The sequence below is a fragment of the Aphelocoma coerulescens genome, chromosome 10 (genome assembly GCF_041296385.1).
Source record: "Aphelocoma coerulescens isolate FSJ_1873_10779 chromosome 10, UR_Acoe_1.0, whole genome shotgun sequence".
Classification (NCBI taxonomy): domain Eukaryota; kingdom Metazoa; phylum Chordata; class Aves; order Passeriformes; family Corvidae; genus Aphelocoma; species Aphelocoma coerulescens.
In genome coordinates, this window is record NC_091024.1 from 15,967,126 (window position 1) to 17,070,476 (window position 1,103,351).

At 40.1% G+C, this 1,103,351-nt stretch overlaps 8 protein-coding genes and 2 long non-coding RNA genes across 102 annotated transcripts; 4 read left to right on the plus strand and 6 right to left on the minus strand.

Annotated features, from left to right (window-relative positions):
* The first annotated feature begins 44,283 nt into the window (after positions 1-44,283).
* On the plus strand, positions 44,284-46,112 carry LOC138116555 (uncharacterized). Of its 2 annotated transcripts, none has more exons than XR_011154201.1 (3): positions 44,284-44,425; positions 44,714-44,872; positions 44,952-46,112. It is a non-coding gene; the product is annotated as an uncharacterized lncRNA (long non-coding RNA). The 2 variants fall into 2 exon arrangements; XR_011154202.1 differs by having other exon boundaries at positions 44,978-46,112.
* An 81,330-nt stretch (positions 46,113-127,442) lies between these two features.
* Positions 127,443-151,103, minus strand: ANXA2 (annexin A2). 2 transcript variants are annotated; one of them, XM_069026323.1, is made up of 13 exons: positions 151,026-151,103; positions 146,314-146,373; positions 143,378-143,477; positions 137,718-137,812; positions 134,847-134,960; positions 132,914-133,004; positions 132,363-132,442; positions 131,977-132,036; positions 131,288-131,381; positions 130,488-130,583; positions 129,464-129,522; positions 128,688-128,810; positions 127,443-127,819 (listed from the first exon to the last, which is right to left on the minus strand). In XM_069026323.1, the coding sequence occupies exons 2-13, from the start codon at positions 146,359-146,361 to the stop codon at positions 127,760-127,762; spliced, it is 1,020 nt and encodes a 339-aa protein (XP_068882424.1). In that variant the 5' UTR covers positions 146,362-146,373; positions 151,026-151,103; the 3' UTR covers positions 127,443-127,759. The 2 variants fall into 2 exon arrangements, with proteins under 2 accessions (XP_068882424.1, XP_068882425.1); XM_069026324.1 differs by lacking the exon at positions 151,026-151,103 and adding an exon at positions 150,651-150,777.
* A 13,188-nt stretch (positions 151,104-164,291) lies between these two features.
* On the minus strand, positions 164,292-186,620 carry ICE2 (interactor of little elongation complex ELL subunit 2). 6 transcript variants are annotated; one of them, XM_069026273.1, is made up of 16 exons: positions 186,524-186,620; positions 185,541-185,645; positions 184,508-184,564; positions 182,747-183,011; positions 181,536-181,655; positions 180,118-180,252; positions 179,665-179,781; positions 178,444-178,603; positions 176,794-176,978; positions 175,374-176,328; positions 173,630-173,808; positions 172,068-172,197; positions 167,661-167,745; positions 167,519-167,569; positions 166,233-166,488; positions 164,292-165,555 (listed from the first exon to the last, which is right to left on the minus strand). In XM_069026273.1, the coding sequence occupies exons 1-16, from the start codon at positions 186,550-186,552 to the stop codon at positions 165,364-165,366; spliced, it is 3,021 nt and encodes a 1,006-aa protein (XP_068882374.1). In that variant the 5' UTR covers positions 186,553-186,620; the 3' UTR covers positions 164,292-165,363. The 6 variants fall into 6 exon arrangements, with proteins under 6 accessions (XP_068882374.1, XP_068882375.1, XP_068882377.1 ...); XM_069026274.1 differs by lacking the exon at positions 184,508-184,564; XM_069026276.1 differs by lacking the exons at positions 184,508-184,564; positions 186,524-186,620 and adding an exon at positions 186,177-186,343.
* A 68-nt stretch (positions 186,621-186,688) lies between these two features.
* On the plus strand, positions 186,689-205,741 carry LOC138116707 (uncharacterized). Its single transcript, XR_011154310.1, has 3 exons — positions 186,689-186,859; positions 203,130-203,176; positions 205,655-205,741. It is a non-coding gene; the product is annotated as an uncharacterized lncRNA (long non-coding RNA).
* On the minus strand, positions 194,703-675,294 carry RORA (RAR related orphan receptor A). 42 transcript variants are annotated; one of them, XM_069026286.1, is made up of 19 exons: positions 674,587-675,294; positions 618,800-618,967; positions 614,772-614,850; positions 613,052-613,235; positions 610,315-610,879; positions 577,725-577,867; positions 547,256-547,387; positions 545,919-546,160; positions 303,126-303,155; positions 218,807-218,892; positions 218,475-218,654; positions 210,680-210,821; positions 208,602-208,997; positions 205,622-205,743; positions 204,264-204,396; positions 203,481-203,588; positions 201,960-202,070; positions 200,534-200,646; positions 194,703-199,265 (listed from the first exon to the last, which is right to left on the minus strand). In XM_069026286.1, exons 8-19 carry the CDS (start codon positions 546,085-546,087, stop codon positions 199,101-199,103), a joined length of 1,755 nt encoding a protein of 584 aa, XP_068882387.1. In that variant the 5' UTR covers positions 546,088-546,160; positions 547,256-547,387; positions 577,725-577,867; positions 610,315-610,879; positions 613,052-613,235; positions 614,772-614,850; positions 618,800-618,967; positions 674,587-675,294; the 3' UTR covers positions 194,703-199,100. The 42 variants fall into 42 exon arrangements, with proteins under 42 accessions (XP_068882387.1, XP_068882384.1, XP_068882386.1 ...); XM_069026283.1 differs by having other exon boundaries at positions 614,772-614,855; XM_069026285.1 differs by having other exon boundaries at positions 618,795-618,967.
* Positions 675,295-706,569: 31,275 nt separating this feature from the next.
* Positions 706,570-780,935, minus strand: VPS13C (vacuolar protein sorting 13 homolog C). 6 transcript variants are annotated; one of them, XM_069025865.1, is made up of 85 exons: positions 780,658-780,935; positions 779,285-779,328; positions 778,247-778,289; positions 777,400-777,495; positions 776,628-776,729; positions 774,199-774,261; positions 772,501-772,566; positions 770,611-770,720; positions 769,714-769,773; positions 769,074-769,133; positions 768,243-768,323; positions 767,547-767,604; positions 767,113-767,240; positions 766,127-766,233; positions 765,305-765,476; positions 764,788-764,850; positions 764,011-764,146; positions 763,345-763,439; positions 762,598-762,740; positions 761,229-761,421; positions 760,970-761,084; positions 760,456-760,592; positions 759,629-759,755; positions 758,878-758,995; positions 758,402-758,531; positions 758,045-758,123; positions 757,190-757,329; positions 756,478-756,631; positions 755,996-756,072; positions 755,766-755,825; positions 754,287-754,440; positions 754,009-754,125; positions 752,944-753,047; positions 752,477-752,644; positions 751,421-751,725; positions 751,024-751,171; positions 750,223-750,331; positions 749,641-749,774; positions 749,178-749,334; positions 748,423-748,502; positions 747,551-747,610; positions 746,308-746,473; positions 745,215-745,331; positions 744,581-744,684; positions 743,994-744,161; positions 743,252-743,556; positions 742,729-742,873; positions 741,449-741,608; positions 740,461-740,591; positions 739,329-739,498; positions 738,535-738,773; positions 738,097-738,326; positions 737,257-737,349; positions 736,405-736,770; positions 735,163-735,252; positions 734,589-734,744; positions 733,282-733,546; positions 732,311-732,465; positions 731,769-731,890; positions 731,230-731,524; positions 729,495-729,884; positions 728,711-728,815; positions 727,999-728,163; positions 727,527-727,655; positions 726,820-726,953; positions 726,430-726,556; positions 725,290-725,525; positions 724,818-724,968; positions 723,867-724,007; positions 722,754-722,835; positions 722,595-722,664; positions 722,051-722,162; positions 721,621-721,734; positions 721,026-721,162; positions 720,669-720,750; positions 720,341-720,454; positions 720,004-720,079; positions 719,260-719,423; positions 718,672-718,717; positions 717,523-717,646; positions 716,765-716,879; positions 711,044-711,135; positions 709,976-710,099; positions 709,632-709,718; positions 706,570-708,248 (listed from the first exon to the last, which is right to left on the minus strand). In XM_069025865.1, the coding sequence occupies exons 1-85, from the start codon at positions 780,755-780,757 to the stop codon at positions 708,159-708,161; spliced, it is 11,277 nt and encodes a 3,758-aa protein (XP_068881966.1). In that variant the 5' UTR covers positions 780,758-780,935; the 3' UTR covers positions 706,570-708,158. The 6 variants fall into 6 exon arrangements, with proteins under 6 accessions (XP_068881966.1, XP_068881961.1, XP_068881960.1 ...); XM_069025860.1 differs by lacking the exons at positions 772,501-772,566; positions 774,199-774,261 and having other exon boundaries at positions 780,658-780,934; XM_069025859.1 differs by lacking the exons at positions 772,501-772,566; positions 774,199-774,261 and having other exon boundaries at positions 740,434-740,591; positions 780,658-780,934.
* A 29,264-nt stretch (positions 780,936-810,199) lies between these two features.
* LOC138116323 (C2 calcium-dependent domain-containing protein 4C-like) lies at positions 810,200-841,064 on the minus strand. Of its 7 annotated transcripts, none has more exons than XM_069025522.1 (4): positions 837,067-837,150; positions 834,060-834,164; positions 833,237-833,342; positions 810,200-811,622 (listed from the first exon to the last, which is right to left on the minus strand). In XM_069025522.1, exon 4 carries the CDS (start codon positions 811,565-811,567, stop codon positions 810,269-810,271), a length of 1,299 nt encoding a protein of 432 aa, XP_068881623.1. In that variant the 5' UTR covers positions 811,568-811,622; positions 833,237-833,342; positions 834,060-834,164; positions 837,067-837,150; the 3' UTR covers positions 810,200-810,268. The 7 variants fall into 7 exon arrangements, 6 of the variants coding, with proteins under 6 accessions (XP_068881623.1, XP_068881624.1, XP_068881625.1 ...); XM_069025523.1 differs by lacking the exon at positions 837,067-837,150 and adding an exon at positions 834,493-834,621; XR_011154110.1 differs by lacking the exon at positions 810,200-811,622 and adding an exon at positions 831,161-831,252 and having other exon boundaries at positions 837,067-837,262.
* Positions 841,065-841,367: 303 nt separating this feature from the next.
* On the plus strand, positions 841,368-1,000,797 carry TLN2 (talin 2). Of its 8 annotated transcripts, none has more exons than XR_011154108.1 (58): positions 841,368-841,534; positions 903,461-903,631; positions 906,273-906,370; positions 907,017-907,146; positions 908,568-908,720; positions 909,583-909,725; positions 911,182-911,309; positions 915,703-915,766; positions 917,913-918,017; positions 918,369-918,524; positions 919,405-919,506; positions 921,864-921,940; positions 923,569-923,749; positions 925,630-925,743; positions 926,389-926,497; positions 927,172-927,380; positions 927,519-927,617; positions 928,705-928,872; positions 929,005-929,299; positions 930,216-930,382; positions 931,460-931,588; positions 933,099-933,212; positions 935,002-935,115; positions 936,423-936,557; positions 937,500-937,628; positions 938,240-938,342; positions 939,922-940,130; positions 940,937-941,056; positions 941,922-942,119; positions 944,232-944,371; positions 947,084-947,177; positions 949,428-949,517; positions 950,642-950,764; positions 952,039-952,182; positions 952,368-952,529; positions 953,611-953,751; positions 954,862-955,043; positions 955,474-955,606; positions 957,064-957,165; positions 957,917-958,087; positions 958,698-958,844; positions 959,686-959,787; positions 961,141-961,260; positions 962,758-962,904; positions 963,653-963,819; positions 964,534-964,717; positions 965,354-965,479; positions 965,790-965,906; positions 967,958-968,143; positions 971,822-971,929; positions 975,218-975,323; positions 976,927-977,051; positions 983,712-983,837; positions 985,600-985,662; positions 985,756-985,938; positions 988,070-988,195; positions 989,174-998,510; positions 998,699-1,000,797. XR_011154108.1 is itself a non-coding variant. In XM_069025514.1 (58 exons), exons 3-58 carry the CDS (start codon positions 903,496-903,498, stop codon positions 989,300-989,302), a joined length of 7,629 nt encoding a protein of 2,542 aa, XP_068881615.1. In that variant the 5' UTR covers positions 841,368-841,534; positions 845,514-845,624; positions 903,461-903,495; the 3' UTR covers positions 989,303-1,000,797. The 8 variants fall into 8 exon arrangements, 6 of the variants coding, with proteins under 6 accessions (XP_068881615.1, XP_068881614.1, XP_068881619.1 ...); XR_011154109.1 differs by having other exon boundaries at positions 989,174-993,460; XM_069025514.1 differs by adding an exon at positions 845,514-845,624 and having other exon boundaries at positions 989,174-1,000,797.
* Positions 1,000,798-1,017,676: 16,879 nt separating this feature from the next.
* LOC138116378 (protein NYNRIN-like) lies at positions 1,017,677-1,024,726 on the minus strand. The gene is made up of 2 exons (XM_069025649.1): positions 1,024,648-1,024,726; positions 1,017,677-1,021,232 (listed from the first exon to the last, which is right to left on the minus strand). The coding sequence occupies exon 2, from the start codon at positions 1,020,802-1,020,804 to the stop codon at positions 1,018,534-1,018,536; it is 2,271 nt and encodes a 756-aa protein (XP_068881750.1). The 5' UTR covers positions 1,020,805-1,021,232; positions 1,024,648-1,024,726; the 3' UTR covers positions 1,017,677-1,018,533.
* Positions 1,024,727-1,071,679: 46,953 nt separating this feature from the next.
* On the plus strand, positions 1,071,680-1,091,811 carry TPM1 (tropomyosin 1). 27 transcript variants are annotated; one of them, XM_069025940.1, is made up of 11 exons: positions 1,071,682-1,072,020; positions 1,072,690-1,072,815; positions 1,072,993-1,073,118; positions 1,079,281-1,079,414; positions 1,080,636-1,080,753; positions 1,081,192-1,081,262; positions 1,082,087-1,082,162; positions 1,082,702-1,082,764; positions 1,083,025-1,083,094; positions 1,084,373-1,084,617; positions 1,085,896-1,085,981. In XM_069025940.1, the coding sequence occupies exons 1-10, from the start codon at positions 1,071,907-1,071,909 to the stop codon at positions 1,084,453-1,084,455; spliced, it is 981 nt and encodes a 326-aa protein (XP_068882041.1). In that variant the 5' UTR covers positions 1,071,682-1,071,906; the 3' UTR covers positions 1,084,456-1,084,617; positions 1,085,896-1,085,981. The 27 variants fall into 27 exon arrangements, with proteins under 27 accessions (XP_068882018.1, XP_068882041.1, XP_068882016.1 ...); XM_069025927.1 differs by lacking the exon at positions 1,072,993-1,073,118 and having other exon boundaries at positions 1,071,686-1,072,020; XM_069025926.1 differs by lacking the exon at positions 1,072,690-1,072,815 and having other exon boundaries at positions 1,071,688-1,072,020.
* Positions 1,091,812-1,103,351: the final 11,540 nt, after the last annotated feature.

A 1,103,351-nucleotide genomic window follows, 5' to 3' on the forward strand; every position in this document is an offset into this window, starting at 1 on the left:
AGGAATGAGCCCAAAGCATCCTTTACTTTGGCCTGTTCTGGGATGGAACAAGGTCCTGCTGTGAGCTGAAGGGTCCCCTTGCATATGTTTTCATGAGTCTTTTGCAAGGCAGGACAGAAGATGCTCCCTGAAAATGCCCCTAATTCTAACCTAACTGGCTCAGAAAGAGCCTGCAGTTTGCACACAGTGTTCTGCTGTGCATAAGGAATTGCAATGCCAGGTATTGGCTGTATATTTTGTGTGTGAGGATGTGTGCAAGTGAATGTCTCTTTGTGCATGTGTAGGGATATTCCTAGAATTTGTTTTCTTTTTAAAGTGTCCTAGAAATTTAACTGAACTCTCACATGGAATCAATTTAAAATAGAAGACCTGGCACGGCTTTACTTGTATATCTTTCTTATGCATTTGTCCAATCAAAATGATAATGTAGACAAACTGTGGACTGCAAAGCGTATTATCCAGCAATATCTCATTATTATGCAAAAAATCAGATATTCACAGCAACTGTCTCATCTATTTATTGTTTGGTTACTCATCTGGAAATTTTAATACTTTTTTCAGGGGCAGGGGCTGGCAATAAAAAAATAGATCTATATATCAAATCTTTAACTTCCAGCCATCATTGTGTGCCATAATACAGATGGAGTAGCTATCAGCTCTCTTTACTGTGTTGGTTTATTTACTTCAACTAAGAATAAAGATTTAAAGAGAATACAATAACAAAGTCCACTGCAAGCTAAATTTTTGTGCTCCAATGCGGAAAAAACCTTGACTAACAACAACAATAATAGAATAATTGATATGCATCTCTATGACTAATTAATTTATGAAAACTATAGACCCAACCTTAATAACCTTCAAACTTCCCTGTTTTTTCCAAGTACATCAGTGGGTCCACTGAAACACATCACCAGGCCTGCAGCTCTGTATGTGCAGGTCACTTTTGGCTGCAGCAGCATTATTAATTAAATTAAATTTTGCTCCTTAGTTTAGTGAAACACGAAATGAAGTGCATGTCTTACTCCAAGCACCTGACTGGTCCTGTTGAAATCTCCAGCAGGGTTACACATTATCTTTAAAAGGGTCACAGCCCCAAAAGAGGGAATTCAATACACAAGAATATACAACTGTTGGGAAGCACCTCATTCTTGTCACCAAATTCAGCATCTGCAATTGCAGCAGGAAGAAAGTGGCTTTTGCAACCTGAGCTTGTAAAAGCATTTGAACTGCCATCATGTCACTAGAGCTTCATATACCAAGTACTAATGATATCAGAGCAGGATTCTATCTTCTGAAAATTAATAAAGCTTGGTTTTAAGGGTACAGCAGGTTTTTCTCCAGTCATATACAAGAAATGTATAATTCAGGAAGATCAGCCAGACTAAATCAGAGAGTTAGGTGGGAAACTGCTGCCACATACACTGGGTTTTAGCCCCCTTGCCATAAAAAATCCTTCACCTGTAGTGGGGCAGGCCTGAAAGAAAGCAATAAAACTCCATGAGTAGTTCCCCTAGCTACATGCATAGAGTTGATTGTTATTTCACATCCACAAAGCAGACTTTATTGTGACAGCTGACTTGGGATTGTCATATACCTACAGAAGAATAGAAATTTGAGGAGGAGATGTGGAAGAGTTTCAAGGAAGAGTGTGAATACTAACCTATTCCAAGGTAATTCAGATTCTTCCTGGTTATGTATTTGGAGCAGAAGAAAATCTAGTTTATATTTACTGCTTTGTTTTGAAAATTAATTGATGCAGATCTTAGAACCCGAACAAAATAATAGTGAATATTATGTATTTACTCCCTGCACCTTCAAGTATTACAAAATGAAATGACCCCTATGCTTTTGCAGATTCCCATTGAAATCAAACTGTGGTGCTACAGGCTTTTAAACACAGCAAATAATTCATTGGATCTTCACTTTACTTTTTAAAATGAGACTTGCTCTATATGTTGCTGTCTGCTGGAAAACCTGCTGACAGAGTTGGCATGCTGGTACAACCTAAACAAAGCACACAATGTCAGAGTATTCCGGCCTCTGTTCACACCACCCATTGCACACACACTTCGGTCTGCCAAGCATGTATTTTTCTTAAATCTTCATTTTCTTTAGATTGCAATAAAATACCAAAGGGTTTTTCATTTCCATAAACTATTTCTGGTTGCAGTGAGCAAACAATAATCACTGAAATGTAACATTTAAAAGCCCGTCCTTCCAAGCTAATTCACAGCTCTCCTATTTGTTCCTGATGCTCTTCAATAGAAATGATCAGTCAAGAAAGGATGCACTTGCCTTGGGGGGTTACTTAGTTTGGCAGCCAGGAGCTCTGGAAAACTTGTTCTATGTCTTAAAAAAGCATCTAATGGCATTGCTTGAAACTGGTTGCGAAACAGCAAGTGATTGATGGCGTTATTACCACCTACTGCTTCTGTTTACCCCAAATTAATCTCAAGTAGAGTTCCTAGTAAATAATCTAGCTGTAGATATTCACTATCCTTAGTGAAACCAGGAGTGAAATTCCCCTCTCTGGAAAGAAGGGAGGGGTGTTTTTAAGATTTAGTTTTATTTCTCACTACTGGCAAAGCAGAAACTGTTTGTTTGATATGACAACTGGTCTCATTTTTACATGAATCTTCTTACTATAGCAGTGCAAGTCAAAGAATAGGTCAACTAACTTATGGTCAGAAGAGGGTTAGAAATCTAAAAGTTCAAAGAAGAATGCAAATGCATCTCTTTCATCCAAATGATATGCCCAAGTGTATATTCAGCGTGTGGGATGATCCCAACCACAGCACTGTTTTGGGATATGTTACAACAGGCAGGCGTGAGTTGTATTTTTATGCTTTCAACTCACATAAACATCAGTAATTAATGTAATTTCACCATGTTGCAATAGAGAAAGCAGAGGAAGATTCCCCCAGTACTATTTCCCCATACAAACTGCTGAAGATATGCAATAATAGCTGAAACCAATCTTTTATTATGTCTAAATAACTTCATATGTAATGATGCCTTTTTACTTCTGCTTATAGATTCTAATCTTTGATTTGCTCAGTACCCATTTTGTCACCTAGCAGTACAACCTTTCAGCTGATTCCCTGTGACAATTTGAGGGAAGGGAAACTGTTGGGTTGCTATTTTCTTGATTTTGCTAATTCTGTTCTTTTGTGGGGGTTAAAAAAGCTGCAGGAATGGTGAGCAAGTTCTCTGATGATTAGATGTGCAAGTATAAGATACAGAGCTGTTGAATTCACCCCTTGGAGCAATGCTGTCTTCAAATACCTTTGATACATATGCTGTGCATGGGTTCTTGGTTGCTGGTGCTGAGAACCTTCTGTTAGAGTGGCACTGTGCCCAGCCAGAAGGCAGCTAAACCCATTTCGTTCACCCCTGTGTGTCAGACAGGGGCATTCACGGGAGCTGTGCTGTGTCCTCTGGTTTCAATCCCTTTCCCTACACCAATAAAGTCCCATTGGTTCTATAAGCTGCTGGTTTCTTTATCCCACGTGTTAACACGTCCATGCTAAAATAGGAATCTCTGACCCATGGAGAAAGACAGAGGGTTTGAAGGCACTGGTGGCTGCCAAAGAGAAAGGCTGTGAGAAGGCAGGCACTTGGGAGACCTACTGAAACCAGATGGCTTGTCAAAACATATGCTATATAAAAGCACAGCCTGCAGGCACTGAGAGGAAGACAAGCCCATGGCAAACAATGGCATCAAGGAATGACTGAAATCACACAGGAATCACTGCAATGAAGAGCAAAGCCTAAACTGCAGATTCACCCAAGGAAGTGCAGATGAGATTAAATCTGTTCCAAAGTCATATTAAAATTCATTCCCCAAACAGGAGATAGAGAGAGATGCAACATTTGCATGCCAGCAAATTTTCAACTTTCTAAAATCTGGCTCTTTCTACATGGAATAAACTGGTCATATATTATGAGCACAAGCCTTTTAATTAATTTTCACAGTAACTGAAGACTTTGCTTTCTATTATAAAATGTGAAAATCAGGCGTTGCCACAGAAGACCTCAGAAAAAACTAAGAACAGAGTCAAGCACCAAATATTTAAACAAATCTTAAAAGTTAGATTGATGCCACATATACAATACATTGTTCATTTCTCTTCATATCCTACCTTAAATTAAATAGTGTGCAAACGTAAAATAGTTTGGATGCACTGAATACACAGCAGCATAATTATTCCCATAGCCATGGAATTATAGAATGGTTTGGGTTGGAAGGGCTTTTCACCAAGTCTCTTCCTGTGTGTATCACTGGAATTGGTTTCTGTGGTAGGAGATAACCACACTAATGGCTGCATTGGGCAAATACTCCTTTCAAAAAAAGCAACAACAATGAAACAACACCAAAGAAACGATGAGGGTGGGGCCAAAGGACCAGCATCAGAGGGATGGAACTATCTGCAAACAGTGACTTTGAAACAGAAAATTCCCATTTACTTGTGTGGATGAGCACCTTGGCCAGTGCACAAGCAGCAAACAACCAAACAGGGAACTGTGGAGGAATGGGCAGGATACCACATTATATCCATGGGGAAAGAGGAGGACACAAATGTGCCAGCATGACCAGCCAGGAGCACATCTTGATGTTATACAGACTGTGAAGGAAAGTGACCTGGAGAGATGGGAGAGAAGGGGTGCCAAGACAGGCAACCTTTGCTTTTTTCCTTCTTAAATGCACTCTTGTCAGCCACCACGCTTCTTTTTAACCCAGCAGTTGGTTTGTCTGGCAGTTGAAGCACATGCAATGAACAGTTCCTTTCTTTGGATTTTGGGAAACCACAGTGGCCTCAAAACTGCCAAGAACAGGTACATAACAAGAACAAAATAATAAACTCCAGCAAAAGGTAAAAGAGAAAGGGCACATACATGTTTTGCTTTTAAGAATCAGAATCAAATGAATCATTTAGTCTGCTGCTATTCCTGCTAGTAAGCTACTGGTGCTGCCACTGTGGATGAATCCTTTGTAGGTGTAACTGAATTGTTGTGCCCTGATCATTTTTGAGAAGCCAAAGCCACTTAGAAAGAACATATCAGGGACTTGGATAATTCTTCTGGTTTACCACTAATGTAAAATGCCAAGTAAATGAGAAGTCCTGGGAAATTATTTACTTGTGTTTGCTTTGGAAATTACCAACACTACACCACTCTTTAGCTTCATTCCTTCAAGAACGACTATCCTCTTCCCATGTGTTGGCCCTTGACATCCTGACAGAATCACAGCTTTTCATTGAAGAATCTCATTTCTTAGCACTGCAACAGAACATGAACATTTTTCAAATTTCCCAGTGATAGCGAGGGTAGGTTGCTCTTTGTATTTACTACTTAAGTGAATTAAACCAACTCAAATGTGTGATCTCTCCAGACAAAGATGAAGGTTACATAGTTTAAGGATGAAATATAGACCATCCTCTACAAAACCACTGTGTTGCAGTTTAATTAAAAGAATTCATTAAAGTCGTGCCCCATCCAAGGTAATTAGTATGCATAATTTATGCTTTGCCTAATACACAAGGGCAGTAGTCTGAATAATAAACTCAAGTTAACCTTAAGTGGAAGAGATTGAATGGTCAGATGTTTATTTAGCTCAGGTTTGCTCAAGAGCTAAGGTTAAAGAGGTGAAATTTTGTTATAGTTAATTAATTCCTTGAATTTTCTTCATAAAATGCTGCCTACCCAGTAGGATTAAAGGGTTTTTTCTTTTCTTAAGGAAGGAATTAAGTAAATGTCTCTTGTCCCCATCAGTTACCAGAACACTGAGTATGTGATCACATATGTGCAGTTTGCAGCAAGGATATGACTTGAAGGAAGGTTCCCCTGAAAATTTTCACCAAGGAGCACATGTAGCAAAAGTTTCCAAAACAGAACTCTCAAAGCCTGAATTCACAATCCAAAGTCAGTGGCTTCCATGGCACCCTGATCTACTGCCTTTCTGCTATGTACTTATTGAAGCTCCTGACTCCCTCTCAGTTGCATAGCCTCACTGCAAACCCAATCACGAATACGATGTGACCAAAAACCCCAGACCAACACCATACACCCTATTCTGACCTCTTCTCAGTAGGATTCAGTTCACAGTGAGCCCTCCTGTGCCATCATCACTGAGGTGCCCACAAGAGGATCCATAGTGCCTTGAGGTGCTATTGCTACTGAAGACTTCACAAACCTTGCTACAATCCATTGATCATAAGGCAGCTGGAAGTCTCTCTCCCACAGAGCAAAGTGCATCTGCCCCTCTCCATACAAACTGCTGTGTTGGAGCTATACTGCCATTCATGAGTGACATCCCTGCTAAGCCCCAGGGCCCTGCAGTTCAAGTCCCGAGCTCCAGTGAGCTCCTGTCACAGAGTTCTTCTCCATATGAGCAAAGCCAGAGGTGTCAGGCAGATTTGTGATAACAGGTTCTCAGTGTTTGGGGGAAGAGACATGAGGCTGGCAAGAAAGTCAGATGCCAGATTTGTCACTCCAGCAGAGGAATTAGAAAGTTTAGTGCTGGAAAAGAAGGCCCCAAAGTCTGGTAAGAGCAAGGAAACAAGTTTGACCAAAGACCTCTTCTGCTCCAGATCTTCTTTCAGACAACAGCCAGTTAAGCTTACTCAGGACACAGGCAGATAGATACTGATCTATAGCTTAAGGTGGGATGGGGCACCACAGGAACCACCTTCACATCTGCATTGACTTGCAGCACAAGTTCAGCTTTAGGTCACAAGGGTGAGGCCATGTGGGTTGGTGGAGTGGAAAGACCTTGTGGGGTGACAGGAGGCAGAAGCATAACTGTAGGGCTCTACAAGATTTGAAATCAAAAAGTCAGAAAAATGCTCTGTGTGCTACTTTTTCTTCCCTGATCTTTTTTTTCCAGGTGCAGAAAGGTTGGCTGTGATCTATTCATCACTGGAAAGCATCAGAAATGTTCATTCTTGTCAAAGGCCAGTTGAATCAATGTGCCTGAAATACAAATTTCACTTTGATGCAGAGAGTTCCGTTAATCAGAAACTCATCACCTGTTACATACGTAGATTATTTTCCCCAACTGTGTTTGTCTTGTCAACATGTTTGTTTGTTCTCACATTTCTCCTTAGTCTCTACCCACACTAAGAAGTCTTCATATTTCCAGCATCTGAAAAACATCTGCGCTTGATTTGGTCATGTCTTCTGTTGCCTGAGTGGGGAAAGTCCTTGAAGTATGTGGGGTTTGGATTAGGCCTAATGCTGAATGGTGTTTTCTTTTCTTTGAACTTACCTTTGATTTTTGCTGCCTGTTGCAGCAACAGCACAAAAACTAAAGGCATCAGTCTGAGGTAACACAGGAACTCTGCAGCTGGAAGTGAATCCAGGTCTTTGTGCACCATTCTGTCCTCATGCCAGCTTCTTTCCTGGACAGACAAGTAGGAGACTTGGTAGCTCTCAAGTATAGTAGATAATGCAATAACCTCCAGATCCTTTTTTTTTGGAGTTGCATTCTTGAGTAATTCTGAAGTATTATCTGCAGTAGGATTTTCACTCCAAAATGCAGGTACGATACTAAATCGAATGTTTATTTTGGAGTTTGTATCACCAAATGATCCTTATTTGCTCCCTCTCTTATTTATTTGTATCAATAGCCGTATGCAAACTTCCCGTACAGGGTTAGCTAGTATTTAAGGATCCTATTCCACGGCTTTAAATAACAACCCAAGCGTTGGCTTAACGTCTCTCACTCCCACACTCCCAGCAGGAAGAGGAATTAATAAGAATTGTCCTGTACAACAGTATGGGAGGCCAGGTCTCAATCTTACTGAAAGTGCTGGCAAAAGACAGCCTCTATTTTGCTCTTAAGAAAATTGAATCTATGTTGATTGAAATGAACTCTTGGAGCCAACAAAAACTTGCTTTCCTTTGGATCAGAATACTCCATTCACATGAGAATCCTTTAGCTTCTGCCAGTATCTCTCAGTTAAGGCTTGGTCCCATAATTACTAAAAAAAACAGTTTGCCAAAATCTGTATATATATAAAGATTTTTTTTTGAGTCTTCTGGAATATGTAGTATAGAGAAATGCAAATTAATGTGTTATTTGTGTTACCCATTTCTGACCTTTTACCCTCTTTTCTGTCAACATTCAGATAACTCAGACTAACTAAATTTTAATGAGGACAAAATGGTGGAAGAAAATAGTTCTCAGTCACACATGCACATGCTTGCATAAATTCAATTGCATGAATTTTTGCCACACAAAAAGAAACCAAAATGTAGAAGAGTCCAACTTCTAAAACTAAAAACTGTCACCTAACAAGAGTCCAACTTCTAAAACTAAAAACTGTCACCTAACAAAACTCACATTTCTAAGACCACTAAGTGAGCAAGAGCTACAAATGTATTTTAGAATGATTATCCCACTTCTTTTCCCCAAATGTAAAAATTCTCAAGTGTGCTTCCAAGGAAGTACGTTTGCAAAAATTGGTCTTGGGGGAAATAAAAAGGTCACTGAGCAAGCAAATTTTATAAAGAAGAGTCTAGTTTGCTGCTGTTAAACTGGAGTCCTGCTCAATCCATCAAATTATGCGAAGAGATCATGGCATTACAGAGAGAAATTCATTTCACTAGAGCTGGGGTTCAAACTGCAGATGTTCCAATTTCATAAAATACGATTAAAACTAAAGACAAATTTAAATAAACGTTCTTGTATTTCCATATAATAAAATAAGACCGTTTGAATTGGCTATTACTCAGCAATCCCTAAACTCAGAGTATGATCCAAAGCCAACTGTTCAGACATTCAGATTCTGGGGAAGCAACTACCTAGTTTCAGTCAGGAAAATTATCAACTAAAGAACAAAAGCAGAGGAATAGGTTTTCTGTAATTCACCAGCATGGATATAATTATAATATTGAACCTTATTATGAATTGCAAGACATAAAATCATGGCAGATTTTGTTAATTTTATTATTAAGGGTTTTTTTATTGTTTTTAGCTTTGCAGCCAGATTTACTCCTGAAAAATTACAATAATTCCATTAACTTAGTTGTTTTCAACCTATTTTTGATGGAATACTTGTTTTTCTGAGGTGCCTTATGCCCTTAAAAGAGCATAAGGCTCTTTTAAAGAACTGGCCACCCCCTCCTCCTCCCCACAGTTCTGCCACCCAGCTCAGTGCCATTCGTTTTAATAATGTGGCACATGTCCAAAGCTTTATCAGCGTCAATTCGCTGGGCACCTCAGCGAGTCAAAAGGTGCTCAGTGCATGAAGCCATTTACTTCTCTTCCTTGGAGTCTGTTCTTAAGTTTAATTAGAAAAGGATGCACAAATAGAAGCAGCTATGAATATAGTACTTATCCAACAGATTCCTTCAAGGCAGAGATTTAACAGCAGACACAGCTTCATTAAACTTACAAAATTACACTTCATCCTCTGAATTCTTAGAATTCAAGTACACTTACTGGAGTGCCTATCAGCAAGTCAGTAAACAGAGTACATGAATATCATACCAAGAGTAAAACTCCTGTAATGCTCTTTCAGTATCTGGAGCAATGCTATTTACAAATCCTGGTTGGAGTGAGTGTGCAAGACACTTACATCAATCTTTATCCATTTCAATTACCAACAAAGGTAATATCACAGCCAGCACACATTTAGCATTAGATGCCACATATCTGGGCAGACCTAAGAAGCTGCAGAATAAATATTGATATATTAAAACAGAGCCTATTACTCACCTTCTGAATAAACTACTGATTTTAATTTACCTACAATTCTGCAATAGCATCTTTCCAAGGAGGAAATTACATTTTTACATATCATAGCAAATCACAAAGCCAAAATGTCAACTTCATATATCAAGCAATTACTTGTACTGTTTATTTTTGGGGAAAATTTTAACATATATTTACTTAGAAAGCCACATGGGTCCCTCCAAAATAAATAGGGGCCATAATTCTTGCCAAAAAAATCCACAGTTCCAGAGATCTACTCATCAATTTCCTGCAGCATTAATGAGGAAAGGCGCTGAGACAGTCATTCATACTGTCTTTATGATAAGACTAACCTACAGGGCAAATCAAGATTAAGGACAAAGGGAAGACAAATGGATAGAATACAGAACGAGAGGTTTTTTAATGCCTTGCTTGAAATTTTTGTTTACCATCTTAAAGGTAAGTACTACACTCGAAGTACACATGAAAATTAAAGATATTCTCCCGACAGGAAACTACATAAAAGGAGAGATGGAGTTATTTTTGCCTCAAGATTTATTTGGCTAGAGTTGGGAGGAGAGGGCAGAGGCCACATTACTCATTAGTTAGTAAGCACTTGTGAAATTTCCACGAGTTATCTTTGTAAGAAGAATTAAGTTCCAGCTAAGAAACACAAAGTCAGAAGCAACAGTGACCTGGCTATCCAAGGACATACTTTGACGCTAACAAAGGCATGTGAACCTGCTCAAATCTCAGGAAACTCCTTCCAGAAATATTTGCACTCATACTCTTAACTACACCAGAACTACATTTCCAGATGAATATTTGAGGGGTTTTGGCTTCATGCTACTTGGAAAGGAACCAACAAATCAGCCTGTTTTAATGCACAAGAAAGTCTTGAGGAGTCTTACACACTTAAGAAAAGAGGATTAGAAAGATATCTGAGAATACAAATCCTTGCATAAACCACCCTCAAGGTGGGCATGGTTAATGAAATATGCAAGCCTGCTGGCATAAAGGAGAGTGCCAAACATAACCCTCTGTCACACACTCACTTTTCCTCTACCATAATCTCCCCGCTATTCATGCTGAGATCCAGACACTCTTTTTAAAAACCTTGTGACATTTTAATTTTCGTAATAGTTCCTCTGTACATCCTTGCCAGGCTGAGAGAGTCTCTATTTCTAAAAGAGATGTATCAACATTAGGAAATGACCAGCTTGCTGGACTTAGGCTATAGACACTGGAGATGGTTCTGCCAGTGCTAACCTTGGCACCCAAAGTTTTGAGGGATCAGTCCAGATGCACTCGAGCTGGCTCTCCGTGACTCAGCTAAAGCCCAAACACAGAGCTGCAGTGGGGATGTTGGTTGAGTCAACGAGCCTGCCAAGGGCATTTATCACTTCCCATCACTGTAAACCTGCCCTTAGCAGCTCATAACTTAGCAAACATGACCTGCAAAAAAGGCCTGGCTTCTGCTCCTGACAGGAGAGGCACAGTTACATGGAGCTTTCTGTAGCAATAGCAAGGATTTTTCATTTCAGTCATGGCACAAACCTTCTCACACAACAAAACAGTCCACCCAGCATTCCATGAAGGGAGGTGATTATATTCTTACTCAAATTCTAAAGAAACTGAGGCAAATAGATGATATTCAAATTGCTTCTAGTGACATAAACTTTCATGAATGAGATGGGCAAATGGTACCACCATGTGTTTTTATTCTCAGACATGTTGTTATTATTTTCTCTACCTTCTTTTTCACTGCTTTCTGCCGCTTTTTCCTTCTCTCACAGACACCACCTTAGTTACTCTTCCATTAGCTACTGCCACTTCAGTGGAAATAACAAGACAGAATTTATCACTAAGCCCCTCTAAATGTGCTACTAAGCCCTTCAAGTCCTAATTGATTTAGGAGGCTGGCCCAGCTGATAATGTTCTCTAATCCAAACACTATATATTTGACCTGATGGAATAAGAAACCTTTGGAGAGATTTGAAATGCTTCAATCAACTCTCAGGCTTCGTTTGCTCTAAACCTACTCTTGGTGTCTGTGCCTGCATCCCTCTGGCCCTGGGCTTCCTCATGAGGGACACGATGACACCCAGAGCCATCCCTAGACCCCCGCAGGCTCCTCCACAGCATGTGTTCCTGCTGAGCTCTCTGCTTGTGCCTGCACAGCAATATCACTACACAGCCCATTATTTAACCCTCCTTTCCCTCTGTTTACCTTACCTAAGCAGGCAGAAAAGCTGCAAGTTACAGTTTGGTTTTCTCAAGGAATTTTAAAGTTCAATGTAAAACTCACACTTCATTATTTTGGTTGCAATTTGGTAAGAAACCAGCCAGCATCAGGAGCTACACAGCCAGATGCCAGCTGATCAGGCTTCTTCTCTGTGAGATGCTCATACAGGTCCACTGCCAGGTTCTCATTATATGAAAATATCCAAACCAAAAAATTCTCCCTTCCAGCTCTCTCCTTCTGGACTAACCAGATGGCTGAAAACAAACAAACAAATAAATAAAGCACTGAGAAAGAAAAACAAAACCAAATCAAAATAAATCCTGACTATTTTTTTCTTAGTAGCCAGTTGATTAAATCCCCTGCAAGGCCAAGGTCAAATGGGCAGGTCCAGGCGTAGACCACATTTGACACCTGTGAGCCTTGAATGGGCAGGAAGAGAGCAGCTTGTCAATAATGAGTCTCAGCTCCAGTCCTGCTGGCATGTAGAGCAGGTAGGGAAGAGGACTGGGCTTCTTCCATATCCTGTTTCTTTATTTGGGAAAAGGAAGAGCTGAGGGCAAGCCAGAGGGCTCTTTCAGAGCATAGGGGAGACCACAGGGAGTCCAAAAAATCTCATTAGCACCTCCTGGGAGAAATACAAATGCTGACACATTGTCTTGCAGAATATCAACAATATTAACCTGTGGGGTTTTTTCTAACATTAAATGCATACGAATGCAGGGACACTGGGAAATTGTAGGTTGTCATAAAAACATCCAGCATGCCCAGAGTCTGAAATACAATGACAAAAAGTTGATAAAGAATATAATAATTTATCAGCCAGACCCATTGCACCATCCACATCCAGTTTGTTTCGTTTTCCTATCAAATGATTATTTTCCTCTAACTGCTAATAGTAAATCTTGCCAGATTCCTGAAACTTGTTGTAGCAGGATGCTCTGACTACAGTGGGGGTAAGAGAACTTGAACAATACCTGATTAGCAAAGCTCGAAGTGGTGAAAGGAACAGGGGGTGTTGTGCTGCTTTTGGTGTTGAAGAATGCAGGAACCAGCCTGACTCATCAATCCCAAAGTTAAATATTCTGAGGAAAAACAAAGTACCCAATAAAAGGAACCAACAAATGATACTACTGGTAACTTATCTAAAGATGCTGAGCTGACACAGCCAGCCTGCAGACTGGCAGTCGATCACTTCATACTACCAGAGCCCAGTCCCACTTTTTAATGGCAGGGTCTTCTAACACACCCCTTCTTGGAGTGTGTGTGGAGATTCATCCCTTGAGTGGGGATGCCCCTCAAGGTTATTCTTTGAGGATGAGTGAAGATTTGCCCAGGGTTTTTGCTGTGGGTGAGTAACACCAGTCTCTACTTGATAATTGGTATGCTAGCTTTAATGTAATTGTTTCAGTATTGCCGCAGGAGGCTCCCAGTCTGAAATGTTCACACGTCCCTGAAACAGCACATCTGATACTGGCAGGGTTTTCTCAGCTCTCCCTCTCCATCCTTCTGAGGGAAGTAAATTTGCTTCTGCACAGTTTACTGAGTGTCATTCTTCTGGACAAAAAAAAACCCCAAATTCCTTTTTATGCTGAATGAACTTTAAAGACCTGGCACATCTCAGACACAAGGACTTGTCTAAGTGTCTTAGCTGAAATCTGTTCCCTTTCCACTGCTGCAGTACTGCCCATGCCAGCTAGGTCCTGTCTTCCAGCTCAGTGTAGACAGCCCATCAATGGGCTGGGCATGCACAGTCTGGAATCCTTCCAGAGGACAAGAGATCTGTATATGTTACTGTCCTCACACAGTTCAGTCATGGCACTCCTGACAGATCCAGGGATGCCAACACTGAAGCACTGGATCCCAGCCACAGGCAGTTCTGGACCACAATGAATTGAAACAGAGAGATGTCACATGGCTCATGACATGACTACCTATTATTCTCATCAGTACTTGATAACAATCCAGATCTTTCAGAGCTCCCAAACACACACAACACTGGGAAAGCAGAAAGCAGGTATTTTTATGTCTGACAATTCGCTCTGCTCAACAATCAGGTGCCACCAAGCCCCACAGCAACTCCTTGGCATCCTTCTCAGTGATTCCACCATGGAGCTCTGGGAATGTTTCTGCCATGTGCCATTGGAGAGTGCCTCTAGATCTGTGAATAACTATTCAAAGCCATTCTTCTGGCTTTGCCATGACTTTTGGGTGCCTTTCAAGAAAAACAAAAGACTTTCTTCAAAGCAAATTAAATCTGCTCTTTCACTACAATTAACTGTACTTTGCATGGAATAGAAACAAAACTACAAAATGGAGACAGAAAAACCCATCGTTTTGATACTTGCAAGCTTTTACTGTATTTGTAGTGAAAAGCTAGATTTCTGAGGCTGACTTTACCATGATTAACCCAAGATGCCGCAGGATTGCACTTACTGCACTTGACTCTAACCGAAGTGAGAAGCAGCTCTCTTCAGAGAGAGAAACTGGCAAAGTTGGCCATTCCATGGCACAGCAGACAGCCATGCAAGAGCCACAAGCAGCTAGGCTTTTTGCTGGGGCAGAGCAAAGAGGCCACGGGAGGCAGCAGCCCCTGCCAGGAACAGCCCTTCCCTGGCCATCTCCACAGCTCACCTCGCACTCTGTGCCAGGGACACATATCTCCCTTGTTGTGGTGAAGGCAACTGAACCCAGCCATGCCACATCCTCTCTCCCTCTTCATGACTATAGCCTTGCACTACTCCCAGGACAGTTATGAGACTAAAAGGGGAAGAGTATTAAGGCTTATGGCCTCTGACCGGTGTCTGGCAGGTGGGTGCCTAAATTTGGCTGTAGTTTTCTCTCTGGCCAGTGTGCTCACAGATTAGGTGCATATAGAAACTGAATTTCGTTTTAGCTCCAGTAGTGGCTACTTGGAGTGAGAACTTGGTGAAATATCTTTGCAACAATCATTAATGAGCATCAGTCTCCACAAGCAAAATTGTAACATCTGTTAAATATAAGCCAGTTAGCTAGAAACAGTTAAACAGTTTTGAGAATAAACCCATTTATTCCATACAGGAATTATGAGAAAAATCTGTTAAACACACTGAATTTTAAAAATGTATTTTAAAAATTTAAAATGTCCAGCTCCTAGTACAGTGAGAGCACTGTGAGCTCCTGGGCAGAGGGCAGGGTTGTGCAGCTTTATCCATCCCCAGACTTTGCTGGAAGGTAGGAACTTCCCTTTGGGTGGCTGTGAAAAGGCCTTGTCTCCCTGATTTACACAGGTATGGCGTGAATGGCTCAGAGGCTGAGGCCTGCTCAGCCAAACACCCATGTGTGCATGAAATTAGAATGTCAACATTTGATTCATGCTGCCAGGCTGTGACTGTGAAACAAATTATGTCAGTGGGTGGCAATTGCAATATTAGTCTAAGCAGATAACATTTAGCTAAAAGGAGGGGCTCAGTTCACATTCTTCTCTCCACCATTTTAATATCTCAACATCATTAGACTTAGAAGGCCTGGAATTTTGTCAGAATGGAAAAAGATACAGAGACAAAGATATTACAGGTTGAGAGAGGGTTTATGATAAAGCACAAGCAGCACAATTCAAATAAAGGTTCAGCAATTTCATTACTGCCCTTTTACCACATACCTTCATTACGCCCAACCCAGTCTTTAAATTTTGCCACCCGACACCCCCCCCCCCCCCAAACCCACCCTCATTTAACGATTTTAAGAACAGTGACTGAACAGAGTGGAATGGAATGGCAAACAGCATCACCCACAGTATGTTAAAAACTGCCTCTTTAAGGAAGAAATGCCATTTACTAATTCATTTTTTATTAAAAAAAACTTGGAAATGTTTGGCTTGAGCAACTAAACTTTTGAACACATGAAAATGAGGATCTAAGTCTGGCATCTTTTCAATACAAAGAAATACAAGGTAGTTTTTTAGAAGACAGAAAAAACCTCCAGGTTTTTCTAAGTTGCTCCTAGCATTTTCAAGTGCATTCCCATGAAATAACAGTTTTTGAGATGTGAAGTCAACATTTCGTAGTAAAATTGATTTTAGAAAAAACCTAATACATATTTGAAAGCAATACAAGATACTTATAAGTAACTGGGTTTATTACAAAATTAATGAAGAAACAAACAAAACTCACCATGCTGTAAAGATGGAAGATATCCTAAGGAAAAATAATAGTTATTTTCTTCTGGCTCTCATTTAATTATTGAAAAGTCCCTGTATCAGAAGACAGTATTATCACAGAAGCTATCATAATCTTAGCTCCATTTTTTTTCTCCCTTGTTTTAACTGGTAAAATAGCAGAACATCGATTTAAAGCTTTATTCCATAGCAAACACCCACGTTGTTAAAGTTAATACTGTGAAAAATCTTACTTGTAACAGTGAAATGTTTATAGGAGCAGCCACTCATTCAGTTGCAGAACTAAGGATCAGCAATCACCTTCCTAGTTAATGTACAGAAATACAGAGTTTTTAGGTGATTCTACCAAAAATTAATTTATAAACTTGATCTTCCAGCTTATAAAAAGTAGCTTTATCTGAAAGGCATTAAGAGTGAAATGGATTGTAACCACCTCCGCTGCCCATCGCCCTGTGCTGTGAATTCCAGAGCAGTCACACACCTGTCCTTGTGCCCCATCCCAGAGCAGGGCTGAGCCACACACAGCTCAGCCTGGCTCTCACTGCAGGCAAGGAAAATCTCATCACTGGGCCAAATTGTCACTGCCTTCCTCACATGAGAAATTCCACTGAAACGGATGTGCCGAATTAATCACTGCCATAACTCCATGGGCTTCACCAAAGATCCGTGTGATTCAATAGGACTTTTCAGTACACCAGGACAGGATGCATGGACTTCAATGGGAGCAAGATGGGCAACATAATGAAAACCCAGATCATTTATTCATCAGACTTTGCAAAGATTGATTTAAACTGACTTCAGAAAACACACATTGCAGTAACACATATACATGTGTGTAGCCCAGCTCTCATTTTACAAGCTCAAAACTCAAACTGCACTGCCAGTGCAGTTACCATGTCATGTAACAGGGATTTCCAGAGCCCTCTTAAAGTCCTTATCGTGTTTCTCCAGTAGAGCCTTTAAAAATAGTTATATGTGAAGGGACTATAAAGATTCAGACTATAATATTTAATTACTTCGGAAAAAAACCAACAGAAAATGCAGATGTAACTGACTCCCTTAAATCAATTACAGTTATCGTACTTTTAACAGATGCTACAGTGTGACCTTTATAAATACCAACAATAACAATACAAAAATTCACAGTAGGAGAATGCAATTTTCCTATTGCTTCGCCTACTTCAGGGTATGTGTTTTTGGAATCTTTTCAGAAAGGAGAATTTCTCATTCAAATCTTTCAGAATTGTCCAAATTGGCAAAAAAGGTTCAAAAGTGCTGATTCTTTCTCTCTGTGATATAAACTATTGAGTTTCCAAAACCTTCATTAAAAAGAAAAAAATCTGCTTGCATTAGAAGTTACATCTTTGTCAACAAACAAAACAATGGAAATGTCTTTCTCCAGTTCAGCACACTCCCCTCTCCATCCCCTCTCCCAGTAAATAATAAGGATATAATAAGCCAAATAAAAGTGAAGAAAAAAATTTTAAAACTGGGGAATTGAAAACTATTTTTGTCTCTTTGGACACTTTATGTCAAGGGGAAATGTCTGGGGAGAACACTGTAGCTCATTTAAAAGCTCAGTTATTCCCCGTCTAGAAAAGTAAGTGTAAACAACCAAACTTCTCCAAAGGTAATTTGGTAACAGTGCTTACAAAGAGGAAAGCAGAAAAGACTGCAGTAAGACTGCAGGAAAGAGTCTTTCTTTATGGTGTAGTGACAGCCTTGTAACTTCTCCATTATGATGGGAACCACAGCATAAAGTTTGCATTATCATCAGTGGTTAACTGTCAAATGCATTTTAATGCTTTATTTGGGAGAGCTAAGTTAAAGACAAAACAATCCTTCTCAATCTATCCCTCTCTGAGAATGTAAATACAGCTCATACTTGTGCGTCAGAGTGTGGGGAGTTAACTGTATTCTTTCAGCTTCGTGTAGATTCCTGAAGATCAGAGAGCTGAGTAAACAATATTTTGATGTAAACAGATTATCAACATGAGAGGAATGACCGTCTGGTCACCTGTGGGGGTTTATTCACTTAACACTTCCACCCCATAAAGACAATTGTGTGCAATCAATGCATATAGGGCCTTTCACTGGGTTGCTAAGTGATATGTAGTGTCAACGGAAAAATGCGTGATGTACAGAAGGGCTGCTCAACAGCCAGGAGAAAACAACACACATGGATGATATTTTAAACTTAATTCAGTGTGTTATGAAGATTGTGACAGGCACAGTGGCTGACCAGAAAGCACTTCAGAAATTTGACTTTATAAAGTTGAATCTCGCACGTGTGTAAAGAGTTTAATTTGGTAACAAGTGAATCACAGTGCAGAGCTGTAGCTGGTTCAAATAGGAAAAGCCAACCCAGCAGGGAAGCACTGAATATTCATTCACTGGAAGGCACAGCAGTCATTTTACAATCCAGGCTTCAACATATGAGCAGATCATTTGTCTAAGATTGTATATGCATTCTCTCATTTTCCTCATCTCTGGAAACTATTTTAGTAACAGCCCAGAAGCTGTTTTCAACAGTTTCTTCAGAATTTCTAAAGAAAGGAAAGAAAGTTGAATGGCATCACATTGCCCCATACAACCATGAAAACCTGTTTTGTGGGACATTCTTGAAACTAACCCAAAAAGAAATCCTTAAGAGGTTTTGTATTTATTTACCCATTCTCTCCCCACCACCCACTTGATAGGTTTTATATTCAAATGCAAAATATGTCTGCCTTGTTCTAAGGATTCAATCTGATTTTGGTCTGATTTACAGGACAAATCCTGAGAAATCCAATCTTTTGCCAAATTTTATTTTTCTAATAGCTGCACGCAGCAAACAGAAAGCCTTCAATCCCCCAAGATTCTCTAAATCACTTGCAGTGATAGCTCAGCCTACTGTTATATTCAAAGGTTCCTCAGAGACCACAAAGCTTTGACCAAATACATTGCTTGTTAGATCATTAGTGCTATTTTCTATGGAATGCAGTTCCCAAACTCGCAAAATGTTTGAATTTTTTTTTTTTTTACAAGATGTCAGAGAGCTCTATGTTCACCAGGCTGCTCCTGACAGTACATGGGCAAAATGAGGATCTGTGGTAACAAAAGTGGTAACTCATATGTATCAGACAGGTCTAGCTAGGTTTGTAAATCCCTGAGCTTTCCACAGGATAATTTTTATTAATATACAGAGGTTTTTTTCTTTGAAGGAACTTGTATTTAACATATTTTGGAAGAATTTTTGTAAACAGGAAAACATTTTATTGAGGGAATCTCTTCTGAAATGCTACCTAGGTTCAGGCCAGTGGAGGTTGTTACTAGAGCTTCTGAGCTACACGTAACCAGAGTGACCACCTCAGGAGACTCAGCTTCCCAAAAGCACTTGCAGACTTCAGCCCAGAACACACAAAGCAAAGAAAATACAGAGAAGTCCCTCCACTGGAAGACAGAAAAGTACTGACTAGAAAGGAATCAACCTGTCCAAGAAAGGAAGGATAATTAGGTTTTGAATTGTTTCACTAAATTGTTTCCTAAACCAGTCAGGTTGCTGGATTTCTAAATTGAAAATATAACAAGTCAGTAAAGAGAAGTTTGGAACTCTAATTTTGGAAATGTTCTTGGGTACATGACAATTTTGAGGACAGTAAAAATTAAGTTCCTTATACAATCAGCTTGCAAATGAAATTGGATTAATAAGTTGGATCTGAGTCCTAATAAAAATAACTGAGAAGATTATTTCTTTTAATAATAATGTGCAATTACTAGAATCAAAATAATCCAACAGTTTGTCAATACTAATAAAATTAAATTGCCAAGTCAGGAACAGAATTTTATGTTTGTCTTCAATGAACTATCAGATTGCCTGGAAAATAACTACAAAAACATTTGTCAACCATGTAGAGAACTCTCACTCTAGTCAGAAAAGCTTTCTATAAAAACTAAAATTAGAATATCTGCCTTATATACTGGTAAAAATATTACTCAGTCAACCCCTCCTCTGCAACAATTTTTAAGAAGGAAAGAAGAGAAAAGGCACAACCCACAAGTATAGCAAAGCTTTGATGCCATTCACGGCAGTCAGTGCGGCGTAGCAAACACAGCACCGCTCCAGTGAAAGAATGAAGGAAACACGACTAAGCACAGATTTGACTCATGAGCCACACACAGTCTGTGGAAGCATCTCACATGCTGGCAGCAAAATAAATTCTTTTAAGGCCAAATTCTTCCACTACCTGGAGCTGTGTAAGGATTGTAAAACTCCAGTCTGGATTTTGCTGGTTCCAGGACCCTTGGGCTGTGTGACACAAAGATAACAGAGGATCCTACTTCTTTATGCCAATTCTTCTCTAATAACAGGCCATAAATCAGAGCTTCTGGAAGAGGTGGCTCTGGGTTACATCAGGGCCAGAATAATTTGGGAATAAACTCTGTATATCTTTAGCTCAGTCAGTGTTGGGATGAAACAGTTTTACTTGGCTAAAAACAGTACTCTATGCAAAATTAGAAAAACAGTCTTCCTGTTTAGTTATCAACGTCAAATGACACATTCCAAGCCTTGTTTTAGAAGTCCGTGTCTAAGACTTACTTCACTACACAACTCTTAGTCTTGGACCTCAGTATTTAAAGATACATGTGTGCCCTTGGTGGAAGCATGCCAAGAGGGGCAATGGCACCTGGCCTGTACCAGCAATGCTGTGACAACAGGACCAGAGCAGTGATTGTCCTTCAGTACTGGGCACTGGTGAGGCCACACCTTGAGTGCTGTGTCCAGTTCTGGGCCTTACATGAGAAGAAGGACATTGAGGTGCTGGAGCATCTCCAGAGAGAGGCAATGGAGCTGGGAAAGGGTCTGGAGCACAAGTCTGATGAGGAGCAGCTGAGGGAGCTGGGGGTGTTTAGTTTGGGGAAAAGGAAGCTCAAGGGGGATCTTATCACTCTCCAACTCCTGAAAGGAGTGTGGAGCCAGGTGGGGGTTGGTTTCTTCTCCCAAGTAGCAGGGTGAGAGGAAACGGACTCAAGTTGTGCCAGGACAGGTTAAGGTTGAATTTTAGGAAAAATTTCTTCATGGAAAGCTGTCAAGCACTGTAAAGGGCTGCCCAGGGAATAGAGTGGATTGGAGTCCCCAGATGGAGTCCCCATCCCTGGAGACACTGAAAGACGTGTAGGGTGATACTGACGAACATGATTTTATGGTGCACTTGTCAGTCCTCTGTTAAAGCTAGGACTTGATGATCTCAGAGGTCTTTTCCCACCTAAATGATTCTGTAATTCCTAGGACTTGGTTATGCCTTTATCAGTTGATGTTTTGCTTTCGCTTAAAGCAAAACTAAAATGTGTCTAAAGTTAAACATTTATTTGGTCTTTTATTTCCTGGGTCAGCATGTTGCTACTTCGAACACCTAAGTATAAGCAATTGCACAGCCAAGTATCAATCCACACAGTGCTGTTTAACTGTGAGACTGCCCCGTGTTATTCAAGGTAGCCTGTCCGGGGGTGATGTTATGAAGCCGCTTTATTCCTTAACCGTCCGCTCAATGCCCAAGGACTGTGCCTGTAAGATGGATCCGGGGGCGGGGCGGAGCCACGGACCCGAGGGGGAGTTGAACGGTTCAGCCCAAGGGGCTCTGGGGGGCTCGGCAGGGCTCGGGAGGGAGTGCGCCTGGAATACTGCTGCTTTTTGGCTTCCTTTGTGTTCCAGCCAGGTGGGAAAAGGTTCTGTTGGATTTTTTCCTTGTTCTTTTTTCCCCTTTCCTTCCCCTTGCCTCACTGCCTCCCTTCCCTCCTCGCCGGTCCGGGGGGCCTGCGGGGGAGGCCCCGGCTGGTCCGAGCCCGCGTGTCTGTTCCCTCTCCGGGAATTTGTTGTATTTTGAAAGGGTTTTTTAAAATCCTGTTCTACCCTGTTTTGTTCGTGTGTTAATAAACAGTTTGGTTTCTTCTTCTTGTGACCCATTTGTCTCATTGACAGAGGGAAAGGGGAGGAACACTCATTCCGGAGTGTTTCCTCCTGAAGTTCTGTCTCAAAAACCGAGACATAGCCTCAGCAACACCACTTCCAAACTGCCTTCCTCCCCGCAGTGTGAATAGCAGAAAAGAATGAGAAATATTCCTGTATGAGTCTCTAGAGGCTTGTTCCAAGCAGCTTCTTCTTTCTAACACAGAACATGTCTGATACAGCCCCAGGATCCCCAAGACTGAAAGAGCAAAAGCTGAGTCTCACAGAGCTTGTTCACCTGGAAAGATCTGTCAAGAAAGGCTGGGTGCTGCTGTAACAGCAGCAATAACTCTGCTCCTGCTCTGTCACGTACACCGGGTCTACCAGTACCTGGGCCACTGCTCTTTTCAATTTGGTATTTAGGCAAATTTGGACAAGACTGCTCGCAGAGTGGAGGATGGTTCTGAGCACCACTTCAGTCAGGCAGTTCTGCTTTAGAAGGCAACATTAAACCTTGTAACTCGTCCACCTGGTTCCCCCCATCCTCTTAACACACAAAGCAAAAGAGTTACTGCAGCTCTAAGGAACAGCCCCCAGCCCACATGGAGGGATGGGAACTTTAGCACCCTGCTTGGAGGAAATTTCCTAGAAAGAGAATGAGCGTTTTAATCTGTTTCCATTTAACAGGAATACAGCAATAAGATGCTCCTTTTATCTTAAAGCACTGATGCAATTCAGTTCAGGCTAGCTGAAATACCAGGCCAAACTCAGCAACATTGCTGGACAGCACTGCTAGGCAATAGAGGACACTCAGCTTGACCTAAATGAACAGGTAGCCTGAAAAGCTAGAGTAGAAATCTTGGACACTGACTGCAGTGCAGGACTGACTGCAGCTGGTTAACACTGGAAAGTAAGCAGCAAGGGCTTAAGTGGAGGTACCTCGAGGGAACACTTGACCAGTGCTAGATTACAGCAGCCAGTCTTGGGGAAATCGATCCTCAAAACATTCTCAAACCCCTGTCATTGGAAACAAAGGAAATGTTTGCTTCTAATTTCTGAATCTATGGATAGATAAAAGGACTGTACAAGTGTGTTTCAACAATACTGAAAAGCTTTTCCATATAAAGTAGCCAATTTACTGTTACAGTTACACTTAAGTCAATTAAAATGTTTTATTTGCAAGGATTTGAATCTCTTACCTTCATTAACATTTAGCAGTAAATGGGAGAAAAAAGGTAAATAAAATATTATCTGGCTTTTTAAAGGTCATTCCAACTTGATAATTATGAAAAGCCAGGTAGGAATACAGAATGTGCCCCTTTGTGTGGATTTAATACAAGCAGCCAGTGCAGAACAGTATCAGTGGAAGACAGCAAACACCAAGTCAGCGGCTGAGAGTCTGTAGTGCTCGTGTTTAATACATGCTTAATTACAGCCACCCTTTGTTCATCTGACTTGAGATAATTTTCCTTTTTGCTCAAGCCTCCCATCATAAATCACCCTCACCACAGAGCGTTTAACTGATGCACCTATTCTTAGCACCTGCTTTTAAACAACCCTAGGCTAGCAATCCAAACTGATGAAGTGACATACCTAATACTTTGCATGCCTTTACCAAAGGAATAGTCAGTCAGGTTCTGGAATCTGGGTCCTACCTAGGCTGGAGGGTGCATAGGAGGCAACCCCTCCACTGTAATTATGCAGTTATTGCAGTGTCTTACTTCAAGAGCTTTCATATTCCTGTTTATTAAAAAGAATAACATGGTATTCAAAATTCATTACCACAAACCTCTTTCAAATGAAGATTTTTATTATTTGTAAGTAGATACAAAACTAATGATGCAGGAAGACCCTGAGTTTTTAATATATAAAAAAAAATTAGACCAGAAAAGTAAGAAATATTTGTACTCCTGTGGGCAAACATTTATTCAAACACACAGTTTACATTAAGCTTGTTTCTTTCCTTTTTACTACATCCCTCACTGTTGATACTAACAGGAAAATAGAAATTCCCCACAAACCACAGAATTTCCACAGCAAAATGCCACCTAGTACAATACACAGTTATTTTCCATCATATCATTGTCCTTGGTAAACAGATTATCCTCAATGCAAAACTACAAATAAAAGCTCTCAACCAATCAGTCCTTGTCTAACATGAGGGTTCAAATGCTGCAAATCTCCACTCAATGCACACTGAAAATTGTGCATTGTCCCAAAGCCAGAAGAAAAGAGACCCTTAAGAACCTTAAAACTACAGCATCTGAGAGATTTTCCCAAAGAGTTGACATCATCAGTCAGGAGTCCTGAAAGCAACTGAATGGCTCAAATCTCATCACCCTCATCAAGGAACACAAGCTACAATGAAATCCCCAGAGCTCCAAGGCAAGTGCAGAGTAACTGAATTTACACATGGGTGCATACTAAAGTTTTAATGAATATTTAGCTGGTGACAAATTGCTCTGTCTAAATTAAATTTTCATAACCACGAAATTTTCAAGAGGATTTCTTCCATTTTCAAGAAAATGAAAACTCCCAGAAAATGTTGAATGCCTTCGGATTTTGCAGTGGATACTTTAAATGGTTTTATTGGGTAGCGATTCAGTGATCAAAATCAAAAGATGATTTGTTTCTTTGTTTATTTCTTCTCCTTGGCTATCTTTTCTTCGCACGGGTGCTTCAACCACTTTGTATTTCCTGTGGGGGAACGAAGTGGTTCCTCTTGTCCAAGGAAAAGAATTATATGTTTGTTCTTATTTCCATGGGAGTTGCACATGCGAAAAGCCAATAATTCAAGAAGCGGGATTAAAAATATAACCTAAACCTCGTAATCAAATCTGAAGCCTTTCAGTTACAACTTTCCTCTATCTAAACTAGTGAACAGAACAGATTGCACTATTAAAATAAATAAATCTACATAGCATCCTATATAGCAAAATATACAACATAATGTAATTAAATGTTACCATCTCATCCAAAGTGAGCCCATCAGTGACAAAAGCTGCAGCAGTGTCAGACCAACCTGGTGGATACAGAGCAATGCCCAAGCTCCCACATGCCACTGGGTCAGGACAAGCACTCCCGTGGGTGAGAGAGGGGCACCTGCCCCAAGAGCTGCTCATCCTGCACCAGAGCTGCCACCATGCACCAGACTCGGTGCGTAGACTTGGGCTCAACATAAACTGCTTTAATAAAGAGCAAGACCTGGGTGTTTCAGTCAAGTTGAAGGTTACTTGCTAGAACCAAGTGACAAGAGGGTCAGAAGTACCACAAAATTGTTGCTGACATGAAACATAAGATACAAATTACTGTGACTGAGACACAGACTTCATCTGATTCTACAGTGATTGTCACCACCACAGCACACACTGAAATGTGACTTTGAGAACAAATGAGGCAGGAAGGCTCTTGGCTACTTCCACAGAAAGCCACTCTAAAACTGTGTTTCACAAGCAGCTGCTAGAAAATATTTATCCAAGAGTACCATAATAACTTCTTCAGGCAAGGGTGACCATTACATTGAGCCCACTTTCTTGGCAGGGTGGGGTGCAGAAATAAAATATTTTCTTCCTTTCTGCTGCTACTTACAGAATGTAAAACATATAGAAATCTGGAGGTGAGATTTTAATTGCTGATTTAGGAATAGCTGATAATTAACTTACATTCTCTTCAAAATGTAGTCTTCTCTATGACCCGGTAACCAAGCAACAGGAAAAGTAACAATACAAGAGTGTGATAATAAAGCCTTTCTTTTTTTTTTTTTTTTTTTTTAATACAGAAATTATATTTTCAAGATAATCATTATTTCTTATTCTAGGCATAAATTTATTTCTGTCTCATACTGAAAGAATCTGGACCAAAAAAGGAAATACAGTTAACGTTAAATAAATGGAGTAGTTGGGAACAGCATTAGGCTACATCTTAATGTGGCCTGCTGTTCAGTACTCACCAGCAAAATCTTGTCTGTGTTTTGCCAGGATGGAATACACTCACAAAGGAGAAGCACTAGGAGCAACATTACTCCTTTCCTAACAGAGAAAATCATGACCAAGTGACAGAAAGTTTGGAACTCAAGTCATACACACTAATAGAGACTTAAGTCTCTTAAATAGATACTTTAAGTATGTACAACAATGTTTTTCAGTGTAGCTATTAAAACTCTGGTCTAGTTTATTTTGCCAGCCCGTGTCCAAGCCCTGCATCAGCACTCAGAGCACACACAATCACCTTGTCCTTCAGGACACAGACAGGTGTGTTAAGGTTGGCTCAGGAAACAACTCCTCGACAGCCAAATCCAGAATTCTGAGCTCCACTGAAAGACTGGGGAAGAAACACTATTCTGGCACAGAAACATCTGCAAATACGTTTCATACTGAGTGTGGGAAGGTTTACACAGCCCTTAGGAGGTGTTTTCTACTCTTTAATTTGAGGAGTTCTTTCTCAAGAGCTTTGCTATTAAAGGAACCAATTCCCAGCTTTCATGTGCTATGTCTTTAACAAGATGGGCCTAATCAAGTCTTCAAACATAAGAAAGATCAAAGCCTCTATCTGTAATAAAACAAACGATATGTGTCTGGCATGTATTGACAAGGCTACATGGCTTCAGCAGTTCAGTCTCATTATTACTGACATTCATCATACAAAAATCTGGATGACATATTAGAAGTTCCCTAACTTTCTAACAAAAATAATGTCAAACAGCAATAACACTTGACTTGACCTCAGTTTTACCTTCTTAATACCTGCAGTGGTTTGCAAGCTCAAACAACACAGCAACACTTAGAAAAAATTAAGCCTGTCATTAGCACACAGTAAATTAGAAGAACAGTAATTTTATGGTAAAAACTTTTAACTATTCATTGGCACAAACACAACACAGAAATGCTGTACAGCTCCCCTGATGGACCCTTTAAAATGCCTGCTGAACATCAGTTAAGCCTGACTCCCCGCCTTGAGGTACGTCACAGTTACTGGGGCATTTTCTAGATAGGCCTGTCTAGGGTTTGAACTTAATTGAGCAGAATATTAGCTCAGAGATCTGATTCTCCTCTGCTCTGACTAATCAACAATGCTGTGCCCCAATTAAAGGAGTGAGCATTGCCTGGCACATTCAGTCTACATAATTTTATTCTTTCCCTTTCTTCTTGTAACTGCTCAGTCTCTGTGCAACAGTTCTTTGGACTTGCAGCACAGAGTAGAAGAACCAACCATCAACTTTTCTTAACTTTTAAATAATGGCTCTAATACATCAGATTTTAAAAAATCCTCTATCAAATTGAAAAATTAATAAAATCCTTTTTTTTCCTGCTTTGAAATATCTGCCTTTTAAGTCACAAAATAAATATAAAATCTAGATAAAATTTTTAAGAATCACACTTTCATATCACAATCATTTGAAAAAATTGAGTCTCAATTTGGCACAATTGCATTTTACTTTTAAGGTCATCCTAGAGGACCTAAGTTATTTCCAGAAGTCTTTCACTGAAAATATGTCACCACTTTTCCCCCAGACATGACACAAACTAAGATCTATTACATTTGTGTGACTAATGACACTAACAGGACAACCTGCTTTGTGAATGTAGGTCTTCCTTTGAAAACAGGAGAACCATGAAAAATAAAACCACTCCCACCCAGAACACTCTCTCTGATATTACAAGAAAGCCCTGCAGAGCTGAAGTGACTCTGCTGATTGCTCGAGGTGACCACAGCAGCTGGGTTCCAGTTAGCGGTATTCAGCAAAGGTCCCACACTTCAGTGTCTCTCAGGACAGACTCTGAAGACAGAAATTTGTTGACTCTGGATTGTGAATCACAGTATTTGTGCTCTGTATTTTGTCTACCACAGATCATAGTATTAGTGTCAGGCAAAAAAGAAAATAAATTAAGAAAATGCATTCAAGATAAAAGCTAGCAGCATATGATTCCACAGATCCAGCATTTAAAAATCTTTTAAGCTTTGCTGAAGAAAACAAACACTTCAATACAGGGTTTACTGGTGCTTTGCATTTCAGTTGTGTCCCCCTTTCCTAACTGTTCAAATGTCAACACTGTCCTATGATGTTTCTGAATAGGCAGTCTTTTCTTAGATAAAATAACAAAGTTACTACTTCATCCCACACACTGTACAACTGCATAGCCATTTGTTAGGTCCTGCCTTAAAGCCAATTCAACCTTTTTCTATGATCTCTTTTCAGAAGTGTCAAAGTTCTAGCAATCTAACTTTTTTCAGTTTCTTTTAACAGCATAATCTGGCTTTTATGGCAAACTAGCTGTCCACAGGTTATAAGAGCCTTTGCTCCTCAAATGTACTGTATCTGCCCTGCTAATTATCTGTCAAAATCTATATGGAGTGGACAGAAACCAGACTGTCAAAGGGAATTGATGCAATCTATTATTTTCAAATTTCTTACTGTGTGTCGTACATCAAGACATACCTTATTCTGGGACATCAAAAAGTGCTGGCACAGGAGCAATTCAATGCAATGCCTCAGAAAGACTTTGAAAGCTTTTTATGCTGGACAGCCACCTATTTAGCCAGTGAGTGAGAATAATTCAATAGGAATTTTTGGGAACATCTATACACAGTGTTTTCACACGTCCTGGTACGTATGCATCTGTGATTACTCCATTATTTGTCTATTTGCTTTTCCTTTCACACCACAGTTCCTTTTCAACCCTCAGTAAGAAGAGCTGTCCAGACAAGGCTCAGGCATTTCTTACTTAATAACAGCTCATCGAGATGCCAGCCAGAAACGAGGGGTGGCAGCCCTCATTTTAGCGCAGTCACCATTTCCAGGGAGCAAGCCAACTGGGAAGGAAAAATGGAACAGTAAAATTAAACATGTATTTTATCACAGATGAACTAAGTGTAATTTCCAACCAAGTTTTTTTTTGTCACTCTTTAGTAGCAGATGACAAGAGAATCCTGTCAGCACTGCAGACTCAAAGAAGAGAGGGAAGAGAGCAATCTTGGGTTACAAGGCAATTGTGAATTTTCATACAAATTCTTTCACACTACCTAAACAGAGGATTCCAGCGTGCCCATTCTCTGGCTCTTTGCAGAGTGAGCATTGTGCACTTCAGAAAACAAAGAAAGCCCCAAACCCCACCTGAATTGCAAGATGGTCCTAAATTCTGTTTTGGCTTAAGACAAGAACACAATTGAATCAATTCATATTAATAGCTAACTATAAATATTTACAAATAATTATAGATATAGAGGAATGTGAGCTAAATAAATCTAACATAAAATAAAAATACTATGATTAGGAGATGATGCAGTTTAATTTTCTCTTTAAGGAATCACTTTGTGCTATGCTACAGACAAGTGCATCTAAGTATATTTAACAAACAACTCAGTGTAGAACCACAACAGCCCTGGGAAGTTCAGATCATAAGGGACAAGAAGTATGAAATTCAAGCTCAAAAGGGCGGGGAGTTCTGTGTCTGTTTTTGAGCTCTGGAATTCTTCAGTGAAGCAGACAGGAGTCAAATTATTTTTTAAGGAAGTAAAATAATTATTACATATCTAAAGGGGACTTAAAAAAATGACTATGTAACTGGGATCTTTTGAAAGTGGTAAATCATAGGGAATGAGGTCTTCCTGAGAAAGCTGGCTCCCAGACCAGAGAAGGAAGAAGGCAGCCATGGTACAAATCCCATGGGCATCATGTTGATGACAGTTTTCTGTCTCTCTCCACCACAGAAGTCATTATTTTCTAAGGAAAGCAATTGTGAGGGTTTTGTTGGGATTTTTTGGGGTGCTTTTATTTTGTTTTATTTGAGAAACTTCCCTGTAACATCTAAATATCCAGTGTATATTTTAAGCATTTCTCCTTAATACAAAAACCCCATCTGCTTTACACTCTGAAAGCAAACTGCCTTCTTGCTTGAGTTCAGTAAAGCAGAAGAATATCAAGAACAGCCATCAGTTTCAAGTAGACCTCTTGACTGTGGAATGCCTTGCTACCTGACTTGGAGCTTCACTGAGGAGCAGATCGGGGTCTCTGCTCTCCCTAAAGCAGGCAAATTTCAGGATCTGGCCCACTTATGCATAGCTGAAATATGTATTCACTACGTCTCCTGCCTCATTTTGCTGCTTACTCTCACATCCTAAAAAGGTCTGAGAAAGGGATCTGGCATTTCAAAATGCTTTTATTTTTAAGCAGAAACAGCAGCAAATTAAACAGATGTTACTTGAAGCAAATAAAGATCCTCATTTTCTCTGGCTTCAGAATATTGAGGTCACCTGGCCCCAAGACTCATTTTAAGAGTAATGATGAGAATTTGCTATAGGTATGTAATTTGCTATTCTTGCTAGAAGAGTTTACACAAACAACTTTCAAAACTTGACTGGAAAACTGGTCAGCATATCATTCTGGTCAATTATTTGCCATGCTAGAAATGCATCAGGATAATGACACAGGGAGGGATTGCAAGGCAATATTGTTCCCCAGAAGCCTTTGTCTAACAAGGTAATTTATGACCTGTTCTGGAATCCAGTCTTTACAAAACCATAAATTCACACTTGTATTCAACTTCAAAGGGACCATTATCAGTAAAGGTGGCAGAAGGCATCAGACTGCTGCAAGCTAGATAAACAGATAAGTGAGACTTTCATGGTTTTCTCCTCTAGGTCTGCTCGAAGGACAAAGGTACCTAAAGGTGCAGCTGCCCCTCGGCATTTGGCCCTGTTATTTGCAAAGTTCACCACTGAATATGCTACTTCCCTTTTACAAGGTGAGGAAAACCTTACTCACTCAAGTGCCAAATCTCACAGCACTAGCAGAGCTTTGAAAGCTCTTTCAAGAGCCTGTCAATGCTTACCTGGGAGCTGGTGCTTTCATATGAACACAATGACATGTAAAGCAAAAACAAAGAAGAAACAACAAAAACCCCAAGAATCAGTGCTTTGCATCCAGAATAAAAATAAAATGAAGGCACTTCAGAGCAGCAAGGTTTAACCGATGTGTGTGTCCACAGCTGGAAAGCTTCCCAGGGCTCTTGCAGTGGGCCCTCTCTGTTGCACTGCGTGAGCAGTACAGGTATTTGCATTGGTGCTTCCAAGTTGGGCTAAGCCCCTTCCCTGAAGGTGGGAGATCAGGGCTTCTAAAGGCAGTGCTGCATGCAAAAAAAGGGTCAGATCTATACTCACTGCCTTTCAAACACAAGCCTACCAATTTTGGACAGTCATTCTTGTCACACTGGAAATTCACAGCCCCATACGTTTGAAAACAATACTTGAATAATCCCATTTTACTGGAGCAACAAAAGGGTGATAGGGAAAGCAGGCAGCTGTCCCAGGTGATTAACTGTGCTGGGTGCAACCAATATGCCTGATTAGCCACCCAGACAGCACAGGCTAAGTCAGGAGCCATTGACAGAGAGCAGCACCTTAGAAACACTCCCTTGCTGACAGTGAAAACTCCCACCTACCCTTCCATCTATTCTGGAAAGATTAATTAGTTAATGTTTGCACAGTGCTACGAAGATCTAAAGAGCTGAGTGTGAACATGGGTTACTTCTAATTGATGTGCTGGAAGTGAACATGGCATTGCTATGGAAAGGTGTGAGGGGACAGAACAAATGGCCTTTTTCTGGCCCAGCTCTGGGCAGCTCTCCAGCAGTGACAGTGCTCTCCAGTAGGGGACCTGGGACAGGGAAGAGAAGCTGGGTAGTGCAGCCAGCAGAGGTGGTAAAGCACAGCACGAAGGGAGGGATTCAACTGAACACTGCCAACCCAGAGAATACAAACTAATCCAGGCAGAGGATTGCAGCTACTCTCCTATGGCTGAGGCCATTAATCTGTGTTTTTTTGGTGTTTTTGTTTTGTTTGAGAAACTTCCCTGTAACATCCAGTATAAACTATTTTAAGCATCCCTCCTTAATACAAAAACTCCACCTGCTTTACACTCTGAACACAAACTCCCTTTTTGCTTGAGTTCAGTAAAGCGGAAGAGTATCAAGGACAGCCATCAATGAACATCCAGGTTCATGCAGATCTGTATTCTGATTGAAATTCAGCCCTCCCTGGGGTGAAACTGAAGGAGTTGTGCCCATTTAAGCTTTCTGTACTGGAAAAAATTCAGGCTACTAATTTTGTATCCCTGGCAGATAAAAATGCTTGGCAAACTTATTATACGTAGTAATAGTATTGACAGATCCTACCTAAAGTTCTAGATGACAGTTCAGTAGAAGCAGCATTAGCTAAGCTCTGTGGTCTAGAAACAAGCCCTTAACCCTATTACTGTCCATGCTCTAACCTGGTCTTTTTAGTTGAAGTTATTAAGACATCAGTGGCAAAATTAGCTGATGTCCTTCAGATACTTCATTGGCCAATGTCAAGGTTTAACCCCAGCCAGCAGCCCAGCCCCACACAGCCACTTGCTCACTCCCCCACCAGCTGGATGGGGGAGAGAACCAGAAGGGGGAAGGCTTGGAAAACTCATGGGGGGAGATAGAATTTAATAGGAAAAGGAAAAGCCATGCACAAAAGCCAAGCAAAAGTCAAGCAAAGCAAGACAAAGAATCAATTCACTGCTTCCCATGGCTGGGCAGGTGTTCAGCCATTCCCAGGACAGCAGGGCCCTGTCACAGGTAACCATGACTCGGGAAGACAAACACCATCACTCCAAACATGTTCCCCCTCCTCCTTCATTGTCACTCAAGATAAAATGCTGTCTTTAGGGGTTCAAAGTTTTCTGCAAAAACATGGTAGCACTAATGTTTGATATGAGCAAAGAGAGAATTTGAAAAATGTGCACATGCAGGACCTGGTACTGTCCGCAGTTCATCACCAGCCTGTGTGTCTGCAGTTACTCTCTTTCCTAACTCAATCACACATTTCCCACTTGATAATTTATTAAATAAAGAGAAACCAGTTGTACTTTAGGTTAGCCAAAAAATCTCTAGCATTAGAGAAAACATGAAGTGTTGGGTAGCTGAGAATGATGTTGAGTACAAGTATTCAGCAAAAAGTAGTAATTCCCTGCATCACAAATAATGGTTAACTTTGGTTTCTCTCCATGACTTCTATCTGTTTCTAAACATACACTGTTCAGGAGGAAATCACTGCTGTTCTCAGCAGTATCCAAGAAGTTTTAATAGTTCCACAATAGCCAGTCTAAGCAAGACATAGTGACCTGACTCCTTAATTTACAGCAAAAAAATCCCTGATTCATGACTCTAGGAATTGACTGCTAATTAACTGGAAGAAAAAACTACAATCCAAAAACAAGAGAAGAAAACCAAAAATCCCCAGCCCAACAAAGCCAAGATCATGAACACAGTCACATCCTCAGGATAAGGAATGTTTTCTGTCCCATCTCAATGTGTGCCTCACACTGCTCTTTCTTGAAAGGCAAACTTTCCACCTGAGCCAACACTGATGAGGTGGGACACCCCTAAACTCAGAGCAAAGAATGGGCAGAGACAACTGCAACAGCAGCACTCCCTCTGCCTTGGCAACCCCACTGCAACCCTGCTCTTCCTTTTCTTTCCCTCTGCTTTCTCTGTCCCAGAACCCCAAGGAGCAGAATAAACTTTATCACTCAGCCTTAACAGTAGCAAACCTTGTTACATACTCTCAGTTCCCACTCCAGCAATGCCGAACGGAGGGTCACAAAAAATAGGCTATTAGATAATAATCATCAAACCCCAGAAAACTTCAGTGACAATTGAATTTGCATGTCCTACCACAAGCCATGTGGTCTTTGCTTTTCTGACAGTAATTAGTTAGCCTGATGTTTTCTTTTGCAGTTCAATACCTAGAGGTGTTTTTTAAAATTGATACAGGTTAGCACCTTTAACTACACAACCCAAAACTACGCAGCAGTTTGATCTTCTTTGCATCAAAAAGGTTACCATTAAAAATGATTCCATGGCAGACACTACCAGGGAAGTGAAAGGGGAAAGACTGTCAAATGCTTTCAGGTTGTGGACTTCTGAGCATGAAAAGCAGGGGAAAAATAAACCAACAGAAGCCACTCTGAAAAACTCCCAAAGTGCAAGTTATAAATGCAAACAAACAGCATTCAAATGGCATTAGTGAAGAAAACCCCAACCCTGAGCTGTTCTCCTGAAAGGAGTAAGGAACCACAGAACTGAAGTATGTTTCTCATGGTTAAAGAGCAAGAGCTTCATCCTCTCCCTGGGAGCAGCTGGGAGCTGATCCCCACCAGCAGATATAACGCCACCATCCACAGAACTCCATTAACAGGCCAACACATCCCTGCTCCCAGGAGCAGGATCCCCCTGCTCCAAGTCTATCAGCTTATCCAGCACAGAGGCTGCACCCTCAGTGCCACAAATCACCAGCTAAAATAGTCCTGCCTCTTCAAAGGGGAAGGTAGGAGATTTGGGGGGTGGTGTGTGTGTGTGTTGGGTGTTTAAACAAGACGGAGAGATGCTCAAAGTGATTTACAACCCCACTGTGAGGACAACCTGGCAAAGTAAATTTTTTGCACCTGGACCATTATGAGGCAAAAAGGATGATCTCTCAAGGAGCAAAAGACATTCAAATGTACAAGTCAAAGACTAGGATGATTCAATCTTTTCTAGGATCAGCCTGGCTTAAAGAAAAAAATTCTCGGAAAAATATACGCCTCTCTCTTCCACAGAGTAAAAGGGAAAGGAGATTAGGAAACAAGAGGTCTTGAGTATTCAAAGTGCTAATTCAGAACTTCTCTCTCTAAAGCACTCATGAAACATTTTAATTGTCTGACTTTGCATTCAAAAACCTTGTTTGCAACTCTTAATTGCAGACAACTTTGAACAAATAATTGAAATGCATGACTTGTGGGGCCTGCTTAAACAATTATAATGTGCTTTGCCAATAGGTACTTTATCCCATTCTCCTCCCCCCACCTTTTTCCTAATGAAAATGAGCTAGCATGATATTTGGAGCAAAGTTAAAACCTTGCTAATTTGCCGCACTAAGATCTGGGACTGTGACAGTGGTCGTACCTGTACAACTGCTTATATCAGCAAAAAATACACTAATAGTTCAACTGAATGCAAAAAAGACCTTTTCATTTTCTGCTGAGAACAACCCACTGGGAGATTCTTTTCTAAATACAAATCCTTCATATGTCTGTTAGTTTTGCATTTCCTAAGATTTATGTAGCTATTTTCCTAAAAATTCCCTTTGTATGATTTAAGCAGAGCCTCTCGTAACTATAAACAATCTTTCCAAGTAGAGTTCAGAAAATAAGTTGAATAAAACGATATTCTTCTCAGAAGACAGACATTATTTTGGCATGGTGTAGTCAAGACCATTCTGGGCAACTTATTGTGCCCCTCAAGCTGTAATAAACTCCAAAACCAAAAGCGTTTTATCCTGATTCAGAAAATACTCAGTGGCTCATGCCTATCCCTGAAGGTGAAAGTGCCCTTGCAAGAAAAGTGAACTTGGTTCAGGTCAGCTTATTCAAAGTCCTAACTTCAAATGGTCTCCTTTTACCCTGCTCTGCTTTTACTCTGTTGGAAAGGATCTTCCCTGCTAATATCCAGACAAGGAATACGATTCCTATTTTGATGTCTGACATTTAATCCAAGTCTGGGGACGATTCAAGCATACAACACCATCTTACCTCAGACACTTGGTGCTGGGTACAGACAGGACACAGGCTGTAAAGCAGTTCTCAGAATGCTGTTTGCACTTCAGTCTGTTGAATTGTTGGTGTGCTGATAAGCAGTGCTGAGTAACACACTCAGCAATCAGTGTTACTGCATTTGACCAAACCAGGACCGCCTGTGTTTCAAGGAGGGAAGAGAGAAACTAATGAGGCACTCACTCCTGTTAACCCAACTTCCCCACTACACTTAGACTCTCAGCTGGGCACAGGCAGCTTGGACACCTGATAATAACAGTCACACAGCCTCCTCCACCCTCCAGCACAGGTCCTGGCCTTGAGCAAACAGATCTGCAAACTCAAGGATTTAAGTTAAGAACATAAAATCTAATTTAATGAAGAAATAAAACTGTAACTGTAAATCAAATTTAATCAAGATCTAAAATATAATCAAATTAGGCTACTAAGAGCTGTTCTAGATGAACTCTAGAAGCTGGAAAAACTGCAAGAATTTTAAACATTGCAGAGATATAGCATCCAACCGTCTGCCACTGCAAGGTAAAGACCTTCTGTTGCTATTGCTCCTGGCTAACATGCTGAGAAAACACGAAAGCAGTTTTCAGTAGGTCCAGTTTGTATTTCTTGCTTTAAAATCCACTGTGCAAGATGACGACTATCTTGTTTTTCCAGTGGTACTAAAAAGCATGAAAAGGATTCAGAGCCCCGCAGTGTTAGACCAATATACTACTTTTGCAAGTAAACTTCACTGAGACTTTAGAAATGTAAGCAAGCTAGTTTGGGTTTTATTTCCAGAGTCACATTCTAGTTTAGATAAATACCTTCTGCATATAGGAACCAACCTTATCTATAGGAAGCATAGATATAACTTCCTTTCTAGGAGTAAAAAATATCGCATATATGCATTAGCAAAATTTAAGCCTAAGTTTATAAATCACCATGCAAGTTTATGGGGCCACATAACAGTTTTGTGATAATTATAATAAATGCAAGCTCTGGCAGGAGTTTAATAACTCATTCTGAAAATGCTTCCCATGTTCACTACCCATTTCATTGGCTACTCCCATCAATAACCCCACTAACATAAAAACAAGGTCAGGCAAGCAACTGAAAGACTGAAAAAATGTTGAGAAGATCAGATTCTTACAAGCACACCAGGCCTGATAATTCGGTTTCAGAGAACAAACCCAGGAAATGGCACAAGTGAAATGCATTGTGGGCCTCCCCATGTAGCATTTCATTTGTGCTTCAGTCAGCCAGGGTGGGGCACACTATCCACAAAGTAGCAATCATCCCCCTTCCTAGTAAGTTCTGTAATGGCATAATTCCCACAACAAACCCATCCTCCACCAGCATGGGATCTGGATGTTTGAGTTGTCTCTCCACACACAGCCAGTTCTCAGAGCCAGCTCCATGCACATGCACCTCTGCAGCAAGTCATGAGACACTTGCATAGACTTTTGCCATTAGTCGAGAGGCAAAAGACTGTGACTATTCCATTCAGAGTTCTCTGTGATGCAGGTTGCATCACTCAGTGAAAGCTGTCACTCAGAAGAAGAAACCAAGATTTAACAGACATGTTATGAGAGAGTCTGGGTGGTGTAAGTCTATTGAGATAAATAGAGTGTATGCTAACAGAGCCCGTATTTCCATGTACTCAGTAAGGGAGTCTTGCTGGTTTTACTCTGTATTTTAGTACACTGCACGTAGATTTTATTTTAGCACACACAAACTAAAATGGGAATTCCTCTGTCCCAAGACAGCAGGACAGCCACACATACTAAGATATTAGGTAGAAAATGTATTTCCAAGGTAGGAGAAAAGCTCATCCAACTGAACTGGGCAAGTAAAGGATTATACTACAGAGCTGTGACAGAAAACTACTTAGTACTACTTTATATTTTGTGAGAAGAACTGTGGCAATAATTGGAACTTTCAGATGCTCTTCCAAGGTCACTCCCTGATCCCATGAATAAAGCCCACTTGAGGGAATTCCTGCAGACACCTAGAGTTCTGCATTCAGAAAGTACAGGCTGTACAATCCCATGAACAGAACAAGAATTTTTTCATTTAATAAAAGAATTGTTTAAACATTAAGCTGGCTAAATATATTAAGGTGAAAGCCCAAAGAGATTTACCATTTGAATTGCTTGGTACAGACCCAAATTTTGAAAATTGTTTAGCAGAACTTCATTTCCCATGAAATTACCCCAATTCCACATGGGTAATTTAGTCTCACAGTTATGCCTGTGCATGCAGCTTCGAGCATTTGGGCTTCCTATTTCCTTTTCACTTCCCCCAAGTATTGATAAAGCACCTCTGCCAAAGTTCAGGAGCATAATAAGAGAAAGAGGGAACCACACCTGGGCAGACTTTACTGGCTGCTTTTATGGAGGAAAAAATAAACAAAAAAGCCCTGAGAGCTGAGAAAGAAGAAAGAAAGGGACGGAATTCTATCCTGCAGCTGCTCAGTGATGCAAAGTCCCCGGCTGAGCTCAGAAGATGGGAACACCAGAGTCAATAAGCACTGGAAAAACTCTCTTCACTCAGGATGCATCCTCCCTCCTCATTCTGCAGTCTTATTTATGCAACTCAGTGTTATCATCTCAGTGGAAATCTTTTGCCTGTCACAGGTGCAACAACCCACCCATTGCAATCAGCAAGGCTTTTCTACCAGGTGACAGGTTGGGCCACCACTGCATTCAAAACTTTTTTCAGTAGGATTAGCTTGATTTAGGTTCAATGAATGTAGAACAAAATTAGTTATTCCAAGAGAATCTGCATTGCTATTAAAATAACCACTTCACTGATCTCTAATTACAGTAAGACTCAAGAGCCTTCCTTTTGATTTGTAAGGTGCACATCAACAATACTTTTCTGTGCAAATATTTCACTTAAATTTTGTGTTTTATCTAGTATTCCAGCTACCTAGTAGCCAAAGTAGTTCCTCTGAGAAATGTCTGAAACCCTCAAAAGCTGGTAATTATAAATGAAAAAAAGGAAGTATTTTTATGGTGCTGATGAAACATTGATCTAAAATAAATGGAAAATATTGAAAGATTTTTAAGGTCACCCAAGATCTTAGAAGAAGAAGAAATAATATAAAAATGTTCTATTTCAGAATTTAAACTAAGCTCTCTTTCAAGTGAAATTTTCCATGACCCACCAAAGTAATTTTAGATGGTGAAAAAAATACAGACATCTTTAGAGAAAGATGTTTCAGCTAGAAATTTTCAGCAAGAAAAGTAGCGTGAGTTCACCTTAAGATTCATATTGCTGGACAGTGAATTTCAATAGGATCAGTTATATTACTGATTTATTTTATCTCCAAACAAAAAGAAAAATTCATATATTGATTTGGATTTGGGCATGTAGTAGGACACAAGACACTCATGCCAAAGCAGTTTTCTAGCAGAATTTTATGTATGCAGCTGAGAAGAAAACCTCACTGTACCCTGCAAAATTACAGTAAGAGAGCAGAGAAGAGAAGCAGGATAGCAAGTGCAAGAAAAAAGCAAACACTGGGCAGCTGACGGGCCTAATTGCCAGCTTTCTCTCCCATTCATGCATGCTGTGGTTGTTTCAAAACGGCATGAATTGACAGTGCTCTTTTAAATGTCTCCAAAAAAAAAAAGGTTTGGAATGAAAATGCCAACATTTATTACAGCTCAGGTGCCTGAAGCAAGAGAATTATTGCTGAGGTGTTTAAGTGGCGTGTGATTTTCTGTTTTATTTTCATAGAGAAGTATGATTTTTGAAGTAACTGCTGCAATTGATGTGCAAATTTTGACACATTTTGTATGACAAGTGACTAGCCCAGTGGTACCTCTGCAGATCAATAATAGCACATCTCAGTACCTGACTAGTGGGTGTTTGGAAGGAAAAGGGAAAGGTTTGCAATCATGCCCAGCAGCAAAATGATTCCCAGGGGCTTTTGCTCTCTATGTTACTGAACACCTGAGCTGTTTTTATGGAACAAACTCAGACAGCATTGCCAATTCCCTGGTGTGAAAGGTTTGGATTCATAGAAGCAGAAGTCAGAAATATGCGGCTTCACTGATGTTAAAACATTCACAGATGACCTAATACTTGACATACTTCAATGGGACATGAATTTCAATTTAATTTAATATGCAACCCAAAGTATATCAGGAAAGTTCCACCAGAATTCTCTGGAGATGTAACGGCACTCACCTCAAATCAATTTTTCAAAGAACTGGCTACTTCAAAACAAAGGAATAGGTACCTCAAGGCCCCTTGGGCTTGTCAGGAAACAAAATGCTGAAAAAATACACCGCAAGCAAGTGCAGTAAGATACACCAGTCTTTTGACATGAATGCAAATAGCTCCTACTTCTAGAGATGCTTTCTGGAATATTGGAAGCTCAAAGAATGCTTGATATTTTGCATTGCACAGTTTCTAATTTCTTACTCAGATGCATCTTCCCCTAAAAGGCCAAAGAGAATGTAGAAACTTTAAAAAAATCTTAATGTTAAATATTTTGTTTAATTTTTAAAAAATTTTTCCTCTCCGAAAGGAAGGAGATAAAAGTCTATGGAGATTACAATGCGCTTCCTATGTAAAATGCTATGCAATTGTCTCTGCTAACATTTTTAATCACAGAAATTTACTGATAAATCTTGCTATGCCTCTGTGAAAAACAGATATACATGACAAATGCAAAGCAGTTATAAAAAACACCACATCTAGTGTGATTGTTTTTCACAGAAATGTTCCCTTTCAAAATATAAGTTTAATAAAATTGAAGCATTTAAAATAAATATATTAATCTCAACAATACATTTTGTGAAACCCAATCTAATTATGTTGTTAAAATGAGAAATGCTACACATGCCAAAATATCAGCAGAATAAAATATTTCTTTCTTACTTAATTGTTTACTGCAATTTTGTATCACTCACAAGAAGAAAAAAAACAGGTGAATCAGGTCAGCCGGTGGAAAAGGTTTGAATGTGAGTGAGACGTGACCTCTGCAAAGCTCATCAAATTCAACAATGCCAAGTGCAAGGGCCTGTGTGTGGTCAGGGCAGTCCCAAGCACAATCAGAGGCTGGACAGGAAATGGAGTGGGAGCAGCCCCAAGGAGGACTTGGGGGATCTGGTGGATGAGAACCTTGACTTGACCCAGCAGCATCAAGAAATCAGCCGTGTCCTGGGCTGCATCCAAAGGAGCGTGGCCAGCAGGTCAGGGGAGGGCACTGTCCCTGTCTGCTCCATCCCCTTGTCATTGGCCCTTGTCAGACTGACCTGCAGTGCTGTACCCAGCTCTGGAACACTCAGCACACCAAGGACATGGATTGGAGCCACTCTAGAGGAGGCCATGAAGATGATCTGAAAGCTGGAGCAGCTCTGCTATGAAGAAAGGGTGAGAGAGCTGGGGCTGTTAAGCCTGGAGAAGAAAAGGCTCTGAGGAGATCTTAGAGCCCCTTTCAGTGTCTAAAAGGGCTTCAAAAGAGGGGCCCAGAGAAGCTGTGGTTGTCCCATCCCTGGAAGTGTCCAAAGCCAGGTTGGACAGAATTTGGAGCAATTTGGTCCCGTGGAAGGTGTCCCTGCCCATTGCAGGGGTTGGAAAGAGATGATCTTTAAGGTTTCCTCCAACCCAAACCATTCTACGATTTTTGGGGAACTGCAGGCAAATTACTGCTAAGTCATGAGAGGAAAAATAATAGGGTGCTGTAGTCAAGGTTATGGTACAGGAAGGACAAAAGGAGTCCACCGACTTCTGACTCCAGTGAGAGAGTGTTTATTAACATCCTAGAGATGATGAACACAAACACAGCTGAATGACATATTTTTAATTTACCACAATACCTCTGACACAACGGAAGCAGAGACAGAGCTGAGCTGAAGGACAACTGGAGGAATTTAAATGTTAGAAATCAAAATTTATTTGTCCCTAACTATAGTTCTATCCTATCTGGAAGAAGAACAGTAAATTCTCTTACCTTCCACTCAATAAAATGCTTTACAGAAGGGTTTTATAACATCATCTTCTAAGCCTGTTCATTTTTGTTGCTTCTGTCTTTTGTCTTTTCAGCCTTTCTAGCACAGCCTTTCTAGCACAGCCTTTCTATATAAATTTATTAGAAAACAATTTATAGTATTACCATCAATGATTCTTCCTGCAGCATTGTAAATATGCACAAAGGTTTAAGAAACTGGTAAGGCATGTTCCTGCCCCAAGGGACTGTGTTAGTTATTAAAGTCCTCATACTTTTTACATTAATATACTTCAATGCAAATTTTAAAAGGAATTATTAAGAAAGATCAAAGTGAAACAATGAAAAATAAATTAACAAGAATCACCTACTTACAGATCCTAAATAAGAATAAAAGAACAGTTTGTTTAGAAAATACTGTCCAAAAATTCTTAATGTTCAAGGAATATCTAAAGCATTATTGCTTCCAGTTCAGTTACAACTTACTGATATCAAACTTCACAGCACCTGAAGCAAAATGTACAGTGCAATACAACGAAGACAAAGAGTTTCAAAGTATTCACACAGAGAACTGGCCTTCAGTTGTTTCAGCACTGAAAAGAAAGAAGAAGGGTTTCTCAAATTTACTCCTATGAATAAGCCTGTTTTACCCCCCTGCAATTCTTTAGCTCCTTGTATGCAGGCAGGACTCTGGGCCAGCACATGAAAAACAGCAGGCTGGCACATCCTTCATGCTCCTTCTTTTCAATTTACTATTTCACTTAAAAACAAAGTCATGACAGTTGATGTGACAGCCTCAAAAACATGAGCCAAGAGCAAAAGTCGGTAAGATCTGCCAGCCTCTGGCAAAGTCTGACACATGGCTCTGAGAGGAGACGCCTGCACAGACTTTCTCTAAGGGTGGAAAACACTGAACGTGGAAGACAAAGAGGAAGATCCACATCACAGAAAATTCCACAGGAGAGCCTGAGAAAATGCAATAATGCTGTGAATCTGCAATCGCTCCACCTGACTGGAATGTACATGAGTGGAGTCCTTCTTGTGGGAGATAGATGAGGAGGAAGTCTTGGGATGGAACAGACAGAGAATGAAACTGGGGCAAAAGGAGTTAAGGAGGCAGTGAGATGGGACAGGGACAGACCAGAGAGGCCAGAAAGGAGGCAGCAACCCACAAGTTGTAGGAGAAGGAAACTACCAGAATTCTCACCATCTCACAGCTCTGTCATGGACTCCAAGGTTCCTCAAACATTATCACTGCTCTGCTTTGCTTTGGCAGCAGTGCCTCCCACCCACCTGCCAGCGGGAGACAATTTGCTCCCACAGCAGCTGCTGTGGTATCACAGTCAGCAGAGTCCTGGGTCATGGGCACAAACATGACAAGCAGGTGACAGTAGGACCAGGAAGGAATAGGCTGAAAGTATTTGTTATCAGAATGCCACTAGAGAAAAAGTAGTAAAATTGGAGAGGACATACAAAAATGGTGCTGGGGAAATCTTCCAGGCTTACAAATCCAAACTTTCAGAGGTTGTTTAGCATTGGGAAAAAGACTGCTTCTTTGGAAAATTGGAATCTATCCCAAACCACCACTGAGTTCCTCATCAAAGTAAGACTGAACCGAAACTAAGAATCAACCATTTGAAACTTTTTCATAACACACCCTTCATTTCTAGATTCATAATTTGTTATTGCAAAATCTTATTTGATGAAACCTTCATTTGTGCCCCAAATCAGTAGGAGTTGTGTCTGAATACAAGCACAGTATTTGATGCTAAGAGGATAAAAAATGCTGCATCTTGAAAAAATATAGCACACAGAGATTACTTTTTAACACTGTACCTCAACTAGTAATCTCTATAATGGGAATAATCCTATTCCTTCACTTCATAAAGGTGAAAACAATTTCATTAATGTCTGAAAACCTGAATAGACCCCTGGATAAATTAGTCATTTGCTCTTCAAAGCAAAGTTTGAAAAGCACGTATTAAATAAATATGTCATGCTTGAACAAGGGAAAAAAACCTACTAAAAGATAAACATCATGTTCTGGGCCCTGAAAATGATCAGGATCTTGTAGAAAAATAAATACTACTGTAATACTCATGCCCATATAAAGCTAGCATTACCTGTCATACAGGTAAGCAAACTCAGCATTCAGGGTTTGACTTGGTAAGCTTGGTCACGGGCTTTTAATGTGGCTTCCTGAGTGTAAGTAGACATAGAGCAAAAACCTACATTTTGCTAATCATGGTTCTACCAATTTTCCTTCTGTATTCTCAGAAAAAGCTTAGAAAAGAGAGTAATGACTTGTGAGCCAGGAAAAATCATCTGGTGTAACAAACCTCTTTCTTCCATGTCTATTTAATACAACTTCCTGTTTGGTCAGCATCCTTTAAACCCTTTCTCTGTGTGTGTACATGTCCTGGGTTGAGGTGTATTCTATTACCATCCTCATGAGCTGTTGAAATCAGGTGGGGCAGTGTTTTCCTTGCCTCCTCCCCCCAGACTATCTTGCTGTTAATGGCCCATCATTGTCCTGCTGCATGACTCAGAGATAACTCCCTCCGGACTATCTTCTGTTAACGAGCCTAATCAACACCTGGCCTCATGACTCATTACCTCATTGTGAGATGCTCCACCCAGAGGGAGGAACCAAGCATCCCATCATGGATATAACTGGGACTCTGAGCATCAAAGCGACGGGCTCCACTGGATTTCCAGAGGACAGGAGCTACACAGCCATCGCTGGACTTTCTGAGGAAGAGCAGACCCCTTCTACTACAGGATCACCACTTCAGAGGATTGCAGCCACCATTCCACCAGACTGCTACCACTACCCTGCCTAATAGGGATTCAGGTTGTATCTTGGCTCTGTCAGTGTTTTCTTTTACTTTCTTTTCCTTTTCTTTAATTTCCATTAAATTGTTATTCTGACTTGGTGCCTCTCACTGGTTTATTTTCAAACTAGTACAGTACATAAAATGCTGTGGTATCTTAATCTAATTTAAACCAGCTACTTACTTGTCTTTGCTTCTGAACTCCTCCCTGGAATTTACCACTCTGCTTTAAGCAGTTCTTCCTGAATCCTGCACATATTTTATGTCATCCTTTCAGACATCCTTAACCTTAAACTTCTATTCAACAGGAACACTCAGTACCTCACAGTTTCTCATGCTCTGTGGCTGTCAGCTCTAGCCAAAGCCCTGCCACCTAACCAAAGCTCACTGAACATTCTAATGCTCCGCCAAAAAGAAAGGAAAGTACGTGACATGACAGGGTTAGCCAAACCCTTAATGTGTACAAGGTAAGTTTTGCTCAAGTTTCTTTCTGAGATACAAGAGACACATAAAACAAATCAGGGAAAAATTAAAATTAGTAAGAAGCTATTTCTGTTTATTATCTCATCAAGGTTGGGATGTGGATGGCAGAATCCTCAGCTTCCATCTGCCACACCAAGAGGCTCCACAGCAGCAGTCAGAGCACACAGGGCTCATCCCTTGGCACACAGGGACAGCCTGTACTGCACCTTTGAGTTTTCCTTCTTGGGGGGAAGGAAATCAACACTAAATGGAATAGGAACTTACTAATTTGTTAGCTCTGAAGGCAACAATGATTTCCAAGCTATGTATCTGTATGACTGCCACCCATGGACTTGCAAGCACACTGACCCAGAGATTGCCTCACTTCACATCTTTCTGAAGGAGAGAGGGCAGCCCCAGTGGTAGTGGTGTACGTGAGGCCATGCTGGTTTGTACACACCAGCACCCACAAGGGAACTGTACAGCTCCGGTGGGGCTCACTGGTGTCAAACATCTCCCCATTTACACTTTCCTAGCCAGGAATGGCCTTGATCTACAGACTGTGGCAATGACAACCTAAATGGATACCAGGGAAATATTAATTCAACAACTAATGTTGAGATAAACATGAAAAGTCTCATTAAAAGTGACTACGAATCCATCTGCAAATTCCAGCAAGCTTTGAATCAGACCATATTAGAGCAACTCCCAAGTTCTGACTGTGGTGATCAGTTTCAAGGCTCCTGCCCTTCATTTTATCAGTTACATTTTTCTCTGGCTCATAACCTCACTGACAAAAACCAAGGTCCCCATGTGAGACCCTCCCCTTCCTCAGAAACACACAACATGACTAATTTAGAATGATAAGCAAAACACAAGATCCAAGTTGTAATAGTCACACTTACTACCATGCAAGACACTTCATTTAAAAATGAGCCTAAAACTAAGTGCAGACAAGAATAATTTTCATATCAGAAGACAAATATCACTGGTATAATAATAATGTAAAATTAAAATATTAGAATCAGCTAAACTTAGAAGATAGATAGCAAAATGAATAATATATGCAAGTACAATCCAGAGTTCTGTTTTATGCATACAAGGGGAATAATTAACTGATCTGGAAACATGTAAATGAGGGCTTAAAAGCATTTTCAAAACAGCATATCCAATTTCAGTTACACACGCAGAAGTTGCTACATTATAATAATTAGATTTTTTTTCACAAAAGATTTATTTATTTTGAATAGGAGTATTAAATATTATACTAATTACTAGTTATTTTACTTTGTACCCAGGGAAAAGGAATGAATATTCATTAATTCCTCAAGCTACCAAACCCCAACAGACCAGATAATTCCAGCATAGTTACTGATAAGTAAGGAAAAATTTTGGTACAAAATCAGTCTCATTCCACAAATTGCACCTCTTTTTTACATGTTAAATGCACTACAAGAAGCAACAGACAACAAATAAAATCACAATATATCAGTGTTTTTCCTTTAATTTGTAAGTCTTTTTGTATAACGCCCTCAAGTAATCTTTTTATTAGTATTATTTTGGGGGTATCGTATCGATCTTGCTGCGGCAGCAAAGGTAAGACTCAGCATATTCTGGAGTAAATAATAATCAAAACATCATACACATATTCATCTGTCCATTATTTTTTATAATGGGAAAAGCTCTGCTGGTTTTCTACCATTGTTATAGCAAGTTCGGGAAAGCCCCTTGTCCCTCAGATCCAAAGTGGCCCAGAACAATCCCACTCTGTGGGGAGCTTGTCACTGTCCCCCTCAGACACCAGACTCAGGCACCAGAGTCACAGCATCCCTCATGCTCAGTCACTGCACAGCCAGGGGCTGGGCACACTCCAGATGTGCATGGAGAACCCTTCCCAGGCTCCTCGAAAGACCAGCCATGCCTGTCTAATGATCTTAAATGGTCAGAGAGGAACTATCTGTAAGTTAATTTGATATTTATGTTATAATTCCCATTTGTGTCATTTCATTCAAATCCAGAATATTTGAAGACCAACTAAATTTATTTCTCAAACTAGACCTAAAAATTACTGGAATTAGGTAGACCCTCTCGACAGTGTCTCAGTGGAAGATATGAATTCTGGATGAGTCTGGATGTTTTCTGTTACATTAACACTATTTCACTCTTCATTTTAAGTTGTCTATATTTTACAGTTATAGACAGTGCGAGATGAATTTTAACAAGCAAGTTCAGAATCTAATCACTGACATCGTGGTCAACTCATTACTTTATAATTTTTTTTTTTTTAATTAAAACATTACTGTTTATTAAAACATCATTGCAAAAAAATCCCTCAAAATTCATGAATTGCTTCCACATACTTCTAAGAGGCCAAAATTTAAAAAATAAATAAAATAAACCTTCAGAGAATTTTTACTTTAGCTGAAATTTAAGTATTTACACTTTGCACTTTGAAATCAGTCTACAGTTTCACATTTAGATGTTCTCAAGGAAGGTTAAAATCTCTTATTTGGACACTCAAAATGATCCAAACAGACATATGAAAAAATCCCTCTACTCCCTATATGCAGGATCTACATCTGATCTAGTGATTTAGATGGAAGATTCCCATGGCTTTGAAGAGTGTTTAATAACATACCTAAAATATTTCTTTTGAACAGCACAAATCTCCTATTGATTCTCTCATTTTACAATAACCCAAATTTTGTTCTCTCTTAAAGACCCCTCACAGTGCCTTGTAGTGACAATGTAAAACAGCTTTTCTTGGACTGACTGTTTGCACTTGGCTTTCCTTGCACAGGCGCAACATATCACCTCTCCCGAGTTTAAAGGATGAACTCCGTATCATCTGCTGAGGAACTCATCCATGTCATTCCATGCATCCCACTGAAAAAGGGCATACTGGAAGAACATATGCACTAAAGCTAAAATGACATCAAGTCCTTTCCAAACCCCAGCATTCGGAGAACTGCATATGCCTCTTTTGTGTGCAGAACTTGACTAACTCTCAGCACAATGGGAAGAATGAAGAGGGTTCTCTTATTTGTTTGTCTTGCCTCAACTAAAATCCAGAAATACAAACACCTGACACCCCAGGCACTCCTCTCACATCTCACATGCAGTTGCCAATATATTGGAATGAAGTCTAGTTCCTAAAGCGTGGAAATGCACAATGTAGTTGTGGTGGCCGGTGAACATACATTACAAGGGACAGAGAGTTCTCAGTAAGACAAGCCCCCAGTACCACAAGAACCATTTCACGTTACGGGGACCCAAAAGGCTTCTCCCAAGATGCATTGTTCTGTTTTGTTAATATGTCTCACTTTGAATTCCTCGGCTGGCTGTCAGCCTCCACCCCCTCATCCCTCCCCCAGAGCTTCCCCATTGGCCCCTGTTCCCTAGTCCCGCCTTTTCCCCGCCCCCGGGTAAAACTGACTTTCGGGATCATGTTGGTATTTGCCTGTGCAATCTTCGAGAGTGTGGAATAATAAATGCTCCTGGCAGAACGCACGCAAATGCCCTTCTGGACTCTTTGCTACCGACTATAACACTGAACCCACCCGTGCTTCTGTGGGTGCACGCGGGACCCCACGGAGCCGGGCAGGGCCCATATTAGTAGTGTCAAAAAGTGTCCCGGGATCTGATGACAGATGTGCAGGAAAGTACGTAAACTGAAACCAAATTCTTTTCAACTTGGCATTAAGTCCTCAAAGACTAACACTCTAATTTAGGGAACATGCTCTAGTCCTAAACATTTGAACAAACACTGAAGTTCTTTCCTGGACAAGAGGATATGTGAAGAATTGTATCCAGAACTTAACCAAATATATGAATTTTTCTACTACTTTTTTTTTTTTTTTAAACTTCCCTTTCTCTTTTATACTCATGAGGACAATTTATGGCATGCCATGATCAGTAGAAAACAATACTGTGACATGAAGCATGTCACTGCTTTTTTAAAAACCTGTATAGATAAATAACATAAAAGAAACCAACTAAAACAAAAACATTGAAGTATAAATAATGTAAAACCCATCATTTAACAGTCTACTGAAATAAACTAGTAATTAAGGTATTTACTATCAGTCTAACCCAATGCAGTCAGAATTAGGTTAAGTAAGTTGTGTGCATGCAGGGGTGATACATTGGTCAGAATTATCCTTTGCTAATTTGAGATGCTACTATAAAACACGCAGTGAAATATTTCAAAGAAAATGTTATTATATTAAATGTTACCTTTTTTTGCTATTCAAGTAATTAATTATTCAAACTGTTACAAGAAAGAGAGTCTAGATTCACACGCTTGTAATGACTAGGAGGATATTTAAAATTCATTACAGTACATTAAACTTCCACTGATTAGTTAGCATCACTGCAAAATAAATAAATAGCCAATTTGCTTTGATCAGCAGAAATTCTGATAAAATCAGCAAAACACCAATTAAAATGTGAAAAATGTCACCTACTGCCATTATTCTAATGGAACTAAGACATATAGAAGAAACTGATTCAATGTTTATTTTCATATCAGCTGCATCTTCAAACTGTAAATCATTATAGCTTTTACTTGCATCTCTTCCTCACAAGCCCAGAATTAATTCTGTAGATGGATTTACTATGGATTGCATCGTACTGGAATAGACCATCCTATCATAAACAGAATAATAAGGTCTTGCTGCACTTCTGTGAACTCCTGTTGGGAGGGGCAGTGGGGAGCAGCAATTCACTCAGAAATATGGCAACAGATATGAAACTTGACATGAGGGATTTTTGCCTGAAACTTTGTTCTTTGGAAGCAGGTGGAAGGGAATGAAATGATTAAGTAGAGGCGCTATATTTAGTTATACACATTTCTTATTTATTGGGTTCCTCAGCTTTGAGGCCCTGAGCCTGCAAATAACCACGCAGTTGCCTGTAAATTGGCTGGAACCTTCTGAAGATGTTGAAGGCAAAATCTTAGTAGCTGGCCTGCAGTTTTTAGCAACTCTAACTTCTATCAAATAAGGGGATTTCCTACAAATGAACAATTCTTATACCTACACAAGCTTTTGACAATGCCAGTGCCTCTAATTTCACATATATAATCTCCAGCTGGAGTGATTGCTGGGTATCCAGTTAAGACAATCTGGGTGAATCCCTGGAGCTCCTGGCTGTTTTAACTGAACACAGGCTGAACCTTTTGAGCACAGCTACACATTTTGGGGTGGCCTGATTGCAGCCTTCCAGTACCTGCAGGGAACCTACAGGAAGGATGGAGAGAGACTATTTACAAGAGCATGGAGTGACAGGATAAGTGGGAATGGCTTCAAATTGACACAGGTTTAGATTAGATATTGGGAAGAAATTGTTCCCTGTGAGGGTGGTTAGGCCCTGGCACAGGTTGCCCAGAGAAGCTGTGGCTGCCCCATCCCCGGAAGTGTTCCAGGCCAGGTTGGATGGGGCTTGGAGCAACCTGGGATAGTGGAAGGTGTCCCTGCCCATGGCAGAGAGTAGACCTAGATGATCTTTTATGTCCCTTCCAACCCAGGCCAGTCTGTGATTCTATGATGACTATATGAACTACTGCATTCTTCTTTTCATCCTAGAAGCCTTGCCAGCTCTCAGAAAAGAGAACCACACCGTGTATCCTACATACCAGCTACATGTAGTGCAGCCTGGGGATCACAAAAGGAAAAGCTGTGGCCCACCAGAGGTTAATAATTAGTGTTTACTCTTTCCCTGTCGGAAGTCATTTTGGTCAGACATCCTCTGCATGAACCAGTCCCCACCATGAAGTGTTTCTTTATGTACACAAGCCAGATTCTTCATGGTTTATTTGCCTGCTTAAACTCCAAACTGGGAAATTTTCACAGTATCTGGAATGGAAACTGAGCAAAGACTTTAGTACTTGATCCACTGGTGGTCACTCAGTCCGCTACTGACAGCAGCAGCTGGCACTTGTTTAGAGATAAATCACAGACTTGCAACTACAGGAAGACATAGTTCTGGAATAAAATACCAACTAATAGGGAATTTAAAAGCTCAATCACAAACACATTCTTCTCCTGGAGTAGCGTTCCTGTGAGAGTTTAACTTTGAGTGCCCTTGCAAAACAGGATTTGATATCAGAAAGACTTCAATAGAGGGAAACTAATGATCTGGCACACACAGGAGGAAAAGAACCCCAAACTACCACAGGTATGGAGAAGTCAGCACAAAGATAAGAAGAGCTGGTGTGTTAGCTCAAGACATGAAGAGAGAAGAGCCAGAGTGTGCGTGCCAGTGCAAAAGAAGACAGAGCGTACAGCACCTTGAAAAAAAAATGGAAAAACTAACCTTGAAGTCAATGAAGGAATTCAGCAGTTAAGATCTGTCAATTATAGGGTAAAGCTCTTGAAACAAACCCACCAGGTAACTTCTCTTTTCCCAGCTCTCATTACCCTTCCCTTGCTGACAAAATATGTCCAGATGGCAGAGTAGCAAAAAACCCTACAACACAGTTCCCTAAGCAAGAAGCTTTGGCCCAAGGCTTGTTTTCTCTCACCACCTGCAGCTGTGGCAGCAAAAATGTGAGCAAGCTGACTAAATGGATGGCTGAACAGATACAAAGTGCCTGCTCCAGTCAGTGTCAGGCTGCCCTGAGAGTTCTTAGAAAGTTCATTAATTTTGGTCTCATGAAAAACCAATAGACGCCATAGGAGTTTACTATAAATTGGTATTTTGATTTCTACTGAGGAATCATAGCCTATGAATGGACAGCCTGTATTCATGCTGCAAACCCAGCTGCTGACCAGAATCAATAGCAATCAACTAGATAATTTTGTTCCATTTTTTTCTGTTTAAGTAGCAAGAAAAGTAGGGTTTATTTGCTCAAATGCTTATTAACCCACACGTTGTAATGTCTGAACTGGTTCTTCATGAGGGCCCAGGTCTATTTGAACACCAAAAAGTGCACAAGAATACATTAAAAAAAAAAAAAAAAAAGAGAGAGAGAAATATTAATATATGCATCTGTTTTCTTGCAGTCAGTCCTCATGTTCAGTTTTAAGCCTTAAGGCAGGTAAAGTGCAGACACTGCTCCAAAATACACACCACATCAGAGTCCTGCCACCAGCACACAATGCAGCTTTGAGTCACACGCAGCTCCTTATTAAGAGGTTTTGGGTACAGTCAGGAAAACATGGAAAAGATTACACCATTTTTGCTACCCACTTTTTCAGTGTCCAGCAACTATAAGCCTCATGATAAAAACAGGCTTATGCTTTCTGTCTCCAGTCCATGCTAGTATGAAATTTTGTAAATGATTATGTTAACAACAAGGAAGAAACTCAGTGTGTAGTCTCAGCCATCAGAAGAAAACACCATTCTATGAGGAGAAGACAGTTTCATGCCAGATCCACAAAGCAGGTAACAAAAACGTACAGAATGTGAGACCTAGCCTTACAGCTCTTCCTGTGCCTGCAGATAGGGTGTGCAAAAAAGACATTAAAGTTGATGGTTCTGGGCAATCAAGGAACCCCCACAGCCTGTGGATCTCTGTTTCTTCAAGAAAGTGCTGTTTTAAGACAGAAGGAGAATGCAAAATGCAGCACAGACTCTCAATTTTCTTAGTTACTGTCCTTTAACAAAATTTCCCTGTAGAACCTGCAGTTTATTAATTTGCATCCTCTGATGTTCATTGTTTATGAAACCTGCATCTTTCACAACTACTTTTTCTATGAAACCTGCATCTTTCACAACTACTTTTTCAACTATTGTAGCACTTTCTAATACTAAGGAAAAATAGGTACTCAAAACAAAATGAAATGTTACTCTGAAGTTCAGTAATTTGGAAGGAAAGTTACAGATACACCCGCAATCGTAAATGGTCTGAGGTTTGAATGATTTTTCCACTTCAGTTAAATATATTGAGAACTGTATTCAAATAATTAAAAAGTGCTGGAAATAAGCAGTATTTGGAATTAATGGAAGCCATATATTCACCCTGTTGCATTCATTATTTTTAAATTATAGTTCCCACAGATTAAGAAACGCAGTGAAGTTAAATGAAACAGTTTTGTTGCTAAATATTGTCATTTAGATTAAAATATATGTGTCTGTTGAATCCAAAAGCTAAACATTACTACTGCAGCTGCTTTTATATTTACAAAATCTAAAATAAACTGCCAACAAGCAATGAACAACAATGGGAAAACATTTAGAGACAATGAAAGCCCCAATATCCCCATCTCCCTAGGTAACTATTTTCTTACATGGTATAAGTTGTCAATCATATTATGTAGACATCAATAAAGTAATGTTATATTAGTTGCACATTTCTAAGTAGTCTAATAAGGGATATATACATGATAGATGCTGTAATATGTGGTTGAGAGTCCAAAAGGTTGCTCATAACCCCCTCTTATCAAATTACTGGCTAAACTCTGCATTTAAAATGTACCACCTTCACCATATTGGTAACACAGAAAATAATTAAAAACCTTTGATAAGCCATTTTTAAGTGAATATGACTGATTGGGAGCAACAGTGAAAGGAACAATGGAAATTCTTGTCCTGCCAAGAGTCTCACAGGAATAGACTCACTCAAATGCACAGGTCTACAGATTCAAATATCATTCTTCCAAATCCTCAAATCCCTATGGAATTCTGAAATTTTCAAGTTGGATCCTTCATCTGGGGGAACAATCATTTGAAGCAAAATATCAGAAAATTTTACACACATGCTTTCAGGATATTGGTAAAACACTGAATGCTAGCAGCCTGTGTTCACTGACCATGGGAGAAAGGCTCTTCCACACTACAGCGGAAAAAATAAATTTTTAAATACATCATCACCACACAAATCAACACAAAAATGCACATTCATGGCTGAAGTTATATTAAAGACCCTACTGGTTTCCTTTGAGGCACAATTTCATCCCAACAACTCAAGAGAGAGGGTAAGGTTTTGTTGTGACCCATTTTCTATTTCAAAAACTTCAGTGTATTTTAAAGGGAAACATATAAAACGTATTTTACATTTATTTCCTTCACACTTGTATAGAACTTACAGAAATGTCACCAACCAGGCCTTACACATTTCTATGTTCCATAGAGACTTTATCAACTTATTTTTTTTCCCATTCCATTCAAAAAGCCATGACACTATAACAGATTTAAACAAAGCAGCCAAGGCAAATACTTTTATGGTGTGGGGACATATCTCCTAAATGATTTCGCTAAATAGGTCACCATTATTAGCATTTTCCTATATTCTTTCGATGCAGTCCTACATAGGCATAATCATCAGCAGAAGTAACACAAAAATACTTTAGAATAAACTCTCTTCTCTGTTGCTTTGATGCAAAAAAGTGAACATGAAATTCTAGAAGCTGCTTGAGAATACGTGTTTCAAGAACCTCACCAGTGGCACAATGTGAAATGACATCAGAAGAAATCAACTATCAGGCAATTGAGGTACTTACCTGGTGCTTACCTGACTTCTGGGCTGAATTGTAGTTGCAGTATTTTCCATTAGTTGCCACTCCTCATTCTCCTCACAGCAGCTCCAAAACCAATATGCCATTCATTAGCTAAAAGAGAAAAGAGAAAACATAACTAAACAAAAATTAGAATGAAAGATAGAAAGAAGATGAGAAAAATCACCCATGTGTTTTAACAAGTGAGAAGAATTTGTTATGGCATTTAAAAAGAAATAATTTCCAGTAAGTACATACTCGGAATACTATGAAATCTTCAGGGGTATATTACTAACCAGTCAAGGAAACAAGTTTTGTCTTTACGCTACTTGGTTATCCTGTTTATTTCCTAATAGTTCTACATCCATAAAAGGCCAAAGGACTCTGACCTTGCCAAGCTAACTAAGCAAGAAAAGGCAATCATGTGTGCAAGGTTGTCACCTACACTACAAATTATGATAAAATATATCTCAGTATTGGAAAAAATAGCTGTATGTCTTCAGTGACATCCACTGTAGTACACTTAAGGATTTGAATAGGACAGCAATTTATTTTGCACTAAAATGTTTTATGGTTATCATAAAGCATTATGTCTTCAGAGACTGAAAGGAGATGTTTTTATGGACTGTTGCTTCTTGTTGCATTATCTCCGTAGATCAAAAATTATCCCTCTATTTTTTCTCTTTTTTTTCAAGTGCCCCCCATTGCCCCAGTAATAAGAGATGTCGTACAGTGGTTCAGTCTGATAAAAAGGAAACTGTTAAACAAAGTGTACAAGGAACATATTTCTAACACAGAGGAGTTTTACAGTGAATAATTATCCAGCTAATTAGTGAAATAAATAATAATAATTGCCTGTCCCTCCTCATTAGACTCTTAGAAAGAAAATGTAGCCCCAAAGCACAGTTCTAGCTTTTGATTTGAAAAATTGGACTTTGTTACAATTTTATTATCACCTTGCCAAAAAGTCAGTCCTCTTGCACAATGAGAGATGGAAAAAATGACAGGCAGATTGACTGATGGGCAAGATGTCCATATCTAGCTTAAGAATAGTTTTGAGGTGGTAGTTGAGTAACCTGATGTGGTTACTTTGCTCCTGATTTATCCCTTCTGAAGAGTCTGGACTACCAGTGAGGATTAGGTGGAACAAATACCCAGTGTGTTCTTTTGACAGGGTAATCTGATGGATTTCAGGCTTATCTAAGTCTATGTAAATTGTAGATAGTGTATAAATTGATTATGCTTGAATGCTATTAATATATCAAAGTCCCTTCCCCTTCATCACATGTTCTTCAGCCTTTTACCAATATTCTGCTTGCACATGGCTGACATTGGTCTATGTTTCTGCCACCTTTGGACTGTTCCCTTGTAGTCCACTGTTTTCCAGACTTTTCTGAAAATTCTACACTTTACACAGAAATAGAGTGTCTGCAAAACAAAACACATCTAAACATGTTAGTTGATACTGAAGGAATTTCACTGGCTTCTAATGAGGAAGGGAATTAGCCTGGAGGGGTCTGGTTCCAATGTGATGCTAACATTAAATGGAGTTATGCACATCACACAACCAATCAACCTCAACCTTTAATATAGCTCTCAACAGCGTTTCTCCAAAACAGAGGCCTTCAGAGGATTAGCACAAGAACCTTTTGTTCACTAATATGATATTATACATTACTTCCCAAGTACCAGTAAGATCTTTGAATATTATTGTCAGATACCAATAAAGAGAAAAATCAAGATCCCCTACATAGCCCAAAAGAGATAAGGCTAAAATATGGATAGGCTTTTAAGAAAAAACATGGAATTATTGTTTACTTATTTTAACATCACTCCTTGCCATAATTCCAGTGTGATGTATATAAGATGTCCCATACATCCTTATGCAAAGCTGTGCTCCCAGTCCTGGATGCCAGGTTAGGTGCAGAATGTATTCAAGATAGTTAAGAGGACACCAGAGTTTTAAAGAGCCTCCTTCAGGCTGCAGCATTATAACTCTGAAGCCCTTCCAAACATTTCTTTGTATTGTTTTATCATTTTAGTCTTTCAGACATTAACCTTCAATTTCCAATCTAAAAAAAAACCTGCCCTACCACCAAAACAGAAAAACCCTCAAGATAATCTTCTAACTTTTCCATCCTTTACTCATTTTTAACTTAAAATGCCATGTAAAGCTGCAGACTTTCACATGTGCTAGATAAGGAAGCTTACTTGCTGATGGTGTTCCAAAGTCTTTCCCCACATTGGGTTAAAAATGGCATTTTTGACTAACATAGGGAAGCATCATTTCAGGTTATATTACCAGAAGAACATTTACACTTCTCTAACTCCTGTGTTTCTTTGGCTGTGCTTCCCAGAATAGTAAGAATTCATAATTTTTCCCATCTTTGTACTGCACATAGCACAGAATTTCTTTTGACATTATAAAACAGTTCTGGAGCAAGTTCCATTGACAAATACACAGAACCTCTAAATAATTTTCATTTCCCAAACAGAAAAGTGTGATTCATAGCACATAAACAACTGCTCCTCTCTAAATCCTACCTTATATCTTCACATTAATAAATGCTTTTTCAAGTTATAAACAGCAGCATATTTTTCCAGGGTTTTTGTTTAATTCCTGAATAACACATCCCACAGATTACAAGTAATGTACTGTATGGAACTAGGAACAGCTACAGTGCAGGGAAACAACCCTTCAACAAAAACTCAACTCTCTGGAAACACATAAGAAAATGGAACTCCTAACATAGAGTTGCTAAGGTGCCGCATGAAGAGCATGTCTCCGCCATTTATGTCATGTTCTTCAAACTGTGTCTGGATAAAACATCAGTATTTCTCATTCTCATGCCAGAAGAAGTGGATTTGAATTAAGCAAATAACACTTTTATATACCTAAAAGCTGTTCAGAAAGGCATCAGTGTTCTTATTCCCCAGATGTTCAACTTGGCTCATTTCCGATCCAAGCTTGTGAGATCAAACTAAACTATACATTTCTGTTTGTTAAATAATTATATTACTTTAATCTCCCTGTTCCAAGATAATTTAGTGCCAGCAGGATCAGCTGTATCATCACACCATCCCAGAAAGCCAATCATTTAAACAGTTCAAAACCAGAGCTTGCTGCAATCAGTTTGAGGTCCTTCCCAACAGCAAGAATTTAGTTATGAAGGCAAGTCAGCTCAGTCACTGGGGCCTTCAGATCACACTCTGAATTACAAATGCAAAGAGCTGCCCATGTTCCTCACCTGTCAGGCAGTGATGGGTCTCTACTCTTCACTCCATGAGACCACACCAACTCTTCCTCTGTCACATCCACGTAATGTTAGCATGCAACATAACGGGAGATTGTGCCCACACATCTCTACACAAAAATAAAAACTGTCAAAACAAAAACTTCTTGCAATGCTGCGGTATCAGAGGGTGAGCCAAAGCTCATTAAAACCAATGGAAGTCTTTCTTCTTCACTGCAAAAGGGAAGAGGCTTTTCCTCTCTAAATAATGCATGAAAAATGTACCACACAAAGATGTGTATCCCAAGAAGAAAACGCTGCATTGAGGCAATCGCAACCGACCCAAAACAGGACAAGCCAGGTTAATTTTTAAGCATAGTTTTGAATGAAAGTCACGTTGCACACAAGCACCTGTTTATCAGTTGTAATCACACATCTAAAATGAAAACTGGAAAAACTCACAGCATACATCAACCTGTTTAGTCTGGGAGAATGGCAGGTATTTTACCTGAATCATGAATAAAAGGGAAACAGACCCCTCTCTCTGAACAGCAACCATTTCAAAAGGTCTCATTAGAAGGTTCCTCTGTTTTCATTGATTGTTTTGTTGTGACAAGATTTGTTGTGACAATTCAATCAAATCTGATTGAAATAGGTTTTTGGACCTTTATTCCAGCTAATTTCTTCCACTTGTGTGGACTTTCTCAAGAAATTAGATTTAATGAGTCATAGTCCTTACTGATAATCACAGGAGAGCTCATTAGCTTTTTGCCAGATTTGTACCCACTATTTGCCCTCAATATGCTTATGACTTACTAGAGCTAAATAGGACACATCAGAGAAAGCAGATGAAGCAATACAGTGGATCTGAAGTACTATAGAGATAAATATTTCTCCTTAATTTATTTTGAGAACGTAAAGAAAAAAAACATGCCTTCTCTCCTTTTTTTTGCCTGCTTTCTCTATTGTGTTGGCATAGCTGACAGCAAGACACACAGAGAAAATTAAGAAAGACATTTGAAGACTCCTTGGAGATACAGGAGCAGAGAACCAGCCTAAACAGTCCAAAATACAAGGCACTGGGGACTAGAACACATTTCTGTCCCAGACAACAAAATTGTGGTTTACCACAATCCTACAAAATCTTCAAGCTATCAATGACAGATTGATGCACAAGGTAGGGCAGCTGCTTTTTGACCTGCCCCTACCACATTTACAGCTCTTTATCTCCATTTCAGACACTGCTGGTTGGGTTCTTGCCTCTCAGCCCCTCACCTGCACAGACTCTGCTGCTGCCTGCAGGGCCTGGCTCTGGGCTGGGCTGTGCAAGGAACCCCTGAGCCCCGTGGCTGCAGCACTGGGAAAGCTGTTTCTGCTCTCCACACAATGCTCAGTGGAACAGCAGGCTTCCTCTGGGAGACTGGGAGATGGGAACTGTAGGTGGAGAAACAGGCCATACACATCTCCTGAAAGGACAGGCCAAGGGAAGCTGTGATCTTTGTTTCCCAGGTTGTTCCCAGCATTACTGACAGAATGCTGTTGGCTCCTGCCAGGTGCTCATCCCAGCCAACTTCACAACTGGTCACTTGCTTAGAAGTGTTTGCTTTTATCTCTCTCTACAGCTTTCACAGAACATTATTTCTTAGCTGAAAGGGAAAACCTATTCTGCTTCCTAGAAAACTGAGGATCACCCCGCACTGTCATGATACGCTTTCACAAAATACCCCCTTTTCCAAACGTATCTGAAGGAGAGCCCAATAAGCAGGTGCCAAACCCAGGAAGGTATTTTGCCAGATTGTACTATTGTAAGTGCTCAACTTTTCCCAGAAATTATCCATACCAGAAGAAAAAAAACAACTAGAAAATAACAGCTTTCTCAAGCAATTCACTGCAGTTCCAATCCCCAAAACAACAAGTACTCTGATCTCAGCTTAATAGACAATAATATTGTTCTAACCCTCTCCTCTCAGCCATCCTTTATACAGCTTCTACTGTTCTTCACTCCATCTTCTCTCCCCATAGTGTTCTCACCTTTTACACAGAGATCAGCAGTGGTTGCAAAGGGACAGATCAGGCTGGAAGGGGTGACATAAGAGAGTTGTCAAAGCAAAGGGAATTTTAAATTTCCTATTGCCAGGGCTCATCAGAGCTGACACAAGTCCCTTCTCCATAAAATTTGGCCAATCTCTGCCTATTATAATACTAACAAAGTTTATATAAATCATGGGAAAATTATGAAGATGTGTGTTTTTAAGTGTATTGGTAAGTCTGGTGAAGTAAAGGAATTATCACCAGCAACGAATGTGACTACAACTTTCTAGCATGTTTATTTTAGCACCATTAACACCACCCCAGATGCACCCAAGTTGAATTCCATCAGACAGGAACACATAACATATCTTGCTACTTATTTCCCAACTATTTTAATGACCTGCTTATTCCCTATAAAGAGGGTTGTTAGAAAGCAGAAACTTTCAGTGAATAGTGGCTTAAAAATATCAGAAGTCAGTGAAGAAAAAACAATTAAATGGGATCGAAGCCTTGATCTCACTCCTGTTTCAATTAGAATTGTCTGTTCAGGTCTATTCTTTAGTTTCACACTTGCACACTTCAGTGCATATTCCCTTTGTACCCACAGCACCCATAGAAACACATAATCTTCATTATACATATGGGAAATAGGTGCACAAATGATTATTTTTGCTGCATCAGAAAGGTCAAATATGCACAGCACCAACTACTGCTTCAGAAATGAGACCTTGTTCGACTTTCACAAGTCTTCCATTCCAGTAGTGTCTGAGCACTTCCATTACTGTAATATTTGGTAGTTATCTTCACAACCTTCCCTTACGGTAGGAAATATTTTTATTTTCTTTCTTCAGATGAAGAAGCAAGGCAGAGCAATCTCCCAACATTCCCAAAGGAAGTTCGGACAGGAAAAGGGGCACAAGTGTTTTAGGTCCCATGCTAGCTTCCTTTATCATCAACCAGCCCTTCAAGGTCACCAGGTCACTTGACTGTACATGCAACCACTCAATTCTCCAACAAGGAACATGACAGAAAACAAAGAGCTCAAGTAATCCAAATCCCTTTTATGCCTTAGGGTTTATGGTGTTCTGCACCAAATCTCACTTCTCTCCAGCTTGAATAAACTTTTGATAAAAGTTGAAGTGATAATGAGATATACACCCATCTTTGGCTTTTTAAAGAAAATTACTTTGGCCATGATGTAGATTGATGTGCAGAGTAACTGACTGAGACCAGGAATTACTATTTTGTCACTGCCTCAGGTCAGAGCTCTGAGCGAAACAATCCACCTGTTTCATGCTTTCCCCTTACTATAAATGCAGGAGGGGAACCAACCTGTAAGAGTTTGAGATCACCCAGTGCAGACTTGTATTTATACAAGATAAAACACCTCTGCATTTTCAAGGAGTAATGTAGCCTTTTATCACCAGTTCAATACGTTTAATGAATTTTAATAAGCAGTTTTACACATCTGCTCTTTCCTGTACTTGGCATCTCTTACCTCCTCATAAACTCCATGTTGAGATGGTCTTTTCTTCCCGTTAAGAGTCTTTCCTGTGGGGCCGGTGGTGGCCACTGAAGGTGGAAGTTCCCTAGCCCAGCACTGGGAGGGGTGCAGGGAGCAGAGGGTCAGCTGTGCACAGGAACAGGTTGTACTGACATCAAGTCTTCAGGAAGATCCCAGACTATTTGTCTAATCAGACCAGTTGCACATTTATGTATTTTTCATCTGTCATTTTCACAGCAACAGAAACTGACAGCTTTTTATGCCATTATATAAGCTTTTTTTTTTTCTCCGGGAAGCTAATGGTTTTAAAGTCTGAGACATTGCAAACAAGGATTTCAGGTGTAATTCCAGCTCAGGATGACTTCAGGGTTCCAGTGCCAGTCATTAATCACCTGACCTGCACTTTCTGGGTTTATGATTTTGACAAAATCCCTTCATCTGAATTATGGCCTTGTATGTAGGATGTGTATTCTTCTACATATAATTTTTAAATACAAAGTGAAAGAGCATGGAAAAATTAGGATCTATGACTTAAAAAAATCTAGTCCTTTTATGGCATAGGCAAACAGAATACTCTTGACTTTAACCTATGGGTTCCACTTCATATGTGGTGTATTTTTCATACATCATGGGGTTTTATAAATTTGCTGTATAAAGCACCAGAGCTACGTTACCAGCAAAATAGAAGGAAAACAAATATGTCAAGGTAATGATGCCAGGACAATTCCTTATTGAAAAAAACCCAGTTTATTAATACCTTATTGCTACAAGCTAGATCTTATTATCATCTTGGGTCATTTAGAATCTTATTAGGTATTCTGATGGCGGATGAATAATCCTGTGATAAATTCTTTGCCATGTCCTTCACAGTTGTCATAGCAGGATCATAAACAGCATTTATAACAATCTAGCCTGGAGGAAAAGGCTTACAATGGTCTGTTTAACATGCAGGAAATATTCAGATCGGCCGTGTCTGGTTAAATTTGAGACCCACAGGAGAGATACCAAAGTTAAATGTAGCATGGGTTTCTCTGAAGATTAGCTTTAAGAAAGGCTTTGGGTCAGGGACAAGGGGACTTAATGCCAATGATATGGCCACAAGCAGCCTTCTTTCAAGAAAGTCAACTTGAATAAAACTGCTGGCTACAAGTTACTTTCTTACTGAAAAATCACTACGTCAGGTTACTTGAGCTGCTACTTAAGGAGCATGGTTGAAATTATTTGCAATTGTATGTCTTGGAGCTCAGTCATCTACTTCAGTGATTTTCACACAAAAAAATAGTCTATGCACCCACATCGTGAAAAATACGCCGATTTCTGCAGAGCTATAGGATATCTTGCCTACACTGTGTAACTTCTTGAACTCTTGCAAGCTCAGAACTGAAAGCTTCAGAACAACTACAAAAGTAACAGGGGTAAGGTAAACTCTAAGAAAAAAGTAAATTTACACTGCTTTGAGTGGGTACTTAAAAAAAATAAACCCCAAATAGTCTACACATATAAACACACTGAACACAGTGAATCACTTATATCTGTTATCACTCACTGTCACATTCAAAGGTACAATACCAGCTCTCCAAGACTAAGTGCAGCAAGTGCCTCTCAAACCACTAGAGTTTTTCAGAACTGACAATAATTTTAAACACTTACAGTGGTGCAAATTAAAGCTGAGCCAAAACGAATCCTGTGGGACCTGTCAGGCACATTTTCAGGAGAGTGATAATAGAAAAGGGTGGCTCACTGGAAGAAATTGTGGTGGCACATTTGAGTCCAGCCACATACGTACACAAACTCTTTCTCTGCAATAGCTGATGTAGCTCTCTGGGCACAAGGAACTGGAAGTTGCCACTACCACCTACAAAAATGGATTTTGCAGCCATCTGCGTGCACACACAATCTTCATACCAACACAGAGACACAACACCTCTCAGGACAGCACATACGGCAGGAGACTTGAATGGATGCAGATCAGAGTCTCCACATGATGAGCTAAGTACTGTCATTTGCTCAGAATTTGTTCCCAATAAAAAATTGTCAGTAATTCTGGAGTTTTTGGCACTTTAGGTATGTACCAGCAGAAATGAAACTACAGTAATCACAGAGACAAAAGAAAAAGAGCTTTGAATGGAGAAGTTAGATCAGATGGGAGCCTTCAGGATGACATACTCTCCAAAGGCTCTACGGCTTGGGGAACTACGTAAGTTTAGCTGAAGCTGAGACACACTTATTTTTCCTGATTAAAATCAGTTGTTCTGGTTTGGTCTTTACACAAGTCTAGTCAGGATGAAGGAGAGCTCACTTGTAGCACTCCAGCTGCCAAAGTAGCAGAACATACCTGTGTCAGTCACACTGCAATCAGGATGGCATCTCCGATTCTCACCTCTAAAGCAATGGCAGGTAGGATATGGAATTATAGCACTTTTTAAACAGAATTGCAACGGTGGGTTTTTTTTACTAGTAAAATTCAGTCTTTGGTTCTCCTTGAAAAGCCATGCTTCCTCGTGAGGAGTTCTTTGGGGTTTTTTTGTTTGGTTTTTTTTTTTTTTTTTTTTTTTTACTGTGAGATTTACACCGATAATCTTCCTTATTAATTAAAAAAAAAAAAAAATTTACCTTCTTTGCAAAAAAACCCCCTCCAAGACATCCACAAACCTTTCCATCTCTGTTTTCATAACTGAACAGCAGTACAAAGAAGTACCATGTGTGAGGATTACTATTTTGGATGAACAGATCAACACTTAACCAGACTGAAAAAGCAGGAATGTAAATTTAATACCCTTAAGATTGCAAGTTAACTGAAAGTCTTTGGAGATTTAGAATTGTTAGTATCTTTCTATAAATACACAAAATCCCTCCAAGGCAACTCTCTTGGCATAGTCACCTAAGCATATGAATTTACAGAAGTCTCTCCGATGTCAACACATTTCAAATTCTGGGTTCTAGTTAGTCTTGTACTAAAAAAACTTAACTGTGATGAAAGAATCTCTTTTACAAGCTAAAAAGCCTTTTCCTTTTGTTTCTAAACTTAAAATAAGTAAAACATGCTTATCTTAAAATAAGATAATGTGTCTCTGCCTTCAGAACACATTCCTGCAGCTGTTTCAGGCTGAGGTGAGTTCTCAACATTATCCAGTTTTCTTCCCCCTCCCCTGCTCGTGTACAATCCCTTTTCCTGCTGAAATCAATGGGACTTCTGCCTCTGATCTGGCCTCATCTGAATCATATAAACCAATTTCCTGTTAGTTTTATTGCTAGTAGGAAAGCACATGTGGGCCAGTAAGACCATCTCTGATTTCACAGCATTTTTACAGTGCTAGGTAATGAAATAATCTAGTTTCTACAGATATGACCCAAACTAACATTATTTGACAAACTTTGCAGATAGCTCTTAAATTGACATAATCCAGCTATTGACATAATCTAGCTCCACTGGGCTTTTAGCACTAAACTCCTATGAACTTATTTTTATTTTTTTAAATGCACATTACTGTATTCAAAACTTTTAGCCCTTGCTCAGTGTTTTCATTCAGCTTGCAAAGCCCACCAAGGTAAGTGTCCAGACAGCTTTCACAAACAATCCTCTACAAATCTGTCTGGGGAGGCTGATTTCTGTCCAGGTGCTTGCCCACAGCTTCTTGAAATGCTCCTGGTAAAAGGTGCAGATACAACCCAGGGCCAAAGGCAAGATACAACCCAATATGAGCCCATCCAGATAGAACAGTGCTTGCTTTATTTTCCTGGCACAGATTCTCAACTCTCTAAGCTGAGTTAGGCAGCCTGCTCTAGGGTAGGGGGATGATTATGACACAAGCACCTTCCATCTAACCTACTAAATCCCCTCAAACCCAGCTCTCTGGAGTATCTAGAAAAGTGCTATGAGGCTCAGCAGGAACCACAAGAAGAAAGGTCTTTAAATATCAGGAACTGTCAACTCCCAACTCAGAGGCTAAATACCCTCAGAAATTTTGTGACTTTGAGAAGTTAATTTTCAATTGGTACCTGTGATGGAGCCTTGAACAGCAACACTGCAGAAAGAAATTAACATTCAACATTTATCTCATCGCCAAGGACCCTCTCCTTCTGTATACAGAAGTAGCACACAATCCTGATTACAAGAAAGGAATTGAAATATGCTTGCCAAGTCTGCTGGTTAAAATATGAGTCCCAGCAACTAAAGGTTGCATTTCTTTCCCAGGTGCTAGGGAGAAGGAGAGTGCGTCAGTGGCTCAGGCTGAGTAGGGCTGTCCCACTTTCTGGTGCAGAGGGTCCCAGCCAGAGGTCCCTGCTGTACCTGCAGGCCAGGTGTAACCTATGGTTTGGGGAGTGAAGCTCAGCCAGCTGAGCCTGCCTTGCTGCAGTCACAGCTTCAGGAGCCTTGAGTGGAATGAGCGTTTTTAGGGATATGAATCCAACCCTGGTTCCTGAGCAGTTCCTGAAGTCAGTTCTAGTTTCAGTGGGCAAAATATCTTAGAAATCTCTCTCGGATGTGAAAACCCTGTAACACACTAACAGGGAAGTTGATGCCTAGGTCAAATCAGCTCAGAGGTTCAGCAACACAAGCACCAAGAGTACAGGTCAGATTTGCACCTCATTGCCAAGATGCCATTGCCACTGCTCCAGAATGGATATGTGACAGCAGTGTGTAATGCTGCAGAATATTCTACATAGACACTTCACTAGCTCCCAGGGAATTGAAGTGACAGATAAACAGCGTGCAAGACTGGCTTCCAAATCACTTGGAGCAAAACAAAGAAAGATGGTAAATACTACTGAAGGAAAAACAGTATCCCAGTAATTCCAAAGGGAAGAGATTTTCAAAATTTCCCTTTTTCCAAATTAAGTTGCATTTCATTTTATATCCTCAAGTTTGAATGAAACTCCCCCTCCTCACTTACTCCCCAGAAAACAGAAGTATTCATTAAGAGGTTTCCTAGGACCTGGCTTGGCACTCTCGGTGAAACACCTCTTCCATTTTCCTCATGCACTGAGATTCATTTACAGAACAATTTTCATTGAATATGTAGTTGTACAGTATAACTCAAAGTGTGCCCACATACATATTTCCCTCCATAAAGCAGCCAGATGTTCAAATAGTAGCCATGCTCTTCTGCACCTTAGTGGATAGCTGCAAATACCTAAACCAGTTGTCCTTTGGTCTCAGAGACACTCAGCTCATCAGTGAATAAGTAAATGCTTCTGGAGTACAAACCATTGACTAGATCAATTGCCGACACAATTCCCAGTGACTGAATGCTCTGTACACTCCCTAAGTGTTGCCAATTAGAGCTTAAATGTCTAATTAACAAGAAATAGACAGAGTTCTCCACTGTTGACTTTGAAGGACTATGACCACTAAATACCTGCGTAGCACAATGAGATGAAGAGAATGAGAAAGTGAAAATTAAATGAGTTTAGTGATGTCTGGACAGCCTTAATATGTGTGTGTGTATACATATATACACACACACACACATATACAAGTGTGTATGTGTATATCCCTGGAGACATTCCAAACCCACCTGAATGCATTCCTGTGTCACCTGCTCCAGGTGACCCTGCCTGGGTAGGGGGGTTGGACTGGATAATCTCCAGAGGTCCCTTCCAGCCATGACTATTTTTGAGTCTATGAAATAATGTGGGTTTAAATTTTCTTGGCTTGTTTCTCAATATATAGTTTCTTTTAGAATATACCATCACTTGTTTCTACTGATTTCTGCTTGATTTCTCCTAGAAAATACATTTTTTTTTTTAATATAAAGTAACTGTAAAATAAGAACCTAAAGCACAGTTAATTTTGTTTTAATAATAGTCATGATCTTGGAATTTAAGTGTTTGAAAGCATCCTTGTAAGCAAATAATGTACGGACCAGACTGTATCTTTCCCTTAAAAAATATGTTATGCATTATTGTCATTCCTCTTACAACAAATGAGACAGAGAAAAGGCAGAATAACAAACTCTACAATGAAAACTTAGTGCATTCATTGCAAGTCTGAGCAGTTAATCAATACAGATTACGAACTACTCTGGTTGGTTTAGAGCCAGTTTCTCAATATGTTGATAAATACCTTGCTCACAAATAGCACCAGCATTATTCCTCATGGTTCAAAGCAATTTTTCCCTCTTGACCAGGATTAGATTATACAACTGCTCAGAGCTATACAAATAAATGCAGTTTGGTGCTACCTAGAACAGAAATCTGCTGAGAAAGACATTTGAAACTGGCAATAGATGCAGGCACTGCAAATAATTTTTCTGCATAGATGGATGATGCACCAGAGACCAACTCTTATCATAAAAAACTACAATAGCAGATGTCAGTAAAATAATATTTAGCAATGACACGGACAGCCTACAAAAGTCAATGAGGAAAAAAATCTTCTCAGATACATGTGTATGTTGTTAATCATAATTAAGGCAAGTGTGACAGTTTCTTGGCAACAGACACTGAGTTCCCTTTCCTGACAAATCCTGCAGGAATACTCTCTCTTTCATTGCATCAAGCCTGCAGTTCTTTACACTAATATCCTCCACTTGGAACACCCACCCCAAGTCATAGGGAAACTTTTCTTTCATCAATTGTTTTTTGCTGGATAATCCTATGATGACTGCTACCAAAGAAAGGAGCAAGTTTCTCATTAGTAAAGTAAAAAGAGTTTTAAAAGCCAGTACTATAAACAAGTACATATTACACTGTTGTAGACAGAGGTGGGAGAGCAGGGACAAAAGAGAGATTCACAGCATCCAAGTTAGGGAAATAATGCCAACCATATCCTACAAGGAGATTCAGAGCAGCACATGAAAGAGCAAAACATGACCACCCTAGAAGCAGCAAGTGGATGGCAGTCACTCTGAAATGTATTTTTACTTGCATAATACAGTATCTGTAACACCTAATTATCAACACCTATGTGTAAACATTGCCAAGAAAGCAGTTTATAGTATGTAAGTGTATATTTTATATACATGTATATGTAAAGTATGCATATACTTACTACTGACTTCTCAGTAATGAGGGCATTACTGATTCTTCAACCACAAAAAATGGATGATCTGGAGGGAAGCAAGCATTTTCAAAGAACTTCCATTACTCTCTCTCCTTTAAGAAAATCTTTTTGATAGAAAGATTATGGTCAGCTGAAAGTTCTTCATTCAAAACAAGTCACATTTTACCATGATTCATTAAATTTTTTTATAAAAGGAAAAAGGATTGAAGAAAGAATGCTGAACCATTTAAAGAATAAGCTATAAATGCATGTATTAGCTAAAAGGCTTGCAAAGAAACATGGTTATGATTCTAAAAGACGGTGTAAATACCACAGAGAGAAAAGAAATCCCTTACACTATATATAATTACATTACTGATAATTATATCTCAGTAATGAGGAAATTACAGTAGAAGAACAGCAAAGCATCTCACAATAAATTGCACAAGTTTATGGAACAATCTCTTCAGGGAAGTGTGGTGACTCCCTATATCATCTGAAAGACATAAAACACAGGAGACAAAACATATTCACAATGTGCTGTGGGGACAATACTGAGCAGAAAAAGAGATGGACTGGCCTTTTCCATTCCTGAGCACTGTACCCTAAGCGTGGCAGTGGGGTTTAAAATCACCACCTCTGCTATCTTCCGATTTTCTTGTCTGTTCCTGGCTGTATCTCACGTTAGTGAGATCCCGCCGGGTTTAGCAATTAGCATGAGGAAAGCAGTATGATAATCAGAAGAAATTAATGGTTTAAAAACATAATCTTACACTTCCCCTGAGACTTGTTCCATACAACTGGATTCTCAAAAAAAAAAAAAAAAAAAAAAAAAGAAAAGAAAAAAAAAAAGAACAGGTAATTGATTCTTATTAAGAGAATGATCTGCCACAAAATGCTATCCATGTGAAAAAGATGTTAATTTTAAGCGCTCTCATAGTTAGTGTGAACCTCTTCTCTGACTGGCTTTCTAAGGAAGAAAAGGATCCTCAATGCCACCTTTGCTTTTGCACCTACTCAGAACAGCTGAGCACAATGGGTTTTCAGGTGCTAACAACCAGCAGCTGGAAAAAGGAGCATGATGTGACAGTGAAATAGAAGTCTCTAAACAATTTCAGTGAGAAAAGATACTTTCTCCACCTTTCTCAGTCAATTGTGTGGAGAAGATAGGAGAGCTCAAGAGTCACAGATATGCTATATATTGTATTTGACCATGTCCATTGCTGAATTTTTATACACCTTTTGGAAAAACTGAATTACAGACATTGTTAGCTATAAAAAGGTGTGTTATTTATTCTGGCTTAGTTTCCTGTCTCACTGCATTGTTTAATAATGTAAAAAAGCAGTTAAGTAAAGCAGAAAACTCTCAGTAAATGTCTTGTCCTACTTCCATAAGTGTAGGACATAAGTGGACCTCTTAGGGAATATAAAAAAAAAAATAGAAATGCTCAACCACTTCACTCCAAAAAAATGCTTCCTATACTCAATAAGTCAACCAGCTCTTGATTAAAATAATTTTTCAAGATTGCTATTCTGGGGGAAAAAAAAGCTTTCATATAAAGTTTTTGACAAGACAGTAGAGGTGCTTCAACTCCATGTTTTCCTTATAACGTGTGAGCAGCATTTTTTCTGCGAACCTTTACATTAGCAGTACCAGCGCTGAATCACACAGAGCAGCCGTGCCTCAAACATTTGCTGAAGTCAAAGGGAAAGGCTGCGTGCAAACTTTTGGTGCTGCAGCAAACCCAGCCCCGCGGTGCATCTGCCCACAACTGTCCAGCAGCTCACATGGCACAAAGCAGGCTGGAAGTCTGTGTGATCCAACGCCACCTGGTGATCCCTGTCCCCTCTCACAGTGGGACTTAAAGTTACATTTTTCTCTTCCAACACGGTAAGCTAAAAAGATTAAAAAAAAAAAAACCAAAACATATTCCCGATCCCAAAAAGTTGTAATTAAAAATTTTAAGTGGCTATAAAATGTAAAAAAGTTACTGTTAATTCTAAATCTCAATACCCCAAAAGTTTGTTTTGGTTTTGGGTTTTTTTTAAATATTTTCTTCTGTTTGTTTGTTTTTAAAAAACCTCTTTGTATTGTAGCATGGCAATAACAAGTTGCGTGAGGAAGGCAGATTGGGAGACTGACCCCAGCAAGGGGCGATGCAAACAAAACTGAAATCAGCCACCATCAAGACACCAATTTATCCTTAGCCACAACCCCACCCGTTTCATAGCAGGGAGACAACAGTACCCTCCCTGCAGCAGAAGTGGCTGCTGGTGCCTCCTTACACTGCCCTTCCTTCTGCCTGGGACACGAGGCCACAAACGCCACACTCACACCCCAGCGCATCCCCGCTTTACCTGGGAAAGCTGCAGCACATTAACCTGAGGAGGCCTGATTTAAAGGTGTCTGCTCCAGACACCAGGAATCTCTACATTTCTGAATAACAACTGATTTTTAAAACACATTGCTTATGTTCTTCACAGACCTGGAGCCCCCTTCAGACCCAGACACCAGCTTGCAGCATCATGCCCTCAGTGGCTCCAAACACAGCATCTATAATATCACTCCAGGAAAAAACCAGGAGAAATACTGTATTCAGACAGATGTCAAAAGAGTTCTTTTCCCGCAGGGACAGTCTGCCTGACTGCCCTGCTGGTTTTGTCATTCTGAGAGCTCAACACAACTCTATTAGGATAAATTTTGTCATAAGATAAATTGCATGCTGAAAATGCCTCCTGAAGTTTCAAAATCCACAATTAACAATTTCATATTCATAATGGTAAACATCAATACATCTTCCTTGGAAAGAAACTACCATCTGCATAAATTTAATGAGTACTTTATTACAGTGCTATTGTGGTAGCAGACTCATGCCACTATCTCTCTTGTGAAATCTGAAAATACGTGCTAGAAAAATATTGATGACATTGTGGTTTCTTAGGTTGTTTTCACAGGCTTCACAAAACAAGCAGATATGTTCACAAGATATATTCATGATTACAGGGGAGAAACAGACCTGACCCTCAGAGAGTGGTAACAGACACTGCTTTTTTGTGTTTTATAAGGCTGGCGATCCAAGGCCAATGGAAGCTCATCATGAATTGGGTTGATTTTTTTGTCTAATTTATATTCTGCAACAGAATATCAACTTGTCGAAAAGCTACTAAAGGAGCCAATGTTTTTCCTATTAAAAAGGCAATACCATCTAAAATTCAATGTATTAAAAAGGATGAATATTTGTCAAGTATCTTTCCCTGCTGTTCAGTGCCATCTTTTGCACTTTTGCAAAAATATGACATGGAAATATATTCTCCTTGGTTTTGTTTAATTTCTCAGTCCTGGAACCTTGTTCTATCTGCTTGAACTGGGTTAATTTACTAGAAAGCTCTCGAGGAGCCAGACATCTTTTCCAAGCATTGGATGCTGTGTATCACAGTCAGTCCTTTGGCATTAGGAGTAGATTCCATAACAGATATATAATAGCACATGATTATGTTCTTGGATGGAAATAAAGGAGAAGGTTGTAGAGAACTTGGAGCCTGCGGAGGATGTTACTTATGCTTTCTTCTTTCAGAAAATACAGTAAATCTGCATGAAAGATTGCAAAAAGGATTTGATAGAGGATGCCCAAACAGGAAGAAAAATTTCCCATGAGCTTTTTGGGAACTGGAGGTAGCCAGTTAGACCAGATGATAAAGGTGCACATGGAGTAGCAGAGCTGGCAATTCAATCCATTTTGCTCCAGATCTTTATGGTTATACAATTACACTCATGGCATGCAGTAAATAAGTCTGATCTGTAGCACAGATACATTGCCCCCTTATTTGTAAGAACAACTTATAGCAGAGACGTTCCAACAAGTCCAACTAATACTATTACAAATATTAATATTTGCTATTTCCTTTTATAAAGGAAGGATTAACACCACTATCAAAGAAGGAATGGCAAAGAGCAGTTAAAATAAAAGTCTTTGATCCTCTGCCATATGATTCACCAGGCCTAACTCCATAACACTCTTCTCTGGATCTATTAAACAATTCCATAATTTACAGACTCAAAGTCTCCCCAAAGTGTACACAGGTGACCACAAATAAGAATTAGTCAGAGCTGCAAGCCACAACAGAAAATATTAGGGAAGGCTTACTGTTTTTCTGAATTCCTAAGAAAAATGCTATGGTGAGAAGAGGCACACAGAATTTCAAAGCTCTTTCATTGGAAGAGGTAGGATTTATACACACAGTATAAAAAAGGAAATTTTCCATAACTGTATAAATGAACAGCATCCTCCCTCTGAAGGGCAATATGCTGTTGATTTCTGATGCGTTGATGCTTTATTGTTATCAACAACTTACAGAAGTTGTGGTAACAGTAAGCAGCAATTTTCTGACTTCAAAATTAGAGAAGGCTGTTAAACACCCACTGTTCTCCAGAATTCTTTTCTCACCATCTAGTTTGTATTTTTATTATGAATACTACATTCAACTTGTAATTTTCTAATCAACTGAAACTGCAAAATACTGATTAATCTAAATTATACCATAATTATAATGAAATCAGATGTGCCACTGATTGAAGGCAGATGCAATCTGAAGAGAGTGATTGGTGCCTTAAAAATGGCATCTCAGAATAACAACAGGGAATCTAAAAGGATTTTTAATGCTAAACATTATTAATGCTTTACAGTTGATAAGTAAACCCTATGACATACAGCTCTTTAGAAAGATAGAAGGAAACAAGATTAGGGTAGAGATTTTTTGTCACAGGATCTCCTATTTCTTTGTCTAAGAAGTGTCATTGGGGAAGGAAAAATAATTCATTAAAGGATATTAATTATTAAAATGTTTCATCTACCTCTCTTCCAAATCACTCCAGCTACATGTTCTGTCAAGATCGTTTGAAATTTCTGGTTTATTTGCTGAGCTGGTAAAGTAACTCTAGTTTCTCCCAAATTAGCTTCTGGTCCTCTAGAAAAAGAAACATTCTATTTCATTTTCCTTTTCTATTCCATATATGTCAGGTAGCTTCTAACTGACCTGGAAATCATAACACTAAGTTAAAAATGGTGGGGATGGCTTTTTAATTTTTAAGTGATCCTTAAATTGGATTTAAGTGATTTAAGTCGGACTTTCACAATTCCAGCAATTCTCCTCATTCCAGGTATTTAACCAACTTTCCCCGCCAAATAATTTTTAAATAAGCAGTGATGTAATTGGATGACTATTTAAGAAGTCATAGCATTCTATTAAAAAACTAAAGAAACCAAGAATTATGTAGCAATAAGATCACTAAACCTATCACCATTGTAGTGTAAAGTTCCACCTCATGGCCTGTTATTTAATTCCCACTGCCTAAATTCCTTTTTTGGTAGCTGAATATCATGTTAGTGTCCACTACCTTACTCCAAAATGCAGAGTAAGTCTGTGCATTTCTGTGCAGTCACAGAAATAAGAAAGGGAGCCCAGTTACAACTGTGTGAGCACCTGAATGTTGCAAGAGGCTTTTGATCCACCCCTTTATGTTGCTTATTACTCGAATTCCCTTAGAGCTTCCTCTATTTTTTTTTGTTTGTTTTTCACTTGGGCTTCCATGCAGGTTTGAGATTGAGATTCCTAAGTTTCTATAATATCAGTTCAGCTCTGATTCAACAGTTTCTTATCTGATCATACAAAAGACGAAGCAATTTTAAATTTAACTTTTTCTTTATGCCTTATTACAGATGGGTCTATAAGAAGTACAGGTAAGGTCATTTTTCTAATATGAATTTTTCAAGTCAGAAAACTGAGTACAGTGATGATACATTTGGAATTTGCTGCTCAAGCACACTTTATAGATGCTTTCTGATGCTGGAAGGACCTGCAGAATTTTGACCGGTGAAGCAGAGCAAACCAAATAACGTCCATCTGCCTACGTCATTTGCCTCTACAGCAAATAATCTTCAAGGTACAGATAACTTGAAAGCCATAGAATACACTCAAACATGTTTTATTACAAGAAAGGAAATCCCATGGTATTTCTTTCTTGAGAACAACCAGTGTCTGTAGCATTTGTTATCACTAGCCAAAGTTCCACACAAAACTTCCAGCCCACTCCCATTTTCTTTTTAGTGTCTCTTAGCACTCCTAGAACAATCTGTGATCAAATACAGGTTAACCATTCTGATACAAATCCCTCATATTGCTTGAGTGAAACCTGAGTTTTCTGAACTTATCTTGTGTCTCCTGTAGCATGAAACAATCAAAGATGTGCTGTATCAATTTTACTAATCTTTAATAGATGATAATTAGAATTAGATTCTCCGAAGGGAAGGTTTGAGTGTGTGTTTACCAGAAGAAAAGTGACAATGATTGATCAGGAATAAACCCAGAATGTTTAGCCTAATTGATTTCCTGGTTATTTGAATATAAAACTCACATTTTATTTAAGGTTGTTTGTCTAGAAAAACAAGATTGCCACTGGAAACAAGAAATCCCTTAGCTTTCTTCTTTCCACTGGCAATCTGCTAACAGCAGCAAATTACATTCAAATTGCACATCAACTAGTATTAGTATTAATTGTAAACTAACCTCAGTTCACTTAATTGTGGGCATAATGAAGTATTACAATTAGCTATAATTTATTATTTAAATAAGAAATATCAATATTATTTAGAGCAGGTGCCAATTACAGCTGGCAGTGAAATACGCTGCTAAAAAGGATTTCAATTAGAAATTCAATTTCGGCAAAGACAAAGGTCCCCATCACCCTGTAAAAGATGAGTGACCTCCACAGGGAAGGCAAGAACCTGGATCTCACCTACTCGGTGCACCATAGATATCACGGAGTTCTGGAGAGGTGGTTACATACACACCTGCAGACCCGTGCAAGACAGGTTAATATAGCACTGTACAGGAGAGACAAATCACTACACAAATCCTACACTACATTCGACATTAATGTACCAGTGTTTGACCTCAAAATTCCTTGGGTCAAAGCCACATTTCATATCTATATAGTCACTACTGCTTGAAATTCTCTTTGCTTAATACAGTGATAAATACAAAATCTAGTTTTCAAAGGATCTGGATGCAAAAAGTCTAGAGGTGAATATGTGCCCCCTTTTTAGTATTTTAAAACTTTGAAGATTCCTTTCTGGCTTCTTATTCCAGTTCTCTGCAGTTTTGAGCAAAGTAGTAAATGCCGAAGTTTGAATCCCCTCTGACATAAATTTGAAGATCCTTAACTCTCCTATTAAAAAAGAATGTATCTAGTTTAGTGTTTCTACACACAGTTCTTTATCAGGATGAGAACATTCACTCAAAAAACTCATGTCAAACTTACTATGAGATAGAGTAACCAATGCTTTTGTTAGAATATGCTTGTCTTCGCAGTAAAGAAACTGCATCCACCAGAACAGTATCTGCCAAAGTGGAAACAAGAAGCATCTATAAAACAACCTAGACTAATTTATACTAATTAAACTTTATATTAAAGATGACACGCTAGTGCTGCTAAAATCTAAATTTCTCAGTTTTCATACATTCTCACTGCTTCCTACCTCAGTTTGCATAATTATAAATTAAATGTAGCAACTCCAGGTGAGCAAAGCATGAAACAAGTCAGGGGAAAAAGCCAAAACAACAAACAGGTTTTGTGTATTCTGTGCTTCCCTAGAAGTGTTGGACTCTAAACTGGGGCTGTCAAATGAATGTTGCCAACAACAAAACATAGAATCAGGGATTCTTTTAATTTTGCTGGCATCTGAAAGCATTAGTCAGTTCCTGACTTCATGTTGCAATAACACAAAGCAAGGAAAAGATTTTGATTAGCTAGGAAAAGTTGAAGAGAAAAATTGCAAGCTGAAATATGCTGCAAGTATGCTCAAGTTTCAGCCACAGGCCCATGGTGATAGAACTTTTCTTGCTGTACATTAAGATAATTTCAGTATACTACAATTATGTGCCTAATTAAAATTAAGAAATTAGAACACAGTTAAAAGGAATGATATTTTGCTCACAGCTAATTTCATTAAAGTATTAATGAACAGGACTCATTTTATGGCTAGAGGGCAACTACTTTCTGCAAAGTACTTCCATGCTAGCTAATTTATTCATGCATGAAAAACAATCCAATGAGAAATGAGTGAGCTGGGAACTGCTGGTCCTAATTAAAATATTTAAAACACCATGTCTATTCTGTTCCATCCAGCCAAAGACCTAAGCTAGGAGCCAGCACGATACCAATTAACATGGAACAAGCAAACACACAACACCCACAGATTCTGATTAAAGTGCATATTACTGCACCATACAATATATTGTTCTACACATGTATGTAAATGTTTAATTAACCCACATCTAAATCTCTGTAATGTTCAGAAATTGATACTTTAAATCCTAAACAAGTGACAATCAGACTGCATGATGTTCACTTTTATTTATAACAATGCTTTCTTAGCACACTCATTGGAGTCATCCTGCAATTATACAGTGAATTTCTTAAGGGAGGGAGGCGAGGCAGAAGCAGAGGAGGAAAAAGGAGCAGGCAAAAGATTTTCTTCTCTGCATTTTAGACAGCAATGAGATTGCTGGTTGCCAAAGGCTTAGAAATGGAAGGAAATGTTGGGTTAGCCTCAGGTAATACAATATTTTTCATTAATAATTGAAAGAAGAGCCTGGGACTAAACCCATTTGTCAGTCTTGGACGCCAGCAACAAAAACAAAATAAAAGCGCTTCCTTTATAAACCAAAGAACTGTTTGTGGGGGAAGAACCCAAGGGATGGTTCCCACTAGAGAAGAACTCTGCAAAAGCTCAGAGAGAACTTGGAGACTTGCAAACTTACTAGAAAGCAGGATCAGAAAAACAGAAAATTCTCTAAACTTTGCTTCATACACAGATGAGAAAAATCTGAGTTCAAGGAGACTTGAAAAAGCAGAAATTTGCCTCAGTTTGCACCATCGTAGGTCTTCCTTTTTGAAAAGTTTCTAGGGCTGTCCCTCTCCCCTCAGTTAAAGCATTTCAGGAGAAATCTGGCTCCCCATAGAGGTTTTCTTCCCCTTTTCTATGCCATTCCCCTACAAAACTCATACCCCAGTTTCTTTATTAAATGCAGCAAGTGAAAGAAATTAAATAGCATTCCCTTGCTTTTTCTGGCCTATAGGGCAGACTATTTTCTACCCTTCCCTAAATGATAAGCTTTGCAACATATTGATGGAAGTGTCCACAAGAACCCAGAGTCGCCAGAAACTTCACCAGAGCAGCTCTTATGAAAATTTTTCTATTATCAAACCATGGAAATCTGCTACCACAGTCAGTACCCATGCAAATTAATGTGTGCCTAGTTTTCATGCACTGGCTGTGGAGGGGTGAGAGAGGAGTGAGCCCACACCCACTCTGATTCTTCCCAGGCTCTGGTATTTTGTGCCCTGGACTTGCTCCTCATTGTTCTCTGGCTCAGTGGCAGACATGGAGTGCTGTAATCCTTCAGTGACCAGGGATGCAGAGATACATGGCCAAAAGGGAAAGAGGCAGGAAGAGCCAGGGAGTTCAGAAAGACTAAGGATTTGGAAGGCAGGTGAAGTCTGAATACAGAGAACAGTGAAAGGCTGCAAGGAGCTTTTAAGGAAGATATACAGGCCAAGAACAATTAAAGTTCCTGGTAGAGGGAAAAAAGAGAAGTGTTTGTAGGGGAAAAGAGCAAATAGAAGATCTGAGAAACAGAAGAACTAAAAGAGGGCAAAGAAAACACAGGTGCAAACCCAGTGGAAGGAGACATCCTTATGGCCAAGAGACATGAGCACATCTCAGGTCAGGTGAACCCAAAGAACAGAAAAACTAACAAGAGAGCAAAGTAATTACCCAGAAGTACTGAAATGAACAGTTTGTGTTACAGTGGAGGGATAAAACTGGCAGCTGAAATTTGCTCGTTCCTTTGCCATACAGCATTAAGCACATCTAAACTACTCCAGAAAAAGGCCACCTTGCTTTGATAGCATTAGTTTGCAGTCAGGAAGTTCTAACTTCCCATGAAACTGATTTGCACCAACATCAGTTTCAACACCACTGCTTCTGCCATGTACTGAAAGTAAATGTAGACTGTAGTGTCTTCTCTGACAAAATAATCCCATAGCCTCCTATAATGTCTTCAGTCTCCACATGTATATTCTGGTCTTTTCTACCAGTTTAAGCAGTGAGCTACACTGTATGTCCCACTCGAGTTCCCTTCTCAGTCTCTCTGCTGCCACAATAGCACAACCAAGCCAGATTCAGGATCCAGCTTGGGGTACAAGACAGAAAGATGACTTACGGCTACTTTAGTTCATCCTCACCCTCTGCTGTTCTTGCACTCAGGACAATTACCTGACCAAGTCTGTGTCTCAGGACCAATGTATTACTGTCTCTGTCCAGCTCTGTGGGGTCACATGCATGCACGCACACACAAACGCACAACCAGCTTCAGTATAAAGTCGGTCGCAAAGAGATGGGAAGGGCCTTTGCATGAGTTCCAGCAGGAGCATTTATTTCTTCGACACCGCCGAAGATTCAGGGGCAAAGACTCAAACAACGACGAGCTCAGAGGTTTTACCTGGGGGCGGGGAAAAGACGGGACTAGGGAACAGGGGCCAATGGGGAAGCTCTGGGGGAGTGACGATGGGGGTAGAGGCCAACAGCCAACCGTGGAATTCACACTGAGGTAGATTACCATAACAGAACAATGCATCCTGGGAGAAGCCTTTTTGGTCACTCTAACCTAGAGTGGTTCTTGCGGTGCTAGGGACTTGTTTTACTGAGTACTCTCCGTCACTTGTAATGTATGTTCCCCGGCCACCACACCTATGCATGATCATTTTCAGGCATCATGGTTGTTTATTGCCAGGTAATGTTGTTTCTCTTTGTTAGTATTTTTAGTGCTGAGCTGGAAAAACATACAAAAGGGTTCCCTAGTTCCATATTCTAAAGCCTGGAAAACACTTTTAAAGCCTGGAAAACACTTTTAAAGCCTGGAAAACACTTTTAGAGCCCATAGAAGACTAAAAGTTGTTGTGGTTTGCCCCTCACTCCCCAGACTCTTAAAACATTAGCTGCACATCACTGAGTGGTAATACATTTGTGACCCTTGTAACTCTATACATTTAAGATAAAATCATGTCTCATGCTAAATAATACTACTGTCTGTCCTTCACAACAGATGCACTTAAATATCTTGTGCCCAATGGTAACCACTGAGAGAATTTTTCTACAAACTACTCCACATGGAAACAAGATTCTGCTCACTCAGCATGACTGGCAAGATCAGGACCAAAGAGAGCTCTGGGCTGTTGGTTTGATATATATTTTTTTTTTTTTCCCTGGTTCATCCCATACAAGCAAGAGTGGGTACAAATACAATATGTAATTGGCTTCATCAGTGTTGAAGGTCCTCCTTGTTTACCAAACAGCCAATATTCAAAGAGTTTTCACCTTGCATCAAACGCTGGTTGAAGTGAAGGAAGGTCTTCCAAAAAATCTACAGATATTTTCTCACAAGCTATTGTCTCTTTGCAAAGACCTAATGTTTTCCTTGAGATCTGCAATGAAATTTGAATAGCCTCTGTATGCTGCATACAAAGATAGAAGTTACCTTTCAAAATTACTGGTGACAGACAAACCTCTAAACAGTATACCTCTATGGATTTGGGGATTTTTAAAGACATTATAAAAAGCCAGTGTTTTTCTGAGATATCTGATTTCCTGCGTTCTCTAAAAGGTGGCTCTGCTTTCACTTGGTGTTCTAAATCATGCAGCACAGGTTAATTTCAACATTCTCAAGTAGCAGGAGCAAAGAGCAAACTTCAAAGAAGACACTAGATTTTTATGCATGTTTAGCCAGACAAACATTAGTCCTTTCCCCTAACTGAAGCAGCTACTCTAAAGAACGTTAACTGTTTTCTAAATATTCAGATGTTCTGTTGTCATAGTTTCATAAAGTAATGAACAGCTTCTTAATATTTAATAAGCCTTGCCTGCTGTCCCCAGGCAGGGAGCACAGACAGTTGATAGCCAGCTACTAAATGTCCGTTAAAATACAGTATCTCTCCTTAAAATGTACTTAACAAACAGGTTTTATTACCTGCAATGAAATGTTAATTGCTTCAGCCACAAGACTGAAATAGTCTTATCCTACAAGAAGCAGATGGGGAGCAGGGAAATCTGGTACTTCCTGCACTCTGTTCTGGCTCTGATGGAACCCTTACCCTGTGACTAGTGCTTGTTACTGGTGCAACTGAACTCTGCTGTCTGGCAAAGTGACAGACCGAAGGAACTGGGACAGTCAAGGAATGCTGCAGAGAAGCTATTTATAAACCTGCTTCTCAGGAATCTTGTTTATTGTCTCTTGTGTGCAATGCAAATCAGAACAGATTGCAATAATGATCTTCACTAATTGGATACAGAAGTCATTAATACAGAACAATAATATTTGCACACTTTAGTTCTGGCTTTCTATGTTCTCAAAGCAAAAACTAATACTAATGGGATGTGAAAGAAACAAGGAAAAACATAAATGCAGCTAGGACTAGATATTGCCCTTTATGGTGCTGCCAAATTCGAGGTCCATCTTTGCACTGGACCCTGGCTGGACTGATGGCCAGGTGGGCTAAAGATATGTCAAAGGGCTGGGAAAGAAAATGCCACAAAAAATTGAAGGAAATTCCTAACTCTTCCTGCCTGATCCACACAGGTGCACAAAGGCCACATCCAAAGAACTGTTCTGTATCTGCAGTTACCCAGTGATATCTTTATCACCTAACTCTCCTCACAAATATCCTACATTGCCCACACAGATGTCATCAGTTTGAAATAAAAGAAGTATGTTAGTATCAAAAGACAAAAAGTGACACAATCAGAAATAAATATGAGAACTAACTATTCCACCAAAGCCTCATTTAGCTGACAGGGAGTTTGGCTCTGGCTTTGCAGGAAACACAGAAATAGGAAAAGTATAAATATGCTGCTTTAAATTAAAAAATTTAGAGAGTCTTTAAAACTGTTTTCAACTAACTCTGTGAGAATTTTGTGCAATGAACTTTGTCTTCTTAGACTATATTTCTTGGTGTCTAATCGGTTCAATGGCTGAAGAGAAAGAACAAACATGATTAGAGAAACACAATCTGCCTTTTGAAATCAACAACCTCTTAGAATCTTGAATATCCCTTAAAAACTATTTGGCTTCAGCTGGCTACTCCAGTGCTTTTGAGCTACTAGAGCCTAACTGGGCTACAGTTCATAACTTTAAAGGTTGTAAAAATTATAGGGTCAATCTTCTCTAGATAAATGCATGTGAAATACAAAAACCTCTCATGTGCTCCCTGCACGAATGCAAATACAAAAAAAGGAAAAAGTTAGTACAAGACATCACTGATTTATTCTTCCATCAGTCAACATATGTTGGTCCTTGGCTGCAGCAGCCTGGGGTCATATGAACCTGGGTTCATATCTATCCCTAACTGACCAAAGCAAATTGGAAATAAAAATGTTCTAAAAGGCTTTTACTTCTACATACCCATGAAACAGGCAAGCATCATGCTTTGCAAAGAAAAAGCACCTGCTAAAAGAATCTAAAATAACAAAATACTGTATTTTATATTACCAAAGTACAACCATCCCTTATTTCTCACTAAGATTTTGACACATCTGTTTGTATAACCAAAAAAGTAACTACAACTGTGTATTCTAAAACTACTCCCACTCTAACCAGCTGCATTGAACCTGTGGAGCTTTCAAAGTCTTTAAAATGTGCACAACAGTAGCTTCCCTGGGATATTCTCAGAGACAGTTTTGAAATCAGAATGCCATCTTTGCTACTGGTCTTTTCCTGATCAGGTAAATTAGAAATACAGCAATTTGATTTATTCATAGCTGTTACATGACATGAGAATGGACATGGAGAGAGTTTGTATGTTCCTGGGGAAGAAGGAAAAAGAGAACAAATGAGCATCTTTTTTCCCCATAAGCATGGACAGTTGTTCCACATCTTTCAAGTGAGAGGTCTAGTTTGGGATCTTACAGAGTAGCTTGAGCTGGATGAGCCAAAAGCAATTGAACTTCAGACACTGTGAGGAGATAATGGAATAAGGCATGCTAAACTGAAAGCACAAAATTATGATATAATTTTGGTATTTTTTTCTCAAAACCTCTCAAAAGCATTAGAAAGATAAAGAACCTTTTTAGGAACTCCGTTTTTATCACTCAGATACACTGTGTCTGCTGTGGTGGCACTGAATGTCAGCAACAAACTACAAAACATGGACACATCCAGAAAACAATGTAAAGGCAAAAATGTTTATGTATAGAGACTGGCTTTTCCTTAACTTAAAGAAAACATAGAATTAGACATCTCAGAGTAAATCAAACCTTGGACCTTTCCTCCTAAGAGACACAGAGACAGTAAATAACTCTCACACTTGTCTTGAGTTCAGGCCTCAGTTTTCCACATCTGTGACCTGGTAGCAACTCCTGGATGCTAATGCCCAATAAACCAGGTTCGGTAAGCTGAGGTGTGGCTCTCCATGTGATCAGCTGCTGGAATCAGTAGCTCTATCCTCTTATAATCCTTGGGTAAGTCTCCTTATAAATAAGTAGGCATGGATAGTATGGCCCCATGCTTAAAGCTGAGGTCTAAAACCAGAAGATGTATGCACAATCAGAAACAAGAGTTAGAACACAAGCCCAGGGTCTGGGAAGGTGTGCCATATCCCTGGGCTCTGGGCACTGCCCAGCCAAGCAGGAAGGACAGAGGATGCTGCTCTTGGCAGCCTGCAAAAAGTGACACCTTCAGTGTTTACTACAGATTGACCAGGGGAAATGTAAATAAGCAGTTCTCATTCCCTATAAATGAACTGAAGGCAGACCACAGCACTGCTATAGAGTAAAAAAGGTTTTGTTTCTCAGACAATTCACCAAATCACAATTCAAAATCTCATTTGGAGTTCCTCAGAAGTTGAACTGAGGTCCTGATGAGAGATTGCCTCCTGTGAGGCTGCTGTTGAGCCTGACTGCCAGCAGCCTGCAGTTTCCAAAGGGAATTCCTACCACGCGGATAACTAAATATACTGCCTTTATACACTACAGTTGACTGCTGCATGTTATGGAGGAAAGTAGTTTCAGCCTTTGAACTTTAGAAAACAAATACCACATAACAAAATATTTCCTTTGTAATTCAGAGACCTTGATACCTTGAGATTGAAAGACTCCCACTCTGAGTAGATACTGTAATTAAAATAAATAATCAAGAAATGGGTATTGTGCAAAAGTTACAGCTTACAGTAGTAGGCAGAAAAAAATCCTGAAGCATCGAATTTCTGAATTTCTTCAACTTAATAATGATCTGCAAGTTCTTCAAGACAAACTCATTTGAAAGTTCCTGGCACTAGGTACCTCTCCACCCTACATTTAGAATTTTTTTAATCATAACATGGCTCAAAAAACATCCACTTATACAAAAAGGTTTGTACAACAGCTATGGAAGTGTGTGTCCTAATGGTGGATTTCCATGACACTGCACTTTCAGCTATCTCAATATTCATGGAGGCTGTTAGGCAACATCTGTGAAGAGGAGTCTTCAAGGCAAAGAAAATAAAGCCTAAACAGTCTGAATTGAATAATGAATGAGAAGATTTGAAGCTTCCAAACAAATAGAATGGCTGACTGCCTGTGGAATACAGAATCTTGAATAAAGATGCCATTGGTGCAGCAGTCAGAACCTATCATTTAAAGACCTTCCACAGCACTCATTACACACAAGGACGTTAATTGAAATCATATTGCTCAAAGTCTGCAGGAGTTCTGCATAAGGAATGCTGGATAGGGCTCGATCTTGCCCTTGTGTTGTGATTGAGTTTGATTTTAAGTCTATGAATAGTTTTGCTGATACTGATACATTTATTCTAGCTAACAGTCAAAACCACTGGCCCATCAGATTTTGGGAATTTTCACACTGACATCTTTGGCATATTTCTTAAAGATGTCTGTGTTAACACACTGCTACCTGTGCTGTGGCTGCAACCAAATTTTGAGAGGTCAGTATTTGTATCCCATGTGACTGGATGCACCAAAAATTGAAGTAAGAGCCATCTCTAAAAGAAAAAGAATCCAAATTTCTAAAAGCATTTTATCACCTGTCTGGTTGTGATTTGGCAGCTTTGAGAATTTTTGAAAATACAAAACCGACTTTGTTTTAACCTTGAGCTTAAAGTTCTGTAATGATTGGTATTTAACTCTACCAACACTCTTAAATCAAGAACATATTTCCTTTTCCTAAGAGCCCATAAAACCTAGTTTTATTTTCCTACCACAATGCTATAACTAATAAGCTCTTTCTGTTGAGGAACATTCTGGAGATTATCATCCTCCAAAGCAGAAGATGCCTCAATTATAATAGTGCAAGTGCTGATTGCTGTTGATAATATTAGTTCTCAATAGTTAATTTGTTTAAGAAGATATCTGATACTTTACTGAGAAAATAATTATTAGTTTAAACAATCATTAAAAATATACACATGCTGCATAAACTGGAGATGCCCTGAGCAATGATCCAAAGAGCAAACCTATCAGAGGAACACGTCAACAAGGCTGTCATCAAAATAGCCCTTTCCACTAGCCACAGATGCTGCACTCTTATTATAACTTGGATTAGCTTTCAAATATATGTAACTGCTGCTAGAATTTTAAGTAGAAAACAACCCTTTTTTATTATTTTGATATCACAAAAACCATTACAGACAACCTTCTCCCTCTGAACAAAAGGACTTTACGTATGTATTGTAACTCTTTTCTCTGTGGGTTTGAAATTACACACAGTAGTGCCAAAGGTAAGTCATTTCTAGAGGTTTAATACATTTCTGATTTTTTTTCCTCCCTCTTGCGAAATATATTTGTGGCCCACAGCAATCACTTTAGACTTTTTAGACACGTCCGGATAGAGATAGATGACACAAGTAATCTACTTATCTTCCTTTCCCATCACCAATAAAAGTGACAGCCTGCCTAATTAGGCCTAATAAAGCAGCAGCCGAGAGAGGGGCTCCGCAGCGATCTAAGGAGGAATGGCATTGACCCACAGATACAGGTGCCGCCTTGAGGCAGTACTGGTATTGCTTTATCTTCAACACATTACAGCCAGCTCATACCATATTCAAATGCAAGTAGCATGTTTTTCTCCTCAATTCTTAGATCAAGAACAAAAAAAAAATCTCATCTAATCAAAAAAGGCACTGACAATTTTTCAGCCTCACATTAAAAGCAAAGAGTCATTCAGAACAGTGCACTCCATATTCTATTTTATAATATCACTTTAAGCTATTTCTTTGAATCACAGACATTTCTTTGTTAGGAAGGAAAATCAAAAATTCATCAGAAGAAGTTCTCAGGTTTTTTTTCTTTTTTTCCCCACCCCTTTTTTCCTTTCCCACCCCCCCTTCCCCTTTCCTTCAAACAGGGCTATTGCATGGGGTTTTTAGCTGGAACCAACATTTATAGAAGTTAGGGATCCTTAAGCAATTATTAGTGGTGAGGCTTTGACACGCCTGAGAGTTGTCAACAACTGACTTTAAATAAAGTAGAAGTAAAGGGAAATAAACAGTACTCAGCAAAATTAATACACAGCCTTGCAAATTAAAGATGCAGTGTTTTTTTAAACAGGGAAAAAAGTGAACTTTGCATGAAGCAGCATTTTAAGTATATCTTTGTAAAAATTATCAGATTGTCAAATGGCATGAAAGTAAATCAAATCTGCAGCTATGTGTGATATTTCTACATTTGCTCAAAACAAAACTAAACAAAACAAAAAAATCTTGGGGTTTTTTCTATCTGGAAGTATTCTTCATTCTTATTAGTCCAGAGAGCCAAAGGCTGTTTTTGTTCAACTGGTACTGGAATACCACCACTTTCAGTACATTCCTTGCTAGTGGAGGGTTTGTACCAGGAGAGTTGAATACACAAAGGATTTTATTTGAAATTATTATTCAAGTTTCTATCTTCTCTGAATGATGTGGAAAGGCTACAGTTCTGTGGTCCAGAAAGGTTGTCAATGTTTTGCATAAGAACATCCCCAGTACTCCACATCAAATGCCAGCTTGTACATTAGTCAGTAACCCCTGTCAGTGATATCTGTGCTGGCAGAATTTGGATTTGCTGTTCAAAATGGATGCAGAGTATTGCAGATGAAGCAGTCTCCTTCCATTAGAGAACTATTGCTTTGAGAATATGCAGTCCCAGTCTGTGCACAAGGTATCATCAAGACTAAGGCCACTGGAGGGGAAAAATAAAAGAATGTAGCACTAACTGACAATATTTGGAAGGAACCAGTCCTCCCAGTTCAGGTCATTAACTCATCTATGAGCACCAGGAATTACTGAAAAACGCCCTGACTTTTGTTGTTGTTCCTTAATAATGTACAAACTGAAACACACATTTGCTGACTGAGAATCCAAAATATTTTAATCAAAAGATTTCAGTTTATGTCAATGCCCTTGATTCAGATTAAATTTTTGTGACTGCAGGAGAAGACTGTTGTAGAAAATTAGAACACAGCAAAAGCTTTTTGTGGATGAGAATAGAAATTATCACAGTGACATTTTCTATCCTTTCTCCACCATATAAAAATGACTCTTCACACACAAGGCACTGGATAATGACACACTAGTGGGTGACAAAGAACAGTTTTACTTTTAACTAAGCTTATCTTGTTAAGAGTCCTTCAGAAAAAAGGTTTAACTAGTTCCAGAGTCATTCTTGAAATTAAATTCCTACTTACCGAAAAATTAAACAAAATAATATTTTTCATGCAATCACAACACAAAGGAAACATGGAAGATATAAATGAGAAATCTGTGAAAAGCTTCTTCAGGTATGTGAAAGAAACCTAAACCTACAGTTCAGGGGATGATGTGTCAACAGGCAAAAATTGCAGAAGGAGATAAAAAATGGAAATCCATTTTTCTGATCTGACTGATTCTAATGAAACCACATGTTCAGTCTAAAAGAGTTAATATTCTACTTCTCATTCATCAGTATGATACCTTCACAACAGCTGATATCTTGTCATTGTTTGAGGAAGTTTCTTTTAAAGGAAAAGGTTTTCCCAGTTCATTATGACAAAAAAATTCAGAACTCAGACATCACTAAAATGTTAGCTACCTTAGGAGCCACAGAAAATGTAGAACCACTGCTAGTTTAACAGGTTTTCTTCTCCCAATTCTACTGAAAACAGAATTCAGTTTAAAAAAAATTTAGCTGTCTTAATAAGCCAAATGACGTGCAAATTATGCCAAGCTGTAACATCAACAGATTTGTAATTGGAAACTAGAGCTAAGTAAGGGACAATAGACTGCTGACACGTTTTTAGTGAGAATATGGGCGTACTACTAGAATCCTTTACATGGACTGAGAAAACACAGCTGCCACCAAATAAAGAATGCAACACAAAGAACACAGAAAAAACATAAAACCATGTGAATGACAAAACACATTTCCCCAACTGGTTAACACCAAGAAACTCAAGAAGCAAGGTACTCAATGTGTTCAGCTTTGAAATCATTCAGGGAGGGATGGAACTGACATTAGGCTCAACTACCAGAAGCAGTCAAGATATTGCTATTATCAGCTCTAGTGCACTTAGTACTTGGAGGCCTCTGACTCCAGGCTCAAAATGTTCAGTGTATTACCAAAAAATGAGTATCTGGGCTGAGCAAAAGCCAGATTATTTGCTTAAAGAAAGCTCTCTGCAAAAATAAGAGCATCTTTGGTCTTCTTGCATATTCACCTTTTGTTTTTAGTAGCCACTGTTATTTGTTTCCTGTCTTAAAACAGCCATTTTGCACAGAAGCTTTGAAAGGTTATCTAAAGGGGAGGAGTGGAGCAGGTTTGGTGGCTCAGCAGCATAAATTCAGATGGGTTTAACAGACAGGGAAAATAATCCCTCACCATTAAATTCAAACTACCTCAAGAGTCAACCTATCATCCCATAATTAATCTCACTGGTTTAGTATTCTTGGCAAAAGATGAAGGTTGAGGAAAAAGAGGTGTTGCTCACAGGTACTGTCTCCACATAATCACAGGGACTAGTAATTAGTTTACTATGTTTGTTGCTTCTGTTTTCTCCACATTATGGAGGAAAAGAGTTGTTCCTGCTCCTCTTACATGCCACTGATTTTCTTACGAAGGGGAGCCAGGACTTCTTTTGTAAGGATGTGGAAATAACCCATAGCAGGCAAGCACAAAGTCAACATTAGCAGCTCCACAGGACAGGAAGAGCTGACAAAGGTAAATGAACCAACAGCAATCAGAAGGCTGAGGGGTTTGGATTAGGAGGGGACAATTTTGGGTCACTTACTCTGAGAATCAGAAGTCTGTGGAATGGAATCATTTATATATTTCTTACTACCTGCATGGCAACTGTACTTACTGAAGTCATTGGTTTATAACACAAACCCCAAGCCCTTTCCCAGACAGTCCCCCCCCAGCACTGAGGGTGGTTGTGCTGGGAGCAGAGGACATCCACTTCTGTGCCAGCCCTCAATACTGTGGCATGTGCTGGCTCAGCACTGCTATCTCAGCCTGAATTGGTAATAGACTGACATAAAACCCTTAACCCTTAATGAAGTGAAATAATGTGATTTGCTGAAAATGCTGGGCCTTCTTTTTATTGGTATTATTTGAAATGAAGTAACAGATGTAGGTCAGCTTTATGAACATAACAGATGAACAGCATTTCACTGCCTCACACTGGTCAAAGCTAAAATACTCTTCTGGGACTCTGCTACCTGCAAGTTTACAATGTGCAACATCTTACTTCAGACTATGGTTTCCACTTCAGTACATTCATGATAGAAGGCTTGTCATTATATAAATTTATGGGTCAACTGGGCATTAAAAACCCACGTACATTGTCTTAGGTGTTTCAAGATTTGAAAGTTTCAGTTTTCACTAACAAGCCCAATTTAAATGGATCAGATCTTATTAGCAATTTCATGCTGTGGTGATATCCCCTCATGAATGAGGCCGTAGCTCCAGAAGTGCAGGGAAGTTCACTGCCAGATCCTGCATTAAGAAATGCAATTTTCCTGCATCAGCTTTCAAAGACACTACAAAGCTTCCTGACTTGATTGAAACCTGATGATCTGCTGTTTTGAAGACTTGACCCAAAAGACATCTCTTAGCAAATTCCAAGACAAAGTTACCGTATCGAGCCTAAAGTTAAAAGTATTTTGTTTGCTGATACCTATCAAAGACCCAACACTAATTTTAGCTGAAAATATTCCTCAACCTCTTCTGGAAGGTGTTGTTGCTTTCTCATTTTTCAGTCCAATGATTTACTCAGATAAGTCTTGACATTTATGTTATGGACTTCTGTAAATAGGAAGAGAAAAAAACATTTTCTCTAGTTAATCCATTGAATGATTTTTTTATCTGGGTCTCAGAATCACACTCCTTGGTACCTAGGCAGCAAATTGATGTGGCTTTACCCTCAGTAAATCCTGGTTAAGAATCAAAAGTCCTCCTACAAAGTCCTGAAAGTACATGTTTATGGTTGAACAAGTTACTAGTTGCACCCATGGCAAAGACTTGTCCACCTGAAGTGAAGCCAATGTGCTTTGTTAGACTGGATTTCTGGTGCACATACTGTGATCAGGAACAAATGATGAAGACAGAGGACTGATGAGCAATGTCAAGTGGTTTTCTAGACATCTGTCTCACCTACATATTTTCTTAGTCTTTTTCTACATCACCTCACCTCAAGCTGAGAACGTACATAAGAGATGGACAAAATTTAAGATAAGCTACTGCAGAAAGCGTTCTAAAAAACTGTCCTGTGTTTTGTATCAAACATATCAAAATCCCACTCCACATCCACAGAAATATACAGTCTTCAAAAGCCCGGTACACTTACCCATGTTTTATGACCCTGTACCTCCGAGATCAAGGGCATAAAAGGATACAAAGCTATATATTTATGAATCCATCATGTGTCAGCTTTTTTTTCCCTCTTTTTGTGAAGGGTTGGGCAGGTTTTCTAGAGAGACAGATATTTGTAACAATGCCCTGAGGGTTAAATAATGATGTTGAGGGGGAAAAGTTGGGTCAACCTGCATAGTTTCATATGGCCTTAGTGACCGGTATGGAGCTGATCACCACAGCTAATGATTACACAGAGAAAAAAATTCCCTCAGTGCTCCATAAGTAAATAGAAAATGCTAACCTTAGCATATTCAAAGGAGCATTTTAGCATGCAGTCGTTAAGTTATCTCTTGGTTATTTATTTCTTCTGCTTGTTATTAGCTGTGTGAAGAATATTATTCTAATTATGTCAGCCCAATCAGCAGTATTGCATGTCCAGGCTCATTTCCATTAGTTTGAGCTTTGTCTTTCACACTGTGATACTAATTCAATGAGACATCAAACATTTAAATCGACCCAGGATGCCGAGGTCAGGCAGTTTTGCCCTTCCACTCTATTAGCACTCGAGTGTAATTGTGTTTGTCACTCCCCGCATGACTAATAGTATCAGGGTGACTATCAGAGCACAAATGAGCAATGCACTAATATATTATTTTGTTCTATAATATCAATATGTGTTTATTCAGTGGTTGTGTTAGCCAAGTTGAAATGTTCGCTTTAATACAGTAACCATAAACTGTTCATTTAAACAGGGGCACTCACTCATACAATTACTTTACAGCAATAGAATTTTTACTTTGCAGCAATAGAATTTTGCTTAAGTGGGAAAAATGAAAAAAACACCTCACTTCAAAAATAAGCTTTCAGAAATGCAGCAAACCTCAATTTGGCCTGAAAGCATCAGGAAAACTAGGCATAGTTCATACACAGAGCATATAAAACAATTTGCAGTGTATAAATAGAAACGTATTATGAGCAATATATAATCAGAGAGTGCATATACCACTGAAGCAATTTAAAAGCAGTTTGCATCTTTAAGAACAATTGCTAAAAACTTTAAAGCACCAGACCTTGAACCAGACTATTTAGATACCCAAAGAAAAGGAAACTAAGGGATTTCCTTTACATCACTGCAGTGACGCAATCCACTATGGAATTTCAGCATGTGGCTGACTTGAAAGACTCAGGTAATCACCAGCTGTTGCTGTTCATGTACTTAAAGCCAAAAATTTGCCTTAATGAATTCCTGAAAGGGAGACAAGATTAATTCCCTCAAAACTTACATAAACAGGGGAAAAACAAGGGGAAAAAACCTAATTATGAATTCAAAACGTCTGATAATTATCAAATCTGATAATTTCAGGGAAAAAAGAAATCTCTCTTCTCAGTGCAATAAAGCCTCTGAGTATTTTAAATGCTGCATCATTAACAGATGGTTTCAGAATAACTAAAACTATCTATGTCCTTATGCATCTTCCTTTCTTGTTTATGTTTCAAAACAAGGTAAAACTTATTCTTTATACTTTCTAGGGCAGAACTTGGTCCAGCTCCAGGGAAGGTTAGTTTTCACCTACAGCATTTGTGCTTTTGCACTTTCCTTCTCTAGTGCTGAGGAAAGAACACATGACACCTTTTGTGTCAGCTTTAAAAATGCCTAAAGTAAAAAGTATTACTTCACACCAGCATGACATAATTAGCTCATTCAAGGTTAGAGATGGAGAGGGAAGCTTTATTTTTTCATTGAACAAATACAATTTGCTTCTCAATAGTATACAGGACCTTTCAACATTTGTAATGCACAAATAAACTTCATAAAAATAATCCAAACTTTTCTCATTTTAAATCACATCCATTAAAATAAAAACAGAACCACAAAACACACACAACCAGTCAAGTCTGCGAGCCATCTGCCAAACTTCTGGGATGCTTTTCTGCCTGTCACCATGTGTGTGCAACCCTTCCTCTAGGCAAGGTTTCAACATTTGTTGAACTTAAAAATATGTTGTTTGGATTCATTAGAGGTAACATGCTAAAATCTCCCAGATTTGAATACAGACTCTGAATATTAAGACGAATAATATCACCATCATTGTCTGCTTCCCCCAGGATTGCACACTGTGTGTACTCACAGTTGCTTGCTTCGCTCACACAACTTGAGGTACAGGTAAGGCTCTTCCATGAAAAAGTATTCCATCTCATGTCACAAATTGTTTTAGAAGGAAATCCTTGCCCTGTGACATTAACTAGACCTAAGTAACTTCTGAAATTTCAGACCAAATAAAACCCACTCAGTAAAGTTCACTTCAGCATGACAAGTTAGAACCAACAAAGCAAACCTACGCACCCCACCCAATCCTTTTTCTAACCAGGTGGTTTTATACCTGACTTTTCTTCAGCAGGAGATACAAGACCCCCAGCAAACCCCACTACAATTTCTTCTGACTTCAGGTCAGAGTACAGAGACCTAGAAACAGCATCAAGCTCCAGGAATGGTGCCTGAGCTGAACTTTTAAACATTTCTACATCACTGAGCATTAGCGATCTGCACCCTCTTTACATTGTCAGCTTGTGATGAATCTGCAGCAAACCAAATTTGGCATCATGCCCAGTCTAACTTATATATCTTCTCCAAATCATAAACTTCCTAAACTAATGCTTCCCTGTGCAAAGATATTGGGAAGAGGATAAATCTTCAGCCATAGCAGGCTCTTAAAATTCATTGGATTTGCATGGCTTAACTGAAAAAAACCTGGTCCTTATAAATATAGACCAAAGAAAAAAGTACATTTTAACAGTTTTTTATTGACCTTTCCCTATTTGAACAATCTCTCAAGAGAGAAAACATCTAACTTCACACCATATCACATATTTATTAACTTCTCTTAATTTATGCAGCAACATTCCATCTCATTTGCACCTCAGACAAAAATTACATTTTTGTTTAATCTTCACAAGTTTCTCAAATGAAAAAACAAACAAACAAAAAACCGCCCCCCCCCCTCCTTTTATGGAATACGTAACAGATGAGGCAACTGCTTTCTGGCCTTCCTGAGAGTAGAAACCCCAAAGTATTATTCCCCTCGACAATGATTTACAGCACAGCCTTGGACAAATTACTGAAAAGTGTCTTTGTATGTCCCTGATCCCTGTGTGTTGAAGTATCTTCAACTATACCAAGCCACCAAGTGAAACTCAAGAGATGTATTTGTCTATAGTACGCTTATTCCTCTACCATGCAGCAAATGTTTGTGTTCCTTTCTGTGCCCTTCCCAATTAGAGTTTTATGTATTTCTAATGAGTAAAATTAGCTTTCTTTGCTTTGAGTTTAACTTCAAAGTTTTCTCTTTTTTTTATCTTTGTCTGTGACAAGTAATTACTATATATGGTAGAGTTGGTGCATGTTTTTCTATCAAAATATTTATTTTGATAAAAAAACAAGGAAAGTGTGGGTGGAAGGAAAAAATGCATTTTCTGCCCAACTCTAATTATATATGAACATACACACATATGTGAAGAGTAAATGTACTGTTTTGCATACTTTGTTTTTGCCTACCCATCCATGGTAATTAAACCCATGTGTATTATATTTATTCCCCTGAGTTCAACCCTCCCTTTTGACAAATCAAGTGATTAAACATATAGTTTACTTCTAACAAGACTCTATGCAATGCTAAACTGCTGCCACTTAGTTGCAACAGCTTTGCTTTTTATAATAAACACATTGCTTTCTTTAAAACAACAATTGTCTGTATTCCCTACCCCCTTTCACTTGTGCTTTGATAAGCAGCAGCCCTAAACTGACAATATTTTGCTTCCTCTGGGGAGGACATTACCCTTGATTCTGCAATGTAACTTCTGTGTGGCAGACCATGGACAACTGGCTGCTTCTAAGGAAGTCACACCAGCGTTTTTAGGGTGATGCAGACACCCCTAACTACATCCAGAGAAGTAGTGATCTCATATGTAGTAAAATCAGAGCACGAAAGAAATGGTTGCCATTGGAAAGGCCTTACCTTACCAGAGGAGGCAGCTCTGCAGTTTCCCCGCCACAGACAGCACAGGCAGCCTTGGCAGTTCCTGCGAAAGCAGAGGGGAAGATTAATAACAGAACTTCCTGCTCAGGCCTCAGTATATTTTTGTTGATTTCAGTTTCCATAATATTGGTTACTAATTCCTTAACTTTTTGGAAAAGAAGATGCTTAGCTCAAGCATCCATTTGACTGCTAGATCAGCTAAAGTACTTGGATTCCAGATCTGTGGTGCTTCTGTAAGTTCCACAAATGGATTATTTGAGTAATTCATGTTTGGAAACAGGCTTTTTAAGAAAACTCACCATGATTCTAGAGAGAAACAAGAGTATCAATGGCAAATGAAATGCCACTTCAGACTAAACCAACATAGCCCATGGGATCAAGCTTATGGCCCTGATACTTGAGCTAACAATGAGGACTCTGTGAGCAACCAATCCAAGTGCCAGCAGGAGTGTGATGGTGCAACTCTTGTCCACCAAAAAAACAAGGAAACGTTTGCTCCCATCACAGATAACCAAAGCTATTGTTAAAATAAAGCCTTGAGTTTCTTTGAAAATTCTTCATAAAGACAACAGAGGTTATAACAAAGTATCCAAAAATCTGTATATTCTTCCTGTTGATTGGTAAGACAGGCTGTGTGTGGACGGAGCTCACATACTTTAAACATTGCAAACTGGCAGGCTATTTTGCTAGCCAAAGAATGAAAACATAGCTTCAGGCACTCATCCTGTAAGACCTTTCCTTCCAATAACAGAGTAAATGAGGGGGACAGGGGAGCTGGATAGAAGACAAGTTAAACATTCAAATTCCCTGCACTCCCTATTTTATTGGGAAGTGGCCCTCCTCCTTTCTATACTTTCTCTCATTTTCACATAGGATCAAGGCCTGCAGATTCTTTATAACTTACTCATGACATGTAAAATATTGGCAGTCCAGTTGACCAAGAAATTCGTAGAAGTAAAGCAGCAGTACTACACCCAAGCCCAAGCAGAACTCAAGTTCTGTCAATTCTTCAATCCATCAATATCCCACAGTGGGCTTGGGAGAGGTTTATATGTGATCCATTCCCAAATTCCACACCTTCTAGAAGAGGACATCTTTTAGATTTGGAGAAGATTACAGTTCATTTGAATGTTATAAAAATAGGTACATGTTAGAGGAAAGGCAATGCGATACAGAATAAAAAGGGCAGATGCTTTTGAAGTAGTAACACAGGAATTTAAAAGTCAGAAGTCTCAGATAATTTCCCTATTACAGTCTGCTGAAAATATCCATGTTTTAAATCCTTTACTAATAGTTTTCTAGTTAGTTTCTAATACAGATTAGAATGCATTACTATAAAATGCCACTAACTACAGCTTTGAAACTCAATATCCATAAATATATATATATATATATATATATCTGTAAGGCAGGATTACCTCCTTAAAGTGAAACACACAGGTGTGACACTTCAAAAGGATTTGCCTTTATTTAACAGACAAAAATTACAGACCCATCACATTTGCAGTAGTGGCCCTGATTCCACTTTATGTGAGATATGTTGTCCCTTTGTTTGCTGCTGACAAGCGTAAAGAGCCACTTTCACTGCAGATAATAATGGTTAATTTATCACACAGAGCAGTGGCTGACCTCTGTGCGTCCCTGGCCCTCCATCACCTTCACACCTGCTCAAGCTAATTGTTAGAGCCAAGTGTAAATGAAAATCAACTGGGCTAATAATGAATGGAGGCCATTACTCGCAACAGCACATTGCTTTACAAAGGTTTATCAAGCTCTGATATAACCAGTCCCTTAGTCACAGCTCCCTGTTTTATAAATGACAATAAGACAAATTCTTCAAGCCAGGAAAGAAAAGCGGGCATTAGGCAAAACACCTATGTTTGCCACTGGTTTTAGAGACACTTAGCACAGCAAATAATATACTGACATTGGAAAACACAAGCCAGAAATCCTGGTTCATAAAGTAACAGAAGTATTTTTTAAATTCTGGAACAGGATAAAGTGTTTACCCATTTAACATGATACCGATCCCTTAAGATTCATGGGTGTGAGTATACAAACTAAGGAACAGGCAAAAATCCATAGGTGAATAGGAAGGAAGAAATGAAAATCCAACCCATAAGTCACACCAGAGACTTTCCTTTTAAACAGCACAAGACAATCCACCACTTGATAAACTGAAGTCTCAAGGAACTTTACCTTGCTCAAAACAAAACATAGAACTTGCTATTTTTTTAGCGAATCCTACATTTTCATCCATTTATCTTCAGACAATAAGGACAGAAATAATGAAAATATCACAAATAGTCATTCTTGCACAATTAAAAAATTGTTGAATTTGGGGGGTGAAAGGTTGTCTGTAACTTCAAAACTGAAAGTACAGAAGATATATATAAAGATGTAAGAGCTATTAAATTCTCTTTAAGATCCCACCTCTGTAATTGTTTTCTGATACAAAAAGAATGGCGATGCCATCAGTGCGTTTTATGTATCTCCTCCAAACCCCCCCCCAGAGACAAAAAGTCAGCAGTTACATTCAGAATCATGCAACAGATAAATAAACAGCTTGATAAAGATTAAAACAAAAACCCAAACCAAATAAAATTCCACTTCCAGCTTCTTATCCACATTCAGATTATTTTTCAAGCAAAAACTCAGGACCCACAGACAGTGAACACTGTGTAAACAAGCTTTAAATGCATCTGAGCTGGGTCCTGCTGCCTTCAGTAATTTACTAGAAGACAAGCAAATACCTGTTTTTCTGTAGGACTCTCATTACTTCTCTGTACACATCACCACAATTTTGACTTTTGCTCATTTGAAAGGAACAAAGAGTATGTATTAAAATTGTCCATAATCTGATAAAATACTTTTATTTACCTAATGGAATAATTTTTATTAAAAGCAAATCCATACTCATCCTTCCCAAAGAATATCATAAAAGCAGAACTTCTGATCAATTCAAAAGTATTTTTTCATAAAAAGTTGATAAAAAGAATGAAAACATGCATAGTATTTTCTACCATGTATTCTATACTAATAATCTTCTAGATGCCTTCAAATTAGTAAAATAAAGTGCTTTCTTGCATGGATCTACAGGACAGAATCTAATATCTATACAAATAAATATAGAAGCTGCAAGGAGTTACTGGACATCAAATTGCTTGTGGCAGGGCAAAGGCTAAAAAAAATGGAAATGAAAACTTGAAGTTGTGACACAGACTTTGGACAACAAGGTCAGTAAGAGTGCTGAAATTTCATGCACACAATCTGGAAGAAAACTGTATATGTACATATGTCACAGGTTCACACTGCTATCCTGGTTCTCCAGAATTATTTCGTAAATTTGCTTGACTTACACTTTTGGTCCCTATTATATTTTCTCTTGTTTTTACATCCTAGTCAATATGGAGCCAGCATAGAATTGTGCGGTATGAATGTGGCTCTCTATTGCATTGCAATGCAAGGATAAGAGAGAAAATTCCTCCAGTCTAACCAGGACACAGCCAGAGCATGTCCAGTCTGAACAGAGTTCCTGGGATCTCATCACACTTAACACCTCAATGACATGCAAAGCAAAAGCCCAAACTGATGTTCCATTTTCCTTAATGGGAAAATATTTTTCCATATGTGCCAGTCTTATGAAAAAACTGTAATTCATTTTGCCCTTCTCATGGTCAGACTTGTTTTATGGCACAACATTGTACACTACACTAGCTAGTGCTGGTTATTCCACTCTTCAGGGTCCAAAATCTTATTTGAAAGGAAAGTGTGTGGTGTCACACATTCACAGAGCTGTACCTTTTACCTCAGAATGTGTGTGTGTATTTTGGAATAAGTAATGAGCTATCTTCAGTCCTTTCCAAGAGTACACTAAAAGACTAAAGAAATGTAAGCACATGGAACTGGTGCTGTTTTCCACAGAAGGTTCTTTGCCATTTCATATTAGTTACATATGAGAGAAACTTTCAGAGCCACCTTCTCTGTTCCCCAAGTCATCACCACAAAGAAATAATTATCTTTTTTAAAAAGTGACAACAGATTGCTACCCAGGCTACTCTAAGTATTCTCCATCAAATATCCTTAAATATCCCATTCCTTTCCCACACATTGTCACAGTTACTCTGACTGTAATATCTAACATATTTTCTATAATTCAGTTTAAACTTGGTAATTCTTTGTTCAGTTTTAGCTAACAATTGAAAAACTCACTATAAAAATGTTGAAGTAAAAAAAATTCTGCAGCAAGTTGTCAATGCACTTTATCCCAAGCAGGTAGTGCATAGTGCCCCATCATCCTGGCGACCAGACCTAAGGATTTTCCCTGTATGTTAGAAGCGCTGAGTCAGAATGCAAAGCAGTCACTTGCGTACAAGCAGAAGACATGTTTCTTTCCAATCGTAGATCTCAAAACATTTTTCAGAGTAAGAACAGGTCTTTGTAAAGAGCAGTTAGGCAGCTGTCTCATGATAGATTTATTCTCTTGGTTGAGCCTATTTAGAGGTAAATCCATAGACTCTAACCAGTCTATAAATCACATACCACAAAATATGAACTTCAGCACCCTTTTCCTTGTAATTGTCATACTGACTGACTGATGACATATTTGGCTCAGAAGTGGTGTACTCCCTTCCCATCCTCTCCCACCCCTCAAGGTACAGATACTGCTATCTGAAAGGGCATCCTGAAGTAAAAAGTGCTCAGGATCATCTCAGCATCTCTATCTCCCCTCGCCTCCTCCCAAGCTCTGTTCAGAAAGAGAATCTCTCCTCAGTATTCTCTACCTCCTCTGCTCATGCTCTGGCAGCAGTGCTGAGACTGGAGGAAAATTCCAAGTTCATCCATGGAAGTAATTTTCCAGACATTTTTCTGGGAAGACACCCAGGCCAGAGGAGGATCTGTGATTGGAGCAGAAAAATTCTTCTGCCCAAGTGCCCAGGGCACTTCAAATGCTACAGCAAGCATTCCATCTGTCCGTGACTTAGGAAAGGAAAATAAATGTGCCAGAGTAAAGGAATCTGATAAAGCAAGTACAATGCTTGTACTAGCAAACATTTTGTATTATACTCCAAGAGCAAGATCATTCTGAATATATAATCTCATTGTATTTTTAACTTTTATACCCATTAAAACTTCAAAGTATTTTATGAATAGAAAATTTATGCTATGTGTCCCATGAAGCTGTGCTAACCCTTTAGAGAACTAAGATCATCCCACTAAACAGAATTTTCCCTCTCAGTAATATTTAATACAGTAGAGAGGCTGATTGTGATAGCAAAAATATGTTTTAGTTTCCTAAAAGGAAAAACCCTCAAAAAGTCTAGGCTTGAGCAATTGTTTTCCTACACAATCAAATTAAAAAGATAGAGAATAAAGCTTAGAGCAAGGTCCTATTTAAATAGCAATGCATACTCTGATATTAATGGAAAAATATATACTTGGAAGAGGGGAGCAAACCAATCATTTAGATTATATAGTTCATGGAGAGCATGTGATTCATTAATGATAGGGGTATTCAGTAAAACCAGTTAAGGAAGGCAGCCAAAACCAATTGATGCAATCAGAATGCTCTCCCCATTTATTAGGCATACAACATTTAAGAAAATTTACAAGCAGCAACATTAACTACTGTTCCCAGCCTTTACAATCTGTACAATGAACTCAGTCTTCAACAGACAGAATAATTATGCTAATAGAAGAAAAACTTTCCAAAAAAAAAGACAGCCAAATCTAAGAGACCTGTCAATGCCAGTGTCATCAGTGGAGTGATAACTAGTAAAGAGCAGATATCAAAGGCTGTCTTTTTCTTCCCTTCCATGCTCTGTTCTGTTTGAGCCCATGGTGGTCACAGCTCCTTTAACAATATTTATAATGAAGGAACAACGTTGGAGATGTCAACCCTGATTATTCATAAAGGCTCCTCCTGCCCAGCTCTCCCCTTAGGCTAACTGTAAAAGTACCTGATTCCCAATTCTCAAACACAAAAGCGCACAGAGCTTGAAAGCTGAGCTGACTAATAAAGTTTGCATATCCCTAAGAACAAGAGCACACAATGAAGAAGAAAAGGAATGGCAAGATTAAACAAAAACAGTAAGCTTGGATGGGAAATAATAAAAATTTAAAGAGGCAAGAACTTAGATATCCCTCTACCCCCCTATACTCCTGTTCATTTACATTTCAGCATGTCCTAAGAAGCATCTGTTTTATCTCCTGACTGCTGCATCAAGGTATAACATACACTACAAAACTTAAATCACAGTTTGGAGTTGGAATGATGAGAGGTTGTGAGCAATGTAACTTCTAGGTCATGGAACTTCAACTCAGGAGGAATCTAGAACAAGGTATAAGACTGACCCAGCAAACAACTCTGACTTACTGTTTCACTTTGGACCCTTATTGGTATGTAAAACACACATAAATATGGGAAATGCCTTCAAACAAACAGCAAACAACAGCCTCACCATAGTACCATGAGCTGGATTTGTCTGCTGTAGAGCTTCAATGCATCTCTGAGCACTTGTCAAACAATAATAGCTCGGGGCTAGTCTGTCAGAGATATTTTCTTATTCACACACAGACTAAAAGAAAACAAGGCCATCATTGTCCCTCTATTCTGCCTTGCTTACATTATGACTGATGGCTGGCAAGGACAAGGGCCTCCTGCCCAGGACAGGCAAGGGGGCAAGAAGGAAAATCGAGGCAAGGAGTCCATGCTACTCCAAGCAGGCACTGAGCTGCAGGAAGAGAAGCCTCTTGACTGCTCCTTTCTGGAGGCTGACTAACACCACAGCATTGCCTCACATTCTGAGAGGCCTGCCCAGTCAAAAGAGATGTGGGAATCTCAGGGGCTACCACCTCCTCCTGAGAAGGAGCGTGAAGCTGTTGGACTCCACTCTAAGTTGCCTAAGAAAGAAAGCCATAATAAAACCACCATATTATATCTCAAGAAAGCTACAGGGGCATTTTGAGGTGGAAATAACAAAAATACAGAATCATCCAATACAGAGTTTGAAGAGGACGTTGGGAAGAACTTTCTAAACTGGAGGAACTGACATGGCATTATCTCTGCACAGCTTCCTTTCTGCTGGTAACTTCCATGGCAGAGTGGTTTCAGGGCTGAGCAGCCACAGGCTACTAACATTCATCCATAGAATTGCTGACACACTCCCCTGGCTGGCAGAGCCACATGGAACAGTATCTGAGACAATGTGTCCCTTCTAAGTGAGTCCAGTGGATAACACACATCCTATCCATCTGCAACTGCTAATGAAAGTGTACCTGTAAATAACAAATGGGAATAAAATTTATTTTATTTACTCCTTAATAAAAATTTACTTTCTTTCACCTCACTTTCACAGACTGGAACAGTAATGGATGATGGGTGCAAACTATATTAGCAGGATAACACTTTCAAATAACCTTCAAAACTATTTAAAAGTGTGAACAAAATTAAAACAATGAAGCAGAAGGAAAGATATGTTCAGCAGTAACATTTTAAAACAACTGTTACTGTACAAGTCTGCTAGTGGTGATTTTTTAAATCACACATACACTACACAACCCTTTATAAAGCAGTGACATAGGACTAGCATAGCTAGGTAATCATACAGGATACCCAAAATACCCCACAGAAGGCAGCAGGGAAACAGCTGATCCGTGTATTTCCTTCAGAGCATTTGAAAGCAGCTACCCCCTCAGTAGACAGGATGTACTTACAGACCATCCCTAGCAACTGATCTTTATACAGAGGTGCCATCCCAGTGGGAGTGGCAGAATGTGTATTACCACCAGCCAGGTTGCACCTTTCTGAGAAGAGCATCTGAACTTTAAAAATACAAGACAGTGTAGTGACAAATTGAGCTCAGTTAAAACTTGTAGCAACAACTGTGTAGGCTCTAGACAGACTAAAAAAACACATTTTCATTAAGAAATTCACATTATCCATAACAACTTTTGTAGACTGTATTAGTTCTTCTTAACAGCAGCAACCTGCTGTTAGTGTAACTGCAGACATTTTCCTTTTTGTAAAAGAATCTTCTATGCTGTGACAGGAAATGGGCCAGGTCTGTCTGAACTGATTTTGCTACACTCACGTGTCCTTGTGCACCTTTTCTCGGAAGGATTTAAAACGGGTAAAATGTCAAACTACCACAGCCTAGACTAGGTTTTCTCTTACCCTTACAGCACAAGTTATGCCACCTCAGATGACAGGAAAGTCAGAGTTCTGTCTCTAGGACTCAGCAGTTTTGCCTTTACACCAGCATTGTTCTACTTTGGTTTACTCTAAGTCCCACAAGGAGAAGGATGATACTGTGGGTGGCTTACCCACAGAGGGCATATTCTCTACTGGGATATGCAAGGCAGCATTGCAAAGGGTCGAACAGAACGTTCCTCAGAAATGCGGTTCACTTAAATCACTGTTGGCAAATGTGTAAAGAAAAGCTGCCTTTCACTCTAATATATTGGAAATTTTTGTGCCTTTGAAATGTTATAGCTACTTAACCTCAGCCTTTCAAATTCTGTCTGTTGATTCCCCTACATATAATGGGAAAAAAAGCATTTCATTTCTTATGAGATACATTTTCTATCACAACCATGCTAACCTGATCTAAATGAGAGGTGGCTCCAAGAACAACTTAAACATTGAGAAGTCCATAGAGTTTAGAAACTGGTGAAGCATCTCAATTATATATGATCCAAATGAAAATATTTCTGCTCAAGGATCAAAATAGTCCATTTAAAAAAAATCCCAGCTCTATCACTCCAGAAGTTTTTCTTGAATTACAAGGGTCTTCCATACTTAATTGCCACAGGAGTTATGGACCTTTGCCTAGCTAGAGAAACAGCTGTCATTACTCAGTGACGTGTAGTGTTTATAACGTCACTGTCTGTTGCGGTGACCCAGCCCACTGCGGGGCTGGGACAGCAAGATGCCAATCAATCCCAGCCCATTCCCTGGATCGAGTTTCCCGAAGAGGCACACTCAGAGGGCGGGTCGATGGGCGGCTCAGAAGCCTAAGCTGCATCCCCTTGGGCTGTGCCCAGGTACAAGCCGCCTCCCCTGGTTCGGGAAAATTCTTGGTTACTCGGTTGTTCACTGGTTCTCTGTTACAACTCCCACCTCTCGGTTTCCCCCAGTGGTTCTTGTTAAATTGTATCCTCCCCTTGGCTCGTAACTCATTGGTTGTTTTCCCCTTTCCCCGCGGTTTTCAAACTCTCCATAAAACTGAGGACAAGGCTCAGGGGAGGCTCCCATCACATTCCATCCCTTCCGAGCTTGTTCGGGTTGTGAGACTTCTAACAATAAACCTGTTAGAAGCCAGACCAGAACAGCCTCTCTCTTCCTTTGTCTCCGAGCTAACGTGAGCCAATACCATCGGCTCCTGCCGTGTTTCCTCTGCAAAGAAGCCAGCAAGCTAGCCCACCCAGCCAGCAGCACTTTTCATGATGCCGAAGTTGCTTCTGCGACGCACAGAAGAACACAGTTGGACTCTCTCTGACCTGGGGCACGCCAGAGCTCGTGCCTCAAGCACAAGAACTGCATTAACTGTCCTCCAGAAGAGTTACCTCTGCTGAATTTTATTCATGTACCTTTGTCAGTCATCTGGAAACAGAACACATTCATCTCAACTGCCACCCCCATGACCTCAGTGTGATTCTAGGAGGAATGTGTTTAGCCGGTATTTATGATACTCATCTCACTTCTCTAGCAAGAGGGCAGTGCATGGAGTGCTGAGGGAGATGAGGAACAATACCTGACTTAGCTCAGTAGCCATAAGGCCATGGCCTTTTTACTAATTAGTGTGATTTCAAAAATAATTGGCCTTCTTGACTATGCCACAGTGCATCAGATGAAGTTGTGCACTAAGAAAGTGGCACAGTAAACTCATTACTATTTACTCATTCGCTGCCAAATTGTTAAAAGAGGTCATTTAAAAGGTCAAGAGTGATACTACACTACATGAGAGCTTTAATCTGAACATATAAAAACAGGCAGCACCTAATTATGAAACCAGAATTAATAGGGAGATGGTTCAGAACAAGAAGATAAGCACAATACAGTCAGAGAGGAGTAATTAACCAAAACAGTCCTATATCTTGGAACAAGCCAGCCTTACCTTTCTAGCTACTGTAGAGTACTGCACATCAATTTTATAGTGTGCATCACTAGCCATTCACTGCACTGCTACCTAGAGCTATTCACTATTTTAAGCCTCTGCAACCTAAGTAGAGAAAAGGATGCTCAACCCCCCTATTTTGACATTCTGAGGTACCCTACTTTAGGGCAGTATGAATTCACAACCCAGCTCTCCTGACTCGAGTCTTTAGGCTCCCTCCATAGCTCACAACAGTCCTTGACAAAATCTGTCAGCAGCTTTTGGTTTGCAAATGAACTTTTTAGGAGAATTGTAGCAGAAGTAAACACCTCATGCTTGCTGCAATTTTTAAACATAAGAAATAAACCTTCCATTTATAAAACAAACTTAAAAATCTCTTGCCCTTTTACAGCTCTCCACTGCTCTTCATCAGGAGTGTCCTTAATAAGGCACTATCCAGTGAAAGCAGGAGCTGCCTTTGCTGAATAGGAGCCAGCTGCTTTTCCAGGTGGTTTGTGTTTGAATAGATAGTCGTTCCTATTGAAAGCTTTTTCAGTATTAGAGTCACACCCATCCCAGCTGCCTGGTCTCCACTCTGACTTGAAGAGAGAAAGGATAATGTCTATATCTCAGAAAAGAGTTTGCAGCTCACTAAAGGCACACACATCTAGTAGAAAACAAATTTAAAGCAACGCTATCACAAACAGGACGAATCTTGCTCAATCTCTCTTCTTGGTACATTGGCCTTCTCTGTAAAAACACCATGCCTTAGGGAAATAGGGAGTGGGGAGGGAAGGAAGAATCACGTAAGCAAACTCCCACACACCACCACCACCACCTGAAAAAAAACTTAACTTTACCCCTCCCTTGCCTGCCTTCAACATTCCAGCAAAACAGTCGCATGTTTGCAAGACTGCTCATTAACCATCACATTGGAATTTCCCATTCCACCTGCAAAGTTGCACTTTGCATCTGACTACCTAGAACATTTAATCAAACTCCCACTAGGAGCCAAGTACAGATCCAGGAACTCATGGCAAACTTCATGGGGAAATGAAGTAAATTTTTTAAAAACATTAATTTCCCAGCCAGTCACTATTGGTAAACTTAGCTTTAAAGCATCTACAGCCAAACATGCAGACATATGTGACCAGAGAAGCCAGCTTTCCATTTCCTAAACCACGCATTCAATTTAGATTTAATAAGACAGTAATTGCCCATTAAGTACTCATTGATTACCTCAAATACATTTATTAAGAAATAGCAGCTACATAATGCATCTCTTAGATACTCACATATCTATTACAAAGCTGTTAAACAGCAATAAATGTTTACCTAAAAAATTAGCATCCAGCTAACATAAAATACACATGCTATTAAATCCAAGAGAAATACACATTGAAGACAATTAAAGTCCCTGTCTAGTTGCCTCAATTCTTCCAAGAAACACTGTTCTCCCAATGTCTAAAGTTGCAGCAAGAACTCTTGAATAACAGTCTTCTTTTTGAAAAGTTTCAAGAAGAAATCTCCAGCTTTTTGATAAATCCTTCTTAGAGCTTCATTTACTTGGTGAGACAACATCACCCTTCACAGCTCTGACTCGGGGATACAGAGGAAGGCTCTTTCTACCACACTCCACCCTTCAGTGCAAACAGGTTCCCAGGAAACTCCTTTCCATGGGTCTCAGAATGGTAGCTTCAGATGGAAAAGAAATTTGTGTATTGCATCCTTTTTTCTGCATCAGTAAGGAAGGTACATGTCTCTGCTGAACAGGTACACACACCAATGAGATAAGCAAGGGAGGTGACATTCAATGAAGTCAAGAACATTGCAGTCCCATGGGATACATTTCACAGAACTAAAAATAACACTCCGGCCATATCTGACCTGGATCAGAGACTTCTGACAAAGAGTTGACAGGAGTCTTGTGAAAGATGCCAAAACAAGCACCAGAAGGAAGAGGCTGTGAAAACAGAGAGTGTGGGCCTTGGGGACAAGGGTTCTACACAAATATGAAGCACTGAACAAACACATACAAAATGGAAGCTGCACAATGAACAGTTCCTTTAAGCCCAGAGAATTGGCTTTTAGAGAGAAAAAAGCTGCTGGAACAAAATGAGGTACTTTCTGTCCAGCGGGCACTCCCTGGAATCAGATCTGAAGCACCTATGTAGGGCAGCATAATGAAACTTTATTTCTGGTGCTCACAATTCATCAATTTTCTGGGTAAGTCCAAAACTCCTACAGACTCACTGGCCTCCTGCTGCAGCAATTAACTCACTTTTCCTACTAACTTATTAATTAATTTTAAAAAGCCCTTGTTGCTGAGCAATGCATATACATCATTAACATCAGAGAACTCCTTTATTGCATTATTGTTTATTAAAACACAAACTCAGAAAAAGGAAATTGGAAAGAATGAAGGTTATGAAGCAAAAAACCCAGAGATGGGTCTGAAACATAGACATACTCAGTCATGGAAATTCTGTTTGAAGCTTCACTGTCTGTTTTATTATGGATTCCATAGGCAGCTTCTAATTTAGTGCAGCTGTTAACACTCCTGCTACATCAAAAATTCCCTCTGCTGAACTTTTGCAGAGGTTTTTGTGTTAGACAAGAACCAGTCCTTTCCAATTTCACAGTTTCCTAATTATGGTATTGCAGTTCTCATTTGTACTGTAAACCTGATCAGATAAAAAAAAAAAAAAAAAAAAAAAAAAAAAAAAAAGTAGTAATTTACAACTGTTGGTAGCACTGTTTTTCCCAGCTGCTGCACTTACCCAGTGATACATAAAAGGTGAGCAATAGCTGGTCAGTAACCAGCTTAGCAAATCGTGTCTAAGAATATTGTTGTGAAATGTGTATTACAGCACCTTCTGTGACAAACCACTGTGTAAAAGCTTTGATCTTCAGTTGCTATTCAAAGCCTTAATACTCGTTTCTTTTAACTACATACTTTAAGAAAATTAATATAAACAATACTTCGATTATCAACAAATTGAGGTAAAAACCTTCAAGAAGGATTAACCCACTAATTGATCATTTAAAGCTTTAAATAGCAAACTATCTCCAAATGACTAACAAAAAAGCTGTCACTGTTAAAACATGTCTGATAACTAGACAGATTTGTTTTTCTTCTTCTACATTTACAATAGTCACCTTTCTTTCCAATCACATCCACAGAGGTATTTCCCTTTTCTTTAACATACTAAGTTTCTTGTAGACAACACAATTCATACCTTTTTCCAGCAATAGTGGTTCAGGGCCCCTCTGAAACATTTGTTCTGCAAAGTGACATATTGTGACAAATACAATGATAATGGGGAAATATGGAAATCTGACAGAAATATTTTACTCCTCATTTCCACTAATGAGAAAAAAACAATGAGAGACACCTATCAAAAAAATTGCAGTAAGCAATTTATTTGGTTGAAGCACAAGCAGTGCTTTTTCTTTCCTTACTCCCCTTTCTCTTACTTTGCTTAGAGCAGGCTTTTCATTTTTTCTTCATTTTGCTTTATATTGTCAACCAAGAACAGAGTTCCTGAGGAGACAAACAGGGGGTAAAGAAGACAAATCTGTCTCCTTTGTGTGAGAGCTGTAGGCCAGAGTTATCAACTCCTCTGCTATTCAAGACAGATTTGCATATCCAAGGCCACCCGAGGCAGAGAAGGCATTTGGAGTCTGATTTTTTTTTTCCACAAGAACACATCAGGGAGCTAAGAAAAATAAGGAAACTCCAAAAAAATACAAGTAACTACTGAAAAAAACCCCAACCAAACCACCACAAAACTTTGTGGAAGGAAAAAACCTTCTGTTCAAGAATTCGTTTCTTGAAAAAAAGACATTTTATACATAATTTGCAAATATCATTTTTAAAGAAACTTCACAGACAGAATTTGGCACAAGAACTGCAGACTGGCATCCATGCTGCTTCTGTCTGTATCTTAATATGACACAACTTCTCTGTATTTGGGAATCAAGGATGATGGAGCAGCCAGTTTGCAAACAGGTCAGTCAGTTTCCCAGCAGTCTTGTCCGAAGCACACAGACATCAAGCCCCTGTGATGGGTACACTGTCCATCAAGTCCATCATTAATACCTACTCTTTGGTAGTATTGCAGAAATGCCACTGCTAAGGGTTAAGGCTCCAATACAATCCATCCCTAATCACAATGCTTGTCATCGTACAGCCGTAGCACCGGAATCACCAGATCTCGTGATAGCAACGCAGTGGTCGTGGAAATTGCTTTTAGAGGTGTTCTCAGGAAAATCACAATTCATACAAATGTATTTAAGTTTAAGTTAACTTTATGTATATCACATATATATCAGGAATGTGCATGTGATCTACAGGAGGCCCTGGAGACTGTGTATACATTCAGTACTTCTATTAACCACAACTGCCAGCTAATTGGCTGCCAAGCTCTGCTGCTGCCACGTTACCCATTGTCACACATGCACTTGCTTTAGTCTGAGACAGAGCTACTTTTGCACTTCATTTTCCTGCACTTCCTCACCAAATCCATTTTTAGTGCAAAAAGCTGCCACCTATAATGGCATAGGAGGACTCTGTCAAATCAAGGTGCTATTAAACCTGAGTAAAGACAGCAGAACTTCACTCCTTGATACACAGCCCAAAGACAATAAAATCCCCATTCTTGTCTACTGTCCACACTGAACTACTGTTAAAAAAATCATCTTGACTTCCACAGAAGATGATGTGTAATTAGTTCTTGATATATTATAAACAACTCTCTTAGCTAGACCTGAAACAGTACTCAACCGCCCAAAGACAAACAATATATATATGTATGTATCTATACCATGCTACAGAACAGTACTTAGCAAAAGTAGTACACAAATACAAAATTTGTTTCAGCAATTTAAAATCAGTGTTCTGAGTCTAAAGCTTTCAACCTGTGATTTGTTTGGTTTAAAAAGAATGGTTGTGGATGCAACATTTTCATAAACTTTTTTCAGTAGCATGAGAAATTAAACACTTCCTAGAAACCATTAGACCTAGTCATAGCCATATTGCACATTAGAGAATTCTTATTACATTAATTATTTATTAATTTATTTATGCATATTTTCCAAAGAAAGTGAGGAATGTAAGTTTGCTGAAGTAGAATCTGAATTTAATTTGTATTAATTTACCAAATACAAAAACAGGGGTTATTGTAGTGAAAAACCGTACGTGGTTGAGGGATGTGAGGAATGAGACAACTCTTAGTAAAAATTAAAATAATTTATTAAAACGGAAAAATTGAAAAATTACAGAAATTAGAAAAATATAAAAATTTGGGATCCTAGTGGCTCAGGAGGTATGCCCCAGGAGCGCAGGGATTAGACATCTTCAGGCTTAGACAGCACTGGACCTCTGGTGGAAGAACTTGCAGTGCTGGGCTGACTTTTAGCTAATCTGAAAGTCAAAGGTAAAAATTATTAAAGGCTCCTTAACAGGAGTAAGGCTTAAGTACCCAGCACTGATGTCCACTGCAGCTGATCTGTACCGGTCTCTGCGTGCTGCTCTGCCGTGCATCGTTGTTTTATAGTGCCTTTGCTCGGACCCAGTCCACCCACAGCCCGCCCATAGCACACCCCTTTGGTCTAAAGTGATTGGTGCTTTCCTTTTGACAGATCATCTCTGTCTACCAATAGCTCGTCGTTGTCAGGGGGGTGGTAACAGCTGAAGTAAGGGTGGTAACATGCCCTCATTAAGATTCAGGTTGCTATGGAGCTTATTTGCGGAATAATGGCTATGGGCTAAAAATAGCTGCTGGCTGTTAGAACTGGGGTTTTGGAGTTAGTCCCGAGACTAAAGTGCAAAGCAAAACCCCCCAAAAAATATTAAAATACATCTAATACCTCCCAAAACATCCACAAAAGCAGACAATGAACATAGGAGAAACAACTCTTACAGTGTACAAGTGGTTTAAAGTTTGAAAAAATGGGATTTTTAACTAGGAAACTTTTAACTGGGAATTTTAACTGGGACTAGTGCAAACACACTGTTTTGAACAAGTGAAAACACTAATAATGAAGCTTGATAGTGAAAACCCTAATAATAATAAGGCTTGATTTTTGTACCTGGGTTGATGGGTTAACTTTATTATTCAATTAAAAGATCTGTTTAACTCAAAATTAACTAATTAAGGCACTTAACATGCAAAGACCAAGCTAATTAGGGATTTCATGTATGACAAGGGACAAAGCAAAACAGACAAAAGTCAGAACACTGCAGTCATGTGAGTCAATCCCCAAACCCAGTTTGGTTTTTTTTTTTTAGGAGCTTTTGTGTGTGTGGTTTTTTTAAACCAAATATTTTTGTTTCTAGAGTATATTTTGTTTATAGTGTAGTAGGACACATTTTTCAAGTGTTTCTCTATTACAGGATTTCTGAAGGAGTGTGTTAAAACTATCTCCCACACAAAATCAAACAAATCCCCCCAAAGCCTCTCAAAATCACTGATCTGCATGGTGCAGAAATTGAAGGAAAGGAAGAAAGCCACCAACAAATACTCAGAGATCCATTGAAATAAAAGTCATAGGTATTCGTAGCCTGGCATATGATTTCCATGCTTTCTTATATGCTGAGAAATATTAGTACAAATATCAATGTCAGCCTAAGAGGAGAGTTTTGCTATGTGAGACACTGGCTGGTACCTTTCCAATTGCCTGTTGGCACAAAGAGTTAAAAGGCTGGCAGATGCAAAAGTATGAGAAACTGCAGTAGAAGCTTGGATCAGCTCAAGCTTTTCCTCACCTATTTATACACTACTGCATTTCTTCTCATAATGGCCTTTCTCACATGGCACATTAACTATTAATGTAGTACTAAAATGAACCCGTTCTCTCTTAGAAGCTTCCCAGAATTGGTGTGACTGAAGTGAGATTCCTCCCTCAGTGCCCAGACTGGATTCCTCTAATCAATTTCCTGTCTTCAGGATAGCAATTGCTAGAAGAGAAGAATATGGCCTGTAGCTCCTATAACTAATTGGAGGGCAAGGCAGAAATGAAAATATGATGGCACTACTTTGCAATCCTACAATCCATCAAGAGAAGCAAAACTAAAATTCATGTAATTATCATAACTGGTTTTTAAACCTATGAAATTACTTCAAAGTGAGTAAAGGTCTAAGTTCTATTCTTACTCCATCTGTTCCATAAGCATTATGACTTTCCAGGTATTAAAAGACTCATTTTAAATGGCAGAGAAAAATTATTCAGCATGGAATTTTCAAAAAGAATATGCTAGTCACACATCAGATTATTCTGCAGGAAGAGGATAAGCAAAAAGCACATATATATAAAACACTCCACAAATACTTAGCATTCTTTCAGGATAAAGAATACATCATAGTGCCAGATGGTAAAATTGTGCAAGTGCCATGAGCCACACCCTTGGAAATACGATGTCACAAACCAGACAATATTAAAGGACAATTTGGATCAGTTTTAAGTAACTCAGTACTTACTCTAAAACAAACCAATTTATAGGTATAACAATTAGATCTCACTGGTTTGGTTTCCATTTGCAAGGGTCAACTTTCAGAACAGTTGATTCTTTAGCCCAGATCATATCAATGTACTGCCTTCTTTCCAGAAAATCTGAGCTAGAAAGAAGCTGCAGGAAAATGCAGGTCCTGAAAACTGTATGGAAGCACCTGCCTTGGTTTGCCGGGGTGTCATTGTTGGGGCTTTTCCAGCCAGTGCTTCAAGGAATAGAGCAATTACTTTACCCTTCCTGGCCAGAGGCAACATGCAATGATTAATTTATTAAATTATTAATTTACTGCAATGATTGTTTAGCACCTACAAGAAAATATACAACATCATCAACTATAAAGTTTAACTCCTCTTTGAAAATGGGGCTGCTGAATCCATTGCGATCAGTTTTATAAGGTATACATTCAGAAATATTAATTTAGAGCCTTTATGAAACTAGAACCAGTTTCTTAATCATGTAAGGTCCTGTTGAAAAAGTGGCTAGAAAGGTACCACTACCTTTGGTGCGCTAGCACCAAAAGATCATAGACAACTGACAGGGTTAAGTCTCATGATAACTCCCTTTAAGGCTGATCTCAGTCCGTTCTTTACCCTATGTTTTCAATACTGCAGAGATTTCTTTTGCCAGGGTTGGTCAATTCTCTCACACCTTTTAAATTTCAGTTCCTAAACTAAATACACTAAATGACACCCTTGACAATGAAAGCAAGTCAGTTAATTGGTGGTTGCACAGTAATGGACATTTTTTCAGCTAATGTAAATCAGTATGCTCAGTAGTCACACAGATTTACATCCATCTTGGATTTGGTATAATAATTTGTTTGCTATAATATTCCCTTTTTTTGGACAGGTGTTCTTAGAAGCATTATCTCACCTAGACCTGTGAGCAAGAAGTTGTATAGAAACCTGATGATTGCTGAAAGTTCTAAAATTGAGTCCAAATTACTTTGCTTGAGAATTCATGAAGTGATAGTATTTTCATTTCCATATGCCCCTTTAGCTTATAAAAATGCAGGGACTTCATTGCTGTTTAATTCAGCTTGAAAATATAATGAAAAATATCATTTTGGAGCCAATGCAAATACAAAGTCTCCTTATTTCTTCCCGTCTCAAATAATTTTTATAAGCATTTGCTCAACAGCAGCTAAATGCAGAATTGGGAGAGCTTGAGGAGAATTTGAAGATATACGTAAAATCAAAGTCCTTGAGTTCTAATGTTACTTCAAATATTCAAATGTTCAAAGACAGTAACATAGCACCAGAAAATTAACTTTCTTTAAATTCATGTCTTTTCTAAGCTCAAATGGATTAGCAGCAGATTTGAGGTAATTAATTATAATTACTCGTTTCCTAGGGAAACATGATATAATAGACTCATTAACTGAAATGTTACATTTGTTCTGTGTTTGATTCTCAGATTATTTTAACACAGTGCAACATTAGTTAAAAGTTTTTTGGGCCAGACACCTTTACTTATGCTGAACAGTTGCTCCCCCAATGAATAGCCCCAACTGACTTCAAAGAAAACCCACTTAGGCCCTTAATTAGACATTTTCAGCCTATGAAGGTAAAATTCATTCCTTCTCGGTCAAATTCTGTGGTGTCTATTGAACGTGAGTCAGTGGGAGCTTTTCTCTGGGAAGGACCATTGAATCTGTCTCACAGTTACTTCCTGATACTCTCTTCACTCCTGACAAAAGATTTACCACCTAACCAAATATCTAACTAAATAGCACCTGCACAGTTTTGAAGTAGTCTTAAAAAAGGGCTCAATTATATTTTTTAATTTTTCAACTATCTTCCGTTTGATGCTATAGATAAGCAGAGGAGCATTTTACGTTCGCCTTTCATCATGAAGACATAAATCCCATTGAACTCCTTATGAACTGAATACACAGAAAACTCACTGCAGTCATTAGTACATCCAATACATTGAGAATTCCACACAGCTATTAATAAAACTCCTCATACAAGCCACAGCTCTCAGTCTAGACAATGCCAGGAACACGAAAGCTGCCTCTTGGTGCATGCAAAAGATCCCCTCTTTGATGCCCTTGTACCATTGTCCTCAGTTTCAAAGTCAAGGGAAACCGATGATGCACTTGTCAAAGAAAGTAGCTGCAAAAATGAAGAACTGGCTAATTAAAACAGGAAGGACTATTTATTTTATGGTCTTCTGAGCTCTCAGGAAGTTCTGACGCACGGAAGAGAAATTAAACAACGATTCATTTTGTCCCTGTGCTTTGAGAACCAAGCCCAGTAAGATTACAGATAGGACAGTGATAGGTCCAGCAGGGATTTCTACCAATTAAGCTTCTACACTCTGGGTGGGTAGAGGTGTTTTGTGAGCCATGAGTTATTTTTGCACATTTCATGGGCTGCAGTGGATAGCCACAAAAGGGCTACATTAAGAGCAGTGTTACAGGCTTTGCTCAGAGCTATCATGTGTTCCTGCAAGTCCAGACCTCTAAGAAGATTTCAGTGAGAGAACTGAGAATGCTTAGTTCTCTAATCAAAACCTTGATAGGTGTGCTTTTACTTACCAACCTTTACATTTCTGCAATCAAGAGGGAAAAAGAAAAGATAAAAAGGTTTAATTAACAACAGATACAGCTAGATGATGCCAGGTTTTGTTCCACTGCATATTTACTGGTTTTGCCTATATGTCACCTAGCATCCCAAGAAACTACAACTCACAGTCTGTTTATTGCTAAACCAGAGCTTTCACATTGCCACCTTATTTTTTTTTAATGAAAGGCACAATTTTTTTTAAAATGAAAGGCACAGTTTATATCTGTTCTACATGGAAATAAGTGTAGTATTTTAGGTATTTCTATCATATGTTTTAGGAAACATCAATTAAAGAAACAATGAAATAAACAAATTTCGGGTGTGTCTCACAGTATTATGAATACCCTACTTTGTAGAGTGAGTTCGAAGTTACACACAGAGGATTCAGTAAAGGCAGTTTTCCTTTCATGGTTCTACAATCCATCAGACCACATCAAAATATCAATATATGTATCCACAGACAGTGTGATATACATCATAGAAGTGTGGCATCTATCTTGAATATTCCATCTTATATTTAGAGGGTTAGGATCATAAGGCAATCCCTGTCTATACCTTTCTTTTCCTTTGCACAGAGCAAAGACCTATGTTTGGCATAGGAACGTTTTGGCTTAAGTTTTATGCATATTTTGAAGATCAGATTCTTTAGAAAAAAGGTAAACTTCACGCTATTGTAAAAGCACAGTATTCTGAGTATGTACTTATGTGATTTTTTGGAATCTAGTGTTGCAGGCAAGACTGGCATACAGTGCCAAAACGGGAAAGGCTAATGAAAGAAAAAGCAAAGCCACTTTGATGCAAAACCTATACAAGATGGAATATACTCTATTGAGAGACCAATGGAAGCAAAAATTTACTGAAGATCATGGGACAGATTTAGACAATCTCCACGATTTCAAACGTCTGTCAGGAAAGCATGTGTGGAAATGGAGATTTGAAAGTAAAAAGAAAGAATGGATAAAGCCACTCTGCCTGAAACCATCGCATTTTTAAAATCACAAAATACCATTTGAAAACAAATGAAAGAATTTATTATTAAAACCTTGATTTTGACCACTCATGCAAATTGTCCAGTCATAATTTCCTCTTCTCAGGAAGGCATTCATATAAGAAACAGGAAAAAAAAAGATAACTAAACAAGATACATCTAAAATGTCCATTTTCCGCAAAATTTTCTACCTTTATTTTACCCTACTTTTAATGCTAACAGAAATCTTAAAAAGTAATTTAGGCTTTTTGCTCAGCCTCAAGGATGGTTTTCTGGTAAAAATAAGCCAGAACTATTAATTTCCTAATTTCACTTTTTTCACTCAGGCTATAGAAACATAGGCACAACTCGTTTTGCTGTCCTAAGGCCAGAAGGGGAACCTGCACATCTGCTGGGATTCATGTTTGGCCTACTGCCTGGAGAAAAACCTCCTTTAGTCAGTCTCAACACAGAGCTGTTTTACTAAGTTGATACATAAAACTAGGCTTTCTTCCAGTTAAACAACAATAATTTGTTTTAGTTTGATAGGTCTTTCTAAATAATGGTGTCATCAGTAAACATCTGGCTTCTTCCTAGCAGATTAAGCCTCCAATGAGGAAAGTGTGTTTATAATTCTAATTTGAAACACAGCACATTAATATGCTGATTCTCATAATGTTTGCCTTAACCTGTTTGGAGAAATTATGACTACAAATATCTTGTACACAACACCTCTAAACTACCAGCTTGTACAAACAACACGAGAGCGGCTGCAGTCTCATACAGATGATTAGAACCACTTCAGAGGCAATCATGATTAGCGCTTTGGCTTGAAGCCATATTTTACACATAAACAAAGCATCTGTTTCTGAGTTCCTGTCCCAGGCTAATAGACCCACCTCCACTATTACTAATAAGCTCATTCAAGAGAGCCAGATGGCCTATCTGAAACAGCCCCACTTCTTCCTGAGCAAGACAAACCAGAGCCATGGAACCAGAGCTGGCTCCAAACTGTATTTCCTTGGGCTCTAGGAGTCAGTAAAACAGCACATAAACTGGCTCCACTAGAGAAGAATACAAATGATGATACCATCCATTATTTAGAATTGGTGGGAGGCCAATATCTGCCCCTCCAGAAGATCCTTTCATGTAGGTACAATGAAGGAAGATGAAAAGTACAGCACACTTCTGCAGGAGTCGGTGTAGTGCAACGCTCACTGTCCCCATCCCTCGCGGGGTTTTTTTGCAGACTTTGGAAATCCTTGCCTGCAGCCAGGCACTCCTGCTCAGCTGTCTTTGCTGTACATTGTGTGTACTTGACAATTGGGTGGTTTTACATATTTAATACAAGTGTCATATTTAATTAGTAGAACTGGGCTCTAAAAAGGATCTTGTGCTCCTTAGCCTCAACTGAAAGTGTTGAGAGCCAAACAGAGCAGCAGTTGGCTGGTCCAGTTCTAAGATCTCTTTTTTTAACCAGTTCAGTTTCTAAGTAGATTAGAGTTAAGATACTCCACAAGCCAAGGAGTTGATGCTGCAGGGAAACCCATAATTGACCTGGCCTAGGAAGATTCCTTAGATTTTATTTCAAACCAAACAGGTGACAGTTAGTGACAGGGAGAGGTGGCCATTTAGATCACCTGCCCCAGCAAAGCACATGTATAAAGAGAACTTCATTTCCCCCCTTCCACTATGATGCACAGGATGCTTTATTCCACTGTGCTGACAACTGAATTTCAGCAGTGTGTGTATCTGCATGAACTATCAAAGACAATTCACTACACCAGGAGCAAATGAACTCCACTCTAAGAGCAGTAGCAGGTCACATCACCCCTGCAAAAGTAAGGAAGTTTTGCAGAGGAAAAGTCCTTTCAGAACAGCACGGCCACAGTGAGCATCCTTCTTGTGTGCTATCCTGAAGCTACAGACAAAAAAATCCTTTACTTCCATCTCACGGGGATACCAGCAGAGTTGCAAAGATATAAACCTCCCCAAACGCAGCTCTCCTCCCCCTCCCGTCACCATCAGAGACAGAAAAATGAACCACTCTGTGAGGGGAGAAAACCCTCATGGAAATGTGCTGAAACAATTGAGGCCTGTCACTCCTCTTCATTAAAGGCAGGTTCCATGGCAGTTACTGAAGCTCTGTGGGATCTCTTGGGATAAAAGCCAGAATAAAAATGTGTAAAGTATTGTTCTTCATGTCTTTTCGCCATACTGCCAGTCTTGTGAGCTATGCACACAGGGCATTCCTTGATTTAAAGGAAAGACCTGAAGATCCCATTTCAGTGCCCAGGTCAGGTGTGATCCCTACTCTGTGCCACTGTCCACACCAGCAGCTGAGAACTCAGCCTGATTTTCATCCAGAGCACAAAGGATTTAGTCAAAGGTGCATAACCGCAATTGTCCTTCTACTGCAAGGATTTCAGCTGTTTTTCCTTGAAGCGATTATTACAGTGCAGGTAAGCAGGAGTATGAGACTTGAATATAAAAAAATCTCTTTCTGCATATCTAGAAATGTAAGAACGTACTGCCTTATGCATATGGAAAGAATGTCATGTATGTTCTGGTTTTCTCTCTTCATATTTTGAATTGCACAGAACCAGTCATTTTGTAGGGGTAAAAAGAGAGGGGTTTTTGCTTTTCCCACTGAGGGATAGAAAGAAGGGTCTAAGTAGAAAAAAGGAAGAGAGGAAGTGATCAGAAGCAAAACCAAACCCCTTGCTCCAAGAGGAAAAGCAGGTACACGGTTCTTACAAGCTTCATATAATATAATAATATATAATAATAATATAATTAATATAATCAACAAAATGCATAGCAGAGTGATACCAAGCACTGCCTGCACTAGACATTACTGAGATGAGCATTCTCTTACAGGCTGTGCCAAATTAAGTTATTTAGAATAAATCTTTGGGATTAATTCTACCCTCTGAGAAAGCTGGTTTAACAATTGGGGATGGGGCAATTGGGAATGAAGTCTTAATCCAACAAAACCTCATTTGTCCAGAGCAGCCCGTTCCAAAGGACACTAATGGAATTACCAAAGTTTTTACAGGAACTCACATCTGCAAGCCCACCTCAGTCTGCTGCCTATGGGGAAAAAGGAGAAAAAAAGCCCTTTGTAATTTTGACAGACTATGACTTTCTCTCTATCCCTGCTGGACAATTTCAGTGTGACAAAGAGGCTTTCCTCCTCTGCCACAGCACCCTGCTCTAGCAAAGATAATTCCCTCATGGTGCCACTCAGACTTTGCTTCCTCTAACACTGATCATGAGATCTTACCAATTTTATCTCAGCATAGGGATTTTCAATCTAATGAAAAAATCTCAATGTGTTGCCATTTTTCAGAGAAGCCTTCAGATGCTATTTCCACTATTAATCTATTTGAGTAAGAGCACACCAGACATATAGTGAAGCAGTGTGAAACATATACTATTACTCCTTTTAAGCTGAAGACTTTGAGATCTCTTTGCTTATTACTCCCCACCAAACGGTAATGCACAATTTATTTAACATCTACTCTGTGTGTGCTGAATTAGCTCACAACGCTGCTGAGTGTCCCTTGTGAGCATGTGCTCCATTTGCACATGTCTAGCATCCTGGTCTATTTAGTCCTATCCCAACTGCTTAATGTCTGAAACAGAAGCATCCACTACATTCTGCTTGATCTAAACAGATCATTTAATACCCTTGGACCAAAGGGACCTGGTGTTTTGGTAAGCTCCCATGGGCCTAACTATCACAAAGAAGAGATTGTTGAAAACACACACACACACAAAAAAAAAGAGATAGGAGGCAGGCAGTCTGATCTTTATGACCCACTGATTATTCCATCAGTGAGTAGCAGCATAAATCTAACTCCTGACCTAACAAAATACTATTTTACTTCCCTTTACTCTATATTTTATCTTTTATAGCCAATAAAACGTTATACATTACAAAAGGTTATGTTCTCACCAATATTTTCACTAAATGACAATAAATTCCTAGTTGAGCTGAGCAGAGGTTTCAGCAGCAACTATCCTGACTTTGCTGGACACTATTCCTGCAATTCCCTCTGAATATGCTGGCACCACTAATACTGAGAAAGCCCATCTGGAAAATCTGACACTGAATTTGAATCAGTGTAATGACCCTCTTAATGATTTAATGGCAAATCTATACACTAATACAAAGCTGAGTTCTTTTCCAATAACCTGGTGTAGTATTTACCACAGAAAGTAAAATTCCCTCCTTAACCTTGCCTTTTTGAACATCCCCAAGTACCATTATCAGTATCAGCCTTCTTAACTGATCTCCCTGAGCCTTAGATCAAGGCTCTAAGACTTGTTCTCATTTTTAGTCCATGAGTTAAGAGGAGAAAATTAAAAGAATTCTTGACTGCAAAAAATAGGAAAAAAGAAGAGAGATTAAGGTAGTTCAGAAGGATCAGGAAGGGAGCAGACTACACCTTTAATCTGCCCTCAAATCTAAGCAGTCCAGTTACCTGGACTATATGTATACCAAAACCAGGTAGACTAGAAAACAGATATGAAAAATTATACACATTTTATGGTCCATTGATTTGGGAGAGAACAGCAGAGCATGCAGTCATTTCAAAACAGATACAGAAAAAACCCCAGCCAGAACCACCGATGACAGCTGACCCCCAAAAGACTGAAGATTGGCCAAAGACCATTGGAATGACAGACAGGGCAGTTCTACCACAACACAAGACTTCCCCAAATATTTCAGTCTAACAGGTTGTCTTGGGGTTCACTCATACACCAGCTGCTCCTTTTATTCCATGAAACATTGTACATTGAACTCTGCATTCTCATCTTGGCTGCCTGGTCCCAAGTTTTCAGATTCACTCTTGCCCTAGTGCAAGGTAGGACCAAGACCTGCAGCTTGGACCACTGTGAAAGTACTTGTCCACCTGGGGAAATAACTCAGATACACAGGCTATGAAAATTGGATCAAAGCTTCAAAACACATTTCCCAGGCAGCATTTGAGCTGAAACATAATCATTAATGTTAATCAGTCCTGAAGAACTGAACTTGGGAACTGAAAACACTTAATGAAAACAGCTCATCAGCTGCTGTAATAGGTTTGCTGTATCAGGAATTAAAAATATCCTTTTTTTTTTTTTTTTTTTTTTTTAGTTTAAAAAGAAATTAATCTCTAATTTAAAAGGAAAATTGAGAATCTGAGATAAACTAAATTACTTGGACAATGTCATACAACAGATGACAAGAAAAAAGGGAACTGCAATCAGATAACTCTGTCCCACAGAGTGTTTCTTTTTCTTCTATCAGTGACTCCAAATTGCTGCCAGAGTAATTAAACAGAGAACAGTATTCATTGGTAATACTGTTTCAAAACATACACTCATGCTGACACCTGAAAAATGTAGCAAATGTTAGCTAGAACCTGGCGGGGGAGAGAAGAGGACAGCTATGCTTATAAAACACAAACTACTGTATTAATCCTGAATCAAGAGCATTTTCACAACCCAAATCATGTCTATTTATAATTGGTGGCAACTTCTTTCAGTTACGATTTTTTCTAAAACGATGAGATTTTCTGATGACATAAGAATATGTGATGACAAAGATTAAGCTAAGGGACAAAGAAAATCCGGGATCAAAAAGCCAGGATGTCTGCAAGCCCAGTATCTGCCCTGTTTAAGAGAAACTCTGGACAAGGTCACTGGAGCACTGTCCTGGCTGAAGGGCCTGCAGCACTACAGAACCTGATAAATGCCTAGTTTTAGGAGGCACACAACAGGAGACTCAGACACTGAAAGGTGTTTAGACACCTAATTCCCATTGCTAAAAATGACAGGTCTGGACCTTCCAAGACATTGGAGTGCCTAATGCTTTATACTGGAGACACAGACCTGAATTTACAGCCGACTCAAGTGTCCAACTGAGCACCCCACTCACTCAGACGGCTCAGAGAGGCCCTTAGCGGACACATCACACTGAGATCACAGCACTCCTTTCCCATCTCAGAGGTTACCTTTGATAAATTGTACACCACACTCCCATCTTTTCTTTCTAATACTTAATCAGAGGAGATCAATCTATGTGAATTATCTGCTACTTACAAAACTTCCTGTCCTAAAATACACTTCTTACACACAGAGTCTAGAGAGGCAGCTCTGCATCTTATTCATCCAACATCAAAGTGTTTTCTGAGCTGTGACCTCCACTAATCCAAATTACCTGCCACAAAATTGCTTAAAACAAAAGAGAGAGAAAGGCAGATTGCAAATTTATTTCCTCTGTTCTGTTCTACTAAGTCTGAACTCCACTCATAACACAGAGTCTGAATTTTTTTGCCTGTTCATCAGTTACCTTACTGGAGTTCATTATTTTCAGCCTTGTGGCTCCTACTCTGTTCCAACTCCTTGTTTTGAAACACTGCATTAGCATTATCACCAATTACAGATATAGCCGTTTATTTCTGAAATAACTGCACTTCTGATTTCTCTTCACAGTCCTGTCTCCTTGTCTATGGCAAGAAATGGTGGAGGGAGGAAATAACTGAAAAAGTCCCATCCCATCTTATTAGTTTTTTTTATTTTCTTCTCCATGGCACCCTCAGACTAATACAGCTCATGTCCAGGCAGGTTTTGAACCAACAGGATATCTACACCTGTTTTCTCAAAGTAAAATAGAATAGACCAAGACGGAAGAGGAACAGAAAAAAGAAGAAAATTGTCCCACCTGCCCACATCAAACATGTAGCATGTGAGAGCTGAAAGCAACCAGAAAATAAAAAGCAGTTGCTTTAGTAAGACTTCATCTAGTAAAACAAAATCTAAAGCTCACACAAAACCAAAACCAGGGTAAACAAACTCTGCCAGTATTTCAGGTGTAATTATAGCTCACATCAGCCTCTTCTCACTTTGATTTACCAAATAAAATCTTTCAATATAAAGTGTTTAAAACCAAGCTGTAAAAACCTTGATATGTTGAGGGCATTTGCAATACACAAAGTTCCAAGAGACCAGGAAATAATCCTCCTGTAATTCATCATTTGCAATAAGAGCACTACAATGTAATCACAGTCCAGAACCACTACAGAGTACAGTCTGTTTCCTGATTGCGGGGAAAACCTTCCTACAATGAGGAAGAAAATTCAGAACTAAGAGTTCACAGTAAAGCCTAAAACACACGTAAAGACCTCCTAACACCTTTTTTTTTTTTACTGTGGACCAAAAAATTGGACTGGGAAAGAATTTAAATCCCCTGTTATTAATGTATTTGTTGTACAATGCCAACTGTTGCTTTACTGATGTATTTAAACACATCATTGTTCATATATTTGTAATAAGTTAATTGCCATACCCTCTCACAAACAAAATACAATATACTATATCTTCACAGAAAGCCTATAAATTATTAGTAATTTAATTTTTTTTCACAAAATATCAACAAAAATACTTTCCCAGAATACTTACCCATCTTTAGTGCTTCACAGATCTAAAGTATTTTAATATTTATTTTAAAATTAAATGGTATTAGAGCTACTTTAAATAAACCTCTTTTGTGAAATGCGATTGCAAAATACTTAAATATTTAATACTTAAGTTCAACATTTACTAAGATGACTATTTTGAACCAGGTGATTCATTCTGATTTTTGCACAGACATGATAAAATAGATTCAGTGAGTGTTCAATAATAATAATATTAAAAGCAGATTTTCAGGTAAGTTCTTTGTATGCTTAGAAATAGCCTTCACAAGCCTTATATTTTATTTTCACCTTACAAGTAAACCATTACCTCAAAATAAGTACAAACCAGCCAGCTAAGGACACTTAGCAGAGGAGAGTATTGGCCACATTCCTTAGCAGTTATTCAATAAGGAATCACAGCAATAGTCTGTGTTCCAATCAACCTTCTTAAATAGATACATACTGTGTTGGTTGGTTTTGTGGTTTTTTTTTGTGTTCAGCATTAAACAGGGCCTTAAATAAGCCATACTCAAAAGACATTTAATGAATATCCTCTTTTCTGGACCCTAAAAATGCATAAGCTGAACATAAACCATCACCTCACATAATCAAATAACTTCTTTCTGTATTAAAATTTTAAAAACATTGCCCGTTTTGAACATATCAGTCAAAGTGAGCAGAAAGGAAGGTTAATATACCTGAAAAATTGAAATATCTCCTTTAAAAAGCTACTTTAATAACACGTATTTTGTTATTAGCAAAGACAGTGCAAATGCAAAGAGAGTGAAATTCTAGCAGTTATTATATTATGACTATAGCGAAAGAATGGGGTTGCATTTAATTTTCTACAGAAAATAACAATGTACCTGATTTAAATCAGGAGCAGCCGACAATATCAAGATCAAACCCACTTCCTGTTAAAGAAAAGGAAGAAAATTCCTTTGCATTTATTGTCATTATTAATCCACTCTTTGAAAGGTTCTTTGTAGAAAACCTCTCTGCTTGGGAAATTCACAACATGACTAGAACTTAAGAAATCGTTTCGTTTGCCTACACCTAAAGAAAGCAATTATAAAAATTGGTGAAGTATTTCAGAAAAGAGAGCAGGTTTCTAGATACAGGACAAATACTGGAAGATGAAACTGAATTTTTGACAGGAAGGCTTAGAGTCAGGGAATGTAAATGTTTGGAGAGAGCAGAGTTCATATGTAGGGAGACAGATTCCAGCTCTCGGTGTTGTTTTGTTTGGCTGCGGGAACACCTTGGCGCTTTCTCAGAGCTCCCTCTCGTGAGCGGCCGCCGCCAGTGCACCCAGAGCGGCCCCTCAGAGCTCGGAGGTGCCGCAGCTTCACAGCGACTCGGTTCTTAGCCCCAGAGAACCTCCCAAATAGAAATGTCTGCTGCCAAACGATACCCAAATACGTCTGTCTTTCCCTAGAAGGGACAGGATAGTAACAGAAGGACACGCCAGACACCCCGAACCAAAACCCCAACTCTGCTGCTCTAGGTGGTGCTTCTGAAAGAGCTCGTCACTCCTCACTGCAGTGGGAAAAAACTACACTTGAGGAACAAGCCCTGTAAACAGTCACAGCACTGTTCAGAAAGCAAACATTACCCATTTGAGAAGTGAAATAATAGATAACTTTTTAATATTAATTTAAAAGGTGTTTAACAGCAAGGACTTAAAGCTTCCATCTTCCAAGGAACCTTTTCTTTACCAGGATGTAAATGTTGGCTTCAGTTTTGGATGAACTACATTTTAATTTAATTAAACCATTCTACATCTGATTCTCACTTGTTAAACATCTTGCAATGACTCCTTATCAATGCACAGCACTAATAAACTGCTTGTTTTCATAAGATGTTTAGATGCTGTGCAAATGAAGGCAGGAATTGCAGAAATAAGGAGCACAGCTTAGTACAAGCATGACAAACACTCTTTAATGATATTATCTTACTCTGAATTCGACTGTTTACACCCTAACTTAGATTAATTCCTCTGAAATATGAGCAAGGGAATTCTGAAAGGAACAGTAAAGTCTCCCTTATGCATAGGACAGGAAAGCACCTTGGCATGCCAGAAACATCACTACCTTTCAATAAGTTATACTGGCCCAAAGGTACAGCTCTATATTCCAGCATCTGTGTTGAACAGTAGGTCAGGTAAGAAACACATCTAATTAAATCCTTTTACTGCTATTTGCTCTGCAATTTGGCATAATTAAAGAAATGGTGCCAATGAAGTGTAAAACTTTTAGTTGTTGGCTGTGCTATTGGAAAGGGAACACCAAAGAGCAAACAGAAGAAACTGAATCAAGATCTGACCTGAAAAAAATTTCTTCACAAGTTCTTGGGACAACAAAGATTGGGAATAGCAAATTTTAAGGGGTTTTTTTTGTTGGTTTTTTTTTTTTTGTTTTTAATTCTGAAGGTAAATAGGTCTTAGAGTAATGGTCTAAATTACATGATCAGCAACTGAAAGTTTGTTTTTTAATCGTATATTCAATTTTCCATGCAGGGATTTACTAGTAAAATGCTGCACCACGGTTGAACAATTTTTCAAGGTACTCCTATCTTTCAAAGTCTCGGAGACCTGATTTTTACAATATACCATGGACAGGTACCCACCTTGCTTATTAGCAAGGCTACAACCAAACGACAGGATCAACACCAGAACTTAGAAATTTATTCCTATCTGAAACAACAGTAAGCCAGTAATTAAAAAAAAAAAAAAAACAACAATGCCAACAAACAACTTGAATTTCTAGAAGTCTTCTAGATCTCACAGGAGACTAATTTACTTTCTAGTCTAAAACCAGTAAAAATAGTCTGGGCCTTTGAAATCCTGCTGGTTTATTTAACCTGGCTTTGCTCCTGAAGAAAGACAGCCTGCAATTTTGAACATCCTGTGGCAGTGAGGCAGAGCGTGCCAGCCATCAAATTCTAGTTGTTCATTCCACTGACTGGAAAAATGCTTGCCATTTTATTTCTTTTATAGGGCCACATTTGAGCAAGCAACATTTATAGAGATGACTTACCTAATTAGGTTCAAAGAGTGCTTTGCTATCTCAGCAATAGTTTTTAAATGTACAAATCTAGACAGAGAGGCATTTTGTAAACAGGTGTGAATGACACTGCTCCATCAAGCATTAAATTGGAGCTGCTCCTGGAAAATTGTATCACTTGTGCATTTAAGTTCCCAATGTTTTGCCAACTGCAGTGTTTTCACACCCAATATTTTTTGTGGTATACAGACAATGATATTTAAGCAAAATTTTTCACCCTTCTAATAGTGGCATGAAACAGCCTCCTGTGTGCTTCTCATATTTCTGAAGAGATCATAATTATCTCTGAGGAATACCCCAGCCTTTGAAACAGGGCTAGAAAGCAGTTAATGACTGAGGGAAAACACCTGATACTTGCGGGCGGTTTTGCATTTCCAAAGGAGCAACAGCTGTGAAAAGAGGAAACCATTTTGCCTCCTGACAACTCTGTGGTATTTGCACTAATTTGTGCTGGGGATGTGATCGCCAGCCCCCGGAGAGCACCTGGATGGCCGCTCCCCTCAGCCTTCACCTGTGAGGGTAACGCGCCCCACGCCTAGCTGGGGGGAAAGTTTTGCTCTTCACACCTTTTCCCTCAGACTCGGGGTGTGACTTTCATGCTGTAGTAGGAGAAAGTGTCTCAGTAAGACAAGAGCAGCGCATCCTACCGGCTCCCGACCGTGCTGGCTAGGGATGGTCCGCGGTGCCCTCAGCCCGGCCCGGCCCCTCCATCGGGCGCGCCCGCGGTGCCCTCAGCCCGCCCCGGCCCGAGCCCGCCGCAGAAGGAAGGCGGGAACTCGCCCCTCACGGAAACAGCAGCGCCCACCTCGCTCCCCTCCCAACTGGCCAGGGCCGGCGCACCTGGGCAGTGATCTACAGCCCCGGCTCTGCTGCAGAAAACACTCCTGTTACAGGCTGCTCTCAGTGTTCTCAAACTATTCTCACACACAGGCACATAAAGTGTTTAAACGTTGAAGAGGGATTCAGGTGTTGGCCCCTCACAGGCAGGCAGAGATAGGTGTGGCTCAGGTTTCAGTGGCACTTAATTGGGGGAAAAATATTCACAGAACAGTCAGGGTTGGAAGGCACCGCTGGAGATCATCCAGTCCAGCCCCCCTGCCCAGGCAGGGTCACCTGGAGCAGTTAACACAGAGAACACATCCAGGTGGGTTTGGAATGTCTCCAGAGAGGGAGACCACGACCTCCCTGAGCAGCTGTTCCAGTGCTCTGCCACCCTCAGTGTGAAGTTCTTCCTCATGCTGAGGTGAAACTTCTTGTGTTTTAGTTTATGGCCATTGCTCCTTGGCCTGTTGCTGGACACCACTGAAAAGAGTCTGGCACCATCCTTTTGGCACCCACCTTGGAGATATTTACAAGCATTAATCACATCCTCTCTCAGTCCTCTCTTCTCCAGACTAAATAGGCCCAGCTTCCCCAGGGTCTCCTCATCAGCCTCCATTCCCTTTATCATCTTTGTGCCCTCTGCTGGACCCACTCCAGGAGCTCCATGTCTCTCTGTACTGCAGAATCCAGAACTGGACACAGCACATCAGCTGTGGCCTCAGTAGGGCCAAGCAGAGGGGCAGGATCATCTCCCTCGACCAGTGAAGAGAATGGTTTTGGATCGGCTGAGAAATCAAATCATTAAACAGATGAAGGGCTTGAGGAAAGAAGATAAGGCTTCAGCCACAGGCAGTAAACCCCAGGAGGATAAAAATAACACAGAAAACGGACATCAAGAGCTAAATACGCATCAATTGTTCACACAGTTTTCAAACTAATGTCTGAAAGACCTGTATTCTTAAAGTAAAACGTAATTTTTATTTCTGTTTTATTAGAAACATCGCACAGAGGTAGAGCCTTTCACAAGCACATGTGAGCGCATTTCTCCCTGGAGAGTTAGTTTCTCTGGCTATACACTGTTAGGACCTTTGGCAGAGCCAAGCAGAGCTGCTGAGAGGGGCACACACAGCACAGGGGAGCAAACGGCAGCAGGGCTCTGGCAGGGAAAGGGCAAGTCAAGGTTAGCTAGGAAATTGAGGTTTTCTAGGATTACAGTAAAATGAAGAGCAAAAAACGCATGTCTCCAGACTTGGGTTTCTTCCATGACAGTTTTCAGTCCTCTCCACCACACAGGTTCAGCAGTGCCCTCTGGTAATCACCTTTTGTGTCTTGCTGTAAAGCACGGGAAGAAAAATACAAAATACACATGAGGAAACAATCACAAAATGTGAAAGCATATGAATTATATTCTAAACCTGTGGGATGGTGTATGATTTACATTGAAGACTTCTCAGCCTGGAGGAGACTATCTTGACCGAGTTTTACTTACATGCGAACTGAAATTATTTAATCATTCTTGCAATACAAATGCAAGGCCAAGAAGAGAGAGAAATTTGGGTATGAAAAAGAATAACACAACAAAGGAAACCTGAAGGACTTGATTCTGCTCCTTTTCACTGATTGCTGCAAAAATCATACATCAAGTTCACAATTTAAAAAATTTGCTTATAATCTGCAATTGGCACCTTCAGGAAAATATTCTGGCCCAATATTTTGACTCAGCTTCATCTACACAAGGAACAATGTAGCATATGCTCTTGTGAGGGGGTGTAGAAGACTAGTTTTTAAACAGACACACAAGCTCTTTATCTATGCCCCAAGTTAGACAAAGCCTAGCACCTATAGCTCCTTGTCCAATCACAGAAATGGGCAAAAATCACTCTAGCTAAAGATCCTTCTCCTTGAGCACTGAAATGAAAGGGAGCAGCAATTTAGACGCTCTATTTTCATTCAGCAATTTCTTCTCTTTTTGATCTGAGGATAGGGACAGTTGAACAAAATTTTCCTTCAGAACACATCAATTGATTGCACAAAGCTTGCATATATTGTCAAGTGGCTGGATAGTGCATGGATAATATAATATTCTCATTGTATTCTCACTCAGCCTCTAACACACCTCCCATGAATTCTAGTGGTACAATGAATCCAATGAAGTCTGCTGCAAAGGTCCATGATATAAAACAAAAGATGAAAAACTTGCCTGGATGAAATAATAGAGAGATTTTCCATATTTCCTCTTGAATTCACTCTTAATTTTCAGCATGTCAACCTCACAGCGGGATACCATGATCCTGATCAGGACCTTGTCCCGGGTTCCCTTGCCCTACAAGCAGACACAAATTCAGAACTGCAATAGCTGAAATGTGTAACAAACCACTGTTAGGTTAATGATAAGACAGCAAACTACAGGCAACTGAGATGAGCAATAAAAGATATAATGAATTAAATCTTCTAAGGTCATTATTATGATCCAGGAATTTGAGCATGAATGTACCTTTCTTATCAGCAGTGTTTAACCAAATTGCAGTCACAAATTTAGCTTAGAGTGTAAGCAGCAGTTTTGGTTCATCAGGTCTTCCTGTTATTGCCTAATGCCTGTCACCAGGTGTTTCTCTTTCATCCTTTTTCTTCACAAAATGTTTTGAGGCAAATTTAATGTCTTATTTTGGCATTCAATAAACAGCTTTTTCTGCTATCTGCTCTTGGTTACATGCAAAAGATTTGCTAATGATAATCAACTGATCTAATAAAGATCTTTATTATGAGACCCTTTCCTACATTTCCCTATACCAGATGAATCTGAATAGATAATCCAGGCTCATAACTGCTAAAGAATGCTTTTGAACAATATTAGGTAATTGTTAATTTATTTACATGCCAGTCACATTTCATATGAACAGAAGTGCCTAAGGAATCCAATTTGATGAAACAATGACAACAAAAAAAATAGTAGCAGGAAAAAACAGTCTTTCCTACCTTCATGGAATCATACAGTCTATCTGCAAAATACAGCTGCTTGTTCTGAATGCATTGGACTGAAGAGAGAAACGAGGATAGTTAAATATCCTGCCCATACACAATAGCAGGACACAGAATATTGCAGCCATTTTTAAAGATATAATAAAGTTTTCAGAATAAGGCTTATTTTCAAAATAAGGTTTTCAGAAAAGTTCCTCCAAAAAGAGGCCACAGAGAAAATATTTTCACCTGACTTGCTACTTAGAAGTTGTTTGGTTTAGCTTGTGATTGAACCACGAACGCTCACATTCTGAGAAAGCGTTTCCTTCCATGGAAATTGCATAATTTCAGAATTGCATAATTTCTGAATGTTAGGCCTCCTCCATACCCCCCAATTCATTGTTCCACTTCTACAAGCAATCTCTCTTCTGGAAACACTCCTTGTATGCTAATCTACCAGAAGCCTCCTTTTCAAGGCTGAGCTCTGTTTATACTCCATTTGCATTACACAGCTCTCAGTTCACCCTTAGTCTGAAACAGATTTTCCCCTTAAAGAACTCCCTCTTAAGCACAGTGACATCCTTGTCATCTTCATCTCATGGCACAGTACCAGCCTTACACCCTGCTTCCCTATTTCAGAGAACTCAGTGTCAAATGAACTCTTCAATTAGCTCCTATCACCGCTCACTGCCTGCCTGTTTTCTCTCACACACACAGCTGTTTTCTCTCCAGCCTATGTAGATACCGAACAGTTTCAACCTTTTCATTTGCTTGGGGAAACAAACATTAAGCTTCTCTATCAAATAAAAGTGTAACTAACAGCAGATCACAACACACATGCATTTTCATTTTAACTGGAAAGCAAAGTTTATGTTTTGCAGAGAGCAGAAATAAGCTGCTTCTCAGTATCTGCAATATCCTAAAATACACCATTGGATCCAACAACACCAGCACATCCAGCTAATTTCTCATCCAGCAAGGTGAATCTGGGCCCTGAGTGCTGAAAATATCCTATATAAAGACAGTCTTCAGGGTAACTTACCAAGATTAAGAAAGGCATTTTCCAAATCTCCCTTAACCTCCTTCTTGATGCTCTCCAACATATCATATGGGCTGTAGCTCTTGTACCTGTCAAACACTAGCACAGAAAAGAAAGCAGGTGAAACCAAAACCAGACCAAGAACTGGCAGAACTAACCACCCAAAGCATGAACACTGACACAGGAATATAGATTAATAAATACCTATGCAAGTCCTGAGAATTTCATCTTAAATACAAGCATAAGTTTGTCAACTAAAGGTCCCATGTCATGGCCTTTTTGTTTTCCTTGAACACCTCCATAATCTGGTAAAATCCCATCTTAATTCTGTACTGGTATTTTTTGAAACAACAAAACCCTGAAGTCTTCAAATGGCTTTTCTCATGTGCTGCTTACAGCAGTATCAGAGCTGTTTTTGAGCCTTCACTCACAGATTTAAACACATGATATAGCTAAGCTACCCTGGGACAGAGGTAAAAGCTAAAGGACTTCTCAAGGTCTTCTGCAACCATGTTTTCCAGGCTTGCAACATCTTTGTTTTCAGTGCATGTGGCATAGAATTGAGCATTATTACACCTGTGTAAAAAAGAGCTGTACACACAAAATGTGAGATCAACACATCTGCAGAAATAACTAGATTAAAAAAAAAATTAACACCTTGGACATGGATTAAGACTTATGAGATATCCTATGTTTTTTGACTGCCTTTCACAATAACTTCAATTATATCTGGGACAAAATAGTTACTATTTTATTATAACTTTTTCTTATAGGAAAAAAAAAATCTGTTTCTTGAGTAGTACCTTTCTGCAGGTGGGGAACACTTCTTTCAGTCATAATGTTGATCCACTTGGGGACATCAGTTCCCTTTCTCTTCACACCAGCATCATAGAGGTCCTGGGATTAGAGAAAAAAGGAAAATCACAAAAATCAGGAGTTGCACAAGAAGCCATTGCAGATGTATACACTTTCCTTACTGGAAAAATAAGCACTACTGGAACTGTGTCTGTGGGAGAAACACAAGGACAAGTGGTTGGGCAGGTCACCAGGACAACATTTAAGGACCTAATCTGAAACTATGACTAATTACTTTGTATTCATCTCTGTCTCCAGCTTTACTCTGTGTTTAGCTCTGTTTACCTCAGCAGAACTGCTCTTGACAAACTCAATGTAATAAACAAGCATTAGCAGCCACTAAGTTCATTGCAATGGACGTGTTTCCTTTTGTTAAAGGCTCTTTCTCTTCATGGGTCTAAAAGAAATACGAGAGAGCTTCTGTATAGAGGGTAAGCAGCCTGTGAAAATGGATAACTGAAGGTATCAGGATTGCAAGTGGCAGATTCATTGACACCATGAAAACATTACTGGCAGGGCAGTCTGGAATACACACACCTACTTCACAAATGCTCTCCACTCCCACAGTATTTTTATGTTCAATATCCCCAAAGGCCTGACCAGCTGGAGATATTTCATGGTCATTACCAGCACTTACCCTGGCATCTTGGTCAATCAGCTCGTAATCAATCACAGAGGTATCTTCACACCTTTTGCCCTTCAAACAAGATATGAGTACTTTAGAAAGGTTTCATAGAAAGTTAGCAGTTTGCTACATGCATATTCCATTATTTTTCTTTTTTTAACCTGAATTTGCTAAATGAGTAACTGCATGCTCCACTCCCATTATGAAGCTGATGCTATGAATGCTGCATTTCTGTTAAAATACTTTGCCCTTCATTTCATTTCATTTGAATATTTTTCCCCCCCCAAAGGTCAGTGAAAACACAGGGGAACTCAAGAGTGTATTAGAAACCCAATTGTTTCACTGGCAGCCACCACTCAGGCACATTAGGGAAAGTGGAAAACTATGAACAGCCCTACCTTGGCCAGGGCAACCATTAGCTTGCGGAAGTCACCAGAGGTGTCTGATATGATGTCCTTTTCCAGTTCTGTCTTGTACACTAGAAAACAAAGAGTTCTTTTCAGGCAAAGGGTGTCTTACAAATACTGCTTTACAAGAAAAAGGGCTGCTAATTACTGTGTTTTATGCACATAAACGAACAGCTACAGTCTACTATCTAAGTCATGTGTGGAGGACAATGAAAACCAGCCCACGCTTGCCTACATCAAACCCAGCATTGCTACCAGCTAGTCATGAGTTCCTTGAAATCAGTCTGTCATGGAAAGCCTATAAAAAAACTTCATTTAGACACAACTTGTATTAGTAGCAAATATCCTTCAATCTGTTTGCTACCAAGCAACAAGATGAAATGATACAAACCACACCAATATCCAGAACACCACTACAAAATGGCAGAGAACCAAAGCAGATTTGGGTAAGCTTTCTAATAGTAAAATTCACACTGAGGGGAATTATCCAAGTAACATAGTGTAAAAGACATAGTACATGAAAACTTGCAAAGTAAACTTACTTTCCCTGTAGACTCTGTTGATTTCACTGAGCTCCTGATTTGTTCGGGAGCAGATTATTTCAATGAGTGTATCTTCATCAGTTCCCAGCCCCTGCAACACACACATGACTCAAGGAGCTAGCAATGAACAGGAATGCTTCAATGGTTTAAAAACATCTTACAGACATCTCCTCTCCCCCACTCTAACACAGTTCAGGGATATTTTTTGCCAATTGCACCTGAGAAACAACAGATGGAACACTTCTGGTGGCTTAGAGATCCTGTAGATGTTATGCGCATCTGCTCTGAGTGTCTAACAGCGGCCTTCTCACCAGCATAACTGGATAAGGTCAACTTATCATGGCCTGTGTGATTTTTTTCTATCCACTGGGAGCACAGGAAGAAAATCCAATCTTATCCTCCTGTTAGGGTGCCGTTTGTTAAGTCCATCTGTAACAGATTGTCATTTTGCATGTGGCAAAAATGGGCATAGCTTCCACAGGATTTCAAGAGGAGTAACATCCTGGGAAAACGTCTCACGCTGAAGTCTTGAACGTGTGGAAAATGGAGGCCATTATGTGGCAAAGTACCCTTTGGGTAAAAAAAGGAGTGAACCCAAGTAATTTTATTAAAATGGCTTAAAGCTAAGAGAACTAGGAGAGCTTTCTACACAATGGCTCTAATAAGCATCTGGGGAAGAAATGAAGGCTAGAAACATATATGATTTTCTAAACATTTTTGAAATATTTCCAAGAATGTATAAGAGAAAAATAATTAACACGTCAATGATAACTTTGCTTTACTCAACTCTGATGCCAAAGTCATAGTTTGTAATGCTCTATCAAGCCAAAGTTATGCTCAGGCAAATTCAGAGCATTGAGAGGTGCTTTGTTAATTCAGACCAGGTGCTTGGGAGCTGGAAAGAGCAACCTATGGAGAGCATAGAATATTCTACACTTGTGGCTACTCTGACACAAATTGCTTGGTCTTTAATCCCAAACCCCGAACTAGTCTGAGTCACAATAAATTATGGTTTGGCTGTACTCAGACCAGGAGAGGGCAGCATCTGATTACTCAAACAAGGCATTTGGCCCACAGTTGAGGAGTTACCATCTCCATAGTGGGTTGGTTTTTTGGGTTTGGGAACTTAAGGGGGCTTCGGGGTGGGGGAGGGATTAGCATGTGTGTTTATGCAGTGGAGGTGGTGGTTTTGTTTTCTTCTTTGTTTATTAACTCCTCCTTAATCATCTGAAGAAATTAATTAATTGGTTTTATTGACATGTTCTAAATTTCAGACATATCATTGTACCTGTCTTTAACTCTTAAAAAAAAAATTTACCTGAACAAGAATATCCAGAATGTAACTGATGATTATAACTACAATTTCCCACACCCTAGTTTGCTTAAAAAGGTGAATGTACTGGCACGAGCATCTCTCAAGTCTTGTTTCAGTGGCCTGCAGAGCAAATATTTCTTTCTCCAAAGACTGCTTTTGATGCCCCATTTTTCTCATGTTCTACACAGGGGCAGGTCTAGTACAGGATGTTCTTTCAAGATCAGTGATGTGACCCAGTAACTGGTAACTACTGTATTAGCCTATAAATGCCAGCAGAGGATCTGACGGCTCCTGCTAACAGCTGCTCTTTTAATGGTTTCTCATTCTACGAACTTGTGCATTGTTTTTAAGAGCAGTCAGCAAAGCAGCCAGGCAGAGCAGCCTGCCTGTTACTCCTGAGCTGACAAGAATGACTTTTTCCTTAAGGAGAGGATTTAAGAGTTTAAAAACCACAGAGTTCCAGAATTTCTCTCATTTTGGATGCAGCTGGATATTGAAACTGTAGCACTAAAAAAATTAATAATCAGTTTGAAAACTGTGGCCTTGGATATGAAGTCCATATTCTTTCCTGAGACAGTGACATCAGATCAACGATGTTAAATTTCAAAGCTTATTTACCTTCATGGCAGCTTTCAATTCAGAGGCATCATACTGGGCTGGTGTCTTCAGCAAGCCCAAGATCACTGCCTCCAAATGACCTGAGAGAGCAGATTTGAGCGCTGCAGAAAGTTCCTGTAAAATAGATGGGACAACGGAAGAAAAGAAATTAAAGCTCACTTCTGATCTCCAGAGCATTTAACCTACAGGGTTTTAAGTCCCCAAGCCTGTAGCAGTGTTTCTTATACAACTGACAAGAAAACAGAAACATAAAGAACTTTCCTGCTGTGAAAGCCTAAGAAAGAAATTAGGGCAAAGGTATTTTTTTCTAATCCTCTGAAAAGAAGAAATGCACCAGTGTCTGACAAAGTGCTGGGAAGCATGGTGCAGACAACCTGAACAGCTTCACTCCAGTCCTAAAGCCCTGATGCTTTGCTGGAGCTAATAAGCACAGATGGATGCGAGTTTGACTCCCTGTGGTCAGTGCTTCTCCATCATACTCCCACAGTTTTCCCAGCAGCACTGTATTATTTGTGGTTTTCCTCTTATCCCAGCCATTTACTAGCTAAGACATTAGAAAATTGACTGCACACTTACTCCACTGTAAGGCCCAGTTCCCAACCAGCTATCTGAGGAGATAAAAAATCATCCCTGAGCACTGAAAAATTATGTCTGTCTTCAAGGCAACTATCACAAGATTGTAGCTGAAATCTCTCTTGTTAATTGCCAGTCAACCCTAGAGAAAGAAACAGTCAGGGATGTTCACTGCAGAGGATGCAAACCTGCACCAGAGTCAGAGCCCATGTCCTCTTATGGGTTTCAGATGCAACTTGAATTATGCTAATTATCAGCTTCCTGTAGTGTACATTACAAAGTTGAAATCCCTGGGATCAAGTCTGGGGTTCACATAGATCCATGTATTCCCTAAGGTGGAGGAGTTAAATCTGTAGCATTCAGAAGGGAATTGCTGCATTTTAGTTGCTGGTTTCTCACTAACAATTAGTGAGCTGGAGAGGCAGGGGAAAAGGGGGTAGAGAAAGTGACCTTTGCTGAATCGCAGAGAAGTTTGTGACAGAGAGATAATGAGCCAAGGTGTTTAGTTGATTTCCAGAGTCACCCACTTAATCCAGGGCACTAATTTATGCTAATACTGTATGCACTTACTGCATGGATTGACCAAGGGAGGGAAAGGAGTTTGGGGCATCTGGCTGCTTTAGTCTGAGAAACATTTTAGTACAACCACTCCATTTGGGATACAATGCTCCAGCCGTTATTTGTGTGAAAACGGGTTCTTCAGAATTGCCACAGGAATCTCTGTAATAAATTTTAGGGAACAAGTTGCCCAGAGAAGTTGTGGCTGCCTTATCCCTGGAAGTGTTTAAAAGGCCAGGCTGGATGGGGCTTTGAGCAACCTGATCTAGAGGAAGGTGTACATCTTGGGCATCTAAGTTCCCTTCCAACCTAAACTGAGAGTTTTCATCAGACACCACTCATCCCAAAGGAATGAAAAGAGAGCCAGACTATGTGACATTCAAAATTTATGATCTATTGATAGATCTTGCAACACACAAAGCAAGCAGCCTAGTACAGCACAACACATTGCCAACAAAATCTGCACAACTGCTGGCAAAGAAAATCATGAGACACTGTCCCTAGAAGATATACCTACGTGTCTTTTCATATCCCACTTCCTCCTCTCTTGCCTCCTCACACGTTTATCTCTCTGAGTGGTTTCTACTGCACATTTCCAGTGTTTACACAACTGTTTTATTCTTTGGCACTTGTTAAACTTCTGATCAATTCAGTTTGTTCTTGGGTTGCAGCAAAGAAAAAACGTGAGAGAGAAACAGAAGAAAAAAGTTGCAGATTTTCTTGACTGTGCATTTCTGTGGTCATGCAGAACATTAACAAAGCTTTAAGTGACACATTTCATGACTGGGGTCCCTTTATGTGCAGACTCTCCCAGTGTCCCCGGGGCAGGATGGTGGGGTGCAGACGTAGTCACACATGCACGCATCCAACCTGGCCGTGCCTCTGCTTATGCCTCTATCAGTCATGCACAAAAGCTGGTGAACTTCTAAAATTTAACTCTACATTTACATTTGGTTTCAGATGAGTATTCTGGGATGCTACTGGAGGACTACCATTTGGGGTCTGGCAAACCTGGAAGAGATACATTCATCATAATCTGAACTCTATAAGTTTCCTCTTTTTCATGGGCATGAAACTTCAAATACAATAAGATTCTCAAAACTTTAAAAGAGAAGAGCTCTTGCCTCCCAGACAGCAAGACTTATTTTGCAGAATTCTGCACACATTTTACAGATTTCTCTCCATCAGTAGATCAGTACCTAAGGTAATTCTGACAGGATAGTATTTAATTACAGTTCAACTCACTACATCACTATTCCATAGCTGCAGTGCTCGTAGCACAACTGACTGCAGTCCTTTCTCAACTAAGCTAGCTCTGTGCACAGAAACAGAACACTTCCCTTATGCTGAGTTGTCTTAACAAACAGAAATCCAACCCCCCCACAAATAAACCAACCAAAAGGAAAAAAAAAAATCAATCCCATAAAGCATCTCTCTTTCATTTTGTCTTTCAAATGGAGGTACTTCATGCCAGTGACTTCTCAATATTTTTAGCACATTTCACCAGGGAATCCTGTGGATCCCACTGTGATTTCTGAAGGTGCTAGGAAAGCACCATCTCAAACAGATTTCAGTCCCAGTTGTGCATATTCAACACATTTCAAAGTTCTGCCAGTCCTAAACTGTGACAGCATGGACAAAGCAATGCATCTTTAGTTTCAGTGAAAAGAAAAACCCTGAAAAATCTAATTGTCCACAGGAAAAATATTCAATAATTACTATTTCTTCATATTTTACTACCTTTTTGGTTCTTCTCTGATAGGCAAAGGCAATGTCCTGCCTCTGTTCATTGCTGCGGTTTGTCAGGATGTTGATGATGGTGACCTCATCCACACCTACAAAGACACAAGACAGACAGTCAGAGAAGCTTTCTTGTTACTGTTCTTGTATCAGGATGTTCCCCAGCACTCCAAACACAGCACATGTGCTGTCCAGAGCAGAGCTCAGCAACTCTCACTAGCTAGTGTTTATCTTATCCTGGCCCTGGAGAAAGTGCCACCAATTAGAGCCCAGAGTTCTCCCGGGATGCAGATCTTTGTACACACTTCAAAGTCTAGTTTGTGACCAGCTTTGCTACTGTGTCTTTTGCTTCACTTGGGTCTCTGTGCACTTGTGTTCAGGCACCCAGAATTCTGCAAAAAGTTTCTCAAGAACACAGACTTTAAAACTTGTACTTACTAAAGCCTCTCCTGTCATTTTAGTGTTTTCAATTAAGGTTTCTTAATAAAGCAGTTATATTTTCCATTTAACACATTTTATCTATCACTTCAAACATAGAAATGGGAAAAAAAACCCAGTATATTTAATTCAGTATGTTTCAGAGGCTCAAAAGACAGAAGGGATTTTTGACACTGGAAGAATTAAGTATGCTACTTCTTTTTGGAATCACTGGAAGATCCATGCTGAGCTGTAACTGGCATGCCTAGAGGATGTGGGTGCTCAGACTCCCAACTTATCTTTTAAGTAAGTGAACTGCATATCAGTAAAGGCTTCGTTTTAAGGGAATCATTCCAAATCCATGCACTTCAATGCAACTGTCAGCTTTTGAAGCAAACAGGTGGCTCTAATCCTAGAGGTCAGAACAAGCCCAGAGCTTCACCTCAGTTCTCTCTGTTTAATAAAAGTATTATGAATATCTTCTTTCACACTTGCACACACATCAGCATAAAAGATGATTTCTTGATAAAAAAACCCAGAAAGTAAGGACTGGATCACCAGGTACTAGCAGGACTCAGACCCCTGCCAGAATTCAGCTACATTTATTTTCCCTATTACCCAAAGTAACCTGAAACAAAGAACTGCAACAGATATTATAAAAATGAATCATATAAAGTAGGAATCTTGCAAAAGACCTTTTAGCCCCTAGCTACAGAATCTAAAATTATAAGTCAAATCCAAAAATCCTTCCCCTTTCTTCACCACATTTTTCATTATGAAATACTACACTTGGTAGCCTCGTGTCCTTAGCTTGTGCTGAGGCAGACCTACATCAGTGCCCTTATTCACACAAGCTTGGCCTGCAAATGACGCCAAAAGGCCCTGGAAAGCATCATGTGTCTAAGTTACATACTCTGGGTTGAAAACTGACTGCACATTTCAGCCATAATCTACTCCTGCACATTTTAAAGTGTTCCCACATTATAAAAGAAAACAAATTCTCCCTGTCCAGAAACGGCCACACACAGACATTGAGCCTGTTGCAGGCCCACAGCACAAGCCAATGTCTTAAGCTTTTTAATAAATTCTGAATTGAAACCACTCTTGGCATTCAAAAAAGCAAATGACATTTTCAAGCTGCATCACAATCGCTATAGATTAGAAGCCCACAAATGACTGACTGCATCCAAGTTTCTTAAGCATATGCTATGGCAATATGAAGTTAACTCATTGCTCTGGCATGCAGTGGAAAGTAAGTGCTTGTACTTCATTCACACTTGGGAATCATGCTGCATGCACAGGATGCTGACTCACAGCTGCTGAGGTGGGGCAGAGCAGGACAGCAGCTCAAACACTTTGCTGTTTGCTAAAGTCTCTGAAAGTTTTAAGGCAATGAAAGAGAGTTTATTTCCAAATTTATTCTGGCCAGGCAGATTTTATCCCTGCATTTCTATCAATGGGGAGTGGAAAGAAAATTCTGCTTAATAACAGCTTTTCTTGTGAAAGAGGCAATGTGTGGCATTAGTAGGATCAGTGTTGGAGCTCAATCAGCAAAAATGAGGACATGAACACAAATGGGGTTAAAGGGAAAAATTTAGATAAAACAAGACCATAATTTCAGCTCTGCTCTTTTGCTTAGCAAGGGTTCACCAAACTCAAACTGTGTTGCAATGAGATATTTCTTCAGTGATAGTTTTAATATTTGGAATATGAGCGATGTAATTTGGTGGATTTCAGGCATTGCCCTCTCTCAGCAGCAAGCCAGCAGACATCCTCTAAAAACTTTTATTTCATAATCTTAAAAACCCTGTCAAAAGGTAGGGGCATGTTGGATACTACATAAACAGGAGACCCTTTTGTAAGATTGAATTGACTGGTTTACATATCATCATTGTTTTACCAGTTTCTGGATATAATAAATTTATTACAGGTCTACGTTCTAAGCCCTTTCCTACAACAAACCTGTGCCTGAATTCTGCCAGCCATGGAATAAAAAAGTATTCCATGAGACCTCAATAAAAGGTTGCAAGTAACAACTACTCACAACCTAGTCTGAAAAAATTATTTAACAAGTACTTCAGACACACAAAGTCTCAACACTAGGAAATAACTCTAAAACAGAAAAGGGACACTTCAGCAGTCCTCTTTGCTACAAAAAAAATGAAAAGGAAATCTAACATAAGCTCTGTTAGTGCCCCTCTAGATAGTTTCTTCTGTTTAGGTTCGTGTACGTCAGCTCATCTATACACAGGGCACAATAGAGCATTATAAAGAAATTAAACAGCTTCTTGTCCTATGCAGAAAAAAGCCAACATTTACAAAGGACATGCCAAGGCACTGGGTGAATTTGCTGCAGAAACGCTAAACAGCATAAAAATGAAACATAGCCATGGCATTTATACCAAAAGGAACAAGCCAGAACTGTAACAAGTTATTTGCATTATGCAACCTCTAGGTTGACAATTGCTAACTACAAACTGCTTTTATATGATCTGGAGTAATTTTTGCACATTTCCCTTCCTAGGCTGGTGGATACATATAAATCCCCTGCATTTAATTCAGCTCCACTCAAAGCCCTGAAAAGGACTGGACAAGGTATTTGTGCAGTGTAGTTTTTGCAGGTAGATGGATGCCCAAATAAACACATCACAGTATTTTCCAGAGGTCCCCACAGATGAACAAATGGCTTAGCAACCTCTCAGGAATTAGTCTGAAGAGTGTGCATGAATGCTGAAATATTTAGATATTACATAGAGCAGAACAGTCAGACACTCTGCCCTAGATCTTTTCCCTAAACCAGATATCCTGCTGTTGTTTTGGCAGTAAAATAAGTTCTAGCCATTTTATAACCAGTCACTAAAATGGAGATTCGTAAGTCTGATTCCAGGAGTTTCCATTACTGAGATACAGCTGGATAATAATTTATATGGTAACTCTCCCAAACTGGCCCGCCCTGATGGCAAACACCAGGCTTCAGGCACTGTTTATATAAGGTATAGCCAGAAATAAGATTCCATGAGAAATCATTTCCATAGCACTGCTATAGTTTCCAATATATTGGAAATACTGTTTTGGTGAGTGTGAAATGCAGGCCCATTACAGCGTGTACAGACCTTGATTTTCAGTACAAAGAAAGCCCAGGGGTTCAGATACCAGGAGTTCTTTATCCTGTAGAGAGTAAAGCCCCCCCAAATTATTCCTACATGCCTGAGGTTTTTTTAAATTTTCAACCACAAAACAGTTTGCATGTATATTTATAGCTTATCTCTCTCACTGTCTTAAAATGAACAAGTCATATTCCTCTTCACCATTCTGTGATAACTTACATTGTTTATTTCTACTTTTCACATACAATGCAAACTAATTGCTAGAGAAATGGTAATACTTCCTAGGAAAATGGTAGCTGCTGTGGATATAGACAGTTTGTTCATTACGAGTGTTATATTTTTAGTTCAAAAACTACTTAGATATTTCCCAAAATTATTTTAAAACTTGCAGGTAGCTGTTTACATCACTGTTCATAAAAAAAAAAAAAAATACCATTCTTGTCTGAATGAGTCAGAATTTTCATTTGAGGAAAAACCCCACACATATTTGAGAGAGCTCAGATTTTAGCAAATTTTCTGAATTAGCAGATGAAAATATCCTGTTACAAAGCATTCTAAGTGCAAGGAAACAGTATCTGGAAGAAGGCTCGTAACACTCTACTTCTTAATTTTCCACAATACTTCTTTTGTGGGGTTCTTTAGGGTGGAAGGTCCAGTATCAAAACAATAAAGAGATTTCCCCTTTAAAGCCACCTTCCCAAAATAAGTCCTGGATAACAAACTAGTAAGCAGAGAGAAGCTCAATCCTATGAACAGGTCCATGAGTAAGTTCCCTATTATTCACTCAGAGTTGAAAATCATTTCTCTAATGAAATGTTCCCATGTATCTTAACTACACTGCTTATCTTCACTGGGAGAAAGTGGAAAGACAACAAGAGCTTGACTTTCCTGACTGGAAAAGTTTTTGTAATGCCTAGGATATTGCAATTTTCATTTGCAATAATTAGCAGCTTGAGAGTTCAAATGTGTAAATTTGTACCCATCCTGAGAATCTGATGGTGTATTTGACATGCTTAGATTTGCCCTATAATCAGAGCTGCAAAAAATTCTGAAGTCTAGATAAAACTCTACACATACACAAAGCATCTGCTGCCAAACCTGATGGTATATATACATCCCTCTGACCAGAATTTTTTTTTTTTAAATCCAAACCATAAATGATTCAAAATTAGAACTGAACCCACTTTAATAAGGAATTTCTCCAGTTAAATTAAGAAATCTTGCGAAAGGAAGCTGCATACTTGTTAGGGAGGGGAAATATTTTACATTTTATAGCAAGTCAAACATGTGCTTTGCTGGCACTGATGGAAGACTTAGCATTTCTTTCTGATGAGAAATTGTTTGGCTTTTAAATTTCTCTCTCTCCTGACATGAAGGCAAAAGACTTGCCAGTTCCAGCTACACTCAGCTGTTGCTCCTCTGGCCTAAGCAAGTGTGGAAAGTGTGGCACTCCCTGTCCCAGGACTAGGACAGGATCACAGCCCCGGGAGTACCACTAAGGCATTACTTCAGAGCTGTAGTTCACACTCCCTGCTCTCCTGATGGTTTCAATATACCAGAGGGAACCCTATCCAAGAGCCTGGCTCAGAGAAGCTCTCATATTGCCCTGCCCCTGAAATACTGCAAATTCATTTCTAGTTTCTAGGACCTTCTTTGACCCCAAATTAATACAAGATACATGAGCATTTAGCTCAAAACCCAGGAGAAAAATGTTCAAACCACCCCTACGCAGCTCTCTGGAGAGCTGAAAGGAAGAAGAAATGTCCAATCCAACTATCCAGTAGAAATCCATGATTCAAAGCCCAGTCCTAAATCATTGCCAAAGGAGCCGACACTTTATTCTTAAGTGGCAGAAAAGAAGTAGAATTTGAAGTATTGATGAGTCAAGAGAGAAAAAGTGGACACTTTAGTGATAATCTCAACAACTCGTGGCTACAAACTTAAAAGCATATTCAAAGCATGCACTTAAATCTAATGGTCAAGATCTCATCAGTGCAGTCTGAGAAATCCAACACCACCTAAAGTAAGTATCCTTGAGTAAGGATATCAAAATGTCGGTCTTGAGACACAGTTTTGTTTTGTTTTTTGCAAGCCAGCCTTCTATCTTACAATAGAATGGAAGCCCCTGTTGCTCACCTTTGGTCTTGATGGCTGTTTCAAGGGCCGCAGCATCCCGGTCAGCATCAAAGTTTGAGTAGGCCTTCACTGTGGCATATGCACTTGGAGGGAGAGAATGCTGGAAGGAAAAGAACAAAAAGAACTTCAGAGTTAAATTGTGTAATTGCTGCAGTTAATGAAACACATGACTCTCGGTTGCCTGGTATTTAGCCCAATGTTTAAATGCAAGAACTACCATCAGGTATCTGTGAAAATGGAATTCTACAAAGAGCCACTGAACTCTGTTCTCCTTGTTTATTGTCCAGAAATCCATTCATAGCCATGCTTATTATAACACAGAGAGTATAGACAAATAGATACATTTATATTTATTTCAGCAAGAACCTAACACCTTCCAAGTTTACTCACTAAACTTCAGTATTCTAAAATCTGGAATTTTCTGGCGAGATCTGAAGGAAAATTACTACAGGAAGCTAATTCCAAGAAAGTTAAAAGTCTACAGTGCTTTCGATGTGAAGCCAATATTTTACTTTTGATTATAGGCTACAGATAAAAAAAAAAAAAAGAAGGAAATTGAAGATTAACAATGATAAAGTTAGAAAAAGTTTTGTGCACAAATCTCATGGGTTTTAAAGATAACACAAAAAATCCATTTAAGCCTATAGTTCTAGAAAGCAGAAGTTACTCATAATCTTTTGAAACTCTTGGCCTGCAGATCCTTGCTTTAAGCAGCATGAGGCTTGCAAAACCAAATGACATTTCAAATTACCTCTGCTGAGAGTAAGAGGACTTGCAGGTAAATTCACTTAGTAAACAGATGCACCATTTTCCAATTTACCAGATTTTATCAGCTGTTTATTATGACCCTCTCTTGAGGATTATAGCTGCAAACAGTGAGTGACCAGAACAGAGAATCAACCCAGCTGCTTCAGTTAAAGCTAACAGCTTGTTATCACCTCCCAGGGGAAGGTCAAACTAAACCACAGATTTTTGTACAAGTAGGTGGGCAATATTTACAAATCCCACTCTGCTGAGTTCAATTTAGAAACCTGAACCTCTGGCAGAGAGGTAGAGCTACTAGCACCTGAAATTGCCACAGCCATTTCCTAAGTGAATGAACAACTAAGCTTTCTTGGAAAAGATCTCCAGAAACTTTTGTTTCCATCTCTAACTCCAAAAGAAAGCTGGGTTCATGAACAGGACTAAACTATCCTAATATCCCTGGAAAATATTTTTACATGCAAATTTTTAAGAGGACAACTTTTAACTAAAAAGTTCCATGCTTTCTGACTAATTTTGACTCTATCCCTGTAGAGGTCACGCTGTTCTGTACAGATTCCTCTGGCAGCTACCCGTGCCTTCTGGAAACAGTCTGTTTTACGCTGTGGAGATGGGAAGTCAGAAAAGCACCAATAAACTGAATAATTTTCTTTTGTCTCTTATCATCAGCTCAGTCCAGCAAAGTGGCCCCAGTTTGGCCCAGAGCCACACAACAAAACACAGCCTGTCCTTTTAGCCGATCGAGCTGGCAATCCAAACAGTAAATGGAGACATGCACAGCAGCCTTACAGAAATCTGTGTGCCTGAAAGATTCCTAAACCAGGCATCCATCATCCTGGGGCACTACTCATTAACCAGCACTCTGGATAATCTGAAGCAAGTCACCTGGTGACCTTAGCAGAGTTGGATACCTCTCCTTCCACCTACCTCTAAGTATTTTCTGAGTAATCTGGATGGAGTATTTTACTGTAAAGATGATACCATACACTAAAAAAATACAGAGCATATTTGCAATTTGGTGTTCATTTTTCCTCTGTCCCAGCTGCCTGATCCTTCTTACACTCTGCAGCAGGATTCCTGATGGAAATGCTGCCATGGAACAGTATTCAAATCTGACTTTTGCAACTCCTTGCAAGCATCAGGGAAGAAACATTTCTGCCCTTGAGAACAGATTGCTTAAATACTATTCCAAAAGTAATTCTCCATTGAAACACACAACCATGAAAGACGAAGACTTGACTGCTTTTGTACTACAAAGCCAGTTTTCCCACTTACCTACAGTGCACTGGCCAGTTCTTTGCAACAGCTCTTTCACAAACACTGTCTGGTATAAGTAATTTCACCACACGTTACAAAAATTGCCCAAACATTTGCTTGTAGCGAGCTCAGATCTGGAGCTACCAGCTCTAAGATTTATATGTGTAGCAATTTCATTAGCAACGTGGTGAAATAATGCAAGGATAGGATTCACTTCCTCTTCAGTGACAATCACAGAACCATAAATTCATGGCATGATATGCTGATACCACACTGGTAATATACCATCTAACTGCAACTTAAGAAATCAAACTGTGGCTTTCTGGTATTTCAATAAAACTATAAACCAGTTGCAGATGTGGTAAAAAATACACAATCAAAACCAAAACAGAAAATGAGAAAATAAGGTTTTTCAAGAGCTAGTTTGGGTTTGGTGATAACCATTACAGGAATTAGATCCCAGATATTTTTGTTCTCATAATGTTCTCCATTTTTAACTAAAAAAAAAAGAAAAAAAAAAAAGAAATTCAGAAGGTATAATCAAAACTGAACATATTTCCATCTTCTGTTCTCATCCTTAACTCACTTGTTCCTTTGGTAGAAAGGGACATAGATGCAAACCAGCCATTGTTTGCCCTGTGATCTCTTTGATAAGGCCCAGCAGGAGGATACTGCTAGTGCTGCTGGCCAGTTAGAAGAACTCTCATTAAATCATGTAACTGTTCTATGGTTTACAGCTTGTTTGTGGATGAAAACTGATCACTGCTGATTAGTTTTTTAGCCAATAAAAGTTCAAGACCTGTGGAATCTTGTAAACTGTACAGCTCAGTACAATTGTTGGTGCAGAGTCCTGTAAAAGGAATGAAAGGAGACATTTAAGTAAAACAAACTTTTCTTGTTTAGATAACAATACTTACATCTCCTTCAAGGGTGAGCTTGCTTAAGATTTCATGAACAGTGGACATCTTGAAAGAATGCTGGAAGGAAAGAAAAAAAAGCCAAAGTTGATTTAAATATATTTACAGTTACATCAGTGTGTTACACCAGTCTTGAAACACTGCAGCACTTCAAGTGACACAGTCAAATGGATCTGCTAATACCAAGCAGGAAAGATATAAGAGTTTCCAAATCACACCACCATTAATAATGCAACAGCAAGAGGTCTTCATTCCATTGTACAATAAAAATTCCTTAAACAAGCATTTCTTATGCACTTTAAATACTTAAACAGGAATTGGAGAATCTCTGCCTCAGAAACAGAGCCTAAGCTGACAACTCAGTACCAGGAAAATTATTCAAACATTATAGCTTGGTCCAGCTCAAAGTCAAAGAACAGCAACAAGTAGTAGCATTTAAACCAGATGCCAAATTCCTCAAGTACTCAGGAAATGCAGTGGAACTATTTCTTTTCATGCAGACATTTTACAAAGCCATAGTAACCCTGTTCAATTTATAACCCTGGAATGCTGGGTCCTGTGGTTTTGTTCTAGCTCCCCAGAACAAACACCACTTAGTAACACAGTTATCACAGATGAGGTAATAAGGACTATCTTAAAATGGTAGCTCCAAAAATAAGAGCCATTGTGGCAAGTTAATCAGTATCAATGCTCCATTGCCAGGACCTGGAAAACATGTTGCTTGTATATGTAAAAAAATAGGGAAAACCCCAACCCTCAGATAGATTATACATGTTGCAGAAATGAACATTGATGTGATAAGCTTGAGTTACAATACTTCACCTTTTTTAAACGCTTGTTTCTGGGCAGGGAGTTTGCCAGAGCTGTATGACTGTTAATAGTGAGAGTCTCTAATCAAGGAAAGCTTTTCCAAAGGTTGTAAGCCAGGGACAATGTTTAAAAGGCTTGATGCATTCCCAAAACCCTGCTCTCAAATCTCTCTATGGAAAGGACAGACACTGCCACTCACATCCTGTCACCCAGGATGGCATCTGCAGCAAATATCATTTGCTGTTAAAATGAAAGCTTTTTTTCCCAGGACCTCTACAATTCAGCTGCAGAGAGCATTACCAAACCAGGAAAAGAGCTGGCTTCAGGAGAGGGGAAAGGGCAGCAGCACCTCAAAACCAGTGACATTCCACAAATTGATAAGTGAGACTGAGACCAAAATTGCCCTGTTTCCAGTTGGGTGCCACACCCTTCATTTCCACACTGTCACCAGTTCCCCAGTCCAGTTCCTTGGCTCCATGCCCTCCTAGACAACTCCCAGCTATTGTGTGGCCAGTCGTGGCTATGTCCTTTCAACTGGTTTTCAGATGGTTTTTAATCCTCCATCAGCCACTCTGCTGACAGGATGGGGGCTTCCTCAGTACCAGCCACCCCGGCCAATTTCCCAGACAAACCAAACTCCTCTCCACTCAACGACCAATTAAGGGCTTGGAGAACCAGAAAGAAGTTTGAAATAGTTTATTAATGATGGTGATCTGGTTAAAACTCTAGAAAAAGTGTTTTAAATTTTAGCTCCTGAAAGAGAAAAGCAAAGAAATCTTTACTTTTGGAAAAAATAGCTAGTGTTATAACAATAAAACACAGCAGCACAATTACAGTATTTTTGTAGAGTAACTGCTGTTATCTCACCTTTCCTCAGAATACAGGAAGAGAACCTTCCATCTTCTGAAACAATCTAGGTGTAAGTAACAAAAGCAACTTTACTTCAAGCAAAAATTAAGATTCCAGGGGAAGAAAAGTAAGGCAGAAAACAAAAATGACAGTCATGCACTGATATATTTGAGAAAATTTTTTTTTCAGAGGAAAAACCCAACCCAGGCCTTTAAAGACAGGTTGCAGAAGTTGTAATAAGCTGCTACCTGCTGTTGGCACTATTAATCATGCTGGTTAGAGGGAATTGATATATTCCTGAGTTATAAAATTCTTAATGTTTACACTTAATAAAATGAAGAGCCTATCTGTGAGACCTTTGTACTCTAACAGTATTTCAACCACTACCAAAGATGAGTTCCTGAATTCCTTTAGCCTTGCCTGTCACAAAGAAAACAACCAGCAAGAGCTGAAGCAAAGCAGCTTCAAAGCAAAGAAAGCAGCAGAACCTTTCACATTAAAAAAAAAAAAAAATCACTGAACAGCTTTTTGCAAGACTACTGTTTCTAAATCAATTCAAATCCACACTGAATCAGGTTTGTTGGAACAAAACATTTGATCAGAGCCCAGGAACAGAACTAACACACATAGAGCCGGAACTCCAGGTTCATATCACCAGCACACAACAATGCTATAGCAATTGACTGCCCATCAAAGCAAGCTGGCAAAAGAAAAAAATGGGAGTTCTTGCAAGAATCTTTGCAGAGAAAGATTTTTTAATCCAGAGAACAAACACAGCTCTTGTCACACCCTGCTGCTCTGTAAAGCACTCTTATTTGAGAACAGACTCTCACTGTTCTCCGATGGACTAATTTTATCTGATGTAGTTTTGACAAGTTCTGGATGGGTTTAAACATGTAAATAGAAAATACTTGCACTAGCCTGTTCTTCCTTACACTGGGAAGGAATCAAGTTTTACCTTCCAGCTGTAAACTAATACTTCAATACCTTAAGGCAAGTCTCTACAACCAATTTCCAAATGCACATTACACAATCCTGAATCACATTATTCTGCTATGGTGTGTTTTGACCTCAACCTTCCCAGAAAGCACTGGTTTGCAGGTCTGTAATTATACTGGCCCAGTCTCGATTCACCAACTTATCCCCATAACTGTTTGGTAACAGAAGAATGCGTGCTTAAAAGCAGCCCCGTATCGTGATTCCCAGGGCCAGCTCACACACATTATGGAAAAAACCCCTGTGTTCCATGGAAAAGTTTCAGGTATGCACAAACAACTACATTACTCAATAAGCAGAGTTAGCATTTTAAGAAGCACTTATTATACTAAGCAGAGATCTGAACAAAGGGTGTTCCCAGACATCTGAGCCAAGGAAACGGCATCCCCAGAATGAGAGAATGGAAACTCTTCCACTTGAAGCACATTTGTGTCCAAAACCTAGGGCAAGCCTGTTAACAGAGGAGATGAGGGAGAGGGAGGAAGACATGCAGCATCTGCTGTAAATGAAACAAGGCCTCAAAATCGTTCATTTATATACAGTGCTAAGCAGGAGTACAAATAGGCCAGCTTGTATCTCCTCAAACCACCCAACAAGGTTTAGCACATAAATTAAAGCCACTATTTGGAGCAAAAAGAAAACCAATCATCTTTAAAGAATTTCAAAACCCATTAAACCACACTACCACAAACATACTTGAACCATTATCTTCCACAGACTGCTAATAACCCAGGAAGTTCCATTCCAGGAAGATACTATGCACATACAAAATTAAGGACTTTTGTTTCTTCATATTCAAATTATCCTCACTTTTGAGACTTTACAGGAAAACCTGTTGGGTTTGGGGGGTTTTTTGTTCATCAAGGCACTCTACACCAAATGTTAGCCAATGGAAACTGTACTCACTAAGGCTGCTTATCACAACCAGCTCTACCAACAGAAGGCACACACAGGAATGAATCACTCAAGAGCACAGAGGTTCCAAAAGTCTTTCATTCTTGACCTTGATACATGGGGGTCTGCACCTCTGTGCAGATACAGCATTTGAATATGAACATAAGAATTAATGTTGAATAGAAGTAAAGCTGCCATGTATAAGCACATAACTCACTTCTGCATGACTATCCTGAAACCATTTCGCTTCTCTTTCAGTTAAAATACCTGGCAACATTCCTCTATCCTCCCTCCCTCCCCTCCTCACTCGAGGAGGAAGTGGTGTCCGAGCTGACTCACAACCCAAAAGGCAGCAGCAGGATCTCCGCAATTCTGCTCATGGTCGGGCAGGGTGAGGGGCAGAGCCACGCCCAAGCCTGGCTGTGCGAGCAAGGAGGCGCACAGGGCTCCGTGGCGGATCGCGGGGCAGCGCAAAGGCAACCCCCGGGAAGGGCTGCCCACCCGGCACTGCCCTGCAGGGCTTTCCTGCTGTCCGTGCCAGCTGCTGCAGCTGTAGCGGCTCCGGCAGCCGCGGCCGCACCCTGGGCGAGAAGGGAAGGGAAACGAAGGAGCCGCTGCCTCCGGCGGGCTCTGGGCTCCGCCGTGTCTGCAGGAGCAATTCCAGCTTCGCTCCACCTCAATGAACACCGCCTCCAGCGAGCCTGCTGGCGGCACAGCTTCTCTGCAAGCCTCCGCGCCGAGAAGCGAACTTACAATACCGTGGTCAACCCAGCTGAGCCTTTGTATACCTTAACGACGAGAAGAAGCGACTATCTGGGGAAGTTTGACGAAGTTTGGGACCGGTTCCTCTTTCCTGAGCGCCGCCACCACACCCACTGTTGCTGCGGGGCGCACAAAGCTTCCTCGCCCACAGCCCCACCGTCCCAGCGTGGAACCGAGCACAGAAAAGTAACGGGCGGGCAGGGCCGGAGAGAGAGAAGCCGGGCGCGGGTGCGGGAGGGCGGCGGCCACCGCAGCCACCGCCCCGCTCTTCATCCTGCCCGCGCAGCGCCCGCTCCGCTCCCGCCGCAGCAGCGGCTCCCGCAGCGCGACCCCCGCCCGCAGCCCGGCCCGGCGGCGCTGCCGCTTGTCCCGCTCCTGCTGCGCTGCCGCCGAGGGCTCACCTGGCTGGGGCGGGCAGGGCGGCTCTGGCGGCGGCTCTGGCGGCGTCTCGGGCGGCTCTGGCAGCGGCTGGGGCCCGCGGCAGCCCGGGCGGGGTTTTGTAGGGCCGGGCGGGCCCTTCCCGCCCTGGCGCCCCCCCGGCACGGCGCTGACTCACCCGGCCGCGCCCGACTCCGGCGCGGGACGGGGACGGGGTGGGGAAGGGTAGGGCAGGGCAGGAGCAGCCTCTCCCTCTGCACGCGTGGCCCCGTCGGACGCCTAGGGCTCTTCCAAGGTTGCGGAGACGCCGGGAGCTCAGCCCTCACCCCCAGCCCCGCTTCTCCACCTGCCCGGTGGCCGCCCAACTTTCGGATGCGACCCCGTGGTACCCCCGGGAAAGGCGGCCCCGTACGACTCCCCCCAACCCTCGCCCCAGCGTTCCCGGGGCAGCAAGTGGTTGTTGCAGCCCATGCTTTAGGCTCCCCCGAGCAGCGGGGCTGCGGCAGTGCTGGGGCCTCTCGAAGCAGAGCACAACACCCGAGTCCCAGGTGCCCAGCACCCGGCTCCGGGCTCGGACCCGAACGGCCCCGCCCCAGCAAGCCGGGCACTCCCTGCCCCGGCGTGAGAACTGGGCTCATACACAGCAAACCAAGATCCCTACAGTGGGGCCCAGCCTGCTTCCCGCAAGCAGTGCTCAGAGTTCAGGGGGTATCTGAGCTGGAAGAAGCCTGAGCGACGTCTGCCACAAGCAATACATGCTAGAAGAATGAGACACAAGCTCTGCTTTGAGGCTCCCTGAATCATGCTGATAACCCGAACAGGCCTACCACACCCAACACAGGGACAGGAAATCGAAGCTTCTCCCAGTGCGAGTAATGAAAACTCAATTATAGAATTCCAGGTGTTACCCTTGTAACAAAAGCAAAATATAGTTAAAAAGTAGTTGCAGATCTTCAGTTGGATCACTTGCGATTACTGTTTCACCTCAACAGCATGGACAATTTACTGGTCATCGACCTTAAATAGTGCAGAAAGCAGCAAGCACTTCCCACCCCAAATACAAGCAGTTTTTCTTGTAACTTCAGCGTGGTTTTCTTAATTCCCTGCAGGTGAATAGATTTACACAGTTCTTTCAGGAATATGTTGTCACACAGTGATTTGATTCTGTGAAGAGATATTTGTCTCTGCTATAAGTATTTTTTTGTAGGCATAGACAAAGATGGTAGGCATAGACAAAGATGGTAGGCATGGGGTAAAAAAGTTTTAGGCTTAGCCAGGTCCACAAAAACAGTGGTGGCAAAAGCTCGGAAACACAAAAGAGACAAGAACATGGGCTGAGAGACACTGTAATTGCTGGGATGAAACAAGATCAGCAGTACAAAAAGGGAGAAATATTAGGAAATACTACACTCAACTTCAAACGTGGAGGCAACAGAGTGGACACATGAACTGGTCATTGCAGAAGGTGAAAATAATGTTAATACACCTTTTCTGGTTAAACAAAAGTGACATGAAAGGGAGAGCCATAGGAAAAGGCATATCACGGAGCAGCGTTTTGTCAGAAAATGTCTGTGCCAATATTGCATTAGTTTGACACATTAGCTTTCTTTTTGGCAAGGCCACTGTAGTTATTTCTCTGTGTATTAAGGAACCTTTCAAAATTAATTCTTGACTATCCCACTTCAACCAGTGTCTGTCACAAACAGTTAAACAGATAATTTCCCCTTACTTTTCAGGTTTCTTAGGAAAAAAAGATTATCACTGGCAACTTGGAAATCATAGATCAAAAATACTTACAGTCCTAGAAGTAACAACCATTCTGTACTGCAGTATTCATTAGGGGCTTGAAATAGGGATATGCAGCCAGAGAGCCAATTTGCCTCCTAATGGCTGCACAATCCCTCAGGGACAGTTTTTTTTTAACCCCTATCTCTTGTCACACATTCTTAATACAAAAGCAGAAAAGCATAACCACAACATCCTCAGCTGAAGAAAGTGTTTTCAACATATATGTTGGATTTTTGTATACAATCTGCTGAGTCACATATTAATTAACTGAGGAGGAACATAATCATTCTCTTACCTGAAGGTCCATTTATCTTTCAGTCTTCTACTGCAGCCTGTTTCAATGACACTACTACTTCCATTTCCTTAGAAATTTGTTATCTTTTTAACAATTCAATACTTCTTAAAATAGAAAGTAGCTCATATACCACCATTAATTTTGGCTAACTACATCTTTATATGAACAGTTTGCAAAAAGTTTGGTATCAAGCGAGCTATTATAACCAACAGCTTCAGAAATATTGTCTCTAACATCCAACTCAATCATCAGTTAGTCAATCCCAGAATCACACACTGACCTCAGTTCAAAATAGACAGGAGCCTCTCTGAACTTCTACAAACTTCAGGGACTGCTGAAGTTATTTCAAAAGAAAAAAGATTGACAATAGGAAAAAAGCCAGTATATTCAGAGTCATGAAGATACAAACATATTCAAACATGTTACAAATTCCCTCAATTGCTCTCTGTATATGTAGGTCAACTGACATCAAAGGCACTTGTCCCAGCTGGGGAATTTAAGTAGTATGAACAGCAGAAAACACAGTCATGCTTTTGGCAGAAGAGCCAACCCCTAATACCAAAGCCATTCATCCTGCCCATGGAAATATGATATATTCTTCATACCTTTAAGAAAAATGTCTGCAAAACCAGTGATTTAAGGAAGGCAGCAGTCAGACTGAGCAAATATGAAAACCTTCTGTTATCTGCCAAACAGGGAAAGGGAATTAATTCATGGGGAAACAGCAGCCAAGTGCCTGTGTCACTTTTTAAAATGAGACCGTAAGACTGTATGTCATATAGGTTATTTCTGAAGATTTACCCAGAACTTGGAGGGTTTGTTTAGCACGTATCCCAAGGGGTTCTGGTCTGTGATCACTGCTCCTGAGCACTGCTGTCAGCTTTAGGCTGGATAAAAGGCTGGGACAAGGACTGCACTTACCTCAAGTCCAGTGTCTCTTGTGTTTATCTCACAGCTATTTACTGGAAGAAACATGCTTTAACTAGTAAGGCAGTGCCAAGAAAGGTTTTCAATTTGTTTTCACATTTTTTGATCCCAGCACTCCCTTAAAATACCTGCATAGAAGGTGATATTTTAAATCACCAACAACTCCTTCATGTGCAATTCCCCTATTTGTGACCTGGAGCTTCCTGCATGCTGACCACAGCAATCAAGAGCACACTTTGCTTGGCTGGGGGTGCACAGAGTCCTGTGGATGGAAAAACAAATATAATAGTGCCAACTTCCCATTCTTCCCTTCTGATTGTTCTCTGTGATTGAGCTTCAGTAGTCTATGGACATGCTGTAGGTCCGTTTGTTCCATCCTCTCAGTGACATTACCATTGCCAACTCTACCATTCTTCTGTTACTACTTAGTATTGTTTGATAGTAATTTTATCTTTTTTTCCTCCCTCTTTCAATTCAATATACCATTTTTTTTCCACCTCACCAACATGATTTTTCCTGTCATTATCTTCTTATCATATTACTGGAGGCTTGATGTGCTTAACTTGAACATTCTGTTTAAGTTTCCCTCTGACCCAACTTTATCTTTGCAGTAACATCTTTGCATATGGAGTCACCCCAGCTAATTTTTCTCGCACTTCTGTTTTGCTCCTTCATCTACACAGATCTTGCTCACCTCTTTCAGGATGCTGTCTACAAACAATCAACACTGCATTAACACTGCATTAAGGTATGAAGGCCACAATTCTGTCAATATATATTGCCTAGCTAAACCTGTTGCTTCAATTAAAAAAAAAAAAGAGGGGAGGGATCAGAAGAAAGAACTTTCTGGTCTAGGTGTGACTGAGCCTCTATCTAGTGTTGCTCCCTGAATGTGTTGCAAGAGGATAATATAAATTCCATTCTGATAAGCACATGGATAGGGCAGACCTCTGGGTGTTGTTTATGCATCTTGATTATTTGTGTCTAATTTGGGAACTGCCATGATACAAATACACAGAGATTTGTTATTAGCTCTCAAAGTAATTACAGGTTACAAAGACAGTGAAGTATAACTTAAAAGTTGTGCCAGTTGGGTTCCCAGGGTAACAACTTGGCAAGTTATTATGTCTATGGATACAGAGGAAAGAAGGAAGGACTCCTGCTTAGCACACCCAGACTGTATTAGTAAAATTCTAAACACTTGTTGTTCTGCTTGGGGGAAGGGCAGGTTGTGTTTTGGGTTGTTTGGCTTTTTTTGGGGGGGGTGGGGGTGGTTGAGGGAGTTTACTCTATATTACAGAATTGTAATCCCACATTTTTGAAAAATAGACTAAATACCAGAATACCAATGCCACCTTTTATCTAGTACAATACCAGAGAACCAGACATCTTGTTAGGTGCTCCACCTAACAACCTAAGCCCTAAGATCAATTCTATTCTGTGCACTCTCGTTCCTACACTACCATGCACATTCCCGCACAAATGTTATTCTCCACTCAGAATTTCATTTACTTGAAATAATCCCTTTTAAAGAGCTAGACTTAATCTCTGGAATGATCTTCTGTGTTGGCCAGATCTCCAGTATTTTGTTATGTGCGTGTTTGTTTTACAAATGAAGCATTATAATAGGTAAGATAGCTGGCATTGGCTAGTTCAGTGTGGGAACAGAGAGTGTATGCAGGCATAAAGCAGTGTGCTTATGAACAGATCATCCAGGTTAGACACTGGCCCCCTGGGCTGCCTGCCCTGCACTGCTGTGGTTTGCTGTGTCATCTTAGACTGTTGCCTTCTGACTGATCAGGCTCCATCTTTTGACTGCTAACTCTTCAGAACAAAGTTTAAGCATTGCATCTGCTAAAGAAAATGGTAAACAACATTAATTACTTCATCAAGATACAAAAATAAATTAGATTCATCAAATTGTTTCCAGTTTATCTTCATCTGTTTCATACAAAGTCTACGTTACAAGACAGGTGATGTAACCTTGTTTAGAGGGTGTATTTTAGCAATCACTGTGACTGACAAAGACATGACAAGCATTCTGCCCTGAAGTTACTTCCCATGCAGAATCTCCAAGTGCCTCATACATAAGAGCCTAACAGCAAATGCTCTTTATAGCTAGCAAAACATCTACCTCTCCACCAGCTGGCTGCATCTTGAAGGCGATTTGTAAAAGTTTCCTTTTATATCCTGATACTGTTTCATCACTGGATTTGCCTTCAGCTACTTCTCAACTCTATATGTGAAATAATTGTCAGCTGTTCAGTATCCCTCTTCTGCTACCTCCAAGCATATCTGACTATAACCTTAGCTTAAACTATAACATATTTTCAACTGTTTTTCTTAGTTTGAACTCTTATTTTCAAATATTTTTTTTCCTCACCAGTGTAAATAACACCATCATCCTCAGCATTTTATCTTTCAATCTCAGTGGATCCTTCCACTCCAAGGCACAAGGAGCTTGCCTCCAAAAAGAACCAGATGCTTGAGTGACTTTGGATCCCAAATCAAGACAAGAGTAACAAAGCAAAATATTAGCTAAGATTATAGTTACAGTCAGAAAGGAACTCCTTTAGATATTCACAAAAGCTAATAATAAAAACATGTCTTGGGGCACACATACAGCCTAAATAAAGTCTCTATCACATGGCAAAGCCCATGAAGTTTAGGTCACTGTGGTGCAACCCACTGCACTGGCTGTTCACTGTTCAAGGCAAACATGGAATCATCTGTGCTCTGTCAAGATGCTCAGAAGCAAGCAAACCTCTTTATTACTCTCACCTAGCTGACACAGGTAACATGAGCCACCAACTTCAAAGATGCTGTAGGCTTTTCCTCCTGACTCAATCCAGGCTACTGCACCCTCTTTCCTCCTGTTTGGCATGAGAACTAGAGCAAGCCAGAGAGGTTTGCACATTTAAATGACACAGAGATCCAGCCAGCAATATGCATCATGAACAAATGTAAACCAGCAACTCAGATAACAGGTGCAGCAAAACCTAGAAAAGTAACTCCTCTAGCATATGTTTCTCATGAGTATTACTTGTATCTGGAGCTCAAATCCATTTCTACCCTCAACTGTGAATCACCAGCAGTTTGGTTTTTCAGTGTGCCCCATGGGAGTAATCATCTAGTGACTAGGAGAGGTCTCCTAGATACACACAAACAAAGAAATGAAACACTTGCCAAACCCCTTGTACTGGTATTGGAGGCTTGAATAAATTCCAGAGTCTTTACACTGAATGAAACAGTGGCAGGATATAGAAATAAACAGTCACTATATGTGTGTAACCATGTTTCAGTGCATTTCCTCAGTCCCTAGGGACTTCCTGATGCCCTGCTTGAGAGCCAGTTGCCTTCTCATGCAAAGATCATGCAGTCTGAGACAAAACCAGGTCTGTAAAGCCTGGTCAGATATTAAAGCATACTTTCTGTTCTCAGATTATCACAAATACCCTCAATCACAGTTAATGTACTTTGGGTTGGAGAACTGCAATTCCATCTGAATCCAGGTATCATGCTGTCCTTGGTCCTAGAACTAATTCTTCAACTGTTCCTTTAACAGGTTAAAAAGATCAAATCTCAAAACCAAACCCCACTGTGCTGAGTTCAGCTTTCTCAGTAATATCAGCACAATGCTACTGGTATAAACAGGCTACCAGTATATATTACAACATTAAGGAGAGATTTTGAACCCATTTAGATCTCACAGTGCTTAAAACAATCATGGCTTCCAGCTCTAAAATAATGTTCCCCAGACAGCCACCACAGTGGAAAACATTGTAGAAAATATTACCAGTGCACATAGGAGCCCCTGACATCATCCAGAACAGACCAGCATGAATAATCACTGCACAGTTTTTGGCCTGTCTTGCCAAAGGACAGAAACAACTACAAAAGATGGAAGCTGCCAAAAGTCCTCAGGGAATTTTTTCCTAGGAATAGTGTTAAAAGCTTTAATGCAAAACCAAGTCTGTTCTGCTTCATTGTTTCCCATCATTATGTGCTCTTTCCACTTTAGTGACTCATAACACAAACAGTCCCATGGTTTGGATTAGTCTCCTGGCCTCTGCCAAAGTACTGGGGAGGCTGTCACACCTTAAATATGCCCCTAAGAATCCTGGAGAATAATTCTGAAAGTTTCAAGGAACCTAATTAAGCACTACCTAAACTTACTCTAAAAATGCTTAAACAACATGTTCCTAAGGCAACTACATACTGCAAAAATTATCTCCTTGTTGTTTAACATCATGCCACCTCCGAAATGACCCAGGAAAATGTACTTTAAAATCACTTACAGTGAGAAGTTCACTGAGAGAAGTCAACACACAATTTCTACAGCAATCTGGAATGCAGCCAGAAATTTTCAAATAAAATCAACGATTCTGTGAAATAGCAGGAAAGGGGGTTTTTTTGGTGGCTTGTTTGTTTTAAAGCATATCAACCTTGTTTTAGTACAAAACACAAAATGCAGGATTTTGAGAAAGTTCTTACATGATCTAAACTTCATTACCTATTAGGATCATCCGAGGTACTAGCTAGGCATGAATGATGCCTTGCAAGACAAAGGAATATCAGATTCTTAATTGCATAGGACTGATGTTTTTGTTGCTCTTACAAGTGGCATCTTACAGCTTTAGAGAAAATTTAAGGCAAAGAAAGTTGACTTCAAATAGCTGTTGACTGGCTGGCTGCGACTAAGAGATTTGTTTCTGCCAGGCATGCTATGACTTTTTCAGGTCAGAAGCACAGGTCTGAATTCTAAAACCAGAGTTCTCTTCCTCTAATGAGTAAGAAAAAAATATATTAAAAGCCTACTGTTTTAGCATGAAGGAGTACACATAATACTTAACATTTTCACATTTGATTTCTGATAAGCCTTCAGTAAACACTTCTACTGGAGTTGGATAACTTTCAGTGCTGTGTCCTGCACACCAGTACCCAGTGCTCACACCAGGCAGACAGAGGAGACAGAACAAAGGGCTCCAGTGCCAACACAACTACAGATCATTTTCAAACAACTTCTCAACACTAAGGTTTATTTTTCCAATGCTTCTACCCTCCAGGAAGTCATTAATACAAGAATGAGCAGCCATCAGTGTGTATAGAATAAATGAGTTCAAAACAGCAGAGGAAAGAGCCCAGCTGGCTGAGCAACAAGGACAGACATGGAGAGCCAGCCAGCCATCATCCTTCCTGTGGAGAGAGAGGCTGGACCAAAGAAAGCCTTTGGGAAGGTTTTGCCAGTAGAGTTAGAAGCCCAAATTTAAGACACAGCCAGAAACATGCACACACACACAGAGGAGCATGGAGCCACAGACATTCTCTAGGCCAAAGAAAGGTGTACAATACTTTTATCTTCTCAGTCAGTCTGTCTGGGCTGGGAGAAAACCTTTAAATGGAAGGCAACGTATTTTTTTGGTAACTAGGATGTCATGTGAATTATCTTCCCTGAAGAGGACAGGAAACAAACCTATTTATTCATGTCCCGCCCCCCCCCCCCCCCCCAAAATTTTCTGCTTGTTATTGAAACAACCAGCCAAAGAGGTTGGTGACAGGTCTACTGATGCACAAGATGCTTTTTCTCCAGAGACAGCAACAGTGTCAGTACAAAATTCTCTAAGGTTTCTTAACCTCCCTGTGCTGCTTTTGCACTAAACAAGTCACTAATCAATCTCACTGTGCCTTCTGCTTAGGTTACTTGCAAACAAGCCAAAGAATTTCAACTGTGATGCAAGTACTTGTTAATTTACAAATGGCTACAAAAGCTGGAAGTAGCATGTGCAGCTTTGCAGTAACTATACCTCCTTTTTATTTCATTACTTCTGCTATAAAGAATATCCAGAGAGCCGCACAAGGTTACTGTCCTCCTGACAGTCAAGGGAACAGAACTGCAGTTAACTGCATGGTTCTGAAATAAACAGGTTTTGACTGCTGAGGTAGCTTTTAACTACAAGACCTGCTCAGCCATGGGCTTCTGACAGCTTTTTCCTTCCCTCTTTTTTAAGCTCAAATTTAATCCAATCATAAAAATATTTGTTGAAGTGCTCTGTCTGCCTGGCAGCATAGCCCACACTAGACAGACTGATGGGTGACTTACTTCAGCAGGATTTTTTTTTTCCATTCCTCCTGTTTCTTTATTTTGAATTGTATGTGCAAAGATTTGGTATGTGGAGCTTTTGAATCAATTGCAGCAGACTTGGTACGGGGTGGCACTCATGCTGTTCACTCAACTATGGGATAAACAAGTGTTAAACTTGAGTTTTCAACTTTTTCAAGGTCGCATCATTATTCCAAATTTTGTTTTCAGAGATGAAATTCAATTCTAAACAAATATTCACATTTTATTTATAGATGCTTTAAAACATTTTCTGAAAAACACACCAGGAGCATTGATTTCAGTGTGAATTTGACCACACTGATTCTTAACATGGGCACTTCTAAATTTATTTTCAGAAAATCCTTCTGTTTTCCTTTCTATGCTAAAGTGTATCAGAAGAACTGGAATGGGAGGAGCAAGAGAACTCCAGTAAGAAAGGCTATGCTGCATCATTCCTTTCAAATCACAGCAGAATGCACTCCAGCAGCAGCTGTGGTAGCAGCAAACCTTAGGGGAAAAAAGAGTAACAGTCACAGCAAGACTTTCTGTTGGATCTGTTTGGGAAAACAATCGAACTCTCAGGTACACAGATGCACCCTCATGTCAGGGGATTAATCTAGAAACATAAAGGTAAATTCCAGCTGAGAATATCTGCTGCCAGCAACTGATTCTGTGTCCAGAGGTACAGAATTTGACACGTTCCTTTTCAGTTTCAGGTCTGAAAAAGCACTAGAATGGTCAATACCTTTCTTTTTTTCCACAGTTGATCACCTAGAGGTACTTGTATATGAACCTATGTATAAACTCTGGAAGTCCATTTTGAGATCAAAAAAGCCTTTATAAGGAAATGCCCAAACTTTCTGTGTTTGTGCAGAGGATGTGCATTTTAACCCTGTGACCTCCCCAGGAACACCTTTAGTACTTATTGAATAGACAGGAAAGAGTCTTCATTTGGCATCACTGTATCATCTTTGATATTGTTTTGCTGAGGAATTCACGAGCTCCCTTTCTACTTAAACATACAAATCTAACTATTCTCACAGTGCTCACACAGTGCAGTGCTAGCAAAGGACTGACTGCATTTAGATAATGTTCTCAGCATCATTAGAGTATCACAGAGTCTCATGTTTCCTGTTTCTCTGAAGGCATTAGTTCCTAAAAGCCTGAAATTATTCAAGAATTCAGGATTGTCTGGACAAGGCAGTGGTGGGGAATGGACAGGGAGTCCATAGCTCTCATTTCAAGGTAAAATTTCAAAAATACAATTTCAGTTACATGTCCTTGAATGCAAAAGGCTTGAAACACTCAAAAGTATGTCAAGGCTTATTAAAACCTACAACTATTTTAAAACTCTAGATTACCTTTGTTCAAAGAATTCTGATGATATCTGCCATAGTAGAGCTTGCTCTTTTTTCTTTCTTCCCAAACTGTATTCACTTGGCAGTACCTGAGAAACGAGAGGCTTGTGGTATGTGCTTGTTCTCAAGGCACAGGCAGGTAAGGTGACATTCCTGGCCACTCATGGTGCCATACAATGGAGGAATCTCATGCACAGGTGAAAAACTGTTGAGCGAAGTACCTCTGAGTAAGCTTCAGTGAAACCAAAAAGTATTCATGCATCTTTTGGAACAGCTGGCTCTGTGCACAGCAATGAGACCTAGGCTGTCAAGCTGAAGGAAGCAAAGTGGCTGACTGGATTATACAGCTTTGGTTAACAGTATCAGTATCCTTTTCCTTGTGGCTCCTCTCAACAAGGATACTGACCATTTGGAAAAATAAAGAAAATACTTTTCCTCTATTAGGGCTATCAAAAATAGGAAATGCACGCTTGTAAAAACATGCTGCAAATACTCAGAAGGATGTGGCTGCTCTATTTCATTTCAAGAATCAGAGAAGATGTCACTGGGGTCTAATAGCCCCTCCCTTCCCCACATAGTTATTGCTACCTTATTCTTTTTACTATTGAGTTTAAAGTGAAACTGTTCTTCTAATATTTATTGAAATATTCTAATCACAAACAACAACAAGACTGTTTTCTCTATCACCTCTATTGTTACACGTCAGACAAAGCTGCCATGCTGTCTTGAGGAATAATGGGCCTTCCAGGCTTTTCTTTTCTTCTCTCACTGTTAAGCAGAAGAGAGAAGTATCAACACCAAAAAACGCCCTTGAAGGCTGCACTAGGACTGATACTATTTAATAATTACTACATGAAATTATTCTACAAAAATTTTAAATATTGGCAGTATATTGTAGCTACATAAAAATAACAAAAAAATCCCTCAGCAAGATATATCACAATGTCTTCTCAGTCTTAGAGCAAGACAGGAACTAGCTCACCTTATAGACACGGCCACAATTAAGAGCAGCCTTGAGATTATCTACAGAAGACCTTCATAAGGCTCAGAATGGCTTGAACCAGCTTTTTGCCAGTGACAAACTTCCATCTACACTAAGCAGGGCATAATTCAAATGCTTTATGCTTAAATAGACTGTCACCTGCCCACCAAAGGTATTTTCTGGCATTGAGAAGGAAATTTAATTTGGGATAGATAATACAGCAATGTATCTTTGAAAACATTTTAGTGCAATGATTTGGACACACAGGAACAGAATTTGAGCTTGCAAACAAAGTTTAAGAATCTCTGTAGAAAAATATATTTTAAGAGCAACTAAAAAAGAAGGTGAATATACTTTTAGTACAGAGGAGTTTAACCAAGCCATGGCAGTGCTTCTGGGAAGAACTGTACCCACACTTATAGGAAAGGACATTTTATTAAGAAGTAGCTTAGTTATATAACTTCTCAGAGAACCATCTGAGAACATTACACATCCAGTCAGACTTTGACAGGTGAAGAGACTGAAAATGGTGCAATTTCTACCAATAGAATTAAAAGCAAGCTTAAATGCAGGTCAGCACTGAGCATTCTGAAAACTACACCTGAACTGACTTTTATATTCTTTTGGAAACAGGCTGCTATTTAAAACACAGGGCAAACAAATCAGAATCAAAAGAAATACCTCTTCAAATGGCTCAGTAACTGCTACTGAACTTCACAGCATGGAGGTGGGGAGAGTCCCTTGCTGTTGACATCTCCCACCTTCCAGCACCAGAATGGATGACTGGTCACTTGGTCCCAGTTTTCTGTGCTTCCAGCTGCTAGGCTACATTAGAAGAGAAAAAATGCAGCAAATCTTTTCCTAATATATTTTACATAGACAGCTTCTATTGTATTCCGAAGAGTTTTGCAGTCAGACAGAAAAGGTGAAGGGATTTAGCCAGTCACATATGAGAATAGAAGCAGTTCATCAGTGCATAGTGGAAATGAAGTTTAAAACTCTCATTACTACAGAAATAAAGAAAAGTCAGATTTCGCAGCCAATAACCAATTCACTGACATAAAGAACTGATAAAGTTCCATGGATTTACACATATGCCAACCAGTCACCTCAAATGCCAGGTCAGAACGTCACCTCCAGTCCTCCAAAACCAGCTTCAAACTGTCTGAACACAATACAAAGCCATCAATTTCATCTCCTAACAAACACCAGTGAATGGGGAGAACCAGACATCCAACAGTGGTCTCACACAGCCATGTAACACCTTCTCAGAGGCTTTCTTCCATTTCTGGTGAAGCTGTTTGTAGCTCAAAGCTGAATCAGTTGAGCTGGACATGGACAGAGCTTCTCGGGTCCAGCACTACTCAGTATTTTTACATCAGCTGGATAATGTAATGGAATCGGTTTTCCCTGAGTTTGCAGTTGACACCAAATGTGGAGAAGAGGGAGGCAGAGGGGACAGATGAGCCACTATTCAGAGAGAACTGGACAGCCTGCATGACCAGGCCAAAAAGAATTGCAGGAGCCTTAGCAGAGGTAAGTCCTGCAATAATGCCAAGCAGCAGCAGCCCAGGCTGCTCCATTACAGTTCTATAATTAGTACACTCTCATTAGTAATATAGTGGTGTAAAGTAGCAGGCATAGAGAGAGACGAACAAATAGACAATACATTTCTGCCACATGACACTGCATTAGGAAACCAAATCCCATACAAGTCTGGCAAAAAGTTTTATACATACAAACTGAAAACTGCCTTGAATCCCCCAGACAGAGTCAGTTATCTGGCAAAAATGACTCACAGCTAAAATATTCCTATTATATGAGAAGTCACTAAGGGCATTTAGGATTTCAAATCAGAACTATTTGTAAATTGCAAACACAAGTTGAGCTCGTCAACAGCTTATTACTGCAGATACAACAAGCAGTGGTCAAAACCAGAAAAAAGCGAGTAACTGAATAAATATATCTTAACACTTGGTAAAAACCCACATCAGAAAATGCTTTGTATTTCACAGAGAACAATTTTTAATATACATTCATTATTGAAGCCTGCTTTCAAAAAAATCCATACCTTCAGGATTTTTTAACGGGTATACTCCAGTAAACAATTTTAAGATTTATTTTTACCCTCATGACATTACAACACATCCTATCAAGTCCCAGTGAGAACAAGAATGCTTGATCAGATGTGTGTACTTGGTAACTTCCTTTGTCCAAACAAAAGACTTGAAGAACACCTTTAAGACCTCTACTTTTTTTTGACAGCAGTTTAAACATGCAAAAAAGCAGCTCTTCTGTTATTACTTTACTTGTTTAGCTGTACTTGTAAGTATCCTAATGCAAATCTATGGCCCTTACTATTCAAATAAACACAGCTTTTGTCCTTCATTTGTTACACCATTCTAAAAAGAAAAATATATTTTTGTAAGTAATTTAAAAGCTGGTAGACACCACATGTCAAAAAAAGATAAATAATTAAATCCAAGTTTTTACCCTTATAGACAATGCAGAAAATAAAATGTATATTTAAAATATGTGAGAACAAAAATGTGTAGTGAACCTGAAAAACTGGGAAAACTGGAAAGTTATTTTTCTCGTTACGTGGTATCAGAGGTTGCTGTCAGCCACTTCTTCACTCTTCAAGATGCAGTTTTTCTATAAATATCACCAGACCAACAGAAGATACTCTTTTCCCCATAACCAGCCAAGTGGCTGCAGCCACATCCTTTTTTTGTCTGACTTAATTTGAGATTTTCACTTGAAACATGTACCCTGAGAAACAAAAGGGTTAAAGGTTTAGAGAATGCTTCAGCTATTGGAGCCATTTCCTCTGCCAGCTTGTTCTGGCTCCTCTGAAGCTGCAAGAAACCTCAGATTTTTTGTTTCCTCTTGTTCTTCTCCAGGCTTATTCCTACTTCAGTTGCGTTTTGTTGAATTTAGCTTTCCACTTTTTCTTCACTTTTCTTTGCTTGCAGAAATTCTTCCTCAGCTTCTTTGGAGCCACACCTTCATTTCTAACAGGCTTAGCTGGCTTGCATTTTGTTTCCATAGTTACTGGCTTTCCCTCATGGGGTGTGTCCGATTGTCCTTTCACCCCAGCCATCTACACACATATGGTGAAAGAATTAAAAAAAAACCAAAAAAAACAACCAGTCAGAAAATCGAACTAGAATTACCAGAATTAATAATCTTCGATCTGCATTGAGCACAAACATATACAACTACACTCAGACAAATGCCTTCTAATTCACATCATTTCAAACAGACCCACGGGCCACATCTGGACTGGCACAGCTGGTCTTCCAGTCACCAGTGAGAAGTGACCAATCCTGCTTCTTTCCTGTCTACGTGCCTGCACTTCCTTCTGGCAGCAACCAAACTGCACAAGGTAATTAGGAACAGATGCACAACAATTTTGCCCTCATATGAAGTCAGGCTGTGGCTAAAACATACAACTCAACCTAAAAACTATCTCACAGTGCTGGGTTTTCACACAAATGAGTAAGTCTCTGCTAAAGAAAAATAATGCTTGAAAATTTTCTTACTTCTAAAGGGCCATACTACCTCAAAAATAACAGACTTGAGAGCAGGATCTTTGGGAAATTTCCCAAGCATGATAGGCATCACTTACTCACCAACATAAATTACAAAGCAGGATGGATTCCCCAAAAAATTCTGACCCCCAAAGATGACAGATAAACTACACAGCTATACCCCAAGGGACTGAAATAGGTTACTCCTAAACTGCTAGTCTGCTTTTCCATCAAGTGAGATACTGACCTTCTCTTTCCACCCTTCCTGGGGTGCAGGTGGAAAGGTGCATGGAACTCTTCCATGGCTTATGTGGTAGGGCAAAGGGAGGCTGGGATCTAGGGGCACCCATGGGACTGAGAGAGTGGCAGGCACAGCAGGCAGATCACAGTGAGCTTTGTGCAAGTTATAGGATGATCTTGTGGTCTTGTCAAGAGAACTCTTGTAAATTGCAACTGATGAATCTCCTCCAGCATGAGTCAATAAATAAGAGCCCTCCTCCAAACTAAAATGAGAAAAGTTCAAAACAAAAAATATTATTTTCATGTTTTTTGGTTTTTTTTAAATTTGATCAGAATAGTCAATATGTTCTTAATGCAAAAGCAGAATATCTTTAGATGTTTAGTCCCTGTTTCATAAAAAGACTGTGCACAAAAAAGCGTTAAACTGTATTGAGAAATACACACTCATTAATGTGTTTATAATGTACTAATTTATCAACAATGTACACACTGTCATTATATTCAACTAAACATGTAAGTATACACTGAAAATCATCCATGTTGGGCAAACTGTATTTCCTTAACCAGCATCTTACAAACAACAATGCCCATGTGGACACAGACACAAAGAACAGACGAGCTTTCAACACACACAGGATTAAACAGGTTTTCAGGAAGATAAGGTCAACCAACTGCCCAGATCAAAAATTTTAGTCACAAATCATGAAGCTACAGAAATTATGAAGAGCAGGAAACTCCTCTGTAATTTGAATGAAGAGGCTTCCCACTCAGTGCAAGAAACCCACTTCACAAAAAAATTAAGACACTTGCAGTCTGAAAGCCTTGAAGTAGCTACATAAAGAAGCCGAAGAAAGGCTGCAATGCTGTACAAAGACAGGCTGCTATAAGTCAAGGCGAGTAGAAGTGAACACAAACAGGGTTATTTCTACAAATTAAGCAAAAAAGACTAACAAAACCCAAATGCCCAAACTCTACATGTCAGCCTATACACATAACATTACACCTCACTCCTGTGAACTGTTTACCCAGCTCGTAAGAGTCCAGTTTCCTTTCTTGAAGAACCGGTTCAAAAACCCCAAGTTCTTATTCTTTTGTATCATTTATGCAAGCCTTGCAATGCCAAGCACATTTTACACAGTACTGTATTATACTATGATAGACCTAAGAGAACCTGTAAAGTATTCCATGTATATGACGAAATAAAAATCAGAGTAGACAAGCATTCTACAGAAGAAACAGGATGAACTGGGCAATGTGGCAAACAAATACAACGAACAAGAACTGAGCACTTACTCAGACACCTTCTTCAAAATATGATGAAGTATATTCAATGAATTTGCAGGCCTGTGAAAGAAAAAAATAGCAGAAGTAGTAACTTGCAATGCTTTTTAGGGTTTGAAATTCATTGCTGAAAAAACTTACTAAAAATACTCACTTAATCAATCCAAGCTTTTCTCTTAAAGTTTCTGGAGAAATCTTTTCTAGCATAATAAGCTTTGATGTAAAAGCATCAATATGTCCTGAGAAAAGAAATACAATTAATACACTAAAAATAAAAACAAACAAATGCAAGACCTTAATTTGCAGATCTAATGCCTTTTTAAAAGGATACAAAACTTTGCTCTTTAGGCATAGAACAGTGAAAAGTATTTATCAATGATGCACCATAACACAGAGTAAAATGTGCAGCTGCTTTAAGTACAGACATCTGTACCTGGACTGTCTTTCTAAACCAGGAGATGCCTGACCCCAGCAAACCTTACATCTTGGGTGATGTGTGGGATACAGAACCTTATTTTGCCATGGCCTTAATCTCATTAGTTAGTTTGTATCTTCACAAGTTCATTCGACCCTTATCACTTTGCTTCCTTACTGGACAGATCCTGAAAGCTGATCTTTTACAACAAATCTACTTTTGAGTTTAATATACTTGCTTTTCTATTCTGACGTATTGCATGACTTTCTGGGGATTCTGACCTTTGTCTCTTGATTTTTTCCACCCTTCCTCACCTGAGAAACTACAATTTACAGCTCAGGCCTCGATCATGGCAAGGTGTTAAAGACTATTTGTCTTGGACTCGGTCAGAAGCAACAATTCAAAGCTCTCCTCATCACATTTTTAAAATAAAGGCTGCCAAGGATAGTTTAGCCCACATTTCACTTGATGAGCAGTACAGATCACCAGCACAGCTTGGACATGGATTTGACGACTGTACCTTGCCTTCTGGCTCTTTCTCATGCTGATGTTTTCCCCAAAATCTATTCTATTTCAGCTCCCACAAGCAGGATGAGGAAAAGGCAGCATAATAAAACACAGCCTACTCAGCGGAACTCACTGTCTTACTACATATCTGCTCTCTTAAGAAGCGTAAATGCTTCAATTGCACAGTTAAAACTGTTAAACCAGAGCATTTCACATTCCAAGCTATCCATTACCAACAGTTTACGTGTTGTGTAAGAAGACTAAGTAATAACTCTCACTTTAACAAATTAAAGAAGATGCAGCAGGACAACTTCTTTTAAACACTGTACATTTGTCACTTTTCTTGCTATCAGTACTTTGTGCAAGACTAAGCAGCTAAATTTCATATCCTGCATTGCTGACTACAAAAAGAGGCTTGAAGTCATTATTAAAAATATAATTTAAATAAAATCTGTTTGAGTTCTGTATTCCTCATCAGCCCCTCCTCAAATCAGAGACTTCTCTACTTTTAAACTCACTGACAACATAACTGGGAAGAAAAATAATCACAAAATATCTATGACTACTTCCACCTAATTTATATAACTATATCTTAGAGTTGAGAGGTGACTGATTGAAAATACTTGACATGTAGTAAGTTACCCATACATTAAGTACTTTTTTCCAACCCATTTTTCAAATAATCTTAATTTAAAGGCCAATATTATTCCATTCATATGAAGGTAAGATATTCTTGCAGAAAGTTTCGCTTAGGCACTTAATGCAAATAAGTGAATAATGGTCAGGGCAAAATGCTCCCATTAATCAGCAAAGCTTATCACTACTTTATTTACAGCTTATATCAAGTACAAGTGCCTTATTTGGGAAGCTTGTCACAGAAATTACTGCCTTTGCAGATGCAGGATTTCCTATCTGAGTAGCAAGGTGACTTAAATCAACAACCAGGCCAGGTGCTTTGCTAGCAAGAGGAAGATGTTTGTTTGATGATAGTGTCTCTGCTTTTGTGCAAATCATCAGTACCTACTTTGAGAACATCCTAAATAAAAAATTCAGCTTCATCTCCCCCCTGCAGTTGCTGCAGGAGGCCATGGTTACACATCTGTTTTCTGTCTCAACCCCTGAGCTGGCAGTGCTGCTGAGTCACGGCTGAGCTGAGATCCTCCCTCTGTCACACACACCACCACCAGACAATTACAGGGGAAAGATCAAGGTCCAAAGAACTTCTAATCCATACTCATTTGGCAATATGAAGATGGTTGAGACAGTGAATGAAGCTTTTTCAATAGCCAAAAACACCTATGCAATTTAACACTGAAGTCTGCTACATGCTCAAAACTTTAAAATTAGAGGCTTAACTGAGCAAGAATGCAAGTTGTAGTACTGTGCTAGTAAGATCATAGTTTTCAAATCATGTTGTTCCATACTTCCACACTCATACTGTGGGGTAAATTTATAAAGAGCAGTAAGTCTACGGCTTCACAAAGTGTTTGATTTAAAAAATTATTTTATTATAGAGCACAGCATTTCACTTAAAATAATTCAAATTACAGCATGATCTCAGAAGCTCTCTGCCTGTCTCCTTACACTGAACACATCATTGCAATAGTCTCACTATCAGGTATCAGATTAGTGACAGGGAATGAGAGATTCACCCCATTTTAAGTTGCTTGTAACACAAGGATATCATCACCCTCAGAGAACTGTCCCTGGAGTTTCAGGACAAAGCTCTCTACTGCAGAGCCCTCTGAGTAAATCTGGACATGCAATATTGCATTTTTCACAGCTCCCTTTGAAATACAAACTGAAAGGCAGAATTTCACAGCTACCTTGCAATATATCAAGAGCAGAAAGCCTCCCCAAGTAGAATATGGTAACAGTTTCCTATTAAAGGCTATGGTAGATGCTCTTTCTTAGAGTGGGTATTTACTTCCACGTATTTTTTTTACCTACCTCTCTAAGAAACTGCACAGCAGTATCAACAATCTGCCCCACAGGCTAGGAGTACCCATTTACTGTGCAGGACAGTGACAGCCCACAGAAACCTGTGCCTCCTCAGAGCCCACAAAAGAACTCCTGTGCACCCCAGGGCTTGCTTCTGGAAAGAGTGTATCCAGGAGCTGACAAACAAACATGACTGGAATAACCAGTGTTTCCCAATCCCAAGGACACTTTCTCCCAAGCACAGGAACAGAGATGTGCTGGAGGCCAGGTCAGTGCAGCCTGCCAGCCCAGGGCACTGCCCGTTCCACAGCCAGCAGGTTAGCTACAGGGGACACACTGAGGAAAGCTGTGCTGGAAGGGGAGAGCTCTCTGGCTCTTTTATTGGAACAATACCTGCACACCCAGCCTGCTTTCTCCTACATTCCCAAGAGCCTCCATAAAAAGGGGTGTTGGCTGGATGAGCTGTCTGCGAACTCCTGTGTAAGCCATACCTTCAGTATATCCTGTAACTGATGTGAGATTAGATAGATACTCACTTCTTCACTTTGTGCACCCAGCAAACATCAGCCCTCTCTCCACAGTTCACTACTTCCTCCCTCTGCTAGCCACTCTGGAAGCGTTAATAAAAACTTTGCTAACATTGCCTACAGGAAGCTTAACTGCAGTACAATTCAGTATGCTGGATATATCCTCATTATAAATACTCAGAATACACTCAATAGAGTGGTCTGCTTGCTAAAAATAAAAAGAAGAAATGCTTCTGTACTGCACATTAAGATACAGTTACATGTAGAGAACTCTGTACATAATATGCTCTTCCCTGAGGATTTTTTTTATGGAATGGAAAAACCACATCAAATATTGCTTTTCAAGTTTAAAATTAGAAATATAATTTCCACTGAATAATGGGAGCAGACTATGATGCAATTGGCAAATACATTAGATTTCACATAATCCTTGTAATTCTATGGTAGCTTGCATAGTTTGTATGTAAAAATTCAAAAACCGAGAAGTTAGCATTTCTAAAATAGCATTCTGATGTGAGCCAACAACAGCAAATGTGTAATTCAGTGCACAAGTGGAAAGGTTAGGCAACCACAGGCCACAACTGCTGCCATAACAACCCTAACACCCAGATTTGTTTCTACATGAAAGTGAGGCAGTCCCCACTGCAGAATACTCACTCACTGTACAAACAGCATTACCCTCACTCAGCAGCATGCGCCAAGCATATTCTAAATATCAACTAACCACTTTGTTGCAAATTTTCCCTTTTAAAATGTTATTAATTACAAGATAATTGGTATCAGCAAGCTCTCCATATATTAAAATGGTTGTTAAAATAATCTGGTGACATTCTTTATATGCATAATTTCAATTTCTCTACACAACATATAATCCAATAGACATAAAAACTTTCCTGACTTTCAAAATGTCATTGTACAAACATGAATACAGCATTTTCTAAAGGACATGGATACTACTTATCTAAAACCAAAGTTGGAACATCCTCATTCACCACCCAACAGAAATTTTAGACAAAGAACTTATGAAAGATGGAAGTGAAAAACAAAAACAGAAAGATAAATAAGAAAGGACATATGGAATATACCTTTAACAAATATGTATCTCTTCTGCTATTCTACAAATACTCACACATACATGTGTCTTAAGCAAAAACTCAACACATGAACTTACCAATATAAAATAAGCATTCAGAATGCAGCATACTCTGTGTCCACAGCTGGCACACCTCACTTTCTGTAAGAACTTCAACACCGTAGTAGGCTTGGTATTCAAGTTTTGGCAACAGGAATATGGGAGTCAGCTGAAAAAGAGAAGATAAAAGAAAAAATTAGCACTCACTGTCCAAAGCCATCCACAATTTAACTATATTTTGTAGTTTATAATAACCACAGTCCTCTACCATAGCTGAAGCAACAACGATATTTCTGAGATTTTGTTTGAAGGTTCCCATTCTGTGAAATCCACAGTACAAACTTTGGAGTACAGAGACTCTATATAGAGAAAGGTGAAATGGACAGGGCAAAGAAAAAAGAACAACAGGCCTGGGCAAGCTTTTACAAATAATAAAATTCTGCTACTTAGTAATTTTTCCATGTGACTAAATTAATTTGAAGTTTACACTTCTGTGCTCTACTGCCCTCTGCAGCAACTTAAGAAAAAACACACGACATTTCTAATTTGCTTATTGTTAGCAGAATTCTGCCATTCATCACTCCTGTCAGAATCTCACTTGAAACTAGAACATGCTTGGACTCTCACTTGAAATCAGAGGCTACCCTAACTAGAGAGGTAACCCTAACAAGCACTGTCAGTTCTCACTGACAACCCACAGTTTAAATTTCAGCAGAAATTAAGAAAAAAGAATAAACAAGTGCTTGGTTCCTAAATAATGAAGCAGTTATCCCCAGGCATTTATGAGCAGAGGATCAATAACAAAGAGATTGGGATCTCTTCAAAATAAGATTGCAAGCACAGACTCTTGGTAAGTAATCAGAGTTACAATGATTATTTCCATTTCAACAAAGCATAAACACCCACCTGATGTAATTCTGGGACTCTCAGAAGGGACATACCACAACAAATTTGCTGAATGATTCAGAGGGCTCTTTTAAAAAAATTACATATTACTGAGAATTACAGAATAAAATTTCCTTCTCCTGATGCTGCAAGGAGTATTTCGATTACAGTTGCATTCAAACCACTTAATTCCATGAGATAAACCATTTGCTAAGAAATGCCACAGTATTTTCAAGCAGAACAAATAGAATCTCTTTTTGTGTTCTCTGTTGTTCATTTTATCTCCTACTTCCCTGCTTAACTAGGCATGATAGCAAGGCTGAATCCTGCTTGAAAGTATTTATGATCATGAACATTCTCAAAGCCTTGGGCCAAACCCCTAATTACTCCATTAACTTTTAAGAATAGTTCAAAATTACAATGTTTTTACATGAGTATCATTACCCAGGCATACTACTGTAGTAAAAAAAGGAGAATCACTCTTCCTTATCTCCTAATCAAGCTTTAAAGAAATCACAAGTTATTCTTCCCTGTCTTGGTCTAGCAAATATTTACTTCCAGAAGACACACTGCAGACTCACAATTAAAGGTACCAATTATCTCAGTGAGAGCACAAATGCTATCAAGGACTGGGAATACCAGAAATAACAGCTGAGCACAACTGTTTAAAAAAAAAAAAAAATCAAACCAAAAAAAGTTGAAAACTGAATCTTTACCTTTTGGGCTCTCTTCTTTTTCTGGTATCGTGGCAGTGACCTGACTTTCTGCACACTGCAACGCACGAGTAACAACAGATCATCCAAACTGAAGAGCTTGTACACAACATTGCCTTCCTCAGGTGCTTGATACTCTGAAGGGTCTTCTTCAAGCAGCTGAAGTTCACTTGGCAGCTTTCCTACAGTAAATGAAGAACCCAGAAAATGGCAAGCTTGGACATTCTTTACTATGAAGCTGATTAGCTTTTTTCCCTTGCAGTAGGTTTTTATGTTTGGGTGTTTTGTTTAGGGTTGGTTTTTTTTACTGTAGGATGTCTTTCATTTCCTATGATTCTGGGGTGAAAACTACTTCATTAGGCACAAAGAAGTCACTTACATATTAAAAAAAAAAATTAAAAACAATTACATTTGGAAAACATTCACTCTAGTAAATAATCCCACATCATTAGATTTCTCACACAAATAGAGAGAACTCCAAATGTGAGACTCCATTCTTGTATAAATGTCGTTCAAAAGCTGCTTTTTAAGCTTCAGTCACTCAGCACAAAGTAGAGAAAACTTTTATTTACAATGAATGCAGACATGCAAAGAGGTTTCTCGCTTGCTATAGAACTTTCAAATTGCAGAATTATGCTTTCTATCCTTACGCAGTCACTTTTCAGCACACTGGCAACATTGGTTTCACAACCTCTATTAAAAAAAAGCTATTATAAAACATCTGAATTCTATACTCTTAACAGAGAGAGAAATAAAGTACCATGCCTCTCAGCCTTTCAGACTGAGGGAGGAGACATGGTCTTAGTAATTACCAAAATTCATAAATATTAATAAATTAATTAAATAAATCAAAATGTAGGAAGTGATAACACAATGTCAACTAAAACTGAATTAGTTGTGGTAACCTCCAGATTAAGTAGATGCTACATGATCAAATGCACTCCTACTCAGAAAATACCAAACATGTTTTCCCACCAAAAAGCATGGATTTGTTGGAATTAAATATTTGAGAACAGTATGTGCCCTGACACCACCTGTCTGGTTTCCTGCATATTTACCTAACACAATAAAGTGTTTCTAACTTCAGTTGGACAGAGCTGAGAAGCAACTTGGGCATGTGAGGAAAACCTCCAAGTCCATGGTCCCCAGGATGCTGAAGACTTGCAGTTCTGGGTTAAGGTCCAGGCGTAGCACAGATTTAATACTCAGCTAACTGAAAACTTGGAGAGGTGGCTTGTAGTGAATCCTCATTTGCCTTCAGGGACAGAGTGCTGGGAGTTAAGCAACAGCAACTGAACCAGAGGGCTCAAAACTTAAGACACACAAATTTCAATTTTTTTTCAGTTTTTAATAGCATCATTTGATTAATTTTAATTCTAAAAAAAAGTAAAATAATTATATTTTTGATTGACAAGAAACTACTTTTGCAGAATAGACTACACAAATACTTGAATTTCCATTCAAATAACCCATTCCACTACCGAATGGTTTATTTTCCTTGTTTAAAAACCTCGTGTATAAGAATTTTTTGTTTCTCTATAGTAAAACAGTATTTCACATTCACCTCTGTGGACAAACAGCTCCCAAAATGCTCCCTTCTCTGTGCAAGACAGTAATCCTCACACAGAGGAGGTACTGGTAACCTGAGTCACATCTCTAAATAAATGTAACAGATGCACTACTGCCACATTCTTCAGATAAAGTGTTTTCTGTTAAATTTCCCTCCTTACCCAATGACCACACTTACTCTTTTGCACTCCCTCAAAAAGCCAAGTCCAGGTATTTCTAGAAGAGCTAGCAGGATTGGAGGCTGGGGCTGGCACAGTTTCTGTGCTGGAGGTCACCGATGTTTTTGGAGACTGAGGCACCTGGGCTGGCAGAGCATTGGAATTATCATAGCTTACCACTGGCTCCTGAGCTTTTTGGGAATGGGACTTGAGAAGCTCAGTTTGCATTTTCAAAATTTGCCCAACAGGATCTAATTCTTTGGATAACTTTCTTGGAGGTTTCTTGGAGGCTTTTTTCCCCTGATCCATGGTATCTGAGCAGTCAGTGATGCTTGCTAAAGGACTCTGGGTAGGGCAAGGACATCTGGCAGTCTCTGCTGATGTACAAGAAGCAGTGGTTGGTACAGCTGGTTTGCAACAAGCAGTGGTTCCACATTCTGTATCAATTATCAAACGCTCTTCATCTGTGTCACTACTGCATAAAGAAGTGCAAATCTCTTTCTTCTGTGCAGCATCAGGCTCTTTCTCAGAACTCAGAGCAATAGACAGAGGATTTGATTTTGTTTCATTGTCCAACACTTCCTTGCTGATGACACGTTGTGCTTTGTTCAGTCCTACCTCCACTGACTGAAAGCTTTTACAAGGTGAATTTTCTTGAGGGCTGAAGCATGGAATGCCATCTAATGATGGAAGCTGCACACTGGCACATGCAGAACCTTCTTGCTCAGAAAGGGTGTTTTTCTCTTCTTCATCTCCACTGTTTATGGCGGATGAATCTTTCACCCCCATTTTCAGGCCATGAGATAAAATTTTAGAAGTGTTATTAACTGCAGGAAAAGTACTTTCCATTTTAGAAGTTGTTGAGAGCTTGGTAGCTGCTCCAAAAGTTTCAAGTTCTGTAACATCATCATCGAAGTCCATCCCGGTGTCATCTGGAAGAGGAACTGTCCTGCACTGGTAGGTATCAGAACACACCTTAACACAGGGATGAGAAAGTAATAACATTAAAAAACCCCAAAACAAACCAAGAAAAAAGACACTGTTAAATTAAAAACACAAAAAATGTTCTACCATCGATATCTGACTGTTAAGAAAGAGGAGCAGTAATTGAAAAACAATTTTTCTTGTTTAACTTGGAATATCTTGGGGTCCTATGAGTTGAAAGGCCTTTCCACAGAGAAAAAGTTCACAGAACTTTCTCCACTGAAGCAAACTCATCAAAATACATTTTACTGAAGTAAACATTAAAGCAGAGATGCCCATGTAGAAGCATTTAAAGGATCTAGACAGACATTTTCTAACAGGGTCTGTAACTCAGCAACAGAAAAACCACCAACAGAAAACCTAAATTTTCCTTTATTATCACACAAAAAGCAACTTGGGAATTTTAACACAAGTTTTTGGTTTTGTTTGTTTTTAAGAACAGATGAACCTACATACATCCCACTGAAACAGGTTGTCCTCAGCTGGTTTGTCCATTGATACATCAGAAATTGAAACATAAGATGTTTTAGTTGCTAGGAAATCCATTGGAATTTCATGGAAGATTTGATTCCTCTCTCTTACTGTCATTTCTTTTCTCAGCAGAGGTGAATCAACATAAACCACTTTAGCTGGTTTGCTACCTTTTCAAGAATGAAAAGAGATTGAGTGCACATTAAATGCAAGAAAGAAAGACTATTGTGTAATTTAAATAATAAATCTTTCAACTTCCAATTACAGTCAAATCCATTGCACATTCACACCAGAAGAAATGAAAAATGATCCTCTCATTCATCAGCAACAGAAAATAAAAAGTATGTCCAGATACAGTGTGAATTATTATGATCCTGCAGCAGCAATACACACCACATTAATAGCTGAACATATTTCAAATGCAGTTCTAAGTAGAGAATTTGTAAAATAAGAACTGAGGATTCATCACTTCCTATACAGCATCATATCATCAAATGTATCCTGTTTTCCAAAAAGATCTTTTTTCATCCTTGTTTCAAAGTAAATTCTTTTTTTTTAAGTCTCATTGCCCAAGTGATGGCTGCAGCTTATTTCTCTTCTAATCAATAACTCTGTCTGGGCTCTACTGCCCCACTCTTCCTTTGTTTACCCCTTAACACACTTACATATGAATCACCCAAAAATAAAAGGAATACCATGCCCATCACAATAGAGAAAGCCAAGGCACATGTTTTAGGAAAAAAAGTAAATTAAAGCAAGGGGTTGGTTACAGGGAAAAGTGGAAAAGGAAAGCACAGAGAAACCCTTCAAGAACCACTGTGTATTTCTAACACAACCTGAATGTCCTTTAGGTGCTAATTTTGGAACCAAAAATTAAGTTTAAAATCTGTAATGTCGGTACAAAAGGAATCAGGCATTCTCTTTACTGATAAAGTAATTTAATTTCATGTAGGAAAGTGAAAATTCGTAAATTTTGCAGGTATTTGATAGCTTATTTACTATCTGTAAGTCTGCTACAGAAATCTGTCTGCTACAGAAAGCACTCATGGACATTCCAACACAACAAACATTATAAATACTTGAATAAACTGTACTGTGGTTAAAAAAAAAAAAAAAGGTAAGGGAGGAAATCTATATTCAGATTACTGAAGGAGTGCTTGACAACTAAAGTAAAGCACTCAGATGAATTCTTCAGTTTATTAAAACATTTTCTGTTGCAACTGAAAAAATTATCTTCATGGACATTCATTCCTTATTTACTATTCTATGATGTAAATAGATTTTTTAATTCCAGAAAATGTTTGCTCTTTGCTTTTTCATAAAATTTTAGAACTTCTCTGCTTTTTAGTTTACTGAAATCAGTTCACTTGATAATTTTAACAGCTTCATGCAACCTTTTTCTTTCCAAGGAGCACAACTTTGGAGTTTTGAAAAACAAAACCAGATTTAACTGGTTTTTTGTTTTAGTTTTTTTCCCCAGGTGGAAAACAGCTGAATGTCCAAATTCAGTGTTTATGGTGATAGCTGCAGAGGTTGTTCCTATTCTCAATAACAAGGTAGAAACAGTGACTCTGGATCAGCTTTCCAACTTTTTTGGACAACCCCCCATAGTTTTATAACAAAACCCCACCATACCTGCAACAGTGATCATTTTAACACGAACTGGAATTTCCCACTGTTCCTTGTAGTTTAGTCCATGATTATTCAGTAAAGTAAATAATGATTGATTACTTAAAACAACTTGAGGACAGTATTTCAAAGCAAGTTTTTCTGCATTTGAATCTGAACTAATATCCTAAAGAGAAAAAAAAAAATTGTTTCTTTCAAAGTTCTTTTTTTAAGAAATACACTCAAATTTAAATTTACAAGAAGAACTCCAAACCAAATCAAAAATGGATATATATAACCCTTATTCCCCCAAAAGTCCAAATACTACCACAGTGCCAGGACTCGAAATGAAAAAGCAAAGTCCTCTGAAGGTTTTCAGCTACATCTTATACATTCACATTGCAGCATGAGAAAATATGTCTTTTTAACTTGTATTTTCAGTTAATTTGTATACCTTTGAATTACTAGGTTGAATAGGAATTTAGATAATCATGAAATATGGGAGTGCACTGAAGCAAAGAAAAACCTCCAAACCAGATTAACTCACAATTATATATTACAGACCTTCTTATGAGTTCAGTAACAGCACAAAAGAGACATCTAATATTGAAGTATGGTTAAAATTGCACAGTTGTTTCAATGCCAGTTACATATGAATAACCTTAAAACAAATATAAAACCATCAAGAATACAAATTCAAAATTGAAATGATAGAATTGTTAAATATTACAAGTACACATTTCCATGAAGGAAGGAGGCTGGCAATGCTCATGAGGTTGAAGAATATCATCAGGGACTAAGAAGATAATGGGAGCCCAGCAGCACTGAGGACCATGAGAGAAGTAAGGAAAAAACCAGCAATGTTCTTTCTTCTGTCACCTGAGACACCATCAGAAGTGCTCTGTTTATAGCTCTAACATCTCTTGAGGCTTATAACATTCTCCTGCATCACCTCTGCTCCTTTCTTCAGCAAATGTCTTTGAAATTACAGTGCTTCTGTTGAAAGTTTGGGTTTTGATATGTGAAAAAACTCCTTAAATTAGCTGATAAAAAATTATCTGGAATAAACAGTCAAAAAACTAGTTCTACAGAATGAACACTCCCTGATTTTCACAGTGGAAGAACACAAACAGAAATACCAGCTATTTAATGGTGCAGAGCAATCTAAAAACTGTTCAACGTGTAAAAAGGATCAGATTGCACTCTCTACAAAATATGCCTTCAAGATGACAATAAAAGGTTACTTACATTATGCATAACATGAGCCTTTTTTTCTGGGGTTATAATAGACGTAACAGTGCTATAATCTGTGGGTAGCTGAACAGGCATGGAAGGGAAATCTGTTTTACCATGTCTTGCTGTACCCTTGGAGAAATCAAGCAGTGTCAGAAAACAGTTTTCACAGCACTTCTTACAAGGAAAAATATTAGGAACGTACAAAAGTGCATTATAAAGTTATGTGATATAAGAAAACATATATTAATGTAATCTTTTTATTGGCAAACATCTGGTGAAAAGGGTTAACAGCCTTACTACCAAAATAATTTTATTTACGTTTTAATTAATAATTTAAATTATAACCCCTAACTCAAGAACTGCATACTAGTTGCAAAAATCCTAATCCTTGCATAACACAATCCCAATGTAATTCTACTTATTTAAAAAAAACCACAAACCCATTATGTGTACATAAGGTGTTACCATTGCAAGAAGATTTTTTTCCAGCCTAAAGGTCAGCTGTGTATGAAACTTTCCTCCCATGATACTCATGATCTCCTGGAGGGTGTAAAACTCTGGGTACTTCTGCACATGTCCAATACACGCACGCAGAAATTCCTACCACAAAAAGAAAAATAATTTATGCATTTGTATCTTTCATAAGAATTTAATTTTGAAAAGTTTTTTCTGCAATTGGAAGTTGCATTTAAAAACTTGCAGATACCAGTAGAGATCTTTAATACTCTTACAGTCGCTGGTCTGAGAACTGCAATATATTCCAGATTCTCCTCAGCCCTTCATATCCAAGGCTGACAATGTATGCACCCAGCTCAGGCCAATCACTAAAAACATGCAGTTGAGTACAGCTTGAACTGTGTTAAACCAGGTAATTATTTTCTTTTTAGCTTATTTATTGTGGCTTTTAGAAGAACCAGTATTTTTTTGTGTTACTACCCAGTTTACACTAGGCCTAGGCAGAAGTCACAAAGGTAAAGGCATAGGATGATCCCATTTGCCTTGAAACTCGCTATCATGTCAACTTGACATAATTTTTTTGATACCTGAATTAGGCATTTAGGATATTTAGTTTTTATTTAGTAACTAGAATGAGTTATTTCTGCAAGTATTGGTTAAAAGAAAATATGGGCCTCTATTTCATTTTTTAAGTCAGGGTATTAACAATAAATAGGACTTGACATCTGGAGACACATTTTGTGACCAGACGACAAGATATGAAATTGCAAAGCCAATCTCAATATTTAGGGGGAAAAAACCCAAAAGCTGTTTGTCTTCACATGTGCCCAAACTCTGTGTTAACCCCCTAATGGGAAAGTTCGGAAAAAATTCCAGATTTCAGGTTCATTAAAATGTGCTCTAAACCCAAGAAGGATACACGAAGTTGCATTCATGTTTGATCTCAGAATCATCAAAGTGGATATTTAACACAGCATGAACTTGCAGAGGGTTATGATTAAAGTGTGAGTAATCTCTAATTACAATGACTTTAGAACATGCTACTAAGCCTTCCTGTGGAGGAAAGCTTAACATTCTGTCCAGTACTGTGTATCTAGGAGCAACTTCTTAATGGAAATGCACACTTGAAACGCAGCTTCTCCCTTCCCAAACATAAAGAAATTATTTATTTATTTGATGAATAAATATTTTTGCAGTATTGTAAGCAGTGATTTCCCTTCTATTACATCTTTTTGGCTCCAACGAACCACGGGCCAAGCCACAACACACAGCGTAAGAGAAATGGCCACTTCCCCATCTCATCCCAATATAAAATCAGGAGAAGGTCAGGAAACATCACATCCCATGAACAGTTCTATGTATCTTAATCGTGATTCCAAGTCAGTTTTTTAAGAAAGGCTGGAATTAAGCATGCCATTGATAATTACCTCAGTATAATGTAGTGCATCTTCAGAGATGGCATCATAATCTTGGGCACAGTTTTTTGCAGCATTTTGGGCAAATTTCATAAATTCTGCAATTTCACTGTTTACTACTTCTTTCATTTGCTGGGGGAAGGAAAAATCTATTTTTAAGACAAAACAGAATCCTCTATACTAGGTATCTAACCAGCAAAATTTCCAGAGAGACAGTACAGGTAATGATATGAGGGATGGAGCAGATTCCACTTGCTGCTCAATTTGGCAAATGTTCAGTTTCACTTAGGTAAAAAAAAAATTTGCAAGGCCCATTTCCTTAAAAAAAATCCCAAACCAACAAAACACTATCCCCAGAAAACAGCAAGTTTCTTTTGATGCGGTGATTTATAAATACACAGGTTACAAGACACAGCTGATGAAGTTTACACGGCAAAGTCACAAAGTTATCTAAGTTCAGATTTTGTGAGAAATTATAACCTAAGTAACAACAACATAGTAGTTACTGATGTGCCTGGAAATTATATTTCCATTGTTACAGCATAAAACAAAGAAATTAGCATTAATAAGGAAGCATGGGAAACCAAACAATTTGCTGATTAATTACATTTTACAGGACGCAACTAAAACGATTCTCCCACCTACCATGAAGCTGGCCTATATAAACGCATTGCTGAGACTCACAGCAGGGATGAACTCAGCCTTTCTCCTGTGTGAGCACAGCAGGGCAGCACACAGAGCCCTCCCATGCTGATGAACAAAGCTCCCACAGCTGGCAAAGGTCACATCAAAATGTATCCACGGCCTAACACTACCTAAGACTGCTACATGCCAGTACAAAATGCTAAAATCACAGTAAGGACAACTTTTAACTTCCTCCTCAGAAAAAAAGGGTTTTTTTGGGGGGTAGGGGGCTGTTTAATCAGTTGTCAAAGATCTACACTTACCCTCAGTTGTTTAGATCACTTAAAAAAACCCCAACAAAACAAAAAAGCCACAAAACCCCAATTTCAATGAAATAACCAAATACACCTTTTATTTCTATTAAAAAGTTTAAAATATTATCATCCTGAATACTTCCAACCTTTACTACCTTTCATAATACCATGAATTCTATGACTAATTATGACAAATTGAACTGAAAATGAATTTTCCCCTTTTCCTTTACTCTTTGTAAGAAAAGGTGTGACTCCCTTTGTGATGTTCATATGTACGTATCTTACCATATATGTGAAAAATTCCCTTTGACTTGCTGCATTAACCTGGAAATGGTTTCTTTTTTTTGAGAACTTAGTCATCAGATACAAGTATGTTTTCTGCTCCTTCTCAGACAAACAAGAGGTAAATGGATAGGGGAATCTGGGTTCTGGAAGAGGATGATCATTAGCTGGGCTTTTTTCCACCTCAAATGAATCTGGAGCCTGCATGCTATAAGTCTGTCTGTTTTCTGAAGAGTTTGTCAATGCCTCCACATTTTTCTTTGCCTCTCTGAAAGAAAAGTAACAAATTAACAAATTTGCAGTTTTCACATAAATACTAGTATTAGTCAGAAACAATAAAGGCAGCTGTGTAAGCCTAAACTGCACTGAGAGACACTGCTATTCCAATTCTTATCTGTGCCACTGGACTGTTCTCATTCTGAAACTTCACCTACAAACTAACCCTTAGTGCCACCAGCAGGTCTGCAACTGGTTTAAAAACAAACAAACAAAAAAAGGTAGGGTTTTCTTTTTTTAAAAAAACAAAATGGTGTTAACATGAATATGAAACAGATTCTTTGTTCTGGAAACACACATTCTTAATGAAAAGATAAAGAATCTCCACATTTCATCAGTCACTGATGGCCACTGATCAGAAACTGTTTGCACTCAGAAAGGTCAGACTTGTAAGTCAGTTCTGAGAGTGAAGGAGAAAGACCTAACTAGGAAGAAGGAAATTAAAACTACTTCATTGTAACAATAGAAATTCCAGATTTCAATGAAGAAATTCTTACAGAGTACACAAATCAAGCATTTTATTTTCTACTCTAAACAATGCTGGAAGCAGTCACCACAAATAGAAGTAGGCTAGGGCAAGGGGCATGGCTGTTGTGACAACAAAGAAGGAACATTAAGGCTGGTTCTTAAAACAACTCCAGTATACAAAGGCAAACCAGCTTAGCCTTGGTCTATTTAAAATAATTGTACTTAAGAGAGAAAATATTTAAGGCTAACAAAATGAACATTAACTGCTGATCTTGAAAAAAGCATATTTTTAAGATACTATTTCAGCAGCAGAAAACATCTCAAGTGTCAGTCAAACCCAGCAGTATCACATCCACAGTTCTTAATAACACTTCACAGCTGTCTCTCTAAATATGAGAATGTGTCCATCCTTGTGGCACAAACTGGCAAATTTAATTAAGCTGTAGCAGCAACAAGATGCTGACTCAGATATGCCAATGTAAGAACATCAAGAAATTCTAGCAGCTTAAATTGGCTATATTCAGCACTGAATGAAATGGCAGCACATCAAGATCATTTCAGTATGCAGTGCTGTCACAGTCTTCATCGGGGTGCAAACCAAAATAATCTGACAGAGCCTTTCTCTCCATATTTACAGCATTATACTTTATTTGAGCTGACGGCTTAAATTTTACCCCTTCATTTTATCAGCAACCTGCCTTCACAGCTTCTACACCAAGAGAACATACACTTTAGTAAATATCTGAGAAATCCCCCCAAACTGGCTAATTTCCTCCAGCTTTTACTTTCACACTTGCTCCAACAGGTTTAATTTCTCTTCCTCTTGACTCTGTCCACACAACCCAGTTCCATCAATTTCTGATTTTTTCCCGTTGCAACCTCTCTGGCTTCTTCTGGCTGTAAAACCACTCGAACCACACACAGCTGACCACAATCCCACTCTTTTGAGTGTCCACTCCAGAAACTCTTCTAAGGAAGAATCCTACAGTAGTATCAGGTACACCAGTAACAAGCTCATACCTTGCCAATTCAAGGGAAGTTGCTCCAATAGAGATGAACCAGAACAGCTTTCTCCAGCTAAAGATGTAGGATGAAGTCATGTGATGTAACACCCCTGTGATGTATCCCCCTCAAATGCACATTCTCATTGTCAGTTCATAAAAACACAGTAATTCCCCTTTTGAACAAACTATTTCCCCACGTGCTAAATTCCCCACTTACATGGTTTCCCGTTCACATTCCTTAGAGTGTGAAGGTTCGTGCACTAGGAGTCATGTTCACCTTCCTATCAGCTTAATAACTTCTTAAGCCAGGAGTCTAAATACAGCCCTCCAAATGCTGAAATGCAGCATGAGACACACTTCTCCCTATGTGAAATAAATGTTATTCTACTTCCTCAACTTAAGAAAATATAAAAAGGACATCAAAACTACACAAACAACACAACCTGTACCACCTGTGTTCACAGATTCATTTCCCAGTCTTCAGCTGGCATTCTATACAGTTTCTTCATTACTCAAGGAATTAATTACATTTCCACTGCACTCAAGACACTGGTGTTTATGCAAACAGTGTTGGCTACTTCCAAAAGGTAAAAGTAAAAAGGATTTCAAAGCACAGTACTGTTGCCCTTCTAAAGTGTGAAAAGATCTGGATAAACAGATAGCCATGAATTTCTGAACAAAACAAGGGCTGGTTCATGGGTTACAGGACTCTTAGGCTGACCAGTTAAGAGTGTGGGTCAAACTTCATCCCTCTTTGGGATGTAAGAGAAAGCAAAAAACAAGTACTACTCACAAAAAACCAATAACCCAACCTCTATCCCCAAACACCCTCCCACTCCCATAAGACACAAAATAAGGAAGGACTCAACCTCGACTCCTCCTGCTTTGTGAGGTTTCACAACAGATAAATCACAGGATAACACCTGGCCCAAGGAGTCAGTAACAAATCCTTGTGTGCCAGACACCATGCAGCTTTCCCCAAAACAGTATGGGTATGCATCCACAGGATTATAATAAAGAGCACAAAATGATAACATAACATAATATACCTGTTTGATAAATGCCAGAGTTCAGAGAGGCTCGGAGACAAGGAATATTTTTCATAAAGTTCATGGGAGAAAAATACTTCTTGGCCATTTTTTGGTGTAATATCCCTAATAAAAAAAATTTAAAATAAATATATTGCAAAACAAATAAAAAAATTAAAGGCCACATCTGCCCCTGAGAAAAAAAAACAGAATTCATTTATATTAAAAAAAAAGCCTACCTAAACAGTGGTTCCAGATTTCCTCGTTATGGAAATTACATATGTAATAAATTCTTATGTTTTTCAATAGCAAAATATATATTCTTCACAGTACAAAAGAAGAATTTCATTAATACAAGATATCAATTCTAAGTATGGTGAGAGAAATTCTGATGAGTTTCACATGGTCATGAATCAAAAACAAACTCTGGGTTGAAATCGCTGGAACTTTTGAGAAAAATACAGCGGTTTTAATTTTTCAGAAAAGAATTGTTCTTGTCTTCTACGCTGATCTGACCTTCTACACTGTCTTCTCTTTTTTTTTAATATAGCCCTTCAGTGTACAGGGCTTATAAAATCCCAACCTCCGTAAGCTACTGTGAAAGGTACGAACAAAGGTTTTATTTACGTCTTACCTCACAGACTAATTCTAACCCACCTCGCCTCTCTAGGGTTAAAGAGCCGAATTACGTATTTGCAGGGCTTTTCGTATTAGAAACACGATCAACGCCCCGGCCCTAAGTCCACGCCGGGGATATAGAGGACCTCACAGTCCCTCAGCTGGGAGCACACCCACTCACAGCCCAGCGCTCCCGCAGAGAACGCTCGGGCGCTCCCACGGCGGGAGGGAATAGCGCACGCGCCCTCGGGGCGGGAACCCAGCCCGCCCCCCTCCCCCCGGGCCGCGGCGCGTTTTGCTCCCGGCGGGGCAGCGCGGAGCCATGTCCACCGCCCGCGCCTCAGGCGCGCCCGGTTGAGCCGCTCAGGAGAGGAAAACCCGCTCACCATGTCAGCTGCGGCCCTGCGGCCGCCATCTTAACAGAGCCCTCAGGGCAGCGGCTTCGCGGTTCCCCGTCTCACCGCCGTGCAAGCCCGCCTCAGGGCACTGGCCAATCAGCGCCTGGCGCGTGGATCACGTGTGCTAAACCAGTTAATGGAGACGCGGACTCGAGCAGCGCCTCAGGGTGTGGCCGCCATTTTGTGGTGGGCGGGGCGGATGATGGCGCGGAGCCGAACTGCGCGGGGAGATGTGCTCCGCGTTCACGGAGGGGCCGAGGCGGAGCCTGGGCAGGAGGTGGATATCCCGGGCAGCACATCCCGCCCCTTCCCGGCTGTTCAGAGGTGGGACCCAGGGTAGGGAGTGGGTGTCGCGGGTGGCTCCTCCCGGCTCTGGCTGTGTAGAGGTGGGCCTTGTGCAGGGTGGGCGCCTCGGGTCACTCGTCTCGCCTCGGGTGTGCAAAGGTGGGGTCTGTCACTGACAGTGAGGGGTTGGAGCTGCGTGTGAGGGCTGAGATGCCCGAGGAGGCTGCTGCGTTCATCAGCTTCCTTCCTTTCCTGGGCGTTCAGTTTCCCTGGCTCACTTCTCATGAGCAGAGCCGCAAAGCCTTTTTTACTGATGGGCAGGCTTCCCCGTGTGGTAAGATGTGGAATTTGGGTATTCTCAGAACCCATAGGTCTGGGTGATGGAAGCTCATTTTCTTGTGGTGTTACAAGAAAAGGTGATGCCCGTCACTGCTCTAAAGATGGGGCAAATGATTGAGGGCAGAGTGTGTGCTTGGTGTCCTATGATTAAAACTGGGGACTATTACACAAATACATGAAAACACAGAGATGATTCAGAATGATTTCCAAACCCACCAAGGGAGTCTTCAGCTTGCTTGCAGATCAATTTTAAGGACACTGATTTTAATTCTGCCCTCTTGATTTATCTTAGAGAAGCAGAAAGGTTTTTTATCCCATTGGATAGGCCCACCCAGAGCCCAGACGTGGAATTACCCCTTTGTAAGGAGTGATCTTACTTCCCAACCCAGGTATGGTAACAGTTATATAGCTGAATGATGAGAGGGCTTACCTTGGTGAGTGTAGCAGCCTAAGTCCTACATCAGGCTGCATCTCTCTAAACCTGCAGTATCTGGGTATTTTTATAAAATAGTGCTACTTCCTACCAGTGATCTTTGTACTTTCATGACATAAACATGAACATCAGGACACACGTTTCCACTGTGAGTCTGATGAAACACTGGCACAGGTTGCCTAGGGAGGCTGTGGAGTCACCATCCTTTGAAATATTCAAAAGCCAGGCACGGTCCTGGGCAACCAGCTCAAGGAGGCCCTGCTTGTGGCCTCTGGAAGTCCCTGCCACCCTCAGCAATTCTGTGGTTCTGTGAAATAACCAGAGGTCAAAACCACCAACTCCTAACGTACAGTTGAGCTTTCCTTATGGGCAGGCACAGGAAGGAGTCTTTAGTGTCTCACTTCAGAAAAATTCCTGTGTTTTATAGTGAACTATATGGTTCTTTATAAAGCTGTTCCCTAACCTGTATCTTGGTTAGGAACTCTCCAGTGACTGGGAAGACTGGGCAGGAATCATGTCCCGAGTATGAGAAAATTAAATCTGTGTTTTCAGTGTCTTCACTGCTGCAGACATGGAGCTGCTGTAGAACACATGGCACTGCTTAGTGCTACAGTCCTAAGAGTTATCACTTCCACTACTTTTTTTGTAGAGATGATCTGGAGGTGATGGCTCCTTCCAGATACAGTGCTTCAAAGATGAATGCTAGAATCTATTTCTGGATCATGGTCAGGCGTATAGATACTGAGCTGTTAAAAGCTCTAGTCAAGACCGAGGCATTTCTGAGTAGGTGCAGAAGGAGAATTTCACATGCCTGAAGCCTTAAGACCAAGCATGCTGCTGACACATTCAGGTGTTCTCAAAGTTAGCACAGCAGAGGGGAGTTGCACTTTTGACTGTTGATGCCTAAATTGTATTGAAACTTCAATTTTGATACCCAACTCCTCATTTAGAGCTTTCCTGAAGTAGTACTTCTACTGCAAGAGTTCACTGGGAGGGCCTTGTGCCAGATTTCTTTTCTTTTGCACTTGATGTAGGGAACTGTGATTTCAAACAAGACACCTTCAAGTAGAGGGAAGCTACATTAATCCATTCATTCTGAGAAGGTTTAAAGCTCTTGTTGGCCAAAAGGGGAGCTTAAAAGGTGTTTGGGGGTCATCTTGTTTCCCTGCTGCCTAATGAAACATGGTGTATGTGCTAATACAGCTCTAATATATGTGTAGCCTATTTTTGTATCAGTGTATTCCTTAAGGAATAAACCTAATAAACCACAATTCAGAAGAACAAGCAAGATGCTACTGACAAAAAATTAAGACAGATTTTTTCCATTAGAAGCTGAAGTTTTATTACAGGATAACAGTACATAAAGCACATCTAAAATCGATGTGTTCAATGCACTTAATAAAGGTAATGTAATATTAAAGGTACAGTTTCTAAGTACAATATAACAACATTCATATTAGAATGAAAATTGGAGTATTTAAAAGACAACATTAAATCTCTTATTTTTACAGTCATATTTACAAAATGAATCAAAATACTTTTTTTGGGACCGAGTAAAATAACAAACTTGAATATAAGTAGGCTATTGTAAGAGTGAGTTGGAAAGGTCCATGGAAGGGAAAAGTGAAGTGACTGGGTAAAGATCATTAGCAAAGGTTTAGTACAATACCACTTTAGTCTTCCTCTTGATGGCTTACATTTTATTGTGGCTAGAAAAGGAATTTATACATACTGTACACATAACAGACAGCACATATTTACATGTACAGTATAATTGCATTAAACTTGTGTGTATTTACAGAAATTTGAGCATATCACTCAACGAGGTTTTTAAGTCTGTGTGCTTAATCTTCAATCCGATGTATATTTGTAATCAGCATTTATTATGGTGTTGGTACGTTGAACATTTAGTAAAGAGGGAGGATAAATGTTAACCAAATGGTTTTGCATAAATATATCAAACTATTAAAACAATAGGGAGAATGCGTTCCTGGCATTACTTATAGGTTGGTAAGTACAAATTTAAGAGTGAGTCCTTTTCTCTTTGAAAATATCAAAAGGTGACTTAAATCAAGAAGGGAAAACAAAATTGTCATGGCTTATATTTAAGTAAGATGGTAGCTTCAAGAGGTTTTTATAATTGTCCTGATAGTGTTTGCAGTTAAACATTCCACTTATGAAAATATACCCATGGTGCAGTAAAGTTTGTTTTTGTTTTTAGGTCAACAGTATGTTTGCTGTTTAAAAAAAATTATTTATATATATATATTCCTTGGATTGAGGGTATAAAAGCAGTGCATGGAAGCCAAGAACCATGGCTTTAAAATTCACTACCTTCTATTATCAAAAAGTGCAGTAAACAGAAACATTGTTATTAATAAATTGCTCAAAAATCTTTGCTAAAGATCTTATAAATTCAGTAATATTACAGAAAAGTTCTAATAAATATTTAAAAGGTTAATTACCTCTTTAGTTAGATATTTGATATCCATCAGTTTTTAAGAATGAACATGAAAACAATATCTAGAATGAAAGGAACAGGGGATAGGAATACTTTGAAGGGTATATGACTACGTAAATTAAGGTATACATGAAAAAATAAAAACAAAACCCCCATACCTGACAAAACATTGCAAATTCCACTTCTTAATGAACTTCAGTTGCTACTGGCTGTCCTTGGATATGTATTCATGGTGTATAAAGCATATCCAGGGACTGAATGTAGCCATCCATCATGGCAGATTTACAGAACATTCCTATTTACAGTAACTGGAGTTAAGTGTGTAGGCATGGCCCAGTAACATCCGCAGTCTGAGTGTGTACAGATCCTATTTAAAGTGAGGAGGGAGGAAGGCACCCAGCAGAATAACATCTATAAATTTCTGATGCAACAACAGGATAGAATTCTCCCAACAAGCCAAATAACTACCTCCCTTTCAGACAGACAGCATATTGTAATTATTTTATACTGACAGAATAGATGTTTTTCTTATTTTTGATACAATACAGGCAAACTGTTTTAGTAACCAAAAGGATAACAAGCTGGACAGAACATTTTTAATAACGTTAATAATTAATAATGTTAATAATGTAGAAAAAAATTCTACATTTGATATCAAGTATCTGTACCGGTGAAGTAATTTTCTCCTTATTAAATATACTATAGAATAATTTATATAATGACACTATGCATTTAAAGAGAAAACCATGTCCCAAATCTTGTACTCTGATACAGGTACTTGTTGGGCATACGTTGGTGTATATATATATATATACACAAATATATATATTTATATATAGTTATACTCAGTGAAATTAACAAGACCCAAAGGTGGTATTGTCTAGGAATAAAAGGGGTTTGTTTGTTTTTGTTCACAAAAGTAACTTATCTAGCACCACACATCAGAAAAACACAAAAATAGCACACTCTAGTTCTAAACAGCTATGTCTAAAATAGATTATATAGTAAAACAGATATTATACAGCATAATGTGGTATTTGATAAACAGATAAATATTTGCACTGTGTAGGCTGTTTATAGTATAATTTTATCTATACAGAATGAAAGCAAAAAGTTAACTGTATAGAGGTGAGCAGAACAACATTAAATATTATGACTCCAAAGCAGAGACAAAGTTAGAGTTGAAAGAATAGAGCAAGATAAAATGTTTACAGGCCATTACAAGTCCTTAAATTAGTAGTAAAATAAGGAATCGGTTGCTCAAGTTTAAGAAAGCAGTAAACAAGAGATTGCATTTACATGCAGATGTCTAAAACTTGTATTTCTTTTAAATCTATGCACAAAAAGTCATTTGTTTTTATTGCTTGACATTCAGTTATGGCTAGAATATTTTTAACCTTTTTTTTGTACTTTGGAAACAATATTGTTAAAGGTGCCATAAAAATGGACAACATTGAAAACAGTTTGCAAATAAACCACCTAACACTGCAGTTCTTAATACATTTTAAAAAGCCTTGTCTGGGGTTTGTCATATGTTAAATATATTTAATCTGGGAAAATACACTGTAGCTTGAAGCCTCCCATTGGCCCAAACATCCAATACAAAAACACATCTCCAGAAAAGGAGCAGGCAGACAATACAGTTACATATAAAGAAGCAGCCAGTTAATGTCCTAATACTTCAAATATTGACCACTGTTCTGTAACTTGTTTCTAAATCAATGTAGAAATGAGGAACATTTTGGATTTAGAAAGGTGTACAGTACGTATGCCTTTTTGTGAAATAAAATTCACTGTATTGCTTATGAATTCTCTGCATTAGATATAGATAGCATTACAGTTTGCAAGTTCCTGTAAAGTTTGTGCATCTACATTAAGACTTTGTAGGGTAATTCAGGGTAGTGTTTCTCAAACCGAAAGTCACAACTGGTTGTTTGAACGCTGCCCAAGTGTTTAGATTATTATCGAAACACCCTGCCAGGCACACCCAGCTCGGTTCTTTGTGAAGTGCAGCTCCTGCAGCGCGGAGCACGTGCTTGTGCTGGCTACAGGAGCGCGCTGGGCAGGGAACTCGGGAGCTGCAGCTCAGCCCCACGGCCTGGAGGAGTTGCAAGAGCCGGCTGGGGGCTGCACTTGGATTTGCAGTGGCCGGAGAGTTCCCAAGTACCTGCAGCAGCTTGGTTCCTTCAGTTAGGAAATGCTGCCAATAATTCCAGCTGATTCACACTCCCTGCCCCAGGAAACGTAAGTTAATTCCAACACAGAGAGCCCTGTGCAGAATTATAGCCCACAGATATTGTGCTTTCAGAAACCTTGAGAAACACTAACATAAGAACATGAGTATACGTAGGACATGTGAACACTGAAAACATGCAGATGTTAACAAATAGTGTGATGTCACACATCAAGTTGAACAACTTGATTGTGAAGTTCAGCTTGAAGAAGTAATAAGATTATGAGGGAAGACATACAAGTGAATATTGTGGCAGAAGAAGTGAGCCTATGAGTATTGATCTGAAGCCTTTATCATGTTTTGTTTCTTATTTGGATAGCCTACTTATTGCTATAAAGTTATTGCTATATTCTACCAATGATAAAGGCAAAAAAAAAAAAAAGACAAACAGCAACATTACATATGGAAAAGGTAGAATACAGCTTCTGTTTTGATGTTAAAATTCTATTTAGTACCTGAATAAAGTTCCAAAGATAGACTGTATATTATGTTACGTATTTTTCCCCTCAAGTCCAGTGACTTAGCATTATGTAGCAAGCCATTATCACAGTACTAGAATTAAAGCACACACTGCAAGAATTTTTAAATAAAAACTAATTTATATTTTAAAACTTTACTTTTTGTTGTTGTATTTGGTATTTGTATGCATTTGCCCTCATTTCCACCAAATGATTTACTGAAAGGAATATTTAAACAAAAAGAAAGTAAGAGGCTAATGTTCAAATATATTAATGGATGAAACTTTAAAAGTAATAAATATTAGTATTATTAATTAAAAAGTAATTCTAATAGTTATATTTCTCCAGCTAAGGAAAATAAAGATGTTCTGTGCAATCTGAATCAGCTAGCACAGGTAGAATTTCATACAATGAATAATCAAGAGAAAATTGCTTATTATTTTTGGATATTGTATAGTAAGTGCTGTTTCTGACATTTATATTAATAGGTTTATCTACATTGGGAATGTCTAGGGAAAAAATACATGTTGTTTGCACAGCTTACACTGTGTGACCTGTTTTGTTCATCAAGTACAGACTGGGGACTATGTCTATGCCGATCCAAAAAAAGATATTGTAATGCTTGGATCATCCCACTACATAGTTAAAACATCTTATAGATTGTCCATTCCAAGAGTATGTTTAATTGATGTGCAAGTGTGTAAAGAATAGGGCCCACTGTGAATCAGCAGTAGGAATTTTCTTCTGCTGAAGATGCCAGAACACCAAGAGATCATACTTGCTAAGCACTCGTCTGCCTTGGAAAGCCATTCCTAGCTAAACTCGACTGTCAGCCTGTGAAACCCTAAGTACTAGTAAATAGTTTCCCTATTTATTAAACAATCTAAAGTAACCAACTGGAAGCTGTATACCCCGTGAAAAAATCGTCAAAGATACTGGAAAACTGGGGCTTTCTACAAGCAGACAGATTTGACGGAGAAATTAAATTCACTCTCTTCCCAACGTAACCAAAGTCTTGACGCCTTGCTCATTTTGCTTGTAGTTGTTTATTTGCTTTTCTACTTGCATTTTCAAAAGAATGTGAAACCATAAAACAAAGCTAATTGGGATATGCTTCCAGCATCCTATAGTTTGGCACTGGGAGACTTCCTAAACATTGGTGGATTTTGGTGCCATTGTAAGATCACTTGGAATTGCTGTATTTGATGTACTAGATAGGAAAATGTCTTCAGCCTCAGTGCTTCTTTTCAGTCTGGTTTTGGCTTTACCATGAAACATCTGCAACAACAGACAACATTTGAAGTGTTGTTCTTGTATTCCTGCAGATCTGTGTTCCTTTCTGTGTGACTTCACTGCTGAAACCCAATCATGACCTTTTCATTCTTACTGTATTCTCATAAGCTGATTCATTTTCTTTGACAATAATTTAAATACTAAAAGCTGTTTTCTATTGCAGAACACTGAATTTCATCTGGAAAAGTAGTCCTATCATTATAAAAATGTCCAGAGGGTACTGAAATTAATTTCAATCATTTATTTAGTGGGTCAGCATTTATTTTCTAAAATATAATTGTAAAATCTTTGCACTGTTTGGAGTACTTCTGTTTCGAGCAAAATACCGACCAAAAAGCAGCTCTACTACAAAAGTGAGCAAGAGAATGAGGCACACATAGAGCATTGAGTTAAAAAAAAATCCAGTTCTCTTGTGCCTGGGGGCAGGGGGAAGGGAAGAAATACTAGCATATTTTTTAAAAAGTAATTTGTTCCACCAGCAGTGCTGGCCACCCTGTTGAAGAGTTTTAGAAGATCCCTGAGCACATTAGTTTCTGACTCATAACCCCAGCTCCAAAATGATAGGGCTTCTCTTGTTGATAACGAGATGGATTGTCATTCACAGTTAAGTCAATCATAAGGTGCTTATCTATTTACCCTTTTTTTCACCAATCAGCACAAAGAACTGTCAGAAAATAACTTTTATTTTTGTTTTTTAAATAATAAAAGGGCACAAAATTTAAACAATCAATGTTTTGTGACAGTGGTTTAGGATTATTATCTGGCTGCCCCTCGACAACAGACAAGTGATTCAATCGACATTCCTTAGCAAAAAAAAAAAAAAAAAGAAAAAAAAAAAGAAAAAAAGGAAAGAAAAGAAAAAAGGCAAAAAAAAGAAAAATCCTGTACAAATATGTATTTTTCCCTGAGGGATCAAGGTTACACCCGCAAGTGCTCTATGTACATATTGCACTGTAGAGGAATGAAGAACATGTGCAAAAAAAGCAACAATGATTGAAGCTTACTAATCAAACCTTTTAATCATGACTGCTATGTCATCTTGCATTTTGGAATGTCGGAACACAGCTATTCCTTTAATCTAAAATGTTAAAAAAAAAAAAACCAAAACAAAACAAAAAAGAAAGAAAAAGAAAAACACACCTCTACTATGGCACATTCAATGAAATAAAAAGTTTTCCAAAGACAAATAGACAAATTCCATCAAGAAAATAATACAAAGTTCGTTCATTTGTGGTTTTTTTTTTTGTTTTTTAGAAAAATTACATTACTTTCTTTCATTGTTTCACATTACAAAATCTTTTTTTTTAATGTTTACACAAATCACATTTTATTGCAGGAATATTTCAAGTGCCATCAAACATTTATAGAAGGGTTAAAAAAATAGAAGTCTCTCTAAAGTGGTCCAGACAAGGCTTTGTATAGAATAAATCTTTTTTTCCACCTTCTATTTTTGACTTAAGTATTTTGAATACATTTTCTTTATTCCATTGACACTTAACAGCCTAGAAGCAGCCGCTCACACGTCCCACGCATACACTCATGTGCGCACACAATGGACTCTCTCACACACACACAGGTGCACATACACAGATATCTTGGTATCCATACTAAGATAGATAAGCTAATAAAGAACAACCAAACTTAAAAACAGCCTCCCTTTTTACCTAATTCCATACGTCAAACAATGCGGGAGGTGATGACATACATTAGGGTGGTTCAGATGACAGTATAAGTCTAGTAGCTCTTCCTAGAAATCCAGAAAACATCTCCAGGGATAGATAGAACTCCCAAGGAAAATATCTTTGCAGACTCTAAGGACCAGGTCATCAAAACTTAAAATATTATGTTCAGCTATCCTAGTGTTTTTATTTGTAGTGAACTGGGCACATTATGAAAATATTCATGTGAATATCCATTGACCTCCAGTGTTTTTTAACTGGTTGATCATCTGATACCAGGCCACAGTCCCACGTGTTTTGCAGAGGGAATTTCCTCTGCTGCGCTGGGTTCTCACATGGCCACCTCTGACCGGCCACTCCAGTGTTATTCTGAGTCCCCTTGCATAAAAACCTTCTTGGCAACAGATGTCTTATCAGTACATCTGCTGTGTTGTATCCCTTTTTTCCCCCTCTCCATGAAGAGCAACCCAGAAATTATACTCTATTGCCAAGTGGCTGTTAACTGTGATCAGGAAAGCTAAGTTACTTGGGATATGTATGCTCAGCTTGATTTAACAAGGTCCCAGTACACATGAGCTCCCACAAACAAAAATGATAGTATTTTCTGGCCTGGAAGATCATTTTCAGCTAAGGCCCTACTTGAAACCTTTTTATCGTTATGTATTTTATTAGTAAATGCTCCAAGACTTGTATTGTCAATGATTTATGAATGTAAATATGCTAAACAGATTCCATACAAAATCACTGGCACCTAGATGCCTGGTAAAGTACTAATATTCATCATAAAAAGGTAAGAACAGGATGTGACTGAAAACTAATCCCCAAATATTTTGCCTGGTAGTCTACATTGTCAGAAGTAGGAGTTGTATCTCGCTCTCTAAAAAAAGTACAGGTCTTACTTCGTTATTCATTAGTTGACACTGAGATTAAGTTTAGTTGATCTTTACAGGACTAGCACCTAAGGCTGGTCACATTCAGAAAACATTTGTTAGTTAAAAGGGGTGCTTCAAAAATAGGAACACACATTAGAATGCAAGTACCATATCATGCCAGTTACTCCAATAAAGTAAACAATGATCCTAGGAAAAGCGTTTCAGTGGGAGTGGAGAGAGCATGTGCTGGGCTGTGAGCCACCTCTTCAGGAGCAGGCAGGATGGAGCAGGAAAAAGACAGCTCTATGGACTTCATCCAAAAGCCCTCTCTTGCCTCCATCCCAGTGCTCACAGAGCTGCAGGTGTTCCCCTCCCACACTCCAGAGCACACTGCTCTGAGGAAGAACCGTGATGCTCTCCTCTCGGCCTCCTTTCAAACCCTAGAGATGAATGATAGCTGTAACCTTCCCTGATGCGCTAGACTGGAACGGTTTTAGTAAGTGTCACAGATAAATGTCTCAATTTGACCCCAAAGGAAACATGTTCAAATCATAGAATAAACCTGTATTTTGCTAATAAGAACCCACTGATTCTCCTTTTAAAATACTTAGGTTTCAGTGTGCTTCTATTCGCTTGTTACTTCTCAACAACTATAACCTATATGAGATTGTTTACCCTTGGAAATTAAAGCAGTAGGGCACATTCTGTCTCATTCCTTTTCCTTTTCTGAAGTTCCCAGCTTTTTCTTAGGTACTTCATCAGAAACTGCATTTGCGTTGGCCTACAGGGCATCCAGTTATGCATCTTCATCTCATCCAAACCCAATTACACACCTCTGGCTCAAACAGCTACAGTTTTAATTTGCAATGTCGTTTATGTGAATCTGCTTCCTTCAGAACTACATTTACTGCCAGCTTTGCTCAGAGACAGAATCCTTCCTGATGGGAATGGTAATTATTAACACTGCAAGATTCAGCTTATTGGTTGGTTATGCAATCAATACAGGAATCAGAATCACAGAATGCAGATTTCTGATATTAATGATTTCCAGGCTTGTACCGAGTACAAACCAATGCTTTCTAGCAAAAGTGTGCCTTTCCTTCCTTAGTCTGTCCCCATCTGATCAACTTTAAAGTGCGTCTTTTTAAATAAGGAGAGAACAGACTTCTCTGTTCAGCTCCCTGAAACTGAACTGCTGGATGCTGAAGAACAGGGGTCAGTGTGTCTCAAACTCACTGAAATCAAAGACAAACCTATAGATTTTGACAGGCTACAGCTTGGCATTTGAAGACATTGTTTACGATATGGAGTACAAAAGTATGTAATATCATGTATAAAAACTACTTTTCTGCAGACATGTCATACACACATACTTTTACTGTAGATACAGACTTGAATATTGGATTTATGGTGGGCAGAAATACACTATTTAATAGCCTGATTTTCAAAGATGTTGTGTTACTCATTTGTAAATGATCTCTAATTAATTAGTTTAACTCTGACAGTGGAAACTCAGAACCTTTGAAAATAAGGCTTTTGACTTTGAAGCATCCAGGTTTGAAAGATTTGAAAATAAAAGTACCTTTGAATTTAACTTCTGAAAGGATTATTTTAATGTAGAAAATTGTCATTATTTTCAACTCTTTAAAAAAATCTGTAACCATTTCAGGATATGACCAGCCTCTCTTTAAAAGTAACATGGAAAACAGCAGCATAAATACCTCCCAATGTACCAGTACCTGCCAAACCTTTTTCAGTTAAACTTGAATTTCTGGTGCACATGCAACACAACAATGAACACGCTAGCATTTAATTTAAAGAAAAAGGTGCAAAATGAAAGTGCCTTATCAATTCAACAAGAAAAGCTATACCAGTAACTACATTTTATATTAATTAAAACAATATATAAACAATATCTCTTTTGCTATATATAGTCTTCATGCCCATTTACCCTGTAATATATTATAATGCTATTGTTGCTATTGCTATGGACCCTTTTCATGCCATTCTGTCTACTGGCAAACAGTGGTAGGTGAAAAAAAATCGTCCTTCATGAAACAATGAGCAAGTTGTGCAAACTGATGCTGAAATCTCTGCAACGCACACCAGTCGCTGATTACTAGGTGGACTCTGTTCTGACCAACAAATTGATTGTTCTGTCAAAAGTCTGGGCAGTGAACTACAGGAGAAAACAACCTTCTGACATTAGTACCCTCAGTCTGTGTAAACAGAGGTCAAGGATTGAGAAGTTGAGACAGAAAAAGGGTCCATATTTGTAGGCATAATGGAAATCATATGCATGAGAAAAACAAGTTCAACTTTGTTTCATTGTTTCCCATCCTTCGCCTGACCCCGACCGCCAAGAGATGTGCAGTGTGTTGGCTCCCTAGGTCTGTGCAGGGCCATATAAAGTGTCTTGGTTTTCTTTCTTTTTTTTTTTTTTCCTTTTTTTTCCTTTCTTTTGTTTTAATGTTTGTACTTCAGACATTCTAGAAGTGCTTAGGTGATACGTTTACCCATCAATTTGCATTGCTGGCTCAAACTCTGAAGTGAACAACTCCTTGTAAAGTGGAGGAAAATGAAGTCGCACAATGTCTGGGTATATTGCTTTAAATGCCATAAGCTTTTCTGTATGTCGTCCACACAGTGCTCTTAAAGTAGACACTTTGCATATTAACTGTAAAAAAATGAACACAAGTCATATGGTCGTACATGGAACCAGGCCTCCCACTCTTGCTGTAAGGATTAAAGCTCTCCCAAACCAAATTATTTACCTTAACAAGGACATTTCAGATGCACAGTCACGGATATTTGCTAAAGCTATTATAGTAATGGACTCACAGCTATTTGTGAAATAATCTTTTTTAAGTTATTAGGAAAACGTGGCATTAGGTTTCCTTGCTGGATTGATAAACAAGTATTTCAGGGCTGGATCTTCATTCATTAAATTATCCTCTTGGAAGAAGGCAATCCCAATTGCTTTTAAACCCACTGTGACTATTATGGAAGGAACTGGCAATGCAGTAGATTAGACTTATTTACCTCAAGCCAAATAAGGTGAAAAATATGTACTTCAAAAACATCATGAGGGTACTCCCTGAAGTTACTGAGCAAAGTATTTGTGTCAAAGCCTATGGAAGACTCTTTCTTCCAACAAAGGTATCCAAAGTATGCACTAAGAGAAGAATGACATGAGCTAGGGTTTGAAATTAAGAAAATCTGCAGACCCCAGGCTGGACCATCCTGCTTCTATTGTAACTAACTCTGGTGTGAAATGAAGCATAAGCTTTCTGCCTGTGCAGCGGTGTAAAAGGAACTATCTCTGCAAGGTAAAAGTGAAGTGCCTCTCTTTCCCCAGTTCTTCAGATTTACTTCTTGTAACATCACACCACTTTCCCATTTCTGAGAAATTACAAGAAGATACTTCAGATTAGTATAACAGTAGGTAGTGCCTCTTTTTCCTAGGCATCAGTATTTGGAAGAACTGAGAAAAAGGCTGTGTGGGGAAGTCCTCATGGAAGACTGAAAAAAAGTTTTGTTTGTGTCTCGCATGTCTTAAAAACTTAATTGGCAGACAGGCAGAGATTCCACGAGGATTAAGGCATGCATGTTGTAGCACTGAAGTAGTATTATTCTGTGTGAATAGGAGTGTTGTGTAGGAGAACTACAATAAAAACCTTCATCACTTTTCATGAAGTTCCACATAAAAATAATCCCTTTCAGACCATTATCAACCTAGAATCAGACCATTATCCCTAGAACATCATCATTTCACCTCTTCTAGGTTTAAGTAAATAGTCTCAGCTGAGCAGCTCAATTTTGAACAAAGAATTTTGGGTTTATAAATAAATTAACTGTGTATGAGCTTTTACCCCAGAATCTGGGCAATGTTCAGATGAAGCCACTCTTTCACAGTCCTGTGACATGGCATAGGATGATTCTTACCTTTGTTAGAATTCCATCTTCTCGGTGGTTCTTCTGTAGGACGTGCTGAAGTGCTAGCTGGATCTTCTGTTGGAGTTTTTCAATTTTTACTTTCTCCTGAAGCCATGAGCGATCTGAATATAAATGGAGTTAAAACATCTAGTAATGCACATATGGATCACAGCGCACCAGGAAGTACTGTTACAGATGCATTTTTCCTGTTTGCAATCTTCCTTCCACTTGTTATATACTTTCATATAGAAAATGGGTTTCAAAATTAATAGGTTTTGAAATACATTTATCACATGCATTTAAAGTTATTTTTATAAAGCCCTTATTTAGGAGACTACAACGTATGTGACTAAGATCTATTATTTATTTCCTAAAAAAAATTCTGTAAAATGCAGGGTGTTTACAAAATGAGGCTGGCAACTTTTTACTGGGAAATGAATAGATCATATAATGAACAAGTAGTTGGAGAGGATCTTCTTGCTGAGATCTTACAGAATTTAGAGAAAACCAGCAGAACTTACAGAACTTAGAGTGACTTACAGAAAAATCAGATGCAAAGATTCAGCTGTTAAAAAAAAGCAGCTAAACTTCCTGGCAGAAAAGTAGTATTAGCTGCTACGTTCTCTGTGTGACAGAACTGTAGGGTTCTGTGGCTTGCTAAGACAAAGGGCTAACACACTTCCTGTCTGGCCAACAGCATGAGAACATATTTGTGATAGACTCAATAAATCCACCATTGCTAATAGACTTTTCCATCACTACTCCTGAGTCTACTGTGCTGCAGTCTGAACTCACAGTGTGCTTCCTCGGGTGTCAGGCCAGGCACAAACTCACCTTCTGCCCCAGTATCTTGTTCTTCCTCACCTAAGAAGCCTTCCCAGGACCTGGAGCACCCTGTGCACATCAACCTGTCATTATTAATTTAGCTGCAGGCATGGCAGACCCAGCCTGACTCTTGGGATGACTTGGATGTTTGGCATCATAATTCTCAGTGTGCCCAGTCACACAGTGGGAACAGATACCTAAATTACTTGCGTGTCTTTGTACCACACTAAAATGGCAATGCTGGAGGTTTTCTCTTGTGCTGCAGCTGCAAGCTCCCACACATGGAAAGCTGACTATGGGAGTTCAGTAACTGCCTGTCTCACCAGGATTTGGCCCACAGGTCTCACTCAAATGTATTTAAGTCTTTGCACAGAAGCTGAGTTCTCAACAAGGTGAAAATGTGGAGAACAAGGGCTCAGATTAGGATTTCCAATTTAACAAATTGGTTCCTAAATTCAAATGTGTTTATTAAAATAAAAATTTTGGTGAGGAGACACTAAAAAAGATGGTGACATTGCCACAATGTCCAATAATCTTAACGTTATCGTTAAAAAGACCTCAAAATAGAAACAACCTCTACCAAATAAACCTAGAGGAAACCATCTCTTACCTGCAGACATTAAAACAAACGCAGAAAACAAAGCGATCTCATCTTCTGTCAGGTGCATAGAACATAAACTTTTTCCAAATTCAAACACAAAGCTAATGAAGTCTTCACAACCTGCCAAAAAAAAAAGTACAGCTTTTGTTAACATTGTTTAAAACTACTTCAGAGCGACAGAGTTGTTGATTTATTCTGATGGAGATGAGAAATAGCTATAAAACGATTCATAGGTGAATGGTCTCCTTAAGGACTGTGAAGTGATGGCAGTGAGATCTCACTCATCCTTGAGGGTATTACTCCACTCCCACAAGTCCCCAGCTCCCACATCTTGGCAGCCAAGATTCTGAAGGTTTTGCACACTGTATCTTTTCTACATTGGGTTCTTGTGGGGTAAATATGGATAAATCTCAAGCCATTTATTTTCAAGCTCAAAATTGGTTTATCTTTGTTTCTGTTCTAAATAGAATTTTGTCACATCAGTGTGGACTGAAGGCTCAAAGAGTAGACTTAAGTTCTGATTTTAAGATTATTGAGCACACAGAATGGGGGAGAGAGGCACACAAGGCACATGCAGGAGGCAAAAGGAGAAGCCAAGGTCTGACTGAACACGGTTCATGCAGAAGAGGAACTGTCTCCTTCCGTCCATTCTCTTGCTCACACAGGTGTTATTCAGGTTACTGCTGCTGTCACACATGCAGGTACACAGTCTTTAAAGTGAGCCCTGCTCTGAAGAGGATCACAACCTGAGAGAAGAGGGTTTTCCTCAGCCTCCCCAGCCTGACCTTGTGGATACAGCTGGTAACAGATCCAAGTTATATTTCCCTAGAACCCAGACTTGTTTGCACTCTGACCTTGTACCTTGAGGTGTTTTAGAAAGGCAGAGAATACTTCAGTAATTGTCCAGCTTTTTCCACTGATGTATTTTCACTGCCCTCCAAAATGGTTTACAGCCCAAACCCAGTGAATACCTCCTTTTAAAATCAGCAAAAATACATGGGAAAAAATTTCAAAATTGTATGTAGTTCAATTAAAAAAATTATTTACAGTATTTTACCTGCAAATAACTGGACTTAGCACATTTAAAAACACCATTAACATCTTCAGAGCAATAACGCATATGTCACTATACATAAGTATATCCAAAGTAAGCTTAAAATCTGCTGCCTTTTCCAACAGGATATATGAAGTGTTACATCAGATATGAAATCTTGGCTTCTCAACAGGTGAGTCCAAACTGCTCTACCCTAATCAAAATGCTGAACTTCAGCACCAACAGTCCTTTACTACAGAGAGTTAAGCACTTTTACCTCCTGAAATCAACTTGGCCTCAAACAGAGCCAGCATGACAGCTTATGAAACAGTAGTTTGAGCTCCAGAACTCTTTTATTTGAATACTATAGACTAATTTTTCAAAGCAGCTGTATTCCCTTGCTTTTCCACCTTATTATTTTTATTCTGGTTTGGGTTTTTTTGTTTTCTTTGGTTTTGTTTTGTTTTTCTAAGACACAACACTTGACATTTCCTTACCTAAGGACTTGAAAACCTCTGGGCTAGCATACTTGCCATCAAAGTAGACTGTGTTGTTCTGGGAGTCAAAGGCACGGCACATTCTGATGAACACAACCTCTAAAGACCCTAAAACAGAAACAACGTATGTTTGACTATGGAAGGAGAGACTTCAGTTGCAAAGAGCAAGTGAGGATTTAAAAATAATGCTCTGCATTCATTATCAATTGAGTAGAGTAGTAAGTTGCTGTGGTGTAACACAGCATAGTTTGGTTTGCTGGTAGAATTAAAAGAATTCCCATAAACCCTTTTACAAGTTTTTGCTAAAGCAACTTAGTTAATGCTAATAAACTCTAGTAATGTTTTTAGAGTAACGAAGTCTCCGAAGCCAAAGCAGCTCATTTAAATTTATGTTCACAAAGCCTTAACAACTTGGTTCAGTATTTGCAACCTGCATTACTTCTACAATATCTTGCAAAAATATTGTAGAAAAAAAAATCTGGATTTTTACCTTGAAATATTCACTATTAGCAATTAAAAAAAAAAAAAATCCAACTTTTACATCTTAACACACTCATTACTCCCTTTGTCAATAATGAAAATTTAATAGGTAGACCTGAACTCCTTCTCCCCAGAATAACTAAGATGGTATTACTTCAAAGACAGACAATTTGCAAGGTTTTCCCTTATTTAATTTTAAATGAGCATTGTACTACATATGAATATATGCGTATGCAACCACTGTATGTAACACCTTCCTTAGGCAAAACTAATAGAAGCAGACCTTAAAACTGACCCACATACCTGCTTTTAAAAGCACAATTTGATCATTTTGACACAGTTCCATAAAGCCATCAATGCGTTTGGCAAATTCCACTACATACTGTATAGCTTCTGTTATTTTGACTGCGCATAACTGCCACATTACCTCCCTTTGCTGTTTGAGAGAGAAGAGAAATTCAAAGATTACTAACCAAGCTTTGGAAACCTCATTGTCAGAAAGTAAAACTGAGCTAAAAAAACACCAAACAAGAAAGTGGAGTAAATTTTCTCCAACACTCCTGGCTACAGTCTGCTTAAAAGACAAGGGGAATTGACCTCAAAGCCAGAGCCTCATGTGGATAAGTGACAATGCAACCATGGAAGACTTCTTCAGCCATATCAGAAGAGATCCAGGTTGGAGTATTTCTATTTCATAGGCCAAAAATGTCAAAATGTAATGATTCTGGTCATTTCAGTGGGCATTTTATTCACTGCATGAAAATAAAATGCCAATTTACACCAGCAAGGCATGATCATATTTTTCTTATCAGCTTCTCTATTTTGTACTGAATGTAAATTATCAACCTAGCTCATCTTCAGAAGGATACATGTAAAGATGTTCATATGTGAAAATCACCTTATAACAACATAAAGAAGGCATGCAAGTAGTGCGTTTTTCCAATGTTGATAATAATGCAGAATGAAATCACCTAAAGTAGAAAAAATTATATTCCTAAAGGTTAAATATTCTTCTGTGGAAATGAAAAATATGTTGAAAAAACAGTGTGCTTCAGCAGTGCTTCTCAAGGCCATTTTCCAAAAGTAGCCAATTTGTAGTAGCTTGTGGATGGAAGGCATGTTGGAAATAACATTGATTAGATCTTACAATACCCTGGTGGCATGGCAGCACTGTGCTGCTACTCCACAGGTAAAACCCAAACGCTGAGGGACAGCTGGAGCATGAATCAGCGTTAGTGAACCCCAAAGGCTGGAAATCTGATGGAGCTCTGTTTATAAACTCAAAACAAAACACAGCATGTAACATCACAAAACTTGGTGGCTTTGGCTTTTGTTGTTGTTGATCCAGGAGATTACAAATTAAGAGAAGAAAATAACATGCCAATTAGGATTGAAAAAAATCCCTATTGTTTCCTATCCTTCTTTATCAGAGACAAATTTTAGGAGAATGGCTTTGCCTTTTCCTATACCTGTAAAAATGACAAATGCAAAGGATATCCTGACCATCTTGCTGTTTTTGATTCTGGAGCATTTTTTTTTTTAAACACACAGATATACATTCTTGATAGTAAAGAGAAAGCGGTGAAAAAGTGAATTTTGCAGTGTGTTATGGAAATACCATGCTTTAAAGAAACCATGCCATAGCTTGGCATGCTTTATACCTTGTTCTGATAGTTCTCAATTTCTTCCTGCAGAAAAGTTTGCCATGTTATCTGCTGTAACTCCTCTCTCAAGTACTGGCAAGTTTCCATGTGTGACTTGGAAATATTCTGTGCAAGATGTTCTAAAAGAAAGAGCAGAAAGCGACACACATTAAAAATGCAAAGCTATACCTTCAGACACGAGAAAAGCTCATATATTTCAGATGCAACAGGGGGAGGGGAGAGGGTGAGCTGAGAGAGAAAACTGCTTTAATTTGAGTCCCCTTGGAACTGGCTTTGGGAATGCACAGCCATTTAACGCCCGGCCGGAGGACGCGGCCGTGCCCGGAGCCGCCAGCAGAGGGCGCGCTGCGCTCGCGCAGCGCTGCGCGCCGGCGACCCAAAGTTCGGGAATAGAGGCAAAGCGGGACAAGGGGGGCACGGAAACCTCAGCGGCACATCCGTCACTGGACACCCGGGCTCGGACATACACCATGGAGTACGGGCGCAGGAAACTGTGGGAAGAAGCGGGGTGATGGACCCCTGAGTGAGGGCACTCAAGTGTCCATGGACACGGCCGCGCTGAACGCAGGACGCTGTCAGGGACTGGGGACAAAATGGCACTGCCAGCCAGGCAGAGCTGCCAGTGCCAAGGCTTTCCAAAAGAGAATACAGTTACCACCTATCTAGCTCTCTCTCAAGCAGGACTCTTGTCCTATGAGGCTTTCTTGGGAGGGAAAAGTGTCTTTTTTTTTTTTTTTTTTTTCTACTCTCATACGATTAAAAAAAATCAGGAAAATGCATCTATTAGAGAATCAGATGATTACGATAATACACTAAAAAAATCACTAACACTAAGGGTTTTTTCCTTCAGCTTTAGAGCTGTCACCTAGTTTACTGCACATGATTTCAAATTTCCATACAATGTTTTAATTCCAAATAAAATTAATTTCTGCTGCTATACTTGATTAAAAGACCCATAAAGCAGATTTACATTTAGTAGTAAAACTTGGTTCCATAAACCTTTAAGACCACTTTCAAAAGCCTGAATAGAATTTAGATACCCACGTTCCACTTTATCTTTCCTGCCCTGACCATTCAGGTGGGCCAGTTCTCCTATTTTAGCACAGGGCAAGTAGAGGCCTGGGGACTTATCTCACACAACTCTGCTTGTTAGGCCACTGAAAATGAAGGCTCAGACCAAACAGGAATGGTGGTCACTACAACATGGTATTCTGAGGGACTGCATTACTGGGTCTTCTGCAAAATTGGCTTTGTTTGGTAATGATAAAACCCAGCTCTTCACAAACTGAACTGCTGGACCAATCAGTCTGTTTAGATTCACGCTTAATGCATTGGTAATCTGATGTAAGGTATCACCTGAAAAGTCTTTAACATACAGCTGATGTAAAATCAGATTGTATGTGCTACCTGAGCAATCAGTAAGGTAAAACACAAGGTAATTTATACTTTGTCACCATAGCTTTTAATGCATTTCAGAGCAATTGGGTTTTTTCACAAGTGTGTACTTAGAACACTTGTTCTTGGTAGCAGCAGCATGATCCCTGTGCCCTTGCAGGATACAGGAGGCGAAATATTCCCATGTTATTCACAAACCTCCGCCTCACTTCAGGACTGTATTTCAGCACACACCTAAATACTTTCATTGAACAGCCACACCTTTCTAAATTGAAACCTTCGTCTGGCAGACAAACATTCTTCAAACATTGCTCAGTAATGTCAATGCTGGGCACCCAAATCATGCTGTGCAGGGTTTAAACGAAGCACTATGTAAATAAAGGTAAGCAGCAAGACAAAGTTAGTTTTGGCCAGTGTTTCGAACTCAACACCCAGCCTACAAAGGAAAACCCCTTTTTTTTCCTGTGGGTTTAATGTCAATCTTTTTAATACCTTCCATGAGAAAATTAGCAATCATTCCACTGAGACAAAGCTGGTAGCACTGCCTTTGCCCTGACTTTTTCTTCTGATTTTTACCTATCTGAAATTATTTGAACTGAAGCCAGACACAATATTTTGGCTATCAGGACAAATTATATTGCAAAGAACAGCATTCTGCAACATAAGGACATTAAAAAGTAAGCTTCTTGTGACTTCCTTTCTGCAAAATTTCTCAAAAGAACATAAAATAAACCACACAAAATTTTTATTTGGAATACCTAATTTTTCAAACTATTTTTAGGTTTACTTAATAAAATAATTAGAAAAAATGTTGCTTTAGGAAGCAAAATCAGTTCTAAATTCCTGGCTGCTTACATAAGTAATGGAATCATGAAACCACTTCTTTAATGTCCTGTTCCACTTTGTTTATAACCAGTTCACACAGCACACTAACACCAGTCTCAGCTGTTGACAAGTCATACTTGTGGAATTCAGCCCTAGTGTAATCATTAAGGGAAGAGTTTAAAGTAAAATGTGCTAATTAATGTGGTTGTTATAAGGCTCTTAGAGAAATGATAAAAACTTGCTACATTCAAAAATGTCCTTCAGTATCTGCGGCCAGATCCTCTTCAACCAGCAACAAGAACTGTCCTCAGATTAACCCAGTGCTTTTCCCAGGTAAAGAGCAGAAGAAAATCAGTCTTACCACTTTTTGTTGGGAATGACAGTACTGAGATAATGAAAAAGGAGATAAATTGTTAAAAATAATCTGCAAATAAAGAAATGCCCTGTCTGTTTACTCAGCACTAAAAATTAGCTTCTTAATCAGTGTTCCAAGGGTTCTATTACAAGGACTGAAAGCAAAAGCAACACTGGCAGAGCTGATCAACTACAGGCTCATGGGAGCTTTAGTCCAGAGCAGTAAGGAGTTCCCCGTGTGCCCCAAGATCAGGGTATTTACTGTGCACTTCACACAAGAATGCCCATACATGCCCACAGCTCTACTGAAGCAGCATTCTTGCTATCACCTGGCTACATGTGTCACTTTAATCCAAAGGGTACTGTTAAGACAATTACAATGGAAGCTTTTCTCTCTCATTACCTAATTCTGCCATGGACACAGTTGGAGAGGTCTCCCCATTTGTAAAAGAACAATAAGGGAAGAAGCCCGATGCTGGTGTGTAGTCACATATTGGTTCTGGTTTGATTCCATTAATATCAAGACCCGACTGATCTGGAGAAGGCTGTATGTCTAAGTAGAAGCTGCTAACTGCAGAGTCTGCTTTGCTACCTTCAGGGGTATGCCCATCAATGTAATTACTGAGGTCATCGTGTAGCTCTGTTAACCCATTGGTGGTGATATTGTATGTTGGTGTGAGTGGTTCTGCCTCTCCTGGCTGCTGCTGGTGATCCCGCTGCTGCTGCTGCATTCGGTGTTTCTGCACCTCGGCGTACAGGCTGTCCCTCTGCTTTTTTGACATTCGACCAAACTTTACAGCTGAAATACAGACACACGACAGATTACATTTCTGCACATCCACCACCGCCTTTTAATTGTTTTGAGTCTTTAAACTCTACATGGAAGGACACAGCCCAAACCCCAAATGTGCAGGATGGGCAGACCTAAGAACCACTTCTCAGTTATAGGTACACAGCTGCAGCACCTGCTCTTTAAAAGACTGTCTTGACATGCCACTGAAATGGACCATTAGAAGTCACTGGTTTAGCTCAATTCATTAACTTTCCACTTCTGTACTGAAAAGATTTTCTCTTGTATGTCTGTTAAGGTTGCTGACAGATGCATCTCTTCAGCATTCAGACCCTACTTAGAAAAGTAGAAGCTGAACTAGAACACACTGGCCTGAGACAACTGTCCAGTTCCAACCAGCTGAACATGCACACTGCAGAGTGAACCTAGAGTGTGGTGCCAACATGTTGGGTCCATCTCAATGTATCAATAGCAGGCTTTACTGATATTGAGACTAAAGCACGTGGGAAGAACCATCAAACCTGCTTTCAGTGCCACTGTGACAAGCAAAAATGTTTAGTAGATTAATAACTGTTAAGCCTACATGTGTGTGCACACAAGTGCATGTGTGTATCTCCACAACATTACTATGACTTTGAGGAGTATTAGCTGTAAGCCAGCAGCAACTGGTTTGCAGCATCCAGGGAATTCCCAAGGACGCAGCATGTGATTTCAAGGACCTGTATCAGCTGTAAAAGCCTCATCCTTTAGGAAAGGCAACTACTGCCTTCTGCTTTTCTCTACAGGAAAGCAAACACTTTGGAGGAATTAAGTCATAAAATGATTAACTGTTTCAGGTTTTTAGTCTGATGACCAACAAAAAAAATAGAGACAATGTAATTCAAGAAGTAAATGTAATCTGGAAACAATCTCCTTGATCGGGCCTCATGTACCTAGAGTAATGTGTATGTATTTGTAAAACACACAGCGCTGCTGTCACTGTGGCAGGGGAAAAGACTGAGTCAGATCTTCAAATGGGTAAGTGGTGGCAGCTCCATTCCATCTGTGGGGGAGGCGTGCAAGTCTCAGCTGCAAAGCCAGTTCTGACTGAATTACATAAGCAGCCGTTTGGCAGAGGCGGGCTTTCGTCACTACTCGAGCTGCAATTTTGAGCTTAATATTAACAGCACTGGAACATCTTTTCTTCAGAATTCTATCTTTGAAAAAACACTGCGTTATTTTTCTCTTTCCATTTTTTCCATTATTCATTATACACATATTTAACTGCTGTCGATACTGTGATGCAGTTCTGATCTGTACCCATGCACCAGGCAGTGCTACTTGCAACTACAGGTCACTTAAATGGAAATGAACACATAGAGGAAGTATTAACATGAGACCAAAAAACTGCATCTTCAAGAAATGACCAGAGACAAAGCTCTTAATTGGGAACTATAATAGATAAGTAGGAAAAAAGATAAATCCAAGAACTTTGTACATGCCCTGATTTATATATATTTATGTGAATATATAGCAACATCTAAAAACATATAACATAGAAAAATATATAGCAACATCTAAAACTCACTTGATGATCTCAACTATCAGCCCAATGCACAATTAGAATATAATTTTTTGGTTTACTATACCTATACATCCTACTACACCTTATGTTAGTTTTTGCAGCAAGGCCCCGAATTAGCAGAGCTTACCATCCCGAGACATCCCCACAGCAAGGCATTTCTGTAAGCGACAGTGTTGGCAGCGGTTCCGACTGGTCCGGTCGATCAGACAGTTCTTCTGTCGAGGACATGAGTATGTGGCATTGCTCTGCTGACTCCTTCTGAAAAAGCCCTGGGATGCAATTACAAAATACAAGTCAAGAAGCTGTTAACTGATGGAGCAAATAAAGACTCTGAAAGGTAGCATACCTAACAGAAAATGAAGTTCAAGTGCTCTATAGTCAACTAAAGGAAGTTAAGAGGGGTTTGTTGTTGTTTTTTTTCCTCTCCTAGAAACAAACAAAAAACAGTAACTAGCAAGAAACAGTTAATTTAAAAAGTGTTGTAATACATAAAGGAATTACACTTTTTATTCACTGATTTTACAGATCCCATATTACATATAGTACACCAGCTGTTTCTAAATGAAATAAAACTAATTATAGACCTAGATTTCCTTGATTTCCTATCTTTCCTGGGTCAGCATAGTTCTCCAAAATATGGAGGATTCAACAGCTACCGCCCTATTCTGCTCTCTGGAGTGACAGTGGCAGGCTCTGATGTTCAGCCTTGGCAGTGTGTGTATATGCTTAAAAACACACAGCACGATGCTGAGCAGTTTCTCCTACAAAGAACAATTTCTTAACATGTTTTTTATAGACTCATAGAATCACGAAGATTGGAAAAGACCTCTAAGATCCTGAAGTCCAACCATTATCCCAGCACCACTGTGTTCACCACTAAACCCCAAGTGCCACGTCCACACACCTTTCTGAACACTTCCAGGGATAATGATTCCACCATTTCCATGGACAGCCTATTCCAATGCCTGCCCACCCTTTCAGTGAAGAATTCTTTCCTAATATCCAATCTAAGCTTCCCCTGCCACAGCTTGAGGCCATTTCCTTTTGTCCTGTTGCTGGTTCCATGGCAGAAGAGCCTGACCCCCACCTGGCTCCATCTTCCTGTCAGGGAGCTGTAGAGAGCAAGAAGGTCACACCTGAGCCTCCTCTTCTCCAGATAAACAACCTCAGCACCTTCAGCTGTTCCTTACCAGACTTAAAACCAGTAACAGACTTGTATTCCAGACCCTTCCCCAGCTCTGCTGCCCTTTTCTGGACACACTCCAGCCCCTTAATGTCTTGCTTGTCGTGAGGGGCCCAAAACTGGACACAGCACTTGAGGTGCCTCACTAGTGCCCAGGACAGAGGGATGGTCACTGCACTGGTGCTATTGTCACCTATTGCTGCTATTGTGTGAGTTAGTTTGATGCTGACAGCCCAGGTTTTGTTCAACTGCAGGATTTAGATTCTTAAGGAGGGGGAAAGCCAAAACGCGTTTTATGTACGATCTCTTTCCTGAGTAACCCCATCTCCAAAGAAAGCCGGAGCTGGAAGGTTCTGCACACCTACAGCTTTATTGTCTCCTCCTGAAGGGTGCATGTCATTAACCACTACGCAGATGTTTGCTTTGAAGTCCATTTCATCCTTTTGCCACAGACTGCCCAAACATATGCTGCTGTGTGTGTAATACCTACTTCACAAGGATTCTGCAAAGATGTAGTCATTCTAAAGAAGCCTCTGAGAGCAGTGAGCACACTATTTTAGTTTTACGTTGCCACATAATGGATTAATTAACAGTGCTGCAAAGAAAATAGTTCCTTGGAAAGGCTGGGCACCTTTTAATTAAAGCTGGACTTTTACCAATTTGTTATTTACTCAAAGGTTTCATGCTGGAGCCCCTCAGTACACGCACAGATACTTGGTGAAGCAAATAAAGGAAGGACTTCTGCATGACAAGTCTCAAGTAGTCAAGTACTTCATATCAAACTGGCTGCAGACAGAAACATGGCAAAATACTGAGGCAAAGCCCCTGCTCCATCCTAGCAGAAGGGCACCAGTCTTTGTTGATTACATCCCTTTTATTAAAGCTTTACTAGGGAAACATGGAATAGAAAAAAAAAAAAGTAAGGAAACTGAAGATGCTGTCTTTAATCCTGTTTCCCTGTACATAATTTCTTCCCCTTTTTTTCTGGTCTTTGTTTCTATACGACTGAACTTTCAACCATTTTTTTCACATTTGTCAACAGTGAGATGATTGTCACTAAGACTGAAAGTATTGCACATATTGAGCTCCAATTGAATGCACTTCACCCTAAAGAAAACATGAAATACCATGGCAATGCCTACCATTCCAACATCACAACTGATCCCTCTGGAGGAACCAGCTCTTGGGCAGACAGATAGATTAATTTCCAGTTCTGGGAGCACCTTCAGTGGAGCCTGTCACTCCAGTGCAAGTACAAGTGGGTTCACCACTAAACTCCAAGTGCAGTGCCATTCACCAGAAAAACAAGATTAGGGACTGAGCTGACCAGTGACTGGTAGGCGTTCTGCAACAGCCCCCGAAAATTTCAGTTCTCCAAACACTTCCCTAGTTACACTGAATGACATGCTCACACATGAACTGCATGAAATCCTCTACCACCTCTGCAATTCTGAAAGTCAGCCTAATCAATATGTGAAACTAATGTGTCCCAATAACCTCAAGGATCCGTATGTTTTCCCCTTTAGCTGAGGTATATACTGATTCTGAATTGCCAGTTTGGTGTATTTTATTAAGAGTAGCCTTTTATTAAGAATTTTATTAAGAATAGCCTTGTCAAGCTGAGGATTATTTTTAGTATTATAATGGAGAAAATACGGGCCTTTTTCCTTTTCCAGATTTTCCCTAGAGACACAGCTGCTCAATACATTTTAGTGTACAATTTATCAGCTAAGTTACAGCTTGAAGCTAGATTTTCAGTAGAGCAGAACTGCCTGAACCCAGGCCTTTAAAAGCACTTGCACTTTACAAACCAGAGATACAGTAGAGTGCTTTTAAAAACAAGCCAAAGAAAACATCAGTAGTAGCTAAAGAAACAAAAAACCCTTTCCACAAACTTCAAAAACTAATCCTAAACTTGTCCAGAGCTCAGAAACACAGGTATCTGAGATTTGGGAGTGAATTGACAATGAAGGTCATGTGAGAATTTTTTGTTCTAGGTACTGTCATTTACTTGTGAATTTTGTAAGCTTTTGGTGGTCCTTGGGCTTTCACATATAAGACACGTGGAGAAGTTCCTATTACAGGAGCCTTCTCTAAACCTACAGTTTCTTTCTAGGTTTTTTCCCTCCTTTATTAAAAGGAGAAATGCTCTATCCTGTTGTTCCATTCCCTCACTTTTGCCAGATGCATGGAGCTGGCTATAATTTTTCCATCAGGAAGGAGGAGGTGGATGCATGCTTGGTACACGTGTATACGTTCAAGCCTTATGCAAGCTAGCCCAGGCCACATGCTTTTAATTGCATACATGTTTACAGCCATTATTTCATGTGACCCAGTGGGCCAAGGCAGAGCCACCCCTCCTGATCAAGCACGGAGACAAAGCTGGTGCTGCACTAAGGGAGCCCCAGTGTTGGACCAACCACCCTGGCCCATGGCACATCAGGGCCAAGTCTCGGCCCCTCCTGAAGTCAACGCAAAGATCCAGCCCCAGCCACTGAGCTCTGCACGTTCTCTTTTCCTGCAGATGGATCCACTTGGTGCCAGAAGAAGAGCAGAGCACATTACAAGCCACAGATTGGTCCCTGTGTTTCAGACTCCTATTTATACACAACACAGTCTATGGGTTTTCATTTGCTGCCAAGAAATCAGGTTTGGGGAAAAAAGGGTGCAAGAACTTTTCATCTGCAAGTCAGTTTGAATAACAACTTGTTAAAAAAGACTTTGAAATGTAAATAGCAGTTTTTGCAAAGTCTATTAATAGTTTCAGTGATTTCTCTGCTCAGCAGCTCAGCATTGGAGATGGTGGTGTCTGAGCTGGCTCCTGAGCCAGTTGTGCTTCCCTCGTGCCCCAAATGGCACCGCACAGGCTCCCTCTCCACTGCGCACAGGCTGAAACGCTGAGCTCATGTTTGGTCTTTTGACAAATTTTCATTTAATGAATTGATTCCTACAGTTCATTAACATACCCACTTCCACTTCTGTATACACATATGTCTTAATTAGCTGCTCATTGGCTGTTTAATTACAAGAAAACAGCTGACAGCTGCCTTGGTGCATCCTAATGGCAGACGTTTTGGAATGACTGTATGCAAGCCTGTGACAACAAAGGCTTATTCATAATCCCATGATTTATAGCTAATACTTAAAGACTTCCACGTATCATTAAGTTTTGCAATATTCTGAGCAATTAACAATTAGTTGGGGGGGAGTAATTCTTTTACTGTTTTCTAAAACCAACCAACACAAATTTTCTTTAAAGTAACATCAGAAAAATACACTGTAATACAAAAGACAGGCAAATATTCAAATCAGATTTTTAACCCTTTTATAACCAGCAGCACATATCTTAGTTGTAAAGGGAGAAGAGTGCTTTGACAATATTATTTAATAAACAGTGCTAATAAAATATTTGATAACAAAGTTATAGTGTCACTGAAAACAGAGCAAAACCATTCAGTTTTACATGGTAATAAAGACAGGAGTGAGCTTGTGTTTGTTGACGAATGAAAGCAAGATGGGCAGGGACAGAACACCAGGTATTGTTTCCTGAAGTAAAGAACCCAGACGTTCTTTGCAGTTACAATGAACAAGATCATCCGAGGTCTTAAAAGACACGAGGCAAAAGCCAGTACTGACAAACCTTTGAAATGAAAGGTCTGAAACACCCAGAAATGCCCTGCATGGATGGTTTTGTAAGACCAGCTGCATGCAGTCAGGTAAAGAGAGGGATCACTACTGCATTGGTGTGTCAGCTGGGCATGAGCTATTGACAGCAACACCAATAACAGCATCTGCAAATTAAATTACATAATTCATTGACAACGTGGAACCGAATTCAACTTTCAGCTAGGAGAAAAGAACATGGATGGGTACAAACCACTCTCCTTTCCCAGCATGGTCCCTCCTACAGCATAAAAGGTTGTTAATGGGTTCCCACAGCTAAGGGTTGAGTGAAGTGCCCCATACAAATAGAGCAGTTTTGTCAGTAGGGCTCCTACAACCACCCTCTATTTAAAAATTTATTTTATTTATAATAAGCCACAGAAGCCCTCCTAGATAAAGTGTAAAATACAACCTGGCTAAAATCCTCAAATTTTCACTTTAGGGGGAGAAGATAAGGGGATGTTAAATTTACTTTTTTAAAGGCAGATTCAGATTGAGCTAAATAAGCTGATGGGTTGGGAGTACTCAATGCCTGTGCAGAACACTGCCACTAACTTCATAAAAACAGCAACATCATAGCAAGGTAGGAAATGAAAACTTCCCAAGAAACACTAATGGGTTTCATTACAAATCTTCAAGTCTAGTTATGTGAAATGCAATATAACAACTAAACCTGGCCAGAACACTTTCAACTCTGTGAAATGCAAGGGTTGCAAAGCTGCAGAAGAGCAACGGGCTCAGCAAAAAGTCAATTTGTCAAGAGCTGGTCTGTGATTTCATCCATGATACAGACTAGAACTGCACAGTAGGTCTTTGCAACTAAAACTTCGCTTTAGGTTTTGAATAAATTATATTTCTGCTGGTTATCAGTATTTAGAGAGTAACATTTAAGTTAACATTACGATTAAGCAACATTAAAGTTCACGCCAAAGTGGAGTGAAACCAGTCCAAGCTGAAAACACCCCACTTTGCTGCTGCTGCTTGTAGATCATTCCTGACAGCTTGGCTTGAGGGCAGCAGCACAGCTGTTCCTTTCTGACAGCCACGGCCTTGGTCCTGCCATCTGATGCACACGGATGGGTTTGTGGCACCTGTGTAGAACCTCACTGACTTCTCTGCGACTGTGCAGGACATTGGCTGCAGGAGCCAAGGCACAGGACTGGGAACGAGGTCTTTGTAGCCAAGGAGATTTTACAAAGGAAGTTTTAGCATAACATGAAGTGCAATGTAAGCATGCTCAAACCTGCAGCAGTCGTAGCCACAGAAAAGCTGGGAAAAGAAACCCACACCAATCCACACCTGGCTGCTTTGGCAGAAGCCAAGCTATGCCAACCTTTTCGCCAGCCAAAATAGTTCTGTTGGGTGAGACTCTGTTGACATTACTGTGGAAGAGTCTAGCACAAACAGAATCCATCAGCCACAGGAGGGCATTTTAAATGCTGCCTAGGTCACAATCATGCACGTTCTTCATGTGACTTGTGCCCACAAGCACTGCTCCAGTCTGTCACTTGCAGGTCATCTGGGCTCTAGCATTAAAGAAGACTGAGTTTCTTTAGGAGTGAGCTTCTCAAAGGAAAATAACTTGGTTAACTAAGTTGATATTAATCGGCTTTAAAATTCTGCCTGAAATTGTATGGCTATAAAACTTTACTGTGCTCCTTCAAGAGGAAGAGAAAATGCCTAAATCATTCACTGGGCCACACTGTCTTACTTTTCACACTCTGCCTTCAAGATTCAAATGGGTTTCACTGTGCTAAGCATCCCTTCTGCCCTTCCCACCAGCTGACCATTCTGGTGGAATTCTCAGAAGCAGAGAATTGCACAGAGCTCCTCCAAGAGAACTCAACTTATATAGCATTTGAAGGAAAATCATTTGTTCTAAAACATAGTATACTGCACATGCATTTCTCACTAAGTGCATTAAGATGAAGGAAGGAAAACACAGCTGACAGCTTCTCTGTCCTTGGGCTCTTGCTCTTGGAGAAGACCCATGTGGGGAGGCCCAGCTGAGCATCAGCACCACATTAACCCCGCTGTGTCTGCACTCAGGGTTGGATGTCACGGATCTCTCTCCCAGGTACTCTGGTCCCAAACCATTTAAAGAGGTCTCAGACCTTGAACACAACTCGATCCTTGACAAGACAGTCAAACAGCAAAATTCTCACTGCAAATGTCTGCACTTCCCATGCTGAAATTTGATAAAGGCTGCTTAACCACATAAAGCTGGAAAAGGCCACCACTTTGTTATCAATGCATTTTTAGTGCATTTCTTGCATTTTCCATAGCAGCAGCAGTCACAAAGGGCAGAAGGTGCTGTTCCCATATAATTCCAAGATTCCTACTTTTTTTTTTCCCTCCTTGTCATCAATACTTCCACAAGTCTGAGAGGATGTGTTAATGAAAACAAAAATCTTCCTTGGAAAAATACAAAAGAAAACTTTGTAATGTGAATGCAAGGAAGTTACTTTTTGAAGGTGGGTTGTAGTATCAAGCAGGTCAGGAGAGGAGACTAAAAACTATCATAAACATCAATTCTTCACACCTCAAGTATAGATTAACAGGAGAAAACCTATCAGCATGGGAGTGTAACATACATACATGAAGAGAGCAACATGCCAGAGTATGGCTGTGCACACTGTGTCACCTCAAGCCAGCGCCGTAATTCTGCACTAGGGATCAAAAGGAGTGATCTGCTTCACTTCTGCCTGGTGCTGGCACTGTCCAGTTTAATTCCTGGTTGTGACAGACACCCTGGACAAAATATGAATGCTTCTAGTGCAATTCTTTTTCATTAGATTTACCAAAGGTACAACTCCAGGAAAAAATTCAAAGCCTAAACCTTACACAGCAGTGATTGCACTACAAGGAACAGGTAATGGTCCCAGCAAGACCAGAGCATGCTGAACACCAGGAGCATGTGCTACTGTGAAACACCATCTCCCCTGCCAAACAGAACAGATTTGTAACTGTAGCAGAGTGAAAAAGAAAACAGGAGATCTCCCACCTATTTTGACAGAGCTTCATAGCAATTTACAGAGTAAAACGAGACAGGGAGATTCAAGAAAGCCAGACTCACCCTCCCTCGGCTGAATGCACTGAGCAGGTTCTTGGTGGTGTGCTTGAAGCAGATCATCTCTCTGTACCTCTTCTGCTTACGCAGAGAGAGACAATTTACAGCATACCCAGCACAACTGTGTGATTTTGAGGATTGTCCTAAAATCTGCAGCACTGTAACTGTGTGTGTCACAGAAATGTCCTATTTAAAGCCCAAATAAAACCAGTACTTCAGAATCCCCAACGATTTTATATTCAACTTAGGCACAATGCTTGCTCTTTAAAAAAGAGGGAAAATAATCACTATCAAAAGGCTAAATGCTTTTTTTCAGACCTAATATTTTAGAAGCTTACCTTGCAGCCTTCACATGTAATGACACCATAATGGATTCCTGATGATTTGTCTCCACAGATCTTGCATGGAATAATTTCAATTTGAGCTGCAACAGAAGCACGCAACCAGTTAATTACATTTTCTTTTAAACACCTTATAAAAGCATTCCCTGATCAGCATTTGTACAGTGAAAACTAATAACCTGCTAAACATTATACTGCATTAACTATTCATTGCTGAACTGCAAGGATCCCCTAGAGCTTTGGACTAAATTATGGCTGCTCGTTATATAATAGCTTTTGGGTTATTAAAATGGGTCATTTGAGAAGGTGTTTAAGAACCCACAAGAAGGCTACAATCAGCATTTCAAAGCCAAAAAGAATAAGAGAGTTCACATTTTGGCCAAAGAGCTAAGATGACACAAGAAAGGTTTCTTCCAACTGTATTCATGTGAGACCATAGCAGGTAATTGTAAAGCTTGCCTTGCCTGGAAGCAAACGCACCATTCTTACCAGAGCCACCAGCATCCGCCCAGCACACACGACTGGCCAGCCCTAACGAGAAGTTACAAGACAAAGAGCAACTCCATTCTGCATGGGAAACCCAAAACTTATGTATCTGAATCAAAAGGGAATTATCAGTACATATTTATGTATTACCTACCACAGAACAAACAAGGCAGGAAAATACAGAAGCACTCAGTTTACTGAAACCAAAGGAGCTGGCACAGTCTGGAAAATGCCGTACAGTTATAAGGCATGAAAGCCCTGATAAATGTAAATTCATACATATAAACCTACCTACTGAATTCAGTTCAGTGTGTGACTACCTCTAAGTCAAGCACCTTCCCATCTGAATACATGGGTTCAAGAAGGGACTCCTGCATGCTCAGGGACACCTCTCAACTCCTTTTGGAGTGCAAGGCTGCAGTCATTTTGCTGGCAAATTTGGACAGACCATGCTCAGGCACTGCTTTAGTGATCAAACACCAGCAGGGCGCATTTCACATATGCTTGGCTGTGCTCAGAAACACAAATCACACACAGGTAGCTGACTGAAATCCCAGCAAAGCTCTTGCTCTGCTGCCGTATGTTAGAGTGAAACTGCACCAGTTTTCCGGCAGTGGCTTAGTTGGAACAGTACAAGTGCAACTCTTTCTGTGTCTGTAACTGTGACACATTAACAAGTGCTGTTCACCTCCTTGAGGAGCTCAAATCCATTCACAAGCTGCCCGACTGAGAGTTCCTCTTTCATCCAATTTACAGCTATCCAGTCTGTGACAACACACAAAATCACATCTAATACTACTGTCTTACAATGCATTAGCTTAACTTCAGTTGTACTCTGTTCTCAAAAAGTCATGTCCACTCTAAAAACATTGCATTTTGCATGCCATTAAATCCCTAACTGGCTGCTTATTATCACTCAAGAATCATCTTGCAGTGCTGCTGTGTGCTCCATTTCATTGCAGCCCAACACAGCTCAGGATGTGGCCCAAAGCATAAGATAACTATCAAGCAGAAGCCCAGAAGACTTGTAGCACAGCACCCCCTGTGCTAAAATATCACTTCAAAATATTCTCCAGGTACATCAAATGGGGCAGCTGAGCAGCACCCAAATGGGACCTGTTTGCTCCCAGGAACCTAAGAGCAGCTAAAATGCTCTGCTGGGGAAGGCAGTGCCCAACAGCTATGGACTACAGGGTTTTTGCCAGGCAGTTCGTATCAGCAGCTTTCGACGTATTCCCATACAGCAGGACACCCCTTGCATCTGCTTCCATCATAACAACCTTGGTATCATTGACCTTTAATCCCCACCATCCTTGCAGCGATAAAATAAAAGCCTGAAATTAAAAGGTCTGTTTAGGACACTTAAGGAAGGAAATGCTTCTTCCCCAAAAATGGTTTTTAATTTCACTTTGCTTTCAGCTAACACATTAAACACAATGGAACAGGAAGTGAACTAATAAAAGGGAAAAATAATGTGTGTGCTGTTTCATTAATGTGCTACATGAATTATTACTAAAGCCTCATGTTTGTGAGCTTGCAGCAGAAGGGTGGCATAACCCCCCCTTCACATCAACAAATTGGAGAACAGACTGAAATTCACATCCTGAAACTCAGGATTTGTATCATGTGCAGTTCAAATTCACAGAGCAATCCTGTGGGCAAATTCCAGAACAGCTCTCCCAAATCCCAGTTGCGCCTTTTCAACATATGATTATTTTTCTCCTCTGCTGCAGTGAATCAGCAGCCTTCTGCAGCTCCTTGGACAGGGTAGTGACAAGGCTTATCTCCACAGCTACATGGCAATGTATTTTTTACATTTCACTTTTATATACATAATTACTGCCTTATTTTGAATAGGTATAATTGGATCTAGTTTATCTACGATCTCCAGCACGTTAGTTAAATCACCCATGAAGCCTGTCTATGCAATCCCTATTTCTTAAGCAACAGGACATTTGCAGAGTGTTTCTGAAGGAATGTAACATGCCTTCAAAGTGATGGCCTAAAGCTAGGTTAGTAATAGTCTAAAAGGTGCCATAATTAGTCCCAAATGCATTTTCCAGGGTGCTTTACTGGTGTAGGAGAATCTCCACAGATTCACAGGCTCCAGCTGTGCCAGCATTTGCCCAACATCATTTTTATGAGTGCTGGCACCAAATCAGGTAGTTTTAGAATTCCTGATTTCCTCAAATTTACATCTTCAAGGTACTTACTTTCAATTAGGCACACAGCATTTAAAACTCCAACTTACTGCTGCACTCTGAGATGCAGGACAATGGGATGAATCTCAGACGCACAAATCGCTGGGGACTGCCACAACCAATTGTAGTACAAATTAATGCACAGAGAGATCAGATCAATTACTGCTCCACGTGGTGCCTTTGCAAATCAACTCATTGAAATGGAACCCCTGTCGCACGTTCACACACTTCCCATATAGCATGAAAGGACTTAAGATACTTTAAACTTACTAAATGCAAATTGCCTGTGCCAAGATTATGCATTTTTTCTTACAAGGGTGAAAATATTTTCCCCACTTTTAACTTTGACATGCAAATATGTACTTGCTAAAACCTTGTTCTTATGCAAACAAGGCAGGTGGGAAATATTTTTACATGTCAAGAATATGTTCTGACTTGGTTTCTCACATTCCCAGAGTTACTTAAAGCTTCCTACTGTGCTCAAATTAATTGTACCTGTTCTCTGCTTACATTTATTTATATGGTATATTTTTCAAGATTACATAAAATACTCTAATTCATGCTTTAGACTAGAATTAGCCTAAATTACAGTTTACAATTTCTGTCTCCTGGGGTGGTGCTCAGGCTGATTCAGGCTGGTTCATGCATGAGCAAATTATTTCTTAAATATGAATTGCAGAAAAAAATAAACTCTTGTGGTTGCTTAGGAACCGCCACAGATACCCAGGTGACAGATGTAGTTTGTACTCCCAGATTAAAGGCCTAAGACTCTTTCACACCCTGAAATAACAGTGCTCCAAAATCCTACCAAGGCTGTTCTGTGCCAAAGGCAGCAAAGAGGAGGAATAAAAGCCCAAACAAACCACCAAGTGCAACACATGCAAGCTCCAGCACCAAGACCCACCACCAAACAAGCTGCTACAGAAAGGACTCCTGAGAGAAAGAAGGGACCTTCCCAGGGCTGGAGGCAGCAATCCCTACAAACTGATGTCAAACACGCTCATCTCCACAGCAAAGGGCCTCTGCCATCCACTAACACCCCTCAGTTAATGTGCCTTCACTTGCAGCTGCTCCTATCACCAGACTGTCTGGTAACCGTCCTCCTGCTGTAATGTCAGATGAGCTTCCAGAAAAAGGTGTGTGGACTCTGATCTGCTCAAAATCAGACAGAACAGGAACTTGAGCCCAAGTATTACAGGGAAAAAAAACCAGTGTTTTTCCCCCCGAACATTTTTTCTTCCTTCATCCACCGTGTCTTCACATGGCAACTGTCTGAAGTAGCTCTGGTATGCTTAAATAACACCATCGCCTCCACCTAATTCCTAGGGAACATGCCTACCAGCCAGCCAGTGAGAACACTCAATGACATCTTCTGCTGGCACCTGGAACAGAAGAATATGCCTTATTCCCTCCTGCTCTAGGGGAGTTTGTTCCCCAAACCTGGAACAGTTTCACTGGGTTTGCCTGCCTTTTTCAAGCTCCCTCCCCCAACCAAACCCTCTAGACAGCCTCTCCCTTGTTATTAATTCCCACATAATGAAATGTTGCTTTATTCCTTGTCCAGTTTGTGCAGTAGAGAAGGGAGAAAATCTAATTCTCTATCTGTAAGGGAATGCACTGTACAAGCTCATAGCAATCTTTAATTTCTCTCTTTCTAACTCATGAGGCAGACTCAGATCAGGGCAAGAGCCTGTACAGCCAAGCAAAGCACAGGTCACCTTTCTCCCCAGGTCTGTCACTTAAACAGAAACACACTGAACCTCAGCCCACGAAAGTGTGTTACCAGTCCACCTCGAAGAACACACTTTTTAAAATAAAAAATTATTTTCCAAAGACAGAAAACTTTCTCCTCCCCATTAATGTTTCTGAATAAAATGTTTGTTTCTACTGAATTAATTGCCTTGGGGTAGAAAAAGGATCTTTCCCCTTTCCTTTCTCCTTTCCTTTCTCCTTTCCTTTCCTTTCTCCTTTCCTTTCTCCTTTCCTTTCTCCTTTCCTTTCCTTTCCTTTCCTTTCCTTTCCTTTCCTTTCCTTTCCTTTCCTTTCCTTTCCTTTCCTTTCCTTTCCTTTCCTTTCCTTTCCTTTCCTTTCCTTTCCTTTCCTTCTACTTTCACACTGTTATTTTAGAATTGTACATCCATACAAATAACATTTTTTCTCCAATTCACAACAGGTAGGAGACCTCAGATTTGGTATCCTGGGGAAGGGCTCTTCAGTGGATGCAAAAATTGGTCCCGTTCCTGTCTTTTGGGGGATCCACCCAGCTGACCTGAGTGATCTAGAAAGTTGGGTAATGAATGAAGTAAATTGTCTTGTCTGCTCTAGAGTGAAGGGAGGAAGAGAGGAAAGGAAGGAAGAAAGGGAAAGCAAGGAGGAAAAAGGGCATGATTCATCTTATTCAAGACAAGCAGCATGAACCCCTGAGTGGAGATGCCTCCTCTTCAGTCAACAGTGAAGGAATTTAATGATACTTAATTACAAGCCTAACTTTTAGAAGGTGAAAGTCAGGTAAATCCTACTGTCTCTTACTATTTCTGAACTAAAAAAATCAGCATTTTCTGGAAAGGAAAAGCTGTGTAGGAGGTGCTCCCTTCTCCCAGGGTATGCGGGGTCCCAACTGCCTGTGTTTGCTGGCACCACTGAGACACAAGCACATCTAAGGAGCTCCCAGTCACAGCTCCTGAGGCAGAATACCCAGAAATTCCAGGTCTACACTTTTCCACTCAGTATGGATGGACTTCAGCACATACTGATGAGTCTGCCAGACCAGTCTCTACTCCTTAAAACCTCTGTGGGCACTATGCATCCTTCTTGGCTGCATGGCTTTCTGGGGAAAGCATCCCTCACTGACCCACAGCTGCCAAGGAGCTGAGGACGTGCACTAAGGGCTCCACAGGGGTACGGACAGCAGGCAGGGCTGCAGGTGGGACCTCCTGGGGCTCAGGGCACTGCTTAAGGAGGGATCCCTTCCCTGGCTGCAGCAACCCTTCCCACCCCTTTCCCTGGATGTGGCTCACCTGTGCCCACATCACTGGGTGTGTACGACTGTGCAGCTAATTCAGAAGGGCTCTGAAATGAACATGATCCACTCACAAATTGGGCCAACCTGCTTCTAGAGGGATGTAGTTTGTGCCAGACATCCCTGCCAGTGCTGTTTGTAAGTATATTGATTAAATTAGGAGGCATACATATTCAGTGACATATTCATACATATTCATTGACACAAACAAGGGTACTGCATGTAATGTGGTATTTAAAGCAACATGGTATCTGATCACAAACTGAATTAACATGGAATCATTTTACTATATAATATTCTAATCTTCCTGCATTTTCAGCTTCATTACCTAAATAATTTGCTCTGTCATGTACCCTAAGTAATTTGAGCTGGCTGCAAATTACTCGCCTCCGAACACCTGCAGCTTCCAAACGCTGCAGTTGTCTGAACTGAGCACTGGTGGCAGCACAGCTCTGCCCACCCCATTCATGTACTCTGTGAAGTGACCATCTGTCCACTCACCCTGAAATACTGAACCCCTGTGTGCTTCTGGGGATGATGGGTGATTGGGAGACATCTGAGGCGATTTTGGAACACACAGTAAGTGCTCGATCAAGAGCCTGCCCACTCCTTGTGTGAAGGTGTGTTTATTCCATACACAGTCCCCACCATAAAGGCATTCTGAGCAGGCCCCACTGGAGACTGCAGTGACAGACCTGGCAACAGACAGCTCCAGTGAAAAACTAACAAAAGAGATTTGTGTCTCATGGTTGGATTTTTCTGGGGTCCAGTAAGGTTGAAATTCCAGCAGAAGCCTTCCCAGCACATGGGATATTCTTTGCATCTTCCTCTCCATTACAGATTCTCCTGCCTACAGCTGAGCTCAGCTGCAAGTTGTCCCTCAGGGGGGTATCAGATGGGGAACTTTCTGGCATTTTCAATTTTCACGTCTTTGGAACCACTGACGCTCTCAAGCTTGGCTGAAATGTTTTGGAAATGAGGAGGATTGGGGTGATGAGCTGAAAACCAGACAAACACAAACAACCTCTCCAAGCCTTGTTTCCTTAGGAAATCACACTGGTAATAAAATAAATACTGAGGTTATACTGGTACAAATCTTTTGAAGTCTGTGGGTGTGATGGGTGGAGTAGAAACGAACATGGCCACCAAAGTATTAATTAAAAGTAAAGTATGAGCAACACCTCAAACACACAAGGCAGAAATGCTGCAATGCCAAGACAAGCTCTGTGGGCTTGGACACAGCTGGATCCCTCAGCAGGTCACTGACATTTCTCAGCATTCCCAAATGCTGGAAATGTTCATATTAAAGGAGATACAGGATAAATAACATGGCACCACCTGAGCACTTCTGGGCCTTGCAAGACTGACTTTGAATTCCTTCAACCTCTGTTTGATTTGGGCACACAGGAGGGAACAGTGCAGTAAGAGCTCATATTCCCATGCCAGGACCACTGATGTGGTTCTTTAAGCCACAAGAAATTTTACTGACACTAATTTATTTTAAAGAACTAGAGCTTTGCTATTACATGAAGCACTGGCTTCAACAAAACACCTGAATGGCTAACGGAAGAAGGCAAGATGGAAAATAGTTTGGGTTCTCTAACAGGCAAAACTGTTTCAGTGAAGTTGTTGTGGTGAGGTATCTATTTTTAATGTAATATTCAAATAGAAAATTGCTGAAAAGCCCTAATATCATAATATTTTTAATTCCTATAAAGAAAAATCAAAACAAAGTCCCAACACAAAGAATCTAGGACTTCTGCAAGTGTTTAGGAACACAAACTAAAAACTTATTTGAGGGTTTTTAGAGGAACTCAGAGAGATGATATTTGCTCCCTCTTGTTCATGTGTACAACACTACATGATTCTAATTCCCTCCGGTGTAACACTCATGTCTCTCCACTATCTTGTTTTTATCCATCCAGAAATATTCTCACTCTTTCCTGACTGAGCAATGAATGCAGCTAATGCCAGATTATCTGATTTCCTTTGTTGAAGGAATGACAGGTAGAGACAACTGCAGCTTTGGACTCTGGTCACATTATTAAACCATTCCACAGACCAAACTGTAACATCAAACCACTGAAGTCCAAGTCTGGGCTCAACCAAAATAGCCAGGCCTGCCACATCCAGAGGTGTTCTGTTGTCCAGGAGCACAGATGAGCAGCTCCTGGGACAATTAATCCCTTGTTACATCTGGGGCATATAATTAACATCTTCCCACTCTGTGGAATCTACGGAGCTCCTCAAGCTCCAGCTTTGTTACTACGTTCATGAACTTACACACAAATAATAAAGATGTCAGAAATATCCACCAAGAGCTGTCCAACTGCAACAACTTCTGGAGGATCCCTTTTTGTCCCTCACCAGGCACAACACACAGACACAGTAACAAGGCACAGCAAACAAACTTAATGGCAAAGAACAAAGGGAAAGTGTTGCTATGCAATGCTGTCCTTTGCATTTCAAAACAAAAGAGTTTGAAGACTGGATTGATGATTTCCACATGGTCAGAACAGACTTCCAAATCTCATAAAACACCATTTTTTTCTGCCACATTTTGGTTTCTCACTTTCTTGGTGGCTCAGGTGCTTACAAATAAACATTTAATTATTTCATTTGTCTCTTCTTCTCTGGTTGAAAATTAACAGGAGTTACACTGGCTACAATGTACACAGCTTGGGGCATGATTAATTTGACCAGGCTAAATGGAATTCTTGTTAAATAAAGCAATTCAAAAGATTCTTTTCATAAGAAAAGAAAACACAGTGACACTGAAATCATGTGTTTCTCTAATGAAATATAATAAAGTTTTAATCAAAGCTCTGAACTGCATGTCACGAAATAGGTACTACAGAGACTATAATCTCACTAGTCCTGCTATGCTGCGAGCATGGGGATGCTAGCTGGTGTCTCATTTCCTCTATCTAGGTAAGCAGGATAATCATCCTTTATCTCTACCTACAGCTACCTCAGATGACTGGTACTTACTGCCACATCTTGGCTTTTGGTCTTATGACCCCAGAGACCAATGAGCAGAGCTCCAGCCCCACAAATCTGCAGCGCTCAGCACTGCTGAGAGAGAAGCTCCTACAGAGCTGTGCAAGAGAAGTGCTGGTGGTCTGACTTCTTACTACTTTCCCTTTTCACTTCCAAAAACAAAGCTTACAGGTCTAATGACACACCTACAAAGCATTTCTCTTGATAAAATGACACAAAATACAAGTTTTGGGAGCCACATAGGTGTGAGCTATTACCCCAAGAACTGCCAGCATTGACTTTGGCTGCTCTAATGTGCTGCTGCATTTATCCAGTAAGCAGCAAGCTGGGGTTTGTGTGAATCCATCATGTTTGTTTTTACAGGATTCTAGAGTTCACTCAGGTTTTGACATCCTTAATTTCTTCCTACAGATGATTACTAGCCTGGAGCATTTGTGAAGACAAACACCTGCAGCAGGGCACAAGCAAGAGCTCTACCGTGATCCAGCCTGTATCCCTGTGCTGCTCAAACCACCCAGTGCATGTGGTCTGTCAAATGAAAAATGACACAGAGAATGGAGCTGGGGGCCAACACGCATGTGCACCTCGAAGCAAAGTGGCCTTGAATGCTCAATCACACTGAGGTTTCTTGTAGTCTTTGCAACTTATTGTTCTCTTGCATTGGGAAAAGCAAATCTACACCAATTTGTCCTTCCTGGTGTCTGTATGCTGGTCTTTCATTCTCTACTACTAATGGGGAGGAAAACAAAAAGTGAAATCTTCAGGAGAATAGAATTAATTTATTTGCTGGAGTTAGCTGGACAATACTAAATGAACTCTCGCCCTTTCCTTCAAAAAGAAACCCGTACTGAAAAGCTTAAATGTATTTGTACTTCTGCCCCATTTCCTAAATCTCTAGAAGAAACTAATAAAGACTTGACTTTAATAAAGAAAGTCTTGAAGAAATGTAGCATTTTAAAGAGTGAAAAGTCCAAATTACCCCATTTTTTTCACAGATTAATGCACAGAGCCCCATTTGATGTAATTTCCTACTCTGCAGTGTTGGACCTGGTCTTCTGAAGACTGGAATTTGTTAACTCCAACACTGTCCTCCCACCTTCTTTTCCCTAACTGACTGCACTGGCTTAGGGGAAAATCTGACATTTCTGTTTATTTGCCTGTAGTAGGAAAACGAAGAACTTATCAACCACTCACCAATTTTAAGCAGCACTTCAGCAAGTCAGCTACAACATAGCACAACAACCTTTACCTGAGTTAGTTTTCCTAGGCTGCAAACAGCCTCAAATGACCAGTTCTCAGAAGGCAATCATTCTGGCCCCTATTTCCAAGCAGAGAGTTACCGCACGCAGGAGTATGAGAGGCACTCAGTTGGTACCTGAATTACAGCAGCCTTCATTAAGGAAAGGTCTTTTAGAACAGCGGTAAACAGTCTCTGACTTCCTTTTATACAACATGAAAGCTCCATCACTGGATTTGTTAAGAAGCTGCACACACCTGTGCTATCCATTTGCAAAATTCCATCTTAGTTCAGTGATCTTATTAGGCTGCCTACCAGCACAGACCAGATGACAGCCACTTGATTAAAAAAAATCAACAAGGAAACAACAAAACCCAACCAACCACACAGACCTGAGAAAAAATAATAATTTGCAACATAGTGTCAAACTTATTTACAATTTCAACTACACTCATTAGCAAGGTGATAGGCCCAGAACCTGAGGGAACATGCACGGAGCCTACAGCACCAGCTGACTGTGGGTAGGTACCGCTGCAGCCTCATCACTTGTACAAATGTGCACCGAGCTTTCAGACCAAGCATTAACAATTCCTCACACGACTCCTTAGAAGGCTGACTCTGATTAGCAACCCATCCCCACCACACGTTCTCCATCACAATGCACACAATGCTTCCTTTGGTACTTTCCATTTGGCCAAGTCGAGTTCCACTTTAGCAGCTGGTTCCTCAGAGAGAGCACGGCAGTTTGGAAAGAGGAATATGGAATGAACTCAGAAGAGGTGACAAAGCAGAGGGAACCCAAAAAGTATCCCTACACAGTGTTTGCCATGATTCAGCCTTGTCCTGCTGTTTTGCCAGGCTGCACAGATTTCATAAAGGTTTTGGCCTCTACAGAATTTACAGGATCTCTCACTGTGCATTGAGAAATGGGACTCTGCACTAATAAGTCAAAGCCAGACAAATGTGACTGGTGCAGAAACCACATCCCTACAAGAGAGCTGCACTTTGATGAAAAACCACTCAAAACCTGAATTTACTTTTAAAAGAAAAAGTTTCAGGGGAAAAAAAGAAGTATTTCACCCAGACTAGAAACTCCATCATTCTGAAGTGACTACATCTGCATTTTTAAGATATTTTCTTTTTCTTTTTGGCTGTACATGAAATGATGTCATTAAAAAGGCTTCCTTTGATGCTGTATGCCAAGTAGAATCATTAGTTTCTCACAAAGGTGCACTCTAAATGTCTAGTTTAAATTTTCATTTTCAGATGATTCATCTAAGAGATGAACAATAACAACCAAAACCAACTCCAGAAGTCTAAACAGTAAAAAGCCTTTTAGCTGCACTCCTCATTTATTAACTCCCTCCAACACCTCCTTCCTGGATTCATCACACAGCAGCCAATACTGAGCGTGAATTCTGCAACTCCATCTGTGATTTCTGGCTATTGCAAGCAAATCACAACCAGGTTCCCTCAAACCTCACACAAAAAATTCTCCTGAAGTCCATATTCTGCATCTTTCTAGCCCTAGCCTGACACAGGGTCACATGTTTTTCATACAAAGATGTTTTCCACTAGCATTATTTCCAGTGTATAGTGTGGTTTTGTCACAGCTCCTCTTTGTGAGTCCTCTGCAGAGGTCATCAGAGGATGAATAAAACCGAGGGACACCAGAAGAAGCTACTTCTCAAGGTTTTGAAGTGGGAGCACAAAACAGATTAACTACACCCGTGTTTCCTCCATTTCAAAGAAATTATTACTGAAGTTCAAAACCAAGCAGTGGTTTACAGCTGATAAATATTTCCTGATACATATTAAGACACTGGCAAATACAAATATTAGAGAAAGCTTATAGCCTTTTTTATGACAAAAGGTCAAATCTCTGCTGAACAAATATACTTTTTTTTTTCTCTCCAAGAAAGACACCTTATTCAGCCCCTGCCCCACCTCAGAGGGAGCAATATTAGTGTATATGTGGGGTCAGAAGGATTCCTCAGATGTTCTCCTGGAAAAGAGCACAGGAAGAAAACACTATGACCCGTCCCCAAAAACTGCACCACGGAGAACATACAAGATACTGTCACTAGAGATGGAAATCTTATGGGCTCTGGCTTACATTACAAAATAAATGTACCATTATTCTGTCAAACAACCTCAAAAACACTCCTGCCACATAGAAAGCTTTATTCCCAAACATTTTCTTCAAACCATACATTACAGTGATATCCCCCACCAACCATGCTCACACTATCTCCCTGGACTTAGCTCTGTTTCTGTGCCTCTTTATACTCTCATGATGTCTATATATGATATACCCAGTATTTGAAAACCATCTTCATTTCATGACAAAGATCATGAAAGAAAAAAATGTAGCTGCCCACAAAAACGTTCAAGAAAATTACAAGCTTATGGAAAGAAAAGGTCTAGCAAAGCTCTTCCTTTGCCACAATCAGATTAGGTGCTATGACCTCCATTAACACCCTTTCTGCCTACTCATTTCATAGCATTTAATTTCCTGCCTCTCAATGATTAAACCAACTGAAAGGTAGTAGATAAAGCAAGTTTGCTCGCTGATAGCAAACAGATATATTAATGCTTTACCTTTAAAAAGCTTTCAAAGTGTCTTCAGAGGCTGATTAACAAACACTACATAAACCCATGTCTGAGGTCAGACTGTGGCAGCAGATATGTGACTGAAACTTACTCCAACAGCTCTATTCAAGGCACAGGATACCTCCACTGCATACATTAAGGAAGCTTAAAGTTAAGCTTCACATATTTAAACACTAACAAAGTCTACTTAATGGCAGTCTTCAAAATGACAGTGGCCTCCTAATCTGCTGCAGATAAAGAAGTGCCAAGATTAATGATTACGTAAATGCATCACAGAGCCCAGAAACAATAATCAGCTCTTCTGTTGTTATTTGTGTACAAAGGCTATTAGAGTCATCTGACATTCCAAAATCCAATTTAAAGTTGTTAAGCCCCTTTCACGTACTTATATGAGGTTGGAAAACTGAGAGGTTCAAAAAGGGAAAGGAAGGGTTTGATTTCCTAATTCTTTTCCCCTTACCGATTTTGCTCTAAGCCAAATCTCTCTTTAAGAACTGCAAAAAAAAAAAAAAAATATAAGCTTTTAAACAATGCCTGGAGTAACCAATATTGCTGTTGAAGGAATAATACCAATAAAACCTTAACATGCTTAGATAGCAAAATTTAAAATAATGACTACAAGCAAACTAAGTAACTATTCCACAGAAAAAGACCTCATTAAATTGAGGGTGTTGCTGATGTTTTCTGCGCAACTCTGACAAACCTTCAGCAAATCAGGATGGGAAAACTAAGGTGTTCAGGCACCAAACACCCTTCTTCGTCTATTAAAGGAATCGGTGAGAATGCACTGGCTGGGTTAACACAGGCACGGTATCATCTGCAGCCTGCTCTCTGCAAAGCACGGCAGAGACAGGTCTGACTGCAGCCTCTCCAAACACCACACAATCAACTCTTTCCCCACAAAATTCTTTTAAGATTCAAAACAAACTTCTTTGTTCCTGACAGCTTAGAAACAAAATGAACAAGCTGTCTTCTCCGGGTTGCCACAATTGCCCCTCCCGTCCGCACGGAACGGGGCTGGGGAGAAGGTGGCTGTGCTGCCCTGGCAGCCGCGTGTGCCGCAGGAGAACAGCTCGCTCCCGTCGCGCTGCCCCTCCGGGGAGCCATCCATCACGGCCCCGTGTGTGGCACAGATCGCTGCAGCCCCGAATGCAGAACTCTCCACTGGCTTCAAAATCCACAGGAAGGGACTCTGAGGCAGGTCCCAGCTCTCACACAGGGTGGGAATGGCAGACAGACCCCAGGACCAGCTGCAGTGACTTCACCCCGAGGGCAGTAACTGGGCCTGGTGCTACAAGGCGGCGACAGCGGCCCCAGGCCCTGTAGAGACAGGACTGGCCTGGGAGCAATCAGCCTTGGAGAACAAGGGCTCCCTTCCGCAGCCGTGGGTCAGCCACTGTGAGCAATCCCGAAAAGGAAGGGCCAGTGCTGGACACCACAACCGAGCTTGTGAGGGGCAGATCCCAAACAGGCTCTCTCCTTCCCCGTAGCTGACACCGGGAGTAAAGCAGCCCAAGTGTCTGGTACAGCAGAAAGGAACCACTGTGGACTACGTGCAGAAGTTTTTCTTTACAGCTGCGAAGTGCCTTTCTAGTGTAAAGTCAATTAAGTGATAACTGCATCTGTGCAGAGGGTATTCAAAACGCTAATACCCCCACCCAGATAAGTCTTCAACTTTGCCTGCTTATTTATCTCCAGCTCTTAGAAATTATTGCCATGAATGCTCCACTGCTTTCTCCCATTATCTTTGCAATCCCGCTTGCTCCTCACAAAAAGACAAAAAAGCGCAGAAAGTAAGAGCTGCACCACTGCAACGACACCGGGGAGTAAAATGATACAAACAAAGAAGTATCAGCTGATCTACTGCAGCAAAGCTACTGCCATATTCTGCAGTTCTTAAAGTTCGTTCAGCTTTTCATCTAACCTAGAGAGGTAAGAAAATCTGCTCTGCCATCAGAGGCTCACATACTCTAGAAATAACAGCAGTTTGCATCATGAATTATCTAACACGATTTACCACTCGGGGAAAAGAAAATCTATCCTGTTTGGTGCTGTGCCATTTGGCCACTAGACTCTAGAATTTTAATGTCTGTTATCTTTGCAATGGAGATAACACAACACTGGTCTCAGATATCTGACTTGAAGATGGTTTCCTTACCTCAACATGAGATGTCTCGTGTTACATAAGTCTCTGGTCACATGTGTTACATGTTTTCCAAGTGAAAAAAGCCCACAAAAAACCTGGAAAACCCAGTACTGAAAACAATGGAGCTTGATGGAACTGATCATCAACACCTATACGAACGCCTAAGTACTTCTGTTTATAAAATTCACAAAATTGCAAAATGGCCACCAAAAAAAGATTCCCCCAAAGAGAAAACACTGACACCTTTTTCAAACAAGTCGGACAGTTCAATAAGGAGAACACAATCCTGTGACCCACAGAACGGGCAAAATACAAAGTATGAACAGGAGACTACAGAATAAGATTGCTGATTCAAGTGTTGCGAAGTGCATTTAATAGATTAAAATGAAAAATCCAACTTGCTTTACATGGCTAACACTACGTTCTAAAGGCCAAATCACTCAAAAAGATAGAAGCTGGCAATTAGTGAATGTCAATTTGTGTTTCCCCAAAAAAAGGAGGCTTGATAAAAGTTAAAAGAAAATAACAGAAACAGCTCCTGTATGATTGCAATCATTTCATCCAAAAATAATCCAAACCAGTTCATGAGCTAAGCCTCACCACTTTGTCAGGACAAGAAAACCACCTTGTAACCAGAGCTGAATGAAGCCATACAAAAACTTACTGAGTGATGAACATAATCTCTCGACCCTTTCTAGATAGTCTTTACCCATCATTCCTGCTGATGTTTCTTCCTATGCTTGTGTTCTGCACACATCAGAAAACAGACAGCAACAAACACCAGGAAACTCCAAATTTGTTGGAGTTTTAACACTGTACTATTTCAAAAGGCTCACACAGTCAGTTACTATACTGTCCTCAATAAAGACCCAAAACACTTAACCAGAACTCGCCCCCCTCCTTCCTACTCTCTGAAGAATACTTGCAGCATAACTTTGATTATCCAAAGCTCCCAGGGGACAAATGGAAGCAGAGATAAGTGGGGGAGCAGCCAGAGGTCTTCTGAGAATAATGGAAGTGAAAGAAGAGGAAACAAATTCCACAAAGAACCGTTGGCTCAGCTCAGGCCTAAAGTTTCCCTATTCCTGAATGGAGCATTCATGAAGTAAAATAAGCTTCTTTAAGCAAGCATTCCAAATGATTGTAAAAACCATTTGACAAAGTGAAAAATTATTGTTCGTTTTGGTACTTGACTCTCCAGAGAGAGACAGCTGTTGTTCTTACTGTAGCAATTTATTAACCAGGGGTACAGCTGTAGTAACGCTCCTGGTAGTGCCTCAACGGTTAACGAGCAGCCAAAGCCTTTCCAAATTTGTGCTTCCCTAAGTATTATTTGGAAAACATTCCTAGAAAAATTTCCAAACTGAGTAAAAAATACAGATTTATCACAAGCTTTAACATGGGGGAGAACATCCACATAGAAGAAATCTGTCTGGGGAGTTGTGAGTGCTTCACACAGAAAGTACAAGTTCTTATTTATGTTACTGCAGCACAAGTTAATGCCAATTAAGTAGGAGAGTCACTTTGGATTTAGCACAGAACCTGGCCCAGGGCACTGGCACACAGAATAGAAATAAATACTAATCGTACTTGCTCACACTGAGAGGATTAGATAACTACAGATGTAGGAAATTAAAACCACAACAAGATGACCCCACACTCATGATTTCCCTGTTGTAGCAGATCAGTCAATATGAATAATTGACAGTGAAAATTGAAATCCTCAGATAAAAATAATGGTTTTACTGCTTTATTTCTCTTCACTTGCACATAAATTGAGTTGACTATCTCTGACAATGCCATGGTTTAATATTCTAAACACACTATCTCCTTTAACAATGCCTGGAATAGAAACAAGCTGCTGAGCCAGATCCTCAAGGGTGAAAATCAACATTGCTACACTGACTTCAGTGGATGCACATTGATCTCCACCAGCTAAAGCTGTGGGCCCTAGTGGGCAATTAGGTTTCTATTATATGCTAATTTAAATAATGTACCACAGAACATTAGCTGTACAATAAGGCAAGTCTACATTCTTCTGTGGAGAAGGGCAAGCATTTGCTGTGCCACGATCAGAGTTATGGATTCTGGTTTCAAAGAGCAGGAGGAAGTTTCAGTATAAACTACTCCTCATAATAACATTTTTAAACCTGCAATTACTCATACTATACTCCTTTAGGAAGCCTATAATTATTTGGTAAGTTTTTACCAACGTCTAGTCTAGATCATAATTGCTAACACTGCCTCCTTCAAAGGAACTAGTGACTATGTTAAAATCTGGTTCTTGTTAGGTTCCTACTACACAAAGTGGTTGTGCTCTAAATGTTATGATCTGTGTTCAGTTGAGGAGGAAAATCAAACAGATCTATGCCCCAATCTTGAACCTTTGAACAAGGCCTGAACAAAAAACCCCTAAATACAACAATCCCACACATGCTTCTTTTGAGGCTTCTGAGGTGGCCGGGTTGGAACAGGGGCTGTGGCTGACAGAGACCAGAGTTTTTCTGCAACAGAAGTTTATGGCACTAAGGACCACCTGTAACATCCTCTCACTCTCTCAGCCACGACTCACACTCCAGCCACAAAATAAAAAAGCAGGAAAGCTGGGGAACAGTGTTCAGCAACAAAGATGGCAAGAAAGATTCTCAGGGGGTCATGGGGCAGTTCAAGTGACAAGGTTATCATCCTCATGTTAAAGATACTAACAGCACTCATAAAAGATGTTTCGCTCTCTTCAGCAGCAATTTTTTAAGTGCGAGAACTCCTTTCAGTCTCCTTTTAGACGTCATTGGCACCCTTCTTCCTGCCTTAGTCATCAACAACCAAGTTATTAGCATGCCAAGGTCCCTGCATAAATTCTTGTGGACTTCTGATGTAGTCAGGATGAGGGTGTCATTCCACAGTTACAGGTTCTCCTACACTGCAGTCCTTCAAATGAAGCAGCAGGATTTGGTATTTTGTTTTCAAAGCTGGACATTCACCTCAGCACAGCAATTGGGAAGCCCTCTGAACACCTCTTTTGAGAGAGGGATCAGCAAAATAGGAGGATTCTCCCCATGTGTCTGACTCACATGTTAGAAGTCACGGCAGACAGGCTCCACCTAAAGACTAAAAAACATGCACGCCAATTCCAATTCGTCTTTTCTATGGAACCACTCAGGGCAGAAAAGCAAAGGAATGTGGGCTCACATAGGTCAGTGTGGTGCAGGATGAGATGAGGCATTAAGCTCCACACTTACAGCACTTTATTCCCTTTACAAATGTCCTTATCCTCATAACCATGCTCCTCTCTGGTTCCATTTGCAACTACTCAGAAATAGTTTCAAACAGAAAAAGGTTATACACAATTAAACATTTTTAATGATAGCAGCCACACAGAAAAAACTTGCCATGCAGGAAAGATCTAAAATGTCCCCAGAGCAAGGACTGATCCAAAAACCTCCTCTGTGTTCTGGACACAGTTTGTCCCTGTGTTTTGGGTGGGCTCTATAAACATGGGGAAAACCTCAAGGCATGTGATGTGCACTCCAGAAAAAGAAGAAACTAGAACTTATTTTGATTAAGGTTTTCATGAACTTGACCCCACTAACTCCACAAGCATTTTAGCTAACAGAAACCTCCAGTCACTGAGCAGAGCTGGCCTCGCCTCCCCTCCCTCTTCCCCCTTCAGTGGTGCCTCTACAGCTGCACCTCGAGAGCCAAATGAGGAACGACTCAGGTTGAAACTGTTCTAGGGGGATTAACTTTAACCTGAATCAGTTTCCTGACTTAATTCTCCACGTGACTACGGAGATGCTGCTTGTGCTCACACAAGGGAGGGGTGCATTTGTTTGGCAATGCCAGATTATGGGAGGCTAAAATACACACAGGCCTAAACCCTTAGCCTGCTAAATTGGTCCGAGGAAATCTGGGGTAGCAGGCAGAAGGACAAGGAACACAGGGTTGGTTTTCCAAGAAACAGAATAGTCTATGAATAAGTCATTGGTTTCTATGGCCAGTATTGCTGTGAAACTTAAAGCAAGTCACTTATTTGATGTGTCAATTCCTCAGCTGTGAAACGAGGACAACGCTTTCTTACATCATCGAAGTGTCGTAAGTTGAAAATTAATGACTGAGGCACTTGGACACTGTCGTGCTGAAGGCCAAGTCAGTCTGTAGCTACAAGAGCTGAGTGATTAGTGACAGGGAGGGGCCAAGGAATCAACATATTATTTTTGGTGGACTATTTCCTTAGAGGATAAATGAGAGTAGCTGCTACTTACTTGTTGATTGAAAGGAATTGAAAGAGCTCTCTGTAGCTCCCTCGTGGGTGGACACCTAAACAATTAAATAGCCATGACCTAATTTTAGTCAGAAACCTTATGTCACAGGGAATTTACAGGGAGGCGTCTTCTGTATGTGCAAAAAATAATTGCACTGTGCCGATGTGTTATTTTAGCTGTGCAACATTTAAGGATAGACTGTATCCCATTCTCCTTCCTCATATTCCCAATTCCAAAATTTCTGACAAGGAGAGATAAAACTGAATGATACAAAATATCGTAGGACTAGGACTGAAAAAAATTCCGTGAACACATTGCTTCCAGCACCAGCACGATGGAATCAGTTCAAGGAAAATTTACATAAACAGAAACATGAGAGTGGTAGATAACATTATAATCAAATTCACCTTTTGTGTGATAGAGATGATGGAGTATCACCCAGCAGGTTTTGTATGATGTCCATACAGGCCAGTGATACTAGAAGGCACTTCTTTTTTAAGTGCCATAATTATGCACACAGAGCCATCAAGTGATAGAAAATACAGCTCAATTCTAAAAGAAGTTGTTCCAACAGCTTGTTTTCCTCACAGTTACAACCTGTCCTTTCCTTCTAGCCTGAATTTTCCTGCCTTCCTTCAGGAGCATATGGGAAACATTTCTTCCTCTCAGGCTAGCTCAGGATTGCTACTACAGGATTGAAAAGATGTGACTCCAAGTCCCTGTGCTGTCACAAGGATTGTGTGTGTGAGCCACAGAACCATGGCAGAGTTCGGCACACATCAAACTCCTGTAAGTTGTGCAGGACTCGCTGAACACACCAGGAGTGAAATGATTAAACAGCTTCATGAAGCTGGGCACATCCCTTCTGTAATTCAGTTCGTACCTGCAGAACATTAGGATTACAGGCTTCCTATCTTGTGAGGCTCTATTAAATACCATATTGTGCTTGGATACACGAATAGGAATAGAAGCCACGTAAATACTTCAAGCTGTAAATAGCATTTCAAGTCTTACTGAGCTTATTATGTCTCAAGAGCTCATTATGTCCTTGCTAGATTAGAAGCACATATTCAAAAACAAACACAAACCTAAGGAAAATAAGAATTCCCAAAGACAGCAGTAAATTGAAATACCAACCTCAGGATTTTTGCTCCTGCCTTAGGATTTTGAGACATTGGGCTGATATTCTGAAAATCCCTGGAAAGGGTTAACACTGAAATTGTATTCCCTTAGTCCTTTGGGTGAGGGCATCAGCCATAAATAATAATTATTATGAAGTTGTAGCAGTGAGTTAAAGTGAAAATCCTGCCCTACCAAAATACAAGGCAGGCTACAAAGTCTGCAGCCAGCCTAGCACTTTGCACTCAGACCAGCAGGAATTTTTGTTGGACATGTACAGGCTGGGACTGAGTGCACCCTCACAGCAAGTCTGCCAATGAAACCAAGCCATGCAGAGCAGTCCAGCTCTGGGACCACTGGCATAAGGACCTGGACCTGCTGGAGCAAGGCCAGGAGGCCACAGAGGTGCTCCAAAGGCTGGAGCAGCTCTGCTATGGAGACAGACTGGGAGAGCTGGGGCTGTTCAGGCTGGAGAGGAGAAAGTTCCAGGGAGACCTTAGAGCACCTCTCGGTGCCTAAAGGGGCTACAGGAGAACTGGAGAGGGACTTGGGACAAGACCATGAGGTGATAGCACAAGGGGGAATGGCTTCAAACTGGAAGAGGAAGGTTTAGATGGGATATATGGAAGAAGTTGTTCCCTGTGAGGGTGGTGAGGCCCTGGCACAGATTGCCCAGCAAAGCTGTGGATGCTCCTGGATCCCTGAAGTGTCCAAAGCCAGACTGGATGGGGCTCTGAGCAAACTAAGATAGTGGAAGGTCTCCCTGCCCATGACAGGGGGTTGGAGCGAGCTGGTTTTTAAGGTGCTTTCCAACCCAGGCCTACGATTCTATGAATGCAAAAGCATTACTGGCCTCCCAAAGCAGATCCTTCTGCTTGTATGGGCAGAGACTTAAGCACCCTGTAAAACGTACCCAAGACTCAAATCCTCAGTGTTGCATCTGCTTTGCTTCAACTACTTATTTTCTGAATTTGTGTGGTTAGGCAAGGAAATGGGAATCTCTTGATTCCTGGCTATGACACAGGCTTCTTGTGTGGCCCAAGCCACGTCCCTTAAGCTATGCTTCAGTCCCCTACTTGTGAAACAGGTAAAACACATCCCTCAGTGATGTTTTGTGCATAAATTAACTCATGGAAGCCGGTTTTTCAAAGAGTTCACTAACTAACATTATAGACAAACCTACAGATAAAGAGATTGTCAGAGAGCTCTGTCTGGCAGCCCTGGCCCAGGGAAAAAGCGCATTCCAGAAGTGATGATACTATCTGCATACAATTCCAGAAAACCAAGTTTACTAAGTTGCACCAGTGTTTTTTTTAAGACTGTGTACTTCTTAGTAACGCAGCATAAGGATTTCATACAAGGCAGGCCATCTCCTACATTTAGTTTTACTTGGAATGAAATGCCACCATCACTTTTCAGCACAATTTGTATGTACTATCTTGACAAATTTCACTGGAGAAATTCTAAAACATTTAGAAAACATTTAGATTTGGAACAAAGAATTCAATGGTGGAAGCCCTGGTTTTCACAAATATACATTTACAAGTTGCTGGGGGATGTAAAGACCATTCTATAAAAGCCATGTTGATTGTCCTACATTTTCAGATGTAAGCTCGACAGGGCAGATAATGTATTTTTCTGATCATACAGAGTCAAATGTCTTGCTTGTGCTTAGAGCATAGAATAAAATCCACAAATAACTTAGTTTTCTAGTATTCATAAACCAGTACAATATCTAAGTGCAAAACTTGGGTACAAAACAAATTAAGTAAATCAGTTTTCATCCTAGGATGACCAGAAACAGACTAGAAAGAGGACCAAACATTACTAATCCTTATTCTGCCTACACTGACTAAAGAGGGTAAAATGAAAAGGGACTAAACCACAAATTTTAGCTGTTTCTTTCCTTTTCTTTAAATAGTATAGGATGTAACTTGACAGATCCACAGTCTTCAGTATCATGCGATTTACTTAACCTAGACGTCTAAAACCTTTTAAAATCATGTCATTTTAACACAAACATCTTAATTCAAACAGTCAATATTGAAAGACAAACAAGAGAAAGCTTTTACTAAGTCTGCAATTACAGCTTTCAGGAGCCAAAGCAGGAGCTGAAATATGCTTTCGAACAACAGCTGAACTTCTGTCATGAGTTATCACCTAGCCCACACACCAAATACTTCTGGTTTTCTTTGAAACATATGAGCTTACTGATTACAGGAACTAAATAACAATTACTGCCTTGCTTTCAAGACCATAACCCAGGACTGGAAAACAGATTTGTCACTGTTGCTGTGCACCAGTGAATTCACCTGCTTCATTTCCAGTGTAACAACATGACCATCTCTCTGTAAGGCAAATATCTGAGCACTAAGACCAGTTGATGACAATCCTCAGAACACAGAAAACAAACAGTAATTTTTTTAGTTTCTCAGTCAAAACTCAGGTGAACTTCATCTTTGTTTGTCTGGTCTTTGCTTACAAATGACGTAATTAATCCATCAAAAGCTCTGTTGCAACATGAATGACATTCAAAATCAGCATGCACAAATATTGTTATTACATTTATTTAAAAAAATAAATTGCCTAGGATTTCATGACCAACAAACTAATCAACACCACCACTTTTCTAAAACACAGACTCAACTCCACATTGTGCAGTGTTACGTAAGGGGGGAGGGCCTGTCTGCTCCTTCACACTTCTGTCCCAGAATGGACAACCCCGAGCTGAAACACGACCAGGGCTTCCCCTTGTGCCTTCACACAGTCCTACAGCTGGAACGTGGCCATCTCCAGGCTCCGGGGGAGTTCCAGCCTGCTTACACCTCAGTCCCATCGAGGGCAGTTTATCATGTTTACACAGAAAAGAACAGAAGGGATTCCAGAGGAAACAGAGCCACTACAGTACTGCAACTTTCAACTTTTTGGAACCCCTTTTTTATGTCAGGGAAGGGAGAAGTGCTCCTTGCCCAAACAAACTAGACTTGCCACTGCTAAATTTAAACATCCATTTTGGGAATATACACTAGTAGGGCACTAAAGTAGCACTAAGAACCTCTGAATTCCCCCCAGTGAGGCAACAATACTAACTTTTTAACCCATTCAGCTATTTTGAACTTGTCTCACTGACCTTAATGATAGGGAATTTTTGACCAATATACTTCTACATTGTGAGTGGAGACAGCAGGAAAGAGCCAGGCAGAATCCAGAATAACAGGGCAGACACTCCTCTTACACGTGTGGCTGCCGGAGTGAGAGGGGTTGAAAAACATGCATTATCAACTGGGCTGCAATTTGCATCTCTGCCCTTAAAATTTAAAGTCTTTCCCAAACAGAAGAGAGCAGTTTGAGCCCCGGCAAACAAAGGATTACCAGCCCCTTATCTATGCAGTGATCCTTTGAAATTAGGTGTTACTCAGGAAGAGCAGTGGGAAGGTACAGGCCTGGCCACTCCTAGGTGGTACCTGTCTAAAATACATTCCCACGGCTTTTCACCTTGCCAGGGAAAGGAAAAAAAAAAACAACACGAGCCAAGCCAGGCCAGCAGTGGTTCTCTGAGAAAGCTGGGAAAAAGCAGTTGTGGCTCCCACCCTCTGATGCCAGGCAGTGACCACCCCCTTGCAGAGCCTCCCCTCATGCCAACACACAAAACCTGTGGTGGCCCTGCAGTGCAGGGAGCCAACCTGGGAGGGGAGGGCTGGCAGCAGCTCTCCAGAGAGGTAGGAACGATCAAGGAATAGGCAGTGACTCACTGTGTGATTTATTGCCAGGCACTGTTCCCAAATGTGTTAATAAAGTTGCAGCCAAACAAATGCACATGCCTTAGGTCTTGTCTTTGTTCCAGCACGGCCAAGACAATTGAGTATTATTTCCAAGTAAAACAAGAATGAGATTCTAGACAATATTTCTACCACAATTAATATTTATGTTTCACTGTTCTACTTCACAGCACTGCCAACCCTCGAGTATTTAATAAAAAAAAAGCAAGCACAAAATAAGAAAGAAGCGAGAATACACACAGACACAGAAAGCTGTAAAATTTTTGATGAATATTTTTAGTTGTTCTATTTGGGTTTTAGTTTATTTGGGGTACTTTCAAGTTTCAAAGACAGCAGAGAGAAGCACGCCATAATCACCACGTTCAACTGAAGCAAGACGCCAATACAAAATCAGTTAGCTCAAACAGTCCATGGCAAAGCTCTGTGTGAAGGTCTTCTAGAAACTGAAAAACCAAGGAATGATGAGTTTGAATGATGGGCTTTCCCTGGTATTACCCACAGGTAGTTTCTGAATTCAGTCTGGCGATTCCTCTGTTTAAGAAACCAGATAAGCTGCACATTAGATGCATGCAATCACAATATATACACAAGCTATATCCATGATTAAAACCACCAGGAATATTTTCAAATTATAGCTGAGATGTAAGCCAGAGCTGGACAAAGTCACAGGAGCGGGGCAGAAGATGGAAACACACTTTGAAGTGAGCAATTTAAAAAGGAAAGCATTTTCCAATATGAATTTTGTTTCTTATGGATGAGTGGAAAATGTATGTTATCATAAGTCAGTAGTTTATCAAGAAACTGCAATGAATTGATGAAAAATCAATTGATCTATGAGACTTTCTGAGATCTAGTGATTTTATTTTTTAATGATGGGGTGCACGAGTTTTGAGACCACTGTTGTAAGCCACCTGATATACCATAAATAATGTCTCCTGGCAATCAATATCACCAAACATGCCAGCACTGGGTTCTCCTCTTGAAGATGAAGTTAGCAGGAAGGACACTGGGAGAAGCTCGTTCACCACTGCTGCTTCAGTAGAGCTGAGGAACCATAGTTTTGGATGAGGACCTCATAAACAAAACATTATATGTACTATGTGCAGACAAAAAGATTGACCCTGTTCCAACAATCTTTAATGGAAGTAAAAAACTTCATCATCTTTTGCATTTTCCTTGCTTCCTACTATTTAGTTCCAAAACTTGTTGATCAGCTCACTCCACTATAATTCCGGTTTTGTGTACCTCATATGTGATTTAGGTGATGTTTGCTGTGTTTTGTAAAATGACTTGTTTAACTCCAGACAGCTTTCTTGCTTCATGCTAGTTCATCTTAAACTCAAATTACTGGGCAGTCTACAAGCATGGCAGAGCTTTCATTGACACGTTCCTAAAATCAAGCTTGTGGTCAGCTTCTGGTTAATCACACTGGTAATCAGAAAAGTTTATGTACGTTTAGGGAGCTCATGATGAACAATTACATGCTTCAGATACTGCAGCAGCTCAGCAGGGTAATTCCACATCTCTTTCCTCCAACACAGCAAATCTGAGAGCATCAGTTTCTCAAGTAAAACAACAAACAAGAACAACTGAAGTTTCCTGAGGGTGCCAATGACATCTGGGGGTACCCCTGGCACAGAGTGCCACAAGATGCTAATGAAGTCAGAAATGTTTTGGGGGTAGCAGGCAGGAAGCATAGTTTTAAGAGACCAGATGTGAATTTTGGTAGATGGAAAGGCAATTAAAAGTGCAGATGGAGAGACAGTTTTGCCCCGTTGTCACTACCCTCTGGTGTTCTTGGAAATATTCCGGAAGGCTTCTAAAGGACCCAAGGTCTCTTGAAGAACCGAGCATGCAGTGTTAAAAAGGTAAAGCACAGAGGTGTCCCAGAGGGCTCTTTCACTCTCACCCTGATCTGAAACAGCTGGTTACAAAGGGCCTAAAATGCACAGTCGTGTTGTTACCTCTCACTACACTGATAAAGAGATTAAATAAGGCACTGGCAGTTTACTTTCAAAAGAGAGTGAAAGAAGAACACAAGAAAGTGAATTGGAGATGAAGAACGTTAACATGAAGGAGAAGAAATGAAAGTAATGAAATGAAAGAAAAGAGAAACTAGACAGCAAAGGAAAGAGGATCAGGCAATTACACAGCACTTCAGCAGGATGACAGTTCTGCATGCAGCCTATGTGATCCCAGGGCAATGTGAATTCCAAGCAGGAAAATTCTTGCATCCACCTAATGGAATAGCCAAAATGGAAGGATAAAGATCGAAATGGCAGAAGTACCATGCTCCAGCCTAAAAACATATACACTATTTATTTCCCAATCTGTCTTTGGGAAACCGCAATCAGCAATGCTCAGGTTTATTATGTCTTCTAACTCCTGGAAACACAAAATCTTATTATTAAAGTGTAATGAGCAGGCTCACACAAATGGCACTAAAATTTTGGTTTGCTTTTTGTTTTGGTTGCAGCTAGATTTCACTTTTGATGATTGGTTAGCACTCTATCGTAAGCTTCACACTATGTATTTATTTATATATATATATATATATATACACACACACACATTCTATAAGAAGTCAAAGCTGTAAGTTCTTTCTTACATTAAGTTGACTGCAACAAACCACTTTTTCAATTGAACATACATCAGAAGAAATTTACCTTGAAAATTTACCAATCTGACAAGAGCTAATGGATTTATGATGAAAAACCAAGGTTGTTTTTTCCTGCACAAACAACTAGAGTCACTGCATAACCAGATTTTATTGCAAAGACCTTAACATGATAAAAGCAAAAAGCATTAGGTGTATAAATGTCTGTTCAAAATGAATTGTCTTTGCAGTATAGCAATGCATTATCTAGCTTCTGTTCACACTTCTTTGATTAAAACAACACCAACCAACCCAAGAAACCACTCACTCTTCGTAGCTTAAGAGGTCCAAAGCCTCTTCACAAAACAATTCTGTTGTCACTTTTATATAGGGTTGGTTGATGCCTTCCCCCTCCTTTTTTTCAGTGAGCTAAATATAATTAATGTCTTCAAAATGGAATTAGTTCAACAGCATTTGGCTGAAAGCATTTATTTATATGAATACAGTTACAAACCATAACTCAAAGGCATATTGAAAGAAATTTACTTCACTGAAAATTCAAATAGCAGCCTTCTTTATAAAAGTGGTATTAAAGCTTACGCATTAATACAGTCAACATAAATTCTGATTTTAACAGGCTTGCATAAACATATAAATTCTGGCTCAGTGAGTCTGCTTCGGCTGTCAATACTCTGAAATAGATACAAGCTTTAACAAACCTTTAATTCAAAAGCCCATTACTGTACCAACTGAAATAGAAAGACTTGAGTATCAAAGAGGAGTTCTTCCACACTTTCACGGTATTACTTCTGTAAGACATCAATTGATCTACAGCCCTTGAAAGAAAACAACTCGCTTCCCTCTCCTGGATAAAAGTCAGTGCAGTTTTTTCATCCATCACAGTGTAACAGCATCAAAATACACCTTCTGCATCTGCTTAAAACAAGGAAAAAAACACCCTGCAAATCACAAAGCCATTCCATGACATATCAATTTACTTTTTCTGACAGATTCACTTCACAAAAAAAAAAAGTTTTCATTAAAAAAAACGAAATGAAGTTTAAAGCAGTAAGTAAGAGAGAAATGAGGAAAAAGAGAAGGAAGAATTTATACATATCTACACATTGCTAATGTTAGTCTGAGGTGCTCTTCATAAAGAAAACATGGAGAGATTCCTGCATCTAATGTCCTGAGATTTAATAAACTGCCAGACTAACTGTTGGTTACTTAATGACTAATAACATCCACAACATTTAGCAGCGTCTGATAAATTGTGTAACCAACTTAATTTACCCTCTCTTGACATTAAAACCAGTTACTGTTAATAAATAATGTCTTTAAACGTTTAGGTGGGTTCTTTAATTCAAATGAACAATGTATTTGGAACTACTGTGACGGCAATAGTGAGCAGGTAAACAAATACATGCTTATTTTCATTCCCCCAGCACTGCTGGTATTGTCTCTTTCAGAATGCAGTCCTTTTCTTGTGTCATGCTCTTTTCCCTGAAAAACACCATATTTAAACTCAAAATTTTTTTGTATGGGAATATTTTTTTGTTCATTCAGGCCATGCTAAATCCGCTTTGATTAGGTTGTTCAATTATCTGGTATCATAACGAAAAAGATACGATTTCGAGTAACACAAGCACAGCTTCACCAAGACATCTCATGTCATTACTGGCCCAGGTGAAAGGAGGGAAGAGTTCTTCCAGTGTCACCAGCCAGGTATTGCACAGAAGCAGCTCAGCCTGCATTTGGTGACAGGGACCAGCTGCATGTTTGGTGCACACAGGCAGCTCCACTCATGTGAGGAGAAATACAAACAGGACCTGCTACACCAAGCTTGGGGCTGCTTGCTGTGAATCCAGCCAAAGGACAACTTCTTCCTTTAGACAGTCTTTGGGACAACAAAACACCCTTGAGAGGATAAGTTTGGAATAATTTCTCCCCTTCAACTAATGTGATTTATGAGCATTCAAATTGCTTGGGACATGGTATTATTTTCAAAAGGAAAAAATGAGTAGGTACTTAAAACTAAATGAATCTCAGGACTACTTTCTACAGACATTGCTTACAATGGGCTTAATTATTTATGGGAAGAAACCATCCCATTGTATATCTGCCTGAATTCTTGAAAAAGAAGTGAAGGGAATAAAAATTAAAATCTTGTTTGCAAAGCACCGGATTAGCAGCAAGCAATCTGGGTTTTGTCTCCTTGGATAAATCTCTTAGATAGCTGGATCAAAGTAGTCCTTTGTGAAATAGACACTTTACTGAGATGTTTGGAGACTTGGAACATTTTCCAAAGTGATAACCATTTTGGTATCCAGCTTAAGACAACTTTGAAATAATTTTCTGAAAACTGGAATTAATTATAATTAAATTAATTCTTCTCCCACATTCTATTTGGCGATTATATTTGAAGTTGTGCTATGTAATTTCAATTACTAAGGTGCTTTTACACTAGAAGTAGATAAGAGTCTTCAGAAACTGTAAAACTTCTACGAAAAAATGCTTGGCCAACAAAAACTGACTCCAATTCAGAACTAATGCCTTTGCCAGCTCACAGCAGTGCTTTTCATGTGAGATACACAGCTTCATGCCAGCTTTGGACATGCTCCTAGAACTTTAACTTTAGGCTCCAAAGAAACAAGTTGGACATCTGTGCGTGTTGCCCATTCAGGATATTCATTCACATGTAAAGAGATCCCACCCTCTGCTAATACAAGATTTGAACTTAGCAGAGTTACCCCATCGCTAATGCTGTGGCAACAGCTCAAGAAAAGAAGTTAAGCTACACAACCCCACACTATTTTTGCTGGCACCTCCCTAAGAAATTTTTCAATTCAATGAGGGGAAAGAGAAACGTATTGAAGGATTTCATTTTGGGATTTTGATTTTACGAGCTGCTGGCAACTGTGCCTGAGCAAGCACATACACACGCTCTGTGAAATAAACTGTTAACCGGACACTCCGGGTATTCTGAAGGTGGGAAGAAGTCTCAAAAAGTTCATTGTTGATGTGCTTTGTTTTTTTGTTGGATTTTTTTTTTTGGTAATTCAAAAGTAAACTTTTTCAAAAGTTCCTTCAATTTAACATATAAATTTAATTCATTTGATTTGTCTTTCTAAAATGTAAAGCTCTTGTCTTGCCCAAACACAGTCTGTCCCAGCCAGCAGGTCAGGACTTGACACATTCGAGTGAGGAAAGCTCCACCTTCTTTTAACAGCATGGCACAAACACTTCTGCAGTTCACTCCCCAGAGCAAGGTACTTGAACAGCCACTGTATTTACTTGAGAACAGTGGTCACTATTTACAACCAATTATTATCATTTCCTGAGAAAAGGCTTGACTTCAGCATGCAGAACATGCTCAACTCTCCCCAGCACCCTTGTGTGCAGAATGAGCAGCCATTGCTATCAGAAGGTCTCCAGCACGTCGCAAGATCCAGGGAAGCCACTTACTTAGTTGGTAAAGATCTTCAAGCACAGCCCATTTCTCCCTATCAGCAACACAACAGACACAGAAATGGGCCTCCTTAAAAACAGCTGAGTTACACTTTTCTCCAAACAGAGAAACAGGAATCAATCTTTCCTGTAATGTCTTCCTCAAATTGCCAAAAACGTCCATTTCTGAAGGGCCAAAAGCTCATGGCAACAGCTTAATCTTCCTCCTTGGCCACAGGGCCTTGTCATGGTACATGTACTGTCCCAAAATGGAATTCCTTCTCCAGGTGATGCCATTGCAGTGGGGTAGGGATTGGTTTTAAACATATTTCTGGAAGAATAATTCATGCATGTTGTCATCACAGCCACCCTGATCTCTAAGTACACAACTGCTGCACAGCCTCTTTACAGTAACTTTACAGAAGATCCTGACTTTTCCAAAGAGATAATTACAGACTGCTTGCTGACAATTACTTCCAGTCTCAAAGCAAACAAAACAAACAATGGCCCAAATCAGTGATCCATGTGATATCTTAGGCAACAACTTAATTATCAGAATGAATGTTATTAAAGCACAGCATTAACAAAAGGAACATTCTAACAACACTTTGCCTGACACTGTTTCACAAATGTAAGAATATAGTCTAGGGAACTATCAGAACATCAACTTGAAGGTAGTACAAAATACTGTGACCAGTAATGGCAAAGGAAGTGCTAAGCACAAGCCTGAGCCTTCCTTCACAGATCCCCCTGCCCTGGCCTTTTGGAGAGTTTTCTGTCCTTCCACCAAATGCAAATGCTCGTCTCTCCTGAGGTGCTCAAATTGTTATTTTCAAGCCTTGATGTCTTAACACAATTCCCAGCAGTTCTTCTTAGCCTTTTACATTCTGACTTCTGTTTACTGATGCACTCCTTCTCCAAGTGTAGTAGCACATCAATTAATTATACAGTAGCCTGCCTAATCAGGTTTCCCCAGGGTTTTTAACAGAAACCCTTTGTATTTCTTAATGATTCCACGAGATTGTAACTATTTTTAGTTCTGCAGTAAAAGAAACGAGTCTGCTGACAATACTATCTCCTAAAAGGTGGAACTGCTATTAAAACCGTTGAACCAAGCACACTTGAATTTTGGAGAATTCAGATTTAGTCTGGATTTTATGATTAACGTTTCTGTGTATCACATAAACAGTCACCACATACAGAGATACAAATTAAGTAGAAAGACTAGAACTGAAGAACAGATGTGACCTACTTAACATTTTAATATTAAAACAGAGACATTCAAATTAATAGCAAAGTCTCCACTGCCTTCAGTAAGATTCACCAATTGGGGGACTGACAGTCCAACGATCTCCTTGACCAACTTCCCATGACCTGTGTGAAGGGACATGCTCTACATACACAAGAACACTTTAATTCTATGGCAGACATCTGCAACCTTTCTAACTTAAGGGGAAATTCAAGATTAAGAAAAAACAACAAAACCCCACCAAACTACTAAAGGCACAAATCAGTAGAAATACATCCAGCTTTCACATTACAAAAGCTCAGAAAAGCAGTAAAAAACAGGTGGAGGACTTCTCCTGCACCAGAGCTGGTCACATTTTTGGCTGAATTGCGTCTTGTGCTAAGAGAGGCCATAACTAAAAACATTCAGTAGACAGCTGCCTTACTACAAAAGAGTTGTTCTCATGGATCATAGAAGAGTTGATGTTGGAAGGCATCTCTGGAGATTGCTTGATGGAGCCCCTGCTCAAAGCAGGGTCAAATAAGGCTCAGGGTTGTGTCCAGTTGAGGTTTGAGTATATCCAAGAAAGGAGTCTCCACAACGTCTTTGGGCAACATGATACAGTACCTGACCACTGGCATAACAACAAATAAATGAAAATGCAGACCTTTCCCTTTCATCTAAGCATCTGAGACCCCCTTTGCCCACCCTCCCCCCAGTGACACGGCACTGCTGCAGACACAGCTCCCATCTGGCACCCAGGCTGACACACCTGAGTCACACTGAGACACAAACAGCAGCGTTGACATCAGGTAAGCTCTGACGCTCTTAGCGAGCGCATTGGCACGAGCGGATTCTGAGACACTGCTGCTATTCCCCAAATCAGAAATGAAGATGTGCCAGAGATCATTTCCACGTTATGAAAGCAGCTCTTTACAGCATTCTGCGGGGACCTGTCTGCAAGGATGAACTGTATCTCTGTACAGTTCCTTTTGTCCTGTATTTGTTCTTTGATGTACAAATACGCCACAGACTAAGCGGTGATCTCTTTGATGTTGAACTTTTATACTTTATTGCAACTAGCACACTTACAAGAGGAGCTGCCAGTCATTTTTCTTTCTAAACATTCAAATTTCATGAGGCATTTGCTTTATGAGTCAGATTTCTTAGTAACTTGTTTTCGGAATTTCCACAGGAACTGTGCTACTCTTCTGGACTGATAACTTGTTTAAAAATCAAGACCTGATCAGGTTTTTCAGGTATTACAAATTAATACAAGCATTGACTAATAAATCTGAGTATATTTAACATAAAGTATAATTAGCTAGTCAAGTATGTATTTCCTCACTCTCTTTTAGGTAATTCTGGATAGTGCTTGGACTCCAGCAGTGACCAGATGTAGCTGCACGGGGAACAAGACAAACCAAGGCATGCACGTCGTGGTACCTTTCTGGCTACTCTGCCAGGCTCCAATGCTTTACAGTTCAGGCACTTCCGGAGACAGAGGCAGCCTCTGCAGTGCAGTTTTTCATAATGCAGTGTGTATACATCGAATTTTAGGCTGACAATACCATGGCAGATTAAATTACAAAGTTAGTTACTTCTGCGACAAAACAGTAATCAGCACTGGCAGAAATAACATGTTACGAAGTGCAAATTTACCACCACTAAATGCTACAGCTTTCAGCGAGACATAAAAAAGCATTTCCATTCTGAAGCATTTTTGTGAGGGCTTTTAAATAAATCCTACGAGCTGAAATTCTCTGGACTGAGGTTTTGGTATTCACAAGGTCTCTGCTTTAGAGTGACCTTTACATTTGGCTATTTTTCCCTTCTGTAAGTATAAACACTGTGGTTGAGAGGGAAAACATCAGAAGAAAATTAAGAGTATTTTGGAACAGTGACAGCAAGGAGGGAACATTTCCCCATACTGAGCTCTAGGTTTCCACAACAAAAATCAGTACTGCTACTGATGCTCCTCTCCAAGCCAAGTAGTTTAAAGGTGTATTGTCAGTGTGCTGGCCAGAGAAATGCACCATGCTGAACATTTGCATCTCAAGTTATAATTTTAAAGTGAGTAAACCATACAATAATTTTTAGATGGTTTTATAAGTGAGAAAAATTATTTAAAATGAAACAAATCTGTTCAAGATTCTGATTCCTCTTTTTCCAAAACATTTCGCCACTCAGAAAGGAAAAGTGTTGTTAAGAGCTAGTGAGGTTTATGTAAAGGAGGGAGCACTCCAGCACCTGCGATGCCAAGCAGCCAGGAGCTGCACTCCACCTTTCTGGCTGAGAAATGCAAAGTTAATCCCAGAAATACCAGCAGATTTTTAAGAAATCTGGACAGAGCTAGCCATAGCAACACTGGAAACACCACATTTTCAGGTCCAGGCAGAAGCTAGTTCTCAGTGCTCACCCAGATTCTATCATGTGCAGTAAAACAACCCACCAAGAAAAATACAAGGGTGAAACATCGCTCCTGTTACAAGAGGCTTCACACAGACTGTCCATGGAAGCATCCCATGCAGGAGGCAGGAGAGAGAATTTTGATCCTCCTTGAAGAGAACAATAGGAAAATCAATTCCTTAATTTAGCTCCCCGAGCTGGCCCCACTCCAGCCCCCAGTGCCAGCCCTGAGCCAGAGCCATGCCACGGGCACTGCCAGCCGCGGCTGCTCCCCTGCTATCGCCGCCGAGCATCTGGGAGTCAGCGATGCCCTGGGCCTGTTTTCCTCAGCCATTTAGAAGGCGCCTATGCATATGAGGTTTCTCAAATGAAACATCTCTGGCTCTTTAATTAACCTGTCTGGCTTTTTTATTATCTGTTGATACAAGAATCTATCCAGCAGTTACAAACATCTTTATGCACTCATATTTTAAGGAAATACTTCTTTTAATTCAATAAGGTACCCACCGTACAAGAAAAACTCTCCCCAAAACTTAACACAGTGCATCTCTGTCAATCTAACAACTGCAGGGTGTGTCCCTTTGACAGAAAACAAAGCTGAGTGTGAGCTCAGCCCCTCCAGACAGTCACAATCCATCTGCCCCTCTCCTCGTGGCAGAGAGTGCCCCTGCAGCAATAGTGGCAAACACAGCTCCCTAACCCTGGAGTGCTCCAGCCTGATGTCTCCAACCAGTACTGGATGGTGGCTTCACTTACATTTACGTGCTCCAAAACCGGTAACACAACATCCATCGTACGACCAATTCTACAGGACCCTAAAAAGAGGTAGTCCAAGGAGAGGAAAAAGCAGGGGCACTCTACAACAAGCAGTTTTCTGCAGTGCACAAGATGGGTTAATTAATTCCCAAATTGAGCAAGGAATAACTACAAATTCACTAGAAAGTGTGTGTTTTCTCACAATAGCTGCTCTGACAAATCAAACACAGATAAAGATGGGCTAATTAATTTAGCCAAATGGAAAAATGCACCCATTATGAGAAGCATTACAGTTGATACAGGAGGAGAGCAGCTACTGCTGCTCCTGTTAAGTAGTACAGCAATTTATACTGTTCAAATTTTCGCCAGAAGTGAAGTATGCAAATATCTATGTACAAAAAGGAAACTCCAAATGTTCTGATGACCAGGGATCATTTTTTACTGGCTTTCTACACTACCTAGACTAGAGGCTCCAGGCAGAGAGCACCTGGGGCTTAGAGAGAATTTAACCTCCTTTTGGGGTGAGAAGAAGATAAATGACACTTTGAATCATGTCCCATTAGGCACAGGGCCAAGCAGAGGAGGCTGGACAAGAGAGTGCTTCTCTCTTCAGAACTAGGAGTGAGGTAAACAGCAGCTTATGTAAGTTTTAGGCACACTTAACCCATGGCACAGTATCAGCTCATAAGATCCCTGGCAGTCTCACAAGAGGTGTGAAATATGAAATAGGAACTTGATTTCTAATTGGATCATGTAAATTGTTCAAGGCATTAAACAGCAAACGATACTTGGATGAAGGGAGAAAATTGCTGAGCCAATCAAATACATCAGCTCTCAGTATCTGCAAGAGCTGGAAGAAGAAGCCATTGTCATAATGCATCACTCCCCATTTCATGCTGTTAACAAAATTACAGCAAGAATAGCAAAGACTTTAAGACTTCTAGAACACCAAACAAAGAGTAACACTGCAGAAGACAGCATGTGCAAATGGTGACAGGACCTCTTCTCTTTTTTGGCTGAGAGTGCAGAAAGTATTGTGGACATACCAGGTGTGAGCAGAGGTGGCACGAGGCCCAAGCACACGGCTCAGGGCAGGGTGCCTGCAGTGCCTCTGACCAGCACCACCTAGAGCCCGTGAAAAGCAAGGCTAGTGTGCAGGAACACGACCCCTGCTTCTCTGTCCGACCAGTCAGAACTCCAGCTTGTGGTCCCTTCAGTTTGAAGGAACACTTTGACAAACCCTTCGTCACAGTGTATCCGTCTACGTACAGATTTAATGCCACTTTTCCACCCCTTTGTTTGAGAAGGATCAACTTCTTCTAAAGTACATAAATAAAGAGTCATGCAGCTGGTTTTATGAAGCACCATGTCCCACGATTCAGAGGCAAGAAACAGCACAGTATTTCAAAGAACACAAACAGTACACGATAATTACATGGCTGATACCCTGTAAGTATGCTGACTATTCTATTTGCATTGTTCAGAAGTGAAGAGGTTAGACTTATTTACATCCAAGCAGCTTTAATTAAGCTTTGAGATAAATGCTCTTAAAATGAAAGCTGGGATGATTATACCTCTCTCCACATTGATTTTAGCCTAGATGGCTATGTATGCAGCATGACAAAAGGCCCAAAGGCTGGAATCACACAAACAGGAGAGCTACAAGCGATGAGTCCTGCACCTCTCTCCATCATATAGGAATGAAAACAAAAAATGCAGTGAAATTGTGACCTTACTGAAGTTGACTGCTTAAGTGTGGTGGAGCTGGGCCACAGGTGCAAGGGCAGCAGCAGTGGGAGCTGCTGACCCCTGCCAGTCCCCACTGAGATGAAGTGCTCCAGCTGCACTCACTAACAGCAGCAAGGACATGGGCTACACTTGACCCCAACAGTGCTGGGCAACCCCAGACTTCTCTGGAGAGAATCGTGCACTTCAAGAGCTTTATATGTCAGAGGTTCACATTAGGCTGCAGCCAGAGAGTGCAAGGAGCACTACCCATTGCGGAGACTGCAACTCCATGGGCAGACCAGCTCCCTGGTCCTGAGTGACAGCACACAGGCACCAAGTGAGGGGTGGGAGAACCTAAGAGAGATGTCCCAACTGGCACGACACAGGACTCAGACATCAATTCGCTCCTGTCAACATGCGTGCTTCATCTTCCCCTGGCACCAAAAAGGAAAAGGGAAGCAAACGCTGATTTAAATACATTTTTCACAAAAGTGGGAATCCGTGGTAACCTGTGCAGGCAGACAGGCTCAGTGGTGGTACCTCAGGGGGCTTCCTCCAGTGCACGGAGCTCTCCAAGGCTGTCAGCAAGCTCCCTGCTGCAGCTAACCCCCACTGTGGAGAGGGGAACAGCACCCCGTGAGTCACTGCCGCCCTGAGTCACTCCCTCGTGTTCTCAACAGAAGGTGCAGGCAACTGGGAAGCAGCCTGAAACTGCACCGAGCTTGCCAACCTGTATTTTGCAGAACTTCTCAGCCTAAATGCCTCCAGCAAGAAAAGTGAAGGAAAAAAAAAAAAAAACAAAAAAAAAACAAACCACCAAAAAAACTGGGCAAGCTAAAGACTTTGTTCAGCAGAGGGAGGTTACAGGATGAAGCATAAGGAGAACTTCCATCTCCCAGACCCCCTAAAACAGCTTTCTGCTTCAACTTTCCAGTCAGTGCCTTTTTGTTTTTATCCAAGGAGCAGAGGTCTGCACTGTGCAGTCACCCTTTTTCACATAACTTAGTTATTCTTGGAGGACAGAATGCTCCCCTCCCCTGCTAATGTTTATTGCAAAAAGGAGAAAAAACCCTGATCTTCAAAAAGGAAGAAGACAGTTTCTGTACCATTAGTTATGTGCATATCCCTTAGATATCAGTCCTCAAGGAAAAGACAAACCACAAAAGGATAGAACTACTGCTTGCTCGATCTCAGGAGTTATCAGCTGTAATTGCAAATTACAGCTCACAGATAAATACAAGAAAGGTGAATACTTTTTTCTTTCATTGTGAATAAAATACCCCAGAAAAACATTCTAAAATGTATCAAGTCTGACTGTAATAACATTCTTGTAATATGCAGTTATTTTGCACACTACAAAAACTTATCTCCTGGGAATGGAAAGCAAAACAAAAGAACATGCTGCGTCTCAACTTCCTCCAACACTAGATAGAGAATTGCAAAGTATCTACTCAGGAGAGACACAAAGATTTGCCAATTTTGATTTAGTACATATAGTTTAGAATATACCAACTTAGAACTCTGTTGTGTAGTCAAGATGAAATACCAACAACCCTGGTAGTAATTACTACATGATAGTGATCATTTTTACACTGTACTGTAGGCAAGAGAAGCAAGAAGAAAGATTTAAAACCCCTTAAGGTTAAAACTGAGTGCTCCATCATCCTAGAAAAAACCTCCAAACATGCTAGGTTCTCTATAATGGGGAATGAGTAAAGAAATCAGTCTCTTTCACACAGTGGGGAAGTACTTGATACCAAGAGGACTCAGTTCTTCACTGATGTTTCTAGACACTACTCTCCAAACTAAAAAATGCCAATACAAGCATTCAGCTCCCCCCTGCAGAGCTAAGCTGCAGAGCTGCAGGCCCTTCCCCTGAACCAAGTGAACCAGCTGCCATCTCCCCCTGACCCCCTGCATCAGCTCACTGAATAAAGCATGAGGACATTTCGTATCAGTGCACAGCCCACACCCCAAACACCAGCAGTGCTCAAATACCCTCCTCTGCAACCTCATCCCGGGATTAATTTTGTTTTGTTTCATTAAAAAAAAGGGTAGAGAAGTCCCTGAGTTGTGTCTGTAGACCGCTTGAGTTTTGCCCCAATTATTCAGAATGATCCTAGAAAAATTACTTTTAAGACCACATTACCAGCCGGTGGGAACAGGCCCACCATTTTAGCTAGGCAAGAGCTGCACATAAGTTTAAAGAGTCTGATCTAGTGAGATGTTCAGCACCCACAGTTTTTGCTGACTTAAACAGGACAGAATCTCCTTACTTGAAAGGAGTGTCCCCAACTGAGACTTGTACAGAGCATGCAACTGCCTTTGATTTTCACAGAGTGAGACATAAAGACAGATTTCCTCTTTTATTTTAAATCTCGAGAGTCTTTCAAAGAGCCTAAAAAGTACATTTCAGCAATAAACCTCAAAAACCAATCTTATCCTGCGAATGTAATGCAACAAATGTTTTAGGTACAAACAAGTCATTCAGCTCAATCATATGAAATTAAAGCAGCAAGAAAACAGCCTGTCAGCTAGCAATTCCAAAGGCCAGATTCTGTTAATATTTAGTCAACAGGAGTTCTGTACTGGGGTATTTGCTAATTTGGATTTAACTTTCAGTAGTGCCACAGTGAAGGTAAATTTAAACACGCTTCAATTTGCAAAGCAACCTTTTTTTTTTTAAACCTATGGCAAGATATTTTTCCATAGGCATTTGTATACTGGCGAAAAACACTGAGTAATTACCAACGTGGCAGGCTGGTGCCAGGATACATGACAAAAAACACGTCAAAAGGTCAGGCTTGACAGACTGGGAAAAGCTCACCCGCATGAAGCAGCAGCGCGTGAATCCCTGTCCGGCCCCGGAGCAGCCCGGCTCTGCCGGCTCCGGAGCATGGGGGTCGCTACAAGGAAAGCACCTGGGGCGGTGGGACAGCGGCAGCAAGGGAAATCCTGTCTTCTGCCCAGCTGCAGCTCGGCTTCCCTGGAAAAATGCAGCAGTTTCCAAAAATCCTGTGCACTAATCAGGAAACCAGTGGAGTCTTTTTCCTTAAACAGGTATTTTTTAATGACTGAATTTTCACTTGGAGACACTGTCAGTAGAAAAACTAGTTGTATTTCCAGTGATCCCAGCACAGACCCCCAAAGCAAAACAATTTTCCTTACAACCTAGGAACAACAGATTGTACTCATCTGGTCCATTTTCCAAAAAACAACAACAGACTGAACTTTATGTTCACACAGCAGTAGTCAGGACTAGTACCTCAAATGCCACCTTAACAATAAATACACCAGGGTTGAAATAGCTTAGAAAATTTACATCAGTCTTCCCACCAATCTCTATTTAGGACATATGAAAGATAATGCAACTATTGCCGGGTTCCTGTCCATACTTTATAACTCATCAGTGGACTGAACCCTTCTGTCCAGGCCTGACGATAGTACGAAACAAGTGCTTGAGCTCTCTGCAGCACTGGGCCTGACTGACCTACCTCTCTACAAAGCAGGGACCAGAACATGGTACAATCCCACACTGAGGAAACGATCTCCCTGTGTCGGGCTCACCTCTGGTTCTGTACTGGCCTGACAAATGAATCCCTAGTTCTACTTCAGCGCAGTGTATTTGCTCATCAATTCAGCACTTTAGCACTATTCTCCTTGAAGTCACCCCGGACGCTCCTGACAGGGAAGACATTCTCTGGAATAAGATCTGTACCAGTGACTATGCCGGCAGAATGATCGGATTTCTTTGCAAACTTCACCAGTGAGCACGTAAAGTTGCCGTCTCCCTTAGAAGTGTCAGCTGGCTAGCTGACTTGCCCGTGTTACAAACTGAGAATGCAAGGCTTCCTGGATCCTCTACAGATTCACAGCAGTTGATACATAATTTTTAAAAGCCCATCAACATAGAAAATACTTCTTCAGTCATTAAGAACTTTGATGCTTCACCTCTGCCTGTTTTCTTAGAAATAAGTTGGAAAAAAATCCTCTTCACGCTCTGTCTGAAATGAGAAAGTTTCATTTCCAAACACGCAGCCTGTCTCAAAGACGTGCCCAGGCTCTTCCCATGACTGGTCTGTACCCAGCACTTTAAGTGCACGAATGCAGCTCTCTCCATGTGTGACAGCTGGCCCAAACCTGGACACAGGCTGAGTGCTTTTCAAAATTAAAGAGAATGTGTTTGCCAGAACATTATGTTGCAAGAAAAATAAAACAACTCACAAATTAACTTCACATATTATCAGTCTGGGCCACCTAAATAGCAATAGGAAAGGGATAAATACTCCCTTTTTCCACTTAAAAACGAAAATTAAGCCCAACGTAAAAATCCCATATTCTCTTGAAGACCACAATTTTTTGCACTTTACCTTCAGAACTATAAAAGATTAGAACTGCCAAAAGACGCCACCACAGAAGACAGAATAAACAAGACACCCAATTCACCTACAGATTTTGCATTTTTCCCCTTGTACTTTCGAGCTTAAATAAACTGCATTCCCTGTTCTACTGGTTTACTTCTTTCAAATCACAATATTGGACTGTGGATCTATTATTTCATAGCAGTCAGAGGCCCTTTTAAGACAAATGACAACACATTTCCTCCAGCTGAACCCTGTCCAGCAAATTAGAGAAAGGATAAGAAACCAAGGAAGTTTCTCAATGCACTAGAAAACGAAATACTATGAAACATGAATTAAATGTACTATAGAAGTAGTCTGTAAAAAGTACAAAGACCTAAGCATTTCCATAATAAAGCCACTAGGAATTACACTTTAAAATCCAAAAGCTAGGTCTGCCAAGATTTTACATCAGTGTGGAAAGTGGTTTAAATAAAATTCCCAAGAGAATAACAAATATATTTTGAAGTTGAATTGCTATAAATCATCTGCCTGCTCTTTCACAACACACCTTAAATCTCTGTCCAGAAACATATAACATACTCACACCCTCCAATTTTTTTGTGTGTGTGTACTTTCCTCCTTTTTAAAAAATTTGTTTATTTAATTTCACGGTTCTAACAGGCTTATGAGGGATATGCTGAAAAACTGTTATCAGAATATGTAGAATTCTAAAGGACTGCTAAAATATCCATGTAGTTTGCACTTAAAAAAAATGCACTTCCTTTTGTTAGAGACACAAGTATTTGAATCAAACCAATTACATTTTCTTGCCAAATATATTCAGCACGGCTAATGATTAATGAATATAGTGCTTTTCTTTTTATTCACATAGGCTTCTCTCCAAGAAGAAAAGGAAACCTAGTAACTGAAAATTACCGTCCTTAAACACTATGCTGCTACTGGTGTGCATTACCTAGTGCCTTGCAACGTGGAAAAAAAGGAGACAGTCTCTAGCCCCAGCAGAACTCAATATTCTTTTTCCAAGTAATTAGATTTTTTTTTAAAAGAAATTTCGCCTAAAACTCAATTTAAACAGCACACATTTAGTATTTTAGTGGGGGCATTAAATTCAAATGCCAACACTTAGAGACTTTAGATTGCTGTAAAAAATATTGCATGTAAGCCGGATAGTTATTTGGTTTAGATTTTTTTTTTCTGTATTTTAAAAACCCCCAAACCTTTAACTTTAAAAATACTGCAATGCAAAGCTCTACTGTGACCTAATTTTATTAGGAAACAGGGCAGACTACAAACGTACCTCTAAACTTTTGGTATCTCATCAAAAACTTCGTTTGACTGTCCTCAGTCTGACACTGCCCCTCATTAAGGATTCGAATCCGCAAGCAGAGAATACTCCGGGTTTAGAAAAAAAAAAATCACTAAGTAACTCTGGTCTTTCCTTTTATTCCAAAGCCTTTGAAAGATGAGCAGCTGTCTGAAGACGGCATTTTAGCCCCATCAGCTACCCAGAGGATGCTGCACGTCCTTTCCCCTTTCCTAGAGACAGATTTTACAGACTGCGTTTTCTTCACGGGTTTGTAGAAAGCTCAAGAACATCTCGTCTCCGCTCTGAGCGACTCCAGCCACGGCACCGCAGCCTCTGCCTGCCCAGCGCCGTGCTGGCACATCGGCTCTCCCCCTCTAACTTGCAGGCGCCGCTGTAAAGTGCGGCGGCTCCGCGGCGCTGCCGCTGCGCTCCCGCCGGCACCGACCCGGGGCTGAGCCGCCCGTCCCCCCGAGCGCTCCCGAGAGCCTCCCGCCGCTCGGGGGCCGCCACCCAGCCAGCGCCGCCCCGGCCCGGGGAATGAAATGAGCGGGGCCGGACCCCGAGCGGCGGCCCCGGCGCGGCGAGCGCGGAGGCTACGGAGCACCGCGACTCCAGCCGGCCCGGCTCATTTCATTCCCCGGGCCGGGTTCGCCCGCGGACGCGCCTACCTTTCATCGCGGCGAGCACAACGCACATCATTTGTCAGCGGCGAACGGCGGGGAGCGAAGCGGAGCGGAGCGCGGCGGGCAGGAGGCGGGGAGGGGAGGCGGGACGGGCCCTCGGCGTAAAGCACCGCCGCCGCCTCAGCAGCAGCCGCCGCCTGCCAGCGGAGAGCCGCGCCGCGCCGCCATCCCCCGGCCCATATGAGGCTCCATGTGACCCGCTGACACGGAGCCAGCCCCGGCCCCCCGCCTTGTTTACACCGCTCGCCCCGTCCCCTCCCCTGCCGGCGCCGAGGGGCGGTCACGGGGTGCGCCCGGCCCGCAGCGCCGCCTCCGCCGCCCCGGGGCTGCTCCGCCCGGCCCCGCCGCGGCCCGGCCCAGCAGGTGCTGCACGGCCCGGGGCTCTGCGGGGCGGCCCCGCTGCCGGGGCGGCGAGAGCGGGGCTGGGCCGGGTGCCGGACCGGAGGCAGAACGGGGCGGTGGCAGCTGGAGCGCTCCCGCGGTGCCCCAGAGCAGCTCCCCGTCCCTCGGGCCCCGGCCCGCTGCTCGAGTGCGCGTTTGTTCCCACACAGGCCCCCCCGAAGTGTTGTTTTAAGTAAAAAATAACCGTATTGCCGCTACATTTTGGCACAACGCTCTGCACTTAATAGTCGTTGACTTGATCAAGCAGAGCAGCATTTACATTTTAAATCTGTCTGGTGATGGGTTCATGCTTTCTTAGGATTTACTTGGAACGTCTGAAGCATGATACCACTGCTAGAGATATTTTCATCTATTCTATGGCATCGGATGTCACTGGACTGTCAGTCTGTGAGATGAAGTTTTGCATTCATGGATACACACACATCCACACTGCAAGAGGGATAGCGCATGACTGAACACACACAGAGAGACGAAAATAATCCAACCTATTAAAAAACCCCATACTTAGCTGAAAATTGCATTAACAAACCCAGTATTTTTTTCCAATTCCTGTCTTAGCCACTGGAATAGACTGTTACAAAATATAAAAACACACACAAAAATTGATGCACTACAAGCTGTTTAAGAGGGGACAGAATATACCATTTAATTTTATTTAATCAGAAGTATAAGCATTTAAAGAAAATAAGACAAGGGAAAATACACACAAACAGAAGCCAGAGGAACCATCTTAATATTTGAAACAAAGTCCTATAATTAGAAAGCCTTTATGAGATGAGGACACTGGAACAATCTACTATTAAATGGCCCTTTATGGCTAATTCTTACCTATTTCTTTAATGAGTTCTTAATACAATATGATATTATTTAAATGTGATTTGATCCAGGTGTACTTACCATTTATCAGTCTAGTCATTCAAGCCCCATTAATGCAAAATACTGTTTTAAATTCTCCTTATTTTAAAAAAATTTGAAAATTAAAAATTCCAAGAGCTCATCTGCTGCAATAGTGTAAACATAGGAGATATCTTTGTCATAATTTTTTTCATCTGTATTTGCTATCCTTACATTATGCCATTCCTACCAATAGCCCATGTCTAGTGAGATATGGCTCAGAAAATTTACAGTGGTAGTGACCTGGTCCCAGATGGGTTTGTGCTCATGGAGTTTTATCTGCAGCACAAGCTGTAAAGTTGCCATGTACTGAACAGAAACCTTACAGGACATTCTGGACTGAATCAAATCCCACTAACAGTGGTGCTCAGAGCTCTTCAGAGCCTGGAAGATGCTGCTTTTGCACATGGGCCAACTGTGGAATTTAGATGCAGCCAGAAAGCTTGGAGCATGCACAAGAGAAAAGAATGATGTCTTAATGTATTGTAATGTGGAGTTAGATCTTTGTAAACATTTTACTCTGACACAGCAAGTAATGTCAGACCCATGGCCTGAAAAATGTCACAGTCCATTAACACTAGTTGTCTTGTCAGATGTTTAACCTTAAGGTACACAGCATTACATTATTACTGATCTGGATTTGTTTCCAGTCCAGCTGAAATGCAACTGGTAATCTGGAATGACATCTGATGTGCTAAACGGCTTCAATAATAAGCAGATGACACAGATTTTGCATTCTTACAAATGCCTTACAATGGCTGCTTCAAAAAATTATAGAAGATTTGTCATCAGACAATTTTAAGTGAGAAAAGCATACCTAAAATAGTTTATTATTTGTTATCAATAACCCATCTAAAGCCGTCTGCTGACTTTTGGATATGTAAGCACATCCATTCGCACTTGGGTATTCTGTCTCAGATTGACCTCATTATAAAAACTCCATCCAAAATCCATTTCCTTCCCCATTTACCAAACTACTGCAATAGTGAAAGTCTCACTGGAGTTCAGACATTGTGTCAGTGACAACACAATGTGCCAGTCAAGTAATACTGAGCTCAGTATTACAGTACACCTGACAGGCAATTGCTCTCGCTGTTTGTGCAGCAGGGTTTCATTTGACTGATAGGAATGCTTCCCAGTTTCCAGAAGCTTGTCGTCTATCCTGCTTGTTCCTTAAGCTTTTGATAGATACCCATGAAACACTGCAAGACTGCAAACTCTTCACAGGAGTGAGAAACTACACCTCAGGTTACACTCAATTCTTGCCTTGATTTCTGCATCCAAAGACCTCCTTAACATGTCAAATGTATTTATTAATGGTTCAGACTGAGCAGTGGCCTGCAAGTAGACCCTGATCACAGCATGTGCTCATCCTTTGAGCCGCTGTGGCACAGCCGAAGCACACCCAAACAGCCAGGAACTGCAAACGTTAGATTGCTGCTTTAGAGATGGGAACAGATCGGGGAACCTTGTCAAGTATTGTTCTGTGTTGTACTGATATAAAAGGTGTTCAGCTTGTCAGCCTAACCACAAGCCTCCACAACAATCTGAGGGAAACAACTGCCTCTAAAAACCTTTTCAACCCTGCTAGGCAAAACAGAGAAGTGTTAAATTGCTAACAGAGAAAGGGGAAACACCTATGATAGCTATTAGCACTGGTAATGCAAGAGACAGTATTAATTGAGTATTCTAAGCACAGGACAGAAAACATTGAGAAGCTTGCCTCCTCCCCCTCTTTTTAAACCTACTGAGCAAAGTAAAGAATTCAGCTTCCAAGATGAACCAACAACTACTCCTAACTACTTGTTCAAGGACAGCCCCAAAGAGAAATAGTTTAAATGCAACTAATTAAACAAAGACGTTTATGTTGTTCTGACTTAGAACATGAATGGGGAGCATTTCTGCAGACTGTTGGGTTATGTTTTGCATTCTTGTCTAAGTGAAGCTGCATGGTTAGGCTTAATTCCAGAAGAATTTTGAGACCTACTTATCACTAAAATTTATGTAAATACAGGACACAACCACCACCCTTCTTCCCTACCTAGCATAGAGGAAAAAAGCATTCTTAAAAGAAAATGTGTCATGTAATCCACCCCCTGTCTGAAGGAGGTTTAGCCACACAGAGTTGTTATGAAGCTGAAGCTGTCAAACCACTCTGAGGTACAGCATTTACCCACTGCTCTATCACTGCTACAAACACAACTGCATGCAAACCTCTTGCAGGGCAAGGGCTGCATGCTGCATTCTCCCATGGAGATGAAAACCTACTTACTGGGAAGGAAATGTGATAGAAAAACACTACAATACATCATCCAGGGCCTCCACATTTTCAGCTTTAGCAGAGACAGCTTCTTCACTTTTTAAAAATTACCTAGAGCTAGTTTTACACATAGGCTTTCACTTAAAAAAGGGCTTAGACTGGCAGTATAAATTCACATAATCATGCATATTTTTAATTGTTTTTCTGAAGTCTTCATTGGCTTGCAATGAAATCAGTTCTTTAAAATGTTTAGGAAATCTTGTATCAATTCAAATAGGTAACAGTAACGCTTAGAAATACTCAAGTACTTTTCAGCACTTCAAACACCTATAGAAAATGTTGAAAATTTCTTTTCAGCACTTAAAGAGCTCCTCTGAGGAGTTAAACTCTGCCCAGAGATTGTGATAACAGCTGCTGGTAAATGGGAAAAAGCAGGTGATACTGAAAGCAAAGCCCTTCTCCATTTGCAACGCAATCACATGTCCTACTATCAGGTGAAGCATTCAGCTACCAGCTCACATTAGGGTTGCAGGTCTAGATATGACTAGAGTTTAAAACATAAAAACAAGTTCCAAGCATCAGAACACTCTGCTTTTGCCTTTTTGGCTTCTTACTCAACAACAGCCATATGTGAAACCACACAGGTGCAGCGATCACAACAACCTTGTTTACCAAAGACACCCAAAACCAAGTGTAGGAAAACTGCAGCTCTAGATAATCTTTAAAATCATAATTCACAATTCTGTTCACCCTGTTGACAATCAATTTTTAAGTGGCTTCCAACTGATATATGCAACACCCCAAAAAGAAAATGATCGCACCTTAACACATTTCACCCTCTAGATTTAGTGGTATTTTAGTCTTCATTTATTTCTAGACCTCCAAGTAGCACACTGTCGAAGATGAATCTAACTGAGGTTGTCCTCATTAAGTTGCCTCTTTTTCATCTATTTAAAACTGCTACTATGCTGACCCTGCAATCATTCCATTTTGCTTCAAAGTCCCTTCCTCAGTTCCTGCTGAGGAGGTGTGCTTTTGTGCTGCGTGGGCCTACAGCTATACGTCTTAATCAAGTCATTTTAGAGACTACTCCACAACTCCCAATTAAGTACATTGCTATCCCCAACTGTTGAACTGCTTGATGTGCTTTGCCAAACAGCTGCTGCAGTTCTGCACCTGGTGAAATGAAGTATGAGTTGGCAAAATGTTTTGGGGTTCATCTGGATGAAAGGTAAATCTAAAGTCATTATTATCAGCTAGGCATGCTGTTGGTAGCAGAAGATTTTAAACATCTAGTCAACTGAATTTTCAGCCGGCTGCCTCTCACTTTGAAATCCCTTAAAAGGATATAATATTTTCTGCTTTTCAGAATCTAAGGTAACAGCAGTACACTTTGGAAATAAAGTGATTAGAAAGATGAGATTATCACCAATTAATCATCTGCCACCTGCAGTGGGAAAGATTACAACATTATGAAGAAATAGATCAAACTGGACTTGGTAGCATCCCCCTTTTGTCTACACCTAAAAGAGGGTATGAAATGATGGGTATTGGATTACTGACCACACTGCCACTGCCGAGTCCCTGTTTGACAGAGATTCTCATTTATACAGTTTTGAAGGATCAAATCTTCCTACAACATCCTGACAAACAGCAAGAATTGTTTGAAAGCTGTTAAAGCTCTCTTTTTCATGCATAATCTTGCCAGGGTATTTTGGCCAGTGTTGCTTGCCAAAAACCGCAGCTATGTATTGTTCTGTATATCCCTTTTGGTGGGGAAAAGTCAATGGACGGTGCATAAAGCAACTGCTGATTGTCAGCAGCACAAAGACCAAGCAAGATCCTAATTATCCTCAAAGAAGTAATCATTAGACCCTTCTTTAAGGATCATTGCCATATAATAATTTTTCGGAATAAACAGGCTCTCCAAAGAACCACCTTTTCCTGTAAATCGACCAAAAAAGAATCATGCTGGTTGTAGTGAAACATCTTCAGTGTATTTTAGAATCTTCAGAAGTCCTTTTGTTCCTTATCAGCTTAGTGTAAACTGCTGTAGCACAGAGTGGACGAAGATGCTCAGTTACCAACTGAGCATCCTGCTGGTGACAGGTGACAGCAGATGCCTGGATGCAGAGGTCCTGTCACCTGGACAGGTGCTGGGGCCTTCTGTAGGCCGGCTGACAGTTGACAGAATCCTCTATGTGCTTTGGTCTCTTTCTGAAAAATACCTTATTAAAAAAGTTCTTACTTCCCAGAAAAGCCTTTGGCCTATAGCATTTTTATTGAATTTTATGGGCAACAACTGGGTTTCACAAAGTGTTAGGTCCATTTCCCAAACCTTTGTGCATACAGCCATTTGCAGAAGAATTGCAATGCTCACAGGGATGCCCAAGACCAGCCTGGAGCATTTGCTTCCCCCAGCAAATGTATGACTGAGCTGACTACTTGCTTTAGATCATTAGCCAGTTATATACCAGGGATAAATAACAGGTTTTTTTCCGTTTTTTTAATCCCTGGACTTCCCTTTCTGCCCTCTTTTGCACCACCAGAGATAGCCAAGGCAGGAGAAATGGTGGTAGTGAACAGAGCATGAGATGAAACAAGACAGGTTTCCTGCTCAGAATCTTCCTCACAAATGTGTCTGGCCAGATGCAGCACCAGGAAGCAACCTTGGAGTTTTCTGGCCTTTTTCTAATAAATAGTTCAACAATCAAGATGATATGGGCATATCCCAGTGGGTCCTCTGCCACTCCATGTGCCTAGGGCATTAACAGCGCTTCAGTCTCTTTGTCTCCTCGCTGCTTATGGCAATGCTCTCATCTGTTGAACAGACTGAATGCTTCAACTATGCTTAAGAAAAACCAGAGAAATGTAAGTCTACAGCCAGCCAAAGTTGTGCCTTCTGCCTATGAACTCTGGAAATTATGTCTGAGTTGCCAGAGAACAATTGAAGCAGTCTCACATATGGGATGAGGATGCTCAACACAAGGAATTTGTGTTGCACCCACTTTCAGATTGAGCAAAAGTAACCCGAGAGCAGCTGTAAATATGCCAACTTTTAAATTGCTTCAAGTCATGCCCAGCAACAGTCAAACCTCCCTCTTATGCTATATGAGACCAGCAAGCAAATTTTCCCCATTTTTAACAATGTGATTAAGAATGTGAGCATGAGTGGGACAGATAAGCTGCACTGGGCACTCAGAGAACTAATACGGAAAATATTTTTCTTTCATGGAAAGTAGAAGCATCTGTCCAATCAAGCAAACCAAGCAATGATTCTGCGTTATGAAATACTCTTTTTATAACTATTGACATTTCAGTTGGTAGTGCCACATGTCAATAGTGGTTTTAGTGCTCACATTTAAAGAACAGCTTTCAGGACAGGATTCATCTAAGTTGACATTGTCTGATCAGCAGCATATTTCCTGCTCCTGTGAGCATATACATTATTTATATAGCTTTGCGCTAGAGAGTATTTGTGCTATTATAAGAAAAAAAAATTAAGATCTGGTATGTTTTCTATGTCTCAATGCAAAATACAAGCTTAGAATCACACATGCTTTCCAGGACAGTTAAAACTCTGTGTTAGGACTCTCTTCAGAATTAAGTCTTCAAGCCACAGTTATCTGGGCTTCTAAGCCTATCTGACCCCCTCTTTTCCAGCACAGTGCTTAACAGAGGAAGGGGGGAAATACTGTGCTATAGCATTTTCTCCAGTTCCTCCTCAGATTAATACTGAGCCCCAGAACAGAACCATTGGCAAGCCAAACATATTCTCTGATCATGTACTAGCAGATCACTGTTAATTTCTCCCATTTCTCACTTCTTCAAACTTTTGAGCCACTTCAGCAGCCTTCACTCCTGATGTATTCCTCCACAGCACCATTACATTCTTGAAATTATCAAAGAAAATTCATTACTTCTTATGCCATTAGTAAAAAATAAGTGGCAGCTGATTATGGCTTTTAAGGCTTCAACTTTAAAGAAAACATAAACTTTAATGATCTATTTTCAAAAGTCAATACCACCTCAACTACTGTACTTCAAACAAACAAAACACTGCATACCTACTTAGAGTGATAAATAAACGATGATACAGTTCCTGGGCATGAAATCCATACAGATAATTCCTTCGCATAATTCTGATTATTAGACATGATAATGTGACACTGTTGAAGGATACTAGACTTTAATAGAAGCAAAATAATAAGATGATTCACTTACAAAGGAAGATAATTATTTGAGAGTGCTGTTTTGCTAATAATCACCAAGTTCAGAGAACACCTGCAAAGAACCATCTTCACTTTGAAAAGGGGAGTGCAGTATTCTAAGCTGATGAATTAGATTACAAAGCAGAGCATATAGAGCAGAACACCTATAGAGGATCATCTATTGCTTCATCTAAAATCGGGTTTTATAATCCGCATTTGTATTAATTTAACTCATGACAGTATTTTTTTATCCTATTTAGAAAACAAAATGGGAAGGATTTAGAAACCTTCTCATTTTCTGTTTTAGTAATTTGATATGAGCTACTAGCACTTGCTTGATAAGAATAATTTTTAACTCATAATATAAACCTTACTAGCATACACCCATTTTACAGAAAAGAAAGTGCCAAGCATTTTACACAAAGGCACATCATTCCTGATTATTTCAATCCCATTTTAAAGATTTTTGACAGGGCTACCGAAAGGCTTGTCAAAGAAGAGGGAAACATTATGACATTCTTTCCCCATATCCCTTTCCAGAGCGTGAAATATGAGGGCCATTTCTAATAGAATCAAGGCTAATTTAAGAGCTGTTAATCTTTACTTTAAGGCTGCTGGAGCTGGTGGGGGGGTTACCTCTTGCACAGGGCAGCTGTTCATCAGCACACTTCTCTAGTCAGGTCCTAACACATACCCCTGTTCTTAAAACACAGACTTCCTCACTCCGAAGCCCACGTATTGCAAGCATGTACTCTACAACCTACAGTTAGCAGACACTTGAATTTCAGGACTGGGATGTTTGGGTTTTCAAGTGTCCAATAATTCAAAATGCTTTTAATGATTCTATTCCTTTTTAGCTAAAGGACAAAACATTTGATGTTTTTTAAACTGACTTCTGAAGGTGATTAAAAAAGTCTTTACTGACTTTTTTGGGGTCTGTTTCTACAAAGCAGTACTTATTTAAAAGAGTCACTTATCTGGTCTCCAGCAAGAACTACTGAAATTGATCTGCCTTTTCAGTTAAAGTCCAGAGCTTTTACACTTTACATTTGTTCAACAAACTATTACAAGTACACAATCCACAAGAAGTTGCATGATAACTGCAGGTAAGGTACAGCCTGCTGCACCCATCTGAGCCGTCCTGCTGAAACCCACGGGGCCACTCCCACACTTTTGGGATGAACAGCCTAGATCCAGTATGTTGGGGCACTGCTCTCCTAGAGACTCCGTACGAAAAAACCAGGTGTTCTGCAGTATCTGCAACAGGTCAGGAGTTGTCAAGAGAAAATGAGAAGTGTATGAGCTGGGGAATGAAACAGTGAAAAATGAAATATCTGCCAAAGAATAAACAACTCATGAAAATAATTACTCAAAGAAGGAAGTATATCAATAAAACGTGAAAGTTAAAAAAAGGTGTACAAAATCAAGATGTGTTCAGTTTGTTTTATTCACCATAATTACAGCAGCCAGAAGCACCTCTCCAGTTCACTGATCAAAGTGCCAGCCTGCCCACTGCTGAGGAACAGCCAGACGAGGCATGGAAAGGAGCCCCTGTGCATGTGACTAAATGAATGGATGGCACCGTTTTTTAACAAATTAGAGATTAATGGAAGCTGGATTGCTTCTAACAGAAGAACACTTCAAAAGGAGGTGAAGAAGAACCGAAGTTCAGAGATATTGATGAGATCTGCATCAAAATGCAGAGGGAGAAAGCTTCTGAAGCACTGATGAAGATAGTTAATATGATAGAAAATGAACAGAAATGGATATCTGATAGGAGAACTACCAATGTGAAATAGATAAGGTATGGCAAAATTGAGAGGACTTACGCTATTGTAACCCATAAATCATCTTTAGTTTTCTTCACAACCCTCTCCTTAATAATTTTGAAAAATCATAGAGAAGAGGCATATGGTAAAAATCAAAGGATATTCTGATAGAAGGAATTACTTAGGGATTACATTTTTCTGTAGCATGTTTCTGAACAACATGAAACACTAGACAACTCTTTCTGAGCCTCAGTTTTGAGGAAATGAGAAAATACAGTATTCCCTATGACAGCTTCTTGTCTCTCCTCAGTATCTGTGATGCATCTGCTGCATTTCCATTCAGTACTGAAGGGAAATAGGGAAAAGTAGCAAATGGGAACTGGTGCTAACAGAACCTGAAAGCTCTGACTCCAAGTCAAGTGCACTACAGGAGTGATCAGGAATGCTCAGCAATGCCCAGGACAGAAGAGACACAAGCAACAAGCGCAGGCAGCTGCCTTCACAGCTGGGAACATATCGGCGCCTGTGTGTCTGCTGACATCCCACAATATGCTGTAGATCCAATAGCAAGGGTCACCAAACCTTGCTGGCAGGGCCACTCCATTCAGTGAAAGTATTTGATTCCCAAATTTGATTTGGGAATTTTTCTGCAGTACAAGGAGGGAAAAACTGAGGTAATTCCGGATCCTCAATATCTTTGCTCACACAGTCAAGGTCTCGGAGTCCCCTCTGAAAAGGAGAGAAATTACACAATGAACTAGCCCCTAGAAACTCCTAAAGATCTCTGAGGAGAATGTTAAGAGAAGGGAGAAGTAACCACTCCTGGAGACTCCGTGCCTCATTTTCCTCAGGGGTCCTAGCCACTTTGTTCAGGAGGCAGGATCAGCTGGGACGAGCCTCTGAAGTTTGGGGGCCCATGGACCCTCCCAACCCACAGGAAGCTTTCAGATGTGCATTGACCCATGACAGGGCAAACACACCATTCAAAAGCCCTGGACATTTTCATTCTTTCTCCCCAGTCTTGTCTTCTTTGCTTCATCTGTATAACTGTTGGTCTTGCCATACATTCAAAGCTACACAGAAGCATTTGTTCCATGTTAGACTTTTCCATGCAGGGCTGGTATGCTGCAAAGAGCAATATGTGCAGTTTCATAAGGGGAAATAAGTGCATTATTTTCGCCTTCACAGACTTTAGCCCTTCCTCTTTAGCTGTCTAGTGATCCCAAACTGAAAACCTGCCAAGGCATTGCAATACAAATGCTTCATTGGTTTTGTCAACCAAATAAGAAAACAAATGTATTCAGGCAATCATTATGTTTAAATTAAGCCTGCAAAACATTTAACAGTATTAGGAAGGAAAAAATACATTGAATTTTTATATGATGAAATTGAAAGGAAAAAATATATGAAGCCTATTAAAGAAAGAAAGAAACAAACAAACAAACCAAAAAAACCCATCAGTTTCCCTGACACAAGAACTAGCTCTCATATCTGCCCCCAAAAATCCATGCAGGACCAGAGGTCTGTACAAAAGAGGAGGCAGTTGAAGTTCACATGGGAATTGCAGCCAGCATGGTAACCACAGGCAAGCCTGCCCTTTTGCTAAGTGAAAAAGGTGCTGTCTTTGTCAGGAGAAAATCAGAATATGTTTCATACTGCTATACCAAAACCTCAGACCTGATATAACTTTAGAGGTGCATCACCAATACTTTGGGAGCACTGACAATCACACAACCATATCATTACATTTGCTCACAGATACTTCTCCTTCTTCAAAGGCTCAAATACTTGTTTTCAGTACTTGCAGTGCTGATTCAAATTATTTTCCACCCAGCCCCTTAGGAGCTTTGCATTTTTATTTTCTCATTAAAACAAAAGGACAACTTAAGGAAGCACCAGCTTGGCATTAGTTGGTCCTACCAATACTATGGTAGTTTCTTAGTTGGTAATTATTTCATGTGCCATGATACTGAGTAGGACACAATCATCCAAAATTGTGAAATAATGTTCTGCCACATTTTGTATGCTTGTTGCTGGAGATGTGACAGATTACTGATGTAATCCAAAATCCAGCAAAGACATAAGAACAAACTTAAAAGACACTGGTAGCATGAGTAGCAGAATGCCTGTATGGTTCTTGCTCTGCTAAGTGAGGTGAAAAATCTCACTAGAAACAGGCCTAATTATTCTCCCTACTGATGAAGATAAAGTAATCAATAGGCAAGGACTGGAAAAGGCAGCACAACAAGAACGGCTGGTGTACAGAGGGTTTACAAGAGCCAGGAGTAGGATACGGAACACTGCAGTATCTTGGTGCTCACAGTGCTCTTACAAAAACCCAAGCCAAACACAACTAGGTCACATTTGAAAGCAGTATCTTGCCTTTTTAAAGGATATTAGTTTACTTCCAGGTTATTTTTTTTTTCCCTTATCACTAGGACCATTCAATATTAGCATGAATATTGTTATTCCTTTATGGCGATCCTGAGTTTTGCCAAAGGGGATTAGTGGGAGTGCTGCGCTGTGGTTTCCCCACTGGCATTAGGCAGTGCTGCACGTGTGTGCTGCAGGATATGATTCCATACTGTGTGCACAGCATTCCTACATGTGCAGGTCAGCTGCATCCCTCTGAGAGCTGCATTTGCAGCTGGGGTTTCCAGGCAAGTGATGTTCAAGATCACTGCCTGCAAGGCACGGGCAGAAAGGAGGGGCCGGACTGTCACCAACTGCCGGATTTCTTCAGGTCTCTCTCTGAGTTACTGTTTCCAAACTGGAATTGCTGGGTTAGGGCAGTCTTCCTCCATATCTGTGAAACCAATCCTGTGCTGTCAGTGTAATGCTTTGTGTTCAGGTTTTGAATAACTGCGGTGCACCATCTCCCCCTCTCTAATTCTCATAACAAACATGGTGGTGTCTTGACAACACAAAATTAAAAGAGGCAACACAGCAAATACAAAAGCTTCCCATCACATCACTCTAGGAAGTTTGGAAAGCACTAATTTTTTGAACAGTAAATACTAACCAATCCTTTCTCCTGGTTTCTGCATGGCTAAATATGGATCCTCATTTGCTGTCTCAGCATATTTTGTTCAAATGTAAGTATGATAAAATAGTTTGAGGATTAAGACTCGAGATCAGAAACTTAGCAGTGGAGCTTATAATGTGTTTCATGAGGTGTCAGATGGCCTGTAATGGAACATTTGGAGTAGAATTCAAACAGATCTGAGGTTGTAAGAGTTATTCAACAGTGAGTTAATGAGAGCACTCCTTTATAAAATGAAGAACTACAGAGTACTTTTATTGAACCATATATTTTTTGAAAAGCATTTACTATGGAAACCAAGTTCTATGAAAAGATCCAGAATATGAGGGAAACCACAGGTATGGCATCTGAACCAGCTTTCTGACCAGAGAAAAAAGTATTTTAAAGCCTGGTGGTAGGGGGTGATTGGATAGGAAGATAAAAAATCCCTGTTCAACAAAAGCAATGTTGAAGCTTGCAGTTTTTAGTGATAAAGAGCAAGCTGTTGCACTCCTCCTCTATATGCATTTCCCTTGCTTGAGAATATTTCATTATAGAGGGTTTTTAAAAAGACTGAGCCGTTTAGAGTGGTTTTTTCACTCATCATAGGCAATTGTAAGCTCTCCTGGTCATTTGCCTAGCTGACCTCCCTATAGAGAAGTGCTGGAAACAACGTTACAGAGACTAAAAAAAATCAGCTCCACCAGGAATAGCTGGATGAGCCAGTGGAGGCACAAAGTAGAAACTCTGCTGTGAAGTGGTACAGACCTGGTGCCGGCTCAAGAAATGGTCACAAAGCAAGAGCCTTTCACCTCTGGGAACCCAAAACTTACAGATTAAACTTAATAATTAATAAAACCCATCAGAATATGGATAAATGGGCTCTCACTGAGTAAGCACTCTACTCCTCAGCTAACAACACTGTTTATACACCTGAAACGTGCTTTCATGTGCACACCTGGAAGGTGATAATTTCCTTTATTCTCTGCATCTGCAAAAACAGCTTCACGCAAAAGGCTTAGTAGTTACAAGGTCACCAAGGTGTACTACCCATAAGTACAGTGTCAAAATATGCATTTTATGAAGAAGGAGGAGGGGAAACAAAGCCCACTTAAGAAAAACAATCTACTGGGTTTGTACATCAGATCTAGACGGAAAGCAAAAGAAAATCTATGCTGCTTTGCAGCTTCTTTTAAACCAGGTGAACTGAAAATGTGCTGAGCTACACATTTCAATATAATATGCCCACACCCAAAGGGTGCACAAGGAGTGGAGAGGAACAGGACTACATGTTCCTTTTTCAAATTGCACCTATTATCTAATATACCAGTAGAAACATTTCCCACAACAATGATATGCATACGCCTCAAATCCTGTTTATTTGGCAACCTTGATGTATACTTCATTAAAGCATTGCCTGGCATATCACCCTGCTAGCTTATTGCAATGATTTAGGCAAAAAACCCAGAGCCATTTTCTGTCCTCATTGTAAGCATAGCAAAAACCAAGTGTGGACTGTCATTTTCCAGATGAATTTACATAGCTTTAGAACCACAGACTGTTTACATGGATGACACAGACTAAAAGTGTTTGTCCTGCATCACAATACTCTTAAGTGAAGACAGCTGGATTCTATTCTATCAAGCACATCAATCAATGGAGCTGCCAACTAAATTCAAATGAAGAAAGCAGTTATCATTGAAAAAAGTCAAAGAAAAGGCAGAACTGGATGAAACTAGATCACAGACTGTGTTTAAAAAGTTTAAAAAAATATCCAGAACTGCTTGCAAATTGAGTGAATTAGATGTGAAAGAAAAACAAAACTGTTGCGCTTGGAGTTGGCAAAGAGAATAATGGCTCCATCAGTAACATCAGTCATTCTTTTCTACCTTCTCTAGGCTGGGAGGAAGCAAAGGGTACCTTCTGGGTGCTGTGTTGTTCCTGGTGTTTCTGAAGACCAGGCCTGCAAGCCTTCCATGGAATTCAGAAAACACTTCCTCTTGCAAATGATTTGCAGAAGACTTCATTGTGCGCTTGGAAACATTTATTTCAGATTACATCCAAAATGAGCTGCAGCACAGCCCTACAACTTTGGGTGTTCTGTTCTTCACCTCAATATCCTGTACGAGGGCTCTCAAACACCTTTGGCAAGTGGCACTGACAACGATGTGCTGGTTTCACTCCTCTAACAGAGAACTGTCCCAAACACCTAAGACAAACTATTTTGAGAAGAGCCATGCTGTGGGAGCAGTTAAAGAATTATGTAAAAAAATCACTCCATTCAGCTTGCAGCTTAAGCAGGGAGTGAAACAGAAAATATATTTCAACACACAAAAAAAGCTGGTAGGGACCTTCATATATTTATCTCCTGTGGCTTCTCTTTGGGTCAGAAATGACCACAGTGCCAAATGCATAGCACATCAGTGATTACCCAGTCCTATTTATAATTCCCATATGCCAAACAACTATGACAGAAGGCTCACCATAAACTCCCTCATTTTCCATTTATAAATAATACACAGTTTGCTGAAAGGATTCCACAAATAGTAGCACTGCACATCTGCAGTAACATAGGAAACTTAGCAAATGTGCATTATTGGCAAGTTTTTAAAATACTTATAGGCAAGTTTGTGGTTTGTCTATGGCTGCATTTAGTGCAGCTCGCATGATCCAATCTGTGCATATTTACTGGGTGTAATGTTACTATATTTACATTACTAGCGTATCCAAATATATTTTTGGGAGGGTAAAAAACTGAGGGAGTGGTGACTGAGTCAGGATCCCACATATTAGATTTCCATTTGGAATAGGTTTCCCAAGGCATCTAATTTCACTTGCAGCATTGTATGTCTGGGACTTCTCAACATCTAATTGATGGAAAACATTATGTCTGTGTTTTTATCCAATTCCTAAAAGGCATTCCCTTTATATGGTTATAAGTACTTCAGTTGGGTATGCCAGCAGACTTTTGGTATTGCCATACCAAAGCAAGCATGCTGGATTTTCCATAATGGGCATAAATTCCTGCAGCTGCTGGGTCTTGGCTTTTTTAACTATCGACAGTATGTCCAGCAATATACCCTTAAGAGTCAAAAAGTATTTGGGACATCAGGTATTTTAAATTAATTTCCTAAAGATCTGTATGGATCAAAAGAAATTCTTGAGTTAAGACTGAGTCCTGCAGGAATGAGGGAGAAAAACCCCAAAATATAAGGAAATCTCTTATTGTGTCAAAGTTGGCAGTAAGGAATGAGAAATATCTACAGAGAAGCCTCATTTGGTAACACTGAGTCCCTGTGTTGGAGAGGTATGTCAGAAAGAAGCATTTTGCTAGGGGAAGTAGAGGTATTTTTAATTGAAATTTACAAGGATCACATTCGCTCCTGATTTATCTCCTTCCAAATCACAGTTTACAGTAGGAATTACTTTGTCTCTGAACCATCAGACTGGAATCTGATTCTGCAGGAATACGATCTTCTAGAAGCCCAGGGATGGACAACTGCTTCATTATCATCTTCTTTCCAACTTAGACCAGCAGATTGGACCTAAGGGGGATAAATTACTGTGCAGAACTAGACTACAGCTGACATTACTCTGCTCTACGAAATGAATCACTTTGTTTGGACCTGGACCACAAAAAGGATCACTGAGAAAAACTGTTAATGAATTTAAAGGAAGTAGAAAACCAATGTCAATAGAAGATGTGACCAGAAAAAGAAATTAACAGGTCCACAGCAGCAGTTTCAATTGCAATTACCAAACCATCTCTTTGGGGTTTACTTTGCTCCAGCCCACTGGCAGGGCCAGCACAGGGCTCAGAAGGAGATATGACTTTTAGCTCCTCAGCAGGCTATTCAGCAGCTCAGTGATCCATCCAGACCTGCTGCTCTGATCAAGGCCCACCCATGCTACAGCAGATGAAAGAACACTCCAACCAAGGTGTTCCAATTGCTGTTCAACTTCTGAGTGGTAACAAACAGCTTACTCATAAATTACAGATCCAAAACCCAACAAACTTTTTACATAAGTGGGAAATAAATTACATATGTGATTACTGGAAACAAAATTAGCAATTCTGGCTTTGTATTCACTTTGCTTCAGGAATGTCCAATTCAAAAGCTGAGACTGTCAGAAGCTTGTGCCTAACATTAAAATAAATATGGTTTATAGACACTATTTGTAAGCTAACAATTCAGACATGCTTATTTTTAAGCTAAGGACAGTACTGATCACATTAAGACAAAGGTATAAGATCCTGCCATTGCTACAAATAACTCCTATTGACTGAATGTATAATGGCAGGACAGTTTTTCCCTATTTTCAGTATTTATGGCATTGAAAGCTCTGAAGAGTTACTGCTCAGGGAATGCCAGGATTTATTAACAAACCAAGAGTCCAAAAATCAGTATTCCAGGAAAAAAAGAACTATATGAAACTGCCATCTCCCACTTGCTGTACAATATAGACAAAATTCAATTAAACCCATGTAAACAAAGTTTCAGACACAAGAACAAAACCAATGATGCTTTTGCGCAAAAAGAACAGCTCCTTCGGGAAAAGATGAAATCAATATACTTAACCTTTACATTCCAGAGGACTGCCAAATCATCTCACTTTGGCAAGGATTCTCATGTCAACAGTCACCAATTAAATTAAAAATCCGTGAGAAAAATCTATTTACATTCCTTCTGGGAATGACTTTTGTGGATATAAATCAAACATCAGTGAAGGATAAGAACACAGTAACAATTCCTATAAATCCAAAGGCTTATAGCCTCCAACCAGCTAAGTCCATGCAGACCCTAAAAGCCAGTATCATGTAGGAACATTCAAGCAAGCTCCAAACGTGCTTATCCATGGAATACAAATAGCACCTCTAGCTCACTTATCAGCAAGGTTTCAGCTGGAACATGAAGAAAACAGTCAAAGATGCTGTGACACACTAAGTTGGAGAACCCTGGATAATACACTCCACAGGAGATCAGGCTTACTGTAAGGAAGCCTTTAATAGCTGATCAAGTGCTGACTGCACTTGGATTTTCACCAAGTGGTTCTGTGCCCTGCAACATGCAATCTGGCAATGCTGACTGCTGATGGAGATGAAACAAAGGTTCATCTTAAACAAAGTTTATCTTAAAATATATCAGCTGAGAGCATGGGAAGGAAGGGGGGTTCAAAACAGGAGAGAAGGTTTTCCCCATTCAGGGATTTCTTGAGGCACAGCTCTTGATTTGGCTCCCTATCTCCATGGGACAAGGTCTGAGAGACCATAAGTCAGAAGAGCACCAGGAGAGCACCAGGACAGATGCATGCTTCTCCAAGATCCTTAGAGAGATAAAGTTAACTCCTATTCCAAAGGATGCTATGCAAAAAAAAAAAGGCTTCTAGTTTGGGGTGAACAGGGCCATGAGCACTCTGGAGTGCAGCCTTTGACGGGTTCACTGTTTTGAGGGTGTGGGTGTGACACCATTTCTCCACATTTCTCTGGACTATTACAAAAGAGATAACACTTGCATTCAGTTTTTCCCCTTCAAAAATGCTCTGAATGGAACATACCAGTGTTTCCTCATCAGCCCATCACATGTGGTGAGCTCTTGGCACACACAACCAGCCTGTTTTCTCAAGAAAAACATACACACACCTATGCAAATACAGCCCATGGCAGGTTTCTTCAATTATCATGTCTCAGTCTCTCACTGCAAACCCTCAAGAAATCCCAATTTATACTGGCACTGTTGCTTTGCTACCTCCATTTTGTAGCTAGTGGACATGAGACAACTGGAATTAGATATGCCCTTGCCCAAGTCAGAGGAAAGTTTATGGCCAACTATGTTCTCATTAGCTTTCTGGCAGAGATTCTGGAACTATTGCTGGCCTGTACGTGCCTGTATTAGCAAATGGTGTGCATAATGTTCCTACTACATATCTAGCTGGAAGCTGTTCTGGCTATGGTTTCTGCCATTTTGAGTATTAAACATGCCTTTGACAGGTTTAGGTGAAATTTTAAAAACAGTCACAGGAAGACACACTCTGATTAATTCTACTTCAACTAATTTTGCTTCCAGTTCAAACAGGACATTATAAAAAGTCAAGTCGTGTTTGGAATATCAGAAACCACATTACTAAACTGAATGGTGCAATTTCAAAGCAATTAATACTTTGGTTAACAAGTCAGAGACCTTCAGACCCCATTTCCTTTCTGTGCATGTCAGTCAGGTTAACAAAACACAGAGCAGAAAGAACGAATTGCCTGGCTCGGTGTTCATCTTCAATATTCCTGTCACCGAGTCATTTACCTCTGCTGCTGACTTCACAGAACACCAGTGTCATCATGAGCTAGTGCTGGCTTAAAAACACAGATGCACTGCAACTCAAACCTCAGCTCTGGAGAGGCTGTCAGACACAGGAAACACTTATCTGTATTATACATTGATCCTCTTCAGCTGGACAGCAGCGTTACCTTCCTCTGTGTGTGTATGGGCCATTAAACTCCATTGCAGAGATTCATATTCCTGAGATACACAGTAAACCTTGGCTAAAGTGCAGCTGTGCAGTACAGATGGCAAGACCTGCAGTGGTAGGGCCAGGATGGTTGCTTTTTCTCTCAGCACTAACATCATAAACTGATGTATCAAGAATCAATCCTGTCTTCTCCTCCAAAAGTTGGATTTGGCACAGCTTTGTTAAGGAAGAAAGGGACAAGTCTTGCAGAGAGATAATAAAACCAGGCACTGCAAAGCAGTGGTTATTCTGCCTGCAGAATTAGCCTCTTTTGGGAAGGTGCAGGGTAGCACATAAGAAAGTAAATATATTTAGCATAGGTCTGAGAGTGAGAGAAACAGGGTCCTCTTCTGCCTGAATCTCTGCTGAGGAAACCTTTCTCTCCTTTGTAAGCACCTTCCTCTTGTCACTTAACAAGTAGAAAGACTGACTGAGGAAGAGCAGTAACAATGCAGGAGCTATCTGAAGAGGAGGCAAGGGTGGTATTTAGACAAACCACAAGTTCTCATGTTCATTATCTTCTCACCAAATGAAGTCTTTTTACCCACCTGTGCATTGTTCTCATCCAGTTGCCCTACTTCTGTTTATTATGTAGCATTCATTAACTGGTCCTAGGGATAGCAATTGAGAGTGAGTAATTATCTCCCTAGCACAAAGAATAAGGGTCAGATTCTTAAAGGTGACTGCTGGAGGTTTAAAAAAAAAATAGAAATGAAAAAACAATCAGGCCTATTTTGTCACTTGGTGGTGCATAAAGACAGCCTGGATTTAAAGACAGAGATATATTTTATTCTTAGTCTAAAAATTTTGCACTACCAAAGCAGATTTTGATGAGACACTCGCAGATTTCAGAGGCTCTGTACTGTCACTTCTCCTTTCCACCTAGATATGTATGACCACTCTGTGTGCTCTTTATTCAGGGTCAATTCAGGTAGCAGTGGTAAATCAGTTTTCACATCTGTCTCACTAAAACTTTAGCACACGTTCTCACACCTGCAGGTATTGTGATTTAAAGCAGCAGCACACCTGTGGGAGCACAGAGTTTACCGGAGACTGAAGGGCAGAGCTAAGGTCACTCAAGGATTATTCATAGGGCTGCTGGAACATACCAAGCTTGTGCTGTTGTGAGGTGGCTGCTGTTGTTACCTATGTTAGTTGTTCCTTATTGTAATACAAACTTTCCTAGCTGGAAATACTGCCATTGTTATACTCAATTTAGTGTTCCTCAAGTAGCCTCTTCATTAGTAATCACAGAATGCCACCAGTTGCAGTGGTGAATTACAATGGCCCACTGTAGCCTACCAGGAGTAATCTTAATCCAGAAAGTCTTGGACAATGTCACAAAGCTCTCCTTTGCAGCAGTGAATGTTTCAGATACTTGATTTTTTCCTTCATCACAAACCATAGTCTTCTCTCAAGACTCCTTCCTAAATACCAGAGTGCCTCTTTTGGCAGGGCCTGGCCTTCTGCATAGAAAATATTTTTCTTAATAATAAATATGACTGTGTTCTTCTATATAAACAATAATGTAAAAGGCTTTCTATTAAGTAAGGAAGGGAAGAGAGGCTTTCCAAAGTAATTTTTTGTGTTTCATGAAGCAGCAGTAAGGACAAGCCTGGATTTCGTGACAGGAGGATGGACAGAGGGAAAAGGATCACATTTGTGAAACATCTGATTAAGTTCTGTAGTAAGGGGGAGAGAAATTTGCAAAGTGTGCGCAATACAGTAGAAAACATTTTCTGACTGGAAATTGTAAGCATTAAGACAAAAAGAATGTTAAGCAGCATCAATCAACATTACTTGTTCCCTCCAAAAGCAGTCTGAATTGAAAGTCTATCTAAAAGCAGTACATTTCTTACAGCCTGGGTATCTACACAACAAAAAGTTGCTAATAGAAAGCAAAGCAGTTAAACTGAAGTGTCAGCAGGGGCTACTTTGTCCCACAGAAATTTCAATTAGCTGACAGTGCCAAAAGTTTCTCTATTTGCAGATGTTGCCAGCAGCTAAAAAGAAAAATAAGGAGCATACTTGGGAAACAAGTAGGACCCAGCGGGTCTGTGAAACAATTGGAAAGTTGCCTCTGAGGGAAGGGATACCCGGCATAAAGGACCCTCACAGGACAGGGGAACACACAGCTGAAACTGGGATTACTGGGACCAATAAGCAGCACCATTCCAGGAGTTTGAAGAAAGAGGAAAAGTGCTCCCAGCAGCAGCTGAGAGGGTTCTCTTGGGCTGTCACTTGCCCGTGTAGGAGGAAAAGCTCCTGTGCCCCTTGGACAGACGGCACTTGAGCAGCAGCTGCAGGTTTGCTCCGAGGCCAGGGATCAGTGCTTGCCCTCAGACCAGCAGCACAGCAGGAACACAGCCCTCTGCTTCTGCTGGGAGGACAGCTCCCGAGGCAGCTCAAAAACCTGCCCCAAAACTACAACAGAAAAACCCCAAGCAGTCGGAATTGCTGACCAAGGCTCATCGGACCGATTTTGCCGAAAGGGTGCAGGGCACATTCCCACACCACCATAGCTGGGAGCTGGGAAAGGATTTGCATCCCTTCAATTTCTGTGTCTTGGTTCTCCTTCTAGGGATGAGAGTGTTTCTCTGCCTTGCTCAAATTCTGAGCTACCAAAAACTGTGCAGTGCTTGCTGCTGACAGTAATGAGGGCAACCCTCGATATGATGACACAGATGGACAGACTCTGCTCAAAATTTGACATTTGTCATTTTTCACACAACTTGTGCAACCAACACACTCCCAAAGGACAGGCTGATCCTTACTGGCAGATATGACCCCCTTGAGACACTGATTCCTAAACTTTGTTTTTTCCTTCATACTTGGAAAAGCTCACCATCAGTTAGCTTAGCTACAAATAAGAGCAGCCAAGCTTATGCCAAGACTCATCAAGTTACTGCAAAATACCTTTTCATTTATACTTAATTTGACTACTTTTCTTTTTTTTCCCCTGGCAGTCACTATTGAGTCCTATAAATTAATCCTTGGAACTGTTAATGTGGAGTATGAGTAAGAAAGTAAATTTAAACACTAATTGGATCCTACATGAACCTCGTCACAGTAAGTACTCAACTAAGCTATGCCTCCTGTATTGGAAGCCCACCAAATCAGTCCTGAAATGGGCCAAACACCATGTGCTAATCAGGAATGAAATAAAATATTAATGAAAATTTCAGAGCACTGTGTAACATCTTGGCAACAACTTTTAATTATTAGTGCCCCAGAGATTCACTCTCTGTCTTGAGTATTTTTCCATTTGCTTATAATGGCTTTTTTTTTTTTTAAGATTGTATTTTGAAAGTACAACCTTGGAATCAGCAATCATCCAGTAAAGAGCTGAAAAGTACACAAGACGGTCCCAGGCTCTAGCTCTTCTGTAATGCCTCTGCTTTTCACCCCTATACTTTTATAGAAATCCTTTTGCTAATGGATGAAAAACAATTCCATAGTATGTATGCCAGTACAGATAAGTAATTATGAGAAGCAGACACACTAATCCGCCTTCTCAGAGCAAAACCAGGTTTTATGTAGCATGGATTTCATCAAAGTGTTTTTCAGGGGAAAAAAGTTTCTGTCTAGGCTCACTGTGGAAATGCCACTAGTTTCCAAGTAGAACTACAGATTTGCACTGTCATCCAGAAAGACTTCCAGAGATCTGAGCTGACAACTCCAAGCTCAGAGGAGTGGTTCATAATGCTTATTAGTAAGCAAATGAGACTGTGTTTAGGAAGCAAAGCCGAGATTCCTTTCCCCAGAAATAAATACATTTGCAGCAGGTAATTGTTAATGTCATTCAAGTGCTTCTGGAATCACTAATACTCTACAGCCAAAACTACCCCATTGCCCAAGCATTATTCAGCCTGCCAGCTGGGGACCAGGGGAAGGTACAGGACTGGGGCCTAGGAAAACATTGCAAAAAAGAGTACTAACAGTAAGAGTAATGTAAATATACCCTTCACGGGAACTTGGCTATGTGTCAATACCAAAGCACAGATGGAAACTGATCTGTAATCACTGGCAGAGGCCTACAAAGGAATTTTTTTTGTGGCTGACATTTTTAATTAAAACCTTTGTAATTATAACAATAGGATTTTGCAATGTGGCTGTTTACCTAAATGCTTTAAACTTCATTTACCACCTCCCCCTTCAACTGCCAAATTATAGCAAAATACAAAGGAATTAGGATTTGTCTTTTCCCTGAGGATTACATGGTAGCTGGCCAAGAGAGATTCACAAACACTTGTCCTAAGGAGTTAAAAAGCTCAAGAATGTAATGGTTAAAATTCTCCAAGATGAAAAATATTACTACTTCTGGTTCACTTGAGTCTGGAAGGATGGCCTTCTGTTCAGGGGACAATAGGAGTATTCCCTGGCTTACAGCCAGCTCATAATTCACAGAGAGGCATTATCAGCCAAAGTTAATTTTTTTTTTTGATTAATCATCTGCCAGAGCTTGAGAGTTTGTGGCTAATTGTTCCATTCTTGACTGCAGAATGAATTAGAGAACAATGTGCAGTCCGAACCCAGGAAGGGAAAACATAAAGCAAACCCCTGAGCACATAATGAATAGTTCAGATGAGTTGGGTACTTTGCTCCTCTGTTCATAAAGATGTGGTGAAAATCCACTGCTCCAAGGAACAGCACGTACAAGTGATAGATGTTAAATCCTACACCGTGTGCTCACAGGTGACTGGACTCATGTTGGACTGCCTGGTTTATGGAATAATAGGTTTAAGCAAGGAAGAAAGGCGAGCAGGATTACATTAGAAGGTTAACTCAGATTTAAGAAGTAACTGACTGAGGCAGCAGGTGTCCAAGGAATGATGAATGGGCAGCAACATAAAACAGACACCTTTCATTATAGGTGGATGAAAAATACTGTTTGAAAGGATATTACAGAGCAGTTCGTGTGGCTATCTCTCTATGCTGGCAATGTAAATTAAAGGTCTCTCAGTACCAGCTTGTGTAAGTGAAAGACTGAAAAACAAAATTCTCAGTTGCACCAACCACCATTGTTAGTGCCTTCCCAGCCAAATCATCACATTTCCAGTGTAAGGGCTTTTTAAATTTTTAAATTCTTTTAAATGTATTCTTCTGAAAAAAAAAAGAAATGTAACATCAAAAATGAAAATGTAAAACAAGAAAAATACATTAACACATGAGCCATAATACAGTCATTGTCCACGACTTCTCTCATTCATATCAATAACAGTATGTCTGCAAAAAAGGATGGAAAAAGATGAAAGACATATAAATATAATATACTGGAATTCTGAGGAAAAAAAAATAAGATGCATTCTCTGCTTGGGCTTCCTGTTTCTACTCAAAATGAAGACCTAAAATAAAAGGACACCCTTTTCACTGCCAACAAATAGAACTAATAAAGTAATGACCAGAAAGGACAGCAATGTTTAGATTAAACTTTCAAAAGAAACAACAAAGGTATGATGACCTAAACATAAATAAATACTCCCTAATACTATTAGATGCTTTTGGGGTGAAGTAACAAAGTTGACTGACATTAGAGAATGAACGCAGAACAGAAACAGTGACTCAGAGGAAAACACATCCTCCCAGAATCTGAGGAGATTCTGGAGCTCCATTCCTATGTAACACTATAAAAAAGGATGGGTAGGAACACATGTTTTTTAGCTCGCCATAGGCATGCAAATGGATGGAGGCACCAGAGATTGCTGAGCAGTTCAAAGGACCAAAAAGTCTATGTGAGGAACTACTAACACACTTATGCAGAACCTGGCAGCAAATGACAATCCATATATTCAAATATGAAAGAAAATGTGAACTTGTAGTAGCTAATTATTGCAGTCTTTTTTTACAAGTTACTCAGCCAAGCAACACATTGTCAGCACTGTACAAATCACACCAAGTTAGTATTTACTAGGGCTAATTTCAAGTGAGTAAGCCAAAGCAGCAAAAGCTTTACCGCAGTACATCACATTGCCAAAAACATTCCTGAATCAGAGGCTGTGTGTGCATAGATAATGACAAGAAAAAGGTCACACGTGTACACCTGCAAAAGAATTGGGTTCTGTGTGGAAAGCCATTTTCTATGGAGCACCTCCTTGTTTTCTTCTTTTCTCTGTATATCTCCATTGCTTTTAGCACTGGAAGCAATAAATTCCAAAATGAGCAATGTAGCTTTTGGGCCCGAATCCATAGAAGAACAATAGAAAGGAACATTAAAAGTTGCATTTCACTGATCATTTTTATGATGTGCAGGGGACACAAAACAGCCTTTCTCCCTTTTACCCTACTAAATGTTTTCTCTGTATGGGGTAATTTATATAATAATAATAATGACTACAACTACTGACACTGAATTCCAGCACTTCCTTAAACAGTGGAATGAACTACAGGTTCTTATACTGGATATGCTACACCATGGAAATAGAAATAAAAAACCAGAAGATCAATCTGACTTTCCTTTACAAACTGAAGAACAATATAAAGAGCCTTCTCCAACCACCAGCCAATTCTGAACAGAGGCATTGCTAAAAGTATATGATTAACCTTCAGCAGCCATTTTACAATGTAAGGAGTGAACACCTCATCCTTTCCCAAAGCTCTTCACTTGACAATGCATCTGTGCACACGGGTGGCCTCTGGAGCAGCAGAAGAGTCCTCTGTTCCCACAATGTCACTGAGACAGGCAACAGCCATGGGGACCATTCCAAGAGAACATAAAGGAGACTTGCCAAAGGCAGTTTAGCAGAGCTGATACAACAAACACCACTTTGGCTAGGAAATTTTCAGTCCCATACAGAAATTGCCCTTGCATCTTTTGAGTGTGTCTCCCAGAGCATTCCCGTTCAGATCAGGAGGGTGCTTTGCAGCAGTTGTCCCCATCACTTCCCTGTGCTTTGGTTTGCATCAGAGTGGCCCGAGAGCATGTGAACACAGTCCCTTTCTGAGGAAATTGGACTGGAAGATGCCCTCCCAGATAATATGGAACTCACTGCAAGAAGCTGCCTGCTACCACACCTGGTCGACTCCAAAGTCAACAAACAGACCAACCACAGTATGGATGTCAGATCCTCTGGGGCAAGTGCTATGCAGTGTTAGATCCATTCTCTTTCACTTGCATGACTCGGCAAAGCAGACATGGCTTTAGTGTTCTGGAGTCTTTACACTCAGTCTACACCAAGTTCAGATACAAATAAGTTGTAAGTATGTACAGAGAAGTTTGCACACAGTGTAGCAACATTAATAAAAACAGATACTGACACATCTCCAGTAAATCTCCCTCTGGCTCGTGGATAAGGCTAAGAACTTATAATTTCCTTTAGTAACACTGCTAATGTAAGAGATAAAACAGAGAGAAAAGCTATTCTGGGGAAAAATCAGAAAATTATTCTGCTACTATATGGAGAAAAAAATCACAGTACAAATACAGAGTCTAGGCAGTACAAAGTTTATGACATCATGGCTCAGCACCATTCAAATACTTTCATCCTTCCTTTAAAATTAAATGACAGCTTCATACCAACAGACCTGATATATTCTGATACACGGTACAAGATCTATGATGCTTACACACATAGGTCAACATTGCAAAAAAAAAAATACTGGCAATTGCAGCAGAATATAGCCAGGCTCACATATCCACTGTGTCCATCAGCAAGGTGAAATGAAAAATGGCTGTTATGCAAATCTCCATAAACATTCACTGCCTCTTTCAGATAATCAAACACTTTTTTCTGTCACTGAAATTGCAAAGTGACAAATTCCCTGTCTGCTTTGTGTTTGTGTGTAACAATAAATAACCAGCACGTGCCCCGGGGCCGGGATTTCACGAGTCATTGAGCTTGTCACCAGGTGAGTGTCTGTCATTAGCCACAGGCAGAGCTGCTGGGAGACACATGCAAGGACAGCTCTGAGGGAGTCACAGGTGAGCGATGCTCATGGCACAGTCAGGTTCTGCAGTCTGAGCTGTGAAGGGAAGAAGCAGCATCTCACAAATCTCACCCTGATCTCAGCCACGAAGGGCTGACCAAGAACGGGGCCTTCTCACAGCTCCAGGTGAGACTCCACCCAGGTGCAAGTGTGGACAGATAACCCCTGAGAGAGTTTGAAAGATGAGCAGCTATTAGACAAACCGAGTAAGGAACTTCGAGCATCTTTACTACTTTAGTCAATTTCCAGCAATGAGGAATTGTCTTTGGTTTTGGTGCACAGAACAGACAACCATGGAACAGAGTCAAAAGAACACTGGAAGATGTTTCCTGTGTGATGTGAAAAACTGGATTTAAATCCCATCCATTAGAGTGCAAAACAAACCATTTAGCTAATTCCATTGTGAAATTTAAAATTCATGGTAAAGAAATATATTAAAGACTTTTTCACAATCACAAGAAGATGAAATATAGTTAAAACATGCATGTGAAATGTGTACATTTTCCCTACAGAGATAATAAATAAGCTAAATAGCTATTTTCTTCCTAATTATTTGCATAATGTGATAGGATAATATATGCAACTAAACTCATAAATTAATCCTGAAGATTTTTTCATGTGAGCTATTTCTGAGTAGAGTCATATTGAATTCAACCATAAAATAAACATCAGTTTATTCTATAAAATATAGCACAGCATGATAAATGCAAAATTATTTTTACTGCCTGTTAATCCACATACATTGGAATTGTCAAGCTTAGCGGGGCAATAGTGCTGTGGGTATTGTTTGAAGTGTAAGGATGACGGGGCCTGGAGAGCTAAAAGGGATTTTCTTGTACAAGTATTTCCTATCTTAGTGAAGGTAAAATTCTCTTTACTATGACCTGTACGTTTTCTTTCAGATGCATCAAATACTTCCTCCATCTTTTATTTAACAGCCTGATACCCACGTCGCCTGCCAGTAGAGCAGTGACAGACTGGGATGTGAGTGCACACAAGGATCACTTCCTGATCAACCATGGCTCATCCAATATGCCCTTCCACACTGACACAGGACTGGGCCATAAACTTGCCCAGGAGGCTCCTCTCTCTTCCAGAAGCCACTCTGCTTCCAAAGGCATTTTTCAGCCTGTTACAATGGGACCCTCAGTTATAATTCCAAAATGGGTAGGCAGTGTCCAAGCCCTTGCTACACAGCCCTTAGGATCCACCAGCTCCTGAGGCGCAGGGTATGTACAGCCGTGAGTGCAGTTCCTCCCAGCTTCCCTGTTTTTTAAAGCAATTTCTGCAATGCATGAGCTGAGTGATAAAGTTAAATGTGCAAAGACACTTCAAGCTCCACCAGCAACCCTGATATTTATAGTCAGCCCTTAGTAAGCACAAATGACTCTGACTTCAACATTGACGCCACCTCTTTATCAGCTTAAATATTTGAGGATACTCAGACTAGAGAGTTTTTATTAACTTAATACAAACCTCAAACAAACGTGCCTAAATCATCACCACCTGCTCATTGACAAGAGCCTAATTCCTCCTCCCCCATGTGTGAGACTTCAGACCTTTTAACATCTGAGCATTGACAATGTGACAGTTTTAAACTTACATCATAGAACGCTGACACAGTGAATGTGCCAATTTCAAGATGACTGCCAGGAAAACATAAACTGTTTGACATTTAATAAGCTTGTGTTTTCATAGAAATACAATGTGTTCTAGATGGTTTGTTTCCATGAAAACACATGGTTCGAAATGAAAAATAGTTTTCTCAGCACTAAGCACCAAAAATAAAATTTAAAAAATCATCTGACAAAAACGCACTACAAATCAAGTAGCTTAGGATTCGCATTTATATTAAGTAACCAATGAAGTGTTAAATAGAACAGCTCATGGAATTATTCTCACTTCTTTTAAAATGAGGAATAAAGATATTTTTTGAAAATCATTTTAAAGCACCAAGAGTGCTGCATTTGATAACACAAAGTAAAGAGAACTTACACACAGAGAGGGCAGTTTGGGAGAACTCTATTACCCCAACTTTATTGGCAAATAGTCTGATAAGATCCTAGTTTCTTTCCTTATCAAAGTTAATACTTGTATAATAGAGTGAAAAACAACTAAATATAGTATGCTGTACCACTGTGGGAATAAAGGAGAAGCTACAGCACTTGACAATGAACAAAGTGGCTCTGAAGTGGCTCTTCTGGCTCGAAAACCAAGGGCAGCTTTTCTACTGATTCCAAAAGATACACAACTTCCCCATTTTTTTAATGTCACTGCACCTGTCTTTGATCCTGTCTTTGAGAGAAGTTTTGTGAGGAAAATGAAGAGTGCAACAATTAAAGAAGTGAAGGCTTCTTGTTAAAAGAAGGTTGTTTTTATGAATATGATATGTTCAGAGCATAGACAGTGTCTGATTTCAGTTGGTAGTTGCTGTTGCATGCAGATTCCTAGAATATCCTAGAAATGGTCTTTTGAAAGAGGCTAAGAACTTATGCTCTGATTTTATAATCTGTGTATGCTTACCTTGATGCATGGACGTAGAGATGTGATGTGTTACGATCTCACTGGAAGCAAACAGAAGTTTCAAAGATTTAATGGACCAAATATGAAATCTGCCATCATTCAGCTCCTGCAGTCTTTCCTTTACAGGTGGTTTGATCCCCTACGTCAGCTGAAGCTTCTGTTTCTCTTCCTGTCTAAGAGGTGCAAACGTATTGGATCGGCACACACCTTTTAGGCAAATGGTCACTACCTCCTTTCCTCTTTGTGTTTGCTCCCCCTTTCCTTTTTCTTCTCTTTAAAGCTCTAATAATAACAGTCATAATAGAAATATGACCTCAGAACTATTTGGGAGAAAATGTGCATGAAACACAAAACCCAAAGAACCTCTCCATTTAACTGTGTGCAGTGATCACAAAAATATGAAAAAAATGGGAAAAAAAAGAAGTTAAAAGCAGACAACACTAACTTCAGCCAAAACTACTTAAAGAGTCAATTAAAAGCTCTTTTCCGGATTTATTACCCAGCAATGAACTAACCTAATAAAGAGAATTTTTTGGAGGTATGTCACTTAGTACTTGCTTCCCAAATTACTTTTTTTCTTTGGGCAAATGATATTTACACTTTGGTAATTTATCTGTTTAGAAATAGAAGCATTTTTAATGACAAGTGTCTAGGACAAAGATTTTGTGTGGGGATTAGCAAAGGGACAGGAAAGGGAAGGGAATATTACAAACTTTTGTAGGGGATACTACAGTCCTCAACAGTGGCCCAAATCCCACCAGCAGGAGGGATCCATGTCAAACTTACACTTTCTCATTCAATTTATAACTCCTGAATAGACCTTTTGGTTGACAAAATGAGCACTATCAAGTCTGATTTGGAGAGAAGCATCATGGAGACTCCTATGCCAGTGCCGTGAAGTCATTTGGACTATGCAAGCCGAATCTGACACAACAGAACAAATAGGATTTACGGGATGGCCTTTGCCCACAACAGATATGCAGAGAGTCTTTCCTGCTTATTCAGAACATACAGTAAAAGATCCATCACACTGAAATGCTCAGCTTTGTGATTTCAGGATCTGCAGACAAGAAAATAAGCAGTTACATGTAAACCTTCCCAGTGTACACTTACCAGAACACACCACCACCTACTAGGCTGGACCCCAAGTCCAATGCTGATTTGATCCGGAGTGAGGAAAGCAGTTTATTTATAAAGCAGGTGCTGGGTTCCTACCTTCAGTGCTGTTGTACAACCTCCCCTCCAACACCAGTGAAAAGCAGCAAATGAACCCACAGTAAAGTGAATTTCTTTGTAAATTGGGATTGCCAGGTATTAGTTTCACAAAGACTAACAGTAACTTCCCAAATTATTTGTTCTCAAGTTAAGGCTCTCTGTCTCTCTCTTTTAAGGTTCCCTGCTAGAACGGGGATTTTTTCGTGTCAACACAGCTAGCTTCTCAAAGACAAAATGTTCCAGAGAAATTTACATTACTGCTTCTAAAGACAGGATTTCGTGCTAAAATGTACTCTCAAAACAGCTGACAGTGAGGTGGTGAAGTCCTGTTGACAGGACGTGGAAATTTAAGGTTGAAGTACCTGAACTGCCTCGTTTCTAGGCCAGCTCTTAAAGTCATGCCACCACCATCCCACGTGGAGGACGACTCACCCTGCTCTGAGTTAACAAGGGGTTTTCTTACCTCCCTTCTGAAAACTGCAGGAAAAAACTGAGACTATTTCAGTGGAATATTTTTTGAAATATATAAAGCTCTGTTTAACAGAAAAATTATTTTCAGCCAGCCTTTAGTACCCTTATGTCCTCAAACAGCATGTAAAATTGTCTTTTTGGATGTCCCCTTTACTTCCACTTTTACTTCAAGGACCATAACTCTGGACTAAGCCACCAATATAGGCAGGAAAAAGGAAAAAAGGGTCAGAGCAAAAGAAACGTGAAGACTTTAAACAGGAAACTTGCCTTATCTGTAGAAGTTGCCTTTACAGCCAGCAAGAATCACACCCCGTATCAGTTAGGTAACAGTAACAAAGATAACGAAACAGCTCTTCAGACAAACATTGGTGGGAAGGATGGTTATCAACTGATGGCTTTATCTAAGAGGAAATCACTAAATGCCTTTGGTCATGTAGCGGCTTTCTGAAACCAGAGGTTTCCCTACCTCTGTTGCACAGAGATTAAATAAAGGCTTATTTGAATTTCCAGAAAACTGCAAGAACACCACCACTCTTGTGAACTGGCTTTTGAAGCTGGTGGTAAACACCTCAAAAAAAGAAAAAAAAAATTAAAAAAAAGAGAGAGGAAATTGCTTTGCTTTGAGGGTGTGCCTACTCTGTTGTATAGCAAGTGACAGTGCTGCACCTCACAACTGATAGTTTGTGTTCACTTTAAACAAAAACCTCTCCTACACACAGGGGAAGCTAAGCCAGGTAACAAAAATGTCTCATAAGTCTTAGTTTTTCCAGCTAAGTCATCATCCTCTTGGTCAAGGCTTCCCATTTAATTCACTGCTTATGTTTTTACAGTAACCCGTTGAAGGTTCAGTTCAAGTTCAATTCAAGGATTTTACCATTAATGGCAGTAAGGTTAAGACAGGAAGCTTCCCAAAGTCCCAGCTGCAATCCCTTAAAACAGTAACTTCTATTTAGGTGAGATCTATTCCTTTGATCAAGTGAACTGTGAATTCAAGAACAAAGTAATTTAAGGCAAGGTGACTGCAGTAGGGTTAAAGACCAAATCAAGGTTCTACTATAGTGTCTTATAAAAGTAAGAGATAAAATAGCAATGGATATTTACACTGAATTCAAAGGTGTAATTACACTGGAGGATGTAATTCTGTTACTGACACTCTCTCTCCTCCCCTGCATAAAACATATTTAGAAAAAAGGTTCTTTCAATACTGTGATGCTCTTTTCAATGTGCACCAATCAGCACATCAGTATATGCCAAATCACACATATTTTATGTGTGAATATAGCTTTATTTTATAAAACTATTCTTTTATAGGGCACATACAGTTAATTCAAAATAATTTTAGCATTACAGAAAAATTGTGCCATTTTGTCTTATTGTGAACGCGCTGTATTTTTTTCTCATGTTTTCAACTGGAACACAACTACTAAGACACAACAGAAAATTTAACTATCCCTCTATACTAAACCAGAACCAGGCACCATTTTTCCTGAGTCTTTCAGTTTAATGAAGAATTTTGCATAAGGAATTTGTGTGTGGGCATAGTTTGGGTAAGCAGATGACCATCATCCCACTGCTTGTGCAAATTACAAAAGCAGGTGACATTTAAGAACGCAAACTTGAACCACAGTATCTTTCACTACATTTTGATCCACGTAAACCTCAAAAATCACCTGTATTTATAACTGTAACTCATATCTGGCAAGATTTCTGAAGTGCTGTCTGTACAGTTCTCCCTCCTTGCTCTCCCACTCCCCCCAATTAAGCAATATACACAAAGACATAGCATTTTGTCAGTACAGCTCAAAACTATTCAAGTGTTCTGTAAACAAAAGAAAAAAAGTTGAATTTTAAGGAGTCTGTGTTCCAAATTCCCTCAGGATTCTATTTCATTTTGGGTTAATCTGTTTCTATTCCTTCTTTTCAGCTGCAAGTTTTAGTTCTTTAGACTGACCCACACTGCCCTTTGAAACTTTTTGTCCTTTATATTTCATCATGTTAGGAGACTCAGAGGGAGAAAAACCTGACAAGAAAAACTGTATTTAAATTAGGAGCTTTACAAATACTATCATTTGGTCATAACATTAAGAACAAGCTCCTCATTATGAGCTGGAGTGATTACCTGATCTGCCATAAGGAGCTGTCTTGGTTGCTGTCTGCATCAGACTGTGCTCCCAGCTGGGGTCAACATTTAAATAACTCTAGGTTGATGTGCTTAGAGAAAAGCTGCAAAACTTCCAATATTTTCACAGTCCTAATAAGCTTAGCCATCAACATACATTAAAGAGCCCTTTTCAGGTTCAATAGTTGTGTCAGGATGGCAAGTGCACAAGTCTAGCAATGCACTGTCAAATAAATGAGTCTATTAGGAATGATGGAATCAGTCCCTGGTTTCAAAATTCAGATAATAAAATGTGCTTTTTTTGGTTCAGATACCAACCTTGGAGAAGTCCCTATGACTGAGCTTGCTCTAGAATCATTAGAATTCAGCTTTACTACAAAAAAATGTAGCATTGTATTATAAACAATGTCATGAAGTGAAATGAATCTAAGCAGAAAGCTCCACAGATTCTTCTCAAAGTGGGAAAAAAGGTAGCAGTGATACATCCATAGAAAAAACCCATCCACTTGGACTTCCGATCTTTGAACAAATGGTATGAAGATCATGTTTTAATCCCAATTTTAACCCTAATTTAATCCCATCACTTTGCTGCATTTGGTGGCAATCTATTACAAAGACTCACCTTTCTATAAAGATTGAGGTGACTTCAAGAAACTGCTCAAATCAAACCAAATGAGTCTTGCACAAGTCTTGTTTAGAAAGTACAATTATTTTTTCGGAATCTATTACAAAGGATGTAGTCAGAAGTACTTCCCTGTAAGCATAGCTAGAGCTGGCTAGACTCAGACTATTCAGAGCCAAAATATGCAACCCATATATTAAAGAAGAAAGTCATGAGCAGTAACACTTCCTATTTACTTTCACATTGTTTGCATTGAAAAATATGCAGAATACGAAAGTAGATTTGGAGAAGTCTCTTCTGTCAGTTTTCTGGTGCCCAAGGCACTCAAAAACTGAAAAAAAAAATTTACTTAATGATTTTGCAAAGAAAACTCCTACTGCTCTCAGAGATGAATTAAAGTCTCAGAATGTGGAGAATATCAGATATTTTTAAGCTTAGATTCAGCCCATAACAGAGTTCTCATCTATAACCAATGAACACACCAAAATTGTGGACAGCTGTTCTTATCAAGCTGGAAACAGGAACTTCAGGTAGCAGCTGCAAGAGTTCTAAAGACAGGAGATTTTAAAAACAACAAAAAAATAGGCAGTACTAAGCAGGCTGATGAAAGCACATTTCAGCCAACAGGATTTGCTGAAGCAGCTGCAATAGGATTCAGAGCAGTCCTACACTTTCCCTGTTGAAGTGCATCACACCACAGGAGGTGTTCACGACTTCATTCACTATTTCCTACATCAGATGAGCAGGCTTAGGAATTAATAGATAGAAAAAAGAAGGGTACAAACCATGTAAGAGCAACTTCTATGAAATTATAAAGAAAGACTTAGGTATAAGGGAGCACTACAGACATTCCCAATGTACTTACTGCCTGCGTCCACAAACAGTTTAAATTTATTTTTGAGTCAGTCCACAATTTCTTAATATCCATCAACCACGCTAACAGAATTTAGATGTCTAATGTCAGAAACCTCTTAATGCTCTCCTAACACTTCATCGTTCCTTAAAACATGGGCCTCCAAATAATTTTTTAAACATCAAAGAGAATGTCTCTTGCCCATCTGGTCTGCTTACATAGGAGCAACCAGAAAAAGAAATGAAGCGTGAGCAAAACTGGAATATATTGATTTGCAATTTAGAAGTATCTGAACTATAATCCAATGTACACAGATGCATAAATTTTCATACTGGATGATTAACATTTTGCAAATTCTTATCAGTCTTCATTTGTCAAAATTACTTTTCAACTCATTTGCAGTTTTTCCCTTGCTCTGGTTTGCATGCTACTTCATTATAAAGGCACAGAAACCCCTGTCTGAGGGTATTTACCAGAAAACTCACAGTAAAGTAAGCCCATAATTGATGGTTACAGCCAAAACCCCCATATAGATAGAAGCTGCTCCATATACTCAGAACAGAACCAGAGAAGAGACCTGATACTATCTTCAAGTGCAGCTATTAGACAGAGCTCCCCATGGGACTTCCAGGGCAGTGCATTTAATTGCCTGTTCTATCAGCTTTAGAGAAAATGAAATGTTCCTTCCAACTGTGCCAAAGGGTTGGGTGGGGGCCAGGCACATGCCAAGCTTTTGGGCAGCTAAGAGAAGGTTAGAGGCACCAGGTTTGTCTCAGCTCTGATCAGTTATTCTATGAGGACACAAAACATACATTAATAAAAGTTCTTTTGATACTTTACCCATGGGCTGTTTCTACATGGGCAAAGGGCTGGTCTCTCTCAAATGTTGAAACTTTTACAGAGGAAATGTTTCACTGGTGAAAAACTGCCAGGAAGAACCAGAGCATCCATAGATTTCACCCAGAGCCATGTAATGGAAGTCCCACATCCGCACACATTGCCATTCTGGGTACTCTTTCTCCCAGGCAAGCCAAAAACACTTTGTGACTTTAAAAATATTCCCACCTCTCCTCATTATTTGACAATGCCTTCATCTTTGCCCCTGTACTCAATAATTTGGCCACACAAAAAGAAGGCAACATTCATTCTCTCTCAGGCAACAAACAAGTCACTGACACAGTGTTCTGAGTGGCAACCAAACCAAACTTTCCACAGGGATGGCCTCAAAGGGGAATTAAAGGTACAATGCTGAGCTGCTGATGAAGAGGCTTCCTTTGGCTCACAGCAGGGAAGTTAAAAAAAAAAAAAAGAAAAAAAGAGAAAAAGAAAAAAGTGTAGCAGTAGTTCAGTAAAAGTTTTCAACAAGAGAACAGCCCTAGATAGCTGTCTTAAGATTCTTCACCAGGGCAAACAGTGCTTCAAGGACAAGCAGGAAAGTAGCAGCTATTTGAGGCAACTTCATTATAAAATCATTTTTAATAAGCAATCTGAACAAAGAGAGGGAATGCTCTTGCAGAGAAGCCCCCAAGGGATCTTAAGGCTGCCCAGTAAAGTTATTAGGAGGTTACACACAGGGGACAAAACAGCTATTTTATTGGCCTCAGGGGACAGGGTTTAGTTTTCACCTGTTCTCTTTAGGCCTTGGTGCTAGCAGCAGATCCTGTTAACCATCAGTTTTCTGAAGGCTTCTGTTTTGTGAGGGAGAAGTACTGTTTACTTACTTTAGTCTGCACATGAAACACATGAGGTGAAGCTGACAGTACAATGCATAGTAGACAAGTAATTATAAATCAGATCAGTAAAAAAAAAAAATCACAGTGGTTTTCCCTTTAATGCAATTATACAAAATAACTAGCAAATGTTGAGAAATCTTTAGCAGTGGCAGTAAATACAGTATGGAAACTAAAATCAAGGCAGAAGAGAAATCTGGATCTTGGGCTCCATTAAGCTGCAAAAATTAATGTATGCTTGGAGAACTTTGGTGAACAACAGCTCTAGGATATTTGGACACCTGAGAAGCTCAAGAGCTGTCTTCTGCCCCAAATCTGCCTCTTCATTTTCAACAAGCAATGTGCTCTTCTTAGCAACTGCTTGGAGTCAAAGATAGGAAGGCCATGATGCAGGAATGGATCTCTGGCCAGGATGGTGTTAAGAGCACACCTCTGACTCCCGAACAAGACGTTCCTTGGTTTTGGCTCGTTGTGCCGCAGCAGCAACGCAGGCACAGCACTGGGCTCAGGGGCTTGGCAGGACTATGGGCAGCTGTGGAGACACCTGAACTGTCACTCCCAACTTCCCAGCTCTTGTCCCACACTGTGGGCAGTCAAGTCGACCTCCCTGTGGCACAGTCAAGGCCTCCCATCTGCAGTGTAAACTCGAAACATGAATTGCCCCCTTAGTCCAGAGTTCCTGTGTACTTATCAAAGAACACTGAGTCAAGATACACCTCGAGACCAACACCTACAGCCAGATGAGTGTAAGAAGAGTCCCAGAGCTCAATGCAGGAGTGAGGAAAGGGGTTGGGATCTCAGATAGCAGAAGGGATGGGTTTACTTCTCTTTGCCAACAAAGTTGCCAGTTCTTCATACAAAGGGTTTTATTTAGTGTTTAAAATTAAAAGCACACAATTTCCACTTAATTTTCCAGCAGGAGCTCATGTCATTAAAATCAGCACCTAGCTTTGGAAACATTAACTGAAAGGATAATTTCAGTTTAAGTAAGGAACAGTTCACCCAAAATTAAGGAATTCATACAGAGATGCCTACTAACATAATTGTTTAAGAAAAATTAATTTAAATATCTTGATAAATCACAAAATGAAAGATGTTCTTTCTCTCCAAATGGTAATAATTTAGTCTGAATGTATGAAGCAGCTGTCACTTCTGGCCTCAGCTCAGAAAGGCCATGATCCACACTGTGGGGACAGTGCCACGAGACAGTTGAAGCCAGTAAGCAGCACCTAGTTCAAAGCAGTACCTGGTTAATCGAGGCCAGGTAAGAGCACCTCTGCAGGTCTCCACCTCTGCTCTGACGAGTGTGTGTCATTCAGAGCCAGGGCCCCTGGTTCTTTTCTGCTGCAGAACAATATTCCAAAGGATGGTAGCAGCTCTGGACAGAAAATTGTGAGGAAGGCTTGTAAAATCTATGTCGTTTTTACTATCTTACAAACGCCAGGTAAGCAAATGACTGAATGTATCTGGACATCAGTGCAGATATGAAGTCCAGCTATGCAATCAAACTCCTTCAAAGCTTCTGACTGTGGCTCTTCACAACTCAGACAGTGAGAGAAAGAAGGTTCCATTACATCCTGGATTCAGTACAATATTAGCCTTCCGGGTGCATCTGCAGGAAACCACCCCTTACTTGGAAAGGCAGTCAAGTTCAAATTCATTTAAGAAAGTCAGCACCCAAGATAAAAAAGGGATCTGAAGAAAAATAAGGTGATTGATTTGCGTGATAGGTCTGAGTCACAAGTGGTCTGGTAGAGGTCACGAAACTAATTACATGAATTGTGGCAAGATTTAGATTTAAGATGTCGGAAACTAAATATTACACACTTCAGAACAGCCTAAAGCCAAGTCAGTCAGTATTAAATGCCAGGTCCTTTGCAGCCTTCTGCTTCCCAGAATTTCAGATTTTTATCATCACTGATACAATGATACCCCTCTGAATTTGCAAAAAGGGTGAAGTTGTGCAAAGTTACAATTCACTTGGAATACTTTTCTATTCAGAGCATGAGAGATGGCAGGAAGAGGGTTGTTTTACAAATATTAGTGCCAACCAAATGATCAGAAAAGAATCTCAGTCATGTCTTCCTCGAGTCAAAAAAGAACTGAAGACCAGAAGTCCCACTTGGTGTGGAAGATGAGACAGGACTTCTCTACCATCTGACAGACTACTACCATCTGACTACTACTACTTACCTAAAGTTATGGTTAACCTGACAAATAGCCATGTGAGCTTAAGAGAATAATTCTACAAACAGACAGAAGGCATGAATTTTTTCTTCAAAAGCCTGTTTAATCTTGAACTGAACAAAGAAGGGCATTTTTGGTGTGGGTAACACTTATTCCCTTAGTGCTGCTTGGAAGACTATTGCACTCCCTGTTTAAAAGTGTCAGGTTTTGCAACATTTAAACTGTGATAAAGAGAAAATGTGGAGAAGCACCAATGAAGTGGAATACTTGGATAAAATGGTTGCCTCAAAAAGGATAAAAACCTCTCAGGTTTTATTTAGATAGTTACATTATGAAAGACCTGCATTTTTTCAGCATTACAATATTGCATGTGTACAAATATTAAGCTACTGTTAGATTCAGAACTACTTGAGCACCTGCCATCAGCACAGGAGTTCAGTTTCAGCTGACAGGACACTTTTGTCACAGACTAATGCCAAGAAGAGGATAAAACGTACCCAAACCCTCAAACAATAAACCCCGGAACAATTAAGTACTGGAGACAGACCACCACCAACTTCAGAACCTGCAGAAGTAAAACAGCTGTTAGGGTGAAGTCTGAAAAGGATTAACCTGATATTTGAAATGCATTATGTATCAAACTTTCTGGCATTATGTTAAAAAATATTCTTTTTCTCCACTAATTTCTTTCCTCTTCTCCACTCATTTTCTCCACTCCATTTCTTTCTCCCTAATTAAAGCAAAAGGTCACTAGAAATAAGTGGTAGTTCACAGTCAGTCAACACCCTTATATGCCACACATCGTAAATTTCATACACATTTCTAAAAATCAGTGCAGGCAATGCATATACACTTCACAAAGTGTTTGCAAGAATGTTTTTTTGGAATTTCTTTGCAGAAATCTTACTCTATGTAACTTCATTAGGATAAATTATTTATACTGACACAAAGTGATAGGCAAATTCTAGATCATATCTTGGTGCACAAACTCTGTCATTTGTAGTTGCTAATAACTCAGACTTTAAAATTGTTGTATTTAGGTGTTTATATTAATTTTTTTTTTCTAACTCATTCCAAAACTGTGAATTTTATTGGCTACTTTTTCTATTCAATAAAAAAACCTAATTCTAGGCAACAAGGGGAAAAAAAGCTTATTGTGCATGATGCTGAAATGCCAAAGACGCACAATTTACTTCTGTTCCTGCTCTATGAGCATTTGTCATAACAGAAATGAATTCTAAAAGAAATTCAACCAAAACTGAACGAAACCTCATACATATTTGCTAGAAAATGTAGCTTACATTTTCATCATGCCAATTACAGCATATTGCTCCTTCTATTTTAATCCCTTCTTAATGGGCAAGCTTATCTTCCCATTATTCAGGGAACTTTTCTGTTCATGCTTCAGCAATTGCATGACAACTGATTAACAAATCGGGGAACTACTCTTTGACAGTTCTCTTAGAAAAGCACAGAGTTCTCAACATGAAAGACACTGGGACCCTAATTTCTGTTTGAACTAGATGAAAGGCCTTGTATGGTGAGCAGTACTAATCATCTCTCACAGTCAAGGAACACATCTTTTTTTCATCACAGGCCTGAAATGGCTTCAGCTGAGACACAGGGTGACAACACTGCACCGGTCTGGCATGGGTGAGGAGCCTGTTTCCTGTGCTCTTTAGGTCTGTGATTATTACTTGATCTTCCCTACAAAATTCCCAATACTGGAGCTAGAACCACGGCTCTGTAGGTCAGTTCAGGCACTGCTGTACAAAAACTAGGGTGTTTTTGACTGATACCCAGGCGGGTGTTACAAACCACCATTCATCTCTACACAAGGCCCGAGCTGGCACAAACACCCAACTACTGAGCACCTCTAGAGAGGGGGGGGTGGCCCCACACCAGGGCTGAGCCCATGGGCAAGGCTGTGTGAGGAAGCTGGACACTGCCTGGCCTGCGGATATACAGAGCACTTCAGTCTCCTGTGCTGTCAATCCCAGACAGCACAAGCGCAAATATTCACCAAAAATACCAGGGTCAAATCCTGCCCTCAGCTGCCTGCCTGTAGCTCTCATTAAGTTCAATAAAACCATCACTCAGCCAAAGAGGGTCTAGCCCTCACAATGAATTAAGCAGCAAGCCCACCTAAGCAGAAGAGGACCATCATGCTCTAAAAGTTTGAAACATTTAAAATTTGTTTCAAAACTCACACAAATCAGCTTCTCATTTGAAATTCTTAAATCTGCTTTTTAACTCTACACAGTGAGAATTCATCATCTCAAGTCAGATTTTTTTACTCCACGAGTATTATAAAACCAGGAATGAAATAAGAATGAAAGCCAGACAAGACACTTTACAATGACCTAGAAGCTGCAGTGAACATAGTTCAAATGCATAAAATGCATATGTATTTATAAATTTTGAGCAGCCTACCACCTGTTTAGAGGGCTTTCATGAGAGTAAATAGCCTCGGCTTTAGCCTACTCCTGTTTCACATCCTGCACAAGTACAATTCTCGCACTGCCAGATTTCCAAACCTCCACAGTATCTGAAGTATCTCAACATATCTCCGTCAGCTAAAAATTGCAGTATTTTCTTGGAATTATGCCTCTAGCTCCCTACAGGGTAGATAAGAGTCGACCCCCAGAAACGACGTCTTTGAAGAGGCTTTGGAATAAAGGTATATGTAAGTAAATGCACACATCCACAGCCACATCCAAGGCTGCCATTTATAGGGGCTGTTTGCTTACATGGTTGAGAGCACAACAATAACCTCCTCTTTTCCATCAGGTTCCTTCAGCACAAGCAGAGAATGATTAATCTTATAGATTAATGCACAGGAAGGGACAGAAGATGTACAGTTAGATTATTTTGATTTGAACCCTACTGCATATATAACAGACATAAAACCAACCATTCCCCTCACCTGTATTTTCTAGATATGTTAATTATCAGCCAGCTGTAAGATAGAGTAAGGAATTCTGCCCTTCCTCACAACTTTCTTTTTCTGCCCTCTGACTTAACAGATATGCGAGTACCACATACACACACACACACATTGTACATCTAATGACACTTTGGGCAAGGACTGAAACCCCTAAGGCAGAAAAAACACCAGAATTTTTAAAATGGAGCTTTCTCAGGCCAGACCAACACCAATTAATCTGAGAGCCACAGCACAGCCTAACAGAAATTCCATTTGTGAGAGAAAGCCAAATCAAAAGTTATTACTTACATGTATGAGTCTTCTTTGTTACAGAAATACCTGTAGGGAAGAAACGACACCAGTGTTAGCAAAGCAACCACTGAGTAAATTCTTCTGACATATATTTCATCATTAATCTATTTTATCAGACACACAGCAGCCACTCTAAAAAAGGAATGAAAATTGCCATGTTAAAGGTGGAAGGATCTCCCCTCTGTGTGAAGACTTTAATGGTATATTCTCTCCCTATACCTCCCCAGTAAATGTTTAAACATGCATTGCTTCAGCTTTTCTGCTGGAATGCATATCTCCACACTGCTGGTTTAGAACTGCAGCTGATACAAAAAGAAGATACCAGCACAGTTATGGAAGCCCCCTTTATTTTCCATGGCTAAAAATTTTCCCACACTCCTATTAACCAGTGTCCATCAAACCACCCAGACAGAACAGATTTGAGCAGCACAAGTCGTTTGCTGTGTTATTAAGTTGAAGCAGTTCCTTGATGGCAAGCTGTAGCTTATGCTCATTAAAACCAAATGAACAGCTCTCTCAGTATGACTATTGCCTGCCATAATTCCAAGCCAGATGCAAACATCTCCAAGCTGCTGAAGATACACTTTCTGAAGTAATAAAGATGTTTTCATGCTAGACAGGCATGTGGCAGCAATCACCAATGATGGTCCAGTGCCAGTAAAATTTGAGAGGCATTTTAAAGAAAGCAACAGAGTGAACAGAATGCGGCAAAATTCATAATACCAAATAAAGATAAAATTAACTCTGTTAAATGTCATTGGAATTCATGCTTGAATACAAACAATATTGTCTCCACTTTTGTAGATAACTGGTGATGTACTCAGACCCATCAGTATTTAAGCTTCACTCTCCTTGGGGGTAATTTTATGAGATGACAAGAAAGAGATTACTGGAAGCAGTACAAGTACCTGAAACATTTCATTTGTGATTGAGGCCTGTAATGAAATTTTGGAATTGGGATTGTCTGGCTTAATATTCATGAAAGACAGAAAGACCTGAAATTCCTTTGCTACCCTCCAACTCCTTCAACCACCTCTTCCAAAACAAATTACTATGGAAAAAAATAGACTTTTATTTCAGGCTTCTTGGTTGTGGAACATCTCAGGGAGGCAGTAAATTGCAAGAACTCAGAAAACTGTAGACACCGTATTTGCAAATATAGAGCTAACTTCCAAAGCCAACAGTTTCAAATCATTCATGTTTTTGATAGATACATAAAACCGTAGCGCCAATCCTAAATATTTAGCTATCAAGTTTGACATAACTGTCATGAGGACTTTTTTTTTTAATTGCATTTATGTTGCTATTGGTGTTTTGGTTTTGAACTACCAAGCTCTACAAGTGTGAGTACTGGGACCTTTGTTTTCCCTGGAAAGAAAAGCTAAGAGACTTTAGGCTTTGGGAAGTGAAGTTCTGAGTAGTTCCTTTGGGCAGTTTTGTAAATGTGAGACACTGGTAAGCAATTTACAGAAATCAGGATACTAGAACTTGATTATATACGTGTATTAACTTAAATTGAAAGGCCCTGGCCAAATGTGCACATTCCTCATGCAAGGAATTAGTGTTATAGCCACAAACTGTAGAGCCAAGGTAATCAATAAAAACAAAAAAAACCCCTTTGGATATAAGTAGTTACTACAAGGGGCAAATTCATGCTTTAAATTCATAATTTGTAAGAGCAAAACTTCTCAGATTTTCATTCCAGTCCAACCATTAGTGACTGGCTCAGAGCAGGTGACACAGGACAGGAGGGCATGATGAGGAGGTGAGCACCGTTATAGGAACAATGGCTTAGGGCAAGAAGAGGGCCAGAGGGAGAAGGAGCAGAGAGATCTGAGGCACCTACATCAAAATGCATTAATGATATTAATGCAGTTTTTGATATGAGTACAAACCCCCTTCTCTAGGTTTTTCCAAGGGTCTGCCTCACCCTTTGAATTGGAAATTACAGCTGCTCTTGGCCCATTGGCTCTTCTACCAAGGAAAAGCATTTTTGCTGCTGTTTGACTTCTTGAGTGACCCCTGAACAGCAGATACAGCTCCTGACAGCATCCTCATCTTCACAAACTGTCCTAACATCCCCTTGGCAGACACTCTTGCCCTGCCCTTGCCTATCTGGCCAATTCCTACCATTTTAAGGATGTTTTATGGAATGGAAATGAAGAGGAAAAGGTCTTAAACATGAACACCATTTGCAAAACTTCCTCTCCCAACACTGGTGCTAATAAATGGATACAGCAGTGCTCTTTCAGCATTATGGGAGCCATATGCATACTTTTCTCAGAAAATAATGCTTTCTGTAAAATCACTTTGAACAGAAAGTGCTTATGCTGTCACTTCTGATTACTCACAGCCTCTTCACAATGGGATTTGCCACAGCACAAAACCGACTTAGCTGTATTCGCTGACTGAGGGCCCACTTCCCCCGATACATGAAACACTGATGGAAATATTAGTGCTTATACTTTTCTAACTAATTTACTGATATTTTTTTTTTTTAATGTGACATGTGTCGTGGGTTTTTCCAAATCAGATGTTTCCATAATAATTTACTGATTATCATCTGGTAAGACCTTTTAGCTGGTTTATGCAGATATTTTTAGATAACCTTTTAAAGCAACAGCTTAGAGGTAGGTATTTTTGCATCTTCTTCATCATTCCACTGGTGGTTGCACTGAAAGCAAAGTATTTTGCTTTGAGCTGTGGTTTTAAAGTAGCTGCAATCTGGTGGAACAAGGATAAATGTTGCCAGTGAGTTCAACAGGATTAGCTTTAAATTAATCAGTAATCTTCAGTGATGTAAAATAAGTTATGAATTTTTAAGTAGCCTTCCTTTTCACACAGGTAACTCTAAGTGACTAGAAAAACTGAGCAAAAAATGTACCAGCATATCCAAAAAGTCATTTAAATTAGATATATTATAACTTGTGCTTTAAATATAAACACTGAAGATGCAACACTGTGATCAGGTTTAGTCGCAGGAGGCCAATGACTGCTATTCAGAACATGCAAGGTAGACAATAATAACAACCTAGAAATGAGTGTATTGAGGAAAAAAAAATCAGTCAGAAAACCATGTAATGTAAAAAGGGGGAGTTACAAGATCTCCAGCTCTCTCTGGGCCAGTGCTATATCCCACTTACATCTCCATGGGAATGCCTCTCCTGTGCAGGCAACAGCATCAGTTCTCTTAAAATCAACAGGAGCTCTTGAGAAACTAATTCTGCAAGTCCAACACACATCAGTAATTTTCTTCACAAGATTAGGCACGATGACCAAATATAGCTCTTGTTTGTAAATACTTCTGGGACAGGACCGTCAGTTTATGTAGATTTGAGTAGACATCATGTAATAAAACCTAAAGCCAACACAGCACTGAAAGACGAAGATTTATTTTTAATAAGTAGAGCACAAAGAACCTACTGATGCCTTTAAAAATGTTACCTAATATAAAATCCCATTTTTAAATGGGTTTCATTTCAAAATGTTATAGACTGGAGAAATAAGTGACTGCTTGACACTGCCAGAGTTCCATTCTCACTGAACAACAAACAGAAAAAACATAAAGAGAGGAAGAAACAACACTGTAACTTCAGTGTTGCTAATATAGAAAGACTTCCTGACTTAACCAACTAGACTTCAAAGTAAAGCAAAGGAAATGTCATGAAAATACCACAGTATATCACTGCCATGGTTATCAGTGAGTGAAAGTTTCAGTATTACAGTTATCACAGAATGTATCACTTCCGCAGTGCAATTTGACATTCCTGATCAACACCAAATCTTAAACAAATTAACTTCTTAGACTTTTCATCATGGCTATGCAGTGATCTTTGCAACAATAATCGATTTTTTTTTTTTTTTAAATGAAAAGAACTTCTACACCATTCCCTTTCCCCCTCCCACTAACAGTATGTAATTTGCCATGATGGGTGGTATTTACAAAAATAGCTTGCTGAATGCAATGAACTTTGAAAAGAGTATCTACCAACAGAGACAGGATATTCTTTTGCAAGCAGTTAGCCTGACTGACCTTCACTAGCCAACTTCAAATAGAGATAACAATGTCTTCAAGTACAAAAAAAGACTCAGATATTTTATACATCACAGGCTATTTCTCACAGTTGCCCATCCAAATAAAGCAGCATAATGAAACACTGCTTACTCTGTGAACCCAGATCCCTGCTGCTGTTGTACAGTTGTCAACTTCCCATATTTCAAGGGGAAAACACACTTTGATGTATAGAAAGATAAGTAAAAAGGCCCCTGTCTGGCAGAATACATTACTCTACAAAACACCAAAGAAGAATATTCTTGAGTGCAGTTTTCTTAAACCTCCAAGAAAACTCCCCCTCAGAAGTTTGTATGGATAAACACAGGCATCACCAGCAGAGCTCACAGCTAATCTCCAGGACTTCTGTTAAGCACCACAGTGTTTCCCTTTGCCCTGCTTTTTGTGCCCAAATCAGGTGATTAACACTGCTCTGATGACAGCACATCTCTGTAGATGCTCTGTGTATAAGATGCTTTGCTCATGTGGGTGTGTGTATCAATACATGGGTTTTTTTGCCTTTCTCCTACCCTCCCCTCAAGCCAGCATTATGTCCCTACCATGTTCTGGAAGTTAGGTGTTTTATGATGGATTGGAAATCTTGGAGAAAAAAACCCCAAACCTTAAAATTTTAAACTCCAAGCCTCCTGCCTGACATATGGTGTAAAATCAGGAAGAAAAAATATTACAAGCTTGGATCCCACTGTGTTTCATCCTGTCACTCCACTTCTCCTTTACTGTCACCACACAAAGCTGGAAATTACAGCAGAAGATTATATGTAACACCTGGGCACTTGCAGAGAACCGACCAAGGCAGAATAATAGATTTGGGTGTATTCAGAAAAGAGTTCATTCTCTCAGGAACTTTCTTAGTGGTTTCTATTAAAGTCTGTATGGATCTCTGGCTTGAAGGAGTTTTGTGATCCTTGGGGGCTATTGTTTACACTGACCAAGGTGAAATAACACACATAGAAGTACTGCAAGCACAACTTAAGAGATTTTTTTTTAACCCAAGAAAATCATGTAGCAAAACAGTGTCCTTGTCTAGGACAGAAGAGCTGACAGTGATGATCAGCACACACTACTGAAAGTACTCCAAGTAATTTGACTATTTTGTTTCGAAACTAGACACTAATGCTTATAGTTCACTCAAGAAAAAAATTAAAATTACCTTCTAGGGTAGCACGGATCAAGGACAACAGCCACAAGACATGTACAAACAAGGAAGTTTTCCACAATTATGACACCACCCCTCCAAAAAAACCCAAAACCCAAATGTCTCTTTTTATAAAAAGCAACAACTTAAAATATGATCACACCATTTTTAATGTAACATTCCAGATTTTCCCAGACTTTTTCACATCTTTTATTGAAAAGGAAAGATCTTATGATGTTAAACAAGGTTTTAGGTTTTTTCAGCAAGTCTAGATTAATCACATTCTCAAGTCCACAGGTACATAATAAAGTCATAGGAATCAAGGTTGACCTGAGTGCCTCAGTACTGAAAAAACCCCCAGCCTTTCTATCCTAAGATTCACAGCTGTTCCTTGTACCTAAAGTCTATCAACAAATTATTCACAGTTATATTTTTAAGGGGTTGCTTTACTATTACTGCTTAAATCATATGGTTATATCAGCATTAGCTACAGGAAATTTTCCAGAACATACAGGAAATTTTCCAGAACACAATTTTTTTTGCTTTTTACTCAAATATGGATACAGAATATTTGCAATAGACCCAAGATTAAAACACCCAAGGATTTTTAAAAAATGTTTTGACATTATTTTACTGAGGTAGATGACTTTTTTAGCCCTTCTAACTCAGACTGGCTTCCTACTTCTGAGAGTGACTTTCTGCATCATCTAAGCATTTTATGACTTCATTTTTCAGCAGCTGACAGCCTGCCCTACCTTTAAAGTGAGAGTAGTATCTGTGAAAATGTGAATACAAACGACTTCTTTCAAAGTTACAGAGTATTCATAAGAGAGAAATCGCCACTGTCCTGAGATACCTGTCACCTGTACAACTGACAGTGAAAAGAATTCCATGCTCTTTCTAGACTTTTCCCAAATAAAAAATTCCTAACAGACTCCAGACCGATTTTCTGATGCCAAAACTTCTCCGAATTGTAAAGATGATGAACTTTAATAATGTCTTCCTTCTTGCACAACCTCACTGCCAGTCCCTCTGAGCCTTAACATATTTTTGTCTACACTGGGAAAAAATAACAAAGAACCTGCATTAAATAACCATAATGTTCTTACATGACAAATGTCGCCAGACAGTAGATGAAATATCCATCCCACATTTATACTGTATTCCACACATTAAAGTCAAAGATAGTTCAGAACCGTATGTAAGACTGTTTCCAGCAGGAGTCTTTATAGGAAGACCACAACTCAGCTTTGTTTTAAGGACTATTCGTTACACAACTCACCAAGCAGATCACAAGGATTTCAAAACAGCCTGGCAGAGCAGCGCAGTTACATGGACAGAATCCAGGCCAATGTACGTAAAGTTGCAGGAATCCAAGCAAGCACCTCCAGTCCTTGGGACGGACAAACAGGGTGTAAAGAACCTCATAATTTCCTAAAATCTGTCACAGACTTCATACTGTACCTTTGCTTGAGCCTTGCTGCAAGTCCCTGTTTCAGTTTATCAGTGACGGGAGAGCCTTGGCAGGAGCACGGCAGACACCACTGCAGGCACCACACGTTTTCCTCCCCATGACATTCAAAGAACAGAGTCCCCTTCAGCTGAAGGCTCTGTCCTATCCGCACATCAATTAGGAAGAGTTTGTTTAACTTGCACTAGATATATGGGCAAGAAGCTCTGCAATATGTCCAGTCTCCTGAGGGGAGAATCATTGAAACATTTAGGTTGGAAAAGAGCTCCAGGACCACTGAGCCCACCCATGGCCTACCACTGCCAGTTTTATCCCTGAGCCATGTCCCTCCAAGCCAATCCTCACAGTTGGCCACTTGATTCACTGACTGCAGTTCTATCTTAGCGTGAGCTTGGACAACGAAAACATCCCAGCAGGTGCAAACGTGACACAAGCAGCACCATTTCTGCAAACTCCCTGCTTGCAGGTATTAGAAGGAGTCAAGCAGCAGCAGGTTTGGCCCATGCACATGACACGTGTGTGCTGGAGTCCCCACAGCACATGCCACTGTACAGGCAGGGATGGTGCTTTTCTCCTCCATTTTGAAGCATAAACTTACTCTTTACTTGTCTGCTGTCCCAGATCTCCCATATCGGACACCTCATCCAAGGACATTTTTCAAGTAATTTCAAAGCAACATTTCACTTAAACATTGCTCTTATCAAAGCCTTTCAGGCTGCTTTGTTCAAGACTACTGAAACCTCACAGTTAAAAGCATGAGCCTGGCCTCCAAGAGTTCAGGGTATTTCCATAAAATCCAGAAAAGTGTCAAACTACAAATAAAATGGAGGGTGGGGGCTGTCTTCCTGTACGTTACCTCAGACCAACCGTGCATGGAAATCAAACTGTCCTTCAAGCAGAACTGAAATTCTCAGAGAGAGGCCCAGGACCTGAGATACCAGCTGAGATAACAACCACAAGGCTGCAGCAGTCCTGATTACACCAAGCCTCACCTCGAGGCAGTCCTTCTAGATGGGAGATAAAGGAAGCCTCAGTGCCCCAATTCTGTGCCTTCAGGTACCTAGAACTGCGATGTGAACATCTTCACACAGGCTGCCAAAGCTCTTTAACTATGCAAACAAAACCAAAATGTAACAAAATCAAACGGCTGCAGTCCTTTACTTACAATTTGTGCAATAGGAATTCATTATTTAAGAACATTGCCAAGTCCAACACATTGCATTATGATTTAAAATTATCTGATGGATATTCTTATATCAGGCAAGGGAAAATAACGGGTTTCTATTTAGAACACACTTCAAGATAAAATAGTAGATTATTTTTCTTATTATTCGACCCTATCATATCTTCCAATAAAATCAATTGTTTTTATTATATCTATTTATCTTCTATGCTCTCACTGAACCTTCAGAGACAACCAATGAAATGGTTGACCAGAAAAAACCTGTTCTTGAGCTGTCCATAAGTAGGATATGATCATAAAACTCTGCCAATGCTGGCATAAAAAACAGTCAGACAGTAGACAGGGTGCAAGGTGACCTGCCAGTGAGTTACACATCCAACTGTTCTCCTTCCTCTTGATCTTGGTCAAATAGTTTGTCTTCTCTTTAAATAATGAGATCATCAAGACTGCTGTCAGTTCAAAAATTCAAAAACTCATTACCAGTTCACACATCAGTCTTAAATGCTTGGTTCTCAGGAATAACCATGAAAAAAAAAGAGCATTCAACTTGAGTTCTTAAGCAAAATATGCCTAATTAAAAACTATAGATAACAATTATTCTAACACCCTTCTGTGAGACATTAAATTTGTACATTCGTAAGTAAAAAGAGAGAATCACCTACAATTTATTCATGTATTTGAAGCAGAGCAATTCTTGAGTGTAGCCAAACAAAAATGCTACTTGTTCCTGCCCCTTGAAGCCAGTGGTGATTGTATACGGCAGGCAATTTCTAGCAAATGGAAGTCTTCATGGAAACACAGTATTATACATTAAGGATGTTCTTAACCCATGTCAAACCAAATTTTCAGCTTCACAGAGTTTTAACTGCCACATAAAGTGAAGGCAATAGACAAATATCATTATTTGTATCACAAAATTGCCAATACCAATGAGAACAGCACATTGCTACTAAGTTTTTTTCTGTACCCCATGCCATAACTTTAGCAGTTCCTACTGTTCTACTACAAATGCTGCTTGGTCAGCTCTGTGACATGATCATTCTAATGACAAACAGATCCATGGGCATTTCAAATGTACAATGCTGATGTCAGTGGAGAGAAGCTGGCCAGCTTATAAATTGGGATGAAAAAGGTTGCAGGAAAGTTACAAAGTAATTGGAACTCACTGTGAATTTTACCTGAGAGATGGCATTTTGACCAGCACAATCCCCCCGATACAACACTGAGAGGGCTCCTCTGCTGAGCTGGAGGAAACGGCACGGGGGAAGGACACCATCGAGTGATTTATCAACCCCATTTGCTCTGACATCCAAGTCGCTCTGGGACATCTCTGATCCAAATATAGCCACAATAAAGTTCAGGTTAACTTTTGAGAGCAAGCAGGAATATCATACAAGGTGAGATGCTTGCAAGCTACCAGCACTTTTTTTTCCTGGTCAATTCCTTCTCTTACTTACAATCTACCCAGACTATTGCACTTTACTTAGTCACTCTTGTGACTAACTGTAGGTAGAGATATAATGTTTGCAAAAACGTGAGGAATTCAGTCAAGAAGACTACAAACACACAAAAACCACCAACAACGACACTCAGTATCTTGGGATTTGCCTAAGATTCATCCCACACTGAAAAGTAGGCAATTCTACCATGTGCTTTCCTTGGTGTTCCTGGGTTGGCTTTTTTGCAGTACTTCCCATCATCAAGTTAGGGCTTATTATGCTCAAAACCCAAACCCTATCTGCAGTTTACAGACAAAGAAACAGAAGCTAAGTACTTACGTAACTCCAAGTCACGTATTTATAAACTGAGCTGCCTGGCTTATAGCAGCAATCTTAATTCAAAAACTCCCCAAGCAAGAATTTTCTCACTGCATCTTTCACAATCAGTTCATGACTTCATCTAGATGACTGAGATACCACAAAAGAAGCAATATAACGTGTCTGAGGACCAGAATTTTAATGTGCATCTCATACTGCAATCCACATATATTTTAGAAATTAAATTTGGGCCTCTGTTCTAGAAGTAGCTCCTGTAATAGTGTGCTGAGGTCACAGTATTACTTATGCGCTGAAATCTCACAACGAATACACAGAAAATAAATGTTTACTGAATGTTCTTCAAATCATCCCATAGTGTAAAATAAATAATTCCACACTGACTACAGAGGATTCAGTGCTGTTTTGTAGATTTCTACAGGATTTAAAATGGCAGCTGTCTCATATGGTGGTTATTCCTCCCAGCAACCCCTTGCAAAATCACAAAGTGCATTAGGCTGGCTAAATTCCTTGGTTCACCACAATGGCTTTCATCTATTTAACATCTTGGATAAAATTGGCCCACTGTGCATCAAATGAAGCCAGCTTTGGGTATCAGGTTCCTACTATAACTGGATTATTTTAAGTTTAATTAAAGGTCATCAATATTTTTAATAAGGTGCATATTTTCTTTGCTCTGCTTTTCTGCAAAGTATTTATAAGGTAATATTTTTGATATAGAAAAATGGATCCCTCACACATTATTTATCAATCCCAACTGAATATTTCAGCTGCAAAGAGCTTGTACATTTGCCTTTCAATATTCTTCTGAGGCTGTCTCCTATCACAGTAACTTTTTCTTTTTTTTAATATCAAAATATACCGAGGTCGAGTCTCAACTTCTCACTGCTTTGCTCTCCTGAGGAAAAGAAGCAAGATTCTATTATGTCGTCTTCAACAGCTGCAATGAATGAGGGGAAACCAGGGAGAGAGAAGGATTTGTGCTAGAAGCTCATGCAAAATTTGAGACTTGAATATAGCACAAGTAGCACTTCAACATTTCAGACTCCTTCAGAGCCAAAATCCCTGGAGAGTTGAGTTTAAATCACTAAACTTATTTCAGGAAAGGGGAGAACACTCTGGAGAAAAGTCTGTCGACTCCAGCAAAATTAATAAACTGGTTGCTCCTGATGTGAACTACATTTCTTGACAGGAGTTTGACAAATTTCTAATTCCCTCATAGCTACTTGTGAATGCTGCACTTGTTGCTCCTTTTTAACAGTTATTTAATACTATGGCACAATAGAAGTGATAAGAATTGCTAAGTTTCACTCACCTTGCACTTTCAGTGCCAGTTATAAAAAGGAAAACTATGACCTTCTTCAATTTCTGTCAAAAAGGGCAGCCTATTCTTTCCTGATTTTAAATGTTCCTGTACAGAAAAAGTATGTAATCCCCATTGGGTGACTCAGTTTAAAAAAATCAGAATTAATAAATAGAAACAAATCTCAAATGAAAAGTCCACAACATCATGCGTTTTTTCTAAAGATGGGGCCAGTTGCCTCATATTTCCTGCAAATCTAAATAGAATTAGTGGCATTTATTTGTCACCTAACTACATTTATTTAGCATAGCTACTCTGAGTTTGGATGGACACTCACTTTTCAAGAGTCCTCTTTTCTCATTCTTATTAAAGAGTATAGCTGGTTTTGCTTTCATGTATTTAGGGTGCTGACAGTTTTGTAGTGCTCACTGCACTGCTGTCATGGCTGGTGAGACACAGGAGAGTCAAAACCTGGCCCTGTACTCAGGGACTACTTGAAAACCTTAATTCCTTTAGAGAGATGATTATGCTCCAGAGTTCAAATGCAGCTCATAACATACGTAAATGTTTTAAAAACAGAATAAAGTGTTAATATGCCCTTGACCTAAAGCGTATTTTAGAATTCTTGTAATAAAAGTGCCTATGAGATACGTGAATTACACTGAATCAAGCCATAAAACAAGTTAGAATGGAGTGGATTTTCTTTTTACAACACATATGCAAAAGGGGTAATTATCATCTCAGGAAGATCCTAAGATAAGCCAAATCAGTGCCCCCAAAATGACAGTTACTTCACACCACAAAGGCCCTTTTAATTATTGTAAAGTTTTGTTTACCATAACTACTGGATTGGAGAGCACCAGTACCACCCTGATGTACTTGTCACTTACATTAGCGCTCTGGTACGTCTGTAACTGTATGGCAAGGTTAATGCTTACACTTCCCAGGATCCTGGACCTAGGAGCACCTTTCCATTAAGTAAGAAAGACCTTCCATGAGGAAATGAAGCTTTTCTATAAAGCTCTACTCAAAAGCAGGAAAATGCCTGCTGTGGATAAAGAAAGGAAGAAAAGGTCATGTTATGTTAAGAAGTGTCCTAGAAGACTGAGCAGAGACGTGCTGTACACAAACCCAGTGATCACACCACAGCTACCATCACCTGGAACTTGGGACTCTGCATTTGTTACTCCTGCATGCTAATAGGGAAATGTGTTCCTGTTGACTGTGTAGGAGAGCAAAACCGTGTGTTCCACCACTACAAAACTGCAATTTCTGACTGCAGTGCACCCAGGCTTCACCCACAGATCTGTGGGATGGGATTTGCAAGGCAGCTCCACTGCCTACCAACTTTCAGATTATCTGGCCAAGTTAGACTTGCCTGTTTGTTCTTTCAGATCTGAAAGGCTTCTTGTCTCTTATACATTACACTCAAAAAGACAGCAGAGTACCTCAAATAAGTATTTACCACTTTCAATATGCACATCAACTTGGCACCAAAAAATAAAGCTCATTTTAGATAAAAGCCCCAAGAAAAAATTCTGCTTCCAGCACACGTTTCAGACTGACTTTAGCCTTTTTCTCCCTCTGTGCAGTGAACTCAGGGAAGCCGTCGGTGTCCTGTACCTCTCTCCTTACACACAAGCCTGTGGGAAGGAAGCCGCTGGTGCGACTGCAGCGATTGACAGAGCAGGGCTGGACCTGCCAGGCTGCGCCTCCGTGGGTAAGGCTGCAGCAGGATGCACTGAGGCTTGAGGGACTGCACTCACACTCCAGCCTTGCCATCAATTGACTGTGCAACCACTGCACAAATTTGCATTATTCCTACATATTTCAATCTCCTACCAACAAATAGGTTAATTGAGCCTCTTTCTACCTCTCTTTGCCTTGTAAGTCCTTATGGTAATGCTTTTAACATGGATCCTGATTCTTGGTATGTTTGGATCAATTTTATTTGTTCATGCTTCTTAACACCTTCAAGATATTCTGTAGAGCTCAAAATCACTGGAGAAAGTCACAATGAAAAGATTTTATTTTGAGAAAACAGAGAAATTTTGTTAAAATAGATTATTTTTCAGTCTATTCTGTACTTCATATCACCATTCACAACACCTACCAGAAACTGTAACTATCTCTAACCACATTTAGCCAGCAAATTCTCTCCTTAAACCTTCGGTTCCCTGAAGACAAGGATTCCCTCAGGAATACAGCAAGAGCTTTTACAAATGTTTGGAAGCAATATGAAGCTGTGTACCAGGAAAAAAAAAAGCATGAAAATATCCAAATAATCCCACATTATTTATTCTCAGGGCTCCAGGGAAATTAAACAAGGGTGGGAAAAAGGCATAACCTGACTCCTTTACATACACAGCTCAAATTTACAGCATTAGCAACTGAAGCTCAAGACAAGAAAATTGAGCACTGGTCTGTAAATTCGTTCTAATGACATCACTGCCAGGATTATCCTTTTGGGGATGGCTTGTGTAGGGGGTTGGGAGGAGAAGGCAAAGGATTGAGCAAGGGAGATTTGATTATGTTTGAGCTATTTCGATTTGAAGATGCTCTTAACTGACAAAATAGAAAGCGTCTTATCTGAGAAGGGATTTTGCTCAGCTGCTTTAAAAATCCTCCATACATACTGAAAGTCAGCACATTCCCTGGAGGATCAATTGGCTTGACAAACTCTAGACATCCTCTATACCATCTTAAAAAAAAAAAAAAAAGTGTATTTCCATGCAAAAACTTTCTCCAGGCAAAAGCACGACATGCAAGGGGTTGTCCTGGGGCAATTAAAAAAGAACTTCTCATAAGTAAATTTAGTGCTTGCAAAAGTTGCTGCACTGACAACATTTGCTACCAAAGGGTTCTCTTTAATCCAACAAGCTGCAGCAGCACAAATGTCTCCCCTGCCACTGCTCTCACAGCAGCATAAATGAGATCAAAAGGCGGGGCAAGAGCTCTTCAGGCTCATTCATCAAGAAAACTGACTTCTAACTCACAAGCTGTCTCACTGATTTAAAGAAAACTCTCATCCAAACATTTCAAGTGCTTAAATGACTTCCTACATTTTAAGCAGTGACGTGCTGGTCTCTCTCAAAGGGCCAAGGTGACTGCCAGCTGTAGTCAACAAAAGCCCTACATGCGGCTGGTACACGGTCAGTAAGAAAATGATACCTGCTTCAGATTTCTTGCATTTCCTGCACTAAAACAGAGTTTATCTAAGATATTACCAAACAGTAGGCAACAAAGCTGTTCCTCTTATTCTTAAAAAGACAAAATATAGGAAGAATGTAATTTAATAAAAAAAGCCTTCAGTTTTAAAAATCTGAAATTACAGATGATTATTCTTACAGGTGGGTTTATGATTGTTTGGTGAATACTGAAAATTGCACAGCTAACTATTTCAGAACACTAGAATTTAGCAACACAAGAGTCGTACTGGCTGAAATGTGATCCCTAGCTGGAGAACAAGGCAAGGACTGCCAATTCACAGCCAGGAGGATCCCCTGGCAGCTCTCATGGCCCAATTGGGCCATCAGCTGGGTAGCTGAGCACTGGCAATTCCCAGACTGGATCTGAACATCACAGCATGGAAATCAGTCATGCTCATGTGCCTCAACTAACCCAGAGCTGCTGCAGCTGGGTCTTGGCACATAAAGAAAGGAAGAGCAACTTAGTTTAAGGTTAGGTACTTATTTAAGTACCTAATAAGTACCTAATATTTAAGTGCCTGGAGTTCCAATAACCTGCAGATAGGAAGTCTGAATGCTTCCTCTGTACGTCAACTACTTGATAATAGTTGAAGATTCACTTTCCATTATCTATCTGTTCCTGAGAAAACTGAAGTCACCACTACTGTGCATCCTTCCTGCAACAAATCCAGCATTCCCCCTTCTTTTACACCTGGCTGCTGTCAGATTTGGCACCGACTAATGAAACAGGTTTGGGGATTTTTAACTGTTTTCAAAGAGGACTTCACAGTTGAGGGATTCCAGGTTCTGTGAGGCCACCACACACTCCACATACTAAAACGCCACCCATTAACTTCAACACAGCCAGTATGGGATGAAGCACAGCACACCCTGGCCTGCTAGGTCAGAACTGTGTCATCTGGCATGTGCCTTAAGGCACACAGCATGGTTTATCATGCTCACTTTTGAGATAATACAGCCTGCCTACAACAAACATTTCTGGGTAAACATCTCTACTAGTTAATACATGAAATAAACTGATCAAGTAAAAAAAAGTAGGATGAGCTACACCAAAAAGAAATTACTCATGCTCACTATAGTTATATCAAGGTAAGCATTAAAAAGTGATGGGATGTTTCCAAGCGGCTCTTGTGTTCCACAGTCTTAAATACAAGGCCTTGCTACCTTAGAAATTACTTTTTAAGAAATATTACTATGGGTCTGCCTCACCACAGTGCAGTAAACTGGACAGAGTTAGTTTAGCATTCTCTTGTGTCCAAATATTTATGCTAACCCAAGTATCCCCAGGAAAATGTGCACTGAGTGTTCTATCAATCATTGAAGAGTTAAGGTATTTTTGTTTTCTTATATCTCCAAACTACATTAAAGAATGAGAAACTTAGAGAAACTCCTGCCTAAGACACTTCACATAAAAATAACACATTACCTGGTATCATCAGTAGCACTGCACAGATGCAACCAGGCATTGAAACACTTGAAACAAAAGGTAAGAAAAGGACACAGGAGAGACAACTGAAAAAAAAAACCCCAAAAAAGTAATTTGGGAGAATTTTGAAAGTACAAATCCACTATCAACTGATTAAGAACACTGGACCAATTCTCCAAGCAGCTCCAATGCTATCTCCAAAAAGGTATTTGATGTTTCAGTGCTCACTTTCATTTGTACATTTCCACATGCAGCTCGATCCATATGTGTGAATAGCTGGACAGGTATTTTCCCACACAATTTGGTCAGTGCATCCAAGGCAAGGATTCAGACATTTCCATGATTCAGGCATGCAATTTCTGTTCTCCAGCTGTGTTACAGGGGTTACGTTGCCTCACAGGGACTCTATCAGTGAGGACAAACACAATCAAGTGTGAAAGGTGCTAATACATCCCAGAAAGCTCATATAAACATATCCTGATAGGTTTCTAACTAGCAGCATCATGGCACAACATTCAGCTGACAGATACACAACAACAGTAGTGGCCAGTTGGTTTAAATTAGTAATTGCTATCCATTGTTGGTTTCTTTGTGGGGTTTTTTCCATTTTCCCCTTAAACTTCTGGCAAATGTAATGAAAGAGGATGACATGGCAAAGTGGAATTCAAAAAAAACCCTTCAAAACCAGACCAGATTTATATTTAACTTTTTGTAACCTGAATGGCCATGTTCAGCACAGGTCACATAAGGAATTTGTTAATATTTGGAAAGAGCCTCCTTTGGACGCACTGAAAATGAGCTGTATTCATTACTAAAAATCATACATGAGTTGTATAAATATTTACTGAGCTGAAAGAACATGTTGGCCAATGTTTTCCATAAATCAGTGGAAGGGAGTCTCTAATTAATGAAAGCAAAGCTGTAGGGTTTTACTAGGCACTTAGGGCCAGTTCTGGAAGCTGAACACAAATGCCATAGTTCAAACACTGCAGTCTATTAAGCCCTAGTGCTCTCTTGCTCTCGGCTGACTGCTCGCAAAGTGTGAAGAGGATTAAGGTGGATGGGATCACTGCCAGCTTGAAGTTGTTAAATGACTGCATTAGAAAAAAGCTCCATAACTCACTGGTGTTGAGTATTTTTCCTACAAAATTCTCAGCCTCTGGAAAGATAAACAGGGAGGAGGAAAGGGTTTGGGTAGGGGTTTTCCTGGGAAAGTTAAAGTGCATTTACTGCACTGACAACAGCAGGATCATATCCACCTGACCCACTGAATACAAATAATAACTGGGGGAAAAAAGCAATAATTAATGACCAAGTGTATGTACACTCCATCATGTACAACCAGCTGTCATAAACATCTTAATTTACAGAGCTGCTGGATAGGGAATTATAGCACTGTAAAAAGCTTCTTCCTTCTGCTGCTCCACAGAACCGGAACATATCAAGGCTTTAAATTTTTAAACACAACTTTCATGTTCTTTGGTCCACAGAAAAATCTCTTAAAAACCAGCTTGTTAAGAAGATTCATCCAGCACAGCCTCCTACCTTCCCTTCTGTCTGGAATGCTTCCATGCACTGAACAGACATCACTCTGCTTATGACACTTTTTAGTAATATGTTCTAATTGTTTAAACACTACATAACTTAACCTCATTCAAGGGGATACTATTTCTCATCATATCCAGAGCATAAGCAAATCTTCTTGCTAAATTGTCACATCTTCAGAAAAATTGGGCAGACCTCAAGGTTTGCCCATCTTTTTCTTATGGGTAAAAGAGTCGCCATAATAAAGGGCTGACATTTTTGAAAGTCACAAAGACAGATCATTTCTTATACCCAGAGTGTAGCCAGAGAAAATGTAGAGGAGACCAACTCTACAGTTATAGTAACAAGTTATTATCGAAGGAATAGGAGAATTCTGCGCATGCCAAAACCTTCTCAAAAGAGCAGTCCACTGGTGTCTGCTCATCACACACAACATTTTCGAGATGAACAGATCCTACCAGTGCTGCCTCCTCTGTTAAGAAAACTCACTTTATTTGCCACACCATATTAGAACATTTGGGGGTTTTTATTGCCTCCTCTTGCCAGTAAAGAATGACTAATAACTGTAATTTGTAATTTCCCAGCTTTTGTGGTTTCTGTGTCAAGCAGTGTTCCTTATCTTTTGTGAGTTTCAATTTGGGGAAAACTGTCTTGTATACCATTTTTCCCCCCATTTTATGTCAAATTAAAACCTTCTGAGTCCTGACTATAGCATAGGTGACCAACATACCAACACAGTGATTGAGCTTTTCTGTTTTGATAAGTCTGCAAATAGTGCAGGTATCAGAAGCATTATCTGCCTGTGTTGGTCAAGCAAAGCATGCTAGAATCAAACTGGCTTTCAAATTTGAGACTGAACCACAAGGACAGGGACCAAAACCAGGAAACACCACTTTCTCCCAACCCTGAGAAAGGCTTTTCTCTTCAAAAGCACACACTGCAGTGTCCCTGCCAAAAGGGACACTTGGCATTCATTTTCACTCTTGGCAGACATTAATTCCTTCCTTTAAACACACAACAAGCAGCTGACTCAGGCCTTTGAAGACCTTGGTCCTCACCTCCCTCCCAAGCTGTAACTCAGCTCCTCTGCTGCACAACCCCTGGAAAACAGGCAGGGACAGCACAGGTCATAAGGAAACTCTGGGCCTATCCTCTCCTCGCTTCATGTCTCCTTCACAAATTACTGAAGACAAGACAATCTGTTTTGTACAAAATAGTGATCATTCTTTTGATCTACATCTTAGAAGATGAACAATTATGCATGTGCTCCCTCACAACGCTCCTCAAGCCTTATGGAGCTCCACTACAAATTGCTTATTTAACAACAAACTAGAAAGCAAAAAAAACCATTTGAGTTATACCAGCTTATTAGGAAAGAAATTAAAAGCACAGATTTTAAGGACTATAGGCCAATCACCACTGCATTTTCACAACTCTTTCCTGTATAAAACGTGGGAGCTTAAATACTTCAACTGGAAAAAAATCACCAATGAACACAGAAAACGCCACAAACCAAATGAAAACCAAAATCACAGAACCAGAAGACTAAACCAAACCCCAAAACTCTAGGGGAAAAAAAAATTGTTTAATCAATTTTCTTCACAAGCAACTTTTCAGAGAACAGCAAAGGCCAATTTCTTACTGAACTGGAGGCTGGCAAGACATTGGCTGGCAGAGAGGATATCAGGCCTTGAACACAGTGCAGACAGGCAGGCCCAGGCTGCAGAAATGCCTTGGCAGACTCTTCGGTTGGGTTTCTTAAAGCTGTGCTTTCAAGTTAGCCCCTCAATCACCCACACCCCCAAACACTCCAGTTCAAGTTACCTCACTTGCCAAACCAAAAACTGAGCCACAAAAGGTGACTGGCTGGAATGTAGACTCCCACCCTCACGCCTTTTCTAGGCATTGTGGATGTAATGCACATGGCAAACTCAAACCCATGGTCAGCCTTGGCTGGCAGAGGCAGTGTATGCAGAGTCTAGACCTAGCCTTTAATGCTGGCAGATTTGCACAACCACCTGCAGTATCTGAGACCAAGAGAGCCTCTATAGTTTCACAACCTTGGGGGAAAGCAAAACGTTATTTATTCTGGTTAACACAGAATAATAAGAAGAAAGTCTTAAAATGATGGGAATATCTACCACTTCCCTAAAAAGGCAGAATTTAAGTAGTCTTTTGTTTCCTTACTTCCTTCTTCTTAATCTTTAGCTGAAGGTGTTTTTTATAAGCAGGAAAAATAGAAATGGCAATTACTCATTTTGGAATCAAGTAGAGAACCCAGTAAAGCAAGGCAAGGGCACTCTGGTCGCAAGAACCCAAGCTGTGAGCTCTGCACACACAGCTGTTTCATCTCGAGAGCACGCTGCCAGCGTATTCCAGGAACAACGCGCCGTCTGCTCCTTTTCCTTCTTTCGGTTTCACAAGCATAACACAAACCAACCAAAAGTACCACTCCATTCTGAGACAGAACCAGAGAGAGGAGAGGAGGAGTGATGAAACTAAAGTCAGGCTGTAAGAAAAGAGTGCTCCAGAACTTCCTAGCTCAGCTCTCTCTAACTGGGACGTGCCAATAGAAAGGTTTAGAGTCTACTGGTGCCATGGCCAAGCTACTCATTTTCAGCACTGCCCAGATCTCAGCAGAGACGGAGCACTGGAAAACTTCCCAGCAGCCTTCCTACCTAAGCTTCCAGGTTTGGCAGCCTGAAAAGCCAGTCTTTTCATTCTAAAATACTTCAAAGTGAGTACAGACACCCAAGAACGCTTTAAGCATGGCAGCCAACAACTTACAGCAAATGTTTATTGCCCATGGGACACAAATAGTCTATTGGCATGAAAGGTCTACACTAAAAAAAAGGAAGAAATTTCTTCCTCAAAAGAAGAAGTCTCAAATATCACAAAGCACAGTAAGGTGCACTTAATCTCGTTCAAAAACATTAATTTTACCTTGTAACATTTTTTAAAAAATACCATCAGTATCTTTCTCCACATGAAAGAGTGACTATGCAGCTGCTTCCACCTTTGGCTAGGATTGCTTTCTTTAATACTATTCAACACCAACACCTCAACTAACGCTACTTTTGTACAGAAATTTTTTTAGGAGTTTGTTGCTGGCTTTCCTTCTTCAGATGACCTAATATGAACTCCTTCACACTAGCATTAAATAGGCAATGATGACATTCTTGCATCCAGCTCTCTGAACAAACAAAATAACTGGTGCTGCCTAACTGGATTGTCATTTCTCCTCTCCAGGCCCCACCTTTATGTCTCATAACATATGGCTTTCCTAGTATCTGCTTGATAATTACCTTCAATGAAAAGCAGACCACAGACACCGAAAAACATGAAACATAACAGTAATCCTACCTCAGAAAACAAAAACATCACTTCTCCCATTCATCATAAAGCTCATCTCCAGGTGTCCATGAGGTACTGCAGACTCAATTCCCTACTAACATTCACACCTGCTTATTCAAAGCCAGCACTGCAGAAGGTGATGAAGCAATCAGACTTTATTTACTGCTACTCGACTGTGTTTTCACATGTAAAGCTGTTTGAGTCTCACTTTTTAAAATTAAAGTGGTTAAGGAAATTTCACACCAATATTTGTACACGCTAACACAGAAGACTTTCTCTTCTTGAAAGTTTTCTGATTCCCTTCATCCTCTACCAGCATTAATGAATCTGGTTTAATGCCACCAGATTAGCATCACTGTGCTGAAATGCCAGCTGTGTGACCCTTAAACGAATCTGTCTGGCAAAACACCTGCACAGAAACACCAACAGAGAAACTGCCTTTATATAAAGAGCTTATTAAAATGTTTCTGCGAAAGTCTTAATAGAGTCTTTGCTATAAAGAGTCTAAATATTTCATCTGTTTACAAATCTGCCATCAGCTGTAACATCCCATTTGGGATACACTGAGAACTGGTGTACTTCAGTTGACTTGCATTACTGGCAGAGTAAAAAACAATGACCTTTCTATTTAAGTATGAAAATGCTGAGCATCCTAAAGAGAAAACTTAATGATCTCTTAAGTTCTATCTTTTTAGCCATGCAAAGAGACTGAAGATATGCACATGATGCTTTTGTTCAAGAGACTGCCTAGAGGAAGGGATGTAGTCTGAGAAGGTAGGAACCTGTATTTCCCCATTTCAACAAGTCTCATGCAAACCCCAAATACAGACAAGAAATCATCAATATTGGTTCTAAACGGGATAAATTTAAAGAGATCTCATTGTGCTTTCCTTGTTTATGAAATCAGATTTGCACAGAAAAGTTATGACCAGTTGTTGGCCACGTGAAATCAAGACCTCACTCACACATCTGAAGTACAAGCTTATTCAAGCTTGGAAAAACAGCAATGAGTAGAGGATAACAATATCTGAAACTACCAGAGCTCTAGCCCTTGCCTGAAATAGGCAAGAATTTATAAACAGAGATGGATGTCTCTTTGCAAAACTTAAGTAAAGGATATTAAATGAAAACAAGCACAAATATGTCCTTAGTTTCATCAGTAACCAGCACTCTGTATTTTGAGTTGCCCCTCCCATCGGCTTTATAGTATACACTGAACAACATTAACTGAGAGGCACCTCAGAAAAATAACAACATCTGATCATCCAGGTACAATGTTCCTTCCCAACAGAGTGAACCCCCACAAAAAATTTAGCCCCAAGAGAAACATACAAAATAGGAACGTTTATTGAGCAGCAAAATATTAAGTATTAGTCCACCTGCAGGAAACATAAAAAGGAAATAACTCTTGTTTTACATGGGATCCAAAATGGACTGAAGTGTTAAGTCCTGCTGTCCTTTTAAGGATACCAAAGAAGGGAGAAACATACACTCTGGAAAAAAACCTCAGCCTACTGCTCTTAAAGGTAATAATAATAAGAAAAAATATTCCAAAATTCATATTAAAGGGTAATTGACAATAGTCTTTTATATTAAGCCCTAATGCTCACAGCCAGACCACTGAAGCAGCCTTGGAAATATTAAAGATCCACTAGATCTTATCTTGCCAAGATATAAAATACACCCCAAGGAAGTTCTCCTCTCTCTCTGCTCATTCTCATGCAGATCAGTTCCTGACATATCCTTGGAGACTGCTTTGGGACAGGCAAGAAGCTGCACTACATAAAAACTCCAGGGATTCCAGTGAGTCCCTCTGTGGTTCCTGGAGCTCTCACAGAAAAGAATTTCTCAGTGCTTGGTAAGCAAGAGGTTAATAGCCTATATAAAAAAACACCTCTAACAAAAATGTTATTTCAATTGTATTACATTTAGGAGCCCTGAGGGTCATGGGGTAGATAATCAAAAAGGACAAGGAGGAAATTAAAAAAGGGAAGAAGGCAATCAAAAAGGGCATTTAGAAGGACCCATAATCCTCCATAGGAAGAATACTAATTATACTACTGCATCATCTTATAATTAACCCTGATCTAAATTTTTTTTTTATTTTAGCTGTAATAACTTTCACATGTACAATGATTTGATTGCTAATTCTTGCCAGTTGTTCTTGAACAGCTATTTTAGGGTTTGTAGCTACTTTTTACATAGCAGTTTAACTCTCGTTTATAAAGAAATAAGACAAAATATTTAGATAGTTGAATTTTTTGTCATCAGTCATTCCAATTAGCACATTGATTTCCTTTTATTCTGACAGTGCTGAGTGGTACACTCCTTTTCTTTCCCCAAAAGTCTCTTCTATTTAGAAGTGAAATTAATCTCCAATATAAATCAGTGTGTTGTACCCACTTCAGCAGTCAAACTTGGCCGTACATCTTTGTGATTACTTCCATCTGTATCTCATATTTCATTTAATAAACATGGGATATTACTGAAGCCAGCAAACTAAATTCTCAGCATACCTTCATTCCATAGCAGACCCCTGCTTGGGCTCACCTACATTCTTGGGCAACTGGGCACACATTGCAACGATATTTCCAATGACTTAGAAACAAGTCTGAGTTCTTGCCAAGCTGCGGAAAAGAAGCAAGGCCTAGGAGAAGGTGCTCCCCCCCGGATGAAGGCTTCTTGTTTATGTATGAAGCCAACATTAAATCCCAAACTAACCTGAGATGTTGACACATGAAGTGATTTCACATGAAAATCTGGCAGCAAAAATGTTTAAAAAGTGGACGCTACAACCAATCTCCAGGACTGAAAAGATCCAGAAAACAGCCTGTCTAAAGTCTGCCCTCAAAGGAAGGACTCTACAGACATCACTTATTTTTTTCCTTGATCCTTTGGATTCACTCTAGCCATACATCCTCTCTGCAGATAAAAAAGCAGATGTGCTCCCCTTTAAATTCAGATGTATGAACAAGGATACGTAACAGCAGAAACTACTTCTAACTGAATTTTTGTAGCATGATATGAAGTTACCCTCTAATGTTTCATATGTTCTTCATGTATCTGTAAGGCACCTTGGTAATTAGTTCTCAATGGTCACCAGATACTCAGATAATTAACATTTGGAGGGCATTATTCCCAAGCCAGGGCCAATCTAAGGATGGCAGTCTCTAAGGCTTCCTCCACAGGCTGCATCATGGGAGCAGGCATGTTTTCTTATCAAATTTTAACAACCACCTTCCTACAGAAAGACAGGGCCTGAGGGTTTTTTGCTTACACGGTTTATGAAACATCAGCTTCACAGAAATCAGCTTCTGGAGACTGTACTATGTGGTCAGCAGAATGTACTCTCTGGAAAAATATATTACTCCTCTGGAGGAAACAGAACAACAGTAAAAACCAAAAGGCATTCCCTGTGATTAACACTGATTTCCTGCTGGTGAACCAAAGAAGGTATTATTTTCAAAGCAAGAATTAAACCCCAATTAAACTTTAGTTCTGCATCAAAAAACGTTGTCTAGGCACGGTAATAGTTTGCAGAGAGCAAATAATGCCAGAATTTCTTCCCATATCAGTTAAAACTTCTGCATAAGAATTCAGGAAAAAGGAATGCTACCTCCCCAGAAAATGAATTAGAACATCCTAAAATATGAGTAGGCCTGTCTGAAAATCTCAAGCCTTTTTTGTTCCTTTGAAACCCTTCTTCACCTAAAAGCACGTTCTCAATCAATATTTAATAGTACCAAAGTCACATCACCCTGAGGCATTCAATATTCTCCTATTCCTATTATTTTCCATGTGATAATATTTAATATAGTCACTGAATAATTTGAATTGATGGTTGCACTCCTCAGATAATCCTAAAAACTGAATTTGAAGGAGAATGTAAGCTTCTATTGCAGCCTGCACCACCAGGCAGCTGAAACTGAAGTTATGGAATTAGGAAGCAATTATTATTTAATGTACCATCTCCTCTGGTTCAGAAATACTGGCTGCAGCTGTAGTGATTTTGTCACAGGAAATTGTCACGCTAGTCAGTGTGTTTTCTTTTTGCTGGCTTATCTCACAAGGTAGTAACACAGCCAGCAGTGAAATGAAGCACAGAATTACCTCATTAATGACCTATCATTCCTAATGCCTTCCTTTCATATCCAAACAAATAACTGAGAACAAACACAGTAAACAGGTAACACTTGGAAACATCAGGAAATGGCCATGTTATGAATGAAGTGTAGGTCAGCTCTGAATGTTGAACAAGCACACCCTGTTATGCCCACTCGGGCTGTGCATTCACAGCCTGCAACTAATGATATTCAAAGTTTTCTTTGTTAAAAGTTGTGCAGTTATTACCACTTTTGCCCTGGGCACCTGAAGGTGGTGCCTGCTTAAGCACCTGCATACTCAGCAGTCATAGTAAGTAGCAAGGAATTTTCTGCCTCTATGGTTAAATAGAGCCCTCTTGTCTTGCCAGAAGCCTGACATGGAAACATTTTTCTGTGACTGACAGAAGCAAATAAAGGATTAATTCACCTGCTTTCAATTATTGCTTTTATGAATATAACAAGAATACCAAGAAAGGGTAATTGCCACTGAGAGAGACTACCTGCTACTGATTTTTTTAACTGCAAGCAAAAAGTATCTCCATTATAAAGAACAGGTATTGATTGCAGTTAGAGAATCAAAAAAATATAAATACATTTGGCAATAACTAGAAAATAACAATGTCAGAAGACCAATTTGCATAAGAAACAAAACTTAAAGGGATTATCAGACTTTTTTTGGTGTGTAAGTAAAATAATTGCTGGCTCAATTAAATGGCTCCCCTTTAAGAAAAGAATCATGTTGAATCCACTGTGCAAGTAAGTTCCACCATATGGACTGGGGCTGACTGATATGGAAAAAAGTAATCCTTGTTGGAAATGTTCTTAAACATTAAAGAGGTTTTTGGTGTGTGGGGACCTTCTTGAAACTACTGGCTGCTGGGCTGCCCTGTGGTGCTACAAAAACCCAGCAACAGGGCTGTCTGCTGCCCAGGATACATTTGTTTTCAAAGGTGTTCAAGATGTATTTTCTGGTTTGAGGCAAAAGGGTTTCATGATGTGGCTCAGAGAGCCAGGAACCATCTCAGAAATAAGCTTAAAATACCAGTCAGCTAAATATAGGCTAAATTTATGTGAAGGAATAAAATATGAAGGAAACTCTACAGCGACAAATGTTAGCCTAGAAATCAGGGGTGGGAGATTTGTATGTCAAATTTTTTTTTCCTCTGCCAGAGAACACATGGAACCCTATTTTGCTTCTTCCCCAAGAACCAGGCATGGTGGGAGCCCCACCTCCAGGAACTATTGAGATAGGACACTGATCTTTGCAGACACTACAGCATCTCCCTGCTGGGTTTTCTGCAGCTTTCAGCATGTATTGAATGCTGATGGCAGCTAGAACCCAATTCTTCTCTCACTCACTTGTTAAATGAGCAGGCTCCCAACTCCCTCCTGTACAGCATAAAAAAAAAAAAAAGGAGGCAATAATTTTAACACTAACTCAAATAAAACTGAACAGAATACAGATGAAACATTTCTTTACATAAATTTCTCCTTGCTGAATTGCAAAAGCATTCTGCAAACAATAGATGTGTTATTCTAAGGGGGAAAAAAAAAGAAATCTCATTTAAAATGTTAGGCAACCTAAGTATAGGCCCGCTGCTTCTCCCCTAGCTCTGTTATTGGTTATCCAAAGCCAAGCAAGCCTGTTACCCAGATTACTGACAATGAAATTACTCCTGGTATAAAGCTGCTTTGCAATCAAATTTAACTTCTGAGGTTTGTGGGGATTTTTAACCACTGAACTACAGTTCACCTACCTTTTGCACAGCAAACAAACCTACTGTTCTCAGAATTTCAGTTTATCAAAGTTGTCCTGCAGTTGTCAAAGGGACAAAAAAACCAAAGAAACCACATAAGATATTCCCCCCAGCTCAGTGCAAGAGTATCAAAGCTCAGAGGATTTGTGTATTTTCCTGAGACTGCTCTGTTCCTCCCTTCTCTGAGCACACTCACACCAAGAGAGATAAGAGCCCAGAAAAGACTCTCCTTTGCTCTGAAGACCCTCATCCTGCGTATGAACTGAGAAGTGCCATCTTGGGTAGTGTGCACTCAAAATATGGGCCTGGGAAAATGCAGGCTTGGTTACTAGAGCTGAAACATTTTCCCTGTTTAGAAAAAGCTCTGAGCTCACACAAATGACACTGAAAGGCAGAGCAGGCTATGCAGATTTACATTTCATTGGCAATCCTGTGACATAACTTGAAAATTAGCAAGGGAGAAAGGCAGGCAGGAAGAGAGACAGATACTAATTGGTGAATATTCCAAAGAAAGTTAAGTGAGATTAGCAGTAATTGACACCATGCTCTCTAACTAGGTTGCTCTGTCTAAAAGACACTCAAGGCAGATAAGGACATTTGGATAACTAGTGAAATACTCACACATGACGGATCTGCAGAGCCTATAAACAGGCAAGTTACAGGCACTCCAAGCCTTTGATGCAGTTGCCTTGAGAGCAACTGCTCTCCCATAAACATCCTTTTTTCCTAGCATGCTACCTGCAGGTGACTAAACTGTTTTCATGCATTTCCAATTGCAGCTGATTTTCTTCTGATTCTGCTGTAATTGGCTCGTTTGGTTTCAGAAATGCTTTTAGACCTGACTTCAGCTTCAGTGACTTTTAAATAGCATTGCCAGACTGGAGGAAGACAGCCATTAATGTCACCAGGTATGCTCTGCAACTACTCCATTTACAAAAGTGAATCACTGTGACCTATAAACAACTGACACTCATTGAAATCTCTCTGGATAGGAGAAACAGAATTTTAGTTACAGACTCCATAATATGCAAAGTAGACCTGAGTGAACTGTTCATAGAGAATAATCTTTGTGGCAAATTCTCCCTTTTTCCTAGTTATGAATAGGCTTTGGCTTTCATGAATTCACTTGTGATTTAAAGGAGTTTGACCTTTTGAGATGAAAAGGTAAATCAGCAAACCACTGCCATTCCAGTCAGGATCCAGTCTCACAAATCACAGCCATGTACTTGGTTATTTAACCAAGGGGGATGGTCCTGCTCCTTGACTGGTTACATGTATGTTTGTAATTAAAAAAGAACACTGAACTAATGAAATTCAACTACTGGAAAAGACTGAGCTCATTCTAATACACACCAGAGCCAGTTTCTAAGTGAATGTAGAGAGTGCACGATCTCCTGTACTTAGGGGACTGCCAATCTCCTCAGGTGTGAGCACTTGCCTTACCAAATTCTGGCTTTGGGTGGTGTGCTACTTGTCTCACCTGGAGGATATTTAGCAACTTGGGAGTGAGGCTCAAGCCTGCTTGGGCTGCTTGTAAAACACGCTTCATATCCTCTTACCCTTCATTTCAGTGCAAACAGGAAACCCACTAGAGCTAAGTTTGGGACCAAGTCTTCTTAATTGTGTCTTGTATGTCCTTTTCACCAACTTCTCAATCTCTTATCAAATATGGATGAGAATATTAAAAAGTAAACATGTTTCAGGGATTTGTTGGAAAAAGAATTGAAAAAAAAAAGACTTCCTGACAAAAATAATTGTAAAAGCCTTGTGCTTTTCAAAATAATATAAGAAGTCATTTCATTTGAACAGTATGTTTCAGTGTTCCTCACTTGCACTACCTTTGGTTCTCAGACAAGGCCAGTGATTCCTGTTTCTCAAAGCTTTTACTGTGAGTGAAAAATGAAAACAAGCTACCAGGAGAAGAGCCCCCTCCAAGAGGCAGAGTGACAGCAGCTGAACCTCTGTCCCTTGAGCTTCAACACATACACAGGAAGTCAAGGTTTGGCCCTTCTCTCCCACACAGCCTCATGTGACAGAGACTGCACATGAAATCATCCTGCAGGACTTGTGCTGATCTACCTGGCACTGCAGGTGCTCAGCTATTCAAGAGAAATCCCACTGTGATGTAATTCTTCACTTGCACAGTCTGTGCTCTCTTTGGTTGCCTAATCTCGTCATCCTCTGCTCACCATTGTTTTGTTAAAAATTAGCCATGAGAACGTATCTGCAACAGCTGTAATGGGCAAGATTATTTCCCCATGCCCTTTGTTGCTTTAGAGCACTCATTTCATAATGATTTCCACAAATGGGTATACATGAAAGATCAATAGCATTTTCTATTGATTGGTTTATGAGATTTTGACATATTTGGGTACAGAGAAATTAGTTGTCATATATTCAAGCTCATGATCTCTAAATGACTGTCTTTTAGAGTTTTTGCCTCCAGTTACACTGCATTGACAGTAGGTATATTTTCCACAGGTAGGTGTAATTTATTCCTGAGTATTCACTGATCGTCAGTCAAAACATAGATCTGAAAGTGAAACTTTGTCTGAGAAGAAAGGTTAAGATGGAAAAAGAAAAAGAGAATCAATTACTGTCCCCACAGACCCTCTTAGCTAGGGGAACACTTGAGGTTGTACACTCCATTCTGTAGGGTAATTTTATAAATTACCATCAAATTTAAAGTTAAGGGTCATCAAACCCTCTGAACAGTGCTAAACACTTAACCGCCCAGCGGAGGTGGAAACCAACAACACACAAGCTATACATTCAAAAGCAAAATAATCCTACACAAAAAGTAGACTAATAAAATAAAATAGCTTCAGGGGCATGTAAAGTAAAAACTGATCTTGTGCAAGAACTTTGACTGTCCATTTAGAATACAAAGCTCTCACCCTGTCAAAGGCTTACGGTTTTGTTTGGAAAGGCCATTCCTATTCCTTGATGTGAACCAGAGCCTGGGAAATCATAAAAGGCAGGAGTAACAATACTGTTAGGTTTTGTCAAATGCAGCACAGCCTCTATGAAATGGTTTTCTCTGAGTGAACAGAGGTAAATAACAGTAATTGCTTTGTTAGACTGCATGCCAGAAATAAAGCCTTTTATACTTATGCAGAGTAAAAGTCCAAACTATGGCAGGAAGACTTAATTTCAGCAAAGAGCCTGTAATGAAATAATGCTGCTGGTTCTGCTAGCCAGAAGCTTATTGGGGCCTTTGAAATGGTAATGTCCTTTACTGTATAGCGGAAACCTGCTAAATGAAGAATCTTGTTGCAGAGAAATTGATATTCTTTGAACAGATCTGTCTATTTTCCATAACAACTCTATTTTTAAGTTAGTTCCACTGCGCCCCTTCAGCCTCCCCGGCTCCTGTTCTGAAGTCTTCCCACAAGGTAACCAATGTTTGCTAATCCTATTTGGGCTTGACAAGACACTGAGTCACAAGGAAACTCTTCCTTTGCCCGTCAAGCACGTGTTTTCAACATCTCACTCAAACATCAGGTTCTTGCACATGCAAAGAAAGTCTGAGTCATTTGTGTACTGACAGCAATACCTGTCGTCATGTTCTCCTTGCCACGCTCTCCCTCTCCAAGAAGCTCTTTTCTTCCAAATTTAATAGCAGGTGTTTGCAAGGTCAGTTCACAGTTAAATCTTCTAACAGATACTGGTTTTCCATCACCAATTAATTTCTGAAAAAAACTAGGCCACCATTAGGCAGTAACGATTTTTTGGGCATTAAATTGGGCAGCATCCTAGACAATAAAATTTATAACTCCTTACCTATGCAGCCTATGACACATTACACTGCTTAATGTAACAGACAATCTTTCTACTCTAATAAACAGCTTGGCTCTTAAAATACCAATAAAATCTCATGTAATTTTAAGCACCTGTGCTTTCTATTTTTCTGTGCATTCTGCCACATTCACACTCCTAATTAAAATAAATAAAAATTAAAATATCACATGAAGCAAAAAGTGGTATATAAGGTTAAGTGACTCCAAAGCATTGTTTAGGTTCTGCCACAATGACCTGGCAGGGTAAATGGTGTTCAGTTGGCTTTAGAAAAGGGGCCAGAAGTAGAAAGCTTTGGAATACAGTCCCAGAGTCAGATTGCGCTTTTCAACATCTGAAAAACTCCGTGAGTTTCCAGGGTCTTTATTTTAAATGGGCTAAGGGTGATGGGGATGTTTGCATGTGAGGATCTAAAAACCAAATAAGTCAGCGGGGTTGTTTATGTGGTGCTACAGTACTAACCAGTATCAGGAATAAAAGCAAAGGCCTCACAGCTCAGGCTTGGTTCCATCAGGCCTTCAAACATATTGTTCTGTTTCATAATCCCCTCTCTTCCATTTACTTTTCCAGAGGAAATTATGCTAAGGAGGTCAAAGCATGCTGCAGAGAACATCTGCGTTCACTCATTCTGAGGCCAAGCTGGAATGCAGATTGCATTGCATTTACACAACATGAACTTTTGTTACATCTAAACCAAAAAGAGACAACAACCAATGTGGGGTCCCAAGTCTGCACACTTTGTACACACAGAGCTCCTTGTACAATTTGCCCAAATGCTGCCTGAAGTTCAGCACTGCTGGGTTCTGCCATAGGCTGCAAGAGGAAAACTTTGTACCCAGAGTGTTATTGGCAGAAGAAAAACCTATAAATACCAAACTCTTCTGCAAGAAAAAACACTGTCTCTTCTCTGACCTCTGCTTGAATGAAAGATGCAGAGGTTTCATTTCAAGAAGCTAACTGCACTCAGAAAAGATTTAATGAAACATCTGCCAGTAAGCTCCTGATAGTGACATTAATCAAAGAGACATTTTAGAGAGAGGACTATAGGCCCATATGCCTATTTGCTCTCAGTTATGAATCTGTTTACTCTGAGAAGGACAACCAGTGGGTATACAGAGTGGTAGCACAAGATCTCACATTCAACGCAAAAAATGCAGATAAACATATGAAGAACAAGATCAAAGAATGTTGGCACTTTTTTCTACCATCTTCCATTAGAAAATCAAGCACTTTGCAGCTCTCTGCCTGAGACAAAAACAAAAATCTCATTAATACTATTAGTAGGCTGTAGTGAGCAAAAGGCTCTAACTCTCAGACAGCTACAATGCCTTCATCAGTGAGAGAGACAACTGCTACAAGTGAGTACTGGTAACACTGAATCTCAGAAGTGTTCCAGCTCAAGCCCTGACCAACAGCCTATTCCACTGACTCCCTTTCACTATCCAGAATGTTCCCTTCTGTTATTTCTGTCTGTTCTCAATCTTGTGATGTGATTAGAGTAGATGATTACACTTACATAATAGTATCAAATTAATTTGCAGCTGAGCACAACAGCAGAGGAAATTGTTTCGAGTTCTGAAATCTCCCCCTCCTCAGTTTATTTCAGTGACATCAGGGGATTAAAGCAAAATGGGTCAGTAGAACACTGCTGGAAAACAACCAAAACATCAGTCCTGACCTTGTAAACGAGAGTGAGAAGGATAGCAAGCAAAGCAAGAGGCTTATAGCATGTGCTGTAGAAAGAGTCATCAAGGTGAATCAGCTTCCTAATCACCTATCGCCATCTGAAAGCTGACAGAGGATGGCAGGTAAAACCACACTGCATACAGTCTTTTAGAAGAAACAGGCATTTTGGGAATACTTACCCAAAATTCTGCAACACAGACTCAACTGGAGTTTAACTTTATGTTAGAAGATAGCTTAACAAGGACAGTAACAAAATTGTATTTTATTATGTTCCTGCTGCTTTAAACCGAGGTGGGGGCATTCAGTAGCCCCAGCTCTGTGCAGTCCAAGAGGCCTGACGCGACACATCTCAGTTCTCAGGATCCACTAACTCTGCATAGCTCCTCTCTCACTTTCTGTACAAACAATTTACTGCTGCTGGGATGCTGAGATGGGAATTATCTTAGAGGGCTATATCCTCGTAATTTTTTAGCACTCCAGAAAGTCTTCTGAGAGTGTACAAAGACGGCGTCTAACCAGCAGATTTATACTGACTGTTAACAGTTGACTTGGTGCAGGAAAACAACCATTAACCAGGTTCACCAACCCACGCAGCTGGAACAGCTGGTTTGTGATCACTGCTAACGCTTTATGTACAAGGCGCCCACAAATTATTTACCTTTCCTTCGGAAGATGTTCCTTCAGCAGCTACTCCTTAAAGCTGGCTGGATAAATAAAATTTGGACCTGGGTCCAACTTCTCAGAAATAGCCAAATTACTTCTTTTGCTAGCTGTTTGTCTTTTCATCCTTCCAATGCAGACACCTACTTTCCATCCTAAATCTTTTAATGGGGTTAAATTACCATAACTTCTGGTTTAACAACAGCTTCACTTTTTACACTCGACATGCCATAGCAGCATATTTTGTGTTTTGCCATCTCCACAAGCTGAGCTAAGCACAATAACTGGGAGTGGTGTGCATTTGCATGCCACTGTTGCAGGCTGTACCAAAACAATGGCACTCCTGCACCTGGAGAAAAGCAGCATTTTAAAAAGATATCTAGGCTCTCAAACATTCAAATTTTATCATGACACCATTAGTTAAATATTTAATTTCTTTCTTGTATTCTATTAACAACTCAGTTGCACATTTACACTTCATATTAAATTTACAATGTTAGAATTGTAGATTTCCATTGTTCCTGAACTCAGCATCCTCCAATAAGGGCACTGTCACACATCCATTCAGCTCTCAAAATAATTCTGCATGACTGGAAGTTTTCTGCTATGGCACCTACTTACTATATTTGATCAAGTGTTCAGTGTCACAATATGTTGATGCATTTAATGTCTTTCTTCACCAAGGTAAAAAGATTGGCTTTTTCTTGTTTCTAGAGCATATGAAATGACAGCAACTCTCCATATAAAAATTTCATCAGTGATCGTGGTGAAAAATGATGAAGATCACACAAAGGCAAGTACTCTGCAGTTCTTTCCTGAAGTGTCACAAACATAGCATAAGGTAGTCATGCTGGAAGCATAACCTAAACCCACTTTTCCTGTTCCTTCCTGTTTGTTGTTCTCTATCAACATTATAATGCTTTGATGAAATGCAAGTATGAATACACAGACATACTGTAATTTGTTGTGCTTTTCCTTTCCCCATGTCTGTAATTTCTACATAACCAAGAAAACTTAAATTAATCTAATTTACACATAATAAGAAACACATAACTTTGTTCCTTTGACCATATAATCACGAAACTTGCTCATCATGTTACTGGATTACAGCAGTATAACCTGTGGTCACCTTTATTAGATGTTCAGTCTGCTCATGGATATTTATATTGTACATGTTAAGAAGAAAGCATTAAGTATTGAAAACTTTACATATCCTCTCGACACCACACATACTATTCTATACTGCTCGCTCTATGTAAGATACAACAGCACAAAGCATAACATGGAAAAGAAAAAAAAAAAAACAAAACAGGAACCATACTTCATGTTTCCTCCATTCTGGCTTTGTGGTATTTTTCTGTCTTTAACATTGCCCTAAGGACATTTGTCCATATAAAATGAAATGGACTTTAATGGAGGCAGAGTAAAGAAAGAATTGTAGTGTTTGCAAATTGTCTAAATCAATGAAGCATCCAATGTTGTTAATGAAGGATTTACATTGGAAACACAGCCAAGACGCTTCCTAGACTGACCTGTCACCAAGGTTTTCTTAACAGAATGTGTTATTTCTTTCATGCTTGTACTGTTGGATAGTGCCAAATGATTAATAATTCAGAAAGAGAGACACTTAAAATTCCATAAATTTACTCTCTGCCTCTGCTTGGCCACCTTGTAATTGAAGTACCAAAACCAACTAAACAGGCAGAAGAATACCTTAGAAAATTATTACATTTACTGATACCTAACAATTTCATCTGCAGAACTTACGAATTCTTCCAGCCTCACCTTCAGTAATGCACCAGATTCTTCCCACATGCTGATGAAACCTTTACCTTTTCAGCACCAAGGAAACATTACCCTGCAGCCTTTTGACCCTCACACCACTACCACCAATGCTGCCTGCAAGAGCCCTTGCTCCAGCTCTGCTCTAATGTCAAGCCTGATGCCAACAATGAACTCAATACTACCAAAGGCAGTTGCTCTTCCCCCGCAAATCTGGAGCAGCTGCTACTCCCATGGATGTGCCATGAACACTCTCAGCAACATTAAATATCACTGAAGTTCACAGACTACACTTAATAACCTTCAAATACTAAATCAAATAAATGGAAATCTAGGCTCCAACTTCTGTGGCAGGCTGGGCTGAAAAGACCAGCACTGGATCAGACAACATCAATTCTGGCTTGTGAATTTTGTGTGGAGAGAAGATTGTGGGCAGTGGCAGGATCTTAAACAATTCTGGTTAAACTGCTGCAGCTAGTCTGCCAGAGCTCTCAGTTCAAAAACTTTCCTGGACCAAATATTCATGCTTTTAAAACTGAAGGTTCACAGTGTTGGCTACTAATGAAGTCAAGCCGTAAGAAGCCTTCATATCTCATCTGCCTGCATGTAAAGCCAGAATATACAGTCTAATCTATGACAATAGCCATGAAATCTACGACAAACAGCTGCTGAAGATAAAAGCAGGAAATCAGGCAGAAAGGACGTTTTGGATGACTATCTCTATTGCTTTATCATGGACAGAAGAATTAACTGTAGTAGCTGTTAGGGCAATTTTAAAATAGACAAAGATCTACCACTCCAGAGCACTTCTGTCACACCTTTTAAACCTTCCCATTGTTTCAAACCACAAAGGGAAGCAGACATCAGTGCCTCTCTTTTTTAATTTTTTTTTTTTTGTCAGGCAGAGGGGAGGCAGAGGAAGAGGCAGGAATAGATTCTACTGCAAAAATGTCTGAAGAGCCATACGGATGGTTGAGGTTAAGCAAAACACCAGAGATTTCATCAAGGTGCTTTGAGCAATGTTTTCCTTAGGTTTGCACTAAGACACCAACTTTTCACAGGCACTCCAGCTGGCATCTACTGATCAAGTCCTTAGTAGGAACCTCTGCAACAGTGTGTGTTTACCCTTTCTGATGTATAAGTAGAAGACAATGCTGAGTTGTAGCTCTACTCATTTTGAATTTTTGCCTAGGAGAAACTCCAGCCTCAGACTCCTGTGTACTTAAGATGGATGATAGTACTTTGAGGTGACAGCTGAGGGCACTGTGCTGTAACATGCAATTTATGTCTCTAATGTGTTCTTAAGCCACTAGGATCTAATAATAAAGAAGCAGAAATCATAATATACATAGAAGTACTTGCACCATTTGAATATTTTCCCAAGTATCACAGAGAGCACCAAAAGTAAAATGAGATTGGCATAATCTGGACACGACTGAAATGGGCAGAGCTTTCATAAACCAGCTATTTACATGCCTGAGTCTTCATACCACTCAAACTTCTTGACCACAGTAGGGCCAAGGATTTTGCACAATAAAAAACATCCAAAAAGAGGATTTTATAAGACTTGTGATTTTAGGAATATTTTTAATAGAAACAAAGCAGAATTACATTATAAACCAGCTGATCAGCACCTTGTCCATTCGTGGGATGTGCTCTCATACACTGAGACACCCAAGACAAATCCCTATTGACTTTCATGGGGGTTTGCCTGAGCAGACAAACAACAGGGCTCCTTTAAAGTGTACGTGTACTTGCCAGTGCAAGGAACCATGTACTTACTTCCTCAGACAGCAGGAGCCAAATGGATCTAATGAATGTCATTTTATCTGATGCTGCTGCTGTTTACAATAATAAACCTACTTCATTCCTTAGTGTTTGCAATTTCTGTGGAAGCTGACCCAAGATTAAGTCTCCAAGAAAGAAAACATAAAAGTGTTAGAAATCACAGCTATTTCTTCCCTCTCTGCTAGACATTGTCTAATGAGTTCAGCAAATTATATTCAAGATGCTGCTTTGCTGATTAGAAGTGCCACTACCTGATCTTTGAAGGCCACAGCCATGCCCCTATGTTCGTAGGTACAGACATTTTATTAAGTTGTGGTCTCTGCTCCTTGTGTTTTAAGCGTTCAAACATTCAAAGAGTCCAAGAATGCTTAAAAAAAGTACCTCCCTGTAATAAATAATCCATGTTCACAGAGCAGATAGCAGCCATTTTGACGCCTGTCATTTTGAGCAAAATCAGTTTTATATGAGTTTCCGGACTACAGAATCTGAAAAACAGTTCTTTCCTGGATTTACCCATTTTTTTTTCAACCTATGCATGTAACTCTGGACAACTAACCTAGAAATCCAAAAATCCTAGTACCAACCACAGACTTTGAAGATTGATGACATAGATTCAGAAATATCTGTGGAAGCATGGAGAAACAAAAGTGAAAGGTAATCTTCTATGGCACAGTCTGATACAGTCTTTCCTTCAAAGATCTAATGCAGTACTTCTTCCTACAGAAACAGATAAATCCAGAAACTAGAAAAATCAGACAGAAAACTAGTGCTAGCTTCCCATGCAAAGGAGTGAGACCTTTTTTAAAGTAGCCATAAGACTTCCTGTCAACTAATGCCATAGATATTTCAAGAGGGCCAACAGAATACAAAGTTTATTCCTGCTCATGAACCCACAGAAGCACATTTTTCTCCTCTCCGTTTTTTTGCTGCAGTTCAACAAAACTTCAGGGTTACCTCACTCATGTCCATAGCTCCTCAGAGTTTAACATACCAGCCTGAATATTCAAATTGAAGTTGTGGCTATGAGATTTTCACTCAGCTGCTTGTCTGATTTGGAGAGATGGAAAGAAGAAAACCATCTGCAGGAACCAACCATCTGTGTTCTTACCTGACTGCCATGTAAAACTTAATCTTTACGAGTTCAGTGCAAGATGGAAATCCAAATAGGAAGGAAAGAGAAGTACTATGAGAATCTAATGAAAACAGAGGTCATGCTCAGGTTCTTCCAGCACCTCGTGTTTGACAAATACAGCAGCATCACACATGAACTGCTGGAACTGGGCTGCAGAACTCAGAACCATCCCAGTTTTATTAAGGAAATAAAACAATTAACTGTAAACAGGTAATGAAAACAAACGGACATTCAGAAAAACTACTCCATGTCCCACATTGTTGCCAATGCCTCCTGAGCAGCAGCAGTGCTGTTGTTGTAATGTTACAGCAGCAGCAATTTTGAAGTTAGCAGCAACCTGGCCCATCCAGCCAGGCTGAGTCACTCCCTCTCATCAGACAGAAATGACTTTACACCCTGCAACATCAGAGCCCTGATCTCCACCTGTGTTTCCTTTCTCTTAAGCCTATTTTTTGCTTCCTACCTGCTTGTGCTGGTGGTTCTGCTCTCCCAGCAGGCTCCGAGCACTGCTCCCAGTGTGACTGGCATGTTATTAACGGAGAGGTGGCTGGTGTCTCTCATTACGCTTCCACTGAGTGAAAGCACCTCAGAACTAATTTAGCTTTCACTCACAGGGGAAGACACAGTACTCCACCAAGAAGTTCGCTATTCTGCTGCCTTTAGCAATAAATTCCCCTTCTTTTTTTGTTTTAACATTAATAAGGTGAGAGAATAGAGTATTTCCAAAAGAAATTAAGAAATGCAGAAGATAGATCCAAGTGCAGAGGCTCCCTGTGAGTAACCACCAAGCCCAAGTCAGAGAGATAACACGAATACTGAAGCAGATGTACAGGGTGGAGAAGAGCTCCACAGGCAAACAAGCAGTAATAAAGCCTGTGCCTAGCGCACAGAGTTAAGAAGGTCTCTCAACCATTTAAACTTTCTTCCCTGTTTGTGAGAGTTCTCTGTGGCAACAAATGCAAAACTCCTGTGAAATTAAGGACTATGGAAATAATTTTGCTCCCCAGGCTGAGAAGGTCAAACAGATTCAGAAAGCACTTCATATCCATCATTGTAAGAATAGAAACCTAATTAGAGACCAGACTTTGTCATCTAAAAGAGATCAAATTCACTTAAAGCTATCATTTGAAACATATTTTTAAAACACTTTCCCTTGATTATTAATTCATTTACTTGCACTGCTCACAGGTTCACTCAAATGAATCACCTCTTGACTGCCAATCACACTGGATTTGTGAGGATCACTGTTTGTTGCAATTTCTCCTTTTCATATTTCTACTATGTCTCCTATTTCTCTATTTTGGTGCTCTTTAAGACACGATATTTTACATGCTGTATTCTTATACATAACTTTAACAATGTACATTATATGCTGACAATTTTGTGTTTTACTGACAGAGTAGTAGTACTACAGAGAACGAGCAGAAGCCCAAGATAAGAGATTGTATTGTACCCATGGGATCAGGAGGTTACATGCAAAGATACCACAGAGTCTCCTCTGCCACGGAATCAAAGCCATCAAGAAAGTGGATAAAGATTTCTCTTGCCATGTGCATTTAAAGATTTTCCACCTATACGTCAATTAAACAGAGTAGTGGAATTATCAGTTAATCATTGCATAGATGGATTTGGGTCAATATCAAGGACCAACACACGTGTGTCTTACACATAAGAAAAACTTTACTGATTTTAATGGGTATGTTCTTATTCCTTCATACTTGAATAAATTTATTGCCCAGGAAGGAGTAAAAAAGAATAATAATTACATTGGGCTGGAATGCTTTAAACTTACTGTGCCACTGCTGTAGCAAAAGGGGTGCATGGTTCTTTAACAGGCAAGTATAGAATGAGGATAAAATTGAATGTACTTTATCTTTCACTTTACCCTCATTTGAACAACTGCTAGACTATGTTTGTAAGCCCAATATTTTGCAGTGATATTTTGGTTAGTGTTTATCTTAGGTTCATACACTCACTACTTACTCTGTACAAAACACTGAAGATAAAAATCAAACAGAATTAGATCACTATTCCTCAGGCTAGTGATAGATGCTGGGTAGGAAATCTGAGTTTAAATTTTTTTCTACCCCAAAATTATCTGCATCCAGAAAATTAAGCAAACTTCCTAAAAAAAAAAAAAAAAAAAAAAAAAAAAAAAGAGAGAGAGAGATAAAAAGTTGGAGAGCAGTTACACAATCCAATTTTTTTTGCATATAAAACATATTGTTGTAGCTTTTTGCTTGTTACTACCTATGAAAGTATCAATTCCTCTTTCTATTATGCAGTTTTTGCTGGAGAGCATTACTACCAGACAAATGACTTCGGAGACTTTGACCACACTATTTATCTATGACATTAAAGTTCAAAATTTGATCTTAAATTACCCAGCTTTGGCTTGCTCACCTCTGTGTCTGTGGAGGTTTGTACAGACACATAAACAAACACCAAACCACAGCTATTGGAACTTGGAATGCAAGCTACACCGAGATGTCTCACTATCATTTCAAAAGGCTTCCCACTGTCAGGCTGAAATGCCCAGGTGGGAAGACTGCCGTGAAATATGTAGGCGATGCTGCTGACTGGTTTTCAGAAGATGAGGAGCGTTTGAAGGCATCAAAGATTCCTGTGTGGATGTGTGTACATTAATCCCTGCCTTTGTGATATCTAGACTTGAATATCGTAACACGTTGTTTAATAGATTGCAAGACTCATCTCCTCACAGACTGAACCCTATTCAGGAATGTCAGTGCTCCTGCCGGGCTTCTGACTGATTTTAGGCATTCTAAACTGAACATAATGGCTGCTGAGAGATTACGTTGTTTGAAGGCTGAGTTTGCATCATGCTTTCAGATTGTTGTCTCCGCTCTTCCACTACTGGCAGAACTAGAAGTTCTAAATGTCCCTGAGATAGAAAACCTGTAATGAAGAAAGGGTAGGGCTTTGATACAGTACCTCACCTTTAAAGCTTCCTGAAAATGAAGTTAACTTATGTTTGCTTTAATAAGAAGCAATAATCTATTGTTAAAAATTCATATCCCCACCCTGCTGTAAACAGAAGAAAGATGCTGGAATAGTTGTTTTGTTTGTGGTGAAACGTAGAGTAGGAAAGCTCAGATGTGACAGTGAAGAAAGACACAAAGCACCCAGACTTCAGTAACAGCTTTTCAAAGCAATAGTTAGAGTTTTCATTACTCTGTTCCACTTCATGGTTTCAGCTTCATTCTTCATTACAGCATTTCAACAAGTAGTATAAAAGTAAATATGTGTTTATCCACCTCACAGAGCCAGCTGATTTCAGTTCCTGGGAGAAGACATGGGTACACTGAGGAGAGGAGTGCATGGAGAACAGCCACAGAAACCCTGAACTTCGCTTCACTGTGAATGATGAGCAGTTCCCTGTTCCTATGGTGGGCTGCATACTTTTACCTTTATGAAATAAAAGGATGTCTGAAACAATGGGTTCAAATCTCACCTAATGTGTAGAAATGAAGTCTGGAAACCCAGTGCTTACACAGTGTATTCAGTGCTGTGCCAGTTCACCACACAGCTTCCCACAGCACTGAGGAGGGTCACACTGAAGAAGTATATTTAATAGCTCAAATAAACTAAAACCCTAAGCACAGTGTAATTTAAATACGCATCCCAAGTTAATTTTAGTTATTTTTTTAGCATTACTAAGTGTTTTTATGGGTAATGATAAGACTGAGCACCATCCTTTGCTGAAAAGGAACATCTCACTTCATGAGGGCCGGCAGGCCTCACTGCTCTCCACCCACACAAAAAAAGGCGGGACAACGTGTAAACAGTTTGTAGACTGGCCTGCACCAGTCTGGGCTCATCTGGAAGTTGCTAACAAACATACCTAGATTCTATGTATATTTTTATATCTTCTTCAGGACTTGTAGAACAGCACTCACAAAGACCAGTCACTGCTTTCTTTATTTGAGAATGACTTCTGGCTCTTCCTCAAATTCCCTCTGGCCCTTACATACAGTCAGCATAAGAATTTTCCACTGATAGGACTTGCCAAACTTCCCCTACATCTATTTCCATTTCTCTTCATTTTTCTTGCTCCTTTCATTTTTTTCCTCTGCATGCTGACTCCCTAGTTCCTCTTCTACTAAATTATGCTCTATTATTTCCACAGCCTGAAGAACTCACAGCTGAAGCATTATTTCTAACCTTATTTTGTATTCCTAGCACGTCCTATAATCTGTTTTGAGTGTTATTTGCAGCCAAGATGCTGACACAGCATCAATTTTGTTTTCATGGTTTGACTGGGTAAAAGTGTGTCTTACTACAGGCACTGGGTTAAAAACAGTCAGCTCCCTAACACCAACACAAACACATCTAGAATGAGCCTCATTTTTTCAGGTGTTATTGTTTCTAAGTAGCAGCTGGAAAGCCTCAGCCCATCTTGGAAAACAAAAAAAGAGGAAAACTGATAAACCAAAATGGTACTTTTGTTGCATAATCTTTTTATTCCTTTCCTTTTCTCAGAAATTACTGGTACCTAAATGGAGTCATTTATATTATAGTTCCTTGTTGTATGTGCTTGAATACCCAAGGTATTCCCACTTTTTCCACTTTTCACGTGAAACTATGCTTTATGAATACACATAAATCTAAAATCCCATATCCAAGCCTTTCTGAAGTTTTAGAGGAAGTCTGATATGTGAACCACAGTCCCATTTTATAAAAAGACCCTTTAACAGCCAAACCAACCTCTTTAGCACTTTGAAGAAAGCCAGTAAGAACAGTGAAATACTAACTTCTGATAACCTATACTATCCATTTGTTATGAAAGTCTAAGGAAGTTATTAAGAAAGCCTTAGTGAGTCACTAATAAAAATATTGCAAAATCATCATGCTTATTTATTTGATGTATAGATTGCAAATATAAAGTCACTGCCAATCATGCAAATTCAATGCATTAGAAAGAGTCATGAAGAAAGCTCTTCTACTACAGCTTGTAAATAAGCACCATGTAAATGGGCAGTAACAATTTAATTAAGAGAAAAGAAGCACAATTACAGAGGAGCCAAATGCCTGAATAACTACAGGGTTTAACACCCAGCAATACAGGCTGTGTCCAAAGATGTATCACTTTCAAAACAATTAACTAATAATGGTACTGGAAAGCCAAGCTTGCCTCTGAAGAATGGGATAACTGTGGGATGCACAACATCATCACCTAAAAAAGAAAGTCTTTTTATCTCTCTCTTTTCTCTTTTTTCTCCCTTCTTTTTAAACCAGAGAGGAGATTACATGAATACTAAAAAGACTCCAGTTAACATATCTGGCTCTTCGACTTTCAACCTGGCCTTGTGGAAGAGGGGTCACTAAATGACAAAGTGCCATGGGTCTCCTCAGAGTGATTCAGCTGTTCTGCGCCAGGGACAAACATGCTGCAGAACTCAGGACAAGTCACTCAGCAGGGCTGGCTGGAGAAAAGGCTGGTCAGTGAATTTCAAATCTAAGACATGTCACCTGCTCTTGTTCTGGCCATTACCTTGCTGGTTTAGGCACAAACTTTGCATATTGCAAGTGCTCCCTTTTATCAACTCCTGGATTCATGGAGTTATATAATTTTCCCAAGAGGCAAAAAGGTAAGTGCCCCTATCAGTTCATAAGAACCATCCCTATCATGGTTCTCACAAGAGCCATATGCAAGGCTTTTGCTGCCTTTACTATTTAAGCTTAAGAACCGACTACAAAGAATTTCCTTAGCTGGAAATTCTTTGTAGTAGGTCTCAGCATGCATATGAATTCCATGTCAACCAACAGCCTGGATGGACTCTGTGCTGTTCCCTTGCTCAGTGCAGAGCCTGCTGACCCCACCAGCCTTTAGTCCAACAGTCAATGGCAAAACAGACTGCACATGGACACAGAACTACCAGAACATGGTGGCTTTCAGTCCTGTCAGAGAACAGACATCACCCAGAGTTACAGACTCAAGTCTTCCCCAAACAGCAGCCCCTGGCCAAGGGACTTGCATGCAAACAGTGCCTTAGCTCCGTGCTTATCTCCCAGGAGAGACACAGGCATCCCATCCTACAGGTGTGGGCCATTTCAAACCTGCAGCAGCCAACTTCAGCCTCCCCCACAACCATAAGCAGGTGCAGGGACCTCCAGTGAGTCAGTCTGACCTTGTGATACCTGAGGGTCAATCCTGGCATTTAGTGAGTACCGTTCGTGACTCCTCTTTACATAATTGGAGGTGGAGGAGGAATAATCCAGAAAATCTGGGAAAACCAGTATAAAACAGTCTTACCAAACTACATCTCTCACAGATTTCAGGCTCCCAACTTCACACTGGGGAAGGGCTATGTTTTGGCAGCATAAATAACAGTTATAATCTTGGCATCTTAGTTTGATACAATTTTTTATTTATTTTCCTTTTTTCCATAGCAGAGTGATTTTTTTTTTTTCAAACTTCTTCAGTACTACCTTCTATTTAATGCCAAAAGCAAGAAAGGATGGGTAGGCATAACTGGACCAACTAATATTCAGTTTGGAAATATTCCATTCAGTTCACCTAAACTGAATTCTCAATGATATGCCTAATTATCTTGGTCTTAATTTTTTTTTTTTATGACCTATTTTAGATACGCTAGTTTCAGTGCTAGCAAAAATACCTACTGATGTTGATGGGCTTCTGCTATTTTTTCCCAATTTACATTAAACTACACAAGAGGTCCTCTAATTTTTACCACAGCCAGGAAGCCCCAGTAGCTTGACCAAACCAGGCTTTCTATAGCTTGACGCACCCTTCTTTTCATGTGGCTTTTGTTTTCTGTTGGCTCTGCCTTTTTCTCTGACTCACTGCTGGCTACACCGTCACACAATCCCACACACTCATTCTCTGCAGCTTCAGCTTCAATAATCAGCCCATTTCCATTTTATACACATGCTGTATCCATTTTTTACCTCAGCAAAATACTGATTTCTATCTGACCCTCCCACGCAGAATACCACACCTGCTCTTCAGCATGAGCCAGCTCCAGGTGCTAATTCCAACGCCCTAAAAAAACACCCCTTGTGCATGATTGCTCCGTCACTTCATGCCTCCCTCTTCTTTGGATCCATTGTTTCATTCTCACTATAAAATTTGTATTTCAAAAGCAGTCTTTGCTCTCTCTCCTACTTCTGCTACACAGACAATTTTTTCACCCTGAAGAACTAGAGCAATCATTTCTGTATCCCTCAAATTATACCCTCATCTTTTATGTATATTGTATTCTCTGTTGAACTAAAGTATCCAGTCTTTGGGACCCCTGTACCTATTATCTCTGTTCTGCTCAACTGTAGCTTCTTGCAAAAACATCTGAAGGCTTTCTCCTTTCCACCCTTTCTCAGGAACTTCATCAACTGGTCAGGGAGACTGTAACCCCTTTCCTGTAATCCTCTGCCTTCTTCTACAGAGACAGATCCTGACTTGGTAACACAGATACTTCCCAATTGCTTGAAATATGCATTACTGTAAAAGGGGGAGAAGGGAACTGGGGAGTTTCTAAAAAACTGCAGCTGAGATTTACACTCTCTCTCTCTCGTGTGCAACTTCAGAGTACACCCTTTGAGGTAACCACTGTCATTTCCCTGCCTCTGCTCAGGGTGCTGCACAATAAAAATACAGCTTCTGCCTGTGAGTCTTTGGGTGCTATTGAAATGTATGTGTTAAACAGCACATTGCATAACACTGCCTAGTTAGTGTTTACTTCTTTTTGCCTTCCACCCAACGCCTGTATATCAAGCAAAGTATAGCACAATTTGGCAGAGTTAGCTGACAGAAAAATTAGGATTATCTTTTTCACTTTGGGTAGTGCATTGTGCACTGTTTATTTTATTATCTTTTATAGCTAGTTTAGCTACTTACAGTATATGATACATATGAACATGATCAGAATTTTTTTTTTGCTGTTTATCATCTCATCTTTCACAGGAAGAAGACAAAACCGATACAAACAAAACCCTAATATTTATGTCAGTGCAAGAATAGATCAATGGATCAAAGCCAAAACAGTCCCAAGAGGAAAGCAATAGTCTCTTTTTCTGTTAATGAACAGTCTGTTGTTACAAATTCATGTAGGCTTTAATTTAATAAACACAAATGGATGAATGTGCTTACACGATGTCATCCCCTTCAGGCTTGAAATCACTGACATGGAAGAACTGTCACACTTCAGTGAATTGAGTGCTACTCCCTACCCTTTCAAACCTCATTCACTGTGGCAACACAGACATGAAAAATTAAATTTAATTTTATAACTAATTCTTACACCTTTTGCTGAGTTTGACTCTTTTACATTGGAATGTGGATTTTAAAAGTTACGTTCTATTTTACCTGACTTGTAGATAAATTGCTTCATTCTGACCAAAAAAAACCCCAAACCAATTAAAAAACCCTTAGCTTGAACACAGAGTTTTAAGAAATTTTATAAATCAAAACCATTTGGAGTTCATTTGACCTCACATGGGTAGACTCAGAAAATGAGTCCATTAATGTCAATAAGCTTCAGTCCTTACATAAAGTTTAGTGCAAGTTCACATGTATTTATTTACCAAAAGCTCTGACTTTCACTTAGAGGCTAAAACTTGCAATCTACAACAAGCATTACATAGGGTGGTGTTTTTAATCCACTCTACAAAACAAGCAGCAAGCACTAAAATCTGCCTCCCATGCAGTAAAATCTGTATAAAACAGATTTGACTGCTACTCAAGGTAGCAAGGATTAACAAAGCTTTTGTAAACACTACTTTCCTTTGCTGAGCTGACTGACACTGCTACAGCCCCAAACAACTAGCAAGGAGTACATTTTGGGGGAACAAATGTAATACAGAAATCAACTTAAATAAAACCATTAAGAAATCTTCCTAATCTGTTTTACAGTTTGACAAATACCAGCTTGTTATTCAGGCATGTCTCAAAGTTTCTGAGACAGGCAGGATTTTTGGGTTTGTTTTGGGGAGGGTGGGTTTGTTTGTTTTTTTCTTCCACTAAAGTCTTTTCAAAATGCAATCAACTTTGTCCTTTGTTGGTTGCAAGGGTTATACCCGGCTATAAAAAACTTCATTCAAGCATTGCTTCCTTTAATCTGCATGGAGAAGTTTATCCAAGTACTAATTCAAAAACAGATCTGTGACTTACCAAAAATAGATCTAAGGCATTTGCGTCTTGCTGTTCTCTAGAACTGATATGAGAATTAGTTATCAGAGATAGAAACAAACAAACAAAAAAAACCCCAACAAACAAAAACAAAACAAAAGCTCCTAGAAGTGTACTCTGGTGCTTCTAGCATGGAACTCTGCGCTACAGAATTCATAAAAAATGTACAATGTACATAATATCAAATTTTTCTACTCCTAGAGTTACAGGGAGACAAAAGAAGCTGGAAGAGTGGAAGATACCAAACATTCCACAGAATATGCAGGCTACAACCTTCATACCACATCAGCTTCATTAGATAAAAGCCATCTTCAACATTTTAATGGAGTGATTACCTGGCATGCCAACCACATCAGTCATGTCACCCAGTAGAAAAGTATATTTTAACTTAATTCATTATAAATGTCTTGCTTCAAAGTGAGAAATGGGGATCAAAAGCTCAGCTGATGGGATATATAAAATTCAAAAATGTCAAGACCCATTTCTTGTGAAGAAAACAGCCCAAGAGCCACAGCTTCACGCTCATCTTTAGCCCTTATGAGACACAAATGGCAAACTTTGCTATGTACCACGGTGGAAATAAAAAGTACCACAGAACAGACATTTAAAAAGCAAGCTAAAAAACCCAAGGTGGCTAATGATGAAACTTATTGATTGATAAAGTTCATCCCCAAGACATTCAGAAGACTGAAGTGGGTAATTCATGTGAGGAAAAGTGATAGAAATTTCCAAAACGGACAGAACAGATCCTCAGCTACCCTTGGAATGTTCATGCCCATTTCTTAAAGAAGGTGGAGTCACACTAAATACATCATTAACTCATTAACAAGCTTATTCTACCTAATAAACTAATTAAATCCTCAATACCTCAAATCAGAGATCAGCATATCTATAGCTTTGTATGAGAGGTAAGAATAGGCTTAATTCACAACCTTCACAGCATCCCCTGGCCTGAACACTTCAATAGCACAGAAGCCTGTACTTGTACCAGCTGAGCAACAAAAGAAATAGTTGCAGCCAGACTGATACCCTGTTTCTGATAAGCAGGTTTGCAGGGTCATGCTGAAGAAAATACATAACTTCTGGTTGTTCAGTTAGGCCAGGCAGGGCTGGTTGATGGATCGCTGCACCAAACTCCACCACACAGTTTAAACGTGCCAGGTCTCAAGTAAATAATTTATTTCACTTGAGCTAACCAAGCAATGAGTGTTTTTCCTGCTTCTTGTCATCCTGAAAACATATCTCCTCACTCCTCTGTTACCACTGCAGACCACCACGGGTTTGGGGTACAGACAGACCCAGGACAGTTACAGACACAAATAGCCATTGCTTTGGGATGGCTAAAGGTGATGTGTTCTCACAGCTGGCAATCCTCTAACATACACAGAAATGACCCCATGTTTGCATTAGTGAAAAAAAGGTTGGATTCTTTCCACGTGAACACTAAGCTGTATCTTCATATGAAGGTGGCAATTAAAGAAAAAAAAAGCCACAGCTATATTATGGAACTCCATGCTGCCTGTCTTTGCATCCTTGGAATTTGACCAGATTTGGAGCTAGAGAACAAAAGAAGCCATCTCTGTGTGAATCACAGAAGGTGCTACGGGAAATCTGATGATAAAGCTCGTGCTTTTAAGTTTTATAGTTTTGGCTGTAGATCCAATTGCACATTAGCATCCAAATAATTAGGGGCTTATCCTAATCGAAGCAATATTTTCAGAATGTCTATCTTATCCTGAAATTTCTGGTGCCTCCTTGGTGTTCTAAGCAGCCTCATCCCCAGGTGAAATGAAAAGGACAAAAGGTTACTTTGCAGCTTGCAACATCAGGGCCCCATCAGATCACCTGCTGCTTGCTAAGGCAGAATTACAGCTTATGTTTTCCCAATGTTTTGAATCATTAATTGTTTCTGCTAAGTGAACCAGCTCCAAGTAAAGAGACACCAGGACACAAGTAACCTGTATCTACTCACTGGGGATGTGAAAGAATGAAGTTTCAGTTCTAGACTGAATCTTGCTTAATGGTGGTAGCTGGTGAGTCAGGGGTCTGGCCTGACAATCTTGACTGAAAATTGCCTCTCTCTGTATCTGAATGATTACATGAAAGGCACTGGCTCTAGCAAATTGGGATTTCCTGCTAGGATGTAATTTTGTGGAAAGACCTCATAAGTGACTCAAGTTAGAACTCTCACACAAATTCCCTAAGCCATCTTTCACTACAAAACTGAACCGACCTGGTCTGGTTTTGCACCGTTCCGTACCTAACACAGTTTTGTGCACGTGAACTAAATAACTCTTAAAAAGTGTTAGGTAATGAATGTGTGAGGAATATTGGTGACAGACAGATGTCAGCAACAATATTTCTGGATTTCATTTAGCACATTTTTAGAGAAAATGTTAAATCAGGATACACTATAAGAATGTTAACATAGTATCAGAATTTTCACATTCAGTTGTTAGATACACAAATAATTCTAACACTTACTGATGTAAACTCACACCCAAATTTGGTTCTGCAACTGCTATCAAGTGCTGTCGCTTACCCCATCTCTAATTTCAATAAGTACATGACTGAGGGAAGGGGAGCTGCATAACAATGAGTAAAGTCTTTGGTTTTGCTCTCCTTGCTTCATGTATTTCTTGCTGTATGACTGCTGGAGATACTTAAATCCAGACAAAATGCAGGAAGTGCCCGGTCCATGTTAATGGGTTTGGAGAACTCTAAGGCACAGACTTACATGTCACTTTGAGGATTTTTTGCACACATGGCCCTTCTTAGGTCCATTGGTCTGTGCCCACCTGGAGTGATTTGCTGTGAGCATTCCCATGAGACCACAGAGCTACTTCCGGCAGCTCACGTTGCACAAGCAAGGAGTGGGAGCAAACCATGCAGGGCATGTTTATCAGGTGCCCCTGTGAACAGTGCTGGAAATGAAATGTAGCTGGCTGAGCCCTGGCTAGCACAAACTTCATGGTCTCTCATGAACTTCCTGTGACTCTCTAAGGAACACTGAGCTATTGAAACACAGACCTACTTACCTTTCCTGTAGCTGCTGCTGTTTTCTTTAAAGCCGTTTTTTCTGTAAACTGAAGTGAATTTTTATTTAGGCCAACTCAATAATGTTGATGGTGCCTAATACTTAGGTTAACTACACCTCTTAAAAAGGCAGTTTTAACATTTTACAACAAACCATTGCTGTGAAACATAAAAGTCATAATGCTCTAGATAGGCAAAGAAAGTTACTGTGAAATTAAGAGTTTTTTCTAGGGATACCTATGGAGATTGACATAATCCTTTCTTATACCAGCCACAGACCTTATTTTCAAAGTAAGCTTTTTGAATATTGGCAAATATTAACTACTCACTGAAGGCCTATAAAAACCCGCCATTATTCACATTTGCTTCAGATTTATCCATGCACATCCATGTGTGTCACAATCCTGCCTGTACAAATCACTTCTGTTTAGAGCAATTAAGCTGAACGAGGCTGAACTAAACAACTTTGGAATTTAAGGTTTAAGGCTTTGGAAGAACAAGTAAAACAAAACGAAACCTCAGTCTGCAATCCAGTCACTGTGCAGCCACATGCTGTTGGTTATTTCACTGTTGGAACAGACTGTTGCTTCCATGAGGGGAATACTTGAGTGTGGTAACTCCAAGTTAATGTGGCAGGGCTGAAATGCAGATCGGCACAACAGTGCCACTAATTTCACTGCTCAGGCTCTGTTCTCTGCTCAGCACGTTTTCCAATATTCCACCGGCACGGAGGCAGCAGGCGGCAGCTCGTGCACTAAGTCCAGCTGCACTGGAGCGCCGAGCCATCCTTCACCCCGGATGTGCCTCCCCCGCTGTCAGCACCCTGCCAAGTGCACCAGGTAGAATTCCCACCCTGCCACGGCTCGCTAAGCTGAGCTCCAGAGCCACCGGGAGCTTGGCTCGGGGTCAGGGCGCAGTTATGCAACCGCGGGGCCGGAGCCTCCGGAGCAGGGAGGAGAGAGCACAAGGGCAAAAACCAGGCAGGAACCCACATCTCAAAGGTGTCCCAATGTTACAAAAACAGACTTTCTCATCTTCTAACGGACCACAGACTTTATAGAAGTTGGTTTTTTTAATTTTTAAAAAATTATTTTTCCCAGGGTAGAACATTGCATAGTTTGAATCTCCACAATCAGGGAGAGCAGTGAAGTGAATGATCTCAGCCACTTGTATACACACTTTAGGCTGTAGTCCAGAGATAAATGATACTGAGCACTACTGCCTGCACTCCTCAAGTAAACTTAATGAGCAGGCACGTAGGAATTAAAGGATTGTGCAGGACCAAGACACAGACATTTATACCACAGCTGGAAACCCTGAGTGATACAAAGGCAAATCTCTCATCTAGAGTCTCCAACATGGCTGAATAAATGAAAGTAAAAGACTTCTATCAGGATGTTAGTTTGGGACTTTTTTTTTGCTACAGTATACAAATCACTTCAAGAAGGATAGGAGCACACAACAGATGATCAAACATTACTCAGCTGACCCTTCCAAGCACAGTCTTGTTCAGACAGACCCTCAGATTCTGCTATAGGACAAAGTCTATTCCTGAGCAAATATTGAGCAAGCAAGATCCTATTAATTTATTTCCAGTTTGAGATGTGGCCCTGTGAATCCTTGGCAACAAAACAGCTTGAAAACAACAAAAATTACAATTAAATAAGTCCTCACTCTTCTGAAAACTATCCTGGGCACTAGGGATTTAGGTACCACTACCTAAATGTTGGATTTAAGCAATTTATTTTGTACCACTGATAGTTTGCAGTGTAACAAAACTATGTCTCCAATAATCTGTGTTGCCATTCAAGTAACTGTAAGTAAACGGTGAGCAAGGGGAAGGAAGATGAGCAGTTCAGAAATGTGGCATCTCATTCTGTCTCTCTGTTTGGCCTGATTTAGACTTCACAAAGTCAAGATCAAGATTTTAGATTCTTCTGTTGAATCAAAAGGAGGGAGAGATCTAAGAGTATTTCTCTAGAGACAGGAGCTTTATAAACAGCTTTGCCAAACACTGACAACAGCTTGGTCCTCTATACCCATTTTTATAGTATTGGAAGCTACAAAAATAAATACAAATTCATATCAGAGGAAAATTATTCCATCTTGTTAATTCACCAAAGGTTTGGATAGTGTTAGGTGATTAAATAAAAAACCAACAACAACAACAAAAAAATCCACAAAAAACGACTAATTTATTTAGAGGAGAGATATATTTTTTTTCCCCTTGCCAATTAGGTGATGGTCAAAATCTTGAATATCATGATTTTATTTTAAAATGATCTTAGCTCCAACAGAGATTTACGGGAGTTGCAGCTACCAAAATAATTTTAAGTGGTGGTGTTCGTTGTTGGTTGTGGCCTTTGTTTGCTTTGGTTTTTTGTTATGTCTGATTCTAAATAGAGAGAAGTCTGGAAAATCCAAGAGAGACTATTCTCAACAGAGAATTCTAGCCCAAAAAAGTATGAGCTTGCATAATTTTAGATATCTTTTCAAAGTTCCAAACTGAGGCCCTAGTAACTCATAACCTGTGCCAGTGAAAAGTCTGGACAGTTGTACAAAAAAGGAGTATGTAAAAACCAACATACCTGGAAATTTGGCCTAGGACATTACAGTAGTAAAAGGCAGCAAATACAGGTTACTACAGAGGAAAAGATCTAATTTTTATTTCCCGGTAAAGGAAAACTAGAAAGGAAACTGAAAACAAAATGAGCCACACAACAGCTTAAAGGATATATATTTGATCTCTTAAGCTAAAGGACAAAACCAGTTCTGAACAACTGATGTCTTCCTACATGCACTGAAGCCCCTGTACAGGACATTTTTAAAAAAAAAATAAAATAGAAGAATATAAAGAAAATAGTATCAAGTAAAATGCAACTCCTCAAAGAATGGAGTAGCTCTCAATAAGGTAAAAAATGGAATGGAGGAATTCGATAGGATCCAGTATATAGATCACTTCAGGTGAGCAAGGAGTTTTTTCTGATGTGGCAAATTACTTCATTCCTGGTTAGGACAGGAATTAATACTGCTCTTGCTACATTTCTGTATATCTGTAAGCACAGAGGAATTTCACGGAGCATACCAGAAATTCTGAACCAGGAGTAACCTGGTTGACTCTGGCTGCATCATGGAAGAAGCTACCAGTAATGTGCAGCTCTCAAAGGATTTAATAGATGTATAACACTAAATTGTGACATTTCAAGGGGAGAGTACAATGGCATGGGTTTTGAAACTACACAATCCATCTTCTTGAGTATTTCAACTCTGTTGAAAACCAGAAAGGAATTTACAGTGTTACTTTCAAATAATAAATACTTTAAATAAGTGAATGGAGTGGAGATTTGGATTTTATCTTAAAATCACTAAGGGATAAGGAAGGCAAAGCAGTGCATACAAATACCAAGACAGCCTTATATCATCCCATTTCTCACAAACACACCTAAAAGTAACAGGCACTTAGAGAAAGTCTCCCAAGTCCTCCTATTGTGAGGTTTCTGTATAACATTCAGAGGATTCCTTGGTCACCTTCACAGATTCTCTGAGACTAAGCCAAAAAGCTTAAATTCTTCAATTACGCCTGGAAGTTCCAGTCAGTGGCAAGCAAATTATGTAGTTAATAAGGGATATCAATTTGTGCATCCAGGTAAGTACTGACCACCCTCTGTTCGATTTTAATAGTTTTGAGAACAGCCACTGAGGTCCTGCTGTCCACCCCTAATATTTAGTCTCTGCTGCATGCACTGCTCAGAAATATTCAGAAGCAGTAAAGTAGGACTCTCACTGACTATTACGTAATGCAAAAGCACAAGGGGCTCTTCATAAAAACTCTCAGAGCCCACCCACCACCTCACCTACTGAAGATGACCTGAGGGAGAACAGGGCATTACATTTTGCAAGCCCCAGGACAATTTGCAATGTGAAGGTGCTGAGAGGTGAACAGTACCACCAATTTGGAGGAACATTTGGACATTGGACCAGCGCAAGACAAAAGAACTAACAACTGAAAAACAAAAGGCCTGCTCATTTAAGGCTAAATACTGGAGCATAAACACATATAGTACTGTCAAAGCAAAGGAAGCAAAAGATATAAACAGATGAAATGCACAAAATGGATCACCTGCATTACAGAGAAACATCAGATTTGTGAAAATACTGTTATCAGAGTACCACAAGGATGAAGCCCTAGGTAAAAATATGTCAGACTCCCAGGCTTACCAAGAGAGGTTATTTAAGAGGGAGGTTGCCAGGAAGTAAAACTGAGGTTGCTCAGCAGCATTTTAGGGCTCACAAGGAGGCGGAAAAGCATTCTTGGAGCTCTTACTGCCCAGCAACATTCACTGCATAATCCAGCCTCCAGTGCCAGCTGGTCCTTTTAGAAAACTGTTTGACAGAGTTTCCTCTCAGGTGATCTGTTCTGCCTCCAGAGTCCTTTAGACTTGAGTGCCACAGAGACACCTGACATTCTGGGTGTTGGCTTGCAGGTTTTTTTAAACATGACTTAGAGGTTCCTATCTCTGCAAATGAACACCACAGCCCAAAGTCTCCAATTATATGTTAAGAAACATTGTGCTCCAAAAACCAGAAATTGTTGTGGGTTTCACTGGCTAAAACCACTAGATTCACACCCCGCCTAGGCAATAATACTGAAGAAATTGTTCCAAACTCACTTATCACAGCATCAAAAATAGAGGCCTGTTTGGTTGTATCCAACACAGCTTTTCATGGCAATACTACAATGCATCTGACTCTCTTCATGAATGTACCCAGCATAAACAGAGTATTGGGGATATCAAAATAGGCTCCATATTCAGACAACTGATGAAGTGAGCCAATACTTACAGAATATATTTAGTATATAGGAAAAAAGATAGCTTTGTTAGTGCTTTTTTGTTTTAATTAGAGAAAATTGCAATGTATACACCAGTGCTGCAAGGCAATCTTCCTAGAGAACTAACTAAATGTATGGAAATACTTTTACTGAAATAACTTATGCTGAATTAAATGTTTTCCTGCTTTATTTGATTTGGCTTACTGATCATTTAACTGTCACCGAATTCTGAACTTAAGAAGTGGCAATGTTTAATGACAATAAGACATTGTAGATCATGTGTTAATGCTGATTAATGCACTTCCCAAGCGTGCTGCAAGCATTTGGCTGGCCTTGTACCTTACACTGTGCACCCAAGGCATGCATTCATCAGCACTACTGCTCTGTCTGTCATGTCTTATTGCTAAAGTAGTGCACCATTCCCAGTATGTTTGCTTTGAGCCTGCCTCAGTCAATTTACATTACACTGCCCACCCAAACCCACATTTTTGAGGTTCACCCAGCTCTTGATGATCAGGGGCCTGTATGTTTAATAACGTTTTGCTCTGCCAGTCTAATTAACTCCGGCACTGTATCTGCAGTCAGATAAAATGCTCATTTCACACCACATTAATTTTTATCAGCTGAACATTAAGCAACACAAAGCTATCTATGCTTGGTTTAATTTACATACTGACAGAGCTACAAAGAATTACTGCAGTGACTGCAAAGCAAATAAGTAGAACTGGCATCAAACATGGCTCCTTCAAAATGAAATATTGATTTGCAAGGCTGGCATCCCAAAGCAGAAAAGAGGAAAAGAAAGAGAATGAGAAATTACTTTCCCCTGTCAGCACTAGAAAGAAAAATACACAGTTTGTAACCTGTATTTCCCTAAATGTTATAGCTTGAGAGGAGTATTAAAATTAAAACTTATTCTTCAATTGGCCAAGAAGAGTTAAAGGTTGTGGTAACGTTTCTCATGCCTTAAAAAGAAAAGAAAAAAGGGGTCAGGAAGGTGGGGAGGGACACAACGATTGTGTTAGAGAATACAACTTAAAAGATTTTCCTGCTCTTTTCACTGGCTAAATTTAGCTGAGCAGTCCTCTTTTTGTGGACTACGGCCATAAGTCAAATCTGAAGGTAGAATGTAAGAAAGACCCTGGAATTCTACTATATGAATAAGAACACAGAAGAAAAATTCTGGGAGCCTGGGATTTTATTCAGAGTCTAGCAGTGACCCTTCAGTGCTGTTTAAAAGCATCAGTGACCCCACAGTACCCAGAATAATAAGTGTTCATATGAGTTAATCTGAACACATAAAAGCTGGCCACATACATCAATCATTGCCAGCTTTTCCAGAATCTTGCACCACAGTAGTGAGGTGAAGACCTCAGCTCCAAAAATAAAGTATCCTGTCCCTGCTCAACCGGCCAAAGTTAAATCTTGACTAAAACTAATTATGAACTGCACACCATTTAAGTATTACAGAATACATCCTCCCTTAGGCTTTATCTAGTCTTTTGTTTGAGGGTAAAAAAAAAAACAGGCAAGTTCAACTGGGCTGCATTGCAAAAATCGCACAGACATTTAACAAATGAGCAAAATTAATAGAGTAGCACTCTGCCACTTCTGCCTGTAGGTTAACACCATCTTTTAAATCTTGCAGTTAGTATGTGCCACTGAGTGATCCTCTAATGCTTTTTTTCCTGTTCCTCAACCACTCTAAACATTAAGGAATGACGGTTCAGTACCAGGAATGTTTCCACTCCCAAAAGTGCACGAGGTCATCAGGACAAGCAGCTCCCTTGTAAGCAGGCAAGGAAGACCACTCATTGATCCTAGAGGAGGACTGAATAGCGTTCACTGTTCCTTTCCTGAGGAAAAATTTCCTGGAAAGGATTTTGTAAAACTTCAAGAGCTTTCTTGAGCTTTGTTTGGTTTGCTGGAGAGCTACAATTTGAGCCCTTTTCAGCTCCATGGTTTTCTGGAAGAAACTGCCCTTGGCATAGATACAGTTAAAAGTCTGTGTGACCTTTGAAATTTTCCCTTTCCCCATCTCTATGGCTTCCTTCTTTTCTGCCCCCGCCTCTAAGTGAGCAGAAGAGTAGATCTACCTTGGACTGGGAAATATGGAATTGTTCCCTGAGGAAATTGGCTACTGCTGTGAAATTTTCCCTTGCTGTCGAAGTCACCTTTATGAGGAGTTCTTTTCTCTTTAAAGAGCAAATACAGTTAATAACCACCTACCTAGAAGCACTAATATTCAACTTGACCGGTAAGTGAAAAATAATTTCAAAACAGGACATGGTATTACAGCTATTTCTACTGACTGCAGTGCAGTTTATTATTGTATGCCAGCTATTTTGGGAAACAAGTCAACTTAAAATGTCATATTAATTATTTACAAAATACTGACAAAAATGAAATGAAGATTTGACTGAAATAACAATTCAGTGCCTCACTCTGCCTTCTTAATGAACATAACAGGGAACTGCTGAATAATTTTCTGCTTACTCTACCACAATCTTTCCTTCTCCTTCCCCTGCAAAATAGACCATCAAAAAAAACCTCAGGCTCAGACATCTCTGAATCTTGGACAGGTCGAACAGCATAATCAAATCTAGATTCCATCTACAGCCAATGCTGGGGAACTGTTTGGTTTATCTTTATAGAACATTCCTTCGACATATGTTAGTCAGTGTCTCAGGGCACACTCACTTTATTTACAGCTGTGCTTTGAAATATGAGAAGCAAAATAGCCCCAAAATACCATTCTAACTAAAATCAGTCATTGTTTTGGAGTAACTACAATACAAAGAGTATTGACCCTTTCTGACTTCCTTGTCACATTAAGTCAGTCGGAGCCCAAAGGATAACATGACTTCTAATTCAAGGTAACTGGAATAGAGAAAAGAGAAGAGAGGCTGATTAATTAGAACTATATAGTGAACTAATTTGCATCCCTATTCTCACTGGTTTTCTAAAAAGAGAATCAACGTGTGTTTGTGCCTCACATCATCTGGCTCTTTCCCATATTAAAAATGACAGGTTTTGCAAGTGAAAAAAAAAGAATTTCCTATAAAAAGTGTATTTCCTATTGGGACACAGATGATTTTTACTGAAGTAAAATTTCCTTCATCACTAGTGAGTTTGGGATAAGAAGCATGGAAATTTGTTCTTGGATTTCTTCCAAGAACTAGCAGGACTTCCAGCACTACTGCTACAAAAAATTTGAGAGGTTAATCTAAATTATTTCATGCATCCTGCCACCACATCATCTGTCATGTCACTACTTCTGCCCAGCAGACAGAGCAGTGTAACCCTTCCTCGCAACTAAAGCCTCACCTTGTGCCTGAGATGGGCACCTGGCAGCACAGAAATGATGCAATCCTGCGCTTCCCACCATCCCTCCTCTCTTTTCCAGCCACAAAAAGGATATCCATAATAACTCTCCCTAGAGAGCAGCAGAGCAAACAAGGGGATAGACCAAGGCATCTTTGCCTTGTTTCTCTTTCTAGCACAAGAAGATGTAGAAAACAGTGAGTCATCACAATGAATTTTCCATTCAGGACTGCTGACTGAAATCATAGGGCTCCCAGCTGCACAGTAACACCATGGACTGTGTTGGAGGAGATCCCTCTCAATCCATCCACGTTTCTGTTTCAAATCACGTTTTTACAGGAGTGACATTTTACTAGTAATCCCAGCTGCTTTACTGAAGTATTTTGGAGGTCCAAAGATCCTCATAAATTTCCTGTAGCGTTTAAGGCTACTTTAACTCATTTGAACTGAAGTGGCTCTGATACTTGGAAATAAATCTCGCTTTATGACTTGGAAAGACCTGGGCAAATATTAGCCAGTTAAGTCCTCTGTGACTTCCTGCCTCAAAAAGTGATATGAGACCTTGCCAGGGCTATCAAACTGAACTTTAACTCTGCTTAACATCTGCCTGAAATGCAGAGGTGGGAAGAGTAGTCTTATGGTCCACTGTCTCTGCAACAACTAACTACTCAAAACTTTTTTTTCCTTTTTTTAATTTCACTATCCAAAAGGCTCTTTTTCAAACGAAGACAAGATGTGCCATGAACTGTTGGCTTACACTCTAGGCACACTGTCTAAAGCATTCCCCCATTCTGTATAATGCTAAGTTTTCTTGTCTAACACTACTTTCTGCCTTTCTTAGAAGGGGGGGAACCTATTTTATCTCTCTGTACATATCTAATGTTAAAATGAAAAGATTCCTTTTCACCATCCCATTCCATCCAACTTTCTTTCCCTGGACTCTGCTTTTGCCAGCACTTTGTGTAGGCTCTGTCTTTGGTAACTGAAGTCAGTAGTTTATTGCTATGCAGGCTTCAGGAGTGAAACGTCACTGGCTGAGAGGGAGCAAGTATTGGTCTTGACAGTTTGGATGCTGCTTCCTTTCTCAAAGATGACTTTTTTGACAGCACCAGAAAGCTTTGTCTGTTTTCAAACTCTAAGATATGACAGGGATTCAGAAGGCAGGATAAGACAGACCATGCCAGGTCAGTGCTTTTTGTCTACACAAGCTTACGGTCTCTTTGAATTTATAAACTAGTAAAGGAAAAGATGCTGGGGGAAAGGAGGGGGAAGAGTATCTCAAATGCTTGCAAAAGGTCTGCTTTGCTCAGCCAAACCTTGATGTATTCAAGCGGAACCACACAGCCTTTGTTAAGCTATACATCCCATGCTTAATTGAGAAATGATTCTTAATAAGTCCTGGAGAGCTACAGGTCTTTCTATCTCTCAAATGGGAAACAATCATATCTCACGGCAACTCATTACGTATTCTTTTTGTACCATGAGTTGTTTTAAAACCGTGAAATTAGTTCTGGCAGAGTGTACAGAGAAACACCCATGAGATGAGACTGAACGAGTTATGTAAGGTTTCCACACATTCCCCATGAACGTTAACTCTTCATGGCTAGAAGTCAGCTTTTTTGATGAAGAAATATTCATGTAGTATATAAAGGAAACAGGTTTTTCCTTCTCTCCCTGACATTCTGTCTATCCAAAATCTCCATAATTATGTTTGGCACAGAAGCCTCCTTTCTCCATTGTTTCTTTGATACTTAGTTACCATGAATTATAATTTATAAACTGATTTACAATATCTATAAATGAGTTGAGCTGGAGCTGCCTGTGGTGCCAAGTAAATTGACCCTTCTGTGTGCTATGCTGCAAACTTTCAAAATGCATCAGAATCATTAATTTATATAATGCCTTATAGGAGCCCAAGTGCCAGAACACAAGATCAATGAGCTGATTAGCCCAGTGCGTTGGACTCTCTAACCTGGATACCTTGGACCCTCCAGCAAAGATCACAAGTCTTTTCAAAGACTAATGCCACTCTATTAGTAAGCTTTTAGCCTCCCTAGGAAGAATACTAGCCTTGGAATGCTAGCAGGACATTTTTTGGTAGATGCCACTTAGTGAACTGAAAGCCCTTAAAGATGGAATTCTTCCCTTATCCTGCTTAGCCTAGAGAGCTACAACAACAGCTGGGGTCAGGTTAATGACATAGCTCAAGAAATGCACACTTAGAGCTGGGAAAAGATTTCTTGGGCTCTTCTGCAAGTGGAATAGAGGGTCAGGAAACTAAGACAAAACTCAAGTTCAGCTGTGAGAGCTACGAACAAGGGCAGGACAGAGCCGCAACTCAAGGAACAGTTAAGATGGGATCATTTGTCACTCTCCTCTTACAGTCCACTGCTGACTAAACCAACAAGGCTGCCTGTGATACACAGTCTGCAGAGAGAAAGAGGGAAGAATTAATGAAACTGAGTGTCAGGACACAGCAGGGCCTGTAAAAAAAGCACATATTGCAAACTCAACCTTGAATTGCAGGTACACTCATAATTGCTCAGTACGAGAAACAAAATCAGAGAAAACTTGCACTGAAAGCTTTAATTTGTTAAATTAATGTTGAAAAGATTCTGTGATGTCCTCGCTGCTTGCTAAGCCTTTATGAGTGCAATCTAATGAATGAACTGCCTTTGCAGACCTGCTGAAGAACAGGCTATTTAAAAATGCACATCCTTTTACTTTTAGCATTTTAACAAGAAATACCAATTCTTTGATAAAAACATAGAGGAATTAAAAAAAACCCAACAAATAAACCAAACAGAAACCCCCACCACAAGAGAAGCACTCCAGTAGCTAGATTCAGTAGCTTAGATAAATAGAAGTAATAAATTTTCATTGTATAGGAGAAGGTGACCATCCCTTTTGAAAATAAAAAACATTAAAAAAATCTACATGTTACATATATCTTAACTTTTGAAATTTCTTAAGTTTCCAGGATATAAATGGCCTCATTTAAGGCCATGTGATGCTAATGAAAGAAAAACAGTAAATTTGCATTTTGATTCTAACAACCTTCTGTTGACACACGCTGTTACATACATAATGAACAACAGAAGTCAGACACTTCCTGTTAACTGATAGGGACTGGAGTTCTGAATGTTATACAAGTAGCAAGAAGAAAAAAGTTTCATTGGCTTTTTCTAAAACTCAATTAGGCCATTAAAAGAGGAAACAAGTGAAGTTGCTTACACATTTCTCAAAGTAAATGGTACCCTGGAGTTCAGCAAAACTGTAGGGCTGCTTCCAAACATCTTATTTTCCTCTCTTTAAATGTTCTGGAAAATTGCTCTGAATATGATGCCAAAATGTAAAACTGAAAAACACAAAGGATATTAGGACTGTCTGAATTACAGATGTCTCTAAAGACTAATAGCATAAAGATGTGAGGCAGGTTGACCTCAAATGTCCTTATTCTCAACCTGTTGGAAGGTCTTTTTTTACTTCTATACTTAGGCTGACTAGAAATGATGATAACCATTCACAGAAATCTTATTAAAAGAATCTAAAGTTGCTCCTTCATGCAACTGAGCCGACTTCGTTTGAAATAGGTGAGATTGCTAAAATCCTCACCAACTTTTCTCTACAAGGTACAGCATTTGAGAGGAACAGTTGAGCAACAGACACATCCAAATCAATATCCCCAGTGGAACAGGAGAGCTTGTGGCAACAGTCAGCATCCTCCCCCAGCCATTAAAATTTAAAGAACCATTCAATGGCAGCTGATTTAAAAAAAAAAAAAAAGAGAGAAACAAAAAACCCTCTAACGACAAACACTTCTGCTGATAAAAAAGGGAAGAGACAGAAAATCTTTCAGGATGTCCTTCCTTGTTTACTACTGCAGACATTGCCATATGAGAGGGCACAAGGAGCGAAGACAGATAAAGACTTCCAGTGGTGTAATTCAGCTTTAAAGTTACAAAAGAAACGAACAGCCCACAGCTCTTGGATTATTGCATGCTACCTTTGTAAAATTCCTGTTATTCCATTGCCTGTTGCCCTTAACAATGTTTGGCTATTTTTTTTTTTTTTTCTTAATGGAAGGATTATTACTGAGGTTTGGAGAAAACCATGGCAGCTGGTTGCCACTGTTTTAATTGCAGCAAAATAAAAAACGACATAATTTAATTATTTTCTATTTCTTTGTCCATTCCAGAGGAGGCCAACACAACTGACTTCTGGATGGGCATGGCTGGAAATCACTTTTTTGCTCCAACCCATACCTGATGTTTTAAAGGTAGCTCCGACTTGATGCTTCAAAATACCTTTCTGTGTGCCAGCTAAACTGCACAAGGACAGAAACTCAACCTCTGTCCCCAAACCTCCAGGAGGGGAAAGGAATCTCCATACCACTATAACTTGCTGCACTTCAGTATGATATTTTTGATAATTTGGTACTTCTTTCCAACAGACAGTGAACTGGGACTGCAGCTCTGAAGGCACAGTAGGCACAGCAATGCAGGGCACACACAGCCGTGTCTCACACTGAACAAGGACAACATTGGATAGAGCCCTCTTCAAATCTGCTCTGAGTCACTGGGAATGTGCTTTGGAACACCCCTGGGTCTGTTTGTTCTCAGTAAAGCTTAGCCACAGGATGCCTTGCACTCTCCTTTTCACAGCACCAAACCTGCCTGAGTTCAAGAAGCATTTGGACAATGCTCTCAGGCACATGGTGTCATCTTGGAGTCTGGATATGGACTCATTGATCCTTGTGGGCTGCTTACAATTCAGGATATTCTATGATTCCTCATAGCTGCTTTCACTTGGGTAGAACTGAGATGAGATAAAGAGTCAAATCTTCCAAGGGTTTAAACTAATCTCTCATTGCAAAAAGTACTATAAATTACCAGCAATCCCCTTCTCCCACCATCTGAGCTTCTCTGAGTTCTCATCTGTAGGCGCATTTGGGGGATAGGTGGGACAGGAAGAGACCACTTGCAGTCATGTGAGTATTTCTGGCAGAAAACACTTTTTGACTGATTGTGAAAACCAAGACACAGCTTTAATTGTGATATCATCCAAATTATGATTACTTCAGCATAATCTACAGCCTAACATGCAGGTCCAGCTCATGAGATTCAGACATGATTTATCTTAACATAGCTAACCTCCAAAAGCCAAGGGAAGACCCTCAATCACATGAATTACTTCATTGTTCAGAGTTAAGTTGACAATAACTCAAGGATACCTCACTCCCAGCATAGGCAACAGGATCTTCAGTTGTAACTGACCAGCTATTTACTAGCCCAATCCAAGATCCAGTATTACACCTTATAAAAGTAAAAGCAGATCCTCCCTGTTAAAACAATCATACCAAAACAAACCTCAAAACCGTGTAAACAACAGAGCAGAAGAATAAGTGACTCAGGAAGTAGGAGACAAAAACGTTCTATATTCCATATGATTTCCACCTTTTTATGGTAGAAGACCTAAATAAACCATAGCACCTTTTAATGAGAGTGGAAAACAGCAGAATTCGTTTACCTTCATTTGCACAAGTATTTCAACTATGATTTTATGGCTCATCTCTAAAGAGCCTGGGGTACAGCCAAAGCATCTTTAATATGCATTTTGGTTGATGAAATACTGCTTGGAATACTTTCCTTTTTCTTAGAAAAGTCAATACCGTCAGAAGTCTAAATTTTCCACCGTTTCTTTCTCTATTTATAAGGCACTTAAGGAAATACCCATCAAGCTGAAAATAGTGCCTAGTTCATTATGTTTTCATAAATTCACCTTCCCTAACCAAAATAATGCAAGTGACCAGGAGCAAACACTCTTTGCAAACAAGACTTTCCATGTTAATGGTATTTTCAAGAGGCAATTACAAGTAATGAAAAATTAAGAAAATACAGTTTGTCTTTTTCTTCTGTAGGTTTAAAGTATTTTCATGCCCACATTCTCCTAATTCTTATTCAAGACAATCACACACCTATTAAGGGCAGTGAACACAGCAGTCCTCACACTGGCTTAACTCTGCTGTGTAGGTCATTACCTTGTATCTAAAAATATCAGTAGTTTCAAACTTAATTGTTCTACCTAGAATTTCCCCTCACTTGAAGGAAGGGAAGGGGCATAAGATTCATTCTTTCTTCCCTCCCCACTTTTTAAAGACACTCCCACAATGTACAGTCGTACAGTTGTCATACAGTTTTGTATCTCTCTGAAATATGCCCCCAAGTTATGCTTTCATTTACAGTCCTTTGAAGAAACAGCTTCTCAGCTGTGACAATACCAGAGGCTGAGTTAACTAATAAATACTTCAGGAATTTACTTGGGAGACTGATGATCCCTTCACTAAAGTGGAAGATAGAATATAGATGGAGAGCACTCTTCTTTAGGATAAAACATGTTTCCCCTAGAGATTTAGACACAGTACACAAAAATGTTTTGCTTCAGTTATAAAGTTATTTATAAGAAATATATTGCAACCTAAAGAAGTCCTGAGACTTGTTCAGAAAACTACTTTTCTTTATAGGAAGTCAGAAGAAGCCTGACAGCAATCTAATCAAAACATGCAAATGAGGTCAACTTTCTTGAAGGGTTGTAGGATTTCTCCAGAGAAATTTACAGAATGTCCTGGCACAGAGGTATTTTCTTCAGTTGCTGACTTTGTCTTCTGTGGTTCTATACCATTCTATAAGGCCTCCTTGTCAGTTTGTACTCTCTGCTGGCTACAGATGCCCCAGCTGGGGAGACACTTCATTTTTAATTTAATGCTGAACACCTCAAAGGATGGTGAGCTTCAGAAAGCAATGGAATGACAGAATCTTACATGTAGCCTTCCAAAGTAATAATAATAATAATAGTAATAATAATAATAATAGTAATAATAATAATAATAATAATAATAATAATACAGTATTCAACACTCTAACTTCAATGATTTTACTTCATTTAACACCAAGTTCAAAGCCAAAGCAATTGTTTTCTCCCCCTTCTGATTACCCTCTACTGCAGTTCATATAGAAACTGACTTTGCATGCAGACCAGGATGAGAGTAAAATAAAATCTGTTTTCTTGACTCTATTCCTTCTCTTCAGTGTCTGAACCATCCTTTTCCATGGCACTTGGTGAGAGGCTGATGAGCTGAAGAAGCTGTTAAGATCCAAGTGCTTGCAGTGAGCATTAAGCCATTTTTATAGAAGCCAGAGATTACCTCGGCTGAGAATTAGAATGAGCATTTGGGAAACCTCCCCTAACCAAAGGAGGGGGTTCTGCTAATAAAAGCAAACACAACCAGCACCCTGCCAAGCAATGGTTTATACCGGTGATATGTTAACATGAAAGATGAAAAATATCTCTGCTTTTCCAGCACAGTAAAAGCACACATTTTCCTGGATTATACAGAAAAGCTTACATGGAATATCCAACCACCTTATTTTGGTTTCCCACAAGTTGACAAAATGGATTAACACATTAGTCTTCCTGCAGCTTGCTTTTACAGCAAACTACCTGATCAAGTTCTAATGTTCTTGGGTTATATACAGCTTCCTGCTCATCAAGTCGATACTGAAAGAGCGGTGAGGAACTCTGGCATCCAGCAATTTGCACAAAACCACACCCAAGCACCTCTCTGCTGACAGACCACAGTGCACTGAGCAGTACCACAGAGGCTGGCCCATCTGATTAAGAAAAGCATTGAAGAGACTTGAGCATAAGCAGTGACAACAGTGTCTGAGCCCATCAATGAACAGGGGATGGGATTTTTAGAAAGGCATATACGACAAATACTGCAACTTCTATGCAATGGGGACTGATCAAACACACAAATATCCCCATGTTGTAAATATGATCTAATGACGACACCATTACAATTATGTTTATTATTATGTCAGCTATTATCATAGCTGGATTATTAAAATACACAGCAGTAAGGAAATGTAATGGCATCAATGCCATTTGGTTATTCTGTAGGAAAAGACTCTGATATCGATGCATTTTTAGGACTTCTGTTCATTACACATAATTGAGCAAGTGAGTAGTTTTTCTGTAGAACTGTCTAAATACTATATTTAACCCTTTATTTTTTTATTACTTTTTATTGCTTACTCTAAAAGTTATCCCTATAATTCTTCCAGAAAGTATAAACTTCTGTCTGCCCCTCAATTCACATGCACATCTGAAGAGGCAGAATTTATCTCCATAAACGAATCTGTAATGATCCTGATATCTATACACTTACAAAGCAGATGCTTAACATTCCAAATTGTGCAACTGAAACAGCGCCTGACAAGTGGAAATAACAGCAGAATACTGAGCATGACATCAGGACTACCTGGAGATTTGTTGAATTACTCCCCCTCCCACCCCCAAGCTCTCAAAAGGAAAGCCAGGAAAGGAATTCTCTTTAGACTTGTACTAGGAGACAAAGCAGAGCAAACTCCCAGCTATAGTGGTGCAAATTACAACCCAGATTAGTGAGGGGCTCTGGTTTGTTAACCCTTAACAGTTCTGACCTGGATACGATCAGCACACAGGTTTTCTAAATCCTGAACCAGCTACATGTTCCAAAACAGCAAGTTCTTTGGTTGCATTATACTGAAAGTTTAAGGTTTTTATTTTTGACAACTCTTGACACTAAACCTCATTTCACATAAATGCTAAAGGAAGAATTAATGTGAAGTAGAAATTTTCTCTTTGCTTTACTTCTGCTACCCATTGAGAAGGATGTAATTTATTGAAAACTGGCTGATACTTTCCTGGCACAGCGATGACAACTTTTTTAAGAACAGTACCATCTTTTCTTCAGTTATACCACAAGTGCAAGCATTACTCTAGACTTGAATGTTAAGTCAGTTAACGCTTACAATGCTTTCGAGCCACAGATCAAACAGCATTCATTAAACCCCACATTTCTCTCAGGTTTTACTATGTGCTCATCCTTGCTTTATAGTGGAGAAGCAATGAGTAGACTCCCCAATACCAGACCAGTGGCTCAGCCAGGACCAACACCCAGGAATCTGGAAGTACAGGCTCGCTCTCTCCCACCAGCACTCCATTCTCTCAGACAATGGGCCACAGTCTCTGGCCTCATAAAACCAGAGTAAGTTAATGCATCTCCATGGAGTCAGATCCACATCATATAAGTACAGTCAGAATCAGACACAAAATATTTAATTAGATTTTGCATGTGGATTTTTCAGCCCACAGTGATTTAATACAACTGAGTCACTCATCCATTACAAAAAGAATAATACTGACTTCTTATTAAGAGCACAGATTAGGGGTAGTTGAGATGAAAGCTGGGGGCAAGGGGAAAGGTTTGTTTGATTCCTATACAATTCTGATTTTTTCACTGGAACCATGCCAGTGTGAATGCAAACAGAACCAAGCCCAGACTAGAAACCCCTAATCCTAGGAGTTGGTTTCTGCAAGATCTGGGCTACTTGGCCTCAATTAACTAAAGCAGCAAAAGGGCAAAAGTAGCAAAAGAGCTACAAACAGCCCCCCTGAATTCAAGGAACTAGTCACACACTCAGTTTTAAGAGCTGAAAATGGAATGACACCTACTGCTTCACTAACCCTAAAAGCCACCTCAAAATCGTCAATTTATATTATAAAAACACAAATAAGCTAAAAAACCCAAAGAAGATGTACAGAAGCTACAATTGCAATGGCCTTTCTGTATCTCCAGATGCCAGCGAATCAATCTCAGCTAGCTAAAGTAAACAGCCACAAAAGCAAAGCACATTTGATCCTGAATATATTGACTTAGGGATTTCAGCTGTGGTAACAGGTCAATTGTTCCACTAAGAGTAACTGTTCTAGATGTCAAACTGCATTAAGAATATAGAATACTTCTACGGAGCCTAGTTAAAGAAAGACTTACTAAATAATCACATGGAGATCAAATTCAGGAGTTTTACCTCCCAGACTTTTCAGACTATGAATCTTTCAGTTTATGGAAGAGCTTTCAATTTACATTAACACCTTGAGAATGAAGCCCAGGCTTTCAAATGCACAAAGCTGAATCCTGCAGTTACGATTTAATTAATAAGTTACTTGTGGATTTAGAGCCAAAATGCTTAAGAACAAGGGGGACAGAAGGCAAGTGTAAGTAGCTTCCTTCCTTCTCAATGTGGGCTGGATCCTACGCAGAAATAGTGTGTCTGGAAGCACATTGCCTAGGGCTGGATCTCAGTCAATTGGATTGCTTTAGAATTTTAGGGACTTCTCAATAGCTTAATGAACAGGTCAAAGAAATCTTTGTTCCTTTCCACAATCTACTTACCCCAGTCACAAATGTTCAACAGAAATTCTGAATAAGCAACAGGACTTCTCCACAGATTTCAAAAAGCTGTCCAAGGCACAGGCATAAAGCCAACCGTGGGGACGGAAACTGAGCATATTTCATTCTTGCTGGATGGCAGAGTTGCCACTGCAACATGTTCTCCTTGTCAGCAGCCCACAGTTCTGGCAGGGTTATCCATGACAGACTCCCTCTTCAGAGTGGGCTACTGTACAGCATCCAGAGATTTCAGAAGGTTCTTTACTGTACTAAATCAAAAGCAGGTTGTCTTTTCTCCTTTTATGACACTTTCATAAATGTGTGACATTGTTCCGTTTTAAAATTGTTTTCATCTGATTACTGTTTGTATCCATAGTGCCAGGCAGCAAACAAACAAAAGAAAACATGCAGTCCATCATATAAGCAGAAACAGTAGAATGCAAGATTGCCCACTTCAGGAAGCTGTCCAATACAACTAGTAAATATAACTGAAACCCAGCCTTTAAAGGGGAAAGGAGAGGTGCTATTCTTAAGTTGCTTTTTATGTTGCATTTTCTAAGCCCAAAGAAAAACACTTTTATGGGATCATCCAATTCAAACTCCTCCCTTCCCAAAAAACCTAAATCTACCCAACCAGAACTTTCAACAGTTCCAAAAATTCAAAGAAAAACGAAGAAGGATTAATACCCAAAAATAATAGGGAAGCAAGAAGCTTACCAAATGCCAACTGATTTGTTACTGATCTTAGGCTTTGCAGATAACAAAGGTAAAAAAAAGCTTATTTGTGTCTCTATGGCACTGCAAAGCCCATTTCAAGCTTTGACAGAGTTCACACATTTCTCCACCCTGTAAAGGTATTTGAGTTTGGTTCCTAGGCTGTACTACCTATCAACCTATTGCTGGTGTTTTTGTGTTTGAAAAGCTGTCTGAGATCACAAGCCAAAACTATGGAGAGAAAGAAAATTTATCCATTCACATCTATCTGATATGCATAATGAAAAACACCCAGCAGCTTTTATGGCTTGGCTTCTGCCTTAAAGAAACTTTAAGATCTGTTGGCAGTTTAAGGAACACCAGGAAACAGGTGAAAAGCATTTTTTTTTCTTCTCTGGCAGGGAGACAGAGAAAAAAAACTCCTCAATTCTGATACTACCTTTAGATACTTGCTGCCAAGAAACGAAGGAGGTTGGCACTGTTACTTACAGCGGGAAAACCAGATATGGTTTAGGACTGCTAATGAAATTTTTATGCTACCTTAGCAGATACTAAGTTTCATATTCTTAACTCATTACATAAAAATATCAGAAAATGTAAATCTAAAGTTTCAAACCTTAAACATATTAGAAATCCTAGTATTTTAAATACATGGATATTTCAGTTCTGGTCTTTCAAATTGCCCTTAAAAAGTTTTTGAACATTGTACAAGACAGTCATCAAAAATTCTCCATGGAATCAAAGGCTAATAAAAATGGATATTTGAGCATCTGAGTTTTACCTGAACTCAGTTCCTTTGTTTGTCATCCTCACAATCAAAAATACTTCTAGCCAGACTGGTATGAGCACTGAATTTATGGGTTAGCTCCTTTACTTCATCTTAGTCAACAGACCCCAGTCACAGCCTATGTAAGAGTGCCATCTTTGAAAAGAAACGTTAACTTTCAGTTTTCACTGTGACAAGCAGAGTGAAAAACATGTTCCGGTAAAATGAGAACTGACAAAAAGACTTCAATCAGCTCTACAAGTAAATTTAAAATAGAAATAAAGTCTTTCAAAACTTAAATGCGGTGGTATACTCTGACTCACTTTCAGGTATATGCCCGCTTCCCAATTTTCCTACCATCATGAAATAGTGGGAAATCGTAAGATGAATTAGTTCCAGTGTAATTGTGCAGTTTTTTGCTGATCAGAACATTTGAGAATTGCTGCATCTTTTGGTTTTTACACAGCAGTAGAAGAAAAAACCAGGAGTGTACAACTCTAACTGTTTTGACTGAAAACAGACAACAACCAAGCTGCCAAAATTCTGTTATCCCAAATTTGACTCTAAAAGTGGAATTGAATAACACTAATGGCATGGGAATTTCAGTTCATTAACATTTTTTCTTGTGTTGTGAGCATACTGTGATTTGCTAGGATACTCATGTGTTCAAAAAGAGGCTAAATGTCACAGCTTCTTTAATGTTTTTATCTTCATCAACAAAAGAAATGAGCCAAGTACCACACATCTCAAACACAATGGGAAACTCTCACTATCAATTAAATGACCGTTATTACAAGAAGTCTGGTTTCAACTGCTTTTAATGTGAAAAAGGTTAAATCCAAATCAAAAAACCTAAACCCAAAAGCCAAACCCACCACCCATAAAACTGGTTTTCCCCCATGTGCGTAAATCAGCTGCCATTCAATGCACATTTTATCAACTCTAAAACAGGCTTTAATTTATAGAGTATCAATCAGATAGTTGTTTTTCATGTATGATTCAATGGGTAAAATATAGGAACATCAATGCAATCATCACAGAGATATCACCACGCACTAAGCACCAGTCAGCATATGACAGAGGTATCACCATGCACTAAGCACTAGTCAGCATATGAATACAAGCACTTTTTCCTGCTCCTTCCCTCAAGTTGGGACAAAATTACTGTCTTTTCCAAGATGCCCAGCATATTTAATACCGATTTCTATAAAAAATGAGCTTCCTTTTTTGTATGTCTCTAGTGCTTGCCACACTACAAGCTTGGTCTTGATATATAAAAAAAGCAGAATACATTAGATGGAAGAAAAATTACCACTCAGAAACAAACAGCTTTTGTGAAACACTTCATGTTCTGAGGAAATTTTTAAGGCTTGGTAAGCAATTCAACCCTGCTAACTTCATTATGTGAGGAAGAATGCAGGTGAAATTCTTTCTGTAAGACAATAGTTGGGGGGAGGGGGGGGGAAGCAGCAAAGCAAAGGTGGAGTGTGTTTATAAACTGGAGAGATTTAAATCTTGCTTTTCTATTGACTTCACTCGTAGGGGGAGGCAAACTGCTAAATGAGACTGTTTTATTTGCTTCAAGTGTTAAATCATTACCTCACTAAACCTCCTGGTGGTATCGTAAGGATCACCAGGAGCCCCAGGAGAGCTCTGGAAATGCACAAACCGATTTTTTCGAGCCCAGCGGTAACGCAGCTCCCGCGGCCCCGGGCAGCGCGAGTCTGAGGGGAACGGCACAAAGCTCCCTCCAACTGTTACCCCAACAACTGCAGCCTTGGGATTGCAGGGATTACCTGAATCCAGGAAAAAACAGCAGCATTCCTGTTTGCTACACAAGCCTTCGGAATTCTCTGAGCTTTTGCATGTTGCCACCATTTAATCTCCTTTATATCCTAAGCAAGCAGTGATTAGAGCATCAGCATCATTCCCCCTATGTAAACTGCTCTTAAAGGAAGGGTTTAGGTTTACCCTTCTCTGTGCTTCCATCGAAATGCCATAATGCACATAAAAAGGCACAAGCACAAGGTACTTCCCAGCTCTACCTAGCAGATTACTAGGAGAGGCACTCCTTCCGAAAAAAACCCAAAGAAAGCAATATTTCAAAATTGCGTTTAAGATGTTTGTTGCATTAGCTCATTGTGAGGAACATTAACTTCTAATTTTTTACTCTTTTAAAAAAATTTTTTTTTTGCCTTTGAAGAAATTTCTAAGTGAGACAACAGATTTAGCAGGTATTGAATACAGAAAAAATATGCAAAGCTCCTATATTTGCTGTTTAATATGAGACCCTAAAACCACAAATCAAATGTCATAATGAAACTGATAACAACATGGTCAGACAGTTTTTTGAGGCACATCTTTGTGAAAGCTTAGCTGTTTCTACCAGATTTCTAGCACAATGATATTGGCATCTACGTAATGGGGGAAAATGAAGGGTTCTTTGCCCTGCACCCCTGAACAAACAAACACAAGTAAACACAAATAAAACACAAATAAAATAATATTTAAGAGTTTAGTGCTGTTCTGCAGGGCTGCACAACTGATTGCAAGACTCTGCAACGCTGGTAAGACTAATGAGCTGCATCTGCATCTTGGCATAATGTGGAAAAAAAGAAAGCAACCTGAAAAACTGATTTTAAATTTCACTGCACACATTTTATTGATTTGAAATGCTAAAATAAGGTTGCTTAAACTTTGTTTCTGCTGTAGTTAAAACCCCCATGTAGCTACAGATTGACAACTTTAGAGAGAGCATGACTGTCACTCATCAAGGATACATTAGTATACCGCGTACACCATGAAGGTAAAAATTTATTGAACTGTTTGTGGCTGAAAAGCTGACCGGATAGGGTGGGGGGGTTTTGTTTCTTTTGGGTTGTATTTGGTTTTTCTTTCCCTACAATTACTAAGTATTGCAGGAACCAGGCAGGCTCAAAAAACAGCAGAAGACCCTTTTTACTATAATCATGTATGGGCAGTGAGAATCAGCTGAATCAAAACAGCAGAAATATTTCATTAAGTATTTAAGTAAAAATTTGTCAATGTCAGAAGTATCATTTTAGATCAGTATTTGCCTTCAGTCTGTAATGGCTTTAAATGTCCTAATTCTCGGCTTCAAGTAAAAGACCACATTTTGGAAGCAAGAACTTTAATGTGATGTACTCACGTACTGTTGAAAATATAACCAGGATTGTGCCTGTGCCACCTCCTGACTGCAAAGCACTTCAGAAAATCCAGATGGGATCTGTTCTTTGTCAGTATCTGTCTGAGCTCTTGTCTTTTATGAATCAGTTTGCAATGGCAACAGAACAGATAAAGGAGTGAAAATATTAATCAATTACGACAGTTTTGAAACATTCATCCCTTCCAATATTTTTTTCCCCACAACCACAAAACAAAATTCCCACAGATTTATTATTATGGGCCTCTGCGATAAAAACTGTCACTCACACCTACCCTGTGCTGGGCAGCAACAAAGCAATACTGGAAGGGCCATTAGCACCCTGTGGAAAGCACGTCCCAGGACAAGCAAATAGTCAGGGGTTATACAGTTCATGTGCAGCCCTCTGATGTCCTTACAGACAAACAGTTCTAAACTGAAAGAGGTTTGCAAGAGAGCTGAAGAAATCATAGCTATCCCATGGCATAGATTAGTTTGGAAATGAGGAAAAAGATTTATGTTTTGATTTGACCAAAGTGCTCTGTATATATGATGTAAAATTCTCATAAGCTGTTCCATCGAGATTTACACCATGAGTAAGGGGAAATACTCTGCTACTTTCATGTTATTCAATTTAGGTTGAAAGAGCTGAAGAATGACTAATACTGCAGGGTTTCTACTACACCTATTCCCGAATGAGTCCAGCCTGACTTTTGCCCATAGAGCATTGCTGGTTAGAGGTGTGATTTTTTTTTTTTTTCCATTTTTCTTTATCCACAGTACTATACCATCAGAAACTGTAGCACAGAGGCAGTTATACCACCATGACTGTTTTTACTTCTGTTCCTTACTGTATTCAGGGAACTGACAGAAGCTGCATAATCAGCAGCCTCTTACTCACTTTTTTTCACTACAAATATTTATCCATAAGCCTGAAACTAATCACCAGAACAAAAATGGTATTTTCCCCCTCCCCCCCCACTTGGGACAGGGGGAGGGCAGAGCAGAGAGCTGCACCAAAGCAACAAGGGTTGATAAACACCGGATAATCTGTGGGTTTAAAAATTCTAAGTACAACGAAATCCAAAAAACAGTAGAAAAGACTAAAAACCTCAAAAGGGCAAAAGCAAATGATAATCTGAATAGACAACATATCTAATAAGAAAATCATTAGAGCTTACATCTCAGACACGTGTAAGATCTGCACGACAAGAGGGCTCATTCGTTAAAGTAACCGCTGATGGTTAAACCAAGTATTTTTTTCCATACGTCTGCAACAAGGACAGACAGAAATCTCTACAACCATCCTGGCAACAAGCTCACTTATCAATGCTAGCTGACATTATCACATTACTAACACAGTGACTGACTGGGGGAGTGAAAGTGGTCCCCAAAATTGCTCTCGCCATTTAAAAAATCTCAACCCCAAACCAGCAAACATCGCAAAGAATAAAACCCCCAGATTAAACCACCCAGAACCAACATCTCTGTCCAACTTTAGACCAAAAGGTCATTATACCATGACCCTGGCCACCAGTTTCAGCTCTAAAGGTTAGGGGCTCTCAGCCTTGCTCAGAACACACTGCAGGTCTGGCACCAAAAGTAGTCTCAGCCTATTCAACATAAACCAAATAATCTTAAGTATGGCACAACTTCAGCCTTTTCACTTGGGTTTCTTTAGTTTCCATAAAGCAAAGTCACAAAACATGAGACATCTCCACACTCTACAAAAGCCTACAGTTCTAATTGGATGAGTTACAACCAGCTACAACTATTTCCCTGTAAAATTTATACCAGCTGCTTAGTAATAATGAATAAAAATAAAATTATAATCATGTTTGAAGTAACTAGCGGGACAAAAGGGAATTAGGTAAAATATTTAAGGCCATTAACCATTCATTTCTTTGACTGTGAGTGCTGAGCTGGCATTCTGGTGGCAATCTGGTGGTGCCTCTGCAGTATTTCACTTTCGGAGATGAAATTTATGTTTTAATATGAACCAATCTGTTGGACTCTGATTCTTTAACTATGGCAAAATTCAAAGCTTCCCCTTGAATGAAGTCTAATGAGAATCAAGTACACTACGTACAGGACAAGGCTGTGTTACAAGCAGAGAATAGCAATCAATTTAAATGAACTCAAACCCGGAATTTAGTGAAACTCTCTGACATCTGTAACCATGCTACTTTTCCTTGGTTGTAGGCATCGTGATAAAGCTGAAGTCCCAGATATTCACCACAACCCAAACTGTGTCAAACTTCTAGTTTTGGGTCACCTTTGAGCTGATTTGGGTCACCTTTGAGCTGATTTATAGAATCAAACCTTTGGGTACTGCACGAAGAAAACTGCGGCTGTCTTGGGGTACGTTCAAATTTTGGAGCCAAACTAAGTCCCAAATAAAGAAATAAACCCATGGAAAAACTAAGTTCAGATGCAATTTCCACACTGCCCAGAGGACCAGAAACCAGTGGTTTTTGCTGAATGCAGCTATCAGCCTCTGAAAGCAGACAGATTTTTAACTGTCACACACCCCCACATTTTAGCTTTGCATGCACGACATCCATATGCAATTGATGTAAGTAATCTCAGTAGCAATCTTGACCTCACACACAGAAGCACCCACATACTTCTCACACCCACAAACACTTTCTCCCAAAAGTAATTCATGGAACATGTAACAATATTATTAAGTAAATGTTTAATCATTAAATGCATAGCCCAAAATCAGTGATGTGGGCAGCACTTCCTTTTGAAGTGAAACATCAGACTAACCAGAAGTGCAGCCCAATAAACTCTTTTGACTACAACTAAAAATATGTTATAATTTTGGACAAAATCAAATCCTGAAGATATATGGGATTTTCACAGCACTGATTTGTTGTTTTTTCCATTGCATGTGACAGCACATGATTCAACAGCCTGTTGCTGAACAATGGTGTTTTACACAGCAATTTAAAATGGTAGAATTTTTGGGAAGTGTGGCAGTTCCTTACAGGCTTTAAATTTGTGCTTATACCCCCTCAGTAACGGGCATGCCCAAGGATGTGGGGAACAAGTGTTGCATCCGGACAGACTGGAAGTGTAAAACAGATCCCTCCTCCTCCTGCAGAGGCTGGCAAAAAGCAGCTCACAGTGCTCCAAACTGCAGCCCTCGAGGGGCCGCAGTTTTATTGGAAGAGAACTGCTGGAAGGAGGCTCCATGCCCTGGGACTTAGGATATCCACAGGGGCTGTGTACATGGTTCATTTTTACCTAGTGCTTGGCCCGAACTGCACCTGTGCTGCAGCAACATTCTTGGGAGATCCCTGTGCATTCCATACTTGCAGTAAAAACACAATAAACACAGGAACAACTGTACTCTACATTGCTCAGTTTGGACTGGAGGTACAATGGTCTCCTATCTGAGGAATGAAACCAATTTTTTCAATCCAAACCAGAACTCACACCACACATTTTACTGATAGGCTGTCAATGAACTGACATTTCTGCTACTGATTTACTTCCAGTCCTCTCTTTCTCCCTATGGTTTACATGGATTAAATGCTTCATATACAGTCATATATTATACCCCATATACTCTGGGGTATAATAAAAAGATGGAAGGAACTCTAAGGCCCATCGAGAAGGCAATTCTCAGAGAAATCCTCTAATTTCTTTCAAAGGAGTCCATCTCCTCCTCCACTACTCCCATTCCCACTATAGCAACATGAAAAACCTGCAGGAAACTTTAAATAAAGAACTACCCAGTACTGGAATTTAACCCTTCCAATGCAAAAAAAAACCCCGGGTATTTCTAAACATCTTCTCACACTTATGTTCCGATTCAATCTGCACAGAAAATTCAGTGCAATGGCCTTTCTGAGCTAGATCACAGATTTAAGCTTTATGGATATCTGGAACTCATCTGTTGAGCCAAGAGAATATAACGAGAATGTCTGCTGAAATCTGTGAGACACCTGTTTTCCACATTCCTCTCTACTCCCTGGAGCAAGTTGTATCAAAAGAAAACAACAATGCTTTATGAACTCCTCTTTCTCCTTTCATGTTTTCTGAGAAGATAAACAGCAGTTCCCTAAAGCCAATGGTTATTGCACAAGCACAATAACTGTATTTAAGACACACACATGTATATATTTGTATCACAGAACAGCTACAAATGAAAATTCAGAACACTTACCCTACCTGCAGACTATTACCAGAAAATTTCATAACTATGCTATAGGAAAATAAAACCAAATGGGTTATTTTATATGTTCACCCTTTTCCCCACCCAATAGAAAATATGAATTAAACCCCTGTATTTTTACAAAATTTTTCAGCTATTCAAAATATTCAGCTCCAATAATCTGAGCACTTAAATATATGCACAGCAATACGTTTTAGATGAATCTGTGCCATCCATGAATATCTTACCAAGAGAAGCATATAAAGCAAAATGTGCCAATTCTCAAAGGTCACTCAGCATTATTTTAACAAGACTTTGTCTGACTCTCCATTAAGTTATTGTACTGATAAACAGGAACAGATTGCCAAATACATTATGTGCACAGGCAGTATGTTCTTCTCATTTCCCAAGATGTGATAGAAAGAGTGGCTGGGAAAAACATCAACTATCAAGCAAAAAGCATTTTCATACTCAAGGTGACTGTATCAATCTACTTATATAAAGCTATTTACTAGGATATTTATGATTTAATAAAGGGAAAAGTGTGTGTCTTCATTATCCAACTACTTAACTATTTGGTTTAACTTTGTAAACAATCAGAGGGAGTTAAAAAAAAAAATAAGAAAAGTCACAGTGATTTCTGATATCCTTAGAGTGTCTGAACTATGCTCATGCGAGCAGCCCACTTGAACTAATACACTGGAAGTCAGGCTGTCTTGTTTCCCAGCTTGCACAAACTGATAGTGCTTCTCACTGGAGTTGAATGACTTGTGCTCAGGGTACAGCCACAAGGACAGGCACCAGTCCTTGGTGGTATTTCTTTTGCCTTCCCTCGCTCTCTATTTCAAATACAGTAACAACCAAACCCTTCATGGAGAAGGTCCTTTGTTAAAACAGTGTCAAGCTTTTTCATGGTCAAAAAAGGAAAGAAAAAAAAAACAACGGGGCGCTACAACTGAAATCAAGTATTCCAGTTCAGTTGCCATTCTCTGCTCTTCCGAAGACTGGCTGCAGCATAACTTGAAACCATTACAAAGCGCCTTGAACCACATGTCCCAATACACTTCCACTCACATACTCAACAGGAACAATCTTCATGGAGGAATTTCCAGAGCTTCCACAGTAATCTAGTCTATTCAATAATAACCTGGGTTCCGTCACAGTTTATCCATTTCATACACTTGCCTTATAAACTCAGCGTGCCTCTTATTCTTTAATGAGAGTCCTCCAAAGTATTTTCATCACACACAAAATAACACTGCCTGAAACAAGTGGTGATAACATCACATTCAGATTGTTTATAGCATTACAAGAAATGCACAGCATGCTTTGGCTTTCATTCCAACATCTTTAACTGCAGGATCCTCAGGAACTGACTTTCATTTTCTGTCGCGCTTTTCACTCATCAAGAGGAATGAAGATTTCTCCACCGATCAACCTGTTGATGGTATTTATTAAGTTTGCACTTTGAGTGGGAACTGAGGGCCATCCCTGCACATCAGATTACCTATGGAAAGTGCCTCTGAGTGTGCTTCACAACCTCTTGCAAATGTATTTAAGACATTTTTAATACAGAAGATGAAAGCAAATCTTTGTGTTCCTACTGAGGCATTATACCTATAAAGAATTAGCTGAAGGCCACATAACTTCTGATCAGTTTATGTCTGTAGCTGATTTCTCGACTAAACTGCTGAGAGGACAGTTTGCCCATACTGCAACCTTAATTCACCACAGGTATGAACAAAAGACCACCATTCCTTCTGAATGCTGCACATGTAGTAGCAATGTTAAAGTGAAATCATGTCTATCCAGCAAAATGGACCTTTACTAGAACTGTGTGTCAGCTTGCATCTGAAGTACATGTTGGTCAACAAGCTGCAACAGTTTATGTTGCCTTCAAAATTGTCCAAAAGTTGTTAAAATGTGAACTCCTGTGCTCACCTATGTAAGTTATGTTGTGTGAAGAAACAATAATTCACACAAACTACCAAGTGAGAAATTCAAAGGGCCTTGACACAAGGAACCTGCAAAAAGTCACCATCTTTTGCATCAATTTGCTTTCACAGACATACTTTGTAAGCATTTACAAAGAACTAAATAAAACCTGCACTACATTAACACCTGGCTCTGGCAGCACAGATTCTTAAAATACCTTTAATCCAAAGATGTTGCAAATCACAGTTATCTCCTGGACTTCTCTGGTACATGCATAAGTGTACACACGTGTTGCTGTCTCTTCACAGCATTGAGCCAAACTCATGAGAAACAGAACATGAGTGTCCTTAACAGCTTCAAGTATATCCTATTTCAGAGCTCCAAACTCAGTGGATTTTGATTTAATGGCTCAGCTTTTCAGAGACAAGAGGAAGCTGAAGCCAACACAGAACTGTGTTAGTTTCTACCTTAAACCAGAACTGAAGTCCATCATCATAAGACCCTCTTAGATTATTCACCTTTATAAATGGGTATTCTTGCAGTACCACACACAGATAAAGCCCAATTTGTTGTTAACTGACATATCACATTTTCTAATAACAGCAGCGTAACACATTTATAAGGCTAAAATAATGAAAATGGCTCTAAAATAAAAACCCCAACCATTGCATTTTCTGCTCTGAGTACAAAAAAATCTCAGAAAAAAGAACTGCGGATGAAAGATGGGAGTGGGGGAAAGAGAAAGTATTTCTAGGCTCCTTAAATCAACTGAGGAAAGCTGTTTATATGTAAATATGCTTCTAAAATGCTGTAACTGCTTTTGTCTGTACAGGAGCTCGAACTGCTTAGTTTGGAGACATTAACCATTCCAAAGTACGTTCCCATTTTGCTGAACACTACAATCCGTTCCAGTGCTCTGCTCAATATCACACCTCATCCTTTCAGGCTTTGCTCTCCTACTCTTGTTGTGGTTGTCTCTCCAGTGAAGGAGAGCGAGCTGTAAAGGGTCACCTGCAGCATGTATTCAGTAGTTAAGTCATATCTGAAATACAGCAATTTATTTATGAACTTAGTAACAAACCAGTGGCACCAGCGTGTTACCACTTAACTCCGACCTCCTATACTGGATATAGAACAAATTACTCTGTTACATGAAGACCTTAAGCTACACAGTAACAATTCAGAATTTTTTTCTCTGTGTTGATTTCTATTTCTGATATTAAGAATTAGGCATCTGGGTAGCAGAAAGCCTGGCACAGTAATGTATTCAGAGCTACAGTCACAGGCTCTGCTAATAACAGTAAACAATGGTAGAATATCATTCACATGAAGGGCTGTACCACTCTCACAGGAGTCATCAGTGTCTTTTCAAAAACCTTTTCAGGAAAGCCTTTAGCACCTGATTTATGCACAAAAATGCAACTATGTCTAAAATACAAAGATATGAATGACCAACAACAGATGCCTGCTGGAGTCTATTAAGAAAAATATAATTCATAGTCGGACAGAAAATTCTCACCCGGTTGCTGTCGAAATATTTATAGAGCAGATCCTCACAGAATTGTCTTTTCACCTCTCCATGTGGGAATACAAATCCCTTACATTTAATGATGTTCTTGGTACCAATAGTCAGGGGATACATATGCATAAATAGTGTATAAATACCAGTCATGTTCAAATTCTAGGAACTGCAGATATACATTTTGCTTGTATTTTTTTTTAACCAGTTTTAAGCAATATCACAGAAAACTCCTACTAAAACTATGTTAATATTTTCAAGATCTAGAAAATTGGGATACGGACAAATGTACCTCTTAATTATTAGGCTGGTACTCAAAATCACAATAAGCTTTTTAACTGCTGTGGTCCTCTAAGAAACATTCAAAACAATGGGAAATTTACACACACCGACCTTTACTAAAGCATAACAGGCTGAATTATGACATCTATTTCTGTTTTAACACAAGACTTCTTGGCTTTGGACAGCTTTGGCTCAACCTTAAACTTTTTTCTTTCTTATTATAAGAAATATCTTTAAAATTATAACAAAGAATAGAAAATTACTGTCTGAACTCCTGAAAGTGACTGTTGAAGCAAAACATTTACTCTATTAGAAATTAATAATACAAGTCATCTATAATCTATTATTGAGCACTTGAAGAGTAGTTTGTACTCAAGTGGACAGCAATTCTCTCTACAACCCATTTATTGCAGAAGAAAAATTTAAGAGTAGTGTCACATTTTGAAAAATGGTATTTTATTGGCTGTAATTTTTCATGGTACCTGTGGGGACTGGATGACAGCTCAACACTACAATTGTCCTTCATGTTGATATCCTTTTTCAAGTTGAGACTATCCTGGAATACACCAGAAGTGATTTATTTGTCCCTGGACCTGTGAAAGGTTTCAGGAAGGTGGAAATGGATGCATGGCTAGTTGGGAAGAAATAAGCCCAGCACACTTACTTAGGCAGGCAACTAACAACCAGCAGGGAATATTTAATCACTTCACATTACAACTGAGCAAGACTTCTGATGGCTCATCTCCTCCCCAGCATCAGCAGCCCTCTGCTCCACGGTAATGAGAGATCCTTTGGCACCTACTTTACTTCGTCATCCTCAGGAGCCAAACCTGTAACCCTGTGCTGCACGTGCTGCTGGGACCAATCTTCCAAATGAAGCAACCCTCCCAAGCTAGATTTCACTTAATGAGTAGCATTCAATGCCCTCTACCAATGGCTCCTGTTTTAACAAAATCAGCTGGTTTTAAGATGGATACTTAAAATTTTTACCATCCACAGAGAAAACTTTTGTTCTGCAACTCTATTGGACCTGCTGACTATTGAGTCAACCAGAACAACAGCTGGTATTCTCTCAGTCACAGCAGGTAAAATGACAAAAAATAAAAGAGAGGCTAACATATTCGAGCTTTGTAACAGTTTTATATTCCTCAGACATCCTCTTGAAAGCAGGTGTTTGCTTAAAGAAAAAAGAAGATATGCCTTTAATTTAAGTAGGCCACATTTTATTACTATTTAATGAAATTCAGCCTTTTGGAATAGCACATTTCAAAAGCACCCAGACAGCACTCTGCAGTTTAGCTCAGGCTGGAGACTGCGGGTTGAGAAGGATTGAGGCAGTCTGTCTAGACACAACCAAAGGCAGCATCAGAACTTTGCTCTACAAATTATGATGGTAGAGAACTCTCACTTGGTTTGATTCTCAGCAGGTAACTTGCTAACAACAGTAATTATAATCAACTGTTAGTGACAAGACAAAGAAATAGAACAAGTTCCACAGAATTTCCTGCTTTTGGGTTGTTCAATTTATTGCACCATACCTCCACAAGGAAATTGTCTACTATATGAGCCTCATACATAATCCTTCTCCCTCTCAAGCCCAGTTATTCCTACCTAGACTATTCAAGCAAAGCATCCCCAATGGCATTGCTGCTATTTAAACACTCCAAAAGTGAGTTATGCAGCCCCACTGTAGAGACACACAGGTTTGGAAAAAATGCACTGAGATAAGCAGTGCTCACAGCATGCCTTAAACTGGAAAAAAAAACCCCAAAAAATCTTAAAACAGAAATAGCCTTTGTCTGAAAAGTCTAAATGCACACACACAGATTTCAGCTCCCAGGCTCCACCTCATAGTGCTGCAATGTGTAGCATCTCTCTAACATATACAAATAAATTAAAATGTATTGTGACGTGTAACTGATCATTATATTTTTAATACCTTCAGCTGAAATCTGGCCATACTATATTCCTTGGATGAAACAATCACAGACATGCAAACACAGCCTTCTTTACCCCAAGCAGAGAGCATTCCACCTGGAGCACCACACATCACCACACCCTATAAAACATGTGGCCCTGCCCCCATCATGGCTCATACATCCCTGTTATCAACAGAGATTTGTACATCATTTGCAGAAAAATCCATGCTGCAAATTACGTTCCTGTGCAATAATAATCAAGTTATACCATACTTGCAATACGTTGTCGCTTGTTTGTCCAAACTTGTTACTTTGGATGATTACTCAAGAACACTTTTCAGACTTATTTTCAAAATGCATTTCAAATGCTCAGCAAACATCAAATTATTCCTTTTTTGATTCATAACTTTTTCAAGTAATTGAATTAATTTTATCTTTCAGAAAATTAGTTTTTATTTATGCAGAGAGAAACAAGTCTTTATTCTGAACTACAATGAAATCACCTTTTCTCATAAAATCTATTCAGATGGAGCCTTCAGCCCTCAGAAATGATAAAGTCTACTAAAACACTAAGAAAATAACAAATTAATTATCAAGGTAATGGATTTGTTATCCCTATTTAAAGTATATAAACCATAGGAAACTAATAGAACAAGCCTGAATATTACTAGGTTTTGTTTGGGTTTTGCTTCGAATATTCAAGGCTACTGTCACAAAAACGAAAGCACAGCATTGTGACCAGGACATTGTATAAGAACACAGGATTTCTGTTAGCTTCTCTCTTAATTCAGTAGCTTTACTAGGCAAACTGCATTGCTGCCAAATAATTTTACATTATAAAAACAAAGTGCAGTCACAAAGATCCAGGAACAAATGCTCGGTATTTTAGTCTTTAAAATCAAAACATTAGCGCTGTCCTCAGATATGCACTCTGAAATTTTCTTTTCTCCCATACACCTGGACGGCTTCAAAATTAGACCAAGGTAATTACGTGATTGGACAAGGGAAATAAGCATGTAGTTGCTGATTTTAATCTTCAAACTATGGTAAAAAAAATACAAGTCTAGACAGTTTCTGTCAAATTAACTCTGTAGAAGCAGTTGTTTCCTGCAATTCAAGTTATATTAGGCAAACCAAAGCCAGAATGACTTGGACACTGCCACAAACTGATATTTCAAAGATAAAACAAATGGATAAAGAACCACAGGCAGCTCCAGACCTCAAACACTCCATGGGTAGAATTTATATCAATTTATCTGTAAGAGTAACTATTCCTGTGTAGTTGTGGGTTTTGAAGGACTGCTCCAGAAAACATCAGATACAATGTTTAGCTGTCAGGAGTCCGACTATCCTTCTAATGATACTCCCACGAGCCATAGCTTGCAGGGATGGAACAATTTGGGATGCCTGACAACTCAATAAATATCTTGATGATTTTGGCTCCATTCTATTTTTAAAAGCATAGAGCCCTTGTAGGGTAAAAAAGGTTTTTTTGAAACTAAGGGCTGTGAATTTTGATTCAATATTGTTCAAGGCCACTCAAGCAGATTTCTGGAAGTCTGGTGCTACGCTTTTGAGCTCAGCTCTCAAGTGCAAGGTGCTCTAAATACATGACCTGCATTGCACTGCTCTCCCAGCAAGCTGCAGCTATTATTCACTGCACAATACAAAGTCCACAGTACTTGAAGGCTTGATCTACATGATATATTAAATGCTTCTTGAACATTACTGTCTGTAAGAGAGCACAGCTATCCAGACTATGCACAACACCATTTATCAACTACACCCCAAAAAAGCATTTTTTCAAGTCCTCCATCTCTTTTTCACCTAGGTACAATTCTTAGGCAGAACATGGTAAAAAAATTAAAATTTGTGTGAGATACAAACCTACAGTATTTTCTGTCATTGAAGACTTTCCCTTTAACACCCATTACAAGTTCTGTCCAATGTAATCAGCCTTTCTATGCCCTGTGTTATCAGTAATTTATGGACTGACTCAATGAATTAGAAACTGATTCCTCATAAAGTGAGGGACAAACTCTAAACAAATGTAACATTACAGTTTGTTTCCAGTACTTTTGCCTTGATGCCATGTAACCTTACATTTACAAAATGAATTCTGTTCGAGATTAAGGATAGATTTTGTCATTTCCAACCAAAGCTATGCATAACATAAAGTAGTTAGATAAATCACATTTCTCCTTTAATTGTTTAATTTGATGTTGACAAACATCAACATTTTACATCTGATGACAGGACATTTGAGGCCCTCTCAAAATACAGAGACAATCAAATATTTATTCTTAAATGAATGAAAAAAGATGCATTCTCAGCATACTGGCATCCTACAGTGGTTCTGTCGAAAAAAATATTCATGAGGTAACTGAGCAAAAATCTCTTTAAATCAATTATGGCACTAGAAATATCATCAGAATGCTCAAGACTTGCATTATTTTTCACCATCATGCTGTGAGCACCTGTGACTTGGTGATAACCCATTTATTTGCAGTGCAGGAGACCTGCAGGTTCAAACCAACTCCACATCCCAACTCTCTCTCAGGACACACCTTCATGAATAACAAGCATAAGAAGGAGCAAGCCCCTCATCAATTGCACTGGGTAATAGACCGATGAACACCTGAAACACGAAAAATAAAGGCACTAAGAAAGAACACAGAAAAAAAGCTTTGTACGTTGAAGGAAAATTAACATTGTTAATCAAAAAAACATGGGTCAAAAGTTCTTTTTCTCTTCCAATTTTTTTTTTTTTATGCAGTTCAGGATAAAAAGTCTGACCATAACGAGGCACTAGAGAAGCCCAGGCCTGGGAGAGGACAGAGGGAGCAGACAGCTGGAAACCCTGGGAACTGACTCTCATGGCTAGCAGAAGGTAAGGAAAGGCTGCACGTGACTCCCTCAACTCCTGAGGGCCAGCTGACTCTCAGAAGGACAAAGAGGGAATAGAGACTGACCTGTGGATTACTGTAAAATTAATAAAGCTCCCATGACAAACTCAAACTAGCACAGATCTATGCTGTACATCTTCACAGCCTGTGTGAGTGCAGCAAAAGGAATTTGAAGGGTACAATTCCTCAGCCAGACCAAGTCAGATGGCAAGACTGCTGAGAGTCACAGAATTTGGAGCAAGATGGAGCATAAACATACTCCATTGTTTGTGTTGAAGGATTCTGTAAGTAGCGGAGCCAATGCTCATGGTCATCATGCGTTTACAGCATTTCCTGGTCTATCTGGACCACACATGGAAATGACCTATTTTTCTTACTGGTTTTTCTACACAGCTTTGCTTGCAGAGCCCATAATACATGGCAGATAGCACTTCCTCATAAACTTGCACAATTTTCCCCTTATTTAAAAGTATGCTGTCACATTTTACCAATGTAACTACAAACATAGGCCTCATCCTCTTGATCTCTTCCTTCTTTAAGATATTAGAAAGCCGTGTGACTTTTGGGTCAAACTAAAACAAATGGGTCAAGATTAATTAGTCATAGTTGCTTCCAGTGATACTAAGTTGGTTTCTACTACTTTATTCACACCTCAGTGTGGGCTATACCTGGTGGAACTGGGGCCCTGCTTTATTCTTAAAATGACAAATTTCATCTAGTAGGGACAGGGTAAGCATTTCCTCACATCTCCATTTAGCAGTTGCTTTTTTTAAAATGGTAGCTGTGGAAAGCACTGCTAACAGAGTCAGTGTCTGTATGAAGCGCAATATGCACACACAATGTTCCCTCTCCTCCACTAAACCTGCTGTGGGCACTTGAACAGACCTTTGTGTGAGGGCAGCTTTCTTCATTTTAAAAGCAAATACCTCTGGAAATAAACAGAGGCTACTTCTCCCCCTTCCCTTGACATTACTAACTTCCTCATAAGAATTAGAGAACCCTCCCTGAAGATTCTAAAATGCCAGTTTTTCTTCATAGTTACTTTTTCACTCAAACGTAGGTATTTGCATATCTGTGTTCCAGCTCCACCATGGTAATTTCCATAACAGTTCAGGAACAGCTTTTTTCAGAACATTTCCAGAACTGCCAGAAGTGAGAAATACCTGGTATTTTACCAGAAGCTCATTCCCTCAAGAGATTTCTAGACAACTTTATCAGAATAAGCTCTGCAATCTGTGTCTTGTAAGGTTTTTTAGTCTAACAAAAACTACAATTTCTCGAAAAGCAGAAAGTCAGGGAAGAATAAAAATAATGGTAACAAAGGCTCAATAGTTTCTTACTTGCCTCTTTGGTGTTAGATAGCTGTGACACGAAATTTTTATCACAGAAATTATCCTTTATTATAAATAAATAATTATTATTTTTTCTTATTTAATCCAAGTTCTTTGTCAAAAGAAACACCTATTTATTCACCAGACCTGAAATTTAAACATGGTATTTGTCACAGTGTTCATCTGTTGGGTCACTGACAAAAGCAAGTTGTGAATGAGATTTGGGATATTTAATGGCAGTCACTTGAATTGTCCCTGAACTGAGAATTGTTTTCTTAAATTTTTGAGGACTTTAACTATAGAGAGATGAACACTTCTTCAGCACGTCTCTACCATTAGAGCAAAAATTATACTGCTCCCAAGATACAAACAGTACATTATTATGTTTGATAGAAGTTAATGTGATTTGCCACCAAAATGGTCTGAACAGTCTGTGCAGCAAGCACAAACTTTGTTGATTTTACACCAAGTACATTCATTAGAATTAAGGAAAACGTTTAAAAGCTAATAGTTGAAATAAATTGAAGAGATTTAGAGGCCAGAAACATAACTTGCCTTTGAAACATAATTTTCATATCACTCCAGCGTGCTCTATAATTTTTGGGTTTATTCAGATTAGAAGAGAAAAAGAACCTGTATTAATATTAGCAGTGGTTAACAGTCAGTTGTTTTCTGAAGCAAAGCCAGCAGACGAATCAAGTACAGCGTCAACTACATAGACAGTGCCTCTAGAACAGGGACGAGACAGTTTGGCAGGAGAATGTTGGGAAATCATGGGAATGTGATCCAAGATCTTTTTAGCTAAAACAGCATGACACTTTTTATTAGACTCAGACAATATTGGTAATACAGCTCTGTTATCCTGCATTATTTAGCAAGATGAGCACGTGTGCAGAGCCACAGATAAAATCTGGGAAAACTGACACGGCCAAGCTGTTCTCTGTGGATTCTCAGCATCATCTTTGATTCTGAAAAGGGACACGGGAGTTGGATATTTGAGTTGTTCATAAAAAAGGAACAAACAACACAGAGGCATTTACAGAAAGGCATTACAAAAGAGCTGGTTTATTCCCCTTAACTAACACAACTACCATAAAAAAACCAGGACTTTCTGGTTACGTATGCAAAATACAAGAATATGGATTGAAATCTAACAGTGGGCATTACTCTGAACACAAGGAAAAGCCTTCATGCTTAGAAAGGGTAACAAAAAGCTCATAGTCTGAAAGTCAAGAAAGCAAGACACCCTTCCACAAACTGCTGAGCAGGCCACATAACACATGAAATGAAATCCAGACTCTAAGTACCCTGTGGGCTAGACAGTGGAGATCCAGGAAAATCCAAATCTTCCTGCTTTTTCACAGTAAACAATTCCAACTGGCTTTTCCTCCTCATTCCTGTATGTACATGAACTTCATTAACAAACACACATCAAAAAGGTGCTTGAGGACAAATCAGTAATTGCTCTTTTGTAACAAATCAGAAGATACTGAGAAAATCTTCTATAAAGAGTCTGTCAAAACAAGTCCCTTAAGGATTAGCAGAAGCTAAATCCTCTGTCAGATATTTTTCTCTCAACAGTACTAAAAGGGCCTTAGTATCAAAAGATCTTAGAAAATACCCTTTCCTGCTCTCAGAAGGGGTAACCGAATAGTGCTGCCTTCTTCAGAAGCACAGATTCTATTTCTTCCCTTTTGTTTTTACACTAGCTCTTCTTTTCACAGCAAGTACGGCATTTAGCAACTACTAGAGCAATAACATTGATTCATTCCTCATTTCACTGGTATTATTATTGGCTAGGACAGTACCTTAAGGAACATTTGCCTAGCATCAATGAAAGGCAATTAACAACATTTGAGCTAGCTACATATTTTCAAATAATAGCCCACATTATGTCTAGGGAATACACTGTGTTATATTATTTATTTTCTTTAATGCAGAAAGAGTATAAAGTCATCTTTTCTAGTCATACAAGTCAACATTTACTCTTTCAATCTGTATGAAATTTTTGTGGAAGATTGGTTTTAAATAGTCAGCATCTTGACACATGTCAAAGCCTTTCAAACTCACAGTTTGAGAAATTAATATTTAACATGCTGTCAATGAGGAGCCATCATGTTTATTGTCTTAAAGTAATTTGGACAAGTCTTTTATTTTGACTTGTCATTTGAGCTTCCATCGCTAAGAGAACGCAGCATCTGTCTCACTCTGAGCTACTGGGAAGTAAACAACTGCCATCGACAGGCACTAGAAACAACACAGGAGTTCCCCTCCACAGTGAATGGACCAGCATGTGCCAGCACCAGTATGGCCACATTCACCTCCTGGACTGGAACAATATGTGTGCTTTTCCCAAATGCCTTTCTGATTGGAGTTTACCAAGCTTCCCTGGATTGTATGCCATGAGCGCTAATTGACAGCAAGACAGAAAATCACTTCCATGTTTCGCTTATGAACAGACCTCCTTCTTTGCCAATGTTTATGTTTTTCAAATACTGTCCAAACAGTTTCCAGCACTCAATTTTCTTTTCACCACAGCAATTCCTTTCCAGAAAAAAATATATAAAAGCCTTAAGTTGGCAAATTATGTACCACCACAACTATTAATCAATAATTGGTGCAACCTAAAAGCAAACAAGGGCTTTGTTTCTATGCCACAAGTGGGCCATTAAGGGAAAAAAAAAAGAGGTGGCTGTTCACTGAATTGAAGCCTTTTTCTTTATCACAGAATTGGCAGTATTTCCTATGTAGAAAGGGAAATCTCATCTTGCAACCAGCTACTGCACAAGGAGAGGCTCCATGCACTGCAGCCCGCCAGCCTCCAGAGCACAGCTGCACTGTCACTTGGAAAGCAGAGTGTCACATGAAATACCCACACAAATACTTGCATTGTCCATTTGGTTTTGAACCTATCTTCAGCTGCTTGTAAAAACCATAAACTTGTAGATGTTATCACACCCCGGTTCATCAAATCAAGTAAACAGATGAGTACAATACATTAACTGCCTGAATTCATGATCCTCGTGTTAAGTTTCTGCTGGTTTTTTTTTTCTAAACATCTCATGCAAAGTACTTTTATCATTAATATCTCAGAATGCTTCAGAGAGTCCAAACTGCAATGCAGAACCTTTCCAACATAGAAATATAGAAATTTCCAATATAGAAATACAGTTCAACATAGAAATAAAAATAACTTATAACCAATTTAACAACAGTAACTTATCTGTTTCTTTTTGTTATTAAAAAGAATGTCTATGGCCTGATCATGAACAGGTCACCAGGTTCAGCACTGGTGATTAGCTGGCTCACTTAGCAATTCTGGAATAGATGAACCATGTAAAAGACACTCCTTAATCATGTACAAATTCTTCTGGTGCAAATACTGATGGCATACAACAACAAAACCTTATTAATAGGAAAAGTCAAACTCAAAACTTTAAACCTTGTGGCTTCTCGCTTTCAACATCTTAAATAAACGTGAAATATAAATGTTTTCCCTTGAAAAAAACTTGCTTCTAAATCTCTTGGGAAGACAAGCTCAACTGGCTACTGACTGATAAGAGGCTGCCAGCAGAACAAGTCTCCCAGTGGTCAGTGCTACTCTTAAAAAGGTGTGACAGATACACGCTGTAAACATAAACCCTTCCCTCCTGTCTGACAGAGAAGACAAACATCCGGCCTAATGCAGCTACTAACGCTTGCAACATTTTTATAGAATCTCTAAAATGGGAACAGACATCTCTTCAGGATCTTGGCTGCTCCACCAATCCATACGTTTGAACACCTACTGGAAAAATCAGAGATCTGAAGAATTTGCACAAGGTACTGCCTTAATCCACATATATTAAAGAACACTTGGCAGCACTGCCTGAGCATTTATTCTAATACAAATTGCAAAGAAATTGCACGAGCTGTTCCACTTATATATCATCTTTTATAATTTTTATGACGTATTTCCCAATAATAAACCAAATAAACTTTAAAAAAAATTAAACAATAAATACTGTTACAGAGTAATTTTTCTGCAGCCTAGATTCTACAGCTGTAATCCTTAAACTTCCTGAGAATTTTCCAGTAGATGCAACTAAATGAGCTAGTGAATTCAAACTGATGAGTTACAGGCCTCCTTTCCTAGTCAAAGTAATCAACAGGAATGCAAAGCTGTCAACTAAAACATTACAGATTTGTTCTAATTGTAAAGCTGAAAGCCAAGCCTCTAGGGACCCTACTAAAAGCAAAGCACATTCCCTATCTACTTCTCTACTTCCATTCACACCACACATGTTACTCCTTATTAAGATGTGCTTTTCTTCAGGCATCCCTAAAGGGAATCAAGTTAAAATGCTTACAACATCACTGGTTAAAGATGTTGACAATGTAAATTTTGGTCAGTTAGAAGTTACAAGTTCAAACTGTTCAGATATTTTATCTTTACAATAAAAAGCTTCATTGAGAAACCATATCATGGTTTTCTTCATTAAGAAACGGTGTCCTAACTTTAGATTGAGAAGTGAAGAGTTCTCCTGAAGGACCTGATTCCTTGACATGATACTTCATAACATCATACACTTAAAAACCTCACCTTGCACCTTTACCAAGGCAACACACAGCCCTAAGAGCCACTGCTTGGTTCACTTATCTGAACTGCAAAAAAAATCATTAACATTCCTCAAAACAGTGACAATTCCTTGATAATCCTACCTAAAAAACAAGAAATCAACAGAGAATTCTCCTTGTGTAAATCCATAAGCTGATTCTATGCCTGCAGAATAAATCACAAACTTCAGATATTTTTCTGATTCATCACTAAGTTAACATACATCTCAGAACATTTGATAAATAATTTTCTGAAGCATTAATAATTATGGCTTCCCTAATACAGACTTCAAGAGAAAAACCCCACTGTCCTAGATTTTAAGTGAAACATCTTGCGATAGGCAGTGAGTTAGTGAAGCACGGTGAGGCTTTGAATGTGAACCATCCTGTTTGCATCAGCAGGCAGCTCTTCAGTTCCCAGCCTCTCTAAATCACACTTTTGTTATAGTCTCTGCCTGGATGATGAGCAACTCTCTCCCTAAAACACAGAGTTGCCTTGGATCAGGTACAGTAGCCACCTCAGGAAACTCACTCAGGCCCCTGTACCTCTCATCCTACAGGAACTGCAGAGCCTTTTGCCATGCACTGACTTGCAGGAGCACATCTCAGTGTTCCAGTAAGCTGAGACCACTCTGACGCCTTCTCACAGCTCAGGCGTAGGCTGTGCCCTCCTTGAGCAGCATTCTAGTTACTGTCAGAGTGCAAGAGCAACTCCTTCCCCAGCTCAGCTTGATCTGACTGCAAGCAGGGATCAGCACAGAGAATCAGGAGCACACATGAACAGGGCATAGAAAAGAATGTGAATAAGACACAGACAAATTCAAAGCGAAGCCATAATATAAGAAACTGAGAATTTCAAATAATTTCAAGGAATTAAACAGATGAGTCTTACATGAATCCTCCTGTCTTTTACTGAGAAAAATCTCAATAAAATCCTTGAATAAATCCTGATGATTAGTGAGTTCTGAAGCAACAAGGTTATGTACTGAACAAGAAACTCTGGAGTGCATTTATAAAGCTTCTCAGGTGGGAAAAGCATGACTTAGTATCTAACAAAGCTACAAACCAAGGCATGACAGCCTTCACATGATGGATACACTGAGCTAGAGCAGTAGCACATAACTGGCCTTTACAGACACACTGAACTCTTGCACCTGCCTTAGAAAATACAGTGGAATATCAAAATTAAAAAGCCACAACCTGAATAATTGAACTATTAGAAGAAGAAATTCAGAATATCTTTGTTGGTCTAAAAGAGCAACAAATGATGAAAAGTATCAGTACTGTAGAAGCAATGCTGGGACTGGCAGGTACTGGTTCTCTTCCTGTAACAGTTACATGCATTTGGATAATTTTCAAGCTGTTTACAAGAGTTTTGTCAAACAGTAACTTTCAGACTCCAGACCAATTTTCAAACAATGTCACTTGCCTGCTGCTTTATAGTTCTGTAATTTGGCACAATTGATTCATGGGTTTGGAAAAGTATAGAGAGCAATAAATACTTCTATCAAACAAACCATCCCATTCCACAAAAGGCTGGACAGATTCCATCCTCTGATACACACCAACTGCAAGTGTTGGGAATTATCATGTTTCTATTTCTGTTCTCATTTACTAGGCTCCCTGTTCACATTTCATCCACCATTTTTTAATCTCAGTTTACTAAATTTCAAATGGGCCAGGTAACTGTTTAATTTTGGTGGTATTTAGTCGCAAAATAAGAAGGAGGGAAGTTAAATAAGAATAAAATTATTTGCATTAATAGGACTGCTGATGCACTGAAGCTATGGAAAGAACTACTACACCACACTAAATATATCTGGAATGGGAAAGTGCTGTACCAGTGAGAAATACATTTTATGGCCTTGGCTTACTTTGGGATTACTAAACCATGGATGCTTTGTACAGTTATTTACACAGTCCCATGATGTAAGAAGCTTTCTATTAAATCTGAATGGGGAAAGTTTTGGATAGCAAAGTTAAGTAACAGCCCCCCAGATACCAGAACATTCCTTTTGTGGAGGGGAAGCTCTGTGCTACTGGTTTGAAAGCTGCACAGGGAGTTCAGAAATCTCCTTCAGGTAACGATTGTACCAAATCTTGTCCTCTTAAACGAGTAACTCCTTTCAGAGGACTCTTCTTGATTTCAGGAGCACTAATAGCAAAGTCTTCATGTTTGAGCAAAAGTGATCAAGAGCACGTGCCCTACAAACACATTCAGTGAACAGAGATATACTGCACAAAAATCTTCCACTGGTAAAGAGAACACAATGGGTTTTGTGGAAGAAAAATTCTTGTTCTTTTTACAGAAATGTCCCATCAGCAGATATCTGAATTAACACTCACTTTTGTACTAAAAAATGAAAATAAAAGTGATGAAAACATCCCTTCTCTTCCAGATCAAAAAACCCCATCAATCAATTACCTTTTTACCACCCCTCTTAACTGCTTTAAGATAATCAAACAAATCAAACAGCTCAGGTAATCAAACAAGTTCTGGACAATGAAACTGATTGTCTGAAAACATTTTTCCAATACTTGAAATAATCTAAATAATTATGCTTTTTTTTCCCCCCAATACTTTGAATAATCTCAATAATTATGCTTTTGTTTTAAGCTGAAACTACCCAAATTAAATCTTTGACCTTATTGAGAGTTTGAGCACTGAGCCAGCTAAAAAACTGGCTGATTGCTGAATTATCTCGTTCAGTGTGACCAAAATTACCACAAACTCTCACAGAAGCTTTCTGAGATGTTCCAATTACCAAACAACAGTCATGAGAAACTGCTCTGCTGCTAAGTTCCCAGTCAGCACCTTCTGAAAGACGGATTGCTCAGAGATGACACAAAGAAAAGAAAAAGAACAATCTGAGAACAGAAAACATTTAATTATAATTATTCACGTTCATAAACACTGCATGCTAGCCAGTCCCTGTGTAATTGGAAATATACCTTATGTTTATTCACACCTTAGAGGATATTTGTTTGAAATAAGCTCCCAGCATGAATCTCTAAACACTTCCTACAGTATTTAAATACTGCACAGTATTTAATTGAATGACAGACAAAAGAGACATGGTGGACCCAGCTATAAGAAAAGCAGAGGACAGACAACAAACAAGCTAAAAAACCACAATCCTGAAAAATTTCTAGGCTAAGAATTCCTGTGTTACTTTTCTTTTCCAAACACTGATATATATGTGCATATGGAACCATTCACATCTGCTTGAAACAAAAAGAACAGTGCATGAGTAATTAATACACCAACTGAAAGGAATGTCTACAAATCCTGGATTTGGACAGGAAGGATGACCATTTCCAGAGATTACTCTAGAGCTCACTATTAATCTCTAGGCTGCTGCCACTGCTTAAACCTGTTACTATTAGTTTTCATCTCCCACTGCTACTAAGCAATGAGGCTATCAGAAATAAACCATTGTGAACTGAAGCCATGCATTTGGAGTTGCAACTGCATGCAAAAAAGGCAAGCTTCAGCGGGAACTACTTGTTCCTATGAAAGTGTATCCCTCAGAAGAGGCAATCCCAGATAAGGAAAAGATTCAGCAAGAAATACAGAAAAACCGAAATTTATATAACAACAAAGAACAGAGGTTGTAAACCTCTGACAATTTCCCCCCTCATGTAGGTGGCTACTTAATTTATTTAAGAATAGACCAAAGAAACCAAAAATCAAGGCATGAAAATTAATTTAAAATCAGCTGGAGAAAGCTCAGCTCTTGCAATAGTATGTCTTAGGGCAAAAAGTGACAAACATTTTGTTCTCAGTTACACATTTCTCTGTAGCAACTTCTGCAGATTAAAGGCACAGTTGCCCAGACCTTTGCATGAAGCTTCAGTTGCCACTGGAAGAGGAAGAAAGTTGAAGTTTCTAAAAACGATCTTCAGGTCCTGAGAGATGCAGTCTTTTCCTTTGCCAGATTACTTTAAGATTAAAAATAATTAAATAAAAACGACGCAAGAGTATTAGAGAGATGGACGAAGTCCTCTCGCGGACTGGCTCCAGAAACAGGCCCGGTCAGACAGTGAACTCCACACCCAGCACGTCCCGCCTGCAGCGATCCGCGCTCCCCAAAGCGCCCCAGACGCAGCCCCGGGACAGCGGCGCTGCCCGGCGCCTTCGCCGTGCTGCCACCTGGCGGCCACCGCCGGCAGCGCGGCCGGGCGGGAGCGGGTCGGACAGGTCCCCGCCGCAGAGAGCCACACGGCCCTGCGGGCTGCGTGTCCCGCCTCCCTCCTCCAGACTGTGCCCACCGGGATGCAGAAGCGTTTTTTAATTGTACCTTTGCTTCTGTGTGGTTACAAAAGCACTCCGGCCCTCCTGGAGCACAGAACTGCACGGCCCCGGTTTGGCGCTTGGCGAGGTGACACCTCCGCTCGCAGGGACAGCAGCAGCCGCCTTCCCCCACACGCGCAGCACGAGTCCCCTCGCAGGGGCAGCTGCCTTTGGAGATGCCACAGCTCGAGACCGGCAAGGCTTTCAAATGACCCAGCACTGCCATCTCCGGCCTCTAGTCGTGCCTTTCTTCCCCGGCATGTCATGTCAGAGGTTAAGAGCAACTAAGACAGACAGACGTTATTTCTATTTTGCCTGTAAGAAAGAACTACGGTAAAGATGTTTTGAAAGGGGATTCTGACACAATGAAGAGCCTGGTTTGTCATGTATATGAGTTTCAGACACGATTTTCCCCTTCAGTGTAAATGAAAACTAATGAAAGGAAAAGGTTGCACCTGTATATAATCTCTACAGCTCTTTTATCCGTCAATGGGTTTTTTTGCTGCAAATGAAAAAAAATGCTCTGATAAAAAAAGAAAAGACAAAGAAATCTTTTTTGAACATATTAAATTGGAAATCCCTAAAATACCCCAAAATCAAACAGGCAATGCCCCACAAGCAGCAGCTGGCACCCAGGAGAACAAACACAGCAGCTGGCAGTGACCAAGCAAACAATTTAATACAATGTAAGTGTCCAGTAAAAACAGACCCCAAAGCTGTTTTGGTTTTTCTAATAAAGAAATATCAGGAAATAAATAATTACTACTTTGAAATCTAACCAAGCATCAGAAAGAAAATCCAACACTTTCTCCTCACATAACTAGCCCGTTTGGTTGACCACTTCAAAAATCTCATATTACTGTTAGTTAACCAACCATGTAATTCTAATTTGTTATCACAGAGCAGGTACTGTACATGCTTATTTAGTCCATCCACATGACAGGGTAATTTGTAGTTATAGAATTTCATGGTAATTATAGCTGGAATGACTATGTACAAACTGGGCATTTCCAATGTAATTATCAAAAACTAGAGGCTCAATATTGACATGATTAGTAGAACCCTTGAAAAACAAAGTATTATGTAAGAGTGACTTGGAGGTTGTTTTTCTCTCCTCCTTTAGCTTTGTAATCAACAAAGAACAACAGTGCAGAAAGCCAGAGACCCAAGCCAGCATTTTGTGATGTGGGTGGCACTTACCTCCCATGAGCTGATTACAGTTGCTGATTCTGCTCGTATTTGTTATCAAGGATGACAGAGTTGTCCAAATGTTACCCCTCCACTGAAGAATTTTAGTGGATAAAAAGAAAAATTATTTTCATTTTAGACTTTAAATGCTGAATTTCAAGACAGACACCACTGCAACCACCCTTCTTTCTGCTATATTCATTACCACACACTGCTTGGTTTCTACTTGTGTCACAGACACAAGAACACAGAGGTAGCTGTGGAAAACAGCAGCTTCAATATCCGAGACACAGACATGCCACTGCTGTATCTGCCTCATTTCTGCACAAATGGTCCAGGAATTCAAGGGCCTATCAGGCTACATAAATTCTGTAAACTGTTTCTCCCCAGTTATCTTCAGTTTGCAGTTCATGGTCACACTTGAGAGAGTTAATTCAGGGGAGCCTCTCCCAGGGTCAGAGTACTTGAAGCCCAAGAGATGGTGCTGTCTTCGCATGCTGAGATGGTTAGGCCTTTGTATGAACATCTGGAAATGAAGCACTGGGCACACGCAAATATGCAGAAAATCAATTCAAGTGTGCCAATAATATGATCAATAAAAATAAAAGCTAAAAATTGGAAAATTCAGAACCATCTCAGGGCAGTGAAAGACTAAACACAAAAATTCATAAACAACAAAAAAGTATTTTCAAAGTCTGCCTATTATGGACAAAGACAATATAATGTGTGAACTTTGAGTCTCATCAGCAAGGATGGAAAAAGAGCTGGCATAAATTGAATGCAGTATTAAACTAGAATTATTCCACTGCAGCTCTTCATCTCATACAGATATTCTACCACACTCACCATGACATGCTGCAAATGTATACCAGTAGTTGCGGCAGCAAGACAAAATGAGTGTACTCAGTCAAAATCCTGGAAAACAGACAGCCAGGGAAGACTGAAGGAGTGGTAAGGAAGCAGCAGCTCCCCAAGGCTATTTAAGTCAAAGTCCCTCATTCATTAACCTGTTTATTGTGCTAGTAACATGGCCTATGTTATTACAAGTAGTTTTTAATCAAAAATTAAGAAGTGGGAAAGATGCTCTGTCAGTGAATACTTTGAAGAAATATTGTAATACTTAATTTTTTTGACACTGTAAAAAAAAAAATCTCACACTGTTGTAACTGAAAACAAAAGCCAGCTGGCTGGGGAGAAAATGCTATAGGAAGGGCACAACTACAAAATGGAAAACAAGATCATTCTAAGCACCTAGCTCCCAACCAAAAGATGGAGAAGGGAGAGCAGGATGCTGTGCTGGAGGTTGTTCTGCCCTACTTCAGTAGAATCGGATGTTAGTTACAGGTGTTTTTCAGAAGTGATGGTTGAAAGTAGCCTGCAGCAAACATTTTTTCCTACTTGTTTTATTTCTCTCAGACTTTTCCTATCCATGTGGTTTCCTTCTCCTTGCTCCCACTCAACCTGCAAGGTTCCATTTTCTGACTCCAGTAGTAGCTGCTAATATTTTGGCAATACAGCCTCTGGTGCGAAGCACAAAAAAAGGCCTGTAGGCAACACTCACATTTAAGTTACTACTCAAAGGAAGAGAAGAGGCAGGGTGAGCAAGAAGGCAGCAGGATGCTTTCCAGCACTGGACAGATCCCTAAGAAACCAGTTTATCAGGCCTCCAGATTACATTTTAGCTTGGAACAGAATGCAAAAACATTTTTCAATATTTAAACATGAAACCTATCCAGTGTGGAACTCCTGCTCTAGAAGGAGGCAAACCCAAGCAAATTGGTGTGTGCAGGTTTTCCGTCACTGTGGAGTGCTCTGGGGAGTGCGCAGGGCAAGGACCTTGGTAACACATCAAGCGGGAAACTGACACCCTTTCAAACCAGGAGCTATGCTGATATCACATCCTTATTGGCAGCAGTGACTTTCCTACCTGAGAAATTAGGCAAGAGAGACTGCTGCCACTTACCACAGGACTGGGCTGCCATTTGAAACAGCAAACAACCTTGTATTTTGGGTCCGATGCTCCCTTGCTCTTAATAACCCCATTCTCCAGATCCAAACAACAGCAACAAACCCCCTTACAATTCCGTCTTTGTTATGATTACAAGCCAAATCATACTGCTTTTATATCAACTCGAAGAGAAGGCATTAAAGACCTCCAGGGAAACGAAAGAGCAGCATCTGTTCCTGGGCAGACCTGCAGACAGGCACGAGCCCCTCACAGCAGCTGCCCCACAGGCACCTCCGTCCCCAGCCAGGCTGCTGCCCAGGAAGCTCCATAACCCACAGGACACCAGGACACACCCCAGGGTGGGTGGCAGCCTGGCTGCTGTACCCACCCGCACCTGGAGAATGCTCTGAGGCCGCTGCTGCAGCACACAGGCAACAATTCCCTGGAGCTAATGGAGAGGAGCACTATAAATAGAGTATTCCCAGTGCCTCCCCACGCACAGTACCACTACACTGCTTTAACTCTTTATCAACACCGTGCACAAACAGCAAACCCGACAGGGGCAGTGCTGATGCTGCTCTCATCCACAGCCCCGGAGAGCAGAGTGGGCTCTGCCGGGAACAGAAGGGCCAGCAGCCTGGGAGGCCCTGCACCACCACAAGCTGCCATCGTGGTTCCATACTCACTGCAAAGCTCTAGCACCCTCCAGTGAGCCACAGCCCAGCTCCTGCGCAGCTCCAGCAGCATCCCTGTCACAGCAGAGCCTTGCACCCAATGGCACGGCCAGTGCTCAGCAAATGGCACTGCACACAGGCTGCACACACAACATGGAGGCTCACATGGAAACCATGGACATCCCAGGCCCAGCCACAGAGGCCACTGTTCCAGTCAGGGACACAACCAGTTTTCCAAGGGGCAGCAGTGGGGAGCTCCATACACAGGAACTCGGCATCACTTACCAAAAGCTTGGCAAAACACAGTGTCATCCCCACAGACAGACTGGCACACAGGAGTGGCTTCCCCTACACCAGGAAATCCTTAAAGGGGAACGTAAAGACACTGCACCTATATTTCACTTGGGAGGCTGGAAAGCTATCAGAAGAGCAATTCATTTTCATTACCTGGCTAAACTCAATCCCTGCCAAACCACTTGCTCAGTCTCTAGCTAAGGCAAAAGTAAAGCTTTGTTGCATACCTGAAAAAAAAGACACACACCAAAGCCATGAGGTTCAAGGAGTTTGACTGTACCTACAAAGCTGGTTAAGGAACTATGCCAGAGTGAATCTCAGATCTCTTGACACTCAGCCCAACTACTCCCTCTTCTAGACCCCACTAACAAGGGAGCTGTCACTTGCTACTTTAACTCTCAACCTTGCCACTACAGAAGGACCTGAACAGCAAATCCATAGATGATGCTGCTCATACTGCCATGGAAATGGTAGAATTTCAGATGGTATTCTCCAGCAAGGGGCTGAATGATTATCTCAGGACCCTTTGATAGGAAAGCTTGCTCCTTTCTTGGAGCATTGTGTTTTTTTTCTCAAAATACTCATACATGAAAAATACTCTGAAGCATCAGTTTACTTAATTTTCTTTCAGGACAGAGCTTGTTAGAACCATTTCAGATTGATCATCAAATCTATAATTCTTCACAGAAACAAGCCTGTCTGCCTCAGTATTTATCCGCTGAAGAGCTTGTTCTCTCTTTTATCATCCCCCACAATGACTTACAGCTATATTTCCTGCAGACAACTCTTGCACAACAAATGTAGAGAGTCACCTGCTCAGATCCTGTACCTCTCCCTTTCCTGTTTACACTACTCCTTCTCATAGAAAATGCCTGCCTATGCTGCCACAATAGGATGTTTGGTAAAAAAACAGTGCCCTTAGCACTGGCAGAGAGGTGGAAGGTTCCCCAAATGAGTGTGTTTCTGATTTAGGGATATATTGTCCCAAAAGAACAGAATTTTGTGTTGCTGTACAAATGTGATACTTTTGTGGTGTCACACCAGCATCCCTCTTTTTCACCCACTGTGTTACCAGAATGCCACTGCAGGCAAGAGAGTTCTAGGAAAAAGCAGGGAAAGCTGCTGTTGGGGAAGCGAGGGATAGTCAAGTTCAGAAACCTGGGTGCGGTGCTTGCCTTCACACAGGATTGATAACCCCTGCTTCAGCAGTGCACAGAGCAACACAGATACAAGGATTAAAGCTGGAAACACAAGACAAACATGCAGACTCCTAACTGGGACATCCAGGAGAACTGAAAGGGAATGTTTCTGAGAGGCCTGAGAGCAGTTGCTACAGTTCTGGACTGGTCTCTCACAGCAGCCAGTTCTTTTCAGTGAAGAGTACACACATGCATATATTAGTTTATCTTTTTCCTCCCCTTTTTTATTCTTTGGTTCAGGTTCCAGCCTAGTGGAAAAGTATTGCACGATCCCCCTGCTGTGCTACAAGTCTCCTTTTCGGTTCAATTAACGAACCATAAATAACATGATGAAGGTGTCAACAAAGAGTGTAATTTATCATAACTTGTCAGAGGAGCAATTCTTAGGAGGAGAACGCTCATTCACAGTCTGGTGTAACACACAAAGATTTATTCCTTGCCTGGTACCTCCCTCTACTCCCTTGGCCTGCCAAAATTTATCTTGTGCTGGAACCCTCACAGGTGTACCACTTTGACAAATATGCTGTGAAGTCTGGTATTCATCACAGGCAAGTCTTTGTTGGGAAGGAAGCAGGCAAGAAATAAATTTGTTTTAGAAAGAAGGTGCTTCTGATTCAATGTGCTCAGGGGTATGGGGAGAGGCAGACAGGCTCATTATTTTTAACCTCCCTGTGTCTGCAAGAGAAGAAAATGAGGTAATGTAGTTGATGTGACATTACAGTTCCAGACTTCATTACTTGCTGCCTGGTTAAACAAGCACCTAGGTAATTACTACTACTGCAGTCTTACTTAGCTCTGCTTTCACCTCACACTTGCCTCCAATAGGAAGGGCAATTGATGGCTACCAGTGCATTTTATGGAGGGGAATTTTTCTCAGGGCCAAGTGCTTTACATAAATTAAAATTCATCAGCTCAAAGGCCAAAGGTTCTTACAAGGCCCAACTGGATACGAAGCTACTGAAGCCATTTTGGACACCCAAGGGTAGCACTGTAAGACAGCAGGCTGAGGCAGAGGAGAGTCTCTCAAACAAGACTGAGAGCTGGCTTTACCCTTATGCAAGGCTAAAAAGCTAAACCAATCTCACTACTCCAGATTTACACCACTGTGGTACTTACACTTCAAAACCAAACTGCAGATTTGTGTCTTTCTTGTGAACGCAAAGTGCAACATTTACAGGCCTGAAATGGAGACTCATAGATCTGAACTGGAATTTTCAGCAGGCAAGAATGAAGGCAAATTCAGCTGCACCTGAATTTGAAGTCTGCAAGAAGGCATGCTGCCTGTAACAGTCTGAACCAGGCATGAAGATTTATCATTGCCAGCAACTGGAGTTTGACATTCTGAACACAAACTGGCACAATTCTACCAGCGCTGAGACTGAAGGTAACTTGAAAGTAATTCCTTTTTAGAGTGCTAATACAAAAAAACCTCCAAACTGTCATACTGGAGTGATACGTACTTAGCAGTCTTTTAAGTGTGATACAGAAGGAGAAGCAGAAAGCTCAACAGCAGAACATAAAAAAATCCCCCCCAAACTACCTGATGTGTTGAAATATCTGCTGGAAAAAAAAATATCAAGACCAAAGCATTTTACTCCTTGATCTTTGGGCTGACCAAAAAATGTTTTGACAGTAAACATCAACCCCCTAACCTGTTATCCTACAGGTTTGAAAAGTCAGTGGGCTCCCCCACCTCTCTGAAGAGCATGCAGCTTGCAAGCAGATGCCCTTCCTCAGCAAAGCTGTCCATTTCTTTTAAGCATTGAAACCCTTATAATTTAATACAGTTCTGTTAATTTTGTGATTTTGAGATTGACCTAGTGCTACCACAGTGTTTTTATTAAAAAAAGAAAATGAGCTCTGTAGTGGCTGCAAAAGCCAAGCATAGAGAAAGGCACAGGCAGCCTAGAATTGTACACTTGCAAGAAACTTTCATCTGCCTTTTCCTTTATTTGTTCTTTCTCAAGAGAAAGAAAGAAGTTTTGAAACTTGGAACTGACAGTTACTTGGTTCAAGAAATACCTAATTAGCATAACAGCAGCAACATGCTAAACATATTAACTGCTGTGGGGTCACTGTGGCCTCCCACTGACACAGATCCAGGCAAGCATTTATTTTGGTTTGTTCTAAAGGTTGCCCTGGTTTGTTTGAGTCCCTACTCCCTCACATAATTTACTACCAGTTTCCTATAAGACAGAGTTGTTCCACATTAGAAATACTTCTAAAAGCAATTAAATCTAAGATGTTGGATGTAGCTCCTGGTTGTTACCTAACAAAATCTAAAAATCACTTGGCAAACAATTTCTAGAGAAAAACTGCTTTCCAGTAACACAGCAAGGACATCAACTCCTTATACACCTCTGATAATTCAGTGCTGGGCCATTTTCACTGCAGTACAAGCAACTCAGTCCAATTTTGCACATGGCAAATATGCTCCATGTTAGCATATGAGAACATGTAGGATCCTGAGCAAGGATTTCTAGACAGAGGCAAAAGACACAACCTGCAAAAATATTTGGATCTGCAGGATACACATTTGGTATATGTAAATATGCACAGGGATAAACATGGGAAGGATATGTACTAATGCCTTTAGCTGGAAAAAAAAGCCTCACCGTGTTCTAAGAAAATGTTTTCATCAGAGCATGTTATCTCTCAGCCCCTGTCAGACTTAATTAAGGCGAGCACACGCACAACACATGCAGGGCTTAGGTCCCAGCATGCCTGACACAGCTCCAGAGGGGGGTGGTAGATCAAGCTTTAGGCCACTTCTCTCTTCTCCCTGATCCTGGTGCTGACTGAAGTCCAAACTGACTCTTGCCAGAAGTTACAGTTGTGGCTAGAACAAAAACAAGAACTGTATTTCATTTGAGAGTTGGAAAATACTTTCCATTCTGTATTGGAAGAAAGATGAAAGCCTTGAGAACGTTGCAGAAGTGCTTTCGTAGAACAGTTGATGGTCTGGTAGCCTAAGCAGATACCTGAGACAAAGGTGCCAAAGCAAGCAGAACTGGGCCTTGAACTTCACCAGGCCACATCCTAAATTGGCTATAGCTAGAGAGTCAATTACCAGATATATTTAACCCAGTGAAGGATTAATCATTATTTCAAGTGGTTTATTGCCCAAATCAGACTGAGTGGTACCAGAGCTCGTGCAGATTAAAGCATGCCTGTCTCCCCCACACCACAGAAATCTCACTGGCTATGCTTCTCAGGTGACAGCATTCTTCCTTCCTTTCTGGTTGCACAGTGATGAATAGTCCTTGTGGAAATACTCAAATCCCCATTTTAAGGAACTGATGCTGCATTTCAGTTAAAACAAGATCTGCACATCTTGGGCTCCAAACTGAAAATTTTTTCAGGTAGGTTTTCCTGCACTTCTCTTTTTTTCCAAGTATATAAGAAAGCTAAAATGTATTAAGAATCGTATTTATCAATAGAGACCTTTTCACTAGACGACAGGTTATAATGGGAAGCCAGTGCCTACCAATCAAATACAGTCTGTTACCTTAGATCAATATTCTAAGTACATTGACCCATGAAAAATAAAATCACATTTGCAAGAAAAAATAATATACATTTACACACAGTTATTTGTTTATATAAATGCACGTGACAGGCCATTTTGTAAAAGCTGAAACATGCTCCTGTACACATCACTATTGCTTTGAGCTCTGTGTAACTGAACTCATCTTCTGACTTCAGCACAGCAAGAACAAATACATTTACTTGTAAAACAAAGGCAGACCTGTTTGGAGATGGACACAATAATCAATCTACTTGCCACAGAGGCAGTTAAGTGTTCATTTACCATTATATGACCTGTAGCAATACATATTATATCTTCTGCCAGCAGGAGCCTGGCCAGCTGCAGCAACCACAACTTTGTCAGCGATCAGTCACAACCATCCTTGGCAACCTTTTGTTTGCTGCTCATTAAGGTGAAGTTATAACAGCAGGATGGAACATTTTCTGGAGACCATCCTTCAGTTCTAAGTGATAATGTTGATGCTGCTTCAAGTCAGCATTTACCATTAAACTGCCCTACAGATTTCCTCTTGCATTCCCACTCCTAGCTCAAGTTTGTGCAGTGTGAAGAAGGCAGCCCTTCCTCTGAGCGGAAGGAAACCCTCTCTGTTGTCAGAGCCTGCATTTTGTACGGCTGTCATATCCAGAAAGGCCTCCAGAGAACACTAAACTCGTTTGTAGTGCTGTAAGGGAGCTTACTAAATTGAGTAAGGCAAGTTGCTAAATTGAGACTGAGATGATATGTATGCAGGAGATCACAAATTTTTCCTTACAGTACTGGAGGCCTGATTCCCCATCCATGATGCTAGCAGAGCTGGCAGATATTCCTACAAATTTTTAATAACTGTTTAACAACGTAATTCCTTTCTAATTACTAATAAAACTACTATATTAAAAAGTGTAATTTTTTCTTTTTTTGATTATTAGCCCATCTGAGGTTTGATGGCAGACAGGATCCATTAACCATGCCATCAAGAGCCAAGCAGCTGTGATCAGTAACCTATATACAAGCTGGGGCAAGGCCTATCAGCTGCTGCACTAATTACTTCTTGAATGTAGGCACTGTCAGCTGCTTCCAATGTAGCCTTTTTTTCCCAAATACATCACCCACCTACAGGGGAAAAAAAAAAAAAAAGGAATGTATGCTTCTGTACAATTATTAACTACCAGTAAGCAAGTAAGAGACTCTGTGCCCTACCATCAATGTAGGTTTTATCTGGGCCTCTTCCAATCACCAGGAAGACAAAAGAGAGCAAGACAGGCAAAACACAGTGATTTGGGCTATGCTGCATCACAACACACGCTTCTGCAGGCTAATTACAGCAGTACAGTTGAGACCCAGTCCATTCCCAAATTCACAAGTCTCATTTACAAATTACAGCTTCTCTAGAAAGCTGTGCAGTAATTCCAACAAGCCACTTGCTAATCATAACTCCTTGTTTACTACAACTTGAAAAAATAAATCCAGCACAAGAAGGTCTGCAATCTACAGAATTTTGCTATAACTAAAGTGCTCAGGCAAATTAATACTGCTCTAGAGGCTCTAAAAAATACTACATATTGCATAACTAATTCATCTGAAGCCTCAGATAAAGCCTTGGCATTTTTACTTCAACTGCATTTACATTTTTAATGACAGATTTCAATAGATTTTCTTACACTTCTTATATAAACAATTTATGTAATTTTAAATTTAAAAATTAAGTTTATGAGGAGTGGTTTCAATTGTTTTATTGTCTCATTAGAGCTGTTAAACATGCTTTTCCCAAATACTAACTTAGTCTTATCTCACAATCAAACTTAGTCTTATCTCACAATCATGTCAAGGAGTGATTTTAATTTTGTTTTGCTTTTAAGAGTGCCTAAATGAATGCTTCAGCTCAAGGTTGGAGTTTGGGTTTTTTTTCCCCTTCTCTCTCTTGACTGATAATAATCAAAGATCAACCTCAGGTATTTTATTTACAAATCCATCTCCATCATGAAGCACAGAATCAGGTCACAGTCTCTTCTTCCTTCCAGCTACCTCATCAGTCCATCGTTAATTGGAGCCACCCAAGTCATCTCTTTTCCCATCCCCAGTGGTGCCTTGTCGAGAGCTGGGGGAGTACCTGGTCCCTGGCACTATTTGCTTGTCTGAGCTCATTGGAATCTGATGCAGGGAGAGCTCTGCTGGCAGGGAACAACGCTTATGACCACAGAGGAGTGCTCCCTGCATTTTCATTATTTTTTCTAGATAATTAGTCATTATCTAGAGAAGACAATTACTTAGAAATTGAAACTATGGAGGCTCGTATTCATTTACTATTGTGGCATTTACAAATGTTACACACTAAAAGCTTACAAGTGATATACAAGCACATGTAAAAGTGCGGTATTAAAGCCCTTATGATCTTTCTCTTCTCTGTGTTTTACAGTTACAATGCCCATCCCAATTCTCATCAAGGTCAAGATGCTTCAAGCTAACATACGTCATGTATTTTTCAGTTTTTCTGACTTATGAATGTTGATGCCAATATTAAGACTAAAAGCTAAATTATTTTAATGAGTAGTCATCTGTGAAAGGTTTCTCTGGTAAAACAATGTATTGAAAGTCATTTCCTAAGGATAATTTTTTCCCCTGCACTGTCAATGCAGGAAAAAGAGGTATTTTTTCTAAATGACACCTAAGGTACCAAGCAGGAGCAAAAAAAGGGAGGAGAGAAACATATTTAAAAGATGAGTCTTGAGAAGTAACAGACAGGTATGTTACCCTAAGGACTTCTGGCTTGGCACTGGACAGATCCATACAACTGATCAATCCTAGCATTATCAGTAGGAAGCAGCAAATATACACCAAACCCAGACATACAGTCCCTTGCACATGAATTATGCACCAGTCCTACACTGGTTCCAATTAGACCACTGAAACTATGGAAAGGTTGGAAGGGCCAAATTCAAACCCATCTAAGCATGAACTTTTTAGGAGGATAACAATTGTCTGGGGAAGAAAGAAATGCTGCTACGCTAGGAGGACATGTTTTCACCAGATGGACTAAGTCTTCCATTGATATTGTTTAAGAAACTGACAAAGGCAAAATGCTCAGTTTAGGTGGTGTAAGCAGCTGCAGAGGGACTCTTTGGGGAGGATCTGCTTCTAAAAGCATCTGAAAGAAAGGTGCTGCTGGGCTGGAAAGATCTCAGAGGAGAAGGAAATATGGACATAAGGAAACATCGAAAAAACTATTTGATTCATGGTCTAGATACCACAAGACTGGATAAACATTACATAAGCCTCTAAATAACTGAGAGCTTGCCAAAGAGTTGTAACCTTTTCCTCCCTGACACCTGAGGACAGCACTGCAAATACTGAGCTTGAACTTCAACAGAGCAAATTTGGATCAGATGTCAGAAACACCTGGCATGGATTACCTGAACAACTACAAAGTGTCCATCTCTGGAGTTCAGGTGGGCACACATCTGCTAGTCAGGAATGATTTCCAGATGAAGTTGCTCTGTTCAGGCTCAGGAATGGCTAAGATGACCTCTCAAGATACCTCCTGAGTGTACTCACTATTACCTTTGTGTTTGCCATAGAAAACAACACTGGAGAGACCAATAACCTACAAATGATCCTCAAGTCACTGCATCCAGATACATGGCTTATTAGAATAGAAATGGCTTTGGTAAGTATCTCAGGGATCTAAACAAACAACCCAGAAGGTGTTCTGTCAACCACTGACTATTAAAACTAAACAAAGCAAGCAGATGCTCTGTATCTTGCAAAGAAGTTCGTAATTAACAGCATGGCCTTCCAGCCATGTGCAGGACCAATTCAATTACCCATGACCAACTGTTAGCTAACTAACAGTATATGGATTTCCTGCCTTATTACACACAGTACCACAAGCTCCGTTTGCTGTAACACTCCTGCCTTCATTCCTCCTCATGTCATCATGCAATTTCAGCTCTGTAAATCTCTACTCCAGCGTAATCCATCACAAAACTTTTATAAACACTAAAATCATTGTTAATAGTAACAAGACAGTGAATAAAGTTTGCATATACTGACAAAACATGCAAATAGAAAGCAGACAGGACACAGACGTATCTATGTAGTAGACGTGTAGTTCATTTTTTCAGTTGAAAAGGATCTCCATCAGTGGCATAAATAAACCAGAACCCAGCTGATTTTTACAAGAACAAGGGATTAAAATGTTGTACCAAGGCTCTCCTACACTCTTTCTTCCAGCAGCTTAATCGTGCACATGAGGATAACTGTGGTGGCCGGTGAACATACATTACAAGGGACAGAGAGTTCTCAGTAAGACAAGCCCCCAGTACCACAAGAACCATTTCACGTTACGGGGACCCAAAAGGCTTCTCCCAAGATGCATTGTTCTGTTTTGTTAATATGTCTCACTTTGAATTCCTCGGCTGGCTGTCAGCCTCCACCCCCTCATCCCTCCCCCAGAGCTTCCCCATTGGCCCCCGTTCCCTAGTCCCGCCTTTTCCCCGCCCCCGGGTAAAACTGACTTTCGGGATCATGTTGGTATTTGCCTGTGCAATCTTCGAGAGTGTGGAATAATAAATGCTCCTGGCAGAACGCACGCAAATGCCCTTCTGGACTCTTTGCTACCGACTATAACACTGAACCCTCCCGTGCTTCTGTGGGTGCACGCGGGACCCCACGGAGCCGGGCAGGGCCAGTATTAGATAACTTCCTTTGATATGTGGGGGCTGCAGCTTTTGGATCTGAATTCCAAGCCGGTGGCATCATCAGCTTCTGAGTGGCCACGATGGATCCCATAATGACAAGAAAGAAAATCTTAAAATAGAAGCGGATAACTGTCGAAGGTACAATGAAAGCTAAACACAGTATTTCTGAAGTGCTTCTTAAGCCAAGGACAAGAGCAGTCAACATTTTCAAATGTACCCTTATCATTTTTGCAAATACTTTAAGAGCTTGAGTCCCACAGAAAATCAATGGGACTTGGTACTCGTTTGCATAGCCTCATTCAATTCAAGTTAAATCAAATTAACTAAAGTGAAAATTACTACGTATTAAAGATCATTGAATTCTTTGAAAGACTTCTCATTCAGAAGCAAAGTGGCTTTCGTTAGTTCTCATTTTAATTCGTTTTGCAAGTGTTCTAGTGTTCATTTTGGCAAAACATCAACCTTCAGACTATTTGTCCCAAAAGCACAAAGACTCAGATTAGAACCAAAAGAATGAGAACAGAGGTTTACAAAGCTCTTAGCAAAAGCAAACAAATATTGAAAACAGTGGTTTAATCAAAGACAACAGGGCAATTACTAGCTAGATTGTTTTCCTGGGCTGATATCACACCCCCCAAAACCCCAAAAAAAACCAAAAACACCACTGAAAACCAAAGAAACAAACAAACAAAAAAAAACCAAAATCAATCAAACAAACAAATAAATCCATCACACCTGCTGTAGGTTTGGAATAAAAGCAAAACCCACACACACATTTCTCCCTCTATTCATGTCCTGAATACAAATTCTTTCAAATGCAATTACACTTTTTACTTCCAAGTTGGACCTTGAAGTCCTGAATGCACGACAATATTTTTCTTCTGAGTATCATCCAAAGGAGGGGAAGGAAGTGATGGTAGGCTGGGCGATGGCATAAGTGATGTCTGAAATACAACTGAGGTGACAGTAAGATGCCTCTGAATGACCAAGTGAAATTCTACCATAGGTATTTGCATTGTGGGGGTGTCTTAGTCTTGTCAGGATAGCAACCTCAGTTCTCTGGGCAATAAAAATGAGCCGATAACAATCAACACCTCAGTTCCAAGGAGCTAAAAGCCTCCCAGGGCAAGGGAAGAAGAAGAAGAAAAAAAAGCAGAAGTCTTTACCTTCTGGTGTAGAATCAGGCTCCCTTTCTCCACTTAAGTGATGTGAATGATCCTACTCTTAGTAGTAAACGACAGCAACCTTAAAACTTGATTTTGAGACAATTTTCTTGGCATTCCTCTTCATAGAGGAGCAGCAAAAAATACAAAATTACACCTTCAAACATTCAAAGGAAAACATTTGATTTCTAACTTCCTTAGAAAACAACAGTCAGCTGGGACCAGCTGATTGACTAAGCAGTGAATTGAGGGGCAGCACTGGGTAATTCTATATCCTGTGTTAGATATGATCTTTACTTCACCAAGAAAAATGAAAATACACAGCAGAAAATGTGGCCCACCAACTGTGGGTCACAATGCTAACAGCACTTTAAATATTGACACTTTTAAAGCCAAGGTAAATTAAACAGCAGGTATTACTACTTGAAAGCGAGAAGATAAATATTTCCCTATGTGTCTCCAATTGCACAGAAAGAGCCAAAGAACTTCCTTTTGTGCCCTGAAACTGTGTATCTTAGTAGTGGTGCAATGCAAATTCTCAAACCAGTAGTCAGTGTAGCAAAATCAACCAGGTCCCAGGACTCTATTTTGCCAACAGGCACTGCAGCAGAGAAGTACCCCTTTTTTAATGGGGTTGTCATCACATAAAAAAAGTCTCACACTCCTGGGAATTCAGACTGAGCTAAGATCAGCCCACTTTGTTAGTACATAACCTATTTGAAATTATTTTGGTTGTACCAAAGCTACCCAAGTTAAAACATATATTAATGATGTTGATGAAAATTGCAGCTTAACTGAATAACACGAAATAAGATATTTTTTCAAAAATAACCTTGCAGTCTACATGTGCAATCTGCAGTAGCTTAAGATGCCAAAACCCTCAAGTTCAAATATTTACTGCACATGGGAAAATCCAGGAGTCTTGTTTCACGACTGCTTGACAATCACTTTGAAACACAAACCATCACAAAACTCATCAGGACTAATTGCACATGCATAATTTCAAGTTTCAAGTATCTGAAACACAGCTATTACACACTGCCTTGCTGCTTTATTGCCTCTGTCTAAATGTGTAACACTGATGTATCCATTATGCTATTTTTTTCCATTAAACCTGAGCCATTATTATACTTCTTCATTAGTGGGGATGAAAAAAACCTACTTAATGAAAGAAAAAAAACCCCAAACAACAAAACCCCAAACAACCCCCACAGAAACAACACAACTGCCCAGGGGCCTCAAAGCTGAATTTCAAGGTAAGTCTTCTTGTGTTCCTTGCCAGAAGGAAAGTGGAACCAGAAATATCCAGTGAAATACACACAGCCAAACAGAATGCAGAAAAATCCCCCCCAGCTAACATTAAGAAAAGAGCGGAGATGTGGAAAGATGAGAACATCCAAACTAAAACAACATTTAAAATATATTATATGGAGTGGTGACTTATTTTGCCAAAGATTAATTCAAACGGATGTTTCTGTTCCTGTTATCCTACCTCTGGTTCTTTGCCTGTGCCTTCCTTTAAGTAGAAAAACATGGAAATACTTTTAGCTGGCCCACCCTGAGGGAGGGGAGAGACTGACTGCAGAAAAGTTGGCCATTCTCAATTTTTTTCTTTCCCAGCAATTTTGTTATGAATTCATTGCCTATCACAGCAACAAAACCTTTCTTAGCTATCAGTTGATTTTCTTAGAATTCTGCAAAGATTTGCCCACACCACTATAAAATGGCTTCAAGGACAGCTGTGCAGTTGGGTAGGAAAGACTTTTACTGAGTAAGCAAGATGAGACTCAGATCCAATCCAATGCTTAAAAAAGGAGTAAAATACTCCAAGTTTTCCTAGTTGAAAAACTCCTTGAGAATGTGATATCTAACAAGGTAAAAGCAAAGACAGCATAAGTTGCAAGATCTAAATCCTTCTGTCTTTGTTGTCTGATCAGCAGGGCACAGATCTGTGCCGTTCACAATAACATGGGTGATCACAGATTTGATGGCATAAGAAGACCTAAATTATGTAGCTACAGAGACAACCAGGAGACTTCTACAGTTTTTCAACAATGCTTTTTCCAGTTGTACACTGTGTATTCCAGTCTGTTTTTAAAAAAACAATCAGTTCTGCTCAGCTGTGGCTTTTTCCTTCTTCCCTTCACATTTAGAGACCATTATTTAGTTATTTATTTTTGGTAATAAAGTCTGCAGGCATCACTGTTCAAATAAAATCCCAATATCCCCACCACAAATGCAGAAGTCTGGCACTTTCTTCATTGACTAGAGAAGGAGCTGGCAAAGCTAAAAGCTTAAGCCAAGCTTTTAAGATTTTTCTGATTCCCCTCTCTCTCATTCTCCCCCACCCCCCACCCCATTAAATCTTGGAGTAAAAGAAGATTAGCGCAGATGGATGAAAATATTTTTTCCACTTCAGCATTTGCTGTCACTATTCAGTGCTAAGCGGGTTCTCATATGGTGTCAGTGGAAAGATGGAAATTCCTACACTTCTCTTAAATATAATCACCTTGCCACAAAGCAGGAAAAGAAGAAAAATTGGCTGCTTATTTGCCTAGATTGTGTGTGATTTATCCAGCAGAACCTGTAAACATCATAACATCTCAAAATGATGCGTTGCCTTTCATCAAAGTTCAGCTGGCTGCTTCTGCACCACACCAATCTGTTCCTGGCTCACTGTGCCCAGCCAGTAAATTGACCTGGACCCAGGAAAGATGAAAATATGCAGACTTAAAGTAATCCCCCTTGCTGAGCATGCAGGCACATGGTGGGATTAACTGGGGAGGCAGCACGGGGGGGTGGGGGGTGGCTGGGGGCTGACGGCCACCCCTGCTGCTGCAGCTGCAGGATGGATGGAGGGACAGATAGAGGGATGGCTACAGGCACAGGACCCCTCCTGCTGCAGCTGCAGGATGGATGGAAGGAAGGATGGAGGGAGGGCTACAGGCACAGCACCGGGCAGGGCTGGCAGGAGGAGGGAGGGAGCCAGGCTCCGTCAGCTCCCAGCCATTCAGAGCTGCACACTCAATCACACCTCTCCTTAACAAGTGCACATGAGCCAACAGTCACAGGAATCGGAGTGCTGCCATCCCATAGCTAAACCTTTACTGTGAGTAACTGAATGGGGGACAATGGAAAAATAAAATCAGCATGGTATTTTTACATGTTGCAAATGTTGCAACATCAAATAAATGTAAACCAAGAAGTAAACAAAGTCTTTCATCCCTAACTAGTAATTAGGAAAGAATCAGCTTGCTAATGACTTCATATTCCTAATAAACATTCAGATTACAACTGGATTCAGTCATGGGTGATCACCCTGCTTTCCCAAATAAGAGAAATGGTCACTCTACAGATTCACTGTAGCAGCATTAATTGTCTCCAAACCACCCTTATCTCCAATAGGGGAAAAACAAGTAGCTACTTAGGCTGTCACATAAGGATAAATTACTATTGCCATAAACAGCCACTGTTAAGCTGTACTTCAGTTATTTAACACTATTAAGTAAAATAATGAATAAAATAAATATTTTACTTAATAAATATGGTATAATAATTAAGCCTCATTAGTAACCACATTTCCTCTCAGTTGGAAAACACACATTTTAATTACCAACACTTCTGCATAAAGAGAGAGAAATCCACTTCAGAAATCTCTACATCTGATCTAAACCAGCTTTGTCATTCACAATGAGAATATCTTCAGTTCTGAAGCCCATGGATTACCTGGACAAACAAACCAAAAAAGTCCATGATATTCAGGAGCTCTACAGGAAACCAGCACACACGGACACTATGATGTTCTGCATCTTCCCTTTTCCTGCTCCTCCTTTTGTACTCCTGATTCCTCTGATTCCTTACAGCCCATCTCTTCTATCTATGAAGCTCTGATTTTACAAGGAATGAGAACCATGGGACTTATTTTTAATGGATGCAAATTATCATCAAGGTAGAGGTTATATGCACCATTTTTCCCCTCTGTATAAAATCTATGACACTTTAATTCTTTTTGTATTATAGAAACTTCATGGGGATTTCCCCAATGTCCACCACCAACATAAATCAGCCTTGGATTTGCTAAAACATTCTGACTTTTAGGAACAGAGTACAAGATTCTTCCCATTTCCTTCACCCTTCCTTACCAAGGCCAAAGCTGATTTTTAAAGGCGTCCTGAGCAATCATCTAAATCAAGGTTCAATCCATACATTTTGAAGCAGGTACATCAAAAAAATAGTCTTGAACTGCAGAGAAGGTCAAGAGTTTGCCTGTCCCTCCACAGTATCATCTGCAACAGCAGATCAGGGTTGAAGTGCACAGTGAACACAAATTGCTCCTAAAATATCTTGATGTCAGCTTAGGAAGAGCTGTGTATTTTCATAGCACTGGGTTCTGGATCTGAACAAGCTGAAGGTCTTTTAACTGCCCAGCGGATTCCAAATAGCCAAATATTTCAGCATTAACTGAAATTCAGTGTTTCTCACATGGAAGAATTCCCCAATCCTGGCAATCAGAATTCAGCTATGGTAAACTAGTTCCTCCATAACTTAAACACACCAAGATGATCAAAGATAAAGCCCATAAGGAAGGAAGTATTGGGAGCAAATTTTGCACGTATTTTGCTGGATATTCTATGTTCTTCTCAAAGCATCTTTCACATACTTACAGATCACAGACTGTATGGAAAAATCTTCTAAATTATGAGAGATTCAGAAAACCACATACTTTTGCATATGGAATTCAGTAATTACTTTGCTTTGTTACTATAGTAGGTGTATTGTTTTAAGAGAAGTCACACAGAATTCTCTTTTTTTGGTCTCTTTTTTACTGCTAACACTGGTCATTTGGAAACATCTCATTGAATATACTGGACTGTAAAGTATCACTGCTTTCCAGGATCTGAAAAGATAATGGAATGGTTTCTGGAAGCTCAGTTATAATCTTTATCTGAATGTCAAGATGTTTAAACTATATTATACTTATCTAAAGATTTTGTGCATTTAAATGATTATTTCACTAGTGGTTTTAAAAGCAAAAAAAAATTGGTTATACTATGTATATTTAAGAAATAAAGATTCAAAATGTGCAAATAACATTCAGATTTCAGCGGAGAATACATATGACACTGGTCCAACTGTGGAACAGTGGAAGTCTGATGGGTTGAGATAAGGACAGGGAGAAATCACTCACCAATTACCCCACGGACCAAACAGACTCACCGTCAGATCTTTGTGTGTGCAGAGCTGTTTCTCTCAGATATTCTCACTCCCCTCCCCATCTGCCATTGCTGTTGTGCAGGGTTTTTCCTCTTCATAGATCTGTTATCCCAGAGGCACAGCCATCGTGGCTGATGGGCTCAGCCCTGGCCAGCAGCAGCTCCATCCTGAAGCCAGCTGGCATTGGCTCTATCAGGCACAGGGGAAGCTTCTGGCACCTTCTCCCACTACCAAAACCTTGCCACTCAAACCCAATGCATGAGCAAAATAACATCTAAATCTTCCAAAAAGACTTTCCAGCAAATACAGTGAAGAATACGCAAAGTTCCCCTTCTGCCACTGTTCCAGGTGACAACCTGACTCAGAACAGCAGGATTATAGAGAGCTGTATGTATGTTCTCTGGCAGAATCTACTTACTGAAAGAGAAGGAAGAGGAAAAAAGATTCGCTACGCTCACTTTCTTCTGTAAATGCTCATTTCCCATGTGTTTGGTGAAAGCATGTGCTTAAACAATCTCCACACTGGAATATCAACACAATATTCTACAGCATAGCTCCATCACACAAATTATTTTTAATATCAGAAGAAAAAGAAAAAGCTTTTCTCAGAGAACACTGTATCCTCAAAGGCAGTTCAAGGTCACATTCCTTATATTTATTTATTAATAAATTATTTACTGTATTATTACTTAATAATAAAGTATTTACAGTCACAGTTTCATATTACTTAATATAACAATTGAGTATCTAATTAAGATATGACATGCTCAAAGGCTCTGAAAAGAACTCTATCCCCTGAGGTAGGAAAGGGTAAATAATCCTATTTACAGCCAGACTTCCAAAAGTCTTTAGCCTGTGCCTGTGTTAGACGACTCAACTAAAGTGCTTCAAGTTTTTCCTCCAGATTTTACATCTTTAAGAAAATAGGAAACACTGTTCCATCTAGCACACTCTTCTAGCCTGTGATCAAACACTCATTACATCCAGGCAAGTTTAAATGACACCATAAATAGAAGCAAGTTTTATGCTTTCTTAATACATGAAACACTAGCTGTCATTTAAAGCATAGACATCAGAAATAATTCCTTTTATTTGATTGGTCTAAGTTTGTACAAGAGTTATTATTAAAGGTCTTTGCAGCATAATAAGCGTTACTCTATTGTAGCTTCTACTACACCCATTTCCTACAAAAAAAAGTCATTTCTCAATGATGGGAATCCTGTGCCTTGGGACACAGAAGAAGTAAGTGGAAAAAGAAAGTGGATTCCATCCCAAGAATCCTAAGATGCTGTCGGATGTCACCACACCTGAAGTGATCAAAGTAATGTGAAAAAGTCAATTTTATTTACCCCCTTAGAGTCAGAGTCCTCACGGTGAGCAGGAATGTCTCCACCCCAGCATACACCCCTGCAGTATGAGCCCTGTGTTTTGGTTGTGTCCTGCAACACTCCACTGACCCCATCTGCTGCCAGGGGCACATGCACAGCTAGAAATGGTCTCTGAGAAAGGTGCCATGTCCTGCTGAAGAGCAGTTAAGACAAGGGTCACCCCTCCGTCGCCCATATGCAGAAGCCTACAACATGCAGAACCATTACGGATTTGTGGTAATTATGTTTTTCTTTATCAATCCCTCAAGAAGTCAGCTTGAACAGAACCTATTAAAATCTTATTAAGAGTCTGGAAATGAGTCAATGGGTAAGGAGTTCCCAAGTTCCCCTTCCACAGAGTTCTGCTCCTTACCATGTGTGTATTGCTCATATGCAAGGTTTGCCTGCACTGTTCACTGCACAGACTTGTTCCACATTTCCACATCACTGTTTTACATCTTTTTCATCTCTGTCATTCCTTTGCACTGAATCTTAAATCACACTGATTTCCTTCGCCACAAATCGTAACAGGGACAACAACAAAATCAGATTTCATTGTGAACAGATTTAAATTGATTTCTCAAGGGATTTAGACAAGCAATTCTGGTAGCACCTACCACAAATCCTTGCCAATAATTAGGGCTGTTAAATAAGAGCACCCTGTTCTCTTCAAGGTGCTATCAAAAAGAGGAAAAACACCTGTCTTCAGGAGGCCTGGGCCAAACCTGGTTATGCACATCCCTTTGCTCTCTCCCAGAACCTGACAAATGTATTTTTGTTTGCCTGGTCCCACTCCCTTGCCCATAAGGAACTGAAGGGTGCCCACCAGATACCACCACAGATCACTGCAACTCCACTGTTGAGATCTTGCCTTGGACATAAACACTTCAGAAGCACATGTTCTCCCACACACATCCCGAACCATTGTTTAGGTACATTTCGAGTCAAATTTCATTTTCTTATGTGAGACAACAGGTTCCTTTATTACCTTGGTATTAACAATATAGAACCATTGAAAGGTTTGAGTTGGAAGGTTTGAGCTAACAACCATCTAGTTTCAACTCCCCTGCCATGAGCAGGGAAAGGGAAACCTGTCCCTGGGTGTGCTTGAACCACCAGTCTTTCAGTTAACAGCCCATGTTTCAATGTTTCTGTTAACAATTGCTCTCAGGCCATATTATATTCATTGTGTGTTCTGGCTGGCTAATAATTTAATCAGTAGTAGCCAGTAAATGAGTAATTTTCCACCACTGCAACACTCTAGCAATAAGTTATAAAAATACCTAAGAAGCTGAAATGCAAAGTAGACTGCCAAGCATATATTTAGGAGTGGGAGTAACTCCATAATGAGATCCTTACTGACTAATACATGCCCATTCAGTAATTGAACAGCTTTCAGAATCAACTTAATTAGAAAGGAAGATGGATTAAAATACAATCTCTCAAATAACAATTTCACTTTACTCAGGAAATCAAAATTTTTTTTTCTCTTTAAATGTAAGCATTCCTTACCAACTTTGAGTAGAATAGTTCATTTTTAGCTGTAAATATGAAAAGTCCTAGAAGGATCATCTCATTAACTCCTTCCCACACAAAATCAAAATCATAAAAAATCCTGCTACTTAACAGAGATCTTTACAACAAAACTATTGGCTATTGAGTGCACCCAACAATACTGAGCTGAATTTCACAACTCATAAGTCATTGGGATTGAAATATTATGATTGTAGGACTTTTGTCACTAGAAACATCACCTGGGAGCCATTCCTTTACCTATCTGCTGAATTAGAATAAAATGTGACAATAAATTTTTTTTGCCTAACAGACACAGTGAGTGCATGTACATCCTAAAGTTACCTAATTGGTATTTTTTATTTTTAACAATGACACATTCCCTTTGTGCTTGGTCTAAGTTTATCTGTACAAATTATAAAAGGCATGTGTGAGAGCACAAAACCAAAATAGGCACTAGGAAACGTAAAGAAAAAGCACTAGGTGCTTTCAAGGACAGCAGAGTGGCACATCAATGCTGCTGAGGGACAACAGTAGTGGAAATAATTTGAGAAGAAACACAATACCATCTCTTATTACAGTTCCTCTATAGTTAAGACTCACTTTACCAATAAATCTCAAGCTTCAGGTACCTACATTTACAGTGCTTTCCACATGGAGGAACTTCTGTTCTCCACTATCATTATAACACAGCTTCCTAAAGACCTTTCAACATGATGTCAAAACTGGGGCTTGACGCGTGACTGAGTGACACCTGAGTCACAGCACCTGCAACTGAGTCCTATAGCACAAATCTTCCATGGTAAATGCTCCCCAGCACATGACTGGATTTGCTTCTCCCAATGATTTTGTTTAGTTGTTGTTTTAGTGACTCTGCCAGCTGTACAGCTGCTGTCTCCAGACACCACCAGTATCATCACCCAGTCAGTTCTACCACTACCTCACTCACCAGCTATTACAGCACAGAATATGTTACTGCCTTAACACAGGATAACATTACTTTCCAAGAGCTCTGTCAGAAATTTCTGACTGCTGTCACAGAGGGGCGTAGGAACTTTCTCCTTTACCATCAAACCCAAACAGTTAGTTTCCCATTTCTGAGCAACTGATGCAAACTTGGGGAGAGGGGAGGGAAGGGGCATCCCTGCTGATCCCTGGAAAATGAGCTGTAAAGGAGAGTTGGCATATTCTCATCTTTACATCATGCCCAGAAGCATTTGGTCTGGGGCCCAGTAAGGTTTCTACAGTATTCCTTCCTTTGTCTCTAACCTGCTGGCTGACCTGAGACAAGTCACCTAACTTGATGAGACCTTTGAAAACACCTGTACCCATCATGAAGTGATGTGCAAACACCAGTAACTGTCCCCCCAGGAGCATCATGTGCTGGATATGTGATACATGGCCTTTCAGTGACAGACTTACTCTTTGGGTACAACCAGAAGTCAGTTGCTATCAATCCCAGACCTAGGAGACAACAGGGTGCTTGGCAGGTGAAGGTGTCAAAGCACAGCTGCAGTGTTGGTCCTTATTGATAACATCCCACATGGCTCAAGCAGAAGTTCGTTGACATTCTTGGTAGAATTTTTCCTTGTGTACACCCTGACAGAAACACCTTTGTAGGAAGAAGGAAGACTAGGAGCTTGTGAGACTTGTAACTCAACCATCACCACCCCAACAGGGAGTGTTTCATCAGCCACTTTTAACTCACCTTCCCCTCCCAACTCCAGCAGAAAACCCTCTTTGGTGCCATAAAGATATTAGACTTTAGCAAGTGCTCCACTGGGATTTAGAGAATGTAAGAGTTAGGTAATTTCACGTCTTTACCAGTGGATATTCTAACATGATACTGTCAGGACAGAGCATCTCCCTACAGGAGAAGAGACTGGAAAAAGTCCAAGTTTTCAAAGTAACAAAGGAAAAGAGAGTTATAAACATAGTTAAAGGAAAGAAAACAAAAAAAAAAAAAGAAAAAGAAAAAAGGACGAGAGGAAAAGAAACAGGTAAGAATAATGACTCCAAAATTTTTCTGTGTCTGTACTTCCCTGTTCAGAGGCACACAGCTGAGACAATGTGGCTGGCTCTGTGACAATTGTGAAAAAATAAGCCAATTTGAGCTGGTTGTTAGCAGTCGGAGCACTGTATCTCAGATAAATTACTGCCTGCCTCAGGTACGGGAGCAGATCTTCCTGAACCATTCCTGAGAGATTTGCCAGGATTGCAGCAGCCTTTAGCCATCAAAAGTAGCAAGAAAGTCCTCTTCAATCTCCCATCCCTGTGGTAAAAGGTGACCTTGGAGAAGATTTTCTTCTTCTTCATGCCCTCTGCTCCCCATGCCAATTCCATCCTTCCTCCTGTCTCCAGAGCTAGACATGTTGTCTTATTTAACAGTAGACAAACCCAACACTTTTCCCCAGCACAGTTGCTCAAACTGATCTGTGTGGGTTGTCACACCTCCAACTGTATCACTGTGTCTCACTCGAAGCGGTATTTTCAGCCTGCTCCAATGTTTGCCAAGAGCCCCAGTTTGGCTCCAGAGCTCTCGTCTGTCTCTCCTCAGTTGAAATAAGGGCCTCTTGTGAGGGAATGGTGTGTGGAGAACAGTCCACGCCTGTCCCTGTACTTACTTCCCTTCCAGGCAGCATATTCACTGAGGCAGTTTTCTTCCTCAAATATTTCACCTGCTTCACCCAGTACTTTTTATCCCCCGAGGAAGAAAAACAAACATGTGACACCCACAAAGAAGGTGCAAATAAAAACCACCGCCATATTAGCACTGTTCACCCACCACTGCCTTCTAAGTCTAGCGAAAAAGAACATCATCTTTTGCTAATTTCCTAATTCCACAGTAAAAGGAGACACACAGAGCAATCCTTGTCAAGCACCAAGGAAGAAAGCTTGAAAGAAAAACATATAGAAGGAATTGAGAAGGACCAAGGATCAAAAAAAGCATAAAACTCCTTAAGTCCTGAGAGAAAGGACCTGACATTTCAGCTCAAAGAGGAAACAGAGCCTGGGGCCTGCTGACCACTTCTGAACAACCACACAGGGCCAAGGAAGTTTCTTTCAAGGGCCAAACTTCACTGAGAGAAAAGTAGCTGCATGTACAGAACGACAGGCCTAGGTAGGTCAGTGGGCGGCATCCATGCTCTGAGGCTTCTTGTAAAACATTCCCTGCTCAAAACTTCCTTGTTTTCAGACTGCACTGTGGTTTCCTTTGTAAACACTCATCACACATAATGGAGTATACTATTTTCAAGCAGTAGAACAGTATGATTTCCATGGCAATAGCAAGGAATTTGGCAAGACTGTTTGATAGACTTGGTCTGGTGAGAAAGTTTTTGAGAAAAATAAGACGTAATTGAATCTCTCACCACTAGGATACTATAAAATTCTCCGTATTACCTTTTTGGTTGACCTACATGCTCAGGACCCTCTTATTTGGAGATCAGCCCCTAAAAAACTTATTTACTGATGGTAACACACCAAGGCTGCACTGGAGCTAATCACTGTACCAGTGTAAGTGAATGTCTGCTTCAAAGAATTTACACTACTTTTCAGACAAAACATTTAGTATTCCAAATGGAGTCCAAACTCCTTTGGAGATGGCTCATAAATTTCTGTGAGTTACTGCAATTTGTCATGCACTTGTGATTTTAACCTTACACTCCAAATCACCATTCCAAATCACCAGTGCAAGCCAGCTTCTACTCCCAACAAGTGATCTCCACATATTACAGAATACCAGCCCAGCTACACGTGGGGACTGAGATAAACACAGGTCAGATGATTCACCCATGGCCACCCAGCAGATCAGTGACCAAGAGAGCAAGAGAAGCCCCAGGCTCCTGACTCTGCACACTCTTCTCTCAGCAGTCCTGAACCTGTCGAGAAGAGAACCCTACAGGCAAGATTTAAATCACCTGGAGATGACCTGCAAATTATCCAGTCTTAAACAAAAGTAATCCATTCAGAGATCTACTTTTATAAATATACAGGCTTGTTCCCCTCTTTCATTTTCTTCGAGCTTCTGAGAAGACTTCAGCAGTCTCAGCCGTATGGGATGGGGATTGGCTTGTGGCCATAGATTTCACACTTGGTTTCATGAGCAAAATCTAAACAGGCCTTGATTGCAAAGACCGTTATGAGCAGCTGAGCTACAGATGGATTTCTGGGGAGGGCAAGAGAGGTAAGGATTTTTAAAAAATAAAAATCTATCAAAAGATTTGGAAACATTTAAGAGACTGGAACTTCCTGTATCGCAGTTAATATTTCAAAACACTTTTCAGCTGGAATAGCAACCCTCTAGTGTTAAGAGTTAATATATTCGTGCCACTCAACTGGTGGAAAATTGTAAAACACATGAAACCTGCAGAGGTCTTTTACAGGAAAGAAAAATAACTTTCCATAAGTAGTGCTTGAGTGGGGTGGCTTTTTAGTGTTTTATAAAAATAAAGCCTGAAAGAATAGTAATGACATTAGCTACACATTAGCCCCCAAACATTAAATAAACTCCCATGGTGAGCAAGCATCAGCAGTAACTCAGCAGTTTCATTTCAGAGGGGTTTATGCAATCACCTCAGGTTCTGGTGCCAAAGCCCCATGTCTCAGAGTTAAGTTACCAACCAAACAACAGTTTAAATTCATCAAAAGCAGGCATTACATTTAATGGGATTTCAATTAGTGATGGACCAAAATCCAAGCCCTACAATCCTCTCAAAATGTAAACAAGCCTACAAACCCACAACTAGGCCTGTCTCATTTTGAGATCAGAACCAAGTACAACAAACAGCAAAACTAAATCTTGCATTTTTTCCAGGTCTGAACAAGTCCTAAGGCCAATAATCTTTGCACTTCTTGCAGACATATCATGGGAAACAGCAAGGGGGGGAGGGGGGGAAGAACACAAGTGTGTAAAATTAAATTAAGGAACAACTAATTATAATGTTGAGCAGTGACAGTCTCTTGGTGCAAATCCAGCAGTCACTGATGGATATCAGTGTCTTACAACCTCAGGGTTCTGGATACTTGAATCAACATGAGAAGACACTAACATTTTGTTTGTAGCTGGCTTTTGCATTTGGCCACAAAAGGAGACATGCACACGCAAAATAAAAACCGTAAGTGAACTTATGGATAATGAACATTGTGGGCAGAGAAGTAACAGATGGTACAACAAAACAATCTAATTTTAAAAAGACAAAACTTCCTTATGATACAATAGAACTGGAGAGGTGTAGAAAAGAATTCAAAAATAGAGATGCTGAACAAGTAGGGATGGCAGTGGATGGTGCTGCCAGAAGGTGTGGCCCAACCCCTTCCAGAACCCTTTTGTGTTACCATAAACATCACGGGGAATGTTCCACTGAGCCAGCAGTCTGAGCCATAGCTCTTCAAAAGTTTTTGGGTCCAGCAAGCAGTAAGACAATGCATGTTATCTGAGTCATGAAAACACCTTGTGAATTTTTAAGCATACACAGACAAGGTAAGAAAGCCCCATGGAAATTAATTTACCATACTTGAGATAAAATAATTGACTTTTATATCACAAGCATGTTGTTTTTCTGACCGATTACATGTCCAAAGTTCTTATGAAAAATACTTAACATCTGACAGACACATACTGTCCACAATTTAAGTTATAACCCTATAGTACAGACACTGGTTATGAGGTGGAAATTATGGGATCTCAGTGGTATTTCTGTGACATGGCAGGCTTTATTTTGTTTAATTTAAAAATCAACGCATTATATTAACTGAATTCAATAGGAACAGCAGGGGGAATCCTGTTAATTTCATCTTGAATATCAGAGAGCTTCTGAGTGTGTTAAAAGAATACACAGAGAAGGAAATAGAGGAATAGTTTCATAAAAAGGAAGGAAGCTTCCATTTCCTCTGAAGGCTCATACTGAATTTAAAACTACCATGTCTGATTTGATATTAAGTGGCTTAGACATATGGTTACTGTTTGAGACAGGATACTGGGCTTGATTTGACCTAGTACAGCCCTTGCTACATTTTTATTAGTATAGAGAAATCCTACATAGTGGTTGCCATAAAAATACACTACTTCTACCCCTGGTTAGCACCTGGGTAATATCAGCAATGCCATTCTTCCTCCTCCTCTAAATGTGCAAAGCAAAAACTGTCTCCTGCTCAGACAGGAGCTATTAGATCATCACTCTGGTCTCCTCCACTACCAGTGAAAGTCTTTGGCTTGAAACTCAAAACATTACTCTCAAATTACTTCACAAGGATTACAGCAATCTCCACTGGTTTCTCCACTATATTAATTTGTGTCTTTCTTGACTTCTGTATTGGTAGAGTATTACAGCTGGTGGTGGGGTCTGAGGCTCTGACCCAGGAAGAGATGGTCCCGAAAGGGATCGCCTTCCTGAGGCCCGGTGTCTTCCCTCAGCTGCTGGCAGGAGGGCCCTTGCAGAGGCTGTCAGCTCTTTAGTGATTGTCAGCTCGTGATTCCAGCTCAGCTCTGCAGGGCAGCCTCCAGGCCACGCCAGACCAGAGAGAGACGAGAAGGCCCGTGTGGCTGGTTCCGCACAGAACCCTCTCCGACCCACAGGGGCCTATAGGGCTTGCTTTTATAGGGATACAGGGGATCAGTAAAGGACCAATGGATTACAGAGGATCTGGGATGGTTACAGGCCAATGGGTTACGAAGAAATCTGCATAGTGTCTCCCAAAGGATTGTGGGTCTGTCTTTCCTCGCCATGACCAGAGAAGTGGTTGCCTTTCCAGGGGGTCCTGCTAGGCGATTGCAAGATCTCTTATCTCCGAAGAGATCCCTCCAGGGTGGGGGCTGGGCATACCCCACAGTAGAGCACCCTGGAGCATCTGACAATCCCTCCTCCACCTCTTTGTATTTTAGTCATCTAGTCAGGAAACCTGCCACTCCCTGAAAGCAGCTGTAGCAGGAGCAAGGGCAACAGCCATATGTTGATGCATTAGCAAAGCTCTCCATGAGCAGATCCAAGAAGAGACACTTGGAAACAGAGAGTAAACTCCCATAATTATTACTTACATAGGTACTTCCTCTGCTTCACATAGGTGGTAACTGCTGAGTCCTGAATACCTCAAAGACTTGGACTTGCGCTCCCAAAGTAGCAACAGAGGGTGGTGTGAAAGGGAGGGTGTGCCAAGGTGGAATGATGCTTTTTGATGGAAAGTTCCATTCAACAACAGCAGAGGGAAGGGTTAGAAAAAAGCATATTTCTTGCCCTTACACAGGAGCACAAGTCAGTGCCACCAATGACACTTGTTTCAGCCATGGCCACCTTCCTGCTCTCCCACTGCCAGGATACAATCTAGGCCTCTGGAGCTTTTGGCTAGGGGTGTAATGTAGATGACCCAAAGACACATTTATAGACCAGTGAGGATCACAGTTCTGGCAGGTTTCTGAAAACTGACAGATCCACCCCAAATGATACTCTCAAAATGGAAATTTAATGACTAACTGCATAAGAAATTGCAGTTATGTTACCTGCAACAAACTAACAACGGTATAAGGGGTTCCATGTAAGTTGGTGATCTGACCAGTTGTCCTTTTGGAATGAAATTCAAGCTAACTTTGATAATGGATAATACCAGATGGAAGAAAAGAGACTACCTTTGCTAGATTCTGGGTTAACCATTAGCCTCCTGAGATATACAGACATGATAAGTAGTTTGTTTAAATCTTCTGCAATCTTCAACATAAGGAATTCAGCTGTGAGTTTTCATAAATTTGCGACCTGAAGAAAACACTTGGCAGCAGTCAGTACAGACAGTTCTCAGAAGGGTGAGCTTATGGGCTTCTGGCACATCACTGCAATTAACTCTGAAAAACACAGCAATTTTTTTTCTCCTGCATTGTGGGCATCTACTAATTAAGATGGTGAGAAAAGTATTATTTACACATTTTCCAGTAGCAGAAAAGGAGATAGAGACAGGTTATAAGCCTTTCACAAAGTCATGTAACAATCTGGTTGCAGAGCTATTAACAGATGCCTGGATTTCAGAGTCCTTTTATCCCCTGCTCCCTTGGCATAGAACACCACTCCTCGTAGCTTCTAATTTTGTGTGGAAGACATTTTTGAGAAAGTGCTATTGAGTACAAAAAAAAAAAAAAAGAGACAGCAGGAAGCAGGACTTTCCTCTGAACTAAAGAGATGGGCCTCACCTGCTGTGGCCTCCAGGTACAGCCAGCCTTGTTCTTTAAGTCCAGATGCACAGAAAACTTAAGAAAGGCTGACCAGAATGAAGTGACTCTGGCACATTGTGTACGGAGTGGGGGGGGTTGAGGGAGGGAAGGGAGAAGAGGGAGGAAGAGGAGAGCAGGGAGGAAGAATACTGACAGTAGGACAGAAGTGAAACCAGAGGCACACCCCCAGTTTCTAGTGGAACAAACTTTATACTGACTGTTCTCTTTCAACGTTTTGGTTTTAACTCTAAAAACCTCAAAGTATCATGACACCACTTTATAAGGAACATATTCCCTCAATCTAAGCCTTTTCACACAGAAAAAACAGTTTACCAAAGGTTGTTTCTACCTGCAGCAGGAGCAAACCCCAAAATTCATGACAGTTGCATTATGAAATTTTACTGTAGGAAATCACATATGCTTCAGAAACTTGGGCATCTTGAATGTGAAAAGAAATCATGATAGGATAGAAATATGTATGAAACACTGGCAGTTTATGGAAGGTACAGAATATATAACTGCTTATGGTTTTACACAGGAAACACCAGGAGGAGACCCAGCCAAACCCACAGAACAACTGGCAGAACTCAGTGCCACAGGTCATCACAAAGACCAGGAGAGCAGGAGAAACTCTGGGACACTGCACAGACAATTAATGTAGCCCCTGACAGCAGGGTGAGATGAACTGATGTGCTGTGCAGGGTGTTTTTCTGAAGTGGTGTTGTCACAGACAAACACATGAACCAGAGAGCTGATCTGATGCATGTTCATCACACCCCACTGACCCAGGGCAGGGAACACCACATGATCAGTAAGGGAAGCCAGACAACTGTATTTTCCTCCTTTTGACCAGAATTTCCCTCCGCTGTTTCCCCCATCACACAATGGTTACTTGCTGGTGCTGTTTGATCCTGCTGTGCCTTCGGGCACTCGCAGTGTCCCTCCTACACTGCCAGGGAATTCTGAGTGCTGCCTTCTCGCAGTGCATACGATCACAGACCCTCTGTGCACAGCCGTGCTCCAAGGCCCGCACAGCCCTGGACCTGCAGGTTCCTGCTCTGCAGACGTCACAGAACAAAATGTGGTAATTTTTCAACACTTCTGAATATCTCACAAGCACTCACCTCATAACACACAAATAAAACCACATTTTTTTCTTCCCTATTTCCACTATTCTCTTCCATTATGTAAATGGCCTATTATATCCATACTTGTATTGACAGTGTTTCTTGACAGAGGAAAGATTAATTTACTGTTAAATACAGAAGATATAGCATCCATTAACAAAGAAAATACGAAAGTAAAGAAGAATTTCCACTATTTTAACACACAAAAATACATTTTTTTTTCTTCTTGTGTTGTAGAGTGAGCTTTTCTCCTCCTCAAGGCTACTTATGCTTCTGAATAATCCTGGATACCTGCAAATGCCTCAACAAGCATCAGTCAGGACACTTGCTTGGAAAAGGCTCCAGGCCAATGAAAGGTGTAAGGATCAAGCAAAGTTCTTTCAAACCAGCTCCAGAGTGGTCTTTATAAAACTAATTCACACAAAAAAAACATGGGTAAAAAGCACAAATAAATTAACTGCAAAAAGCCTCATTCTGTTAAATTCTGAACAACATTATATACTATACACTCCCTTCACCACAGTTTCTCTGTCTTTTTTTAGGTAATAGGATAAAATTTATGTCAAAATTAATACAAGGCCTTTTTCAAAGCTCAAAGTCTGTGAGAGAACCAGAAAACTACATGCAAAATACCAAGACATGATGAACAGAAGTACATTTAAAAGATCCAAAGCATCCATCTGTCCTGAGTACAGTAGTGTTCTGCAAGGGCAGAATCTGGTCACAAGGCCTCTTTTGCCAGTGTTGCTTTGCATGTTGACGTATTTGCTGAAGTGTTTTTAAAGATACAGCTACAGCAGGTCAGACCATGATGGAAGCTTACCAGTTTATTAATTTGCACAACTGAATGGAAAATAAATAAAAGCAGGCAGATTAATCAACATATGAACTGCAAACACTGCTAGTTTGCCTCCCTTAGAACTTTTTAGGAGCTATGCATCCATATGCAACCCAAAAAATGTTCAGAAGCTTTACGTGAGTGACCAACAGATGCAATAAACTGACAGTGCTCTCATTTCCTGAGCACAATTTCCTAATTTCCTCTCCATGTTAAATTTTCAAATTATTTGGGTTTGAACCCAAATCTGCCTAATTAAACATGGAACAATTTAGAGTATTAAACAGCTAAAAGTAGAAAACAGTTATGCAAAACCTCCCTGTTTCAACTGACTTCTAAAATACTTCCCGACTGGTAATGCACAGGCTGTCAAGCATTTTACAAATTCCCAGCTTAGCCTGTGCTTCCATCGTTTCAGAGCATAAATTTAAGCACAAATTGCTGTAGAGATTTCTCTTGCCTTCCATTCCAGCTCTACTAGATGCAGCCTTGCAGTCCCCCTCCTCAGACACATTTATCCACAGCTCTTGGAGATCCGCGTGCTGCATAGATTGACTGAATACACTACAAACCTAATTTTTCCCCATGTTAAGAGCACATCAGACTGCATCAGAGGCAGTATACTAAGGAATGCTGAACACCTCTTTGATGAGCCATATGTTAATTGCCCAAAGGTCAGAGTAACTATTTTGGAAAAATGTGGCTCTCTGTTTAAATGAGTAACAGCCAAGCGATGCAATTATGAAATAATGGCAGCATTCCCAAAGGATCTCTATACTGTGCATGAAATGAGTACAAAAGATTCACGAGATTCTGTGCTTAATTTCTCACAATTTCAAAATATTGCCTTTTAAAAGTTAATAGCAATTCTTAAACCATGCACTAAAAGAACATATGCCACCATATTTCCAACATTTGGGAGTGCATGTGCTGCAGCAACAACAACATTCCTTTGCTATTAAATGCCAAAGGCTGTTTAGTGTTAAATCCAAATAAAACCCAGTAATTTGCAGTGGTTTTCATTCAAAAAGAGCCATGTGACATTGAAAAATGTTACATGTCATTTTTAAACACTGTAAGAAGAAAATTTTATTTCACTATAGGCCGGTAATGACTGGGCTAAGTTCAAAGCTAGCTCAGCTTGCTCAGGCCCACAGCCAGTTGGATTTGATAGTCTTTAGGTTGGAAACACAACACCCTCCCTGGAAAACCCACTGAGGTCCCTGAACACTTCCATCTTGAGCAAGGATTGCCCTTGCTGCAGGTGTGCACCTGCTGCCTCTTGTCCTCTTGCTGTGCACATGCCTGGGAAAAGTCACTTCCTTTCTCTACAGCCTTCCATAAGAAAGCTGAAGAATGCACTGAGGTCCCACCCTGTACTATAATCTCCCTTTTCCCTGAGCAGGCTGAGCATATCCAGCTCACTGGGCCTCTCCTCATGCACCAGTGATGCAGCCCCCAACCACCTTAATGGGCATAGAAGCCCTTGGTAACTGAGGCTGGGAGGGATCTCTACTTCTCTCCCATATAGTATTTCCATAAAAAAACTTTCAGATGTCTTCATTTTGACAATTATACAATGGCAAGAATTTTGAAGCCTTCAGGCAGTGTCTGGGAATCACCCCTTCCTCTCTTTGGGGAAATTTACTATTAGTTCTTAAATACTGCCCCAAAGTTTGAATTTATACACCCAATCCTCCCAGGCACATGGCAGCACTAAGAAATGTGCAGGACAGAAAAATGTGCATGAAGTATCAACACATACATGGTACCTGCCTGAGTCTGCTGACAGTCTGAAACAGCATTTGCATACCATGAAGGGCCTAACTGATTTCAGGGCTTTGCTAAAATCGATCTGTAAGGATGGCACTTTAAATACCAGTGTAACTAATTATTTATAGCTGGTATCAACAGCTATAGCAAACTCATGTTAACTAATCCTCAAAAAAAACTCTCCAGGTGACAAAAACCACAAAGACTTGGTACTCATATGTACTGAAAAACAGAAACCTAAAAGCCACTCATTTCCTTCCTGACAAATTTTACAGTGCAGTTAAGCTTTGGTACTACAAAGGAAAAAGAGCAGCACAATCAAAATAAATTCTAATCATCAATTATACATAGAGAATTCTGCATTGGATTCAAACCTCTCACTTGTTTACTGTGGGAGTTTCTTTTCCTTTTCCCTCTCCTTTTTGTGCTTAATCTGGAAGATTTTCATTAGTAAAACATGAATTTTTTATATTCCATTTTCTGCATTCTTCTCTCATGTTTTAGTTTCTCATCATTTAAGACAAGAGCAGTATCTACAATCACCTTCCAGCTTTTTCAACCCTCACAGAATAGGTTATAAGCAACACATTCATTATCATCATCCAGATAATTAGAATGTCTGTCTGTAAATATAAAAGCAGAAATGTTACCTCAGAAGAGCACTCTCTAAGGAGGGGAAACTTCAGAGTTCATGGGATTTGACACTAAGCTCATATTTTACTAAGCATATATGAAAATCACTTTCAGAACTTATTTTTATAGAATTCATATGGTGTAGAGTACACTTATAGAAAAGCTATTCTGAAAGCCTTTTGACTGAAAATGTCCCCTTTGGAAAAAGCTCTTTGATTCCTTTGGATGAGGTGATGTTATCAAAAAAAAAAAAAACCAAAACAACCAACCTGAGAATGTCAGGAAGCAAAAAGTTAACATATAATTAAATTACTTAAACACAATGTAGATTTTTTTTTTTTTTTGGGGGGGGGGGTGGTAAACCAAGCTATTTTCAGGTAAGTTTTCTCACAGCCACAAGAGATTAGAGATCCAGGAGATGAATCAAGACTCACAACTTGGTGCTGCACTAAACTTGCAAAGGCAAAGCAGGTATCACACACCTCATGCAGGTGCTGTATCCTCTGCAGGGAAACTGAAGCCCAGCGCAGAGAAGGGAGCAGGAAACCTCACTAAGATCTAAACAGGCCAAAGTCCTTGACTTAAGGTCAGTATTTCTGAAATATTGACCTTGCTGCAAGTCTTCACTCCCACATAGTTTTTAAGATGTAAACATTCACATCACTGACAATCCAAAGTACTTACTGTCAGCATTATCATGACTATTAACATGAAATGTATTTGATTTTATGAAGACACTGTACAGACAGAATCTTAACTGATTAAACTGCAACTGCAGTTGTCATCCCCAGTTAGTTACAGGAGCATCACAGTGGTTAACCCAATGTTAACAACCCAGCTTGATAAGGGCAGATACAGTGCTGAAGTGGCTCAGCCAGTTTCACACTGCTATAAGAACAGTAGGTCAGCTCAGAGCTTCTCAGAGGAGTTCAATTGTGCTCAATTTGTAGAGGAAACAGACTGGAGAAACTTCTGACACCAAGTTTAAGAGGGTGAATTATTTAGAAACCCTTTCCATTTATCTGGGAATACTGCAAAAGGAAGAATTCATTCTGTTCCCCACCTAACAGAGGAACAGAGGTTTCTACAGCATCTGACCAAGACAATGGATAAAGACCAGTTAACTTCAATATTGCAAAATCAAATCCTTAATTCATCAGCTTGCCAACTTACCAAACCTCAGCTGCCTGTGATGTCTACATAGATGAAAGAAGACAGTTAAGTAAATGCAAAGAAGTGAAACTATTTGCCTGTAGATGAGAGATTGTAGAAGATTTTATTCATCCTTCTTGATTTTTCCTATTACTTAACCACTGAGACATAAATTAACATTTGACTCTGCTGCTTCGTGTAACTTATCTGTAGCATGAAAGTCCAACTCCCAGTTTCCACCCCAAGGATCAGCTCTGAAGTCTGTCAGAAAATAATATGCCTCTGTCTGATCTTTACTTGCCCTAAGCACCAGCTGACTTCAAGCTCTTTTCTTCTTTTTTTAAAAAAGTCTGAAAAGGTTTTGACATCATCACAATCATGAAATGAGAAATGTTGATCCCCCCCAAACAAAAAACCAAGCTGAGTCTTGCCAAGTAAAACAGAGACACTTCTGTTGGCATGTTTTTTAAACTGACTACTCAGCATGTAAATCTGCATCTCATGGACTAAATGTTTGGCCTAAGCATCAACATACACAGATTCTTTGCCCTGCAAGGTATCCCACTTCATTTTTCCTTTTGGCTGACTTCCTGCCACTAGTAGATTCCTTTTCTAATTTAAGTGAAAAATTTAACAACCCAGTGTGCTTCCACAGGAAAACACCAAAAAGCGCTCAGGACTTTCCACCACTGACCATTGGCAATACTTCTGAAAACAAACTAGTAAACAAACTATCTTTTACATGCCCGAACAAAAATACAATAACCTCAAACCTTCCCAAGCATCTGATTTTCAGCTACCATTTAAATTCAGATTGGGCACAGCTGAAGTGCCAGAAATGAATGTCACATCTGGGCATCCTGACTGGCAACGGCATTCATACCACGTTGTATGGGCTCAGACTTTGGGGTATGTTTTGGAGTACTGGAATAGTTTCACAGTCTTGCACACATAGGGTGTACTTAAAGCACGAGCTCTAATCTTTAAGCTCCTCTTGGTTTTTTGTAGGAAATACCCCAGTGAACTTATGATGTTAAAAAAGAACCCCTGACTTCTCCAAACTGCTTGACAATGACAGCAGTGTGCACCCATATGTTTTTGTATGCTTATTCCCATAACTCCCACATCTTTTGCATGGATATGTATATTGACTGTCAATGGTACTTTGTTGAAATGATTATTGCACACAGCATGGCCAACTTTTAAATGTAAATTGTATGCAAATATATGCAACGCCATCTTTAATGCAGATGTAGCAAAAAGTATTAAGATGTGTAGGGCCTAATTAGGTCCTACATCAAAAACTACATATAAAAACTTGACTCCAAAGTCTCAGCAAAATAAATGTGAGCTAGAAATCCCAGTGTACACTCCTAGGGAAGCAAGGGGAGTAACTCTTTCCCTGCGACTTCTGAAAGCTGAAGAAGGCAATAAACTCAAATGAACAATTTGTCTGTTTTTTCTTTAGACAAAGCATTTTCTTTTTAAGCAAGATGCAGATATAAGGGCATGGCTTTTTCATTCTCTTCTATCTCCTACTATTTAAACTTATTAAAGAAAGCCTTCATTTCTTATCTAGACTGTATATGAAAATCAGGAGTGGGGACACAAAAATTCCCGGGCAATATGTCTCAGCCTAAATAAAAGAAAAAAAACCAAAAACAACCAAAAACCAAAAAACCACAGCTTATTTTTTCTAAGCCAGGGGCTGCTCAGCACTGGCCCTGCCAGTGGGACTTTGATTACTGAATTCATTGGAATAGAAAAGCATTTGCACGCAGCAAACTCCAGAGACAATAATCAGCCTCAGGGACTTGCATTATTAATATACTGAAATAAATGAGGCAGTTGACAGGCACTGATCAGGTGTATAGTATTGATTGGGATTTCCCCCACACACGCACCCTTCTTGGCTTTTCGACACTTCTGTTCCTTAAAAGAGAGGCTACTTTTTGGGGTGTGACTGGTGAATTCCACAGAGGGCAAGGACTGCACAGGGCCTGCAGTATATGTGGATTTCAAAGAGAAAGGAAACCCATCCTGCATCACATAAAAATGAAAGCCAGTAGAAGACAGACGTATTTCAAGAAGGGTACAGGTGAGTGCTCTCTCCAACTGAAGACAGGTCTAGCATCAGAGACCAGAGAAAAATCTGACTGCAACCCCTTTCCTGAATGGAAGCAAGTTCCAACTCCAGTTACTCATGAGCAGCAATGGAAAAGTAATAATATCCACTCCACCCTCCAGAGGTACTTGGAAAAAAGGTCATATGACTCCAGTAAATATACATCCCCTTTTAAGGAAGGAGCTCATACCTTCCCTTCCTGCACCAACATGTACAAACCTGGAGATATTCCTTGGCCAAGGAAGTTCAAGCCAGAAGTTCTCATCCGTTTTCTCCACTCTACTGTCTCCTCTTTTCTAACATACAGTTGGAATTCTCCTTTAGATGAGCGGCTTGGAGGCATCTCCCAACCCCACCCCACAGCTACCCACAACTGTGCCTTTTCCCATGTCACAGAATGGGGCTGCCATAATTTGGATATTCAAGTGGATTATAAATCTGCAGAAAATTCTATACTGCTTGCTTCATATCTCTAGTGGCAGCCCAATTTCTTTGAGGAAAGATGCTGCAAATTATTCACTGTGAAATATAAAGCTTGCTTTTCATTTTAATTTTGTTCCATTTCTATCTCTGAATTTCCTTTATAGCTATTTTTCCAGCATTATAAGAAAAAAATCCAATGCACCACGTCAGTCCAGTCCAAGCCAGACATAACATCCTGCGTATGCTGCCCAGGGTATTATAAAAAATGCCTTTCATTTCTCTCCCCCCAGCCATCATTGCAAGGCCCGTTCCCCTCTGCTGCCCATGAGCCAGCAGTGCTTTCCAGCAGGCTGCACACTGGAATTCCTGGGCTCTCACATTCCTACAGAACAGACACAGCTTACTGATCTCAGAGTAGGACGGACTCAGCAAGTGTATTCCTTCCATCTACCAAAAAAATATAGGGTGGAGGCCTGAACTGGCCGCAGTTCCATTTTTTCCCAGCTTTAAAAGATACCAGCAAACCCTCTCCAAATCCTGTCTAGGCATTGCATCAGCAGCAGGGGAGGCAGACAGCTCCCTGCTACACACTGTGCCACGGGATGAGAGTGGATCTGGGGAGGCTGCAACTATGAGATGCCGAGGAACGACACTAAGGGTATAAAGGAAAGCAAAGCTGGCCAAACCCTCATTTCCTAGCACTGACAGAGGAAAGGAGGAAGCAGAGCAGCTTCAGAGAGCAGATCTTGAGGACAGTGGCACCTTCCAGCGCAGACACCGCAGCGACCCGGGCTCTCTGCTGCCTTTGTGCAGATGATTTGCCATTCCCGCATTCTTGCCAGCACTGCAGCACTCTTCTGAGCCTCCTATTTGAATTAACCAGGCCCAGAGGATAAAACTTTCAAATTAAACACATTCCTACAGGATTTCAGGCTCATTGTGTATGCACCAAGGAAACATAACATCCTAAAAATAATACGTATACAGAAAGAAAGCACATTTTGCAGGCATATTAAAGTGGAATATGAATTATAAGCAAGCTCATGGGAGAAGACATCAGATTCCATGCAAAAAGGAGCTTTTGTAAATAACATAGCATCATTCTTTGTAAGCTATCACAATTATCATCAGCCATTTAATTTAGCTCACCAATGCCTCTTATCATTGATGAAATTGTCCACTTCCCCCCGAATTGTAAAGCCCCAGATTTTAGAGTTCAAGCTAACAGCTGAATAGATTACTAATCAAGAGCTAGAACTCAATTCATATTCGTTTCAGTAGATACATATCTAAACAGCAAACATGAAATAGCATCTCACCAAGCTGCCATCATTAGAGTACAATATTCAGAAAACATTAAAGCTTTTGCGTAAGAGTTAATTGGTGTCAATGCTCTAAGGTTGTGTGCACTGAATTGCATTGAAATCTTAACACCGAAGAACTTGTCATATTAAAAATATTCAAATAATATACTATTGCTCAGTAAAGATTCTGAAAATGTCAGTAAAGGCAACATCTGTTTAGTTTAGAATATTAAAGTAAAAACTTTAGCATTATTTTTGTGGAGTTTAGCCTTTTAGACACAGATTCACAGGGTCCTGGTATTTCAGATTATTAAATATGACAGAATATTTAAGGGCTTTGCACATTAAACCCAATGAAAAATTCAAAATCCCTCACTGGAATTAGTAATTTAGCCCCAAGATAATCAGAGATGTTATTCCAGTAGAACCAAAGTCTTCCAGTTGGCCCTCAGCTTAACTTCACTGACTATAAAAAATATTAATTCAAGTCAGTTTTCTTTGCTATAGTCCCCTTAACAAGCCAGCTGAAGCTGGTACAGAGAAACTACAATCTGAAAAAAAAAAAAATTAACATCTGAGAAGCACTTATTCCTGTTATCTCTTATATTAACTTATGACTAGCTTTAAACTCAAGTTTGGAACTAATCAGAAGACAACGAATGGGAGGCTCTTAGTGGTTGAAGACTTAAGGCTTCTTCTCCCAGCTGTGACAAGACAAACTTGCCCTTACAAGTCACCCCTCCAGCAAGTTAGTCACGAGTTCAAGCTTAGGCAATTACACCAGTGGTCTAATTTTCAGAAGCATCAGTCAACTTGGGCTACACAAGCAAATCCTCAGAAAATGGAAAATTCAGATCGCTTTTGGTGAGCACTTCAGCTGTTCCTCTCTACATTCTGAAGGTATCAAAATGCATCACAGTATGTACAAGAAACATTCTTATGCTAAGACAAAGTCATATAGTAAAATAAATAAATGCAAAATTATAATGCCAATAGGTGAGAAATGGTGTTAATTCCACTGCCATCAAACATACCCAACCTTTTCCAAAGGTCATTGTTTCATCCAACCTGTGTTTGAAGGGTTTCATGAGGAATGCCCTGCTTTGTGCCACAGCTCTTTCATCTGAGTCAGTGTCCCTTGAGACTCAGAGCTACCTGTGCCAGGGAATTTGGGGGTGTAGCCTAAAATAAACCCTAGTTATGCATTTCAGGCAGCAGAAGAATGAGATACATTAAAAGTACATTAATACATTAACAGTACACTGGGGAGAGGAAAAAACCAACCTGCAAGAGACATCTGGGCAGAAGTTGGTTTCTGAATGGTACTTCCAGCCCCAGTGTTGGGGGTTAGGATTTTTCCTTTTGTTTCTTTCACTCATGGAATTCTGTCCCATCTGTTGCTAAGAGAGAAAAATGACCAGTACTTAAGACAGACAAAAGAAATGCCAAGGTATGGAAAGGGGGCAGCTGGCTACTCTCTTACCTGGAGGCATTTTCTCTTTGGAAGGGCAAAGATACCACAAAGTTTTGGTCAGGGAGGAGTGAGGAGCTGGGCTCAGCTCCTCTCACACTCTCCTCCTCAGCATTGGAAGAGAGACAGGCTCCGGTTGCTGTAGAGAGAATTCGCCACGACCGTGGGGTTCTGTCTCCTGCTGCCTTCTCCTACTATGAGTGAAGTTCTGCTTGCGGCACCAGCCATTGCACTGGAGCCTTATTAACACCCTACCTCACTGGAAAGGACCCTCGCCATCCACTTGGGTGCCTCAGGGGAAAACCCAGGACCCTGAGCCCATTTCCCATCCAAGGAAGCTGCTCCCGGCAGAGTTAGGGAGCTGGGCTGCTGCTGCCCAGTCCTGCTGTTTCTCTGCCACTGCTCCGAGTTTTTTGCTACACTGTGGCCATGCAGCCCCTGCCTGCCAGGACACCCCACGGATCCTGCTACAGCTGCGGACCTTTCTGATACATTTCGTTTGCTACTCGAGAGTCTGCTCGTCCCTGCTGTTCCAGCTGCTGCTCCGAGGTTTCTGCTGCAGCCCATTTCGCCATCCAGCCCGCCCGCCATTACCGCGTGAGGGACACGCGGCTGAGCTCGCGCCACAGCGCCCCCTGCAGGTGTGGGAACCATCGCAGCCGCCCTGCCCGGCCGGGAGCCACCGGCGCCCCTGCCGGCCGTGGGCGGAACTGCACCGACAGGGAGGGTGCCAGGAGAGGCTGGCACTGGGTTCCTGGTGCTGGTTGTTGTTACTGCCATAGCTATTGTTTGTTTGCCTTGTTACACATACACATCCCTGTTATTCCTTTTTCCCCTATCTTTGCCTGAAAGCCCCTTAATTTCAAAGTTATAATTCAGAGGGAAGGGGGTCATATTCTCCATTCCAAGGGAGGTTCCTGCCTTCCTTGGTGGACACCTGTCTTTCAAACCAAGACACTCAGCTAATCAGCAGGAACAGACACAGAGTGAAAGATGCAAGCCCTTTACAGAGATCCAAAATTTACACTTGGCTGTATCCACTGAAGTATCATCTATGCACACTGGAGCTGTATATGTGTGAATAAAGTCTCTCTAACCACAGTTAATGATCAACATTTTTGTCTCTTTCTCAAGAATTATAATATTTTTTCCAGATGTTTAAACCTGGGTATTGGGTTGATTTGACTGGTTTTAAGCCTTGGCCAGAAGAACCACTTCTGCACTGACACATAACTACAGGAAGAGAATTATTACATGACTAGCTGCTTCCAAATTTTTCTTTTTACCAGTATCTCCATCCCCCCCCCCCCCCCGCCAAAGATAGATAAAATAGACTCTTTCGGGTACCTCACAGGTTCTCAGACTCCAAATATCTCATACCCAAGACAAAACATTAATTAAAGTGATTAGGGAAATATATACCTCTAATTCTAGAATTCACACAGTGACACCTACGATGCTTCCTATCTTAAAAATCATGCATAACCCTTTATAAACTAGCAAAAATAAGAAACTAAAAAGAATCTAAAGCAAACACTATAGCAACACCCAAGAGTAAAATACAACAGCAGACACTTTTTAGCTATTCTTTATCTAGAGCATGGCAACACTGAATTTGTGAATAGGCACCAGAAGCATGTAAAACACTCTGCCTCTCATAAACATCGGACTAACAATATCCCATTCTCTCACAGAGCTCGATGCCCTTGATATCAAAGCAAAATCACTGCTTCCTATGGCACTATCTGCATGGAGGACCCAGCCATGCAGTGCCTCACTCTGCCCCCAAAGTCTGGGAAAACAGTTCCAGCAGTGCCTGGCATTGCCTAACATGATAGCTTTTCTACCAGCAGCTGTAATTAACTGTGGGACAAGACAGGGATACAGCAGAATACACAAGACACATGGAAGGACATTTCTAAAGCCTTACAGATGAGTTCTAGTAACCAGCCACTGTACACAAACAAATCCTAGCCACAGTCAGTGTGATGTGAGCATGCAAGCAAAGCCTTGATTTAGTCCTTTTAGATCAAAGCCCCGAAAACAATTTGCATGCACTAAAAATACATATAAAACCCTGATACCAGAGATGCTCAGTCTTCGCAGACAGACCTCGTAGCCATCTGATTTGAGTTACTACCCACTGATGGACTGGTGTAGAAAGGGACACAAAATTGATACAAAAGAGGTTTGTGCAAACCAAGTCGATCGCAGCTGCTGTGAAGGCAGCACACCCCAGTCCTTCCTCCAGAAATAAGGAACCTGTGTAACACAAGATGCTGTGCTACTCTAGCTCTGGCTCAGAGGCAGTCCATTGCATTGATTTGTTAGCAATACATTGTTTAAACATCCCCACCCTTACTGTGCACCATCTGCACAAAATCCAGCATTTTCTTTATGTTCTCACTGGAAGGGATTTGTCCATGTGTACATGTACACGCGTGTGCATGCTTGTGTTTATGCACAATCTCAGAGGAGATGCATGGATTTGGAGGGTGGGGCAGCAGGGAGAGTTTCAACTGCATAGTGTTACACAACCATATTGCCAACGTTTAGTTTTATTTTTAACTCAAGGATCAAGAATTATCACATGCCAGTTAAAACCTGTAACTTATGGATAGCTTTAAGGACATACTAGAATACATGAACACTAACGGCAATCACATAGATGAGCTTAAACATATATAGATCACAGAATGGAGATCCTGAATAATAATTCAATTCCCTTTCTTAAAGGCAAATCTTTAATTCTTATGGTTTGAGTAAATAGCTGAAGCAATAATAAAGCTGAAAAGCTTTAATTCTGTCTATAATTTAAGGCAGGTTTTGGACCAATGTCATGAGTTCACATTGCAGCTCTGCCACCACAAAACAGACTTAATAGCTACCTGCTCAAGAAATACACTCTACATCTTGACAGAGAATTTATCAGCTCCCAAGAACACAACTCAGGGTTGTTTGTGTCTTCCCAGCCATTCAGACAGTTTCTATCTTCCCAATCATACAAAACTGTGAACATAACATAACCACACTCTTCCTCGACAATGTCCTTTATTCCTAAAATAAAAGTGCTGCAGTGAAAAGGGAAAACCAGAAAAGGGAAATAAAAACTACAAAAAACCCAACAACAACAAATACCAAGCAAGAAAGATAAAAAACACACCCAAAAAACCCAACAAAGAAACCTCAAAACAAACAAACAAACACACACAAAAAACCAGGCTAAAGCATTTCTTTGGCATTTTTGCTTCCTGGCATGAAAGATACTCAAGTAAGCCAAAAGGAGCATCTGGATTTGAAGTCAATATTGCACCAGAACATATGAAAACACCAATGCAGAAAAGTACAATGCCTAGATTACTAGAGGAAAATGATTATTTATGGGGTACAATAGCAAGAAAAGTTTTTGTTTTTCTTTATTCTCCAGTGCTTAGTGAGTTCTGTTGGCAGCTTCCCCTCAGTCTCTCCCCGTAAGCTTGCCTGCATACTTATTGCATCTGCTTCTCATTTAATGACCATTGTTTTGGTCTGTCAGAAGAACTACGACAAGTATCCAAATCTGCGAGATTAGGCAAATATTTTGACAATGCTGTGCGTCTCATTTTCTTGGAGAGAAAGAATAAAGAGGATTTTCACTTTTCACATAACTTCACTGGAGCTCTTAATCAAAATGCTACAGAGAATCAAATAGCAGATTGAACATACTTCTAGTGACAAAATAAAGCATGCCATTTTGTTTCCAAGAGCTTGCCAATTCCCTGCACATTGCTATCACAAGAACTCAAACACAGGACTTTAAAATATCATTCACATAACATGGCAGCTGTTTCTAAGCTGAGAAACCAACAGAGCCAGGGAGCAGCAAATGACAACTAAATGGTAATGTGGGCTATCAGGAGGCTCTGGGGGGGAAGGAAAAAAAAAATGAAAGAAAGAGAGGAGAAAAGAAAAAAAAAACAAAAAAACAACCAACCAAAAAAAAAACCTGGTACCAACCCTAGGCTTTTATCCTGGGAGTGCTGGCTGTTCTCTCTGTTGAGGTTTTTGTTTGACTCACTGCAATAGCAAATATTCATAAAATGTAAATTCACATCCAGATGCTAGACTTCAAGTCTCATGTCCACGCTAGTATTCAAACTAGGGCCCTGCATGCATCCTAAAGGTAAATACAATCAGCCCCCACTCAAATCATTATGGACTGTAAATCAGGCCTGGCTCAAGCAGAGCTACACCAGTTTATATATATTACTAGAGGATCTGGACTCTAGGAAGTACATTGAGAAGCCAGCAGTAGCAGTTGCTTGGCAGAAAGGAGAGCTCACTTAACACACTCATTGGGAAGCAGGAAAGCGAATCCTCTGAAGAGAGATGAAAACCAGAGCTACAAGTTTTATGAGGAGTTGGTGTCTCACAAATCTTACATTTTGTTCAGCTTTTCAAGGGCTGCTTTACTCAAGTGTCACTCCAAGGCCTGGTTCTTCTGGAGCTCTGAGTTTAGGTCAGCTGTAAGGCAGTCAATAAGTTAAACATCCAAAATGGCAAATAAAGATACTTCCTCTGTGCTGCTGCCTCTGACAGGCCACTTACTATGCTGTCAAGGAAAAGAAACCACTTAGGACAAGGCGACCTAGTGGCCTCTGTAAGAAACATCCCATTAAGGACCCAAACGTGCAAGGAAATTTGTTAAGCTATGAACTTGCTTCTACTTGCAGTTCAAAGAGCTCATCTGGGGAATCAAAAGACAAGCAGAAGAGGCCTTTTTCTCATAGAATTTCAGAAACACCTCTGTTCAGCTTGGAAATCCTTCTACTCTGCTTCTGGCAGAGAAAGAATTATTTACCGTAAGGAGATGGCTTAGTTCGGTACTTCCCACGTTTTCTGAATCAACTGGCAACTATTTTAGACATATATGAAAAAACTTTTCCTCTGAACACTTCATAGCCAGCCAAGAATATATACAAGAATACACACAACTTCCTTTTGCACCTCTTTTACACCTTTCCATCTTCATTACAAGAAAGCTTTTATTTAAAAGAGCCAAGCTTGGCCAAACTTGCCTACCCATGGAAAGCAAAAAAAACTACTTTAGAAAACAATTCCTTTATTTTTCCCACTGGATGGTTGGTATTACCTCAACAGCAGCCTGGGAAGCACATGCTGACCACCACAGCTGACAGCCACAACTCCTGGCTCCAGGAAGTATCTGGTGCAAGGGCCCAAGTGAAGACAAAACTAATCCTCTCAGTCAATCCCTGTCATCACACATGACAAGCCAGTTGGCCACTGGTTCCATCAGCCACACTTTGACCACATCTCTGTGGAATAGTCAGGTCAAGAGAGACTGTTTTGATATTTAGAAACAATTTCTGCACCAAGTGTGTGATATGCCAGGCTCTGAGATGTTGGAATTCACAGAACTTGGGATAAATCTGTACCAACCTTTAACACCTATGGACAGAAACCATAGTCTTCTGGCCAACTACCAGAACCTTAAAACTTTAGAAATTGTTTATGTGTTCAGGTAGTCTGTGGAGCCAGGACTGCTGGAGCAGCTGGAAAGGGTCCAACCCTTATTTCCCCCTTCCTTTGTGTCCAGCACAGCTACGGCAACCTCTCAACCACAGGGAACCCAGAATTTCAGCTTACAGGCTGGGGTGTTTTGCTGCTGGGTGTTTTCTTGTTTAGGGGGGTGTGTGTGGTTGTTTGAGGCTTTTGTCAGTTTGTTTTTAAAGGGAGAAGAGATGTTCTTTGGGTTTGTTTGCACCTTCCTCTTATTCAGTGATGCTTTTGTCATGGCAACAGGTCAAATGAGTAGATGTAGTAGTGGAGCTCCCTTTCCTATTTTTCCTTAACTTTTACTGATATCACTAAGTCACTGAAATGCAAGACCAGAAAAGTCAGAGATGATTCAGTCTCAGATCTGGCTCCTGTTCTCTTTCACACTGTGCCCTTCTACTACCGTAACACAAACTGAATGATTAAAACAAAAAGGCTGATCTCTTCCAGTATAAACACTCCTTCTGTTTGGCCAGCTTCCTGCAAAACAATTTTTTCTCTGATTTCACTGAATCTTGCATCACCATCGTGCCTGTCTTTTAACTGCATTTGTCTCTTATCTATCCATCTCCATTGTTGTTCTGCACAGGATTCTAATGATTTCTTCAAAGAACACTGGCAAGCATAACAATCTTTCCCTTCCTTTCAATTGGACACATGCCTAGTGTCACCCCCTTTTTCTACCAAAGATGAAGGATACATTCAACTTTTTTCCTTCCTCCAATACATCTGTTTTCCCCATGGCAATGCTTGAGCACTTTATCTTTCTAGTGCCCACTATCTTTCCTTCCTGTCTACTCTATTCCTTCATTTTCTCTTCTGACTCTGATCCAAGACAAGCCAAGCCTTAATCTTTTCCGTCTTAGAAATACTGACCTAACTCACTATTATCACCTTAATGCTCACAGATTTTTACTGCCAAGAACTCTTTCCCTCGTGCACTACAGGAACTGCAAAATGAATTCTCTGTCACATGGACCAAGCCTGGAAACAGTGCAGACTCCGATCCACAATTCAGAATCAATACTTTGCAGTTCCTCTCCTCAACCTGTCAGGCATTTTCAGTGTACCAAGTGTGCTACTTATCTTTCAATAACATCCTTCCTTCAGCTCCAAAGTTTGGTTTTTACTCATGCATCTTATTTCTTAGACACTCATTTGCATTCTCTTGGAAATCTCCCATCTTTCCATGGGCTTACACAGCACTGCTCATTTCATTCACAATATATATTTAGCCACCAGCTCTACCAATTTCTTAACACCATCTCCATCCATCCTACTCTCTCTGCTTATGGCTGCATTGCCACAAATTCATCTCTCACCATCTCCCTTTCCAAGCTGTTCCCATTGCCTCTTACATAGTTCACTACAGACAAACACTGGGCTCGAGTCTCACACTGCCAATGGTAACATGGCATCTTATTTCACTTACCCTGGATTTAGAGTATTAGTAAGGCCCTGGGTCTAAATCCTGTGAGTATCAACTTATGGCTTCATCAAGAAGCTGTCTCTTAATCGTGAACAAGGGTTTTTCACAAGTCAGAAAGCAGAGCCCCTGGCAGCTCAGCTGCCTGCAGCTGTACAGAACATGCTCAGAATTGGTTACATGAGCAGGAAAAAGCTACAAAATTCAGAACAAGTAGGGCTAAAGAAATTCTTAAAAATCCAGTAAAGTCAGTAGCACTGAGGAGACCTCTAAACCATAGCACCTTATAAGTGAAATTTCAGCCACATCCAATCAACAATCATTTTGTCAATAGGCCTCAAGTTCCATTTTTTATTCTACATCTCATGTAGCACTTTGACCTGTACCTGACAGCCTGTCTCATCTAGGATAAACAATCTCACCTTCCTAGAAAGAAGCTGCTGATTTTTGCTTCCTCCATAATTGCTTTCATGATTGTGGGTACTCTTCCTGGAGGCCTTCAACCACAGAGGTCTTCCTCCCAGTTTAAATACCAGTAGTAACAGGGTGAGGGGCAGAAAAGAGGAAGGATTGTCAGATGGCTTTTCAGCAAACTTCAACACTGAGGCATCTCACAAGTAATTTTACTTTTTTCTCAGGTAACTGTTACACCTCCTTAAACACTCAACATTCCCTTCTCTAGGTTTCATCTCAAATTTCCCATTAATTTTTCTCATTTCACTCATGTTCAGGATTTGTGTTTATTAGATTGGGGTTTTTTTAAACATCATATATTTATGAGTGCACTTTTTCAGAGCACATCTTTAAACACATTACAGAGATGGATGTTATCTTCATGCTAAAAGCAATAAAACTCTAACACGGATTTAAAACCATCACCCAAGATGGAGCAAAACCACCAGCTGACAAACAACGTAGTTGTCCCTGAATTTCTGATTAACCACTTGGATGCAGAAACCCCTACTGGCTTACTATGCATACACTAGTAAATAAATGGTTGTTCATGTTGAATATGGCAAACAGGTTGTAAAATCATGATGCAACTTTTACACTGTGTCACTTCTGTCAAGAGCCCTCCTGGCATTTTGAACTAATTTTACAGTATGACACCAAACTACAGTATAACAAAAACTGTGTTTCTGAGTGTTCCTTTATTCTCAGGCTTCTGGGTAGAGCTGACTATTTTCAGATTGTTTCTAACAAAAATGAAGCATGCTATGGACAACAGAATCTTCAAAGCTTTCATTTGTAAAAGGGGAAAAAATGGTGTTGGAAGCAGTTTCAAAGCATCCATTTCCCAGTACTTGTTTTTATGACAGGAGAGTGCACAGACTTGATCAGCCACAGGAAATTATTTGTGTATCTTGGGGGCTGGGAAGGCATCAAGACAGCTCTGTAAAGAATGCTAGAAATATATAATACAGCTCTTGTTGCAGCTTCTCTTCCCATGACTGTCCTGCAGCATGTTACTCTTCTATGGCCAACTTAGACAATTTCTCCTGATAAAGCTTCTCTTTTCAGTGCCCTACATCTTGTTTCCTATTAAAGGGGATTTTGCCTGAGTGGTTTTGAAGAAACCCTACAGAAGAGTTTCACTTTGGAAAGACCACATAGGTGCCCCCATGTTCTCCTGAGCAGCTTTGGAAGGACCAGCATTAAGGAAGTCTGTCCTTATTTAAGTTGACTTTTCCACCAAGTATTGATCAGCTTTGCTATCTATGACACTAAATGTGCCTGGGAAGAGAAGTAGCAAATTAGGGGACATTCAAGGTCCTTTCCTTGAGTATAAGAGGCAATGTGTAGAGTGTTTACCTCACATGTGCTTTCACAGAGTTAGTTTAGAATAGTTTAGCTTCAGATTCTATTTGTCATGTGCTACAATGTTAACCTGTAGTATCACCTGATCAAACTGTAACAGTTCAAATTCTACCGGTTTGCTCAAAACTTATTTGTATAGGACTGCAAGCACCATCGAGGGATTCTGGCAGACCAAGACACAGCAGTTCTATCCACAGAAAAGCAAACAAAAAAGTAAAGGTAAAATCTAAAATCTTCTTTACAGCTCTGAGCTATAGGACTTGAGAAGTCCCCGTGCACTCAGCCATTGAAAACTTTTGACAAAAGTAGAATCTGGAAGGATATGTGGAGAGGTGATTGCTATGACAGTTAGTTGGTGTCCTTCCCATCTGAATCTCATTTTAGCTGAACATGAACCTCAGTAAGAACAAAGCAAGTACAACCAAATTCCACACAGGTATCAACACTGAATTTATCAAGCTGCTTGTGTGAGCAACTTCGCATCCCAAGTGAGAACAATTCCTGGCACCACCCATGCAAATGTTTCACTCTAAGAACTCCTCATAGATAATTTTTACCATGTGCTACACAGAAATTTTTAATGCAAAAAGTAGGAGCAGATGGTGTACCTAAACCTGACCTCTCCACTGCAGGAAGGAAAAGAAGAAAGCTTGCCCTTGGTGTTGTCCTCACCTCCTCCATGCTGCTCCAGAAAAGGAGAGGATGTCTGGCTGGGCTTGGTGTTGCCTGTCGTCTTTACATCACATTCACTGTCAAGATGAAACCAGCATTTCTAAAGCAAACACTTCTCTTTCCAGCAGGATTAATGCTAAGAGGGTTTGACTTTAGGCTGTCTAGTAAGATCCAGAAAATATATTCTCCATTTTTAACTTCCCTGCTTCTACATCTGTTTCTTAACTTCTCATTTCAAGCACACTTTAGAGTCAGGGGATGGAACCCTTGCAGTTTTTTAACAGGCATGGAAGGAAAAAATGACCTGGAGATTTCATCTATGTTTCCCCACTGACCTCTGGTATTTTTTTGACCAAGTTACCAAAGCCAAGTTGCTTTGTGTATCAAAGCAAAAGGGGAAACAAAGTAAAGAAATTTAAGGCATAGAGCAGTACAGATCACCACAGTTTGGGGCACATACTTACCAGCACACACAGAAATACATATTTAGGAGTACCATCAGGCCAGAAGCAATAAGGGAGAGAAAAATGGACTGATCACACTTCCAAGACACATTAAAAAAAACCCCATCACCTAAGAAACTAAACAAAACACCAAACCAAAGACCAACACGGACAAAGGACATGCACAGGGAAGAGCTATGTTCTCCACTAGGAATGCTTTTATTTTCACACAATGATGTTAAAAGAGCTACTTTTCTGCCTGCAAAAACCTCCAGCGCATCAAATCCAGGGAGCCAAACTTGCTTGTGGTTACTCTGCTTGAGAGGAAGGAACTGCTCATCTGCACAGCTTCAGAATTTCTCTAGTCCCAGGCTGTGGGCGAGCCTGACGTCAGTCCCAGTGTGAGCCATAAAAATCCCCTTCAACAACCAACACTCTCCTGTGTGGGAAGCCTACAGCATTATTTTAAGCAAGGACCCAAGATTACCCTGATGCTTTCTTGCAATATTTATCATAGAGCCAGGGATGGGACTGAACCCAGAGGAAATGCATGTGTGTCCATCCCAAACACTTCCACATGATCTCCACATGGAGAATGGTACATTCCAAGGGCATGTATACATCAGGCTCCCTAAATCTACTCTAGTGTCACCACTGCTGTCCACTGTCTCAATATAAATGTTTCTGCTATAACAAAGAAATCTTATCTTCACAGTGAAAAGAAATGTGGTATTTTTGAAATATTCTGACAGTGGGAGGCCCTTGGGAAAAAATCTTCATTTCTTGTTATAGGCAAGTAAACTCTAGTCCTCTGTTACTTCAATTCACAGCCCTGGCATCTATTTTACCCAGACTACTCTGATATTCTAGAAGTATTTAGATGAGAGATCCTGGAAGAGACTTTTATTTTGCTTTTGCTAAGTGGCCAATATGGGTTTCAAAGTACATTAACAGTAGTGACAATAATGCCACCACAATCTCTCCCAGCATTTTCCCTTACAAATTAAGTGGAAGCCATGCTTTATTTTCAAACAGCAGAAGTCTTTTAAGTAACCATCACTGCACTTGAAAACACCTCCTGGAGGCAGTTAAGCATGAATACAACCCATACACAACACACCTATGATTTAAAAGGAAACTTCTAAATCATAACTCCTTCTTGTAAATTGAAACCCACATTTTATTCTTAGAAACATCCCTAGCATTCCGCTTAAAATCAGTGCTGAGAAATCAGTGTGTCTGTAAACTCATGTTGGTTTAGAGAACTGAATTGACATACCACAGAGCAATGAGTTTACTTTAAAAATAGACACTCATCAATTGCTGAGGATTTTATGAGTCCTCCAGACTCAGAAAAGACATTCTAATTTAAAAACAAACAAACAAAAAACCTCAGAGTAAACTTAACTGAGATCCATCTACCTCTCTCATACAGTCCAACCTATACTTTGATTTCAACCAAAGGAGAAATAAACACAAAAACAATCATATACCTTTTAAATGGAGTTCCCCAGCTAGTTTCATAAATAAATACCAAGAGAAGCCCCAGCTCAACAATAGGCTTAACTGGTACTCAATTTTAAACACAAACTTTATAGCACTATCCTTCATTTCACTATTGAAAACACTTAAATTCGTGCTTAAAACATAAGCACCTACTATAAAGTGCTTTATTTAAACTTGGATTACATACTGGATTTCCTGGCATAAATTCCAAAAGGCTGAAACAGACTTTCACAGGAGCTTGGTAACTCAACAGGCAAATTAAGGTAAGTGCCTGGTAAAACAAGATTTCAAGAAGCTTTGGAAACATCATTTCAAATTATTTTCCCCCAAGTAAGCAAAATCTTCAGGTTTGTGCTGGCAGTGCCCTGGCAGGAGCAGCCCAGATTGGCCGGGACAGCTCGGACCGGGATGAGCCGAGCACAGCCTGCGGCCACTGCCCCAGGAGCGAGCCCGGTGATGAAGTGTCAGGAATGCGCTGCAGGAGCCCAGCGCGGCCTGGCTGGGACACGGGGCTGGATGCAAACGCTGCTGCGGCTCAGGCGCTGCCGGAGCGCCGTAACCTGGGCAGTGCACCAGGGTGGCTGTGCCACCTAGTGATGCTTGTCATGTACTGTCGGAGCCGAGCGGCAGCGGGGGGAGCCCGGGCACGCACGGCCCGGCCCGAGCCCTCCGCTCCAAGCGTCCCTCGCTCGCCCCGAGGCCGCTCGGGGCACTCCCTGACCGGCAGAAAGGGAAAAGGAGCAGGCGGCAGCACCTCTCCTCCAGCGCCCGCAGCCACAGAAACAGCCTCTGGGCTTCCCAGCCATCGGCAGTGTCCCGGGGAGCGCACAGGACAGCCCCGATCAACGAGCAAGGCACGACCGCACCAACATCACCAGGGCAGGATCGTCAGCTACTTCAGAACGCGGGTATTACCCCAGCAACTATTTATGACTAGGTTTATTCTCCTTACACACTGAAGAGTTTGTCTTCTACACAAGAGGTAACTACTTCGTTTGAATAAAAAGATTATAAAATCCTCCAAGTTGCAGGATAGCGCCCATCAAACCCAGCATCTTGTTAAGAAAACCTTAGCATGTTCAGTAGTGCCTTTTGTCCAAAGAGATCCTAAATGAGCTTGTTACAAGTAAATGTAGAGCAATAACCCTATCAGGAATGCACAAAACTAACACACAAATTATGACAAAATCTCTAACTGCACATTTAAATTACAAATCACTCTGTGGTAAGAATACAGTAGCTCTTTTAACATGACACACCATGCCACGGCAATAGAAACTCAGGTACTGCCCAAGCCCTGATGTTCCATAGTTCAAGCAAGAGGTGAAAGTTTCTAGGAAAGCAGACTAAGGTCACAGAAGTATGAAGAAATTCAGCTAGCAATCACTTAAAATCTAGTTAATTGAAAGAAAAGTATTCCAGTGGTATCACACTCGGTAGCTAGGCCATCCTCTGCACAGGCTGCCCACCTGCTTCCCAAACAGCAACTTTTAAATCTTTAGTTCCCAGCTTCTCCCAGCAGCATGAGAGCTCCCCTATGCAAACACTGACACACCAACTTAATAAACATCAGGCAAAATGACAGATACGGTGATCTTCCTCTGACACAAAGGCAATGGGCAAAGAAAAATCAACAAAGCAAGAACAAAATCTCGTTCAGGCACTTCTTGCTTTCTAGATGCTCAGGAGTGCTCCCAGTGCACTCTGCCCACTCCTGTGCCTGACTGCAGCCCCAGCAGGTCGCGGTGTCTCAGGTAATGGCTGCACTGAGCTCCTTGCAGGGGCTTATCGCACGTACCACCCTTCTGTTTGCACAGCTATAATCTAAGTTTATGTTGGTACAATTAGTGTTAAGACACTGATAAAAGTCAGCCATTACCCCATGCTACAATAAAAATGACAGGCTGGACCATAACCTTTTAGCATTAGAACTTGCCAGAGTTTATGACCCGTCAGCCAAACAGTCAAAAGGAAACAAGCTGCTGTGATACACATTTTAACAGATTCTTAGAAAACCTACATCCTGTTATTAGAAATGGCAAGAAGAGGATTTTTAAATGGCCTCATTATCACCTAGTGTACACAGAAACTGTTACAGTTTGAACAGCAAAATGAACTCCTTTGTTGAATTACTTCAAACTCTTGACTAGGTGGATTTAAAATAGCACTCGAGTGTATGCCTAGCACCTCTACCTCTTTATTTGCTGCTAAATGAAGACAAAACCAGGCAGCTGAATAGAGCAGTTAGCCCTTATTCCAGGGCTATCAATAGACTGCAATTGATTAAGAAGGGGAATGACCAAAATCAGAGACATCCTGTAACACACTATATTTAGCCACAGTAACCCACAGTCAGTTCTTTGAAATGCCAAGGGGCTTGGGAAGCTAAGCTCCCCATCAGGTATCCCAGAGGCACTTCGGGGTCTGAAACCACTGCACCAAGTGGAACTTTGGAGCCTAAGCTGCTCTGCTGTTTACAGCTTTGTTCCATACATCCTTCCCACTTCAGCTCGGTAGAAATCCAATTTTTAATTTCAGTTCTGCCTCAATTATGGCCCTTCTTGAGGTTGACCATGACTTCCTAATTGTTTTTTCTGCCCTCAGCTTTCACACACCAATTAGATATGAAATGCTCTCCAGCTGCACCTTCAGTTCGCACACAATTAGGGGATGCACAGAAAAGCAGGGCTGCCTGGTGACAGAGACATTTCCTGTGTTAAAACGGTAGGAAATGTGACACATCCTTAAGAGCACAGCTTGACAAAGCACGTAATCCCAGCCTTTCCTACACGACAAATGTGAGGACACTGGAGCGAGTTACCGGACTTCTCACTGCTCACTTGCAAGAATTATTTCTGGGGGGAAGAGGGCGTGGAGAACATTGAGCTCAGTAACCAATTAAATGACATATCTGAGTTTTGCTAAAGAGAAGGAGAGGTGGAGAAAGGTCACCTCCTTTTCTAAGTGCCCTCACTAAGTCTAAAGGTTTCAGTGTACTAAGAGAAAATGGAAAATATAATTACTTACTTGGCAATTGTTTAAAAAAAAAACCCAAGCAATTTAAAACATAACTTCTATCCCTCCTTCAGCAGGTGTCCATTCAGAAATCTTTCAAATGCACTATTTGTGGTATGATTGATAAACAAGCATTTTTCTCCAAACTGTAGGAAAACAGATTTCTTACTCAAAATAGTGCTTGAAATCCACTACATTTAGCTTTCTCAAAGCTAAAATTAAAGTCCCCATACAAAGGTACAGCATTGCCTCAAAACACAAGTCGTGAAGAGGAGGGAAGGAACCAAGAGTAAAACTGTTTCAAAAACATTTCACTCAAGCATTTGTAATTATTCTACAGTTAATTCCGGAAATCAGACCGGATATTCAGGATTATTCAAGATCTCTCTCAAAAGATTTGTATGTAAGTGTTTCTCTCCCTTCACATTTGTCTTTCACAAGACTGAACACAAATCAAATTAGGGCCTCATGCACAAGTAGGTAAAGGTACTGCTGGTAGGTGCAGTGCTATTTAAAGTATCCATAGCAATCCTTGTTCTCCTTTCTCCCCAGGGAGTGGAGGGCAAAGCCTTCCTGCAGGAGGGGGTATGCTCCCACAAGCACACAAAGCACACGGTTATTGAGTGCTCATAGCTGCAGCAGGAGCTTTAAACCAGTCCCTTCTCTCACCCTTCTGAAACCATTCTAGGTACATCCTTGAAAAGGCATTGACTTTAATGGTATAAAATTCAACAAGACTTGAAATTAACCTTTTAGTGAATCTTTCACATTCAATGTGAAATAACAGAGCAAGTTGTGATGTGACATTTTTGTAGGTGAAAACATCAAAGGCAGCCCTGCCACAGACTGATCTACCTTTGAACACCCAAGGGTATCTGAGACTGCCAAGTCTCTGTAGACTAGACAGAGAGAAAGAAAAAAGGAAGAGAAAGAGATCTAAGATATTCCACTATTTAAGGTGAAGTCATTTTAACTAGGATTTAATTCAATCTTTTACACTTTGTTACTGCTGGTGGTTTTTTAATACACAGTCAAAAGAGAAGATCAGGATAAAAGGAAAAGAATATTATTTCTGACTGTCAGGCCATAATAAGGCATAAATACATGAAAATTTAACTGGCACCACTTATTCTTTCCTTCCTCTTTAGCATTCATGCCTTAGGAATTTTTTTCTATTGGAGTTATGCAATAAACAAACCAAAAAAAAAAAAAAAAAAGAAAAGAGCACTATCGGCCTTTCAAAGGGCTGCAGAAAAGGTAAGTACCTGTCTAATAACTCAAACAACTGAATTAATGGACTCTGACTACTCTTGCCCTTTCTCCCAAGCACACACATTAAATGCTCTCCTGGTGTTGAGACTGAGGGCTTGCTGGAGTCAAGTCCCTCTTGAAAGAGCTCCTAGCAAGATCCCTCCTGACCCTCCTGTGCTCTGGGCATAACAAGAAATGCCTGCCCAATTTCTGGCTTGCAGCTCCCTCTGTGCTAAGAGGACATCCTTGGTACACCTGGCTGTGCCAAGCCCCTGACCCAGAGAGCTGTGACCAGTGAATTCATGAAAAATCAAACTGTTGTTCTCAAAATGGTGCACTGCTGGATCCTACAAGGTTACAAAGCGCAATGAGTGACAGAAGAACAGCCTTTATTCATCAGGTTCTCCTTCAGAGTGAAGATACCAAACGTGAGAGGTTACTGAATCAAACCACTCAGCCTGGTCCATCCTGTAGGAGCCATTATGTTTTGGGTGCTAGAGCTGGGCTTTGGCTCTTTGCTTTACAGCAAGGCTTTTCTGCTCCAACTGCAGCAGAAACCAGGTCAGTCAGCTCAGAGGGACCCTGGGCTGGTCCTCCTGGCTCTCCTTGAGAGCTACAGCAGAGGAATGTCAGGCCACCTGCATCACCTTTCAGCAATAAAGCCACAAAGAAAACTGTACTTTGAGACAGAAGGGGGTTAAATTTGCCAGGTATGGCAGCTGGCTGGGAAGTCAGCACCTCTTTCTGCTAACAACTCAAGTGCTCTACTTAAGGAAATGGGCTACGGCAAAAGGCTAGACTAGACCAAGGAAAGAAAGAAAACCAAAATCACAGCCAGAACAGGTTGAAGATGAACTCAGAACATCCACAGGAGACTGTGCAGGCAAATAGGAAAGAAGGAAATGTGACACCCTGCTTCTAAAGCTGAAATTGTTGTATCAAGTTTATTAAACTATACACTCTCTGAGAAGCAGCACGCTCCCTAAGGAACAAATGGCAGAGTAGTAAACAGCAAAACCAGGAGCAATCCCAAATTTTGCTTGGGTTTGGGTCACAGACTCTGACTTTCTGAACAGTGGAGGTCTGCACAAGGAAACAACAGTCCACATTTCTCACACCTGACCCAGGACACAGATTGACTGATAACAGAGAGATCTTCAGAGAGAACAAGGTGAGGATGTAATACACAAATTACCACCATGCCAATATACAAACGCAGCCTCCCAGAGGCAGTGGAACTTGTGTCTGACATATACTGATAACATTTTGATAGCTAAGGTTATTGGAGAACATGCCAGAAAGTAGAGGGAGAAGAGAGCAAAGAAAGGAAAACTTGCTGCTGCCTTCAAATTAATAGCAACTTCTTCATAAAGAATAATCCCAGCTCAGCTGTGCCTGAATTGCCTTCACAAACCAGTGTCTTACACAGCCTGTGAGGAGCCTTGACCAGGAGGAAATCTCTCACCTCCTTCCAGAGCAATGTGAAATGAAGTGAACCACTTGAAAAAGTCAAGAATTCTTAAATGGCCTCTTTTCTGAATCAGCTTGAATCTGTTTGAACTTATCTTCAAAAAGATCCTGAGATCTCACATAATGGGGAAAATTTTATATATGTATATATATATATATATATATGATACAATTTCTCATGGCTCTTTCACAGTCACTAAGAGACAGTGGAAGAAAGACAACTTAGAAGCGAGCTGAGATATAAAGCCTTAGATGAAGTTGCTAATTCTCACCCAGTTTCCTCCCACACATTGTGGTATCTTGACCTTGATTTCATCTCTATCAATGATAACTTCAATGCAGCAAAGATTTTTCTGATGATCACTTTTTTCCTCGGAGTCTGTGATGCCACAGTAGAAGTACGATATGGTTTCATGCATTAAAAAGACGAACAGCTTAAGATCAAAACTGTCAGTTTTTATCCTACTTGAACACAGAATCGTGACATTTTGAAAAAAATTTTCATTTGAAATGTTCATTGATGCACCACTGAAGCTCTCAAAATCATCTTAATAGCATGAGCTAGGTGTTGACTAGATGGATCGAAGCAAAACCAACAAACTTCCAGCATCAGAGCACAGACTTCTGTTTTCACCAGACCTCTTGAATCACACACTGAAACACCAGCCTATGGTTGGTTCCTACCATCTGCATTAGTTCTTTTTATTGCACAACAATTGGAATTGCAACTTACTCTTATCTGCTCCTCTAAACTGCTTTTTCAGCTTTTCTCTTTGGAGGAAGAGCTACTACTACAAAAAAAAAAAAAACAATGCAAACTTGCCAAAGCATAGCAAATATAGGACTTTATGACTCAAGCTGCATTTCCAATGAGTCAAAAATTTAGTATCATAGCACACGACAATGTCAACAACTTACCAGCACAGGACGATAAGATCAAAGATGGAATTTTTCTTTATGCCCCCTTACCTCTTCTTATCACTTTCTGAAGAGGGCTGTTAAGTTTTTATGTAGCTGCATTGCTAAAATCTAAGAGAAAGGAGAAGGAGAGGCCTGGCTGTGGCCCAGAGCTGAGTTTCTGAGGGCTCCCCCCACCCTTGGGCAGAGCCTCAGGTGAGGCCCCAGGTGAGGCTGGTCAGGGCAATCAGTGCAACCAGGGCCCTAACAAGCATCAGCTGGCATCAAACCATTGCAGACACAAACACCAGGGATCTGGTCCTGGAGCGGTGCTTAAACAGAAACTTCTGCAACATGACGCTGAATGTATGCAAGTTGCTACTGTACTTGTTCCAGAAAGCAGAAAAAGAGACTGAAATAAGGCTTGTGAAAGCCTTAAACCAGCTTCCTTGATACATATCAAGTCCCTTTCTAACTTATTTTGAAATAAAGAAAAAAAATTTTAAAATATGAAAATAGCAAAGATATGAGCATTATATCAGCCACTGTTTTGGAAAAAAAAAAAAAAAAGCATTGTGGGTTGCAAGGGGGAAGACAGAAATGAAGGCTTCTCTGATGCATTTGGGTATCAGGAATGTGAATGTGTGATTAGACAGTGCTGTATAGTCAAGCATCACTCCTGCACTCCTAAAAGCCTGATGTCTGAAGATACACAAATGAGTGCACACTAACAAAATATTTTATTGATGCCTTCTACCCCATTACTTCTGTGACAGTCCCCAGGGTCGCCGCTCAGAGCCAGACTGACACAATGACACACAGGAAAACGCAGGCCCAGCCAAACCTTTTACAAGCTAGGCCCCAATCCTAGGAATACAAATTGTGGGCAGGCATTGGTGGAGGGTGTTGCTGCTCTTCTCAGAGCCACACCTCTTTCAGCAATTTAACAGGAGGCACAGCAGCCAGGGAAATGACTCTTCCTGCCTGCAGATTAAAACTGTGCCCCTAGTGCTGTGGGGATGTTATGGCTCTGCCTAAATTTCTGAAGTAACTGGTGATTTGGAATTACCAAAGACTAACTTGGAAATGGAATGGTTAATACAAACTTTTTCAGAAATCTTTCCCATTTCTCAAAATTGGGCTATTGGAGGAGCTTCTCAAGAGCATGTGGGCTTCAATGACCAAATAATTTAGTGGGAAGAGAGGGACAAAGCAATAAAAACAGATAGTGCAGGGATATTCCACTGTAGAAAGAGAAGGAATTTTCACATGCCCATAGCAGGTACACTCAGAGTAGGTTCTACTGATGAACCTACTTTTTCTATTGCAGGCCAGAGACTGCAACACAAAATACTGGAATCGTTATTTTAACTTTCTGGTTTTCACAGCTGGAAACACTAACCTGACAAAACACAACAGTTCAGAACATAGTGTGGCCCAAGATACATTTCCTTTTGCAACTGTTTCTGAAGATACAATGAATTGACTAATAACTAGTAGATTGTTTAAACTGTGATAAGAATAAACTATTCCAAAAAAGGAAAGTTACCAAATGTTCAAATTTCTGAGCAGGACAGTCCTGCACTCTGTTCTTTCCTGTTCATGCACTGCACTGAATGCACTGCACTCCCACACTACAACCATGGGATGGACTTGAGCAGAGGCAGCATCAGGCAGTGCTGCTGTTCCAGCATATGCAGATCTGCAAATCCTAGACCACAGCCAAATTCCTTCCTTTCTACTTGTGCAAAATTTCCAGTGGGAAACAAGAGACACACTGAGAAAACCTGGGCTTGTGGCAGCTCTCAGTTTGTACGAATTCAGCCACATAACATCACAGACAGGCTTTCCACACCATACTGGTTGTGTGCATTCCCTCTGTCTTTCCAAGAACCTGGTCCCTTTGGTGGTTCAACAGAACAAAAGAGATATAGGGATACAAAGAAAGATTTGTCAAAGATTGTACAACAGAAAACCTCTACGGGTTGTTTGAAGAATGATGAAAAGAACATTAGAGTGAATAGCATACATGTCCTCAATGCGTTTAATGTCTGCTCCGTTTAAAGAAATGGTGTCATTTTGTTTCTGAATTGATATAAGCATTAGCCTTCACTTTCCTCAGTTCTGTGTAGACATTCCTTAACTAAGAACTAGCTGTGGGCTGGTACAGCAGAGAAAGACAAAATCCCAGTTTACCTGAAATATCATTTTGATTAAATGCAAGACCAATTTACCACTGGGATATACCTCAAGTCACACGCAGAAGTAGCAAGTGCATTTAAATGTTTGCTTTAAGTCCAACAGCTGTCTGCCTTTAGCTTTGGAAAAAAATGGTCTTCAATAATACAGCAGAAGAAAGAATGTTACAGTCCTTTGAGAGAGTCCAGGGTTCCTCACAGATTCTAAAAATTACAGAATGAAAAATCATGACAGATTTGAACTAGCTCTCAGTCAACAAGAGGATTTTAATGCTGGTTTGAACTGCTAGTCAGAATCCTAAATCTCTGGGACAAAATGGAAAAAGCTAGAAAAATCTAAAAAGCTTTATGCTGCTATATAAATGGGGTCTCTGAGGCTTGCTTAGATCTAGGTACTGAATTTATGCCTTCAAAGTCTCCCTCCCCACAAAAAATGCAAAAAAACTCCCAGTGTCCACTGCCAGCATGAAGTCTGTAGAATGGGATATTCTTATCCAATACCCTGGTAGTAAAAAATACAAACAGGAATAAATGACATCAGGACTTTCTCTGAAAACGGCATTGCGCAAATTTGCAATTTTCTCAGTGTAACAAAATTCTAAGAGAGATACTCCCAGAGGTGTCATTTTCCTACCATGTTTTCAATATACATTTTCCCTTTTCTCAATAGGCCATATGTAGTAGGCAAAGAGACTCCTCTGTAGGGAAAGCGTTAGCAATAGTATTTGGAAGGTACAGGATCAGCCATTCCATTCCAGGCTACTTTAATACAAGAGAGATTATTTCAAGGCTCAACACACGTGGGTGCTTTCTGATGTTTCAAAAAGTTAGCAAAGCTGACTGCTGTCTGAAAACAGCAGATTTGTTACAGAATTTTTCACACATCAGTTTTAATTTAGCATAGTCTGCCATCGGAGGAGCCACACAGACAAGAGGGAGCATATATCCTTCAAAACCCATCTGACTGCTTAATGGGAAAATAATACTAAACAGCAAATTGCCCCCATTGGAGTTACTACTAAACACCCAGCCACGAGCCTCTCACCAGAGGGATAGTGGCCGAAGGCTTTCAGAACAAAGCCAGACCACCCCACCAGGGGCTTGGGCCATCTTTGTGCAGCGTCTGTAGGTGTCCGAGCACACAGATTTCCAAGGATCAACTGCCTGGTCCATTCTGTTCTCCCCACTTTAAAGTGTTCTGAAGGTCAGTTAGCACAAAAAAATACCATGGAAAATGAATGTGCCTTGTCTTGTACTGCATCTCTTTCTTCTGTACTGCCACAAATCGAGAACAGGCACTGATACCACATAAAAAACTCCAGATGCAGGTGGCATGACGTATTCAGTGCTTACCTATACTTACCATACGGTAGGGCAAAAAAAGAGGGGAAGAGAAAAATAAGTAATTCTAGAAGTATAAATGGCATGGGTAGTTTATGAGCCACTCCCTTCTGGGGAGTTGTTTCTCTTGTCATTAAGGTCTGGATGCACAGCACAGAAGTGTCATCAGCCTGACCAAAGCCAGGCTGTCAGGTAGGGCAGAGCAGCAGTGGAGCAGGGTCTACAGCACATCTCCATGCAGAGTCCTCCCACTTTGCCTTTGGTTACCTGCATTCTTTGTTACCTTTTTAAAAAGAAGAGGTGGGTTTGGCACAACAAATGTGAAAGTGTTTTCAAACTTCTCAAATTATCTGTAAAAATTATGTGACAAAAAGGTACCTTCAAGCAACATCTAAATTTGCTTCGTAAGAGTTAATGTATGCATAACAAATTAGGCTCAAAATTATAAAAATGGACATCAACAAACATACCTAAAATAATGCATTTTGAAAGTATTCTGGGAAGAAACAAAACCAAAGCGGAGACAAATGACAGAAACTGCAATCCCAAATTTGTTTCACAAAGTCACAATAAGAAAGGGAGACATGAGAGAGGGAAAAGGCTGGTGCATCCAGGGAGAGAAGAAGGGGTGAGTGGAAACAGCTGGAATTGTTCAGCTGTGTCAACATTCGGTTGTTTCGCAGATTGACTAGCAAAGTGTCATCTGAAACCAATTACATTCCCAAAACCCCATGGACCCAGTTCATAACATTGATTAATCCACATTGCGAAAACATCCCCAAGCAAAACTAGAACAGCTGTCAGCCCTTGGAGCTCAGAAATAGCATTTGATTTAAAAAAAAAAAAAAAAAAAAAAGAAAACAAAAACCAAACTACCATGCACACACACTCTTTAATGCCATCTTTGTGATTTACAGAAAATCATATACCTGCTTCTACCACTTAACAGCAAAAACATCTCCCCCATTGCTTTTCCTGCACTACCATGGCTGGTGAGAGAACAGGTTGTCAGCAAGAGGCCCAGGCCACTAGTGATCCCCACAGACAAAGCACCTGCCTGGGAACCAACACACTCCTGAAGATGCCTCTTCCTCTGCTTTGCAGACCCTGGGGAATCACAGTTTACCTCCTGAAGGATGGAAACTTTCTGTCCCCACTCCAAGTGCCCTGAAATTATCCTTTTCAGGCAGATTAATTACGCAGAAAGCATCAACTGAACTTCCGAGGCTGCCAGTGCTACCTGAGTGTGGATGAGGAGCAGCCGCTCCACTCACGCGATGCTTGTGTCAGCTCCCACCCCTCCCACCTTTCCAGAGCTGTTCCTGCTCACTCCCAGCACTGAGGAGGTGCCTGCTTTAGGAAGATCTGTATGTGATGAGGTGCTGCACTGCTGCCATCTCCAAGGGCCCAAGGACCGTCCTTGCTTGCTGCAAGGTGCTGCACAGCACCATCAGCTCCTGGCCAAATTCCCACTCTGTCCCTCTGAGCAGCACCCACCTGAGCCCATCCACAGCAGGACATGCCCGTGCTCCCCCTCACAGCTCCTGACTGGCCACACAGACATCATTGCTCTGACCCATTCCCCAAGAGAGGATCAGACAGATGTATTCTGAGTCTAGAGAATATTTCCAAGCTAACCAAAATCAATGCAAGATATCATTACAAACAGGAATAGAAGCATGCATAAATAAAATCAAAAGAAACAAAGAAGGCATGGAAAGATTTTCAATTTCCACAACTGCCAGTTGAAGGCTGCAGGTAAAAAGAAGCTTTTTCTTGCTTGCATTGAATTAATTGTATGATTTTCTTAAATAAGTTATTTTTATGTGGGTTTTTTTTCAGTCATATGTATTTATTTTATCAGCTAATCTAAAATAAAGTTTAGAGAAGCAGGAATGCTCCACCAGCTAGTATCAAAGATCACAGAGACCTTGCATTTGGACCTGCAATATTCTTCCTGCAGTTCTATCAGCAAAAAATTGCTGTCACTGTGTAACATCAAGAGAAATTCCATCCTGCATTTATATTTTTATTTCCCAACTTCAGAGCAAGGACTAGTCAGACCAATGAGGTAAGTACCAGAGCAAAGGTCCACAGAAACAAAAGCACACAAATCATACTGCTCTTGTATGATTCCTAGCCATTGGTGAAGTGCCAATTCCCCTTCCAATGAGTGTTAGGTACATGTAACTCATTCGTCATGCAGCTTTTGAAAGAGATCATGGATTCTAATACAGATACACAAGAAATCTTTAACATTACTGCACAGCCTGTACCAGAATTTAAATTAATTAAGTCAACATCACTACACTCCTTATCTGGTACTGTAGAGAAATACTTGCCCGCTTTAGAGAAGCTGTTTGGGAGGATGAAGTATAACATTATCAGAATATCTTTTGGCTTATGCCTTCCTTCACTCAGTCCTTTTTATTTCTAAGGACTTGTCACAGATTAAAAAACCCTATATTGTTTAAACTCCAGTTTTTCATTACAGTTTCACAATCAACCACAGAAGACAAACACACAATCAATTTTATCAATTCATTACTCAGAAAATAAGTTATGCTGGAATGGTTGTGTGGAGACAATGGTATACTGTTGAAAGAATTTATATTCAGAAGGGCAAATAGATTTCAAAATTCAAGAGAGCAAATTCCCTTTTGACTCTTTGCAAAAATACTTTCCAAAATAGTATTAAGCATGCCAGTAATAAGTTACACTGCATTAAAAAAAAAAAAAAAAACAAAAACAAAACACCAACAAACAAACAAACAAACCAACCACACCAACCCAAAAGGAAAATACTACTTCACACATTCGAAATTCTGTGAAGACATTCACAAGCTGTCCTTACTTCCCATAAATGTTAGATATAAAAAAAATAGCCACTGGATCTAATATTTCATATTCTGCAACACAAATAGACAGTGGCATTAAATACAAACCAGAAAATTGTGAGACCACAGCAGCCCCAAATTCAGACAGATGGTCCCCCTGCAGTAGCCAGGCTTTTTAGAGGGACCAATACCCAATCTTCAAAGAACAGCAAATTTAAGAGCTACCAGGTATTGCACTCTGTGCTGCTGAACGTGCAAGCATTGAGTTATATTTTCTGAACACTGAGACTTACTATAATTTTTCTCATGAAAAAAGTTGAATGTCTCGACACTTATCTTCAATAATGTAGAGTTAAAAGTCAGTCAAGATTACCTCTACCTTATCAAAATCCAGCATGAGAAAGTGAAATTATTTCTCAAGTAATTCTTACAACACCAGTGGCTGGATTCACATGGGCTGCTAATAGTAGCTAACAGACAGAGAATAATGTGTAAGGTATTCTTAAGATTATAATGAGAAAAATTTGTACAAAGACTTGTAGAATTAGGGCAAAGTACAAAGAGTTATTCAAGCTATATCACTAGCAGACATCCATCAATTGATAGAATCTAAAGTTAAAAAAAGACAAGTGGGATGATCTATTCTTGCATATCCTAAGACGCGCATATCATAGGTCATTGCATTTCACATCATTAACCCCAGCACTGGGGCCCACAGTGTTTGATTAAAACTTTCTTTACAGAAAAGCATCCAAGCTGAAGCTGCAGATGTCTGGAAATGGTGCGGCAGCTCTCCGTCCCAGTAATCCATCCCCATATTTAAACAGATCCAGAGTTGAATATTTTTACCTACTCTTGATTTGAATTCATCTATTACAGCCACTGGTTCCCATTTCCTTTAGTACCCAGTATTTGCTTTCTCTGAAGACCCTTGAACACGGCTACCTACAGACACCCAGTTTTCTCACTGACACTTGTAAGAGATGATGCTCCAAGTGGTTGAAGACCAACCATTTTTGCTCCTACTCCAAGTCTCCTGTGGTAACTTTCTGAACTTTACCCTCAACGTCCCTCCTTAGACATGGATCTCAGAATGACAGCAATTATTTTAGAATTGTCTTGCCACGGGTACACAGGCATAGAAGCAGACAAAACTTCTCTCCCCGCTCCCATTCCCATTTACACAAACAAGTATTGCATCACAGTTCTCCACTGGCAGCTTGTGGCCAGCTGTTAGTCAAGAGGACCATCTCTGCTTTGCTTGACAGAGTCTTCTCCCACTGGAACATTTCTTTTTCTTAGGCAAGTTCATTTATTTATTTTAGGTCCTCTGCTTAGACAGGCAAAACAATTCAGAGCATTTTTTTGTAAAGTGTCTACTACCTTCTTATCTCACATTCTGCCACTCTTTGTGCTACCTGGAAATGAAGCAGCAGTAATTCAGAAAGATTTTTCCAAGTAATTGACAAAAATATTGAACAGTGTTGAAACTAGTCCTGATCCTTGTCAAATTCCTGTAGCACCTCACAGTGATTCTCCATGAACGTGTGTCTGAGATAAGGCAGTTCAGCCAGAGCGGCATTTAGTGCACAGACTGCTGCAACAAAAAAAGAACTTGCAGGAAGAAGCAAGAAGGGCTTCAGATCAAACCCCAGAGAGCACCGTGCACTGAGCACACCCTGTCACTGTGTGGGACTTCTCTGTCATAAACAAATGCTACAAATGAGTTTACAGAAGTTCTTAAACCCAGGAATCACATCTGTTACATAAAGATGAAGATGCACTGATGTAAAGCAGTAATTAAAACAATCAGGAATTCCTAGCACAGCCACTAAGAGTCTTCTTGGTTCCTAATTTTCTGAAGAAAATATGGATCATCACCACAGATTGGTTATCTTAAAGGGTCAAGTGTTGAAGAGGAGGTATGAAATGGGTGACTAAAATAAGCAAAGGAGAACAACAGAAGGAATGTCTTCCTAAAGAGAGGAATGACCATATATAGGATGGCTTTTTTTAGCTATAGTTGATGTGTTTGATGTCTGAGGACCTTTCATCAACTCTGTCATCAAGTGGTATTTCCCAAATGGAGGACTGGTGTTCTGCGAGTGCCAGCAGTTATTTATTTGAGCTTTTGAAAGCATGACTGTTCCATTTATCCTTGCAGGGGCCATTACACCAAAGGGCATTTTGCAGTATTTGCCTCCGATGCTGACATGACTGTGCTGTTCCCTCTCTGCAGGTGCTCAGAACAAAGGGAGCTTCCCATGCAGATCACCCATACCCAGCTGCGGAACTGGTGACAAGTCTCTGACCTCAGAGACCCCAGGAGGTTTCCCAGGCACAACAGTCACTGGGCTGACTTGTGTTTGCACATCTTTGTAAAAATAACTATGGATTAACACCTCTAGGTCCACAATACGTACCTTTAAAAATATGCCTGCATGCTTGATCTCTATTATCTTTCAGGATAGTGCCCAGAAACACCTAAAACTATACCCATGTAACCACAACCAGTGTAACCAGTGTAATATAGAAGTAATAATACTAAAAACCAAAACAATTGGCTGACACGTCAGTTCTTCAGATGGCCTAATCCACCAGCAGGTTATAACACTGAAATATATCAAAAAGATACATCATTTTTGATGCAGTGAAAGTATGAGATACAATGAGAGAGTGAATCTGAATAAACATTCTTCTTTTCTCATTCTAGAAAAGCATCTTCTGCTTCCTTTTACTACATATTGAGAAAAAAACCCCACAAAAACACACAGAGACGTATTGTATAAGAAATTAGGGAGTATAGGTTTTTTTTTTAATCATCGCCTAAGAATAAAAATAGAGATCCATGGATAATTACTATCACAAAGGCTTAAGCTAGGAAACCTACTGCAGTAACATGTTGTTACCAGCCCACAGCTGCCTGACTGCTTCTTCCACACCTCAGAGCAGGCCGAGGCCCAGGGATTTTGGAAAGGGACAGCAAAGGAACAGCTCTCTGAAGCTCCACTCCCATTGGGGTTAAACTGACCTGATTTTATGCATCTTTAGCCTCCACCCTGGGACACCATGGACTGGATCCGAGCAAGGGACACGCATGTCAATAAAGCTTCCCTCTCTTCAAATTTATGTTTAATCGCTGCTAAATTTGGCACTGAAATCATCAAAACCCAAAATGCTGTGCAAATAGCAAACTGTTTTTTTTTAGTACTCTACATAAGGGTCTACAGACTAGAAATTTGCTAACAGAGAAAGGTGCCAAGAAAAAGTCATCAACACCTTTAACTGCCCTTTTTTTCCCCCCCTAAACCTTTAGGAAGTACATAACAATTTAATACAAGATTCAGATGCAGAAGGTATGTAGGATTTAATCAGTTTGGATTTAACACTACAAAAACCTTGTTTTCTTTTCTCTTCACAAACTTATGGCTGCCCTATCTGCATCTTATCCAGCCTCCAAAATCACCCACAGATATGCTGATACAAACCTTGGTGCAGTAAGAGCAGAATGTGCTCTCAGTTCCATGACCCAGCTTAAGGGTGAGGGGGCTAATGCAAGAGGGAGACCAAAGCTCCCTCAGCCTCTGCAGCACAAGGCAGAATGGCAGAAACAGGAAAGTTTGGGAGGAAGGACCTTTGGACCCACGATGCCTCCCCATGTGCCACTTTCCAGCCCTGGTGGCTCATTTTCAAGTGACCTTTTGCTATTTTTTGCCGACATGCTCTTTCTAGGTGCCTTTGCTCCTATTTCTTTTTCATCTCTTCAAGTCACTAATTTTATGAACATTCAACCAACCCTGAAGTGCAAAATATCAAACCATCTCTTTGAGTGGAGAAGGATCTGATTGATTGCTGAGCTTTCTAACCAGGTCAACTTCCCAGGTTACACTTCAGTATGAACTAGGCCTTGGTATAGACACAGCTTTTCTAGTGTAAGTGCTAAGAAAAGAGGAAAAACCCAGAATCCACTTGAGGACTTGCTCCATATTATACAATAGGTGAAAAAACACCTCTAACATCTGAACTTACATTTTAACTGTACAAGAAAACACCACTGATTTATCTGCTTTCCCCCAGATATCATTTTACAAGTTGCCATTTAGTAACACTTTCATACCAAGACCTTTAGCTAACCTAAATTAAAAACACATTTTATTTGCTAAAAACCCAAACAAAACCAAACTAAAGGAGTCTGTATTTTTCTGTTACTGAAACACACCATCACTTACACCGAAGATTGTCCCACAACATGCCTCTGCAAGGGAGAAAATGTTTTCTGGAAATTGGGAATATCCTGAAGGTTTCCAGAAGCTATATAAAAGTTATATAGATGAATAAAATTGAACTGTAATGCTTAACCCTAAAAATGTTAAAAGAAAAGTTTTAATCAAAAGAAAATGCTTTGGTAATAGCATGATCTGAAAGGTCAGCATAGAACTGAAGTTATATTCTGCACTTTTACAAAAAAATTATCCTGTGCTCCTACTGTTGCAAAAAAGTGTGTGCCACAGAGCTCATTGATTTTATTTTAAATCCTTGAAGCCTGTTAAGCTCCTGAAGAAGACATGATTGTCTTGTTTTTGTCAACACACCCACCTACCCAATCAACCTTCAAAACATCAAAATTCACTTTACTCCCACTATCTCCTTGATGTAAATTATTCTCCTATTAATAATTCTCTTTTGTTATAATCAACCTTTCCTACCTCGCATGAATTGCTTCCATGCTAATATGACCGACTTTGAGCTAACTTGTTGAAAAAAGTCCTAATTGGAAAAAAAAAAAATAGATGTTTGGAGCAAAATTCTTGTCCCCCTCCAAACATTGGAAAATATCTTGCTGTTTGCAGTGAGTTTCAGCATTTCATCTGCAGGATTCAAAAGCATCCCTGTAATTAATTCAGCTGGGCTCATGACGCTGGAGAAACTGGCCATGACTAACAGGTATCTGCCAAGTCACTTTGTATTCCTGCATTCCATCTGGAAGAGACTGAAGACTTGCTTTGCTCCAGAACACGCCTCCCTCTCCAGGTCTTGACAATTCCGAGCATCCCCAAGGGGGCAGTTCCTCATAATGGCCGGATAAGCCATGTTCCAAACCAGTAAACATACACTGAATGCCTTCCTGGAGAACAGCACTGAGACAGTCCCCAGTATTTGTTCACTAATCCCCACATTATGTCACCAATGCAAAGCAAAATTTGTTCCGTTCCTGAACTATTCTTTTCACCCTCACTCAGATGGGGAGCTCTATGCCATGAGGCTGTTGTGTCATGCAAGGAACCCAAAAGGTATTCCAAGAGTTAGCCTGTCTCTGTTACCTGCTGCAAGCATTATGTTCCACATGTGGAGAATGGGACTTGTTTGCAGGGAAGTTGAGGATGCTCCTGAAGCCAGATGCCTACGAGTTCTGCAGCAGGATACAGGCTTCCCAGTTTCGCAGTGAACTTCCTTTATTATACTCAATTCTTTCTGTGGTTTTCCAATTTCATGGAAATACTGCTGAAGCAACCCATCTTTCTAAAACTTCCACTATCTGTTCAGCACCTGCAGCACAGTGGCCAGAGGTGTTGCTTACAGCAAGAGTTTCAACACCACCAAATCATATGGAAGTCCCCAAAGGCGGAGACAAAAATCTATGGATCTACAGAACAAAAGTTTCTGGCTAGTGGTAAACCAAAGACAGATTAGATGATTATAAAAGTTCCCTTCTGAAATCTAGTAGAGATGCAGGAGTGTCAAATACAGACTTTTGTGTTTGCAGGGTTTTTCTCTGCCACCGGTTTTAACAATCTGTTTATGGGACTGGGGTTTGGTTTTTTCCTGTTTTTTTTCCCCCTCCTCCGTCCTGGCTACCTGAATTCTCCACAGGCATCTCTGAGTTTGCAGAAGCAATTCCCAGGGGACTGCTCTGACACGGTAATAACATCCAGACTGCAGCTACCCTGCTGCAAAGTCCAGCCAGTGATTCTCTGGGGCTCCTGTGTGGTTTGCGGTACTTGGGTTTGTTTGGGTTTTCCTTAATCTTTTCCTTTTATTATTAAAGACTTTTTTTTTTAAATTTCTCTTTGTCATTGTTAAAGATACTTTGTTACCCAGGGAGTTAATTCAGGTTGTCAAGCAGAAAAGGATTTTAAAATGCAAAGGCAGCCAATGAATTGTCCTGTTTCCTGCATCTACATCTTCCTAGACTTTTAGCACAGATTTTTTTTTCACCAGGCATATATACTAATGTGCAATAGGAGCCAGAATCAAATCTCTGATGTGCCCAATAGGCACTGAATTACAGAAAGTGTCCCTGCAGCAGCTGGTGAGTTGGGCTGAGTGGGTTTTTGTATCATCACTGCAATATACTGACTTCTCTAAAAGCAACAACAACAACAACAGGAATTTTCAACTTTAGTCTGTGATTAGCTTTTAGCTCTTCTACTGCACCTCATTTCTCTGGGGTAACAGCAAGAGCTAACAAACACACTTTCAAACTTGTGTTCCATCTGAAAATCCAAAAGGCAGGCAAATTTATGAGTGCTGCTGGGAGATATATGACCGTCTTTTGGCAATGAGCACTGAGCGATCAATTATTTTAGCAGCACAGGTCAAACAATAGAACTGTGTGACAGCTGCATGCACATACAATAGCAAGGAGCACCGTTTAGCTGAAACTGAAAAATGTTTCCTAAAAACTCTGTCCAGCATGACAGAATTATTTTTTGGGGTAGATTGAGAGTGAAATTTATGTTGTTTAGAAACCTTTTTTTATTATACAGTTAAGACTTTGAAAATACGGTATTTTCCTCCTCCACGCTAAGCCTTCAATTTAAAAAATACTTTAAATAGTATGGAACAATACTTGTAGGATGCAGAGGGATGTTACCACAACTGAAGTAGCATTGTACCTCAGACAGTCCTTCACACCTAAAGGCACTCGTTGAGGTGTAATCACGTGTGTAAACTTCAAGAAACCCCCTACATACATATATCCTTATGTTGCTAAACTGAGGAATATTAGCAAGGCTTTGATCCACATGCTTAGAGCATGTTGACCATTAATGCTCTTCGACTTACGATTTACATTCTGTGACCTTGTAATATGCTTTAGAAAAAGTCAGGAAAATACCCCTGCCTTAGAAGAGTGCAGCCCAGATTTCCCAGGAGAAAAAAACAAAACTAGGCAGAGTGTTCCCCCAGAGAAGGGCTGTGGGCCCTGCTCTCATAAAACAAGCTTAAATAACTTGAAAGCAGTTACAGAAAGAATACAATTTACATGCTACACAGGTCTGTAGGTATGTATTCTCCTTCTGGTGGAGTTAACTCAGGGGTGTATTAATTGAAGAACAAAGCTATGCATTAGCTATTTATACACTTATGCAATCAATACTGAAATACATGAACATATAATTACATAATTATCACATTAGGAAGTCCATAATGAATGATTTAATCAAGTAAAAAAAGAATATCATAAATATGGCCAAATGATAATGAAACTGTACCACATGAATAAATCTGACTGGGGAAAGGCAAGTACCCAGCAGAAACTGGTAGGGGACAAGTAGTCTACACATCGAGATGTATCACAACTGTATTATTTAAGAATCCCGAGGACATTTCTGTACTTCAAAGAATGAAAACAAATAAAACCCCAACCCACTGACACAAGGACTGGAAATAAGCAATGATTACACGCGGATTAATGTTGTTAGAGGTTAGAGCCATAAAAATCACTATCTGCTCATAAAGACAGCTGCATGATAAGACGACAGATTTTTGAGAGAGCTTTTCTGCTCCAAAGATTCATTTCATGATTCTATATTCAGAAACGGCTCCATTCGTTTTGTTTGCTTGGACCTGGTTACCATCATCCTCAAGATTTTCAAACTATGTCTCCACAGCTCAGAAATGAATAATTTATCAAGTCCCCTGTATTTGCATCTGGAGCCTTTACTCAGGGCTATATGGAATTGGCATTCCAAAGGCTGAACGAAGCCGGCTCGGCTGGCTGCAGAGCAGGCCCCGAACAGCCGCAGTGTGCTGGGTGCAGGCGGCCACAGAGCCCGCTGCTGTCCCTTCTCCAGAACTGACACACCACAGGGCTGGCAAATGCCACCATGGGCACAGAAGTCATTGCGGCCCTCGCTCTGCAAACACCTTACTACAATGAAACCAGCAGATTTAGCCAAACTCACTAAGTTCCACTGAGCTACATCAGCAGAGCGGGTCACGGACACCAGAGGCACCACAACTCCAACAGCTCTGGCATGCTTGTAGGAATAATGGCACGGAACTGGCAGCTGGGGGTGACTATGGAAACAACCACTGCAGGGTCAAGAGCAGGAAGGGATGGTCACAGAGGAATGAAAGCAACAGGGAGAGTTAAAGATCAATAGACAGAGCCTAGCCAGGCCAAAAGCCCTCCCCCCTCTTCCTGCAGTGTCTTGTGCTCTTATTAGCACTCAAGAAGCCCTCTCCCTGGTGCTGCCTTTACTCCCAATTGCTATGCCAGTCATTGGAATTGTGTCCCAGTCCATGTTGGTAACCAGTAGTAGTGTATTTATCAATAAAGCCATAAACTGTACCAAGCTTTCTCTGCCTGACAAAAAGGTTGCTACAAACACATTTCCATTATTCTGTAATTTCAGCAAGGAGAAGCAAAGAATTGGATGGGAAAAAAGGACACATTAGGGAGTGGCAAGGAACAGTCTCTGGAGAGCTCAAACCAACAAAAATGCATAGTCTCCACTGTGGAAAAAAAATATGGCTTAATAAATCATCATCTGAAGTTGCCATGGTAATAGTAAATGTCTAGTTCCCTATACTGTTTAACTCCATACATCCACTCCCGCAGGAGAGTTTCTCCTCTGTACCAAACACTGGAGATTCTTATTTAAAGATGAGGACAGAGTGTGCAGCTCAGCACAGGCAGGCTCACGACCTGCAGGGTACTTGAGGTGAAGGAACACTTTCTTTATGCAAGTCAGCTCCACACCACACACCCGCTGTACTTTTTGCAGAACTCACTTCCTGGTGCAGTTGCCTCCAAACTGCAGCTTGCCAGATCACCAGCAAAGCAGCCCTTGCTTTCTAAAACTGGAAAACGCTCCGCGATTGACTGAGCAGTGCAGTCCCACATGGAATGCCGTGTAATAAATTACCATAGCTGTAGGTAAATATAGACACATAGAATCCAAAAGGGCTTTTTATGTACCAACGACTTCTTGGAGGGAGGGGCTTGAGTAAAAAGAAAGAATCTGACAAGAAAAAGGATGGTGCGTGGGTCTCTCACAGAATAAGGTCAGCTCCCACAGACTTCCTCAAGCAAGTTTCTTAATGTTCCCGTATCTCGGTTCCCCCATCTGTACAACAGTGTTAACACGTACTCTGCTTATCTAAGCTTATTAGTATGTAGAAAGTGATTTGTAATCTGAAAGTTCAGAGCCTATGAAAAAAGAAAACTTTTGTTTCAAAACTTCGCTGCCTCTAAGAGTCTGAAAAAATAGCCTGGCTGGCAATCCCTGTGCCAAAAAGCACTGTCAGTGTTTGTAAAGCAGAGATGAAACATTTCCACATCACATAAAGAAGCAAATTGACTAGTCATACTTAAAGCACTATAATAAGATAAATGAGCAAAGAGACAGTCAAGAAAAACTAAGGCAACAGTGGCACTAGGAACAATCACTGACTGGAGAAGCGCAGCTCCACAGAAAGAGGAGAGAAAGTCAGGTTCAGCTTTCCAGCAAAGGAGCATGCCAGTGCTGAAATCCAGGAGATTTCAGTGTCTGGAAATCAAGATGGGTTTTTCTAAATATTCATTTAAAATGCTCGCTGTCCCAGCTCAGAACATGGTCACGCCTATGGCACGTGACAGGAGTTTACATAAGGTTAGGTTAAATATCTTTCCTGGTTTCTCAAAAGTGAGGTCCCTCAGACCACATACAGACCATGAAATCGCATTGCCAAAACCCAAGCCACAGTCCATGAAATATAATCTGTGAATAAAGAATACTTGTTTTCATTAGAACAGGTCCTAGAACGCAGTGCCAGCACAGTAACTGTAAGAGCAGGCAATTCAAGGGCACTCTCCTTGTGGGCTCTTCAGCCTTTGCTACTGCAATTTCACAGTAAATAAGGTACGATGTTAGCCTAGAACACAGCTCTTGTAAAACTGGGATTTTTCAAGAGGAGAGACTAGGTCTGTTTCTACTGACTGTTCTAGGACAGTGTCAGCCACTAGTATTTTTCTCTCAGTTTTTACAGAAAGCTCTGTATCAAGCTACATATATGTGATGTATATAAAAGCAGTTCCTAGCTTAGAGCAATTTATCACAATTCCACATTCTCTTCTTTAAAGAAATATACTATCTAAAAAACAGGATAGGATTTTTAACCAAACTAAAACTTACTGTAAGTCTGAATCCTTTCTAAAATGAGTCTTTTCTTAACCTGTAAAAGGTGAACTAAAGGTAAAAACTTCTCAAAACAAGATAAAATTTTGCACATTGTAATCAGACAAAATCATGGCCTCATTACAGACTGTATCTCACATGTGGAGGAGGAACACGTGCATCTGTTTGCAAGAAGTGCAGCAGCTGAACATTTGACTTTCTCGACAGAACATTTCAAACACCCATTTCCTCCTCTTTCTGCATGTATTTTTTGTTCCTGAGACACAGAAGTCATGCCAAACCCTGAAAAAACCAGCAATGCACAGCTGTGAAAGGCTCCTTGGTAACACCAGGTATACCTCACATAGCTCGAGCTCAGAGCTCAGGCTTACAGGGTGCCTCCACTCCTCCCTGACTGAACTGCTGCATCCGGCCTCCACTGTCTCGTAATGCAGAGATGGAAATATATATTCATAATAGGTTCAGGGCAAATATCCAACATACCAAGGTTACATCACAGTGGATGCAATTTGCAACTTCAATGGAAAGACAGTGAAAGGAATCAAAGTGATCCTTTGAGGAAAGTGTGATTTACAAGCTAATGCAAGACCAGCATTTTGTGTCCTCTGCACAAAGACATCCATGGCTTGACATTAAATATGTAAAAGATCTGAGCTTGGGCAATTTCCTTGGAAGCTACCAATGCTACCTTTCTGCAAACACTTTGCTTTCACTCTCAAGGAGGCCAACATATCAAAATATTGCCAAACTGTAGCATTTACAGGTTAAATGATAACTCACTGAATTAAGAAAGAAAAAGAGGACACCATTTCTTACCTGAGAAAACCTTATGCAACAAGGGACACAAAACATGGCCTCTGAGTATGTAACAGAAGAGGTAAAAAATAGTGCAAAACCCTAATGAATGCCCAAGTTAAAATCCAAGAAAATTTCAATCCCTAGTACTATCTCTCTTTTCTTCCCTTTCAAGAGACACAGGATTCCTGAGGTCTGCTAGGAACTTTCTGCACAATGTCAAACAAAGCAGACGGTATCAGAACACTTGGATAACAAGCAGGTTTGAGAAAAATATACTGAAAAGTATTTTGTCTCTTCTGAACAAGGACACTGCCAGTGTCTTCAAACACAACCACAAGCTTATTTTTACGTAGTCACATTTACCTCAAATTTTAGAAATTCCTAAAACATACGGTATTTTTAAGATAAGTGTTTCTCAATAATATGGCTCTTCTGCATGTTTCTTAGTTTTTCTGGAATGAAGGTTAAAATAGGCACCACAGCACAAAGCAGTTACAGTTCTATTTCTCTTAGCCATTCTCTGGACAAAAGAAAAAAAAGTGCAAACATTCTAGCTCCTGGCAGGCAATACTAAAGCACCAGTCATTCTGCATTCTCCAGGCCAGGGAGGGGGAGCTCCCCAGAAGGGGCAGCAGGAGCGTCTCCACCCCAGCCAGGAACATCCAACTCTGACACCCCCGCATTTCCACGCTGGGCACGGCATCATGTGTGTGACCCGACAGACACACGTGGCACTGCCAGCACTCCTCTTGACTGTGCACAACAGCCAGGACGTGCCAAGGCTGGCCACAGATCAGGGACAAAAAGTCACAGAGGAACTCTGGACAGAAAGTGCTGAAGAGGTTAACAGAAAAAAAACCTGTATTAATAAAACATGAAGTTATTTAAAATAGTTCAAGTATAGCAGAACTCACTTTCAGTTATGCCAGACTGGATGATGAAGTTTGTGTGATTAATTCCATTCTCTTCCTTTTCATCTCAGAAAACTGTCAGCTCTGTTGTACCAACAACATACTGTTACAGTGGCATCGTGAATAGCTCTTGGATAGCAAACAAAAAATATTAAGTGAGCTTTGCCAATTACCTACCACAGGTTTTGCTCACAAGCTGCCTTATTCCCTTAAAATTCTATTGTTGGTATATCTAACCTTTTAAAAATAAAAGGTACCACTTAAAAGCAATTGCTATTTTAATTGTGAATTGGGGTCGTAAATCCATTCTTTAAGAAGCATTTTTACAATCTGCTGAATTCTTTTGAATGTGCCTCCTTTAATTCCCTTGCAGGCAACTCCTGCTATAATGAAATTTTTCATTTGCAAATTAGATTTGCTTGTAGCTAGAAACAAAAGCCATCATCAGAGAGCCAGTAAAAGGGATGCATCCTTACCTAGTAGGAACAATTAGTTGCACTGACTGCAGTTGTAAAAGCTGTCTCTTTTCTTCTTTCTCCTCCAGCTCTGTGATCTGAAAGCGGGACTCAAAAACATTGGCACAACAGGAAATGGTGTGTTTTGATACATAGTAAAATAAATGCAGAACTGTGCCTCTTCACAGTGTCTTAAAAACTGGACTGTAGCAGGCAAGATCCATTTGCTAGATGTCATTTCTACATATGTGTACATATACCATGTATACATATTCATGTTACAGTAGAGAAAGGAAAGTTTAATTATTAATGCAGAACTACCACTCAGCAAGGGACTGAAGCAGAGGTTCACATGATAGATACTGTTTAAAGGCAACAGTAATCGGCCTAACAAATGTCACAAACTTCCCAGTGTACTCAACTTGGTTTGATATGTCTTATTGACAACAGAGAACTCCAAAAAACACAGCAGCCAACCCCACCCGTAGCCCACTTTCTCAAGCAGAAATTCAGGGTCACTTCCATCTCACATCCAAAAAACCTGCCAAGAGCAAATAGGCATAAAAAAATTAATCAATCAATCCAAAGCTACTGAAGAAGTTCGTTTGAAGAGTTAAGTGTTGAAAAAGGATCTCTAAAGTTCCAGCCTCATACCTTGACACATGTAAACCCGGGCTAACCCCAGAACAGTGGGTGTGGTTTAGACTTGAACCCATGTTTTCCCTGATACGCGTTTTGTTTAAACTTGCAAGACTCAATACTTTCTTGAGACCAAAATAATCCCAGGTCTGTACAATCCAGTTGTTATTTCAGTAACTAAACCCTGTGCGAGAGCCGAGTATTGTATTTTTAGGTTCCCTGCAAGAAGCGTTGTTCATTTTTATCCTTTCAGTGGGTGATCTTTATCTCTGGCAGCCTTTGGGATCTTTTCTTCCTGTTCGAACACCAAGGACATTCTTATTATTCTTCACTCTAATGAATCCTGTAGCCTTCGGAGTGGGCCACAACTCATTTGGGGAAATTAGTGAAAGGGAATAGCTACCAGATGACAATGAGGAGACCTGAGAATGATCCCATTTTCAGGCATGAAAAGAGAGTAGCTGGAAACATACCTGCCATTAGGCACAGCAGGAGCTGGAAGCTTTGAAACTAACATTGCATAAAGAGAAAGTTCTGCTTTTGGAAAAGTGGAAGATTTTATCTGGATACGTAAATCTGTCAATCGCCACATGCCATATTTCTCTTTGCAGCAGAGAGGTTTGCAAGGGCTTTATTTTTTTTCTGTCAACCATTTCAAACACAAAATTCTGCTCTTTTTTCCAGTCAGCCCCACACATCAAGCTCAGGAACACTTGCTGAAAAAGCTCTTCCGGCCTTTTATCCTGAGCCCTGTAGAAACCAATTTGAGAGCCATAAACCAGGTTATGTGCAAAACGCTGATGAATCCATCACTTGCGGCTTTGCGTCGCAACGCTTTGAAAAATTAAAGATCTAGAACTCTCCAAGTCTCCTCCCTTTCCTGCAAGGAGGCTTTGCCAGTGCTCACAGACCACTGGAACAGAACAGCCAGCAGAAGGTACAAGCAGAATTTTCCAGACTGTATCAAACCACTGTGCCACAAACTCTGTAACCTGCCCAGAGCCACGCGCAGCGCCTGTTGAGTGGGGAAATACACACAGTGTTTCTATGGCTCCATGCCAGGCACACCAAGCTTTATCCTGGAGCACCAGGGAAATAGGCTGGGAGTCCCTGAACTTCATTCCATCTCCACCATTTGGTGACCAGTGTATACATGAAGCCTGAATGAGCTCACGCTCCCCCAGCTACAGCAGGTTCCAGCTCCTGGAGCTCCCACACCGCCCGTGCCTGTGACACTGATGTGTCTGAGCAACATTATAAAGCAGCACTTTCTGATGAGGATCCAAGGCAGCCTACTGCATCTACATTCACTCCTGGAATGAAGGAAGGACATGTTGACAGCCATGAATTTGCAAATTAAAGGCTGCTCCTAGGCAAACATGCTGACTGAGCTGGCTGATGCATACCAGTCAGCTGAGAAGGAATCGGAAATGCTTAAGTCCAAATACCACACTTTTACTTTTTATGATATGATATCTGATAGACTAAATTTCGAGATAAAATAGATTGGCTGTGCACTGGGTATTCCACTTTTCTATAGCACCAAGGCCATTACAAAGCCCTGGCTCCCCAGACCACTTCTTCTATTTGCCTTGGTGTCATTTACCCTTTAACTTGACAACCCATCCTTCCTGCTCAATAAACACCAAGATCCCCTGTAGAAGTACTCTGGTTTTCTTTTTCTTTCTGCCTTATCACAGTTATACTTCTCTCCATATGCTTGTGACACACATGGATGCAGCTCTTCTGGGAAGTAGATAGCATTAAAAGGGAAAAAAAGAAAAGAACAAAAAGAAACAGGTGGAGGCAAAGAAAAGGGACTGGCAATACAAGCTATAGGAACAGAAGATGGCCTGACATGCTGCCAAAGGTAAAATGAATGGAATCAGGTGTGAGTTACAGACCAGGCAGGCAGCTACATTTACAGCTCAAACTGTAATTCCATTTCAGCTGCTCAGACCTCTGCTGATGGATAAAAAAAGGTGTGATAAGGACAACCCTCAGGTAAAAAGTATAGAAAACCTGCTCCCAGAGAGTGAGGAAACTTCACATAAATTAACCAAAATTTAAGCAACCCAAAACCAGAAGAGAAGCTCACATTTTATGGGCCTTTACAGTTCTAGCCTCACCCTTAGCACTGACTAGGTCCAGTCTCCAGAACCTGACACAGCACCATCCGAAAACTACAGAAAAACTGACACCTCCTCCTGTCTGCCCTTAAAAGTACTGCAGCACACTGGCACAGCAGAAGTGAGAACAAGGAGGTGACACTTCTTGCCCTCTCACAGCATGTACCCTTGTACCCTGGAGGAGCAGAAGGAAGCCCCACAGCTATCTGAGTGTAGGAGGCAAAGAAGAGAGGTTCGAGAAACAGGCCAAGGCTGGAGAGATGTCCTGACTGCAGAAATGGTCCAAGGTGGCAGCACACAGACTAGAAAGTAACACTCCTCTTGCACCTAACAAGGTAACATCTCCAATTTTCAGCAAACCTGGTAAATCAATGTTTCTGGTAGCCAAAGGTAACTAGCTGTGTTTCCCCCTCCTGCCACTGCTGGGCCCAGGCAGCCAAGGTCATCTTCTCATCTTCCTTCTTACTTCAAGCTGATGACTTCCCTATATTTTATTTTATTTTTTAAAAGCCTCTCCTAAGCAATTATTTTGCCTAACAATTTTTTTATTGCTGGCATGAAACATCTTTAGATTTCCCCCTGGAGGGCCATCCCTCCTGTCTCTAAAACTGGTTTCTTGGAATCCAGAGGTTCCATAATTAATCTGAGAGATACTTTCTGTAAGGGATGTATGACATTTAGAGTTACAGTAACACTGCCTTTGGTTATGTTTTGGCTTTGTTTTAATCTTTAATACTGAACTCCAGTCTAAGAAGAACTATGTGAAGTGACTGTTAAATGTCCTTTATTTTCCTCCATCTTGAGGAGATTTGTTGCTGTAAACAACTTGCACACTTCCTGAAGACTCCTGTGAGTGGTTCTGCAGAAGCACAAACTAATAGGTACGGGATATTAAGTAGGACATTCCAATTCCTATCACATTCATTGACTCTTGGCTCCAGCCACATTGGAAACCTGTGTCCCAGAAAGCTGGAACACAAAGAAAAGGATCTATGAACAGTGCAACGTTGGGTCATTTGCATGCGGGAAGGGATGAAATCCCTTTCCCTTAAACATGCTGAATTTGCCTTGCAACCACCCTAAAATGCCACGTTGCAAATGTGGTATTTTTCATTAATCTAGAAAAGATGCAACATCAAGCTCCTTTACATCCTAAATTCAATAGAAATTGTTATTTTTCTGGGTTCCCCCTCAATTAAACAATATGCTGATCCTTTTCCTTTTATTGAAGTTAATTTCTTCTTAGGAATAGTAAGGAATCATGTGCTTATTAAATCATATCTTTGAATGAATGAATCTCAGGCTTTGTATCTGCCCTATCTCTTATTTCAAAACCCACACTTGCTTCCCATGACCCACAAAGAAAAGAAAAAAAGAAGCCTCCTGTTCACCGGTCAGATTTAAGATTGTCATTCTCTACAGATCTCTTATTCAGACAACTAGGAAAATTAGCAAAATCACACAGGTTTGGCTTTTTAGTGGGCTTGGGTATTTAGTCTCAAAGTCTCAAAGTCAGTAAGTTCTATCAGTTTCTATTGAACAAAAATTCTGACAAGTGTTGAACTTCAGCTCTAACATCTTTAATTTTCCTAAATACCTTACAACGAAGGTGTCCCCCTCCACCACAAAGAGCTCTCCCTAAACCAAAGTGCTTAATTAGAGAGATGATGACCCTGATCCAAGGGGAAGCTGAAGATCAACAGCTTTTTTTTCTTTTCTTACTAATTTTCTCCAAAAAAACAAACAAACAAAAAAAACCAAACCAAACCAAACCAAAAAAAAAAACCAAAAAAAAAACCAAACAAAAAAACCCCTCGTCATTTCTGTAACTTGAAAAGGTGGCAAGACTTCAGACATTAAGCCAGGAAATGTATTTATCACCTGCCTAATCAGCATGTTCTTGCAGCCTGGGTACATGGCAGAGCACAGCGCTGTCACAACCCTCAGCTATCGCTGCATCCCAATGTCAGACACCAGTTCAAACACCAAGGTGCACAAAAACTGAGAGGCTTTGAGCTCTGACAGAGGCTCCTCTGCCTGGTCCCCATGTGGAAAAAGGCTTTATTCTGCTCCTGTGGGCCAAAATCCAATAATAAAAGGGCATGAGTACTCTAAGTATAACTACAATATGTCTTTCTCTCCACTGAATGAAATGGAATTTTGCCTCATTAATCAACACAAAATGTTTTACCTAATGAAAACAAGACCAATGCTCACACTAATCACTGTATCCTTGTATTTTCCCTCCTCAGAGATCTTCACCTAAAAACTGAAGACAGTGAAATAAGCCAAAAAATTCAGTGAGCTTTACAATTAAATCACAGACAGGTGATGGATTATTTCTCCATAAAGAATTAGATTTTGAGAAGCCATTGTATATAGTTCAGTTCAAGAAGAAAGGATGTAGTTTTTATGGCACGCACAAAGATCCTGGCAAAGCCAGGTATGTGCTGGGCATTTTGCTCAGTTCAGTAGGGCTGAGGGGCACAATGTGCTGGGGAATTTCACCTCTATGGTGTCCTTTATACAGCCTTCACTTGGTAACAATTTCAACTCTTTGCTTTCAGTATTTCACCACCATGAGAAAAAAACCAAACCAAGAGTATGATTTTCAGTACACACCTGCTGTAAAGCAGCAAAGAAATATATGTACCCTCACTTGCCAAAGGAGGATAACTCATTGTTGATAAAATTATTAGCAAAGGAAAACAGACACGTCCACAACCCACTTATTCTAATTTTTTTAAATTCTTTCTCATATTCCCTCTCAAAATTTAAACTTTAGATGTTTGATAAAGTATATCATGATTTTTTTCCCCTAGCTTATGATTTGTAATTTATGCAGGCTATCATAACGTGAATAATGAAATGATGCTTTGCATGGTTTTATTCCTATGGGTTATGAAAGGAAGAGCATTGGCACTGTCCTGTCATTGCAAATGGTCCTGGATTTCTGATGTCTCATTTCAATTGATGTTAATGAGAAAAAGAACACTCAGGCAAAATCTGCTGTTGGCACAGCATACAAGAAAAAAGCCTCACAGAATCCCAAAAGGGGAAGGGTGGAAGCAGGCAAATCTCTAATGCATAAAGTAATAGAGTTTCAAAAGATCTTTACAAGCTGTTAAGTAGCAGTTGGAGAAGAGGAAAAAAAATTTAAAATTACCTAAATGGCCACACATGATTTGGGCAGGACCCAGACCTTAGCTAATATTTCCCCCTTCCCACAATTTGTATACACCTGCACTATGGATTTCAGTTGAACAAAATTAAATTTAAAAAAAAACATTTAAAAAGTGGTGTCACTCCATCTGAAATCATTAGAGAAGTCTGACAGTTTCTTTGGGTAATAAAAGTTAAGATATTCTTTCAACAATTTTGGCTTAGACTACACTGAACTTTACTGACAGAAAATGCCAAACCTTCAGAGGCTGAGCCATCATGGCTAATAAGTGCTGCAATGAATCAAATTGATTAACTCGATTCCCTATAGACTTCCTAAACATTTCCTTGCAATTCACAAGCAAATATACATATGTGCCATGAGCTTGTTAGATAGATGACAAATGAACAGAAAAGCCTCAGTGTACATACAGCTGTTCTGAGTTTGAAATCCCTGAATTCAAAGTCTTGGGAACTCCTCTGGCACTGTTTCCTCCCTTGAACACTTTGGTGAGAAGGCTGAATTTCTAGATGAACACAGCTCATTTGCAAGTGGTTTCCCTCCATCCTGCTGGATGATTACATATCAGTAAACTCATTAAGGATCAAGTCATTACTTCTAAAATTACAGGTTACATTTTATGAAAAGTCAGATGTTAAAAGTTGTGACATTTAAGTAAAACCTTATAAAATGAAGGCCTTATTGCCTCTGTAAAATTATGGCTCAGGCCTGTTACTTCGGCTAGAGAAGGACTGTGAGAAAAGTCCACAAGAAGAAAAGCAATTAGTTTTTACCCATGAGAATGTAGTATCAACAGAAGCATGAAAGTTAAACAGTAGAAGGAGAAAAACAGCAACATATCCGCACCTGTTATTTTTCTGAATGCTTGAATGCTTATGCTATAGGTAGCCACGGTTGTGTATTGTGGTTAATAATGGCCAATGAGCCTATTGTAGTAGTTTAGCAGCCAGTGAATCTGTAACACCAATGATAACATACCAAAGGTGTAAAAAGAGGCTGCTTTGTTTAATAAATGGCTTTTTGCCCTTTGTCCGAGGCACTGTCTGTGCGTCGTGACCGCCCCAACAGTGACAAAAAGTCAGACTGAAAAACAGAGGTGAAAGAAGGAGGATCAAGACCCTTCAAAAAAATCAAGTAACTCAGGAAAAATTAGAGGACCATGGGACCTCCCACTGTTTCTGTGAACCCACCAAGTCCTGATAACCTCTCAGCTTCTAGAAAAGAACCAGATATGTAGGAGAATTCCCAGGCCCAGGGTTGACCGGGCACCAAGGTGGGACCCATTTCTGATGCCTGCAAAGGACTGAGTGAGTAGCTGTGTTGTTTTACCTGGGAGAAGAGGGAAAGGTTTGTGTGGCACAGGGAGAAATGAAGCATAGCTCCAAATGTTAGCAGGTGTTCCAAAGCATCCTGGGCTATACTGAGAAAGGAACTGAAATACTGAAGGACAATGTAACAGGAACAGAGGCTGTACAGGAGAGGGTTTGCTCATTGCAAATCAGTAAGGCACTTGTTAAGACTTAAGGAAATCATTCTTCCTTTCAGAGATGCATTTCAATATCCACAGTGAAGCTACAATATATTTTCTAGAACTAGATGCATTAAATATAACTCAGAGGAATTCACATTCCTATAATGCACTGAGAAATAATGTGAAATAATGTATTGTTTTAAACATCCAGCCATTATCTATTTCCTACTTGCAAGCTGAAGGACTCAAGGGGAAACTGATTAGGGTTCTATTTTTAGTTAAAGATGCTTAAGTGATAAGTAAAGCAAGGTTCTAATAAATCTATTTTTTGCTTACTAAAAATTATTTTATGCTTTAAAAAAGTCCTGCTGTATTGTTTCTTCTTCAGAGAAAGCATATATACACAAATACTTCAAGGCTGTGATCGGTACCTGATAAAACATGCCACCTTTTGCAGGTTAAAAAAAGCATTTCAGGAAATAAAATGTGGCTTGCATTGAGTCTATTCCACATGAAAATGAGAAACCTCTCCCTCTCACTCTGATTTCCACCTGCTTTGGAAATTCCCCCTGCGAACATGGGGAGCTCACATGAGGCCCAAGCTTTCCATCTTTCCACCAAAGTTCTGAAAACTGCCACATCCACATCATTCGACCCAAGTTGGATGGAAGAGCTATTAACCAACAGAAATCCAGTTGCACATTTTCCTTCAATTTCTCCTTATGCCCCGTGATGAGGGCACTGATGTGGAAGGCGACTTCCTATGTTCTGGTCATGAAATATATAGGAGCCCGGGACTGTGTGTGCACATCTCAGGGATGTGGTCTTTTTCTAGCACTAACACTGCCCTTGAAACCATAGCAACTCATCAGCCAGTCTGATGTCAAAGTATTTAAGCTTCAAAGACTAATGCATTCCTTGGGACACCATTAAAATGAAAAGCACAGTTTATTGTACCATTTGTTAAAGGACTAAGTAAACCTGCTCCTTATAATGAAATATTGAGTAAGTATCACTTCTTAAAGGCCTTGTAATTAATTTAAACAAAAACCAACCCCCCCAAAATCTTCATGTGAACATGTCAAACCAAGGGAAAATCCTGCAGGAAAGTTCTTGCTGGAATAATGAGGCTCATCTGCATGTATTTGGTTTGGATGACACTGTATCAGCTAATCTGAGAAAGGCCTCAAAAGAGAAGCGTCTTTTAAGGCACCAGAGTAAGTTGGTACCTGGGCAAGTTCCAGACAGAGTGAGCCAAGGGGTTAGAACAAAGCACAGATTTTCCCTTCCTTCAGCCATCCCTGGCTGCCTCTCCCACTCAGCCGACAAGCAGTTTGCAAAGAAAGGAAACAAGAGCAGTGCAACATTTTGTTCTCAGGCTTCTGCTTACCTCGGAGATTCCAGATCACAGTAACTGCTGACTGAGCCTTCATTTAATAGAGAAATGCCTTATCTTACTGATGAGCTCATAAAACCAGTCTCTAGCTGGTGATAACTCCAAACAGCCTCCTCTCAGGCCTTCTTGCCTTACAGAAGTTCCCTTTCAAGCATTTGCTGCAGCTGGAGACTCTCCCTTCTCTGGGTTTCCTATTTCTGGCAGTGTAGAGGTTAGATAATAATGCCAATGCAGCTCCACCTGTCAGACAATTAGGTGCTTCTTATTTTAGTCACCTGGGAGAGATGGTGTACTTCACCCACCACTCTTCCTCTACATCCCTCAAGCTGTGTGTCCTTCTGTTCCAAAATCTGTAAAAATAGTTCTGTTTAACTCTTCGGCCAGGTACAAGTGCATACTCATCCATCCCTCCATTTCCTCTGCTCTTAGATACTCCCTTGCAGACAATCAGTTGGGTCTTTTCTGAAGTCAGGGACAGGAATAGTGATGAATATCACTTGGTGAAAGAAATTATTACAAGAAATAAAGCACTTGCATAATAGTCAGTTAGAAGGCAAGAAGCTCTTAAACCAATTAGCCAGCAGCTTGCAGCTGGAAAACTGGAACCCAGCTTCATACAAAACACTGCTGTATTTCAAGAGAGATGATGTTCTTGTCCATCTCCAAGGTGTGGGTACCTACCATCCTGTCCTCCTCAGCAGCTTCATTCCACCGAGAGCTCGGCAGCACAGGAAGAGCCCCAAACCTGTGTTCAGATATCTGTGCCCAGAGCTGCCCCGAGGCACACAGCCAGCTGCCAGCACAGCTGCCACCAAGGACTGCAGCCACCACAGCTCCTCTCCTGCTTGTATCTAAGTGAACAGGCTGGAGTTTGAGAGCCCCTGGACAATCACAAATGATGGCTTTTCTCAGGGAACCACCTCCTTGCTGCCCATCCAGGCTCCATTCAGTGTCTCCCTCTGGTATAAGGTGGTGCCTTTTCTCTCCCATTTTGCAGCTGCCCAACAGGTAGCAGGAAGTGAAAGCAGGTGGCTCAGAGGAAGCTGCTGCCCACGGGCTGCAGATATGGGTTCTAGGACAGGACCAGGGAAGGAAGAAAGTACACCAGAAAAAAAGAGAGGAGATGAAAAGAGTGATTGCCACCCACTTCAACACCCTCTTTAAGCACTTTGCATCCTCCAGGTTCCTCCCAGAACAACCCTACACTCCGACGTCTTCCCCTTTCATGTCATGCATCTTACCTGCATTTCAAAATGAGATTTTGCCCGTGTGACTCAGAGCCTCAGGCTGCACCTCTCTCAGATGAACTTCCTCACCTGAACACACACCTTCCATGCAGCAAAAATATTCCTCCCACTCGAGACTACAGAGCAAAGGTAGTGTGACATGGCACCTGTTTGTCACCTCTCTTGAAACTGTTGTCTCTGACTGCAGTTTTAACTCTTCCTTTATAAAACTCAGCAGAAAATATTTCAACATATTTAGCATTTCAGCTAATGAAGGGGCCCTAGTTTTTATTTTTCCCCCTCATTAAACACATAAAATTAGTTAGAGCATGACCAGATCATCTCTGTGCCAAAGGTCAATTGGAAAATTCAGCTGTTCCTTCTCTTATGGCAGCTCCTTTGCTTTTGTACATACTCTGATGGAAATGATTCATGAATTTCTCCAGCATGTGGGAAAACCTTTCCTTTTCATTTTTGTAATGAAACATTTTTCTTCTTAAAAAAGATATTCTTCCTACTCAAAACAAGATGGGATATAAAAGTACAGAATATGTCTTATTCCTGGTGGGTGTGAAAAGATGTCTTTTATTAGGATACACATCATCACTCAAATATGAAACAATTTTTCCCTCTTGACGGTAGAGCTGTTTGCTCAATTTCCATTAATGATTTTCACCAAACTTTTAACCTCTTTTTACTTTCCTACTGATATTTTGAGGCACACTGAGGGCTTCTTATATTTAGAGAACAATTCCATACTTCGTCAGTTCTATTTTATTTAGCAAGCCAGACAGCTGGAAACCTGGATAAAAGCTCAGCCCATTTATTTTTATTCTTAAGTATTTCAGAGAAAACCCCTCTACCATCTGCAAATCAGAGAAAGTCAGTGACGATATATCACTTCTCCTATTTTCCTTCTGAACTCCTACTCTGCGGAGAACTATATGCTCCTCCCTTGTTTTAATTCTCAGGCAAATGTTAGAGGTATATGTGAACTTCAGTTTCAGCTCAGTGTGACAGAGAAAAAGGGTACCTAAAACACTTTGCCAGGAAAAACAACTTTCCTTAACAGAAAAATGTGACATTCTAAAGCTGCCTGTAGCTCAATGGCAGCTATCAGACAAACTGCAGTGGTGTCAGGGGGCCAAGTACTGATGTATCAACTCTGTGGGCATTACAGCAAGGAACAACTGGAGGACAAAACTAAAAAAAGAATACAACTAGTATGGAATATCAGCATCAAGCAGGGAGATATTCCTTGGTAACAAAGGGAGTTCATTTCCTTTGAATATATCAACTGGAAATATCCAAGTGATAGTGCAGGAGTACAAATTTTAATGCTTAAAATCACTGACAAAAATATTGAGATTTTTCAAGTACCAAGAATAAACCAAAGCATCTTCTAGATATTTGTGTGACTGAGAAATCCCATACAAGAGCCAGGACTCCACTGGGCACTCCCACGGAGAGCTGCCTCAGCCCAGGTGAATGCATGAGCACTGGCTTCTACCTCCCTCCCTCCGGTCATCAGAGCCTGTTTTCCAAGAGCCAAATGGAAAGATTTCCACGTGCAAGCCCACAACTTTCCAGCAGAGCTGGAGGCCGCCACATCCTGTGTGTCTCTGTTGGTTAGAAAGATGCTGCGAGGACTCGAATGTATTTGGGAGATAATTCCACTTACCCAAGATGCTACAAAAGCACCTGGTCTAAAATGGGATCCTTAAAGGAAGGGTTGGTGTGTTATTTCTCTGAACTGAAAATGCTGGAATTAACAGAAGTGTCATATTTTAACAGGAACAAACTTTCACAATGATTTAGTCTAACCTGCCAGAAATCTGCAGGATAATGTGCTCTAGAACCTTTGTACATTAAAGAAGTTCTTTGCTCTTTTTCTTTTTAATCTAACCATTATCTGTAATTCTTATATTTTCTCACATTTAGTGCAGTGTGTCAGGGACCAACTCAAGACAATTATCACAACATGAATGAATATTAGAAGACAGACAGATAATAGAGATCCAGATGCACAAGATAATTGGTGTTGCAGCATTTTAAAAGATTTTGAGATTCACAGAGCTAACGAGAATATCCTGTATTATGTTGCACAGAATTCAGCCGATGTGGAAGGGATAGAAATCCAAATGCTTTGCGGCAGAAACCAGTCTTTAGCTGAGATGGAAAAAATACCATGTACAGCCACATGACTCCCTAATTGGGTGTTGTAGGTTTTCTTACACTTTCCTTCACAGCAGCCAACACAGGGCATTGTCAGATAAAAGACACTAAATAGGGCAGAGATCTGATTCAATTACATAATTTTCATCTGGATGGAGACAGTCTAAATTTTGGGGATATCCACCTTTAATGCAGCAACTGTTTTAAACATAAAACAAATCCAGTTCAAAGCAGTGCGCATTACTGCCTGTATTTCATGCTGAATCATCATAATGTCTTTCTACAGAGAAAAAGGAGGATTTTATGTTCCCATGTACCTTTAGTTCATCTTGTTCCCTTTTTCAAGCCCTTGTACTGCAGTAGGAGCACAGAATGATGAAGTCACACTGCTGACCTGCCCTTTAACAGGACCTTAACTTTTACACTCCTCTGCATTCAGCCAAGCTAGAGAGATGAATAGCTACTGTAATTTCTGTCATCTTTAACTCTAAAAGTCAGTTTATCTTGGTTCCACTTCATATTTTTCTCAACCTTCCCTTGTTCTCTATTCCCATCACTTATCTCCTCTCCATTTCTATTTTCACCAATCACTTCTCTCATACATTACCTGTAATTTTGTAAAGCCATCTCCTGCTCACACACTAACAAGCTACAGCCCCCTGGACAGAGTCAAGTGACTTGTTTTTACTGCTACCTGAACAGGCCTTTTTCCATCTTGTTTATGTAAAAGGACAATGTGAAAATCACTCTTCCTGCACTGTTATCCCTAATCTGTGCCATGTTAACCATGGCTGTTGCTAGGACAGGCCAGCAGGAGCCATTCACTACAACAGTTGTTGACCAATTTGTGAGAGGTACTCGGGGAGGCTGACTACCTTCTCCATTTATGCCTCTGTCCCTCAGTGCTCAAACAGCTCTTCTGCTCACCAGAATTGATTTCTCTGCCCTACATATATGCAGATGATATTTAGCCCCTACTTAATTATTTCCATCTATTTCCTATATTCTTGGAAGAGCCATGTAGCAAGGAGGAGACATTTGTGTATGGCACTGCTGTGCTGACACCCTCCACTTACAGAAGTGAGAAATCAGTATTGAGATAAAACACATAAAACACCCGTTCAGGAAAAAAGAAAGGGAAGCTAGTCTTTGAACAGCAATAAATTCTAATCTCTGAGCTAGTTCACAGCTGCTGTGATTCTCCAGCCTCCAATCTGTGTTCAGCAATGCCTGCAATACAGCTTTGTGCAGAAGGAGCCAGCTCTGAATCTCACGACTGAGTAGATTTAGTATCACTATTACTTGACAGTTTACTTTGGAAGACAACAAAGAAGGATTAAGTCTTCACCACTCAAGTTATTCAACAAGTGAAACCAAGTGCACACCACAGAAATGCTGCAGGTTACAAGGCATGGGATTGTCTGATGTGAAGATAAATGATATAAAGACACTCCATCATTCATTGTATTGGCCCACTGTAGTACTCCATAATACCAAGAATGTTATCAATGTTATCTTCAAGATTCAAAAAACAGTAATAGAAAAATGCTTGCAGCTGAGTTGGGACAAAACCACTTAAACTATTAAAAAAAAAAGTGGTTTTTTTTTCATAATACACATGGAAACATGTCCACACATAAACAACAACAAAAAAATAGACTGAATATATGGGTGAGGGGGTGTTTTATAAAGATGAAGCAACTTGATTTCGCAAGTACACAACTTGTGTGTCACACAGAGCATAAGCTCTCAAGGAAAGGTGGCTTCATACAGATTTTAAATCAACTTTCATAAGTGTTTTTTTTAAAAATCACCAAGCTTCATAAAATGAAATTAATTAAAACTATAAACATGAATAATAGGGGAATTCAAATTATTAAAGCTACATGATTTTTCAGCTGGGCAGAAAATCAAAGCATACATTTGGCATTTTCACAAGCCATTGAGGAAATAACATGGGTCTGTTCTTTATTTTGTCTCCTGCTCCTGGGATATTTCTCTTCAAGCAATGAAGTTCCTTCAGAAAAATACAGTAAAATAAACACTGCTTTGGGGCAGGGCTGCAGATAAAGTGACAACTTGTAAGAAACAAAACCTAAATCAGTTCAATTACAGTGACTGAAGTTCATGTGTCATGGAGGATCACATGTGAACACGGTAACAAGAAAGACCCCCACAGCACCCAACAGCTACTGAGTAGGATAAAGCTTATCTCAGCCTGGAGAAAGCTACAGGAAGACTGAACTGCTCCTTTCTGGGCTAAAAAAAGATGGGGACAAACTTTTTAGCAGGGCAATAGGACAAGGAGTAACAGTTTTAAACTAAAACAAAACAGATTCAGATGAGACACAAGAAAAAATTTTTACAGTGAGGGTGATGAAACACTGGAACGGGTTGCCCAGAGAGGTGGTGGACGCCCCATCCCTGGAAACACTCAGGGCCAGGTTGGACAGGGGTCTGAGCAACCTGATTGAGTTGAAGAAGTCCCTGCTCTTTTAAGAGCAGTTGTGGACTAGATGACCTTTAAATGCCTCTTCCAACCCAAACAAGTCTTTATTATCCTTCCAACAGCTTTAGCTAAAATTACACCAGAAATGCAAAAAGTATTTTCCCTGCTTCTAAATCAGAACTAGAAACCAGGCCATTTCCACTTGTTTTATGTGTTTGATTTTTCACACTGCAAATCAGTTCCATAAAAACAGTGGCAGAGTAGGATCCAGCAGCTCGGTGCTCTCAGATTGTTAGAGGGGACTGGGGCAAAGGATTTCATGGAAGCCTGACTAACAGCCAGATGATTTCTAATGACAATGCTGACATAAGAGGAATAGTATCAAAAAGGAGAAAAAACATCATTCTTAAGGAGAAAGAAAACACAAACTTATGCTGCTGCTGCAGTGTCTGAGGAAATGAAGCCCAGAAAAGAATTCCACAGCCTACTGAGTGTTTCCCCAGACCTGCGCAGTTCCTTACCCAGAATGGCTGGCACAGCAGCTCACACCACTGACTTGTCAGACCCTGCTTCCCAGCAGAGGGCAAAATGCTACTTCTGTATCTACTGTTTAAGCTGCTTTAAGAGACACCAAAAAGAGGATGAACAGCTGATGGTCCTGAAAGTAACAGCTCCCAAAGAGGAGAGGGCACTGGAACAGCGCCCGGCTGCCCTGGCTGGGCAGGGAGGGAGAAAGGAGGGAGAAGCCAAGGCAGAGAAACGAGCTGGCTCATGGAGAGGGAGCACAGCATCCAGCCCCTATCCTGCTTTACCTCAGTTTGTGAAAATAAATACTACATCCTTATGCTTCTCCATCATCCACACAGTACCAACAGCTTCTCCTAAGAGGATATTCTGTTGCAAAATACTGATTTTACTTTGCAGAAGAAGAAAAGCTTTTACAGCTCCTGAGAGTAAACAGCATCGGTAATTAAATTATATTGCAAAAAGGATATCTGAAAGTAAAAGAAAAGAAAATGTTTGCATATAACAAACAACACATTCAATATTAACAATTCTAAAACAGTTGAGCACATGGAATACATGGTAAATAATTTAGAAACCAGTGCCCTCATTAATGATTTGATACTGTCAGAATGTTGCTTATTCCATTCCCTCCCCCCACCTCCATTTTTCACTCCCCAAAGTGGTTTTATATTTAGATAAGGCAAAACACATATTTTGTACTTGCCTGAAGGGCTTAAATACTGCTGTGAAAATAGCCCTTACAGTCCCTGGATTTGCTAATTTCGGGACAACAAGATACACTTACAGCACCTTATCATGGATGCAATCCACTAGACAACATGAATAGAGATTGCTATATCCAATTAGAGAATATCAAAGATAATAGAGTTAGATTTGCAGAAAATTTTCAAAGATGTCATATCTTTGAACAAAACTTATTAGGGTTCCATCAGCCGTTTGAACAGTTTTAATGAAGTTGAAGCTCAGCTAAGTATGGAGTTATTTTACTTCATGATTAACTTTGAAGAATTTTATTTTTGAAGCCTTAACATCCTGTAATTAAAAAGAATCCTTAACACATTGCAGTAATTCAGTATTCAGTAATTTATGTTACAAGATCTACTTCCAGAAATGAGTTTGATATATAGCCAAATGTTGTTAACCAATGGGTGCACTTCCATTTATTGCTACTGGCTTCTTTAATATTTTACATCTCTCAGAGAAAGCATATTCTCAGCTTCCCATTCAACACTACAGCGATACATTTGAAAAATGCCTTTCTTCTGGCAGCCAGAGCTTCCGCCTGCAGTGTTTGCTGCATGTTAACATTTACCTACAGCAGCGCAAGGCAACGCAAATGCCAAGGTGCAGGCCCAGGCCAAGGCATTCCCAGGAAAAGACAAAGTATTTGTAATTATTGATACTTACAGCCATTTGAAGTTACATTTTAACGTTGTCTCAATCTCCACTTTCACTCCCTTAATCTGGGTCTCTTTGACCTGACTCAAAATGGACACCACTAAAACCAGCATTTAGCAACCTACTGCTACTTTAACTGGAAGATTATTTTCCACATCTCCAGACACTAAAGGAATCTATTAATGCCATTGCTGTTTTACCAACACTCTCCAAGAACAAGACTAAAACAATCACACCAAAATAATGGATTTTAAATACAGAACACGAATAGCTCGGCTAAATTTCACAAACCTTGTTTAAAAATCACACTGAAAGGATTTAGCAGCTCAGGACTCAAACTACCTCTTAGCAGCAGATGCTGTTAGCCCACAACCTTTCATCATAGCACAAAAAGACTTAATGCTACAAAGCATATCATATTTTAAAAAACAGAGTATCTTGCATTCAACTTCTAAGACAACCCTCATCTTCTTGGCTTTCTCCAGTTTTAATATAATGTGTATAGTACACATTATATTAAAAAGAAGACGGAATAGATGTAATAAGAGAAAAAATAAGCACTATATAAGTAATTACCTACCAGAAAGAAAATAAGAATTCTCATCCTTAACACTACAAACTATTTGCAATGCACATTTTTGAAGGTTTTACAGGCGCTGTAGACATTCCTCTCATGATTTATATCTTTTAGAGAAAAACTTCGTCATTTCAATTGGGACAAGGATATATTGTATTCAAACCATAAAGATACAGCAAAGGAAGCAGAGTCGTGTCTCAAACTGTTAAGAGAGAGCAAGAATTTCTCACTGAAGGCACCACGGGAAGGTTTTGAGCTGTCCCAGTACATGTACACAGACACCAACCAGCCTGGAACTGCAGCCTGAAACAGTTCTTGATAAAAATGACTCTTTTCTGGTTTTGGAATGGAAATTATGCATCAAACCACTGCCATCAACTGAAGAGTTAATTTTGAAAAACATCTGTATTTTATTTTGCTTCGCAAAAAGCCTCTTTTCAGTAACATTCCCTGGCTTTAATCCATATTCAAAAGTCAGCCTACTCTAATATCACAGTAGTAGCTAAATGAAAGACTAGTGGACCCCTTCTTTTGTGACTCTGGAGTACCTGTGTGCCTTCTCTTCCCCAAAGGGAAGCAATCAACAATCAAGGAGAAACATCAGGCTCAGGCCAGGCTAGTTTTGTGATGGCCTCCACACTGGGAGCTGAGGGGCACAATAATATGCATCCCAGACCTCCCCTAACCCTGACCTGGAGCTTTGGGGGGGTCCAGCCTACTTAGAGAACACTGGAAGCTGTCCTGCATCCCTTGTTCCTTGCCAGCAGGACACCTGCAGGGGCCTGACCGAAGGGAAAGCAACACAGCTCTGCCTCCCCTGGCCGGTCCTTGAAAGAACAGGAAATAAAGCTACTGGAAAGAAACAAATCATAACTAGGGAGGAACAAAATCATTTCAGAGATGTTTGTTATTTCCCTCTTCACTCTATCCTTTCTCACACACACATTCCCTCCCCCTACATTTCCAATTATTATTATTATTATTATTATTGCTTTCAGCTCTCCTAACCTGTGGGGAGATATTTTGGGTAAAATGAGACAAGTCTACATGAAATGCAAGCTTCTGATGTAGACAAGAAATCTTCTTTTTTCCCCCCAGAATATTTGGCTTGACACTTCAAAGGCTTATTTCTCACATTCACAGTGATTCTTCTATAAATATATCCATCTATATGCACATAGCGACTGCAACAAATCCACGGTCACACAGGACTTCACAGTCATTACATGCACACCAAACTGCAGCCCTACAGACCTCACAGCAAACCATGGGGAACAAACTGCAGACCTTCTGCAAACACCCCAGTTTGTGCTAATGGGCTGGAGAAAAATATTAGATGCAGCCTTCCCAGATACTGCTTCACATTCCAATCCTTACAGGACTCCGAGGGCAGAGCTACTTTCACTGGAGAACGGGGGTCTTGCTTTACACCATACCTTACACAGGCACAAGGTGTGCAGACACTCATCTTTTTTGTCTGCTCAATCAGGATTTAAATAGGGGACTAGTAGAGACAGTTTGCAGCGTATAGCAGTGTGACTCTTTTTTGGATGGGGAAATGTTCTGCAAAAAGCAAAGATGCATTTGTCTGTTTGCCTCCCTAACCCCAATAGCTCTGTGGATCTCTTATTTTTGCAGGGGTTATACTCTACTGGTGTCTGGTATCAGCCCACACCCAAACCATACTATTAAGTCTTCCAAAATGAATAATAGATGAAAGGAGGTGCTGCTGAAAACAGTGACAAGCAACTTATCAAGAAAAGCTGTTTTTCCCCAATAAGAAACCTCCTGCTCAAAAACACTAAGCCATACCTACCATCATACAGAGCATATTCTATTTACAGTACACCTACCTGGTTTTAATCACATCAGAGGAGTGTAAATTCTAGGAGTGAATCCTTTTATCTTTCAAGCCAAGAGATGTATCAAAAGTTAAAAACACAGTATCAAAATATTTTCATCCCATTTTGAGCTTCATCACAAAGATGTATTTATAGCATCAACGAGGGGGTGTTGTGCAGACTTTCTGAACCAACTTTTATAGACATGCCATACCTATGCATATTATTGTCTGAAGTACATCCTTCATCATTTGAAAAAGCTCCATGAGCTCTATTTTTACAAAGACACCTCTGGAATTTAGCTCTCATTCTAGGTTTTGAAAAACAAGTTATTTGTAAAAGGATGGGATATTTCACTAAATGCAGTAGGATATATTTTCGTTTTTCTTTTTAGTATAGCCCAATGAGCTTTTAAGCTACTGGAAATAACAACGAAGGGTATAGTGCCATCTCTACTTAAAAACCTAAGTGCAACAGCTACCTGCACATTCCAGGTACACGGAATATTGTTTATATTTGAATATATTCAAAAGGCTATATTTCACATACTGATTTGTTTTCCTATTAATACATGCTTTATCAATTCTACATCTAACAGCTCCCTGGCCATGTTATCAGAACCCCTTGAGCACTTCACAAACCCCAATGCTCCTTCTCACATTACTGTAGAGTTCTCTGCCTGCTTCACAGAGAAGAACAAAACCAATCCCACAGATCACATCAATGTATCTGCCTTCCCAAAGTCTCTGGGAAAGCAAAAAGCTGGACTTGGATCCCTCACCTTTCAACACTGAGTTTATTCCTATTCTCTGCCCAGGTACAGGAATCTGTTGCCGAGTGAGTCATTGCAGGATAAAGTTCTTTAACGCTGCAGGCTAAAGACTCACAAGCCCCTGCAGGTGCCAAAGTGTGGACACTGCAAAGGTCAGAAAGGATCAGCACCAGCACAATAACATTTTACAGTCTGCTTTTTAATCTAAACACGAATAAAATTCCAAATCCAAGCTATCAGCATTCATTCCCCTATGGCAACGTCTCAAGAAGACGAAGACGCAGACACTGCAAGTGAGTCAGAGACAATGGCACAGAACAAACTCCTCCATTCCTGCTCACTTGAGACATTCTTTCAAGGTCTACGAGGTTTACTATTTCTGCCCTGAGGCAATGACTGGGACAGCATCTTTCCAATCCCCCTCCAGCTCATCCAGCCACATCTGTCATCTCTCCTGGCATCTCTCAGCTCCTTGGTGATATCTGCTAGCTCTTCCATCTTCATCTTTCAGCTCAACCAGACATATCTGTTAGCTCTGTTTCGATTGATCCAATTCCGACAATTAATAAACATGACACACTTAATGTCCTGTTATTTTAACACTGAGAATTTCTGGGAAAGGCGTTGTCTTAAAACAAGATTTTCACAACTGAAAATTTCATCAGAAACTAAACAAATCCTGCTTTCAGGTACAGTAATATAATTTACTGTCTCCAGCTGAATTGCCACATCTCCACAGTGATACCCACTCCAGAAAGTCTTCCAATGACAGCAAATAGCCAGTCCTGACATGTGTGACTCCACAGGTGAACTGCACTGCACCCAGAGCTGCCTACAACTCACCTGGTCAGAACACAGGAAAGCAGTGTGCATTCTTTATATCCAGCTCTGTAGCCTAGCTGCTGATTTTATGGTAAGTTAACTCCTGTAATACCTGGTACAATGACTGTCACTGTACTGCACGGTCTGTCCCAAGGGATGTAAGGATGCAAAGCCTTTCTTCACCACCCTCCTGTCAGGACTAGGGGCAAGAGTGAGTACCAGAGAAAAGGAAGAAAGAAAAGTTCCTTGCCTCAGTTCCTGGGAGGCAATCTTGAATTCTGGTAACAGGATGTGACCCATCAAGCCATCAGCAGAAGTTTGTCCCTTCAATAAACCAAACTCAAGCCGGGCAAGAAGTAACAACAAAGGAAATAGAGAGTTGAATTATTTGTGCTGGCATTCCAGTAGGGATGAAACTGCAGCGTGTCCTCAGGACAACCGTACTGTAAGACAGTTTGAGCATTTACGATGATCTGCAAAATCAGCATTATAGGGAAATTCCGCTTCCTCTGTGCTGGGCATCTGGAAGTGGCCCAACCTCTGCACACCTCTGTGGAAGATACATAGAAGATGACATGGTAGGAAAATAAGAGTTTGGCAAAAAAAAATTTTAAAAATTAGTGTGACAGGTGTTCTCCTTCTCTGATGAATAGTGATAACCTCTGGGAAGGCCCCAGCTACCCCTGGAAGCTTAAGACCATACATGTACTTAATAATGAAGAATAATAATGTTTTCATGAGCTTCACTTGCTTTTAAAATGCATCCATAACCTTTTCTCTGACTCCTGCACATTTACCCACCATTTCCATAAGATGCAAGACTTCCCCTTTTTTGTGCAATAAGCTTCAGAGAAGCGGATAAATCACAGTTGCCTGAACCACAGAAGACTGTTCTCTTTCCAGCTGAGCATGACTGAAAATGCAGTGGGTGAAAATGCAGCAGTGCAGTTTGTGCTGTTATCACCACATGGTCCCCTACACACACCATTTATACAGCTGTAAGTGAAATAGGTGAATTTTCCATGCATGCCATGAGTGATGAGCTCTATTCTCGCCTCCTCTTGAAGTTAAGGATTGGTAAAACTGTAGAGGCATGGTCTCATTTGATCATAAGTCACCAGAAAGAAAACATACTGTTAAAAATGCTAGAGATTAACAGATTTTCCTGGAGATTTTTTTCCAGTGTCTAGATGAGAGAATAAATTGCTAGGGCTTCGCTGTCAGTTTATCTTGTCATCCAGACCCTCCAATTGAGATTACTTCTGTTCTCCACTCCAGACCATCTGTTTCCCTGTATAGAAAGGATGTATGCACACTGGTGTTCATTAGTGTACATCAGGAGTGCCCTCTTCTTGCACAACAGTACCAATTAATTGATGTTACTTAAAGCTCCAAAAGAGCAAAGTGGAGCCTAACACTGCGCATACACACTGACAAAAACCCCACTTTCATGTATAATTTAGGAAAGTGGATGCAGTTCAGCAACAGTTAAAGACTAATCTCTCATGCTTTTTGTGCATTTACATAATTGATTTGCTAGATAATGCACTCTGCTCCCTTATTTAATAAACATGTTAATGATTTCAGACAATTACCCCAAACTGCCTACAAGTGTCTGTCTAAGAAACATACCAAAAAAATTAAAATGAAAATACTCACCAAAAGGCACATCCTTCATATCACATAACACAAGATATTAAGTCAATATGTCACCCTGTCAACAGTCACTTGCTACCTGCTGTTATACATTTATTCCAACTCTCGTGTATTAGCCAGGGCTGAGGCACTGACTAGACACCCATGTGGGCTAAAAAGGGAGCTCAAGAATCAAACTGGTGTGCTGTCAAAAGTCTGCATGTGTGCGAGTGGGGAGGGGAGCTGTGAGACAGAAGGAAAGGAGGAGGGAAGGAAAATAATGCGGGATGGAAGAGAAGATTAGAGAAGACATCTCTGTCATGTAGTCTCCTTTGGGCTACAGGGGGGAAATTATGGAAAAACTAAGCTTGTTCTATTTTTCCCTCTACAGCTTGAAGAAGGGCCAGCAGACAAATGTATCACTTCGAATCTTGTAAGCTAGCACATATTTTAGCCACTCTTTTGTTCAGTTTCAAGGCACTGGAGAAACTGCTGATCATAGGGCTGAGATTGGGACCCACATCCCACCTGTCTGTGCTGTTCCAGCCTGCAGCCAAAGGCCCAGCACCGAGAGCTGCCACTGGATGAAGTGGAAGAGATGTTGCTGCTGGCTACACCTGCTCAGGGCAAGGTTCACAGGCAGGGTATTTTTAGGCCAAGATGTTCAGGGCTTCCCTTTCTTACCCAAGTGGCAGTAAGGATTTCTACAGACATATTTAAAGGGAGCCCAAGCTGAATTGAAAAAAGTGGGAGAGGGAACAGAGGAAACACCAAGTAACATAATAACTGGTATCACCATTACACCAAAACACCTAATCCTGCATTTAAAGGAAATTACAGCACAAGCACAGCAGGTCTAATCTCCTACTTGACATAAAACATCACATAGCAAAGGTCAATTTGCTTTTAGAAAACTGGCTAACGTGACGCACTGCGTAACACCAGCCACAAAGCTGTTTTCATGGCCTGCGCTGTACAGACATCTAAGAGGGCACTACTTGTCCACCCTCTCAGCTGGTGGTTAAATTGCTCCACAGCTGACAACCAAGAGAGCAGAATAAGAGAAAAATTGTCACTGTCTTATCTACAGTTTTTAATCACAACATGTATTTTAAAAATAGCTATTCACTCCTCTCTGTGTTGGCTTAGTAATCAAGGCAGGGAAAAGAGGGAATCAATAAAAAAATATTATGCTACACCACTGTTATCTTCATCCAAGCAAGGTTAATGGAAAAGTATCAGTAAGATGTTTCACTAACCTGAAGTTAAAAACAAGAATGTAGGTATGGCTGTGCAATAAAAGAAAACCAGCACATTACAGTGAGAAAATAAGAAGTAAAATGGTTTTCTTGTGGCACAGTCAATAACTTGGCCCCTGTACAGTAGCAATAGCAATACTTCATATTTCCACATTCATTACTTTTTAATATTTTACCTATATGAACCATATCCACAGCCTGGACACAATACCAATCTTCTAGAATGGCCTGCTTATAAGCTGGGAATTTAATCTTAGTCATCTGTGGTAATAATGAGCAGTTCCCTATTAAGCATTTTAATAATCACTTTCATATTGACATTCCTCACGTTCAGGAAGACACAGAGTCTTTTTACACTTCTGACAACGGCATACAAAGGTCACACTTCACAAGACACATTTTTAAGCTTTAGAACTGGTTTTAAGCGTAAGCAGAGAATGTTTCCTTAATCTTCTGTTGATTTGGAATCTCTTCAGTCTTACAAGGATTCTGTAGTTGATATTTGGTAACTTCTCTTGGACGGGCAAACTTTTCTGTGCACTGGAAATGTTTTACAACCACCACTGATGGCATAGGGACTGAAAGGGAAAGTTTTCCATAACTCCAGTATCTTTAAAGTTTCCGTAACCAGACTGTTGGCCATTAATGAATTCTGACATTTTATGAGACCAAATGAATGGCAAGGACATTACTGCTCTAAAAATAATTGCCACGAACAAAAAAGCTCCAATTCTCTATGTTTCCATTTGCTTTCCATTACCAGTGAGTATGGAACAAGTCAGCACCACCATACTTTCAGACCCTAAACTCACATCCACTCTGAACAGCAACAGGACAATGTCTTGTCATCCTCCATGGCTGACCATCTGAAAAGCTAAAATCTTCCCCCATATTCCATCATGCCCCCCTCATCAGTCTCCAGTGCTCAGGTTCACTGCCAAGATTTCAGTTCCCAACAACATGGTTCTCATTCTCCCCAGCCTAAAGAGACACAGGTGTCACTGGCAGAGGACACATGAAATGTTCTGAACAGATTGAGAGCACTCTGCCTACTAAACACCAAGGAAACAAACGCCTCTTAGGGGAAGGCCTCTTAACTGAGCTGCGCAGCTTCAGAGCACGACCAATTTTATTCAGAACAAAACAGTAGTGTAATAAACATAAGTACTATTGCAAACCCTTTGGATCTTCACTCTCAATGGTAAGTAATGTAAAAAATCCTATTGTATTTGTTTAGCTGAAGTGGGCATATAAATTGGCCAGAAGTACCACTTGAAATTTTACAAGAGGCCTTACTTGTCCTATCCAAACATATTACATTTTTTAGTATTTGGTCACCTAAACCCTTTCTGATCCATCCATTCTGCTCAGCTTTCAGTTTCTAAATGTTCTTTCTTCCTCAAGGTACCATATTTGTTTTCCTGCACCACTGCTGGTATTCCACCTGAAGAAGATTTGGGGTGATGACAAGTAAAAATACTATCAGCTCTAGAAGTCAAATACCAAGGCCAAGACTGCCTTGTAGTCAAAAAAAAAAACAAAAAAACAGACAGCAAGTGGATGCTGACAGATTATGGCTAATAAGTATAACAGCAAGTCAGAGATTAATACCTAGTGACTCTCAGATTTATTTATTTTTTATTTCGAAGACTCTAATAAGCAAGCAACATAAAAATCAAACTTTTTGCATAATAGAAAAAAAAAAAAAAGAAACCCACCAAACACAAAACACACAGGTACAGCACATCCATTTAATCGCAAATGCACCAAACTAAATCAATTTTGTTGGTTTGGGTTATTTTTCCTGTGTTAGGAAACCTTAAATAAGTGTAGCATTCCATTTTTGCAGTCTCTGTCAAACCCCTGTATGTGAGAAGGCAGGGATGACACAATATGAATAACCCCATCTCTGTCTCTCCAAGAGGGCCAGCCCAGTAAGCTACTTCTGTTGTGCACGATACACCAAAGCACTTGCTGAGGAGCAAAGGTGCAATTCAGATCACAAGGCAAAAGGCTTAACACAGGCAAGAAAACCTCCTTTTCCCCTCTAGGTCTATTACTTTCTCCTAACTGCTCCCACTGGGTTATATCCTCAGCTGGAATGAATGAAAATCAATGAAGCAAAGCTTATTGACACTACTTGTTCACCTATTGTAAAATCCCCTTGCAAGCAGCATATTAATGCTACTCCTGATGCCTGAGACAGCTCTTCTAATACACAAAATAACACCCTTCTCTTCCTCCACAAAACCCAACACCAGTGAATCCGTTCAGTGAGCTCTGCTCCAAAACATTATCTAATTTCAATTATAATGGCAGTGAACAATACTCCTTCTAAAAACAAGCAGCTGATAGACCCGCTCTCCTGAGATCTGTGCCCACCTCCCTTTCCCCCTACCCACCACTCCTCTCCTTTGTGTTTCTCCTCTATTCTTTGATCCTTTCTACCTGGTTATCTACTTCATTTAGACTATAAGCTCTTTGAGGCAAGAGCCAGTATTCTCAGGGGCTTGAAAAACATCTTTGCAAACTTAGGGCATTCTATTAAAGAGCTATTTATAAATAAGGCTCTGTTGCAGGATGAAAGTGATTTATCAGTCACGACACTGACGTCAATGCAACATATACCTTGTACGGTGGTTAAGCTCACTATCCTAGGAAGAGGCAAGGTGTCATCAGGCAATCTTTAGGATTCAATGTTTTAGGCCCCTACACATGTTCATTTCATTGCAGAAACTGTATTTTTAAATTAAAAACAGATGGAAAAAATTCCGCTTCTGTAAGTAGAAGAGTTCCAGTTGTGAAATTCAAATGTTATGTTTATTTCACACATTAAATTATATATAAGGTGCCATGTTAAATTATACATATAGAAAGAGCGCATATAAGTGAGGTAAAGTCTCTCCAGATTTCTCTACTTTTCTCTTTCAAAAAAAAAAAAACAACCAACCAAAACCGCCGCCTCCTCCTCCTTTTTATTTTGTCAGCAGAAGGCAAGAACTGTGTTAAATTCTGATCACAGGCACATGCCACAAGCCTTTAAGGGACATTTAAGCTTCATCATGCCCATCTGAACCTAAGGTATTTTCTGCCATTTGAAACACCTCAGTGGTGTCTACACCTCCAAGACAAGAAGGCACCCATTTTCTCCCGTGTGTAACAGCACCCTTTAAGAGGCTGCTGGATCCTGTATTCTTGCAATCAATACACTGGGTTTTTCAGGCAGTACCATCTGAAAAGACTCACCTATCAGCACTACAGCAGAATCAGGAAAAGGTGGCCTCACAGGAAAATGGATTTTAAAAATCACTTGCAGTCAGTTGCACAGTTATTTCCATTTCATCATCACCACTGTTCCCAGTATTGGACAAATATATTCTATTCAGATAACATCATCCATCCCTTGATGAGATCACTCAAAATAGGATGAAAGTCAAGTACAGTAACAGACACAACATGTGGACACCACTCAAAAATTCATTACCAGGTCTACTGAAAGCCAGAACTGCGGCAATTACGAGGCTGGGAAGCAATTTATTGAGGGTACATAAAGTACTTCTTTCAACTGCTCATTATTGCTGCTACCCAGAAGAATCATTAACAAGTACCACAGTGATGAACAGTTTCAGTGCTCACTTTGTTTCCTCTCCTGTTGCTGGGTCACCATCCTCCTTCACGTTCTGAGCAGCTGCACAGGTGACCTGAAGTCCTATTCCCAAAGTTACAAGGTCTATGACAAATCTGTACAGAGTTTAGCAAATTTTCATTGCATTTTGGAGGGAGACAATAACTTGTGTCCTTACTTTTTTCTGAAATGTTTTCTTCTTAAGCTCTTGTCTGATATTTCAAATACAAGTGGCTAAGAGTCCTTGACATTCCCCCATTCCTTCTCCTCCAAAGTGTAGTTACTAGAGGTAGGCCTGGGAGTCTTTGCAGACAAAACAGCTATCATCTGATGACTGTGGCAGGATACCTATGCCCAGGTGAGTTACTTGAGGTGTAGGCACTCCTAACAAGACAGAAATTACAAATCAGCCCAGGACAGAGACAAAACACATCCAAGGGAGTAAGAAGTTATCTTTTCAAGGTGGAACCCTTCTCCCACATGATCTCACCCCATCTTTGCTTAAAATGTACCTAACAGGGCTTTGTCTTGCTGAGGTACTGGGGGAAGGAGATGGGAAGATGACAGCATCTGCATTGTTCCCTACAAATGTCTGGAAACGTCTGGAAAAGTGTTCCAGCTGGAAGAAATGAAATTCACAAACTTTATTTCCACACCAGCAACTATCACATAAGAATCAACATGTTGTGAACGCTGGGGATGTAATTTGAAGTTAGCTTTGAGCTGATCAATCTGGGACACCAAACAAACCAGCACAAAGAAACAGCATGAGAGAGAAGAGCCATCATCCAGATGGCAGGAAACAGATCAACCCCAGGAACGTTTCTGCTCTCCTCACAGGCTCTCAGCCTAAGTCAGCTGAAGAACTGACTCCCTGAAATCTCACCAGAATAATAACCCTTTTATTCTGTTTTCCCCCAGACATTGTTAATGTCTTCTATCTCAATGCATACACTCCTTGCACCACCCCTGACCTGCCTGCTTCTACCAGGTGGAGAGATGGAATCTGTTTCTTCCCTCCTTTTGCCTTTGGAAGGACAGACTGTCCAAATAATTCTGGGGCCCTAACTGCAGACTATCTCCAAGCACACTACTACTGTATTTTTTATTTACCCTTTCCCCTTATTCCCTATAGCAACCAAGTCCATGGGAATAAGAGTGTTTTTAATTTCTAAATGTTAGTCTGAATTCTGCTTTTTTTTTTTTTGTTCCTGGAGAAAAACACCTTGAGAAATACTCTTTCTGCATGTTAATTCCATTGCAAATACCTGATCTGAATTCTGAGTCATTAGCAAATGAGGTGACCTGTGACAGAAGGGCTGCCTTAATATATGTATGGGAAGCTTATTGGAGGAAGTATTTTCAGATCAAGAACCTCTATTGCCTACAAAGCTTATGGGATGTGCAGGAATACTGAAGAATACTATTTATTTACATTGATGAAACATTACTTCAGTACCAACTTGGAGAAACAGCAAGAGACTATGTATTGTACCTAATTTGAGTGAACCAGCTCACCTCATTAAATTAATTACAAGCACATTAATTTGCACTTTCACATTTTAAAAAATAAATAATAAACTCATAGCAAGGTTTGGGTTAGGAGGGACCTTTAAAGGTCACTCAGTTCCAGCCCTCTGCCATGGGCAGGGTACCTTCCAATACACCAGGGTGTTCCAGGCCCCATCCAATCTGACCTTGGACACTCCCAGGGATAGGGCAGTCACAGCTTCTCTGGGCAACCTGTGCCAGAGCCTCACCACCCTCACAGGGAAGAATCAAACTCCTCTGCTAGACCAGAATTACACATTCTTATACCAAGATACTACGAGGAAGGTATTTCTCATTCAATGTCTTTAGTGTTCCTACTTCAGTTATAAGCACTGAAAATGAATGTCTGTAGTATAGGAGAAAACAACTATTTGTTGGAGAAATGGATGTTTCATCCAAGAAGTAATTCTCCTTCAGAAAAATAAATTTATTGCCAGGTTCAATTTTTGACTGCACTTTTTTGCAACAAACCAACACAGAAAAATATTTAAATTTGGAAGTATTAAATAAGCATTCCAGGCATAGTAACTGAGCAGTCTGTTCACTTATGGCCCACAAACCATTTTGAAGGCAAAAAACATGTGCCAGTATATATTTATATAGGCATATATGTTCACACTTACACCACAGGAAAAGACAAATGTGTTCTTAGATGTTATATAAAGTTTAGAGTTCATGGGGGTTGTTTTTATTTTAAAAAACAAATCATCATCTATGCAGAGGGAAACCTAACATGTACAAGCCCCATGTTTAAAACTTTCCCCGAAACTCTGAAATATCACGTTTTCATATTCATAACCCTATATTAAATATGAAACATTTCAAAGCAAATGTTTAAAGCTGGTGAATATATGACAGAATCTCTGTATCTTCTCAAAATGCGTATGATCTCCTTCAGTGAATGTTAAGAAACTTTGAAGAACTCAGGCCAAGAAATGACCACTGGAGCATCTCTTAAATTCACAATTAAGTTGCTTCATAGCAAGGTAATCAGCATCTCACTTAAGTTATATCATCTTGAAATGTTTATCCTGTTGTCTTTTGCAGAAGGAAGGAACTGTTTCTAAAGAGACCCAGCATGAGGCCCCAGTAGGCCGAAATAAGCCTTTCAGGACGAAGCTGCTCAGAGCTCCCCAGCGGGCAGGAGCCTGTTGCTGCTGGCACCGGTGCCCAGGCACGGGGCTGCTCGCCCCGGGCTGCTCCCCCCGGGCTGCTCCCCCCGGGCTGCTCGCCCCGGGCTGCTCCCCCCGGGCTGCTCCCCCCGGGCTGCTCCCCCCGGGCTGCTCCCCCCGGGCTGCTCCCGGGGCAGCACAGACGCTGCACTTCCAGCCAGGGCCGCACACGGCTGCTCCGGGAGCCCTGAGGCTGCCCGCGGTGTCACACAGAGTCAGACTGACTCCCCACACAGTGCATTTCAGAAATCACGGCACCACGGCGTGTACACAGACACTGACCCAAAGTGCTGAGCCACCGGTGTCAAATGACAGAACCTCTGCCCATTTCTTTCAGTCACTTTAACAAGAGATGCCATTATCGAGCCACCCATTCAACGCAGTAATGCAGCATCATCTATTCACTGTATTGTTTTACATATATACACCTCCGTTTACCGCAGGAAAAGAAGGCTTTCCAAGATGGTATTTTATAAAGATCGGTTATCTTTTGAGCTTCAGCTCACACAGGTGAGGAGGCAGTATTTTCTGTAAAACAGGCACTCCAGAAGACAGATGGCTTTGGAAGGATTGATAAGAGGTGTAAAAGATACTGGAGAAACCAAGTAGGCAGGTGGAAGAGCTCTGTTCCAGCCAAGTTTTATCACTCACATAAACAATGCAAACCCGGTTCTAGGATTGCACTCAAAGAGCCTCTATCTAAAGGAGAAAAAAATTACTGCCAAGCTAAACACAGCAACCTGCAACGTGTTAGTAATAGCCCCGGGGGGGTTCTTTTCTCATCCTCTACCTCACATGAAACCCCAGATATCCACACAGGCCTTAGTGCCCAGGCACCTCTGCAATCATTTGCATTCTCTCAACAATATCTCTGTTGTCAGGGAGTGTTTGGGGCAGGGGAAATTCACAGAAGAATGGTGAACTGAACTATCTTTTCTACTGGGATTAGAGCTTGAATAGTGAGCAAAGAGCCCGTCTCTCCTTCCCCAGTCTCTATCTCCCCTCCACATTTCAGCAATGCCTCCCTCCTTTGCTTTTTCTCAGTTAAAATATTGAGCCTGCAAAACAGTCTGTTTAGCAAACGGCAGCTGAAGCATCTTTTACTTCATTTAAGCTGCTGTTTCAGTCATCCCCTCCACACCGTGGGAAACTGGCAAGTTGAAAAGAGGTCATCACAGTCTGCATTCCATAAAGACAAAAAGTTTTCATGGAAAATAGGTGTGATGTCCAAACGTCCCTGTCAGACAGGACCAGCACACCCCAACAGGAGAATGAGTTTTTCTGATGCAATTCTATATTGCAGAATGGCAACCATGTAGGTATGTCCTGATGTATAAGGCAGACACGAGAACTCAACTACATTATTTATTCTTTTTACATAATAGATGAAGGGAAAGAGGAGTTATAGAATGGACTTCAGCCTTAACATAAACATATCTGCCTACAGAGATAGCTTCAAGGTAGGAAAACAGACTTACGTGCTGTTTTCATAAGAAAAGATTTCTAAAAATCTAGACAACAAATCAGCCAAAAGCAAACACATGCAAAAGCATTTTTAAAAATTGCCTGCAAAATGGAAAATGAAACAGTCCTTCAAGTGCTAAATACCAGATGCTTAAAAAAACTAAGCATAAAAACACCATTGCAAAGTACTTGGAAGTTTGAATTAAGGAAGAAAAAAAGTTCTACACAAGGAAATAACTTTTAAAAGTCTACACAAAGCTGAACTGATTCCATACTCCATGAAAAAAAAGCTCCATACTGATTAAAAAGCAAGGAAACTTCTTACGAATTTAAGTCCTTACTCCTAGACTGAATGTGTCAGAACTCAAAACTGGTGAATAAATTCCAATTCTACTTGAAATGATTGCACAAATGAGGAAGTAAAATGTGTATCTATATAAAGAGAGAGAGATCAGCCAGTGACATAACACAGACACCAGCCAAAATCATTTCTGGGTATGTGGCATTTTTAAAGACACCATTGGTTTTCTAAAACTTTTCTAGTGTCATGGATTTCTACCTGGAATTCCGTGATGTAGCTTTACCTGCATATAAGGCCTTTTGAAGAGGAAGACAGGGGCTGAATTCAACAACCTCTGATGTAGACCTTCCGCAGTCAGAAGTTCCCTAACACATCCTGAATCTCAACAATATGATTATAGCACTGCTGTGAGGTTTTAAGATCTAAACCTGTCTGAAAGGAGCATGAACACATTAGCATATTGTGGCAAACTGGAAATTAGGATTTTAAGCTTTACACAAGAGACCATTTAGCCTCTGTAGGATTTTTTAAGAACAATACATACTACAGACATTTGAACATTTTCTTTCCCCAGGAAAAAAAAAAATGGGCACGATAGGAGCAAAAAGCCTATTAAAGGAATCACACAAAGTTAGTCCAAATTTCTGACAGAGAAATAGAGTATTAACCATTTGGGTTTTAAGACCAACATCCTTTTCCTGGGTATGTGCATGATGTAAACAATAGGCATATCACAGGATGGCAAAAACTATGGCAACCAATACACCAGAAAGGTATTTTGTTACTCTCTAGTTGCTGCAGCAGCAGATTCTTGTGCTCTTCCATACAGTATTTAGAAAACCAGAGCATTTGAGGCAAGAGCATTTCTAAAAACAATTCTATGTAAGAGAATGGTAAGAAGCCATTTTGTAAGATTTCCAGCGCATTTATACAGATTTATACAAAGCATAAGAAAAGGGGTGTAAATGTAGTTCTGCTTTTCCCAGCACCCTCTCAGCATCTGGTTGTCAGTGGGTGTGAGACTTCCCTAGATAGGCAATACACTTGGACTACCAGTTTTCAGTCAAGGAAGTAACAGATCTGCCAATAGTTCTAGATTCAATTTTTATTTATTATGAACACTTGAAAAGCACTTTAAGATAAAAATCGCAACACAGATTTTACACGGAGACTTTTTGTATCACACATTAGCCAGGATATTTCTGCACTACTTTTAGTGTTGCAGGAAGTCATGTACCCACAAAAAATTCTGTGCATTTGTTGTCATTAATGAAAACCTGGTACATACCACACTGTAGTAGCTGCAAATGGCCTGACTGTGCTTTCCAAAGTCACCAGAGTTCTGCTTTTCAAAGCTGCTCTTCTGAAACTGCTGTTTCCAAATTGAGTTATACCTGCCAGTCTTACCCCCTGTCTTGTTCAGCATAAAGATGAACTTGCTGGAACTTGTTCTGTTTGCAAATATACATTACTTAAATCCTTCATCACCAGCAAGAGAGGCTATCAACAGATTATTCCCGTACTACATTTATACGAAGCACTTCTGGGAATAAATCAGAGGTCATAAATCCTTATTTAATTAACTTGTGCAAGAAAACACAAAGACTGCACTAGCACTTACACACCAAGGCTCCGACAAATGCAAAGGCAGAGCAGTGCTGCAACAATCAAGCCCCATCCAGTAAATCACACTTCTTGTGTCTGTTTAGCCATGTAGAACATTACCTAGAAATCACAGAGAGACTGAGAGATTGATAAAATTATAAAATACAGGGGAAATCTCCAGTGCTTAAGGCTGTCAATGGAAAACTCAAAGGAAACTCAAGAACTTTCAGGCAAGTACAAAATCCCAAAACTTTCAACTAGTTATATCCAATATTCATTCAGAGTTACCAATAAATTACATATTTTTTCTATAAAGTGTATGGCATGAACCCAACACAAAAGAGAAAATTCCTGAGGTAATGGCTTTGTAAAAACCTCACATCTTGATTTATAACTTTTTTTTCTTCATGCACAACTTGCTTAAACAATACAGAGAACACTGTGTATTTATATTATCATCAAAAGTAAAAGAACCAAGAACTATTTTAGTTCTATATTTATTTAAGAATGAATCTCACAATGAAGCAAAAGCTGAGAATTCTTATAGATAATAAATGCACAGGAATCAAAGCCTGCATTGCTATTTCCTTAGAGAGTAAGCAGCCAAAGACAGGAGTTAGACGCAAAATGGTATTCACCCTCCAAACACCATAATTCAATATAAGTTTAAATGGTAAATAAGCTCAGCACTGAACAATGCTCTAGAGCCACCCAAACCCAGTCAAATAAATCATCTCTTTGAACAAGTAAGCTTTTAAACAGGCATACTTAGAGGAGACTAGGCTCTAAATTATTATTTTTCCTAACTTCCAAAATAAAGCTACAACAATAACAGAACCAACAAGATATTTTAGAATATCCCCTGCATGCCAAATTGGAGCACTAAGTAGTATTTCATTTTTCTTTTCCATTTCAGCTTCTGACTCACTGAAACATCCTCCTCGATTTTTACATTCTTTTTCAACAACTCTGTGTATAAAAGGATTCACTCCGCTGCTACAGACAAACCAACTCTCTTTTTCCCTGTTCCCCTAAGCACATTTACCAGCAGCAGGGCTGGAACCTGTGGAAGGTACTCCCCAAATGAAGCTCCCCAAGCAGCCCAGGCCACTTTGCCCAGAGCAGGAGGGAAAGGTGAGCTGCCAGAATATGCCTTGCAGTGCAGCACTCAGGGCTTGAGCTGGCGTTTGGGTCTGACACACACCAGGTGTTTTTGGGCAGAGACCACGTTTTCAGAGAACCTTCCCCTAGCAAGGGCTGCTGTTTCTGACTACTAACCAGCATTGCACTTTCATCTCTCAGCAGTCCCATGTAAGAAATCAGCTGTACAAATGCTTCCAGACTCCTCACTGCCTTACCTTAGTCTCCAAAAATTAGTGCAGCACATAGCACTGTGTTCCCTACAGATCCAGGAATTTAACTGTGATGAAACTTGGAGTTCATTTTTTATGGGAGCACTTTTGAAACTGCACTCATGTCATATTTTCCTTGAAAAGAACTTGTGCAAATATTTGGAAGGAGACAAGAACCCCAAGCAAGCAGCCATTCACACACTAAATTGTGACTGAAAGTACCCTGCTTCTAAATGAAAACAATTGTATCAAAATGTGGTTCTAGAGGGAATAAATAACCTTGGAGCCAAGCATCTCAACAACAGTAAAAAGGACACGATAGTTCAATACCCTGAAACAAAGGCCTCTCATTTACAAGAATAATGCTGCAAAACTCATATCCAACAATAGCTTTGCTTTCATCAGCACCTGTGCTAAACCCAAATCTGATTTCTCATTCCTATAATCTACACAGCCAAGCTTCCTTGGGTGCTGCTTAAAAGCCCAGTAATTTTGCCACTGGGACTACCCATAGTTCCTTTGATGCTCTCTCCTAATCCTCAAGCACAATCACCCTAAGACAGCTCTCCTACACTGCCGATCTCTGGCAACATCCTCCTGCCTTCCTCAGCTACACCATGATTTGCAGCATAGTGGTAACTTAATAAACCAGCATCTGCCTTCCTCCAACAACAGCCTTTTGGGGATTATACCTTAAAAAAACAAACAAAACACCACTTAAAGAAAAATGGCTTTAGGTTAAGGAACAAACTATTTGCTTTTTTTGCCTAGAAAGCCTGGATTTGATTACAAGGAATCAGGGTAAAGATTAGCTTAACTATTTCTATGATGGCAATTGTTGTTAAAAAAAAAAAAAATGCAGTCCTTTTATTACCAAAAATCATCCACAAAGAGAGGCACTAACACGAGGCGGGGTGGATGGGCAGCCACAGCAGATATACAGGGAACAGCAAATCCCAGGAAAAGCAGAGGGTCTTGCAGATCCTACATTTGCACATCACCTCTGACTTCACAAATAAGTAACTTAAAACAGTGCAACAAAACTGGAGAAAAACACTTCTGCTCAGCCGTGTTCTTATTCTTGACATACCGACAAAAATTGAAGGAGATGGCAGTAGTTGAAAGCTTTTTCAGTAATGAAGGAACTGAAGTTACCAGTTATAACTCCGGCCAACCTTCCTCCTTTTTCATGCTGGGGGGGAAGAGACAACTACTATATTTTCTGAGACCACGAGGCTGCCAACTGGCTGTTCTGCTGGAAAGGATTAAAATGCAATGTCAAGGAGAACTGTTGGAAGAATGAGACTAGGAAAAGCATACAGCTGGGAGCTGGGGACTCTTCCTTGTGTCTGACAGTACAACATGGATTTTAATACTTCTCCAGGACCTGCAGAGCAAGGGGCTGCTCTCCAGTAATTTAATACTGACACTTTTAAGTTTACTTGGCAACAAGACCAGGAGGCAAATTCTTCTCTATAGTTTCACTGGTGTAGTTCCAAGGCAGTGACAGTGGAGTCAGTGGCACTACGTCACCATAAAAGAATTGGACTCACTTCCCATCTTTTACCATCTCTACAATGAACAGGACAGGGAAACTGAAAAAATGGAAATATATATTTGACAATCTATTCCTTCTGCCAACAGAAGATTATAGTTAATGAGAAGCACCCCTTCCTTTTCTAGTACCTGGTGTATATTAATTGTTGCAGCTCCATGGCCATGACTGCCAAGGCACTGTAAGCACTGGGAACTGAGAAGAATTGTGTCCCAGGTGTTATTGAGGACAAGCCCACCATGCACACACACAGGAAGTTATGGAAGCCTTAGTCTCAGTGAGGCACCCAGGCTTGTGGGTGCTCTCACCACTGCCATCCTTCTCCACCTCCAATCCAGCATTTGCCACCTCCTCCAGCTTCATTCAACTCACATAATGAGTTTTGCCAGAGAATCCACCTTTGTCAGTAAAGTAACATCCACAGCAATAAACAAATTAATAGTAATAAATGATTAGTGTCTTATATTGACAGTAAACTGGTGGGTGTGATGAAGAAAAGATACTCATTTGCTTGATACATTGTGGGATATTAAAATCAATGCTTGGTATTTCCAGCTATGAACCTACTCAATTGTTTTAATAAACTGAAGCCTTTTCCTTTCTTAAAGCACTGAAAAACAGCTTAGTCTAAAAAACAAGCTCCGATTATAAGGAGGCCATTGAGAAAACTGAGGAGAATGGTGGAAAGGGGTCAGATACTTTTTTGTCAGGCCAAAAACAATACGGAAGCTTGCTGGTTTTTATATTCACGTTAATGGTTTTCAATAATTCTTTTTAAAATAAAAATTCTCTGGCCAACTTCATATTCAACCGTATTCCTTGTAGCAATTTCCCTTCTGAATTAAATGTGTATGAAAGGTGGTGTCAGGAAAGAACTGCAGCTGCCTGGCAGGAGCAAATGCACGTAGAAAGTGCTGCACAGGTGTCAGACAGAACATTCCTGTTTATAATGATCTGGTCATGAATAAACACATACCACGGCACCTCAGAACACCAGGGCCACCAAGACCTGCCTCCTCTACTTGAAGAAAACTACAGTAGTGGACAGGATCTCAATGCTAGAGTGTGCAAGCAAATAGTATTTCTAAAGAGAGAGAGAAGAGCGAGAGTAGAAGGCAGAACAATATTTTTATGTAACACAGAGTGGCTCATACTATAAAATTTCACTGGCACAGTTATGTCAGTAGCAAGAAGAAGAAACCAAAATACGCCCACAAGTGGCATCACAACGCCAACAAAGCCTCCCAGAGAGAAGAAAGTTTTCAGCAAGGCTGTCATTTGGTCAGTCCAGTTTCCATCATTTAATCACATGGTTTTAAAACAGCCAAAGGGATCCATCTGGCAGCACTTCATTGTCCTCTTGAGCAAGGAACTACCCTACCTACACCTCCTAGTTTGTACAGATGTTGGATGCATCTCCCCTAAGTGCCCTCTGTGTGCAGGACAAGTCTCACATGCAGACCACCTCTCCCAGGCAGTGCTCAGACTTCTCTGGCTCCTGACACAGCACCCTGTCTTGGAGGCTTCCGAAAGGAGATCCTACCTAGAGATCTACAGCCTGCCAATCTGCTGCCTCTGAAATGCAGAGCCACTTGGTCCAATTAGAACTGCGGGGAATATTCATCCTGTCCCTGACTAAGATGAAGCACTTCTTTCAAAAGCTACTGTGGCACGGTGCCAGCACTAGGGAGTCCAAGTGTTCTGTGTGGAGCCAAGAGTTATTAATTAGTTTTATTAGTGGCAGGTCCTTAATGCGAAGTGACAGGGAAAGAGAGAATATCCCATCACTACTGAAATATAAATTGTCCAGATTTCAGTTTTGTTGTTCCACAACACATACAGGCGACCAGCCAGGGAAGAGTGAGGAAGAGTGAACACAGCCAAATGCCTGTATTCAGTGTTCCTGTATATTAATGGCGCACTGAAAAGACTCTGTTACCTCAGGTGGCTCTCCGGGGAACTGTTCATGAATTTTAATTATGAGGGAGGGAGCATTTTGAAAAATAACGCCGCCTGCATGTTAGCATTAAGCATGGCCTAAGCTACGGCAGTCACTTCCCATGAAAATAAAATAGGCAAGATGAGGGGGAGAAAGCCTTCTCCCTTTCACTTCAGTAGGACTGCTAGTCTTTGAAGGGGGGGGGGGGTCTTGGCCTCAAGGATGGATTCAGCACTCAGAGATCAGCCCAAGAAATGCTTGAGCACAAGCAATATTAATTCTTGTACAGACTAATGCAGACATGTAGGTAATAAGGTTGCAGACAGACACTTGGAAAAAACAGCCCCATGTCAAATGCCTCAAAAAAAAATCATTCCTGAACAGGTCAGCAATGAATCTTGAGCACAGTTGTGCAGTTCAGGCCTGCAGCTTGTTCACAGTGTCCACTGTGAGCCCAGACTGTGAGGCTGCCCAGGAAGGGCACACGTGGGAAGGGAATACTCAGAAGGAACATCAGATGCAGGATGGAAAATGCAGTATGAAAACAGAGATGAAATCACCTACATGAAGCCACATCACAACTGTTTCACAACACAGAATTTACACACTGCTCTACTCCTCTACCCTATATCTGGAGATTATGTGACGTATGACATTAAGGCTGCTTCGAACATCCACTACAGTATGGCTGCTCCACAATACAAGGAATAGGAAGTGTAAGTACAAGCCTGCAGACCAGACCTCCAGCTAAATGAGCTGTCATTGTTACTGCTTAAAACTGCTAGTGAGAAAGAGAGGAGAGTCTCTCTAGCAGTCCCCCCTTCTTTCCCTGGCAAGTAAAGCCAAAAAATCCTTGGAGCAGAAAGTACGCACTTCCAACAGTCCATACAGCACAACATGAATTTTTCACTTGGAAGGAAAAAAATATGGGTGGGGGGTGCAGGGAAGAGGGAAAGAACAGAAGAGAGAAGGGGTGAATAACCAACCATCCAAAACAAATCCTTGTGTCTGCTTTGCCACAGAGCCCTCCAATCCCAGCACTGCTCTGCGGCAACTGCCGTAGATCTGAGCAATCACAGTTATCTCTGAGTAACAGTGTACCTGCAAGAAAAGACCTGGAAAAACATTAATCTGATGGAAAGCTTTAAAGCAGCTGCATTAAACAAAGCCAGCCAAGGCTACTCTCGCAACTTCTGAAGTAAGTAATTTCCCAGTGGAAAAGGAGCCCCATGGACTAAACTAATAAAGAGAACTGTATGATCTAATGGTAATATTTTTAATTAAGTTAGCTTTATCAGATTGGCAGGAAAGAAGCGATACCCTAAAGAAAACTAACCTTCAAACAGGAAAAAAAAAGAGGGGGGGAAGAATAAATTTGCATTCAGACACCCATGAAATTCCAGGAAAATTTCAGAATACCAGTGATAGAGCTTGTTGTATTAAAATCTCTTCTGAATGTTGTTGCAGCTGGGAGACAAGCAGTTTCACGTTGTGTTTTTTCATAAGGAGGAGGTGAAAATAGTTACCTTATTTAAAGGAAAAAACAAAAGTCACCACAAGCAGCAAAAAAACCCAAAACATTTCACTGCTTTCTTTGCCTGGGCCATTGAGGGAAGCACACACAAAAAAACCCCACAGCACCTTCATGACACTGCTCTCAAACAAGGGCTCCAGGCACATGGAAGATTATTCCTACTGACGAACAAAAACACACAAGGGAAGGAAAAGGTTTCAAAAAGCCGAAGATGAGCTAGGCTATCAAAGGCACAGACCATTTCCACTTTGCAGATCTCCATAAAGTATTTAAACTACATGGCAGTGCTGCCCAAGAGAATAAATCATAGATTTGAGGAGCTTATATATGAAGATGGACGCTAAATGTGTCTGAAAAGGGTGCTGTCTTTATTAAAAGTTCCATTTAACACTCAGAGGTCAAGACCAGACCCTTTCCATTGCCTTTTTTCCAAAGCAAAACCTTATCACGCATCAACTCTACAGTAACTATAGCTTTAAATCTCAAGTTCAGACTCCAAAACCACAACCCTATCATCTCCGGTTTCATTTTTAAAAGAAGTGATTCAAATTAGCACCTTCATTTTTAATTTTTAAGAATTTGGATTTAACTATATAGAAATGAAGCTAGGAAACACAGCTATATAACACAAACAAAAAGATTTTTCCAGTATGTTCAAGAGACAGCAATTGTTTTTTCTTGTCATTATTTTTCTCTGCAACACTCTCTTGAGTCTTCTCATCCTGAAAGCAGCAACCAAAATGGCTCTTCATATAACAGTGTCCAAGAAATGGAACACAAATTATGAAACACAAGAGAGCTGAATAGGAAGGAAAAAAAAAAAAAAATCAAGTGTTTTATATCTCCTCATTCTAATTGGGATGAGCAGTACATGTGTTCACTGAAAAGAAAAAATAAGCCCATTAGCTCTCAAATAAAAGACAAATGTGAGGGAACACTCACAAATGGAGCTCTGTCTGTCCAGAATGAAAAATACAAACCAAAAATTTTAATCCATTATGCTGGGGTTTTCAGATCATTCTGTCGCAGAAGAGTGAGCCCCTGAACAAATACCTTGTAACTGTGGCTCCTTATTAGCTCCTGTAAGATTTGCTTGAGGCAGAAAGAAATAAAACATTTTGCTCTTGGACACCTATTAAACCACCGATTTTTTTTATACTGCATTCTGCAGCACTGCTTTGGCTTAAGAAAATAATTTTTATATTTTTCTGAATTTTTGAGCAAGTAGTAAAAGCTCTAAATTTAAAGATGGATGTCTGAGAGATCAAAGGTAATGTATCCATGCAAATAATTTCAGTGTACTCTTTCCAAAACCAGCATACAGCTATTTAACTAATCTTAACAGTTTGGTGCATAGAAATTAGTAGAAAGTCTACAGTTAAGAAAACCCAAACAAATTGCATGGCTAAGAAAAACATATGTAAACTGTATTTACCAACAGTGAGATACTGTTCTGAACATGCATTTGAGTCCTGGGTAGCAACCTATTTTTTTTTTTCAAATTGGTGTCTCTGTCCATCGCTAACATTCAACAATGGTTCTGAAAGCTCTACAAACAAGTTTGAAAAGCCTGAACACTAAAATGTCAACTTTCTCCACTGGCAACACCCTGTGAGGGCTTATGGGAACCTCTGTTCTTTCAGCAACTTGGTTTTATCATCTTCCTTTAATAGAACTTGAGGCTTCTCCCGCAGGCCCAAAAGCCATCCCTGGGGATTGCAGCACAGTTCTGTGGCACTTCTCCTGCGGTGCCGCTGCTGCCCTGGGCCCTCACAGCGTGCCCAGGTCTCCTGAGCACGCTCCCGCCGCCTTCCCTCCCAGGTTCACCCACCAGTGCACTGTGCAGCAGAGCAGGAGAGATTTCTGCGGCTCCTTGCCAGGCTCCACTGCAGACCACAAGCATTTTGCCAGCAAAAAGACACAAACCCCTGCAGGGATCATCCGGGGTACAAGCACCCAGCCTCTGGGCTTTCTGTGGCATGGGGGGTTTTCACTGGTATTCACTGAGAGGCAAACATAGTGCTAGCATAAAATACACAAAGGCCATTGCTGCTTCAGAACTCTCTAAGGAAAAAAAACCCCAACAATTAAGAAAGCAAAGATATGTGAGGGAGAAGCCCAGAGGTTCAGCAACGATGTGGAGGAAGTTTCAAGGAAATACTTGTCTCCCAACTCCAAGCCCTTGAAGGAATACAAATGTTCAGCATCCTCTGCCTTCCTCCCTACTACCTCTCCTCACTTCCTAGGAGAGGTCCTATTTTGATTAAACACACGAGAAGCTGGAGAAATGTCTTTATTATTTAACAAGGCCCTGCAAACACTCCCATGGGGACCTGAATGCCTGCACTCGGAAAGGGAATTCACCAGTGCATTTGGGCCTGCTCTCAGCAGGGCTCCCAAGTTGAGCCATAACACACTAATGATACAATTCGTGATAGATGATCTGTCCACTGTGCACTAGTGAGCATGCAGAGGTAATTGCTTTACCCCAGCACACAGATTCTCCTCTGAGTACAGCTGGAAAGAGCTGGGGTGAAAGCAGTTTCAGAACAGTCCATGAAAGCTGAGCAGTGTTTAGCCTCTGCAGCACCTTACACCATGCCAGCTGTAATGCTGTTATCTAAAAGCACACAGTGGCATATGCACGTTACATACAACCATCTTCTCACCCACCTTCATAACACAGACTTGTGCAACAAACAACATCCTCTGCTCTCACATCACTTAAAGCACAGAATAAGCCACTGAATGGTCAAACATCCAAGTCGTAGAATACTTTCAGCAACGAAGAAAAGGAAATTTTAAAGCTCTGTGCTCCTGCCTATGTAACACACCAAAACCAGCCAGCTTTTCCATGGCCTGCTTTATCGCTGTGTTTAGATTAGTGCAATGTGAAACGCAGCAACTGCTGTTATGTAACTAAACCCTGAGTATACAGTTGTCATTCTGGGTAAATTTAACTCTGCAGGTTTAGGACAGAGGTCTACCGCCAGGCAGGCCATGTGAACGAAGAGAAATTTAAAGACGCAGGGCCATTTTTGTTTCCTTCTTGCACAGAAATAAAAGGGTGGGTCAGTCCTGCATCAAAACCCCAGTCTGCCCATCACAGAAAGCTGGTGGTGACAGCCACTGCAATAGTGAGCTCAGGAGTACCAAATCCTGGGGAAGGCAAGGCTGCTTGCTGAGGAAGCTGGCTCCCTTCTTCACATGCAGGCACCAACAACACAGACAATTCCAGGGTTTAATGCAGTGAGGAGCCAAAGTGCACGTGCTTGTACTGTGATGAAATCGTAACAGGGAGCCTTGTAATGAGAATAGAGTGTATTATTAGCACTGTTACGAAACTGTTTTAGCACTTGCAATTAGTGCTTCCCTGTGACTATCAGTTAATATTAATCTATTAATCTGTTTTCCTTCTTTTATCATTTATCAAGAGGCAAGTAGTCACTGAATTACCTTTAGCTGAAACTGGTGAATAAGCACTGACATTGGAACAGTGTCAGGGAATAATAACATCACTAAACCAACATCTGAAAATAAACACCAAAAGTAGTAGCAGTAAATATGTGAATAACTCAAAACCAAAATATTTCTAGAAAAGCCTCCCTGAAACTGAATATAGACTTATTTTAGGGTCTTTCCATGCAACATTCTAATAAATTTGAAATTGGTTTGGGGTCTGTTTGTGGGGGTTTTTTTGTTGGTTTTTTTTGCATTTTACACAGCTCAAGAGCTTCCTTTAGATGAAGAAATCCTTCAACCAGCAGAGATTCCTCCCCTGTTCTAGCAGCATAGCTGTACCACCTCCTGATCAGGCCAAGCCTTCAAGTTTTGCTGAGAAATGCTTGCATGTATTTGAGAGTAAAAACCAGCTTCTTCATTGATAGAATAGTATTCACTTCTCTGAACAGAAACTTGTTTTCAGACTTAAATGAATGAGGACATTGCAAAAGGAAAGAAGATTGTAGTGACTTCCACTGGATCACCTGCTGTTGACAACTTATCCTCCGGTTCACAGTTTTGGAATAGAAAGTGACAAAGCTTTTCTTGGATTATTGCATTCCAAAGAAATATACTGAAACCCTGAAAGCTAAGAATCTGTGACATGACAAAAGCATGAACTGAAGCAACATATGTTTTAACATATTTATAAGACAAGCACAATAGACTGTCTCTTGAAACTCATCAAAATAATTCTACTCATAAGCAAAGTACAAAATACTGCAATAGGATGAGAACAGAAAAAGAAAGCGGGAATGGTGAAGAAAAACCAATAGATTCACAAAATTTAAGAAAGAATATCCTACCAGTTAAATTTATAAACAGTCATCTACCATTTGTGTTATGAAAAACATGTGTTCATTTTCTTTCAATTGCAAATCTTGTTGGGGCAGAAAAGCAGGATTTACAGAACTTAACAGGGATTTCTAGACATTCTGCAAGACAGTCAAGGAAGTAGCTCTGAGTGCACTGATAGACAGTCCAAAATCCAAAGGGATCCACTTGAACATGGACAGATCACCTGAGCATAGCTGGCCAAGTCCAGCCCCCTCCACACCAGTAGTTTCACTGCCTATCCATCGCACAACAGATTTTTTTTTTTTTTTCTCCATCTTACCTTTAAGGAAATCCCAGAAAGAAATTTGAGAGCCCTGTCAACTGCCCAAATGCATAGGTTTTATAAATAAAATGTAATAAACTCACATAATCACCAGACTGATGTGTGGCTAGAGATCTAGGTGCTACAGCGTTCTGGATCCATAGATCTCTTCCCCAGAGATAAAAGCTGCTGGCCAATATGCTTTTCAGCAGACAGCGGATGGCACAGCTTGGGCCAAACCAATCCTACAGGTTCAGAACCTGTCTGACACAGACCTGCCTATGGTCACAGATTGCTGAGGAAATTCGAAGGTTAAGACTGACAGTGAATGCCATAATGCTCTATTTTCACTTTCACTGCTTCCCCCTTCAAAAATATTTATCTACAAAGAAAAAGTGAATCTTCAGTGATGACAATAGAGAAAAGAGCTCAGAATTGTTTGACCGAAAACTCTTCAGTTTGTTCAATCCCCAAGTTCTGTTCACATCAAGATAGCTGTGAATCTCTTCTACCAATGTCTGCCAGAAGAATTATACACTTTTAGTATCATAACTATTCCTTTGTAGCACTGCTTTAATGTAACTGTGCCAGACAAATGCACTGCTTTTAAATACTTATTCCAATTTGCAGTATTAATCAACAATTTTCCCATTAACAAGTGAACTAAAAAATGATCTCTCAACCTGAAACAGAAGATGACAGGAGCTGGCTGCCAGCCTTTGTGTACAAGCTCAGCATCAGAAGCCCTGCCCACCGACCAGATTATATCAACCAGACACTCCTCGTACATTCAATGCCTGTTGATTACACCCACAAGCCACACCCATCTTTCCAATTACTCCTGGCTTCATCGTTCCTTTTCCCTCTAGGCTTGTAGACAGTTCTGTATCTTGTTTCCTAACAGACATAACAAGGCCTTTGATGTTCTCATCACTTCTCTTTAACTTCCATTATAGTCAGCATTTTCATTGAGACTGAAATTAGAGCTTAATGCTCCTAGTTTAAAAAGACTTTCAAATAAGTCAATTAAACGTATCAAGTGACATATATATGTTTTTTCAATGCAAAAACCCTATGCAACTCATTGGACTGGACTTTTTTTTCACTTGAGCTGACAATGTTCCTTTCAGAATCAAACTGAAATGCCAAGAAAATAACACAAGTTCTAAAAATGCCCATCCTAATGAGGGAGGAAGAAATTTTAAATATATACCTCCTTACTGCTGAACTGGGTACATTTATTTTATGTGAGTTTGGTACTGTACACTCCTCTATGACTTACACTCTGACGACAGTAGAAGAAACAGGGTAATATATAATTATAAGGAGAGAAAACTGGAAGCAGTTGCTCAGGAAGCTGACAACAAGCTGGCAAGGAGGATGGGTCCAAAGTAGAACATTAACCTTTTGATTCCCATGTTCACACCTAAGTAACAACACAGAAGATTCATAGGTAAGACTTGAAAAATTTCACATTTCCAATACATTCAAGGAATGGAAATTAAAGCACTCAAACAGCCATCTGATGAAAGCTGCAAGTCAAGGGCTACCAACGTATAACAAAATGTGTCTTGGGACACAATTATTGTAACACACTGACAGAGGCTCCTGTCTTTGTATTCAATCCAAACCTCATCTTCCCAAGGGACTTTTTGCTCACATCTTAAAAATTTTAAATTGCAACAGTTTGTTAACATTTCTAATAATTTAGACTATGGAAATTATGAGTCTTCCATGAGTCCATATTTGAGGGCATGCAAAAGGCACTATAAAGAGCTGGTGGTTTGGTAAGAGCAGTTCATATGCTTTGTCAGTAGATGAACACTGCTGTTCCCATGCCCTGTCCTACTCCTCTTCTTGAAAAGGAAATTTCTAGTGTAAGGGCAAGGTAAATTTTTTCCCCCTTGTCTCAATTAAGAAAATATTAATGTCTTAACAAGTTTTCATTCAAACACTCTGCACACCCATATATCACAGCCTTCTCCACAAGCACTCCAGGTTTTGGCTTTTTTCCCTTCAGTGTCCGCTATTCTTATTTCACAGTTACATTTAGGTTTTTTTAATGCCCACAACTCATTTTTATATTAGCAGCAGACAACTGGCTTCTGTTTCACCCATGAGCGTATGTTGTCTACTTAAACCAGTTTCAATTTCAATTTACCCTGGACAAAAGCCTGGTGCAGAGAAGACACCATTCAAATGGCTGTGTGTCATCAGCAGAACCTCCTCATTATTCCACAAAGTTCAGGAAACCCAGTAATTCATGATGAAATGGAAGCTGTAGGATTGAGTAGAGGGAACAGAAAGGCAAGGTCTTGCCAGCTCAGTGAGACCAGCACCAGGAAGAGCTACTTTAGTTCTTCTTGGTGGGCAAGAGAGGGCAAAGTGCACACTCTAGATTTTAACTACAAACATCACATATAGATATCTAAATTGTCAGAAAAACACCAAAACCATAATAATTTATTTGCAAACAGTTGAAATCTCAGAGCAAAGGACAGTTAGTGTGGGGACTGCCTGACAGCTCCATCATAATAGCTCATTATTTTCATGCTTTCATAGCCTAAGGACTTTGGGCACACTAACAACAAATAAACTTCTGAGGATAATTAAAACATAACGAGAATTCCTTCCTTAAACAAGTAGAAGAGTGAAAGCAAAGAATAGTTCCCAACACGCCATACCACTATGTGACAAAAAGTAAAATCAATGAAGATAACAAAATCCTGGGAGTTGTTTTATTTTTAGGCACCTCCCAACCTTTTCTTCTACTTGCCAGTGTGCCTTTCTGGCTGGCTGAACTAGTTACTCAAAGCACCTGACAGTTTCAGCTGACTCAAGGAACACATTTAAGCTTTATCTGTGCAGCAGAGTTATTTGCATCAACTCAAGAGTCTGTGCTTTTGACAGTTGTCTCATTTAATTGAGTAAAAAAAGCTGTCAGTCTAAAGAAACTGAGCCCAAGGTAAACTCACTTTGAACTAACCATCTGCCAGAGCATCTCTCAGGACAGTCAATACTTAAGGATATGGTGAATCCAGTTCTCTGGATCCCTAATTAAATCATTCCTGAATTAAACTGTCAATGGCCCTAAAAATCCTATGTGCACTTTGCAACTACTGAGCTAAGAGTCTTTCCCCTAAAGACAAGGGTGAGGGAAAGCCCACAAAGTGTCTTTGATAACTACACAGTAGAACAAAAACATTTTCACAACAAATGAAATCCATACAGCAAGCCCCAAAAATCAATTTCTATGCATATGCTGCTCCAAATACAGGTTTCCATGTTATACCATAGCATTAAAATAAAAAAGCAGCGATATTGCAGAAGAGAGGAGAAAAGCAGATAATATTGCCCTGGGGAAGATTTTCCTTCATTTCCCAGCAGTACTGTGGACCAAGCCTGGTCAGGGAATTTCCTAATTGGAGTGCACAGACAGGACTCTCAGTTGTTGCAAGGCCACAGCCTTTCCAGCTGCAGGAGTAAACAAATTAACTTCTTCACATTAGTAAGCCAGTGGATGAAGAACCAGATTTACCACTAATGCAACTCCTGTTACTGAGCCTCCCTGATAAAGGCAGCCTGCTGCACACACAGCACACAGCCTGGCACTGCTAAAATAAGATTTCACAGGGGTCTGATGCTCATTATCAATTACAAACTCCACTGCCATTTTTTTCTGCAGAGGAATCATTTTTAAACTCACTCCTCTATATGGATTCTCTAGTGTCTAATAATAAGTACTTTCATTTAATTGCTTGCAATTAAGCCACTTCTGTATGCCTGTTCTCAGAAAACTTGCGGATATGTCATTATCTTTGAAACATCTGTCCTTCTGTCAAACATGGCCAAAACTGATGGACTGAAGAATAGCAGTGGGAGGGGAAACATATCTAAAATTGAAATCCCCATGAAAGAATGAGAATGAAAGGAAATATGAAGATGACAACCTTGAGGGTAAGAAGAGTAAGAAAGGAAAATGAATGAAAATAGCATACGATTAGTTTATTGACAAGAAACAAACATATCTTGGAAATCTATCTGTGTTCATTCTGTTAACTAATCTGCCACTTCAAACCTTCCACCCTTTTAAAACCCCACTATTTTCATGCAGAAGCAGATGAAGCAACATTGCACTGGAATACAATTATTAGAGAGCTTCAAAAGCTACTTGGATCTGGTTAAGCTTCTCTAGAAAGTCTAGACAGACCATTGCAGGAGCAGTAGCTGAGTGCTGGAGAGCTACAGATTAATTTAGCACTCTTAGCAGATGCAAATCAACCCTATTTATCTTTATTTGAGGTTAGAGACGTTAGTGTCCAGTCTTGCACAGAAAACAAAGCCCTGAAATCAGGAAGATGTGACTAAAAGGGCAAAGTAATAAAGGCAGCTACATCTGTGCAACTCCATTTACAATAAAAAGTGGGAAGACAGAAAAAACAAAAACTTAACTCCATGTACAGCACTCCTTTTTCACTGTCTTACTTTCATCCACAGTATCCTGGCTTATCTGAGAAAACTATCTGTCAGCTAACTGAATTCTCAAGTCACTGAAAATTAATTCCACATTTGTAGTTTCTCCGATATATTCTCAACTCTTTGAAATACACGAGGAATTAATCCATTCAAAGAGGTCTGTTGTTCAAAGTTACCCCTTCTCTCATTTTTTTGAGGAAGGATTCAAGCAAATATAAGAGCCTGGGGTTTACAACATGCATTTTGTACCTGGCCATGACCCACTAATCTTCAAAGTCTATTGATCCATGAATGTTTCTGGAGTAAAATCATTGATTCTTTAGAGAGCCAGAAAGAAGCAGCTAAAATGAGAGTGTCTGGAGAACCTTTGTAAATAAATGGTGAAATTTCAAATTACTGTAATGGAAGATTTTCAGCCATTCAAATGTAGTATGTAGTATGACAATTTCATGAGGATTCCTGGGTATGGGTTTGATTTGGGGTTTTTTGGTTTGCTTTTTGTTCGTTAGCTTTGGTGGGGTTTTTTAAAAACATAGTGGTATATAAAGGGCCAAATTCTACCCTCAGTTATGCAATGTGTAGACTCTGACAGCAGCTTCCTAAGTGCATGTGACAGTACATTTAGGCCCTAGAGTCAGCCAAAAAATTTAAATGATATTGCATATATAGACTGGAAATGTCATTCTATCTGAAGTATTTCCCAATCGGTAGCAGACTTAAATTACTTGAAAATGAAGAATATTACCTAGGGCTTGAATAAAAGGTATTCGAAAAGGTTTCAGTTTTTAACAATAATTGCATTAGATCTGACACAGACTAACTGCAGTGGGCCACCTATTCTCAACATGTAGTTTTGACTATTTCTGTTTTTGTTCACAATGAATTATGAGTTTTTCTAATTGCTGCATTAAGTCTGTAAAGAATGCAACAGTCACATGAAAGGAAGGATTCTTCCTGCATTAACAAGTACACAGGATTGCACCTCTAAGTGAAATCATGTTCAGCTTTACTGGGTTGACAATGATGCTCAGCAATTTGAAAATTATGCCCTTTAAAAACACAAAGATCCAGTACTCAACCTCCCAACAATTATTTTTTTAATTTTGGCTAGAAGGAAATGCAGAAAGAGACCACTTGGTCTCAATTTATTTTTGCCCTAGAAGTGCAGGTGGGGGAAGTGCACCCTAAATGAACTTGCCCACCTCTAATTCTTTCCTGTAATTCATGCTGGTGAGACAAACTCCTCTCTTGCTCCTGGCCTGGAGTACCCACAGTGTCAATATATGAATTTGCTGTACTCACAGCGGGCTTGCTTAAATTTTTATGGTTTAAAGGAGAGAAACAGGTATGCTCAAGGTGATTCCCTGACTTAATTTGGACATCAGTCTTCAGAAGAATTATCCTCCTGTTATCCCCTAAAGGTACCAGCTTCCGTATGTTAGACAATACAGGGCATTCTGAAGAACTTAGACCTCCATATCTACTGTGCAAACATGTAGATTGTTAGAGGAATCCTATGTGGGATGACTATTCCATGTGCTGCACTTTGGGTGAGTAAGAGGTATCAATATTGCACACCTGGAGAGAAGTAGGATTTGAACACCCTATCATAGCTATTCACTGTGGAAAGTGAAACACAATAATGCTTCTTATCAGCCTTGGAGACTTGCCCCTCTCCTTCCAATGCTTTTCAAACAACTAAGAAAGGGAAACGATCAAAACAGATAATGCAGACTTTACTCGCCTGTTTGCAAGGAAAATGGCTGGAGCTTCAAGGCCACTAGAGCAGAATAACCAAGGAGCAGCTGTAAAGTTTCAGTTTGTGAGGAAACTGGGTAAACATCTTCCAGCAGGGTGCTTTGCATTGCTGGGACTTGCGACACACAATAATGCAGCTGAGAGTCAGCACGCAGGGCATTCCACCATGGCTTAGAGTAACTATTATCAACACTAAGTACTTGAAGCAATTTCAAAACATTACTCACTCATTTGGTTTCCAGCCACCAGAAGCCTCCCAGAACAGGTTTCGCTCATCTTCTGCTCTTTCCCATTCCATATTATGCAGGTTTTTTAATTTGCCCATTAATCAGCTATGACACAAACAGTATTTTCATACTTCTTTCCTCAGCCCAAACAGCAGCTTCCACATGCTCTTCAGTATTTATGCATCCAGAGACAAACCCGCTCAGGATACCACACCAGGAATTCTCCTCATCTCTGCCAGAACTCTTTAGGGTCATTGGCATACACTGAACCTCCACGTAAGGATAATGAGGAAATCTGATATAGGCAGAAAAATATACCCTCTCTTATTTGTCAAATCTAAACTGAAGAGTACCAATCACTCTTGAAGAAAATACCTCTTTATTCTTCAGGCTAGACACTGGTAGTCTTACCTGCCACAGAAGGTGCAAGTTCCACACATCAGCCTAAGAGGGGAAGAAACAGAGCCTACATTGGTTTTTTAGTTATAGCTATTACCGTATCATTTAAAGCAAGAGAAGAAGTGATGACCAAAGTATTCCCCCTTAAAAAGTCCTTATGTACATTGCAATGCCACAGGTTTGACTGTGTAGTATATCAATGACAATAGCAGCAATGCCACTCTTTCAGCAACTACTGTCTTTTTGCCTTTAGGAGCCCACGAATTTTATTCTGCTTGTTTGATAAGACAAGCATTTTGTGTTATTCATATTGCATGGCTATTTCATACCACACAATACTGATCATGCATCCAGCATCACCAAGGCAAAAGCAAACAAAAACCCAGCACTACTTTTACTTTTTGCAAACTCTGCATAAATTGATTTAAAAGTAAAGGGTTGTGCAGGAAACATTCCAAGAGCCACTGAAACCCCTGCATATGTTTATTGCCACTTCCAGTGAGCAGAGGCCATAGACATAGACTGCACCTGCGGGGCTCTGCGGTCTGCTCTCACCTAACCTAAGCAATTACATTTCAGAGGATTTCACAAAAAACATTCCTTTCCCTGAGGCTGAGTCTTACAAAGAGAATACAAGCAAAACAAAAGCATTGGTAACCAGCCTCGTGACAAAAAAAACCCTCCTGTGATGGTACCTCTTAAAGCATGGCTGGGCTAGCAGCTCCCTTCACTAGAGCACTTGTTTTAACAGGGACTTTTCTGAGGAAACACTGGATAGTGCCTCTTTAATATTCAGAATTGGTAGAGACTACTGCCAGCCCATAATCTTAGATGTTTTCAGCAATCAGTTAAAGTTACTTGAAAAAAATCTGTACACAAAAATGTCTTCAAAGAGACTGGAGCTTAATTTTGTCTAGCCAGAAGGAAGGTTGTTAGGACAGAGATGAGGAAAGCTAAATTTCATTAGGCTATCACAAAATTTACTCACCATGAAAAACACTTGGCTATAAATGAGGAGTAAGACATATAAGAAATAAGTAAGGGAGAAATACCTACAGGCAAGAGACTGAGAAGGCTGGAGCATAAGCAGTACAGAGAAGAAAAGGCAAAATAGTAAAACAAAGTTACTCCAACACAAGGCAAGTGTAACACAGCTTGTTAACTCTCAGTGGAGGGAGACCTCAATTCCCTTACACTTTCAACACAAAGAGCATACAAGTCAGTAAAATAATAACCTACTGGAACATTAATTTTATTAGTTTGATTGTCACTACTTATCTTACTAAGACAAAAATCAACACTTCCTCTAACTCTTTCCTGGCTGTTTATCTTTCAGAAGTAGTACTCCAGTACATCCATTTAGCAATTTATGAGCAAACCTGCATCTGCTCCAGTTGTTCACCACATCAATTTTCTGAAACAAAAACATCTCCTTGTCTCCATTAATTGGTCACTTAATTTTGATACCAACAGTTCATCATCTGTTATAATTTTGTCTATTTAAAAAAATCAGCCTGGAAGATGATCTTTACTAATGGAACACCACATCCCTGCATTCGCTGTTACCTGAAACCTTCTTTCACTCATTTAGAACTACCTGACAAAGCTTCTTGTTAGATGCTTTGAATGGAACCTTCATAGCTTAATGCAGCTGGTTAATTCTACTGAGATAATAAAAAGCTGAAAGGATGACTAACAATATTTTGGATATCTCCAGTTTCTGAATTCTACTGTGGCCCACCCTTAAGGGAAGGAAGTACCTACCCTGGCACTTCCATCTTCCAAACTGGCACTCAATCTAAAATACAGAAAATCTTACAGATCCCATTTATGAAAAGGGCTCAGAGTTTCAGAACGACACAGACCTATAAGGGGAGATGAATTTTCACAACTGTTCAATGAAAGCAAACACAGCATACGTGTCACTATCAATCAAGCAATGTTCATTTTCTTTTCTTGATGATCAACCTTTCCTCCAGGACTAAAAATATTTTACTTAAATTTTAATATCCATCAGCTCCCACCATCTTCATGCTGGAAAAAGAGCTCTTCAGAAACCTGCTCAGCTGAGAAACTAAAGCTGAAACAAATTGTTTGAATAAATATAAGCACATTTTTAGAAATAATTCTTGTGTTAGAAAAATTACTCCCACGCCCACTTGGGTGTGATAAATGCTAAGAGTAAAGCCTCTTCTGCTTCCTTCCACCATACAGAAAAGATTGAAGGAAATTAATGTTGTTTTGCTGCATATTTAACACATAATATCTTGGTAACACTTGCATTAGCAAGATTCAAACAGGAAGGAGACCAGAAGCTTCCCTAATCTCTTGGGATGCAGTACAACCTACTTCAAAAGGACAACATCTATATATTGAGGAAGTGAGGAAAAAGAATTTCAACAGATATTTCTACTCCTATAATGGGAACTTCAATTCAGACATCACTAATCTCAGGAAAGATGCAAATATTAGAGAATCAACAGAAACATAAACCATTTTTTAATAGCTGTATATAAAAAGAGTCTTCAGTACAACTGACAAAACGATGATGGATCAAGCAGCTGAAAATCAACTGACATAACAGCAATGGGAATTAATGGAGAGTCATTACATTATTAACAGGATTTGCATGATGCCTCAATTCAAGCTCCTCATACTAAGACTGGAGGGTTTTTGTTGACATTTGGGCTGGTTTCTGGAAGCTCAGCTCCATTTCAAACCTACTGCTGAATTTGATGTGTGTTTGAAATATGAGGTGCACCATGCACAGTGCAACATTCAATTAGGGTAACTGTTGCTTTGGGGGTTGATACGAGAAGAGGCCATGCCTAGGGACAGCCAGGATTCCATCTCTTCTCCAGCTTCTGGCAGGTACACAAACCTCCTTTTTACTCCAAAGTCTATCAGACACGGCTTTCTCCAGTGCTGAACACATGAACCAAAAAGCAGATCTCATGTTTGTTTCTCTGGCTAAAGCCCACAGCAGTGACCTATCTCCCCTTTGCTGGGAAGGGTTCACTTGAATACAGCTTCGGACTGGAACTACCAACCAGACCTCCTTCCCCATTTTAACAATTACCTGTGTCAGCAAGACACTGCTAATGAAAGCTGAAAGGATGACTAACAATATTTTGGATATCTCTAGTTCCTGAAAGCGCCTTTGGATAAAATTTGCCCTTAATCCTTCTCTGTAACACAACCGCATATTAGCAACTTAAAGTCACATAACACACTGTATTTCGATTCTTTTCACATCTCAGATCTGAAACTCCAGTTCACATTAAACAGTCTTTGATGGTTAATGATACCAACTTATGTGGAGCCAACACTTGCATTTTAAGCTCAGAACCTGCAGTAGTGTCTAGTGTCACCACCAAACCAGAGCCCTCCCAGCATTCTTTGGTCCCCAAGCACTGCCATGGTCACCTCGTGCACACTGCAGGTGAACTTGGTGAGGGGGGTGTGGAAGAGACACAGTTGTGTCCAAAGGGGGAGGGAGTTCCAGAGAGAAGAAGGCTTTAAAGCCCAATCATCCCTTTCAATATCTAGGTATGGACTTGACCAGGTAGACTAAACCACAGGAGACACTGCTGGCAAGAAATTCAGAGTTCCTGGTTCTTGTTTTCATGCCCTCCTGCAAGACCTTTCCCACTTGGTAACTCAATGTCCACAGTAAGGACTCTTACCAGAGACAATAAACTGAACTAACCTCTTGCAGCACAAAAGAACATAAAGTATCGACACTTCAGCCCCCTGTCCCACCATGCTGAGCACAGCAACTCTGGGCACCTGTAACCAGATGAACAAACGGCATAGTCAGAAGATCACATCCACACTATGTCCTTCCACCATGGAGGTTTGAAACAAATGTGAGGGAATGGCTACCTTCCCATTTGAAATATTGATGAGAAAAATCCAACAGCAATAGGAAACAAATTAATAACCACATCTGCGCCATTGGAAGGAATATTTCCTCCAAATTCTCTGTAAGGAAAATGTGAAGAGGCTAATTATTATGGCAATGCCTTGAATAAAGTGTTTTTACGTGTATTAGAAACCTCTCTACAGATTAGAAGCCTACCTGATTTTGCAAAATGGAAAGATTGCCATATTGCTTTTAACTGCACAGTAGAAGACAAATTACAAATAAAAGTGTAATCTCTAAAAGTTGGCAAGTAGAGTGCTTAGTCCTTAATAAAGGCTGGTGGAAGTCATGCAGAACAGCTTCATATGATTTAAATCTAAAGAATGTTTTGAATTTAAATTACCTTAAAGGTATTAGAAATCTCTAATGCTTTAATTTTAATATAGCTTAATTATTCGCTATACATTCTGGGTTTATATCTATAAAACTTTTCCCTCAGTAATGTCCAGCAGTTACAAGTCTCTCTGCTTAAAACACGCTGGAAAAATACGAAAAAAAAAAAAGGCAAATCAAAAGCAATGTGTTTACATCTAAAACATTACATTAGAAAACAGTAATGTAGAATTATTTATTTTTATTCCGAGATATCACATAGAGATGTCAGCATTACACAAAAACATCAATTGCTTACATTTACATTTAAATGTGGTTGCAAAAATCAAACACTACCTGAGACAGACTAAAACCAAGGTTCTCTGTGCTGATCTGGTCAAAGTATGCTGAAAAATGCTTACAACATTTAAGAACTTTCACCAAAAGAAGGAATACTGCTTACCCCCTACCACTGCCATTCATCTATTTCTTATCAAGTTTTAATACATAACATAGTGCAAAATCTTCTTGTGGCACACCCCAGGTCTGTAGTGTCGAGTTTGCTGGGGGATCTGAAGTCTTTCATATAAATTAAACCACGTACCTCCACTGACCAGCAGTGGTATAATTGCACCTTGATGAGGGCTAAGCAGATCCCTACAATCTCCAGAGGATTGTTAAGCACTGCCTGTAGAGCAGAGCCTCTGTTAACACAGCGATGACAAATAAAGTTGCCCTCCTCCCCAGCCCCCACTACCTCCAGCAGGCCAAGTTATAACTTAATAGAGGGCAATTTTAAAGCAAAAAACCCAAAACAATTATGCTGGTTTTGCTACACGCAGACACAGGACAAACTGATAAATGCTCCCTTCTGCTGGCATAGCCACACCCACACTGGTAGTTCAGACTGCAGTGCCAGTGAGAGCGTGGATCTTTCAATTCCTGTGCCAACAAAACCCACAGGTATCCCAGGACACATGCATGGATGGAGCTGGTCTGATGAAAGGACACCTAGACCAGATGCTGGGCAAGAAGAAAAACCATAAAGGCACAGCTGCTGCCTCCTCATCCAATATGGACAGGGAAAAATGCCAAACTTCTTCATACCTGTCCTTCTGAGGGAAATGAACACGTAAAAAGTCAAACTTTCAAGTACCTTCTATGGCACTTCAAAGGTCTGGTGCTGCTAATTTAGTCCACAGACAGGGAAATAATGGGTCACCTCCCTTACACCTGCCTTTTTGTGTCCCCACAACCTGAAACTCAACACATCTCAGCATAAATCTCCATAGAGTGTGGCCCATAAGCACTTCCAAGACTTCTCAACCCCGATCATGACCTGAATAGGCCTGAAGGAGCAACGTTTCTGATGTAGCAACCTGCAATCCTATTTCTTATTTCCATGCAGGGAAATAAGAGGAATGAATGAAATGGGAACAGAGTCCAGAAAACATAAAATGCTCACTCTGACATCACACCATTACTCTGTCCCCTCTCACATATTACACTGCCCCCTCACATATATTACAGTAACATGTAATGCCTTAATTAAGCTATTGCCCAAACACAGGAAGATACTCTTTTTGTCTTAAGCACATCATGTCCACAATAATTTCATTATAGCTTTAGACTTTGTGTGACAAATACCACACAGGTAGGAGAGAGAGCAGTTATAAAGTATCTTGGAATGTTTTGACACTAAGATTAAAGTAAGTCAGTATAAATAAAATACTGCTGTAACTAAACTATATTCTGCCCTTAAGGAAGAAGGGACACAAGACACAAATTCAAGACATAGAGTAACATGAATCCCAAATTTCATGTGTATGACTACTTTAAATTTCTCTTACAAACAAAAACCAGTTGGCAGTAGCCTCTAATATTATGTTAGTGCTTTTCCAAAGAGCCCAAATTCTGCCCCAGGACTGCCTACCACAAAGTAAATGCAGTCCTCAAGTCACTGATAAGGGTTTGAAGAAGGAACTTCTTCATATATGCCTCACAAGTTAATGTCAAATGCCAGCAACAACAACAGGTATCTTAGTAGAAACTACCAATCCCAAACTCTTCCCCCTGACTTAAGGCACCAGGGAAAACAGTATAAACCTTTTCAAGGGAAGCTTGGAACTCAGCATCTCACCATTTAGGTGACAGAATGTGTTTGCTTCATAAAGAGTCCTCACAGCACCCCACTGTTAGTTCACAACTCTTTTTCTTTCCTTTTTCTTTTTTTCCCCCAAATATTTGCACTGTTGCTGGACCATAAAAACAGGCTTTCATTTTAATCTGCTTAACACACTGTGGGAAAGGGCTTCTAATTTCACAGGACTGAGATAAGACAAATAATTCATATAACACATTAGCACAACATCTATGGCAAAAGCATTTAGTCAGAGCTCATTGGAAACAATAGGGTGCTGAAGCAAATCTGAGGCAACTGTTTGAGGCCACACCATGCCCATTTTCTTACATTCCGTAGCAAAGACAAGATCACAGAATAAGAATATATTAATTGTCCAGAGGCAATAAGGCAGCAAATTCCCCTCCCCTCAGCAGACAGTGTAGCTTCCCCCACTGCTCCAGTCCTTTTCTAAATGTTTTGGGGTTTTTTTCCATGCCATTCTCCAAATCAGTCATCTTTCTTTTGTGTCCTTTCATTACACTTCTTCCTTAAGTTCCACATCTTTCTTTTACTGTTCATTACCCAAAACTACCCTGCTCCCCCTTTGGCTTCATTTACTTCCTTTCTGGGTTTGTTTTTACATTTTCTATTGCTGCCTTTCCAGAGCCAAGTTTGCTTCCAGTGTGCATTCTGCTGTGTGTGGAGAAAAGCAATGCAACAAAATATTTTCAGTATATTGGCATGAGTCCCCACCTCACCACTTGTGATCATTTGCTCTCAAATCCCTAACGACATTCTGCTTTGAACTTCTGCTGTGGCAAAGAAAACAAAGGATACGTGGAAGAAATTCTGAGGAGACTTGCCAACTGCAGAGGTCTGTGACAAGCTATTTCTACAGTCTCTAAACTGGGCTGAAAACAACAGGAAGGTGGACTTGGGAATCCTGGAAACCCAACACTGAGGCCAAATACAGCTTGCTAAATGGAAGCCTGTGGTTATCTGTAAACCTAGCTGCCCTGCTGATCCTGGCTTCACCAGAATCTTTTGTCCTTATCCTCTCTAAGGTGAATGTTGTATGGGGGAGCATTCTTTGGAGAAGTGAAACCAAAGATTTTAGTGACGGACTGCCTTGAGCACTGCTGTGGAAAGTTAATGACTAGCTAGAACTTTGGAAGGATTTTGCTCCCCTTTCAAAAAGAAAAAAAAAAATCTTCCTTTGTTCTTTTGCACAGCCTTAGATACTGCACTACCTGTCACACTAAAGCATCTCTGGGACACTGCTGACCTGGCCTAGTAATTTCAGTAGGGGATTATGATCCAAAAAATTAACAGCTGCAACGTCTCATGAACTAAAATTGTGAACCTCTAAAAGGAGGCCAAGTGGTATAGTGTGATTTACCTGGAAAACAAAACAAAACAAAAAAATGGAAACAATTCAGTTATGATCAAACCGTGTTAGAGGCAGCCAGTATCAAGAGAGAGAAATGCCGGTAAGGCAGACCACCTCAACAGTCAGCTTACTAGATTACCTGAAGCTAAATCCCTACAATCTGTTCACCTTACCCTTCATTTTTTCCATCACAAAACAAAAAAGACTTTTTAATTGTTGTAAGAATAGAGATGTCAGCAGCTACATATTAAAACCTTCAGTAAACTTAGCAAACACACTCCATAAGTGCAACTCAGGTTCTGTACCTGAGGAAATTCTTGCTCGTCTCCTAACAGCTGTTCTGAAGTAGGGATACAAATTCTTCTCCAGCAGTGGAGCCACAGTATGATTCTGAAAGCAAAATTATGGCAGGGTAACAATATATCTGCCAAAATAATTACAACTGCTCACGCAGCCCTACCTACCATGAAAACTACAATTAATTCATCTTTTATCCAGAGTCATTTTCACTGGTGCTAAAATATCTTCTTTTTCTTAAACCATTTCCCAGTGAAGTTCTTGATCACTAGCAGCTCTCTCTTGATCTTTACTACACATGCACCCCTGGTTTTACCCTACACTGAAGTACTGTCAGTGACAGCAACAGAATCATCCATGATGCTTAATATTAACCACACACAAACTGTCACAGGATCCAGCCTTCTGCCAGCAGAGCAAAACACTTCTAATAGCCAAGGGTGGTTTTCACACTGCCAACATATGACTGACCTAATCTGATCTCTGGCAGATTTACACTCACAAAAATCAGATCACTTCACTTCTTAAAAATACACCTGATTCCAGCAGAAAATAACATACCATTACAAACATTAAGAGTGCTGAGTGGGAATGAAATCTCTAGAAACAACTTAGTGGTTTGGTTTTTTAAAGACTCTCAAAGTGTAAAGCCTGCCTGGCTATTGATGGGTTGGCAAGATTGCTTAGGGATTGAAAGTACAACACCACTACACATTGCTTTGTCCATTATTCCTCCATGCATCAGTCCTGGAAAGAGTTGCCTTTGTACTCTTTCTAACTGACTTCCATGTATTATCTCAGAAGCACTCTGACTCAACACAAGATGACAACAGTTCAGAATATACTTCATTAGAATTTTTAAAAGGCCTCTCTAACAACCCAAGCAGTAAAGAACCCTTTCCTAACTTCTATAATGACAGCACAAATGACTAACAAAACTCCTCTTGAAGATTACACAAATGAAGCAGGACACAGAGAGAGGCTTTTGATATGCCCTAGTTTCCTTTGAAATTGGTTTAATTTTATTTTATTTTTTAACATACACAGGATTTTGGCGATGCTTTATGCTGACAGTTTTTTTTACTTTAAGTAAAGTATTAGCAAAAGCTGTATTTTAGCCTGTCTTATCAAATTTCAAGACTTCTTACAAAGAAATAATTTAAACCTTACCTTTCTACCCTTAGTTAAAAGATGTAATGCAGCAGAGGCCTCTGATTTACATTTGGTACAGACTTTGGCAAAGTCATCTATTAGTTTATAAAAAGGCATTTTTTCCTACCTCTGCATTTGAAGAGAAACTATGAGGGGAAATCCTACTTTAAAGTATTCTCATAATTCCACTACAGGAATAAAATAAACCCTATAATCAGTATTTCACAAGTCTTGGCCTTGGTTTTATCCTTGACTGTATCTAACAGACCTTGCTTCAGTGCCAAAACAGTCAGGCCAAGCTCTACTAATACATAATTTAAGTCTTCCCCATGGTGTCTACAGTTTTTCATATATACTTATTTCAGAAGTGCATGGCATACACTGCTACATAACTATGACAAAAACTCCTCTCTCACAAGTCAGGAGCTGACAATGCTATTGGATGCACACTCAACAGCACTTTGCTATTTGGTCTATCTCTGGAGTTTGATTTTTGTTTTTCCTTCTGTCTTCTTTCAGCCATATTGTCAAAACTAGCTGCAGAGTTCCTGGCCATATATTCCCCATTCTTCACACAAACTACCTCTTTGGACAAGCATGCCATTTTAAAAGATATTTATAAGAGTAATTTAAAAATTAAAAAAAGGCAGAGAGGGTTCTCTGTCCAACCTCCTTCTAGGAGTTATAATTTCCATAGTCTCTGCATATTAAACACTTTCAATCCATTTCAACAGTTGCAGAACTAAAGCACATAGACATTGTTAATTAATGCTGTAAATATCCCACAGTCTGTATGAAATGAAACATTTAAAAAGAACAGCAGCACCACAGTTTTCACCCCATGATCACTACACCTGCCTCATTAATCTCCTGCACCCATGTGAAGTAAATACATAGTACAACTACAAACTAAAAATCAACAAAGCCTTTAAAAACGGTTTAATTTGATTCTACAAGGGAGGTTATCATAATCCAACTCTGCTTTCTCACATTCTCTCTCAGCTCAGTTTCCACACTAACTTTGTCCTCCATCTCACTATCTATCATGCTGTTATAATGCCAGCTCAAATGCTGTTTGTAACAGCGCAGCAATTTCTCAGAAGTTGCCAGCTTCATAGTGTGTTCCTTTAGAAGTGCATGGAAATTATTAGATTAAATTACAAATGAAAGACTCTGCAGTTGGTCATTATTACTAGGACATTTATGTATATTCAGTTGATCATGAATTTTGACTTCTGTTCCTTTGCAGATTTTCTGTTTATACTCTGTTTTGCTGGATTATATGGAAGTGAAATTGAAGACAACTGGAAAAGAGCTGTATTTTCCCCATCGTCACCAATATCCTGACAAGGCTGTGACACTCACCTCCCCCATTCCCTACTGGCTTAGTGTCAAGTGATCCCCTAGAACCATTTTTAAAACCTCTGTGAATATGAGCCCATTTCACAGACAGCAACTCACTATTTAAGGAACTCAACAGTAAAGAAATTTGCTTTACAAAGCAAGACCTGCAACACCCCAGGCGTCCCCCCGGTTTCTAAGATTTCACATACCAGCATGGGACTGAACAATTAATACATCCAGAAATACCAGAAGAAAAAATTGATCATTCTGCAAGTGGTGATCACAATAGGGTAAGCAGCAGGATCTTCGATTATCTCACTGCTGGGGGTATCATTTTCAGGAAGGTATTTCAAACCAATTTCTTGACCATACCCTGCCACTGAAAACATCTAGTAATTTTCTACAGTAATAGAGCTGTTTGACCTAATTCCAATGCAGATAATTATATTATCTGTATCCAAAATCCCTCTGAGTGTTTCAATCAGGTATGGTATTCTTCACTTTCCGTTCTGATCTGCTTAGCATGGCTGAGCACCATTAAACAGCTGTCAGATTCCACACAAGAAGTGGCTGGATTTCAGTAATAAACAAAATGGTTCCCGATAGTGTTTAAAACACCTGGGGATCCTTCCAAATGAACAGTGCAATGAGGCTAAACTATAAGATTAAACTGCTGTAAAATAAGCCCCACAATTTCTTCATGAAAATACACACCCCAATACACTTAGTCTCTGAAGGGCTCAGTTGTTGCCAAGAATGAAACATACCTAGATGAGACTTCAGATAACGGTATGAAGAATAATTCACAACCTTTACATTCAAGAAATTAGACAATTAACTCCTCATGACACACAGCCCAAGCTGTTCTCATGTTTCTATCAGCACAGACCATCTACAACAGATTTGCTGAAGTGCTAAACTATGAGTCATAGAACAGAGCTCACTGTTAGTTCAGCTACCACAAAATACCAGGCTCTTCTTCATTTTCAGTCCAAGGAGGTTTTAGAGAAAACATTTAAAGAAGCATGTGAGCTAACTGATCACGAACACAGTTAGTTAGAAGGGAAAAGGTTTCTAATCATCAGAACAAAAAAGCTGTAGAAGAGCCTCCTATCAGAACACTGGGGCCAAAAAAAACAATCCTAAAAATGAAGTGTGATCTGTTTCTGACACCAAATGTGCAGTAGGGGATTCAGGCTTTGCTCTGCAGGGTCCTCCTCTACATATCTCTAAGAAACTGTGCAGGTAAGGATGCGTGAACTGTCTGCCAGCTGTGAGTATATATAAAACCAACAGCTCTGTAAAGTACCTTTCCAGAAGTGGTTATCAGGGCACAAAGACAGCCTCAGCAATAGGTGAAACACAAGATACTTGGAAAAAAAAGTCAAAGAAAACAAGATAGCAGAAATCTGCATATGAAGTGTGGATTCTTCCACACATTCAGGAAGCTGCTCAACACTTTACCCACCAGAACTTCCTTTTCTGCCAAAGCCACAGAAAACTACAGAACCTCCACAGCAAGCTTGGGTCCAGGTAAAAGTGTGACAGAGGAATATAATTCAGCTCCTCTTGAGAAGCAGACACTGCTCCCCACTCCAGCATCCCACCCCAAAGGCCCTGGGATGACAGGCAGCCTCTTACCAAAACGTCTGGGGTGGACAGACAGCTGAGGTGGTGACAAGTGCCTTACAGCACGGGAATGGAAGGCCCTGAGTCAAGTGCATTGTTGCATTTTGACAGCTCCTGTAAACTACCAGGGCCCAGCGTTCCCCTTTCCCTTCCCTGCCTTCTACAACTGTGTGACAGCAGCTGCTGCTGCTACTGCAGCCCCTTTGCTCCCCATGCAGCAGCCAGCACAGAGCCTGTAAACAATCCCTGAGTTATACAGCACTCAGACTTGCCACTGCATTTAGATATAATTCCAATTTAAATTTTTTTTCATTTTTTTAGTATCTGTTCCTACAAATGTGTGTCACTGAAAACATGCTCTTAAAAATACTTCAGTAAAGAATGGATCACCTATTCCCAAATTAATTTAGAGTGCTACAGATATCACAGTAATTTAAAATGAGGTTGGGTTTTTCCCCTTTCCCTTTTTCACTGGGATAGCTCTCAGATTAAATCCAACAAAATCGACTGAGTCATTTCAGATTTTCCCCAACACACATTTCTGTAGCTTAAAAAACAAATATCAGAAGAAGAAAAAAAGAAGACAACCTCCCAAAGCTGAAATTGCCCTTTCCATTCAGATGCAGTGCTATACCCAAAACTGAAATTGTCACACAGCCCGTTAATCTCCATTACAAAACATGTTCTTTATTTAGTAAAATTACAGCATTTGGTTGAATGATAACAGTATTTACATACTGGTTTATGAGCTCCTGAGATGTTTCTCAAGCAAATAAAATAAGAGAATAGGTTACGGTTTATTGAAATAAGAGAACTGCATTGTTCCTAGGAGAACGACATACTGCTGCTATTATTGCTCCTATGCTACAAACATTTAAAACAAAGCTGTACTTTAAAGGATTCAAAGCACATATCATCTACCAAAATAGGACTAAATCAGTGGTGAATGCAGAATAGTCCTCAATGATGACAAAAAAGAATCTGCAGAAAACATCCCAATTTACAAAATTCAAAGAGTCCTCCTGAAAATAATGCTCAAAATTTTGTATTGTGACTGTGCTCTGCAGAAGTGTCTAAATTCAGAAATGGATAAAATCTAGCAAAAAAAAAAAAAAAGTACTTTTTAAGAAAATAACACAACAAACCTATTGTTGTTACTATTAATGATGTCACATCCCTACTTGTGGAGCATAACCCAAATTAAAATAAAGCACAAAAAGCAACACACCACAATCTACCAGTAGAGACAGGATCAGGATAAACAGACAACATGATAAAAAATTCCAAAGGGTTCTGGAAAACAGCAAATATGCTCAGAACCTCAACAGCAGGAAAAGAACAAATACCTACATAGCTACAGATTTCTACTATTAAATATTAAGCACCATAAAAATATTTGCACATAGCATCACCCAATGATGTAAGAGCCGTCTTAAATATTTTTCAGCAAGACATCCTCTCTTGACTTACCTCTGAGACCAAGAGCTCAGTTCCAAACAAACTGAGCATTTTTTATCAGATTTAAAAGCTTTTTATTTACTTCTGCTTTTTAACGAGACAGTAGATCTCTGCTAAAATACAGTTTATTCAACTACAACTATTTCTAGGGGGTCTAATAGAATATTAAGCCTTAGACTGCCGCATGGGTAGAACTCCATGGATGCCAAAGCCTGCAAAGTGAAATAAATGGCAACAAAACCCACAGTCCAGGGCCAGAGCTGGTGAGGGAAGCATTCCTTCTACCAAGCATGGCAAACCACAAACCCTTGTTGCAGAACACACACACATTCTCAGACTGAAATTCAACCTGCTGGTCAGCGACTGGTCTTCAGAAAATCTTAACCATTACTGTCAGCAGTAAAAACATTCCTCTGGGGGAAAACCAGGCTTTTTATCCATTTCCTGCTTTTTCCGGTATGGTGACAATTTTCCAACAATCAGTTTTAATATCAGACTGCAGGGAATTTCTCAAAGCATGCAAGTATGCATGCATGCCCCCACATACTAAATATATCAGGCAACAACTCCCCATTTGAAAGGTGCTTTTGGTAACTCAGAATTTATGTCTTCTTAAGGGTTCTACACAGCAAGAAAACCAGCATAACGTCTGCAAAATAAAAACCAAGTTATGTAAGGATCTGGCAGTACAAACAGGTTTGCATATCAAGCAATAAAATATTTTGAAATGATAGCATTATAATAACTAAAGCATCACTTAAGAATTTGTCCCACAGTAGACTTTTCCCACTTCTTCATGAACAGTCCTCTCTTTAATTTTGTTTTCTTCATTTCTTATGTACACTGGTTATTATAAATGCTGAAGTATCAAAGCAGCTTTGCAGCATGTGCAGCTATGAAAATAAAGAATATGAAACAAGTATTTGTAGTATCTGCCTAGTCAAAAAATAAGGATTTTTACAGTTAGAGAGGTGTATGAATGTGTACATATACCTAAGTATCCATGTATTTGTATCTCTCGTCCACATAGGTCGCATGAGAGTCCAGAGCTGCCTGCTTACAACACATGGCAGAATTGTGACCCGAACAGGTAAATTTTTGAACTCAGTACACAGCTGAACATATGAGCTTATAAGCTAGCAGTTCTAAAAATAATTTCACCTATACTAGTCACACATTAAGGTCACATTGTTGCCATAAGATATAAAGGACCACTAAAAACAAAAAAGGCAAGAAATCAAGTGCTATTTCAATAGCTTAAAAAAAAAAAAAAACCAAACCCCAAACCTACAAGTCTACAGGGACCCCTAACACCTAATGCATCCATCAAGTCCTGACTTCAAGGAGGCCAAAATGTTGTCATTGTCATGTTTTCCTGTGTGGTTCTGTATCTCTAGGTTTTAACTATTAGAAAGGCACAATCAGCTGGTGTGTATTGTATAGGTCAATTTACTTCCAATACACTAATTTATGCAACATTAGCACAGAATGCCAGCTCCAATTCTCTTACTGTTTGCACTCTAGGAGTAGACTTGTATTTTCTGCCAACTCCATTACATCATCCGAAAAAACCCAAACACTTTTTTTTTTTTTTTTTTTCCCATATCCCTGCCACTCTCCTTTTCCTTCTCCCCTCTCCCTTCCCAAGCCCTTCCAAACCACACGCCAATTACTGCCGCGAGCTTTATTTCGCTTTACAGCCTGCAAAGCCCCAGCGCGCAGGGCTTTGGCCATTGTGTTGCCGGGGATGCCTCCATCACTGACCTTCGCTTTCCCACTCAGACTGTTACATAACGCAGTGCCTGCCTGCGTGCGGCGACTGGGCGAGTGGCAGCGTGTGCCTGGAGTGCCTGGCCCCCTCCCCCTTCCCCAGCGAGTCCCGGGGGAGGAGGGACATGTGGGTCAGCAGGTTAGCAGTACCAGAGCCCAAACAATTCGGGACCGCCAAGAAAACACCCTCACCGCCGGAGCCGCCCGGGCTTCCCAGCACCCTCCTCTCCTTTTCGCATCCATACAGAAGCGACAGCCGAGTGTTACATAATTTATGGGATCCCAAAGTTGCCCCCCTCCCCAAGCGCGGCGGAGCCGGCTGCCGGCTCCCTCCCGCCGGCCCCGCTCGCCGGCAGCACCATCTGCCCGCGCCGCCGGAGCACTGGGCCGGAGAGCCGGGAGGGGGGGGCGTTGTGTAACACCCGCGAACTACGGCCGGCTCCGCAAACATCCAGAAAACTCCCCGACAAATTAAGGAAATTTTCTCCAGTGTTTCTGATTAACCTCGTTACATAAGGCGCTTGCATTCCAAATCCACTCTCGCAAGCTCTAAATATACCCCGCGCAGCCAAACGCTCCCTGCGCACACGCCCGTGGCCACCCGGCCTCCTCCGGCCGAGCCCGCTCCTCCTCGCCTCGGCATCCGCCGAACGGCGCGCTCCCTGCTCGCAAATCGCCTCTAATTAAATGTTTCGGCGTGTGTCATCTCGATGGCTTTTACTGTACGCGGATTCCCTGAGTGGGAAGCTGCCTGGGAAGGGGGGGTGTGGCCAAAAGGGGAAAAATACTGTAAAACACAAGCCAACACATGATCAGCCATATTCCAGCCTACAACCCAAACCCCCTCCGTCCGAGGAGAGACGGTCTCCCCACCGCCAGCGGCCGGGCATCGCTGCCCCAGCCCCGCCGGCGGCCGCCGAGGGGGCTGCGCTCCCGGCGGGCACGTACTTTTCTCCGCCCGTAATTTCTTTCAACAGCCGTGTGTATTATTACATAGCGTTATTTAATTCATTTTTACCCATCACCGAGGGATTTTACAGAGCGAAGCCTCTCTAGCGCGCTCCCCCCTCTTGTAGGAGCAACGCTTCATAAATTATTTACAAGTAATTAAAGCCGCAGCCTCCTCCCTCTCGCACGTCTCGGCAAACTCCGGCGGTGTTTGAAGCCGGGCCCCTGTCCGTGCCCGCGGCGGGAGCAGCCCGCCCCGCACGGCTCCGCACGGCTCCGCACCGCTCCGCCCGGCAGCGCGCAGCCCTCCCGCCGCCGGCGCGACTCGGGCGGTAGCGCGCTGACGCCAAACTTCCAACCGCCCTGAGCACCTTCAGAGCTGAACCGCACGACTCAGAAACGCAACCTGAGGCAGGAGGGGGCTTTGACAGCTGGCGGCAGAAAAGGGGGGCTCGTTTGTTTGCAGCGTTTTATTCGGGGGCCGGCGGAGAGCGGTAAGAGAATCCCCCGGCGCACAGAGACCCTCTGCGAAGTTGTGCACCTTCAACAACAGCAGCTACGAGATCATCCGCTCCGCGATGAAATCATTTTTAAGATACACTTAAATGAATTAAGGGAAAACAGCGCGCAAGAGAGTGAATAAGTCACCCGCAAACCGCAAATCTCCTGTTTAATCACAGATCCCCCATTCACAACAAGCCACAGCACACCAGTTGAGAAACTGTCAAAAGGAGACAGACGAGGGGGAGAAAAAAGGGAGGGAGGAAGGACACTGCAGCTTTAAAAGTTTGTTCCCTTGAATCCCAATACTCCCGCTGTTGCTTTATATATTTATAAAATTATGTAATTTCAGGGGCACAGTACCCATCCGGATACCACAGGCAATAAACGAGAGAGATAGGAAAACACCAAACACTGCTCAATATTTTCATTGCATTTGTCCCTCCTCCTGCAGCAATTAAAAGAAGCTATAAAAGTTTGCAAGGTTTTGCAGGGGGTAGAAGCCCGGCTTGTTTGCGTGCGCGGCTTCAACAAGCACGAGCAATAAACCAGGGGATTAAATTGCTGCATTTCCCCCTTGTCTCTTACCCCCCTCTTCCTATTCCCACCCACCCACCGATCCCACTCCCCCGGCCCCCTCCCCCTTCCCCAAGTCTCCCTACCTCTGCTGCTGCTGCTGGAGTAGCTTTGCCTGCGGACGGGAGCCGGCGCATCGCTTTTCCGGGCAGGCTCCAGGTTCACCGGGGTGTCCCTGGCGCCGGCGGCCGCCTCGGAGACGCTGCTGCCCGGCTCACTGGCTGCTGGATCGGGGGCTGCCGGAGCCGACTCCATGTTTTTCCCAATGTAGATCGCTTGGAGATGGCGAGCTCCTACACTCCCTCTATCTTCTGTTTCCAGCGCAACTCTATGGTAGGAAAGCAGAAGGGAGAGAGCGAGCGTGATCCAGATGGGATGTGAGCTTGCCTGGCTGTGACCACAAGCAGCGCTAGCGAGAGCTGCACACCCCCCCGCCCCCGCACCCCCCGCGCTCCGCCGCCAGCCCCGCGCCCCACGCCCGGCACCGCCGCCCTCCGGCGCGGCCCCGGCCCGGCTGCGGGACCCGCGCCCGCCCGAGGCAGCGTCCGGCTCCGGGAGGGGCGGCGGCCGCGGGGCCCCTGCGGCCCCTGAGCGGGGCCGGGGCCGCAGAAGGTGGGTGCCATTGCCCAGGGCGGGCGGGGAGCCAGCCCGACCTCCGCCCGGGCAGGCACCGACGGCTCGGCGCGATGGTGCGGCCCGGCCAACAGGGCCAGCGGGCCCACGAGGAGCTCCCCTCTGCAGCCCCGGTACCAGCGGGAAGAGCTTCCACGCAGGGCTGTCTTCCCTCCCCCATGACTGTTTCAGCTGAAGCCGCATCAGAAGATGCCAGCTGTATTAAGCGTCTCAAGACCCACATGTTTAGCAGCCACGCAGCCAGAGAAACATTTCAGACAATACCTCTCTTTGAATGAAGTGCGCTTTGACATAGAACAAAAAAGGTGACTAGCAAGGTGCCAGAAAACCTCCAGATCTGGTCTGACTTCTGCAAGCACCCTTGTGCAGCTCACAGTCTCAGTAATGGTCAATTCCTTGTCCACTACCTGATGTTAAAATCCAGTAGCAGCTGCCACAAACACACCACTCCTGTACAACAGAGGCCATGTTTCATGCAGCCCTACTTGCCTCCTGCACAGAAGGTGCTAAAGCTGCCTGCCTTTGACTGCTGTCTAGAAGCATATCCTGAGTAGACCAAATCATGGTATTTTTACTGAAAGCAATTCAAGCTTTTTCCAAATGGCACTGGATCATGTGCAAGCAGCTGATATGCCACCTTCTGCCAACCAGGACTGCTGCTACAGCTTTCACCACTGCTGGTACTGGTACCTGATGATACTTGTAGGTAAACCCTGGACAATTCCACATTCTGCAGTCTAATCACTGTTCTCCCACAAATGGTGGCTGCTCCAACAGCTGTGAAACGTACCATGAGTCCTACTTGCCCCTGGAGCCTGTCCACAAATTGGATTACATCTTGCACTGTTGGCAGTTCTTTTGGTGGAAGGGTAGAGTCTTGGGTTAGTTGATTTGGAAGTCCTGAAGTTCCAATTACCAGTGTCTGGAAAACAAACACCACAACAGTTCTGATTATCTGTTGTCTGCTTCCATCTGAGAGGCATGGGCAGATATTGAAGAAGACATTAAAAAATTATTCTGCATTCACTTTCAGAGCATGAAAAAATGTGAGGTGGTCAGAGCTGGGCTTACAGACCCTGCCCACAGAATAAACCAGGTCTTGTTCTTTGTGATTAAGTACTGGGTATGGGCAGGCCTGGGAGCCCCCAGGGTATGGACACAAAAGGCTTTTTACAAGATTTTTCACCAGCATCAAGTAAAAGGGTCTCAAACTGGATGGAAGCTGTTCCTAGAAAGCAGCCTAAGAAGGAGAGCGAGCAAAAGTGGACAAGGGAAGCAGGAGCACAGGTTGCTCCCCAGGCCTAATGTGGAGACTGTGAGCATCCCTGGAACACACACTGGCACAGGCATGGGGCACAGGCTTTGGGCATGGTCTCTTCAGAATCTGCAGAGGGTAGCAAGGTGGATCTTCTCTGATGCAAGTTTGGTGGATTAGAGCTGCAATTTCGTACAAAGTCTCTCCCTTTACTTTTCGCTAATTGGCAGCCTCCAAATACAAGCAAGAATTAGGTGATCTGTGGAAACCAAACTGCCTGTTAGCCCGAGAAAAAGCTTATCCCTCCCTCTTCAGATTGGGGTTTAAGCACGCTGACCAGGCAATGTGTGTTGGGAAACTTGCCCGGCTAATAAAAAAAAAGAACTTCATTCCTCAAAGTTGCCAGACCACTGCCTTTCACCAGTGCTGTAAACAGCTGGACTACTTGCCACAGTAAGGATTATTCATGTGAGTGTTTTGCAGGACTGGTTTTAGTATTGCAGCTACTTCAAGTTAACAGAGAGTGTAGAGTGAGGTTTTTCTCTTCTCCTTTCATCTGTTAAAGGCCACTGATATTTAATACACCTACCTTCGTTATACGATTGTCATTTAGTGCATCTTTTTCCCTATTTTCTAAATCTAGACAATTTTTCAATTTACTTAGAAGAGAAAGAAGAAGGAAACACTAAAGGCTACAATAGGACAACACAGTAGAGCTTTGGTTTGCAAAGTAAATTGTGAGGTAGGGGAAATCACAGGAGTAAACCCAAATGCTTATAACATCTGAATTAACGGAGAAGAAAAATTAATTTTATGTTGTTTCACAACATCTCTCATAAATCACTAGCAATTAGAACTAGCTAAAGCAAGACGAATTTGTAGCATGTTTGTAGAGGCCACAATCTAGGAGCACCTACACAAGCAAAAATACAAAGCAGCTTTGCTTTTGCAAAAAGAGAGGGTACCTGAAAAGTGAAAGCACCACAAGCAAAGGAAATAGGGTGACACTTCACTTGAGCATTATGTAATGGATGAAAACCACCACGACTTTTGTCAAAAACTCCCCTTCTGTGAACCTGTTCTGCTAAGACATTTCTGGGCATAGAAAAGGTCTTCCTCGTTCTTCAGTCTCCTGTTTCTAGCTTCCAACCCCTACCAAGACGGTTCATTAACTTTGATCACTAAGCTTGTTTCAACAAGTGAGATGGCATTACCAGCAAAGACAGGTATGCTGAGAAACTTGAGGATAAATGTTCAGTTAGATGAAAGAGGGCTTTAGAAATTGCTGCAGATATTACCTACATCAGATCCTACCAGCAGCATGAGTAATGGAACAAAAAGGGACAAGAAGCACCAAACATCTCCTATTGACTTTGTTGGTTTCATGTAGATACAATTATTAATAATTATTTTTAAAATTCTAAATAAAAAAAAACCCACACAAATCTTATGTGACTCTGGAGTAGAGGAGGTATAAAGACCATCTGGACGCTTTTTCAGAGCACAGACACAGTGGCAGACTCTTGAACCCCAAGTTGCAGAAGAGCTATAATGCTCACAGCCACCAGACACACAGAAAGCAGCCCTTGGGTGGGACAGGCACGAGGTACAGAGCACACAAATACGTGCAACAAAACCATCTTTCACACGAGAACAGCACCACACCGTCCTGCCAGTGTTCACTGCCCATTCATGTGCAAGCCTGCTTTGAACCTGAGGTAGTCACTAAGGGTCTTCTACACATGTAACTAATCCAGCTGTTGAAATACCTCCCTCCAAAAAGAATGCTGAAGTACATGTAACCTGACCCAGGAGTTACATGGAATCACAGAATATCTCAAGTTGGAAGGGAGCCGTAAGGATCATAGAGTCCAACTCCCTGCTCCTCACAGGACAGGACTAAAACTAAATCCTATGACTAAGGACATCGTCTAGACTCTTAAATAATAGCCCACATTGTGGGGTCTAGGCTACCTCTGGCCACACCACAAACATGTCAAAGGGGACAGTCAAGCCTTCCTAGGAAGCTTTGTTAGCTCCAGTCTAGCAGTTTTACAGAATATATTGATGCAGACATGAATAACCATGAGGGCAAAGCTTGAATAACATGGCAGCGTTACAGCTGTTCCTCCCGTACAACAAGTTGCCAAGGCTAAGGCACCTTTACTTCCATTGGACACATCCCTGTGGTTTTGATATCTTTGCAGGAAAAAAGAAATAAAAAACATTCATAGATTGAAGACATTCAGAAGAGTAAGTTTCAGAGTCAAGCAAGGCATAGGACACCGACCAGGTCCTCAGTACAGTTCTGATGCCATCATGCTTATATACCAATATTCAAAGAAGAGTTTAAAATATATGCATCTATTCTTTGTAACCACATTCTGTGGTATATCTTTTAATGGTTTACAAAACTTTAGTTAACTAAATTTTACAGTAGGACAAGAAACTGCTTCCACTGGAAACACATACAGCCTATAATATCTGAAAGCAACTTTCTCAAAATTATGCAACCTATTTAAGCTTCAGCAAAAACAGGCAGACTAGTAAACTACAGGTATGGAACCTGAATATTTGGCAGTAATTAAATTAAACACTACCTGAACAGCATCCTGTCATACCCTAGATGAAAACAAAATAAAAAATAATAGGAAAGAAATAAGACAACTGTGCTGGAGGCACTTTGACTAGATGCAGCTTCAGTGGACCCTTTCCCACAACCTTTATCTCTAAGCAAAGTGAAAGGCTCATCAAACAGCTCATCTGGAATTTACACTCACAGACATAATTTTGTTTGTTTTAAAGACTGAGGAACATTTGTTAACCAGCTAGCACAGCACAGATTCAGTGGAATCTCCTTCTTCCTGCTGTAAACTCATCGTGTAAACTATGAGCTGCTTTTCATTGTTTGTTAAGCCTCTATTTCCACTCTTCTCTCCTGCCATTTGGATTCATTCTTACTGGATTTTCTGTTTCTGAAAGAAAGTGGAGAAGCCCAGAACATATAAAGTAAAGAAGCCTTTGTGCTTATCTGTACGGCACAATGTCTGCAATCAGCATCTCCTGATATAAAGAGTAGCAGAGGTCAGTTCTTAAGAATTCAATACTTTTTGTGAGTGAATTAAGGTAAAAGACCCACAGATATCCACCTTTCTCAGCAAGCTGGTTTTGCTGCTGTTTCCTTGCAGATGGTTTAAAAAATTATTGAATATTTTCGTTTAGTCAGATGAAGACTTTTCTCGCTTTCCATACACTTGCAGACAACCTCTTCCTCCCACAAAGGTAAGATAATTGAGTTTGAGGAGCATCTTAGCCTGCCCATATTCTCTGGAGAGTTGAAGGGAAACAGGGAAGAGCAAAATCTGATCCAAAGATACATTTTTGTTCTCAAGAAAATGGAAGCTTTTTTTAGTGAAGATCAGTAAATGAGATGCCATTTCTGAAACCCACATTTCTGAGAGGTTTCAACGGGAACCCATTTCTGATCACTTCAGCCCAAAGTGGGGGTGGTTGCTTTCTAGTTAACTCTTGCTTCAGTACCACCTTCTTCACTGTGTTTTTACTCAAGAGCCGTTTTCTTAAACACCACATTTATTATAGAATTCATCCATAATACCAGACTGATAACTCACACTTGTGCCTCTCTAAAAGTAATAGTAGGTTAAAAGCAGGTTAAAGTAAGCAGAAAAAAATAGCTTGGCCTCGATAAAAAAAAGTATGCCTAATGTCTAGATTATCATTTTGTGCATGCCTTCATACATCTCTGTCATTGTCCCAGTGTATTTCCACCAGTAACCTCACCATTTCCAACAGCACACCCTCCAAAAGGTGGGGAAGTTATTGTACAAACTATCTGCCCCTTCCCACTCCATCCCAACCCAGCCACGTCAGAAAGGTTCTGGATAGGTGGTGGAAAGCTCTCCCAGGTTTCCCATTGCAACAGCAAGGAGCTGCACCTGTACACCTTCTGATTTGCCTTCTTTTTCTCCAGGTCACAGAACTTGATCTTCTAGCTTAGAAACACAAAAATTACCTTCATTGTACATGTAACAAAAAAATTACACTACCCATCAGTATAATCAAGCAGCCCAAATACACAGCAGAGACATTACAGCTTAGATGAGCATTAAAACTGAATTATCCCAGAAATGCAGAAGAGAAAGTAGTAATTTTATTTAAAACAGTCAGATTTTACATAATTTGAAGCCTCATTTGATTTATTTAAACACTGTATCTAGTAAAATATTTTTATTTCAAGGAAAATGGAAAGCTGTCTACTGCATGCAAAGGTTAACTTGCATTAAAGAAAACACATATTCTGCTGCCTGCTTTAACTCTTTAAGAGCTTAACACTCCACAGCAGAGCAGCCTGTGTGTTTTCTAATAGTAAGTAATCCAAAATTTTATATATTTTATACAGACTAGAAAGATTAATGTGAAGCTTCAAGTATTATGCTGAAAAAAGAATCCTTAGAAGAGGAATTTCTTAGTGAATATATTCCAGCATGCTAATGGAACAAAAGCATAGTAAGACAGAAGAGATCTGTTTTTCTCTGTGTTTGGAGATGAGAGGGAGGAGGGCAGAACTATTTAGCTTTCACAACTGGCAGTTCTAATAGTGTAAAAACAAATTTGGTTGTTGTTAGGGTTGTCTTCATGTTCTATAAAGCACTGAAATCCAAAATAAGCCTTGAGATTTTTTTCAGCTTTTTTTCGTGTGATGAAAAATAAGTACCTTATAATCAAACAAAATATTTAATTAGACCTGAAATTAAAAGATGCGTTCTCTGCCTTGATTTTTTAACTTGCTAAAAATGATGTTGAGGTATGTTTCAAAGTAAAACAATATTTTCTGTTAAAAAACCAAACAAAACCAAAAACAAATTTCTGAAACACATTTAAGAAGGAACATCAAGGTCTTGCATATTTTCCAATTTCTGCTTCTTCAGTTGAATAAATCAATCAGAAATTAGAGTTCATTAAATTGATCCAGCCAGGGATTTTTCTAGCCAAAAAAGTCACTCCATTTTGGGTACAGCTCTGGAGAGCTCTGTGGTTGCCTCTGTATAATAAACATGGGGATTCTTACACATTTTCAAGTACACAAGTGCACACATGCTGCTCAGGAATAGCCACGAGAGAGACTCTCAGTATCTCAAACTAAGAGCCTCAACTATCCTCAAACCAAATTTCAGCTTAAGTAAGCTTAAGAAAGATCTCAGCTCCCTCTGAATCTTTCCAAGCCTATGAATGCAGCCCTGAGACTGCTAATGCATCTCTCCTCTTTTCGTTTTTGAAAGAGTCATAATTTTTTTTTAAAAGAAAGCCATTCTTTAAAGGCAAAAACAGACTATGTAAAATATCTTCGCAAATGTATTTGCACACACTATATGCTCTCATTTAGAAAAAAATTGCCTTACAGGTTTCATATAAAAATAGAAAGCTCTTTCCTACACAAAGTTTGTTTTAGTAGTTGAGGTTTGAATCTTGTGACTGGGAGACTTCATGATAACCCACACAGTTATTTTGAAGTTTAAAGCCAAAGTAAAACCTGCTGTACTCCATATATTCTTAGAGTACTCTTCCATTTCAGCTTGTCACTTACAGTAAATTTTGTTTTATGTTTCATAATGTGTAGGATTCTTTCATAATTCCTCGTGGCAATCCTTGTTGCTATTGTAGAGATTTGACCACCATTTGAAAATCACATAAAGCAGAAACTCAGGCAAAACTACCAAAGATTAATTAAAAAAAAAAAAAAAGTAGGTAAAATCATAGGTGGTGAATAACTGACATGAAAATCAGCTTGCTTACAGAAAAGAGAATGTATTTTTTTTCCACATCCTTCATGGAAGTGTTACCCTATGGACATATTAACAAAGTCCACAGGTCTTTTCCCAGAGTCTTTTTGCAGTTTCCACCATGTTTCATCCCTGCAGGCCCGCCACTACTCACTCAAAGTAATCAAAACACAGATTTCACAGTGTGCTTTTTCTCACCGTTGCATGATGGCAATTGTTTGCCTCCGACTCAAAGAGCGAAGGGAAATAATTAAATATTTACAGCACTGGCTTTACACTAATACAGTTTTTCTTTAAGTTATCTATAACCTTTATAATGCACTGATATTTTCCTGGTACATGTACCAGTGAACACTACTGCTCTGCCTCCCCTCCACTGAGACTCACCGTTTTACAAGATCTTTATTGTGATTTTTAATTACCATAAGGAACCAAGAGATCAGAGAACAATTTTCAAAGGAACAACAAGTGGTTCACTTTTTAGTTCATTACTAATGTTTGTGACTTTTCATATATCAATATAAACATGCAAGAACAACCTAGCAGCTCTACTTGAGAATTTTTGATTGTCTGAATGTAAAACTGCACTGCTAAGAAATATTATCTTTCAACTTTTTTTTTTCCCTAATGTTGTAAAATTTGTCTGAGGGGAAAATGTTTGAAATCAATCAGTTTAGACTTTGAGAGCCAAAGTATTTATATTTCTCACAAAAGCCAAAAGCCAACCTGAGATATTTTATATCTAGGGATCACCAGTTTTTCACTGGGAATTTTAAGCTTTCCCTACTTTCTAGCCACACCTCAAAAAATGCCAAAATCCAACAAAACTGGAAGAAGAGGTTTAACGAATAAGAAACAATTGATATGGCTTTTAACACACGTGCTTTATGCCCCTCTGCACCAAGCAGACATGAGGCAAGCAGCACCATGTGATGATTTTCCAAAATGAATGGTATTAGCTATTCTATCATTTCAGGTTCACAAATCCAGGAGAGCAAATTCTTACTTCAGATTAAAAAGCCCTTAATATTTTTCCACCTCAAAATCTTCCAGCTCCATTCTGGAATCTCGTGTCCTTTCATCTGGCATGCTGGGTCCCCGTCTGGTCAGCTCTGAGCTTATGTTCCAGCACCAAGGAGAAAAAAAAAAATTAGGAATACCCTTTGCATCAGTGCTCAGAGTAGGAGCTTCATGTGATATAAAGTTTACATTCCTTCTAATCTCATCTCATAACTCTATTCCACAGGGACATCTTTATCAAGGAATAGATTCTTGGCCTACGATGCTGAAATTAAAAATTCCTTACTAATTAATTTTTAGTTGGCACAAATCAGAGTCTTTTTAAGTTCAGTAGGAACTGTAAGTCTATTCTCCTTGTTTAACCACTTATAATTAAAGATAAATAAATAGCTCAGCTCTGTTTTCTCCCCAGATGAACGTACTGATTACCACAGTAGGTTTTTCTGCAGAACTTCAGTCTGGGGATGTGAGATTCTTAAGAGTCCAACTCTCCAAATGCTTTCCCCTGAGAGAGGAGAGGATGGAGGAGGTGAATAGTTCTGAAACTATCATAAAAACTTTCCAGCGATATTTTTTAAAAGGCCATAATAGTTTTCAATACTTAAAGATGGAATAATTGTTTCAATGACCATGCTTGCAACAACCCCTTTTATAAGCAAATTTGTGTACTCTGGGCTGCACACACAGACATAGGACAACCACACATTTAGTCAAGATTTTCTCTCTCAGGTAATTAGAGTTATGTGCCCCTTCTGGCTACACACAATTAATAGAATCTATACCTCAGGCTTCATGGGCAAGCAGAACATCCAGAAAGCAAAAAACTCAGTAAGAATGGACCTACACATATTTATATTATGAAAAGATTGGGGGTTTGGAGAAGTAAGACTTGGGAAAGCAAATAACCAATGAAGAGTAAAACTAATGAAATGCTTTACATGATACACGCCTAAGTGCTTTGCTGAACTCAGACCTTGTAAATACCAGGAATATGGTCTTTAATATTCTGGATATGAAAATTGACTATTAAACCACAATATTTTAAAATTAGTAAGGCTTTCTCCTGAGAAATAAAAAAGAAAAAACCCTCTAAAATATAAGGTCTGTCAGGTTTTTTTCTTTTCAAATGTCCCCTCTCTTTGAAGTTTTGATTCAAGCTCAAGAAACTGAGTGGTACCAGTGGTCACAGAGTTACAATAAGCTATTTTACTGTTGGAAAACTGTCTTTTTTGAGTGGTCACATGATGTCAAAGGAACAGATTTGGTAGCATCTATAGAATTATCAGGAGGAGAGTTAGAAGAAGTCATGACAACAACAAGCCTGTCTATGATCACTGTGTTCACCCTGAAATAAATTTCCATACACTGTGTAATCAAACTGCTCACTGCATGTACTTGGTGCTTTGGTTTCTGGACCATCAGCAACGCCAAAGAAATAACGAAGAGGTTCAAAGCAAGCCCCTTGCTGAAAACATATGTGGAATGATTTCATGCTTTCCGAGTTAGCTCCAAGGAAGCCTAAGCCAAGTTACAATACTTGTTTTGCCAGTACCAGGAAGCAAGACATCAAAAGGACCACAAATAGTTAAACAATATCCTCTGTTCTTGTCAGGCAGAGTGACACGGATGCAGCAACCTGCTTGAGCCTCTGAAGAGGTCAGACCAGGGAGCTGGCAAACCCAGGGATGTTCATCACAGCCCTGCCACCGCACTCACTGCCCTCCCCCTCTCCCCTGTCCCTTTTGCTTTGCTCTGTTCCTGCTGTTAAAAACCAACACCCTGTTTTAGAAGAGCTGCCCAGTCACCAGAGCCATAAACTTAAAACAGGAATAGCTCCAGCTCTTCAAATCTCCATGCTCAGGGTTTCAAAAAGCAGGATTGGACCTACAGCTGGAGAATTTTGGGAGCCACCTCAGAACTGCCAAAGCCCAGCAGCTGTAGCAGTCTCCTGATAGAAGCCATTCATATCAGAAACCATTTAACCATGATACCCATCAGCTTTATCAGAACCCTCATTCTTGCCCATATGTATGATGGTACTACAAAGTAGAAGTAGCATATATTTCAGCTTATATCCAGATCTCCTTGGTTTGTGACTGTCTTGAATTCACACTGTGCCCACCTTCTAAAGTGCTTAAATGGTGGCAGAAAGCCATTAAGGCAAACATAAGAATGAACGAGGACTAGCATGGTTGAAGTAAATTAATTTTTATATTTAAATGAATACATACAGAAACTTGTCCATAGTATTCAGTGATCTGCACTTTGTGAAGCACTGTTGTCCACAAACACAGAATTCAATAGCTTTCAAGGTATTCATTAAATTTCTGGTGTAGATAATGAATAAGAGCCAGCTATTCATTAGTATGCAATACCTGAAAATATCCCTTTTGATGAATCTGACCCAAGGTTTCCCTGCTACTGGGGGGAAGTAAAATTGTAGCTGACAGAATAGTGTGCTTTACTTATAAGAAAGCAGAAAGAACAAAATGAGTTAGCTACTCAAATAAGCAAGCAATTTACCCCAAATTTGTAAAAAGCTGTGGAAAAAATTCCTTTTAGGAAAAGAGCTCAAAGCATGCCACTGTTGGTCTAACACATCCAAAGAGCATGCAAGCCTTCCAAGATGCAGAAGAGGTGTCAGCTGTTCGTGACTTAGTCAGCAACAAGTTGTCTGCCTAACCCATTAAGTCTGTTGCCTATGAACCCTCCCTGGCAACAGGGAAAGGGAGAGAGGCTCCTGCATAAAATCCACTTCATAATTTCAGAACTTCAGTCCTGACTCATCCCTGCCACAGACTTGCTTTTGGTTACAGAGAATTTGTTTTGTTTGATTTTAATTTCATTCTGAATTAGAGCAGCATTATTATTCTTGCCAGGAAGTAGAAAGGGTTAGTATGCAGCTATTTCATATTTAAGCAAGATTGTGTTTAATGCTTTCAATTTTAGTGCCACTGCCTCTGCAGAATCCCAGATATTTCAGTGTTTGGTCACTGCTACTCTTTCTTTATCCCAGCAGGTTCCCAATGCAAGCAGTTCATACACTGCTATGCCAGCTCAGCCAAGCAAGACTGGAGTTTTGTGTTTGTACTGCCTGTGTCTAACTAGAGTAGCAGCGATTGATGAACATTCTGAAAAGCAAAACCTCTAAATGCTCGAGAAAATAGCTAAAGCAATTGGCTCTCCAAAAAGAAGAAAAGATCAGACTGGTGTGCAGTTCACAAAGTGCTATGGAACCCACTAATGGCAGAATGTTCTCCACGCACTGGAAGGACAAGAGAATTAATAAATTTCTGCAGTTGCCCCCAGGAAGCCCTGTAGGTTCCTAAATGTGTCCACACTACCACTGGCTTCATTCACAGATGAGCATTTACATTTGGTCATTTACTGGAATGTTTCTCACAGTTCTTCTAATTTATGGACTGAGGGCCACACTTCTAGACTCTTAAAAAGAATTAAAAGAAAAATTGGCAAGCTCTGCATTACCTCCCTTCCTGTTTTAACTCCAGAAAGGGCAACTTCTGGATGAACTAACTTGTGCACATCTCTATAGTTTCATTAGGAAGAAGGATGCTCAAGCTACAGACTTTGAAGGGCAATTGGGAATCAAGCTCAGAACACAAGGGGGTCTAACAAAGTAGAGGGGTATGGGTGTACAGAATGATGGACACTTCAATACTGACTTCTATGTTGTTTCTATATTAATTTTTTAACTCATTAGTGGGTTTAATTGTGCTGTACAAGCTAAAAATGCAGCTTTCTCAAGTTATTTCTCCATATAAGTGATTTGGAAGCTTTTAATCTTTTCTGGTCAGGGTCTTTTATATGATGTGATAAAATAAACAAACACAAGCTAGAATAACAGCCATATACTCATCTGTAAAGCCATTCCCAAAAAGGAAAAATCTTCTCCTGTCTCAAGTTTCTATGCACCATTAAAGAAGCAGAAGAGGCAGACAGAACTGCATTCTCTACCTGAACCTTGGGGGGGAGGGGGGGGGTGTCTCTAAGGAGAAAATGGCAGGGGTTAGTCTTCATCAAGGGAGAGAGGGATCTACTAAACAACAGATAAATAAAAAACTAAATGCCTAAATGTCACTTTCTGGATTCTAGTAATCTTCATAAAACACTCATTTTACTACTTTTTTCAGTTTTCACTTTTATCCCTTCTCACAGATAAAAGTACCTGTAAACTCTTAGTTTGCGTCCATCTCAGCTCTACTAAATGACATGGGGAAAATAGACTGTAGTCAATGACATTATATCAACTGGGCGGCATTATGCATTTAGAGATAAAAATGAGGTTTGATACTTAGTCAGGTTTTCAATCAGGGAGAGTTACACATCTTCATAAATATCACCCAGGTTTATGCAAGTCTACTAAAAACAGGATTGTCCTGAAACTTGTTTTTCAAGGGAATGTTCTGAGTATTTAGCTTTCTGAGAAATTAAAATTGTTTCCTTTAGTCAGATTTTTCTACTGATTTATCTGAATTTTTCTCAAAGGCCCTGGTACAATGAATGAAATGGGAATAGGAGAATAAAGACTACTTGCAGAGGTCATATCAAGACAGAATATAACATCATAATACTGAGAATGGTTACACTGTAGCACAACCTGAGAATTATTTTTGGCTAGTGCTGATTGTCTGCAGATCATGAAGCTCTAGTCCCTCTTGAGTAGAGGCTCCTGTATCACCTTTGAAAATTAGGCTTAGAAAAAAGAATTAAGTATTTTCAAAAGCACTTGGAAGAGAATTCACAGAAAGGTTTCTGCACAGTGACACTGTGCTTTGCAACGTCTAACTCACAGTCAAACAAGGTTTAGAACAATCCCCAGGGCGCAGTTTGGTGCCCAGGGCTCCTCCTCAATGCAGAAGGAGGGTTAGGCAGAGATGAGGTTCACACAGAGCAGCAGAGGTGTCTTAAGGCTGCAGACACCAAGTGAGCAAATCCTCACTGCGGGGAGACAGCTGCCCCGACTCTCTCAACTTCCAATACAAAGGCTTTTTCTACCATAAACCAGAGGGTACACCTGTCTTTTATAAAAAGCTGCAGGAAAAACTATTTCTTCATCTAATAGCTCAGCAGTTAGAGCTCTTAAAAAAGTTTTAGGACAGCTCTAATTCCTCCTCCACCTAAGGTCCACATCTTTTACACAGGGGAGCATAAGGTAGATGCATTTCTGAAACCAGCAGAGGACAAGTGGGGAAGAGAATGGTGTGAGTCTATAAGGTAATTCCATGCTGCTCCTTAAGATACATCCCTACACAGTTTGCTATTCTAAAGGCTGTGAACAGATTGATTAGGTAGGGGATTTGCTAAAGTGACACGAACTAAGGTGCAAATATCATTGTCAATGATACCTGCCCTTCTGGGGGGAAGACATCCAGAACATGAACAGATTTTCCATCTCTGCCCCCAAAACCAAAAATGTCCATCCTGTAGCATCATCAGGCTGTGGTTCCCACACCTAAAATGCTCAGGGACAGCCATTGCTTCCACAGACATGAGTTTGCTGATTTGCACCATCACACATGATCTCCAGGGTACAAAGATACAAATCTCAGTCTTTATTTCTGTGTTTAATAACGACTGTAAAATGATCACTGTGACAGGATCTCTCAGGTCTTGCTGAACTCTTAATAAGCAGAAACTGAGTTGGAAGTCAGTGCCTTTTCAGAAGCAAATTAACAACTTGCTTCTCTACGACAGACAGTGGCGTCCACATCCTCCTGTATTCCCAGCTTCTGCTGAAGTTAAAATTCAAGAGAAGCTGGGATCCAGGAGACACCTTCTCCCAGCATTTCACAAAAGCAGCTGCAGTGTACACAGGAGAAGCACAGATGCTGAGGAGCACAATGACAGCCCCACAGTGCACTGATTCTAGCTGGGAATCTACAGGGCCAAGCTCCAGGGCAGAGAAGCTTCCCAGTTTAGATGCAAATTAACCTCCCAGCATTACCAACATAACCAGTATTGGTTTGACCACAATTCAGTCCATCCCAGGAGGCTCATGGTGAGCAGAGGAAATTCTGCTTAAATCTAATGAACGTGCCCTTGATCGGTTTAACTGCTTAGCTCTGCTTTTCAATTAAATGGGCCAGCTTCAACTCATTACTCTCCAGTATTTGAGGAACTGTCATGAGACTGCTAAACACACTAAAAACTTCCAGTCTAGCTCCTTGTAAGTTCTATACAATCTCAATCCAGTAAACACTTTCTCTGTCCTTGTGACTGCAGCTCCTAAAAAACATCTTCACTGCCAAAAGGTCTGGCTGCTCCTGCTAAAATGGTTCAGATGTCACCATGGCCTAGAAGCATCCTGCAACTTTTCAGCAGCCACTGGTATAAGAGTGCACTGCCAAGCTCAGACAAGAATTACACATACACCAGTATCTGAGAAAGTCTTTGTGGTTTTTTACTGGTTCATTTTGCAGTGGAAAATAATTATTTTGAGAATGCACAACAAAGGGGTATATGATTCATAAAAGAAATCCATTTCTCATTTATAATGAAAACTATTGTGCTTAAAAGTATAATGTTCAGCATTATTTCTTTCTGACTCAGACTATATATTGATGCTACTTTTTGACATACAAAAGAAGTTTCTAAAAGCTATGTTAGAAACAACTTTCACACCTCCAAGTTTATAGTATAAAACAAGATATAATTTATACTCTTAGTGCTTTAAACCTCTTTCAGCTGAGAAAATTACAGTGAATAAAGTATTTGAAATGTCAGACAAATAGTATTAATTACAGTCACTCTCAAAAAATCAGATAGCTTTTTAATTAAAACTTGATTTAAGTTTCTTGTCAAAACCAGACAATTGCCTGGGTCTTAGCTGTATTTAGGCAAATGTCAACAGAGTTTTCAGGCCTGAGGGAAATATTAAGAATTTGGTGCATCTGGTTTGACCATTCATATTTCTCATCTGATTGAGTTCTGTCCCCAACAGATGCCTGATGAAAAAGCTCAGCTGCTACACATTTTTACAACGACTGTAAGTTTTGGGGGAAAAAACCAAACTAACACAAAACAAAATTAGGAAAGGTACCAGAGAAACAGTGGGAGACAGAGAGACTGCATATTTTCCCTTTCTCTGAACTAATACAGAATTAAAAGGCTTAACTTCTTAGAAACCAGATGTATCTGTCTACCTGAAAATCATGCACAGAAGTGCAGTTTATCATGTCTGTAAAAGCAGCTGCCGAGGCAAAGGTAAAGTGCTGGAAGGAAACACTGACCTGTGGGTGTTTCTCCCAGGGCACAGAGACAATTCATACGAAACACATCAGCCTTGGCAGCGTTTCACAATTGTTTCGACCTAAAGCTTGAGGTGGAAAGACTGAGAAACACAAAGGCCTTGTCTCAGCTCCCATCTTACTAATTTCAAACTTCCACTGACTTGAAAATTGTCAGAAGGGGTTGGTCTGTGAGCAAGGCAAATGAGATCACCTGCTCTTCCCATACAACCGGGAGGAATTACAAAGCTGTTAGCCACGACCTGAGCTTGCAACATTTTATTTCTCTGCACACACACCCCTGACATTTTGCTGTCCCCTTCACCCACAATCCCCAGGCTTCTTGAACAGGTATTTTCACCAGGATGTCACCTTTATTAAACTTTCCCCGAGAGTTTTACCTTTGCATTATGGCCACTTTTGTGTGATGCTATTCTAGGAATAGCTGTGTTACAAACCAGAACAATAACTAACACCACCAGATGGTATAAATATGTGTGACTGATTCTTCCAAAAGCATAAAATGCAACTTTGTTCATAGTTCTGTTCATTACGATTTGCAAAGGCTTGTATTTTTGTTTAAATCCTGACTGAACGCAGAAGATCTTCTGCCCAGACCTCTTGCTACATTCATTCGCAATTCTTTTACTACAATGAGAGTGTAAGGAAGGCAGAAATTGCACAGGTGTTTTACCCTGAACTGATACATCGCAAGCACTCAGTCCAGTTGCAGAAAAAGAGACTGGAACCAGGCCTTCAAGGAAGGAATCACTCTCAGCTACTACTAAATAAATGAACACGAAGACACTATGTGCTTATAGAACTGGAGAATTCCTTAAAAGCAAAAAAGGGATTTTCACGTACCAGACTCAAACTTCAAGAGTGTTTTAAAGAAACTAATGCAATATACAGTAACAGAGGTCATGACAGTTCTTCTCTAATTTACCCTTAACCACAAGCTAAATTCCTCACTCTTCCTAAAACCAGAGACAAATAATCTGAACAGATAAACTTCCACACATTGCATCATTTGTACAGCTCATCCTGTTCTTTAGCAGAAAAACTTGGATGCAAATGCTTTTGACTCTAAAAAGAGGTAACGCTGTGATCCCAAAGAGAATTATTTGAGTGCATCCAGTTAAAAGACACATGGCAAGAACTAAGGCTTTCTATATTTCCAGAACTAGAGTACAAACATCACAACTCATCGAAGACATTCTTCAAAGAGCCCCAGAAAAAGACAAAACTTCCCACATTCTTATCCTAAGACATGAATGTTTCTTTTTCCTTGTGCAAAAACATTTCCAAATCATAACTTTCACAGACTGGAAAGCTTACCAGACTCTTCACATAAGAGCAGACTTTAGATCATGCCCAAATATATTCATTTTTGGATTTTAAGGAGCATGTGTAACAAGAATTTTATTTGTCCTACTCCCATGTTATCATAGTCTCATTCCCTGTTGTAAAATTAAATTCCATGTGATTTTCCTACAATATAGGCAAGAAAATCCCTGAAAGAATTTTTTACTGATTAGACTTCTAAGAAACTCTTCTCAGTCACTATAACAATGAATAATGACTTCCAAATTCAGGCCTACAGAAAGCAGACCCAGAAAATCTTGAATCATAGAAATAATTTTATGAATATGTTTCATCATACTTTTGGTTTTAGAACTATCTTCAGATTTTCTTAAACAAACTCCTGAAGTGTATCTTAAATATTTAGATAAGATCTTGATACACATTTTATATCAACATAAACTTAGTTAAGAGTGGGGGTTTTTTTAGATTTACTTGCTTATTACACCACAATGACATGACGCCACACATATCCATTTAATTGAATTCACACTGCTTGGTGTTACTTAACCTACTCTGAGCAAACTGAGGCAGATGAACTGGTTTTTAGAAAAGTAATAAATTTCAGTGGCAGTTTATAATCAGCTTTCTTTTTGGAGTACTTAATAGTTCAGTATTTGGTTTGTTAATGCTACAAAGAAGCACTTATTTACAGCACCTCCTTCAGAATGAATTTTTAAAGGAGTCTCCAAATTCCATTTTAACAAATGCTTACCTAGAGGTCAAATAGGAATTTTCATCTGTACTAAAATGCCATACCCAATTTTCATAACAAAAATAGGGCAGTGACACCAAAAAAATAACCAAAAAATCCTCCAAGAGAACAAACCAACCAACAAAAAAACCCCAAACAAAACAGAACAAAACTACAAAAAAAAAATCAAAGAAACATCAGAATAAAAAGCCATCAGTTTACCCTTACTCTCTCATGAGAAAATATCATAGCCTTTCATTATACAATAACATACTATTTTTTCATGAGATTCCTACCTCATACAAAAACATGTGTAGGTTTTCATTCCATGAGTGTAACTCCTGCCTTACATGCCATATAGTCTTCAAACTTTAAAGAAATTACCATTTTTGCCTTGTTTTAAAAATTATTTTTTACCAATTGTCTCTACAACATTACCAGTGTTTTTTTCAATGTCTGTTTCAATTAAGATGGTAGTTTTATAAGCACATCCCTATGCATATATATATAACTATAGAAGCAACCAGGCACCACAAGAGTGCAGTAAGAACAAGTGCCAGCAAAACTGTAGAGAATTTCTGGATTTAAAAAATATTTTCTAGATAGTCTTTATGTTAAAAATTTACACTTTTCCCAAATTCCAATACAGTTTAATTATTCCAGTTATTTTCAAGCAAATGAACTTCACTCTAGATCCTTTTTGGTCTTTCTGGTTTAGCCTTTATTTTTTATAATTTCTTTTGTCACTCACCATTTATCACTGGCCCTCCTCCTTCCCCAGTTATCTTTAATGTGTTTCATTCTCCTGAAGTATTTTTTCCATCTCAGCTTTATTCCCTGTCTCCTATTTCTGGTTCAGCCTTGAAGTTCCCAGTTGTCTCATTTTCACAACAGAGTTTGTGTCATAGATCAAGCATAATCTCAGCTGCACCCTTTTCCCACCCTTTTGATCCCTGCAACTTTCATTGTTTCTCTGAGCAGAAGGCTTTCAAAAGGAGCTCTGTATTCTGATTCCAAGGCAGAGATGCCGCTCCCCTCTTACTTCCTCTCAAAAGAAGTCAAGAAGGAAGATACAGAAAGGTGTCTTTCCCTGATTCATTAAAATGTAACACAATTAAAAATTACAAAACTTAACTTGTAGGAGTATCTTTGTACATCTGCTTCAAATTTTTTGGATATAAGGCAAAGCTGAGGAAAAAGCAGACCCCTGGAATACATACATCTTGTATAAAATGAAATACTGGACTTCAACATCCACTGCTTGTGTTACAGGCAGTCCACAGCTGCCTTGTGCCCTTTGAAACAGGCCCACCCTTGTCTCCTTAGCAAGATCTCCCCACAATTCATTTGAATACTTGAATTTGCTGCTTAGTGGAAGCAGCACCTTCAGATGTCCATCTGAAACTCAAGTGTATGCACAACTGCATTTTGATCTGTTCTCTGATATCCATAGGAGTATGGAAGAAGCTTTGGCATGTTCACAGATTCCAAGTTTTCCCTGGCAAGGCTCCATTGGTGTTCAGGTAGCTAGCCCTGGGGGTACATAAAATAACATAGGAAGATCTGGATCAAAAAGAAGACTCTTTTGCTCTATTTGATAATGGGAAAGGTAACAACTTTCTGTCAGACTCCAGTGCAAGTCTTACATTCTAAGGACATGCTTATTCCATGAAAAAGGCAAGCTCTTTGCAGGCAAATGAAAAACCCTCCTTATAAGGGACAGCATTAAGCTTATTTCCAGTATTTCTGTCCAGAATTCACACAATTCCTACAGATGCAGACTGAATAACATCAGCAGTGGCATTTTTGGTGGATGTTAAATTCTGTGTCAAACTTTCCTTGAACAAGGCAATCATGCTGCTTCTTGGCTGTGAAGCTCAAAGGAGATTATCCCTCCACCACATACTTTTGAGGTTTGCAATCAAATGCTTTCTTTGGGAGATGGAAGCATTTGAGAATCATGTTAGACTACAGAGAAGCATTTCATCTCACTACATCATCTCTGCACCATTTGCAAAGGCTATTGCCAAGTAGTTGTCACTTCCATCTCAGGAAACCCTCAGAAAGGCCATTTACACTTTTGTCTTTCCTCAGGATTAGATTACTGTAATTCTTTATTGACTGCCTTGCACAACAGGGCTCTGCACAGCCTCCAGGCAGGTGCAGCCTCCTGGTCAGGTTTTTGTGAGAAAGGGATGATTTGAACATATTGTGCTGATTGTAAAGCCTTTCCATCAGTGGCAACAAAGTCAATGAATTGATTATAAAATTGTTCTGTTTACTTAGGGCACAAATTATGGTCACTGCCTTTTAGCTGGCAAGTTTAATTGGAACTAACTAGTTGAATCCTTACAGAAATCCTGTACTTTATGGGACATCTCACATCCTCTCTTTTCCCAGCAGTGCTCGAAAGCTGCTTGAAGCAAAATATGGCCACTACAAACTCTTAAGACCTACTGTTATACACCTCCCAGGATGAATGGGGTTTATCTTTTTAAAATTGAAGCTGAAAAAACCCCACCCTTTCTGGCAGCTCATGGTGTTAAAATTGATTTTATGGTGGGCTATTTCACTCGAAGTACTGATTTCTGTGTTTTATTAGCCATGATTTTGATTGTTTGCTATATTCACTTCCAACTACAGGATTTGGATTATTTTCTACTCTCTCTATTGTCTACCAAGATAAATAGCCAATTGCACTTCATATAGCAGGAGACTGATTGCACCCCTTACAGATCAAACTGGTTTTCACATTTACTCTGATAATTGAACTAATGCTTCATTTACTCCTGTAAATTAAGTATTGCTCAACTCAAGCTCAAACTGTTTCCATCTAAAGAATCTAGAGCTAATACTCATTCTCCTAGACAAGTTTTTAGCCACTTCTGGCTCTCACACTATTTGGCATTACCAGTATTCATTCTGTTAAACACAGCAAGGCATCATTTCTCCAGAATTATACGGTTAATTAAGAAATACACACACAAATACATACACCCCCCTATATATTGGCTGTATTGAGAATATTCATCAAACCTGAACCCCTGATTGCCAGTTAGCTTTTCCAAGTTCAACACAGGCTTTTTCCAGCACCGGTTCCTGGTTGCAGCTTCCTGTCCCTGGAATGCCAGACCATTTCCCAGAAGGTGCTCCAAACCTTATTTCTTCTGGGTCTGGTTCCTTGTTTTATGAACAGAATTCTCCTGCCCACATGCCTCCTAATTAATTATAACATGCTCTAAAGGTTTTTCAGTATTTGATAAAGCAACAGAGAGATGACTCTAGCAAGATATCTACCTCAAAATTTGTTTTCATGATCCCTTGCCTGTATTTTCTCTTGTTTACATCTTCGGTTCTGTACAATGGGGTCCTGTTAGTAAAGCATAGCACGCTGGTGTGCACAGCAAGGAACACTGAGCAAGCCAGGAGGACTCAAAGGGCCTCTTAACACATTTACAGTGAAAATTTCCTGCAGCATAATAGGCTTGGTGCCCACTGACACCCACTAGAAAGTTGACTAGTGACAATTTGTTATTCTAGTCAGACTTGTTCCCAGCCACTCCTGACATTCAGAATTGTAGTAAGAAAGTATATTTTTATTATACTGAAAACACTCTTTGAAACGGATTTAGAATTGCGGGAGATCTACTGATGTAATTCATCTCAGCTGAAACTACAGAGCAGTGTGAGACTTTCCTTCCCTTCTGTGTTTGCATATTTGACAGTAGCTGTTTCTGTATGCTTAAAAAAGTGATGTGTCTGTCAGTTATTATTTAATTCTCCTCTCAATCACATTAGGCTGAACAAAGACAGGTCAATTACATACTCTTTTTTAAAAGACACTTTCATTAAAATCAAGTTTGATCAAGAATCAACATTATTTGAAGTCTTTTCTCCTGTCATCCCTAAGGCACCCAGAGATTAGAACTGAAGTTCCTTAGCCAGAAGCAGTGGAGAGACTCCCTTACCTAATCTTTCTCTGGAGAGGAGGACATGGCAAATGCAAAATCACCATGTTATAGACTATATTTTTGGTAGGATGGTACTATCTTTTCTGGATAGATTTTGATCCCACTGAAAATATATTAAATAACACAAAAAAAATCAAAATATTCATAGGGAGATGAGCCCACTTTTGAGCCCAAAAAGTACCTTGCAGATTTTCATCTTCTTTCTGAATGAGGATGGTTTTCCCAAAGCTTATGTAAATATTAACATTTGTTATGTGCAAATGGCTTCCCAAACGTTGAAGACAGTGCAAAAGATGAAGGTCTGTAAGAATTAATTGGAAAAAAAAAGAAATAATATCTATTTAATAAAGAATCCAATCAGATTGAATTAACACAAGTTTCATGTATCTGCTTGCTCCAAGAGTAAATCTCCAGACAGAAACTGTGCTATGAGTGGAGCTGTGAGATTTTGGATCCAGAGTAACAGAGGGGATGACAGAAGATCCAGGCCCTTTCATTTAGCTGGTAGTTCATGACCAGACTGCATTACCTTCTACTTACCTACTTTCAGTGAGGATACCAGAATACATTTTCTTTAAGCCTGATTTACGTTTGCAGTCTGCTCTCATGCATTTTGGAGAAGTTTTGAAAGACAGAAGATCAATGGAGGACTTTAAACAGAAGATCACCCCCTCTGAAGGTGAAGCAGAAACTGGGACAGTTTCCAAATGTTTAACAGAATCATCTAATACTTCTGGCAGCTCCAGAGATCATTACAGTCTTAAATGAGAAAGTAAATCAGGGAAACATAGCCAGGACATTTAAGGAAAAGAATGCCTATTTAGAGAATTAAACACAAAAAGTGTATCAAAAGAATATTACACGCTAAAAAAAGAATTATGCTGTTGTAATCTCTGGCACCTAAAATTATTATAACAAAAAAAAAAGAACAGGCAAGACCCTCCCTCTGTGCCAGAGCACCACTCAACATGGGAATGGGAAAATGGAGTGGTGTCACATCCCTGGCTTCAGCTCCTTACTTCCGAGACAGGTTGCCCTAATTTATCCTGGCTCCTTTAGGTTATTCTAATTTATGCCATCCATGAATGACTTAAAGAATCACAGGCCAGACGAGGATCAGCAAGGAGAAATGAATTTCTGTCCGCTTAAAATTCTTTCTTTCAGGCATTTGCAGATGAAGATCTCTTTGTTGGTGCTGCTTTGCCAGTTCAGAAGGGCTGACAATGTGATAACCAGTCCAACCTTACCATCTAGAAGCCTTAGTTGTTTACCATAAGAGAGATTTTTCTATTTAAAATACAACATTTGGAGAGGTTCACATACACAGATCTTTCCGTGTAATACGTTACTTGCTCGAAAGACTGTCAGAGCAATTTAAGGTATTAGTGCAGGTGATGCTTGGAAACAGAAGAGATATCTTGCAGAAGGTCAAAGTAAGATAAGAGAGATTGCTTGACGATTGACACAGTGGTGAGTTTCACAGAGCACGACAAAAAAACAGAGCCTGGAATGGAGCTGCAGAGGAAGAAATTTAAATAGTGGAAGGAAACAATAACAGAAATTTAGCTGAAAATACATTATAAAAATCAACATTCTAGTACCAATGAACTACTGATCTCAAAGAGAAGTAGGTTTGATCACGGTATATTGTTTTCTTTCCAACTTCCTCCAAGCTTATGTAGATTTTCAGAATTAAGCCTTCCAGCTCTTCCATTGTAGGTCAGTGCCACACAGATGCTAAATCTCCTGAAAATCCCACTGAGAACACACCAAACTTGGTCACAATAAATTTTTGATATGTGCTACAAAAGAGCCAAACCAAAAAACTAGAATTTCTGTGGAAATATACAGTCTTTCTAGCTTTTTGATACATATTTAGATTAAGTACCTTCAAATGAAAAAACACACTGGTTTTGACCTGTGTCACAAGGCACTTTGGGGCACAGAAACTCATCTCATGCATAGCAAATGGCCCTCCTTGTACACGCAGAAGACGTTCCCAGCCTGTTTTCATAGACGGCCATGAACAAAAAGGAACATGTGCACAGGCTGACAGAGGTTCACAATACAAACAGATGCTGTGAATACTGCCTGGGCACTAATCAACAAGCATCAGGGTTTCAAGAACAACGCATTTGCAGAGTGGTTTTTCTTATTTTAACATGCCTAGCAGTAAACAAAGCAACTTTCATTGAGGGATAAATCACATCTATTTGTAGTATGAAGTCCACAGGACTCCTGTCAATCACAAGCAGTAAAGAAACATTCATAGGCTAATCATGGCTAAGCTAATTTTGGCTCTTTCAGAGCCGAATTATGGTGTTTTGTGCCAAACCTTATTATAAATTAATTGCAGTCCTAGTGCACAGTCAGGAATTCGAAATGCAGTACAGAAAGGTGTTGCTGCACCTGGACACCATTCAGAGTTCTGCTATTCAGTTTTTCATCTTAGATAGAGAAAACAAAGCACAGCAAGCATAATGCCATTAAAATTTATACCCAAGCCATCCAAGAGATTATTGCAGAATGTTTTGGCAAATTAAGCATTAAAAGTGTCCTTTTGCAACTCAGATGCTTTAGAATTAGAGACTGAAGGATAGTTTGCGGTTGAATTCCCAACTGGCCTTTCGAGTCCTCGTCCCCAAAAACCAAAAATTATATTGAATGCAAACCCACAACCATGGAGCAAATACGCAGCCCCTTGCTCTGGATGCAGGGTGTCTACTGGGATGTACCTCCCTGTCCCAAAGTATGGCTCACACTGCAGTCATCTCTAACTGCTTGGTGCTTCTTTTGAAGAAGGAAGCAAAGTTGACCTATTTTTGACAGTTTTTTAATGAGATGGGGCTAAAAACATTATGAGAAATTTTTGCTGAGAAGAATTTGTCCATGAAGACAAAGGTTCCAGCAATTGTTCCTCAAGTGGCCAAGGGGTTTGGCCACTGCAGCTTGAAGCCTGTTTAAAAGATCAGGAAAAAAAGTAGAGATCAAATTCACCTGAGTTCAACTCTGCCCAGCAGCACACTGCTTGTTATTGCTACAGATAGGAACAGGGAGCAAGTCAGAATTGTGCCCAGAATAGAACAGCAGAGGAGGATTTTGACCAGGAAGAATACTGTGTCCTGGTGTCAACACAAGCTCTTCCTAGTTGATTTTGGCCCAGCTGCAGTACTCAGTCTTTCCAGTTGTCTGAAGAGAGCTGGCCAGTTTATCCCAAAAATCCTCCCCACCCAATCAATCAAAAAAACCATGTAGAAAAAAAAAGGAGATTTTGAACCAAGAGTACAAACCAAAATAAAACACACTAAAAGAAACCACCCATCTGTCCTGTAATGGATCCAATGTATTGAGAGAGAGAGACATCACCTGTTAGCTGGCCAGTCTCCTGTGCACCCTGGGAAATGACATTATTTGTTAGCAGAATCCCCACTGCTTCAAGAGCTGCTGTAATTTTGGATGATGTAGTTTCAAATTTCTATAATTATCTGCTAAATTAAAAGAAAAACTTTAACTTCACCAAAGTTTTTGGCCTTTTTCTAATAGAAACTCTGGACTACATGCTTAGGTCTGAATCAAATACTGCTAAGCTTGTCTTACCAAGATCTAAACCTAAATCTAAGCAGGCTCTTAAGCATGCTAATGCCTCTATAGAAAGATTTTTTTGCTCCTTAAATTTAATGACTAATGCTATCATTATGTCAACAGCCTAAGAAATGTGTTATTAACCTCCTGAAACATCGAACTTGTTATTAGAGCTAAAATTGAAGTCACTTGTTTTTTTTGACTGCATGACTTTTGACAAACTGGTCCTAATAATTTTCTTGACTTTACTGGCATAACACACTAAAAAATAGCTTTTTTTTATTTTGCCACAAATATATAAATCTCCAGATCAACTCCTCTGATAGAAACAGCATTGGGAAAGTCATAAAAAAAATACAGACAAAAAGAAAAGCAAGTTTAAGGATGTTAATGGTAAATAAAGATAAAAACAGAAAAGAGAATTTCTTCACTGCCTCCAAGGTCTCATTGGCTTTTTCTGACTTAAAGGATATAAAAGGAAAATTCAGGGAAAACCAGGACCAAACTGAAGTATTTGGCAGATTTATTTAGGAAAAGAGACTATTAAGGCACTTAAAAGTTAACTGATATGCATGGGTTATCATATACTCCTTGTCTTCAAGGTTATAGACTGTTTAGCAGAACTCTGCCAAACGCCAGTTATCTGAAGGGAGCTAGAAATCATCTCTGTTGATGACAGACCTCTGAGCAGATGGTAAGTAAATCAAGGTCCTGATGTGAAATGCTAAAGCTTTTATGCTGGAAGACACTGTTAAAGCATTATCCAGGTTAAATCAGATTTTGAAAAATACCAGTTTACCAGTAGGCAGGCGTGAAGTTTTCCATGGAGGAATTCTACAAGTTTGGAGGCTTGGTTTGTTTGGGGAAATTTTTTTGGTTTTGTTGTTTTTTTTTAAAAAAACACTCTAACAGATAACTCAGTTGTTTTGTTTTTTTTTTCTTTTGAGTTGTCATTCTAGCAGTTCTAGCAAAAGGGGAGGGTGAGCAAGGGAAGGAAGAGCCATTTTTTTAATTTATCTTAAAATAATTTCTCATCTTGTTTCATTAGGCCAGTAGGATATAAGAAAGGCAGGCATCACTGAGAATACAGCTGGGCAACATAATGGATTTCCTTCTAAAATTCCTACTTAGATATGCCCAGGCATTTCAAACAATATTTTAGCACCTAAACCTTTGGAAAAGATCTAATACCACAGAAACAAAATAAACACTGTACTCCCCTTTAAAAAGTACACTAATCAAAGAGCCTCTGCTAGACTCACATGGGAAGACTGGGAAAAGCTCTGTAAGTAATTCTGTGTAACTACAGATGGGGTGAACTGATTTCCTTGAAGCAGAAGAAGCAATAATGCTCCTTTAATTTGCAGTGCACAAATCAGCTTGACTACCGAAGTTAAAGCACCAAAATTGAGTGTCTTCACCAGAAGAGAGCAACAGTGATCGATTTGATAATTTGGACTGCTAAAAGTCATGGTTAACCTACATCAAACAGAGATTATGACTTAGTGACTTGTCTCATTGCCCCATCATGGTCAATGGCTGGTCCAAGCCCCTCATGTTGCAGAAAATTGTCTTGAAAATCATGTTGAATTGACTGACAACGCTGAACACCTGATTCAAATTTATAGCTACACACCCAGCTAAATGCCACCAAAACCCTTTCCATCACAGCCATACCATTCAATTTCTCCAAACCTCGAAGTCTCCATGGGAATATTATGGGAGAGTGATCATTTAAAAAAATCCCAAACCAAACAAACTAAAACCAGTCACAAATCATTTATAGAACCTACCCAAAAGACTTGGATTTAATCAATTACAGAAAGTCACAGGCTACCAGAAGACTATTCTTTCACTGGAAAACACACTAATACACAATATTTTTATTTTAAATTTTCTTTGGACACTTAAACTTGCAACCCAAGTATTTATGTACCAGCTTCAGAAACAGCTTTTGAATACTCTTTTCAGGTACCTGAAAAGCCTCATGTGAATAGAGATTGCACTATTGCTTTTTCTTATGCAGTGGTACTCACTGGTCTAGCCACAAATTTTAAATTTCTATCCTGCCAGTAGTATGCCTCTACCTTCTCCCCCCACCCCCCATCTTTCACAAGGAGATCCATAATCCCTGTGCTAATGCTTCCATTGTCCTTTAACTTCTGGAGTCAATTCCATCTTATGCTCCAAGGAATGGGGGGGAGGGAGAAAGAAAAGTACATTTTTGACAAAGACCCTAAGTGATGAATACAGCTACAGGGGGGAAAGATTCCCCCCCCCCCCCCCCTCAAACCTTTAGTCTTTTCACTCACTCTCCAAATGCACTGAGATTAATAATGCCTCTGGGCCACTGTATGCAAACCTCCACTGTGCACGCAGAAAAAAGATTATAATTGAATACCCTATTATGATGGGCAAGGAAAAAGAAAAGCAGACAGACAGACAGGGCTCAAAGGCTGAATTGGCCTGGTTTGGCTTTCAGCCCACAGCACCTACAATTATCCTGCAATGATTTTTATTTATCTATTTAGTGTTCCCACTAGGCAGAGAGAGAATCTAGTATTAATTTAGTGCTCGTGGTTAGAGAGCTTTAAATTGAAAAATGTTATTCAAATGGATAATGAAATGTGGCTGGAGCCCTAATGTCCTGCTTTGAATGAAAATAGTACAAACCATAGCTCTCTGCAAATGTTTTACAGTCTGAGAGTTTATGCAGAAATTCTGCTAAATTACATTTTTACAGAACAGCCTTACTAATGTAGCACTACCAGACCTTTACATAGACAAGCAGCTAAGATGTTGCCAAGCATCCCAGAGCCTCACAGCAAAATAAGAAGTGAAGGGCAGGAGCAGAAGAGAAAAAGCAGCTCTGACATAAATGAAGGAAAGGATAAAACCTGAAAACCAGGATGGCATCTCCACAGCTATTCACTTGTGGCATCTACATGAAGTCATCTAGTTTGCTCCTAAGCACCAATGGCAAAACATTCTCTTCCAAATTAGTGCAGGATATTGCTGGGACATTCTGTTTGATGAGGACCTTGCCAGTACCAGCATCTGCCTATGACCCTAAGCAACACAGGTGACAAGAATAAGACAATGAAACATGAAAAAAAAATCTTCTTTAGACCACTGTAAATTTAAATGAGCTCCACAAAAGCACCTGCTCAAGTTAAGCTACTGCTCTCTTCAAATGTTGGAAACTGTACTTCATGATAGGAAATCATAGCATAAAGAAAGTAGTTGCTATCTTAGCTGTAATTAATTTCATAAAAGCATTCAAGAAAATATGAATATAAGACTTCTTTAAAAAGTATGTGAACAAATTCAGGAAGGCAGCAGAATGCTGAGTGTGCAATCAAGAACATGCAAGTTCAGGACAATTGAGAACGACTGCTTGCAAACATAGGTACATTTCTTGACTCATCTACAATTTGAAGTTTAAAATATATTCCATAATTCTAAGGATCCAGCTTTACTTCCATGGACCACTAATGCCACATTCCAGAAAATAATCTAAATTGATTATTTTAACTGTATTGTCACTGCTTTTTTGAAAAGACACTAACCACCACAATTGCTCCATTACTTACCACAGTGCATAAAATGTCTCAGGCTTTGGAAAACAAATAACAGAAAAATATGGATTAAACTGATAAAAATGATAATTCCAGACATGATTAGATTCACTGTGTTGTGTAGCCTGCACAGCAGGTGGGGGATCCTTCAGAAGAATTAGAGAAAGGTTTAGGGAAAGCAGATTAATGGGGAAAAGATTAAATGTGCTCTAAAAGCAGGACAAAACATATTTTTAAAATGACAATTCTAACAGCAGTGCTTAGGGATGCTCTGGAATGCAAAGTACACATACTCCATTTAAATACCAGATGCACAAATGTCTCCTACTTACAATTATGCAGTGCATTGTATGACTTTAAATCATAAGCTGAATAAGCATTTGACATTAAGTGGTGCTAGTGACAAATATTAATCAAAATATAGCCAATAGTTTCTAGCACGCAGTAGTCAAGCTCTATTTTGCCCTTCTCTGCATGCAACTTTTTACAAAACTCACCCTACAGATGAAGGTCTACCAATCTGTTTCATTTTCAACAGCAATATATTTCTGGATATAAAATGAAACACAGTAATAGCAATTTCTAGAATCCTGAATAATACATGTTGATGCCACAGCCCTCTCTTCAGTGTTGAAGGCTTCCTATCTTCTAATAAGATGCTATGCATAAAAATAGGCAAGAACAAAAACCACAGTGGAAAGGCATCTTCCTAACATCATCTCATAGAAAGAACATTCCCTTTTCCTCAAAATCATCTCGGATACATCTGTCACCCAAGGCTGATTACTCAGGAAATGCATAAAAGATAGTTTGAGGTAGAGGTATTGGAGCTCGTTGCTTCTGCTCCCCTGTGACCTGTTGGTGCTCCTTGAGGGAAGGTAGCGCTGGGCTGGCAAAGACTTCTGGCTTTTCCACAGCTGCACCCAAGTCTCGTGCCAGCCTTTTTTTGTCTTGTTTTGTTGTCTGTGGTAGAGGAATGACTTTTAAATTGCCTTTCTTCCTACCAGTTTGAATTACGTGCTGCTTAGCATCTCTTGACCTGAGTCCGTGATACTTCTCAGACCTGTCCCTGGCTTTTAATTCTACAAATGTGACATAGAGAAATCTCAAGCCTTACAAAATGAAATCCACAGCCACAGTATGAAGATTTGCATATCACTCCCAAAGTGACCACATGTTCTTGCAGCCTTTCTCCCCTGTCCATTCGCCCCAATCTCTTTTGTTCTCCCCCATCCATTTGTTCTGTTGTGGCTGTCTTTATGCTCTAATCTCCTCCAGGCAAGCACATCCTTCCATATGTACTGCAAAGTGCTTTTTCAAGCAATAAAGCAGAAATAATGTCTCTCGGTTCCCCCATTTGAAGGAGCAGCATACGAACACAGTGCTCACCTACCGAGGCAGCTGGCAGGTTAAATTTGTTAATGGTTGTGAGCATGTGGAGATCCTCTTATGGAAGGCTCAACAGGAGTGTGAAGCATTGTCAGAGGTCAAAAATGAGGCTTACAGCTTGAGTTAGTTTCCCATTCTGGGTATTTGTTTCTTTCCATAATTAAGGGTGGGTTAACTACAGAGTAAAAGCTTGAGCACGTTAGTGAGAAAGGATGTAAGGGGACTGCGTAACGAGTACCCTGGTATCATATGGTGATGAAGGAAAATAAAATGTTTCCTCTTTTCCTTCATTTAGCATTAGGACATGGGAAAAAGTGCCTCATAGGATGTCATTAAACTCAAACCAGGCTTCTTATCTAACAGTGTTTTCAGAAAAGAAATCTAGACTTTTCTAGCTTCTGTCTAAAATAAAACCCATGTAACTGCATACTACATTAGACATGCAGAAAGGTATGTCATTGTTAGAGTCCAAGAGATTTCAGCCAGACAGTGTGATTTTATAGTTTATTTTTTCATAATTAAAGTTGAAAGTGCTCAACATGCTATTTCCTTAAATTTTTCATAAGAGTGTAAAAAGTGTTTGGAATAAGTCCAGCCTCACTCTAAGCTTCTTATATTCAGCCCTCCCTTATGGTAACTATTATATGACCAAACACCAATTTATAAGGGTCCTCTCCCTCTACTTGTATTTTTATTTTATTACTGGTCAATATTATAAAATTTGAAATAAGAAATCCACTTCAGTCTCAGATACCAAATATTCTCTGTATCTGTAATTGCAAAGGGCATTAGAAACAGTGCAGTCAGAACACTCAATTCAGTTGGGCCCCTCAAGCCTCTGCTAATCCCACAAAGCTGTAGCACACTCTCAACTCTGCTCCACTCCCCCCCAAACCCAAACATACCTAACAAGGACTCTCCACTGCTGCACTGAGATGCAGGAGGGGGAATCCATCCTTCTCCTTTCCTTCACTCCCCATTCAAGTAGGCAGCCAAGCAAAGCTATTGTACAAGGCACTATGGCATGACAATACATTAAACAAATAAGGGTAACTCCAGGGCAGAAAGAATGAGGAGAAAAACATGCTGCATATGACAGTGAATTTTCTGGGCTTTGTACCATTAAACCATACTAAGAACAAGTTGTCCTTCTCCCCCACCCAGTGGGTAATGGAGTAAATGTTAAAATTTGCAATACTTATAATTATACATTGCTGAAAAGCAAAATCAGAAAATATACATGATATAAAACAATATTTATTTATTTATTATAGAGAGCCTTACCTCTCTTGATTTCCAGCCTGTGGCTTTATTCTCATATCCTTCTATTTCATATCTTGCTTATAACAACTGTACTCACCATAAACAAACCCTCAGCATTCCAGGAGAAATCTGCTCACAGAAGGAGGATGTGTTGGTCTACAAGGAGAACTTCCAACTTTAACAAGACTCTTGCCATAGAGAAATCTCCTCTTGCACAGATGATTTCAGATCCGATGTACCCTGCAACAGGGAAAAAACAACAGTGTGTTTATAGGAAAGCAAGTAGCTAAAGAGAGCTGTAAGCAAGACAACTCATTTGAAGGCTGTCACTGATGCTGACATCCAGATAATAGTTAGTGTCACTCTCCCATGTGCATAGATCTCTCTCTTTGTCACACTTTGCCATTTTCCTGGGACAACCGTTGTCATGAGGCTGTTAAACAGGACCTTACTGAAACCACAGGAGAGCCATGATCAAGTATGAAAAGCCAGGTAACTGAGTACTGCACGTCAAGAACACACACACCACAGTTACAAAAATTAAAATAATCATACAGAACTACTTTGGAAGGCCATGATGCACAGGGAGGACCCAGCACTGCTCCTCACAGGGGGAACTGGGTTGGGCCAGGCCATGGAAGATACTGAGTTGTCACTTTGCCCTGGCAGTCTCACACAATGGGTCAGTGACCAAACTGGGACCAGTTTCAGGGGTGGTCTGATAACTTTCTGTTAGAGCTTGTAAAATAGACTGTTGAGCTAACACCTCATTTTTGTGTTTGTTTTGCAAAGTACTCAGTAATTAATTCCCAATTAGTTCTTGGGAAAAATGAGTCAAATTCAGCACTTCGTAGATCTCCACCTAAGCAGGCTGTGTGCAGGTGTGACCTGGCAGGGACAGATTCCTGCAAGCTCTGCTTTGTGCACTAGGATGGGCACATGGCCTGCCAAGGCCACATCTGTCTGTCTGTCTGACTGCTGCACCCCCTGAAGGCAGCAGAGCTCTGCAGTGGCAGCAGTGGGTCTGCAAAGCCACCTCGGAACTGCACTGAGGGAATAGTCACAGCCTTCACTATAGCTTGAGAAAAGACAGCAGAACCAGTCTGAAAGGCGTTCCCTGCATGTCCTAGATGGAGGAAGGATAAAGCTCTCTTCATACAGCTTTATTTAATAAAACCTACACACCTGAGCTCCCAATGACAAAAGCAGTAGTAAAGAATCATCTTGAACATTGATGTACACAGAATCACAGAACGGGTAAGACTGGAAGGGACCACAGTGGGTCATCTGGGAACCTCCCAGTTCCAGCAGGGTCATCCCAGAGCACATGGCACAGAATTGCATCCAGACAGTTCTGGAATATCTCCAGGGAGGGAGACTCCACACCCTCTCTGGGCAATCTGTGCCAGTGCTCAGTCACTTGCACAACGACACACGCTTCTTATGGGGTTCAGTTTATGGCACTGAAACATAGGGCAATAAAAGCAAATAATTACTTTTAAAAAGCATTTCTCTACCTGAAGATTCCTCACAGTTTCTAAAGAACAAGAAATGGAGAATATGCACACCTTGCAACAATACAGCAACACATTTCCAAGTATTTCTGTGTATTTCGTTCAGCACCTGGCAATTTCCACTAAGACCCAGTTCTTGGAGTAAGAAATTTAACTGCATTTGAACTTGCTGGCAAAATAGGCATGTAACCAAGTGAGGAAATCTTAATGCTCAAGAAAGAGTCTGAATACTCGGACTCCTCCATGCAGAGCCAAAGAGCACCCAAGTCAGCTGTCAGCACCCAGCCTGGAACACAGGCACACAGTCCACTAGGGTATCCATACAAAATGTGCAGAAGGCAACCTCTCCCTTCTTTGGTTTCAAGAATTTTCTTTGACTCTGTCCTCTGACATACTTTACTCTTGGTGAAGACTCTGTTCCCCATTGTATTTCCCCAGAAGACTGTGCAATGTTAAGAGTTCAGACATGATTCTTTACTTCATTGTATAATTGAGTTGCTTCATATTCCAAGAAGCTTTTATGTTATTTTAGAGCTGTCTTGAAGACAACCATGCAACTAGTATCAACTGCAACAGTATGAAACATCTGGGAGCAGGATTATTTCTGTCATGTGCTGCCAAAATAATATTTTGCTTATGGAATTAAAATTTTAAGGATTTTCCCAAATCCACGTAATGTTCTTGAGTGCTTAAATTTGCATTATGACATTTACATTAGCATATACACGTGTAAAAGACCATCTTGCCAGCCAATTCCTATTGGTTATTCAAAAGCTTAACTCCACCTAAAGCTAGGATTAAAGCATGTTCCCGAAACACTTCAGTTACAGCAACAGATTTTCTTCAGCTAAGTGCCTTTTCCCATCTGCCCTTACAATCACATCTGCAAGTGTCTTCAGTGATCACCTTGCCATAATTATGGATGCCTACCCAACTCCCTAGGCAGGGGCAGATTCCCTGTTTTCTACATGGACTGTTTCTGTATACATTGATGTTTCAGATCCTTCATAGAAATGACCACAGCAAAATGCTGAACATGATGCAGTAAAGGATTCTACTACTTGTCATAAACTCTTCTCAAATACACATGCTTGCTGAAAAATAAACCAGCTTCGAAATGCTTTGCCCCTATATCCAAGCTAGTGCAGTACACAGCTAAAGGACCTATGTAATTGCAATGTTTATTTGCTCTTTCTGTAGGAATAAGTTCTTCTGCTGGAAGGAACACTTTGCTGTATTGTTTCAAGGTGTTGTAACAGGCAGATCAAGGCAGTGCTCCCACTCAGCTACAACCCCAGATGAGAGAAAAGAAAAATTTTACCCTTAATTCTTGTAGTTAGAGATAACCAAGAAAATACTAACTGTATGAGAATCCATTTCACACAACTTTATTGGATGTGTTGAAAGTCAAAACAACAGTAGTGCAAAGTGTCAACTACTCATACATTTGAGTTGAATTGCAAGATGAAACTATATTGTTTGCTGCTTCAGTGTTGAAGGCAGAAACAACATGCTCATACCCAGCTTCCAAATTATTTCCCAAACCACTCCCAACACTAATAGTTCCCAAACACCCTTTAGTCAGCTGCCAGAACTTCTCACTTCCCTGTGACAACCTCTATGGTGTAACTATATACATTAACACAAATCTGTCACATCAGAAACAAGAAAGGGAAGACAGTGTAAAATAAACTCTGTTTACTATCCAAATACCTGACAGAGGATGCATCAGAACTGCAGCACCTCACTCCCCAAGCCCAAGGTGTACCCACTGCCACAGACCCCATGTCCTTACTGTTTCCAGGAATGGGTTCACATGCTTTTGGCTTTTGCCACCGAGGCAGATGCTCTTGAATGATTGTGCTGGAAAATAACTGTCCTGCAATGATCTCAAAGAAATGGGCCTTCAAAGGCCTGTTCCTCCCAAGAGCCTTGTGCTGCAAAGCTAGAAGCAGTGCTGCCACTCTCAGACCTGCACAGATGTGCATTGCAGCCCAGAGTTTACTTGCTTATCCTTTATCCCCTGTAACCTAAGATTTCTCTTTCTACTTTCTTGGTACGAACAAAATCAACAGCTTCACTGGCCCAGTGAAAACTGGCAGACTGATAATGGCATAGACAAAACAATAGCCAAAACCTCTCTAATTTCTCACTTATGTATTGCAGTATTTGATTTGGTCTGTTGGAGTAAATGAGAAGGGACTGCCCTGAAACATCCACCAGACCCTTGTACATGTCAGATACACCTTTTCGTAGCCCCAGAAAGGAGGACAGGCCTGGCTGATCACTGATAAGGCTGATGGTCAAATTCACTGACTTTGGAAAACTAGCAGATTTCAGGGTTTGTTATTAAATCCTGCTGGTAAACCTAAAAATTCAATCATATTTTTCTTTCAGGTCAAATGGTCTCTCTACAGAACTATGTTTTCCCCAGAAATATCCTTGTTCACATCTGTAGCAGAATCCTCATTCAGCACAAGACATTTTTACCACTCCATCCCCCATAGCCTTACCTCCTTGTTTTCAGCTTATCTGTTTAAAGAGCATGGTCATAATTTTCTGAAGCAATATTACATGAGATCAAAACATTCACACAAGCAGAATTTATCTTCTCAGACTCACCTCCTCTTATAGCCCAAACTAAAAGTGCTGCTCATTATATATCACCGACTGCTCCCGCAGCCTTCATGCTCCACGCCTAGTTTTAATACCCACTGTACATATTGTTCACAAAATGGAATAGTCTGGAGGGTTTTTATATGCCAAAAACATGCAGCTAACAAGTCTTCAAATTATCAAAGCTTTTACAAAGGTCATATTTGCTTTTGTTTCCTTAAAAATTACATACATCTTTTGGCAATTTTTGTTCCTGATCATTCACACTTGACATAGGAAGAATATGACCTTTTAACTCTTATTAATAGTTTATGCTACATCACATGTGAATTCCCCATTCTCCTCTCTTACATACCTGAATTGAGTGAACTTTGTCATCTAATTCATAGGCCTTTAAAAGGCTCCAGACCTCACATGCAATATACTGTGCTTTTCCATGAATTATTCAGGCACTAGTGTTCTTCCATCATCCATCTCTGGCTGGCTCTATTTCTTCCGCTCTATTGAGGTCTTGACTTATGAGCAGACTTATGTTATTCTCTCTTGATTGTCACACTTTATTACAATTAATATTAATTATGTGGGTCTTGTCCAATATGTAGGTTTCTGGGCATAAAAGGTTGTCATGTTGTAAGGTTTTTTCTTTGCAAACTTTATGTAATAATGCATTCTCCTGTCAGGAGCTGTCAGCACCACATATATCTACTTGATAATAACTGTAGAGTAATAGAGTTAGCTAAAGAAGTTGTGTGCAAGCCGACATGAATTCCCTTAGAGAAGCCAATCTTGTAGCTTATCCGTGATTTCCTATGGCTGACACGCAGTTAAACCCAAAGTGTTGCAAACAGCCTGCTTGACGAAATGAATAACCTGTTACAGCTTTGAAAGAAATGCTGGCCTAGGATGTTAAACTTCCATTGGAGGCTTAGGTATAATAAGTGGATTCTGACAAATACTGTTCACACAAATGTTTGCAGAATGAGAGTGTTCCATGAATATTAATGAAAACACATTCTCCTAAGTATTTGCAATCCACACAGTAAACTAGGAGTCTTTGACCCTTCAAGTGCCTGGTCCCCATTAGAGTGACAAATCTGATGTGATTTTAAACTAAGATATTTTATCCCATGGTTGAGAAGTAGGAACACTATTTAGTTATATGAATCAAAATCCATAGCGGGTCTAAAAATAGTTACAGGAAGAAGCAGAGAGAAAACTACAGTTGTTAAAAGACAACAATTACATATTCTGCACGTTCATCATCATCAACTGCACGTAACATCATCAACTTTAGCAGCAGCCATCAGTTATGGATTACAAGCAGATTAACAATAAAAGAGCAGACTATCTATTAAGCCTGATTAAAGGGTTATACTTGGACTGAAAACAATGAAGACAAAACCCAGTCTAGAATCTGCTGGTCAACGCACAGGAATGGCAGATACAAAAACTCACCACACTCTGTACTGCAAGGAGAAGGTTTCCAGGACAGAAAGTAACACAGAATGATGCAACATGATGATATGAAATAGCATTTGAACTCAAAACCAGATCATGTTGCATGGGAGACATCAGGAGAAGTAAGGGCACCAGCAAAAAGAGACTGAAAGACGAAGATTCAACACACCACACAGCTGTGAATTAGAAACAAAGTGTGATTAATGTAATTCAAACTGGACCCATGATAAGTATTACAAGGGAAGAACAAGCACTGCTGCCCTGTCTGGTAAGTACAAAGTAATCATTTCCCCTCAGGTAGGACCCAAAATTAAGTGTAAGAAATCAGAGAGCATCACAGCCCAATGATGTCTATTGGCAGGGTACTGGCAAGCACCCAAGAAGAAAAAAGAAGTAAAATCTGTGTTCTCTAAAGCTATTTTTAACTACCAGAATGAAACATTCATTCCTTGCTGCAGCAGTTATTTGTAGTAAAAGGAGTAATACAGCTGGAGAGCACTAGTCCAAAAGCAGCCTACTGAGCACATGCAGTTTATGGGGACAAACAGAGATCAAGTAGAGATGTGCTGGGCTTTACCAGCTGAGCTAAACATGCAATACCCTAAGGGGAAAAAGTAAAGCCGAGCACATGATATTGACAGTCTGTTGCAGTTGTCATCCTGCCAGCCAAAGGAGCCACAGCGCACACAGCAACGATTCCATCTCCCAACATAACTAACATGGAAGGCCAGAGAGTATCAGTGGTCTGTGTCAATGCTCAGTTATCCCATGTGGTGTTTGCACTGACAGCACCTTCCCTGCTCAAAGGTCAGCACAGCTTGGTTTGGCTGCTCTGGAACTGCCTGTACTTCTGATGATCCTTCTCCTCCTGCTAATTATACCTTTAGATTGTGTTCTGATGGTTATGTTGCCTGTTTACTTCAGAGGCACATATATTTTGAGAACTGGGGGTGAAAAGATTTCTAAAATAGAACAGGAAAAGAAAATAAATCAAGTCCTAGACCATAATACTGGTTCCAGCTTGACTGCCAATGGCTACATTGTAAGATTAAGACCAGCATTTTTCCTTAATGATATCAGAAAATTTCTTTGTGTTTGAATGTGCTGTGCATAAAGTCCTTCCTGGACAATCAAATTCATCTTTGTTACATCCATCCTTAACTTAAAAACTGCTCAGAAACAAAATTCATTGAGTGGCTGGCAGCTTCCTCAACTGAAAGAAACCCTCTAACCACTTTTGTTCACATCACGATTGAGAAATTGCCTGTAATAAAAAGAAAGCAGGAACAAACTCAATGGGTTTTTCTACATCAAATAACCCTTTTATAGACAAGACACATGCCCTAGAAGTCCTACAGGTTCTAATGCGCTTCATGATAGCAAAGAGCAAAACAAAACGTGTTCCTTGAAATCCTTGCTGACTAGGCAGCATATTTCCATCAGAAAACTAAAACAAATGGCCTTGAAATAAGTTTAAAAACAATTTTTAATATGCAAAATATTTTTACTGACTTTGGCATACAATTGCACCTGCACCTTGATGATGTATTGCCTCAATGTCCAGGTTTCTCAGCTGAAGTTACTAAGCGACCACAACTGTGGGTCTGAAAGCTTGTTTGCAACTGTAGACATTTCGCTTCCAGTAGCCTCCAGTAACCTCTCAGGGCACAAGCAGAAGGGCCAGCATATAGGGAGGTTACCTTGCACAGGAGGAAAATATTTTCCTCTCTCCAAGAATGACTTATATCGTTTGCTAGCACAGCAAAGCTCCTATTCAAGGCGAAGGGAGGAAAGGGGCCAACAGAGGCAAGAAAAATGAGAATACATTAAAACTAAAGACACTGAAATACATTAGCATGCATATGCCAAGATATTATGGATACTTTTCAGCACATCTGTCAGTCTCATCAGTCCCCAAAGTTATATAGTGCTTAATTATTTTTAAAGAATTTTTTAAGCATTGTCCCAGTGTAACTGGGTATCTACAAAATTTATTTCCTCTGAAATTCAGAAGGCATTTCTGTTACAAATACCAGAAACCAACACTCAGCATGCAAATGAACTATTGCAAAGTCAGCTGGGGTGTGAACTTACGGCACTTGGGGCTCTCTGGTGTGGCTGGAGAATGAGCTGGTGCAGGCTCTCCCCCAGCAGGAAACCTGGTCCATCAGGGGCTTTGCACGGTAAGAATACACACAGCAAGTGCTTCAGAGTAACCAATGCACTGTAACACACACCCTGTCTTCTCTCTCAATGTTTTATGTGCCCATGTCCATTATAGAACCCTGTCACCCAGTGCAAGGAGATACCGTAACAACAAGGCTGAGCTTCCTTTCCAGGGAAAAATTCATCACCAAAACCATATGCCCTGCAACAATGTAGAAAGAAAGACATGCAGCTTTTAAAATTTCTGTGCTTTTGATCAGTCAAAGCAGTTATCTGCTTTAAATTAATTTTCAGCAGTTACATGAATTTTCCAGGTAAGAGACATTATGCAAATAATTTAATGTTACTTAGTTACACCTCAAAAATATTATCGTTAAGCAAACATGAACACAGGTGTAGACTGTATCCTGGTCCAGACCTCCCTGAACACAGTTGAAAACAGAACTGGTTTCCATGAGCACTGGATGGATACTGTGATTATGTCGCTATCAGGACAGTAATTAAATACTGCATATCTTTGAAATCCAGTCTGTGGTGTCTTGTCTCTTGAGTCAATTGTGATACTCCTCTTTCCCAATGTGCTATGCAGAAGTTTTCCACAAACATGTTAACTTATCCATTAAAGGATAAGTTACCTTACCCTACCTATTTCTAAATGCAGGAGAGTACTCATACAAGGCATTTCCAAAATGTTGGGTTTTCCCTCTGGATTGAGCTATTCCCAGAGTTAGCACTTCCTTCAGGACCACTTTATCAACAGCTGCTAGAAAAGGTATTAATTTGCACCTTGCCAAAAATCTGGGTGTACCAGTCAGAAAGTCCCATCTGGCACTGCCTTTGCCCTTCTCAGGTCAAACCCAAGCAGTGCAGTCAAATCCAACAGCCACACTGGCAAGAAGACACCCTTGGTTATCTCCAGAGCACCAGGAGCATGGCATTGAGGACTGTCAGGAACATGATGTTGTCAGGAATATGCATATGCTGATCAAACCCTGAGCAGTGGCAGAGTGAGCGCCCAGCAGCTGCTCACAGCTTAGAGGCTGCCCTCAGCTGGAGCCAAGCCCTGGACCCAATCCCCAGTGCCCACAGTGCCTGAGGGAGGGGGCACAAACTGCAGGTCTTCAAACCAAGCCATTGCCATTCTGAAAATGTCGCAGGCTCCTTAAGATCACAGTTTTTCCTTTAAGTTAATACAGGTGGATACAGCTATGCCTTTAGAGCCTGCCAAAATTTCACTGATTACAAGCAGGACAATACTCCCTTCTGCTATTTCCGTCATGCTGATACACTTCAGGTTGTGCATCCATAGAGAATTCCCATCATGAAACTCTATATATTTATGTCTCAAGAAACACAGAAAGCAGATGAGAGACAGAAATTGTGTGTTTCAATGCATCTAATTTAAAAACAAGCATACATACATCAAAGCAAAGTGTTTACAAGGGAAATATGTGCAAAACGTGATCTGACATTTATCACCTTCCTATACTGATGAGTGGGCATCCTCTGACCTTCCCTTGACAGCATTTGCCAGGCAATAAACAATAAAACAAACAGCAGATTTTTTTTTTATCACTTCTTCCCAGACAGTTACGATAGTGAAAATGGTCATGTCTGTGCAGGGGCTGTAGCCTGGCTTGAAACAACCAACTTCCAGGCAATATAGGGGCTAACACATAACCAGTAACAAGAGAAATGGACTTCACCATCTGTGTGAATCTCACCTGCTGAAAAAGACCCACCTCTCCTTGTACTAGAATCCATGAAAACAGAGTGCTTAAAGCAGGGACCCTCGTTACACATGTCCAAGTAGTTTTATATGAAGCATAACACAACTATATTTCCATCAGATCCAAGCAGGAGATTTTGGTTTTTTAGTTAATATTCCAAATTTGGTACAGCTTGATACTTTTTGTTGATAAAATATAGAATCTTTTTTTAAATTGATGTCTGCTTAATCTGCAAATTCTGTAGATGCACGTGACACTCGCAGTGTAATGAATCATGCATTTTTATAATGAATCCAACAGTGAAGGTGAAAAACACTCTTTGATCTTTCTTCTAACATCCCAGTTATTCCTGGATTTATACATAGTAGGTGTCTATGGATTACTTTCAATTAAACAACCCGTGTTACCTTCTATTATGTTATGAAAGTAAACCCTTTCAAGTCTACAATGAGCTAACCCATGGCTCAGTAGTCCTACTTGAGTAGGTGGAAATTTAAGCTCCTGAATCCCAATTTGCTTTACTGCTGCTGAAAGACTGCCCCAAACCCAGCAAACCACCCTCATTAGGGGTGGACAACGAGGACCAGGGCACCAGCACAAATCTACAAGTATTTCATCATTTCTCTGCTCATTCTGCTCCACAGCAGTATCAGAACAAAAAGCAACATTTCCACAATAAAAGAAAACTTATTTCATGCTGCTGCTATTGATCACAAACTCAAGACAAAATATTACAGTTTGCGCACAAATGTGGAGAGCACGAAGGAGAATAAGCAACTGCAACAGTTTGTGACAAGTTTCACCTGTAACATACTCCAACAGTGTCCTTGTTTCCTTATTTCTGTCCAGCTGTCCTTTCTGGCCTGCTGGGCAGCCACAAGAGCCTTACAGCTCCTCTCTAGGGCTGAAAGCCTCACAACCAGAGCTCTTCTAGTCACTCACTCTGGTGTTGCTCTCCATGTTGAGGCAGTGACCAAAAGAGTGAGAAAAGCTGGAAGAAGCTGGGACAACGAATCAAAGCAGCACTGCTCCAGCTCCTCCATAATGTTATGGGGCAGGTTCTTTTGAAGCAGTTTTTCTTCTTGAAAAACACACTGTAATACCCTTTTTTGACAGTTTCCTCAGAAATTCATGTAAGCCATTCTGCAGAGGGCAATTTATATTTGCAAGCACAGATGAAAGATATTACTGAATTTCTAATGTGGATTGCAAATTTAAGTTCTGATGAACTGTCAGTGCCATTTGTTCCACAAATAAACACCCACTGATCGCAGAAAGCAATAGAGCTCTTTCATACCTGCTATTATGTTGCTACAATTGCTTGCACAGGAATACAAACACAACTCACATTTCTCTGGTTATTTAATTGAAAAATAATGCATGCTGTAGATTTTAGCATGGAATTCATTCAGCACACCATTTCCTAGCAGAAAAATAGTGCATCAATATTGTAATCTATGCAACACCTACACTGTAATATCTCCTTTGTTCTGGACACTCAGAAGAAAGGACAAGATGCATAGACTGTGATTGCAATAAGTTTCCATTTTGTCAACACACTACATGTGGGAATTATCAGCAATAGGTGGCATGATGCTGACCCAAGGTCCCATCAGCTCTGGTGAACTGCTCACTCACATTCACTCCAGTTTGTTCCCTACACATGACTTGGGCCCTGCCAGAGTCATGTGACTATTGAGAGCTCCTCACACGTAGTGACAAGGGTGCTCTCTCCAGACGTGACTTTTTTTAGTGTTTCACCCTCAAACAGCCTTGGGTTACCCCTTTGTAAGCCAGAGATCACACAGGGAACAAGCATCTCTCCTGCCAATCCAGCTGTGCTCCTGACTGCTGCAACAGGCAAAATCCTCCTCTAATATGGAAGCTGGAAGAAGAAGAAGTGTCCTTGCAGTGCCAAAGTTGGGAACTCCTTATGGAAGGGATGACAGAAAGCCAGACCAGTGGGATTTGCTTTCCCTCCCACAGGCAGCAGACAGCATCCAGGCAGTTCCACACATCATCCACTACCAAGCCATACAGCAGAGGAAAACTTGAAAGGGATTTTCATTTCACATGTTCAAGCACAGTGGAAGCTCTACCTGAGCACTGCAGAAGTCACACTGAAAATGAACCCCCAATTCCTCATCCCAAAGAGGTTTAGATGCACTCACTCCCCAGTAACTGCCCAACCTAACTCAAAGATCATGTAGAGAGAGAGATACTTCTAAAACACCTATGTATGTGCATATACATAAAGCAGATATAGCTTAAGCTATGCCTGAAAGCAATAAAGTAAATAGTGCATAGAGGTGTTCAGAGTGGCTACAGTTATTAAGTTCCAGCTACCAAGAGCAGTGAGTTTCTACTCCAATCTACTATAAGAAACATACATTTTAAAATATATTTCTAAAAAAAAAATAAAGCTTAGGAATAGTTAACTTCTAATTGGAATAATGACTATAAATGATTAAAAAATTTCTGCATAACTGCTAAAGGTACGGCATGCAGTAAATCTCAGTCCAAATGGCATCCTGTTATGTGGAACTTCAAATCAAGTGGAACAAACAATGGTTAGAGGCATGTTGTGTTCCGCATAATGCTCTTTTGTATCTATTGTTTAGCTTATATACAGATCCATCTTGAATCTAGTTAACTAGTAATTAAAGCACTGCAAAATTCAGTTTTGTCTGAGATACTGCTGCAATACACACAAATTCATTTCACACGCTTTTTCAGCGGTCCTGCGTTGCTTATTTGACAGTACTTGAAAAGAGACATCTCATATTGCAATCTGAATTTAGAAAATATATGACCTTTACTTCCTGTGGTATGAGATACCTGCACTTGAAAGATAGAACCATTTTCATAACCAGAACTGTCTGTTTCACAAGATATCAGTTTCCTTCTTTTCCTCGAAAATCCATGTACTAGCACCGCTGCAGAAGTGTCCATTAACACAAGTCCATTTGTGATTTAATCTGAAAAGCTTTGTTGAATTCTGAGTAGAATTTCATTATGAATAATTACATAGAATGTGCAAATTTTATGGTTAGGACTAAATATTTATCTTTGTTTCTTTTAACTAGTTTCAAAGACAACAAATACCTACTGAAACATTATATTGGTTTTTTTAAGTTACCTAGCTAGTATCCTAGTTTGTGACAGTACTGTTATTTTGGGGATTGCAAACACATTAGTTAGCATCAAAACGCAATTCAAGCAATTCTTGCACCTGAAGGTCTTCTCAAAAAAATTCTAAAATTTAAAAAATATTTGTGGTACAACCAGCCCAGCAGGCTTGAATTCAGATGGACATTTGCCTCTATTGTAAGAGCTGAGTAAAGAAAGGAATTTACAAAATAATCCTTCCCACTGGTCTTTGCAGTTCAAATACCCAGAGTGAAAATAGAGTTCTGGAAAGCCCCTTTCTCACTCTAGTTTAGAAAATTACTATGGAATGAAATCTAAAATCTTTGCAGCTTTGCCCAGGATCTTAGCTTTAAAAAAGCTTGTGAATGTACTGGACCAGATTATGGCAACAGAATTGAAAACATACAAATGGCACCAGAAGCTTCTCTTATCTAGTCTGACTAGAAGGCTGCTACAGTAGAAACATGTCCCAGTCTTCCCACTGTGAACACCTATAACATAATAAAAGATGACCGGAGAAAGATCTACTGTTGAAGGTTTATTTACAAAATTAATACATTTGATGTATTCCACACAATGCCATTAATTACTAGCAGTGTCTTGTACAGCTTCTATAAAATCATCCTTCAGCTTTTCTGATGTTCTGTACGTTGATTCTGACTTTCTCAACACTTGCTAATTACTGCAGCATCTCCCCAAAACTTTAATATACTATTAAATATTTAACATCACTCACACACAGTATTTTCAGCCATTACACTTGCACATTTAAGTGAAACACGCCAGAAGTCACTAAACCCAGTCAGATGTTAAAGTTGTGGCAAAAGCATCTCTCTCAGTGCTTTCAGACAAACCTGGAGCAGCAAAAGAAGAAAGGCAGCGCACTAGAAGCTCTCAGGTCCACCGCCAGCCTCCTTCCTTCCTCTTCTCTCCAGAAGTGACCTACACCTGGCTGCTGCACTGAGAACATACCACATGCTTTGAGATAACGGAGATAAGAGGCAACATTGGCCAAAACCTACAGGCCAGGGCAGGGTGCTGTGCCAGTGTCTTGACAGCCTCCTCATCCTTTATTCAAAGACTGTACCCGCCCGAAGGGGAGGGCAGGTGCTGTGCCAGCCCCACAAACAGGACTGCACGTCCTCTCAGCTCACAGAGGCAATGCCTGAACAGGCTGCCACAGCCAGAACGGAATGTACGCGCCCCAGGGAGCTGACTCACCCCCAGGTTCCTGTGCAGGTTCAATAAAGGACTGGGAGAAAACAGAACCTTAGTGGCACTGAGTTTTGGGGAAGTGCAGGATATGACACGGGGTCTGGAGGAGGTATTAAACGGGATAATCTGCTGACAGCCCTTCCAGGGGCCCCATGAGAGTTCCAGTGAGAATGATTTCACTCAGGCTGCAACCACTTGAAGAAATACTTTTTGAAGACTGAGTTGGCTGACTTGAGTCATCCTATGTTCCAAAGGCAAAGCTAAGCCATAATTCTTTGGTTTAGCTGATTTGGAAATACTGGACCTATGGCTGTTGTGCAGAGACCTCTAACAGGCCATCATAGGACCTCTGAATTCCTAAGGTAGAGCTGAGAAGAATATCAGCCTGGAAGCTCATGTCAAACCTGTCTTAGCAATCAAAGTCTGAAATAACAAAACACAAAACGATGTCAACATTTGAGAAGAAAAGGTCATATGCCTCCAGCCAAGCTTTGTAGGATTTCCCTTCTGAGTAACAGCTGGTCTGTCACTGTCTTACAGCCAGCCTGGCTTAAAGACAATCACAAGACAAAAATTAAGGAAATAATCTCCCTGCAGCAGGTCGCTGCTGGCAACCCACAACTACTATTGCAAATACCATCATCCATTTTCCTCCATTTTCACTGCATTTTTTCTGCTCTAGCAGAGAGGTGAATGTGTTCAATCTCATCAGATCTAGAATTCAAAAGACACTGGTATGTAGTGTTTATAGGTCTGAGTATCAGCCATCAGTAGGACAGAATCTCAGAGCAACTTCAAGTTACTACACACATGGGCCATAGGAAGAAAGGTTAAAAGATTCCTGCCATATCAACCTGACAGTGTAACAAAGTTCACCCAAAACTGCTGTTTCCACCCAGTCACCCCAAGTTCCACGCTTAACAGAATTAAAAACAGCTGACAGATCTAATTAAGTCACCCTGGGTATCTTATCCTCATCTTTTACTAGGTCAAAGGAAGCTACCACTTACTTTTTGTTTTGGTAGTATGGACAGAACATGCTATAAAGCCAGCAAACACATTAATCCCTGCATAAAGGAACAGTCCCTTCCCCCCAGAGGAACTAATTGTCTAATTAAGAGATCCTGTTCTTTTACTGCTCCTCAATCACAGTGCAAGAAATAAGGTTATTTGAACTTGAATATAAGCTTCATGTGTTTATGTATTGCAGTGCAGGTTATTTATACATTATGCAGCTCAAAATCTAGCCAAAGTTATTTAAGCTTGTGCTCCTTTGAGGTTAGCTGTAAGCGAATTAAAGTTGTTTTGTAATTTAAATTCTTCTCTGCAATAACTATTATATATGCACCTGTCACAGAATAACTGGCCTCATTAGGGAAAGTTTAGTCCAGACAGGACAGTACGCATGCAGCTGCCTCCTGCCTTGGCCCAAGCAAAGCACCTGTGCCACCACAGCAACCTGCACTGGCTATGGGAGAGGAAGGCTGCAAAATGCTCCTGAGGAGCGAGAGTGAACAAAACCAGGGGGCTGAGAGGCTCACACATGGATTCCAGAGGCAGAATAATGAAAGTTGGATGAGCTCTGAGGAATTCAGGAATGAGAAGTATCTGAGAGACAAGTGCTTCCCCCCTCATCCTTTCTAAAACAACAAAGGTCATGAGGCAGTGAAGCAACCAAGTACCTATATATTCATCCCTGAGCAAGATGAAACCCTGCAGTGCAGACACTCTAGAACCTTACATGACTTCAAAAAAGCCTGCTCATTATTTAACTAAAAATAAATATTGGCCAATGAGTATCAGCTCAAATGTGACCCGAGGCTTGTTATCAGTCATCCAGATACGTAGAGAAAGCAGTGCAGGACTGTGCTTGACCAGAAAGGAGCAACAAGAGCAAGTCTGGCAGCATTTTAGCCTACCTTAAAGTTGTAAGCCATCCTGCACAAATATTGTGCCTTTCTATTTTACCAGATGGCTGCTATCATAAAAGGAGTCTTTGGTCCCTGTCACAACTTTTCATCACTGTGTACAAAATGCAGCAAATATTTGCATCTTTTAGCATCAGTTACAGAGCATTTGCCATCATCTCTGGTGTGTACAGTAACATTGTATGGTAACATGACTGGACTGATGAACATTGCTTTATGCCTGTGAAAACCTACCAGCAATTTTTCTATCATATCCCATTCAGACTAAAAGATAAACCCTTGCACTAGGATAGCATCTGCTCTCCTCCCTCATGTCATTCTGAAAGACACGTGTATTTTATTTGGTTCAGCTTGCCTTGAACTGGAAAAGAGGATTCATTAGGGTCACAGCAATTAAGCTGGCTGAGACACAAACAGATGTCTACACCAAATTCTATGCTGTCTTGACCAGGTAAAGAGGTTTTGGCACACTGTGAACAGCATGAGCTGCTGACCAAATGCTGCCACTCTGCTGCAGCCACACATGCCATGGGGAGGAAAAGTTGCACTTCTCCAGGTGAGAGCAATTTCCCATTGTAAAAAGCCCTTCCTGAATTAGCAATCTGAAGCTTAATCCCAAAACTAAATTAAAATGTATAACCACATTATTGCAAGTCGGATGTTTATTTTCTTCCTGTGTACAGAACTGTAGGCCAATAATGTGCACCAGACAGCATCACACCCACTGCTACAGCTCTGCAGAAGTAGGTGGTGTTGGTGATAATGGATGGCAGAATCACACTAAACATTGTAATCGTGCTTCCAGAACTGCAGTACCTGAGAAGTGCAGTTAACACAAAGAATGTCTTGTCAAGAAGATGCCAGCAAATTTAACAAGTATGCAACTTCAAAACTTTACTTTTTCAAAAGCAGAATACTGAATCATCACAGAACCACTGGCAGGAACATTTTATAACTGCCAGAAGCTTTCATTAAACAGACAAAAACTGAAGAGTAGAACTAATAGCTGCTACTAACATTGATATGCCTAATACTAGCTTAGCTACTAGTATTAAGAAAATATCACTCACCTTGTACAGAACCATTAGTAAGCACTGACTGAAATTCACCTTTTGATGCAGATTATTACCACATAAACTCAATCATCAGCTTGCATTTAAATAATTAAAAGCTTGTGTTTAGACTTTCTAGTTGCCAGAGATCCAAAACAGCCCCCCCTAAGAGGACATTAAAATAGTCTGCACCATTCAACAGAAATCCTCCAAGCATTCCTCACCACTCTGATTTCTTGCAGTTGCTGCCCACATTCAAAAGGACAGAAAGCAGCAAGTTTAAATATCAAGACATAGAAGCAATTCCTTCTGTATCATTTACATTATTCTAGGAGGAAGCCGAGGGAACCAGGAAGTTCCTCAGGCTGCTACAGAGCTAACTAACTTGGCTGATGAAAACTCCTCACTTGGTTCATTAGCCTCAAGATTCATACATGAACTTATGTGAGAATCTGGAAGAGATCCTTGCAAGATTGGTCATCCATCCTAAATTTCACCTGTCATCACAAACAAACATACAGAGCTTTTAACCTCTACTGCCACGCAGGCAGGTGTGGTTTGAGCCACTCCTCATCTCAATTTGTTGCTCTGGAATACAGCGCTGATCTCCACTGCAATGGCAAATACCACAGACACCCAGTGTGCGTAATACAGTACACGGTCAGGTTTTTCCAAGTTTTGCTGAATTCAGGGGTTTTCTACAATACACTCCTGCCATGATAGCTCAGCGATGCTGGATGTTCTGTCAAGCACTGTCTTAAGCAGTCCAGGTCAGATCATGCTGGCACACAGCATTGTGGGTTGAGGAAATGTCACAAAGACAAACAAAACAAGTTAACTATCTGCTTCTAGTCCTCCTATAAGGCAAGGTTCTTAATCTATTAAGAAAGGAAACAACTTCCCTGTCTGACTAGTTACCAACCCTTGTCACCTGCCCTCAGCGGAAAAAAGTCATTCAGACAAGTGTGAAAGGTGCAGAGGTGCTCTGTGCTTGCCACCTTCCTGCTTTACTCTTTAATGCTCAAGCCTGGACAGACACTTGCTCCGTAGTCTCTTGTAAATTCTAATAGGCCTAAGCAAATAAAACCAACTTCCTTCCTAAGGCTCACTGTATCCCTGTTGAAAAGTTATTTTATGCTTCTGTTTTGTGTCTCCTCTTGTTTCTACTTAGGCCTTCCTAATGAGAGTGTATCATGCTCCTTTCCTGAGGATAAATGCTAAAAATACATATTTTGTTGGCTTATCATTTAAAGTTGCTTTGTTTGAAAATCAGCAGAAATAGGTATCACAGTAACAAAGGGAAATTTTATTATAGCAGGAAATAAAAATATGATAAGATATTCAAAGCATCTGCTCACCTTACAATTCAGAGGCCTAACCAGGTAACAGTAAATCCTCTGCAACAGAGAAGAGCTGTTCTGCAGTTAAGTGTTTTGTAAGCAGACAATCTTTTTGATATAGCATATTAAATACTGAACTGAAAGATAGAAGTTGCACCCAGAGGTATCATAATTACCTTTTCTCTCCACTGCGCTCCTCAACCCCCAAGCTGCATTGCACAGCCTCAGCCAGGTGAGTGAAGAAGCCAGGGCTGGCAGCTGCGGGTCGCTGTGCCCACAGCCAGCCCACAAAGAGGGACAGAAGCTCCTCGCCCAGTCCCGACAGGCATTTGTTGGGCAGCAGAGTGGGAAGGCACCTTTGCATTGCAGTTTGTGGTTTGAAGGGTAGTGTTCCCTTAGACTGGTAGAAGAAATGGGTGTTACTGTCTTCACTAACGATTAGGTCTGAAAAACCAATCGGGTGCTGAAGAACGGCTGTGGAGGTCTGCATGACCATGGAGCCGCCCAAACTTGTTACAGAACCCAGACAGTTTGAACTTCTGAACTAACTGTGGGGGAAATGACGATACATGTTCAAGGGCTATTCGGGAAGGCTGTACCTTCCTGGTACCTCAGCAACTGGGAAAGGAGGAGGGCAACATGCGGCCGGGAGTTCACGATAAACGGAGTCTACGGCCTCCAAAAGCTTCAGACCCCAAGGGGGTGTGGCCCAGTGGGTTCTCCCCCTTTATTCGAATCAAGTTGCAGAACTCCTGTCTCCTTTGTGGACCCTTACTTTTCAGAGGGTGATTTTCCACACAATACTATAGCAGAACGTGAATATTCTAAGTATGCAATGCAGCCCAAATCCCTTGAAAACAGTAAAGCTGATATTTTACAACCCGTGAAGCAGTACATCTACATCACAGCTACAGCAATACCTCTCTTCGGAGGGAGAATGGAAGAGCACAGGAGTTATTCCTGAGCAATAAGCAAAGCTCTTTGACACCTGACTTACCTGTTAGCACACCACTAGGAGAAGCAGGCCCATTTGCTGCTCAGAGAGCCTCAGAAGGGGGAGCAGCCCTAGCCCTGCCCTGAGGGGGACAGCTCCCGGCGCTAAGGAGCTGAGGACCGGACGCGGCCACTTGAACTCGAAGCTATTTATGTGCCGTCAGTTTCAAAAAGTCAACCTAAGCTCCGCAGGAGTTCGCAGCTTTAGGCTTCAAGCCACATTTTTGCACATGTCAGAGGATGGTGAGGGCCAGCCGTTCCCCAAAGGGTGCAAAGATACAGCCGTGGCTGACCTGCAAAAAAGCACAACTCCAGACACGAGCGAAGACCCCAAATCAAGCTCCACCGTCCCCCTCAGGGCCACGGGCAGAAGGCGGAGAGGCGCCAGGTGAGGCTCATCAGGGCAATCAAGGGCTACCGGGTGCCTGATGGAGAACCACCTCTTATCTCACGGAGCATCAGCTACGCTGGTGCCTCCCCACCCCCAGGAAGAAGGTATGAGCTGTTTCTAAATTCCCTTGTTCTCACTGCTGCCAAACCAGCTCAGAGTTTCATTGTTGACAAACACATCTATAGCAGACCATGCACTTTCCTACCGTATTTTCAGCTTGCTTAAGAGTTCACTGCCCGTTGTATTTTGGCATCCTATACTGAACAAACTCCAAACTGAGTAGCAATAGTCTTTTGTGTGTCTGAAGTGACATTTTAAGCTAGTTCTTACTTCATTTGAAGTGATTCTCTTTTCTCTAAATCTCTCTGAGCGTTACAAGCTTTCTGCTTTGAGCCATCTGAACTTAGGGGTACGCACAGTTGTGTACCTCACCCACTGCACTTCCTCACCTTCCCCAGCCACAGGAGCACGGCAGCAGCTTTAGGCACTTGCTTGGCTCGGAAGGGGACTCGCAGCCGGCCCAGCCCCAGCACCCACTAATTGCCTATGAAGAAAGTAGGCTGCGAATGAAAGTGTGACAGGCACCGTCACACAGGGTGATGAGAAGGAACTGTGGCAGTAGAGAAAGCACAAGGATATAAATGTGGATAATTGGAATGATTTAATTTGCTAATGTTGCATAAGAGGCGTAATTAGTTCAGTAACAGTGAGAGCAGCAGAGGAATCAGACTAGTAATCACAAATAATTACGTGCCAATTACACATAGTAAGGGGGTTTTGTTGTTACTGAATGGTCAGAATTTGGGAACTAGACCAAATAGCAGGCCTCACAATCTCTGTTTCAGTCACTTTTTCTTTCCTAAAGCAGCAAAGCCTCTCTACCTTTTCTGTGGTTAAAAGGAAAAAAACAAAACCCAAGAAAAACCAAGATGTGATGTGCATCCAAATTGGACGGTGTTCTTATCAGGAAAGATAGACTTCTAGCATCTTTCCAAAGCTCCCTTTCTGTAGCCAAAATCTTTGTCTTGTCCACACTGTCAATACCATCTGCCAGCAGCCTCCTCAGCTCATAAGCCATCTGCCAGCCATTGACCTAGAGCTTTGCATGCTCTCACTGCCATGCTTGCCTAAGCTTCTGCATTTCCACATCTCTCACTAGCCTCCTACCCTGCTCTCACACATCCTCCCAGAAGAACTGATCCAGACAAATATTACTAAGCCAACAGGAATGGAAGGAGTTGAATACTGATTGTCTTTCCTGTGTAAAATGCCTCCTTTTTATCTTTTTTCTGGTTATTTCCTAGGTAAAATAATGAAGGGGGTTTGAGTTGTTCTGCAATAAAAAACTAAAACTGTAGTGGAATAATTCACTATTCAATGTGGAGCATAAATTAATTTATTTAAATAGACTATTTCTTGTTAATTACAAAACTAAAATAAAAATCAAGAAAATGGAGACCTATATTTTATTATCATACTGCATGACAATAGTCACAGATTTATCCTCATATCTGACAGTCTTTAGCTGAGGGAAACTATAACTGCCTTGAGTTTTAAGTTGGACACTTTTACTTTAGTTTACTGCCATTAGATAGAGTTATTATAACAAACTAAGAAAATACTGTCTATAAAGAAGAACAATGCCACCACCACCACTGGAGATTGAAATTCTTGTTTACTGAGGTGAATTTTTGTCCAGGAATATGAAAACAGTTTTTGTGTCTTTCAAGAGTGCACAGAAGAGAAGGACATCCCTGACAGCCTCCACTCCGATTCCCACACATCCATAGCAGCATGGAATGAGATTCACTATATGGTACCCCAATGAAAAAAGGGCCATCTTTCAATTGCAGATAACACACTACTACTATGAAAGTCAGCATCTGAAAATCCAGATCACGATTGTTTAACCAATGTAAGAAAGTACCAAGTATCCCTTTCCTCAGGAATCTCTTAGATTGTAGCAGAAAACATCACTGTTCCCACAGAAACTGGTTTACTGGATCAGTTTGGCAGCAGCCCTTCAAATATTTTTCCTTGCCAGAGGTTTCTTGAAACTAATTTTTAAACAAGGTTTTAACATTTAAGAGTGTGTGTTGCTCTTACCCTTTACTGAGAGAACATTTTAGGCAGCATTTAGTTTCTCTTCAGCACTGTAGCACATCAACTCTTGAAGGTTTTGAACAAAGATGTCACAGTATTTTTTCTTAGAAATAGGAACAAGCATAAGAACAACATGGCACAACTGAAGAAAGCCTATTTTGCAGCAGAAATATTAAAAAGCAATTTAGTTCCCAGTTGATAGCCTGCACAAATTTATTATCTACTCATAAATGCATGCTGCTGATGTAACCTCATAGGGGTTCACGTCCCTGAATCTTCAGTAAAATTAATTGGGCCAGTATAATATATGATCTAGTTCTTTTGTTCATTTACCTCATTTGTGTAACTTTCTAAGGATATGTTTGTTACATGTTTCCTTGCAGAATTGCACAGATGAAGCTGCTTTGTGACCATGGGATGGGGGCAGAGGAATATTGCTTCTTCTCAAACCCGGTGACAAAGCAGGGGCACAGCCCATGCTGTGCTACAGCTTCTCCCCTGTCCTGGAAACTCTTGGCAGAGTTAAGTGGTTTCTGGGCTGTGCACCCGAGAGCTGCAGAGGTGCTGCAGGGCTGGGCAGAGGCATCTCACAGGGAACAGAAGCTTTTCTGCCCCTTTCAAATCTGCCTACACATTCCCACATTGCAGGGACACCATGAGGTCTTTCCTGCATTGGGGGAGCCTGAAGATTATCTCCTTTCGCCTGCAAAAGATGCCTCATTTGGGAAATTCCAGATAGATATGAACAAGTAATAAATTTAGAGAACATGATGTAAGGTTGTGGGGGAAATACACAACTCTAAGTGCCCCATACCCATTTGCCAGCCTCCTAGTCCTGTGTCACAGTGCACTCAGGGCACCAGGAAGCAATGCCCCTGTGTGTACCCAGCCCAAGGAGCCATCTTCTCTGTACCTCTTTCCCCTCTCTACAAAGGCACATCCATGCAGCATGTCCAAAAAAAATTCTCTAACCATTTCTTCACCAACCTTCCCCTCCCCATTTACAGCTGCACAATATCCCTCTGGGCTTCCTGATCCACAGCTATGCTGCATCACTTAACTGCTGCCTTAGCTAAAGGTTTACTTCCCACATTTTATAAAGTAAAACAGGGAATCTGTTTCACTGGGGCTTTATTTGAGCTTTACTGGAACTTATATTCAAGTTTCCTGGAATACACTTGCTTTAAAAAATGGTTCTGATTTCTACCCCACATTCCCTTTTCAGATGTAAAAATGTTCCATGTTGAATCTTTTCCATTATTTCCTCTGGGGAGGTGCTGACATGACAGCTTGGTAGGCATTATGCCATTCTGTTTGTAAAGCTGTTGTGATGCTTGTAATTTTTTTCTTACATATTTTCCTTTAGAGACTGCTTGCTTTTCCTCCCTGTGATTGATACAAGGAAACACCTATCTATGAGAATTCCCTGAGAGAACCCAGAAAGCAGAGTTAGAGGGGCAGAAACTTCATTTGCAACATTGAAGAGAAACAGAAAGTCCCTTGTGCCCTTCCCTGCTCTGCAGCAGGAGCTCTGGTTCAGTTGGTTCGGGGGCTGTTTCGGCCTCTGGGAAGTGCACGAATGAATCACGACCCTGAGTTCATCAGATTTTTATCCCATAGGTCTCCCCTTTGTCCTGTGGCAAGTCACAAACATCTCCTCGGTCTGCAGAGAAACTTGTGATCCTTCTGCAGAGAGTATGTTACTTATATTTCCCTAAGGATCACAACTATGGCCCCTATATTGCTCTCGGGTGCATGAAATGCTTCAGGCATTCAACCCCAAGTCAGCTCAGATAATGGAACTCAGATATTGAAAAGGAATGAAAAACCCAAATTATGCAAATCCACTGCACCGAGTAATTCACAATTCCCGTTTCTATAGCCCCGTCGGCAGTTGTGGTTTTCCTGTGTGTAGGGGAGGAGGAATAGGTTTAATTAGAGGAGGCTTCCATGCTCAAGTATCTATGTTTGTAGAAGGCAGGCAGTTATCAATGCATGAGGTGCTGCAGGGGGACCCATGACATCTCACAGGCCTCAGTTTCCCACCTGTTGTTTTCCTGCTGATGTTTTACTAAATAAGTTAGTGTCAACCTGATTTATCTGCTGCTTAGGGAGTTATACAACAAATGTGCTGACATATTTGGTTGTTCCACAGATAGAACCAAAAGAAGTGCCACTTTGGTTCTATCATACCGTTTAATAACCAGGCTTGGGTCCCCCAGAAATTTGTTTTCATCATGAAAGCTACTTGAAAGGCTCTCTTTCTCCTGCTATAAAATACCAGCATATTTGAATTTTCTCCACACCTTCTTTTAATACGGACAATTTCTTTACTACTTTATTGTAAAAAGATTAAGGAAAATAATCTGTAAAGCATGTCAGAGCCTTTCTTTCCATATGCTCAATAGAGAGATGCCTTGATGCCCTTTGTAGCCCACTGCCACAGTTCCCCTGTGGGCAACTATTCCTTCTGTGGACAAACACAAATAGTGAACTTCCAACAGGTTAGTGCTCTGTGGGTTCCAGTGCAATAATCTGCCTGGGAACTTTCCTCTGCCCACCATAACTTCCTGTGTATATTCAACATACAGCTCAGGAGTCAGTGTACCTATACAGAAGGGAATCTGGGCCTTAATGAATTAAGGACTTTTAGGGCTTTTTTAATAGGCTAGTAAAGCTTGCAATTTGGCACACAAAAGCCTACAAGTTGTTACAGTCTACATTAGTTTTGCAAAAAGTACTAGTCATGCAGGCAAAAAGGATTTTCAAAGTGTATTACAACAGCTCTTTCTCCCCACCATCACCTGTGGGTCAATGTATCAGCTCTTCACTCATATTTTCCAAAATTGCTTTGGAGGCCTTCTTTCGCTGGGTGTTTGAACTTGATAAAATACAGTGCCTTTGTGCCAAACTCCCTACAATTTCCAAAAAGGTCCAAAAATACTCCTCAAAACACTTCAGAGCACAAGGGTAACTAAAATAGGATACAGATCTGGTGTAATCTGAAGGGGTTGCCGGTTAGTGTCAGAGAAACAGTGTGTCACTTCAGCTTCCCCTGCTTTGTGAAATATTTCGCTTTTGCAAAGGACTTTAGTAAGGACTGCAGCCCCAATGAAGCAAGGTTTCACTCCCAGCTCTGGCTTTGGCCAGGAAAGGGGCACACAACTGAATTCCAACAGAAGGCCTTAGCTCCACTGCCAGTGCTTCTCCTTTAAGAAGCAGAAGCCTCCTCCTTCCCTTAACTAACATCTATCTGAAGGTCTATAAGAAAAAGACAGACGTATCAGGTTTTAGAGTGACAAATGTCACGCATTTCTCTCACGTGGAACAAAGGAGATGTTTATAGAGCACTTGAGCTCAGAGAAAAAAGTTGCAATTAGAACATCTAGTGTTAAACCCTAGAGTAAAGCAAAGAGCTCCCCAGGAAATTTGATGCAAGCCATGTGATACAGAAGTGTGAGCGAGTGAGGAGAATGCCTTTCTTTTTGTCAAAATGCAATCAAAATTATAAAAATGAGAAATAACAAAACTATTTCCGATTCTGTCTACTTGGGACCAGAAGCAGCAGGAAGCTGAGGGACACTGGGGAAGTGCCACTCAGGGACAGACCCCACCAGCCCAGGCACAGCCCCAAACCAGCAAGGGACACACAGGCTCTCAAGTCAGGTGTTGGCAAAGGCAGCCTGGCTTTGTCAAGCACACAGAGGAAAAGCACTGAGAGAAAAGAACACTAACTTGAGACCAGATTTGAAGATTTGATTCAAGTGAGAACAGTTTCCCTTTTCAGAAAAAAAGAGACAAAATAAATGCCCTTCTGTAATTGTACTCTTTTTGCTTGAGAAATCTCTGGGTTTTTTCCTGAGAAACAAGTCTGTGTGGTAGCTGTCTAAACAAAGAATTTGGAAATAAGCAAATAATGTGATGATATTGCCCCCCTGTGAAAAATCAACCAGTTTTTCTTTATTTTAAAACCAAGTGTAATACTATTTTTAGGGAATAAAAAGCTAGAAAATTAATTATGAAGTATAAATAAGAGAAATTCTCTGCTCAACAAATTTACTTTGATTTACAGCTCTCAGGTACATCATAGGTTTTGCTTTCATGACACAATAGCTAGCTAGTGCTTTTGGTGAAACTCCTCATGGAAATACAGCAGTTGGTTCCCACATGTACATCTATATGAATCTAAAGTTCTCTTTCCGCAAATATTCTTCCTAGTAAAACTGGCTCACCAGCATGCTCACATAAAGATGAGCTGTGGGAGAATTGTAATTTCAATATCTGAATTGGGATCTACCATACATAAAAAGGGTAAACCAGATTTATTATATTCACTGTGAATAAAGTCACTTGAGGGAATAACAGATTTATGTTTATTCAAACATAACTGAACCCATTATTCTTCAAATGTCAACAAAATCATAGGAATAGTTCTCTGCTCCATGGGGTACAATGCTCAGAAGTCTTCATTTTAACTAAATGACTAAATGACAATCTGACTAAAGGCAAGGGTGATATATGATATAAATCACCTGCTAGGGCCACAGTCAGCATGACAATGTTGAACTGAGCACAGACAGGTTTTATCAACAAATTTTCACACTTAACATTTAATAAATATTCTATCAAGGCCTCTACATGCCCAAAATTGACCTGTTACAACCAATTTCTTGTATCTTTTTACCCTACTCCACTTTTCCTCCACTATTTCAGACAAGCTCCCGTAATTGCAGTCTTCTATCCAAAGCCAAATCCTACCCTTGCAAGGCTAAACTAAAAAGAAGACTAAACAAAACTTGCCTCCAGCTCTTTGCCTGGGCTTTCTGTGTTCCTTCCACCCTCCTGCTTAGGTCTCTCACTCTTAGTATATGAACAGTGTCCTCTTCTCTGGGCCTCAAACTGGGAGTCTTTCCTGGACCTTTGAAACTTTTCTGTTTTACTCTTTCCCTGGCACTGTCATTAGACAGCTTCCATACAGATGTGACTTTTCCCTGGAAAGTAATATGGAGCAATTCCCACCACGATCCTCCTTTTCCATCCTTCCCCTTCAGCTGCACTATGATCTTTTGTCCTACAAGGCCAAAAGAAGTAGTGGGAGTGATGAAGGTCTTAATCTGCATCCAACTAAATGATCCTCTAGCTTCTCTTCAAATAAGTTGTTCAGCAAAAGACAAAAAGCAACATCTTGAGTAGCTTTCAAAAACAGAGAAAAAAATACTTTCCCTGAGGAGCAGCAAGTGAGGAAGCTTCTGGAAGTCAAGGCATGCACAAAGGGCAGTAAGTGAAGAAGGTTTTGCAGGAACAACAAACAGCTAAAAATCACAGAGCATTTGAAAAGAAAAGACTCTTGATATATTTGTTGCCCAAGTCTCCACCCATCTCAAAATCTTTAATCATTAATATAATGAAAATCTCTTCTGTTCCAAGGAACTGACTACTCCAGTTGGCTGAAAGGGAGAAGTCGATATGAGCAGACGGTAAAAACTGTAGGTGCCCTAGGAAGGACAGATTACCAAGAATTTATTATATGGTAATTTTGTTTCTCTGAGTCACAGCAATGAATCTACATTTTTAGATTGAGCACTCATATATGTCTTATGCTCAGAATATGTCAGGTTGGAACACCCAAAATATATAAATTAAAAGCCATAAAGTGACATCGCTGATTTAAGAACCTGAGGGCCAAAACTGTACTGTCATAAAAAAAAACTCCACCACTGCTTACTATCTTCAAATGTGAAATTGAGATAGACAGATATATATATTGTCATTTAATGTAAACTTTCCTTGAATCAGCTGTAATAAACAACTGGAGAAATATAGAAGGGATTTAAGAATGTGTGTGAAATAGAAGGCTGCAAGAAAGAAAAAGAAAAATTCCAAAAGAGATGACTGTGGTCATTGGGTCTCAACCATTAGCCAGCACTCTACTCAGACTGTTAAGATCAGGCAGGGACCTGTAGGGGATTGTTGTTTTTATTTATCAGTGGTCAGACTCCCAACAACTTCAGTGGGAGGATTTGTCTCTTGGCAGTAAAAGTTTTATTTCCCTCATTAGCCTGCTAGTGCAAAAAGAGCCCAATCAATGTGGATACACAGATACATTCAAAACAGATGCTCTCAAGGATCTCTATTAATCAAAAAATTCACTGCTACTTTTAAAAGATTCGTCATTGTTTTCAGAGCTGAGCAAATAATTCATGAGTAACTTACTCACTAAATTCAGCCTACTTCGGTTCAAAGATTATCAATGTGAAGATCATGATTTCCTCAAATGTATTCATGTTTGAAGGCGATGAATATGTTAGCACATCATTTGCTCTGTGGATCCTGCTAATCCAACTGTAAACTGTATTCTTTGCTGTGATTTGTCAAAGTAATCAGATGGCACTTAGTGTTTGATCAGTGAGTGTGAAGGTGCTGCCAAACAACCAAGATTGTTCCCATGTTTGTGACCATAACGCTGAAACACTCAATCTGAGAACTCAGAAGCTGGAACATGAAAAGTAAAAATGGCATCAAAATGGAAAACAGATTTATTTTAAAACAGATATACTTTACAGAGAAGCAAATTGTATGGCTCAGAAATAAAAATTACATGCAAATTTCAGACACCTTTTTTGTTCTCCAAATTTACTCTAGATAGATATTGAAGACAGTATATGTGTTTTACTCTAGTACAACTGTAACACTACTTATCTTCAAATCAGAAAGCTCAGAAGTGTAAAAGGAGCCTCCAGCTTAATTATGCTGTATTTCTACAACAAACTTTAATACCTTTTCCAGGTCTAGTCTTTATCAGTTTAATCGAACACATTTTAATTCAGGTGATACAGCTCCTGTGAAGAAGCTATGATCCAGAGATCAAAGAGCAAAGAACTATTTTTATAGCTCTTAAAGAAAGGCTGTAGTGATATCAGTGTAAAATCCCTAACAAAAACTATAGTCACAGAACTACCCCTTTTATTATACACTTCCAAGTCTTTAAATAGAAAAAAGAACAGATGCCAAAGCAGAGCCATATGTTTTAATTGTAGCTGTATACAAGCATGATTTTATTTTTTCTGACAGAAAATCTATAAGTTGAGTGGGAACTTACTGAGTGGAATCCTCAATGCCATATTTCTGGCTAAAGAAATAAACTCTATAGAATCTGTCAAAGTCTGAACTAAGAGATCGAGACATTTTGATGACAATTCAATACTTGTCTCAAAACATCCAATGCTTTGAAGTAATTGGGAGGAGACAAACTGTTAATATTAGATTTATTTGGCAGAGTTTGTGTCTTAAACTACAAACAACCCCTAGCTCCCCTTGAAGTTGTTGGCAGGTAGCATGCATTTAAATCAATGGTTGGAGTCCAAACTAGCCCACTACTGCAACAGCCCAATATGCCTCTCACTATTAAAAAACCATATTTTCTGAATGTATATGATGGGCAAAAAAATAGTTAACCAGATCTCAAATGTCCCAGCAAGTTCCAATCCTGGCTGCAAAAAATACATTTTTCTGTAAATTCTTATGTCACTAGCTCAGCTTCAAAGGTGTAATGAACACACTGATGCCTATTGTCAACAAACCCAAACCTCCCTGATGCACCTCTGAAGTCTCTATCTTTAAATTTGAGCACTCCTCATGTAATTTGTAACTGAGACCAGAGGGTGCTCATCTCTCCTGGGTTTAGAGCCCCTCTTAGCTCTGGATCCCTGCTCTAGAGCCAGGAGTCTTCTAGGACCTAGAACACTGCGGTAAAATTCTGGTTGCATGTGAAAAATAGCCACAAATTAAACACAGAAAAATTCATTCAGAAAATATTTTCAGAAGATTAAGGGTATGGACGCACAAATAAGAAGGTAAAGCCTCATGCATAAACCCGGAGCAAATACTGCTGCACCAGCTGTGTTTATTTGAAACTGCAAGAAATGAGCAGGCTGTATATTGAAAAGTCCATCTGACAAATTCAGCATGGATTTGTCCAGAGTTAAATCTGTCACAGGTCCAATGGTGCTAAATTGCTTTTAGGAGTTCATAGCTTTTTGAAACTGGGACAACTTGACATGGAAAAGTGAACATGTTAACCTGAAGTAAGGGTTTAGAACAAATTGTTTTTCATGAAGTGTCATTTATACAAAGATCTGATTTTAAAAAAAGAAGGAAAAAAACCCTGAATGAGAAGAACACAACAGAAGGAAACTTCCCAAATGATTCAGTAACACTTCCAGTGTAAAGCTGGGTTACAAACAACCTGCATAAATTGAGACCTTGCTAAAACCTATCAACATCCATATTATTAAAGACTAATTGAAGACCATTTTTTAAAAAGGAGAGTTTTTCCTACTGATTTACTAAAAGGCATCTATGGTAGGGGTGGTTTTAGAACTCAGCTCCATCAACTTCTCAACACACTGCATCTGATCTCAGATACTTGGACAACACAACTAATGACAGGCTGCAAGTCAGAATTGTTGCCAAGGATGCAATCCGAGGAATTATGAAACATGCAGGAGGTTAGAGCTCACAGACAGCATAAATTTATGGCATAACGTGAGAGAGGTAAGCAGAGATTAGTGAAGTCGCAGGGAGGTGAGCTGTTTATTTAAAGAAAGCAAATGGTCTTTTCTGCTTTTGCAGTTGGCCATTCTTAAACTGTTCATATTAATGTAATGACTAGAGGGTCTCTGACCTGGAAGAACAAGGGAAATTCTGTCAACATGAGCGATCACCTAAGCATACAGACAATAACAAGAGATAGGCACACGCAGTTGAAGAGAGAAACCAGGTTTTATAAGCCTTGTACAATGGGCAGCAACAATGAGAGGTTACCGAACAGGGGAAAACAGTATCAGGGAGCATCCAGGAGATGCTCTCTGCTATTACTCAGTGCTCAGCAGGACACCTTGTCTTCAGGTGATTTCAAAACACTGGTGGTAGTTCCTTCTTTCTGAGCTAGTAGACTTTATCAGCAAAAGGGCTGGTACAGACAGATGGAGCATAGCAGCCTCAACATTTCACATTATGAGCCAGAAATAAAAACATGAAATTAAGTCATTCAGATTTGAGACTTGTACTAACATGGCTGGAGAAATGAGCATTCCCTGCCTGCCCGGGACAGCCCTCTCTGAGGTCACTGTAACGAATCAGCTCCCTGGAGCGAGTACCTGAAAGCTTTTCACCAGAACAAGAAGGGCATTTTGGAAAGAGAAATATTGAAATTGCTGCTTATTCAGATCCAGAACACAGGTAAAATCAAGTAGATATCCAGCAGGCTATTGCACTGAGAATTTTTTCTATTTCAACTTTTGTGCTTTCTCTGCTTCAACACAGGTTTTAAGTGCTAGTGACAAAAGTACAATATCCATGGCGGGGTGCCCTTTTTTTGAAACTGCACATTGGCTACAAAGATGAAAGTCATCCAGACCTTCACATGCTCTAAGTCTGCAGTATCACAGCAGCCCATCTCGCTGTGGTGTCAGGCCGTGCCCTCTTAAGAGGAATGTGATAAGGAGTGCTTTGGGAGGCAAAAGTTAGAGGAAGAGAGAGAATCAACCATTCGTTTCACTCTTCTGTCCCTCTTACAAGCCCAGAACTGAGGACTCTGGGTGGTAGGAGGAAGTGCAGGGTCCTGTTACAAACCAGAGGCTGTCTGAAACATCCCTCCCACACAGAAAATGCAGAGGCTTGGCTGTGGTCAGCCCTGTTGTACTGCAGTGCCCTTTCTTCCCCCTCCTGCCACAGCACAGAGGCAGGGACAGTCCCCTCCCTGTCCTCAGGGAGGTTTGTTCTGTAACACAATTACACTGGAGCATGGCAAGTGTGACCCTAGAGCTTTTCATATGGGGATAGAATAAGAGAATCATTTGGGTTGGAAAAGAGCTTTAAGATCATCGAATCCAGTACTGCCAAGTCCACCACTAAACCATGTCCCTAAGTGTCACATTTACACATCTTTTAAATACCTCCAGCATGGGGACTCCACCACCTGCTCAGGCAACCTGTTGCAATGATTGAGTGATAGCCAAACCAAAACCACCACCTGAGGAAGCTGCTGCCCTCTGGGGCAGCGGGAATTCATCAACAGCACTTACCTCAGTAGGACAGGGGACACCACACGGTGACAGACATGGGACAGGGACCCCAGACCAGAGTCCTGCGTGCTTTGTTGCTGCTTCCTTTGTTGTGGACACATCCAGCCACAGCTGGACTAAAGCCTTTCCCCTAACAGCAGCCCGTCACCCTGCTGCCAGTGCTGGAGAGACTGAGCAAGCAGGATGCCAGCAAGCTTCACTATTATGTTCCCTCTGTGAAAGACACCTGCTGCAATTCCTTTGTCATAGCGTGGCTCCAATGTGAAAAGGAAATTGGGTTTTATTACAAAATTGAACTTTATGAAAACACACCCTCCCCCTGCTATCAAATGCATTTCTACAAACAGAAAATCTAACTCTGCAGTAGGGTTTTTTTTCTTTTTCTGAATCTGAATAGTACAGAGGACACTGTGATATAAATGGAAACATTACAATCATATAACAGACAAAGCAGTGCTAGGCTGTATCACTCGATCACTATGGTCTCCTTCATAAAAAGGAAAAGACTGATTGACTATAAAAGAAAATATTAAATAGCTGTAGTTTACCTATAAAGCCTTTAAAGCACAGATGGTCATTATCTAGGGGATATTGATGCAGAGAGATAACATGGGTCATGCACTATTAAAAAAATAATAAGACAAGGACCACATCTGACCCTGTAGAGCAAGAAATATTTGCTCTTTCAGGGGGTGACCAGACCAAGACTGTAGTTCTGTTCTCAGAGCCGATATCATTATTTAAAAGCACCTGTGCCCTCAGTGTAATGTACCCTTTGCTGCTTTATGCTAGACAAAGCAGCTGGGCATTCTTCTTATCACCTCAAGAGATGGTCTTTAATTTTTGTTCAGAAATTATTTTTAAGTAGTTTCAGGAAAGTGCTTGTTATGCTTCTATAAAGGTATCTGTAAAGACATCAAAGTGTGTGGCCTGTGCAGTGACGCACCTTCCCGCACCGACACACAAAGCTCAGTGGGACGGGGCTGAGGTTACACGAGCCTCCAAAGCTCAGATGCTCATTGTAATGAGACAATTTGAAATTAAAAACATGAGCTGTAAAGCTCACAAGAGTAGATGTCTTCAGATCAAGGATGACATTATCTTTTCTCTTCTGTTTTCTATTTTTCCTTCTCTTTCATTCTTTCTTTTTAAACATTTTGCCTCTAGTTCAGTTTCAGAAACAGATTCCAAGCTAGACCAGTGCCAAGGAGGAAGCAAGCTCATGGAAGAGCAGAGTATGGGACTGGCAGTACTTCTTGGTCTGAACTCAACTTCGAGAGATTTCTGGTAAGTCTGTTGAAACAGTCTTTAGGAAACAATTTAATTTTCATCAAAAGTATCCTCTCTCTTTGCCAGAAAATGATGCTTTAAAGCAGGACCAGCTTTATCTGTACAGCTGTCCATTTTCACATGAATCATAGAAAAATGTGTCACTTGAATCCCTATTTCAGAGATTTCTTCCATGTCTTGTGGAGTTGTAGGCAGTGTGGGTATTGGATGTCCTTATTCATCTTAGGAAGAGAAAACAGAGAGATTTGTGTGAGATTTGTGTGAAAACCACCCAATTTTTCTTTTTCACCAATGCTTTCAGGAAGTCATCAACCTGATGTGCTAATGACCTATAATACAAAAACGATTTTTCAATATTTGTGAGGGTGTAAATTCTGTTCCCCCTTCCCTTTTCACCAAGCTTTGTCTTAAAGGGAATGAAGAGTTGGTAATATTACGCCTTCCCCATAAAATCCTCATGAGTACCCAACATGCTGCAGTGCTATTTCAAACACAAAAAAGAGGGTATCCAATTCTGATTTTATCATAAGTCACACAGTATTTGAAATCTTTGATTCGTGGGGCACTTAGTTCTCTCTCCTGTGTAAATTCCAGCCATTTTGTCCGCAAAGAATGGGAGTACAGTCCCAGGACACCCTACAGATACAAATACCAGGAAGCAAATGAAAATAATCTGCAGCATATAAAAATCATGATGTTTCAAAGAATAATAGCAAGTTAGTTAATGTTGCTCTAGAAATAGTAATTTTGTAATTGCAAGGTCTACTGCTAGGAATGCCCAGCTAGGACTTAAACACCCGTGTTAGTTTCCAAGAAGCATTTTAGAAAAAGCAATTTCATCTCTATGCCACATAACCAGCTCTAATCAATATGTTTCCCTCCATGTAATGTCTATTAAGTGCATCCCTTGGTGACAGAACAACACACAATGTGGACACGACAGTTAGGAAAAAATCCACAGTATCTAGTCAGCATCTGTGTATCACTCAGACTCCTCTCTCTTCATGTCTGCAACCTATCACAAGAGTGATTTGTGCTTGAGAGGGTATTCCAAGGGCTCTGCTGCAGGAAAATGTCATCCCACATACATCATCTGGTTTGTGGTGTATCTACTATGGCCAGGCCACTAAGACTTCCCAAGGCAAACAGCTGGCTTCTGCTCCTTACAAGCACCATTTGCATGGTAAAGACCCTGTATTAATCCCCCACAATATAACTGCATAACCCAAATTAACCCTAAAAATAACTTCCCATATAGAAATGTGAAATACTTAGTTCATGCGTGTTTTCATTTCACGAGAGCCTTGTTACACCAATTATTCTTGTTGGTTTGGCAAAAGTTAGGTTTGCTGAATGCCAAATTCTGCACACAGATGTATGTGCCTGGCTACTGCTGAAATAAAAATCAGAGGCTTTGACTTCCACTTTTCTTTTTATCCCTCTGGTCTGGAAGACAGTCTATCAATCATAGACAAATTGAATATGATGCACACCCACATGCACGCCCAAATGGCTTTATGCACACAAAAGAAAACGGGGCCATTTGCATTTAGAAGTGCTTTTATGAGGTATGCATTTAGTAACTATGTTTACAGCTGGGGTCTGGGAGATGATTTCAGGAATGGCATCCAGAGAATTGAATACAGCACTGGCAGTCGAATAAATGATTGCAGCAGCCTGATCCTCATCCTGAAAGTGGGTGGTATTCCGTTTTTTTGGCAAGTATACGACATCACAGGGACTGGATAGTGCTCTTCCCCTTTCTAGCCCTTCTCCATGCTCTTTCCTCTCTTCCCATTTGGCCTCCTTTTTATTCAAGGCTCTGGGCAAAATGGCGCAGAAAAGGAGTAAGAGACAAACAAGAACCCACCTAAGTCAGCCTTCTTTTTGTTTATGTGAGGTTTTTGCCCCATATTGGAGTTAGTTGAAGAGAGAAACTGTTCAGCATTCAGCTGTGGGTTTTATCCAAACCTCCACCTTTGTGTGTCTTTTCACCCTTGTTTTCTGTCCTGATGCCCACAGTTAGGCCACTCTGAAATTAATTCACAGCACATGCAGATGCTCCTTGGTGACACCTCTTCGAAGGTCACAGATAAGAAATACCAGTGTCAATTTAGATGCCTGCAAGCTCATCTTCCTGTGAGAACTTCTGCCCCTAAACCCAGTGGATGTGTTATGGTGCTTCTCAGCTCACACAGAGCCGTGGTGAGCTCTTAGAGCAGGGAGCATTTTGCTGAAGCAGAACGATGGTTAAAGTGCAAGGCATCATGTTTGAAATGGCAACAGCAGCTGCTGCTTAGCTGTTGAATAAACTTTAAAGAATTCAGTCTGTGACCAAAAATACCCCACAGTTCCACTACATTTCAGTACCTGAAGAGATCTGCCTTACGTACCACCTGGGAGTCTGACCCCACATTCCATGTTTTTCATGCCATTCCTATTAACTGGACCTGAAGTTCTGGAAAGGGAGGACTGCACATCCAGACATGAGCTCCTGCTCCAAAACACAGCTCCTTCTTCATAAAGATGAGCCTGTAATTCTGTCTTTAATAGTCTGTGGCTGAGGGGGAGCACCTGCTTTGTAGGCCAAGTTATCAGGTTAAGCACAAATTTGAGAGAGACTGAGACATAATATAAAATTCTATTCAGAACTGTTACTGGAATGCTCCCAGTCCACCTCTTCCTCAGCATTATTAGGCAGTAAGAGGGTAAGTGGGAGACACAGAAAATAGGTGTGCTGCTCACCTTGTTTAATTTTATCGTCTTACGTAAATAAAAGAAAAAGATTAATATTTTATAACCTTCACTTTCATCATAAATAATTTTGTGACAGTTCAGCATTCCTGTAGATTATTTACAGCTTTTTGGTTGATGTGTGCTCCAAAAACATTTAAAAAAATAATGGTTTTTTGGATATTGCCACAGTAGCATGAGTACACTTTTCAGATTTCCTACATTCATTTCAAGGACACTCCAGGCTGAGGGCCCACAAACTCCCCTTTTCATGGAGCTGTTCTTTAATAAAACACCAACACTCTTGCTCCAAAAATGCCAAATACAGTCGAGAGAACTCCTTGATAACGTGTTTTTGCTAAAATCTATTTATATTCATAGATTCCTGACAGTTCACTTCATTTTGATACAGTTTCTGCATTTAGCCTTCTGATCCTAATTTTTTAAACCTTGTTTTTGGTTTAAGATTTGGAAAAGAAACTAAAGATCTAATTAGGGGAAAAGATATATAACTATGTAAATGACTTACTCTGTGAGCACAATTACTTGTAAATAGCCATGAATCTTTCTTTAAAGCAAGACAAAACATAAAATAGTCTGCTTAACTGTAAATTTTAACCTATTTCACTTTCAGGCTTCACCGCTTCCAGTGTGAATCAGCCTATTACCTTTAAGTATGAAATTAGAAAAAATATTTGCTGTTTGTGTACACCCAAAGATTAACATTTCCCTCAGATTAACAGTGTGTTTCTTGAAGATGAAAAGCACATAACACCAAGAAACACAGCTTAATACTGCTTCTCAGGAGTAGTTTTGTTTTTATAGCAAATGCAGCTTGAGATTAAGAATATGCTCTAAAACCAACTTGTGAAAAAGTGATACCAAAGCAGTGATGTTTTGTGGTGAAAGCAAAACAAATTACTACATGGCCCAAAAGTTAAAGACATAAAATCTGCAGTTTACAGTACATTTTCTTGCATCTTTTTGTGGTATGCAAAATAATGCATAAAAATTCAGGATTAAGCATATTTAAATGTCACTTGAATCAGAACTAGAATAATTGTTGGAATGTTAAAATAAGGCATTTGTTTGAAGTAGTCTCTGCTCTATAATTGCCTGGTCAATATATTTAAGTTTGCTGAGGAACATCTAGCCAGAGGAAAAGCAGAATACATCATTTTTCCTTCCTTCACGTTGCCCAAGCCTTCAGTCTTTCTAGGAATAGTAAAAATATAAAAATACTAACATCATGTGATTTTTCTGCTACATTTGCTTTGGGCTAATTCTCATCACTGTAAGACACAAGGACAGAGCAGGCTACTGCATTTATTTCCCAGAGATTTACATACAAGACAAAAGTAAAACATACTGTTTACTTACTCTTTACTTATTTCCACCAATCTGCTTGATTTTTCTCTCTTACTGCGTTCTCTCTTGTCTTTCCAGCCCCCAACGGGCCCTGCACTAACACATAAATACCAACTCAAATATAACACACAAACACCAACTCAAACATAACCTACAAATACCAACTCAAACATACTACATACAAATACCAATTCAAACATATTACTGTGGGTAACAATATGGGCTGCTAAGAGAGGCTGATCCTGTAAAGAACTGAGGCAGCTTTAGCTACAAGCTAGAGAGTTTCCTCATCCATTGGCAGTGGAAGTTCCCCGTACCCTGCATTCCCCTCCTGCTGAAGTCTAGAAAGGCTTCTAGCACAGCTCTTGGCTCTGTTGGTCTCAAATCCTTTAACAGTAGTGAGGCCACAAAGATACCACATAAGGCCACCATTATTTATTATTTCTGCCAACCTCCCTGAATCTCACACACTTCTTGTCAGAGCACAGATATGCTGCATCTGACTGATGGTGCTGGCCTGCAATCTTGTCCACTAAATTCTGAGTTAATTCTGACACCTCTGCCCACAGATGTTCTCTTGTCGTATCAGGACCGAGGACATGGGGAGCAGGTCAGGCAAGGAAGCAGGGGCCTAGTGCCATTATAATTGCTTCATGATCATTCTAAGGACATCTCAAACTGGCCAGGATGAAGTCATCTACACTGTGCATTGCATGCTGGATGAGAGATTGAAATACAAGGAGAGTCTGGGGTGGGTGTGTGTGTAAGGTTTGAAAGTTGCACAGATTCAGTCCCTGAAATTTTTGTAGTCAAGTCCTTTACCTAATAGTGACCTAACTCTTGATAGAGGGTTTTTCAGACAGGAGGCAAAATTGGAAACCAGAGGAAACACAGGTTGTTTGTAGTTGAAAGTACAGTTCATAAAACTTGTACAATTTGAGCAGCGTCTTCAATGCTGGATAAACCCCTAGTTCCTACTTAACATGTAGAATCCAAGGTCTATGCATAATTTTTGCATATCAAGCAGCCCATGGTGCTTGAAGTTGCATATATGTGCAGCAAAAATAATGGCTATCTGCCAAAGATTTTCTAAACTGCATGAGCAGGTTCACACAGAGAACATCAGCCTGCCTGACACCATCCAGAAAACCCCAGGAAGTGTGTTTGTAGCTCCAGAGTCTAGCTGTGTTGCCACAAATATTCATCTGTTGTTTCTATGTTCTTTCTCTCTTCCCCTTTGTTATTGAAATTGCAAAACAGACTTATACCCACTTCAGACAGAGGAACTCCGTCTGGAGATTTTCAGCAAGGTGTCTGGAAAAGGCGAACAAGTAAAACAGGATATGTTACGCTCAGATTGAGATTCTAAGAATGTTGTTCTTAAAAGATACAACTTTGTAATTCTTCAGAGCAATTCTCAAATGCTATAGACATGGCCACCTATGGACATCTCAGTGAAAAATAAATCTTAAGCCTACAGTCACAACAACTCCACTTTCCATTATCACTGAAGAATTAACTCCTTTAGTTGTGTTATTTAGAGGCAAAAAAATGAAACCCAACCACAGCAAATAGCTGGAGAAAGGCTATTAGACCTTTAACATCAAAAAACTCCTAAGTCATGAGAGGGATTAAACAAGGAGTTCTATGAGGTTTTATTTAGTGCTGTTTTTCAGAAGATAACTCTATTTTGACTTATTTTCTAGGTTTTGCAGTAGTCTTCCTCTGCTAACACCACTCTTGGCAGATAACTTAGCTTAAGTATTTAGAGAATTAGTTGGCACCAGAAAAAGCTTGATAGTGTAGTTCAACAAGATGGAAGAGTTCAGTAGGAGACTTTACACAAACTGCCCCAAGGACCAAATGTCCTGTGAGCAATGGTGGAAACAACAGCCTCTTGGAAAACAGTCAATATAGAAAGGAGAAGATGTGAAAGCAAGGGAGTTATCTATTTGAGAGTATTGAATCAGTGGAAGGAATGACTAGGGAGAGAGAAAACAAGAGGCAGATAAGAGGAGATTACAGACAGATGCACCACATATGGGATTAAACTCTGCTGAGGTAGATACCTGCACCCCTGGATTTCTAGGCAAATGACCAGTTCATTATTTCATTGCTGTGTTTCATTGTCAGCTAGCCAGAGCAGCTGGAGAACATGTGCCTGAGCAGTACTTGTGGGCAACCACTGCGAAGCAAAGCAGTTTACACATCCACACTTCTCTAGACACAGAAAGCAGATCCAAAAAATACACATTCCTCCAGAAACAGAAGGAAAACAAATACACATGGCACTGCTCAGAGATGGAGTACCTCACAGCAGCACTGTAAACTGAGTACTCTGGGAGATGAGTGTTAGGCTTTCACAATATATCATGCGAAAATAGGAAGCAGGGAGAGAATAGGAAAGAGAAACATGAACTTTCTCACAACAGGTCTAAGTTTTGATCTCAGAATAACAGGCTTCTTAAGTGAGACTTCAAAGGTCAATGGTTGGGGTGTAGTATGAGCAAACAGGAAAACTCCAGGTCCTAAGGGATGAACAGACTCTCTTTACCCTGGTCTTCTAAGCAAATGACCACTGAACTAAATCTTCATACAGATGGCAAATGAACGGAGCCTTTGCTTCCCCACTAGGCAGACAACTTCAAAGGAGAAAATTAACCTTTCTCTACTACAGCAAATAAAGTATTAAATCTGCTGTAAAAACTGTTCAATTAATTAAGAATGTTGAAGATCAGCACAACACAGAGAAATGTATGTCCAAATACAAGGAAGGCCATGCTTATTTCTGGATAAGGCAGTATTGCTAAATACTGTAATGATTAAAACTCAAGGAGAGCCTAGAAAAATGTAATCTGTGCCAATACTTCTCCAGATGCCAACTTCTTTTTAGCAGCACTAAACTACTCCTAGAGTGATAACTTTTCACTTCCTAGAAAAAGCAGGATTTGGGAATCTTGACTCAGAAGGTAGTTAGGATTTTTATTTGGAATCGAATGCTGGACCAGTTTCCTGCCTTGATTGCAGAGGGTAGGCCCTAGTAGCAGGTAGGGTAAGGCTCTTGTTCCCAATGTACAGGTAGTACAAGTAAAATACTTCACTGTAAGACTATCCCACTTTTATATAATGCTCCAGGGAAAAGGGCCAAAAATGAAGAGAACATAGTCTTCCCAGGGGAGAGAACTGATTAATCCCTAAATGAGAAACCTATTGCAAGTAGATTGAGGAAGCTCCCCTACACAACTGGATGTTGAAAATAATTCTTTGGAAATACTGCAATCCTCACCAACAGCACTTTTTCTTGAAATGTCTGGAATTTATTTGGAAGTTGAATTTCAAGCAGAACCACAAGTGGATTTGGCACGCCACTATGAGACTCACTGATAGTGTAACACATTGTTTTTACAGGGCTACTGCTCAGAAAATCTGCAATCTTAGTAACTGTTGATATCTCTTGTGTCTTTTCAGACAAGTCCTTTTTAAGCTGAAATTTATGTTACCCTTTGCTTCCCTTAATCCTGACAAATAGTGGCTTCATTTGCAGCAATACCCACATTCATAGAGAGGGAGACACTTCCTAATGCAGATCAGTGAGCAGAAGGCCATATTTAGAGCCACAGCGTCTCTGTGCAAGATGGATGGGACCTCTCCGCAGTGAGCAAATGAGTGTCAAAAGCAGATGTGTCACTAACCAGTTACTATGACTTACAAAATGAAAATAGATGCTTAAATGCTGTGAAGAAGTGATAAAATGTCAAAAAGGGAGGCAGAATGAATGGCCTAAAATGGAGGGCTTGTTTGAGTGATCCAGTCCCAGAAAGTTCAGTCATGCTGTCCTGACAACACAAAATCCCTGCTAGATTCTCCCATTGATCATATGCTTTTTGTACTTGCCAACAGAAATGTATATTTAGTAACTCCCTGAAAGATTTACATCTATTACATTGACACAGAATACAAATGAGGCATTTTAAGTGGCATTTTATGGCTATGTTGTAAAACAAATTGCCACATCTGTTTGAATTCCTGCTTTACCATACCCATCCTTCAATCTTCTTCAGCTTGTCTTTACTCTGAGGTCCTTCTCTTCCCCAAGCCTGTTTTATACCAACCAGAAGCTCATGTCTATTTTTCAACTTTCTTCTGTTGAATATGGGCACAGCAGCTCTGCCACTTGCCATACATTCCATTAAGTTGAGATATTGTTCCTGTAACATAACAGAGGAACAGCACAGACACCGTTTTTTCACATAATGTCAGATTAATCAATCATTTTTTAAAACAGGCATAAAATACAAAAGTACTCGAAATCCAGTGTATATAAAGTGCTTTCTTAGAAGGTATAATTCATCACACACCTTTGCTATGGCATAACTAATATTAATTTTGCCCTTGCACTTCAACAGTGCATCACTTTACATGCCTTGGTCTGTGCACATTGCTAAGATGTGTAGGCTGCTAAAATTCTTCATCCCACCCCATTCAAAAAAGACAAAAAAAAACCAAGTGAGAAACTGTAAAAGCACTTGTCTATATTTCTGCTAAGATCCTGCAGTAGTTAGAAGTGGCACTAAAAGACCTGGTAAACCTCTGAAACTAGCATCTGGCAGAATTAATAGTACACTGAGCAGCCATTGCCCAAGAGCAACTCCTCAGCAATTCCCACTTCCTCTCCTATGACTTCTCCATCCTTCCCATTCCTGCCCTTCTCTTCTCTTTCCAAGCTCAGTTCTCCTGTTAGACCTGCAATGCAACTGGGTGGAAAGAAGGTGTAAGCACCAGTCCAGCACAGAACAGCAGATCAGGAGTAGTGTTTTCTGTCTTCCTAGAGATATCTGTTCTCCAATGAGCATTGCTGGTTCCAGCTGCCCACTCCCATGACTAAAGCTCCAAGCATTAATGCATAGGCCCTACATCCATAAACTAAGCACCATGAACAACTCCCTCACCAGCACTATCCAGGGCATTAATGGATGCCATATTCACCATCAACTTCTCCACAGCCTGTCTAGAGAACCAATAAGAAAGGTCTAATATTTTGCTTTTCAGGACAGAAATGTCACCAATTCCATCTGACTCCTCTTCACCTACAACTTTGCATTTGGTAACAAACGCTTTCCCCAGCCTGTGAACACAGCTAGAGATCTCAAGCTGTCTGAACAATATGTCCATCTCATTATGTCCCAAAGAAGAGGTTATTAATAACTACTAATAATATGAGTATTGATAATTCTAAAGATCATCTACTTCAGTGACATCGATGCCATCATCCTCATCCAAACTGTGAACCTGAACTTCCTTCTTTCACCACTTAATGAACATTAGCTTTCCATCAGACTGTGTCTGGGAAACTCCCTGCACCCACACTAATTTCCCAGTGGCCTGAGACAACATAAGCAATAATCTATTATAAACTGAAGTATGTAAAAAAACCCCAGATGCCATTTAAAATATGTAAACATGACTGTAATACATAACCAGCCTCTGAAAAGGGTTAGTTTTTGGTTTCAGCAATCTAAAGAGTAGTTGTAACCAAGGAAAACGATTTTCCAGGGACATAGGTCACATTTTTGAGCAAGCCACTCACTACCACAGATGAATTCACTTCTTGCAGCAAGGAACCCCGAGGTGCTCATAGATCCATGCATTGCTGTGTCTTCTCTCACCTCCTGCAAACACCTTTCAGCCCTTTCAGTGAAATCTGTCGGTGTCATTTATGTGAACATGAAGGACATCTAGTGGATTCTTGCTTGCTCCCAGCAGAATGCACAGTTTTAGCCTCTGCTCCCCGATTTCTTATCCTTGCTCCTGAAAACCAGCACATGCTTCTGTTCTCTGAGGACAGGCAAGGAAGTGTAAAACGGCACAGATTTCTCTCTTGCTGTTGTCAGCAGGGATGTACAGTTTCTCTCTGACCCTCTGCATTCCCTCTGCAGAGTACGGCATCTTCTGCCCTTTGTCAGTCCCCTGACCCGTGTTACCTCCTCTCCACTCAGTCTCCCAGCACCAAGAAGCCTGGAACAGTCAATACCACAACCTGTACAAGATACTTAGTGAGAATATTGTCATTTAACCTATTCCGAACTACCAGGGATTACAGCCACATAGACTTGCACTCTCTGGACTCATCTTCACTGTAACACTTTAGGAGTGTAATTCATGGGCAAAACCCTCTTAATTTTACCCTAGATCAACACCTTAGCACAGAGATTACAGAGGGCCTAAAGTTTCCACGAAAAACAACAGAAGGCTTTTGTAGCTGGGGAATCAAACTCATATATATGGCTAAGCACAATTAAGTCTGCTGTGGAAAAAAACCCAAAGGCTTATTCAGATTGCCTTGTAAAAGCTTAAACATAAATATTTAATTCAGAATATTTTCTAAATTCACTTTCAAAACCCATCACTCACAGTATTTCAAAGGCTGAGGCACAGAGGTGTTTTATCTCTAAAAGAACAAGTAAACAAATGCAAGTTTCCCCCTGTTCATTTAGCTGAATATGTCAAAGCAAGAAGTTGCTAAAAAATTAGGAAATATGTAAATAACAACCATTCCAATAAGTGGGTATTTCTCAAGGTAGATATAAACTGAAAAGGAGGAAGGGTGTTCTGTGTGTTGTTTCTATTGCAGTAAAAGCTGGGGTTTGTGCTGGAGTTAATGTCCCCTTCCCACAGGGCATCTCTGGTTGCCTGACTGCTACAGCAGGTGCCCTTCAGCTACTGGTGGGACACACTTGCCCTACAGAACTGGTGTTTTCCAAAGGCTTCCCCACCCAGCCCCATCTTTCCCAGCCCCTAGACAGCAGCCAGGTCCATACAAGAGAACCATGGTCAAACTGTATGCACTTTCCTATAGTTATCTTCATTGAGGCCAACCCTACAGCAAGCCAAGGCTGCTGAGCCCAGCAAAACCAGCCACAAAAGCATCAAGGTATTCCTTGTCTCAGAACCCAGTATTGACTACAATGGGTATTATGATTTATTTTCTTAATCCCTCTGTACATCCATGTGAGAGCTTTGGATGGCCAAACTCTGCTGGTCCTTCATCTGCTGAGTGGACACAACCTCATCCCCACGGCCCCACGGGGTGAGCACTCGACACGTGCACAGCTCCGCACGCTGAGCCTGGCGCCCAAGTGCTCCACAAAGGAGTGACTCACACCATGTTGAGAAGAGGCACAGTTTCCATTCCCAGCTACAAATATTTTTAGCTGCTCTAACAAACAGAACAACTTGTCAAGATGACCCAGGAAGCATTTGAAGAAGAAAACACAATAGAATTTGTGGACAGAGACGCACAAAAAGGATGCCAGGACTCTAATGCAAAGAGCATCCTGTGCTGGAGCTGGGATGTGTGGATGTCTCCCAGCCCAGGCACTGGATAACCTCAGTCCAACACTTACATGTACTCACCCTCTCTACAGGATATTTCATTCACCCTTGTGCATGAAGTCAGGGTATTTGTGATGTCTAAGAAAGACACAAAGAGGGTATCCAGAATTCACTACATCAATGATGGAAACACTATCAGCAATGTACTAAGTTTTTAATGATTTTTGAAACAGACTTTCTAGGTTTTTTATAATATGATAGTTTTATTTTTTCAGACACCAAGATGTGTTATGTTCAAATTTTCTCTCTTCCTCACATGGGAGCAGGATTCAGTCCAAACAATTCCACAGCAGAGCTGACCAATACAATCTTGGCTGTCCATCAGCTACTAATGCTGTTCTACTTTCCTCCCTTTCAAATTTGAGGGAAATCCACACTTGATTTTCTTAGTAAATGAAAAGTTCATCTATCTCACCTGAACGCCAACACAAGTGTTGCAAACTATTCTAAGGTGGGATTAGAAACTTTTTATGAATTAACCATTGTGTACTGCATTGGTAGAAACCTTAAAATTACATAGTGAGTATTGGCTCCAGGAGTTACCAAACACTTCACAGAATTCTCCCAGGCTGAAATTTTTCCTCAGCTTCCACAGCACCCTGACTAGGACTATGACCTTTTTGTCACTGCCCTTACAGCTTAGCTTTCCACTCCAATCTGGAGCAAGTTCTGCTGCTCAGAGTACATGTCCCCAAGCAGCACAAGCAGGATGTCACATGGCAGTTTGTGAGGAGCCATTCTGCTGTTTGCAGCACAGGGGAAGCAGACTGAAAGGGTTTATGGCTATTGTTAAAATAATATTCAAGTAGATTTCCAGAAACACTGGAGGTGCAGTGACTGCTGTCTGAGAAATGCTCCTGGGAATTTGCACCACAGTGTCTAAACTTTCAAAGTAAGCAGCAAAGTCTGAGCTCTTTGATTTCTCATTGTTCAGGTGGAGACAAACAGAGAAGCTGAAGTGGGGGGTTAAGATGGCTTCACATTTCTGAAGGTTGAACAGACCTGTCTCAGACTCAGAACTGAGGGTCTGAGAACGCCAGGTTCACTGGAGATTTTGGGAATGCATATGGATGTGGGTACACAGATGTGGTGAATTGTGCTCTCAGTCAGCAAACAGCCTTGGATATAAACATTGATCCAGAGTAACCATCAAATCCTACATGAATAGCAGGAGTCAAGTACATCAACACCATGAACCACTCCTGTACACACACGTAGGAATTCTTTTGCCTGGTGAAGATGCCCTTTCCTCTGTGCTGTGCTTCCTCTAGACTATTCAGTTTTGCTACTTCTCAGCTAGAGAAGTCACTAATAGCAATAACAAAAGTAATGCAGAATACATTTAACAGCAAGGTACCATATCCTGTGGAAATTATTGCTTTGTATTAATACTTATTGTTTACCAACTGTGTAACAGGGAGGCTAAATGGTCTACTTGAGTTGTTTTATGAGGATGCATTTACACTTAAAATATAATAATATAGTATAATAAAACATTTAGCTATCTGAATAACATATACACATTTTTAGATTAGCCCGTGGGCCAGTCTGTAGAGGAATGTATCCTGTGTTATGCTGGTGTGTTTCAGTCACTGCTGTGGTGCTGTTCTCTCTCACAGACACACTCCCTCCAGCTTACCTACAGTAGAACTCAGTAGTCAGGATGTTCTGCAGGAGGAAGTACATTGGAAAAGTGAATGGTTTAAAATTCACACCTTGTCTTATGTTAGTACAGCTTTCCCAGGGCCCAGATCTGTAATTCTGCCTCACAGAAGTTTTACAGACATGCCTCTATATACACACATACACATACACATTGCTCTGAATTTATACAGAGCAACCTGCATTACTGTCACAGAGCAGCTACACTCTGGCCAGGAAAATTTAGGTTACTACATGTGAAAAAGAGTCCTATTGTTTATCCAAAACCAAGGATCACATCTGTGCCGACTGGCAGTTAGGCAGAGCCATCTGTCATTTTGGGGTATCCTAATGGGATTTGGCATCAGAAGATGAGGTTCTATAACCAGGTAAAGATCAAGGGACAAGAATGCCTCGAGGCCTCAATTACCCACAACTTCACATTGTGGTGCCTTCAGAAATCTGTTTTGGGAACCCTGTTAAGTGCAATTCATTGATGTTTATGGTTCACATTTGCTGCTCCTGGAAGCAGAATAGCTTGTAAAATTAGCAGCTGTAGAAAAGGGGGAAAGCTGAGAAAAGGGGAAAAAACCACCCTTGAAATAGTGGAATTTTGATTTTATTTCTTGATACTTCTGACTTTGGCACAAATCCAATTTAACAACACTACCTTCAAAATGCCTTTATTTCCAGGTGATCATTCTGTATTTACACCCTCTATAGGGTTTATTTTATACTCTATGTACAGTGTGTAGACAGAAGTCTAGAGACCCCTGCTTCTGAAACCTTTTATCTTTTTAAATTCTGAGTGCCCTCTATATTGGTAGACATTTTATGAGTTCCGAATTGGATATTTTGTGAAATCAAATAAATAAACAAATATATCACCACTGAGAATGTACAATTCTGCTGAAAAAGGTGGATAACATCCCACCCATTATTCAACAAAAATCCAAAATAGATTATTCCAATTAGAAATACGATTCTGTGGCCAAAGCACTGCACTGACACAGATAGGTATTTGTACAAATTAGAGCTACACAATATCTTCCCTTCCCAGAGAAAAGCAGAGAAGTTTTCAGTAATATTAGTAACGTATCATACAATTTGGAGACAGGACAACTTGTATAAACCTGTCTAGGTGTTATGAAAAAGCTCTTTTAGGAAAGAATCCACATTTTTTTCATCTACAGAAATAGAGATGCTATTAAAGTTTTAAGGAAAAAACAATCCCCAAACCCCTGCAATGAGATGCCAAACCAAATATTGTTCCTGACAGGAGGTATCAAGTCTTCAGGCCTAAAATGTTTCTAATATCTTCTTGTTTAGAATAATCTGTGAATCCATTTCTATAAAGCTTTGCAACTACCAGTGTAATGAAGACGACATTAGTAACAATGCCTCAAATATTTTCTTTGAGAACTGTTGAAGTTCCCAGTAGATGTAAAACCACTGCTCCACTTGATTGTCACATGCTGTGAGGACAGACTGCTTGGATGTCATTCACAACAGAGAAACAAAGTCAGGACACTTGGTGATGTACTTAATTTCCTCTGAATTATTTCTGTAACAACTGTAGTTTGGATAAATAGGGATTTACCCAGAAGTTTTCCACTCAGACCTTTGGTTAAATGCAACTTTAAGAGGACAACACCTAACAGGTTCCTAACATAACCTTCCTACGCATGATTTTCCCCTTGGCCACATGTTTGCTCCCTGCTAAAGCAGCTTTGTGGGGCCTCCCTGCCATCTCTGGCTCCTGTGGTGGCTCAGCCTTTCCACCAGCCAGGCTCACTGCTGTCTGGCCATCACCTCTGCACCACTGACAGGGAGTGCTTCCACCCTCCTGCTCAAGACCAGCTCCAGGGAGGATCCCTCTGCTCAACTGGTTCCTGGAGAGCTGTTCAGGTAACTGCTCAGCCTCTCCTTTGCAGAGTGGTGCTCCCCAGGACAGCAGCTGGCAGGTTGCTGTGTGTGTGGAAGGAGGGTTGGAATGTTCTGAGGCATCCATGTCACAAACCCAATGCCAACATGCTGCCCCTTTGGTGCTTGTGATGGCTCTTTTCCCAAGCCAAGCATCACAGGACACAAAGGTTGCCTGGAAACTGGACCAAACCACAGGATGCCCAAGAGTATTTTTTCAGAGTGGCACTATCACAAGAAGGATGCAATTTCCATATTATGTTAAATAGCTCAGCTTTTTTGGTATGTAACTGGAACTTCCTGTGCATGTTTTTACTAAGAAATAATTTTTTTAAGGTATTCTTTTACCAAATTTTCAAGTAGCTAAAGGTCAAAAGTAGAAAAAAAGGTAATAAAATGGAAAAAGTCCAGAGCATAAAGGCTCTGGTTTTTAATACCTCCTGTTAATTCCATACAGCTATATTAAAAAAGAAAAAAATAAGTGTAATTGTGAGACAAGCTTCTCTCTTTTCAAGAGCACACGGCAGGAAATGCACATCAATAGATGCAAATTAAATTTTTATATACAGCTGCTTGAACAACAGATCTCACCAACAGAAATAATGGCCCTGGCTCACTTAGAGAGGTGTAGTGTGTGGGACCTGCTGCCTCTCAGTGTGGTGTGATTTGTGCCCTCCCCCTGCCCACCCGGGCAGGGCAGCAGCAGAGCCAGCCCCCACTGCAGCAGCAGAAAGGGGAAAGGATGTTCAGGATGGGAGGCTGGGAGAACCCTGAGCTTATCTGCAGAACCCAAGCAGCCCGCAGCCACTACCAGAGAGAAAAGCAGGTTGTCAGCAAATACTATTTTCTGCCTTTGAACCTGGAAGAGAATGCAAGGGACTCGTGAATGTTGCAAAGAAAGAGGAGCATATATGTCCAGCGAAGCTTTTCTTCAGGATTTAAATACTCCTTTTTCCAAACTTAAGAAAGCTGCATTGTTCAAGAAATTTAATGCTCTAACTTGGTCCATTTTCAGAAGGTAAATCCTAAAAAGCTCAGTGTGGCATTTTTAAACAACTGCCACCACAAATCTCCAGAATTTTGTGTTTCTAACCTTGCTTTTAAGTGCTTGCATGACTAATGAAGTGTGACATTGCTGAGATTTGCTAGCATTCTTTTCTGTAACATAAGTTCTAGCTGACAAAAATATGGCTAAATTTAGATACCTGAAGCAAACAAGAACCTTCAAAACAAAAGCAGGCTTAAGGATTAAAATTGGCTATGACATGTTTGTGCTCAACATAGGCAAGTTCACATAACCCCTTGTCTGCTGCCCCACGCGCAGAGTCGCGGGCTGGCTCAGAAAAGCAGTTTGCTGAGTACTGGCTATAAAAGCATTACTTAGTCTGAAATGCTGCTGTTCCAGCAAGTTGTGCCAGTGTGGCAGGTGGAGCCTGCTGGGTCTTTCAAATACAGATTCTTATTTTTTTTCAAATAAGTCATTAACTAGGGAAAAACAGACGGAAAAAGACCTCCTCTGTAGGTAACAAACTGGTGCTAAGAAACATTGCTCGAACAGCAGAGAAGTCTCATACCAGCATCTCCACACCCTAAAAGCATTCAGATACCATACTGCATTTTCCCAGTTTTCTATTGTCTATGTGTTCTTTAACTGGGTCAAATCCAGCTGAATCCTTGCTTGATTATCCTTATACATTCCCTCACATATCCCTGAAAGATTCAAACCACAGTTCAGTATTGGTCAATAACAGTCAGACTGAATTCAATTGATGGCTTATCAGACAAATATGAAATATCTGCAATGGGAGTTACCTAGTTATGCCCAGAAAAAAAAAAAAAAGAAAGAGAAATCACAAATCCTGCAGCTGAATTTCAAATGTCCAATTGCTCCTTTTATCTTCTGTTTTCTTTTTTTTGCATTGTGCCAGACAACTACCTTAGAAGCCACAAAAGAATGATATATAAACACCACTGCTTTCTAATACTTCTGCTGGTAGAATTAACCACATTGTTCAAATGTCAATTTACTGCAAAGTTAAATTCCTTTAAATCAAAGTACCATTTGAAATTGAATTTTCAAGCCATTAACTTTACTAGGCTAGTCTTGCTGGCATATTGAATGTCTGCTAGGTATTCTCATAACAAGATCACTTTTTCTAGTTCAAACTTTGTATTAAAGCACCCTAAAAAAACTAGTCAGCTACACAACAGCAGAAATTAAAAGAAGCAGCCGAAATAATACAGCTGCTGTGGAAGAGCTGTCTTCTTTTTCTTCACAATAAAATTCAACATTTATTTTCTGGAAAGAAAAGCCACCCAAAAGATGCTAGAACCTCTCTGTAGGAATAGTGGATGAAAACTTACATATTATGTTTCCTATTTATTTTCTTTGCAACTGTGTTCTTAGTCCCGGAGAGAACACTTCCTGCTCTAAGTACATATTTTGAATTCACTGTCAGATTTAAAAACAAACAAATGAAATACCCAAACAGAACAGTGCTTCCAGAAGCATTTGTAGCTTCTTTTTCCTGGAAAAAGGCAGAGCTGCAGCTCTGTGGGAAATTCCTGGCAGGTCTGATGGCTTTGTGCTCTCTGTACTCTAAACCTGTGCACACTCCAATCACCTAAATAGCTACACAGAAATCATCACTTTGGGGAAGTATTTCACTAACAAAACCACGACTTTCCTCATAATCTTATTTTTCTTCTGGTGGCTGTAGGACCTGTGACACTATTTTGGTGTTTAATCAAGACATCTCTGGAGGTTTCAGAAATCAGCAACACTTTAGGAAGGGGAAAAAAAAAAGGCAAGCAGTGAGGTTAGGGTTGCTCCCCACCACCCCATCTTCTTCCTTCTCCAGGGGAGTCAGGCACATTCTGCCATCACCGGTCCCTCTGGAAGAAGACAGATCACAATCACTCGCTGCTGGTTTTTGTCTGTCACCCACCGCGAGTTCCCAGCACTCAGTTCTCAGCTGGGCTCCCACGCTGTCCCAGAAGTGGGACACAGCACTGCTGCCGCTCCTGCCATTAGCAAAGGGCTCCTAGCAGCAGTGCAAAGGCAGATGCTGCTTCCTTCCTTCAGTGTTGGGGCAAGGCGCGCTCACCCAAAGGGGATTAGCAGAGGCCGCGGCAGGCTGGAGATGCCAAGAGGGAGGATGGCCCCAGGCAATACATGCTGCCATCCAGGCTCTGGCTGTTCTAATGGCTCAAGAGCTGAGATTGACTCGTCTCTGGCTCAGCTCCCCCTTAGTACACAGCATATGGACACAAAGCAAGACACCTACTGCATAATCAGGCCTCTCAAAAGCGCAAGCAGAGTTCTCAGCAGTTCCTGTGATACCCAGTGTCATCAGAGACTTATGGCACTGTCGTGCCTGGAGCTTGAATACCAGTCAAATTCATCCTACTGCCTCTAGGAAAAAAATGCCAGGGGTCAGGAAAGGGCAGTGAAAACGGGCGAACCACAGAGGAAGGTACGCTGTCCTCTAGTGCAGAGGAAGAGCAGAGATACACCAAAGAAAAGCAGGGCTAAAAATATCAAGAAGAGGGCAGAGGTGCTCACACGGTGCAGGCATACTGGGGCCACAGAAATGCATTTGCAGCTAGTTCTAACCTGCACTGATTGAAAGACAGGTACTTGTGTGGAGAGAGTTGAAAAGGATGTTTTATTTCCCACCTCTCTGTACTTCCCCCCCAGCCCCCCCACCCCGTTTTGTCCCTGGCAAAAATAAATTAAATCTTGAAACAAGGGACAGAGAACAGGGAAAGAGAACAGAAATGGGAGTGGGGAGATGTCTTAGAAAACCCAGTTTTTCACTGAGGTTTTTAAAGTTTAGGGACATAGTTTTGAAAACAGAATATCATGTTTGCTTTGCTTTAATTGAAAAGAACTCAGCCAGCTCAACTCTTAATTAGCTTCCAGATAAAGAGATTGTTAAATTACTGACAAGCAGAAGGCAGAATAACATAGTGTCATCAAAATAAATAAAGTTACTATAGGAGAGAATTAACTGTACAGCTCCATCCTCCATGACCACAACAGAGCAGAAACACCTAAACCATCGACTCAAGAGATGGGAACTGCAACCTCCTTTTGTGGGGATTGAGAACAAAAGGCAAAGCTGTAGATTCAGAGTCAGGGTTTCAAGCTTCCAACACTAAAATTAGTTTTGGAGCAACTGGGAGTGCAACACTGACAAGTCAATTCACAAACTAATAAAAAAATTTAGAATTTATATTTATTAAAAATCCCCAACCAGCCCAGCCCTTCCAGGACCATTAAACTCGATCAGCTTAGCACATGCACCTTGATAACATGGAAAGTAGTTCACTCAATCCAACTCTCAGACACTGGGCTCTGTTTAAGAATGGATTAATTCATGATTTATTTAAATTGATCTAAGATCAGATTACCACTGAAAAAGGTGGACCTGCACTCCTTCCACTCCCTGTATTTCTTCGGTTGCTCCCTTGAAAAGGCTGCTTGGTGGGACCTGAACTGTTTGAAATCTTTCCTTTTACTTCATGGCTTAGATTTCACTCAGATCAGCCTCTCACCAATGTTAGGATAAGGAAGGGAGGTGAAGGAGGAAGACGGGAGGGCTGAAATCTTCCTTTCAGAGGCAAAAGAAATGCAGAGATCCTTAAACCAGTGCTGAAAAGGCACCTCACTTTTGGATAGGTGTTTATTGTAGGAAATGTTATGTGGGGTGCAGATATTGACCATATCCACAGCAACAGTGGAAAGCACCCCTTGTTTGCTCCATTGGATGGTTACTAATTTGTAAAGTCAAAGTGTATTTCTAAGAACTTATTTACTTGTTAGCAGGTCCTTCACCCACCCTCCTATTTCTCTGACTTTGTTTATAGAGACAAGGCCTGCCCAGATGAACACAGGCACTCCTGGGATGTTCCCTCTGTTCATCTTCAGAGTGTCAGTAGTCTGGGTATGTTCCTGGGGAGGCTGCTCTCAAGGAGTCAGGACTTCCCTGGCCACTTGTCCCAGTGAGTGAGGAAGGGTTACGAACTCCTCTCTGTGCAATTTGAAAACACTAGCAAAATGCTCATTCTAACTGAGAAAGAAGATGCTTTTCATCTTTTATCTTTCATTTTCATTGATGACATTCATGCCATAGTTCAGAAGACCAGCTTGTTCTTGGCTGAGACATAGTGCTTTTAATTTATAAATTATGTCTTCTTAGAAAAAGAAAAAAACCACTGTGTTCTGCCAGTCATATTGTCCTTGTTTTTTAATTACCAGCACCAAAGACAAAAGGCTTTAATGCCTAGAAGAAATGTGCACATATTTTCTACCACAAAGAAATTCATCAATGTTTAGCACAAGGCATATAATTATTGTACTTTAAAATCCCAGCTAGGCACATTGTAGTTGTTTGCCAAGAGATATATACACTAGCACTGCCATACAGAATGCATTTTTCCTATTGTTTCTGGTTTTCAGTAGGTAGCAAGACTGAATACAAACCAATGTGGCGATGGCACAGCATTACCAGAACAATTGGCTGTAGCAGCCCCTTCCTCTACAAAGATTCCCTTCACACAACAGTTACAGACGAAAAAATGAAAGAAACAATTGTCTCAAGGCCGCCCACCCGCTCCTGAACAACTGCCTGCTGATCTCTTTCTGCTCTTTATTCCCCACCTCACCCTGCTTTTTCTTCAATCAGAACATAGGGATACTTTACAACTGCACTGAACAAACCCTTTCTTAGGTGCTGCTCCCAGATCTGACCCTTTGTTTTTAAAGAGCCAATCATTGTCCTGGTAAATGGCTGTGGGATAAAATTTTCTCACTAAGTGACTTGTGTTCACTGGCAGAGAAACAAAGCTGATAAACAGAAAGGTGCTGCGCATGCACGGCTTAAGTGAAGGGCTCCAAGATGCAAGGCATGGGGGGTTTAGCTGACATTAATGTCCCCTGCTATGTCTGTCTCCCCTTTCCCCACCTGAGATCTCTGCTCTACTGCAAAAGCAGCTGAAGGCCCATATGCTTAATCCAGTCAGTCTAAATGTTCCAGTTACACAAATGTTTCCTTTAACAACGAGGGGTGCCAAAATGCACCTCTGCCTTGTCTATCCCTCTGCCTACCTGCTTGTTCCCACCCCTAGAGATCTCCACTCTCATTTGTGTCGGTACAGCTGTGTGTGGAAGCTGAATAACAGAAACCTATTTGGTTAAGGCAAGGGGCCCTTTGATTTTCATTTAAACCCAAGAGTGGGATTTTGCTAAGAAGTCAGGTGTGAGCAGGGATGACTGGGGCACAGGCAAACATTTCTCTGGCATAGCAGGACCAGCACCTTTGAGCAGAGGCTTTGAGGTGATTTGGCAGGGATGGCCTCTACTGCCACAGTCACATCTGCCAGGTCTCACCTGACACTCTGCCAACTTCCGAGGAAATGGCACAGGTAAGGTCTGTTGGAAATTAGGCCTCTTATTTATAATTTGGCTCACTGACCTTAATAATGCACAGAGATAGGTCTGAAGTGAGTTTTGCTAGCATTGACTGGCAGTGATCCTTTCCCCAAGCTGTGCTTATTTCTTTCTGCTGATGCCATGCTGATGGCAAGCTGACCCATGCTGAAAGCCAGAAGAATCCTTGTCTGTGAGCAACAGACATGGAGGAGAGAGTGGCTTACTAAACATGATACCATATCTGAGGAGTTCAGATGCAGCAAGTTCATTTTTCATGCTGTCACATCCATGGAGCCCTGTTGCTGTGCTTACACAACAGATTTGCCTGTGCATCCCTGTGCCCATTAACTCATCCAGTTGTGCTTTGGTCAGGAAGTGGAGGTTTGAGTTAGGAGCTCCCTATAGTCTCTGAAGCAACAAATCCCAGACATCACATTAAACTTGATTTTTCAATACTGCTGCTTCCATGAACTGCTTTAGACCAGTGTAACTTGTGACAGACTAATGGCATTTGCCTGAAATACCCTCTGCCAGGAGCTGCTGTTGGTCCTGAAGGGAAGTGTGAAGTAGGTTTTGCTGACTCATTGCCAGGGCTGACTTGCTACTTCACACGGGTGCAAATCATCTTGGAGCAGCCTTCAAGCAGCAAAACCCAAATTTACATTTAAGGACAGGCATGGGCAGGAAATGGTACAGACCCTTGGTATAGCTAAGCCTAAAAACAAAGCATATTGTTATTTTCAGAATATTGTTAATTCATAAATCAAACTTCAGAAATATGGCTTTGATCTTAATATGTGCGAAGCTTGAAATAAAATTGGGATCTCCAGCTGTTTACAAATCTGCTAGTTCAGGAAGCAGAAAAACTGAATCAATTATTTGTTTCCCTGTCTACTCCCAGCTGCATTTGCTTGCAACTTTTACAGAGCAGGGGCATTATTTTCTCCCCTGACGTTTTATAGGACCAAAGAACCTCAGATGCACACGGCAACCCAAGGGCAATTGCCATACACATTAGAACATTACTAGTCCTATGTACTGGTCAGTATAAACACAACTCTCAAAACTTTTGTTGCCACCTAACACTTAAAGATCCAGACTGCCCACGGAGGGTGGGTTCCCACTCTTGGCTAAGAGGTATTGCTCTTGTCCTCCAGAGCAGCCAGCTCTCAGCCACTGGTTTTCTTCAGAAATATAATAATAATAATAATCATCATCATCATCATCATCATCATAATCTTCTAATCTTGCCCTCAGTGATGATTGTCTGCTTTTTGTACAGTTCCAATTAGTTTTTAAAATAGGCAAGCCAAGTTTCAAGCTGTGGAGTTTGTAATCCAGAGCTTGTTAGCCTAAAGAACGTTCAAATTAAAGCAGTACTGGTTTTCTTTTTTGTAAATTACTTACATCCTGATTATCTGCCATTTTCATCTTTCTTAAAAAGTGGAGAGTTTGGCTGTTAATCTTAAATATTGGGAAATCTATCCAAAAGCACCTTGTCAAGTTGGTCAGAGCTGTCAGCTGTCAGTCTTGCTGAGGAACAATTCAGAGATTCCGTAGAGATGAACATGCTGTACACATATCTATAAATAAAACCTTCTATTTCGTTTGTGGTAAGCTAGAATTATATATGCACCTACATACATCCAAGGCTAAAAATAAAAATTAGTATCTTGTTCATGGAGCTGAGTTGGACTCAGATATGCTAATTGTCTCTCTCCCTGTTTTCACAAGTATGTACATATTGTCAGTATATACTGTATATAGAGTATATACAATATGATAGTATCCTGTATCTAGGACACAAGATTTCTAACCCAAAGCTTATGGCTCTTAGAGCTCAGGTTATGGTCATCTGCAAAGACCTCATCTCCTTATGGTCCCTTTCTAAGGGGAAGTAAGAAAAGATGGAGGGAGGACACCAGAGTAGAGAAGGTTCTCACCAAACCCAGATGTGAAATACAAAATTCCCCTTAAAACATTTGCCATAACAGACTTTCACCTAGAACGAGAGGGAGGAATAACTCTGATCAGTCCTAGTAGGTAAGACATTACTATAGCACAGGATTCTGCTGAGCAGTGATTGAGCCAAACTGAGAAAACGTGCAAGGCCAAAGCATGCACACAGAGAAGTGCAGGGGGATGTGTGGCTGAAGGCCTGCAAACAGGAGACTGCAACAGTCCGCTTTCACATAATTGGTGCCACATCAGGGGATGGTGAAAAAGGTAGAGAAAAGGCATGACATGACTCTTAGCTAGCATTTACTGCTCTCCCTAGTTCCTCTCCAGCAGGTAACATACAGCACTCCAGTGTGACATACACTCGATGAATAGCATTGCTCAGACTGCTCATGTCATTTCAAGTTGCTCGATCAATGCAGCTCAAATTCCCATTGTAGTCCCCAGATAGGCAAAAATCCTCCACACAGACCTTCAGCCATGAGTCAGCCTCAGCTACTGCGAGACACGGTTCTGGAACAGAGATTACCAGAAGCTAATGTACACCTAGGCATACACTGTGCATCCTCACATAACAGATAATGATAGCTAACAGATAAATCAGAGACTAGACAGGCATAAAGATACACAGATACAGTTCAGATAACAGATGGGCATCATTAGACAATGGACACTAACAGACAACAGCTTTAATGGGAATGATGGGTAGGGGAAGATCAAGTGTATCTTTCCTCTGAGCTGACCCTCTAGTACCCCCTTCATTCCTTCCCATTAGTCTTCACATATTAAGAAAAAATATCTTTCATTACTGGCTGCTGCTCATGGGAGACAAACCCTGGATTTGCTGCGGGTTATTTTCTGTCTGTCCCTAAATCCAAAAGGACAGAGTGGACCCTGCTCTCAACATCAGCATTACATAGTTGCAGAAGAGGTTTTAGGTAACTTTTGTTTCAAGTATTTTTCATTTATTTCTACAGGACCTTTTTCTGCAAGAGGCTTTTGTTCTCATCAGGTTTGAAGGATACTTAAGTTTATCTTTAATCTATTTTATTACATAGGAGATGAAATAAATGTTAGCTTATACTGTGGCCAGCAGGAGCCTCCAAACCATTAACCAAGAGTTATGGCAGACAGGGATCTGCAGAAGTTGCAGGAACCTGACATTTGCAGAAATCCAACCCTTAGATTTTAAGGAATTGCTTTGAACAACATTAGGTAGACTTGTAAATGTTTCCCATTATATTGGCCAGGAGTTAGTGTGGCTTTTAAAGTTCATTCACGCCATGTTACAAGTACCTTCATTGGCCTATATTAATTTGGTTTAAATTACATACTCAATAGTTGCTTGCTAATAACCCCTACATTATGCAGATTTTCACCAGCTTGTGATCTGTAACTATGAACATATTCAAAGAATTTACCTCAAATCTATTAAAGACACTGCTTTTAGAAAAGTCCTTAAGGAAATGTGTCTTGTACATAGAGCACCATGAAAGAGCAACACATTACCACAATCTGAACTATTGCTCATGCATTGTGCAATCTGGAACATAGCACAGCCAAGCCAGAATCACAGATGGTGTTTTACATGACAGCAGTCATGACTATTGGCCCTCGAGTCATTTGGAAAAAAACAAAATAAAACAACCTAACCCTCAACATCTACCAGGATCAGGTCATACAGGAGGAGACGGAAAAAGCAGCATCACTGTTTTATAAATATCTGATTTACACCCTAATAGGTAATTATGGCACAGCTGGTAGGAAAAATTTCTAACAAACAGTTAAAATAAATATCAAAATGAAGAATTAACTTAATCCAATCAACATTGCCTTCTCTGCAGTACATCATGCCATTTTGATATGAGAAGGTCCTGAGCAAAAATACTATTTCAGCAGGTCTTAGGGACAAAGTCAGTCCTAAAATTCCCTCTTTGAGTATTTGCATGTATAGAGACTTTGGTAGCTTTCAAACAGTTTGTGGTGCAGTTTGTTTGTGAGAACAGGTCTTTTATGTGATAAAGGCAATCCAGACCCAAATCTAGGGTGATTCTCCAACATTATAACTAGGCCTTGAGCAAAATTCATAGACTGGCTAAGGAGCATCTCCTTCATGAAATAGGCATCTTCACAGAATTACCCGCGTTCAAAGCTCCTGGTTCAGGAGTGGCCAGAGCACGTTTTGCTTTTGTTTTGCTCAGTATCTCAGGTTTGGAAATGTATCAAGCTCAAATAGATAATTGATTTGAGGAAGCATTAGATTTCAGGCCACTGTATCATGTGTGCTGCTCTCAAACCACTTGTAGCAAATATATCCAGAGCGTTAGACACTCTGTGCATCCAAAACTAAAGCCAAGTCCCTGCAAGGACACCCTGAACCCTTACTTGCACAGGTGAGGCAAAATCCTGTATCCATGTTAAAAAGGCCAAAGTGAGTACCTTTCTACCCAAGTGCCAGAGATTTTCCCAATTTACCCAAAGTAGTTGCTCAGACAAAAGGAGTCCACGTAGTTGTTTAACAGCATAGCACAGAAGACAGTTCTGTATCCATCCTTGCCTCTGCCTGCGAATGCTCCCCGAAAAATCCCCTAGGTTAAACTCCATGGAATGCAAATGAGATAGGATGGTGTTTCTAAGGAATCCTTATGCCTGACACTTAGGAAAAATATCTACAATGCAAACCATGTCATACTGCTAGTGGGAACTGCAGGAGGAGAGAGAACATTTTCTAAGACATCTGCAGGGAATATTTTATGAATTGAAGTGTGTTTTCTCTTAGGGGACAGTTTCATTGCTCCACTTGATTATGTCTGATATTTTAACAACCCTTTTTAAAACCGTTTTCAAAAGAATGAAATTTAGAATCAAGAGGACATGTGATCCCAAAGGAGATGAGGGTTTTGCTTAGGTAGCCACCCATAACATTGGGGCATCTCAAACAGAAGTGGGAAAAATAAAGGAGTCTATGCAAAAATTAGAGACTGAAAAACCAAAATGGTAAAAAAAATCAGTGTAAATCTCTTATTTGTTGAATTGAAAACTGTTCTGAGAAACTTAAGATAAGTAATAAAAAAGTAAAGGGGCCATTAAGACAATTCTCATAATACTCCCCTTCAGATCACACTGTGCATTACAGTGCAACCCAGCGTAACTGGACTACACCCAGCAGAAGCAGCCCCATTTCCCTGCAGATATTACTCTCCAGTAAATAGTTACGCCAAAAGTGGAGGCCTGAACCCACTCACTTCCTGATCAGACTGCAAGACTTGTCACTGCCGCACTGGCACTGGTCTGCTAAAATCTATTGGGTTTGTTACACTTGCTAAGGTGCAAGACTGGGGTAATGCCAAGTAAACAGAGGTGCAGTAGCTCAAAATAGAGAGGCTGCTGATAATTTATAATTTCCTTTCACCTCTCCAGGTTTTTCACTGTGGCTGCTGAAAGCTGTTCTAACACAGACAAGGTCCAGGCATTCTGGACACTGCTCTGCAGGTCTCCATGAACTTACCCAGCCAAACCAAATCCTGTTAACAACTTCACTCTCACATTCACCCCATTAACAGGCAGAGAAATTGCAGTGCCTAGGTGCACAAGCAGAAATAATAGACAGAAGCTGGAAACCTGAGCCAAAAAAAGTGTACATTGGGTGGATCACGCCTCACATTGCTTCCAAGTGTCTTTTAATGACAACTTGAGCGAAAACACCAAAACACTGCAGTCTGACATGGCTTCTTGATACACATGGAATTAAGAGACAAAAGGTCCAGGTCATTTGATGAGGTGGATGAGCACCCATCCAAACCAGCCAAATAGCAGGACAGGAAGGTTCCCAAAAAGAGGTGCTTTTCCATCAGTCACAGTATGGCCCTGTAGCTGCTGGCCAAGGCACAAGCCTTCTTGTCCCAAGGCTGTCACAAGTATCATCTTCTCCTACTGCCTAATCTGCCTTTAACTCCTCCTGTTGTTTCCTTACCAATCAGATCTGTGTAGGTTTCTAGGAGAGAAACAATCTAAACCCAAATGCTTCCTAAGGCAAATCCAGCTTTCCCAGCTTACTGGAACCCATGTTGTGCCCCAGTGGGGCTGGAGAGCCTGGCTGCTCTGCCCTGCCTGCTGCTGTCCTCACTTGCAATGAAAATCAAACTCCTTCTGCTGACTCCCACTCCTAACCATTTGTAGCAGACAGAATGAGAGCAAGGGATTCCTTTCTTGAGGAAAGAAACCAGGAGGGCACAGGCGTGGGCAAAGCAGCCGAGGAACAGAAGGCTGCATTTGTTTTGACTGATGCAACCTGACAAAAGCCAAGTAACGTGTCCATTTGCACAGCTGCATTTTGCTGTAGATGTGGCATGGACCACACAAAGGATATTTAATGTAACAAATCGGTAATACAGAAAGGCGGGTTTTTTCCAGTTTCACACATAAAAATTTAATACATATCTATTTCAAAGAGATTCACACCACCCTTTTAGGCAACCCTTTTTTTAGAATTAAACATATGAGGGGTTTTATTGTGCAAAGTAGCACGGGTTCATGTGGGATCAAGCTGTGAACAGTGACAGCACCAGTTGTTGGGCTTTAGAGAGTGTAGTAGTTGAAACCTGGGTTAGTAAGCCACAAAACTTAAAGAAATGCCTGTCCACAGCTGGTTTAGGTTCCCAGAAATGTGTACTGCATGGTCAGGGGAGGGATGCTCAGGGAGAAGTAAGCAGCTCCAGTGTTAGCCTTCACTGCTTTTGGTCCCCTGGGAAATGCAAATCACCATCTGGTTACCTTTTGGATGAAGGAAGGGTTAAAAACCAGGTGTAACTGCAAAGAAATTTTCAGCTTCACTGAAGAGACACAGCAAAAAAACAAAAAGCACAAACCTAGCTGCACAAAGCCATCTGGGACTCTCGTTACATATGGGCCTGAAGTGGAATTGCACCTCACCAAACAGAGCTGGGGCAGCTCTTAACTGGGGCACGGGGAAACTGGGCTGCCTGCACAAGAGCACTCCCAGTACCAACACAGCCATGACCAGGCTCCGATCTAGGTTGCCACAAGGATTCAAATTCACTGAGTATTAAAGCAGAGAAATGCTAGAACCTCTTAACTAGGCAGTTTGTTTCTCCTCCCCCCTACCAAGGACTGTCAGATCTTACTTTCCTGCTTAACAGGTGAGTAATTACTTTTCAAATTTACAGCAAGCTGTTGATTGAAAACATATAATTTTGAAATTATGATTATGGCAAACTTACATTATGATATTACATGATTCAATCTGCCATTATTTTTCAACAGCAAAATATTTTGATTGAGTGAATCCATTTCCTTAATCTTCAAAACAGGACAGTTGAAATAGCAATTTCCCAAGAACAGCAGAAGCATAAAATATCCTCTGGCAGCTTATCTGCGGGGTTTAATGCATGCACTGCTAGAGCACTACCAGGGTGGGCTGTTTTCCGTGCACACTGTGCCTTATTGTATGTGCTGCTGGTCCTAATTGCTTTAGGACCTAATTGCTGTGACACTATTGAACCCAAGGCATCAGTGTTTTGTTGTGTTTTATTGTGGCTTTTGTTGTTGCTCTTGTTGTTGTTGTTTTAAATTAAAGAAATAAACAGACACCCCTCCCACACCCCAACACCACATTGGAAACAACACTTAGACCACAGCTGCACTGTGCTAATCCAGCAACAAAAGTGTGGCAAGGGGAGACAACCAACTCTTCACCTTACACACTGCTCCTCCTCCCCAGGGATGGCAGGGTGCACTGTGGCACTTCTCACTTATTTCTCTATAAGAAGAGGCATAAAATTTGCATCATATACAAATTAGAGGGTCCCCAGCCACCTCTCCCTGCAGTTTCCTCCCATTCACATGTTTTCTGAGCATGATTCCAGTCTCCAGGTCCTAAACATCCTAGCAATAAAGGTAGGCTGCTTTGCTATAGGACAGCAAGTACTTGGGCTCAGACTATAAAGGAGACAGGCCTGAAAAAGGTACCTGGGCATGTGTCCAGCCATTGGGCTGGCCCTGTACAGGAGACATCACCCAGCAGGGCCAGGATCCCCAACAGCCACAGTTTTGTCTGCACTAAAGACAACATATTCTCTCCTAATAATTAATGTGTCCCATAAAGTCCTGATGAACCACTCTGCCACTGAAATGTATATTTCTAAAATACACAGGATATTTAAAATGCACAGGACGTTTTCTAATATAATTTTCCCTTTTTTTGTCAAAACTGAAAATGCAAGCAGGCCTAGCTGCAAGAGAGTATGACGGCAAATGCTTTTAGGTTAAAAATTTACCATGTTCTACATTCTTCTCGCATGAAGAGGACAGCATCAATTACTTTTGCAATGTGCAAAAATGTTCAAACAGACATATTCTTCTGGGCTGAGGCTTTGTACATATAGTCAGCTAGACATAGAAAATAGTTTGGGGCCTCAAAATGTATTCCAACTGATTTCCAGCTCCTCTATGTTGACATTTTCCTGTGACAGGTCTTTTTTGCACAGCACAGTTAGCTTTGCTTGGAAAAATTAAATTATTAGCTTGTGTACAACTTGCTCAGATGATATGATATCTGCCATGTCAAAAATGTATCTTAATTAGTTAAGACAACAGGCATTTTCCAGAACTGGCCTGTCAGAAAACATATCCTAGCATAAGAGAATCTTAAGGGTGATTTCACTTACAGAGCTTTAGTGTGACTATACTTCGCCTTCCACATGCAAGTCTTTTCTTTACCTTCTTGAGGGCTGATACAGCTTATCTTCAGGTCACTGAATATCATGAGACATCATTCTTAGAGCTTTAGTAATTTTTATTGTTTAAATATTTAAACAACAAAACCTCCGGGGATGCAGAATTGCAGTAGAGTACCTACCAGAAATTTAAGGTGGAATACATGCCAGATATGTTTTAATTGTTCTTCTTTGGTGTCCCCTGTTCCCTGTCTTCCTGGAACAGCATTATTTACTGAGATAAATCCCAATAAGTTCAAACATACTATTATGATCAAATAGAGGGATCGCAGCACAAAAGTTTATCCTTTCTAGCACCACCAGAGCAAAAAGCCAATGAAGACAACCTTACAAACCCAGCCAAGCAAAACTGTTCAAACGGAGCAGGACCATGAACCCTGCAATACCTTTATTGTGCCAACACAGCTCTCAGTACGAGTCACATAGAGGATGGTAACGTGCTCTCCTGTTTAAGTTTCTCTTTTTGAAATTAACCTGAATGTCTGGTTTGTTGGCTTTACAATAATTGCTTTGGGGACAGTCAGAATTTATTGAGGTAGCGTTCACTGTATTATATTTATTTAGTAAGGAAGGACATACTAAAATCTGGTTTAAGGTAGCAAGACTTGTACTCATGCAGCTGCAATGCCAGCAGCATTAAACACCTGGACCTGGTACACACTACCACAACAAAGAAATGCAGTCCTCTGAAATCCAATACAGTGTGATTTTTTTTTTTTTTTGGGGGGGGGGGGGGGGTTGGAGAGGGCAGGTTGGGGGTGTTTCTGCTAACTAGGAGAAAGGAAGCTGGACAGCAGACACTCCATTATGAGCATTTCCTGGGAGTAAACTAACCCAGACAAGCTATAGTTCCAAAATGATCAGCATTAGTATCAAGCACTTCTACACTACATGCTACTCACACATTTTTTGTCCACTCAACTCATACAAACTGCAGGTGTTGTAGTGTTAATAAGCCATTTGCTGTTCCTATTCCCCCTGTGCAGTAAATTGCTGACCATTACTCATTCTTTAAGTCTGTTACAAGCAAGAGAAAAGACACACATGCAAAACGTTCAAAAATAATGCAAACAAGAATTTGACTGCTTTGAAAGGCTACTACTTATAGACACTTTGCAGGACTGGCTGAGTTGGTCTTGGGTTCCAGATGTTTGTGACACAATTCTATCTGCAAGCAGTGCCCAGAAGGTCTGAGCAGCAGCAGTAGCTCTCAGAATATCTGACTTTTGCAAAGAACAAATAGGAATTGTAGGGTAATTGGGAAAATGGACATGAGGAATCATTTGAGCCTAAGCTGCAAAACCTGGGAGACCGTTTAATGCCAGTTATCGCTGACTGCATGAGCTCATTAGCTTCCACAAGGCTAATAGGGCCAAGAAAACAACATAAATATTGCAGGTATCACAAATTTGATTTTGATACCAGCCTTGCCAAGCCTCCTCTCTCTTTCATGCACACATGCAGGCAACTTCAAGGTGTATCACATCTGAGGGGACTCAGCTTGGTCTGTTGATGTCAGAACAGGGACTACATAGGCAGGAGCTAAAATCAACACTCCACTCATGAGCAGTGCACCCACAGAGACTCTGGAACCATCTGTAGCCTGTGCACAAGCCAGCCTTACCCTTGACAAGACATCAGGGTGGAGGGGGCCTGTTTCTCTTGTTTCTCCTACTCACTTCCTTTTGCTTTGTAAAAGGACTGAAGATTTGGTCCTTAGTAAATATAGAATAAGTATTCTTCATAACCTCTGCCACTACTAAATGTCTTACTTTTATTTTACCAATCTTGTTTGGCAGTAAACCTGTAAGCTGGCGGGATTTATTATCTGCAGATTTCCAAGAGCCATGAGGAATGCAGGAATATGCACTGTCATTCCTTGCCCTGAAGCCCCCTTCCATTGCTGAATGGCATGTTCCTTCTAAGTGCCTCTATAGTGCTGTGGGGCACTTTACAGAGAAAGCACTAAGTGTAATCATACACCTGGATGGGTAATGATATAACTGTTGCAGTAATTTTTCTTTCCCTTAAGTTGTTATTTTTTATTCTCCTTCCCTGGGAAACAGAGAGAGGTTGTTAAAAGTTCTTGAGCACAGTCATACAGTAACTGTAATGGCAACAGACCACAGAATTCAAGCATTCACATCAGAAAATACCACAGCATACTCTGGAGGGGGAAACAGTCTATTTTTTCCTCAAGAAAATATTTTCTATAATAAATATATCTGGACAGTTTAGAAAGTCCTCAGAGGCTAACCAGTTAGCTGTAACAAGTTCTATACCTGACACATTTTTCTTCAGGGTAACTTGCTTCATTCAGAGTTTTAATGTTTAAATAAACTGCTGCCCAAATCAATAATCTACTAAATCATTCACTCTGGGAAAGTCCTTCAATCCTTCCCCCCCTATTTTAAGTCAATTTATATGCTATGCTACAGCTACCTCCGGCTGCATTTCATTACCTTCCCACTCCATCTTGCAGCAGCCACTCTATAGTTTTGGCTACTATGTTCTCAGCGAGGAGGTCCACAATATTTTATTTTGTGCCAACTTGTCTCAGACAGCTGAGAAGCCCTTCTGTCTTGTCTCAGGGTTTTAGATCACTGCTGTATTCCAGCAGAGATGGCGAAATCTGAGGCCAAACAGCTGGAACGTATCCGCTAGTCTTTCCTAGTGACAGTAACTGAAGAGGTATCATTGCTGTTGGCTTTGATAATCTTAGATAAAGCAGGTGTGGGAGGAAACAAACCTGGGCTGTATTGATCCAATCCTATCTTATTTCCTTCCCAGCACCGAGGTTGTAGACAGCTGCTCTCTGACATTTTTAAAGATACTTATAATGTCTATTAATAAAATAGTTTTCAAAAGACTTCACAGAACAGTGTTAGCCCCTCCAAAAACCTTGTAACTTCAATGATATGTAGTCCTAAGCCAGCAAAGTATTTAAGTAAGTATTTTAAATTAAGCTGGTGGGTATTACTGTGCTAACAGAGATGGGACCACTCCTACACTTAAATCTCCTTCCATAAATGCAAAGGTTCCTTCTGTGGTCAAGGGGACTCACTTGAGCAGCAGCAGATGTATATCATATCCAATTTCCACATCCTTCCCAGGCACACAGCACCACAACATCCAGAGGTCCAATTAGAAGATTGGCCTCATAACATGAGGACATGGAGGTTACAGAATGTCCTTCACCTCAAACCATGCAAAATTGGCAGTGGCTGTACAGGTGAACAGCCTGGATGGGATCAATTCCAAGCCTTGCCTTTTGCCTCATCACCCCAAGGCCATCGAGCCTGTTTTCCTGTTGCCTGGAAACAGCAGAGTTGCCAAAGGGAGAGGCAGTAGCCAGGAAGTGCCTGCCCTTAATGCTCTACACAGCCTCAGGCTCCCATTCACTTATCCGAGATTCTCAGCTGTCAATATGAACATTCAGAGGTACATGACAGCAATGCGGTACCTCTTGGAGAATACCCCGCATGCTCTGAAGACCCTACTCTGCAGCACAGGTTCCTAGTGGAACCTACAGGAAGAAACAAGCCCTTACCACAAAACAGGAAATGGAGAGAAGAGAGTGTACTATTTTAACACTGCTTATTAGCGAATAGTTGCAGACATGCTACCCTCCATCTTTTTCAAGTGCATGAAGACCTCCCTTTAAGGCCTTAATTGAAAAAGTATGAATAAAAATAAAATTACTTTGGGAAAGTTTTTCCATTTATGCCTCCCTTCTCTATAGAAATAGGGTTGCATTTCTCTGTAGATGAACAGGGATCATTAAAAGGAAGGGAAACAGATTTCCCTCAGGCTCACTTCTAAATACACTGCTAGCCTACCTTAAGTAATGGCCCTCATTTACCAAACTGCTGAGGGCCTGGCTGTTCCCACTGATTTCAGCTGACTCCATGGGAACTGCTACATACACTGAAAGGCCCTTACTCATCACTTACAAGTTTGAGGTTCCTGTTTCTGAAAACTTGCAAAATCCTGAAAATTAGTGGGCAATACCTTACATTAATTTTTCAAATCTCTCTAGAAACAGAACAATGGTTGAAATACTCAGAGCCACAACACCAAATATGTACCTCTGAGCCCCAGATGAGCAGTGGAGGGCCGCTCCTCCTGCTTCTTCCATCTCCACCAGCTGTTCATGTGCACAGACCAGCCTTGGAGCTGCAGCAAGAGCTGCAAATGCACAGAGCTGCTTCTTCTTGTCTTTATCTCTGAGGATGACAGGCAGGTCTGGGTTTCCTCTCTCTCTCCTTTTTTCCACCAATACAAGATGGAGAGCAGCATGCTTCTATTTACAGAAAATCCTTGTACTTAACTACATAAACTCAAGAAGCAAGTGTTTGGAAAAAGTACAAATTACATGAAAGACTGAAGCAAATATAAAGAGAAAAACTCCCCAGACCACGGAAACATCCAGAAACTACTCATTTGCTGCTGCTCACTGTTCTGAGACTACAAACTCAGAGATACGAGAAAAAAGAAAAGAGAGAGAGATATCTTTAGAATATTTTTTCCCCAAGAAAGCCTTCAGCCCTTTTTATTTTATTTCTACTTTGGGAGAATGAATTATCTAGACTTGATTCTACCTGTCAATCACTGTGGACACTAGCCTTCCCTGGCAGCCCAGTCATTAGGACTAGTTAATACATTCCCTCTCCTCTGCCATCTTACCCCAGAAAAGCTCCCAGCTAATGAGTTCCATGCCAGGGCATGATGAGGCCATCTCAAAGGAAAATACCAGAGAAGAACAATGGCCAGAAATATATCAGAAATTTTTGCTTTGCCTGTGGCTGTAAAAATGGATTTTTACTGCCAAAGAAGCAAATTTAAAACACCTTTAAAAGCCAACTGAAAAATATTAGAACTTTCTACATTTGGGAGAAAAAACTCCAATAGAACCAAATGAGGACCTTCTTACAGATTTTCCCAGATCACCAGGAAAGCTGTGGAAAAATGATTAAAGAAAACATCACAAAGACCCAGGAAGATTCTATATCCAAAATGCTGTCATCCCAGAATAAACCTGTCAGTTTGTTACATATCCAGGTGGTGTTTTCCTGTAGCTTTTAAGATATTTAACATGCAGTTCTACCCCTGAGATGTGACACTGTGAAGATGGTACCTCCTTATTCAACAGATCATCTCTGCATGGATTTTCAGTCTCATCTCTCCTTACGTTAGGATTTCATCTGCCTTTCATCATTGCTGTGCTACAGGTTCAAGACGATTCTGATGGAGTTATCTATATCCTTGGGTTCACATGTCACTAGAGAACAATCCTGTGCTACAGCATCTCAGGAACTGCTCAGGGACCCAGCCCCTGCTCAGTCAGTGACTCACACTGGCCACACAGCACAGCAGAGCAAAAAGGCACTGCCAGCACTGCTAAGTTCAGGTCCTTGGAGCAGCTGTGCAGCCTCATGGGCTTCAAACTCTGACACCACTTACACCTGTGCAACCTCTGGGAAAGTCACAGGGTGGCACAGGTAGAAATGAGAGCAGCATTTGCACTGCAAAAACATTTCATGCATGAACCAAGCAGCAGCTCCTCTCAGAAGGTCAATTCTTCTGCAAAACCCAGGGTCTTACAGAAAGGTTTTAATCAAGTTTAAGGACTCAAGTGGCAAAATACATGCAAAAATTTATATAGGCAAGAATGTAGGCCTCACTGATGTTTCTTTTGCAAAATTACTTTGCAGTGGAACAGTTTAAAGTAAGTCAACATCACCACAGTGTGTATTTTCAGAGAGAAAGGGAAAAAACAAACAGATCTAACACTTCTGTATGGAACTGCAGGGTTTGCTATACTGAAGCAGACAAATCATCCAGTCTCATTCCCTATTTCTGGAAGCAGCTTGCATGGCATGGTTTGAACAGAGGCAGAAAACAAAGCACTCCCTTCAAACTTGATTCTACCTGTCAAGTTTGTGCTACATTGAGCCATTTGTCCCGTACCTTATCCTGGGAGAAGACCTTCTCTTGGACACTTCAGGTTATCTGACAAAACCTCACAGCCTCAAGTTTTGCAGTCCAATTCACCATAATTTGATCTGAAACTAGGCTCAGAAAATAAATTCAGAAGAGGGACTCTTGAACTATTATTTGTTGAAGGAGAGAACATTTTTAATCAGATATTTGCACTTTTTTTCTTTAAAAAGATGGCATATAGTAAGAGATCAAAACATCAACAGAGCCAAGTGTTCTGCTTTTTGTCTTCTTGCTCAGCATATTTTGTAATAGCACTTTCACTTGAATTTAGAGTCTGCTCACATAATCTAACACTCACTGAGATGGAGAGGAAGGCAGAAAGACAAGGACAGAGAGTGTGAGAGTCCATCTGAAACCAGAGCAGCATAAGTACACACACATGTATCAGTCTGTATTTTCTAGCATACTTCTTAATGAGCTTAATTCATCACCACCATGCACAGCTAATCAGAAAAATGTCTTTGTACTTCCTACAGTATAGAGGGATGGTAAAAATTATTTTCTCAGGAATATAAAGCCTCAACAGAAGACAGGATATGAAAAAAAAAAAAAAGAAAGGAACACAAAAGTAAACTACACTGTGTATTTGTCTGACATGTTATGTGCCACTTTAAATCATTCAGAGTTTTTTTAAGTTTAAGTTTAAGGGAGAGTATTTTAGAACCAATATTCCAAAAGCTACCAAGTTACTACATAGTGCTGGATTAGACTTTGGAAGTGAGTACAATACAAAAAGAATATGAGATTGAGAATAGATATAGCAAATCTCAGTTTCCTCTGTTTTGTTGTTTACTGAGAAGTGAGCAGGAAGGGAATGGCATCCTTTTCAAAAATTTGCAAGCCCTTTACATTTCAACTTTTAGAAGTTCCCAGAGAGCAGACAAGCATCAGTATCCCTGATATGCAGCTTCAGCTGCATAAGGAGCAATCTTTTCAGGTTCAGCAGGTTTTGAAGTTGAGGCTCCTTAAAAGGCTTCAAATACAAGACACAAGTCAGTACCCATAGTTGCCGACTCCTCGAGTGGTTCGTTTCTCCCTTGATTCAGAGGATTATGAATGTGATTTGTTACTGATACAGTTTCCAGGATCAGCAATCAGAATCTGGCATGTCCATGTGTGTGCCTGCTAACCTGTGCAAGGACTGACAGGAGAACTGACACAGGCCCAGCTAAAGAAAACTGCTGAAGAAGCCCAAAGGGTCCTCTGAAAGGCTGTACACCTGAGTTCATTTCTCATAATTTGGGGACCACATTATTCCAGCAGCTGGCAACAGAACAACTGAATATTCACAGCTGTATAATGTCTGGGTAGAAACAAAGCTTTTTAACGTGGAAAAGTAATTTTACAGGAGCACATATGATTTTCCCAGTACAATGCACAAACACCATGGTGGTTTTTGACACAGGCACTACCAAGACAGAATGAGAAGATAAAGACAGATGCAGAGAGCACAAATGTCTTTGGGGCCTGGATTTTCATGTATTAGGTCACTGGTGAAACAATGGAACAGGACACAGATCCTTGGGAATCTTCTGCAAGGCCTTTTCCTTACGTCACTGTAGCTGAGAAAAAACAGTATTTCCAACAGGCATAATGATGGGATTCCAGAGAAGAATATTTCATGGCTGGAAACCAGCTCACAACAGCCTTTCCGTTACTTATTTTAATGTGTCATCTGTTGAGAACAAAGAGAACCATCATGATATTAAAGCAATTTCTCTTTGACCCGTAGTGATCTCTAATTCACTGGACTCTGTAATTTGCTTTGTATTGGGGGTTAAGTATAGCTGCTGTAGCCGAGGACTGAAGGATGGCATTCTATTACTCTGCTGTATATGTCTCTCTCTGCAATGCCTATATCCCACTTCTTACTAGAAAGTACAGAGAATGAAGTTCAGAATGCATATTCATATTAGGATGTGCTCATGCTCTGGAGATGACTTTAATATAAAGCCAAAAAGTAGTATTACCTTTGTCACACAATTCATTCTTGAGGAACAACACTTTCATTTGAATAGGATCATTCTGCTAGCCAAAGGTGGGTTTGTATTTCTGTTGAAACCACATTTCTACTGTGAACAAAATGAATTGCATAAAAGCTTTTTGTAACACCCAAATTGCATTCAAAACATATAACGAGGGCAACTCTTGCTCTCTGACACTGCACTGATGCAGTAGATACAATGGAGATGCGTCTATCAACGTATAACTACATTATAAATGCCTTCAATATATTTCCCAAACTAATTGGTTTGTCATCTAATTACCCTTTACAAAGTAGAGCTGACAGGACCAACAGTGGCCTCATCCTTTCATTCACTTTTTGGAAAACATTAGGAACTCAGGTCTGGGTGTGACAATGCAGATTGATGAGGCAGAAAAGCCTGAAAAGACAGCCTTCTTCCCGAGACAGGACATCAGAGGCCTCTGTGTAGGATGTCTTTCATGGTGAAAGGCTTTCTCAGAAAATGCACAGCCCCTTGCTGCCCTACAGAAATAGCTCTGGTGGAACAAAAGTATCTTCAATTCAAGCAGTGTGAGAGCAGATTCTAACTGAAGGTGCAATCTTCAAATCGCAGAATAACCAACAGAAAAGAGCTCCAGAGTGATACCTAAGATTAGACCTGCTGCTCCACAACATTTTAGCTCTAAGTTCAGGATATCCCCTCCAAAAGAATTTATTGCAGTGCCAGCCAGAGATGTCAATAGCTAAGGAGGGTTCTGTATAATAGACAAGTTTTCCTGCTTTGTTGAATAGTCCCAATTGTCCAGCAGAAAAGCAGCATATGCCATGGAACACTACCTTTTAAAAGTACAGAAACGTGGATATAGTCATGGAATTCATGGAAAAAGTGAGGATTTAGAAGTGCATATTTGGCAGAAATCCTCTCTTCCTGAATGCACTAACCCAGTGAGCAGTGAGTTACCCACCAGTTACTACACAATTTCTCAGGACAACATTTTAAGAAGACCTGAAGGTGGTTCAACCTAAGTTGACACATATTAGTAATCCAAATCTAACAACCAGGAGCACCAGAATATCCTAAACAGAGGGGGGTTGAGCCTTAGTTTTGAAAAACAGGTGAATTGAAACACATCTGCAGCTCCTAGGGATCTGTATATGCAGCAAATACACACTTGCAGATGTCAGGCTTGTCTGCCAACGCCACAGCTGAAGGACAATTGCCTACAAAGCCTCTGGAAAGGACTTAAATTATTTTAATGGCCTTTCTGCTTACTTGTCAAACACCTTTCTTATCTGAGTCAAATGTCATTAACAACTCATTTGTTTAGTGTTCAATTGAAAACAGAAGGGAAACAAATGAATCAGTTTAGGTTTGAATGGCATCCTTTTCCAGTTTGATTGACAAACATTAAGCCTAGACTACATCTCATAGATCTGCTTTATCCCTCTCGGAGATTTGTTCCTCTTACCCTGTGTCTTAGTGCATCTCTCTTTGTTGTAGGCAGAAGTCAGCTCAGACAGCCTGAACACCACTCTGCTGTTGTTAGATTTCCAGCAGCACAGGAGATTGCTTAACATTAACATCCTCCAAATCTCAACATTCAATTATATTTAGAATAATTGGTAAGAGATGGTTTTATTGATAGGTAGTTTAGTAATGCTTGACAGAGTTCCTTTAACACCAAATTTTACCAACAGTTCAACATTTTCCTATATAAAGCAGCTGCCTCACCTAAGTTTTTATGGCCTGTTAATAGGCTTGAGAACAAGGTCTTCAAAATAAAAATGCTGATGCAACATTAACTACAGCAGGCATCTCTAGATAACATCTTTTGATAACACCTAAAATGACTGGGATTTAAGGATGTTGTTATAATGAGAAAGGAGGGTATTTAGAGCTGCAGGTGGCATTGGTTCCAATCTAAGAACACAACTGGGTGCAGAAAATGATGCGGCTCTTACTTTCAAATAATAAATAAGACTATGATATATGTTGCTCTGAAAAGCTGTAAACAGAGAAACAGGCGGAAAGGAAAGTGTTGCTAACAGGGATACAGTGGTGAACAACTGACTTTCAAACCCAACATCCAGATTCCATACCACAACCTTCAAAGACAGGCTACATGGCATTGCATCAGATCTGCCCTGGGATTTTGCTAAATATTAGCAAATGTGCTACTCAAATGTTTGATCCTTAAAGGACACTGTTTTCCCAGGGATCCACATGTCTGCACCCCCCATATCAGAAGAAGAAGGTGGCCACTACAGTCTCTCCCACATTTCTCTGTGGAAATGGGCACCCCAAAGTACGACGGGATCAGGGATACCAAGCCAGCAAAATGGATACGCAAACTTTCCAAAGCTTTTTCTTTTATACACATATGAAGGATTAAATTCTTGACTGAAAAGTACCAATCAAACGTAAAAAAAAGAAAAGGGACAAATGATTTATACATACAGACATTTCCTTGCTTGGAGGGGGATCAGAGTAGGGCTCCTTCTCTAACAAGATTGAGGGATACTAGAAGCAGGAAAAAAGGAAGCAGGAAACTATCTCTGTGCGTGTGTCAGGCACCCTTTTAGGGACTGCAGCAGTTTGTCAGGGTCTAGATTAAGACACATGGATGACAAGAGCTGAGATGACCAGCAGGAAAACTACTGTCTTGTTAAACCTAGGATGAATTCGTTAGCTAAGAAACCCCTTATTTCCTGAAAAACCTCATTCCCTCTGTTCAAATCTTTATGTCTCACATTTCTACCACCACCTTACAGTGTCAGTTCAGTGGGGCTGCTTTAGGGCCTTATCAAGCTCATCATTTATCAATAGTGCCTCCCAAATAAATCAATCTGACTAAAAACAAACACAGAAACAAACCTTACCACACATATTTTCCATGAACTTTTCAAGGCAATCACCACTGTGGCAATGGTAATGACTCTTGCCCTTTTTCGTTTGAAAACCTGAAAGCTTGGAGCTGAGCAGATTTTAGACATTGCATGGTAAGAGGAGAAATCTGCACTCTTTACACTCACTGGTGGGAATTCAGATACAGCAGTCACTGAAACACAGCAATGTCTTTTTGTGAGCAGTTTAACCACTGTATCAATCTTAAAATATCAAACAATTGGGAAATGTAAAAAGAGTAAAATGGCATAATACTGAAAAAATCATTACTTTAAAGGTTATGTTGGTTTTCTTAAAAGTTTCAACTGTTACATGAAAAGAAAACAAAAATCTGAAATTACTGTTTTTTATAATAATTTTTGTTCTATGGGTTGTTTGCAAATAGTTCTTTTCTAAAATTACAGATACAATATCCTACATCTGATCTTGCAAATAGGAACATGGTCTATTTAATTTAGACATTTCAACTTTGATTTTAGCTGTCAATGCCCAAAAAAAAGAGAAAAGAAAATATCTACATACTTTTTTGTTTGGGATTTTTTTTCCAGCTTACCTCAAATTTATATATGCATGTAATATTATAAAAAATTACTATGGAAGTAAAACACCACATAATAAATATATCTGGGTTGAAGAACAAGCACCTGGGCATCTCAAATTCTAGTATTCATTAATATTCAAATGAATAAATGGTTTAAGTGCTTAATATTCTAATGTTCTTTTATTCCTGCTTTCCACATGGAGTACAGTACAAAACGCTACCAGGCATTTCTGATTTAGCCACTTGTAAAGCACAAGAAACTGCCAGGCAGAAATTCATCTAAAAATATAATCCCACAGTGCCACATAGTCTTGCCCCACTGACAGAGCCGACCCAGAGCTCAAAAGGCACCGCTGCTGGGAGGGGTTCAGCAGGACTCAGGCAACGCCCGCTCCTTCCAGCGAGGCTGCAAACATCAACCACGCACTGGAATTCCGACTTGTTGCTTCAGCACAGAAGCCAAAGTTTTGGGGTTGTTTTTTTTCCTGTTCTAATTAACATTGCAAATCAGCGCAGAAAGAATTTGCCAGATCTCATCTGTCAAAACACTTATGGATATCGTGTGAAATATGTGTTTCTACACTTCATATTAGATGCAAAAAGTGTGCAGGGGGAGACCTGAAGAGCAGTTAGTTTGAGAATTCTGACTCAAAAGATGAGCTCACCATTCTGCTCTTTATGAAATTGGTTAAGAACAGCATTTCCACAAAAGCCAAGATTTCTTCCTTACCCAAGAAGCCAAAATCCTTGTGCTGTTTGGAAGCTGGTCTAGATCACACACCATGTATCCAGCTTCTACCCAGATATAGGGATAAATTGGAAAAGATGAAACCGAAGATTATGCTTATTGTTCTCCCTTTTTCTCTCTTACCTACCAAAGGACAAATTCTGCCTCATGAGTCTCAGGGGAAGTACAGCATTATCAATGCAGGAAAAGGAGGGTACAAAGTCAACATTAATCAAATACAACCAGAGAGTAACAAACTGTGCTGCTGTAAGAAACTCTAACGTGTTGAATAAACACTGTACCACAGATCACTTCATTAATACAATTAATTAATTAACACAATTACAATTAATACAATGAATACAATTGCTTTTCTTTATTGCTTTTCTAACCTTTTTTTTCTTTTGATTTGTATTATGTGATAGAAGCCTGAAGACATTAGTTTTGACCACTCTTTTCCAGCACACCTCTTAAAATGTGTTTTATATTAATCATAATAGGGAAATCAAGGGTTTTCTCCTGGCTTTGCTTCTAGCTTTTGGGGACTTATGAAGGTTGATTGTATAGCTTTTCCTTGAAAGGGCAGGATCGATGAATCTGTAACAGAGATTTCTTTTCTAGCTCCACTGGAGGCTGAGGATGGTAACAAATATTAACAGTTCGTACAATGTTCAGTTTCCCTGCCAGTTAGTCTGTAGCCTCTTCTTTTCTACATTGCTCCTCAGCAGTAAAAAGATACTGAGCTGAAATTTTGCAGTGAAAAGTCATACTACAAATCCTACAGAAAGAATGAACCACTCTCTGGGAACTCAGCCCATGGTGGGAGGTGTAGCCATCCATTACCTACCCTACTGCATCAGAGGGTATACTTTTTATTAAGGTTTTATGAGGTGAGTTTTGGCAATGTCCTTGGGATCACTGACTTCCTGCCAGACAGCAGAAACAGAACCACAAACCATAGGAGAAGCTGCAATGCCAGTATTTGCAACGCAAGGGGGGCCTCTACATCACTGACAACATTTACTCATTTGGGTGCTACATATTTCAGGGAAGAAAGATGTGTATTGCTTAAGATGTGCTTGTAAACATGATGCTGTGTGCTGGACCTCTAGGTACAATACATGGCCACATAAATCTTACTCAGTATGAAAACCTTTGTATTGAATGCTGGCTATATATAAACGTTAAATACTCCAGCACTTTAAGAAAAATCTATATTTTATGGATTGAAATATGCATAAGTTTAAATTTATCTGTGCATTTCTTCTTTGGAAACTGTTCCTTGAGAATGACATTAATATTTATTACATTTTCCATGTCTGAGCAATTATATGGGCATAAATTCTTCAAGAGCTGATTCTGCAGGACCTGAGTGGTTACATGGTATTCTGTTTATGTCAGTGGGATTGCAGGTAGGGACCTGTGCAAGATCTGTGCTCGGCCTTTAAGACAGCCCATTCCTCTAAATTCCTCTGTGGGCTTTGTTTGCATGGCTCTGACATACTTTGATACCTTTGAGCATTTATTCTCATTTTCTACAAGAAAATATAGATCATTAAACAAAAATTGAATGAACACATTGAATTATCAGGTTAGCTGGCATCTTTGATTTCTCCTCTCTGAGTCCAAGGAAGGAAGCTTTCTATCCAGAGCACACCGTCGATTGCTAAATACTTGGTTGTTTTCCTGAACTACAAAAAAAATTTCTACTTGCAGCAAACCTATAAAGTGAAAGACATTGAAATGCAATCACAAATAAGATGAAGGCCAAAAAACCATGGATCCATGCTGTCTGCATCCCTGAGAGAAACAGCAAATCAAATTACACCGAATGGAAAAGTAAATGATGAATCTACTAAGTGAGAATGATTCTTCACAAGATGAACAAATTAACTTCACAGTTCCATTTCAATACGTACTTCCGACACAACCAAAAACCCCTCTCTCCTTCTGGCTTCAGGAGAGTGTACCTTCAGCTGGCAAAGACAGAATGCTAGCCACTCAGAAAGGTGACTTTTTTGGACAAATGAGGAAACTTTAATGAATTCCCCACTCTGCAGACGGCTGTAGTATATGTTAGAGCACCTGCTGCAACTCACTTCATATCACATTGCAGTTATGAAAAATAGTTTGCTATTTTGGAACCCTCTGGCAGCCAGAGTGAATCACTGAGGGCCCAAAGCTCATTTATCTTTTGTCAGAACTGAAGCCAAATGAACGCCATCTTGCCCAGCAGCTGAAGAATGGGGGGGAAAACACTCTGCAAGTAAAAATAACCAGAAGAGTTTGCAAGAGTTGCAAAGACAAGTGACTTCTGGCAGGTAATAAAAAGCTTTTCACAACTCACTCAAGCTTTTTAGACCACAGTATTTCATTAGACGTCTTGAGGAAAGCAAGGGAGGGGGGAAGCAGGGCGGGGCAGAGAGTGAGAGTGCAGAGGGAGATGATCTGGAAGAGGGAGGAGAGGGAGGAGAGGAAGAGCAGAGGGAGAGTCTGAGCCACACTCACACTGTCATGGTTGGGTGACCTGTTGGCTGCACACTGAATGACAAGTTTAGGATTTTAGATCCAGGTGTCACACAGATGTAAGGAAAGAACTGCCCTGACAGACACTCCACACCTCCAAAGCAGCAGGGGCGAACCTGAACGAAGCTGCTTGGCAAAGCCTGTGGAAGTTCTAAGAGAGGTGGAAGAAATTGGGTACTATATATTATGAATATGGGGAATAGCTGCTCTTTCAATACTTTTAACCAACAGACACAATATCTGTGCCACTCACAAAGATCCATGCTGCTTTGGCTTCCCACAGCTCTGTTGAAACCGATAGTTTCACCATTCAGGTGTTGACTTCCTCCAGAATTTTATGTCTTAATAGCTTGCAAAAAGCAGAGTGCAAGGTGATAAACTCACCACATAACCACAGTTGGGCATATGGGATCCTTCTCCATATATTTCCATTTTGAACATTTCAGTGAATAACTGACTTGAATTATTCTATTCCTTGTATTTACTGAATGGAGGCAATGTTACCTGCATTTGCCCCTAGCACAAAGCAAAACCTGCTCCTTTATAGTCCTGAAGTCCAGCAACATATTGGTATTTTTTCCTTAGCAAAACACAGCAATAACACAGGCAGAGGTAGGATCTTCTACTAGACCAACTAGGAAAGTTTGAAACCAAAAAGCTTTTGTCACAATAGCCCTTTTCCTGGTTTTAAAGTATGCAATAATCATATAATCTGAATGTGAGAAGTATCTCAATAGATGCAGACACACTATCTTTCCTCTTTCCCTTATGTCTGGCAAGGTACCTGCTCTTTTTTTATGAAGAGGAACATGTTTTGGTTGTACATTCAAGCTTTAAAAGCAAATATTTTGTTCTATGGCCATGAAGAATATACAGGAATCCTTGCAACCACTGTAAGAGGAATTTTAAGACAACCTCTTTCAGGGAAAAAGATAAAGCCAGGCATTAGCCCTTTTTAATGTATGTGACTGTTACACAGAGTGCATGTTTCTATAAGAACACTTTCCTCTCATGCTTTCTAATTATCTTTTTCGGCTATTAAAGATGCTATTCAGTTATTATTAGACACATACTAATAGATGAAGTACACAAAATATGGAGTGATCCACAGGATGAAGTTACACTTTCAAGTTCAGTAAAATCTGAACACAGTTGTACTTTTTCCCTCTTTCCCCCCAGCTGGGGCCACAAACATCATCCTTGGAGTTTAAAATACAAAGAGCATTAAAATTAATCATTGCTCTCTGTTTTCTACAGAATTAAGTGTACCTCTGTGTAACGGGATCTTCATGACTAAATGTCTTGATACTAAAGTTTACTTCATATACAAAACTAAAACACATGGAACAATACAGGGAATCAAGCAAAGACAGGTCAATGCTTTTAGATAGAAAGATTTTGAATCAAGATGTTACCAAATTATTTAATTTATTTTGTTTGCCTATCTTTTCAAACTTGTTATTTCTCTGGCTTACAAATAACCACTGACTTCCCAGCCAATGAGGCTTCTCTTGATTTCCCTGGGAGCCAGATCAGGGCTTTTAATTAGCTTTGATTGTTTGACATTTTGATAATATGATCTTAAACACTTCTTGTACTGAACTTCAACTGGAAAGCTGAAGAGTTTTAAATAATTCTCACCAATCCAATTCTTTTACTTGTATCAGTTTAAACACACCACAGACTGTTGACAAACTGAAAAAGAGTCTCAGAAGAACAAGAGGAAAGCAGGAAATGAGCAACACAGCATCATCATTCACAAATAAAACAATAACACCACCTCCCTCTTAATGACCTGAGAAAATCGACATGGAATTCTTACACAACAGTGTCAGTGCTCATGACACTTTGAATCATTTCTTTAAAAATCTAATCTATAAAAAATTATATAGAGAACAGAAAAGCTCCCATTATAGTCCCCAAATCTTCTTTGAGCTGCATGTCAGCAATGACATTTGAACAGTGAAATCTTATATCCTGTGTGTAACTTCTAATTCAAATTACAGGAAAGAATCATCTCCTCCACATAGGGCTAAGCAGCACTAACTTGATAACTCAGTTCCTAAGGTGGTTTCCAACATGTTCAAGTATTCTGCTCCTACCCAGATTCCCTCTGCTACGTCAAAGGGGAATGGAGTTACAAAATACACAGATTACATGAAATTATTCAGGTTAATCATGACAGGAAGAGTATGAAGCTCTTAAGAGGGAGCCTGGTGAGCAAGCAACATTGTCAAACGTGAGATCCAAATGTAATTAAATGCCAAATACTCTGCACTAGAAGGAATAATCTGAATCACAGCAGCATCTTACAGGCTCTGCATTACATCACGACAGACGTACATCATTGCAGACAACTGAACGAAGAAACAACCCCAAACAAAAGATAATAAAAACCCTAAGATGTAAAATACATTATACAGAAAATAAATTAGGAAAGTAATTTTGATTCCATGTATGTAATTCAGAAATCTAATCTCCTTTATTGGATTGGGGTTTTTTGACTTTGAAAAGAAGTAGGAAAACATGATGGAGTGCTTTATGAGTGGCAAACACTAAGAATGATGAGAAGCATTGAAAAAATCCGCACCATATATGGAGCTGAAAGAGTCGGGGGTTTAATCCTCAGACAACCTAAATGCAGGGAGACGTGACTATTAAACAGAAATCTGGTGGGAAGCCTTCTGGTTAGAAATATATTTCTCCAAAACAGCTAGAGAAGAGTAATTTTCTTTTTGATTTACTATTAGGTTGTACAGCTTATTTCTAGAGGGTGATGGCCAAGAACTTCACAAAATTCCAACAAGCTGAGATACAACGCTAGGAAAAAATTCTGAAGTAAGGTATATTCAGAAGTAGATTCACCTGGCCTAAGACAGCCTTCAGCCAGGGCTGAGTAGAGAGCAGCTTCACTAATGGACAGTCACACACAGTGCTAAAGTGGCCAGGGCATCACTGCTACAGACAGTTTTTACTCATTCAACAGCAGCGATTTCATGGATTACAATCTCCATTTCTGTCTCTGCCACAAGTTTCTTTCATTACTCTCCTGCTCCTGCACTTCAAGCTTTTGTTCTAGCAAAATAAAAATAATCTTAATATTATAAAGAGGAAAGCTGTAAGAATAATGCCTGCCACTTTACCACACACAATGCTTTGGGAAAGTTTTCAATTAAGAGCATAAAAGAACAAGTGCACCATGCAGGAAACGAAAAACACTTAACGATATCAACATGACTGCAAGTGTTGGGAGGCATCATTCAGTTGCAGTACTCAGTGCTAAGAACAGATCAATCAGGATACTTGTCAGGTGAATTGAATACTGAGGGTAACATTCTTTAAAATGTTTGTCAGAGACCAAGTCTATGCTCTTCTGTTTCAACACTTAAGATGTAACAATTCATCTGCCCCCTTCCTTCCCCAATCACTTCTTTAACTGCAACTGTAGCTCCAGCCTAAAGCTGGTGTGGCCAATGGGCTCAGTTTGTAAGGCTCATGGAATTCTCTTCTAGTTAACAGGCTGAGGGATTCAAGCAGGAAACACCTCATCTTCAAATAAAAAATATTACTGATTTGGATAGAGCCTTTTAGATTTCTGATGGTTCTCATGAATCAGACATTTTGACATGGGCCACGTTTGGGCTCACAAAAAAAACACCAGCAATTTCAAGAGTCGACTGTTCAGGTACAGGCAGAAGTTTGTGGGCAAAAGGGGCAAAGAACACCCTTGGAAATCAAGGGGTAAAGCAGCAAACCTTACCCACAGGGGCTACACTGGGAAGGAGAGAGCGTGCAAGACAGACACATCTCAGTCTTTTTTTTTCACACGACAACAGTTTTCTGTTAACAACAAGGATTTACAGGAGGTCTTGATATTGCCTCTTTACTGCCAAGTGACCTTACTTAAATAGAGATGCCTCTCTCTGGGAATAGATAACATCCAATTTGACAAACAAACCCTATATTATATATACATAATACTGTACTCCCCACACTACTTAAAGCTTTTTAGCTGAAATTAATTTTTGTTCTTTAGCAGAGATATTCAGGTGCTGCAGCTTGTTTTCATTTCGCTTTTCTACATGGAGAAAAAGACTCTGCTTTCCCCTCCTATTCTGAAGCCATTTCACCACTCACCATTAAAAAAAAAAAAAAAAAAAAAAAAAAAAAAAAAAAAAAAAAAAGAATGGGATATGTCACTTGAAATTTCCTCTTGAAAATATTTATTCATTGAAGAAGCAGTGCTTCTACCCCTTCTTTAGAGCCTACAATGTAAAATTAATCTAGGAAAATCAGGCATGTCAAAGCAGATCTCCCTAGAAACACACAGCAAAAAGTGAAATGATGCCACGGCTCTGAGAAAGCCCAAGCCAGTCACAGCAAAAATGAGACTATACCAGTACTTACCCTGGTAGCACAGCCTTTGAACTTGGAACCCAGTTCAAGGAAGTACCATAGCTACGGTGCATGGAATTTTGTGAACTGTGTTCTGCTCTTTCTCCTGCCAGAGAGGAAAAATCTACTGTGTTACTCGAATACTGAAATTCTTTCATATGCAAATATGTCAGGCAACAGCATAGCCTCCAGGGCACTGGCAAAACCTGAGAGGCATCAGACTGCAGCGAGCTGCTCATTAAAGGTATGTTCTGAAAAGGACAGAAATCTAGAGGGATTCAAGTTGTATCCACTCTCCTCCTTCCCACAAAATACAGGACATCTAGACCTTCAGAAAATTCCTGATCAGTTCTAGTTTCCTCATCAGTAAATACAAATGCAATGGAACGGTCAAAACCCAGAGAGCTTTCCTAGGAATGTATCCAGTTCAAAGACATGCTAATCAGAAAGGGTTTCTTAGGTCCACAGTGGATTTTCAGGTCAAAGTGAAAGGCATCTCCCTGGTCTCTAGCAGCCTGGCATCCACTGCAGAATGCCAGTGGGATGGGAGTGATGGATCTGACACAGGTATTGGGGCTCGGGTCTTTCCTCACCCTCCAAGCACAGCACTGGGAAGATTATTCCCCTCTGCAGAGACATCAAGGGATACTTCCAAATCTGAAACCATCATGGCTAAATACATTTCCTACACAGCTCTAAACTACCTCCCATGGCAAGTTTCCTTCTGCCAACACAAAGGTTTTGTTGTGTCATACTCCTGACATAGCACACAAAATAACACTTCGGGTAAGAATGCCCTTCAGACAAGGACAGGCTGCTTTTGCCCTCAAACATAAGACTGGTCCTATTTTTCAGTGAGATGTTCAAAACATTTCAGAGACAACAGATAAATTTTAAAACCAACATGATGTGAAATAAAAACAACAAAACAACCCAAAGAACCCCACGACTTTAAAGGTAGGAGAAATGAGGTACATTTGCCCTAGAGCACACAGGCAGCGAGGGAGCCAGGAGAGAAGGGCTCTGCATCTCCACTTCTGACAGAAATAAGCACCTCCTTTTTCTTATACATGCTTATCATAAAAAATTTGCTGCTACCTGTGTGGGTAGAGCCTGTTGTATGTTGTTTAAATTATCTGGCTCACACTTCTGCAGAAAAGTCTTCTCAAATAGCTTTAACTACTAAACATCTGCTGGAGGTGTTTCTTATGCCAAAAAAATGTCACATCAAGAAGGTCACTCACATTGTGCTAACACCTTAATAAGTCATTCTTTCTTTGTTTGGCTTGATGCTCTAATATTTAGAGACATTTGAATTTTCTACACTACTAGAAAGCAGCTTGTTCAGAATTATGGAGTAAAGGTTACATTGAAAGTGTCCTTTTCCTTTCAGATGAAGTTTGTGTGCAGTACTCCAAAGCAATCTAAGAAGCTCTGTCCTCATTAATCTAAGGTTTGAGTCTGAAAGTACAGAATCAAAAGGCTTTGCTCCCCTGCCTGTGCTGCATAATTTCTCTCTCTCTCCACTCTCCTCCTCCCCATTTTACCTTTGTAGCAATAATATATTAGCTTTTTAATGTTTCTGTGTTGGGCAATAACCTGAACTCTGCACAATGTGATATAAAAGAGAAAGTTGCCTATACCTAAAATTTCAACTCTTTTGTAATTTCTTCTTCTTATAGTCTGTTCTTCACCACTTTACATTGTTTACCAACAGAAGAAAAACAAAGATCACTAAGCACAGGACTGTGAAACTTGCACACTGTTTCTATATCAAAACTGAATCCCTGCTTACAGGAATTACTCACTATTTAGATGATGCAAAAGATCTGTCACACACAGAAAGTAATTTGGCTCTCCATGCTGTAAACGTGGCTGTGTTTACAGACAGACTTTGAAACAGCTCTGGGGACTGCATTGGGTTTTTATGCGGTATTTTAAGAAGGGTATGAGTCAGTACACCAGAGAAATAAGAATCAGAGAGCAAGACAGAGCTCTTTCTAGTAAGGCGGTGGACAGCAACACTGCACATTCATCCAGCTTTGTGGATAAAAGGAGCAGAATTTAGCTAATCCTCACACACAGAAGCAGTGCTATTACAATTGCTCAGTCAGCCATTCTGGGGTGAATCTGGATCATTTGGGTTTTAAGACTATTATGATGGCTTTACATTTCACTGAGCAGACTATTACATGTATAATTCAGAAAGACAGTGAATACTTAAATGTGGATTCCAAGTTCACTGTGCAGAAGAAAACAGTGGACAGTTCAGACCACTGTGGATATCATTCCTTACCAAGTATCGGGACAAAAGTTAGTCTTTCTAGTAAAATATATACAGCATTTCCACACACTTTGGGAGGAATGATACCAACACACTTCTGGGAAGAATAAATAGCCTTTATGCTACTTGTTTTGCGCCATTCAACTCCCCTATCCTACATTAGAAAAAGAAAATGAAGAATTATCTGACCTTTTATATATCTGAAATTTAATTTCTGTATTTTACTGCAGTACCCTAATGTACTCATTGTTTGTTCACCATTTCCTTATCCCTTCAAACTTAACCTCTATATCTTTATTATTTTCTAATTAGTGGATTACTGCATTTTGTACTTCACTGCTTTGGAAATAGAAATTTTTCATTTGCTTTATGGTTAGAGAAAGAAAACTTCCTAAGACACAGCTGTATCTTAGAGCTTTTAACCAGATACTGCAAATGTGGTCAGTATTCAGGTGGAAATGACACAGTATATTTTAAAAGAATAAGGCACAGAATAGAAAGGATGGCCTTATAATTATTTTGATTCAAAGCACTGCTCCTTGTAATAATTGCAAAACTGCCTCTGTCCAACTTACAAGTCATTTTTACAACTGGACAGCTACATTTGTGTCTTCCTGAAAATTCCCTTTTGAATAGTTGGTTTGCCCTCCTCAGGTTTGGCCTTGAAACTGGATGGAACATGGTGGAAGGATGCCAGAGGAATTCCTTCAGCAGAGATAACTGATATAAGGCAACTGCACCCAGTCCAAAGGTCGGCGTTACAGTGTCCTGCTTTCAACAGAGACCAAAATCAGGTCCCCAGGGCAGAGTAGAAACGCAGAACAGGCATAAATGCTGCTTCTTGGGAGCACTGACTGCAGCTGAGTCCCCAGGTATTTGCAGCTCAGCAGTTTCCTGAGCTAGAGCTGTTTCTGTGTGTTTAACACCCTTCCAAGGATTTCTCTTCCACAAACTTCTACAGGCTCCTCTACAACAGCTCTGCAGACTTACAGAGAAGAATTGGCACAAATAAATGCAAAGCAATTTTCAAGCCAGAAATCTATGGTAAGTGGGGAGGCATGGCCTAAAGAGTACATGAGGAACCTATAGCCTCTTCCAGGTGAAATTTGTATCTGCTCATTTAGAGTCCATGCATCAGAAGTGAAAGCGTAATTTTACGCCACTGAAACATCCCGGTGATCAACACTGACATGTGAGCAGGTAAGTTGTGAGGGATCATGACAGTATCTAGTAAGGAAGATGTACAAGGAAAGAGGTAAAGCTGCCATCTCCTGTGGCCAGGGAAAACAAATCCCAGGTAAGTTTTAAGTTTTCAGACTTGAACAAAGCATCCCAACACACACAGCCACACCCTGGCAGAGGGACATCACCTGGGAAAAAAGGCATTCAAGCAAGAGTGGACAAACCAGTAAGTGACCCTCCAGGTTCCACAGCTGGGGCATTCTGGACGCTTGCAAAACATCTCTGAACCTTTAACAAGGCTGCTTTCTGCACACACCCCAGGTTATTTAACTAACCTGCATATGCCCAAATCATGAGAAGACTAGAAATTCCCTCTTCAGACCACGTGTTCAGCCTGCTGAATTCTACCAGTGATATCATCCTCATGTCCATGGAAAGGGAACCAGAGTGAAACTCCATAAGACTTTCCATGTATAGGATGTCAATTACCTGTGTCCACTTACAAATGTCCAAAGCATTAGTCCTGATTTACTGCTTTTAGGAGACACAGTTGAAGTTTAATTGATGCAATTCAATGGGTTTGTTTTTAAATCTTTCTGCAAAGTCTGACCTCTTTTAATGACTCTCAGTAATATTGCTTCATTTCCTATATGTTAGCACTTTTTTATTTCAGAATTGATACATTCTTTTAAACTACTTCCTAAAAGATTAATCACTATTGGCAGTAAATGCCAGGGCATTTCCCCCAGTCTTTTTGGTCTGTCAGTCACAACTAAAACTTTGAAAATTATTAGGATGTGTGTAGGGATCACGGATGATATAGGTTCTACATGAGACCACAAAGACTGTAGTATCTTATGATAACAGCACCACGGGGCCACACACTGTTCTAGAAGACATGTATCAATGTGATATCTAAATTAATCTGCCCTTTATGCCAAACTCCTACTGACATTGAAGAGTTCTACATACACAGAAAGAGTAGATAGAATATAATGCAAAAATAAAGTGGCAGCATCAACTGAAGTTCCTTGTTCTCCTGAGTTTGTCAAGGCTTTGTTACTTGGCAGCTTTTCATACAATATTTATTATGGCTGCAATTTTTCCCCATTAACATGTTTTAATCTGGGAAAAATGTCACATTTTTCTATTTTAAATATACGAAGTCTGACATTTTTTGTGAGCTCATCTTTAGTAGATCACATTTTGTTCTAACCTCAGAGGAGTGGAGAAAATATGCTTCTCCCATCTTCTAACTTCTTTTTCCTTTGAAGTTTATACATTCCCTGTGTTTTGGGTTTGCGTGGTATACAGATTCTCACAATAGAGGGGAAGACAGTGTTCAGGCCTTAAGCTATTATCGCTCAAGCTACAAGTGGCTAGAAAACCTCTTTGCTAATATCAAAGACAGACCAAGTCATATATCAAATAAATGGGTCAAAGCTAATTCCTTGGGCAGCCTAGATTCTCTCTGGTGGATCAGCATTTCAAATTAGCAGGTGCACATGTGCACAACAAACTGGATAATCTACTGCTTGATAGCTTGAAAACATTAGCATTCAGTCAGATGGTACTTTATCAATTACTCCACCAGAGATGATCAACGTTGCAAGCAGCATGGGAAAAAAATCTAACATGTCATAAGAATTCTTTTAGAACTCACCAAAAGGCAGTTTCTCTGAGCTGGTATTTCTCTACTTTTAATAGTCAACTCATACAAGCTAAAATTTGTATCTGCTCATCTAGAGTTCATGCCATGCCTCAGAAGTGAAAGCATAATTTTCATCCTTCTACATGAACTGAATTGCTGTTATCCAGTTTTCCAGATGTGAAAATCTGTCATCTCTGTCAATGTCTGTGTATCTAAATTTGTATTTCAGCAGTCTGGCTTACAGGTCTGAAACCATGCCGTGCAACTAAAAGGAAAAGGTATTTCTTTCCCTCCTACAAGGAACATCCCATTGTTATGATCCAATTTTCCTTTCAGATTTTGTCACTTCAATTTTTTAATTAGACATGTAATGCATCTAATATATTTCACAGCCTTGAATTCCTTACTTAATCTGTATTCCTAAAGTTCAGAAATACCAGTTTACCATTTAAATCTCTGTGGAGATCATTCACGAGACAATTTTTTCTCTGTGTAGACAGACTAGTTACCCAAATTATAAAGTGCCTTTTAAAGGTAACATTTACATTCACAAATACTCCATGTAAGAATCTTTTTCTGAGTAAACATATAATATTGCAAAATAAATATGGCAAGTTCTGATTTCACAGTCTTTAGAGTGCAAGATTTTTAACCTACATTTAATGTCTTGAGGAATTGATAAGACAGCACTATTTTACCATTAGTAGATCAGATTCAACAGGATATTTGCTGCTTGCAGCTTCTTTTCCCCTTCAAATGCTGTTTAATCACAGTGTAAACTCATTCATGGAGCTGCCTATACATGGTATTTAGAAAGCTAATTCAACTTAACATGCATTTTTGAAGGTATAAAACTCTCCCAAGGCTTACCTAAAGAGTTGAACCAAAATGATGCTTTGCCTGTCTTATGGATGGCAGAGGACACCCCTGCCAGAGAGCAGAGTGCCTCACAGGAGAATGCCTGAGGACCTCCAACCACATATCCATAATCCAGCTCTAGATCCTGATTCTGTTACAAGCCAAGCCACTTCCATGGAGTGCATCCCTCCTTGTTAGCGCCCATGGCCTTTTCCAAAGCATTGTGTCAGCAGCTGCATGCAAAACAGCTGAGAGACACCATTAAAAATACATAGAAGTCTCTCTGCTCATAGCATGCTGAGAAACAGTCAACAATTTTGGTAGTGCAAGCTCTGTCTCACATTCAGCTGTCAACCAGACTGAACAGGGGGCTGGACATTATGAACACTCTCACCGTTTGGGCATGTCCACTTCCCCCATATTTTCTATCCTGATGAAGTTCAATGTCAGCCTCCAGCTGGCAGAATAGTCAACATTCACCACTGAATGTTTCTGCCACAACACCACAAGACAAACAAGAAGAGGTTCAGAGACATGTTAATTCCAGTTCCTGGTAAGAGATTATACTTCAAAACCAAGTGCTGATTTTGAGCACTATGTATCTTTACCAGGAAGGATGAGGATAGGTAGAAATTATTATTACTGGAAGGTTTATATCTGGAGAATTTACCGGCTACCTTTGAATATCTGCTAAAGATATTGTAAATGAAGAAATGTTAAATCTGCAATTATATGAAATCTCAGTTATCCACATTCTGGCATATCTAAAGCTCTTGGACCATTCCCTGTCATCTCTTCAGAAAAATGTGCAAAAGGTGCTACCTAGAATTGTAGTAGATGATATTTGGACATGTACCTGAGGCCTCCTCCCCCATCCAGTGGCTACCATTTTACAAAGATCTACATGACGACAAAAATAAAGTATGAAGGTATAGAACAGAGCAGCATGGAATCTAAAATTAAATCCTACACTGCACAGGGAATTAGTTTGTCTTCTGCACCAGACCACTGGAGTGCAAATCAGACCTATTGGACGAGTACTGGAGTCAGCAGTTGTGGAAACTGCAGTGCCACTTGACACACAATTTTCATCTAATACATTATAAATGTTATAAATATTTTACTTTATAGGCAACACAAGGCAGCAGACATATTACCAACTTGACTGATACAGGTTTTTGCTTCAATTCATGAGGAAGAAAAATGTTGATTTTTTTAAGGAATGCCACTGGTTTTTGTTATCCTGCTGTAACAGTTACCCTGGCTTCTTTTTGCAAATCTTCTTAGGTCAAGCACGTACAGGAATCATACAGATCCTTGTGCAAGTAAAGAAGGATCAGGATTTTGTTGATCAGGAAAGAATTGGAGGAATCTTTCCTATTTCAGACCACCTTTCTTTGGCCTTAGCTACTCCCCTCAGTATTGTTTTAGCCCCAGAAATACCTGAGTCAACTTCAGTTGACTTTCTTCCAGTGCCAGGCTCTCCTTTATTCTATTTATGATTTTTTTCACACTTTCTACATCATCAGCTCCACTTAAAGAGCACCACTGGAAGTCATTTCCCCAGTTAAGCTGTTACCGTTCATATGGGATGGAGAAGTTAAGGCTACTTTACACCAGTACTGGTGGGCTCCTCCATGGTCCCAAAGAATTCAAACAGCTCTCCTGGAGCTCACAACCTGCCAGTTAGAGAAAATCTAACCCAAATTTCACTTCACAGTTGCACCAGAAAAGCTCTTACATGAAGGGCCAATGCATTTCCTCTTACAACTGCCAAATGCTTAGGAGTAGGTCTGTGTCATCCAGTGGACAGAGAACTTGTCTGGGGTTTAAAGCAAACTTCCCAGAGTCCCACTGTGTGCTGAGAGGGTTGGATCTATGTCTTCCCTCTCCATGGCCTGTATTATTCCATTTTATAAAGGATTCAGATGGAATAGGGCTGCCTTCAAGGCCACCTCTACACAGAATGTCTCACAGCAACTTCTTCTGGATGCTCTGGAACTGGAAACAGAGATTAGTTTGAGTTAACAAATGCAGATCTAGTTCTTAATAATTCACAAATGAGAAGTTCCCAAAACTTCAGAATCTCATGAAAGAATGAAGAGCTAATGCCTACTACTACTTTTTGGGAAATAGTTAATCCAATTTTGCTTGGATTAACTTCTGAGTCTGTATTTCATGCCATATATATATATTTGTTAGGGCATGATCTGTAAACCTCTGCAAGTCCCAGTACTTGTGAATGGCACCAAACAGGACTATCTCCCAAAAGAGCACCCACATTGCATTTGTCTTGCACAGGACCTGGCATCCTGTAACTCTTGGAATACACAGTGCCTGTGAGGAGCACAGACAGGGGCACACATGGACCTGTGTGAGGGGAACAGGTGATCCATAGTGCTCATGGCATGGGGGAAAGACAACTGCAGGGAAAGAGCCTTTACTGCTCTGCATACATCAAGTTATCTTTATTTGTACGGACTTGTTCAGTGTCAGTAACTTGCTGAATTCTTCTCTGGCAAGAGAGGAGGCAGAAGATAAGGACATGAGCTCACTTTATGCCTCACTAACTCCATCATATGCCTGGAAACTACAGGATCTTGGGACTGAATGCAGGCTTTGGATTGGAGCAGTGAAAAATTAAGGACTTATGGCTAAAAGATAAGGCCTCTCATACTCTAGGAGAGTCTCTCTGTCTCTTCACCATCCAGGATATGAGATAATCCCAACCCTCCTGGAATGCACTCAAGAGTAGATACAGTCACGCCATCAGATGCCTCACACATACAATTTTAAATAAATGCACAAACAGATGAAATGTGACTGTAACAAGCTACATAGATTCAGATATCACATAAATATCAGCTGTTATTTTCTTATAAATGCAATTGCCAACATGTAATAAATAAAAGAACAAACCAACACTCTACCCTGCCAGGCAAGAAGGAGCCAAGACAAGAACTCATCACTACAGTTTTATCCTGCTGCCACTGATGAGCTTCACTCAAAATTTGCCAGGCATAAGCTTTAGGTTTAAAGTAACAGTGACTGCAAGGTACAATTAAAAGCAAAGCCAAGAACCTTTCATTCCTGCAAAGTAATTCCTGCACTGAGTTTGAAGTATTCAAATGGGCAGAGTTTGGGATTTTTAAAAATATATTTTCCATTTTCAGTCTAAAATTAAAAACAGTTTGTTAGGGTTTTTTTTTGGTTTGGTTTTTTTTTTTTTACTTTGGCTACATCTGTTTTTCAGCTTTTCTGCTCTCATGGTTATATATACACAGCAAAATATTCTCCAGTGTGTGAAAATATTTGTGTTCCTTGATAAGAAAAACCACAGAATCATTCATAGCATCATTTCTTACAGACAAGTACCTAGTTGAAAACCCAGATCCTGCCTCCAAAACATAGCTGCAATTGGGAACAATGTCTAGAAAGAAGTTCCAGATGTCAAGCTAACCTTGCTGCTGTTTGGAGGGTTGCTAGAAGATGGAACTATTCTGTGATTCTCCCTTCTGTAGAACAGAAAGAAGGGCTTGATCAGGGGAAAGTCTGTAAAAACCACTTGTTAAGTTGTTGTTGATTTGTTGGTTTTTTTTAAAAAACAGAGTTCTTAAGCTATTAGTAGCTGATCACTCAAAGGAAGTGTGCAGTTGTTTTGATTGATGATTGAATTTTAAATATTTATGATAGATGAAGTGTGTATCTGGAAATGGATGAGGGTACTGCTGTTTGTTGTGCACTTCTCACCAGGACTCTACTGAAAATGAGGTATCAGTGGGTTTAATTCCAGGATAAAATATTGTAAGAAATTGTACAGACAGAAATACTGTATGTGTGTGAAACCTGAGTAGTTAAAAGCTGATTCAAGACTATTTTCAGAATATTCTGAAATTAGCTTTTTTTTTCTTAAAAACAAGTTTTTGATGACTTGGTATTTGATTTACTCTTGAATCACGTATCTTCAAATGCTCTTTAGCATTCAACAGGAATTTGCATCACCTGTGTTCCACGTGAACTGATTAAAGCAAGGAAAAACAAAAAGCTGGGTGGTATTGGGAAACATGGTACCTGAATTGCCTCACATTAAATTTCTAAAGCTTGTGATTGCCTACCCAGACTGATCCCATAGCTTTGGACCTTGCTAGAGGGCAGAACTTGCAGATCTGGAATTTTCAGTCTTCAGCAAGGAGGATAGGGGAGATGAAGATCCCAAGCAGACCAGGACATTCTTCCTCACTGTTTCCTTTTCCCCCAAGGCAGTAGGGGAGCAGAGCTTAAAAGAGAGAGTCTCCTAATCTCTCCTTTTGAGCTGCCATAAGGAAGAACATCCACTCAAATTCCTTAATCTTCCATCCAGCATTTTGGAGAATTTTATACTGCCCCAATGTGAGGTTTTTTAGAATAGTCGACAGATTTAAGGAGATCCCCAGGGAAGATCCACCACCTGGTAGATTTGGGCGTGGGAAGAGGTCATAGCTTCCCTAGGGACCGTCCTGTAACATGAGATAAGCCCTGACAGCTAATGCAGTTCAGCGCTCACCTCGTGCCTCCTGCTGGCAGAGGCACAGCACGGCTCTGGTTCCAAACAACCAACAAGACCCAAACCCGAAATAATACTGTTGTAGCCACAGTTCTTAGAAGTCTGATTAGATTGATGAATAGTTGAAAGGAAAAAAGTAGCAAAAACTGGCTATGTGTGAAATACAATTCATTAAGAATATAAAATACCTGGACCTCTTTGTACTTCTTTTGGAAAAATCCTTCAAACATCTAAGAATTTCACAGAAAATCCTATGTATAATCTACACACATTTACCTCTAGTATAATGTGAGGATTTTTTTGTTAATAAAAAAAATATAGGCGCCCAGGATTTTTCACAGTCCTTTGTGTTTTGTTAAATACTTAGGAAGTAATCTGAAGAACTAGTCTGTAGCTTTCTGCAGCAATGTTTTCACATAAAATGAGCACATTTTGATTCAGTCTCTTAAGACACATCTCCAGTTGTATTGGTGGGCAAGTATATTGCAGATTATAGTATAATGTATTATTGATCCATTGCAAAAATTTTGTGAGCGGAATTTAAATTCTCAGATGGTTTGACCATATTTTTTTATTTTAGACATCTTCACCAGGGCTGAAATTGTTTATCATAAACTTCAGCCTAAGGCAAAATTCTAGACCTGAGCTAGGATCCATTAAAATCCATGTTGGGAAGGCAGGTCTGGACACCCCAAGGAACAATATGCCACTGCAGCCAGAGCATTTTTCTGTGCCAGTGACAACGAAAAAAATCCTTCAGATATTCATCATCTCCTGATGCTTACTTATTGAAAAGTCTCAATAATTACGTCCTGTACTTGGCAATATTCAGAAATTATTTTCTGCTACCATAAGAAATATTTAGGATGAAAATATTCTGCCATTGGCACCTTTCTGTGTGGTATCAATACTAGGAATGTATTTATATTTAGGCTTCACCCACGAGAAAAAGATTCTTGTATAATTCAGTACTACACTTAGAGAGCAGAAAACCTCTAGGCCACAATATGTAGTTAATATTCAGAATTAAGTCAGTTTATTATGCATCAACTGGTAGGTCAAACTCAGCTTTGTGTGCTGTAATTTATAATACAGCTTTATGCCCAAAGCAATATGGAAGCCCTGAAGCAACACAGTGAATTATTACAACTGAATCTGAACACTACCTTCAAAAATGTATACGATTTCTTCTATTGCATCCAGGCTATAAACATGATGTCAGATAGCTCTGTGCTGCAAGGACATCTAAATAAAATAGCAGTTTCATGACCAATGTCAGCATTTGGCAGTCTGCTTCCTGCAGTCTTAGTAAGGGGTAGTCCAGCTGCTTCAGCTGATTTAACTAACTCAGTAGAAGTGATCTGAGGAGCTTTCTAACTCTCTAAGAACTAACAGATTTTTCTCTCCTAATGGCATAGCAAATAAATGGCACATAACCGTTCTGCCCAAGCTCAGACTTTATATTTATCTTTTGGGACCCACAGACACAAAGCAATATGCTTCTGGAAGTCCTCAGGAGTTGGAGATGAGCCACCTTCCCTCCCCTCTGCATGCACACTGGGCTCCTGCCTGCTCCAGAGGGGACAGACATCCAGGGACAAAGCCAGGCCGTCCTCACAGTGCCATCACTGTGGAGGGTTTGCTTCTGAATGGTTTCAACTATCCTCTATATGGCAAAGAAAACTGGAAACGGACATCCTAGACCCAGTCAAATCAGTCACAGCCTCTTCAAATGCTGGAGAAATGAGCTGCTTCCCTCACATTTGCCCACACAGCAGTCTAGAGACAGGATAGCTCTGCTAAACACAATGCCTTCACCATCCCTGAAAACCAGACACCATTTTGTTTCTATAATTTCAAAATATAGATGAGCTTAAGACCTGGGATCATTAAGCCAAATGTGCATTAGAAGTATCACTCTGAAGGGTATTTTCAGCCATGATGTTTTTTCCCTCCCCACTCTCCTCCCATCACTGAGCTCTACCCACAACAGGTGCATGAGCACTAAGTTTGCCAGCTCAGGCTTGACAGTCACTTTTGTACACTCCTATTAATACTCTTCTAGTAATATGTCACCCTGTGAAGAAATAAATTTTAAAAATAACCAAACTCTGTAATCAAACCCCATCCACACTGGCTAATTAATTCTGAGCATTCTGATGTTGCTTCTCACAACTGCACAGCATCTCTCTCTGAACTCACAAAGCGCTTTATTTATACATTCCTTGGAGCAGTTCTTCACTGCTGTATCCCTATGACTGCATTAGAATGGATTTATACATCTTCCTGACTTACACCTCTTTGAGAGATCAGAACTAGTCCCAGGAGGTTTATGCCTCACCTAAATTAGTTCCCAATGTGAAAGAATCTGCAAATAAACTAATTAGAGATTAATTGGCTAATACATATAGATAAGTTAATTAGAGATTAATTAGTGTTTATATAGTATGGTCCTTAGAAGATGTAAATTGCTCTTAAAGTACTAAGTATGACATGTCAGTTTTTATGGCTGGCTGACAGCTCTGAGTTGCTGTTGTATCTGCCAGCTTAGGCATCTCCACACAGCTTCTGAATAGTCTGGCATTAGGAATTTGATCTTCTCATCTTGAAAAAGAACTAACTGGAGAAAAAAATAAAAATAATCAAATCGAATCATGGGGCACTGTTACAGCGGGGAATACTGTAACAAGTATATATCAAACCAGGAGTCCCGTGGAAAGGAAATATATCTGGACAGATTCATGGTAGATGTTTCAGAGAGATGTTTATTTCTCCAGCCGCATGGCCGGGGCTCTGCTCAGGAACTCTCCAGTCACCCGGACCCGAGGGTCCTTTCCCCGCACAGGAAACACAAACCAACCAATGGGGAACGAGGCTGCCCAGGGGCAGGGAAACCCCGTGTGTCTGTGCCCTCAGGGCTACATGGCGGGGGGAAGGACCCCAACAGGGCACTATTGAAATGCACACGCCTCCAGAGAAGAAAAAGAAATGTCCCGTGCTGTTGTGCAGGAGGGGTAAAGTAAACCTGGGAGCTCATGCTGAGCTCTAAGCTGTGTGGCTTCACAAACCCCTGGAGCAAACCAGGTCTCTCCAGAATTTGGATCCAGATGCTTCTTCATGAACTCTTCTTCTTTAACCCATCAACCTTCCTGAGATATGGGCAGGAGCAAGAATGTGCCAATACAATCTAAGAACATGAACTGCCTTCCTATTCTACCTACCTATAACTTCCCACCTGGTTTCAACTGCTATAAATTTGATTTTCCCGGATCAATCTAACTCCATCCAAGAGCTGCTGTAATTTCTCAAACACCGTATTGTATGGGCTTTGGAAAACTTCTTATGTTGCTAACTTCTATTTATGAAATGTATTGTGAATTTTCTTTGATCAAGGTGTTCCGTCTCAAGCATTTATGTTCCTAGATACTGTTGCCAGTTCTGGACTGGTTACTAGGATGGATTTTGAGGAATGGGGGGGCTATAAATGAGCTTGAGTCAGCCCCTGAGACAGCAAAGTTTGAACTACAAGCTTTTCATGCTATGGTTTCTGAGTCCTGTATGCTCATTTGACTCTAAACCTGGTACTGGTTTTACACATACCAGCACAGGCTGAACACAAAGTTGGTGAATATTAGCCAATTAATGCAAAACTCCAAACACAATGACATCTAGGAAAACTGTTCAGTTTTGCCGTTCACTTTGACACAGGTAGGGCCTCAGTGAAAGAACAAAGACACAAGTTTCAGGTCAGTAAAACTGAGAAGATTCAAGACACACAAACCTATAGAAAGATTGATAAAAGCTGATATTTGAAGACCACAAAGGACAGAATCAGAACAATCTGTTAAGGAAAAAAAAAATCTTTTTGTAAATCTGTGCCCTGACAAGAAAACTTCACAATCTTGGCTCTAATAGGTATTGACAGAGTCAGTAACCCAAAGTTAAGATCTCTTCAAAGCGAGTTTTGAGCAGAATTATTATTACAGGACTAAACATCAGCCAGCAAAGGCTTTCCTTGCACAAGAATCCACATAGCACCAGCTAAATGAGATGTATATGAAATCCCCTGTTGTTTTCAGCTACATGCACATATCCCACATGCTAGCAAAGTAATCAGAAAAAACCTTTCCTATAACTCACCTAAATTGAGCTCCTCAGTCAGGCTCCTGAACCTTCTTCTGGCTGTAACAGAGAGCTCCTGCCACAGCATGCTCCTTGTAAGCACCTCTGGGAATGATGAATTGGACCAATAATTCTTTTCAGGTGCTTTCAACTTAACAGATTTAAATAGAGTTTTATTCTGCTGGCACAGAGTGGGACTTGTTGTGATACTACCCACAAGACAGTCTGAATAACAGTGATGCATTTTTTCCTTTAGTTTTGACTGCACAAGCCAAACACTACCATTAGCAGGCAAATTCACTAACTGTGAAGAAGCTGGTCAATGCAATACACAAAGATCTCAAATTCTCTTTTCCTTTGGTTTTTATAAGAAGAGATCTACCTTATATTACCGTACGGGGACAGATGACAGACACTTGGAAACAAAACCTCCATAACAAAAGCATTTAAAGGCCTAGGCTTGCTAGAAAAATCCATATTCATCTAACAGACTTTTACAAGACAGCACAATAAAACCAGTCAGCTAAACAAGCTTGTTGAATAGTCAAATGTTCACTAAGAAAAACAGAAAAATCAAGAATTGTCCTGGGCTATTTTGGATACCAAGGATTAACAACCCACACATGGTTTAAACCATAGAGGATTTCAAACCCAGAACGTAACCACAAATGAACACCAGGATAGGAACACCACCTCTAACACCCCTTAGGTACATAGTGGGTAACAGCATTTACCAGCTGCTTACAACCAAGCCTCAGCTGTTCTCTGCTGATATGCAGAATGTATCACTCACATGAGTTTCCAATTAGTTTAAATTCACCTCCAACAATTTTTTTTTTTCAAACTTACAAGCATCTGACCTGCTTAATCACGAAACAGCCATGGTAGAAAATTGGATGTAGAGTTGAAAATTCATTCCATTTACAAATTTCTTGCTATGTAATTTGCAAGCTTTATACTTCCTCTGCTGTAGTGTGTCTGCCATATTTAACAAGAAGTTGACATAAATTTCAGAGCATCAGCATTTGTTCAACTACCTACAAAGCCCCAACTCTTCTTGTCATTCACCCATAAGTCTTTTTCTTCTTTTTTCACCACCTGTGCTTCTGTCCCTACACTTTGCTGACAAAGGATATTGGCAACAAGCAGCTGCCTGACTATGGAACGTGATCAGCTTCAAACATAGGTAACAACAAATCACACACAGCACTGTTTCTGTAACTGGGGTTAATCTCCAGCCCCCAAAGCAAGTCAGTTGTGGGTCAGGAACATTTGGGTTTGCCTATAAGCATGGAAGAGAACCATGTTAATGAACTAGGATCACCTGCTGGGACAGTAAGGGTGACAGGAGGTGTGCTGGATGGGGTAACAGGTGCAGAACTGGCAGGGTCCAAATTTACGGGAGCAGGGACTGCTGGGGTTCACCATTCCTGAGTACAATCAGAGCAGGCCTAACTCGGGCAGAAAGGGACAGATTTTCAGAAACACAGTGAAAGACTCTGCCCGGGCACCGAGATTGAACTATTTTGCAAAGAGCAGCAATAACTAAAAGGCAGCAGCTGAATACAAAGTTTTCAGAGTGCACACTTTAAAGATCCTGATTTCCTCCTAGCTTGCCTTTCCACCCTTCCCCCTTTCTCCTTCCACAGAGAAAGCCCTGCAGATACATACAATAAAGAGCCTGTGCTATTTCTAGTCAAGGTCAGCAAAATCCTTTTTTGTATTTTTGTCTTTAAAGAGAAAATTTTTAAAATCATTATTACCCTTACATGGATGGTCTTTCTCAACACAAAGCCATGCTTTTAAATCACCTTCCTGTTTATAGGTGCAACTCTGGCAGCTGAAACAAAAAAAAAAAAAATCTTTCTTATGGAAAAATGTATTTCCCTTGCAAGGCTGTGGCTGGTGCATGTGCGTTACTGTTACCTTGGCACATCGGGAAATTATTCCTGGATTATTTCTGGTTTTTCTTTTAAGTTCATTTAATTGTGAAATTCTTCAAATCATGTTCCCCCATCTGGGCTGTTCCAGGCTTCTCCAGGACATTCGTAAATGTTTTCATTTCCCCTCGGTGAGTACAGCCATCTTTTTCAAGTGTAGCCTTTTCCCTGCAAGCAGGCACCACTTGCTGAGCTTTCATACCCAGAGATTGTAACATGCAGTAGAAAATGTGCAAAGCTAGTGCAGGATGAGTAAAAGCTCTTAAGTGTATGTTGCTCATTAATTAGTCAACACAGTCTCCAGCTGCCTCTCTCATTCAAGGCTGTTTTTCTTTGCTTTTCTGTTTTTTCCACCCCCACTCCCACTCCTGGGAAAACCAGTTCCATACATGCAGCTTGCTTTAAAGAGATCTCCGCTGTGTCTCTGATATCACCTATATCTAGTGCTCCATATAAAACCAGAGAGCACATGCTGACTCTTTTACCTTGGAATCATTTGTAATGTTTTTACTTTTTTTTTTGACTGTTAAATTTACTGGTATTGCACAGGGATGTACTTTATTATGGGCAAAATGTGCCCATGAGTGGAAAACAGAATCAAGGCCCTCTATATAATAAAATCATGTTATACACCTAGAAACATGGGGAATCAGTACTGTTATTTGTTTTACGGGAGAGTTCAAAGGCATCAGTGCTAACAATCAGCTTTAGCAGTTCTCGACACTAAGCAAAAAATATTAATAGCTTTTGACTCCCAAAACTCACTATAGGTGCTAGTGAATAGATGAAGTGTATAAATGTGGAAAGTGAGTTTTTCCAGGGTCCAGAAAATAACTGCACTGCAACCCAGAAAAGGAACTTGTATCCTCTGGAATATACTCTAGGGCTGTAACCTATCATCAGGGAACTGTAACAATTGCTAACATTTCTCCAAAGCAAGCAAGAACTAAAATACTGTCATTTCTCTGAGCATAAAGGCTCATGTATTGATATGCATACATCTAGATGTATAAACATGCACTTCATAGTGAAACTTCTCCTGATTTTAAATGAAAGCTGAGGTTATTTTAAATGTAGCTGAACGCTGAAATATTTATTGGTCATTCCATTTATCTTGCTTCTCAGTTTAAAAAACATATCAGATAGAAAATAATTTGAAAGTTCATGTGGAACAATTTGCTGGGACATCAAATGTTAACACACAACGGAAGTTTAATTGCTCTGCTTTTAAACCTAGTTCTGATAAAGGCCTAGCCAGCCTGTAAGTGTCCCATTCAGAAATGCTTTTGGATTGTTTATGTCTTCTTTCACCAAATTTCTATGAAGGACAATCTTGAGCCATCTGGTGCCTATTTAATTTTTAACCACCTCTCACTTGGAATATTTCTTTCTTTATACTTATTTTGTCTTAACAAATTGGCCATAAGCTAAACTGCACCATCTGTGACTTCCAGTAAATACAACTGTTGCTAATGAAATTACCCAGCTTCATCATTTTGATTTAAATGCATTGCCTGCTTTTTCTATGACCTTTCATTGCTTGCCATCAAATCACAGCTTTCACACATTTAGATACACACTCATGTAGGTCAGGCTTCAGGAATAAATCTTATCTGTGAATCTCAAGTAGCCTGGCCAAGCTTGCTCAGCAGGCTGGCATGAGCTACCACAGCCAGGGCCATGCTAAGAAATCATTATGGCATTTGTGACCATGCAGCTCAGGGGCTGAACTCAGTGTGTTCCATGCTCCAGGGCAGATCCCCCGCCATGTGACCAATTGGTCACTGCTTCTTGTTCTCTTGCCTCCCATTTGTTTGACTGACTGAATTAATGATACTGGACGAACTAGCCCAGTCTTTTGGCTACCCTGTCTCTTATTCAATCACAGGACAAAACTGACCAGATTGAACTGGAGGAAGAGACTGGGACCCTTACCTTAAAGAAATATAGAAGGAAATTAAGGGAATCAATGGAAGAGTAGTGGTGGAGGAGGGGTATATCATCACACAAATTATTTATATGGCATTTTATATATAAAAGTAACCTGGTATGATTAATTTGAACCCCAGCTGATTCCATTCCCTTATGCTCACATTAAACTGGATGGTGCCAGGCATTTGAAAACTGCACCACAAATTACATCAGAAGGAAAAGACACAGGTGAAATTTCTTAGGTTCCAAAGTGGTTTACTCAAGTAGGCATTCATCAAGTAAGACACTGATTCAGTGGCCATTTACATGGCTCCTGCAATAGTTTTCATTCATATGTTTGCTACCAACAAAGCCTCAGTCCTTCAGAGAGACATAGTCCCAGTGAGCTGAAGAAAGGAGAAGTATCTATTTCACAGGCACAAGCATCTATTTCAGAGGTGCTCTGCTAAGGCTTTGGTTCACTATGGATGCCCAAGTACCATCCTGAAACTGCTGTCCCAATGAGCCATGGCTATGGTCAGACTCTCCAGCCTCACATCCAGAGGTACAAACGGTATTATGGTATCTGTTAATGAAAACACCAGTGGGTCAAGTGTAAGAGCAGATCTGAGTTCATCAAACACCTGCTGTACCCCTTCCCAGCCTTTTCCTTAGAAAACAAGTAACACCTGTCAAACAAATAATGTTCCATTGTTCTACAGTGGGGCAAGACCATCAAGAGGTGAAACATGAATGCTGCAAGGATTAAGGAACAAGCAGCCAGGTTCCCAGGTCACATAAACTATTGACTCACTGTCAAGCCACATATTTGCACCAGTTTGTGAACCCTCTGCCATGGGTGAGGAACTCATAACCCTGGTGCAAGTTGCCTTCTAAAATGGACCCTTATTTCCAGTTACTCTGGCAGAGAGTAAAATAAATCAATGTAATAATTAAAAGCAGTATATGAAACTGAAGAGCTCAGACTAACTTCCCTTAAATAAGAAAGAGGAAAAACCAACAGAAACTTTGCAAAGTTCAAAATATAGTTCATATTTAATCGTTTCTCAGAAATCTAATAGCTACTCAGCATTAGAAACAAAAAGGCATAAACACAAGCTCCTGTGTACACTAATGCTCCCCATAGCAGATGCTTGGGATTATCACAATAGGCCAATACAGGCATTGCAAACAGCTTTGGATACGGAAACTCATTTTCCCAAACCATCCACTGCATCCTTTCTAAACGGATATATCTTCACTGGCCTCCCACTCAATGTCTGCTCAGCACGTCCTGCTCCTGGAGTCATTAAAGCAGCAGAGCCACAACCGACTCCTGATCCATCTCCTGACAGGTCACATCATCATGCAAGTGCTTCCACAGAAGAGATGGGCTAGAGGACTGATGAGTTAGTAGGGGACTTATGTTTATCCAGAGAGGTATGTTTGTGTCCAGATGGAAAAGGCAGACAGAGTAAGAGCAGATGGCAGTTGCACTGGCATTTATTATAAGATTTCTAAAGTAAGTACTTTTGTTAGAAATAGGGTTTTTGTAAATATGCTGTGTGAGAGTGTGTTAGCTTAGTTCAGTCCGGGTCTCCCCCCTATGTTATGTAAGTTTGGTGTACCCCAGTTGGCACCCCCCCTGTTTTATTTAAATCACCCTGTCTGTCATTTTTATCTCCTCCCTGTCTGTCACTCTGCCACCCCTCCCAGGCTTCTGGAAAGTTCTAGCCAGGGGGCCAGGTGATTAGTCCTGGGAAAGGAGTCCCTCCCTTCCCCTGTTATAGTTGGTTCCCTTATGTGTCCCTCGTTCTGCTTGCCGCACCCTTCCCTTCCCTGGTTGGTTGTTCTGTACACCCTCCCCCATGCCCCCCCCGCCATAAAATGCCCCGGCGCGCGATCTGCAGGTGCTCTGGGTTGGGCACCCCTGGTGGTTGAGGTCCCCCCGTTCGGAGGTCCAATAAACTTTCTGGATTTAACCCAACTCTGAGCCTGCCCCCTTTCCTCCGCCGTCTGCCTTTATCGCCGCGGTCCCTTGGAAGGACCCACGAGCCAGACCTCCGATCACTCCGATATCAGAGGCTGGCCCCCGCAGCCTGCTGTGTCCCGAGCTGACCGGGCTGAGTGGGAACTGTTCCCAGAGGACACAACGGCAATGCTGGATACTTTCTTCCTGTCAAGGAAGGGAAACTACCTTTGTAAATACACTTGCTAATTTTATTAAAACTTCCAAGAAGCCTGGTAGTGTCAGCCAGTCTTTGCTGTTCCTATTTCCTATTTTCAGCACAAAATATATTGTTCTATAGCTCCCAAAACAGCCGTCAGTATAAACTACACGTGAATACACCATTTATTTGCTTACTCCACTAGCACAATTCCAATAGATGCTCATAAAAAATTAGAAAGCTGAATAATTCATTAACCAAAAAGCACTTTTGGCTGTAGATATCACACAGTGCTTTAAGGAGACCAGCAAAGGAAAGGCATTCATACTTTGTGCCTGGAATTAGCTATTTTATATTGGGGTTGGGTCTCCAGAGGTCCTTTCCAACCCTATCAATTCTGTGTTTCTGTGATTTTGGCAGTGCAATAATTTCCATGCTGTCTGGCAACGTCAAAGTTTCTGTAGCATCAAGCTGATACACAGAAACAAGTCTGTTAAAGGAAGCAGTAAAAGAACAAAAAGAAAATCTGTAAAAGAACAGCATTGTTCATTGCTGAAGACTTCCAGAAGCTGGCGATACTTTTGTGTACATCCCACAGAAACTGTTAAAATCTCGCAAATACAAGATGCTATATGGCTACCAGTAGATAAACTGACTTCCTTTGTATTTAAAGTAACAACAGAGCTGAAAAAAAAAAAAAAAAAAAAAAAAAAAGTGTAGACTCCAGCCAAAAACCTCATATAAATCAAATATACTCAGCAACTCCCTTCTGCATGTAGGTGCAATATTCAAGAGATAATCACAGAAAGCCAAGCCAGGATTATAAACCAGAACTTCATACAGGGAAATGGTGCATTTTCCATGGGAAGAAATAGAGCAAAAGGAACATACTGCTGGAACTGACTTGTTATGAACAGACACAGAGACATCTGAAACCCTCAACAGTTTGGGTTACACAAGTTCTAATCTATATCAGCATGTCAACAACTGATAACAGAAAATCATGCTACAATTCAATATTTTTTGTTTGATGGGACTGGGTTTACTGTAAGAGATAAGGTTCTGTAAACCCCTTCCCACAGTTAAGGCAGACACAGCTAAACCTGCCTGATTCCAATTACCCTGCAGTCAGGATGTCTCACAACATGCCCCTCTTATAGGGCTGGAACGGGATGACATTTAAACTCTCACAGCTCATGGCTATTACAGCTACACAGATACATGGACTTCTTTAGAACAGTATTTTTTTATTTTTTTTTAATATTAGAATAAAAATACTAATCTTGCTCAGTAACTCCCTAAGAGATTCAAAGCTGTCTTGTCCTGCAGCCATGAGTGATATGCATCCAGCTGAACAACAAAGTACTGTGTAATCAATTGTATTTTATCTGCACATTTGAGTATCAAACTGTTTATCATCGTACCCAAAGGAAAAAAAGCTCTCCAAAAAGTACCTCAACTAATTAGAATGATCCAAGAAGAATCAGAAACTCAAATATCCCAAAAGCAATTATGAACAGCTATTTTTATGGCAAAAGTTATTTTATGAAAGTCATTATGCAACTGTTATCACAGTTTATCAGCCTCTGATGTTCTGTGTGCCTTTGTATTTTCAGACAAGGAAAGAAGACAGGCTAACTGAAGAGAACTGCATTTAGAAGAATAATATATGATAGGAAATGTTTTGTGTGTTTTGTAACACACACTTCTCCGTTGTCAACAGTATCAATTCAAGTACATCAGGATAACAGGGTGACAGGGCCATCTACCCAGGCAGCACAGCTTCTCAGAGCAGCATTAACTCCTTCGACAGATGCAGTCAACACAGAGCTACAAACATGTTTTATTGCCAGTAGGAGAAGGCAAGGCTGCATCTTGGTTGAATTCAGGTCCAGGAAATTTTGGCATAATACTTTAAAATGAAAAAACAGTTTAAGAAGGAAGTTGAGGGGAGGATTAAGCAATGTCTTGTTATTTGAGGTATTCTTTGGAAAAAAGTTATAGGCAATTGACATATGGCCTCTCAATAGAGAGGTTTCCCCAGAAGACAAGTTTATCTCTGAGTTTAACAGCATACACAAGACCAAATACTGGTTTGGCATTGCTAAGATGACAGTTTTTAAACAGTTCTTGTATTTCATCCCCTGCCCTTGTCTATAACCTCCACCCTAGGATTGTAACATGTAGCGACAGGATAACTAATTACCCCTAAAACCAGACTTGTTTAAGGCAACACAGACTCCAGGTCTAAGTTTCAAAAGCAGCTTTGCTAGTACTTTTTCCCTTTAACTTTTAAATTTCACTCATGTTAAAAGTTCTAAATTATGGAACTGGAAGTCTTCCTAAATACATTTTCACTACTTAATGGAAGTTTGAAATGGTAGAACAGTACCAGAGCTGGCATTTTAAAGGGCAAGCACCCTGACCTTCAATTCAGAAGGAGAACTTTTTCCTCAAAAAAACTGAGAACAGACATCATTCCATTAACAGTGATTATTCTTAATAGTTCACAACATTAATTTTTAAAGTTTGGTGTCCTGGTTTTATTATTCTTTCCCTAATTCCCATTTATATTCATTTGCATTTTACATTTCATATTGCTTCTAATGTTAAAGCTTTCCTTCTTAATTCTTATCTCAACCTTATGCCAATGTATTGATACTGTGTAGATGCAATACAACAGAGGTTTAAATTCACACTTTTAAACCACCAAGGCAATTCCATTTTGATTCAAACAACTTCAAAATTCCCTATTAACTCAGTCCTCTGTTTTCTGCACCTTGAAAAGACAAAGTTGGCTGAGTGTTTGTCAGGGCAGACCTGTAAAACACATTGGTATGATTATGTGTTAAGTCTAGATAACTCATGATGCTTTTAACATTAATTAGCAAAATCCTTGGAGAACAATTTCATGAAAGGCAAGACGAGAGGCATCCGATGAGCTCAGTTTCAGCAGACCTCATTCAGTTCAACAGCATCCCAAGAGGACATTCCACATGTAGGCCTTAATTAGGAGTTTCTCTTTTTCCTATCTGCTGTCCAATAACAATGCAGTTTATGAAATAAAGCTGTAGTACATGATTCTATCAACAAAAAGGGCAGACTTTCTTCCTCTGGGAGCACAAATACCTGATCGGCAGTTTAGATCAGCAGGTGGGCAGAAAACCCCTCTCTTTGTCAGTGCTGCCCATGAGCCTGACCTTAGGAAGAACGTGAATGAATTCTGAACTGATTTTATTTAGGATAATAAATTTTTTCACACTGTGAAACCACTCTAGTTCTTTTGCTGCATGAAGAATGCATGAAAAACTCATCACATGCTCTTCACAAAGTATATGGATCTATCCACCCTGTTTGGAAAGGGTTACACGTGAGATTTCACAATAAATTTTCCTACGGAACAGGGGATCCCAATCAGGAAGGGTTACTCCACAGCACATGGTATTGTGAGGAGGAACTCTGCTTCTGACAACACACACAGCCAGAATCTAATACACCCAATACTGGTTATTGTCCCCACACTAGGAGTTCCCTGTCCATACACTCTGCCATCTGCTTTCAGAAGAAACACACTGACGATATACATTTGACTCTTAGAAATACCTAAGAAGTTATATCAACTTTAACCAAATAAATAGCCCTATTATCTGCTGAAATGTTTAACTTCAGAAATATTAAGGAATAGTGTTCAGGAATATCCTTCATGCTAAGGAATTCTCAGGTTTTGTGCCTGTAGTGGCTTAAGGACAGTTACCTCAAAACCTAAGATAACCAGACTGAATTAGTGTGTTAGGGAGGATATTGGGCCCCCAGGATTTGCTGTTCTGATATTGTAACTTCCTAAGAAAAGCAAAAGCAATTTTTGATCTGTGGTACTAAAAAGAAAATTAATTATGGTCTGGATGGAACTTAATGTGAAAATTAATTGATAATGCTTGCTGAGTAAGAGAAATATTCTAAATGTAGTTCCTATTCCCACTTTTAGTGGCTTCTGTAACATTTCCATAGCTAATTCTACAAGTAAGAACTGTATTAGCTGTCATCACCTCAAGGCAGTAAGTTCAGGCAGGGTACTAAAACCTAACATGGTTTTTCAGCCTTCTTTGTCCTTCCTGGGGAAAAAAATAATCTGTGTTTATGTTAAAAAATATATTTCTAATTGTAAATTGTTTCCCATGTGCTTACTAAAGATCTCTGTTGAATTAATGACAGGCACTTGAATTTCAACAGATGAGCCTGAAAAAAACAACTTTGTACATGCAGTGGAACACTTAAAGTTTAGTTCTGTTTTCCTAACTTAGTTATTTTTAAAAGTTCAGGATTTTTAAAATGATTTAATTTTAATACCTCTTCACCATACATGGCTCTTTCACTTAAGATTTCACAGTATAATAGCACAGAGGAAATTAACTTTGTCTTCCTAGAAAAAGTAGCAGAGCTCAAATAACATGTAAGAGGTTCTCTCATGCTCACAGGTCAGAACCAGACACCTTCCACATTTAAGTAACCTGTAAGGGTTTACAGGGGCTTGCAGATGTAAGACGAGTATATTACTATACAGGAAATTAAATCCAGGTCATTACAGGAAACAACCTTTTATTTCTATCAATATAAACTTCTATTTGTATCTTCAGAAAGATGAAAGTAATACTCCATGCCATCTAACTGTATCACTAAAATGGGTCTATCATCTTTGACTTTTCAATTTACCATGTTTATCAAAAATAAGCAAATTTGTTCCTGCCAACTTTCATATGAATATGTGAAATTAATCACTTTCTTCACTATATGTCTTCCAGAGATTCTGAAGAACAGACACTGAATGATTTCCAAATCTTCTGCTTAGAACCTAAAGGCAAATTTGTCTTTTCTTCCCCAATTTTCTCTGCAAAAAGTGGGATTTTTGCTCCAGAGAAATGAATAAACAAACTGCATTTATATCACAAATTCGCATAAACCCCCTCAGTTCTACAACTGTTTAACACCCCTGGTAAATACTTCTGCATTCAAAGAGAAGCAGATCTAGAGGTGGAACATACCCATACTTAGCTAGATTTTAGAGTAAGGTGGCTGGTCTACACACTTCTTCAGGAGCAACTTCTTTTTTAAAGCTACTATCTTTTAGATCTTCAAATTGCCATGCAATACTCCTATTCTGGGAATACATATTTTTACTTGTGACAGAGAATTAGATCTAGTAAAACACTGTTTCTACTTTAAGAATAAAACCCACAGAACATAATCAGCAGTGTGTCTGGTGATGCTTTTTCCGAGCATCACTTACTCATTTTGTGTAGAATGTGTGCAGGAAGACAGTTTGATGTTTAAGTGGGACTTGACTCAGCTTTCAGAAAAATAAGCTTACAAGTACTTCATCAAGTCTTTTTAGCGATTAGCTTGTTTCAAATATATCCTTATTTGCATTTCAAGTTACCTAAAAGAAACTGTTATCAGCGTTTCAAAGTGGTTAAAGCCAGACACTTGGTTGTGAATCAAGGCATTTGATTGAGGGGAAGAAATATTCATACAATAAAAGAAAGGCACAGAGTCACAACAACAACAGAAATTTGCTGTGCTACATGGCATGAGTCTTCTTACCTATTGAAGGAGGTGATTACAGGGAAATTTCCATGGGACTAAAAAAACCTAAAACAATGAGGAGGAAAGAGGCTCAGATCCACTGTGCAACTTCAGCAAGTTTTCTTTGCCTGTGTGAATTGTCTGCAAGTCCTTAAATTTGTGATGGGAGCAGGGAATGAAATGGTAACTCAGGGAATGAAATGATAGTGTCCAGGAAATATACTGGAGAGAAGAAGGAAGACAGCTGTAGCATCCGCTTGCCCTGTCTTCCTTTCAGAGAGAATCTGGAAAGCTTGAGGAGAAAAAGATCATACAAAAAAGAACAAACTTCCTGTCATGTTTCCTACTCTGGATTTTGCTGCTGGCTCTGTCCCTGGCAATCTGTGATGCTGTAGAAACTACACAAGGCAGAAACTCTGTGGTTTCTGTTCATTTTTCATTTTATGAGGGTCCAGCTTGAGTAATTTGATCTGCAGAATCTGAGCACTGTTAATCACTACAATAGTTGTCCCTGCAGTTAAAAACAACAAAAGATGGGTAATTAGGTTCTGAAAATGTCATCATCCAGTAAAGTATGTATCAGACTTTTGTCTGCCCCAGCTGTCCATTCCAAAACTGAAAGGAATGCCTCCACCTTGTCTAAAAGTGGCATTCCAAAAATAAATTCTTAACTGTGAATGATGAATTTCCTCATGGAAATCATTATTTCCATATTCAGTACAGTGCGAGTACTGCATAGTAAATAGGACATGAGCCTGTGCAATAAGGATAAAATGAAACACTGAAAAACTGCTAATTTGTTGAGTTCTATGTATCCTGCATAGTAAATGAAATGAGGTGCTGCAGAAAAGGTATGTAATTACAGAATTAAAAATCACCTTATAAGTGCCTTTTCTCATAAGGAGGCCAACCTGAGGTTGTCTGGGATCATCTTAATTTTGACGTGTTCTAATTTGAACATTTACCTTCACAATGTTAGAGACAAAATTAACTCCACTGGTTTATATGAAGTACTTTGCACAGCTAAAAACTTCCAAGTTGCAGAATGTAGGCCCACTTCACTGGTTAACACCGATGGCCTGATGCCACTCAATGACTGGGGTGAGTCCACTAAAACAGAGCAAGTGGACTAAGTTCACACCCACTGAGCACTCCCAGGGTGAGTATCTAAGAAGTGAATAGACTCTTTCTATCTATTCAGCACTGCTGAAAAAAAAAGTTTAGTTTCAAAAGAATTTATCTAGAAAAAGGGAAGTGGATCTGGCAAGAGTTTGACATTGCTTAAGGCATGCACAGGTGGATGAAACTGCAGGCCAGGTCAAAGGAAAGAAGAGATTTATGTTGTGTGCAAAGAAAAGGGCAGAAGAAAAATAGCCGCTCGGGCTGGGCTGCACTGAAGTGAATGAAACAGCTGTTCATACAGGGAAGGAATGGTCAGGTAAGACAGGTTGGAAATAATAATCATAGGGCCATCTGCTGCCCTGGGACTTTGCACCCTCAAGGTATGAAACAAATTTTGTCTTCTAGGAGCTCAAGCAGTGTAGCTGTTACAAGCCTGTCAAGTAAACAGTGCCTGAACAGGGCATTAAAGTTATCTGAATTTCCTGCAAAAGTGCTAAACTAGTTTAAGGCTAAACAGTGCCCTTTTAACCAGGTTTTCTATTTTAACCAAATGCTTTGTGAACACAGAAGAAATACACTACACAAAGTGACACTACCATTTCCTGCTTAGATGGAAGAATTAAGAGACATTATTTTGTCACTTCCTAAGAAAGGTATGTTCTCATATTGATGCTAACTTTTCATTTTTACCAGGACCTTTTTTCAATTATTTCAACAATGAACTTGAAATAGTTGGAATCCCTGGTGCAGGTATCTCCTTGACCTTTTATCACTTGGTTTCAGACTTCAGAAAGCATTACAAAAGCTATGCTTTGAGATAAAAGCATTTTCTGAATTAATTATTGCTTTCATCCAAATCATACAATACTTGCTACTGTCTTGAGAAGAAAAAGAATGTATCCTTCCATCTCCAGAAATTTGTGTAGCTCTGTAAGCTGTTTCTGAGATCACTGTTCATGACCACTTCACTGGTAAGCCTGTACTGCACTGCAGGAAAAACACAGGGGACACTTCAGAGCTGCAGTGAGACCTGGGATGCATTAAAACCTGGCCAACTGGTCTTCTGCAATAAAGCCTGTCCCAGGTTGGAGGCCACACAATTCTGAGTTCCCCTCTCTTGCTTAAGTAGTGTATGGAAGCATCAGGAGGCTGAAAACCAGCTGACATCCCTGGTACCCACAACTCCCAGTTTTACCTTTCCTCATACTCTAACCAGCTAGAGAGGTGAAGAGCATACAGCACCACAGAATCGTTTAGAATCATAGAATGATAGTATTGTTTAGGTTGGAAAAGGCCCAAGGCCATAGAGTTCAATCTTTAACTCAGCACTGCCAAGCCCACCACTAAACCACGTCCCAAAGTGCCACATCTACCTGTCTTTTAAATAACTCCAAGGATAAGACTCCAGCACTTCCCTGGGCAGCCTGTTCCAATGCTCAACAATGCCTTTTCTGAAGAAAGGGTTCATAATATCCTATCTAAGCCTCCCCTGGTGCAACTTGAGGCCATTTCCTCTCATTCTGTCACTACCAATCCCCAGATCACTGCACCCTCCTTTCAGTAGTTGTAGAGAGGGAGAAGGTTCCCCCGAGCCTCCTTTTCTCCAGGCTAAATACCTCCAGCTCCCTTGGCTGCTCTTCATCACACTTGTGCTCCAGACCCTTCCCCAGCTCTGCTGCCCTTCTCTGGACTTGCTCCAGCACCTCAATGTCCAGAACTGGACACAGCACTCGAGATGTGGCTTCACCAGTGCCCAGCACAGGGGGACGGTCACTGTCCTGGCGCTGCTGGACACACCATGGCTTGTCCAGGTCAGGTGCCATTGGCCTTCCTGGCTGCCTGGGCATACTTGGGTCACGTTTGTTTGCATGCTATTACTACCATCATTAAAATGAGCCCATTTCTGTATTCCTCAAAAAGAGCTGGAAGGGTATTTTATCACGGTACACAACTGCTCACAATAGTTGGGCACCAAGTATCTTTGCACTGGCTCAATGGAAACTATATTTGTCAGCCTGAAGAACACTCTGCAACAGGCACACCCCTTCTCCAGCTCCGCTGCAAAGGAGCCTCAGGTTGTTAGGCTGGATGAGAACAGACTCCAGGATAGGGGTTTTTTAAAGCACATGGACAGACATGACCTTGCATTTGGGTTCCTTGCTGTTTGCAGCCATCTCTTAGAAAAGGCACTTCCAAAATTACATAGCATCATGGCACATCAGGTGCAACCAAAAAGGAAAATCATTTATTTAATTTAGTTTATTTATTCAAGTTGACCTGCTGGGATGGGGAGAAAGGAAAAAAGGAAATGGAAATGACCTTGCATTAATGAAGATCACAATCTATTGGAAAAATAGCCAGGGACTTTGCTCTAAGGAAACCTGCAGCTGCCAAGTCTTGCCAATACTAATGACTATCATTATGCCCATTTGTGAAAATAAGCCAAATTTTAGATAAATGAAAGTAGCCAGGACAGAGAGATTCATGATGTAATCGTAATATGCCAAAGCCAAGAGGAAATGTCACCCCAGTATCTCACTTAGCAACCACTGCTGAAAGAGTGTGAGACACAGCCCAGACACTGCGAGTAAAAGGCAGATGTCAGGTGACTCAAAATAGCAGAATCCAACACAACAGCCCAGGCCAGGAAATCAGTGTTGGTTCTGGGGTTTTTTGGGAGTTGGATTTTGTTTTGGTTTCTTTTGACCAACAGTACCTCCTAAGTGACTTTTCCAGACAAGAAACTCTCCCTCAGATCAGCTTTTGCCACTCAGCTGGCACAGACAGAGATAAAATATCCCAAGTCAGAAATAAGTATGCAAATGACACAGCAGTCAGGCCTTGCATCTATTATAGTAAGTGTGCAGTCTCATTGACTGGGAAATCCATTTCAGCATTAATAGGAAAATTCCCTGTTTGGGATAGTCACACACAACTAAAGTTTATAATAAGCCCAAAACACAGTGTATATAAACGTTTTACCATTAACAAGGCAAAATCATGGAAATCATGTTCCTTAAGTAACATCAAATTTTGGACAATTTTCAAGCTAGAGGCTAAGCCAAAGGCAAATACATTTGCTGTGGGCATTATTTAATACAGATTTTCAGCTTTTCTTAAAAACAGAGTATAGCAGATGCTTAATTTATTGCATCTGAAAATTTGGAATGTATATGGGTGAAAACTGTAAAGCAACAATCACAAAACAGTGACTAAAGTCACCAAGAATATTTTTACCCAAGATTCTCAATCATGAAGCATAAAGTTTGGGTAAGCTTTTTCCCTTTTCCATGCAATTTAATATACTGCATCATACAGTAGAGAAAAGGCCTCTGGACTATCTACATGAAGAAACAACTGGTGAGATAAGAAATTGAAGGTTTTAAAACTCCTCATATATCCTGTGTATTTCCACTTGTTAACAATTCTTCTGGAGACAAACTAGTGATAACTCTTCCTTAGAAAGTTAGGATACTTGCAAGTTAAAAAACTGAAAGCACATGACAAATTAAATTTTTTTCCATTTTGCTCCATTTTTACACCCCTGGTCTCTCACATTAAAGAATGGCATTTAAGATATTAATCCAGTTTGAATCCAGGACAAATCAATGCTTTTAAAAACTGCAATTGCTAGGATTATGAAAATAATTGCTCAAGTAAGGATTGAAGCTTCCTCAATTTTCATCTCTGATCATATTTTCATTCACTCTTAAAATATAAATGCAGATTTATACAGAGAATTGTCGGTTTAACAAAGACCCCAGAACTCCAAGGAACACATTGCTAGATGGTAACAATATTCATGTATTACAGTGATTTTTAGACCTATGTTCAGTCTGAGCTCTTTTCACAACAAAATATCCTACAGGTAGTTTTCCTGTGAAGAGATTCCTTTAAGAATCATAGTATCTGAGGGACCTTGCAAATTAATGAATGTGACCAACATACACACAACCACATACACATAAACCTTTGATCTACAATGCAAAGATGCATTTCGAGTTACCGTTGAACTTTTATAGTAGAAATTCTTTGTGCCACTGCTACACTAGTGAATTTTTATTTAAATTATCAAGCAAGAGTTTTTATTTCAAGTATCAAAAAAGAAATAAGTAACTGCACTTTTTATACATAAAATTGAAAAACAAATTTCCTACTAGGGACCTTCCTTGAAAGCAGTGATATTTCAGGACTTCTAAAAATTACTTTCTTGGTTAATTCTCATTTATATCTTTTTATACCTGTTGATAGAACATGCAGTCCTTACTGAACTGGATTCCTTTGCTCAAGGAAGAAGGCTCACACACATTATCAAAGAAATGCCTGACAACACGGCAGATTTGTTGTGCACATCAGAGGGGGAGACTCTGCATTTTGCATACTTCTCTCCCGTCTGAGGACAGGGGACAGGAAGAAGGAGAAGCCTTATGACACCTCAAAGCTGCACAAAGCAGCTTCCCCCTGTGTTCCATGTCCCTGTTCCTTTTGGGAAAAAGGAACATTTTGTAAAGTTTCAAGGAGCACAAGTGTAAGGACACGTCTGTTCCTTCCCCTGACCTCTCTAGAGCCAAGTCTGCTTCCTTCATGCCCATGCAGAGAAACAGAATCGACTTTAGGCTCCAAACCAGGTTCAAAAGACTAGCTTGAGGAATGAGCATTAAGACACCTGGAAAACTGGTTTTCAGCCTTCCTTGATTGTTTCACCTAATTCCTATTAGCAGTAACAGAGTGCCTGCACGTAGGCAGACAAGCTGATAAACCACTGTGTAGCTGGTTAAGGTTTCATCTTGGTGTTGCTTGATCCATAGGATGGTGTCATTTACTCACAGTTAGAGGATAGACTACCAGCTCTGTGCTCAGGAATCTACTTGGTCTCACATTTTTAACACCACCAACACCTTGTAATCTTTAAAAGGTTATCCTCATAACTATCATCTCCAACAAGCTTTGCAGCACCTAATTCATAGGGTATTGACTGTGAAACAAGTCGATCCCCTCAATACCTTCTGGGAAGGGATGGTTATTCCTTGTTCTTGTTTCTAATTGTCTCCAGTCATCAGGACAAATCCATTCCCTTTCCCTGTGGAGTCTGCCTGACACTGTGGGCGGAATAAGACGGGGTGACTGCAACAGCAGCTCTGCCATGGGTTCCTGTGTCAGCTAACAAAATCAAGACTCATTTAGTAAAACCGCACTCTACCAAAATCTCCCCGCTGGACACGGAGAACAGCTTGTGTCACTTTGCCTGCTTTGCCACCAGCATCTACACCACAGGCACCATCAGAACAGCTGAAAACAGCCTTTGTCAGCTTAACAGATACTTAGCATCTGACATATAAAATAGCTATCAATAAAACAGCTTTTAAACAGAGAGAGTAGAATACTGCACCATATCTTCAGTAGCCTTTTTTAGTGTGCCTGTTGGCAAGCAGAAAAAGAGGAGAGGACAGCAGAGCAGAGGACCGATGACAGCAGCTGTAGGGCCATCTGAGTTGGATTTGCTGCTGAACACAAACAAAAGCTTCAGACTTACTTTTTCAGTAGAAAGCCAAACATGAAATATGGCTCAGATATGACCACACTACAAGTCAGCAAGGCTGGAAGTCATTGGGATGATACACTGCATAACACCTTCACTACCTGCATCAACTCTGCATACACACAAATAGCTGCTCAAGCAGCTGGAATATGAGCTATGGAATAGATTACCACAGGCACAAATTATATTATTTCCAAGTCATTCACCAGATTGTCTTACCAGGCTAATTTATATTTCAAATCTGTCTTTTGTTTTAATCAGAAATCAGACTTGTCCCTTGTCAGTTTCCACATCAGAGTACGCAAACCACTCCTATAAACCATCTTTGGCAAGTTTCCTACAACAAAAGGTGTGCTGGACAGACAGTTGGGTGTGCTATGGCCGCAGCTGATTAATCTTCATCCTACTGTCACTTCATGTTCCCCCACCCCTGGAGCAGTGACATTATCTTTCAGCTTACCTTTACAGACCAGTCAGGAGACTCAGCTTTGGTGCTCTTCAGCTTTGCCTTACAGTGGCTCTGAACTTATTGGAATTGTCAACACTATTGAATATGATATTTATGGCACACTTCAAGCTTATGCAAAAAAAATAATTCACGGCAAGTTCTGCCTATCTTATTATTTACATTAATGCATATTCATCTCAACTTGCACAGGAATGCATCAATTTACAGGGGCAAAATATGTATTTTTTCGCCACAAAAGGTATAGCATATTGCAAATTTTCACACTGCAAAATGCAGTAATATTTTTGTGGGTAGAATCATTATGTTTGGGCTACCCTGGTGTGTCTGTTATCTTCTAAAAGACTTTTAGTTCACTGGATAGATCCTTAATTTTCAGACATATTTTTTATCTCTGTTCTCTAGCTTCTTGTTTTAATTAATTTTGGGGTTCTTGCAGTCTGTTTCCACTAGGAGAAAACAAGAGGTGATCTGGTATTTCTCTGATCTATGACATTACTTATAAAGAGAGCATACAGTTCCTGTATTCCTAATCATGCCTGGTTAGCAAAACAACTCATCACATGCCAGACAGAACCTTTGTTCACAAACCAAAACATTTGAACTTGTTTTGCTTAGGATATACTTCCAGGTAGCACCTTCATATTCATCCTGACTTGAGGGGGTCCACCTGGCTGCTTCCTGCTGCCCCCAGGCTGCCCATTTGGTTGTGCTGGTACCGCCGTCTGCAAGGCCAGACTGTGCCTTGGACAAGAAAACTGAACCAGGTTAAGAAGTATTTTTTTAACATTTATTTGCTTTGTTCACAAGCATAGCTGCATAAACAGTGGTGCTGCCACAACAGAACAAACACTGTGGGCAAACATTCAGCTCCATCAGCAGCAGGATGATTACTTACTGAAGCAATCACAGTATTTACTCACATGGCAGTGACTGGCACATGGGGTAATCGCCAGGTATCTGCTATCAACTCCAGCTGTAATGCAATGTTCCTGGTGGGGTTTTAGTATATCACTGGCCCTGACAATTGGCAAAATAGCTACTGGATACCTGTAACACTGAGAATGAAGCCATGTCCGAACTGGACAGTTGGAAGGAGAGAAGAGGTAAAACCTATGAATAGAAAGAATAGTGCAGCAAAAGCAGCCTGTAAGGACCAGGGAAAGATGACTCTTTATCATTAAATAAGGTACAAAATACCTGCTGACCCAGCTCATACTGAACTGTTAATATGTTCATAATGCTAAAGCTGTTGTGAATTCTGAGATTCAGGTTCAGGAAGGTCTCAACTACAATGATGCCATCAGATTCCAGCTCAAACATCATGCCTCACTTAGGTTCTTCCTCTCTACTGTGAAAACAACACTGGAAGTGCAGCATCAGATCTCAGACTTGGATCAGCTTATGGTAACTCAAATGCTGGGGGGACGGCATGGTGCAAAAAAAGAAGTTTATGTTTAGTTCAACAACCTTCAAGGGCTCCAGCAGCACTGGGAGATATTCAAGCTTAGTCAGCCCTTGAGCATATGGCTGCATATCCCTTCATAATTAATGAGATCATTCTAAAAGCTGCATTGAAGCTATAGCACTCCTTTTTACTCCTATTGAAACCCAATACCATTTTTGACATCCAGCTGTAAACATACTGGGTGGGAGCCCAACATGTCACAAACATGGAATGTGGAATTTTAGCTTCTCCCATACAGTAGTTTGGAGTTGCTCAAAATCAATAAAAATTCTAACCATGCTTTTCTCAGATGCAATATAGCAGAAAATTCCAAGGTTCTTTCTGTAACAGATTAAGCCATCAGCTAGTGCTGAAACCTTTTGTGAAATTTAAGTAGTGCATTTGCTTTATTGTGACAGTGTCACTGCTCTGATTTGCTTGGCGTACATGTAGGACTTGCTGCCTATGTGCAACCCTTTTATACTGCCCTTTTATTTTTTTGACTGTCAGTGTATCTTGATCACCAGAAACAGAACAATTACTCACAAAGAAAAGCAGTTATAAAGCTCACCTCCATTTTGAGTAATGAAATCTCCAGACCAGTGCACTGTCCCTATAATACAAAATTCAGCTGCCATCACTGTAACAAACATTCTCTTGAAATAAGAAAATTATTTATAGGTTTTCAAAAGTTCATATTCCAAAAACCCAGTCACAATGTGATCCTGTTTTCACAGATTTGATAGAAAATTAACCAAGATCAAATTGCTACATTCTGCTAACTGAGCTTCATGAAATAAACATGAACATTCAACAAAAACAAAGCAAATAAACCAGAATTTAATTCCTTAATCCCTCTAAATTGCACCTAGCTTCTCTCCTGAGGCTAATGCAGGATCCAGCCTGGAAGATATTTTCTACCAACGGATTGTGCCACATAGAACACAGTCTCCCTAAGACAGCTTCCACTCTTGCTGCCTATGTGCAACCCAAATGGGGACCTTTACAAAAATAACTACTTAGCAGTTGCCTCTCTGTGGTACTTAAATTTTAAATAAATATGACCAGAAGAAAAGACAGCTTGGTTCTTTCTCAATGTTTGTGGATTTCCTTAAATGAGCCACTGCCAAGACATTGTGGTCTAGCATAAAACAGAGATAGAATACAGGGGTCTTGTGTAGAGGAGTTTAATACCAAACAATGGAAAACCTGTTTTTAAAGTAATTTACCATCAGATTTCATTAACAGTATCAGCCTCTCCATAGGCTTGTTTTGAGCAACAAAGTTTTTGCAAGGTAGTTACAACTTGGTATCACAACTTAGAATTACCAGTGCTAACAATTCCTACTGAAAAGGAACACCACTGAAAAACACCTTTCTAGGTGGTCAAGAGGAAAAATGCACACTGTGTACAAAACTAACTTCAGCCCAAAACAGAACTGAACCCAGGACTGATTGTTCAGTCTTTCCTGCACACAATATTCTGTTTGGACAAACAATGGCAACTGTCAGGTACCATAGATCATTTCCATTATGTTTAGAGTAAATCTTAAATCATTGTGTCTTTGGAAAGAAAGAAAATTGAGCTAGATAAGGAACTGTCAAGCAGAAAGCTCTGCAATTGAGGGATTTTCATGAAAACTTTTGAACTTAAGTCAAGCAGTGGCCAGGCAAGCCATGGAGCTTTTGCACGTCATGATGGCACACAAATGAACACGTATCTGTAGAAACTCTACACAGGAGAAGTGCTGTGAGCTTCACTGTGAACTAGAAATAAGTCTGGGGAAAACGATGCATAATCAGTGCAAAAGCCAATTTTCTTACAGTATATATGAAATAAATGCCTTAGAAAGTGAATTTCAGCACACTGAGTCAGAGTAGAGGTATTACAAATGGTGCTCACTGATTCAGCACTGACAACAGTGAAGATAGAAACAAGTAAAACACACATAGCTAATTTTTGGGTTTTAAAGTTTAAGGCTTTTTTTTAAACTCTTTGGAAAATATTGGGAGGAATTTACTTATTATCACAGAGCTATGATTTTAACTAACTCAATGCAGACTTCCAAATGCACATAATAAAGAGTTCTGATTTTAAATATAACCTAAAAATACTCACTGCTTTTATTTACTATGCTTCTAAAGTTCTTAGGAAAATTCTCCAGATAAGCATTGTATCTTTTCTAAAAAGGAACAGCTAGCCATCTCCATTTCCTCTGCGGATCAGAAGCCTGGTTTAATTCTCAGACTGTTACAGAAATATCTCACAAAGAAGAAAACAAAGTTTAAGCAGTTTGCTGTCCCTACAGATGGCCAATTCAAATGTTCAAACACCCACACAGGAGAAATATAGCTCCAGCCTCTCTAGAATACTGGTATCTTGAGGAGAATTCAGCATTGTCTCATGTTCTCCATTCCACAGTATCATGCAAAGACTGATATACTGAGCAGACACTTTTTTTTCCTAAGGCTTAATAGGAAAATGTAAGAAGAGCAGGTTGAATCTAAAACCCAGCTTAGATTCACAGCTATGAAAAAAATCCAATTTCCTGTTCCAGTAATACCTTTTCCACTTTTTCCTTCAGCATCCATTAGGACAAAACCACTAAGTTTTGAAGGTTTCATGATACAATCAAAGAAAGAAAAGTTTCATCAGCATATGGTTACCTGGAATGTGGGAGGCTGGTGCTCTGATCGACGTGTCACTATTCTTCGTTGAGAGAAGAGGGAGAGAAGTCTCTTGTTTTGATTTTACTTTTTAACTGAATCCAAGCAACTCTTCTTCAAATCAATATGTGTCAACATACTTACCCTTCTAACTAATCTGCTTTCCCTCCCATTAACAAAATAGTAACACAACATTTCATTTATGAAAACTGAACAACACTCTTTCCTAAACTTTTTTGCATAACATTACTTGGAAGGCCAACGAGACTGTGTTTAATTTTTGTGCCATCCTTGGGAGGTTTGCCTCAAGACATTCAATCAACTTTGCAAGAAATTCTTAAGTTTTAAACTTTTGTGTTTACTAGGATTGAAAAAACACATTTCAAAAAACAACAATCCCAATTTTTGTGTGCTGCTGTAATAGGGAACTAGACCTGATCAGGCAATGAGTAGGAGGTCTGGATAGCAAAGGATCACTTTGTCTTTAAACCTATTTCTTAAAAAAAAAAAAATTCAAGTTTGACATAGTTCAGCTATCGTTAAGATTTCGGTGAATGTGTTTATTAAAATATTGTGCAGCAATTATTATTGCATTTTAAAGTGCCCCACAGGAACTCTAATTGTTACAGAAGTGAGGGGCAAGGTGTATGAAGAGATGGATATATTTGGCACGGTTTAGATTACAAGCATCAGAAAAATGAACGTGTGTAAAGGGATTAATATTTTCTGGTGTTTATAAAACATCAAAGGACCAAAAAACATCTATCATCCCTTGTTACTGACATACTTGCTCTGTCAATGCACAGAATCACTTGAACAGAGATTTAACTGGAGTTAACGGTATTTACATTAATTACATTTGATTACTTGACAATTTTAAACATGAAATACCAGTCAGTTACAAAAGCATTGCAATCCTACTTGCCAGATGGGAAACCAGAGTATTCAAGGGTGAGGCTTTAAAAAGCACATAAAATCTCTGCTGTAAGACACCCTCAAAGTCAGTGTTAGCAACTGCACACCAACCCCAAAGTAGCACTGTCACCCCCAGCTCTGCCTTTCTCAGTGAAAAGCAAATGCCTCAGTCAACCACCTGGGAAAGGAAGCTCTAAATTATTTTGATCAGTGGCTACAGCATTGCTTATCAAGTGGCTAAGATACCTTCCATATGTCTTGTTGCAGAAGTCTGCTACTCTCACGGCATTCCCATGTTCCAAGCTCAAAATGGCTTTTATGCTCCATAATACTATTCTTGTCACAACTTCTTTGGAGGTCTCAGCTACCTCATCTTGTATGTCACTTAGCTTCTACAAGCTGACAGGATTGTAAAAGACATAAAACTATCTTAATTTCGTATTTTAACATCATCACTATATTCTAATACAGACCAAACACTAGCACATGGCACCTTCATCACTCACACAAATCTTTTAGTATTTACAAGTTTCAATACAGAAGTCATTTCCCCTTTGATCCCCTCTTACAACATTTACTGCAACTTCATGAAAGAAATGTAAGACTATATTGTGTTTCCCCCTCCCCATTTTAGTCGAGAGTAAATGCTAGAAATGGGGTTTGTAATTGTCTTAACTATAAGAGGTTTTTCCCAAGCCCTTATCACCTGTAACAGAATAGGCCTGGTGGAACAGCTGAATAATATATTATGCAGACAATCACTTATGCTCTGACATCCACCTGGATGCTTCAAGAAAAGCATGTTTTCTCAAGAAAAGCCAGTAGTAAAAGCATTCACCTGTGTTGCAAGGACAATGCTATTCTTCTGCCCTGTATTGCTTTGTATCTCACAAACTGAATCTATTTCAGGTCCCACTGAAAACGCACAATAAGTCTCTTGACGGAACTGCTAGAAATTCAGGTGGCCCCAGTTCAGACACACGCTGTGCTCTCACACCATTTTCTTTGTATATTTATAAACTTGAAATGTGAAGATGTCTTTCTTCCCAAAACTCCTCGGAAAGCCAGTGGATAGCTGCCCTGCTCCCAAGCGCATAGGTGCACTTACACCTTTGACGGACTTCATCCTGCAAAGCTTTTGTATCAATTTATCTTCACTAGGTACACTAGTGACTGGATCCTAAATCATGGCCTATTTACTGCACACAGGCATCTGTTTGACTAATGTCATTGGAAGGACGTGGAGGTTTAACTGCCTACTTGTTGCTCATCTGGCAGAGGCCTTTGACAATGCCACACTCTGGTGTATCTGCTGGTGGATTAATCAAATGCCCGCCTGCCAACAGCCTCTCTGCTAGAATTTCACACTCCCTTCTTTGCTTCCTGCCTCTGGTTCCAGGGCATTTTGTAGACTCCACTCTGCCAGTAGGAGTATTACCCATCTGCGCCAGGAGAGGTCACAGACCTCAGCACACAGAAAGGAACAGAAGCAATAAAGCCTCTGAACCTCGTCTCAGACACTGGAACACTCCAAAACCATACTGTTTCAGCTTCCAGCTGAAATTTTTTTTTAATTTCTTTTCTAGCATTTGATTTTTCAGTGACAACAAAAATGGAACCACTGTGGAAAGCTGCCACTTTTCAATTAGAACATCATTCAAATGAAACTCCCCATCTTTAGCATGCAACTTGAGTTAAAAAATGTCTACTAACTCTTCAGCATGCCTAACTTTTACAATGAAATGGCCAACATAAGAGCTAGAGGTAGGGCAGAACATGTAATACATCTACAGAGCAAACTTGAAGAACTCCTCCATTGACTTTTATCTGTGACAAAAAGAAATTGTTACCTCTATCTAAGGCAAAGTTTTAAAGAACATATTATGAGTCAAATATAAATGTTTATGACATCTAGGTTATATGAGGGTTTTAAACTTTATGAGTACAGATCACAGAGAGCAAGTACTGGAGTCAGAACATGATTCTCAAGTCTCTTGGCCTATCCAGGTTTCTTCACTTTTCATTCTCCATTCTTCCTTTGTTCTAAGCTCCTAAATTCTTCAAATGTCTCTAGATCAGTCAGGCATGGGCCACAGAAATTATTAGAAGGAAATGAGAGGCCATCCAGAATTTGTTACTCGGGTTATCTCAAGTGTGTCAGTGCTACCACAGCTGGCTCAGTTTGCCTTTGTGACAATGGAAGCCTTAAAGCTTTCCCCAAAAAAGGGCAGATATTAACCCAAACACAATGTCCAGCAGAACTCCATGAATAAAAAGGCCAAATTGGGAACTAAAATACTAACTTTGTGTTACTTGCTGTCTACCCAGGAAATATTAGATGGGCCGCAAAGTCACAAGGTATTGTCTCCTCCTGGCTAGAATGAGAGCAGCTAGGCAGAGTCTACGTAAGGAGTAAGGCAGCAATCTTGTTGCAAGTGCCTTATCTCCCTCTTTCCTGCCTTCTCCTCATTTCTCAGCCCTTGCCTGCAAGCCCTAAAGGCTACAAGGTTAGGAAATTGTGAGTGATGGCAGGTGGATCTGAGCAGCCCTCAGATTCCAGCACAGAGAGCACTCTTTGCCTGATAACACCAGAAATAACCTGGTTTAAAATATGTAATTCCCATACAATACAGACTGTCTTTTCTCCCATATGCCCTTACAGGAATATTTTCTCACATTAAATATTTTTTTGCCAGTAAAAGATCCAGCCAAATTATTAAACATTTAGGTAGCCTTACTTTGCAAAGAATTGGGAAGAGAATCTTTAGAAAGAAGGAACTGGAAAGGATCCTAAAAACAGACAAAGAAGGAGACTTACAACAAACAATACAGACACTGAAAGAGCAAATGGGCTTATGCATCTTCAAGTTCTTGCTGCAAAGGAACATCCATGACACTCTGAGCCCTGCAAGCTCCAGGGTGTGAAGATGGCTCCTACAACTGAACCACACAAGTGAGTGAGGACTCATTCTCCTTATCAGCAGCTCATAGTCTCTAAAGCAAGAAGTAGCAGTCATGACCCAAATACAGAATAATACTGCTGATTTTTAATTTTTGTTTTGTTTGCAAGTATTACTCTCAGATTTTTAAATACTATTTGAAATAGGTGTAGCACCTACCATAAAGTACTAAGATAAATTAGATTTTTATTAACTTCAGCTAAACAGCACAAAGCGCGCAACCCTGTTAAAGAGTTCTCTGATGGCTTCTTAGGCTGCCTTAGATCTCTCTGAATTTCTCAGATACAGAGAGGGAAAATAGGACACTGTCTGTTACACAGCCACCTACAGATTAACAATACCATTAACAAAATGAACACTTCAGTAAAAACCACACAGAAAAGCTTTTAGTCTAAAACATTCCCCACTAAAGAAATCAGTACCCATGGAAATCTGCACCATATCAGATTATTCATTACACTGTGTACAAATAAGAAGTAACAAGTGAATGATCATTGTAGTATGTTTTTTCAACACCTGTAAAACTCCAGGTTTGGACCTACATCTTGAAAAGCTTCTGACAGGCTCTGATTTACAGCACCATGCTCTGCACTGACCACATCAAGCAAGTGATTTTAAAAGTGTGGTATCCGGGCAGGAGGAGGGTGGGCAGGAAAGCTGTAAGACAACACCAGTAAAATACAAAGGCTCATTCCCCCACCTTGTGGGTAACTACTGGAACAACAGCTTAGAGCAGCATCTCCTTATTTGCATCCTTGACACACTCGATTTCTACTGTGCTACAGGGAGTCCAATTTTAAAACATCTTTGCAATTAACTCAAAGTTGATTTAAGTAATAAGTTGTTTTATCTTTTAAATTCCACAGCAACTTAAGAGAATATCTACTCTTGATGTTACTCAGGTTGGTGCACTCTGTTGAAGTGTGAAGAAGGTCCTAAAAAGTTAGCTGTTCAACTGTTCCAAGTCTCTCATTATACTAAACCTGCATTTTCTCTTGTTACCTGATTATATCCCTTCGTGCTGCTTTTACTAACAATTAACCAGCAAAAATTCCATGGGATCAATTGCAGAAGTCTTTTTGGATTCCTTACGAGCATTTCAGTCTAATGTCATAGATCTTGAAAAGTCAACAGCAAATTTCTTTCCAGCAGGGAAAGGAAAAGCACAGCCAGAGGTGAAGATGACAAACACAAGAGGAAGCTTTATAAGCACAATCCAGTCCTCATACATCAACTAAGCCAAGGGAAGATTCAGGGCCACATTTCAGTTCAGAGATTTACCTATAAAGCTTTTATTGTATGTGAGAGAAATGTATGTCATACCTGATGGGCAGACATTTCAAATCCCTGGAAACTTGCTACATTATTTAGTGCTCAAACTGCTTCCCTATTTTTCAAGCCTTTTGTTTTGGACAAGCATTTTGCAGACTTGTACATCTTTACTTGTACTTAGCTCTGATAAACAGCAGAGTCCAGAAACAACATGGACCCAAACACAAGACCAGCACTGGAATTTGAGTGTTGTCATTTTAGAAATACAGAGCATTTTCAGTGCTCCATCTGCTGACTCCAGTAAAGTATCTGGGAATGGCTCTGCCTCTCTGACTGAAATCCAAGCAAAAATTTCCTTTCCTTATTAAAATCTAACAAAGTTACTGTTTTCAAGCACTGAAGTTTGTCTTCACAATTAGGTATTTTCCCAATTACTGATGTAAAAGGAATTTGTAGCAGGATACCAAATCAGTTTTTAAATAATTTGGTTTTGCCTCTAAAGACTTAGTAATTTTATGGATTTATCACTATCCTGCTTTCACCTTCCTTCACTCCTAACCTACCATGTCAATATTTTGGGGTTCCTCCCATCTCCCTTGTTCCCCTGGCCCCAATGCAATCTGAAGACTAGATCAGGATAGACAATGACCAATCTCACTTCATAATAAATAATATATAATGTTGTCAAACTAGAGGTTTACTTGTTAACGTACAGGAAAGGTGAAGATACTGTGAACTTAATCATGTTTTAAATGCATGTGTTCCTTTCAACAGGTCAGTTTTTTTCCTTGTAAGAGTTATTTCTCCTTTCATATTTCAGCTCTTCTCCCTCAGACAACTAAGGTAACTAGATGAAGCTACCACCTCAGTTGATGACAAATATCTAGAAAAATTCAAAACAGAAGCAAATTGCAGCACAGAGATAATCAATGCTAAAGTCTGGAGATCTGTGTATTTGCCTCCCTGTTACTTAGTGATTATGCAAATAGGATCCATAATCCAAGGGATGGAATTGCATTAGGATCATTAGTAAACTAAAAAAATATTCCTATACCTGGAACAAATTTTAATTAGACATCTAGCTGTAAAATAACTTTTTCCCCCCACTTCAATCTGTCCTTCTCCTGCTATGTGGCATCACAGGTTCTACTGGGAACTGCCCTCTCCCTCCAAAGCATACCTTTGTCCAGGAAATCTTAATAAACAGATTAAAGCTTTGATTCTTCCAATGCAACTTGAAGTTGTATATGTTGATTCTCAAATCCCTCCACTTGTTTCTTACGTTAAAACTTCTCTGGTCAGTCCACTGGCATCTATTCCAAACTAAGTCTTCACACTCAGGTTTGACTAAATGCGACTTTATAAGCTGTTGAAAGAATTATTTTGTCAAACAGATGCTAGCTAGTTTCAAAAGGTTTCACAAGTCAGTTCACACTTTTAAAATTATACCTTTTTAATTTTATTTTTAAATATCTGAGTGACCCAAAGTGCCCTTATATAAATAATCCTTGTTGCCAACCAAAGCTCAAGATTAGAATATACCTACTGTAATCTCTGTGTTACTCCACTACAACAAAAGCTTATTTACTGCCAGCAATGAAACAAGAACACTGGTATTTGTTTGTTAAGGTGAATTACTTATTTTATCCCCTCCTTCACCTTCACAATTTATCCTCTTCAAAACTATTTATTCTCTTACCACTAAACCACTCCCTATTCTGTGCCTATAACAAACCAAACAATCTTCCGGGCTCTGCAAATTTTGAGAAAATGGTTAAATGTGATGGTGAGAGGTATGAAGTTCTTTCAATGCATATACTTTAAGTTGTCACTGGAAACACAAAACCTTGCATCTTGGATGATTTTCTTTGGTTTTGGGGGGAGAGGGGTGCATTCCAGATTTCCTACTGTCACAGAATCCCAGATGAGTGGAGCTTGGAAGGCATCTCCTGAGACTACACAGTCCAGGCACAGTCAGCCAGAGGGTGTCCAGGACCACGTGGACTCAGGCTGCAAATATCTGCAATGATGGCTATTCCACAACCTGAGGAGTTTTAAGAATGGTGTGATGTTATTTGTTTCTTTAAATTTTCACAGAAGTACTTTTAAGTGGTTGGCTTATTGTAATTCTGTAGAGAATGACTGGCAGTAGTCAACCAATATGGGCCCATTTTAAGAGGAAAAAGTCTAAATAAAATCTGATAAAAAGAGAGCCTAAAATCCCATTGAACAGTTAACAGCAAAATGGACCAAGCTCATGCAAGAAATTAGTAAACAAGCTGATTGCATTTTGAAAATACAACATTTCAGCATGGGAATACTTACTCATCTCCAGACTGGGCAGATATTCAAGGAATATTATCAAAGTAAAATGCTCCCTAAAGAAAGCTCAGTGGAACTAACAGCACTATCCCATGAAGAAGCACATGTACCCATTATCTATTTCAAAAGTTTTCATGTCATTCTTTTTTAAAAGAATTAAGTAGCTCTAAAAATGCAAGCACATATTAATGTGTTTCTCAATGAAACAGCTTGATGGTATTATCATTTTCCTGCTACTGTCCTTTTAAAGTGGTTATAGGTCACAGATCTACACGGAGGAAGGCTGTACTATTCTTTGCCTAGGGGACAACTGAGCATGCCAGGGCAGGGAGGGCATGGCACAAAGGACTGAGCAAGTTTCAGAAGGGTTTCAGGAGGTAGCAGCTGAAGCAAGAGACTGAGAAACAGTCACAAGGACTAAACATTCATCCACACCTTGTGAAAAAAATGCTTTTGAAGAGCTGAAGAAACCTATGATGAGCCAGAAAGCAAAGGAGTAACTGAAGCAAAGCAAGGACCCAGGCCTGACCTACAGAGTTCTAATTAACACTAATTTTACTGTCTTAAAATGGCCTTTGAGACAGCAAAAGGCTTCTGGGAGCTCATTGTAAGGAAAAGGCTAGGAAGATGTCAACATTTTGGCAACTTGGTATGTTCAGTAATACTGAAAACTCTAGAGCTTCACAGGGGCATAAAACCTTTAAAGGATGGAAAAACATTTTGTTGCCAGATACTAAAAAAAGAAAAAAAAAAGCCAAAATCCCAAAATCTTCGAAAAAGTTTTTCATTTGCATCACAGCGCCTGGTTGAAATTCATCACTCAAGGTTGTCTGAAAACATACCGTTACTGTCTTACCCCAGCAGATCATCCAAAACAAAGGATTTAATTCTTCACTCCCTCAACCAGCAGTTCAAGAAAATGTACCAGCTTAAGGAAAAGAACTAACAGGGAACAGGCAAAAAAAGTTCCCAAAGTCAGAGAGCAAAGCCCAGGTAGAGCCAACAGCATTTGCAGCTGCAGAGGATGCAGCTATGCCAAAAGCTCCTTTAAAAAAAAAGCAAAGACAGAAGGACACATGGTGAAATGGAGTGGAACACTTGAGGAAAGCCCAGGACAAGCACTGGAAACCTATTCATCCCAAAAATCCATCTTCATCTAAACAAGAAATGGAATTCCTCTCTCATGTCCTCTTGATCCAAGTGGTAAAGAAGGTCATGCAACACTCCAGCTGGAGGTCATCTACCAGTACAAATTCAGCTAGCAACCCGAACTGCAAAGATCTGCATTTCAAAATAATGAAATATGAGAAAATGAAATATCTACTGTTTACAATTCAAACCAGAAAGTTTACCAAAAACATGAGGAAATATATAACTGGATCAAGCAGAAGACTGGAGTCCAAAATGTGTCTTCAGAACTGTTTTAAGCTCCAATTCCCCTAAAAACAGGCACATGGTACTGTCTGAACATGCACCAAGTAGACTAAAGTGACATCTATTTTCAAGTATGAATTAAGAGGCAGTACACAAACAACTATCCCTAAATGCCAGAAAACAAGATGTAAGAGCTGCTGAGCTGTAGAAAGCTCTTTTGCACTACCTTCGTACTCCAACCATTGTTTCCATACAGTGTCAGTGACACGAGACAAAGCAACAGCGCATAATGCACATGAGAAGCAACAACACCTTAAATCATAGCACAAATACTTGCATATAAAAATTTATTTTTTTTTAACATGAACTTGATATACATACAACCTAGACAGCTGATTTATTTATTGTTTGAGCAGAACTTTCCAGAAAACAGGTGATAGCAGGGAATTAAAGGCTGTACCACATTTTTTTCCCATGCAGCAAAGCGGATTAATAGCCATGTGCATACAACACCAATAAAATCACGTGGGCAATGCTCTCTACAAGTTCCGTGTTTGGCAGCTTACTTTCAAATGTCTTAAGCTTTTTAACTTTGGTGAGCTCATAGGTACAGGTTAAGAGTGCATTTATACAGTGCACCAGCCCTTAAGTACAGTGTTTAAAAATCCAGGCCTGGTTCACTGCATGGATCTGTAGAAAAATAGTGCCATTTTATTTCATCAAGTTTGTATCTACAGCTATTATCTAGCACAAAATTAAAGTAAGAAACAGAAATTATTCTTTCCAATTGAAGTAAGTTGAAAAGCGCAAATTTTCATGAGTTTTCACAAGGACACTGATTTTCTTATCTGAGAGCCAAAGACTGACAGCAAAAGCTCTCAGTTCACTGATCACTGAATTCAAATCTGTTTGCTCATATAGTTCTTGACTCAGTTACCTATGGATGTGCCTCATGCTAAGAATGGAACTTATCTCAAGGAAGTTCATGGGATTACTCACACGAGGCATACACTTTGTGTTTAAATGTCGTGTTAAACTGAATGTTAACAGTCTTCAGGAAGACAAACTGCAACAAAATCTTTGTATCAGAAGTGACTTTTAGCTTAATGAGATGGCATTCTTCCCGCAGAGTGACTATACACCAAAATATGGACAGCTAAGTTCTTAGATTGAAGCTTTTGACATACGATGCTCAACTCAGTGGGCTGTTCCTTCTGGAGAAGTCTTTAAGCCACAGTGATACAACCAAAACCATAACCAGGCACACAACAGTTGAACAATATTTTCCATATTTAAAGTGCAGATTTTCATTTACAATGTGACAACACTCCAAAGTAAACATTTCCAGACAACAATGGCCTATTTCTTTCATATATACTCATTCTTACATTGCTTCACTGCAGTATTTTCTAATACTAAACACTCAGAGATGTAATTGTATTAGCTAAATTATGTACAGTTTTTAATTTAAGGAGAATGCTGTCTAAAATAGATTTTTTCATTCATTTCAATCACAAACAGAAGTAACTAATTTTGCAAAATACCAGAACCACGACTACTACCACTGGGTCTGTAAACCATAAATTTAGAGTGCAAATAAGATAACTACTTCATTTTAGAATCTCTGACATTAAAAAAGGCAGAAAGTAAAATTTCAGAGTGGGAAAACAGTTTATCAAAAATTGTAATTTTTAAACTGAAATGCACATTTTAGAAATCCATTGTTTCTAAAAGATGCATGTCTTCTAAAACTGAAGTGTTAATGGCTGTTAACTTTGAAAGAAGACTTCAGATATTTTATCTTTACTTTTTATCCAATGTTTCCATGGTGCTTCTAATCAATTTTAGGGAGAAAATTGCATACCAAAGGCCAAACCCGACAAATCCTGTCATTATCAAGACAGCATTTAAGGTTTCCTCAACTGCAAGGACGCTCTCTTCACCAGCTTCTGTTGTTTTCTTGTTGTCTGGGCTTCCTGAATGGCACAACAAACCCTCTGTAGAACAACAGAGTGAAAGCAAATAAACAATTAAAGCAGGCAGCAGTTTTCTTCCATAAGATGCTACTAAACCATGGCTAATTCAACAAACATGGAAACCCACATGCACAGGCTGGTTTAAGTCAAATACTTAGCTCCTGATTCACATGCACAATATTCAACTGATGAACAGAAACAGAAATCCACAAAAGGTGAATGGGTAGTATTGCACTTGAGAACAGAAAAAATCTGTTTTTAATGTATAGATGCATGAATATCAGCAAAGGTATGTGCAGTTAGGAAATAAGACCAAAAAAAAAGTAATTAAACACAAGGAAGTATCCTCTAGTGTGACCTGTGTGTTTTGTGCAATGCTCCAGCTTTGGCCATGCCACTAAGATACAGGCACACTAAAGGCACGTGGTACTGTCTGAACACGGCCTTAATTCCAAGTGTGATTTGGAAGATGTGCTGTAAGAGAAAGCTGAAGGAACATTTTTAGACAAGACACAGTAAAGAACTAAGATCGACTCTTCCAGTATATAAAGTGCCTCCAAATTATAGCAATTTTTTACCTTCCCAGTCTAACCCCTTCTCTTAGAAGGTTCAATCAATTTAATAGCAGCAATTTGGCCCCGATTCTGATTCCATCTGCTGACTTGCCATTTACTGGAGCTACAATTTCAAGCGTGCTTCCAAGACACTGTGGATCTAATTGATTTCACTTTTGGTATCAGGGAGAATACCTCCTCTCTCATCACCTGATACAACACTACAGTAACACACAAGGTTTCTTAGGTAAATTTTTCTATTGTTCAAGTACCCTGGAATTTATCCAAATTGATAGATCAGATTATGTAAGTTACCTACAAGATCCAACCATCCACAGAACAAAGGCTCACAAAATACTCCAGCCTCCCCAGCACGAACAGGAACAAGCACTTAGAGATAAATGGTAGAAAAACCAGGTGTGGGAAGGGAGGATGGAGGAATCTAAGTAAGCCTTTTCCTACAAGGTCCACTTACTGGCTTAGTCAGATGATCTTGAAATAATGAGGAGATACATGGAATCCTACAGACTATAGGGAATTTAATACAACCTAACACTCTAGATATTGGAATTATTTTCCTTTAATGAGCTTTAACATACAAAACCTAAGACTATGTCACTTCAACATTAAATTATTATTGCATAAACTCTCTTAAATGCTTTGGACTATTTGGTCTCATCATACTCTTGGTTAAACTCATTTTTCAACATGAAACTATGGTAAATGCTCCTCAAGCACAGCAGCCTATTCTCTAACAAGTCTCTGAACATTACCATCTTTTTAACACGCTGAGTTTCAACAATTGTTAACAATATCATAAGAAAAGAAGATTAAAAAAAAATATATATACCCTTGCTGTAGCTTCATCCCAAAGCTGAACTGTCTTTACACATTCATGACCTGTACTGTCCTTTCTTTGGAACATCTTTTGATCCTGCTGCAGAGGGGAACAAAAATGTGCTTCAGATGACTCACAAAACAAGAATGCAGAATCTGTTGCTTAAAGGCCTTGAATGTCAACTTCAGGTTACATTTCAACATTTCTGTCCAACCCAACTGTCATACTTTCAAGAAACTTCCAGTACATCCTGTCATATATTCCCTTAGTTAGAAGTCAGAACCATAAATAAGTTAAAAGCATGTCTGGATCTCTAGTGAGTGTTAAATAGAAAAAAATTTACATGTTTTTCTTACCAAAACTGTAATTTTTAGAATATTTGCTTCATAGGAGGGATAACGCGTAAATTCTTCAAATAAGTAATCCCATTCTGTTGTTAAATGGCCTAAGATTTCCACTTCTTTCACATATATCACTCTCCTGTTCAAGAAAAAAAAAAGTTTGCACTCAATTTCTCCCTGGGACTAGAGCTTTTGCTAGAAAAACTAAACAAAATGAAAACATTTGTTTAAGAAGGCAATTTCTATGTGGATTAAAATATCCACTCAGTCACAGTGGACCTGTATTTCCTTAACACATTCTGAGACAATCACTTGGTCTTTAAAAGTCATAGATGATGTAAGATATCACACAGTATGAGCGGGCCAAGGGGGATCAGGAGAGAAGTGTACATTTATCTAAGTCTGCAAACAAACTAAATTGCTCAATTATGATTCATGGCCTTGAACAGTGCCTCAAAAAGCTTGTCCATCTGCAGCCTGAATTCTGAAGTGTGCTGATCATTATTTTAAAAACCACACTGGGAAGCTCCATGGTGTTATTATGGATGAGCCCCTCTCATACATTCAGCCGAGGTGCAAACTGGTGACCTATAGAATGTGGAAATCGTAATCCTTTTTGAGTTCTTAAACTCAAGACTGGTAACATCTTGAATTCTAAAATTTGTCTGATGAGTTAAATATTAATTTTCATGCTGGTACAAAGACTTAAGACTTCATTTAGAATATCCTTTCATTAACAAGGTTGCAAAAGTGTATTATCAAACCACTAGCTTGACTGCAAACCCTTATCACAAGCTTATTTGAAAAACCAAAACCAAAGTGAAAAACCAGAATATTTCCCTCCAGTATGATGAAAGGGTCGCTGCTCTCAGAGTAAACCGTCTTCCCAAATTAGTATCCAGCACTGACATCACAACTAGATTACATTTTCCATTTAGGAAACAAAATACTAAAAAAATCAAGAAGAAAATAGAGATGGAAACTAGGTAGGCAGAGAATAGCAATCAGTTTAGACTTAGCCATAGGTCTAATCCCCAAGTCGAAATCATGTCAAACCCTTAGAAAGCATTCAAAATTTAATACCTGTTGGTAACAATAAGGTTTGCTCTTCTGCCTCTTGGAATTGCACAGTGGTATCGATACACCTCTTTTTCCAACTTTCTGATGTGCAGCTTCTGAAACAGAAACAAAAAATAATTTGGGGGCTGTACAAAAAAAGAAAATCAAATGAAATTGGTGTCTTGAATTCAAAAGCCTTCTGAAAAGTTACCTCACTGTTAGTTCTGTAAAGTCACACAGAGGTTCTCACAGAGCTCTCAGTCCTAAAGCTGAGTCACTGAAATGTCTGATCCGTTCCACTCAATGGTGGAACACTGACACTGCTGTATCAGACCAATTCTCCAGCTTTAACTTCTTTCCTGCACCAGTAATTGTTTAATAATGTTCATTGTGCTACACCCCACGCTGCAGGCTTCATTCAAGAGTGAAAACCCTGCAAAGGTCATGTACCCTTATGAGGTTCATGACCCAGACCCTCAGAAAGATACCAAGATACAAATTCTCAATGCACCTCAAGATCAGGTTTCTGAAGCACTGAGCAGATATGACTTTGCAACACCCAAAATACACAAAGGTGTATGAAAGTGCAAGACAAAATTACTCATCATGTTTTGATTAGACAACTACAACTCAAGTGACAACCTAAAATCTAGAAAAAGTTTTGAAATAAAGCACTGAAGTACTCCTAGGATTTCTTTTGGCAATTAATCACTGATTTTTTTTCAGATTTCCCATTCTGTACATACTCTTTGACTAAACTAAAATGTTTCCTAGAGCATGTCACCAGGATTACAACATTCCATCAACAACACAGACCAGCACAGAAGACAGGCTCACAGTCATCCCCACATCAAGCTCCCAATAACACTGGATTAAAGGCAGCAAGACTCACTGAGTGACACCTGAACGTCTTTGTGGGGAAGGAATGCACATAAAAACATCATGCAGCAAAAGATAAAAGTATGAAATTAATAATATGCTACCAGTGGGAACCCAGCCTCAAAGTGGGTACGAGAATAAATCTGTGTCAACTACTGGTTTTGCTAATATGCAAAAAGTCTTTTAAAAAGACACTTATAAATAGTGTTTAATTAGCAAAAATTAGCAAGACAGTTATATAAGCATAAAGTCAATGCATATTAGCTTTGTACCCTCTAGGTCAATACAACCACTTTTTTATGATACAACCTGTTCTAAGGGAAAATGGGCAGCTCCTGTGTAGGAACATGGGAAAAGTAAGAAAGAATGCCTGGGTGCAGAATGCCTGCACTTCAGATCAACCTTTAGCAAGTGCCTGCAAAGGGGTGCCCCAAAATTAGTTTGATATTCTTCAGAGCAAAAGTAAGATGACTTTCAGTTCATTTAACAGCTGTTACTGTGGAATTCAGCCTCTATAACAGTAAATTCCTCAAGTTGTTTCTGACAAACTAATAACAATGAGCTAAAGAGAAAGGACTAAACCTTCAGTGTGTTTTCAGTTAGTTCTTGTAAATAGCCATTTCCTTTTGTCTTTCCATAGATGGACCCAGAAAACCAATGAGATGATCATAGAGGCTCCACTTGACTCCACAGCTGTCTGTGATCAACAGGTTTAACTCTATGCAGTTTAAGTAACCAAAATTGAAAGATCAGCTTATATAAGAATCAATTAAAAGAAGGTTCAACTTTTTTTTATATTTGCATTTTATTTTCATATATTCAAAGTTCAACAAACATCTTAAAGCATCATCATACATCACAACTGACTCCAAAAAATCTTTTAATCTCAAAAGTATATGAATATTCAAGAGCTGAAATCAACAGCACAGTGCTTTCCTGGACTTGCTCTCTAGTGGTGTTATGTTTTGAAATACATTTTAATCCAGTATTTTTCAGCAACCAAAACCATAGGGTAAACCAACATCTTCTATAAAAAAATATCCCTTTCTTACCATCTTAAAAATTTCTGAAACTGTACAAAGTACATGAAAGGAAAAAAAAGACACCAGAAAGACTGCTTATCTCAAAGTGTCTTCAAAACATTAGAAGAAACATGGCAGCATATGACTAAAATGAAAATATGAACTCACATTTATACCTGACCCATAGCTGTTTCAAAAACAAGTAAAAAAATTAAGAAATAGAAAACCCACCACCATGTGAAGACTGTAATTCAAAGGCTGCAATCCATATTCTGGATCCTTTTGTTGAATATGAAGAAATTAGACATGCCACATATTTAAACAGATTTATTCATAAGCATGTTTCTCTATTCAAACTCAAAGCTTCGGAAAGAAAGCCTGTTTCTCCTAACTTCAGAAACAATCCCGATAGTATTTTTAGATTTTACATGCAATATGTTACCAAAGTAAGAGTTCCCACTGAGGCCTGTGCCTAAAAGATGCAGTATTTCTCAGAGCTCTTCTCAATACACCTGATAGATTATGTAGAAAGGGGGTTGCACTTGATGTTAATTACTCCATGATCTGCACACTCTTAAAATTCAGACATCTTTATCAAAAGCTGTTATTTTTATGAACATACTAGAGCACTTTGAAGAAATTAACTCATTCTTATTTTACATGGAAATGAAAGAACCAGTGCAAATTTACACAGCAGAACAGTGAGTCAACCAGAAATAGAATCTGCAGTTTCCAGCATAGTCTACACTCTGCCACACAACACTGTCTCACCACCCTGCCTCAATTATTCATGAGGTGTTCTGCATTCTTTATAAAGCTCCATGCTTTAACTGGGAAATGAAACAAAGTAATGCCACGGGCATTGAATAATGTATGAGTGACATCATGCCAGCCCTGAGGAGCTGGGTGAGCAGCAGCCCCTCACCGGGCACAGTCCCTTCAAGCACACAGCAAAGCCCCGCCATGCCAAAGGCTCCCACCACCTGCTCCAGCAAACCTCAACTTAAACACTCCTCAGACATGATTAAAACTCATGAGAGCTGATTCCTTGGAAAACAATTCTCCTCGAGCTGCCCTACTTGTCCTTTGAGATCTCCAGCTATCCTGTGTGCTTCTATTTAACACTCATCCTCGCACCGTGAGCCGAGGCACAGCCCGCAGCACGGCAGATCTGACTTCCCTTTGGGTTCTGAGCTGACTGAGCACATCCCTACACAGCCCACATACACCAGGTGCAGCCCTTCTGCCACAAGGAACTGCATTAACAAGTTTACACAAGTGAGCTGATCTACTCCACCTGGTACAGTCCTCAGTTTGTACCAAAAACCCCCCTTCCCTGTGGAACAAGTACCTTTTCTTTTAAAACCTACATGTTTACTCCTCCTAAGACAAGCTCTAATGCCTGCATTTCACACACAAGAAATTAAGTGAAACATTTTTCCATCCAATCACTGGATGGCATTGAGACATCTGTTCCTTAAGGTAACTTTACAAGGTTTCCACCCTGTGAGCCTGTATTTGTTTTAAAAGGACATAAGCATTAAATGTAGTTTAAGTAGGTGAGAAGGTGTGGGTTCTGGTTAAACTACTTGTAAGATAGGATCAAAACTGATCCAAAAATAAACAGCACTTAGACCTACTGTGATTAAATTTGTAAATGCACATAGAATTGACTTTCTGACTCATCTTTTTCATTAAATATCCAGTTTCATGTAAAGACACTGTCCTGTCTTGCTTCTAATTCACATTAGAAAACAAAGCCTTCCCAACAGTGACCTCTAGCACAAAAATCAAAATCAGTTAATTAAACCTCTCCTGTATTTCATTAAGTGATTCGTTGAAAGAAACAAACTATATTTAGTGAACTATACAGAGGATTCATTCCTGGTTTGTATCCAGTTCCAATCTACACCATTTAAGAAAAAATACAAACACTAGATGTGGAGGAACTGCATAATAGTAAAAAAACCCCAAAACTCAAGAAGAAAAAATTTGGCCTGCTTAGTATAGCACAACTTAATTTCATTTAATCAGCCAAAAAAAATTCGCTAAATGTTTTTTTGAACAATTTAAAATTGACCATTAAATTCTAAAAGGCATTACCAGCAAAGATGCTTCTGTTCAACATTTTTTCCCATGTGATAGGTGAAAAATTTGCTCCGACACCAGCTTGTTAAGCTTAGCTTGCTAATTTATAAGATGCTGTATTAGTAATGAAATTTATGGCATCCCTTAGTTTAGAAATATATATATACATACTTTTTTAAAATATATATGTGTGTGTGTGTGTGTGTGTGTGTATGTGTGTAAATTCCTGTTAAGAGCTGAAAGCTCACACGTGTTTATGTTGAAGAGCAAAGCCCCTGAAGATTCTGTGAATGAAAACCGGACACAGCTAAGCTGGCTGTATACTTTAACTGAGAAATGTTCATAAAGAACCAGTAATAGTAACTTGAAGGCATAGTGGGTCAGCAGATATGCAGCTGACAGGCCTATGGTATAGTACAGAAACCACAAGTACAGGTTTTCTCAGCATTTATATGAAAACAGTACTTCTAGATCATGAAATTATAAGCATCTTCCCTGAAATTCCACTCAATATCACTATTTTAAATATTGCTCAAGATGTTGCTCTCCCCCTCTGTCCAAAGCTCTTAGCTCTAGGAGAACACCAATAAATAAATGAACTCCAGATCTAATCTACTGTGATTCTTTTTTCCAGGTGCCTTCTGTTGCTGCCATTCATAAGGAGCTAAGCATCCCTAGAAAAACAAATATACAGGAAACCCTCCCTGTCTCTCCTATCTGAGTCACTCATCTAATCTTACTGAGGATGATTATTCAAGTTTGTTTTCTTAGCCTGGACAGCATGAAACACCACTTTATTCAACTGCTACACAGAAAAGATATGGATGAAGGGGAGAAGACGGTAAATGCAATCATGCCCTTTATCTAAATACTTAAGGCAAATAAAAAAACCATGACAGAAATAGACAATAAATATGGAAAATGTTTACTCCATTATTCCAGTTCTTGCTGCATGCCAGGAGAGAAGGAGAAAGAAAAGAAATGTTATAAATAGAACAGGGAATAAGGATTAAAAGACCATCTACAAGCAAGTAGCAAATATCCAAGTTTTGATCTTAAAATATTAATATAGGCAGCTATTTTACTCTAACTTTTTAGCAACAGAATAACCATTTAAAGGTAAGTTTTAAGAACATGAAGTATGAAATACAAACCAGATTCTGACTATCTAGAACTTGAAAACTCATGTTATTCATCTTCCATATGTTAGGCACATCCACATGAGAAAGTAGGCTAAATGTCCACACAGTGCCTGTAGCTACGACAGATTGCTATTATGAATAACATAAGGAAAAACCAAACAGTGGTAGTTTGAAAATTCATGCAGTTTTTTGAAGTGCTGATACAACCAAACAATTCAAGCTCTATTAATCTTTTTTAAAAGTTGCTTAGTTTGTAAACCAACCCCAGCTTTGTTATAAAAACAAAAAATTTGGAACTATCAAAATGGAGTTTTTGCCACATATTTAAAATCTTAATCCTAATAATTCTTAATCCTACTACCTCCTTCCATAGCATGAGACTTGATTACAGAACATAAAATGGAGAAGACCATATAACAGCAATGCTGCAGTTCCCTTTTTGTATTCAGCTTACTCCAAGCACTGGGCCTCCCCTGCTATCCAGGCTTGCCTTATGAAATAGGCTGGGGCAAATTTTACTTCAAATAATGACTGCTGCAGATTGATTGCAACTTAATCCTTTAGGAACCCTGGAGGTTAGAGAATTTTAACGGTGTTTACAATGCAAAACATACCTCAAACAAATCATACCCCTCAGCTTCCACCCTGTTGTAGGGCCGAATGATGCCATCTTCACGGATGAGGCGTGGGGGACGGAGATTTGACACTTCTTCCGTTGATTCTGCCACCCTGCCATAATGCAACAGGATTCTGGTAAGCTTCATACAATCCTGAGTTTCATCAATACACCTTTAAGAAGTCACCCTTTCACTTGCCACACATCCCACTTACACATCCTGCCTATCCTGCAGATGTAAATAGTAAAGACACACTGATAATAATAAATCAAAAGTAGCAGTAGCCAATTAAACAGCTACAGAATAAGCTTGAGAACTTTATTCCCAAATGCAGATAATTTAGTAAGGGTTCTCAAGTTTATTGACACACTATCCAAAGGTCCCTTAAAACACATGGAGCCCCTGATGTGCACTGCTAACCAAATTTCAAACTGGGAAGTTTTACTCTGAAAATTTCAGTGGTCTATTTTTCATAGTAAATTTAACTGACATTTGTCATCAGGGGAAGGAGCAAAAGGAAAAAACTGATTAGTTATTGTCTACTTGAACTTCAACTCTGCAACGTTCTCTGAAGCAGCAATTTCCTCATCATCATAAAATACATCTGTTACAGGCTACTGGACATTTCTCAACCCCACATATCATCCATCCTGCTTTTTGTATTTAACAGATAATCATGTGGCACTACTGGAACACTTTACCACCTGATATCCAACATAGGGGGAGTACTTCACAACCTCCTCTTGGCATTGTACCTTTGAATTCCCTGGAAGGTACTGCTTGCCATATCTACAATGCCTCCCGTCGGACGGGCTACCACTCCTACAAGCCCCTTTCCAATTCCTTTGAAGAATCCAGCTGCACCTTCTTTTTTAGCCCCTTTAAAAGAAAGGAAACAGAAAAATAAATGTTTTCATGACCTACTTGAAGACATTAACAACAGAATGAAACCATTACTGCTACAGGGGAAATGTTTTGTATTGGACACAGCCCACAGCCATTGATTGCAGAGTCCTATTGTACAAAGAGCTGTCTGTGGAAAGTCACCCACTGCCTCCTGGTGTGCTCAGACACACCACTGTTCATTAATACCTTACCAGCCTCTGAAGGGCCCAGAACTGAGATGTCATCAAGATTCTCCTTCTCACACTTTCAGTCTGGATATAGGCAGGCCATACATCAGTTTTTCGTAAATTAACATTAATAACAAAATATTCTGAAGACACTAAGATGCACAAGTATGATAGAAGTTAACTACTTCTAACTCAAAATTACATGGGTCTGGTGATATATAACTATGGAAGAGTCAAAAGAGTGTTCAGAAAGCAGCTGTGCTCATCCACCAAAGAGACAAGGACTATATATCAAAGTATCACCCAAAAGCTATAAAATGCCACACAGTAACAATTGACTCCCAACATTTACATCACTGTGACTTTAAGATTAGTAAGAGGCATTTTATCCTGGGTGTTTTTTGTATCATATTCGTGAAGTAACAGGAACAAATACTGACTTCAGGCATAAGACCAAATTTGCTTTTTAAGATTTCTCTGACTTTTGGAGTCACAAAAAATTTTTTCAGTTGGTGATTTTTACTTTATTATTTTTACTACCTTTATTCTGGCTTCAGACAATAAATTGAGTACTACAGCAGGCCTAACAAAATACATCACAGAGACAACCACTTCTTAACTCATACAAAGTTCTAAAAGGTGGTAAAGCCAATAACAGATCTAAAGATATTTGAGGAAATCATCGTGTCTGTTCACATTTGAATAAGAAACATACAAATCTTGCTATGCCTTAGCATCATCACACTTAGATTGATATTTCTTAACATTACAAAATAAATTGCAGAGTACTGAGAAACCACTTAAGCTGGGCAGTGCAGCCTTCGTGCTTACCTTCTACTGGTTTAGTGATGATGCCTGTGACGCCTCCAACAACACCCTAAAACAAAGATAATTAAGTTAATAATTAATGAGAAACTGGAATGCTGCCAGTCCAGCTGGGCAACCTGTTGTCTCAGATACTTATTTTAAAACTTTATAATATAAAGTTCAGTATCAGAAACACTGTTTAGCTAGGGCTTTTGGCTTTGTTTTTTCTCTTACTCTGTATTTTTAAGAAAACTATAAATGAGGGAAAGACTTGACCTTGCAGTCAATTCTGTCATTCAAGAAAGGATCCAGTTATTTTAATTACCTAACACATTTGTTGAGCATGAGTAACTATTTATTTATTTATACAATTCACAGGAGAAATTGGTGTTATTTCCTGTTCAAGATCCTAACTTCAGTTCCTCAGGCTGACCAGAAACATGACCTCAAACTCTACAGCTGAAGCACTACACTGAGTCTCCTCCATACCCACTGCCTGTTTGTCTTTTCTGTTTAGTTTAGTTGACAAAGAAGATACAAAACTTTCTAGCAGGTAGTTTTCGAGCATGGATCCCACGCTGGCACATCAAACACTTATCTCCAAATCCATACCCGTAACAGGCCTTTTCCTCCTTTGGCCAGGCTCTCCCCAAAGTCTTTTGGCTGCCGACCCATTTCCTCTCTCCTTTTCTGCTGAAATTCTTCATCCAGAGTAATGGCAGCCAAGCCTTTGCCAACAGTACCAGTGATCCTGGACACCATCCCTGCTGCCCCACCTGAGGGAACAGGGCACAAAGCAAAAGTTTCGTGCTTTCACAGCTAAAGAGTAGACAATACACAGGAAACCAAGAAGTTCATAGCAATTTCCCTTCATATTCAGTTTAGATATGATGAATTTACACAGAGCAAATACCACACGTTGTCCAGAAGTGTGAGAAGACTCCAGAACCTGGTCTGATACCCATAGAAACAGCAATAGGGAACACCTGCATCACTTCACTACATGTTATATACTACATTGGATGAAAGAGTGCTTTCTTTAATTACTGTTAAGACATAGCTAAAAAAAAATATCTAAGGTCATTGTAACAGAACATTTCTCAGGCTTCTCCAGACTATTGAAGTTATGCTTTTTATTTATCCAGAGCATGTTACTAATTAAGTTATATATGCAATGTTTCTCACTTTGGTTGCTCAATCTACAAACAGACATTTAAATGGACTCAGGTAAATTATGTATGAATGATCTGCATCACAAATACTGACAACAGTATGACAACCTTAAATACTCGTGGTATTTAGAAAAATAGAAAATAATGTGGGAATTTACCAAAAGAAGAACAGTATGACACATACCCACTGTGTGCCCAAGAAGACTTCTAACACCAATTACAAAGCCTTCAGCAAATTCTTCAGGTCCTTGAACAGCACCCTGAAAATGAAGTTTATTATGAATAGCAGAAAACTATGCAATTGATGCATTTGTTTCAAGAAAAGCTAGCAATTCCTTTACACTGATGCATGTAAGGCCATTTGAATAGGTTACTTCTTTGAAGCTCACATTAAAAAATGACTGCTGCCTGCCTGTTCAGGGTGTGGAGTACAGTGACACCAAAACTATAATCCTACCAGTACATGCAATCAGCCTTCTATAAAGACACAGTTAAAGAATCACGATTAAAGGAAGTCATACCTGGAATGGCTCATAGAAGAAAGCTTCAACTCCCTCAGACAAACCTCTGATTAAACCAAATGGATTTCCAAGAACATCTAATCCAAGTACAAGAACATACATCTGTTTCAGGAACTAAATGATGAGAGGGAAGAAAAAAGGCAAAAAACAAAAGCAGTGTTACAAGCTGCTGTCACACACATCAGAAACCAAGGCTGGTACATTTTTTTAATTTACTACCCAAGTAGGGTATTAGAGTACCCAACTAAGTATTTGGTGAAGAAAAATAAAATCTTCTTTAAGGTACATACTCAAAATTTTACACAAAGGCTTGACTAAATAAACTTACCTGTTCACTATAATGTCTAACAACTCTCATCCTCAGTTGATCCCTCTTATAGAACTGGTACTTAATTTCAAAGAAAGCAAGTCTGAAAGACAAGTAGTTATACATTAGTTAAAGATACCCTTCCTCATTCAAATACTTCTCTGCTTTCCTTCAGATAATCCTGAAGACCAATTGCCTTAAAAAGGATCCCAAACCCCAACTTCCCTCCATTCCTCCCTTTCCCCTAAGGCTGTATAAGCTTATACTAGAGTCAGTCAGCAAAGTTTACCATGGATCCAATTATTAAGTGTACAAAAGCTTTAGTCAAAGAATTAAACAAAAAAAACCAAACAAGCCCAGTCAATTTTATTCACTTACTTGAAAATAAGATCATCCACATCTGTTAGAGTAGCTCCAATACTTTTCAACAGCAAATTCAGAGAATGGATGGCTATCATTTCTTCCCCCTTATCTGATACTTCTCCACCAGAAGCCAGAGACAAACTCAAATGCAACTGTCAAGACAGAATTAGTAAAAGACAACAAATCAAGACCCAAGAAAAGCCAAACCAGAGCAGACAGGTTGCGTGGTGCACGTGTAAAAAAATCAGTGGTGAAAGTGGAGGAAAGCCATAATTTCTACTACTGATGATTTTTCTTCCCTTGCGCCAAAAAAACCTAACTGCTTCAAGAGAGACATGAAGGTAATCCCATGAAAGTGTATTTTAATACAAGTTATGATACATTACTTGGATACCTTCAGGCCAGTATTTTATCTTGCTTTCAGCATTATTATACCCATTGATTCTTCCCACTTAGTTATGGTTAAAGGTCTATTTGTACTCGTGGGCAACAAAGGAAGTTTTCCAACAAAGTATTAAACTCTATAGAATGTAAAATCCCCACTAGGGATGTATTTACTGTAATGAACTAATTGGATGTTTGATTAACCAATAACCTCTCTACTACATACCTTAATTGGAGAAATATGGAAATGTTCAAAGAAGCTGAGCATTGACAGGTCTGTTAGGGAAGACTCCATTAGCTCGGTGTTAAGTGCATCCACATCTTGCTGAATTAATTTAGACTGGTATCATCATTTGAAAAAAAAAAAAAATTTAATCTCATCCACTATATGTAATACACTTAATCATATTGTATCTAAATGTGTTTTTATAGATATATAAATAAACAGTAGAGAAAATAATCATAGTCAAATACAGTTAACTACTTAAACAGGAGTGTACTAATGAATCCAAGAATTAAAGAAAAAAACAACCAATCCACAACATACACAAAACTTCTGGGTGATTTTTTCATTTTATGTTATTTTGATATTCACCTACATTCCTCAATCATTTAAGGTCCCATTCCAGCAAAAATCAATTTCTCTCATACATTACCCTTTGTCTTTCAGCTTCTGGGTCTGTAGACGGAGTGAAAAGTTCACTAAGTGCTCCTAAAAATCCTTGATCAATTTTAAGTGCCATTTCCTGGATAAGAACCATGAAGTACCTAAAATGTGAAAAACAGTGTAGACTTTTATAAATTTAACTTAAATATTACATGCTTACCCTACACAAGTGAAGTCTTCCTATGCAATGTCACATATTAAGATTTACAGCCCACAATATCAACTGTCAGTTTATAGTTAGAAGTGCTTACTGGCCAGCTCTGTACAGTAAACAGACACAACTCTGATACTGTAGTACAAGAAGGAAAGAATTCTGATTACAAAGGAATGTGCATAACAGTCCCTTCGTCTGGGGACTTCCCTATTTTCTAAAAGTAAATTCCTTTTTGAACAATGGTTTTTCACTGAAGACATTTAAAAACTCAATCCAAAGTTAAGAGTTGTTTGGATAGGAGAACAACCTTTTTTCTAAAGTTCCCTTTCAAAATATATTACATCCCTAATATCAAATTACAATACACTATTACACTCACTTGAATTGCAGGACTTGGCTGTATTCATTGAATCTAGTGATGATGCTGATGTCAATGAAGGGTTTTGGCTCTAAAGAGAAAAAAACACTTAAAAATAAGTTGCCAAGCTCCTACTTTCAAGGCTGAATAAATCTGATATTACTATAGGCCTTCTCTTACCTGAATCCAAAGCAATCGACTTGGGAGGAGCTACAGGGTGAAATACAACAGGAAACATCGATCCTGGTAATTGATTATCAACCTAAAAAAATATTGCATAATTACAGGAATATTTTAGTGACATGAAAATCAAACACAATTCCCATTTTAGAAGGCTTGAGAAACTTGTTAATAAATTGTGTTCAAGAAGAACGTCCTACTTATTTGGGTGGAAGGAGGAAAGAGCGAAAGGATTACTCTGAAATCATCATGGCATGTTACGCATTTAGTTATAAAAGGTCAGATGGTTGCAAGTACTTCACAAGGGATGCTTAGAGAGGTTCACACCCACAAAGACTCACTTACAAGGTGTGCAGCTGATGGTATACGTTGACTGTATAGTGAAAACTACCTTCAGGCAAAAGTAAAAACTAAATGAAAGATGAAAGGAAAGAGCAAACTTCCCCACTAGCTGGTCAGAAAAAGCACCAGGGTCCTCAGTGAAGGGAGCAAATGGAGATGAAGATGGCAGTGATGATGACTCAACATTATTTCCCTCCAGCACTGAACGCTTCTCACTAGTACCGGCTAAAGTGCTCTACTGGCAAATTTAGCAACACTATTAGTACTGACTGGACTATGCTGATCTGCTGCAAGACTTCCACATTAATTCAGTGTTCATATTACATGTAGATACATTATTGCATGCTATTTCAGCATATTTAAATGTCTCTTCTCTACTTCCCATTAGTTTTTGTACTAAAAGTCTCTAAACCTCTAGATATACTCTGTAGAATAATGTTACACTTTGGTATAAAAACTATAGTAAACAAATTTTGAAAATGGTTGAGGTCTTTGTTTTAAAACAGCAAAACATAGCTCTTTAGAAATAAACTCTCCATCATAGCACCCTGCTTGACATTAGCCCACAGTTTTTTGGAATTTTTTCCATACTACTTGCAAAATCCTGGGATGACATTTGTGCAGTACTTTTCCATCACAGCACCCCTGCTACTCTGATGCAGTGAGTAGAGAACCACATGCATAAGATTTGGAGATACTTCTTCACATAAATGAATAAAATCAAAGCCTTTACGTGTCTGTTTAGTTTCTAAACCAGAGGAGGGCTGGTACCTGCAGCCAGTACAACTGAGCCCGTAAGCTTCTTTGGTGCAGTGACTGTTTGAATTCAACCTGAATTCCTGACAGGAAGCTACGGCGGATGCTGCATCTGACTGGGAGACGCATTTCCATTGGAAACTTGCTAAAATTCACCTGCAGATATAAGAAACCAGAGCTAAGGTACAGTTTAATTTGGGAAACAATGGAAAGTTACATTGCTAGTTAACAGACTAGCAAATAAAAGCTGTGTTTTTCCTTATTTCATTATCAGATCACAAGGCTACTGAATTTCTCTATTTCTCTATCTATTATCTGCATGGTAAGTAGCAAAAATCACAAGCTAGTCCAATAACTACTGCAGTGGTCAAACCTCAAGTATTCAAAGAGCTGAAGGTATACATATGCTTTTCAAATGAAAGGATGATACAAGAAAAAAGCCTGACTATGGTACTATAAAATGGCTGTATTGGACTTAGCTATTTGAATACACTGTTTATGCATGGAATACAGGTATGTATAATTAATGTAACAAGCTCAGGTAAGTGGATTCATTTCAAGAGTCCTTCAACACTGCCAACTCCTTTACTGTATCAAGTAATGGGAACTGCACCTTATTAAGAAGTTAAAACCAAAATTCCTGCAAAGAATTTAGGGTATACCAAGCAAATATAGGTTCGCAACTAACATGCAGACACCAAGCAACCTTTTCTACCACACAAAAGAAAAATCCTTTGAAATTCTTACTTCACAATACAAGTCTGGATAATACCTCAATACTGCCTCAGTATCCCCACAAGACAAAAACATTCTACTGTGTAAAATGTGTAACTATTTAAATAAAAATCTTGCCTCTTGTTTCTGTTTCTCTTCACACAGCATCTACCCCAGCTTAGCAAAACAGAAACCTGTTTTAACTGTTGCACATGTTCTGCAAACATTTAAACACTGAAACTCAATACATACCTCAGTATTGCTGTCCAGCTTGTGCCAACCAGGACCCTGGAAAGCAGTCTTGGAGAGATACTTTTGATAGGCTTGCTCCAATAGGTTTATTTGCTTTTGATTAAATGGTTTCCATTTTTGCCTTGGTTTCCGTTCCCAAACAACATCAGAACTACAAGACAAATAACAAAATTAACAATTTCAGAGTACTTATACCTTTCCTGTGTATGCAAACCATATAAAATATATTCTTTCTAATTTCTCAGGCTCAAAAAAACCTATTATGTCTTTTTTTAATATAACCTAAAAAAGGAGACAGTTAAATCCTATTAGTTCTAATTCCACAATAGGAGTAAATCAAAACTTAATTTTAATTAAAAGGTTTCTCTTAATATAACTTGAAACATGTCCCCTTCCACTCTCTTACTGAAATTATAATATGCTATCAAATTTTGATTATCCAAAGGAATATTTACACTTCCATGTGCAGTACCTAGTAATTCCTATATAAGAGATTTCTTTTTTATTTTCATTGTTAACTAAAGAAAGTCCAAGACTATGGATTGACAAGTTTATTTCTTGATCAGGTTGCTCCAGCTCCTCTGCTTGTCGTGCTTTAGAAACCAATGCCACATCATCTGTGAAAAGCAGCACTCGCTGGCGTCCATCCAGGAATGACACCCAGTGAATTTGAGTATTTGCATTGTAAGGGAACTGGCCACAGTCATCCTGTATGAGGGGAAATAGAAAGTATACTACATGAGTAAATCCCTGATGTTGCTCTATATTTATAAGCAAGTTTATAGACACACACAAACCAGAATTCAGTATTTTTTTCTGTTTGTTCAGTTCACTGCACCAAGTGCTGACTTGGTTGAACCTTATATCCTAACACTAAAAAAGTTGGAGGTTGGGATATTTTTTTTCCCCCTTTTGTAAACTAAACATTCCAGCAATACTTGTGGTTTAGAATAATATTGGCAATCATGAGGGGAAAAAAGGCCTTCAGAGCAAAGCAAAAGGCTTGGAATCCTACGTGATGGCAGAAGAAAGCAATAAATCATATACCATGAGACAGTAAAACCAGACAATTATTAAGATCTCTGCTCTTCTAAAACAGATACTCCTTATTTTTTAATCTGTAAGGCAAAATTGAGATAATTAAAGCCCTTTTCCCAAAAGCCCCAGAGAATCATGGATGTAACCATAATTACATGGTACGGAAATTGGTTTCAAACTAAAATCATTTTTAAACATGAAAAATTTGACCCAAGAAAGGGCTTATACAGTAAAGCACAGTGTAATTGGTTCTGTCAAGCTTGCTTTCCTGCCCCTTCTTTTAGCTACTAAATTTTTAAAGTTTTGTTAACTCAGTGCTACTCAACAGAAAAATCAAGCCATCTCTGAAGAATTCATTTTAGTGTAAGGTGCAAGTGGGCAGCTAATTAGAGACAAACACACTGGACTTTATTTAATCTAAACATCTAAAATCTTGCTGCTTGACAGTAGCTATAAAGTCTCTTACAGGATGAGACAGATGCAAAGTTACTAAGGACGCTTTCTCCCAGACAGTTTTAATCTTGGAATAGTCCTAAATTAGTTCAGCATTTACTTCTCCCCTGACGAAATTTACCTTAAGTAGGTCATGTTCACCAAAACTTTGGGAGTAGCCCCAATTCAATTTTCTTGGTTTGGTTGGATCTGTCCAGGCAAAGAGGCAAACTTGCCTTGGTTTCAACTCCATTTCCTCTAGTAATCCACTGCAGGTTAAAAGAAAAGGAGAAAATAACAGCATCCACTGGTTAAAGGCACTGACAGAAGTGGTGCAAACAAATCCCAGTGCTAAATACTTCACCCCTCCAACCTCCAAGGGTGCATGAAGGGCTTAAGCTATTCACCCCAGACAAGTCCAGCTGTAGGTTCATCAGCTCTTGGTGATATCCCCGTGATAGATATCTTGGTGATATTTAACCAGGATATCCCCTGGTTAAATAACCAGTGAAGAATTGTTTCTTTCACATACCTCTGTTTGTATCTGACAGAGTCCCATGGGGTGTGGTTAACAATCAGAGCTGGGGCAGCCCCCTGGTGGTAATCTGTGAAGCTTATCACAGTAGAATGCTCCAAGACATTCACATCTACCAGCAAGCCCCCATTCTGGAGAGGAAGACAGACAAAGCCCAATATTTGTTCTATGCATTAATTCAAGTTAGAACTATAATAAGTATTATCTCCAAAGACTTGTCTGAACATGGTACATTTATAAACACATTTCCTAATGCTAGGCTAGAGTGAGCTCTGAAATTACAAGGTTTTTCATTTGAGTCATAAATTAATTTAGCCATGAACTGTATCTCCAACATGTAAGAGCTTATAAGAAATCCTAAAATAGAATGTATTTTTGGTTACCTACTTAAACAAACTGAAGGTACCCAAGACATACCCTCTGCAAAAAGCCCAGATGTCAGAGGTGCAGTATACCGTTGTAACTTAATAGCAGTAGGGCTGTTCAGTTTCCTCTTAAGCTTGTCACAAGTAAATCAACTTTACAGAAAACATTAACACCACTGCAAACTTGATTCAGAACCCTTTTAACGCAACAGAACTAAACGAAGTGCAGTGTACCCACACCTTAAGGCACAAGGTTTTCATCTTGATGATTTCAGTGTGTCAAGCTACAATGGGGCTAAAATGGAGTATTAAAAACAGACCACACAAAGTCAGTCTCACCAATTCTTCCAGTTTCAGCAGAGTACCATTATCCTGGGCTTTAAACAGGAATGGTTTGGATGAGCTTTCATAGCCAACTACTCTTACACAAAGTTCACCTGATGAGTTTTCAGGCCAGAATGGAAGACACTGTAAGATAAGAAGTACACTTTAACATTTCATATATGTTTAATATAGTAAGCCAGCAGTAAAACAAACAGGCTTGTTGTGACGATTTCACATACCTTAGTTCTTACCTAAGTATCTCCTGATTAACCTATCTATATCTACAAAGTTACCTAAACTGAAGGACTTGATTAATCTACCAACATATGCAACCTGTGCTGTTCAAGTTCCCTTGGGATGTGAAATATCCGTGTCATGCCACCAGAAGAGACAGCTTCCATAAGAGTACTGTTCTTCCCTTGAGTGATGCCTAGAGAGCAGCTGTTTGTCTACAATGACATCAAAAGCAAAAAACATGAAACATTACCTCTGAAGCCGAGATATAATTCCATTTATTAGTTGGAAGAGAACCATTAGGACCAATTTCTCCAACTTCAAGTTCCAGAGAAGATTTGTTTGCTATTGTGTAGAATGGAGTGAAGGTAACGATCCTGGTAAGGTTGAAACTGCTCATTTTAATGCTAACTCCAACCTGTTGAACAAGGAGAATTTGAGCAAATGATCAACAACAAGCTTAGAAGAAAAGTCAGGATGGAACAAATAGAAAAGCCAACATCAGCGTAATTACAAAGCCTAACACACAATACTCCTGTTCTGACCACCTGAAGTAAAAGCACCAAACATGCAGTAAAACCAGCAGATTATGCAACACAACTAACACAAGAGCAAAGTGAGAGGTTTAGCTGTAGCATTTTGCAGCTGTAGTTTTTGTGGGGAAAATCCACCAGAAATCCCTCTAGAATAAACCAAGACAACCTAAAATGACCCTTATTTTCAGAAAATTGTTAAAGAGTACATGAAAACACAACTCCCCACATATCTTTACTGTGCTTAGTTGTGGAAATGTAGTCTTGGATAAGGAGTGCAGATCTAAACACTTGCAAACAGTTGTGAGCAATTATCTCCACTATGCATGTTCACCACTGTGTTTGCAAACAGCTGAGTACTACGCATTTGTAGAAAAGAAGTCAAGCCAAAAGAACCCAGAGAGCTTCACAAATCACAGAAACAGGTCTTACCAGATAGTCCATGTTATTAGCTGAACACCTGACACATCCATAGCTTCCTACAGTATCAAGGGAAAAGCTACTGGACCAAGTGCTAGTTGAAATACAGAGCTGGATCTACACACAAAAACCAACAACATGCAAAGTAATGAGTAAATTCATTTTCATTCTGTAGTTCATGCATTATGAAGTGCAATTATATCACATACAGCAATGTAAAGACAACACTTCAGTGCTTCTAATACTTTCCATAAATTAGGATAACCTAAGAATGTAGTATCACTATTCATATTCTGATTTATTAGTCTGTGTTTGAGTTCTGGGAAAGACACTACAGTAAAAGGTATCAAAGCAGGGTAGTCCTCATTGACTCATGCGCATGACAGCACACACACAGATGGGAAAAAAAGCCCACAGCTTTGTGGTGCCTCACAAACTTGAAGAGATGGGAGGAAATAATCAAACTAACACTGTTTTTTCAACCATTTCTTCAACTATTTTTAGGTAAAAAAAGTTACTTAAAAGGAATGAAGGGCCACTTCCAAAAAAACTTTTACTGCAGTACTCTTCACTTGACCATGTAAACATCACATCATACCAAAATTGAAACAAATGTGTTTAACACAAAACAGACTATTTACAGTGTGCATTTTAAATGTCCAAGAACCAAAGAAAGCAGCAGTCAAACTGAAGCCTTTAGACTTAAAAACTAAGTAAAAATATCCCTTCTATAAAATGTGTGTGTGTTTTCCCCCTCAGCGCACGGCCTCAAGACCACCATCTAAAGTAAGCATACCTTATTCTTACTAAAGATATTTTTCTTTTTAAATGAAAACAAAACAATATCTCTGTAGTCTGCTGGATGCTTCACATGAGTATCTTCAGCTCGGTACTGGAGAACACGGGAAGTCTTGTTGATAATCCAGTAGGGACTGAACACAGACAAGACCATACGGCTCCCGATCCGCCTCGTATGGATGTAAACATCCACTGTCATCTCTGAGGCAGAATGAGATGTGAAGCGCACAGGAAAAAATTCAGACATCCCATCACAAATTTTAAGATGTCCATGCCAGTCTTTGCCTTGATATTTTAACAACATAAGATCCATTATTTCGCCATTGATTCTTGAGTGAAAAACATCAGCAGCACTCCCTTCAGTTAACTCACGGGCTTCTGCTGTTCCCTGTTAACAAAATTAGACAAGGCAGACTAAGTTTTCAATACATAAAATATAGGTGTCTAAGAACCAGCATTTTATTCTCTTGTAGGATGTACATTTCAGATAACTCAGTAATCCACGTCTGAATCTCCAATCACTTTCATTTGAGATTGATCCTGTGAATAATTTGAGATGACTGCACTTCACTTGCAAGGCAGTAAAGACTGCTTAAATTCTGAATTTCAGGAAAGCAAACTAGTTCTAACATATCTCCTGTTTCCACACCCTCCCTCTCTCCTCCATGATTTCCAATGGATTTTGGCAACGAGTTCTTATTCATATTCTTACAACACTGGGTGTAACACTGCACTGGACAGACGTACAGCCAGGATTTTTCACACTTAAGAACCCCCAAGGCACAAACCCGCCAGTTCTGCCATACTATTTGGTAACACAACTTTGTTCAGGCAGTAGCATCCAACAATACTCCTAATTTTTACTGATAAACAGTATATTTTACCATATGGAATAGTGGCCAGGCTTGATCAGCCCAGGGATGTGAAGACAATAATCATAAACCCTTCTACAGGTACAGTGGCTTCAGAAATAGATTTGAATTACTGGTTTCTAGCTCCTCAGTCAAGGCAATGGCCCTCTGTTCTACATTCTGTTATGCCAGGTACTGAAGTACAATGGAGATATGGAAAACTGGGAATAGTCCTACTGGGATGCTGGATGGACGTGAAAAAGATCTAAATGAATGCCACAGCCAGTTATGCAAGTAGGACAAAACAGAACAAACTAGGATGGTGGTTCTAAATGCTCCCACCTCTTTAGTAAAAAAAAAGTATTTAGTAAAATCACTCAGCTTTCATGAAGAAATACTAGATATTGAAAATACTGAATGGACAGGAAAATGGTCTTCAAAGCACCTTCAGAGATTCTTCCAATTTGTGCAAGGGAAACCTTACAATAGTAATCAGTAAAGAATCACTGTCAGAATGGAGAGAATTTTCTACATAGAAAAAAAAAGTTCTAGAAATTACAGATGCTTTTCCTTATACCTCTTCTTGTGAAGCTAAAGAGAGCTTGCAAAATACAAACAGAATCTCAGAAGAATGTAAAAGAAAAAGACTAATCCAGTACACGATTCTTGTTTAAGGAGCAAGGCAAAGCTGGCCAGGTACACACAAATTAAAAACAATCTCCAGAACATCCAGAATCTTATCTGCCTCAGTCATTTACAAAAGAAAATACAAAACCCAGCATTCAGTATCTTCCACACTACATTCACCTCCACTTCTAAGTAAATGTGTTCTTACTTAAAATCAAGTAAAGGATTTACAAATAAAACCATAAAGTAACTTACCTCAAGTAAATATCTCAAGGAGTATGGTAGAAGATTCTTCACAGTCAGTGTAGGGTAAAAGTGGATAATGTAGGCAGGATCCAACTCCTCTCCAGAACTTGAAATAAAATTTAGTTCATCAGGTACAGCTGTTGAGTTGATTATTAGAGGCAAGAAACTGGTCTCAGTAGCTGGGCACTGTAACAGGCACTTGACTTCATTGCTCCTGTGCAGCTCCTCCCTCCAGGCAATGTAAGTTGTAGACTCCTTGAACTGACCCTCAAAAATTCCTGTTGGTCGAACATACAGATGGCACCTGTAGGAAAACGCCAAGAATTGTACACAATGGCTTTGCACTGACACCTAACTTCATCCATTTTAAAGTCATGGTTAACATTCTGAAATGCTTTTGCAGCACACTCATTACTTAACAAAGACAGCGTTTTGGAGTTTTAGCCCAGTCTGGAAGACTTCCATGTGCAAATTAAGGTTTCCACACTAATGCTGTGTTTGTGCATCAGTGTCACAGAGACTGGCCCTACAGAGCAGGGAAAACGTACCTGTATGAATGCAAAGGAACATGAAACTCTTCTTCTGGCTTGGATATGCCAATTGGCTCCAGCAACTTGGAGCCTTTAGCCAGTTTATAGATCACAAATGGAATTGACAAATGGTTCTTGATCTAGAATCAAAATGCATAATTTTTCATTAAGTTTCCATGGTACAAATTTCTAAAGGAAAAAGTAACAATAACAACAAGGAAAACCAACATTAGTAGATTTAACCAAATTCCTCTAGAAAATAGACTTGAGCTGTCTTAATACACAGGTATATGAGAAAACTCCATTTGAGTCCCATGAATTGAAAAACACACTTAAACGTAAAAAGTATCCCCAGTGCTGAGGATATTAGAAAGCAAAATAGAAAAGGGAAAACCAAAGGAAAATTCATGTAACAAATAGAGCAAAATACTTAGTAATTGGCCTTTAAGTAGTGTTTTGGAAAAGTATGACCTCAAAAAAATGCATTAAGGAAGAAAAGGAAGATGCCTCATGGAAGAGCACTGCTTTCAGGGGTTTGGTTTCTGTGGTTGGGTTTTTACCTGCAGAGGGGAGCGCACAGTGATGACCTTATTTCCCTCTGTAGCATCGATCTGCACCATGATGGAGTCCCAGTGATCAGCAGCGTCTCTGACGTACAGGCAGCGACCTGGCTTGGCCACGGGAATGATGAGCGCCTCTGTATATCCCTGAAGTTCTGATCCATAAAAACAGACAAAAGTCCTTACCACCAGCAACACAAATCCCATTACCATTTCCTGTTTGAACAGTACTTAAGCTTCTCAAAACTCGGCAACAACCAGGACCAAAGTACCCTCTGGCAAAAGCACCTTAAATGGTACTTGAGTACCACTGAAGGGAAGCTTTTGGGTCCAAATGCTCCTCAACTCCGTAACTTTAGATTATGATTTATAGACAGCATGGGAAATACCCCAAGTAGTTATCAAAGGTATTCGTTGGCTGAGTTAATGAACAGAGAACAAGCTTTGTATCATGGCCAAGTACCTTCATATGGGATGTGATGGAAAGGGAAAAACTCAGATGATTACATGTTGGTAGCTATTGTAACCTGTTTTCTTAGGAGTATTTCCTGGCAAAGCTAAAAACACAGGAACATCATAACTGGTCTCAAGTAGCTGGTTAACTACCAAAAGCCAAATAAAAGTAGTGACAGGAGAAATGGAAATCCTGTTTAAGAGGAGCTGGAACACACAAGCCAATGTCACAGGAGCCTCTAAGACAGTCTATCAATGACTCCACTAGAATGTCTTCCAGTTCTCCCAAGGGGTAGAAAAAAATATTGGTCTTTTCACTTTCTGAAAAACTGGAGCAGAGGGATTTTCCATATTTTTAAGATGCCCAGTACCTGTTTTGTGGTGTTTTTTTAATTGGCATCAATATTCAAAGGTAATTCCAACACAGCATACTTGACGTGAATTTCTATCACATTGAATTTGACCCCATCTTCCCATGCACAGCCTGTCATAACAAACAGTGCTCCTTAGCAGAATACCTAAATTTAAAGAGAAGACAGAGCTTTCCTGTCGGTGCAATGCAGACAACCTTCCTCGCTGCGGTGCTTCAAAACCAGAGTACTCCAGTTCCATGCTCTGACCAGTTTCTATTTCGTTCATGTTTTCCTTTCCAACTGAACCCACTATCCGAAAATTGGAGCTAGGGAGCACTTTGAGAGAAACACCCAGGGCATTTTTCACTATAAAAGGTGCTGTCTCTTTAAAGGAATAGTCAAAGGTGGATGCAGTTGCTTCTGAAAACGCCTGTAAATAACAACAGATACAGTATGTCATACATAAACAGCCACAATAACAAACCTATAAAGGCTTTAAAAGACAGTTCCTAGCAACTACATTTTAAAGAGGGGGGGGGAAATTATATACAGCAAGATCTGTGCTTTGTACAGTAGTATTTCAGGCAAGTAAAGGCTACTTCCAGAGAATTTAATTTTATTCTGTGATTTGCAGCAAATATTGATGCTACAATAAGCATTCATGCTCCTTACAGCGCATTTTTCCAAATCTTAGGTTGTAAGAGAAACATAAGACCTGGGATATAGAAGTCACAGGGACATGGAACACGTGCAAGCTCCAAATTCAATCACAATTTGTGCTTTTAACCTTTGCTTGATTAAATAGAAGCCATGGTAACTGACTGCCAATACAGACTTCTAGTGTAAGCAAGTACTTAGAGAAATGCTGTTCATTTAGAATTAAAAAATTATTTGGCAAGTCACGTTCTGTAAAAACAGCTTGATTTAGTGACCAAAATTGCTTCACATCAGAAAAAAAATGAGGGAAAAGCAGCCTAGAACATTCATAAGCACCCCTACTATCACAAGAGAAATAGGGGGGGAAAAAAGTATTTTTAACACACAGGACATTCTACTCCTCCAATTGAAAGGCCAATCCTAAAATGCATACTTTTCTTAGTATTCAATTGAGCAGAAAATACAGAAAGGAAGTAAATTTCTGTTTTACTATTTCAGAAGACGTATTGTAGGAAACAGTTGTGTTTATTAGAGCATTTCATGTTCATTTGACCTGCACGTATGACACTTCCTTAAGTCCTGCATAGGCACATTTGTTGGTCTAACACAGAAGTTGCTTCTTTCAAAAGATAACACCACCTTTCTGCTGAGCCTTAAGGAGTAATCTGAGTAAAACTCCTCAGCCTTTCCAGGTAACGTTTGTCAGAGCTGTAGAACAGCCATTGACTGGCAGCTAATATAGTTCTTAAAACAAAGAAAATTCAGAATTTCCTATGGAAGCACATAATTGAGCACCTTCTGCCTGTTGGGATTACCTTGGCTAGGTTACTGAAAACAGCAAGACAACATTTGGATATTGTTATATTCATTGTGTCCATCGAAGAGATGTTAATTGCTGTTTGTGGCTCAGGAATAACAATGAAATCATCCCCAGGCATCAGACTTCTCTCTTGGACAGGGTTAGTCTTCATCTAAAAGAAAGATTTCATTAGACAATTACAAACATATAGGCTACTTTCTTCTTGTTAAAACAGGAAAAAAACTTGACATACACTTGACAATTTCACCAAGCAAAGTAAAACCTACTTTACCTTGTAAATCTCTGATACCTTAAACAAACACAGAAATTTTATACCAACATAGAAGGCAAGTTAGTTTCTCTTCTCTGCATGGTTATATGCTCCATTTCGTCCATGCACTGACAACTCACATTATTCAGGAAAACCTTAAGATCGCTGAAGAGTAATTTTTTTTCTCATGGGAAACTGCATAGCTCCTTCAAGCAAGAGCATTCAAAAGGTCAATGTTCTGCCCCATAAAACTTTTAAGAAATTAAAAAATAGCTCCCTATTAAAACCATTTCAAATAGTGTCAAGTTCCTGTACATACCTCCAGCTTTAAATTCCATTGCTTCCTTCCTCCTTCGACTCGTTCAATAAGTGGCTCCCACACTGCATAGGTTTCATTGTAATAATGAACCTAAAGAAATAATCAAAATTAAATAAGGTGTCTAGATACAAAGCAATTACTATGAAAAACATTAATAAGTAAACAACAAATCTTCATTTCATGTTTCGGAGGTCTAGCATTAACTTTTATTGGCTTTAGAAACTAATACACAGAAGAGTAATATATCAGGTATTTTTTTAAATGACACCATTTTTGAAGAGTTCATTTCCAGGCTTGCTTTGAGAGCAACCAAACATCCTGGTAACACTGTATCTTCTTAACACCTTCAATTAACATAATCAAGTCTCTTATCTTCTCCCACATGGTTTGAGAGAACGACTTTGAGACCAGAGACTTCAATGCCACAAGTACTTTATTGTACTATGAAATAACAATTAGTTTGAGCCAACTGTAGTCTGAATCTGGTCCACTGGAATGATTCCTCTAACTCATAGCCAACACCAAGTTTTTAATTGCTTCCATCACTGCAAATCTGAATAGAAGCTGTGGACTCAACAGGTCTGGATGCTCCCTTCCAGCTATTTTGCTCATCCCTTGTGGAACCACAATGACTTCCCCCAGAGGTACATGATTAGGCATCCAAATTCCCCCATGGTATGCACACCTGGCAATGGAAGAAGGCTACTTGCATATCCCAGAACAGAATGAAGTATGAGGTAATTTGATAAACTGACAAGAGGTAGTAAATGTATTACTGAGTAAATGAGCAGCTACACATCTGGTTGTATGAAATTTTAATATGCTGCTTTCATAAGAGACTTGTACCATCTTGAATGGTCTCTCATTTTGAGAAAACGACTATAACTTCTACCTTACCAATAAACACAATGCTAGAGAAACAAACGAAGGGGGGCAACAAGAGTTAAATGCAAATATTCAGGGAAGCCAAGCTCATTGTTCACACAGCAAAACTTGAATATGCAAAAATAATACAGAAACAAAGGACTAGATTATTTCATATGGTAACTCCATTAAAACTTATTGATTTCCAACTTTCTGTACAAAGCATGTTATGCTTACTTGCCTGACTAAAGAACTCCTGAGAGCATTACAATTTAAACCTATTAATAATTCAGCACATACAAAGTGTATTAAAAAGTTACTTGAACTCAGGAAACCTGCAGAAGTGTTTTAAACTGCTAACAGTTTGACCCCATATACCTCCAGTGACGTATCAGCAGTGACCTCCATCAGCGAGGACCAGTTCTTAAGGACACCTGAAAACGTAGATTCCACTAACAACAAAGGGACAGTTCGATGTCCCAGACCACATTCCAAGGTCATCTGAACTGATTTCACTACAATGTCAAATTTCTCTTGCTTCTGAATTTGTTCATGGTCCTTAAAAGTTTCTGTTGCTTCTGTGGCTATGTCAACACCAAGAAACCAAGCATTGCACTCGTCTATAGGCTTCACTTGCCACAGATTCTCAGAAACTTCAGTTGCTCCTCTAGAATCCTCCTCTGTTGTCTTGGGTTTTAGGGCAGCCATAATGGTCATGACAGTATTCAAAATTATTGGTGATATCTTGAACAAAGAAAAAAATCTTTTATTAAAATACAAAATCTATGAGAAATGGACATAGCAAACATGAAAAGTCTTTTAAGAGACGCAACTTAATTTCCAAGGAAGAGAATACATTCATGGACCTCCTCTTGTTTTCCTTTCCTGCAAAATATCCTAAAAATAGTGATGGCAGCAGCAGGGGAAGAGTTATGAAATCACTTTGGAAGGAAGTGGTAGGAGGAATCCTAGAACCTGAAGTATTTAAATTTCTCCTTTTTGGTTAAGGGACTGTCAAAACAATGAACACACAGTGACTTTTTCCGACACAGAGCAGCTCTAAAAGTCCTTACTTCTGGAATTAAACTAATGGGGAAAATTAAAATTGTAAACAACAATATGCAAATTTCAAAGGCAAACAAACAAAAAACCACCAACAAAAACCAAAAATCAAGACGTAGATCTTGAGAAACATAGCTGTTCTTCCAAAGACAGTTTTAATAATCTTACCTTAATAGTAAGTTCCTCTATTGTTACTGCCACAGTGTGTACCCCTGAAGTGTGCAGCATATTTTCCATGACCAACGAACATGGCCTTAACACCTGAGTGAAAACCATAATTTGATTATTAAGGTGACTCCTTAAATCTAACCTTTTCAAAAGGTCTTACATTTTTTTCACCCGTAGGCCAAAGGGGCCTATCCCATAAAGTAACATGTTTCAGAGTAAAAACGTTCTTTCCATATACTGCTACAATCCCGCATCCCAATTTGCACAAGAACCATTTTGTACTGGAAGGTTAAAAGTCAGAGAAATAAAAGCTTTTGACGTAATACTTAAAAACCAGACAAAACAAAAACCCAACACAGAGACAGAGTGATAAGATAGTAAAAAAACCCTGAATCCTTAAAAAACCTAAATGCATAAGGGAAGATAACCACGTGTGAGATGCACACAGGCCACCTCTGTGGCTCAGTGCTCCCTTGGCAGGAATGTGCAGATAAGTTCCAGACAAAAGGCTTCTCAGGACTCTACTGCAACAAGGAAAACAACAGGCAGTGAAAAACACTGCAAAAGGTCTTGGTCTTCAAAACCCCTCATAGAGTATCTTCACTAAGAAACTTTTAATGTAACTTACAAATGCACCACACAGGTTTTAGACAGAGCTCTAAGCGCTCAAGTCCTGCACCTACTGATAAAAGATTCACCTTCAAATGGCACAGGCCCTTCCTGTCTTCTGACTAATCAATGATATGAAAACAGTTTTGAGTGCTATGGATATGCCAGATAAGGGATGTGCCTGCCAACAGTTCTAGTTACTTTTTCATTATGAAACAATGATTTCCTTACCATAGTAACATTCTTGTCTTGTTTTTCTTTGAGAAAGGCACAGGCCAACATTTTGAAGGCCTTCACTTGAGCAGTCATCCTTTGTGCAAGCTCATCTGATGTCAGACAGAAGTCACATTGGAAGGAAACTTTTAAGGCAGGGGCATCAGCATTGGTCAAATTAGCAACAAATACAATTTCTGGATCCATAATCACAGCTTTTACTGTCATGTTTGGCCGTACAGATATTTCTGTGAAAGGAAGTAATAAAACCCACCTTGAATATAAAAACCAGAAAGAGGAAAGCTATCTACTATGTCAGTGGCCAATTTACACATTCTGAAGAATATCTTAAGTCTGATACCAAGACACCACCTTGAAAACTTTTGGGTGAGTTATTTTCAGAACGAAATCTGCAAAGGAGGGGAATGGGGGTGGGTGGAAGTTGTTTTTACAGACCTGTTTCTGCCTTGGATTTCCCAGAAGCAACTTGCTTTAATTGGAACTGTGCAGATCCTTCAGCTGAGGATGCTGGCATTGACTTAATGAAAAAATGTGCTACTGTCAACAAAAACTCCATACTAGCACATATGTACAGCTTGTCGAGGACAGCAACAACTTCAGTTCCATTTTTATCCTGCTTGTATCTTATATCTATCATAGAACTGTCATTTATGTCATCTTTCTTGTCTATCATCCTGGAAAACAAGTTTAATAAGAAACATCTCAAACATCATAACACAGATCTAGGAAAACAAAGATGCCTAAGTACTGCTATTTCTTCTCCCCATGCCATTTATAATGAACAATTACTACACAAGCAATCAGTGTTTCTTCCAGAAATAAGAGGGTAGAGGCTTTTCTATCAGAAGAGTAATTTCAATTTAAAATTAGAGTGCTACACTCTTGAAAGTATGCAGGCAGCACATAACAAGCACACTGAAGTTTCAGTGCATACAACTCTCTAGCTGAGGCTGGGTGCTCTCTATTCAGCTCTTCTACAGTTCACTGTAATATGCACACCTCCAAGATTTCTTTTTGTTTTGGATAACCTGGGAAATTAACATATCAGAGTAGAAATTTGTTTAACAGAATTTAAATTACATTGTTCATTGCTTAAACACAGAGTATGACAGGCCACAACTCACAGCACTACTGAGTTTTATCAATTCCATGTGAAGCAAAGTATAGAAAAAGGAAAAAGGCTTCCTCATAAGCTGGAGGTTTTTAATTTCTGATGGATTCAAACCTACCTTGCAGTCACATTCTGAATTCCTTCTCTGAGATCATCCAAGGTACATGCTTTGAGTTTAACACTGATATCCATGGAGCCATCTGAGAACATCTCCCCGGACGATGCCATGAGATGCAGCCGGAGCTCACCAAGGCGCAGTTTGTCACTGTGCACTGAAAGCACAGACTCCTACAGAAAGACAAAGAGCAGGGTTAGTTATCACACAATAAAGCAAGGAGACATTGCCCTTGCTGCTTGCCATGTGCATTTTCTTCCATGAATCTGATTAGCCTGTTGCTGTCATCAGTCCTCCATTCATACAAATGAGTTCAAGAAACTCATTGGGAAAACAGAAAAAACCTGCTGGGCTCCAGTGAAGTTGTTTCTGCACCACACTGCCAGCAGTTGTTCAGAATTCATCACTGAAGGATTATCTATCTGAACTCCAGATCTCTTACCAGAAGATCCCTCCACTCTCATCACACTAACTCATCTACAAGAGCACCTCGGCAATAAGTGGAAATTATATGACAGTGAAATTAAAATAAAATCCCATTACAGTGTCTTTCTTGCCTGTGATGTTCATTGCACAAGAACATCTTAACAATTTTACACAAATAACAGTCACTATATACAAAGATATATAAAGCAAACACCTTCACATCTACACAAAGCAGACTTTATCAAGTCATAAAAACAAGACAACATTTCACATCTTTCTCTTCTGTTTTCAGCACAGAGAGGACGCCCATGATTGCTCACACTCAGGGCTACGTAAGAGGAAATTATGGGCCATATACAACTTGGATTTGTTTACTAACTCTAGAGGCACCACACATAGAACTAGCACTATCTGAGCTAACAGTTCCTGCTTTTCAAATACTCATTTTGACTTCGGGTAACTGGAGTCAAAGCTAGAATGACCAAATCAAATCCTGAGTGGTTTTGGTTGGTTCAGTAATATTATTAGTGTGACTTTCAGAAATGCACACACATTCTGCAACTTAAGGACACTGTCTGCCCAAGAAATCTCAAAGCTCCATCAGGAAAGTATTACAAAGCCAACACAGATAATGTAACTTTATTTTTCTGTCCATATGAGAAGCCTTAGCAGCCCACCTCACCTGTGCAGTAAAAGTTTTGTAACAAACCTCAGTCACGTCACTGTTGTAGAGAGTTACAGAAAGGGACTCAAAATTGAAGTCAAATTTAAGTGCTGTATAACATTCCGCAGAAGACTGAACTGCAGAAACACTTTTTTGTCCAGAATCAACAAGGGCACCTGTCAGTGAAAAGAAGATATTTTTACATTTCTTTTGAACACTGGCCTTGGTTTTGGGGTTTTTTGCTGTCGGTTGCTTTTTTTTTTTTGGTTGGTTGGTTGGTTGGTTGGGTTGGTGTTTGGGGTTTTTAAAATTAAGATCAGAAAATCACAAAAAGGGAGAAAGCTCTAAATCCAGAAGACTAACTCAAAATAATTCACACTTTTAATTTTGTTCTGTCCAATGCATACTAAAATTATCTAGTGCAGAATGGTTTAGAACCTTAAAAGCAGCTGCCATTAGTTTACTGCAGTTCTTTGTTCACTGCAATGAAGAACAACACAAAGTACCAAGTGTGCTCAAGGAGTCTGCACTACTCATATTTCCAGTTTCTATTCACAGCAGAGCAACTCAACCACTGGTTAAATAGCAATTTTTTGACATTGAGAATGCTAAGTTGGGGAAAAAAATAGATTTTGGCGAAGTGTTAACAATATTTCATCCAGACATGCACTGTTTACATTGACACACTATTTGAATACTAGTATTATCCTCAATTGTTATAATTCTGCATTAATATCCTGGGGTAGATGATTTGGCTATTTTCTTTTTTAACCACCTGCACTTAGAAGAGTGATTGATATAGAGTGAAGAATATCATCCTATAAGAAACGAATCAAAAAACACACTACAAAAACTTCTGACCATCCACTCACACTCCAGGTAAGTGCATACATTCTTATTTATAACTTTTCATGTATACTATATATATGTAACAATTAAAAGAATTTATAGTGCTTCAGAAAAATATTCAAATATATTTGGATTTGTAAACAGCCCTCTGCCTACACATATTCAGCCTTTGAATTGAACATACCCTCAGAGCTACCAGATTCCTGTGGAGCTTTCCCTTTTTTAGGTATCTGCGTATCCTCAATATTCTCTTGCACAGTATTTGGCTGGGAAGAAGAAGCCCCTCCAAGGTTTTCAAGTAAAATTTTCATTATAATAGTTAGATCATCTTGACTGAGTGCAATCTGTAAAGTGATAAAGCCACAAGTTCATTTTTGGTGACAGCACTTCTTCCAACACAGTTTGCAAATGTTGAGGAGAAACAAGGTGCTGCTTCCAGCAGAAACAAGCTAGATAGTCAAAATTATCCTGTCCAAAACAATCTAAATGATTTGCCCATTTTTCCTATAATATCGTTTGTTACTTGTTATGAACAGCAGTTACAACAAGAAATAACAGTCCACATGATAAACACTTTCTAGACTTGTAAAGGACCTTTGCCTTTTAAAAATATGAGTAATTGATAAACATAAGCACTTCTCAACAATTCAATAATCCAAAAACATGACCAGATCACATTAAGCCAAGATTTGCATTGTATACACTAAAACACTCAGTAGGCCTTCAAAGACTTAATGAATATGTATCCAATCATAGCATTACAGTCACAAAAAAAGCAAGCAGTACTAAGCAAAAGATGCAGCCCCTTAGCCCATAGTACACATTGTAAAAAGATCTTTTCTACATTTGGTTAGTTTTGCTGGTACTCCTTTAAATCTCTTATTTCTCTGTGCTTCACCAGTGCGACATTTGGCCACAGCACAGATACAGGAATGAACAAGTAAAAGGGCTCAGGAACAAGGAAAAGGCGCCCCAGGTTTGGTTTTACCCATTTAAATCCATATAGCTAATGCAGGAAAAGAAAAAATATAGCCCTCCCTCTGCAAAGGTAATTTTAAATTGTTTTATATTAGAGATAAACTTTTCATTTCTAATAAATCTACTAAACATTCAAATAACCTGAACGTTGCAGATTAAACAACTGGAATTATTAAATATTGCTTTTAAATAGTAACTCAACAGATAACCTCAATGATTTTACTGCTGAGACAATGGATAGCTTCAACAGGCCTCCAGAAAAAAACCCCATGTTTTATTCCATTTGCATGCAGCTACATGAAAACTATTCATTATACAATATCAAAATTCTAACAAATCTACAAACTGGACAATCAAGCTGGAAGTCTTTCAATATGCTGTAAAGGACACAAACTGAAATGCATTTACAAGCTCCTTAATTAAGATAAGGACTATTCTGAGAATATGTATGACTTTTGATATAGCTCTTATTAGTCATGAGATTACCTGCATTGGTTTTAGGTCTCCTTTGATACCAATTGTTGGGCTTTTATGATACCATGCTGCTGCTAAATTTCTCTGGACCAGTAAAGTCAAACTCACAGGACACAGAATTTCAGAATCTGGTTGAGAATCTGTGGATATAATGCACCTAAAAAAAGACAGTGGAAGCAGCAGAGGAAAGATATTTACTATTGCAGAATCCCAAACAATATCATAGTTATCTAGCAGAATTACAGGCATAATTAACTTAAGAACAAGCTCACATGCACTTACACGCAGATATGCACTTTAGATGAACTCAGGTTACTATGCTACCATTCCTTTTTTTCAAAGAAGCTTTAGAGATTGTAGACCTGTGTCTCTATCTAAAAGCACTCCTGAACTTTGCTTGGGAAGGTTTTTTGCTTGGTTTTAGTATGCTTTTATTGCCTATCATGTTTAAATAAGAGAAAAATGCTGCATACAGAACATGGACACACTGTTCTTTACAAAGACTTTTCCAACTCAGGAAAAACTCCATGTTTACCTTGATAATTTCAAGTGAGTCAGCTGCACATCCATGTTGTCAATGACTGGAGGAAGAGGTGATTCATCTGAAGACACCAGGTTGAATTCATTCTGAACTCTGATTAAGCCAAGATCGGCTACCAAAGCATTACATGAAGCTGAAGATTCAGGAACAACTATGACTGGAGCTTTCAAGTTGACATCCATTAGGAGGCGGAAGCTCTTTTTAGCAAAGTCCTTCATGCTGGAAGCAGCCATTTCTGCTGCCTGGACAGTGACTGCAGTCAGGGCTTCTTGTGCCGCTTGGAAATTGTTTAGGAAGTTCTATTCACAGGTAGTGAAAAAAATGAGTTCCATGAAAACATATAAGCCTTTCAAAAAAAGGCAAGCCCCAGGAAAAAAGTTAATTTAAGAAAAATAGTACAGCTGTGGTATAAATATGAAACTCCTAATTCAACCACACTGGTTTCAAAAGAGAAAAAGGCTAAGATAATGAACAAGCTTACATGTTGCTTAACTGTTTAATTTTTAAGATATTATTAAAGCTAGCAGCTCCATTTATTACTTCTTTTGTCATCATTCTCCTAGGCAATCTTCTGTAAAGCAGTGCAACTTAAGTGATAACTCTTCAGCAAAATACCTCTATGTGCTTGCACATTAGCTCACCACCAGGTACAGGTCAGAAAGAGCTGACTGCATTTTATCTCATTTAAAAAAAAAAACTTTTAATGTCAAGAAAAGAACTTAAACTAATGTCTTACCAAGAGAGACATAAAGAACTTATGCAGGTAAATTATTTGGATGCAGCCCACTTTCAGAGACATTTTACCATCCACCCTTGACATATCAGCATAGGCTTCCCCTGCAGTGGCATCTGGATAAAGTGACATGTGAAATCTAAACACTTCATCTCCCATTATGGAGACAGCCTAGAAGATTAAGTCCACATAGTTAATACTCCCAGGTATTTCTGAAACAAGAAATATTTCCCCAACAAGATCAACTGCAACTTATCAGCGGTACTTGGACATATGGTAGGCACAAAAGGAAACAGAATCACCTATTTTATAGCATATGCCTCTTCTCACTTGCTTATCTATAGCCCATTTTATAATTAACCCCTGCTGCTCAGAATTAAACATACCAGTGCAAGCAATTTAAAAGAACTAAATAGTAAGTGGAAGAATATTTTGCTTCTCTGAGGTAAAGGAAATTAACCAATAAATTTTGCTTAATATTCCATCGTACTTTGTATTCTGTAACACAGCAAATAAAACTACAGTGCTGTCACTAAATCACTTAAAGAACTGGGTCTCTTCAGCTGTTTACAATCTGCACAACACATCACCTTTTTATGGATTGTTTTTGGATCAACATTTGTAATTACAATGTCCTCGAGTCTGGAGAACACTTTAATCTTTTTAGGCTTCTTAGCTACAGATGCATCCATTCCTGAACAAAACAAAAGAAAAAAGGCAATAAATGCACTTCAACAAATTTCTAAGTAAACACTTCTGCTACAAAAACAAACAAACAAACAAACCCCCTGAATTAACTACTACTGAATATAAAGAATAGTAACAGCTTAGAATCCAGCCTTCTGCTATGTAACAATGAATGCTAAGCCTGAGACAGAAGTCAGGACCTTACTACATACGACAAATTTGCCAACATAAATTGATTCTAAGACTAGAGTAAAATTCCCCAACACTATCTAAGATCTAGCCACTAAAAAATGGAAGTTTGTGTTATCTATAACACAGTGCCTTCACTTCTTTTAATTTTACTACACTTAGAAATCGTCTTCTTTTTCTGAGTCAAATGTTTTTTCCTTGCAGATCATTTCATACAATCAAAATATATTTAAACACATGTTAGAGATCTCCAGTGTACACACTGGCCTGTTGGAAGTGAATGGAGTGAAACAGCCTATTTCTGGCTACAGCCAGTTTCTTCCAATATTTAAATAAAAAACACCTTACCTTGTATTCTAATGTCTGCAATTCTACAGGTCTGATCACACACTGTAATACTGAATGCATTTAGCTTTGCAGTCAGTTTTAATTCACAGACATCATCATGGGCTGCATCACTAGACACTGGATAGGAAACACAAGAGACATACAAGGAGTTCAAATATTACAAGCCCATTGTTTAAAACAATTATTAATTAGTAGTTTTGTACATATAGGAGCTATTCAAAAGCAATCTGCAGTCATTCCCTGAAAGGTATAATAATGATTAGTCAAAATGTGAAGAAAGTAATTTATAAACAGTTTCCTTCAGGCACACAAACTGTCACCAATCAACACAGGCAAAAAGCTATCAAGATTATGTATTCTCTCCTCATTAACACCTAGTTTCCATGCAACAGTTGTGAATACAGTGTACAGGACATTATTTGAAACACCATCTCACATAGAAATGCTTCTCTGTATCAAGTAGCAAGGCCAATTTAGGCATATTAGCTGCAGCAACACTGCAGAAACACAGTATGTAACAGCCACTGGGCTCAATCACAACAGTTTTAGAATTCGAAAACCTTGAATTTCACAAACAACACTACAAGCACAAGAATCAACAACACAGGACCCAACAAAACATTCAGGAGCTTCCATGCAAAAACTCTTACTATTTCAAGGTTACAAATACCCATAATTAAAATATACACACCACCGTTCAGTTCAGAACCTCTCTTCGCCTCCCCAGAGGAGTATTTATTTTCAGCAATGTAAGCACTCTTTAGAGCCTTCAGATTGGAAAGCTACATGGTTGTGACACCGAACCTTTGGGAATGCTGCACACTGCAACATCATTTATTCAATTTTCATTATAAAAATCAGACCACCACCCAGAGAAAAGTTATATTGAGTAAGGAGAATTGTAAAATTAAGCCACAGGAAAAATGTCTGGTGCTTTTTTTCAAGTAAGATTATTTTCTCCCCATTTATAGTTGTGCATGCTTTGTTTTCCATCAAATAGACTGCAATGCTGTCATCTGAAATAATATCCTTTGAAACTGAAGGTGAGATGCTGTTAAGCAACAAAAGTACAGCCTTTCTGATATGACATTACCTGGTCTAAGAGTACTTCCTTTTTCCTTTTCTTTTATTTGAGGCTTGTGGTCTGATGATTTATCAGTACTGGGAAGACCACCTGATGGAACACTGAAGGTTAGAAAACTCATGATGGAAAGCAAAGCCTCTGTGTGAAGTACTATATCCAAACATGAAAAGATGACCTAAAACGAGGGCAAGGAGACAAAGTAACATTGTTATTTAGTAGTAGTCTATTGCCAAACAACTCAGACTTGTTGCAATAGAATCAAAGGAAAAAAGTGTCTTGCTCAATTTCACAAGTATTTGACTCTTCCATCTCCATCTCCTTCAACTTCACACCACATGAGCTCCAGAACAGATGAGGGTACTACAGAAAGCTTAAGGGAAGCTTAAAAGAGCTACAGAGGAACTGTGCCAATCTAAAAATTGATGCCTCATGTGGTTATGCTCTTTCAGGACACTCTCTTCAGTTCTGCTGCCTTTCATTGTGGACTATGGAGCACTTTGGTTGACAGCTTCAGAACCTCATACGAAGCTATTTTAGTAGACATGGTACAACAACAAAAAACCAAAACACCAAGATTCAAAATTTGCAATCAGAACAGGGAGTATGCAAGCAGCAACTACTCTTGCCACTATTACTTAGTGAAACTCAGCATCAGTCACTTATTCCACTTAAGGCCATCAAGAAGCAGCTTGACCCACCACCACTACTTTAAAAGAAACATTTTAAAAGCAGAATTACATGCTTATTTCAAAAGTCACTGAAGCCAAGAAAAATTACCCATGAATGCTTTCAGGAGAAGTAAGAGGACTAATTGCACTCAAGACCCCTGAGAATGCTACTTGGACATTTCAGCTCACATCTCCATTTCACCGTTACTAACTGTTACAAGCTCTGGAACACAAGGCCTTGGTTTCGCTCTCTGCTAAGTGTATCACCCCAAAAAGAAAGTACATGCTAAAGGCCTCAGTTAAAATTCATAAGGACATTTTTCTAGCTAGCTAAAAATGTACAGTTTTTAGTTTAGAAAAATTAATACAATAAATACTTCTGTAAAAAAAAATCCTTTTGTTCTACCTGGATTTGTCTTTGAAGTACTTAAATACAAAGCAGTAGGTTTTAATGATGAGAGTCAGGGTTTTGGGTTGGTTTTGATCCCTTTCTTCTCTTCAATGAGAAAAAAAAAAGGGAGCAACTAACACAGCTGCTACCATTTGAAAAACTTAATAAAAATTTAAATACATCCAGTGCTTACATTGATGTTTTGCTTGGTGCTTTGGTAAGTAGTAGCAAAGTCTGGTCCATCAGGGTCAGCCTAAGGGGAAAAAAAAAAAAAGAAAAGGGACAGTCAGTTTCTATTGAATTAGCCAATAATTAATAAATAATTATTAATAATTTTATTAACTGAATTATTTGAATTTAGCCCACACACAAGGACTATTCCAACTGCAAAAGGAAACAAAGGAGAGTGATGAAGCCTGAACAAACAAGTTCTCCAAATAAGGCACAAGCAAGGCAGCCAGAATGGGGTACTCACAATGCTCTGCTCAGAGACATTTCATAGCACATATCTTGTGAAAATTCAACTGGCCAGTTACAAAACTTTCTCCCATCTAGAATCTATTTAAAGTGGGTCAATTTATGCTTTGTACTTTGCCAGCACAAATTAATTTATTTTTCACTACGTAAATGATGCCATTACAGATAAGAGTAATGAGGAGTCCCCTGGTTCTATAACCTATCAGATTCCCAAGTATTCATGCAATTTTTGAAGGCCTTTTTTTTAGCTACCAACATATCACTCCTCAAATGTGAGTTTTGTCACCTGTAGAGTCACTCTTCACTTCCACAGGCAAGGACCATCTCACCTGTTAAGTTTCACAAAGCTACTCATTTGTGCTGTACACACAGAACACAAACAAGTACTTGTCTTGCCAGTGATTTCAGTAATAGTGCTGACTTATGAAGCAAGCACTATATGGAAGCAGTGGAGGATTAAATTAAATGCTAAACCGAAAAACAGGTATTTGGGAGAAGGCCTGTGTAAGTTTTAGCTACAATTCTACAGGCTAAGTAAGGAAGCCTTATTTTACTCTCCATGTAATCTTAGTGAAAATGTATTGAAACCTTAATATATTCCATTTTCAAAAGATGTTCATCTGTCTCGCTTGAGGAATTAAGAATGCAAAGAGGATCTCCTTTTGAGTCTGCAAACAAAGAAATAAAAATGTGAAGTGTTTCCACTCACAAGCTTTACTCCACCAACGTATCCATATTAATTCTCTATTACATGCTAATTAGATACTATTCTTACTGAAAGAGTGAAAGTAAACAGCTGTTTTCACTGAGAAGTTGCATATTAAGCATTATCTTGTGAAATGCTATATTCACTTTATTTTAAATTAAACTAGTAAAAATTAACTTATCTTGCTCCTGAAACAAGATTCAAAACTGAAAGTTCTTTGCATTCCTACTTTCAGGTTTTCACAGTCAAAACCTTACTTTTCTACTTCGGATAAATGGCTATTTCAGTCATCACTTCACCATCAGTTTGAATTGTTACCTGACCAACTAAGGAAGCACTCCCATTTCCAGTGCTGCCAGAACTGGTCATAAAGCACAGAATCAGAAGCTCATCAAAACACACTGAACAGCTGGAATACTTCTCAGGAACACCATTCCTGCTCAAAGTAGGCAACTCACTCAAATACATTAACTCTAACTCTAGCAATTGCAGTAAAACTTGGTATCAGGTAAAACAGATTAGTATCTAAATTACCCTTCCCCCTCCCCCCCATTATTGGTTTTTAGCATGTTATCCTCTGCCTGTAAATTCAATTGCACACATTCTACTGACTGTACCAGTTCTCTAGAAGACTTACCATTTATTTCAGTGCATCTCATTGTAATTTTTTTCAGATATGCTGCTGCAGCTAATTCATGATTTCTAATTTTGGTTTTGGTTCCAAGCTGTAGCACAGTTAGAATATGTAATGGATGTCTCTCCTTCTGAACCTGCTTCATCAAGGTTATTACAGCCTTGAACAAGGAAAGGGAAATAAGCTCAATATTTCAGGGAAGCTGTTCAGACACACCAGGCAGTTATAAGCAGGCACAGCTAAATGTGACACATAATATTAATCTAGACATTTTGCATTTTTACAAAGAGCCTTTTACAAGACCAGTCTGCTAAAGATTTCCTCTGGCCCCTGCTCTGTTCCTCTTGCTTGTTTTCTTTTTGTTGCCAAATCAAACTGTTAAAATGGACTTTATAACCCCCTACTTCTAAGCAACAGACTTGAGTACCGAGTTCAGATAGAATGAGTTGTAGACATGGATACATACCTCTTTGATTTCAAAATTAAGTAGCATATTGATTACATCTTCATTTAATGTTATTTTTCTCTTTTCAGACAACATTCCTTCTGGAACACTCTGATCCTGTATCAAAACTGATCTCTCCAGTTCTTTGGTTTTACCTGAAACAGTCAATAAATTGCTTAACTTGTGAAACTGCCACCATTTGTTTAGCTCAAGAAACACATACAGTTTTTTTATTCATTTAGATGGCTTACATTCACCTAAGATAAGATAGCAACATTTCCACAAGCAGAGCCTTTAACTTCAGAGCATGAAAAGGAAATAGAAACATGTTCTGGCAACAAGGTAACTCTGACATCTCAATACCTTGATAGGTCCTTGACTACTTAGCTAACACAATTACCAATTTTGCCTTGTAATGTTTCCAGTTTCTTGAAGTATCAAAGTATAGACACTGTCCTTGCAAAAGTAAGAAGAGGTTATCACTTAATGCTCAGTTTATCACCATACTCTGGGATCTAAACTTGCTTTCCAGATAATATGCTTTTCCTTATTCCTGAAAGTGAACATGCTTACTATTCATGACAAATAAATTCCATCTCTGACCTTCCTTTTGCAGTACTGATTTTGTATCCATTTGATTTTCCTCTGCTTCACCCAGGTTTTCCGTCAATACTTTGAGAAAGACATTCAAATCCTCTTGACTTAACACAACCTAAGAAACGGCAGATCACAATTCTCAGGAAAAACACACTGTTCCTTGAACTTATCACCAGCTAACAAAGCAGAACAATGTTTCCTGGCATAAAGAGTGCTTATTTACAGGTATTTTGTCAGCAGAATCATCCCTTCAATAACAAAATTAAATTCTTTTGATCACTTATTGTTTAAGTCTGAGGAGATGGAAGGTTTTGACCTCCCAAGCTGTATCAATATACACTGCAGCAATTTAACATACCTATGCCTTTAATACATTCCTGTCAATGACGTGCCCCTTCATGATATTTTATTCCAGTTTCACCCAAGATGTCCCTGGAACTTTCTTTCACAGTACATAAAATGCTACAAAAAACAAGTATCCCACTCAAGGGTGACGGAAGATAGGAAGCTGGAGTTACTAAAGCAAATATTTTCATTAATTTAAACTCCTCTCAAGAAGATTCCATTTTTAAAGAAAAAAAGGCAAAACACTTAAAAGAATTCTTGCTGAGAGAACTGGTCACAAAACCATTTATGCAATTCTTTCAAACCTCTACATTCATCTAGGTGGGGTTAAATCCTGTTACATTCCTGAAATCCACTTCACACCTACTAAAAATTTGCAGCTTGTTGCCCCTTTGTGTCCAGAAATAACATTAAGGGTTGCTCTCACAGTATGCATTATCACCACCTTCTCAGAAGACTTACATTCATTGTATCCAGACACCCCGTGACCTCCAGCACTGGTAACTTGTGAAACCAAATTGCAGAGAGATTTCGTTTCACAGATAGACTTAAATTAATAGGGTGAAGTATCTGAATATCTGGATGTGACAAATCTGTCTCCACAGTGGTCCTGGAAACACAGAGATGAAAAGAAAGAAAACAGTTGGGAAGTTGGAAGTCACATGTTAGATTTTAAAAAATCTTAAATCTCAAATGTAACACCAAACACTTTCCTGAGCAGAACAGTTTCTGATTTTATTACTGATCTAGTTGCTCTAAGATAACAGGCTAGCATTTTAATAACACATATTTGACACTAGCACCAACCATGGTTTCTAGGCAAGAACATTAATGTTCTACAGAGTATTAATCACTGTACCTCGATAGTTTCAGCTTTGTCAGCTGCACATCCATTTTGTCAATGACTGGAGGGAGTGAACTGCCTTCTGCGGACACCAAGACAAACTGGTTCTGAACCTTAATCAAACCAAGATCTATTACTATTGCATTGGGGGAAACAGAGGACTGGGGGATAAGTATAACTGGTGCTTTCAAGTGAATGTCCATTGCAAGCCGAAAACTCCTTTGGGCCAGGTCTTTCACACTGGTAGCAGCCTTTTCTGCAGCTTGGACTGTAGCAGCACTCAGTGCCTCCTTAGCTGCCTGGAAGTTGTTCAAGAAGGTCTAGAAAAGCAGTTGAAGAGAAAGGAGAAATGTCTGTAAACAGTTTTTAACCTAGATTACTTTCTCATTCTACATCATTATCCACCAATTATGCTGCCTACTGTGTTGAATTTTCCATGGGAAAAGACAACTGAATGCCTTCTGTCATGACCTTTGGGGGTCAAAGAAGTACTAATCAGTATAATCCACTTATTTTAAATCCATCTCCATTTTTTCTTCTTTCCTTAGCTACAAGACTACTTAGCTCATTAGCTTTTATGGACACAATTTTGAAAGTCCCTCTTGCCCTCAGTGAATATTACTGAATTCCTATTAAAGAACCTACTGAATGAGAGAAAGCCCACTGGTGCTTCATTGAAAAAGCCATCATTAGGGTACTTGAACACACTAATATTTACACTGGGTAATTTGCAGACATCATGACAACTCTGCAGGAAGATTTGCCTCTAGTGTTAGCTCTGACATGTTTGCAATGAAGTCAGAATTTTGCTAGGGTGGAAAGGGGAGCAAACAAAAAACCCCCAAACTACCTCAACAGCACCAAGTTTTTCTCTGTTTCCAAAAGTGAGGGTGGGAAGTGACCCACTTGAAATTGAAACCAGTTACTTACAAAAGTTTTTTAATAGTACACATGAAAAATTAAGCCCATCCCTTCTCTTTCAGAAACTGAAGCTACCACTTGTACTGAGGGCACAGCCTGGGAGACTGATCTGAGAATGCTGCAGAAACATACAAAGGGAATAAGACTTACCAGGAGAGACATGAGAAATTTGTGAAGGTACACCAGTTGGATACAGCCCACTTTCAAACATATGGTACCATCCACTTTTGACATGTCAGTGTAGGCTTCTCCCTCAGTAGCATGAGGATTTAATGTCAGATTGAAACTGAAAACTTCATCTCCCACTATAGACACAGCCTAGAAGGAGAGAAACAGCACCCACCAGCCATCAGCAGCTTCTACAAAGGTACTTAGCACAAAGAAATAAAGATACCATCAGCCTATCAGATTACAAGTTAGATTATTAGGTTTCTAATCCTTTTAGGCATCCATTCTTGTAATATGAAAATTATTCTTTATGATGTATCTTACTTGAAAATACTTATTCATGACAAATCAAAGACTTTTAAAGGAGTGAAATATGTATTACATTTCACTTTTATGCACATCAAACTAACCAAGAATCAAGTAAAAGTTAAAATCTTGTAGTTGAGTACTTTTTTATGAAGGGTCCTTGAATCAACATCTGTGACAACTATGTCTTTAAGTCGGGCAAAGAATACAGTGTGACTCGGCTGAAGGCAAAGAGATGAGTCAAGACCTGCAAAGTACAAAAATAGAAACAGAGTCTTGCATAGCAGAAGTAACATTTACTTTCAGGGTGGGGACACCAGCAGAGGAAGTGAGGAAAAGTTACTAAGCTTTAAGAATGTGACTGTACTACAGCTTCATCCAAAACAAAATAGAAATATTTCTAATACAGATACTGTCTCAATATCAATCATCTCTGGAAATAACTGAGCTACTATTCGTAGAAAAATACCAACAATAATCCACTTCTTAATAAGCAAGCTATTGAGTGCATTGAGATTTTCTATTGGAAAAGATGTTACTATACCAAATTATTTGAATACAATACTTTTGCATACATAATCTTGTGTGAATACATTATATGATTTAAAGATGGGCACAAGCAAAAGACTTCATGAACTGCAGTACTAATCTTGCATATCACACATTCTTAAATATTCATGAGAGAGTGTTGGCAGCTATAAGGATGGGCAGTTATAGTCAGTCAGAAGTAAAACTGCCCCAAAAAATTATCAATAGCCCTTCCGAGGGGTAAAACCAATCAAGAAAACAAAACCAAAACAAGGAACCCAAACAAACCCCTTAGGGTTAAAAACTAAAGAAAACATTTTTAAGGGGTTTTTTATCATAATTAATTATTTATCCTAAATAATTTCATGGTATACCATAAAAATATCCAACACTTAGTACAACATGAAAAGCCACCCACAATCAAGCTCCTTTAAAGCATGAACCTAATCACATGAGTAATAACGCACCACATTTTTCTAGCTGGAGGCCAGAACATTATGACAGATTTGAAGGCTGACTTTGAAAACAAGACTTCAAGCCATTTTTGCACAGACAACAATAAATAAACAAATAAATAAAAAAAGATGCTGCACATTTACACCTTATTTTTAGTCCAATTATTAGCTGTTGCTTTGACACTAAAGTACCAGAGCAGTTACTACTAATAAAGAATTTAATACCTTGTATCTTGATCTCTGCAATGTTCTTTTTTTCATCACAAATATTTAAACAGAAGGCATCCAGCTTGGCAAAAAGCTTGAAGTCAAACACATCCTTATCCTTGGAAGGTCTAGACACTAGAAATAAGAGAAGGTGAGATTTTCAAGGTACTTACCTACCAAGTTGTATTTTCAGTTTCATCTTTATTTCTACAAAGCTAATCATATTTCTCTGGATTTGCTTTGCCAGCATGCAACACATCCTTCTAGAACCATCATTTAGACAATCATAACTGTACCTTTCTTCAATCTAGAGTCATCTTCTGGCTTTTCTTCTTTGGATGGTGTCTCTCCACTTCTACCACTGCCTGATGGGCTAATAGCTGTTAGAAAACTGACAGCAGACATAAGGGCCTCTGTATGCAACAGGAGGTTCAATGATGAAAAAGTTACCTGTTGAAAACATGAGACGCCATAGGACCAAACAATATCTTAAAAGTGTAAGAGTTGGACTGAGGTGCAAAAGCACCCAGTGCAACAGGAACATTCTTTACTAACAGAAAAGCTGCATGTGTGACTAGCAAGAGATCATAAAGGAAAATCTTCCTGTAAAGGAGAAAGGGGATAAGCTTATAAAGTAAGAAAACCTAGCAACAATCCAGCTGCTACAGCTGTTAACTGCTAACCTATAACCTCCTCAGTACAAAAACAGCGATACAAAACTAATTTTGTCAAACACAGCCTTGGGCTTGAATGCTCCTGCAATAATAGTACTACCAGAATGGGTAAATGGCAGGTGGCTGACATGCAGATATTTAGAATATAGGTATTCCTCAGTAAATCCACTAAGGAGTCCAAAAGGTGAGTAAGTGCTGGCTGTGTAGTTTAATAAAAGTTGTCCACTTGAATGGGCTTGAAACTGGAAATAGAGCCCAAATGCAATTCTTCCAGGCACAGAAGTCCCATCGAAGAGCTGCAAGGCAACAGCAACTTCAGACGACGTACAGAAAATTGAGTTCTCTTAACATAAGCACTACCCCATAGTGAAGACAGTTAACTCAGCAACACTGGAGTACTAGAACTGTCATCTCCTGCTGCAGCTTCAGGAACTTCTTTTTGGCAAAAAGATTTCAGTATTAACGAAAGTTCCATGATAAAATCTATAGACACTCTAAAACTATTAAGTTACAAGTGAAATATTTCAGTCCTCACACTAAAATGTGGCAGGCAAAATAATGCCATAAAGGTATAAAGAGGAGAAAGTACCTATCACAGAAAACACCATCCTCTATACTTTATTTCAAGAATGCCTCAAGTCACTATTTTTCCTTAGATTGAAATCTGACTCAAAATTACACCATTAGTAAAAAAAAACCCACACTCAGACATGGGTTTAGACTTCTCATGAAAGACAGCCAACAGAGTCCTGAATACATGGCACTCACAATACAGCTTATTTGACATGAAAGACTTTGTGACTCCATTACAGTTTCCCATACTGGGCCACTGAATGATCATCATGATCCCTGATGCATGAGAAGGTGCATTCTTACAGTAGTTTGAATTTCATCCACGTGAGCTAGACAGACTTTTTCAGCACAGTTCAACAAACTTTCTGCTCTTAAGTGGGATAAAAATTTTCAAGGATGTTTTAACACCTGAAATCTACTGGAAGGCTGGTGGGCAGGAAAACAGGAAAGCAAACAACTCTTATTAATTCCTCTGTTCTGAGCAAGCAAACCAAAAGAAAACAGGCAATAAAATCTGCAAACACTCACTTGAATCATCTGTTCAGTGTTGTCAAAAATTGTCTGAAACTGTGGCCCATTTCTGTCAGCCTGAAATGATTTGCATGAAGGTTAATATTAATTCCAACCAGTCACTGTCCTCTTCAGAAGATACAGAACAATCCAATTAGCTCTGAATAGTAGCTTTAGGACTATATATAGACTGTTTTAAGAACATGTAGAAATGCTTTAAAAATAATTTTTAAAAGCTTTGTGTATACCTTGACATATTCCACCTTCAGAAGGTCTAAGCCAGGCTTGTCTGAGGAACTAATTAGATGAATGGGTGCTTTTTTACCTGTAAAACACAAGAGATAAACAAGAATCGGGATCGTTTCTGTTCTTTCAGAGAACCAAACGACTTGTGCCTTGAAGGTAGGGATTAACTTTCAGTATCATTTGCTAAAATACATTGCACCACCAAATATGAGTCACTGGTTTCTCTTATGCTAAGTCCAAAAAGGCAAAACCCTTCTCCATCCCAAGACTGAGCCCTAAGCCATTTATTTATCCCATAAGCATTATGGTGAAAGTCCAGAGCTTCTCAACTGTACCACAGGCACAAGCACTGCCAATGGACAGCTGCACATTACCTGGGAAACTGGGACAACATTTCCATTTCAGTGAGCACAAGGCACAGGGGAGTTCAGAGTACCTGCTACACACACACACACACGTCTACTTCTCTGCCATTGCTTATTACCTCCAATTCCATAGTAATCCAAGCTTATTTTCTTCAAATAAGATACAGCTGCTAAATTATAGGTTTTGACAGTAGCTTCTGTCCCAAGATGCATTACATCAAATACAAGTACTGTTTCCTCAATTTTCTTTTGCCTGGTGAGTTCTACTAAAACCTGGATGAGCAAGAAATATGGTTATACCATCTTTTCACATGTAGTAATCTCACCAAAAAAAGTGCAAAATTAATGCCCTCCCTGCTTTGTTGGAAGCACTGTTTTTATTACAGACTAAAGAGTATAAAATAGAAAGAAAAAGTGATTGTTTGATGGTGAAAGATATAAACATATCTATAACAAATATAAAAATATTTGGGGATTTTGTCTTTGCAAGAGACCTGTCTGGGTACTGATTTCGTTCTTCCAGTGCAAACTTCCCACTCCCCACCCCCTAATTATGACCTGGTACTATTTTTTCTACTAAAAATACTCCAATAAGGGAATTTTTTTTTTATACATACTTTATCTGTGCATATGCATTATGTTTTATTTATATGCATCACATACAGATAAGAAATAACTCATACGCATAGAAATATGCACATGTATACATGTATTTTTTTTGTTTGGTGATTATGTTTTTGCATCCACTAATCTGAAGAATGACAGTAAATGAATATTGGATTTTTTTTAAAAGTATTCTTTAGATAGAGGAAAATAGAATTACAAACATACTTCTTTAATTTCAAACTTCAGCTGAAGATCTATCAGTTCCTCCCGAGCAGGTTCCTCTTTTCTTATTTCTTCTCCTTTAATTACTGAACTGTCAGTTGGTTCAGAGCTTTCATCAAAATCAAAATATTCTTCTTCAGAGTCTACAGAAGTGAAATTAATTCCTCAGTAAACTTTTTCCAGAAATGGGGGTAAATATTCCACCCTCTCTTTCCCATTCCAGTTGCATTTTTAACTGCCTGAGCAGTTTAAACCTGACCTGACAAAATACACTTTAGATCTACACTGCTCTCTTTCCCACTGGATGGGAAGTGAACAAAACTAAAGCCCTATTAAGGACAGCACTAGAGTCTAAGGCATCATTAGACATTCAAGAACACATAAGCAAGTAATAATAAGGGAAGCTCCAAGAAACAAGTGTCACAGTTCCACTATGGGAAGTTCATCTCTAGAACAGCCATGGAAATAAATGCTCAAATCCACAGTGTCAATACAGTAATTTTTCAGTAATGTATTATTCTAATTCTGTCTTTTCAGAAAAAGGAGAGCTTTGCTAATGCAAAACAGTCAGAACAACCTGATACAGTCTGTATTCACAGTTCACTCATTTGAAGAGGTTGCTCATGCATAATATTAATTATCAAAACAAAGCAGGTTTGCTTTTTAGAAAAAGCAAGTTTATTATTCTGAGGTAACATCAGCATCTTAATCAAATCTCCTATTGAGGGTAGACACAACCTATCATGCTGATCTCTGTTGTCCTTATATGTTTTAACATCAATAACAATAATATGGAAGTATTAGCTGTTCCTTAAGTTACAGCCTTCTACCTTTACAAAAACATCTGTACCTTCTTACCTGACACTATTTCTGCTAACAACTGGGGTGTATTAAGTAACCCTTTACCAACAACAGGAATTGTGGGAATAGCTGGTACCTGGAGGGAAAAAAAAGAGGAAAATAACCAATACAGTATTTTAAAGTTTATATAACTTGGTATGTTCATATTCTGATGATGAATGTTCCACAATGCCTCCCCCCACATTCTTTGCCAAGGTCAGCTCTGCCAATACTTACATTGAAAGCAGCAGGACAATGGCAAAGGCTCCACCAGCCTTGTTTTTGGAAGCCCAGAATGTTCTGATGGTAAGTCAATGAAGACCTTGCCTAGTGATGCCTTTATTTTCCCCTCAGTTTTCTTAGTTGTCAGCTTACCTTTGTGCTTGGAATTGACATAGATGACTTCTGAGGCAGTGGAATGCTATCAATCAGATCAAAGATTGCCTTCATTTTCTGGTCAGAGAGTCTGACATGCACCAAAGGAAGTCCTCCTGACACTTTAAACCTTTTTAAAAAAAACAACTGATTAAACTCCTAAACAAAAAGGTACCAATTCTTCATTTAAATATTACCAATATGGATACTCCTATATAAAGATCACATATCAGTAAAGCCAAGGATTCTCCATCAAAACAGGGCTTGGACTTAATTTAAGCAGTAGTTAGTAACGACCAAAGGGTCCAAGGAACTACTACCCAAAAAAGATTTTGCCAACAGCAGTAACCTATTTCTACTTCTTAGTTAATACCTTCAAATTATGAAGTGCAACTGAACCTTTAGGGAAAACACAGCTTTCTTCTCTCTAAGTACATAGTAATTATAAATGAGTCTTTTCAACATTAATATATTACTTTGCCATCCTGGAATCTCTTTCCACCATTGATTTTGCCAACTGTACGTGAATATCCATAGGCTGCAAAATGTGCAGAGTTGATGGATGTTGGAAACGAGCCTTCTTCCAGTCTTCACCTGAAAATGTCCAGTAAATTTAGATGAAAAAAACCATCACTCACTGATTGTTTTAATTAAGGCATCATTAAAGTAACTACTTGTGGTGTATCTCTAGGACGGTAAAAAAACCCACTCACCAACTAAAGAAACCTCAAACAACTTAGGTCAAATATTTTAAGAGCTTTTAATCCCATTTGTGAACATGTCTGCCTTAGCAACATTAAACCAAATTCTACACTAAAAGATGTACCTACACTGACCCCTAGAAAAACAGATGGATAGACAGATACATAGACAGATAAAAGATAAAACAGCAACCTATCATTCTGTTGATTACAGAAATTTAACTACTAAGGCAAATTTTAGCTGTGCTTTTCCTGCATGTGATGGAAAACATAATAGTTCTATTCATTTACATTCATTGCTACCATCAAAGTGATGCACAAGTCCTAACAAAAAGTGAGCAGCTGTTTGAAGAGAAACGAACCAATTTTTTCAAAATTTGGCACCAAACATGTATTATAACCTAACTTTTCATTAACTACTGATTTTAGTTTGTCTTTTTTTTTACTTAAAAAATATATTTATTTATTACAGGTAGGTAGCCTCTGACAATCTTTTGCATAAACAGCAGCTATGTTGTTTTGTTACCTGTTCTTCCAAAAAGAAGTTGCACATTTTTAATTTTCACATCAAATTTGTCATAAGCTTTGTCCATAATCTCCTCTAAAGATGAAAAGCTAGAAGCTTCGCTACTGCCTTGATTTATGCTGTTCAGCTAAACACATAACAAACAAAGTAAAATTAAATCATTAAAACCAACATGTGCTATTCATTCTAGTGAAGATGAAAAGATGATTCATAGGAGTTACTAATTGGCATTTGGACTCTTACAGAGAAAATAAATAATTTCCCACTTCACTTATTCTTGATAAGCAGATTTTTTTGTTGTTATTTCCCTCAATCCACTTAATTCAAGCTATGCAAAAAGAATTTTTTTCACTGGTCTATAATTTTACCTATGGAATACAACTAAAATAAATATTTAATCAGTCATGAAGTCAAGTTAAATGACTGCAATCTTTCCATTTTATAGAAACAAGGGAATTAATTTTCAAATTTCAAGAGAAATATTATATCCCCTTTTTTTAATAAAAGGCAATCATTTCACAGAAAACAAAAGTTCATGTGTTCTGCTGAAGAAATGGAAGATACTAAATGATACGGTATTACAGTCACAATTACAATATGAACAAGCTTCCTGAGGAGGATTAACTCATACAAGTATGTCAAAGATAACCTAACAACTCTGATCAAACTGCTGACCCAAATCTATTTGGTAAGAAATATGGCAAGTTAAAAACACACTGACACAGATGATCACCCTGCCTTCTGAAAGCAAGATGGTTCCAGGTGACAGCTATGTTAAAAGAGAATATTTGTTTCCACTGGGCTCATAAGAGAGGTCATTTGTATACCTGAAATGTACCAAAGTCCAAAATCAGCAAATCTGAATTTTCATGGTAGAAACCAGTCTGTGGAACCACAAGGTAGGAAGGTTTCAGATTAATCTTCAAGTCAAGGACTTTCCGCATTTCGATAATATGAACTAATCCTTAAACAAAAAGGAAAGGGCATTGAAATGTAAATACTATTCACAAGTGAAACAATTGTGCCAGTCAGCATCCAAAAGGATGTTATCTGAAAGATAAAGCCTCTTGTGTCAAGACTTGCTTTTGTAGCATTCTACTGATTTCTCACTGAACTCAATGTTCCTTCCCACAAAACATCCATTAAACCTCCAAGTAACCAAGTGAGAAGAAATTAATACTATCCCAGCTGAAATGGCACCAACTCAAGGAAAAATCCCAATCCTGCTATTTGGCCATCAGTCAAAACAAACCAAGTGTTTAGGCATTGAAACATACCGAAACATTATTATTTTGAAACATTATAAGGGTTCACCTTCATTGAGATTTGTTACTATCTTACCTGTAGCAGTTCTTTCCTTGATTTCTTCCAGTTTCATTAATGTGGCTGTTGTTAATCTTTCAAGATCCATTCCCTTACTTGTCTGAAAGAATTCTACCATTGCATTTATTGTTCTCTTAAAAAAAAAAAAAAGACAAGAATTAGCAATATACATAGAAGTCACACAATAAAAACTCAAAATCAGATCTCAACAGAGCAAGGAGAGTAACAGCAGAGAAAGAGGACTCAGAAAGAGCTGAGAGTTTTGGTTACTACTCACTGCATCATATTTTATTTCCACAGGCTGCGATTCAATAGTAAGGCTCTGGTCAGCTGTACTGTCCTCTGGGTTTACATCAAACTCAATCTTAAGCAGAGAAGATTTGCTATCCCCTATGGAAGCCACAAGAGATGGTACAATGTTTTCTTGTCTCAGGCCTGTAACATACCAGTTTTCAAGCTTTGCTTCAACCCTAAAGAAGATGAATAGTTAACAATACTTAATTGGGCTAGAGTTAGAATCGGTTGCAAGAGAAAAGAAAAACAGAATATTTATGTTACATAAATAAAAATGTTCAGTAATGTTTACGGTTATGTATGGGTTTAAAAAGCAGTTACAGACTTCTTCTGCTGCAAATGGGAATTCTGTACTGAGAACTGCCCTGACAGTAGTGTTAAGTGGAGTCAGTAGGAAAACACCTTTGAAGAAATCATTGAACACCACCAAACCACACCAACTTCACTCGTCCTTAGAAGTACCTACTACATAAGAAACTGATTTTCAGATCCTGTGCCTCCACCATTGAAATCTGTGACTTTGGGAGGCAACACATTTGGCCATGATCAGTGTCATATGCCTGGCTCTGTAGAGATAACTTAATTACATTTTTTCAAGAACATAACACTAATAAGAGTATCTGTTGTACTGCTTCAGTCTTGCAAACTAAATTATATGACATGCATTTATAGAAAATAATGTCAAAGCTCTCTTTTTGTTTCTCTGCAGCATTCAAGCTGCACCTTGAAAATTCCCCAGAATGGTTTTTAGCAAAAATATTTCAAGAGTCAGTGGCTGAGCTGGTGTTCTTATGTATGAAGCCAGAACTGAAGGAATTGCAAATGAAAGCAAAAAGTGCACAAATTCATTTTCCAGACACTGGAAATCTTATTCATTGACCGTGTAATCCAATAATTTTTGTTCAGTATTTCCAGTGTGCCCTCTCTTAAAACACAGGAAGGTCTCAGCATCTTATGCTCTGGCTGATCTCCCACCCACAGCACACACACATAATTTTTCATTTCTGTAGGCAGTGAGTAACACATTCACTAGCTTGGCTGGAGTGTGTTGGCCACACCATTTCACACTGCTTAGCTATCACTTCCCAAGAGTCATATTCAGCACTTCAACACTTATATTCAAGAAAGAGCTTGCCATTGTTCATGAAAACCAGCAGACAGCATTCCCTTCTTCATTCCATTCTATGTTATTCACCAAATAATATTATTTACAACAGAGTACAATTACAGGACACCCACAAATTTACAAGTCAATATACAACAAGCACTACCCAAGGAAAGTTAAGAAGCTGGGGAGTGGGGTGAGGAGGGGCAGAGATGTTTCTACAAAAAGAAAATACCAATCCAATTACTTAATGGCTTGTGCTCCTGGGCGCTGTGATATCTTAGTACTCAGATCAATTATCTGTACTTTAAGAGTTTCTGCCACATTCTTGTCTTCTTTAATTGTAAGAGACGTGCTTAACAGCTTCAGTGTCACAACATGGGCAACATACTAGTGAGAAGATCAGAGGAAACTGAAATTAGTCATCTCAATATGAATAATTTTTCAGAACTCTTCATTTTAACAAACTGAAATGTGTCCAAGTTTTCCAGTCAACTAAGACTAGAAACACATCTCTATGCAGGAAGCAAAGTACAGTCTTTACTTTATCCAATGTTTACCAGTCATTTCTTTAACATAAAGTAGTGCAATTCAGCAAATGCAGAGCAAATATAGTCTCTTTTCAGCATTCAGGAATTTTTTTTAAACCCTGAAGCAAGCATAGCTAAACTACATTTAGTAGACAACTCTCTAGATCAACCAAAATCATTATAATCCCATGAAGTAACTACATTTTAGAAGACATGGCACGTATGCCTTTGTTGTTCTTGCTGCTAGATGTCAAGTCTTGGCCTTGCCGAGAGGGTTCTGACTTCCCAACATATGCATCATTTTATGACTGTGTCAATCAGCAACTTCAGAAGAACCAAACAATATTTCCTATGGGAATTTGAAGCCTTCACCTTTCTTCAAGGTAATGAGAGAGCTGAAGATATCTTTACACTTAATTTGTTGTGTGGTTTGTTTTTTTTAAACCATCCCATAGGTTGCTTACCTGCTTCGGTAGTGAAAGGTGATAGGAGCTGTCACTATATCCAATAGCAGTAAAAAGTTTAGCTTTCTCCTCCGGAGTCATTAGTTCATCAATAGCTAAAAACCAAAAACCCACACAATTTGCACCTTAATAAATAACAACTACCATTTTTCCTCACATTTGCCTTCTACTGCTTAAGTTGTGCTGACACATTCCATTGATTCTTCATAATGCACTAAATTCCAGATTGTAAAATAATTCACACAGGAGTCTTCATATATGGCGTTACATATGTAGCACATATATAATAATTTTTATTACAAGAGTATCCATAGCTCCCCATGATGAAAATAGATTTCAGGAATTTTAATAGATCAAACCTCTGATACAGACAGCAAATCACCAGGAACAGAGTGTTTCTATTGTTGCCAATTATCACTACAGATGTAAGTGCCATACTCTTCTCCTCACCAAGGTTCTGAAATGTTTATGGCCATTTTAAGAGAATGCCTTATTTACCAGCTCAGTACTCAGTAAGTAGTACTATAAAATGATCAATACTGCATTGCACTGCTTATGCCATACCCTCTCCTGCATAGTAGGAAGCAAAAAAACCATCACTTCTTTTCAATGTAGAAGAAGACCGAATATCTCTCTAGACATTAGTGCATTACAATCTACACCTACTTTCAGGTACAGGGGATTCTTCATCTTCTTTTTTCCTAGATTCTCTTTTACCCCAGAAGCCACCAAACCATCCTCCACTTTTCTTTTCTGCTTCAGTGCTTTTTTTCTTCAGTAATTTTTGTCCTGATCTTATTGTCTACAAACCAGAAATTAAAACATGTTGGCCAAAATGCATAATTAATAGCACTACTATTTTTCTGTAAATATTCTATGTATGTATGCATGGGAAACATACATTTAACTGAGGGACAGCAACACCACACCACAAGGAATTAAGAGCACTTTGACTCACTAGACAGAGACAAAAAGAGGATCAGGGTGAGGGACATGTCTCTGTGTGTCTGTGCATGCAGAGACATAAGCACGCCTTACTTTTACTTTGGACAGTTGTGGGGTTTTTTACATATTTCACCAGTATTTAGACTACAATAAGGTAGGAATTATACAAAAAGACAGAGAGAGTACAAAAAGCAATTATATTTCTTAAATCTAGTAGATTCCTTGACCTAGTAGTACCAAACCTGAGGACTGATCCTGTACCATTTAAAACTTTTGTACTTTTTTTGGAACTGGTTTCCAGTTTGGAAATCAATTTACTCTTGTCCTGTAAGGACAGAAAACTTGTCTTCCTATCTACCTATCCTATGGACAGAAAACTTGTCTTCCTATCTACCTATCCTATCATACACATCAGCAAAATTTTTTAACAAATACTATCATGACAAAACCATCCTAATTGAAGTGCTACAATATTACTGAACAAAAATGACTCCTTACCTCAACTTGTGCTTGTTGTCTTGCTAAGATTATATTGAAGACGTCAAGTTTTCTTTCTAGGTCCTATAAAAATGTATGATCAAATTATTTGCCTCTAAAACACATTTAGGAAAGGCTCTCCACTATAAATTTTCTACCAGCTCCTTCATATTTACACACCAATTGATTTCTAGCTCTGCTCACTTCTATCACAGGTATATCCCACTCCCGGCTGCAAAGCTCACTAGAAGATAAAATTGATGTTAGGCAGTCTAGGTTTTTTTTCTTAACTAGATTACTCTTGCACTTCATTAAATGCACCCATGCTCATTAATCCTCAACCACAGTGTTTTAAATGGCACTTTACTAGTATTTTGTTTTCCACAACAGGTTACACAGAAGTTCAGATTAAAAAGGTATTTCCACAAACCTCTTGTGCTCTTGTAAAACCATCAAGCTGGATTACTCCCAAGTATATCTAAAGAATTATTTCATAGAGAACCCAAAATATAATTCCTCAAAGAAAAAAGGCTCATACCTGAATTTGCCTTTGTGTTTCTTCTGACAGTTTACTCTGTGTTAGCTTGTTCTTGTACACATTTTTGTAACTCTTCAGAAGCTGCCTGTGCTGTTTTATGTTACTCCATGACCACATTCGAGTATGTCTTCTGATGTGAACTTCAAGAACACTGTTACCTGCATATTTCCACCTACAAGAATTCCACACTTGTGAACTACTTCCCATTTCATTTGTGCATTACAACTTACAGGTTGCAGAGGTCGTTTATTAGTATGCACTTTGTTCACCACTTGTGATTTGAATAACTTGGCTTATAAAAATTTTAATGATTTCAACATCACTTTTGAAAAATGAACAGAGGGCTTACATTTAATGCCTGAAGAACTACAAACCTTCATTATTGATCTCTGCATGTTTGCAAATTTGGGCTGTTACAGCATTAAGTTCACTTAAGCACTTTGATAATCAGTATCAGTTAGTACTTTGAAAAAAGCCAAGAAAACATGTATCAGTTCACACCTTTAAAAATTACAGTTGACATACATGGTTCCCCTGTATTACATTTGCTAAGTTTTTTCTTTAGCCTTTCTAAAATTACATTCTAACCTCTAGTGAGAGCACTGGCATTTTGTTCAAATTTTGGGGACTTCAGCTTAGCAAGTGACATTTATTCAGTTGGATCTTCCATCACTCGAATATACGGGCTAAGCAAAGCTCTGTGAAAGTTATAAAATCAGCATGTGATCTAGTTTTAAAACTACTTTTAACCACAACGGAGAATAAAGAGACGGGAGAGGACTCCAGCATCTCCCAAAGAATGCAGAAATGTACACAGCTTACCATTCCCTGGCATTTTTATGGAGAGATACATTTGGCCTAAATCTTCTGTACGGTGTGTGGCGAACCATGTAATCTATGGACTCCAGCAGGTCTATCATGCTGAGGTACTAAACACAGGAAAACAAGTTTCTTAGCAGAGGTTCAGGTTTTGTTTGCAGGCAGTGCTCGAACTGCATGTATACCATGGCCATCAGTATTCTTCAAACTACACAGAAATTTAAGTCCATGCATTTTCATTAGTACCTAAAAGTGGACCAACTACACCCATTGTTCTCAAAGGACACCACTACACAAACCCCTGCTTCCCTCTAAGAACAATAATTTGTAGTTTTATCAGTCCGCTCAGCACAAACTCTCAGGCTTTCTCAAACCAAGCATATTCATTTGTCAATGCACAGTTTCCCTCAGTTTAGAGCTGCCTTTACATTAGTGAACCTTACTGGTACAGTTCTGAAATCAATCTACACTTAGATATCAGTAAGAGCTAAAAAGCTCTTTAAGCAACTAACTGCAAGTTATCTCTGAATAAATGAGAACACTAACATTGCTGGGGAGCCACCTAAATTAGCTGCTTGATATTTCGGCAGTTTTTGTTGCCAAAGCCAGCACACTCCATTAACTTCCATCCTTGCTTGTACTTAGGCAGCTCTGCACTTATAACACTGTTATAGTTTAGTAAGATAAGGGCTACTACTCATGATTCCATTCTCTACGTGAAAAGAATGCTACTGGAAGGGCTGAACACAGATCAGGTGGTGCCCAGAGGGTCCACAGATAAGAGTGTCAGAGTACAAGGATTTAGCACCAGGAAGCAATTGTTACACAGAAGGAAAAAGATCCTACACTTTTCCCACAGGTACTGCTGAACAGTTTAGAAATTCTATGAGCATGTAAGTACAAGAATCCCTAAGAAGAATGTTTTCCAGTGAAAAAACACTATAGTTCATCACAAACCGAAATAGGTGATAAATACCAAACCAACTTACCTGTGGCTTAGTGAATTCAATGATAATTCTCTGTACTTCTACATTACAATCAATCTTAGGAGTTTTCAGTTCTACTTCTGCATATGGGTTGATATACAGTCTTGCAGAGGCTGACACTGGTCTGAAAACTTTAAGATAAAAAAAAAATCGAGATGGATTTTTTACGTATAATTAAAGCATAGCAAGTAATAGATCAACCACTTTGTACTGGTCACGCACATGCTCAAGCTCCACAGAATCAGGATGCAATTCTTAACAACAACAATTAAGATAGCCTAGCAATAGTCAAGAAGTATACAAGCCCTAATATGTTCTATTACATTTAGGTTTTTGTAAAATGAAGATAGTATGGGCATGCCTGCAGGATCAGGATCAGGCTGCTTACACCAACATGCTCAGAACAGTTTAGATTCACTCATTCCTAGCTTACTTACTGTACTGGTAGTCTTCAGGCTGGTTACCACTACAGGGAATTCCTCTTTTCAGCTGATCCTGCAAAGGGATACGATACTGTCTAGCAATTGCTGAAGAGCATTACTTGTTTAGAGTTCTCAAAGCTTTGAGTGGACCAACTTAACTTCATGTGTATTTTGCAGACTTTTGCAGCTGTCAATTCAAGCTGTTTATCAATTTGAGGTTTTACTTCAGACTGAGATTCAGAGAAAAAAGGGGAAAACATCCACAGACAGGCAATGCCTAAGTAACCTGGGTGGTCTTAAACAACTGGATGGTTTTAAGTACTTCACAGTTTTGAGTCAATATTCAGTGTTAGAACCAAGCTCGCTGGGTTAAGTCCATATTTTGTTATGGGCAAAATAAAATAAAAATAAAGATGTCCATAAAAGATGAGCACAAAAGAAAAAGGTAAACAAGTAGTATTGTACAAGGACACACAGAACACCTTTATAAACATCATGGGTCAAAAATATATCATGTCCAAACCCTATAGGGGTTGATAACAAATGAGGTTCACAAAGTATTATTAACAATAGTGAAATGGATTAACATATGACCCTGAATACAGGTGACTGTAAGTGTGAGGAGTGGAGCAGAAATCAGTGTGGTGTAGTTTTGAATACCACAAGAGCTAGAGAAAACAGTACTGTTTAATGCATTTTCTTCTACATTACCAGTATTTGTTCACGGGAGCCATGATAACACATTTTGCTGTGTATGTTCCAATAAGCACTGAGGCTGTCCAGGCACAAAAGCTGCACAGGAAAGAAAACATGCAACAAACTGCATACTCTGTATTCAACCCATTCTGTGAATTTAGCTTTCCATTTGTTAAACAGAAAACATAGGATAGCAAGCTAGACAGCAAATCCACCATTAGCATTGAGATGTATTTAATCTAACAATACTATTTTGAAATGATAATTGAATTGCAAGCTCTTAAAGCACAAGTTCATGCACATCTGTTAAACATGACCCTGGATTACAGGGGCAAAGGTACACAAAACTAGTACACGGCCTAATAAAGAAGCCAGGACTATTAAACACTGCTTATATTGTTCCTATAATTCCTTAGACCTCTGCGGACTCCTTTCTGCACAGGCTAGAGGGGTGGTTCAGGAGGTGGGCAGGGAGAACAGAGAGACCACTTAGCTCCCAGAATCCCAATTACATTAGGAATACAAATTAGATTAGGAAATGGCAATTTGACAACCTCTTTGAAACCACAGCTTCCATGCAGGCTTCCTGTATAATGCATTGAATGAGGGGATAAGCATTCTCATTTAAGAGAAATTATTAAACCATGGAGTTCATTTAAGTTTATGCCTTACATAAAAAGTTATTTGTGCTCTACTTGTGTTTAAACATACATCAAAAATAAAGAAAAACAGGAAAATTCAGAAAGCAAACTATTTTTCCAGCTTTAATATTTAGAGCCCCAGGTTACTGTTCTCCAAGATCAGTTCTTTCTTCACTTGTGTAGGAAAAAACCCAAAACACATTACCTTGTATATTATTTTTGCAGCTTCATTTAAAATGGAAGGTGTCCAGTTCTCGTTTGTTGTCTAAAAGTTCAAAGTGATAAAAGTAATTTTGTGCATCTTAGCTAACACATTTTTGGGTTTATCCTATGCTTCCAAGCAACAAATGCATCCAGTTTCTCTGCATACACACACGTTAAGATAACATACAAAAATCAGTCAGTTTACTTTCATACTTTGATATTCAACTCCTCATCCTACCCATAAAGTGCTTAACAGCTAAGTCAAAGAGAGGTTAGCTGAAATTTTCTGTCCCCACTTCTCAAAAGGCCTGGCAAAATACCAAATTCTTTATCATCATGAAGCAATGTTTGCCCACATTTACTACACCTGGAAAAAACCTGCCCAGTTCTAAAGGTCACTCAGATCACTAGAACAGTTCATTAGAGCAAATCAGTAAGTCTCAGAAAGGGTGATGGTCCTCAGTCCTCTTCTCTTCTGCTTGCTCAAACTGCCAGTACTATTTGCATGAATACAAGATTGTCTTCACTTCCAGCTCTATGCACACTGTCACTGTATCTTCTTACTATGTTCCTTTTCCTTCCTGCTACTGCAAAGACGAGCAAGCTGAACACACAAGAACATGCATTCACACACACATTACCAGTAAACTAAGCTCGCCCAATGTCATTCCCAAGGAAATCGGACACTGTGGGTCTGTGATCTATAAAAATAGAAAAATAACAGGTACTTATGTCTCTTGCTGCAGACATGTATCATTTAAAGTTGACTGAAATCCTAACTGCTCTGAGCAACTTCCTTTGCTTAGTTGTTCTAACTGAAACATTACTGGAACCCACTAAGATAGGCCAAAACTAATACGGCTGTAGTGTAAAGACTTAGGACTTCAATTCAAACTGAAAATTTTCTTTTGGAGTCTATCATCATCATACAGGAAAAAAAAAATTAGAGCACCACATCTCAGTCAGCTATATCACTTTATCCCATGCAGTTCTCTGACCTCCTTAACTTTAGTGTCTCTGAAAACAGTCCCAAAGAACTGTTTGACTGAACCTATTATCTAGTGCTTTTCTTTTAAATTCAATTATCTCATAACAAACTGCTTAATCATTTTCCTAAAGGAAGGTAAAACTAGAAATCCCAGTTTGGTTCATATAAACAAACAATCTTGTTTATCAATTAAGTGTTTTCAGCAATTTGCCTTCAGACCCATGCATGAACCCACCAGCTTCTGCTATTCTGGGCTCTCCCCAGGACACTGAAGAACTCCCTGAAAAACATCTATTGCACCAATACATAAGAACAGACACCGCCCACATTTAGTGAGCAAGGCAGCACTGGACATGGGGAAAGAGAGTATCTATTTCACATATCCATATTTCTGGCATTCGGTCATAGCTGGGACACCTTATTTGAAGAGATGCAGAAGAAACCCCAGCAACTTCTTCAAGGTGGCAAATACAGTTTCTGTATGGACTAGACAATCAGAACTGCACTGAAGAACAATTTTAAATGAAGACAATATGTTCCAGTTACTTACATCATCTTCGTATTTAACATGAATGCCTGTGATTTTGACTTGCACATTTTTTATAACTTGAGTTGCAAGCTTTTCTAAGAAAGTATCCTTCTTCTCCTCCTTTGGTTTGTCTAGAACAAGAATTTTTAAAAAGTCAGTATTCAGTGTAATAATTGTATCTTGAATTTAATTACACCAACAACTACAGCAATGTAAATATAATATTTCCTCTAACATTTCAGTTGTCACTTATTTAGATTACACATTTGCATTTTTTCCTTTTCTGCATATCCATATTCTGAAGATGCGATATTAGCTGCCTGTGCACAACTTAACCACAAGAAAATAAATGTCTTAAGTTTCAGTCAAAACAGCTTCGCTCACAGCAAATTCTGGATTAACATACTTCTCCCTACTCCTTCCAAGGTAAAAGGTTCTCTCTTAAAAGTCCCTCAGTGAGGGGTTTCAAGAAGCAAATAAGTAAGACGGTATAATTGAGCACAAAATAGCCTTGAATAACACATGCCAAGGCAAGCAGTAATATTCACAATCCCTCATTATTTCAGTATAGTGATGTGACTCTATCATCTCCAGCTGTGTTCCAGCATTTTACCTGAAGTATGGCTGGATGAGCTGCTTGTCCTCTAGCTGTCTTTACAAGCTACACTGTTGTGTTCAGCACCCTCCTTACAAAGTGGCTATTCCAGCAAATGCCATCAATCAGCCTACCAAGGCTTTGCTGGAAATGCTACAGATGGCTCAAGTTGAAGAAAATAGTCATGGCTATCCAAGTAGAGAAAAATAAGGACTACAGGGTTTGACCCAGCTTACTCTAACTAACTTTTTACATATGCAGTGCACGCTGAACACAGGTATCTAACTTCATACATCTTGCTAAAAGAATGAGAAACTTTTTTTAAAGCTTTGAGAGGTTCAGGAAATATGCTTAAAAATGAAAAGACTTCACTATTGAACATGATATAACACAGTTTTAGTCAAGAGAGCATTTGATTTCAATTGAAAAAAATTAGGAACGCAGAAGAAACAGAAACATTATATCACTTTTACATGCTACACATATTTCCTCCTATTAACTGATTAAAAAAAACAAACAACACAAAAAACCCCCAACAGAAGTCCTTAGCAAAGCTTCATGACCTTTAAGTGCAAGGAACCCATTAACATTTTTGCAGCCAGCTGCAGCTACCAGCAGCAACTTCAGTTTGATATCTTGCAAAGCTTATCTTGGGTCCCCACAAGGTTTTCCCTCCAACTGCAAGTCTGTGTACAGCTGGAGCTTCCTCCAAGACCAAATACACAACAATACAACCACATGGGAAATGGCAACCTATTCTTAGTCACATGCTAATGCTGAAAACCTGCATGGTTTGGTGTTTATAGACAATGATAACCCTCTTGGGGAACAACATCAATTTCATTCCTGTTTTAATATGTCATAGTACTATATTAGCTATTTAGAACAGAGAGCTAAAAGGTGATAAAAGGACTGTTTACTGCTATAGCATCAGTATCAGGTTTTCTTTACCTGTTACTGGAATCTGACAAAAATCAGACAAACAGATGTAATTTGCACATGCAGTTTTTCCAAAAGTCACAATGAAGTGCCACGAATCAGCCCACCAAATGTGTACAGTTCTACTGTAAATGCTACCGATAGCTCAACTTGGAGGAACAGGCACAACTATCCTAGCAAAGAGAAACAAGGACTCTCTTCAGTCTCACTGGATGCAGAGAATAGATAAACAGCAAAAAGAGCTCTCTCCAGTTTATATCCTCTTTCAAACAGGAGGAAAAAAGTCTCACTGGATGGATGGCCAAACTACTGAAAAACTAACCCAAACAGAAAGCAAAAAGAAGTCTTAAAAGTTGAAAATCATAACTGTTACCCACCTTTTGAGTGATCACGACCTCTAAAGGGTCTCTTAAAATGCTTTTTATACTTTTTACGCTTACGTCCTTTTGCAGTGCAAGCAATTTTTTGGAAAAAGGACAAAATTCAAGTTAGTAAAGCAGAAATGTAAGAAAGCATAAGAAAATATAGAAGAAGCTTTAGCTTGTCTTAAAGCATAATGGCTTATAAGGTCTCACTAAAAGCTTTTCAAGAATTTCACCTGTATTAAGGAAACAACCAGCTACTTCTCATAGCATAAGATATAAATCCAGAAGAGATTTCTACCATACAAGGACATAACTTCCAAGCTAAGATATAGATGTATGTGGAAACCCAAAGAACACTTTTCAATAGGATTCTCCTGATAATCAACAGTATGGTATGAAAGCAATCTGAAAGAACAAATCCAGTAACCACAAAAAAGACATACAAAAATGATGATTCGAAAAGCTTTACATGAAATTAAATTCTATTAGTTACACACATATTACAACCCACACAATCACAACCATTTCATTAATTAAATGATGCTCATACTTTTCCACAGTTCTGAAGAAAACCAGTTTGGTGAGTTGCACTGTTTCTTTCCCCTCTCTGGCCTCCTAAGCAAAAATAACTCAGCAATAGTGCTGCCTGTGCTTATCTTTATGGGGTAACATGAGAAGGGTGTATCCCACTAAAGCAAGAAGGAAGCAAGTATAACAGTGTACCTAACCTAACTGGGGGGAACAACTTGATGTCATTTGCAGGCCTGCTCAAACAAAGGAGGGAAATTGCATGCCAAGATTTCAACCTGTTTTGCAGGTAAAGTGATAGGCTGATCACTATATAAATGATAAAAAGGTAAAACCAGACAAACATAAACATTTTATTTTGGGTAGTTCCTTTTAAAAGTACAAGTAATCCTTTATCAAGGTTACTTTAAAAGCAGAGCTTCCTTCACTTCCTATTGAATTTGTAGGTCTCAGGCTTTCACTCCCGTGTGTGACATAACTAAGGAAACAGGATACTCCTCTTCTTTACCCACACCCACTGCATGGAGAAACTAAACGTATGTTTTCAAGCTCGCTTTAAACCTGTGCTCAGATAACAGCTCAAGCAAGAAACTTTGGCCAAGTGTAAATTTCTGAAAACCAGGTTTCAGAAGTTAAAAATAAAGCACGTACACCATTACAATAGTTCCTCTGAATTTCAACGGAAGCTGTTTCCTTGCCTGACTTGAGAGCAATGCAAATAAAGAGAAGCAGGGGGAAGCATGCCAATGCCTTCAGTCTGCTATAGTTCATTCTGTCTGTCCGTGGTTTCAAGACAGCCTGAACATCCATTATCTTAAGCCCAGACATGTTAAGTAAGGGTAATTACTCTCTACTCTCCAAACAACTAGAGATGGTGTTGTAAAATTATAGTAGAACACTGTCAGTATTTTATAACATTCTTGAGCTCAACACGACTGACAGAAATATCTTAATTTTCTGAAACAGCCACTCAATTAAAAGAAGACTATGTCACTGCAAGATTCCACTTGAATCCACATTCATTAAAATCTCATTTCTAGAACCACAAATATGTGGATGTTTACCAAACAAGTATTGTTTTCTCACTTGTACATTTGGCTGCTTTGGATCGGGAGACTTTTAAAAATCTTAACTGCCTGCTCATCATGCATGTGCAAAATGTAACTAACCATGCATACCCACCAGGCTTGGTGTCCTTGTAAACCAGACTTTCCAACCCATACAAGGAATCCTGTGAATGGGTGCCTTGCTCCACATGGCAGCAAATAACCAAAAAAATGCATTTGGTTTAAAAGAAGGAAATCAACTCCTGGTTTAATATTAAGTTCACCAAATTTGTATGACACAGTAGTATTTCCATTACAGTATCTGACAGCCCAAGTGACCTCAGAATATCTAGTTTCAGTGATTACCTACATAGAAAAATCATGCAATTTTCATTTTTTCTTGTAACCTGCAAAAGACCTGCTGCCTCTGGTCTCCACACATGAGGTTTGATAGAGAAAGATTGTAACAGCTTAGAAAAAAGAAAATAGCTTCATCAGCTTGCGTCAGCAGTTTCCACTTCCCCCTCACAGTACTTTACCACCACAGCGGCGTGACCATTTTGCTAAATATTTGAATAGCATGTCGAAAGAAAATATCTCCTATTTATACTCTTAAATCCAAGGACTGAATTGAGATTCTAAACATGTTAATATAAATCAAGTATTAATCAGAAAAGAAAATACAGCTGAGAACTCATGAACCCTGACAACTTTCTATTCAATATATTTCCTAGATTTTCAGCAGCTATTGGGTTCTCTTAAAAGCCTACAGAGAGAGCTGAATTTCTTAGAATTTTATAGCTCAGTAGGGCAACATGGGCTCCAAGATTTCTGTATCTAGCAAAAGCAAAGGATCTGCTCATGCAAGACTTACACAAGTCCTCTTGAATACAATATTCTAGCACAGCACCACAAACACAAATGGCTACCACTGAAAAATGATCATAGGATAACAGAACATCTCAAGTTAGAGTTGAAAATAATCCAATTTAAATGTTCCTCTGGTTTTTCCTTCTCAAGGCTTAAAGTTTAAAACTGCAAAACATGACTAAGTCTTGTTCTTTATATAATCAGTTGACCCACTAAAGTATGCTTTTTCTACGATTTGTTTTCAAAGTGTCAAAAGTGCTGGATGTAGTAAGTTTTTTCTGAAAAAGAAAACTGTCACAAGTGAACAGACTCACTCTTAAATACATGAAGTTCCAGAATTGGAATTCCTCAAGCAGTACCCATTAGGTTAAATTTATCGTATTACACTATCCATTCATCCTATTGCTACTGGTGCAAAGAGCATTGGCTAAAACACTGCTGCTGTACAGGATCCAAGTGCTGCATAACACAGGTTAAACCTCAATCAAGATTCCTTCACCCCAGTATGAAGTAATGGCTGCAAAATTCATTCACTGAAATTGTCTTAGCCCTCATACATTTTCTGGCATATTAAAGACAAGAAATAAAGCAAAGCTCCTTTCTTCATTGCAGCCAGATTGTCAGATAGCTGTTTGAAGGAAACTCCACATATACCTTTCAAACTAGCAAAGCAAGAAAAAGGCATTAGACTTTCCTGTAACTGGAGAATTAAAGAAGCAGAGGGATAACAACCAAACTATCCTTTTTCCAAGTGTTGAAAGCATCATCTCTTTCTCAGTAACTTTTCCATGAGTTGCAGCATTACAAGTATCCTAGAAATGCATCTTAACCACTACACAAGCCAACAAACAGGTCTCAATTCAGACAAAAACTTCAGTGATAACTTTTTCCTCCAACACATGTAGTTACCTGTCATTGGCTCTGAGCTTGGTTTCTGTCCAAACAAGCCTAACCGATACCATACTTGTATTAAAGGTATTGGTTAAGACAGTACAAGCAAACAACAGCAAAAAAAATCACCACTACAAAACAAGTTAACTGGGCTTAAATGATCAATTTTAACCTACAGTGGAGAGCTTAATAGTTTTTATGACCTAGAGCAAAAGTTTAAGTTTCCTGTGTTCGTGCTCAATTGTTTTGTTGTGTTGTGAATTATTTCCTGCTCACATGAGTCTCATTTCACAAACCAGTCCAAACTCAGTACATCATAAAAGCACAGCAGAAACTGAAACAAAAGCATTATCATTGCAATAAAAGTTTACAAGCCTTACCGCTCCCCTTAAAGGTTCCTTTCAGCAAGGAAAACCTACCACATGCACCTCTAAAACACACAGTTAAACATCTATTATCAAGGTGCTAAAGCAAGATAACATTACCCTCACGCAATGCACTTTCTATTTTTCTATATGGTCCTGTTCCTCTAGAGCACCAAGGAAAAAAAATAATTAAAAAGACATACCAGATGAATAAATTCCCATTTCCCATGGAAGCTGACTGGATAAATGAATGGTAAACAAACAAATAACATTTCTTTGAAGCTTTAGAGTAAAAAAGCTTTTCAAAGCACTGTAGTAAGATTAGCTGGACACTTGAAAAAACAAAATTTATTAAGTCAATTAGAAATCAGGACTTTTCTTTCATAGCACAGTCTAAGTCCTCAAATTTCAATGGAGATTTGCATTATTAACTCAGTACCTTTTTCTGCCGCTTTCTGCAAGGCTTCCTCAATTCTTGCCAGTTCCTTTTGTTTATTATCCTGCAAGTATTTTTCTTCCTTCTCTGCATCATATTTAACACCTGCAAGCCAAGTTCGGACAGCCTTAATCCTAAATCTCAAGTTACATAAATGCATTATCAAGCAATGCACACCATATACACCATCATGTTGCAAAACACCTTGAGAGAAAGGCTATTCTTTTTTCATTGCTGAGCACTGCAGCCAGCCTGCAAAACTGTTGTTTTTACACAATTATGCATTACTTCATAGGAGAATTTTTCCGTGGATGTTCAGACCCCTAAGTGTGGTCTGTGCAATATAAAACAGGTTTTAAAGTTCTTAAAAACTCTAGGAACTTGCAAGTTTTCTCATCATACCAGAGGTTCTGATTTCAGAAAAAAACTAATTAAGTTCTTTGACCCTCTTCCCTCTCCCTACAAACAGTACTAATGGCATTACTACCTTCAACTGTTAGAAGCAGATAAACAGCTAAGCCATGCCAGAAAACTGGATTCAGGACAAGCACGTTTTAGAGGAAACTTGGCTGTTGAATTGAACTTGGAATGGATACAACCAAGGACCTCCGTAAAAGCAACAGGCGCTGTTTTCTCCCACCCTTCTCCTACTAACTTGCCAGCATTTGTCTAGAAATTCCTCTGAGGGAGCAGAACGTAAAATTGGTGGCTTACATGAACTACTTGCTATTATAGACTCATTTACATGGTATCCTTAGCTGAAAAGTTTACATACTTGCTCCCGGAACTATCAGAAGATACAAGCCTTCTAGAGTTGCAACAACTGCCTCCCCATAGAGATTCTTCCAAGGAATCTTCAGAGTAAGTTTATCTAAACAAAGCAGATACAGTTACATCAAAACAAGAATCTCCACTGTGCTTAGTCCAAAGAACACCTCAGGCATTAAAGAGCACTTAGCCCTATATCTTGATGTCCTAAACACTTTAAAAGGTTAGGAGAAGCCATATGGGCATGAACGTTTTATAAAGCCCTTGAAGTGATAAAACACATGCAGAGGAAAGCAAAATGTCATAGTCTGAGTCAGAATACTTCAAATCAAAACCTAAGATCATGACTGAAGTTCAATTCACTGGGATGAATATGATTTTCCCAGGAAATAGAAGAAAAAATACAACACAAAAATATCTCCTACAAATGTTTCATGTGAAAAAGCAATGCTGACCACCTGAGAAAAGAATTAAAAAAAAAAAAAAAAAAAATCTAAGAGTTCCTAAACCTTCAGCATATTTGTCAGTTTCAGGAATTTAACTTAAATTCTTCATAGTCCTAATCAGTCCTTTAAAGAACAACACATATTCCGCCTACACTAAACAGCTCCCTTGATCATTCATGTCTCCGAGAAGAACCTCTCAGACATATTTTTCATACCAACCTGTAAAGTTACACAAACAGGGTTTGCCAGATAACATCAATGGCAGCCATGCTGAATTTCTATGCTGGTTCCAACAGTGAGTATAATTACAGTTAAGAAAGCTTGATAAAAGAAATTCAGGGGCAAGACTGACCTTACAGCCTACATTTAAATTTCCATTGCGATACTCGGATTGGAACTAAAACTTACCTATCTGACCAACTTTTATTCTAAAAGGTACATCCAGTTCACTCTGTAAATGATAAAAATAAAGTATTAAACAGAAGAAATAGTAGAAATCAAATAAATAAATTACATTTGCAAAGTACTGTATTTACATACAGAAATTAAAAGCTACTTCTTTTCTACTAGAAAACCTTAGAAGGAAAACAAAAACAATCCAGACAGCAGCAGACAGGAAAACTAGGGGAAAAAAGAAAAGAATTGGACCATATCTCATTCTTTTGATCCCTTCTTTTTCAAGAAAGTGTGGGCTACTTCTCTAAAAGTGGTGTTCAATACTGACCTTCCTTTAACTACTTTTGCATTGAAATCTAACACATTGCAATTGTAAGGCTGTCAGAACTATCCCTTGTTTTAATGCTCTTGACTTGGTCTTGGCTCACTCTCAGCTCTGATCAGTCACATACACAACTTTGCATTTTTCTACATCAGAACTGCTGGAATCTTGAATCAATCCCCATAAGAAGGAAAGGCGTGTACAAAGTAACACTTCCTTCCTTTCTTATCTACCAGATACGAAGATATTTGTAGCAATAGATTTCAAGTACAACAAAACTACCAGGAATGGATGAAATGGGCAAGTAAAATACGAAACTTCAGAATAATGAACAGAAGCCAGTGATCAGGTCATACAAGGATCCAATGTGTTTTCAATGCACAGAAGAGTAACAGTTCTCTTTAGTGAAGTTTAAAACACACTGAGTATTGGAGCAAGATGTTCATTAGCTAAATTAAAGAACATGAAAATCAGCCAAGTCATTTGTTTTTCCAGACAAAGAGTATGGGAACTTAATGCAAGTTACTTCTTGCTTTTCAACCACAGCTTTTTTTCTTCCTCTGTCCCAGTAAAATGAGCAAAGTTAGAAGCAGTTAACCAAAAACTTACTTCCAATAACCAGTAAAAAAACCCACAGTGTATCCTTTTGTGAGACTTCAGTGAGCAATATTTTATCCTCTCAGTCTTTAGACCCATAAAAACAATTTTGAAATTATTAGGATACTTACTAATGCATTCTCCTTTATCTGTAAATTGTCAAGTGCCACATTACCTGTTTAGAAAAAAGACAGAAGTACAGAAAAAAATTACTTCAAGTTTCACTTATATTAGAAAAAGGAACACAACCACAACCCTCCTAAGTACTTACGAATAAAACCTGAAAACCTTATTCCAGTTACAGAATAGCACAAAAAATGTGTAATTTGCAAGAGCCACTAAACATGGGTTATAGACAAAATTTCAGTTGGAAGAGATGACAAAAACATCACCAACTTAGATGTCTACATGTTTCTACTCTATTAAATACACCTACAATAATAGGAATTCTTTCTTATTATTCACTTAGTTGTGAATGATGACTGCAGTTCTATCAACACAGGACAGACTTGGAAAATGGTATCTTGTTCTTCATGATTTCACATAATATAAAAATCATGAATCAGAGCCACGAAAACACATGCCTATTTTCACAAACACATTAACTTCTCCTGATGCAGACAACATAATAGGATTTCTAAATGAAACACTAGCACAGAATTATACCCAAGGAAAGCCCATATAATATACCTCTTAGTACTTTAATGCCAGATCCCTCAGAGTTATATTCCATTTGAAGTATTAATATTGTATAAATGTTAAAATATGTACAATCACGACGAGCAAAAATATGGTGATGACCTACCTACGGAAGGCACCTAAACCAGCCAGCGTCCCTAAGCAGTACTTCAGCTGGTTTTTTGCATTACTACAGGGTAACGAAGGGAAATGTTTTGATACATTCACCGAGAACAGCTACTCCACGTTACTCGACTATCCCGGCTGTTTAACACACATTATTTACACCGATAACTGCAAGACACGGCTCGCCAAGCACCCCATCAGCTGCACCGGCACCCAGCGCTCCCGCCGCCCGGGGCACTGCGCCATGAACCCGCTCACAGGCCCAACAGTACCCTCGTGCTTCCACCGAGGATCTGAGAGAACGAATAGGAGAAAAAAACAGGGTTTATCGATGTCGGCAGTCTCCTCCCTAGCAGTGCTCCGAGGCCAGCGCCGTGCGCCCGTGCCCCCGCCCCACAGACCGACGTGAGGGAGGGGGTGCCAGAGACCACGGGCACACAACGACCGACGGTCCTCCGAGGGAACGGGGACGCCTGGCGGCCACACTGACCGACCGTCCATCACGGAGGGCCGCGGCCCCGGAACTCGCCTGCTGCTTACAGGGGGCCGCAAACCCACCGCCCGCCCCTCAGAGGGGTCGGCGGTCCCACGGCCCGCGAACCCCTCACAGGGAAACCACAGGCAGCGGGACCCGCTCCCTGTCCCCGGTGACTCCGGCGGCCCAGAGGACACGGGGCGGCCGAGGGAAGGGGCTCCTTACCCCCCCATATGCCCAGCTTGAGCTGAGACTTGTTCAGGTTCTCCACATAGTCGCCCAGGAAGCGGTTCAGCAGATCCGCCACCACTGATTCCAGCACCATGGCGTAGGCGGCCCCTCAGCCGCGGCCACCGGCTGGGAAGGGAGCGGAACGCAGAGGAGGGGGCGGCGAGCGCGGCGTGACCCAGCGCGGGCGCGCCCCCGGCAGTCAGCTGACGGGGCGGAGCGCAGCCCAGCGTCTGCCGGCGTGCAGAGGCGTGGGGCGTGGGGAGGGCTCGGAGCGGCAGACGGGCGGCAGTACCGGGCACGGACAAACCCCGGGCCGAAGCGGAGGATTTCGGGCCAGCGGCTAGCGCTCAGAGCCGCGGAGCCGAACGAGCGCGCGGGGCAGGGCAGGGCGGGGCGGGGCGGGGCGGGGTCGGGGCGGCGGTACATGGCGCCCCCGTGCGGCGCGGGACCGCAGCGCAGCCGCGTCTCCCCCGGCGCTTCGCCGAGCGAAGAGACCGCGTGAGGGAGGAGCAGCCGCGGGCACTGTCCCGGCACCGCGCCCCGGCTCCTCACCCGCGGGCACCGCCCCGGCACCGCACCCCGGCTCCTCACCGGCCGGCACCGTCCCGGCACCGGTACCGCGCCCCGGCTCCTCAGCAGCCCCGGCGAGCTGTGCGGGTTGGACTGGAGGCTGGCGGGGGTACGGGGAAGGCGCCCGGCCCGGCGGCCCTCAGTTCCTCCTCAGGCGGTTCCCACCGAAAGCCGCTCGGGTACCGCCCGTTCCCCTGTGTGGGGCCGTTGGGCCGCATTTGGGGCCCTGCCCGGGCTGATGCCGTCCCCGGTCGAATCGTTCACGTCAGTTCACTTGGGATTGAAGGAACCTGGCTTGTGCTTAGAGTGCCTAAGAAAACTATTTATTATTTTAAAACTATTAGTTAAACGGTTTAAACTGTTAATCTAGCAGTTCAGGAAGCTCACAGAGGAAGTGAACACAAGTGAGAAAAAATCGCAAACCCCAGATTGTTTAGAGGTAGTAGTACTGCAGATTCACTGCTATTCCGTGTGGTGAACCTGCAGGTAGCAATGTCAACGCTGGGACAAATGTGTCAATCTCTGAGGTTTTTTAAATCTCTAATCTCAAACTGGTTCTGTAAAGTCATTCTGAACTCATAGGAGCTCAATTATTTATGGAAGCACAGCACTTGGTAGCTGGAAATGGGACATTCAGTCTAAAAATGTATTCCAGAGAGAAGAAATCAGTATTAGCAATAGGATTCAACCTCAGAAGTATGTGAAAATACAGCAACACCACATAAATATGATCAGCATGAGACAAATATTGCTTTAAACAGCGTTCAAATATATTGTGGAGCTTAGTGCAAGAAGATTTTACAAAACCACAAAGGTAAGGGTTTAAGTAAGGTAAAGTAAGGTTTTTGAAGGTAAAGGTTTAGGTTTGACAAAGGAAAGGTCCATCAGCAATTGTTACTACTCTGGTTCTGTTACAGCCTGCGTTTCAGGCTTGAAAACTCCCTCTTGCTGCAGTTGAGGTAAATTCAGAGAGCTTTGCTAGGAGCGCTTTTGACTTTATTTGAATTGTGGACACTCACCCTCATCCAAATTCATGTGTCAAATGCATTTTCAGTTTATCAAACCATATGAGGTAAAACGACAGAGTGCAGTCCAGAGCATGCAAGCAGCAGAAAACGTTTTATCACCTTTTCACACACTGTTGAGGCAAATGCCACACCTGTACCTCATTACTATATATATACACATATATATACATATGTATGCCTACCTTTATGTTCAATTTATTTGTTTACTTCTTTTGTACAGTCTTAGCTGTGCCCGTCATAGGGAAAAGACAATGGAAGGAAACATGTCAGGAAATTGTGAATAGACCTCCTGCTGCCATTCTGTTAGGTAATGATTTTTCATTTGTGTTTTTTTTTAATGAAGTTTTGAAATATTTTAATTTCTGTATATACAAATAATATATATATTATATATATATATAACACAGCTGAATAACTAAAGCTTAAGCAAGAGTACTGGCTAATCAGGGGCAGTTCGTGCACTTAGTGTATGTTAGTTTAGGAACAACTGTGCAAATCAATGGTAGTACATTTTCTCTGTAACAATTATACAATATAGTCAGGATGATATATCCATTTTCTACTTCATTTTTCATAGTGGTCATCATTTCTGCACAGAAGAAAAACCCCAAAGAAAAGTTAATCACAACTATAAAGGGTGTTGAAAACCACAGAAAAAGAATAGTTTTTGTGTGGTTAAATAATATCCTGAATAACTAAAGTGTTGTTCTAAAGAACTTAAAGAAGTCTGTGAACTTATAAAATCATCTTGTTTGAGGAAATGGCCTCAAGCAGCCCCAGGAGAGGCTTAGGCTGGATATTTGAAAAAATTTCTTCACCCAAAGGTTATCAAGCATTGGAATAGAGTACTTAGGGAAGGGGTGGAGTATCCATCCTTGGGGATATTCAAAAGACCTGTGTGTTACAGTGGGGATACTGCAACACGCATATATCAAACCAGGAGTCCCGTGGAAAAGAAACAAATATATACGGACGGATTCTTGCTAGATGTTTCAGAGATGTTTATTTCCCCAGCCGCATGGCCGGGCTCTGCTGAGGGACTCTCACAGTCGGGGCCCGAGCTGCTTTGCCCGCGCAGGGGAACACAAACCAACCAACGGGGAACGAGGCTGAGCAGGGGCAGGGAAACCCCGTGCCTCCCTCAGGGCTACATGGCGGGGGGGAGGGACCCCAACATCTCACCCGTTTTATTTTAATAAAAGGAGAATGAAGACAACTGGATAAACACAACAAGAACAGTTTCAAAACAAAACAAGCCACCCTCCTGAGTCTTCAAATGTCCAAACAAATTCTGTGGAACATCTCAGGGCTGACAGAAGGGAGACAGAACTCTCTGGACATGCCTGTGGGGAAACTGAGGCAGGAGAGGGTTTAATTTCTTTCCTCCCCCTTTTCATCCCCCCATCGGCATCGGAAAGGGATTTTTGGGGAAACAATTGGCAAAGGCAGGGGTTTGTGAGGGAAACCATGGATGAAAAAACGGATTGGGAATAAACTGGGGATAGGGTAAACTTAGGAAAGGGTTCATATTGGGTATAGGGTAAAAGGGGAAATTAGGCTGTGGGTAGGGAAATTGCTGGAATGGATATTGTTTATAATTTTCTGCATAACGGCTGCCTTTGACGGGAATACCTCCAGGCCCAGTAACATTCGCTGCTTGTAAACCCTTCTTTCCTTGCACTATATCAAATTGAACAACTTCCCCATCTCCTACACTTTGCAGGTAATTTTTAGGGTTATTCCTTTTAATGGCAGTTCTATGGATGAATAAATCTTCCCCTGTATCATCTCGTGTTATAAATCCATAGTTGTTTTTCACATTGTACCATTTCACAGTTCCTGTGACTTTCGTTGCTAGAACGTCTCCTATCACGTGCTTGCGTGTCTGTCGTGGCTGCTGGTCCCGCGTGGCCGCCGCCTCGCCGACTCCGACGTCTCGGTCAGGCCCCCGCGCCGCGGCCGCTCTGCGCTCTCTGCACGGCCCCGCTCCAGCGCCTGTCTGGGCTCTGCACGGCTCCGCTCCGCAAACTCCACGCTGCTTCGAGAGCGGCCCCGTTCCGGCTCGGCGCTGCACTGCGCGGCTTCTCGTGTCGCTGTGGAAACCGCCGCTTCTCCCTGCATAGGGCTCTCCGAGCCGTATGCACAGAGCGGGCTTCCACGCTGACCTCCGGTTCCTGGCTGCTCGTGGCCCACGGCACCCATGGCGCCTGCGGTGTCGCTCCCTCACTCGCGGCCGGGTGGCTGGGGACCCCGAGACAGGGATGGGGTCCGCAGTAAGGCGCGCGCTCCCGAGGGGGCCGGGCACATCCAGCGCAGGCACCTCCGCTGGCACGGCTGCAGTCATACACTCCTGGGGTGGCCGCCACGCGGTCTCGGCCACGGGAGAAGTATGATCTTCTGCTTTAGGGGTAATGGGATCATACAGATGCTCCTGAAGAGCGTCACTGATTATAAAGGATCCACGGAGAGCTTCTATCGCTAGTCCATCCCTTAGCTTATCACAGATCTCGTTCCAGAAACACTCCTGAGAATATCCAGGAGGTTTGATATCAAAAAGTAAGTCTCGAGAAATATAGGGGAACTCTTTGAAAAGCCAGATAAAAAAGTGTTCAAGATCTCCCGGTTCCAATACTTTTTTGTTTTGTTGTTCAAGGATCCCTTTTACTTCTAGATACATTTTTTTCTGTGGCTCAGAGAGCCCCATTTCCCACGATTCTTCCATAGTCCAGATATGCAATAGCAAAACAAAACCAAGAAGAGGAATCCAAAGTTTCCAGGGTTTACTCACACAAATCAGTCACGGGGATCGTTCTGCTCGCAATCTTCCACCATATGTTACAGTGGGGATACTGCAACACGCATATATCAAACCAGGAGTCCCGTGGAAAAGAAACAAATATATACGGACGGATTCTTGCTAGATGTTTCAGAGATGTTTATTTCCCCAGCCGCATGGCCGGGCTCTGCTGAGGGACTCTCACAGTCGGGGCCCGAGCTGCTTTGCCCGCGCAGGGGAACACAAACCAACCAACGGGGAACGAGGCTGAGCAGGGGCAGGGAAACCCCGTGCCTCCCTCAGGGCTACATGGCGGGGGGGAGGGACCCCAACACCTGTGGATGTGGCTCTTAAGGACATGGTTTAGTGGTGGCCTGGGCAGTGCAAGGTGAAAGGTTTGGCTTGATCTTAAAGGTCCTTTCCAATGTAAATGATTCTATGCTTTCCTAGCAAACACAAGTGTAAGACATAGTGGATCAAAAATTGCTCCTGAAGGAGTGTGATTTAACCTGGAAAAGATCACCAGCCAGTCACATTTGTGTCAGATATCCCATTTAAGTAAATCCTACATAGATTTTTAAAAATAAAAGGAAAATTAAATGGAATTAAGAATGGAAAAACTGTGAGCAGATTTAATAGATATTTTATCAACCATATGTGTGGTTTAAGTACTGCGATATTACTTGAAAATAAAGACATATTATTGCATCTTGGTTACCAACAATCCTTTGTTAATCTGCCTGAGCCTCCCCTGCAGATAGGATACCACTCAAAAATGACATAAATGCTGTTCTGTCTGTTGGTAGGTGCCATTCCTTGTGTGTTCTCAATGAGAAAGGTAAACAGTCCAAAATGGGGTGCGGGGAGAGAAACAACCCCAAAACCCCCTCATCCACAGTTAGGTGACGTATGAATTCTGTATCTAGGAGAACAAGTCCAGGACAAACAGAAATATTGGTATTTGCTGACCATTCATTGAATACACAGATAATGTTCATTCACCCTGGGGAAAACCCCAGGCATTCTATTGCCTTTTCTTAATGACTGGTTTGATAAATATTAATTGAATAATTCATTTTACTCAGTTGAAACTCATCAAAAATATGTTCTAGTTGGTGTATAAAGCCTTCTTTTGTATTATTGCAGCACTTTGTTAAATAAGAGGATCTGATGATTCCTCATCACTGCACTAATTTACTAAAAAGTAAATACAAATACAACATTGTGACACTCAGCATTGTGGGTTTGCTATTTTATGTGGCAAGATTTGATCGAACTTCTTAGGGAAACCTTTACCAAAAATATGAAACCTAAAAAAAGACAAGAAATCTGCATTTAAAGTATTAGTTAAAGCTTCAGTTTTATGAATAACTGCAACAACAAATATTTGTTTAGAGTTGCCTGTTACACAATCTTGTATGCATAAATAAATAACAGTCACAGCAGTTCTAATGCTAATCCAAGGTGGGTACATGGGTTGATAGCTCAATAGCAAGCTTTCTTCTCCTATTTTACTGCATTAATATTATAAAATCTCAGCTCCTACCCTCTGACTGCTGGCAAGTGAACAGATGGCAAATTTTATCCACTGTACCTCACTAAACAGAATATATGCCTATTAGCAGTTGGGAAATCAGGCAGGTAATGTTGCATCAACTCTCATCACAAAGTCTACAGAGATAAGAGGACTTTGTGGTGAGTTAGATCAGGTTGCCAAAAGCCAAAAGTGTTTGGACAACTTTTGAAAATCTCCAAAAAGCAGTTATGCCACAGCCTCTCTGAGCAGCCAGTTCCTTGTCGACTTTCTTTATGAGGGATGTTTTGTTCCTTCCAGCTACTGAGGATTTCCCTTGTCACAATTTTGGATTGTTAACAGTCTCAGAAGTAACTATATATTTAAAGCACATATTTTTGGACCTAACAGATGGAAAAGATCAATATTCATGATCTTGCCATTTTGCCTTTTCTAAAGAAAAGTTTAGTATGCTGTAAAATAACAGTATTTGATACTGGGGTTAGTCTTATTTATCTTTTGATTTAAAATTTTCATTATAACTTCATTTTGCACTGTTTTTAGTCTTGTTTCTAAGTAATACACAGGAGATTTCATTAGCACCAAATGCACTTGTAGACGATAAGTGAAAATAAAAGGTGCTTAAACAATTATGTCAAATACTAAAATAAACACCCAAATTACAAGATCTGGAGTAGCAAAATAGTTAAAACAACTGCTATTACTTAGAAAACTGCTAACAATTAAGATAATTCTTAGAAATTTTTGCAATGCTTAATCTTGTTAGCAGTTAATAAATCCAACAGATTAAGATACACTAAGATGTCTGATGCACTAAGAAGATGCCAACACATAGCAATCTGCTTTCCCTTTTCCCTTGTGACAGCTGGAGAGTCTCAGTTCTCAGTGGAGAAGAACTGACATCTGCAGAAAGCTGTGATACTATTTCACTGTGTGTCCTTTCTCTCTGTGATCAAACAATAAAATATAAAAGACTTGCCATGCACAAATATGTAAGAACTAAATGATATGCAAATGGCAGCCTCTCTTATTAATAAAAATAACTTCCATCGTCTGTAGAAACCCCAGTTCTGTTTCTCAGAATAATTTTAAGCCAGACGTGTTGTCTAAATCCTAACACAATGATTATTTTTTTCCCCCTATAAAAATGCCACATTTGTTTCTAAATAACTAACTAAATGTGCACCCTTTCCCATTATGCTTCGCGATGACCCTTGCATAAAATTGTTCTCACTGGCTTCTATAAACAAGTTTTCAGAGAAATCTAGATTTTAAGAAGTGGAATTGCCACTGACCTTTTTTAAAAGCCTGGACCCAAAGATCTTTACAGCTTTCATGTGATTAAAAAAAACAAGGACAGCAAAGTGTAAATACCACATGGTACAAAATAATGCTGTATCCACAGATGAGGACAGCTTCATGGTCAATTTGACTGTGACAGGTGGTTTTCAAGGGAGTTTGAAGAATCATTTCCTTTATCTACTGCACCTTATCTGCATCTAAGCGATTTATTATAGAATCTGCATTTCTGCATGAAATTTCTAAGCCGAGACCTCAGTCTATTTTATCAGTATTGATCACATGCATGTCATACCAGCTGAGGTTTGGAATATAAATTACATTGCTGTATTTTATCCTGAGGCAGGAAATCTTCAAAAAACAGACAAGTTCTATCATAAGAAGAATCTAACTTAATTTTTCATGAGGACTTTATTTAACAGAATTTTTGAGAGTCATAGCTTTTTGCTTCAGTGATGTGCTGTGAAGATGAAAATGCCACTAGTTATGTAGAAAATTTGTTGAAATAAAAATGTGCTTATTTTAATGAATATGCTGCCTTTAAGTGAGGAAGGAAGCAATAGTAGTCTAGTCTGGACCAAACATATTTGATTTTAAATTATAAGTGTAGTTTCATTCATGGATAAGGATTTTAATTTATTCATTGTAAAAGCACACATAAACATCTATTAATCCAAAGCCAAGCCATCACCCTTCCTAAAAATTTCAGTTCTTTGCACATTCACTTGGGCTTTGGAACAGTCCTCCAGCAAAACCCACTAAATCATGAATGAGAGAATTATAAAATCTTCTGAGCAGCTTTTTAATACAAATATGTTATTTTTCTTCTTCACACTCTTGTACACTGGCTGGGTGCTTCAAGGCATGCAAAATCTGCTATTCAAAGCTGAACTCGTGGAGGCTTCTCCCCAGTGGATCACACATTCTCCAGACCCTGCAAGGCCACACTCAAGAGACGGTAAGTTGCTGGGTTTGGGGATACATCTTTCCACCCGCCTCAGCAAGACTGCAAAGACTGAGGGTTACTGTAATCTCTCATTGCAGAAGAACGTGGTCTTTATATTGCCACTTAATTGTTGAAATTAACTTTTATATGAGGAACTAACTTTTGAATGGTATTTTTAAAGCTTATCTAAATTCAGAGTTTACTGTATTTCAATTGAAGATAAGTACACTTACCAGTCCAACTTTATGGTTTTATATGCATAATCTGGGTATTTATTATACCAGGATTCTCACGTAAGAAGTAGGTATGTAGCCAAATGTAAGTAGGTTATCACTTATTCCACAAGTGAGGCACTTGAAGTTCACAACATAACATATTTGAATACTGTACTTGAACTTGGACACAAAATATTTGCCCTTAAATTCTTTATTCTTTAGTTCTTCTCAACTGCTAAGAGATACTAAGCAGCTCAAGCCTGATTTTAAGAGCAAAAGTCTGCCTCAAATGTCACTTTTATATTTGGCCTTCCAGTCTTCTCTGAAACTTTGCTATTATTTGGCTTTTTCTAACATTCAGATACTTAAAGCTGTAGCCAAGAGTTGCAACTTTTTTCCCCACAGGCAATGTGACAGTGCAACACTGCCACCACTCAAACAGGAGATTCATGTAAATATTGATACTGCTCTAGTGAAATCCCGACTTCACTTCCATTGGAAACTTTAATAGTGATAGTTCATAATATGGTTGTAGATGTCAAGTTTGACGCTCAGATTGTGCTAAACCCATGTATTTCAAGGCTGTAATACAACTGTCCCAAATCAGAAAGGGGCACTGGAGTGTCATGGTCAACTTCTCAGCAGAAAGGCTCCTTCTTTGGTAAAGCTCTCCTACAAGTAAGTGTCACTTCCTTTTTCCTTGTCCTTCACTTGATATTTTATGAATAAAAAGCTTTCCATAAAAACAGAGCGAGACTTGACAAACAATCAAATTGTTTGGCAACATCCTACTCAGGTTGATTTTTTGACAGTTCTAGCTGTATCCCAGTCTTTGTGACCTCTTAGGTACAAGTGGATTGTCCCCACAGCCTCTTGCATGCTGCTTAGTAAGCAATAAAGGCAACCTGGCCTAGACTATATGTTAACTATTTGTAGAAAATACTGGAAAACACAAACCCTTAATTTTCAGACTATTCCACAGCCCTAAATGCCAACATGCAATAATGAAGCTATTTATAGATTAGCCTGATTTCTGAAGCTTGCCTTTCTCATGAAACATTAATCCTCTGCACATTCAACATACTTGGAAAGGCTGAAGCCTATGGATACGAACTGGATTTTAAGTTGCTGTACATATTGTGAGCTGTCCCTTATCAGGAGGAAGCTATTTAATAATACCTAATAAAATAACAGTTTAACAACTACCTTCTACAGGTGATTGGGTTTTTTAGGTGAAAGGTTGTACTTGGCAGATGAGAAAGAAATTAGGAGCCTCTTCTTATCATGTTTCTACATCTTTTGTTTTGACAGTAGTGGACCATATGTACTTTTTTTCTGGTGTTACTATAACAAAGAAGTACTCTGTTAAATAATAAACGTGCCTGAATTAGGTACTCATGTGCTCTGCTGCAGGAGCCTCAGGAGATGATTGGAATGACAAATCTCTTGGTTTATGGATTAAAGAATGCGAAGTAGTAATCCTGAACAACAGACACACATAGAGTTGCCTGTTACCTTACACATTACACCAAATCGTAGTTCCATAAAAGGGTTAACTGCATGGACACTGGGATCCATCTGAATTCCAGTGCTAGATCAGAAACTGCTTATGTTCAAACCTTTTTTTAGTTTAATCTCAGTTTAAAAATCCTTTCAAATACCAAGATAAATGTTTTTGATCCAGCTGACACCTCTAAATAGTAGTCTCCAGCACATCCAGCACAGGCCTGCCTGTCCATTCTGCCCTTATTCAACTTACTCACCTTTATATAATACCAAACTCTGTCCTGGGTAGATACCCAGGTGTTTTGTCCCAACATGAAGCATTTCTCCTGCAGACAGTCTGTGTCATTTAAATTTTTACTTTCTCTCCTCTAAAATGCACAGGATAATATCTGCACAGAGTGAAAATTACTAAGAATAGAACAGTCAGTCCTCACTTTAAAAAGAAATTACTGCCAAATATGGAAGATATCTTTGATCCTCTGGAAGAAGCTGAAGTCATCATTGAGATGCACAGCCTCCAAGCAAAATTCAGCTTGCAAGCTGGCAAACTGTCTGGTGAGACAGTGCTTTCCTATGAGGATCAATGAAGCTGAGCGTGCCTAAGCATACAACTGCCCAGAAAACACACAGTCCATGTAGTTTGTCTGCGTTCACTTCATGGGAACAGGGAGCACAACAAACGCTTGCCATTACAGCAACCAGCAGACCAGATTCTATATTCAGCTTTTTTGTATAGCAGCACAAGAATAACATGGGAACTATGACTGTGTTGTTGAAATTGTCTGGTCTGCAGTGAGATTTCTCCCCTGTAGAGCCTCTGGGACCTGTGAAACTGATAGTTAGCTGCTCTTGGAAAATTCCATGGAATAAAACCAGGAGTGTGAGATTTTTGTGTACAAAGTACAGAGCTGGTCAGTATAAGTACCTTTGGTGAGCTGAATTTTGCTGGCATCCTACTTCTGAAACTTGTCACCAGCATGAAAGGAGCCCACCCCCAGTCTCCTTTAGAGTTTGAAACGATCCTTCCACTGTTCTAAACTCCATAGGAACACTGTGTGTGCTTCTGCCATTAAAATGGTCAAATCTGAAGACGACACTACTTCTCTTGAGACCAAGAAAAATATTTGAAGTTAGTGGAATAATAATGATTTCCCTGACACAACAGTTTGGCCAATAATCACATTGAATTTTATTGACTTTGAGAATACACAATTTTGAGAAAAGCTACTTTAAATTATAACACTCCCCCAGGCAGAGCTATCAAGAAGTAAATAAAAATGTTCTTTGACACATAAGCATTTAAAGTACACTCACTGAAGTGTCCTGTCCCCCACATCCTTGAACTCTAGCTGGCATTTGTCAACATAGGGATCTTCTGAGGGAATCACCATCACCTGATTTCCCATTTCATTTTAACAAGGCGATCTGCAGGAACAGATGTATTTCTTGCCTAATGCCCTCAGTCAGCTGCTTTTACCACTGAGGTAAAAGTTATGCAGGAAGGAAAACACTGAACAGATGGGTGTGTTTACAAGGGAGTTAAACTGCGTGCAGAAGCACCACTATTTCTGGGAATCGGGGTAGTCAGGAAAGGATAAAAGCATATCATAATTAATAAAGGCATCAGTCAGTTCAATCATATAGGAGTTTTTTAGGCTGTGATTGGAAAAGGAGGCTTTTTCCAATTTTTCTCTTCCGTAGTTAATGCTAATAAGCTGTATAGAAATACATTTTTTCCTTTACAAAATATTTTGTATAACACTAGTTTTTACTGAATATATAAGAAGCACTAAGAATATGTAACCATCGAATGTTAGTCTGGAATTTGAATAGTTCAAACTCCAAAATACAACCCATTTGCATACTGTAAAGACAAGACATGGAAACTTAGGTACATTTACAGCAGTTTAGGTTTGTACTTTTTTAATGAAAGAAAATGTGTTCAGATTACACAGAAACTCAAAAACTTCAGTGGACACAAGAATAATCTTGAAAAATACGTTTGGCACATAAATTATTACATGTTCTCAGATGAACTAAAAATGAGAAAAGAAGAATGTTTCCACTTATCTAACCTAAAATAGATAGTTGGATTCTTTCTGAGATTTTCATTTGTAGAGGAATGAAGACCAGCTCTGAAGAGGACATAAGTTTTAAGATTTTCCACTTGAAGAGGACTGTGTCCCACAGGACTGGGTCCAAAGTGCACAATTAACTTGACTGTCAGCCAGTGCAGAAGATCAGACAGTACTTGTTTGTAGAGTCAGTCCATAATTAGCTGAAAAGCAAACCTCAGCTCATAATCCTGTTGTTTAAACCGAGATCAAAACAGAGTGATCTGAAAGTTGGCCATATTGACCCATGGTTGTTAGTCCTGAGGCTGGTCCAGAGATGAACCTTTATGTAAAACCCTTGGCAAGCTTTGTGCTCATATAGGTAAAAGCAACAAATAATGAAGGAGGGTAAACAATAGCTCTGCAACTGCAATGAGACTTTCAGGAGAAAGTGCTGGAGCAGAAAATGGCAAAGGGCCTGCTTAGATGTCTGTAGTTCCTTAAGCCTGGCTAAAGAGGCTTTATCCTCTCTCTTTGTTCAGCAAACCCTGGCCCTGGCAATCCCAGGTTGCTGAAGTCCTCTGTTACAGACAGGCCTTTACCAAAGGGGAACAACTCCTGTTTCAAGCACCTGATGCAAATTAACAAATAGCAATTCTTCCCTTTGTTGGGCACACACTTTGATTACACACTGTACTAGCTTTATGACTTCATAAAGTAGTGAACACACAATCTAATCTGAACTGTCATTTTGGTTTGATTATAATATTGCTCATTTTAAGTTTATAGTAGTTGAGTTTATGTGATGTGCTTCTGTGATGCTAATATTTACCCTTATCATTTAAAATAATAAAATATGAAAAAGCACACAGAACTAGATTATGTCTTCATATTTAAGAACCCTTTGCAAGTTTCTCATGAAACACAAGTTAGGACTTCTAAAAACAAAGGCCTTCATTAGAGTAGGTCACCCCTTGTCAAGAAAGATTAATTCAAATGTATGCACTAGCATGATTGGAGGGCAGGTGAATGTATTTTACAGGAAAATAATAGAAGAGCTTGGCTAGCAAACTGAGGGATGATAGGAATACAGCTTAGTTCTTAAGGCTTCCTTTTTCGGGGGAAGTTAATTCTAAAACCAGAGCTTAAGGTCTTCTCAATTTTTATGGTTTGGATCTGATTTTTTTTTTTTTTTTTTGGAGGATGTTTCTTTACTTTAACAAAGCTCCCATTCCTGTTTAGCCACCCCACTTTCTTTGCAATTTGATCTTTTTGAAAACACATTAGACAGGGGTGCATACATCCAAATCTTTGATAAGCATTCCGTAAATCTTCTCCATACAGCTTAAATTAAATTTCCTTTCAGAAGCCTCTTCATTTGTCTTCTTTTATGTATTACTGTAGTGAATTCTGTTTTTCCTCCTCCAAGGTTGGTATTTGAGCACATGATGGTCTCTACTGCAAATCACAACTATTCATTCACTGTTATGAATCTTGCATACTGGTTAGGACTATGTCAGGACTGATTTCTCATGCTGTGGGTCTCTGGCTACTTGATGAACCAAGCAATTACCCTGCCTTGTGTCCCAGCATGGCATTTACTCAATATGTCCAGGCAGCTTGAGTTTCTCAGTCTCACATCTGTTATAATTTCATGGTTACCATTTGGGTTTTATGATAGATGATTTTACTTCAACTGCCCTCACTTCAAGCACAGCATTTCATTTCATAGAATTTCAGTGCTGTCATATACCTAGCAATAAAAAAGAAATCAAAAATAAACTACACACAGAAAAAAACAAACAAAAAAAAAACCCACAAGACTTATCAATTTTTATAACATAAGACAGAGTTTGAAATATTTGGCACACACTTCTTACATGCTCATCAATCCTTAACAGGCTTGTAACATCCTCTAGTTGCCTTTTCTTCACTGTGAGCTCAAATTTGTCCCTAAACTGCAGTGCTTAGCCATGAAAATTTTCTGTTCTGTCCTCTATCAGGAATGCTGGACGAGCACTTTCCCGGAAGATACTTACGAATAACTCTTTTTCTAATGCAAACAGAAACTGTCCAGTACCAGGGTGGTTCTTTTAGATCCTGATAAATAGGGCTGTCTCAATATTAGACAATTGAAAGAATTAATTCTTTTCTTCACTAAGGATGCTCCAAAATGGTTTCCATGCAGTTTTACCTAATCCAAGGTATGGGCTCTTAGCTCTGTGCCAGCCCAGTGGGGGGGGTGTGCCAGATTTTCCAGACCAACCAACCTGCTCAGCACACAGCCACAGATAGTAGAGTTCATGGCAGCACCTCCTCTGTTACTCTCCTCCTTTCAATTCAGCCATCTGTAACCTGAGGCTCTATTTTCAGGCACAGCAGCATAATCCTCACTCAGACTTCTGAGAAAACCATCAAATTGTGAGCAAGAGCTGTGAGACCGTATGTCAGCTGGGGCTGGACAAAATGAGAAAGATAAGTTTACAGACAAAGGCAAGATTGTTGAGATGGAGAATGTCACTTCCTGGAAAGGCATAAAGGCTTGAATCAAAAACAGGGGTTCAAGGGTGGCAACTCAGCAACTCTGGGGGTGAGTCTGTACCAGGAAACAAGGGAACATTGTTTTCCCCTGTCACTGTCAGGTCCCTGCCAGCTCTCCTTAGCCTGGGAACTTGTCACTCTCAACTATGTGCATAAGGCAACAAATAATTGCTTTGTAGCTTGAAGGTGTGTGTATCCTGCTTGCACCACCTCTTTCTACACACTCAGTGGCCAAAGCCAAATGACAGAGGAGAAAGAGGACACGTCCACTATGCCACAGCTGCCAGCATGACCAGGATGCCTCACAAGATGTCTTTCCCTGAATGATGGTTCATACTCTGCATACAAGCAAGGAAAAAACCTTTTGGTGCTTTGTTACATGCAGACAGACTGCCACTAGATGGAAAAAGCAAAATCTCTTCACTTGTAGCAAATGCTGGGGGGAAGAACCAAACCACAAAACGAATACAAACCACAAAATGAACACCTGATCATCATTCACATCTACTTCTGTCTGATTATCAAGCTTGATGGCCTACCAGTTTATCAGGGCCACTGCCAAAAAGACCTCCCATTCCTCATAGTTGGCAGCACAGAACATGGAAGCACAGAACAGGAATCCTACTGATGCTCAGCAGACACAAGGTTACAATGAGAGCTGCTGTTTTAAAGTATGATACAACTTTTCCAAGAGGAGTACTCTAACTGTCTTGCTTTATCCATAAAGATCCTTATTTACCTGTGTGACTGTGGAAAGTTTGTTGCCTTTCTCCACAAGCCAAAGGGAAGAAGAGATTAGTCTTTAATGTCAGACACAATCTGACTGTCTGCCTAAACCAACACAAACTAAATACTCTATAATCTCTCAGTAAATTAGTTTTACCTTTTTGGGACTGGAGGAAATACCAGTAAGCTTAAAAACAGGAAGCACCAGAAAACAGGAAGCACCAGAAAACAGGAAGCACCAGAAAAGGCACCAGAAAAATTATATCATTTGTTTAACACTGTAGGGAGGAAAATTCAAGAAATATGGTGGCCACAAGGTGATAATCCTTCCTTCACTTTGTTCCATAATTTGGATTTGAGAAATTCTTCAACGAACACATGTAACCTGCAGGCATTCATTACTAACAAACAGAGTTCATCAGATTTCCGCTGACTCAAAGTGACTACCCAGGCTGCCTTCCCCCATCATCCCCTGCCCTTTGACCAACAATTTCCCACTGCCAATATCCTTCAGAAATAACTTCTGCTCCGGCAAAGATCTGGATGCTTCCTGTGATTAGCAATTGTAGCAATTGGTAGCCATTGTGTTAAGGTTATCCTTTTGAAATAGGTTGTTTTAAAACTTAACTTTCAGAAAACACACATAAAAAATTAAATTCTATTAACCTGGGATATTCTCAAACTCAGAAAACTGGTTCTGCTGCTTGAGAAATTGCTGCTATTGTTGATTTTCTTACCTTGACCAGTGCAGCTACAGTCCCTCCCAAATCTCCATTGGTTTACCTCTTCTGCTAGTTTGACTCTCTTCCGTCTTGTGTCTTCTCAGAGCCCCAGTTCTTTGAGTTGTTTTCCTGCTGAGTCCTTGGCCAGCTGGGCTGGTCCCCCCCAGCCACCACTGCCTTCCCAGAGTCATTACCCACTCCTGCAGAGGGCTGCCATGTCCTGCAAGCTCCCTGAGGTGACCCCTCCCCCCTCTTGGTCTTCACTCCTCCTTCTTACCATACATACATTATGTTCCAGCACAGGATCAATGTACACACAAAAAATACAGACTCTGTGCTGGGCCCAGAGCAGCTTTGATGGGCAAAGTCTGACTCTGTTTGCATGCATGAGCTGAATCAGTCTTAATTCTCTTTAGAGTTCATGTACACACAGCTTGATCAGAAACAAGAAAAATTAAATCATTTTCTCACTAAAATACAGTCTGAGGTTAACATCCAAGCTAGAAAACATGAGACCAAAAACTTGTGATTTGACAAATTTACCAATGACTGAAATCCAGTTCCAATGACAAGAAATATCAAGCAACCTAAATAACCAGCTTTATGAGCTACAATTGTAATCAGCTTCCTAATGTTTCTGGTACCTGTTCATTACCTGTACTTCTCTCAAGACACTTTTCAAGAAAAGTTATAAAAATAATCTGTTTTCATAGGTTATTTTTACACAGCTGTTTAGAGCATTATATGTTCACATGCTGAAAGGATGTTAAATCAGCTTCACAAATATTTAATCAAGCTACAGCACAACTTTGCTCTCTCTTTCTATAAAGACAAATAGCTGTGCCTTGTGGTTGCTGTAGTTACATCTTACTGGAGAAACATCCAGGCTGTTCTCCCTTTGGGTTTGAGACTTCCTTCCTAGAGCTCTGGGTCAGCTAAAATGCTAACTATAGCTTTTTAGAGAGAAAATCTACTATTGCCAGGATATTTCACTGGCTTTGTGAAGGAGTGTATATGGGTTTTCGGGGGTTTAAGGAGAAGTGCTGTTTGGGTTAGATTTTTGGGGAGCGTGGGGGATTTTGAAGTTGGGTTATTTTGGGGGGGGGGGAATTGGTTGTGGTGTGGGTTTTTTGGGAGTTTGTTTGATTTTTACACAATACAGAATATCCAAGAGTGCTGAAATAATAACTCTGTAAAGTTCATTTCTATTACAATATATTCACTGAAATGAAAGGTCAGAATTTATGTAAAGAGATATATAGCTGTCCCTCCTCTTCATGTGGTATAAATTTCATTAAAGCTAATAAAAAAAATCAGAAGAGATTTAAGCACTGCATATTGTTCCTCAGAGAGCTTTCATAAGTCTTTCCCAGAAATACGGTGGGGTTTCTTAACCCCAGCAATGAATTCCACTCAAAGAGTGATAATTATTTGTGGTTTAGGTTGCATGTATTGATGTTCAGGCTCAATCAGTGTTGACTATGGCTGCCTGGGTATTTGCATGAGTGTGACAGAAAACAAGCTCTCTGCTCCAACAGATGGTGGAGTTCCAGCATGGAAGCAGTTTCACTGCTGGGCAATGCTGAACACGTGCCAGACTTGAAGGGACCTTGTTCTGCTTCAAACTCGGCCTTGTCCAGCATCACGCAGTGACACTTGGAGGTCTTTCAAGAATGTGTGTCACAGGCCCTGCTAGAGCAGATATGAAAAACAGCATAAGTACTGCACAGCTCTGTGCTGTATGAATGCTGCTCCCATGCATGTTTACAAAGTTGCTACTGAATAATGAAAGGACATTTGAAAATGTAAGACATATGTGAAATGTATGTTTTCCCACTACTAAACTAAAGTGAACGATACAATAGAAGAAGTAGTAAAGGTGGAATTTAGGAGAGTACTAAAGAAGGCGGGAAAGGTAAGCAGTATCTAATAGACATGACATGCTTGTTAAGCTGTTCCTGTTACTCCACTAAACCTAGCTACACCTGTTCTTCTATGTCACTTCAGAAGCCACAGTCAACAACTCCTAAATGGATCACAAGGGGCTGGATACCCTTTTTGCTGAATTGCAGCCATACAAATCCAGCTTCAGGGCCAATACATTACCTGCTGCGGACAGGTGTCTGGAAATGACTGAGGTAGGTAAGTAAAATACTGATGAGTTAATACAGGAGAAAGTGATAAAGATTGCATTGAATCCCTCAGGCTACAAAACCCATCAGATAATAGAACAGACTTATAAAATCATTGATGACAAAAGACAGTGAGTAGGGAACAATTGTTCAGTGTTTCTTCCAATGAAAGACCTGCAGATTATCAAATAAAGATAGTAGATAGTTCAGAAGAAGGGGAGACACTTTTTCATACAGCACACAGCTAAAGTATGAAGCACTTTGCTGCAGGAATCAATGTTTACATAAATTCCAAAGACTCTGCAAAAAATTCTTAGAGGAGAAACCTGTCTGCCACTTTTAAATGCAGCGAAATGGGCTGCAGATCAGAAAGCCCTGAAGCAAGCTCAGCTCTGTAGTCTGGGCTGTGTCCCCTGAGCTGCATCCCCTGAGCTGCTCTCACACTCCTCTTCCAGCCACTATTGCAATATCCTGTCTCAACACAGCACTGCACTACAAGAGCTTTGGGTTTCACCAGGTATGTAGCCATTCCTATTTTCTGTCATCTGCCTGCAGGACCGTAAACCTGACAGCAGCATTTGTGGGCTGTATGGTGAGCAGAGCACAGCACCACTGTGCACTTGGGTTCCCTTTATGGCAAGTTCACTTGCCTGTGGTTTGAGCCCACCACATGTATAGAGACAGAGGGACAAGTTTCTTCCTACTGCTGTGTTTATTTATAGTAATTTGCTCAAACATGGACTTTCACCATTGAAACGTAACAGCATGAATATGCAAATAGTAAATCCCTGTCAAAAAGTAATTTAGCAAGATGCCAGGTACCTTATCTCTCCTCTTCAATTGCATCGTGACTTATCACAGCTGACATTTCAGTTAGGCTGTAGTAGCAGATCCAAATTTGAACATTCATAGGGAGAAGATGCAATACAACAGTTTTGGTGTCAATAGAATGTCAGTCTCCATCGACTTCGTTCAGACTGAACTTAATTGCAGGAACTGCATTAATAGTCAACATAAGCCATCTGTTTAAACATGTGTGTTTTGAAAAGAACTGCCATGTACAATAAACATGCTCAACTCTAATGACTCACATATCTGTTCATGTGAAATGAGGATTCGGCAATTTCCCTGACAAAAATATTCAATTACAGGTTAAAAGTATTTTTATATCAAGTTAATTTGTTTTCATGGCAGGTCCAGTTATCTGACTGTTTTGAGGCAGTCTGGGAAGTATGTTCACTGCAGAGCTGATAAACCACACTGGCCAACCTTGCCTCAAGAACCTGTTTGGTAAGTCAAAGCTGCACCAAGAAACATCAGCAGCTCATGGCATTAAGTGGCAGACAGGCACATAGTTACAGTTGCAAAGTGTTCTTCAAAACATTTGTCCAGGTGCACGTGGAGGCTGGGTACTCTGTCCCACCTGTGAAACAATTGTTAATTCCAAAAGAAACCAAGTAAGCCTGTGGTACTGGCAGCCTGGCTGAGTGCTGTCTGTATCCATCATGGGCTCATGAAAGGGATAAGCATTCACCTGGATTATACATTATACTGAGCCCTGATCGTGTATGGGGGGAAACTGTTACCCTCTCCTTTGCAGGCCAAGGCTGCTTCAAGCAGCTGACACACACCTGAGCAATTATGTGGGAAAAGTCAGAAATATGCAACCTCCCATTTTATCTGTCAGACTAACTAGGAAAAACAGACTTTCAGTCCTTTGTTCTTTCTTAAAAGTAACAGCTAATATGCACTTACAAGAGTGAAGCAACCTGCCATTAGCTATCATTTGTGGTGTCATTTCTAAGTAAACTTTGTTAAATTAATCATTGTGATGCACTGGTGCCTGGACTTATTCAGCAGCAGCATTAATTATGAATCTGCTTTCATACACACTGAGCAGGGACACAGAGTCTGGCTGTGTGCTTTCCTCTCACCTGTACAGAGTAGAACTCTGTTACATTATTGGCAACACTTACTGGTGCCTGTATAGAGAGACTCAAAAACTGGTGGGGGAAGAGGGAGGAAAAACCCCTTATGGTCAAGGTACATCATGAATTAGCAAATCCAAAATCTTTCCTCACCTGGACAGTTAGCTTGACATCACTATGGCCTTGCTTTTTTGTTTTGTTTTTACCCCCAGAACCATTTTAAACTCCTGGGAGATATAAATAAGTCTCTTATTTCCTAAGCTATTCTATTGCACAAACTGCTTGTTCCAATGAGGTACAATGCTTCATTAAATTAGGAAGTCCATAATTGTGTTTTATGATGTGCTTTAATATCACCAGTTTCCTCATTAAATGTTTTCTGCTTCATATACCTGAGCAAGTCCTGCTCTGTCAGTGGATTTTGTTAATGTTTATATTTCAGTGACGTTGAAATGGATGTGGTGTAGAAGAAACCTGTAGAACTAGAGTTCTGTGTGGTGTACTGGATTGCTCCTTTCCCCTTACATCCTATTATGTCTCCTTTTGTAGTTTCCAGAAAATCTGGTAGCACAGGCCTGTGTTAGTTTAACCACATGTATGGCGGACAAGTCTCCTGGCACCTACCACCACTCAATGTGTAACAGCACCACTAACACGCGAAGCTGCAGTGTGCTGCCAGCTCCTTCCAAATCAGAGAACTTTAACCCACATTTTCAAAACCAGTCACCAGAGCAGTGTGAGACATGTAGGTGAGCATTGTAAAAAAAATTTACTCTTCTGATGTATTCTGGGCAAAAACTTCTCTTTAGACATTGCTGTATCACATTTATGATAATACATGTTTATCTAGCAAATTGTTTTGCAATGAGGGTTCAGGGTCACTCTTCAGGAGAACATTTAACAACTCCTGTCTTCACTTTTAACTGCTGTCAGTCTGGGTGGTGCATTTGGAATTACATACTGCAAATCTTTTCATCCTTTGACTTGACATCCTTTAGTCCTGCAGCCTGTGGAGTCAAAAATCTTAATTTAGGTGTAATGAGCAGAGAAACAGATCATGACTGAATCCCATGTTGTGCACTGGTAATCTATCAAAGAAGCAAGACTTCAGCCTTGCCAAATTATTTTTGTCAATATACTTTTCAGGTTTTAAGTCTTGCTTAGTTTTCTAACATTTGCATTTTATACTGAGGACAGTGCATCTCACATGGATATTAAGTTTTTAACTTGGCACTAATGACATTCTGAGATTCCCTTTGCATATAATGCAAGCAGGGTCAGACCACAGATATTTGTCTTTTTTTTTGGAAAAGCCAAGATGGGTGAGACATATTACATTTCTGGTATTAGCAAAGCATATAAGCAAAGCACAGGAAAGTCATCTCTTGTGTTTGGAAGGTGAAACTCAATAAAAGGAACAATGGTAGTGTGATATGAGGAAGCAAAGATGCAGCCAAATTCTCAGTGCAATCAGAATGAACAAAAGGAAATGGGCACAGACTGAAACATGGGAAATTCCATTTAAACAAAAGATGAAACAGGAGAAGGAAGAGGAGAAAAATGCTGCTTTTTTACTTTGGGGGTGAGGAAGCACTAGGACAGGTTGCCCAGAGAGGCTGTAGTGTCCATCCTTTGAAGATACTCAAAATCCAACTGAACATGGTCCTGAGCAGGCTGCTGTAGCAAGGGGCTGGACTCGGGGATCTCTGGGTCCCTGCCAGCATTGACTGTGCCAAGATCCTGAAGTTGACAAAAAGTCATGGGCCAAAGCCATAACAAGGACTATTTCTCTTTAGGGAAAAAAAGTTCTTATCAAGCAAGAATGAAATGTGAGTGGTACTCAATCTTCAAATAGTATTTCTTTACAACACAAACACTGAGTGGAAATATAAATAAGTGGAGCAGATTAGTACCATACTAGCAGTCCTAGCCTGCATTTTGGCTTTTTACTTTATCAGTTTTTCTTCCAGTAACTTCCCTGAGATCATGCTGCATTTTGACCTTTTAAAAAGTCCCATGGATTAAATCTCCCTTTGTTTTTTTCATATTCGTGCAATTCTCAAGTGTTCTGCTCATCTCCTGTGCCCATGTACTAACTTCCAAGGGTGACAAATCATTCCTGTCAGCTGGACATGTCTGTTGTCCCATAACTTCCACCCAGTCCCCTTCCTGAAGCAACCTTAACTCATTCATTTGTAGCAAGGTATCTTCAAAACAGATGGCTAAAAAAGCCACATGCTTTTTAAGAACAATACAGAAATATTCCAGCTGGTTTCCATACTTCTTTGTCTACATTCACTAGATGTGTCTGTTCCTTTCCAATAGACCTGTTTGGGACAAGTCTTAGGAAACACACTATTGAATTAGATTTGTGCTTAGGAATTATGCAGACTTGGAAAGTGTTCAGTGTTCCCAGTGGGTTAAGAATAGCTCTCAGTTTCACCAATGTTTTCATACTAATGGTTTTGTTTCAGATTCTTCTGGATTATACCAGAGCAAAGGATTAGCCCAGCAAAATATTCTGCTAAAGAGACAGTTCGGTTAATGAGCAACAAAGCTGTAGGATAGGTTTTGTAACTTTTCCAAACAGAAATCAGAAGTTTTATCTCAAAACTGCAAAATGATTTCTCCGAAGCACTTCATTCTCTCAGGGCACAAGGTTAATCCCCCATCTGAGGAGAAGGGTGGATATTTTCCTTTACAGAATGCCACTTGACAATGCCCTCGCTCCCAGCCCAGCCATCCTCCATCACTGGTGGAGCACACATGGCAGACAAACAACACTTAGGGCTCTACACAACTTTTATTATCCATTAGAAATCATCTGTGGAGGTTTGACTCTCCTTCTTCCCCCACAGACCAGCTGATCCAACACTTCACAGCTGAATTACTGTCTTGAATCAGCTTTGACAGCAGCTAATTAGGGGTGTGAAAGTCATCATTTACCACCACAGTCAGTTTTTCACCATTTGTGACATTGCTTTTGCCAACACTCAGCATGAGCTATTTGCCTTTAACAAGCTTTACTGGGTGATCCCCCTTCTCCTCGACTTCAACTCCATCTTTACTGTCAGCTTCAGCTCAGCAGTCCCTGCAAGCTGGGCAGCAGGTCGTGCTGAGCCTGTCTAACACCAAAGCTGTGTCATGCTGTTCAAGTGCACACAGGAGCAGTGCTGGGGCCTCCAGCACAGCTGAAGTTCTGGCATCCAACACTGCAAAAGCCAGCTGTGGCCAATGCCTAACTCTTTCTGCAAAATATAAGAGTTGGGATTTCAACAGAAAGTAATTCTGGTAGGTACAGCTCTGCTATGGGCACTGGGCTGCCAGAAAGGATCAAGCAACACACGTTTACAACTAGGGTATCTTCTAGAATCGCAATTACATGAATAAAATAATCTGGTTGAATCACAGAAACCTCAGCGGCAAGCTGAAGTTGGCTCTGGGATTTCATGACAACATCTGTTCCTGTTATTATATTTACTGGTATGGTAAATTCAGGTTTAATGCTCACTGGAAACAGACAGTGGTTAGCACAGGAAGATTTGACTAAAAAAAAAAACAACAACAACAAAAAAAAAACCACCCCACCAAAACCAGAACAAAGATTTGAGTTAAAGACTTCCACCTTCTGGAACCGTGCACTTTCATAAAGGGCTTATGGAAATGATCCTGAATATTCATACAATGCCATTCTAAGCTACTTCATCTCATCCTTCACCTCTGCGCATGAGCAAATGAGCACCTTTAGTAAAAGCCTCTTACCTGACTGACATTTCTCAATGTCTTTCTCACCTCTTAAGACAGGGAAGAGCTCTTACAGGCAACTGAGGAACATGGTGAGACAGCCATATGAAATCCACAGCACACAGGGATGCAAGCATCAGGAAACTAAACTTGTGTGACCTCCTCTAGTTCACAGCAACAGTTTAAACAGGCTGTGACTTGCTTCCCTGTAAGTGCTTCTTCATCATAGCAATGTAATAGACACAAAACTTTGTCTGGTCTTCCCACTAAAAAGAAGCCACTCCAAGGTTTTTCAGATGACCTTCTTTCACCTTGTGCTCCTTCAAATGTTTCCTGACTTTGCACTGAAGAGGCTTAGAAAGGTAAGTACAAAAATCATTTAGATTTAACAGAACAGAGGCAAAATGGAAAATCTTGTTCAGTTCTTTCCTGTCTAGAACATGCAATGCTTGACAAGGTCAGGTTCTCATTGTACCACTCAGGATAGCTAATTTTTCAGCATTAGAATATTTATAGCCAGAAATAGAAAAGTAGCAGGAAAAGGAAAAACAAAATCAGAAGACAGAGCTGTCTGGTCACCTGTGGTGGTTATCTGAGCAAAAGGGGCTGTGAATTTTATTCACTCCTGTTTGTTGGACCCTTCCTCTCCTCTCATTGACTGTGCTCAGTTCCCAGTACCTCGCCTCAATTGCCACATACTACCAGGAACTAGGGCTGTAGCTATTTCTGTTCCTGACAGGAACAAAGAACTACTAGAAGCTCTTTTCCTCTCATAAGGATACCTTACATGCAAAGATGCAGCAGCACAAAACATGACTTGCTTATCAAATGTAATGGAGGCATGAAATACTCAAAGAATGTAGCCCCTTTCCCCACTCTGCAGGCAGCATAACACTGTGCACAGCCCAGGCTGAAATGTGTTTTGGGACATCACTCCTGTGTTTTACATCAATTACCTCAATGCAAAGTAGGTTAGTTCACAGGCACACTACAACATTAAAATTTCATTTAACCTCTGCTACAAGGACAGATTGTTCAGCATCAGCCTTTGCTTCTAAGACACTATTAATAATAATATTAGAGTACATTTCAGTGCCAATCACCAGCATTAAGTCTGTACTGAAGTGCCATTCATTTAAATATGCAGATTAATCTTACACACATTTTTTTTTCAGGGCACACAGTATTCGAAAACAAATAGCATCTGATTATGCTATTCCTTTTGTGAGCGTCAGGATACTGTTTGTTTTAATCAAACATCCTGCTGCAAAAAGCTATCAATAGAAGTGACTCATTACCTTTCCTACCCTGGCCAAATATGGCCCACAATTCAGGCACCTATGCAAGCTGGAGCTCCAGCCTTGACACAGGACAACTGCCCAGCAGCCAATGGTTGGGAAAGGCCAGGCGAGCATGGGGTGGCCTGCTGAGCATGGGGTGGCCCGGCGAGCATGGGGTGGCCTGGTGGGCACAGCTTGTGGCATGGCGTCCCTAGCGGTCCTGCAAGAGAAGTCCTGAGCAATCCCATTGACACGGATTTCTCGAGGACAACTTCCCCAGCTTGGCAACCCACAAACAGGCTTTTCACAGATTCATACATCCACCTAATTGTTCTTTCCTCAGTTCTCTGAGGAAAGTAGGAGTTACCCACAGCAAGAGTTACTACCTAGACTAAAAAATAGAAGAATTTTTGCCCATTAGGCCCCATCATATGTTCAGTCTTTCACCACAGTCACTATGGCTGACTGAAAAGTCAAGCCCCAGGAGCAGAAGTACCACCCTCCCCAAAAAGCCCTCTCAGATGAAGCACTTAGAAGCAGCATAGGTGCTGTACTCAGCAGTGCCTCTCCAAAGCCAGTCTGAGAAATGGGAGCAGCTTAGAAGTGATGCAATAAATAGAATTTGATACTGCAGACACTATGCTGCCTAATCCCCAGTCTACAGGTCTGTCCTGTTAGGCTTTTTAGGTCACATGTATTTGCTTCCCTTGGTATTATTTCTGAACTTTACCTGAAAAGGAGCTCAGTTACAGGAATTGCATTTTACCCTACCATACCTCAGTATATTGCAACTCAAATTGTATTTGAGATAACCTGACTGGATTTCTGGAAAGAAAAACACAAGCCTTGCTTTGCAGTAACATTTCTCCAGAACTGAATAGGTGTGCTCGACATAACTGCGTTTGAAAAGGCCAGCACAAGTATTACTTCCAGTGCACCTAAAACAAATAATATTTGCTCAGCAGAACTTGAGTCCAGGATCTTGGCACAAAGACCTTCTTTTCCTCAAACAATTGTCTGAGGTGTTTTTTTAAATTTAAATTAAGATGTGATCTTCCAACCAGTGAGCACCACTGAACACAGCTGATCAGACTACCCCAAAACAGGAGTTTTGCTTGAAAAGAGTCATTTATGCTCCCATATTTTCATGATATTTTAGAAGTTCCGAAAACTTATGAAGATAATATTTCTTAACGCTGAGTAGGTGTTTGCTAATGCCAGGAGATTGATTTTCTTCTTGCTGCTGACTCTAATATAAGCATTGAGGCATCATGAGTTTTTCCAGGCTGAAGTATCCAGTTGCCTTTTTGTTTGCTTATGCAGGTGTTTTACGTAATTGCCCCAATAAGGCTGACGCTTACGGAAAGCAGCTGCAGCATAGGCAGCGTTGTAGGTGTTCACTACTTACAGCTTAGCTGACCTCTAAGAGCACAGGAAAACAAGTCCTATGCCCTCTGAGTGTTGAGCAAATTGAAGTGTTCAAATTGTATTATGGCTTTGCATTGTTAATAATACCTGATAAGCAACAACCCCAAAGCTCAAATGGGATCAAACACCCCGAAATGTAAAAAGACACACTAAAATAGGGGGGGACCTCACCAAAGCTGTTTTCCATCTAGTGCTGCAGTCATGTCTAGTCTTGTCTAACGTACCTGAATAGGTACTTAATTCAAAGTTCTTATATTAAAGAACATAATTATTAAGAAAAATGTGAAGCTAAAGTATTTACCAGAGAAACATAGAAAAGTCTATCTGTCCTTCCTAGTCCATCTGTCCTTCCTAGGCTTAAACTCTGCCTTTGAATTGGGTCTGCAAGTCTTCTACTGGTTTGCTTTGTCCCCCTCTAACTTGAAGGCCAATCATCAAACTTCTGTGAGGGGGCTTTCTCAGAAATAGAGAGATTTTTTAAAGAGCCTTAAAACCAGCTCAGTTTCCTTTCAACCAATCAAAGATGCAGCCTTCACCTGTTTAAATACTTGACTGGATGGGCCCAGCTGCAAACCTATCTTCCTATGACAGGAAGGGAGAACTTTCTTTAAGGACTTAACTCCTTCCCTGCCTGATAAGGGATGAGACTTCAGAAGTACATTTCTTTTATGGCAATAACTGCAGTATGCCCAGTGGGCTGCAGAAGAGAAGGCTCAGGGAAGATCTCATTGATATGTATGAATATCTGCTGGGAGGGAGTGGAGAGGATGGAGCCAGGCTCTACTCAGCAGTATCCAGTGACACGATAAGAGGCCACGAGAACAGATTGAAATACAGGAAATTTCACTTATACAGGAGAAAAAAAAACTTTTCTGGTGGTAGGTTGGTAAAACACTGGGCTGTGTTTCCCAAGCAGATTGTGGAGTCTCTGTCCTTGGAGACACTCTAAACCCAATGCAACATGGTCCTGGGCAACCTGCTGAAGCTGACTGTGCTTCTAGCAGGAGTCAGGTGATATAATCCCCAAAGGCCCCTTCCCCCCTGAACCATCCCAGCATTCTATGTCCCTGCAGGAGAGCACTGGCATGGCACAGGGCAGATAGATACCCACTACAGTGTGACTGTATGGGATCCTCTGAGGCCTGTAACTGTTCTGTATTATCTCAGCCAATCTCTCCATGTGAGTACACCTGCAAAGAGACCCTAAACCCCAAGAAGTAAAATTGTGATGGTGGATAGGTGAGAAGCCTGAAGGTGGAGCCTCTGCCTTCCTTTGGGAGATCCCACACAATAACTCATTAAATTGGCTTAATGTTTTGCAACATTATTGATTCTTCCTCGAAGTCACATTTTTTAATTTCACTTCTCCCCACTTCCTTTAGGTTTTCCCTTATGGTCAATTTGCCCAGATTCAAGGATAAAATTGACAGTGTGTCACCTCCATCTGAGCCATATGTCAGTACTTTAATTCTTTCCCTTAGCACAAAGGGATTATTATTCCATTTTATTTCAGTTGGCTTCTGGGAATACACCAGACATTTGCCTGAGTTGTCCTTTGTACAAGGATTCTGTTTTTAGAAGCATCTCACGAGTTGGACCAAGGATTAGCAGTAGGCATTTCTGAGCACATGTGGTCACAGTCAACATGCTTTGGGCTTTTTCTGCTATTAGAAGGAATTTTCTATCAGCACATTTTCTGCTATCCTTCCTGGAGTACTTCAGTCTGAAACAGAATCAAATTATTCATTGGCCAAGGAATACCACAACCTCCCTGTGAGCAGTCCTATGATTTGCAGACAACCAGACTCTTGCCAGATTAGGCCAGGGGAGATTCTGCTAAAATCTTTGTGAAATAGCTTTTAAGATGTGTATTTGGGCACAAGCAAGGCCCTATTTCTACAGCCTCAAAGGGAACACAAAAGTAAACCTTTGTTTTCTCTGCCCCATGCCTTTGTGGATTGCTCCTCCATTAAGGCTTATCTACCTTCACATAATGAAGCCTGCAAGTTAAGCAAGGGAAGCAGCAACAAGCCTGGACTTTCAAGTCAGTTTTGCCTCCTCCCAGTAATCTATCCATTTTACCCAGCCCCAAGTCCAACTCAGCAAGGAAAAAAAAAAAAAGAGGAAGATGGTCTCAAGCGTGCAGGACTTCTGCACCTTTTTGTTTCCCCTGGTGCTGAAGCAAGTGCTGCAGTCACTCACTGCTTGGTGACAGGAAAGATTGATTACACTAACTGTATGACAATGACTTGAGCAAGGTAGGCATCAAGTCATTAGCTGAAGCAGGAATTCAGTGCATGATCCCAAACTGTCCTTTGCCCTTACTGCACTGATACCTTACCTGCTTCAGCTTCAGAAAGGATTCAATAGCTGAATTGCTGAGGGCTGTAGCTCTCAGGTACATTCCTGACCAAAACACAGTTACCTGGCAACTTCATTCTAAGAGCTGTAAAACCGACCATGGAAAGGGAAGGTAAATGAAGATACTGACTGTGCTGCAGCTGTCACCCAGGCAGGCAGGAACCTCTTCAGTGTTCATACTTTAGGTCAGTGTAAAGAGAGCCCTGCCTCCAGTGGCTTTTAGCTGCTGCTCAGGAGCCGATCTTGTTATCCTCAACCCAAACTTACACTGGCTTTGGGAATCCAAATCCACCCATTGTACAAGACCTTATTCTCCCTCCAAATACAGGGCTCATTTAAACATTAGTTTGTGTAAATATGAGTGCTGTCAAAATGGTCCATTGAACCGATGTTGTACCAAGGAGCTGCAGTAGAGTTCAGGGTGTACTGTGTGCACAGGCTGTTACCCACTCAGGGACCAGGAAGAGTGAAAAACACTTCCACCTGAAGTTTATGGCCTGAAAGCCATAAACAAGAACAGCCTTGACTTGGTAACAGCCTAATCCTTTATCCTAAAGGCAAACTAGCCCTTCTTCCCTCTCCTGTCCTACTCTACAGGCAGGTCTTCTCCACAGCCTCCATTTAACACCAAATACCTCACTGCAGCAAAACAAGGCACAAGAGCATGACAATAACACCAAGCAAGGCAGTGCTTTTACGTATTCTTAAAAAAAACCCAAACAAACAACAAAAAACAAAAACCCACATAAAAGTCAACCCAAAACTTTATTTAGTGGAAAACTTTCAGAAGACAACTTGTTTGAATATTTGAAACATTACACTGACAACATACTCGTTAAAGACAATTCCCGTTCTCCTAAGGTATAATCCCGTTTCATACTGCACCCTTTGTTTGTTGCTTTCATCCTGACAGAGAGGCTGTACAGCTCTTCTGCTGCAACGCCATCAAAAAAGAAGTCCTCATTGAAGATGGGATTCCTGCTTCTCTTTATAACTGTGCTTCTCTGCTTCTGTGTTTTTCCCGGCACCAGAGAGAAGGAGATACAGCAGTTTATGTTTTTAGGCTCCACACAATCATCATATAAACCTTCTGCACTGATCAGGCGGATCCGCAGCCTTTCGTTCTCTGAGCAGTATTCAGCCGACAGCCTCAACACGCCTCCTTTATCCATCACCACGGTGCTCTCTCCCACCAGTCTCTCCCGACTGTGGGTCAGGTCCAGAGGGAAGATGGGAGAACAGGAGGTGCTAAAGCTTCGCATGCCAAGCAGCCCCTCTGAAGCCCTCCTCATGGCACTGGGGCTGTTATCAGTGGAGCTGCTCTCCTCTGTAGAGAGAGAATTGTTCCTGGCCATACTAGATTTGCTCTTGGCTTTCAGTGCTCTGCAGAGCAATCCCTCCTGACTTTGTGCTTTGGTCAGGGAGTAGGGTCTGGGAGGTGACCTGCTCAGAAGTGGAGAACTGAAAGGAGAGGAATCACTGGAGGAGGCAGTGTCACTGTCACAGGTGCCCTGCCTTTGCAGAGAGAGGTGCTTGGGAGGCAGTCTCACAGAAGCAAAGCTGATAGCAATGGGATTAGACATACTCCCTTTGCCACTGAAGGTGTTAGCTCTGGATCGAGACAGCTTCAGGCTGGGCAGAGCACCACGTGGATCACCATGGAAGATAGACTCCTTTCTCCGGGTGTGGGGACTCTCCAGCAAAGTGCAGAAGCCATAGGAAGTGGGGGCTCTGGCAAAGTGGGGCAGCGAGAGTGCTGCTTGGGACTGTGGGTCCGCATTGGTGCTTTCTTCCTCCAGGGCTGTGATCTCCTCCTCAACACTTTCCACCTGAATGAGATGTGGGAAAGACCTGGGGCTATAATCAGAAGTAAGAGCTGCATTCACTGAACTGCGATCCTGGTGAAAGCCACTGCCCTTGATGGAGCCAGAGCTGGTCAGCCTAGGGGGAATGCAGAATTCAGGGATTCTGTCAGGAGTGAGCACATTTGGAAAAGCAGAAGCTCCCAGACGGGCTTTTTCTGGCAGATTTTGGCCGTGTGGCAGTCCCAGGAAGGAAGAGGTGGGGAGATTTCCATTTTCATGTGAGGCTCTTATCTTTTCCAAGAACCACATCACTGTAGCTGGGCAGGAGATCCTCAAAGGGGAAAAGCTTGAAGGACAAATCCACCTGCAGACACACAGAGAGGAAAAGGTTCACTAACATCCTTCTTGGACACATCACAGCCAAGCAAGGCACGGAGGGTGCTATTCAAGGCAGGACTAGCACAGGCTCATTCAATCCCCATGTTCAAAACAGCCCCTGCCCAGCACACTACGGTTAGCGAAGTCAAATAGCACAGAAAAGGAGCTAAACCACTAAAGAGAGAATAGAGCATCGAGTTACTAGCAGAGGAAAACGTCCCTCTCGCATAATCCCTACCGTGCTTCTCCCTTAGCAGAGGACGTATCTTGACAAGCGCAAGCCTTGCTCTTCTCAGCAGCTCTAACCAGGACCGAGCAGCCCGCTCCGAGCCTGCTCTTTTGTAGCCGCGCCGCCGGCCGAGGGAGGGAAAGGGCTACCGGAGGGAGGGAGGGAAGGAAGGGGCGGGGGCTGCCGCCCGCACCTCCTACTCTCACGCGGGGAGGGGAGGGGAGAAAGAGAAGAAAGAGAAGAAAGAGAAGCGAAGAGAAGAGAAGCGAAGAGAAGCGAAGAGAAGCGAAGAGAAGCGAAGAGAAGCGAAGAGAAGCGAAGAGAAGCGAAGAGAAGAGAAGAGAAGAGAAGAGAAGAGAAGAGAAGAGAAGAGAAGAGAAGAGAAGAGAAGAGAAGAGAAGAGAAGAGAAGAGAAGAGAAGAGGAGCGGAGCGGAGCGGAGCGGAGCGGAGCGGAGCGGAGAGGAGAGGAGAGGAGAGGAGAGGAGAGGAGAGGAGAGGAGAGGAGAGGAGAGGAGAGGAGAGGAGAGGAGAAGAGAGGAGAAGAGAAGAGAGGAGAAGGTGCCGCAGCTAGCCTGCAGGAGGACACTTTGCTGGGCACCGGGGCCATGCCCGGAGCAACGGGGAGGGACTTGCGAAAGGGGCCTCTCACGGGAAAGAGCTTTTGGACGGTCTCCCTTCGCCCCCGCAGAGCAGCAGCTGCACCCGGCGCTTGACACTCGCCTGCGAGCGCGGGGGGACGGGGCTGCCCGCGCCCGGCTCCCAGCCCCTTGTCCTTCCCCTGCGTCCAGTTTCTTTTCGATTAGTATCTACTTACAGAGGCGTCCCGGGGTGTTTCGAGATAACTAACAAACCCAAGACGAAAGCAACATTGTCTTGGGGATTCTTTTCTTCTGGAGACCCCGGGAGCTTTCCAGCATCAGAAGTGGGGGTTGCGGTTTTCAAGCTCATTTGTAAAGAACTTTGGTGCCCTTCTACATCTGAATGTGTGTCCACCCCCTCGTTACAAAGAACACGAAACGACGGAGCCCTGACAGAGTGTTCTTACCGCTGATACTGAGCAACAACAGAAACGGGAATGCAGATGCATTGAGGAAAAAGACAAGGCACAAAATGCTTTGGCAAGGCACCTTGAAAAGCAGCGTGTCAAAAAACCCAGGCACGCGTGACGCTTAACAGACCCTGCACAGAGCCAGGTGGGATCGACGAACTTCCTCACCAATGCAGCAGAGCTTAAACGGACCTCTGCAAACTCTCTAATTATTCTGCAAGCTGCAGATAGGAATCTTTATTGCAAAGCCAGGAAGGCCTGCCAGACTGGTTAGCTAAAGATTCGTTTGAAGCCTGTAACACAGGGAAAGCAGACAAATAATATTCTTCTTCCCTTTTCCACTGAAGAGCTAAAGTGCGTGTTTACTGAGTGCTTGAAATAGACGAGATGTGCTCAGAGAAAACAAATCCTGTGGGCAACAGGGACAGGGAACATTTTGAACCTGCTGAAAGATTAAGTTGGGTAACACATGTTCTGGGTGAAAGGCCTGCTTCTCTCCTGCTTGTTTTATACCAGTTAAGATTCATTTGCATAACAATCTGCTAGACATTAAAATAGGAGAAAATTCTTTCTGCCGTGCTTTGTAAAAAGGTTCAGGACACCCCAAACATCCCAGCAACATTCCAGTTGTAGGAGCTCTTGTAGTTTACCTAAATGAACTTCCTTGATGTGGGTGTGCTCCAAATAATCTCCAACCTAGTTTAGAGGCTTCTGGAGAGGGTTTGCACTTTCTCCAGCCAATGAGACTTTTCAGCAGCACAGTAAGAGGAGTTACTGGAGACACTGGGATGCTCTCCTTTGGGAAGCAGTATGTGCATCATCATCTAGCTGTTATCCATTCTGACCAGGCAATACCATACGATATATTCTGCATTACATACTACATAGTTTCCAAAGAGTAAGTGAGCTTTTTCCAATATATACACCTCTGCCTTTAATACCAAAGAAAAATTTTACTCTAAACATGGAGAAAAATTAAGGAAATGTTGCTTTTTAGTGGAAACCTTAGTGCCTCCAGTAACAAATCACGGAACTAGTTCATACACAGCAATCATGGCAACCAGCTTTAGGTGCTAAGTTCACAGCTAGCATCAGGCAGTGATGAAATAAAATAGCTACCCTGTTACCGGTACACGATTTCTCTTCAGTCTCTTTACTCTTCCTCTATCGTCAGGGAAAAGAGTTAGGGCTTTTCCAGAGGTGATCAGTCTCCTGATCACAGTTGCCTGTCTCCCTCCGGTGACTGTAAAGCGTAAGCAGGTGCCTTACACTGGGTGGTGTATCCTCCCCTTCCTATGAAAGCCTGCACTTTATAGCCATTTAACAGATTGCTCCTGTGCTGGGAGTTCAGCAACACTTAAGCACTTGTACCTTCCCCGTGGAAATAGGCACTCAGATGTGTATATGTAGCTTCCTGTATTCAGAACAATTTCTTTTTCCTTGATTAGCTTCAGAGCATTATTAAAATATGCTGCCAACAAGGCTTCCTGTTGCTATTAAAAAAAAACATGTCTGCAGTAATCCACTTTTAAACCGGATATAATTCGTGGCAAGAGGCTTTATTACAACCCCTGTACCAACAACAGGTGAAACCCTGGGGTCTGGCCAGGGGCTGGAAAAGCTGTAACAAAATGGAATCTCCTACCAACACAGGAGGAAGTCGGGAGTCTTCCTTCATGTGTACTGATATTACTTATCTCCTGCTGTTCGGACTACACTGGGCACAGTGGCCCGGCTCAGGAAAGGTCTGGCCACGAGTCCCAGGCAGTCCCTGCCGGCCCCGCCTCTGCGGGAGGCCGGGGGTGTCCGGGGTAAATACATCAATATCCAAAACATGGTTGAAGCTGACTGGTTCAAGGGCATGGAACTGCAAGGAGAACCCTTTCAGTGGTTTACAGGGGGTAGAGAGGCAGGAGAGCTGCAGGAGCTGACAGCCTTTGGAGAATAGGCACCAGGGGAGGGGGAACACTCTCCCTGCCCAGTCAAAATGACTGGAAAGATAAGAAACAAAAAACTCATGGCTTTGCTGTGAAAGAGGGAGAGGTGAATGCCAGCCATGGATGAGACAGCACATAATAGTTTACTATTCTTAAAGCAACAGCAACAGCTGTACATTATATTACCTAAATATCCAAAATTTCCTCAAGCTTTTGTGAGAATATAGAACCCAGTTCAGCTTTATTTTCCTAAAGAATGCAGCAGTAATTCAGCTGTAGCTTCTTGAAAGAAGACTTCAGTCAACTGAGAGGTACTTAGATACATTTTTTTTGTTAGAGATTCATGATTTGATATCATGAGCAAATACAGCACAGTGACGGCATATAGCACAGTGATTCTTTCCTGTCACTTTGACAAATGTCAGAGATATCTGTTAGCAGACTACTCACCACTTCTTGCCTAAATCAATGGCCAAATCATTCTGCATTACTTGTATAGTAATACAAAGTAGTAACAGAGGTTCAGCAAAACTAATCTAACAAGTTGGGCTTTCTTTTTTTGTATCATAGAGTAGTTTATATTTTATCTCAGCAGCAAAGACAAGTTTCTGCATAGCTTTACAAGAAGTGTCCATGCTCCTTTAAATGAACAAATGAATGAACAGATGCCCAAATGCTGCTTGGCAGCAAGAGCTCAGGAGCTGCAGGGTCCTTGAGGCACCTGGGGACTTTATGCCAAGGATCTCAAGTACCTTGTGTCACAGCAGCATGAACTGTAAAATTCTAAAGGTATGAAGAATTCATTCTTGATAGCATATTACATGGTCCTGTGAAGAGAAGCTGAGAATTGCCATGCAGAAATCCAAGAAAGGTATGCTGTTCCTAATTCCACTCAGTTTCCCAAAAAAGCAAGTTTCTACCCATAGATAACCAGGATAAAAATTCAACAGCAAAGTGGAGCAGACTTCCTAGCACCACAGGGTTTACTAGACAGGCTGGGCAGTTTAGGCATGCTGATGAAAGGATCCTAAAGAAGATTGGAACTAGCTTGAGAAAGGAAGACAAAAAAAAGTGAGAATACTTAACCAAAAAAACCCCCAAACAACAATAGGAAGACTGCTTGCTTCTGGAAAAAAATCAGGGATTTTTGAGCTGTGTTGCACAGCTCCAACTTTGAAGGCACATGTGACTCTCAGTCAAGGCTTGGCAAACTGCTGCCTCTTTCAGTATGCTATTTCAGTGACCTTCAGTGATTAATCTTAAACTTCAAAGGGGAAAAGGACTAAGGTACTCAAAAGGAGGCTGCTGGTACCACTGTGTCTGTATGGCCACCATTCTGAAGGGTGAAAGTGTCTGATCTTTCTCCAAGGAATTAATATTATCAATAGAAGTAAAGGATGTCCAATCAGGAAGATAATTTCACAGTTTTGTTGCTGGACATATGCTCACTGAGAGACCAGGCATAAGGTCACAGCCAAGTTATGCAGATGAAGATATAAAGAATGGAAATTGCATTTCCTCTAAAAGATTACATTTCATAGAATACTCTGCAAGTGCCTTTAACTCACATTCTTGAAGCCATGGCAGTGGCAGAGGTGCAGTTTGGGCGGGAGGAAACCTTGCAGCAAGACCGAAAGAACGCATATCCAAGGGACTGCTGTATAAACTGCATTGTTAGTGGATGTTTCATTTAAGTCTTACAGAGCTGAACACGATGAATGCACCCAAAAATTCCCATGACATTTCCCACAGTTGCAGCTCTGTATTACAGACTGTGTTTCTTTTCAAGAATTCTGGGATCTGGTGGAAGCAGAACTGCTCCTAGACTGCCTTGTTCAGGTCACTCTTCTGTTGTGGAAGATTAACTTATTACAGTGTCAAACAGCTCAATTTCAGGGCAGGCCTTGCCCACTAGGCCAGGGAACTGCTTTTTAGGATTCTCAGGAAAAAAAGTCCACCAAACTGATTAGGTCTTCTCACAGAGATGTGCTGTGTTACAGCAGTAATGAGCTCCATTCACGTCATGGTTTTATAGAGTTACTGTGCTGTGGCTTATAGCAGGATATTAGCACTAGTATTTTCCTCAGAGTAAAAATAGAAATAAAATCAAGCAGTACAATCTTATCATTTATAGACCAGAATATTTCAGCTAAAAGGGACCTACAACAATCATCTAAGTCCAACTGCCAGACCAATTCAGGGCTCCTCAAAAGTTAAAAGTGTTATTAAGGGCCTTGTCCCAATGCCTCTTGGAACACTGACAGGCTTGGGGCATTGACTACCTGTCTAGAAAGGCTGTTGCTGTGTCTCACCACCCTGTTGGTAAAAAAATTCTTCCTAATATCCAGTCTGAACCCATCCTGACTCAGCTTTGAACCGTTTCCACACATCCAGTCCCTGGATCCCGGGAGAAGAGCTCAGCACCTCCCTCTCCACCTCCCCCCATCAGGAAGCTGTAGAGAGCAATGAGGTCACCCCTCAGCCTCCTTTTCTTCAAGCAGACAAACAGTGTCCTCAGCTACATTAATTTTAGATTCCCTGCTTAGACACAAAAGCATAAACACTTCATGCAACCATCTCTATTCTGGTAGCCTTGATAGAAGAGTATTTTCTGCAGTTTGGTCCCATGCCTAATGTAGTTTAATTTGATGGTAATTCTCATGTAACCTGTACATGAAATCCCTATTTCTGCTTGGTCTTTGCATATTAAGTGCTTTAATTAATTAATTTTGAGTTAAATAATTTTTAATTGAATGTTAAAATTAACCCATCAGCCCAGGTACAAAAATCAAGTTCCATTATCAGTGTTTTCAATTGTTCAAAGTAGTTTATTAAGAGAGTTGCACCCTTCCCAGTTAAAAATTCCCAAGTTCATGTGCCCTTTTCAAACTTCAAACCACCTGTACACCATAAGAGTTATCTTTCCTGTGTTTACTGTATACTTTTACAAGTGTTTTAAGATGTGTTGGATGTATTGTAATACTTTTTTTAGGTGTTTTTACTTGTACTTTGGTTCCAAGGCTAATTCCAAAAACCTCAGTTCTAGCAGCCAGCAGCTATTTTTAGCCCCATAGCCATTACCCTGTATGCAAGCTCCATGGCAACCTGAATTTTAATGAAGGCATTCTAGCACCCTTATCTCAACTAATACCACCACGATGAGCCATTGGTGGACGGAGATGATCTGTCAAAGGGAAAGCACCAATCACTTTAAACTGAAGGGGCGGGCTGTGGGTGGGCTGGGGCAGAGCAAAGGCACTATAAAATAACAAGAGACAAAGACACGCTCTCTCGCTGCAGGCTAGCTGTGGTGGACGTAAGTGCTGGGAAAGCCTGACTCCTATTAAGGAGCCTTTAGTATTTTTTTTTTACTTTTGGACCAGCCAAAAGCCAGCCCAGCACTGCAAGTCCTTTTTCTCTACCTGAGGTCCAGTGCTGTCTCAGCCAGAAGATCTCAAATCCCTGCGCTCCTGGGGCATACCATCTGTCAAGCCATAGGATCCCAAATTTTTATATTTTTCTAATTTCTGTAATTTTTCCATTTTTCCATTTTCAATAAATTTTAATTTTTCATTTAACTAAGAGTTGTCTCATTTCTCACATAACCTAAATGAATTAATTCCATATAAAGTTATATTGACACCTGCAAGGTGAATCACACATACTGAGAGAAAAGATATTCTCTCCATCTTCTTTGCACTCAAAGTAAATTTAAATATGAAAGATAAAAGCTAAAAATAGTTTTTGTTTTCAAATAAAAATGAGGCTTTGTAAAAAGAAACAAAACAAAAAAGTCTCCACAAACCCTAAAATCAGTAAGGATCACTTCTATCAAGGTTAAAGAGAAAAGAAAGAAAACAGATTTCATTTCCTAGTACACAGTCCTGGTACTATGTTTGTCCATACAAAGAATGTATTTTTTGCACCCATTTCAAAATGTCAAATTTGAGAAAAGCTACGGATCTATGTGGTGTTTTATCATTTTAGACATCATTTTATGCCTCAAAGGAAGACTATATGAGTCAGCAAATGGATAATTATCTACTACTAGCACCTTAACGAGGCATTACAATGTCAGTAGTTACTCCTTGGAGGAATAACTCCTAGGATTTCCCTGCTTGCCATCTTCCTTCAAGACACAAGGCTGAAACTGTCAAGTTAGACACCACATGCTGTGCCCCATGATTTGCACAAATAACAATATCAAGAGCTTCCTCCACAGTTGTGCCATATTATACTCCTGCAGTCATGCAGAAACTTGTAGAAGGTGATTTTGATTTCCAAAAGTACAGCAGGGTTGATCTGTGCACTGCAAAACACTTACTGGCAGGTTTTATTAAACAAGCACTTCTTAATAACCTTCTTCCCTGCCCAGTCACACCCACAGAAGTCCTTCCCAAAAGAGCACAGATCCAAAGCAACCTTAAACTGAAAAGGAGAGGAAAGATCTCTCTGTAACGCTCCTGAAATTCATGTTCTCAGGACTTCCTGGCTGGCTGCAGTGTCTCCTGCAGGTACAGTATGTATGAAGCTTAAAGGCACCAGATGACATGTCTGTGTTGAAGCAGCAGCCTGCTGGTAACAAATAAGGCTCATGAGAAGGAACACGGCAGCAAGCCAAGGACATTTCAAAAAGGATAATTCACCTTGTCAAAACATGCTGGATCTTGATTGGGAGTGTTTAACACTTCAAAAACAGGTGTGTTGGCAGACATCACTTCCTTGTATTTTCCGTGCCATGAGCTACAAAGACTGAGGTGTCACTGCAAGAGGAGAGTTGCTAAGTTCAGCCCTAACAACAAGTGCACTTGCCTGCAGGCCATGCAGTCATACTGTGATGGGTTGTGAGAGCCCACAAGCAGAGCCCAGCTCCAAGGACTTGTGTGTGGAAACTGTTGGTTCTCCCTTGGGCCCAGCCCCACTCCCCAGTGGGAGGTAGATTGAGAACTAGGTAGGGAATTCTGCTGCAGGAGCTGCCTCATAGAGGGATCCTAATGCTGCTCATGGAAGGGTGTGTAAAGTACATAAACAGCAAGCCAGATGACTTCCTCCTCTCCAGATCATAGACAGTGAATCTGTAGTTGTTTATTTCAGATTTCATCTAGACTTTGACTTCAGATTTGACTGGGAAATATTCCTGCTTAGCAGCAAATGAAAGCCACAAACCACTCCAGGCAGCTTCACCTAGTTATTGCAAATTAAACATTAAAAAAAAACCTCACAAATAACTGAAGGGTATCCTCTGAAGAATAACATTTAGTTGAACATTTCTTCTACCTGAAGGTGGTACAGCACACTGGTGGAATTGGCCCCAATATCGTGATGGGTAGGACATGTAGTCATGAGAGTTACACCTTTAACTGGAATACATTTCAGAGTAGTTTCACTAACCAGCAGCATCTCATTAAGACACAGATGTTGCTTTTGGTACACAGAAAGTCAACCTTCAAAGCAAAGCTCAAAGCTAGACTCTTCACCCTTAGACTGTCCTCAGCATTTCTGTGTACAGAAGGATAGCTCTTTTTCTAAAATTCCCACATTTCTAGATTGTGGCTTTCTGTCTCCTAAGTTGTGTTTCTGCAGGAGTATTTTCAGAAATGAAATAATGTGCCATTTTTATTTTCCATTTAAAAAACAGGGCCTGCTATGGCACTGACCTTGCAAAGCTTTATACAGATGATTTATGATTCCCTCCCTTATCTCAGAGCTCCTAATGCCCAAATAATATCTGGACAACAACAGTCCCTTGGACTATCAGAGGTGGGGGGAAAAAAAAAACATTAATCGATTACTGGTAGGAGGAATCGGATTCCAGGAATCAATGTAAAGAGCCCTGTAGACTTAAAGCAGCTTTGGAAAAAGGCTCAGGATTTTGTGGAGGTGCTGGCTTTGGTCTTTGGGAACAGTAAGGGTGAAAACAGACAGGGAGAGGGTTTTGTTACCATGAGGAAATTGAACACCTTAAATTTCATTTAAAGGAAAATTAGAAGAAAAAGTCACAGGATACTGTAATTATATCCTGGGATAAAGCAGCAGCTCTGGGGCATGTTGTGCCCAGCACTCCCACATTAAATATCTGCTATTAATGGTTTACAACCAGAGATGTGTAACAAATTAGGTTAAAAGTGCTTGGAGAACACTGGCTCACAACAGCAAGCAAGAAGAGTGGCAGAAATGCAAGAATTTTCCTTGACAAAATTCCTTCCAAGTCAGGAATCCATAGGCATGAGAAAAACTGTTTAACTACTGCTACCAAACACAGAGTTTAAACATATGGCCAGATATTACTGTATAAAGAAAAATAATTCACAGTTATTGCTGTCACATGCATATTCCCATTGGAAAAGTAGAAATAGGATCATGTGGCTATAACAGATTCTCTGGAACTTGGTAAAAATTGTTTCACTGTGAGGAGCTGTGCTTAAGTGGGAAGGACAAAATTAAGCCCTTTATTGTTTAGCTATCTCACCCTTTCATTCCCCTGAGGCAAGCCTGAAGTTTGAATCCTGCCTCAGCCTCCCTCCCTCATGCCCCAGGACCAGCAGGCTCCTGCTGGAGCAGGCAATGTGGAACACATGGCACTTGTGTTCTGGGAACCTCCTCCACCCCAAGTGCTTAAGAGAAAACAGGCTGCAATTTACTTGTAGTGCATGTTTCACTTGAAGCTTCACACACACAAAAGCAGAACCCAATACTTGAGCTGTTAAGACACTTGTGGGGTTTTTTGCTACCCAAGTATGTGAAGTAAAAGATGCTTTCCTCTGTTTCCTGGCACTTACAAGTCTCTTTCACCATTAATTTGTCTCAAAATAACAAATACAATGAAAGCTCTGGAAAATGCTTCTTCTAGCACCAGTCTTACAAGGAGCTGCATGGACACATCATTGAGGAGAAAGGGGGGACATGAGGGGATACCTTTTCCAGGCCATACTTGTGGGAAGGACAGCTCTTCCTTCATGATGGGGAGCACCATCCTCAGAGCTGAGTGTGAAACCAGCCAGGTGATCCAGCAGGTTCTGTATTTTCCACCCACATTAATAAATTATAAGCTTCCTGCACAGCAGTCTTTTTCTATTCCTGACATTAATTTATTATGCAGATCATCAGCTGAGGGCAGGGACCAGCCCCTCTCATGTGTCTCTGGGGCAAAACACACCTGAAAGCTGCTGTTTCACAGAGAAAATCCCATCTCTGGCCTCCAGACAGATTGGTCTTCTATTCTGTGCCAGAGCAGTGTCTGTCTCATCAGCCCTCTCAGACAGTAGGGCCAGGATCAGAAAGCCATCAACTTGTCCCTTCTGCTTTTAATTAAGCAGAGCTCATCAGCAAACTGCAGGCCAGCAAATGGCCCAGAGGCACTAATAAGCCTGATACTCTTGCATTGATTATTCCTAATACTGAGCTCCATGGTAGCAGCATTCTCACTCTGTGCTGTTTGCTCTTAATTGCTGCTTACTGTGATCAGCAGAAATTGGGAAGAACAACTGATCATAACTGATTAAAATGTTATACTTCACAATTTACTGCTCAGCAACTTTCCTAAAGCAATGAAGACTGATTCATTAAATCACAAATGATTTAGATTGGAAAAGACCTTTAAGATTATTAAGTTCAAAAGCAGCTAAAGTGGCAATAAGGCCAGAGGAGCTTCAGCCCCCAAATATTTAGCCCACATTGTCCATTCAAAGATCAGCTCTTTCAGGCAGACTTAAAGTCATCAACAACAGCCCAACTTCACCTTTCAACAGTTTCCTCTCCTCTAAGAACATAATTCAAAACTCTTCTGCTTGTGGTTAGATCTAAGACAAAGCCCCTTGGAAGTTGTGAGGAACCTTAGTGACCCTGGGCTTAATTAAGTTTTCTAAAGGAAACATGCAAAATAAGTTACAGGTTTGTGGATTTTTCTTCTCATTTTTGAAGTACTGCCCTGGCAACAGGGAGCTGTTATGACACTTACATTGATAGAAGGCCTTCAAGCATGGTTTCAGAGGTACATGATCTTATTGGGACTATGCAGGATTACATTTCACCCATTGAAAGGAGTGCCCGACAAGGGAAAAAAGTACTCTTGGGCTTGTGCTATTATACTGAATGCTTTAATTTTATATCTTTTTCAAACTGCCTTCAGTGTGCTGCCCAGTGAAATTCTGGAAAGGCATTTCCAAAATCAATTTAAGTTAGTAGTACATGTCCTCCAGTCAAAGAAATCCTTTATGGTTAATCTGTACAGTTAGATAGCATTACAAGAAACAACTAACTGAGGATTGCTATCAGAGATTAGCCGTCAATAAGATGGAATATTGATCTGATCACATAAAATGCAAACAAATTATACCTTGTGGGGGGTGTCAGTGAAAAACAGCATTAAAATAAATCACCATCAGACCTCTGGAGAGAAAGCAGCTGGGAATAGGCTAGTACTCCCTCCCCTCAGTCATGCTGGCTTCACCTTCTCCATCCAGCTTCAGATTTGCACTGCATGACTGAGAAGAGAATCACATGACAGATATATGCCATACTCCCTTTGACCCAGCTTAGCAAGTGTGACTCCAGAGTTACCCACATTAGTCTTTCTATCCATCCTGAACATCATTTTCACTGGAGCACTTGAGATCCACACCATAAAAATACAATGCTTTAAGAAAGCTCCTTACTGAGGAAATGAAAAGGGCTGTTCATATACCTGATCCTTCAAAGTAGGTGTGAGCAGACAGATACACAGAGGATGTGAAAGGAGCCCCAGAAGCAGACATGCAACAGCTCCATGTGAGCCTCTGAACCATGAGCTGCATCTCACCTGACAAAGCCCATCAGCTTTACTTATACTGAGCCATGCACCAGACATGCCATCATTTCCCCACTATTTCTGGCACCTATAGCCAGTTTTCTAGACAGGGGTGAATCAAGAGGACATTTCAAAAACAAAAGTATATCATAACTCACTGCTCTTAGTTACACTCATTTCTCTCCTCTATAAAGATACTAATTTCCTGGGCCAAAACTATTTCTCTCACTTTCCCATTGTCTTGACTCCTCTTCTCTGCCCACATTATGATCTCACTTCTCACCATTTGGTAGCTAGCTTGCAGAGTGTTAGATTGCAATTAGACATACATGCATGGTACCACCTGCTACATGCTTTTTAGTTTTTGGCTCTGAAACAGCTGTTGGTTCCCATTTTTGCAAATTCAGTGTAAAGGAGAAGAGGGATTTTTTTTCTTTCCCAGATGCTTTAATTTTCTGCAGAGTATCAGGGCATGTAACAAACTCAGAAGAAAACTTAAGATCATGGGCAATCAATGTTTTACATAAGTTTTATCAGTGAAACCGTAGACATATAATTAGAGTCCCCAAAATGATTCAGGCCCATGACCACATCGCTTCATCCCTAGGGGTTTTTTGAACCTTCTTCTGATTTTAACAATATCCACAAAGCAAGCCAAGGAGCTGGAAATTTTATAAACCAATAAATAGAATAAGAAATTATAAAGCAATCAATGCATCAAAAATCTGCCAAAAGGCAAGATGGTAAGAGCTCACTGCTCTGTCTTGAATATCTCATTTAAAACTGAGGGAGATAAAGATATACACTGCATCATCTACATGATTTTTCAACTCACTAAGTCAGTCCTTGACTTTACCAATAATGGAGCATAACTTTCTCAAAAGTATTGATGTGTGTCAGCTTAATTTTAACATCTTTTGACAAGTCAGCTGTAGAAATGCAGATAACAATCACAGTTTCTACTGATTGATGATATGACAAACCCAATCCCAAGTTGTCATAGAGGAAAGGAACCTGCTATTGCAAAAGCACAGAGGTGGCCATGCTCCCTGAAGTAATGGCTCTTTCCTGGGAAAGACACTCCCCAGCACACAGGTTTGCTTGAAGTGTTGAACAGGGCTCTGGTAGCACAATATACTTTGCATCCCAGTATTAAAGTCCCCACAAAAACTTGAGAGCTGTTCACTGTTGACATGATTCCAACTAGCAAGTATAAACAAAATGTATCTTACCTCATGGATTTTATTTGGGATTGCTTTCTCTCAAACATTCTACATGGAAAACCTCAGAACTGGTGATAAGCATAGCTCCCCCCATTGGAAGGGCTGTATGTCAGTATTGGGCAGGAGGATACTATTCCCTCATTGAATTGCTTAGCAGGAGCAGTGTCTAAGCACACAAGAACCATCTGCAAAACCTGTCCAAGAGCCAAAAAGGGATTTTGAGTTGTGAGATTGGTAGACCCTGTTGCCCTGCGGCCAAGTTTTCTGAAGCAGCAGAAATTTCTTTGCAAAACTACAAAGTTGTAACTGAGTTCCTACACAGTCAAAAATGCATAGAGAATCTAATGTTATACAGTCCCTTTTCTTCCCCCACTCCTTGTCTAATATATATGCTATTTCCAACTATAACCAGTTTATAGCTGTTTTCCCAGCACTCACTGCTGTTGCACATCTCCCGTCTCATGCAACTGGGAAGCACCTTGTGATGGGCTGGACTGTACCTGTACTACAATGCTGGAGAGCTCTTCCCTGCAGTGGGACAGCCTGGCTGGCACAGGGGGGAGGTTTGGACACCTGGGTGGACTCTAAGCTGATTGGGATTTCTGCTGTCCTTCAATAAGACCTAAGCAAAGCAGGTCAGTGGAAAGTGCTTACAGTTGCTCTCAGGAAGGCAAAGCACAAAGTATCTAAGTGTGCAGTGACAGAGCTGAAAACGTACTTACACACTCAGTGATGGGAATCAACAATCAGTAGGGTCTCCTGAAATGAGATTTTAAATGACATCAGAATTATGTGACTTGCACTTACAGCTCAGGTGTTTTTACAGTCTGAACCGCTTAAGTCTATCTATACAGGCAGTTCCATGCCTTCCTGAATTCAGCCCCTCGGCTCTTCAGCTCTCACTAAAATCTGCAGCAAAACATGTACTGACTTCAGCCACACACCATTTCCCCAGATACATCTGGTCAAACAGCCAGCTCTCTCCAATCCCTTCCCTAACTTTTAGTCAGGACACACCTCACCCAACATCCTCCATCTGAGTACTGCAATGTGAACATCCGTACTTCCTGAAAAGACACCAAAACATCCCTCACAAGCTACTGGCAATTCCAACCACTGATCAGGATGTGCAGAAAGCCACCAAATCTTCAGCCCTTGGGCCTTGCCGTCCTTGCTATCTGAGCAGCATAGCCTTTGAGACTTAAGGAGTCAGCTGTATGTCTGCATGGATGGGCTCTGGTAACTGGAGATTCAAAGGGACCAGCCCTTACCCCTAAAATACTAAGTGTTACAGGGTTAGCCTTTTCCTTAAATTCCAGTAAGAAAGCCAGTTACTAACATGGAACCTCACAGAGCTGAGCTGAAATTAAACTTCGGGGTGAAATTACAGATTTTATTGATCAAGACTAAACAATTTATGTTCATCACTTCAGTTTCCATTAATTCTGGTGCAATACAACCAGATGGTAGCTTGAAATTCAATTTCCCCACTAACATTAGTCCTTCATGTACTCAGAAGTACCTTCATTTTGTTCAAGCACTTAGTCACTACAGCATTTTCATTTGGCCCTCATTTCCCCTTTTTCACTGGAAGAAGCATTTATTCCCATCTGAGTTTAGCTTGAAATCTGACTTACGGCTTTCTCAGATAAGTGAAAAGTGAGTCCCAATGGAGGCCTGATATATCCTGGGTCTGTAGGATGAGGATTGAAGCAATAACATTAAAGATAGCTGCATTGAGGACACACAACTTATTTTAGAAACAAGGAAGCAATAGTGACCCCAGCCACCAGCAGGCTGCATCCTGGATTGACCCCTTGTTACATGTCATTCTTAACTTTCTGACACTCATTGAAACACTCATTTAAGATCTGTGCATATGGCCCCCTGTCTGAGGGTGGCATTATCTCAGTACCTGGTAATCATTTTCCCTGTACCCTGCAGTGCCTCAACACAAAGGCCCTATGGTAATGCAAAACCCTGGTTGCTCTTATTAGCTCACAACAGACTGCAGGCCCAGCTTTGGAGAGCTTTCAGCTGAGCAAATGGAAACCTGCCTTAACAGAGTGCAAAGCATAGAAAGAGGAAAACAAGGGTGAATATCAAGTGTAAGATGATTTTATGCTGTAAATCTTAACACAAAAAGGCTGCTCCTACTTACAGTAAACATGGTCAATTACTTCAAGAGGTTGAGTTCTAAAAGAAAGCTGTATCAGCTTACTTCTGTAGTTACTCACAAACTAGTAAAGCAAGTACCAACTTCTATTTTCTGGCGGGTTTTCTTGGCCAATCCTATATGAGGCCAATATCTGTCTCACAGAAAGGAGATACAACCACTGCAAGCATATTCAAGAGATGCTGCCCTACCATGTCCAATTCCCAGGGTGTGACATTCCTTTTACTCTCTCCTAGGCAAAGAGGCAGCTGTCCTTTCTGCTGTGTGTTTGAGGCACACATCTGTGGTAATCACTGTGGCACAGATGACTCCATATTGTAGCTGCAGCACTGCACAGCCTTCCCCTCCTCCTCCCTGTTCAACTCCCTGTGTTTTAGTAACAGAAGCACACAAGACTGCATTAACTTAGCAAGAGTGTGGAAGATAACTAGAGCATCATAACATTTACAAAATGGATTCCAGATTTCTAAATCTGTACATAAAGTGCAGTTACAAATCCTTTTCTCATCTGTTACTCCTGGGCTGCAGTCAACAATGATGAAAAAGTTCTGTTCAGGCAGGTAAGAAGCAGAAAAATCTCTCACATTTTTCCTAAATAATTACTTAAGTCTCTTGTCAAACAAGAGACTTAGGAAAAAAAGGTTTTTTCCTTTCTACTTGCTCCCTACCCCCTAACATGCACAATACACAAGAAGCTGCAGCCCTGTTTGCTAAGGAAAGTTTGAGATATCTGCAAAGCTTGCATGCCAGCTTCTGAGGGCAAAGGCTGGCACTGACAGGGGAAAGCACAGCTACAGAGCCTGTTCTGTTGCTGCAGGAGGGATACTTCTTCCTCCCTAGGTGGTTAAGAAACATTTAAACCATTCCAATTCTATAAGCATAAAGTAATACTAAGTAAAATTCAACTAGAACTGGTAAATTCATATTAGGATACAATTGAATTAAACATTTAAGGGATACAAAACATTTCTGTACAGGCTGTGTTTCTAATTTGTGTGGTATCTCTAGTTTGGTACTGTTACATATTATTGAAGGAATGCCAAAACCATTCCTAATGCAGGTGCTTAGACTTAGTAGTAGTTTTTAGTACTGCTTGCTGCAATACTGCAACTGCCTCACTATAAAGGTTATCCTGGCAACCTCAGGAGCAGTGGAAGGAAAAAGCCCAGCTCACTGTGTCACAAGGATTGCAGCTCCCAGTTCCCTAAAAAACAGCTGATAAAATAGGACAATTAATCCTCTGATGTAGCTATTGCTTCAGCACCATGCCAGCCATTTTTAAGATTCCCTAAATGCTTGCACAGAGAGAGAACAGGCCAGGGTTCAGATACCATCACATCTTATGGCCTTAATTCAGCAACACCTTAAGTGCCTCTTAGCCAAAAAACAGGGCTCTGCCTCACCACTTCATTGTGTACTTTCTCCTTGTCAGTACAGCAGTGGTGCCAGTGCTCACCAGCAAGCTGTAGGAATGCCCCGCAGATTCCAGCAGGATTTGTGCCCTCAGCTTCAAGAGGTGCAGGGTCAATCAGTAAAAGATAGCTTTTTCACAGACAGGACACAGACTAGCAGTGATGCCATGAAGACTTGAGCTATTTCAAAACTGCAGCAGGGTTCTACTGGCCTTTTTAAGTGATGGGCTCCTTTAGAAAACTAATCCTTGCCCATTGGATTGTTTTTCCTCCAAGAAAAAGGATACCACTATAAACATAACCAGATTTTCCTTTTCACTTTTGCCACAGTAAAACTCTGACTATGCTGCTATTGCTGAGACATTCAATCCTGATGCTGGCTGCTGAATCAGGGCCTAGATAAACAATTTGACACACAGAGCTTTGTCAGAGTGGTAGAAAGAAGCAATGCAAAGAAATCCTGACAAATAGGAAAGGGATCTAAAGGTGCCAATAGTTACTGAAGCTCTGCAAGAAATACATTTAACAAAGTAGGGTTTTTTTCAGTATTGTAACATGTAGATCAATTGACATCTAATTGCATGGATGAGTTATCCCCAGATACTGAGTGCTGTACATTGTGACACTTCACTGTCATTCCTCAAGGTGCAATAGTGAGGGGAAATTAATTTTTACCCCTGGTGTGGCAGCATTCCTGCTAAATCCATCAGTATTCATCTCACAGAGGTGGCTGCACTTAACACAGTGTAAGTAAGCCTCTATTATATTTAGCTATTTGGGAGAATCTGCAGTACAGACTCCTACATGGAAATCCAGTTTAGTGGCCACAAAAGAAATGACCCTTCTGGGCAGGGGAAAAGTATTCCATCTCAGAAAACAAAAACGGTTGGAAGTGTGCCACCGGAAAAAGTTACTCATTGGACTCAGCAGCAATTGGAGACATTATTACAATTTCCTCTGGATAGAATTGCAAAAAAGTAAAAGCAACACTTACTAATGACTGATTTTTCATAGACTGATTCTTTGTCCCATAGACTTATTCTCTATCCCTCACTTCCTCCACCAATGCAGAATAGGCTACTTCTAGGTCCCTTTACAAAGGCTCACAAAAGCACAAGAGCATTCTCCACAACTCTGACATCTGGATCAATTTCTCCATCTTGCCTCTGCTGTCTGCACACCACATAAGAGCCCACAACTTGCTGCTCCGCTGGAACAGAGGAATTTCTCCTCAGTTGTTCTGCTAATCTTTCATACTTCATTTCATGTGGGTCTAAGTTTTTTTGTCTGTCTGTAAATATCCATGGGTGTCTGCCACTATTCATCAATAGTTTTACGTGACAGTTGTTTTTTAAAGCAGTATCTATTTGATTTGTGAAGTGACTAATGAGTAATTGAACACATTCTGTTCAGAAGACACAGTGAATGCAAGCCAACCACCAGAGCTGGCTTAAGGCTTCTTATCAGAATAAGCCAACTAAGTTCTGCTGCCCCAAGGATGAAGTGCATATATTACACCCAGAGCTGGCATTTTCTGCCACAGAAGAGTGAGCAGGATCCAGCAAAGGCCCACATGACCCCTTTTTCCTGAAGTAGCTGCTGTTTCATACATTCTCATCCCCTTTCCTGGCAGCAGCAGCTGCCAGGCTGGTTTTCAGGGCTCTGCCAGGGCCCATTCTGCCATCCCTATTGCTGCCTCCTTTGCCTGTGCCTAGATCTGGCCCTGCCAAGCACCAAGAGAATAGTCTCATTCAAAAGTAACAAAAAATCCCCAGACCAACTCTTGTCTATGCTTTCTACCTATGCATATACTCTCATCTCACTAGAAATCATTTATCTAGCAATAATCTTATCTGAAAAGTTGAAACAATTATGTGCAGTACATGCCATTTACCCCTTAAGTTTAACTCTTACTGCAATCTGCTGCATTACATTAAAAAAAACCCAAAGACCTCTGCCCAAATTACCAAAGTCACTACTAATTGCTTCTCTTTGGTAAATGAAGTAGGCACATACATGCACACACATGTTCACAGACACCTATACTGCATTCAAAAGGCAAAGAACTTGTTTTGTGCTTTATTTGAATGATCAAATTTTTGAAAGAGTACTTAAAAAAAATACCAACTCTAAAGCCAGCTATGCACAATGCAGGGTGTAGAACAGCATGTAAAGCCTAAGTATGGACCAAGCTCCCATTAGGATATATGCCCCAGTGAAGTCTTAGTTCGTGCTCCATATTAAACAAGATTTACTACTCTTAAGAAATCCCTCAGTACACTTCATGAGCACAAGGCTAGAGTGATATAAGAGAACTTGTACTGCTCCCTTGCTTTGGGATACCTTTTTTCTTAGCAATTGACCACAAAATGCATAATTGTGCATGCTCATATGCAGTACATTCCAGCAGGTAAAGCATCAGGGATTTATCCACACAAGTTGCAGATCTCTCATTCCCCCTTCAAGATGAGGAGGGGGAGCATAACACAATGAAGACTAACCCATTCCGAAGGAATGCAAGTCTGCACTGAAACACTAAATTTTGCTCTTTATGTGATAAATACAATCCAAGAAGACCAAATAATTTTGCAGAACTAATTACATCTGTGGGAAGAAATCCATGGGTCCATTTTCCAGAGTTGGGACAAGCTGTCTCAGGTCCAGCCTTGCAAAGCATTCAGCTGTGGGAAGGAAGGGGTGGTTTGGCAGAAATAGTAAAGCTGGCTAGGGAGTAAGGGAAAACTGCCAAATACACAAGTCCTGATTACAATTAGTAGATTTGAAGACTCTTCTGTTATGAGATCTCTAAAATGGAAAAGAAAAGATTGGGGAATATTTAGCCCTGTTCTAGTGGTATAGCTGGGTACATTAGCTGCACCAGGGCATCCCACTTCATTTGCATTACACAGCAGCAGAAAAGCTATGGAAATGGCCCCTTTCAGGGAATAATGTCCCGAGAAGGGGGTTGATGGCAGCACAGGGCTGGCAGTGTGGCTTCCTAGAGAAATACAAGGGACCTGTGCTCAAAGCACAGTGTGGGACAAGGAGCAGTGCCAGCCATCCTTGATTTCCCACCACTCAGCAGGAGATATGGCAACTGAACCTAAATGAGGCAACCCCTCAAAGCTAAAACATCCCCCAAAACCAGAAAGCACAAAGCTGTCGCACAGCTGAGCATAAAACCAAGAGTCATGGCTGTTGCATTCATGTTCCCCCCAGACCTCAGGCATGCCAGAAGTAGTATAGTTCTCATTAGTAACTGCATTATAATTTTAAAAAGGCAGTTCAATCATTGACTTAATACATCAACAAGATACCATAATCAAAAGGTTTATCAATGAAAACACAGAAAAGGCAGCTTACTTTTGAAACAGTCTAAGATAAGGATTCATAGGACACAAAAAGGATGCACTGATCTATTTTTATAAAAAATAAATTACATGGAATATTGTATTAATTTTGTGCTGTCCATGATTTCATATGAAAAGTATGAAATTTTCATTTTACTGAGGAAAAATCCAATTTGCTAATCCCATGGCTAAAAAGCTGATTATATATAAATTTGACAATCATAATCAGAAATAATTAATTACATGGCTGAGACTTATTCTTATAAACCTGGTTTTGTATGCATGAACAAAATGCCGTGCTCTGATTAGAGCAGGAAGCAGAAATAACAGCACCAGCACAAATGCCTATAAAATGCCTCTGCAAATAAGAATGCCACAAGATCTAGACATCACTTCAGTTAAATACAGGCCATCCTGATGTGCACAAAGAACATGCACACAGGTAGAGGTTGCTTGCTCAGCACTGCCAACAAGGACTCCACTTGCACATTTACCCTAAAGACACATTATGCAGAAGTTATGAATTATGTATAATTATAGTCTCCCACTTAATGGCAGAAGTGGCTCTTTTCTTCCCACACAGACCTTATAAAAGCTGATCTACTTCAACATTATAAAAACCTGATGCATTCTTCAGCCATTTGGATAGCATTGGTTAAACTGACCTATGATTTATTGTAGAAGACAGATTCTAAAGAACCTACCACCCTCTTTACAGTAACTCCTTTTTATCCTCTAAGTTACTGATTGTATAGTTCTATGCAACCACTTTGTTTATGGACCAAAATTCCACCCACACACTGCAATCCCCTTCAGAGCTTGAGACTATTCAAAGCATTGCCACCAGCTGTGAGGAAGAAGTTCCCTTATGTTTTCCCCCCTTCAGATTTTAGGTATTTGTTAGCAATACAGGAAAACACCATTGAGCAAAAGCACTGGTATATTTCCAACACATAAAACCTATGCTTTTGTGTACATGTACTGCTTAACAAAAACAAAAAAGATTTCTCCTGCTACTCCTGTTTGAGTAAGTTTCAGGATTTGGTTCACATTTAAAAAAAAACAAACCAACAAGACACCCAACAGGAATACAAATATCTAGAAAGACACCCAACCAGATTCTCAGGTATGTGAAAAGTTAGTTTAAACCAAGGCCAGTAAGTGCTATAGAAGAAGCACTTGGCAGGTCTTCCCTCTTGCTGTGGAAAAGGCCAGAATCACAAGTGCAGTACATATGACCCCACCTGCTCCTGCTCACAGTTCAATGCTCACCTTACACCTGATTGCAGCACCCACCCCAGTTCTTAAGCATCATGGTAACAAGGAAAGCACCAGAAACATCAATCAGGAACAAACAGACTAAGGAATCCACATAAGCAGCTTCCTGCCAGTACAGAGGACAAATGTCTTCCTGTACTCTGGCCTACCACATGCCTTACCTTAGAAGTAACCACCCCAAAACACAGCTCCATTTTCCTGTGATTTCATTCCTTGGCTTTCCAGTGGAGATCAATAATCACAGCAGTGCTGGCTGCCTGCAGAAGCCTGGGGCCATGCCATGGAAATCCCCGTGCGGCCATAAAGAGAGCACAGCAATTGAACAGGAAGCAGAGGAAGGAACAAAGCTTATCTAATACTTCAGCTCCACAAACCCCAAGTAGTGCTAAAGTAGCACTAAAGTAGCACATGGCCCCCAAAGAGGATACTCCAGGATGGTTTTGCTTGAGTGAAAAGTTTGCAAATAAAAATTGATTTGGAAGAGTTACACTGCTTGGACACATGGAGTTTACCCTGTAGGCCCAGATGCTCGCATTTTATTAAACACACACATTAGAGGAGATTTGCAATAAAGAATAGTGCAAACAATGCCAATTTTTCTTTGGCAAAACTCCAGCAGGAAATAATCCTGTGTCGACTATAGCTCTGTCCTCTGGTACCAGAAAGACTCAGACAATGCATCTGTTAGATTCATTTAAATATATCCAAGTCTGCATTTCATTGTTTTTAAAGACTTTTTCTGTTATAAAGCATAAATAATCAATAATTCTTAACACTAGAACAACACGATAAAAATGTGGTACAGCCCTTACCAGTCATTGAAAGAGATTATAGGAAGAAAAGGAAACAGTTACATGTCTTCAAACAAATAATTTAGATAACATGCAGTATAAGGTAAGGTGCTAACAACATGTCTCATTTTAGAGGTAAAGATTTTTGTCTAACACCAAATTACCCTAGTTAAGGAAGTACAATAAAAATTACCCTTTATTCCAGAAACAGTTAATATATTGTAACATCTGGTGATCCAGGGAAAGAGCAATGCATTTCCTAAAATACCTGGCATTGTTCCAGTGCTTTATCAGCATCCTGAAAATACAGGCAATTGAAAAAACACCCATTATTGCTGCATGATATGAATTTCAGACAAAGCAAAAAGTTCAGCATAATTCCATACAAGTCACATCCAATTTGGATCACACCATGTAATAGCCAAGTAGTTTAGAAGGCTGAATTCAGTCTTCAAAACAGTAATAAAATATGTGTAATTTTCATGTGTAATTTGTACAGCAAACTTTATGTTTTGGATGTGGACAAGAAAACAAGAGAGGGTCAGACTTCTAAAAATAAACACTAAGTTAGTAGGCATTTTTAAAAACAAATGTGGAAAAGCACATATATGGCTGCTCAGGAATACCTGGAACCCAAAGACTCTGTGCTACTTTCTGTTCATATTGAGAATTATCACATGGATGTGAGTTTGTGGACAACAGTCCTCATGTTTATTTTCTGATCCTTCTTGCAGCACTCTTAAAAACCTGGAAATGTTCATCAGACCAGAATGCAGTTCAGCTGTAATCAGAAGTGTTAATATGTTTATCAGAAGCCACAGAGACTTATAACCAAAAGGCAACTTGTCCCTTCTGAGGGACAGCATTACAGAAAACACTGCTGTTTGGGAGTCAGAATTTCTCTGATGATACAAATCATCAGAAGATCATGCTGCCCAAGGGTAGCCAGACTCATTGACTCTGGGATCAATTTATGACCCTACCACTGCATGTGCAGTGTCAGACACAACTGTGAGGGATGCTACTCTGGTTCTTAGTCTCCTGACCTCCCACATTGCCAAATCTGTGTCCCATTAACTTTGCTGGGAGTGACATTTTCTGTGGTAACCAGATTTGAATTAAAAGCCTATCCTTCATTCTCTTGTAGCTGTTTCCTTGAAGTTTAGGTACCAAAATATCCTCTTTGTTTTCTGCTATCTTGGTCTCAAGAGCTTCTTACCAATGATGTTAACCCCAGAAATTTATTTTCTCATTTAGAAATAGCAGATTAGTTTGGGGTTTTTTTGCAGACACAACTTCCATAAAAGAAAAATACAATTTCTTTTCCACATTGTATTTTGCAACCACAGAGCTAAAAAATGAATTCTATAAGATCAGCTGATGCTACTTTGACAGACAGTGCATTGTCCTTTTATCACAACTAGAATTAGTAGAGCTAAGAAAAATTGTTAGATCATGACAAGTTTGCTACAATGCTGTGCATTTCCTAGAATACAGTAACCCTTCAGCATAAGATGAGACAGACATGACCCCTTCAGTTTTTAACATCTTTTTTAAGGACAGACATCCAAAGAGAAGCTTTTCTAATAAAATAATTTCTGAAAGTTAGTGCAAAAATCTAAATAGTAAGATTCAGCAATACTGTAATGCCTCTTAGTAATAACCTACTTCCTTACAGAGCTGGATCTTTAGCAGGACCAGTGAAAAGTTTACAGAAAGGTCCAATTATTACAAGAATAAAGAAGCCCATGTAAATTAAGAACATGGTTGTTGCAGCATAGTAATGCTGTGGGTTTTGTATAGTGCAATGGTATGGAATGGATAAAGTGGACATTACCAAAAAGGCAAACAGTATTCACACCAGGCAAGCAGCAAAATTGCCATCCCCAATTTCACTTCCCTCTCACATATGCAAGACCCTCACTGAAGGTGTTGGACATGAGATATGGCACATGCTATTTTACACCCACTGGTGGACACCTGGCAGCTACCAGTGGGGGTGAGTAATTGGGAAGAAAATCAGAACCATCCTCCTTCCCCTATGCCCTTGTCCACCTGTAGCACAGGGGGCTTTTACTGCCACAGTCCCTCAGCTCAGGGAGATCTTGGGATGTTGCCCAAGGAGGGTAGAGAGGAGATAGTTGTGGCTCTGATGAAGTCAGATGACAGCAATAAGACTCAAGATTGCAGAAATAATTTAGTTTTCATAAAGCCCATTAACTGCTCGCAATTGCAAGCACCATGGTATCAAGAAGACACCAAAGCAGCAGAAGTAAGCAGTGCAGTTTAAAATACCTATGAGTACTGAAGAAAACTCTAAAGAATCTAGAATTATGTGAATAAACAGAACATATGCTCCCTTGTCAATAAACTCGGATAGCAAAGAGGGGCTCAAAGAGGAAAAAAAAAAGCCTAGGTACAAATACTAATTAGAAATTAATCAGCTCAGTATCAAAATAGCATTTATCAGCTAGAGTTCATTGGATTCACAAATTAAAGCTAAAAAGACACTGGAGAGGGCTGTACAGATCTTGAAAAGCATAGAGTTATAATGATCCCGAGTGTTGGGAAATAGAATTATTGGGATCAATAAAAGAACTATACAAGCAATAAGCCTGTAAGCAAAAGGCCTGTGTAAGAAAGACTCTCCATGAGAAAATTCTTGTGTGAAAAACAGGGCTGAGAACAAGAAGGGAGTTTGAAAAAGTACAGCTGTGGAGATAAGACCCAGAGGGAGGAGGATGAACTCTGAATTCTTTTAATTATGACATAACTGTAGAAGCTTGCCAATGTAAGTCCAATTAGGTAGAAGTAGAAGTAGAAATGCGCTTTGATAAGTTTTAAGCCACTTAAGAGTTAACAAGCTGGTATACTATATAAGTGCCTCTGGATCACTAATAAACAGAGTTTTACTCTTATCAACCATATTGGCTGGTCTGCAAATTCCTCCCCCCACCGGAGTCCCTGGGCTCTCTTCTTCTTTTTACTTTCCAACACCAGAGGAGGCCACAAAAACCCTAAAGAAATTAGTAATCTTCTTACAAACACTTAAATAGGTGTTAGCCAAGCAGAGCAAAGAAAAAATTTCAGTCTATGAAGTTACAGCTTCAATAAATATAAAGTCTAGATTACAACCCACTTGTTTATTGTGACCAAAGAGAGCAGAACAAAAAGAACCCATCTAAATTAGCACCACAAACCTGGACTAGGTTCTTAGAGAAACTTCCTAGCAAGCCTGGTAGAACACCAGAACAAACTACACCAAGACACTACAATATTCCCTAGTACAAGGACTTTAACAAAGGGAAAAAAACCCACAAACCCTCCCCCCCAACAAAACAAAAAACCCAGAAGCCACCATACAGCACCCAAACAAAAGCAACAAGACAATTATTAGGATAACAGACGAGCCCAACAAAAACCCCAAACCTCTAGAGACTACATCAGCAAAGGAGAGCCAAGAAAGCACAAGTCCAGGGCTGAGCTTATATGGAGCTCCTGGCCCACGTGAGCAGAGGGGGTGGGTGGAGGCCCCAGGTGAGGTTGGTCAGGGCCATTAAGGCTATGAGAGCACTCAGAACCATTCCCACCTGCTAATGCTGAAGTAATACTAGCAGTGCTGAGATTTGCTTAGTATTACTGACCAAGGATAAGTTTGACTCATTATAAAGGTCATTTTTATAAATATGTCTTCAGTATATCTTGCAAAGCTACCCAATGTATTTATTAAAATAGTCTTGTCACACACACAGAATCTAGTTTACAGACTTGGGTATGATTTAGGCTGCATTTTAATGGACTTGTTCTGAGATAGTGATTTAAAATGTATTTGAAATGACAGATGGGAAAATTGTTTATAATGTACTTCTTTGAAGGTCCCTGCACACAGACCGGTTCACCCAAAACATCAGTAAATATGCCAGTGCTGCTCTCATCCACAGGATATTTTGAGGACCAGAATGCCAAAGTAATTGCAATACAAGGATTAACAGAGGGCTGTGAACAAGTATGACAAGTATGACAGCATTTAGGGATAGTTTGTGTGGGTGCTTCATGAGTGTTTTGGGAGATTGTTTAACATCTGTCTCCTGACCTGTGGGAAAGGCAAACCACTGGAGAACAACCCTGATGTTCACACACCAGACCCATTTCACTTTGAAGAAGGACATTAGATTGTTGTAATTCTTTCTCTGATAAAACACACCCTTAAAGTTCTGGGGTTTAGTAATTAGATGATGAAAAGATAAGGTGTTAGAATAGCTGGGATGGCAGGAAAACATAACCTTAGAAGTGAAGTCAGGTGTCCAATAGAATATCTTAATTTCAAAATGTTCTCTGAATACAAATAAAGCCTAGAATTATTTTTTATGTTATTTTTCCACTCAGCCACAAGAAATCGTAACCATTACTGTCACAGATGGTAATTGCAACTGGAGTCAGATTTACTCTCAAGAGATTATTATGCCATGCAGATACTAATATCTCAAACTCCAAAGCTACAACTGGTAAAATCAGTTCAACTATACTCCAGGAAACCACTGAAAGGCTGAATAGGACAGACAGACCAAAACTTCTGTAGAAATGCTAAAGAAGTTTTGGGTCTTGTGAATACTTTGGTGTAAGTGCTTTCAGATCCATCTATAATGTTACTATTATTTTTTTTTCAAGGGAAATGCACCTATCTGAAATTTTTATGAGCTGAAATACTGTAAAGAAACCAGGAAGCTATAGTTCTGTTCTCTATATCCACTGTACTGAAGAAAAAAAAAAAGTATATTTCTCATTACTGAAATAACAGAACTGAATCTCCACAGGACAGATTGACAGAATACCTCGTTTATTATTGCATTAGTTTTATCAAGGAGTCTTACTGTAGAATGCAGGTATGTGCTCAGACCACCTCGTATTTGATATGATGCAAACATAGGGGAAAAAAAAAGCTGGTTTTCCCCAAAGCAAGTCACTAGCTGGGTACAAAGGGAGATAGTAAACGTGTCCAGGGAGATAGTAAATGTGTCCAGACACACAGATGTATTGGGAGGAGCAAGACACAGAAATTATACAGGGGAGCCTAGTCTTGACATTGCACTTCATATTGTAGTGAAATTTTGTTCTTTGAGATTGCGGGGGTACTTTTAGTGACATTTTGATGAAATCTCTTTGCAGAGATTTCAAAGTAGCTATTTGGAGGTCAACGCAGCACAGAGATTTAATCAGGCCTCCTGTGAGCTGAGAGGAAACAGAAGAACACAGAAATGACAAGGGCAATAGAGACTGGAATTGTGGCCTTACATGTTACTATGTAAGAGAACACATAGGTTAGGAAAAGGTTTAAAAATTAAGGCAGAAAAAGATAATGCAGTCAAGTATAGTCATGGAGTACAAGAAGTTTCTCTTGAAGCAGTATTGCAGCCAGGAAATAGGATAATACTGCATGAAGAGAAGAATGAAATTTATCATCATGTATTTTTTAAGAGGGAAGTTTAAAGGAAAACCACATTGTTGGAAGCTTATCATCATGGTAGTAAAAGGCCAGGGAAAAACCCAAACCAACAGCCAACAAACCAAAACACCCCAAACTGCTCTTTATGCAAATGTTATGGCTGTTCACTGGTAACTTACATGTGCAAAAGTACCTCTAAACCACAAGAAATACTTTAGTTATCACTTCTTTTAATAACAGATTGGATAGTATCTTTTTAGTAACAGATGATAACAATAACTCATTTGTAAAACTCGTATATTGTCAAGTATTGGCAAGTTATAAGGCAAATCCTGTGTAGCCTCTATTTTAGTTAAGAGGGCAGACACTTCTTGTTCGTTTGATAAAGCTGGCACAGCTCAGGGTAACTACTAGGGATGTTAAAATTGTGATGCTTTTAATTCTGTAGGGTGGGTGTATAAAATAATCTGGTTGGGTTTTGTATCTACAGACTGTGTTAAGCACACCCACCAAGTGTGTTGATACAAGCTGTATAACTGTGTTGGACTGTGTCACCATGCATTGTGCATTTAGTGTCTTAAGGTTGATTCGTTGGAGCAAGATTACTCTGGAAGGCAAAACAAGCTGTATACTGATGCAGCTCTTTTAAGCTGGTTACAAGTAAAAATATTTACTAATGCCTGTACGTCAGCTAAATCAGGTTAAATTATTTTAATTGCACGATTTTAAACTGTTGTAGTTTTACAGACAGAGGCCTCAGTATATATGGCATTAATTAATGTAATGGACCTAAGTTGGAGTAGATATTCATTTTTTCATATTTGTGTCAATATATTGGTGAGAAAACCATTTACACAACTCTAACAGTGTTAGAACTGTTCAGATAATACCAGCTGTGTAAGGGAAACCCTGAGTCTCCTTTACTGCTACAGCAGTTCATTTGTTGCTGGTGTTGGATCCTGGCCTGTGTCAGGAACAACGTGGCCAGCAGGACAAGGGGTGTGATTCTTCCCCTGTGCTGGGCACTGGTGAGGTCACACCTCGAGGTGTGTCCAGTTCTGGGCCCCTCAATTCAGAGAAGACATTGAAGTGCTGTAATGGGTCCAGAGAAGGGCAATAGTGCTGGGGAAAGGTCTGGAGCACAGGTCCTGTGAGGAACAGCTGAGGGTGTTTAGCCTGGAGGAGGCTCAGGTGTGACCTTATCATTCTTTACAACTCTCTGAAAGGAGAGTGTAGCCAGGTGGGGGTCGGGTTCTTTTTCCAGGCAACCAGTAATAGGACAAGAGGATATAATCATAAGCTACGCCAGGGGAGCTTTTGGTTGGACGTAAAAAGAAATTTCTTTGCAGACAGACTGATTAAACATAGGAATAGGCTGCTCAGGGAGGTGGTGGAATCACCGTCCCTGGAGATATTCAAGAAACGACTGGATACGGCCCTCAGTGCCATGGTCTGGTTGACGAAGTGGTGTTCGGTCGTAAACTGGGACTCGATTACCTCAGAGGTCTTTTCCAACCGAATGGATTCCGTGACAGCACGACACACTCCGCGGGCGGTCCGTGCTGCTCTCTACGCCTGGGGACCGGTACCCGCGCGTTTCTGTGGCCCTGGCCCCGTCCCCACCGCAGCTCCGCGGAGCCAGGATGCGGCTCTGGGGGGCCTGGCTGGGCGGGTGGCGCGCGGCCCCGCGCGCGCTGAGGGGCCGGCCGGGCGCCTCGCGCCCCCACAGCGGCCCCCGCTGGTGGCGGTGCCCTGTGGGGTCGTTCTCCTCCCCGTGGGGCTGCTCCGGCCTTCCTCCTCCTTCCCCTAAGGAGCTGCCGTGCCCTGGCTGTCGTGGTGCCGGGCGGGCAGAGCGGGAACGACGCTATCTCACCGCCTGGGTGAGGGCTGCGGCCGGCGGAGGTGCCTCTCCCTCAGGCTCAGGCAAGAGGGAGCGCCGAGCCCTTGGCTGAGGCGGGCTCTGCTCCCGCCAGTGTCCGGGCGCGGGGTGGGAGCCGCGGGTCCCTCAGAGCGGGCCGGGCGGAGGGCGGTGGAGCGGCCCGGAGTGATGACGCGCTTCCTGCCCTCCCCGGTGGGGGTCTGCGCCTGGATTCCGCAGCCGCGGCAGCTGCGGGCGGCGGCGGCCGAGCTGGCGGGAGCGGGCAACAGGCGAGCGGGGGAAGGGAAGGAAGCTAGAGAGCGGCGGGGCTTAGACGCTCCGCAATGCTACAGTAACAGCGTTCCCGGTAGGAGCCTGGGAGGACCCTTGTCCTGCCCCGCCGTTGCACGTTGCATAGAGCGTGTGGTCTGTGCGGAGCCGCCGAGAGGGGGAAGACTCGGCGCGGGGCTGAGCGGCGGGAGCGCGGAGCCGCTCGGCTGCCGCGGGGTTCTGGATGCGGGCAGCGCGCTGTCCCCGAGCAGCGGCAGCCGCCGGTCGCCGGTGTCCGTCTCCCCCGCACAGGCTCGCCCGCGGGTAGCGCTGCCCGCCCAACAAGTTGCCGGTTCCAGGGAGGGCAGCAGCAGCCCGGGCCAGTGCTGTGCGGGCTGAACCCCGGGAAGAGGAGAGCGGTCTCGGCTCACCTATCCTTCGTCAGGAGCCGGGCCAGGAGGAAAACAGCGATCTTTCGGTATTTCCCTGTGCCATATAGGGCAGGAATAGGAGGAAGGTGCTGGGGCGGCCGGTCCCTCGCATCATGCCTGGGGGAGCGTGGCTTGGCCGGGGGTGGGTTTGCCCGGGCAACGGAGCTGTTCGTTGTTGGGCGCTATTGGCAACCGCGATGGAGAAAAAACCTTTTCGCAGTACGTGGTGAAGTGACGACCTCCCAAGGACGATCCTGCCGCGTCTGCATACGCGTGGATCTATATCCATCTATCTGTGTCTCTGTCCGCATCTTCCCACGAGAGCGGTGGGACGGCTAGGGTGGGAAGCGGGTCGCAGGGCGGTCCTGTAGGGCCACCCCCGAGAGGAGGGAAGGACTCGGCCGCCCCTGCGCAGCGTAGACGAGGATGGGTGGGTGGCTGAGCCGCGCTGCTTCGCAGCCTCGCCGTTCCCCGGGGCCGGCCTGGGGCGTGCAAGGGTTCAGCGGCTCCGGGCTACCTGCCCGGTGAGGCTTCGTGTCCAGGGCTGAGCAAAGCGCAAAACCTCTCTTGGTGCGAGGCGGCACTGTGCTTGCAGCGGGGCTGTCCGTGCCCCGGGCTGGGGTCCGCCTGTGTGTCCTGACACCTCTGTTTTCCCATGCCCTCCTAGCAGATATCTGTGGGGGCAGTCTTGCCTTCGGGTGTTTGGAGATCCCCGGCGCAGTGTTACTGCGTGGGAACACCTGACTGAGAGCTGGAGCCTCTGCTGGCTTTGTGCTCACCTTCTATAGCGCTTTTGTTCTGCTGACCAGCCATTTCAGTTTTTTTAGGCTTTACTTTTTATGTGTTAAAGTGCTGCTATGACGTCTAGGTAGAAAGATTGTAGGAATGTTCATCGATTGAAAAAACCTCTTGTAAGATTAAACAATTGTCCACTTCCCTCCAAATATTTTTAAAGTTTATTTTGTAGACCTGTATTTTGGAGCCAAACTTGAGCCATATTAAATTTCAAGGCAGTTCTGTGTTTGGAAGTATGTTACTTAGAGGCATTGGGGAGTTCTGCATTCTCAGGAAAGCCCAATCGCTATGGAACAATGTCCCTAGGATTTAAAAACAAAGAAGCAACACATTTCTGAGATTTGTCTTATGTAAAACATGACTCATTTGTATGTATATGGCAGTGCGTTTTAAGTAGGAATGCAAGCTGCCAGTGTTAATTAAAATACCTTACAAATTGTAGTATATGAAAAGCTTTCATATCTGTATGGTGTAATGGTCAGCCATACTTCCAACAGAACAGCTGTTAGACAAGTTAACTGTGAGTTAAGTTGGCTGAACTACCTTTCCTGCTTTAATTTTCATAACGTGACATTTTCAAGGGAGATTCAAGGTTACCACGCAGCTGAGGAGGGAGGGGGCGTGTCTCTTGCCTCTTGGAAGTACATTTCATTTGAGTTTCATAATGCCTCATTTAACTCACTGGTCACTGCAGAAGTAAAGGGTTTAGTGGAATTCTAGCTTATCTATTGGTGACAAAATTATTGAGCTTATGTAAGATAAGAATACTTCTTGTTTCTGGTTGCCAATCTAAGTGGGTTAACTATGGCAAACTTGGATAATATTCAAGTTCTGAATCTCAGTGTAAAGTTAGGTAAAGTCTACAGCCATTTCATATAGGATACCCATTCATTTTACTATTCAGATTACAGCAGTTTATCCTGAATAATTGTCCTGTGTGTTCTTAGAGTAACATCTGTTGCATGATATCATGTAATGGAATGTAGTACAGCCTAATTTAAGTTGTTTTGAAACATTGCCATTGCACTGTAGTAGTGCCTGAGAAGGCGAGAGGTTTTGTGGTGTGTGTGATGGATAGATTGGTTACGAGTAGACAGTATTGAGAAAGATGAACTTGCATTTGAACTGCATAGGATTAAGTAATTTTACTCTGAGCTTGGTTTGTTTTACAGTTTTACTTAGACTTCTTTCATCATTTGCCAGCTAATGTAATGACTGAATTCTGCTTATATTAGGAAATCCATCTACAGTTATAACTATCAGTACAAAACACCACTACAGTAGAGTCAAGTCTTATTTTGGAGTGGGAGGAGCGGGCTTGAAAGAACTGTCTAGCTGTGGCATAGCTTGAACTGCATGATGACTTAAAAGTTTTGCTGTGAAAACTTTCTTTTATTTGGTATTGTTTCTTCAAAGATTTGACTCCACATAGCAAGGATGTTCTGAGGCATCAGTATTTGGATTGTCACTTTATATGCTTACCTATATAAGATGTATCTATTAAACCTGTGCAAATGTAGTCTAGATGGCTTGCAAAAATGGCAGTACTTAATTAGTCACCACATCTAGACAGTAGTTCAAACATCTCACCTCCATTCCTTTTTGTGGCATTGTAGTGTAAGATAACTGTTGGGATATTAGTGTTGTATGTTCATGAAATACGAGCAATACTGTTCATTGAAGTATCCCTCCAATCCATAATTTTAGCATTATAGTACTGAAAGCACCATTTGAGTTGATTCTCAGCTGCCAGTCCTATCTAACCCTTGGAGATTTTGGTAAACTGCCAAATAGATATCTTAATATTATTTATTTTTTTCTTAATATGCAGAGTTTCTTGCTAAGCAGTGCTTTCTAGATGCTGCCTTTGTACTGGGTCCTAATTAGGAAAGAAGTGTGAATGTCTTTACAGACCACTGTACCAGCTTTCAGAAATTATTTTTTTTTCCCTGCTTTTGAATCTTTAAAAGTTTTGGCAAGTCTGCTTATGCATGTCTCTACAGACAATAGAATGCTGATGCAAATTGCGAACAGCAAGCAAAATAGTTGGGTATTGTTGCAAATGGGGGGAGGCTGTCTTAATAAGGCTTACTCTTCATTTGTTTACTTTCGGATTTTAGTGTTTCAGTTGGGACAAATAGAGCTGGAAATTGCAGTTTGGTAGTCCTGAAGGAGAATGCAGGTTTTTGCTTCCAGGGTTCTGCTTCTGACCACATATGTTTATAAAAATACACATTGAATTGAACTGCACAATTTTTTGGGAGAGGGAGGATACAAACTATGAAGCAGAGGGCTTTTTCAGAGTAGTTTGGCTTACAACTTCCAGAGGCTGTGTTAAGGAGAATAATCTAGGGTTTTGCAACTCTGTGGATGAGATTATGATTATGGACATCATGCTGTGTCTTAAGATCTCTTATGCTTTATTTTTGTTGTTGTGAATAAACAACCTATTCCTTTTACACAATTAATGGCTTGAAGGTAGTCTGAGCTCCTTAGATGTGTAAGTGCTGATCCACAGCATGCAGTGCAATCCGGGTCTGATCAGTGTTGAGAGAATTGTGCCTTTTGTCTCTGGGTGCAAGGAGGTTACGCCTTTGGAGTGAGGCTGGTGTGCTTGAGGATGAGAAGGTGATGGGGAGCCTGTGCTTAGTTTTGACACCAGACTTGTAACTGTGTACAATGAATTTTGTAGATTTCTGTCCCTGCTAGTGCTGCTGAAAACCCATTTCACAGTGGAGAACCATTTCCCTGGGTGTGCTATGTGCACACATGCTTATCTTGGAATTGAGTTTGAATTAGCCTGCATACTTGAGGCAATTGTGATAACATTTTGATATTTTTCACTTCCAGCTGCAAGCTGGGATTTCATCCCCAGAGATACACCCCCTCGATTCTCAAAGCTGCGCCTTTTTACTCAAGCATCTTCATAAAGCTAGAAAATGCACTGACTGCCTTCACAAGGTGAGGGTGACTATACAACAGTAAGTCTTGTCTTAAAATACCTTTACAGTATTACAGTGCTGACTTACTTGTAGTCCCTTTACTTGGCAGCTAATGGTTGAGTCCCTGCCAAGATGGGCCAGGCTGGCACTTCAAACTGCCTTCCTTTCATTCTCAGTAGGTAGCTCATCTTTCTGTGTTTGGGCAGCAGGAAGAAAGTATGGGGTGAAGTGAACGGTAAATGAACCTTGTGTCTTTCTCTATGGTAACTTTTGTAAGGTTGTGATTTCTTATTTCTTTATGAAAAAGTGACATATAACCCAGGAACAAGCAGGAGGCTCTCAGTCTTCTAAATCACAACAAATAACAATTGAGGTGATAAAGAATCAATGGTACTACACGGGCTGATTACTTTTTTGAGTTGAATAACAATTTACATTTGTCAGCCATGGCAGATTTGTTGCTCTAATATATTGAAGTGTTTATTGTTTTGCTGAAGTATTTGGTGTAGTGGTGTGAAAACCTCTTAAACAATGATGTTGCCTTCAGCTTAAAAAGGTCTTCAGTTGTGTAATGCTTTTCTTATTACATATTCTTGTTTATTTTCATAAACTGATCTCTCTTTACCTTTCTTGAGAGTTGGTATCTGTAACTTGGTTAAGTAACCCTTTGTCTCAGCAACCTCAAGTCCAGCCTATCCTGTGGTTTGGTTTCAGTTGTGTTCTGTACTAGCGGGATAGTTCTAATTTTTCTGGAATGTGAGATTTAAAGTTTGTGTACACATGACATAAATATAAGCATAAAACAGTTCCAAAAATTGCTGGCTTGAATTTGTACAGCTGGAAACATTAATTAGGCTTAAGTAATTTACGGCGACTACCATTTACCTTTGCTCAGTTTACATGTGCCAAGTTGTTGCATTCCACTGTGGGGAGCTGCGAGGAGTTCTTTTAAAAATGGATGCTCAGGAACGAAATTAAGCCAAACGAGGCATACGTTATCATCTGAGAACCGTTTATTGGTAACGAAAAACAAAATAAAAAGGAGTTACCCTACTAATGAGGGCTAGAAAAGACACAGCAAGACTAAGGAAAATGGGAAAGGAATGGGGGGGGAGAGAGAGAGGGGACAGGGAGAAAAAGAGGGCGTTACCACCAGCGAGCCAGGGCAGTGCTGTCGGCGTCCAGGCGGCGGGCGGTACCTGCCTGCCTGCGGACGGGCTGGGTCTGACCGAGCCTGCGCGGCTCTCGGAGAGGCGTGGCTTCACTGGCGTGGCTCCCGCGGCGACGGCGCCGGCCACGCGGTGAGTGGGTTCTCGGACGGGCGGACCAGGACCCTGGACAGGGTCACGGCGACCGGCTGGATCGGGGCGGCAGGATTGGATGCAGGCAGCCCAGGCAAAGACGCGGGGCGAAGCGGCAAGGCAGCGGTCAGAGAGGCAGGACAGCAGGTGCGAGGGCAGGAGAGCCAGAAGGAGGCTGGGGCCAGGGCAAAGGAGGGAGTGAGCGAGCCGCCGAATGAACACCAGCGAGACCCCCGTGAGCAACACCGCAGTTAGTTTTTATACCCCCCGGCCCCTCCCAAAGTCCGCCTGCTCACAGGGAACCATTGGTCCAGTCCAACCTTTCTTTGCTGTCCGTTGGTGGAGACCTTTTCGCGACCTGATTGGAGAAGCCCCTGCACAGTGTCTCCTACTGACTGCCACATGGGAGATGTTGCTAGGCGAAGTCCTCCCAGAGACAAGGCTAGTTGCCTCCTGCGCTTGGCACATGTGCATCCCTCTGTCACATACCTGTGACAACCATTGTTGAGGCATAACAAAACTGAATTGGCTCCTCACACAAGTGCTGTGTAGCAGGAAAGGGCAAAGTGGCACTTGGCAGACAGAACAGAAGCCGGAAAGACATTATTAAGGTCTGACAGAAGTGATGGTGCCTTTTTAAGAAAAGACCTATGGTAGTAGGAGGGATGGTATCAGGAATGTGATGGTGGTGTAGCACTGAGGGGCATAATCCTTAGACACAATAAATATGTTTAGATACCACGACAGAATCAAAATTTACCAATGGACCTATAAATAAATATATGAATAAATGAAATCAGGAAGCCCAACTTGAATATTTCAGTTTACTATAGCTTTCAATTTTTGTAATTCTTGTTTTTTGTAATTATTCATAATTTTTGACAGAAAGATTTTCTTAGATGGTTTTTTTTGTTGTGGAATAAGGACACATCTGTTGACAGGGGCGTATCTGAACTCCTGGGGAAAGGATCAAGTGGGAGTCACTGCTGCACAGCCAGCACATGGGGTCAAGCAAAAGGAACCGGTGGTGTCTCCTGGGTCAGGGTATCAGTAAAGGCCCTGGTACAGGGAGGAAGAGATAAATGTCCAGCTTCAGTTGAAAAAAGCAAAGGCTGTGGGAAATGAGATCACTCTGTTGTGATGTTTAAAGTATTCTTTGGAATATTATGTGCAACAGCTGAGGATCTACAGACCCCAGGCAAGAACCCAAGATGTTGTAGTATGTACCAACCTTGAAAAATATTTGGTGTTTTTTAATTTAAAAAAAAAAATCAGTGCTGTGTTTGCAGTTGTGAGTAAGGTCAAGATAAGCCTGATTGTTGCTGGGTTGTCTGTTCAGCTGCACTGTCATGCTAACCAGACTTAGAAACAGCTGAGGAGTGTAGGTGTATGTACAGAAGACTAAAACCTGCGAAGAAGGGGTAGTAAAGTTTGTCTCGTGACCATGGGCAGACCAGACTATGGATTAAGTACAGAACAAATCCAGACATGAAGAGGGGTTGCAGGGGGTCTCATGAGTTTTGTCTGAGGCCTGTGTATGTAGTGGACCTGGATAAGTAAGGGGTCTATTGAAATGGTTCACAGGTACTGTATGAATGAGTGAAAATCTGTTCTCTCTCTGTCATGGGCAGAGAATGTTTTTTCAGAGTTTTCATGTCAGAGCTTTAGCTGACTGTGTAATACCACTCCCAAGGGAATGGCAGGGCTTTAGTGATGAAGAGATTAGGCAGAAAAACACCTTGATTGTGGTACAAGTGTGTGGTTAAGGTGAGCTACTTATGCAGCAGTAGTTGGAGGTTATTTAACACAGATAATGGAAGCCTGCAAGTGGTAAGAAGGGTATATGTGGCCTGAGGAACCAAGCAGACCAGTACTGGAGCAACTGTAGGGCCAGGCTATGAAAGTGTCTCAGTAATGAGTGTGAATATCTGTGTGGGAACAATGTGTTCCTGCCTTAATGCTATTATCATTCCTTTTCAGAGATAAATTACAGTTTGAAGTGTTACAAATGCCATCTGCGTGTGAGGGCAAAAAACCTCAAGTACTTTCTGTTGAAAACTAAAAACAAAGCACTGTTTTCCATGTGGATCTTAGTATAATCAGCCATTGCCTTAACTTCTCTGGAATAATATTGCTGGCCTACCAGGTCTTTTAAGGCAGTGGTTTCCAAAGATTTTTTTGATCTCATGCCCTTACCAGTAAAAGATTTATGAGCACACCCCAAAAATGTGTATTATTTATAAATTTACACACATACTATTCTACTATTATTATACACATTAAAGAACATACACAAAAAATAGAAATTAATAGAGGACAAGACAAATGGTTAGAAAATATGTTTTATTTTTTACCAAAACCGTTTTTTACTTTCATTAACAAATAATTCAGTGAGAGCTATGTGATTGAATGTGCCTCTCTAAATTTTTTAAAAATGTTGGTTCATCACTTGTGTACAGCCATTTTAAGGGCTGCTTATAGGTTCAGCTTATTTCAATACTTGGTTTTAATGGCTGTCCTATCCAAATGAGATGCCTTACAAAGACAGATCCAAGTAGAAGAAGTGCATTGTTGGTTTTGCTTGCTAAATCATGATACTAATTCTCTACTTCCATACACTAACTATGCAGAGGTTCTTCTTGGAATTCATCTATTAAATTTCCATCTTCCCTGATGTCAATCAGTTGTTCTTGCAGGCTAATGGCAAAATGTTGCATTCTTCTCTTTTCCTGAAGCACTTCTTTTGGAAGGTTTTTAAACAGGGTTTTGGGGGTTTTTTTAAGATTTTAAAGTTTAGGAAATTATGTACAGCTTTCAGAGGTTTTTATAGGAGGTTTTTTTCAGTGGAAACATTTCCAAACATCTGTTTTCAAAACAGTCTCTGTAGAGTGAGTTTCTTATTGAAAGCAATTACTCTCTTTCTCCCTGTTAAAATGTCAGCTTCACCTTTAAGGGACACCTTAGGTGTGTCTTTATTTGAAAATGTCTGGTAGGTAGTATAGTAGACAGCCCCTTGTCATCACAGAAAAGATCAGACAGTTTTGAACAGTTGTCTTTGTAGAAAAAAAACGCCTAACCTGTCGTTATGTTTGACAACTCTTTTAAGCTCTTTGTCACAAGATAAGTAACAAAACTTACTGTGGGAATATGAATATCATGCTTGCTCTCCATCTTCTTACAAGGTATTCTACTGCTTGAAGATCTTATTTTTATAAAATTACATAATCAATGACATCCTGTAGCACTTGGTGCACTATTGCCTGCAGCATTGCTACGTTAGTTTATCTATGAATGATGCGGTGAAAGAATTTCACGTGTGGTTGTGGAGTGACTGCTTTAACTGGAATAAAAAATAGAAGGATTTCAGTGTAAAGGTTACAGATAAAACCCCATAAGTACACTTGCACAGTTTTCTCATAAAACATTGTTTCTATTAAAGAAATAATTTACTATCGAGTCTACTCTGATACATCGTTCCTGGAGTGACTCACAAAAGAGAAGTTCCCAATGTGTTTCACTGTTGAAACAATCCAGCATATACCCTAGGATGAGATATGTAGGAAACATCTCTAAGGTCAGCCAACAGTGTAGCACACCTCCCACACTGCCTAATTTGTTCTGATACTTGTTTCTTCAAATCTTCAGCTCTTTCTGTGAGTCTTCCAGCAGTATTTGCTGACAAAGTGCCATATTGTCTTCCATGTATTATTTCAGCGATTTTTTACTGCAGTAGGATAACCAAATGTTTCCCCAATGGTATATGCCTCTGTCTCTTTTGCTGCAAAGTAAGAAGCCTTAAAAAAGGCTCCTGAAGATTTGCCATTAAGTTCAAGTGGTTGGGATTTTTTTAAGGGAAGTACTATATTAAGTATCACATGACTTGAAGAAATGGTAAAGATTTGTCCTCACCTCACTGGGTACTTAATTTTTAAATGTCTTGCTAATCATGATGGCTTCATATATCACTATCTAGTATCTCAAGGCAAAATGTGTATTTAGGGCAGGGTTTATCATTAAGGATGATAGACATAACTATATTTCAAATAGTTATCATCATAATTTCAATTTTTTTTGCCAACTTTTTGTCAGATCTGATTAGATTGTTGATTTTACCTCAATGTGTGTGACAAGGAGCTTGTACTGGGAATAGGAAGTCAGTTGTTGCATATGGATTTTGAAGCAAAAGGAAGATCTGTCTTGGCATCTGTGTATCTGACATGATAACACTTCAGAATCTTCAGGATCAGAGGTGATTTCAGCAAGATTTGCAGCAGTAGAGAGCCCTAAAGGCCCTAAACTACTTGTGTATTTTCTTGGTTAGAATTCCTTGCCTTCATTTGTCTCATGTTACCATACTTGAAAATAGGGTATTTAGTTACGTGGTCCACATGTGTTGTGACAGCATGCAAATTTCTATAAGCATGCCTTTGTGAATTGTGGCCTTTGGCTGTGCTAGTTAAACTTTTAGAAATAAGCATTCCTAAATAATGGAAGTTTTGTTTTGGTGAGTTTTGTTGGTTTTGGGTTTTTTGCTTCTGGGACTTGGAAGAAGGGACAGCAATTCTTCTAGTTTGCTTATAGCAGCCGACATAGTGTAGTTCCCATCCTGCCTGAGGCTACAGCAGATAAATTCCAAGTACCTGCAAAACATCTGCTATCAAGCACCAGTACTGTCTTGGTACCTGCCCAATAAGTATATCTTTTTATGTACAGCTCATCTTTCTGCAGCTGCCAAGGAGTGAAGTACAATTTTAGCCCCTGAAGAAGATGCAAAAGCAAGGTGGGATTGCAGATAATTGTGCTTTGGGTGAAAAGAGAAGATAAAACAGGGAGTTGCTTTTTAAAAGTTGTTTACAGGACACTTAAAACCAAAGGAAGAAATGTAGAATGAAGGCAGAAAACTATAGAATAGAAAGAAAAATGAGAAAGCTTTAAAAAAACCTGCCAGCTACAGTTACAGCTTTGTAAAAACTGAAGACTTCTAGTAGTGTTTATTGACTAATTGTTGTTTTCTTTTTCTGGACTATATACTCATGCCGGATTTCTTGCTTCATGTTTACCTTTCATTATTTTAACTAGAACTATATTACTGCTTGTGAAATACTCTTTGTGTTATGATGACCAGATACAGAAAGCAGCCGTGTCATCACAGAAACAGACCTTATAGAACAGTTGTATTTTATATCTGCACTTGTTCTGATGTCTTCAATAGTTTTGCTATTTCCTTCTGAATTTGAGTTGATCTCTAAGAACTCTCCAATTCAGCTTTCTTTTATTTGGGACATTTTTCTTTACATGTATTCTATGGGATCTAACTCTCCCATGACATGTGATGAGTGAATCAGGATGCTGGAGACTTGTGCAAGTGAAATTTGTCTTCCTTCTGGGCCTCTAGTAGAAGTTTTGTTTCTCGCTGGTCAGTCTACAGATGCTTGAAACACTTGTACTTGTTAGGAGTTGCCATTTGAAATCTAAGCAATTCATACTTAAGATATCTCCAAGTAGCTTAGAATTAGAAAAGATTTCTTGCAACATTAATGGGATATTCAACTAAACAATAGGAAGATGCTTCTTTATAAGTAATAAGCTAATGAAAGCCTAGTATTTGTATAATCAGGCTTACCTGAGGAGTATGACTGTCTTGGCAGTAAGTTACTGGAATGCAGCCTTTTGACAGCATTGGAGACAGTCTTATGTTTTGGTGTGAGTGGGTCAGTGACTGTTGGGTAGTGAAACAACTGCACATGGGGTGGAGGAGCTGGGGCAAGTAGGACAGGCCAGTCTAGGCTTCTCTCTCAGAGTTCTTGTTGTTAGGGAATGCTGGCATGAAACCAGGTCCTTCTCCACGATGCATCTGATGCAAAATGGGGTTAAACTGAGCTATTTGCATGAAAAAATGAACAATATAAGGCTTGGTGAAGAATGTAAACAGGTGGATCTGGGTCATTGTTAGGTATACTCTGGTTCCATAATGGATGTCTTGGGAACAATGAAATGAAACTCAAGTGGGATGCAGATCTTGGTGCAAGTCCCATAGTCTAGAAGTGCAAGTAGTTGATAACAAGGAAGCTGTGTTCAGCAAAAAAGCTCTAGTGATATGTGGAAGACAGAAATCCTGACTAACAGTAACTAAAGAGGGGATTTAGAGAAGACCTTGTGCAGTTTCAGCATCTGTTTGCTATGTGCTTTGTCAAACAATACTTCTCTATCATGCAAGACTTTAAATAACCTGTTCCACACGCAGTGGCCAGTGGCTGGTATCTCACTGAAAGGTAATAAGGACTGAGTGTGCTCAAGGTTCTTTAACATAGGTGTTATACTGCAAATGAATAATAGAGTGCTGTATCTTCCTAGTGGAATGAATAAGGAGCTAAAGCCCTTGAAGCAAGTATTTATTTTAGAAGAGTTTGATTCTTTGAGCTGGAGGAAATAACTTGGTATGTTTAACTGTTCTGAAATTCTATGGCATTAAGTCTGCAGGGTGCTGCAACCTAATTTCAGTTTGTTTATACTGGTGGTTTCTAAATGTCTGTTCTTGGCTTATTTGGTGGCAAGTCTTACAATAGGTGTTTCCTGCAACTGAACAAAGGAGCAGTGTAGAGTATTTGAGAGAAAATAATGTAGGCAAAAGACAGTGCTTATCAGGTAGTTGAGAAAAGGTACTTCCCAATAACTCAGCTTTGAAATCCTTGAACTGGAAAAAAAAAAAGCTTATTTTCTCACATGTGCTCTCCTTTTCCCATGCACACTCTGTCCTGCTTTAGTGTCTGCTGTTCAATCATTCCAAATACATAGGGAACTTAGATTTAGTCCTACACAAAGCAGTCCGTAGGCAGGAAGAGGTTTACCCACTTCTACATCTCTTTGAGTTGTGTGTTAGTGTTGAATAACTTCTCATATTGAACCAGGTGATTTCATTTTCTGAGCTGTTGTTCCAGATTCTTGTCCTGCTGAGATACCTATGTGACTTTGTTTTCTAAGGTGCTGTTAACAGACATCCAAGCTGGAAATGCAAAATTGAGCTAGTAATAGATTAGGTCTCCATGGTGACCATGGGATCCTGGAAACTAAGGACTAGGTTACTCCTAGGCCCTGTGGGTTTAGGCTTAAAATGGCAAAAAGTGTTTCTTCAGGCAGTATAGAAAGCTATATACAATATAGAACATAAACCCCAGGTTTGTAATTACAAGAGAAAGACACTGTGGTAGTATTCAAATAAAAAAACAATAGGAAACCTTTGAGGAGGTTTACAGAGATGAATTACACTTTACAAATTACTTCAAAAGAATCTTATAAATAGTACTCTGGGCTGCCTTCATAAGGTGTCAAAAGAATAACCTTGCTGTATGATAGTTACTCTACACTTGAAGACAGTGTAAGTTATTAATGAGATGGTGAAATTGTGCTTTCTGTTGCATATACTTGATATCTTCTAATCTATTGAACACAAATTTCCAGTTAGTTATACACAGGCATGAGTCAAAGTCATTAAAGCACTAATGAAATCTGAGGATGAGAAGGAACAGCTCTGAGGGAGTGTGTCAGTAAAATGAGCACATATATGATGTGTCACATCTGTCTAAATGAGTATCAATACAGCCTGTGGCTTTGGCAGCTGGTTACTTATTATAATTCAACTGTCACATCAAAATAAATTCACTTATCTAGTGCTGATGGTCAGAAAGAATAAATATACATTTATTTTGAAGAGTGGAAATAATATAACTTCAAGATTGTTTGTTTGACTTTGCAAGGATAAATAAAGAGACCCAGGAGTACGTGGTGTTGATTTTGAGTGCTTTAGCATAGTTAGTGTGAGTTGGAGACAAGGACCAGTCTTTGTGCTTCAGCTGACAAAGTGTCTAGACATTGAATTGAAATCTGAACTATTTTTGTAGCATTCTCTTACACAGAATGATGGTGTTACATACCCAGTATCAATAAATTACTGGCATCTATTTTTTGCTTCTGCATTCTCTTTTGGAGAAAAATGGTTTTGATAGTTGAAGGCAATGTTTTCCTGTCATCTGATACTTTCCCATGACATGGAGCCCCTCTGTGGCTTTTGGCTGTCAGAGCTGGGTAGCCATATGGGCTGTGGGTATGCGTGTTACAGCAGTAGGCCTCCACTTCAGCCACAAACAGTGCAATTTACAGAGAGCGCCTGAGGGAACAGTTTTTTCCTTGTATTGCATATGCAGGCTTGGCTGAACTATTGGGATTTTACCCTTCTCAGAAGCATTACAGGCATGTAATTGTTCTGTCAAAGGTAAAGGCAGAAACCTCGATGGGCAAGGGGAAAGTAACTTCGTGTGTCGCAGCAAACTGAGTTCCTGAAATGTCAGGTTTGGATTTGAAAATCTAATTTGAAATACTGACTTTGAAGGCATATTCTGACCTACAGCTTGAGTTCAAAGCTTTATTAAATTTGCAGCCCTCTACCCTTTCTTTCTCATGCCATTCTCCAATAATGTTTCATATACTCACTGAGCATGATGGAAATAACAAATCTGAATTGCTGTGTTCTGATACTTGAGAAACTCAGGGATTGGATTGTGCACACCAGTATTAATATTGTGAAAAGTCTTTTCTTAATTTGCAAAGGTATATATTTTTTCACAGAAGAAAGCCTAATCTATTCAAATTGTTGCATTATTAAAAATAAAAGCCAAAAGACTAGCAGCAATTCAGGAAAAGTTAAAAATGTTCCAGTTCCCCAGGGATATATTTCTCTTTTTGTATTCAGTGTTATAACTGACCCCATCTTGCAGTGACATGTAACTTTATTCCAGCTTCCTAAGTATTGACAACACTTTGGCTTGAAGAACTTGTGAATAAGTTTCTAGATTGTGGCTTGCTCTCTACTTATACCTTATTTAGGATTTTATAAGTTGTAAATCTGGTTAAAATTAAAACTACGATGAACTGTTAAGTGTATGATTTTAAGTTACTTGTTTGTTTGTAATGGCCAGATAGAGAAAGTGGAAAGATTTTGCTCAGCCATTTGCACCTGTAATGTGAGCAGCCCGTTTTGATGTGCTGTAAGTATTATGTATTCTTAAAGTAAAAATGGATCCATTCTCAGTTATATTCTGTTACTCTTTATCCTAAAACTTAAAACTAAGCTTCTTCAGTCTTGGTATTGGATTTGGTTCTTAAATTTGTGCTGCCTCACACCTCCCCTCCCCCCCACCCTCCCCAACCCTACAGCTTTTTGGGCGTTTTTTTCCCCAAACTGCTCCTGTGGTAAGCATTACTGAAATACTTGCTAGCTGCATATTGGTGTACAGCCTGTGACAATAAAGGGGTCATTCCTTGGAAGGTGAGTGCCTGCCTGCATAGCAAACCCTCATTGTTCTACACAATGCTAGAATTAGTATCCCATCTTTTTATTTTGTAAAGAGATAATCCTATTTTATTAAAATTAAGACTTTGGAAAAAATGTGTCTCTCTAGCAAGGTTTGTGTTTCAACACGGGATGAATACCATAAAAATAATTTCCTGTGTCGAGCTACCACTTGCCCTCTGTAAGAAACAGTTCTTTGTTTGAAGGTTGTCAGATTACAGGACAGACACTTGCTTTCCTTTGGTTCCTCCTCAGCTGCTCTCAATAGGGAACATCTTTTCCAGTTGCCTGCTACTAACACTAAAGAGAACCCTTGTTTTTAAGTGTTCAGCAACAAATATCTGAGTCCAACTCTTGCAAGGAATGCTCATTACCAAGTTATTCCAGCATCACAAAGCACATCATCCATATTGACCAATTGTCATTAATACTGTTTTCCTCTCAGATTGTCTGTTGTGTGGGAGAATAGGGATCTTATTCATGGATTGATATTTATTGAATCTTGTGTAAATACTGCTGTCACAGCACATTAAGGGGTGGGATTCAGACATGCAGCAGTTGTTTGCAAACAAGTGAGGAATCTGTCCTTGCTCTGGGTGTGACATGCGATGTGTGGTCGTGCACATGGGAAATGCTGGCAAGCTGGAGGTGCTGATGTTGGGGGACTTGTCTTCTTTTTCTCAAATACAGTTTTTGAAAGACTTGGGGCATGTTAACTCCACAAAGAGGATGTTAATTTAACTAGTGTCACACTTCCTAGTCCCTTAATATGGGTTCTACTTTTGAGCTATGTTTTAAAGAGAATCTCATCACCAGTTAATATAATTTAATGTGTATTTTGCTGTGGAAACCCTTTTGTTTCATTTCAAGGAAAGTTATATTGATTTGCTGTTAGTAACAGTTTGACAGCTTCTCATCAGGAGTGAAACTTTTGGTACCAAATTTCAAGAACAGAATTCTCATCCGTTTTCTGTATTAAGTGCTCTGGCAAAGATGGTTCCAAAGACTGTTTTCTGCTTCAGGTGATCAAAGAGAATGTAGAGCTCTTCACTGATTGTTGTGGTTGTGATGAATTTGTGACCCATCCAACAGTGCAAAAAACTGTTTTACAGTCTCTTGTGTGCAGAAACATCTACAAATGAGCTTCCTGATGGGATTAACTACACTGCTGACCATGCTTCAGTTTTTCCTGAAATTAGTAGCCTAAGTGGACTGTAGTATGATGGAGTTGGGGCAGACTGTAGTTTGATGGAGATGGGGCAGAAAAATATTTGGGCACTGTATTAACAGAAGACTTAGTTGACTTCCAGTGTTCTTCTCCTTAACCTTCAAAATTGAAAGCATTCTTATGTTCATTATTTTAAATTTAAACGAATTAGAGAGTGTTAGGAGAGATTCTGCCTAACAGTGGGACAGAAGTTTTAATCAACTGTGGCTTTGATACTTTTGTTGTGTGAAAGCAAGTAATGATGTATATCAATCTGCGTGCTTCTTTTGGGTTGAGCTATAAGGTAGAAATTCCTTTTGACAGAAGTTGTTTCTGAGGAGTGAAGTCTGCTTGATGGAGCAGACTTGCAGCCAAACCAAATTGTCAAAGGAGCTCAACCAATACAAAATCTATTCTTTCTTTCAGCTGAAAAGCTGTGGAAAAGCTAGTGTTAGTTTTCCTTGTTTATTCCTTATTTCAGTGCCAGGTACTTCCAAGTTCACTGCATGTGGCATTAAAATAGAAGTTATACACAGAGCACCAATGTTGACTTTTATTAATTTGTGTTATAGAAATGGTCAGTGTGTCTTTCTGGCATATGAAGCCTAAGAATATTGTGTTTGGAATACTTGTACCTTTCATTTTTTTCCCTTCCCTGCAGAAAAAGTTGCTGTAAGAACTGGCTGTTAAATTGGAAATGACCTTACTTGCCTTCAGTTATAAATAGCAGTAAAAAGGAAGGGGATTCCCCTGCTGCCAAGCCCCATTCATGGCTTTCTATTTTGGTTAAAGCCATGTCTTACATTGAGTGCACTGTGACTTCCAGCCCTCAGCATGCTGCAACAAATGTACTTGCAATCCAGAAACTATATACTTAAGGTCATGAGCAGGTAAAGTCACTATGGTATGAGTCTTTTTTTTTTTTTTTTTTTTTTTTTTTTTTTTTTTCAGTTAGTGGAGTTAGAGGTGCCACAATGTATGGAAACAGTGTCCATGTGCTGTTTTTTGTGCCTTGTGCATTCCTTTGGGCTCTGTTGAATCATGAGAAGCTGTTAATGGTGAAGCACTACTGTGCCTGAAATTTGAAGAAAAGAAATCTTGTGTATATGACAGCTTGAAAGGGCAACTCTTTTTCTTTATTCATATGGCTTTCTCTTAGAGGGCTATGGTTCTTGTACTGTTAGGGAAGTGAAGCACTTGAAATAAATGGCAAAATAACTTAGTCATGTTTTGATGTGTGTTCTTTCTTTAAGATCACATTTAAACATATTTTTAAAAATCTGTTATATAAAGCATTAATAAAAATACACCCTAATTTAATATTAGAAGTGCTAACTGTTCTCAACCATTTAATTACATATATTGTGTGTCTCACTAGCTGATCAGTTATCTTATTAAAATACAACTTTGGCAAAATGTATGTTGGTACTGGTGTCCAGTTTACACCTCACCTTCAAGCCATACTGTTTATATCTTCAACTTTGCAATTCAGTAAGTGTGAATGTGTTGGGAGGAAGCATTTGATCATTTAAAATGTGATCATAAGATTAGTACTTGATCTTGCAAATAGTGCCACTGGACAGCAGGATTCCTAATTCAAAGGTTTCTGGTGGATTGTATGAAAATGTAACTCCAACAATGCAGAGTAAAAAGCTCTGTATCTGTTAGGTGGATGGCAGGGCAGAATCAGTGATATACCATTATTTTGTACATCCCTATAACCTAGTTATGAAGGGAGAATCAAGGCAGGCTTGGCCTTTGACTTCAAGTGCTAGTGAAACTGATTTGACATAAGTAGTAGTTTTATGTCATTTCCCAAAACAAGACAACAAAACTGTGGGAGAAGGTAGTATTACCTCGTGAAACATCATCTGTCATAGGCTCATGTCAATCCTTTTCCATCCTTTTGCTTATGTCAGACAAACTAAAACCAGATTTGTCTGGTTCAGTTTCCCTGGGATTGACACAAGTAGGTTACAAGTGGTGATTGTACTTTTCATTTGTTGAGATTAAGAAACAGCTACAGTTGTGGGTTTTTTTGGTGCTCAGCAGTGGTCTTCAGTACTTGAAGGAAGCTGCTCAACTTCCTCTGCTTCCCTTTGCAGAGCTATTCCGTTGCAGCCAAGGCCATCGTTTACATGGACCATGCATAAATTGTATATTTCATCATGTATAAAACTAAAGATGATTGTGGAATGTGTGCCCATTAGTAAAGTATCATTCTCTTGACAGAACATTAACTATCTCTTGAGAGAAGAATAATTTTGGGGTAATTTAGAGCATCCAATTTAGAAGTAACCACTATCAGCTATCTCTTATATTTTTGTTTTTGAAGGAAGCAGCAAAAGACCAAAATATCTATATAAATATCAGTCTGGGAAGATGTATGAAATGTGATTAACTAGCTGAACTACATGGAAATGAAATCAGTTTTGTGTTCTCCATCTGAGATGGCTCTAATGATTTTTGAGTGACCAGCTTATTGATATTCAATACCTTGGCAATGTATTCTTGCTCTGACTACATAACCATTTGAAAGCTGGGTCTGAGCAGTAGTTTTTACTCAACACTGCAAGGACTTCGACATGCACAAACTAAAGCATCTTTTAATTCAACCCAGATGTCATAGAAAAGAATCATAATTCTGCACTGTTTACAGCCAGCTGCTGATATTGGACTGAAGATTGACTACAAGTCCTTACTGTTCCCTGGTCTGCAATGGGCACTATATACACAGGAGAAGGCATCTCTGAGTATTCTTTGTGGAATTTTGTAGCATAATACTGCATTCTGTATCTTAACAATACAGAGATTGTAGTTTCCCATTTTGGGAACAGCTAATCTTGTGAAAATTCCTCAAGAGTGCAATGAATTCACCCAATGCTACAGCAGTGCTGGCTGTGTTGTGTTCTCCAAAGCTCCCATCCAGTGGATTGCTGAAGTCTTACTGTTACAGTGCTGAGAACTCAGAATGCAACCTGGCATTTGATGTTTGAGGTACTATTTCACGAATATCTCTGACAGCAGTACTTAAATAAAGTGAGGTTGCTGGTGACAGCAGGCACAGGATCATTCCAGTAAGGACTTTAGGTAAGACAGTTACCTAAGAATAGGTTACAGTGTAGGTGTGTTTTGAATCCCCAATTATTTCTGGCATGGTTCAGTTCAGTTTTCTTAAATAAAATTAGCATTGCCCATATCTGTAAACTCTTGAGATTAAATCACTTAAAATAACTTGTATGTGTTTATGAAATACTTCTTTCTACTGAGCCTTAAAACTGAAGGAAAGCTATTGATACACTTAATTTTCTTCAAATCAAAGGGAAAAAAGCTAATATTTTACATTACTTTATGTTTTGTGTGTTACCCTCAGTAGGTGTAGAACAGGGAATTTTTATTCCCCTCTGCATTTGAAAGGCAGGAGGGCAGGTGCTCATGCAGGGAATATCTGATGTCTTTTGAAATGTGCAGCTCTATTGCCTAGAAGAGCAACAGTGCTAAAGTAATGGCAGTGACGGCTGCTGTAGTTTCAAGACCAACAAATGACTTCATTTCCTAGGTAATTATTTTTTGTGAAAAGTTAAGCACTTGTAAATTAATGCTTGGAACCTCTAACAACATATTGTAGTGGCATGTTCATTACTGAGGTTGGGAGTAATGAAACCAGTCAGGGGTAGAGGCTATTCTGTGTATTTTCTGTATCTGCATGCATATGTAGGGTTGCTTTTGTGTTTGCGTCACTGGATAACACCATCAGCAGCTGCTAAGTTCTGTTTAAACATTGTAATTCTTTTAACTTTGTGAGCATGTTGAAAGTTTCAAGGGCTAGTATTAAATAAGAAAGATTTGTTATACTTTCATAGTGTGAATTTTAATGATTTGAAAGGGAGATGAAGTCCATGAAGAAGCACTGTAGCTGTAGCAGGTGCATTTCTTCTCAAATTAACATTTTAGCACCAATGTTCTAACACTCATGTAGACCAAAAATCTTTTTTTTTTTTTATTGCAATGTTTATTCCTTTACTGGCTCTAGTGTAATTTCTTTGCTTAGTTTGCTGTGTGATGTTTAGCCCAAATATGTCAATGCTGAATTGATGAGTTGCATGAGAATAAAATATGGGATTTTTTGACATACGTAAAACTTGGCATTTCTTAAAGGTACTCTGTTATGATTTGGCAAAACTACTGTAGTTTTTGACAGCATGAGACTGTGGCCTTCAGGTTTATAGATGTCAGTGAGGATGAATGACTTTGGCATTTAAAGAGAAAGTGGATTCACAAACAATTAGAAAAGTCACTGCTTGAAATGTCACTAATTGGCTGTGGTGTTTTATCACAGATATCTTGAAAATTGAGATACCTTGTCTACAAACAAGTGTTGGGTGATAGAAATAGTGACACTGCAAATCTTAAGATTATCTATCAAGTGTTATGTTCTTCTCCACACATCTCTAATATGAACTTTCTTGGAAGCATTGATCAAATGCTGCAGGTTTGCCATAGCTCATGTCTGTTTGGACAGCAGTTGCTGCTGTCAGGTCATTCCAGCTCAGTTCTGCAATTTGAGCTGCCCTGGTTTGTTATTAACTTTGCTCTGAGGGACTGAAATGTGGTTGCTTTGCTGCCACAAGTCAAATTGTTCGGGTTTTTCTGTTACTGAGCTCGGTGTGTGTGTTATTTTGAAAAGCAGTGTCATAACGTGCTGTTTCTTTCATGAACCTCTTAGCTTAGGTAAAGTATTTAAAGTGTTTTTCTCATTACGTGTTTCCCCACAACAGTACTCTGATGTGAATTAACATTGAAGTCTTGCTTGCTGCTGGACTGTCCTGTAGACCTGTTCCATTATTCAGAGATCCCCAGATTGGCAGGAAGGAACCAGTAAGTACAAGGGTATGGGGGAATATTTTACTGGCATTTTATGCTTTACATACCTCAAAGCCAGGTAGCACCAGTCAGAGTAATATTGTGTGTGCTTTAAGAAACCTGGCAAAACAAGTGGCCAGTGCCAGCATTTATTTTATATTTAGCCTTTAGTGGTTAGTATATGCAGCTGATCAGTAATCAGAGCTTAGGCACTGCTGTCTTAGAGCTGTATTTTACATCTGCATCCCTTAAAGTATTAAATGTAAAAAAGAGCAGAAAATTCTCTTAATGTATCTATCTTCTTTAGAGTCTTAACATCTTAGGGAAAATATGTGACTGCATAACCTACAAAATTATATCAGCAGGAGGAGGAACACAATAAAGCATTCAGAATAACTGAGTATGATCAGATTTAATTTGACAGTCTGCAGTTTGCTACGAGGAGCTTTTGTCTTTGACAGGACAGCATGTATATGTGTTGTTTCACCTCATCTCAGTGTTCTTGGCATGTGAATTATTCACATGTTGGTTGTATACTGGTACATGGTAAATACATAGAAAGATTTATGTTGTAGTATATTTTTTTACAGTTGCTTAGTTTGGAAACAAGTCTTGTCATCCGAGCAGCATTCTTTCTAAATGCACAGGGAGTGTCTTGTTAGGTGGCATTTTTGTTGAGAGACTGTTATTTCTGCCCAGATGTCTGAGCTGGCTTCAGGAACTGAAGCACAGTAGCTGTAGCAGCTGACTTGATTTCCTTGCTGATCTTATGCTTAGTGAGTTCTGTTGCCTTTTTCTTTTCTGGTTCTCCTCTTGGCCACCTCTATAGCTGGAGCTTTAGCAGGTGTGCTAAAAGGCCTTTCTGGTTTAGGCACTTGCAAACTTGTAATCACCAATGTGTGTTTTCTGTGAGGAACAGCTGAATATCACTCCACCTCTTATTTCAGACCACTGAGACTGGGTCCCTAATCAGCAGCCTTTGGGTGCCTTTGCTGCTTTGTGCTTTGTTTTGCTGTTGCAAAGTTGTGGGTAAGACTAGGAATATCATACTTGAACAACTACTCTGGAGGAAATGGTATAATCTGCAGAGGAACGGAAAATGAAGAGAATGGTTACTGAAATAAGCGTTACAGCAAAAACAATGAAAAAGAAAAAAGTTTGGGGGTTTTTTGGAGCCATTCATTAGGCTCTCCTTACTGAGAGTGCTGTAATATACACTGCATAGTATTCCAAACATCTGTCATGCTGCAATAACTGGGTTCTAGAGAAACACCTGAAATAAAACTGGTTTTGTTGCCAGCATTTCAAACTGTCATAGTTCAGAAATGGGAAATACTAGATTATTTTATCATCGCCTCAATTTACTATGAGAGGAGGCAGAAACATGGAAACACTTCAGTCAAAATGTGATTCAAATGTGATGGGAAACTGCACATCTCCCTTTGAGAGAATCTATTGATGTCTTCATCAGTTATCTTGCTCTGAAAATGAAGGTTTCGTCATCATGTGACAAGCATTTTGACTTTTTGATTTGTTTTGGTTTTTTTTTTCTTTTTTAATGAAGAGTGGCATGGTAACTTAGCTTCCCCAGTGTTCTGTTTGAGGCCATTTTTGGGTACAAGAACATTCAAGTGTAAATAAAATTCATTTTCTTCTCCCACTGCCATTCCTGTCTTCACTTGCATGACTTTCTTCTGTCAATACAATTGATTCTCAGTATCAGTTGTATTTAATTGTCTGAATACTAACTTGAGTTTGATACTGACTTGATTTTGAAGTGCAAACACTCAGACTTATCTGGACTTTCCACTCCTGAAGATTGCATCAGCTGCTTACTGCCCTGCTGATACTTATCTCATATTTGGGCTGCTTGTACGTACATACATCAATGCTCACACAGCTATTGCAAAGAAGTTTTGCCTCTTCCATTCCAGATTTGAAAACATTGAAGAAAAAAAACCTCTTGTACTTGCTTTGTTTTCTTTCCTTATCTCACTGTGTATGTATGTAGAATAACTCTTAAAAGCTCCTAGGTTAATTTATTTAAATAGGCTTAATTATATGCTAGCTTTTAAGGAGGAGGAAAGAGTAATAAAATGGCCTCTCCTACAGAGGGGGAAATGTTCAGCCTGACATACCCAAAAGTAGCCAATCTCCACTACACTGTTAGTCCAACAATAAAGTTACTGTTCAGGCAGAGCTTCCCAACTTATTTGGCTTTTTGGCTTGCCAGGGCTGATCTTAGGCAACACTGAAGTTGCAACCAAAACATTCTTTGTTATAGGTAAGGCTGGTGCTGTGTCACCAACCCCACATTGTTGCACAAGTGTCCTTGACTTCTGTTCAGATTGAGTTCCAGGAAGTTTGCCAGTATGTTGTTGTTAGCTTCTTCAAAAACCTACTATAGCCTCAGGTTATGTATTTGTGTCCTGCTGCCAAGCACAGTTTGTTGCAAATAGGGTTGGTGACTGGATGGTATGACTGCAAAATGTGCAACTTTTGGTTTAATATTTTTGTGCTGATGGGGCCCATAGTTCAAAGATGATTCTAAAGGTTCTTTTTGTAAGAAAGAACTGCTCACAAAATAACGTAGTCTAAGATGCAGAGCCAGTTTAAACAGCATAATAAAGAAGACTTCAATACTATGAGTTTTACAAAGTTGTGTCAGTTCATATTTGAGGAAATGTAAAGCTTGTAAGAAGATGGTGCTGACTGTAAAGCTAAAGGGGTGTTCCTTTGCCTTTTCTGGCAGTAGGGAAAGACCCCTTGGAATAGGCCTTGAAATATTTGTCCTGAAGTTACAGCTAAGGCATTATTCTTGTTTTAGTTTTAAAAAAGTTACAGTTAAATCATGTATAAAGTGGTGTGCATTTTAACTAAACTCTTTGCACACTGGTTCACATTCTCTGAACCTTCTAGAAAGTAGGAGGGCCTTTTGCACCTGTTCACATTTTAGCAGAAGTCTTATTCCTATTCCTGTTAACTCTGTTACTTCAGAGTTGCCTATCTCTCTGCTTTTTCTCCCTTAGATTTTTTGTGCATTGTTCTTAAAGGAAAACAATCCATTTTATGAGACTTGGAAAATTATGTTGAACTTAAGTGATACTTGGTAATCCGGGCATATTTTATCCATCAACTCTGTTATATCTGAAGAATTTTCTGATGTTTTCTGAGATCTGGCTTATAGAGAAACACTCTTTCCTACCTTTCAGGAAACAGGCTAAGAGAATTGAAGTTTAAGTATTCCATTCTACCAAATATTTTTTCCTTGTATGTGCTTTACATACTTCAAATAAATAGATAAGTAGTTCTGTCCAGTTAATTTCAGGATGTGTCAGAAGCTGTTATCTTCATATATCAATGTAGGAGAAGTTAGTTATCTTTTGAAAATGTATAAAGAAATATTAAGCTTAAAAATATCTGCTTTGACCAAGTTAAATAAATGGACAAGATGCATTTAACAACTAAGGGGAGACAGAAGGAAAGCTCAAACATTTTAGGGGCAATAAAATAATAGAATCCAAAAGTCTGAGGAGCCAGCAAGTATGCTGGGACTATAGTACCAAATCATGATATATAATATAGAGTGAAAAATCCGGTTTTATATTGTCAGTGCTTATATTATCATTACAATATAGTTCTTTTCCTGGAATTTGAGGTGTATAGGAATTAGAAACGCAGCTAATAGAAGGAAACTTAGAACAGCTTGCAGTATTCAGGTGGACATTGACTGATATTTGAAATAGTTGAAAGGAATTACACACATTTATGATTTGCAGTCCTTTCATCAAGGATCCTTTAAAGAAAGATCTTATTTAGGTAAGAGATAGGAACAGAGTTAAAGTTGTTCTTTCTTGAGTTGAGGTGCTCAACATAAAAAAAAAGCTTCTACCTGAAAAAATGTAAGATAAAGAACATATTAGTGGAGTTTTAGTACTCAGGACTTCAAAGATTTTCAAGAAATGGGAGTGCCTTATGCATATTCCCTTTTAGCTTGCAGAACAAACTTTGCCATGTGTAAAAGAGCTCTGGAGCAGGAGCTATTTTGCCCCCTTTGTCACCTACAGCTTTGATTGCTGTCCCAGAACTGGGTTCTCAGCCTTCTGCAAGGTCAGTGATGTGTTGCTTTGTGTGTGAGGCAGCAGCTCAAGAGGGCAAAAGCTGTGGAAACTTGCTCTGTAGCTTAGGATTTTTTCCATATTTCTGCAACTGTTCTTTGATGGGTGGGACCTTTATAAACAGCTGCTGTGATCAGATCCTTAAAAGGTCTTGGGAAACTTTTAGAAAATGCTAAACCTAGAACAGACTCTGCATTGTAGCTATGGACGTTGTTGGTGATCAAAAAATGCTTTCCCTGTCTGGGTAAACAAGCTAGTATATACTTTTACAAAGTTCTTGCAGGAAAGCTCAGTGTAAATTGAGCAATAGGTTGGTTTTGTTTATTTGGAATCTTAATTTGGTTTTGCAGTTGGGATTTAAAAATGCTACGACCTCAAAAGTCCAGTATGCAGTTTAATAAGGAATTATGCAAAACAAAGAAAGTCTCCTGTTAAGCAATTATGTGTGCAGGTGTTCTGTGATGAGTTTAGTTGAATTATTTCACTTTCACTAAGTGATCAGATATCTCTCATTTTGAGGTGGGTTATAAAATACCAGACTGAATTTTAATTGCATATCTGGACCCAAGAGGGGCTAGTTCCAGAAGGTGCATTCATCCCTGGGATGTACACTGGCATCCTGTTTGTCTTTCTTCTGTGATACTGAATCGTGCCGCAACCGGGCCAGGAGACACTTCAGAGACAGAGTCAGAGAAGCGGGTATTTGCTTTATTCGGTGCGCCGGGTGTGTGGGGATCGCTCCTCCAAACACACACACCTGGTGCTCTCTACAACACAGTATTAAGGGTTAAATTATGAATATTCATCACATTCCTTGGGACAGGTGTGGTTAAACAAATTATTTCTCGGAAGTCATTAGCATATGGGCCACACATGCGCTGTGTGTCCTGGTGGTCACACTGAGGAAGGCCTCTCCTCTTCCTCGGGGGTCTTTCTGATGAAGGCCAGTAGTCATCCTCGCAGTGAACTTTTTCACCTTTCTCCCTGGGCATGCGTAGTCCTTTGAGGGATGATTCAGCAATCTCTGAGATGATCCTTGTCCCCTCTATCTTGACAAGATTAGGGTGAATTCGGCTTCTCAGGCTTTGTAATTAACATCTTCTGTCTGAACTAACATTTGCTGTCTCCCAATAGTTAACTTGTGTTTACATGAGTTAGTTATTGACTGCCCCTTCTTCAATCCCCCCTTTTCTTTGGTTATTTGTAATTCTTTACAAATCTTGTATGTCTTTAAAGTAAGAACCCTTCTCTATCTTATTTCTAAGTTTATACTTGTTTATATTGAGCATAAGCATCGTGATTTCAAGTACATAATATCATACAACAGTAACTACTACTACAAACAATAAGTAAGAATGCAATAACACAAATAGCTATTACAAACAATTGTTTAAGCCAGGATAAGTTGGGTAACCATGATGTAAGTTTGTCTCATACCTCTTTAAGCCTTCAAGAAGTGTCATCTAAAGTGATTTGATGCAATGTTCACTTTGGATAAATAATTTTAACAGTTTTCTGGATATGACTATGAGACATTTTTATCTTAGCCCACTCATCTGTGCTAATAATTTTGGTTTTTGTTTTTTTTTTTGTATCTAATTTAAATCATAATTAGAGTTAGGGCTTGGATCTGAACTCTACTGGCCACTGCCTTTGCTGTTTTGTCTGCCATAGCATTTCTCAGTTCAGGGATAGTGTTACCCTGGGAGTGTCCCCTACAATGCATTATAGCCACTTTTGAAGGTTTTACCACTGCTTCCAGTAACTGCATGATTTCAGTAGTGTGCTTGATTTCTTTCTTCTGTGAGGTTGATAAACCTCTTTCTTTCTAGATAGCCCCGGGAGTGTGTACCACCCCAAAAGCATGCCTTGAATCAGTCCAAATGTTGAGAGGTTTTCCTTTGGCCAACACCAAGGCTCCAGTTAGGGCTATTATTTCAGCCTTTTGAGCTGATGTCCCCACAGGTAACAGTTTTGCCTCAATGACGAGTCCGTGGTTGTAACTGCATACCCAGTGAGCCGCTTACCATTCCTGACATAACCACTCCCATCAGTGAACCAGCTGTCTGCATTTTCTAGCGGAGAGTCCTTTAGGTCTGGGCGGCCGGAGTAAACTGCCTCCATGGTTTCAATGCAGTCATGCTCTACAGGCTCCTCAGCAGCCTTGCCCTGGAGGTAAGCTGCTGGGTTTAAAATGTTAGTTACTTGGATACTCACATCCTCCAATTCTGCTAGGACAGCCTGGTATTTGAGAAAGCGAGATGGGGTTAACCAGCGATTTCCTTTCTGTGTGAGCACTGCTGACACTGTGTGAGAGACAAAAACAGTTATCTGCTGGCCCAGTGTGAACTTGCGAGCTTCTTCTATGTTCAGGATCACAGCTGCCACTGCACGCAGGCGGGGGGCCATCCTTGGCTGACCACATCCAGCTGCTTGGAGAAATAAGCCACTAGCCTTTTGTATGGTCCCAGTTTCTGTGCCAAAAGTCCCAGCGCCAGTCCTTGTCTCTCATGTGAGAACAACAGAAAAGGTTTAGTGACATCCAGTATGCCCAGTGCTGGAGCTTGCATCAACTCACGTTTCAGAGTTACAAATGCATTATTAGTTTCTGGTGTCCAGCATAGGTGAGTTCCCCCAGTCTCTTTTAGGAGTTGGTATAAAGGTGGCCTGGGCATTTGACAAATTGCCTCTTTCCTGTTGTCTCCCAAGGCTCTCTCCCCTCCTGCCAGTTCATACCCCAGATATGTAACTTTCTGCAGGACTAGCTGAGCCTTTTTAGGGGAGACTCTATATCCACTTAGTCCCAGAAAATTTAAAAGACTTACAGTCCAGTTCTTGCAGTCTTCACGGGTCTTTGTTGCTATCAGTAGATCATCGATGTACTGCAGAAGCGTACCTTCTCCAAGTGGCGGTGTCCAGGCTTCCAGTTCCTTGGCTAATTGACCTCCAAATATCATGGGGCTATTTTTGAATCTTTGTGGCAATACAGTCCATGTGAGCTGACTTTTTCTCCCTGTTCTGGGGTTTTCCCATTCAAAGGCAAAAATTTCCTGACTGCTTTCAGCTAATGGCAGACAAAAGAGAGCATCTTTTAAATCTAAAACTGAAAACCACACTCAGTCACTTTGTAATTTTGTGAGTAAAATGTCCTTAGGTCCTGAACTAATCAATAACTTTCATTTGGCTTCTGTACTGGTAGAATTGGGGTATTGCAGGAAGGTCTACACTCTCTCAACAACCTCTGATTAATAAATGTAGTAATTATTGGGTTTATTCTTACTCATGTTTCATGCCTTAGTGTATATTGTTTGACACTGGTTGTGCCCCTTCCAGTAGTTCAATAATCACTGGGGGAGCCTGTTTTGATCTCTGGAATTTCAACATCTCCTACTAATGGGATCACTTGATTTGTTATTTTGCTATCTATGGGTATTTCTCTTTCCTTTATCTAATCTTAGTGGTTTAACTTACACTTTAAAGTCTTAGTCAGGTATCTTCAGGAGGCTTCTTTGGTTGTAGCTTCTTTATACAGTTTTCGTTATAATAATATTCTTACTCTGCTGTATAATTCTATACATTAGGAAGGATTAGTTTTTATGATACAAAACTAACACACAAAACATTTTCATACAAAATGTTCTCATGCAAACATATCTTTACATTAGGGCTATGCTCTGTTTTCCAGGAGACAGATTATAGCACTCTTGTCATTTAATCTTGACACAAACTACAAACTGTGGCTTTATTTTGGTGGGATTAAAAATGAAATGAATTCTCTTTCAAACCTAGGTTTTTTTTGTTTTTTGTTTTGTTTTGTTTTGTTTTTTTCATCCCATTCTGCACCTACAACTGAGATTGCAGAATGTGCTATAAATAGGAGGGGTGAGGGAAAGTGAAAACATCCTCTTAAGACATATGGCTTGAGATTGAACAGCACTTTAGTTTGAGAGCTGGTAGAAGGCTTTTCTGTATCCCTCTTGGTTTAGGAAGGGGGATTCAATCATTTCTCATGTGGCATTTGCTTGTGTTTTGTCAAGATTCTTTAATTCACTAATTAGAAAATGCAAAAATTTAGCTAGATTATAATAATTTTGAAGCCTTCTGAGGCAGAACCAGGAAGGTTAGTTCACATTTGTAGGATTTCAAATATGTATAAATTCTTATACCAACTCTCAGGATAATATTGGTTGAGACAAATTATACATCTATAAGACTTTAACCACACTATTTTTCAGTAAAAAGACAAAACAAGTTAGACAAAAATTAAACTCAAGAATATGTAGAATGCGTTAACTTCTATTTGATCTCTCACCAAGTCACTTGTAATGAAAACACAAACAAATTACAAACATTAACCAACTGACAATGAGAGCAATTATGGTGACATTTTACATTTCATTGGTTTTCACACAGCTCCATATCATGTGTTGGTAGATTCCTATAAAAGGAAAGTGAAAATTTGGCCCACTGGACTGATTATTAAAAAATAGTGAAACTTTTTGGGGCTAACACAAAGTGACAGTGAAGCAATGGTTATCACATTTAGGTGTGATTTTGCTGCTTGCAGTTTCCTGGCTCTCAAACTGCTTTCTTTAGCTTTGATGTCGGGACATTTGACATTCCTAGGAAAAGAAACAAACTTCCCCCCTCCCAAAAAAAAAAGAAAAATATGTCTGAGTGAAACAAGAGTTTAATTGCATTAACTTATTCAAGTGGAGTTTTAGTATTTATTCTATGAAGTGCTTGTTGCACCACTTTTATTGTCTCCCACAGGTTTTTGGTGGGGTTTCTTCCAATTGATTCTTCAGTGGAGGGAGTGAGACTGCTTTTGAAAGTTTTGCAAGAGTTGCAGTCTGTGAATCAGGCATTTGGATTGCCTTTTTTTTTTTTTTTTTTTTTCTTCAGGGTTTTGGTAGGCTTCTGCTTTTCGCCCTGGAGCAGTTTGCCTTATCAGTTTGCTCCCTTTGTTCTAGTGATTTTCCCTTTGGACAAGATCAAGTTCGGCAGCAAGCAATGCTACTGCCTAAAACACTTTTTTTTTTTTTTTTTTTTTTTTTTTTTAACCAAGTCCACCCCAGGAGTAGAGAGGTGACTAACAAATTAACCACGGAAGGATAGCAAAACATTTTCTCCATAGGTTTCTTTACAGCCCCCGCAGACGAGGCTGCATGACAAATACCTGGGCCTGCACAGGGACAACACTATCTCCACAAGGCTGCAGCTGCAGAATTGGCTGCAGGATTAGAATTTGCCAATTCTAGTTTTCCACAATAAACCACAGACTGGTGGCGGGGTTCCCCACAAGATAGGAGCTCCGGATTCGCCTCAGGTCTGAAACCTGCCAATTCTGGCTTTTCACAACAAAACACGAAAGGCACAGGGGCACGGGTCCCCTCCAAACAGGAGCCTTTCAGCTCTGCACAAGCACCACATAACAGGAGCCTTACAGCTCTGCACACCCAAACCTGTTAATCACATCCGCAATTCTTACAACTTCTGCCATCACCTTTGCCATCGCTTTTGCCTTTTCCTCATCTCTTCTTACATACACATACACTTGCTGTACTTTTCTAACCAGTTTCTCTCAAATTTCTCACTATTCTCTGCCACTCTCCCCTTACTCTAACATTATCTGCACTTTCATTTTTTTATTCTTGCTCTTTCTAGTCTGATACCAAGCTCTCTCCTCTGGCAGCTTGGACACCACCCACTCCATCTAGTACAAGTACAATACCACTTTCTCTCACAATTAATACATGCACAGAATTACAAGCTTCATAACTGTTTTCATACACTAAACACAGGATTTCAAAAGGGAAATCAGATGGAGCTACATTAGAAAGGCGTTGGGGGTCTGGATGTTTTCAATTCAATAGCTAAAATCTTTTCTCCTCTAAAATCCGCCCTCCCTTGGGCAGTAAGGTTGAATTCCAAACCAACGGTTTATATGATTTATCCTCATTCACTCTTTGCCAAACGCTTCGCTTTTCTCTGGCCAAGCCGGTCGCCGGGGTACGGAACCGCAGATAGAGCCCCTCACTCGCTTCGCACTTTGACAGCACGTCTCATCCACTCTCACTCACACAGCAGCACAATAGCAACAGACAAAACGCAAATAGCCGTACACAAATAGCCGTACAATATCGCATAACAGCGGGGTCCAACCCCTTAAAGGTACCTTTTGCAGTGGGGTCCAACCCCGGGGGGGTCCAACCCCTTAAAAGTACTTTTCCTCTTGCCCAGGACTAATTTTGGGAGACCCAGTCTTCCTCGGGACTTTCAACCCACCCTCAGGGACTCGAACCCTGGACCTGCAGGTATTTTGTGTTTAAAAGGAATAGCAAATACCTTAATTTGGTGCGGATGGTCCTTGTCTGCCCCCGCTGTGAGCCAAAGGACAGCTGAGCTCCCCCTGAAAATTCAGGGTCGCGACTGGGAGGTCTGCTTACCCCTGGATCCAGCAGCCGGGCAGAGAGGGTCCCATCTCGGGGTGCCAGATGAATCGTGCCAGGAGACACTTCAGAGACAGAGTCAGAGAAGCGGGTATTTGCTTTATTCGGTGCGCCGGGTGTGTGGGGATCGCTCCTCCAAACACACACACCTGGTGCTCTCTACAACACAGTATTAAGGGTTAAATTATGAATATTCATCACATTCCTTGGGACAGGTGTGGTTAAACAAATTATTTCTCGGAAGTCATTAGCATATGGGCCACACATGCGCTGTGTGTCCTGGTGGTCACACTGAGGAAGGCCTCTCCTCTTCCTCGGGGGTCTTTCTGATGAAGGCCAGTAGTCATCCTCGCAGTGAACTTTTTCACCTTTCTCCCTGGGCATGCGTAGTCCTTTGAGGGATGATTCAGCAATCTCTGAGATGATCCTTGTCCCCTCTATCTTGACAAGATTAGGGTGAATTCGGCTTCTCAGGCTTTGTAATTAACATCTTCTGTCTGAACTACATTTGCTGTCTCCCAATAGTTAACTTGTGTTTACATGAGTTAGTTATTGACTGCCCCTTCTTCAATACTCTTGCCAGAATATCTGAAACAAAGTTCCTTCTGTCCTACTTTTGCTTGGGAACTGAGGAGATCTCTTCTAGATGACAACACTAAAAGAAGTGTTGGTTTGCTAGGGAAAGGTGAATGGGTGATACAGTGATGATGTTGTGACTCACTTGGAGTGTGGGACCAAAAAATCTGTGGAGCAATAGGCCCCAAAGCCTGTTGAATTACAGGTTGGAGAGAAGCAAATGGTCACTACTCTAAACTGAGTTTCTCTGGGAAATATCCTTCAATACAGAACACAGTGAAGAGCTTGCTATAACTTCCTCATGGCCACACATTTCCTTGTTCTGTGTGCCATGTGCCCTGTCTTCAGGGTTTCTATTGCATGGCTGTTAGCACATGTCTCCATCCATGGGATAGGATAAAGGCATCTTAGAACTTCAGCAGGAGATCAGAGCAAGTTAACTCAAATTATATATGGATTCCATGGGAAATGGCAGTACAGGCTACGGTACTCTCTTAGGCATTTAAGTGTTTCTTCTGTGAAGTAAAGTGCTTCAAATTATGCTGCTGTTGTCTTCAACTGGGTCAAATGATTTGAAGTTCATGTGAGTGGTGTCAGCAGGGTAACACATGCTCATTTAGAAGGTGGTCAAGGAAGTAAATAAAAAAAAATCAAAGATGTATGTATGTATGCCATGGAAACCCAATATATATGATTTCTGACAAGTGAATTTTACATTGATTGTGTAAAAATTCTATAATCAAATTTCACTGACTGTAGCACTTCTCCCAGTGTTTCTATTACTTTGATACTTTGAGCTTTGATGTTACACTTAGACTACTTTCAGGATAACTAATGTTATAATGTTAGTGGTGATGTACAGTGTGTGAAATTGAAACTGTAAAAATCTGTTGGACTGAAGGTGCAGCACTAGTGCTTGACTGTCAGTGGTTGAGCTGAATGAGGAAAAGTAGGAAGAAATAAGTATCTGCAGCTTTTCTTCCTTATTAGAAGCACTGAGGGATCCAATTCAGTCTTCACCAGATAGAAAACTCAGTAGGATTTACATTTACTCTGTTTACATTTGATGAGAGGCGGCCCCTTGGTTTTTAACTGTTCATTTTGACTCTTTCAAACCATCTGGGGATTTTACTCAGACTCTCTCTTCCTCCAGGGAATGTGGTTAAAAGAAAGGTGTCTGCAAACTTGTCAGTACAGATTTGTCACTGTCAAGTTATATCTGAATCTTGATCTCGTTATTGTCAGCTTCCGTTTAGTTTAACAGGAGTTCAGCCATCTTTCCATTTATGCAGAGGAAAAAAAAACCAAAACAAACCCTGCATCTTCATTGCAGTTGTTGTTACTCTGCTGTAAAATTCTTTAACTGCTGAAGTCCATACTTGGATCATCTTTGAACAAGAATTTTGTTTGAGATAAACTTGAGTTAACTGGAAGGAGAGTTGCTGGGGTGTCTCAAGTCTTCATTTGATACTTTAATTCTTTTAATGTTGCAGCTGCCTCTGCAACCTCTTTTTCTACAAACCACTGCAACTGATGTGGTCCTGGCTGTTGTCTTCAGTGTCCACTTTTGCTTCCATGTTTAGTACACTTAATTTGTTCATCACCTGCATGCTGTCAGCTTTCTCTTTTTTGCAGCCTGAATTTCCTGACTTGGCTTTTTGCCTGCTTGCTGCAGAAGTCTCCTAAGGGAACAACATCAGAAAGGTCAAGCTTCCTTAATATGACAACTGTCATTTTTTGTTACTTGAAGTAATTTTTTTCTCTTTTCCATTTTCAAATATTGTAAATTATTTCCTATATCCATTGTAATTTTTTCAATTGTTACTTAGAGTTGGTAGTAATTAAAGGTGTAATGCATGTTATTGAGGTCAGTTTTTCGGCTAGGAGTTAAACATAGGATCTGCTTAATACTGCTAACATTCATTTAGGTGTAAGTGAGGGGCTGTATTTCTTCCCATTGTATCCAAGTGAAGTTGCAGTTTTTAAATGAAAATCTGAGCTCTGTGCATGGGTCAGCAAATGGGTGACTTTTCTCTAATACTAAAGAACTGGACAGGGGCTCTGGTGATAAGGCAGCAAAAGCTGTAGTTCTGCAGTGGATTGACTTGCATAAGGCAATTGTTTTGGAGAGCCACAAATGGTGGTTTCCCAGGTGTTCAGCTTCCTGCGGCTGTGCGTCTCAAGCTTCTTATCAAATGTGAATGCCACAGACAGTTTTTCATAAGCATTATATGGAAGGAGGAATTGCTGCCAAACCCTTCTCTTTATCTTCCCCTTCAGCCTGCTGTTTTCTATCCCCTGGTCTTCAGGTTGCGCAGTCATTGCTGGTCCTTTTAAAGGCTGTATATTTGCTTTGGAAAGGGCACTGTTATTCCTCTCCATATCCAGAGAACAGAGGCAGCTGAAGCAATCTCAAGCTGTCGAGCACCTGTAAAAGGCCGTGAAGGATTTCATAGCTTGGCTATACAAATGAAATACTCAGTTCTGGTCCTCTTCCTTTTGTGGTTTGTGTGGTTGGTTGCCCTTTCAAGGGTAAAGGGCTTGGAAACCACAGGGCTTAGCTGTGATCTGGGCCTTATTGAGAGTGTGGTGGCCCTATTTATGTCTCAATCTGATGGGGAAAGGGTCTTCTCCACTAATAGGGAGAGAAAATATTCTCTTCCCATCTTCAACTGAGGAATAAGTACAGGCACCTTTGAAGGCTAAAAAGTGTGACAAACAAGATGTCTAAATTCTCCCTTGTAATGCCTGATTCTTTATCTCTATAAGGCTTAACCTAGTCCACAGGAACTTTCCATTGAGACTTTCATGTTTACTCTTAACGGTTCTCTTGAACACATGCATTGCCTTTTAGACTTAAATAGTGTAATTTGAGATGACAGCAATATATTAGCAGCTAAATATATCCTTACAGCAGAGGCCAGGAGTCCAGCATTCAGAATCCAGTTTTTGAAAATAAGGAGGGCTTTGATATTTTTTAATAACCATGCCATGTAAACAGTTATTTTTCGTGTGGTAGTGTAATTTAATTTGAATTTATTTGTACATTTTTCTGAGGTACTGTTAGGGGTATAAGAGCTGGTATGATGAAGTTAATGTGAAGGAAATCAATTTAGGCTAAATGGTAATGTTTAGTTTGTGGGGACTATGGATTTGCTTAAGTAACAAAGTGTCAGAGTGTAAGTTGTAGGCTGTCATAATTGTCATGTAATGTCATTAGACACACAAGATGAAAAAACAACTTATTCCATTTGATGGCAGAAATGGTTGAAATTATACTGAAGCATCCATAGTGGAATGTGTTAATAGACTGTTAAGGGAGAAATGCATGGTTGGTGAAGATTTCTGTATAATTATTGCATGAAATTTTACATGCTATTGAAGCAGTTAAATTTTGTCTTGTCATAAGAAATGTGGCACAGAGTAGAAATAATGACATAAGAAGCCTGAGTGGTTGCAACTGAATTTCATGCATTTTATAGTACATAAATGCTGAAATGAAAGACACTGGTGTTTGGCCTCTGTTCTTTGTTGAAGTTTTAACTATTAACTTTCTGCAGTTGAACTATTGTTGCATTCCAGAGGTAAGAAAATTACCTAACATAGCTGGATTTTGCTCAGTTTTTAAACCATAACAGTTTTCATGTAGGATTCTCCTGACTGAGCATGTTACAAGTAGTGAGGAGAGACACAGCCAGAAAGAGTCAGCTTTGCAAACTGTTTTACAGATGAAGCCTGTGGCAGCACATTGGGAGCATAAATGACCTTCAGTGGTGGGACAGCAAGCTCTGCACTTGATTGGATTTTTCTGCATTGCAGATGCTCTCAGATATGTTGGTTGCAAACTAATGTTCCAAAAAGGGACTTGGCTGTCGGGCCTCTTTCTAGATAGTTCTAGTCAAGTTACAGATGTCTATAAGAAATTGTGGGCAGACATGAGAAATGATGTCAGCTCTGTGAAGCAGCAAATAGGAAGGGAATAGGATGCCAGCTTCCTCTTATGACACGTGTAAGTTGGTTTTGATCTTCCACTCAATAAGTAAATAATTTTGAATAAAGCTGTTTGTAGTCAAGGTTGTTTACCAGGTAGGCTAGAAATGATGAAGATAAACAGTTAAAATATTGCTTAGAACATTTTAAAAACTAGATTTCACTGACTGAGGACAACTGCAAGTAGTAAACAGGTGTCAGATTTGGAAACTTCTCCATATAGAGAGCCTGATGTAAATCAGTTGCTTCTTTTGCTTACTGGTTGTTCATATTGTTTGAAAGTACTGTGTTTTCTCTTTGAGAATGCTAGGAAAGAATCAGTGAGCTTTGCTTCATTGACTGTAGGCTCCTCCACTTTGCAGGAGCTTTTGCCTTTCCAGAAACTCTGTGCATATTTAATTTGGAGCAGGGACATTTGAAAATTTAGATTTCATAGTTCATAATCACAGAAACACGGATTTTTTTCCTCAGGGCTAAATTCAAGTATTGTGTTAGCTCATATCACCCCACTGCAGTGTATTGGAATAAGGTCACAGCTGGAATTTGACCATGTGGCTGAAACGTGCTTTGCTTGTTGACAATGTCTTCTCATTCTCAAGCTCATATTGCTGTGTACAATGCCTTCTGTGAAATAAAGCCCTGGAATTACAGTGGAAGTTTGTTCTGGACAAGTGGATTAAAGCAGGGCTTTTGCAGCCACAGAGGAAGACACGGAGGTACAATGTAACTTCCTAAGTTTTTACTGGTGTCACTTCTAGCGTTCAGCTGTATTGTGCAGTAGGGAGAATTCCGTGGTTGCACATATGGTGTCTTCAAATGATAGTTTAGGGCCTTGGCGTCTCTGCTGTAATTGTCACTTTTAAAGGCTGACAGCTTACTCTAGTCCTCAGAGGGGTGAATGCATTCATGAAAGTAGTGAAAATGGACCACGTGACAGAAACAACTGCTTGTTTTTTGGACCAGCGGGAAAGCTGGGAGTGCTTGTAAATCCCTGTGGAGAATGAGAGATGCCTTGGAAAATGTCTTGAAACTTGGTTGTTTCAAAGGAGTGCCTGGTAGGGGGAATTGGAAAGCTATTGTGGAGCAATTGCTGCTGGAAATGAAAGTTAAAGGGAAAAAAACCTCCTTTGCAACTTGAAGATGAAAACCTCAGAGAAACTTGGCTTCAAGTAGAGGGCACAGAACTCTCTGGGAGAGCTATAAACCACTCCATGACCTTGAAGAAAGCTACTGTGTTTTTGTGAGGGTGCATTTGGCTCCATTGTGGTGACAACCCTCCAAATTGCCAAGGTCTTGGTTGTTTTTACACTGGCCCTCTTTGCAGCTAGTTCCATCTCTGGAATTCTTAAGAATATCTTTTATTGTCTCAGAATTGTAACCATTGGGCAGGTGAGCATGGCTAGGTGTCCCTTTCTTCCCCGAAGCCTGATTTCTCTGGAGGTTTTGTGCAGCAATTACCCGTCAGTTCAACTGAACCACAGATTTCAAGGCAGAAGGTTCTTCAGATGTTTCCCTGCAGATACAGCTATTAGTTTATGCTTTTTATATTGCCTTGATTTTGTTGTAAATTTTGATTTTGTTGTTTTTAAAGTCTACTCTGTGATAGTTGTACAGCAGCCTTATACACACTTCCTTTGTACAGAGGCATTTCCTGTCAACTCTTGTTTCATGTGTCAGTATTACCAGATAACTTTTTTTGTCTTACCGTTTGTTGAATGTTCTCTCTGCTGCCTGTGCTACAAATAGGTTAGGATTGTTAACATTATACATATCTATATGTCTAGGGAAAATTATTGAAGAAAGAAAGAAAAAACCCTTCACTTCTGTTTTTTCCCCATCTCTTTTTCCCTGCTTTCCCTGTGACTAGAATTTCAGTATCATTATTTTAATTGAAATAATTCAGTCACTTCAAGCATGTATGTCCTTTGGGCAGAAGGCATAAAAAGCTCAGAGACATAAACTGTCCATCATAAAGTTTTTTTACTTCCCCAACCATCTGGTTGTGGAAAAATCTTTTCTGTCACCTGAATTTTTTTAAGTCTTCATTTCTGGGTCCATGCCCTTACGGACTTGCACAATCAAGAGGCTAATACTCTCCACCTTCACAGATTTCTCTGCAAAGATACGAGGAGTTAGAAACAGTGCCAGAATAGATGAGCCTTTCTCAAATGCACTGGCTGAGTTCTAGGCAATTGTGGAGATTTCTTCAGATTTAAGATACTGTATCCTTGGTCTTTTCCCTGAGAGGGAACCTCCCCTCTTCCAGCAATTTAGAAGTATTTCAGAAGAATTTAATACTGTGGAATTGAGTATTTTACATTGCTAAAACTTCGTTCCTGTGCCTATTGTGTATGTTTCTTGAAGCTACACTAATGTCATGTTGCATTTAGTCTTCTGTTTGATTCTAGAGTGGTACTTCTAAATACAAGACTTGATTTGTTATCTTCCATGCCTTCAGACTGATGTGTCCCCTTGTCACTTTCTCACCAAGAAAAAGGTTCCCTCTGTAAATATTTGCCAGTTGCAAGTTCAGGGCAACATGCCAAGTGACAAATATGTCAACCAGAAGTGTGGTTCTTCCCACATGCTGCTCCCCATGCCAGTCCAAAAAGAGCGTTTGGCTTGGACATGCTTGGCAGAATTGCTTCCAAAAGCTTGTTGTCCATCTGTTCGTACAGCTAAGTGCTGTCCAAGGAGCCAGTAACACATAACTATGTGTTATATGGGAGACTTGAGTGTTAATCATTCATGAGAGCAGCTGGAGTGAAAGTCAATCCAGAAAACAGCTCTGAGTTGGGCTGCTCTGAATTTTCAGACAAGTCAGAAGCTTTGCTTCCAGTGTGCACTATGACAGAAGTGGAATGTATCAAAGCATAAAGAGGAGCACTTAAAAGTTGTTATGATAAAACCCATTTAATATCTAAACCACAGGTTTAGAAACAGGGCAATAAAGATGCAAGTTGAATTCAGATATTGTCACTTGGCCTGTTGACCTGTTAAATGCTACCTACCAAAGGACAGTTGCATTATTTTACCAGTTTTCATGGACTTGCTCACGTGCTCTGTTCATCCAAAGTGGCTTATGTATAATGTCGTGCTAATCATTTACTCAGTGTTGGTTCATACACTCACAGGATCTGTGACCAAAATGAGTGTTACTGAGCAGGTATTTTATTTGTTGCATTTAGCAATCACTTGTATTCTTGGTAGACTCTTGTATTTTGATTTTAAGATCCGTGCCTTCTCACAGCAAAAGCTCTCTGGGCAGAAGTTTCTGACTTTTTTGCATCTCTGACTAGTGCCTGTTCTCTGATTGCTGGGTTCAAGCTGTGGCTGTGCTGTTGCATTACTGGACCTCCAGATCTGAATGTTACACATCAGCTTCACTTATCATTAACTGCAGTGGACCTGTGTTGGCTGTTGCTCTTCTCATGTGGCATAATTCGCGTGTCTGCGACACTGAGGTCAGTTGTCACCTATGTGCTAACTTGATCCAATAAAACCATTAAATGCAGAATTGGACACAGGTTATGATTATCAAATTTTGCTTTTAGTGCAAATTCTGAATGTAGTGCTTTGGATTTTTGGTAGAGAATGGGAAAAAGGGTCAGGGAGTGTTGTATGCAGTAACTCAAGGTCCCAAAATGTTGCTACATATTTCAAGTAACCTGCCCTGTAAGTTTTGGGTTGCCTTCATCTTCCTTATTAAATGTATTTTTTCTCCCTAAAAGTTGAATATGGGCTTTGTATGCTTGGATTATTAATACACGTCTTTTCTGAAGTGAGACTCTGGGATGAAAACCAGAGAGATTTTAGCAGAGCTGTTAAGACAGCTCAGCTGAGTTATAACAGTAATTCCTCCTTTCAAAATCTGGAAGCAATAAACACTTCAGATGTGCTTTTTGAATGCAGCGGAATCAGTCCCTTGGGCAGAGATTGTACGAAAAAACTTTTGGGATTAACTTTGGATATCAACTCTATGTTACTGTGAAAATACTGAGATGTAATATGCAAACTGGAGCTAAGAATATGATGTTTTACCTCTTCCTTTCTAAAGCCTTAATTCTGTGCAGACTGATGTTACAGTGTTTCAAAAAGACCAGATAGGAAAATTACTTGATTTACTTGGGTTTCTTGGCTTCAACTCCAGGACAATGAATGGAAAATCAGTGAAAATATCTTTCTGGGATCTCTATTATTCAAAGTGTTAAAAGTCAGTTCATTCTTCCATACAAGCAGTTTGATGTGTTGCTGACATGCTGACAATGTGGAGTAGTTGTGTTTTGGTTTCTTTTGCATTTGGTTGGGGCGTTTTTTTGGTTTGGGGGGGGAGGGGTGGTTTGGGGTTTTTTTAAACCATTAAATCCTGCAGCTGTATAGGGCAACCATTGTAACTGCACTTCTCAGTGGTAGGTAAAGGGCATTGTCTCCATCTGCAGCCACAGTGTTGCAGGTCTACAATCGCCTTAAACAACAGAAACCAGCTCTGAGTGACTGAGATCATTGAGTATTTGAAGTTTTTTGCAGTATTTAAGTAGCTCAGTTAACATTGAAAGCAAACAATGCTTTCTCTTTAGCAAATTGCCTCAGGGTCGCCTGATTAAAGTTTCTTCACAGAATTTCTTCACAGAAAGATTATGGGAGTCTGGGCTGGTGTGTGGAGGAAGCTTACAGGAGGTAACTTCAAGGTGAACCATAGTGAGGCAGGAGATTTGAACTGGAAGCAGCTCCAGTATGGGGGTAATTGGAAAGGACATTACTTGGGATTTGACAGTGTGTGTACACAATTGTCTGACTTGGTTCAAGACCATATCAGTGCACAAGTGTGATGGAGATTTGCTTGCTCCTTAACCTATTGAGTAAGTATAAAATATTTATATAAATATTTATAAGTATTTATACCCCCTTGACCTAAGATGTCCACATATCTCAAAGTAGGGAAATCATCCCAAAAAGCATTATTTCGTGTTCTCCAACAAAACTCAGGCACTGTCTCATTCCAGAAACATGTGCTTGGAAAGCTCAGTCTGTCAAGAGAAGGCATCTCTCCTTCATTTACTGGGAGGGGGGGAGTGAGAAGGAGGTTGAGCTTCTCATATTTTTGATTTCAATTAAGAGTATTAACAGCATATATTTCTTAAGTATGTGTTTTCCAGTATTGCCTCTCCTTCTTCCCCCACTTAAATAGCCCTTCCAGACAGTGTTCTGCCCTGGGACACAGTAAGTGCTGTTCATCCTCTCTGTGAACACTGTAAAGCATCATTTTTGTTCTTTAGGGGACTTGAAGGGAAGTAATTAAAATGACAGGAAGTGCTTGGGACTGAAAGATTTGTGTCTGTGGGAAGATCTTATGAAATTCAAAGCATATTTTAATCAGAAAGAATTGATTTGGCAGCTGCATAGTTAAAGAAGTGCTGTGTCTTTCTGAAATGTTAACTTAATGTCCTCCAAGGCAAATCAGGCAGAAAGGGAACTGCTTTATGCATTTCTGGTATAGTGAACAGCAGGAATGTGTACACTCTGTAAACGTACTAAATTCTCAATCACTGAGGAACACTAATAAGTAGTAATGATTAAAGCTGCCTTTTAAATTCCCCCTCCCACAGTCACATCCAAAGACACGTACCTCCTTCAAGAAGTAAACGCAGGAGGTAGACACTCAGCTTCTTCATCCATTTGATGTGTCTTCACTCACATAAATGGCTGTTATTTGGAGAGGGAAGTGTATTGAAAGTAGTTTAGAAATCATGGTTAATGTTGGAATCCTGTATAGGAGGCTTGATACCAAGTTGTGATACTGGGAACATGAGCTTCAAGCATACAAGAAAATCAGCAAGTAGTGCCTTGGCCTTTACTTCCCCCAGAAATGGTTTATTGGATGTTCTCCACATTTTCTAGTGTTCTGAAGTTGTCTTTTCCCAAATGCTGATGGGGTTTTCAATTTGGGGTGTACCTTGGGGTGTATCTATGCAATAGACTTCCTCCTGTTGGAAACTTCTCACCTTGACTGTGTTGAAAATGCGGAGTGTGCTGATATGATGGAATGTGGAGAACACCTAGCTAAGGTCGTGATGAGCTCTGCAAGAAGGCTGTGTGTGCTTGCACGTCTAAGTAACAACATACATGCACATATGTGTGTGTATATAGAGTTGGCCCAGAATCACTTCCTCTCACATCTCAGTGTAGTTGCATTTTGTTTGGTTACCAGGTTTGATTCTCAGGAGGTCTAGGACTGGTAGTGTTTGTTTGTTTGTATTCTCTGTAACTGAGACTGGCCTGGTCCATCAAAGGTTTGTTGATGTGCTAACAGAAAGGAATTTAAATTTGTTTTGTATCATTCTGGTTTGAGTTCAAAATACTTTCTCATTCCATACATCATGAATTTATGTGCTGACATGAACTTTGGATATTTAGTAAATTTTGATTCAGTGTGTTTCCTTGCCGGGATAGTTAATGCATTGCCTAAATTAAGTGTATGACAGCTTGGTGTGAAGATAAGAAAATTTTACAAACCACTGCTCTTTAGAAAGAATCTCTTCAGTCTACTGAAGTAATGAGGATAATATAAAAGTGGAAAACCCAAGTTTTATGTCTGTTGAAGCTGAATTTCCAACACTTTGTGTCTGGACTCTCTGAAGCATTACTATACTGACCCTTTGGAGGCAAACAGAGCAGCCCAGCTTTCGAGGAGTATGTTTGGAAAGTTGGCAAACTTCTTGTAAGTCATGCCAAAGAAGTAAATTGTATGTTTTGTCTGCTACAGTGTAAGTGGGCCATAGTTCTGTTGTGAACAGATTTAGCTGGCAAACTTTGTTAACTGCAGACAGCTTGAGCATTACACCATTGGAATGGCAGGCGCCCTGTCTTGGTAACACACTCTGAAGAAATTGTACCAACAGCAAAACCCTGGTGCTGTTTTGTTGTGGGGTTGGGTTTTTTTCTTCTCTCTCTCTCTTTTACCTGCCCACTGAAAGATTACTTTTATTATTTTATTGCCTCTTTAGCTCATGCACCAACCCTGGACGTGAAATCTCAACTCCTAACAGCCATATCACCGATGACTTTATTTGCAGGTATTTAGGCAGAAGTGGATGATGAATTGCATGTCATCATTCAAGGTGGAAGTGTTCACATTACAGACAGTCTCATTGGGGATTGGGAACACAGGCTCTTATATCCTGGATTGATATGCCTTTTGGGATAAGTAGTTTGAAGTGAAATGTGAATCTACTGTAGAATATTGAAGAGAAATGTTTGAGGCCTAAGTGATTCATGACTTAAAAACAAAGAAAAAGTGCAAGTTCCCATACTATTTTTACAGTAATTGCTTATGACAGCTGAATTCACACTTTTTCATAAAGATCATGCAAAATACACTATTTTTTATTTATATTGCTGTAGGAGGGCAGAAACTCAACAGGTGTCACTGAACCAGTGCATCTCTGCATTAGATTGCTGAATAACTGATTCTGTAATGTATGGCACCATTCTGTAATGTATGGCACAAATGGATGAGAAATCTGATTAATTTTGATCTGAGTGCAAGTAGACGTTTGAATATTCAGAGTGTACAGCACCACAGCATGGGAAGAAAACAGGTCCTGTGCTGAGGAATTTCTGATATGTGGGGTTGTGTTCACTGCTGCTCAGGTGTTGGTATTCAGCAGAGCACTGCAACTATTCTAAGGCAAGCTGCACTTGCTGTTCTTATGGAAGTTAGGTTTAGCATCTTGTTTACATTTGTTAAACTGCTTGTAGACTGTCTGTTTGGAAATAAAGGATAGCAGTAACTGTAATTTCAAACTGTAAAAAGTTAGAAACTACAGTTAGGGTGAATGGTACCTCGGTGAGGAAAGTGCCATGTACTCATTTTTGAGGACCTGTTGTGTCACATCTTTACCTGTCATTTTAAATTACTATATATTGTATTATACAGTTATAAATTATGTATTTCACTCTGCTTTTAAAAGACCATATTCTAAGCTCAACTCTATATCCAGAGATTTTAGAATAAATGAAGAGCCCTTGATGGTGGCTGTAGTTAACTCCTCACAGATACTGCAAGTCTGGCATATGTAGTAGTGGCTGGTACATGTCATTGTGTGGCCACCTCTTGTAGTGGTGCTGGGAGGGTGGGGATCACTCCTGTCATGACAGGAGAATAGGTGGGTTTGACACATGGCACCTTCCAGTACATGAGTTCTTAGGAGGGCCAGAAGGCCTGGCTGCATTGTGCTTCACATCATTCCTGTGCAGTCAAGTCAAACTTACTGCCTCTCATCAGAGGAGAGGCTTTTCCATTTGATGCCAACAAGACATGCTGGTCTGGGCAAACACATTTGAAAGAACTTATTAAGGGTGACTGAATGTGAATATTTGCTGTAGCTTTTTCTGTAATAGTAGCCATAATAAAAATTGCACTAACAAAAAGATTGAAAACTACCATTTAACTTTAACCATAGTAGGAGTACAACTCACTTTAGACAAGATTTTGTCTTTCTCCTAGGCAACAAAATTGGAACGTTTGTCTTTTTAAACTTGCTTAGAGGGGAATCTGGAGTTCAGAATAAAGTTTGAATAATAACTGCTCCTTTATAAAAAACTATTGACTGTTCTTGAAGAGCCCTGAACAGCAGACAAGTAATATTTGCTTGACAAAAAGTTCATATTCGTGAAAACAGATGAACATTAATCACAGAAAGTTGGATCAGCAGCATAATGTAAGAGATGAAATTTACACAATTTTGAAAATTAATCTGAGTATAGTTGAGTTTAAATGATCACAACAGATACTTTTTTCCTGCTGTCTATAAAAAAGAAGCCTTGAGAAGAAATTAATGTCATACTTTGCTCTTGTGTTGCAGAATTTGCTTGTTTTACCTTTTCAGACTTCCTCAAAACTATTATTCCAGATGTGCAGGTTGTTGTAAAGATTGATAAACAGAAGCTGAAAAACAGTAGTTAAGCTCTGATAAGAGTGAAGCAATGATAGGTCCTGGGGGGCTGAAAGCTGAGTTTTGGCAGACCAGTGCAGGGATGAACTACCACCATCTGTGAGGTTCCCAGAAAGTCTGGCTTGAACCACCACTTTAAAAAACCTTACGATTTTTAAGGAATAACATTTTGTTCCAAGTTGGGAAGAATTGTATTTGAGAGTATAGTTTCATATGGGGGGGTAGTCAAACTTGCCTAAATGCTGAAAACCTTGTACTAGGTGAATTGTGATCATTTATGAAGTAGTCTTGAAGCAAGTAACAGAGGCAGGTAAGGAGGAACTGGGATTTGAAGAAGTTACACACTACAGAACATCTAAATTAGTACCAGCCTGAAACAGCCATTCAATACCCTTATTGTGTGCAAGGAACGTAGTTTGGAACTTGATCACAGAACTAAGCTTCCCAGTGTTCCGGATGTCCTAAACTAAACTTCCCAGTGTCCCAAAGTAACTATTCTCCTGTCTGTAGTTTTAAAATATTAAGCTATTAGCAGATTATTTTAGCAGAGGTGATGCAGTAAAGGCGTGGTGAATGCCAACAGGATTAAGACATATCCTGGGTAATGGACCATAGATCTGGATTTGGTTATGGTTAAAAAGCCCCGAACCCACACAATCAAAGAAGCACAAACAAACAAAAAGAACACCCCACAAAACGCAGCATAGGAAAAACACACATCACAAACCCAAAGGAAATACATGGGCAAAAATATGTTCCACGTTCAGAAAATGTAGTATGAGTTGATGCCAGAATTTATCTGTTTAATCCCAGTGAGCCTGTAATCCAAATGCTACTGAATTAAATTGTTATCACCAAGAATTAAGAGAATGCAGAATACCTAGGAAATATCTATAAAGGCAAAACTGTAATTTGCTTCTAGTTCATAGTGTAGGAATCTGCAATAGAATTGAAAACGTACATTCTACTTCAGTGCTTTTCTTTATTCAGTTTTCTTGTTCTATAAATAACATCACTAGCATTTGAACTAAAAGTATTTCATAGAAATGTAGCTGCAGCTAAGGGGAAAAAAGAAGGGGAGAGGGGAGCAGGAGGCTACTGCTAAGAAATACTCCAGATATTCAGAATGCCCTGTGTAAACTTCTGGAATTAGGTGCTTTATGCACTCATTGCTCCCACCCTCCAATAGACTGTAAACAAATCCCGGGTTCAGGGCAGCTGCTTTGCTGACTGGGCTTTTGGGCAGTCTAGTTCCATCTCTGACTACATTCCAGGAACTGGGGACAATAGAATAAACAAACAGTGATTAAGAGGTTTTTTAGGGTCTCTTTAGCTCCCTGTTGATAAGTCAAAACATATATGGCTACTTCAGCAGTAATTAACTCACTTGAAAAACAAATGTTGTTTCCACAGTCACATTTGTTCCAGCTAGTCTTAGGATATATCATAGTACAAGCAACTTTTGTTTTCCTCAGACTCGACAAGATACATTCATATTTCTACTCTTAAGTATTTTGATGACTTAAAATCTACTATTTGAAATTAATTTGTCATTTTGAAACATGGTATTCTCTTCATTGAGTTACTCTGATAGTATGTGCAAATGAATTTTGTTTCTTCCCTTGATGTAAAATGTTAAGACAGTAGTTGCTTTACCTCTTTCCTTCCCAGTCCCATTAACACTTAAGTAGATAGCCCCTCCTGATAAACTACAGAAAAATAAATTTCTCTTTCCCCACATTTGGTGTACAGCTTGAAAAAAGCAAACTATTGGGATTGTTTCTTTTGTGTGTGTGATTTTTTTTTTCTTTTTTTTTTAAAGCAATGATTCTGTTTTAGAACTGCATTTGAAAAGAGCAGATTTTGAAGCAGTTTCACAACTATTTAAATCACCATGATGGTAACAACATGTATTGAATTGGAAAATTTATCTGGGGGCCTTTGTGCAGTGCAACTAGAAAGAAGCAATATTGGGATGGTCTCTTCATTCTCTGCTACTTCTGGTTTTATTTTTTTCTAAATGTGGTATGTTCCACAGGCATTCAGTTTCTGATACAAGTCCAGAAAGTGTCAGCCTTCATTGATGATAGTTCTGAGTGGAGGTGAAGATGCCTCCAGCTGGTGCTCTGTGCTTACAGAACATGGGGACTTGAAAGGGCTTCTGGTGTCTTTGTTAGCAAAGGGCAGAAAACAAGGACAGGTAGTAGTTGCAAGTGACTGAACTACTTCACAACTGCACTTGAAACATATTTTAGAACTTTAAAATATATGCAAGTATGGAGGAGGACATAGTGATGTCCAGGAAGTAGGGTGGCTGGTTAGTTTATGGGCTGTACTGAACAGGATTTTGGCCTGTTACTGTAATACAGATGCTTGTCTTGCAGATCAATCCCATGTGCATTGATACAGCCACCTAAGGGATGGATCAGATACGCAGATGTTCTGTGTGATGAACTTGCTTTTATCCTAACCATAACTTCTATCAGGAAACTCATGAGGTGCAGGCTGCTGGCATACCTTTAATTAGATGTAATTGTACATTATTTGTGCATTACTGGAGACTTGGCAGGCGTTGAAAAGTTGGATGAGTGTGATCAGGGATCTAAATTTCAAAGTAGCAAACCACTGTATTGCCAGTTTTAGTGCAGGTGATCCATTGGGTGCTGTAATAATTGTCTTAACGATACTGCATTTACTCGATTTGCATTAAATCTGTTAACCTGCAGTTAACAGTTGTGTAGGTATAGAGCTGATGTTGCCTAAAAGTCCACTGAAAGGAAAAAAATCACTCTTTTAACCAACCAAGACAAGAAAAAAATATTCAGTAATTAATTTGTCTATCAGAAATGTTTTTGCCAGCTCTCGTCGGTTAAAATTTGCCAGAATGGCTTTGTTGCTGTGGGATTTTCTCAGCTAAAAGATGTTCCCTGCTATGTAGCTGTATGCACATGTAGCTTTATTCTTTAACATCCTGGTCTTTCTAAATTAATGCATAAACTGGTTTCAAATTTGGATAGCTGCTGTGGATCAGAACTTCGTTTGAAGTTTTAGGTTGTCCAAGAGATCTAAAAGTGGGATGAGAGCCTTCCATAATTGTACACGTGGAACACAAGTCTTTGCTAGCTGCAAGACCTGGACCTGGATAATACTGTGCCTGGAGGTGTTTGGAAATACTTGGAGAGAAGCTGGTGTTTATTTCAGAGCACTGTGGGGGTCCAGAATTGCTAAATGGCAAAACTGATTTGCCCATCCTCATGATTATTAAACCACTATGATATATTTGCTTTTGTTTAGAGTAAAAACTGACAAATGATACTAAGAAACCTAGGGGGGAAAAAAAGAAAATAAAGTCTAATAAACAAAGCCTGAAAATATCCAAACAAGAAAATCCACCACCTCAAAACAGCCAAAGCCTTGAAACAGAGTTTGTCATCTTTTAGAAACAAAACTCTATTTTTACTTTTTTTTGCAACCATACTTTCAGAAGGGAGATTGCCCAGAGGAGCCCAAGCTGTGGTGATTTAGACTGTTATTCCACACAGGGACAGTAAACTATGGAAAAGCACAGTTAATGCAAAATGAATGGCTTTGAGAGGTCGGTGTGATTGTTTATGTTAGCATCCAGACTCGTGCTACAACTGTTTTCATAATTGACTAGGCAGTTTCAAAGTGTTTACCTGTAAAAACTCAAGAATTTATTTATTTATTATGAGTTCGTATGTGTGAGTAATTTAAAAGCCTGGACTGAATTTTATTTTCTTGAACACAAAGACATTTTGGCAATGCAAACTGACTCCTAAAGGGAAAAGGAAACTTACAACTTCGGGAGTTGTTTTCTTTCCAGTGTGCTGGCAGAGAAGGTACATGAAAAACAGAAATTAACGGACTGGGGATAAGAAAGTAACTTGTTTGTATCTTGTTACTGGAAGCCTTCCACGTGATCAAACACTACTTTCAGACAAACTTGTCTTCTATTAAATGAAGTTTAATTTTGAGGTAAGGGCCTGTTTAGCCATCTTTGTTATGCATATAATGACATAAAACCTACAGTAGTTTAAAAGCTTGTATATATTAGTACAAAATTTTCTTTAGAGAGTATGTGAAATACATACTTCTGTGGCTGTGTTTATGAAGAGGGAAATTAAGCTGAAAAATAAATGTGATGTATGAATATTGAAGTGCCAAGTAAATATTGTCATTAACAGCCTGGAGATTAACCTGTCCATGACAGACATTGACTGTTTTGAAACAGTTGCCAGGAAGGGTGGAGAATATGATCATGTAATAAGTGATTTCTCTAAGCCTTAGGAAAAAGGGCCATGCCTTTCATTGGTATGAAACAAATAGCTGAGAAGATGACTTAATTCTTTCATCTGAATACACGTAAGAGGTGACAAAAAGAACAAGGAAAAATAATTTCTAGAATAACTTCACAGATAAATAACCATTTCTGTGCTGTAATGCTCTGAGGAGAGAATGTCACAAAATGGTAAAATTGGCTTTGGGCAAAATGTCAATAAATCTCACACCATGTTCTTAATCTGTTGGAATTACTTTGACACTGTCCACATCACTGTTCTAAATATGTCTCTGGCTTTGACTACTCATCTGAAAATGGTGCTTGAAATACTGAAAAGTCACTAATGGAATTTTGTCCTGCAATTCTCCATGTTTGAAAAATGTCTTTAGTGAACTTTCAAAGCAACCTATAATTAAAGCAGCATGTCAGTTTCTATCAGATACGTCTAAAGACAAGGTTAAATGAAGGTGTTTTAGGTTCGTTTTGAAATAGGCTTTGCTAAGAACAATAACAAAAGATCTGAATTTAGCTTCAGCCATTTGAAGTCTGCCAAGCTGACTTCGAGCTTATTGGTAAGATGTGCTCTTTCTGAGCACGTTTGGTGTAGGAGGAGGTTTGACTTTAGATTAGCACACAGTTGGCAGTGTACTAGGCTAAGTATAATCTAATTGGCATGTAATGTTTGCACACACTGTTACACCCCGATAGAAGTTCAGCTGTGTTTCATGATTTCTTTGTTTCTCTGTCTCTGTTGTAGAAGTAGTAGATGTTTTGGGGTTCGATCTTGTTCCTTTCAAAAATTTAGGTTTTTCTTGAACTTAACCCTGTTCGTAAATTTTTAAAAGGATGACACTTCCGATTTCTGTCCTTCCTTATCCGGTAGTAATGAGCTTTTCCCTTGGGGGTATGGAGTACTCTTAAAGCTGGAGCTCAGTCTCCGTGTTGTCCTCTTTTGTGGCTGTGACAGAGATGTTGATTTGATGGGTGCAAGCACACTGTTCTTGCTCAGCTTTTCTGTTTTCTGTAGTGTTGGTGATTCTGGTAGTAACTGGGCCTTCTGCAGTCTATTGCTATAGGTCTTTTTCCTTTCCTTGGCTGCTCTTTTTTTTTTTCCTCTTTACCCCTCTGTAAGCTGTACTCAAAGTTCTTTCGACTAGCCATTCCCTGTTTGTTTCTTCTGTTGGAAGAAGTGTTCTTATTTAATAAAAAATAATGTAGTAATCAAAAAGCAGAGTCTGACATCTCTGCCAGAACCTGAGGTTCAGAAATGTTTACAGCTGGCCTTTCAGATGGCATGAAATGGTTAACTTTTGGGACACCTTGTTGTTCCTTCCCTTCCCTCTCTATTCAGGTGTTGGCATCAGGAAATGAAGGGATCATGCACTAAACTCATTCAACCTTGCGGCAGTAGCATCAGCCAAAGCATTGGTATTCTAAATATTGTAAACTATGGTTGGTAACTGTGTGTGGTAAATCTCAAGTAGGTGATGGAGGTTGGAAGAGCGAGAAAAGCTTTTTTTAGTAGCTATTGAAACCCATTGGGAGGAGATTGCATGATCTGCTGTTTTTCTGTTTGGCATGTTTTATGAATACGCACAGTCTACAACTCAGATGGTGCAAACTGCTGTCTGTGGTTCTCCAGGGTCATGATGACAGTTCCATGTGACCCCCTTTCTACTGAGGGATGTATGTTGGATTAGGATTGCTGTCTTCACTGGCATACAGGTTTTTAAATTTTTACTATTTTTCTGTAAACCCTTTTATCTCCATGACATGAAAATTGATAAAGAATGATGAGTTATTAAAAAGTTGTGTTAATCTCATGTTGATGCCAAATTGAGATTGCTTGTGAGAAAAAATTGTCTGGGTAATACTACAGTAGATGGGATGGAGACCCAAGTGTTTAAGGGGTAGGAACATAACTGAATTAATTATAATTTAGATTTAAGTAGTGCTTGGCTTTGTTTTGCGTTCTCCACTAGGTATTATTAGGCCAAAAGTGTGCTAAACTAGTGAACTTACCTGGTGCTAATGGGAAAAAAACCTAACCTGTTGAGCTGGGTTGTTCTTACTTGTTTTGTGTGCTTACGTTTTCTAAAACTTGTTTAGTCTGCTTGCTGTAGGAGAATAAGAGAGTAATAGTTCAAGTTTCAACAAACACTTCACATTCACAGGTATTCTTACTGATCTTAAGCAGTGTCCAGTGTCTTGGCTTCTAACACGCTGCATTTTGTTTAAAGAATCCAGCTCAGCTGCCTGTGGAGTAGTTCCAGTGCATATAACCATGTAAAGCAAGGGTTGAAGAAATGCCATTAAGTGAATTGTTCTGGTGGACTTGATTCACCATCTGATCCTGGACAATCTGCCTGTTTATGGAACTTCCAACAGCAGTATTGAAAGATTCAGAGAGGTATTGCATATAATAGTTTGCATGGTGCACTTGATGGCTTTTCAGGATTGTTATTGCAAGTGTCTCTTTGGCCTGTCATTTCCAGTGAGTTGTCATGTACCTTTTTTGCTAAAAACTCCATGCTGTGATTCCTGAGGCCTCTTCAATAACATTTTGTGCCAAAAAATTTGGGTTGGGTTGAATCAGTAGGATTACGGTTCTTGTCCAATTGTTTTTGCCAGGAAAAGTTTATGTTCACTTTCAACACTGGTAACGCTCTGCATAAGTGACACCAAAAATGCATCTTCAACTCTGAAAAGTATCTGTGGGAAGCACTCAGAGTTTTTCTTAATTTTAACTCCAGGCCCATAACCTTATGATCTATGGTTCATATTAGGATTCCAGCAGAGAATCGTTTTGCTTGCAACAAATTCTGTTAAAAGTACTGCTGCCAGCTTGATTGTTAGGTTGATGTTGACTCCTCCGTATTAACCTCTGGGGTTTTTTTGTCTTAGCCTAGTTTGGACTTAGTGTCAGCCGGGTTATTTTACTCATGTTTCGTTTGCTCTGTGCTTAATTCTGTTTCAAAGAGAATGTCCATGATGGCAGTAGAGTTCTGTTTACACAAGTTTAGATGACACTGGAAATGACTGGCCAAAATGTCTGTTAGTTGTTGAAAAAACTACAGTAACACTTGATGTTAGTCACAGTTAAGAGGTGCCTAAGCAAAGAAATTACTCTATAAAATATTACCTGTACAGATCAGAGAATCAAATACTGAAAGTATTAGAAATATTAGTAATCTTTTTAGAGTTGGTTGTACCAATAAGGCTTCTTTATATGTGTTCCGATAGTCTGATTCTTAATTATGATTTTCTTTAATCCTATGTTAGCATGTAGTAGCTTCTTAAATGATCATATTTTTACCTCAGAGTAAACCCTAAGATTTTTTCTTTACTGCACATACTTACCTATTCTTCAGTTTTTACTGACTTTTCACAGTGACCTATCAGCAGAATGTTTTTCTTTACTTTTTGACCAGTATTTTATTACTGTAACCGTGATATGTATCTGACCTATATAAATAGCGCGTAGTGGTGGCATTTAATGAGAAGACCAGAATCATCAGTATCTGATGCTGTTTTATATTTATACGTAGTGTATTATGGAAGTCAGCTTTAGGCTGCATGCTGAGCATTTTGGGGGGGTGGGGGTTTGTACCACTATGAGAAGTTCTGGAATTATATTCTGGTGGTTAAGACAGATAGTATTCACTATTCCCTTAGCTGTCTTTTTATTTTTGTTTGTTTGTTTCTTTGTTTAAATCACTGTCTTGGGACAAAAAACACTATGGAAATGAGTATTTTCTGTGACAGTGGTTTTGCTAGAATTTGTATTCCTGACGAACTCAGACCCTGAAGATTTAAACAAAAATGGTTGCTCAAGCTACCATTTGGATTTGTTTTGAACTATGTGATTTTAAAGTGCACTACATTTTTCTGTATATGGCTGTTTTAACGTGGAAGGGATTTTAGTGCATTCTGTATACTTTAACAGAGAAAAATTGTGTTAGCTTGCCTAAAGAGTAACTGTAACTTTGACTGGGACCCACTTTGCCATGCTGTCCGTTATATAAATGACAGTCAGTCTCTAAACTGTCAACCTGAATTTTCACTAAATGACTGGGCTCTTTACCAAGCCGCCTGCTTTTCAAATGGGCCTGCAAGAAATCCCTTTGCCTTCACCCTCAATTCGTGAAGATTCTAGATGAGCAGATGAGGCTTATCGTGGAGATTATGGTTTGGTTGCCAGCATGACTACCAGTTCTGTGAATTCCTCCACGTTCTTCTGGGCTTACTTAGATAAGTGGAATGCTGACTTGCTAAACTACAGTTGCATTCATTCAAATAACATTTTATAAATGTTCCGTTTTTTCTGCCTTACTTCCTATTTAAGTTATCTGCTTTAAGTAATTGTATTAATTGATTTTTGGAACAAATGGGTCAAAACCTACCGAGAGCAATTTCAGTGCCTGTTAAGTCCACCATTTCAGATGGAATCAATGAGAGCAGAGAACCATTCCATATAAACCCCATCACAGGACTGGCAAAAAAATTACTGTATTTGAGCTTTACTAATTTTCTTCTGTGCAGCAAAGCTGTTTCTGAAGACTCAGCAACCCCATCTAATTCTGGATGGCGATGCCGATCAAAATGATCAGTGTGGACTTACTGCAGTGATCTCAGTAGCTAAGTGGATTTTATGTTATGAAATAGTTCAGCTTCTGTAACAAATAAAGAAGGTTGGTTATAAAACCTGTAGGAAACTCGAGCAACCTGTTAGTTGCCTTCATGTTCCCTAAGGGAGATAATCAAGTAGAAGTGTATGAGGTAACTGTTGACTGCTGCTCTTCATAAAGAAAATGATCAAGAAGTTCCTGGGCACCATCAGATGATGTTCAGGTAGGTGGAAGGAAAGCAAAAGAAGAATCCATATATGGTTTACCATGATGGTTTATCTGGAACTTTGCAATACTGTTTCTCTGCCAAAACATGTCACTTAAAAGTAGTAAAATAGAAAATGCAGAGTAATAGTTAGACCACAGTAGGTGAACCCAAGAGGTCATATCCAAGCTGTGCCATTAAATGACTCAAATAAGAACTCTCAGTCATTTATTACATTTGACTTTGTGGTGCCTCCCAAGAATGGCAGGTGGAGCTCAAAAGTTTGAGTGGTGGCTTCAATTAATTCAATGGGAAAAAAAAAAAAGGCATTGACATGAGTGTGCTCAGAGGTGGTAAACTTCAACATAAAAGCTTTAAAATTGTCCTTCAAAACCTTACAGTATTTAAGCAGTTGAAAATAGTGTGAATATACAGAGCTGTGTTAACAGCCCACTTCATTGTTAAAACCATTACTATTCTTAGTGTGATTTAGAATCTGGGTGAAATGTTTCAAATAGTCACATCTGCTGCTTTGGAGAATCAGTTTTCTGTTAGCAGAACTTTTCCACAGAATAGGAAGTATTTTTAATCTTCATTTATTTTTCTTATCCCATAATTTACGTAGGTACTAGAGATCAGAAAATATATTTGAAGCTGTATAAGCATATAAGAATATATTCCACTGTAAGCAAGTTGCAGTGCTTGAGATGGACCTAGACTAGCCTTAGAGGAGTTGGGCTTAAAAAAATAAAGCACCCCTCCAAAACCCAACAGCAAACCCTTTAAAAAGAGGAAAAAAAGCTCTCAACCAAACCCACGCCAAATAAAAATGTCTTCTATACATCAGATACTGTTTTAGTAATAGTCTGTGCATTTATTTACTACTGTCCTACCAAGGACTCTGGGACAGGAACCTAGCTAAAGGATGTGATTCACTTCTGATTTCTACAGAAACTCGTGTTTCTGGTTTTGGTTTTCTCTTGCAGTGTTCTTACAAAATAGGAACAAAAGCCTGGAAGGCCTTTTCAAAGACATGTCATTGACTGCCGTAGTGGAGACTCTTGTTCCTGAGGCTTGTGATTTCTCTGTTACAACTAGCTCCGGTCTAGCTCTTTGCTTATCTTATTTAAAAGCTGTTTCAGCTCTGTCTGGGATAGTGTCATTCCTCCTGTAGTTTCTTATAATTCCTACTTCCTTTTGAGGATACATACAAGCAAGTTAGTTTGCAAATATGCCTTTTGACTTAAAAAGCAAACTGAAGCTGAATTACTAATAAGCTGACTGTCCTGTAAACAACTCCTAATTATGCTCAAATAGTTTGGTCTCTTGCATAATTCTGCTTGAGGGAACTTCCTTGCTGGGTTCTTAGGAAAATAGATGCTGTTGCTGTATGACTATAAAGCGTGAACTAAGAATGGTATCTGCTAATGCTTACTAAATAATTACAGTCTGCTTTCATAGTAGTCTTTCAAAGCTTGCCCTGGTTCATCTTTGTTTTGCTGTGGGGTTTTTTTTATCCAAGTAGTTTGTTTGTAAAATTTAGTACTGCATGCTGCAGATAAATGCAGTGAATTTTCCCTGAGATTCTTGTAGGTTTTTAAGGTAAACTTGCTTATCAGTGTGTGTGGTGTGTGTATACAACCACAGTAGTTGAGCAGGGATTTTCTTTGGGCAGGGGCTCATGTGAGAGTTCTTGCATTTTAATTGTCTGTGCACACTTGCAAACAGAATAAATGATGTTTAGTGCTGTACAGTGTTAAGTTCCTTGTATTCTAACTGATGAAAGGAAGAGTTATGCTTTTTTGCTTGCTTGTTCAAGCTTCAACAGCTCTGATTAGCCGCCCCAGACAGTGTGTGGTGTCTGAGGTTGTCAGGCTTCTTCTGGACCCTCCAAGTTCCTATCATTGTACTTTACTGCCCATTTAGAACATCAACTTTTATTCTATTGGTTTACTGCACTTGCCTTCATCTTTGAGCTAATTAGAGGGAAAATGAGATATTGTTTTGTTTCCTTTCTGACCACAAGAAGAGATTCTAACCTTATTGACAAGACACAACTTCCAGTCCGGTGTTTACAAGTGTGATATCTGTGCATAAGTGATAGTTATCCCTGAAAGCACCTCAACATCGTTCCCAGTGGAGTGGCACTGACCGGTGATGACATCTTCACAGTGTCTTGTCCAGCAAAGTGTTGATGATGGCTTTGCTGTGACGTGTGGGCATGCATTTCAGGCATACAACCCACAGATGATAGTTTGGCTCCCATACCGTGCTCTGGTGGAGGATCAGCTTAGTCTTCTAAGAAAGCCTATTAATGGCAGCCCTTAAGCGCTGTTAAGAGCATTGTGGGATAAATGAGTTACAAATTGACAGTGATGGAGCACTAAAGAGAGGGCTTCTTGAAAGGTATAGTGTCACCTCTTGTATGTGATAAGATGCCAACACAGGTGCTGTTGTGAGTTAATAGTAAAATGGGTGTTGTTACTCTCTATGCCTCTGCAATCAGCTGCCTGTTTGCCATCTTTGTGGCTCCATTATCCTTGATTTTTGAAGGATGACACTTTCATTTACGTTCATAATTTTGGAAGTATAGAAAGTTATCAATTCAACTTGGTTTGTGCTTCTGAGTGCATTTTGCTCAAGGAGGTCTTAACAGGCATCAATCCACTAAACAAGTATTTCATGTGTACAATAGAATTAGATGTTCAGCCTCTGTGAGCAACAGAAAATGTCATGTGTCCTGTATTGCTGGTGCCCAGTGCCAGCAGGTAGTTGGTGGGAATAGTGAAAAGGATAGAGGACTCTGTTCCACTGGATTTTGTTACAAAGTTAGTCTAGTATAAAAATACATAGCTTTGCCTCTATTAGCATGTACACATACAGGCTTTTAGGCTGTGACAGTCTCATGACCTAGATTTGTGTTTGCTCAAGCTTGAATGAACCAGTTAAGAAATATCTCCAGGGAGACAGACTTTTACTAAATCATGGCAGAGCTTTGCTTTTAGCCATAGCACTGGCAGTGACAACTTTCCTTTAACTGGGTGGGTGTGGTGCATGTTTGGCAGTGTCAGCGATGGCTGTTCCATGTTTGCCTGGTTTTCACATGCAGGTGGTTTTGGGCTATGTGTTACCTCAACACTATTGGCAAGGATGTGAAATGAAAGGCAAAGAAATGCTCATACCCTCATAGCATTGAGCTGACATTTTGCATTCTCTGTTTGCTTAGCATTGCAGTTGAAAATATACAGATAAAGTCATGGCTTCATCAGCTCAGACACCACAGATATGAGGGTAGGAATTAAGCCAGATGAGTAGGTGAGTGATCAGGGAGGTCGGCATGCACTAACTGGTTTCCCCTCTAAATCCCCTTTCTCCCATGCATCTTTATTCTGTTGTTTTATTTTATGCTTTTGGCTTGATGATAGTTTCCTGTTGAAATTGTGTGATGCAAGCTTCTGTCCTTGTGAGTATTTGGAGAAACAGCCATTTACCTTGTGTTACATGTCTCTTGAGAGGCCTTGTAAAATGCTTCTTGAGATAACTCTGCTGCCCCTTGCCTTGGTCTGTCTCTGTGTACAGCAGCTGATGAGGTAATTGTAATGTCAGTGCCACCTTCCCAGTCTAGCAGAGCTGGGCTCTCAGGTACAATTTAGTTTATTGGGGTATCTTTTCTGGAATTCCTGTAATTGTGGTTTTATTATGTTATGAATCTCAGCAAGATATTGTGGAATGGAGACCAGTTTTGTACATTACCTGAGGCTCACATTCAGAGTATTGATTTGACTTGTGAAGTTTTCAGTAGTGTAGAGTTGGATCCTACACTGATTTAGTACTCGCATAATGAGACTGACAAAAAATCATGGAAGCTTTCTAACTAGGGCAAGTCTGAACTTGATCATAAGTGTGTCATCTATCTCAGTGCTTTTAACATTTTAACATAGACACATTCATAAAGAGTAGACAACTCATTTTTGCATACTGCTACAGAAGGCTTTTTAGGGAGCTGGTTGGGAAAGCCATTTGTTGGTGAAGCAGAAGTGGAACAAGGAAGTTTGAGAGTAAATCCATGCAAAAACTGTTCATTTACTATGGTAGCACAGCCAGTGTGTAGAAATTACTGCTTAGTTAGAAAAAAACTTTTATAGAAATTACTTTTGGGACTGATAGAGGAAGAAGTGCAGTAGGATATGAACAAATCAGTTTGTTACTCAGCTTTGGCAGTCCTGCTAGGTGTTGGTTAGTTCTGTTTTGCTCCTCTTGAATGACACCAGGAGGAAAAGCAATTTTAAATTAATTTTCAGTGGAAATTAAGGGTGGGTGTGTTTTGGCATGAACTTTCTTCCTGTTAATTTAGGGACATTTTTCAAACAAATATACTGGGGGTTTTGTTTGAATTATTAGTTTTTTATTTGCAATAGGCAATTTACAGATTTATTTTATTTCAGGGAAAATAGACCTAAGATCTTTTAATATGTATGTTTCATTAGAGAACATTTTTTTTGTATTTAATGTTCAAATTGTTTCACTGAAAATACCTACTTTATAAGATATGAAGAGATGTTTAGTTTTGTAAATATTGGTCCTTAGAATTTCAGAGAGCTTTTTTTTAATGAAATTATGAAAGAAAAATATTTTAACAGTTCGTGGAGTATGTATCTGCTTCTAAGTTCACCTTTTGTAATTTAATAGTAACAGCATCCTAGCTCTAGTGAGAATGTGTCCCGGCAGGGAGCTTTGGGGAAGGATACAGTAACTCGGCTGAGGCTTGCAGAAAGGCTGTGCAAATGGAGTGAAGGTGTCTGCTCAAGCTTTGTCCTGCTGAGGTACAGGGACCAGAGCCCATGGTGACCCAGCTGGGACAGTGTTTCCTTCCTGCTCCTGTGCTGGAGGGTGCTCCTGCCATAGATGTTCTGGCTAATCATGTATAATCACTCCTTAACCCAGAGGCGCATATTCCTCCAGCTTGAAGTTACTTATTGCTTGTTCTACTTTTCAGTCCTTTATAACCTCTTCAGATAATATCTTACTATCTTACCTTATTATCTTGGATAATATGTGCTTGAAGTATTTGTGCTTATTTGCTTTGCTGGCAAGGTATCTCTGTGAGCACACCCAGGCCTGCTCATTTTAATTCAAGCACTGGTTAGACTTTTGTTTTGTTCAGATTTTCCAGAACATAAGCACTGTGATGGTTCAGCTCGAGGCCTTGACATGCACACTGTGATATGTATCTGCAGGCACTGGATTCTCTGAGTTATCATCTATGGTTTTTTTAAGAGCTTGAAGCTGCTGCTGTCTCTCCCAAAGCTGTCAGATCCATAATTTATTATTCCAGTCTCTCACCTTACAAGCACAGATCAGTCACAGTCTGATTTAGAAATTTCCTACTTCGTTACCTGCAGAGAATTAGACAGTACCAGGCAAACCATTTCATGTAAAATTCTCTTAATTTCCAGCATCCTTTTACCTTTTGGTCAGCCATTCCACACACTGAGTGGTTTTGGGTGAAGCACAGAGTCCATTACTTGCACAGAGAAATATTTAAATGTGGTATGAATCAATGTATAGAAGATAAAGGGAGCCTGGAAGATATTTTCCCCTTGTTTTTCTCTGTGATCTCAGCCCTTTTTCTTGACCAAGTTCTTAGTTCTTTTGAGAAAAAACAGCTGTCCTGTTCTGGATGTTACCCAGGAGATGGAAACTGCCTGTCCCATTTATTACTGAAAGCCAAGTGGGGAGATTTAGAGCCTGAGGATAATCTGGAAGAGGCAAATGAAAACCTTTCTCTTGAGTTTGAGAACACAGTGTTGGAGGAAACTGATAAGTCATGAACTCCTTTCATAACCTCTTTTTCAGATGAAGCATTCTTTGGTGCCTCTGAAACCAAAAGCACTGAACTGGAGGAAACCAGACCGTTTAAGTCCTTCTGTCTTTGAGATGAATTTGAAAAAATTTGAAAAAAAAAAGGAGTGTCAGTGCGAGGACACATTAACAGGTTCCCAACTTGTTAAAGTGCATTAAAGATGTCAGGGATAAATTTGCATGTCTGTTTATGTAGGGAAGGGGAAAAATATTCTTTTGCAGAGTGGAGAACCTAAGTTGAAAACTAGTGAAAGGGAGAACCATCCCTAGAAATAGTAAAAAGAAAAATAAAAATGGAGCAGTTTACCTGTGGATGTTGTGGATTCCATTTCAATGGAGCTTTGTCAGAATGGATTAAATGAGCATCTGGCAGGGACAGCACAGGGATGCATCATTTTGCAATGCAATGCACTATGCTAGGCTGACTTTTGAGGTTCCTTCTGACACACGTGTTTAGGTTTATGTGGTACACGATCACAAAGTGAAAATATTGACAAGCTGAGAACCTAAACAATGTACTTCTAAAAGAACGTTCTCTAAGAAACAGGATCTCTGCTTGTTTTTAAATTAGCTGGTGTAGCATTGGGTCACACTAACAGAAGTACACCTTGCTGCTAGGAAGCTATGGCCTGGTTGCATTTACTGAAACCTGGTGAGATGAATCCCATGGCTGGGGTGTGGCTCTCGATGGCTACCTGCAGTTCAGAAGGGAGAGGAGGAGGGTGCCAAGAGCTGTCTCTGAAGAACAGCCATGAGCAGGTTGAAAGCCTGCAGGGTCTGAGGCAACAAAGGTGGTGTCTGCTGCAGGCTGCCCGATCCAGGGGAGCCTGTTTACAAAGTGCCGGCTCCAGCAACAGGCGGCATTCCAGGCCCTCGTCCTGCTGAGGGACTTCATCCACTCCTGCAGCTGCTGGAAAAGTAGCACCGCGAGCTGTAGGCAATCCAGGGGAATGCATGCAGGGTAACCTCTTACAGCATTATTACAGGTAATAGACAGCCCTTCCAGAGTGAATGCAGTACTGGACCTGGTGGTGACCAATGGGAGCTAACTGGGAATGCCAAGGTTGGGGGTAGTCTGACCTGCAGTCACCAGTCACTGGTGGGGTTGGCAATTGTGGGGGATATGGGTCATATGTAGGGTAAAGTCAGGCCCCTGAACTTGAGGAAAACAAACTTCCAGCTCTTCAAGTTAGTCAGTAGGATCCCCTGGGAAACTCCTATTTAAAAACACACGCATAAATTTATGCAGAAATTATTTGGGGATTCTAGTGCATTCTGTATTTATGGAGAAAAGATTTAAGTTCTGAAGAGTTCTTGGAGATCATTGTGGAAAGTCTAGTGATGGAAGAGAGGTTTGAACTGTTAAAACAGCAAGGGAAGACATTGAAGACAAAACCCAGACTATCTACAAAATGAAACAATACAAAAAGCATCTGTAGCTTCCTGTTTCTCTAAAAAAATGCCATCAAATTTAGTGTAGTTTCTGAAATAGAACTGAAATGAAAAATAACTCATTCTTGAAGCTCTTGTAGCTGTGCAACAGGCTAAAAACATCTAGCAGATCTATGTGGAGACTTGAGAAAAACCATAACACTGTATTGCACACGTCAGAATCTTCAGGGAAGAGTAGTTATGTGCTAAGAAAATCCTACTTTTGATGAAGCAGTTATCTTAAGCTGTTGGTTAGCAGCAAGTCTAAATGGTCTAATAAAAATGTGTGGTGAGAGAAAAATAATTTTGTGTCAGCAGTAGATACGTTGACAATATACCCAATAACTGTATTGTTTTTCTATGCACCATTTCAACCTACCTCAAAAACGTATGAACATTTAGTATGTGTACACAAGTTTTCAAAAAGGTATTTCCATTACACCAAGAAAAATACATGTTTTGGATAGTTTCTAGCTTGTTGATACTAATGAGACTTTATATAGAAGTTCATTTGAATAAATCTAATTCTACTGAACTAGTTTCATTTGTTTAATGAAAAGCTGAATCTATTAAATTATTAAATTGAAAACTGTAAGCAACAATGCCATTACTGTTTTTTCAGGTACTTTAGTAGGAACTTGCAAGTGACTTGGCACCATGGTAGCCCTTTCCTTGAAGATCTGTGTCCGTCAGTGCAATGTAGTGAAGACAATGCAGTTTGAACCATCCACTGCCGTGTACGATGCCTGCAGAGTTATTCGTGAGCGAGTGCCAGAGGCTCAAACAGGGCAAGGTGAGTTCCTGAATTTGTCCAAAGTCTGTTCATTGCCTGAACTGAAAATAGATATAAACCCATAGGGGCTTTTTACATTGTCCTGTTCCTGTTTTGTTTTGCTGTTGTTGTTGTTGTTTTTTTAATTTAAATTGCAAGGCTCTGAAGTGAAAGGAAACAAGTGTAAACAGATTTTTAAGTGACAGAAAGTAGCTGAGTTGTCTTTCTTCCTTTTGTCCTGACAAAGGTTTTCCCACAATGGATGTTTTTTGTGAAATTTTGACTTCTTCAATAAATATCTTGTTTGCCTAAAAGATGAGAAGTTGCTCTCCTGCTTGGAGAGCAATTTTTTTGGTATTACCTACTTAAAGCACTGTTTCTGGCAATGTTTTCTAAGAAAATCTGGGCAGACTTATTTTGTGCCTCAGCAAAGAAGAGAACACAAATTACAAAAGAATGGCTGGATACCTTCAAAATGTGCAAAGAGAAATGTTTGAAACTGGTTAATAACTAAAATTATCACCATGCTGTGCATACCACAGTTACCGTGATGCTACATGTTAATCAAATGCAACTGTCTCTGTACCCATTGAACAAATTAGGTGAATGCAGACTGGGAAATACCATGGACAAAAGGTCTGGTTTTAATGTAGTCAAAGTTGTCAAAATATTCAGGTACTTCAAAGCCCTTTGGTGCTGTGTTGCATATAATGCTACTGGAATGTAATTCTTAAAGCAGGTTGTTTATTGAGGTTTAAGCTCTCCACCTTTACAGCCGTTTCAAAAATCTTGTCTGAATTGTTAGAAAAACTTGCTAGTAATGGACTTCATTACTATTACTCAGAATTCCTTCTGCTTTGCAGGAGTCCTTTGGAAGTCTAGTTACAGAGCTTCAGTTTTCAGATAAAAGCTGTGCATTCTTACCATGCTGGTCTCTCAAGGCAGGGCTTGTAGACAGCTGTTGAATTCAGACATTGAGTGATAAATATCCCTGAACATCATGAACCTCAAAGAAAAGCCAAGGAGTTCTCAGATTTTATAGTAGGGCTTTTCCTTTATTTATTATTGCAGTGCAATTACAAACTTCAAAAAGCCTTATGAAGTTGAGTGATGAACAGGAATGTTTCCAATATATCCTTCCCCTTTCTTGGTGGCTCAGAAGACTCACAGTAATGCAGTCCAGTTGATAGACTTGTTCTGCACAACAGCAAATGCTCTTGTGGCTATCAGCTGTGTACATTTCACTCCTGCCAGAAGCCTGGTCCCAGCACAAAGGTGGCCATGATTTTCATGTGCAAGTTGCACAGCTCCTGCTATTTCATTACCAGGTGCATGCCCCACAAATGAGTATCAGAGCAGTCTGTGCTTCCTTGGTACTTCTGTGCTCTGTGCAAGGCACTTTGTCTGTTTCTAAAGATCACAACCTATTTATAGGCACAAATTCTAAAATCTTAGAGAAGTGATTCTGTATTGAATCTGTATCATAAACATTGCTGTATGTACAGATGACTTGGCCTTCCAGGGGAATTTTTAATTAAGGTCACCAGGGAAAGTTTTTCATCTTATTCAGTTGTTTTTGGAAGGACTCTTCCTTTAAAATTTTGTATTTGTAAGTCAGTCACACTTTTATTAATTAAGTGTAAGGTCTTTTATATAATTGCATAAGTAGTTGTGTGTTTAAAGTAAATGCTGTTAAATGTAAATTATTGCTATGCATGGCATTTAAGGATGAAATATTATCCAAAAATTGTAGGCATTTTTACCTGGCTTTCTGTTTAAAGGGTCCTGACACAAAGGCTGAAAGTAAACAAGGTAGGGCCCAGAGCTGCTGTAGCAGACTGTGCACTGCTGGCCATGAGAAGGGGCATTAGCTTAACCTGCAGAACTGCACACAGAGCAGGCTCAGCTGATGAATAGTTGTTTGTTGTTTGTGAAGTACAGTCTGTATTGACTCTTCATGCATATGGATAAGCCTTAAATTAAGTCATGATACTTCATTTTGTGTATCTGGAGTTTAGTCTTTGAAACCTAAGCCTGGGTTTGTTTTGGTTTTGTGTGGCAATGAAAACTTTATCATTTACTTCTGAAAGAATCAATTGACATTATTTAGCCTTCAAAAGATGCAAGTTTTTCCTGTGTTTGTTGTGGATATAATTCTAGAAGCCTTGTATATTTTTAAATACCTAAACCTGAATCATCTACCAGATAGATTCCCAAGTTTATAATAAACTCGTTCTGCGGAGGGTTGAAAGCAAACTGTGTTTTGAAAATAGAACTGCTGCTTGAAATAGTACACTATGGTTAAAGCCAAACTTGCTTGTATTTTTGGTTAGTCAATTCCAGAGCAGGACCTGTGAGCATTTAAAAAAGGTTGTCTCAAAGAAAAGTAGTTACAAATATAATGCACAGTAGATGTGACATGTGAAGATGTGATAGTGAAGCTTTTGTTCAAGTCTTCTATAAAGCCTGAGGTACCCTGCTATCTGCTGCTAAACTAAATATTTCATGAAGCACAGAAAAAAAATTCTACCCGAGTTTATTAAGAATGGAAGGTAAGTGTAATGTAGGCTTAACCCTGAAGCTGAATAGCCCTGAATAAAACCATGTTGGCTTTACTAGGTTTGATATTTTTCAATGTGTCTCTGTCTGTTCTGTTCCGCAGCTTCTGACTACGGCTTGTTCCTGTCAGATGATGATCCTCGCAAGGGTATATGGCTGGAGGCTGGAAGAACACTGGATTATTACATGCTGAGAAGTGGGGTATGGTGCAAGTCTGTTTCTTCCTTTACCACCATGTTCTTAAAAACTTGTTTACTTAATAGCAAGAAGAATGTTTAGCATTTGGAGGGGTAGGAGGGTCTTGAGCCTGTTCCTGAACTTGGCGTAGTCCTTTTCCTTGCTGTGCCTCAGATGTCAGTTTTTCCCTGCATCAGGTTGTGACTGAGAGCTACTGTGGTCAGTAGTGTCTTCATAGAATGATTAACAGAAAGTTGAAAACTAACTTCTGTTATATGCTTTATATTTGAGGTGACCTTGTGTTAGAGTTGGTTTCTTGTATACTTGAGGTGGTGAGGTCATACTGGCTCACATTCTGGCCAGCTTGCTACAGCCACAGGGCGTTGCAGTCCTTTTGAAATGCTGGACTTGGTTTCGCAGAAAAAGGCACTTTGGTCTATATTGTCCTGACAAGGTCTTACCAATTAGGACAATTCTTGAAAAATTACATTGGCAGATCTAAAAGCAGACACTTCTCAAGTTTGTTAAATGAGTAAGTTGCCTGTACTGTAACAAAGGAAAAATCCAGCTTGGAGAGTGGGAAGGGAATCCTGTTTTAGGCATCTAAGGTAGTGCATTGGCTTGCGGTGGCTTCCAAAAGCATTTTGAAACAGTTGTGTTTATTTCCTAGGATATATTGGAGTACAAAAAGAAACAGAGACCTCAGAAAATACGTATGTTGGATGGTTCAGTGAAAACAGTCATGGTGGATGATTCTAAAACAGTCGGAGAATTGCTGGTTACCATTTGCAGCAGGATAGGTAAGATTCTGGGACCCACATGCTTAAGAACTTGTTTTTCTGCCATATTTAAATTTTGATTGTTAGGATGTTATGTGGCTAGAAATTGGCACATGTGAAAAATTTACATTTCTTTCAAGTTATTATTTACTGAACACTTTCTTGAAATGCATTGTCCAGGTTTTATCAAAGTCTGTAGAGAGTCACCTGTATCCTTAAACTTCAGGTTTTAGCAGTTGAAGGCACAAAGTTATCCAACAATACAGGTACCAATTTTTTATTGTACATTACATTTACGTACTCTTTCCTGCAATGGGGTAGAGATTTAGAACTGAATTTATACTCAGTTTTAGTTGGATAAAAGAGGAACACTGCTGACCTTGAAATGTACCCAAACTTAGGACTTTGCGTTGTTATGATTAGAGTTGATCACAAAATTGTATCATTTGTAAAGCAACGTATAGAAGCCATCCAGAGCAGCTGGTCAAGAATGTGTCGTATTGCTTATAGTCTGTCTCAGTATTTAGCTAAATAGACATTTTTGAAAACAAATTCGTATTTAATGCATGCACTGTAAGCATGGCTTAATTTAAGTCGTAAACCCATGCTTAAATCTCATTTAGAATTCAAGCACCCTTAATTTGATTTGTTACTTTACTTGGAAAGTGAATCATCTGTTTCAATTTTGAGTTTTTCTATGTTGGATTCTAATCTGGTGTAACTAATTTACCTCAAAAATTTCATTAATGCAGTCATGTAGGTGAGCATTTAATTTGCTGTCTGGTATAACATAAACACGCTTTTCCAAATGGTACAAAAACCACACAGAACAAAGAAATGAGAACAACTTAGCACATCTACTAAATATTGTGAACTGATTTTTGATTCAGTTTCATGTAAAATTCACAGGAAGAGTTGAGTCTTAATACTTTAAATAAAAAATCATAAATTTCACATGGTTTCTGTTCATCAGTTGGCTCTGCCACATTTCTTTTACATCATGGACAAGCTGAAATTGCTCAGTCCTCAGGAAGCAATTGTAGGCATCCCTGAATGGAAATTTACTATAGCCTGTCTCCATTTTGGAATTTACTGCTATTTTAAATTCCATCATGTTTTTAAACTGACAGCTTCTTTTGATAGGCAACAGGAAAAAAAAAACCTCATACTTAATACCTTTCTGAAAGTGGCAAATGCAGCATATGACAAAGAAATGATGTATTGGAAAGACAAGGTCAGATATTGGCAAGATGCCTTAAATGCAAAAGTTGTAGAGTATTCTTCTTGTTCCCCATACACTGTTTTAGCATTTCATCTGGCATATACTTACTGTGTTTGGAATAAGCCATTGGTATTTTAATATGTGGAAAAGAATATTTCATCCATTCTAAAATGTATTAAATTTTTATTGTTACGAGCACTGGATTTATTTATAATTCCAGGAATAACAAATTATGAGGAATATTCCTTAATCCAGGAGAGCATCGAAGAGAAGAAAGAGGAGAGTACAGGAACACTTAAGAAAGATAGGACACTGTTACGTGATGAAAGAAAAATGGAAAAACTGAAGGCAAAGCTTCATACAGATGATGATTGTGAGTAATGTATTCCAGGGTAATTCTTTGATTAGTATCTTTCCACAGTATAATGCAAGGAAGCCATGCAGGAATGCATATTTAGACTATTCAGTGTGTCTCAGTTGGTTCCTGGCTGTATTTTGCATCCCTTTATATGTAGCGCTGTCTGTGACTGAGTATTTTTAAAATGAAGTGAATGGGCAAGTTAATGCCTCTGAGAGTCAGCAGGTGTTTTGAAGTGCTTTTTGTTACGTTTGGTAGGGGTATTCTAACCTGAGTGTGAAGGGTTGTTTTTGTCCCTTGATTAAAGTTGCTTATTTAATAGCTGATGACTGCTGAAAGTCATCAAAAGGTAGTTTTGGGTTTGAAGGCGTACGTTTTAACTGTCAGTGAAGTTTGCCAAAGAACTAAGACAGTATTTGATTTGTTTTGTGTGTTAAGTCATGAGAACTGTTTTTTCTGTTTTGCTGTAAGACACTAAGGTTAACTGTAAGTAGCAGGAAGATGTTCTAAAATTGTGTTTAGGAATAAGAAAGGTAAACAGAATCATTTGTTTTAGAGGTAAAATGTGGTAAACTTAATTTGTAGTGAAGATTTGAAGATCTAATTTTAGTGGTAAAACATTATTATAGTTGTTTTGTCAACAATATTAATGGTGTTTATGCAGTAGTATATCCTTGTTGATCAGCAGTGCTGTTTTTCAGTTCTCATTTGTAGCAAACCTTCAGCACTGATGACTGGAAACAGAAACGAAAGCAACATTTCTTGTGGAGTTTCCCCCCACAGTGGAAATGCCAATTATCCCATGAGTTTCACAACAGCCTTGAACACTGACAACAGTGTGGATTTAACAATGTGCATGTCTGTGGCTCTGTTGCAGTAAATTGGCTGGATCACAGCCGGACCTTCAGAGAGCAAGGAGTGGATGAAAATGAAACGCTACTCTTGAGACGAAAGTTCTTTTATTCAGACCAGAATGTAGATTCAAGAGATCCTGTTCAGCTTAACTTGCTTTATGTTCAGGTACAGTAGCTTCTACCTTGCTGAGGAAACCTATTAGGTTAGTAGGTTAGTTAGAAAACTTCTGCTGTTTAAATACTCCGTCTTCTAGAATTCCAGCTCTGGATGTGCTTTAGTTTTACTCTTTTGTCTATCTCTCCAAAACCACATGATAGTACAGAGGCTTTGCTGATTTTTTAAAATCAAATACTTTGAACCCAGTAATGGACACTGAGCCAAAAATCCGCTGGCTTTCATGTCCTGCTTCCTTAAAATTTGTAAACGTCTTTAGTCCCAGTTTGCTCTTTTTAGTCCTTCTCTGTCTTCTCTGGATGGTGCTCTCTGTGTAATGTAGAATTCCAGGTCAGTCTTGTGAACAGCTTTGTGTTTCTCCTGTCTTTTTCTCTTCTGCCTGATCAGTGAGAGAGCTTCTTCTGCACTCCTTTCCAGTCTTCCACTCAGACAGCACACAAGGCAGTCAGGTTTCCTGTCAAAAGAGTCCATGTCATGGAACACAGTAGGAGTCCATCTAAACAGGTTCCCAAAACTGTTAGAGGGACTGTACATACCTTAGCAAAGCCAGGAGCTTTATGCAGAAGATACTATTTAACTGAAGGTGCCATTGCAATTGCCTGCAATTTAGTCTGAAAAAAGTAGGCTTTTAAACTCTTTGTTAAATGTAGGGGGTTTTTTTAAGTAAAAAAACAAAAATGAAGGTTTGATGAAATGAGCTGTTGTTACACTTGATGTTGCTCTAAATTACATTTTAAAAATCTGAGGCAAAAGATAAGGCTGTTCTATTGCTTATAGCAATACATTTTCGAAGTTTTTTTAGAAGTCTACCATACTGAGCTGTTCTTCTGCCACTAAAATATTACATTCAGGCTGGTATGACAGTATGTGTTGATAATTGTCATTGCTTTGTCATTGCTTTGTCATTTCTTTGTCTATGGATAGATGAGCCTTCTATTGCCAGAGCTATAAAAATCTGTCATCTTCAATGACTGCCAAATTTATACAGAAGGAAAAAAAAATGCTGTGTGCCTTCTACTGTTGCCATATCTCTAACAGTAATTTAGTTTTTGCATACTGGTTATGGAGGTCCTTTTCCCTCCTATATGAAGCAGTAGGATGAAAGCTTTTCAATGTGTGTATATGCACAGACATGTATCTGTATATATGTGTGTACACACAGAGAAGTGTATGTGCATGTTGTATTTTATTTACATGTATCAGGAAATGGCTGTCAAGTTCTCTTTTTGATCAAAGCTGTTACAATCATAGCTTCAGTAAGTCTCCATAGATACTCACAATGAAATAATCTAGCCCTTTGTTTTATTAGTCACATACACATCCAGAATGGAATAATAAGGACATTCAGAAGAAGTGTGTGTTGCTGGCTGTATTCAGTCTTTCAAGGAATTTGAGCTGGAATAGTTGTTTTGGGTGTCCCTGACATATCTTTGTTTATCTTCTCTAGGCTCGTGATGACATTCTGAATGGTTCCCATCCTGTCTCCTTTGAGAAGGCCTGTGAATTTGGAGGCTTTCAAGCACAGATCCAGTTTGGACCTCATGTAGAACACAAACACAAACCTGGATTTTTAGAGTAAGCACTTCTAACTTCTAAATTTGGGTGACCTCAAGTGTAGCTAATGTTGAGTTGTCACAGATTAAACACATTTTATTACTCCAAGCAGAGGTAATCAGATACAGTGTGTTTTCTATAGCAAATCTCCCAGTGAAAGGAGCCTTATTGCACAAATCAGCAGCCTCAGCTGATGAGGGGACCTTTGGCAGTAGCTTATTAGACAGCACAGGGCACTGGCTCCTCCCAGAGTGCCAGTTAAGTACACACTTAGTACTAGCAAAGTACAAGACTGGAAAGAAGATTTGTCATTTAAATAAAATGAATACTGCTGTGTTTAGGGGTTAAATTTACAAACTTTTTAGTGGTACTAATCACATGGTCAGATTCACCCTCTCATGGTGGTGTATGAATTGAATTCTAGGACTGTGTTCTTTGTTTCAGGCATGGCCAGAAGTTCTGCTTACAAGTGGCTCATCGTTACTTTTTATTGTGATACTTAATTTACTGCTATCAGCAGGGCAAGTTAAGTTTGACTGAAATCTAGATGTCCCACTTTTCTACTGATTTTAATTTTCTGATTGGTTTACCTGCAGTAGAATTAACCAAGGGCCGAAGTCTGAGGAAGGCAGTGTAGGAAGGTAAAAGAGAGCTATTTACTGCACAGTCCATAGAGCCTTGCCTACATATGAGGCTCATAAATACCTTAATTGGAGGCACAAAACAATGGGTGCGCATTTGGTTTCTGTCCTGTTCCACTGGCAGAGTGCTCAGTGCTGCCTCAGGCTTCCTTTGTGAGCCTCTCTGGGGTTTACAGTATTGCAGGGAATCACTGTGAAGTAGTGTCTTGCTGTGGAACATGCATTGCTGCAGCACTGGGTGTTTGAAACACTTCACTTCTGAAAGATATTCCTGAAGCAGCAGTTCAGTTATGCAAATAAACATCTTTCAGTTCAATTAATAATCAGCGTTTCTTTTTACTATCTGTCTGCTCCTGATTGGCCCATGAACCTTTCCTGTTAGAACTACTCATGTCTAGGAATTACAGGGGCTCAGTGTAACAGCTTCATTGTACTCCTGGTTTTTATTTCCTAGAACTGTGACCAGTTACACAACAATCTTTTTCTGAGATTTGTCCATTGTCTACTTATTCTTCCTTTCTCCTTCCACTCACTGAAGAGTATTCCTGCAGCAAACCATTGGGGTATTATCTCATGATAAGCTAATCTTGTGTCATGGTAACGATTTCAAGAGTTAGGTGTTCCCCATAGTTGCTTTTAACTTTTAGAGCAGTAATTTCCCACGAGCTTAACCAGCAGCTTTTGCAAACTGCTGTACAGTGTTCAGTTGCTTAAATTTTTCTAGGATTTTCTAATGTACTACTTGGTTTTTTCAAACTCCCTATAGTGAGTGTGTTTTATGGCAGACTGGAGCTGCTGGCTGGATGATGCTTCTACTTTGTACACAGCACTGGATAGTTTGGAGTCCATCACAAAATAGTCATCACTCATACAATGTGCATTATCTTTTTAAAATTCTAATAGAGATGAAACATATTAATAACTGAACCATATATTAGAAAAAGAATGTTACTCCAGTGGAAACAATTTTGAACCAGAATTCCAAAATTTAGAACCTTGTGTTTTGCAGGGCATTTTCTTTACTGTTGTTTTATTTTCATTTAGGGCTTTGATTGTATTAGAACCAAACTTGGCAGGTAACCAAGTGTAATTGCTCTCTGTCCTGGTTTAATCAGTTTCATAAAATTAAGTATTTCTGATTTAGAGGTAATTCGGTTTTTGTCCTCTGTAGATGAACCTGCTCCAGAACTGTAAGACCCTGGTCATTGTCTCCTAATTTGAAGTGTACATGTTTATGATTTAGTGTTGATGCATTTGGTTTTACATAGCCTTCATGACAGCCTTTTTGTGAAACCTCATGCTTTTGTTTTGTGAGTCTAAATGAGCCAAGTGATCCTGGCTCACTATGAACCATATATAGAAACAGTGTTGTTAAATGCTCAATTTTTTTTTTCTGAAGATGCATCTCTCATCCTTTCAGAAAACAAACTTCTTAGCTTGTTTTGGTTTTTTTATCCCCTTGAAAAAGAGCGAGCATTTTTTAAAGTTTCATCCAACTGTCTTCTACTGTTTGGTGCATAAACACTGATTCTTTTCAAGTAAGAAGGTAGTTTTATTTTATATAAACGGTATGCTGTAGCTCAGTGTATGAAATACATTTGAGAGGTATCCAGTCACTTGCTACTGAAACCTCAAGTTGCTATAGGTTCCCTTTAAGGGGAATCTGTCAGCTCGTACAGAAAACAGCATAGAACAGAATAGCACTAGTATTTCATGAAATTGTTTGGAAACAGCTTAGTTTACTTTGCCATGTCTACAATATGTTTGTGTAGAGAGACCTTTTGTATCCTTTTCTTTCGTTGCTAAAGTATTCTTGGCACAGATAAAGATTATTGCCTGCATCTTGCTAAGACGTTGGCATTGGTTGTTGGAATTCCCTTGAAGCTCATGCCAAAGTAAATTGTGAAAGCATTAAACTATCAAATTACAAGTAGTCCTTCTTTGTGCCCTTCATGGTACAGATGCAGTTTTGCATGGCACCTATGGAGGTACCCTGGGGCTGAATTTGCTGAGAGAATATCTAATAAAGAGCTCACACTGTTTGTCTGCAGATAGGAAAGGAGCACCTCCAGCTGCACACCTCCACTTCTTTGCAAGCACACTGCCAAACAGAAAAGCTGCAGATGATAATTGAGTTTGATGCTGAGCTCAATTCTTGAATCTAAGCTGGTTTGCTGAATTAAGCTGTATTTTTCACAAGCACCTTTATGCTAATGAAAAACAATCTAAATGTTGGCACTCATGCATAATTTTTTAAGGAACTAGAAGATGAAACTCAGTGTAAATCAAGTTAAATCAACACTGCTTGCTATTAGCTGTTTTTAACTGAGTTCAACGTCCTTCTAATATGTGTAATTTAAGGGATTAAGGAAGGCTAAATTCTAAGGTATTTCCATTCATTTTGCTAGCTCCAAAATAGCTGCAAAATAAAGTGAAACTACGTTTGTAAAGAAAATATCTGGATTATAAGTAGAATTAAAATAATTTCAGTCTGTTCATGACTGGCATTTCACCCTTTCAGCTGAAGTGTGATCACTTGTCTCTTGATTTAAAAATAATGGAAGGTGATAGGAGGAAAAAGCTTCCAATCCAACTGCCACTCTCATGTGCAGGGGCATTACAATTGCTGTTTAGTGGACAGAGCCCAAATTATTTTCTTAACTCTTGCTGCTTATGAAGCTCCAAGTAATATTTGCTTAGCAGTGTTTTTTAAAGTGTTACATTAGTTGAAAAGTAAGTAGACAGGCTTAAAAATGTAATGGTTTTGAGAGTTTATCAAAACATATACATATGGATAGCTGAGAAAATTAACTCTAGCTAATAAAGTAGGAGAATTTAAACTGCATTGATAACTATAATTTGTTTATGTAAATCCATTTCCAGAATTAAACTGTTTAATTTAGGTTTGGGTTTGTTTTTTTAATTTGCCTTGGGATTTAATTTAACTAAACTGGTTTGAACCTGTGAAATTCTGTATAAAAGCACCAGTTCTTTCATACTAGAGACACCAGCTTTTAAGACAATAAGCTGTATTCAGTCCTTACCTACAGTTTTAATTTGGCTCTTCAGCCTTCCCTACCCCTTGATGTCTTTGTAAGTAAGTCCCCAAGAAAAGCTTTCATTATCATGTTTTAGTGAGATGTAGCTACTACAAAATCAGAAGAAAGATTAGCAAGAACAGTTGTTCTTACTTTGTTTTATAATGCTAGAGCTTCATGGAAAGGACAAAATGTGTGATCTCAGTACTGGGTAGTATTTTTGAAGCATGAAATCCTAATTTAGTCTTTCAAGCTATTTTGTCGATTGTCTGCAATGGCAGGCTTTTGTGTTTAAAACACACACACACAAAAAAAGCACAGTAACATAAACAAAAAACTCAAGATAAATACCCATCCCCTCAAGATAATAAAACCAAAGCAACTCCCTAGGAACAGCTGGACAGTTTTTTTGCTGGTGTTGTTTAAAACAATCCATGCTTCTCAAAACTTCTAACTTTGTATCTTAGTAGGTAGTTCTAGCCTTCAGTGTTAAGTGTTGTTTGTTTGCTGAATACATCAAAATAAGGAGGACATTCTCCAGTCATACTATTTCTGTGATTCTTAATAGTCTAAAGTAGGGGGAATCCTTAGAGACTAATTATTTTAACAGTGCAAGTTTCTTCAGGTGGAAAATGACCTGCTGGGGGAACCTAGTGCTAGTAAAGATGTAAGGAAAGCATCCTTCCTCAAGAAGGAACCATTAACTTTGGAATATCTTCTTTTTTTTCCCCCTAGCCTGAAAGAATTCCTGCCTAAAGAATATACCAAACAAAGAGGGGCTGAAAAGAGAATATTCCAGGTAATTGTGAGGCTGATAAAACTGCTATAGTTTCACTACCTTTATAAGAAAAATCTGATATTTCCCAGGTGTATACTTTGTGTATATTTGAACTATATAGCTATCAGAAAATGAAGTATGAAGTATTTGATAGCTTTCATTTTATTTCTTCAGCAGATTTATTGTCCTGATCCTTTTTTCTTCACTGGTGAAGAAATGTGCTTTGTTAAAGGGAGATAGTGAAAGTTCAGTATTTTTAAGATCTTTTTTGTCAGTTGCATTGAAATATAAAGATGCATATTTGTACTAAAGTAGACACAACGTTTAGGAAAGCCAGTTTTAATTTCAAACATGAGCCTCAATTCTGCTTGTTAATGCTTGAATTCAGTGGTCTGTGTGGGAATCATCCCATTGTGAAAGACTGGGGCAGTTGAGTATAAAATGGTAAAATATACGGATACTGTTAGAAGTGGTCTCAGAGTCTGAGTACTGAAGATGCACCAGGTATCTCTGCCCACTGAAATACAAGTTCGGCAATACAGTGGAAGTTGGAAAATTCTGAGGTCAACAGGTGAGAAAAAGTCATCTGACTTCTGGAAGGAGACCCCAGAGATCTGTGATCTCAACCTGGGAGACAGGAGCAGGAATAGATCACATCCTTTCTTTTGTCTGCTACACTCCCAGCTGAAGAATTCTATAACTTTGTAGGTCTATTCTACCTGGAGTTTTCAGTACTCCTTTTAGATCAGTATGTCTAATACTTTTGTGTGCACCTTTAGGTGGTGCAGTGACATTGCAATTCAAGCAAAAACCAAATTTATTCACCTCTGAGTATCATAGCCATGCTGTTCATAGCATGGAATTTTTGCCTGTGTCAGATAAGACCTATGAGTAGTATCTGTCATTGCATGCTTTAGTGCATGGCCCAGAAGCTTATCAGTGAGGGCACTGATCTGGGCAGAGATGCAACAGCAAGGTAGAGTATGTGAGTTGTCTTTTTGAAAAAAAAAACCCAGCTGTTTACCAAGTCATAAAATTCTGGAGCTTGGCAGGTGTTTTTTACCAAATGACTGCAGTGACTCCATTTGTGCTCCTTGCTCTTTCGGGATTCTGGGTGTGTTCTCTGTGCTGAAGTTGACAGTTAGGAGCAGCCTGTGTTCTTGGGATGTAAGAGGTTTTTGGAGTTGCGGTTGCTTCTCCCAGCCCTCCCATTTGGAAGCTCCCACACTGCCGAGGTGGGAACAAGTGGAGTGGGAAGGCGTTTCCCATGTTCCTGGTGCTCCCCCTGCTGCCATCAGTCAGCATGAAAGAGGTGGCACCCAGCAGTTCAGAAGCACGTGAGGGGAAGATAGGGTGGGATAGGGAATCCCACAAACAGGATTTAAGTAGCGAGGCGTTTGGATACGATTTTCAGCACAGTGGTCTGGGATAGGAGAGCAGATGCTGGGAGAAGTTTGAATACATAAGATGGTGCATGTCATTACTTATAGGTAATCATCAATCTACTAATGAGCAAGTTGTTTAAATAATCAATAGAGACTGAGTTACAAGGCACACTTAGATGAGTATTTCAGGATGAACTATTTAGAAAAATCATTGTTTGTTCCTCAGCTGTAGAATTATTTTTGTGTGATGGAAAAAAATTCTGGATAGTGTTGCAACTGGCAAAAAAAGTCCTATTGGAAGTACCCGAAAGACATGAGAAATGGTCAAATACAAAATATGAGGCTGTCATGGATCAGAAGTTCTGGGCACAAAGAAGGAATAAATAATCTGTTTCTGGGGGGGGAAAAAAAGCTGCTGGAACATGTAAATGATTTTTAAAAGCTGGGTGAAGAGACATTAATTGTATGAAACCTAATGGTGCCAAATAGCAGGAATACCTAGAATTTTAAACTCTGTCAGAAGTGGTTCAAATGTGTATGGTCTGAGACACAGATTGAATGGTTGATGGTCAAAGAGGAGTGTTCTATTTTCCCAGGTTGTTTATTTTCTCTGATGTGAGGAATTATATGATAGTTTTGCTAACATTTCTACCTGGTGTTTTTTCAATTATTCTAATTGTAATGAGTATTAGCTAAGCATCCTGAAACAGAAAGAAGCTGTACCCTTTTTTTGTTTCCAGAAAGTGCAGGTTCTGCCTAATTGGTACTGAACTCTCTTACAGGAGCACAAAAACTGTGGTGAGATGACTGAAATAGAAGCCAAAGTGAAGTATGTGAAGCTGGCGCGTTCCCTGCGCACCTACGGGGTGTCATTTTTTCTTGTTAAGGTAATGTAGCTCTTGCTGTGACCATCCTGTATCCTTGGTTGTGGATTACCTCAGATCCCTCACTAAGCAAAGGTTTGATACCTCAACCACTAAAATATTTCAGTTTCCTGGAGGACTGAGAAGAGGGATTGTCTTTTGAACTGAATGGTAAAGATGTACTAAAGACCAGAGCATCTTAATGCATTGCTTGAAAATCATTGCCTGTAAACAGACAAACTAAGCCTGGAGTTTTAAATTGTCACTGTCTGCATGCCAGTTTCTTCCCTGTGTCAGTATATTCTATCTTGCGCTTCCTTTCTCCTGTGGCAAGCCACATTTGTATGGAAAACAATCTTCCACACCTTTTTATAGGAAAAAATGAAAGGCAAAAACAAGCTGGTTCCTCGTTTGCTGGGGGTCACCAAGGACTCAGTGATGCGTGTGGATGAGAAGACCAAGGAAGTATTGCAGGAATGGCCACTGACAACTGTGAAACGCTGGGCTGCCTCACCTAAAAGCTTCACTCTGGTAATCTTTATATACTCAGAGGACAAGGGATCTGTGTGGCAAGGAGACTTAGAACAGTTTCTGTACTGTAACTTGTTATATCTTTAATTTTCTAGCATTATGTAGAGTCACTGAGTCCTCATGTAATAAATTGGCCCATATTGGAGTCCAGGTTCAATCTGTAGTTTGGTGCTTCTAGACAGGCCAGTTCCTCAGAAGTACTGTTTAAATCTTCTAGTAAACCACTGTTTAAATCTGGTTTGTGCCTAAGTACTAAACAGTTAAAGCATTATTATTCACACTTGTGTAAATAGTTATGGTCCTTGTCATTCGTAATGTGCTTTGTGACTTGCAAAATATAAACATAAACAAAGTCAGATGGCTTATTCATGCATCTGATAATTACAAATTTAGAGAAACTTCATGAATGTGATACTTTGTTAATTGGTCTATAGGAGGCCACTGCAACATTCATTTTGGATACTAAAAGGTTGTTTAAAGTGATGGAACAAGAGGCAGAGGCTAGAAAGTTGCATTCACTTGATTCATGTACATCTAATTTCCAATTGCATGGATGATTATGCTCTAGGATTAAATTCTAAAAAAACTTTTCTCCATCCTCGAGTGAAGGAATCTGATAAAGTTAGATGAAGTCTCTTGGGCATTTCAATTTGTGGAATGTGTGTGACTAAGCTGAAATAAAAAGCATTCTTCTCTCCTCCCTTAGTCCCCCATATAGACTGGTTTAGAATCTTGGAGCAGTTTATCTTACTGTTGCATATAATAAAATGTCTATACAATTTTAAAATTTGAATTTTCTCACTTGTATTTGGTACTGTTTCTTCATTTACTTACTTTGCATTTTCAAATAGGTTTTGGGTTTTCTCCCCTTTTTCTTCAGGATTTTGGTGAATATCAGGAAAGCTATTACTCAGTACAGACCACTGAAGGAGAACAGATCTCTCAATTAATTGCAGGTTACATTGATATCATCCTAAAGAAGGTACAGTATTAACGTCTTGGCATGTAGCAAAAAAGCCAATGCACAGCCTCAAATATGTACAAACTGCAGTTTTTCTTTCATGAAGTCAATGTTGTGGTTTGATGTTCTATATTTTTACCTGCAAGTAAGGCACTGCTTCTGGAAAAATCAAGGCTATTTATTACACCTCTAGCAAGAGTCAGACTCAGTACAGCACTCCTGTTTAAAAAAAAAAAAAAAAATCTTTGCTTTTCTGTCTGGAAGGTGACCTTGTGACTGTGAATGTATATCCAGGGAAGAGTCCAAAGCTTCAGTTATGGATTTTTAAGCTATGGTCCAAAGTGATGAATCAGGCAGGAAGAAATTATCCTAGAAACAGTATTTAAAACTACAGCAAGGACTACACAAAAGTTGTCCAGGTGCTCCTGTATATAATGTACCAAAGCTGAGAAAGTTTTTTGGCCAGACAAACAAACCAAAAAGCCCCAACAGTACATTGCTTTAAAAACACTATGATTAGTAAAGCAAAGAATTAGACCTCAGTTGTGCAGGGAGGGATATAATCAGTGTGTGTGAAGAGGTCAGACTGCCTTGAAACTTGTTTTTATGGAATGTGCCTGGCAGGAGAGAGGAAGGGCTGATATGCATCTCCAGTATTCAAAATATTCCCAAGCAAGCAAGTGCAACAGCAAAAAATGGCAATTTTGCCAACAAATGGGGAGCTGAATGGTCCCATTCTAAGCATGCTGTATAGAAAAGCAAGGTGCTCCAAACAGCACTGATTGCTTCTTGTCAAATTTTCACTTTATTGGCAATCCAAACTACATCTTTATTTAGTGTAATAGATTTTAGTAGTAAGAAATCACAAAGTTAAGTAGCCCAGAAGAATTTATTGCCTTTGTTCATGTGAGCAGTGTAAGATGTAACATCAAGTGTTATGTAATAAAAGGTTGAAGAGGATTGCCAGAATTCATCACACAGACTTCATCACATGCCTTTTTCTCTGAGGCTGTCAGGCTCAGGTTTAATAAACATCAAATAAATTGTGGGTTTCTGTAGATGGTTTAAAACTTGATTCAAAAGTAGCTTTGCTCTCTAGTGCCAAATGAAAGCAGCCTTCTGTCTTGATAGAATGCAAATGTGCAAATTTCCACTCCCAGTCCTTTAATTTTTTTTTTTTCCCTCTACCATCTGCTGACACAGCCAGTTTAAAATGAATGAATTAGGAACAGGTTAAAGCATAAACACCCATGATTCATATGAGAAGCTGCAGTTCACAGTTGTCGAGCCCACGTTATTTCTGTGATGGATGCCTCAAAGTGGGGTTTATTGCTCTCAGTTGCCTATTGTTAATTCTTGGTGTGTTTTGGACTGGTCTACCTCATTTTCTTTGGTGTGCATTGATAGATACGTTTTTTTCTGCTCAAGTGTTATTAATACAGTGTTCTCCCATCCAACCCCTCATGTCCTGCCGTTTTAGTGATAGGTCATTAATCAGGTGACAGGGAACCCTGAACTTGAGTAGTTTATACCAAAATTAAGAACAGTAGATTTTTTTTTACTTTACATTATTATGGAAGTAAGGCACAATCTTGATTAGAAATAAGGAGTTTCAGTTCATACATAAAATCGAACTCTGATAGTAAGAACTTCTTTCTCCAAAGTCGTGTGTTCATATAGATGTGCATGAGGAGTTCCTCTTAAATGTATCCAATGTCATAGTGGATACTTCGCTATTTATATTAATCTATATGGACTCAAACTACAAATCATGTAGCAAGGTGGAAAGCAGACAGTTTCTCTGCACTAGGCCACAAGTAGTCCCTTTTTATAAGGCGCTATTTCTGTGATTTGTAGTTCCCTGTTGTTTCTAATGGTTTGCACTTAATGCCATTATGTATATTTACAAATCTCTCTTAGCGCTAAGAAACCCCTCCCTCATGACGTCAGACTGTCCTGGACCTTAAAACACCTATGGTAAAATAACTTGGAGACAGTATTCAATTTGTTGTCTTTACTTACAGATACACGTTTCCTACTGGTAGGTAGCACCATACAGTAACATTTCAGCACTTTCCTTTTACCTTTGCTCAAAAAGGCACCACCAGGCTTTTTTCCTTTATGTCCTTCATGTGCCAGGGTTTAGAACCTGGGCTGTTAAAGGCTGAAGAGCACCTCTTCTCCAGTGGAGGTTGTATTGTCAGTCACTGCCCAACAGCGTGGTGTTCAGCACCAGACAAGGCTCTATAGGTGTCGTGGTTTAGCTACCACAACAACAGGTCATTTGATTAGGTTCGTGGTAAATGGCAAGGAAATGGTGGAGAGAAAGTAAAAAACAGCACACATTGTCTAACTTATCTTTTTTCCCCCTCCTCCAGAAACAAAGTAAAGATAGATTTGGGCTTGAAGGTGATGAGGAATCAACCATGTTGGAAGAATCTGTTTCACCTAAGAAGTGAGTGCATGCCACAGGAGGAAATGGTCTGTCTTTAAGAGCGTCACATTTAGCTGCAGTAGCTTTTTCAAATTAAGTAGTAAAGTTATTACTGCTAAAGAATGGTTTCCTACAGTGTATTTCAATAGAAGGAAGGCTATCCCCAGGCAATTTAGCAGGCTCCTAGCTTCATTCAAGGATTGAAGACCAGGTATTCATCACAAAATTGTTGGTTGGAGCAACCAGCAGTGGCACCAGGTTGTGCTAATTTGACCCTTGAACAAAGGCACTCAGGCTGTAATTCAGTAAAATGCAGGGGCAGAGAGTGGGATAATGAAGCAGAGCTGAAAAGCTGTAGTATTTTTTTTATCTTCATGTATGATTTACAAGGTTTTAGTTGCTTGTGTGTGCTATTTCCATGGTTTCCAGTAGATTTGACTCCTGTCAGTTTAGTTGTACACAGTGTTATGAGCAGAACTGACTCATTTCACCAGCCAAACCCATCAGATGTGTGGTGGGCGTAGAGGAAAGGGTTTGGTACAAGTAGGGCAGGTTATGGTTTTGATGGGAAAGTAACTGAATATAGCAGAACACAGAACTGTAGAGCTGGCCACACTCTTGAAAAGGAATGTCAAATCTTTCTGTGCAGTGAGACAATAGAAACAGATTTGTGACATTTTAAGCAGTAATGAGCCATTCAAGTGTTTTCTTGGAACTCTTGAGCGTGGCAGTGTTAGCAGTGTTTATGTGAAAAGTCCATTTGATTTATTGTTAAGCGTATGGTTTATATGAGATAGATTTGTTAGCTATTTCATGTGGCCTTATGGGAAATTTTATCTTTTGATGGATCACACATGTTCAGATGTGCTTTATTTTGATATGGCCCTTTCCAAATCACTTCCAGAATGTACTGTTAGCTAAGTGCTTTGCAGAGAAGCCCAAAACTTGTAGTGGATAAATACAAGATTTTTTCACAGTTGAAATCACTTTTCTTTTTCCTCAGCAGAGTGTTGTTGTTAAAGCCTGAATTTCTGTCAACGTTTCTAGCTATTAAAGCTTAAATCATGTTTAAATATGAGGAGTGTATCTGGCAAAGCAGTTCATGACCGTGGATGGCAGTAACTTTATTTATTTTTCTCCAGCCCATTATCTGAAGCCCATTATCTGATGGACTTCCAGCTTATTTGCAGGTGCTGTGTGTGCTTGTTTGTATAAAGGTGGAAGAAAGAAAGTTTTCATCCCTGTTCTAGGGAGTACTTGAAAAAGATCTCCGTAAAGTTCATGCTTCTATTTTCTATTTATTAGCCTGTGATACAGCTGAAACAAAGCAGTTGTTATGCCATAAACCTTGCTGTGGTTCTATCTGCCATGCATCTAAAAGGGGTAAAGCTATTGTATCATCTATAACAGAACTGCCCAGTGCCATGTTTCCTTGGTGCCTGCTCATTAGTGCTATTAATAACTGATCTGTCAGAAACCCTAGATTATCTTTTTTTCTAATATGTTAGAAAATGGTTAGAAAGAAAAACCATAAAGTTTTCCAGCTTTTCCAGATGTTGTGAAATGTAATTTAAATCCTAGAGGAAGAACAGCTGGCAGAACTCGATTTGCAGGAGCTCACTAATTCTGTGTTGGATGTTTTTTCCCAGATCCACTATTCTGCAGCAGCAGTTCAACCGAACTGGGAAGGTGGAGCATGGCTCCGTGGCACTGCCGGCTGTGATGCGCTCCGGCTCCAGCGGCCCTGAGACTTTCAACATTGGCATCATGCCTTCTCCCCAGCAGCAAGTCACAACTGGCCAGATGCACAGGGGACATATGCCCCCACTTGTGAGAAACCTCCTTGTTTTGTGTGTGAAACCTGCCTGTGCAGCAAGTAGTCAGAAACAGCATATTATATATATTTGTAAGAGCAGGAGCCCTGGCTGTAACTTCCTGACTGTTCTACCAAACATAAGTTTTGAGTATCCCTTAAATATTTAGGGTGTCACATTTTGACTTATTTCCTCATTTTCTTTGAAGAAGGCTTTTCCAGCCTTTTCTTTACTTCTAAGTAGTTAAAACTAGTATTGAAAGGACAAAAAAAAAGGTTTAAAGACTGGCAAAAGTAATCAATTTAAGGATAAGGCTTACTTCTAGCTTATCACTAGCCCACCAACTTAGAAACTTTTTAGCAGGCTTAAAGCTGATAGTGCTTTTTTTCGTTTAAATTGAAAGACTTTCACAAGCCCTAAACAGCATTTAGAGAATATAATCAATGCTTAAGATCATGACATACTGCTAGAAGAGTAGTCTGTGTAGTGGATTGACCTTGGCTGTTTGCCAGATGCCTGCCCAGCTGCCTTTTCACCCTTACTCTTCAAGCAAAGAAGTCTGTATAAAAGATATACAAGATTAAAAAAAGCTTTATATCAGTATAGGTCAAGATAAAGACAGGGAGATCATCAATTACTTTCATGGGCAGAACAGAATCAGCTTGGAGGTAATGAATTTAATTTATTGTCAATTAAAATACAGTTGGATGGTGAGAAACAGATGAAAACTAAAAACACTTCTCTCGCTCCCTTTTTTTACACAGACTCAACTTCACTCCTTCATTTTTAACTATTCTGCTCCTTGCTCACAAGTGGTAAATTTGTAACAGCCCATCTCTGCTTCTTCCTCCTCACACTTTTCCCCAGCTCCAGTGTGTCCTTCTTGTGGGCTGCAGTCATTCAGGATAAACTGGCTCAAGTGAGCGTCCCTATGAGCTGCAGTTCCCTTCAGGAGCGCCTGCTCCAGCACTGGGCTCCTTCCTGGCAAGGCCCTGCTCCAGCACAGGCTCTCCACAGGCTGTAACTCCTTTCAGGGAAATACCCACTTGCTGCAGTGTGGGGTGTTCTGTGGTCTGCAGGGCAGATATGGGGGTACCCCCTCCAACACAGCCCTCTCCACAGACTGCAGGGAAATACCTGCTGCACTTTGCTCTCTCCCACAGACTAAGGAAACTCAGCTCTGCTGTCTTGAGCATCCCCTCCACATCCCTCTTTCTGCAAGGTTGTTTCTTGAACTCCTTTTTCCCTGCACTGCCCTTTCTCACCAGTTTATCCCAGAGATGCCACTGGTGTGGCTGCTGACCTCATCTGTGTCCTGTGCTGTGTCTGTTGGAGCTGTTTAGAACCAGCTGTGCTCAGCATGGGGCAGCCCCTGGCTAATTCTCCCAGAGGCCACCCCTGCAGCCAAAACCTTGCCACAGACACTCAATCCACACAGCATCCTGCTCTGCCTAAACCCCTTCAGTTTTCTCTTAGTTTTATGCATATTGATGACAATTTAGTTTTAGAATCATCCTTGATTGCATTGGGAGGCTGTCCCAGGAAATCAGTAATGATCTCCTAGAAGCAAGTTGAGTTTTCATGTTGCTCGAATGCAGGTCGCTAAGACAACTCAGTGGGTTTGTGTATGTCTGATGGCCATTGTTTGAGCTGAGAAACTTGAGCACTTTATATGTGTGAAAGTACCAAGGAGAGTAAAATGGTATAAGCAGAATCAAGACTGAGAAGAGTTTGAGAGCTTTGCTTTCTCCATTGCACCAGGGGAACGGCAGCTCTCTGAAATTGGCCTGGGGTGGTTGCTGGACTGTTGTCACTCAGGGTCTCTTCATGCTCATGTGATGTGCTTGAAGTGCTCTCTGGAACACATCACAGCCATTGCCTTGCTCTGCCTTGCAGACCTCAGCTCAGCAGGCCCTGATGGGGACCATCAACACCAGCATGCATGCAGTTCAGCAGGCACAGGCCGACCTCAGTGAAGTGGATAACCTGCCACCTCTGGGACAGGACATGGTGAGTTCTTCTAATTCACACAGAAATGAGCCTTAGTGCTTTGGGGTGTTTACAGACCAGTTTAGTCATTGTCCCCAGATCTAAAGTGATATTGCTAAAGCTTTTAAAATGAGGTAAAAATTGTGTGCTCTCTTTGAGGAATTCATGCACAGTGTTCCACCTCACTAATCAGTCTCCTGAGATCGGATGTAGCAGACTTCCTTGCATAAATCTGCCTGGAATGCTATTGTTTTGTGGGCATATGTACAGTTAAACACAAACTATGGGCAATATTAATGGTGGGACTGACTGCCTCCCAGAGACATGAAAAATAAGAACAAAATATGATTCTGTTGTTCTTGATCCAGGCTAGGGCAGGAGGACAGAGCCAGAGGGTTATTGCTTACAGGGGACTGTCATTCAAGAGTGTTTAGCCTTGCTTATGGCATTTACCATAAAAGGGCAACTGTTGAAATGTGAGAGCAAATCTGTAGTGAATTAATCAGCAGAAGAAAATGCTTGCTTTCATATTTCACTTTAAGGGCCTGCTGGTTGTCCTCTGTTTCGCTTTTAGAAGTTCACGCAGGAATGGGAGATGCACATAGTATCTTGTCTTACAGAACCTTGCTGCAGTCCTTAATTCTTCTTTTTGTTATTGCTCTTCAGGCATCAAGAGTATGGGTTCAGAACAAGGTTGATGAATCAAAACATGAAATACACTCTCAGGTTGATGCAATCACTGCAGGAACTGCATCTGTTGTTAACCTTACAGCAGGTAAATTTCACTGGGAAGGATTTCCTTGCAGTCTCCTAACTATTTGTCAATCTCTAAATCAAGTCACATATGAACTGGGTATGGGGCAGCTGCAGAAAATTTTCTTTAAAACACACCAATAGCTAAGTGCATTGATATGTGCAACCAGCTTGGTGTCCCTCCCGACACAGTTTTTTGTATTTCCAGTTTCTGTAAAGGTGTAACAGTCACAGAAGGTAAAATGTAGCTTGCTTATCCAACAGTAGAAAGTGCTGGCCAGGTTACTACAAGAAAGCACCATTGATCTGGCTGTTGTTAAGGAGAGATTGTTTTTATTGACAGTGGTTTTTTCTTCAGCAAATTACAAGTTGAGGTAGCTATGTGTGGCTTAAAAGGGACAAGGCTGTATTACCTTAGGTTCTTTCAGTATTGAAAGAGGCTGAAACTGTGGCCTTCTCAGCAAATTGCATTGAATGAAGACAAATTCTCTTAGAGGATAGATTATTGCAGAAATGTAGAAATCAGAAAATTTATAGCAGTCTAATTTTTTTTAAGTGATGAATTACTTAGTAGGCATTTCTTGGCTGTCTTGAAATGTCTCTTTTCTCTCAGCAGAGTGTAGCTTGTTGTAGCTGCCCCCATTTCCCTTCCAGCCACTGACACATTCTGATCATTGAAAACCATTTGCTCTGCAGGGGACCCAGTTGACACTGATTACACTGCTGTGGGATGTGCAATTACAACCATCTCCTCCAACCTCACTGAGATGTCCAAAGGTGTGAAACTGCTTGCTGCTCTCATGGATGATGAAGTTGGAAGTGGAGAAGACCTCCTGAAAGCTGCTCGAACCTTGGCCAGTGCTGTCTCAGACTTGCTGAAGGCTGTGCAACCTACTTCAGGAGAGGTGAGTATAGAAAAACTTCTCAGGTTCTCTTTTTTGGTATTGCTTGCATGCTAATGCAGAAGTTCCTTGAGGAAATCTAAAATTAAAGTAAAGCTCATTTTCTTTGAATTAATGCATTTCACTGTTATGTCTTCCCAGCCTCGCCAGACAGTTTTGACTGCAGCTGGAAGCATTGGACAAGCAAGCGGGGAGCTACTGAGACAAATTGGAGAGAATGAAACAGATGAAAGGTTCCAGGTAATGAGGGGGTTGCTTGTCAACTGTCAGAACTGTGCAGTTTTGTAATGAGGAGGTCCCTGCATAAAACCAGGCTTCCCAAAGTGTGGTTAGAAAATGCTGGAGTTTCTCTGTGCTGATTGAGGTGAATCCATTTTGAAGTTGTTTTTAATTACACAGTCACAGAGTGCTGATTTCATAGGAACCCCTATTTCATTCTGTGCATCATACAGATGCTCTCATGCTTCATGGAGACCTTTGTGCACTGTATTTCTTCTCATTAAATACAGTGGGTTTTATGTAAGTGTTTGCTGTGCCTGTATGTATACATGTAAACCAGAAGTTAATAAAATCTTTTGGTAAACTGAGTAGAAGAAAACCATTGTATTACGGACAAAATCTTTTTAAGATGAATAGTAGTATCAATTATAAAATTACAATGCTTTATGATTTAACAGTGTTTGCTATTAGCAGTTTAAGACCACTAAATGCTCTTAGACCTCTTAAATGCTCTGTAAAAAACATGTCTGGATTTTTTCACTGAATGGCAGGGACAGGTTTGTACCAGAACCAGGGGAAGGTACTTTTCAGCAGCAGATAGACCTCTGGAGTGCACTGTGTGCAAGGTGTCTGCTAATAAAACTTAAAAGCCTTTTTTACCACTTCATCCATCAGTAAATCTGTGCAAGCTTCATCAGAGTTCTCATTTGTATTCCTAGCTGAGTATGTATTACAGCTCTTGGCTAAGAGAAATAATATAAGAATTCTTGTCTGTGTTATGGAGTGTTGGAGAAGGTGGGTAAGGAAAGGGATGGTTTATCATATCTAAAAGCAAAACAAAAAGTAGTGAGTTTAATTTTTGAAATGCAAGGTTTTCTGCCTGCTGTGAAGTTGAAATTACAAGTAAGTGTACTGGAAGTTTTTTTTTTTACTGGAAAACCAGGTCATTTTAACAGTACAGTCATTAGGAAGACTCCATCCTACTAAAAAATTGAAATATATGGGTGGGATTTGAAGTGGAGAAATGGGAAGAAATTGTTTGGACTTAGTGATTGCTGGAATTGTGTGTTTCAAGGTCACAGACTGAGTTTTCCCATTTCTTTACCAGGATGTTCTGATGAGTTTGGCCAAAGCTGTTGCCAACGCTGCTGCCATGTTGGTGCTAAAGGCCAAGAACGTAGCACAGGTGGCTGAGGACACGGTCCTGCAGAACAGGGTCATTGCTGCTGCTACCCAGTGTGCCCTCTCTACTTCCCAGCTTGTGGCTTGTGCCAAGGTGAGGCAGTGGTGCTGGGGAAGGGGCAGAGCATCATGTCCAGTGAGTCCTGCTGTGCGTTCCCAGTGGCCTTGGGAACAGACTCTGTTAAATAAACCTTTTCTGAATGCTCTGGGTGCTCTTTCCATGCAGGTGGTGAGTCCCACCATCAGCTCCCCAGTATGTCAAGAACAGCTGATTGAGGCAGGGAAGCTAGTGGACCGTTCTGTGGAGAACTGTGTGCGGGCCTGCCAGGCTGCCACAGATGACAGTGAGCTACTGAAGCAGGTCAGTGCAGCTGCCAGCATTGTCAGCCAGGCCCTCAACGACCTCCTGCAGCACGTGCGCCAGTTCGCCAGCAGAGGGGAGCCCATCGGACGCTATGACCAGGCCACAGACACCATCATGTGTGTCACCGAGAGCATCTTCAGCTCCATGGGAGATGCTGGTAAGTTCCTCCGAGGAGCAGTAGCTTGCCACAATTCAAACGTGCACCACTTTTCAAGTCAAGGAAATAAAAATCCTCTGACATGTGCTCTCCTTCTAGGCTAGTGCTGTCATGATGGGTAGTGATCCAGCCCATAATATAAATCAGCAACATGCACATAGCTGTGTGCTAGATAGAGTAAATGTTCTGTGAAAACAATCAATACCATGCTCAAGGAACACTATAATATTTTGTCTGTTTTCTGCCACTGCTTCACTTCACAGAATTGAATAGCAATTTCTCATCTCCAAATCTGAAGACAGGCACCTGGGTGAATACTTCACAGTGATTGACTTCATTATGCATAGATTTTGTTGTAGGTTTTTAAGCTTACTTCTGCTTTTTCTTCTGAGATGTTTCTAAAAAGTGCAGCTTCTAGAACAAGAAACCAAGATGGTTTTGGTCAAAACCATCTTAATGGTGCTAAGTGTCTTCTGACAAAGTTCTCAGTTTATGTTGGACAAAAGATAACTCCCCAAAAACAGAGGAGGAAGATGGGTAATTTTTATTGAAGGACTGAAATCTTGGCTGAGATTTGAAAGCAAAATTATTAGTCTTTGCTGGGACAGGAGTTTCCTTGAACTGTATATTCAGAACTAGGTAAAAATACTGATCGTGTGTTTTTGTCTTACTATCTAGATTGTAAATGCTACATTTTTTTCTTAATCTCCACTGTAGTTGTTTCTGTCATTTATATTGTGATCCAAGATTTGTTTATGAAACTTTCAAGTTATATGAACTATGTGTGTATCATTTTCAAGTAAAAAAATACTTCAGCAAATGTAACTTCATTTTTGCCTTGTGAAAAGATGCTGAATTTTGAAACCAAGACTGAAATTCAGAGAGAAGAAGGTAAAAATGCAGTTGTGCTCCCCAGGTGAGATGGTGCGGCAGGCCAGGGTGCTGGCTCAGGCCACCTCTGATCTCGTCAATGCCATGAGATCCGATGCTGAAGCAGAGATCGACATGGAGAACTCCAAGAAGCTTCTGGCTGCTGCAAAGCTCCTGGCAGATTCCACAGCCCGCATGGTTGAAGCTGCAAAGGTACCAGGAAAATGAACTGTCAGCTTAAAATTGTAAGGCTAGACACAAAGAAGAGATGGTATGTGGGATTTACAAATAGGATCTGGCTGATAGTAGAGATAGTTTCTCTTATCCTGCGGAAGTGTGGCATTTCATGACTTACCCTAGGTACATTCCAAAAAACCAATTTATCAGCTGCCTGGATTTTTTTGGTTTTAAAAAATCTTTGTGCACTGCTTTTGCTTTCCTGTGTCCATGGTGGTCATGACTCAAGCCATGTAGGGCAGTTACCACCAGCCCTGAGCTGTGGTGCAGGGTCTTCTGCCAGTGCAAATGGAACAACAGAACCACAGCAATCTCTTAGTGGAGTCACTACAAAGCAACTCCCCTCTGTCTAAGCCTGGGGAATCTTGCCTGTATTGTTCCCCTCTGCATCCCTCCCTCCTCATTCTCACAAGAGAGGCAAATATCTCAGGTTTTCTTTCCTTTCTGTGCTGGAAACCTATGTCAGTCTGCTAGGGAGGAGTACATCCTTTGAATTGTTTCCCAGATCCTGCGCTGAAATGGTTTTTACACCAGCAGTGCCAGCCATTCTGCTGGGACTCTAGAAGGCCTGCATGCCTGGCTACCTATCCTTGACTTTCCAGTACTTTCTCAGACTTCAGATGGAGAAAACCTACTGTGTTAAACTCAAGTTTTGGACTGCAGTTACTGAAGGACATATTGAATTGGAAATTTTAAAAACTGGGTTTTTTTCAAAACCCTTTATTCATACAAGTACATTATTTCAGATCATAGGGGAGGCAGTTTAAAAAGGCTTTTTCCCCAAGCATCTGGAGTGGTATATGAAGCAAATGTTCAGCTTTCTTCTTCTTCTAAGTACCAGACATAGGCAGTAACAGCCTTCCACTAGAAATAGATTTTCTGCTTTGAAGTTTTGTAATATTTCAGTGTTCTTCTAACTTTCCTTATGATAATTTAAGGAAAACGAATGCTGATGTACCAGACACTGTTTGAACTTAAGCCCTGATGTTCATCCACCTCTTCTCCAATAATTTTTACTCAGACTTACAGTTTTTGCTTGGAAATTTTGTGCAGGGAGCTGCAGCCAATCCTGAAAATGAGGATCAACAGCAGCGTCTGAGAGAAGCAGCAGAGGGACTGCGGGTTGCTACAAATGCCGCTGCACAGAATGCCATCAAGAAGAAAATTGTCAACAGATTAGAGGTTGGAAATCAGTGTTGTATTTTCAGCTTGCTCCCTTTTGATAATTAGTATCTGTAGATAATTTCAAGAAAGAAGAAATGCATATTTCAGTGAAAGTGCTAAGCAAAGAATGATACCGCTGTAAGCTCAGTTCCAGAGTACAAGGCTTAGAATTAGAGATGCCAGTATATCATAACATAGTCCTCAGAAAACTGAGCATCTTGTGTCACAGATGTAGTAAAGGGGTGTAAGGCTTTGACTCAGAAGGTGTTTGATGGCGGCTTAGTCCTAAAGTTAAACAGCTGAGCTGAAACTGCTTCACTGCTGTGTTAATTTATCTCTATGGTGTGCCATTTGCACACAGTATCTCTTGGTGGCTTTACTAGGATGTAGAGTTCCATATGAATTTCTGTACAAAGTTAGTTGAATCACAGCATATCCAATTAAACTGGGAAATTACCCAGAGTCAAGAAGCAGAAATGGATGTATCTTTTTACTTCCAATCTGGTGGCCCAGCCAAGAGGGAGAAAGGCAATTTACTGTGCAGCAAGGATAAAATATCATGGAAGTTTGTCTTGCTGGCAAAGTTTGATATTCACATTCTCAACTAAAATTAAGAAGAGACAGATTAAAAAAAGAAACTTTTTAATAATTCCTAGTTTACAGCTGTGATTTTTACATTAGTCTGATTCAAGTGCAATAAGGTGACCATGTTCCAGAAATACATTAAGTTCCTGTATCTGTCTAGCACTGAAAATCAGGAGTACTTTAGGAAATAAAGACTGATGCCTGTAATTTTCTAACTGCATGCAAGGAAGTTTTAGTCAAAGAGTATTTTGTTTTGCTTTTATAACATGTACTGCCTTACAAAGGAGTAAAATGTGTAATAAACTTCATGCTTGCTTCTGTTTAGTGGACCAGTTAGTGTTGTACAGCATGTTGAAGTACCTTGCATAAACTGTTGAATTTTTAATTTTGTAGTAGGGAGATGTTGATAGTAATATTCATAGATATTTGAAGAAGGTCTTCACAAAGCTTTTAGACTCAGAAATACCAGTATTTTGTACCTCTGGGTCATTTTAGGATCTTTGCTTTTGCTGTAGAGCAATCTCAGCAGAAATTGGCTCCCTTGAGTCCTGGGTCAGAGGTGTCAATGTGGCAGTGTGAAGCACTATAAGTACTTTGCCTGTTTTCTCTGGCCTTTATAAGGAGATAATTGTTTAGACCAGTTCTGCTGTTTGTAGTTGACTTCTTTTCCTCGTGTTGAAACATAACCTATGAAAGAGTAAGAGCACAGAATGCTTCTAATTCTGTCTTTTTCTTCACTGGCAAATTGGAGATGGGTAACAATGTTCAAATAATTTTCACCTTGAGAGAAGTGCAATGCTGGATTTCCTTAAGGCAAATCAAATTAAGGGGTAAAATGTATTCATTTGTTGATGTTGTTACTGTCAAAGTTACCTATAAATGTGTGTTTCATCCTCTGAATTATGCAGTTTTACCACTGATTTAACTTTCTTTTTTTCAAAAGATTGCAGCTAAACAAGCTGCAGCTGCTGCTACTCAGACTATTGCAGCTTCTCAGAATGCAGCTGTTTCCAATAAGAACACAGCAGCCCACCAGCAACTTGTGCAGAGCTGCAAGGTAAACACAGCACAATCCATGACAAATAACTCTTGAACTCTGCTTTATGGGGAACTGATGATGATCATCTCCTATAATACTTTTGCAACCTCAAAAGGAGCTTTAGAAAACCCCCCAACCCCACACATGTTCATGTGCGTGGATTCTGGAGAACCCTCGTTTACTGTATTATCCATGCATTGCTGTTTGTAGAGCTTTGCAAAGCTGAGCTACTGGTAGTGCCATGTAACCCTTGGCTGTTACAAATACCCCTGCACACACTTTAGAAAAAGGATTGGCGGGTGTGGATCTGTTGAGTAACAGCCAGTTCACCTGAAGTACTTTTACCACAAGTTTTGGTACAGATCAGCCAGTGATGGAACATATGCAGAGCTGTGACAGAAGCACTGTACAGAGGGGTCCCATTGCTCAGGAATTTGTGATTCCCTGACTGTGGTTCTAAGCCTTGGCCATGCATTCACTGTATGAGTGTGATCTTCAGCAGGGGAGTAGCTTTATGGTTATCAAAATGGGCTGTTGCATCATACATGCAGTGAAATGGATCTGAGGTCTGTTGTGGGGTAAAGGTAACCTTTGGATTTTCCATAATGAAGGATGGAGTAGCAAGAGTGATTTATACTATAATGGAGTGAAATTCTTATTTAACATATCAGTTATATAATTGGTTATATAACTAACAACTGATCTGCTATTCTGATGTTCTGCCTCCAAGCAACTGGAACCTTAAATGTCACCATAAAAACATAAGTTACAGACCTTACAGTGGGATTACCATGATTCTTAGCTTTAGGTTAAAGCTGTAAGATCACAGATTTCAAGGTAGGCCTGAAGCCAAGCACATTTTTATAGTTCCAAGCTAGAATTCAGAGTCTGATGAGAAGCTGTTCCCTTTTATGTTTAAGCCGTATTTGCAAAAGACACTAGAATGCAGAAGGATTTTATTCTGCATCAAAGGGCAGTTATGTGGGGAAAAAGAACAAAACCATTAAAGATGGTATTGTTAAAAACGGCATTAACATTCTTCAATTACTTCTTGTCATGGTGCAATCCTAAGAAATGTTGGAAATAAATAAGATAGCTCAAGTATACCTCAGAATTGTTGTAGAGAGTTTCTGTTTCAATATGAACTTTCAAAAAGGGAAACATGATAGCTGTTGTTTACTCTTCGTTCTAATTTTGTCTTGATGCTCATTTATTAGATAGCAGAGAAGATTCAGTATTTACTTTTTTACATTTTGGTGGTGGTGGTAGTTTAGTATTGCACTGCTGAAGTGTTATTGTGTAATGGATGGACAATGTGGACAGTCCAGGAGTAAAGTTTTAGCAATATACGCTTGCACATGCTCCAGCCATGCTGCGAAGTTGCTGAAGGCCAAGGAAAAGTAGGCTGAGGTGCTTGTGTGTAAAACGCAATGTTTTCCTGAAAGTGGGAAATTCTCTTGAAAAAACCTATCACCTCCACTACTGGCATTTGAACATGCAAAGGAAATAATTCAGAATACTTGATGTACACAATTCTACATAAAAATCTTGGATTGTCTTGTAGGAGCCTTTAACTAATAAGTAGATTGAATAAAGATTTCTTAAGGAGAACATCACTTTAAAAGTCCTATTGTATATTAATTTGGTTCCATGGAATCCTAAATGAATTCTGTGACAGCACAAGAGTATTTCACTTAGGAATACTGCAGTTGTGTTTAAGGGGAGTGGGAAGCCTGTTTGTTTTATTTTCAGAGGATTTTGAGTTTTTATTTATTTACTAAAATCTTTTCCCTTTGTCCATTTTTAGAATGTTGCAGACCACATTCCTCAGCTGGTGCAGGGTGTAAGAGGAAGTCAAGCTCAGGCAGAAGACCTCAGTGCTCAGCTTGCTTTAATAAATTCCAGCCAGAATTTCCTTCAGGTGAACTGAACCAATCATTTCAATAGATGCAAAAAGCATTTTTTTAGTGCTGTATGTTTTCTTTTGTGATAAATAGCCAGTAAACTGTTAAGAACCATGTCAAGAAGTTCATTGCTAACTATGAGCCATAGATAGGAGAATTTAGTTCCTCAGGTTAGGTGGCTGAAATACATTGTATCTGTGGAGAGTGACAACTGCTGACATTGAGGTTAAAAGTAACAAGAAAAAACTAATGTTTATGCAGAACCAACATTCATTGCCGTACCACTTGCCTTCTGGGAAAGAGTTTAAAGAACAGGCTGAAGAGAATTTAGCATCTTTCTAAGTAGAGGTCTGAATATGTGAGAGGCTGTTGTAACCTTTTTAGGCAAGGTATACTTAGTGTTGGAGCAACAAGTTTCAGAATTCCTCAGAAATAAAAGGGAATATTAGCCTGGTTTTGTAGATATTAGCCTGCATAATGGATCTGGATTGACGGTTTGGCCAAAACACAAAATTTGACTCTGTGCTTTTTCTAAAACATCTTAAAACAGAAAGAATATTGAGCATTGAAAACAAAACTATTGGCTTATTGTTAATGTTGTAAGAAACAACACCAGAAACCAATTCTCTGTGTAATGGTAGGGTCATTACTTGGCATCAGTTAGTCTTGCCTTAAATGTGATTGCTGTTAGCAGGTTTTTATGGTCCTGTCTAGGCAGAGGGATCACAAACCATGTTCTCACTCTGTTTAAGTATTTGCTCTATGATTCCCTCTGGAGTCATTCACATGATTGATCCATCTCCCCTATGGCTGTATGTGTGTACAATGGTGATGATGAGAATCAGCAAAGGCTTTTAATTGTATTAGCAGTAATCCCTCTGTAGAGGCATTGCTTGAATTACAGTTTCAATTTCATAGAATTTTGGCAGAGATGAATATTTAGAAAAATAAAGAGAAATTTGCCATCTCTGCCACCTGGACCTGATTCTATCACATGAATGCTGACTGGAAAAATTTCACATTTCAATAATTTTAAGTAGTCTACATGACTACTTAATGGCCTCAGACAGACATTGGAACCAATGGAGTGGTCATTGTCCCAGTAAAGCACAGATTAGTCCTGCTGCAGAGGACATGGAAATGGGACAGAATTATGACTGGGTACTCCAGCTTAAGGAGCAGGATTGTGCTGGTCATTAAAGAAAAATCTAGAAACCTCATGAGTGTGTGAATGGAGGAAGCAGTTTGTTTATTGACTCCTAAGCCTTCTTTAAAGAAAATGAGCTGGTAAAACCAATTGTGTTCACTGTTGTTCCTTGAACAGCCTGGAAGTAAAATGGTGGCATCTGCTAAAGCTGCTGTCCCCACAGTGACTGATCAAGCAGCAGCAATGCAGCTCAGTCAGTGTGCAAAGAATCTTGCTACCAGCTTAGCTGAGCTCCGAACTGCCTCCCAGAAGGTAGGTAAATACTGGTTTTAATCAGCTAAAACAAGAGGGCTTTGCACCTCCCCTGAGGGAACAGCTCATGCTCAGGCAGTGTTCACCTCTCACTGCTGTGTTTGTGCACTCTTTGCTCAGACTCCCAGGTGGCCTCTGTTTTATGATAGAAAGGGGAGGGAGAAGGGACAAGAAAACTGAAAAGCTTGTGCTACCCTTTCCACACGAGACAGACGTGAGGAGAGTATACAGAGCAGCACATCAAGACTCTGAGCTGCTCTTACATTTGAGGGAGAGCAGGGAAAAGGGAGCACATCTCGTGCCCCACCAAAGCCGTGAGAACCCAGCTACAGCATTGCTGTGCTCACTGTTGTAATTGTGAACTGGAATCGTCATCTCTAGAATTCAGGGAAGCAGAGGCTCTCTGTATTTCACACACAGATTTCTAAACCATGTGGGGCTTAAAAAAAATACAAGTGGCAAGTCTTGTCTTTTTTGTGTGTGTGTACACTGAGGCCTGAAACCAGGATTGTAGCATTGAGGTGGCTACTCCTGAGCTCGTGCTGGAAGTTCCATCTCGTACTGATGAATGTGGGCTGCCACGTCAGGGGGGTCAGCATGGCTTTGGTCACGATGCACAGCGAGGCCACTGGTGAAAAGGGAAGTCCAGAGTGCAGCAGTTACTTTCTCAGTCCCTGAGCTGCCTGCTGTGAGGGGACATGTACACAAGCCAAGTGCACCTTACTCCCCTGGTGCCTCTTAGCAGAGTGTTATTCTCTTCATAGACTGAAAATATTGTGCAGGAGTTTGGAATCCATGATGTGTAACATTTAGAGGGCTCACAATGGCCTCTAAAGTAAGAAGAGAAATAATTTGGGAGGGGGAGATTAGATCTGAAGCATTTATTGTTTCTGAAAGTTGCTTACAGCTGCTAACAGTGGTACTGATCTGATTTCTGAATAGGCTCATGAAGCTTGTGGCCCAATGGAAATCGATTCTGCTTTGAATACAGTCCAGACACTCAAAAATGAACTGCAAGATGCAAAGATGGCAGCTGTGGATGGACAGTTAAAACCTCTCCCAGGAGAAACTGTAATTGAGGAAGGATGTTCTTCATTTAAAAACAAACAAACAAAGTTAGCTGTTAAAAAACTTAAATATTAGAGGCAAAACAAGTCATGAAGCTTTGGATAATGATGATGCTGATAAGAGTTTACACTGATTCTCAGAAAGAGTATATGTTACTACTACACTAGAAGTATGTTCTGTAGTAGAGTTATTCATGAGACTGTAGGGCCTCCTTCTCTAGTGTACAAATTACAGTTTGGTAACAGAAATGTTTCAGTCTTGTAAAAAGAATTTCTTTTCAATGGTGATAATGATGAGAACTCAGGACAGCCAGTTCTAGTAGGCTTAAAAAGTGAAATGGTTTATTTGGGGAAAAAAAAAGCCCTTCTTAGATGAAGGTATTTACTTCCATTGCTAATTATAAAATATTTTTTGTTCACACTACCTAATATGTTAATTTATTTCATCCTGAATAGGGAAAACGTGCTAGTCAGGTTTCAGAGAAACTGTGTGTATTCAGTAGCTGAGTTGAAAGTTTAGGTTTTTGTGGAATGAGGAATTTTGTAGTACTGTTTAAAAAGAAGTGTTTTCGTTGACCTTAGACTAAGTATTTTGTCCTTTGCAATTTTTTGCAGCTTGAGAAATGCACTCAGGACCTGGGAAGCACATCCAAAGCAGTCGGTTCTTCAATGGCCCAGCTGTTAACTTGTGCTGCTCAGGGCAACGAGCACTACACAGGTACTGGTTTATTCAGAAGGGCTCTGTGAAACCTCCAAATACTTCAAATACTTGATAAAAGGTTTTCTTATCACAGACTACTTAAATCAAGGAATTACTCCATTTTTTTTAGTGCTGATAGTGAATCGTGGTAAGCTACTAAGGATTGTGAGTGTGACTCGTGCTTCATAAAGAACCGTGATGCAATCTGCTCTGTCTTTAATCAGAATAGATTGGGACATCTGTTGTTTTTGTAAATATGTGCCACTGAAACTCTGTGAAGGGCAGAACTAAAATATGTTACACTTTGAAGGTCAGTGCCACTGGAAATGCTGCTATGTCCTTACAGAAAGTTTAAAGGGGTGCCTTGGATATGTTTTGAAGCGACAGGATGCAAACATAGTGGGGCAGCTTGGTGACATTCAGAACTTCGTCTCTTCCTAGGTGTTACCAGGTCACGTGTACAATGCAGCTGCTCTGGCTGATTCATTGAGCACATTTGCATAGTTTCAGGTAAAGCCAGCAGGGAACCTGGGCACACAGATTCTACAGTTTATTTTTGGACCTGTACTTTTAGCAACAAAAAAACACCTTAATAAGAAAAATGCTCTCAGGAGGGACAACAGTTTACTTGTAGATGTTGAAATGTTCTGTGTCCTTATTTCTGATAGAAATGAAAGCTGTTGTTGCAAATGCTCCATAAGATTTTTTTTCTAATATTACTGATAAAAGGCATTATGGCAATTATCACTTCATTGGTTATAATTGCATCTGGGCTCTAGAACTTACAGTTGCTTTCATTTGAAGCAGATGGAATTGCATCGAGATGGCTCATGTTTCTATCACATAGTTATGCAGAAGTAGGCACTGGGTGTCAGGTAAGGGAGTACAGATACTTGCAGCTGATAATGAATAGCTAAATCTAGTAGCTCTCTTTTCATCAGGTTGTAGGAAAGCTTACAAAGCAATGAGTTCCTTTTCAATAATTTCCTAGATAGAAGAAGGAGGCCATTATTCATGTAGACTTGCACCTTAGCACTGGAGCTGATGGATGTCCTTTAACATTGGCCAGACAGACCACAAAAACTAATTTTATTGCATCCTTTCTGTGACTTCATTCAGTTTATTTTTATTTATTTTTACTCACAGTGATGTTAGGTTATATCAAGTTGTATCATTCCTAATTAAACTCTTCTTTGATTGCTTGAAATTAAACTATTGTTGTGCTGTGGCTCTGGACTCCTGTACACCATTCTTGCAGACAATCACTTCCCCCATAGCTTGGAGTATGAGCTTTTCCTTATCTACAGGTTTTAGCTTTTCTTTTTCAGTGTTTCACTGAGATGTAGTCAGTGGTGTAGAGAGCTGTGCTCAGAATGTGGTCTTTGGGCTATAACATTTACTTTATGGCTTCACTATAGGCATTTCTCTAAACAAATGATACTGTGTATTTCAAATGTGTTTCTGTTTGAAGATTTTCTTTTAAATTGAATTTGCAGTATTATTTTGCAATAGGATCATTACCTGCAAGATCATGTCATAAAATACAAAGATTGTCTTTAAGGGTACTAATAGAATCCTTGGTGAAATCTGACCATAGGAGTTGCTGCCAGAGAAACTGCTCAGGCCTTGAAGACTTTGGCTCAGGCAGCACGAGGGGTTGCAGCGTCTACCACTGACCCTGTGGCAGCACGTGCAATGCTGGATTCAGCCAGGGATGTCATGGAAGGCTCTGCCATGCTGATTCAGGAGGCCAAGCAGGCCCTGGCTGCCCCAGGGGATGCAGACAGTCAGCAGAGATTAGCCCAGGTAAGCTGGGACTTGAGCAGCTGCATGAGTTGTCAAACACCTGGTGAATTTACTCCAAATCAGCATTAAATAAGGAGAGGGAATGACAGAAAATAAGGCTGCAAGGCATGTCAGCTTCCTATTCCTTTCAACAGCCCTCAGACAGTAACATCATGCCTATGTTAAACAATGCAGATGGTATAAAGTATGGTATTTTAGTCATCTCTTAGAAAAATATACAAAGATGCAGCTCTCTGCTTTTACCCACAACATATGTGAGGAGACTGCTTGATTGCAAATGTGAGACAGCCATTAAACTAATAATTTTTAAATAAAATATCTATATCCATGTTATATTCAAAAAGTGAGTGCATTTTTTATTCATATGTGGCACCACTGCATCTGAATACTTTAAAAAGTGGCAGGTTCTTTTTTTACTGATTTGAAAAGTTCTACAATTGGCCTGCATTGTAAATAATTTCTTATGAAGATACCTTTGTCTTAATCAGAACTTTGTAAAAAGTGGCATGCAACAAATTTCTGTGATTAGTATATAGATAACTTCAGGGGCATTCCCTTACCTGCGGTGCTGCAGCCTTTATCCCAGGTGCCAGGAGCAGTTGTGGGGCTGCCCTGCCAACACTGTACTATCAAATGGATGAGCCTAAATAAGACTGCAGGGCAACAAACCGGGAAAGTTGCAAGCCTCAAAAATGGCCCTGTAAGGGTCAGAATGTGGGAATTGCTGGCTGTGGAGTAGAGGCTGTGCCTCCTATTAATGAGCATTTAAGCCTCTCTGTGTGAATGTGTTCACTTGTGTGTTGTAGGTGGCAAAAGCAGTGTCTCACTCCTTGAATAACTGTGTGAATTGTCTGCCTGGACAAAAGGATGTGGATGTGGCCTTGAAGAGTATCGGGGAATCCAGCAAGAAGCTTCTTGTTGATTCAGTAAGATGGCTTTTAACATGGAAATAAATTTCAGAAAACTGAACAGCAGATCTGGGTTCCCCATGTGTCAAATCATTATTTAATAAATGTGCCCTAAGTATACTTAGGTGTACTTAATGTAAGCCATGTTTAAGTTTAAGCAGCTGCTACTTAGACTGAACCACTGTTTTTCTAGTTTTATGGGCAAGGTGAAATGTGTCTGACTTGTGAAGGCAATATTAAAATTATTGTCATAGCTTGGTATTAAGCTTTTGGTTTTGAAAATGGCAACTATGACTTAACATTCTGAAGAATATAAAAAATTAGAAAATTATAGTTCATCTCCCACCTAGAAGTGATCAGTTCACTTGAAGGAGCATTGTGATCTGTCAAAAAACGTTTGGTCGTTTTGTGCAAAGAGTAGAATTGTTACTTTGTTTAACTGCATCCATCTTTTTGCACTGGTATTTTGCCAGAAGGTTACATTGTTTGAACAGCCTTTTTTCTCCTGCACCCACCAGTAACCTTGCTGTCCTGTGAATGAAGGAGGAATGGTGTTTTGATATGTTTGTGCAACGCCTTTTGATAAAACCAGGGTTTTTTTGCCAAGCTGGTTTACCAGAGGGCAGAGTTACCAGAGGGAGTTTAGAGTAATTCTGAAGAGCTGCCAATATTTGTGTCCCTTGAAAAGCTTACAGACTTGTCTGTCCCTTGAAAGAAGCAGCAGGACTCAAGTTACTGGACAGATTAGTGTTTGACAGCTGTCCCATAGTTCCAGCTCACTACTCTGTTGCATTTGGTGTTCTCAACATGTGTTGAACTCTCCAGTCATGAAAGGCTGGTGTGATGTGACAGACAATAAAATACTGAACTTTGCCTCTTACAGCTACCTCCAAGTTCAAAGTCATTTCAAGAAGCTCAGAGTGAACTGAACCAGGCAGCAGCAGACCTGAATCAGTCAGCTGGAGAAGTTGTCCATGCTACACGGGGCCAAAGTGGGGAACTGGCTGCAGCCTCTGGGAAATTCAGTGATGACTTTGATGAATTTCTTGATGCTGGTATTGAAATGGCTGGCCAAGCACAAGTAAGTTCTTGATCATGCTAATTGAGGGATAATCTTGGCCATAACCTCTGGCAGTGCAGTACATTGTTTATGTAGCAGTAGAGTGCAGTACAGCATGCTGATGTGAGCCTATCCCGATATGCCAGGAGGTGTTGGTTGTGAGGGAGTCATCTGGAACTGGTTATCTGGAATGAAGAGAACTCAGCATTTGCATCTTCCACAGGGTTTTGATATTTGTTACTTATCCAGTCAGAAATAGGACTTTGTACTCCCCTGTGTAGTTTGGTAACTAATTTGAGCTGCATATCTGAAGATACAGAGGTGTGCTGAACCTCTGAGCTTGTGGAAAGGGTTGCTTCTATTCCAGTAGAACTACCATGGAGCATAATTTAGGTGAATGCTGTTCAAAATTTAGCACCTTTCTTTGCTACTTTTGAAATGCTTGAAGTGGATGGAGGAGAAGATGCTTTGATATAGCTCTGTGGTGCTGTGGACCTGCTACAGAGTGGAGCAAGCACTTGAAGAGAGCTGCCTAAAATGCCATCCTTGGATCTGACAGCAAGCACTTGGACTTGTGTTCAGTGATTTAAAATGTGGCAGAGTTCTACTCTGATGAACTCTAACAATCAGGAATGTTGTTACATGTGGCCAAGCTTATTCCTGGTAGTCTGGGAACTCATTAGAAGTTGGAGATACCACCTTCAGTTTATCTACTGGGTACAGTTGTGCTGAGCTACAGTAATTGGTCATTTGGCAATGTTTTAGCATAACAAATGTCAGTATATAAAAAGGAATTGTATATCAGAAGAGATGGGAGGAATTGCAGAAAAAAGAATCTGCAGATGGTTTTTCCCTGGTTTGTAGGAGGATCCTGCAAACCTAAGAAATGATTGCCAAAGGAGAATGGCAAGAAGGTCCTGCATGTGTCAGTGCTTTGAAGTAATTTATGAAGTGTCTCTCTAGAGCAGATACTTTGTAGATAGAGCTGAGTAGAGAGATCTGACAGTGGCTGGTGGTTGTTGTCCATCACAACTTCATCATTCAGGTTCCAGATATGTGAAGTGAGTTAGGCTCCATATACAGCTGAGTCTGAAGGTGAGAAGCAGTGAGATACCTGACTGTCTCTTTAGCTGTGGACCACACTGACTTTTAGAATGTTTTGTTTGAGGGAATTCGGTGAAGGCAGAGGTAGAAATGATACTGTAAATGGCTTCTTGAAATGAGAATCCAGCTGCTGATGATCTTGTGGCCCTTGCGAATTTGCTTATCGTCCTGACACAGGGGATGGTAACTGTCTTAGTTATTAATGGCTGATCCTTCAATAGAGAAGGCCCTCTGTGTGTAGTTGTTTGGCCTGAGCAGAAGCAATACCAGGTATTTTGGGTGACTAGCAAAATGTAGGGGAAGGGAGGAAGTAGAATGTAGTAAATACAGAGTAAAAGTTATTAGTATCAGCTGAGCAATATGCAACCTCTTTACATAAAACTGTGAACAGACTTAGAAAAAATGGGTTCCCTTCTACTGTTCATTCACAGAAGAATCTAGTCACATCTATTTGCTGTGAAAATGCAATACTCTTCTGTAAGTGTATTTAAATGCAGGTTTCCCTTTTCAAGAAATGGCTTAAAATAAGTAATAGAACATCCAAGTCAGAATACTGACCAAAGTAGGCTTATAGAAACTTATTTTCATGGAAAAGATGACTTTCTGGAGGATATTTTTGTGTGAGCAATCCCAGTTAGATGCTAGAGAGCCTGTGGGCTGCACAGAGGATGCCAGAATACAGAGAGCGTACACTGACTGAATAATGTGAAGCAGTTGTGCCAGGCAGAGACACATAAGAGTCTTGACAACAAAAGCATTGTTCAATAAGTAGTAAAGTTTCTCCATTGCTCACTTGTGAATAATACCATTGTTAGAAGCCAAGCTATTTGTTGTAAGGGTCTTTTTCTGTTATGTAAGTGAAGCTAGAGGCACCTGTCTGGGTGAACAGAGGCTTGGGCCATCCTTCTCTGGGCCCACGTATCTCAGTGGTTTCAGGTGGATAAGCAAACTGGGTTTCCATATGTGGTTTTAGCACACTCTCTGTACTGTAAATTTTGTACTTAATATTATGCTGCTGTGGCTTTCCAGACTAAAGAGGACCAGATTCAAGTCATAGGTAACCTCAAGAACATCTCTATGGCTTCCAGCAAGCTGTTACTGGCTGCCAAGTCTCTGTCTGTTGATCCTGGAGCTCCTAATGCCAAGAACCTCTTAGCAGCAGCAGCAAGGTAAGGATGTGTTGATTGCTTTTTGTTTTCCTGTGATATTTGCTTTTCTCTGTGATGTTTATATTGTGCTTATGTATTTTTCTGCTGTTGATAGTTAACTGAGTGGTTGGAACCTGTAGTTCTATTTAAATGGAAGTAGGCCAGAGGAAAGTTGCTTATGTTGGAGTAGTTCCTCAACTGGTATAACTTGTTACCCTTGGTGGAAATAGGAACCAGCATTTGAAGACTTGGCCTGTTTTTGAAAGGAACCAATGTATTTTACCTACTGTTTTCTCACCATCTGTGTTCTGACAAGGTAATAGTTAACATTAAGCCTCTCAATCCCTGAAAGAAAAGGAATAATATTTTTATATAGAATGTGTTTGAAAATCATATTGTAGCTACCTATCACTAACAGTGTGCATATGTGTATGATCAGGAATGCTTGAAAGGATTAGATGCTACATTTCTTCAGTGGATCATACCCTTACTTCAAGGATTATAAATCCACTCCCTCGCTAAAGGGCTTCCTTAAGAATCTACGCTACCTTTACTTCGTCATGTTTCGTAAAAAAAAAACAAAAAAACATCTATCTTTATGTCTCCCTGGAAAAAAATAGCATCTATGAAAATTGTGGGTAACCAAAGACAGGCTGCTTGAAAGTGAAGAAGTGGCATGACTTGTTATTGCCGCAGCATCAAACTGCTACAGATTTCTGCTTTAGGCTTGGAGCATTCCTGATTGGAGTGTAGAGGAATTTAGTGTAATCCAGGTAGTTTTAAGTTCTTTCCAGGCTGGTATTCCCTCTATGGAAGCATGTAATAGAAAAAGGGAGGTGAGCCAGGTCGAGCCTTTAGCTGTTCTGTGTGTGTGCATGTGTGAGACCTTACACAGACACCACATACCTGTATGAAGTGAATACTGCATCAGCTCTCAGCTTGTGTTTAAGGTGCTAAGGAGATGTTGTATTTCCCTTCTCAGATCCTCTGGGCTGGCTTGTGACAAGCTTGCCAGGTCTCTGTTCTTTCCCTGCTATGATAGATTAGGGTCAAACATTTTTATTTTCTCTCTTCTCACGAAAATGAAAAAAGAGACACAGCTCTCTTATTATAAGATAGCTCTTCTCATTTTTCTCTCACTATCTATGGTATTGTGATTAGTCTTGGGTTTTGTTGGTTTTGTTTTGCTTTCTTCCTCCTTTCCTCCAGTTGTGATAGACACTTCAGCTTTTTCAGTAGCTTTGTCTTTCGTGTGGAGGCATTTTTCTTGACCACCTCTGACAGGACTGCAACACTGGCTGAGTTCCTTGCAGGGTCCAAGTACTTGTGTGTTGTATTTCATGAAAATAGATGTGGCCTTTAGAGTCCTAACACTCCCTTCCCACTCTGGGATTGGTGTTTGAGGAGCCACCTTGTTGGTTCTACTGTGTCCAAATGGTTTTCAGAGTAATGTTTGTACACTGGATAGATTCCTGGTAGAGGTACCTGGTGTGTAATAATGATATTCATGAGACCATGTGGCATCCTCTATGAAGGTGATAATTCTCTCTCTTCAATTGCTGACATTCTCTGAGTCAGAGAATTGAGTCTCACATTACAATCAACAGCAGACAAGATATTTTTGTGTGAGGTTTCTCTGGGAATGAACAGAACTTTCAATTTTTGTCATTTATTCCTATGTCTGTATGCAATCATATTTTTCTGATGCATAGAAATCACTGATGTTCAGCAGGTGGAACACCAGGTCCTCCACAAGGACAACAAAGCTGCTGAAAAGGGTAGGAGTCTCAGTTAAACAAGTATGTCTACTAGTTTCCATTCTTTTTGCCCTGGAATTTAACATGAACATAATGCATGTAATAAGCACATCCTGTTTCCTTTTGTAACAGTAGGATACCCTCCATCCTGGTAATCATGTTATTCATATGTTATTGAGTGCCTGTTTTCTGAAGGGGAAAGTGATGCAAATGCCATTCAGTTTCCAAGGCCAGAGGAAAGCATATTCTCCATGCACTCCAATTTCACTGATTTTCTCCTCTTCTAGATGCCACGTTGCTGGGTTGTTAGTCATGAGTCTAAAATGAATGAATGAATGTAGTTATCATGAATTTTGCCTATTATCAGAGCATCCATCAGAAAGACAGATAGTGACTGTTGTATGTCCAGAGCTGTGAACTCCTATAGGAACATGATGCCTTTGCATAACTTGTTCTCTGTGGATATAAACCTATGGGAGAATATCAGTTATTAGTTACAGAGAAAAAAATCGATTTGGTAACAGACTAAGGAAGTATATAGCAGGATTGTGTGTGTATTACCGTATGTCAGACAAGATACAGGACTTTGCTAGAGAAGGGTAGATAAAATTTACTTTTAATTCAAGCATTGTTTTCCATATCAGTCACTTGTTTCTTTATCCTTCAGGGCTTTTGGGGTGGTAGTTGAGAAATGATTCAGTTAATGTCAGACCTGGAGAAGGGCTGAAATACCTTTTAGCAGCTACACTCTATCGCTGTGCCACTGTAATGTGTTGGCCTTGGCCTGCTGCCAGATGGTGTTCTGTCCTTTGTCACCAGTGTTTTCCCAGAGGTGCCACCAGTTTGGCTGCTGGGCTCAGCCATGTAGTAGATCCAAGTTTTGTATCTTTATGCAGTGTACAGTTAATGACAAAAGTTTTACTAAGAGGAATAGTTCAACTTTAAAATCCACCTTTTTTCCTCCTACTCTCCCTAGAGCCGTGACTGAGAGTATAAACCAGCTCATCACACTGTGCACCCAGCAAGCTCCCGGGCAGAAGGAATGTGATAATGCACTCAGAGAACTGGAGGTATTACTATATTTCAAAAGTCTTATAATTGAAAGTGGACCCCAAATGTTTGTTTCCTTTGTATTCTTTGTCTGAATAGCTCCTGTCACTGTCTTCTCACTTGAAGTCTGTGGCAGGGGTTTTAATTGTGTACAAGGTGAGCATGGAACCCATGAAAATCTTGTCGTTTTGGCCAGAATTAAATTTGGTACCCTGTCCCTGTCTCCTTTTTTCTGCCCTCCAAAGGTACAGTTTAGTCCCTATTATTCATACTTACTGTGACTTAAGGAAGAATCAGGACAAGATGGACAGTTCTACTACCACCAGTGCGCTGGAGGGAGCTGCAATATCTTGGTTTTTCCACCTGCAGGATGTTGTTACTGACATCCCACTTTAGGGTGGTGTTTGCCATCTTTTACCTTGACCTTTCTTAGTGTAGATTTTTAATGCCTTGTTTCTGCTTTCCCCATCAAACTGTGATGTGTGTGTCAATACAAGCTTGTGCAAGGTATGTTTTTGATCCTGAGTGAAATGTTTGGCTGGCTAAATAGTGGGTCAGTTGAAAGACCTAATTCCAAGATGCTACTGATCACAGACAGGGCCACTTTCAGTAGTAGGAAATAACATCTTTTCACTTAAACAAGATGTTTGTTGTTTACTGTGAAGGTCAAAACATTAAGGGGTGACTGGCCTGTGTTGAGAGCATAAAATACCATTAAGTTTTTTTATTTCTAGCCCTTAGTATCAAAAGGATACAAAGGTCATTGCAGTACATTCCAGGATATTGTGAGTTTTCTTAATATGCGAGTCCATGGTTATCATCCCAAAATGTTTTAGGAGTTCCCCTAGGAGCTGCTTTGTCCTTCTGAATTCTTAGCTTCTTAAGTGTTCCCTCCTTGGTCAGAGGGAGCGGCAGCCAGTCCAAAGAACAGAAATAGAAACCAGGAAATCAGGCTGTAATGTAAAGGAGCAAGCAGGGGGAATGAAGGGCTATTTCTCAGGACTTCCTGAAAGACTAATGGAGAGAGATCTGTGAAACAGCAGGTATGTGAAAGGTGAGACTTTCCAGCTAATGAGCCACAGAAAACTGAGAGCTTAGAGGAGAAATGTAGGGCAGAATAGCCTTAAAAAGCCCTTGCAGAGGGTTCTGTGCCAATAGCACAGAATTGCACGTGCTGGCATGGATTATGAGCAGGGCCAGCAAAGGGCTGAAGGAAGATCTGTAGCACCTTGAACTTCCCAGAGAGGGAGAAAGAAAGAAAAGCCTGGGTATATGGAACTAGGTTAATTTCTGGAAAAAGGGAAACCAAGGCAAAAGCACACAGTCTTGGAATCAGACTGGAGAGTCAAATCAAAGTGACTGGAAGAACCTATAATATTTTAGAAATCTTAACTTTTAATTTCTCTTTACAAGGATTAAACTTTTGCCTCTTCCTTTCATTTCCTCAACTCATCACGCACTATTCCTAGTCTTTCCAGGGCTTCTTAACTACTAAAAATCATTGTTTCTGTAGAAAGAGTGTCTCTCAGCATGGATTTGATAGACTGTCAATATTCTCTATGGTCTTCTCTGGAGACTCTGGAAGACTGTTTTTATAGAGAACCTCATTTTCTAACCTCCAGTGAGGCAGCTAAACTTGCCCAAAATTGCAGCTGAAAAGAGTAACATGAGTGTTGCAGTAAATGCAATGTATGTTAGTGGGAAGTTTGTGCTGGCTTGTGTTTTGCCATTGTGTTCCTTGTATTCTGAGGGCCTCTGTCTCCAAAGAAGTGTAAGTGCTGTAGGAACCTTGTTTGCTTTTCAAGTTATTATTTAATAGAGCACAACATGAAGAGTTGATGCAATGTCTGTGAGACAGAAGAGGCAACTGGAAATTGCTTTCTAGACACCATGTCTTCACATCACCTTTTTCTCTTTTTTAATTGCTGTAAGGCTTTAAGTTAGACTTTTACAAAGCAATAGCTGAGCTGTTAAAAATACTGTAGGTGTATCTTAATCTCTGACCATATATCACTCATCACAAACATGAGATAAACCACAGTAGCCTGGACTTCAACAGATTGGTGGTGGACAAACATGGAGTTCCCACAGTTCCTGTCGGGTGGGGTTTCCTGCATGGCACACCCTCAGGGAATGTGCAGCTTTGGCTGCTTGCTGGAGACAAAGGTGTAAGATTACATTGGAATAAGCAGGATAGATGTGATGGTCTGTGTTCTTTTCAGCTCAATATTTCAGACTCTATTAATAATCAGTTTCTTTCATTATTTCAGACAGTTAAGGGAATGCTGGATAACCCAAATGAACCTGTGAGCGATCTCTCATATTTTGATTGTATTGAGGGCGTAATGGAAAACTCAAAGGTAATTCATTTTTCCCACCTCTGTGCCAATTATAAAGTGTGTTTGGATTTTCAGAAGTTTCCATGTGCATATTGAATGTTAGAGGTTCAGTCAGTGTTTATAGCTAAAATGCCTGCTGCATTCCTTGATAAACTCTGCCTGAGATAGGTCTCTTACAGATAATTTCAGGTTTTGGTCACTTAGAAAGGTGTATTGCCTCAGTAAGAAATTTTGAATTAAGTGACTGGTGCACAATGCTCTTAAAGCTTCTCCTCTCTCCCTTCCTCTCCTGTGCACTAGACAGCATGTCATACTTCAAGGTGCTGTATTTTGACTGCAGTTATGTTAGAACATCCCAATGGGAGGCTTGGCAGTGAAACCCCATTGTATCGTTCTGTGCAGAACAGCTTTGCCAAATGTCTGAGCAGTCCAGACACCCCAGCATGTCAGAAAACCTGTGGGAAACCTCTTCAGTTATTTTGAATCAAACCGTGCTGCACATCTTCCTTTGAAGCTGGCTTTTGGTGTCCTTACTATTTGATGTGTTGGAATTTTCTCATATTCCTCCTTCTCTGAAAGAAAAAGAGAGTACCTAATGGGTGTATGTGATCTTGCATCTGATGCTCTACCACAGTCAGAGCTCATTTTGAATTAAAGCCAAGTGAACTGAATTCAGTGGGACATACTGTGGGAATTCATGTGCATTCTGACACTGAGATGGTTCCAGAAGTCTAGGTGCAGTTTCGTTTAAACCGAGCTTCAGTGAGTTTGGGGACAAAGATGATCCTGGATGTGTCAACAGCATCTGCAGGACTGGTTGTTGTGTCATGTTCTGCAGTCTGTGGAATGCATTGAGTGCCAGGTTAGCTGTGATGGCGTATAGATGGCAGCAAAATTAATGAGGGTTAATTCTGTATCCGTGTAGTCATTTGAGCTGTAGTAGTGCTTATGTTCCCTGTCAGTCCAGTGTTGGTGTGCATGCCTGATCCCTCACACCACATGTGCCCACTTCAGTGAAGTCTAAAATTTCTGGAAGCCAAGTCCAGGAGGTTTGTGGGCCAAAATTGGTTTCAGGCCAGCAGTCACCTGCCTCTAAGTGGCAGGGATGCATATTTGGAAGATAACTTTGTTTTTTAATTTCTGAGGTTCTTGGAGAATCAATGGCGGGCATTTCCCAGAATGCGAAAACTGGGGATCTTTTAGTCTTTGGAGAATGTGTTGGAGTTGCATCCAAGGCTCTTTGTGGCCTCACAGAGGCAGCAGCTCAGGTAAGTTACTGAAGGCTGTAAAGCAATTATGTTTTTATTTTTTAGCAAGCTTGTGTTGTGGGTTTGTAAATCTGAAGTTCACTTCCCTGTGGGTCACGCAAATGATGACTTTGTACTACACAGTGAGTTCTGTGTAGATCCACAGAAATTGTGCACACTGTACAAGCAGCAGAGTGCAACACCATGTGTATTTTCTAAGGAAGGGAAATGACATCAAGACGGAAGCTTTGCTGAGGATAAAGCAAAGCTGCAGCATATGGAATTCATGTTTGCAGCTCAAGCTCAGAACTATTATATCATAGAGAAATGCACAAAAAAGCAGCCACTGTTAAAATTAATGAATCTAATGAATTAGAATTAATGAAATTCTAGTTTGTAAAAGTTCTTAAGGAGCACTACAAATTTCAGACATTTGAACTAAGAAGAAACCTGTTTCAGCTGTTCAAATACTTTTGGAATAACCAAAATTCTGAAGTTGCTACAACAAATTAGGGTCTGATCTCTGTGGTTTCACTGATCTGATAACTGAGTGAACTATAGAGAACTGAAACAGTCACCTTGGTGAATGATTTGGCTGTGGGGGTTCATGCTCTGCATCTGGAAACTTCTTGGTTTCCCCAAATATGTAATGCCTTCATATGGACTAAATCCCCTCCACACTGAACTCTGAGTTGCCTTGCTGGCATATGGAGGTGACAGATAATTGTATCTGTAATGTATATAAGGAATCTTCATATATGCTTGTGACAGTTTAGACAAGTTGTCCTTGTTGAGAAGCATGAAACTTATGACTGAGTGAGGAGGTAAGGTTGGCCATCAGACACCTTGAGCTGCAGTGAGACCAGCAGCTGCAGGCCTGATGGGACCTGCACTCAGCAGAAGTGCCTTTGCTGGATTGCTTTCCTAGTCTTGACAAAAAACCCCCACTACCTCCTACCATGGCTAATACAGTAAATAATTTGCCAGTATGTGTGACCATTGAAGCTCTCTCCACTGGCTGTGCAAGTGACAAGTCACGTTTTCAGGGATAGCAGCTGTCTAAACAATGGGCAGTTTTGTTTCAATTAAATTTCTCAAGTGTAAGGGTATCTTTTCTTGGTTTCAGTGGATTCTGGAGATGTACTGCTAAAAACAAATGGTAATTGTATTTCACAGTATGATTTCTGAATAATCTCTGACCACCATGTGCTATGACATATGGCCAGCTTACCAGAGATCCAAAACAGATTTAGCATGATTTCTTAGGATTGCTTTCTTCTTTTCTCCATTTCTAGGCTGCTTACCTGGTGGGTATCTCAGATCCAAACAGCCAGGCTGGTCAGCAGGGCCTCGTTGACCCAATTCAATTTGCCCGTGCCAACCAAGCGATCCAGATGGCGTGCCAGAACCTGGTCGATCCAGCGAGCAGCCCATCGCAGGTGATTGCAGAGAATTGAGGGGAGACCATCCCTCTTAGGACACGGGACTTTGCTTTGTTCGTGTCCAGTCAAAGGCATTGTGGTTTGACTCTGCCGCCTGGCTTTGGGCACTGACGTTGCAGAGCTGCAGTGTGGTTACTGTCCTGCCCCTCTGACATTGTGCCTGTTTGTGCTGGTTTTTGCAGGTCCTATCAGCTGCCACGATCGTGGCCAAACACACATCTGCTCTGTGCAACGCTTGTCGCATTGCTTCATCAAAAACAGCAAATCCTGTTGCCAAGAGACACTTTGTGCAGTCTGCCAAGGAAGTGGCAAACAGCACTGCTAACCTGGTTAAAACTATCAAGGTACAAATGCTGCTTAATTGTGCTTCCTTCTTCCTTTGTGATTTTAGGGGATTTTCTTGTTTGATTTTTTTTTCCCCTGTTGAGACAGAATCAGAACACTTAGGAATGTCTTTTTACCTTCTGGGATATGCATGGTTTAAAAAAATCACTAATTACATTTTTGAAGCTCTGAATTGGAAAACATGTTCAATAGTATAACTTCTGAAGTCAAGATGAAAAAAATTGGGCAGTTTCACTATTAGGAGAAGCAGCTGGCTGATCCAGTATGAGACCCCTCAGGATTGATGTATTTAATGAGCTTGCACCATAAGAATAATCTGCAAGCAACTGAATGTGAAGATTTTTAATGGTGTTAAGTTCCTCAGTATTTGGAGATTTTTTGAGCTATTTCTGACAGCTTTACCTTACCTACAGGAGAATAAAAAGGAAATAAATAATAGTGAGAACCAAACAGAAGCTATTTATGTGGCTAATAGTCTCCTGTTAGTAGTAACTTTTTATTTTCCAGATTCCTGCTAGCAGTTTGGTAGAGGGTAGTTTTCCTTCATGCAAGCAGAAGTAATACTTGTGAAGCCATGGAGAATTCACAATTCTAAACCCTTCTGGAAGCCATTAGCTGGTTTAATCTGATTTCATTAGCTGAAATGTTTATTCTGCGATTGTGAGAGAGATCAGTTGACTTGGGTGAAAATGACAGCAATATATTACTGCTTTGCTTAAAACAGAAATAAGTAAAAAATTTAAAAATCAATCTGTAGGAAACAACCACCTTCACAAACCATAAAAAGTGAAAGTTAGCTCCTTTTGCCCTTTGGAGTGTGAGGTCCTGGGACACAACTTGAGAGTGTCATTGGAGTGCAATGACAGAAAACCTGCAGCAGTTTAAAGTTTAGGGTCAGTAACCAGCTACAGAAAAAAACACAGACCTAAAAGATCACATTCTTTGCTTCAACCTTGTTTGCGGAGGAGCTTTCAAATATAAACACATAGCAGTTTAAAAGTAGGAAGGCTTAAACCATCTTCCTTCAATTTTACTAAAGAAACCCAGTCAGAGAGAGCTCAATCCTGATTCCATTTCCAGGCGCTGGATGGAGATTTCTCTGAGGAGAATCGCAACAAGTGCAGAATTGCCACTGCACCTTTAATAGAGGCTGTGGAAAATCTGACAGCATTTGCTTCAAATCCAGAGTTTGTCAGCATCCCAGCACAGATCAGCACTGAGGTAAGGCAGGATGCTGCATTTCCACCCTTCAAAAGTTGAAAATGTTGAATTAATCACATGTTGGGATAGAGTGAGTGTAAATACCCCAAAGTCCTTGGGTTTCTGGGTGTTCACTGGGCATTCTGCTGTCTTTTGTTTAACCTCTGACTTTGACTTTTCCACTGGTAGGATGCACAGTTTGGCTACAGTAAGTGCTGCAAGTCTGCTGTTAGCAAAGCCATACAGCACAGGTGACTTGCATGTTTTAGTAGCTGGATTCTTCCATGCAATACAATAATAAATATCCACTTTTTTTCCCCTCAAGAGCAGTTTTAACAAATGGAACTTCTTTAGTTCTGTAAAGAATCAAAGGGATGTTGCTGGGTTTTTTGCTTTTTGCCCACAATTTCTCCATACTCAAACTGTGCAACTACAGCAGAGTAGAATTCCTTTGAAGAGACCAATAAAGGGTTCATTGGTTTGGGGCTGCTTTGCACAGGGAAAAGAGATAAAAAAGCAAACCCCTCAAGCTTCATAAAAGCTTTGGAGTAGAGGTCGTGTGTTGTTACTGGCCCTCTAAGGGCTGCTTCTCAGGCTCTGATCCAGATGGCAATATCAGATGATCCAGTACTGTTGCAATCGTACAGTTGTGGGGCTGTAACTGAAATCGAAGCGTGTCCTCCAGGTCTGTGCTACCTGGGTTTACCAGGTTATTGGCAATAAAATAGATACACAGATGATAACCCAGTTAAGAGTCATCAGTCATCACGTTAGTAGTCTGACTAAGGGAAAGAGCACATCTGTTGGAGATGACAGTTTTTGTGACAAAGTGTATTTTCAGTGATATTTCTGTAGTCTGTGACTAGACAAGTGTCATTGTTCTCTTGTTTCTCAGCTAGAAGATGCTTTTCTTGAGATGTGTTCCTTAAGCATGTTTCAGAGAAAACTGTTGGACTGATTATTTTAGTTCTATTTCTGTCTTGACTATCTGTGAATATGATAGTACAATGGAGGAAATTATAATTCCATTTTAATGCTGTTAATTAAATAGACTTTTAGGAGCAGGAAGCGTGGATGAACTCAAATAATAATTTAAGTGTTCTTTCTGTTCTTATACCTTCCTGACCACAGGGATCACGAGCACAGGAGCCAATTCTGGTTTCTGCTAAGACAATGTTGGAGAGCTCATCTTCATTGATCAAAACTGCCCGTTCTCTAGCTATCAATCCCAAAGATCCTCCTACATGGTCTGTACTAGCAGGGCATTCCCATACAGTCTCAGATTCTATCAAGAGTCTTATTACCTCTATCAGGTATGTCTTTTGTAGTAATTGAGCAGCCGTTCATAAAGAAAAATGCCATATGGCCATTAGCAGTGTTATTTTTCACTGATGGAAATGACTCTGTGATGCACAATATCTCCCCGGTTACACTGGATGTTTAATTGTAATTGATGACTGCAGCGCCCTGCAGCACAGGGCTGTTCTGTGTTTGTATTCTGTTCTCCCTCTGGTTCCACCTCCAATTCACTCTAAGGTAAATGTAATAGAAAATGAACACTGTAGCTAATATTACCTCCATGCAGATCCTGTACCAACATGCAATATGTGGGAAACAGCTTTGTTTTTTTTTTTTTTTCCTTGTTTTGTTTTTGCTTTTTTTTTTTTAAAGTGAGCCTGTGTGCATTCAGGAAGGACCCTGCTCCTTGCCACCATGCTCACTTTAGTTTTTCTTGTGTTGCAGGGACAAGGCCCCAGGGCAGCGTGAATGTGATTTCTCCATCGATGGGATCAACAGATGCATCAGGGACATTGAGCAGGCCTCGCTCGCCGCCGTCAGCCAGAGCCTGGCCACCAGGGATGACATCTCCGTGGAGGTGAGGCAGAGAGCCCAGGCACCAACAGAGGCGTGCTGAGCAGCCTCGCCCCCTGCTGCTCAATCACAGCACAATCCACTGCCAGTGAGGGGAGGAGTGTCCTTACGCGGATCTTTCTAGGCAAAGTCATATGCTGACCAATGAGTATCACTTCTCCAAAGATCCCAGAATCACCAGGGAAAAGTAGGGGTGAAAGTAGTTATTTTTTACTGCCACCCACATATTAGTTTGATTTCCTAGGCTGATATGACAGACTGATAGGGTTTTTGTGGTGCCTTGCCATGTGGAGGCCAGGATTAGTTTCTGAAGAGTCCTAATAGATTAGTTTCTGAAGCTAATCTATTACTAGAAGACCAATGACATAAATGTCGATGTCCTTTTTCTTAATGCCTATTTTGTCCTTTAAGAAGTGAAATTCGAAGTTGATGTTGATATGTTCACTTTAAGAATGCTTCCTTCTCTGGCCTCTTCCCTGTCTCCTTCCCCAGCAACTCACGTTGAGATTCTCAGCTTGGTATTTGTCTTTTCATACTGTTGCTTCTTGAAATTATGTATTTATTGGAATGGTTTCTTTGGGCTGTAATGCTGCATACTAGAAATGTCAGACCAAATGAAGCTGTGCAAAAGAAGTCGTTGCAGGAAATATGTCGTAATTCATTTTTATTGAAATTATGAAGTTACATTGGACACCATGTTGAACTGAAATAAGTGTTACCAAAAATGGCAGTTATTTACAAAGCAGAATGTAACAAAGGGCAAAAATAGTATTTTTTTTCTCTTGCCTTTCATGAGAGTGACCTTAATCCTGATGGCTGCCAAGATATCAAGTCCCTCTGAACTAAAAGCCAGTATTTATGTCTTGACCAGGCCATTAATATGCTTTTAATATGCTTACTCCTGTCCTGCAGATGGTATTCAGGTGGTCACTCCTTATCTCTGCCCCTCAGAGATGTGACATTTTTCCTTTGCCAGTGGATTTCTCCTGCTAGCTTCAAAGTCTGCAGAGGTTTTTCTTCTTGTGCTATATTTTCTGCTTTGAAAAACATTTCTTCAAACTTAAATCAGTGCTCCTGGCAGTTTTCTGATTGGTGCAGTGATACTAAATCTTTGTCAGGGCAAAAATAGTTCGGGAGGTGTCGGGGGGCCTTGGTCACATTACAGTGAGAAAGGACACCTAGCCCTGAGTTTGCTGCTGTCAGCACTCTCTCCCCAGACTTGTCATATAAACCTAAAGAGGAGCAGGCCCATCTCAGGGTTGCTGTTGTTGAAAGAGGGTAAGGGAGAAGAAATGAGCCAGTACGTGAGTGAAACCAGCAGTGTGGGTTTCTGCATCCTGCCATAGCAGGTCACTTGAACAGCTTTGAGGATGTTGGCTGATCTGAGGGTGATTGTCGAGTGTGGTACAATTTGGTAAGAGAACAGCTGTGATAGCAACTGACAACTCCTCTTCCTCTTAGGCTCTACAGGAGCAACTGACATCAGTTGTACAGGAAATTGGCCATCTCATCGATCCCATTGCCACCGCAGCTCGGGGAGAGGCAGCTCAGCTGGGGCACAAGGTACTGTCTGGCCATGAAAAAGGCATTTGAAATCTTGGACAGCTGAATGTTAGGGAAGACCGCAGTTTCTCTTCCTATGGGAGAGCAGAAGAAAGCATTTGTAAGAAGAAGAAATCTGGAATTTTCAAATACTCCAAGCCAAGACCCAAATAAACCGGTTTACATTTTGGGCCAGAGGAAAGATATTCTCACTGAGATTTTTGGTGAGGGACTTTGTGTAAATGTTCGCTGTTACATGGAGTGTAAGTAGAGTCAAATTTGTGCTTATCAGATGTCTGTCCAAAAAACCAAATGTTAGAGTGCACATATCAAAAGCATATTTACCATGGTTATTGCAAGATTTAGTAGTTTCTCACATAGCAAGTTCTCATCCTGTGATACATTCTTGAGAGTAAAAACTGTAGAGGCAACAAAGATTGAGAGGTTCCTCCCTTGCCCAGAGGAGATGGTTTTCAGGGATGCTCTTGAACAGCATGTGGCTCCTGTGACAGTCTTGAACACGGTTTCATATGACCTCAAGCGACCATGTGCTTCTGAAGGAGGAGATGTGTGGCTTTGGAAAGGAGGTGGACAGTGAGGGGAGACACAATCCCTGGGCACATGATCCAAACCCAACGCTGTACAGTGCAGAAGCACACTGTGCTCCTTGAGCTAACCCACATCCCGATGGTAAACAGGGAATGTGCTTTCTCTGAGTTTCGCCCAGAGAAATGTGGTTAATGGCTTTCTGGGGTTGTTCTTGCTTTCTTAGGTAACACAGCTGGCGAGTTACTTCGAACCCCTGGTTTTAGCTGCAGTTGGTGTGGCATCCAAGACACTGAATCATCAGCAACAGATGACCGTATTGGACCAGAGCAAGACTCTAGCAGAATCTGCCTTACAGATGCTGTATGCTGCCAAAGAAGGGGGAGGAAACCCCAAGGTAAGGTGGTTGTGTGGCATTAAGGGTGAGAGAGGAAGGCAGGTAGAGCAGAAAAACCAGTGCGTACCTGTTGTACAGTCAAGGGATATGTTTGCAGTGAAAGTGCCAGTGGCAGCTCTCCTGATGTCTCTGAGAGTGGAAACATTTCTCCAAGACAGGATTCCAGTCTCCTCACAGCATCCTCTCAGGGGACACAAAGTCAGGGTATGAGAGCTGTCTAGGCTATCACAGAGAAAGCAAATGGTTAAAAACCAGTGCCTATCTGGTGCATGGCATCCCAGGGAGATGGGGGCCCTTGCCAGGAAAGAGCAGCAGCACACAACTGTTCATAACTCAGCTGTGATTTGCGCCTTACAAAAAGCCACCGTCTTTAGAGGACATTCAAAAGACTGTGGCACTTGAGGCTGAAAGTGTCGTGTGCCATGGCTCCTTGTAGGAGTTGACAAGTTTTGTTCTGTCCACTTTGTTGCAGTGTTTTACTTGCCATCTTTGCCCAGAAATGTTATTTTCAGTGCCGTTACTGTTTTAATTTCTTATGCTTCTGATTTGCACATTGTTTTGTAGAGAACATCCTCTGACTATCTCGGTTTTCTCATTCTGTGTCCTCCAGGCATCTCATACTCATGATGCCATCACTGAGGCTGCACAACTGATGAAGGAGGCTGTGGATGATATCATGGTCACCTTAAATGAAGCAGCAAGTGAAGTTGGCATGGTTGGGGGTATGGTAGACTCAATTGCAGAGGCAATGACCAAGGTGAGCATAGAAATTGACCCTTTTCTCACTTTGTGCCTGAAAGCTGATCCACACTGCAGGGCTTTGGAGGAACTGGGGCTGATTCAGTGGTCAGTCATGAAACATTGTCACAGGAAACCTGAAGATTATTTGATTTTGCATATTGTGAAATAAAACTGATGTGGGCCATGGTGCTCGCATTTGCAACCTACACGGTACCTGTCAGTACAATTCCTACAAAATATTTTGTTTAGTAATAGTCTGGCATTTAACTCTCATCTTAGGTCAAGTGACCTCTTATTTTTGCTTCCTTTTTTTTTGCTTATCTTTCATGTTAGTCTCTTAAATGAACAGCAGGCTAACTGTGAAGCAAATTACTTTCAGAGAAGATGATGTCAAAGCCTGAAATGCTGTGCTATGCTTTGTAATGCATTCTGCTGAAGATGTATAGTTGCAGAGTGTACATGAGTTCAATCCAAATATTTGGCTTTTCCTATTGTGACTTAAAGATTGACAACTTTAGCACATAAAGAAGTCTTACATTATATACTGGCATGAACGTTTTGTTTTATAACTTTTGCACCTTTCTTTCTATATTAGCTGAGAAGAGAGGTTGTTTGACCTTGCATGAGAAGCAAACCTTATGCTCAAAAACTTTGCACTGCACGTTCTCAGCATTTTCCATGCTCATAACCTGGGCTCAAGTATTTGCTGAGCTTCTCTCTACATCCTGGTGCACTGTTTTCACTTGGGTATCTTGAGAGAGAGGAGGTCATAGAATTGAATATATAATTTTACTATTGCCTCTAAAGTATGCTGCTTAGTGTGACTTTTTAATGCTGTTTTTCCCTCTTTCATGCAGCTGGATGAAGGTACACCTCCAGATCCAAAAGGAACTTTTGTTGATTATCAGACCACTGTGGTGAAATATTCTAAAGCCATTGCTGTAACAGCACAGGAAATGGTAAGAAATTACTTTAACCGGGTGCAAACTCTGTGTACATAAGGAATGTGGAATTATTTGTGCACTGTTGAGACACTCCTGATCATCAGATTTTCAATAACCCTCTCTCTTTAGGGGTAATGGAGCAAAAGGAGTGATGATTTTGTCAATTTAACTCTTTCGTCTTAGTGGTGTGATCATAGGGAGGAGCACTGGCTTGTATTGTGGCTCTTCTGCACAAGAGCCCTTTAATTGGCTCATTTTCAAGGAGAAATAAAAGGCAAACCACGTGCTTTTTCATCAGCCCATTTAACTGGACTGAAATGCCACCTTTTGTTTATCCGCAACTTCAGGATACCCTTTCACACTTACTGTTTCACTAAGCCTGTGAAATAACACCAGTGTTTTCAGAGCCCTGTAATGCTTAATGAATGAATGCAGATCAGCATCCCACACTGTCCTTTTCTTGCATTTCTATGACTCACCTGGGTTTAACAAAAGAAAAAAGTGACACCTGCTGAATTGAGAATTTTCTTGACTTGTGTTTCACAGTAATGCATCCATGTGTTTTCCCTTGGAACAGTACTGTGGTTGCTAATTTGTTGTTGAGAGAATGGAGAGAACTGTTCATGGGTGCTACAGACAGGATTTTTTCACAAAGTCGATTGCTCTTGCAGTCAAGACAGGTCCATGATTATGCTATCTCTGACAGTAGAAATTTGTCTAAAACTAGTTTTGTCCCAGGGATGGACCTCCGTTGCTTTTACTTACATTAATTTGAGACAGAAGAACTATCTGTGTTATCTATGTTAAAAGGTAGGAATTTTCTAAAGAGAGATTCAGTTATTTATACTGACATCCTACGGAGACATTCTGTGTCAGCCTGCCTCTTCCTTCTCCATCCTGTTCCCTCATCTGAGATGTGTTTTGCATTGGTGCTCAGATTTTTTTCATTCTCCCATGTCTCAGCTGAGTAATGAGGCTTAGCTCACCTTTGACAAAATAAGGTGGCTGTGACACAAAAACCCCACTTCCTTTCCCAGTCTGAATAACTGTACCTGGCCAATGGCCCCTCAAAGAGTGAAGGATTGGCTCTAACTGTGTCAAAGAGTGAAGGATTGGCTCTAACTGCTGCTCTTTGATTTCTCCGTGTGTTCAGCGACTGCCTGGTTACCCATGACTCTAATAAAGCATGTTTGCTTGAGTTTCCTCTGGAATTCTTGCTGGAGGACAGATCCCTTCCATGGCAAGTGGATTACCCCATTTTATCAGCGTGGCCAAACAGATGAGTGTGCTTCTAATCTGGGGGTGTATTAACAAGTTATTCTCATGCCTGTCAATTTTCTTTTTCTCTCGCCTGTGTTCTTTTTTCAGATGACTAAGTCGGTTACTAACCCGGAGGAGCTGGGAGGACTCGCATCGCAAATGACCAATGACTATGGGCATTTGGCTCTCCAGGGCCGAATGGCTGCAGCTACGGCAGAACCAGAGGAGGTCTGCAGTTTTTAGACCTCTTTATTCTCTGTATGCGGTGGTGTTAACAAGGATGTTCTTTTACTGTGAAGAACACGGTAAAGGTGACAGTCCTTGTTATAAGAATTGCCCAATCAAAGAACAGAAATCCTTTGTCAAAATCTATCTGGCTTCAGAAAGAAACAGCTTGGGATAAAAGTGGATTATTCCATAGACCGCAACAGAACCTCCTAAATTACTTAGGCTTTCACTTACAGGCAACTTGCAAATACAAAGAAAACTCCTAAAACTCTTAACTTGTTACTATGTGGCTTTCCTTCAATCTTGCATGTTTTTACAAGTTACAAATATGTATATGCATTTCTTATCTTGCCTGTAAGTGATTTTAAGTATAACTTCCTATCCTGAAAGTGAGATTAATGCAAGCAGTTGGAGTACAAGTATCTTTTGCTGAAGGACATCTCCCATAGCTCAGAGTTGGAATATGATGTGGGAGAAGCGTCTTGCCTTGTGCTAAGTGAGGAGGATGGGCTGTTCGCCTCAGTTGTATTCACTTGTTCTGGGAGTTGCTGTATCTTTTCTGAGCACAACTGCACAACTCTTTCACCCCTCTCTTCTTACTGGAGCAAAGACAAACTTTGTCATGATGGGGTAAGAGGGTATCTCACCTTCTCCAGATATATCAGATTATCTACATAGAAGTCCTTCAAAGAGTTTTTGACTTTGTGCTTACACATCCTGCTGATACACTGCTTGAGTGTTCTGTGCTACGTGAAAAGCAACGGCTTGCACTTGGCTCAATATTGTTAAATTGAATTACCATTTCTGCACGTTACTTTGTGCCTGAGATTGAAATAATTCCCTTTGTGATACTAATGGCTGTGATTCCTGCTCATTTATTAATCCCAAATCACACCTGAATGACAGAATACATGCAGGGACTACAACTATCATGTTTCGAAACAGGGACCACACGTCTTAGGATTATTAATAAATCAGAAGCAGTAATAGCAGGATTTTCCACATTTCAGTGTTCCACATGGATGATTCTGGAGAGCGGAGACTCTGAAAGGTTCAAAACCAAGCAAAGAGAGTCAATTACTTTCTGACCCAGTTTCAGCAGTGTACAGTAAATGTGTGCTTTTTACATGTTGCACATACCTTGAGTGCAGCTCACACTGACAGGGCCATTCTGGAGGATGAAGTTGCATTTAAATGTGAAGTTGTATGTGCTTGAATTATGTCTGTTTGACTCAGGTACCTGTCTTATCCCTTCTCTTTCCTGGGCTCTGGGTCACTCCTGCCCTGTTTCATTAGTGAGCCTTTTATAGGGTTGTGCTTCATGTGTAGGTGAAATTACATCTGTTTCTTTTTTTCTGGTCTTGGGTGGAATATTGGTAATAAAGAGTCGCCAGAGAGACTGTGTTTTCATTTCTATTGACACAGTGTACCAGCATGACATTTACTTATTTGCTTTGTTCTTTCTTCCTTTTTCCCTGTGCTGCCTTTACCATCTAGATCGGGTTCCAGATCAGGACTCGGGTACAGGAACTTGGCCATGGGTGTATCTTTCTTGTGCAAAAAGCCGGAGCTCTCCAGATTTGCCCTACAGACAGCTACACCAAAAGGGAGTTGATAGAATGTGCTCGTGCTGTCACAGAAAAGGTGAGACAGCCTTCCATGTTACCCCATGGTGTTTGTCTACCAAGCTTCCACTGGGAGTAAACCAGTCAAACTGGATTCAGGAAACTCTTTTAACTTTGCATTCCAGTACAGTAGTGTCTGAATTACTCAAAGGTCTTTTCTTTCAAGCATTCAGTGTTCATGTGCTGGATTAGCCTGTGATTAGTCCTTGCTCAGGCCTTGCAATAAAACTTCAGCCTCCTATCAGAGGGAGACTGGTCCAAAACAATATCCTAAGATGTGAGATGGCTCTTGTGCCTTATGAGGCACTCCCTGGCTATAGTTACTGTGAGGTTGGTCAATGACATGTGGTTTCATGTAGCAACATCCTCCCCTTTTAGGACAGAGCCAAAGTAACTGCCTAGAACTGCATCTTCAAACTCTGTGGGGCTTCTTGTTCCTTGGAAACAACCCCTTCAAACAAATGGCGTGCGTAGTTTTGCTGAACCTTTTTGATGGCACCTCTCTCCTTTTGTTGAACACAAACATTGAGGGTTGGTGTCAGCTGCTTTCAGATTTCACCAAACACCGTTGGTTCAGCCTGTGTTTGTGTGCTGTCAGCTGTACCAGTTTTCCATCATTATGTATCCCAAGAGTAGTGACAATTCCAAATTTAGGCAGGGGTAGACAGTACCTTGTAAGTAAAGTTAAAGCTGATAAAGAGAGTAGTAATGATTCACAGGACCAACTTTCTTTCAATGACCACCTTGTTGCTTTATGTTGTTTCTAGGTTTCGCTGGTTTTATCTGCCCTCCAGGCAGGGAACAAAGGTACACAAGCCTGTATTACTGCAGCCAGTGCTGTGTCTGGGATAATTGCAGATCTGGACACCACTATCATGTTTGCTACTGCTGGAACCCTTAATGCTGAGAACAACGAATCATTTGCAGATCACAGGTCAGTGCTGCTGAAAAAGATGGAAGAGTGCATGCCAGGGGAACACTGGAACTGGTAGAAGAGATTGGCACATGGAGATAAAATTTTACCTTTCTAGATTCCTGTGAATGAAATTGAATGAAGCAGGGGAGTGAGAGGAGAAACAGGAAACCTGGGATTTGACTTGTTTGTGAACTACATACTCAAAGTGATTTTTTCTTTTACCCAGATGTTGCTTTGGATTTGTTGTCCTGAAATGTCAAAACACAGATATGGGTGGGAGAGGGTGGGGAACCCTGACCAGGACACACGCTCTGTTCTTGTTGCCATTCTTCCTTCTACCTTCCTCACCCATGATCACTTTAGTTTCTTTACAATATGCTGATTAATTTGGACATTGAACAGCTGGTACTTTTCTCACAGCATGGCCAGGTTTTCTTCTAATATTCAAATACAATGCTCTATGATGCTATTGCCCTATGTATTTCTTTTAAAGATGGGCTCATTTTATTACACTGCCCTGCATTTGCCCCAGATGCTCTGCTACTGTTTTAATAGTTGTTTTTTTTTTTTTTAACTTACTCCCTGACCTGTGCTATGTTATGAATGGACACTGGCATGATGATTTAGATAAGCTCTTTCAGGTAGCTGTTAGTCACCATAACACTGGAAAACACATTTTTTCTCTCTTCTCCTTTTCCACTTCCTTCCCTGCTTCCTCTTCTTTTGCTACAGGGAAAACATCCTGAAAACAGCAAAAGCTTTAGTTGAAGACACAAAATTGTTGGTTTCTGGAGCTGCCTCAAGTCAGGACAAACTGGCCCAAGCAGCTCAGTCATCAGCTAACACCATCACTCAACTTGCTGAGGTAGTAAAACTGGGAGCAGCTAGCTTGGGATCTGATGATCCTGAAACACAGGTGAGATGTTTTAAGATTTTCTGATACTCCTAAAGAGAACAGGGACAGTTTCCAATTGGTAAAACTTTGTGTGATTTATGCTTTTAAGCAACAGAATAGGGTTTACCTCCTCTGGGATTTTTCTGGGTTTACTCAGATATCACTTGTTTAGAATACAGTCAAGAGGCTCAAGCATTGGGTGGAACTAATCAGGCCTTTGTGTAACCCTTCTGCTTTTATTTCACCACTGTGTTCCAGCTGGGATGCTCCTGGCAAAGTATTTGTCTCATTTTTACTAACTTGTGATTGGACCTCTGGCTCGTCCCATTTTTGTTCTGAAGAGCTTACAGGTCTTTAAAGCTGCTTATCCAGCTTATTGACTGGACTCTGCTCTGTTATTTGTGTAGGCTGACAAACTCTTGCCATTCTCCAGCTGTATCTGTCTTGTTTTTCGATTAACCCTGCAACTTTTCCATATGGATTATCCCTAGTATTTCTTCAGTTGTTTGTTTGGATCTCAGTGAAATGAAGGCTGGCAAGAATATTGCAGATCTTTGAAAAAACATTGATTTTTATTTTTAGCTGTGTTCTAAAAATCACACTCTCATGCAGACACCCTTTACTGCCTGAGTCTTATAGCTAGTTCTCATTCCATAGGTTGTTCTGATCAATGCTATCAAGGATGTTGCAAAAGCCCTTTCTGATCTCATTGGTGCTACCAAAGGAGCTGCCAGCAAACCAGCAGATGATCCATCCATGTACCAGCTGAAAGGTGCTGCCAAGGTAAAACCTTATTCTCAGATTTTATTTGAAAGTGTCTGTTCAATCACATTTGATAAACATGTGGAACTTCGACTTCAGCAATTTCTGATTGCCTGAAAACTAATTTCTTTATTTGTTTAATTACCATGATATCGTGGCCAACACAAGAGTTGGTATTTAGTCCTGTGACAAGTAGAGTTCATGAAGTCTCCTAGGTCCCACTAGAAGTAACAATGCTTCCCAGCTTAATTTGCCTTGCTTCACACCCTGCCGTCTCTGAAAATGGGAGGTAGGATTCACATATTATTGTCTTCACTTCTCTCTTCTTCAGGTGATGGTAACAAATGTCACATCCCTCTTGAAGACTGTTAAAGCAGTAGAAGATGAAGCTACTCGAGGGACAAGAGCCCTTGAGGCCACAATTGAATACATCAAACAGGAGCTCACGGTACAGAACTAAATAGCCGTAGTGGGTTTTGCAAGTATGTCCTTATACAAAGCTGGGATTAACTGCTTCCTTTTTCCTTAGACCTTAAGCTTTCACTACTGATACTTTTTTCTGATCCGATGCTGTTCACTTTTTTGATCCTGGGTTTGGTAGTGTCCCCTCAGCATCATTCCTGTACTGTCTGCAGTTTAATCTTTTTTTGTATTTTTCCGTTATTATGAAACGATCCTACCAGTGGTACATGGCCTGCTACTGATATTCTGTGTAAGCACGAATTAATGGTAGTGTGGAATTCGCTCCCAAATTAGGTGTTATACCATGACAATTGTTTTCCTTCCTCTTTAAGATATATGAAAGTATAGTTAGGGGGTTTTTTTACTAGCATAGTAGTGAGTGACATAAATTAATACCTGCATGTTTGTGAAGAAGCCTGATTTTTTCCTTCCTTTACTTACAGTCGATTTTTATTTAAAAAACCCTGTAGACACAGTCTTCAGCAGTAAATGCTTTGTTTTACAGTCTGTGGATTAGCAATTCTTACACCATAACTGCACTGGCATAATTTTGTCTTGTCAAATGCTCTCCATTAAACATCCAGTTTTCACGTGTGAGCAAAGCTGTTGTAATGAGGAAATTTATTTTAAAATGCTTTCTTTATAAATATCTGTATATAGTAATTGGGAATTCATATGGCAGTGGTTAAACCTCCTGATCTGGTACCTGATCAGGCATGTTCTGTACAATATCTCACATGTCCTGTATTCTCATGAAGGCCTGGCTGTTACATCCCATCGTGTAACTGAGCTAAAACCTGTTCAGATCTGTCATTGGAGGACTGTGCATTATCACTTCTTTCTCAGTTTAGTTGGTATCTGTTTGAAATGTTCCTCTTGCTTTTGTCAGCATTGCTAAGGGATGGATCTGTGGTTGTGGTATTGTCATCTCTTTTATGGGGCGAACAGAGGGTGGCACATAGGTAATCAAGAAAATGTGTCAGGCTTGATCTGGAGTTCCAGGGACTGAATCTGAGCAACATCGAGGGATGTCTTCACATGTATAACTGGAATTCATTTTTAAACATGGCTTCTATTTCTGGAGAGAGGAAGTGAAAAACTTAGGAACTGGGAGCACAGGATAGACCAGGCTCTTTTTTGTCCAGACATTTGCATTCTGAAACCACTGGCCTGCTTAGGTTGCACTGTGTGTGGTCAAGAAACCACCTGCTTAATTGTGCACTGCAAACTGCCCCTGCACAGTAAAAGAACGGCAAGCAAATACAGAGTGTACATTAAAAGAATGGCAAGCAAATACAGACTAAAGCTCGGGAAAAGAAAATGTGGTCAAAATAAGGTTGCGCAGCTTTTGTTACCTACATCTTCCCACAGTTCCTGAATTCCAATATTCATGGAGTAGTGCGTACTGTCAAGTAGTCTGAACTATTTTCACATGATTCACCCTGCAAAATTATATCTTTAGACTTCTAAGGGAAACTAAATATAGCCTAAGAGACAACGCTCCACCTCTGCTGTTTTAGCACACATTTGAATATTTTAGTGGTGATGTTCTCAGTCTCTACTGCTCTGTGCTATCAACAAGCACTTGGTAGGATCCAGCCTTTGCAGGGGAAGGATCTCCTCATGTGAGTAGACCAGCATAAACAACAGTCAGGATCAGAAAAGAATATAATGAAAGGAACAGTAATTCTTTTCATCTTGTAAGGTTCTGAACAGCTGCCTGTAACAACTGTCATGTGGGTAGTTAAATGCAGATGAGATGAATGGGTTAACCTTTTTTGTTGTCTCCTTCCCGGGTTAACCTTTTTTGTTGTCTCCTTCCCTCAGCTTATTATTTCTCTCTGGTGTCTGTAGGTGAGCAGGCTTATCGGATCCAGGCCCATTGCAAGCAGGAATGATATCCAATATCCAATATGACTCCGAATATGTTTCTAATTTCCTGCTGTTTGGAGGCTGCTTCCGTTTGCTGTCTCTTTCTCATGGTTGTTCTGCTTTGAGTTGACTGGTATCAGACTTTCCTTCTGCTTTCACTTTTAGGTGTTTCAGTCCAGCGAGGTTCCAGAAAAGACATCATCACCTGAAGAATCAATCCGGATGACGAAAGGAATCACCATGGCAACTGCCAAAGCTGTTGCAGCTGGGAACTCATGCAGGCAGGAGGATGTGATTGCTACAGCAAATCTGAGCCGCAAAGCCGTAGCTGACATGCTAACAGCTTGTAAGGTAAAGATTCCCTTCCTTACCTAAGACTGATCTTCTTGTGTTTGTGTGCCTCTAAATCCATAGAACATAATATATTTTGTTCAGTTTTCTGCTTTTCATATGAGAAAGTTAATGGGTAAGATAATTTTAAGGGACTCTCTCAAATGATTTTGTGTGCTATGCACACAAAAAAACCCCAGCACTAATATTCACGGTTTTCTTTTTGTGAAAAAGAGGAATTTTATTTGAGCTGAAATTTCCTGGTTCTTTTTCCCCTGACTAAACCTGTTGGTTTGCTCAATTTCTTCTCTGCTTTTCAAAAATGTGTGCAATTTTTATTGCAAATTTTTTATAATAGCAGTAACCCTATAAAAATAGTGTAGCCCTGTTTTCTACACTGTATGCTATATAAATGACTGTTAAGCCATTTGGCTTTGTTCTGATGATAAAACAATCTAGGCATAAATAATTAAGAAATGGGATTACAAACATCTCATTCCTTTTGATTTTCTGTAGTGACTGTAGCAGTAAACTGCCTTTGCCTGAAAATCGTAGTTACTCACTTTTGTCTTTCCATGTATGGAAGGTGACAGTGAAATAATAGTGCTCTCTGTGTGGTGTCTGATTTTCAGTATTTGGTAAAATCCTAACTGCTACATCAGTCCCAGGTTAATTTTTAGTCTAATACTGACCAAACAGAAGGAATATGTTTGTTTTTAAAATTTTCCTCTTGCAAAAGTACAACTTCTAATATAATTTAGAAATGCCTTTCTACAAAACCACTGAATGAAACTTCTTATATTGACTTAGTTTTGTGACAGGATTTTTAGTGTCTAATAGTTCTTGACCACTTTGCATGCTTCACATTTTGATTTGTGTTTCCAAACATGCAGCAAATTCTCAGAACAGAATCCTCTTTTTTCAGTAATGTTACAAAGATACTCCCATGCATGCACAGCCCAATAAATACTTTTGAACATCTATTTATGAACATTCCTTTTTTTATGTTTACATTTGCTCCCAGTTAATTTAATGGTTTCCAAGTGGTTCATGCATTGTAAGTGGCTAACAGGATGAAACTTCCTGCAAATGGAACAGTGGCGGTTTGGGATGCTGGAAAAGCCTTCATGATCTCCCAGGGAATTGCTTTCACCAAGAAAGGAGTCTACAGAAGGGAAAGGGCTGGGAATAATTTTACTTGCCTGTAATGATACAGTGCCATGGCCTAAGATCTAGTTTTATCTTGTCTACTTTCTTAAGACCAAGAGCATTTATTGGAGAAACAGGAATAAAAGTCTCCAAGAATACTAATTCTATGCATTATCTAAAATGTATGAGAAATAGCTCTATCATTTAACGAAGATTTGAAATACACAGTTTGAACTAGACTTGATTTAGAAAACCTTGTTTCTACACATTTTGCTCAGAGTCTTAGAAATCTTATGCCATTAATTCTACCAATTGATTACTGTACATGGCATTTCTATTATAAGCTGCATTCCTTGAATTTTAGGGATAGGAGCCAGCAGTCGTAGGCCCACTATGCTGTAAAAGCTGTGTGATGCAGTGGGACTTAGGGTTTGTGGTATTTGACGAACACTGGAGGGGCTTCCAGTGATACTAAGGTACTCTGTAGAATTAGTACTGATAAATGATCAGATTTTTATGTCCTTTGGGCCAAGACAAAAGTGCATGTATATGATCTATGGTAGAATTTTACCAAACATAGCTCTGACTTCCCCTGTGTCAGAATTTGAATTTAAGTTCTATTTCAATGCCTGTTGCCTAAGGCAAGTAGTATAAGGAATTTGAATTAGCAATTATATAGATGCCTGTGCTTGGTCTGCTATAGATGAATTTACAGTGCTCATTACTAATTCTGTTTTTATAAGCAGATGCTAATTCTAAAGACAGTAAGGTTGCTTATTGCGGCATGTACTGAGACAACTCTAAAGTCAGTGGAAATGCTGCAATTACATTTATTGAAGGTTAGAGCAGGCCCTAAGATAACAATTTCTTTTTTTATTATGTATTTGTATAAAATAATGCAGTAATTAACCTGTACGTAGTATCACTATTTGTAGTGATTGCTGGTGGAAAGAAAACAGATATGAAAGGCCTGTCAAACCCATAGGAAGGGATGGAAGTGAGCAATCACCTAGATCGTTCCATAGGCAGTAGATAGAGGGAAGCAACTTCTCACCTTTTCTCAGCACCGGCTGAGCTGCAGCTGGTGGCGCCGGAGGCAGCTCAGTAGGGCCCGGGCTGGAGCATAGGCCCTCGGAGGAGACAGGGCCGAGCTGTGGTTCAGCCGGGGAAGAGACGGCTCCAGGGGGAGCTCACAGCAGCCCTCTCAAACACACCTCCCTCCACGAGGCACCCAGCGCTGCTGACGGGATAGGAGCTGTACCAGGGGTGGGTAGTGCTGCTGCCATTACTGCTGGGAAAGCATGTGGAGAGATGAGGAGGGCTGAGAGTGAAGGAAGCCTCAGAATGAGGAAACAAATGTGTGTTCTGGTTCTTCAGGCATGTTTCAGTCTGAGATGTTTGGGCAGACCTTCTGTCCGAGGCTGGAAGAAAAGATATTTCTGTTGCGAGTCTCCACTGGTGTTGTGTTTGGATGTTTCTGGGTTACAAAAATGATTTCCTAAAATAACTTCTGTCACCTCTTCAGGCTGCTGTGAAGTATACGGAATATATACTGAACCTTAAAAATACTCCCAAAATACTCTGATACCAGTCTTGGCTATGTATGCAAAACATAAAAGGAACTTTATATTTGCCTGCTACCAATGCTTGCTCTAATTCCCCGTGTTACCGTAATATTTAAGTGCAGAAGAGACATTTTGGGATGCTTTGCAATGTGTGCATAAGAAATACTGGGGAGCCCTTTGCCCTATTTGAATTTTTTTTTAACTGTTCTGGATTTTTTGGGTTTCGGCAGCTCGTTTGAAGTATGCTGAAGATGAGGAAAATCAGTCCTGTTCCTCCCATCTTCCTTCCCCTCAGACAGGGTGTTGGCGGGATGAGGAGGGGGAGGCGGCTCCTGCGGGCCGTTTCCGTGCTCCGCTCATCCCGAGCTTCCCTGCAGAGGGAGCCCAGAGATGTTGCGGGTTGCAGGAAGGGCCGAAAATAAGTGAGCCGTGAGATAATCCCCCATCCCAACGGGAGATAAGAGGCTGCAGGAGTGGAAGGAGCTGTTCTGTGAAAGGAAATGCTGTATGTTTTGGGGACTTTCACTTGGCAACAAGTGGTACTTCTGCTCAAGAAAAAAGTTTCCTAGAAACTTTATTGTAGAAAGTACAAGGCTTGAAGAGGCTGCAGGTTTCACTTTTTATTAAAAAAAAATGGTTGAATTAGTCGGTATTATGTCAAATGCCAGACATTATACTTAGTGGAAATCCTTACAAAGACTTGACTCTACTGCAGCTTCTCTCTATATTTAAACAGATGGTTCCAGCAGTGCTATTGCTGTGTTAAATCTCTCCGTAAAGCTAACACCATTAATGAGCCTTTACAGAACTGCAGCTCTGCTGCTCTTCGAGTGCTGTTTGCTTACAACAGAAATGGCTGGCCATCAAGCTCAAATGCCATTTGCACACTACAAAAAATCTCTTCCCTTCTCTTTCCCCCATCTCTGTGTGTTGATCTTCTCTTGTGGGCGCTGTTTTGGGTACTAATGTTGTTTTGCTTCCTCAGCAAGCATCATATCACCCAGATGTGAGTGAAGAAGTTCGGGAGAGAGCCCTGCGTTTTGGAACAGAATGTACCCTGGGATACTTGGAACTCCTGGAGCATGTTCTCCTGGTAAGGAGTCATCTGCATTCATATACTGGGTTGCTTCCAAGGAGAGAGTAATCTCTCTGCCCTCTTTCTATAATGACTGCTAGTGACACGTTTTTATCAGTTTGTCACAAGGTTATGAACAGTTTTGTTGTTAGGAAGAGCAAGCTAAAGGAAACTCAATACTTAGCTCAAACTGTGAGACAGAAGGAATATTGGAGTACTTAAATGGAGCTGCATTCTGGATCAGATCTGGAGGCAGTACGGATCTGAACCTAGGAAAGGTCCCTGACAAAGAAATTAAAATAAGACATTTCAGTATTCTTTTAAGCCCATCATAAACTCTAGACATACTAGGGACAGGCCTGTCCCCCAGACTGAAGAGGTTTCATAATCTTTATGAAGGCACTGTTACATGCCTCTTGTAGCCACACCTACTCAAAGCCATCCCAAAATCCCCAGCCAGCACTGCCTCACAAAGAACTCTCCAACACATCAGAAATGACACCCCTGAAGTTCTGCATAAAACTTCTGCACTCAAATCCAAACTCATGAATCCTGCTGTCAGTGGGCTTTTCTTGACCATACGTAATTATCACATAAGATATTAATTATCCCATAATATTTGTTCTTCTGTTGCTATTACTTTTGTAGGAAGCAATAAAATGTGTTTGAACTAACATTTATGAGATATTGATGTTTCTGGAGAAGACTTAAATCAGAGATCAGCTTCATGGATGACCAGCGATTTCTTTTAGGTGGCTCTCAGCTGACATATTAAAGTCTTTGAAACTGAAATTTGCAGCCACTAACTGCAGATTAGCAAACCCAAATCAGTTTTGTTGCTGAGAACAGAGCACGTGTAATTATTTGCATCAACTTGCTGAAATGTATGTATGAAACTACAGTCACAGTTGCGCTTGCCACTAGCGGGGAAATAGTTCAAAAAAGTTGGAACTTGCTAATAGAATTCTTAGAGCTGTATTTCAGTAAGTGATTTAGCATTAGATGTCTGATCCATTTTTAGTTTAGAGGTACTGTGGTGAGTTTTTCAGATTGGACCCCTAGAACGCTGTCAGTATGTGTTTCAAACTGTGTGCCAGAACAGACCGAAGACTTGAATAAATTTTTGCTCATTTTATTTCTCTCTCTCTCTGCATAAGTCAAGAGGCTTAAGGTAAGAAAGGCATGTTCCATTTTATTGAAGTAACAGGCCTTTCTTACCATAAGCCTCTTTACGTTCAGGGCCCTAAAGCCCTGAGAAAGTTCTGCCCCGTCGTACCACGCCCTGCCCCTTCCCTGGTGTTGGCTGCCTTAGAAAACTCTGGTGGTTTAGAACCCCTAGGTCTGCAATTTCATTTAATTTACAGCATCCAGAAATACAGATCATGGGGGATTGGAAATCTCCAATTAGTCCATCTGGCACCCTGTGATACAGTTGTCAGTAAGTTCAGTTATACCCTCAGTGGTCAGGCTAGGGATGCTTGCAAGGGTTGCCTCAACACAGGGGGTGCCAAGGGGTGTCCAACAGCCATATTTCTTTGAAAATGATACTTGTTAGGTGCAAGAGTTGTCAGATGCAATATCTAAGACTTCTCAAGCCCCAGTGTATTAACTTGTGCAGAGGTGGCATTGGGCAAGTGGCACAAAACTGACTTGTTTGCTCAAAGGAATATTCCACTAATCACCTAGCTAGGGGTAGAGCCAGGAACACGCTAATTCCAGCTGTACGGCATGCTCATCTTAGTAAAACTCCTTTTAAGTTGTACTACTCAGGTTCAAGACTGACCTGTTCTGCATATCCATACGCTCCATCCTGGTCAGTGTTGATCCATGTGTAGTTGAGGGGAAGTCTGGAGCTTTGGTTGTCGTCCATGACTCTGTGGGGATGAGACTCTGCTGACAGTTCTAAACTGGCTTTAAAACAACGCAGTTCTTTAACAGCCTAGTTTTAAAATGTGCTCAGTTTTTTCAATTCCAAGATTGTCAACACTATGACAGATAGTACTAGTGTCACAGTTACTGGAGTGAAAAATGGCATTCTTTGTTATAATCCTGACCACATGTGTGTATTTTTTTGACATTTTTGCTTATATTTGGAAGGTAATCCTTGAGGTGCTCTGTGCTCAGTTTCTGCCATGAGAAGAGTTTATGCAGTGTATAAATTTTGGTTATAACTGTGTTGTTGTATTTTGTTAGTGTTGCAGATTGTAGCCATTGAGGATTCATGTACTTGTGATTACTCTGGAAATTTGTTGACTAAGGATCATCCTTAGGAAGCAGGAGACCAGTCCACACATACGTTGACATGGCAGTTCTAGAGAGAGAGAATTCCTTGTGTGGCAGAGTTCTTACCAGGCAAAGTTAGGAAAATAACTTGGTTTAGTTTATTCTGTCAAAGTTAAATGGGTCGTGTATTTGACTGCAGTATGGCAACACTCTGGCAAAAAGATACAATCTGTTTTCAATGTGCACCTAAAAGAGGCTTGCAGGGGAGTTTTTGAAAACATTAAGAAAAAACAAACCTGGGTGTGACTTTCATGACTCAACCATTTGTTTTGCTCTTAAAGCTCTACCTATGTCTGTCACTCTTCTCTCAGAAGGAGCTTTTGGGTATACATAAATTTCCAGAATTTAATATTTTTCTTTACAATATGGTCATTAAAAATGCAGATGTTCCTGTTCAGGGAGAGAATTCCACTTCACTCTCTGACTGTCTTCGTGTTTTTCATTTGAAGCAGCACAGTTTAATACTTGATACAAATTCAGTTCAGAGATTTTTATCTTTTCCTTCTATTTGAGGGTCTTGGCATTTCGTGTTCACCATTGCTGATTTTTTTTCCCAGAACAGGCAACTGGTACTTCCAGAACTCTGTAATTCTGTCTCTCAGAAATAGGGATGAACCAGTCTGTCAATACTTCAAAATCACCTTCTCTCCAAGAGTGTGAAAAGACTGAGCCTGATGCATAAGTATAATGACTAAAATACCTAAGAATGGAGGACTAAAGCGGCATATCCCTCCCAGACACTCACACGTGTGCCTCTGTTTTGGATAATTCTGTCCTAGGTTTAGGATTGAGAACTCCAACAACGTTGTCAGTTCCTGCAGCTGTGCAAGGCAGTGCCACTTTCCTGGTGTGCATCCAACACTGCAGTGTAAGCCTTTGCTCCCAGTGCTTCACTGACAGTTACAGTTCTCTCACTAGGCTCTCACACAATTGCTGTATAAAATAAAGCTTTCACTAGAGTGCCTTGGGAATCTTCCAGCATTCTGGAATCCTTACCAATGTGCATTCTACCTCTTTCTCTAGATTCTTCAAAAAGCAACTCCAGAGCTAAAGCATCAGCTGGCCTCTTTCTCCAAGCGGGTTGCAGGTGCTGTCACAGAGCTCATCCAATCAGCAGAAGCAATGAAGGGTGAGTTGGGAAGCCAGGCTACCAGTGTGGTGTGCTCACTACTCCAGAGATGATGATCTGATATTCTGTGTAATGTACACTGCAGGGTCTTCTCAGTTATTTCCTGCTGTTATCCATACATGATCCTTGGAAAACAACCCGAACCATAAGCAATCTTCATATATGGGAATCCATTATTTCTTTCCTCCTTCCCTCCTTATCTCTTAATACAGTTACTCTTTTTTGTAGAACAGTGATCTACATTATGCTATTTCAAGTAACCTGTTCAAGTAGCTTTATTGAATTCTTCAGCTTTTTCTGCATTCTTTTTTATATTTCAAAATTTCAGTTTCCATTTGCTAACGAGGCAAACCAATATCAGACTTCTTCTATTCCCTAACTGCTTTTTAAAAATCTTTATATTATTCTCATCTTTGGAGACATTTATTAATTTCTGGCAATTTTTGCATTTTAATTCATATTCATTAAAATAAAAATTTCTTTTTTCACTTGCTGCCTGTAGAGGATGTCTTTATTCACTTTAGAAACTTTTTTGTGGGAAGTAAAATGTTTTTTAACCGTTCAGAGTTTTCTTTCCTAATTTTCATGTATACGTACACAATAAAATTGTCTCCTAACAAATTTAACATGTAAATGTTTTAACCTTTGTGAAATGGCTTTTTTTGAAGAGGAATTGCTACATTTTACAAATTTGGGGTTGACTGTATTTGCTGCCTTCTTTCTTTTTCCCTGTTTATCTGCCAGTATTAGGGTTTAATATAGAACATCTTCATCGTGTAGAGCATTTGAGCTGAGTAATGGTTTCTAGACCATGCCCTTAGAGGTTATGAACTTCTTTTGGCTGTTTCATTGTTTCCCTCAATTCAGAATATGGATGCTTTCTGAACCTTGTAATTCAGAGAATGATGTTAGGAAATCAAAAATAATAATGCACTGACAGCTTACAAAAATCTGAAACCACTTCCAGCCAAGTATTCCTTTTGTGGATCTACAAAATTTCTTTGAGAAAAGAGAAATGCCAAAAAGTCAACAACAACAAAAAGCTGACCTTCAGATGTGATACAGAAACTGCTTTGGCCTGTTCTACATCGCTGTTAGACACACACTGCCAAAAGTGTGCTTCCTTCAGTCAGTGCTAACTTCATCCCCAACCACTGCCAGCAAACAGACTGCCAGGTGTGCTGGGGGTGACTTTGTTGGCTGTAGCCTGTTCTCTCTACCATTCTGTCAGACTTCTCAATGAACCCTATGGCTTGGTCAAGTTAGGAACCATCTGAGTAAGACCTCTGATCAACACAAGTTGAGTGACAGCTGGTTTTGTTCCCAGTATGGACAGTACCCCTTTTTGAAGCTTCTTTGCTTACACAATTATTAAATAAGTTACTTTCATAAGAGAATAATCCTGCTAAATACTTTTTTCCCCTCTGCTTTACAGTTTTCTCTGGGACATAAATCACTGGTTTCATGCCATTATGGCAATAAAATCAGCTTTCTGTGATGTACATTCTGTATTGGATACTTGAGGTGTGATTGCAATTCCCCCTGTTGGAGTGGCAGCTCACAGTGACACTGAAGTTATTGTCTCGGTCTCCATTAATTTCAGGGACAGAGTGGGTGGATCCAGAAGACCCAACAGTCATTGCAGAGACAGAGCTATTAGGGGCTGCAGCATCAATTGAGGCTGCAGCAAAGAAGTTAGAGCAGCTGAAACCGAGAGCCAAGCCTAAGGTGAGTGTCTATCCCCATTGTTTGAGGTTAACAAAGCAGAGGATGCACGTTGCCTGTAGCCTGGTGTATACTTTGCTACTGGCCACGATAATGGTGTAAACAATCAAACCTTGCATGAGTCTCAGTGCCACGAGGTGCTGCTCTGGATGGCACTTACCCCTGAGGGTAGAGGGTAAAAAGATGCTTTTCAGGGAGTGAGTCAAGCACCAGCCATGAGCAAGCAAAGGAAGATAAGCCAATGCTTGTAATAGTTATGGCATCATTACTGTTGATTATTTAAATTTCTGTTTCCAAACATATTTTACTGGTGTGTAGTCATTCTCGCTTTCTTCTGAAGATCCTTTGTTCACATGTGAATTTGTGTAGTATAGCAGGAGAAAGCAGCAGCAACACAGATGGGATCCACGAGAATGTAAATGACCTGCAGGATTTTCTAAGACTAAAACCAGCATTTTATGCCATGCTCAGAGAATAGCTCTTTCAGTGTAATATCAGATACGTTGTATGATCATTTCTATGTAATTTTCCTGAAGGAAATTAAATTACAGTTCATTATTATATCAATTGGTGTTGCATGTTGCCAGGTCATTTCAAATGTGTTTCTGAAGATATAAAATTAAGCCAACTATTTTCATGTGCAGGACAGAGGGAATATATGAATCTGGTGGATCCCAGAGAATTGCTACCTTTTGCCTGGTGTTAACGGGCAGGTTTTAGTAGAAATTACTATGTTGCATCTTGTTAAAATGAAAAATATGTTTTGGCTGTGTAATTGACTTCAGGAAAGGACTATGTATCTATCTTCCTGTTTGTGCTGCTTTGTAGGTGCAAAACTGTTTTCAAAGTGAAGCTAATGAGAAGTCTTTCTAAAAAGCAAAGCCTCAAGAACATTCAGTGTTGGATGATTGTATTGGTGCAGGGTAGTATTTTGTTATTTAGGAGCATCAGATGAAATAGTTATTGGAAGCTTCAGCCTTTTGAGGACTTCCCACCCCCCACTCCCTGCTTAGTGATAGGAATAAATTAACTCATGAAAAAGAAATGCTCTTTATCTGCATTTTTTAGCAAGTAGATCCATTTTGGTTATAAAGAAAAATGGTCCTTTATAATGAGATTCTACAGAGTGGAGGACACAGGCTGAGTCTGAGGAGTGGGAAAGTCCTCCATCACCTTTTCTATACAATCACTGCAAAATAGCACATGTGTGTTGCCTGGTAACCATGGAGCAGTTTCCTTCCAACATCTAAGCCACTCCAGGGTCATTGTAGTTTCCCAGTGAATACAGCTCTCACACCTGCTCATCATTTAACATGTTGAGTATCCAGCCTGCTTGTGACTTATTGGTCTGTCATTTTCTGAAACTAAAATTCATATCCAGCTGTTTGTTTGATTTGGGATTTCAGCGGCCTTTGCATCCTTTTCAGATGTTTAATCTCTTTCACAATATGGATTATAATCCACATCAAAAGGCACTAGGAAGTTCACAGAGTGGCTCAAATAGCACTTTTTTTCTGCTGCAGACTTGTAGCTTGTATCCTCCCAGAGCATGATTTCCTGTGGTGAACAGGCTCTGTCTTTCTGATGCCCATCTTTGACAACATACAGAATGTTGTAGTAGGATCACTTAGACTAGGTGTAAGGGTTGATTTGTCTTGTGCTCAGTCTATGAAATGCAGGAATAGGAGTTATTTTCTACAATGGAACAGACAATATCCTGCTTTGGTTAACAGCAATCATCATCAAGTGAATTTGCAGAGAAGTCCTTAGTTGTTAATTTTAGAATATCTACCTGCAGGAAATCCATCGTCTTCGTCATTACTAGTTGGTGGCTGATTCCCTGGTTTTTGGTAAAGTTTTTTTATTGGTGCAGGGACTGGGAGTCATTTGATTTAAGCTTGAAATTTTCATCTTTGTGTTCCAGTTTGTCTTTTACCTCTGAAAAAACCCCCAATAGCTGAAGGTAGGGTTTCTTCTCATTTGTTCCACTATCTTCATTATTTTAAAACTTTTCAATTTTTTTAATTTCTTATTTTCCTTGTTTCCTCTTCATATCTTTGCACCTGTCATGCTCCCATTGATGTCTTAGGCTGACACAAATAGCCTGAGACATCTTCATTTTATACTACTGGGAATTATCTTATCCCAGAGAACAATTTCTAATGAGATACAGTTTTCTAACTGTTGCCTGTGTTTTATTGTACAATGCTTATTTTGTTTGCTTTAAATCCTGGTTGTTTGGCTGCAGGTGAATGTGCTCCCAAAATGCTTAGTCCACTAGACCACAGCCCCACTGACACCCTTTAAATATCTGTATGTCTTCTGAGCTTGTATCTTGGAAGAACTTTGAGGACTCTCCTGAGCAGGTGTTGTTACTACTGTCTGTAATACAAAACCTGTTCAGTATTCTCCTTGCCATGTTCAAGGTGGGAAGTGATCTGAGAAGCAATGAGATCTTTATGGTTTATTAAACAGGATTTGGCTGTCATGTTTCCCATAAGTACAATTATTTTTCCTGAGTGTGGATGCTTACTTTTTTCAGTTTTCCATTTGGAGAGTCAGGTGTATTGCAATGCAGGCACATATTTCTTCTGTTATGCAAATATGCTACTGCCTGTAAAATAACAACCCCCAAAATGAGTAATTTTCTGAAGAAGAAAAATATTTTGTCTAATAAAATCTACATGCTAATACTGGGCAAAAAAAACCACTTTAAGTAAAAAGGTATGGTAGATGAGGTACAACAGGAGAGAGCATTGCTGTCCCTACCCTACTCTGTCTGCTTTTCGTGCTTCTGTGCAGGCCTCTGCCTCCAGACACTGGCGCCTTGTAGTCAGTAAGAGTTCCCTGCTGGTAGCTTTCAGCAGTTGGTCCTTTGTTTTTTTAACCCAAGATGAATCAAACCTGGATGCCTTTTTCTGCAGGACTCTGTGTGATATGTTTGATATATTAGGTTGTTATTTAATCCAACTATATATCAAACATATTCCTACAGTGTTCTGCCCTGTCTCCGGGGGTTTTAACATAGTAGAAGGCAATATGAAGGAGTACAGTCACTCACAAGCAGGTTTAGAAGACTTCCTGCAGACTCCTAATCTAATCTGGTATAAAATACATACATGGAGGGCTCCTTTATCAGTAGAGTTGCTCTTGGAGAGACTTTTAAGTTGTGTAGGGCTCTTTGTGACAGTGAGCAGCAGCTGTGCCAAGAATTGACTTTCACTGAAATGGTTATTGTGTTTTCTGTGGCCCAGTGCAGTAACTTACTCATATTGGTTTGCTCATTATGAAGTAGAAGATGAGAGGTGCTTGAAAATAAAACGGTTTGTCTTTTGTAATTTTTGCTACTGTTTTGCAATGAGAGTGGGGGCTCATTTGTTTTCCTATTAACCCTGACTTTATTTACGCTATCCCTAATAATGGAGATGCTGTAGAAAAATGGTTAAAATGCACTACAAAAACATCTTTTTTGTTTTGTTTTCAGTGGCATAATCAACATTTTTAGGATATTCCATTCTACAGACTTTATAGTGAGCCTGATGTTTTTCTGTTCTGGTGACTTCATTTTCCAATCCATTTATAGCTGTACGTAGTTAATAACAGCATATTAGTTTAGGCTTGAAGAAAATGAGATGCTGATCTTCATGGGGGCTGCTTGATGCAGAAGCTAATCACTTGTGTCATAGATCTGGGTTTCTAAAGAAACTCGCTCTAAAATCTCACAACATGGTATTTTCTGCCATGTATCACATCAGTGCTCTCAACTTTATTCATGAAGGCTTTGAACTGACACATGTTGTGAGGGTACTATATATGAGTGTGAACTTAAGACAGTCCAGGAGACACTCTTTTAATAATGGGAATGGTGGAATAATTATTTTTCTTGTAGGGCGTTTTGCAGTGCCCAGTCTTGTGCTGCTCCCTGTCCTTATTGTTAAGGAATGATCTTGGGAGAGCACAGGCAGGAAACACACCCACAGTGCTGGCTGAGTGTTGTGCCGCCTCCCCCATTGATATCCAGCCCTTAGATGTACGTCACACCTGAGAATGCTGAAGGGAAAACCACAGGGAAGGACTAGAAAAGAAGGATTTGTTAGAAAAGATGAAAAGCCAAGAGGCATTCAACAGTTTGAGTGCTGTGTAAGGCTGCTACAAAAATAAATTCTTCACAGAAGGGATCAACTGTCAAAAGAACTTTTTTTCAAAAGTAAAAGAACTTGTGAGATGTCAGGGAATGCAAGACTTGAAAGTTCGAAAAACTTGAGGTATGGCTTGTTCTTCCAAGCCCCAGATTTCAATATAATTGGAAAGAAACTGATTTGGTAAACGGGGGAGAAAAAAATCTGTTACCAGATGAGATACTAAGGTTTAGCTGTCTGTTTTTCCTGCTGAGCTTCACCTGCTGCTCCACGGTGAAAGTTAATCCAGCCGTTGTACAATGGCATTCTCGATAATGCAAGCTTTGATTTCTTGGCATTCTCTTTGAAAAGTAGTAATTTTTGCTTAGGACTTGTGTACAATATTTAGTCCACTCACTACCCTGAACTGAGTTCAAACAACTGCTTTTGTTCAGCATCTTTTTGGTGGCTGTTTTTTCACAAATTGAATTCCATCTGGGCATATACACAGCTGTCCAATAGATCAGACTATGGCCATGAGCATTTTATTAAACTTCAGCAAAGACTGACTCCTCCTTTGTAATAAATAAGAAGATACTGAAGTTCTCACTCGCTTAAGTTTGAGTTCCTGACATTGAGTGCTGACATATGAAGAGTAATGCACATAATATATTTTATGTTGGAAATAAGAATTTAAAAACTTGATAGCAAGAAGTCTAGGACAAAAGTAAAAGTGCAGTAACAGTCTGTTAAATTTATTGTCAGTCAGTGGCACTTTTGTCGATATTTCACTTTCAGTCTTCAGTCAAATCAAAGTCAATAATGCATCTGTTTTAGTAGGGACAATAATTCTGATAGAGACTTTACTGGATTCATTTTAATCACTCTGGCAATGTTGTGATTGAAATAAGAGTTTCATAAGTAAGACTTGAGACATGTAGAGGGCTGATGTGATTGCACTTAGGTATAATAATGTTCATGATGTTGCATTGCAAGCACTGCCAAAATTTTATGTGGAACATGACTTACTCACTTTCCAAAGCTTTGCAAAGACACATACTTTAGTTGATGGGAATAGCCCAATGGCAAGGCAAGACAAATACTTTTTCATGGATTAGGTGGCTTTTCCTAAAAAAAAAAAAAAAAAAAAAAACAACAACAAAAAAACTTTCAAGTGATAAACATCTTTATCTACACATCAGTTTTTCTTTTCAGATGATTCAGTTTTCCTGGTATCTGTGGATCCTATTGTTTCATCTCCTGGACTTGTAGTTATGTGACAGTTACACGAAGTGCTGTAGGACTGAGCCTGCTTGATGGGCCATTTTGTAATTACTCATAAATATCTTTTATTATTTTATAATTAACTACTATTTCATCAAACTACAGTATCAGGAGAACTAAATCTGACTTAAATTTATATGGGTGTGCTTAGACTTGCAAACGAAGTGCCCAATTTTCTAATTCACAGCCCACCTGGCTGGTGTTTCTAAAGTTAGTTGTGTGACACAAGAATGCTGCACTTGCCAAAGTTAGAAAAACCTGTATTTCAAAAGTCTCATCTCTCTCAAGGTAGAATGCCCTGATACTGTAGCCACTAGCCCTACTCATCATATGGCCTTGGATTCCAGAGGCTTGTGATTGGATCACAAACAAAACACATTATGTTGGATTATTTTATATAAAAAACTATTGCAATATATGCCCAGGCCTGGTTCTGTCTAAAATAATAATAACTGTTCATCTCTATCTATTTTGTTAACTGTTCAGAAGCTAGTAAGCATGCTTAGATGGCTAAATGTTTTCAGTATTTGTTTAAATTATTTGAAAGTCAGGAAAGTTCTTACAGAACAATAAATTGGCATTTTAAATAGTAAGAAACCTCATTAGGAGGTTTTGCACATGCTTGTTGAAAGACATGCTTGGATGACTGAAGTGTTCCAGACAGACCTTTGGAACTTCGTATCTCCAAGATCACTAAATTGGACTGCTGCACAAAGGTGCTTTCTGTGCAGTGACAGGTCTTAGCAAAAGCTGCTAAATCTATGCTCTTGCTTGGTACCTACTTTACATTCCTTAGTACAGGTGAATGAGACAACACACATTTATCATTGTTCAATGCCTTAAGTCTTCAGGTATTTAGAAAATGCTTTCCCTAGTTTAGCAATCCTGGAAGCCACTGTTATGGCACTACAGAGATAATCTTGATAGGAAAAACAAGAATTTCTTTTCAAACTTCCACTTTTCTGAATGTAGTTTAGAGTAGCCCTAGCAGAGGTAATGCCTTAGAAAGCTGATGGCATTCTTTAAGTATCTTGTGTGATACTCTGTTTCAGTGTGGGCAGCCACAAGGGCAAGCTAATACTTAATTTATGTTGACTCCCAGCTTTAATCCACACAGAACTCCTTTGCAGAAAATGATATTGTAGGTCTTACCGACTTTACTGATGCATTCCAAAATCTTCTTGTCTTTGTATATGTCCTCAGTCTTGAAAGTGTAATTGCTTTCAGGTGAATGTGTAACATTGTTTTTTCTTGGTTATAGCAAGCAGATGAGACTCTGGATTTTGAAGAACAGATCCTGGAAGCAGCTAAATCCATTGCAGCTGCTACCAGTGCCCTTGTGAAGTCAGCTTCAGCAGCCCAGAGGGAACTGGTGGCTCAGGGAAAGGTGGGTAAGCAGGACATGTAGCAACAGTAGTGGGGGAAAGCACCGAAAATGAATCCAGTCTCCCAACTGTTCTGTTAAAAACAGTAGGAAAGAAGCTTGGGAATGACTAATGGAAATGTAAATTTTTCATTGCTCATCACAATACACAGCCCAGATCCAGTTCTGTTTAAAAAATCCCACAGTTAGGTTTATTTAAACCTCACAAATGGTGTTTGGTTCTTCAAATGATTCAGTTGTGGGTAGTTTTACTGTGGGGGTTTTTCACTTCATGAAGATCTGTGATTCAAGCTAGTAATGTATAGTCCCACACAACAGTTTGGGGATCCAAACCCAAATGTCACAATGTACAATACTGCTCTGGACCGGAACAGCAAAAGGCATCAGTAATTGTGCCCTCAATGTCTTGTGATTCAATGGGGACACAGGCCTGCATGTAAAGTCAGTACATTTAAGTAGCTGTGCTTGTAGTTACTGTTGGGACCAATGGAAGGAGTGTTTACAATATGTCGTATCCTGTAGGTGTGGTCAGAATTGAGGTTTTGTAAATCATTTCATATCCATCACTATTTTTCACACTTAGTATACTCTGAAATAGAAAATCTAAACATCAACCAGGTATGTTGCCTGTGAGAACAATTTATTATAGGACCATTGTTGTATAGTTATGGTTTCCATTTTCACCTAATTCTTAACTTGGAGCAGGCTGTCTTATGGATCCCACAATCAGGCTATGCTGTCTGCTTCAGCCTGGATTCGGGGAAGCTAGTGCTTTTGGCTCTAGCAAGAGCACAGAGCACTTAATCTGTGGTCTACTTAAAAGTACCTGTTCAGGGGATGATAAGGCAAGAAAACCTTGAAACCTAAATAATTTAGGGACCTAATGGGTTTTTTTTGTATAACTGATTTTTTAGTTACATAAAAGTATTACCATATCTACGAGAGAACATACCTTCTGTTTATGTTGGTGCTGCACTTAATGATTTGATTTCATTCCCTGGAATTCTCATTATGCACAAATCCCTGTTTCCATTTCTTTTAAAACACAAGCTTCTGGACCATGTTTGCATTTCACATCTTCCAGCTTCTCTCCCAAAACCACTCAGACCCAGGCAGCTGGGGGTGGAGGTCTGGCAACCAGTTATAGAGTTTAGTTTCATTGCTTTCATCTAACATGGGAAGAAGACTGTCTCCAAATTGTTGCTGTTACTGCTGACGCCACAAACACTTCAGTGGAAAAGCCATGCAGAAAACTGGGCTGCTGTCCTAAACTGCCATTATTAGGCATGAAGGCACTTGGAGGGCTTCCCTGTGAAGCTTTCTGATCTGTACCTTCCCAGAGTGCTCACATCAGAAGAGATGAAAGAATAATGTAAATTCAAATGTATTATGGAGACAGAAGTAAGTTATTTTAAAGCCTGGGAGTTAAGGAACTGCTGCTTCAACTGTTGCTTAGGCTGTGGCTTCAACCACCAGTAATATGCTAATTACTGGTTATTCTGGTAATTACTTCTGTGTGTTCCAAGAGTGGGTCAGCTGAAGCAGTATAGTAAGTTGGACACTTCCTGAGCAGGCAGATGTATGCTGGAAGCTCAGTTACTCTGACAACTGACTTCCAGTTGGATTTTCTGCTCCTGGATGTGCTGGGCACAGTCACAGGTACAGGTGTTTCCTTTCTTCATGGATTACTGCTTGTCTAATTCTGAGACAAAATAATTGTATTTTCTGTTTTCTTGTAAGCCATCTCTGAACTGTTTTTTTTCAGGTTGGAGCAATCCCTGCAAATGCAGCTGATGATGGACAGTGGTCTCAGGGACTTATTTCTGCTGTGAGTAACTACTTCTCTTGAGAAAACTGGCACCTTCCCTGAAGAAAGAATATCCTGTGAGAATAGACAGTGGCTTTTTTTACTGCCTTCTAGGCCCGAATGGTGGCAGCTGCAACCAGCAATCTCTGTGAAGCAGCAAATGCATCAGTTCAAGGCCATGCTAGTGAGGAGAAACTCATCTCATCTGCCAAACAAGTTGCAGCTTCTACAGCACAGTTGCTTGTGGCTTGCAAAGTGAAGGCTGATCATGACTCTGAAGCCATGAGGAGGCTACAGGTACTTGTTTTCTTAACTACTGAAAACCTGCGGTAGTGCTATGTAAACACTTTCAGCACTTCAAGATTATACATGTGTTCAACAATTCCTTTAAGTGCTAGCCTGGATTGTGGTCAGTCTTCCTTTGTTTCTAGGAGTCAAGAGATAGCAGTTGTAGATAGAGCATTTCTAAAATGGAGAATCATTGTTAGACAGTAAGAAGAGAACCTAATGCAACATCTCAAGTCTGATGGAGCTTCTTTACGTGAAACTGGTTCCCTTTTACTTTTCACATCCATTTCATGCTGAGCTTCTCTGAACTGCTGCTGAATTAACACTGTGTTTTGATGGGTAAAATCTAACATCTCCAGAAGTTTTGTTTGAGGATGGTAATTTTTAAAATGACTACAGCCTTCTCTGACATCATGCCCTGCAGGCTCAGCCTGGAACATAAGAACTATTTCAGCTGCTTTTTTATACCACCCTTGGTGAGCAGTGAAAATTCCCCTTTTTCTTGTACTTGCACAGGTGCTACTAATGGACACTCAGTGCAACAGTTCAGGTGTGGATAGGCAGAATCAAGTCCAACAGAAATACATATAACTAAGTATCTGTCTGAGCATGAGGAACTGATGTCATCATTTTTTTCAAAGTAGAAAAATTGTTTAAATATTTAGGAGGAAAAAATAAATGTATGAATGCGTGAGAAATCTGTTTGCTTCTATAGAAGACAGTGGTATGTCATAGGGCACTTACAGGGCTGAGATGGTTTTAGTGCTTTATAGTGGATTGATGTAGATTGACATTGCCAGAGGGGTGTGGGGAAGGTGTCAGTACCCAGAAGATGGTTCTGTCCATAGTGCAATATGCTCTGTAATATCCAAGGGCCAGGATGGGTCCGAAGGAATTTTAAATGCAGAACAAACAATAGAAACAGGAAGAAAATCAACTACTAGAGACTTTTCTCAGCTCTGATAGGAAATGTGGGGTTCTCAGTCATTGTGAGCAAATATTGTTAAATAGACATCAAATGTGAGAAATTGTTAGGGAATGTGAAAAGGAAATAAGCCCAAGCATGGACTGAAATTGAAGTTTGCCATTTTACCAAGTTTCATTTTAGTCCCAGAATTAATAATGAACGGAAGAGCAGTTTGCACTTGGAAATCATGTCCTTTATCATAGCAAAAACAGTGAGTTGATGTCTACTAAATATTATTACTGGTGAACTTGCCAAAACTACTAAGACTTTTCAGCTGACTTTGCCCCCAGCAGAAATGTTTTCACATAGCTTTAATCAACAGGTTGGATTCAGGGCTTTAAATGTTTTGCTTTTCTCCTATGTACCCCAATTTGAACTGCATTTCCCATGAATGTAAATTTGGAATGCACTGTTACAGAATCTTCCAAAACTTAATGAAACAATTGGAAATGTTTCCATTCTTTCTGGATGAGCTCCAGGCTGAGCAGAGCAAATTTCAAGTAATTTTTCCTTGGGCCATTTCAGTGAGAAGAGTTGAAAGGGAGATGTAGCTGGAAATATGGGATAGGACTGGGGGAAGGTGGGGAGGCAGGTTCAGAGCCGGTCCATGTGGCTTCCCTTCCTAGTGCCAGCATGTGGGAGCAGATTGTCTTGGCCTGCTGGCAGTACCCAGTTCAGACAACAAAAGATGTATTTTTACAAATGTTTAACTGTTTCTCTTTAGAAATCTGAGAATTTTTAGGAAATAAAAGTTTAAATCTGAGATAGCCATGGCTGTGTAAGTTGCTAACTTGCCCTGATGAAAGTCCATTAATTTAAAAACTTAATTGTTTTATAATATCTTTATACACTAGCTTTTAGTTTCTGTTCTTCTTCTCAAAAAAAACAAAATCTGATCAGCATAATATAACTTGCAGTTTCATCCACTGTTTTATTTCAAACTGTAGGAAAAAAAAATCTCATTTGTAACTTCTCCAACTTTGAGCTTCTTAAACAAAGGAATTTTTTTCTTTCTGTAGCACTGATTTTCAAAGATTAATTTGCTTTTCACTGGGGAAAAAAACCCATACCTTTCCTATGCAGTCAAGCAAAGATGTTTTAGTTTTGATGTTCGCACAAATCCACATTAGTTACACATTTTCCTTATTACTGAATTTCTTACCTTTCTCAAAGGCTGCAGGAAATGCTGTCAAGCGTGCATCAGACAATCTTGTCAGGGCAGCCCAAAAAGCAGCTTTTGGAAAAGCAGAGGATGATGACGTTGTGGTCAAAACGAAGTTTGTGGGTGGCATTGCTCAGGTTGGTACAATCACTCCAGAAATAAAGCAGGGAAAAACCATCACAGAAATGAGCAGTGTTACAATGTCCACCTGCTGCATTGCAGGCTGGACAAATCTATTTAGAAATCTATAATCAATTACTTGATGCCTCATTATCATGTAACCCCTGACGTAAGAGCACAGGGATGCGCTGAGTGGTGTCTGCACTTCTCCACTGAGCATTTGCTGTAATAGCAGTTACCATTGTCCAATAGCTTTTATTTTTGTTCTGATTAAATGAATGGATCTTTTCAGAATTCTCTTATGTACTTTAAATGTTCCCAAATCTTAAATGAAACAATGGTTTTGCATATATTTAAGCAAAGAAAAAAAGAGTGAGAGATAAAAACCAGTGTTACTGTGACCATAATAATTATTGGAAAATAATAACAATATTTAAAAGTAGATTTCAAGGCTTTGTATCAAGGAAGGTACCAACTTCTAGATTCCTTATAATGAATGAGGTACCTCATATTCTGTACTTGCTACTTAAAAGATACTGGATGTGATTATTTCTGCATATCTGTACTACTGTAATTTTTTCTTTGGCGTTCTGAGATGCAGGAAAATACTGTGGATAACTGCAGTAAGGAATGTTCAATTTTACTGTCACTCAGACATTATGTTAAGACATGGTGCTAATTCTGCATGTTCTAAACCCCCACTCTGCTGAATGTTGGGAGAATGCAAAGCTGTAAAATTCATAATGGATACATGGTAAAACTGTGGTGGTAGATTCTTTTTCTTAGTCCTCTTTATGAAACAAGTGGGAATATAATACTTTTCTTGATGGCCTAGTCCTGGGATCTGGAAAAATTTGAGCAATTCCTGATGAAGTAATTGAAATTTGGTGCTTCTCTGGAGAATGCTCAAGGGCCAGCTGGGGCATCATAGAGAAAGAAATCTTATTTTACAGACAGTATTCCTTGCTGTCATAATTCATGCTTCTGTTTTCTAGATCATTGCAGCCCAAGAAGAAATGCTGAAGAAGGAAAGAGAGCTGGAAGAGGCAAGGAAAAAGCTGGCTCAGATCCGCCAACAGCAATACAAATTTCTACCCACAGAGCTGAGAGAAGATGAGGGTTAACCTGCTGAGATTTTTCTTCCTTTTTATTCTTTTGTTTTCTTTTTTTCTTCTTTTTTTTTTTTTCTTTTTAAGAAATAAGCTAAAGGGGGACAGCACATTGAGAACTGCTCTAACAGCATACTGGTATGACAAGCACTTAGATAAATAAACTGTCATAGCTTTGGATGAGCAGAGGGCAATAAACACTTGTTCTTTCCCATCTGCTCAGCTGAGGTGCATGATGATCAAATAATGGTACGGTGTTAGGTTCATCATTCCTGTTCCTCCCTTGACTTATATCTCAGGAGAGAATGTTTCACTTTTTACTAAAGATACTAAGTCAGTATTATTGTCACTTTCCTGATGCTTGAGGTATTTATCGTTCCTTGACTTGTTCTAAAACACTGATAATATTAGTAGGAGAAGAGTCAAGAAATATTTCATATGATAAATATCACATGAGCTGGTGGTTCTCCCCAAGTACCCTTGTAAAAAGAAGACCAAGATGGAGAAGGATGTATGGCTGAGTGGAGAAACACGCATGAGTGTGGGTTTGAAGAAGAAGCCTGTCCTCTTTCAGTGTTATATAGCTGGTTCACCCCAAAACTGGAGGAATTGTCTCTGCAGCTGTTTGCACTACTAGTATTGCTCCTTACCTGATACCAACAAGCTTGTACAGTATTTAGGTTTACAAAATGTGGCAATAGCCATTCTTTAAAGAGCTCAAAAAACAAAGAAATTGAAACCTTGTCACTGCCTCAATAATAGCAGGTTCATGAAAGAAAATGCTGTTTCAATTATATACCTCTAATGTGTGACTACTTTTACAGTATTATACACACATACTCATGCTCTAACATTGGACTGAACAGTTTGCATTTTGTTTTTTAATTGAAATTATCTGGTTCGTACTGTGGTATTTCTGCTAGAATGTATCTCAGTTAAAAATGGGAAATGCCCAGTACAGCAAAAGACTATCACAACTCTTGTTTTTATTTTAATAAGTACATTTATAATTATTATGTTTTGAAACCTGTGGGAATTGTAGGAGAAAAGAATAAGTGATTTACAAGTAGATTTACAAGTTTTCCTGTAATATATTTTTTAAAAATTTGGACTCTAGAGAGTTTGTTTTCATAATTGCTATTGATGAAAATGTATTCACCAAGGAATCGCAGAGAAGAAATAGCAGCAATTTATCAGCAATCTTTGTCTTCAGCTGCAGAAAGGTACAGTATGCTCTCAGTATCTCTGTTGTGACCTAAACAATAGAAATTTGGGTAGAGTAACATATTTTACTCTGTCAAAGAGAGAACACAAGTCACAGCAACTTTAACTAGCAAAAGCTAAACTGTTTGACTAACTACAGAAACACCATCTCTTCTAACAGTAGTTTCCAACATGTCTCCAACTCCACTCAAGCTCTCTTAAACAATAATGCCAAGTCTGTTTAGGTCAAAGGATGTTGCCCCTCCAGTCGTTCTGAAGGCTGTGCTGTCCTTAGACCCCGCCAGGTATGTTCAGCTGAGCCCGTTGTGTTCTGTGCATAGCCACCTAGTTGTCATTGCTGCAGAAAGTACTTGTCTCGTAGACTCCCAGTAACCCCCTAGTGGTAGGTTCATCCGTTTAGATAGTGCTAACTCCTCATTTAAGTTACCTGCATGAGATAGAATTATCAGGAATTTTGTCACACTAGTACTAAATATATAGCCAAAAAATTGCTAGAGAATTAATAAATATTGAAGTGTACAAATGTTTTTATTGTCTCTTCTCTGGTACTGACATATTTCAGACTTAGTAGAGTGGCTGGAGAATCCACAATCATGAGAGGAAAAAAATTGGTATATCCCAAATGGAATCACTGGCATTGACAGATGTGCTGTGATGTGTAGGCTTGTGTGCAAATGCAAACCCTGTACCATCAGAGATGTGCAATTCCAAGTTCTTTGATTTGCTACTTCAACACAATCAATTTGGTTTTTCATTCAACTCACTGTCAAGAGTGTCACAGTCTGGAATCCTACACCAAAAAAAAGGCTTCCTGTTAAGTCTTTGGGCAGAAGGTTAAACTGGTATTTATTGCTGTAAGACCTAAATAAAGACCACTCTAGTGATAGGGATTTTCTGCTGCTGTTGGTAGGTTCAACTCCTTTGCAGCTTATGCCTTTCTCTTGTCTTACCTGGATGGCCTCACTTTCTGATCTCTTTTTCAGAAAGATCTGCAAAGCAGTTTTGTTACTGCTTCCCTTTCAACCTATGTTTAACTCTTATTTGATCTCATTACAGCATGAAGAAAGATGATGCTGTCTTTAACACCATGCCACTATTTTATTGTAGGTATAATACTGATGTAATATACTTTGGTCAGGATGGTATTTGCCAGTTTGATATAAGCCAAAAAAACCTTGTCAAATGCAACTATGTATGGAAATTATATAGCTAGAAAACTTTATCAGTATGTAGAAGGTAAGAGCATGTTCAAATGGTGCTCCAGGGAAGAGTGTTTGGGAAGTCCATTTTAGCACAGCTATTTTCAGACTTCTCTGTTTCTGATTTAGTGCCCCCTCTTACATGACAGAAAGTATTTTCTCCTTAGCTGTATGCTCCATAGAGGAACCACAGTCAGATGAATAGCTGAGCTGGACAACTGAAGTATTTTTTTACTCAGACTTTTGGGTCTTCATTTATGAACCATTAAGAGAATATAAGGTCATCCTAAGTCTTTCTATTTCAGTTTTTTTCTTGCTGTTATAATTTGCAGTATCGCTGAAGTCCATGTGTGAACGTCTGTGGAGTTTGGATCTAGCCCATGCACTTCTTTGGCGTGGGGACTTGCAGCAGGAAGTGACAAGTTGGAGTAAGGGGTAGATGCTAATTGATAAGAAGGACAGATGTTTACTTTGTTCTTTTAACTTGTGAAATGATGAATGAGCTCTGTTGTATCTCACCCTTCTTCATGTGGAATTCACTCTGAGAATTGTATGCAAATTAAAAACAAAATGTCTCAAAGTTCTTTGTGTGCAAATAGTGTAATGTCATTTCCCCAGCTATTCAGAAAATTTAACATTTTATCATTTGTCTAAGCTTTTATATATCAGAAGCCTCAAAAGTTACAAAAGGTTTGAAACAAAAATTGAATTCCAGACTTCTTTTCATCTGTCCCTTTCCCTTTGATTTTCTGCATGTTCATTACTTAATTCCTAATGAAGGGAGAAGTACATAAATCTAGAAACCTCCTCAACCTAAATATGTTTAGATCATGAGTGCATTTTTGTTTTTCATCAGTGCTTATCGAACTGATAAGATATTCAGGCCAGGAGTATGGCATTTATCATCCCTACGTATTTTTTTAAACTCTTGGGTTTGGGGTTTTTTCCCCTTTGGGAGTGGGCTTGGTTTAGGGGCAGGTATCTTATACTGTAAAAGTTTTCTCCTTATGTAATTGTGTCATGGTTAACAAAGAGAGTTATCTGCCCGTAATTGTCATGATTTCTGAAACCTGCTTTTCTGTATTAATGTTACTTGCATTAAACACGTTGTGGTTGGTCATGTTAATGGAACAACACATTTCTGGGGCACAGTTTATGATGCCAAATGCAAAAACTGTTCAGTCAGGTGAGTTACAACTCTGTTACAAATTGCTCTCATTTACCGAGCTATAAATAAGTGCCATTTTGTCACTTAAAAAAAAAAAAAATAATAAAAGAGCAGTACAAACCCCTGTCTTTTCTCAAATTAGTGCACCTTGTTGCAGTGGAAGAACCTCCTGTTCAAGATGGTTTTGAAATTTTATGCTGGAGTTTCTAGGGGTTTGAACTCTCACTTTGTCTTCCTTTTAAAGTTTTAACCCCAAGAGAGGCACAATGAAGTTTGTAGTCATGCTACCATACCAATATGTATTGTATTTATCTGGCCATAAAAATAAGTAAGTAATATATTTTAGTTTGGTCTTCACCAACAATAAGCTCCTTGAAGGAATTTTTTTTTTTTTTTTTTTTTTGCATGCAGGTGTTTGTGTTGCAGGGGTGGTCGTGCAAAGGATTTGCTCCTTAAGCAAAACAAGGCTGAAGTTGCCTGTAAGAGGTTAAAATTCCCAGGTGACAGAGGAGAATGTTCTGTTTCAAGTTCTGCTGCACAGACAAAACTATCAGTGCTTACTTTGTGACATGTCAGTATCAGGTATACTTTGTGACCATTCAATATCCTTAAAGTAAATCACAGAAATATATGGAAAAATCAAACACCAGTTATTCAAGGGTGTTGGATATTTGGTGTTGTTCAGGTTTGTTTGGGGGGAAGGCAGGTTTTGCTTTTATATTTGTTATTATTTACATTTCATTCAACATTTTTTCCAAGTCAGATATAACTGTGTGTGTAGGTACTCCAGTTCTGTGTGAAAACTGTACCAGAAATCTTGCCACTGCTCAGCTGCATTACAAGTACTTTAATGTTGCTACCAGAAGGGGCTGTTTCTGGCATAATTACACTCATGTCAAAGTGGGATCTTTTGGGTGTTCTCTGTGTTCATCAAGTGGCTCACCAGATGCGTATATTATGTCTCTGATGACGTGGTAGCTTTTTCTACTCATTCTTCATGACAGAAACAAGACTGAAGACGCTCCTCTTCCAGTGATGGTTAGCTGAATAATGAATGGGGGGCTGTAGAGGCCCTAGGGATGTTTTAGACTAAAATATTTTAAAATTGCTATGAAAATAGATACTACTTTAAAAAAAGGTATTTAGCAAGTTTGCTGCCTGTTCGTATTTTCTGTATAGCGCGATTTTAATTTATAATTTAATAATAATGTGTTCAAAACATTCTAGGCACTGCTTTAGAGACTCCAGGAAAATTAATTCTTTTTGCTTGCACAGTATTGCTTAAAGACTTGAAAACTAAACCACAATGTTTTGACATGCTTGGATCCCTTTTGACCTTATCTTTCTTTACAAGTTTGTTTGTCTTTGCCTTTCTCTTTTGTTTATGAAAACTGGATTCTTTCCTCCTGGAACGTCTTTTATCAATATATACAATTCAGTTTTCCACCAGTGCAAGTCAGTTGTGTTTCATGTGGCAGGAAAAATACTAATATGTGGTGTTTACTCACATACTGCCTAATGTGGATGATGTAAAGCTTATCTTAAAAACATGATTTTATTTCCATCCTGGTTATTTTCTTGAAGTATATTTATTTATTTTAAAAATTAATAAGGGCTGCTGACTTTGTACCATTCTAAAATGTCCACTGTGAGGGTTTATCCGTGTGAAGAAGGTTTCTTCTGGCATGGTTATATGTAACCAGGTTTTGCTATAAATTTAAACATATCTTTATTAAAAAATTACATGGAGCATTAAGTTTAGAAGGCCAGAACTTTTAAGATGAAAATTTGCTCATGGTACTGATTCAGATGTTAATTTAACAGTCAGAGGCATTTTCAGGTTGTGGAAAAGAGGCTGCATTAGGACAGTGAGAAAATGTTGCTGGCTATTTTCTTAATACAGTTCTTGCTCTTAAAGTGCCAAATTTAATAAAACTAATTGGAATCTTTAATGCCACACAGATGAATATACAGCACTGCCTAGGCTGTTAGTATAACCCTTTTGTTATAGAATAATTACCTGTACTATGCTCCATCTTCACTGAATGTGTTTCAAAATCAGGTCTTTGTGGCTGTTTGTACTTTGTAAGGGGCAACTGACCAAGTAAAAAGAATAGGGAGGGTTCTTCCAGCATTATAGTTGGATGATCTTCCCATTCAAATTGCATTGCATATTCTAAGTTATTGGTTAAAATATTTAATTGAACATAAGTCACTGAACTGTTGACCTTATTAAGTCTTGAAAAGAATGGTCAGATTCTGGGGCAGTGGGTGTGTTATAAATATGTATTTGCACTGTCTTGTACATTTTCCAGTTTGACCATAAGTACATTACATGTATTAAGGATGTACTGCCTGATAGTAGTTCATCAGCCTTGCTTCCAAAACAGAAAAAGTGTTTGTCCCAGTTCACTAAATGCTGTAGCACATATTTACATTATTTTTTAAGAAAATCCTTCATATTCTATCTCCAGTATAGTTGCCTCAATTTGGGATTAAGCCTATGCTTAAGAGATTTCCAAATGACAGTGTTTCAAACCTCAGAGAGACAATGCTTGGCCCATGGGCTTTACTGCAATGGTATTAGAACCACCTCTTCCATCATACCCATTCCAAGATCACCACAGCAGATTTCAAGCATTAATAAAAATAATCTGCTCTTAGAAACCATTTCGTATTTGTCCTTTATAGAGCACTAAAAATTAGTCACTCCTATTTTACAGATGGCAAAATTATGTTGCAGGAAGGGATATAATTTGTTCAAATCCATAGAGCACGTTGCACTGAATGCAATAGCCAGCCCAGTTCCTGTGATCTACATAGAACTAGATAGACCAGTAGTAGCCATGTTCAGGAAAGGGTTAATACATATATTCCCATCTAGTTCATAACTGGTCTGCATTACCTTTTGCATTAATGTTTCTGCACTCTGTCAGTTCCAGAGAAATCAAATGCATTCTTTATTGGTAACTGTATAGCAGAGGGACTTGAACAGTTACTGTGATTAGTGCCAAGAACAACCATCTTTCACTGCCAAGGTTTTAGACAAACATTCTGTCTTCCAGAGTTGAATTTAATCTGCAAGAAACTCCGCTCAGTTCCTTGGCTTTGCCTTACATTGTAACCGCTCCTGTTAAGGGACAAGCCTCAGTTCCCTTCCATTTAGGACTTACTGCACTCTTTTTCTCTGACTTTTTCTACAAGAGAAGTGACAGCTTTAATAATTTGGACAAAAGCTCTGCATCTTACTTAAATCAGCCTCCTGCTTTCTCAAAGCTTCCTGGAAAATACGATGAAAATCCTGAGGCACTGAAGCCTTTAGTGTGACACTTTTAGGTACAGAACCTGTTTTGAAGTTTACTCAGAGGTGCCCTTAGTCAGCTGCAGTTATGCTACACTAATGATTCTGGTCTGTCTGCAATTACTTACTCTTTGCCTTCAGCTATATAACCATGAGTATTTTCTCTCTTCTAAATATTCATCTCTTGTTTGCATTTTTTAATTGTAAATGAGTTGAAATGACACTATATTTCTAAAAGGTCTAGTACAGTTTCTCAAAGTCCAGTCTGATTAGTGTGTTTTAAGACATAAGGTTTTTTTTTAAGACTGAGCTTTTGCTTTATGAAGTCAGTTGTGATTTTAGCTAAATGTTTGTGTGTGAGTGTAACTTTGAGAATGTTTCTTTTTGCCTTAGAAAAATGCAAGTGAATGAGAACTTTAATGACATATTGCCGTTCTTGCTGATCTCATATATATTGCTGATCTCTTCTGATCTGGGGCTTCGTGTTACTGAGATTTCACATGTGAAAACTGTGGGGAAAAAAATAAAGAGTTCAAAAAGATGACCTCAGAAAAACAGCTTCATCAGTCATTCCATTGTGTTTGGCTTGCATTCCAGTTGCCATACTCTATCATTTAGTGGTGATAATAAGGCTATTTAGGGTAATTCTCAAACTAAACCACTGCTGTGACATACATGTGATGCTTCCAGATTCCTGTAGCTCAGCAATTCAAACCACAGAGAAAATTTTCTGGTTAGTTTCTTGACTGTTCAGGAGTCATCTTGGATCTCTTCCAAATCACAGGAGTGGCTCCTTATTACATGACCAGATCCCTCATATTTTGGTTTGTCCAAGGTCTTTTTATTTGAAAATAGGCTAGATGCAAAAATTTCTCTTCAAAGGATGTCCTACTTCTCTCCTGGAACTGGAAAAACTGAATATGCTGAGTATTTTGTAGACTAAATGTTTTGTACAACAAAACAGGCTGCCACTGTATCCATCTCAGAAGAGGTCAGAGCCTATTCACATCTTCTTCCCTATCTTAAGGATAGGGAAAATTAAAAGACCCATTAAAAGAGAACCTTCCAATTAGTCATTTTTCAAAAGTATTTGGTTGCAGCAGAGTTCATACTGCTTGATCCCTATGTAGATTCATAATGAGTAGATTCATGATGTCATTTGTTGAAGATAGCAGGTACTCCCTTTTATTTTGTTGTTTCATATTCTTCCTTCTCCCTGCCAAACATGCTGTATGGTTCCTGGTATCCTAATTGCCTCTGAGTGGAGGGAGAGCTGCTGGATACAGAACAGAAAGTTGCCTGTATTTTCCTTCTGGGACTGTATGGCAGGCACAGCTTAGGGAGTGGCTTTGTTATTTGCAGAGGTCTCTCTCTAGTGGGTCATATTATTGCAGTGGAACTGAGAAGCCAGCACAGCTTTGGATATGTGTGAATGTGTCCTGGAAATGGGGCTGGCCAAACACTGCAGCACAGAGAAGTCTAAATCCTGTGCTGGAGACAAAAAATAATCCCTGTGACCAAGGGCATGGGGTCAAAACATGAGGTAACAGCTTTTCATCCTTTAATAGACATACTGAAAGACATCACTGCATCTTTACTGTATTGCAAAAGGGAAACAGGATAAGGATCGGGGGAACTATATTTGGATTTTACTAGCAGGTAAATGCTGTGTTACTTTCATAGAATGGTTTAGCAAAACTCTAAAAATACATAAATTGAGACAGCAAGCAGACCATTTGAGGCTTGTTTCAGATATTTGCTTCCAGACAAGCATTATACTATCTGTAGTTGCTCCCTGCCAGTAAAAATGGCACTGTTGAAAGGCTAAGTCAAACTTGCAGTGACATTACTTATGAATTACAGAATTGTATTTAAGATCAGGTGAACTCAAATGTTGTTTTAGTCCCCTTTGATGTTGCAGAAAAGTAAATAGTGGCTTTTAAGACATCTGTGCATTTCTGAGAGTCCAAGCCACCTTAGAGTTCAAACAGAAATATATGTAGTAACTGAGGCATGTTGAAAGCCATGACTTCATTTCTTAGAACTTTAACAGCTGTATAGCTCAAAGACAAATAACTCATCCCTGGCTGTTCCCTGTAATAACACAGACATCCAGAAAATGCCTGGAATTTTTTTGTTCACTACTTGGGATCAAATTCATCTGATTTTGTTTCCCTCTGGACTAAGAACAGGCTATTCTTTATGTTGCAGCCCTAAGGAGAAATTTTACATCCCACTGCAGCTTTGTTTCCACACATCGTATGGTCCCTGGAAACTTCTACTGTGTTAGTAGTCATTGTCCAGTCTCACATCCAGCCCCTTCCATCAGCAGTGAGTTCCTGTTGCTTCATGTAGATTTTCAAAGAAAAATGCGTCTCTTCGCTCAAAAACCGCTTGGCAGCTCTTCAGCCTAACTGTTTCCCCAGAGCCCTGGGGAACTCTGTAAAGAGCTGCTTCCTGCAGGGCTCATTCTAGGTACCAGTTTTGAATGCTCTGACAACCTTTTTTTTCTCCTACAGAAACTTCCATGGTCAGAAACCGAGCTGTCAAAACACAGCATTTCAAAGGGCAGAAATTCTGAAATCAAAAGGAAGTTAGAGTCTGTCCCGAGAGTCAGAGGGAGAAGTGTTTTGTTTAAGCATAAGAGACTGAGCCAGTCTCTGCATAAAAACGGCAAAGAAGGTAAGTACAGATTTGGGCGATAGGGTGCTATTTAAATTCACAATAGTGTTGGCATAAGAGGAATTGATGTGTATTGGTCCTGAATTAGATTAGGCAGGAAGAAAATTCTGGACTGGACTTAAAGAGAAGAAGTCAACCTGGTTTTGACATCAAGAATGAGAAACAGGCTTTAACAGTCACAGTAAGGGTTTGGCCTCAGGGCCTTACTGTCTCTGTCCTTTACGAGCGTTTACTTTGTGATGGGAACCCAATGTTAGGGTTCCAGGATAATCGGCCTCAATGATTGTATCTAAACAGTTGCCCAGATTACTGCAGTCCCTGCAGTCAAGACAACCCACGTACAAGTGTGTTAGAGCATCCACAAGTGTGTTAGTGCATCCAGTCCATTTCTCTGCTATTGCAAGTACTACTATAGAGAACATTTTCTGGTGCTTTCACCCAATCTACCGTTTTAATATACTTTTTAATGCTTTGCTGGAGCTCCCTGTAGACTGCTCTGAAAGTTTTTTCTTGTCAAGACAACTGTAGTTGATTAAAACAAGCAAGAGGATGAAAATCTAACGGGATTTGTCTCCCAGAATCCTGGGTGTTTATAACCTGCCCTTCACCAGTCAGGGTTATGTTGAAATCCTTACACTTCTCTCACAGCCTGTCCAACTCTTCAGAGCTTTATTCTCTTACTCCTTCATTCATGGTTTTCACTGCCTGTCATAGGTTAGCAAGCATAGTCCCGGAAGGGATATCCTTGCTAAGGGGTGCTTACAGCTTCCTCTGGGACCTGATAGAACCTATCAGTGGCCAGTTTGAATATGGACAATTCTTTAAGCCACTTAAAGTTGTGACCGCCTCTGTGATACACACTTAAGAATAGACAAACTCCCACCCCAGCTCTCTCTCGTTTCCGGCGCTGGGACAGGTGGCTGCAGGCCCCGTGCAGGGGCCAGTGGGCCCGGCCAGGCCCTGCTTGGGCCAGGCCGGGCCGGGCCACAGCCAGCCTGGAGCCATGGGCCTGTTCCAGCCATGGAACCCCCCCCCCCACTGCCTTGCCGTGGGCAGCCGGAGCGGCTCGGAACCTTCCCCCCCTCTCCACTGCGGCCGAGATTCAGCAAAGCGGCACCTCTGTCCGGCAGAGGTCAGGTGACCAACTGCCATAAGCCACATTCCAGCTGCAAGGCCGAGGTGAGATTAACCCTTTTATTGCTGTGAAGAGCTGAAAACCTGAGGGAAGAGAGAGAGGAGATGCTTAAAGCTGAAAGTCTGTTGTGAAGCTATGATATATCAGAGTATCCCGTTGTAACTTCATGAAGATATGGGGGGTGGAGTGTTCAAGTCATAAGCAATAGGCAGATACTGCCGCAGCTGTAATTTCATGAGAAGTTTGGACAGAGAGAGATGAACCAGATGAACCAGATGAGGACTTTTGCTCCAAAGAGGAAAGGAGAAAAACCTCAATTCCTAGAGATGTTTCCAGAGATAGTCTTAAAGATGAAGATGACCCTTTGCTCCCAGGAAAGGAGAAGGGCCTCTGTTTTTTTGTTTCTGAACAGCTCAACCTTAAAATTGTACCCCAGAAAACTTTCAAGAGTGGACCCTCGAAAGCAGTTGCGGGAAAAAGCTGCAAGTCGGGGGAAGGGACTCACATCGCAAGCAGAGAGACTCCTCTTCCTAAATGGACTGAACAATATTTGGAAGTGGGTGGCTGTCTCGGTGTGATACTGTTTTCATAGCATGAGCAAAAAGAGACTTCTCTTTCTAAATGGACTGAACAAGGTTATTATGGAAGTGGTAAACAGACTGAACATCTTAAGGGTTGTCTTTACATTGTCAGTGGGAGAAGGGAGGAAGGTGGGGGGAGGAGGAGAGTTCTAAAGGTGGTATAATTGTTTTTTCTTTTCTTCTTTTAGGTCTGTTAATAAACTTCTTTATATTCATTCAAGTTGGTGCCTGCTTTGCATTTCTCCTAATTCTTATCTCACAGAAGATAAACAGTAATGAGTATTTTAGACCAAACCACTACACTAAATTGGTGTTTCCGCCCGGTTACAAACTCAACCCGCGACACTGCCCCAAATCAAATACAGTCTTAAAGTTGACACTGAGTAGAGAGGAAGGGCATTTGAGTGACAGAGTCTGCTGCTGCTAAATTGCTTTGATGCTTCTGCAGCCCACTGCTTCTTGCAGGGGCCACTTTCCAGCAGAGCCTGAACTGCTGTTGAAAACTGCATTTCCTGCTACACAGAGCTCTCAACCAAAGCAGAAATCAAAATGAGCAAATCCAGTGCAGACTCTGGCAAAGATCACCCTCTCTTCATATATAAAAGGGAAGCATTTAGCCTGACCTCATAAAAGACAGAACTTAAAGGACCATTCTACACTTTGAAATTCTACCCTCAATGGCATGGAAACAAAATGCTGACTTGGGAATTTCAGCAGCTCATTTCACGTTCTGCTCAGCCCACTCTACTTCCTGAACATGAAGTGGCTATTGCATCATCCCAGGAAAATGAAGGTTATTGGGTCACTGCCTGCCCTTGTAATCTGCTCAGTAAAGAATTTCTCAAGGGTATAGACTAGTGCCCAGAATAACATTTAATAAGATCTGGAAAATTATGCCTTCTACAAGCAGAGGCCTCTTAAAAGTTTGCAGGAGGCCTACCGTTTGGACGAGTTAGCAGAACACCCTGCTCTGTAAACATCACTTAAAACAGCTGCTTCCAGGAGCCAAGGAAAGAAATAGCTAAGGGAGAGTCCACATGACTTTGCCAGAAGCTTAGTAACTTTCTTAATATACAGGCCTGTGCTAAATGGAGGAAAGTCACTATCAAGATCCTACTTGCCTCTAGAATATGTCAGTCAAACGCCACCCTGGAGTATAGGTATGGCTGGAACTTCATGCAAAATAGTACCGTGTTTTCTCTTGCAAGTGTCGTATATTCTCTGTATGTGAATTTTGAATTCCTTTCCTTTGAGGGACAGAACAGTATCTGGATTTGTGTACCAGACCAAAAAGGACAATTACATGACTTTGTTCTTCAATTGGATTGCACCTTTTCACCAGGGAATGGATGCTGGGATTTAAGGAAACCTCCCACCTACTGGACAGATGCCACAACAGATAAGATTAAACTTATTAATAGCAGAAAAGTGCTGTCACTGTAGAAACTCAATGTTGTGCCTTGTGATCTCAGACTCTCTCTCCACTTGCTCAGGTGATGATTTGACTGTGAGCTTAGAGGCTTTCCCCAAGCTACTCTTCACTCAGCCTGCTGGTGCTGACAGTTCCTGTATGCCTGTGTGAATGACCCAGTTCTGCTGTCTCTGCACTTGATCACTGGGAGGGTTTGAGTGGAAAGCTTTTCCTGCTTGTCTTTGTCTGCTCACTCTCTTTTTGCCCACCAAAGAGAAGTGAGTTTATGAGGAAGTGATTGTTTCAGGAAGTGATTTTGGGTGAACCTTCACATTTTCATTTTCTATTTGTTCCTTGCCTGTGAACTGAACATAAGAGAAAAGCTTTGTCAATCGTAACTGGTGTTTCTGGCATACAGCTGCTTAACTGACCTCTTAACTTGGCTTTGCTTGAGAGGAGCTGAGAGACTGAAGGAAAGAAGGAAGGAAGGAAGTAGGAAAACTTCATCATCCTATAATGGACTATCTGGAGGATTTTTCTCTCAGCAGTGACTCACAGTTGAACTCATCCCCCCAAACCAAATCAGCTTTGTTAATGTTACCCCAGGCTTGTCTCCTCTCAAAGCTGCTTTGATTTGTTAGCACCTCTCTGGCAAGAAGGTGGTCTGGAACCTGTAGAGTCTTCACGGCAGAGTTTGAGATACGGCAGAGCGTAAGGTCAGGCCACATCCTATCAGGGGTGGCAGAGACGTGATGCTCCTGCATTGCTTACTCACAGCCACTGATGCTGTTTGCACTGCCCAGCTGCAGGGATGTGCAGTGGAAAGCAGGAAGAGGGTTATTCCTAGTAAGTGTTTCTGATTTCTCCTGTTTGTGTCAGCTGGTTCTATGCCTAAAAAGCTGCTGCTCATGCTCCATCACCTGATCTTAAACCATGACTACAGTTCAACTTCCTCTTCAGCAAGCATTGCTGAACTGCACCACAGTTTTTCTTAAAGTGTGCAATTGCATATACACCAGTGAGCACAATTCCACACAGCATTCTTGTACGACAGAAACAGATGAAATGTCTATCAACAGACAGAATGGTCAAAGCTTGAAAATATTAGTGGAATAATTTCTAGTTAGTAAGCCCATTTTTCTAATGGGTAACATATGAGAACAAAAAGCACAGGGGAACAGAGGCTTTGGAAAATGGAGCTTAATACTAAATTATATATTTCATATTGTTTTTAAAAATCCCAACATAAGCAGTGCCTAACTGCAATTAGATTAAATCTAAAACATCTGCAAGAACTCCTAAATAAACCATGGAAAGTGGGAAGAATTGAACAAATGTTGGGAAACAAAAGAACAAGGTGCTGGGTGGAATTTATGTGTCTGCTTTAATATGCCAAGCTTTCCCCCATATTGTTGTCACTACTGCTAAGGAGAAATTGTACTTTCACTATTTCACTGTGTAAAAGTTCCATTAACATTGAGGATCTACAGCCCTCAAGCCTGAGAGCTGAATTTCTTCTACCATTGAGCTACATGTCTCTTGGCAATTTTCCTCTCTGCTGTCTTAATGAATACAGGTAATGGAATTAATTTTTCTCTTTAGAGACAGGTATTTAGGGTTAACTTGGGCAAAGAGTTAATTTGGCATAACTTCTAAACTATTTTAAATAAAAAGAATAACATAACAATTTGAAAAATGGGATAACCTTCAACGCCAATTTTGCCTCTTGTGATATTATCTTTTAACCTATTTTGCTTCTGCTTTATTTGTATCCCCAAAGACATTTGGTTGAGGTAGACCAAGCAGTGAACATTACCTTCTTTAAACATACCTTGGAATAGCTCACAGTTCAGATCCAGCACAACACTTACCCCAAGTTATCAGCAGCACAGCCAGGTACCATTCCTGTCCCCTTCTTGTGGAAAGAGTTCTACCCACACCTCTAAAATCCACAGAAGCACAAGAAGTGGAACCAGTGCTCATCAGGTATGGGGGACACAGGAAAATAAATTATTTCACATACCTGTGGAGAACTCTTCCTATAATCTGGGAAAAGGTTTGCATGGTTAGGGGTCTTTTAAAATTTGAGATTAGTGAAGCATCCTTCTTCAGGAGTCTAACATAAATAGGATTTGGAGGGGAACCACTTAGTATAACCACTTTTGCTGTAAAACACTGCACTGCATTGCAAGAATGGTCAACAAGATATTTTCTCTTCGCTTAGTTCTCAAATTGTTGCAGACAGCTCTATTTGAACTGTTTTAAAAATAAAATTCAATCAGAACTGTGTTGCACACAGGCACGAGACTTAGGAAGTGCAGTGATAGAAAGCTTGTTCCCTTTTTTCCTCCTCAAAATTCAAACTAAACTGTTACAGTTTTTCTCATTCTTGCTATGTTTGGCTCAGAATCAACTTCTCTGGACAGGAAAAGGAAACAAAATGGGAGAAATGTCTCAGTATTAGCATTTAGGAGAAGGGAGGGACTTCCTCAGAAGTATTATTTTTTTTCACATGACTACTTCTGGTGTCCGATCTCTCATTCAGGACTAGTTTGAGTACCTCTCTGCTATATTTCTGTGAGAAATCCAATTCTAAAAATGGAAGAAGCTAACACCAAGTCTACATATTCCTTCTTGTCAGGATAATTCTTCTTTGAGGTAGAAGTCATTGTTGTGATAAGGCAGACACAGATCCATTTTATATACAAAAATGTAATTGTTAACCACTTCCTCAATTGTCAGCATCATCAGAACTGCAATTCCACACAATAAACCTCCTCTGTCCTTATTTAACTTAGCTGCTGTGCCCACAGCGAAGCAGTGACCATTCCAAAATGCCTTCAGTGTTAACTTGGATGCCAGCAATTGTCCCCAGGGAGCTCTGAAATCCTTCCCAAAGCAGGGCTGTGTAGATTGGCTCCTTCACATTTGCCAACAGACAAAGCCTCTGGCAAAGGCTCAGTTGCACTAGTGTGGAAGGAGCTTCCTCTAGCCATCACCCTGGCACTCTCCAAGGCACTACCTTACATTAAAAAAAAAAAAAAGGAAAAAGAAAAAATAAGGAGGTTGTGAGTGACTACTTGTAGGTTGTTTTGCAGTAAAAATGCAACATTGTAAATATACTCTGTTGTAATCCACTTCTTGTGTGTGGTGATGAAAACTTGCTGCTGCTCAGACTCATGGATCTGAAAAGGCATTTTGGTATGCTGAAGCAGGACCATATTTGGCCACTTCTCTTCATAGTCCCTGTCTGGTTGTAGAGAAGGCTTTTGCATCCTGTTAACATTCCCAGACTGCTGCTAAACATGCATTAAGAAAGCTCTGCTTTCCATTTTCAGAGTTGTCAAACAGCTTTAAAGAGATGCTGACCATTTTGAAAAAGAAACAGAAAATCAGACTTGCAAAGCAACTAAGGTCAGTCTCCATGCACTTCTCTCCCACCCAGGTAATACATATGTTGTGTCAGTTTTCAGCGTTGTACTTGATTGTATCATATTTTCTTGCATATGTAACATTTTTAGTGCCTGATCCAAGTGCCTTGTAATCTCTGAATTACCCGAGCCCTGAGATACTTTGCAGTTTGTGCAGCTAAACTCTTCTTAAGTGTCGTAAATCTTTCCAGCATTGATTTGAATGTTTAGACTTCCTTCCCAAGTAAATTTGGTGTGAAAAGAGGGAGTCATTCAGCAAGAGCATCTTGTCATACAGGGAGGCCTGAAGCAGAACTATGTCATGTTGAATGGTTTTGAGGAAACGTTTTTAGCAACTCACTGGGATCACCACATCCCTAAGGAAATTAGGGTGTATGCCAGGAAACAGAGCATCATATTACGGTGCTCGATAAAACAAGGAGAAAACTTAGAATTTAACCACAGCAGTCTTAAAGCTTTTCATGCTGAAAAGGCTAAGTGATGGAGACAGGACAGAGAAGATTAAGTAGCAAGTGTACATAAATTTTTTCATCTGCCCCTAAAATCTCAGGGAAAACAAAGGTGGAGATCAAGAAATCCCCACAGACTTTTTGTGCTTAATAGATAAGTAATTTCCCTCACTAATTTCATGAGATGTGTCTTTTTAAAAGGCATGTTCAGCTTTAGAAATAAATGTCTATTTCCCAGTATTCATACCAGCCACATTTCTGGTAGCTGTTTATTGTTGCTGTAGTTCTCCAGGGTTCCAGCTGGCCCTTTCTAAGTGTTTTCCTGAAAGAATGGGAGAGACTTTGACTGTGGAGTTATGTCTCAATTCCCTTGCTTCACAGCTCAGCAGTGGGAAAGAAGTCCCTGCCTGTGACTATTCTCCCATTAGGATGCAAACCCTTCTCAGTCCTTTGGAATTGCACACCTCAGTCCAGCCTGGTGTCTCCTCAGTGTAATACCTCAGCTAGCAGCCAATTCCATGTGTTTCATAGGAAAGACAAAGAAATCTTTTAGTGATTTTCCCATGAGCTATGCATAATGAAACATGTTTAGCACACCTGAAACATGGTGAAGCACACTTGACTCCCTTCCTTCTTTTGGGGTGGGTTCTGTGCTCTCATCTGATTCACGAGGAAGGAGTGTTGTCATCTGCACTGCTACTCTTACACAAAATGAGTTCCCTTGGCTCAGTTAAAACTAGAGGGTGGCACTGGTAGCTTCAGTGTTACACCTGAAGAGTTTGGGTCCTTATTAGAACCATGCAGAAGTTGAAAAGGCTTAATGGCTGTCTTTGCCTTTCTACCTCAGAGCAGGTCTGAAAGCCTTCTGCTTCTAGGAGTAGATGGTGTAGTCTGATGTTAGGGTGCTAGATTCTGTACACTTAAAGACCACACTGGGCCTATAAAAGCACTGTTTGAAAGTCTGGGCTTTATCATTTGGTTGGTTTGGTTTCCTTTAAACTAAACAAAAACTACACAGAGTGGTCTCAGGCATAAGGAAAGGCTGGCTGTAGAAACAGGAACAGTTATTTCACCATAGGAAAGATGGCACATGTTATCCTGTCAGCTCAAAGCAATGTTCAGTTTTGTGGCCATTGGTGAGTTTTAACCTGCCACACCAATGAAACAGACACTTGTAAGATTGCTAGATTATTTAGATAGATAGATGCATGGGTAGATCTGCAAGCAGGTTATGCTTCCTTACACAAAAATGCCAATGTTGGGAAATTTCCAGTAACATGGTGCAGGAGTGCAGAAGTCTTCAATTTGCAACACTCAGTCCCCAGGCTGAAGACAGAGCTGAGAGCTGTCTGGTCTGGTCCTGCACTACCCAGTGTAATACAGACGCTCCAGGATGTGGTCTACAGTTCCACGTAGCTCTGCCAAGAGACTGACATGCCTACAGGCCTTGAAAGAGGATAGAAGCAGAGTGTCTGTCCCATGTAAGACTTGGCTGTTCATCTGCCTTTGCAAGAAACAAAGGGGTACTGCCTCTGAGGGAGATGCTGCATCTTGGCCTAGAGGTGTCATAGGGTAGCACTTCTGAAAGTACAGTGATAAACCTGAATGAGTCTTGATAATAGCATTCTGAGAAAATTCCCAGTCCTTGCCTTGAAGCATGGGAAAAGCTTTTATGGTGTTAGGGTTTTCTAATCTTTCCATATTTTGTAACTAAACATCTAATTAGATTTTTTTTTTAATAAGATGGGTGTTTCTGGCTAAGTTCCAAGCTGAATAATTGCATTCTTAATTCTTGTCACATTTCCTTCCCTCAGCATCAGTGATGTGGGACCAAAACAACATTTGGCTCCTCACAGAGGTCTTCAAGTGTCAGTATGTCAGAAGCACCACGTCCAGCACAGAAATTCTAATGTGCAAAGTGTGTTACAATCAAAGGCACTGAAAAAGCATCAGCTATTATCTTAAATTAATAAATATCCTACAGCTTGAACCAAGATTCTCATCCCAAGGGGTTTCAGAGCCCACCATGGCAGGGAGAGGAGCTACATTCTTTCTAGGTTTCCCAAGGAGACTTGCTTTTCTCTGCTAACATCACAGTACCATAAACAAATGGATCAAAGCTGTAAACCCTCACATACAATTCCCTTCATTCCTTCCCTTTATGTGTTCACACAGATGCATTCACTGTCAGCAGGGTCTCTCCTTGGTTTCTTTCAGAGTCTGCTGCAGTGAAAAAGGCAAACCTCCAGTGCCCCACTGGAGATGGTGTCTCACCCGGGAGATGACAATAGCCAGTTCAATACCTCATCCTCCTGCAGACTTCCTGTATGACCTCACTCCTGTCTTTTAGCCTCTACCTCATCTGTAAAATCGGATAATTGCACATAAACCTCGCAGAGATATCTGGCAAGATTAAATGTATTAGAGGTGCTTTGATCTTACACTGCTCTAGTTCCTAGAGAGCTTTGCAGGGATGTGAATATGCATCTAACTTGGAATGACGTGAACCAATTTTCCTGCAGAAGAGGAGTTCCTGTGGACCATGCTGGACAGTTGACTTGTCTTTTTGTTTAATATTTGTCTGTATTTTCTGAAGGAGTTCAAAGCAATCTCTAATTTGTACTCATGTTTTTATCACCATAGATAATTGCAGGTAAACAGGATTAAAGAGGACATCCCAACCCAGTGCCATCCTACTTAGGCAACTCTCCTGGAAGCATTTCTGCAGCACACCAGATGCTTACCAGGTCAGTGTGAGGGAACAGACTGCTGTGTAGTATTATTCAGGAGTGTCCCTATTTCTATTTGCCAAGATTTAAAAACTTAACCTGAATGACAGTAACAAGCTGAGGCTTGCTGCTTACCAGACAATGCTATTAAGCATGTAACTGTGGAGAGAAGATACAACACTGGTAGGATGGTGATAAAAATAATGCTAAGTTATCTGAACTAATCCTTTGTCAAATTCCCTGGATCCTTTAGGCAGTGTATGTACAGCTCAATGTTAATTGGTATGGGAATGAATTGGGTAAGTTACAGCAGTTGTTGCTGTGGGAGACAGGCTTATCATGCACAGCTCAGCAACACACTTTGGCACTCACTGGTGTCAAGCGCTTCAATCTGCTGCTGGAAACATTACAGCCAGGGTTCCTCTGGTGAGCTGCAGTCTGCCGGCACTAGGGAATACACAGAGCTTGGGACCAACATGCAAGAAACTATTGACATCTGTGGTTCCCTGCGTTTTAATTTTTGGTTGAATGTTCTGGACCACAAGGATAAGATTTCAAAGCAAGGAGAATTCCCTGCCCTTGCAAATTCCCTTTTGGGTTTGGGAACACGAATAAGTTAGTAACATCTAGTTTTGACTGCAAATATCCAGATGGTTTTTGTGAGGAATGAGACAACTCTTAGTAAAAATTAAAATAATCTATTAAAAACGGAAAAATTGAAAAAATACAAAAATTAGCAAAATACAAAAATTTGGGATCCTAGTGGCTCAGGAGGTATGCCCCAGGAGCGCAGGGATTAGACATCTTCAGGCTTAGACAGCACTGGACCTCTGGTGGAAGAACTTGCAGTGCTGGGCTGACTTTTAGCTAATCTGAAAGTCAAAGGTAAAAATTATTAAAGGCTCCTTAACAGGAGTAAGGCTTAAGTACCCAGCACTGATATCCACTACAGCTGATCTGTTGCGTGCTGCTCTGCCGTGCATCGTTGTTTTATAGTGCCTTTGCTCGGACCCAGTCCACCCACAGCCCGCCCACAGCACACCCCTTTGGTCTAAAGTGATTGGTGCTTTCCTTTTGACAGATCATCTCTGTCTACCAATAGCTCGTCGTTGTCAGGGGGGTGGTAACAGCTGAAGTAAGGGTGGTAACATGTCCTCATTAAGATTCAGGTTGCTATGGAGCTTATTTGCGGAATAATGGCTATGGGCTAAAAATAGCTGCTGGCTGTTAGAACTGGGGTTTTGGAGTTAGTCCCGAGACTAAAGTGCAAAGCAAAATCCTAAAAAAAATATTAAAATACATCTAATACCTCCCAAAACATCCACAAAAGCAGACAATGAACGTAGGAGAAACAACTCTTACAGTGTACAAGTGGTTTAAAGTTTGAAAAAAGGGATTTTTAATTAGGAAACTTTTAACTGGGAATTTTAACTGGGACTAGTGCAAATACACTGTTTTGAACAAGTGAAAACACTAATAATGAAGCTTGATAGTGAAAACCATAATAATAAAGCTTGATTTTTGTACCTGGGTTGATGGGTTAACTTTATCATTCAATTAAAAGGACTGTTTAACTCAAAATTAACTAATTAAGGCACTTAACATGCAAAGACCAAGCTAATTAGGGATTTCATGTATGACAGTTTTTCTTTCCCCTATTTTCTCACACCAATACCAGTCATTTGGTGAAGCCCAGGAGTGCAAATGTGCCAAAATGAAATACTGGCCATCTTGGGTAAGATTTTTCATGAGACTTTCAACCAGTGTAAACCAAAATGGCTTCATTAAAATCACCTTAACACAGGCCGTGATAGTTAAAGCAACCCTGGAGATTTGACCCACTGAATCAATCCTTTAGTACCTGTTCTTGAATGACAAAAGGAAAATGTAAACCCAATTTTGGAAAACATAAGGATGAAATATGCTCAAGCCACTATCTCATTCCTTACGGTGGTTCAGAGGAAAAGTGCAGAGCCACTGGCCAAATCTGGTAACTCCTGCTTCTTTGACAGGCAAAAGAAGCAATTTCAAAATCAGAGGAAATATATCCATGCAAACTTGTGGTACAGCATGACATTCAAGCTTTGGGTACTCCTGCACTGGAAAAATACTTAAGTCCCCCTCACTTAGCACAGCTAATGCCTTCAGAAATGCATTGAAAGCTACACTTTCCTCCCAAGCAGCTGTTTTGCTCTGACATGTTAATAACAGTTATGCTTATCACCATCTTCTTCCAGTTTCCCTGCTCCTCATTTGCTAGGTTGGGATTCTTTCTTTGTTGTTAGCAACAACTTTGACATTGCAAGGTTACAATTAAATGATGCAGTCAACAGCACTGCATTTAGTGCAGTTGGTTCAGACATGGGAGACGTTTCAAATTCCTCACTAATTCCAACCATGCAGGGACTTCAGTCTGAGTTTCTAGTGTCAGAGGTCAGTGGGTAGTCCTGGGTAAGTACAGATGTCTAATGTCACGAAAAGGCATGTAAATACAAACCATGAGCTCAACAACACAGTGTTATCTTGCAAGAAATGTCAAATAAACTGCAAAACCATCTTTTTCCTCGCTCACATCTATAGGCCAGACAGAGCATGGGACTACTTAATTATCCAATATACACCACCCTCTCTTGCTGTACAAGTTCCTATAGCATTTGGATTCTATCCTGCATGGCAATGCAATATACTTAAACTCTGCTGTTGCCAGGTGAGCTGCAAAGGCAGCTTTAAAATAGCCCCAGTCTAGTGGATTTTGATTAAAGCTCCATCCTCTAAATCATTCCAGTGGCAAGAAAGAAGCACTCCAAAATTTACATCATCTTGCTGTCTGCCAGATCCTGCTCACTGTTGCCACTTGCCTCTTGAACAGCCAAACCCCACTCATAAGTAACTGGTGGTAGCCACCAAATGAAAAAATGGGGAGCTGGGAAGGAAGCATTTAAAAAAACAGCTATTTAGACTGCACAGAAATTCTCTGCCTGACCTTGGAAATTTGTCAGTGAAGGTTTTGTCAATGCCTGTGTTGTGCTTGAGAAGCTTGGAAAGTTCAGTTTAAAACCCAGCCTCTGTTTATCTGCATCTGAAGCAGAGTGGTGATAGGAGGAAGGAAAAGTGGTTTGGCAAATGGAACAAAACCCCCTTAATTCTGAGTGGCTATGTACAGCAGGACTAATCTATTCTTGGATGCCTATCTTTAGCCAAAAGGTAATTGAATCAGTCATTTTTTTCTCTTTTTTTTAAAGTATTTTAAGGAACTACTGCAGGGGTTTGTGGCATTCAGGCATATCCCAAATATCGTGGTGCGTGAAGTTTCCCTAATTGCCTGTCATTAGGAGTCTCAGTAGTAATGCTGACATGATTAAGCCATTGCATTTGTAGTGTTCTGCGCTTACAGGGTAAGGAACTTCTGTGATCCCTCTCGTCCCACTTCTGACTGCTGTGGATTCTGACTGTTGCAACATTCAGGCAGTTTTGAGATCTGGAATTTCACTGATCTTTTCTAAATAATCAGGCAAGACCTGGGTATCAGAATTTATCCTCCTGTCCTTGGCACTGATGGAGCAAAGTATTTGCTCTGATGGATCAGAAATGCCTACATACATGTGCTGTCTCTTGGAAGGATACAGAGCATCTCTAGTCACAGGTAATATGTAATTTTTCATTTGATTATTTCATGACAGCCTGCCTGCGATGAAAAAATCTTATGGGGAGGTACCTAAACACAGATTTTTTTTTTTTTATGAAAGTTAACTGAGGTTGTGATTCCAAAGGCCCACAAACACTGTGTGTAATTAAACTCTGGCAAAGGCAGATTATACTACTTTGGCAAAGAGAAGCTTGCCTCTATAAAAGGCAAGATCTGCCCTTTGTTTATTCCCTACTAAACCAGTGAGGTATGTCATGGCATTTTAGCATCAAGTTAGCATATTTTACTTTGCCTTCCAGTTTATAGGCCAGTGGAAAATAGAATTGACCAAGCTGACTAATGACTTAAAGACTGTTCATAAAAAACACTGGAAAGCAAACAGTTTCTCAGCTCTACAGATAATGGGCAGCATAATGCATTTATGGTGTGGCATTACAAGCTTCAGGTGCCACAAGAAAGCTAAATATAATTTAAAACTGTGCTAGCCAGCAATGAATTTGAAATGGCATTTAAACACAGGGACAGGTCAGGTTGCATGTACATAACAAACATTACTGGTACTGCCACACTATCACTGACATCTAAAGGTACTGAGGGTTTCTCTGCAAATGGTCGTCAGAAGAACAGTACAGCACTGACCACATCACCCATTTGCACTGCTAGTGGGATGTAACATCCATTTTCATTAGCATTTTAATTTAGACTCAGGACTGTAGTTTTGATGTGAATCTCTTTGTTAACCTCACTTCCTGTGCTTTTGTTTGCATTGCTGAGTGGCCTTGAGGCACACAAACTAGGTACCTTTTAGGTACCTGTTAGAGAAGATGTGGTCGGACCCCAAAGCAGCATTTAGTCCAGACAAGACTAGAGGAAGTCTGAAAAAAAACTCCATAAAGTATAGGGCTAATTCGAGTCCTTAGTACCAAATGATTTGCTCCAAAACTGTTACTTTTCCACCACTCTACTCAAAATGCAGATACAATTGTACTGGACTATCATTACACACATACATGTATGTATCTGTAAGTATATAAATAGCTTCCTCTGATCATGCTTTTAGATTTATTGGGTTGGATATTTAGCTAGTCAGTGCCATTAACTGAAACCTACTAATATCAGCCAATAACATTTCCCAGGTATTACAGTATCTTTATAGTCAGCTAAGTTTGCCAGATCCTCCCCCACGTTCTTGCAGAAGTCCAAGGATAGATAGCTGGAGCTGTCCTAAGTAGTGGGATTCACAAGCCCAAAGTTGAGGAAACCTAAATTCAAGTAACTTACTTGGCAGAGAAATATGTGTTCTGATTGCTTCTTTGCACTCCAGTTGGACATGACCAGCAGATTCTGTAATGTCCACCTCTTTGTGTGGACTGAAGGGGGTAGTTCACTATAATGTTTCTTCAGTCTCTCATAAAAATACCCATTAAGTGGATTAATTGCAAACAAAAATGAAAGCCACGATTAAACCCTGTCACAGGAATACCAGATAAACATTCAGAAGGAGTAAAAGGATTTCCATATTAAGTGATATGTCAAAAATCAAGCTCACAAAATGGGATGTTAGAAATAGATGAGTTAATATTTGTCATTAGTAACAATGAACAGGAGAACTTTCAATGTCCTTTAAAAGGCAAGTTAACATTGGATAAAGAAATGTGGGAGGGCATGAGACTCAATTTATAAAGGGGGTTAATGACAAAAGATCAGTCTTGCTTTCCCTGAAGTTTTCCATAACAGCAGGTTTTGAGGGTAGTTGTTTAATTTCAGACATTATCTAAATTTCTGTTATTTACAGTTTTTCCATTTCTCCTATGGAGAAATACCTTCAAAAAAGTAATTTCAGATAGGAAGAGAAAGAAAGTACCTTAATGAAAATTGCTATCACAGTATTTTGCTAGTTTTGACTTGTTCTGTCACTGTCTAAAATGAGATTTCAAATAATCCCAATATGAGGAGGCCAACATGAAACAGTGTTCACTCACACTTCCTTATTCAGCGTAGAAAGCAGACACAAGTTCGCCCTAGTGAGTAATCCCAAGTATGGCTATGAAATCACATCTGCCAGGGCTGACTGCAGCTGTGCACTCACTCTGATGCTTTTGCCTCTCTTCAGAAGCTTCCTGCCAAGACCTATCACTCACACTGGTATCCTAAAGGAGATGGAGAGCTGTGCAACTCTTGGCTCTCTCCTAAAGACTGAATTCCATCAGAGCATTCTCTCCCATATGCGCGTTTGCCATTCCCTCACTTTAATGATCGTGTGCGTTGCCATTTGTGGTATCTCTTTCACTTGTGTTTAAATAAACACTGAATTTTGTATGCAGCCAGCAGCAGCTTTAATATAGGCAGGCAGTCTTTTAGCATTCACAGAGGGGAGAACACAGAGGTGCAATGAACCACGGCTGTTTGTAAACTCTTTTTCTACCACAGCGATGGTTTTGAAGCATGAGTGATCTCTGGAAATGCCCCAGCTTCTGCACAGGCCAGTGTCAGTTATAAAAACATGCATCTTCAGGATCCTGGAGAAGTGTGACGTCATGGACATCCTGGGCCTAATTCTCAAGTCCCAAGCATAAGTCGTTCTGGCATGAAATGGCTTGTGAGATCAAAATCAGGACTTTCAGACTGTTATTAAAGCATTTTAACTGGAGCTACTTCTCATCAGAAGTGGAGTAAAATAAAAAACAAGGACAAAATGCTGCCTTAAGCAAACATCCTGAAAGACTTGGGTTTCTTTTTCTACCTTAGGAAAGAATAAGCTTATTTCAAATGTAGACGATGGAGAGTCAGCTTCTGATTCAAGTGTTGGACCCTACACTACGAGTTCCAGTCAAGCTACCATTTGCCTTAAGTGGCATTTTGGCTGAATGTCTGAAGATCCATCCAGAGTCTAGTAATTACTGACGTGCAGGAAATTTGCATTTGGGAAATCATGCATCCTGTTCTCTTGCAGGTTTCCTTTCCTGCCAGTGCAGAACTTGCATGCCACTTCTATGTATCATTCCTTTTCTACAAAATCCAGTATGATTTATAAAACCTTTTGCTCTTTTTTCAGCAAGCTTTTGCTGAACTTCTGTACTCTTTCTCAAAATGGTGTTTTTATTCCTTTAGTAGCAACAACTGTGGCTGTTACATACTCTGAGAGATGGTCAGAATGCCTCTCAGGTGCAGCATCCAGTTGCCTTTGCTTGCTTTCTATTACTGCAACTTTATTCTCTGTGCCTCTTAATAGGCCTAATTGGTCTCTCTAGTTGTGCTGGTTGTATCTCACAGCATCCCCTCTTTTGTCTGGTCCTTTCTCAGACTCCATGACAGACCTGAAGTGCTTACCTTCAACCCTAACCTGATATGCTTTTGATTTTTCAGAACAGATCAACATACTGCCTTTGCTTCAACCAAGCCCATCACTGTAAGTGAAAAATTAGGTCAGGACTGCAGACATACTAGAGACAAAACTAACTGAACATTACAGAAGCCCCAGACTCTTTTAACTATCTCTGTTCAACACTGAATCAGAACTGGTGTAAACATTCCAGTTGTCCTAGAAGCTCCACAGAGATCAGCTTGAAAGGCAGGAAAGGACTCCACTACTAGAAAAGTAGTAAAGTAGGTATGTTTTATTCCAGCGCTGGGACGCATGGGGGATAGCTCCTCCAAAATCATGCGTGCCTACAGCTGTTTTCAGCTCGGTATTTATCGGGTTACAAGTTCCATATTCATTAAGTTTCCTAACAAACTCATACATATTCATCACCTAGCCCCGCCCAGCCTCGCTTCGTATTATAATGAACTCAAAAGTCATTTACATCCGCATTGCGCTTGCGCAGTGTTGTCTGGTGGTTGTGGTAGGGGTCTCTCGGGGGTCTTGTGACGAAGTCAGGGAGAGTCTTCCTCGTCTGAACTTTTCACCTTTCTCTCCTGCGCATGCTCTTTTATACCTTTGGCCTGGGTTTAAGCTTTGGGACTGGTTTGAGCTAGTTTTGGGATGAAGCAGGATGCCTGTCTGAGACTCCCCCTGGTTTTATCAGCAGTCTCTTATCTTCTTCTTCCTGCTCTGGTATGCTGACCAAGCTAGATGCATTGTTCCTAACAAACGAATTCTTTTGCTCCCCATCCCCCTGATTCAGTCCCCCCTTTTCTAAAGAGTTAGTAAATTCTTTTACTAATACTTAAATTCTTCTCCTAATGAATTTTTTGGTAGGCATTTCTTAATGTTTTCCCGTGTGCGTTTGACAAAGTAGTTAGGACTGATAGTCTTTTTAGTACTCTATAGTTCCAAATAAGTAACGCGATAGACAGCGCAAGACAGGTGCTAACCAAGGTTAATAAGACAATTATGGGGTGACATAACGTATTTAGGATACCAGTTGCGGTAGGTGACCACCCGAAAAGTGAGTCCCACCAGTTATGACTTGCGTCTTGTCTCACTCTTTGCAAAATTCTGCTGATTTCTTGTGTGTCATAATGGACAGTGACTAAGGTCTTTTCCCCGTTTCTTTGGATTTCTTTCAAAATTTCCATGAGGTCTTGATGCTTTACTAATTGCTTTACTAATGTTAGGTTCATCCCAATAGGTGTGGGTAGCAATTTATGGTAAACGGTATAGTTAGACCTTATTAATTGATGAGATACGACTGGTGCTAAATACGAAAAGTCACACCCAACAATCTTGGCAAAATTACAAATACAAAAATTAGAGTGATTCCTGGCAGTTACATTTATAACATTGTCATCTATCATCATTGAAGTGCAGGTAGTTCTTAAGCACACACAGCCTTGCCCAACATATACGAGTACAGTTTTCGGTGAAGTGTCTGGGTGGATCTCAAAGTGACATATGCCTTGTTCTGTATCAAGACATATGTCTCTGGCATCAAGTGTATTACTTTCACAGATAAATCCTTGTTGTTCCCGTGTAATACAAGATTCTAAATTCACTGTTTGCCATTTTTCTCTTACCATCCGAGCCCATACTCTATGTTCAGAGGGGTAGAAAACTGTCCCTTTATGGTTTAATCCCAATGCGACAATAGGATGAATTACATAAACTGTGGCATTCCGTATCGTAAGCACAAAGGCAGTAGCTATGTTAGTCATTGGGTCATAGGTGAAATTTACCAAGGTCCACCAGGATTGGAGCTTTCTTTCTAATTTAGTAGCATTGTTCCAAACAGCCTCTCGGATCTCAATAGGAAATACACCTTCATTACCCTCTCTTATGATTAAGGAAGCTGTGGACTGCATCCATAATTGAGCTTGTATGCAGCTAAAGGCTAATGAGACATTGTCCTGAGCTGTGCCAAGTGTGTTTAATATCAGTTCGTGATCCAGGTTGCTGATTTTTGCAAGGTCTGGGAGTATTTTTGAGACTTGCCACTGGCTGTTTCCTAATGCTAATAGGGAAGATTGTAGGGGCTGTTTTAATTTGGTCAGGTCACTGGTTGCCGTGGCCAGTTTATTCATCAGTATCTCTGAATCAATTCCATTTATAACTCCCAGCCCTGTTCCTAGCATGCCACTCAGGTCTCTCCGCATTCTGCCCTTGAGGGGGGTTTGCTTCTGCAGCCAGGCTGTCCACCCTTCAAGGGATGTTTGAATTAAAGGGGAGCAGGCTGGTTGGATTTCAGAAATGTTAATTTGCATTAGTAGTTCTACACGCTTAAGAGACCATTCTGGGTTAAACAGCAGTAATTGTTGGCCTGTGTTCCTCACTACATAAGGGCCAATCTCATAAACCTTTGGCTCAGATTTAAGTAGTGTGACCTGGGTTCGGATCTGATTGCCAGAGTAGGTCATAGTGGGCCTAGCCATGGCATTTATCTGGAATTTGAATGAGAGTCCATTACTGCCTTGGCCCCAAAGACAAACCACTTCCACAGTCTGTACTAATGTAAAATTATACCAACAGTCTGCTTCACTTGCGTAACTACAGATTTCACGGTGTTTGTCTGTAGAAGTAGTTGAGACACTGATTTGGGTTGCTTTTTTGTGAGTAGTCCCGTTAATCATTCGGCATCCAATCTTGATTTTTTCTCCTACAGTCCCCTGGAGCTGCCAAGTTCTTTGTTTTTCCCACTCTTGCTTTGTATACACTTGGTTTCCGTGTATGACTACAGTCAACAGGTTTAAATTTTTTAAATCAGAATATTTCCCCATGAGTCCAGTAACCCGCATAAAGGCTTGAGACCATATGTCTTCTCCCCTAGGAATAATTTCCTGGCTGATGGTTACAATTATAACTGTGAGAAAAACAATTTTCCGGGTTATACTTGCGTGCCACCCTAACATTTTCATTTTGTTCGAGTAAACTTCAATTTCAATTCATCCCCAGGGGTCACTTTCCAAGGGGTCTCTGGAGCCTTCTTTACTCGGGTATGGTGAATCCAGGCACTCTGTTCTCTGATCTTAATCGCGGTGTAAGTGGTGAGGAGCACCTGGAATGGTCCTTCCCACTGTGGTTCCAGAGTCTTTTCTGTAAGAGACTTAACATATACATAATCTCCAGGCTGAATGCCATGTACAGGACCGTCTAGGCCTCGACTTCGAGTTCCAGCCACATGTTTTCCAATTTCTCTAAGCTGTTTATCTAAAGCAATCATGTAGGTGGTTAGCGTTTCTTCCCCTGTTTGGGTAGATATTCCTTTCTGTACCCCATATGGTCTCCCATAAAGTATTTCAAAGGGACTTAGCTTCTCCTTAATCCTGGGCTTGGTCCGAATTCGTAACAATGCAAGTGGGAGAGATTGGGGCCAGGGTAGGTTAGCTTCTTGCCCTAATCTCACAATTTGCTGCTTAATCATATGGTTCATTTTCTCTACTTGGCCACTCGACTGGGGATGATATGGAGTGTGGAGTTCCCAGTCTATGCCTAAATGTTGGCTAGTTTGTTGTACCACCCTTGAAATAAAATGTGGTCCCCTATCTGATGACATTGTGGCTGGAACTCCGAAGCGCGGTATTATTTCTTGTAGTAACACCTTTGTTACTTCTCGAGCCTTAGCGGTCCTAGTAGGAAAAGCTTCTGGCCATCCTGAAAAAGTATCTGTTAGCACTAACAAATATCGATACCCCCCTTTTCTTGGAAGTTCTGTGAAATCAATCTGCCACTGCTGTCCTGGCCCATGGCCTCTCCCAATTTGGCCTAATTTTGGTTTAGGGGTATTTTTGGGATTAGTCTGGAGGCAAAGGTTGCACTGTCGAGTTACTTGCATAACAGTTTCGTATAAGTTTCTGGCGATAATTTTCTCAATTAAGTAATTATATAAGGCATTTGTTCCCCAGTGTGTTTTCTGGTGTTCCTCTCTAACTACGGCCCATAGCAAATGAGAGGGAACAACTACTTTTTCCCCTGCAGTGATAGCCCATCCCTCTTGGTTAAATGTTCCCTTTTCATCTTTAATCAATTTCTTGTCTTTTTTATTATATGTTGGCTTACCCTCTAGGGAAAGTTGTCCATCTGGGATCAAGGCCCCAGTTGTTGTTACTTCACCTTTTGCTGCTTCTTTTGCCTCTCTGTCCGCCAGTTCATTTCCTTCTTCCAATTCTGAGCTCACCTTTTGATGTGCCCTTATGTGCATGATTGCTACTTTCTCAGGTAGCTGGACTGCTTCCAACAGCCGCATTATTTCTTCTGCATGTTTGATGTTCTTTCCATGCGAATTTAACAGTCCTCTTTCTTTCCAAATGGCCCCGTGTGCGTGTACAACTCCAAACGCATACCTTGAGTCTGTATAGATGTTTATTTTCTTTCCTTTTGCCATCTCTAAGGCACGAGTTAGGGCGATTATTTCAGCCTTTTGTGCAGAGGTGTTTGTTGGCAGGGGTCCGGATTCTATCACCTCCTGGCAGGTGGTAACTGCATACCCAGCATGTCGCTTTCCACTGATGATGTAGCTGCTCCCATCAGTAAACCAGGTCTCTGCGTTGTCTAAAGGGGTATCCTTCAGATCCGGGCGGCTGGAGTAGGTGGCTTCGATGGTCTCCAGGCAATCATGGCGTACCGGTTCCCCTTGATTTCCACTGAGAAAGGAAGCTGGATTGACAATGTTAGTTACCACTATTTCTACATCATCTTGTTCCACCATGATAGCTTGATATTTCAGGAACCTTTGTGGGGAGAGCCAGTGCCCACCTTTCACTTCCAGCACCGCAGACACCGTGTGGGATACCAGTACAGTCATTCTCTGACCCAAGGTGAACTTGCGTGCTTCTTGGATGTTTAGCACGACTGCTGCAACAGCTCTGAGGCACCCAGGCCATCCTTTGGCTGCTGCATCTAGCTGCTTAGAGAAATAAGCAACTGCCCGTCGGTATGGGCCCAGGTCCTGTGCTAGTATTCCCAGGGCGATCCCTTGCTTCTCATGGGAAAATAGAAAGAATGGCTTACTCACGTCTGGGAGTCCTAGAGCTGGAGCTGACATGAGGGCATTCTTTAGCTGGCTGAAGGCCCGCGTGGCCTCCTTTGTCCACTGGAGATCTCTGCTTTCCTTTGTAATGAGTTCATATAATGGTTTCACGAGCAGTCCGTAATTGTAAATCCACAATCTGCACCACCCCGTCATCCCCAGAAAAGTCCGTAACTCTTTCGCTGTCTGGGGCTTTGGGGTTTGGCATATCGCTTCTTTGCGATCTTGCCCCAAAGTTCGTTGCCCAGCACTGACTTCATAGCCTAGATAGATCACTTTCCGTTTCACCACCTGAGCCTTTTTCTTGGATACCCTGTACCCTTGGAGTCCCAAGAAGTTTAAGAGGCTTACCGTCCAGGCTGTGCAAGCTTCCTCTGTTCGGGTAGCTATTAGGAGATCATCCACGTACTGCAATAGCTTCCCTTCTCCTGGTGGGGCTTCCCAGGACTCTATGTCTTTTGCGAGCTGTTCTCCAAACAAGGTGGGACTGTTCTTAAATCCCTGAGGCAACACCGTCCATGTGAGCTGGGTTTTGCGCCCACTCTTAGGGCTTTCCCATTCGAATGCAAAAATTTTCTGGCTGGCTTCATGGAGAGGGAGGCAAAAGAAGGCATCCTTTAGATCTAAAACAGTAAACCAGGTTAGTTCTGGTGTTAAGCATGTTAACAGAGTGTAAGGGTTTGCCACCACAGGATAGAGATCCTCAGTTATCTTATTAACAGCCCGTAAATCCTGGACCACCCGGTAAGATCCATCGGGTTTACGGACAGGCAGGATAGGAGTATTAAAATCAGATTGGCACTCTTTTAACAATCCCAACTGTAAGAATTTTTCAATTATTGGGCCAATTCCTTCCCTGTCTTCCCTTTTAAGGGGATACTGTTTAATTCTAACTGGTTGTTTCCCTTCTTTGAGTTTGATCTGTATTGGGGTTGCATTTTTGGCTCTCCCAGGTACATCTGTGGCCCAGACTCCTGGGAACACCTGGCTTATTATCTCTTCCCTGATTTCCTCCACAGGGCCTTTGGTTGTTAATATTAGGCTCAGTATCTCTATGTACTGTTGGTCATTTACCTCCAGAATAACTTCCCCATTCCTAAAAATAATGGTTGCTTGTAATTGTTCTAATAAGTCTCTTCCCAAGAGTGCTTTTGGAGAATTGGGTAAATATAGAAACTTGTGAATACCCCATTGTTTCCCAATTTTATATTTCAATGGCTTACAAAAATAAGCTTTTTCAGATTGGCCAGTTGCTCCGTGTACCACAATATAGTCATTCTCCACAGGCATCAAAGCTTTATTTAAAACTGAATATGCTGCCCCCGTATCCACTAAAAATTCTATTTCTTTTTCCTTGTCCCCTAGCTTCATTATAACCAGTGGATCTGCTAGGGTGGAATCCCCCGGTCCTCTTCAGTCTTCTTTCACATGTGCAACCACCCTCCCCCTTCCTCGGTTTCCTCTGTTCTGGCGGTCTTCTTGTCTTCTTTCTGGGCACTCATTTTTCCAATGGCCAGACCTTCCACAAATCGCGCATTGGTCTCTACCTAGCCGGGGTGGGCCCTGTCTGGGAGGTCCTCGTCTGGGGGGTCCTTGTCTAAGTTTTCCTCTATTCCCTTCTTCTACCACTGCTACTAATCTCCTCATCCCTTGCTTGTAGCTTTCTTCTCGATTACTGAATACCCTCCAAGCTGCATCTAAGAGAGTTTCTAAATTCCTCCCTTCTGGCCCCTGAAGTTTCTGTAATTTACGTCTGATATCTCCTGTGGATTGCCCTATAAACAAAGATACTAGCTGTTGTACCCCTACCTCGGTCCCAGGATCCAGCGATGTGTTACGGCGCATTGCATCCCTCAGACGATCCAGGAATTCGGATGGTGACTCGGAAGGACCCTGTCTTATTGCGTACAAAGCTGACCAGTTTAGGGTCTTGGGAATAGCCCTTTCCACCCCTTTTGCTATCCATTCTTGATAACCTTTTAATTTCTTTAATTCAGCTGTTCTATTCGGATTCCAGTGTGGTTCCTGGAGTGGGAAGTAATCTTTTACATCTAATTGTTGCGTTTTGTAATAGTCCTCTGCCAAGTCTCGAGCTGTTTTCAAAACTAACTGTCTTTCTGTCTCTGTTAGTCCACCTAATAACAATTGTATATCAGCCCAATCTGGATTATGCTGTTTAATTATAAGTCGCAAGCGCTCAGCAGTACTTGCTGGATCATTTCGGTAATTTTTGGCAATATTATACCATGCATCTAGGTCAGCAGTAGAGAAAGGTACTCTAATCAACATTGTATCCCCATCAGGTGCCACCGCCTCTCTCAGGGGTGCCATCAGTACCTGTTTCCTGGTTCGGGACGAGACAGGACTGCCCGGGGGAGAGGGGGTTGGCGCTGGTGTTCCTTCCGAGTCCGCATCCTCTTCCTGTCTCCTAAGGGGAGGCTTAAGCAAATCGGTTAATTCATCATCATCTTGTCCCTGAGCTGCTGTTTGATAGACTTTGTCTGACCTTATGCATCTCTGACCTATGCTGCACGACGAGCAGCAGCGCTTAATTCTTCTTTGGCCCTTTTTATTTTCTTTTTCCAGAGCTAACACCATAGGATCACTGGGGGGTTTGATTCCACAGTCTCTCTGCCATTCAGGGTGTTTTCGGAGAGAGAAAAATGCATCAGCGTAGGAAACTTCTTCCCATTTACCTTCCCGCCTCAGAAACAGCATTAGCTGAAGCAAAGTATTATAATCTAAAGTTCCGTTAGATGGCCATTTAGCTTTATTTTCTAATTTATACAGTGGCCACCACTGGGTACAATATTTTATAAGGGTTTTTTTATTTTCTGTGCCTCCAGCTCCTACTATCTCCTTCCAATGGGCTAGAATACAGCCGAGCGGGCTTGCTCTGGGGATTTCCTTACTTTGTCTGGTTCCCATCCTATTTGAGCTTACTCAAATACTGTGCCACCCCCTTCGGGTCACCTGTATCCTATGCCTTTTGCCAAGGCTGCTTGAAATCTCCCTTTTTTTTTTTTTTTTTTTTTTTTTTTTTGTTTTTTTGTTTTTTTTTTTTTCCTTTCTCCGACTTCCACAAGATCTACACTGAACTTACACCCACACACCAAGCAGGGAGTCCTCTCTATCACTCGAGCAGATAGGACACATGAATGGAGAGAGTTTTGTCCCCTAGCGTTATCTCGTTTCCACCCAAATCTTTCTTCACACTTTCTCACAATTCTTTCCCAATTTTCTTCCCGAACCTCCCAAACCTCAGGCACCAAATGCGACTTCCCACACACAATCTTTAAAATCTCAGGCTCAAAATACAAACTTTACACTGCATTACTATCCATGCAACTTGCTGTCCTCCCGTTGAAAAAGGTTCTGATACATCCACAAGAGCAAGCTATTTCTTGTACTCTTTCAAACTTTAAATTCTCTGCTGCTGGTTGTTCTCAATCAAAGGCCACTAATATTCCTGCAGAGGTTCTTCCAGTCAAGATTCCAAATTCAACGAACAAGCACTCTTCCAAACAAATGTCTCAATATCACACTCTCAAATATCACACGGCAACACGCAAGCTTCCTGTTTTACAAACGAATAAGCGACCTGATACACATCTGCACGACCGAATATACATCTGCACGACCGAATATACATCCACACCCATAAAAGCAATCCGACAACAACCAATGTCTGCACAAACATATAAACAACATTCAAACCAGCTACTAGTAGCAAAATGTTCGTAACACTCGCTTGTAATAGTTTCAGGGTCCCGCTTGTATTTTTCCAACACAGTAACAAGTTCCACCGGGACCCCCCCTTGGAATCACCCAATCCGCCCCCAGGATTGCTAGCGGCCGCTCTATCGGTCGGCGATTCCCCCTTGCCGGCCCCACCTTTTCCCTCACAGGGACTACGCTGCGCGTGGGACGTCTCCTCACGGCTTACCAGCAGCCCTGGCCACGCGTACGACTTACAGGCACCTTAAATGCAAAACATACCGTTTGTCCGCAGCTTTAGCAGGTCGTTGTCTGTCCGCTGCAGTGAGCGAGCTGAGGGGAGGAGATCCGCCAGGAAAGCCCTGGGGCGCGCCTAGGATGTCCGCTCCTCAGCCGATCCTGCAGCCGGGCAGAGTCTCTCCTGGCTGGCTCGCCAAATGAAAGGCAGGAAAGGACTCCACTACTAGAAAAGTAGTAAAGTAGGTATGTTTTATTCCAGCGCTGGGACGCATGGGGGATAGCTCCTCCAAAATCATGCGTGCCTACAGCTGTTTTCAGCTCGGTATTTATCGGGTTACAAGTTCCATATTCATTAAGTTTCCTAACAAACTCATACATATTCATCACCTAGCCCCGCCCAGCCTCGCTTCGTATTATAATGAACTCAAAAGTCATTTACATCCGCATTGCGCTTGCGCAGTGTTGTCTGGTGGTTGTGGTAGGGGTCTCTCGGGGGTCTTGTGACGAAGTCAGGGAGAGTCTTCCTCGTCTGAACTTTTCACCTTTCTCTCCTGCGCATGCTCTTTTATACCTTTGGCCTGGGTTTAAGCTTTGGGACTGGTTTGAGCTAGTTTTGGGATGAAGCAGGATGCCTGTCTGAGACTCCCCCTGGTTTTATCAGCAGTCTCTTATCTTCTTCTTCCTGCTCTGGTATGCTGACCAAGCTAGATGCATTGTTCCTAACAAACGAATTCTTTTGCTCCCCATCCCCCTGATTCAAGCTGATTCCCAGAGAGGTCAGTTCTTCAGGACAGAGGATGTTTTAATCTGACTGTAAGGGCCTTGGAGCCATACATCATGGGCCATAATGCACATTACAAACATATACCAATGTTTGGTATTTGCACAAACCAATTGCACAAACCAATGCAAGAGCTTAAAAGCTTTTTGAATACCCCTAGTAAATCTGTTTGATTTAACCAGAATTACCAGCCAAAACTGAAGATGGGGAAAACTCAGAACACCAGGACTTGCTAAGAGTCAGGAGGTAAGCAGAAAGCTGTATTTAGCATCGAATCTCAGTGCCCATGTTTCCAGGCCACTTTCTTACCTATTAGCCTAAGTATAATCATAGGTGTGTCATTCTCAACTGTGTATTTTTATTTTATGTTAATTAGTTAAGTCCCTTTTATTGAACAACTTTTCCCTCAGTCAGGACAGCTGCACAGTTTGGATGAAAAGCCAGCCCCAAGTGAATCCCAACTAGAACTGTGGTAATTAAATCCAAGTAATTAAGACATTCATGAGTGGCATGTGGAATCTCTGGAAACTGGCAATGAATTTTTTTGTGCAGGCTCATGTCACAGTGGGCTGGACATGAGAGCTGCTGTGTGTTTCCATGTGTATGGAGAGCTCACTTCTGTGACTTTCTTATGGAGGAATGGATCAGTATGCAAATGTCAGCTTCCTAATTAAGCCCTACTTTCATGGGTTATTAAACAAATAATCCCCCCCAAGTAAACCTCAAAAATATTTTGAAATGGTTTTACCAATTTCAACCATTTTTTGAGACCAAAAGAAAAATACTCTCATGTTAATTTGTATAAAATATTTTAGTAGACACAATTTAAATGCCAAGTTATTATGCAAGTATATTTATACTGGAAATTGCGTTTGACCCTTTTAAAGAGCTTCAGATGCATGCCACACTCAGCCCCGTGGTGCTATGGATGCATTTGAAACTGCAGAAATGTTTAATTCTTCAATTTAGCTTATAAAACCTCTGTGTTTCATTCAGTGTGCTGGACTTTAGCCCAGTCTTTAATATTCAGTCTGAAGCCTTACAGGGAGCGTTCTGGAAAATGCTTTTGGCATTGACAGACTGTTTTCTTACCTGCCCATATTAGACCAGAGGAACACTGGCAGAAAGTATGACTCAGTCGCTATGAAGACTCCAGAGTATAAGGATGTTGGATATAATCAACCCAGCCGTGCTGTGAAAAGGAAGGAGAAAAACAAACCCTCAATTCCCCAGAGTTCAGGTATAAACCATAGAAGTAGTTCTTGTCAGCAAACTGAGAGGCTGGCTTCATGAATTACAGAGTAATGAGACTCCCTTTAAGTCTCTGTTCTAAGGCATAACAACACCCTCTATATCAATGAAGGTTAGGTGGTAGATGAGGAGGGTTAATCTCAGCCACATAAATAGGCACAGCCTGATTCTTCCTTCCAAGAATTTCCTAGATGCCAATACTAATATTCTAGTGGACAGAGCCTCTCTAGTGTTGTTAATTAAAATCAAGCTATAGAAGATGATTATTTCCCAAAATCAGCAGAATTAACTTACTGCAGTGATCTTAGTAAAGAATAGTGAGCTTGAGACCAAAGCTTTCCTTTAAAAGACGTATTAGCCCAAAACATTCCAGTTCCATTTCCTTAACCCAACTGCCAGGACCCAAGAAAGAGGCAAGAAAAAAAAAAGGCAGACAAGACATAGTTCTGCTTATCAGTAATGCAGCAGAAAACCTCAGCCCTAACCTAAATTCAGAAAGAGGCTATTTTATGCACTGCTTTGGTCACATGCAGCACACGTACAAAGATTTCCGAAACTGGAGACAGGAATTAAATCTCTGATGAAAAATGTAAAATACTGAAAGCACTTATTTTTCACTTTGCTTGAGTTCAGTCAGGAAACACAGAGGTCTTGTTGGAGCCTGCGGGCGAGTGCCCGGCGGTGCCACCGAGCCCAGGATGCCGCTCACGTTCCGCTGCCTCCCGCTGCCTCCCGGTCTGTCACCGCTGCCCTAGAGAGCCCTGGGAGCCTCCCGAGGCTGGTCAGCGGCTCTCTGAATCTGCCCCTGTGCTTCTCTGAGACAGAAGGTACCCGAGGCTTTTCAAAAATGGAGCCGACCTGTCTCCCCAGGCAAACTTTGGACCAGAGGCTCTGAGAAGCAATGCTGTGGTGATGGGAAAGTCGTACTCATTAGCACTCGAGTATGGTTTACAGAGCAAGGCTGAACACATTCTGTGGTGCTGCTTTTGAGGATGCTTAAAGAGAACATGGAAGGCTAATAGGCCCTTATCTAGTTAGAGGTGTCTGCCTGCCTCAAAATACTCTTAACACCTTTTTTTTTTTTTTTTAAAGACACTGTAAGTCACAACTACGTCTTACTTCAGTCAGTAAATTCTATGTGGACATGTTTGGGCACAACTGTAAAACTGTACTTAATAATGAAAAAAATCCTTGTATTTTGGTATCAAAACTCTAGCCTACCCTGCATTTGCAGGAAGTTTTGTATTCCATAATTCTGCAGGTACCATAAAGTGATTCTCTTCTGCACAAATACCAGTTTTTAGTAACCCTAATATACTACAGAAAAGCTTTATTTTTGTTGGTGCTGACATTAGACAAGCCCTTTCCTGCAGAATGGGCAGCAGATAAATTGTTGATATTGCTTCAATGACTATTCTACCAATTCTGAGAAGCTGTCGCTGTTCTTCCTAAGGTAGTCAATTAGGTGATTATAAACTTGTGGGTCATCATATTGCTCTGATATAAGCAGGTGATTTAAGAACAACGTTTTGAATTGCCATGCCTGATCAAAAGTCTCTGAAAGTTCAGGACCCTTAAACTGAGATTTATCCTACCTCACAGGAAACACAAAATCAAGTAAGTTACTCTAAAGCAGAGAAAGATAAGAAATATAGGCTGATAACCACTGTATCAAGTTTATACAAAACGAATAAAATGATTTCTATGTCTGGTATTCAACATCTTACCTCAACTGTTATTTCCCTGCAGGTAAGTATCTCAGAGGTGACTTCAGGTGAGTGGGATTCGGGGCTCTGCTCGTTGCAAGGCCTGGCATGTTTTACTTGACTGGAGGCTTGGACAGGCAAGCATTAATTCATCTCACTAAAGCAAGGTAATGACACACCTCACTAAAGCCTCCTAAGCCATGATTGTCCTGCTGTCCACTCTGACCATCTGCCAAAGCTTGCTGCCGTCATGGCAGAGACACCAGAAAGGAAGAAGCTGTCCTTAAGCCATTTACTTGCACAGGTTCGTTATCTTTGCTCCATCAACTTTTCATTTTGTGGTAAATTATGCTGGATTACATACTGGAGCTGCTGAAGTGGAGGGACATCTCTCCTGCTCTCTGTGCTGTGGGGAATGCCAGCATGGAAGCAGGGCCCTTGGATGAGGCTGGTAATATTTCAAACTGCTGTGGTGAGGACCTCTGGAGTGCAGTCAAAATTTGGGGGCCATTTCATAACCTCCCTTTGCCACTGAGCTCTGATCTTTACATCAGCACAACAGTCTGCTCTATCTATACACGCTATAAAGGTTCTGTGGCTGATAATGTATAGTTCAACCACCCTGTCGCTGAGCAAAATGGCGCTTTCATTGCCCTTTCCTCTGCGGGTTTTGGCACGTTGATATTTCTGTGTAGATGTCGCGTCATCCCCCACTGTCAGACAGGCATGGGGACGCCTTGGTGGTTAGTCACGGAGGCGAGGAGTGCCCAGGGCTGCCTCTGGCACTGCGGCCTGGCTGCTCTCAGCACGGCACCCTCAGCCCCCGGGCACCTCAGGCAAAGGGCGGCTATTTCTGCCGGAGTGAGGGTGGGATTTGGCAGCAGCGTTACCTTCCCATGACGTCTTTTCAAGCCTTAGTCAAAACCAAGTCTGACACCTTTTCTCCTCAGACCTTTTCACCCTTCTTTGAGGTGCAAAACAGTATTTTCTGGGCTGTGATTTCCTCCCCCCTTTTGCAGCCCTGCCTGCGGAGGTTCGGGGCGTTTCCCTCGCTTTTGGGAGAGGCGGAGCAAAACCCACGGGAGAAAATGTCGGGTGCACCGTAAGGGGACCGGCGGCCGCCTCAGGGCAGTTACCCAACATGGCTGCCAGGGGTGGGAGGAGAGGATGCTTTCTTGTTCTTGAGGGAGCCCTTCGAGCTGGCAGGCCTGTCTCCTCCCTCTCTATCCCCAGTATTTGTGGTATCCCTGTGAAGAAATGGGAAAAAGTCCTAGCAGCCTGCCTCAAGGAGGCTGTGCACCTACCATGGCTGCCATGGAACAGGGCTGGGTTTGGCCCAACAGCTCACATACATCAGCCTGACAGGGTCAGGGGAGGCTTCTGGTTTATAAAATGCTGTACAGCGATTTTTGTACATGGTGGTAGCTGCTGTTAACACTGTCCTGAGCTACAGAGCTGACTTACTAAGAGTGCATGCTAAGAGTTTTTCGTAGGCCCAGACCTACCTGTAGGCACATGATGAACTGTGAACTTGTGAAGGTGTGCTGTACATGACATCCTTTATTTTTTTAATGTAGTTTAACAGAGTAAAGAACATGAAGAAAAAGCAGCACATTGCTCAGAAAAGTTATTTCAGGAGACTGCTACAAGAGGAGAAAGCTGCTGCTCTCCTGTCTAGCTGAATCCCATAGGAGAGAAAACATAAGCCCCTAAGGAAGGAGCACAACAGACACCAAACTGGCAAAATACAGAAGGTGAGAAAAGGAAAAGAATGAGAGAGTGAGATATCTCTCAGATGCAGAGCTGTATATTGCTGTATAGTTTATCATGAGAAAATGAAATATTTATTGTTTTTTTCTTTCACGAATCCTTACCCGGTGCACCAGCGAAACAGTTCAGGTCTCTGCTTGGAATTGCTGTGTGGAAGACATTTTCCTTTCTGCTGTGACTTGTTCTGTGACTTCTAGACCAGAGCAGTTTCTTGTCACTTGCTGCAAATGCTGCAGGGGTGCTGACCTGCATTGTCCCCAGACTTCCAGAGTAGAAACATTCTTCAGGAGGGAGCGGTGCTGGATTTGTACCACAGAAGAAATTCTCAGAGAAACAAACTCATTGCTGTTTGATTATGGTCCCTGTAGCAACACATAATAAGCTGTAACTGCCTGGCCATGGCTCCCAAAAAATCTCAACTCTCTTAAAAGATGTTAATCTGTTGAGGAGCAATAGTTCAATTCATTTGGCAGGCTCCTACTGAGGAAGGTGCCTCCTTAATTAGTACATATTCGTTACATAATTTAAAAATGAGTAGCATTCTGAACACAGAAGATAAGTAATCTAGAAGAAAAAAACTCAAGACATCTCTTGTTCTCTTATTACCTTCCATTGTTATTGTATCAAAGCTGGTTTTGGAGTGCACTTTCACTACTGATCTAACATTTTCTCCCATTAAGGCATTCATACCACTAAAATCATACAATTCATGGAATGTCATACTCCAAATAAAATGAAGTTTTACGAAAGCATTAACCTCAGCAGCATCTTCATCCCAAATAAATAGTGTCTCTGGTTTGAATTCAGAGCAGCAGCTTGCACTAGCCTTTGTGGGTGGAGATGGCATTTTTGCTGTGTATTGTTCAGTGGAAGCACCGCCAGTACTATATGTCAGCTGTGATTTCTGTCAGAAGTGCTGACCTAGGATTGATACATTCATTTACTTTTTTGAGGAGAGAGTAGAGAAGTGCTGCAACCAGGCGTGAACCTAAACCCACCCTAAAACTCAGCCAAGCACAGCTACCTTTTCTTCACCTCTTTTCTCCTTTGCCACATGTTCTAATTAAAATAGACCCAGAGCAATTCCTTCATTCTTAATGTTTCCCAGCACTGATTTTTTTCTAAAAATTGGATTTGATTTTTGGAGCTTATTGTAAGCTTCCATTTCTGTTAAGTAATTTCTAATATAATATAATTTCTTATATAATTTAGTAAGTTTCCTGGGAAGCTTTGAAATGCTGAAGGAACCTTCAAAGCCACAACAAAAACTTTGGCAGATTTCAGCAGGCATTGGAACAGGCTTTTTTAAGGGGGAGGTGAGGGGTAATTTCATTGGGTAGATATCTCATGATTTTACTTTGCTTAACAGTGGTGGTGCAATAACCACTCTTACTACTCTGTCATTCTGAATGTATGTACTAGCAAATTCAAAATCACAGTTTTAGAATCATGAAAAGGAAACACTGATGTTATGGTGGTGTTCTGCCTGTGACATTAGATTGGAGTCCAGCCAGCTTCCCCTTAGAGCTGTGGTGTCTGAGAGACTGAGGGGTTGCTGTGTTCTCCTCTGCCCAGCCAGCTGAGGTTTTCTGTGCTTAGGCGCTTTGCCATGTTAGGGATGTTCATGGGCCTGGAGATCCCATCCTGCAGAAGTCTAGGGAAATGGGAGTTGTAGTTCCATATCCTCTGCTCTGCAGCATAAGCTTTTGGGCTTCCCTAGTGAGATCAGATTGACTGAACAACACAGGTTTGCACAGGAAAAGCATGCATGTGAGCTCACCTCTGAACAGAAGTTCACCCCAAACTACATTTATCTGTTTGTCTGAGGATTTAGAAGTCTAAAAATATGAGTCATTGCAGTATCTTTCTAAATCTTCAGAAGAGTAACTTTTTTTTTTTGGTCCATTCCTACCCTAGATGTCATGTACGTTTTTTGCTGATTTTCTTGCCTGCTTCCTTCTTTGTCATAGTGTTTTGTAGTTCTGCCTGCTGCTGATGTGCTTGTTTAAGCTGTTTCACTGCTTTGGGCCTTCTGTGGGTGGTGGGCTTTGACAGGTTAAAAATTTAATGTTACACAGATCTCAAAGGAGAGTGTTCCTGCACAGCCTGTGCTACTGAAGTCTCTCCAAATGATTTGGACTGATTGGGATCTTCTAGTTTGCATTGTCCCCCCTTGCTCAGGGTTACCTTGGAATGTGATGAGGGGAGAAAAAAATCGTTCTGGAGTCAATACTAAGTACCTTTCTACACTGAGTCTTGTTGCTTATAAAGTGTTTTCTGTGGGACACTCTTGAAATCAAATTCTGTCAAGCTTCTACTTTCCTTTCTCGTGTGAGTGGTCCCCTAATTACAAGCTAGAGCACTACAAGCCTATGCCTATTGAACAAGAGCCAGGCAGAACCAAATTACTGCTCTGCAGCCCTGTAAACCCTGCACTATATTCCTTCTGTCCACTGTTTGAGCAGTTTTTGCCTATCAGATATCTACCTGGAGGGTGAACATTGCACATAGAGGTGAAGTTTTTTCTCCCACCTCCAAAACAGCTTCAGAGAATGCTGTATATGAAATAAGTGTATCCAGTCTTCTGAGTAAAATGATCTCCCTTCTCCCACAGGTCATGCATTGTGCTACGTACCAATCACTGCAAGTGACAAGCAGGGCCGTGTTTCATAGGCAGGCTGTCAAAGTGTAAAGGTGAGTTTCAATTTGAAAGTGTAACTGTGAGAAAGGGCTGAAAGGGGGAGGCTTCAGCCACATGTTTTTCTCACAAGTCTGTAAAGACTTCTCCTGTGCCTCCTATTTTATTTTTAGAAATTTTGTATATACAGATCAAACACTCATACCTTTTAACAAAGTCATGCAAGGCAGTGCATCTCTTACTCTGGAATGTAAATGCGTAGGGCTTTTTACCTCCATCTTCATCTTATTTTGATATGTAAGTTTTAAGCTGTTAGCTAAGGTTTGTGTGTTTGTATGTCTAGTTTGCTTATGAATGTGCAGTCCAAACAAGCTTTGCTGTGAGATGTCCTTGTAAAAAAGACTCAGTATTTAGTTTAAATCAGTCTTGCCTACCCCACACCTTGCTTCTTATCAGTGAAGGAGAGGCAGAAGTTGTTTTGGATGAACATAGGATTGCTTAGATATCCATGAATCCAGCTCCTAAAGGTTACTTTGTTGCAAAAGCTCTCTCTGATATAGGGGATGAAAAAGAGAAAAGAAAAGAAGTTGTTTGCTTGGGCTTTTTGTAGTCAAAACTCTTCTTTTAATATCTGGGTAGAAGTTGGCTGCCCCTTAGTCTTTTTCAGGGTGTGTTCATACAACTGGACTGTCACGGGTCTTATTGCAAAGACCTGTGAAATTGGATCCTCTTTCCTGGCAACAGACAGTATGTGCCCCTGCCAAGTCCTTCTGCTGGGTTCAACCAGCCTGCTGCCAGCTCTTGCACTTTGCTTGTTTTCTGGACAGCCCCCCCATTGCCAAACTCTAAAAATCTAGTCTGCTGATGACACTATTTGTTAGCAGAAATTTATCCCATGGTCAGGGATTTCCTGGGGAAGTCTCTGGAGTGAGCAACCCCATGATCTTGCTGCTGTGAGCCTACAATCTGTTTAATTAGAAGCAAATTAAACCAGTGATGTTCAAGATTATCTTTGTACTGCTAAAAGTTAGACTATGAAATTTCGTTTTACTGGACTCTTGATTAAAATTGTCATGTCCTTGTATTATTTCAAAGGAAGTTTTATTTCCCACTGTAAAAATTACACTTTTGGAAAAATTGCTAGACAGTAGAACTGAATTTTCCATTCTTAGTTACACATGAGGCTGTAGCTTGAGCCTGAAATTCCTGCATTTTTTAAAAGATCTCTAGCGTCGTTCTGCTAAGCAATTAAAGGACTGTTGCCTCAAACAGAGAAGGGGCAAGAGATTTACTACATTCTTTGTGAGCTGTTTAAATTCCTTATAATGCTGAAGTCAGTTTGTTAAACGCAAGTGAAAGATTTTATTACTGATTGAAGTTGTGTGAAGTCATAGTAGAAAATAGCTTTCTTAACAAATAGTTAATTGAAAACCAAATGTCCGATGACCTGAAGAGAAAGCTGTCCCATCCCACTCATCACCTTCCATTATACCATTCTCACAGAGATGTGCTCTATATTCAGAGAGACTGTGCCTACCTGTTATTGAACAACAAACCTAAACAAAACAAAAACCCCCAGAGCTGTGACATCTGGGAACTGAATCCTCACTGCTGTTGGACACTTTATACTACTCTCCTTAGTAAGTGGCAATTTGACAAGGCACTTTTCCCTTGTCCTGGGAGGTGAGGGTTTGGGTGATAGGCTGAAGTTTGTGTTCCTGATAACAGCAGACTGTTGGCTGTGTGTTGGTTCAGCCCCATAACATCCTTCCTCATGTATTGACTCACGCAAGACAGGAATGAGTTACCAGAGTGAGCTGAGTGCAACAGTATCCAGTGTGTTGTAAACTTGGAGTGTATTTTTTGAGGAAGGGCAGCACGGAGTCAGGATCTGCTGTCAGGCAAGCCACTTGATTTTCCTCTCTTAGGAAGAAAGCCCTTTTCTGAGTTCTGACATCAAATTCAAAGAAAATGACAACAAGATATCCTTTTTTCGCCATTTTCAGTGGTTGAGATTTGGTGCTGTGTGCACTGGTACATACTGTTCCATGGTAGGCAACATCTTCAAAGGTTACCAGTAGGGAATAGTGATTTAGGATCTGTTTTCCTCAGCCTGTGGCAAGTGTGGTTTATTTTTCCAAGCAATGGCAGATGGTAAACATCACAAGGAAAGAGGAGTGGATAGTATTGGCATAAGGTTACCAGCTGGAGGCAGAAAAATTACCCAGCTAAACAGCATTGTTGCCCGACCAGGAATTGAATCACCCTACAGAAGCGAGGGGGCTGGTTAGAAGGGCACAGCTCTGCAGTGAGTTGTGAGTGGTGGTGGTGTCCCTTCTCTGTGTGGTGACCTGGATGCTGTACATGCACAGCACCAGCCTCAGAGGTCTCTCACCAAGGAAAGAGGGGAACCTAGAAGGTCATACCTAGCATCTGTGAGACATCTCAAGACATGGACACAGATGGACCTGAAATGGATCCATATTCCCCAAATATTTCTTTTCAGAGCCTTGATTTAGGCCTACAGGTAGAACACCAATCGTTAACAATTTATCAAAATGCTAAACAGGTGAAGAAAGATAAGGCAAATTTTCTGAACACAGTGGGGTCTTTAAATCAGGACAGTCATATTCTTTTGTTTACTCTGTTCACTTGTTCAATTACTCCTTGCATAGATCAAAATCCAGTAAACAAATGGATGAATAAAAAATGCAATTATTTGGCTTAGAGAAATTACAAGATGTCTTTCAGATATAATCAGCAAGATAGTCTCTGCATCAAAGAGAATTTTAAATGCTATCAGGAAAGTCCACTTCATACTACATCAATTCTGTATTGTGGAATTTAAGAAGGATAAACAGGCAAGCTTTTGGAAATCATATAAGCAACTTGAATTGCTGGTACTTACAGCAGGTATGTGTACTCAGATTCCCTGGGAAGAAGAATCTCAAGTGAAAACTGCTGGGTGAAACTGCACAATGAAAAATTACTAGCCCCCTTGCTGCCAGTTCTCCATGCTTGTTAGCCTCCTGTGGATCTTCACTGGACTGATACTTTTCTTGTCCTCCAGATCCTAGGATAAGATATTTGAGTTATTTTAATATCTATGCAGGGCACTACTCTTTTCATGTATCTATTCCAATTGATTTCCTCAGATAAACAAGACAAAATTCTTGTAAATTCTAGAAAGTCTGTGATAGAGCATTGTTTGTAAGAGGCTATTCTTGGGCCCTCAGGCTGCTCCAAGACTACCATTATAAACCATGGTGAATCAAAAGAATTACAGTGGAACAGGATACAAGACACTTTTTTGTGTAGGGTACCTGAGACTCTCATTATCAACTGGGAGCAGAGCAGTGAAGGTTGCATCATAGTTCATCTGTGAATCACAGAAGAGATTTTTCTGAAGGTGTGTCAGTGCTGGATGAGCTGCTTCTGTTTGTGCATAGTTCATGACAAGTCTCTATTTGAATGATTACCTAATCTGCTGTCCTTCTAAATCCTCTCACATGGGGTGTAACAGGTCTCTCCTCTTTTCAGGAGGTATACGCAACAATTCCTAGCATGGCAATAGACTCATAAATTAAACCTCAAATTCCAGAGACATCTCTATACTTCTGCTGTAAGAAATTCAGTTGTTTTCAAGGTCTTTTGCTTGTGATACATTTTGCTTGCTTATTTGTGGTTTGTTTTGGATCCCATGTTGAGATTATCTGTAAATTAAGCTAGTAATGATACTAGAATTTCTTCATAGCCATGTAAAAAAAATAAAGGTACTCTTTCATCCTTTCTTTTCACTAAGCAGTTCTCTCACTTCTTCCTTTTTTTCATCAGGTACAGTTTCATTTTCTTCTCAAATGCATTATTGTATATGAAATGTCAGTAAAGCAGGAGGCATGCCTAGCCATCTGAAACTGGAGCCAACAGAGCAAGTCTCCCAAGTTCTCTTCCAGGGATTTCTTGTTTAGTTTGTACATAGTGAATCAAATTGAGCTGCTTCAATTGAGCTGCTCCTTCTGTCCTGGAAGATCTCTCTTTTGATCTAGCTTTTGCTTTGGAAGACATTATTAGGTTATATTTCACATTTTTCCTAGCTTTATATGGATTAGGTTTCCTTTCAGAACTGTAGCTTGACCACACAAATTCGTTCAAAAAATAAAAATTACTGTATTAAATTCCAGTTTGAGACAAGAATGTTGATTTTTCTAGAGGAAGCATCTCTAGTTGTGTTTTTAGAAAAGAGTATTAAGTATTCTCTTTCTTTTCTGTCCAGAGTGGTTTGCTTGTAAGGATCCTGTGTCTGCACAGCTGAATAATTAAGCAAAAACTCCTAGGTGCTGTTCATGTGTTTGTTTTCATGCTCAGGACATGGGCCAGGGTCTGTACAGTGAAGGCTTGGCATGCTCTGGGCCACATTACAGCCAAGCTAAAGGTGTTGGGCAAACAAGCAGCCTCTGGGGCTGAGGTTATCAGGAGAAGGGTGTTCCCCTTTCCTTCCTGCTCCTTAGGCAGGAAGGGCAGACAAGGGAATTCAGTGCTTTGCACTCTGAATTGGCGTGTCTTATATTTGAATATGGGGTTTAGAAGTAGACCCTGAGGAAAGGGTTGGGAAATGGTTTGTAATTAGGAGTTTTCTTTTTCCTGCCCTGGGTGGGGAACATTTTGATTGGCCTCCTCAGTATATCTTTCAAGGTTATGGCTGAATGGGCAAGTAAGAGAAGGTTCCCTGAGCTCAGCTGTGAGGGGTTAGAGCTGAGCTTTGCTACACCTCTACCACAGAATACGGTAGAGAATAGCATATTCTGTGCTGAGTACTAGAATAGACTAGAATAATGCTTCTGATTTCCATGACTAAACTGTAACTTCAGCCAGATGATGATATGCGCTATTCTGCTTTTTCTTTGCTTCTGTGAAAGGAACCCGTGGTACAGCCAAATAGGTTAGGATAGTACGTAAGCCACCGGATGATGTGGATCAACTTCCAGCCTCACAGTCAGTTTTGACTCTTACAGGTTTTTTCAGTGACTTTGTGTATTTCTGAAGTGTGGCATAACACTGTTACTGTGTACACTACGAGTCATTAGAGAGGAACCTCCTGTAATTTATTGATCAGCATAAATAGCATCAAGACATTGACCTCTGTAATATGTAGACAGTAAACAATAATAGGGAAGGAAACATGGGAAAGCAGGATGTGTTAAATAAAGACAATGTCCTGTAAAATTGTCTGTAAAGAGTATCATAATAATAATAGTTTGTGTCTTATATGATTTTTTCTGATTCTCCGTTGTGGGTACATACTGAGCTGTTTTCTCTGGACCATTGCAGATATTCTCAGTTCACACCTGTTTCCTGGCCATTCTTGGAGTGCACAAGTTGCTTTTGGTTTTGGGCATTTGAGTTCAGAATAGCATGAGAGTGCTAGTGTTTGTATGCTACTATCACTAGACCTCTGCTTGATTCTTTCATTTTGAACTAAACCAGTTTGTGGAGCAAAAACTCACTTGCAGATGCTGAAGCAGTACCAACCATAGTGCAGGATTTTGATTTCTGAATTGGCATGTGTAGGTACATTGTACAACAAGCAATGGAGTATAATTACAACATAACTCTTCAGAAACTATAGCTAAGCCTCAAGTCATGCACATTCAGTTTACTTTCACCTTTCAGGACCTTTCCTTCTGTGTGCTCTCAAGTTCTGACTAGAACATACAGAGCCATCATCAGGGTAAAGGAAAACAGAAAGTAGGGGAAATGTGAGGAAGGAGCTCAAGGCCTCCTCTTGAAGTTTCAGCCTTTATATTAACTTTATACTGACTCTCTACTACTGCACCTCTGCTTGGGAGTTTGTTTCAGTATGACATTAAGCAGGGGTAGTTATATATGCCAGCTCTTAAGGGAGAAAACAAAAATCTAGAACATGAATAATAAGGTAGCATTCTTCCTTTTAAAAGGACATGAACCCTCTATATCCTCTAAGGAAAGTGAGTCACAAGAGGAAGTCTTACTCAGTGATGTCATCAAATTGCCAGAATTTTCATTTCTCTCAACTCACTGTGACTTCAGCAGCTGGTGATGTCAGAGAGCTGGGATTCCAGATGGAGTTGTTGACCTTACCTCACTTGGAGAAATTGCATGGGTTAGCTTTTCCTTACAAGACGTTGTTCAGTCTTTCCTACATGGAGGATTTCTCATGTTTCATTTAAGCTGATTATGCTGCCTCCCTTTCCTGCTCTCATGAATTAATACCACTGTGCCTGACTCTATCCACTCTGAAAATAGCTATTGATACAGCTCATGGCTATTTACATCTGCTGGTGTCAACATGACGCAAGCACATGTTCCCAGAAGAAATTATGCCTTTTTACAGCTTCTCTGTCAATGCAGTTAAAAAGGCTTAAAACGCAGAGATAACTTGAACAAAACTTGAAGTGTTCTCCATTCTTGCCTTTCCCCTGAAGAAGATGCAGAGAGTTGCATGTTATGATAGATTTTAAAGGTTTTATTTTAAATCTACTAGAATTTGCCCCTGCAATTTTTTCAGCTTTAAAACAGGACTTTTTCAAGTCATGTTGTGTTTAATGTATCCCCAGTGTTCAGCAGCAGATTAGCTTCATGTCCAGGAACGCAACCAGAAATGTTTGCCATTCTGGTCTAGTAACTTCCTTCCCTAAAAGTAAGTCTTCCATATGCTTTGGCATTTTGGTTCCTGAGCTGCTGTTGTAATCATGCTAAGAAAACCTAATCAGGATTGAGTAACTCAGAGGTAATTTGTGCTCCAGATTAGTTCAAGATTTAGATGTCAGAGCAATCTAATGAAGCAAAGAAATATACTCATGGACCAGTTGAAAAGCAAGTGTGATGTTTCAAGGAGGATGTCTGAAACACTGCTGAACAGAGAGTTGACACTGTATGCCTGCATGTGCTGACAGGTAGTTGAAGTGGCAATATGTTTTTCTCCATATGTTTGTGATACTCTATAATTTGAAGATGCATTTATATCTATGTATCTGGGATAGAGAGAGAAGAGGATGAAGAATATTTGTGTATATATTGATACACTTTGTTCAATCTCAATTTTTTTAGACTGTGTGTTTCATTAGACTCTGGTCCAGAATGCTAGTTCTGAAACAAGAAATATCAAAGCAATTAATTTCAATAGTTCAATATTATTTACAATTAATCCAGATTACTTCAGTGCAGTGCTCTTTTTTTTGCTGTGTGCATTGAATTTTGACAGAATTTTTCACTCTCATGAAACCTGACTCACATGACTGCATTGGAGTGTCATGCAAAAGCAACTCATCAGTTTTTGAAATATCTGCAAAAGAGTCATTTCCAGGGCTGATGGGACAAGGTAAAGAGTGACAGAATCAATTTTCCTAACTACTAGCTCCAGAAAAGCATGAAAGTCAGTGGGAGCAGAATCCTTCACAAGGTCCTCCAGCAACAAAATGTAAGAGACGATGTGGAGTAGAGGCATCAGAGCAGTGCCACATGGACAAGCTCTCTGACATTGGTAACATGAGAAGGGATAAATTAGACTCTGCCTGGGCTTAACTGAATTTATGGGAAAGTCTCCCTCCAAAAGTTTCAGGAGCAAATTTCAATGCCTAGGGGCAAGCTAGAAGCAAGAGGAACTTGATCTGGCATTTATGAATTGCAGAGAGTGAAAATCCTTAAACAAACAATTACAGAGGGAATAAATATTTCTAAACCTCACGGTGGGGTGAGCTAAAAACAGCACAGCTGCATATTAAGTGATGACCAGCTTGTTAAAGACTAAATAGCTGTAGCATCACTTTTACTTATTTTTTTTTAATTTTGTGAACATGCAGGCATCTGACTAATCAGAAAAAAGAGAGAGTTGCGTTCTGTGTTGTTCTGAACAGGAAATCAAGTTGTATACGTGCATGAAAACCAGACGGAAAGTGGCCAGACAGGAATTTCTGAGTAGCAGATGAGGTCAAAGGTGGGAGCCAGTTACCGTAAATTTGATGATCCTACAATATCAGAGATAGTTTCGAGACTTGCTTTTCTAACAGAAGATGAGCTGTGGCTATGAAATTTCTGTCACTTTGGTCTATTGTGGTAGAAACACTGCTTATACAGCTTTAAAGACCAGCAAAATAAAACCCTATGAAATGTTCTTTTCAGGCTGAAAGCCGGATCCACAAAGAATTTAAGGAGCTTAGTGTGAGGTTTCTTTCTCATCTCATAGCACCTTCTAGTAAAAAAAAAAAAAAAACCAACAAAAAAAAAACCACAACAAACCAAACAAAAGAATTGAATAAGAAATTAAAACAATAAATGTAAAAAACTGAAACATCCCTATCAGATCTCAGTCCAAGAAATTTTAAAAGGTTTAGTGTTTCACCTCCAATGTTCACAGATAACCTTTGTTGTTACTGGGAGAGGTAAGAACTGCAGTATGTGATTCTGACATAATAAAGCAACCTGTATTTCTGAGTTCATTCAGTTGATTACTTTGTTTAATACCTTTCATGCCTGCAATGACAAGCAGCAGAATTCCCATGACTGAAAACTCACAAACAATTACAGTGCAGGAAATAAATTGAGATGTTGGATAAGACACTTGCATGCTGTGAATTTGTCAGAGTTCCCCTCTCTGGCATGCAAATGTATAATCTGCTTGTTTCTGGGGTGCCGATTTTGTGTCCAGGTTTCATTCAGTGGAAAGTGCAATACAACATTCCTGTTTCTTCAGTATGTAATAAACCTGTGTTGAGAGATTGACAGTCTGTTGTGCCTGGTAAGCAATAAAAAGCAGAGCTGAAACACAGACTGCTTCCCCCTATTGTACCAGCTCTGGCAGCTTGCTCAGTGTGAGCGTGGGCCATGCAATACAGGATGATTTGCAGTGAGACCCAACTTCTACACCAATGCACAATCTGGCTCCTACAGTAACTTAAGTGCATAAGAATCTTAGATTAGGCAAAGGTAGGCTAAGGTTGTTTGTTTAAATTACTTTGTATGGCAAAAAAAACATGTAAGGGTCACGTAAATTCAAAATCTGGAAAGAAACTCAACTTCAATTTATTATTACTATAAAATTGTAGAAATTAGGGTATTAGACTGTTCACTTCTGTGAGAGAGTTTGAGTTACAGTTTAGGAAGATCAGCAATATCCCTGCAATCTCATGCAACTACATCTCCTTATATCCTGCCAACTCTTACTTAGTAGCCATGTAGCATAGGTTCACACAAATTGTTTCTATGTTTTGCATTATCTGTTTTTTTAAGCTAAACAAATCTGTCATGAGACTAATAGAGATGGGAGGGGTGCATGTACTTGGCTAGTCCAAAATCTAGAAAATCAGAACTGACTTAATTTTCTTCCGTTCTTCGGAAAGCCTTAGAATCTATGTCCGTCACTGGGTCTGGCCGTCAGGTATGTGAAGTCATTCAAAAACAGATGAGAAGAACCACACCCTCCAAGTTTTGGCTTGACTTGTTTTTCCAAGATCTCCATGTTACTTTTGTTGCAGTTACCTGCAGAGGAATCAATTACAAAGCAGGGAACCCTTCAGGGCTGTAGAAGCACTGAGTAGACAGGGTCTGCTTCAAGAAACTTACACAAACACAAGTACACTTAACTTACTTAATAGCCAAAAGAACTGATGTGAGCATGCAGTCAAGTAAAGGAAGGAGTCCAGATCTTCAGCAGCCCAGTTCAGTGCCAGATACAATAGATGCTGTATGATAAACCATCTTCCCCCATGTACAGAAATGCTCAGAAGTTAACTATGCTGTCTGACATCATCACAAATAACCATTTGTGAAAAACATGTCACAGACTGTTACGATAGCCTTCACTCAAGATTTTTGAGTGACAAACCTTTTAGATACTGAGGACCAATTAAACTATAAGGCATTTGTTAATGGGGACACACTTATTACAATGCAGATTGCATTCATAACTCACAAATTATCTGTCTAGCACCTGTATTTTCATTAATTACTTGCATTGAAATAAGTACTTTCCTTTACAGATATTCTTGGTATTTCATAAGCTTTTTATGGGAAACAGGTGATGTTTGGATGAAGGTGACATAACCCTTACAGTAGCTTTTCGCAGACGTGTTTTAGGTTTTGTGGAAGGAAGCTAAGGAGCTGAATTGGCAAGTAAAATGAATAGTCAACCTTCCAGTTCACAGGTCTGTGTGAATGGTGTTTGCTGTTGCCTAATTGTAGTGGTTTCCCATTGCACATCCCCTTTTCCCTATCTCGATTCATGCTGGCTCTGGGGTTTGAGTTTTAAAAAAGTACAGGTGCTTTGCAGAGCAAAATTTATTGCTCTCAACAAGGGAGTGCTATGGGATCCTCCTTGATCTCTAACAGCTGCATTCTTTCAAGCTTGGTAATGTATTTAGTGATAATGAAAGTAAGTAGCTCATTGTGTTGGTATGAGCCAGGTGTAATGTAAATAGGCATTGTGCAAACATATCCAGACTACCAAGGCAAATTATTTCAGGTTGATCCTGGCCTCCTATAAACACAGATGGATAACCAAGGGGAAGGTCTTCGTCTGAAAGCTTATCACTGTTATCTGTAGCTCTGACACCTGGAGATCTTCCCAAGAAGTAAAATGCATGAGTGCTTCCAGAGCAGGATCCCTGCCATGCTGCCTTGACTGAGCCTATGGCAAATACTGATCAGTTGATTAAACCCTTGAAAACAATTGTGTTTAGAACTAAGCTGAAGATCTAGCAAACCATTAGAAGAGAGCAGCTTCCAAATGATGCACATACAGTGTCCCCTTCCTAGACCTGGAGTTCTCCCAGTAACATGGTAAAAGAGCATCAGAGGAGATCCAAATGCTGCCTGTCATTTAATGCATTTGTGACCAGCAGGCAGATTGTAGAAGAGCTTTCTGGAGAAGAATCACGAGCGTGCTGGTACCTAGGTGTTAGTTAGCTGAAAGCTATACTGTTTAAAAATGTGATGGAACTGATACCAAGCCTTAAGAATTAACATTAGCCCCAAGCAGAGAAGCATGTTGGAACACTGGCTTCCACTTCCCTTTGGTCTCATCGCTAACCCATCCTCTTGTTATCAGGGCCTGGATGTGAGGAATCCCTGAAGGTGTAATAATAAAGACCTGATGAGCATGTAAAACTGGGTGAAGGGGAATTACTGGAAATCTGAGACCCCTCCCTGCATTTACACAGCAAACACCTTGATAGCTGATGTGTGTATTTATGTAGTTTTACTAGTTACAAATCTATAGTAAATAATGCCTTGACAGGTCAAACATTTAAGGGTACAATGAGTCATTCTCAATATTAAATGAGAAGCCTTGATCCTGGAATTTTTTATTGAGGCAAATCAGGGTTTTAAATGCTTATCTTGAACTGCTTGTTAAAGTAAATGCCTGTGGTATGACTGGGCTGGAAGGATGAAAGAGAAAATTCACTGTGCTTTCAAACTGGAGCATACATTGCCTGCTCCAGCTTCAGGTTTTATTGCAAGTGCTCTGGTTTTACCCAAGTGGACAGCAACTTGACAGAAATTTTCCACAGCACGTTCTTTTTATGTATATTTACCAGCAGTAAACTCAAAAACTGCTCAAATGAAACCTGTCAGTGAGACTTTGGTGTAAGTCTGTCTCTGTGCCCAAACCACAAAATGTTATTAGTCAGCTGTTGCCCCAGCCAGAAAGTATTAGCTCCTGAGTTCGGGTTGTGGTAGCTCATGTGTTCAGCTTGGGAACTCCAAGTACAATATATGGAGTGTCAGCCAACATGACTGTTCTGTCAGAAACAAAAGGCCTGTGTTGGGGTCACCCCCTAGCTCTGAAGAAAAGGTCAGTCTGTCCAGGGAAAAAAGAACACAGTAGACTTACAGGTTTTACCCATTGTGTCTTCCCTCTAGATTTTATCAAGGTGACATGGATACCACCTCAACAGAGAACCTGTCAAGTAGTTCCTTTAATTCATTATATTTATTAATTCATTATATGTCTGCTGCCACAGCATTTTAAGCTCCATGTTTTCAGCATAGAGTCATTGAATAGTTAGGTTTGCAAGGGATCTTTAAAGGTCATCTAGTCCAACCCTCCTGCAATGAGCAGGGACATACTCAATTAGATCCAGTGTGCTCAGAGCCCTGTCCAGCCTGACCTTGAATGTTTCCAGGGATGGAGTACCAACAGCCTCTCTGGGCAACCCATTGTAGTGTTTCATCACCCTCATTGTAAACATTTCTACCTTACGTCTTGTCCAAATCTACCTTCTTTTAGTTTAAAACCATTACCCCTTGTCCTATCACAAAAGGCCTTGCCCAAAATAACCCCCCTTTACTGCTGTACTGAAAGGCAGCAATAAGGTCTTCCTGGAGCCTTTTCTTCTCTGGGCTGAACAACGTCAGCTTTCCTCACAGGAAAGGTGTTTTAGTCCTCTGATCATTTTTGTGGCCCTCCTTTGGACTGGCACGAACAAGTGCACATCCTTCCTATGCTGGCACATCCCTAAGAAATTAAGTCTTTCTGGAATGATCAATATGATAAATTTAGCAGGTTGTTTTACACAAAAAACTTCTTTACACGCATTTGCTTACACTTTTGCAGAGATTGGAAAGATGATAGTATTATATTCAGTCAGAGAAGTGGAAGCAGCAGAATGTCATTACATGTAAGGGATCTTTTCTGTTTTGTAGGTATTGTACTTTAGACCTGCAATAACCAAAAGTGCTTGGAATGATTATGAAGTGGTAGGAAAAGCTTTCATCAGCATCACCTGTATTGCTGGTGTGTCCACAAATTCTAAAATGTATTGACACATGCTACCAAATCCTATAATTCCCCTTGCCATTTGTATTTATTTCTCTAGCAGTGACCAGAATGATGTACAACCAAAAACCTATCAATTATTTCATCTGTGAATAAGAAGATAACAATACACATATAACTAAGTTGCTTGTGTCCTTTCCTTTCAAATGAATTAGTGTGGAATTTAAAGCTCAATTTCCAGATACTGAACTTTTATTCTTGTGGCCTATATCAGAGAGCCTAAAGCAGGGTGAATGTAGAAGAATGCCAACAGTGTAAATGTAAACAGTTCTGTTCTCTGGTTTTGACTTTGACACCTCCAAGTACCATGTGCTAATGTGTTTGTGGGAACATTGAGTTAGATATGTTGGTGAAAAAGCAGCAGATTTCATCTAGAAAGATAAATGTGATAATGTTGGAGAAGTAAAGACCAACCACCACCAAACATTGTGGCCCTGATCCCAAAGCATTAGTGTAAGTTTGCAGAGCTCAGTACAACAGCTGTCAAAAGACATTAGAAGTCACAATGTATTTCCACAGTTTTTTCTTTGAGATCCAAAACATCTTTTGAGCTATGTTGCACTGCAGAGAACTGCTTTGTTTTTGCAGACCAAATTCAGGAATGGGCTGGATGTGACAAAATCTTCAGCTGGTGGTTTTTGGTTTTTTTCATTATTACTAACTGGGCAACCATACAAACATTTCTGTTATTGTTGATAAAATGTTAGAATTTGGGAGACAAGCATCAGTCTTAGTTGATCATTAGCTCAACATGATCCTTTCTTTCTTGGGTTTATGAAGGGAACTACAAGTAAATGGTCTAGGAAATAGCCCTGTGTAAAAGGAGTTGGGTAGGAGATAAAGGGATAGTGGATTATAAACAGTGGTGATTTGGGGCTTTTTTTGTTGTGCTTTTCTTTTAACCAACAAGGTTAAAAAAAATTAATAATTTAAACAAAAGAAAATCAGTATTTTACAAGAAACTTTGACTAAACACAAGAGTGTGTGGCAATTGAGAGTAGAAATGCTCTGGGCCACAGAAGTCTGCTTTCTTGTTTCAGCTACAGGAAATAAAAAAAGAAAGCACAGTTGCCAGTGCAAGAACTAACTCCAGATTTGAAAGTCTTCCTGTTGAGAAATACTTGTTTCATAAGCATGAAAGCGTGCTCTTCACAATTACAATCAATCTATTAGCAACCTTCTACAGAAATAGTAATATCAGATACTTTTATTTGGTATACAATGTAAGCGTGAGCTGGTTTTGCATTTTTTCGAAACCAGTCTTTGCAACTTCGGTACAGTTCCCACAGGTTCTCTCAAGCTAGAGAATATATACAGATGCTCATGTATCCAGTCCTTCTGCCCTGCAAGCTGTGCAGTTTTAATGCATCTAGTAGTGTGGAATACAGAAATAATATTTTGCTAAGCTAACTCCTGTTCTTTTAATTCTTTTATATCCTTTCTCTTTCTGTTCTTTTTTTCCTCCTCCCCTTCTCTGCTGCAGTGTGCCATTCAGCATGGAATTTCCTGGAGGCAGAGCAGCATTGTAGCCCACTGCACATCTTCCACGTGTTCCATAGTACATGAAGAAGTTGTGCTGTCAAAACCAGGTTCCCACCTTTTGCCTTTGGAAATGCTGGGGCCCTACTTGATGCTTCTTAGGGAAATAGCAATTTCCACAGTGTGCACAGCTCATCCCTCTGAATTCCCATGCTTGTGGACTCCTGAGTTTCACATTGTAACTATTGGCACTCAGCTTTGAAGTGATGAAAGACTGAGGAGGCACACAGAGGTGTGATAGAAATGGGAACAGAGAGCTTGCCAAGCCCTGAAGCATTTTGCACAGTTAAAAAGCCAATAGTGTCCTTTTGCTCTTGGCTCCTGTACTTAGCTTCAGCTGCTCAATAGAGGTAAGAATAAGGTTATTTTCATTGAAAACATATTTGAATTGAACTAAGAGTCTTCTCTGCTCTTAGTGTTGTAACAGTCCTTACAATATGTATTGCTGGGATCACGGCATATCCTCAGCATGAACTTCGAGCCATTTGAGTGTAAAACACACATGTACAGCAAGATGGAGGTACTTGTACTGCTTTTAGACCTGGATTTCAGAAGAGTCGGGCTAAAATTTCCTATGAGCTGTTGGGGTCTCCTCCCACTGCAACAATGAGCCGTTAAAGAATGAGTATTTAAAATGTGTCAGGTCTCTTTCTCTCCTGTTTGTTTGAATGGAAGCAATGCACTTGCTTTTATGTGAAGATGAGCAGGTAACGCATTTCCTGCCATGTGTCCCCCTGCAGTGCCTAAACACTGAAACATGTCCTTCATCTGTGAATTCCCCTTATGCTGTTATTTGTGATCACAGTATGGTTTTGACCCTGCTAGTCAGATCCTGAGATTTGGACTTCAGAGGCTGAAGTGGTTGGAGTGGTGTGATCTCTGCCTGAGTTGTACAGGACACTTGTCACTAGGTGTAGTAGAAGTGCCCTTCTGTGGTGGGTGTTATGTGTGTTCTGAGAATCGGTGTCAGGAGAAGAGTTGAAAAAGTTAAACGTGAGGACCTACTTGGTGTTTAAGTGGCTAAGATCACTCAGTATACCTGATACCATATATATAAGTTCTGTTCTTGTTGATCATAAGTGCTTTTCAGGATGTTGAGAAGCAGTTTTTTGCATGTGCTTGATCATATGTACAATATCATGAAGTCCCTATATTCAGACCAGCAGTAAGGTTACATCTGTACTTCACCATTGATTATAGGGTTAGGAATATTGCAACAGCCTCACCAAAGACCAGAACAAGCACATTTTTCCTGAGGGAGCAGACTTCTGAAAGCAGCAGTTAGATTCTTCAGGACATAACTTCTACCTCAGAAGAGGTATGGACTCCTTTCCTGCCTCTAATACCAGACCTAATTATGCACTACTGTACTTAATGATGCATTACTGTATTGGGTAGGGAAGGTATTACATTGCTGTTGCGGAGCTTGACAATGTTTATGTTGACTAGTATTACTATTATTTTGAGCCAGGTAAGGGAGTACTTATTTCCAGACTGCTGTGGTGGTATCTGAAATCAGATTCTGAATCTCTGTTCTTAATCACTTAATGTTCTAATTTCTTTTTGTTTGTTGATACAGCTTTGACTTTAGGTAAGTGCTTTGACTTTTAGTCGAAGCTCAGGTAGTGCTTGAAGCAATATAGGACTGATTTCCTGTTCCATCTTCTTTCCTTGAAACAAAGGTTAATCCATGGCCAAAGCATTAGTTTGAGGGGAAGACAATATGTAACACAGGATTGTTTGTGCTATGGAGTGCGTATGTTTGCCAGCCATGTGTTATATAGGGCAGAACAATTATATAATGATGGAATTCAGGCCTCAGTTAGAGCCTGTGTGAGCCAGTGGGGGATGTTCAAGGTTCTTTGCTGTGCACAGGTGCAGTCAGGTGCACATCCATCAGTGCAGATGGAGAAGCTCGGCATGGGAAAGGGATGGGTTGGAGAGAGTCCTGCAGGCTGCCAGCTGGAGCGCCCTTACCTGTGGGAAACTCTTCACTGCTCCTTCTCTTTTACATTATTGTGGCTATAGTCAGGCTTAAAGCACCAAAGGCTGAGTTTTCAAAATTTCTACCAATAACATCACAGTAACAAAAAAAAAGCAGAACAAATTGCTGTCTCTCTGGCATCTGTCTCTGTGAGTCTCTGAGTTGTGTCCAAGGTATAGGTATCTTTCACCGAGAATTGAAGGTCCAGTTTTAGGATCATCACTGTACCCAAGAGGCTCCAGCAATATGTGAAAGCGCAGGAGTGAATGACAGAACTACTAGAACACTTAACTTACTAATGCTGCCTGTTGGCTGTTAAGCCTTACAGGTCTCCTAGAGAGTGACGAAGAGCTTTTCTCCTACCATCTTTTAGCAGTCAGCAATCCTCAGCCACACAGATTTTATTTCTCTTCAAAACCACTAGAAATAGCAAGATGGTCCTCAGGATTCTTAATAAAGTGGGCACTGCATGAAAGGAATCCTGTCTCTGTAGAGCGCTGTAGAGCCTTTGCTATCCTAGTAATTGTTCTTAACTTCCTGAAGTTGCCTGCTTTCATCTAAGGAGGCTTCTTGTGAAAATATCTCAGTTCTGGAACCATATTCATAGGCAAAGACATCTTGTGTGTCAGGAACTACAGATTTTTTTTTTAAATATGTGAATATGTTGGAATCTGTGACTTCTGCAACAGCTATGACAAAATGCAGGCAGCACTATAATTTACACTTGCTTTACAATCTACCGCTTTCTCAATCTTGATCTTTTGGTGCTGCTCAAACCAGAAAGCCCCCAGCACCTAATTACAAACGTTGGAGGAGAGGTTCATGTTATTTTACTGACAGTAAATAGTGACGGGCCAAAGTGATATCTGTTATCCTCCTGCACCAACTGTGAGTCTGACCTACAGTCAAGCAGTTTTCTTGCTCAGTGTAAAAAGAAGAGACTTTAGTCTCATGATCCCATTGCTCACTTGAAGTTGTCAAATTTATCCTACCCTGTCATCTTTCCAATGAAGTATGACAACATAGCTTAAAAATGTCAAAGGTTGTAGCTTTTTTTAAGAGTATCTGTTTTCATCTCTCAAGAGGTTATTAAAATACTGATAACAACCTTGAGAATGGATAGTAAAGGAGCACCTGTACAAAAGCAATCTCTCTAAAAATGAAAACAAACAAAACCCAACAACATTGTGTGGTCTGGGATAGAGTGGGAGGGGAAGTGAAAAGATGCAAATTCTCCCCCTTTCATGTTTTTTTGCTATCTTTTCCTAAGTGAGAGGTTTCTGTATCTGCGGCCATGGCCCCAAAGGGAAAAAATGGATTACAGTGAGATATCACATTGCAGAAAATTAATGTTGCGGTTGTCCCTGTACACAGACAGAACCTTGGGCCTGAGTCGTGCCAAGTCTGGCTTCTCACCCAGTGGATTGTGTATCACTGCACATGTCCGTGCCAGTCTTTAATGTACTTGGCAGTGAAATCTAGGGATTGGATTCTCACACATTACCGAGAAGCTTAAACCCGTGTCATTCATGGCTACAAATGTATTTAGGAACTTTCTGCATTCAGGAACACTTGAGGAGAGTATGTGTCTGGTTGTCTGTTGGGTTTTACGATGATTCTGCTAATACTGGGTACTCTATTGTGTGAGTTCAAGCAGTGAATTGAAAGTATGCCCTATAATGAATAAAACTTAGTTGGAAAAAATTCTTTTGTTCTTACATGGGTTTGCTGTCATCTCCTGAAATGTTACTCATTTCCTTTTGGAAATGTCTACAACAATCAAAGCCTGATATGTTTGCCAGCCATTTGGTTTAATTAAACAGCTGTATTGATTTACAGAAATGCTGGGCCCTGTGCCAGCTTTTTCTTTGCATTACTAGAGAGTCCGAAAGGTTCCTGACACAGTGTGCCCTTGGCTGAGCTTTATTTTGTCTGCTTCATCCTACTGCATTCAGTTTCTTTCTACATGTGAAAGAGGACTGGACATTAAGGACTGTAACAATTTATGGTGTGAAAACTGGAAGTAGCCAGCTAGCTCTTGGCGTGGTTCTTTTTATCCCAAACCCACATGTTTCTCAGCCCCTCTGGGGGTCCCAGCATTTCCTTTTAAGCTGCTTTAAAAATGATTCTGCTTCTCCATCTCTGCTTTTTATATTTTAGAAAGAAAATCCCTGGAAAATGGCTTTCTTGGAGACATTTCCTTTCAGAGACTATACTAGAGCAGAAAATATAATTAGAATGGAAGGCACTGACTGAAGGTTTTCTACATTTGTCCTTTAACAGGCTATTTTAACACTGGGAGTAGTAGAGCTAAGGTGAAATAGGCTGTAAAATCCATTTAAGAAGCTGGCTAAATAACTAAGCTGTGGTTTTGAGTTAACTTTGTAACCACCATGGCAACAGTGCTGCCAAGCTAGCTCAGATGTGTTTGGGAGAATGATGGCAGCATAGCCCAGAGTCTTCCTCTCTGCCAGAGAGGCAGTGTCCTTTCAGGGCATCAAACAAGACATGCCAGGAAATGGCCTGATAATCTCTGAGGCCCCTCAGCTCTTTAAAACATGGTCAGTGGGGAATAAGCCATCTGTTTTTAAATTTAGATGGCCATCAAAAAGGTCTGGCATGTGAGCGCTGCTATGGAAGATCTAGATTTTAATTTCTTGTGTTTGTTGAGAATCAGAATGACTAAAGGCAGAAAGTAGCAGCTGTTCAATCTAGTGGCAACTGCCTCTTTAGGAAACCAGTAATGCAACTTGTGATAAATGCTGGGATACAAATGTGATCATAATTTAGGACTTCCAGTACATTCAGACTAACATATAACCAGGCAGGAAAAAGAAACATAAGAATCTGTATTCCAGTGGCTTGTGATCAGCAGCCAGAATTCATCTCAGATTGCTGAGTTTTGTGATTAGTTGATATAGCACCTAGAACTTCTTTCACCTTACTCTTCTGGACTTTGATCTTACCAAACTCTTGAAGTCTGCAGGCCTGGCCAGTCTGCAGAATCTTGCAGCACCTCCAGAAGCAACAGTGGTTAAAGCAGAAGCTCCCTTTGGGGTTCTGTCAGCTCATTCAGGAGTTGATTTTTGGAGGTAGACTGTGCTATTTGCTACTCTGCCAATGGAAACCCTAAGTCCAGTGGATGTGGTGACCTGTTTTTAAATTTCTTCTGACACCAAACTGTGGTTATAAAAAAAAAAAAAAAAAGAGTTGGTCTGTTAGCCTTGAAAGTTTTCCAGGGTCTGGGTTAGCATTCCCTGGCCTCTTGTTCTTTAGTCACTACAAATTTATCCATACTTGGAAGAGAGCAGAATGTGTCAGAGCAGTGGTCTTATCCTCTGCAGTTGTGTTCTAGACCTTACTTCATGTCTCTAACACTTAAAAATGCGGAGCAGTACATTGAATCAGTCTGTTGATGCTGCAACCTTGAGGTGTTTTGTTTTTTCAGCTCTGGACTTTTACAGATTTTGTTTCAGTGTCTTGATTGTATACATATAAATTTTGCCTTCTGCTTTGCATGTAGATCTCATGAGGAAGATGGCCAGTAGGCCTCATGTATATGTTACATATTTCTGAAGGAGCTTTCTGGTTGATCTGATAAACAGCACATTCCTTAGAGAATGGCAAGGGCCTGCAGGGAGCTCTTTGACATCTCTGACCCTTGGTGAGGTGTTACAGAGCAAGCTAGGGTCAATTCCAGAGGTTATGTTTTGATCTTCTGTTTCTTTAGGTCAGCATTAAGTGGAGGGGATTAAGGGATTTTTAGCAGTCTGTGTGAGGGGTCCACTGCTGGGGATAGCCTTGAAAAGAATGTTTGTTATTCCCACTGCCTGCTGTGGGAAAGTCACAGGATCACTACATCAAGTGCTGGGATTTCTAGAGTCTTAAGCAAGAAAGAGCCTGAGGCAAGATACCTCTTTCTTACCTAGCTGTGACATTTCTACAGGAGATGCTGTTTTACAGCTTTTTGATTGATTTCTCCTACAATCTTAACTCTAGATTTAGGCAGAGGGAGGAGGGTGGGAAGAAATTAAGCATTTTGTCCAAAGTCTTTCTCTTGGTTTTGCTCATGTTAAATTTAATTTATAGCTATTTAGATCACAATACTTAGAGAAAAAGTTGCTTGCCTTATAATTTGCTATTTGTCCCAAACCCTGTGTTAATTAACTAGCTCATACATATGCATAAGTCATTTTACTCAACCTACTGGTGTTAAAAAGTGATGTCAAAGTGTGGTTTTGGCTTGAGGAAAATCAATGCAGTGAAAACAGGGACTTCTTTTGGGGCAAGCTGTGAGTCCCAGCTCTGGCACTGCTCACTTTGTGCTGTCATCTGGGTATATCACTTCCCGCTCCCTCTTTCCTAATCCAGCCTGTGCCGTGCAAAGGATGCACCCACACAGAGGGAGGCAATGTGGCCACAGGAAGGCTGCACTCCTCCACATACATTACTGGTGGTGAGAAACAAGTTTTATTAGCTGGTGTGGCTCAGGACAATGCAAGTTTTTCCACTTCCAAGATCTGAACTGGCTTTTGTTTTCATAAAACAGTGTATCACACAATCCACAGCCAAAAGACACTAGAGGTTAAACCTTTTACCAATTCTATCAGGAATTTAAACGTACACATTTTTGTAGCTTCTACTTTGAATATACACCCTGTTATTTTTTAGAGATGTCCATGCCTGAATGTCACCAAGTGTTTTCTGATTATTAGAAAAATTCTCCATTGTTGTATCCTTTATCTGTCATCTTCCTTCTGCTTGACTTACCTGTAATGTCTCCCAGTGGCTGACGGCACTGCAGTCACCATCAAAGCAAAGAACTCTTCATTGTCTTTGTTCTGCACTATCCCTACATACCCCCAGTATGATCAGAAATCTTTTGAATTAATTCTGCCTACCAAAGTCTGTCATTAAAGACAACAACAGTATGGCATAAAAATCTCTGAGTCCCAAAAGAGGATTTTGCACTTGAATATTTGGTGAAGAGAAAGGTTCTGATTAGGTTTCTAGCATATTGTGACTACCTGATTTTGTATCTTGTATTACTCAAGTCATCAGTTACTAATAGCTATTTGTCACAAAATCCCACTGGTATTTCAAGAACTGAATTGTATTGCTGGCAAACGTGGTACACCCTCTGAACAACCAGAAGGAAACAGGTTCATACTGCAAGACACAGACAGTGGAACCCATCTGATTCACAGACAGGAGGATTGTTCTTGTCTTTTCATTGCTAATTGTGTTACAGAACTGGTTTCTTTCAACAGGAAGTTATAATAAGATAATCTAATTATGAATAATTTTGTTTACCAGACAGTTTTCCTTTGGGAATAATCTAATTGGAGTTTCTCAAAAACTTATCACCTCAAATGCATCCTATAGTTGGTCTCCGAGCACTTCTTCATTAGTGCTTCTTTCCTGGTTTAGTTTATCTCTCTTACCCTTGATGATTGTTCCAGAAGAGTAATCTTTCACTATGTTAATGTCCTTCCATTGTGAAGACCTATCCCTTTAAAGATACAATTCTCTTTTCCTATGCTTTCCAGAAGTACAAGTATATGAAAGAATACCTGTATTCTTTTAAAAAAAGTTAGTAAGAATGAAGGCTAGATGGTGTTGTTAGAGGCCTATGCTGCTCCTCATCACTACAGAACATATTCCATGTAAAATAGCAAAGCCATTGTGGAGTATCTGTGATCTTCAGGACATGTTCTGTCTCATCCTTTCACATAATGATAAACTGGAAATAAAATTAATGTAATAAATTGCTGGCCTTTGCAGATGTAGGATTATTGTATTGGATTCTTGCCTTTTAAAAAAGCAGCATTGCATCTACTGGCATGACGTGATCCAAGAATACTGTTCCATAACTGTTGTTTCTTTCCACATCTCCAAGGAAATCTGCAGGTTGTTGTTGCAGAAAACACAGCCCTTACTGCTGTCCATTGCCACATCAGCTCCAGCACTGCAGCAGTGAAATTGTGAAGTGTGGGATCAGGTCACTCTGCATTCTCAGATGGATGGATGGCACCACCTCCACAGGCTTACTTTCCTATTTTCTATTTATTTTTTTTTTTAATTTCCCTCTCATTATTTCAAAATTAAACCACATGAAACCTGACCCCAAATATCTGTCTGCTGACCAGAGCTGTTAAATGCTGGTGCCAGAGAAATGAGTCTGGCCTGACTGGACTAATTAAGTTGGCCAAGGCACTTGAGACAAGCTCAAAGAGTCGCATTGGGAAAGGGAGGGAGAAACACCAACACTTCTTATATGCAAGTATTAAAGGAAACCAGCTGCTCCAAAATACCCTTGGTTAGTGATTGTCTCCACAGGCAGTCTGCTAAGGGAGAAATATCTGGAGTGTAGTAAAGCTGACTTTTTAAAAAGCAGTACTTGAAAAACAGAAGGATCCATGTTTAATTTTTTTTAAATCCACTCCCCCTTTATAGTCATTTGCTTTTACCCTAGCTTCTAACAAATTATACTTTCAGCTTCTGCAACTTTTTTTGCAAGACTGTTAAAGGGTATATGGGACCATCCTCAGAGGAGGGTCCTACACAAGTTACTTTACCCGCAGGGTAAGAGCTATGTGCTAAAGCCCTCTTCTTCAAGCAACTGAAGCAGCACTGGACTGCTTCAACTCCAGAGGTTTCACTGTTGTTGCTGATTTTGTGTGCTTTATTGATTATGCTGCGCCACTTCCATCTTTAAGTTCTTTCTGGTTTTTTAGACAAAAAAGACAAATAACAATGGTTTGCAGATAGAATCAACAGCAAATGTGAAGCCAAAAGTCCCATGTCTTCCTTTGCATGTCATTATTGAAGGATCTAATAGACTTATGTTTCATGTCTTGTCCAGTATCTCTTATAGCATAAGCTAGCTACTAATTTTTGCAAGTGCTGATAAATTGTATCTCTTAGCTGAAGTCCAGTGTGAGTAACTATATTCTACCTAAAATTGCTTTGCAGTTTCATTTGAACATGTTCTTGACTTCCTAGGTTAAATTGTGTGACCCATGAATTGCCAAATGGCAAGTGCCAACTTTTAGCTCTGTTTCAGATGTGCAAACTCTCTGAGAGAGAGGAAAGGGAGTGTTTGTCCCTGTAAAATTAGTTGTTAGTACTGTTCTCTATGGCTCTTCATAGAGTCCAATACACATCTTCATTGCAATGAGAAAGGAATACAGTGGGGAGTATCCAGCTGAGATTTGTTATGTGATCAGTTGTAATGAGGAAACAAAGCTGGTGGACTCTCAGTCCTACCAGAATTCATCGTACAGCTGAGTTTTGTATTGTCGAGTCCTCACAAAGAAATACGGCTTCTATCCTTTTTCTTCTTTTTTGTTTTTTCTTGCTACTGCACCAAAAAAAGGTACAAAGGAAAAAGGAATGATTAGTTTTTCAATATTACATTATGTTTTTCTGTATCTGGCTGAAGTCTTCAACTAAATAAAGATCATGAAAGCAAGGTAAGCAGTGAACAGGACTTCCAAAAGAGATGTTCCAGCACCTGCTTCACTATTTTCTTATTTAGGAGACCTGAGTGTAAGTCCCTACTCTCAGGAGATTTTCTACAGCAGGTAAGTGGCTTTGCTTTTCTGCACCTCAGCTTCTCAGTTGTATGGTAAGGCTGAGAGCATTGCCTGGCTAGAGCTTGCTGTAGCGAATACCAGCTCACCCTGTTTTCAAGGGAATATCCACTGGCTGGGAATCATTGCAGCACTGGTGCGCCTCTTTTTTTCTGCTGAGAAGGTTGGACTGTGGTTCTGCCAAATGCTGTTCCAGACTTTACTCGTTTCTTACTTCTCTAGTCAGAGACTGTAAGAAAGGGAGAGACCCAAGCCAGTGTGGTGGTTCTTTTTCAAAGAACTGGTGCAAGAGTTAGCATTTTGGGCAAAGTGTGAGGGTGTTTGGGCTTTTGCTTGCTATTTCTCTTACTCCACAGAAAATGCTACAGATTCTTTGTATGTGTGCGCACAGTGGGAGAACATGCCCAACTGAGATCCAAACACAAATGAAACAGAACTTGGAAAGTTCAAAGTTGACACAATCCAAATTCTTGCTACTAGGGGAAAAAAAAGCTCCTCTACTTTTCCTGTATTAAAACAAACAAACAAAAATCCCGAACAAACAGTAAAAAACCAAAACAACTCCCACCCCACTCATCTTCCTTTTAAAATGCATGCATTTAAATCAGCACACTGCTCTTGGAGATGGAAGAGAGAGAGAGAGTTCTATTCCCAAAGCCTGTTTTTAATCATCAGATGAATTTTGAGAAAACCTCTGAACATTCAGCACTTGTGGTTAGTTTTCCCTGCCCAAAAACCGAGTGGTTTTTGCAGACATTCCATAAACACAGGAAGCTTTGACTGTGTCTCTAACAGATAGGGAGACAGAAAAGTAAAATACACACAATATAAAGACAAAAGCTAAACTTGCCATGATAGCTCAGAGGAATGTAGTCCAGAAGTCTGACTCTATAGCCACAGCCAGATGTTTCAAACAGAATATCCCAAATCTGTAAAGTACAATTCTAACATAACCTGCTTATGTTTTAGATTTCTTTTTAATTGTTAATTTTCCTCCCTGAAGCATGGCACTATATTCTCCTTGAGTCTCTAGCCCTAGTCTCTAGGGGCAGCATAAAGGGCTAAAAAAGTGTGGTGTGAAGAATTCCCTTGGTGTTTAGCTTCCTGATCATCTCATAACTGGTTTTAATTTTTATCTGATGAAATATTAGCCTCAATTTTACCTGCAGCAGGAAGTTTAATGGATTCATGTTTTATCCAAGTTTTCACATTAAAAAAAATCAATTTTTCATCTGTTTTAAATTTTTTGTCTTCCAGCTCCTTACTGTCTCGTTTTTTTTCTGAAGTAAGAGTAGCTAAAAAGAAATTCCTGATTATCTTTTCCTGCACCATTTGTTACTTTTATATAGCCTAATCGTTGTTAGTTTCCTTTATAAGAGAAACACTTAAGTTCCTTTCATCCATGGGGTTTTTTAAAGAGAAGTCTTTACTACTTCTGATTCCCTCACCAGTCTTTCTCCTCAGCTTTGCTTTTGCCCTGTTGCTCACCAGAATTGAAGCCACAAATACAGATGAAGGTATCCCTTTCGCTTTCAAATAGCCTTTTCATATTGTAATTATTTTCTTTTCCACTTGAGTGTTAACCTTTCTAACCTCCTCAGCCCAATGAACAGAGATTTTAACAGAACTGTCAGCAGTTGTCCACTTGAGCAGTTAGTTATCAAAAAGTGAAATTCAGAACATTTTTCCCAAAGTACATTACTTCTCTCTGAAAAGTAAAGAATTTGCCTCATGTTAATCTGTGCAGTTTTTTCATTTCTACCCAGTTAAAATTACAGGAGAGAACCTTTAACTGAGACATCCCTGACACTTTATGATGATTTCTGTGAATAAATTGTCATTGTTGGAACAGCTGTATCCAAGGGCTTTTAATCATTCTGAATTTAGGATTATGAATCAGAATAATGTCACAGTTTTTTAGAATCAGTATTCTTTGATAACCTTCCTAATTTTTAATTGGTTTTCTGAAATTCTCTGTTAATATGATTTCTCCCTTCACAGATCCTGTCATCATTGTCAGCCTGTTTGCCAACAGAAACCCTGTTCCAGAAGTTTTTTACCTGTGGAAATGTTTGATATTAAAAAGATTAATCAAATGAGACAAGCCCCCCCGCCCCCAGATTTTGAAATCTTCAGCACAGTGAAAAAAAATACTAAGTATCTTTCATGATATTATATAATATTGGTGGTATTAAAATACCAATCGGAAACAAGAAGAAAACAGTTTTGCTTTTAGTAACATATATTCCTGCAGATGTTTCAGATTTCCACTGCACTCTTCTGTGGTAAATTCCTCTGTGAAAAGTTTAGTTACCATTTCATCAAGAGAGGGCTCCTTAATTTTTGGTATGGTTTTGTTTTACCCCAACTGCTCTGTGTTTACAAAGACAAGTTAAAATATTGTATGTTCTATAGCACTCTACAGTTAGGAATTAAAGCATCTAAAGTATTGTGTTCAGAAAAATCCTCAGTAACTTATCATTATTGGGTTTATGCTGAAAGCTGTTTCATTTGATTTGGTGAAACTCTCTATTAGCATCCCATTTGGTTTCCAGTTAAAATCTGCTTTTGATGTATCCTTGCTCCATCCTTCTGCTTTCTCAAATCAACTCAATCTGAAACCTGGAAATTCCTGACCTATGACTAATGGACACTGGTGCAGCTCCTCCCTGCAAGCTCTGCTCTCTGCTCCTTTGGGTGTGCTTTGAAACTGGTCAATAATAAGGAACAAAAGACTCCTGGCCCTCCACGCTGTTTTATTAAAGTTGCTGGCATGGTAGCTTTAGGACTGTCCCTGTTTTCAACCTTAAGCCACATATGATAAGAAATACTGTGTCTTACCAGGTGGTGTAGTCAAATGGCAACATAGTATGTAAATTGCAAATGTTAAAGTGGTTCAAGTGATGTACATCAAAACCTCATCTAAAAGGGAACTCTGAATCAGCTGTTCTTAAGGAAATTGTCAGCAACCTTGGAAAATTCACTGCTGATAATCAAATGTCATCTGACCCCACCAGGTAAAAGCTAAAAGTGATTTACATTGGGTTTTTTAAATTGAAAGCAAGAGTGTCTTTGCATCCTTTATTCTGCTGCACCATTTTCTTCAGCAGTGTTTTTGGCTAGTTCATACATCACAGTCTTCTATAGGAGATGTAGGCAACTCCCCTGTAAAGGCAGGGTGCAGATTAGGTGACATGCAGATTTTCAAAGGCAGAAATGCAGCAGTGAGACCCCCTTTTCACTGGGAGCAGCTGGTTCCCAGTGGAACAAGATGTCTCTGTGCCACCAGCATCCCTGAACCCAAAAGATTTTCATCCAGTCCTGTAGTCCTGTGGTTTTTTTGCATATGAAGAGCTTGGGGTTCTGTGGCCGAAGATCGCCCATGTTGGTGTAACAGACAGATACTGGATCTTTTTCTTGAAAATTAAAAGGACTAAAGGACCAGTAGGAATAACTGTTGCAGCTGTCAACATTTCTATGCTGTTTTGAGGGGATTAATATGCAACCACAAAAATTTGTTCCAGGCAGACACTTGGCATTAAAAGATGCAGTCCAGGATTTTATTTTTTCCTTACGTTTGAATTTAATCCATCAGGCCATTTTTAAGTAGGAAAAAGAGTTTGTTTTTGAAAGTTCAGATTCCTGACATAGTTCTGGTTTCAGAGGGAATATTTAAGGAATGAACAAGGGCCACAGGACTCTGCCTCCTATTTTGCCCCCTTTCTGCCTCTCTTCATCAAAACTGTTTTGTGTTGTTATGTTCTTGTGCTCTATCACAGCATGTGATAGGGACAGATAAAAGTGTAGTTCTAGGTTTATTCTTCCTCATTTTTCTCTTTCACTCAATAAAAGCCCTTGACTGGTTATGCCTATTGACTCTCAATAGCAGTTGAGGGCTTCTTTGGGAACTTCTGGAAAATCTCATCTTGGTTATGTATTCTGTACTCAGTGACTGCTTCCTGTGCCCACATGTAAAATAAATTAAGCCCCCCATAATGTCCTGAAAGTTGTCGTCTTTCCCCAGACATCATAACTGTCTTCCAACAGACAGGTTTTCAGCTATTTCTGCAGTAAAGGATTTATTGTGAAGACAAGAGAGCAGAAATCAATCTAGTCCCAATGCTCTTGCAGTCATGTTTCTACTGCCAAATTTCTGCTATTCTGGGGGAAAAAAAATTAGCATCAACATAGCAAATGGTTTATCTTAATTTAAAATAATAAGGGAAGTCAGAAGAGGAAGAAGCAGAATATTTAGAATGTTAAAAATGTACCTTTAAATTAGAGAGAGGTTAAGAAAAAGAGAATTAGGAAATTTCCTTACTTATAAATTACTCCCTGAGTGGAGGGTTCACTCAAAATTTTGTGAGTTGCAAAATGCTCGGCTGGCAGGGAAAATCACTCAGTGACTTGTTCATTTTTCTTTTTATCTTGAGTGTCTAGTTTTGCTTTAAAAATAAGCAGTGTGGGTTCTATGTTGAATTCCAGTACTGAGTAACATAAACCCTGAGGGTTTTTTGTAAATTCAGACAAAAAATGTGCCATGAGAACAACAAATCCACTATTCTGGGTCCAAGTTTGCTTCATACATTGCCTGTGAACTTAAGACTATTGCTTGTTACTGTTACACTGTCTGTGGTGTAAAATGGGCTTCTGCAGCCCTAAGATCTGAGAAAAAAAATGCACTGAGGGCTGAGTGCTGGTATTTGAAACGTAAGAGAGGAGGAGCAGTACAGTAATCCCTGTTTTCCTCAGCCCCAGTGTGTGCACGTTGGCTTTGTCAGAGATTGCTCAGATTGGCCGTGGCAAAGCTGACCAGAGGCTCAGGTAGTCTCATGCCTTATTAGTCCAAGTTTCTTGTCACCAGCTGTATTATCTCAAAGACAAGGCTCTCTTAAAATGAGATTTGGTGTGATTCTATATGATTTCTAGTTCCAGTAATTTTACTGAGACTTCCTGTAATTATTTTTAAATTTTTAGTAAAATTTTCTTCCACTTGTCTTGATACTGATGCTAAGGTGTGCTGTATAGATTCCTAGAAATAAGTAGGATATATCCTTGCTAACAGCAATGTAGTGGAAGATAGCAATATTCTTAGTTGGGTACAGTTCTCACAGTGCTTCACAAATAGCAATTTTTCAACCTGTTTTAATTTTTTTCACAGACTCTGAACCAGAGGCACAAAGCAGGTAAGTTACATGGCAAAGGCACTAACTGGGAATCAGTAATAAGCCCTCATATAGAATAGGGTTCCTTCCTTTTATTTAATCTCTACAATGTTACATGAGCTTTTATAAAACTTCTCTTTTAATTAAAAAAATCATGTAATGTTTTTAGAAATCTAATCCATTAAAACAATTTAGTTTGCCCTTTGTTTACTGTATTTAAATTTAAAGAACATGTTTCCAAGCTGTTATAAAATTTGGCCCTGTCATTTATTGAATACATTATTTATTTGGGGGGAAGAAACCAAAAACACTCTCCCCCAACCATTTTGTTAGAGTTCTTGAGAGCTTAAGGTCTTCATGCTCTGAAAGCAGTTGTTAAACAAAATAAACTGCATGCCGGAAGTAGTGAAATTTAATGTGATACAAAGTTCAAAAAGAATAAAAAGAAACTTAAAGAGCTTATTCTCAACACCAAGCTCCTGTATTAGTACTAAGAATTGATTCACCTCGGGTAGGAGGTGGAAGGATCCCATTGTTTTTGTTTTAAAATTGTTTTTTCACTAATATTAAATATTCCGTACATAATATTTCAGACCAAGTTATTTTTCATTATATCTTTTTTTAACATATGGTGCAGGAGTATATTATTTTCCCTGTATGTAGAGCACTCAACAGCCAGAATTAGGTATTTTATGTATGCATCCATCCTGAGGCTGTATTTTGCAGAACAGGGGAGGTTCTGCAGATACCCTGTTTAATTAGAGAAGCCAATGGTCAGGTCTGCTCTGCAGAGAATAGCCTCATATATTTGCAATCCCAGTTTTAGCTCCAAGCAGGCTGCTGAGTCTATGTTGGGCAGCATAGTATCATGCAGAGGTACTAAGCAGAATTTGGTCCTGGCAGTGCTGTAAGTGCTAATTAGAGTTTATACCTTTGGGTACTGAAGCATTTAAACATCTTCCAGTTCTGCCACTGACTTGTCTGACGCTTGGGGATTGGTGCTCAGTATATGATAAGTACATGCCCAAAGGATCTGTAAAGTGAACTGGGTAATAAGTGATGCTGTGGAAAGAAGAAAAAATAAATAATAACCATACCAGGAAGTTCTGAATATATCATTGTCTTAAGTACAGGAAATGCAATTATACCCTGGAGTATTGCAGAAAAAGGCATCTATATCTTGCTTTACATCAAAGTAATGTGGGAAGTATTTAGAGCGAACAAGAAGGGCTCAGGTGAAGTGTACAATATCCTTTAGTGATCTGAGCATTTGTAGACAGCAGAATGAAACCAGTGCTCTGCTTTTGCAAGGAAAATAACATGCAAAACAATCCTGTTTTGTGCAACAGCCCCGACAAAAAAAAAAAAAAAGGTGTATTGCTTTTGTAATTCAAGTTAAGGAACTGCTCAGCATGTACCCCACCTTCTGACTCAGGAGTAATTTCAGCAAACCAACAGATCTTAAAATGCAATTTACCTGTTAAACACTCAAATTGAAATACATCACAAAATGTTTAAAAAGTCACACTTTTTTCCTTAGTATTCACTTGCCATCAGGGTGCACTTATTACCTATCTGCTAAATATTACTGGATTTGTTAATAAAAGCAGGAGCAATGAGAGAACACTGTCAGATCTTGCCTTAAAAATCCTTCAGGTGATCGGTATAATAGCCAAAAACTAAAAGCTGCACATAGAGAAGTTGAACTGGCAACCTGTCAAGGATCCAAAAACTGCCTCTGTTTTAGACTTGTAGTAGTTGTCAGTTTTAACAAGGCCTTCTCATTCTAGAAGGAGTAGCTGTTGGGATGCAGATCCCTCATTCCATTGGTGATGAAATGAGTCAGAATCTTCCACTTATGAGTCCCACTCATCTCTGTAGCTTAGATGAATGAGTTCAGAATATTTAAATCTCGCTAACTCTCAGCAGTTGTATGTTTTGAAGTCTTGACTCTAGAGCTGTGTGCTAAAGAAGAAAGATTGTGAGCAGCCTTCAGTTTCATCAAGATTTGTGTTTTATGTGCTGGTGTTAAAAGTAGAATGTGCAGCCTTTGTGTTAGAAATCATCATCTTTCCTCATAAACTGCTGAACTGAAATTGCAATCAACAAAGTAAAACTTCTGCAAAAAGGCCACTGGGGAATTGTGGCTCTGGTTAAGCTCACTCCTGCCTGCACTGGGAAGGTGTGCCGGTGGTTCTTTGTAAAACGTTAACTTCAGCCATGAGCTTCCAAGAGTCATCTGGCAGAGGCTCTGGTAACAGTCCAATTGTTTGCTAAGCTTGTTGTTCCTGTAGACAAATGAATGTTAAAGTAGCTCCTAATGAAACTTTAGCTCCTGGCTGGCTCCTAGGCTGTTTTCTAGCTGTAGCAGCTATGCTATTTGAGTGCCAGTTTTCAATTCTACTTGATTAACAATTCCTGCAGACCACAGGATGGTTGAGATGGATATTAAACACTCTTGACAGGCAGAGGATTACCACTTCCAGCGGGTTTATTGTTGACACTTGCAAATTGCTGCTTTGCCACCCACTGTTACTGCCAGTGAGGAGCTGGGAGAGGTGTGACGCCAGGTTCTAGATAGATTTCAAACTAATGTGTTGCTCAGCAAAACTGATTGAAAATTTGAAATACAGAGGCCATTTTACCTTCAGAATGAAAAGGAGCTGTGAGCTCTAATTACCTGCAATGACTTTAATGCTTGAAACTGGCACCTGCGTGCTGAAACATGCATGCTGTGATACACGGCATTAACTACAATGTACCTTCATGATGTGTGTGCAGAGACTGTTCTCTTCTGCTATTGCCCAAGGGTTGTTGTGTGGCAGGCCCATAGCAGTCTTGTATCCAACACCCTTGTGTAGCTTTCCCACACAGATGGAAAGCCATTAATTTTGGCATCATGATATGTGAGATAATTTTAACTAACTGAAAGATAGTTTTTCTCTGAAGAAAAAATAGTGGTTTTCATTGAATTTGTTAACTTGCTATTTCAGATACTCCCTTTGCATATGGTAATTTGGTTCTTACACTAGAACATAAAAAATGTGTCTTCTGAGGTTTGATGAATTTACATTCAAATCAAGATTAATATCAGGAAAACAATCTGGGAACTTATTTTTTCTATTTCATTGAGGCAGGGAGCAGTATGTAAAAGTTATACAGACCCATGAGTTCTGCCCAAATAGCTTTTCATAGCAAAATTAGCATGAAGATTAATGAGAACGTCAAGTAATGTCTTTAACAATAAAAACATTAACTGCCAAGTAATTAATGAAATGTTTCAGAGAAAGAAAAAGGAGCTAATGAGAGGACAGATTACTATGTATTTGTTATTCCCAGAGATTGGATTTCTTGTGTTTACTACTGCTGAATTTCATCTGTCATGCTAATAACATATCAAGTTGCAAAGATCTCAATGATATCAAATGCATGTTTGCTATCAGGGACGATAGGAAAGACCAAGATAATGTTGTGGGACACATGGAGATAGATGTCAGGAGAGAGTTTGCACCTGGGCTGCACTCGTATTTCCTGAACTGAGACTAAACATGGTCACAGCTTTCTTGCTGTGGCAGCAGGTGTCAGGCTGTACAAATAAAAGGTCTGAAGTGAAGGGGGTAAAGTATTACTTGTTCTGCTACATGATGAATGGTTGTTTATAAGATAAGGGTGCATGCGTCTTTCTTCCCTTTCTCTCCTCTCTGAAAAAAGACTCAAATCAAAGAAAAAAAAACTTCTCTGGGTTTCAGTAGACAGCTTTTTCTTTTATTTTTAAATGTTTGTTTGTTTGTTTTGGGTTTTCGTTGTTCCCCAGTGGGTCTGCTTTTGATGGCAGTAAGAAAACTTTGGCCAGACCTGGCAGGGTTGGCTGCTGACAAAAATTGACACTGTTTGAAGGCACAGTCAGTTTGGTTCTCAGGATCTTCCCACTAGAAAGGTGAATATTCAGATCAAATAAAAAGTCTTCTGTCTTCCAGAAATAACCTCTTTACCTCCTAGGCTTATATAATGAATTTTTGCAACTTAATTACTTGTTTATTTTCTTGAGGTATACACACAGTTTGATTGAACCAGAATAACTCCTGAAGGTTAAGTGTAATATTAACTCTATTTGCTGTCAGAAAAATTGCTTTTCCCAGAGCCAAAATCACACAGCAGAAATTTCCCATCCTGCTATTTCTTTTTGGTAGAAATCTCTTAAGACTTCTATCTAAATTCCTAGGTCATCAGTCACAGGCAGATAGGTTGATTTAGGTTGTATGAATGTGGACATATTTTCCTACATCCTGTCCAAATTCAGATCAATGCTTTGATGTGTGACAGTTAAGAACCTCCACAAGACAAAACTAAATCCTGTCAGGAGAGGAGCACTCACATGTACAGCCCAGCAGCTTCTGCTCATTACTGCAGCAGCTTTTCTTTTTTCCTTCTATGCTGCAGGAGTTGCTACTGCTGTATGAACTGCTGTGAACTCTGATACATGATTTCAGGACATATCTAAAACACTTGAACTTTTCCCAGTTGCAGCCAAGAGAAGGGAAATAGCTGTCTGCCCATATATTTCTCTATAGCATCTCTCTACTGTTGTATCAAGGGGTGGACATCAGAAATATAAACAGGTTTCTTGTTTCCTATTTTTCATTCTCGCTCTGTTCTGGTATCATATGTTACTGTACCAATAAGATCAGTAACACAAATCTGTTGGAAGTATGCAATGGTAATTGCTCTTTGTTCTGCCAAGGAAAAATCCCCAACAAAACTGCAATGCTAAACTTCACCTTGTAGTCTTGTAGATGTGGCAGTAGATGTTACAACGATAGTGTATTTATCTATATATAGCTCAAAGCACTGGCAAATGAACTGCTTCACAAGGGTGGAACTCTGCCTTTGAAGGTATTGGCCTTCTTGTTGTCCACAACTTTTTCTCAATTTGCATTCATTAGAACTGGGTCTGATATCATTTAGCATAGTGTAAATCAGAGGAGATCACAAAATTTAGTGCAGTTTCTGCACCACTGTAAGGTCATGACTGGACTCTCACCAGGGGAGTTGCTTCTTTTTATATTTGTTGATTCACAATTCTTTTCAGTTTGGTGTTTGGGTACAGTGATTTTAGTATTTCTTTTTTTCCCACCCTCATTGCATATTAATTGCCCTTTTCTGTTACTCATCCTCTTCACTGTTCTTCTTTTCTCTTGCACAATACCATACTCAAAATCAAAGTGGACTGAGTATTGTTTTTCAAGACTATTTTTTTAAACACTTTTTAAAAATAGAAGATTACTGTAGTCAGATTTGAGTGACGTGAGACTTCACTGAATGGAATATAAATCCAACAATATATAAATATAGATAAACATATTTAAATGATCTATTAATCTTTTATTGGTCTGAAACTCTCTGAAGCTCTAAAGAGAAGGATGTAGGAAGACATCTTACCAAGAGTGACCTTTGGGTTTTGTCTTTCTGTTACTTGTTTTTTGCTTATTTTTTTCAGAGAATGACATTAGTAATTCATAACTACTAGCTAAAGCAAATCTCATTTAAAAAGGAAGCACAATACAGAAACTTGGGAGACATGTTTGCTCAGCTGAAATCTAGTGAATAACAGTAGTGCAATTAGAGTGAAAGGAGTCTTACGGAAAAAATAAAGACCTTCTCAGAGCTATTTTACGATCTTAGGTCATGAGTTAAGTCATGAGCTTCTTAGCATTTGGTGAGGTATCTGAGTAGACCCTCGGATTATAGATCAGGGCAGGTGCAGAAGACTGTGCTATAAATACTTTTATCCTTAAGGAGTTCACTAATTTCTTGAATGACAAACCAAACAGAAACATTAGTTCTCAAGAGAAAAATTATTAAAATAATTTAAAGCTTCATTTTCCAACAAATCATCCCATAGTTCTTAACTGCAAAGCTCATCTGCTCTCCACTATTATCTAGGAAATGTTACAGAAAACCTTTTACAGGGTTACAGCATGTGTTAAGCATGACTGGCATGTTCTGCTGTATTTCTGTACTCATTTGCTGCCTACTGAGCTGTGCAGAGAACTGGCCATCAGCATTCCTGCCTTCTATTTTAGGGCCTTCTCTTGCCTTATGGCTGGAGCATAGATGACCAATTTCCCCAGGGAAAATTTGCTATTTTTATGCTTCTTTTAGAAATATTGTCCCTTAATTTCTTCAGTGCAAAGCTCTTGGAGATCCTTACAGGATAAAATACACTGACCTATTAGTAAAACGTACCTGATTTCATCAGTATTATTTGTTTTTCTAGGTGAATACAGATGTTTTCAATTTCCTATTTTTTGATAATATCCTACACTTATGTTGCTGGCTCCCTTTGTCCAAAAGGAACATTTCTTTTTTACAAGGGCAGCAGAGATCCCAGAGACCTTTGAGAAATTGGTTTGTCTTTCATTTATATTTGCCTCCCTGTGAGGGAACACTCCACTTTTCAAATGACACATACAGGCCTATGAGTTCACTCTGACTTACCTAATTTGAATCCTTAATCGTCTTTTAGGAGGGATGTTTTATAGAACTGGCAGAACCAGTTGTTTAGGTGTCATTTCCTGTATATTCCTTAAAAAAACCCCCAAAACCAAACCAAAACAAAACAAAAAACCACCAAAAAGAGATCTAGGAGAAGAAGAAGTAGGAAAAGCAACTCCAAGGGCATGTCTGAAGTTTTTCCAAGTGATTATGTCCCCCTACCCTTTTGTTTGTTACCAGAACCAACCCTCTATGAACCCAATCTATGCCCAAAGAGCAGATCCTCCTCAAGGCAAATTTCTGCCTATGTCAAGGGGTAGGTGACATGACAGAAACATCATTCTGTAAACAGGTTCCAGCCTTACTCTGGGAAACTGTACTGTATTGTCAGTAAGCCTGAAGTGTGGCATCACATGCTCACAGGAGGAGTTGTGAATTTCAAAACCAGGTATTCTTTCCTGGTGCTTTGAGTTGGCAGAATTAACAGAATTAACAGAATTCAAAATGAGTTCAGTAGGTACTCCCCAGAAGAAACTGCTGCTAGGCAGTTCTTGCACCATTTGTCCGTGATTAGCCTCTGTGAAAAACAAAAGGTAACAGTACCAATTCTCTAATGTTACTTATGTCAGAAAAACAAAGTTTGTGCTGCCTTCTCTCTTCAATATCAATTCAAAATATAATTTGTATACAATCTGTCTTCACATATCAATTAAAGAGGGAGAGACTATACAAGCTATTTCATTTCTAAGCCTACCTTTCTTAGCCAGCTGGAACAGAAATTTCCAAGTAATTGCAATTGTTAATGAAAGGTATAGCAAGCATGTTAATACATGTCTGTACTTTTCATACTCTCTCCAGGAGGAAAAGAAAAATTAAATCACCATCAGCCAGTTCAGCCCCATGGATACAGATCATCTTGCTATAAACAAAGCTTATTAACTGGACATTTTCATGTAAGTAGAACCTCAAGATTTTTTCTTCTGTGGAGGTGATAAGATACTTCAGGTGTTTTTTTAAAAAAACTTCAGGTTCCTTTCCTTCTGCCCGTATCTCATACTTTCTCCTGTATCCTAGAGGCTCCCATGTCATGGCTAACATTCTTTTAGAAAAATGGAGCTGCACAGGCATCCTTTTAAGAGCCTATCAGCACCACTCCCAAATTAGCCAGACAGGATACTGTTTGTTTAATTTCACAAGACATTTGCTTTCCCCAAAGTGAGAAGAGCTACCTCAGTGAATTCCCAGCCGTGATACTCTACATTTTTAAAGGCATCTTTTGTGGCAGAGGAATAAGTTCTCCTAAACTAGGGTCAAAACATACTGATATATTTAACAATGCAAGTCAGGTTGTTGAATAATATGTCACTAGGTATCTTTTAAATATTCACTATATTTACCTCAGAAAGGCCCTAATCTGTTCTAATTGACTATAGTGTAAAATCATGGTAAGTGCAAAGAGGAAAAACTACATTTCAGAGTTGGTTGCAACTAAATCTGCAGACTTTTTCAATACTCTCTTGTATTGTGTTTTACAATATTCTGTGGCAGTGCAATGTTTTACTCAATAATTTTTACTGTTATTATTGTAGTTGTTTGGTTATTAAACCAATGCAGTGAGAAAGGACTGCAATGAGAAATCATCTTTTCTTTAAGTAGGCATAAGGAAAGAAGCTACTTTGACAGTGGACTTCTGCTCTCCAGTACACATGCTCTCCAGCAGTACACATGAATCCCCGTGCCTAGTTGTGAGCCTCTCTGAACTTTGTATAGTTCATATGTGACTCAGAGTATGGCCTTTCTGAGGACCTGGGGAAGGTAACTGTTGGTCTGAACCCTCATCAGGGGGCTTTGCTATCTTGTACAGCTGAAGTTTCATGGTGCAGCTTGTTTAAGCTCTCCAGGAGCTGGCCTCCAAGGCCTGCAAATCCAGCCGTTACTGCCCTGGCAAGTACCATGGGCCAGAAGCTGTAGGACATTCCCTCCTCCTGCAAAGTAACATCAGTTCAGCTGATCCAGTGACAGCACCATGGAGGAATTTTCTGCTACAAGTACTGAGTGCAGACAAAGAGGCTGCCTAATTTTCTCTTTGTGGAACCCCACATCCTATGGGATTCATGCACATCCCTCTACTTTCTACACTGTACCAAGGGAGCGTGCGTCCTGAGCAAGAAACGTGTTGTCTTGCTCACTCTGCTGATGAGACTGTGAGAGACCCGCCAGAAGTGAATTAAATAGGTCTTCACTTAATTATATGTTATTTTGTTAATTGTCTATCTGCTGCCCTCCCTCGCTGGCATTACGAAGGGTGCAAGTCACCTCTGCAGCTAGTTTCCCTGCCCCAGCTTTTCCTGGGCTCCATCCCTCGCAGTTCTGGGTACCCCCGGCAGGGCATGGTCCCACCACTGTCCCGACTGAGGGGCGCAGTAGGTCTCGTCCGCCTTTCCAGTTCGCTCTTTGCGCCCTTGAATGTGCGGTACCGAGGCACGTCTCCCTTCAGGGCCAGGAGCCCTGGCCAGGTACTGCAGAGGAGAGCGGAGCACTTGGGAAGCGCTGGCAGCCGCTGGCACCTCTGCTCTGTCCTGGCACTGCCCTGGGGGTCAGGGTCGCGCCTCAACCCCTTCCCCGCGGTGTGGGTCCCGGCGGAAGCCCTGCCCTGCCCTCAGCCCTGCCTTCAGCCCTGCTCGGGTCTCGCCGCAAAGTCTGGGCTTCGTGCTCGGCGCTGCGCGGGCCGGCCCAGCGCCCCACCGCCCTCTTTTTCTGCAGCCTGGCTGTTGAGTAGAGGTGCCCCCTCCTCCTCTCTTCCTCCGTCTGCCGGGGGAAGGTCTCCGAACGCATTCATTCCATGCGGTTAACCCCTTACTGCCCGTCCTGCAGGCCCCGTGCCCCGCAGCCCCGCGTTCCCCTGCCGCCTGGTGCGATCGGCTCTGCCACCCTCCTGCTGTAGAACAGATTGATTTCCACGGGAGGGGACGACTCCTGCATGGGGTTGGTGTCACCCAGACGCCCTGCCCGCTACGAGCAGCCTTCGCGCCCGTCTCCTCCGCTCCCCGCGCTCTGCCTTGCTGTCTTTTTTTTTTTTTTTCTCCCAGGAGTAGCAGCGAAATGTCCCGTCCTGCCTATTTGGAAATGGGAACAAATTGCTCCCCCGCCTTACCTCGCCCATCGCATCCCATATATAGTCATATCTACGGTCAAATGGCAGGCGGCAGCGAATGAGAAGGCTGTGTCTCCCAAAAAAACCCGGGGGGCAGTGAGAGAGGGAAAGGGGTAGGGACGAAAGGAGGAGGGAGGAAGGGCAAAAAAAAAGCCCTTTCCAAAAAAGTATTGGATGTCTTGAGGAATGCAGTCAGCCCCCTGGGAAAGTACATATCTGTGAGGCCGCTCCCTGCCCGCCGCTTGCACTCGGCCGGCGCCCCGTCCCGCACGGATCAACCCCGCCGCCCGGCAGCTCCGCTCCGCTCCCCCGGGGGCCGCGCCTGCGTCCGGACTCGGGGCTGTCCCGCAGCTTTTCGAGTTTTTCTTTCGGGAGCAGCTCGCGCGGGGACGCGCTCTAGCCCACCGCCACTATGGATGCCATCAAGAAGAAGATGCAGATGCTGAAGCTGGACAAGGAGAACGCCTTGGACAGAGCCGAGCAAGCCGAAGCGGACAAGAAGGCAGCGGAGGAGAGAAGCAAGCAGGTCTGCACCGAGGGCCCGGGCGCAGCCAGCGCCGGGGCGCAAGTCTTTCCAGACGACTCATCTCTTTTTTTTTTTTTTTTTACCTCCTCCCCTCTTCTTCCCCTCCTCGCCGTACCTTGTATTCCACCCCCGCGCCCTGCAGAACTGGTTGAACTTTCCCTAAGGCAGAGCTTCAGCCTGGCAGCCGCCGGCTGGAGGTTCCCGGGGGCGCGGCAGGAGGTCCTTCCCCCGTCCCCACATTCCAGCTGGGGAGCAGGGCCCTGGGACAGCCTCGTGGCCTCTGCCTTTGTCATAGGAGCACGGCTTAGAGAGGCTGCCTGGAACACCTAGTTATTAGCACTGGACTGATGTGCTGCGATTTGGCAAAGGACAGTTAAAGCTGTGTTCCCCACTCCAGCATCACTCAGCAGACTTGTCCGATTCCAGCCGCCGCCCCCCCCACCCCCCCTTCTCCAGAGTCCTGTCCTCTTTTTTTATCCTTCTCCAACCCCCTCCTTTACACCTGGGGCTTTATTCGATTCGGGGAGGGGAACACATTGTTTGCTCGTTTCTGGGAGGTCTGAAGGAGGAGGGAGGAAGGAAGAGATAGTGATTTATGAATTAATTTCCCACTTTTCTAAGCCCAGGGAGAAACATATTTGTGTGTTATATTTCCTCTTGTGCACGTAGTTAGAGGATGACATTGTGCAATTGGAAAAGCAATTGCGTGTGACGGAGGATTCAAGGGACCAAGTGCTGGAAGAGCTACACAAGTCTGAGGACAGCCTCCTCTCCGCAGAGGAGAATGCTGCCAAGGTATCGTGCCCTTGCTGCAAGCAAAGAGGATCTAACTGTCTCTCCTTCTCTCTCTCTGTCCGTCTGTCCTTTTCTGTCTCTTCTGCACTTGCACCTCTCCCTTTGCACGTTCACGCTGCCTGCTGCACCTTTTCCTGCCTGCCCTCCCCTCTGCACCACTTTCCACCCATATCACAGCTGGAGGACGAGCTGGTGGCTCTACAAAAGAAGCTGAAGGCCACTGAGGATGAGCTGGACAAATACTCGGAGTCCCTTAAAGATGCACAGGAAAAGTTGGAACTGGCTGACAAAAAGGCCACAGATGTAAGTTACCTCCATCCCTTTCACCACAAGCCCAATAGAGAAACCACACTCTCGCTCTGCTCAGGACAGCCTGGACTCCTACCCAGCAGCACTCCAAAGTTTGGTGATGGCAGGGTCCAGGCACCTCCTGGGCAGGGAGGTGGGAAACACAGCACTTGCCTCCCTGCATGAGGTTTGCACACTATCAGAGGCGTTTGATTGGGTTTCTGCTCACCTGACATGTGCTTTTCATGTGTACTTGTCACTCTAGACACAAAAGCAAAGAACTGGTGATTCATCTGTTCAGGTGATGAGTGAAACAGCTCAGGCTGGAAGAACACAGAATCAGAGAGTGAATAGCAAATAAGTGCAGGAGAGGGAGATCCAGAAGAGCAAGGGCTGCTAGTTCTGTCTTCAAGAGAGCTGTTCCTACGTATGCATGTGTTAGAACTGCTGCTAGATACTAGTTTGGCTCACTGGTTGCTGAGATAAAAGGTCCTCTCCTACTTTTTTCCCTTGGAAATCAGTGGAACTGCTTCACATGTCAAAGAAAAGTTCAGTCTTGTGTGACAGAAAATTACCTGGAAGATGATACTTGCTAATTTTGCCATTTAGAGGATAGGGATCCTTGGAAGCAAGCTGGGAGATATATATAGCTCAGCACTTTATATGGTAATAAGGCAAGAGCTTGTGCCTCTCCCAGGCCCTCATCCCACCCACCTGTCTATCCCTGACATGCATTTAATGGATTGTATGCATGGAACCGTAAGAGTATATTGTCTGTTAAGGTTCTGGTCTCTATCGCTGCTCTTGGACAATTCAATTCTCCCTGAGTAAAATCTCAGGTCTGAATTACAGGATTTGGTGAAACTACAATATTTCCAAAGCAATGACCCTCCTTTTCCTTGTAGCTCAGCTTTAAAAGCCAACTCAAAGCCATAATGAACAGGAGTTGCCACAAATGAAGCAAGCAAAGTATTTCAGGGGGAGGAAGGATAATTTCAGAAAGGGAAATGTTACAAACAACAACTTTGCATGAAATACAACATGCTTCTATTTTATTTTACTTTTAAAAGGAAGAAAGGATAAAAAAAAGGTTTAGCTTCAGTATGGCAATTAAGTTATATAGCTTTGAAAGAGAACCCAAGAACTTAACAAACAGAAGTGTGTGAAGGAACAGGGGAGAGGGTCCCGTGTATAATGTGGATCAGATGTCTGCTCTGTGCATGGCAGCTTCCTACCAAGACGTTTAGTTAGCTTTTTCAAAGGAACAGCATATAGATCCAGGGGAGATATTCCTTATATGGAAAAGTATGCAGACTATTTGGAAATAGCTTGCCTAGGATGAAGGCAGGAGAAATGCTACTAGATTCCCATTCTGAAACTAAGGATCTTCCTAACTGATCCCCATTCCATCTTCCCCTGCTGGAAAACAGCATTTGGAAGCTAGTTGAGGGCAATTTTATTTGCAATCTTCCCTCAGGTGGAGGGTGGGAGAGTGTTTGGCTTGTTTTCATCGAGGTAAATGCCATATTTATTTGTAGGCATGGAATATGTCTGACATTTTAGGGACATATTTCTTTTTTGGCAGTGCAGAGTATCTTTGGGGCATTGCAGTTGACCCAGTATTTGCCTTATTAGTTTGGATAGTTCCAAGACTTAGGAAAAGGGCACGGGCAGGAAGGGAGTGTCGGCTTGCTGGGATGTACTCGCCTTACACTGGGATGTGGAAATCTTACCTGTCCGGTATGACTCATCTCCCAAAAGCCAGGCGCATCCGCGGAGCCACCCCACCTGGGCGGGGGCAGCTGCAGCCCCCTCTCCCCTCCCCGTGTCTCAGGAGCCAGGCTGGGTGCAGCAGCATCTGGCGGGTTGGTTGGTGTCATTTTATGACGCTCATACGGGGGCGGTTTGCGGGAGGAAAGGTGGGTCTTGACCCCGGGTCAGGCCCGGCCCGCGGGACGCCGCGCGGTGTACCGCCAGGCGGCGCTGCTTCCCCGGCCCATCCACTGGCCACGGCCGTGCTGCCGGTAGGAGCGGCCCAGCCCCGGTCAGGAGCAGCCCATCCCCGCCCGGACCTGGCCATCCCCGGCCGGACCGGCCCATCCCCGGCCAGGGGTGGCCCAGCTCCGGCCGGACCGGCCCATCCCCGGTCAAGGGACCGGCCCATCCCCGGTCAGGAGGGGCCCATTCCCTGCCATGACCGGGTCAGGACCAGCCCATCCCCAGGACGGTCCGTGCCCGCCCCGCTCCCAGCCCGGTGCCGGCAGCCCCGCCCCGGAGCTCTGGGGCGCGGGGGTACTTCCGGGGCTGCGGCGGGCGGAGGGCGGCGGCGCGGGCAGGGCGAGGCGCGGGCATGGCGGCGATGAGCTCGCTCGAGGCCGTGCGCAGGAAGATCCGCAGCCTGCAGGAGCAGGCGGACGCCGCCGAGGAGCGGGCGGGACGGCTGCAGCGGGAGGTGGACCAGGAGCGGGCGCTGCGGGAGGAGGTAGGGCCGCCCCTTGGCCCGGCTTAGGCCCGGGGGTTGGGGACGCTGGGCGCGGGTCCCGGGGCGCGGCTGCCTCGCGTTCCTCCCCGGTCGGTGGGGCGAGCGGCCGCTTCCTTCGCCGCCGTGTCGGACAAGATGGTTGTTGCCTGCCGGTCTGGCCGCGGGGTCGGCCCGCAGTGTTGCGCTCCCCGGCTCGGTAACCCGAGTGCTGCGTGGGGCGGGCCCAGGTGCCGGTGAGCAGGGAGACTGCACTAGGTGTGCTGTCTAACAGCAAAACCCCGAGTTGGAATGAGGTTAGACTTAGGCGAGATGTTTGAGATTACGCGTTTTGTATTAGGCTGTGAGCAAGGTTTTATGGGGTTTTTCCCTCCACAAATCCTAGTTCTCTCATCCCAACCAGACGAGTTCATCTGTGGGAAGTCAGCATGGCGACTCTTGGGAAGTTCGTAAGACTGAACCTGAGATGGGCCGCAGTACCTGACAACACCCCAGCAGTGTAAGCGTACAGCCCCAGACGCTGTACCTCTGTAGCGTGTTTTGTCCATCAAAGCTGCTCGCCAAGAGGGGAAAGGAACAGTAGGCTTGGTTTTAGGCAGAGGCAAGATCAGTTGTGAGCAGCATAGGCTTACGTAGCAGAGAGATGTAATTATGGGCGGCAATCACAATAAAAAAAACCTGATAGGGCTGTTTGTCTTACCACCGACCTTTGGGAGTTCCAGCAGTTGTAACTTAATGTTTCCTGCTATAAAATGTAGTGTTCTTTGAGGCAGTTTTAGTGTCTTTGTGGTTGTATAAAAGCGAAGCAAAAGAACAAATTTCCTGTGTAGTTTGTTACAATAGAAAAAATAGCAATTATTTAATTTCCTTATAATATGGATCTTTCTGCACATTCTGGGCAGTAAGTTCAAAGGAAGAGCCTCCTGATTACCTGCAGATCATCTTCCTTATGGAGCAAAATATGACTACTTGTGCTTGTGTAACTGCTGCATTCTTGCAGATCACTTGGCATATCCATTTTTTTTTCAGTGAATGATCTAAGTCATTAACTTATTTCATAAGGGTTTCTGTTTTTAAAAAACTTCTACTTGTTTTCTAAGCTTTGTGGAGTAAAGGACACCAATATTCGTACTTCCAGTAACATATATTATTCTGAACAACATACTGAGGAATTTCTATTGAAACGGGAAGTTTTACTGTTACCTTTTGTGGCAGAAGGAATAGTGCTGGAGGAGTGATTACAGCTTTCTGGTGAAGTCTTCCCTTAAGAGCTCAGCTACATTGCAATAAGGCTTAGGACCCTAAAGGTTAATGTTTGTCTCTTCCCTGGAGTTGGTTTATGTGGATGATGTGGAATTGTGCAGAGTACATTTACATGTTATTTAAGTTTTTGTGTGGAGGGGTCAGTGCTGGGGTGACTAAAGGCTGAAAACTGAACTCCCAGGCACATGTAGACGTGTGCTTTTTCTACAGTGCTGGCTACAGATGTTGCAGCTGTATTTCTGCATGCTTGAGGAGGGAGGCTTTGAGAGCACTACAGCAAGCAAGCTGTGTGAATCTGTCTCTTCCCTCAGTGTAATGCCTTACATGCATAGCATGTGACCAGCTAGAGTTGTTATGTGAGGGTTTTTTTTTCTTCCTGTGCAAGGTACAGATACACAATGAAAAAGCTACAGCTGTGGCCAAAAAGTAGCACAGCCTCCAGCTTTTGATTGTTAAACCAGATTGCTAAAAGTTTCAAGGCTGTGATTAGCAGCCGTTCCCTTAAAAAAGAATCTTCTGTTTTGAGTATATACATCTTAAGGGGCTGTTGGTCATTATGTTTTCAAAATGCATTTTTCTTCCTTCTTCTGAAAAACAGAATCTCCTTTAGAATAGTAATAATTAACACCCAATGGTAACTTACCCATGTCATCACTTGTTGTCAAAATATGTGTTGTATAAGTGCTACGGCAGATATGCAGGTTATGTTTGCATGGTAGCAGTGGGAGTGCCCCTAATGTCACTGGGGTTTTTTCCTTCCTTGCCATATAAGGAGAGGAGTCCTGCTCTGCAGAAGAATAACTGGGGCCATATAAGGCTGGTTGGTAAATCCTTAGTGAGTTACTGGAGCAGGAAGTGAAATGTTGAACTTTAGTCACCCTGTGTTTTTGAAGCACATTTTAAGCTCTTATCATGACAAGGAGTCTTGACATGATAATAATTAACTTGTAACATTACAAATTTCCCTAGCGTAGCCTTTATGAAAGGTTATTTTCTTTCTTAAATCTGGAAGTTCAAATTGTTACTGTTTTAAAGCCAGAAGTCCAAAAACACAGGTTTGGAATACTACTGCATGATTACATAGCTAAATATTTTATATTTGGATTAATGTGGATCTCTAAGGATGAAGTCTCTTCTCCTTCTGGGTCTCTATGTTCACTGCCAATGCATATTAATGTTCAAAGATACAATTGCTTACCTGTTTATGTGTTGCTTTCAGTCCTTCTGGAGGACATCGTTACTTTCATGTCAAAGGTTGTTTTACCTGTCCGGCCTGTAAGTTTTTTTTTTCTTGTGTTATGTACAGCAAAATCTTTGCTGTGGACAGCTGTATCCAGCTACCCCTGGTTAGAAAAGAAAAAGTACCAAACTGATACTTTTGGTATCTACTTTTGCCAGAGGATTGGTTCCCCCCTCAACTAGGCATCGTAGGAAATTCAGATGTGTACTTCCTCACATATAGCAAATACATATCGTATATATTAGTGTTAGCACTATTTAGGTGTTATTCTCTGAAATCATTAACTTTTTAGAGTAGTTACCCTTTTGTATGTACTTTGTGCTTAATACAGTTTTGAAAGAAAGTTTCATAATGAGGTTACCGCAAGAAGGCTGTTTCAGAACTTACTCTGCAACTTAAGCAAGTGTAGATTTGAAATGGTCAGAAGTAAGAGCTTGTAATGATAAGAGGCAGATGAGTTACAAGTGTTATACAGAAGGTTAAGTAAACAGGTAATTCAGGAAAGGCAAATTTAGGGGAAGAGTGAGATGGAACTATCGGAGGAAGAAAAAAAAAAAGAAAGATGTTTTAAGGGATTGCTGCCTGTACCAGGGCCCTTGCTGGTACCTTTTTTGTCAACTCTTGCACAGCTTGCCTGTAAACCAAACTTCTGGGTATTCCGGCACTTCTTAAATGTTTTCATACTCTCTCTGTGTCAGCTGTCTCATTGCAAATGCTGATCCAGGTGTGTTTTTACATGTTTACACTGAATCATTCTTATGGGACTCAAGGAAATGTTGGGACAAATATTACAAAATATGGTGAAAGGTCATAAATAAAGGAATTAGGGTAACAGAAGAATTGAGTAATTAGTTTGTGTTGATTTGATTAAAAGGGAGGTCTGTAATTAATGTCTGCAAATACAGTATCAGAAAATATTTGGGTAAAGGTGCATAATTCTTCCTGTGCAGCTCTTTCTAGTACAAATTGTACAGTCCTTGATGTGCTTCATTGAAAGGAAGCATTAATCACTTTTTTTCCTCTGTTAAGCAATAACCTCACAATTCAATGATGTACATCAATGATGCACTTTTAGTGGATGAAGTCAGAATTTACAGAAGTGCTGTGAAATGGCACTAGCAGGTAATGGGATAACCTTTTACAAGGGAAGATGTGTGCCTTACTATGAATTAATTTCTGTTCTTCCTGTGCTTAGGCTGAGAGTGAAGTAGCTTCTTTGAACAGACGCATCCAGCTGGTTGAGGAAGAGTTGGATCGGGCTCAGGAGCGCTTGGCTACTGCCCTGCAGAAGCTGGAGGAGGCCGAGAAGGCTGCAGATGAGAGCGAAAGGTGGGTGGGGCCACGCCTGAATTGATTGTTACCCTTATGACAAAGATCATAATTGCCAGGGTGTGGGTTAGGGAAATAAATTAAACCACTCCTAGGTCTCTGAATGTGTGTAATCTGCTCTTCTTTTGCCTACATGGACTTCAGTTACAGCTTGTCTGTAGAAATGTCTTAAAATATCTGGGCTTGGATTATTCTTTGTTGTGAAGACGAGATTTGAGTGTGGTAGGTCTTTTGATGTATCATGTCACATCCTGGGAAAACTACTTGGCCCAGCCCAGACTTCTCTCACTGGGTGACAACTTCTTGTGATACTCTTGTGCTGTTGGATGATTCTTGCTTTCATTGTGGGTAGAAAATCTCACCTGGAGAATAGGAAAGTGCTGGAAGAGGCTCTGGTTCTCCTGTTGGCAAGATTGGTACATAAAGGTGAGCGAAGGAAAGAGACTGATAATTCCTTCAGACCTCCAGAAGTCTGTAATGTAAGTTAGGAACTCAAGATTTGTGACGTTGGAAGATGTTCTCTCTTCTCCAGTTGTAATACTGTAACACAATTGTAATATATCTGTGATAGTACCTTTTATTGTGAAAGAAACCCACACATTCTGCATGTGTATTTCTAGGTTACTAAGGATGCAGTCTGTTGAAAAGAAATGTGCCAGAGACTCACAGTGTGTTTTGAAACATTTAAGATAATTTTGGATCAGATGTGTGCAACGCACAGTGTTTCTTGTTATGAAGGAGTTAAATTTTGCTTATGCAGAACACAGAGAGCTTCTAGGGCTCTGACATGGTAAAACCCAGGGGAGTCTGGCCCATAAACATGATTCTTGTCAGTCCTGCAAGGGATGTAACATGCTGTTGATGAGTATAAAAGCACAGATGTTTTCAGTCTCCTTATTAGGTCTTTAGAAGCGATACCCTTAATTTCCCTTTCTGTAAGATGAGTTTTTCCTCCAATTTAAAATGAAAAAGAATACTACAGCTGAACTACAGTAAGAGTTAACCAATCACACTTTTTCTTCCTTCCTAACACGTGTTTTGTCCCTTGAACTTCTGAAATGTGAATGCTCAGGACTAATCTATGGGGTGAAGACTCAACTGTCTGGTGTGCTCCATTCACCTGAATACAATTGTCTGAAAGTCACATACCACGAGTAGTAGGGCTGGAGATAGAACTGGCAAGCCCTGAACCTTGCATTTCCTGTTTTTCACGTTTTTCAGAGGAATGAAGGTCATTGAGAATAGAGCCCAGAAGGATGAAGAGAAGATGGAAATCCAGGAGATCCAGCTTAAAGAGGCTAAGCACATTGCTGAAGAGGCTGACCGCAAGTATGAAGAGGTCAGTTCTTGAGTGCAGGTCATCTTTTTCTAAAGCCCATTAGGCTGTGCCTGTAATTTTGTTTTTCTCCTTTGCCTTTTAAGTTCAAAAGATCACAAACACAACTCTTCACAGCTGTGGAAGGAAAACTGGGCACCCAGATACCTCAGGGGACAAGGTGACAGGAAATCTCTGCTTAGACTTTTTCACTAAAATGTTTGAGAGTATTCCCTAAGCTCTTAGGGAGAAAAATAATTTTCAGTTGCCTTTTGGTGAATGAAAGGGAGGTCTTGGAAAATGTCTGATAACTAAGTCTCAAATGTAGATGTCACATAATCAAAACTCATGTGTTGACCAAAAAACATAGAGGCCCAGCCCCCAGCTTTGTAGGTTCTAGAAACAAGTGACTTGTGGTGCAGCAATATAATATCCCTGACTGTCCCTTGCCTGTCCTTGTAGGTGGCTCGTAAGCTGGTGATCATTGAGAGTGACCTGGAGCGCGCTGAGGAGCGTGCTGAACTATCAGAAAGGTAAGTGTGGAACTGCTCTGAGACATATGTGAGGTGCTGGAAGAGAACTGTAACTGCATGAAATGTTGGCAGTACACCATGTGTTCAGCTCAAAGCTATGTTTGTTCATTTACTGTAATCGTTGCAATAAATGATCAGTGCCAAAGTAAATGTGTTCCTATGTGTGTGCGCGTGTTTTGTCACTGCATGCTGTACCTGCACACTGATTTTGTGAATGGCTTTTGTGCATTTCATGTGTTCACTAACAGCCAAGTCCGACAGCTGGAAGAACAGTTAAGAATAATGGATCAAACCTTGAAAGCATTAATGGCTGCAGAGGATAAGGTACTGATACTAATAAACAGTTTTTAGGTTTAACTGCAACCCAAGTCTTTCAGCTTCCATAGCCAGTTAGCTCACTCAGTAGTAACAAATAAGCCCTTGCTATGCTCTTTACTCTCTTTGCATCTTGCTTTGGTGGTTTTCTTTGGTCTCTTTTTTTTGTTTGTTTTGTTTATTTATTCATTTTTACCTTTAAAACTGATCTCCTGTGCAGCCAAAAGAAGCTGGACTGTCTCAAGTGTAAAAGCTCTAAATGTTTCTGTGTAAGCCAAGAGCTGTAGATAAATTTCTGTCTGGTCATCGTCTTAATGTGCACTTGAAATGGTATTCGGCATCACAAAGAGTTGCTTTCAATCTGTGATGGATCAGCTGCTTTTGAGGCTGTTCTTTTGCCCTGTAATTGTTTTCATTTTTCTCTGTCTTTTCCCCCTATTTTCTCCTGTTTCTTTTGCTTGACTGAATCTTCCATCCGCCCCTTTCCTGCCTTCCCTCCGAAATAACAGCAAATGTGCTGAGCTTGAAGAGGAGTTGAAAACTGTGACCAACAACCTGAAGTCGCTGGAGGCTCAGGCTGAGAAGGTAGGCTAGAGACTTACGTGAGAATGCGTCCCTTACGTTGCCATCTGGCCTGTGGGGTTTTCTTTGTACGCTGATTGCTTTGCAGCATTTCAGCAGGGCTGTTGTCAGTAGAGGCATTTGGATTTACTGCTCAGTTCGTATTTGGCTCCTAACATAGCATATCTTCTAGTTCCAAATAGGTCAGTATTATTTGGCCACGTTCTGTTGAGTATTCTGACAGGATTAAGTATTACTTACAGAATGTCCCTCAAAATGGCATTGTGTACTAACATTAAATTTCTCCAAAAGACATCCTCATTAAAACTGTAGTACTAATTTCTTCTCAGAGTTCCTGCTGTATTGCACTGGAATGTAACTCAAAGGAAGTTTGACTCTTGTAATAAACCGTATTACCACAGCCTTGCAAGTGGAATTAATTTAGTTTTACCTATAATAATTTCTTGTGTACAGATGATCTACTACAAGAGCTTTGAATGCGGGGGTTTTTTGGTATATTTAGAATACCTGTCTAATACCAGTGATCCTCTTTGTAATTACAGTACTCACAGAAAGAGGACAAGTATGAAGAGGAGATTAAAGTTCTGACTGACAAACTGAAGGAGGTAAAATTAGAGCTGTTCTTTGCAACGTATCTTCCAATGCACCTTTGATTTTAGTATAAGTACTACTTTGATGCTGTAAGGATCGACATACATTTTGGAAACAGTGTAATGTTAAATATCTCCCCTAGAAATTAGTTTATACTAGCCTTATTATTTGCCTCCTCTCATTGTACTTCTTTCCTCATTGGAATTACTTCTCCTCAATTCCTAAGTACTCTGTGTGTGTTTCCTAAAGTAGTCTGTGTTTGTCCTGACTTCAGGCTGAGACCCGTGCTGAGTTTGCTGAGAGGTCAGTAACCAAGCTGGAGAAGAGCATTGATGACCTAGAAGGTATGGGGGTTTGTTTTTCTACTTACTGTGGAAATACGTATCTCTTATTCTTCTCTTGTTTGGAGGTTTTTGTTTTGTTTTTTTTTTCCAGTACCCAGTTCTAATGGGCTGACTTGTCCCACTTCATATAAATGGGTCTGCCTAAAGAGTAAAGTAGACAAAATATTTTCCAAATGAAATGTATTGATAACTTAAATGCTTCAGATGAATGGTGTTTTGCTCTTTCCTATTTCTTTTTCTCTCATTTTCTCAAGACTCCTTTCATTTTTTTGTTTTATACTCTTCTATTTGGAGGTATGTAAATGTATAGGGTAAATGATGAGATGACAGGTGTTATTATTATCTTAGCAAAAAGCTCATGAAGAGTTGCATTATGTTTGCAGTAATTAGGAATGTAGCAAGCTAACCTAATTTATTACTGTGATAAGTGGGGTCAGGGCAGGCATTTTGTGGCATAGACCAGTTGTTGGGTTTTGGTCAAGCTAATAGATTGTATACATAGTCAGAAGGACAGTTTATTTAACTTCAGAGGGTTTGTTTGTAAGGTTCTGATAAATCTGTCAGAGCTGCAGCAGAGTAGTAGAATGTGCTTTCTGCCTCTGGAGAAAATAATTCAGTAGGACTTTGTAATTAGAAGTTATATGGAGTTCACTATTTAGATGCATTACACTAAGTCTAGGATTTTAAGAAGCTTAATTGCATGGTGTGATAGGCTGGACTCTGCATGAAGGTGATGAAATGCCTAAGTAGCTGCTGAAAATTTATGATCCCTGACTCAGGAAGGAAGCTGAGAAGAAAGATAAGTGTTTAGAAGGAACAAAAATTGCTGTAAGGAGCTGAGTTTGACATGACACAAACCAGTGGTTTAAAAAAAAAAAAAAGTGGTAGAAAATGGTAACATCCTCCTTGAGCCCCGTTTTTGGATCTTTTCTGCCTAGCTCCTGTGTGCCTTCCTAATGTGCATTAAAACAAAAATCCAGGACAGTGAAACATGGATTTTTGCTTCTTTTGTACTTTTTCTTTTCTTGGTTTTCTTTGTATCACAGGTTGCTCCATTGGCAGTGCAGTTAATGAACTTGTTGCATAGAACTGTTCACTCTTTTCTTTCTTTTATTCTTCTCTAACTTTGTCTCATTTTGTCTGTCACAACACTTCTTTGTGTGCTCTTCCCATTTCCTATGGCTTCTGGATGGTATCCCATGCCGCCACCTTCACCTTCCATCCCATGACCCTGCTCCATTTCCTTGCACACTTTTGCCTTCCCTGCGGGAACATTAGATGAGCTCTATGCTCAGAAACTGAAGTACAAAGCCATCAGTGAGGAGCTGGACCACGCTCTCAATGATATGACTTCCATGTAAATGTCTTCCCAGCTTGTGCCTGCTCCTGCTTCCCTGCCCTCACTGATTGCGCGGTACCGGCCTTGTGAAATGATGCTCCCTGTGTAGTGGGAGATGCTTTCCTTTAGAGAGAATAGGTGTACAAAATACCATGAACAATTGCTTTACCCTGGCAAAGTGTGGGTGAGTGTTGTGCCAAGCCTGGTAAATACTCATGGTGATTTTGTAAGCTTGTGGTTACTCTTTCATTGTGTCTGCAATCCTTGAGTCTTGTGGTTGCCCTTTGTTTATAGCTCTGTGTTTATCCTTTCAGTTCACTTCTGTTCAAACATCATCTACCAAGCCCATCATGTTCATTTTACCAAAGAAAATTGCCTTGGTACATGTTGCATTCAGATTGTATTCCTTTGCCTGCTGTCACAGTTTTTGCTCTGGCAAAATTCCTACAGAAACCTCAGAGAAATTTAGGTTTAGTGATGTTCTCTATTAATGACAGTAGGAAATATTTATCTAAATTTCCATAGCTGCTCTGAAAATTTCAGCTGTTATCACTAAATTACAAGTGTGGAAATGGATTTAAAATACCTTGTCGCTTAAACCCATAAATGCGACAGTTGAATTGTAGGTTGCTTCTGCATATTTTCTGGATAGCAGTACTAATTTCATTTGCATACACCAAAAATGTGGTAATACCAACTTTAGTCATAAGGAGAAAAATAAAGAGTGGCAGGAAAGCAGGAGAGTCAGCAGCTGTAAGGTGTGACTCATTCATGCAGTGTTTGACACAGACTGGACTCTGAACAGAGGTGAGCTGTGCTACCTCCACCTTCCCGTGTTCAAACCCTTCACTCGCATGAACACTGCAGCTGGCATGGGGGAGGGGAGGAGCTGTGGCTCTCAAGTGCTTAGGAGGTGCAATGTTTGGTCCCAGCATTCTGTTTTGGAAGCCCAAGCATGCTTTCAGCAAGACATAAGGTTTGCTTAGAGCTTGAAACGTATTTTGTGTGCATCCATATTTTAAGTGTTCTTTTCTTCGTGTTTTTTTTTTTTTTGTCCCCATGTGTGTTCATTACTTTCCTCCCTCTCTCTTCCAACATTTTAGTAGAGGTCTAATGTTGCCTGCTTTGTATGCTTTGGTTTTTTGTTTTTAAATTCCTTCCCAACATGTGGTTTTATTCAGTGGCTTATCAAGCAAATGGATTTCTTTTTTCCTCCTCTGTATACAGAGATTACAATATTTCTTCAATTTTGGATATTTCTAAGTAGAAAACAGACTTTAAATTGTACTCTACTGGTACATGAGGACATGACTGTAGCATTCCAGTCCCAGCATGGTGTGCTGTTTCTCTAGCATAGTCTTCTCAGCATGCTGGGCTCTGCTGTGCCATTGCTGCTTTTTTGGAAGTCTTTACTGCACCTTTTTTCATTTTCTACCTTATCTCACTTTTTCTTTTCATGCAGATAATTTTCTTTGCTTCACTTCTCCAAAGACATCTTCATCGGGTTGGATAAAACATCTTTCCAAGCTTTGGATGTTTCATGGGTTCATTGTCCTGTCTTCTAGCTTAGTTGACACTTCCTCTATCACCTGTCTCAGAACATGCTCTGTTTGTGCTCTGCTGTACAGAAACTACATTTCTCAATGTAAAATAAATAGCCCAGCTGTATCCCTTTTGCTATTCCTTTGCCTTTTATTTATTTAAATAATTATTGAAGTTATTAATAAAATTTGCACTTTTTTGCCATTAGGGATTTCATTTTTTGGTGTTTTCATTTTTTAGCTGAAAACACTTTTGCCTGAATGTTGACAATGCCAAGCCAGTGAGTGCAGTGTGTGGGATGGTGTGAAAACTGACCAGTTATTATCTTAGTTTTTCTAAAACTCTGCTGCAGATAAAATGACAAATAGATGTAATAGGAATTTTCCCACTTGTTATTATTAGGACAAAATTTGCAAGGACACTACTTCCTTGGGGTCACTTGGTCGTGGGAGCATAGCTGAGAGAGCAGTTACATCCTTGATGTAACAAGATTTTTCACTTTAAAGCTTGAACTCTTTTCCTGGCTTGATGCTGAAGATGCCTTATCTTTATTTAAATGTGTTTGTTAATTAACTTACATATTCGAGACAGATTTAAAGAGGCAGGATCAAAAACTTGGAATTCTTTTTTTCACCCAAAAATAATCCTTGAATGTCTTGCAAAAAAGTTTTCCCATTTTTACACCTCAGTTATTCAGCAAAGATGTTGCTTGCTAACATTATGGTATATTTTTCTTGAGTGGCATGATAGGATTGGAAGTTCATTGGGGAAGTTTTGGTAGCTTTCCACTTGTGCTTAATTCAGACTTGTGAGTTTGAATTGCAGACTCATGAGAATGTTTCAAAACTGGAGTAAGAAAATTCTCGTGATTATACTATTAATGAAATTATTCTGCTGCATAGTGGAACATCATGGATTTCAGGTTTCAGCTGATCTGTCAGTGTCTAATTAAGGATGAAACATTAAATACTGACATCTTGTGGGTTTTTTGTATTGTTATTTGAAACTAGGGAGTTGATTGCCTTATTTTAACTTTATTTACATCACAGTGAAAGAAGTTATTTTCCAGTTCACATTAAAGTGAAAACTGGATTGGTTTCTGGTGATGCTGTCACTCTATATATTGCTAAAATTCCTGAGTCACCAAAGCTAAATAAACTCATTATACCATAGCTGAATTGTAGGTTTTAACTTGCAGAATAATGTAAATGTCTCTTTCTTGTTCAGCTTCAAGATTATTCAGCAGTGCAGTCTAAACTAGATTTTCTCCCCTCCTCAGAACTTGTTTTCCAAATAAGGCTTGCAAATGGATTCATTCCCTTCCCGGCCTGCCATCCTTGGATAACTTTGGCATATCCCAGTTTTCTAGCCTATGACACATCCTAATGTTCATGGCTGTGGGGAGAAGCCCAAATACAGGCTATGTATCAGCAATCACAGATAGTTCAAGTAATAAAGTTCAGTAACATACTACTCCTCAGCTGACAAACAGTAAATGGCTGTGTGTGAAGGGTAACCAAATAGAATGGGATATATGAAAGTTACCCAAATACAATGGGGTGAGCATTTTTAAAATGACTTGAGGCTAACATGGTTAACTTCGCAAATGCGAGAGTTAGGAGAAATGTGATCAACTGTCACTTGTCAGCTGAGCTAGAGTAAAATATGCTACAGTAACTCCAACTTCTTAATCTATTGTGTTTTGGGTCATTGTTTTAGCAGTGTTTTTTGTCTGCTCAATTCCTTGCAATACTGGTGTTTCTTAAGAAAAGTAAACAAAAAAGTAAAATTCATTGTAGGAACCTGTCAATTTTTAACATAGTGATTTTGAACATCAGTATTAAAATTTTGCCTTTTTTGTCAATCATACATGATCAGCTCTGCACTGGAGGATGACAGATTGCTGGACGTAGTACTGGAAATGGGCAGTGCAATGCAGATCCCCAGGTAGCTGCATGCAGAATTCCTGGCTGGTCTTGCTGCACTGATCTTCACTCCAGGGAGCTGGTGTGGTTCCCCACTGCAGTGTGGTTCAGCACTCTTGTCACCCTCAGTTGTGCTGTTCTACCTCCCATGTCTGGCTGTTTCTGTGCCTGAGGCTTCTTGCTGGGAGTGCAGGGCTGGCGCTGGGCTCCACTGAGCAGAGGCTGAGCTTTGGTGGCTCTGCACAGAGCCAGAACTCCCTGCTCGGCTGCTGGGGCTCCTGCAGTGCCAGGGTCTGCCTCTGGAGCAGATGGACGCACAGCCCAGGTGGAATCAAGGGCTCACTGTACACTTGGGAAGTGCTTTCCCTGCTTTACTGGGGGGTTTAGTTGTTTTGAAAGTTGAGAAATACTGTAAATCTCTACCTCAAACAGAGAGGAGATTTCTGTGATGATGGTAAGTGTAAGTTCGCATGATTAATTTTTGAATAACAGCTATATACACTTTGTCTGACTAAGTGAAATTTTAGTTACTCTAAGGTTTTGATGGTTTTTTTCCACATATATGGGACATTATTATGATGAGAGAGACAAGATTCACTTGTTACTGGTGCAGGATCAGAGCTGTGAAATGTGCCCTGGCTTTACTGAGCTGGCTGTGGGAGTTTGGGCTGGGGAGGAAGCTGGGAGGAGTTGCTCACCACACAAGCATGTCCTGCAGACCAGCTCACTGCACAGCTTTGCTTTTGCTGTGTCCAGTGCCTGCAGGGGAAGAGGATTCCTGTGGAAGCTGTTAGGCAGCTTGTGGAAAAGAATCAGAAACAGTCATTTCCTGTAGGGGAATAATCTGGGATCAAGAGGTCAGGAGTGTAGTTAGGCTATTGAGAAGAACATGGATATTGAGAACACAAGATAGTCAAAAGCCATTGTGGAAAATTTCTTTCACTCTGCAGAACAACTCTAAATGTGCTGTCACAACATGGCTGTGGCTGTTCTGTTTCAACATGAATTGTCCTCTCTGTTTGCTGTTTTTGAGCAAGGTGTTCATCCTTCCTTTTCATTTTCACTAAATGTGAGTCTTTTTTCTTACAAAGTAGAACTTGGAAATTTAAAGGTATCAAAATATGTTGATTCCAGTAACACAAGTATATTTTCCTACCAAAAATAACATTTCAACCCATCAGATTTCCTAGGAAAGGAGTATGGGCTGAGTCAGACCTGGTGGTAGTTGCCTACTAGTGTCTCTCCTGCTGTTACTTGTGCTGGCTGTGGTGTAATTGCTTTCTCTCTACTGGCAGATGAGGTTTCACCACACCTGAAATAGTTTGCAAAGAAAAATGGCACTCATAAAACAAATCTTTCACACACTGTACAGAAGACTAAAGCAGGACTTGGTACTTCTAGGAATATAGCTGCAGTTCTTCTGTTTCTATTTGAGTTTCTCTCACAGCTGTTCCCCACAGCAGGATTCTTAGCCAGTTCTTCATATGGTCCAATAACTGTTCCTTGGAGTAGCTATTTAATTACTAGAGTTCTAGAAACAGAGGTAAAGTGTTTCTCTGTATGTTACTGAACTGTCTGTCATGTGACCAGTTTCTTTATTAACTCTTATTTAACTGTTTTCTCTGTCTAATCTGTCTTCATTCTGCCTCTTTTTTCCCTTCTAACGTGCTTGCTGCCTGTACAGACCAACTCTACCAGCAACTTGAGCAAAACAGTCGCCTAACTAATGAACTAAAGCTGGCATTGAATGAGGATTAAACTTTAGTGTGACTATATTGTTAACTTGTTTCAAAACACTTTCTTTCAAATTTCCTTTAAGAATGAATCTGTAAATGTAGAAGTAAGCAAGAAACCTAGATATTTTTTTTTGTTTGTTTTGTTTTGAGCTGTTGATTCTGTGGTAAATTAATGAAAGAAATCCTCAGTTTCTCTTGGGAAAATATGGAAATGCTTCTTCTGGATGAGGCTTTTCGTTATGTGTCTGCACACCTATTTTGGGGGAGCACTAAGCTCTTCAGCTGTGCAGTAGCTTCTTTCCACATGGGTAAAGAGCTACAGAATTTCGCTAACAGTATCCACAAAGTAACAGCTTGCCTTGCAGAAAGGCACTCAGTTTATCTGACAACATGAATTGGCCCTAAGATTTTTACCACAATGAGAGAAAAATATTCACCAGGATTCATATATCTGTATTTCAAAACCAACTTAAAGGATACTTACAGCTGTTTTGTCTGGAGACTTTGATGTGATAATTTTGCCTTACTATGAATTGGGCTTGTATTTGACATTAAAAAAAAAAAAAAAAAGAATGGGCGCTCCATCTGGCAATACCCGATCAGTTCAAAGGTATGCTTGTGTAGTATGAAGTTACTATTACTGGATCCCGGTAGGATGCACCACCAGAACATTATGCTCACTTATTGTATCAAATATGTGTGTTAAATGATTGTCCTATAAAAGTGTGCATGCAACATAAAGCTACTAACTTTGAGTCTATTTATTTTCTAGAAGAAATAAATTTCTTAAAGGTCACTTCACTGAAAACTATAATAGTTTTTAATTTTTTTGTTCTTTGTGTTCCTGAATTCTATGAAACTTTTAATTGTGTATCGGTAAAGAACTTACTTATTTTCTTTATTGCCTACCTTAAAAGAAAGAAAAAAGCCACTTACTATCTCACGTTCCTATAAGCAAAGAGCTTCCAGAACATTGTGTCTCTGTTGGCAGTGCATTTTCTTAACAAGTGCAGCTGTAAACAGTTCTAAACTTGCATTACTTGCTGTTTGTTTTATTAATTTGGAGTTCGCTCTAGTTGTGTTATTTGGGAACATTGGTATTTATGAGCATGCACATTTCTTAACTTTCTAAACCCTCTGAGAGAAATGATGATTGCATGCCTTCATGTTCTGAGAATCAGTACCTCCAAAGAACTGCTATTCATGTTTTAATTTTCTAATCCCACAACAGAGAAAGTGGCGCATGCCAAAGAAGAAAACCTTAGTATGCATCAGATGCTGGATCAAACTTTACTGGAGTTAAACAACATGTGAAAACCTTCTTAGCAGCAACCACACTATTTGTTTTATTATTTTTACACCTGCTTGCCGTGAAGCCCCATAAACATGTCTTTATTTTAGTTTCACCACAGTCACAAGAACATCTGCTAAATTATGAAGCAGGGGTCAGGGAAACACCAAAATGGGCAAGCCATATGCGGGTTAAGCTACATTACATTATGGTTTAAATGTGCCATTTCCCAACAAAAATGTTACCTACACTTTGTAGAGAGTTCAGCAATTCGGTCTGCTTAGTCTTTGAAGAATCCTGGCTGTGGCAGAAAGTGTTCCACCTCAAGTGCCAACTACGGCTTTTACACAAGAAGAATGATTCATGTTCAAGAGAGATCAGGTGGAAATGGTGCTATTTTGAACAAAAGCTTCTACTTGAAGTCTTTTGTTTGATATCAGACAAGTTAGAAGTTGTCCAGCACAGTAATTTATTTTTATTAGAATTTTACTGATCTGTGAGAATTCGGACTTTCTGTGCCTTCTAATTCAGTAAAACAAAGGTATGTAAGCAAAGGAGACAAGTGAAGGCTTCTGAAGGTTTTAAATTGTATTCTTGCAACTCAATACAGAAGTGTAGGTCAGCATTTCACCTTGAGTATTCATTCGATTGTATTTTTCATGTTGAAATGAAAGATTCAATAAATTCAGGACAAAACATTAATTTGGAAGAGATTGTTTTAAAATGTATTTTATTTGTGGGGATTTGGGGTAGGGGAGGAATTTTTAAACCGATATTCGCCTCACTTTTTTCACACTTTCTTTGAGCAGTCTTAAAAGTATACCTGTATGTAAACATTGTATAATGATAATAAATAAAATGCACATTTTAGGACATTTTTTAAATTTTGTTCTCCTGTGGTTTGTTTTTCATCACATCAGTTTCCTGTACATCTGTCAACTCTGCACATGTGCAGTTTCTTTCATTGTGATACACTGTTAACACACTGGCTCTCAGTCTTTTCTGTGTTGGTGGCCAATGTATAGAAATGCAGTGGTTTGGACAGATGTGGATCTGTAGATGCTCAGAGGGGCCCTGGGGGGCCGTATTGCAAGAGCCTGTCCCTGTCACTTGGCTGCATGCCCAGGTGGTGCAGAATGCAATTATCCCCTAGCAGATGAGAGAGCCTTCCAGAATTGCTCATCATTGACCAAAACGTTTTTGGTAAGACCATTGCAGAACTCCCATAGACCTCTTGAGGAAATGAGTCCTGAAGGCCATGCTCTTGGAAACACTACCATCTATTTGTATATCTTACCTGGTAATATGTGTTAAATTACTTCAATGCAGTGATAAACCTTCTAAAATCATGTGTCATGTTCATAAGAGATACTTCCTCTCACTTCTGGTTGCTAGTTTCTACATATGTAGGTGTCTTTATTTGAATTGTGAGGTCTGTTGATGGGCAGCTTCAGGATTTGAAAAGTAATTTTTATTCCTTCTTTTTCTGTAGTACACTGCTGAACACTGATGCTGTCCATCCCTCTAGCAGCAAGGAGTTTGGTAGGAGACAGGTGCAGATAACCTTCCAGATCACCAAAGAATTTCCATTAGTGGACCCTTAGCAAGAAACTGAAAACAGGTGACTTTATCAGCCACTGCTGTAAGCTGTTGAAAGGGTAAAGTAATACATAATAATTTCAGGTTAAGTGGGAGTCAGAGAGGGAAGATGTACTGGTACAAGTCTGATACTGGTACAAGTTTTTTTGATTGCGTTTTAAAGGGAGGAACTTGGTAACATTACAAGCTTTTGTGTGATTTGTTGGCCAAGACTTCCTAATGCTGCCAAGACATCCTAAATGGAAAGGATTATATCCCTGGCTTTATGTTTCTCTTGTAAGTGTTTTTGGGAGCAAAATACATGTTACAAGGCTCCTGCAAGGCCTCAGCTTGTACTAGAGGCTGACAGATAAAGCTCCAACCACACTGTGCACAGGTAAGTTACTCTAATCTCTTGCTCCTTCCTTGCTTAGCACAAGGATGGTGTGTCAGGTAGTTGAGCTCCAAGAGTTCAAGTCCCCATGCATGTGTGGCTTCCAGTGGTGCTGCTGGAGTCAGGAGGGCTTCCCATAAGGAAGTGCTGTGCTGGGAATTGTTTGTAGAGTAGGGCCCAAGGCCACCCAGGGAGTCGGAGGCTGTGCAGGAGTAGAACAGAGGAGCTCTTGGCACTGGGCCACGAATCTTATGCAGCTGAGTGTGCTGCCAGCTCCACTGGATTGCTGTTACGGTCCCGTGATACGTGCTTGAGTCCTTAACAATGGGTCTGGGTGAGGTCAGACCCTTTGTTTGCTGCTTAAAATTGCTTTTCAGGAGACCACAAACTGCTTTGTGGTTTGGGGAATCTAAGTTCAACTCTCACTGTGTCTAAGGGCAAGAGGAGGCTGTGGTTTCATGTCTCTTAATATCATGTCACCATTAATAGGGCAAGTGTGTGCAAGCAAAGAGATAAGAATTAATCTGAAAAAAAATCTGTTTGCAGAGTAGACTTGCCCAAAGTGCACTGTTGCAGATGAATCTATAAAGCTTCGTGTTAGGCTAATAAAAGCTTTCCAGTTTTAAGGAGAGCTGAATGGAACAGTGAACATGATGATGATGAATCACACCAAGTGGCTTTTTTGCTGACTAGCAACAGACACATGAATACACATAAGGGCGTATTAGCTGGAGCAGGAAAATTGTTTCTACCATATCTCGTAAGCCACTACCCCTCATGGGTTCTTTGCATGCAGTGTCTAGTCAGACAAAATTCAGTGAAGCTACAAAGCATTGGCTTGTAAAAATAAGTAAGTTGAGCCCTGATTTAACCCCATTCCAGCAAATTTGCAGCTACTTTGCTATGTTAACTAAAAATTTGTTAAATCACAGAACCCTGCATCCTTCAGCATTCCTCAAAATGTGTGTCCTGGTTTGGAGAGTTACTCGCCCTTTTTTTCAATGCAAAAACACATTTGGCAGTTTGAAATATATCCTAATTGTGCAGGCATGCTCTGTAATTGTCTGGGTTGGTTTTTGAGCTGACTTCTGAATGAAATGAGTAGTTTGGAGAGCATCAGAACTGGCAAAACCTGCCTTCTTGCAGATTCTTGTCTCATGGTTGGCTGTAAACTTGGAATGAATTATTTTCCAGATATGGAGACATTTGTGTTGTCTCCTGCTCCCCTTGGGATTTCTCTGATATCAAATAATATACAAGGCATGCAGCAGGGTGTGCTTTCCTACCATCAGAACCCTCAGAGGCATGTTCTGTCTATCTTAATGGTTCCGTATGTTCACAAAACTTGCAGAAATGTAATTTATCTTTTAGAGTTCTGTCTGGTCAGTCAGTTCAATCAAGAGTGATTGAATGGGGTGAGAGATAAGAAAGAAAAGAAACTTAGTTTAAGAAATAAGGCTAAAGGAGTAGGCTGCACCTATAGAGCACTGCCTCTCAGCTCTAGCACCTGAGTGAGAAATATGGATCTGTAAGGTGTTATGTGTATTAAATGCTACTCAAAATCTGTGTTGTCAGACTTAACTATACTGTTAATATCATAGGAATATCTGTTACACTGGGCTGTCTGCGACTGCTGTAATGTTTGTTAGTGGCAGCAAAAGAAGAAAGTGATTAGCCAAATAAAATTTAAATTTGGGGGAGGAAATACTTTTTACATGTCTCAGCACATAGAAGAATATAGTACTTTTTTCCTCAGGTGGGCTTCTTTTAATAATAAAACAGGAACATCAGTGAAAGATTAAGTGGGAATTGCTGAAAAAAGGTCAAAGCAGAGGAAACAAGGATAATGCTTTTTATCTTTATGGAGGGTTTTTTGAAAGCATGCACAGGAATAGCTGTTTTAATAGAGGGAAGCTGTGTAACTTACTGTCTTCAGTGTGTGTTGTGTTCTTTCCAAGGTACAGAGAATCTGTACAAGTTTGCGTAATCTTCTTGGCTTCATTTGCAAACCCATCTAGTTTTCTGTAAGTCAGAGCCTTGCCAATTCAGCTGCTGCTGAGAATTGCATAAGTGCAGGATACCTCTCAATGCCATCTAGATAATCCAGGTGGAAACAATGGGAAACAGAAGCAGATAGAAGTCTTACAGACACATAAAACCCCTCACTCCTTTCCATTTGTTATTTCCTGACTCATAATGCACCAAAATAAAAGGACATTATGTAGTATTTTGGATTTGAGTATTGTGGACCTTAAGGACACCACAGCACTGGCTTCTTGCTGTCTCTGCTAGTTTGAGGAATAGGTGGATAAAGATTAAACAGCAATTTTTCATTAAAAAAACAGAGCAAACACACACAAAAAACCCAAGTCTGCAGACCCAGCTGCAACTGCCAGTACCGCACATCATAACACACTGACATGCAGGTTTGTGAGAACATTCATCTATTCTTCACAGCAAGAATATATGGATCATGGATATAAAGGGTTATAAATGTCTGAGGCCATGATCTAGCAGAGTATTTTGAATGCCTTCTATCCCAGGACCTGACCTGCATCTGCTTCTTGGGATTGTTCCTTTCTTTGATGTAGTTTTCGTTCTCTGCCCTGAGACAAAAAGAGAAATGTCAAGGAAGAATCCATGTGGTCTGTCTCAGGCAAAGCTGAGACAGCAGCCGTGGCAGTGTTTCCTTGGCTTAAACCTGCTAAGTGCTACAGCCAGTGATAGCTGGCTGTGCCACTGAGGAAAATTATGCAGGTCTGGTGTTTCTACAGTACAATTTATGAAAGAGTAATCAGGCTGGTGCAACTTGCAAAGCTCTGGTAAGTTGTTTTAACTTGGGACACATTGGTATTGATATTAACATGGAGATTCATGTGAGTTTCCAGTTTAAAAATAGAGCATTTCTTTGCAGGCCCAACTGATAGTTTGTTATGTTTTTCTTGACAACAATATTAGTTGGAGAAATAGTCTGGGAAAATGACTCAAAATCTTTCCTGGATTATGATTTTTTTGCAGCCAGCAAGGATGAGCCTGCCAGACTTCTTTCTACTTAATCTGGATTGCTGTGCTACTTCCCTATTTTTTATTGTACACATGTAGACTATGAAATAGGATAAAAGGGTGATGTAATCTGTGCAGGCTGTCCAGAAAAAAAAAAAAAAACCCTGGAAGATTAATTAGGTGAGAAAGTAGGAAGGGAAACAAGATAGAATTGCACCTGGGGGCTAAAGGCCAGTCAGGAGGGTATAGAGAACATGAAGGTGATCTACAGAGGGATGAATCCTCCCCTCTAAATGCTGCTCTGTTTTTATGCCTTGTCCTGCTCCTACAGCCTCCACTTGTCTGTGCAGCCACCACATTCCTTTGCCACAGGGGAAGATGTTTGGCAAGGTCTAGGTAACAGGAAATTCTTTGTCACCCTCGTCTGCGTTTAAAGTATGGGGGAACTTTTTCTGTTAAAATCCTTTCAGCGGTTCCTGCAACACTGGCAGAATCTGGGTTAAATTTCTCCATGCTAGGACTTCATTATCAATTATCTTAACCAGGAAATTATGACACTTCAGAAAATAAAAATAAAAATGCAAACCCACCATTTTTTGCTGCTTTTCAGCAGATAGCAAACATGTAGCACACATGTGTGTGTTTTTATTACATTCACATGCTGCCATGTCTGAGTGCAAGGCATTTCCAGGAAATTAAGAACTGCTGGGAAGGATTGTGGATACAAGAGACAGCCCAACTTACAACCCAAACTGGTTGTTAGTCCATGGGAGGTGCTCAGTGCTGAGACTTAGTGTCATAAATTGGAATGAAAAGCACACAGGCTTACGTGTCTGCGTGCAGGAGGTACAGACATTATTGCCGTTTTGTGCAATTAAGGTGTTAACTCCTCCCTCTGCTTCTCCATCAGTGTATGAGCTGCCAGCATTAGGAACACTACAGCTGGCGAAAGGACTGTTAGGAAGGGTTTACTCTGGTTCCATTATATTTATGAATCACAAGCTATTAACAGTTTGGATTTAATTAAAGAAAATTGATAAAATCCAAGTTTAAATTGAGTGCAGATTGTGCAGGGATTTGTGCCATTTCAGCTAAGTTGTTTTAAAGATCATTTTACCAACCCACCCAGGTGCATACACAGCTTTGGCCATACACACATATGGAGTACATACAGCTAAGGCTTGCCTGTTTGACTAAGCCTTAGTCAAACAAACAGTTCCATTAGAGCAAAGTCTCAGTGTTGCAGAATTGAGCTTTAATAGCCATTGCACAATGAAAAGTTCTCTCTTGTGTCAAAGCTGCTGGGTCTTTAGCTGCTGTGACATTTGGTATGAAGGTTTAAAAACCAAACAGCTGCCCCCAATGAGCATGGCAATGTTATATTTCAATTTCTAAAGAAAAGACTGATGTTCAGAGGTGCTGAGCAGTTCTTTTTGATCTGAGTAGGACACCTGCATACTGTATTAAAGGTGTGAGATGGCAGAAATCCCTTTTTAAACTACTTTAAACCCAGAAAGCCCTGAAATCTGTTTTCCCAGTTTCTCTTTTGCCCATGTCTGTTTTGCCTGTGAATCAATAACGAAGACCTTTCTCTTTAACATATGTGTCACTATCAGTTATAGATACATTTCTCAGACAACATGGGGATTTAGCTTTGCTTCTATTTTATTTTCCTGGTTGAGAATTTACAAGAACACAACAGTCCACATAAAAAATGCTTTTTACTCACACCTGTTGTTTAAATTCGCCAGGCACTAAGTCGTGTAGGAACTTGTTAGCTTTCATTGCAGCACCTGGAAAAAATGTCATCATCCTCTAAGTAGAGCACAGCCTACCCTCCAGCACCAGTACACCTTGAGCTTGATTCTCCTCTGATGGATGTGTCCTTATCTTGCTTACCTTCACACTGCAGATTGCTTTTATTGGTGATGAAAGGATGAAAAGAACCCAAGCTGAGTGGCAGACATTGAGATGAGTGTGCAGGTAGTAAAACTGTTCTATACTGAATAATGTTAATCACACTGAGGCGTAACTGTAAGTTAAGTGTGATGTACGTTGCTACACACCAGAAAGTACAAGCATCTAAAACAAGGAAATGGTCCTGGTTTCATTCAAGGTAAAAGAAATAAATGATAGTATTTCCAATTCAAGCAGCTGGTGAGTTATTCCAAGTCACAAAAGAGATGAACAGTGTCGCACTTAGTGCTTACTGGAGAAGTCATTCATCCCAGGCAGTTGTCTTCCCTCAGCAGCAGTGTTAAAAATTTTCTTTGTTGTTTCCCATAGCCCTGCTTGCAAAGATACAAAACAAATACCTACTTTAGTTTTTGCAAATATCCTATTGCAGTATAAATCTGTGCAAATATCATTAACTTGATTTATCCTGTATGGAAAGGGAATAAAGTAAAATCCCTGCTTACTGATTTCTGTAGCATATAGTAATTGTATACTTAGACATCTTTAGAGAGGCTCTTTTGAAATATGTCTGAGTTTGGGAAGAAAAATATGAAGAAAAGGAATGGACTTTGTAGTATGCATGGACTCACTCCAAAAAGAATATGCAAGCCCAGTGCCAAATGCCTCCACCCAAATACCCGAGACGTTACTAATTTGATAAGAGTCCTTTTCCTGTTTTTTACTAGCCTGTGTGGTTTCTCAAGCTATCTGTACTGTGTTCCCACGAAGAGCAATTTTAGTGGCACAGAACATCTCTGCAAAGCAAAATGAAGGTGTAGTTGCAGCACAGGTAGGTGAAAGCACATGGGAATGGATGGTCAGAGCAGTAAATGTGTGGAAAGTGGGCTGGCAACCAGCCTGCACGTATAGCTGGGTGAGTATTTGGCATAAACTGCAGAGAAGCCTTTTGCTTATGGCAGTAGATATTAGTAAAAATATATGCTGGGGCTTCAAATAATGTTGAATGGCTTGGAAAAATTGCTAGACTAGGTACTGAGCAGGATCGAGAATCTTCTCTCTAGAAGAACATGTAAGTACAGTAAATGCAAATCAGGACTGTATTCTTCACACAGGGTACACCTGAAGATTCACACAGAAAATTCGGAACCACGTTTTCCCTCCCACTGCTGTATCTGTCCAAGCAAATGTGCCTGTTGTCTTTCTTCCTGACTGGTAGACACCTGCTGTGGAGGTGGCACTTGGTGCTGGCACTTGAGGATGGCTGAGTGCAGTTGCCTGGCCCACTTCTCTCACTAGTAAGTCAGTGTCAGGCTGTCAGAATTCTCACAGCCACATCTTTGACTCACAGACTCTGGGACATGTTCATTTCATTACACTTTGTATTTTGAGGAGAAAGGGTGGAAAGAGAGGTAGTTACCACCCAGTTGTGAGGAGCTCTTCCTAGAGAAGCCAGAAAGCTTTACCCAAGTGCCTGCACGTGTAATTCTATCTTTGGGCATATGAGCCTCACAATACCTTGTGGTTAATATGTTTCATCTTTCTGGTGTTTTACACCTTCCATGGTTTGTTACTTTGTTTTGAACAACATAGTTGAGTCTCAAAAGATACACATACAAGATTAAAACTCACTGATGCTGTGTGGTCCCTCTAGCACTGTGAGCAGTGGTGATGCACACCATCATTTTCCATGGTGTCTTGTACCTCTGCCCAGTAAGTGAGAGAAAAGCTGGAGAGGGTAAAAAGGTTACACACAGCAACTGAATTCTAATGATAAATGTGAAGACATTCTCAGGCACAAAATTGTTCAGTCCTCTCTGTGTTGTTTTCCAGAAGAGATTGTTACCTGGAGAAAAACGTCAGGAAAAACAGAAAAAAATTCTGCATGTTTTCTTTTCTTTGGAGGGAGAGTGTGTGTGTGGTGGTTTTCTCTTTTTTACACTGATGTATTTCACAAATATTCCTTCACCACATACTTTCAGCTGGTGAAAATTATTTTTCCTCTGAGTCCCAAAAAGTTTCAAGTAGACCCTGAACTGAAACTATGAGGAAATCACCACTGCAAAACTGGAATTTTAAAACTAATGTTTTTGCAAAGAAGAAAAATAAATGTGTGTGCCCTTTGGCTGATCTGTAACCACAGCACGGTCTTTTCAGCATTCCTTTTCTTAACATGCAAAATATTTTCCAAACTCCCATCCTGTTTTTTTAGGAACTGTGTCAGACCGCATGCAACTTCTGAAACTAAGGCAGTAACAGTGTGGCACTATAAAACTTTCATACTCTGTTTTATTGAAAGTATATAATGTCCAGGTGACACATCCTGAGTACACAGGAAAATGGAGTAGATTAAGCAGAGCTGATGATCTCACTGTCTGAAGACCCACTGCTTTTAATCCTACTCTTTCTCTTGGTCCAGACATCTTACACGCTTAAAGATTTGTTCCTGACTAATGTTTCTCAGCTGAGCTGTTGGGGAATTCACCTACCTATGACCTTAGTTTGGAAAAAAAACCCAAACCAGCCCAAACAACTGAGGGAAGATTTTAATCTTAAACTCAAGCTGTATGTCCTTATTTCTGTACCTCTAGGGGGAACGTGCCTGGTTTTATGGCTGGGTCTGACTGTCCTAGCATAGAATGTTACCGGTGCACTTTGGTAGAGCAGCACTGTTACTGCAATGGTACATACATTGAGATCATGCAGCTTTTACCTTACTTGATAAATAATAATACTCTGAGAACTGCTATACTGACCAAGACCAAGCAAAAAAATGTATGTGGGTGAGGAGAACGTAATAACTGAGTTAATTCTGTGACAACCAAGAAAGCTTCCACGGCAGTGGAACCGCTCCTTTTGCTAGCAACTGGTTGAACAGGTGAGGGTTTTTACTGCCATCTACTGTACAAATGCTTCAAGCCAGAGGGAAATAAAAATTCTGCCTCTTGGCTCTCAGATGAAATTGCTTCTGAAAAGCGAGAGAAAGCAGAGCTTGATTTCTCTCTACATCTAATATTCCCTTTATTTACCTTCTTTTCAAATTCAGAAAGAATTTGGGTCTTTTATATCCTTCCTGTGCCGAGAGTAGAAACATCAGGTTTGATCAAGGGAATCGTTATCCCTTCAAGCTTTGCATTTTCCATCAACATAAATTTTCCACATATCAATGTATACATAGATAATATTTTTATTGCTGTTTTCCTATTTTTCTTCATTTTATCTAGTACAAATATAAATTACAGTCCTTTTTGACAACTTTCGCTCGTCTGTTAATTATATTCCATTAGATTCAACATTTTAGATCCAGAAATCCTTACAAAAGTTAGTCTTTAATTATTGGAATCCAGTTGGAATAATGGGAATCCATTGGATTAATGGACCATTTCATTGTTCCACAATAAATCCAAAAAAGAAAACAAAGGAACTTCCTTATACTACTACTTTCTTCATTTTTAAAAGCCCTTTCCTACACATTCAACCTACAAGCTTCAGTCTGGGTATTTAATAATATGAAAGAGCAGAGATGGGCTCATGATTTCAGGTCTGACCAGCCCTTTATCAGGGGAATACTGATACTAAACACTTGCTTTCTATCTTTCAAACTTTACATGTTTTTTGTTAAAAACATTACCCATTTTTTTCAATGCAAGGGTTACATTTAGGGGCATGTCACTGGAGAGTTTGTCAGTGAACTCAAAAAGCAAAGGAGATCATCATAGCAAAAATTAACGTAATCAAAGTCCAGACCTACAAGCAGGAACAGTCATAATAACATCTGTTAAACATTGCTGAGACATCAGAATCCACAAAAGCATTTGCAGAAATGGAGGAGGACTGATGGAAGTGATGAAGTTGTTTTCAAAATTCCTGATTTTTTTTTTTTTTTTTTTACCCCAAGAGTTGTTTTAGGAAATGTTGATGAAGCCTCACAAATTGCAAATGCCTGATGTTTCCACAAACTGGTGACCATCAGCAGCAGAGTGAGCATATTGCACCTTTTGCTGGTGGGCTACACCACGGCAGAACAGCACAAAAGCTGCTGCCCGCCTTCCTGTGGTTCCCCAGCTCACATCGTCACAGTGTTATGAAAAAGCCAGTGAATGCTGTAGCATACAACTGAAGAGCAAGGTGACTGGGAGGATACATCAGCACTCTGTTTGAAGATCTTGTATTATTGAGCACTTGGTGTTTGCCTTAAAGGCTCTAAAACCTTAAGGGATTCTTGATGGTGAGACTCCAAAGCTGGGCCCAAGTGGAGGTGAGTGAGCACAGCCCTGACCCATTGTGTCACACCATTCTTTAGCATCTGAATAAGGCATATCTCAGCACAAATCCAGCAAGTATAGCCTGGCAAGGAGGCAGAGCAGGGGAAAAGTCAGCTGGTTTAGTGTTAAACCAACCACGTGGAGTTTTTACGACCATGCCGGGGGTCTCCAGATTGACTTTTCTGGCTGTGTTACATAAAGAAGATGGATTACAGGTGAGACTCTCTGCCTATACTTCTGAGTCACTGATGGACAAGAATAGAAGAAAAACATTGTCTTTTTTGTTAAATTAGAATTGGATTAGCCTCATTTTCTATTGCTATCAGTAGAAAAAGAGTAGAAAATCCTCAAAACACTGTAAGCCTGATACCTCAACTCAAAGTTAGCAAATCCAGCAGTTTAAAGGAAGATAAAACAGATAACAGCAGGCTAAGTTGTGCTACTGGACTTAGCACAAAGCTCTTCATTAAGGCAACCAGGGAAAAATGGCAAGCTCTGTTTCTGGCCCATTCAAAAGTGTGATGTCAAAGAGTGTTTGTGCGAGCAGGTTAATGTAAGAATGCAGAGAATCCTGCTGCAAAAAGCTTCCAGAGACAGTTTAACACAGTGAAAATGAGTTACAAGAAAGTAAATATATCATCTTGTACCAGTTGGGTATGAAGTTGTACTGTGATAAGCAATGGAGTTTTATTGGGAAACTACTAATGAGCAATAAATGCCTGCAGTGAAAAGGGTAACATCTGATCTGCAGCTGACTTCACATATGAAAGCTATTTGGCCAAATCCTGCAATTGTTGAGATCATTGGGCATGAAGAAGATTGAAATCCCTAGGTTAGCATCTCAAAACAGTAAGCCATACTTGTAAGCAGAAGTGGGGAGTCTGTCCTTTTAGAACTCTGCATATGCCAGCTGTGCCATCCACACTGCTCTAGGCTGAAACCTGACAGTACAGCCAGCGCTGGAAGATTCAGCTTTTGTAAGTAATTCCTGACAAACCTAGATCAAATGTACTCATCTTGCAGTTAAAATGTTTTATCTGGGTGTTAGCCTAGCTTGCTGTACTTCTGCCCTGCCATATGTTTAACAGCAGGCTTTTTTCATTTGATTCTGCAAACATTTGCTGGGGAGTGCAGAGTTAAGAAATTATTTTGTGGCTTGAAGTATTCTTCACCTTCTCTATCTTTTTCGTATACATCAGTGCAATGAAAGTGTTGGTTAAAACCACGTTATTTTGTCAGAGCCACATTGGTGCTGGTAGGAGTTACAAAC

Excerpts from the sequence above, each read along its gene's own strand:
- ANXA2 (XM_069026323.1), bottom strand. The coding sequence starts at position 146,361 with ATGTCCACTGTTCATGAAATCTTAAGCAAGCTCACCCTTGAAGGAGAT. Across the intron at positions 132,443-132,913 it reads CAACAGAGTCTACAGGGAAA|TGTACAAGACAGAACTGGAA; the intron begins GTAAGTTTACTT and ends TTTGTTTTCTAG. Across the intron at positions 131,382-131,976 it reads TGATTGACCAAGATGCCAGG|GACCTCTATGATGCTGGTGT; the intron begins GTAAGTGCTGGT and ends CTCTAATCCCAG.
- ICE2 (XM_069026273.1), bottom strand. The coding sequence starts at position 186,552 with ATGGCGGCCGCAGGGCCGCAGCTGACATG. Across the intron at positions 181,656-182,746 it reads GGGAATTTTTCACATATATG|CAAATGAAAGAAGTAGTAAA; the intron begins GTAAGATACGTA and ends TCCTTCCCCCAG. Across the intron at positions 165,556-166,232 it reads AGGAAGGGTGGAAAGAGAAG|ATGGCTGGGGTGAAAGGACA; the intron begins GTCAGTATCTCA and ends ATATGTGTGTAG.
- RORA (XM_069026280.1), bottom strand. The coding sequence starts at position 545,969 with ATGCGCCGGCTCCCGTCCGCAGGCAAAGCTACTCCAGCAGCAGCAGCA. Across the intron at positions 399,813-545,918 it reads CTCCAGCAGCAGCAGCAGAG|TGGAGGGGTAACATTTGGAC; the intron begins GTAGGGAGACTT and ends AAAATTCTTCAG. Across the intron at positions 204,397-205,621 it reads TTGAGAACTATCAGAACAAG|CAAAGGGAGGTAATGTGGCA; the intron begins GTATAAAGCATG and ends TCTCTCAAACAG.
- VPS13C (XM_069025865.1), bottom strand. The coding sequence starts at position 780,757 with ATGGTGCTGGAATCAGTGGTGGCGGATCTGCTGAACCGCTTCCTGGGC. Across the intron at positions 749,335-749,640 it reads TTAATTTTGAAATCAAAGAG|GCTGTAATAACCTTGATGAA; the intron begins GTATGTATCCAT and ends TCCTTGTTCAAG. Across the intron at positions 734,745-735,162 it reads AATGGAATTTAAAGCTGGAG|ATGAAGACTAACCCTGTCCA; the intron begins GTATGTACAGGA and ends TCTTTCTTTTAG.
- LOC138116323 (XM_069025521.1), bottom strand. The coding sequence starts at position 812,473 with ATGGCCCCGGTGCCCAGCAAAGTGTCCTCCTGCAGGCTAGCTGCGGCA. Across the intron at positions 811,623-811,874 it reads TCTGCTAAGGGAGAAGCACG|GTGGATTTGTCCTTCAAGCT; the intron begins GTAGGGATTATG and ends GTGTGTCTGCAG.
- TLN2 (XM_069025514.1), top strand. The coding sequence starts at position 903,496 with ATGGTAGCCCTTTCCTTGAAGATCTGTGTCCGTCAGTGCAATGTAGTG. Across the intron at positions 911,310-915,702 it reads CACAAACCTGGATTTTTAGA|CCTGAAAGAATTCCTGCCTA; the intron begins GTAAGCACTTCT and ends TTTTCCCCCTAG. Across the intron at positions 952,183-952,367 it reads CAGCGAGCAGCCCATCGCAG|GTCCTATCAGCTGCCACGAT; the intron begins GTGATTGCAGAG and ends TGGTTTTTGCAG.
- LOC138116378 (XM_069025649.1), bottom strand. The coding sequence starts at position 1,020,804 with ATGACGGGGTGGTGCAGATTGTGGATTTACAATTACGGACTGCTCGTG.
- TPM1 (XM_069025913.1), top strand. The coding sequence starts at position 1,071,907 with ATGGATGCCATCAAGAAGAAGATGCAGATGCTGAAGCTGGACAAGGAG. Across the intron at positions 1,081,263-1,082,086 it reads CGTGCTGAACTATCAGAAAG|CAAATGTGCTGAGCTTGAAG; the intron begins GTAAGTGTGGAA and ends CCGAAATAACAG. Across the intron at positions 1,082,163-1,082,701 it reads TGGAGGCTCAGGCTGAGAAG|TACTCACAGAAAGAGGACAA; the intron begins GTAGGCTAGAGA and ends TTGTAATTACAG.